The 1,118,639-nt window shown below is 44.4% G+C and overlaps 8 protein-coding genes, 4 long non-coding RNA genes and 1 pseudogene across 15 annotated transcripts; 6 read left to right on the forward strand and 7 right to left on the reverse strand.

Moving 5' to 3' along the window:
• Positions 1-66,852: 66,852 nt before the first annotated feature.
• Positions 66,853-173,824, forward strand: LOC143804465 (DNA-directed RNA polymerase I subunit RPA2-like). The gene is given in 16 exon segments (XM_077282581.1): positions 66,853-66,986; positions 70,362-70,523; positions 75,788-75,899; positions 118,256-118,392; positions 119,032-119,255; positions 125,573-125,744; positions 142,933-143,104; positions 143,216-143,476; positions 156,436-156,456; positions 165,012-165,145; positions 167,682-167,821; positions 168,006-168,051; positions 169,004-169,160; positions 169,245-169,441; positions 171,438-171,691; positions 172,585-173,824. Coding segments are annotated over 15 exon segments (3,039 nt in total). The 5' UTR covers positions 66,853-66,986; positions 70,362-70,394; the 3' UTR covers positions 173,468-173,824.
• Positions 173,825-315,460: 141,636 nt separating this feature from the next.
• Positions 315,461-328,065, forward strand: LOC143809109 (uncharacterized). 2 transcript variants are annotated; one of them, XM_077292268.1, is made up of 5 exons: positions 315,480-315,542; positions 317,336-317,494; positions 320,866-321,027; positions 326,277-326,388; positions 327,349-328,065. In XM_077292268.1, the coding sequence occupies exons 3-5, from the start codon at positions 320,899-320,901 to the stop codon at positions 327,471-327,473; spliced, it is 366 nt and encodes a 121-aa protein (XP_077148383.1). In that variant the 5' UTR covers positions 315,480-315,542; positions 317,336-317,494; positions 320,866-320,898; the 3' UTR covers positions 327,474-328,065. The 2 variants fall into 2 exon arrangements, with proteins under 2 accessions (XP_077148384.1, XP_077148383.1); XM_077292269.1 differs by lacking the exon at positions 317,336-317,494 and having other exon boundaries at positions 315,461-315,542.
• Positions 328,066-348,335: 20,270 nt separating this feature from the next.
• Positions 348,336-871,746, reverse strand: LOC143804462 (uncharacterized). Its single transcript, XM_077282577.1, has 2 exons — positions 869,648-871,746; positions 348,336-348,854 (listed from the first exon to the last, which is right to left on the reverse strand). The coding sequence occupies exon 1, from the start codon at positions 871,605-871,607 to the stop codon at positions 869,931-869,933; it is 1,677 nt and encodes a 558-aa protein (XP_077138692.1). The 5' UTR covers positions 871,608-871,746; the 3' UTR covers positions 348,336-348,854; positions 869,648-869,930.
• Positions 366,111-375,912, forward strand: LOC143804463 (dynein axonemal assembly factor 10-like). Of its 2 annotated transcripts, none has more exons than XM_077282578.1 (4): positions 366,111-366,143; positions 374,226-374,360; positions 375,183-375,280; positions 375,644-375,912. In XM_077282578.1, the coding sequence occupies exons 1-4, from the start codon at positions 366,126-366,128 to the stop codon at positions 375,849-375,851; spliced, it is 459 nt and encodes a 152-aa protein (XP_077138693.1). In that variant the 5' UTR covers positions 366,111-366,125; the 3' UTR covers positions 375,852-375,912. The 2 variants fall into 2 exon arrangements, with proteins under 2 accessions (XP_077138693.1, XP_077138695.1); XM_077282580.1 differs by lacking the exon at positions 366,111-366,143 and adding an exon at positions 373,300-374,136.
• On the reverse strand, positions 378,507-412,937 carry LOC143804460 (uncharacterized). The gene is made up of 6 exons (XM_077282576.1): positions 412,799-412,937; positions 392,648-393,032; positions 389,409-389,549; positions 387,437-387,570; positions 381,769-381,991; positions 378,507-379,145 (listed from the first exon to the last, which is right to left on the reverse strand). Exons 4-6 carry the CDS (start codon positions 387,452-387,454, stop codon positions 379,006-379,008), a joined length of 381 nt encoding a protein of 126 aa, XP_077138691.1. The 5' UTR covers positions 387,455-387,570; positions 389,409-389,549; positions 392,648-393,032; positions 412,799-412,937; the 3' UTR covers positions 378,507-379,005.
• LOC143809110 (uncharacterized) lies at positions 439,465-449,201 on the forward strand. The gene is made up of 4 exons (XR_013222073.1): positions 439,465-439,846; positions 443,101-443,241; positions 445,066-445,199; positions 448,983-449,201. It is a non-coding gene; the product is annotated as an uncharacterized LOC143809110 (long non-coding RNA).
• On the reverse strand, positions 472,482-553,306 carry LOC143804459 (dynein axonemal assembly factor 10-like; annotated as a pseudogene). The gene is made up of 9 exons (XR_013221026.1): positions 553,231-553,306; positions 549,422-549,807; positions 480,853-480,953; positions 478,093-478,227; positions 477,735-477,837; positions 477,417-477,532; positions 476,238-476,372; positions 475,316-475,413; positions 472,482-474,952 (listed from the first exon to the last, which is right to left on the reverse strand). The product of XR_013221026.1 is annotated as a dynein axonemal assembly factor 10-like (transcript).
• On the reverse strand, positions 738,239-811,052 carry LOC143809111 (uncharacterized). The gene is made up of 5 exons (XR_013222074.1): positions 810,742-811,052; positions 785,786-785,992; positions 772,298-772,349; positions 770,829-771,037; positions 738,239-738,838 (listed from the first exon to the last, which is right to left on the reverse strand). It is a non-coding gene; the product is annotated as an uncharacterized LOC143809111 (long non-coding RNA).
• LOC143804461 (uncharacterized) lies at positions 811,688-814,064 on the reverse strand. The gene is made up of 2 exons (XR_013221028.1): positions 813,935-814,064; positions 811,688-812,957 (listed from the first exon to the last, which is right to left on the reverse strand). It is a non-coding gene; the product is annotated as an uncharacterized LOC143804461 (long non-coding RNA).
• Positions 871,747-966,761: 95,015 nt separating the features above from the next.
• On the reverse strand, positions 966,762-974,625 carry LOC143809112 (uncharacterized). Its single transcript, XR_013222075.1, has 3 exons — positions 974,592-974,625; positions 968,281-969,776; positions 966,762-966,864 (listed from the first exon to the last, which is right to left on the reverse strand). It is a non-coding gene; the product is annotated as an uncharacterized LOC143809112 (long non-coding RNA).
• Positions 974,626-979,335: 4,710 nt separating this feature from the next.
• Positions 979,336-1,007,213, forward strand: LOC143809114 (uncharacterized). Its single transcript, XM_077292270.1, has 4 exons — positions 979,336-979,475; positions 989,141-989,275; positions 999,323-999,457; positions 1,007,156-1,007,213. Exons 1-4 carry the CDS (start codon positions 979,427-979,429, stop codon positions 1,007,203-1,007,205), a joined length of 369 nt encoding a protein of 122 aa, XP_077148385.1. The 5' UTR covers positions 979,336-979,426; the 3' UTR covers positions 1,007,206-1,007,213.
• Positions 1,007,214-1,031,542: 24,329 nt separating this feature from the next.
• Positions 1,031,543-1,112,854, forward strand: LOC143808914 (interferon-induced, double-stranded RNA-activated protein kinase-like). Its single transcript, XM_077292093.1, has 8 exons — positions 1,031,543-1,031,565; positions 1,032,001-1,032,123; positions 1,062,004-1,062,117; positions 1,091,119-1,091,293; positions 1,092,560-1,092,703; positions 1,095,753-1,095,848; positions 1,097,806-1,097,868; positions 1,107,825-1,112,854. The coding sequence occupies exons 1-8, from the start codon at positions 1,031,543-1,031,545 to the stop codon at positions 1,107,933-1,107,935; spliced, it is 849 nt and encodes a 282-aa protein (XP_077148208.1). The 3' UTR covers positions 1,107,936-1,112,854.
• LOC143804466 (acrosin-like) lies at positions 1,038,656-1,058,332 on the reverse strand. Its single transcript, XM_077282582.1, has 5 exons — positions 1,058,186-1,058,332; positions 1,056,851-1,057,049; positions 1,052,702-1,052,967; positions 1,049,980-1,050,125; positions 1,038,656-1,039,044 (listed from the first exon to the last, which is right to left on the reverse strand). Exons 1-5 carry the CDS (start codon positions 1,058,265-1,058,267, stop codon positions 1,038,697-1,038,699), a joined length of 1,041 nt encoding a protein of 346 aa, XP_077138697.1. The 5' UTR covers positions 1,058,268-1,058,332; the 3' UTR covers positions 1,038,656-1,038,696.
• Positions 1,112,855-1,118,639: the final 5,785 nt, after the last annotated feature.

The raw sequence follows: 1,118,639 nt of genomic DNA on the forward strand, positions 1-1,118,639 counted from the left end.
ACCAGCTCATAGGGCAGTGGTAACTGGGCTGACCATATATCTAATCCTAGCACCACAACTAAACAGTAGCCGGGGAACGTGCCTACGTTGGTTCTAGACGTCTCGCGCCAGCCGGAGAACTAACTAACCCTAGAAGGGAAAAGAAAGACCTTTCTTGCCTCCAGAGAAAAGACCCCAAAAGTTGGATACAAGCCCCCAACAAATAATAACAGTGAGGTAAGAGGAAAAGACAAACATAAGAATGAGCTAGGTATTTAGCAAAGAGAGGCCCACTAGCTAATAGCAGAATATAGTAAGATGACTTATATGGTCAGCAAAAACCCTATTAAAATATCCACGCTGGATATTCAAGAACCCCCGAACCGTCTAACGGCCGGGGGGAGAACACCAGCACCCCTAGAGCTTCCAGCAAGGTCAGAAATCACATTTAGTACAAGCTGGACAAAAATAGAAGCAAAGCAAATAACCAAAATAACCAAGATGCAAGACTTAGCTTAATTTTGCAAAATCCAGGACCAGCGGACAGGAGCAAACAGAAGGCTCTGATTACAACGATGCCAGGCACAGGACTAAGGATCCAGGAAGTTAATATAGCGACACCCCTGGACTAACGGCCCAGGTGAATGCCAAGCAGAAAAAAGACAATCCCAGAGTCATATCACTACTGACCACAAGAGGGAGCCAAAAAGTCTAATTCACAACACACAACAGCATGTGAAATTGGTTGTCAAACAGTGTTGCTTCCTAAGTGGATAGTTTTGTTGAGGGAGGATCTAAAGTGATCCTTCACGGTTAACTCAGTGATTTCCAAATTAATCTACAGGGCATTGCCGTCAACTGAAAATGACCAGACGGAGACATATGTCTCTGTATGGGGGATCGAGCAGATCTCTGGCCCCCGTTTTATTGTGTATCGGTTTTCATAGTCATAGAAATTATACTTCAACCAATCAGCATAAGAACACGCTCACAGTTCTTAACCTATAAGAATGCAGGAAAAACCTAACCAATGAGTATACAGAAAACCGGAAACTACATATAGGGTCATATCTTCTTGGCATAGAAAAACACATATTAACAGGTGCCTCAGTCTTGTATAGCAATACACCCCCGAATCTATTATCTGGCTCGAGTCAGAAGACTCAAGGTCTTTATACCAATTATGAACCATAGCCTAGTTGAATAACAAGCTTGTGAACAACAAGATAAAGTTACTTCATGGCAGCTGTAACCTTTTACCTAATTAAATAACAGAATTTATCTTTAAGCAACAAGAAAATGGAGTCAAAGCACAAAATGGAGAATCTTTCTTAATTTGTCCCTTCACATTCCCCCCTAGATAAATTTTGTTAATTAATGTCCAGCATCAGAGGTACTATACCAAGCTATAAGCTCGAGGGGTACTGGTCTTCACATGACTGGTGCCATGTTACCAGCCATGGCTGTTGCGGCGTACCCGTCCCCCCTGTATACTAGAATTTACGAATAACAATTATTAATAACAGTGGTGGGGATCTTTTGAAGATAGCCATGCGTTTGGCTTCAACATCTTCCTCAGACAACTTTGTGAAATCAGTGTAGAGAAGAGCAGGGGTGGCAATGCTTTTGGTATCATCATTAGCTGTCTTAGTGCAGAATTTCCTAATACATACAGAAATACACCAAAGAACAAGTTTTAGTATTACATACATGACAAGGATAAAGGCAGCGATGTGTAACAAACTTTGAAAGATTTCAGCTATCCAGCCCCCAGGTCCCTCAAACCAATTGGCTGGATTAAAAAAAAAAAGAAGAAGGTGTCTGCCCACCAACTGTCCTTGTTACGGTCATTGTCTTTATCATATTAAAGGGAACCTGTCACCACGTTTTTGGAAGATGGGATAAAAATAGCGTTAAATAGGGGCAGAGGTGGGCGTTACATTAGTGTGTTTGTTATGCGTTTATTACCCACCTAAGTTGCCGAAATACCTTTGCAAAGTCTCCGTTTTCGCCTGTCAATTAGGCTGGTCTGGTCAAAAGGGCGTGTTGTCTTCCCCCAGATTTTGCGTAGTTTTCCGTTGGTGGCATAGTGGTGTGCGCATGCCCAAGGTCCCGAATCCTCTGCCAGGGGATTTAAAAGAGCGCGCTGTTCGTTATTTCATTGGTGATCGGTGGGCGCGGCCATCTTCCTTTGGCCGCGCGTGCGCAGAAGCGGCGCTCTGCTGGCCGCGGCGCTCTGCTGGCCGCGGCTTCAGGAAAATGGCCGCCGCGATATCCATCTGCGCACGCGCGGCATCCCGCGGCCATTTTCCTGAAGCCGCGGCCAGCAGAGCGCCGCTTCTGCGCACGCGCGGCCAAAGAAAGATGGCCGCGCCCACCGATCACCAATGAAATAACGAACAGCGTGCTCTTTTAAATCCCCTGGCAGAGGATTCGGGACCTTGGGCATGCGCACACCACTACGCCACCAACGGAAAACTACGCAAAATCTGGGGGAAGACAACATGCCCTTTTGACCAGACCAGCCTGATTGACAGGCGAAAACGGAGACTTTGCAAAGGTATTTCGGCAACTTAGGTGGGTAATAAACGCATAACAAACACACTAATGTAACGCCCACCTCTGCCCCTATTTAACGCTATTTTTATCCCATCTTCCAAAAACGTGGTGACAGGTTCCCTTTAATCTCTTGAGTCTTTGAATATCCTCTAAACTTTAACTTCATAGTGCTATTGGGATCTATATAATGACAGCATGCGGGTCCAATAACCTGACACATACCACCCTGTGCTGCTGTTAAGTAATCCAGTACTACAGTATGTTGATTAGTGACTATGATAAGTTGGTTTTGGACAGCAACAGTAGTATTAGGTATATCCAATATATCCCAAATTTGATCATCTAGAAAGTCTGTGGCCCTAAGCAATTTATCTCACATTTGTGTAATCATAGGGTAAATGAAAATAGAACTGACAATTTTATTGGCTATACCCATCTGTACTACTAATCTTTCATGATATTGTACAAACTTATTATTCAAGGATATTGGGGAATTTAGGCTGTCCCATGCGGTTACCAATGTTATATGGAAATACAAAAAACCAAAACATTATGTCCCCTTATTTGCTACTAGTCTGTTTGACCAGCTTGCAGTGCGATACGTGGATCCACATCGGCCTTCCTTCCAGCTTTACTGACGTAATGAGGAGGACTTGGTAGGGACCGTCATACAAGGGTTCTAGTCCGTGTTTTCTGACATGGCTTTTCACGGCCGCAAAATCACCAGACTTTAAATTGTGACAAGTGTCGGTTTCTGCTGAATCTGGAAAGAAAGAAAAAAACTAAAACATGGGTGTTAGTTTTTACTAAGCTGAATAACATATTGAACAGCACGGTCAGTTTCTTCTGACAACTACTGAGACTGGAAATTTGCAACTGGGGGCCTAGCACCAAACAATATCTCATATGGGGACAGGCCATATTTTGCCTTAGGGGTAGTGCAAATGTGGTACAGTACAATGGGTAGGAGCTCTGGCCATGGAGCCGTAGTCTCCTGCATCATTTTGGTCAATTGTCCCTTCAGTGTGCTGTTCAGCCTCTCAACTTTCCCACTGGATTGTGGATAGTATGGAGGGCTACAGTGGATCCAAGCATTATCAGAACCTCCTGATACACATGAGAAAAAAAGGCTGGGCCTTGGTCACTTTTGACAACTTCTGGAACGCTATATCTGCATATAACTTCTATCACCAGTTTCTTTGCTGTGGTCTTTGCAGTCATGTTGGTAATGGTTTTTTTTTTTTTTTTCTCCTTTTGTCCTCGTCGGGGTGTGGGTGCAGACTCACTCTCCATTTTGAAAGCATTGAGTGAACTTCTGCTAGCAAGATGTTTGTGTCTGAGCTCGTTCGATTTCGCTTGATGCGGTTGCGACTTCGGCAGAGAAAGCGTAGTTCGCAGAGGAGCTATTGGATCCACGAAGTGAATTTCTTGCGGAATACATATGGTGCCTTTCACACCCTGTATGTTCAGCTTCGGGATCATCCCTCCAAATTCCAACGCTATCTACGGATGTCCATTGAGACCTTTGATGTTCTGCTCTCACATGTGAAAGATGAGATACATCATCATCGCAGCACTTTCCGTGAAAGCATCTGTGTGGAGGAACGTTTAGTAGTGACTGTGAGGTAATTATACATTTTTTTATAATTCTATTGACAAACACTTGATGTAGGTATCATGGGGCATAATGTTCATTTAGCAATTGTATATTCTATTGTATGTAGCCTTTCAGTTGTCCTTTAAAATCCTAAACTATTTTTTTGTATTTTTTTTCTTTTTGAATGCCGACAGATATCTGGCTACTGGAGAATCTTTTGCGTCACTGCATTATCAATTTAGACTTGGGAAATCAACAATTTGCCAACTGGTTCGGGAAACTTGTGATGCCATTTGGAACAACTTGCAACCACTTGTGCTACCAAAACCGACATCAGAAATGTGGCTAGCGATTTCCCAACAGTTCGAGGATGTGGCTAATTTCCCCAATTGTATTGGTGCCGTGGACGGCAAGCACATTCGGATTCAGAAACCAGCGCATAGTGGATCCCTCTACTATAACTATAAGAAATACTTTTCGATTATATTGATGGCTATTGCGGATGCAAGATACCGTTTTGTAGCTGTGGATATTGGTGCGTATGGCCGGACTAACGATTCCAGAGTCTTCAGAGACTCCAACATGGGGAGATGTTTGTACAGCAACAATTTCCACATACCCTCATCACGACCTCTGCCGGGGACCGAAGACCCAAGTTTGCCCTTGGGGATGAGGCGTTCCAACTTGGACAAAATCTCCTCAAGCCGTACTCAAGCCGTAGTCTGAACTCCACCAGGCGCATTTTTAATTATCGCTTGAGCCGGGCAAGACGTTATGTGGAGTGTGCCTTTGGGATTTTGACATTAAAATGGCGAATTTTACTAACTTGCATGCAACTGCAACCAGAAAATGTGGACCGTGTTGTGAAGGCATGCATCTGTCTGCATAATTTTGTTGCCAGACATGAACCCCAGGTGGTTGACCCCGATGAATGTGAGTCGAACCTCATTAGCATTGAATCTACTGTTGTTCGGTCTACAGCTCAAATAATGAGGATTCGTGATCAATTTGCACAGTACTTCACACATGAAGGCCATGTTCCATGGCAAGACACACACGTGTGAAAATTATTTAAAGTCTGAAGTTGTGTCCTGATGTTTTGCTGAAATGTGTGGGTTTTTTTGTTTTGTTTTATTTCCCACAACCTTATGTCTTTTAAAAAGTTGCATTCATGTTATTATGTTGTGCTAAAAGTTAAAGTCATACAAGAATCTTAAATTTTTAACAGTTTACTAAAGTTTCGGAATTTGTATGAAAAACTGTTGCTAGACATGTTTAACATATGATATCCCATAGGGATGTAAAAAAACACACACGACATTGGGTGCAAAAAAAAAATTAACCAACAAAACGTGAAATGCAGTAATTGCACATGGCTGGGGACAGTGAGCAGTACTATAGACTCTGGTATTGCGCGGGCGTATTGTCTGCCCAACTGTATGATGGACTGCTACTTTATCTCTGATGTTCCATGTTCGTTTCACCCCGGCCTCTATATTGAGGGTTGTAGGCCGGCATGTCTATGCTTCTTGTTCTCGATGGAGCGGGTTCCTGGGGGCTCACAAATTCCTCAAGAAGGTCATTCAGTCTTTGCCCAAACAAAAGGTTTCTGTGTGCCGGGATATTTTGTGCTACAGGCACATAGGACAAAAAAAGTAGCTTCCACTCATTTGCAGAATATACAGACTCGCGGGATTGCAAGTCGGTAATTTCCCACCTCAGGTCTTTGAGTTCACTACGACACATGTCCTCAACCCGTTGTAGTCCATCGACAATAATGGCATCAGCTTCATCTTTTTGTGATGCTCGCTTGCGTCCACGCTGTGATTGCAACCGGGCACTCACACCAGAAGCAACAGTGCTTCTCTCCACAGATCGTGGCTCGCTGATGCCAGACACATCTTCAGCGCCCGTCTGCTGGCTTGGTTGCAGTGGCGATGGCGCCAGTTCCTCTGCCTGTCTAGGCGCGGTGGTACTGCATATCGTGCTGTAACCCCAAACAAAAAAATAAATTATTTTTCTTTAAACAATTTTGTCTCGAACACAGACCTATTTGTTCTTACGAGCGCTGAGACACTGTTTTTTGCAGAAAGAGCAATTGCTCGTAATGCACATACGGGGTCACCCGTTTGGCACCTGATCCGCTCGCTGCATTTTGACTGTTCCGGTAGTCACGGACAAAGCGATCCCTTATCGATTTCCAACGGGTATGGACCACATCGGCTTCAAATAAAAAAAAATAAAATAAAAAAAAGATCTATAAATAGTAGATAGATACTTCTTATATTGATAGTTAAAAATTGTGTATAGTTATTAGTTAAGATAGTTGATATATAGATAGTAGATAGAAAGATCGTTGATATATAGATAGTAGATAGAAAGATAGTTGATATATAGATAGTAGATAGATAGTTGATAGATAGTAGTTATTAGATAGATGATAGAGAAATAGTTTAAGAAATAGTGTATCGATAGTTGAGAGTTGAGAGATAGATAGTAGACAATTTAACATCAACAATATTTACCAATTTTTTTCTTTGAGGTTGACGACTTCTCCATGTATCGGGGATCGAAGTGACAGATAATTTTATCCCACAACTTGCGGTTCTTCACGATGTCATGGTGGGAGCTGTCGCTTTGGTCCCATATTGAGGGGTTGGATTCCACAAGGTTGATCAGTGTCTCGTTGTGAATGGTCAACAGCTCTTCGTCAACCACAATCCTTTTTTTTGGGCTCGCTGACTTGGACTATGTAAACACAAAACGTAATGTTGAAAGGTTCAATTTCACTTTATTGGTAGACTGATTGATAGATAGATAGATAGATAGATAGATAGATAGATAGATAGATAGACACATAGAAAGATAGATACATAGATAGATACATAGATAGATAGATACATAGATAGATACATAGATAGATAGATACATAGATAAATAGATACATAGATAGATACATAGATAGAGCAAAAGATAGAGAGAGCGAGATAGATAGTGGATAGATAGTTTATAGATATAGTAGATAGAAAGTGAACAGATACATTGTATATAAATATTGGATAGAAAATTTCTAGTTTTATATTTACCACTGGCAGTTGTGGCGACGACAGATGGCGAGGAACCTTCTTTCTCTTGTGTCCTCCGTGTGCCACAACCTATTGTGTATGTAAATGGAAAAAAAAAAATTCATTTCTTGGATCAATAAATTTATGCCTGCAAAACTAAAAATATCTGCCATGTACCTTTGTGGGTTTTGCCTGTTTTTTTGGGGGGGGCCTAGCAGCCTCAGGCTCCAAAGACTCCTATTTGCAATAAAAACATGATTGTACACGTGCTTAGCTCAATACACTGGAGTTTCACAACTTTTTGTGGTTTTTTAAAGTGCAAGCCTACCGATTGAGAAGAAAAAACCGCAGACACGCTGCTGCTGCTTCCCTCACTATCCGACATCTGCAACAAAGCAAGACATTTTTAGTGCACACACATCCGATGGACAATACAGACTCCCATGATGTATACAGATATATATATATATATATATATATACGAATGTACTTACATTTCTTGTGATCTCTTGCAAGACACTTTCTCTCTCACGTGCAGCAGGCCTCAGGAAAAATGTGTGCTAGGGACATTAATGGCCGAAATCATGTTTCCTGTCACATGACCACATGGACCACCCTCAAACGCTATTAAAACGTATAGTTCTATTTGGAAATGTTTCACGATTTGCGTCTGGCTGCGTTTGCTATAGCCTTCAATGGCAGAATTAATGCTTCCGTTAGTATTGCGTTAGCTTGGCCGGACCCGGAAACGCTGCAAGCCGCGTTCCAAGGTCCGTCAGAAAAAAACGTTATGTGACAAACGCATGCCAATTTTGGCATGCGTCACGATTAGGGTTGAGCGATACCGTCCGATACTTGAAAGTATCGGTATCGGAAAGTATCGGCCGATACCGGCAAAGTATCGGATCTAATCCGATACCGATACCCGATACCAATACAAGTGAATGGGACACAAGTATCGGACGGTAAATCAGCCCTTTCTGTCCTTCTATATGGGGTTCTGGAGGGGGGGGAGAGTGTGGGCGGTGCGTGGGCGGAGACTGCGTGTCTCTGTGCGGGCGGGGTCTGTGCGGGCCTGCCAGGGATCTCATTCTATGCGGCCGGCGCTGTATGCCCAGGCTTGATGCAGCGTGCCGGGGCTTGATGCGGCGTGGGAGGGCTCTGCGGCGTGCTGGGGGGGTCTATGCGGCGTGAGGGGGTCTAAGCGGCGTGCTGGGGGGTCTATGCGGCGTGAGGGGCTCTCTGCGGCGTTCTGGGGCGTCTATGCGGCGTGCTGGGGATCTATGCGGCATGAGGGGCTCTCTGCGGCGTTCTGGGGCGTCTATGCGGCGTGCTGGGGGGTCTATGCGGCGTGCTGGGGGGGTCTATGCGGCGTGCTGGGGGGTCTATGCGGCGTGCGGGGGTCTCAGCGGCGTGCGGGGGTCTCTGCGGCGTGCTGGGGGGTCTCTGCGGCGTGGGGGGGGTCTCTGCGGCATGGGGGGGGTCTCTGCGGCGTGCGGGGGTCTCAGTGTGGGCATCGTCCGATGGGACTACAAGTGTGCCTGCTACACTGACAGTGATTGACACATTAGCCAATGATGGGACAGTAGTAGTCCCATCATCCGGCTAATGTGTTGAATGAAAAAAAAAAAAAATACTCCATACATACAACCAATATACTCCCTGTCCGCAGAAATCCACGAGTGTCCCACGACGATCTCCCGTGGAGAGCAGCAGCATCAGATAATGCGACCGCTCTCTAGGGGCTCAGAAACACAATGACGGGAGGAAGGTATCCTTCCGCCACTGTATTCCTCCGCCGCTGTAAAAAAAAAAGTCCCTAGTCTCACTTTATGGCATTGCTGTATGAGACATTTTCCCATGCAGCAATTATATAAAGTGACACTTTGAACTCAGGTAACCTCAGTGATGCACTGCAGGAGCCATTGTCTCCTGTCAGTGTGTCACTGAGGGTCCTATAGAGCAGTGACGTCACCCGATGTCACTGTTCTATAGGGGAGATCGTCGTGGGACACTCGTTATTAATTGGACTACGGCGGACAGGTAGTATGCGGTTTATTATTTTACGTTTTTTGCAGGCGCTGAAGTATGGTAAGTATGGTGAAATGAAGAATATTAAAATACTTTTTCCTAATGTGTGCATGTTTTATTAACCCTTTTCTTACTATTGGATTAATAATGGAGAGGCGTCTTATTGACGCCTCTCCATTATTAACCCGGCTTAATGTCACCTTACGATAGCAAGGTGACATTAACCCCTTATTACCCCATATCCCACCGCTACACGGGAGTGGGAAGAGAGGGGCTAAGTGCCGGAATTGGCGCATCTTACGGATGCGCTATTTCCGGGGCGGCTGCGGACTGGTATTTGTAGCTGGGGAGGGGCCAATATCCATGGCCCCTCTCTAGGCTATGAATATCAGCCCGCAGCTGTCTGCGTAGCCTTTCTGGCTATAAAATATAGGGGGGCCCCACGTCATTTTTTTGGGGGGTCCCCCTATTTTAATAGCCAGTAAAGGCTACGCAGACAGCTGCGAGCTGATATTCATAGCAGGCTACAAATATTGGCCACCGGCCGTCGGCTTTCCCCCTCTGGCGCAGAAAATTGCGTGGGAGCCCACGCCGTTTTTTTCCATTTTTTTTTTTTTTAAATTCAACGCTCATAAAGGCCTCTTTCACCCTTGCGTCAGTACGGGTCCGTCGCTATGCGTCGAGCCAACGTACCGACGCACGTTGTGAAATTTGTACACGACGTGGGCAGCGGATGCAGTTTTTCAACACATCCACTGCCCATTCTGAAGTGCGGGGAGGAGGGGGCAGAGTTTCTGCTGCGCATGCGCAGTAGAAAATGGCAGACGCGACGGACAAAAAAACGTTCACTTGAACGTTTTTTCGTGTCGACGGTCCGCCAAAACTCGACGGATCCGTTGCAGAACGGGCGCGACGTGTGGCCATTCGTCGCGATCCGTCGCTAATACAAGTCTATGGGGAAAAAAAATGCATCCTGCGAGCACATTTGCAGGATCCGTTTTTTTCCGCCAGATCCGGAAACCGGTGCGGTTTTTGATGTAGTTTTTGGTTCAGTTTTTGATGCAGTTTTTGGTGCTTTTTTTGATGCAGGTTTTTGGTGCGGTTTTTGATGCTGTTTTTGATGCAGGTTTTTGGTGCGGTTTTTCATGCAGTTTAGTTTTGATGCAGGTTTTGATGAGGTTTTTGGAAAATAAATAAACGGAAAATGTGCATGATTTGAATGGAAACATGCATGAAAAATAACGGACAAAAAACGTTCCTATGAGTTTTCCGTCCGGCGGAAAGTTTTTTTTTTACGAATCCTGCAAAAAACGGATGAAATGTGTGGCCATCAGGCGCAATCCGGCGCTATTACAACTCTATGAGAAAAAATGGATCTGGCGGAAAAAAATGGATCCGGCAGGAAAAAACGGATCCGGCGGAAAAAAAACAGATCTGGTGGAAAAAAACGGATCCGGTGGAAAAAAACAGATCTGGCGGAAAAAAACGGATCCAATGTAAAAAACCGGATCTGGTGGAAAAAAACGGATCCGGTGGAAAAAAACATCTGGCGGAAAAAAACGGATCCGACTGAAAAAACGGATCTGGCGGAAAAAAACGGATCCTGCAAATGTGCTCGCAGGATGCGTTTTTTTCCCCATAGACTTGTATTAGCGACGGATCGCGACGAATGGCCACACGTCGCGTCCGTTCTGCAACGGATCTGTCGAGTTTTGGCGGACCGTCGGCACGAAAAAACGTTCAAGTGAACTTTTTTTGTCCGTCGCGTCTGCCATTTTCTACCGCGCATGCGCAGCAGAAACTCTGCCCCCTCCTCCCCGCACTTCAGAATGGGCAGTGGATGCGTTGAAAAACTGCATCCGCTGCCCACGTCGTGTACAAATTTCGCAACATGCGTCGTTACGTCGGCTCGACGCATAGCGACGGACCCGTACTGACGCAAGGGTGAAAGAGGCCTTTATGAGCGTTGAATTTAAAAAAAAAAAAAATGGAAAAAAACGGCGTGGGCTCCCGCGCAATTTTCTGCGCCAGAGGGGGAAAGCCGACGGCCGGGGGCCAATATTTGTAGCCTGCTATGAATATCAGCTCGCAGCTGTCTGCGTAGCCTTTACTGGCTATTAAAATAGGGGGACCCCCCCAAAAAATGACGTGGGGTCCCCCTATATTTTATAGCCAGAAAGGCTACGCAGACAGCTGCGGGCTGATATTCATAGCCTAGAGAGGGGCCATGGATATTGGCCCCTCCCCAGCTACAAATACCAGTCCGCAGCCGCCCCGGAAATGGCGCATCCGTAAGATGCGCCAATTCCGGCACTTAGCCCCTCTCTTCCCACTCCCGTGTAGCGGTGGGATATGGGGTAATAAGGGGTTAATGTCACCTTGCTATCGTAAGGTGACATTAAGCCGGGTTAATAATGGAGAGGCGTCAATAAGACGCCTCTCCATTATTAATCCAATAGTAAGAAAAGGGTTAATAAAACACGCACACATTAGGAAAAAGTATTTTAATATTCTTCATTTCACCATACTTACCATACTTCAGCGCCTGCAAAAAACGTAAAATAATAAACCGCATACTACCTGTCCGCCGTAGTCCAATTAATAACGAGTGTCCCACGACGATCTCCCCTATAGAACAGTGACATCGGGTGACGTCACTGCTCTATAGGACCCTCAGTGACACACTGACAGGAGACAATGGCTCCTGCAGTGCATCACTGAGGTTACCTGAGTTCAAAGTGTCACTTTATATAATTGCTGCATGGGAAAATGTCTCATACAGCAATGCCATAAAGTGAGACTAGGGACTTTTTTTTTTACAGTGGCGGAGGAATACAGTGGCGGAAGGATACCTTCCTCCCGTCATTGTGTTTCTGAGCCCCTAGAGAGCGGTCGCATTATTTGATGATGCTGCTCTCCACGGGAGATCGTCGTGGGACACTCGTGGATTTCTGCGGACAGGGAGTATATTGGTTGTTTGTTTTTTTCACATTTTTTTATAGATGACACTGGCTTCGGGGATCAAAATGACAAGTAATGGTGAGTATGTAATCTATGTTTAATGTAATGTATGTCATGTATGAATGTACTGTATGTCTATATGTATGTATGTATGTAGAATGTATGTATGGAGTATTTATTTTTTTTTCATTCAACACATTAGCCGGATGATGGGACTACTACTGTCCCATCATTGGCTAATGTGTCAATCACTGTCAGTGTAGCAGGCACACTTGTAGTCCCATCGGACGATGCCCGCACTGAGACCCCCGCACGCCGCAGAGACCCCCCCCCATGCCGCAGAGACCCCCCCCCACGCCGCTGAGACCCCCCCCATGCCGCAGAGACCCCCCCACGCCGCAGAGACCCCCCAGCACGCCGCAGAGACCCCCCAGCACGCCGCAGAGACCCCCGCACGCCGCTGAGACCCCCGCACGCCGCATAGACCCCCCAGCATGCCGCATAGATCCCCAGCACGCCGCATAGACCCCCCAGCATGCCGCAGAGCCCTCCCACGCCGCATCAAGCACCGGCATGCCGCATCAAGCCTGGGCATACAGCGCCGGCCGCATAGAATGAGATCCCTGGCAGGCCCGCACAGACCCCGCCCGCACAGAGACACGCAGTCTCCGCCCACGCACCGCCCACTTTACATTATAGTGATTTTAGCACTGTGGGGACTTCCGATTCCGATTTCCGATATCGCAGAAATATCGGATCTCGGTATCGGAATTCCGATACCGCAAGTATCGGCCGATACCCGATACTTGCGGTATCGGAATGCTCAACACTAGTCACGATGCGTCAGACAATGCAAGTCTATGGGCGCGTTAGTATGTGCGTTATAGTGCGTTTTCAGTACTTAAAAACGTGTCCGTTAGGTGGACTCACCTAGCGCAATGTGAACCTAGCCTTAGCAAGATAATTTGGGGGTACACGTTGAAGTTGACCGGGATTGCAGGTCTAACAGATATTACATGCACGTTTGAGTGCTGTCAGGACTGTAGAAATAACCGGAGCCCAGTAGAATTTTTGTACCAGGGCAAGGGCCTGTTTTTTCCTCGATATGTGGGCCCATGTGCCCACGTGGCAATATCAGGGTACATCCGCTTAGGGAGACACACAAGTTGGTCCTTTTTCCAGAGACCATGTTCATACGTGCTCCATCAGCCTTCCACTGTTTCACTTCTTCCTTTTGGGGACATTCTCTGCATCGTCATTAAGCGGTCTCGCGGGGTCCGACAGAAGACCTCAGTCTCTCGTCGATCATCAAGTTCCTGTAGAGTCAGTGTTTCTTGTAACTGTTTATGCTGAGAGCGTGTGGTCACCATAGTTGGTATGGTCAGTTCAATGGGTAGGAGAGCAGCAGCTTTTGCTTGCATATCCACAAAGGCGTTGCCAACAGTCTGTGGACTGTTCCTAGAACCGTGCGCCTTAGCTTTGATAATGTCCACCTGGGTAGGTAATTTAATTGAGTCCATGAGGGTTTTAACAGCTTCAGCATTCTTCACTGGAGTCCCGGCGGTAGTAATAAACCCTCGATTGGCCCATAGGGCTCCGAAATCATAAGCAATACCAAATGCATACTGTGAGTCCGTGTATATATTAGCCTACCTGTCTTTGGCCAGAACACATGCAGTAGACAGAGCCTGAAGTTCTACTTCTTGTTTTGACAGGGAGGGAGGGAGTGCAGCTCTGTGCACTACGGTGTCTTCTGTAGTAACAGCGTATCCGGTGTGGAATCTGCCAAAATCATCAGCATATCTTGAACCGTCTTTCAGGGCATTGTAGAGAGGTTGCATTATGCAGGATATGTCCGGTATCCACTGACGACAATAAGTACATAGTCCAAGAAAACACTGGAGTTCAGTCTCATCTTTTGGGAAAGGAAGGGAGCTGACGGCTATTTTTCTTTCTTTTGTGACGTGTCTGACACCCTGAAGGAGACAGTGACCCAAAAATATCACTTGACCAAGGCAGAACTGAAGTTTCGAGACCAAAACCCGACAGTTCAGATCTGCCAGATACTTGAGGAGGCTAACAGTGGCAGCAATGGCTTCCTGCTCTGTTCGTACACACAACAAAAGATCAGCCCCATACTGAAACAGCGTAACATAGGGGTGATTTAACTGCCTGGGTAAAAGACACTCACCCATATTTTTTGCAAACTGACTTTTTTTTGGGCCCCCTGTGGCATAATTGTCCACGTCAATTGCCATCCCTGATAAATGAATGCAAACAGAACTGGCAATCTGGGTGTAATGGAATGCTGAAGAAGGCATTGGCAAGGTCGATTACTGTGAACCAAACAGCATCCTGAGGTATCTGGGACAAAAGAGTATATGGATTAGGCACCTCCGGAGTTTCCAGAACAGTAACTGCATTAACTGCCCGTAGATCTTGTACCAGCCAGTACACAGGGGGTTGGCCGGGTGGGGTCTTCTTCTTAACTGGAAACAAGGGCGTGTTACATGGGGAAACACAGGGTACCAGGGCACCATTATCGAGTAACATTTGTATTTGTCCCTTGAGGCCCCACTCCTGATCATGTTTCAAAGGGTATTGATGGACTTTGGGAAAAGGGGCACCATGTTTGAAAAACACTTTTACTGGTTCTACAGGCATTATTGGGGGTGGATCTGGGCCTATTAGGGCCATCATAACCGTAGGAAGGGCATGTAGGATACAGATCTCATTGTGTTCATCTGCATAGGGGTTATATAACGTAAGTACCATCTGACCATCATCTTGGAATTGTATTCTGGAGCGGACCTGTGGTAATAAATCTGCCCCCAGTAAATTTACTGGACATGTGGGAGAGATTACGAACTGAGCCATGACTTCAGGGAAAGGTCCCACAGGGATGGGTTTTGTGAGAGTATATTTATTGGGTCTGCCATCTACTCCAATTAAAACAAGCTCTTGGTCTGAGAATTGACATGGCGGGGCTGGGGAGTGAGATTCCCAGACATAGCGTTAAAAAGGATATTGGATTTGTGCAAGGTGGGGAGGGCAGGAGCTGAAGTCTATTATGTGGGCCAATGATAAGGAACCAGCTGTGTCCTTGTAGCTGGGGGGGGGCCCTAAGATTGGAGCAGGAATCACTGCGGCCACTGATTTAACCTTTAATTTCCCTGCTGATGCAGAGCGGGGTAAGTTCTTAAAACCTTTTTTACTACTTTTAATGCATCATCTTGAGTGGAAGTCTCGATATCAGGTCTAACTGACATTATTACCTCTTTCAATTCAGATTTAAGGCCGGACATTAAAGCTGCCACAAAAATGTGTGAATGGGCTTTATTTAACAATGAGAATCCCAGATCTTTAAATACTACCATAAGACGCCCATAGAACTTCTCGGCAGTCCAGAATATATTGGTGCCTTGGGGTTAAGGGGCATAGGGCTTACAGTCGGGAGTAGAGGCTTAATTTCCTGGGGAGGGACCATATTATCTAGCAGGGAGACCCCCTGTCCCAAATTTTTGATTGTTTGCTTTCCCGACACATTATTCTCAGTCACTTTCTCAGTTCCTTCTTGCACCACAAAACATCCATTTTTTGTCATAGTAATAGACAACTTTCCTTTTTCAACATAATTCACTTCCTCTGTTGATCCTCAATTTGCTATATATCAACCACTCAACTTGAAGCAGGTGAATTTTTTACCAATTTTTCAGTTACACTGATAATCAAACAATCTCTTACAAGTTTCCTTCTAAAACAAGGCACTATATTTCACTTTCAAATTCCAACTTACAATATTTATTTCTACTTCAATACAATATTGTACTATTGTTTAAACACAAATCTCCCAGCGTGACAGAAAATATAGAGAAACTTAGAACGCAGCTACGTGCCCCCTCCACACCAGAGACACAGCACAGATAAGAAAATCACAGCATTCCTCAACACAAAAGAAAGCAATAATGCAGCTGTTTGACTCCCCCCTCCCATCGGGTATTTTAGAAAGGTTTCACACAGAAACAGAATACAGCAGTTCTCAGACTTAATTAATTTCTACAAAACCTTCATCACACAATTCACATGCCAGAACACCTTAGAAAAAAAACAATGATTGAGAATATTTTTCCCATCTTTGGGCTAACAATATCAGATTCATAACACAAATTCAAAGTCTTCTTTTACTTCCATGGAAATTGATTCTCCTTTAGAGCTAAATATCCTTACTTTAGTCGTGCATAGTACTAGAGCGGCCGTATAGTCTATTCCACTGGGTCTACCTGTCCCCCTCTGGGACAACCCAAAAACGCGGTACACAGTGAAAGGAGGAGGGCGTCTCAGACTTTCCCTCCGGACACCTCTGGATATATTTATATCAATATATACCTGAGTTACGTATCGTACCCAATCTTCGATCACCTCACCGCGCCTGATTCTAACAGTGATCAGGAATTCAGGATATTTTGACTATAAAGAGAATTACATCACTGGTCAATCCGGGGTGTCCGTCCCTTATGAGGTACGGTTCGAGCACTGGGCTCCCAATGGAACTACACCTCTATATGATTCCACCCAAGAATCACCCCGCCATCGGAAACAAACCTCAGATCCTCTTTGCAGCAACAAACACTGGAAAACCACACAAAACGGTCAGTCTGGACAGTATAACTGCCAACTTACTGTGGTGGTGTGGGGGATGATCAGTACCAATTTTCCAGTGCCTGTGTCCGGTCCGAGGGTCCTTTGTCTTGTTGTCCTCTGGGGGGCAGAAGCATTCCTGTTTGGGGCCCCACGTTTTCGGGCGCCAACTGTTGAGGGAGGATCTAAAGTGATCCTTCATGGTTAACTCAGTGATCTCCAAATTAATCTACAGGGCGTTGCCGGCAACTGAAAATGACATATGTCTCTGTATGGGGGATCGAGCAGATCTCTGGCCCCCGTTTTATTGTGTATCGGTTTTCATAGTCATAGAAATTATACTTCAACCAATCAGTATAAGAACACGCTCACAGTTCTTAACCTATAAGAATGCAGGAAAAACCTAACCCATGAGTATACAGAAAAACCGGAAACTACATATATGGTCATATCTTCTTGGCATAGAAAAACACATATTAACAGGAGCCTCAGTCTTGTATAGCAATACACCCCCGAATCTATTATCTGGCTCGAGTCAGAAGACTCAAGGTCTTTATACCAATTATGAACCATAGCCTAGTTGAATAACAAGCTTGTGAACAACAAGATAAAGTTACTTCATGGCAGCTGTAACCTTTTACCTAATTAAATAACAGAATTTATCTTTAAGCAACAAGAAAATGGAGTCAAAGCACAAAATGGAGAATCTTTCTTAATTTGTCCCTTCACAGTTTGATTTCACAGAAATTTGATTTACTTGGAGTTATATTCTGTTGTTTAAGTGTTCCCTTTATTTTTTTGGAGCAGGGTGTATATGTATATATATATATATATATATATATATATATATATATATATATGTACAGGGTGGGCCATTTATAGGGATACACCTAAATAAAATGGGATTGTGGCACATCAGTGTAAGGGAGGGGGAAAAATTTTCAAGATGGGTGGAGACCATGGCGGCCATTTTGAAGTCGTCCATTTTGGATCCAACTTTATTTTTTTCAATGGGAAGAGGGTCATGTGACACATCAAACTTATTGAGAATTTCTCAAGAAAAACAATGGTGTGTTTGGTTTTAACGTAACTTTTTTCTTTCATGGGTTATTTACAAGTTTATAACCACTTATAAAATGTGTTCAAAGTGCTGCCCATTGTCTTGGATCGTCAATACAACCCTCTTCTCCCACTCTTGACACACTGACAGCAACACCGCAGAAGAAATGCCAGCACAGGCTTCCAGTATCCGTTGTTTCAGATGCTGCACATCTCGTATCTTCACAACATAGGCAATTGCCTTCAGATGACCCCAAAGATAAAAATCTAAGGGGGTCAGATCAGGAGACCTTGGTGGCCATTCAACTGGCCCACGACGAACAATCCACTAATGTGCCACAAACAGGAAGTTGATATCACCAACTATTGCCATTTTATTTAGGTGTATCCATATATATATATATATATATATATATATATATATATATATATATATATATATATACACACACAGTTAGGTCCAGAAATATTTGGACAGAGACAACATTTTTCTCATTTTGGTTATAGACATTACCACAATTTAATTTTAAACAAAACAATTCAGATGCAGTTGAAGTTCAGACTTTCAGCTTTCATTTGAGGGTATCCATATTAAAATTGGATGAAGAGTTTAGGAGTTTCAGCTCCTTAACCTGTGCCACCCTGTTTTTTCAAGGGACCAAAAGTAATTGGACAATTGACTCCAAGGCTATTTCATGGACAGGTGTGGGCAATCCCTTCATTATGTCATTCTCAACTAAGCAGATAAAAGGCCTGGAGTTGATTTGAGGTGTGGTGCTTGCATTTGGAAGGTTTTCCTATGAAGGAAACATGCGGTCAAAAGTGCTCTCCATGAAGGTGAAACAAGCCATTCTTAAGCTGTGAAAACAGAGAAAAAACCCATCCGAGAAATTGCTACAATATTCGGAGTGGCAAAATGTACAGTTTGGTACATCCTGAGAAGGAAAGAAAGCACTGGTGAACTCATGAATGCCAAAAGACCTGGGCGCCCACGGAAGACAACAGTGGTGGGTGATCGCAGAATAACCTCCATGGTGAAGAGAAACCCCTTCACAACAGCCAACCAAGTGAAGAACACTCTCCAGGAGGTAGGCGCATCAATATCCAAATCTACTATAAAGAGAAGATAGCATGAAAGTAAATACAGAGGGTTCACTGCACGGTGCAAGCCACTAATAAGTGTCAAGAATAAAAAGGCTAGACTGGACTTGGCTAAAAAACATCTAAAAAAGCCAGCACAGTTCAGGAAGAACATTCTTTGGACAGATGAAACCAAGATCAACCTCTACCAGAATGATGGAAAGAGAAAAGTATGGCGAAGGCTTGGTACAGCTCATGATCCAAAGCATACCACATCATCTGTAAAACACGGTGGAGGCAGTGTGATGGCTTGGCCATGCATGGCTGCCAGTGGCACTGGGTGACTAGTGTTTATTGATGATGTGACACAGGACAGAAGCAGCCAAATGAATTCTGAGGTATTCAGAGCCATACTGTGTGCTCAGATCCAGCCAAATGCAGCAAAACTGATTGGTCGTCGTTTCATACTACAGATGGACAATGACCAAAACATGAAGCCAAAGCAACCCAGGAGTCTATTAAAGCAAAGAAGTGGAATATTCTTGAATGGCCAAGTCAGTCACCTGATCTCAACCCAATTGAGCATGCATTTCACTTGTTAAAGACTAAACTTCAGACAGAAAGGCCCACAAACAAACAGCAACTGAAAACCACCGCAGTGAAGGCCTGGCAGAGCATCAAAAAGGAGGAAACACAGCGTCTGGTGATGTCCATGAGTTCAAGACTTCAGGCAGTCATTGCCAACAAAGGGTTTTCAACCAAGTACTAGAAATGAACATTTTATTTAAAATTATTGAATCTGTCCAATTACTTTTGGTCCCTTGAAAAAACAGGGTGGCACAGGTTAAGGAGCTGAAACTCCTAAACCCTTCATCCAATTTTAATGTGGATACCCTCAAATGAAAGCTGAAAGTCTGAACTTCAACTGCATCTGAATTGTTTTGTTTAAAATTAAATTGTGGTAATGTCTATAACCAAAATGAGAACAATGTTGTCTCTGTCCAAATATTTCTGGACCTAACTGTATATATATATAAACACATACACACAAGTTCAAATCACCCCCCTTTTGCCCCATTAAAAATAAAACAATTTAAAAAAACATGTTTGGTATTGCCACGTTCAGAATCGGCCAATCAATATAAAAAAAGAATTAAACCAATCGCTAAAAGGTGTAATGAGAAAAAAATCAAAACATCAGAATTACGTTTTTGTGGTCGCTGCCACATTGCATTGCATTGGTAGAAGTAGGCGTCATGTTCATTTTAGTTTAAACACGCCTAACAGGATTAACAGTAATTTTCAAAATAAAAAAAAATTGCCCTTTTGTATTTCAAATATGAAATTTAATTCCAATTTGATTAGTGTTTATAATTATTTTTCAGCATACAGCTCCGGCAAAAGAGAGAGGACATTTAGGCAAGATATGATCCCAAACACAGAGCCAAGGAAACTCAGTTGGTTTCAGAGAATAAAATAAAATGGCACGGCCAATCACCTGACCTGAATCCAATAGAAAATTTATGGATGGGACCTTCAGTATTTGAAGAGTGTTTACGTGGAAGAATGGGCCAAAATCACATCTGAGCAATGCATGCGACTAGTTACTCCATATAGGAGGAATCTTGAAGCTGTCATCACCAACAAAGGATTTTGTACAAAGTATTAATTGACTTTCAGTAAGCATGTTCAATACCTTTTCCGAGTGTAATTTCTCATTATTACACAATTTATAGACATCTATGGTTTGATTTCTTTGCCTGTGTGGATTGGATGGGTTGTTACTGACATGTAGTGAGAATTTCATATCAATAGCACCTTTAGAAATATATTTACTTAGAAAATTGGTGATGTGTTCAATTTATTTCACCTGCTGTATATAGCCAACAGAACAAAAACCTCATGAGTTATTTCATAACATATTTCTCTGATACCATAAAAAATGCTTTTACTCAGTATTCAGTATAGCTTTTGTGAATTCAGCTTTCTGGCTCCCTCCGGTGGTCGTAGATGGTAATGCAGTGGTTCCTGGTTTGCAGTCCTGGTCAGGTGAATCTACTGATTGCAGTCCTGACTGGACTATTTAGGTTTGCAGGACCCATCAGTTCATGCCAGTTGTCAATTGTTTTTGGAGGTTTTGTCCATGCCTGGTTCCTTCTGTCTTACTGCCAAATCTGCAAGATAAGTGTTTGGTTTCTTTTCTGCACACTTGCTGTGCTTAAAGATTTTGTACTATTCAATGTGTTTTTGTCCAGCTTTGATTGTATCAGTGTTTTCACAGTCTTGTTGGATTCTCAGGAGTTGCAGATGTACATTCCATGACTATTAGTTAGTTTGTGGAACCATTTTGTATTTTCTGCTGTGGGTATTTTTGAAGTATTTTAGTACTGACCGCTTAGTATTCTGTTCCATCTTTCCCTGTCTAGTTAGAGTGGCCTCATTTGCTGAAATATAATCTCTCTCCTATTCACAGTCAATATTTGTTGGGGGCTGCCTATCCTTTGGGGGTCTGCTCTGAGGCAAGTTAGCTTTCCCATTTCCATCTATAGGGGTATGTAGTTCTCCGGCTGTGTCGAGGTGTCTAGGTTTGTTAGGTACACTCCACGGCTACTTCTAGTTGCGATGTTAAGTTCAGGATTTGCGGTCAGTACAGATTCCACTTCTCCTGAGAAAGTTCCATGCCGCTCCTAGGTCACCGGATCATAACAGTACAACTGGCCAATAATGAGTTAATTGCATCTCAGAAGAAGGGAGGAAAAGTGTTGTCTTTTTTTTTCTGTAGTCTGTTTTGCCTGTTCCTCCCTCTTTTCCCCTGGGTGACTGCGGAGTTTTGCATTAGCATGGATGTTAATGAATTGGCTTCTCGTGTAGACCAGCTTGCTGCTAGGGTGCAGGGGATTTCTGATTATATTGTTCAGACTCCTGTTTTGGAGCCGAAGATTCCTACTCCGGATTTGTTTTTTGGTGACAGGTCTAAATTTTTGAGTTTTAAAAACAACTGTAAACTGTTTTTTGCTTTGAGACCTCGATCCTCTGGTGATTCCATTCAGCAGGTTAAAATCGTTATTTCTCTGCTGCACGGTGATCCACAGGATTGGGCATTTTCCCTGGAATCTGGGACTCCTGCTTTGCTTGATATCAATTCCTTTTTTCATGCTTTAGGATTTTTGTATGATGAACCTAATTCTGTGGATCAAGCGGAGAAGACCTTGTTGGGCCTGTCTCAGGGTCAAGAGGCAGCAGAATTGTATTGCCAGAAATTTAGAAAATGGTCTGTCTTGACTAAATGGAATGATTATGCTTTGGCGACAATTTTCAGAAAGGGTCTTTCTGAATCCGTTAAAGATGTTATGGTGGGGTTTCCCACGCCTGTCGATCTGAGCGATTCTATGTCTCTGGCTATTCATATTGATCGGCGCTTGCGGGAGCGCAGAGCTGTGCGCGCTGTGGCGTGGTCCTCTGAGCAGAGTCCTGAGCCAATGCAATGTGATAGGATTTTGTCTAGAACAGAACGACAGGGATTCAGACGTCAGAATAGGTTGTGTTATTATTGCGGCGATGCTTCTCATGTTATTTCAGTCTGCCCTAAGCGGACAAAGAGGATCGCTAGTTCATTTACCATCAGTACTGTACAACCTAAATTTCTATTATCTGTGTCCTTGATCTGTTCATTATCGTCATTTTCTGTCATGGCATTTGTGGATTCAGGAGCCGCTTTGAATGTAATGGACTTTGAGTTTGCCAGGCGTTGTGGTCTTCCCTTGCAGCCTTTGCAGAACCTTATTCCTTTAAGGGGCATTGATGCTACACCTTTGGCTAAAAATAAGCCCCAGTTTTGGACACAGGTGACCATGCGTATGGCACCTGCTCATCAGGAAGATTGTCGATTTCTGGTGTTGCATAATTTACATGATGCTATCGTACTGGGTTTTCCGTGGTTGCAGGTACACAATCCTGTGTTGGATTGGAAGTCTATGTCTGTGACTAGTTGGGGTTGTCAGGGGGTTCATAACGATGTTCCTTTAAGGTCCATCTCTTCTTCGTCCTCTTCCGAAATTCCAGAATTTTTGTCTGATTTTCAGGATGTATTTGATGAGCCCAAGTCCAGTCCTCTTCCACCACATAGGGACTGTGATTGTGCTATTGATTTGATTCCAGGCGGTAAATTTCCTAAGGGCCGACTCTTCAACCTGTCTGTGCCTGAACATGCCGCTATGCGGAGTTATGTTAAGGAGTCTTTGGAGAAAGGGCATATTCGGCCGTCTTCTTCGCCGATGGTAGCGGGATTTTTTTTGTTGCTAAGAAGGATGGCTCCTTGAGACCCTGTATTGATTATCACCTCTTGAATAAGATCACGGTCAAGTTTCAATACCCTTTACCCTTGCTTTCCGATTTGTTTGCTAGGATTAAGGGGGCTAATTGGTTTACAAAGATTGACCTTCGGGGGGGCGTATAATCCTATTCGAATTAAGCAGGGTGATGAATGGAAAACTGCGTTCAATACGCCCGAAGGCCATTTTGAATACCTTGTGATGCCGTTCGGGCTCTCGAATGCTCCATCTGTTTTTCAATCTTTCATGCATGATATCTTCCGGAATTATATTGATAAATTCTTGATTGTATATCTGGACGATATTTTGATTTTTTCTGATGATTGGGAGTCTCATGTGCAGCAGGTCAGGTTGGTGTTTCAGATCCTGCGTGACAATGCTTTGTTTGTGAAGGGGTCTAAATGTCTCTTTGGGGTGCAGAAGGTTTCTTTTTTGGGTTTTATTTTTTCTCCTTCATCTATTGAGATGGATCCAGTTAAGGTTCAGGCCATTCATGACTGGATTCAACCTACGTCCGTAAAGAGCCTTCAGAAATTTTTGGGTTTTGCAAATTTTTATCGCCGTTTCATTGCTAACTTTTCCAGCGTGGTTAAACCCTTGACCGATTTGACGAAGAAAGGCGCTGATGTGGCGAATTGGTCCTCTGCGGCAGTGTCTGCCTTTCAAGAGCTTAAGCATCGATTTACTTCTGCTCCTGTGTTGCGTCAACCAGATGTTTCTCTTCCGTTTCAGGTTGAGGTTGACGCTTCTGAGATTGGCGCAGGGGCCGTTTTGTCTCAGAGGGATCCTAATGGTTCCTTGATGAAACCTTGTGCCTTCTTTTCTCGTAAATTTTCGCCTGCTGAACGCAATTATGATGTCCGCAATCGTGAGTTGTTGGCTATGAAGTGGGCGTTTGAGGAGTGGTGACATTGGCTTGAGGGAGCTAAGCACCGATTTGTGGTTCTGACTGATCATAAGAATCTGATTTACCTCGAGTCTGCCAAGCGGCTGAATCCTAGACAGGCTCGATGGTCTTTGTTTTTTTCCTGTTTTGATTTTGTGGTCTCGTATCTTCCGGGTTCTAAGAATGTTAAGGCTGATGCCCTTTCTAGGAGTTTTTTGCCTGATTCTCCTGAGGTCCTGGAACCAGTCGGCATTCTGAAAGAGGGGGCTGTTCTTTCTGCCATTTCCCCTGATTTGCGACGGGTTCTTCAGGAATTTCAGGCTGACAGACCTGACCGCTGTCCAGCGGGGAAATTGTTTGTTCCTGACAGATGGACTAGTAGAGTGATTTCTGAGGTTCATTGTTCTGTGTTGGCCGGGCATCCTGGTATTTTTGGTACCAGAGACTTGGTCGGTAGGTCCTTTTGGTGGCCTTCTTTGTCGTGGGATGTGCGTTCTTTTGTGCAGTCCTGTGGGACTTGTGCTCGGGACAAGCCTTGTTGTTCCCGTGCTAGTGGGTTGCTTTTGCCTTTGCCGGTCCCTGAGAGGCCTTGGACGCATATTTCTATGGATTTTATTTCTGATCTTCCCGTTTCCCAGAAGATGTCTGTTATCTGGGTTGTTTGTGACCGGTTCTCTAAGATGGTTCATTTGGTGCCTTTGCCTAAATTGCCTTCCTCCTCGGATTTGGTTCCGTTGTTTTTTTCAGCATGTGGTTCGTTTGCATGGTATTCCGGAGAATATTGTGTCTGACAGAGGTTCCCAGTTTGTTTCTAGGTTTTGGCGGGCCTTTTGTGCTAGGCTGGGCATTGATTTATCTTTTTCCTCTGCATTTCATCCTCAGACAAATGGCCAGACCGAGCGAACTAATCAGACCTTGGAGACTTATTTGAGATGCTTTGTGTCTGCTGATCAGGATGATTGGGTGGCCTTTTTGCCATTGGCCGAGTTTGCCCTTAATAATCGGGCTAGTTCGGCTACTTTGGTTTCGCCTTTCATTTGTAATTTTGGTTTTCATCCTCGTTTTTCTTCTGGGCAGGCTGAGCCGTCTGACTGTCCTGGTGTGGATTCTGTGGTTGACAGGTTGCAGCAGATTTGGACTCATGTGGTAGACAATTTGGTGTTGTCCCAGGAGAGGGCTCAGCGTTTTGCTAACCGTCGTTGGGGTGTTGGTTCCCGGCTTCGGGTTGGGGATCTGGTCTGGTTGTCTTCCAGTCATGTTCCTATGAAGGTTTCTTCTCCTAAGTTTAAACCTCGGTTTATTGGTCCTTATAGGATTTCTGAGATTATTAATCCTGTGTCTTTTCGTTTGGCGCTTCCTGCCTCTTTTTCTATCCATAATGTCTTCCATAGATCTTTATTGCAGAAATATGTGGTACCTGTTGTTCCCTCTGTTGATCCTCCGGCCCCTGTGTTGGTTGATGGGGAGTTGGAGTATGTGGTTGAGAAGATTTTGGATTCTCGTTTTTCAAGGCGGAAGCTTCAGTATCTTGTCAAATGGAAGGGTTATGGCCAGGAGGATAATTCTTGGGTTTTTGCCTCCGATGTCCATGCTGCTGATTTGGTTCATGCTTTTCATCTGGCTCGTCCTGATCGGCCTGGGGGCTCTGGTGAGGGTTCGGTGACCCCTCCTCAAGGGGGGGGGGGGGTACTGTTGTGAATTCTGCTTTCTGGCTCCCTCCGGTGGTCGTAGATGGTAATGCAGTGGTTCCTGGTTTGCAGTCCTGGTCAGGTGAATCTACTGATTGCAGTCCTGACTGGACTATTTAGGTTTGCAGGACCCATCAGTTCATGCCAGTTGTCAATTGTTTATGGAGGTTTTGTCCATGCCTGGTTCCTTCTGTCTTACTGCCAAATCTGCAAGATAAGTGTTTGGTTTCTTTTCTGCACACTTGCTGTGCTTAAGGATTTTGTACTATTCAATGTGTTTTTGTCCAGCTTTGATTGTATCAGTGTTTTCACAGTCTTGTTGGATTCTCAGGAGTTGCAGATGTACATTCCATGACTATTAGTTAGTTTGTGGAACCATTTTGTATTTTCTGCTGTGGGTATTTTTGAAGTATTTTAATACTGACCGCTTAGTATTCTGTTCTGTCTTTCCCTGTCTAGTTAGAGTGGCCTCATTTGCTGAAATCTATTTTCTGCCTGTGTGTGTCTTTCTCTCTCCTATTCACAGTCAATATTTGTGGGGGGCTGCCTATCCTTTGGGGGTCTGCTCTGAGGCAAGTTAGTTTTCCCATTTCCATCTATAGGGGTATGTAGTTCTCTGGCTGTGTCGAGGTGTCTAGGTTTGTTAGGTACACTCCACGGCTACTTCTAGTTGCGGTGTTAAGTTCAGGGATTGCGGTCAGTACAGATTCCACTTCTCCTGAGAAAGTTCCATGCCGCTCCTAGGTCACCGGATCATAACATATAGCATGCATTCCACGATGCTGATAAAATTACATGCATGTGTTTGCTGTTTATATGTATTCCTATACTGGTGCATCTCACAAAATTAGAATATCATCACAAAGTAAATTTATTTCAGTTCTTCAATACAAACAGTGAATTTCATAGATTATATAGAGTCATTACAAACAGAGTGATCGATTTCAAGTGTTTATTTCTGTTAATGTTGATGATTATGGTGTACAGCCAATGAAAACCCAAAAGTAATTATCTCAATAAATTAGAATACTTTATACCAGCAGATTGAATAACGATTTTAAAATCCAAAATGTTGGCCTACTGAAATGTATGTTCAGTAAATGCACTCAGTACTTGGTCAGGGCTACTATTGCATCAATTACTGCATCAATGCGGAGTGGCATGGAGGTGATCAGTCTGTGGCACTGCTGAGGTGTTATGGAAGCCCAGGTTGCTTTGATAGTAGGATTCAGCTCATCTGCATTGTTGGGTCTGGCGTCTCATCATCTTCTTGACAATACCTCATAGATTTTCGTTGGGGCTATGGTCATATGAGTTTGCTGGGCAATCTAGCACAATGATACTGTTGTTTGTAAACCAGGTATTGGTAATTTTGGCAGTGTGGACAGGTGTCAAGTCCTGCTGGAGAATGAAATTTCCATCTCCAAAAAGCTTGTCAGCAGAGGGAAGCATGAAGTGGTCTAAAATTTCCTGGTAGATGGCTGCACTGACTTTGGTCTTGATAAAACACAGTGGACCTACACCAGCAGATGACATGGCTCCCGAATCCGTCACTAATTGTGGATACTTCACAATAGACCTTGGAAATCAAGGTCCCAGAGTCTGGAGGAAGAGTGGAGAGACAAACAATCCAATCTGCTTGCGGTCTAGTATGAAGTTTCCACAATCAGTGATGGTTTGGGGAGCCATGTCATCTGCTGGTGTAGGTCCACTGTGTTTTATCAAGACCAAAGTCAGCGCAGACGTCTACCAGGAAATTTTTAGAGCACTTCATGCTTTTTGGAGATGGAAATGTAACCCCTTTCCGACATTGGGCGCAATAGTACGCCGATGTTGAACTCCCTCCCTTTGATGCGGGCTCCAGTGCTGAGCCCACATCTTTCCCAGGACATGTCAGCTGTTTTGAACAGCTGAAATGTACCCGCAATAGCCACAGGTGGAATTGAGATCTACCCGCCGCTATTAACTAGTTAAATGCCGCTGTCAATCTCTGACAGCGACATTTAACAAGAGCTTCAGGCAATTGCGGTGGAAACCCGCCCACGTGATCGCGGGTCACCGGTGTGTTGGCATGACAACCTGAGTTCTCCTTGAGACCTCTATGGTTGTCAGTGCCAGATCACCCAGTGGTCGGTGTTCATAGCAAGTGAGTAATTCTGCTATATAGTTCGCATCTCGGCTTCAGGAAAATGGCTGCCGTGATCCCCATCTGCGCACGCGCGGCATCCCGCGGCCATTTTCCTGAAGCCCCGGGCAGCAGACCGCTACATCTGCGCACGCGCGGCCTCAGAAAGATGGCCGCCCCCACCGATAACCAGGGGAATAGCGCAGGACGCGCTTTTTTTCTTCACCTGCGCTGTGGATTCGGCAGTTGGGCATGCGCAAACCACTACGCCACCAGCAGAAAAATAAGCAAGATCTGTGGGAAGAAACAGCGATGTCACCACGCCCATCCGACCTGACCAGCCTGATTGACAGGCGGAAACGGCGACTTTGGCAAAGTATTTCGGCAGCATAGGTGGGGAATCAGGGTACACAAAATACACTATTGTAACGCACAGCTCAGGCCCTATTTAACGGTATTTTTATCTCATACTCAAAAAACGGGGTTACAGGTTCCCTTTAACTGTCACGTCTCTGCTTCACAGCTTCCTAACAAGCCAACATCATTAGGACTTCTCAGCCTTGCCACTCTAATTCCAGAAGAAAATAATAAGAATTTACATCTCATTGGTTGTTAGCAGAGGCGTATCTAGGGGGGAAGGAGTCGGGGCAGGTGCGGGCGAAGCCAGTAGGTGGCACAGTCGAGCCACCTAATGCGGTGGTCTGAAATGTCTGCATTTTGCTGCCCCATGGACTGGGAGTCAGCAGTTCTGAGTCGGCTGTCAAACTGACAGCCGACTCACAGTACGTGCAGCACTCCGGCTCCCAGTGATCAATTGTACTTGGCTCTGTCAGACTAGAATACAATTGAAGCTCTGACCGCTGGGTCAGTGCGACGTCAGCAGCATGATCAGGTCATGTGATTACACCGGCAATGCAGGGGTGCACATTGGTGGTGAGTGCTCCAGAGGAGATTAAGACACCGAAGATTAAATGTAACGGCAGGAAAGGGGAAATATAGTGTTGGGTATTTACTGTGTGTGGGGGAGATTTTTTCTGGGTATGGTGGTATTTACTGTGTATGGAAGTTGTGACAGGGTCACTGGCACTGTATGCAAGGGGAGATGTGTCACAAAAATTGCTTTCCTCTGTGATCTGAACCCCATACATTTCTCTCCAGCTATGTGCTGAAGGGGTTAACCAGCCACTATCTGGGTTTAAGGTGAGTAGGTGAGAGATGGGCGGGACAGACGCCTACTCACCATAGCTCCATCTCAAGGGAGTGGCTGGGGAGTTAAATGTGCAGCCACTGTTTGTTTTCTCTGTGTTGTGTTTGGAGAGGAGAGTCTCCAGACGTAGCTCCAGGAGGAACTGAAGACATATGGTGGTCTGAGCAGGTGAACCCCTCAGATATAAGGACTTTGTGTTTTATCTTATGTTTTGCCCCTTAGGAAGGGGCAGGAGCAGACAAAATGGGGAGCAGCCACAATTTCAAGACACAATATGAGGAGCAAGGGGGAGAGGGGGCATGTATGAGGAAACAGTATAGGGGCGAAGGAAAAATCTATGCAGCACAGTATGGGGAGCAACGCTCATGGGATGGGTGCGGACACAGTATGGGGAGTCGGGGATTGCATGAGGAGGCAGAGTGAGAGGGTAAATGTGTTAGGAGACTATTGAGGGGAATAGTGTGAGGAAACAGTATGGGGGGACAAAAGTGTGAGTGGGCATAGAATAAAGACTTAGTAGTGTGTGTGAAGGGGTAGCATGTGGGAACAGTGCATGGTCACAGCCAGGAAGAGATAGTAAGGGGGAGGAGGGAGTGTGTCCCGCCAGCGGCAGAAGGCCTCAGACAGGTCATTCATGCCCGAGTTTATTCACTTGAGCTCGGTCTTCTAGAATGGCTTGAAGGCGCTGGGAGACAGACTGGAAAGTGGTCTGACCCATATTAACACACTTTTCCAGGATGTCAACCAACGCCTTAACCGTCTGGAAGCCGACCTCCAGAGAACAGCACACCATTTTTTTAAAAAATAAGATAGAGCAGGGCATGTCGGAACACCTTACGCCTGAACTCCAGCTCAATGTGATGCAATGATGCTTACATTCAGGCCATGCAACAGACTCGGTACTTCCAGCAGCCACAGGTGGTATTTCCACCTGTGCCACAAATTACACACTTAATACAGAGTTCTGCTGCATACCACTGTACGGCCATCACCATGCCCAGTCCTGCCGCACACCACTACAGCGCCACCACCATGCCGGGTATTGCTGAAAGCCACTCCACCACCATGCCGAGTCCTGCTTCTGCACGGCTATCCACCTATACCAGCACTAGGCCACCTCCCGATCTTGCACGGCTGTCCACCACCACTAGGCCACCTCCAAATCCTGCACGGTTGTCCACCGCCACCACCACTAGGCCGCCTCCAGATCCTGAATGGCAGTCCACTGCCACCACCAGGCCGGGTCCACATTCTGAACGACCTGCTGACCCCACCACTCCCACCCTCCCAAAAAAAAATTCCTAAATAAATTAAAAAATATATATTGTTCCCATAAATACATTCCTCTATCTACATAAAAAAGACAATACAAGTACACATATTTAGTATCGCCGCGTCCGTAACGACCCGACCTATAAATCTGTCCCACTAGTTAACCCCTTCAGTGAACACCGTAAAAAAAATAACGAGGCAAAAAACAACGCTTTATTATCATACCGCCGAACAAAAAGTGGAGTAGCACGCAATCAAAAAGACAGATATCATTAACCATGGTACCGCTGAAAACGTCATCTTGTCCCACAAAAAACGAGCCGCCTAACAGCGTCATCAGTGAAAAAATAAAAAAGTTATAGTCCTCAGAATAAAGCGATGCAAAAACAATTCTTTTTTCTATAAAATAGTTTTTATCGTATGAAAGCGCCAAAACATAAAACAAATCTAAATGAGGTATCGCTGTAATCGTACTGACCCGAAGAATAAAACTGCTTTATCCATTTTACCAAACGCGGAACGGTATAAATGCCCCCCCAAAAGAAATTCATGAATAGCTGGTTTTTGGTCATACTGCCTCATAAAAATCGGAATAAAAAGCGATCAAAAAAGTCACGTGATCAAAAATGTTACCAATAAAAACGTTAACTCGTCCCGCAGAAAACAAGACCTCACATGACTCTGTGGACCAAAATATGGAAAAATTATAGCTCTCAAAAGGTGGTAACGCAAAAAATATATTTTGCAATAAAAAGCGTCTTTTAGTTTGTGACAGCTGCCAATCATAAAAGTCGGCTAAAAGACCCGCTATAAAAGTAAATCAAACCCCCCTTCATCACCCCCTTAGTTAGGGAAAAATAAAATAATTAAAAAAATTTATTTATTTCCATTTTCCTATTTGGGTTAGGGCTAGGGTTAGGGTTGGGGCTAGGGTTAGGGCTAGGGTTGGGGTTAGGGCTAGGGTTAGGGTTGGGGCTAGGGTAGGGTTGGGGCTAGGGTTTGGATTACATTTACATTTGGGATTAGGGTTAGGGTTGTGTTGGAGTTAGGGGTGTGGTTAGGGTTGAGGTTAGGGGTGTGGTTGGGATCAGGGGTGTGTTTGGGTTAGGGTTTCAGTTAGAAGTGAGGGTTTTCACTGTTTTGGCACATCAGAGCTTTCCAAACGCGACATGGCGTGCAATCTCAATTCCAGCCAATTATGCGTTGAAAAAGTAAAACAGTGCTCCTTCCCTTCTGAGCTCTCCCGTGCGCCCAAACAGGGGTTTACCCCAACATATTGGGTATCAGCGTACTCAGGACAAATTGGACAACAACTTTTGGTGACCAATTTCTCTTGTTACCCTTGGGAAAATACTAAACTGGGTGTTAAAGATAATTTTTGTGGAAAAAAATGATTTTTTATTTTCACAGCTCTGCGTTATTAACTGTAGTGAAACACTTGGGGGTTCAAAGTTCTCACAACACATCTAGATAAGTTCCTTGGGAGGTCTAGTTTCCAATATGGGGTCACTTGTGGGGGGTTTCTACTGTTTAGGTACATCAGGGGCTCTGCAAATGCAACGTGACGCCTGCAGACCAATCCATCTAAGTCTGCATTCCAAATGGCGCTCCTTCCCTTCCGAGCTCTGCCATGCACCCAAACGGTGGTTACCCCCACATATGGGGTATCAGTGTACTCTGGACAAATTGCACAACAACTTTTGAGGTCTAATTTCTCCTGTTACCCTGGGGAAAATACAAAACTGGGGGCAAAAAAATTATTTTGGTGGAAAAATAAAGCAATTTTTATTTTCACGGCTCTGCGTTATAAACTGTAGTGAAAAACACTTGGGGGTTCAAAGCTCTTACAACACATCTAGATAAGATCCTTAGGTGGTCTACTTTCCAAAATGGTGTCACTTCTGTGGAGTTTCAATGTTTAGGCACATCAGAGGCTCCCCAACACAAGATGGCGTCCCATCTCAATTCCAGCCAATTTTGCATTGAAAAGTCAAACGGCACTCCTTCCCTTTCGAGCTCTGCCATGCACCCAAACAGTGGTTTACCCCCCCCATATGGGATATCAGTATACTCAGGACAAATTGCACAACAACGTTTGGGGTACTGTTGTGAATTCTGCTTTTGGGCTCCCTCTGGTGGTTGTAGGTGGTAATGCAGTTGTCCCTGGGTTGCAGTCCTGGTCAGGTGTATCTGCTGATTGCAGTTCTGACTGGGGTATTTAGGCGTGCAGGATTCATTAGTCCTTGCCAGTTGTCCATGGTTCTTGGAGGTGTTGGTCCTTGTTTTGGTTCCTTCTGCCTTGCTTCCAAATCAGCAAAGATAAGTGTCTGGTTTTGTTTTTGTGGTACACATGCTGTGTGGTTAATAATTCAGTGCTATTCATTGTTTTTTTTCCAGCTTAGATTGTGTCAGTATTTTCTCAGTCTTGTTGGATTCTCAGGAGTTGCAGATATACATTCCATGTCTTTAGTTAGATTGTGGAACTTTTTGTATTATCTGCTGTGGATATTTTTGGAAGGGTTTTAATACTGACCGCTTAGTATTCTGCCCTATCTTTCCCTATTTATCTAGAGTGGCCTCTTTTGCTGAATTCTGTTTTCTGTCTGCGTATGTCTTTCCTCTCCAACTCACAGTCAATATTCGTGGGGAGCTGCCTATCCTTTGGGGTTCTGCTCTGAGGCAAGGTAGTATTCCTATTTCTATCTATAGGGGTATTTAGTCCTCCGGCTGTGTCGAGGTGTCTAGGGTTTGTTAGGCACACCCCACGGCTACTTCTAGTTGCGGTGTTAGTTCAGGGTTTGCGGTCAGTACAGTTTCCACCTACTCCAGAGAAAGCTTCATGTGGCTCCAAAGTCACCGGATCATAACAGGGTACAATTTCTTCTGGTACCCTTGGGAAAATAAAAAATTGGGAGCAAAACGTTCATTTTTGTGAAAAAATATTATTTTTTATTTTTACGGCTCTACATTATAAACTTCTGTGAAGCAAATGTCGGGTCAAAGTGCTCACCACACATCTAGATAAGTTCCTTAGGGGGTCTACTTTCCAAAATGGTGTCACTTTTGGGGGGTTTCAATGTTTAGGCACATCAGGGGCTCCTCAACGCAACATGGCGTCCCATCTCAATTCCAGCCAATTTTGCATTGAAAAGTCAAACGGCGCTCCTTCCCTTCCGAGCTCTGCATTGCACCCAAACAGTGGTTTACTCCCACATATGGGGTATCAGCGTATTCAGGACAAATTGCACAACAACGTTTGGGCTAAAATTTCTTCTGGTAACCTTGGGAAATTAAAAAATTAGGGGTGAACAGTTCATTTTTGTGAAAAAATATTTTTTATTTTTACGGCTCTACATTATACCATGATACCACTTTTGTGCAGATACGTTCTTTTGATCGCCACTTTTGATTTTTTTTTCTCGCTACACCGTTTAGCGATCAGGTTATTCTTTTTTCTTATTAATAGAACGGGCGATTCTGAACGCGGCGATACAAAAACTGTATGTGTAGGTTTGATTTTTTTTATTGTTATATTTTGATTGGGGAGAAAGGTGGGTGATTTGAACTGTTATATTTTTTTATTTTTTTAATATTTTTAGCAAATTTTTTTAAAATTTTGGCATGCTTCAATAGCGTCCATGGGAGGCTAGAAGCATGCACTACTTGATCGCCTCTGCTACATAGAGGTTATGCACAGATCACCTCAATTCAGCAGAATTACAGGCCTGCTATGAGCGCCGACCACAGGGTAGCGCTCATAGCAGTCTGCCATCAACAACCATAGAGGTCTCAAGGAGACCTCTGGTTGTGATGGCAATGCACCAATGATGTGACGTGGTGTCATGATTCTCAATGGCGAGAGAACATAGCCCACTGTCATGATTCTCAATGGCGAGAGAACATAGCCCAGCATATATGAGAACTAGCTCTTGGAAGATGGAAACTATACTGACCATGAACTAAACCTGCCGCACAACTAGAAGTGGCCGGGTAGCATGCCTACGTTTTTTTATCCCTAGATGCCCAGCGCCAACCGGAGAACTACCTAATCCTAGCAGAGGAAAAGACAGTCCTGGCTCACCTCTAGAGAGATTTTCCCAAAAGGCAGACAGAGGCCCCCACATATATTGGCGGTGATTTTAGATGAAATGACAAACGTAGTATGAAAATAGGTTTAGCAAAATCGAGGTCCGCTTACTAGATAGTAGGAAGACAGAAAGGGCACTTTCATGGTCAGCAGAAAACCCTATCAAAACACCATCCAGAAATTACTTTAAGACTCTAGCATTAACTCATAACACCAGAGTGGCAATTTCTGCTCCCAAGAGCTTTCCAGACACAGTAACGAAACAGCAGCTGTGAACAGGAACAAAATGCAAAAACACACAAGGACAAAAGTCCAACTTAGCTGGGAGTTGTCTAGTAGCAGGAACATGCACAGAAAGGCTTCTGATTACATTGTTGACCGGCATGAAACTGACAGAGGAGCAAGGTTATATAGCGACTCCCACATCCTGATAGGAGCAGGTGAACAGAGAGGATGATGCACACAAGTTCAATTCCACAAGTGGCCACCGGGGGAGCCCAGAATCCAATTTCACAACAGTACCCCCCCCTCAAGGAGGGGGCACCGAACCCTCACCAGAACCACCAGGGCGATCAGGATGAGCCCTATGAAAGGCACGGACAAGATCGGAGGCATGAACATCAGAGGCAGTGACCCAAGAATTATCCTCCTGACCGTATCCCTTCCATTTGACCAGATACTGGAGTTTCCGTCTGGAAACACGAGAGTCTAAGATCTTTTCCACAACGTACTCCAACTCACCCTCAACCAACACCGGAGCAGGAGGCTCAACGGAAGGCACAGCCGGTACCTCATACCTGCGCAACAATGACCGATGAAAAACATTATGAATCGAAAAGGATGCAGGGAGGTCCAAACGGAAGGACACAGGGTTAAGAATCTCCAATATCTTGTACGGGCCGATGAACCGAGGCTTAAACTTAGGAGAAGAAACCCTCATAGGGACAAAACGAGAAGACAACCACACCAAGTCCCCAACACAAAGCCGAGGACCAACACGACGACGGCGGTTGGCAAAAAGCTGAGTCTTCTCCTGGGACAACTTCAAATTGTCCACCACCTGCCCCCAAATCCGATGCAACCTCTCCACCACAGCATCCACTCCAGGACAATCCGAAGATTCCACTTGACCGGAGGAAAATCGAGGATGAAACCCCGAATTACAGAAAAACGGGGACACCAAGGTGGCAGAGCTGGCCCGATTATTGAGGGCGAACTCCGCCAAAGGAAAAAAAGCAACCCAATCATCCTGATCCGCAGACACAAAACACCTCAAATATGTCTCCAAGGTCTGATTAGTCCGCTCGGTCTGGCCATTAGTCTGAGGATGGAAAGCAGACGAAAAAGACAAATCTATGCCCATCCTAGCACAGAATGCCCGCCAAAATCTAGACACGAATTGGGTCCCTCTGTCAGAAACGATATTCTCCGGAATACCATGCAAACGAACAACATTTTGAAAAAACAGAGGAACCAACTCGGAAGAAGAAGGCAACTTAGGCAAGGGAACCAGATGGACCATCTTAGAGAAACGGTCACACACCACCCAGATGACAGACATCTTCTGAGAAACAGGCAGATCCGAAATAAAATCCATCGAGATGTGCGTCCAAGGCCTCTTCGGGATAGGCAAGGGTAACAACAATCCACTAGCCCGAGAACAACAAGGCTTGGCCCGAGCACAAACGTCACAAGACTGCACAAAGCCTCGCACATCTCGTGACAGGGAAGGCCACCAGAAGGACCTTGCCACCAAATCCCTGGTACCAAAGATTCCAGGATGACCTGCCAACGCAGAAGAATGAACCTCAGAGATGACTCTACTGGTCCAATCATCAGGAACAAACAGTCTACCAGGTGGGCAACGATCAGGTCTATCCGCCTGAAACTCCTGCAAGGCCCGCCGCAGGTCTGGAGAAACGGCAGACAATATCACTCCATCTTTAAGGATACCTGTGGGCTCAGAATTACCAGGGGAGTCAGGCTCAAAACTCCTAGAAAGGGCATCCGCCTTAACATTCTTAGAACCCGGTAGGTAAGACACCACAAAATTAAACCGAGAGAAAAACAACGACCAGCGCGCCTGTCTAGGATTCAGGCGCCTGGCAGACTCAAGGTAAATTAAATTTTTGTGGTCAGTCAATACCACCACCTGATGTCTGGCCCCCTCAAGCCAGTGACGCCACTCCTCAAAAGCCCACTTCATGGCCAAAAGCTCCCGATTGCCAATATCATAATTCCGCTCGGCGGGCGAAAATTTACGGGAAAAAAAAGCACAAGGTCTCATCACGGAGCAGTCGGAACTTCTCTGCGACAACACCGCCCCAGCTCCGATTTCAGAAGCGTCGACCTCAACCTGAAAAGGAAGAGCAACATCAGGCTGACGCAACACTGGGGCGGAAGAAAAGCGGCGCTTGAGCTCCCGAAAGGCCTCCACAGCATCAGGGGACCAATCAGCAACATCAGCACCCTTCTTAGTCAAATCAGTCAATGGTTTTACAACATCAGAAAAACCAGCAATAAATCGACGATAAAAGTTAGCAAAGCCCAAAAATTTCTGAAGACTCTTAAGAGAAGAGGGTTGCGTCCAATCACCAATAGCCTGAACCTTGACAGGATCCATCTCGATGGAAGAGGGGGAAAAAATGTATCCCAAGAAGGAAATCTTTTGAACCCCAAAAACACACTTAGAACCCTTCACACACAAGGAATTAGACCGCAAAACCTGAAAAACCCTCCTGACCTGCTGGACATGAGAGTCCCAGTCATCCGAAAAAATCAGAATATCATCCAGATACACAATCATAAATTTATCCAAATAATCGCGGAAAATGTCATGCATAAAGGACTGGAAGACTGAAGGGGCATTTGAAAGACCAAAAGGCATCACCAAATACTCAAAATGGCCCTCGGGCGTATTAAATGCGGTTTTCCACTCATCCCCCTGCTTGATTCGCACCAAATTATACGCCCCACGGAGATCAATCTTAGAGAACCACTTGGCCCCCTTTATACGAGCAAACAAATCAGTAAGCAGTGGTAACGGATATTGATATTTAACCGTGATTTTATTCAAAAGTCGATAATCAATACACGGCCTCAAAGAGCCGTCCTTCTTAGACACAAAGAAAAAACCGGCTCCTAAGGGAGATGACGAAGGACGAATATGTCCCTTTTCCAAGGACTCCTTTATATATTCTCGCATAGCAGCGTGTTCAGGCACAGACAGATTAAATAAACGACCCTTAGGGTATTTACTACCCGGGATCAAGTCTAAGGCACAATCGCACTCCCGGTGCGGAGGTAGTGAACCAACCTTGGGTTCTTCAAAAACGTCACGAAAGTCAGACAAGAATTCAGGAATCTCAGAGGGAATAGATGATGAAATGGAAACCAAAGGTACGTCCCCATGAGTTCCTTTACATCCCCAGCTTAACACAGACATAGCTCTCCAGTCGAGGACTGGGTTATGAGATTGCAGCCATGGCAATCCCAGCACCAAAACATCATGTAGATTATACAGCACCAGAAAGCGAATAACCTCCTGGTGATCCGGATTAACACGCATAGTCACTTGTGTCCAGTATTGTGGTTTATTACTAGCCAATGGGGTGGAGTCAATCCCTTTCAGAGGTATCGGAGCCTCCAATGGCTCCAAATCATACCCACAGCGTTTGGCAAAGGACCAATCCATAAGACTCAAAGCAGCGCCAGAGTCGACATAGGCGTCCGCGGTAATAGATGACAAAGAACAAATCAGGGTCACAGATAGAATAAACTTAGACTGTAAAGTGCTAATTGAAACAGACTTGTCAGGCTTCTTAGTACGCTTAAAGCATGCTGATATAACATGAGTTGAATCACCACAATAGAAGCACAACCCATTTTTTCGTCTAAAATTCTGCCGCTCGCTTCTGGACAGAATTCTATCACATTGCATATTTTCTGGCGTTTTCTCAGTAGACACCGCCAAATGGTGCACAGGTTTGTGCTCCCGCAGACGCCTATCGATCTGAATAGCCATCGTCATAGACTCATTCAGACTCGCAGGCACAGGGAACCCCACCATAACATCCTTAATGGCATCAGAGAGACCTTCTCTGAAAATCGCCGCCAGGGCGCACTCATTCCACTGAGTAAGCACAGACCATTTGCGGAATTTTTGGCAGTATATTTCAGCTTCATCTTGCCCCTGAGACAAGGACATCAAGGCCTTTTCCGCCTGAAGCTCTAAATGAGGTTCCTCATAAAGCAACCCCAAGGCCAGAAAAAACGCATCCACATTGAGCAACGCAGGATCCCCTGGTGCCAATGCAAAAGCCCAGTCTTGAGGGTCGCCCCGGAGCAAGGAAATTACAATCCTGACCTGCTGTGCAGGGTCTCCGGCAGAGCGAGACTTCAGGGACAAAAACAATTTGCAATTATTTTTAAAATTTTGAAATTGAGATCTATTCCCCGAGAAGAATTCAGGCAAAGGAATTCTAGGCTCAGACATAGGTGCATGAACAACAAAATCTTGCAAATTTTGTACCTTTGTGGCGAGATTATTCAAACCTGTAGCTACACTCTGAAGATCCATTTGAAACAGGTGAACACAGAGCCATTCAAGGATTAGAAGGAGAGAAAGAGAGGAAGGCTGCAGTATAGGCAGACTAGCAAGTGATTCAATTAAGAGCACACTCAGAACTAGAGGAAAAAAAAAAAAAAAAAATTGTAGCAGACTTCTTTTTTCTCTCCTTTCTCAGCCAGTAATTTAACCCTTTTTTGGTCCGGTCAAACTGTCATGATTCTCAATGGCGAGAGAACATAGCCCACTGTCATGATTCTCAATGGCGAGAGAACATAGCCCAGCATATATGAGAACTAGCTCTTGGAAGATGGAAACTATACTGACCATGAACTAAACCTGCCGCACAACTAGAAGTGGCCGGGTAGCATGCCTACGTTTTTTTATCCCTAGATGCCCAGCGCCAGCCGGAGAACTACCTAATCCTAGCAGAGGAAAAGACAGTCCTGGCTCACCTCTAGAGAGATTTTCCCAAAAGGCAGACAGAGGCCCCCACATATATTGGCGGTGATTTTAGATGAAATGACAAACGTAGTATGAAAATAGGTTTAGCAAAATCGAGGTCCGCTTACTAGATAGTAGGAAGACAGAAAGGGCACTTTCATGGTCAGCAGAAAACCCTATCAAAACACCATCCAGAAATTACTTTAAGACTCTAGCATTAACTCATAACACCAGAGTGGCAATTTCTGCTCCCAAGAGCTTTCCAGACACAGTAACGAAACAGCAGCTGTGAACAGGAACAAAATGCAAAAACACACAAGGACAAAAGTCCAACTTAGCTGGGAGTTGTCTAGTAGCAGGAACATGCACAGAAAGGCTTCTGATTACATTGTTGACCGGCATGAAACTGACAGAGGAGCAAGGTTATATAGCGACTCCCACATCCTGATAGGAGCAGGTGAACAGAGAGGATGATGCACACAAGTTCAATTCCACAAGTGGCCACCGGGGGAGCCCAGAATCCAATTTCACAACGACGTGGTCAGCGGTGTGCGTACTTCTGACCGCGCGGCCGGCAGTGCTTGTTAAATGCCGCTGTCAGAGTTTGACAGCGGCATTTAACTAGTTAGTGGGCGCGGGTGGACAGCGATTCCGTTCGCGCCTATTGCGTGCATATATCAGCTGTTGAAAACAGCTGACATGTCGCGGCTTTGAGGTGGGCTCACCGCCAGAGCCCACCTCAAAGCTGGGGATGCTGCCAGCTGACGTACTATTCCTTCGGCTGGCAGAAAGGAGTTAATTTGCATTTAATTTCATGAATTAGGTATTTGATACAATAGAAAAACAGAACTTAATATTTGGTACAGAAACTCTTGTTTGCAATTACAGAGGTCAGATGTTTCCTGTAGTTCTTGACCAAGTTTGCACACACTGCAGCAGGGATTTTGGCCCTCTCCTCCATAAAGATTTCCAAAATCTCGTGATACATGACTTCATCCTCCTTTCTATAAGGTGCAGTCATCCTGTCCCCTTTGCAGAAAAGCACCCCCAAAGTATGATCTTTACTCACCATGCTTCACGGTTGGGACGGGGTTCTTAGGGTTGTAATCCTTCTTCCTCCAAATATGGCAAGTGGACTTGATACCAAACAGTTCTATTTTGGTCTCATCTGACCACATGACCTTCTCTCATTCCTCCTCTGGATCATCAGATGGTTACTGGCGACCTTCAAATGGGTCTGGACATGTGCTAGCGTGAGCAAGGGGACCTTGCGTGCCCTGCAGAATTTGAATCCATGATGGTGTAGTGTGTTACTAATGGTAATGTTTGAGACTGTGGTCCCAGCTCTCTTTAGGTCATTGATCAGGTCCTTCCTTGTAGTTCTGGGCTGATTCCTGACCTTTCTCAGAATCATCCTTACCCTCCGAGACAAGATCTTGCATGGAGCCCTAGGCCAAGGAAGATTGATAATCATCTTGTGTTTCTTCCATTTTCTAATAATTGTGCCAACAGTTGCCTTCTCACCAAGCTGCTTGCTTATTGTCATGTAGCCCTTCCCATGTTCTGAGGCTACTTTCACACTTCCGTCTTTTTTTCTCTGTCGCAATCCGTCTTTATGAGCAAAAAAACGGATCCTGCAAATGTGCTTGCAGGATGCATTTTCTTCCCATAGACTTGTATTAGCAATGGATCCATCGTGTTTTGGCGGACACGATGCACGAAAAAAGTTCAAAGTAACTTTTTTTGTGCGACGTGTCCGCCATTTCCGACCGCACATGCGCGGCCGGAACTCCGCCCCCTCCTCCCCGCTCATCACAATGGGCAGCGGATGCATTGTAAAACTGCATCCGCTGCCCACGTTGTGCTAAATTTAGCACAATATCCGTCGGTACGTCAGGCCGACGGTTTGCGACGGCCCCGTACCGGCGGAAGTGTGAAAGTAGCCTACGTCTACACATTTTTCCCTGGTGTCATTAGACTGCTCTTTGGTTTTGGCCATGGTGGCAAGGTTGGAATGCTAATTGGTAGGTGACCAAACACTTATTTCATGCAATAAAATGCTAATTAATTATTTAAAAACCATACAATGTGATTTCCTGGTTTTTGTTAGATTCTGTTTCTCAAGGTTGAAGTGAGCCTACAATAAAAATTACAGATCTCTCCGTTCTTTGTACTTGGGAAAATTAGCAAAATCTGCAGTATATCAAATCCTTATGGTATTTTCCCGACTGTGTTCCCCATCCCGGTATGCATGTTCCCCATTCCGGTATATGTTGCTTATCCTGGGCCCCATTCTGATAAACATACAGTATATACACTGCTCAAAAAAATAAAGGGAATACTTAAACAGAATATAACTCCATGTAAACCAAACTTCTGGGAAATCAAACTGTCCACTTAGGAAACAATACTGTTTGACAATCAATTTCACATTCCGTTGTGCAACTGGAATAGACAACAGATGGAATTTGTTGGCAATTATCAAGACACCCTCAATAAAGGAGTGGTTCTGCAGGTGGGGACCACAGACCACATCTCAGTACCAATGCTTTCTGGCTGATGTTTTGATCACTTTTGAATATTGATTATGCTTTCACACTCGTGATAGCATGAGACATACTCTACAACCGACACAAGTAGTTCAGGTAGTGCAGCTCATCCAGGATGGCACATGAGTGCGAGCTGTGGCAAGAAGGTTTGCTGTGTCTGTCAGTGTAGTGTCCAGAGGCTGGAGGCGCTACCAGGAGACAGGCCAGTACACCAAGAGATGTGGTGGGGGCCAAAGGAGGGCAACAACTTGCCGGAGCAGGACCATTACCTCAGCCTTTGTGCAAGGAGGAACAGGAGGAGCATTGCCAGAACCGTGTAAAATGACCTCCAACAGGCCACAAATGTGCAAGTGTCTGCACAAACGATTAGAGCCGACTCCATGAGGATGGTCTGAGTGCCTGACGTCCACAGATAGGGGATGTGCTCACAGCCCAACACCATGCAGGATGCTTGTCATTTGCCACAGAACACCATGATTGGCAAATTCGCCACTAGTGCCCTGTACTCTTCACAGATGAAAGCAGGTTCACACTAAGCACATGTGACAGATGTGACAGAATCTGGAGATGCCATGGAGAGCGATCTGCTGCCTGCAACATCCTTCAGCATGACCAGGTTGGCAGTGGGTCAGTAATGGTGTGTAGGTGCATTTATTTGGACGGCCGCACAGCCCTCCATGTGCTCACCAGAGGTAGCCTGACTGCCATTCGGTACTGAGATGAGATCCTCAGACCCCTTGTGAGACCATATGCTGTTGCGGTTGGCCCTGGGTTGCTCCTAATGCAGGACAATGCCAGACCTCAAGTGGCTGGAGTGTGTCAGCAATTCCTGCAAGATGAAGGCATTGAAGCTATGGACTGATGTGCCCGTTCCCCAGACCTGAATCCGATTGAACACATCTGGGACATCATGTCTCGCACCATCCACCAACATAACGTTGCACCACAGACTATCCAGGAGTTGGCGGATGCTTTAATCCAGGTCTGGGAGGAGATCCCTCAGGTGACCATCCACCGCCACCTCAGGAGCATGCCAAGGCATTGTAGGGAGGTCATACAGGCACATGGAGGCAACACACACACAACTGAACATAATTTCCTTGTCTTGAGGCATTTCCACTGAAGTTGGATCAGCCTGTAATTTGATTTTCCACTTTGATTTTGAGTATCATTCCAACTCCAGACCTCCATTGGATATTCATTTTGATTTACATTGATAATTTTTTATGTTTTATCGTTCTCAACACATTCTACTATGTAATGAATAACGATTTGCGACTGAAATATTTCATGCAGTGATATCTAGGATGTGGTATTTTAGTGTTCCCTTTATTTTTATTTTCTCACAATGGAGTCAAAGTGAATTTGTAAAATAAATTAATTTATTTGGTATTATGCCCGATGTAGAGGATGGGTGGGTTATTTGTCTGCAAATGCTGAACTGAACAGGTGCATCATCAGTCATGATTCAAGTGTGTCCAAATGATCCAGGTAATGATGACGTCCCGTGTATGGGTATGAACAGTTTATTCATGCCTGTTGTTCTGAGCGGTTGGCAAGGAGTAGGGGACTTCAGTAGATTCTTTAAATAGCCGGGTTCTAAATTGTTCATGGCTTTAAATGTCATACAATAATCAGAAATAAAATGTTTACACTGGTCACTAAATTGTATACTAGATTCATGTTTTCTTTCCTGTGCAGATGACTTTTCAACAGGTTCATTATGATCACAGACAGGATTATAAATTATAGATAAAGCTCTATGTACATTAGATAACACAGGATCTATTATTCTCAATAGATGACATCACTGCCCTTCTCTCGCTGCCTTCATGATGTCCTGTGTCCATATCGGAGCAGATCATGCTTTGGATGTTTCTGTAATCTGATCATTGTGACTTAAATCTATGTGGCTGCTGGATAGATCTACTATTAAACCGTGTGAAGGATGAACGTTTTATATATACAATATACAGTACAGACCAAAAGTTTGGACACATCTCATTTAAAGAGTTTTCTGTATTTTCATGACTATGAAAACTGTACATTCACACTGAAGGCATCAAAACTATGAAATAACACATGTGGAATTATATACTTAACAAAAAAGTGTGAAACAACTGAAATTATGTCTTATATTCTAGGTTCTTCAAAGTAGCCATCTTTTGCTTTAACCCCTTAGTGACAGAGCCAATTTGGTACTTAATGACCGATCCAATTTTTACAATTCTGACCAGTGTCAATTTAAGAGGTTATAACTCTGGAACGCTTTATCAGATCCTGCTGATTCTGAGATTGTTTTTTCATGACATAATGTACTTCAAGTTAGTGGTAACATTTCTTCGATATTACTTGCGATTATTTATGAAAAAAATGGAAATATGGCGAAAATTTTTAAAATTTTGAAATTTTCAAACTTTGTATTTTTATGCCCTTAAATCAGAGAGAGATGGCACAAAAAATAGTTAATAAATAACATTTCCCACATGTCTACTTTACATTAGCACAATTTTGGAAACAATTTTTTTTTTTGTTAGGGAGTTATAAGGGTTAAAAGTTGACCAGCAATTTCTCATTTGTACAGCACCATGTTTTTTTTAGGGACCACATCACCTTTGAAGTCATTTTGAGGGGTCTATATGATAGAAAATAACCAAGTGTGACACCATTCTAAAAACTGCACCCCTCAAGGTGCTCAAAACCACATTCAAGAAGTTTATTAACCCTTTACGTACTTCACAGGAACTGAAACAATATGGAAGAAAAAAATGAACATTTAACTTTGTTTTGCAAACATTTTACTTCAGAACCATTTTTTTTAATTTTCACAAGTGTAAAAACAGAAATTTAACCACAAATTTTGTTGTGCAATTTTTCCTGAGTACGACGATACCCCATATGTGGAGGTAAACCACTGTTTGGGCGCACCGCAGAGCTTGGAAGTGAAGGAGCACCGTTTGACTGTTTCAATGCAGAATTGGCTGGAATTGAGATCGGACGCCATGTCGCGTTTGGAGAGCCCCTAATGTGCCTAAACAGTGGAAACCCCCCACAAGTGACACCATTTTGGAAACTAGACCCCCCAAGGAACTTATCTAGATGTGTGGTGAGCACTTTGAACCCCCAAGTGCTTCACAGAAGTTTATAACGTAGAGCCGTGAAAATAAAAAATCGCATTTGTTTTCACAAAAATGATTTTTTCGCCCACAAATTCTTATTTTCACAAAGGTAACAGGAGAAATTAGATCACAAAAGTTGTTGTGCAATTTCTCCTGAGTACGTCAATACCCCATATGTGGGGGTAAACCACTGTTTGGGCGCACCGCAGAGCTTGGAAGTGAAGGAGCACCGTTTGACTTTTTCAATGCAGAATTGGCTGGAATTGTGATCGGATGCCATGTCGCGTTTGGAGAGTCCCTGATGTGCCTAAACAGTGGAAACCCCCCACAAGTGATACCATTTTGGAAACTAGACCCCTTAAGGAACTTATCTAGATATGCGGTGAGCACTTTGAACCCCCAAGTGCTTCACAGAAGTTTATAACGTAAAGCCGTGAAAATAAAAAATCGCATTTTTTCTACAAAAATGATCTTTTTGCCCCCAAATTTTTATTTTCACAAGGGTAACAGGAGAAATTAGACCACAAAAGTTGTTGTGCAATTTCTCCTGAGTACGTCAATACCCCATATGTGGGGGTAAACCACTGTTTGGGCGCACTGCAGAGCTTGGAAGAGAAGGAGTGTCGTTTTACTTTTTCAATGTAGAATTGGCTGGAATTGAGATCGGACACTATGTCACGTTTGGAGAGCCGCTGATGTGCCTAAACAGTGGAGACCCCCCACAAATTACACCATTTTGGAAACTAGACCCCTTACGGAACTTATTTAGAGGTGTGGTGAGCACTTTAAACCCCCAGGTGCTTCACAGAAGTTTATAACGTAGAGCCGTGAAAATAAAAAAATCGCATTTTTTCTACAAAAATGATTTTTTGCCTCCAAATTTTTATTTTACCAAGGGTAACAGGAGAAAATGGACCCCAGAAGTTGTTGTACAATTTGTCTTGAGTACGCCGACACCCCATATGTGGGGGTAAACCACTGTTTGGGTGCATGGCTGAGCTCGGAAGCAAAGGAGCGCCATTTGACTTTTCAATGCAAAATTGACTGGAATTGAGATCGGACGCCATGTCGCGTTTGGAGAGCCCCTGATGTGCCTAAACAGTAGAAACCCCCCAAAAGTGACCCCATTTTGGAAACTAGACCCCCCATGGAACTTATCTAGATGTGTAGTGAGAACTTTGAATGCCCAAGTGCATCACAGAAGTTTATAATGCAGAGTCGTGAAAATAAAAAATATATTTTTTTTAACAATAAAGATTTTTTAGCCCCCAAGTTTTTATTTTCTCAAGGATAACAAGAGAAATTGGACCCCAAACGTTTTTGTCCAATTTGTCCTGAGTATGCTGGTACCTCATATGTGGGGGTAAACCACTGCTTGGGCGCACGGCAGAGCTTGGAAGGGAAGGAGCGCCATTTTGGAATGCAGACTTTGATAGAATTGTCTGCGGGCGTTATGTTGCGTTTGCAGACCCCTAATGTACCTAAACAGTAGAAACTCCCAACAAGTGACCCCATTTTGGAAAATAGACCCCCCAAGGAACTTATCTAGATATGTGGTGAGAACTTTGAATGCCCAAGTGCTTCACAGAAGTTTATAATGCATAGTAGTGAAAATAAAAAATATTTTTTTTTCCCACAAAAAATATTTTTTTAGCCCCCAAAGTTTTATTTTCACAAGGGTAACAGGAGAAATTGGACCCCAAAAGTTGTTGTCCAATTTGTCCTGAGTATGCTGGTACACAATATGTGGGGGTAAACCACTGTTTGGGCGCACGGCAGAGCTCAGAAGGGAGGGAGCACCATTTGACTTTTTTAGCGCAAAATTGGCTGTCGTGTTTGGAGACCCCCCTGATGTACCTAAACAGTGGAAACCCCCAAATTATAACTCCAACCCTAACTCCAACACACCCCTAACCCTAATCTTAACCCGATCCATAATCCTAATCACAACCCTAACGATAATCACAACGTTGTAAGCGCCGCACAACGGGTACAGCGGATGCTGTTTTTTCAACGCATCTGCTGCCCCATTGTGAGGTGCGGGGAGGCGGGGGCGGAGTTCCGGCCGCGCATGCGCGGTCGGAAATGGCGGACACGTCGCACAAAAAAGTTACATGTAGCTTTTTTTGTGCCGACGGTCAGCCAAAGCACGACGCATCCGTCGCACGACGGATGCGACATGTGGCAATCCGTCGCAATGCGTCGCTAATGCAAGTCAATGGAGAAAAAATGCATCCCGCAAGCACTTTTGCAGGATGCGTTTTTTCTCCGACGCATTGCGACGGAAGCCAAAAAACGCTAGTGTGAAAGTAGCCTAACCCTAACCCTAGCCCTAACCCTAAATTTAGCCCCAACCGTAACCCTAGCCCTAACCCTAACTCTAGCCCTAACCCTAACCCTAACTCTAACCCTAGCCCTAACTCTAACCCTAACCCTAACTCTAACCCTAACCCTAGCCCTAACCCTAGCCCTAACCCTAACCCTAACTCTAACCCTAACCCTAACCCTAACTCTAACCCTAACCCTAGCCCTAACCCTAACTCTAACCCTAACTCTAACTCTAACCCTAACCCTAACTCTAACCCTAACCCTAACTCTAACCCTAACCCTAACTCTAACCCTAACTCTAACCCTAACCCTAACCCTAATTTTAGCCCCAACTCGTCTCTCCTGCCGGCCGGCAGATGGCAGCAGATGGCGGGCGCACTGCGCATGCGCCCGCCATTAGGAAAAAGCCGGCCGGCAGGAGAAGACAGAAGAGGATCCAGGGACACCGGGTGAGTATGTTAGGGTCCCCGAATCCCCCTATTTCTCTGTCCTCTGATGTGTGATCACATCAGAGGACAGAGAATTACAGATCGCTTTTTTTTTTTTTTGCGGTCGCCGGTAAACTGTTAATTACCGGCGATCGCAAAACAGGGGTCGGTGCAAACCGACCCCGATCATGTTCTTTGGGGTCTCGGCTACCCCCGGCAGCCGAGACCCCAAAGATCTTCCGGGTGCCGGGCGGCGGGCGTACTGCGCGTGCGCCCGCCATTTTTTCCCGGAAAAAAGATGGCGGCGCCCATGGGGAGCCACGAGGAGCACCGAGGGAGATAGGTGAGTATTGGGGGGCTACCGGAGGCCATCGGGGACCCTATTTCTCTGTCCTCCGATGTGCGATCACATCGGAGGACAGAGAAATTAAACGGCACATCGCGTTTTTTTTTTGTTGTTGCGACCGCCGGTAAACGGTTAATTACCGGCGATCGCAACTCGGGGGTCGGTAAAAAACCCCCGAATCATGTTCTCTGGGGTCTCGGCTACCCTCGGCAACCGAGACCCCAGAGAAAATCCGACTCTGGGGGGCGCTATTCACTTTTTCCACAGCGCCGTTAATTAACGGCGCTGTGGTTTAAGTACCCTTAGCGGCCGCCGTTAAAAGGCGTATCGGCGGTCGTTAAGGGGTTAATGACTGCTTTGCACAATCTTGGCATTCTCTTGCTCAGCTTCAAGAGGTAGTCCCCGGGAACTCGAGCGCGGGAAAATATTCTGAAATGCTCCCAAGCTCGAGTTCATAAGAGTTCATCCAGCAGAGGGCGCAGCACCACGACTCGAGGTAACTACAGTACATTCCCCTGCATTCCATTCATTCATCAAATTTTACAGTCAGGAGCACAGCTGCATTAGCAGAGCTCCTGGGTGTAAAATTATTTAACCCCTTCACATGGATTTACAGCGTGGGACAAGACTGAACAATGGAAGGTATGGAATATTGTTGTTTGTTTATTTTAACTTTATTTCAGGTGACAAGGGTCTTCAGGTGGATTAAGAGTATAATAAAATATTAGAACACCATGTGTCTTTATTTCATTAAAATACTTTTTAATAATGTGTGTGTTTTATTAACCATTTCGTACTATTAGATTAATAATGGATAGGTGTCATAATTGACGCCTCTCCATTATGAACCTGGCTTAATGTCACCTTACAATAGCAAGGTGACATTAACCCTTCATTACCCCATATCCTACCACTACAGGGGAGTGGGAAGAGAGAGGCTAAGTGCCAGAATAGGCTCTTCTTCCAGATGTGCCTTTTCTGGGGTGGCTGGGGGCATATGTTTTTAGCCAGGGAGGTCCAATAACCATGGTCCCTCTCTAGGCTATTAATAGCTGCCCTCAGTCACTGGCTTTCCCACTCTGGCGGAGAAAATTGCGCGGGAGCCCATGCCAATTTTTTCCGGGATTTAACCCTTTAATTTAATAGCTAGAGACCCCAAATTTTAAAGAGAGACACTTCTTACATTAGTAAAGAAAAATATGTAATAAAAGAAGGGATATGAGATAGTTTACTGTATGTAAACCATGTCTCATATCCTGTCGGGTTTGTGAAGGAGATAGCAAAAGCCGGCAATTGAATTACCGGCTTTTCTGCTATCTAGCGCTGAATTAAATATAAATATATATATATATATATATATATATATATATATATATATATATATATATATATATATATGTGTGTGTGTCTCACTGACATATATATATATATATATATATATACCTATTCTAAGTGTACACATTTATTCTACCTATTCTATTCTATTCTGTCAGTGTGATTCTACAGCAGATAGGAGCTGGGCCATAGAGAATCATTGGGCCGTGTGCAATGCGTATTTTCTGGACGTATTTTCTGCGCTCATACGTCCGTAAAACTCGCTAGTGTGACGCCGGCCTTACAATTTATTTCTCTTTCCTCTGATATGAGCTAGCATACCAGAGGAAAAGGAAATGGCTTCATCCCCCCCCCCCCCCCCCGAGTCTCCCTGCTCTGTTCCCCGGCCCTCCGCGTCATCTTCCTGGAAGAAAATGGCAGGCGCATGCGCAGTGCGGCCACCGAGATCTGTTGGACGGTACCCGGCAACAGTAGGAAATTTTTCATATTGGTTCATTTTGATCACTGTGATAGACCCTATCACAGTGATCAAAATAAAAATAAAAAAAATATAGTGTTAGGGTTTGCGGAACGCACCGAATATATTTATTGATGTGATTGGTGCGTTTGCAACCCGGGATCCACCGTGAAGGAAATATCCTGCCGCTAAGTGAATGGCGGCACAATATGGCGGTATTAACCAGCTCTGTTAGCTTCACAGAGCGGCTGAGAAAGCAAAGCTCTGTGCCCTGTTAACTGTCACAGAGACAAAAGGCTAACTACCCAGAAGAGAGCAGTCAGTGGTCATGCATGCACACAACACTCCTCACCGAAGGTGCCAGCATTCTAGGGGCTTATTTCAGCCGGGTCCCTGAACACATTCACGCATATGACCACAGTGGCGCAAAGCATGTAACTTTAGAAGATACTAGCGCATGGCCATGTCTGTAGTACATGCCTGCACAAGGCAATCTTGCCTTGCGCAGGCGTGTACTATGGAGGACAGAGAATGAACTTCAATTCAATATTGCAGCCAGCATGCAGCCAGCGGGTAAGGAAAGGGAGAATCAAACACCCGAAAACCCCGCCCTTATGGCTGAAGATTGTTCCCTCCAAATTCAGGTGACAGTGTCCCTTTAAATAGCTGCAGCACGTACAGGACCTTCCAAAAGAGGACCAATGGGAGACTGCTACAGAGCCTGCGTACCTACAGGACCTTCCTAGAAAGACCAATAGATTTGGCTGCAGTACCTGAACATGTGACCCTTGATCTCCACTGAGAGCTCTTACCCTGGGCATGCTCAGTGTGTGCAAAGCAGGACTTAGTCCCAGAAAAGCCTGTTCGCCGTAGATCAGTGCAGGGTACAATAGCAGAGCCTGGAGAGGCAGCAAAAACCCTTTGCACTGAACCAGACTCAGTGAGACGCTGGGACCGACATCTCCGCTGAGCAGGCTCCACTGCGGCCGATGGAGAATGGGAGACCGCAGCAGACACGGATCGAGATTCCCCCTGTGCAGCAGAGGAAACTCGACTCCTAACACATAGTAAATCAAACCCCCCTTTGTCACCCATTAGTTACATCAAAATGATAAAATATATATATATATTTTTTTTCCATTCTTTGCAGTTAGGGTTGGGGTTAGGGCTGTGGTTAGGGTTGGGGTTAGAGTTGTGTTAGGGTTGCTTTGGGGTTGTGTTAGGGTTGGGGTTAGGGTTAGAGTGAGAATTGGTTTTATTTCAAAATGGAAAAGAAATGTGATGACAATATGACAGCTAGTGTTGAGTGCAAGTGCTCGTTGCTCAAGTTTGCATCAGGTGCTCTGGTATGCACCGAGTATCTCAGATACCCCGCATGTTTTTTTAGGGATGTCTAACAGCCAAGAAACAGGCGAGGAAGAGATTCGAGCATGTCACTCGAGCACCCACGATATTTGGTGAATACCCAAGCACCTGATACAAACTGGAGTAGCGAGCATTTGTGCTCAACACTAATAATGACATATTCAATATTACAGGCTAATGTTATCAAATTCTGTGTCATACCTCTGGGTACAACATGCTCACTACACCCCTGGATAAAATACTTGAGGGGTGTGATTTCCAAAATGGGGTCACTTGTGGGGTGTTTCCTCTATTTAGACACATCGGGGGCTCTCAAAAATGCAACACTGTGCACGCCATCGATTCCAGACAATTTTGCATTCAAAACATCATACGGTGCTCCTTCCCTTCCGAGCTCTGCTGTGCACCCAAATAGTACAGGGTCGGCCATTTATATGAATACACCTAAATAAAATGGGAATGGTTGGTGATATCAACTTCCTGTTTGTGGCTTTTTATATAAAAAGCATGGAACAGGCTGCACACTAGATATCATGATTAAGGGTGCTGTGCCACCTGAAACGCGTAGATAGTGTTTTTATTATATTGTGCTTATGTTTTATCCTCTGCTTCTGATAGGAAGTGAATAAAGTACCCAGTTTTTACTTTTTCACCGTCTCGTTGAGCTGGAATTCTTTCTTCAGCAGATTTCAATGCAAGACACCCTACGAGACCACCCATCTCCCATGCTACAGTTAGCAAACTGCTTGCCAAATTTTGTGAAACAGGTTCAGTGTTGGATTTGACAAAATGTGGACGCAAGAAAACTGTCACTAATCATCAGTGTCTGTCCTAGCATCATTCAGCAAGAGCCCACAGGGTAGCACGCGCTGCATATCATTGGAGAGTGGCATCATTCGAACATCCCTTCTGTGGATATTAGCTACTCACAAATGTCACCCTTACAAAATCCAGCTGCTGCAACATCTCAACGAGGATGACCCAGATCGGCACGCTGAATTTGCAGAATGGGCAAAACAAAAATTGGAACAGGACCCTCAGTTTACACAGAACATTATATTCAGTGATGAGGCAATCTTTTTTGTGAATGGTGAAGTTAACAAACAAAACCATCGCTATTGGTCTGACACTATCCCACAGTGCATATATGTTTCCAATAATGTTGTAACACAAATTATACTACAGAGTCTGCCTATGGGGGTGCTGCCTTATAGTACAGGGTCTGCCTATGGGGTGCTGTCTTATAGTGCAAGGTTTGCCTATGGGGGTGCTGCCTTGTGCTATAGAGTCTGTCTATGGGGGTGCATTATACAATATAGAGTAGGCCTATGGGAAGTGCATTATACTATATTAAGGACTATCTGGTGCATTATACTAAATGGAGGCGATCTAGGGGGCCATCATACAGTGTGGAGATTACAGTGAGGGACCATCATACAGTGTGGGGATTACAGTGAAGGGGCCATAACACAGTGTGGAGATTACAGTGAGGAGGCCATCATACAGTGTTGGAACCATCAAACAGTTTGGGGGATACTAAGGGATCAGTATACTATGTGGGTGGTACTATACAGTGAGTGGGCCTTATACTGTGTACTGTCTCCTCCATAAATCTCTGAACTAATCTCCCAATATCTTCCCTCACGTAATCTTCGGTCCTCCCAAGACCTCCTTTTCTCCTCCACACTTATTCGCTCCTCATCCAGTCGCCTCCAAGACTTCTCCCGAATGTCCCCCATCCTCTGGAATTCTCTGCAACAACACGTCCGACTATCAACCACATTCGGATCCTTCAGACGGAACTTGAAAACTCACCTCTTCAGGAAAGCATACAGCCTGCACTGACCCCGCTGCCTCCTCATCACTACCGAAGCTACCGCCTCACCAACACCGGAGCTCGTGCAACCCTCAACATTACTGTCTCCTTCCCCATAATCCTGTAGAATGTAAGCCCACAAGGGCAGGGTCCTCACCCTTCTGTATCAGTCTGTCATTGTTAGTTTGTTTACTGTAAATGATATCTGTAATTTGTATGTAACCTATTCTCATGTACAGCACCATGGAATCAATGGTGCTATATAAATAATAATAATAATAATAATAATAATAATAAATAATACTGTGTATAAGAGAGCTGTACAGGGGGGAGACTGGGGACATTATTAAATGTAAAGTGGGCACTTATGGTTATAGGGGAACTTGGGTTACTGTGACTATGAAAGGGGCACAGGGCATTATTACTTTCTAGGGGGCAAAATAAGGGCTAGACAATCCCCTTTAATAGTTTTGCACACAGTGTACCAATACTACCACATACAAGAAACAAATAAAAAAAATATTAATGTCCCTTTATGTGCCCCTAATATATTAATCATTTCCTCCTATGTGACCCATATACAGTAATATTGTCCCCTTCTCTGGCCCCCATATAGTAATAATGTCCCCCTTTGCTGCCCCCTTACAATAATATTGGCCCCCATACAGTCATAATATGCTCTAACACGGCTTGGTCCTTATACACTAATATTATATGAATCATATATAGATTGATGGAGCTGCTCCATGTTTAGTGGTTGCAGTTGTCTGACCCATTGTGACATCACTCGTGTTCCGCTCCTTGTGATGTCACATTGAGATCTCCATTGTGACATCACGGAATTTGTGGTTATAAGGCAGCGACGCTGCAGGAAGAGGCTTTGTCTGAAGAAGCTCACTGTGTATTACACATTAAGCGATATTTCTTCAGGCTAAAATGCTCTTTCGATTTCTTTTAATCGTGAGTGTGCTATTAGCACGTATGGAAGACGTGTCTGCCAACATCCGCCGCCGTGATCCCTGGCCAAAGCATATGGCGCCTGACAACATCCACCGCCAAGATTCCTGGCCAACGTATTCCGGCTTTATTTGTAAGTACTTTTCCAAATATTCACATATTATGGGGTAAACACCATTAGGCTGGGTGAAGGCTTATTTTTTGTGCCCTGAGTTCACATTTTTACTGATACCATTTTGGGGTCCAGTCAATGTTTTGATCGCCTTTTATTGCAATGTTGCAGCTGCCAAAACATTTTATTCTGGCGATTTCGATTTTTAATCATTTCCTCCTATGTGACCCATATACAGTAATTTTGTCCCCTTATCTGGCCCCCATATAGTAATAATGTCCCCTATGCTGCCCCCATGCATTAATATTGGCCCCTATATGGCACTCATCTGGTAAACCTGTCCCCCATGTGTTCATCATGAGTTAATATCGCCACCCTATGTGGCCCAGTAATAGTAATGTCTCCCTGTGCCCCAACACATGAATAATGTCTCTCTATGCGGCCCCCATACATTCATAATACCCTGTAACGCGGCTTGGTCCTTATACATTAATATTATATTAATCATATATAGATTGATGGAGCTGCTCCATGTTTAGTGGTTGCAGTTATCTGACCCATTGTGACATCACTCGTGTTCCGCTCCTCGTGTTCCGCACATCATAATGTCACATTGAGATCTCCATTGACAAATGCAGCGATAACAAAAGTGTATTTAGAATTATTTTTTAAAGTGTTTAATTTTTAATGAACTTTTTCATTTTTTACTGTATTTTTACTGTACTTAATAGTCCTCTTTAGGGACATGAAGCTGTGATTGGTTGATTGTGCTATACATAACAGTGGATAAACACTGCTATGTATAGCTAAAGCCACGTTCTCTTATGAACGCCAGCTACAGGCTGACTTTCACAAGAGGATCCGCACAACAAGCATGGCATCTTCAGCAGACCCTCGGCTGTCATGGCAACCCATCGTCACCCCCCAACATGTCACGGGTACGCCGATCAGCTTCTGATATAACCCCCCCACGGCACGTTTTAAATGCAAATGTCAGAGATTCATAGCGGCATTAAACAGGTTAACACCCATCGGTGGAGCTCTACTCCACCCGCAACTGTTAAAATCACATGAATCAGCCATTAACTTCCAAGAGACATGCAGGCTTGACATGAGAACGGCATTATACACAAGGACACGACCTTTGACATACATGTACGTCAAAGGTCATGAAGGATCTAATGCTAAATACATGACCAGGACTGATACAAGTGTTTAGTCAAATAATATATAGATAAGACATAGAGGTGTAATACTGCGGGCTGGATACAATAACTTCTACATGTAACAGAAGGGAGGTATAGGAAATACCGTATATACTCAAGTATAAGCCGACCCGAGTATAAGCCGAGACCCCTAATTTTGCCACAAAAAACTGAGAAAACTTAATAACTTGAGTATAAGCTTAGGGTGGAAAATGCAGCAGCTACCGGTAAATGTCAAAAATAAAAATAGGTGCCAATAAAAGTAAAATTAATTGAGACATCAGTAGGTTAAGTGTTTTTGAATATCCATATTGGATCAGGAGCCCCATATAATGCTCCATACAGTTTATGATGGCCCCATAAGATGCTCCATATTAAAATATGCCCCATATAATGCTGCACAAATGCTGATTATGGCCCCATAAGATGCTCCATACAGACATTTGCCCCATATAATGCTGCACAAATGCTGATTATGGCCCCATAAGATGCTCCATACAGACATTTGCCCCATATAATGCTGCACAAATGCTGATTATGGCCCCATAAGATGCTCCATACAGACATTTGCCCCATATAATGATGCACAAATGCTGATTATGGCCCCATAAGATGCTCCATACAGACATTTGCCCCATATAATGCTGCACAAATGCTGATTATGGCCCCCATAAGATGCTCCATACAGACATTTGCCCCATATAATGCTGCACAAATGCTGATTATGGCCCCATAAGATGCTCCATACAGACATTTGCCCCATATAATGCTGCACAAATGCTGATTATGGCCCCATAAGATGCTCCATACAGACATTTGCCCCATATAATGCTGTACAAATGCTGATTATGGCCCCATAAGATGCTCCATACAGACATTTGCCCCATATAATGCTGCACAAATGCTGATTATGGCCCCATAAGATGCTCCATACAGACATTTGCCCCATATAATGCTGCACAAATGCTGATTATGGCCCCATAAGATGTTCCATAGAGATATTTGCCCCATATAATGCTGCACAAATGCTGATTATGGCCCCATAAGATGCTCCATAGAGACATTTGCCCCATATAATGATGCACAAATGCTGATTATCGCCCCATAAGATGCTCCATACAGACATTTGCCCCATATAATGCTGCACAAATGCTGATTATGGCCCCATAAGATGCTCCATACAGACATTTGCCCCATATAATGCTGCACAAATGCTGATTATGGCCCCATAAGATGCTCCATACAGACATTTGCCCCATATAATGCTGCACAAATGCTGATTATGGCCCCATAAGATGCTCCATACAGACATTTGCCCCATATAATGCTGTACAAATGCTGATTATGGCCCCATAAGATGCTCCATAGAGACATTTGCCCCATATAATGCTGTACAAATGCTGATTATGGCCCCATAAGATGCTCCATACAGACATTTGCCCCATATAATGCTGTACAAATGCTGATTATGGCCCCATAAGATGCTCCATACAGACATTTGCCCCATATAATGATGCACAAATGCTGATTATGGCCCCATAAGATGCTCCATACAGACATTTGCCCCATATAATGCTGCACAAATGCTGATTATCGCCCCATAAGATGCTCCATAGAGACATTTGCCCCATATAATGCTGTACAAATGCTGATTATCGCCCCATAAGATGCTCCATAGAGACATTTGCCCCATATAATGCTGTACAAATGCTGATTATCGCCCCATAAGATGCTCCATAGAGATATTTGCCCCATATAATGCTGCACAAATGCTGATTATGGCCCCATAAGATGCTCCATAGAGACATTTGCCCCATATAATGCTGCACAAATGCTGATTATGGCCCCATAAGATGCTCCATAGAGACATTTGCCCCATATAATGCTGCACAAATGCTGATTATGGCCCCATAAGATGCTCCATACAGACATTTGCCCCATATAATGCTGCACAAATGCTGATTATGGCCCCATAAGATGCTCCATAGAGACATTTGCCCCATATAATGCTGCACAAATGCTGATTATGGCCCCATAAGATGCTCCATACAGACATTTGCCCCATATAATGCTGCACAAATGCTGATTATGGCCCCATAAGATGCTCCATACAGACATTTGCCCCATATAATGCTGCACAAATGCTGATTATGGCCCCATAAGATGTTCCATAGAGATATTTGCCCCATATAATGCTGCACAAATGCTGATTATGGCCCCATAAGATGCTCCATACAGACATTTGCCCCATATAATGCTGCACAAATGCTGATTATGGCCCCATAAGATGCTCCATACAGACATTTGCCCCATATAATGCTGCACAAATGCTGATTATGGCCCCATAAGATGCTCCATACAGACATTTGCCCCATATAATGCTGCACAAATGCTGATTATGGCCCCATAAGATGCTCCATAGAGACATTTGCCCCATATAATGATGCACAAATGCTGATTATCGCCCCATAAGATGCTCCATACAGACATTTGCCCCATATAATGCTGCACAAATGCTGATTATGGCCCCATAAGATGCTCCATACAGACATTTGCCCCATATAATGCTGCACAAATGCTGATTATGGCCCCATAAGATGCTCCATACAGACATTTGCCCCATATAATGCTGCACAAATGCTGATTATGGCCCCATAAGATGCTCCATACAGACATTTGCCCCATATAATGCTGTACAAATGCTGATTATGGCCCCATAAGATGCTCCATAGAGACATTTGCCCCATATAATGCTGTACAAATGCTGATTATGGCCCCATAAGATGCTCCATACAGACATTTGCCCCATATAATGCTGTACAAATGCTGATTATGGCCCCATAAGATGCTCCATACAGACATTTGCCCCATATAATGATGCACAAATGCTGATTATGGCCCCATAAGATGCTCCATACAGACATTTGCCCCATATAATGCTGCACAAATGCTGATTATGGCCCCATAAGATGCTCCATACAGACATTTGCCCATATAATGCTGCACAAATGCTGATTATGGCCCCATAAGATGCTCCATACAGACATTTGCCCCATATAATGCTGCACAAATGCTGATTATGGCCCCATAAGATGCTCCATACAGACATTTGCCCCATATAATGCTGCACAAATGCTGATTATCGCCCCATAAGATGCTCCATAGAGACATTTGCCCCATATAATGCTGTACAAATGCTGATTATCGCCCCATAAGATGCTCCATAGAGACATTTGCCCCATATAATGCTGTACAAATGCTGATTATCGCCCCATAAGATGCTCCATAGAGATATTTGCCCCATATAATGCTGCACAAATGCTGATTATGGCCCCATAAGATGCTCCATAGAGACATTTGCCCCATATAATGCTGCACAAATGCTGATTATGGCCCCATAAGATGCTCCATACAGACATTTGCCCCATATAATGCTGCACAAATGCTGATTATGGCCCCATAAGATGCTCCATAGAGACATTTGCCCCATATAATGCTGCACAAATGCTGATTATGGCCCCATAAGATGCTCCATACAGACATTTGCCCCATATAATGCTGCACAAATGCTGATTATGGCCCCATAAGATGCTCCATAGAGACATTTGCCCCATATAATGCTGCACAAATGCTGATTATGGCCCCATAAGATGCTCCATACAGACATTTGCCCCATATAATGCTGCACAAATGCTGATTATGGCCCCATAAGATGCTCCATAGAGACATTTGCCCCATATAATGCTGCACAAATGCTGATTATGGCCCCATAAGATGCTCCATACAGACATTTGCCCCATATAATGCTGCACAAATGCTGATTATGGCCCCATAAGATGCTCCATAGAGACATTTGCCCCATATAATGCTGCACAAATGCTGATTATGGCCCCATAAGATGCTCCATACAGACATTTGCCCCATATAATGCTGCACAAATGCTGATTATGGCCCCATAAGATGTTCCATAGAGATATTTGCCCCATATAATGCTGCACAAATGCTGATTATGGCCCCATAAGATGCTCCATACAGACATTTGCCCCATATAATGCTGCACAAATGCTGATTATGGCCCCATAAGATGCTCCATAGAGACATTTGCCCCATATAATGCTGCACAAATGCTGATTATGGCCCCATAAGATGCTCCATACAGACATTTGCCCCATATAATGCTGCACAAATGCTGATTATGGCCCCATAAGATGCTCCATAGAGACATTTGCCCCATATAATGCTGTACAAATGCTGATTATGGCCCCCATAAGATGCTCCATACAGACATTTGCCCCATATAATGCTGCACAAATGCTGATTATGGCCCCATAAGATGCTCCATACAGACATTTGCCCCATATAATGCTGCACAAATGCTGATTATGGCCCCATAAGATGCTCCATACAGACATTTGCCCCATATAATGCTGCACAAATGCTGATTATGGCCCCATAAGATGTTCCATAGAGATATTTGCCCCATATAATGCTGCACAAATGCTGATTATGGCCCCATAAGATGCTCCATACAGACATTTGCCCCATATAATGCTGCACAAATGCTGATTATGGCCCCATAAGATGCTCCATACAGACATTTGCCCCATATAATGCTGCACAAATGCTGATTATGGCCCCATAAGATGCTCCATACAGACATTTGCCCCATATAATGCTGCACAAATGCTGATTATGGCCCCATAAGATGCTCCATACAGACATTTGCCCCATATAATGCTGCACAAATGCTGATTATGGCCCCATAAGATGCTCCACACAGACATTTGCCCCATATAATGCTGCACAAATGCTGATTATCGCCCCATAAGATGCTCCATAGAGATATTTGCCCCATATAATGCTGCACAAATGCTGATTATCGCCCCATAAGATGCTCCATAGAGATATTTGCCTCATATGCTGTGCTGGGATAAAAAAGAAATTAATACCATAATCCGAAACAAGGGGTTTAGTGTAGGCAGAACACAAACACTTCGGTTATAGATGCTGAATTTAATTTACCTATTGAGGTATGAAGTGACACATTAGTAAGTAACGATAAAAGGATCTTTATTGAACAATTAGTTTAAAATAACGATATTAAAAAGACAGGGTGATGTAAACAATTGAACCTCCAAAAAGATAAAAACAGGTGGTGACCAGCGATTTCCCAGTAGTGATATATTTCACATATTAAATGTACATATACGTATTACTATGCTATAAATAAATAATTAATACCCCCATAGAACAGAGAAGGTTGTCTATGTGGATGGACGTGGAACACGTCTCCTTATAGATACCGCATACCAAACTAATGTCTAATTATAGGGTATAGCACAGAGATAGATAATTGATAATGATAATTAATAAATGTGAAAATTAAACGGTACCCTAATTACAAAAAATTAAAAGATGGCTCTGGCTGTGGTGCTAATGATTTTTTTTGGAAATAATATAGAAGTGAAAAGTGAGGTATTACTAGCTAATAATTACTGCTGTGCATGAGAACACAGCAGCAATAAACTGGGAGGAAAATTGGCCACTAGATGGCAATGTAAGACATGGGAGAGGAAAATAACAATTTCCTTAGAAAGGCAGCCAACGGAAAAGAAAATGGGGAAGAGGATTAGAAGAAGAAAAAGAAAGTCACATACTCACCTCTCGTCGCTCAGGCCCCTGGCACTTGCTATATTCACCTGTCCGCGTTCCACCGTCGACGCCGCCGTGTCTTCCGCATCCTCAGCACTGACTGTTCAGGCAGAGGGCGGCACGCACACTAATCGCGTCATCGTGCCCTCTGACCTGAGCGTCACTGCAGAGGACGCAGAAGACGGAGCGGCGCCGATGGTGGAACGTGGGACAGGTGAATATCGCACACTGCGTTATACTCACCTGCTCCTGGCGCGGTCCCTGGTTCCCCGGCGTCGGCAGCTTCTTCCTGTAGTGAGCGGTCACATGGTACCGCTCATTACAGTAATGAATATGCGGCTCCACCCCTATGGGAGTGGAGTCGGGTCCATATTAATTACTGTAATGAGCGGTACCATTAATTTGAAGTAAACCCGATGTTCTGTAGCCAATGTGCCTTCCTAATAAATGCTGCAATTAGACTCCACTCCTGCATCAATCCCTCTTCTCCAGTAATCTAGAGCAGATATCTAGTAATATTATCTATTTATGGAAAAGCCTCCAGATGTCTTTTAACCTTTTTTTCCTCTAGACACACAGGCCTTTTTTTTATATGTTTACATGCCTGGATATAGAAAGATAGATCCGGGGCGTAACGATCGAGGTCACAGTGAGTGCGACCAGGCCTGGGTAGGTGGGCCCTGCAGACATACATTGAGCTGAAATTCACTGCGGCACAAATATTCACCGAGTGGCGCATGCTAGCAATGTCATGCGCTTCCCGTCACTGGCGCGCTAAAGTCAGCTGCCGACTTCTGCTCCGGCTATGGGAGAAGATGTCACAAGTAGTGGGAGTGGGGGAAGTTGAATAGAATCATTTAATTTTTTTACTTTTGCTGTAAAACAGGGACATTATTACTGTAAAAATATACCGAGATGGGGGGTATATATAACTGGAAGGAGCCAAGAATGGGGGGCATTATACCAGGAAAGGATCCAGGATGGAGGACATTATACCAGGAGGAGGCAAAGGAATGAGGACTTTATACTGGGAAAGGGAGACATTATACCGAGGAAATTATACTGGGAAAGGGAGACATTATACCAGGATGTAGGACATTATACCTAGAAGGGGCCAAGGATAAAGACTTTATATCAAGATGGTGGATATTATTACTGAATGAGGTCCAGGATGGGGAACATTATTACAGGAAGGGGCCAGGATGGGTGATATTATTATATGAAGGGCCAGAATTGGGGACTTTATTACAGGATGGGGACATTGTACACGAGGGGGCAAACACGTATGTCTTCACAGGATCTGGATTGCTACAAGAGACCATACATCTGACAAATATGCAGGTGGGGACCCAGGTCAAAATTTTTCACCGTGACTCATCGGCCTCTACCTAAGCAACTGGATAGATCTCTATATTGTCCATTATATCTATTGTATATTAATATGGCATCATCCCTGAGACAATCTTGCAAACTAAGGCTTCTTTCACACTAGCGTCAGGCTCGGCCCGTCGCAGTACGTCGGGCCGAGGTTCCCGACGCTAGCGTTGTCTCCGCTGCACAACGGGGGCAGCGGATGCATTTTTCCAGCGCATCCGCTACCCCATTGTGAGCTGCGGGGATGTGCGGAGAGGTGGGGGCGGAAAAAGCGGTCCGTCGTCTGCAAAAAACGTTACATGCAACGTTTTTTGCGGCCGACGGTCCGCCACAACACGGCGCAACTATCGCGCGACGGTTGCGACGTGTGGCAATCCGTCGCAATGCGTCGCGTAATGTTAGTCAATGCAAAAAAAATGCATCCTGCAAGCACTTTTGCAGGATGCGTTTTTTCTGCAAAACGACGCATTGCGACGGATTGCAGTTAACGCTATTGTGAAAGTAGCCTTAAGCCCCATTTTTTAATCGTCTTGCCGGGTCCTACAGTCCAATAGAAAATTGAATAGAGTCACAGATTTCTCTGCTGCAGATTGAGCAGAGCTCAGGTTTTGAGCTGTGTATAACCCCGCCACAGCTTTGTGTTTACATTGTATATTGACAGAAAGCGGCTAATCAGTGCTGGAGGTCTGGCTGGACTAGGAGGCGCAAGACCAGTTGTCCTGTAGTGATAATCAATTGCTGGTAAAACAGTTATTCAATTGAAACAGTCCAGTAATTGACACATTGGTATAATAAAGGTCTACGCTTCTACATTATGGCTGTCTCAGATAACATGGCAAAAGCCTGGTGACAGATTCCCTTTGATAATAATGGCATAGTGTATTACAGACAAGTTATTGAATATATATAATATACATATTCTTTCTTCTTTTTCAGTGGATGGTATTGTTCCTCTAAACATCTCTTGGAATGAATTCATAATTTATGTAATGGTACTTTGCATCACCATATACCTCTTTGGAATATTCATTGGTGTCATCTGTGAAATCATATGGAGGTGAGTATTGTAAAGGATGATTTATATTGTACATGGGAGTCTGTAAAAAATGACATCTTTATTACCGATGAGAGGCTCTGACAACATTCTGCCAAATCATGCAGGTTTTATTTAGAGATTCGATTCACAGCAAAATTATTCTTCACAAATTGATTGTTCCTTATTATGCTCTGGGGTCTCCCCAGTCCCAGATCATAATAAATGGAGGAAAAAAGAAAATAAAGTTCATGCATCACCAAGCCCCTCTCCGGAAGCCCCACTGCTCTCTGCCCGCAGCTCGCGCACAGTGTGGGCTCTTAGTTGGGGCTTACATGAGCAAAGACCTTCCAGGGCCCACTTGTAGCCAAAGTTCCAATCCAAAGGGAACACTTGGCCAGAGGCGCGGTACAATGATAGTGTGGAAAACTGGCCATCGAGAATAAAGCAGCAGAAGTCGGTCAGAGAGGAGAGCTAAACTTTTTGCCAGCGCTCTACTGTTCCGCAAGCTGGAGGCTGCAGCTAGCTTCCACTTTGTCTTATTTGCATGGAGTGAACTACAAACAATCTCCAAAATTCTGAGTTTTGTAAATATGAGCAAAATTAAATTCCACTCAAATAAATCCACTCATGGCTAATCTTCATATTACCTTACAATCCAGTACGATCCACACATATTGAACTTTCATGTACATGAAAAATGGTTGATAAATACCAAAATGTTACTTATTGCCAATGTTTCTACAGAATGTAAGAGACAAATGAATGAAGAAACATAAGAGTCTATATTTCATTCTGCAGAATACAGATATGTTACTCTGTAATTCACAATATACCTTATATTTTACTGTTTTAAAGACATCTGACACAGGATGAATCCGGGAGAGATGATGGATCTGATGAAGACTACTACAGAGTGACTACTGCTAATCCTCCTGGTAAGTACAGCCTAACCAATCTGACACTAAAGCAGTTCTCCAGGATAAGAAAAACAGGGCTGCCATAAAAAGAACAAAAAAACCCCCCTATGCTTTCAAACTCTTCAGCTTGTTCCTGGTATTGCAGCTCTGTACATTCCCGTCACTGGAGCGGAGCTACAATACCGGGCACAACCTGTACACAGGGGTGGTCTTATTTTTCAAACAAACCAATTACATTTTTCTAACCCTGGACAAGACTATAAAATCTATATGCCAATAGTTAGTTTTGCTTTTTTATAACTTGGTAACAGCTTTATGACGTCGATGACTTACTCTGGGGACATTTGATACTTAATAGAAGAACATCTTTTTCGAAATGGTCTCTTAACCCTTTCGTGCCAGAGCCTTTTTCGCCTTCATAACCAGGCCAATTTTTTTCATTCTGACCAGTGTCACTTTATGTGATAATAATTATTGAAAGTTTCAACGGATCCCACCGATTCTGAGACAGTTTTTTCAATACATACTGTACTCCATTACAGTGGTAAAATTTGTTCAGTTTAAATTGCGTTTATGTCTGAAAATATCGGAAAATTTAGCAATTTTTAATTTTTTAAATTTTAAGTCCTTAAATCAGAGTGTTGTCACACAAAATAGTTAATAAATAACATTTCCCACATGTCTAGCTATCATCAGCACAATTTTTGAAACATAATTTTTTTCTTTAGGAAGTTAAAGGGGTTAAAAGTTGATCAGCAATAGCATATTTCTCATTTTTCCAATTAACCTTGCAAAAACAATTTTGTTAGGGACCACTTCACATTTGAAGTTACTTTGAGGAGCATTTAATACAGAAAATACCCAAAAGTGACATGATTCTAAAAACTGCACCCCTCAAAGTGCTCAAAACCAAAGTTTTTGGTATTCCAAAGTCTGACTGCTCTAACTGTAAAGAACCCTTTCCTAATTAGCTGCAGTTATGGTCTTTATTCCATCGGTAATGAGTGCCCCCTAGTCCTAAGTATGGTCCTTGCAAGGAATTAGTCATGTGCTAAACCTTTGTATTGACCACACATATATTTATATATATTAATGACATCACATGTAAGAAGCCCAACTTTTCCACCTCCTATATGAGGCCTTCCATCCCATGTAATAATCTAATTTCCCACTTTTGAACTGACTCTAATTTCTGAATATCTCTTTTAAATGTGCAGCCTTAGGCTACTTTCACACTAGCGTTAACTGCAATACGTCGCAAATGCGTCGTTTTTGCGAAACGCCGCATCCAGCAAAAGTTTTTGCTGGATACGTTGTTTCGTCATAGAGTAACATTAGCGACGCATTTGCGACGCATTTGCGACGCATTTCCAAACGGTGAATGCGTTTGGCGGCGTTTGGGCGTATGGTAGCGGTCCGTCGGGAGAAAAAAACGTTACATGTAACGTTTTTTGCTCCCGACGGTCCGCTTTTTCCGACCGCGCATGCGCAGTCGGAACTCCGCCCCCACCTCCCCGCACTTCCCCGCACATCACAATGGGGCAGCGGATGCGTGGGAAATATGCATCCGCTGCCCCCGTTGTGCGGCGGAGACCACACTAGCGTCGGGAACGTCGGCCCGACGCGCAGCGACGGGTTGTTCCCGACGCTAGTGTGAAAGTAGCCTAAAAGTGGATCCCATATTCTAGATGTGGCCAGTGTCATAGAGGGAAAAGAAGTACACCCCCAGTGAAAACTCTCTGGCAATTCCCACTCTGATTTCACAAAAGTTACCTTAGTAACAACAAGTATTTTGATTACTAATATCTACTTAACTGAGGCAAATTTTTAAAAAAGTTTTATTCCACTTTACTGCCCATATTACATCATGTGTCCAGTTCAACAAGAAACATTTATGATGAACAGTCTCCTTTACAGAGAACCTGTCATCAAGAAAATACAGTTTAAAATGCAGGTTCCATATTAGAGAGCTGAGGAAGCGGAGTACATTGAGATATAGTTTTGTGAGGAAAGATTCAGTAAAACCCATTTTTTAATCCCTTCACGACATTGAGGTTTTCCCTTTTTGCGTTTCTGTTTTTTCTCCCCTTCTGAAAATATATTAGAAACGCAATGAAAAGAAAAACAACCTTGTAAAAATCGTCTCTTAAAGGATCTTGTCGGTAAAAGATCCGTAGACGTAGAGGTAATAATCTATGGGAAACATAGAGAAGTGTTTATTATCAAAATACTGATTTCTGTGGTTTCTGTTACAGGAAAACATGAGAATAAGCTAAATATTGGAAATGATGAATCTCCTCGAAGCTTGGCTGAAAAAAGTGACAATTTCAAAAACATCAAACTCTCTCCCATTCGGGTTGGTGATGTAATCATCAAATTCAAGTCACATCAGAACGCAATCGTCAACTCTGACAGTAAGTACTCAGCACTTTTATGACAAATTTAATGGGAAAACGCCTTTATAAAAAAAAGTCTCTTAAAGGAAAATGTCAGTGAATAAACCCTAGACATAGAGGTAACTCTACTGGTTTGGTCCATCTTTTTAATACATCACTGTACCAGTTAGAGGTTATAACATTTATATGGATGGCTACGTTCACATTTGCGTTGTGCGCCGCAGCGTCGGCGCCGCAACGCACAACGCAAACAAAAACGCAGTTGCGTTTTGAACAAAAAACGCAGCGTTTTGCGCCGCATGCGCCCCCCCAAAGTCTAGACAATGTTTTGCATTTTTTATTGGAAAACGCATGCGTCGTACAACGCACCACGACGCAAGTACTTGCGTCGTCTGCGTTGTCAATACAAATCAATGGGAAAAAAGGCGCATCGACGACGCAAAAGCGACGCAAACACGACGCATGCGTTTTTTAAAAAGTCTGCGCTGCCAAAAAAATGCAACATGTTGCGTTTGCCGCGCCCTGACAGGTGCACCCTAACGCCGCATGCGGCGTACAACGCACCAAAACGCATGACAACGCATGTACATGCGGAGCCATGCGGCCCCAATGTTAAAGATAGGGCCGCACGACGCATGCGTTTTGTTGCGGCGACGACGCTGCGGCGCACAACGCAAATGTGAACGTAGCCTATGATGTTTATTTTATATATTTATCTCACTTACAGTGGGGAATATAAGTATTTGATGCAATGCCAATTTTGCAAGTTTTCCCAACTACAAAGAATGGAGAGGTATGTAATTATTACCATAGGTACACTTCACCTGTGAGACACAGAATCTTACAATGTGATTTTCTGGATTTAGTTTATGATTTTTATATAATTGATTTGCATTTTATTGCATGAAATAAGTATTTGATCACCTACCAACCAGCAAGAATTCTGGCTCTCGGAGAACTGTTAGTTTTTCTTTAAGAATTTCTCCTACTCTACACTCATTACCTGTATTATTTGCACCTGTTTGAACTTGTTATCTGTATAAAAGACACCTGTCCACACACTCAATCAATCACACTCCAACCTCTCCACCATTGCCGAAACTTGGCAGATCTGGAGAAGATCTGTATGGAGGAGTGGGCCAACATCCTTGCTGCAGTGTGTGCAAACTCGGGAAAGAACTACTACATGTGACCTCTGTAATTGTAAATAAAGGTTTCTGTAGCAAATATTAAGTTCTGTTCTTCTATTGTAACAAATACTTATTTCATACAATAAAATGCTAATTAATTATGCAAAAATCATACAATGTGATTTTCTGGATTTTTTTAAGATTCTCTCTCTCACAGTTGAAGTTTACTTACAATACAAATTACAGAACTCTCCATTCTTTGCGGGTGGGTAAACTTGCAGAATTGGCAGTGTGTCAAATACTTATTTTCCCCACTGTATGTAGCGCCATTATTTCCACAACGTTTTACTTACATTGTTATTACTGTCCCCATTGGGGCTTACAATCAAAATTCCCCCTCAGTATGTCTTTGGAGTGTGGGAGGAACCCGGAGGAAACCCACACAAACTCCTTGCAAATGTTGTCCTTAGTGAGATTTTAACCTAATTTCAATATTCTACATTACGGGAAAGCATGAGGGCAAAACAAATATTGTGACTGATGTCGCTCCTCACGGACCCATGGCGGAAAAGAGAGAAATCCTCAAAAACACCATGATCCCTATGCTTGATGCCAATGATGAAGTAATGAACATGGGCCCAGATGAGGACGCGGTCACCGCCCCTGACAGTAAACTAATTTTGCTTTGACCCTGATAGAAAAGATTGCTGACATCACCCACCCTAAACCCCAAAACAGATGCTATTCTAACTTTCTTTGGTTGCATAAAATAAACATTTGGTTTTTATAGCAATATGTTATTGATTTGCAGTTTAAAGAGGACTTTTCACTAAAGTTTTCTGGTTGAACTGGTCACATGATGTAATAGTGAGTGCAGAGTGAAATAAAATGATTTTGTTATTTTTGCATTAGACATTAGTGTGATGACTGATGCATCTCTGGACAGACAGTTTGGGGAAGAGGCAGGACAGCAGAGATGTTGACTGTGCTATCAAAGAAGGATAATTGCTGATAGAAGGGTTTGTAATGTGACACAGATAAACTCAGTTGTGCTGCCTCTGCCTCCACACTGACTCATGCAGGAGGATAGATCAGGAGATTAGGGCTGTATCCTCACATCTCACACATTGAGAAACCTGCTCTAAGCTATAGTGGGGCTGTGTTCTTTTTCTGATGTGTTGCTTGTTGCTTATGCTTTTTTTCATAGGTTGAAAAGGGCTTAGGTCCATCAAGTTCAACCTTTCTCCACCAATTGTGTATTTTGTCACTAAATTAACTATAACCCACAATGTTATGTGTATTGAGGAAATCATCCAGCTCTTTTTTAAAAGTGGTTATAGTGTCTGCCATTACTACCTCTTGTGGTCGGCATTCCAAAATCTGACTGCTCTAACTGTAAAGAACACTTTCCTAATTAGCTGCAATTATTATTTTTCTTACATCGGTAATGAGTGCCCCCTAGTCCTAAGTATGGTCCTTGCAAAGAATAAGTCATGTGCTAAACCTTTGTATTGACCACACACATATATTATATATGTTAATGAGATCTCATGTAAGAAGCCCAACTTTTCCACCTCTCATCATATGAGAGGCCTTCCATCCCATGTAATAATCTAATTTCCCACTTTTGAACTAATTCTAATTTCTGAATATCCTCTTTTAAATGTGCAGCCGTAAAGTGGATCCCATATTCTAGATGTGGCCAGTGTCATAGAGGGAAAAGAAGTACACCCCCAGTGAAAACTCTCTGGCAATTCCCACTCTGATTTCACAAAAGTTACCTTAGTAACAACAAGTATTTTGATTACTAATATCTACTTAACTGAGGCAAATTTTAAAAAAAGTTTTATTCCACTTTACTGCCCATATTACATCATGTGTCCAGTTCAGCAAGAAACATTTATGATGAACAGTCTCCTTTACAGAGAACCTGTCATCAAGAAAATACAGTTTAAAATGCAGGTTCCATATTAGAGAGCTGAGGAAGCGGAGTACATTGAGATATAGTTTTGTGAGGAAAGATTCAGTAAAACCCATTTTTTAATCCCTTCACGTCATTGAGGTTTTCCCTTTTTGCGTTTCTGTTTTTTCTCCCCTTCTGAAAACATATTAGAAACGCAATGAAAAGAAAAACAACCTTGTAAAAATCGTCTCTTAAAGAATCTTGTCGGTAAAAGATCCGTAGACGTAGAGGTAATAATCTATGGGAAACATAGAGAAGTGTTTATTATCAAAATACTGATTTCTGTGGTTTCTGTTACAGGAAAACATGAGAATAAGCTAAATATTGGAAAGCATGAAGCTCCTCGCGGACGCTGGGCTGAAAAAAGGGACGAGCTCAAAAACATCAGAAACCCTCCCGGTCGGGTTAGTGACCTGGTCGCCAAATTCAACTCATATCAGAACGCGAGCGTCAACTCTGACAGTAAGTACTCAGGACTTTTATGACAAATTTAATGGGAAAACGCCTTTATAAAAAAAGTCTCTTAAAGGAAAATGTCAGTGAATAAACCCTAGACACAGAGGTAACTCTACTGGTTTGGTCCATCTTTTTAATACATCACTGTACCAGTTAGAGGTTATAACATTTATATGATGTTTATTTTATATATTTATCTCACTTACAGTGGGGAATATAAGTATTTGATGCAATACCAATTTTGCAAGTCTTCCCAACTACATCGAATGGAGAGGTCTGTAATTATTACCATAGGTACATTTCAACTGCTGTGAGAGACAGAATCTTACAATGTGATTTTCTAGATTTAGTTTATGATTTTTACATCATTGATTTGCATTTTATTGTATGAAATAAGTATTTGATCACCTACCAACCAGCAAGAATTCTGGCTCTCGGAGAACTGTTAGTTTTTCTTTAAGAATTTCTCCTACTCTACACTCATTACCTGTATTATTTGCACCTGTTTGAACTTGTTATCTGTATAAAAGACACTTGTCCACACACTCAATCAATCACACTCCAACCTCTCCACCATTGCCGAAACTTGGCAGATCTGAAGAAGATCTGTATGGAGGAGTGGGCCAACATCCCTGCTGCAGTGTGTGCAAACTCGGGAAAGAACTACTACATGTGACCTCTGTAATTGCAAATAAAGGTTTCTGTAGCAAATATTAAGTTATGTTCTTCTATTGTAACAAATACTTATTTCATACAATAAAATGCTAATTAATTATGCAAAAATCATACAATGTGATTTTCTGGATTTTTTTAAGATTCTCTCTCTCAGGCCGGCCTCACACTCGGCGTAAGACAATACGGTCCGTTTTTTACGTCCGTACTACGGCCGTAATACGGAGAAATGTTCCCAAAATAGTGATCCGTAGTCAGGGTGTGTCAGCGTATTTTGCGCATGGCATCCTCCGTATGTAATCCGTATGGCATCCGTACTGCGAGATTTTCGCGCAGGCTTGCAAAACCGACATCTAATGGATTTATGTGCTCAAATGTTAGGGAAAACATATATACAGTATATATATATATATATATATGTCATTGAGACACATATATATATATTCTGTATTTAGATTTCATTCAGCGCGATAGCTGTGAAAAGCCGGTAATTCAATTGCCGGCTTTTCATTTCTCCTGCACAAACCCGACAGGATATGAGACATGGTTTACATACAGTAAACCATCTCATATCCCCTTTTCTTTTGCATATTCCACACTACTAATGTTAGTAGTGTGTATGTGCAAAATTTCAGCGCTGTAGCTGCTAAAATAAAGGGTTAAATGGCGGAAAAAATTGGCGTGGGCTCCCGCGCAATTTTCTCCGCCAGAGCGGTAAAGCCAGTGACTGAGGGCAGATATTAATAGCCAGGAGAGGGTCCATGGTTATTGGCCCCCCCGTGGCTAAAAACATCTGCCCCCAGCCACCCCAGAAAAGGCACATCTGGAAGATGCGCCTATTCTGGCACTTGGCCACTCTCTTCCCACTCCCTGTAGAGGTGGGATATGGGGTAATGAAGGGTTAATGCCACCTTGCTATTGTAAGGTGACATTAAGCCAGATTAATAATGGAGAGGCGTCAATTATGACACCTATCCATTATTAATCCAATTGTAGGAAAGGGTTAAAAAACACACACACACATGATTTAAAAGTATTTTAATGAAATAAACACAGCGGTTGTTGTAATAATTTATTGTTCTCTCAATCCATCAGGAACACCCTCGCTTGGAAAAATAATAAACGCACAAGATACATACCCTCTGATGTCAGATCACGTCCCACGATGTAATCCATCTGAAGGGGTTAACTAATATTACAGGCAGGAGCCCTGCTAATGCCGCGGTGTGCTCCTGCTTGTAATTCCCCGGCGAATGAATGAAATGTAGGTCATTGACCTACATTTCCTTCAGTCGCGGTGATGCGCCCCCTGGTGGATGTCCTCATATGACCTGGAGCGTGGGAAAAAGTTCCCAGGCTGCAGTTCATGAGAACATCCACCAGAGGGCGCCTCACCGCGACTCAATGTAAGTATAGATCACTGCTTTCCTTTCAGCACCCGGGGGATTACAGACACGAGCGAGTGGTTTATCGCAGCTCGTGCCTGTAATATTAGTTAACCCCTTCAGATGGATTACATCGTGGGACGTGATCTGACATCAGAGGGTATGTATCTTGTGCGTTTATTATTTTTCCAAGCGAGGGTGTTCCTGATGGATTGAGAGAGCAATAAATTATTACAACAACCGCTGTGTTTATTTCATTAAACTACTTTTAAATCGTGTGTGTGTGTTTTTTAACCCTTTCCTACAATTGGATTAATAATGGATAGGTGTCATAATTGACGCCTCTCCATTATTAATCTGGCTTAATGTCACCTTACAATAGCAAGGTGGCATTAACCCTTCATTACCCCATATCCCACCGCTACAGGGAGTGGGAAGAGAGTGGCCAAGTGCCAGAATAGGCGCATCTTCCAGATGTGCCTTTTCTGGGGTGGCTGGGGGCAGATGTTTTTAGCCACGGGGGGGGCCAATAACCATGGACCCTCTCCTGGCTATTAATATCTGCCCTCAGTCACTGGCTTTACCATTCTGGCAGAGAAAATTGCGCGGGAGCCCACGCCAATTTTTTCCGCCATTTAACCCTTTATTTTAGCAGCTACAGCGGCCAAATTTTGCACATACACACTACTAACATTAGTAGTGTGGAATATGCAAAAAAAAAGGGATATGAGATGGTTTACTGTATGTAAACCATGTCTCATATCCTGTCGGGTTTGTGCAGGAGAAATGAAAAGCCGGCAATTGAATTACCGACTTTTCACTAACACCGCTGCGTATTTCTCGCAAGTCACACTGCTGGTCAGTGTGGAATCCGTATTTTTCTCGCCCCCATAGACTTTCATTGGTGATTTTTTTGCGCAATACGGTGACAAACGCAGCATGCTGCGATTTTGTACGGCCGTAGAAAGCCGTATAATACTGAACCGTAATATACGGCTAATAGGAGCAGCCCCATTGAGAATAATTGTACCGTTTATTTTGCGAGTTTTACGGACGTAGTTTATGCGCTCATACGTCCGTAAAACTCGCTAGTGTGAGGCCGGCCTCACAGTTGAAGTTTACTTACATTAAAAATTACAGAACTCTCCATTCTTTGTAGGTGGGTAAACTTGCAGAATTGGCAGTGTGTCAAATACTTATTTTCCCCACTGTATGTCGCGCCATTATTTCCACAACGTTTTACTTACATTGTTATCACTGTCCCCATTGGGGCTTACAATCAAAATCCCCCCCTCAGTATGTCTTTGGAGTGTGGGAGGAACCCGGAGGAAACCCACACAAACTCCTTGCAAATGTTGTCCTTAGTGAGATTTTAACCTAATTTCAATATTCTACATTACGGGAAAGCATGAGGGCAAAACAAATATTGTGACTGATGTCGCTCCTCACGGACCCATGGCGGAAAAGAGAGAAATCCTCAAAAACACCATGATCATACAGGTCCTGTGTGACCATGCACCCTCGCACGTACCCACAGCCTATGAAGTGACGTCCTTAATCCATGTAATGGCGAAATAAAGGACTTTTATTGTAACACGATTTGGTGAGTGCCACATCTTCCTCTGTCTCTGGTGTACGCATTTTTCAAAGACTATATATATGATGTCGAGCACCACAAGAAGCGTGTTGAACACCACCTGCTGAGTAACAATCGGACTAGTTTTGGTCGCTTGATCTATACCGTTGTATCTGGTGCCGTTCTTCTTGCTTTTTTCATTTTTGAATTGTTTTTTTTTTTTTTTTACCATGCTCACTAAATGCTAAAACTGACCTGCCATTATGATTCTCCAGCTGAGTTCTCTTACACCAAATATGTCTAGGTTCTTTTTATTTACGGTAAGTGGTGAGCAATAAATCGAAAGTTTGTAAAAAAAAACAAAAAAAAAAACAATGGCACCATTTTCCTACACACATAATGTCTCCAATTTTTAGGATCTTGGGCCGGGTGAGGGCTTATTTTTTGCACATCGAGCTGACATTTTATTGATGCCATATTGGTGCAGACATGATCTTTTGATTGCCTGTTATTGCAATGTTGCGGAGACCAAAGAAACTTAATTCTGAAATTTTGATTTTTTTTTTTTTTTCTCATTACATTAGTTACTGATCAGATTAATTATTTTTATATTTTGATAGCTCGGACATTTCTGAATGCTTTGATACCAAATATGTGTCTATTCAATTTTTTTTGTTTTATCACTTTATTTTGAATGGGGTAAAAGCGAGTGATTTGAATTTTTATTTTTTTAATTCTCTTCATGTTTTTAAAAACATTTGTTTCCACTTTTTACTTGTTTCAATACTCTATTTAGGAGACTTGAAGCTGCAATCATCTGTTCGCTTCAGCCCTGCTGCCTGTAGCAGAAATGATCATTTACTATGAGCGCTGGGCTTAGGGCGGCGCTCATAGCAGATCAGCAATGACAACCACAGGGGTCTCTTGCAGACCCCGGGTTGTCATGCTATCCCATTGGCACCTCGTATTTATGTGACGGGCATGACGATGGGTGAGATTAGTGACGCGCTTCTGCCGTGAACATGATAAATGCAGCCGTTTTGTAAATTGACAGCAGCATTTAACAGGTTAACAGCTATGGGTGGATCATGATTACACTCACGGCTGTTAGGGGCACATGACAGTGTGATCAGATCAGCTCTCATGTGCCTAAAAACATGAAGGTTCATAATAGTAGCCTGCATGTAATGCAGAGCACAAACTATGACGTATATATATATGTCATAGGTCATGTAGGAGTTAATCATTTAAACTTCTGCTCTTTCTGGGATTTGTGGTCCAGTGGGCAGTCCTATCCGTGGTTGACAGCTACCTCTGTATACATACATGGACAAAGAAATGTGTCAGTTAGTGATAGTACCGCCAATTGGTCCGAAAATCCAAGAAAAAGCAAAGGAACCAATGATTAAAACACAGGTAACACTGAATGTTTTCTCACACAACTACATTATATATGAATCTACTCATCCCCCAGATCTATTATATGATGTCTGCAGATAGAACTGTGTTTTCATGGTGACAGTTTCCCCTTAAGTCATTTCCTAGTATGCTTGGGGTCTCCAATCCCAGGATGGCTGTAGAGTAGAATCAATGTTCTTTTCATGATCAACTAGTCTCACTAACAGTGTATTTTACAGGACATCAAGAGGACAAAAAACATGTTCCACCTCCTCTGCTTATTTTTCTTAAAGCATCTGAACGTCCTACTGGCTTCTCGGAAGATGAAGCCCGTCCCAGCCAAAACCGACAGTAAGTTCTTAAGACTTAAATATATGTTTAATGATATACAGTATGTTATGTTCTAGCATTAACAAGCAGTGGGATAACTAGTTAGAAATTGATCACTCCAGACCTTAATGTTGATAGCGATATTTTTAATTGTGCAAGCTAAAGCTTCAGACTGGGAGCCAAAACCGGTCTTTGTATGGAGTCTAGCTGGTACCGGCAACATATTATTACTATTATTTATTCATATAGCACCATTGATTCCATGGTGATGTACATGAGAAGGGGTTAAACACAAATTACAGCTATCACTTACAGTAAGCAAAGTAACAGAGACAGAGTGATACAGAGGGGAGTTTCCATACTGGTTCTGTTAATGTTTCTAAAATCCATTTCCTTTCAATAAGAGACTAATCGATAATCTAGTAGTCAATCTGTCAGAGGATGGCCTGTAAGGCTAGGATCAGTTTATTGCCTGTAAAGACTGTAATATAATGTAAGAAGCCTCTTCAGAGAGGCAGAGGACATGAACAGTAGTGCCATCTATTCCAAGTAGCAATCTTAAAAGTCACTATCGACTTTTTAAAAAACCTTGCCACATAACTTAGGAAAAGAAGCCAAAGCAGAAATTCCCATTGCAGATATGTGTTTCGGGGTGTTTGCTTCTCATCAGTGTAAAGCAGGAGATCTGATTTTCCTGCGTGAGAGACGTCTGACATGGGGCTTAAGGGTTTAGGTTTCTTCGTGTAGACAATTCTTCCCTGGGAATTTGAGAGAGTTCACATCCTCTTCCTCTCTGAAGAGGCCATTTACTTATTCAGATTCCCTGGGAAGCATTGCATTTCCTTTAAGTCTCCACAAGCAATATAATCTGGAAATAATGAATGACATATATACTTTTCCAGCTGTCTTGCTCATTAAAATCTGTCTCCATATCCATATAGTCATCTTTACTGTTTTGCTAATGTTGTGACATTTATTTTGCAGGTGAGGCAGGGCGGGGTCTCGCTGTGAACCCACAAAGAACATGGGATCCAGCTGGAGACGACTTTACATCAGCACCGGATATGACATTACTGGACATTCAACAGCTAGACGCACTCACTGAATAAGTGAGTTTCCTACTGCAGAACGAGGCAGATTCCAGACTTGGTCTCTGTTCTCCACCCCTGGATGTACCATTACTGGACATTCAGCAGCAAGCAGCTAGATGCACTCACTGAATAAGTGAGTTTCCTACTGCAGAACGAGGCAGATTCCAGACTTGGTCTCTGTCCTCCACCCCTGGATGTACCATTACTGGACATTCAGCAGCAAGCAGCTAGATGCACTCACTGAATAAGTGAGTTTCCTACTGCAGAACGAGGCAGATTCCGGGCTCGGTCTCTGTCCTCCACCCCTGGATGTACCATTACTGGACATTCAGCAGCAAGCAGCTAGATGCACTCACTGAATAAGTGAGTTTCCTACTGCAGAACGAGGCAGATTCCGGGCTCGGTCTCTGTCCTCCACCCCTGGATGTACCATTACTGGACATTCAGCAGCAAGCAGCTAGATGCACTCACTGAATAAGTGAGTTTCCTACTGCAGAACGAGGCAGATTCCAGACTTGGTCTCTGTCCTCCACCCCTGGATGTAACATTACTGGACATTCAGCAGCAAGCAGCTAGATGCACTCACTGAATAAGTGAGTTTCCTACTGCAGAACGAGGCAGATTACGGGCTTGGTCTCTGTTTTCCACCACTGGATATGACATTACTGGATATTCAGCAGCTAGATGCACTTACTGAATAAGTGAGTTTCCTACTGCAGAACAAGGCAGATTACAGTCTCGGTCTCTGTTCTCCACCACTGGATATGACATTACTGGACATTCAGCAGCTAGATGCACTTACTGAATAAGTGAGTTTCCTACTGCAGAACGAGGCAGATTCCGGGCTCGGTCTCTGTTCTCCACCACTGGACATTACTGGACATATGGGCAGCACGGTGGCGCAGTGGTTAGCACAGCAGCCTTGCAGCGCTGGAGTCCTGGGTTCAAGCCCCACCAAGGACAACATCTGCAAAGAGTTTGTATGTTCTCTCCGTGTTTGCGTGGGTTTCCTCCGGGTTCTCCGGTTTCCTCCCACATTCCAAAGACATACTGATAGGGAATTTAGATTGTGAGCGCTATATAAAAATAAAGATTATTATCATCAGGGCCACATTTTAAATGTTTATTGCCTTGGCTTCTATGAGAACTTTTACATTAACATCTAGAATAAAGTTACTAAAGAAGTTAGTGAATAATATGTAGCAGTGTATCTGAGCCTCTATGGATCTTTATAACACAGATTATACATTGCATTGTGAGGAAGGATTATTTCGTATAGTCATTGAACACCTGGCTGCTTATAAGCATATTTCCTTACAAAGATGTAAATTGGGGTACATTTGTGTTGTTGTAAAAAATGAAGATGATTAAAGAAGATTTAAAAGTGACACAAAATGTGGAACTGGTTGTATATCAGTCTAGGTGGCATTATATACTTCAGTGTTGCTAGAACATAAATTGCACAGTATTCAAAGAGTAACTTGTCATTTTAATTTTAAGTTTGTTAATCAAGAATACTAATGAAAATGCAATATATATTATCAGAGAATTGTGCTTCTTCCTCTGGACTGACCTTTCAATCTCAATTCAATCAAAATTCTATCAAATCTGTATTCAGTTGTAAAGGGGTGGCAAATGGAAGATGCATTCAGTCAACATTGCACAGCACCTGCAAGTAAATGCCACCATCTGCTGGCTGCACTGTATAGGCAGGAACTGAAGGACGGAGAGTGTGTTCCCTAGATGAAATAATTTGAGGGGGACACCGGGTCAAGTGACATCTGTGACACAGTTGCTAAATATAAAAGGCCAGGACCGTGAAGCACAAGTCAGGGCAAAAGGACGGGCTCGTGGAAGATATTGTGCTCATTGTACCTTAGAGCGGTCTGATCCTGGGGACGTCTCGACTATGTAGTTCAAGCACCAAAGACTGTCTTTTTAGGTAAAGCATTGAAGACCGACTTCGCAGATCAAGCCATAAAAGTCAGATGTTGATCGGCGGCCAGAGAAAAACACCTGTCATTCCTAAAAGAAGACCCTGAGTGAACTGAGATGTTACTTCCAGTTTAGACATATGGTACATATTGTGAGCAGGGGGTTATAACTCTGGAACGCTTCAACGGGTCCTGATGATTCTGACATTGTTTTCTTGTGACATATTGTACGTCATAATAGTGGTAACATTTATTTGATATTACCTGCGTTTATTTGTGAACAAACGGAAATGTGGCGAACATTTTGAAAATTTTGCAATTTTCCAACTTTGAATTTTTATGTCCTTAAATCACAGAGATATGTCACACAAAATACTTAATAAGTAACATTTCCCACATGTCTACTTTACATCAGCACAATTTTGGAACCAACATTTTTTTTGTTTGTTAGGGAGTTATAAGGGTTAAAAGGTGACCAGCAATTTCTCATTTTTACAACACCATTTTTTTAGGGACCAAGTCACATTTGAAGTCACTTTGAGGGGTCTTTATCATAGAAAATACCCAAGTGTGACACCATTCTAAAAACTGCACATCTCAAGCTACTCAAAACCACATTCAAGAAGTTTTTTAACCCTTCAAGTGTTTCACAGGAATTTTTGGAATGTTTAAAAAAAAAATGAACATTTAACTTTTTTTCACAAAAAACTTACTTCAGCTCCAATTTGTTTTATTTTACCAAGGGTAACAGGAGAAATTGGACCCCAACAGTTGTTGTGCAATTTGTCCTGAATACGCTGATACCCTATATGTGGGGGTAAACCAAACCACAATTTGGGCGAATGGCAGAGCTCGGAAGGGAAGGAGCACCATTTGACTTTTCAATGCAAAATTGACTGGAATTGAGATGGGATGCAATGTCGCGTTTTGAGAGCCCCTGATGTGCCTAAACATTGAAACCCCCCACAAGTGACACCATTTTGGAAAGTAGACCTCCTAAGGAACTTATCTAGATGTGTGGTGAGCACTTTGACCCACCAAGTGCTTCACAGTTTATAATGTAGAACCGTAAAAATAAAAAATCACATTTTTTCACAAAAATCCTTTTGCCCCCAATTTTTTTTTTCCCAAGGGTAACAAAAGAAACAGGACCCTAAAAGTTGTTGTGCAATTTGTCCTGAGTACGCTGATACCCCATATGTGGGAGTAAACTTATCTAGATGTGTTGTGAAAACTTTGAACCTCCAAGTGTTTCACTACAGTTTATAACCCAGAGCCATGAAAATAAAAATTCTTTTTTTTTTCCACAAAAAATATTTTTTAGCCCCCAGTTTTGTATTTTCCTAAGGGTAACAGGAGAAACTGGACCCCAAAAGTTGTTGTCCAATTTGTCCTGAGTACGCTGATACCCCAATGTGGGGGAAACCACCATTTGGGCGCATGGCAGAGCTCGGAAGGGAAGGCGCGCAGTTTGGAATGCAGACTTAGATGGATTGGTCTGCAGGCATCACATTGTATTTTCAGAGCCCCTGATGTACCTAAACAGTAGAAACCCCCCACAAGTGACCCCATATTGGAAACTAGACCCCCCGAGGAACTTTATCTAGATGTGTTGTGAGAACTTTGCACCCCCAAGTGTTTCACTAGAGTTTATAATGCAGAGCCGTGAAAATAAAAATTATTTTTTTTTTCCACAAAAATTATTTTTTAGCCCCCAGTTTTGTATTTTCCCAAGGGTAACAGGAGAAATTGGACCCCAAAAGTTGTCCAATTTGTCCTGAGTACGCTGATACCCCATATGTTGGGGTAAACCCCTGTTTGGGCGCACGGGTGAGATCGGAAAGGAAGGAGCACGGTTTTACTTTTTCAATGCAGAATTGGCTGGAATTGAGATTGGACACCATTGGAGAGCCCCTGATGTGCCTAAACAGTGGAAACCCCCAATTCTAACAAACCCTATCCCAAACACACCCCTAACCCTAATCCCAACCATAACCCTAACCACACCCCTAACCCTAATCCCAACCCTAATACCAACCGTAAATGTAATCCAAACACTAACTTTAGCCCCAACCCTGACTTAAGCCCCAACCCTAACTTTAGCCCCAACCCTAACTCGAACCCGAACCCTAATTTTAGCCCCAACCCTAATCCTAACCCCAACCCTATCTTTAACCACAACCCTAACCCTAACTTTAGCCCCAACCCTAACTTTAGCTCCAACCCTAATCCTAATCGTAAAATGGAAATAAATACATTTTTTTAAAATTTATTATTTTTCCCTAACTAAGGCGGTGATGAAGGGGGGTTTGATTTACTTTTATAGCGGGGTTTTTAGCGGATTTTTATGATTGGCAGCCGTCACACACTAAAAGACGCTTTTTATTGCAAAAAATAGTTTTTGCGTTCTCCACATTTTGAGAACTATAATTTCCATATTTTGGTCCACAGAGTCATTTGAGGTCTTGTTTTTTTGTGGGACGAATTGGCGCTTTTATTGGTAACATTTTCGGGCACGTGACATTTTTTGATCGCTTTTTTTTCCGATTTTTGTGAGGTAGAATGAACAAAAACCAGCTATTCATGAATTTCTATTGGGGAGGCATTTATACCGTTCCACGTTTGGTAAAATTAATAAAGCAGTTTTATTCTTCGGGTTGGTACGATTACAGCGATACTTCATTTATATTATTTTTTATGTTTTGGCGCTTTTATATGATAAAAACTATTTTATATAAAAAATAATTATTTTTGCATCGCTTTATTCTGAGGACTATAACTTTTTTATTTTTTTCGTTGATGATGCTGTGTGGTGGCTCGTTTTTTGTGGGACAAGATGACGTTTTCAGCGGTACCATGGTTATTTATATCTGTCTTTTTGGTCGCGTGTTATTCCACTTTTAGTTTGGCGGTATGATAATAAAGCGTCGTTTTTTTTTTTTATTGGTGTTCACTGAAGCGGTTAACTACTGGGACAGTTTTATAGGTCAGGTCGTTACGGACGCGGCGATACTAAATATGTGTACTTTCTTTTTTTTAATTTAGATAAATAAATGTATTTATCGGAACAATATATATATTTTTTTTTCGTTATTTAGGGATTTTTTTTTTTACACATGTAAATATATATATTATTATACTTTTTTACATTGCCCCAGGGGGGGCATTATGCTATAGTGTCAGATTGCAGATCTGACACTTTGCAGTGCACTGTGTCAGATCAGCGATCACACAGGCACTGCAGGAGGCTTGCAGGCGCCTGCTCTGAGCAGGCACTTGCAAGCCACCTCCCTGCAGGACCCGGAAGGCCCCAAGTAACCATTTTGGATCCGGGCCTGCAGGGAGGAGGTAGGAGACCCTCGGAGCAACACGATCACATTGCGTTGCTCCGAGGGTCTCAGGGAAGCACGCAGGGAGCCCCCTCCCTGTGCGCTGCTTCCCTGTGCCGCCGGAACGCTGCGATCATCTTTGCTCGCAGTGTGCTGGGGGTTAATGTGCCAAGAGAGGTCCGTGACCGCTCCTGGAACATAGTGCCGGATGTCAGCTGAGATAGTCAGCTGACACCCGGCCCTGATTGGTTGCGCTCCCCGCATGAGGGCGGTTGATCAGTGATGACGTACTATCCCATCGGTGGTCATACGGGCCCATACCACCTCGACGGAATAGTACGTCATATGTCAGAAAGGGGTTAATCACTGGTGTTTGTGCAGTGTGGCGGTCATTGTTGCTGTGCTGTTGTGCTTGTGGGGTGTTGTGCCCTGAAGTCATGGGGACTCAGCCTCGCAGCATGGGTGCTGTCAGGCACCAGGTCGCCCACCATGGTGATATATCGTCGCTGCGATGATGGTTTGAACACCATGCTGCACTTTTTAGTTTAGGGACCCACTGAGAGGTTCACTGTGACATGGTAGTGGGCTTCATAAAGTCTGATCAGAATGTTAAACTAAGAACCTCATGTTCAGTTTTGTAAATCTATGCCTAGCGAAATTAAATCAATGTATGATTTTTGGATGTGTGGTCTATGTCTTTTTTTTCTACAGTTTTGGCACTCACATATTTAGGACTTGCGACCTAGTAGGAAATATCGGTGAACCCTATCCGTTAGGGCCAGTGTAACATTCAAAGGTGCTTAAAGAGAATACAATGGTGACAGGGCTAGTATTGAGAGTGACACACGTTAACCTCTTCATGACATACTGCAGGAGCCTGCCATGTACAGTGGGTACAGAAAGTATTCAGACCCTTTTCAATTTTTCACTCTTTCTTTCATTGCAGCCATTTGGTAAATTCAAAAAGTTATTTTTTTTTCTCATTAATGTACACTCTGCACGCCATCTTAATGGAAAAAAACAGAAATGTAGAAATTTTTGCAAATTTATTAAAAAAGAAAAACCGAAGTATCACATGGTCATAAGTGTTCAGACCTTTTGCTCAGACACTCATATTTAACCCCTTCATGACCTTGGGATTTTTCGTTTTTCCGTTTTCGTTTTTCGCTCCCCTCCTTCACAGAGCCATAACTTTTTTATTTTTCCGTCAATTTGGCCATGTGAGGGCTTATTTTTTGCGGGACGAGTTGTACTTTTGAACGACATCATTGGTTTTACCATGTCGTGTACTAGAAAACGGGAAAAAAATTCCAAGTGCAGTGAAATTGAAAAAAAAGTGCAATCCCACACTTGTTTTTTGCTTGCCTATTTTGCTAGGTTCACTAAATGCTGAATCTGACCTGCCATTATGATTCTCCAGGTCAGTACGAGTTCACAGACACCTCACATGTCTAGGTTATGTTTTACCTAAGTGGTGAAAAAAAATTCCAAACTTTGCAAAAAAAAAAAAAAAATTGCGCCATTTTCCGATACTCGTAGCGTCTCCATTTTTCGTGATCTGGGGTCAGGTGAGGGCTTATTTTTTGCGTGCCGAGCTGGCGTTTTTAATTATAGCATTTTGGTGCAGATACGTTCTTTTGATCGCCCGTTATTGCATTTTAATGCAATGTCGCGGCGACCAAAAAAACGTATTTCTGGCGTTTCGATTTTTTTTCTCATTACGCCATTTAGAGATCAGGTTAATGTTTTTTTTTATTGATAGATCGGGCGATTCTGAACGCGGCGATACCAAATATGTGTAGGTTTGATTTTTTTTTTATTGATTTATTTTGATTGGGGCGAAAGGGGGGTGATTTAAACTTTTATGTTTTTTTTATTTTTTTCACATTTTTAAAAACTTTTTTTTTTCACTTTTGCCATGCTTCTATAGCCTCCATGGGAGGCTAGAAGCAGGCATAGCCCGATCGGCTCTGCTACATAACAGCGATCATCAGATCGCTGTTATGTAGGAGAATTGCAGGTGTGCTGTGAGCGCCGACCACAGGGTGGCGCTCACAGCCACCAGCGATCAGTAACCATAGAGGTCTCAAGGACCTCTATGGTTACCATTCAGAAGCATCGCCGACCCCCGATCATGTGACGGGGGTCGGCGATGACGTCATATCCGGCCGCCCGGCCGGATGCGGTAGTTAAATGCCGCTGTCTGCGTTTGACAGCGGCATTTAACTAGTTAATAGGTGCGGGCAGATCGCGATTCTGCCTGCGCCTATTGCGGGCACATGTCAGCTGTTCATAACAGCTGACATGTCCCGGCTTTGATGCGGGCTCACCGCGGAGCCCTGCATCAATGCAGGGGAGCTGACCTCGGACGGTATAGTACGTCCGAGGTCAGTAAGGGGTTAAAGAAGTTGTCCACTACTATAACCTTTTTTTTTTTCATAAATCTTGCTATTATGTGCCACTGAAAACATCTACTGTGTTTATTTTAGCAATATTACCTTTTATCATGCTGTAGCAGCACATCTTTAGTGCTGGATTCAGCTCTCATGGGGTTAATCGACAACTTCCTTTCTCCTGAGTTATTGTGCTCTAATACTACAAGTTCCATGATGCATTGCACTGCCTGTAACTGCACCTGGCACACCCACTCCAAAACACACCCCAACCCCTCCCTCCTCTCCCCCCTCTATCCACAAAAAGATTTGTGATGTCATTTCTGTCCAACCTCCTCTTTTACATTTGTCCAACCCACACTCCATTACACACAGATAGAGGGATAGATACAGGGCCGAACTGGGACTTAAAATTCAGCCCTGGCATTTTGAAGTCACACAGGCCCACTTGTCACTTGGTGACTGTATAATATCTTTGTACACTTGTAGGCTACAGGAAGTGAGGGGAGTGTAACACGACTATATAACATATAATTACAGCTGTATCCAGCATTACAGCTCAGTCCCCATAGAATGTAATACAGCCCAGCCCCATAGAATGTAATACAGCACAGCCCCATAGAATGTAATACAGCACAGCCCCCATGGAATGTAATACAGCACAGCCCCATAGAATGTAATACAGCACAGCCCCATAGAATGTAATACAGCACAGCCCCCATAGAATGTAATGCAGCCCAGCCCCATAGAATCATGTAACGGCCCTGGATAGATAGATAGATAGATAGATAGATAGATAGATAGATAGATAGATAGATAGATAGATAGATAGACAGATACAGATATATCTATGTCTATTTCCATAGATATGTCCATATCCATGTTTCTAAACCCCTTCACCCCTGGAGCTTTTTTGTTTTCGTTTATCGCTCCCCTTCTTTCCAGAGCCATAATTTTTCCATCTATATGGCCATGTGAGGGCTTATCTTTTGCGGGACAAGTTCTACTTTTGAACGACATCATTGGTTTTACCATGTCGTGTAACAGAAAATGTGAAAAAAATTCAAAGTGCAATGAAATGGCAAAAAAAGTGCAATCCCACACTTGTTTTTTTGCTTGGCTTTTTTGCTAGGTTCCCTAAATGCTAAGGCTGTGTGCACACGTTGCGGATTTGACTGCAGATCCGCAGGGTTTTTTGCCGCACTGAATTGCATCAAATCCGCAGTGTAGTGCATAACCAATGTAAGTCTATGGGAGCTGCAGACTTGTTGTGCACATGCTGCGGAAAAAGCCGCACCAAAACGCAGCTTTTTTTTCTCGCAGCATGTCACTTCTTTTGTGCGGAACTGCAGCGTTTCTGCACCTTTAGACTTTCATTGAGTTGGGCACATCCGCAGCAAAACCGGAGATGTAAAAAAGATCTGCAGTTTTGCTGCGGATGTGGGTCCGAGAAACGCTGCAGCTCGGGAGGATGGAAGTGTGTGGGCGGTGACGGTGTGCGTTTAGTTGTGGGCGGGCGGGGTCTGCGGGCTGTTCGGATGTGTGTGGCACTGTGCGGGACTGTTCAGGTGCGTGCGGGGTCTGTGGGCTGTTCGGATGTGTGCGGGGCTGTGCAGCTCATTCGGATGTAATCCGGACAGTGGACACACACCCTACGCTATCCATACATCTATCATTAGATATATCTATCCAGACACATCTACAGATAGATATATGAATAGATACAGTTAGGTCCATATATATTTGGGCAGAGACAACATTTTTCAAATTTTGGTTATAGGCATTACCACAATGAATTTTAAACAAAACAATTCAGATGCAGTTGAAGTTCAGACTTTCACCTTTCATTTGAGGGTATCCACATTAAAATTGGATGAAGGGTTTAGGAGTTTCAGCTCCTTAACATGTGCCACCCTGTTTTTAAAGGGACCAAAAGTAATTGGACAATTGACTCCAAGGCTATTTCATGGACAGGTGTGGGCAATCCCTTCGTTATGACATTCTCCATTAAGCAGATAAAAGGCCTGGAGTTGATTTGAGGTGTGGTGCTTGCATTTGGAAGGTATTGCTGTGAAGTAAACATGCGGTCAGAGGAGCTCTCCATGCAGGTGAAACAAGCCATCTTTAAGCTGCGAAAACAGAAAAAAACCATCCGAGAAATTGCTACAATATTAGGAGTGGCAAAATCTACAGTTTGGAACATCCTGAGAAAGAAAGAAATCACTGGTGAACTCATCAATGCAAAAAGACCTGGGCGTCCACGGAAGACAAGAGTGGTGGATGATCGCAGAATAATCTCCATGGTGAAGAGAAACCCCTTCACAACAGCCAACCAAGTGAACAACACTCTCCAGGAGGTAGGCGTATCAATATCCAAATCTACCATAAAGAGAAGACTGCATGAAAGTAAATACAGAGGGTTCACTGCACGGTGCAAGCCACTCATAAGCATCAAGAAGAAAAAGGCTAAACTGGACTTTGCTAAAAAACATCTAAAAAAGCCAGCACAGTTCTGGAAGAACATTCTTTGGACAGATGAAACAAAGATCAACCTCTACCAGAATGATGGAAAGAGAAAAGTATGGCGAAGGCGTGGTACAGCTCATGATCCAAACCATACCACAACATCTGTAAAACACGGCGGAGGCAGTGTGATGGCTTGGGCATGCATGGCTGCCAGTGGCACTGGGTCACTAGTGTTTATTGATGATGTGACACAGGAATGAATTCTGAGGTCTTCAGAGCCGCCATACTGTGTGCTCAGATCCAGCCAAATGCAGCCAAACTGATTGGTCGTCGTTTCATACTACAGATGGACAATGACCCAAAACATAAAGCCAAAGCAACCCAGGAGTTTATTAAAGCAAAGAAGTGGAATATTCTTGAATGGCCAAGTCAGTCACCCGATCTCAACCCAATTGAGCAGCATTTCACTTGTTAAAGACTAAACTTCAGACAGAAAGGCCCACAAACAAACAGCAACTGAAAACTACCACAGTGAAGGCCTGGCAGAGCATCAAAAAGGAGGAAACACAGCATCTGGTGATGTCCATGGGTTCAAGACTTCAGGCAGTCATTGCCAACAAAGGGTTTTCAACCAAGTACTAGAAATGAGCATTTTATTTAAAATTATTTAATCTGTCCAATTACTTTTGGTCCCTTTAAAAACAGGGTGGCACATGTTAAGGAGCTGAAACTCCTAAACCCTTCATCCAATTTTAATGTGGATACCCTCAAATGAAAGCTGAAAGTCTGAACTTCAACTGCATCTGAATTGTTTTGTCTAAAATTCATTGTGGTAAAATCTATAATCAAAATTAGAAAAATGTTATCTCTGTCCAAATATATATGGACCTAACTGTAGATGTATGCATCTATAGATCTATCTATATGTAGATCTGTCTATCCATTTAATCTATCATCTATCTGTCTATCTGTGTGTTTAATGGAGTGTGGGTTGGACAAATGTAAAAGAGGAGGTTGGACAATAATGACATCACAAATCTTTTTTTTTGTTCAATAATAAATCTTTATTTACCTTTCAAAAACACACCAAAATGCCTAAAAACCGCGTAAAAACCGCAACAAAAGCGAATTTAAAAATGCATCAAAACCGTGCAAAAAACTGCATAAAAACGCATCAAAACTGAAAAAAACGCATCAAAACCGCACCAAAACCACACCAAGAACTGCATCAAAACCGCACCAAAAACTGCATCAAAACCACACCAAAACTGCAAACTGCACCAAAACTGCACCAGGTTTTGATGCAGTTTTTGGTGCAGTTTTGATGCAGTTTTTGGTGCAGTTTTGATGCGTTTTTTGGTGCGGTTTATGCGCGGTTTTAATGCCGTTTTTGGAAATAAGTAAATAAACGGAAAATGTGCATGATTTGAATGGAAACATGCATGAAAAAACAGATTCCAAGGCCGGATTCATCATTTCACAGCTCAGTTTCATACGATTTTTTGCCGGATCCGTCGCTGTGCGTTTTTTCGCCGGACAGAAAAAACATTCCTCTGTATGTGTTTTCTATCCGGCGGAAACAGCTTTTTTGACGGATCCGGCAAAAAACGGATGAAACGTGTGGCCATCAGGCGCAATCCGGCGCTAATACAACTCTATGAGAAAAAAACGGATCCGGCGGAAAAAAATGGAGCCATTTTTTTCAAAACTCGCTGGATTGTGCCTCATGGCAAAAACCTGATATGTGAAAGCAGCCAAATATATGGATAGATACATCTGTTTCTATAGATATATCTATCTATAAATATATCTATGGATAGATATATCCATAGATATATAATAGAAAGGCCGATGTTTCTAAGGCCTCTTTCACACTAGCGTTGTGCACTGCACGTCGCAATGCGTCGTTGTGGAGAAAAACGCATCCTGCAAAGTTGTCTGCAGGGTGCGTTTTTTCTCCATAGACTTTTATTAGCGACGCAGCGCGACGGACCCTTACCGATGCTAGTGTGAAAGCAGCCTAAGGCTACTTTCACAGTTGCGTTTTTAGCAATCCGTCTTTTTGGGAAAAAAACGGATCCTGCAAATGTGCTCAAAGGATGCGTTTTTTACCCATAGACTTGTATTAGTGAGGGATCGCGACGGATGGCCACACGTCGCGTCCGCCGTGCAACCGATGCGTCGTATTTTGGCAGACCATTGGCACATCCCTCGCGTCTGCCATTTTCTACCGCGCATGCGTGGCTAAAACTCCGCCCCCTCCTCCCCGGACTTCAGAATGGGCAGCGGATGCCTTGAAAAACTGCTTCCACTGCCCACGACGTGCACAAATTTCACAACCTGCGTCAGTACGTAGGCCCGACGCATAGCGATGGACCCGTACCGACGCAAGTGTGAAACAGGCCTTAATGAGCGTTTAATTTAATAAAAAAACTGAAAAAAACGGCGTGGGCTCCTGCGCAATTTTCTGCGCCAGAGGGGGAAAGCCGACAGCCGGGGGCCAATATTTGTAGCCTGCTATGAATATCAGCCCGCAGCTGTCTGCGTAGCCTTTATTAGCTATTAAAATAGGGGGACCCCCCAAAAAAATGACGTGGGGTCCCCCTATATTTTATAGCCAGAAAGGCTATGCAGACAGCTGCAGGCTGATATTCATAGCCTAGAGAGGGGCCATGGATATTGGGCCCCCCCGGCTACAAATACCAGTCCGCAGCCCCCCAGAAATGGCGCATCTGTAGGATGCGCCAATTCCGGCACTTAGCCCCTCTCTTCCTACTCCCGTGTAGCGGTGGGATATGGGGTAATAAGGGGTTAATGTCACCTTGCTATTGTAAGGTGACATTAAGCCGGGTTAATAACGTAGAGGCGTCAATAAGACGCCTATTCGTTATTAATCCAATACTAATAAAGGGTTAATAAAACACGCACACATTAGTAAAAAGTATTTTAATATTTTTCATTTAACCATACTTACCATACCTCAGCGCCTGCAAAAAACGTTAAATAATAAAACGTATACTACCTGTCCGCCGTAGTCCAATTAATAACGAGTGTCCCACGACGATCTCCCCTATAGAACAGTGACATCGGGAGATGTCACTGCTCTATAGGACCTTCAGTGACACACTGACAGGAGACAATGGCTCCTGCAGTGCATCACTGAGGTTACCTGAGTTCAAAGTCTTACTTTATGGCAATTGCTGCATGGGAAAATGTCTCATACAGCAATGCCATAAAGTGAGACTAGGGACTATTTTCTCACAGGGGCGTAGGAATACATTGTGGGGAATACATTGTGCAAGGATACCTTCCTCCCCTCATTGTGTTCCTGGAGCCCCTGGAGAGTGGTTGCATCAGCTGATGCTCCTGGTCTCCACTGGAGATCGTCGTGGGACACTCGTTTTAACTGGATTTCTGCGGATCAGGGAGTATATTGTTTGTTTATTATTTTAATATTTTTTACAGATGACACTGGCTTCGGGGATCAAAGTGACAAGTGATGGTAAGTATGTACTCTATGTTACATGTACTGTATGTACAGTATGTTGTATGTATGTACTGTATGCGGCATGTCGCATGATGTCACATGGCGCATGTCGTCGCATGCTGCATGTCGTCGCATGGCGCATGTTGTCGCATGCTGCATGTCGTCGCATGCTGCATGTCGTCGCATGCTGCATGTCGTCGCATGCTGCATGTCGTCGCATGGCGCATGCTGCATGTCATCGCATGGCGCATGTTGTCGCATGTCGTCGCATGGCGCATGTCGTCGCATGGCGCATATCGTCGCTTGGCGCATGTCATCGCATGCTGCATGTCATCGCATGGCGCATGCTGCATGTCATCGCATGGCGCATGTTGTCGCATGTCGTCGCATGGCGCATATCGTCGCTTGGCGCATGTTGTCGCATGCTGCATGTCGTCGCATGGCGCATGTTGTCGCATGGTGCATGTCGTTGCATGGCGCATGTTCTGTATGTGTGTATGTACTGTATATGTGTGTTTTGTTTTTTTTACATTCAACACATTAACCGGATGATGGGAGTACTACTGTCCCATCATTGGCTAATGTGTCACTCACTGTTAGTATAGCAGGCAGAGCCCGATGGGACTTGTAGTCCCATCGGACAATGCCTGCACACAGAGAGAGAGACACACACACACACCCCAAAGACCCCCCCCCCCAGCAGACCCAGCACATACCGGCGCCGGACCCCACATACCAGCGCCAGCACACAGAGCCCCCGCACCGGCGCCGGCACGCACATGCCGGCGCCGGTACACAGAGCCCCCGCACCGGCACGCACATATCGGCGCCGGCACACAAAGCCCCCGCACCGGCACGCACATACCGGCGCCGGCACACAGAGCCCCCGCACCGGCACGCACATACCGGCGCCGGCACACAGAGCTCCCGCGCCGGCACGCACATACCGGCGCCGGTACACAGAGCCCCCGCACCGGCGCTGGCACGCACATACCGGCGCCGGTACACAGAGCCCCCGCACCGGCGCCAGCACGCACATACCGACGCCGGCACACAGAGCCCCCGCACTGGCGCGCAAACATCGCGCCGGGACAATCATCCCTGCCTAGCCCTGCCTGCCCCCAGCACAGGCCTGCAGCCCCCCAGCCCCGCCCACAGCCCAGTCACTCTTGATGAGTGACTGCTCTGACTGTGCGGCTGGGACACGCCTGCTGCTGACGTCACGTCAATTTCCAGAGTCTGGAAATTGACGTGACGTCGGCGGAAATGAGCGGCGGCTGAAGCCTGGGGGTCACGTGACCCGGACTCAGCCACCAGCATAGCGCTGCTCACAGGCGAAAACGGATAAGGAAGGTATTTACACAATTCATCAGGGGCCCCGGGGGGATACATAGGGGGGATAATTGAAAGTAGTGGACAACCCCTTTAAGTCAGATGCTGTCCATTTCCTTGTGATCCTTGAGATGATTCTACTCCTTCATTGGAGAAGAGCTGTGTTTAAATAAACTGATACGACTCAATTTGTGAGACCAAATGAGAATCATGAGGTCAAAGGAACTGGCCAAGGAGCTCAGAGATAGAATTGTGGCAAGTCACAGATCTGACCAAGGTTACAAAAGAATTTCTGCAGTACTCAAAGCTCCTAAGAGCACAGTGGCCTCCATAATCCTTAAATGGAAAAATCCTTAAATAAAAGAAGTTTGGGACCACCAGAAGTCTTCCTAGACCTGGCCGTCCAGCCAAACTGAGCAATCATGGGAGAAGAGCCTTGGTGAGAGAGGTAAAGAAGAACTAAAAGATCACTGTGGTTGTGCTCCAGAGATGCAGTAGGGAGATGGGAGAAAGTTCCACAAAGTCAACTATCACTGCAGCCCTCCACCAGTTGGGCCTTTATTGCAGAGTGACCCAACGGAAGCCTCTCCTCAGTGCAAACATTTGAAAGCCTGCATAGAGTTTGCTAAAACGCACATGAAGGACTCCCAGACTATGAGAAATAAGATTCTCTGGTGCAAGATGGTACACCACAACATTATGGGTGTCAGGTCTGAGCATTCCTACATGAACAGTTTCCTGGAAAGTGGATTGGTCGTCCGGGGCCAGTTGAATGGCCACAAAGGTCTCCCGATCTGACCCCCTTAGACTTTTATCTTTGGGGTCATCTGAAGGCAATTGTCTATGCTGTGAAAATACGAGATGTGCAGCATCTGAAACAATCGATACTGGAAGCCTGTGCTAGCATTTCTTCTGCAGTGTTGCTATCAGTGGTGTGTCAAGAGTGGAAGAAGAGGGTTGCATTGACAATCCAACACAATGGCCAGCACTTTGAACACATTTTATAAGTGGTCATAAACTTGTAAATAACTCATGAAAGAATTAAGTTACGTTAAAACCAAGCATACACTGTTATGATTTTCCCAATGGCAGGGAAATCAAAAATAACAAACGGACTAGCTCTCGGGTGATGGAAACTAAAGTGACCGTGACCTGAACCTGACACAACACTGGAAGTAGCCGGGGAGTGTTTCCTACGATGCCCTAGACACCACGCGCCAGCCGGAGATCTAACTACCCCTATCAGAGGAATATACAGGCCTGCCTTACCTCCAGAGATGAACCCCAAAAAGAGATAGCAGGCCCCCACAAATATTGACGGTGAGTCAAGAGGAAAAGACATACGTAGGATGAACAGCAGATTTAGCACAGTGAGGTCCGCTTACTAGATAGCAGAAGTACAGGAAAGAGTTACTTCACGGTCAACTTCAAAACACTACTCAAAAACACCATCCTGAAATTACTTTAAAACTCCAGTGACAACTCATGCCACTGGAGTGGCAATTTCAGTCCACGAGAGCTTCCAGCTGCAGAGAGTCACATTGCAGATAGCTGGACAAAAAATAACATTAACTAGGAACAAAATTCAACTTAGCTGAACTGGAACTTGAGGCAGGAGAATGCAACAGAATGCTACTGATACATTGTTGGCCGGCATCGGACCAGCAGCCAAGCAGCCTTAAATAGGAAACTCCCCTAATGGGTGTCAACAGGTGATCAAGGATAGAAGAAGGCAAATAAGTGGCAATACCATAAAACACCACCGGGGGAGCCCACAAACAGAATTCACAACAGTACCCTCCCCTTAAGGAGGGGGCACCGAACCCTCACCAGAACCACCAGGGCGATCTGGATGAGCACTATGGAATGCACGAACCAAATCAGGAGCATGAACATCAGATGCTGTCACCCAAGAATTATCCTCCTGACCATAGCCTTTCCACTTAACCAGATACTGAAGTTTCCGTCTGGAAACACGGGAGTCCAAGATCTTTTCTACCACATACTCCAACTCACCCTCAACCAGCACAGGAGCAGGAGGATCAGCAGACGGAACAACCGGCACCTCATACCTCCGCAATAATGACCGATGAAAAACATTATGAATAGTAAAAGATGCTGGGAGGTCCAAACGAAAGGACACAGGATTGAGAACCTCCAGAATCCTATAAGGGCCGATAAACTGAGGCTTAAACTTAGGAGACGAGACCTTCATAGGAACAAATCGAGAAGACAACCAAACCAGGTCCCCAACACAAAGACGAGGACCGACACGCCGATGACGATTAGTGAACTGTTGAGTCTTCTCCTGGGACAACTTCAGATTGTCCACAACCTGTCCCCAAATCTGATGCATTCTATCAACCACAGCATCTACTCCAGGACAATCCGAAGATTCCAATTGACCGGACGAAAAGCGAGGGTGAAACCCTGAATTACAAAAAAATGGAGAAACCAAAGTGGCAGAACTAGCCCGATTGTTAAGGGCAAACTCTGCCAATGGCAAAAAATCAAGCCAATCGTCCTGATCAGCGGACACAAAACACCTCAAGTAAGTCTCCAAGGTCTGATTAGTACGCTCAGTCTGGCCATTAGTCTGAGGATGGAATGCAGACGAAAACGACAAGTCGATGCCCATCCTGGCACAGAACGCCCGCCAAAATCTAGACACAAACTGAGTACCCCTGTCAGAAACTATATTCTCAGGAATACCATGCAAACGCACAACATTCTGAAAAAATAGAGGGACCAGCTCAGAGGAGGAGGGCAATTTGGGCAAAGGTACCAAGTGAACCATCTTGGAAAAACGGTCACACACCACCCAGATGACGGACATCCTACGAGAAACAGGAAGGTCAGAAATAAAGTCCATAGAGATGTGCGTCCAAGGCCTCTTAGGAATAGGCAAGGGCAACAACAACCCGCTGGCCCGGGAACAGCAGGGCTTAGCCCGAGCACAAACATCACAAGACTGCACAAAAATACGTACATCTCGAGACAAGGAAGGCCACCAGAAAGACCTAGACACCAGATCCCTGGTGCCAAAAATTCCAGGATGACCTGCCAACGCGGAAGAGTGAACCTCCGAAATAACTCTACTGGTCCAGTCATCAGGGACAAACAGTCTACCAGGCGGACAGCGATCAGGCCTATCCACCTGAAACTCCTGCAAAGAGCGCCGCAGGTCTGGGGAGACAGCTGACAATATCACCCCATCCTTCAGGATGCCAGTAGGTTCGGAATCACCAGGCGAGTCAGGCTCAAAACTCCTAGAGAGGGCATCCGCCCTCACATTCTTAGACCCAGGCAGATATGAGACCACAAAGTTAAATCGAGAGAAAAACAACGACCAGCGCGCCTGTCTAGGATTCAGACGCCTGGCTGACTCAAGATAAATTAGATTTTTGTGGTCAGTCAAGACCACCACCTGGTGTCTAGCACCCTCAAGCCAATGACGCCACTCCTCAAATGCCCACTTCATGGCCAAGAGCTCCCGATTTCCAACATCATAATTTCGCTCAGCGGGCGAAAACTTTCGAGAGAAAAACGCACATGGTCTCATCACTGAGCAGTCAGGACCTTTCTGCGACAAAACTGCACCTGCTCCGATCTCGGAAGCATCTACTTCAACCTGGAACGGGAGCGAAACATCAGGCTGGCGCAACACAGGAGCAGAAGAAAAGCGGCGCTTAAGCTCCCGAAAGGCCTCCACAGCCGCAGAGGACCAATTAGCAACATCAGCACCCTTCTTGGTCAAATCAGTCAAAGGTTTAGCAATGGCAGAAAAACCCGCTATGAATCGGCGATAGAAATTAGCAAATCCCAAGAATTTCTGAAGACTCTTTAGAGAAGTAGGTTGTATCCAATCACAAATAGCCTGAACCTTAACAGGGTCCATCTCCATAGATGAAGGGGAAAAAATATATCCCAGAAAGGAAATTCTCTGAACCCCAAAAATACACTTTGAGCCCTTCACAAATAGAGAATTAGCTCGTAAAACCTGAAAAACTCTCCTGACCTGTTGAACATGAGATTCCCAGTCCTCCGAAAAAATCAAAATATCATCCAAATACACAATCATAAATTTATCCAGATATTCACGGAAAATATCGTGCATAAAGGACTGAAAAACGGAAGGGGCATTCGCGAGACCGAAAGGCATTACCAAATACTCAAAATGGCCTTCAGGCGTATTAAATGCGGTCTTCCACTCATCCCCCTGCTTAATCCGCACCAAATTATACGCACCACGTAGATCGATCTTAGTGAACCACTTAGCCCCCTTTATGCGAGCAAAAAGATCAGTCAGTAAAGGTAACGGGTACTGGTATTTAACAGTAATCTTATTCAGAAGTCGATAGTCGATACAAGGTCTCAATGAACCATCCTTTTTACCCACAAAGAAAAACCCTGCCCCCAATGGAGACAAAGAGGGGCGAATATGACCCTTTTCTAAAGATTCTCTGATATATTCCCGCATAGCAGTATGTTCAGGTACAGACAAATTAAACAAGCGACCCTTAGGAAATTTACTACCGGGAATCAACTCAATAGCGCAGTCACACTCTCTGTGAGGGGGGAGAGAATCAGTTTTAGGCTCCTGAAAGACATCATAAAAATCTGACAGAAATGCTGGGATCTCAGAGGGAGTAGATGAAGAAATGGGAACCAAAGGTGCATCCCCATGAATCCCCCGACATCCCCAACTCAGCACAGACATTGATCTCCAGTCCAAGACTGGATTATGAATTTGTAACCATGGTAATCCAAGTACTAATACGTCATGTAGATTATATAACACAAGGAAACGAATAATCTCCTGATGGTCTGGGGAAAGATGCATAGTCACTTGTGTCCAATATTGTGGTTTATTGCTAGCCAAAGGTGTAGAATCAATACCCTTTAAGGGAATAGAAACCTCCAGAGGCTCTAAATCAAACCCACAACGCTTGGCAAAGGACCAATCCATGAGACTCAGAGCGGCGCCAGAATCCACATAAGCATCCACAGTAACAGATGATAAAGTACAAATCAATGTCACGGACAAAAGAAATTTAGACTGCAAGGTACCCATAGAAAAAGATTTATCAACCTTTTTATCAACCTTCTTTATGCGTTTAGAGCATGCTGATATAACATGAGCTGGATCTCCACAATAGAAGCACAACCCATTTTTGCGCCTGTAATTCTGTCGTTCGCCTCTAGACAATACACTATCGCATTGCATATGCTCTGGTGCCTTTTCAGAGGTCACCGCCAAATGATGCACAGGTTTTTGCTCAGAAGATACCGCCATATGGTGCACAGGTTTTTGCTCAGAAGATACCGCCATATGGTGCACAGGTTTTTGCTCAAAAGATACCGCCATATGGTGCACAGATTTTTGCTCAGAAGATACCGCCATATGGTGCACAGATTTGCGCTCCCGTAAACGCCGATCAATCTGGATAGCCAATTTCATGGCATCATTCAGACCTGTAGGCACAGGGAACCCCACCATGACATCCTTCACGGCATCAGAGAGACCTTCTCTGAAATTAGCTGCTAGAGCGCACTCATTCCATTTAGTAAGTACCGACCATTTACGAAATTTCTGGCAGTATATCTCAGCTTCATCTTGCCCTTGGGAAAGAGCTATCAAGGCTTTCTCAGCCAAAATCTCTAAATTAGGCTCTTCATAAAGCAACCCCAAAGCCAGAAAAAACGCATCTACATTTAATAACGCAGGATCCCCTGGCGACAATGCAAATGCCCAACTTTGTGGGTCACCCCGCAATAGAGAAATAACAATTTTAACCTGTTGCGCAGGATCACCAGCAGAGTGAGATTTCAGAGACAAAAACAATTTACAATTCTTTCTGAAATTCAAAAAACGGGATCTGTCTCCGGTAAAAAATTCAGGCATAGGGATCTTAGGTTCAGACATTGGAGCACGTATAACAAAATCTTGTAAGTTCTGGACCTTTGTAGCCAGGTTATTCAGACCTGCAACCAAACTCTGTGGATCCATGATTCAAACAGGTGTAACCAAAGCCATTCAAAGATTAAGAGGAGAGGAAAAAAAAAAAGGCTGAAGACTGCAGTTTAAGCAAGGAGTACAAATAAGCACTAAGGTGCACTTTCCAAACACAGAAGGAAAAAAAAAAAACCTTTTCATATCCTTTCCTGCTTTAGTGCATAGTTTTAACACACGGGCCGGCCAAACTGTTATGATTTTCCCAATGGCAGGCAAATCAAAAATAACAAACGGACTAGCTCTCGGGTGATGGAAACTAAAGTGACCGTGACCTGAACCTGACACAACACTGGAAGTAGCCGGGGAGTGTTTCCTACGATGCCCTAGACACCACGCGCCAGCCGGAGATCTAACTACCCCTATCAGAGGAATATACAGGCCTGCCTTACCTCCAGAGATGAACCCCAAAAAGAGATAGCAGGCCCCCACAAATATTGACGGTGAGTCAAGAGGAAAAGACATACGTAGGATGAACAGCAGATTTAGCACAGTGAGGTCCGCTTACTAGATAGCAGAAGTACAGGAAAGAGTTACTTCACGGTCAACTTCAAAACACTACTCAAAAACACCATCCTGAAATTACTTTAAAACTCCAGTGACAACTCATGCCACTGGAGTGGCAATTTCAGTCCACGAGAGCTTCCAGCTGCAGAGAGTCACATTGCAGATAGCTGGACAAAAAATAACATTAACTAGGAACAAAATTCAACTTAGCTGAACTGGAACTTGAGGCAGGAGAATGCAACAGAATGCTACTGATACATTGTTGGCCGGCATCGGACCAGCAGCCAAGCAGCCTTAAATAGGAAACTCCCCTAATGGGTGTCAACAGGTGATCAAGGATAGAAGAAGGCAAATAAGTGGCAATACCATAAAACACCACCGGGGGAGCCCACAAACAGAATTCACAACAATACACATTGTTTTTCTTGTGAAATTCTCAACAAGTTTGATGTGTCACATGATCCTCTTCCCATTGGAAAAAATAAAGTTGGATTCAAAATGGCTGACTTCAAAATGGTCGGCATGGTCACCACCCATCTTGAAAAATTTTTCCCCTCTCATATACTAATGTGCCACAAACAGGACGTTGATATCACCAACCATTCCCATTTTATTTAGGTGTATACATATAAATGGCCCAACCTGCATATATATATATATATAATATATATATATATATATATATATATATATATATATATATATATATATATATATATATATATATATATATACAGTGGGGCAAAAAAGTATTTAGTCATTCAGCAATAGTGCAAGTTCCACCACTTAAAAAGATGAGAGGCGTCTGTAATTTACATCATAGGTAGACCTCAACTATGGGAGACAAACTGAGAAAAAAAAATCCAGAAAATCACGTTGTCTGTTTTTTTAACATTTTATTTGCATATTATGGTGGAAAATAAGTATTTGGTCAGAAACAAAATTTCATCTCAATACTTTGTAATATATCCTTTGTTGGCAATGACAGAGGTCAAACGTTTTCTGTAAGTCTTCACAAGGTTGCCACACACTGTTGTTGGTATGTTGGCCCATTCCTCCATGCAGATCTCCTCTAGAGCAGTGATGTTTTTGGCTTTTCGCTTGGCAACACGGACTTTCAACTCCCTCCAAAGGTTTTCTATAGGGTTGAGATCTGGAGACTGGCTAGGCCACTCCAGGACCTTGAAATGCTTCTTACGAAGCCACTCCTTCGTTGCCCTGGCGGTGTGCTTTGGATCACTGTCATGTTGAAAGACCCAGCCACGTTTCATCTTCAATGCCCTTGCTGATGGAAGGAGGTTTGCACTCAAAATCTCACGATACATGGCCCCATTCATTCTTTCATGTACCCGGATCAGTCGTCCTGGCCCCTTTGCAGAGAAACAGCCCCAAAGCGTGATGTTTCCACCACCATGCTTTACAGTAGGTATGGTGTTTGATGGATGCAACTCAGTATTCTTTTTCCTCCAAACACGACAAGTTGTGTTTCTACCAAACAGTTCCAGTTTGGTTTCATCAGACCATAAGACATTCTCCCAAAACTCCTCTGGATCATCCAAATGCTCTCTAGCAAACTTCAGACGGGCCCGGACATGTACTGGCTTAAACAGTGGGACACGTCTGGCACTGCAGGATCTGAGTCCATGGTGGCGTAGTGTGTTACTTATGGTAGGCCTTGTTACATTGGTCCCAGCTCTCTGCAGTTCATTCACTAGGTCCCCCCGCGTGGTTCTGGGATTTTTGCTCACCGTTCTTGTGATCATTCTGACCCCACGGGGTGGGATTTTGCGTGGAGCCCCAGATCGAGGGAGATTATCATTGGTTTTGTATGTCTTCCATTTTCTAATTATTGCTCCCACTGTTGATTTCTTCACTCCAAGCTGGTTGGCTATTGCAGATTCAGTCTTCCCAGCCTGGTGCAGGGCTACAATTTTGTTTCTGGTGTCCTTTGACAGCTCTTTGGTCTTCACCATAGTGGAGTTTGGAGTCAGACTGTTTGAGGGTGTGCACAGGTGTCTTTTTATACTGATAACAAGTTTAAACAGGTGCCAATACTACAGGTAATGAGTGGAGGAAAGAGGAGACTCTTAAAGAAGAAGTTACAGGTCTGTGAGAGACAGAAATCTTGATTGTTTGTTTCTGACCAAATACTTATTTTCCACCAGGGCCGCCATCAGGGCATGACAGCCATGACTGGCGTATGGGGCCCAGTGAGCAGAGGGGGCCCGCATCGGGCCCCGTCTAATCTGATCACCGGGCCCCCCTGCAGGCGCTGCGGCACACTATTGACGTGCGGGCCCGTGCCTGCACGTCAATAGTTAACAGCCGCCGCCAGCCAGTCGGAGGCTGGCAGCTGACTTCAGCGGCCGCAGTGCGCAGTCGCACTTCGCCGGCGTCTGACGTCATTGTCAGCCACCGGCGAGTGCGACGCGTCTTCACCTACGTGGAGGAAGTGAGGTTCCCCGCCGCAGGAGCGCACGGCCAGGTAAGAACTCGTTTTTTTTTGTTTTTTTTTTAGAGCGGCGATCCCAGGGGGTGGGGCCTGGGGCAGAACGCTGGACATGCTGGGGCCCGGGGCAGAACGCTTGACCCGCTGGGGCAGAAAGCTGAACACAGGGGCATTATGCTGGACACGGGCAGTATGCTGGACACAGGGGCAGAGATGCTGGACACAGGGGGCAGAGATGCTGGACACAGGGGGCAGAGATGCTGGACACGGGGGCAGAGATGCTGGACACGGGGCAGAGATGCTGGACACGGGGGCAGAGATGCTGGACACGGAGGCAGAGATGCTGGACAAGGGGTATGATGAAAGACATGGGGGCAGGATTGGAGACAGATCGTGCAGGAATCGGATCATGGGGCAGGATGGATATGATGGAGACAAATGGATCAGGATGGGGAGATCATATGGTGCAGAAAGGATACTCATGAGGGCAGGATGGGAGAACATATGGCTGATGCCTGGAACGAGACACACGGGGGCCAGGATGGGGAATATTATTACCATAGGGACTAATTTAGGGATATTATTACTGCAGTAATGTGTTTATTATATTTTTTGAGTATACTGTTTTAAATGAGGGGGCGGTCCTGTTACTGTGTAGAGTGACACTATGTCGCCTCTTTTTCTTCATGCGGTGTAATGTAGAAGTTGGGAAAAATTAAGTAATGTGTTCTACAAGCGGAGCTCGAGATAACTCTGTTATTTCCTGCAGAGACGAGTCCTGGCTGGAAGACATGATGGCGGTCTGTGCTGGATGAAAGATGAAGGACTTCACCTAGAGATGTCACTGGTAAGTCAGTGTTACCTATACACTGACACTATACACTGTATACTATATACAGAGCTCCTGTGTATAATTTCACTAGTGATCACTGTATTATCTGTACACAGACACTGCATACTAAGTACAGATCTCCTGTGTATAATGGCACTTATGGTGATAGTATAGTATGGTGCTTTTTTTTATTACTGATCAGAATTGTAGTATTCAGTCACTATGTGGTGGTAATATGTGGTCTGGACATGGTGTTGCGGTATTTGTCCCTTGTATGTGATATTATTCGATCACTGTGGCGGTAATATGTAATCTGGTCATGGTGTAGCGGTATTTGTTCTTTGTATGTGATATTATTAGTCATTTTAAAAATTGAAAAATAAATAAAAATATACCTAAATTGTTTTGCATATTTTAACAAATATTTAGTAGGTTACAGCAGAGTAGTGCCCGGCCAAAAGTGTCTACCGTGTTATGGTGGCGGCTTACAAAATCTTTTGGCCAAAACAAAAGCTGCCGGCTATATGTGTGATCTGGTGATGGGAACTGTTAGGGTACATGTCCACGTTAAGTAAACGCTGCATGTTTGACACTGCGTGGGGCCACAGCGTCAAACACGCAGCGTCCAGATGTTCCAGCATAGTGAAGGGGATTTTATGAAATCCCGTCTCCACTATGCGTGGTAACACGCATCGGCGGCCCTGCGGCACGTCTTTTAAGATCGCAGCATGTCCGTATTCCTTGCGGCAGCTGCGCCGCCGCAAGCTATAACACAGGGCCCTATGTGTGGGGTGCGATGATCCCGGATGTGTGCAATGAACACATCCGGCATCATCGCGTCACAGTAGGGGGCGGGGCTTAGCGCCGAGCGGGTTTGCCACTCCGACGATACCGCCAGCCATCCTGAAGGTGGACACGTACCCTCAATGTGTGATTGGTGAGAAGTGGAGTTTTTCCAAGAGAGAGCGGTGGGACTGTGGACAGTTCGAGGGGTGGAGCGTGGAGGCGGGGCTGGGGTGGAGCCTGGGCGGAGTCTCAAGGGGGCCCCGAAAATTTTTGCCAGTATGGGGCCCCGAAATTTCTAGTGGCAGCCCTGTTTTCCACCATAATATGCAAATAAAATGTTAAAAAAACAGACAATGTGATTTTCTGGATTTTTTTTTCTCAGTTTGTCTCCCATAGTTGAGGTCTACCTATGATGTAAATTACAGACGCCTCTCATCTTTTTAACCCCTTCATGACCCAGCCTATTTTGGCCTTAATGACCTTGCCATTTTTTGCAATTCTGACCAGTGTCCCTTTATGAGGTAATAACTCAGGAACACTTCAACGGATCCTAGCGATTCTGAGATTGTTTTTTCGTGACATATTGGGCTTCATGTTAGTGGTAAATTTAGGTCAATAATTTCTGAGTTTATTTGTGAAAAAAATGGAAATTTGGCAAAAATTTTGAAAATTTCGCAATTTTCACATTTTGAATTTTTACTCTGTTAAACCAGAGAGTTATGTGACACAAAATAGTTAATAAATAACATTTCCCACATGTCTACTTTACATCAGCACAATTTTGGAAACAATTTTTTTTTTTGCTAGGAAGTTATAAGGGTTAAAATTTGACCAGTGATTTCTCATTTTTACAACAAAATTTACAAAACCATTTTTTTTAGGGACCACCTCACATTTGAAGTCAGTTTGAGGGTTCTATATGGCTGAAAATACCCAAAAGTGACACTATTCTAAAAACTGCACCCCTCAAGGTGCTCAAAACCACATTCAAGAAGTTTATTAACCCTTCAGGTGTTTCACAGCAGCAGAAGCAACATGGAAGTAAAAAATGAACATTTAACTTTTTAGTCACAAAAATGATCTTTTAGCGAAATTTTTTTTATTTTCCCAAGGGTAAAAGGAGAAACTGGACGACGAACGTTGTTGTCCAATTTGTCTTGAGTACGCTGATACCTCATATGTGGGGGTAAATCACTGTTTGGGCGCACGGCAGGGCTCGGAAGGGAAGGAGCGCCATTTGACTTTTTCAATGAAAAATTGGCTCCAATCTTTAGCGGACACCATGTCGCGTTTGGAGAGCCCCCGTGTGGCTAAACATTGGAGCTCCCCCACACCCCACAAGTGACCCCATTTTGGAAACTAGACCCCCCAAGGAACTTATCTAGAAGCATAGTGAGCACTTTAAACCCTCAGGTGCTTCACAAATTGATCCGTAAAAATGAAAAAGTACTTTTTTTCACACAAAATTTCTTTTAGCCTCAATTTTTTCATTTTCACATGGGCAACAGGATAAAATGGATCCTAAAATTTGTTGGGCAATTTCTCCTGAGTACGCCGATACCTCATATGTGGGGGTAAACCACTGTTTGGGTGCACGGCAAGGCTCGGAAGGGGAGGCGTGCCATTTGACTTTTTGAATGGAAAATTAGCTCCAATCGTTAGCGGACACCATGTCGCGTTTGGAGAGCCCCTGTGTGCCTAAACATTGGAGCTCCCCTACAAGTGACCCCATTTTGGAAACTAGACCCCCCAAGGAACTTATCTATATGCATAGTGAGCACTTATAACCCCCAGGTGCTTCACAGAAGTTTATAACGCAGAGCCGTGAAAATAAAAAATAATTTTTCTTTCCTCAAAAATGATTTTTAGCCCAGAATTTTTTATTTTCCCAAGGGTAATAGGAGAAATTGGACCCCAAATGTTGTTGTCCAGTTTGTCCTGAGTACGATGATACCCCATATGTGGGGGTAAACCACTGTTTGGGTGCACGGCAGGGCTCGGAAGGGAAGGCACGCCATTTGGCTTTTTGAATGGAAAATTAGCTCCAATCATTAGCGGACACCATGTCGCGTTTGGAGAGCCCCTGTGTGCCTAAACATTGGAGCTCCCGCACAAGTGACCCCATTTTGGAAAATAGACCTCCCAAGGAACTAATCTAGATGTGTGGTGAGCACTTTGAACCCCCAAGTGCTTCACAGAAGTTTATAACGCAGAGCCATGAAAATAAAAAATAATTTTTCTTTTCTCAAAAATGATTTTTTAGCCCACAATTTTTTATTTTCCCAAGGGTAACAGGAGAAATTGGACCCCAAAAGTTGTCCAGTTTCTCCTGAGTACGCTGATACCCCATATGTGGGGGTAAACCACTGTTTTGGCACACGTCGGGGTTCGGAAGGGAAGTAGTGACGTTTTGAAATGCAGACTTTGATGGAATGCTCTGCGGGCATCAGGTTGCGTTTGCAGAGCCCCTGATGTGCCTAAACAGTAGGAACACCCCACAAGTGACCCCATTTTGGAAACTAGACCCCCGAAGGAACTTATCTAGATGTGTGGTGAGCACTTTCAACCCCCAAGTGCTTCACAGAAGTTTATAACGCAGAGCCGTGAAAATAAAAAATAATTGTTCTTTCCTCAAAAATTATGTTTTAGCAAGTAATTTTTTATTTTTGCAAGGGTAACAGGAGAAATTAGACCCCAACAGTTGTTGCCCAGTTTGTCCTGAGTACGCTGGTACCCCAAATGTGGGGGTAAACCACTGTTTGGGCGCACGTCGGGGCTTGGAAGGGAGGGAGCACCATTTGACTTTTTGAACTCAAGATTGGCTGGAATCAATGGTGGCGCCATGTTGCGTTTGGAGACCCCTGATGTGCCTAAACAGTGGAAACCCCTCAATTCTAACTTCAACACTAACCCCAACACACCCCTAATCCTAATCCCAACTGTAGCCATAACCCTAATCACAACCCTAACCCCAACACACCCCTAACCACAACCCTAACCCCAACACACCCGTAACCCTAATTCCAAATCTAATCCTAACTCTAATCCCAACCCTAACCCTAATCCCAACCCTAACCACAACTGTAACCCCAACACACCCCTAACCCTATCCGTAACCCTAACCACAAGCCTAATCTTAACCCTATTTCCAACCCTAGCCCTAATTTCAACCCTAACTCTAATTCCAACCCTAACCCTGAGGCTATGTGCCCATGTTGCGGATTCGTGTGAGATTTTTCCGCACGATTTTTGAAAAATCTGCAGGTAAAAGGCACTGCATTTTACCTGCGGATTTACAGCAGATTTCCAGTGTTTTTTTGTGCGGATTTCACCTGCGGATTCCTATTGAGGAACAGGTGTAAAATGCTGCGGAATCGCACAAAGAATTGACATGCTGCGGAAAATACAACGCAGCGTTTCTGCACGGAATTTTCTGCACCATGTGCACAGCGGATTTGGTTTTCCATAGGTGTACATGGTACTGTAAACCTGATGGAAAACTGCTAGGAATTCGCAGTGGCCAATCCGCTGCCAATCCGCTGCGGATCCACGGACAATCCGCTGCGGATCCGCGGCTAATCCGCTGCGGATCCGCAGCCAAATCCGCACTGTGTGCACATGCCATAACCCTAACCCTACCCCTAACCCTAACCCTACCCCTAGTTCTAACCCTAGTTCTAACCTTAACCCTAGTGGAAAGAAAAAAAAATATTTTCTTTATTTTATTATTGTCCCTACCTATGGGGGTGATAAAGGGGGGGCTTATTTATTATTTTTTTTATTTTGATCGCTGTGATAGAACCTACCACAGCGATCAAAATGTACTTGTAACGAATCTGCCGGCCGGCAGATTCGGTGGGCGCACTGAGCATGCGCCCGCCATTTTGGAAGATGGCGGCGCCCATGGAGAGGACGGACCGACACCGGGAGCCTCGGTAAGTAGAAGGTGGGGAGATCGGAGCACGGGGGGTGGCATAGGAGCAGGGGGGAGCGGACAGGAGGACGGGGGAGCGGAGCACAAGACAGAGGGGAGCGGACCACAGATCGGTGGCTTGGGGGGGCGATCGGTGGGGTGTCACATAAGTGTTTCCAGCCATGGCCGATGATATTGCAGCATCGGCCATGGCTGGATTGTAATATTTCACCAGTTTTTTAAGTGAAATATTACAAATCGCTCTGATTGGCTGTTTCACTTTCAACTGCCAATCAGAGCGATCGTAGCCACGGGGGGGTGAAGCCACCCCCCCTGGGCTGAAGTACCACTCCCCCTGTCCCTGCAGATCGGTTGAAATTGGAGTTAACCCTTTCACCCGATCTGCAGGGACGTGATCATTCCATGACGCCACATAGGCGTCATGGGTCGGATTGGCACCGACTTTCATGACGCCTACATGGCGTCAAAGGTCGGGAAGGGGTTAAGTGGTGGAACTTGCACTATTGCTGAATGACTAAATACTTTTTTGCCCCACTGTATATATATATATAATCATTATAATTTGTTATAACTAACCACAGTTAGTTACTATTTTAGGTTAATTAGGATTACCATAATTATTAATATTTGCCAAATATCAAAATAATGAGAGAGAGAATGTTTTAGGGCATTTTTATTACTATATATTTGTGTATAAGCTGAGTTTTTCAGCACATTTTTTTGTGCTGAAATTGCCCCCCTCGGCTTATACACAAGTCATTGTCCCAGTTTACGGCGGGGGAGGGGGAGCGGGTCCCAGGAGGCAGGAGCCGGCAGCTGTGGCTAAAACCTGTGCCCACTCCTAAAGATAAATGAATCTTCACTGCACTGGCAATGAATATAAATTTATCTTATAGCACAGGCACAGTTACATCCGCAGCCGCCGGATCCAGTATAAAAGAAAAAAAAACATCCTACTTACCTTCCCTGCGCACCCTCGCAGCATCTCATTATGGTGCCAGCAAGTCCTGCGGCTGGGCGATCATGTGTTCCCACTCATTAAGGTAATGAATATTCACCTCTATCCCATATAACAAGCAGAAGAGACTTTTTTGGTCTGAAGAACACAAGGAATGGACATTAGACCAGTGGAAATCTGTGCTTTGGTTTGATGAGTCCAAATTTGAGATTTTTGGTTCCAACGACCGTGTCTTTGTGCGACACAGAAAAGGTGAACGGATGGACTCTACATGCCTGGTTCCCATCGTGAAGCATAGAGGACGAGGTTTGATGGTGTGGGGGTGCTTTCCTGGTGACACTGTTGGGGATTTATTCAAAATTGAAGGCATATTGAACCAGCATGGCTACCACAGCATCTTGCATTGGCATGCTATTCCATCCGGTTTGGGTTTAGTTGGACCATCATTTATTTTTCAACAGGACCATGACCCCAAACACACCTCCAGGCTGTGTAAGGGCTAAGACAAAGAAGGAGAGTGATGGGGTGCTACGCCAAATTACCTGGCCTCCACAGTCACCAGACCTGGACCCAATCGAGATGGTTTGGGGTGAGCTAGACTGCAGAGTGAAGGCAAAAGGGCCAACAAGTGCTAAGCATCTCTGGGAACTTCTTCAAGATTGTTGGAAGACCATTACCGGTGACTACCTCTTGAAGCTCATCAAGAGAATGCCAAGAGTGTGCAAAGCAGTCGTCAGAGAAAAAGGTGGCTACATTGAAGAACCTAGAATATAAGACATAATTTCAGTTGTTTCACACTTTTTTGTTAAGTATATAATTCCACATGTGTTAATTCATAGTTTTGATGCCTTCAGTGTGAATGTACAATTTTCATAGTCAAGTAATAAAGGCAGCACACTGCAGCGCTAAAACATGCAAACATGAAACATGAAAACTGAACTGCAATACTGCACTAGAAATATGAAAAATGAGAGCGTTTAGCGCATAAAAATGGCCAGTTTTATGTGTACCTGATAGCCCCTTTACGGCATCTCTCGTATATCAGGTCCTACGCTTGCCTACCTCGCTGAGAATTAACGTCTCCATGTGAATGGGTACCTGTGAAAACCTCTTCCTAGACTCACATTCTCTCTCTCTGTGGAGGGGTACCGGACCTGCTGCGATTAAAACACCTGGGCTAGGAGGCGGAGTGCTCAGTCAGAAGGCTAAATAATATATTTGAAAAAACTGACCGTCACATCCATACATAGACTAAGTGTGAACAGGTGCTGAACCTAGAGTAACCAACTCATATATATAGTCAAGTAATAAAGGCAGCACACTGCAGCGCTAAAACATGCAAACATGAAACATGAAAACTGAACTGCAATACTGCACTAGAAATATGAAAAATGAGAGCGTTTAGCGCATAAAAATGGCCAATTTTATGTATACCTGATAGCCCCTTTACGGCATCTCTCGTATATCAGGTCCTACGCTTGCCTACCTCGCTGAGAATCCAGTACCCCTCCACAGAGAGAGAGAATGAGTCTAAGAAGAGGTTTTCACAGGTACCCATTCACATGGAGACGTTTATTCTCAGCGAGGTAGGCAAGCGTAGGACCTGATATACGAGAGATGCCGTAAAGGGGCTATCAGGTACACATAAAATTGGCCATTTTTATGCGCTAAACGCTCTCATTTTTCATATTTCTAGTGCAGTATTGCAGTTCAGTTTTCATGTTTCATGTTTGCATGTTTTAGCGCTGCAGTGTGCTGCCTTTATTACTTGACTATATATATGAGTTGGTTACTCTAGGTTCAGCGCCTGTTCACACTTAGTCTATGTATGGATGTGACGGTCAGCTTTTTCAAATGTACAATTTTCATAGTCATAAAAATACAGAACAATCTTTGAACGAGAATGTGTGTCCAAACTTTTGGTATGTACTATATATATATATATATATATATATATATATATATATATATATATATATATATATATATATATATATATATATATATATATATATATATATATATATATATATATATATATATATATACACATATTAGATTGTGGCCCGATTCTAATGCATCGGGTATTCTAGAATATGCATGTCCCCGTAGTATATGGACAATGATGATTCCAGAATTCGCGGCAGACTGTGCCCGTCGCTGATTGGTTGGGGCAACCTTTATGACATCATCGTCGCCATGGCAACCATTATGACATCTACGTCGATACTGTGCCCGTCGCTGATTGGTCGAGGCGAATTCGTGGCAGACTGTGCCCGTCGCTGATTGGTCGAGGCAACCTTTATGACATCATCGTCGCCATGCTGTGCCCGACGCTGATTTGTCGAGGCCTCGCGGCTTCGACCAATCAGAGATGCGGGATTTCCAGGACAGACAGACAGACAGAAAAACCCTTAGACAATTATACTGTATATATATATATACAGTATATATATATATATATATATATATATATATATATACACTAGATGGTGGCCCGATTCTAATGCATCAGGTATTCTAGAATATGTATGTCCACGTGGTATACAGCACAGCCCACGTAGTATATTGCCCAGTCACGTAGTATATTGCCCAGCGATGTAGTATATTGCCCAGTCACGTAGTATATTGCCCAGTCACGTAGTATATTGCCCAGCCACGTAGTATATTGCCCAGCCACGTAGTATATTGCCCAGCCACGTAGTATATTGCCCAGCCACGTAGTATGTTGCTCAGCGACGTACTATATTGCTGAGTGATGTAGTATATTACCCAGCCACATAGTATATTGCCCAGTGATGTAGTATATTGCCCAGTGACGTGGTATATTGCCCAGCGACGTAGTATATAACCCATCCATGTAGTAGATTGCCCAGCCACTTAAGTGACAGGTTAAAAAATAAAAAATAAACATACTCACCTTCCGATCCGAAGTCCCCTTGTAGTGCGAACATACTCACCATAGTTCTGTCACCTGTGTGCGGTACAGGCTGCAGCTTCCGGTCCATGGGTGTGCTGTCGTCGCGGTCACATGACCGTGACGTCATGGTAGGTCCTGTTCGCGCAGGCGCACAGGGCCTGTGATGACGTCGCAGTCACATGACCGTGACGTCATGGCAGGTCCTTGTGCCATACGATAATTGGTACCGGAACCTACCACTTGCACAGAGTGATTACCGGAGGGTGGCGAGGAGCGGGAAAGGCAGCGGAAGGTGAGTATATAATGATTTTTTTTTTTTTTTTAACATTAGATCTTTTTACTATTGACGCTGCGTAGGCAGCTTCAATAGTAAAAATTTGGTCACACAGGGTTAATAGCAGCGGTAACGGAGTGCGTTACCCGCGGCATAACGCGGTCCGTTACCGCTGCCATTAACCCTGTGTGAGCGCCGACTGGACTGGAGGGATATATGCGGGCGCCGGGCAGTGAGTGCTGGGAGTAAGGAGCGGCCATTTTTTTCCGGACTGTGCGCGTCGCTGATTGGTCGCGGCAGCCATGACAGGCAGCTGACGAGACCAATCAGCGAACGAATAACGGTGACAGAAAGAGGGAAGTACCCTTAGACAATTATATAGTAGATGTATACTGCTCAAAAAAATTAAAGGGAACACTTAAACAGAATGTAACTCCAACTAAATCAAACTTCTGTGAAGTCAAACTGTCCACTTAGGAAGCAACACTGTTTGACAATCAATTTCACATGCTGGTGTGCAAATGGAATAGACAACAGATGGAAATTATTGGCTGTTAAGACACCCTCAATAAAGGAGTGGTTCTGCAGGTGGGGATCACAGAACACATCTCAGTACCAATGCTTTCTGGCTGATGTTTTGATCACTTTTGAATGTTGGTTGTGCTATCACACTCGTGGTAGCATGAGACTGACTCTACAACCCACACAAGTTGCTCAGGCAGTGCAGCTCATCCAGGATGGCACATGAATGCGAGCTGTGGCAAGAGGGTTTGCTGTGTCAGTCAGCGTAGTGTCTAGAGGCGCTACCAGGAGACAGGCCAGTACACCAGGAGACGTGGAAGGGGCAGTAGGAGGGCAACAACCCAGCAGCAGGACCGCTACCTCAGCCTTTGTGCAAGGAGGAACAGGAGGAGCACAGCCAGAGCCCTGCAAAATGACCTCCAGCAGACCACAAATGTGCATGTGTCTGCACAAATGGTTACAAACCGACTCTATGACAATGGTCTGTGTGCCCGACGTCCACAGATGGGGGTTGTGCTCACAGCCCAACACCGTGCAGGACGCTTGACATTTGCCACAGAACACCAAGATTGGAAAATTCGCCACTGGCGCCCTGTGCTCTTCACAGATGAAAGCAGGTTCACACTGAGCACATGTGACAGACGTGACAGAGTCTGGAGACGCTGTTGAGAGCGATGTGCTGCCTGCAACATAATAAGAATAATCTTTATTTTTATATAGCGCTAACATATTCCGCAGCGCTTTACAGTTTGCACACATTAACATCTCTGCTCCCGTTGGGGCTCACAATCTAAATTCCCTATCAGTATGTCTTTGGAATGTGGGAGGAATCCGGAGAACCCAGAGGAATCCCACACAAACACGGGGAGAACATACAAACTCCTTGCAGATGTTGTCCCAGGTGGGATTAGAACCCAGGACTCCAGCGCTGCAAGGCTGCAGTGCTATCCACTGAGCCACCGTGCTGCAACATCCTTCAGCATGTTCGGTTTGGCAGTGGGTCATTAATGGTGTGGGGTGGCATTTGTTTGGAGGGCCGCACAGCCCTACATGTTCTCCCCAGAGGTAGCCTGACTGCTATTAGGTAACGAGATGAGATCCTCAGACCCCTTGTGAGACCATATACTGTTGCAGATGGCCCTGTGATCCTCCTAATGCAGGACAATGCCAGACCTCATGTGGCTGGAAAGTGTCAGCAGTTCCTGCAAGATGAAGGCATTGAAGGTATGGACTGGCCTGCCCGTTCCCCAGACCTGAATCAGATTGAACACATCTGGGACATCATGTCTCGCACCATCCACCAACGTCACGTTGCACCCCAGACTGTCCAGGAGTTGGCTGATGCTTTAGTCCACGTCTGGGAGGAGATACCTCAGGGGACTATCCGCCGCCTCATCAGGAGAATGTCTAGGTGTTGAAGGGAGGTCATACAGGCACGTGGAGACCACACACACTACTGAGCATCATTTCCTTGTCTTGAGGCATTTCCACTGCAGTTGGATAAGTCTTTAACTTCATTTGCCACTTTGATTTTGAGCATCATTCCAACTCTAGACCTCCGTGGGATATTAGTTGTGATTTACGTTGATCATTTTTAGATTGTATTGTTCTCAACACATTCCACTATGTAATGAATAAAGATTTACAACTTGGATATTTAATGCATTGATATCTAGGATGTGGGATTTTAGTGTTCCCTTTAGTTTTTTGAGCTGTGTATATGAATAGTCACACACTGACATCCCACACCCCACTGTGGCTTATAGGCAGACTGTCAGCCAGTGCTGAGGAGAATATGTGTAATAAATACATATATATGAGATACACAGCTGTGTTTGCAGACTATATAGAGAGCACACACACATTATATATATATTAGTCACACACTGACATCCCAGACCCCACTGTGGCTTATAGGCAGACTGTCAGCCAGTGCTGAGGAGAATATGTGTAATAAATACATATATATGAGATACACAGCTGTGTGTGCAGACTATATAGAGAGCACACACACATTATATATATATATTAGTCACACACTGACATCCCAGACCCCACTGTGGCTTATAGGCAGACTGTCAGTCAGTGCTGAGGAGAATATGTGTAATAAATACATATATATGAGATACACAGCTGTGTGTGCAGACTATATAGAGAGCACACACACATCTATATATATATTAGTCACACACTGACATCCCAGACCCCACTGTGGCTTATAGGCAGACTGTCAGTCAGTGCTGCCCAGCACAGCGCCAACACCACAGCCAGCAATGCCGCCCACCCTGCACGTCCTGTGCGCGGCCTCCCGGAGCCCGCCATCATCATGTACACAGAGGCAGTAAGCGACCAGGAAGTGAGCGCCGCCAGTGGTGACTCCTGCTGCTGGCACTGGGCGGGCGCTGCCGGGCAGAACAGACGGCGCTATGGGCGACAACTATGGCGTGCAGACACCTCCTCGTGATGGGTAGTCCGGCTCTTTTTTTAAATAGAAATACGTTTTACACAGTCATCATTCCAGGTCTTTGCCTGTAAAGTGAGATCCTCATTATACACCTGTATAAGTATCTATTGAAGCAGTAAAGACTGTTTTTAGCATTGCGGTTTCCTCAGATTGTTAGCTCTTGTGAACAGGGCCCTGCTACTCGGCTGTAGTCTTAGGGTATTACTTTCTAATATGTGGCGTTTTTGGTACATTGCTGTAGTCATTCCCTCTTGGATAAGATTTATCTGCATCCGTATTTTTTCTGCAAATGGATGCAAACGCATGGAACTGCATCCTGATCAGGATTTGGTTGGAAATGTGAAATTCTGACTTCTGGGGCAGAGGGGAGAGAGGAGAGAAGAAAGGAGTGGGGAGAGACGGGTGAAAGTGAAAGGAAAAAATGGGGCTCCGAGCATGTGCAGTACGAAGTCCCCATGCAGATTGGACGCAGGCAGCCTGATTCGGGGGTTTCTACATTGACAATCGTATGTCTTTTGGATGCGCTGCTACATACCAGGATGTCTGCAGATTTTTTTTAACACCCAAAATTCGCAACAAGCTGTGTTTTGGGAGCACATGAAAAATCCTGATGCAAACGCAGGTCCAGGCATCCCCATGTTAAGTATAGGGATGCAATCTGGATCGAGATGCATCAGGATTGCTACACATCACAATGCACCGTACCAAAGCGCTAGTGTGAAAGCAGCCCCACCCGTGCAGGCCCTAACCAGGTGCCCCATGTTATATACATGCTCCCAATACATTTTATTAGCACACTATAACATAGGGCACAAGCCCTTCTAGTGAGGCCGCTCACTGTATGACGGCACAGCATGCAGAGTCTACATTATGTCTGCATCCTGCTCCCATACAGTTTCATCACTTTCCCATACAGCACATCGCTTGCTTCTGAGCATGCTCAGTCCCACATAATGGATCCCTGCACATGGAAGCACACAGATCCGTGTTGTCCAGGATCCGTGCTCCATGGTAATTCCAGACATGTAGCTACGGGTCCATGTGCATCCATTTTCACACGCATTCTATATGATTGGAGCTGTACTAGATCTCGCAACAGGTTTTGCCTAAAATCACTTGATATTACCCTATCCTCAGCAGCAGCAACAACTGATGCCGTCCATCCTCCTCCCTGTAGTGCTCCTGTCTTGAATCCTCCTCAGTCCTGACTAATACTATGATACCAAACAACATAGCTCCCAACTGTCCCTCATTCTGCAGGACTGTTCCAGTTTTGAGCCTTTGCCATGCCAAGCACTCCCGCACGGGACGCTCTGCTTCCCGCAGACAGCAGGAGAAGCAGCCGACACGCCCCCTTGTGTTAAGCCATGTCCCTTACCCTTCAGTATGCGATGTATCAGCCGGTCATCCCTGCACCCGCAGAGCCTTACACCACATATTGGCTGCCTGCTCTTTACGCACAGGACCTGTGATGAGGTCACATGAGGGGAGGAGTCAGGGGTCACATGATCGGGACCTTCATGGATTGCAGGACTCGGCTGTGCTGGTTGCCAACTTGCCACATGGTGCTGCTGGATGAGGTAAGTAAGCTGCCTTGTGTGGGGTCAGGAGGTGTACAGTGTGGATGTAGCAGAGCCATGTCTGTGTATGAGGTGAATGGAGCGGAGCCGTGTGTGTCTGAGGTATATGGAGTGGAGCTAAATATGTACGAGGTGTACGGAGCGGAGCCGTGTGTGTACGAGGTGTATGGAGCGGAGCTGAATGTGTACGAGGTGTACGGAGCGGAGCCGTGTGTACGAGGTGTATGGAGCGGAGCCGTGTGTACGAGGTGTATGGAGCGGAGCCGTGTGTGTATGAGGTGTATGGAGCGAAGCTGAATGTGTACGAGGTGTATGGAGCGGAGCCGTGTGTGTGCGAGGTGTATGGAGCGGAGCTGAATGTGTACGAGGTGTACGGAGCGGAGCCGTGTGTACGAGGTGTATGGAGCGGAGCCGTGTGTGTATGAGGTGTATGAAGCGAAGCTGAATGTGTACGAGGTGTATGGAGCGGAGCTGAATGTCTACGAGGTGTACAGAGCGGAGCCGTGTGTGTATGAGGTGTATGGAGCGGAGCCGTGTGTGTATGAGGTGTATGGAGCGGAGCTAAATGTGTGCGAGGTGTATGGAGCGGAGCTGAATGTGTATGAGGTGTATAGAGCGGAGCCATGTGTGTATAAGGTGTATGGAATGCAGCCATGTGTGTATGAGGTGTATGGAGCGGAGCCGTGTGTGTATGAAGCGTATAGAGCGGAGCTAAATGTGTACAAGGTTATGGAGTGGAGCTGAATGTGCACGAGGTGTACGGAGCGGAGCCGTGTGTGTATGAGGTGTATGGAGCGGAGCCGTGTGTACGCAGCGGAGCCGTGTGTGCAAAGTGTACGGAGCGCAGCCGCATGTGTAGAAGTAGCTATGTCTGGCCATTATATGGTACAAAGTATCATGTGCGGCCAATATACATTATGGATCATCTTGTGCCGTCATTATACAGTATGGAGCATCATTGGCAGCCAATATACAGTATGGAGCATCATGTGCGGTCATTATACAGTATGGAGCATCATGTGGGGCTATTATACAGTATGGAGCATCATGTGCGGTCATTATACAGTATGGAGCATCATGTGCGGCCATTATACAGTATGGAGCATCATGTGCAGTCATTATACAGTATGGAGCATCATGTGTGGTCATTATACAGTATGGAGCATCATGTGAGGCCATTATACAGTATGGAGCATCTTGTGGGGCCATTATACAGTATGGAGCATCATGTGGGGCCATTATACAGTGTGGAGCATCATGTGTGGTCATTATACAGTGTGGAGCATCATGTGTGGTCATTATACAGTGTGGAGCATCATGTGGGGCCATTATACAGTATGGAGCATCATGTGGGGCCATTATACAGTATGGAGCATCATGTGTGGTCATTATACAGTATGGAGCATCATGTGGGGCCATTATACAGTATGGAGCATCATGTGCCGTCATTATACAGTATGGAACATCATGTGCTGTCATTATACAGTATGGAGCATCATGTGCTGTCATTATACAGTATGGAGCATCATGTGTGGCCATTATACAGTATGGAGCATCATGTGCGGTCATTATACAGTGTGGAGCATCATGTGGGACCATTATACAGTATGGATCATCATGTGGGGCCAAAACAGAATTCATCATCTTTCCCCATCTCACACAACCCCCCCCCTCGCTGCCTTGGGATAATCCTTGACACTGATCTCTCCTTCAAACCACATATCCAAGCCCTTTCCGCTTCCTGTCGCCTTCAACTCAAAAATATTTTACAGATCCGTACATTCTTCAACCAAGAATCTGCAAAAACCCTCCTTGACTACTGCAACCTCCTGCTCTGTAGCCTCCCCTCGAACACTCTCGCACCCCTCCAATCTATTCTAAACTCTGCTGCCCGACTAATCCACCTGTCCCCCCGCTATTCCCCGGCCTTTCCCCTCTGTCAATCCCTGCACTGGATCCCCATTACCCAGAGACTCCAGTACAAAAGCCTAACCATGACATACAAAGCCATCCACAACCTGTCTCCTCCATACATCTGTGACCTCGTCTCCCGGTACTTACCTGCACGCATCCTCCGATCCTCACAAGATCTCCTTCTCTTATCTCCTCTTCTTAAAAGTAGTATATAAAAAAAAGTGTAAAAAAATGGCCCCGAAAATGCAAAAAATAAAAAAGTGAATTTGTTATATCCGCTTCTGTAGAAGTTTGATCTATCAAAATATAATGTAATTTTAACCCATAGAGCAAATAAAAAAAAAAAAGCGAAAGAAACGTATGTATCCCAAAATGGGACCAATAAAAACTACAGAAAACAAGTCATCACGCAGCTCAGTTGACCAAAAAATGAAAGTTATAGGTCTAAGGAAATGGCTACACAAACAAATAGGCTTTTATGCTTAATTTAAAAAAATGTATATATATTTTACTGTTTAAAAAAAAAAAAAAAAAAAGACTCTTGGTGTTTTGCCATAATCGTGCTCACCTGCAGGATCGCGGCACATTTACCACCATAGAAATGAAACCCAAATTACAACGGTGGAATTCACTGCACCTGGAAATGTCATCCGGCTTGTCAGTGCAGTAAAGTGATTGATGTTATTCAAGTCCATGACTCGTCCCACAAATAACAAGCCCTCATATGGCTATGTTGACACAATTAAAAATAGTTATAGCTCTTGAAAGAGGGGAGTGACGAAAGCACCAAAATGAAAACCTGGCTCCTACGGGAAGGGCAGTAAAATTAAATAGACCATCAGAAACCTTCACGGATGATGGATTCTGTAGGGAACAGCGTTTGAGTCTGGTTTCATACATCCGACATTCAGTGCTTGGACTGCTACGTCTGTACCAGTTGCTGGTTTCCTGACCCAAACTCACCATCTTCATGGGCACATATGATGCATCCATGTTTGAATGCTCCTGTGCCAGTCCAGAAATGGTGGTCCCAGCGTGTATTGTGAATGTCAGATATATAAAACCGGCCGCACAGTCATGTAGTAGATGCAATTTGGCTTTAGCCGATGGTAGTATTTGTGATACCATAATTCGTACGCCCAATGAAAAATGATTTAACCCATTCATTGCGATATATCGCTTGTTTTTCCAGGTCTCACGATCCGTTGTGTCCGAGATGAGCACACCGCTGCAAACATGAATCTGCATTACCTGGAGAATGGCTCTGTAATGGTTAATTTCATCTATAACAAGGAGCTCTTCTTCCTCCCCATAGGCTTTGCACTGAAGGTCAGTGTAGATCGTAAGTGACGTCATGAATTCATGTTCATACACATTGCCAACACTAGCCCACAGAAGTCTTCTCGGAAACATAGTGATCAGAAAGATTTTGGCCCGTTCTGTATTTTGTGGTTCCCCTACTCTTGTTTCTTATCAGCAGGGTCAGCCATAGTATTGGTGTTTGAGCAGAGTGCCTTCATCCAGCCTATAGAAGGCGCTACCTACTATATTGTTTATGGACTGCTGAAGAGCAGAAAATGCTATGCTTTTCTTTCTCCGCCAGTCCCACAGACAATGAATGGTGCAGCAGTGCGCATGTTCAACTACCGCTGCATGCAAATATTTTATCACCGGACCTGTGGAAAGTGGTGATTGTGTGACCACCCCTTGGTCTGGGCTCCCTCACTGACCATCTAATCTAGTCCTGTTTCCAAAGTAGTTTCCACATCCGAAAAAAGAGTGGGTATGTAGCCATCTCTGTGCCTCCCACAAATATGAGAATGGGTTCCCTGTTCATATAGTAAGAGCACATAAAGTGTATTGCTGCCTGTGATGACAATATGGCCCTTGGACCTCAAAAGACCAAATTTGTATTATTTCTTAGCTATTTTGTGTCTCCGTCTGATCTGGTGTCTTTCACTCTTGCAGGCATTAGTTGGTTTTTCCGACTATCAGATTTTCACAGAGCTGATCAAGGGAAAAGAGGGCAATTCCTTCTTTAGAGACTGCGTCACACAGATGCTGCGATTGGTGATGGAAGACGGGTGTCACACCCAAGAACAAGTCCTCAAATATCTGGGAGACCGTTTTCGAGTCAAGTTTTTCATGCCAGAGTGGTATACTAATGAACAGGTGGCAGAGTTTCTTCTGGAGTAAGATGCCATGCTTTTTTATAGGGTTAGGAATGTGTAGAGTAGTTTCTATAATTGCTATAAAAGCAGCATTATTTAGCCCCCAATACAAGCACTTGTGCCATTATTCCTGTCCTGTTCAGTAACAGCCTTAGGCTGGAAAGATCATTCTACGTTCACATGTTGCAACTTTCAAGGTTTTTGCACCGAAAAATCAGCAAAACCTGATAGCTGCATTTTCTCAGTCGCCCATGACAGCACTACCAGAGAGATAGAGTCCGCCCTTCAGGGACAGGAAACCCTACAGGATAAAAGGGCGGTACCTCTCTCCTGCCTCAGTTTTGTTTCCTGTCCTTGACAGGCGAACCCTCAGGATCGGTACCTGTGATCCGGAGCCGACCAGTGGGGGTATGACGGCGGGGAGGCCCCTGTCACCGCTGACTCGGTGTCCGACGCCGCCGCTTCTGGGTCCGATGGGGCTACAGAACGGGCGGAGGGAAGCGCCGCTGCCTCCCCAGATTGGGGTAGGGGCTTAGGGACCCGGCGTGCTTCTGCAGAGAGGCCTGGTCCGGAGCGGCGGCCTGGTGTGTGAGAGCACCAAGATGGCCGCTGCACCGGATATAGATGCATCTACTTCCGGGTCCCGGAGAGCGCGCATGTGCACTGGGGACCAGCGCTTCCCTGCAACGCAGCCTGGAGGAGGGGTGACCGGCGCGCCTTTTAAAAACACAGCTGTGAGAACACTTGTCGCTGCATACAGTCCCATTATGGCGGACAGCGATGAGCAGCTCCAGTTGGCACAACCCTTACAGCCACCGGTGCAGCAACAACAGCGTCACCACCAGCGCAAGGCGGGCGGAAGGTCCTCTGCAGGCACCCGGAGTTCCCGTTCCAGGAGCCATTCTACGCCGCAGAGTAAAACCAATGTGTCCAGCCAGCCGACACCTTCTACTTCGGGTCTCATTCAAGATCCCGTGCCTCCTCCAGAACTGGTACTTGTAGCTGCGCAAGATGGGTGAGTGATCTTCGTGAAAGTTCACTAAATAATTAGGGTCCCCCTTTTCCGTTTGTTTTTTAGGCAAGAAAAAAAAAACGGAAAAAACCAAACATAGAGACTGCCCCTTATGTGGAGAACCCCTAGCACAAAGCTGGGATAAAAAACTATGCAGTTCCTGTATAGGTCAAGTCCTCTGTGAAGAAACCCCCAGTTTTGCCTCTGAATTACGCTCGGTAATTAGATCAGAGGTAGAAACAGCGTTTAAATCCCTTAAAGGGGAAGGGGTTAAGGAGAGATCACCTGTCCCACTGTCTCACTCTGATCCTTCTAGTTCTGATGAGGATGTGTCAGACAAGAAAGGTTCCTCCTCCTCCTCAGACACTGAGAGTGGAGGCCGCCACTGCTTTCCCTTAGATGAAATTGATGCCCTGGTAAAGACTGTAAGATCTACAATGGGGGTTATAGACCCACGTCCTGACAAAACGGTACAGGACATTATGTTTGGTGGCCTGGGCCAGAAAAAACGCAGAGTTTTTCCACTTAATGAAAACGTGCAAGCCCTGATTAAAAAGGAGTGGGAGAAGCCAGAAAGGAAAAATTCATCTGTACCCTCCCTTAAAAGGAAATATCCTTTTTCGGAAGATGATTCTATAGCATGGGATAAAGCCCCTAAACTAGACGTGGCAGTCGCTAAGGCGTCAAAGAAATTTGCGCTGCCCTTTGAGGACATGGGTACGCTAAAAGACCCCCTTGATAAAAGAGCCGACACCTTCCTGAAAGGGGCCTGGGAGTCAGCAGGAGGATGTTTAAGACCCGCCATAGCGGCCGCATGTACTTCCAGATCTCTGATGATTTGGTTAGACAATCTGGAGAAACAGTTAAGGGATGGAGTATCCCGGCAAAAAATAATTGAATCAATTCCCATGATTAGAGGGGCGGCAGCCTTCTTGGCTGACTCTTCGGCGGATTCCATTAAGCTGACTTCAAAATCGGCAGCCCTGTCCAATGCGGCGCGTAGAACGCTGTGGCTGAAAAATTGGCCAGGCGATCTACAGACAAAACAAAAACTTTGCTCAATCCCATGTGAGGGAAAATTTCTGTTTGGCGAAACTCTAGATGACATTTTACAAAAAGCTGGGGATAAGAAGAAGGGATTCCCTAACTTGGCCGCACCATATCTCAGACGGCCCTTTCGGAGCAGAAAATTTTTCCGCAGGCGCCCCCCTAGAGAACAGAACAGGTGGGAGGAGGGGAGAAATAGAGACAGAGGCTTCCTCTTTGGCAACTCCCCCAGAAATAAAAAAAACCCTAAATGACACCTCCCCCAGGGTGGGAGGGAGACTGTCTCAATACCTTCCGGCCTGGGAAAAAATCTCCTCCAGTTCCTGGATTCTAAATCTAATAAAAATGGGGCTTCAATTAAACTTTACCACCCTTCCTCCCCAACACTATGTGGTCACTCCATTGAAACCTTCAGGGCGGCAACAACAGGCCTTGGAACTAGAGATCTCAAAACTCATATCCAAAGACGTGATCCGAGAAGTTCCGTTACCGGAAAGAGGGAAAGGATTTTTTTCCCCATTGTTCCTGATTCCAAAGCCGGACGGTTCGTTCCGCACAATAATAAATCTCCGGAAATTGAACAGCTATGTAAAGAATCAAACATTCAAAATGGAATCGATAAGATCCACAATAAAAAACCTGTTTCCAAATTGTTTCATGGTAGTGTTGGATCTCAGCGATGCGTACTATCACGTCCCCATCCACAAAAACTCACAGAAATTCCTCAGACTAGCAGTAGTCATGGAGGGAGTAGTGAGAGAATATCAGTACAAGGCCCTCCCGTTTGGCATTTCAGTAGCACCCCGTGTTTTTACCAAGGTGGTAGCAGAAATTATGGCCCACATAAGGGAGGAGGATGTTATTATAATACCATACCTAGACGACTTCCTGATTATCAGCGATACAGCCCAACATTGTCGCCAACAGTGCAGCTGAGTGATAAAAACTCTAACGGAGTTAGGTTGGCTCCTAAATCTCCAGAAATCAAAACTAGAACCGACCATGGTACAAGAGTTTCTGGGCCTAACTCTGGACTCGGTTTTACAGGAATGTTGCCTTCCAAACCCAAAGATACAAAAAATACTAAGCATTGTGTCCGCAGCTCGCTCAAATCCTCATATGACTTTAAGGGGAGCGATGTCACTGCTGGGGTCCCTTTCGGCCTGTCTCCCGGCAGTACAGTGGGCTCAGATCCACACAAGAGACCTCCAGTGGGATGTCCTAAAAAATCAGCTTACACTGAAGGGATGCCTGGAAGGTCGCATGACTCTAAGTTCAGACACTATTCGTTCCCTAGACTGGTGGCTAGATTCCAACAACCTATCAAAGGGAGTCCCGTGGGTGATAGATACACATCGAATAGTTACCACGGACGCCAGTCCCACAGGGTGGGGAGCTCACCTGGGAAACAGTGTTACTCAGGGGGTCTGGACAGATCGAGAATACCAGGTATCCTCAAACCAAAAAGAACTTTGCGCAGTAAGCCACGCTCTGTCAGTTTTTCTTCCCAAACTACGGGGACAGCATGTCCGGGTTTTCTCGGACAATCAAGTAGTAGTGGCCTACCTGAACCACCAGGGGAGAAACAGATCACGAGCCCTGATGGATACTACTTCCCAAATCTTCACCTTAGCCGAACATCACTTCCTATCCCTCTCGGCATTACACATAAGAGGCGTAGTGAACAAAAAGGCAGACTTCCTAAGCCGTACCCAGTTGAAACAGGGGGAATGGGCTCTGAACCAAAGGGTCTTCGATCAGATCACAAAAATCTGGGGGATACCAGCAATAGACCTTTTCGCCAGTCTAGAGAACAGGAAAGTAAAACAGTTTTGTTCTCTAGACCACAGAGGGAACGCCCGAGCTCTGGATGCATTCTCGATTCCCTGGACTCACGATCTGACATATGCCTTTCCCCCTTATATACTGATACCGGCAGTCCTACGGAAGATAAGACAGGACAGGGCGAGAATCATTCTAATAGCCCCATTCTGGCCCAAAAGAGCCTGGTTTTCTTGGCTGAGAATCCTATCGGTCACAGATCCCTGGATCCTCCCGGATCTTCCAGACCTCTTATCACAGGGGCCGGTGTTCCACCCTCAGTCGGCAAATCTACACTTGACAGCGTGGAACTTGAGAGGTCACTGCTAAGGGCAAAGGGCTTCTCAGATAAGGTAGTGTCCACACTATTAAAAAGTAGGAAGACAATAACAACTAGAATCTATGGTAAAACTTGGAAAAAGTTTTTGTCCACCTCAGGTGTAACACTACAAGATGGGGTTCCAATAAATAAAATATTAGAGTTCCTACAGAAAGGCTTGGATATGGGCCTCTCGGTAAGCACCCTAAAGGTGCAAGTAGCGGCCTTAGGGGCGTTATACAATCATAGTGTTGCCACTAATCCATGGGTAGCAAGGTTTATTAAAGCCGCGGCACGTTCTAGGCCAATATAAATCAGAAGCCCTCCATCTTGGGACTTAAACTTAGTTCTTTCGGCTATGACAGAACCCCCATTCGAACCCATAGATTCGATACCACTTAAAGTCTTATCCCTTAAAATGGCCCTTCTTACAGCCCTAACATCTGCCCGTAGGATTAGTGACCTTCAGGCTCTATCTGCAAACCCTCCCTTCACACAAATAATGGATGATAGGGTAGTATTGAGGACAGATCCTGCTTATCTACCCAAAATGGCTTCCAATTTCCATAGATCCCAGGAAATAATCCTTCCGTCCTTCTGTCCAAACCCAAAAAATCAAAAAGAGGAAAAATTCCACACCTTAGATGTGAGAAGGTGTCTAATACACTACCTAGAGTCCTCCCGTCAGTGTAGGAAGGAAGGCTGTCTTTTTATCTGTTTTCAGGGGCCTAGGAAAGGACTCAAAGCCTCCAAAAGTACTATAGCTCGTTGGGTCACTGATGCGATAGCCTTGGCATACGCGTCCACGGGAAACGCAGTTCCTGAAGGACTCAAGGCACACTCTACAAGGGCTATGGCGACCTCCTGGGCCGAAAGGTCGGAGGTACCAATAGATAAAATCTGTAAAGCGGCCACCTGGTCAACACCTTCAACCTTCTTTAGGCACTATCGCTTAGACTTAGCCTCTTCGTCGGACTTAACCTTCGGAAGAAGGGTCTTACAGGCTGTGGTCCCGCCCTAAAGCAATAATCTCTGCAATTCTCTCTGGTAGTGCTGTCATGGGCGACTGAGAAAGTCGTAGTTACTCACCGATAACGGTGTTTCTCAGAGCCCATGACAGCACCTGCTTATTCCCCCCCTTATCACGTGTGCGGTGAGCACTTTATTATACGAAGTGTGTGTTTGATTTAGACACGGTGTAATCTTCATAAGGTTTTTTGCTAAAAATATGTGTATTTCTTGTTGTCACTAACCTGGAGGACCTCTGATGCTCTGTAAACTAAACTGAGGCAGGAGAGAGGTACCGCCCTTTTATCCTGTAGGGTTTCCTGTCCCTGAAGGGCGGACTCCATCTCTCTGGTAGTGCTGTCATGGGCTCTGAGAAACACCGTTATCGGTGAGTAACTACGACTTTTGCTGCGTTTTTGCGGTTACCGATTACTTTCAATGGGTGAAAAAACGGTAAAAGAAGTGACATGCTGCAGTTTTCCACATCAGTCAGGATAATAAAACCAATGTGAGGGATTTCTGAAATCTCATAGACTTTGCTGGTGATGTAAAAACACAGCTTAAAATTTGCATTAAAAAACCATAGCCTTAGTGGTTTGTATGGTAGAAGTATATATTCGGTTAGTCTTTCTAGTTTGGAATTATTCAGTATAAAGTGATGACATCTCTCTAGAATATGCTGTCACTTTACCTGCCAGTAGGGGTCTGACCTAAGGCACCACCACTAGCCCATGTAGTGGTGGAAACACAGGACCTGGATTCAGTTGCTTTCTCTGGGTCCAACCTTGGGGGCTTCCTCCAAACTTGACAGTTTTTACCCATCCACTGGTTTGGTTAAACAAGAATACCCCTTTAAGCCTGGAATCATACATAGCTGTCAGAAGTGGATGCGGTTTATGTGTGAAGTATAAAGGAAAGACTTATTCTTCTCCTGCCCACTGGATTCACATCCAACTTTGACTTGAAAAACTGCATCAAAACTTTCCTGTGTGATTCCAGTCTTACACCTACTGGGAGAGAGAAACCCAGCAACGGCCGACATCCATCGACATGTTGTGTTGAGCCTTTAGTAACTTTTGTACAGAATCCACCATTGTTCCCTGTAATTACCACCGTTTTGTCTATTCACAGACAGTGCATTTGCATACATCTTAAAACCAACGTTGAGAAATTCTACATGCTTTGCCACATGACCAGGAAACTTTTTACTTTTGCAAAAGACAAGTGCATGGAGGACAGTACGGACAGTTTAATGAGTCAGGAGGTCCTAACTCCAGGACAGCTGTTCCTCATGTTTTTAAAGGTACGTAGATCAAATATCATTATCAATCCGTAAAGAAATAACACAAAGGTTCTGGTCCCTTCATCCACTGTGTGCTAATTATAAAACTGTGGTCTATATGAACAAAGGGGTCTGTAAACACCATCCAGGAAGGAACTCAGGTGTCAATTAAGAAACACTCCCAATCTTTTTGCCTACAAACTTTGGAAATGTGTGTACTGTAGTGCTGGGCATTCTTCTGCAGCGGCCCAGAGTCCTGGTCGTTGCAGTACTGTGGCTCCGCCACTATGGGGAGCTGTGGTGCGTCCGATGGCACTGAAGGAGCTCATCTGATCAGGTATCACAGACACCAATAGATTTCACAGCTGGGCCTCCGGGGGGAGCAAAGGGTGCTATTCATTAGGCCACTCCCCACCATAGTGGGTAAACTGGGGGTCAGGCAGGAAGTTAGTCAGAAGCTGACTGGGTCAGAACCAGGCAACACCTTGTGGCAGAGGGTGTTGTAGGGGAAGAGACAGTAGGGTCTCTGTCAGGGGTGGGATCCTGACAGAGGCTTGGCAACAAGAAAGAAAGCAACGGGACCGTGCCTGCACTGAGAAGCGGCGGTGCCCTAAGGAAGGACGAGAAGAGAGATATATTGTGCTGAGTGAGAAACGAGATCGAAGCAATAGGAGAATACCAGTAGGGGTGATGCTGTGAGAAAGGGGCAACATCCTACTGAGGCGCACAACCGGTGGCCGGAACGCCGAGGGAGTATTTCAATAGACAGCTTCAAGCAATACTCTAAACAGCGGCAGGACAGTCAGTCTCAGGCGGGCTGTCTCACCTAAATCACCTATGCAGTCTTGGGAGGCAATTGCGGGAGAGGGGCGTCTCTAGGGTCCCGGAAGAACTCCAGGCCTACCTGACAAACGGGTGCCGTTCTAACTGTAACATCAGGAAGGGACGGATGATTAGCAGAACATCATCTAATCGAGTTGTGAGGGAACTTAAGAAACAGACACAACAGTTGTGGGGTACTTTCCGTAAGCACAGCAGGGAAGGACTACAACACATAGCGCTAAGAAGGAAGGCACTGATTTCCACTTGTGAAGGGAGCTCTGGAAGTGCCATTGGACCGGCCGGACTTGCGTAGCCTGGTGAACCGTATTCTGGACTGAGAACTCAGAGATCTCCAGTAAAGAGGTAAAGAGACTGCAACCTGGTGTCTTCGTTATTTACCGCGACCTGCACCCCACAACTGCACTGCTACACCACCACTTATTGCACCGGACGTCCCCCACTGACGGACAGGGCCACGGACTGGGTCTAGCCACCGTGATAACCGCAGGACTGAGACCCAGAGGCCCGGCTCCGGGTACCACTCGGCCCTGCGGCGGTGTGGGGGCGCTCCAAATTTGGCGTCACGAACAGGATCTACTTAAGCCTGAAGAATCAGGTCATGTGTGCCTTGGAACTGTGATTTATTGTGCTTGGACTGTACTTTATTGAGAGACTGTGTATTGCTATTGACCAAGAGAAGTTCCCGCCAAAAGCCGCCGCCATTGCTACACCAGAGAAGAAGGAGGGCGTGCTATGGGAGGAGACTTCCAGAGTGGCGCGAGAAATGGCTACCGCCCCCTGCGCTTCTGGCTGCAATGTGATGACCTGCCCCAAAGCAGAGGACAACCCCCTGATCTGCAACGGCGGGAAGCAGGAGACGGAGAAGCCAGGCCCTGGAGAAATGGCGGAGTCCGATGTATGCATTGCCACCGATCAGCAGATCATGATGAAGAACAGCGAGTACCGGAACGAGGAAGGAGTAATCCCGGCTTGCCCTCGTTCACCGGAGGTGACCCGTGCTCCCTGCAGCCGGAGGATCCGAAGCCCCTGGAACAGATAGCGGAGCTGAGTCCACCAACCCCGACCTCGGAGCCAGCGGAGGAGGAACCACAGCGAGCGGAGCCGCGTACGGGGACCGTATTGGAGGAGCCGCAGTTCGAGCAGCAGCCGACTCCAGCGTCCTTGTTAGCGGACCGGATCGACACCGGTGGAACCACATCAGACGCAGGTACGGCAGACACCCCTGCCTCCACGCTCGATCCCGCTCCCGCGACCGATCCTCCCCGCAGCAGTAATTCTTCGTTCACCATCGAGCGGGTGGTCTTCGGCCCCAGTGTGATCGGGAAGTTGTTGCCGCCACTACCAACCAGGTGGGGGGAGCCCATAGAGATGGACCCGGGTGGAGTGATGTTCCGGTGGGACACCCCCTGGGTTGAGCAGGATGGGGTTCCGGTGGATGGCCTCACCATCGCGATACTTACCTGGGACCAGTATAATCAATGCGTGCTCCAGCACTGGAAACAGCGAAATGAAGTTGAACAACGGGAGACACAACGCAAGAAGTCAGTGCAAGGCAGGGAAGACGTGGTAAAGCGAGGAAGGGTGTCGGCCTTCCACCCGAGGAAAGGATGGGGCTCTATACAGGAACCAGGCCTATCGACTGACGTCTTCGTTGCTAGTTATGACGTGGAAACTCCCTGCTGTGATCGGGATGGCGAACCATTGCGAGAAGGGGATCAGGTGACGTACACCCGTCACTGGAATGCACAAGGATGGCGTGCCCGGAATGTTCAGCGATATGAGCCTGAGGGAGTGTCACCTGTGGCCCCAACCATGGTTGATCCAGGTTTGCCAGACCTCGTTACTGTCTCTACTGTACGCTTTGTAGCAGCTCCCGAACTTGCCAACAGAGTCAGTCTTCAAATTCAGACAACAGGCGACCTGGTGGTCCCTGCGGGGCCTGCCGCTGGTATCCGTGCTACCGTAGCCGGGGGTCAGGGGCCAAGACCACCTGAATAAGGATAAACCTCGGAAAAATGAAAATGTAAATAGTTAACTGTCTGTTTCTTGTCATGCTGCTTTAAACCCATCCAGGGTTAATTCTTATGGATCCCTTTGTTGACCCGGGATCCCTATTGTTTGTTTTTGCTTTTTCTACCTTTTCACTTCTCTAAAGTTTTGCACACGTTTTCAGAACTGCAGTAATCATGGACCATGCATGATACAAACTTTGTCTTGTATATAGTTTACACCTTCTTAAGGGTGTTTCCTACTGGTTTTACTTAAAGACTCTTTGCGAAGATACCGTACCGGAGCTTTTGCTGAGTATGGACTGGTAGTCTGAGAAGACGAACTACCTCAGAAAGATGTGATCTCCTCTTAAAGGGGATGCCGAAAGTGTACTGATGAGCGATACTGTTTTAGAATAGTAATGCGATGGCAATGCCCAAAGTAAAAATGATAATGCTACATGTAAAAGTTATGTGTGTTGAAATGGTTAACTGTAAAAAGAAATGTTAATAATGTTCCTTAGAAGAAAGTGTGAGAGCTAGAAGAAAGATGCAGTGGGCCCGTAGGGGTAGACAGAGTGTCCTGCATAGTTGAAAGTAAGAAAGTAGTAATGAAGGTTGATGATATAAGGAAATAGTTAATAATGTTTATAAGAAACTGGGGATAGAAGGTAAACCCAGAGTCCTCCATAGGAAGTTAAGAAGAGTTAATAATGTGTTACCGAGGACAGAGAGTGAACCCGTAGGGGTTAGGTGGTAGGTCCTCTTAAGAGTCATATGTAGATGGCTCAGTGCTTCCAAAATCGAAAGTAATGTTATGTTCTATACCATGTATAGCAGTAGAAAAGGCAGTAGGTCCTGGCTGAACGGGACGGTCCTGTAATAGAAAGGAGAGGCAGTAGGTCTGGTGCCGATAGGACAGGCGGTCCTGCAGACTAGAGAAGGAGAATGTAAAAGTTAAAAGTTACCTTATAATGTGATTATAGGAAGGTCTTTAGTGGATAAAGAGTGTATGTCCTTAAAGGCAATGTTAAATTATTGTTCAACAATTTTGCACTAAGTAGAATACCCGGTTGGGTAACAGGAGTTATTTATAGCCTGTAATTTATAATGTTAATTATGTTTGTAACGTTCAAGTGTCCTCACCTCCCATAAAGGGAAGCCTGTTCAAGTATGCTTATGTTATTGCACTCAACAAAAATTGTATGTCTTTTTGCTCAACTTGTATTGTTGTTTTTCTTCCCAGTTCCGGAGTACTGTGTTTAACCAGGGGGGAGTGCAGCGGCCCAGAGTCCTGGTCGTTGCAGTACTGTGGCTCCGCCACTATGGGGAGCTGTGGTGCGTCCGATGGCACTGAAGGAGCTCATCTGATCAGGTATCACAGACACCAATAGATTTCACAGCTGGGCCTCCGGGGGGAGCAAAGGGTGCTATTCATTAGGCCACTCCCCACCATAGTGGGTAAACTGGGGGTCAGGCAGGAAGTTAGTCAGAAGCTGACTGGGTCGAAACCAGGCAACACCTTGTGGCAGAGGGTGTTGTAGGGGAAGAGACAGTAGGGTCTCTGTCAGGGGTGGGATCCTGACAGAGGCTTGGCAACAAGAAAGAAAGCAACGGGACCGTGCCTGCACTGAGAAGCGGCGGTGCCCTAAGGAAGGACGAGAAGAGAGATATATTGTGCTGAGTGAGAAACGAGATCGAAGCAATAGGAGAATACCAGTAGGGGTGATGCTGTGAGAAAGGGGCAACATCCTACTGAGGCGCACAACCGGTGGCCGGAACGCCGAGGGAGTATTTCAATAGACAGCTTCAAGCAATACTCTAAACAGCGGCAGGACAGTCAGTCTCAGGCGGGCTGTCTCACCTAAATCACCTATGCAGTCTTGGGAGGCAATTGCGGGAGAGGGGCGTCTCTAGGGTCCCGGAAGAACTCCAGGCCTACCCGACAAACGGGTGCCGTTCTAACTGTAACATCAGGAAGGGACGGATGATTAGCAGAACATCATCTAATCGAGTTGTGAGGGAACTTAAGAAACAGACACAACAGTTGTGGGGTACTTTCCGTAAGCACAGCAGGGAAGGACTACAACACATAGCGCTAAGAAGGAAGGCACTGATTTCCACTTGTGAAGGGAGCTCTGGAAGTGCCATTGGACCGGCCGGACTTGCGTAGCCTGGTGAACCGTATTCTGGACTGAGGACTCAGAGATCTCCAGTAAAGAGGTAAAGAGACTGCAACCTGGTGTCTTCGTTATTTACCGCGACCTGCACCCCACAACTGCACTGCTACACCACCACTTATTGCACCGGACGTCCCCCACTGACGGACAGGGCCACGGACTGGGTCTAGCCACCGTGATAACCCCAGGACTGAGACCCAGAGGCCCGGCTCCGGGTACCCCTCGGCCCTGCGGCGGTGTGGGGGCGCTCCACTTCCACTGCGCCATATTTTCAGAGCAATCATTCTGGATATACACTGCTCAAAAAAATAAAGGGAACACTAAAATCCCACATCCTAGAGATCACTGAATGAAATATTCTACTTGTAAATCTTTATTCATTACATAGTGGAATGTGTTGAGAACAATAAAACCTAAAAATGATCAACGTAAATCACAACTAATATCCCACGGAGGTCTGGAGTTGGAATGATGCTCAAAATCAAAGTGGAAAATGAAGCTACAGGCTGATCCAACTTCAGTGGAAACGCCTCAAGACAAGAAAATGATGCTCAGTAGTGTGTGTGGCCTCCACGTGCCTGTATGACCTCCCTTCAACGCCTGGGCATGCTCCTGATGAGGAACGGATGGTCTCCTGAGGGTTCCCCTCCCAGACCTGGACTAAAGCATCCGCCAACTCCTGGATAGTCTATGGTGCAACGTGACGTTGGTGGATGGTGCGAGACATGATGTCCCAGATGTGTTTAATCGGATTCAGGTCTGGGAATGGGCGGGCCAATCCATAGCTTCAATGCCTTCATCTTGCAGGAACTGCTGACACATTCCAGCCACATGAGGTATGGCATTGTCCTGCATTAGGAGGAACCCAGGGCCAACCGCACCAGCATATGGTCTCAAAAGGGGTCTGAGGATTTCATCTTGGTACCTAATGGCAGTCAGGCTACCTCTGGCGAGCACATGGAGGGCTTGTTCCAAAGAAATGCCACCCCACACCATTACTGACCCACTTCCAAACTGGTCATGCTGAAGGATGTTGTAGGCAGCAGATCGCTCCCCACGGCGTCTCCAGACTCTGTCATGTCTGTCACATGTGCTCAGTGCGAACCTGCTTTCATCTGTGAAGAGCGCAGGGCGCCAGTGGCAAATTTGCCAATCCTGGTGTTCTGTGGCAAATGCCAAGCGTCCTGCATGTGAGCACAACCCCCATCTGTGGACGTCGGGCACTCAGACCATCCTCATGGAGTCAGTTTCTAACGGTTTGTGCAGACACATGCACATTTGTGGCCTGCTGGAGGCCATTTTGCAGGGCTCTGGCAGTGCTCCTCCTGTTCCTCCTTGCACAAAGGCTGAGGTAGTGGTCCTGCTGCTGGGTTGTTGCCCTCCTACAGCCCTCTCCACATCTCCTGGTGTACTGGCCTGTCTCCTGGTAGCGCCTCCAGCCTCTGGACACTACGCTGGCAGACACAGCAAACCTTGCCACAGCTCGCATTGATGTGCCATTCTGGATGAGCTGCACTACCTGAGCCACTTGTGTGGGTTGTAGAGTCTGTCTCGTGCTACCACGAGTGTGAAAGCACAACCAACATTCAAAAGTGACCAAAACATCAGCCAGAAAGCATTGGTACTGAGATGTGGTCTGTGGTCCCCACCTGCAGAACCACTGCTTTATTGTGTGTGTCTTGATAACTGCCAATAATTTCCATCTGTTGTCAATTTCATTTGCACAACAGCATGTGAAATTGATTGTCAAACAGTGTTGCTTCCTAGGTGGACAGTTTGATTTCACAGAAGTGTTTGATTTACTTGGAGTTATATTCTGTTGTTTAAGTGTTCCCTTTATTTTTTTGAGCAGTGTATATTTGTTCAGTTTCCCCGCACACTATTCTCTAAGTTCTGCTCTTTTTTTCCATGAGTTATCTTTAACAATTTTTATGTCGCTTATTAGTACCCCTCGCGAAGGCCTTTCTAGCGTCTCAACCTACACCAATAGGAACTGAGCCTAAATTTTGTGCAGAACAATTGCAACAGATTCCCCTTAACACTATCACAGTTAATAATTCAGAGACAGAATGGGTTAAATGGGTTAAGTTTCCAGCCTAAAGTGTATCTAGTCCTCATTGGTTTCACTTGTACCCAAAACAAAAGGGGAGAGGGATCCGATAAAGATCTGAGGGCGTAGTCCATATTCATTAAGAACGGAGCAATAGTGGAATTACAAAGAATCAAATCTATCTGTGACATTGGATGATATTTGAGGTGGCGCAGGAGAAAGCGCTTGAGTCATGACTAGTGATGAGCGAGTGTACTCGTTGCTCGGGTTTTCCCCTAGCACGCTGGGGTGACCTCCGAGTATTTGTAACTGCTCGGAGATTTAGTTTTCATTGACGCAGCTGAATGATTTCCAGCTACTAGCCAGGCTGAGTACATGTGGGGGTTGCCTGTTTGCTAGGGAATCCCCACATGTAATCAAGCAGGCTAGTAGCTGTAAATCATTCAGCTGCCGTGATGAAAACTAAATCTTCGAGCAGTCATAAATACTCGGATGTCACCCCAGCGTGCTAGGGGAAAACCCGAGCAACGACTACGCTCGCTCATCACTAGTCAGGAGCTCTTTTCCTCCAGATATCTATTCAGCCCAGCTCATTGATAAGGATTGAGAAAAGGAAATATGTCAAGAATTGGAAAAAGCTAAGATGGAACTAGTATCACGAGTAACAGACAGCCAAAATAAAAACTTTTCCAATAAATTGGAAAGGAAACTGACTCTATTACAGATAGAAATTAAACAGCAAAAGAAAGAAAAATTCCTGAGAGACAAAGCCGACTATGACATGGGAATGGTGTTTAAGTGGAACAAAAATAAAAGGCAATCCACATTTTATAATAGAAACCGCAGCCAAAAAGGTAATAAAATCAATAAGAAAAAGAAATCAGATGGTTGGATTACCGACTCCGAATCAAGCGCTGCAGAAGATTCAGGTGAAGCCAATACTACTATTCCACCAGAAACCAATTTATCATCCCCTTTAGAAGAAAGGTCAGATGAGGGAGAAGAAGACGCAGTTGCCAAAAGAAAACGCAAGCAAGTCTCTTGGAGGAAATAAACACAGAGACAGAAAGAATACAAGATGAATTACGAATATTGAATTTATCAAAAAGAACTTTAAATGCTGACCATATCTCATTACTGTCCAAAGGATTAAATTATTGCCTTCCAGAAACATTTGATTTAACCAACTTTAAAGTAGATTTATTTAAAAGCGTGAGAAAACTCCATCTTCATAAACATTTTCAAAAGGATAAAAAGCAAGATTTAAATACTCATGGCTCCCAAATGATATCTAGTACCTTATCTCAAGGAGAAAATTACATAGGCACTCTGGGTTTCATGTTATATCCTGCTGAAATAGACTCAGAAGCAGCCCTATTACTAAGCTTAAATGATTCTGTTATACCACAACATACAGATGTTTCATATACATCTGCACAAACACCCTTTATGGGTGGAATCAAATCTCGCTTTATGCCCCCTGTCTCCCCTGGCAACGCCATCGATCTCTTCCAAGACCTGGTAATAAAGGATATAGAAGCAATTATTTACCAAACTCCGAAAAAGAATCTTAATAATAGAGAATTGTCAGCTTTGAAAGAATTGCAAAGTTGGGACGATGTCGTTGTCAGGAGAGCAGATAAAGGAGGCAACATTGTTGTATTGGATAAGGAATACTATATAAAAGAAGCTTTAATGCAATTGAATGATCAATCCAGTTACTGTGCGCTCTCCAGTAACCCTACTCAAAAGTATCTTACTAAACTAAGATCGTTACTAAGAAAATATGTGGAAAAGGGAGTGCTTCCTAAAAAACGCGCAGAGAGTTTACTACCTGAATATCCACGATTTCCCTATTGGTATAGCATACCTAAAATCCACAAAGATATAAAAGAACCACCAGGGCGTGCTATAATCTCAGGGATAAATTCAGTTACTGAAGCATTATCTCAATATATCGACTGGCTATTAAAACCATTGTTACCAAGTATTCCTTCATATATTAAGGATTCAGGGGATTTGGTATTAGCTCTAAAAGAAATAGATTGGCAACCCACCTTTGCATTAACATCTATCGATGTAGTCAATTTGTATACTCGTATTCCAAAAGAAAAAGGTATACAGGCAATCCAGAGTATTCTACAAAAAAGAGGTGTAGATCCTGAAATAATTTCTTTTATCTCAGAAAGCCTTGAGTTTATATTGTCCAATAATTCATTCAAATTTATGAATAAATGGTACACACAATTAATTGGGACAGCCATGGGTACGCCCACTTCTTGTACTTATGCAAATCTGTTTTTAGCGGTGTTCGAAGACACATATGTTAATAATATCAATAATCCCTTCCTGAAGCACATTCGTTTCTATACTAGATTCGTGGACGATATCATGATATGGGATGGGGATGAAACAGAATTTAATCAGTTTGTGAAATATTTGAACACCTCCAACAATGATAATATGGAGTTTACTTCTTGTTTTGGGCATAATGATCTTGAATATTTAGATGTAAAAATAGAGGTACCGTATTTTTTGGCATATAAGACGCACTTTTTCCCCCCCAAAAAAGGGGGGAAAATGGGGGGTGCGTCTTATATGCGCAATGCAGGCTTACCGTGGACCGTGGCGGCAGAGGTGCGGCGGCAGAGGTGCGGTGGCAGAGGTGCGGCGGCAGAGGTGTGGCGGTGGAGATGAGGAGGCGCAGTGAGCGGGGTCCCTTTCCCCGGTGAGTTGATGCTGCAGCCCCGGTAATGCACAGAGCCGGGTGAATCCTGTTGTTATCGGTGCGCGCGGCCATCTTCCTGAGGCCGCGCGTTCGCAGATGGAGCTCTAGTGCCCGGGGCTTTAGGAAAATGGCCGCGAGATGCCGCGCGTGCGCAGATGGGGATCGCGGCAGCCATTTTCCTGAAGCCCCGGGCACTAGAGCTCCATCTGCGAACGCGCGGCCTCAGGAAGATGGCCGCGCCCACCGATATCAACAGGATTCACCCGGCTCTGTGCATTACCGGGGCTGCAGCATCAACTCACCGGGGAAAGGGACCCCGCTCACTGCGCCTCCTCATCTCCACCGCCACGGTCCACGGTAAGCATTACCGGCTGCTGCATCACCTCACCGGGACTTTGGACTCTGTATCCTGTATCCTTTTGCTTCCCAGGATGGGTGCAGCAAGGTTCAGGAAGGATCTCGTGGGCACATGGACTGGAGATGATGGAGGTAGTGGTGTACATTGTGAAGCGAGTATTCCACAGGCGCTCATATGTCTGAGTCCTTGCCGCTTCCCGGCGCTCAGACATCTGAGCTCCTGTGGAATACTCGCTTCACAATGTACACCACTACCTCCATCATCTCCAGTCCATGTGCCCACGAGATCCTTCCATCACCTCACCGGGGAAAGGGACCCCTCTCACGCCATACCTCTCACTGTGCTTCCTCATCCCAGCACCTCTGTCGGTAACCACTGCTGCCACCCTCCCATGGACACCAGGCCGTGGCGTCGCCCACCTAAGCAGGAAGGGACCCTGCTCAGGTGCACGCCGTACCGCATCACCCCACCTCTGCCGCCACCATGCCTCCTGTGACCCTGCTCTGCCACCACCAGCCCTCAGGTAAGATACTGTAAATTCGGACAATAAGACGGACCCCCATCTTATAAAAAATCTTTTTTTCTGCAATTTTCACCCCAAATTTGGGGTGCGTCTTATGGTCCGGTGCGTCTTATATGCCGCGAAATACGGTAAATGAAGGTGATATTCTGACAAAAGTATTTAGAAAAAGAACTGCAACAAACAATATACTGCATTTTGAAAGTGCACATCCGTCTCATACAAAAAACGGACTGCCATATAGTCAGATGGTGAGATTACGAAAAATTAATAATAGTAATAAAATATTTAACGAACAAATCAGTGAGCTAAAAGTTCGATTTATGAAAAGGAGTTATCCTCCACAAATATTAAGAGAAGCCGAAAATCGCATAGAAAAATCCACACAACATGATTTTTTGAAAAGAAAAAGAATTAACGAATTTGATTCAGAAAAAACTAAAAGATTTTCTTTTTGCTTTAAGCATAGTAATTTATTGTTCAAAATATTTTTATTCAGTAAGAAAGAGAAATATACAACATTATATGGTAACCATTGAAAACAATGTCAACGTTCTACACCCCTCTCCCCATCGGTAATTCCATTACCTCTGTGGTGATACCACAGCAGTATAAACATCAGTTTGTAAACAGTTTGAGAGGGTTAAAGCAGGTCACCCCTATATAAACGAACAAACACAAATAACAAAATACCTTAGGAGAAAAGAGAAATAGAAAAAAAGATAGGAAGAAGAAAAAGAGAACGGATATCGGTGCATGTATAACGCCAGAACTCCACCAACTCACTACTCAGTAAATCCCCATTATGAGGGGCGAGGCAGTACACCCTGTGTCACCCATGTCTGAAAATGTTGTGCTTCTTTAAATTGTATCCATGGGTACCACTTCGCATGCCAATTGACACCCAACCTGTCATCAAAGGCCCTCATCTCCTCCATCCTGCACAGCATATCCAATGCCTCCACCCAATCTATCCTCCTCGGCGCTACGGGTGATCTCCACAATCTGGGTATGATTTGGCGCATTGCATTCATGAAGTACGGCAACATACTCTTCTTGTTTTTGGACACAGAGCCCGGGAAAATTGACAATAAAGCTATCTCCGGCGTTGCCTCTACTTGTTTGTTTGTAATATGATTATATAAGGCAAATATGTCTTTCCAGAGGGATCTGACACCACTGCACCTCCACCATATATGTAACATGGATCCCACCGCCCCATTACACCTCCAACAGGTGTCCGATATTGTTGGGTCAATTTTATGTAACCTAACAGGTGTTCTATACCACTGTTATAATTTTATAATTCAGCTCCTGGATTCTACAAGACACCGACAGCCGATGCACGCACATGAAGGCCCTCACCCACAACTCGGGCCCAATCTCCTTGTGTAATTCTCTTTGCCATTGTACTGTACATCTGAGAGGTCCGTCTCCCCCCCCCCCCCCCCCCGGACACTATCAAACCGTATATCAAGGAAATAGAATGTGCTGGGCCCTGAGACATAAGACACAGCTGCTCAAAAGGAGTGGACATGTGATACGAGCCCTCCAACCCCAGAGAGCCAATATAACTCCGGAGTTGCAGATACTGCAGCCAATGCCCCGGCATTTGCCTCCCTTCACCCAATATCTCTCTCAATGATAAAATATCTGTCTGGCTGGTCACGTCTCTAATACGAGGAATAGCCCCCCGAGCACCAGAGAAAACTATGGATGTTGAATGTTGTAATTCAGGGGAGAGTCCAGGGTTACCAACCAAGGGGGTTAGTGGTCCAGGAATAGTCGCTAGGTGGAAACGCTTTGCAAAACGCCTCCATGATCTCACATAGTGTATAGTGTCGGAGATATATCCAATTTCCCTAGGTCGATAGAGTATGGTAGCCAAAAGGCTCCCAAACACATGCCAGGGGATGATTCATATTCAATGTCCACCCAGAGTTTGGTTGTCCTATTATGGAATATATCCAGGAGACAGTTTCCAATAGTCGCCGCATGGTATGCTCGCAGGTCAGGCAGGCCCGCACCCCCGTCCTCCCTACGTCGAACTAACTGGGTATGGCTAATACGAGAGCGCCCCCTATGCCATACAAATTTTCTCATTATTTTATGTAAACCCCAAAAAAAGGACCCCTCCACATCCCACGGTATAGTCTGAAAAATATATAATATTTTAGGTAAGATGTCCATCTTAAGGGCATTAATTCTCCCAAACCATGACAGTGGCAAACGATACCAGGACTTCGTCTCTTTCTCTATCAAACCCCGGAGTGGAAGGAAATTAAGATCGAATAATTTCTGGGGGTCAGCTGGGATATGGACACCCAGGTATTTAATGGAATGTTTATTCCAGCGAAAAGGGAAACTGGTCCTAAGTTGCTCCACCTCACTATCCTGGATATTTATGTTGAGTAGTTCTGTTTTCTGTAAGTTAACCTTGAAGTTACTCAGCCTCCCAAATATTTCAAACTCCTCCAAAACAGACGGTAAGCTGACCCTAGGTGAGGTCACATACAGTAAAAGGTCATCTGCAAATAGAGCCAGCTTATGGTCCGTATGACCCACCTGAATCCCCTTAATCGACTGATTGTGTCTGAGAGCATTAGCCAACGTCTCCATTACCAGGATGTATAGGTATGGGGAAAGTGGACACCCCTGTCTTGTCCCGTTTTTAATTGAGAACGGTGTCGACAACTGACCATTTATTCGCACTCTAGCTGATGGATCATGGTAAAGAGCCATAATCCAATTCCTCATCCTCTGTCGTATACCTATTGCCTCTAGTGTAGCCTCTAAAAATCCCCAGTGAACTCGATCGAAAGCCTTCTCGGCATCGACTGATAACAGACATAAAGGGATCTCTCTGGCTCTGGCCTTTGAAATCAAGGATATTGTCTTAATAGTATTATCCCTGGCTTCCCTGCCGGGGACAAAACCCACCTGCTCTCTATGTATCAAATGTGGGATAAATGGGTTAAATCTAAGTGCTATCATTTTAGAGTATAGTTTAACGTCCACGTTTAAGCATAGTAATTTAGATAAAATCATCCATGCTTCTATTCGAAAAAATTGGCATGTCTTACAGAATGATAAAGATTTATCATCAATTTATAAAAATGCTCCAACATTTGCATATAAACGTACCCATAATTTATCGGATTTATTAGTGCATAATAGAATATCTGAACCAAGAAATAACTGGCTCACTGGTAATTCACCAACTGGTAATCATAAATGCGGAAACTGTAGGTTTTGCCATCTCCATATAACAAAGAACCCTTTGCAAATAGGCTCTATTACCCATACCGTAAAAGACTTTGTCTCCTGTAAGAGTAAATTTGTAGTCTATGCCCTATTCTGCCCCTGCCGATATTTTTATATCGGAAAAACAATAAGACCGTTGATCAAGAGATTCGGAGAGCATTATAATTCAATATTAACGGGCAATGGCTGCCTAAGATTAATCCACCATATGAGAGAAAAACATGATGCTAATCCAGAACTGCTTAGTTTTGCTGGAATAGAAATTGTGACATATTCCTCACAGGGAGGTGATCAAAAGAGATTTCTATTACAAAGAGAAGCCAAATGGATTCTAAATACAAATGCTCAGGGACCAATAGGTCTTAATGACAAACTTGAGATGTCCGTATTTTTGTAAGATCGTCTATGAAGGCATAATTCTGATGTTTTTGGTTTCATTGTTAAATAATACTATTGAATGATATTTATGAATATTTAAAAAGAAGATAATATCGTATATTGTAGATTGTTCCTATTTAGATTGCAAATCTGTATGTAGATTATTTTATTTATTATTTGTCTGTCATAGTCACGAATGTAATCACATTGTTTGAAATGCACGCCAGAGATCCTTGAAAAGGAAATGACGTGTTGTAATCTAATCTCTGGACCCGTTGAAGCACATTTGTGTGCGAAACGGCTGTTGTCCGTACTCCAATACCGCACCCTCCTGTTTACCTGTATATCTGATGTCCTGAAGGATGTACTCCAGATATTTTCTCCAATAAAGTTCACGAACATCACTGTTATCTTGGGGTGAGTGCCGCATATTTTTTCTTCTTTTTTGTTGATCTTGGTATATCTCATCCAAGACCTGTGAGCTAATGAACGGTTTCCCTGGCCATATTCATTTCCTGCAACCCCATAATTGCAGGATTAACCTTCCCGAGATGTTCCAAAATCGCTTGCCTTTTGGAACCATTTTTTAAGCCTTCGATATTCCATGACAAGATTTTTACTGTTCAACCCATTTTCTCAAGTTAAAAATAATTGTCAGGATTCTAGACAATAGAGCAAATAGCAGATTCAATTCCTTTATAATAAACCAAAAACCAATACGTGTGTAAAAACTAATACATGTGTACATAAGAGAACTGCTCCCTCATTCCCCACCTGCAATAAAACCCTTTCCCTCCCCAAACTGATGTAAACCGGCCATCTGTTATACTCTTACTGCGAGGAAGTGCACGTTTCCCAAGTACCGGTGTTTCCGGGACCCGGTTCACACTACTGCAAAGAAAAATACTAAATCTGCACAAAAATCAACTCATGTCTAATTTCTAAACTGCAGAGAAAGCCTGAGCAACATCTCACATTCATTCATTTTACCCAGAGATAAAGCGCTTTTAGCTACTACTTCAAAAGACCTTTCCAAAATGTTGACTCTTCTGGCTCTCCTGTCCTGTTGGATCTGCAGCTCATGTGTGTCCGGTAGTGATGATCGAATGTGCTTGGATAAGGTGTTATCCATGCTCGGGTGCTATCAGAATGTGTTCGGCATGCTTGAATATTATGTTTGGGTCCCCGCAGCTGCATGTCTCCTGGCTTTTTGACAGCTGCAACACATGGAAGGAGAGGCTAACAAACAGGCAATCCCTGCAGATGTTGCAGCTACCGAACAGCGGCGAGACCTGCAGCCTCAGGGACTCGAACATATTTTTCGAGCATGCTCGGATGATGCCTTATTCGAGCACGTTCACTCATCACTAGTGTCCAGCCATCTTAGAGCATCTTTGAGAGTCTAAAAAAAGGTAGTAGGGTACCCAGGGGAATCACTCTCGATTTGGCAGGATAACTCAAGACATTCTGTAGGCTCAACGCTATTTCTTTGTTTAATGTCTGAAACATGGACCTTTTGCACTGGACATTCATTGAGAATTCCGGAAAGAATGAAATCTTCTGCCAGCCAAGCCTAAAGTCCTTATTTTTCCACACTTTCTTTAATACTATGTCTTGATCCTTGTAGGTGGAGGATTTTATTCAGTTTAGGCCGGGTAGGCCTGCCCACTGCCCAGGTCTTATGAGGACTGTATGGGCCCTCTTCACTGCAAACAGGGAGTGATGGTCTTTTTACCCAAAAGTGTAAAGGAGACATTTTTGAAAGAATTGTCAGGATCTCTCCCTTCCAACTTTTCCGATACCCACATTACCCTTATATTATTACTAACGATAAACACAAGGGGACTGTGAAACTTGTGGACGCAGGGACATGCGAACATGTCACTCTAGCACCCGCAATACTTGGTGCGTCCCCACTCTCAGGCCATCTCCCATCGATGGCGAGTCCAATTAGTGCAGATTCTCTTAACTATTATTAATTGTAATACTAGGAGCTTTGCTCTGGTGCGACTGCTCTGCTCAAAAGCATAACCATGCCCCATACTGTAGTGTTACGATACTCACCGTTCTCCATCTTCCTCAGTTTCCAGTGCTACTCCTCTTCTGGGTCACGTGACTGCTATTCCGACTTGCCGGCTCACGTTGGGGTCCATGTGTGAGCCGGAAGTGGTCTTAACCATGTAAGTCCATAGAGCACAGAACATGGCTCCTTATACTTACACAGTAAAGAGACTTCTGGCTCACACAGACCCCAGATGTAAACCGGCAAGTCGAATAGCCGTCACGTGACCCAGAACAGGAGCGGAGCTGTGCTGAAAACCGCGGAAGATGGCAATTCTGTCACTACACTAATATTTACACAGGCTTACACAATAAGGAAAAGCTTCTATAAGCTGAGCTCCTGCGGTGATGGCGCTGAGCGCAGCTCCTGTGTCCGCACAATCACCTGGACATGCCAGTGTGTCCATTTGTGGAAACTGCTTTGAATATTGCAATGTCGGAGAGGGGATGACTACACCCTTGTCTTTCGTATCCTTATATACAGAGAATCTGTGATTATAAGCCCTTCTCCTTACCCACTACAATGTGTGGCTAAATGAAGACACTGATCCAACAATGTCATTTTTATCTCCCTTCAGTAAGTCTGCCATCGGTCCGTGTTGGCATTTTAATGCATCTCTCCGGACTCAGAAACCCAGTACACAAACGCTTAACCTTTACTACGGAGCGACCGGAGATACTTACATCTCTGCGATCTGTGGCTCCTCTGCCTTACACACATAGCCGGTCATGGTGACGGATTCCCTTTAAAAACTTTCCTTTTTCTAGAAAACCAAACACAATTGGAAGATCCCAATCCTCTGCAAGTGAAACTTAATATTTTGCTTTTTGTATTAAAGGAAAAGATGGAGGGCTGGCTGCTGGGAGCCAAACTGAACTTGGAGAAGAGAGGACAGAAGAGTAACTTCGTCATGAATACAGAAAACCTGATGAAAATATTCAGTTCCATCACCGATCTCACAAGATCGTGTGAATATCTGCTGGCGACTGGAAATGTGCGCAGCAAAAGTGGCAAGTACATGGCGGGGTCATCGGGGAATTATTTAACGCGGCTGTCTGTCAACTTTTTTTTAAGTTGTAGAGTGCAAGTTTTATTGGTATTTTTTTTTCTCCTGTTTTTAGGTTTTGGTATGCTTCAAACTAGTGGGCTGACAGTAGTGGCCGACAAGCTGAATTTCGTCCGTTACCTTTCTCACTTTCGCTGTGTACACAGAGGGGCTTCCTTTGCCAAGATGAGGACTACAAGTGTCCGCCGTCTTCTGCCAGAGTCGTGGGGTTTTCTGTGCCCGGTGCACACTCCAGACGGAGAACCCTGTGGTCTTATGAATCATATGACTGTGGTGTGTGAGATCGTGACCCAGACCTAACACTTCTCATCTGATGGTCCTACTCTGCACGCTAGGTACTGTGCATGCGTCTGATCCATGTACCAATATAGTCAGAATAAGTGTACATTACCCTCAGGATCATCTTTGATAACTAATTTAATCCTTCCTGACTTGATGTACATGCACGTTACACGCCAGGTGCAAGTAATGAACGTGCTCTGGAGCGGAGCTCACTCCATACCTGGTAGATGTCAATTCCTTGTTATCCACCCAGCATTTACGTGTAACCGTGCCGATCCAAGGTAGAATTCAGAGGTATTGCATGTTCAGGTCTCATAGTAGCACTAATAACATTTTTAAAAAAGTCAAAGGATTTTCTTAAGGTACAAAATGATTTTTTTTTTTACCATAAACCTATAATATGGCCGCCATGTCCATAGCTATAAAATTATCCTTTTTATCCTATATCGTAAGTACTGCAGAAAAAAATTCCAGAATTTCTTTGCGGTTTTTATTTTTAATTTTTGTTCCCTCCACACACACCCCTCCCCCATGTCCAAATAAAAGATTTCAAGGCGATCAAAAAGTCGCATCTGTTCCGAAATAGCAGAAATGTAACAGTTCGCATCTCGGCTTCAGGAAAATGGCCGCCGCGATCTCCATCTGCACACGCGCGGCCACCGATATCCAGGGGAATAGCACAGATCGCGCTCTTTTCCGGCTGTTGCGCATGCGCAAAACACTACGCCAACGCCGGGAAGATAAGCAAGGTGGGGTAGAAACAGCCATTTCACCATGCCCTTTTGACCAGACCAGCGTGATTGACAGGCGAAAACGGCGACTATTGTAAGGTATTTCGTCAGCATAGGTGGGGAATCAGGGGACAAAAAATACAGTATTGTAAAGCACGGCTCAGGCCCTATTTAACGGTATTTTTATCTCATTCTGAAAAAAACAGGGTGACAGGTTCCCTTTAAAACAAGCACTTACACAGCTCTGCAGACACACCAATACAATTATCGTGCCAAATATTGCGGCACAAAAATAAATTCTGTTTTAACTTCTATTTATTGTGAAAAAGTAGTAAAACATAAACTATATAAATTTTGATATTGCCATAAAACTATTCTAGCTCCATCATCTCATAACTTTATATTGTTATTCCTACACAAAATAGTGGATCTTACCGTTCCCCTTGTCATAGAGACGTTTATTCAAAACAGACATGTCAGAAGATCAGACAGATTCTCTCCAAAATTTTGCTCATAACTTTCAAGTCTTTTTTTTTTTCTAATGGGAAAACAATTGTATGTATATACCGTATATACTCGAGTATAAGCCGACCCGAGTATAAGCCGACCCCCCTAAGTTTGCCACAAAAAACTGGGAAAACGTATTGACTCGAGTATAAGCCTAGGGTGGAAAATGCAGCAGCTACCGGTGAATTTCAAAAATAAAAATAGATGCTCCATACCGTTCATTATGGCCCCATAGCTGTGCCATATAGTGCTCTGCACCGTTCATTATTGCCCCATAGCTGTACCATAGAAAGCTGTGCACCGTTCAGTATTGCCCCATAGCTGTGCCATATAGTGCTCTGCACCATTCATAATTGCCCCATAGCTGTGCCATATAGTGCTCTGCACCATTATTGCCCCATAGCTATGCCATATAGTGCTCTACACCATTATTGCCCCATAGCTGTGCCATATAGTGCTCTGCACCATTATTGCCCCATAGCTGTGCCATATAGTGCTCTGCACCGTTCATAATTGCCCCATAGCTGTGCCATATAGTGCTCTGCACCATTATTGTCCCATAGCTGTGCCATATAGTGCTCTGCACCATTATTGCCCCATAGCTGTGCCATATAGTGCTCTGCACCGTTCATAATTGCCCCATAGCTGTGCCATATAGTGCTCTGCACCGTTCATTATTGCCCCATAGCTGTGCCATATAGTGCTCTGCACCGTTCATTATTGCCCCATAGCTGTGCCATATAGTGCTCTGCACCGTTCATAATTGCCCCATAGCTGTGCCATATAGTGCTCTGCACCATTATTGTCCCATAGCTGTGCCATATAGTGCTCTGCACCGTTCATAATTGCCCCATAGCTGTGCCATATAGTGCTCTGCACCGTTCATTATTGCCCCATAGCTGTGCCATATAGTGCTCTGCACCGTTAATTATTGTCCCATAGCTGTGTCATATAGTGCTCTGCACCGTTCATTATTGCCCCATAGCTGTGCCATATAGTGCTCTGCACCGTTCATTATTGCCCCATAGCTGTGCAATATAGTGCTCTGCACCGTTCATAATTGCCCCATAGCTGTGCCATATAGTGCTCTGCACCGTTCATTATTGCCCCATAGCTGTGCCATATAGTGCTCGGCACCATTCATTATTGCCCCATAGCTGTGCCATATAGTGCTCTGCACCGTTCATAATTGCCCCATAGCTGTGCCATATAGTGCTCTGCACCATTCAGTATTGCCCCATAGCTGTGCCATATAGTGCTCTGCACCGTTCAGTATTGCCCCATAGCTGTGCCATATAGTGCTCTGCACCGTTTATTATTGCCCCATAGCTGTGCCATATAGTGCTCTGCACCGTTCCTTATTGCCCCATAGCTGTGCCATATAGTGCTCTGCACCGTTCCTTATTGCCCCATAGCTGTGCCATATAGTGCTCTGCACCGTTCATAATTGCCCCATAGCTGTGCCATATAGTGCTCTGCACCGTTCATTATTGCCCCATAGCTGTGCCATATAGTGCTCTGCACCGTTCATTATTGCCCCATAGCTGTGCCATATAGTGCTCTGCACCGTTCATAATTGCCCCATAGCTGTGCCATATAGTGCTCTGCACCGTTCATAATTGCCCCATAGCTGTGCCATATAGTGCTCTGCACCGTTCATTATTGCCCCATAGCTGTGCCATATAGTGCTCTGCACCGTTCATTATTGCCCCATAGCTGTGCCATATAGTGCTCTGCACCGTTCATAATTGCCCCATAGCTGTGCCATATAGTGCTCTGCACCGTTCATTATTGCCCCATAGCTGTGCCATATAGTGCTCTGCACCATTCATAATTGCCCCATAGCTGTGCCATATAGTGCTCTGCACCATTATTGCCCCATAGCTATGCCATATAGTGCTCTACACCATTATTGCCCCATAGCTGTGCCATATAGTGCTCTGCACCGTTCATAATTGCCCCATAGCTGTGCCATATAGTGCTCTGCACCATTATTGTCCCATAGCTGTGCCATATAGTGCTCTGCACCATTATTGCCCCATAGCTGTGCCATATAGTGCTCTGCACCGTCCATTATTGCCCCATAGCTGTGCTGCTGCTGCAATAAAAATAATAAAACACATACTCACCTCTCTTGCTTGCAGCTCCTCAGCGTCCCGTCCCGGCGTCTCTCTGCACTGACTGATCAGGCAGAGGGTGGCGCGCACACTATATGCGTCATCGCGCCCTCTGACCTGCACAGTCAGTGCAGAGAGATGCCGGGAAGATGGCGCGGCGCCCGGCGTGTGGAACGAGGACAGGTGAATATGTAATACTTACCTGCTCCCGGCGTCCCACTCCTTCCCCCCAGACAGCTGGTCTTCGGTGCCGCAGCCTCTTCCTCTGTCAGCGGTCACCGGCACCGCTGATTAGAGAAATGAATTATGCGGCTCCGCCCCTATGGGAGGTGGAGCAGCCTATTCATTTCTCTGATGAGCGGTCCCACGTGACCGCTGAACAGGGGAAGAGCTGCGGCACCCGGAGACCGTGGGACGGGCAGGGGGAGCGCCAGGAGCCCCGGAAGCAAGTAAGTATGCCTCAGCGCCCTCTCCCCCTCACCCGCCGACCGTGACTCGAGTATAAGCCGAGAGGGGCACTTTCAGCCCAAAAATTTGGGCTGAAAATCTCGGCTTATACTCGAGTATATACGGTAAATAATGTGTGTATGTGTATATGCAGCGCCCCAGAGTCCTGGTCGTTGCAGTACTGTGGCTCCACCACTAAGGGGAGCTATGGTACGTCTGATGGCACTGAAGGAGTTCATCTGATCAGGTATCACAGACACCAATACATTTCACCGCCGGGCCTCCAGGGGGAGCTAAGGGTTCTATTTACTAGGCCACTCTCCACACACTGGTAAAACTGGGGGTCAGGCAGGAAGTTAGACAGAAAGCTGACTGGGTTGGAACCAGGCAATACCTTGTGGCAGAGAGTGTTGCGGGAGAAGATTCGGTAGGGTCCCTGTCAGGGGTGGGATACTGACAGGGGCTTGGCAACTTGAGCGAACGTAACGGGACCGTGCCTGCTCAGCATAGCGGCGGTGCCCAAGGAGGGATTGGAAGCGAGATAGATTGTGCTGAGTGAGAAACGAGATCAAAGCAAGAAGGAGAATACCAGTAGGGGTCGTGCTGTAAGACCGAGGCAACATCCTACTGAGGCGCAAACAACCGGTGGCCGGAACGCCGAAGGAAGTATTTCTACATACAGCTTCAGGCAATACTTCGAACCTACGGCAGGACAGTCAGTCTCAGGCGGGCTGTCTCACCTAAATCACCTATGCAGTCTTGGGGGGCAACTTGTGGAGAGGGGCGACTCTAGGGTCCCGGAAGAGCTCCGAGCCTACCCGTCAAACGGGTGCCGTCCTAACCGTAACATCAGGGAGGGACGGAAGATTAGCAGAACATCATCTAATTGTGTTGTGAGGGAACTTAAGAAACAGACACAACAGTTGTGGGGACTTTCCGTAAGCACAGCAGGAAAGGACCGCAACACATAGCGCTAGAAGGAAGGCACAGATTTCCACCTGTTAAGAGAACTCTGGAGGTGCCATTGGACCGGCCGGACTTGCGCAGCCTGATTATCCGGATTCCGGACTGAGGACCCAGAGATCTTCAGTAAAGAGGTAAAGAGACTGCAACCTGGTGTCCTCGTTATTTACTGCACCGCACCACTACAGCCTCACCACTACCATCATCCATCATATCTATCACTGTACGCCCCTCAGCAGGGTCACGGACCGGGCCTAGCCACCGTGACAACCCCAGAGCAGAGACTCAGAGGCCTGGTGCCGGGTACCCCTCGGCCCTGTGGCAGTGGGGGCGCTACAACTTGGCGTCACGAACAGGATCTACTTAAGCCTGACGAATCAGGTCATGTGTGCCTTGGGACTGTGATTTATCGTGCTTGGACTGTACTTTATTGCCAGAACTGTGTATTGCCATTCACCGCCAAAAGTTCCCGCCAAAAGCCGCCGCCATTGCAGCGCCACAGGGAGCGCAGAGGGGGAAGAAGGGCGTGCCATGGGAGGAGACTACCAGAGCGGCGCCAGAAGTGGCGACCGTCCCCTCCGACTCCTGCTGCGAGAGGACGATCTACCCAGGAACCGAGGAGAACCGCCCCCTGATTTGCAACGGCGGGAAGCGGGTGACGGAGAAGCTCGGCCCTGGAGAAATGGCGGAGTCCGGTGCATGCATTGCCACCGACTATCAGACAATGATGATGAACAACAAGTGCCGGAACGAGGAAGGAGCAACCCCGGCTTGCCCTCATCCACCAGAGGCGGACCCACGTCCACCGCAGCGGAAGGACCCGAAGCCCTTGGAACCGGCAGCGGAGCTGAGCCTACCCATCCCGACCTCGGAGCCAGCGGAGGAGGAACCATGGAGGGCGGAGCCGCATCCGGAGACCGCATTGGAGGAGCCGCGGTCCGAGCTGCGGCCGACTCCAGCGTCCTCGTCAGTGGACCGGATCGACATCGGTGGAATCACATCAGGCGCAGGTACGGAAGACGCCCCTGCTCCCCCGCTCGATCCCGCTCCCGCGACCGACCCTCACCCCAGTAGGAGTCAGCTCCTCTCGGCGGAACTAGTGGTGTTACCCCCCAACGCCATGGGGAAGCTGGTACCGCCGCTGCCGACTATGATGGGAGAACCCATAGACGTGGGCCCCGACGGGGTGATTCTCCAGTGGGATACCCTCCAGATTGGGCCGGATGGAACTCGGGAGGAAGGGTTCACCCTTGCTGTGCTTACCTGGGAACAATACAAACAATGCTTGATTCTACATTGGAAAAGACAAAAAGAGGCGGAACTGACTGGCCCGCCGAGAGTACAACCACTTACGTGCGGTCAGGAGGACGTGGTAAAGCGGGGAACTGTGTTGGCCTTCCACCCGAAGAGGGGATGGGGTTCCATACAGGAGCCGGGGCTACCCACTGACGTCTTCGTTACCAGTTGCAACGTGAAAACTCCCTGCTGCCGCCGAGATGGTGACCCATTGCAAAAGGGGGATCAGGTGACCTACACCCGTCATCGGAATGCATACTGATGGTACGCCTGGAATGTTCGCCGCTGTGAACTTGGGAAAGTGGCATCTGCTGCTTCAACCATAATGGAGCCGGGTGTGGCAGATCTTACCAACATTGCCACCGTACGTCTTATTGCAGCAACTGAGCTGGCAGCTAGAATCCGCCTTCAGGTTCAGGCATCAGGTGGTCTGACTGCACCGGGAAGATCCACCAGTGACACTGGCGCGACATCAGCCATGGATCAAGGATTGAAGCCTGCACAGTCGGAAGGTGTCCACTTTCGGCTGATGTCTTGCAACCTACTATAAGCATAAACCTCGATACCATGAGTATGTAAATAGTTAACTGTTCGTTCCTGATTTGCTGCTGAACCCGTTTAGGGTTAACTCTTAAAGGGATCCCTTTGTTGACCCAGGTTCCCTATTGTTTTGTTTACTTTGTTTCAAGTTTTGCAAAAGTTTCCAGAACTGCCGCAATCATGAACAGTGCATGATACAAACTCTTTGTAAATAGTTTGCACCTTCTTAAAGGTGCTCCCTACTGGTTTTACTTAAAGAGAGACTCTTTGCCAAGATACCGCACCGGAGCCTTTGCTAAGTACGGACTGGTAGCCTGAGAAGATATGCTACCTCATAAAGACTTGGTCCCCTCTTAAAGGGGATGTCCACGTATTACGCTGATGAACCGTGTTGCTTTAAGACTGATAGATAACAGTAATGTCTTGATGAAAGAAAGAGATGATAATGTTTACATGTAAAAGTTATATGTATCGAACTAGTTGATTGTGAAGAAATGCTGATAATGTTCTCTGGTAGAAAGTGAAAGCTAGAAGAAAGATGCAGTAGACCCGTAGGGGTAGACATAGTGTCCTGCATAATTGCTAGTAAGAAAGTAATGATGGAAGTTAATGCTTTAAGAAAATGTTTGATAACGTTGATAGAAAATGGGGATAGAAGGTGAACCCTGAGTCCTCCTAGGAGCCATATGGAGATGGCTCAGTGTTCCTAAACTGAAAGTATGTTATGTTCTATACCGTGTATAGTAGTTGAAAAGGCAGAAGGCTGGCTCGGGCTGAAAGGAGCGGTCCTGTATAGAAAGGAGAGGCATTAGGTCTGGCGCCGTTAGGACAGGCGGTCCTGCAGATTTAAAGAAGGAGAATGTAGCACAGTTTCTTAAGCCTTATAATGTGTATAAGAAGGTCTTTAGTGGATTTAGAGTGTGCATCCTTAAAGGCAATGTTAAATTATTGTTCAAGAATTTGTACTAACTAGAATACCCGGTTGGGTAAGAAAAGTTATTTATAGCCTGTTGCTGTGATATTTAACCATGTTTTGTAACGTTCAAGTGTCCTCACCTCCCATAAAGGGAAGCTCTGTTCAAGTATACTTATTGTTATTGCACTCAACAAATTGTATGTCTTTTTGCTAACTTGTATTGTTGTTTTCTTCCCAGTCCCGGAGTACTGGATTTAACCGGGGGGGAGTGCAGCACCCCAGAGTCCTGGTCGTTGCAGTACTGTGGCTCCGCCACTAAGGGGAGCTATGGTACGTCTGATGGCACTGAAGGAGTTCATCTGATCAGGTATCTGTTGTGAACTATACTTCTTGGCTCCCTCTTGTGGTCTCTAGTGGTATGGCACTGGGATTGTCTTTCCCCAGCTTTATACCCACCTGGTTCGTTAGGCCAGGGGTGTTGCTATTTAAACTTCCTGGATTCTTAGTCTGGTGCCTGGCATCATTGTAATCAGTTCATTTCTGTTTGCTCCTGTCTGCTGGTCCTGGTTCTTTGTTAGATAAGCTAAGTCCTGCTTCCTTATTTTTTGTTTATCTGCATTGTTCTTATTTTTGTCCAGCTTGTACAAAATGTGATTCCTGATATTGCTGGAAGCTCTAGGGGGCTGATATTCTCCCCCCACACCGTTAGTCGGTTTGGGGGTTCTTGAATATTCAGCATGGATATTTTGATAGGGTTTTTTGCTGACCGTATAAGTCATCTTCCTATATTCTGCTATTAGTCAGTGGGCCTCTCTTTGCTGAAACCTAGTTCATTCTTGCGTTTGTCTTTTCTTCTTACCTCACCGTTATTATTTGTTGGGGGCTTGTATTTAACTTTGGGGTCTTTTCTCTGGAGGCAAGAAAGGTCTTATTTTCCCTTATAGGGTTAGTTAGTTCTCCGGCTGGCACGAGACGTCTAGAATCAACGTAGGTACGTTCCCCGGCTGCTGCTAGTTGAGTGCTAGGATCAGGTATACGGTCAGCCTAGTTACCACTTCCCTATGAGCTGGTTTTTTGTGTTTGCAGACTTCGCTGAAACCTCTGAGACCCTCTGCCATTGGGGTCATAACAGTATGCCAGGCCAAGTGAATAGTTAATGCATTGCAGAAGTGGGATTAAAAGAAAAGAAGTTCTGAGTTTTTTTTTTTTTTTTCCTCCCCTTTTTCTCTGAGTGGCTTCAGGCTTTGCTGCAGACATGAATGTCCAGACTCTGATTACTAGTGTGGATCAGCTTGCTGCACGGGTGCAGGGCATTCAGGATTTTGTTACTAGTAGTCCTATGTCAGAACCTAAGATTCCTATTCCTGAGCTGTTCTCTGGAGATTGATTTAAATTTGGGAATTTTAGGAATAATTGTAAATTGTTCCTATCTTTGAGACCTCGTTCGTCTGGAGACTCAGCTCAGCAAGTTAAAATTGTTATCTCCTTCTTGCGTGGCGACCCTCAGGATTGGGCTTTCTCGTTGGCACCAGGAGATCCGGCATTGGCAAATGTTGATGCGTTTTTTCTGGCGCTCGGATTGCTTTATGAGGAGCCCAATCTTGAAATTCAGGCAGAAAAAGCTTTGCTGGCTATCTCTCAGGGCCAGGATGAAGCTGAAGTGTATTGCCAAAAATTTCGGAAATGGTCCGTGCTTACTCAATGGAATGAGTGTGCTCTGGCCGCAAATTTCAGAAATGGCCTTTCTGAAGCCATTAAGAATGTGATGGTGGGTTTCTCCATTCCTACAAGTCTGAATGATTCTATGGCGCTTGCCATTCAGATTGACCGGCGTTTGCGGGAGCGCAAATCCGCTGGTCCTCTGGCGGTGTTGTCTGAACGGACACCTGTCTCAATGCAATGTGATAGAATCCTGACTAGAACCGAACGGCAAAATCATAGACGTCAGAATGGGTTGTGTTTTTATTGTGGTGATTCTACACATGTTATATCAGCATGCTCTAAACGCCTAACAAAGGTTGTTAGTCCTGTCGCCATTGGTAATTTGCAACCTAAATTTATTTTGTCTGTGACTTTAATTTGCTCATTGTCTTCATACCCTGTTATGGCGTTTGTGGATTCAGGTGCTGCCCTGAGTCTTATGGACTTGTCGTTTGCCAGGCGCTGTGGTTTTGTTCTGGAGCCTTTAGAAAATCCTATCCCTCTTAGAGGAATTGATGCTACGCCATTGGCGGAAAATAAACCGCAGTTTTGGACACAGGTGACCATGTGCACGACTCCTGAACATCGGGAGGTGATTCGTTTTCTTGTTCTGCATAAATTGCATGATTTGGTCGTTTTAGGTCTGCCATGGTTACAGACCCATAATCCAGTTTTGGATTGGAGGGCTATGTCTGTGTCAAGTTGGGGCTGTCAGGGAATTCATTGCGATTCCCCGCCAGTGTCTATTGCTTCCTCTACTCCTTCAGAAGTTCCTGAGTATTTGTTTGACTATCAGGATGTATTCAGTGAGTCCAGGTCCAGTGTTCTTCCTCCTCATAGGGACTGTGACTGCGCTATAGATTTGATTCCGGGTAGTAAATTTCCTAAGGGAAGATTATTTAATCTGTCTGTACCTGAGCATGCCGCAATGCGTTCTTATATCAAGGAGTCTTTGGAGAAGGGGCATATTCGTCCATCCTCTTCCCCTCTTGGTGCGGGATTCTTTTTTGTGGCCAAGAAGGACGGATCTTTGAGACCTTGTATAGACTATCGGCTTCTGAATAAAATCACTGTTAAATTTCAGTATCCTTTGCCTCTATTGTCGGATTTGTTTGCCTGGATTAAGAGTCTTCAGAAGTTCTTGGGTTTTGCTAATTTCTACCGTCGTTTTATCGCTAACTTCTCTAGCGTTGTTAAACCTTTGACGGATATGACCAAGAAAGGTTCTGATGTTGATAATTGGGCTCCTGCAGCCGTGGAGGCCTTCCAGGAGCTGAAGCGCCGGTTTACTTCGGCGCCTGTTTTGTGTCAGCCTGATGTCTCACTTCCCTTTCAGGTTGAAGTGGATGCTTCTGAGATCGGTGCAGGGGCTGTTTTGTCGCAGAGAGGCTCTGGTTGCTCTGTAATGAGACCATGTGCTTTTTTTTCTAGGAAGTTTTCGCCTGCTGAGCGGAACTATGATGTTGGGAATCGGGAGTTGTTGGCCATGAAGTGGGCATTTGAGGAGTGGCGTCATTGGCTCGAGGGTGCTAAGCATCGTGTGGTGGTCTTGACTGATCACAAAAATCTGATGTATCTCGAGTCTGCTAAGCGCCTGAATCCTAGACAGGCCCGTTGGTCATTGTTTTTCTCCCGTTTTGACTTTGTGGTCTCGTACCTGCCTGGTTCAAAGAATGTGAAGGCTGATGCTCTTTCTAGGAGCTTTGTGCCTGACTCTCCTGGAGTCTCAGAGCCAGCTGGCATTCTTAAAGAGGGTGTAATCTTGTCAGCCATTTCTCCTGATTTGCGACGTGTGTTGCAGAGATTTCAGGCTGGTAGACCTGACTCTTGTCCACCTGACAGACTGTTTGTTCCTGATAAATGGACCAGCAGAGTTATTTCCGAGGTTCATTCCTCGGTGTTGGCAGGGCATCCGGGGATTTTTGGCACCAGAGATTTGGTAGCTAGGTCCTTTTGGTGGCCTTCCTTGTCACGGGATGTGCGGTCATTTGTGCAGTCCTGTGGGACTTGTGCTCGGGCTAAGCCTTGTTGTTCTCGTGCCAGCGGGTTGCTTTTGCCCTTGCCTGTCCCGAAGAGGCCTTGGACACACATTTCCATGGATTTCATTTCAGATCTTCCGGTGTCTCAAGGAATGTCTGTCATCTGGGCAGGGCCGTTTCTTCAACAGGGCGGGCAGGGCGGCCACACGGGGCGCCGTGGGGCCGGGGGGCGCAGGAGAGGCCTCGGGCCCCGGTGGTCCCCTGCCCGCTGCTGCTGCTGTTTAAGGGCTGTCAGGGGCGCGGATGCCGCGCTCAGTGCTGAGCGCGGGCGCGCCCTGCCCGAACTCAGCTGCAAATCTGACAGCTGAGCGGTCAGATCATCGCCTCGCGTCGCCGCGCCCCCCCCCCCGCACCGCACCGCACATAATGGTTGCGGCCACCTCGGCGCCGCCACTCACCCATACCTCCCAACCGTCCCGATTTCAGCGGGACAGTCCCGCTTTGGCACCGGGGTCCCGCTGTCCCGCTTCGGGCATTTAAAATCCCGAATTTGCGGCCGCCGGTGAAGCCCCGCCCACTTCCGGGACGTAGAGAGAGCCTGTTTTTTTTTTTTTTTATATAAAAGCTGCCTCCTGACCGCCCGCGCAACACCCCCCCCCCCTCCCGCCCCCTGTGCGGCGCTGCCACGCTGAAGGAGAGAGCCTGCAGCAATCAAGAAGAAAGGTCAGCGATTCACTACCTCTGGCTGTGTGTGCACGGAGCTCCGGCTTCTGCTCTTAGCTGCTATCCCGGCAGAGAAGGAGAGACGGGGGAGGTGCCGGGATAGTGCAGAGCTGTGAGCAGGAGACTGAAGACTTCAGCAGAGAGCTGCACATGGACATCAGCCGCCCCTGCATCACAGAGGAGATTGTGTGTGTGTGATGTGTGTGATGGCTGCGTGTGTGTGTGTGTGATGGCTGGGTGTGTGTGTGTGATGGCTGTGTGTGTGTGATGGCTGCGTGTGTGTGTGTGTGATGGCTGCGTGTGTGTGATGGCTGCGTGTGTGTGTGTGATGGCTGTGTGTGTGTGATGGCTGCGTGTGTGTGTGTGTGATGGCTGCGTGTGTGTGTGTGTGATGGCTGCGTGTGTGTGTGTGATGGCTGCGTGTGTGTGTGATGGCTGCGTGTGTGTGTGTGATGGCTGCGTGTGTGTGTGTGATGGCTGCGTGTGTGTGTGATGGCTGCATGTGTGATGGCTGCGCGTGTGTGTGTGTGTGTGATGGCTGCGTGTGTGTGTGTGATGGCTGTGTGTGTGATGGCTGCGTGTGTGTGTGATGGCTGCGTGTGTGTGTGTGATGGCTGCGTGTGTGTGATGGCTGCGTGTGTGTGATGGCTGCGTGTGTGTGATGGCTGCGTGTGTGTGATGGCTGCGTGTGTGTGTGATGGCTGTGTGTGTGTGATGGCTGCGTGTGTGTGATGGCTGTGTGTGTGTGATGGCTGTGTGTGTGTGATGGCTGTGTGTGTGTGATGGCTGTGTGTGTGTGATGGCTGTGTGTGTGTGATGGCTGCGTGTGTGTGATGGCTGCGTGTGTGTGTGATGGCTGCGTGTGTGTGTGTGTGTGATGGCTGCGTGTGTGATGTCTGCGTGTGTGTGTGATGGCTGCATGTGTGTGTGATGGCTGCGTGTGTGTGTGTGTGTGATGGCTGCGTGTGTGTGTGTGATGGCTGCGTGTGTGTGTGTGTGATGGCTGCGTGTGTGTGTGTGTGATGGCTGCGTGTGTGTGTGATGGCTGCGTGTGTGATGCATTTGTGTCAAAGCTGCATGTGTTTGTGAGCTGCGTGCGTGTGAGCTGCGTGCCTGTGTGTGAGCTGCGTGCCTGTATGTCATTATACAGTATGGAGCATCATGTGTGGTCATTATACAATATGGAGCATCATGTGCGGTCATTATACAGTATGGAGCATCATGTGCGGTCATTATACAGTATGGAGCATTATGTGTGGCCATTATACAGTATGGAGCATCATGTGCGGTCATTATACAGTATGGAGCATCATGTGCGGTCATTATACAATATGGAGCATCATGTGCGGTCATTGTACAGTATGGAGCATCATGTGCGGTCATTATACAGTATGGAGCATCATGTGCGGTCATTATACAGTATGGAGCATCATGTGTGGCCATTATACAGTATGGAGCATCATGTGCGGCCATTATACAGTATGGAGCATCATGTGTGGCCATTATACAGTATGGAGCATCATGTGCGGCCATTATACAGTATGGAGCATCATGTGCGGTCATTATACAGTCTGGAGCATCATGTGCGGTCATTATACAGTCTGGAGCATCATGTGCGGTCATTATACAGTCTGGAGCATCATGTGCGGTCATTATACAGTATGGAGCATCATTTGCGGTCATACAGTATGGAGCATCATGTGCGGTCATTATACAGTATGGAGCATCATGTGCGGTCATTATACAGTATGGAGCATCATGTGGGGTCATTATACAGTATGGAGCATCATGTGCGGTCATTATACAGTCTGGAGCATCATGTGCGGTCATTATACAGTATGGAGCATCATTTGCGGTCATACAGTATGGAGCATCATGTGTGTTCATTATACAGTATGGAGCATCATGTGCGGCCATTATACAGTATGGAGCATCATGTGGGGTCATTATACAGTATGGAGCATCATGTGCGGTCATTATACAGTATGGAGCATCATGTGCGGTCATACAGTATGGAGCATCATGTGTGTTCATTATACAGTATGGAGCATCATGTGTGGCCATTATACAGTATGGAGCGTCATGTGTGTTCATTATACAGTATGGAGCATCATGTGTGGCCATTATACAGTATGGGGCACTGTGTGGCCATATTTTTTTGTTTATAATTATTGTATATGAAACAGTGTGATCGGCAGTGCTAAATGGGTGTGGTTGGGATGTGGATATGGGTGTGACTAATTATGAATGGGTGTGGTCAGAGGCGTGGCCTAAAATTTGCCGCGGCGCGCAAAGCGCGCCGCAAACTTTGTCCCTCTTTCCCATCTTCAAAAGTTGGGAGGTATGACTCACCTCCGCTCCGCGCTGGATGAACAGCGAGAATGAACAGCCAGGATGAGGCAGCTTGGCCACTCCCACACTGATAGCAGGGGCGCCGCGCTCTCGGCTGAGCACGGGCGCTCCCTGAGACAGTGATCAAAGAGCTAAGCACACACACTATCACTGTCAGACTAGGCTGCCTGGCTGTTGCCAATTTCAATGCTGGACAGGACAGGCTGCAGTCTAGTCTGACAGTGGTAGCAGTATAGCAAAAATGCCCACCCCCTGCCTATGGATTAGTCCTTCCCTTCCCAGCAGCCCCATTTAGCAGTCTGAGCGCGCTCAGACTCAGAGGGCAGAGGGCACTGACACACTGAACAGGTGAGGGGGTCTGAGGGATGGGATGGGTTGGGCTAGCCTTTTTTTTTGGATGGGGACCCCCACACCTGCCCCCCCCCCAACCACCCTTGGGGCATGCTGATTTGGCATGCCCCACAGCATGAAACCCGGGAGGGGGCCCAGCTGACTTACCTCATCTTTGGCAGTCTGGTGGCATCCTCACCCAGGCGAGAAGTGTTGGAAAGAGTTATGGCAGTAACTGTATACCTGGCAACCAATAATTTAGCTTTTCGAGGATCGTCAAATACATTGTTTACACCAAATAATGGACATTTCCTTGGGCTTATAGAGCTTCTTGGAAAATTTGAACCAGTAATGAGAGATCATTTAAAACGAATTACTTCCCAGGAAATCCATACACATTACTGTGGAAATTTAATTCAAAATGAAATTATCTGCTTGATGGCCTCTCAGGTGAAGAAATGTATTCTAGAAAAAGCCAAAAGATCTAAGTATTTTTCAATAATGTTGGACTGCACACAAGATGCAGGTCACACTGAACAGTTGTCATACACCTTAAGATTTGTTGATATAGATGATGATCACGTAGCAATAAAGGAACATTTTATTGGCTATCGTCCTGCTACTGATACATCTGGGGAAAGTCTCGCCAATCTCCTTTTAGAAGAGATTAGTAAATGTGACCTGGAATTAGAAAATGAACTGGCAGAAAAGCTGAATTATTCGGAAGCTATTAATGCTTTTGCAGCGGCTAAATCTAGAAGAGTCAGTTTCTCATAAATCTGCAACCTACAATTTTTAGGATCTGTTTCCAAAATAATTAATAGATATTATTTACCTACAACTTTGTTCTCACCGTTAATAATTAGCATACTTGTCCCTTTTCCCCAAGTTCTATATAAGTTAAAGGCAAATTATAATTTATTAAAAAAAGGGAAGATACAAGCCTGCTCTCTATTTATTACTCAAGCCCACAAAAATAATGTTTATTATTTTCGGTGCCGGGGGGGGGGGGGGGGGGGGAGAAATTTCCTACTCTCGCCCTGTGTCATTTTTGGGCTAGAAACTGCCCTGCATCTGGGTGGTGTGTGATCGTTTTTCCAAGATGGTCCATTTGGTACCCTTGCCTAAGTTGCCTTCCTCTTCCGATCTGGTTCCTTTGTTCTTTCAGAATGTGGTTCGTTTGCACGGCATTCCTGAGAATATCGTGTCTGACAGAGGATCCCAGTTTGTGTCCAGGTTCTGGCGATCCTTTTGTGCTAAGATGGGCATTGATTTGTCGTTTTCGTCTGCCTTTCATCCTCAGACTAATGGCCAAACGGAGCGAACTAATCAGACACTGGAGGCTTATTTGAGATGTTTTGTTTCTGCGGATCAGGATGATTGGGTGACCTTCTTGCCATTGGCTGAGTTTGCCCTTAATAATCGGGCTAGTTCCGCTACTTTGGTTTCGCCATTTTTCTGCAACTCTGGTTTTCATCCTCGTTTTTCCTCGGGACATGTTGAGCCTTCTGACTGTCCTGGGGTGGATTCTGTGGTGGATAGGTTGCAGCGGATTTGGAATCATGTGGTGGACAACTTAAAGTTGTCACAGGAGAAGGCTCAGCGTTTTGCCAACCGCCGCCGCGGTGTGGGTCCCCGACTTCGTGTTGGGGATTTGGTATGGCTGTCTTCTCGGTTTGTTCCTATGAAGGTCTCCTCTCCTAAATTCAAGCCTCGCTTCATCGGTCCTTATAAGATTTTGGAAATCCTTAATCCAGTGTCCTTTCGTTTGGATCTTCCGGTGTCGTTTGCCATTCACAACGTGTTCCATAGGTCTTTGTTGCGGCGGTACGTTGTGCCTGTGGTTCCTTCTGTTGAGCCTCCTGCTCCTGTGTTGGTTGAGGGCGAGTTGGAGTACGTGGTGGAGAAGATCTTGGATTCTCGTCTCTGTAGACGGAGGCTTCAGTATCTGGTCAAATGGAAGGGCTATGGTCAGGAGGATAATTCCTGGGTGGTCGCCTCTGATGTTCATGCGGCCGATTTGGTTCGTGCCTTTCACGTTGCTCATCCTGATCGCCCTGGTGGTCTTGGTGAGGGTTCGGTGACCCCTCCTTAAAGGGGGGGGGTACTGTTGTGAACTATACTTCTTGGCTCCCTCTTGTGGTCTCTAGTGGTATGGCACTGGGATTGTCTTTCCCCAGCTTTATACCCACCTGGTTCGTTAGGCCAGGGGTGTTGCTATTTAAACTTCCTGGATTCTTAGTCTGGTGCCTGGCATCGTTGTAATCAGTTCATTTCTGTTTGCTCCTGTCTGCTGGTCCTGGTTCTTTGCAAGATAAGCTAAGTCCTGCTTCCTTATTTTTTGTTTATCTGCATTGTTCTTATTTTTGTCCAGCTTGTACAAAATGTGATTCCTGATATTGCTGGAAGCTCTAGGGGGCTGATATTCTCCCCCCACACCGTTAGTCGGTTTGGGGGTTCTTGAATATTCAGCGTGGATATTTTGATAGGGTTTTTTGCTGACCGTATAAGTCATCTTCCTATATTCTGCTATTAGTCAGTGGGCCTCTCTTTGCTGAAACCTAGTTCATTCTTGCGTTTGTCTTTTCTTCTTACCTCACCGTTATTATTTGTTGGGGGCTTGTATTTAACTTTGGGGTCTTTTCTCTGGAGGCAAGAAAGGTCTTATTTTCCCTTATAGGGTTAGTTAGTTCTCCGGCTGGCGCGAGACGTCTAGAATCAACGTAGGTACGTTCCCCGGCTGCTGCTAGTTGTGTGCTAGGATCAGGTCAGCCTAGTTACCACTTCCTTATGAGCTGGTTTTTTGTGTTTGCAGACTTCGCTGAAACCTCTGAGACCCTCTTCCATTGGGGTCATAACAGGTATCACAGACACCAATACATTTCACCGCCGGGCCTCCAGGGGGAGCTAAGGGTTCTATTTACTAGGCCACTCTCCACACACTGGTAAAACTGGGGGTCAGGCAGGAAGTTAGACAGAAAGCTGACTGGGTTGGAACCTGGCAACACCTTGTGGCAGAGGGTGTTGCAGGAGAAGATTCGGTAGGGTCCCTGTCAGGGGTGGGATCCTGACAGGGGCTTGGCAACTTGAGTGAACGTAACAGGACCGTGCCTGCTCAGCATAGCGGCGGTGCCCAAGGAGGGATTGGAAGCGAGATAGATTGTGCTGAGTGAGAAACGAGATCAAAGCAAGAAGGAGAATACCAGTAGGGGTCGTGCTGTAAGACCGAGGCAACATCCTACTGAGGCGCAAACAACCGGTGGCCGGAACGCCGAAGGAAGTATTTCTACATACAGCTTCAGGCAATACTTCGAACCTACGGCAGGACAGTCAGTCTCAGGCGGGCTGTCTCACCTAAATCACCTATGCAGTCTTGGGGGGCAACTTGTGGAGAGGGGCGACTCTAGGGTCCCGGAAGAGCTCCGAGCCTACCCGTCAAACGTGTGCCGTCCTAACCGTAACATCAGGCAGGGACGGAAGATTAGCAGAACATCATCTAATCGTGTTGTGCGGGAACTTAAGAAACAGACACAACAGTTGTGGGGACTTTCCGTAAGCACAGCAGGGAAGGACCGCAACACATAGCGCTAGAAGGAAGGCACAGATTTCCACCTGTTAAGAGAACTCTGGAGGTGCCATTGGACCGGCCGGACTTGCGCAGCCTGATTATCCGGATTCCGGACTGAGGACCCAGAGATCTTCAGTAAAGAGGTAAAGAGACTGCAACCTGGTGTCCTCGTTATTTACTGCACCGCACCACTACAGCCTCACCACTACCATCATCCATCATATCTATCACTGTACGCCCCTCAGCAGGGTCACGGACCGGGCCTAGCCACCGTGACATCCCCAGAGCAGAGACTCAGAGGCCCGGTGCCGGGTACCCCTCGGCCCTGTGGCAGTGGGGGCGCTACATATATATACAGCTTTAGCAAAAATTAAGAGACCACTGCAAAATGTTCAGTTTGTCTGATTTTTCTCTTTATAGGTATATTTTTGAGTAAAATGTAAATTGTCATTTTATTCTATAAACTACTGACAAAAGAGGTCTCCGAAGTTCCAAGCTCTAAATTTTGTATTTATTTTCTGAAAACGAGAAATGGTCAAAATAACAAAAAAAAAGACCTCAAATAATGCATTGAAAACAAGTTCATAATCATATAGGAACAACAATACTAATGTTATAACTCAGGAAGAGTTCAGAAATCAATATTTTGTGGACTAACCATGATTTTTGTTCACACATTTCATGCGTCTTGGCATGCTTTCCACCAGTCTTTCACACTGCTTTTGGGTGACCTTATGCCACTCCTGGTACCAAAATGTAAGAAGTTCTTCTTTGTTTGATGGCTTGTGACTATCCATCATCCTCTTGATTACATTCCATAGGTTTTCAATGGGGTTCAGGTCTGGAGATTGGATTGGCCATGACAGGGATTTGATGTGGTGGTCCTTCATCCACACCTTGATTGACCTAGCTGTGTGGCATGGCGCATTGCCCTGCCGGAAAAAACAGTCCTCAGAGTTGGGGAACATTGCCTGAGCAGAAGGAATCAACTGTTTTTCCAATTCCATCTTTGCTGAAGCTTCCCCAGATCATCACCGATCCTCCACCAAATTTCACAGTGGGTGCAAGACATTGTGGCTTGTACGCCTCTCCAGGTCTCCGTCTAACCATTAGACAACCAGGTGTTGGGCAAAGCTGAAAATTATACTCATCAGAGAGGATTACCTTACTCCAGTCCTCTATGGTCCACTCCTTATGGTCTTTGACAAACTTCAGTGTGGCTCTCCTTTGCTTCTCATTGCTGAAAGGCTTTTTTCTAGCTTTTCATGACTTGAGTCCTGCCTCTAGATACCTGTTATGAACTGTTCTTGCCGTGCACTTCACCCCAGCTGCCATATGCCATTCCTTTTGTAGGTCACTTGATGTCATCCTGCGGTTGATGAGTGACATTCGAATAAGATGATTGTCATCCCGGTTAGTGTAGAGTTGTTTTCACCCTCTGCCAGTCTTTAGCTTTGTTGTCCCCAATGTCTGCTGCTTGACCTTGTTGTAATGGACTGCCATGTTAGAAATTTTAACAATGGAGGCAACATGACTCTCACTGTGTCCCTCTGCTAGTAAAGCCAGAATTGAGCCCTTCTTTTCCTCACTCAAGACTTTTCTTTTCAACTCCGTTGGCATGGTTTAAAGTTCTTTTTCATTCCTGTTAGTTTTGGGATATTACTAGCACTTGTTTTGCTATCCAACTTGTCCTATTAAAAGAGGATTGTGAGCACCGCAGCAGTGTTTTTTATACTTTCCTTTGTTTAATAAGGTTTGGTTCAGGTGATCACCTAATCAGAAGCACGTTAAGGGTATGTGCACACGTTGCGGATTTGCTGCGGATCCGCAGCGTTTTTTGAGGTGCAGAAACGCTGCAGATCCGCAATTGATTTACAGTACAATGTAAATCAATGAGAAAAAAAAAATGCTGTGCACACTTTGCGGAAAATCCGCTGCGGAAACGCTGCGGTGTAAAAGAAGTAGCATGTCACTTCTCTTTTGTGAATCTGTAGCGTTTTTGTACCCACTCCATTATAGAAAGCAGCAGGGGTAAAAACCGCAGCAAATCCGCAAGAAAACCGCAGCAAAAACGCACAAAAAAGGCTGCGGAACCGCACAAAAAACCGCAGGTGCGTTTCCTGCCAGGAGAGACAGAATCCGCACCAGAAATTCCTAAGCCTAATCCGCAACATGTGCACATAGCCTAAGTAGAATGAGGTGTACTCTGGTTGGAATTCAACTGACACTGGAATGGAATGGCTGTCAGACATGTAGAGAAGCTGATTTTTATAAAACTGTGCAGTGGTCTCTTAATTTTTGCCAGAGCGGTTTATATATTTATTATAATCACACATCAACAAGACCTCGATCATATATATCATAGCCAATAAAAGGGGATATAGAAAATGCCAAAAGCACAACACTTTTTAGAAAGGCTAAAATAACAATTTTCATCATAATTAATATAAAAACACAAGTTGTATTGTATTTGACGAAAAATATAGGGGGGGGGGGAAAGTACAGGAAAAAAGGGGTGGGTATGACTGGGAATAAGAAGCGTTTAAGGCACAGGAGGAGTACACAGTATAATCATTTATATAAAATACAAATGGTAGTATGTGAATATCATAAAATTAATAGGTGTCAATAAAAGTTAGTAAACCATTATGATATAATATAACTGCTCAAGCTATGGAGGAGACCTGTGGACCATAAGTAGTAAAATTATAAAGTGAAAAATATCTAAATGTAGATGATGCACAGCCCATGATTGGACCAGAGCAGATATATAGGAAAGCAAATAACATGCGTAAACATATAATAGAGACCACCATGTAATTCTCATAATATTTACCAATAGAGCCAAGGATCCACCACACCCGATACGCGTATCGCTATGGAAAGCTTCGTCTAGGGGTCAAAGCAACCTGGGCTTCCATAACACCTCAGCAGCGCCACAGGCTGATCGCCTCCATGCTGTGCCGCATTGATGCAGTAATTGATGCAAAAGGAGCCCCGACCAAGTACTGAGTGCATTTACTGAACATACATTTCAGTAGGCCAACATTTCGGATTTTGAAATCATTTTTCAAACTGGTGTCCTAAAGTATTCTAATTTACTGAGATAGTGACTTTTGGGTTTTCATTGGCTGTAAGCCATAATCATCAACATTAACAGAAATAAACACTTGAAATAGATCACTATCTATCTATCTATCTATCTATCTATCTATCTATCTATCTATCTATCTATCTATCTATCTATCTATCTATATCTCAGCCAGTACAATACAAATCCAAAAGAGGTAAAGTATGTGTTGAGCAGAATGGGTTTGCAGATGGTTGGGCAGTGGTGCGCTCAATAATGGCTTAGATGTTTGGATGGAATCTTCTAAACATTCATGGTTTTTCTTCCAGCAATCACTCCGGTTGATGGGATTCCTGGAAAACCTTTTCCAGATTGTTACCCGGTCATGTTGGATGGAGCAATGGTGGGCTGGGTGGAGAAAGATTTGGCTCCAAATGTTGTCCATACACTTCGAAATTTTAAGGTAATACTTCTTGTGGGGAATATCTGACGTCTGAGACAGTGACTGCAGGGTGTAATCCTCCTCACTCTCTAGTGTTACTCGCCCTCATTTTCCTGCTGTCTGCTTTGATACCCTTTAAGATCACGTTGAACAAAAGCTATTTTTCCTTAGGGTCACCAGCTCAAGTGTCCATTTTTTGCTCCTATTTTATTCCTGCTGCTTTCCAGAGTAGTCAGTTTTGAGATGTACAGTTCATTATTAACAATTCTGCTTTACTTGCCCTCCCAAGGTCGTCCTCTTTGTCTTCCGCTGCCCAGGTCTCTGGTGTTTTCATGCCGATGTAGCTGCAGTCAATCACTACAGATGTCAAAGCTGCTGAGAGGTCTTGAGCTCCGTGTTTGGGATTTGGACGTCACTGCCACAACCAGAGACCAGAGCAGCAGCGAAGACACATCGCAAGACCCCAGGATAGGAAGAAACACACATTTTATTTTGTTGGAATTTTTTTTTGTTTGTTGAAAAACCAAACTTTGCAAAAAGGGAAAATATTTCTGAAAGGGGACAACCTTTAATCAGAAAAAAACTTCCCATGAAAGAGGTTTTCTAACATTCTTAATATTCAAGGGGAGTTTGCAGCAAAAAAAGGCCAGTGATTGGCTGAGAGGTCACATAATGGATTGGATGTCATTCTTTTCAGCAGCACTAGGGGGCACCAGAGTGGGAGCTGTTGTGCGGATGTTGACTTTTTTAATTTTTGGAACATTTCCTACTCTTTACCAATGTCTGAAGTATCCAATGAAACAGTGAATCTGTGAATGCTGAGCTCTTTATTACCCCACCCACACCACTAATTGGCAGCTTTCTGTCTATGCACAGTGAACACAAAGCTGCCAATCAGTGGTGTGGACGGGATTAGACTGCGCTCGGCATTCAGAATTGCTAGATCTGCAGCAGGGAAAACTGGATTTATCAAAACTACATCAAGCAGCCCAGTCAGTGACACATTGCAAGTATCTGGTCTATCCTTACATCACGCTGCTCTCAGATTACACTGTGAAAACCTGCTGACAGATTCCCTTCAATGAAACAATTTTTCTTTTTGGGCTGTTTTTTGTTTAGTTTTTTTCCTTCTAAGAATACATAACTTAAAAAAAAAAAAACAACTTTTCATCAACGTAATCCTATAGGACTTCTCTTTTTGTGGGATAAGTTGCAGGTTTGAATGATCACATTCACTTTACCATGTGATGTAAAGGGGAGAAAATATCCAGTTGTAAAATGTGGAGGAAAAGCGCAATTCTACAATTATTTTTTCTCGTTTTTACAGTATTCATTGTGGTATCAAATACCTCATAACCTGGTTCTTCCAGGTCCTTTATTTTATTATTTTAGTAAGTTAAAAATATGAACTTTTCCTTATTGTTTACACTTTATTATGAGTTCAATTATTCTATATATTGAGAGATTGGACTTTTGCGGAGGCAACAATAGCATAAGCTTCTTTTCCCTTTTAGTTTATCTGCATTTTGGACTTGTCACAAGGGTGCCCCAGCACGCTCATGCCACTCACAGATTAACAGCGGCAATTAAGCGGTTAAACGGGAGCAATTAGAATTGGCTCCAACTGCTGCCATTAAAGGCAGGTTCTGGCTGTGTAACGCTGCCAGCATCGGCCGTGTAAGACCGGACTCCTCACCCAAACCCCTTAAATCATGTGGTTCGCTACTCACAATCCCTTCTCAATTACTATATTGCACCTTGCTAAAATAAAAGCAGCCTGTTCTCCCCTCTGGTGCTGGCACCGGTCCAGCAATGTCAGTGCTGGATCTCCCATGACATGGTTTTGTCACGTGACCCCTGCAGCCAATCGGCGGCCGCTGATGGTCCTCTTCACTGTTGCATCCTTTGGACGTAACTGACATCCAGATGAAGTCACCGCTGCTGCTGCTCTCTCGCCCCCTCCGGATGTCAGTTACAGCCAAAGGATGTGACAGTGAAGAGGGAAGAGGTCCATCAGCAGCTCCTGATTGTCGGTGCCGGGTCTCCCTGCAGCCATTGCTGGATCGGTGCTGACACAGAGGAGAGAACAGGCTGTCTTTATTAGAACATGGGGAAATATAGTAATTGAGAAGCCATTGTCTGAGTAGCAGGCACCTCCTTTAAGTTATTGAGCAGTAAAGGGTTAAACAAGTATGTCTGCCATTGAGAGAGGGTTTGCTGACCTCCCAGGATGGATGCAATCAGTACGTGACACAAGTTGCTTGAGACAAGCTCTCTCGGTGGTCTGAGGACTACAAATTATCTCTACTAAACCGTGTATAGAGTTGAGCGACTGTTCGGCTTCGGTCACCAAATCCGAATTTGCCATATTGGTGCCCTACTTGTGCTGAATGCATGTTTGATGATCGGTTCCGAACATATTCGGTAATTACTACTCCCATTGACTCTAATGACGTTCGACGAATATTGCAAAAACAATATTTGCTGCCGATCGTATTCGGACCCAAATCCAGACAAATTCGCTCCACTCTGTATATGACCTATTCCTATTTCACAGGTAACACAGGAGAAGAAGATCCCACCCTGGACTGAGGTGGTGCTCATAACCATGACTGGAAAAGCGAGTCTTTACCCTGGGCTGTATGTTTTCACCACCCCCTGCAGGATGGTCCGTCCTGTAAGTCCGGAGACACACTGGTGCGAGATACGGCCGAGTCTCGCTGGTTAAAAGCAAGTTGTGGCACCGGCATTCCGGAGCGGAGCGTGCAGCTCCATGTATTGCTATGCAGCTGCACGCTCCGCTCCGGAGTACAGGTGCCACAGCTTGCTTTTAACCAGCGAGACTCGGCCGTATCTCGCACCAGTGTGTCTCCGGCCTTAGGAATTTGGCGGTAGGGAAAGAAGAGCTGATCGGCACATTGGAGCAGGTGCGGTATTACACATTGTGATCGAGGGACCATGGAGGCGAGACCAGGGTGGGGTGGTCGTCATGAAATCAGCGTGCAAAATAATGTTTCACAAAAAAATAGCGCTAGCGTAATCTGCCAGTAAAGTTTACACTAGGGGGTGTGCATGGGAGAAACTAACTAAATCAGTTACCTAAATTAATTATTTTCTACCCTGGACTGTAAATCTACCAATGTGGCATCTGCAGGCTGTTCAAGGCCTGCTGGGAGGTGTAGTCCCACAGCAGGCAGCGGGCCAGCACTTGCTGACCTCTGCTGTAGGGTAGATGAGGTTCTCTCCCGCGGAGGAGGAGGAGGAGAGTCTTTAGAGCACTGGGACTATGGAACTTTCTGCCAGTTGAAGCTGATGGTGACTTCACAACTACCAACTGTAACATTTGGGGTCATAAATTCATTTTTTATTCCTCTAAGATGACAGGTCTTTATTTTTTTTGCAGTTCTTTGGATCAGCAGTGCAGAATTTCCGCTGATCCGGATGGACTTACCTCATTCTTACTGTTCCTATGTGCGCACAGCTCACAGTACAGTAGTGAAAGCCCCTTGTTCCCAGTCAGCCTGGTTAGAACAGGATTTCTTCATCTCCGATTAAATGAGATTAAACGGAGCCGATTCCTTGTTATCAACCCATTGTTGGCAGAGTGTGCAGCATTTATGTTTTTTGTAGGGGAGCACATCTGTAATGGGGATCCTGCCTGCGTTTGGTCTGTGTACAGCATTTGGGGTTAGACTAGAGCATCTAGGAGCGGTGATAAGGAAGGGGGGGTATTAATTACATAGAAGTTGGCTATCTGTGTGAGGTTTCTACTTTGTGATACTTCATATAAAAATCAACTTTTTTCCATGAAGTAACTGTTTTTCATTAATCTTCAAGCCCACGGATGTATCTAGATTCCCATCTGTGCCCCTCTTCCAGGTTTTCTTGAACGTGGCGATATATGAGGGTGAAATTGTGCCCGGAGTGACCACCCATCAGGAGCTCTTTCCTCACAGCTTGATGAGTGTTGTGGCCAACTTCATCCCCTTCTCCGACCACAACCAGAGCCCCAGGAACATGTACCAGTGTCAGATGGGTAGGTACACACACGATATTCCCCCCGTGTGCACACGGGACCCCTATGGCACTGTTCAGATATCTGTCCTGTTCTGATTTCCAGGTAAACAGACGATGGTGTTCCCTCTTCTAACCTATCAGGATCGCTCTGATAACAAACTGTATCGCCTGCAGACCCCCCAGAGTCCTCTGGTGCGTCCCACCATGTATGATTATTTTGACATGGATAACTATCCAATCGGAACAAACACCATTGTAGCGGTGATTTCGTACACGGGATATGATATGGAGGATGCGATGGTAAGTTCTCTCTAGGCGCTGTTCACACTTGTGAATGGGGTAAGTGCAGAGGATGGTCAGATCCTTTATATGAAATGTTCAAAAGAACCCCATTAATTATGGGTATAAAATATAATCTATCTACATAGCGTTGGATAGATATAATCTGACAGACACAAAAAGAGGACTTGAAAATCCTCCAAAAAATTGAAAAAAAAAATCAGAGAAAAAAAGCAGAGATGATTACCTGCTGAAGCCTCCAAACAAATGCACCAGCAGAGCGCATCGGACCCGATAAATGATGGCAACAACACAGGTGCAAAAAATACCGATGAAACAACCACCTTCAATCCAGTGTTGGCTGTTTGGCATTAGTGCACAAAAAAGATAAGTGATGATAGTCTGTATGTGGATCTTTTACTCAATGTTTAGCATTAGGACTGGCAAAATGTAGGGACCCTTGACGTGGGTTGCCAGCTTACGTATTGAGGCCCCAATATAAACTAATACCTTACATACATTGATATGTGTTTTTTTTGCACTTTATCTTGCAGGGCGCAGTCCGACCAAGATGGCTCTGTAAACTGTAGGCCTCTAGTCACACAGCATGCAGTTTGCAGCACTGGGCAGCCCGCCTGTATGTGCGCTAGTAATAGGCTGTAGACCAGATGCTTTGCATTGCCTGTGTGAACAATGCCACATACAGACTATTATTGCTTATCTTTTTGTGCACTAATGCCAAGCAGCCAACACTGGATTGAAAGTGGTTGTTTCATCGTTATTTTTTGCACCTGTGTTGTTGCCATCATTAATTGGGTCCGATGCACCCTGATAGTGCATTTCTTTGGAGGCTTCAGCAGGTAATCATCTCTGCTTTTTTCTCTGTGATTTTTTTTTTCAATAGATATAATCTGCTTGTAGTGTTAATAGATTTGGATGAAGCTTCTTTTTATTACTTCTCTGTTCATATGTTTGTGCATTTATTGCACCCTATACTTGAACCCCTTTTCCTAATATTAAGGCAAATTTTAAACAGCAGCATGATGTAAGGACATAGACCCTGATTCCAGCGATGTATCAATTAGTTCAGGGGTGGAAATTTTATTTTCCTAAAGAGCCAGATGAAATATTATGACTGTTATGGAGGGCCGAACCTATACGCTGTACTTAATTCAACTCATTTGTTATTATTTTAGATGTATTTTTACCTCTTAATATTGAGCAGAATTTAGTCTGTTGATAGGCTGATACTGTTGATACATGTTACAATAGGGCTCATTATAAACTATATTCTTATCAGTAGCAGCTAATCAGAACCGTACGATTTACTGCACACAGTGTGATGTCCCCCCACAAAGCCCCTCATACAGCCTTCCAGTGACTGAATGGTGGGAGAGGGAGCTGACTGCTTTCTGTTTTATTCATCAGTATCTGCTTCCCAAGGATGAAGATACTGGTGAAGTTGTGGCAGGGGGCAGATGTTTTGTGTGGGATGCCACTGGTTTTCGGTCTTGGGCTGTCTCTCTCCACTGGCCGCATAGGAACAGCCAAAGGGCCGCATGTGTCCCGCAGGCCATACTTTGCCCAATTACTTCGGCAATGGGTGTAGCAGTGATGATGTTCACAGTTTTCCCACCTCAGCAACTGAGCCCTGCGTAATCTGCAGCCGTGTATGACCCCATCCGCACCACCTCTTTCTGTGTACATTGTATAGTGACAGAGCTGCTCATTAGTGCAGTGGTTGGACTAGGATGCATGTGCCAAGTAGTCCTGTAATGATCTCCTGCTGATAAAACACTGATTGTATTGAAACAACAAATCGCAGCCCAGTAAGTGACACATCACTGTAATCAGGGTCTCAGCCCCTGCATCATACTGCTATTGGATTACATAACAAAAAAAGCTTCCCTTTCAAGTCAAAACACCACCCTTGATGCAATACTATATGGCAACCACTAAATAGCTACTTTGTGATGGATAGCTCCTGATCGGCCATCTACGGTACTTGTGTTTGCAGATTTTGAACAAATCGTCTTGGGAGAGAGGATTCGCTCATGGGAGCGTTTACAAAACCGATGTCATCGACCTGGCTAAAAAAATAAAAGATCACGAAGACAATTTTGTGTTTGGAATCAAACCAGACGATGAACGGATAAAGGGGAAACTAGATGACGATGGCCTGCCCCCGGTAGGCGCTGTCCTGCGTCTTGGAGACCCGTACTATGGTTATCTGAACCAAAACACTGGAGAGAACTTTGTGGTGTTTTACAAGTGAGTCGTACAAGCTTTACATCACACGGACACGTTTCTTGGCCTCGGCTATCTTCACACAGGGAGTTTTTGCTGTGTTTTTTTACGTAGCTTCTTTGGTGTGTAAAATACATGGCCTTTTACAGAATCAGCGTAATCAATAAGTTTCTGAAATCTTGTGCACACAATGCTGGATTTGTCTCTTGTGCATGCTGATAAAGTTTAGTGTTGGGGGGGAAAAAAGTCCTGTTCCATAGAATCAGGTTTTCGCCCCAAAAACGCAACAAGACCTGATACCTGTGTATTTGGTGCATTTTTTCACCACCCATTCAAGTCAATGGGTGAAAAACGCTAAAAGAAGTGACATGCTCTATGTCCAAAAAATCATGCAAAGCACAAAATCATGATGACGAAAACCCAATGTGTGTGCATGAGATTTCTGAAATCTCATAGGCTTTGCCGGTACTGTAAAACACAGCAGAAAATTAGCATAAAAAACGCCCAGTGTGAACTTGGCCTTGCTGTGTGTTTGCGGAGACGCAGAATGTCAGTCATCCTTTTTGCAGTGAATTTGTTGCTTATTTGAATGGGTGAAAAAAGTCGCAAAAAAAGCACACAAAAAATGCACTTCAGGTATGAAAAATCTGCTGCAATACTGATCTATTGGCAGGAAAATGGCAGCATTTTTTACATGTTTTTTAAAGGTGCTTCTGATTCGTTTTTCCCCACTCTTTAGTTTGGGTGAAATCTGCAGCAAAAACGCTGAAAGAATTGACATACTGCAGATATAAATCTACAAGTCACGAATACGCAGCGTGTGCATGAGACTTCAGGATTCTCATCCACTTTGCTGGGAATAGGAAATCCTCCTGTGTTCAGGGATTTTTCTTCACTCTCATGTCTTGTCTTCTCAGGAGTAAGGAGGACTGTATTGTTGACAACATTAAGGCCTGCAGCAATGACCTGGGTATTGGAAAGTTCCAATCCGTGTGCATCACTATGAGGATCCCGCGTAACCCCACCATAGGTGATAAATTTGCTAGCCGACATGGCCAGAAAGGCATCCTCAGCAGACTGTGGCCGGCAGAGGATATGCCATTCACAGAAAGCGGGATGGTTCCGGACATTTTATTTAACCCCCACGGATTTCCTTCCAGAATGACGATTGGGATGTTGATTGAGAGCATGGCCGGTAAATCGGCCGCACTCCACGGATTGTGCCACGATGCCACTCCTTTCACATTCTCCGAGGAGAACTCTGCTCTGGAATATTTTGGTGAAATGTTGAAGGCTGCTGGCTATAACTACTATGGCACAGAGAAATTGTGCAGCGGCATTAGTGGGCTTGAGCTTGAGGCGGACATTTTTATCGGTGTGGTCTACTACCAGCGTCTTCGTCACATGGTTTCTGACAAGTTCCAAGTTAGGACAACCGGCTCTCGTGACAAAGTGACCAACCAGCCTGTGGGCAGCAGAAACGTACAAGGAGGAATTCGTTTTGGAGAGATGGAGCGTGATGCCCTGCTGGCACATGGAACCTCCTTCCTTCTTCATGACAGGCTTTTTAACTGTTCCGATAGATCGGAGGCCCATGTGTGTGTGACCTGCGGCAGCCTCCTGTCGCCTATCCTGGAGAAGCCTCCTCCATCTTGGTCCTCAATGCGAAACCGGAAACACTATTGCTTGGTCTGTGACCGGACAGATACAATTGATGTCATTTCTGTGCCATATGTATTTCGGTACTTTGTGGCGGAATTGGCAGCAATGAACATCAATGTTAAACTGTCCGTGCGCTAAGGAGCAGATGGAAGGATGGTTTCTGCACGTGCCTTATACCATTGCTGGTACCTGTGCTCCTCCTGGGCAGGAGAAGCCTGTGAATAACTTTTACATGGAAACATTCACCATTCACTATTGTGAAGGCATCGCCATTCTCCTATCCAGCCAGATATGCCTGGTATTGGAAAGCTCAAAGATTATCTGATTGTCAGAAAGTGATTGAATAATCTGACACCACCAGTCATGAGTAGAACCGAAGTATGGAAGATGATATATCTGCAGATTGTATGTACCAGTGGTTTAGCGCCGACGTGCTTTCTATAGTGTGAGCATTTCTGTAAGTGACACCAGTGTCTGGATAAACATTAATTTTTATTTTCTTGTATCTTGGCTTCTTTCTCAGTATTTTTATTTGTTCTTTTTTTATTTATTTTTTTAAATGCGTGATCCACCTTTTAGTAAAACTTGTAATATGCCATACATAATTGTGTTCAGGGTCGGACTAGACTGGCGAGGTATCGGGGGAAATCCTTGGTGGGCCATTGCAGTGGACCAGAGAGATGTCTGTGGGAAGAAGAAAAAAAAAAGTGCGTTTTTTTTTTTTTTAGGGGCACAGGCCTTTTAAATGTGCAGGCAGAGTATGTGCAGGGGCACACGCATGCGGCATTCATTACCTGAACCACCAAGGTGCGCGTCCCGTTGAACACAGACGAGCGTGCGACTGATGTCACCGGCGCACACACATCTATAGGTCAGTGGCAATTTTAATGTGAGCGCCCCAAATCTGTAAAGGAGGATGGTGCCTGGAGCGCAGGCAGATAAGAGGAATCTTTTTTTAATTTTTTTTCCTTCTGTGCATGCGGCCATTACAAGGGACCAGGATAAATATATGGGGGAAGGGGCAAAATGGATATATGGCGGGGAGGGCAGGATGGATATGAGGGGGACCAGGAGCCATATCTGTGTATGTCACTGGTGATCATTGTATTACTTGTACACTGACCCTATATACAGAGCTCTTGTGTATAATATCACTGGTGGTAATAACCATGTTGTTGGTATTGTGGTTTGTATTCATGATTAGTATTGTAGCATTCAGTCACTATGTGGTGGTAATTTGTGGTCTGGTCATAGTGTGGCAGAATTTGTCCCCTGTATGTGGTATTATTTGGTTCCCTATTTGGTGGAATACGTAGTTTAAGTTATGGTGTGGCGGTATTTTTCCTATGTGGTATTACTTGGTTGCTATATGCTGGTAATATTTGGTATTATTCGGTCACTATGTGGTCTGGTCATGTTGTGGTATTTCTTCCCTGTATGTGGTATTATTGGTCTTGGTATAGTGGATTGTGTGGTCTGTGGTGGACATTTGTTCACTCTGATATTATTTAGGAGAAGATTCTTTATTTCCATTAGAGATTAAATACTTAGTACACAGCGGCAGAGATGCACTTACAGGGGTTCTCCTGTGAAAAAAAATAATCACCTCTCCACAAGATAAGTGATGACACATTGATTAGTGTGAGTCTGACTGCTTGGACCTAATCGGCAGAATGTGGAACTTTTATCCCCATTAGACTAGAGTGGTACGTCCGAGTTGACCACTTATCCATTCATTCACTCTATGGCTGCGAGCGCTGCACTTGTCTTTTCTGGAAGCCCCAAAGAGAATGAATGGAGCTTCATTCAGACATCTCACCCGCCGCTGCAGTTTAAATGGGGATTTGTGTCCTATCTAATATATAATTGCCAATCGGCTCTGTCACAGCTTCCGGCGATTGTGTCGCTATCCCACAATCCACCGCGGCTGGAAGTGACAAAAACGGCACCACTATTACGTCAGGATATTCTCCCGGCTGCTCGCATCAGAAAACCGCCGACCGCCATATTGGAACACCCAAGTTATGGGTATTCCAATATGGCGGCCAAGATTCATATCCCCCGCCAAGCCGCACGCCATCGCTCATTGGCTGAGCGTCCCTGGATTCAAAGCCCCCACCGGCTGAGCCAATGAGTGGTGCTGCGCGGGATTTGAATCCCTTGCCAAAGCCATGCGGTCAGTGGCGGCTCAGCCAATGAGCGGCGCAGGATTCAAATACCGTGCCGGCTGAGCCAATGAACTTTGCCGCACAGGATTTGAATCCCCGCCAAGGCCAGATTTGAATACCGCTAGCAGCTGATGTGATTGGCAGCTTTGTCTGGGGATTTGAATTCAAATCCCCCCGCCAAGGCCACCGCTCATTGGCTAAACGGCTTGGTATTCAAATCCCCCACCCCACTGGCTGAGCCATTGAGCGTTGTCGCGCGCGATTTGAATCCCCCGCCAAGCCGCGCGGCACCGCTCATTGGCTGAGCGCCCCTGGCCTCAGCTAATGAGCGGTGCGGGATTCAAATCCCCCACCAAACCCGTGCGACACCGCTCATTCAAATCCCACACCCCGCCGGCTGAGCCAATGAGCGGTGCAGCGCGGGATATGAATCCCCCTCCAAAGCCGCGCGGCACCGCTGCGCGGGATTTTGGTCACCAGCCTCTGCAGGGGATTCATCAGCTGCTAGCGGTATTGGTGCCAGATTTGAATACCGCTAGCAGCTGATGTGATTGGTCGCCTGCCGGGTTGCTGTTCTATCAGCTGTTAGCGGTATTGCCGATCTCCCAGCGGTGTCTGCGCGGGAGATTTAAACATGGCTGTGTTTAAAATCTCCTGCGGCCACACAGTCGGGAGATGTTCATTTCACCACACGCCCTTTGCAATAGCATCGGGCCTATTTCTAGTCAGAGATAAAACTCACTCTTTCAATTGGTGCAGTTTCTAATGGTCGGACCAAAGCGATCACCTATCCTGTAGAGCCCATGGATCGGTGATAACTTGTTATAACCAAAGAACCCCTTTATGCAAACTACCGTAATTGCTTATCCCAGTTTTTGTGGCGCACAGTAAATGTTCAGGAGCAGCTCCACTATATCGGGGATAATGACTAACAGATGTGCTTATAGCTGAAGGGTGGGCCCCTAGAGTCCATTCCCTCTGTGGTCCCCAGACACCCCAGCCTGACCCTGATTGTGTTTTATGCTATAAAACTGTAAATTCCCCATCACAAGCACTTCTAGCCACACTGCTACCTGTGTAAAAACTTGGACGCATTGCACTCAGGCCATAAAAATGATGATGGGGTCACGTGATTTACTCTATATGATGACTATTTCCCGACTGTGCCCGCACTCCGACCACTTCTCCACCTGTTCTAGGCATCAAAGTCTCCTATACCTGCAGAGAGTCAGGGGATTGACATGGAAAAGCCTCCACCATTTCATTTCTATGGATGCAGAGTGCTCCTCGTCCAATTTTTACCTGAGCATTGTAGAATGGCTTATTAAGGATCGGGGGGACGCGCTGATGTTCTGTAGTTTTTATAGCTTAACACAATTACAGTCAATCCCTTAAAACTGCATACTGGTGTTACCGGATATTAATGCATTGTGGGATCTCAGGTGACGTTCCTATACTGTTAGATCACCTGCCTGGAAGCAATAACCTATTATGCAGAATGTTGGGAAATCGGGGCTTTTGCGTGTTTAGTTTCTAAAACTGGATTTCTTCTACATTCCTGCTCATTTACAGACTGTGTAATGCAAAGCAACCACCATTGCTTCTACATCAGAGCTGAAGGACAAATATGTACAATCCTTCCAAAACCTGTTTCCCAAACATTCACCTCTTGTGTATCATCACCTACCTTGGCATGTTGTTATGCTATATCCCAAATGCCTTCTGAACTCTAAATGAATCAGGAGCTTCTGTATCCTGTACTCCCCCTCATTAAGACTGACGAGAACATCGCTGGACCTGATGAATCGGCGCCTAAGTATATGTGCACATTACATCTTTTTCAAGGGTGGATTCCTCCTGGAAAAGCGCTATGTATGTGTGCTACCTTTTATTCTCTAAGCGTTTAAGGTTTTGAAAGCTGTGAAGCGTCTAAAACAAGTTACCCGTCCATTCTTCAGGCAGCTTCTGCTTGGAAATTGTCACTATTTTATATTTCACATTTAAGTAAAAAGTTGCTGGCGGCAAAGTCTACAAAATGCCAAAAGAGATGCTTCGGGAGAAAAAACCTGCCAGCATATTTCTGAGGCGTCTTCTGCTTCAAAACAAAGTGGATACATCAGTGTCTACAAGACGTTGTATGCACCTATACCCTACTGTACATGGTGCTTTATCCCATGAAACAGATGTCATTTATTTTTCTAAACACCAAAAGTTTACATACAGAAAATTTCAGCAAGACCTAGACCAAAAACAAATGAAGTGGTGTCAATTTTATGAACGGCCACATTCAGTTCACACGGACTAGGCAAATATATACTCTACATAGACCTAGTGGCGTTGTCTAATTTGGTGAATCCATTTTCAGTTGACTTGGAGGGGCTTTCGGAGTTGCGGAGGGTGTTCCTGTATTCAGGAGTGTGACCACAAAGAATTTTTCTCTAAGGATCTTGCACATCCGTGTAAGAAATACGGAACATAGAATTGTGACTTATTGTGTTTGACATCCATCATTGGCTATTGTGAATAGACACTGGTTATTAATTTTATTCAATCATGGTGCACGTCTTTATTCCTACATCATTTATATAAAGTTTTCAAAATTTAATTATCAAAGTGGGATTACGTAAATTAAGGAAATGAGAATTTCCAAGATACTTGCGTGAAGTCTTGTGCATGGAGCTTTTATAGTAGCCCACAGAGGCTGTACATATTCTTTGTGCTGCCATATCATTGTCATTTTCTGGGTATACATCATTTTTTTCTCTTCTAAAAGTGATTCTTGTGGTGTCAAATATCTCCATACATATGCCATTATAAGAGCAGATGTTTGTAGGCGACATGTTAGCTATCCCTGTTGGTGAGCCCAATGTTTAGGCAGGCCCTGATTTACCATTTGTGTGTGTGTGTGTGTGGAGGGGGTTGTTTTTTTTTTTTATGTATATATTTTTCTATTTCTACCTTGGGGTGTTTGACGGTTCAACGCCAAATTCTTCAAAATGGAATGCGTGGTTCATTGTTTTACAGAAAATCAAAAATGCTCTTAATTTTTGCCTTTTTAGTTTTTTGCGGGACTTTTTAGCTCAAAATGTTTATGCAAAACTTTCCAGGCATACATAACGTCAACCAGTGGAAGACTGAAGTAAATTTGCACAAAAAATTTTGCAGCTTTTTATAAAGTCACAATTGATGAATCAGCCGCTAATGCCGCCCGCAATTATGTAAATAACAAACAGGTGAACACTAGTGATGAGCGAGTATACTCGTTGCTCGGGTGGTCTCCGAGTATTTTTTTAGTGCTCGGAGATTTAGTTTTTGTTGACACAGCTGTATGATTTACGGCTGCTAGCCAGCCTGAGTACATGTGGGGGTTGCCTGGTTGCTAGGGAATCCCCACATGTAATCAAGCTGGCTAGTAGCCGCAAATCATGCAGCTGCGGGCAAGGAAAACTAAATCTCCGAGCAGTCACAAATACTCGCTCATCACTAGTGAACACGTATAAAGTAGACTTTAAAAAAGGTGCAAATTAAAAGAATTAAGCACAAATAAAAAAACACTCAAGACAAAAAAGATGAAAATGCAATCCCGAATCTTCACCGAGCACGTACTTAACTTACGTACTTGTTTCTATGAATGACTACTGATAAAATGGTGAAAAAGCTTTTAATCACAAAATTTCCACTACATCTAAACCTTCTATATATGACCAAATCTTTGGTCTCAGACTGGTACATTGAAAAATATTTAGTTCCTCCTTTCTGATGGGATCCACTTTAGTTTTTGACAAGAATGGCACGGGTCATAAAACAAATTGAATAGTGAAGCCATGAAATTGAAGCCCAAGTCCACACCGTTCTAATAAATGGCTTATAAAGAAATGCCCGTATTATAGCACAAGTCACAGAATGTAAACTTGAATAGTGCAGAGGTTTTTGTGAGGATGCCATTCTGTAATCTGGTCAATGATCGGAATCTCCTGAAGATGGTCGCCATGTTCCTGGCAGGTTCTGAAGCAGCAGATGCCAGGCATTCATTAGTAAATATAGAATTTGTTGAGAATGGCTATGTATGTGAAGCTGCATGGCTTGCAGTATTGAGGATGAGCACGTTGCTAGCATGGAACATTCCTGACAGGACTCCGCTTAGAAGCGATTAAGTATTTCTATTCCAAGGGCAAGCCTCAGTGTGCCAAGGAGCATCCGACACGGAATAATAGATGGCCAAGAAACCTCCAACATGATGGTGGCCTTTTTATTAATATTTATATAAAAGGGAGTTGAATTAATGGATACTGATTTATTTATTTATTTTTTTTTTTTTTGCTGTCTCCTATTCAGACAGGTGAATTTATTGGCCAGTGAACAATTATCGCTAAAAACTTGCAGTAAGGGTATGTGCACACTAAGTTTTTAATGAGTCTTTTGGATCTGTCCTCTCTGAGAAGATGCCACAATAAATAGTTGAAATACGACCCCAATTTCCATTTTGCAACGACTTTCTGGTCATGTGTTCAGTCTTGTGATTGTTTCTTCTGCTTCAGGTTTTGAAAAACACCTAGTGGGAAAAAGTGTGCATCACTTCTTTGAAACATTTGATGGCAAACCCTTCAATCTAGGCACTTTTCTGTCGGAAGTCTGCAAAAATACATTTCAAGACATAAAAAAAAACTTCTCAAATTTCCCCAAAATAGAGCATTTTGTGAAGCAATTTCCAATAAAAAAAAAAAAATTTTCCCCTATGACAGCACCATGGAGAGGATTTGCCCTCAAAATTAGGAAACCTACAGCTTTAAAAGGCAGAGCCTCTCTATATGTTTCAGTGGTTTTCTGTCCTTGAGGGAGACCTACATTTTCCCGGCTTTGCCAGAGAGAAGTCTTACCTGGGGTTGGCTGCTTCCAGCATCAACGAGCCCGTGTCTGGCAGAAGGAACCTGTGACACCGGACTGCAGAAGGATTCGGGAGCTCGACCGGATTTGGCACAGTAGCTCCACAAAGTGGTGGCAGACGTAACTTCCAGCAAAGGAAGCATGGTCGGGCATGGCACAGTTTTGGAGGGGGAAGTATGGCCTGGCATGGGCCGGTGCTCCCTGAAGGTCATTATCAATTACCTAAACAGGAAATGCAGAGATCAATGCTGGGTGTCTCTGGCTTCATTTTCTGGGAGGGGTTGAGCCAGCACAAACATGAGCTCCTCCTGAGTCAGTATAAAAACAATTCCTCACATCAGGATCATTCTAGCCAGAGGAACATTCCAGGATGTATGATAGTAACCAGCCTGGAGAGCCTACTGAGGACATAGCACTCCCAGGTTTGGTAGTTTCCTGCTTCAGGTTGGGTGAGCCCAGAAAACCCTGGTATGTCAAACATAATACCTGTAGTTACTTAAATGTATTATAGGACAGACCTAGGAAAGCACAAGTCATAAAGTATGAAGAACGTGTAAACTATTGTCTGGATACAAAAAAAGTTGCCAGTCATGTAATGAGAAAACCCTAGCTGAAGAAGCTCCTTGATGGATAGAATGAGGTCCATAATCAAGACTGACTTTTTTAAAAATAATTTAAAGGGGTTCTGAAGCTAAGAAGGCCCCAGCAACTCATCAGAAAGAAAAAAAGACGTCACACTAAACTCTGGCTCAGAAGATGAGGTAGAAGAATGTGAACTATGAGGGTTCTGTTACAATGAGTTTTCCTCATTCTCCTCTGATGATGATTGCGGCCGTTAGCCATGCTTTCCACCGAAGACACAGATAAGCTGGTGAAGGCAGTCAGGGCATCTTTGAGAATAGAACATGTGAAAGAACCAAAGTCTATGCAGGGCGTAATGTTTTGTGGATTAGAAGTTCAGAAGCCCAAATGCTTCCCCGACCACAAAACATAAACTCTCATGAGAAAAGAGTGGAAAAAGACATTAAAAAATTGTTTATCCCACTGGACCTTAAAAGGAAATATCCTTTTGATGCAGAAGTGTTTGGACAATGTAGAAAAATAGACGCTGCAGTTTCTAAAGTGTACCACAACACTTGTAGGACAGGAAAGAAAAAAGCTTGAGAATAGGGGGCTGCAGCCTTCAAGCCCAGTGGCCACATGCACAGCAAGGTCTTGTAGAATGTGGTTCAACCAATTTGACTCAGATTAGGAACATGTGTCCAAGAGATGAACTACTAGAAGGCTTTCAACTATTCTGAAGGCAGTAGATTTCTTGGCAGATGTATCTGGTCATGTGGTCAGACTCGCTGCACAACCATGCTCTGAATAGAGGGAAGAATTTTTCAGAGGATGGTTTTGGGGGTTTTTTCGTCAGGGTTTCTCAAAAGATCCAGGAGGCAATGACTCCAGGATCCAAGTAAGTGGAAGACCCAAAAGCATTTCTTCCTGCCTGGGAAAAGATATCTTCGAGTCACAGTATCTTAGACACCATAAGCGAAGATCGAATGAGAAATCATCCTATAAAAAAGGGAGTGTTAATACAGAGGAAGGGAATTTGAAAACCCTCTTTTCCTAGAGAGAAAACGGGATCAATCTTTCAGGACAATTCCAGTAAAGAGCAAAAGAATAACAATGTTTTGAAATCTTGACTTTCAGGCTCCATATCTCATTATCCATTACTGTTTGGCGAATACCATCATTTTATAGACAATCATCTTGGGTATTTCGTACATAAATTTGACTTGTAACTATTTAGAATATGATTAGTTATGCAGATTCTTGTCATGTCACTGCATTGTTACTGTATAAATCTGAAAAGTATAAATCAATCTTTAAAAACAAAACATTTCAAAATGGAGCCGATAGGGTCGGTGGTAAAACTTCTTTTTCTGTTGCTATGGCTATTCTGGACCTCCAGGGTGCGTATTGCCATGTGCCAATATTCCAAAGCCACAAAAAATGAGTGGCAGTAAATGTTTCATCCAGGCCCTCCCCTTCTGCCTCTCAATGGCCCCAAGGGTATTCACAAAAGTGATGGCAGAAATGTTAGCTCACATCAGGGAAAAAGGCATCCTGCTCATCCCATATCTGGATGATTTTTTAATTGTAGCAAAAACATTACAGAAGGGCAGTAGACCAAGTAAAATAGGTTCTAGATTCCTTAAGATGGCTGATAAATTAAAAAAAAAAAAGTTAAAAGCAACGCCAGAACAAGAGCAAACATTCCTTTGGATATTGTTAGACTCCAAGACAAAAATCCTTTCTCCCGGGAAGGAAAATAAGGAAAGTACTCAGATCTGTATCCAAAATAATTAGCAGCCCAGTGATCTCCCTGAGGAAGGCCATGTTAATACGAGGAACGTTAACTTAGGCACGAATTTACTTCCAGAATCTTCAGTGGGTTAATCCTGGAAGAGATGGAAAAAATCAAGGGAAACCTGGACAGAAAAATTACTATTTCAAAAAGCGCTTTGTAATCTAAAGTGGTGGCTCTCCAGGGAAAACTTCTCCCAGGGGGTCTGATTGGAAATCCTGAACCCCCACCATTTTCACCACAGATGCAAGCTCTTTTGGTTGGGGGCTCACACTCAATGCAGAATTCTCCAAGGTCGATGGCCTTCAGATATAGAGACATCATCAAATATGACAGAGCTAACAGCCATTAGGATAGTTCTGTTAGAAGTTCTGCCCAGGATAAGGGGTCACCACATGTAAAAATACTGTCAGACAACAGAATGGCAGCAGCATATGTGAACAGACAAGGCAAGGGAGATAATGGCGTTAGTCAAAGGAAATCTCCAGTCCCCATCATCAACTTGCTTGAAAGCCGGTGCTTGTGCACCATGTTCGGGTCCCCACTCCACGTTTCACAGCTACTAAGGGGGGGAGGAGGCTATTTTTTCCTCTTTTTAATTTTTCCTTAAATACAAGGCATTATACACGAAAGATTGTTTCCTAACATTTTTTCCCTATAAATCCATTTTATCTTTGGTTTTGTACGTTTTATTGTCAGTCCGTAAAAGTGGCGCAATACTCTTACAGCTTTGTTCCCAGCAGCAACCTGGGAGTTAGAGATGCGTCCAGGCGTCTTCCCCATGCTGTTCCCATTCCATTTGAGTGCTGTTTCCATCATTTTAGTGATGTTCCTGCCTCCCCAGCCCTCCGGTTAGGGTCTACCGGAAAAATTCTCCAGTTTCTCATTGACTTCCATTATACTCTGTACTTGAGTTGAGCACCTGAGCGTCCGAAATGCTAGATTAGAGTACCGAGCACTCGAGCATTTTAGTATTTGATCATCACTAGTAATAAGAAAAAACACTGAAGTTTGAGTTAAGCATTTTTTTCTCATGTATTTTTTCAGTGCGCTGAACCCATTTTTTATTTTTTTTTAATCCATTTCTGAGATTTTAGAATCTTTGCTCCTTCTGTTTTTCACTTGTAAAAGCAAACAAAAAGATCTTTGCTTCTCCCACTTATTAAACATAATGATATCCATGTTCTGTCTGCCTTTTTTTTTCCCCTTCTCTTTCCATAGGGCAATTGATGAGCTTGATCCACATCACAGATCAAAACAGGACATGTCTCAATTTTGAGGGGGGTTTGTGGACAATCAATCTGCAAGAAAAAAGGACACTTGAAAAGGAACATTCATTGTAATGCATTCATGATCAACCCGCAAAAATAATGGATGTTTAAAACCGGCCTAAAGGTAGCTTCACACTAAGCGACGCTGCAGCGATACAGACAACGATGCCGATCGCTGCAGCGTCGCTGTTTGGACGCTGGAGAGCTGTCACACAGACCGCTCCCAGCGACCAACGATGCCGAGGTCCCCGGGTAACCAGGGTAAATATCGGGTTGTTAAGCGCAGGGCCGCGCTTAGTAACCCGATGTTTACCCTGGTTACCAGTGTAAAATGTAAAAATCAAACAGTACATACTCACCTTCGCGTCCCCCGGCGTCCGCTTCCTGCACTGACTGTGAGTGCCGGCCCTAACTGACGTCACCGCTGTGCTGTGCTTTCACTTTACGGCCGGCGCTCAGTCAGTGCAGGAAGCGGACGTCGGGGGACGTGAATGTGAGTATGTACTGTTTGTTATTTTTACATTTTACACTGGTAACCAGGGTAAACATCGGGTTACTAAGCACGGCCCTGCGCTTAGTAACCTGATATTTACCCTGGTTACCAGTGTAAAACATCGCTGGTATTGTTGCTTTTGCTGTCAAACACGACGATACACGGCGATCTGACGACCAAATAAAGTTCTGAACTTTAACCAACGACCAGCGATATCACAGCAGGATCCTGATCGCTGCTGCCTGTCACACACAACGATATCGCTAGCCAGGACGCTGCAACATCACGGATCGCTAGCGATATCGTTTCGTGTGAAGGTACCTTAAATGGGCGATTTGCCTTTGACAGTACTATGCAGCAACTCCTCTTATTTCAGAACATCTTCATCCTTATGGCATCAATGTCCTTCAGAGGTTTCATAATAATCTTTATCTTGACAAAAATAGATTCTGGATTTATTCCAAGTCGTCTATTAACACGGCTATTTCTGTACAGTTCCGAAAAGCTGATTTACATCTGACTAATAATTTTGTAAAGGGCAGAACCGTACTGATAAAGAACACAAGCGCTGGATGTGTTCCCAACCTCCCGCAACAATCAAGTCTTCCTGTCTGTGAGCCTAGTATTTATATAAGCTGGTTACAGTGAAGATAAGATTGTACAGAATTGTTAGGATTAATGTTACCGTAAAATAAGCATTGCTTTATGCTTGCTGTGAAAGTCATGATGATCTATAGGGTAAGGGCTATCCACGTATGCGATGCAGCAAAGTAGATCTCAGTTTTTATCCCTGTGAAGGCCGACTCAGTATATGTGATGTAGCTATACATTCAGCTTTATTTCAACACCGGAATGCGCATTCTGTGTCCAGCACGGAGTGTGAAGGGGGCTGGCTAGATAAAATGAATTTCTCCATCTCCTCCATTGCCGGGGTCAGCGTATATCGCACATCCCTCGGATGATATCTGAGTGATGTGCGTTCTCAGTCGCACCCATAGACTTATTTGGGTGCGAGTGAGCCAAGACTCTGTCACCGACACTGGGCCATCGCAGCATCCTGCAATTTCACTCACGCAATGAAAACAGCCAAGAAAAAATACGGTGACGTGAGCTTCCCCATAGATGAATACTGGTCTGAGTGCTATGCGATTTTTTTTTTTTTTTTTTTTTTTTTTTTTTTTATCGCATAGCACTTGTCCGTATTCTACGGTAGTGTGACTCCGGCCTAAGTGTTATTATTGTACCGGGGTGCAAACATAGGGATTCTTAATGGATTGCCTGAGAAGTGAACAAGCCCTTTACAATGAGTTTTACAAGCAGTTTAACAATTTATAATGTTGATAATAAAACGCTTTAAGATCAGGTGTGGGAGAGAAATGTTGCCGTGTTGATGCAAATCTAGTGAGCCTCCGTATCATTTACATTGTAGATGCTGCTCGGTTGCTTTTATCCTGTTATTTCCCTGCTGCTATCTTATCCCCTGATATTAGCCCTGCATTAGCTGTCCTAGCTGATGCAGCCTCTCATCTGTGTTAGCTTAGTGCAGTATTTCCATTACACACCAATTGTGATAGTTTGTAGTCTACACTACGTACACCTGCCAAATCCTCCAGAATAAGCTTGGCCCTCAGAGCTAAACCTTAAATATAATACATGTTATATAACCACCTGACCTGCAATAAACCTACCCAGAATATTACACTGGTCTACAAAAAAAAATAAAATTTCTGGCATGGACTTTAAGAACAGTTTTAGACTAATTTGAGGGTGCTGAATTCAAATCTGATCTTATAATTTCTCTGTCACATCACATTTTTGCGCTATAGGTATATAGCCCATTTTCATGAATTCCATGATAAATATAAGTAGTTAATGAAAAGTGCCAGTTTATACGGTTCACTAAGGTAAATTTAGTTTTCATTTAGTCTCCCAATAAATGTGAGAATATCTTTGTTTTCTTTGAACATGTATAATTCCCATTTGTTATGATAACATCCTTGTTTTCTGTGCTACTGGGACAGTAGAGCTAGAGCAGAGCTTTGGGTGAAAACTGAATGGCCTCAGCGACCGAGTTTGGCATCTGGCAATAAGAATGTCATCCATGATCCTCTAGTGGATAGGAAGGACATTGTCTTTCCTCCCTTACACATAAAACTTGGATTGATGAAGCAGTTCGTCAAAGCGCTCAATCACAGTGGAGAATGCTTTAACTACATATGTTCAACTTTTCCTGGTCTTAGTGAAGAGAAGAAAAAGGCTGGAATATTTGATGGACCTCAAATAAGAACACTTATGAGAGACCCAAATTTTATCACATCAATGAATGAGATAGAAGAAAGAGCTTGGAATGCATTTTGTAATGTGGTGCAGAATTTTCTAGGGAATAAGAAAGCCGACAACTATGAAGTGATTGTGGAAGAGCTACTAATGAGTCTGCGAAATCTTGGATGTAGAATGAGTATCAAGATTCACTATTTACACAGCCATTTGGACTTTTTTCCAGAGAACCTTTGGGATGTGAGCGAGGAACAAGGGGAGCGTTTTCATCAGGACATTAAAACAATGGAAGGACGGTATCAAGGCCGGTGGGACTCACATATGATGGCTGACTATTGCTGGAGCTTGATGAGAGACAACCCAGAAGCTGTACATCACAGATCAGCCAAGAAAAGAAAGTTCAAATAACTGCCATTTGTCATTCATCTGTGTGCCATATATATGTGTGTTTATATTTTGTAGTTTAATTCTGTAAGTATATTTGATTTGCTGTACATAGACTTTGTAATCTGTTATTCCTTGATTAAAAATATACAATGTAGTATCGAAAATCATGTGTTTTAATCATAAAACATTAGATAGGAGTAATTTTCATCAAAAATGAAAATCTCGAAATCCCGATGTGATAGCCAAAAACGGAGTTCATATTCGTAATCAGCAGCCAAAATTGACTTAAAATATGTTTTAAAACCTTTTGCCAGAAAAATTGCGTTGACCAGTGTTATCTATATTCATACGTTTGGCTAATTTACACCCAGTGTGTCTTACCTTTGCAGATTATTTGCACCTTAGTTTTAAACCTCATTCAGACCTCCCTTTTTTTTGTTTACTTCTTTATTGCACATGTGAAAAACCTGACTGTCTTTATAAGTGTTTTTGGATCAGATTTTTATCAGTGATTCAGTTTTTATCATCAGCATTTCATAATTTTTTTCTTTTATAAAGAAAAAAAAACTGATGGCGTTTTCTCCGGTTTCTCCCATAAGAAAAGTCAGTTCCCTGAAAATTGCCCACAAGTAAAGTTGATAATAATGTTATATCGGTACAGCCGGGGTCACCCTGTACACAGACTCCTGAGTGATATAACATATTACGGGGGGTGATAACTGTTGCTATTTTGTCAATGTGGGGAATATTCCTGTGGGGAATTTTCTTGTGGGCATTCATGGCTGTGGGCTTTTTTTCTTTTGGGCATTTTTCTGGTCACCAAAAAAGTCAGTAAAAAATGGACAGCACATGGATGGTATCAGTTTTTGTCTCAGTTTTTGAAGGACCCATAGACTTGAATAGGCGATTTTGATTTGTATTAAAAAAACTGGACATGCCTTATATTACGTTCCCACAATGAGTTTTTTACACTACATATTTTTGCTGCACAAAAACAGTGTCTTACAGTTCCAGCAAAGTGGATTGGATTTATAGAAATCTCATGACTTCTTTGTTTTCTTTTATTAACCCTACGTATAAATGCAACAGCGGAGGCACCAGGCAGAAACAACAATTTTACTTTTTGGATTAACAATATGAAACAGATACTGAAAATGACAAAATCACAAATGGACAATATTTACAGAGTATTTGACAAGCATTTATATGGATTAGTATGCAAAAAGAAACTGAACTCAATTCCGAGTCTACAGTTCAAGCTATTTCTATTAGGGGGTGGGGTGGGCAAGCCCAGTATTTGGCAGGAACAGTCTATAGAAGTTTCTGTGGCTGCTCCGTCTCACTAGCTGCACATTTTTCTTAGAAAGTCTGTCAATGCTCTCTGAGTCCCTCTAGAGTCAGCCAGACCCCATCTGGTCCACAGCCCTCCCCCTGCCCACGTCCGGTAACGTAAGTCCGCGCTGGAAGTGATGACCCATCTCGCCCTTCTCCTTTGATCACTGGCCCAGGCTGGAGTCTCTGACCAGGTATTCCCAGGACCTCTTTGCTTTTGACCGCCGACGAGCGTCTCCTATGTCTGTATAGGGCAGGTCCTCAACTGTTGACCAACGTTAGCTAGGTTGGTGCTTGACCGTCGACAAGTGCAATCTGGACCTAAACCGGCGTAGCTCTGGTCTTCAATGCATGACGATCGTCATCTAGGTCCAGGCCTGGCAGGTACCCGTGGTTGCGGCCTACTATCTCGGCTGCTGAAGCTGCAGCAAGAGCATCTGTCACCTCACTTGGCACAAAATCTCCTCCTGTTTTTTTGCTCTGTCCCTTGAGCTGGGGCACTGCTTAATTCTGTTCCCTCTGCATCCCTTCTTGAGAATAGTTCCGCAGGGTTTTGTTCAAAGCTAGGGGCCATACGACTTCGACACTTTACTGTTTCGTTGTCCTACACATAAACCGACCTGCGGTGCGTTTTTTAAATCCGCAACAAGTTCCTCTTGCAGGTATGCTGAGATTTATGTGCTGCTTTACCCCATGGAAAAACCATTTTTTTACCCCATCTTCAGGTAAAAATGCATATGCATTTTTAGAGCATTTCAGCTGCGGAAAAGTACTAAAAACACTTGTCATCTGCACATGACTGTACCAATAAAGTTTTTTCAACGCCAAATCCCAAGAAGTATAAAAAATTAAGTACTGTATATACTCAAGTATAAGTCGACCAGAGTAAGTCGAGGCAACTAATTTTGCCACAAAAAACTGGGTATGCGTTGTCCCCTCATCCCTATCCTGGTATGCATGGTTCCCTATTCTTGTATACATGGCTCCTTATCCCATATACTTTCATGCATGGTTCCTATAAAAAAACAAAAAAAACAAACACATCCTACTTACTTGCCTGCGCGCCCTTGCTGCATCTCGTTGCAGCGCCAGCAGCTCTTCCTGCCAAGTGATCACGTGGCCCCACTCATTAAGGTAATGAATATCCACTCCACGCCTATGGGACTGGAGAGGCGTGAATATTCATTACCTTAATGAGCAGGGCCACGAGATTACTCTGCCGGAAGAGCTGCTGGTGCCGGAACAAACGAGATGCAGCGAAGGCGAGCAGGGAAGGTAACTGGGATGTGGCCTGGAAGCCGGAAACTGCATTTCTCTTTAGCAGCGGGCACAGTTACAGCCGTAGGCGCTGGCTACTGCCTCTGTGACCCGCTGCTCCCCATTCCCCACCGTCTTTCTGGGACAATGGCTCGTGTATAAGCCAAGGGGGCGTTTTCAGCACAAATGTGCTGAAAAACTTGGCTTCTACACGGGTATATACGGTAGCTTACCAACGACATAACAAAAAAATGACAAAAACTGCAGCGTCAAAAAAGCATGTTTAAAAAAAACGTAAACGCAATGAAAAGAAAAATGAAAGGAACCTAAAGTTAGCCGATGGGTGAAGAAAATTTTCAAAACAAAAAGCTCACTAAATACTCACCATGGTAACATGGCCTTATTGTATATGTGCATATCGAGTATTTGCAGCAGATTCCTATACACCAAAAAGCAGAGTGTTGGCAAAATAAATACTGCATAAAGTACATGGGTTTTTGCTTATGTATTTTTCTAGTCATTTGAAAGGTGGGGGAATGCTGCAAAAAATTTTAGGCTATGTTCCCATTATCAGGAAGTAGCAGCACTTTAAATGCAGCGTATTTTCACTGTGTTCTAATCACACAGGTAAATCTGCATGTGTTCACTGAAGATTGCGGATTTACTGCATCCAATACATTCTATTGTGGAAATTTCTGTTGCGTAGACTAGCGTGTCTGCAGCAGAAATTAACATGCATAAACAGTCTAAACCCCTCTGTTCTTCTCCCGTGTACAACAGGTAACTGTAGATACTTAGGCTGGGTGACCAGATAGTAGAGAGTTCATGTCCCTTGTGAGTGGAGCTACCGGCCCCATGTACAGTAGCAACAGGCTACTCGACACTGGAAACATTTGAATCCCTGGTTTACACGGAGTCCTATTTAGTCCGGCTAAGGCTTCTTTTACACTAGCGTTGTACTCGGCCCGTCGCAAAGCGTCGGGCCGACGTACCGACGCTAGCGTTGTTTGCGCCGCACAACGGGTGCAGCGGATGCTGTTTTTCCACGCATCCGCTGCCCCATTGTGAGGTGAGGGGAGTTCCGGCCGCGCATGCGCGGTCGGAAATGGCGGTCCGTCGGCCGCAAAAAAGTTACATGTAACTTTTTTTGCAGCCGACGGTCTGCCACAACACGGCGCAACCATCGCACGACTGTTGCGACGTGCGGCAAAGCGTCGCAATGCGACGCTAATGCTAATCAATGGTGAAAAAACGCCAAGCACTTTTGCAGGATGCGTTTTTGCAACCAAACGACGCATAGCGAAGTGCAGTGCACGACGCTAGTGTGAAAGTAGCCTAAGGCTGCTTTCAAACATCAGTTTTTTGCCGTCAGTCACAATCCATCGAATTTTGAAAAAATGGCTCCATCGCAGATTGTGAAAAACTAATGCGACGGATCCGTTTTTTCACTGGATCTGACTAGCTGATCCAGCTATTTGGATCCTAAAAAAGTCGGAGCATTCTCAGTTAAAAAAAACGGAATCCTTAATTTGCAAACGATGGACGGCGATGGACACAAAAACGTTACTATGTCCGTTTTCTCCAGCTGCCAGATAAACAATTTTGGATGGATCCGGCAAAAAATGGATGAAACGTGAGGCAATCCATCACTAATACAAGTCTATGAGAAAAAAAAACGCATCTGGCGGCATCATTCGCCAGATCCGTTTTTTTCAAAATTCGACAGATTGTGACTGATGGCAAAAAAACTGATATGTGAAAGGGGCCTAACCCAGTCCTTAGCAAATGACTCACGGAACCCAGGCCAATTTGGAAGGAGAGAAAAAAACGTGAGAAAACCTAGAAATATCCACTCACTTTGTCTTCTTTTTCCAGGCTCCCCAGGTATTAGGATATGGAGGTCGATCCCACCTCCACGGTTGGTGCTGATGACGTGGTCTTCCCTGGTCGTTTTCGAGCAAACCTGTCCCTGAAACAGACGTGCGGAAGCATTGCCTGTCAGGCATATGTTGGTACCTGTAGCAGCCACTTGGGGAGCTCAGGCGCCAAGGCATTCTTTTTCTTCTGCCTGAACCATAACAAAGCGCATCCCAGCCACAAATATTGTACCATGAAATATACACCAGTTCCACAACACAACCGACCTCTGAGAAACCAAAAACATAAAAGTAAATGTACAAAAAACATAAATATTGTAGCTAAAAAAAACTAAATCAGCTCTTGGAAAAAAATCCAGCATTTTCTCTTTTCTGTGCCTTGGGTAGTTCCGGTCCTTTGAACATGAGCTCTGATGGTTGGTGTTGGTGCTAATGAGGATGGAATTTTTCAAAGTCTGCTTCCTCCCACATTGTTACTTTCTCGCTGGAGGCAGACTCTGTGACCCCCCTATGGCATACCAACCCTTCCTGCACCAGACTTTGCAGAAGTGCACATTTTCTTAAATCTACAAACTGTGGAGACGGTAGAGCAACGTTTTTTTGCTTTGCCATTTCCCGCTTCACATATACAATGGGGGAAATAAGTATTTAATCCTTTGCTGATTTTGTAAGTTTTGCGCACTGACAGACCTGAACAGTCTATAATTTTAAGGGTAGGATAATTTTAACATTGAGAGTTAGAATATCAAAAATAAAATACAGAAAATCACATTGTATAAATTATATACATTTATTAGCATTTTGCATTGAGAAATAAGTATTTGATCCCTCTGGCAAACAAGACTTAATACTTGGTGGCAAAACCCTTGTTGGCAAGCACAGCAGTCAGAAGTTTTTTGTAATTGATGATGAGATTGGCGCACATGTCAGGAGGAATTTTGGTCCACTCCTCTTTGTAGATCATCTCTAAATCATTAAGATTTTGAGGCTGTCACTTGGCAACTCGGAGATTCAACTCCCTCCATAAGTTTAATATGGAATTAAGGGCTGAAGACTGGGTAGGCTGTTGTGAATTTGGATTCTGGGCTCCCCCGGTGGCCGCTTGTGGAATTGGACTTGTCATCCTCTTTCCTGTTTCACCTGGTTCCATCAGTAGTGGGTGTCGCTATTTAAGCTCATTTCTCTGGTGGTTTCTTGCCGGTCAACAATGTTATCTGATGCCTCTCAGTGCTTGTTCCTGCTTCTAGACTACTACTAGATAAGTTGGACTTTTGTCCTTGTTTTGTTTTGCCTATTTGTTCCAGTTCACAGCTGAAGTTTTGTTACTGTGTCTGGAAAGCTCTCGTTGATCAGGGATTGCTACTCTGGCGTTATGAGTTAATGCCAGAGTTTAAGGTAATCTCTGGATGGTGTTTTGTTAGTGTTTTTCTGCTGACCATGAAAGTATACTATCTGTCTTCTGCTATCTAGTAAGCGGACCTCAAATTTGCTAAGACTATTTTCCTGCTGCGTTTGTTGTTTCATCTGAACTCACCGTCATTATATGTGGGGGGCTACTGTCTTCTTTGGAAATATTTCTCTAGAGGTGAGCCAGGTCTTATATTTCCCTCTGCTAGCTATTTAGGTCTTAGGCCAGAGCTGGGCATCTAGCGATAAATAGGAAATGCTACCTGGCTATTTCTAGTTGCGCGGCAGGCTTAGTTCATGGTCAGTATAGTTCCATCTTCCGAGAGCTTGTCCCTCTATAGGCTTGCTATGATCTCTGCCTGCAGAGATCATGACAGTTTGACCGGCCAATAAAGTGTTAAAGACCCAGGTTTAGAAAGGAGAGTTATAAGAAGTCTGCTGGAATTTTTTTTTTTTTTTTTCCTCCAGTCTGCCTTGCTGCAGTCTTTTTTCTCTCTCTCCTCCTAATCTCTGTATGCTCTGTGTGCACCTGACAATAATGGATCTCCAGAGTGTAACTGCGGGTTTGAATAATCTCATCACGAAAGTACAAAATTTACAAGATTTTGTGGTACATGCTCCGGTATCTGAGCCGAGAATTCCTTTGCTGGAGTTCTTCACAGGGAATAGAGCTAGCTTCCAGAATTTCCGAAATAATTGTAAGCTTTATTTGTCCCTGAAGTCTCGTTCAGCTGGAGACCCTGCTCAGCAGGTTAGGATTGTGATTTCCTTGCTCAGGGGAGACCCTCAAGATTGGGCCTTCTCATTGCCAGCAGGGGATCCTGCGTTACGCGATGTGGATGCGTTTTTTCTGGCCTTGGGCTTGCTTTATGAGGAACCTCATTTGGAACTTCAGGCAGAAAAAACTTTGATGGCACTATCTCAGGGGCAAGACGAAGCTGAAGTTTTCTGCCAAAAATTCCGTAAATGGTCTGTGCTTACTCAGTGGAATGAGTGCGCCTTGGCGGCAACTTTCAGAGAAGGTCTCTCTGATGCCATTAAGGATGTTATGGTGGGGTTCCCTTTGCCTGCAGGTCTGAATGAGTCCATGACAATGGCTATTCAGATTGATAGGCGTCTGCGGGAGCGCAAACCGGTGCACCATCTGGCGGTGTCTATGGAAAAGACGCCAGAAAGTATGCAGTGTGATAGAATTCTGTCCAGGAGCGAGCGACAGAATTTTAGACGGAAGAATGGATTGTGTTTCTATTGTGGGGATTCTACTCATGTTATATCGGCATGCTCTAGGCGTACAAAGAAGCTTGATAAGTCTGTTTCCATTGGCACCATTCAGTCTAAGTTTATTTTGTCTGTAACCCTGATTTGCTCTTTGTCATCCATTGCCACGGACGCCTATGTTGACTCTGGCGCCGCTCTGAGTCTTATGGATTGGTCCTTTGCCAATCGTTGTGGTTTTGATTTAGAGCCTTTGGAGACTCTTATTCCTCTGAAGGGGATTGACTCCACCCCATTGGCTAATAATAAACCACAATACTGGACACAAGTAACCATGCGTATCAATCCGGATCACCAGGAGATTATTCGTTTCCTGGTGCTGTATAATTTACATGACGATTTGGTACTGGGATTGCCATGGTTGCAGTCTCACAACCCAGTCTTGGACTGGAGAGCAATGTCTGTGTTGAGCTGGGGATGTAAGGGTATTCATGGGGACGTACCTTTGGTTTCTATTTCGTCGTCCATTCCCTCTGAAGTCCCTGAGTTCCTCTCTGATTATCAAGACGTCTTTGACGAACCCAAGCTTGGGTCGTTACCTCCGCACCGTGAGTGCGATTGTGCCATAGATTTGATACCGGGTTGTAAATATCCAAAGGGTCGTTTGTTTAATTTGTCTGTGCCGGAACATGCTGCTATGCGGGAATATATAAAGGAGTCTTTGGAAAAGGGACATATTCGTCCATCTTCTTCTCCCTTGGGAGCTGGGTTTTTCTTTGTCTCAAAAAAAAGACGGCTCTTTGAGACCATGTATTGATTATCGGCTTCTGAATAAGATCACTGTTAAGTATCAATACCCATTGCCATTGCTTACTGATTTGTTTGCTCGTATAGAGGGTGCTAAGTGGTTCTCTAAAATTGATCTTCGTGGGGCGTATAATTTGGTGCGGATCAGGCAGGGGGATGAGTGGAAGACCGCATTTAATACGCCCGAGGGCCACTTTGAGTATTTGGTCATGCCTTTTGGTCTTTCTAATGCCCCTTCAGTTTTCCAGTCTTTTATGCATGATATTTTCCGCGATTTTCTGGATAAATTTATGATAATATATCTGGATGATATTCTGATTTTTTCTGATGACTGGGACTCTCATGTCCAGCAGGTCAGGAGAGTTTTTCAGGTTCTGCGGTCTAATTCTTTATGTGTGAAGGGGTCTAAGTGCGTTTTTGGGGTCCAGAAAATTTCCTTTTTGGGGTATATTTTTTCTCCCTCTTCCATTGAGATGGATCCCGTCAAGGTGCAAGCTATTTGTGACTGGACTCAGCCCTCCTCTCTTAAGGGTCTTCAGAGATTTTTGGGCTTTGCCAACTTTTACCGCCGATTTATTGCTGGTTTTTCGGATGTCGTTAAACCACTGACTGATTTGACCAGACAAGGCGCTGATGTTGCTAATTGGTCCCCTCATGCTGTAGAGGCCTTTCAGGAGCTTAAGCGCCGTTTTGCCTCTGCCCCTGTGTTGCGTCAGCCTGATGTGAATCTGCCTTTTCAGGTTGAGGTTGACGCTTCGGAGATCGGAGCTGGGGCAGTGTTGTCGCAGAAAGGTTCCGACTGCTCCGTCATTAGGCCTTGTGCCTTCTTTTCTCGCAAATTTTCGCCCGCAGAGCGGAATTATGATGTTGGGAATCGGGAGCTTTTGGCCATGAAGTGGGCGTTTGAGGAGTGGCGCCATTGGCTCGAGGGGGCTAGGCATCAGGTGGTGGTATTGACTGACCACAAAAATTTGATTTATCTTGAGACTGCCAGACGCCTGAATCCTAGACAGGCGCGCTGGTCTTTATTTTTTTCTCGCTTTAATTTTGTGGTGTCATACCTACCGGGTTCTAAGAATGTTAAGGCAGATGCCCTTTCTAGGAGTTTTGACCCGGACTCTCCTGGTAATTCTGAACCCACAGGTATCCTTAGGGAGGGAGTAATTTTGTCGGCCGTTTCTCCTGATCTGCGGCGGTCCTTGCAAGAGTTTCAGGCGGATAGACCGGATCGTTGTCCGCCTGATAGACTGTTTGTTCCGGATGATTGGACCAGCAGAGTCATCTCTGAGGTACATTCTTCTGCATTGGCAGGTCATCCCGGAATTTTTGGTACCAGGGATTTGGTGGCAAGATCCTTCTGGTGGCCTTCCCTGTCACGAGATGTGCGAGTCTTTGTGCAGTCATGTGACGTTTGTGCTCGGGCCAAGTCTTGTAGTTCTCGGGCTAGCGGACTGCTGTTGCCCTTGCCTATTCCTAAGAGGCCTTGGACACACATCTCGATGGATTTTATTTCAGATCTGCCTGTTTCCCAGAAGATGTCTGTCATCTGGGTGGTCTGTGACCGTTTCTCTAAAATGGTCCATTTGGTTCCTCTGCCCAAGTTGCCTTCTTCTTCTGAGTTGGTTCCTCTGTTTTTTCAGAATGTTGTCCGATTGCACGGTATTCCTGAGAATATTGTTTCTGACAGAGGTACCCAATTTGTGTCTAGATTTTGGCGGGCATTCTGTGCTAGGATGGGCATAGATTTGTCTTTTTCATCTGCTTTTCACCCTCAGACTAATGGCCAGACCGAGCGGACTAATCAGACCCTTGAGACATATCTGAGGTGTTTTGTCTCTGCTGACCAGGATGATTGGGTTGCTTTTTTGCCATTGGCAGAGTTCGCCCTCAATAATCGGGCCAGTTCTTCCACCTTGGTGTCCCCGTTTTTCTGTAATTCGGGGTTTCACCCTCGATTTTCCTCCGGTCAGGTGGAATCCTCGGATTGTCCTGGAGTGGATGCGGTGGTGGAGAGATTACATCACATCTGGGGGCAGGTTATGGACAATTTGAAGTTGTCCCAGGAGAAGACTCAGCGTTTTGCCAACCGTCATCGTCGTGTTGGTTCTCGGCTTTGTGTTGGAGATTTAGTGTGGTTGTCTTCTCGTTTTGTCCCTATGAGGGTCTCTTCTCCTAAGTTTAAACCTCGGTTCATCGGCCCTTATAGAATATTGGAGATTCTTAATCCTGTTTCTTTCCGTTTGGACCTCCCTGCGTCCTTTTCCATTCATAACGTTTTTCATCGGTCGTTATTGCGCAGGTATGAGGTACCTGTTGTACCTTCAGTTGAGCCTCCTGCTCCGGTGTTGGTTGAGGGTGAGTTGGAGTACGTTGTGGAGAAAATTTTGGACTCTCGTGTTTCCAGACGGAAACTCCAGTATCTGGTTAACTGGAAGGGTTACGGCCAGGAGGATAATTCTTGGGTCAATGCATCTGATGTTCATGCTTCTGATCTTGTTCGTGCCTTCCATAGGGCTCATCCTGGTCGCCCTGGTGGATCTGGTGAGGGTTCGGTGCCCCCTCCTTGAGGGGGGGGTACTGTTGTGAATTTGGATTCTGGGCTCCCCCGGTGGCCGCTTGTGGAATTGGACTTGTCATCCTCTTTCCTGTTTCACCTGGTTCCATCAGTAGTGGGTGTCGCTATTTAAGCTCATTTCTCTGGTGGTTTCTTGCCGGTCAACAATGTTATCTGATGCCTCTCAGTGCTTGTTCCTGCTTCTAGACTACTACTAGATAAGTTGGACTTTTGTCCTTGTTTTGTTTTGCCTATTTGTTCCAGTTCACAGCTGAAGTTTTGTTACTGTGTCTGGAAAGCTCTCGTTGATCAGGGATTGCTACTCTGGCGTTATGAGTTAATGCCAGAGTTTAAGGTAATCTCTGGATGGTGTTTTGTTAGTGTTTTTCTGCTGACCATGAAAGTATACTATCTGTCTTCTGCTATCTAGTAAGCGGACCTCAAATTTGCTAAGACTATTTTCCTGCTGCGTTTGTTGTTTCATCTGAACTCACCGTCATTATATGTGGGGGGCTACTGTCTTCTTTGGAAATATTTCTCTAGAGGTGAGCCAGGTCTTATATTTCCCTCTGCTAGCTATTTAGGTCTTAGGCCAGAGCTGGGCATCTAGCGATAAATAGGAAATGCTACCTGGCTATTTCTAGTTGCGCGGCAGGCTTAGTTCATGGTCAGTATAGTTCCATCTTCCGAGAGCTTGTCCCTCTATAGGCTTGCTATGATCTCTGCCTGCAGAGATCATGACAGTAGGCCACTCCATGACCTTAATGTGCTTCTTTTTGAGCCACACCTTTGTTGTCTTGGCTGTATGTTTTGGATAATTGTCTTGCTGTAAGACTCAGCGACGATCCATTTCTAATGTCCTGGCGGAGGGAAGGAGTTTATCATTCAGGATTTTATGGTACATGGCTCCATTCTCCCATTGATGCGGTGAATTAGTCTTGTGCCCTTAGCAGAGAAACACCCCGAAAACATAATGTTTCCTCCTCCATGCTTGGCAGTGGGGACGGTGTTTTTTGGGTCATAGGCAGCATTTCTCGTCCTCCAAACACGGCAAGTTGAGTTAATGCCAAAGAGCTCATTTTTGGTCTCATCTGACCACAGCACTTTCTCCCAATCACTCACAGAATCATCCAGGTGTTCATTGGCAAACTTCAGATGGGCCTGCATATGTGCCTTCTTGAGCAGGGGGACCTTGCGAGCACTGCAGGATTTTAAACCTTTACGGCTTAATGTGTTACCAATGATTTTCTTGGTGAATGTGGTTCCAGATGCCTTGAGATCATTAACAAGTTCCCCCCATGTAGTTTTAGGCTGATCTCTCACCTTCCTCATTATCAAGGACACCCCATGAGGTGAGATTTTGCATGGTGCCCCAGATCGATGTCGATTGACAGTCATTTTGTATTTCTTCCATTTTCTTACTATTGCACCAACAGTTGTCTCCTTGTCACCCAGTGCCTTACATATGGTTTTGTAGCCCATTCCAGCTTTGTGCAGGTCTTGTCCCTGACATCCTTATAAAGCTCTTTGGTCTTGCCCATGTTGTTGAGGTTAGAGTCTGACTGACTGATTAATTGAATCTGTGGAGTCTTTTATAATGGTGACTATGTAAGTCTTTAATGCAGGTAACTAGTTGAATAGGAGCGTCTGATCAAGTGATCCTGAAATTCAATACTACAAGGTATTGAGGCAGGGTACCAAAATTATACTTGTCTTTGTCAGAGCTCCGGGAATGGGAAGTGACAACTACGATTAGCACATGACCTTCCTATCTTGGAGCAGTTATCACCTTTTGACAGCCCTGGATCCACATTTATTATAGGCAGATGATGTGACAGATTGTCCCGTTTCATTATAGTACAGCACATCCACAAATAAGAAACAAGGACAAGTAGAAGCTCTTGGTCAGGGAACACAGCCATGATCAAGGTCGATAAATAGAACAATCTTGACACTATATATAAATATTACACATTACGCTTTATAATTAGGTGCTTAGTACAGGAAGAATGCTATCTAAATGGAATGGCAGAAACAAGCTCTGGACGACTTCAGGAAGTCCAGGTCCATATTAATTAACTAATTTGCACCTTCAATTTGTATTTCTCATTAATTTATGAATAATGATTATCAGTTTTATACATTGAAAGGGTTTTAGGTTATTCTAGCCTAAGGGTAGGTTCACACATCTCATAATTGGTGCATGTTTTAGTCTACACTGAAATCTACATAGTTTTTGCACCAAAAATCTGTGCACATTTCCATACTTAAAATGCATTTTTGTTTTTTTGTTTTTTTTTACATAAATGCACTTAAAAAAACCACAAACACACACAACAAAACAATGCAAGGTCAATGCTTTAACCTGTGGATTTAGATATCTCTATTAATGAATTAAATCTGCACCGAAAAGGAGCATTTCTGCAACAGAAATTGACAAGGTGGTAAACTTAAAAAAACGCAGCAAAATAAAATTTACGTGTGGCTCCCACACAAAAAAAAAACACGTGGATGAAATTTAAGGTAAAACCTAACCACTTGTAATATAGTAAAATTCTGCAGATTTTATGTGTGTAAAATCTGTGCTTAAAGGGACACTGTCACCTGAATTTGGAGGGAACAATCTTTAGACTTAGGGGCGGGGTTTTCGGGTGTTTGATGCACCCTTTCCTTTCCCGCCGGCTGCATGCTGGCTGCAATATTGGATTGAAGTTCATTCTCTGTCCTCCGTAGTACATGCCTGCACAAGGCAATCTTGCCTTGTTCAGGCAATCTTGCCTTGTTCAGGCATGTACTACGGAGGACAGAGAATGAACTTCAATCCAATACTGCAGCCAGCATGCAGCCGGCGAGTAAGGAAAGGGTGAATCAAACACCCGAAAACCCCACCCCTAGGTCTAAAGATTGTTCCCTCCAAATTCAGGTGACAGTGTCCCTTTAAATAAGCCCGCTCCATTTTTTTTTAATTTATTTTTTTTAAAATTAAACATATTGCGTTTAAGGCCAGCGTCAATACCCAGCACTGCTGCTGGCACTCGGGACCGGAGCGTTCAGCTGCATAGAAATATATGCAGCCACACGCTCCGCTTCCGAGTGCCGGTGGCAGTGCCGGGTATTGAAGCAAGAGACTTGTGTGAGTTTCTCACGAGTGTGACCCCGGCCTAACACAGATTTCGTGTGTGTGTCTTTATTTAAGGCCGAGATCACACATGCGACAAACTCGGATGAGTCTCGCATCTTAATACCAGACACTGTCGCCAGCACTCGGGAGTGGAGCGTGCAGCTGCATTGAAATACACCCGAGTGCCGGGTATTAAGATGCAAGACTCTTCCGAGTTTCTCGCTTGTGTGATCCATCTATTGTATCTATCTATCGTATCTATCAATCATCTGTTTATCTACTATCTATCGTATCTATTATCTATCTATCAATATATCTATCTATCGACATATCTATATAGAGATATATTTATAGATAAATAGATACCATAGATAAATACGATAGATAGATCCATAGATAGATATGTGTCGTATCTATCTATGGTATCCATCTAACGTATCTATCTATCTGTGTGTGTATATTCTTCAATGGAGTATGTAAATGAAGAGGCTGGACAAGAAATGACATCACAACTTTTTTTTTTTTTTTGTATATATTTATTGAGCTTACAAAAACACACACAAATCCACATGAAAAAACGCCTCAAAAAAACGCATGAAAAACGCAGGTGACCTGACAGTGACCTCAGGTGCAGATTTGGTGCAGATTTTACCTGCGCCAAATCCTGATGCAATCCTGAACGTGGACACATACCTTAAAGGGTTATTCAGCTTGAAAGTATTTTTGAATAATGACAGTTGTGGTAGTTCAACTCACCTGGCGGTATACGGAGGTAGAAAATAGGAACACTGTCTCTTTAATCCTGGGTTGGTTTATTATTATGCAGCATAAACCAACAAGAGGGGAAAATAAACTCAGCCTTTCCGGCTAAAACAGGAAAACAACAAATAAAAACAAAAACGCTGCAACACGGTACATACTTGCGGGTGGCACCCAGCTCTGGAACAACACAGGTTCAGTCTTTCCTCTACAAGACACAGAACTACTGGAGGATACTCTCTCCAGTCTTGCTGAAACAAGACTGCCTGTAGAGCTCAGTTATTTAATCCCCAAACCATGTGACTTTTTCCATCATGTGACTGACCACATGATCATGACATCACACAGGTCCTGGCAGCTCTGCAGGTGGAGATAAAATGGACCTCCTCCCTCTGACTCTATGAAGGTCCACATGAAACCAGCACATTATGCAACTTTAACTTAACCCTCACAACACATAGGAAAAAACTCTGGTTTCATGTCACTGACGCCATTAAGCGCAGTGACACATATCTCCCCTCTATTACAATTACCCGTAACTTTGTCACATATCACCCCCCTGCCCAAAGCTGGGGGTTTTGGCACCTTCAATCATCACTAAGCAGGGGGGTCTGGACAGTGTGCCTGCGCTCTGGAGCCATTGTACACCACTGTAGGAGGCAGGGGTTCACAGGCTAGTTGTGGAGGCTAACGCTGTACGTATCTGTGCACATGGGCATATGCGTGGAGACAGATATTTAATTTTGCAATGTTTGCAGTTTAATGATGAAGCCACTTTTACCAAGGAGACGATCTACACAATATTTAATATTTATAAAAAAAAAAGATTAAAAACAATTTACTATTTTTTCTATTTGCAATACCCAAGTGGTGCCACTATAACTGTAGTGGTTTTGTGGCTAGTGGTTTGTAATATTGCAGTCGATTTTGGTTATTTAAATATATTTTTATTACATAGTTTTCCTGATTCCACTAAACAGGCGATTCCACTATAGCTGGTTTGGTTTTGCAGCTAGTGGTTTTTGATATTTGTGGCCTGGTCAATAGAAAGGTTGTCTGTCTTCAACCGGTCCATAGTTTTGTTAAGCTGAATTCTTTGTTATTTGCTACCGGCACCACTGTAGCTAGGCTCGGTCTGCGGCTACCGGATTGTGGTGGTTTCAGACAACTTAGTTATCAAGATTCTGGCTACATATTATCGAAAAGGGTTAAGAATATTTTCCAGTGTAGACGATACAGAAACATGTTTTGATAAGTATTTTATCTCGTAGCCTTCGGCCGTTACACGTCTTAAGGTGTCAAAGGTAAGTTGGGATCCCTATACCCAGATCATCCCTTTACAATCACCCCACTGCTTTGGCAGTCTAGAGTTGTATAAGTACTGACTCAATACTTTACTGACTGCCAGGGCGAGACCAGCATTATATTATTTCATTATTTATGTCGCTTAGATTAAACTTTAGCAATAATCAGGACTGGGGCTGTTGTATGTTTTGTTGCTGTTAATCGAGTACTAAAGATAATATAATTTAAGATTGGTTAATTTGGTGGGGGATTGGGCCATTTAAGGTGTCAAATGGCCTCTCCTGTGGTGGTTGGGAAGTCAGTAGGAAGTGTGCAGCAAGTTATGGTGGACTCATTTTAATTTAATAGAAGCTGTTACACAATGGTGGCGAATAAGCTGAGCTTTGGTGCCCGCCTGAAGGATGGTATAATGGTAACATCATCCAGGGGTGGCTTAGCTGCTAAGCACAAGAATTAAGATCTTTGGTAGGGTCATTGGAGCCCTTTAAGAGGCCTGGCTTTGCTACTGTGGCAAGTCAGAGCGTGACGCCCCTGGATTGCTGCCTGCCGATTGCTGTGTGGCAGGCAGTTCGGGGATCTCACGGTATTCGTAAATCTCAGAATATACTTGCCTAGCATTTCATCTGACTCTTAATATACACATGTGATCTTTAATAAAAGCTGTGGGAATTTAGGAACCAAAATAAAGTGTTGTGTATTTTATTGGGCTATGTAAGTTTGGGTTATGTGCTAATCAGTGAGGGTCCATCCCATATACAGAAGTCATGACATACTGGGAGGTGTAGGTTCATGCAATACAGAAGTATATGGGGCTTACCTGACATTGTAATTGATCTCTGTACTAAGCTTGGTGCTGTATTCATGTATTGACAGTGGCTCTAAATCTCCTACACATGGAACATTACATAAATAGTCAGATGACCTACAATTTGGCTATGTTAAAACTGAAAAATCTAAAAAAAAATGTAAATGTAAGGAGGAAGACCGGGCTGTGGTTACCTGTACCGAGCCGGGTCCGGAACTGTTGAGGCTGCCTCCCTTGTTGCCTGGGAGAAAGAAAGAGGAGCCTGATCAACCTCATGACCCGGGTAAGAGGGTCAAGAAAAAAGCCAAAGCCGGCTGTTTGGCGCAAACTAGTAGCTGGGTGTCAGGACTCTGAACATTTTGATTACCTTTTGTGCATTACTGCCCTTTTCCAAGATGGCGTCTTTGGTCTCATGTGCACTGTGTCTTCCTGCTACATAACTCCACCCCAGCCTTTAGACTGTGCTAGAGTATTCTGCCTTGCATCCAGCTCTACCCTGGTGACTCCCTGGCTTTGCACCTGCTCTTGTGAACCTGTGTGGAGATCCTGCTATTCAGCTCTGAGTTTCTGCTGCATACATCGGTTTCCAGTAATCCTCCATCTGGCTGCTTGTGTTTGTTTCCATCTGCATTTGCTGGACTTGTAAGCTGTTGCTGCTCTGCTTAAACCTGAGACTTTTACCCAGGCCTCCCTGGTTGTGTTAAGATATTATTTGTACTGCCTTATAAGCATATCTATCTGTGTTTGGACTACCAAGGACTTATTCGTGTCAAGTATCCTCAAGAATAATTGTGCTTCATAGACTTTCTGGGTGATTGCACTTTCCTCTGAAGTTTCCTATAGACTGTTAAGCTGCGTTTTATTTACACCAAGTGTTGTGGACTTGAGTTTCTCTCTACACCTGTTTGAATCACCGTGTGATAATATAGACTTTACCACTTATAAAACTGTGTCCTGTAGTTGTCTTGTTCCATGCAAAGAGTCTCCTGAGTTATCCCCTATAATTATTACAGGATACTCTAGCCCCAAAAGAGGAGACTGCTGGAAACAATGACTGCAAAAAGCAGACTAGAGCAGGTGTTTTCCATAATTAGATCACTGCAGAAAGATGTGGAAGGTCTGCAAAAGAAGTTTGGAAGCTTTGAACACAATCAACAAGTGTTTGGACAACCTTTGCAGGACTTAAGCACCCGCATGGCAGCCCAGGAAAACAAACTTGCTGGCATAGAGTTCCAGTATGGACGGGCTTTTCAGGACATAAGCACGCAAATGGCTGCACAAGCGATTTTTCCATCTGGGCAACCGCCACCAGCTAGCCCACCTAAGTTGCCCCCATTCAGATTTAATGGTGATCGCGACAAATTTTGTGGCTTTGTGAATCAATGTATGCTATATTTTTATGTGCATGCTGACCGGTTTCCTAATAATAGATCCAAAGTATTGTGTGTAATAATGCTGCTGACCGCACGAGCGCTCACCTGGGCGAATCCGATGATTGAGTCTTGTGACCCGCGGTTAAATGATTTGGACAATTTTTTGGCCACTATGGCATTAATGTTTGATGACCCTAATCACCGTGCAACCGCTGAATCCGCTTTATTGTCTTTACGCCAGGCTAAACGTTCTGTTATTGAGTATGCTACTGAATTCAGGAGATTAGCGGTAGATACTAATTGGGACAGTTATGCACAATTACCTATTTTTAAAAGGGGTCTGTCTAGCATTGTAAAGGATGAATTAGCTCGCTCTGAATCACCACAAGAGCTAGAAACATATATACAGCATTGTGTGCGCATTGACATTCGCCTTACTGAGCGTAGGCAGGAGAAGTTTGCTGCATATAACCGTATTTCTAACTTTTCCCTTCCTTCCAAAGAGCCTGCGGGTAAAACATCTCGAGAGGTAGAGGAGGTGCCCATGCAAATTGATTCTGTTCAGAGACGCGAGAGTAATGAGTGACGGGAGCATCGCCTTCGAGAAAGTCTTATGTTTCTACTGTGGCCAGTCTGACCACTTTCTAATCAACTGTCCCAAGTGTCTCAAGCGGCCTAACAAGGTGCTAGCAGCAGTAGGGGAGTATGACAACTATGATGATGAATCTGACATCTCTGAATGTAGCCTGCCTTTAAACGCTGTATTCCATTCACTTTCTATGACTTCACCAGCCAAGGAGCTAAATGAAAAGAACTCTCACTGTTCTCTCCCAATTAAGATCCTGTGTACAGGACAATGGATTTCCAGTGCAGCTATGATTGACTCTGGTGCAGGTGGCAATTTTATGGATATCGCATTTGCCAATGAAGATGGTATTGAAATTCAGCAAAGAGCCTCTCCAATTACCATGGAAACAGTGGATGGGTCACCTTTAATATCCGGGCCTGTGGATCAGGAGACCGCACCCCTTGAGATTTTGTTGGAGCCTAATCATCAAGAGCAACTCTCTTTCTTGTTAATTTCTTCTCATTTTCCTGTGAATTTAGGCATCCCTTGGCTGCGTTCTCATAATCCAACTATCAACTGGGAGACCAAGGAGATTATCTTTCCAACAGGGAGCAACTCAGCAATAACTGAAGCTGTCCCCGAGTCCACAGCTATGGAACCACCAGTACAGGTATTTACTTTACCTTCAGCATATAAAGAGTTCTTTGACATCTGTGACAAGAAGAATTCAGATCAGCTTCCTCCACACAGGCATTATGACTGTCCCATTGAGTTGCTTCCTGGGGCAGCTATTCCTTTTTGGTAACGTATATCCTTTGGCGGCACCTGAGCTTCAAGCCTTAAAGGAGTATATTGATGAAAATCTGGCCAAAGGCTTCATACGTCCTTCTTCCTCACCAGCAGGGGCACCTATATTTTTTGTAAAGAAGAAGGATGGGTCCCTGAGACCCTATGTGGACTATCAAGAGTTTAATAAGGTAACCGTACGGAATCGTTACCTTTTGCCTCTGATTCCCGAATTACTGGAAAGAGTCCGCCATGCTAAGGTGTTCTCTAAACTAGATCTTCATGGGGCTTATAATTTGGTGCGTATTCGTCCAGGGGATGACTGGAAGACAGCATTCCGATGCCGGTATGGACACTTTGAATATCTCGTGATGCCCTTCAGGCTTTGTAATGCCCCTGCAACGTTTCAACACCTTGCTAATGACATTTTCAGAGATCTGTTGTACCAGTTTGTGGTGATCTATTTGGATGATATTCTAATCTTTTCTGACTCTCTACAGGAACATGAAGAACATGTCAAAGCTGTTTTAAGACGTCTGAAAGAGAACCATCTGTATATCAAGTCGGAGAAATGCGAGTTCCATCGTTCTGAGATACAGTTCTTAGGTTATATCATCTCTCCCCAGGGGCTGAACATGAATCTGGTAAGATTTAGGCTATCCTTGACTGGCCGGTACCCAAGAAGGTTAAGGAGGTGCAACGTTTTATTGGTTTTGCAAATTTCTACAGACGTTTTATTCTAAATTTTTCTGATATTATCCGTCCCATTACTTCCTTGACAAAGAAGGAAAAGCCCTTTAAGTGGTCATCACAGGCTCAAGAAGCTTTTGATCGGCTTAAGATCTGTTTCACCTCAGCACTGCTGTTGATACACCCAGATCCAACACTTTCTTTCATTGTGGAGGTGGACGCTTCTGATAATGCTTTGGGGGCTATTCTCTCCCAAAGAACTGGAGAGAAGGGTCTGCTACATCCTTGTGCTTTCTTTTCTCATAGACTAACCTCAGCAGAGAAGAATTAAGATGTGGGAGACAAGGAATTGCTGGCTATTATTGCAGCTTTCAAGGAATGGAGGCATCATCTGCAAGGAGTTGCACAACAGATCGTAGTGCTTACTGACCATCGCAATTTAGAGTTCCTCAGATCCGCTAGATGTCTTTCTCCTCGTCAGGCTCGTTGGAATTTATTTTTAAATCAATTTAATTTTGTTATCTCATACCGTCCAGGTTCTCATAATGGGAAGGCTGATGCTTTATCCCGAATCCATGCTGCGGATTCCGTACCTGGAGCCCCGTCCAAGACCATTCTATCTGATGCCAATTTCATCGGAGTTATCCATGATCAGGACTTGTGGAAGAAGTGCAGGGAGGCTTATGACGGTGATGTATTTCTGGCCAACCCACCTGTTGATATTAATCTTGTCTTTAAGGGTGGCATGTGGTTCAGAGATTGACGTATCTACGTCCCTGAGGCCGTCCGTCTGCAGATCCTCAAGTTGGTACTTGACTCCAAGTTGGCTGGTCACAGGGGGTGTTGTGAAATTGGATTTTGGGCTCCCCCGGTGGCCACTGGTGGAATTGAACTTGTGTGCATCATCCCCTCTGTTCACCTGTTCCCATCAGGATGTGGGAGTCGCTATTTAACCTTGCTCCTCTGTCATTTCCATGCCGGTCAACATTGTAATCAGAAGCCTTTCTGTGCATGTTCCTGCTTCTAGACAACTCCCAGCTAAGTCGGACTTTTGTCCTTGTTTGTTTTTGCATTTTGTTCCAGTTCACAGCTGCAGTTTCGTTTCTGTGTCTGGAAAGCTCTTGTGATCTGAAATTGCCACTCTGATGTTATGAGTTAATACTAGAGTCTTAAAGTAATTTCAGGATGGTGTTTTGATAGGGTTTTCAGCTGACCATGAAAGTGCCCTTTCTGTCTTCCTGCTATCTAGTAAGCGGACCTCGATTTTGCTAAACCTGTTTTCATACTACGTTTGTCATTTTCATCTAAAATCACCGCCAATATATGTGGGGGCCTCTGTCTGCCTTTCGGGGAAATTTCTCTAGAGGTGAGCCAGGACTGTATTTTCCTCTGCCAGGATTAGTTAGTCCTCCGGCTGGCGCTGAGCGTCTAGGGATAAAACGTAGGCACGCTACCCGGCTACTGTTAGTTGTGCGGCAGGTTTAGTTCATGGTCAGTTTAGTTTCCATCCTTCCAAGAGCTTGTTCTTATGTATGCTGGGCTATGTTCTCTTGCCATTGAGAACCATAACAGTTTGACCGGCCCACAAAGGGTTAAATTAATTGGCAGAGAAAGGAGAGAAAAAAGAAGTCTGCTGAAATTTTTTTTTTTTTTTTTTTTTTCTCTTCAGTTCTGAGTGTGCTTTCAATTGAATCACTTGCAGTCTGCCTATATTGCAGCCTTCCTCTCTCTCTCTCCTTCTAATCCTGGAATGGCTCTGTGTTCACCTGTTTAAAATGGATATTCAGAGTTTAGCTGCAGGTTTGAATAATCTCACCACGAAAGTTCAAAATTTACAAGATTTTGTTGTTCATGTTCCTATATCTGAACCTAGAATTCCTTTGCCTGAATTTTTCTCGGGGAATAGATCTTGCTTTCAAAATTTCAAAAATAATTGCAAGTTGTTTTTGTCCCTGAAATCTCGCTCTGCTGGAGATCCTGCACAGCAGGTCAGGATTGTGATTTCCTTGCTCCGGGGCGACCCTCAAGATTGGGCTTTTGCATTGGCTCCAGGGGATCCTGCGTTGCTCAATGTGGATGCGTTTTTTCTGGCCTTGGGGTTGCTTTATGAGGAACCTCATTTAGAGCTTCAGGCGGAAAAAGCCTTGATGTCCCTATCTCAGGGGCAAGATGAAGTTGAAATATACTGCCAAAAATTCCGTAAATGGTCTGTGCTTACTCAGTGGAATGAGTGCGCCCTGGCGGCGAATTTCAGAGAGGGTCTCTCTGATGCCATTAAGGACGTTATGGTGGGGTTCCCTGTGCCTGCGGGTCTGAATGAGTCCATGACAATGGCTATTCAGATCGATAGACGTCTGCGGGAGCGCAAACCTGTGCACCATTTGGCGGTGTCTACTGAGAAGACGCCAGAGAATATGCAATGTGATAGAATTCTGTCCAGAAGCGAACGGCAGAATTTTAGACGAAAAAATGGGTTGTGCTTTTATTGTGGTGATTCAACTCATGTTATATCAGCATGCTCTAAGCGTACTAAGAAGCTTGATAAGTCCGTTTCAATTGGCACTTTTCAGTCTAAGTTTATTCTATCTGTGACCCTGATTTGTTCTTTATCATCTATTACCGCGGACGCCTATGTCGACTCTGGCGCCGCTTTGAGTCTTATGGATTGGTCCTTTGCCAAACGCTGTGGGTATGATTTAGAGCCTCTTGAAACTCCTATACCTCTGAAGGGGATTGACTCCACCCCATTGGCTAGTAATAAACCACAATACTGGACACAAGTAACTATGCGAATTAATCCGGATCATCAGGAGATTATTCGCTTTCTTGTGCTGTATAATCTACATGATGTGTTGGTGCTTGGATTGCCATGGCTGCAATCTCATAACCCAGTCCTCGACTGGAAAGCTATGTCTGTGTTAAGCTGGGGATGTAAGGGGATGCATGGGGACGTACCTTTGGTTTCCATTTCATCATCTATTCCCTCTGAGATTCCTGAATTCTTGTCTGACTATCGTGACGTTTTTGAAGAACCTAAGCTTGGTTCATTACCTCCGCACCGGGAGTGCGATTGTGCCATAGATTTGATTCCGGGTAGTAAATACCCTAAGGGTCGTTTATTTAATCTGTCTGTGCCTGAACATGCTGCTATGCGAGAATATATAAAGGAGTCCTTGGAAAAGGGACATATTCGTCCTTCGTCATCTCCCTTAGGAGCCGGTTTTTTCTTTGTGTCTAAGAAAGATGGCTCTTTGAGGCCGTGTATTGATTATCGGCTTTTGAATAAAATCACGGTTAAATATCAATATCCGTTGCCACTGCTGACTGATTTGTTTGCTCGCATAAAGGGGGCCAAGTGGTTCTCTAAGATAGATCTCCGTGGGGCGTATAATTTGGTGCGAATTAAGCAGGGGGATGAGTGGAAAACCGCATTTAATACGCCCGAGGGCCACTTTGAGTATTTGGTGATGCCTTTTGGCCTTTCAAATGCCCCTTCAGTCTTTCAGTCCTTTATGCATGACATTTTCCGTGATTATTTGGATAAATTTATGATTGTGTATCTGGATGATATTCTGATTTTTTCGGATGACTGGGACTCTCATGTCCAGCAGGTCAGGAGGGTTTTTCAGGTTTTGCGGTCTAATTCCTTGTGTGTGAAGGGTTCTAAGTGCGTTTTTGGGGTGCAAAAGATTTCCTTCTTGGGATACATTTTTTCCCCCTCTTCCATCGAGATGGATCCTGTCAAGGTTCAGGCTATTTGTGATTGGACGCAACCCTCTTCTCTTAAGAGTCTTCAGAAATTTTTGGGCTTTGCTAACTTTTATCGTCGATTTATTGCTGGTTTTTCTGATGTTGTTAAACCATTGACTGATTTGACTAAGAAGGGTGCTGATGTTGCTGATTGGTCCCCTGCTGCTGTGGAGGCCTTTCGGGAGCTTAAGCGCCGCTTTTCTTCCGCCCCTGTGTTGCGTCAGCCTGATGTTGCTCTTCCTTTTCAGGTTGAGGTCGACGCTTCTGAAATCGGAGCTGGGGCGGTTTTGTCGCAGAGAAGTTCCGACTGCTCCGTGATGAAGCCTTGTGCTTTTTTTTCTCGTAAATTTTCGCCCGCCGAGCGGAATTATGATATTGGGAATCGGGAGCTTTTGGCCATGAAGTGGGCTTTTGAGGAGTGGCGTCATTGGCTTGAGGGGGCTAGACATCAGGTGGTGGTATTGACCGACCACAAAAATTTAATTTATCTGGAGTCCGCCAGACGCCTGAATCCTAGACAGGCGCGCTGGTCGTTGTTTTTCTCTCGGTTTAATTTTGTGGTGTCATACCTACCGGGTTCTAAGAATGTTAAGGCGGATGCCCTTTCTAGGAGTTTTGAGCCTGACTCCCCTGGTAATTCTGAACCTACAGGTATCCTTAAGGATGGAGTGATATTGTCTGCCGTTTCTCCAGACCTGCGGCGGGCCTTGCAGGAGTTTCAGGCGGATAGACCTGATCGTTGCCCACCTGGTAGACTGTTTGTTCCTGATGATTGGACCAGTAAAGTCATTTCTGAGGTTCATTCTTCTGCGTTGGCAGGTCATCCTGGAATCTTTGGTACCAGGGATTTGGTGGCAAGGTCCTTCTGGTGGCCTTCCCTGTCACGAGATGTACGAGGCTTTGTGCAGTCTTGTGACGTTTGTGCTCGGGCCAAGCCTTGTTGTTCTCGGGCTAGTGGATTGTTGTTGCCCTTGCCTATCCCGAAGAGGCCTTGGACGCACATCTCGATGGATTTTATTTCGGATCTTCCTGTTTCTCAGAAGATGTCTGTCATCTGGGTGGTGTGTGACCGTTTCTCTAAGATGGTCCATTTGGTTCCCCTGCCTAAGTTGCCTTCTTCTTCCGAGTTGGTTCCTCTGTTTTTTCAAAATGTGGTTCGTTTGCATGGTATTCCGGAGAATATCGTTTCTGACAGAGGAACCCAATTCGTGTCTAGATTTTGGCGGGCATTCTGTGCTAGGATGGGCATAGATTTGTCTTTCTCGTCTGCTTTCCATCCTCAGACTAATGGCCAGACCGAGCGGACGAATCAGACCTTGGAGACATATTTGAGGTGTTTTGTGTCTGCAGATCAGGATGATTGGGTTGCTTTTTTGCCTTTAGCGGAGTTTGCCCTCAATAATCGGGCCAGCTCTGCCACCTTGGTGTCTCCTTTTTTCTGTAATTCAGGGTTTCATCCTCGATTTTCCTCCGGTCAGGTGGAATCTTCGGATTGTCCTGGAGTGGATGCTGTGGTGGAGAGGTTGCATCAGATTTGGGGGCAGGTAGTGGACAATTTGAAGTTGTCCCAGGAGAAGGCTCAGCTTTTTGCCAACCGCCGGCGTCGGGTTGGTCCTCGGCTTTGTGTCGGGGACTTGGTGTGGTTGTCTTCTCGTTTTGTCCCGATGAGGGTTTCTTCTCCTAAGTTTAAGCCTCGGTTCATCGGCCCGTACAAGATATTGGAGATTCTTAACCCTGTGTCCTTCCGTTTGGACCTCCCTGCATCTTTTTCTATTCATAATGTTTTTCATCGGTCATTATTGCGCAGGTATGAGGTACCGGTTGTGCCTTCCGTTGAGCCTCCTGCTCCGGTGTTGGTTGAGGGCGAGTTGGAGTACGTTGTGGAAAAAATCTTGGACTCCCGTGTTTCCAGACGGAAACTCCAGTATCTGGTCAAATGGAAGGGATACGGTCAGGAGGATAATTCTTGGGTGACTGCCTCTGATGTTCATGCCTCCGATCTGGTCCGTGCCTTTCATAGGGCTCATCCTGATCGCCCTGGTGGTTCTGGTGAGGGTTCGGTGCCCCCTCCTTGAGGGGGGGAGACTGTTGTGAAATTGGATTTTGGGCTCCCCCGGTGGCCACTGGTGGAATTGAACTTGTGTGCATCATCCCCTCTGTTCACCTGTTCCCATCAGGATGTGGGAGTCGCTATTTAACCTTGCTCCTCTGTCATTTCCATGCCGGTCAACATTGTAATCAGAAGCCTTTCTGTGCATGTTCCTGCTTCTAGACAACTCCCAGCTAAGTCGGACTTTTGTCCTTGTTTGTTTTTGCATTTTGTTCCAGTTCACAGCTGCAGTTTCGTTTCTGTGTCTGGAAAGCTCTTGTGATCTGAAATTGCCACTCTGATGTTATGAGTTAATACTAGAGTCTTAAAGTAATTTCAGGATGGTGTTTTGATAGGGTTTTCAGCTGACCATGAAAGTGCCCTTTCTGTCTTCCTGCTATCTAGTAAGCGGACCTCGATTTTGCTAAACCTGTTTTCATACTACGTTTGTCATTTTCATCTAAAATCACCGCCAATATATGTGGGGGCCTCTGTCTGCCTTTCGGGGAAATTTCTCTAGAGGTGAGCCAGGACTGTATTTTCCTCTGCCAGGATTAGTTAGTCCTCCGGCTGGCGCTGAGCGTCTAGGGATAAAATGTAGGCACGCTACCCGGCTACTGTTAGTTGTGCGGCAGGTTTAGTTCATGGTCAGTTTAGTTTCCATCCTTCCAAGAGCTTGTTCTTATGTATGCTGGGCTATGTTCTCTTGCCATTGAGAACCATAACACAGAGCACTGTATGGCACAGCTATGGGGCAATAATGGTGCAGAGCACTATATGGCACAGCTATGGGGCAATGGTGCAGAGCACTATATGGCACAGCTATGGGGCAATGGTGCAGAGCACTATATGGCACAGCTATGGGGCAATGGTGCAGAGCACTGTATGGCACAGCTATGGGGCAATAATGGTGCAGAGCACTATATGGCACAGCTATGGGGCAATGGTGCAGAGCACTATATGGCACAGCTATGGGGCAATGGTGCAGAGCACTATATGGCACAGCTATGGGGCAATGGTGCAGAGCACTATATGGCACAGCTATGGGGCAATGGTGCAGAGCACTATATGGCACAGCTATGGGGCAATAATGGACGGTGCAGAGCACTATATGGCACAGCTATGGGGCAATAATGGTGCAGAGCACTGTATGCCACAGCTATGGGGCAATAATGGACGGTGCAGAGCACTATATGGCACAGCTATGGGGCAATAATGGTGCAGAGCACTATATGGCACAGCTATGGGGCAATAATGGACGGTGCGGAGCACTATATGGCACAGCTATGGGGCAATAATGGTGCAGAGCACTGTATGGCACAGCTATGGGGCAATGGTGCAGAGCACTATATGGCACAGCTATGGGGCAATGGTGCAGAGCACTATATGGCACAGCTATGGGGCAATAATGGACGGTGCAGAGCACTATATGGCACAGCTATGGGGCAATAATGGTGCAGAGCACTGTATGCCACAGCTATGGGGCAATAATGGACGGTGCAGAGCACTATATGGCACAGCTATGGGGCAATAATGGTGCAGAGCACTATATGGCACAGCTATGGGGCAATAATGGACGGTGCGGAGCACTATATGGCACAGCTATGGGGCAATAATGGTGCAGAGCACTGTATGGCACAGCTATGGGGCAATAATGGTGCAGAGCACTATATGGCACAGCTATGGGGCCATAATGAACAGTATGGAGCATCTATTTTTATTTTTGAAATTCACCGGTAGCTGCTGCATTTTCCACCCTAGGCTTATACTCGAGTCAATAAGTTTTCCCAGTTTTTTTGTGGCAAAATTAGGGGGGTCGGCTTATACTCGGGTCGGCTTATACTCGAGTATATACGGTAGTAATATAGAGGCACTTTTCTTATATTATACATGTGTGCACTTTTTTTGCACACCTTTTAACCACATTCATTTACACAAATTCATACAAGCAAAGCATAGTATTATCTATGCACCTTACATGCACGGTCACTTTAAATTTACACACGCGGACATATAAACCTGTTGCGCTCTGCCTTCTTCCTGGCAGCGGTCCCGGGTAGCGTGATGTGGGCGTGGCGCTGGTCCGCTCACGTGACCGGGATCTGTTAGCTAGGACTGAGGCTTGAAGCGCAGCAGGGGGATTAGTCGGCGGTTCACGCTTGCGCACTTTATTCTTTCACTTACTCACACCACATGACCTAATGGGATCACTATTTAAACCGGATAGAGAACCTTATTAAACCACGCCCCCTGAGGAAGCGGCAATACTTCACTGCGAAACGTGCGTTGGGGTACATGATCCAGGACCCTGGCAGGACCTTACCACACACATGGGTAATTCACCTATTTGACTTCTTATCACATTTATGTATCCATGGTGAGATGTGGTGATCTTCACCATTTGATTACTGGTAGTATACTTTTTCAGACTTAATTTAATCGCCACTCACCTATGATAACCAGGTTCATGTGTGGTTAGCACTTGGCTTGATATTTACGATCATTACAATGTATATTATAGTCATTTTTGTCCTGTCATAATCACCTGGACGTCTGGGTGTATTTATGGATGCAGTTACTAAATGCTCTTTTAATTGATTTTTATCACTATTTATCTTACTTATGTAATGGATTCATCTAATAAACTTAATTTTTTGTGAATTTTCTGGCTAGTTTTGGCTCTTGGTTCTCCTATGTTGCTATTTAATTTATGAGTCGCCATATATATTTGTACTACATTGCAAACTGACGATTTTTTCTGTTTTTATTAAGTATTTTGTGTGACATATCACTGTGATTTAATTGCATAAAAATTCAAAGTTGGAAAATTGCGAAATTTTCAAAATTTTCACCAAATTTCCATTTTTTTCACAAATAAACGCAGGTAATATCAAATAAATTTTACCACTATCATGAAGTACAGTATGTCTCGAGAAAACAGTGTCAGAATCACCAGGATCCGTTGAAGCATTCCAGAGTTACAACCTCATAAAGGGACAGTGGTCAGAATTGTAAAAATTGGCCTGGTCATTAACGTGCAAACCACCCTTGGGGGTAAAGGGGTTAATGAGCGGTGATTACTCAGCACAGGAAGAACTGCAGGCGCCGGTACGAACGAGATGCTGTGAGGGCACGCTAGAGGGTGAGTATGATGTCTTCTGGAAGCCGGCGGCTGCAGCTGTCACTGTGCGCTATAAGAGAAATGAATATTCATTTCTCTTTAGCAGTTGCACAGTTACAGCCACAGCCGCCGGCTTTTGCCGATGCTCCGCCGCTCCCCCGCCGGCTCCCTGAACAATGACTCGTGTATAAGCCGAGGTTGGCGTTTTCAGCACAAACAAAATGTGCTGAAAAACTTGGCTTATACACGAGTATATACAGTAGATAGAATAAAAGCCAGCAATTCAGCAGCCGCTTAGTGTAAAATCACAGCAGGAGCCAACAGGATAGAATAGATGGCTTACATACAGTAAATACACATAGAATAGGTAGATATATAGATATCAGTGACATATACAATGATATTAATGATATTATTAAATTATATTATGTAATATAATTCATTTAATATAATTTATAATTTAATAGCCTAGGAAGGGGCCATGGATACTGCCCCCCAGGCTAAAAACATGAGCTCTCAGATGCCACAGAAAAGGCACATCTCTAAGATGTGCCAATTCTGGCACTTAGCCTCACTTTTCCCACTTGCCTTTTAGCGGTGGAAAGTAGGGTGATAGTTGGGGGGTTGATGTAACCTTTGTATTGTCAGGTGACATCAAGCCCTGAGGTCTGTAATGGAAAGGCGTCAATAAGACACAGACACCAAGAATAAAGTCCTTTAATTGAAAGAATGACACAGACTCCTTTAATAAATATTAATTAAACCATACTTACAACCTCACCCTTGTCATCTGCAAAAGAGTTAAAAATAAAAAACAACAATATTCCTCACCATTCCACAGAGATGCTGCTAATCCATTTGACTCACGACGGGTCTAGCTCTGCTACATCTAAATGTCAGACTGCATGATTGCATGATGCGACGTTGAGACACAGGGACTGTGGGTACTCCCAGCCGCCAGTGATCTTTCAGACCAGACAGCACAAACACCAAGAAGGAGAGTGTGTGGTGTGCAAATTTATATAATGTCTTCAATGAAAAAGGCGCTGGCAATCGCGGTATGCGAACGCACTTAATCCGGCGCTGTTAGGCTACGTTCACATTTGCGTCGGGCGCTGCAGCGGCGACGCATGTGTCATGCGCCCCTAAATTTAACATGGGGGCGCATGGACATGTGTTGTATTGTGTTTTGTGACGCTTGCGTTTTTTTGGGCGCACGCGTCAGGGCGCACAGGACACAACAAGTTGCATTTTTTTTGCATTGAAAAAAAGAACGCAAGCGTCACAAAACGCAGCGTTGTGCATGCGTTGTGTTTGCGTTGTTCGTGCGTTGTGCGTTGCGTCGCCGACGCAGCACCGAACAACGCAAATGTGAACGTAGCCTTATTTGGAAGTAATGTACTACAAAATTAAAGGAAACCTGTCACCAGAAATAGCACTGTAAACCTGTAGATATGCGATTAATCTGCAGGTTACTAGTGTTATTATGCTGCCCGGCGCCTGTACTGAATGCAGCAGGACTCAATGTAGAGCCAGTGTCAATCAGGGCCGGGGTTGCGGTTACAGCGGCCGCTCTGTATACTCAGAGCAATGACTGAAGCTGAGTCACCTCCGCCACCATGACTGAATCAGAGTGCTGGCGGGGAGAATAAAGTTAATTTTCTCCCCGCTACATTCTGGAGCCAGGCAGCATAATGTCACTATTAACCTGCACAATAACCCCTTATCTGCAGGTTAACAGCGCTATTACTGGTGACAGTTTCCCATTAATTTTGTAGTACAATACTTCAATAAAATGGTGCTGAAAATTGCAATATGCGCACGCGCCGACTCCGGCGCCATTTTACTGAAGTAGTGTACTACAACGTTAACATAGCAGTGCGCACGTGCCGGCCATAGGAATAATGGCGTTGGGTGGCGTGTGCGCACTATGTTGACCATGTAGTACATTTAGATAATGGGACTGTCTCTTACCGTATCTGTTGTTCTCCATCCATGAGGTTCCACAGGCCTCTACGGGGTTCTCGCCCTGCAAACTTTTGTATGTCCGACAGCTGAGAGGTCTCCTGGATATAGCCAAGGAATCCTGGGAAGCCAAAGTCACACCCCACAGAAGCGTCATTGAGCATGTGACACTGATGCAGCAGAGAATTGCGACGGTGATGCCCATCGTAAATGGATATTTCCTCCAGTCACAAGAAACTCAGGCCAGGGCCTACAACCGATCAGCCAAAGTAAGGCAGTTCAATCCGGGAGACCGAGTTCCTGTGCTATTTTTTGGCCAAATGGCAAGGGTGGTCTGAGGTGGTGGAGAAGCTTGGTGAGGTAAACCATAAGATTCATCAACCAGGAAGACGGAAACCATATCAGATCTATCATGTCAACCTCATCAAGCCATGGCAAGACAGAGCCAGCTGAAACTCCGTGCTTGCTGGGTAAGTCAGAATGCGAGGTTGGCGGTGTCGCCATAGCAGAGACGCTGTCGAAGGCCCAGAAACAGCAGTGTTGGGAGTTGCTCCAGAGGAAAAGGGACCTCTTCTCAGAATTACTGGGGTGCAAAAGGGTCGTAGAACACGAACATGTGCGTGTAAACGTGAAACCTTATCAGTAGGGTTGAGCGAAACGGGTCGATCATTTTCAAAAGTCGCCGACTTTTGGCTAAGTCGGCGTCTCATGAAACCCGATCCGACCCCTGTGCTTGTCGGCCATGCGGTACGCGACTTTCGCGCCAAAGTCGCGTTTCAATGACGCGAAAAGCGCCATTTCTCAGCCAATGAAGGTGAACGCAGAGTGTGGGCAGCGTGATGACATAGGTCCTGGTCCCCACCATCTTAGAGAAGGGCATTGCAGTGATTGGCTTGCTGTCTGCGGCGTCACAGGGGCTATAAAGGGGCGTTCCCGCCGACCGCCATCTTACTGCTGCTGATCTGAGCTTAGGGAGAGGTTGCTGCCGCTTCGTCAGAAGCAGGGAGAGCGTTAGGCAGGGTCCACTAACCACCAAACCGCTTGTGCTGTAGCGATTTCCACTGTCCAACACCACCTTCGGTGTGCAGGGACAGTGGAAGCTCCTTTTTTTTTTTTTTCCCTCAGCGCTGTAGCTCATTGGGCTGCCCTAGAAGGCTCCGTGATAGCTGTATTGCTGTGTGTACGCCACTGTGGAAACCAACTGCTTTTTTCAAAGCACATATCCTCTTGTTCCTTTCTGCACAGCTATCTTTTTTGTTTGTCCACACTTTTTATTTAATTTGTGCATCAGTCCACTCCTATTGCTGCCTGCCATACCTGGCTTAGATTACTGCAGGGAGATAGTAATTGTAGGACAGTCCCTGTTTTTTTTTTTTTTTTTTTTGTGGGAGATTAAGATTGGCATTTCTGCTACAGTGCCATCCCTGTGTGTGCCATCTCTCACTGAGTGGGCCATAGAAAGCCTATTTATTTTTTCCGTGATTTGTGTTCTAAATTCTACCTCAACACAAAAACACTACATCAATCAGTGGTAGAAAAATATTGGCCTCAGTCAGGGCTTGTGTGCCACTGCTGTGTGTGCTATCTCTTATTCAGTGGGCTATAGAAAGCCTATTTATTTATTTATTTTTTTTCTTATTATTTGGTTTCTAAAGTCTCCCTGAAAAAAAAATAAATAAATAAAAAAACAGTGGGAGAGTAATATTGCCCTTTCAGCTTGTGTGCCAGTCTTGACTCCTGGGTGTGCCACCTCTCTCTCTAATTGTGGGCCATAGAAAGCCTTTTTTTTTTTTTTTTTTAAATATTATTGGGTTTCTAAAGTCTCCCTTAAAAAACAAAAAATACATAAAAAAACAGTGGGAGAGTAATATTGCCCTTTCAGCTTGTGTGCCAGTCTTGACTTCTGGGTGTGCCACCTCTCTCTCTCATTCAGTGGGCCATAGAAAGGCTATTTATTTATTTATTTTTTTTAAATATTATTTGGTTTCTAAAGTCTCCCTTAAAAAACAAAAAATACATAAAAAAACAGTGGGAGAGTAATATTGCCCTTTCAGCTTGTGTGCCAGTCTTGACTCCTGGGTGTGCCACCTCTCTCCCTCTCATTCAGTGGGCCATAGAAAGCCTATTTATTTTTTTTTTTTAAATATTATTGGGTTTCTAAAGTCTCCCTTAAAAAACAAAAAATACATAAAAAAACAGTGGGAGAGTAATATTGCCCTTTCAGCTTGTGTGCCAGTCTTGACTCCTGGGTGTGCCACCTCTCTCTCTCATTCAGTGGGCCATAGAAAGGCTATTTATTTTTTTGGTTTTTTTAATATTATTTGGTTTCTAAAGTCTCCCTTAAAAAACAAAAAATACATAAAAAAACAGTGGGAGAGTAATATTGCCCTTTCAGCTTGTGTGCCAGTCTTGACTCCTGGGTGTGCCACCTCTCTCTCTCATTCAGTGGGCCATAGAAAGGCTATTTATTTTTTTGGTTTTTTTAATATTATTTGGTTTCTAAAGTCTCCCTGAAAAAAAATAAATAAATAGAAAAACAGTGGGAGAGTAATATTGCCCTTTCAGCTTGTGTGCCAGTCTTGACTCCTGGGTGTGCCACCTCTCTCTCTAATTGTGGGCCATAGAAAGCCTTTTTTTTTTTTTTTTTTTTAAATATTATTGGGTTTCTAAAGTCTCCCTTAAAAAACAAAAAATACATAAAAAAACAGTGGGAGAGTAATATTGCCCTTTCAGCTTGTGTGCCAGTCTTGACTCCTGGGTGTGCCACCTCTCTCCCTCTCATTCAGTGGGCCATAGAAAGCCTATTTATTTATTTTTTTTAAATATTATTGGGTTTCTAAAGTCTCCCTTAAAAAACAAAAAATACATAAAAAAACAGTGGGAGAGTAATATTGCCCTTTCAGCTTGTGTGCCAGTCTTGACTCCTGGGTGTGCCACCTCTCTCTCATTCAGTGGGCCATAGAAAGCATTTTTTTTTTTTCCTTGATTTGTGTTCTAAAATCTACCTCAACACAAAAACACTACATCAATCAGTGGGAGAAAAATATTGGCCTCAGTCAGGGCTTGTGTGCCACTGCTGTGTGTGCTATCTCTCATTCAGTGGGCTATAGAAAGCCTATTTATTTATTTATTTTTTTTCTTATTATTTGGTTTCTAAAGTCTCCCTGAAAAAAAAAAATACATAAAAAATCAGTGGGAGAGTAATATTGCCCTTTCAGCTTGTGTGCCAGTCTTGACTCCTGGGTGTGCCACCTCTCTCCCTCTCATTCAGTGGGCCATAGAAAGCCTATTTATTTTTTTTTTTAAATATTATTGGGTTTCTAAAGTCTCCCTTAAAAAACAAAAAATACATAAAAAAACAGTGGGAGAGTAATATTGCCCTTTCAGCTTGTGTGCCAGTCTTGACTCCTGGGTGTGCCACCTCTCTCCCTCTCATTCAGTGGGCCATAGAAAGCCTATTTATTTTTATTTTTAAATATTATTGGGTTTCTAAAGTCTCCCTTAAAAAACAAAAAATACATAAAAAAACAGTGGGAGAGTAATATTGCCCTTTCAGCTTGTGTGCCAGTCTTGACTCCTGGGTGTGCCACCTCTCTCTCTAATTGTGGGCCATAGAAAGCCTTTTTTTTTTTTTTTTTTTTTTTTAAATATTATTGGGTTTCTAAAGTCTCCCTTAAAAAACAAAAAATACATAAAAAAACAGTGGGAGAGTAATATTGCCCTTTCAGCTTGTGTGCCAGTCTTGACTCCTGGGTGTGCCACCTCTCTCCCTCTCATTCAGTGGGCCATAGAAAGCCTATTTATTTTTTTTTTTAAATATTATTGGGTTTCTAAAGTCTCCCTTAAAAAACAAAAAATACATAAAAAAACAGTGGGAGAGTAATATTGCCCTTTCAGCTTGTGTGCCAGTCTTGACTCCTGGGTGTGCCACCTCTCTCCCTCTCATTCAGTGGGCCATAGAAAGCCTATTTATTTTATTTTTTTAATATTATTTGGTTTCTAAAGTCTCCCTGAAAAAAAAAATAAAAATAAAAAAACAGTGGGAGAGTAATATTGCCCTTTCAGCTTGTGTGCCAGTCTTGACTCCTGGGTGTGCCACCTCTCTCTCATTCAGTGGGCCATAGAAAGGCTATTTATTTTTTTGTTTTTTTTAATATTATTTGGTTTCTAAAGTCTCCCTGAAAAAAAAAAACATAAAAAAACAGTGGGAGAGTAATATTGCCCTTTCAGCTTGTGTGCCAGTCTTGACTCCTGGGTGTGCCACCTCTCTCCCTCTCATTCAGTGGGCCACAGAAAGCCTATTTATTTTTTTTTTTAAATATTATTGGGTTTCTAAAGTCTCCCTTAAAAAACAAAAAATACATAAAAAAACAGTGGGAGAGTAATATTGCCCTTTCAGCTTGTGTGCCAGTCTTGACTCCTGGGTGTGCCACCTCTCTCTCTCATTCAGTGGGCCATAGAAAGGCTATTTATTTTTTTGGTTTTTTTAATATTATTTGGTTTCTAAAGTCTCCCTGAAAAAAAAAAAAAACATAAAAAAACAGTGGGAGAGTAATATTGCCCTTTCAGCTTGTGTGCCAGTCTTGACTCCTGGGTGTGCCACCTCTCTCTCATTCAGTGGGCCATAGAAAGGCTATTTATTTTTTTGTTTTTTTTAATATTATTTGGTTTCTAAAGTCTCCCTGAGAAAAAAATAAAAATAAATTAGGTGGGAGATTAATATTGACATTAGTGCTTGAGTGACAGTCCTGCGTGTGTGTCATCTCTGTGATTTTGTGCCACAGAAAACAGAGTGTGTAACATTGTGCCTGATTTTCCTTGTGGTCTCACCAACCTGTTAAGGGATATTGAAATCATACTGAAGTTATAGCTCACCGTGTAAGTTGTTTGACAGCAACAAATAAAGTTACTTTGGTTAAGATTTTAAAACAATGAGGAAGTCTGGTGCAAGAGGTCGTCGTGGGCGTTCATTGTCAGCTGGTAATGATGGTAGTGGTAGTGGAGCATCAGGTGGTCGTGGGGATAAAAATATTCCACCTAAGTCTGGAGCTGTGGAGCCAGTTTCGTCGTCAGGCTACACAAGGCCTCGAACGCTCTCTTTTCTGGGAGTAGGAAAACCGCTTTTAAAGGCGGAGCAGCAACAGCAAGTTTTGGCTTACATTGCAGACTCAGCCTCTAGCTCTTTTGCCTCCTCTTCAGAAACTGGTAAATGTAAAAGCAGCGCGTCGCTTGTGGATGTTCACGGTCAGGGACAAGTCGCTTCCTTGTCCTCCTCAGCAAAAACTACAACAAGAGAGAAGGATGCAGCAGGCGACACAACGGGTCACTCCATGGAGCTCTTTACACATACCGTCCCTGGCTTAGAAAGTGAAACATTTAACAGGCCATGCCCATTACAAGTAGATTCTGACATGGAGTGCACTGATGCACAGCCACAGCCAGAGTACTATGCTGCTCCTTTGACTCAGACCACCACATTGCCCTCTCAGGGTACAGATCCACAATCAGACCCTGATGAGACTATGTTGCCCCGCCACGAACGCTATACCACCGACCGACACAGTGACACAGACGAAGTTGCACACGAGCTCGAAGAGGAGGTAATAGATGACCCAGTTATTGACCCCGATTGGCAGCCATTGGGGGAACAGGGTGCAGGCGGCAGTAGTTCAGAAGCGGAGGTGGAGGAGGGGCCGCAGCAGGCATCAACATCGCAACAGGTTCCATCTGCCGGGCCCGTATCTGGCCCAAAACGCGTGTCAAAGCCAAAACCTGTTGGAGCACAGCGTTGCCATCCGGTTAAAGCTCAGTCTGCAATCCCTGAAAAGGGATCCGAGTCTAGGAAGAGTGCAGTCTGGCATTTTTTTAAACAACATCCAACTGATCAGCGCAAAGTCATCTGTCAAAAATGTTCAACTAGCTTAAGCAGAGGTCAGAATCTGAAAAGTCTAAATACTAGTTGCATGCATAGACACTTAACCACCATGCATTTTCAAGCCTGGACTAACTACCAAACGTCCCTTAAGGTTGTAGCACCCTCGGCCAATGAAGCTAGTCAGCAACGCAACATCCCTTCCGTCACTGTAAGGCCACCATTTTCCGCACCACCGGCAGGATCTGTGCAGGTTTCTTTGCCAGCCAAAAGCAGTCAGGGTCAGGGAATCACCAGTTTTGTAGGAGGAAATATTGCATCTAGGGCACCGGCGGAAACAATACCGTCTCCAACCGTCTCTCAGTCTGCCATGTACACCGGCACACCCGAAAGTTCCACGATCTCCAGCTCTCCAGTCCAGCTCACCCTACATGAGACTCTGGTTAGAAAAAGGAAGTACTTATCCTCGCATCCGCGTACACAGGGTTTTAACGCCCACATAGCTAGACTAATCTCGTTAGAGATGATGCCCTACCGGTTAGTTGAAAGCGAAGCTTTCAAAGCCCTGATGGAGTACGCTGAACCACGATACGAGCTACCCAGTCGACACTTTTTTTCCAGAAAAGCCATCCCAGCCCTGCACCAGCATGTTAAACAGCGCATCGTCCATGCACTCAGGCAATCTGTGAGTACAAAGGTGCACCTGACTACAGATGCATGGACCAGTAGGCATGGCCAGGGACGTTATGTGTCCATCACGGCACACTGGGTGAATGTGGTGGATGCAGGGTCCACAGGCGACATCAATTTAGGGACAGTTGTGCCTAGCCCACGGTCTAGGAAACAGTTGGCTGTAGGCGTTCGCACCCCCTCCTCCTCCTCCTCCTCGTCCTCCTGCAGAAGCTACAGCTCTTCCACAGAACGCAGTCTGCCAACCACTCCATCGGCAGATGACACTGTTGCACACCAGTTGTCCCATTATGGGCCAGCTACTGCCAAGCGTCAGCAGGCTGTATTGGCTATGAAGTGTTTGGGCGACAACAGACACACCGCGGAAGTTCTGTCCGAGTTCTTGCAACAAGAAACGCAGTCGTGGCTGGGCACAGTAGATCTTGAGGCAGGCAAGGTAGTGAGTGATAACGGAAGGAATTTCATGGCTGCCATCTCCCTTTCCCAACTGAAACACATTCCTTGCCTGGCTCACACCTTAAACCTGGTGGTGCAGTGCTTATTGAAAACTTATCCTGGGTTCTCCGACCTGCTCCTCAAAGTGCGTGCACTTTGCTCACATATCCGACGTTCGCCTGTACACGCCAGCCGTATGCAGACCTATCAGCGGTCTTTGAACCTTCCCCAGCATCGCCTAATCATAGACGTTGCAACAAGGTGGAACTCAACACTGCACATGCTTCAGAGACTGTGCGAACAGAGGCGTGCTGTTATTTATTTGTGGGAGGATACACGGGCAGGCAGTAGGATGGCAGACATGGAGTTGTCAGGTGTGCAGTGGTCTAAGATACAAGACATGTGTCAAGTCCTTCAGTGTTTTGAGGAATGCACATGGCTGGTTAGTGCAGACAACGCCGTAATAAGCATGAGCATCCCCCTAATGCGTCTGCTGATGCAAAGTTTGACGCACATAAAGGAGCAGGCGTCTGCACCAGAGGAAGAGGAAAGTGTCATGATCTCCATGGCCAGAGAACTAGCATAAGCCTCAATAGGAACAAGCTCTTGGAAGATGTAACTGTACTGACCATGAACTAAACCTACCGCATCATCTAGAAGTAGCCAGGTAGCATGTCCTACTTTTTATCCCTATATGCCCAGCGCCGGCCGGAGAACTAAATAATGCTAGCAGAGGGAAATATAAGACCTGACTCACCTCTAGAGAAATGCCCAAAAAGGAGACAGAAGCCCCCCACATATATTGGCGGTGATATGAGATGAAACAACAAACGCAGCAGGAAAATAGTTTTAGCAAATTTGAGGTCCGCTTTCTAGATAGCAGAAGACAGAAAGCATACTTTCATGGTCAGTAGAAAACCCTAACAAAACACATCCAGAAATTACTTTAGGACTCTGGCATTAACTCATAATACCAGAGTGGCAATTCCTGATCAACAAGAGCTTTCCAGACACAGTAACGAAACTGCAGCTGTGAACTGGAACCAAAATACAAAAACAAAACATGGACGAATGTCCAACTTATCTAGTAGATGTCTGGAAGCAGGAACAAGCACAGAGAGGCTTCTGATAACATTGTTGACCGGCAAGCATCTAACAGAGAAGCCAGGTTATATAGCGACACCCAGATCTAATCAGAACAGGTGAACAGGGAAGATGATGTCACAAGTTCAATTCCACCAGTAGCCACCGGGGGAGCCCAGAATCCAAATTCACAACAGTACCCCCCCCTCAAGGAGGGGGCACCGAACCCTCACCAGAACCACCAGGGCGATCAGGATGGGCCCTATGAAAGGCACGAACCAGATCAGAGGCATGAACATCAGATGCAGTGACCCAAGAATTATCCTCCTGGCCGTATCCCTTCCACTTGACCAGATACTGGAGTCTCCGTCTGGAAACACGGGAGTCTAGGATTTTTTCCACAACGTACTCCAACTCACCCTCAACCAACACCGGAGCAGGAGGCTCAACGGAAGGCACAACCGGTGCCTCATACCTGCGCAATAACGACCGATGAAAAACGTTATGAATAGAAAAGGATGCAGGGAGGTCCAAACGGAAGGAAACAGGGTTAAGAATCTCCAATATTTTATACGGACCGATGAACCGAGGCTTAAACTTAGGAGATGAGACCCTCATAGGGACAAAACGAGAAGACAACCACACCAAATCTCCAACACAAAGCCGAGGACCAACACGACGGTGACGGTTGGCAAAAAGCTGAGTCTTCTCCTGGGACAACTTTAAATTGTCCATCACCTGCCCCCAGATATGATGCAATCTCTCCACCACCGCATCCACTCCAGGACAATCCGAGGATTCCATCTGACCGGAGGAAAATCGAGGGTGGAACCCCGAATTACAGAAAAACGGGGACACCAAAGTGGCAGAGCTGGCCCGATTATTGAGGGCGAACTCCGCCAATGGCAAAAAAGCAACCCAATCATCCTGGTCAGCAGACACAAAACACCTCAGATATGTCTCCAGGGTCTGATTAGTCCGCTCGGTCTGGCCATTAGTCTGAGGGTGAAAAGCAGACGAAAAAGACAAATCTATGCCCATCCTAGCACAGAATGCCCGCCAAAATCTAGACACAAATTGGGTTCCTCTGTCAGAAACGATATTCTCAGGAATACCATGCAAACGAACAACATTTTGAAAAAACAGGGGTACCAACTCGGAAGAAGAAGGCAATTTGGGCAGGGGAACCAAATGGACCATCTTAGAAAAACGGTCACACACCACCCAGATGACAGACATCTTCTGAGAAACAGGCAGATCCGAAATAAAATCCATCGAGATGTGTGTCCAAGGCCTCTTAGGAATAGGCAAGGGCAACAATAATCCACTAGCCCGAGAACAACAAGGCTTGGCCCGAGCACAAACGTCACAAGACTGCACAAAGCCTCGCACATCTCGTGACAGGGAAGGCCACCAGAAGGATCTTGCCACCAAATCCCTGTTACCAAAAATTCCAGGATGACCTGCCAATGCAGAAGAATGTACCTCAGAGATGACTCTACTGGTCCAATCATCAGGAACAAACAACCTATCAGGCGGACAACGATCCGGTCTATCCGCCTGAAACTCCTGCAAGGCCCGCCGCAGGTCTGGAAAAACGGCTGACAAGATAACTCCCTCCTTAAGAATACCTGTGGGGTCAGAGTTGCCGGGTGAATCAGGCTCAAAACTCCTAGAAAGGGCATCCGCCTTAACATTCTTAGAACCCGGCAGGTACGATACCACAAAATTAAACCGAGAGAAAAATAATGACCAGCGCGCCTGTCTAGGATTCAGGCGCCTGGCGGTCTCAAGATAGATCAAATTTTTGTGGTCAGTCAATACCACCACCTGATGTCTGGCCCCCTCGAGCCAATGGCGCCACTCCTCAAACGCCCACTTCATGGCCAAAAGCTCCCGATTCCCAACATCATAATTCCGCTCAGCGGGCGAAAATTTACGGGAAAAGAAGGCACAAGGCCTCATCACGGCGCAGTCAGAACTTTTCTGCGACAACACTGCCCCAGCCCCGATCTCAGAAGCGTCGACCTCAACCTGAAAAGGAAGAGTCACATCAGGCTGACGCAACACAGGGGCAGAAGAAAAACGGCGCTTAAGCTCCTGAAAGGCCTCCACAGCATCAGGGGACCAATTAGCAACATCAGCACCCTGTCTAGTCAAATCGGTCAATGGCTTAACGACATCCGAAAAACCAGAAATAAATCGACGATAAAAGTTGGCAAAGCCCAAAAATTTCTGAAGACTTTTAAGAGAAGAGGGCTGCGTCCAATCACAAATAGCTTGAACCTTGACAGGATCCATCTCAATGGAAGAGGGAGAAAAAATATATCCCAAAAAGGAAATTCTCTGAACCCCAAAAACGCACTTAGAACCCTTGACACACAGAGAATTAGACCGCAAAACCTGAAAAACCCTCTTAACTTGCCGGACATGAGAGTCCCAGTCATCCGAAAAAATCAGAATATCATCCAGATACACTATCATAAATTTATCCAAAAAATCGCGGAAAATATCATGCATAAAGGACTGGAAGACTGAAGGGGCATTAGAAAGACCAAAAGGCATCACCAAATACTCAAAGTGGCCCTCGGGCGTATTAAATGCGGTTTTCCACTCATCCCCCTGCCTGATCCGCACCAAATTATACGCCCCACGGAGATCAATCTTAGAGAACCACTTGGCCCCCTTTATGCGAGCAAACAAATCAGTCAGCAACGGCAATGGGTATTGATATTTAACCGTGATTTTATTCAAAAGCCGATAATCAATACATGGTCTCAAAGAGCCGTCTTTTTTTGACACAAAGAAAAAACCGGCTCCTAAGGGAGATGACGATGGACGAATATGTCCCTTTTCCAAGGACTCCTTTATATATTCTCGCATAGCAGTATGTTCAGGCACAGACAGATTAAATAAACGACCCTTTGGGTATTTACTACCCGGAATTAAATCTATAGCACAATCGCACTCCCGGTGCGGAGGTAATGAACCCAGCTTGGGTTCTTCAAAGACGTCACGATAATCAGACAGGAACTCAGGGATTTCAGAGGGAATAGATGATGAAATGGACACCAAAGGTACGTCCCCATGAGTCCCCTTACATCCCCAGCTCAACACAGACATAGCTCTCCAGTCAAGGACTGGGTTGTGAGACTGCAGCCATGGCAATCCCAGCACCAAATCATCATGTAGATTATACAGCACCAGAAAACGAATAGTCTCCTGGTGATCCGGATTAATACACATAGTCACTTGTGTCCAGTATTGTGGTTTATTATTAGCCAATGGGGTGGAGTCAATCCCCTTCAGAGGAATAAGAGTCTCCAAAGGCTCTAAATCATACCCACAACGATTGGCAAAGGACCAATCCATAAGACTCAACGCGGCGCCAGAGTCGATATAGGCGTCCGTAGTAATAGATGACAAAGAGCAAATCAGGGTCACAGACAAAATAAATTTAGACTGTAAAGTGCCAATGGGAACGGATTTATCAAGCTTTTTAGTACGCTTAGAGCATGCTGATATAACATGAGTAGAATCCCCACAATAGAAGCACAACCCATTTTTCCGTCTAAAATTCTGCCGCTCGCTTCTGGACAGAATTCTATCACACTGCATGTTTTCTGGCGTCTTCTCAGTGGACACCGCCAGATGGTGCACTGGTTTGCGCTCCCGCAGACGCCTATCGATCTGAATGGCCATTGTCATGGACTCATTCAGACTTGCAGGCACAGGGAACCCCACCATAACATCCTTAATGGCATCAGAAAGACCCTCTCTGAAAGTAGCCGCCAAGGCGCACTCATTCCACTGAGTAAGCACAGACCATTTACGGAATCTTTGGCAGTAAATTTCAGCTTCATCTTGCCCCTGCGATAGGGACATCAAAGTTTTTTCTGCCTGAAGTTCCAAATGAGGTTCCTCATAAAGCAAGCCCAAGGCCAGAAAAAACGCATCCACATTGCGCAACGCAGGATCCCCTGGTGCCAATGCAAAAGCCCAATCTTGAGGGTCGCCGCGGAGCAAGGAAATCACAATCCCAACCTGCTGTGCAGGGTCTCCAGCAGAACGAGATTTCAGGGACCAAAATAACTTACAATTATTTCTAAAATTCTGAAAGCTAGATCTATTCCCTGAGAAGAATTCCGGCAAAGGAATTCTCGGCTCTGATACCGGAGCATGAACAACAAAATCTTGCAAACTTTGTACTTTCGTGGCGAGATTATTCAAACCTGCAGTTACACTCTGTAGATCCATTATAGACAGGTGAACATAGAGCCATTCAAAGATTAGAAGGAGAGAGAAAAAAAAAAAGAAAGACTGCAGCATAGACAGACTGGCAAGTGATCCAATTAAGAGCACACTCACAACTAGAGAAAAAAAAAAAAAAAAAAAAATTCTCAGCAGACTTCTTATTTCTCTCCTTTCTCAGCCAAGGATTTTAACCCTTTAGTGGGCCGGTCAAACTGTCATGATCTCCATGGCCAGAGAACTAGCATAAGCCTCAATAGGAACAAGCTCTTGGAAGATGTAACTGTACTGACCATGAACTAAACCTACCGCATCATCTAGAAGTAGCCAGGTAGCATGTCCTACTTTTTATCCCTATATGCCCAGCGCCGGCCGGAGAACTAAATAATGCTAGCAGAGGGAAATATAAGACCTGACTCACCTCTAGAGAAATGCCCAAAAAGGAGACAGAAGCCCCCCACATATATTGGCGGTGATATGAGATGAAACAACAAACGCAGCAGGAAAATAGTTTTAGCAAATTTGAGGTCCGCTTTCTAGATAGCAGAAGACAGAAAGCATACTTTCATGGTCAGTAGAAAACCCTAACAAAACACATCCAGAAATTACTTTAGGACTCTGGCATTAACTCATAATACCAGAGTGGCAATTCCTGATCAACAAGAGCTTTCCAGACACAGTAACGAAACTGCAGCTGTGAACTGGAACCAAAATACAAAAACAAAACATGGACGAATGTCCAACTTATCTAGTAGATGTCTGGGAGCAGGAACAAGCACAGAGAGGCTTCTGATAACATTGTTGACCGGCAAGCATCTAACAGAGAAGCCAGGTTATATAGCGACACCCAGATCTAATCAGAACAGGTGAACAGGGAAGATGATGTCACAAGTTCAATTCCACCAGTAGCCACCGGGGGAGCCCAGAATCCAAATTCACAACAGGAAAGCCTTGATGACAGTCAGCCATTGTCTGGTCAGGGCAGTGTACAGGACGAGGTAGCGGGCGAAGTGGAGGCGGAGGACGAGGAGGATGATGGGGATGAGTATATTTTTAATGCGGAACCTTTCCCGGGGGCACAGGAAATTGGTTGCGTGTCACGGCCGGGTTCTGGTTTTTTGAGGGACACAAGTGACGTAGATTTGCCTGCAACTGCCCCTCAACCAATCACAACCGGAGATTTGACAACTGGAACTTTGGCCCACATGGCGGATTATGCCTTACGTATACTAAAAAGGGACACACGCATTACGAAAATGATGAACGATGACGATTACTGGTTGGCCTGCCTCCTTGATCCACGCTATAAAGGCAAATTGCAAAATATTATGCCACATGAGAACTTGGAACTAATATTAGCAACCAAACAATCAACTCTTGTTGACCGTTTGCTTCAGGCATTCCCAGCACACAGCGCATGTGATCGTTCTCACACGAGCTCCAGGGGGCAGCAGACTAGGAGTGTTAGGGGTGCACACATCAGAAGTGGCGTTGGACAGAGGGGTTTTCTGACCAGGTTGTGGAGTGATTTTGCTATGACCGCAGACAGGACAGGTACTGCTGCATCAATTGAAAGTGACAGGAGACAACATTTGTCCAGTATGGTTACTAACTATTTTTCATCCCTTATCGATGTTCTCCCTCAACCGTCATTCCCATTTGATTACTGGGCCTCCAAATTAGACACCTGGCCAGAATTGGCAGAATATGCATTGCAGGAGCTTGCTTGCCCGGCAGCAAGTGTCCTATCAGAAAGAGTATTCAGTGCTGCAGGTTCAATATTAACCGAAAAAAGGACTCGTCTGGCTACCCAAAATGTTGACGATCTAACATTCATTAAAATGAACCACAACTGGATTTCGAAATCTTTTGCCCCACCTTGCCCGGCCGACACCTAGCTTTCCTATGAAAAGCTCTTGCCTGTGAATTACTTTTCTAATGTCTAATTTGCTGCAGCTGATTGTACAGCATACGACATGTTTACACCTCCCTAAATGGCCAAACTCCCCACACGGGGCCGTGGTATCGCGACTTGGCGCAAGCACCCGTGAGACTGCTGTTTGTCTGAAGAGGTGGGTGTGCTCGCTTTTGGTTGACGGCATTGCTACTGGGTCCCTCATAGTACAATGTAGTGTCTCTGGCGGTGGTGGTGCGCACCCAACGTCAGACACACCGTTGTAACATGAGGGGCCCTGGGGCGGTCCCGCCGGCCTCAAGAGAGTTCCCCCCTACCCCAGCTCAAAATGTGCTCTACCACGTGCAAAATTATGTCGCACAGCTCCACCAATCTTTAGTCTATTCGCTGACATCATTCAATGTCTGGCACTGACAATACAAATTTGTAGACATCTATGATGCAACTTAAAGTAGTCTGTGTCTGTGTCCTATATTGGCACCATTAAATAGTTACTGCCAAATTACTATGTCAGAAACTCAGTAGATGAGCCCACCCCTGTACCTAAGTATGCCACCTTTTTTTTTGTTTTGGTTGTTTTGCGAGACATTAACATCTATTTATATTTTGGGAGTACTGGGACAGACACTCCTTGCACTACTCCTCCACTCACCACCAAGCTGCCTGTGTATCCATGTAACCGCTGTAAAGCTGCCATGAGCCTATTGTTTGTTATTTTAGGCCTTTGATAGCCTGTCTGCGGTCCCTACTTTAAATACTCCTCCACTCACCACCAAGCTGACTGTGTATCCATGTAACCGCTATAAAACTGCCATGAGCCTATTGTTTGTTATTTTAGGCCTTTGATAGCCTGTCTGCGGTCCCTACTTTAAATACTCCTCCACTCACCACCAAGCTGCCTGTGTATCCATGTAACCGCTGTAAAACTGCCATGAGCCTATTGTTTGTTATTTTAGGCCTTTGATAGCCTGTCTGCGGTCCCTACTTTAAATACTCCTCCACTCACCACCAAGCTGCCTGCCCGTGTATCCATGTAACCGCTGTAAAACTGCCATGAGCCTATTGTTTGTTATTTTAGGCCTTTGATAGCCTGTCTGCGGTCCCTACTTTAAATACTCCTCCACTCACCACCAAGCTGCCTGCCCGTGTATCCATGTAACCGCTGTAAAACTGCCATGAGCCTATTGTTTGTTATTTTAGGCCTTTGATAGCCTGTCTGCGGTCCCTACTTTAAATACTCCTCCACTCACCACCAAGCTGCCTGTGTATCCATGTAACCGCTGTAAAACTGCCATGAGCCTATTGTTTGTTATTTTAGGCCTTTGATAGCCTGTCTGCGGTCCCTACTTTAAATACTCCTCCACTCACCACCAAGCTGCCTGCCCGTGTATCCATGTAACCGCTGTAAAACTGACATGAGCCTATTGTTTGTTATTTTAGGCCTTCGAAGCCTGTCTGCGGTCCCTCCTTCCACTAGGCCTCCACTGACCAGACCACTGCTGCCCGTGTACCCCTGGAACCAATTTTAAAGTGCCTACAGCCAGCCCATTTTATTGTGTTAGGCCTTCGAAGCCTGTCTGCGGTCCCTCCTTCCACTAGGCCTCCACTGACCAGACCACTGCTGCCCGTGTACCCCTGGAACCAATTTTAAAGTGCCTACAGCCAGCCCATTTTATTGTGTTAGGCCTTCGAAGCCTGTCTGCGGTCCCTCCTTCCACTAGGCCTCCACTGACCAGACCACTGCTGCCCGTGTACCCCTGGAACCAATTTTAAAGTGCCTACAGCCAGCCCATTTTATTGTGTTAGGCCTTCGAAGCCTGTCTGCGGTCCCTCCTTCCACTAGGCCTCCACTGACCAGACCACTGCTGCCCGTGTACCCCTGGAACCAATTTTAAAGTGCCTACAGCCAGCCCATTTTATTGTGTTAGGCCTTCGAAGCCTGTCTGCGGTCCCTCCTTCCACTAGGCCTCCACTGACCAGACCACTGCTGCCCGTGTACCCCTGGAACCAATTTTAAAGTGCCTACAGCCAGCCCATTTTATTGTGTTAGGCCTTCGAAGCCTGTCTGCGGTCCCTCCTTCCACTAGGCCTCCACTGACCAGACCACTGCTGCCCGTGTACCCCTGGAACCAATTTTAAAGTGCCTACAGCCAGCCCATTTTATTGTGTTAGGCCTTCGAAGCCTGTCTGCGGTCCCTCCTTCCACTAGGCCTCCACTGACCAGACCACTGCTGCCCGTGTACCCCTGGAACCAATTTTAAAGTGCCTACAGCCAGCCCATTTTATTGTGTTAGGCCTTCGAAGCCTGTCTGCGGTCCCTCCTTCCAATAGGCCTACACTGACAAAGGTACACCTGACAACAGACACATGGACCTGTAGGCATGGCCACGGAAGATTACGTGTCCTTTGTGGCTCAATGGGTTAATGTATTGGATGCATGGTCCACACAGGGGACAGCCTGCTAAGTCTGTCTGCAGTCCCTAATTCAAGTTGTCCTCAACTGAATAAAGCTGAGCTTCTACCTTCCGGCTCTGATTAACTGCTGTTTTTAAACACATTGGTGGTTCCGGCCTACTAACGGTGTCTGCCCCTGCCTGGTGTTGCCCTCAACTTAATAAAGCTGAGCTTCAACCTTCTGGCTCTCATTAAGTGTTTTTTAAAAAACAAAATGGTGGTTAGGGCCTACTAACGGCTTCTGCCCCTCCCTGGTGTTGCCCTCAACTGAATAAAGCTGAGCTTCAACCTTCTGGCTCTCATTAAGTGTTTTTTAAAAAACAAAATGGTGGTTAGGGCCTACTAACGGCTTCTGCCCCTCCCTGGTGTTGCCCTCAACTGAATAAAGCTGAGCTTCTACCTTCCGGCTCTCATTAAGTGTTTTTTAAAAAACAAAATGGTGGTTAGGGCCTACTAACGGCTTCTGCCCCTCCCTGGTGTTGCCCTCAACTGAATAAAGCTGAGCTTCTACCTTCCGGCTCTCATTAAGTGTTTTTTAAAAAACAAAATGGTGGTTAGGGCCTACTAACGGCTTCTGCCCCTCCCTGGTGTTGCCCTCAACTGAATAAAGCTGAGCTTCTACCTTCCGGCTCTGATTAACTGCTGTTTTTAAACACATTGGTGGTTCCGGCCTACTAACGGTGTCTGCCCCTCCCTGGTGTTGCCCTCAACTGAATAAAGCTGAGCTTCTACCTTCCGGCTCTGATTAACTGCTGTTTTTAAACACATTGGTGGTTCCGGCCTACTAACGGTGTCTGCCCCTGCCTGGTGTTGCCCTCAACTGAATAAAGCTGAGCTTCAACCTTCTGGCTCTCATTAAGTGTTTTTTAAAAAACAAAATGGTGGTTAGGGCCTACTAACGGCTTCTGCCCCTCCCTGGTGTTGCCCTCAACTGAATAAAGCTGAGCTTCTACCTTCCGGCTCTCATTAAGTGTTTTTTAAAAAACAAAATGGTGGTTAGGGCCTACTAACGGCTTCTGCCCCTCCCTGGTGTTGCCCTCAACTGAATAAAGCTGAGCTTCTACCTTCCGGCTCTCATTAAGTGTTTTTTAAAAAACAAAATGGTGGTTAGGGCCTACTAACGGCTTCTGCCCCTCCCTGGTGTTGCCCTCAACTGAATAAAGCTGAGCTTCTACCTTCCGGCTCTCATTAAGTGTTTTTTAAAAAACAAAATGGTGGTTAGGGCCTACTAACGGCTTCTGCCCCTCCCTGGTGTTGCCCTCAACTGAATAAAGCTGAGCTTCTACCTTCCGGCTCTGATTAACTGCTGTTTTTAAACACATTGGTGGTTCCGGCCTACTAACGGTGTCTGCCCCTCCCTGGTGTTGCCCTCAACTGAATAAAGCTGAGCTTCTACCTTCCGGCTCTGATTAACTGCTGTTTTTAAACACATTGGTGGTTCCGGCCTACTAACGGTGTCTGCCCCTGCCTGGTGTTGCCCTCAACTGAATAAAGCTGAGCTTCAACCTTCTGGCTCTCATTAAGTGTTTTTTAAAAAACAAAATGGTGGTTAGGGCCTACTAACGGCTTCTGCCCCTCCCTGGTGTTGCCCTCAACTGAATAAAGCTGAGCTTCTACCTTCCGGCTCTCATTAAGTGTTTTTTAAAAAACAAAATGGTGGTTAGGGCCTACTAACGGCTTCTTCCCCTCCCTGGTGTTGCCCTCAACTGAATAAAGCTGAGCTTCTACCTTCTGGCTCTGATTAACTGCTGTTTTTAAACACATTGGTGGTTCCGGCCTACTAACGGTGTCTGCCCCTCCCTGGTGTTGCCCTCAACTGAATAAAGCTGAGCTTCTACCTTCCGGCTCTGATTAACTGCTGTTTTTAAACACATTGGTGGTTCCGGCCTACTAACGGTGTCTGCCCCTGCCTGGTGTTGCCCTCAACTGAATAAAGCTGAGCTTCAACCTTCTGGCTCTCATTAAGTGTTTTTTAAAAAACAAAATGGTGGTTAGGGCCTACTAACGGCTTCTGCCCCTCCCTGGTGTTGCCCTCAACTGAATAAAGCTGAGCTTCTACCTTCCGGCTCTCATTAAGTGTTTTTTAAAAAACAAAATGGTGGTTAGGGCCTACTAACGGCTTCTGCCCCTCCCTGGTGTTGCCCTCAACTGAATAAAGCTGAGCTTCTACCTTCCGGCTCTCATTAAGTGTTTTTTAAAAAACAAAATGGTGGTTAGGGCCTACTAACGGCTTCTGCCCCTCCCTGGTGTTGCCCTCAACTGAATAAAGCTGAGCTTCTACCTTCCGGCTCTGATTAACTGCTGTTTTTAAACACATTGGTGGTTCCGGCCTACTAACGGTGTCTGCCCCTCCCTGGTGTTGCCCTCAACTGAATAAAGCTGAGCTTCTACCTTCCGGCTCTGATTAACTGCTGTTTTTAAACACATTGGTGGTTCCGGCCTACTAACGGTGTCTGCCCCTGCCTGGTGTTGCCCTCAACTGAATAAAGCTGAGCTTCAACCTTCTGGCTCTCATTAAGTGTTTTTTAAAAAACAAAATGGTGGTTAGGGCCTACTAACGGCTTCTGCCCCTCCCTGGTGTTGCCCTCAACTGAATAAAGCTGAGCTTCTACCTTCCGGCTCTCATTAAGTGTTTTTTAAAAAACAAAATGGTGGTTAGGGCCTACTAACGGCTTCTGCCCCTCCCTGGTGTTGCCCTCAACTGAATAAAGCTGAGCTTCAACCTTTTGGCTCTCATTAAGTGTTTTTTAAAATACAAAATGGTGGTTAGGGCCTACTAACGGCTTCTGCCCCTCCCTGGTGTTGCCCTCAACTGAATAAAGCTGAGCTTCTACCTTCCGGCTCTCATTAAGTGTTTTTTAAAAAACAAAATGGTGGTTAGGGCCTACTAACGGCTTCTGCCCCTCCCTGGTGTTGCCCTCAACTGAATAAAGCTGAGCTTCAACCTTCTGGCTCTCATTAAGTGTTTTTTAAAAAACAAAATGGTGGTTAGGGCCTACTAACGGCTTCTGCCCCTCCCTGGTGTTGCCCTCAACTGAATAAAGCTGAGCTTCTACCTTCCGGCTCTCATTAAGTGTTTTTTAAAAAACAAAATGGTGGTTAGGGCCTACTAACGGCTTCTGCCCCTCCCTGGTGTTGCCCTCAACTGAATAAAGCTGAGCTTCTACCTTCCGGCTCTGATTAACTGCTGTTTTTAAACACATTGGTGGTTCCGGCCTACTAACGGTGTCTGCCCCTGCCTGGTGTTGCCCTCAACTGAATAAAGCTGAGCTTCAACCTTCTGGCTCTTATTAAGTGTTTTTTAAAAAACAAAATGGTGGTTAGGGCCTACTAACGGCTTCTGCCCCTCCCTGGTGTTGCCCTCAACTGAATAAAGCTGAGCTTCTACCTTCCGGCTCTGATTAACTGCTGTTTTTAAACACATTGGTGGTTCCGGCCTACTAACGGTGTCTGCCCCTCCCTGGTGTTGCCCTCAACTGAATAAAGCTGAGCTTCTACCTTCCGGCTCTGATTAACTGCTGTTTTTAAACACATTGGTGGTTCCGGCCTACTAACGGTGTCTGCCCCTGCCTGGTGTTGCCCTCAACTGAATAAAGCTGAGCTTCAACCTTCTGGCTCTCATTAAGTGTTTTTTAAAAAACAAAATGGTGGTTAGGGCCTACTAACGGCTTCTGCCCCTCCCTGGTGTTGCCCTCAACTGAATAAAGCTGAGCTTCAACCTTCTGGCTCTCATTAAGTGTTTTTTAAAAAACAAAATGGTGGTTAGGGCCTACTAACGGCTTCTGCCCCTCCCTGGTGTTGCCCTCAACTGAATAAAGCTGAGCTTCTACCTTCCGGCTCTCATTAAGTGTTTTTTAAAAAACAAAATGGTGGTTAGGGCCTACTAACGGCTTCTGCCCCTCCCTGGTGTTGCCCTCAACTGAATAAAGCTGAGCTTCTACCTTCCGGCTCTGATTAACTGCTGTTTTTAAACACATTGGTGGTTCCGGCCTACTAACGGTGTCTGCCCCTCCCTGGTGTTGCCCTCAACTGAATAAAGCTGAGCTTCTACCTTCCGGCTCTGATTAACTGCTGTTTTTAAACACATTGGTGGTTCCGGCCTACTAACGGTGTCTGCCCCTCCCTGGTGTTGCCCTCAACTGAATAAAGCTGAGCTTCAACCTTCTGGCTCTCATTAAGTGTTTTTTAAAAAACAAAATGGTGGTTAGGGCCTACTAACGGCTTCTGCCCCTCCCTGGTGTTGCCCTCAACTGAATAAAGCTGAGCTTCTACCTTCCGGCTCTCATTAAGTGTTTTTTAAAAAACAAAATGGTGGTTAGGGCCTACTAACGGCTTCTGCCCCTCCCTGGTGTTGCCCTCAACTGAATAAAGCTGAGCTTCTACCTTCCGGCTCTCATTAAGTGTTTTTTAAAAAACAAAATGGTGGTTAGGGCCTACTAACGGCTTCTGCCCCTCCCTGGTGTTGCCCTCAACTGAATAAAGCTGAGCTTCTACCTTCCGGCTCTGATTAACTGCTGTTTTTAAACACATTGGTGGTTCCGGCCTACTAACGGTGTCTGCCCCTCCCTGGTGTTGCCCTCAACTGAATAAAGCTGAGCTTCTACCTTCCGGCTCTGATTAACTGCTGTTTTTAAACACATTGGTGGTTCCGGCCTACTAACGGTGTCTGCCCCTGCCTGGTGTTGCCCTCAACTGAATAAAGCTGAGCTTCAACCTTCTGGCTCTCATTAAGTGTTTTTTAAAAAACAAAATGGTGGTTAGGGCCTACTAACGGCTTCTGCCCCTCCCTGGTGTTGCCCTCAACTGAATAAAGCTGAGCTTCTACCTTCCGGCTCTCATTAAGTGTTTTTTAAAAAACAAAATGGTGGTTAGGGCCTACTAACGGCTTCTGCCCCTCCCTGGTGTTGCCCTCAACTGAATAAAGCTGAGCTTCTACCTTCTGGCTCTGATTAACTGCTGTTTTTAAACACATTGGTGGTTCCGGCCTACTAACGGTGTCTGCCCCTCCCTGGTGTTGCCCTCAACTGAATAAAGCTGAGCTTCTACCTTCCGGCTCTGATTAACTGCTGTTTTTAAACACATTGGTGGTTCCGGCCTACTAACGGTGTCTGCCCCTGCCTGGTGTTGCCCTCAACTGAATAAAGCTGAGCTTCAACCTTCTGGCTCTCATTAAGTGTTTTTTAAAAAACAAAATGGTGGTTAGGGCCTACTAACGGCTTCTGCCCCTCCCTGGTGTTGCCCTCAACTGAATAAAGCTGAGCTTCTACCTTCCGGCTCTCATTAAGTGTTTTTTAAAAAACAAAATGGTGGTTAGGGCCTACTAACGGCTTCTGCCCCTCCCTGGTGTTGCCCTCAACTGAATAAAGCTGAGCTTCTACCTTCCGGCTCTCATTAAGTGTTTTTTAAAAAACAAAATGGTGGTTAGGGCCTACTAACGGCTTCTGCCCCTCCCTGGTGTTGCCCTCAACTGAATAAAGCTGAGCTTCTACCTTCCGGCTCTGATTAACTGCTGTTTTTAAACACATTGGTGGTTCCGGCCTACTAACGGTGTCTGCCCCTCCCTGGTGTTGCCCTCAACTGAATAAAGCTGAGCTTCTACCTTCCGGCTCTGATTAACTGCTGTTTTTAAACACATTGGTGGTTCCGGCCTACTAACGGTGTCTGCCCCTGCCTGGTGTTGCCCTCAACTGAATAAAGCTGAGCTTCAACCTTCTGGCTCTCATTAAGTGTTTTTTAAAAAACAAAATGGTGGTTAGGGCCTACTAACGGCTTCTGCCCCTCCCTGGTGTTGCCCTCAACTGAATAAAGCTGAGCTTCTACCTTCCGGCTCTCATTAAGTGTTTTTTAAAAAACAAAATGGTGGTTAGGGCCTACTAACGGCTTCTGCCCCTCCCTGGTGTTGCCCTCAACTGAATAAAGCTGAGCTTCAACCTTCTGGCTCTCATTAAGTGTTTTTTAAAAAACAAAATGGTGGTTAGGGCCTACTAACGGCTTCTGCCCCTCCCTGGTGTTGCCCTCAACTGAATAAAGCTGAGCTTCTACCTTCCGGCTCTCATTAAGTGTTTTTTAAAAAACAAAATGGTGGTTAGGGCCTACTAACGGCTTCTGCCCCTCCCTGGTGTTGCCCTCAACTGAATAAAGCTGAGCTTCAACCTTCTGGCTCTCATTAAGTGTTTTTTAAAAAACAAAATGGTGGTTAGGGCCTACTAACGGCTTCTGCCCCTCCCTGGTGTTGCCCTCAACTGAATAAAGCTGAGCTTCTACCTTCCGGCTCTGATTAACTGCTGTTTTTAAACACATTGGTGGTTCCGGCCTACTAACGGTGTCTGCCCCTGCCTGGTGTTGCCCTCAACTGAATAAAGCTGAGCTTCAACCTTCTGGCTCTCATTAAGTGTTTTTTAAAAAACAAAATGGTGGTTAGGGCCTACTAACGGCTTCTGCCCCTCCCTGGTGTTGCCCTCAACTGAATAAAGCTGAGCTTCTACCTTCCGGCTCTGATTAACTGCTGTTTTTAAACACATTGGTGGTTCCGGCCTACTAACGGTGTCTGCCCCTCCCTGGTGTTGCCCTCAACTGAATAAAGCTGAGCTTCTACCTTCCGGCTCTGATTAACTGCTGTTTTTAAACACATTGGTGGTTCCGGCCTACTAACGGTGTCTGCCCCTGCCTGGTGTTGCCCTCAACTGAATAAAGCTGAGCTTCAACCTTCTGGCTCTCATTAAGTGTTTTTTAAAAAACAAAATGGTGGTTAGGGCCTACTAACGGCTTCTGCCCCTCCCTGGTGTTGCCCTCAACTGAATAAAGCTGAGCTTCTACCTTCCGGCTCTGATTAACTGCTGTTTTTAAACACATTGGTGGTTCCGGCCTACTAACGGTGTCTGCCCCTCCCTGGTGTTGCCCTCAACTGAATAAAGCTGAGCTTCTACCTTCCGGCTCTGATTAACTGCTGTTTTTAAACACATTGGTGGTTCCGGCCTACTAACGGTGTCTGCCCCTGCCTGGTGTTGCCCTCAACTGAATAAAGCTGAGCTTCAACCTTCTGGCTCTCATTAAGTGTTTTTTAAAAAACAAAATGGTGGTTAGGGCCTACTAACGGCTTCTGCCCCTCCCTGGTGTTGCCCTCAACTGAATAAAGCTGAGCTTCAACCTTCTGGCTCTCATTAAGTGTTTTTTAAAAAACAAAATGGTGGTTAGGGCCTACTAACGGCTTCTGCCCCTCCCTGGTGTTGCCCTCAACTGAATAAAGCTGAGCTTCTACCTTCCGGCTCTGATTAACTGCTGTTTTTAAACACATTGGTGGTTCCGGCCTACTAACGGTGTCTGCCCCTCCCTGGTGTTGCCCTCAACTGAATAAAGCTGAGCTTCTACCTTCTGGCTCTCATTAAGTGTTTTTTAAAAAACAAAATGGTGGTTAGGGCCTACTAACGGCTTCTGCCCCTCCCTGGTGTTGCCCTCAACTGAATAAAGCTGAGCTTCTACCTTCCGGCTCTCATTAAGTGTTTTTTAAAAAACAAAATGGTGGTTAGGGCCTACTAACGGCTTCTGCCCCTCCCTGGTGTTGCCCTCAACTGAATAAAGCTGAGCTTCTACCTTCCGGCTCTGATTAACTGCTGTTTTTAAACACATTGGTGGTTCCGGCCTACTAACGGTGTCTGCCCCTCCCTGGTGTTGCCCTCAACTGAATAAAGCTGAGCTTCAACCTTCTGGCTCTCATTAAGTGTTTTTTAAAAAACAAAATGGTGGTTAGGGCCTACTAACGGCTTCTGCCCCTCCCTGGTGTTGCCCTCAACTGAATAAAGCTGAGCTTCTACCTTCCGGCTCTCATTAAGTGTTTTTTAAAAAACAAAATGGTGGTTAGGGCCTACTAACGGCTTCTGCCCCTCCCTGGTGTTGCCCTCAACTGAATAAAGCTGAGCTTCTACCTTCCGGCTCTCATTAAGTGTTTTTTAAAAAACAAAATGGTGGTTAGGGCCTACTAACGGCTTCTGCCCCTCCCTGGTGTTGCCCTCAACTGAATAAAGCTGAGCTTCTACCTTCCGGCTCTGATTAACTGCTGTTTTTAAACACATTGGTGGTTCCGGCCTACTAACGGTGTCTGCCCCTCCCTGGTGTTGCCCTCAACTGAATAAAGCTGAGCTTCTACCTTCCGGCTCTGATTAACTGCTGTTTTTAAACACATTGGTGGTTCCGGCCTACTAACGGTGTCTGCCCCTGCCTGGTGTTGCCCTCAACTGAATAAAGCTGAGCTTCAACCTTCTGGCTCTCATTAAGTGTTTTTTAAAAAACAAAATGGTGGTTAGGGCCTACTAACGGCTTCTGCCCCTCCCTGGTGTTGCCCTCAACTGAATAAAGCTGAGCTTCTACCTTCCGGCTCTCATTAAGTGTTTTTTAAAAAACAAAATGGTGTTTAGGGCCTACTAACGGCTTCTGCCCCTCCCTGGTGTTGCCCTCAACTGAATAAAGCTGAGCTTCTACCTTCTGGCTCTGATTAACTGCTGTTTTTAAACACATTGGTGGTTCCGGCCTACTAACGGTGTCTGCCCCTCCCTGGTGTTGCCCTCAACTGAATAAAGCTGAGCTTCTACCTTCCGGCTCTGATTAACTGCTGTTTTTAAACACATTGGTGGTTCCGGCCTACTAACGGTGTCTGCCCCTGCCTGGTGTTGCCCTCAACTGAATAAAGCTGAGCTTCAACCTTCTGGCTCTCATTAAGTGTTTTTTAAAAAACAAAATGGTGGTTAGGGCCTACTAACGGCTTCTGCCCCTCCCTGGTGTTGCCCTCAACTGAATAAAGCTGAGCTTCTACCTTCCGGCTCTCATTAAGTGTTTTTTAAAAAACAAAATGGTGGTTAGGGCCTACTAACGGCTTCTGCCCCTCCCTGGTGTTGCCCTCAACTGAATAAAGCTGAGCTTCTACCTTCCGGCTCTCATTAAGTGTTTTTTAAAAAACAAAATGGTGGTTAGGGCCTACTAACGGCTTCTGCCCCTCCCTGGTGTTGCCCTCAACTGAATAAAGCTGAGCTTCTACCTTCCGGCTCTGATTAACTGCTGTTTTTAAACACATTGGTGGTTCCGGCCTACTAACGGTGTCTGCCCCTCCCTGGTGTTGCCCTCAACTGAATAAAGCTGAGCTTCTACCTTCCGGCTCTGATTAACTGCTGTTTTTAAACACATTGGTGGTTCCGGCCTACTAACGGTGTCTGCCCCTGCCTGGTGTTGCCCTCAACTGAATAAAGCTGAGCTTCAACCTTCTGGCTCTCATTAAGTGTTTTTTAAAAAACAAAATGGTGGTTAGGGCCTACTAACGGCTTCTGCCCCTCCCTGGTGTTGCCCTCAACTGAATAAAGCTGAGCTTCTACCTTCCGGCTCTCATTAAGTGTTTTTTAAAAAACAAAATGGTGGTTAGGGCCTACTAACGGCTTCTGCCCCTCCCTGGTGTTGCCCTCAACTGAATAAAGCTGAGCTTCAACCTTCTGGCTCTCATTAAGTGTTTTTTAAAAAACAAAATGGTGGTTAGGGCCTACTAACGGCTTCTGCCCCTCCCTGGTGTTGCCCTCAACTGAATAAAGCTGAGCTTCTACCTTCCGGCTCTCATTAAGTGTTTTTTAAAAAACAAAATGGTGGTTAGGGCCTACTAACGGCTTCTGCCCCTCCCTGGTGTTGCCCTCAACTGAATAAAGCTGAGCTTCAACCTTCTGGCTCTCATTAAGTGTTTTTTAAAAAACAAAATGGTGGTTAGGGCCTACTAACGGCTTCTGCCCCTCCCTGGTGTTGCCCTCAACTGAATAAAGCTGAGCTTCTACCTTCCGGCTCTGATTAACTGCTGTTTTTAAACACATTGGTGGTTCCGGCCTACTAACGGTGTCTGCCCCTGCCTGGTGTTGCCCTCAACTGAATAAAGCTGAGCTTCAACCTTCTGGCTCTCATTAAGTGTTTTTTAAAAAACAAAATGGTGGTTAGGGCCTACTAACGGCTTCTGCCCCTCCCTGGTGTTGCCCTCAACTGAATAAAGCTGAGCTTCTACCTTCCGGCTCTGATTAACTGCTGTTTTTAAACACATTGGTGGTTCCGGCCTACTAACGGTGTCTGCCCCTCCCTGGTGTTGCCCTCAACTGAATAAAGCTGAGCTTCTACCTTCCGGCTCTGATTAACTGCTGTTTTTAAACACATTGGTGGTTCCGGCCTACTAACGGTGTCTGCCCCTGCCTGGTGTTGCCCTCAACTGAATAAAGCTGAGCTTCAACCTTCTGGCTCTCATTAAGTGTTTTTTAAAAAACAAAATGGTGGTTAGGGCCTACTAACGGCTTCTGCCCCTCCCTGGTGTTGCCCTCAACTGAATAAAGCTGAGCTTCAACCTTCTGGCTCTCATTAAGTGTTTTTTAAAAAACAAAATGGTGGTTAGGGCCTACTAACGGCTTCTGCCCCTCCCTGGTGTTGCCCTCAACTGAATAAAGCTGAGCTTCTACCTTCCGGCTCTCATTAAGTGTTTTTTAAAAAACAAAATGGTGGTTAGGGCCTACTAACGGCTTCTGCCCCTCCCTGGTGTTGCCCTCAACTGAATAAAGCTGAGCTTCTACCTTCCGGCTCTGATTAACTGCTGTTTTTAAACACATTGGTGGTTCCGGCCTACTAACGGTGTCTGCCCCTGCCTGGTGTTGCCCTCAACTGAATAAAGCTGAGCTTCAACCTTCTGGCTCTCATTAAGTGTTTTTTAAAAAACAAAATGGTGGTTAGGGCCTACTAACGGCTTCTGCCCCTCCCTGGTGTTGCCCTCAACTGAATAAAGCTGAGCTTCTACCTTCCGGCTCTCATTAAGTGTTTTTTAAAAAACAAAATGGTGGTTAGGGCCTACTAACGGCTTCTGCCCCTCCCTGGTGTTGCCCTCAACTGAATAAAGCTGAGCTTCTACCTTCCGGCTCTGATTAACTGCTGTTTTTAAACACATTGGTGGTTCCGGCCTACTAACGGTGTCTGCCCCTCCCTGGTGTTGCCCTCAACTGAATAAAGCTGAGCTTCTACCTTCCGGCTCTGATTAACTGCTGTTTTTAAACACATTGGTGGTTCCGGCCTACTAACGGTGTCTGCCCCTGCCTGGTGTTGCCCTCAACTGAATAAAGCTGAGCTTCAACCTTCTGGCTCTCATTAAGTGTTTTTTTAAAAACAAAATGGTGGTTAGGGCCTACTAACGGCTTCTGCCCCTCCCTGGTGTTGCCCTCAACTGAATAAAGCTGAGCTTCAACCTTCTGGCTCTCATTAAGTGTTTTTTAAAAAACAAAATGGTGGTTAGGGCCTACTAACGGCTTCTGCCCCTCCCTGGTGTTGCCCTCAACTGAATAAAGCTGAGCTTCAACCTTCTGGCTCTCATTAAGTGTTTTTTAAAAAACAAAATGGTGGTTAGGGCGTACTAACGGCTTCTGCCCCTCCCTGGTGTTGCCCTCAACTGAATAAAGCTGAGCTTCAACCTTCTGGCTCTCATTAAGTGTTTTTTAAAAAACAAAATGGTGGTTAGGGCCTACTAACGGCTTCTGCCCCTCCCTGGTGTTGCCCTCAACTGAATAAAGCTGAGCTTCAACCTTCTGGCTCTCATTAAGTGTTTTTTAAAAAACAAAATGGTGGTTTGGGCCTACTAACGGCTTCTGCCCCTCCCTGGTGTTGCCCTCAACTGAATAAAGCTGAGCTTCTACCTTCCGGCTCTGATTAACTGCTGTTTTTAAACACATTGGTGGTTCCGGCCTACTAACGGTGTCTGCCCCTCCCTGGTGTTGCCCTCAACTGAATAAAGCTGAGCTTCTACCTTCCGGCTCTGATTAACTGCTGTTTTTAAACACATTGGTGGTTCCGGCCTACTAACGGTGTCTGCCGCTGCCTGGTGTTGCCCTCAACTGAATAAAGCTGAGCTTCAACCTTCTGGCTCTCATTAAGTGTTTTTTAAAAAACAAAATGGTGGTTAGGGCCTACTAACGGCTTCTGCCCCTCCCTGGTGTTGCCCTCAACTGAATAAAGCTGAGCTTCTACCTTCCGGCTCTGATTAACTGCTGTTTTTAAACACATTGGTGGTTCCGGCCTACTAACGGTGTCTGCCCCTCCCTGGTGTTGCCCTCAACTGAATAAAGCTGAGCTTCTACCTTCCGGCTCTGATTAACTGCTGTTTTTAAACACATTGGTGGTTCCGGCCTACTAACGGTGTCTGCCCCTGCCTGGTGTTGCCCTCAACTGAATAAAGCTGAGCTTCAACCTTCTGGCTCTCATTAAGTGTTTTTTAAAAAACAAAATGGTGGTTAGGGCCTACTAACGGCTTCTGCCCCTCCCTGGTGTTGCCCTCAACTGAATAAAGCTGAGCTTCTACCTTCCGGCTCTCATTAAGTGTTTTTTAAAAAACAAAATGGTGGTTAGGGCCTACTAACGGCTTCTGCCCCTCCCTGGTGTTGCCCTCAACTGAATAAAGCTGAGCTTCTACCTTCCGGCTCTGATTAACTGCTGTTTTTAAACACATTGGTGGTTCCGGCCTACTAACGGTGTCTGCCCCTGCCTGGTGTTGCCCTCAACTGAATAAAGCTGAGCTTCAACCTTCTGGCTCTCATTAAGTGTTTTTTAAAAAACAAAATGGTGGTTAGGGCCTACTAACGGCTTCTGCCCCTCCCTGGTGTTGTCCTCAACTGAACAAAGCTAAGCTTCCACATTCTGGCTTTCGGCCTATACTATCAGATATTAAACTGCATTTGGCCTACTAGTGTGGTTAGGCCCTTGAAACAGTGTCTGCTGCTCTTGGGTTTGCTACTCCACTGAACAAAGCAATGCCGCCTGTTTAGTCCTGTTACCAATTTTGATCTGCATTTAGCCTACTTTATTCTTTGGCCCTATATCTGTTTCCTCATCATCCTGCCCATTGCCCAGCCACTGCTAGATGAGTCTGCTGGTACATTGACCTAGACCACTACATTCCCCTTGTACTCTACACAGCCAGAATCTGACCCTGCTGAAAGTAAGGTTCCCCTTCCCGCATATTATACCACCTTACACAGGGACAAAGAGGAAGGTGCAGATGAAAGTGCAGGTTCCTTCATCAGGTGGGGGGGCATACTCGTTGGCGACGTCACTGGCACAGGGCCACTCAGAGTACGCAAAAGTGTCGCTGCTGGTGGGAGGCGCCCCCGCCATGCAAACACACCGCCGTACTTTGAGGGGCCCTGTGCCAGTGCCAATGCGAACGAGTGGGCCCCCCCTGCTTGCTCAGGATCACAGCACTTGCAACGTTGAAATACTTACCTCTCCCTGCTCCACCGCCATGACGTAGTCCATGTTTCCTGGGCCCACTAAAACCTTGAACCAGCCCTACCCCCACAACTTTTGCCAAATGACCCCCAATTTCCAGTGCCCAACTATTGTTATAAAGTTAATTAAGATTGACAAGCTTCAGAAAACAAGAATGGATGTTTTTGGCAGTAAAATGTGCACTGTAGGTGTTTTCCTGGCCTCCACTCACTGCCGGCTATGCTTCCCCATTGACTTGCATTGGGTTTCGTGTTTCGGTCGATCCCCGACTTTTAGCGATAATCGGCCGACTTCACTCGACTTGACTCTGGACTAAATCGGGTTTCACAAAACCAGACTCGATCTTAAAAAAATGAAAGTCGCTCAACCCTACTTATCAGATACTGGAGGCCTGTCAAGAAGTGATCTCCAAGGAGGTGGAGAGTATGTTAAAACTCGGGGTCATTGAGGAGTCTAAGAGCGGTTGGTCGAGTCCAATTGTCCTGGCTCCAAAGCCCGATGGTGAATGGAGGTTCTGCAACAACTATCGAAAGTTGAACGAGGTCTCCAAGTTCGATGCATATCCCATGCCACACGTCATTGAGTTAACCACCTTGGATTTGACGAAGGGTTATTGGTAGATCCCCATAGCACAGGAAGCCAAGGAGAAGACTGCTTTTCTACGCCAGATGGATGCTTATAGTATGTCCGGATGCCTTTTGGACTGCAGGGGGCCCTGGCGACCTTCCAGAGAGCTATGGGTAGAATCCTTGCACCCCATAAGCAATACGCCACTGCATACCTCACCGATATTGTTATCTTTAGCCCAGAAGTGTGCCTTGGGGAAAGAAGAAGCCAAGTACCTGGGAAATGTAGTTGGTACAGGCAAGATAAAACCTCAAATCTGTAAAGTGGAGGAAATCCAGACATGGCCGAGGCAACTGTCAAAAAAAGCAAGTTAGAGCCTTCCTGTTTATACTGCAAATGTGAGAGTAATTATTCAGTCATAGAGAAGGAGTGCTTGGCCATAAAGTGAGCGGTGGACACATTACGGTACTATCTGGTAGGACGTAAGTTTAGATTGGTATCCGACCATGCCCTGTTGTGAACTCTGTTAGTAGGCTCCCTCTTGTGGTCACAACTGGTATTGTATGAGTGTTGTCTTTGGGCTCCCTCTGGTGGTTTGTTTATCTTCCTGCCTGTTTGTGGCAGGATCAGCTGTCTCGTTATCCACCAGGGAGGTTTTCTATTTAGCTCAGCTGCTACTTCATTTGTTGCCGGCTGTCAATGTGTTCAGACCTATTCTGATTTCATCTGACTACGTTTGGTCTCAGTCTTTCCAAGACAAGCTAAGTTTGCTTTTCAGTTTTTTGCTCATCAGTTTTCAATATGTGTTCTGTGTATGATGAGTTTAATCCAGCTTGCTAACATGTGATTTTCTGCTTGCTGGTAGCTCTGGGGTTCAGACTTGCTCCCCTCACACCGTTAGTTGGTGTGAGGGCTCGCGTATTTTCTGAGTGGATTTTTAGAGGGTTTTTCACTGACCGCATAGACCCCTTTCTATTTTCTGCTATCTAGTATTAGCGGGCCTCCTTTGCTGAATCTGATTCATCTCTGTGTTTGTACTTTCCCCTTAACTCACCGTTATTATCTGTGGGGGGCTTTTCTATATCTTTGGGATCATTTCTCTGAGGCAAGAGAGGTCTTGCTTTCTCTTTAGGAGTAGTCAGTTTCTCAGGCCGTGAAGAGACGTCTAGGATTTTAGGCACGTTCCACGGCTACCTATAGTTGTGCGTAGTTAGGATCAGGTATGCGGTCAGTCCAGTTACCACCTTCCCAGAGCTGGTCTATGGTTTAGTATTTAGCTGGTCAGATTTTGGATCCTCTGCCACTGGGATCATAACAATGCCCTACTCAGAAGGATGAGGGAAACAAAGGGCAAAAATGCTAGGGTCATCCGCTGGTTCTTAGCCCTACAAGATTTCAGCTTCCATGTAGAGCATAGAGAAGTGAAGCTACATGGTAATGCTCTCTTGAGAATGTCTTGTCTGGTAGTAGAAAGTGCCAAGCCCCAAGGCTTTAGACAAAGGGAGAGGTATGTAGTGTGGCTAATGGTTGTGTAGTCAATGGGATATATGTGTTGCAGAGATGGTTTGTCTCTGTGATGTAACCCAGAGTACTTTCTCCAGTGCATGTAAGCACTAAGAGGTTCGTTTGTTGCACCTGGGACTGGGTTACAGGTAGCTGTGAGATAGGCGGGTCTAGCTACCCACATAACTAACCTCTGGGTGTGGTTAACAGCCTACAGAATGGAGGCTGTTTGGCATATGGACTGTGACTGGAGGTGTGGAGGCCTCCAGTGTGTGTTTGCTAAGACACTGACCTGAGCAGGCAGGGACCAGCAGTGCTATATGGGCTGTTTGTTTACACTTTGTGCTGGAGATTGCTATCTTTTGTTTGCTTAAACTTAAGAAGGTTTATGAAGCTAATAAACCTGACTGGACAATTTTATGAAAACCACAATTCAGTGAGTAAAACCTTACATCATTTTTACCAACAGTATGCCATGAGTTCTTTTCAAGAGTGGATAAATAAAGTACAAAGATTCTGCTATCCTTTGCAATGTTAAATACGTGTGGGGCACGGACTGTACATTGATGCCAGCACTTTTCATCCGTGATACAGAAAAAAACCAGGTGTGAATAGGCTATAGATAACAATGGTCAGGTGTTATATCCATGAAAAAAAACGGATGCCATACAGTTGTGTGAATGAGGCCCAAATACCATCAAGAATTTACCATTGGTAAAGCAATTGATTTTCATATTAGGATTGGTGCTCCCCTGCTTCTACCCTCTAAAACCAGAGTACAATTTAGTCCTGAATTTGTGGGAACGTTCTGTACTCATCTGGTATCACACTGTTCACAGTAAACTGGAAACGAAGGCTGAACACTCAGCAATTTCCTCATACAATTTCTTCGTACATTAAAACTATTGTGCACAGATTTGGTCTTATTAGGAAAGAAATCTGTTTGCCGCAAGGCAAGGGGGATAAGCCAGACATTCCATGGCATTCTGAGGATTATTAGTAGTCCGATTAGAACCTGGGCATATAAAACTACTTCTTTCTCAGACTGTGGTTGAATAATGAACAGCTGTAACGTCTCCAAGTGTTGCAGCTATTTTCAGCTAGTAGCTTACGAAATGTGCACTTGGAGGATTATGTGTTACCACACCTTTTATCTCCATGAGATAGACAGTGCCGTGGTGTGATGTCAAAGGAGCCATGTATTACCGTAGTATTTCCTACAGGAGTAATAAGAATTTATACTCTGCTGAACTACAAACTCGTATCAGAACTAGCCAATTTGGTGTAAGGTCACATTAGTACAGTGCCTTCCGCCTCAATTGGGAGAAACTACCTACGGACTAAAATGGGAAAGATGTAGTAAAAAAAAAATCAACTTTCCATGCTATTATTTAGACATACAGAAAAATATAGTTTACCACACTTTCTTGACCCAGCCCACAAAAAAAAATGCAGAAAACTTGTACTTTTTTTTTCTTGATTGCTGATGTTTTCAGCGGTAGGGGAAAAAGATTTGCTCCTGCAGAGCTCCCCACAGAACTGAAACTGAAATCCGAGGCTTGAGTTTGCCTAAGGCCCCTTCAAATGACTGTGTTTCTGTTATGTGTGGCATCCGGTTTTTTCACAGATGCAGCACTTACCCATTATAATCTATGGTGCTGCATAAATCAGTGTGTTTGCACATACCGTGTGTGTCCATGCAAACCACATGGAAACATGTGCCATTTTTAGGAGCAGCACGGATGACGAGGGCCAATACAAGTCTATGGGTCCGCGTAAACCACGTACAGCGCACAGATGGTATCATCTGCACATCCATGTGCTGTACGTGTTTAACATTGCAAAGCATAAGAGAAGCTTTGTTACTGATATTTCTTAAGCCATACTGTGACGGTCATACAGGGGGAGGGGTGTGTTGACTTCACTCACCTCTGGGGAGGGGAGAGAATGACCCAGCAGGGATCGGCTCTCTGACACCACCACTTACCTCAGGTCAGTCATGGAACTGCACCGAGGGCAAATAGTTGCCGGAGAGGCTTCCCTTATAGGTACGAGTTATTGAGGAGCTCCCAGTGAGGGGGAATATATATCATCAGTCCAGGTTGGAGATGTATATGTAAACCTCCCGGCCATCACTGTCAGAGTTCCACATTAACACAGTATGGTATGCTGCCACCAGTTCCTCATTACATATAAGTCCCATCCAACAACAGGCTTATATCTGGTCAGAAACCAAACTGTTATGACCTGGTGATTAAGGCGCAACACTAAATTGACCTGATGGTTAAGAGTAACACTGAAATGACCTGATAGTTTAGGAGCAATACTGAAATGACCTGATAGTTAAGGAGTGACACTGAAATGACCTGATGGTTAAACCAAAAATGGACAAGCTCTGAGAAGGTGGTAACTTTACTGACCGCAATCCCTGATCCTAACACCAAACACTAGAAATAGCCGTGGAACGCTCCTAACTCTGCCTAGGCATCTTGTCACAGCCTAAGAACTAACTACCCCTATCAGAGGAAAAGGAAAGCTATCTTGCCTCAGAGAAATTCCCACAAAGGAAAGATAGCTCCCACATATATTGACTGTTAGTGGAGAGGAAGAGACATACAATAGGAATGAAGCAGAGTTTAGCAAAGGAGGTCAGTACTATCTAGATAGACAGAGATAGAAAAGTATACTGTGCGGCCAGTACAAAACCCTAGAAATCCACACAGAGTTTTACAAAAATGATCTCCACACCGACTCACGGTGTGGAGGGGCAAACCTGCATCTCAGAGCTACCAGCTAGTCTAAAATATCATGATGACAAGCTGGACAAAAATACATAACATGAGTGGAAAAATAAAGTCCAAGGAAATGGACAAAAACTAGCAACAACTTATCTTTTGCTGAACAGGACAGGCCATGAGAAATATCCAAGAGCAAACTGAATCCACCCTTGTAACATTGACAGCTGGCATCCACTAACGCCCAGAGCCAGATTAAATAGAGCCAACAGGGGCAATCAGTGAAAGCAGCTGCAATCCGCAGTTCCACTAGCAACCACCAGAGGGAGTCCAAGGGCAGAACTCACAGAAGTGCTATTCACAACACCAACCCCGGGTAGCGTATAATAACCAAAAAAAGCGTGCGGACACGGGGATTCGTGAATCGAGATAAAAGAGCAGCCTAAGATTAATTTTGTATTTAATTGCCGAAAGGCGCACTACAGGTATAGATACAGGTACATATATATGCAAGAACAAAATACAAGAATTCAGTTAGGAGTGTAGTACAAGCGTAGGATACAGATAGATTACAATTACTGTGTTATGGGAAAATCAAAAAACAAATTTTTCCCTGAAAAATGTTGTTTTAGCCCCAAATATTTCATTTTCACAAGAATAACAGGAGAAAATGAACCATACATTTTGTTGTGCAATTTCTCCTCAGTTCACCTATACCATTTATGTGGTGGAAAACTACTGTTTCGTTGCACGGAAGCACCGCTTGCATCGATATGGTTGTGTTTAATTAGATATTTACTTGCTTTGTTTTATTAGTGATCTGCTTGCTCGTCAGTTTATCCATGGGAATCAATATTTCCATTCAGTGACAGCAAGCAGAGGAGGGCATGAAGGCTGGATCTTATGTATACCAACGGCCAGAAAGAAGATTGCCAAAGGTAAATGTAAAGCAATCATTCTATTAAAGGGAATCTGTCACCCCATTTTTGGCCTATAAATTGCGGCCACCGCCATCAGGGGCTTATCTACAGCAAGCCATCATCACAGGGATCTCACATGCAGTTCCAGGTGATGGATTTATGGAATATGCTTCATTCTTTAAGCTAAAGGCAAATGTTTAACGGGAGGGAGGAAAAGATGCCACATTTTTAGTCATGCAGTTGTTGGAGTGACTTCGAAGGGAGAGGATCCCCATTTTTGGCCTATAAATTGCGGCCACCTCCATCAGGGGCTTATCTACAGCAAGCCATCATCACAGGGGTCTCACATGCAGTTCCAGGTGATGGATTTATGGAATATGCTTCATTCTTTAAGCTAAAGGCAAATGTTTAACGGGAGGGAGGAAAAGATGCCACATTTTTAGTCATGCATTTGTTGGAGTGACTTCGAAACGAGAGGATCCCGGCTGAGGTGGATGGATGGCCTGTGGAGTTTTGGAGATCGGTTTGTGGCTGGGCTGGATCTCCCTTCTACGATTGATGGATTTGTCATCTGAATTTCACAAACTTTTGTAATGATTCTTGGTCCTGGATACATGGACGTCGGTTCTGTTTTTTGTCATCTGGAGGAGCCTGGATTGTGACTACAGACCATACTGGTGGGAGACACAAAATCTGTGGCCCAACCACAAGGGAGACAGTGAGTATCGCCTGATACGGGGGCAGAGGAACTATCGGCCCCGGAGAGAGAATATTGTGGACTGAGGACATTGTATTTTGGCCATCTACCTGAATTTGTTGTAAAACCATGGATGTATGGAAAAAAAAATACTTGCACTGTTAACCTGCCTAGGTGATTATTACAACCCACAACTTTAGATCTTCACAGGAGGCCTTGAGAATGCGTGTATGCATACAAAATGGCATTGAACAACTGCATTTTCATCTGCACGGCTTAGCAGTTTCGTGCTTCAATAAAAGGTTAGCACTTTAGTTGGGATTGAGTGCCACTATTTTTCTTACCTGGATTACGCACCATACGTGTGCAGATATACCAATGTGAACAAAGGCAAACACAAAAAGGAGAGGGCCCTGTACACTCTTAGGCCGGCGTCACACTAGCGAGTTTTACGGACGTATGAGAGGTGCAGAAAATACGGATTGCATACGGTACAATGATTCTCTATGGTCCAGCTCCTATCTGGGCCATAGAGAATCATTGTACTGTAACCTGGGAAAAGTTCCCATGCTCGAGTTCATATGAGGACATCCAGCAGAGGGCGCATCACCGCGACTCAAGGTAACTACAGGACATTCCCCTGCACTCCATTCATTCCCCGTATTTTTACAGCCACAAGCACAGCTGCTTTAGCAGAGCTCCTGGGTGTAAAATGATTTAACCCCTTCAGATGGATTTACATCGTGGGACGTGCCAGAATGACGGAAGGTATGGGATATTGTTGATTTTTTTATTTTTCCTTTTTTACAGAACGAGGGTCTTCAGGTGGATTAAGAGTATAATAAAATATTAAAACACCCTGTGTCTTTATTTCATTAAAGTACTTTCTAATAATGTGTGTGTGTTTTATTAACCATTTCGTACTATTGGATTAATAATGGATAGGTGTCATAATTGACGCCTCTCCATTATTAATCTGGCTTAATGTCACCTTACAATAGCAAGGTGACATTAACCCTTCATTACCCCATATCCCACAGCTACACAGGAGTGGGAAGAGAGTGGCCAAGTGCCAGAATAGGCGCATCTTCCAAATGTGCCTTTTCTGGGGTGGCTGGGGGCAGATGTTTTTAGCCAGGGGAAGCCAATAACCATGGACCCTCTCTAGGCTATTAATATCTGCCCTCAGTCACTGGCTTTACCACTCTGGAGGAGAAAATTGCGCGGGAGCCCACGCCAATTTTTTCCACGATTTAACCCTTTAATTTAATAGCTAGAGCGCCCAAATTTTGCACATAAACACTACTAACATTAGTAGTGTGTAATATGCCAAAAAAAGGGATATGAGATGGTTTACTGTATGTAAACCATGTTTCATATCATGTCGGGTTTGGGAAGAAGATAGCAAAAGCCGGCAATTGAATTACTGGCTTTTATGCTATCTAGCGCTGAATTAAATATAAATACAGTATATATATATATATATATATATATATATATATATATATGTGTGTCTCAATGACATATATATATATATAGAGAGAGATACTGTATATATGTTTTAACGAACATTTGAGCCCAAAAATCCATTAGATGATGATTTTGCAAGCCTGTGAGAAAATATCGCAGTACGGATGCCATACGGATTACATACGGAGGATGACATGCGCAAAATACGCTGCCACACCCTGCCTACGGATGACATACGGATCACTATTTTGGGAACATGTCTGCGTATTATGGCCGTAAAAAACGGACCGTATTTTCATACGCTGAGTGTGACGCCGGCCTAATTGTGAGCTATGAAATTTATTAGCTCATGACCTTAAGTGCAATATAATTAATAATAGGAAACCGCTTTCAAGAGATAGTGAGCCCACTAACATATTGGAGTCCTGGGCAAGTTGCACCATTGGTATGTCTGCTCCTGAATGTGAGCCTAGCCATAGAGATATAGAGAAATGACTGTGTAAATTTATTACTTATTATTAATGGCTTTTGCTATAAAAAAAAGAAAAAGGATCATTATCCGCTTTAGTTTCAGAGTTCTGTCAAATCGTTTGTGCAGACACATGCACATTTGTGGCCTGCGGGAGGTCATTTTGCAGGGCTCTGGCAGTGCTCCTCCTGTTCCTCCTTGCACAAAGGCTGAGGTAGCGGTCCTGCTGCTGGGTTGTTGCCATCCTACGGCCCCTCCACGTCTCCTGGTGTACTGGCCTGTCTCCTGGTAGCACCTCTAGCCTCTGGACACTATGCTGACAGACACAGCTCTCATTGATGTGCCATCCTTGATGAGCTCCACTACATGAGCCACTTGTGTGGGTTGTAGAGTCCGTCTCATGCTACCACGAGTGCCAACATTCAAAAGTGACCACAATATCATCCAGAAAGCATTGGTACTGAGATGTGGTCTGTGGTCCTCACTTGCAGAACCACTCCTTTATTGAGTGTGTCTTGATAATTGCCAATAATTTCCATCTGTTGTCTATTCCATTTGCACAACTGTTATGACCCCAATGGCAGAGGGTCTCAGAATTAAATACCAAGTCTGCAAACATTAAAAACCAGCTCATAGGGCAGTGGTAACTGGGCTGACCATATATCTAATCCTAGCACCACAACTAAACAGTAGCCGGGGAACGTGCCTACGTTGGTTCTAGACGTCTCGCACCAACCGGAGAACTAACTAACCCTAGAAGGGAAAAGAAAGACCTTTTTTGCCTCCAGAGAAAAGACCCCAAAAGTTGGATACAAGCCCCCAACAAATAATAACGGTGAGGTAAGAGGAAAAGACAAACATAAGAATGAGCTAGGTATTTAGCAAAGAGAGGCCCACTAGCTAATAGCAGAATATAGTAAGATGACTTATATGGTCAGCAAAAACCCTATTAAAATATCCACGCTGGATATTCAAGAACCCCCGAACCGTCTAACGGCCGGGGGGAGAACACCAGCACCCCTAGAGCTTCCAGCAAGGTCAGAAATCACATTTAGTACAAGCTGGACAAAAATAGAAGCAAAGCAAATAACCAAAATAACCAAGATGCAAGACTTAGCTTAATTTTGCAAAATCCAGGACCAGCGGACAGGAGCAAACAGAAGGCTCTGATTACAACGATGCCAGGCACAGGACTAAGGATCCAGGAAGTTAATATAGCGACACCCCTGGACTAACGGCCCAGGTGAATGCCAAGCAGAAAAAAGACAATCCCAGAGTCATATCACTAGTGACCACAAGAGGGAGCCAAAAAGTCTAATTCACAACAGTACCCCCCCCTTAAGGAGGGGTCACCGAACCCTCACCAAGACCACCAGGGCGATCAGGATGAGCAGCGTGAAAGGCACGAACTAAATCGGCCGCATGCACATCAGAGGCAACCACCCAGGAATTATCCTCCTGACCATAGCCCTTCCACTTGACCAGATACTGAAGCCTCCGCCTGGAGAGACGAGAATCCAAGATCTTCTCCACCACGTACTCCAACTCGCCCTCAACCAACACCGGAGCAGGAGGCTCAACAGAAGGAACCACAGGTACAACGTACCGCCGCAACAAAGACCTATGGAACACGTTGTGAATGGCAAATGACACCGGAAGATCCAAGCAAAAGGACACCGGATTAAGGATTTCCAATATCTTGTAAGGACCGATGAAGCGAGGCTTAAATTTAGGAGAGGAGACCTTCATAGGAACAAATCGAGAAGACAGCCATACCAAATCCCCAACACGAAGTCGGGGACCCACACCGCGGCGGCGGTTGGCAAAACGCTGAGCCTTCTCCTGTGACAACTTTAAGTTGTCCACCACATGATTCCAGATCCGCTACAACCTATCCACCACAGAATCTACCCCAGGGCAGTCAGAAGGCTCCACATGTCCCGAGGAAAAACGAGGATGGAAGCCAGAGTTGCAGAAAAATGGCGAAACCAATGTAGCGGAACTAGCCCGATTATTAAGGGCAAATTCAGCCAACAGCAAGAAGGTCACCCAATCATCCTGATCCGCAGAAACAAAACACCTCAAATAAGCCTCCAGAGTCTGATTAGTTCGCTCCGTTTGTCCATTAGTCTGAGGATGAAAGGCAGACGAAAACGACAAATCAATGCCCATCCTAGCACAAAAGGATCGCCAGAACCTGGAAACAAACTGGGATCCTCTGTCAGACACAATATTCTCAGGAATGCCGTGTAAACGAACCACATTCTGAAAGAACACAGGAACCAGATCGTAAGAGGAAGGCAGCTTAGGCAAAGGTACCAAATGGACCATCTTAGAAAAGCGATCACATACCACCCAGATGACAGACATGCCCTGAGACACCGGGAGATCCGAAATGAAATCCATGGAAATGTGTGTCCAAGGCCTCTTCGGGACAGGCAAGGGCAAGAGCAACCCGCTGGCACGAGAACAGCAAGGCTTAGCTCGAGCACAAGTCCCACAGGACTGCACAAACGACCGCACATCCCGTGACAAGGAAGGCCACCAAAAGGACCTAGCCACCAGATCTCTGGTGCCAAAAATTCCCGGATGCCCTGCCAACACCGAGGAATGAACCTCGGAAATGACTCTGCTAGTCCACTTATCAGGAACAAACAGTCTGTCAGGTGGACAAGAGTCAGGTCTACCAGCCTGAAATCTCTGCAACACACGTCGCAAATCCGGAGAAATGGCTGACAAGATAACTCCTTCTTTAAGAATCCCAACTGGCTCTGCGACTCCCGGAGAGTCAGGCACAAAGCTCCTTGAAAGAGCATCAGCCTTCACATTCTTTGAACCTGGTAAATAAGAGACCACAAAGTCAAAACGGGAGAAAAACAATGACCAGCGGGCCTGTCTAGGATTCAGGCGTTTAGCAGACTCGAGATACATCAAATTTTTGTGATCAGTCAAGACCACCACACGATGCTTAGCACCCTCGAGCCAATGACGCCACTCCTCAAATGCCCACTTCATGGCCAACAACTCCCGATTGCCAACATCATAATTCCGCTCAGCAGGCGCAAACTTCCTAGAGAAAAAGGCACAAGGTCTCATAGCAGAGCAACCAGGGCCTCTCTGCGACAAAACGGCCCCTGCCCCAATCTCAGAAGCATCCACTTCAACCTGAAAGGGAAGTGAGACATCAGGCTGGCACAAAACTGGCGCCGAAGTAAACCGGCGCTTCAACTCCTGGAAAGCCTCCACGGCTGCAGGAGCCCAGTTAGCAACATCAGAACCTTTCTTAGTCATATCCGTCAAAGGTTTAACAATGCTAGAAAAATTAGCAATAAAACGACGGTAGAAGTTAGCAAAACCCAAGAACTTCTGAAGACTCTTAACTGACGTGGGCTGAGTCCAATCATGAATAGCTCGGACCTTGACTGGGTCCATCTCCACCGCAGAAGGGGAAAAAATAAACCCCAAAAAGGGAACCTTCTGTACTCCAAAGAGACACTTGGAGCCCTTAACAAACAAAGCATTCTCACGCAAAACCTGAAACACCATCCTGACCTGCTCCACATGCGAGTCCCAGTCATCAGAAAAAAACAGAATATCGTCCAGATAAACGATCATAAATTTATCCAGATACTTCCGGAAAATATCATGCATAAAGGACTGAAACACTGAAGGAGCATTAGAGAGCCCAAAAGGCATTACCAAGTACTCAAAATGACCTTCGGGCGTATTAAACGTAGTTTTCCGTTGGTGGCGTAGTGGTGTGCGCATGCCCAAGGTCCCGAATCCTCTGCCAGGGGATTTAAAAGAGCGCGCTGTTCGTTATTTCATTGGTGATCGCTGGCCGCGGCTTCAGGAAAATGGCCGCCGCGATATCCATCTGCGCACGCGTGGCATCCCGCGGCCATTTTCCTGAAGCCGCGGCCAGCAGAGCGCCGCTTCTGCGCACGCGCGGCCAAAGAAAGATGGCCGCGCCCACCGATCACCAATGAAATAACGAACAGCGCGCTCTTTTAAATCCCCTGGCAGAGGATTCGGGACCTTGGGCATGCGCACACCACTACGCCACCAACGGAAAACTACGCAAAATCTGGGGGAAGACAACACGCCCTTTTGACCAGACCAGCCTGATTGACAGGCGAAAACGGAGACTTTGCAAAGGTATTTCGGCAACTTAGGTGGGTAATAAACGCATAACAAACACACTAATGTAACGCCCACCTCTGCCCCTATTTAACGCTATTTTTATCCCATCTTCCAAAAACGTGGTGACAGGTTCCCTTTAATCTCTTGAGTCTTTGAATATCCTCTAACTTTAACTTCATAGTGCTATTGGGATCTATATAATGACAGCATGCGGGTCCAATAACCTGACACATACCACCCTGTGCTGCTGTTAAGTAATGCAGTACTACAGTATGTTGATTAGTGACTATGATAAGTTGGTTTTGGACAGCAACAGTAGTATTAGGTATATCCAATATATCCCAAATTTGATCATCTAGAAAGTCTGTGGCCCTAAGCAATTTATCTCACATTTGTGTAATCATAGGGTAAATGAAAATAGAACTGACAATTTTATTGGCTATACCCATCTGTACTACTAATCTTTCATGATATTGTACAAACTTATTATTCAAGGATATTGGGGAATTTAGGCTGTCCCATGCGGTTACCAATTTTATATGGAAATACAAAAAAACAAAACATTATGTCCCCTTATTTGCTACTAGTCTGTTTGACCAGCTTGCAGTGCGATACGTGGATCCACATCGGCCTTCCTTCCAGCTTTACTGACGTAATGAGGAGGACTTGGTAGGGACCGTCATACAAGGGTTCTAGTCCGTGTTTTCTGACATGGCTTTTCACGGCCACAAAATCACCAGACTTTAAATTGTGACAAGTGTCGGTTTCTGCTGAATCTGGAAAGAAAGAAAAAAACTAAAACATGGGTGTTAGTTTTTACTAAGCTGAATAACATATTGAACAGCACGGTCAGTTTCTTCTGACAACTACTGAGACTGGAAATTTGCAACTGGGGGCCTAGCACCAAACAATATCTCATATGGGGACAGGCCATATTTTGCCTTAGGGGTAGTGCAAATGTGGTACAGTACAATGGGTAGGAGCTCTGGCCATGGAGCCGTAGTCTCCTGCATCATTTTGGTCAATTGTCCCTTCAGTGTGCTGTTCAGCCTCTCAACTTTCCCACTGGATTGTGGATAGTATGGAGGGCTACAGTGGATCCAAGCATTATCAGAACCTCCTGATACACATGAGAAAAAAAGGCTGGGCCTTGGTCACTTTTGACAACTTCTGGAACGCTATATCTGCATATAACTTCTATCACCAGTTTCTTTGCTGTGGTCTTTGCAGTCATGTTGGTAACGTTTTTTTTTTTTTTTTTCTCCTTTTGTCCTCGTCGGGGTGTGGGTGCAGACTCACTCTCCATTTTGAAAGCATTGAGTGAACTTCTGCTAGCAAGATGTTTGTGTCTGAGCTCGTTCGATTTCGCTTGATGCGGTTGCGACTTCGGCAGAGAAAGCGTAGTTCGCAGAGGAGCTATTGGATCCACGAAGTGAATTTCTTGCGGAATACATATGGTGCCTTTCACACCCTGTATGTTCAGCTTCGGGATCATCCCTCCAAATTCCAACGCTATCTACGGATGTCCATTGAGACCTTTGATGTTCTGCTCTCACATGTGAAAGATGAGATACATCATCATCGCAGCACTTTCCGTGAAAGCATCTGTGTGGAGGAACGTTTAGTAGTGACTGTGAGGTAATTATACATTTTTTTATAATTCTATTGACAAACACTTGATGTAGGTATCATGGGGCATAATGTTCATTTAGCAATTGTATATTCTATTGTATGTAGCCTTTCAGTTGTCCTTTAAAATCCTAAACTATTTTTTTGTATTTTTTTTCTTTTTGAATGCCGACAGATATCTGGCTACCGGAGAATCTTTTGCGTCACTGCATTATCAATTTAGACTTGGGAAATCAACAATTTGCCAACTGGTTCGGGAAACTTGTGATGCCATTTGGAACAACTTGCAACCACTTGTGCTACCAAAACCGACATCAGAAATGTGGCTAGCGATTTCCCAACAGTTCGAGGATGTGGCTAATTTCCCCAATTGTATTGGTGCCGTGGACGGCAAGCACATTCGGATTCAGAAACCAGCGCATAGTGGATCCCTCTACTATAACTATAGGAAATACTTTTCGATTATATTGATGGCTATTGCGGATGCAAGATACCGTTTTGTAGCTGTGGATATTGGTGCGTATGGCCGGACTAACGATTCCAGAGTCTTCAGAGACTCCAACATGGGGAGATGTTTGTACAGCAACAATTTCCACATACCCTCATCACGACCTCTGCCGGGGACCGAAGACCCAAGTTTGCCCTTGGGGATGAGGCGTTCCAACTTGGACAAAATCTCCTCAAGCCGTACTCAAGCCGTAGTCTGAACTCCACCAGGCGCATTTTTAATTATCGCTTGAGCCGGGCAAGACGTTATGTGGAGTGTGCCTTTGGGATTTTGACATTAAAATGGCGAATTTTACTAACTTGCATGCAACTGCAACCAGAAAATGTGGACCGTGTTGTGAAGGCATGCATCTGTCTGCATAATTTTGTTGCCAGACATGAACCCCAGGTGGTTGACCCCGATGAATGTGAGTCGAACCTCATTAGCATTGAATCTACTGTTGTTCGGTCTACAGCTCAAATAATGAGGATTCGTGATCAATTTGCACAGTACTTCACACATGAAGGCCATGTTCCATGGCAAGACACACACGTGTGAAAATTATTTAAAGTCTGAAGTTGTGTCCTGATGTTTTGCTGAAATGTGTGGGTTTTTTTGTTTTGTTTTATTTCCCACAACCTTATGTCTTTTAAAAAGTTGCATTCATGTTATTATGTTGTGCTAAAAGTTAAAGTCATACAAGAATCTTAAATTTTTAACAGTTTACTAAAGTTTCGGAATTTGTATGAAAAACTGTTGCTAGACATGTTTAACATATGATATCCCATAGGGATGTAAAAAAACACACACGACATTGGGTGCAAAAAAAAAATTAACCAACAAAACGTGAAATGCAGTAATTGCACATGGCTGGGGACAGTGAGCAGTACTATAGACTCTGGTATTGCGCGGGCGTATTGTCTGCCCAACTGTATGATGGACTGCTACTTTGTCTCTGATGTTCCATGTTCGTTTCACCCCGGCCTCTATATTGAGGGTTGTAGGCCGGCATGTCTATGCTTCTTGTTCTCGATGGAGCGGGTTCCTGGGGGCTCACAAATTCCTCAAGAAGGTCATTCAGTCTTTGCCCAAACAAAAGGTTTCTGTGTGCCGGGATATTTTGTGCTACAGGCACATAGGACAAAAAAAGTAGCTTCCACTCATTTGCAGAATATACAGACTCGCGGGATTGCAAGTCGGTAATTTCCCACCTCAGGTCTTTGAGTTCACTGCGACACATGTCCTCAACCCGTTGTAGTCCATCGACAATAATGGCATCAGCTTCATCTTTTTGTGATGCTCGCTTGCGTCCACGCTGTGATTGCAACCGGGCACTCACACCAGAAGCAACAGTGCTTCTCTCCACAGATCGTGGCTCGCTGATGCCAGACACATCTTCAGCGCCCGTCTGCTGGCTTGGTTGCAGTGGCGATGGCGCCAGTTCCTCTGCCTGTCTAGGCGCGGTGGTACTGCATATCGTGCTGTAACCCCAAACAAAAAAATAAATTATTTTTCTTTAAACAATTTTGTCTCGAACACAGACCTATTTGTTCTTACGAGCGCTGAGACACTGTTTTTTGCAGAAAGAGCAATTGCTCGTAATGCACATACGGGGTCACCCGTTTGGCACCTGATCCGCTCGCTGCATTTTGACTGTTCCGGTAGTCACGGACAAAGCGATCCCTTATCGATTTCCAAGGGGTATGGACCACATCGGCTTCAAATAAAAAAAAATAAAATAAAAAAAAGATCTATAAATAGTAGATAGATACTTCTTATATTGATAGTTAAAAATTGTGTATAGTTATTAGTTAAGATAGTTGATATATAGATAGTAGATAGAAAGATCGTTGATATATAGATAGTAGATAGAAAGATAGTTGATATATAGATAGTAGATAGATAGTTGATAGATAGTAGTTATTAGATAGATGATAGAGAAATAGTTTAAGAAATAGTGTATCGATAGTTGAGAGTTGAGAGATAGATAGTAGACAATTTAACATCAACAATATTTACCAATTTTTTTCTTTGAGGTTGACGACTTCTCCATGTATCGGGGATCGAAGTGACAGATAATTTTATCCCACAACTTGCGGTTCTTCACGATGTCATGGTGGGAGCTGTCGCTTTGGTCCCATATTGAGGGGTTGGATTCCACAAGGTTGATCAGTGTCTCGTTGTGAATGGTCAACAGCTCTTCGTCAACCACAATCCTTTTTTTTGGGCTCGCTGACTTGGACTATGTAAACACAAAACGTAATGTTGAAAGGTTCAATTTCACTTTATTGGTAGACTGATTGATAGATAGATAGATAGATAGATAGATAGATAGATAGACACATAGAAAGATAGATACATAGATAGATACATAGATAGATAGATACATAGATAGATACATAGATAGATAGATACATAGATAAATAGATACATAGATAGATACATAGATAGAGCGAAAGATAGAGAGAGCGAGATAGATAGTGGATAGATAGTTTATAGATATAGTAGATAGAAAGTGAACAGATACATTGTATATAAATATTGGATAGAAAATTTCTAGTTTTATATTTACCACTGGCAGTTGTGGCGACGACAGATGGCGAGGAACCTTCTTTCTCTTGTGTCCTCCGTGTGCCACAACCTATTGTGTATGTAAATGGAAAAAAAAAATTACATTTCTTGGATCAATAAATTTATGCCTGCAAAACTAAAAATATCTGCCATGTACCTTTGTGGGTTTTGCCTGTTTTTTTGGGGGGGACCTAGCAGCCTCAGGCTCCAAAGACTCCTATTTGCAATAAAAACATGATTGTACACGTGCTTAGCTCAATACACTGGAGTTTCACAACTTTTTGTGGTTTTTTAAAGTGCAAGCCTACCGATTGAGAAGAAAAAACCGCAGACACGCTGCTGCTGCTTCCCTCACTATCCGACATCTGCAACAAAGCAAGACATTTTTAGTGCACACACATCCGATGGACAATACAGACTCCCATGATGTATACAGATATATATATATATATATACGAATGTACTTACATTTCTTGTGATCTCTTGCAAGACACTTTCTCTCTCACGTGCAGCAGGCCTCAGGAAAAATGTGTGCTAGGGACATTAATGGCCGAAATCATGTTTCCTGTCACATGACCACATGGACCACCCTCAAACGCTATTAAAACGTATAGTTCTATTTGGAAATGTTTCACGATTTGCGTCTGGCTGCGTTTGCTATAGCCTTCAATGGCAGAATTAATGCTTCCGTTAGTATTGCGTTAGCTTGGCCGGACCCGGAAACGCTGCAAGCCGCGTTCCAAGGTCCGTCAGAAAAAAACGTTATGTGACAAACGCATGCCAATTTTGGCATGCGTCACGATTAGGGTTGAGCGATACCGTCCGATACTTGAAAGTATCGGTATCGGAAAGTATCGGCCGATACCGGCAAAGTATCGGATCTAATCCGATACCGATACCCGATACCAATACAAGTGAATGGGACACAAGTATCGGACGGTAAATCAGCCCTTTCTGTCCTTCTATATGGGGTTCTGGAGGGGGGGGAGAGTGTGGGCGGTGCGTGGGCGGAGACTGCGTGTCTCTGTGCGGGCGGGGTCTGTGCGGGCCTGCCAGGGATCTCATTCTATGCGGCCGGCGCTGTATGCCCAGGCTTGATGCGGCGTGCCGGGGCTTGATGCGGCGTGGGAGGGCTCTGCGGCATGCTGGGGGGGTCTATGCGGCGTGAGGGGGTCTAAGCGGCGTGCTGGGGGGTCTATGCGGCGTGAGGGGCTCTCTGCGGCGTTCTGGGGCGTCTATGCGGCGTGCTGGGGATCTATGCGGCGTGAGGGGCTCTCTGCGGCGTTCTGGGGCGTCTATGCGGCGTGCTGGGGGGTCTATGCGGCGTGCTGGGGGGGTCTATGCGGCGTGCTGGGGGGTCTATGCGGCGTGCGGGGGTCTCAGCGGCGTGCGGGGGTCTCTGCGGCGTGCTGGGGGGTCTCTGCGGCGTGGGGGGGGGGTCTCTGCGGCGTGGGGGGGGTCTCTGCGGCGTGCGGGGGTCTCAGTGCGGGCATCGTCCGATGGGACTACAAGTCCCATCGGGCTATGCCTGCTACACTGACAGTGATTGACACATTAGCCAATGATGGGACAGTAGTAGTCCCATCATCCGGCTAATGTGTTGAATGAAAAAAAAAAAAAATACTCCATACATACATTCTACATACATACATACATATAGACATACAGTACATTCATACATGACATACATTACATTAAACATAGATTACATACTCACCATTACTTGTCATTTTGATCCCCGAAGCCAGTGTCATCTATAAAAAATGTGAAAAAAACAAACAACCAATATACTCCCTGTCCGCAGAAATCCACGAGTGTCCCACGACGATCTCCCGTGGAGAGCAGCAGCATCAGATAATGCGACCGCTCTCTAGGGGCTCAGAAACACAATGACGGGAGGAAGGTATCCTTCCGCCACTGTATTCCTCCGCCGCTGTAAAAAAAAAAGTCCCTAGTCTCACTTTATGGCATTGCTGTATGAGACATTTTCCCATGCAGCAATTATATAAAGTGACACTTTGAACTCAGGTAACCTCAGTGATGCACTGCAGGAGCCATTGTCTCCTGTCAGTGTGTCACTGAGGGTCCTATAGAGCAGTGACGTCACCCGATGTCACTGTTCTATAGGGGAGATCGTCGTGGGACACTCGTTATTAATTGGACTACGGCGGACAGGTAGTATGCGGTTTATTATTTTACGTTTTTTGCAGGCGCTGAAGTATGGTAAGTATGGTGAAATGAAGAATATTAAAATACTTTTTCCTAATGTGTGCATGTTTTATTAACCCTTTTCTTACTATTGGATTAATAATGGAGAGGCGTCTTATTGACGCCTCTCCATTATTAACCCGGCTTAATGTCACCTTATGATAGCAAGGTGACATTAACCCCTTATTACCCCATATCCCACCGCTACACGGGAGTGGGAAGAGAGGGGCTAAGTGCCGGAATTGGCGCATCTTACGGATGCGCCATTTCCGGGGCGGCTGCGGACTGGTATTTGTAGCTGGGGAGGGGCCAATATCCATGGCCCCTCTCTAGGCTATGAATATCAGCCCGCAGCTGTCTGCGTAGCCTTTCTGGCTATAAAATATAGGGGGACCCCACGTCATTTTTTTGGGGGGGTCCCCCTATTTTAATAGCCAGTAAAGGCTACGCAGACAGCTGCGAGCTGATATTCATAGCAGGCTACAAATATTGGCCCCCGGCCGTCGGCTTTCCCCCTCTGGCGCAGAAAATTGCGCGGGAGCCCACGCCGAACGGACGTGACGTGTGGCCATTCGTCGCGATCCGTCGCTAATACAAGTCTATGGGGAAAAAAAATGCATCCTGCGAGCACATTTGCAGGATCCGTTTTTTTCCGCCAGATCCGGAAACCGGTGCGGTTTTTGATGTAGTTTTTGGTTCAGTTTTTGATGCAGTTTTTGGTGCTTTTTTTGATGCAGGTTTTTGGTGCAGTTTTTGATGCAGTTTTGATGCAGTTTTTGGTGCTTTTTGCTGCAGGTTTTTGGTGCGGTTTTTGGTGCAGTTTTTGATGCGGTTTTTGATGCAGTTTTTGGTGCTTTTTTGCTGCATGTTTTTGGTGCGGTTTTTGATGTAGTTTTTGGTTCAGTTTTTGATGCAGTTTTTGGTGCTTTTTTTGCTGCAGGTTTTTAGTGCGGTTTTTGATGCTGTTTTTGATGCAGGTTTTTGGTGCGGTTTTTCATGCAGTTTAGTTTTGATGCAGGTTTTGATGAGGTTTTTGGAAAATAAATAAACGGAAAATGTGCATGATTTGAATGGAAACATGCATGAAAAATAACGGACAAAAAACGTTCCTATGAGTTTTCCGTCCGGCGGAAAGTTTTTTTTTACGAATCCTGCAAAAAACGGATGAAATGTGTGGCCATCAGGCGCAATCCGGCGCTATTACAACTCTATGAGAAAAAATGGATCTGGCGGAAAAAAATGGATCCGGCAGGAAAAAACGGATCCGGCGGAAAAAAAACGGATCTGGTGGAAAAAAACGGATCCGGTGGAAAAAAACAGATCTGGCGGAAAAAAACGGATCCAATGTAAAAAACCGGATCTGGTGGAAAAAACCGGATCCGGTGGAAAAAAACATCTGGCGGAAAAAAACGGATCCGACTAAAAAAACTGATCTGGCGGAAAAAAACGGATCCTGCAAATGTGCTCGCAGGATGCGTTTTTTTCCCCATAGACTTGTATTAGCGACGGATCGCGACGAATGGCCACACGTCGCGTCCGTTCTGCAACGGATCTGTCGAGTTTTGGCGGACCGTCGGCACGAAAAAACGTTCAAGTGAACGTTTTTTTGTCCGTCGCGTCTGCCATTTTCTACCGCGCATGCGCAGCAGAAACTCTGCCCCCTCCTCCCCGCACTTCAGAATGGGCAGTGGATGCGTTGAAAAACTGCATCCGCTGCCCACGTCGTGTACAAATTTCACAACGTGCGTCGTTACGTCGGCTCGACGCATAGCGACGGACCCGTACTGACGCAAGGGTGAAAGAGGCCTTTATGAGCGTTGAATTTAAAAAAAAAAAAAATGGAAAAAAACGGCGTGGGCTCCCGCGCAATTTTCTGCGCCAGAGGGGGAAAGCCGACGGCCGGGGGCCAATATTTGTAGCCTGCTATGAATATCAGCTCGCAGCTGTCTGCGTAGCCTTTACTGGCTATTAAAATAGGGGGACCCCCAAAAAAAATGACGTGGGGTCCCCCTATATTTTATAGCCAGAAAGGCTACGCAGACAGCTGCGGGCTGATATTCATAGCCTAGAGAGGGGCCATGGATATTGGCCCCTCCCCAGCTACAAATACCAGTCCGCAGCCGCCCCGGAAATGGCGCATCCGTAAGATGCGCCAATTCCGGCACTTAGCCCCTCTCTTCCCACTCCCGTGTAGCGGTGGGATATGGGGTAATAAGGGGTTAATGTCACCTTGCTATCGTAAGGTGACATTAAGCCGGGTTAATAATGGAGAGGCGTCAATAAGACGCCTCTCCATTATTAATCCAATAGTAAGAAAAGGGTTAATAAAACATGCACACATTAGGAAAAAGTATTTTAATATTCTTCATTTCACCATACTTACCATACTTCAGCGCCTGCAAAAAACGTAAAATAATAAACCGCATACTACCTGTCCGCCGTAGTCCAATTAATAACGAGTGTCCCACGACGATCTCCCCTATAGAACAGTGACATCGGGTGACGTCACTGCTCTATAGGACCCTCAGTGACACACTGACAGGAGACAATGGCTCCTGCAGTGCATCACTGAGGTTACCTGAGTTCAAAGTGTCACTTTATATAATTGCTGCATGGGAAAATGTCTCATACAGCAATGCCATAAAGTGAGACTAGGGACTTTTTTTTTACAGCGGCGGAGGAATACAGTGGCGGAAGGATACCTTCCTCCCGTCATTGTGTTTCTGAGCCCCTAGAGAGCGGTCGCATTATTTGATGCTGCTGCTCTCCACGGGAGATCGTCGTGGGACACTCGTGGATTTCTGCGGACAGGGAGTATATTGGTTGTTTGTTTTTTTCACATTTTTTTATAGATGACACTGGCTTCGGGGATCAAAATGACAAGTAATGGTGAGTGTTGTGAATTTGGATTCTGGGCTCCCCCGGTGGCCGCTTGTGGAATTGGACTTGTCATCCTCTTTCCTGTTTCACCTGGTTCCATCAGTAGTGGGTGTCGCTATTTAAGCTCATTTCTCTGGTGGTTTCTTGCCGGTCAACAATGTTATCTGATGCCTCTCAGTGCTTGTTCCTGCTTCTGACAACTACTAGATAAGTTGGACTTTTGTCCATGTTTCGTTTTGCCTATTTGTTCCAGTTCACAGCTGAAGTTTTGTTACTGTGTCTGGAAAGCTCTCGTTGATCAGGGATTGCTACTCTGGCGTTATGAGTTAATGCCAGAGTTTAAGGTAATCTCTGGATGGTGTTTTGTTAGTGTTTTTCTGCTGACCATGAAAGTATACTATCTGTCTTCTGCTATCTAGTAAGCGGACCTCAAATTTGCTAAGACTATTTTCCTGCTGCGTTTGTTGTTTCATCTGAACTCACCGTCATTATATGTGGGGGGCTATTGTCTTCTTTGGAATATTTCTCTAGAGGTGAGCCAGGTCTTATATTTCCCTCTGCTAGCTATTTAGGTCTTAGGCCAGAGCTGGGCATCTAGCAATAAATAGGAAATGCTACCTGGCTATTTCTAGTTGCGCGGCAGGCTTAGTTCATGGTCAGTATAGTTCCATCTTCCGAGAGCTTGTCCCTCTATAGGCTTGCTATGATCTCTGCCTGCAGAGATCATGACAGTTTGACCGGCCAATAAAGTGTTAAAGACCCAGGTTGAGAAAGGAGAGTTATAAGAAGTCTGCTGGAATTTTTTTTTTTTTTTTTTCCTCCAGTTTGCCTTGCTGCAGTTTTTTTTTCTCTCTCTCCTCCTAATCTCTGTATGGCTCTGTGTGCACCTGACAATAATGGATCTTCAGAGTGTAACTGCGGGTTTGAATAATCTCATCACGAAAGTACAAAATTTACAAGATTTTGTGGTACATGCTCCAGTATCTGAGCCGAGAATTCCTTTGCCGGAGTTCTTCACAGGGAATAGAGCTAGCTTCCAGAATTTCCGAAATAATTGTAAGCTTTATTTGTCCCTGAAGTCTCGTTCAGCTGGAGACCCTGCTCAGCAGGTTAGGATTGTGATTTCCTTGCTCAGGGGTGACCCTCAAGATTGGGCCTTCTCATTGCCAGCAGGGGATCCTGCGTTGCGCGATGTGGATGCGTTTTTTCTGGCCTTGGGCTTGCTTTATGAGGAACCTCATTTGGAACTTCAGGCAGAAAAAACTTTGATGGCACTATCTCAGGGGCAAGACGAAGCTGAGGTTTACTGCCAAAAATTCCGTAAATGGTCTGTGCTTACTCAGTGGAATGAGTGCGCCTTGGCGGCAACTTTCAGAGAAGGTCTCTCTGATGCCGTTAAGGATGTTATGGTGGGGTTCCCTGTGCCTGCAGGTCTGAATGAGTCCATGACAATGGCTATTCAGATTGATAGGCGTCTGCGGGAGCGCAAACCTGTGCACCATCTGGCGGTGTCTATGGAAAAGACGCCAGAAAGTATGCAGTGTGATAGAATTCTGTCCAGGAGCGAGCGACAGAATTTTAGACGGAAGAATGGATTGTGCTTCTATTGTGGGGATTCTACTCATGTTATATCAGCATGCTCTAGGCGTACAAAGAAGCTTGATAAGTCTGTTTCCATTGGCACCATTCAGTCTAAGTTTATTTTGTCTGTAACCCTGATTTGCTCTTTGTCATCCATTGCTACGGACGCCTATGTTGACTCTGGCGCCGCTCTGAGTCTTATGGATTGGTCCTTTGCCAATCGTTGTGGTTTTGATTTAGAGCCTTTGGAGACTCTTATTCCTCTGAAGGGGATTGACTCCACCCCATTGGCTAATAATAAACCACAATACTGGACACAAGTAACCATGCGTATCAATCCGGATCACCAGGAGATTATTCGTTTCCTGGTGCTGTATAATTTACATGACGATTTGGTACTGGGATTGCCATGGTTGCAGTCTCACAATCCAGTCTTGGACTGGAGAGCAATGTCTGTGTTGAGCTGGGGATGTAAGGGTATTCATGGGGACTTACCTTTGGTTTCTATTTCGTCGTCCATTCCCTCTGAAGTCCCTGAGTTCCTCTCTGATTATCAAGACGTCTTTGACGAACCCAAGCTTGGGTCGTTACCTCCGCACCGTGAGTGCGATTGTGCCATAGATTTGATACCGGGTTGCAAATATCCAAAGGGTCGTTTGTTTAATCTGTCTGTGCCGGAACATGCTGCTATGCGGGAATATATAAAGGAGTCTTTGGAAAAGGGACATATTCGTCCATCTTCTTCTCCCTTGGGAGCTGGGTTTTTCTTTGTCTCAAAAAAGGACGGCTCTTTGAGACCATGTATTGATTATCGGCTTCTGAATAAGATCACTGTTAAGTACCAATACCCATTGCCATTGCTTACTGATTTGTTTGCTCGTATAGAGGGTGCTAAGTGGTTCTCTAAAATTGATCTTCGTGGGGCGTATAATTTGGTGCGGATCAGGCAGGGGGATGAGTGGAAGACCGCATTTAATACGCCCGAGGGCCACTTTGAGTATTTGGTCATGCCTTTTGGTCTTTCTAATGCCCCTTCAGTTTTCCAGTCTTTTATGCATGATATTTTCCGCGATTTTCTGGATAAGTTTATGATAATATATCTGGATGATATTCTGATTTTTTCTGATGACTGGGACTCTCATGTCCAGCAGGTCAGGAGAGTTTTTCAGGTTCTGCGGTCTAATTCTTTATGTGTGAAGGGGTCTAAGTGCGTTTTTGGGGTCCAGAAAATTTCCTTTTTGGGGTATATTTTTTTCTCCCTCTTCCATTGAGATGGATCCCGTCAAGGTGCAAGCTATTTGTGACTGGACTCAGCCCTCCTCTCTTAAGGGTCTTCAGAGATTTTTGGGCTTTGCCAACTTTTACCGCCGATTTATTGCTGGTTTTTCGGATGTCGTTAAACCACTGACTGATTTGACCAGACATGGTGCTGATGTTGCTAATTGGTCCCCTCATGCTGTAGAGGCCTTTCAGGAGCTTAAGCACCGTTTTGCCTCTGCCCCTGTGTTACGTCAGCCTGATGTGAATCTGCCTTTTCAGGTTGAGGTTGACGCTTCGGAGATCGGAGCTGGGGCAGTGTTGTCGCAGAAAGGTTCCGACTGCTCCGTCATTAGGCCTTGTGCCTTCTTTTCTCGCAAATTTTCGCCCGCAGAGCGGAATTATGATGTTGGGAATAGGGAGCTTTTGGCCATGAAGTGGGCGTTTGAGGAGTGGCGCCATTGGCTAGAGGGGGCTAAGCATCAGGTGGTGGTATTGACTGACCACAAAAATTTGATTTATCTTGAGACTGCCAGGCGCCTGAATCCTAGACAGGCGCGCTGGTCTTTATTTTTTTCTCGCTTTAATTTTGTGGTGTCATACCTACCGGGTTCTAAGAATGTTAAGGCAGATGCCCTTTCTAGGAGTTTTGACCCGGACTCTCCTGGTAATGCTGAACCCACAGGTATCCTTAGGGAGGGAGTAATTTTGTCGGCCGTTTCTCCTGATCTGCGGCGGTCCTTGCAGGAGTTTCAGGCGGATAGACCGGATCGTTGTCCGCCTGATAGACTGTTTGTTCCGGATGATTGGACCAGTAGAGTCATCTCTGAGGTACATTCTTCTGCATTGGCAGGTCATCCCGGAATTTTTGGTACCAGGGATTTGGTGGCAAGATCCTTCTGGTGGCCTTCCCTGTCACGAGATGTGCGAGTCTTTGTGCAGTCATGTGACATTTGTGCTCGGGCCAAGTCTTGTAGTTCTCGGGCTAGCGGACTGCTGTTGCCCTTGCCTATTCCTAAGAGGCCTTGGACACACATCTCGATGGATTTTATTTCAGATCTGCCTGTTTCCCAGAAGATGTCTGTCATCTGGGTGGTCTGTGACCGTTTCTCTAAGATGGTCCATTTGGTTCCTCTGCCCAAGTTGCCTTCTTCTTCTGAGTTGGTTCCTCTGTTTTTTCAGAATGTTGTCCGATTGCACGGTATTCCTGAGAATATTGTTTCTGACAGAGGTACCCAATTTGTGTCTAGATTTTGGCGGGCATTCTGTGCTAGGATGGGCATAGATTTGTCTTTTTCATCTGCTTTTCACCCTCAGACTAATGGCCAGACCGAGCGGACTAATCAGACCCTGGAGACATATCTGAGGTGTTTTGTCTCTGCTGATCAGGATGATTGGGTTGCTTTTTTGCCATTGGCAGAGTTCGCCCTCAATAATCGGGCCAGCTCTTCCACCTTGGTGTCCCCGTTTTTCTGTAATTCGGGGTTTCACCCTCGATTTTCCTCCGGTCAGGTGGAATCCTCGGATTGTCCTGGAGTGGATGCGGTGGTGGAGAGATTGCATCACATCTGGGGGCAGGTTATGGACAATTTGAAGTTGTCCCAGGAGAAGACTCAGCGTTTTGCCAACCGTCATCGTCGTGTTGGTTCTCGGCTTTGTGTTGGAGATTTGGTGTGGTTGTCTTCTCGTTTTGTCCCTATGAGGGTCTCTTCTCCTAAGTTTAAACCTCGGTTCATCGGCCCTTATAGAATATTGGAGATTCTTAATCCTGTTTCTTTCCGTTTGGACCTCCCTGCGTCCTTTTCCATTCATAACGTTTTTCATCGGTCGTTATTGCGCAGGTATGAGGTACCTGTTGTACCTTCAGTTGAGCCTCCTGCTCCGGTGTTGGTTGAGGGTGAGTTGGAGTACGTTGTGGAGAAAATTTTGGACTCTCGTGTTTCCAGACGGAGACTCCAGTATCTGGTCAACTGGAAGGGTTACGGCCAGGAGGATAATTCTTGGGTCAATGCATCTGATGTTCATGCTTCTGATCTTGTTCGTGCCTTCCATAGGGCTCATCCTGGTCGCCCTGGTGGATCTGGTGAGGGTTCGGTGCCCCCTCCTTGAGGGGGGGGTACTGTTGTGAATTTGGATTCTGGGCTCCCCCGGTGGCCGCTTGTGGAATTGGACTTGTCATCCTCTTTCCTGTTTCACCTGGTTCCATCAGTAGTGGGTGTCGCTATTTAAGCTCATTTCTCTGGTGGTTTCTTGCCGGTCAACAATGTTATCTGATGCCTCTCAGTGCTTGTTCCTGCTTCTGACAACTACTAGATAAGTTGGACTTTTGTCCATGTTTCGTTTTGCCTATTTGTTCCAGTTCACAGCTGAAGTTTTGTTACTGTGTCTGGAAAGCTCTCGTTGATCAGGGATTGCTACTCTGGCGTTATGAGTTAATGCCAGAGTTTAAGGTAATCTCTGGATGGTGTTTTGTTAGTGTTTTTCTGCTGACCATGAAAGTATACTATCTGTCTTCTGCTATCTAGTAAGCGGACCTCAAATTTGCTAAGACTATTTTCCTGCTGCGTTTGTTGTTTCATCTGAACTCACCGTCATTATATGTGGGGGGCTATTGTCTTCTTTGGAATATTTCTCTAGAGGTGAGCCAGGTCTTATATTTCCCTCTGCTAGCTATTTAGGTCTTAGGCCAGAGCTGGGCATCTAGCAATAAATAGGAAATGCTACCTGGCTATTTCTAGTTGCGCGGCAGGCTTAGTTCATGGTCAGTATAGTTCCATCTTCCGAGAGCTTGTCCCTCTATAGGCTTGCTATGATCTCTGCCTGCAGAGATCATGACAGGTGAGTATGTAATCTATGTTTAATGTAATGTATGTCATGTATGAATGTACTGTATGTCTATATGTATGTATGTATGTAGAATGTATGTATGGAGTATTTTTTTTTTTTTCATTCAACACATTAGCCGGATGATGGGACTACTACTGTCCCATCATTGGCTAATGTGTCAATCACTGTCAGTGTAGCAGGCACACTTGTAGTCCCATCGGACGATGCCCGCACTGAGACCCCCGCACGCCGCAGAGACCCCCCCCCACGCCGCAGAGACCCCCCCACGCCGCTGAGACCCCCCCATGCCGCAGAGACCCCCCCCACGCCGCAGAGACCCCCCAGCACGCCGCAGAGACCCCCCAGCACGCCGCAGAGACCCCCGCACGCCGCTGAGACCCCCGCACGCCGCATAGACCCCCCAGCATGCCGCATAGATCCCCAGCACGCCGCATAGACCCCCCAGCATGCCGCAGAGCCCTCCCACGCCGCATCAAGCACCGGCATGCCGCATCAAGCCTGGGCATACAGCGCCGGCCGCATAGAATGAGATCCCTGGCAGGCCCGCACAGACCCCGCCCGCACAGAGACACGCAGTCTCCGCCCACGCACCGCCCACTTTACATTATAGTGATTTTAGCACTGTGGGGACTTCCGATTCCGATTTCCGATATCGCAGAAATATCGGATCTCGGTATCGGAATTCCGATACCGCAAGTATCGGCCGATACCCGATACTTGCGGTATCGGAATGCTCAACACTAGTCACGATGCGTCAGACAATGCAAGTCTATGGGCGCGTTAGTATGTGCGTTATAGTGCGTTTTCAGTACTTAAAAACGTGTCCGTTAGGTGGACTCACCTAGCGCAATGTGAACCTAGCCTTAGCAAGATAATTTGGGGGTACACGTTGAAGTTGACCGGGATTGCAGGTCTAACAGATATTACATGCACGTTTGAGTGCTGTCAGGACTGTAGAAATAACCGGAGCCCAGTAGAATTTTTGTACCAGGGCAAGGGCCTGTTTTTTCCTCGATATGTGGGCCCATGTGCCCACGTGGCAATATCAGGGTACATCCGCTTAGGGAGACACACAAGTTGGTCCTTTTTCCAGAGACCATGTTCATACGTGCTCCATCAGCCTTCCACTGTTTCACTTCTTCCTTTTGGGGACATTCTCTGCATCGTCATTAAGCGGTCTCTCGGGGTCCGACAGAAGACCTCAGTCTCTCGTCGATCATCAAGTTCCTGTAGAGTCAGTGTTTCTTGTAACTGTTTATGCTGAGAGCGTGTGGTCACCATAGTTGGTATGGTCAGTTCAATGGGTAGGAGAGCAGCAGCTTTTGCTTGCATATCCACAAAGGCGTTGCCAACAGTCTGTGGACTGTTCCTAGAACCGTGCGCCTTAGCTTTGATAATGTCCACCTGGGTAGGTAATTTAATTGAGTCCATGAGGGTTTTAACAGCTTCAGCATTCTTCACTGGAGTCCCGGCGGTAGTAATAAACCCTCGATTGGCCCATAGGGCTCCGAAATCATAAGCAATACCAAATGCATACTGTGAGTCCGTGTATATATTAGCCTACCTGTCTCTGGCCAGAACACATGCAGTAGACAGAGCCTGAAGTTCTACTTCTTGTTTTGACAGGGAGGGAGGGAGTGCAGCTCTGTGCACTACGGTGTCTTCTGTAGTAACAGCGTATCCGGTGTGGAATCTGCCAAAATCATCAGCATATCTTGAACCGTCTTTCAGGGCATTGTAGAGAGGTTGCATTATGCAGGATATGTCCGGTATCCACTGACGACAATAAGTACATAGTCCAAGAAAACGCTGGAGTTCAGTCTCATCTTTTGGGAAAGGAAGGGAGCTGACGGCTATTTTTCTTTCTTTTGTGACGTGTCTGACACCCTGAAGGAGACAGTGACCCAAAAATATCACTTGACCAAGGCAGAACTGAAGTTTCGAGACCAAAACCCGACAGTTCAGATCTGCCAGATACTTGAGGAGGCCAACAGTGGCAGCAATGGCTTCCTGCTCTGTTCGTACACACAACAAAAGATCAGCCCCATACTGAAACAGCGTAACATAGGGGTGATTTAACTGCCTGGGTAAAAGACACTCACCCATATTTTTTGCAAACTGACTTTTTTTTGGGCCCCCTGTGGCATAATTGTCCACGTCAATTGCCATCCCTGATAAATGAATGCAAACAGAACTGGCAATCTGGGTGTAATGGAATGCTGAAGAAGGCATTGGCAAGGTCGATTACTGTGAACCAAACAGCATCCTGAGGTATCTGGGACAAAAGAGTATATGGATTAGGCACCTCCGGAGTTTCCAGAACAGTAACTGCATTAACTGCCCGTAGATCTTGTACCAGCCAGTACACAGGGGGTTGGCCGGGTGGGGTCTTCTTCTTAACTGGAAACAAGGGCGTGTTACATGGGGAAACACAGGGTACCAGGGCACCATTATCGAGTAACATTTGTATTTGTCCCTTGAGGCCCCACTCCTGATCATGTTTCAAAGGGTATTGATGGACTTTGGGAAAAGGGGCACCAGGTTTGAAAAACACTTTTACTGGTTCTACAGGCATTATTGGGGGTGGATCTGGGCCTATTAGGGCCATCATAACCGTAGGAAGGGCATGTAGGATACAGATCTCATTGTGTTCATCTGCATAGGGGTTATATAACGTAAGTACCATCTGACCATCATCTTGGAATTGTATTCTGGAGCGGACCTGTGGTAATAAATCTGCCCCCAGTAAATTTACTGGACATGTGGGAGAGATTACGAACTGAGCCATGACTTCAGGGAAAGGTCCCACAGGGATGGGTTTTGTGAGAGTATATTTATTGGGTCTGCCATCTACTCCAATTAAAACAAGCTCTTGGTCTGAGAATTGACATGGCGGGGCTGGGGAGTGAGATTCCCAGACATAGCGTTAAAAAGGATATTGGATTTGTGCAAGGTGGGGAGGGCAGGAGCTGAAGTCTATTATGTGGGCCAATGATAAGGAACCAGCTGTGTCCTTGTAGCTGGGGGGGGGGCCCTAAGATTGGAGCAGGAATCACTGCGGCCACTGATTTAACCTTTAATTTCCCTGCTGATGCAGAGCGGGGTAAGTTCTTAAAACCTTTTTTACTACTTTTAATGCATCATCTTGAGTGGAAGTCTCGATATCAGGTCTAACTGACATTATTACCTCTTTCAATTCAGATTTAAGGCCGGACATTAAAGCTGCCACAAAAATGTGTGAATGGGCTTTATTTAACAATGAGAATCCCAGATCTTTAAATACTACCATAAGACGCCCATAGAACTTCTCGGCAGTCCAGAATATATTGGTGCCTTGGGGTTAAGGGGCATAGGGCTTACAGTCGGGAGTAGAGGCTTAATTTCCTGGGGAGGGACCATATTATCTAGCAGGGAGACCCCCTGTCCCAAATTTTTGATTGTTTGCTTTCCCGACACATTATTCTCAGTCACTTTCTCAGTTACTTCTTGCACCACAAAACATCCATTTTTTGTCATAGTAATAGACAACTTTCCTTTTTCAACATAATTCACTTCCTCTGTTGATCCTCAATTTGCTATATATCAACCACTCAACTTGAAGCAGGTGAATTTTTTACCAATTTTTCAGTTACACTGATCAAACAATCTCTTACAAGTTTCCTTCTAAAACAAGGCACTATATTTCACTTTCAAATTCCAACTTACAATATTTATTTCTACTTCAATACAATATTGTACTATTGTTTAAACACAAATCTCCCAGCGTGACAGAAAATATAGAGAAACTTAGAACGCAGCTACGTGCCCCCTCCACACCAGAGACACAGCACAGATAAGAAAATCACAGCATTCCTCAACACAAAAGAAAGCAATAATGCAGCTGTTTGACTCCCCCCTCCCATCGGGTATTTTAGAAAGGTTTCACACAGAAACAGAATACAGCAGTTCTCAGACTTAATTAATTTCTACAAAACCTTCATCACACAATTCACATGCCAGAACACCTTAGAAAAAAAACAATGATTGAGAATATTTTTCCCATCTTTGGGCTAACAATATCAGATTCATAACACAAATTCAAAGTCTTCTTTTACTTCCATGGAAATTGATTCTCCTTTAGAGCTAAATATCCTTACTTTAGTCGTGCATAGTACTAGAGCGGCCGTATAGTCTATTCCACTGGGTCTACCTGTCCTCCTCTGGGACAACCCAAAAACGCGGTACACAGTGAAAGGAGGAGGGCGTCTCAGACTTTCCCTCCTGACACCTCTGGATATATTTATATCAATATATACCTGAGTTACGTATCGTACCCAATCTTCGATCACCTCACCGCGCCTGATTCTAACAGTGATCAGGAATTCAGGATATTTTGACTATAAAGAGAATTACATCACTGGTCAATCCGGGGTGTCCGTCCCTTATGAGGTACGGTTCGAGCACTGGGCTCCCAATGGAACTACACCTCTATATGATTCCACCCAAGAATCACCCCGCCATCGGAAACAAACCTCAGATCCTCTTTGCAGCAACAAACACTGGAAAACCACACCAAACGGTCAGTCTGGACAGTATAACTGCCAACTTACCGTGGTGGTGTGGGGGATGATCAGTACCAATTTTCCAGTGCCTGTGTCCGGTCCGAGGGTCCTTTGTCTTGTTGTCCTCTGGGGGGCAGAAGCATTCCTGTTTGGGGCCCCACGTTTTCGGGCGCCAACTGTTGAGGGAGGATCTAAAGTGATCCTTCATGGTTAACTCAGTGATCTCCAAATGAATCTACAGGGCGTTGCCGGCAACTGAAAATGACATATGTCTCTGTATGGGGGATCGAGCAGATCTCTGGCCCCCGTTTTATTGTGTATCGGTTTTCATAGTCATAGAAATTATACTTCAACCAATCAGTATAAGAACACGCTCACAGTTCTTAACCTATAAGAATGCAGGAAAAACCTAACCCATGAGTATACAGAAAAACCGGAAACTACATATATGGTCATATCTTCTTGGCATAGAAAAACACATATTAACAGGAGCCTCAGTCTTGTATAGCAATACACCCCCGAATCTATTATCTGGCTCGAGTCAGAAGACTCAAGGTCTTTATACCAATTATGAACCATAGCCTAGTTGAATAACAAGCTTGTGAACAACAAGATAAAGTTACTTCATGGCAGCTGTAACCTTTTACCTAATTAAATAACAGAATTTATCTTTAAGCAACAAGAAAATGGAGTCAAAGCACAAAATGGAGAATCTTTCTTAATTTGTCCCTTCACAGTTTGATTTCACAGAAATTTGATTTACTTGGAGTTATATTCTGTTGTTTAAGTGTTCCCTTTATTTTTTTGGAGCAGGGTGTATATGTATATATATATATATATATATATATATATATATATATATATATATATATATATATATATGTACAGGGTGGGCCATTTATAGGGATACACCTAAATAAAATGGGATTGTAGCACATCAGTGTGAGGGGGAAAAATTTTCAAGATGGGTGGAGACCATGGCGGCCATTTTGAAGTCGTCCATTTTGGATCCAACTTTATTTTTTTCAATGGGAAGAGGGTCATGTGACACATCAAACTTATTGAGAATTTCTCAAGAAAAACAATGGTGTGTTTGGTTTTAACGTAACTTTTTTCTTTCATGGGTTATTTACAAGTTTATAACCACTTATAAAATGTGTTCAAAGTGCTGCCCATTGTCTTGGATTGTCAATACAACCCTCTTCTCCCACTCTTGACACACTGACAGCAACACCGCAGAAGAAATGCCAGCACAGGCTTCCAGTATCCGTTGTTTCAGATGCTGCACATCTCGTATCTTCACAACATAGGCAATTGCCTTCAGATGACCCCAAAGATAAAAATCTAAGGGGGTCAGATCAGGAGACCTTGGTGGCCATTCAACTGGCCCACGACGAACAATCCACTAATGTGCCACAAACAGGAAGTTGATATCACCAACTATTGCCATTTTATTTAGGTGTATCCATATAAATATATATATATATATATATATATATATATATATATATATATATATATATATATATATATACATACACAGTTAGGTCCAGAAATATTTGGACAGAGACAACATTTTTCTCATTTTGGTTATAGACATTACCACAATTTAATTTTAAACAAAACAATTCAGATGCAGTTGAAGTTCAGACTTTCAGCTTTCATTTGAGGGTATCCATATTAAAATTGGATGAAGAGTTTAGGAGTTTCAGCTCCTTAACCTGTGCCACCCTGTTTTTTCAAGGGACCAAAAGTAATTGGACAATTGACTCCAAGGCTATTTCATGGACAGGTGTGGGCAATCCCTTCATTATGTCATTCTCAACTAAGCAGATAAAAGGCCTGGAGTTGATTTGAGGTGTGGTGCTTGCATTTGGAAGGTTTTCCTATGAAGTAAACATGCGGTCAAAAGTGCTCTCCATGAAGGTGAAACAAGCCATTCTTAAGCTGTGAAAACAGAGAAAAAACCCATCCGAGAAATTGCTACAATATTCGGAGTGGCAAAATGTACAGTTTGGTACATCCTGAGAAGGAAAGAAAGCACTGGTGAACTCATGAATGCCAAAAGACCTGGGCGCCCACGGAAGACAACAGTGGTGGGTGATCGCAGAATAACCTCCATGGTGAAGAGAAACCCCTTCACAACAGCCAACCAAGTGAAGAACACTCTCCAGGAGGTAGGCGCATCAATATCCAAATCTACTATAAAGAGAAGACGGCATGAAAGTAAATACAGAGGGTTCACTGCACGGTGCAAGCCACTCATAAGTGTCAAGAATAAAAAGGCTAGACTGGACTTGGCTAAAAAACATCTAAAAAAGCCAGCACAGTTCAGGAAGAACATTCTTTGGACAGATGAAACCAAGATCAACCTCTACCAGAATGATGGAAAGAGAAAAGTATGGCGAAGGCTTGGTACAGCTCATGATCCAAAGCATACCACATCATCTGTAAAACCCGGCGGAGGCAGTGTGATGGCTTGGCCATGCATGGCTGCCAGTGGCACTGGGTGACTAGTGTTTATTGATGATGTGACACAGGACAGAAGCAGCCAAATGAATTCTGAGGTATTCAGAGCCATACTGTGTGCTCAGATCCAGCCAAATGCAGCAAAACTGATTGGTCGTCGTTTCATACTACAGATGGACAATGACCAAAACATGAAGCCAAAGCAACCCAGGAGTCTATTAAAGCAAAGAAGTGGAATATTCTTGAATGGCCAAGTCAGTCACCTGATCTCAACCCAATTGAGCATGCATTTCACTTGTTAAAGACTAAACTTCAGACAGAAAGGCCCACAAACAAACAGCAACTGAAAACCACCGCAGTGAAGGCCTGGCAGAGCATCAAAAAGGAGGAAACACAGCGTCTGGTGATGTCCATGAGTTCAAGACTTCAGGCAGTCATTGCCAACAAAGGGTTTTCAACCAAGTACTAGAAATGAACATTTTATTTAAAATTATTGAATCTGTCCAATTACTTTTGGTCCCTTGAAAAAACAGGGTGGCACAGGTTAAGGAGCTGAAACTCCTAAACCCTTCATCCAATTTTAATGTGGATACCCTCAAATGAAAGCTGAAAGTCTGAACTTCAACTGCATCTGAATTGTTTTGTTTAAAATTAAATTGTGGTAATGTCTATAACCAAAATGAGAAAAATGTTGTCTCTGTCCAAATATTTCTGGACCTAACTGTATATATATATATAAACACATACACACAAGTTCAAATCACCCCCCTTTTGCCCCATTAAAAATAAAACAATTTAAAAAAACATGTTTGGTATTGCCACGTTCAGAATCGGCCAATCAATATAAAAAAAGAATTAAACCAATCGCTAAAAGGTGTAATGAGAAAAAAATCAAAACATCAGAATTACGTTTTTGTGGTCGCTGCCACATTGCATTGCATTGGTAGAAGTAGGCGTCATGTTCATTTTAGTTTAAACACGCCTAACAGGATTAACAGTAATTTTCAAAATAAAAAAAAATTGCCCTTTTGTATTTCAAATATGAAATTTAATTCCAATTTGATTAGTGTTTATAATTATTTTTCAGCATACAGCTCCGGCAAAAGAGAGAGGACATTTAGGCAAGATATGATCCCAAACACAGAGCCAAGGAAACTCAGTTGGTTTCAGAGAATAAAATAAAATGGCACGGCCAATCACCTGACCTGAATCCAATAGAAAATTTATGGATGGGACCTTCAGTATTTGAAGAGTGTTTACGTGGAAGAATGGGCCAAAATCACATCTGAGCAATGCATGCGACTAGTTACTCCATATAGGAGGAATCTTGAAGCTGTCATCACCAACAAAGGATTTTGTACAAAGTATTAATTGACTTTCAGTAAGCATGTTCAATACCTTTTCCGAGTGTAATTTCTCATTATTACACAATTTATAGACATCTATGGTTTGATTTCTTTGCCTGTGTGGATTGGATGGGTTGTTACTGACATGTAGTGAGAATTTCATATCAATAGCACCTTTAGAAATATATTTACTTAGAAAATTGGTGATGTGTTCAATTTATTTCACCTGCTGTATATAGCCAACAGAACAAAAACCTCATGAGTTATTTCATAACATATTTCTCTGATACCATAAAAAATGCTTTTACTCAGTATTCAGTATAGCTTTTGTGAATTCAGCTTTCTGGCTCCCTCCGGTGGTCGTAGATGGTAATGCAGTGGTTCCTGGTTTGCAGTCCTGGTCAGGTGAATCTACTGATTGCAGTCCTGACTGGACTATTTAGGTTTGCAGGACCCATCAGTTCATGCCAGTTGTCAATTGTTTTTGGAGGTTTTGTCCATGCCTGGTTCCTTCTGTCTTACTGCCAAATCTGCAAGATAAGTGTTTGGTTTCTTTTCTGCACACTTGCTGTGCTTAAGGATTTTGTACTATTCAATGTGTTTTTGTCCAGCTTTGATTGTATCAGTGTTTTCACAGTCTTGTTGGATTCTCAGGAGTTGCAGATGTACATTCCATGACTATTAGTTAGTTTGTGGAACCATTTTGAATTTTCTGCTGTGGGTATTTTTGAAGTATTTTAATACTGACCGCTTAGTATTCTGTTCTGTCTTTCCCTGTCTAGTTAGAGTGGCCTCATTTGCTGAAATCTATTTTCTGCCTGTGTGTGTCTTTCTCTCTCCTATTCACAGTCAATATTTGTGGGGGGCTGCCTATCCTTTGGGGGTCTGCTCTGAGGCAAGTTAGTTTTCCCATTTCCATCTATAGGGGTATGTAGTTCTCTGGCTGTGTCGAGGTGTCTAGGTTTGTTAGGTACACTCCACGGCTACTTCTAGTTGCGGTGTTAAGTTCAGGGATTGCGGTCAGTACAGATTCCACTTCTCCTGAGAAAGTTCCATGCCGCTCCTAGGTCACCGGATCATAACATATAGCATGCATTCCACGATGCTGATAAAATTACATGCATGTGTTTGCTGTTTATATGTATTCCTATACTGGTGCATCTCACAAAATTAGAATATCATCACAAAGTAAATTTATTTCAGTTCTTCAATACAAACAGTGAATTTCATAGATTATATAGAGTCATTACAAACAGAGTGATCGATTTCAAGTGTTTATTTCTGTTAATGTTGATGATTATGGTGTACAGCCAATGAAAACCCAAAAGTAATTATCTCAATAAATTAGAATACTTTATAACACCAGATTGAATAACGATTTTAAAATCCAAAATGTTGGCCTACTGAAATGTATGTTCAGTAAATGCACTCAGTACTTGGTCAGGGCTACTATTGCATCAATTACTGCATCAATGCGGAGTGGCATGGAGGTGATCAGTCTGTGGCACTGCTGAGGTGTTATGGAAGCCCAGGTTGCTTTGATAGTAGGATTCAGCTCATCTGCATTGTTGGGTCTGGCGTCTCATCATCTTCTTGACAATACCTCATAGATTTTTGTTGGGGCTATGGTCATATGAGTTTGCTGGGCAATCTAGCACAATGATACTGTTGTTTGTAAACCAGGTATTGGTAATTTTGGCAGTGTGGACAGGTGTCAAGTCCTGCTGGAGAATGAAATTTCCATCTCCAAAAAGCTTGTCAGCAGAGGGAAGCATGAAGTGGTCTAAAATTTCCCGGTAGACGGCTGCACTGACTTTGGTCTTGATAAAACACAGTGGACCTACACCAGCAGATGACATGGCTCCCGAATCCGTCACTAATTGTGGATACTTCACAATAGACCTTGGAAATCAAGGTCCCAGAGTCTGGAGGAAGAGTGGAGAGACAAACAATCCAATCTGCTTGCGGTCTAGTATGAAGTTTCCACAATCAGTGATGGTTTGGGGAGCCATGTCATCTGCTGGTGTAGGTCCACTGTGTTTTATCAAGACCAAAGTCAGCGCAGACGTCTACCAGGAAATTTTTAGAGCACTTCATGCTTTTTGGAGATGGAAATGTAACCCCTTTCCGACATTGGGCGCAATAGTACGCCGATGTTGAACTCCCTCCCTTTGATGCGGGCTCCAGTGCTGAGCCCACATCTTTCCCAGGACATGTCAGCTGTTTTGAACAGCTGAAATGTACCCGCAATAGCCACAGGTGGAATTGAGATCTACCCGCCGCTATTAACCAGTTAAATGCCGCTGTCAATCTCTGACAGCGACATTTAACAAGAGCTTCAGGCAATTGCGGTGGAAACCCGCCCACGTGATCGCGGGTCACCGGTGTGTTGGCATGACAACCTGAGTTCTCCTTGAGACCTCTATGGTTGTCAGTGCCAGATCACCCAGTGGTCGGTGTTCATAGCAAGTGAGTAATTCTGCTATATAGTTCGCATCTCGGCTTCAGGAAAATGGCTGCCGTGATCCCCATCTGCGCACGCGCAGCATCCCGCGGCCATTTTCCTGAAGCCCCGGGCAGCAGACCGCTACATCTGCGCACGCGCGGCCTCAGAAAGATGGCCGCCCCCACCGATAACCAGGGGAATAGCGCAGGACGCGCTTTTTTTCTTCACCTGCGCTGTGGATTCGGCAGTTGGGCATGCGCAAACCACTACACCACCAGCAGAAAAATAAGCAAGATCTGTGGGAAGAAACAGCGATGTCACCACGCCCATCCGACCTGACCAGCCTGATTGACAGGCGGAAACGGCGACTTTGGCAAAGTATTTCGGCAGCATAGGTGGGGAATCAGGGTACACAAAATACACTATTGTAACGCACAGCTCAGGCCCTATTTAACGGTATTTTTATCTCATACTCAAAAAACGGGGTTACAGGTTCCCTTTAACTGTCACGTCTCTGCTTCACAGCTTCCTAACAAGCCAACATCATTAGGACTTCTCAGCCTTGCCACTCTAATTCCAGAAGAAAATAATAAGAATTTACATCTCATTGGTTGTTAGCAGAGGCGTATCTAGGGGGGAAGGAGTCGGGGCAGGTGCGGGCGAAGCCAGTAGGTGGCACAGTCGAGCCACCTAATGCGGTGGTCTGAAATGTCTGCATTTTGCTGCCCCATGGACTGGGAGTCAGCAGTTCTGAGTCGGCTGTCAAACTGACAGCCGACTCACAGTACGTGCAGCACTCCGGCTCCCAGTGATCAATTGTACTTGGCTCTGTCAGACTAGAATACAATTGAAGCTCTGACCGCTGGGTCAGTGCGACGTCAGCAGCATGATCAGGTCATGTGATTACACCGGCAATGCAGGGGTGCACATTGGTGGTGAGTGCTCCAGAGGAGATTAAGACACCGAAGATTAAATGTAACGGCAGGAAAGGGGAAATATAGTGTTGGGTATTTACTGTGTGTGGGGGAGATTTTTTCTGGGTATGGTGGTATTTACTGTGTATGGAAGTTGTGACAGGGTCACTGGCACTGTATGCAAGGGGAGATGTGTCACAAAAATTGCTTTCCTCTGTGATCTGAACCCCATACATTTCTCTCCAGCTATGTGCTGAAGGGGTTAACCAGCCACTATCTGGGTTTAAGGTGAGTAGGTGAGAGATGGGCGGGACAGACGCCTACTCACCATAGCTCCATCTCAAGGGAGTGGCTGGGGAGTTAAATGTGCAGCCACTGTTTGTTTTCTCTGTGTTGTGTTTGGAGAGGAGAGTCTCCAGACGTAGCTCCAGGAGGAACTGAAGACATATGGTGGTCTGAGCAGGTGAACCCCTCAGATATAAGGACTTTGTGTTTTATCTTATGTTTTGCCCCTTAGGAAGGGGCAGGAGCAGACAAAATGGGGAGCAGCCACAATTTCAAGACACAATATGAGGAGCAAGGGGGAGAGGGGGCATGTATGAGGAAACAGTATAGGGGCGAAGGAAAAATCTATGCAGCACAGTATGGGGAGCAACGCTCATGGGATGGGTGCGGACACAGTATGGGGAGTCGGGGATTGCATGAGGAGGCAGAGTGAGAGGGTAAATGTGTTAGGAGACTATTGAGGGGAATAGTGTGAGGAAACAGTATGGGGGGACAAAAGTGTGAGTGGGCATAGAATAAAGACTTAGTAGTGTGTGTGAAGGGGTAGCATGTGGGAACAGTGCATGGTCACAGCCAGGAAGAGATAGTAAGGGGGAGGAGGGAGTGTGTCCCGCCAGCGGCAGAAGGCCTCAGACAGGTCATTCATGCCCGAGTTTATTCACTTGAGCTCGGTCTTCTAGAATGGCTTGAAGGCGCTGGGAGACAGACTGGAAAGTGGTCTGACCCATATTAACACACTTTTCCAGGATGTCAACCAACGCCTTAACCGTCTGGAAGCCGACCTCCAGAGAACAGCACACCATTTTTTAAAAAAATAAGATAGAGCAGGGCATGTCGGAACACCTTACGCCTGAACTCCAGCTCAATGTGATGCAATGATGCTTACATTCAGGCCATGCAACAGACTCGGTACTTCCAGCAGCCACAGGTGGTATTTCCACCTGTGCCACAAATTACACACTTAATACAGAGTTCTGCTGCATACCACTGTACGGCCATCACCATGCCCAGTCCTGCCGCACACCACTACAGCGCCACCACCATGCCGGGTATTGCTGAAAGCCACTCCACCACCATGCCGAGTCCTGCTTCTGCACGGCTATCCACCTATACCAGCACTAGGCCACCTCCCGATCTTGCACGGCTGTCCACCACCACTAGGCCACCTCCAAATCCTGCACGGTTGTCCACCGCCACCACCACTAGGCCGCCTCCAGATCCTGAATGGCAGTCCACTGCCACCACCAGGCCGGGTCCACATTCTGAACGACCTGCTGACCCCACCACTCCCACCCTCCCAAAAAAAAATTCCTAAATAAATTAAAAAATATATATTGTTCCCATAAATACATTCCTCTATCTACATAAAAAAGACAATACAAGTACACATATTTAGTATCGCCGCGTCCGTAACGACCCGACCTATAAATCTGTCCCACTAGTTAACCCCTTCAGTGAACACCGTAAAAAAAATAACGAGGCAAAAAACAACGCTTTCTTATCATACCGCCGAACAAAAAGTGGAGTAGCACGCAATCAAAAAGACAGATATCATTAACCATGGTACCGCTGAAAACCTTAACCTTGTCCCACAAAAAACGAGCCGCCTAACAGCGTCATCAGTGAAAAAATAAAAAAGTTATAGTCCTCAGAATAAAGCGATGCAAAAACAATTCTTTTTTCTATAAAATAGTTTTTATCGTATGAAAGCGCCAAAACATAAAACAAATCTAAATGAGGTATCGCTGTAATCGTACTGACCCGAAGAATAAAACTGCTTTATCCATTTTACCAAACGCGGAACGGTATAAATGCCCCCCCAAAAGAAATTCATGAATAGCTGGTTTTTGGTCATACTGCCTCATAAAAATCGGAATAAAAAGCGATCAAAAAAGTCACGTGATCAAAAATGTTACCAATAAAAACGTTAACTCGTCCCGCAGAAAACAAGACCTCACATGACTCTGTGGACCAAAATATGGAAAAATTATAGCTCTCAAAAGGTGGTAACGCAAAAAATATATTTTGCAATAAAAAGCGTCTTTTCGTTTGTGACAGCTGCCAATCATAAAAGTCGGCTAAAAGACCCGCTATAAAAGTAAATCAAACCCCCCTTCATCACCCCCTTAGTTAGGGAAAAATAAAATAATTAAAAAAATGTATTTATTTCCATTTTCCTATTTGGGTTAGGGCTAGGGTTAGGGTTGGGGCTAGGGTTAGGGCTAGGGTTGGGGTTAGGGCTAGGGTTAGGGTTGGGGCTAGGGTAGGGTTGGGGCTAGGGTTTGGATTACATTTACGTTTGGGATTAGGGTTAGGGTTGTGTTGGAGTTAGGGGTGTGGTTAGGGTTGAGGTTAGGGGTGTGGTTGGGATCAGGGGTGTGTTTGGGTTAGGGTTTCAGTTAGAAGTGAGGGTTTTCACTGTTTTGGCACATCAGAGCTTTCCAAACGCGACATGGCGTGCAATCTCAATTCCAGCCAATTATGCGTTGAAAAAGTAAAACAGTGCTCCTTCCCTTCTGAGCTCTCCCGTGCGCCCAAACAGGGGTTTACCCCAACATATTGGGTATCAGCGTACTCAGGACAAATTGGACAACAACTTTTGGTGACCAATTTCTCTTGTTACCCTTGGGAAAATACTAAACTGGGTGTTAAAGATAATTTTTGTGGAAAAAAATGATTTTTTATTTTCACAGCTCTGCGTTATTAACTGTAGTGAAACACTTGGGGGTTCAAAGTTCTCACAACACATCTAGATAAGTTCCTTGGGAGGTCTAGTTTCCAATATGGGGTCACTTGTGGGGGGTTTCTACTGTTTAGGTACATCAGGGGCTCTGCAAATGCAACGTGACGCCTGCAGACCAATCCATCTAAGTCTGCATTCCAAATGGCGCTCCTTCCCTTCCGAGCTCTGCCATGCACCCAAACGGTGGTTACCCCCACATATGGGGTGTCAGTGTACTCTGGACAAATTGCACAACAACTTTTGAGGTCTAATTTCTCCTGTTACCCTGGGGAAAATACAAAACTGGGGGCAAAAAAATTATTTTGGTGGAAAAATAAAGCAATTTTTATTTTCACGGCTCTGCGTTATAAACTGTAGTGAAAAACACTTGGGGGTTCAAAGCTCTTACAACACATCTAGATAAGATCCTTAGGTGGTCTACTTTCCAAAATGGTGTCACTTCTGTGGAGTTTCAATGTTTAGGCACATCAGAGGCTCCCCAACACAAGATGGCGTCCCATCTCAATTCCAGCCAATTTTGCATTGAAAAGTCAAACGGCACTCCTTCCCTTTCGAGCTCAGCCATGCACCCAAACAGTGGTTTACCCCCCCCATATGGGATATCAGTATACTCAGGACAAATTGCACAACAACGTTTGGGGTACTGTTGTGAATTCTGCTTTTGGGCTCCCTCTGGTGGTTGTAGGTGGTAATGCAGTTGTCCCTGGGTTGCAGTCCTGGTCAGGTGTATCTGCTGATTGCAGTTCTGACTGGGGTATTTAGGCGTGCAGGATTCATTAGTCCTTGCCAGTTGTCCATGGTTCTTGGAGGTGTTGGTCCTTGTTTTGGTTCCTTCTGCCTTGCTTCCAAATCAGCAAAGATAAGTGTCTGGTTTTGTTTTTGTGGTACACATGCTGTGTGGTTAATAATTCAGTGCTATTCATTGTTTTTTTTCCAGCTTAGATTGTGTCAGTATTTTCTCAGTCTTGTTGGATTCTCAGGAGTTGCAGATATACATTCCATGTCTTTAGTTAGATTGTGGAACTTTTTGTATTATCTGCTGTGGATATTTTTGGAAGGGTTTTAATACTGACCGCTTAGTATTCTGCCCTATCTTTCCCTATTTATCTAGAGTGGCCTCTTTTGCTGAATTCTGTTTTCTGTCTGCGTATGTCTTTCCTCTCCAACTCACAGTCAATATTCGTGGGGAGCTGCCTATCCTTTGGGGTTCTGCTCTGAGGCAAGGTAGTATTCCTATTTCTATCTATAGGGGTATTTAGTCCTCCGGCTGTGTCGAGGTGTCTAGGGTTTGTTAGGCACACCCCACGGCTACTTCTAGTTGCGGTGTTAGTTCAGGGTTTGCGGTCAGTACAGTTTCCACCTACTCCAGAGAAAGCTTCATGTGGCTCCAAAGTCACCGCATCATAACAGGGTACAATTTCTTCTGGTACCCTTGGGAAAATAAAAAATTGGGAGCAAAACGTTCATTTTTGTGAAAAAATATTATTTTTTATTTTTACGGCTCTACATTATAAACTTCTGTGAAGCAAATGTCGGGTCAAAGTGCTCACCACACATCTAGATAAGTTCCTTAGGGGGTCTACTTTCCAAAATGGTGTCACTTTTGGGGGGTTTCAATGTTTAGGCACATCAGGGGCTCCTCAACGCAACATGGCGTCCCATCTCAATTCCAGCCAATTTTGCATTGAAAAGTCAAACGGCGCTCCTTCCCTTCCGAGCTCTGCATTGCACCCAAACAGTGGTTTAATCCCACATATGGGGTATCAGCGTATTCAGGACAAATTGCACAACAACGTTTGGGCTAAAATTTCTTCTGGTAACCTTGGGAAATTAAAAAATTAGGGGTGAACAGTTCATTTTTGTGAAAAAATATTTTTTATTTTTACGGCTCTACATTATACCATGATACCACTTTTGTGCAGATACGTTCTTTTGATCGCCACTTTTGATTTTTTTTTCTCGCTACACCGTTTAGCGATCAGGTTATTCTTTTTTCTTATTAATAGAACGGGCGATTCTGAACGCGGCGATACAAAAACTGTATGTGTAGGTTTGATTTTTTTTTATTGTTATATTTTGATTGGGGAGAAAGGTGGGTGATTTGAACTGTTATATTTTTTTATTTTTTTAATATTTTTAGCAAATTTTTTTAAAATTTTGGCATGCTTCAATAGCCTCCATGGGAGGCTAGAAGCATGCACTACTTGATCGCCTCTGCTACATAGAGGTTATGCACAGATCACCTCAATTCAGCAGAATTACAGGCCTGCTATGAGCGCCGACCACAGGGTAGCGCTCATAGCAGTCTGCCATCAACAACCATAGAGGTCTCAAGGAGACCTCTGGTTGTGATGGCAATGCACCAATGATGTGACGTGGTCAGCGGTGCGCGTACTTCTGACCGCGCGGCCTGCAGTGCTTGTTAAATGCCGCTGTCAGAGTTTGACAGCGGCATTTAACTAGTTAGTGGGCGCGGGTGGACAGCGATTCCGTTCGCGCCTATTGCGTGCATATATCAGCTGTTGAAAACAGCTGACATGTCGCGGCTTTGAGGTGGGCTCACCGCCAGAGCCCACCTCAAAGCGGGGGATGCTGCCAGCTGACGTACTATTCCTTCGGCTGGCAGAAAGGAGTTAATTTGCATTTAATTTCATGAATTAGGTATTTGATACAATAGAAAAACAGAACTTAATATTTGGTACAGAAACTCTTGTTTGCAATTACAGAGGTCAGATGTTTCCTGTAGTTCTTGACCAAGTTTGCACACACTGCAGCAGGGATTTTGGCCCTCTCCTCCATAAAGATTTCCAAAATCTCGTGATACATGACTTCATCCTCCTTTCTATAAGGTGCAGTCATCCTGTCCCCTTTGCAGAAAAGCACCCCCAAAGTATGATCTTTACTCACCATGCTTCACGGTTGGGACGGGGTTCTTAGGGTTGTACTCATCCTTAGTGTTGAGCGATACCGTCCGATACTTGAAAGTATCGGTATCGGAAAGTATCGGCCGATACCGGCAAAGTATCGGATCCAATCCGATACCGATACCCGATACCAATACAAGTCAATGGGACTCATGTATCGGACGGTATCCCTGATGGTTCCCAGGGTCTGAAGGAGAGGAAACTCTCCTTCAGGCCCTGGGAACCATATAAATGTGTAAAAGAAAGAATTAAAATAAAAAATATCGCTATACTCACCTGTCCGACGCAGCCGGGACTTCAGCGAGGGAACCGGCAGCGTTGTTTGTTTAAAATTCGCGCTTTTACTTGGTTACGTGAATTCCCGGCTTGTGATTGGTCAGGGCGGCCATGTTGCCGGGACGCGGACCAATCACAGCAAGCCGTGACGAAATTACGTCACGGCTTACTGTGATTGGTCCGCGTCCCGGCAACATGGCGCCGTGACCAATCATAAGCCGGGACGTCACTGGAGGCTGGACACGCGCGCTTTTTAAAAAGTGCGCAAGTCCAGCCTCCCGTGACGTCACGGCTTGTGATTGGTTAATGGCGTCCATGTTGCCGGGACGCGGACCAATCACAGCAAGCCGTGACGTAATTTCGTCACGGCTTACTGTGATTGGTCCGCGTCTCGGCAACATGGCGCCGTGACCAATCATAAGCCGGGACGTCACTGGAGGCTGGACACGCGCGCTTTTTAAAAAGTGCGCAAGTCCAGCCTCCCGTGACGTCACGGCTTGTGATTGGTTAATGGCGGCCATGTTGCCGGGACGCGGACCAATCACAGTAAGCCGTGACGTAATTTCGTCACGGCTTGCTGTGATTGGTCCGCGTCCCGGCAACATGGCCGCCCTGACCAATCACAAGCCGGGAATTCACGTAACCAAGTAAAAGCGCGAATTTTAAACAAACAACGCTGCCGGTTCCTTCGCTGAAGTCCCGGCTGCGTCGGACAGGTGAGTATAGCGATATTTTTTATTTTAATTCTTTCTTTTACACATTTTTACATTAATGTTGTTTCGATACCGATACCCGATATCACAAAAATATCGGATCTCGGTATCGGAAATTCCGATACAGCAAGTATCGGCCGATACCCGATACTTGCAGCATCGGAATGCTCAACACTACTCATCCTTCTTCCTCCAAATATGGCAAGTGGACTTGATACCAAACAGTTCTATTTTGGTCTCATCTGACCACATGACCTTCTCTCATTCCTCCTCTGGATCATCAGATGGTTACTGGCGACCTTCAAATGGGTCTGGACATGTGCTAGCGTGAGCAAGGGGACCTTGCGTGCCCTGCAGAATTTGAATCCATGATGGTGTAGTGTGTTACTAATGGTAATGTTTGAGACTGTGGTCCCAGCTCTCTTTAGGTCATTGATCAGGTCCTTCCTTGTAGTTCTGGGCTGATTCCTGACCTTTCTCAGAATCATCCTTACCCTCCGAGACAAGATCTTGCATGGAGCCCTAGGCCAAGGAAGATTGATAATCATCTTGTGTTTCTTCCATTTTCTAATAATTGTGCCAACAGTTGCCTTCTCACCAAGCTGCTTGCTTATTGTCATGTAGCCCTTCCCATGTTCTGAGGCTACTTTCACACTTCCGTCTTTTTTTCTCTGTCGCAATCCGTCTTTATGGGCAAAAAAACGGATCCTGCAAATGTGCTTGCAGGATGCATTTTCTTCCCATAGACTTGTATTAGCAATGGATCCATCGTGTTTTGGCGGACGCGATGCACGAAAAAAGTTCAATGTAACTTTTTTTGTGCGACGTGTCCGCCATTTCCGACCGCACATGCGCGGCCGGAACTCCGCCCCCTCCTCCCCGCTCATCACAATGGGCAGCGGATGCATTGTAAAACTGCATCCGCTGCCCACGTTGTGCTAAATTTAGCACAATATCCGTCGGTACGTCAGGCCGACGGTTTGCGACGGCCCCGTACCGGCGGAAGTGTGAAAGTAGCCTACGTCTACACATTTTTCCCTGGTGTCATTAGACTGCTCTTTGGTTTGGGCCATGGTGGCAAGGTTGGAATGCTAATTGGTAGGTGACCAAACACTTATTTCATGCAATAAAATGCTAATTAATTATTTAAAAACCATACAATGTGATTTCCTGGTTTTTGTTAGATTCTGTTTCTCAAGGTTGAAGTGAGCCTACAATAAAAATTACAGATCTCTCCGTTCTTTGTACTTGGGAAAATTAGCAAAATCTGCAGTATATCAAATCCTTATGGTATTTTCCCGACTGTGTTCCCCATCCCGGTATGCATGTTCCCCATTCCGGTATATGTTGCTTATCCTGGGCCCCATTCTGATAAACATACAGTATATACACTGCTCAAAAAAATAAAGGGAATACTTAAACAGAATATAACTCCATGTAAACCAAACTTCTGGGAAATCAAACTGTCCACTTAGGAAACAATACTGTTTGACAATCAATTTCACATTCCGTTGTGCAACTGGAATAGACAACAGATGGAATTTGTTGGCAATTATCAAGACACCCTCAATAAAGGAGTGGTTCTGCAGGTGGGGACCACAGACCACATCTCAGTACCAATGCTTTCTGGCTGATGTTTTGATCACTTTTGAATATTGATTATGCTTTCACACTCGTGATAGCATGAGACATACTCTACAACCGACACAAGTAGTTCAGGTAGTGCAGCTCATCCAGGATGGCACATGAGTGCGAGCTGTGGCAAGAAGGTTTGCTGTGTCTGTCAGTGTAGTGTCCAGAGGCTGGAGGCGCTACCAGGAGACAGGCCAGTACACCAAGAGATGTGGTGGGGGCCATAGGAGGGCAACAACTTGCCGGAGCAGGACCATTACCTCAGCCTTTGTGCAAGGAGGAACAGGAGGAGCATTGCCAGAACCGTGTAAAATGACCTCCAACAGGCCACAAATGTGCAAGTGTCTGCACAAACGATTAGAGCCGACTCCATGAGGATGGTCTGAGTGCCTGACGTCCACAGATAGGGGTTGTGCTCACAGCCCAACACCATGCAGGATGCTTGTCATTTGCCACAGAACACCATGATTGGCAAATTCGCCACTAGTGCCCTGTACTCTTCACAGATGAAAGCAGGTTCACACTAAGCACATGTGACAGATGTGACAGAATCTGGAGACGCCATGGAGAGCGATCTGCTGCCTGCAACATCCTTCAGCATGACCAGGTTGGCAGTGGGTCAGTAATGGTGTGTAGGTGCATTTATTTGGACGGCCGCACAGCCCTCCATGTGCTCACCAGAGGTAGCCTGACTGCCATTCGGTACCGAGATGAGATCCTCAGACCCCTTGTGAGACCATATGCTGTTGCGGTTGGCCCTGGGTTGCTCCTAATGCAGGACAATGCCAGACCTCAAGTGGCTGGAGTGTGTCAGCAATTCCTGCAAGATGAAGGCATTGAAGCTATGGACTGATGTGCCCGTTCCCCAGACCTGAATCCGATTGAACACATCTGGGACATCATGTCTCGCACCATCCACCAACGTAATGTTGCACCACAGACTATCCAGGAGTTGGCGGATGCTTTAATCCAGGTCTGGGAGGAGATCCCTCAGGAGACCATCCACCGCCACCTCATCAGGAGCATGCCCAGGCATTGTAGGGAGGTCATACAGGCACATGGAGGCAACACACACACAACTGAACATAATTTCCTTGTCTTGAGGCATTTCCACTGAAGTTGGATCAGCCTGTAATTTGATTTTCCACTTTGATTTTGAGTATCATTCCAACTCCAGACCTCCATTGGATATTCATTTTGATTTACATTGATAATTTTTTATGTTTTATCGTTCTCAACACATTCTACTATGTAATGAATAACGATTTGCGACTGAAATATTTCATGCAGTGATATCTAGGATGTGGTATTTTAGTGTTCCCTTTATTTTTATTTTCTCACAATGGAGTCAAAGTGAATTTGTAAAATAAATTAATTTATTTGGTATTATGCCCGATGTAGAGGATGGGTGGGTTATTTGTCTGCAAATGCTGAACTGAACAGGTGCATCATCAGTCATGATTCAAGTGTGTCCAAGGATGAGCTTTCTCCAAATGATCCAGGTAATGATGACGTCCCGTGTATGGGTATGAACAGTTTATTCATGCCTGTTGTTCTGAGCGGTTGGCAAGGAGTAGGGGACTTCAGTAGATTCTTTAAATAGCCGGGTTCTAAATTGTTCATGGCTTTAAATGTCATACAATAATCAGAAATAAAATGTTTACACTGGTCACTAAATTGTATACTAGATTCATGTTTTCTTTCCTGTGCAGATGACTTTTCAACAGGTTCATTATGATCACAGACAGGATTATAAATTATAGATAAAGCTCTATGTACATTAGATAACACAGGATCTATTATTCTCAATAGATGACATCACTGCCCTTCTCTCGCTGCCTTCATGATGTCCTGTGTCCATATCGGAGCAGATCATGCTTTGGATGTTTCTGTAATCTGATCATTGTGACTTAAATCTATGTGGCTGCTGGATAGATCTACTATTAAACCGTGTGAAGGATGAACGTTTTATATATACAATATACAGTACAGACCAAAAGTTTGGACACATCTCATTTAAAGAGTTTTCTGTATTTTCATGACTATGAAAACTGTACATTCACACTGAAGGCATCAAAACTATGAAATAACACATGTGGAATTATATACTTAACAAAAAAGTGTGAAACAACTGAAATTATGTCTTATATTCTAGGTTCTTCAAAGTAGCCATCTTTTGCTTTAACCCCTTAGTGACAGAGCCAATTTGGTACTTAATGACCGATCCAATTTTTACAATTCTGACCAGTGTCAATTTAAGAGGTTATAACTCTGGAACGCTTTATCAGATCCTGCTGATTCTGAGATTGTTTTTTCATGACATAATGTACTTCAAGTTAGTGGTAACATTTCTTCGATATTACTTGCGATTATTTATGAAAAAAATGGAAATATGGCGAAAATTTTTAAAATTTTGAAATTTTCAAACTTTGTATTTTTATGCCCTTAAATCAGAGAGAGATGGCACAAAAAATAGTTAATAAATAACATTTCCCACATGTCTACTTTACATTAGCACAATTTTGGAAACAATTTTTTTTTTGTTAGGGAGTTATAAGGGTTAAAAGTTGACCAGCAATTTCTCATTTGTACAGCACCATGTTTTTTTTAGGGACCACATCACCTTTGAAGTCATTTTGAGGGGTCTATATGATAGAAAATAACCAAGTGTGACACCATTCTAAAAACTGCACCCCTCAAGGTGCTCAAAACCACATTCAAGAAGTTTATTAACCCTTTACGTACTTCACAGGAACTGAAACAATATGGAAGAAAAAAATGAACATTTAACTTTGTTTTGCAAACATTTTACTTCAGAACCATTTTTTTTAATTTTCACAAGTGTAAAAACAGAAATTTAACCACAAATTTTGTTGTGCAATTTTTCCTGAGTACGACGATACCCCATATGTGGAGGTAAACCACTGTTTGGGCGCACCGCAGAGCTTGGAAGTGAAGGAGCACCGTTTGACTGTTTCAATGCAGAATTGGCTGGAATTGAGATCGGACGCCATGTCGCGTTTGGAGAGCCCCTAATGTGCCTAAACAGTGGAAACCCCCCACAAGTGACACCATTTTGGAAACTAGACCCCCCAAGGAACTTATCTAGATGTGTGGTGAGCACTTTGAACCCCCAAGTGCTTCACAGAAGTTTATAACGTAGAGCCGTGAAAATAAAAAATCGCATTTGTTTTCACAAAAATGATTTTTTCGCCCACAAATTCTTATTTTCACAAAGGTAACAGGAGAAATTAGACCACAAAAGTTGTTGTGCAATTTCTCCTGAGTACGTCAATACCCCATATGTGGGGGTAAACCACTGTTTGGGCGCACCGCAGAGCTTGGAAGTGAAGGAGCACCGTTTGACTTTTTCAATGCAGAATTGGCTGGAATTGTGATCGGATGCCATGTCGCGTTTGGAGAGTCCCTGATGTGCCTAAACAGTGGAAACCCCCCACAAGTGATACCATTTTGGAAACTAGACCCCTTAAGGAACTTATCTAGATATGCGGTGAGCACTTTGAACCCCCAAGTGCTTCACAGAAGTTTATAACGTAAAGCCGTGAAAATAAAAAATCGCATTTTTTCTACAAAAATGATCTTTTTGCCCCCAAATTTTTATTTTCACAAGGGTAACAGGAGAAATTAGACCACAAAAGTTGTTGTGCAATTTCTCCTGAGTACGTCAATACCCCATATGTGGGGGTAAACCACTGTTTGGGCGCACTGCAGAGCTTGGAAGAGAAGGAGTGTCGTTTTACTTTTTCAATGTAGAATTGGCTGGAATTGAGATCGGACGCTATGTCACGTTTGGAGAGCCGCTGATGTGCCTAAACAGTGGAGACCCCCCACAAATTACACCATTTTGGAAACTAGACCCCTTAAGGAACTTATTTAGATGTGTGGTGAGCACTTTAAACCCCCAGGTGCTTCACAGAAGTTTATAACGTAGAGCCGTGAAAATAAAAAAATCGCATTTTTTCTACAAAAATGATTTTTTGCCTCCAAATTTTTATTTTACCAAGGGTAACAGGAGAAAATGGACCCCAGAAGTTGTTGTACAATTTGTCTTGAGTACGCCGACACCCCATATGTGGGGGTAAACCACTGTTTGGGTGCATGGCTGAGCTCGGAAGCAAAGGAGCGCCATTTGACTTTTCAATGCAAAATTGACTGGAATTGAGATCGGACGCCATGTCGCGTTTGGAGAGCCCCTGATGTGCCTAAACAGTAGAAACCCCCCAAAAGTGACCCCATTTTGGAAACTAGACCCCCCATGGAACTTATCTAGATGTGTAGTGAGAACTTTGAATGCCCAAGTGCATCACAGAAGTTTATAATGCAGAGTCGTGAAAATAAAAAATATATATTTTTTAACAATAAAGATTTTTTAGCCCCCAAGTTTTTATTTTCTCAAGGATAACAAGAGAAATTGGACCCCAAAAGTTTTTGTCCAATTTGTCCTGAGTATGCTGGTACCTCATATGTGGGGGTAAACCACTGCTTGGGCGCACGGCAGAGCTTGGAAGGGAAGGAGCGCCATTTTGGAATGCAGACTTTGATAGAATTGTCTGCGGGCGTTATGTTGCGTTTGCAGACCCCTAATGTACCTAAACAGTAGAAACTCCCAACAAGTGACCCCATTTTGGAAAATAGACCCCCCAAGGAACTTATCTAGATATGTGGTGAGAACTTTGAATGCCCAAGTGCTTCACAGAAGTTTATAATGCATAGTAGTGAAAATAAAAAATATTTTTTTTTCCCACAAAAAAGATTTTTTTAGCCCCCAAATTTTTATTTTCACAAGGGTAACAGGAGAAATTGGACCCCAAAAGTTGTTGTCCAATTTGTCCTGAGTATGCTGGTACACAATATGTGGGGGTAAACCACTGTTTGGGCGCACGGCAGAGCTCAGAAGGGAGGGAGCACCATTTGACTTTTTTAGCGCAAAATTGGCTGTCGTGTTTGGAGACCCCCTGATGTACCTAAACAGTGGAAACCCCCAAATTATAACTCCAACCCTAACTCCAACACACCCCTAACCCTAATCTTAACCCGATCCATAATCCTAATCACAACCCTAACGATAATCACAACGTTGTAAGCGCCGCACAACGGGTACAGCGGATGCTGTTTTTTCAACGCATCTGCTGCCCCATTGTGAGGTGCGGGGAGGCGGGGGCGGAGTTCCGGCCGCGCATGCGCGGTCGGAAATGGCGGACACGTCGCACAAAAAAGTTACATGTAGCTTTTTTTGTGCCGACGGTCAGCCACAGCACGACGCATCCGTCGCACGACGGATGCGACATGTGGCAATCCGTCGCAATGCGTCGCTAATGCAAGTCAATGGAGAAAAAATGCATCCCGCAAGCACTTTTGCAGGATGCGTTTTTTCTCCGACGCATTGCGACGGAAGCCAAAAAACGCTAGTGTGAAAGTAGCCTAACCCTAACCCTAGCCCTAACCCTAAATTTAGCCCCAACCCTAACCCTAGCCCTAACCCTAACTCTAGCCCTAACCCTAACCCTAGCCCTAACTCTAACCCTAACCCTAACTCTAACCCTAACCCTAGCCCTAACCCTAGCCCTAACCCTAACTCTAACCCTAACCCTAACCCTAACTCTAACCCTAACCCTAGCCCTAACCCTAACTCTAACCCTAACCCTAACTCTAACCCTAACCCTAACTCTAACCCTAACCCTAGCCCTAACCCTAGCCCTAACCCTAACCCTAACCCTAACCCTAACCCTAACTCTAACCCTAACCCTAACTCTAACCCTAACCCTAACTCTAACCCTAACCCTAACCCTAACCCTAACCCTAATTTTAGCCCCAACTCGTCTCTCCTGCCGGCCGGCAGATGGCAGCAGATGGCGGGCGCACTGCGCATGCGCCCGCCATTAGGAAAAAGCCGGCCGGCAGGAGAAGACAGAAGAGGATCCAGGGACACCGGGTGAGTATGTTAGGGTCCCCGAATCCCCCTATTTCTCTGTCCTCTGATGTGTGATCACATCAGAGGACAGAGAATTACAGATCGCTTTTTTTTTTTTTTGCGGTCGCCGGTAAACTGTTAATTACCGGCGATCGCAAAACAGGGGTCGGTGCAAACCGACCCCGATCATGTTCTTTGGGGTCTCGGCTACCCCCGGCAGCCGAGACCCCAAAGATCTTCCGGGTGCTGGGCGGCGGGCGTACTGCGCGTGCGCCCGCCATTTTTTCCCGGAAAAAAGATGGCGGCGCCCATGGGGAGCCACGAGGAGCACCGAGGGAGATAGGTGAGTATTGGGGGGCTACCGGAGGCCATCGGGGACCCTATTTCTCTGTCCTCCGATGTGCGATCACATCGGAGGACAGAGAAATTAAACGGCACATCGCGTTTTTTTTTTGTTGTTGCGACCGCCGGTAAACGGTTAATTACCGGCGATCGCAACTCGGGGGTCGGTAAAAACCCCCCGAATCATGTTCTCTGGGGTCTCGGCTACCCTCGGCAACCGAGACCCCAGAGAAAATCCGACTCTGGGGGGCGCTATTCACTTTTTCCACAGCGCCGTTAATTAACGGCGCTGTGGTTTAAGTACCCTTAGCGGCCGCCGTTAAAAGGCGTATCGGCGGTCGTTAAGGGGTTAATGACTGCTTTGCACAATCTTGGCATTCTCTTGCTCAGCTTCAAGAGGTAGTCCCCGGGAACTCGAGCGCGGGAAAATATTCTGAAATGCTCCCAAGCTCGAGTTCATAAGAGTTCATCCAGCAGAGGGCGCAGCACCACGACTCGAGGTAACTACAGTACATTCCCCTGCATTCCATTCATTCATCAAATTTTACAGTCAGGAGCACAGCTGCATTAGCAGAGCTCCTGGGTGTAAAATTATTTAACCCCTTCACATGGATTTACAGCGTGGGACAAGACTGAACAATGGAAGGTATGGAATATTGTTGTTTGTTTATTTTAACTTTATTTCAGGTGACAAGGGTCTTCAGGTGGATTAAGAGTATAATAAAATATTAGAACACCATGTGTCTTTATTTCATTAAAATACTTTTTAATAATGTGTGTGTTTTATTAACCATTTCGTACTATTAGATTAATAATGGATAGGTGTCATAATTGACGCCTCTCCATTATGAACCTGGCTTAATGTCACCTTACAATAGCAAGGTGACATTAACCCTTCATTACCCCATATCCTACCACTACAGGGGAGTGGGAAGAGAGAGGCTAAGTGCCAGAATAGGCTCTTCTTCCAGATGTGCCTTTTCTGGGGTGGCTGGGGGCATATGTTTTTAGCCAGGGAGGTCCAATAACCATGGTCCCTCTCTAGGCTATTAATAGCTGCCCTCAGTCACTGGCTTTCCCACTCTGGCGGAGAAAATTGCGCGGGAGCCCATGCCAATTTTTTCCGGGATTTAACCCTTTAATTTAATAGCTAGAGACCCCAAATTTTAAAGAGAGACACTTCTTACATTAGTAAAGAAAAATATGTAATAAAAGAAGGGATATGAGATAGTTTACTGTATGTAAACCATGTCTCATATCCTGTCGGGTTTGTGAAGGAGATAGCAAAAGCCGGCAATTGAATTACCGGCTTTTCTGCTATCTAGCGCTGAATTAAATATAAATATATATATATATATATATATATATATATATATATATATATATATATATATGTGTGTGTGTGTCTCACTGATATATATATATATATATATATATATATATATATATATATATATATATATATATACCTATTCTAAGTGTACACATTTATTCTACCTATTCTATTCTATTCTGTCAGTGTGATTCTACAGCAGATAGGAGCTGGGCCATAGAGAATCATTGGGCCGTGTGCAATGCGTATTTTCTGGACGTATTTTCTGCGCTCATACGTCCGTAAAACTCGCTAGTGTGACGCCGGCCTTACAATTTATTTCTCTTTCCTCTGATATGAGCTAGCATACCAGAGGAAAAGGAAATGGCTTCATCCCCCCCCCCCCCCCGAGTCTCCCTGCTCTGTTCCCCAGCCCTCCGCGTCATCTTCCTGGAAGAAAATGGCAGGCGCATGCGCAGTGCGGCCACCGAGATCTGTTGGACGGTACCCGGCAACAGTAGGAAATTTTTCATATTGGTTCATTTTGATCACTGTGATAGACCCTATCACAGTGATCAAAATAAAAATAAAAAATATATAGTGTTAGGGTTTGCGGAACGCACCGAATATATTTATTGATGTGATTGGTGCGTTCGCAACCCGGGATCCACCGTGAAGGAAATATCCTGCCGCTAAGTGAATGGCGGCACAATATGGCGGTATTAACCAGCTCTGTTAGCTTCACAGAGCGGCTGAGAAAGCAAAGCTCTGTGCCCTGTTAACTCTCACAGAGACAAAAGGCTAACTACCCAGAAGAGAGCAGTCAGTGGTCATGCATGCACACAACACTCCTCACCGGAGGTGCCAGCATTCTAGGGGCTTATTTCAGCCGGGTCCCTGAACACATTCACGCATATGACCACAGTGGCGCAAAGCATGTAACTTTAGAAGATACTAGCGCATGGCCATGTCTGTAGTACATGCCTGCACAAGGCAATCTTGCCTTGCGCAGGCGTGTACTATGGAGGACAGAGAATGAACTTCAATCCAATATTGCAGCCAGCATGCAGCCAGCGGGTAAGGAAAGGGAGCATCAAACACCCGAAAACCCCGCCCCTATGGCTGAAGATTGTTCCCTCCAAATTCAGGTGACAGTGTCCCTTTAAATAGCTGCAGCACGTACAGGACCTTCCAAAAGAGGACCAATGGGAGACTGCTACAGAGCCTGCGTACCTACAGGACCTTCCTAGAAAGACCAATAGATTTGGCTGCAGTACCTGAACATGTGACCCTTGATCTCCACTGAGAGCTCTTACCCTGGGCATGCTCAGTGTGTGCAAAGCAGGACTTAGTCCCAGAAAAGCCTGTTCGCCGTAGATCAGTGCAGGGTAAAATAGCAGAGCCTGGAGAGGCAGCAAAAACCCTTTGCACTGAACCAGACTCAGTGAGACGCTGGGACCGACATCTCCGCTGAGCAGGCTCCACTGCGGCCGATGGAGAATGGGAGACCGCAGCAGACACGGATCGAGATTCCCCCTGTGCAGCAGAGGAAACTCGACTCCTAACACATAGTAAATCAAACCCCCCTTTGTCACCCATTAGTTACATCAAAATGATAAAATATATATATATATTTTTTTTCCATTCTTTGCAGTTAGGGTTGGGGTTAGGGTTGTGGTTAGGGTTGGGGTTAGAGTTGTGTTAGGGTTGCTTTGGGGTTGTGTTAGGGTTGGGGTTAGGGTTAGAGTGAGAATTGGTTTTATTTCAAAATGGAAAAGAAATGTGATGACAATATGACAGCTAGTGTTGAGTGCAAGTGCTCGTTGCTCAAGTTTGCATCAGGTGCTCTGGTATGCACCGAGTATCTCAGATACCCCGCATGTTTTTTTAGGGATGTCTAACAGCCAAGAAACAGGCGAGGAAGAGATTCGAGCATGTCACTCGAGCACCCACGATATTTGGTGAATACCCAAGCACCTGATACAAACTGGAGTAGCGAGCACTTGTGCTCAACACTAATAATGACATATTCAATATTACAGGCTAATGTTATCAAATTCTGTGTCATACCTCTGGGTACAACATGCTCACTACACCCCTGGATAAAATACTTGAGGGGTGTGATTTCCAAAATGGGGTCACTTGTGGGGTGTTTCCTCTATTTAGACACATCGGGGGCTCTCAAAAATGCAACACTGTGCACGCCATCGATTCCAGACAATTTTGCATTCAAAACATCATACGGTGCTCCTTCCCTTCCGAGCTCTGCTGTGCACCCAAATAGTACAGGGTCGGCCATTTATATGAATACACCTAAATAAAATGGGAATGGTTGGTGATATCAACTTCCTGTTTGTGGCTTTTTATATAAAAAGCATGGAACAGGCTGCACACTAGATATCATGATTAAGGGTGCTGTGCCACCTGAAACGCGTAGATAGTGTTTTTATTATATTGTGCTTATGTTTTATCCTCTGCTTCTGATAGGAAGTGAATAAAGTACCCAGTTTTTACTTTTTCACCGTCTCGTTGAGCTGGAATTCTTTCTTCAGCAGATTTCAATGCAAGACACCCTACGAGACCACCCATCTCCCATGCTACAGTTAGCAAACTGCTTGCCAAATTTTGTGAAACAGGTTCAGTGTTGGATTTGACAAAATGTGGACGCAAGAAAACTGTCACTAATCATCAGTGTCTGTCCTAGCATCATTCAGCAAGAGCCCACAGGGTAGCACGCGCTGCATATCATTGGAGAGTGGCATCATTCGAACATCCCTTCTGTGGATATTAGCTACTCACAAATGTCACCCTTACAAAATCCAGCTGCTGCAACATCTCAACGAGGATGACCCAGATCGGCACGCTGAATTTGCAGAATGGGCAAAACAAAAATTGGAACAGGACCCTCAGTTTACACAGAACATTATATTCAGTGATGAGGCAATCTTTTTTGTGAATGGTGAAGTTAACAAACAAAACCATCGCTATTGGTCTGACACTATCCCACAGTGCATATATGTTTCCAATAATGTTGTAACACAAATTATACTACAGAGTCTGCCTATGGGGGTGCTGCCTTATAGTACAGGGTCTGCCTATGGGGTGCTGTCTTATAGTGCAAGGTTTGCCTATGGGGGTGCTGCCTTGTGCTATAGAGTCTGTCTATGGGGGTGCATTATACAATATAGAGTAGGCCTATGGGAAGTGCATTATACTATATTAAGGACTATCTGGTGCATTATACTAAATGGAGGCGATCTAGGGGGCCATCATACAGTGTGGAGATTACAGTGAGGGACCATCATACAGTGTGGGGATTACAGTGAAGGGGCCATAACACAGTGTGGAGATTACAGTGAGGAGGCCATCATACAGTGTTGGAACCATCAAACAGTTTGGGGGATACTAAGGGATCAGTATACTATGTGGGTGGTACTATACAGTGAGTGGGCCTTATACTGTGTACTGTCTCCTCCATAAATCTCTGAACTAATCTCCCAATATCTTCCCTCACGTAATCTTCGGTCCTCCCAAGACCTCCTTTTCTCCTCCACACTTATTCGCTCCTCATCCAGTCGCCTCCAAGACTTCTCCCGAATGTCCCCCATCCTCTGGAATTCTCTGCAACAACACGTCCGACTATCAACCACATTCGGATCCTTCAGACGGAACTTGAAAACTCACCTCTTCAGGAAAGCATACAGCCTGCACTGACCCCGCTGCCTCCTCATCACTACCGAAGCTACCGCCTCACCAACACCGGAGCTCGTGCAACCCTCAACATTACTGTCTCCTTCCCCATAATCCTGTAGAATGTAAGCCCACAAGGGCAGGGTCCTCACCCCTCTGTATCAGTCTGTCATTGTTAGTTTGTTTACTGTAAATATCTGTAACTTGTATGTAACCCCTTCTCATGTACAGCACCATGGAATCAATGGTGCTATATAAATAATAATAATAATAATAATAATAATAATAATAAATAATACTGTGTATAAGAGAGCTGTACAGGGGGGAGACTGGGGACATTATTAAATGTAAAGTGGGCACTTATGGTTATAGGGGAACTTGGGTTACTGTGACTATGAAAGGGGCACAGGGCATTATTACTTTCTAGGGGGCAAAATAAGGGCTAGACAACCCCTTTAATAGTTTTGCACACAGTGTACCAATACTACCACATACAAGAAACAAATAAAAAAAATATTAATGTCCCTTTATGTGCCCCTAATATATTAATCATTTCCTCCTATGTGACCCATATACAGTAATATTGTCCCCTTCTCTGGCCCCCATATAGTAATAATGTCCCCCTTTGCTGCCCCCTTACAATAATATTGGCCCCCATACATTCATAATATGCTCTAACACGGCTTGGTCCTTATACACTAATATTATATGAATCATATATAGATTGATGGAGCTGCTCCATGTTTAGTGGTTGCAGTTATCTGACCCATTGTGACATCACTCGTGTTCCGCTCCTTGTGATGTCACATTGAGATCTCCATTGTGACATCACGGAATGTGTGGTTATAAGGCAGCGACGCTGCAGGAAGAGGCTTTGTCTGAAGAAGCTCACTGTGGATTACACATTAAGCGATATTTCTTCAGGCTAAAATGCTCTTTCGATTTCTTTTAATCGTGAGTGTGCTATTAGCACGTATGGAAGACGTGTCTGCCAACATCCGCCGCCGTGATCCCTGGCCAAAGCATATGGCGCCTGACAACATCCACCGCCAAGATTCCTGGCCAACGTATCCCCGCTTTTTTTGTAAGTACTTTTCCAAATATTCACATATTATGGGGTAAACACCATTAGGCTGGGTGAAGGCTTATTTTTTGTGCCCTGAGTTCACATTTTTACTGATACCATTTTGGGGTCCAGTCAATGTTTTGATCGCCTTTTATTGCAATGTTGCAGCTGCCAAAACATTTTATTCTGGCGATTTCGATTTTTAATCATTTCCTCCTATGTGACCCATATACAGTAATTTTGTCCCCTTATCTGGCCCCCATATAGTAATAATGTCCCCTATGCTGCCCCCATGCATTAATATTGGCCCCTATATGGCACTCATCTGGTAAACCTGTCCCCCATGTGTTCATCATGAGTTAATATCGCCACCCTATGTGGCCCAGTAATAGTAATGTCTCCCTGTGCCCCAACACATGAATAATGTCTCTCTATGCGGCCCCCATACATTCATAATACCCTGTAACGCGGCTTGGTTCTTATACATTAATATTATATTAATCATATATAGATTGATGAAGCTGCTCCATGTTTAGTGGTTGCAGTTATCTGACCCATTGTGACATCACTCGTGTTCCGCTCCTCATGTTCCGCACATCATAATGTCACATTGAGATCTCCATTGACAAATGCAGCGATAACAAAAGTGTATTTAGAATTATTTTTTAAAGTGTTTAATTTTTAATGAACTTTTTCATTTTTTACTGTATTTTTACTGTACTTAATAGTCCTCTTTAGGGACTTGAAGCTGTGATTGGTTGATTGTGCTATACATAACAGTGGATAAACACCGCTATGTATAGCGAAAGCCACGTTCTCCTATGAACGCCAGCTACAGGCTGACTTTCACAAGAGGATCCGCACAACAAGCATAGCATCTTCAGCAGACCCTCGGCTGTCATGGCAACCCATCGTCACCCCCCAACATGTCACGGGTACGCCGATCAGCTTCTGATATGACCCCCCCGCGGCACGTGTTAAATGCAAATGTCAGAGATTCATAGTGGCATTAAACAGGTTAACACCCAACGGTGGAGCTCTACTCCACCCGCAACTGTTAAAATCACATGAATCAGCCATTAACTTCCAAGAGACATGCAGGCTTGACATGAGAACGGCATTATACACAAGGACACGACCTTTGACGTACATGTACGTCAAAGGTCATGAAGGATCTAATGCTAAATACATGACCAGGACTGATACAAGTGTTTAGTCAAATAATATATAGATAAGACATAGAAGTGTAATACTGCAGGCTGGATACAATAACTTCTACATGTAACAGAAGGGAGGTATAGGAAATACCGTATATACTCAAGTATAAGCCGACCCGAGTATAAGCCGAGACCCCTAATTTTGCCACAAAAAACTGAGAAAACTTAATAACTTGAGTATAAGCTTAGGGTGGAAAATGCAGCAGCTACCGGTAAATGTCAAAAATAAAAATAGGTGCCAATAAAAGTAAAATTAATTGAGACATCAGTAGGTTAAGTGTTTTTGAATATCCATATTGGATCAGGAGCCCCATATAATGCTCCATACAGTTTATGATGGCCCCATAAGATGCTCCATATTAAAATATGCCCCATATAATGCTGCACAAATGCTGATTATGGCCCCATAAGATGCTCCATACAGACATTTGCCCATATAATGCTGCACAAATGCTGATTATGGCCCCATAAGATGCTCCATACAGACATTTGCCCCATATAATGCTGCACAAATGCTGATTATGGCCCCATAAGATGCTCCATACAGACATTTGCCCCGTGTAATGCTGTCCAAATGCTGATTATGACCCCATAAGATGCTCCATACAGACATTTGCCCCATATAATGCTGCACAAATGCTGATTATGGCCCCATAAGATGCTCCATACAGACATTTGCCCCATATAATGCTGCACAAATGCTGATTATGGCCCCATAAGATGCTCCATACAGACATTTGCCCCATATAATGCTGCACAAGTGCTGATTATCGCCCCATAAGATGCTCCATACAGACATTTGCCCCATATAATGCTGCACAAATGCTGATTATGGCCCCATAAGATGCTCCATACAGACATTTGCCCCATATAATGCTGCACAAATGCTGATTATGGCCCCATAAGATGCTCCATACAGACATTTGCCCCATATAATGCTGCACAAATGCTGATTATGGCCCCATAAGATGCTCCATACAGACATTTGCCCCATATAATGCTGCACAAATGCTGATTATGGCCCCATAAGATGCTCCATACAGACATTTGCCCCATATAATGCTGCACAAATGCTGATTATGGCCCCCATAAGATGCTCCATACAGACATTTGCCCCATATAATGCTGCACAAATGCTGATTATGGCCCCATAAGATGCTCCATACAGACATTTGCCCCATATAATGCTGCACAAATGCTGATTATCGCCCCATAAGATGCTCCATACAGACATTTGTCCCATATAATGCTGCACAAATGCTGATTATGGCCCCATAAGATGCTCCATACAGACATTTGCCCCATATAATGCTGTACAAATGCTGATTATGGCCCCATAAGATGCTCCATACAGACATTTGCCCCATATAATGCTGCACAAATGCTGATTATCGCCCCATAAGATGCTCCATACAGACATTTGTCCCATATAATGCTGCACAAATGCTGATTATGGCCCCATAAGATGCTCCATACAGACATTTGCCCCATATAATGCTGTACAAATGCTGATTATGGCCCCATAAGATGCTCCATACAGACATTTGCCCCATATAATGCTGCACAAATGCTGATTATCGCCCCATAAGATGCTCCATACAGACATTTGTCCCATATAATGCTGCACAAATGCTGATTATGGCCCCATAAGATGCTCCATACAGACATTTGTCCCATATAATGCTGCACAAATGCTGATTATCGCCCCATAAGATGCTCCATAGAGATATTTGCCTCATATGCTGTGCTGGGATAAAAAAGAAATTAATACCATAATCCGAAACAAGGGGTTTAGTGTAGGCAGAACACAAACACTTCGGTTATAGATGCTGAATTTAATTTACCTATTGAGGTATGAAGTGACACATTAGTAAGTAACGATAAAAGGATCTTTATTGAACAATTAGTTTAAAATAACGATATTAAAAAGACAGGGTGATGTAAACAATTGAACCTCCAAAAAGATAAAAACAGGTGGTGACCAGCGATTTCCCAGTAGTGATATATTTCACATATTAAATGTACATATGCGTATTACTATGCTATAAATAAATAATTAATACCCCCATAGAACAGAGAAGGTTGTCTATGTGGATGGACGTGGAACACGTCTCTTTATAGATACCGCATACCAAACTAATGTCTAATTATAGGGTATAGCACAGAGATAGATAATTGATAATGATAATTAATAAATGTGAAAATTAAACGGTACCCTAATTACAAAAAATTAAAAGATGGCTCTGGCTGTGGTGCTAATGATTTTTTTTGGAAATAATATAGAAGTGAAAAGTGAGGTATTACTACCTAATAATTACTGCTGTGCATGAGAACACAGCAGCAATAAACTGGGAGGAAAATTGGCCACTAGATGGCAATGTAAGACATGGGAGAGGAAAATAACAATTTCCTTAGAAAGGCAGCCAACGGAAAAGAAAAGAAAATGGGGAAGAGGATTAGAAGAAGAAAAAGAAAGTCACATACTCACCTCTCGTCGCTCAGGCCCCTGGCACTTGCTATATTCACCTGTCCGCGTTCCACCGTCGACGCCGCCGTGTCTTCCGCATCCTCAGCACTGACTGTTCAGGCAGAGGGCGGCACGCACACTAATCGCGTCATCGTGCCCTCTGACCTGAGCGTCACTGCAGAGGATGCAGAAGACGGAGCGGCGCCGACGGTGGAACGTGGGACAGGTGAATATCGCACACTGCGTTATACTCACCTGCTCCTGGCGCGGTCCCTGGTTCCCCGGCGTCGGCAGCTTCTTCCTGTAGTGAGCGGTCACATGGTACCGCTCATTACAGTAATGAATATGCGGCTCCACCCCTATGGGAGTGGAGTCGGGTCCATATTAATTACTGTAATGAGCGGTACCATTAATTTGAAGTAAACCCGATGTTCTGTAGCCAATGTGCCTTCCTAATAAATGCTGCAATTAGACTCCACTCCTGGATCAATCCCTCTTCTCCAGTAATCTAGAGCAGATATCTAGTAATATTATCTATTTATGGAAAAGCCTCCAGATGTCTTTTTTTCCTCTAGACACACAGGCCTTTTTTGATATGTTTACATGCCTGGATATAGAAAGATAGATCCGGGGCCTAACGATCGAGGTCACAGTGAGTGCGACCAGGCCTGGGTAGGTGGGCCCTGCAGACATACATTGAGCTGAAATTCACTGCGGCACAAATATTCACCGAGTGGCGCATGCTAGCAATGTCATGCGCTTCCCGTCACTGGCGCGCTAAAGTCAGCTGCCGACTTCTGCTCCGGCTATGGAAGAAGATGTCACAAGTAGTGGGAGTGGGGGAAGTTGAATAGAATCATTTAATTTTTTTACTTTTGCTGTAAAACAGGGACATTATTACTGTAAAAATATACCGAGATGGGGGGTATATATAACTGGAAGGAGCCAAGAATGGGGGGCATTATACCAGGAAAGGGTCCAGGATGGAGGACATTATACCAGGAGGAGGCAAAGGAATGAGGACTTTATACTGGGAAAGGGAGACATTATACCGAGGAAATTATACTGGGAAAGGGAGACATTATACCAGGATGTAGGACATTATACCTAGAAGGGGCCAAGGATAAAGACTTTATATCAAGATGGTGGATATTATTACTGAATGAGGTCCAGGATGGGGAACATTATTACAGGAAGGGGCCAGGATGGGTGATATTATTATATGAAGGGCCAGAATTGGGGACTTTATTACAGGATGGGGACATTGTACACGAGGGGGCAAACACGTATGTCTTCACAGGATCTGGATTGCTACAAGAGACCATACATCTGACAAATATGCAGGTGGGACCCAGGTCAAAATTTTCACCGTGACTCATCGGTCTCTACCTAAGCAACTGGATAGATCTCTATATTGTCCATTATATCTATTGTATATTAATATGGCATCATCCCTGAGACAATCTTGCAAACTAAGGCTTCTTTCACACTAGCGTCAGGCTCGGCCCGTCGCAGTACGTCGGGCTGAGGTTCCCGACGCTAGCGTTGTCTCCGCTGCACAACGGGGGCAGCGGATGCATTTTTCCAGCGCATCCGCTACCCCACTGTGAGCTGCGGGGATGTGCGGAGAGGTGGGGGCGGAAAAAGCGGTCCGTCGTCTGCAAAAAACGTTACATGCAACGTTTTTTGCGGCCGACGGTCCGCCACAACACGGCGCAACCATCGCGCGACGGTTGCGACGTGTGGCAATCCGTCGCAATGCGTCGCGTAATGTTAGTCAATGCAAAAAAATGCATCCTGCAAGCACTTTTGCAGGATGAGTTTTTTCTGCAAAACGACGCATTGCGACGGATTGCAGTTAACGCTATTGTGAAAGTAGCCTTAAGCCCCATTTTTTAATCGTCTTGCCGGGTCCTACAGTCCAATAGAAAATTGAATAGAGTCACAGATTTCTCTTCTGCAGATTGAGCAGGGCTCAGGTTTTGAGCTGTGTATAACCCCGCCACAGCTTTGTGTTTACATTGTATATTGACAGAAAGCGGCTAATCAGTGCTGGAGGTCTGGCTGGACTAGGAGGCGCAAGACCAGTTGTCCTGTAGTGATAATCAATTGCTGGTAAAACAGTTATTCAATTGAAACAGTCCAGTAATTGACACATCGGTATAATAAAGGTCTATGCTTCTACATTATGGCTGGCTCAGATAACATGGCAAAAGCCTGGTGACAGATTCCCTTTGATAATAATGGCATAGTGTATTACAGACAAGTTATTGAATATATATAATATACATATTCTTTCTTCTTTTTCAGTGGATGGTATTGTTCCTCTAAACATCTCTTGGAATACATTCATAATTTATGTAATGGTACTTTCCATCACCATGTTCCTCCTTGGAATATTCATTGGTGTCATCTGTGAAATCATATGGAGGTGAGTATTGTAAAGGATGATTTATATTGTACATGGGAGTCTGTAAAAAATGACATCTTTATTACAGATGAGAGGCTCTGACAACATTCTGCCAAATCATGCAGGTTTTATTTAGAGATTCGATTCACAGCAAAATTATTCTTCACAAATTGATTGTTCCTTATTATGCTCTGGGGTCTCCCCAGTCCCAGATCATAATAAATGGAGGAAAAAAGAAAATAAAGTTCATGCATCACCAAGCCCCTCTCCGGAAGCCCCACTGCTCTCTGCCCGCAGCTCCAGCACAGTGTTGGCTCTTGGTTGGGGCTTACATGAGCAAAGACCTTCCAGGGCCCACTTGTAGCCAAAGTTCCAATCCAAAGGGAACACTTGGCCAGAGGCGCGGTACAATGATAGTGTGGAAAACTGGCCATCGAGAATAAAGCAGCAGAAGTCGGTCAGAGAGGAGAGCTAAACTTTTTGCCAGCGCTCTACTGTTCCGCAAGCTGGAGGCTGCAGCTAGCTTCCACTTTGTCTTATTTGCGTGGAGTGAATTACAAACAATCTCCAAAATTCTGAGTTTTGTAAATATGAGCAAAATTAAATTCCACTCAAATAAATCCACTCATGGCTAATCTTCATATTACCTTACAATCCAGTACGATCCACACATATTGAACTTTCATGTACATGAAAAATGGTTGATAAATACCAAAATGTTACTTATTGCCAATGTTTCTACAGAATGTAAGAGACAAATGAATTAAGAAACATAAGAGTCTATATTTCATTCTGCAGAATACAGATATGTTACTCTGTAATTCACAATATACCTTATATTTTACTGTTTTAAAGACATCTGACAAGGGATGAATCCGGGAGAGATGATGGATCTGATGAAGACTACTACAGAGTGACTACTGATAAACCTCCTGGTAAGTACAGCCTAACCAATCTGACACTAAAGCAGTTCTCCAGGATAAGAAAAACAGGGCTGCCATAAAAAGAACAAAAAAACCCCTGTGCTTTCAAACTCTTCAGCTTGTTCCTGGTATTGCAGCTCTGTACATTCCCGTCACTGGAGCGGAGCTACAATACCAGGCACAACCTGTACACAGGGGTGGTCTTATTTTTCAAACAAACCAATTAAATTTTTCTAACCCTGGACAAGACTATAAAATCTATATGCCAATAGTTATTGTTTTGCTTTTTTATAACTTGGTAACAGCTTTATGACGTCGATGACTTACTCTGGGGACATTTGATACTTAATAGAAGAACATCTTTTTCGAAATGGTCTCTTAACCCTTTCGTGCCAGAGCCTTTTTCGCCTTCATAACCAGGCCATTTTTTTTCATTCTGACCAGTGTCACTTTATGTGGTAATAATTATTGAAAGTTTCAACGGATCCCACCGATTTTGAGACAGTTTTTTCAATACATACTGTACTCCATTACAGTGGTAAAATTTGTTCAGTTTAAATTGCGTTTATGTCTGAAAATATCGGAAAATTTAGCAATTTTTAATTTTTTAAATTTTAAGTCCTTAAATCAGAGTGTTGTCACACAAAATAGTTAATAAATAACATTTCCCACATGTCTAGCTATCATCAGCACAATTTTTGAAACATAATTTTTTTCTTTAGGAAGTTAAAGGGGTTAAAAGTTGATCAGCAATAGCATATTTCTCATTTTTCCAATTAACCTTGCAAAAACAATTTTGTTAGGGACCACTTCACATTTGAAGTTACTTTGAGGAGCATTTAATACAGAAAATACCCAAAAGTGACATGATTCTAAAAACTGCACCCCTCAAAGTGCTCAAAACCAAAGTTTTTGGTATTCCAAAGTCTGACTGCTCTAACTGTAAAGAACCCTTTCCTAATTAGCTGCAGTTATGGTCTTTATTCCATTGGTAATGAGTGCCCCCTAGTCCTAAGTATGGTCCTTGCAAGGAATTAGTCATGTGCTAAACCTTTGTGTTGACCACACATATATTTATATATATTAATGACATCACATGGAAGAAGCCCAACTTTTCCACCTCCTATATGAGGCCTTCCATCCCATGTAATAATCTAATTTCCCACTTTTGAACTGACTCTCATTTCTGAATATCCTCTTTTAAATGTGCAGCCTTAAAGTGGATCCCATATTCTAGATGTGGCCAGTGTCATAGAGGGAAAAGAAGTACACCCCCAGGGAAAACTCTCTGGCAATTCCCACTCTGATTTCACAAAAGTTACCTTAGTAACGACAAGTATTTTGATTACTAATATCTACTTAACTGAGGCAAATTTTTAAAAAAGTTTTATTCCACTTTACTGCCCATATTACATCATGTGTCCAGTTCAACAAGAAACGTTTATGATGAACAGTCTCCTTTACAGAGAACCTGTCATCAAGAAAATACAGTTTAAAATGCAGGTTCCATATTAGAGAGCTGAGGAAGCGGAGTACATTGAGATATAGTTTTGTGAGGAAAGATTCAGTAAAACCCATTTTTTAATCCCTTCACGACATTGAGGTTTTCCCTTTTTGCGTTTCTGTTTTTTTCTCCCCTTCTGAAAATATATTAGAAACGCAATGAAAAGAAAAACAACCTTGTAAAAATCGTCTCTTAAAGAATCTTGTCGGTAAAAGATCTGTAGACGTAGAGGTAATAATCTATGGGAAGCATAGAGAAGTGTTTATTATCAAAATACTGATTTCTGTGGTTTCTGTTACAGGAAAACATGAGAGTAAGCTAAATATTGGAAAGCATGAAGCTCCTCGAAGCTTGGCTGAAAAAAGGGACAATTTCAAAAACATCAAACTCTCTCCCATTCGGGTTGGTGATGTAATCATCAAATTCAAGTCACATCAGAACGCAATCGTCAACTCTGACAGTAAGTACTCAGGACTTTTATGACAAATTTAATGGGAAAACACCTTTATAAAAAAAAGTCTCTTAAAGGAAAATGTCAGTGAATAAACCCTAGACATAGAGGTAACTCTAGTGGTTTGGTCCATCTTTTTAATACATCACTGTACCAGTTAGAGGTTATAACATTTATATGGATGGCTACGTTCACATTTGCGTTGTGCGCCGCAGCGTCAGCGCCGCAACGCACAACGCAAACAAAAACGCAGTTGCGTTTTGAACAAAAAACGCAGCGTTTTGCGCCGCATGCGCCCCCCCAAAGTCTAGACAATGTTTTGCATTTTTTATTGGAAAACGCATGCGTCGTACAACGCACCACGACGCAAGTACTTGCGTCGTCTGCGTTGTCAATACAAATCAATGGGAAAAAAGGCGCATCGATGACGCAAAAGCGACGCAAACACGACGCATGCGTTTTTTAAAAAGTCTGCGCTGCCAAAAAAATGCAACATGTTGCGTTTGCCGCGCCCTGACAGGTGCACCCTAACGCCGCATGCGGCGTACAACGCACCAAAACGCATGACAACGCATGTACATGCGGAGCCATGCGGCTCCAATGTTAAAGATAGGGCCGCACGACGCATGCGTTTTGTTGCGGCGACGACGCTGCGGCGCACAACGCAAATGTGAACGTAGCCTATGATGTTTATTTTATATATTTATCTCACTTACAGTGGGGAATATAAGTATTTGATGCAATGCCAATTTTGCAAGTTTTTCCAACTACAAAGAATGGAGAGGTATGTAATTATTACCATAGGTACACTTCACCTGTGAGACACAGAATCTTACAATGTGATTTTCTGGATTTAGTTTATGATTTTTATATAATTGATTTGCATTTTATTGCATGAAATAAGTATTTGATCACCTACCAACCAGCAAGAATTCTGGCTCTCGGAGAACTGTTAGTTTTTCTTTAAGAATTTCTCCTACTCTACACTCATTACCTGTATTACTTGCACCTGTTTGAACTTGTTATCTGTATAAAAGACACCTGTGCACACACTCAATCAATCACACTCCAACCTCTCCACCATTGCCGAAACTTGGCAGATCTGGAGAAGATCAGTATGGAGGAGTGGGCCAACATCCCTGCTGCAGTGTGTGCAAACTCGGGAAAGAACTACTACATATGACCTCTGTAATTGCAAATAAAGGTTTCTGTAGCAAATATTAAGTTCTGTTCTTCTATTGTAACAAATACTTATTTCATACAATAAAATGCTAATTAATTATGCAAAAATCATACAATGTGATTTTCTGGATTTTTTTAAGATTCTCTCTCACAGTTGAAGTTTACTTACAATACAAATTACAGAACTCTCCATTCTTTGCGGGTGGGTAAACTTGCAGAATTGGCAGTGTGTCAAATACTTATTTTCCCCACTGTATGTAGCGCCATTATTTCCACAACGTTTTACTTACATTGTTATTACTGTCCCCATTGGGGCTTACAATCAAAATTCCCCCTCAGTATGTCTTTGGAGTGTGGGAGGAACCCGGAGGAAACCCACACAAACTCCTTGCAAATGTTGTCCTTAGTGAGATTTTAACCTAATTTCAATATTCTACATTACGGGAAAGCATGAGGGCAAAACAAATATTGTGACTGATGTCGCTCCTCACGGACCCATGGCGGAAAAGAGAGAAATCCTCAAAAACACCATGATCCCTATGCTTGATGCCAATGATGAAGTAATGAACATGGGCCCAGATGAGGACGCGGTCACCGCCCCTGACAGTAAACTAATTTTGCCTTGACCCTGATAGAAAAGATTGCTGACATCACCCACCCTAAACCCCAAAACAGATGCTATTCTAACTTTCTTTGGTTGCATAAAATAAACATTTGGTTTTTATAGCAATATGTTATTGATTTGCAGTTTAAAGAGGACTTTTCACTAAAGTTTTCTGGTTGAACTGGTCACATGATGTAATAGTGAGTGCAGAGTGAAATAAAATGATTTTGTTATTTTTGCATTAAACATTAGTGTGATGACTGATGCATCTCTGGACAGACAGTGTGGGGGAGAGGCAGGACAGCAGAGATGGTGACTGTGCTATCAAAGAAGGATAATTGCTGATAGAAGGGTTTGTAATGTGACACAGATAAACTCAGTTGTGCTGCCTCTGCCTCCACACTGACTCATGCAGGAGGATAGATCAGGAGATTATGGCTGTATCCTCACGTCTCACACATTGAGAAACCTGCTCTAAGCTATAGTGGGGCTGTGTTCTTTTTCTGATGTGTTGCTTGTTGCTTATGCTTTTTTTCATAGGTTGAAAAGGGCTTAGGTCCATCAAGTTCAACCTTTCTCCACCAATTGTGCATTTTGTCACTAAATTAACTATAACCCACAATGTTATGTGTATTGAGGAAATCATCCAGATCTTTTTTAAAAGTGGTTATAGTGTCTGCCATTACTACCTCTTGTGGTCGGCATTCCAAAATCTGACTGCTCTAACTGTAAAGAACACTTTCCTAATTAGCTGCAATTATTATTTTTCTTACATCGGTAATGAGTGCCCCCTAGTCCTAAGTATGGTCCTTGCAAAGAATAAGTCATGTGCTAAACCTTTGTATTGACCACACACATATATTATATATGTTAATGAGATCTCATGTAAGAAGCCCAACTTTTCCACCTCTCATCATATGAGAGGCCTTCCATCCCATGTAATAATCTAATTTCCCACTTTTGAACTAATTCTAATTTCTGAATATCCTCTTTTAAATGTGCAACCGTAAAGTGGATCCCATATTCTAGATGTGGCCAGTGTCATAGAGGGAAAAGAAGTGCACCCCCAGTGAAAACTCTCTGGCAATTCCCACTCTGATTTCACAAGTTACCTTAGTAACAACAAGTATTTTGATTACTAATATCTACTTAACTGAGGCAAATTTTAAAAAAAGTTTTATTCCACTTCACTGCCCATATTACATCATGTGTCCAGTTCAACAAGAAACATTTATGATGAACAGTCTTCTTTACAGAGAACCTGTCATCAAGAAAATACAGTTTAAAATGCAGGTTCCATATTAGAGAGCTGAGGAAGCGGAGTACATTGAGATATAGTTTTGTGAGGAAAGATTCAGTAAAACCCATTTTTTAATCCCTTCACGACATTGAGGTTTTCCCTTTTTGCGTTTCTGTTTTTTCTCCCCTTCTGAAAACATATTAGAAACGCAATGAAAAGAAAAACAACCTTGTAAAAATCGTCTCTTAAAGAATCTTGTCGGTAAAAGATCCGTAGACGTAGAGGTAATAATCTATGGGAAACATAGAGAAGTGTTTATTGTCAAAATACTGATTTCTGTGGTTTCTGTTACAGGAAAACATGAGAATAAGCTAAATATTGGAAAGCATGAAGCTCCTCGCGGACGCTGGGCTGAAAAAAGAGACGAGCTCAAAAACATCAGAAACCCTCCCGGTCGGGTTAGTGATCTGGTCGCCAAATTCCAGTCATATCAGAACGCGAGCGTCAACTCTGACAGTAAGTACTCAGGACTTTTATGACAAATTTAATGGGAAAACGCCTTTATAAAAAAAGTCTCTTAAAGGAAAATGTCAGTGAATAAACCCTAGACATAGAGGTAACTCTAATGGTTTGGTCCATCTTTTTTATACATCACTGTACCAATTAGAGGTTATAACATTTATATGATGTTTATTTTATATATTTATCTCACTTACAGTGGGGAATATAAGTATTTGATGCAATGCCAATTTTGCAAGTCTTCCCAACTACATCGAATGGAGAGGTCTGTAATTATTACCATAGGTACATTTCAACTGCTGTGAGAGACAGAATCTTACAATGTGATTTTCTAGATTTAGTTTATGATTTTTACATCATTGATTTGCATTTTATTGTATGAAATAAGTATTTGATCACCTACCAACCAGCAAGAATTCTGGCTCTCGGAGAACTGTTAGTTTTTCTTTAAGAATTTCTCCTACTCTACACTCATTACCTGTATTATTTGCACCTGTTTGAACTTGTTATCTGTATAAAAGACACTTGTCCACACACTCAATCAATCACACTCCAACCTCTCCACCATTGCCGAAACTTGGCAGATCTGAAGAAGATCTGTATGGAGGAGTGGGCCAACATCCCTGCTGCAGTGTGTGCAAACTTGGGAAAGAACTACTACATGTGACCTCTGTAATTGTAAATAAAGGTTTCTGTAGCAAATATTAAGTTCTGTTCTTCTATTGTAACAAATACTTATTTCATACAATAAAATGCTAATTAATTATGCAAAAATCATACAATGTGATTTTCTGGATTTTTTTAAGATTCTCTCTCTCAGGCCGGCCTCACACTCGGCGTAAGACAATACGGTCCGTTTTTTACGTCCGTACTACGGCCGTAATACGGAGAAATGTTCCCAAAATAGTGATCCGTAGTCAGGGTGTGTCAGCGTATTTTGCGCATGGCATCCTCCGTATGTAATCCGTATGGCATCCGTACTGCGAGATTTTCGCGCAGGCTTGCAAAACCGACATCTAATGGATTTATGTGCTCAAATGTTAGGGAAAACATATATACAGTATATATATATATAGGTCATTGAGACACATATATATATATTCTGTATTTAGATTTCATTCAGCGCGATAGCTGTGAAAAGCCGGTAATTCAATTGCCGGCTTTTCATTTCTCCTGCACAAACCCGACAGGATATGACACATGGTTTACATACAGTAAACCATCTCATATCCCCTTTTCTTTTGCATATTCCACACTACTAATGTTAGTAGTGTGTATGTGCAAAATTTCAGCGCTGTAGCTGCTAAAATAAAGGGTTAAATGGCGGAAAAAATTGGCGTGGGCTCCCGCGCAATTTTCTCCGCCAGAGCGGTAAAGCCAGTGACTGAGGGCAGATATTAATAGCCAGGAGAGGGTCCATGGTTATTGGCCCCCCCGTGGCTAAAAACATCTGCCCCCAGCCACCCCAGAAAAGGCACATCTGGAAGATGCGCCTATTCTGGCACTTGGCCACTCTCTTCCCACTCCCTGTAGCGGTGGGATATGGGGTAATGAAGGGTTAATGCCACCTTGCTATTGTAAGGTGACATTAAGCCAGATTAATCATGGAGAGGCGTCAATTATGACACCTATCCATTATTAATCCAATTGTAGGAAAGGGTTAAAAAACACACACACACGATTCAAAAGTATTTTAATGAAATAAACACAGCGGTTGTTGTAATAATTTATTGTTCTCTCAATCCATCAGGAACACCCTCGCTTGGAAAAATAATAAACGCACAAGATACATACCCTCTGATGTCAGATCACGTCCCACGATGTAATCCATCTGAAGGGGTTAACTAATATTACAGGCAGGAGCCCTGCTAATGCCGCGGTGTGCTCCTGCTTGTAATTCCCCGGCGAATGAATGAAATGTAGGTCATTGACCTACATTTCCTTCAGTCGCGGTGATGCGCCCCCTGGTGGATGTCCTCATATGACCTGGAGCGTGGGAAAAAGTTCCCAGGCTGCAGTTCATGAGAACATCCACCAGAGGGCGCCTCACCGCGACTCAATGTAAGTATAGATCACTGCTTTCCTTTCAGCACCCGGGGGATTACAGACACGAGCGAGTGGTTTATCGCAGCTCGTGCCTGTAATATTAGTTAACCCCTTCAGATGGATTACATCGTGGGACGTGATCTGACATCAGAGGGTATGTATCTTGTGCGTTTATTATTTTTCCAAGCGAGGGTGTTCCTGATGGATTGAGAGAACAATAAATTATTACAACAACCGCTGTGTTTATTTCATTAAACTACTTTTAAATCGTGTGTGTGTGTTTTTTAACCCTTTCCTACAATTGGATTAATAATGGATAGGTGTCATAATTGACGCCTCTCCATGATTAATCTGGCTTAATGTCACCTTACAATAGCAAGGTGGCATTAACCCTTCATTACCCCATATCCCACCGCTACAGGGAGTGGGAAGAGAGTGGCCAAGTGCCAGAATAGGCGCATCTTCCAGATGTGCCTTTTCTGGGGTGGCTGGGGGCAGATGTTTTTAGCCACGGGGGGGCCAATAACCATGGACCCTCTCCTGGCTATTAATATCTGCCCTCAGTCACTGGCTTTACCATTCTGGCGGAGAAAATTGCGCGGGAGCCCACGCCAATTTTTTCCGCCATTTAACCCTTTATTTTAGCAGCTACAGCGCTGAAATTTTGCACATACACACTACTAACATTAGTAGTGTGGAATATGCAAAAAAAAGGGATATGAGATGGTTTACTGTATGTAAACCATGTCTCATATCCTGTCGGGTTTGTGCAGGAGAAATGAAAAGCCGGCAATTGAATTACCGACTTTTCACTAACACCGCTGCGTATTTCTCGCAAGTCACACTGCTGGTCAGTGTGGAATCCGTATTTTTCTCGCCCCCATAGACTTTCATTGGTGATTTTTTTGCGCAATACGGTGACAAACGCAGCATGCTGCGATTTTGTACGGCCGTAGAAAGCCGTATAACACTGAACCGTAATATACGGCTAATAGGAGCAGCCCCATTGAGAATAATTGTACCGTTTATTTTGCGAGTTTTACGGACGTAGTTTATGCGCTCATACGTCCGTAAAACTCGCTAGTGTGAGGCCGGCCTCACAGTTGAAGTTTACTTACATTAAAAATTACAGAACTCTCCATTCTTTGTAGGTGGGTAAACTTGCAGAATTGGCAGTGTGTCAAATACTTATTTTCCCCACTGTATGTATCGCCATTATTTCCACAACGTTTTACTTACATTGTTATCACTGTCCCCATTGGGGCTTACAATCAAAATCCCCCCCTCAGTATGTCTTTGGAGTGTGGGAGGAACCCGGAGGAAACCCACACAAACTCCTTGCAAATGTTGTCCTTAGTGAGATTTTAACCTAATTTCAATATTCTACATTACGGGAAAGCATGAGGGCAAAACAAATATTGTGACTGATGTCGCTCCTCACGGACCCATGGCGGAAAAGAGAGAAATCCTCAAAAACACCATGATCATACAGGTCCTGTGTGACCATGCACCCTCGCACGTACCCACAGCCTATGAAGTGACGTCCTTAATCCATGTAATGGCGAAATAAAGGACTTTTATTGTAACACGATTTGGTGAGTGCCGCATCTTCCTCTGTCTCTGGTGTACGCATTTTTCAAAGACTATATATATGATGTCGAGCACCACAAGAAGCGTGTTGAACACCACCTGCTGAGTAACAATCGGACTAGTTTTGGTCGCTTGATCTATACCGTTGTATCTGGTGCCGTTCTTCTTGCTTTTTTCATTTTTGAATTGTTTTTTTTTTTTTTTTTACCATGCTCACTAAATGCTAAAACTGACCTGCCATTATGATTCTCCAGCTGAGTTCTCTTACACCAAATATGTCTAGGTTCTTTTTATTTACGGTAAGTGGTGAGCAATAAATCGAAAGTTTGTAAAAAAAACAAAAAAAAAACAATGGCACCATTTTCCTAGACACATAATGTCTCCAATTTTTAGGATCTTGGGCTGGGTGAGGGCTTATTTTTTGCACATCGAGCTGACATTTTATTGATGCCATATTGGTGCAGACATGATCTTTTGATTGCCTGTTATTGCAATGTTGCGGAGACCAAAGAAACTTAATTCTGAAATTTTGATTTTTTTTTTTTTTCTCATTACACCAGTTACTGATCAGATTAATTATTTTTATATTTTGATAGCTCGGACATTTCTGAATGCTTTGATACCAAATATGTGTCTATTTAATTTTTTTTGTTTTATCACTTTATTTTGAATGGGGTAAAAGCGAGTGATTTGAATTTTTATTTTTTTAATTCTCTTCATGTTTTTAAAAACATTTGTTTCCACTTTTTACTTGTTTCAATACTCTATTTAGGAGACTTGAAGCTGCAATCATCTGTTCGCTTCAGCCCTGCTGCCTGTAGCAGAAATGATCATTTACTATGAGCGCTGGGCTTAGGGTGGCGCTCATAGCAGATCAGCAATGACAACCACAGGGGTCTCTTGCAGACCCCGGGTTGTCATGCTATCCCATTGGCACCTCGTATTTATGTGACGGGCACGACGATGGGTGAGATTAGTGACGCGCTTCTGCCGTGACCATGATAAATGCAGCCGTTTTGTAGATTGACAGAAGCATTTAACAGGTTAACAGCTATGGGTGGATCATGATTACACTCACGGCTGTTAGGGGCACATGACAGCTGATCAGATCAGCTCTCATGTGCCTAAAAACATGAAGGTTCATAATAGTAGCCTGCATGTAATGCAGAGCACAAACTATGACGTATATATATGTCATAGGTCATGTAGGAGTTAATCATTTAAACTTCTGCTCTTTCTGGGATTTGTGGTCCAGTGGGCAGTCCTATCCGTGGTTGACAGCTACCTCTGTATACATACATGGACAAAGAAATGTGTCAGTTAGTGATAGTACCGCCAATTGGTCCGAAAATCCAAGAAAAAGCAAAGGAAACAATGATTAAAACACAGGTAACACTGAATGTTTTCTCACACAACTACATTATATATGAATCTACTCATCCCCCAGATCTATTATATGATGTCTGCAGATAGAACTGTGTTTTCATGGTGACAGTTTCCCCTTAAGTCATTTCCTAGTATGCTGGGGGTCTCCAATCCCAGGATGGCTGTAGAGTAGAATCAATGTTCTTTTCATGATCAACTAGTCTCACTAACAGTGTATTTTACAGGACATCAAGAGGACAAAAAACATGTTCCACCTCCTCTGCTTATTTTTCGTAAAGCATCTGAACGTCCTACTGGCTTCTCGGAAGATGAAGCCCGTCCCAGCCAAAACCGACAGTAAGTTCTTAAGACTTAAATATATGTTTAATGATATACAGTATGTTATGTTCTAGCATTAACAAGCAGTGGGATAACTAATTAGAAATTGATCACTCCAGACCTTAATGTTGATAGCGATATTTTTAATTGTGCAAGCTAAAGCTTCAGACTGGGAGCCAAAACCGGTCTTTGTATGGAGTCTAGCTGGTACCAGCAACATATTATTATTATTTATTCATATAGCACCATTGATTCCATGGTGATGTACATGAGAAGGGGTTATACCCAAATTACAGCTATCACTTACAGTAAGCAAACTAACAGTGACAGAGTGATACAGAGGGGAGTTTCCATACTGGTTCTGTTAATGTTTCTAAAATCTATTTCCTTTCAATAAGAGACTAATCGATAATCTAGTAGTCAATCTGTCAGAGGATGGCCTGTAAGGCTAGGATCAGTTCATTGCCTGTAAAGACTGTAATATAATGTAAGAAGCCTCTTCAGAGAGGCAGAGGACATGAACAGTAGTGCCATCTATTCCAAGTAGCAATCTTAAAAGTCACTATCGACTTTTTAAAAAACCTTGCCACATAACTTAGGAAAAGAAGCCAAAGCAGAAATTCCCATTGCAGATATGTGTTTCGGGGTGTTTACTTCTCATCAGTGTAAAGCAGGAGATCTGATTTTCCTGCGTGAGAGACGTCTGACATGGGGTTTAAGGGTTTAGGTTTCTTCGTGTAGACAATTCTTCCCTGGGAATTTGAGAGAGTTCACATCCTCTTCCTCTCTGAAGAGGCCATTTACTTATTCAGATTCCCTGGGAAGCATTGCATTTCCTTTAAGTCTCCACAAGCAATATAATCTGGAAGTAATCAATGACATATATACTTTTCCAGCTGTCTTGCTCATTAAAATCTGTCTCCATATCCATATAGTCATCTTTACTGTTTTGCTAATGTTGTGACATTTATTTTGCAGGTGAGGCAGGGCGGGGTCTCGCTGTGAACCCACAAAGAACATGGGATCCAGCTGGAGACGACTTTACATCAGCACCGGATATGACATTACTGGACATTCAACAGCTAGACGCACTCACTGAATAAGTGAGTTTCCAACTGCAGAACGAGGCAGATTCCGGGCTCGGTCTCTGTCCTCCACCCCTGGATGTACCATTACTGGACATTCAGCAGCAAGCAGCTAGATACACTCACTGAATAAGTGAGTTTCCTACTGCAGAACGAGGCAGATTCCGGGCTCGGTCTCTGTTCTCCACCACTGGATGTACCATTACTGGACATTCAGCAGCAAGCAGCTAGATGCACTCACTGAATAAGTGAGTTTCCTACTGCAGAACGAGGCAGATTCCGGGCTCGGTCTCTGTCCTCCACCACTGGATGTACCATTACTGGACATTCAGCAGCAAGCAGCTAGATACACTCACTGAATAAGTGAGTTTCCTACTGCAGAACGAGGCAGATTCCGGGCTCGGTCTCTGTTCTCCACCACTGGATGTACCATTACTGGACATTCAGCAGCAAGCAGCTAGATGCACTCACTGAATAAGTGAGTTTCCTACTGCAGAACGAGGCAGATTCCGGGCTCGGTCTCTGTCCTCCACCCCTGGATGTACCATTACTGGACATTCAGCAGCAAGCAGCTAGATACACTCACTGAATAAGTGAGTTTCCTACTGCAGAACGAGGCAGATTCCGGGCTCGGTCTCTGTCCTCCACCCCTGGATGTACCATTACTGGACATTCAGCAGCAAGCAGCTAGATGCACTCACTGAATAAGTGAGTTTCCTACTGCAGAACGAGGCAGATTCCGGGCTCGGTCTCTGTCCTCCACCCCTGGATGTACCATTACTGGACATTCAGCAGCAAGCAGCTAGATACACTCACTGAATAAGTGAGTTTCCTACTGCAGAACGAGGCAGATTCCGGGCTCGGTCTCTGTCCTCCACCCCTGGATGTACCATTACTGGACATTCAGCAGCAAGCAGCTAGATACACTCACTGAATAAGTGAGTTTCCTACTGCAGAACGAGGCAGATTCCGGGCTCGGTCTCTGTTCTCCACCACTGGATGTACCATTACTGGACATTCAGCAGCAAGCAGCTAGATGCACTCACTGAATAAGTGAGTTTCCTACTGCAGAACGAGGCAGATTCCGGGCTCGGTCTCTGTCCTCCACCCCTGGATGTACCATTACTGGACATTCAGCAGCAAGCAGCTAGATACACTCACTGAATAAGTGAGTTTCCTACTGCAGAACGAGGCAGATTCCGGGCTCGGTCTCTGTCCTCCACCCCTGGATGTACCATTACTGGACATTCAGCAGCAAGCAGCTAGATGCACTCACTGAATAAGTGAGTTTCCTACTGCAGAACGAGGCAGATTCCGGGCTCGGTCTCTGTCCTCCACCCCTGGATGTACCATTACTGGACATTCAGCAGCAAGCAGCTAGATACACTCACTGAATAAGTGAGTTTCCTACTGCAGAACGAGGCAGATTCCGGGCTCGGTCTCTGTCCTCCACCCCTGGATGTACCATTACTGGACATTCAGCAGCAAGCAGCTAGATGCACTCACTGAATAAGTGAGTTTCCTACTGCAGAACGAGGCAGATTCCGGGCTCGGTCTCTGTCCTCCACCCCTGGATGTACCATTACTGGACATTCAGCAGCAAGCAGCTAGATGCACTCACTGAATAAGTGAGTTTCCTACTGCAGAACGAGGCAGATTCCGGGCTCGGTCTCTGTTCTCCACCACTGGACATTACTGGACATATGGGCAGCACGGTGGCGCAGTGGTTAGCACAGCAGCCTTGCAGCTCTGGAGTCCTGGGTTCAAACCCCACCAAGGACAACATCTGCAAAGAGTTTGTATGTTCTCTCCGTGTTTGCGTGGGTTTCCTCCGGGTTCTCCGGTTTCCTCCCACATTCCAAAGACATACTGATAGGGAATTTAGATTGTGAGCGCTATATAAAAATAAAGATTATTATCATCAGGGCCACATTTTAAATGTTTATTGCCTTGGCTACTATGAGAACTTTTACATTAACATCTAGAATAAAGTTACTAAAGAAGTTAGTGAATAATATGTAGCAGTGTATCTGAGCCCCTATGGATCTTTATAACACAGATTATACATTGCATTGTGAGGAAGGATTATTTCGTATAGTCATTGAACACCTGGCTGCTTATAAGCATATTTCCTTACAAAGATGTAAATTGGGGTATATTTGTGTTGTTGTAAAAAATGAAGATGATTAAAGAAGATTTAAAAGTGACACACAAAATGTGGAACTGGTTGTATATCAGTCTAGGTGGCATTATATACTTCAGTGTTGCTAGAACATAAATTGCACAGTATTCAAAGAGTAACTTGTCATTTTAATTTTAAGTTTGTTAATCAAGAATACTAATGAAAATGCAATATATATTATCAGAGAATTGTGCTTCTTCCTCTGGACTGACCTTTCAATCTCAATTCAATCAAAATTCTATCAAATCTGTATTCAGTTGTAAAGGGGTGGCAAATGGAAGATGCATTCAGTCAACATTGCACAGCACCTGCAAGTAAATGCCACCATCTGCTGGCTGCACTGGATAGGCAGGAACTGAAGGACGGAGAGTGTGTTCCCTAGATGAAATAATTTGAGGGGGACACCGGGTCAAGTGACATCTGTGACACAGTTGCTAAATATAAAAGGCCAGGACCGTGAAGCACAAGTCAGGGCAAAAGGACGGGCTCGTGGAAGATATTGTGCTCATTGTACCTTAGAGCGGTCTGATCCTGGGGACGTCTCGACTATGTAGTTCAAGCACCAAAGACTGTCTTTTTAGGTAAAGCATTGAAGACCGACTTCGCAGATCAAGCCATAAAAGTCAGATGTTGATCGGCGGCCAGAGAAAAACACCTGTCATTCCTAAAAGAAGACCCTGAGTGAACTGAGATGTTACTTCCAGTTTAGACATATGGTACAGGTTGTGAGCAGGGGGTCATAACTCTGGAACGCTTCAACGGGTCCTGATGATTCTGACACTGTTTTCTTGTGACATATTGTACGTCATAATAGTGGTAACATTTATTTGATATTACCTGCGTTTATTTGTGAACAAACGGAAATGTGGCGAACATTTTGAAAATTTTGCAATTTTCCAACTTTGAATTTTTATGTCCTTAAATCACAGAGATATGTCACACAAAATACTTAATAAGTAACATTTCCCACATGTCTACTTTACATCAGCACAATTTTGGAACCAACATTTTTTTTGTTTGTTAGGGAGTTATAAGGGTTAAAAGGTGACCAGCAATTTCTCATTTTTACAACACCATTTTTTTAGGGACCAAGTCACATTTGAAGTCACTTTGAGGGGTCTTTATCATAGAAAATACCCAAGTGTGACACCATTCTAAAAACTGCACATCTCAAGCTACTCAAAACCACATTCAAGAAGTTTTTTAACCCTTCAAGTGTTTCACAGGAATTTTTGGAATGTTTAAAAAAAAAAATGAACATTTAACTTTTTTTCACAAAAAACTTACTTCAGCTCCAATTTGTTTTATTTTACCAAGGGTAACAGGAGAAATTGGACCCCAACAGTTGTTGTGCAATTTGTCCTGAATACGCTGATACCCTATATGTGGGGGTAAACCAAACCACAGTTTGGGCGAATGGCAGAGCTCGGAAGGGAAGGAGCACCATTTGACTTTTCAATGCAAAATTGACTGGAATTGAGATGGGATGCAATGTCGCGTTTTGAGAGCCCCTGATGTGCCTAAACATTGAAACCCCCCACAAGTGACACCATTTTGGAAAGTAGACCTCCTAAGGAACATATCTAGATGTGTGGTGAGCACTTTGACCCACCAAGTGCTTCACAGTTTATAATGTAGAACCGTAAAAATAAAAAATCACATTTTTTCACAAAAATCCTTTTGCCCCCAATTTTTTTTTTCCCAAGGGTAACAAAAGAAACAGGACCCTAAAAGTTGTTGTGCAATTTGTCCTGAGTACGCTGATACCCCATATGTGGGAGTAAACTTATCTAGATGTGTTGTGAAAACTTTGAACCTCCAAGTGTTTCACTACAGTTTATAACCCAGAGCCATGAAAATAAAAATTCTTTTTTTTTTCCACAAAAAATATTTTTTAGCCCACAGTTTTGTATTTTCCTAAGGGTAACAGGAGAAACTGGACCCCAAAAGTTGTTGTCCAATTTGTCCTGAGTACGCTGATACCCCAATGTGGGGGAAACCACCATTTGGGCGCATGGCAGAGCTCGGAAGGGAAGGCGCGCAGTTTGGAATGCAGACTTAGATGGATTGGTCTGCAGGCATCACATTGTATTTTCAGAGCCCCTGATGTACCTAAACAGTAGAAACCCCCCACAAGTGACCCCATATTGGAAACTAGACCCCCCGAGGAACTTTATCTAGATGTGTTGTGAGAACTTTGCACCCCCAAGTGTTTCACTAGAGTTTATAATGCAGAGCCGTGAAAATAAAAATTATTTTTTTTTTCCACAAAAATTATTTTTTAGCCCCCAGTTTTGTATTTTCCCAAGGGTAACAGGAGAAATTGGACCCCAAAAGTTGTCCAATTTGTCCTGAGTACGCTGATACCCCATATGTTGGGGTAAACCCCTGTTTGGGCGCACGGGTGAGATCGGAAAGGAAGGAGCACGGTTTTACTTTTTCAATGCAGAATTGGCTGGAATTGAGATCGGACACCATTGGAGAGCCCCTGATGTGCCTAAACAGTGGAAACCCCCAATTCTAACAAACCCTATCCCAAACACACCCCTAACCCTAATCCCAACCATAACCCTAACCACACCCCTAACCCTAATCCCAACCCTAATACCAACCGTAAATGTAATCCAAACACTGACTTTAGCCCCAACCCTGACTTAAGCCCCAACCCTAACCCTAACTTTAGCCCCAACCCTAACTCGAACCCTAACCCTAATTTTAGCCCCAACCCTAATCCTAACCCCAACCCTATCTTTAACCACAACCCTAACCCTAACTTTAGCCCCAACCCTAACTTTAGCTCCAACCCTAATCCTAATCGTAAAATGGAAATAAATACATTTTTTTAAAATTTATTATTTTTCCCTAACTAAGGCGGTGATGAAGGGGGGTTTGATTTACTTTTATAGCGGGGTTTTTAGCGGATTTTTATGATTGGCAGCCGTCACACACTAAAAGACGCTTTTTATTGCAAAAAATAGTTTTTGCGTTCTCCACATTTTGAGAACTATAATTTTTCCATATTTTGGTCCACAGAGTCATTTGAGGTCTTGTTTTTTTGTGGGACGAATTGGCGCTTTTATTGGTAACATTTTCGGGCACGTGACATTTTTTGATCGCTTTTTTTTCCGATTTTTGTGAGGTAGAATGAACAAAAACGAGCTATTCATGAATTTCTTTTGGGGAGGCATTTATACCGTTCCACGTTTGGTAAAATTAATAAAGCAGTTTTATTCTTCGGGTCGGTACGATTACAGCGATACTTCATTTATATTATTTTTTATGTTTTGGCGCTTTTATATGATAAAAACTATTTTATATAAAAAATAATTATTTTTGCATCGCTTTATTCTGAGGACTATAACTTTTTTATTTTTTTCGTTGATGATGCTGTGTGGTGGCTCGTTTTTTGTGGGACAAGATGACGTTTTCAGCGGTACCATGGTTATTTATATCTGTCTTTTTGGTCGCGTGTTATTCCACTTTTAGTTTGGCGGTATGATAATAAAGCGTCGGTTTTTTTTTTATCGGTGTTCACTGAAGCGGTTAACTACTGGGACAGTTTTATAGGTCAGGTCGTTACGGACGCGGCGATACTAAATATGTGTACTTTCTTTTTTTTAATTTAGATAAATAAATGTATTTATCGGAACAATATATATATATTTTTTTCGTTATTTAGGGATTTTTTTTTTTACACATGTAAATATATATATTATTATACTTTTTTACATTGCCCCAGGGGGGGCATTATGCTATAGTGTCAGATTGCAGATCTGACACTTTGCAGTGCACTGTGTCAGATCAGCGATCACACAGGCACTGCAGGAGGCTTGCAGGCGCCTGCTCTGAGCAGGCGCTTGCAAGCCACCTCCCTGCAGGACCCGGAAGGCCCCAAGTAACCATTTTGGATCCGGGCCTGCAGGGAGGAGGTAGGAGACCCTCGGAGCAACACGATCACATTGCGTTGCTCCGAGGGTCTCAGGGAAGCACGCAGGGAGCCCCCTCCCTGTGCGCTGCTTCCCTGTGCCGCCGGAACGCTGCGATCATCTTTGCTCGCAGTGTGCTGGGGGTTAATGTGCCAAGAGAGGTCCGTGACCGCTCCTGGAACATAGTGCCGGATGTCAGCTGAGATAGTCAGCTGACACCCGGCCCTGATTGGTTGCGCTCCCCGCGTGAGGGCGGCTGATCAGTGATGACGTACTATCCCATCGGTGGTCATACGGGCCCATACCACCTCGACGGAATAGTACGTCATATGTCAGAAAGGGGTTAATCACTGGTGTTTGTGCAGTGTGGCGGTCATTGTTGCTGTGCTGTTGTGCTTGTGGGGTGTTGTGCCCTGAAGTCATGGGGACTCAGCCTCGCAGCATGGGTGCTGTCAGGCACCAGGTCGCCCACCATGGTGATATATCGTCGCTGCGATGATGGTTTGAACACCATGCAGCACTTTTTAGTTTAGGGACCCACTGAGAGGTTCACTGTGACATGGTAGTGGGCTTCATAAAGTCTGATCAGAATGTTAAACTAAGAACCTCATGTTCAGTTTTGTAAATCTATGCCTAGCGAAATTAAATCAATGTATGATTTTTGGATGTGTGGTCTATGTCTTTTTTTTCTACAGTTTTGGCACTCACATATTTAGGACTTGCGACCTAGTAGGAAATATCGGTGAACCCTATCCGTTAGGGCCAGTGTAACATTCAAAGGTGCTTAAAGAGAATACAATGGTGACAGGGCTAGTATTGAGAGTGACACACGTTAACCTCTTCATGACATACTGCAGGAGCCTGCCATGTACAGTGGGTACAGAAAGTATTCAGACCCTTTTCAATTTTTCACTCTTTCTTTCATTGCAGCCATTTGGTAAATTCAAAAAGTTATTTTTTTTTCTCATTAATGTACACTCTGCACGCCATCTTAATGGAAAAAAACAGAAATGTAGAAATTTTTGCAAATTTATTAAAAAAGAAAAACCGAAGTATCACATGGTCATAAGTGTTCAGACCTTTTGCTCAGACACTCATATTTAACCCCTTCATGACCTTGGGATTTTTCGTTTTTCCGTTTTCGTTTTTCGCTCCCCTCCTTCACAGAGCCATAACTTTTTTATTTTTCCGTCAATTTGGCCATGTGAGGGCTCATTTTTTGCGGGACGAGTTGTACTTTTGAACGACATCATTGGTTTTACCATGTCGTGTACTAGAAAACGGGAAAAAAATTCCAAGTGCAGTGAAATTGAAAAAAAAGTGCAATCCCACACTTGTTTTTTGCTTGCCTATTTTGCTAGGTTCACTAAATGCTGAATCTGACCTGCCATTATGATTCTCCAGGTCAGTACGAGTTCATAGACACCTCACATGTCTAGGTTATGTTTTACCTAAGTGGTGAAAAAAAATTCCAAACTTTGCAAAAAAAAAAAAAATAAATTGCGCCATTTTCCGATACTCGTAGCGTCTCCATTTTTCGTGATCTGGGGTCAGGTGAGGGCTTATTTTTTGCGTGCCGAGCTGGCGTTTTTAATTATAGCATTTTGGTGCAGATACGTTCTTTTGATCGCCCGTTATTGCATTTTAATGCAATGTCGCGGCGACCAAAAAAACGTATTTCTGGCGTTTCGATTTTTTTCTCATTACGCCATTTAGCGATCAGGTTAATGTTTTTTTTTTTATTGATAGATCGGGCGATTCTGAACGCGGCGATACCAAATATGTGTAGGTTTGATTTTTTTTTATTGATTTATTTTGATTGGGGCGAAAGGGGGGTGATTTAAACTTTTATGTTTTTTTTATTTTTTTCACATTTTTAAAAACTTTTTTTTTTCACTTTTGCCATGCTTCTATAGCCTCCATGGGAGGCTAGAAGCAGGCACAGCCCGATCGGCTCTGCTACATAACAGCGATCATCAGATCGCTGTTATGTAGGAGAATTGCAGGTGTGCTGTGAGCGCCGACCACAGGGTGGCGCTCACAGCCACCGGCGATCAGTAACCATAGAGGTCTCAAGGACCTCTATGGTTACAATGGAGGAGCATCGCCGACCCCCGATCATGTGACAGGGGTCGGCGATGCGCTCATATCCGGCCGCACGGCCGGATGCGGTAGTTAAATGCCGCTGTCTGCGTTTGACAGCGGCATTTAACTAGTTAATAGGTGCGGGCAGATCGCGATTCTGCCCACGCCTATTGCGGGCACATGTCAGCTGTTCATAACAGCTGACATGTCCCGGCTTTGATGCGGGCTCACCGCGGAGCCCTGCATCAAAGCAGGGGAGCTGACCTCGGACGGTATAGTACGTCCGAGGTCAGTAAGGGGTTAAAGAAGTTGTCCACTACTATAACCTTTTTTTTTTCATAAATCTTGCTATTATGTGCCACTGAAAACATCTACTGTGTTTATTTTAGCAATATTACCTTTTATCATGCTGTAGCAGCACATCTTTAGTGCTGGATTCAGCTCTCATGGGGTTAATCGACAACTTCCTTTCTCCTGAGTTATTGTGCTCTAATACTACAAGTTCCATGATGCATTGCACTGCCTGTAACTGCACCTGGCACACCCACTCCAAAACACACCCCAACCCCTCCCTCCTCTCCCCCCTCTATCCACAAAAAGATTTGTGATGTCATTTCTGTCCAACCTCCTCTTTTACATTTGTCCAACCCACACTCCATTTCACACAGAGAGAGGGATAGATACAGGGCCGAACTGGGACTTAAAATTCAGCCCTGGCATTTTGAAGTCACACAGGCCCACTTGTCACTTGGTGACTGTATAATATCTTTGTACACTTGTAGGCTACAGGAAGTGAAGGGAGTGTAACACGACTATATAACATATAATTACAGCTGTATCCAGCATTACAGCTCAGTCCCCATAGAATGTAATACAGCACAGCCCCCATAGAATGTAATGCAGCCAGTCCCCATAGAATGTAATGCAGCCAGTCCCCATAGAATGTAATACAGCACTGCCCCATAGAATGTAATGCAGCCAGCCCCCATAGAATGTAATGCAGCACAGCCCCCATAGAATGTAATGCAGCCAGTCCCCATAGAATGTAATGCAGCACAGCCCCCATAGACTGTAATACAGCACAGCCCCCATAGACTGTAATACAGCACAGCCCCCATAGACTATTATACAGCACAGCCCCATAGAATGTAATACAGCACAGCCCCCATAGAATGTAATGCAGCCAGTCCCCATAGAATGTAATGCAGCCAGTCCCCATAGAATGTAATGCAGCACAGCCCCATAGACTATAATACAGCACAGCCCCCATAGAATGTAATGCAGCACAGCCCCATAGAATGTAATGCAGCACAGCCCCATATAATGTAATGCAGCACAGCCCCATAGAATGTAATACAGCACAGCCCAATAGAATGTAATGCAGCACTGCCCCATAGAATGTAATGCAGCCAGCCCCCATAGAATGTAATACAGCACAGCCCCCATAGAATGTAATGCAGCACAGCCCCCATAGAATGTAATACAGCACAGCCCCCATAGAATGTAATACAGCTCAGTCCCCATAGAATGTAATACAGCCAGCCCCCATAGAACATAATGCAGCCAGTCCCCATAGAATGTAATACAGCACAGCCCCATAGAATGTAATACAGCACAGCCCCATAGAATGTAATACAGCACAGCCCCCATAGAATGTAATACAGCACAGCCCCATAGAATGTAATGCAACACAGCCCCCATAGAATGTAATACAACACAGTCCCCATAGAATGTAATACAGCACAGCCCCCATAGAATGTAATGCAGCACTGCCCCATAGAATGTAATACAGCACAGCCCCGTAGAATGTAATACAGCACAGCCCCATAGAATGTAATGCAGCACAGCCCCATAGAATGTAATGCAGCACAGCCCCATAGAATGTAATGCAGCACAGCCCCATAGAATGTAATACAGCACAGCCCCATAGAATGTAATACAGCACAGCCCCATAGAATGTAATGCAACACAGCCCCCATGGAATGTAATACAACACAGTACCCATAGAATGTAATACATCACAGCCCCATAGAATGTAATGCAGCACTGCCCCATAGAATGTAATACAGCACAGCCCCATAGAATGTAATACAGCACAGCCCCATAGAATGTAATACAGCACAGCCCCCATAAAATGTAATACAGCACAGCCCCATAGAATGTAATACAGCACAGCCCCATAGAATGTAATGCAGCACAGCCCCCATAGAATGTAATGCAGCCTGCCCCCATAGAATGTAATGCAGCACAGCCCCCATAGAATGTAATACAGCACAGCCCCATAGAATGTAATGCAGCACAGCCCCCATAGAATGTAATGCAGCCAGCCCCCATAGAATGTAATGCAGCACTGCCCCATAGAATGTAATACAGCACAGCCCCATAGAATGTAATACAGCACAGCCCCATAGAATGTAATACAGCACAGCCACATAGAATGTAATGCAGCACAGCCCCCATAGAATGTAATGCAGCCAGCCCCCATAGAATGTAATGCAGCACAGCCCCATAGAATGTAATGCAGCATAGCCCCCATGGAATGTAATACAGCACAGCCCCATAGAATGTAATACAGCACAGCCCCATAGAATGTAATACAGCACAGCCCCCATGGAATGTAATACAGCACAGCCCCATAGAATGTAATACAGCACAGCCCCATAGAATGTAATACAGCACAGCCCCCATAGAATGTAATACAGCACAGCCCCATAGAATGTAATGCAGCCCAGCCCCATAGAATCATGTAACGGCCCTGGATAGATAGATAGATAGATAGATAGATAGATAGATAGATAGATAGATAGATAGATAGATAGATAGATAGATAGATAGATACAGATATATCTATGTCTATTTCCATAGATATGTCCATATCCATGTTTCTAAACCCCTTCACCCCTGGAGCTTTTTTGTTTTCGTTTATCGCTCCCCTTCTTTCCAGAGCCATAATTTTTCCATCTATATGGCCATGTGAGGGCTTATCTTTTGCGGGACAAGTTCTACTTTTGAACGACATCATTGGTTTTACCATGTCGTGTAACAGAAAATGTGAAAAAAATTCAAAGTGCAATGAAATGGCAAAAAAAGTGCAATCCCACACTTGTTTTTTTGCTTGGCTTTTTTGCTAGGTTCCCTAAATGCTAAGGCTGTGTGCACATGTTGCGGATTTGACTGCAGATCCGCAGGGTTTTTTGCCGCACTGAATTGCATCAAATCCGCAGTGTAGTGCATAACCAATGTAAGTCTATGGGAGCTGCAGACTTGTTGTGCACATGCTGCGGAAAAAGCCGCACCAAAACGCAGCTTTTTTTTCTCGCAGCATGTCACTTCTTTTGTGCGGAACTGCAGCGTTTCTGCACCTTTAGACTTTCATTGAGTTGGGCACATCCGCAGCAAAACCGCAGATGTAAAAAAGATCTGCAGTTTTGCTGCGGATGTGGGTCCGAGAAACGCTGCAGCTCGGGAGGATGGAAGTGTGTGGGCGGTGACGGTGTGCGTTTAGTTGTGGGCGGGCGGGGTCTGCGGGCTGTTCGGATGTGTGTGGCACTGTGCGGGACTGTTCAGGTGCGTGCGGGGTCTGTGGGATGTTCGGATGTGTGCGGGGCTGTGCAGCTCATTCGGACAGTGGACACACACCCTACGCTATCCATACATCTATCATTAGATATATCTATCCAGACACATCTACAGATAGATATATGAATAGATACAGTAGATGTATGCATCTATAGATCTATCTATATGTAGATCTGTCTATCCATTTAATCTATCATCTATCTGTCTATCTGTGTGTTTAATGGAGTGTGGGTTGGACAAATGTAAAAGAGGAGGTTGGACAATAATGACATCACAAATCTTTTTTTTTGTTCAATAATAAATCTTTATTTACCTTTCAAAAACACACCAAAATGCCTAAAAACTGTGCAAAAACCGCAACAAAAGCGAATTAAAAAATGCATCAAAACCGTGCAAAAAACTGCATAAAAACGCATCAAAACGCATCAAAACTGAAAAAAACGCATCAAAACCGCACCAAAACCACACCAAGAACTGCATCAAAACCGCACCAAAAACTGCATCAAAACCACACCAAAACTGCAAACTGCACCAAAACTGCACCAGGTTTTGATGCAGTTTTTGGTGCAGTTTTGATGCAGTTTTTGGTGCAGTTTTGATGCTTTTTTTGGTGCGGTTTATGCGCGGTTTTAATGCCGTTTTTGGAAATAAGTAAATAAACGGAAAATGTGCATGATTTGAATGGAAACATGCATGAAAAAACAGATTCCAAGGCCGGATTCATCATTTCACAGCTCAGTTTCATACGATTTTTTGCCGGATCCGTCGCTGTGCGTTTTTTCGCCGGACAGAAAAAACATTCCTCTGTATGTGTTTTCTATCCGGCGGAAACAGCTTTTTTGACGGATCCGGCAAAAAACGGATGAAACGTGTGGCCATCAGGCGCAATCCGGCGCTAATACAACTCTATGAGAAAAAAACGGATCCGGCGGAAAAAAATGGAGCCATTTTTTTCAAAACTCGCTGGATTGTGCCTCATGGCAAAAACCTGATATGTGAAAGCAGCCAAATATATGGATAGATACATCTGTTTCTATAGATATATCTATCTATAAATATATCTATGGATAGATATATCCATAGATATATAATAGAAAGGCCGATGTTTCTAAGGCCTCTTTCACACTAGCGTTGTGCACTGCACGTCGCAATGCGTCGTTGTGGAGAAAAACGTCCTGCAAAGTTGTCTGCAGGGTGCGTTTTTTCTCCATAGACTTTTATTAGCGACGCAGCGCGACGGACCCTTACCGATGCTAGTGTGAAAGCAGCCTAAGGCTACTTTCACAGTTGCGTTTTTAGCAATCCGTCTTTTTGGGAAAAAAACGGATCCTGCAAATGTGCTCAAAGGATGCGTTTTTTACCCATAGACTTGTATTAGTGAGGGATCGCGACGGATGGCCACACGTCGCGTCCGTCGTGCAACCGATGCGTCGTATTTTGGCAGACCATTGGCACATCCCTCGCGTCTGCCATTTTCTACCGCGCATGCGTGGCTAAAACTCCGCCCCCTCCTCCCCGGACTTCAGAATGGGCAGCGGATGCCTTGAAAAACTGCTTCCGCTGCCCACGACGTGCACAAATTTCACAACCTGCGTCAGTACGTAGGCCCGACGCATAGCGATGGACCCGTACCGACGCAAGTGTGAAACAGGCCTTAATGAGCGTTTAATTTAATAAAAAAACTGAAAAAAACGGCGTGGGCTCCTGCGCAATTTTCTGCGCCAGAGGGGGAAAGCCGACAGCCGGGGGCCAATATTTGTAGCCTGCTATGAATATCAGCCCGCAGCTGTCTGCGTAGCCTTTACTAGCTATTAAAATAGGGGGACCCCCCCCAAAAAAATGACGTGGGGTCCCCCTATATTTTATAGCCAGAAAGGCTATGCAGACAGCTGCAGGCTGATATTCATAGCCTAGAGAGGGGCCATGGATATTGGGCCCAAATTGGGCCCCCCCGGCTACAAATACCAGTCCGCAGCCCCCCAGAAATGGCGCATCTGTAGGATGCGCCAATTCCGGCACTTAGCCCCTCTCTTCCTACTCCCGTGTAGCGGTGGGATATGGGGTAATAAGGGGTTAATGTCACCTTGCTATTGTAAGGTGACATTAAGCCGGGTTAATAACGGAGAGGCGTCAATAAGACGCCTATTCGTTATTAATCCAATACTAATAAAGGGTTAATAAAACACGCACACATTAGTAAAAAGTATTTTAATATTTTTCATTTAACCATACTTACCATACCTCAGCGCCTGCAAAAAACGTTAAATAATAAAACGTATACTACCTGTCCGCCGTAGTCCAATTAATAACGAGTGTCCCACGACGATCTCCCCTATAGAACAGTGACATCGGGAGATGTCACTGCTCTATAGGACCTTCAGTGACACACTGACAGGAGACAATGGCTCCTGCAGTGCATCACTGAGGTTACCTGAGTTCAAAGTCTTACTTTATGGCAATTGCTGCATGGGAAAATGTCTCATACAGCAATGCCATAAAGTGAGACTAGGGACTATTTTCTCACAGGGGCGTAGGAATACATTGTGGGGAATACATTGTGCAAGGATACCTTCCTCCCCTCATTGTGTTCCTGGAGCCCCTGGAGAGTGGTTGCATCAGCTAATGCTCCTGGTCTCCACTGGAGATCGTCGTGGGACACTCGTTTTAACTGGATTTCTGCGGATCAGGGAGTATATTGTTTGTTTATTATTTTAATATTTTTTACAGATGACACTGGCTTCGGGGATCAAAGTGACAAGTGATGGTAAGTATGTACTCTATGTTACATGTACTGTATGTACAGTATGTTGTATGTATGTACTGTATGTATGTACTGTATGCGGCATGTCGCATGATGTCACATGGCGCATGTCGTCGCATGCTGCATGTCGTCGCATGGCGCATGTTGTCGCATGCTGCATGTCGTCGCATGCTGCATGTTGTCGCATGCTGCATGTCGTCGCATGCTGCATGTCGTCGCATGGCGCATGCTGCATGTCATCGCATGGCGCATGTTGTCGCATGTCGTCGCATGGCGCATGTCGTCGCATGGCGCATATCGTCGCTTGGTGCATGTCGTCGCATGGTGCATGTCGTCGCATGGCGCATGTTCTGTATGTGTGTATGTACTGTATATGTGTGTTGTTTTTTTTTTACATTCAACACATTAACCAGATGATGGGAGTACTACTGTCCCATCATTGGCTAATGTGTCACTCACTGTTAGTGTAGCAGGCAGAGCCCGATGGGACTTGTAGTCCCATCGGACAATGCCTGCACACAGAGAGAGAGACACACACACACACCCCAAAGACCCCCCCCCAGCAGACCCAGCACATACCGGCGCCGGACCCCACATACCAGCGCCAGCACACAGAGCCCCCGCACCGGCGCCGGCACGCACATACCGGCGCCGGTACACAGAGCCCCCGCACCGGCATGCACATATCGGCGCCGGCTAACAGAGCCCCCGCGCCGGCACGCACATACCGGCGCCGGCACACAGAGCCCCCACACCGGCACGCACATACCGGCACCGGTACACAGAGCCCCCGCACCGGCGCTGGCACGCACATACCGGCGCCGGTACACAGAGCCCCCGCACCGGCGCCGGCACGCACATACCGACGCCGGCACACAGAGCCCCCGCACTGGCGCGCAAACATCGCGCCGGGACAATCATCCCTGCCTAGCCCTGCCTGCCCCCAGCACAGGCCTGCAGCCCCCCAGCCCCGCCCACAGCCCAGTCACTCTTGATGAGTGACTGCTCTGACTGTGCGGCTGAGACACGCCTGCTGCTGACGTCACGTCAATTTCCAGAGTCTGGAAATTGACGTGACAACGGCGGAAATGAGCGGCGGCTGAAGCCTGGGGGTCACGTGACCCGGACTCAGCCACCAGCATAGCGCCGCTCACAGGCGAAAACGGATAAGGAAGGTATTTACACAATTCATCAGGGGCCCCGGGGGGATACATAGGGGGGATAATTGAAAGTAGTGGACAACCCCTTTAAGTCAGATGCTGTCCATTTCCTTGTGATCCTTGAGATGATTCTACTCCTTCATTGGAGAAGAGCTGTGTTTAAATAAACTGATACGACTCAATTTGTGAGACCAAATGAGAATCATGAGGTCAAAGGAACTGGCCAAGGAGCTCAGAGATAGAATTGTGGCAAGTCACAGATCTGACCAAGGTTACAAAAGAATTTCTGCAGTACTCAAAGCTCCTAAGAGCACAGTGGCCTCCATAATCCTTAAATGGAAAAATCCTTAAATAAAAGAAGTTTGGGACCACCAGAAGTCTTCCTAGACCTGGCCGTCCAGCCAAACTGAGCAATCGTGGGAGAAGAGCCTTGGTGAGAGAGGTAAAGAAGAACTAAAAGATCACTGTGGTTGTGCTCCAGAGATGCAGTAGGGAGATGGGAGAAAGTTCCACAAAGTCAACTATCACTGCAGCCCTCCACCAGTTGGGCCTTTATTGCAGAGTGACCCAACGGAAGCCTCTCCTCAGTGCAAAACATTTGAAAGCCTGCATAGAGTTTGCTAAAACGCACATGAAGGACTCCCAGACTATGAGAAATAAGATTCTCTGGTGCAAGATGGTACACCACAACATTATGGGTGTCAGGTCTGAGCATTCCTACATGAACAGTTTCCTGGAAAGTGGATTGGTCGTCCTGGGCCAGTTGAATGGCCACAAAGGTCTCCCGATCTGACCCCCTTAGACTTTTATCTTTGGGGTCATCTGAAGGCAATTGTCTATGCTGTGAAAATACGAGATGTGCAGCATCTGAAACAATCGATACTGGAAGCCTGTGCTAGCATTTCTTCTGCAGTGTTGCTATCAGTGGTGTGTCAAGAGTGGAAGAAGAGGGTTGCATTGACAATCCAACACAATGGCCAGCACTTTGAACACATTTTATAAGTGGTCATAAACTTGTAAATAACTCATGAAAGAATTAAGTTACGTTAAAACCAAGCATACACATTGTTTTTCTTGTGAAATTCTCAACAAGTTTGATGTGTCACATGATCCTCTTCCCATTGGAAAAAATAAAGTTGGATTCAAAATGGCTGACTTCAAAATGGTCGGCATGGTCACCACCCATCTTGAAAAAATTTTCCCCTCTCATATACTAATGTGCCACAAACAGGACGTTGATATCACCAACCATTCCCATTTTATTTAGGTGTATACATATAAATGGCCCAACCTGCATATATATATATATATACAGTGGGGCAAAAAAGTATTTAGTCATTCAGCAATAGTGCAAGTTCCACCACTTAAAAAGATGAGAGGCGTCTGTAATTTACATCATAGGTAGACCTCAACTATGGGAGACAAACTGAGAAAAAAAAATCCAGAAAATCACGTTGTCTGTTTTTTTAACATTTTATTTGCATATTATGGTGGAAAATAAGTATTTGGTCAGAAACAAAATTTCATCTCAATACTTTGTAATATATCCTTTGTTGGCAATGACAGAGGTCAAACGTTTTCTGTAAGTCTTCACAAGGTTGCCACACACTGTTGTTGGTATGTTGGCCCATTCCTCCATGCAGATCTCCTCTAGAGCAGTGATGTTTTTGGCTTTTCGCTTGGCAACACGGACTTTCAACTCCCTCCAAAGGTTTTCTATAGGGTTGAGATCTGGAGACTGGCTAGGCCACTCCAGGACCTTGAAATGCTTCTTACGAAGCCACTCCTTCGTTGCCCTGGCGGTGTGCTTTGGATCACTGTCATGTTGAAAGACCCAGCCACGTTTCATCTTCAATGCCCTTGCTGATGGAAGGAGGTTTGCACTCAAAATCTCACGATACATGGCCCCATTCATTCTTTCATGTACCCGGATCAGTCGTCCTGGCCCCTTTGCAGAGAAACAGCCCAAAAGCATGATGTTTCCACCACCATGCTTTACAGTAGGTATGGTGTTTGATGGATGCAACTCAGTATTCTTTTTCCTCCAAACACGACAAGTTGTGTTTCTACCAAACAGTTCCAGTTTGGTTTCATCAGACCATAAGACATTCTCCCAAAACTCCTCTGGATCATCCAAATGCTCTCTAGCAAACTTCAGACGGGCCCGGACATGTACTGGCTTAAGCAGTGGGACACGTCTGGCACTGCAGGATCTGAGTCCATGGTGGCGTAGTGTGTTACTTATGGTAGGCCTTGTTACATTGGTCCCAGCTCTCTGCAGTTCATTCACTAGGTCCCCCCGCGTGGTTCTGGGATTTTTGCTCACCGTTCTTGTGATCATTCTGACCCCACGGGGTGGGATTTTGCGTGGAGCCCCAGATCGAGGGAGATTATCATTGGTCTTGTATGTCTTCCATTTTCTAATTATTGCTCCCACTGTTGATTTCTTCACTCCAAGCTGGTTGGCTATTGCAGATTCAGTCTTCCCAGCCTGGTGCAGGGCTACAATTTTGTTTCTCGTGTCCTTTGACAGCTCTTTGGTCTTCACCATAGTGGAGTTTGGAGTCAGACTGTTTGAGGGTGTGCACAGGTGTCTTTTTATACTGATAACAAGTTTAAACAGGTGCCAATACTACAGGTAATGAGTGGAGGAAAGAGGAGACTCTTAAAGAAGAAGTTACAGGTCTGTGAGAGACAGAAATCTTGATTGTTTGTTTCTGACCAAATACTTATTTTCCACCAGGGCCGCCATCAGGGCATGACAGCCATGACTGGCGTATGGGGCCCGGTGAGCAGAGGGGGCCCGCATCGGGCCCCGTCTAATCTGATCACCGGGCCCCCCTGCAGGCGCTGCGGCACACTATTGACGTGCGGGCCCGTGCCTGCACGTCAATAGTTAACAGCCGCCGCCAGCCAGTCGGAGGCTGGCAGCTGACTTCAGCGGCCGCAGTGCGCAGTCGCACTTCGCCGGCGTCTGACGTCATTGTCAGCCACCGGCGAGTGCGACGCGTCTTCACCTACGTGGAGGAAGTGAGGTTCCCCGCCGCAGGAGCGTACGGCCAGGTAAGAACTCGTTTTTTTTTTGTTTTTTTTTAGAGCGGCGATCCCAGGGGGTGGGGCCTGGGGCAGAACGCTGGACATGCTGGGGCCCGGGGCAGAACACTTGACCCGCTAGGGCAGAAAGCTGAACACAGGGGCATTATGCTGGACACGGGCAGTATGCTGGACACAGGGGCAGAGATGCTGGACACAGGGGGCAGAGATGCTGGACACAGGGGGCAGAGATGCTGGACACGGGGGCAGAGATGCTGGACACGGGGGCAGAGATGCTGGACATGGAGGCAGAGATGCTGGACAAGGGGTATGATGAAAGACATGGGGGCAGGATTGGAGACAGATCGTGCAGGAATCGGATCATGGGGCAGGATGGATATGATGGAGACAAATGGATCAGGATGGGGAGATCATATGGTGCAGAAAGGATACTCATGAGGGCAGGATGGGAGAACATATGGCTGACGCCTGGAACGAGACACACGGGGGCCAGGATGGGGAATATTATTACCATAGGGACTAATTTAGGGATATTATTACTGCAGTAATGTGTTTATTATATTTTTTGAGTATACTGTTTTAAATGAGGGGGCGGTCCTGTTACTGTGTAGAGTGACACTATGTCGCCTCTTTTTCTTCATGCGGTGTAATGTAGAAGTTGGGAAAAATTAAGTAATGTGTTCTACAAGCGGAGCTCGAGATAACTCTGTTATTTCCTGCAGAGACGAGTCCTGGCTGGAAGACATGATGGCGGTCTGTGCTGGATGAAAGATGAAGGACTTCACCTAGAGATGTCACTGATAAGTCAGTGTTACCTATACACTGACACTATACACTGTATACTATATACAGAGCTCCTGTGTATAATTTCACTAGTGATCACTGTATTATCTGTACACAGACACTGCATACTAAGTACAGATCTCCTGTGTATAATGGCACTTATGGTGATAGTATAGTATGGTGCTTTTTTTTATTACTGATCAGAATTGTAGTATTCAGTCACTATGTGGTGGTAATATGTGGTCTGGACATGGTGTTGCGGTATTTGTCCCTTGTATGTGATATTATTCGATCACTGTGGCGGTAATATGTCATCTGGTCATGGTGTAGCGGTATTTGTTCTTTGTATGTGATATTATTGGTCATTTTAAAAATTGAAAAATAAATAAAAATATACCTAAATTGTTTTGCATATTTTAACAAATATTTAGTAGGTTACAGCAGAGTAGTGCCCGGCCAAAAGTGTCTACCGTGTTATGGTGGCGGCTTACAAAATCTTTTGGCCAAAACAAAAGCTGCCGGCTATATGTGTGATCTGGTGATGGGAATTGTTAGGGTACATGTCCACGTTAAGTAAACGCTGCATGTTTGACACTGCGTGGGGCCACAGCGTCAAACACGCAGCGTCCAGATGTTCCAGCATAGTGAAGGGGATTTTATGAAATCCCGTCTCCACTATGCGTGGTAACACGCATCGGCGGCCCTGCGGCACGTCTTTTAAGATCGCAGCATGTCCGTATTCCTTGCGGCAGCTGCGCCGCCGCAAGCTATAACACAGGGCCCTATGTGTGGGGTGCGATGATCCCGGATATGTGCAATGAACACATCCGGCATCATCGCGTCACAGTAGGGGGCGGGGCTTAGCGCCGAGCGGGTTTGCCGCTCCGACGATACCGCCAGCCATCCTGAAGGTGGACACGTACCCTCAATGTGTGATTGGTGAGAAGTGGAGTTTTTCCAAGAGAGAGCGGTGGGACTGTGGACAGTTCGAGGGGTGGAGCGTGGAGGCGGGGCTGGGGTGGAGCCTGGGTGGAGTCTCAAGGGGGCCCCGAAAATTTTGCCAGTATGGGGCCCCGAAATTTCTAGTGGCAGCCCTGTTTTCCACCATAATATGCAAATAAAATGTTAAAAAAACAGACAATGTGATTTTCTGGATTTTTTTTTCTCAGTTTGTCTCCCATAGTTGAGGTCTACCTATGATGTAAATTACAGACGCCTCTCATCTTTTTAATCCCTTCATGACCCAGCCTATTTTGGCCTTAATGACCTTGCCATTTTTTGCAATTCTGACCAGTGTCCCTTTATGAGGTAATAACTCAGGAACACTTCAACGGATCCTAGCGATTCTGAGATTGTTTTTTCGTGACATATTGGGCTTCATGTTAGTGGTAAATTTAGGTCAATCATTTCTGAGTTTATTTGTGAAAAAAAATGGAAATTTGGCAAAAATTTAGAAAATTTCGCAATTTTCACATTTTGAATTTTTATTCTGTTAAACCAGAGAGTTATGTGACACAAAATAGTTAATAAATAACATTTCCCACATGTCTACTTTACATCAGCACAATTTTGGAAACAATTTTTTTTTTTGCTAGGAAGTTATAAGGGTTAAAATTTGACCAGTGATTTCTCATTTTTACAACAAAATTTACAAAACCATTTTTTTTAGGGACCACCTCACATTTGAAGTCAGTTTGAGGGTTCTATATGGCTGAAAATACCCAAAAGTGACACTATTCTAAAAACTGCACCCCTCAAGGTGCTCAAAACCACATTCAAGAAGTTTATTAACCCTTCAGGTGTTTCACAGCAGCAGAAGCAACATGGAAGTAAAAAATGAACATTTAACTTTTTAGTCACAAAAATGATCTTTTAGCGAAATTTTTTTTATTTTCCCAAGGGTAAAAGGAGAAACTGGACGACGAACGTTGTTGTCCAATTTGTCTTGAGTACGCTGATACCTCATATGTGGGGGTAAATCACTGTTTGGGCGCACGGCAGGGCTCGGAAGGGAAGGAGCGCCATTTGACTTTTTCAATGAAAAATTGGCTCCAATCTTTAGCGGACACCATGTCGCGTTTGGAGAGCCCCCGTGTGGCTAAACATTGGAGCTCCCCCACACCCCACAAGTGACCCCATTTTGGAAACTAGACCCCCCAAGGAACTTATCTAGAAGCATAGTGAGCACTTTAAACCCTCCGCTGCTTCACAAATTGATCCGTAAAAATGAAAAAGTACTTTTTTTCACACAAAATTTCTTTTAGCCTCAATTTTTTCATTTTCACATGGGCAACAGGATAAAATGGATCCTAAAATTTGTTGGGCAATTTCTCCTGAGTACGCCGATACCTCATATGTGGGGGTCAACCACTGTTTGGGTGCACGGCAAGGCTCGGAAGGGGAGGCGTGCCATTTGACTTTTTGAATGGAAAATTAGCTCCAATCGTTAGCGGACACCATGTCGCGTTTGGAGAGCCCCTGTGTGCCTAAACATTGGAGCTCCCCTACAAGTGACCCCATTTTGGAAACTAGACCCCCCAAGGAACTTATCTAGATGCATAGTGAGCACTTATAACCCCCAGGTGCTTCACAGAAGTTTATAACGCAGAGCCGTGAAAATAAAAAATAATTTTTCTTTCCTCAAAAATGATTTTTAGCCCAGAATTTTTTATTTTCCCAAGGGTAATAGGAGAAATTGGACCCCAAATGTTGTTGTCCAGTTTGTCCTGAGTACGATGATACCCCATATGTGGGGGTAAACCACTGTTTGGGTGCACGGCAGGGCTCGGAAGGGAAGGCACGCCATTTGGCTTTTTGAATGGAAAATTAGCTCCAATCATTAGCGGACACCATGTCGCGTTTGGAGAGCCCCTGTGTGCCTAAACATTGGAGCTCCCGCACAAGTGACCCCATTTTGGAAAATAGACCTCCCAAGGAACTAATCTAGATGTGTGGTGAGCACTTTGAACCCCCAAGTGCTTCACAGAAGTTTATAATGCAGAGCCATGAAAATAAAAAATAATTTTTCTTTTCTCAAAAATGATTTTTTAGCCCACAATTTTTTATTTTCCCAAGGGTAACAGGAGAAATTGGACCCCAAAAGTTGTTGTCCAGTTTCTCCTGAGTACGCTGATACCCCATATGTGGGGGTAAACCACTGTTTTGGCACACGTCGGGGTTCGGAAGGGAAGTAGTGACGTTTTGAAATGCAGACTTTGATGGAATGCTCTGCAGGCGTCAGGTTGCGTTTGCAGAGCCCCTGATGTGCCTAAACAGTAGGAACACCCCACAAGTGACCCCATTTTGGAAACTAGACCCCCGAAGGAACTTATCTAGATGTGTGGTGAGCACTTTCAACCCCCAAGTGCTTCACAGAAGTTTATAACGCAGAGCCGTGAAAATAAAAAATAATTGTTCTTTCCTCAAAAATTATGTTTTATGTTATGACCCCAATGGCGAGGGTCTCAGAGATATCAGCAAGTCTGCGAAGTGCAAAAATCCAGCTCATAGGGCAGTGGTAACTGGGTTGACCATATATCTACTCCTAACGCCAACACTAGAAGTAGCCGGGGAACATGCCTACGTTGGTCGCTAGATGTCACGCGCCAGCCGGAGAGCTAACTACCCCTAGAAGAGGAAAACAAAGACCTCTCTTGCCTCCAGAGGAAAGACCCCAAAAGTCGGATAGAAGCCCCCCACAAATAATAACGGTGAGGTAAGAGGAAATGACAAACACAGAGATGAACTAGGTTTAGCAAAGAGAGGCCCGCTACTAATAGCAGAATGTAGTAAGATAACTTATATGGTCAACAAAAACCCTATCAAAAATCCACACTGGAGATTCAAGAACCCCCGAACCGTCTAACGGCCCGGGGGGAGAACACCAGCCACCCTAGAGCTTCCAGCAAGGTCAGGATACAGATTATATACAAGCTGGACAAAAATGCAAACAAAAACAAATAGCAAAAAGCAAGAAAGCTGACTTAGCAGGAACCAGGATCAGAAGACAAGAGCACTACAGATTAGCTCTGATATCAACGTTGCCTGGCATTGAACTGAAGGTCCAGAGAGCTTATATAGCCAAACCCCTGACCTAACGACCCAGGTGAGCATACAAGGGATGAATGACATACCCAGAGTCAAATCACTAGTAGCCACTAGAGGGAGCCAAAAGGTAAATTCACAACAGTACCCCCCCCTTAGTGAGGGGTCACCGAACCCTCACCAAGACCACCAGGGCGATCAGGATGAGTGGCGTGAAAGGCACGAACTAAATCAGCCGCATGCATATCAGAGGTGACCACCCAGGAATTATCCTCCTGACCATAGCCCTTCCACTTGACCAAGTACTGAAGCCTCCGCCTGGAGAGACGAGAATCTAAGATCTTCTCCACCACGTACTCCAACTCGCCCTCAACCAACACCGGAGCAGGAGGCTCAGCAGAAGGAACCACAGGCACAACGTACCGCCGCAACAAGGACCTATGAAATACGTTGTGAATGGCAAACAACACAGGAAGATCCAGGCGAAAGGATACAGGATTAATGATTTCCAATATCTTGTAAGGACCAATGAAGCGAGGCTTAAATTTGGGAGAGGAGACCTTCATAGGAACAAATCGAGAAGACAGCCATACCAAATCCCCAACGCGAAGTCGGGGACCCACACCGCGGCGGCGGTTGGCAAAACGCTGAGCCTTCTCCTGTGACAACTTCAAGTTGTCCACCACATGATTCCAGATCCGCTGCAACCTATCCACCACAGAATCCACCCCAGGACAGTCAGAAGGCTCCACATGCCCCGAGGAAAAGCGAGGATGGAAACCAGAGTTGCAGAAAAATGGCGAAACCAAGGTGGCAGAACTAGCCCGATTATTAAGGGCAAATTCAGCCAACGGCAAGAAGGTCACCCAATCATCCTGATCAGAAGAGACAAAACACCTCAAATACGCCTCCAGAGTCTGATTAGTTCGTTCCGTCTGTCCGTTAGTCTGTGGATGAAAAGCGGACGAAAACGACAAATCAATGCCCATCCTACCACAAAAGGATCGCCAGAACCTGGAAACAAACTGGGATCCTCTGTCCGACACAATATTTTCAGGAATGCCGTGCAAACGAACCACGTTCTGGAAGAACACAGGAACCAGATCAGAAGAGGAAGGCAGCTTAGGCAAAGGAACCAGATGGACCATCTTGGAGAAACGATCACATATCACCCAGATGACAGACATGCCCTGAGACACCGGAAGATCCGAAATGAAATCCATAGAGATGTGTGTCCAAGGTCTCTTCGGGACAGGCAAGGGCAAGGGCAAGAGCAACCCGCTGGCACGAGAACAGCAAGGCTTAGCTCGAGCACAAGTACCACAGGACTGCACAAATGACCGCACATCCCTTGACAAGGAAGGCCACCAAAAGGACCTGGCCACCAGATCCCTGGTGCCAAAAATTCCCGGGTGCCCTGCCAACACCGAGGAATGAACCTCGGAAATGACTCTGCTGGTCCATTTAGCAGGCACAAACAATCTGTCAGGTGGACAAGAGTCAGGCCTACCAGCCTGAAATCTCTGCAACACACGTCGCAGATCTGGAGAAATAGCTGACAAGATAACTCCTTCCTTAAGAATACCCACAGGTTCAGCGACTCCAGGAGCATCAGGCACAAAGCTCCTAGACAGAGCATCTGCCTTCACATTCTTAGACCCTGGTAAATACGAGACCACAAAGTCAAAACGGGAGAAAAACAATGACCAGCGGGCCTGTCTAGGATTCAGGCGTTTAGCAGACTCGAGGTACATCAGATTTTTGTGATCAGTCAAGACCACCACACGATGCTTAGCACCCTCGAGCCAATGACGCCACTCCTCAAATGCCCACTTCATGGCCAGCAACTCCCGATTGCCCACATCATAATTTCGCTCTGCCGGCGAAAACTTCCTAGAGAAAAAGGCACAAGGTCTCATAGTAGAGCAACCAGGGCCTCTCTGCGACAAAACGGCCCCTGCCCCAATCTCCTAAGCATCCACCTCAACTTGAAAGGGAAGTGAGATGTCAGGCTGGCACAAAACAGGCGCCGAAGTAAACCGGCGTTTCAACTCCTGGAAAGCCTCCACGGCAGCAGGAGCCCAGTTAGCCACATCAGAGCCTTTCTTGGTCATATCCGTCAACGGTTTAACAACGCTAGAAAAATTAGCGATAAAACGACGGTAGAAGTTAGCAAAACCCAAGAACTTCTGAAGACTCTTAACTGACGAGGGTTGAGTCCAATCATGAATAGCTCGGACCTTGACTGGGTCCATCTCCACAGCAGAAGGGGAAAAAATGAACCCTAAAAAGGGAACCTTCTGTACACCAAAGAGACACTTTGAGCCTTTAACAAACAAAGAATTTTCACGCAAAATCTTGAAAACCATTCTGACCTGCTCCACATGCGAGTCCCAATCATCAGAAAAAACCAGAATATCATCCAGATAAACGATCAAAAATTTATCCAGATACTTCCGGAAAATGTCATGCATAAAGGACTGAAAAACTGAAGGTGCATTAGAGAGCCCAAATGGCATCACCAAGTACTCAAAATGACCTTCGGGCGTATTGAATGCGGTTTTCCATTCATCTCCTTGCTTAATGCGCACAAGGTTGTACGCACCACGAAGGTCTATCTTGGTGAACCACTTGGCACCTTTAATCCGGGCAAACAAGTCTGACAACAGCGGCAAAGGATACTGAAATTTGACAGTGATCTTATTTAAAAGCCGATAGTCAATACAAGGCCTCAAAGATCCGTCCTTTTTGGCCACAAAAAAGAATCCCGCACCAAGAGGGGAAGAAGAAGGACGGATATGCCCCTTCTCCAGAGACTCCTTGATATATGAACGCATTGCGGTATGTTCAGGTACCGACAGATTAAACAGTCTTCCCTTAGGAAACTTACTGCCTGGAATCAAATCTATTGCACAGTCACATTCCCGATGGGGAGGCAATGCACTTGACCTAGACTCGCTGAAGACATCCTGATAATCAGACAAATACGCCGGAACTTCCGAAGGCGTAGAAGTAGCAATAGACACGGGCAGGGAATCACCATGAATTCCATGACAGCCCCAACTTGACACTGACATAGCCTTCCAGTCCAAGACTGGATTATGGGTCTGTAACCATGGCAAACCCAAAACAACCAAATCATGCATCTTATGCAGAACAAGAAAACGTATAACCTCCCGATGTTCAGGAGTCATGCACATGGTAACCTGTGTCCAAAACTGCGGTTTATTTTCTGCCAATGGTGTAGCATCAATACCCCTAAGAGGGATAGGATTTTCTAATGGCTCAAGAACAAAACCGCAGCGCTTGGCAAATGACAGATCCATAAGACTCAGGGCAGCACCTGAATCTACAAACGCCATGACAGGATACGATGACAGTGAGCAAATCAAAGTTACAGATAGAATAAACTTAGGTTGCAAATTACCAATGGCGACAGGACTAACAACCTTAGTAAGACGCTTAGAGCATGCTGAGATAACATGTGTAGAATCACCACAGTAGTAACACAAGCCATTCTGGCGTCTATGAATTTTCCGCTCATTTCTAGTCAGGATTCTATCACATTGCATTAAATCAGGTGCCTGTTCAGATAACACCATGAGGGAATTTGCGGTTTTGCGCTCCCGCAACCGCCAGTCAATTTGAATTGCCAGGGCCATGGAATCATTCAGACCTGTGGGAATGGGAAAACCCACCATCACATTCTTAATGGCTTCAGAAAGGCCATTTCTAAAATTTGCAGCCAATGCACATTCGTTCCACTGGGTCAGCACGGACCATTTCCGAAATTTTTGGCAATACACTTCAGCCTCGTCCTGACCCTGAGACATAGCCAGCAAGGCTTTTTCTGCCTGAATGTCAAGATTGGGTTCCTCATAAAGCAAACCGAGCGCCAGAAAAAACGCATCAATATCAGCCAATGCCGGATCTCCTGGCGCTAGCGAGAAAGCCCAATCCTGAGGGTCGCCCCGTAAAAAAGAAATAACAATTTTCACTTGCTGAGCGGAGTCTCCAGAGGAACAGGGTCTCAGGGACAAAAACAATTTACAATTATTCCTGAAATTTCTAAACTTAAATCGATCTCCGGAAAACAGTTCAGGAATCGGTATCTTAGGTTCTGACATAGGATTTCTGGTAACATAATCTTGTATGCCCTGCACACGAGCAGCAAGCTGGTCCACACTTGTAATCAAGGTCTGGACATTCATGTCTGCAGCAATCACAAGCCACTCAGAGGTTAAGGGGAAAAGAAAAAAAAATGAGAGAGAGAAAAAAAAACAACAAAAAACTCAGAACTTTCTTTCTTATAATCCCGCTTCTGCAATGCATTTAACATTTAATACTGGCCTGGCAAACTGTTATGACCCCAATGGCGAGGGTCTCAGAGATATCAGCAAGTCTGCGAAGTACAAAAATCCAGCTCATAGGGCAGTGGTAACTGGGTTGACCATATATCTACTCCTAACGCCAACACTAGAAGTAGCCGGGGAACATGCCTACGTTGGTCGCTAGATGTCACGCGCCAGCCGGAGAGCTAACTACCCCTAGAAGAGGAAAACAAAGACCTCTCTTGCCTCCAGAGGAAAGACCCCAAAAGTCGGATAGAAGCCCCCCACAAATAATAACGGTGAGGTAAGAGGAAATGACAAACACAGAGATGAACTAGGTTTAGCAAAGAGAGGCCCGCTACTAATAGCAGAATGTAGTAAGATAACTTATATGGTCAACAAAAACCCTATCAAAAATCCACACTGGAGATTCAAGAACCCCCGAACCGTCTAACGGCCCGGGGGGAGAACACCAGCCACCCTAGAGCTTCCAGCAAGGTCAGGATACAGATTATATACAAGCTGGACAAAAATGCAAACAAAAACAAATAGCAAAAAGCAAGAAAGCTGACTTAGCTTAATCACGCAGGAACCAGGATCAGAAGACAAGAGCACTACAGATTAGCTCTGATATCAACGTTGCCTGGCATTGAACTGAAGGTCCAGAGAGCTTATATAGCCAAACCCCTGACCTAACGACCCAGGTGAGCATACAAGGGATGAATGACATACCCAGAGTCAAATCACTAGTAGCCACTAGAGGGAGCCAAAAGGTAAATTCACAACAGTTTTAGCAAGTAATTTTTTATTTTTGCAAGGGTAACAGGAGAAATTAGACCCCAACAGTTGTTGCCCAGTTTGTCCTGAGTACGCTGGTACCCCAAATGTGGGGGTAAACCACTGTTTGGGCGCACGTCGGGGCTTGGAAGGGAGGGAGCACCATTTGACTTTTTGAACTCAAGATTGGCTGGAATCAATGGTGGCGCCATGTTGCGTTTGGAGACCCCTGATGTGCCTAAACAGTGGAAACCCCTCAATTCTAACTTCAACACTAACCCCAACACACCCCTAATCCTAATCCCAACTGTAGCCATAACCCTAATCACAACCCTAACCCAAACACACCCCTAACCACAACCCTAACCCCAACACACCCGTGACCCTAATTCCAAATCTAATCCTAACCCTAATCCCAACCCTAACCCTAATCCCAACCCTAACCACAACTGTAACCCCAACACACCCCTAACCCTATCCGTAACCCTAACCACAAGCCTAATCTTAACCCTATTTCCAACCCTAGCCCTAATTCCAACCCTAACTCTAATTCCAACCCTAACCCTGAGGCTATGTGCCCATGTTGCGGATTCGTGTGAGATTTTTCCGCACGATTTTTGAAAAATCTGCAGGTAAAAGGCACTGCATTTTACCTGCGGATTTACAGCAGATTTCCAGTGTTTTTTTGTGCGGATTTCACCTGCGGATTCCTATTGAGGAACAGGTGTAAAATGCTGCGGAATCGCACAAAGAATTGACATGCTGCGGAAAATACAACGCAGCGTTTCTGCACGGAATTTTCTGCACCATGGGCACAGCGGATTTGGTTTTCCATAGGTGTACATGGTACTGTAAACCTGATGGAAAACTGCTACGAATTCGCAGTGGCCAATCCGCTGCGGATCCGCTGCCAATCCGCTGCGGATCCACGGACAATCCGCTGCGGATCCGCGGCTAATCCGCTGCGGATCCACAGCCAAATCCGCACTGTGTGCACATGCCATAACCCTAACCCTACCCCTAACCCTAACCCTACCCCTAACCCTAATTCTAACCCTAGTTCTAACCCTAACCCTAGTGGAAAGAAAAAAAAATATTTTCTTTATTTTATTATTGTCCCTACCTATGGGGGTGATAAAGGGGGGGCTTATTTATTATTTTTTTTATTTTGATCGCTGTGATAGAACCTAGCACAGCGATCAAAATGTACTTGTAACGAATCTGCCGGCCGGCAGATTCGGTGGGCGCACTGAGCATGCGCCCGCCATTTTGGAAGATGGCGGCGCCCATGGAGAGGACGGACCGACACCGGGAGCCTCGGTAAGTAGAAGGTGGGGAGATCGGGGCACGGGGGTGGGGTCGGAGCACGGGGGGTGGCATAGGAGCAGGGGGGAGCGGACAGGAGGACGGGGGAGCGGAGCACAAGACGGAGGGGAGCGGACCACAGATCGGTGGCTTGGGGGGGCGATCGGTGGGGTGGGGGGTCACATAAGTGTTTCCAGCCATGGCCGATGATATTGCAGCATCGGCCATGGCTGGATTGTAATATTTCACCAGTTTTTTAAGTGAAATATTACAAATCGCTCTGATTGGCTGTTTCACTTTCAACTGCCAATCAGAGCGATCGTAGCCACGGGGGGGTGAAGCCACCCCCCTGGGCTGAAGTACCACTCCCCCTGTCCCTGCAGATCGGTTGAAATTGGAGTTAACCCTTTCACCCGATCTGCAGGGACGTGATCATTCCATGACGCCACATAGGCGTCATGGGTCGGATTGGCACCGACTTTCATGACGCCTACATGGCGTCAAAGGTCGGGAAGGGGTTAAGTGGTGGAACTTGCACTATTGCTGAATGACTAAATACTTTTTTGCCCCACTGTATATATATATAATCATTATAATTTGTTATAACTAACCACAGTTAGTTACTATTTTAGGTTAATTAGGATTACCATAATTATTAATATTTGCCAAATATCAAAATAATGAGAGAGAGAATGTTTTAGGGCATTTTTATTACTATATATTTGTGTATAAGCTGAGTTTTTCAGCACATTTTTTTGTGCTGAAATTGCCCCCCTCGGCTTATACACAAGTCATTGTCCCAGTTTACGGCGGGGGAGGGGGAGCGGGTCCCAGGAGGCAGGAGCCGGCAGCTGTGGCTAAAACCTGTGCCCACTCCTAAAGATAAATGAATCTTCACTGCACTGGCAATGAATATAAATTTATCTTATAGCACAGGCACAGTTACATCCGCAGCCGCCGGATCCAGTATAAAAGAAAAAAAAACATCCTACTTACCTTCCCTGCGCGCCCTCGCAGCATCTCATTATGGTGCCAGCAAGTCCTGCGGCTGGGCGATCATGTGTTCCCACTCATTAAGGTAATGAATATTCACCTCTATCCCATATAACAAGCAGAAGAGACTTTTTTGGTCTGAAGAACACAAGGAATGGACATTAGACCAGTGGAAATCTGTGCTTTGGTTTGATGAGTCCAAATTTGAGATTTTTGGTTCCAACGACCATGTCTTTGTGCGACACAGAAAAGGTGAACGGATGGACTCTACATGCCTGGTTCCCATCGTGAAGCATAGAGGACGAGGTTTGATGGTGTGGGGGTGCTTTCCTGGTGACACTGTTGGGGATTTATTCAAAATTGAAGGCATATTGAACCAGCATGGCTACCACAGCATCTTGCATTGGCATGCTATTCCATCCGGTTTGGGTTTAGTTGGACCATCATTTATTTTTCAACAGGACCATGACCCCAAACACACCTCCAGGCTGTGTAAGGGCTAAGACAAAGAAGGAGAGTGATGGGGTGCTACGCCAAATTACCTGGCCTCCACAGTCACCAGACCTGGACCCAATCGAGATGGTTTGGGGTGAGCTAGACTGCAGAGTGAAGGCAAAAGGGCCAACAAGTGCTAAGCATCTCTGGGAACTTCTTCAAGATTGTTGGAAGACCATTACCGGTGACTACCTCTTGAAGCTCATCAAGAGAATGCCAAGAGTGTGCAAAGCAGTCGTCAGAGAAAAAGGTGGCTACATTGTAGAACCTAGAATATAAGACATAATTTCAGTTGTTTCACACTTTTTTGTTAAGTATATAATTCCACATGTGTTAATTCATAGTTTTGATGCCTTCAGTGTGAATGTACAATTTTCATAGTCAAGTAATAAAGGCAGCACACTGCAGCGCTAAAACATGCAAACATGAAACATGAAAACTGAACTGCAATACTGCACTAGAAATATGAAAAATGAGAGTGTTTAGCGCATAAAAATGGCCAATTTTATGTGTACCTGATAGCCCCTTTACGGCATCTCTCGTATATCAGGTCCTACGCTTGCCTACCTCGCTGAGAATAAACGTCTCCATGTGAATAGGTACCTGTGAAAACCTCTTCCTAGACTCACATTCTCTCTCTCTGTGGAGGGGTACCGGACCTGCTGCGATTAAAACACCTGGGCTAGGAGGAGGAGTGCTCAGTCAGAAGGCTAAATAATATATTTGAAAAAACTGACCGTCACATCCATACATAGACTAAGTGTGAACAGGTGCTGAACCTAGAGTAACCAACTCATATATATAGTCAAGTAATAAAGGCAGCACACTGCAGCGCTAAAACATGCAAACATGAAACATGAAAACTGAACTGCAATACTGCACTAGAAATATGAAAAATGAGAGCATTTAGCGCATAAAAATGGCCAATTTTATGTATACCTGATAGCCCCTTTACGGCATCTCTCGTATATCAGGTCCTACGCTTGCCTACCTCGCTGAGAATCCAGTACCCCTCCACAGAGAGAGAGAATGAGTCTAAGAAGAGGTTTTCACAGGTACCCATTCACATGGAGACGTTTATTCTCAGCGAGGTAGGCAAGCGTAGGACCTGATATACGAGAGATGCTGTAAAGGGGCTATCAGGTACACATAAAATTGGCCATTTTTATGCGCTAAACGCTCTCATTTTTCATATTTCTAGTGCAGTATTGCAGTTCAGTTTTCATGTTTCATGTTTGCATGTTTTAGCGCTGCAGTGTGCTGCCTTTATTACTTGACTATATATATGAGTTGGTTACTCTAGGTTCAGCACCTGTTCACACTTAGTCTATGTATGGATGTGACGGTCAGCTTTTTCAAATGTACAATTTTCATAGTCATAAAAATACAGAAAAATCTTTGAACGAGAATGTGTGTCCAAACTTTTGGTATGTACTATATATATATATATATATATATATATATATATATATATATATATATATATATATATATATATATATATATATATATATATATTAGATTGTGGCCCGATTCTAATGCATCGGGTATTCTAGAATATGCATGTCCCCGTAGTATATGGACAATGATGATTCCAGAATTCGCGGCAGACTGTGCCCGTCGCTGATTGGTTGAGGCAACCTTTATGACATCATCGTCGCCATGGCAACCATTATGACATCTACGTCGATACTGTGCCCGTCGCTGATTGGTCGAGGCGAATTCGTGGCAGACTGTGCCCGTCGCTGATTGGTCGAGGCAACCTTTATGACATCATCGTCGCCATGCTGTGCCCGACGCTGATTTGTCGAGGCCTCGCGGCTTCGACCAATCAGAGATGCGGGATTTCCAGGACAGACAGACAGACAGAAAAACCCTTAGACAATTATATATATATATAGATATATATATATACAGTATATATATATATATATATATATATATATATATATATATACACTAGATGGTGGCCCGATTCTAATGCATCAGGTATTCTAGAATATGTATGTCCACGTGGTATACAGCACAGCCCACGTAGTATATTGCCCAGCGATGTAGTATATTGCCCAGTCACGTAGTATATTGCCCAGTCACGTAGTATATTGCCCAGCCACGTAGTATATTGCCCAGCCACGTAGTATATTGCCCAGCCACGTAGTATATTGCCCAGCCACGTAGTATGTTGCTCAGCGACGTACTATATTGCTGAGTGATGTAGTATATTGCCCAGCCACATATTATATTGCCCAGTGATGTAGTATATTGCCCAGTGACGTGGTATATTGCCCAGCGACGTAGTATATAACCCATCCATGTAGTAGATTGCCCAGCTACTTAAGTGACAGGTTAAAAAATAAAAAATAAACATACTCACCTTCCGATCCGAAGTCCCCTTGTAGTGCGAACATACTCACCATAGTTCTGTCACCTGTGTGCGGTACAGGCTGCAGCTTCCGGTCCATGGGTGTGCTGTCGTCGCGGTCACATGACCGTGACGTCATGGCAGGTCCTGTTCGCGCAGGCGCACAGGGCCTGTGATGACGTCGCAGTCACATGACCGTGACGTCATGGCAGGTCCTTGTGCCATACGATAATTGGTACCGGAACCTACCACTTGCACAGAGTGATTACCGGAGGGTGGCGAGGAGCGGGAAAGGCAGCGGAAGGTGAGTATATAATGATTTTTTTTTTTTTTTAACATTAGATCTTTTTACTATTGACGCTGCGTAGGCAGCTTCAATAGTAAAAATTTGGTCACACAGGGTTAATAGCAGCGGTAACGGAGTGCGTTACCCGCGGCATAACGCGGTCCGTTACCGCTGCCATTAACCCTGTGTGAGCGCCGACTGGACTGGAGGGATATATGCGGGCGCCGGGCAGTGAGTGCTGGGAGTAAGGAGCGGCCATTTTTTTCTGGACTGTGCGCGTCGCTGATTGGTCGCGGCAGCCATGACAGGCAGCTGCCGAGACCAATCAGCGAACGAATAACGGTGACAGAAAGAGGGAAGTACCCTTAGACAATTATATAGTAGATGTATACTGCTCAAAAAAATTAAAGGGAACACTTAAACAGAATGTAACTCCAACTAAATCAAACTTCTGTGAAGTCAAACTGTCCACTTAGGAAGCAACACTGTTTGACAATCAATTTCACATGCTGTTGTGCAAATGGAATAGACAACAGATGGAAATTATTGGCTGTTAAGACACCCTCAATAAAGGAGTGGTTCTGCAGGTGGGGATCACAGAACACATCTCAGTACCAATGCTTTCTGGCTGATGTTTTGATCACTTTTGAATGTTGGTTGTGCTATCACACTCGTGGTAGCATGAGACTGACTCTACAACCCACACAAGTTGCTCAGGCAGTGCAGCTCATCCAGGATGGCACATGAATGCGAGCTGTGGCAAGAGGGTTTGCTGTGTCAGTCAGCGTAGTGTCTAGAGGCGCTACCAGGAGACAGGCCAGTACACCAGGAGACGTGGAAGGGGCAGTAGGAGGGCAACAACCCAGCAGCAGGACCGCTACCTCAGCCTTTGTGCAAGGAGGAACAGGAGGAGCACAGCCAGAGCCCTGCAAAATGACCTCCAGCAGACCACAAATGTGCATGTGTCTGCACAAATGGTTACAAACCGACTCTATGACAATGGTCTGTGTGCCCGACGTCCACAGATGGGGGTTGTGCTCACAGCCCAACACCGTGCAGGACGCTTGACATTTGCCACAGAACACCAAGATTGGAAAATTCGCCACTGGCGCCCTGTGCTCTTCACAGATGAAAGCAGGTTCACACTGAGCACATGTGACAGACGTGACAGAGTCTGGAGACGCTGTTGAGAGCGATGTGCTGCCTGCAACATAATAAGAATAATCTTTATTTTTATATAGCGCTAACATATTCCGCAGCGCTTTACAGTTTGCACACATTAACATCTCTGCTCCCGTTGGGGCTCACAATCTAAATTCCCTATCAGTATGTCTTTGGAATGTGGGAGGAATCCGGAGAACCCAGAGGAATCCCACACAAACACGGGGAGAACATACAAACTCCTTGCAGATGTTGTCCCAGGTGGGATTAGAACCCAGGACTCCAGCGCTGCAAGGCTGCAGTGCTATCCACTGAGCCACCGTGCTGCAACATCCTTCAGCATGTTCGGTTTGGCAGTGGGTCATTAATGGTGTGGGGTGGCATTTGTTTGGAGGGCCGCACAGCCCTACATGTTCTCCCCAGAGGTAGCCTGACTGCTATTAGGTAACGAGATGAGATCCTCAGACCCCTTGTGAGACCATATGCTGTTGCAGATGGCCCTGTGATCCTCCTAATGCAGGACAATGCCAGACCTCATGTGGCTGGAAAATGTCAGCAGTTCCTGCAAGATGAAGGCATTGAAGGTATGGACTGGCCTGCCCGTTCCCCAGACCTGAATCAGATTGAACACATCTGGGACATCATGTCTCGCACCATCCACCAACGTCACGTTGCACCCCAGACTGTCCAGGAGTTGGCTGATGCTTTAGTCCACGTCTGGGAGGAGATACCTCAGGGGACTATCCGCCGCCTCATCAGGAGAATGTCTAGGTGTTGAAGGGAGGTCATACAGGCACGTGGAGACCACACACACTACTGAGCATCATTTCCTTGTCTTGAGGCATTTCCACTGCAGTTGGATAAGTCTTTAACTTCATTTGCCACTTTGATTTTGAGCATCATTTGAACTCTAGACCTCCGTGGGATATTAGTTGTGATTTACGTTGATCATTTTTAGATTGTATTGTTCTCAACACATTCCACTATGTAATGAATAAAGATTTACAACTTGGATATTTAATGCATTGATATCTAGGATGTGGGATTTTAGTGTTCCCTTTAGTTTTTTGAGCTGTGTATATGAATAGTCACACACTGACATCCCACACCCCACTGTGGCTTATAGGCAGACTGTCAGCCAGTGCTGAGGAGAATATGTGTAATAAATACATATATATGAGATACACAGCTGTGTGTGCAGACTATATAGAGAGCACACACACATTATATATATATTAGTCACACACTGACATCCCACACCCCACTGTGGCTTATAGGCAGACTGTCAGCCAGTGCTGAGGAGAATATGTGTAATAAATACATATATATGAGATACACAGCTGTGTTTGCAGACTATATAGAGAGCACACACACATTATATATATATATTAGTCACACACTGACATCCCAGACCCCACTGTGGCTTATAGGCAGACTGTCAGCCAGTGCTGAGGAGAATATGTGTAATAAATACATATATATGAGATACACAGCTGTGTGTGCAGACTATATAGAGAGCACACACACATCTATATATATATTAGTCACACACTGACATCCCAGACCCCACTGTGGCTTATAGGCAGACTGTCAGTCAGTGCTGCCCAGCACAGCGCCAACACCACAGCCAGCAATGCCGCCCACCCTGCACGTCCTGTGCGCGGCCTCCCGGAGCCCGCCATCATCATGTACACAGAGGCAGTAAGCGACCAGGAAGTGAGCGCCGCCAGTGGTGACTCCTCCTGCTGCTGGCACTGGGCGGGCGCTGCCGGGCAGAACAGACGGCGCTATGGGCGACAACTATGGCGTGCAGACACCTCCTCGTGATGGGTAGTCCGGCTCTTTTTTTAAATAGAAATACGTTTTACACAGTCATCATTCCAGGTCTTTGCCTGTAAAGTGAGATCCTCATTATACACCTGTATAAGTATCTATTGAAGCAGTAAAGACTGTTTTTAGCATTGCGGTTTCCTCAGATTGTTAGCTCTTGTGAACAGGGCCCTGCTACTCGGCTGTAGTCTTAGGGTATTACTTTCTAATATGTGGCGTTTTTGGTACATTGCTGTAGTCATTCCCTCTTGGATAAGATTTATCTGCATCCGTATTTTTTCTGCAAATGGATGCAAACGCATGGAACTGCATCCTGATCAGGATTTGGTTGGAAATGTGAAATTCTGACTTCTGGGGCAGAGGGGAGAGAGGAGAGAAGAAAGGAGTGGGGAGAGACGGGTGAAAGTGAAAGGAAAAAATGGGGCTCCGAGCATGTGCAGTACGAAGTCCCCATGCAGATTGGACGCAGGCAGCCTGATTCGGGGGTTTCTACATTGACAATCGTATGTCTTTTGGATGCGCTGCTACATACCAGGATGTCTGCAGATTTTTTTTAACACCCAAAATTCGCAACAAGCTGTGTTTTGGGAGCACATGAAAAATCCTGATGCAAAAGCAGGTCCAGGCATCCCCATGTTAAGTATAGGGATGCAATCTGGATCGAGATGCATCAGGATTGCTACACATCACAATGCACCGTACCAAAGCGCTAGTGTGAAAGCAGCCCCACCCATGCAGCCCCTAACCAGGTGCCCCATGTTATATACATGCTCCCAATACATTTTATTAGCACACTATAACATAGGGCACAAGCCCTTCTAGTGAGGCCGCTCACTGTATGACGGCACAGCATGCAGAGTCTACATTATGTCTGCATCCTGCTCCCATACAGTTTCATCACTTTCCCATACAGCACATCACTTGCTTCTGAGCATGCTCAGTCCCACATAATGGATCCCTGCACATGGAAGCACACAGATCCGTGTTGTCCAGGATCCGTGCTCCATGGTAATTCCAGACATGTAGCTACGGGTCCGTGTGCATCCATTTTCACACGCATTCTATATGATTGGAGCTGTACTAGATCTCGCAACAGGTTTTGCCTAAAATCACTTGATATTACCCTATCCTCAGCAGCAGCAACTGATGCCGTCCATCCTCCTCCCTGTAGTGCTCCTGTCTTGAATCCTCCTCAGTCCTGACTAATACTATGATACCAAACAACATAGCTCCCAACTGTCCCTCATTCTGCAGGACTGTCCCAGTTTTGAGCCTTTGCCATGCCAAGCACTCCCGCATGGGACGCTCTGCTTCCCGCAGACAGCAGGAGAAGCAGCCGACACGCCCCCTTGTGTTAAGCCATGTCCCTTACCCTTCAGTATGCGATGTATCAGCCGGTCATCCCTGCACCCGCAGAGCCTTACACCACATATTGGCTGCCTGCTCTTTGCGCACAGGACCTGTGATGAGGTCACATGAGGGGAGGAGTCAGGGGTCACATGATCGGGACCTTCATGGATTGCAGGACTCGGCTGTGCTGGTTGCCAACTTGCCACATGGTGCTGCTGGATGAGGTAAGTAAGCTGCCTTGTGTGGGGTCAGGAGGTGTACAGTGTGGATGTAGCAGAGCCATGTCTGTGTATGAGGTGAATGGAGCGGAGCCGTGTGTGTCTGAGGTATATGGAGTGGAGCTAAATATGTACGAGGTGTACGGAGCGGAGCCGTGTGTGTACGAGGTGTATGGAGCGGAGCTGAATGTGTACGAGGTGTACGGAGCGGAGCCGTGTGTACGAGGTGTATGGAGCGGAGCCGTGTGTGTATGAGGTGTATGGAGCGAAGCTGAATGTGTACGAGGTGTATGGAGCGGAGCCGTGTGTGTGCGAGGTGTATGGAGCGGAGCTGAATGTGTACGAGGTGTACGGAGCGGAGCCGTGTGTACGAGGTGTATGGAGCGGAGCCGTGTGTGTATGAGGTGTATGAAGCGAAGCTGAATGTGTACGAGGTGTATGGAGCGGAGCTGAATGTCTACGAGGTGTACAGAGCGGAGCCGTGTGTGTATGAGGTGTATGGAGTGGAGCCGTGTGTGTATGAGGTGTATGGAGCGGAGCTAAATGTGTACGAGGTGTATGGAGCGGAGCTGAATGTGTATGAGGTGTATAGAGCGGAGCCATGTGTGTATGAGGTGTATGGAATGCAGCCATGTGTGTATGAGGTGTATGGAGTGGAGCCATGTGTGTATGAGGTGTATGGAGCGGAGCCGTGTGTGTATGAAGCGTATAGAGCGGAGCTAAATGTGTACAAGGTTATGGAGTGGAGCTGAATGTGCACGAGGTGTACGGAGCGGAGCCGTGTGTGTATGAGGTGTATGGAGCGGAGCCGTGTGTACGCAGCGGAGCCGTGTGTGCAAAGTGTACGGAGCGCAGCCGCATGTGTAGAAGTAGCTATGTCTGGCCATTATATGGTACAAAGTATCATGTGCGGCCAATATACAGTATGGATCATCTTGTGCCGTCATTATACAGTATGGAGCATCATTGGCAGCCAATATACAGTATGGAGCATCATGTGCGGTCATTATACAGTATGGAGCATCATGTGGGGCTATTATACAGTATGGAGCATCATGTGCGGTCATTATACAGTATGGAGCATCATGTGCGGCCATTATACAGTATGGAGCATCATGTGCAGTCATTATACAGTATGGAGCATCATGTGTGGTCATTATACAGTATGGAGCATCATGTGGGGCCATTATACAGTATGGAGCATCTTGTGGGGCCATTATACAGTATGGAGCATCATGTGGGGCCATTATACAGTGTGGAGCATCATGTGTGGTCATTATACAGTGTGGAGCATCATGTGTGGTCATTATACAGTATGGAGCATCATGTGCCGTCATTATACAGTATGGAACATCATGTGCTGTCATTATACAGTATGGAGCATCATGTGCTGTCATTATACAGTATGGAGCATCATGTGTGGCCATTATACAGTATGGAGCATCATGTGCGGTCATTATACAGTGTGGAGCATCATGTGGGACCATTATACAGTATGGATCATGATGTGGGGCCAAAACAGAATTCATCATCTTTCCCCATCTCACACAACCCCCCCCCTCGCTGCCTTGGGATAATCCTTGACACTGATCTCTCCTTCAAACCACATATCCAAGCCCTTTCCGCTTCCTGTCGCCTTCAACTCAAAAATATTTTACAGATCCGTACATTCTTCAACCAAGAATCTGCAAAAACCCTCCATGACTACTGCAACCTCCTGCTCTGTAGCCTCCCCTCGAACACTCTCGCACCCCTCCAATCTATTCTAAACTCTGCTGCCCGACTAATCCACCTGTCCCCCTGCTATTCCCCGGCCTTTCCCCTCTGTCAATCCCTGCACTGGATCCCCATTACCCAGAGACTCCAGTACAAAAGCCTAACCATGACATACAAAGCCATCCACAACCTGTCTCCTCCATACATCTGTGACCTCGTCTCCCGGTACTTACCTGCACGCATCCTCCGATCCTAACAAGATCTCCTTCTCTTATCTCCTCTTCTTAAAAGTAGTATATAAAAAAAAGTGTAAAAAAATGGCCCCGAAAATGCAAAAAATAAAAAAGTGAATTTGTTATATCCGCTTCTGTAGAAGTTTGATCTATCAAAATATAATGTAATTTTAACCCATAGAGCAAATAAAAAAAAAAAAGCGAAAGAAACGTATGTATCCCAAAATGGGACCAATAAAAACTACAGAAAACAAGTCATCACGCAGCTCAGTTGACCAAAAAATGAAAGTTATAGGTCTAAGGAAATGGCTACACCAGGGCCGGACTTAGCCCAAAAGGCGCCCTGTGCGACACTGCAGGACGGCGCCCCCCCCCCTCCAAACTTTGAAAGAAAACAATAACTCTTTAATATTCACAACAACACGTTTACTTAGAAAACTTGTGTTTCCCTGCAAAACACTTGAAGAAACACTAATATTGCAATAACGGGAATTATAAAGTGCTTTAAAGCGGACCAAAAGGAAAAAATGACGCTTGGTCCAAAGCCATATGGGCTGACAGCCAATCAGAGTGCAGAGCGGCGGCCTGCAAGGCCAAACACCGCCCTGCACTCTGATTGGCTGTCAGCCCAACGCTGACAGCCAATCGGAGTGCAGAGATGATGGCCAGCATGGAGAAGAGTTCCGGACGGGTGGCAGCAGGTCGGGTGCCGTGCGGACCAAGAGTCATTCTATGACTTTTGATCCACCTTAATACTAAATAAAATATCTTAAAATATCAAATATAAATAATATAATAAATATGCAACATACATGAGAAAAACTGTCATTAAATATGTGCACAATTTTCAACCTTCAAGACAAAAAAATAAAAATAAAGTGCACTATACTGTAATCCAGCAACAACAAGAACATAATAACGTGCTACATAAACTGATTTAAAAAGCAACTTTCCGTGCTTTTACTTTGGCAAACTCATCAATAGTTTCATTTAAGTCTAGAGATGCCAACACATCATTTTCAATTGACAAGACTGCAAGTGAGGATAACCTGCTCTCTGTCATAGTGGACCTTAAATATGTCTTAATGAGCTTAAGTTTTGAAAAACTGCGCTCTCCTGAGGCCACAGAAATCGGGATGGTGCACAGAATCTGAAGTGCAGTCCAGGTTTGTGGAAAGTGCTCTGTAAACTCATTTTTGGTGAGGAAACCAAGTATCTGCAGCGGAGTCTCAACATCATCAGGGAGCACATTCCGAATGTGCCAGAGTTCATCAGAAAGTTCAGCACCATTTATGTCAGACTTATTGCCATAAGTCAGAGACTTCTGCAGTTCTACACTATGTGCCAACAAGTCTTCCCGTGATTCATGGCTCTTTATATCGTACAAAAAGCCCCATTTTTTATTATGAATACTGAGTTGCTGGAAACGCTCCTCCATTGAATTTAAAGCAGTATCCACCAACACATTGAAGAACTCAACCTTAAATTTCTGCTTTGCATCCACAATTGGTTCATCCCGTCCTTCATAGCTAAAAGTGGGTTTTTTAATTCTAACACGTGAGGTACTCTTAAATATGGGGTCCACACCATTTTCCTCTGCTATATTCTTTGCTCTTTGGAAAGAGCCTTCAAAACCATTCTCCCTGAATTTCTTAAGAAAATCATGGGTTTTTTCAATCATGTCTGCTGCTGTGATGAGGTTGGCGGTCTGGTTTTGCAAAGCTTTGCTCACAATATTGATTTGAAATAATATGTCATACCACACAATTAAGGACACCATGAATTTAAAATTAAGGATATGTTGGGACAACTCTAGAGCATCATGTTTTGTTTTTGGCTCTGTACTGCTGTCTTCAGAAAGGGCAAATAATGCCTCCTGTATACCTGCTAGATTTTGGATCAGTGGTTTGAGGCAGTTTATCCGGCATTCCCATCTTGTGGTACATAGAGGTTTTACAGTAAGACCTGATACATGGTCTGTCAAAACCTTCCATCTCTTGGCTGACCCAGCAAAAATAGTATATACACGCTGAATAATTCCAAACAGGGTTATAGAATCTATGTTAGATTCTGCTGCATCTCCAACCACTAAATTGAGGCTGTGGCATCCACATGGTACAAAAAACGCCCTTGGATTTTTTTTTAGTATGTTGGCTTGAACACCATTATTTTTGCCTGCCATATTGGCACCATTGTCATAGCCCTGGCCACGACAGTCATCAATATCTAGCTCTTTGCTAATTAGGAAATTAAGAATAATATCTGATAATCCTCTACCAGTTGTGTCTGTTACAGCAACATATCCAAGAAAATGTTCCCTGATCTGGCATAACCCAAGTTTAACATCAATAAAACGGATGGTAAAAGACATCTGCTCTTGATGGGCTAGATCAGTTGTACAATCAAGAATTAAGGAATAATACTTTGCCTTTTTGCATCTTTCAAGAATTTCACTAATAACCTTTTTGGCCATCAAATTAATTATTTCATTTTGAATAGTTTTACTACAGTAGTGGTCAGATGTCTCCTTTGACTTGACTCGTCGCAGATGTTCTGCCATTACAAAGTCATAATTTCCTAATAACTGTACTATAGCAAGAAAATTTCCATTATTTGCGGTGTATAGACGATCAGAAGATCCTCGAAATGCCAAGTTCCGTTCAGCCAACAACTGAGTAATACGCATGAGTCTTTCCAGTACGTTTCTCCAGTGCTGCTGCTCTTTCTGTATTCTGCTCTGTAACTGATGGTCAATTGTTTTTTTGTTTTTCATGCGAAGCTGAACTTCTATCCACTTTGTTTCTGCTGAGTAATGGTTAATGGAAGTTTCATGGGCCTTTAACATCTGACTCATATGGCTCCAATCCTGTGATCCATCCAATGCAAGTGCCGTACGGGATCTTCTATCAAACAGTTTGCAACAAAAGCAAAATACTTTGTTCAAACTTTTGGAGTACACCAACCACTTTCTTGCTCGTTTCACGCCATTGTCCAAAATTCTAGAGTAAAAGTCCTCTGAAAAATGTCGATTCCTCTCATCTCTCTTAAATTCTATATTTTTAAGTTGCACAGGGGCCGGCCTGCTTCTACGATTAGATCAATTGATGAAGAATTTAATGTAGGCCAAAGTGCAGGATCTGAGTCAATGATTGCAGAAATTTCACTGCTTTCAGCCTCATCAATGCCCTCCACATGCTGGCATGTGTTATCCCCTTCTGATGTGAGGGCTGGTGTGGTAGACTGATCTTGTTCTACTGCAACCTCATAAACGTCTGCTATGGTAGACTCTTGGTCAACTTCGCTGATCCTAATTTTCAATGATGTTGATGGTTCCCCTGGCTCCAATGGGATTGTATCCATACCACTCCTTATTTCACATTCTTGCTGTGGAATATCTGATGTTGATTCCTCAGCAGTGCTCGGTACATTGGTGCCACCATGTTCAGAAGATTTTTCGAACAGTCTTTTTAAAGACCCTGCTTGCTTTTGATTTGCCTGTTCTGCTAAGGCCTTTCGCTTTCTGTTCTGTGCACCAGATGCTTTCTTAGGGCTCATCTTGCCTGACAAATGTTATTCTTCCCTGAAAAGGTTAGGTGTGGACCAAAAGTCTTATTAGTGCAGTCCACATGCTACTATAACCATCTATCTGCTCATTTAAACCTAAGGTGGCAGAGGTGAGCAGGTGATAAGTAACTAGAAACAAGTAAGCCACTGTACACTGCACAAAGTCTGGGAAGAGTGGGAGGGGGAGAAGGAGAAGGAGAAGGATGGATGAATACATTTAGCAGAGAGGAGCGGGAGGAAGTGAGAGTAGGGTGGCTCCTGAGCAATGCACCTAACCCCCAATTGCCCCCCCGGTTGCCATGGTTAGGTTAGGCACCATAGGGCTATTTTAGCCCCTTCTGCCCTGGACATAGTAGTATGTTACATGGTAGACCCATAGGACGCCTGAAAATCAGGCTAAACACCCTTTTGTGTTCCTAGAGCCATATGCAGTGGCGTACACACCATAGATGCGACGGATGCGGAAGCACCCAGGCCCGTGGCTTGGGGGGGCCCAGTGCCGCCCGCCCGCATCCATGGTGTGTCCTTTTTTTTTATTTTTGCCACAAGCACAGTGCCCAGCCACACAATGGGCCCCACAGCAAAAGGGTCACAGCAATGGTGCCCAGCCACAGTGTCCGGACCCAGTCACAGCGACCATGCTTGCGGATGGGCCCCTTGCTTGCGGCAACACATAATACGTTTCCAAAATAAAGCTGCACCCCAACCCCCCGCCCCCCCCACACATAATACGTTTGCAAAATAAAGCAGCACCCCAACCCCACCCCGCCCCCCCCCCCACACACACACTGCAAAAAATAAGGCTGCACCCCAACCCCACCCCCCCCACACACACACCAAAAAATAAGGCTGCACCCCAACCCCACCCCCCCCACACACGCACACTGCAAAAAATAAAGCAAGCGGCACCCCAACCCCACCCCCCCCACACACACACTGCAAAAAATAAAGCAAGCTGCACCCCAACCCCACCCCCCCACACACACTCTGCAAAAAATAAAGCAAGCTGCACCCCAACCCCACCCCACCCTCCACACACACCAAAAAATAAGGCTGCACCCCAACCCCCCCCCCCCCCACGCACACTGCAAAAAAGCAAGCTGCACCCCAACCCCCCCCCCCGGGGCGGCCGCCAGCATAGTGGAGGCCATGTGAGGTGGTTACTCACGCTTTGCTTGGCTGAGTTGGCTCCTCAGGTCCACCTCTGCTCTGCTCTTCAGTGCCGGGAAGAGAGCGGCGGGGCACGAGCGGGGACGTGTGGCGTAATGTCACACGCTGTGCAGCCGTTCTCTCCCGCCGGGGACAGCAGAAGGCGGAACTAAAGTTCCTCTGCGTGCTGTCCCTGCCCAGCGGGGAGAACGGCTTGCGCGTGTGACATTACGTCACACGCAGACAGCCGAGCGACAGGGCGGGCGCCGGGCGGGCGGCACTGGGCAGGAGCAGGCGAGCGGCAGATACAGATAGCGCAAATGGCGCGGCGGGGGGCGCCACAAGAGGTGCGGGCGCCCTCAGGCCATTAAGCGTCTACATTGTGATGTAATGTGACATTAATCTGCTGAGCTCAAATGCGCCCCTTGTATGCTAACGAGCCTTAGCGCCCTGTGCGGCCGCACAGGTCGCACAGGGCAAAGGCCGGCCCTGCCCCTATATATCGATGCTGCGGAGTGACCCCGCATGTGTCAGTTTATGCTGCAGACGTCTTTATTCTGTGCATCTTTACCACAAGGTTTTTATTATTTCCAATTATTGAACCCTTGGTGGCCAGTAGAGGTGGAGTGCGGTCTCTGAGACTTTCCTTGTGCTGCCCCTACTTTCTGGGATGCACTTCCCTGATTTTCAATTTTCTCCATTCCTCCCATGTTTTCCTCCAACCCTTCCCTTTTCTCTCGCCAGATTCCACCACTCTCCATGCTTGTGGCCGTTTCCTGCATCTTTCCTCATATACCCTTGTCTACTATAATAATAGGTATCTGGACCATTCACTACAAGCACGTTGTACCTCCAGCCTCCCCTCTATCTCCTTAGATTCTAGCCTTGTGAGCGGGGCCCTGACTCATTTGTGGGTTCCTTTGTTCTCTGGGGATGACAAGATCGGGTGTTGAAGTGTATGAAAATGGCCGTCCGAGCCAAGGTCATTGCATGTAGCTGACTTTCCTGTAGTGATTATGGGGGGCCTCTAACTATCTTGCCATGTAACATGTCCGCTTATTCCCTTTACATGGCTTGAGCTATTCCAGGTGGACAGTAATGCCGTCAGTACCCTCAGATATGCCACCATTGTTTTTTTTTTTATGAAGGTCTCTTCTATGTTCAGAAGTGCAATAGTTCTTTCCTAGGGCATCATTTTAGCTGGTGGAAGTGACCATAGCCGGCCCACCACCCTCATATCCTTCAGTGTATGTATCAGATGGCTGAAGCCACATACAGTTGTGATTTCCATGGAGCATAGCCGAGTACAGCCTCAGTCCCCGTTGGGCAGCCTCCCGGTGAGCCGCCCCATCACCTTGTGAATGTCTCCACGCTCCTGATGAGCTCCATACTTTCTTACTCTTCATCATTATTACGTTTGTTTCAGGTCTGCAGTTTAGAGTTTGACAGAACGGACATCATGATGAATAAATTGGTCGCCACATCTTTAGAAGGCAAATTTCATGTCTACGACATGAGGACCCAACATCCTACAAAAGGTTTTGCATCAGTAACCGAAAAGGTAATTCTCTATTCTACTCCTAAGTTGAGCTTTCCATTTATAGAGATTTATGCCATAAAGGTTTTAATGGCAGACGTGATCCACTGCCTGTTGAAGCTCTGTTGTGCCATTTCAGAACCAGACCACAAAGGGAAACAAAGTGGAGGGAAGACGGCCCCTTTGGGTGCCATGTGTATGCCGGTCTCCTCCATGGGGGAGGTGCATGCCAGAAGGATTCAAAGAATCTTGTTGTTGGAATGCCAACTGGGTGGGGTAACGGGCTGTTTTTCCCTGGAAATGATCCTTAATGGGGTTTTCCACTTTTATTAAAAGCAAATTCCAAATGTTGCCAGTCACTGCACTCTGACCTCTGCCCTCCCGGATTCACTATCCTTGTCTCCACATGCAGCTGACGATATCATTATATCTGCTTTATGTAAGAGAGCCAAGATATAGTAGGCAATTAGCTTGACCTACAACCTCCCCTTAATCACACTTCCTTTCCACATTTATATGTGCTGTGTACAGAATGTCTATGTTTTTTATAAGATGTGATCTCACACTGCTGAGAGCTGACAGGAAGAAACCTATCACCAGCAGAAGACTGACAATGTGACTCCACAGTATACTTTAGGCAACACTTGCAGCAGTTTTATGAGATCTATCTCTGTTACCAACCCTAAAATGGGGAAAAGAAAAATCCATTAAGTGCTCAATGCTAGTTAGAAACTGTTGGCATAGCATGCGGTTCATTTTCCCGTTGCATACTGGAATATGTTGCACTTTACACATTACAAAACTCTACAAAATGTAACTAGAAATGATGAAAACTCTTTATTTCAGGCACACAAGTCTACCATCTGGCAAGTCCGGCACCTGCCACAAAACAGAGATGTCTTTATGACGACAGGAGGAGTTGGAAGTCTTCATCTCTGGAAATAGTGAGTACCGTCTTTTATTTCTGGAGTAGAAGGCAATAAAGGGTTTTCTTGGGTCATGTAAAAAACAATCATAGTAGTAATAGAGAATATAAAAAAGGCACCAAAAGGAGTAAACAAAATATTGCAAATTCATATGTAATAACCACCATGATGATTATCAGACATCACACTTCGCTGTCATCACTAAGTACATTTAAGGCCTTTTGATTATGGTCACTGGACCTCTGCAGCCATGTGATCATTTCTAGCCATTTACCCTCCTTTTCTGAAACCTGTAATAGTTATTCATTGACCTCAATGTACGATACGCCATTTTTTTTTTTAGTCCTTTACTGACATATGATGACTTCTTTTTCTTCATAGTGAATATCCCGCCCAGCGATCCCGGAAGGACCCTGACGGTGTGGACATTGGGGTGGCGGGAATGGTCAGCCTCCTTCAGAACGTCACTCTGTCCACGCAGCCCATCTCCAGCATCGACTGGAGCCCCGATAAGAAAGGCCTGTGTGTTTCCACATCTTTTGACCAGACTGTTCGAGTTCTGATTGTCACCAAGCTCAACAAACTTTAATTTCAAGACAATAAGAATCTTATTTTTTTTCTACACCTTTATCTGACCTTCAGGTCTGTGATTCCAAAAATATATATATTTTTAACTGTCTCTCTTCCTTGTGACATCTCACTCGGCCGCTCTTTTTATTGATTAATCAAAATGGAAAGGGGGGAAAAAGGGAAGTCGGCTCACACGTTGCATTCAGACGCTTCTTTGGAGAGGAGTCACCGCACGGAGCCGTCCTGGTCCTGAAGCCAAGCAGAGGAAGAAGTCGTCTCCAACGTTGGTCTTTTTATAAACATCCTTGAGCATAAGCTGACACATTTCGACTAAAACGTCTTATTTATGGTCTATGAATAAGACGTTTTAGTGGAAACACGTCAGTTTATGCTCAAGGTTATCGGTGATAGTCCTGCCTATCTGTTTTTATAAAAAGACTTACAATAAAGGTGACTGTTTATCCTTAATCATTCTGGAGACAAATTTTTCCTCGGCTTGGCTTCTTTTTAATGATGACCATTGTTAGCATGACACTTTTTTAAAATACTTGCGTTCTCCTCTGTCTTACGATGTTATTCTTTATTTCCTCCTGGAAATGTACAAATTGATAACCGGATGTTATTATATCCCGTGTTAGTGTCAGTAGGGCTTGTTCCTGTAAAGATTGGTCAGGAATGCTAGAAAGACCCTCCACAATTGGTATTTCATGGGGTATACAAGTATTTTCGAAGACAGACCAGTTAGTATTGCTTACTGGTTTTCTATGTAACCAGTGTTCCTTGCGGAGTAATGCAGCCGGTGTTGGGGCTTATTCACACAACCATATAGCAAAGGTATTTAGGGTCCGACAGCCATGAACTCGTAGGAATGTGTTTTGCTTTTCAAGTTAGGAGACCTGGGTGCAGCTGGGCATTGTGGCTGTAAAATACAGCCGCTGCTTGTGTGAGTAAGATCTTAAAGGAACTTTCCAAGAAGAGCGTTGTGTTACATACCCTAGAGGGTTTCCATGAGTCGGATTTGTGCAGAGTTTGATTCCTTTAAGTTATGATATTTTATCTGAACAATCTGATCTACTTGATTTCTAGTCCCCTGCCTGTTCAGAGCAGAACCGATCACAATGATGCCTACTTAGCACAAATTTTTTGCACGTCCCATTACATCTGCCACAATGGGAATACCACTTCTTACCTGGCAGAGTCCGCAGCTCTTCTGGGGCAATGTCACGTGTCACACTGCAATGATGACGTCACATGAGGCCAAATAATCAACAGAAGAGTCGAGGATGCCAGGCGGTGAGGGGCCGCTGACTGCTGCCGGGGCCAATAGAATGGGACGTCCGAATCCATTTGCTCCCTAAGATGCATTGAGAAGTGGCACCTCTACAGGAAGAGCTGGAGTGTAAGAAGCCACTCGGAAAACACATCTTCTATATATGTTTTCACTGTTTCATATTAACATTTAAATATACTTGTTTTGTAGATAAGCCTTGTAGTTACTTTTGTATGAGGAAGCATCTGATGCTGTGACATTTGCGATATAACATTGGTCCTACAGAATATATAAAACAATGAAAGCAAAGAGCTAAAATTACATATGCAATATTGGGAATTATGGCCGATTCCCAATCAGCTATTTTACTATTACCTCTGCATAATCGGAGTTGGATGGCAGCACAATGGCTACGTAGCTTTATACCACTCTGACAGTTCGGTGTATCCACTTAGGGTATCCATAGACCACTATGGACTCAAAGACTTTTTGGCAAAGAGGAGATTATCACAATGTTTGGGCTTTGCTCACGGAAATGATGAGATCTGGAGAGTATAAGCAATGTTTTTATTCATAACAATAAGTTTCGGTGCCGGACCAGCGCCTTTCTCAAGGTGAAAAAAAACCTTTTTGCCAAACTGTTATCTGGACGGTCCTCTGCTCCAGCCACGGGGCGGCAGATACGGAACAAGACTTCTATAGACGTTGTGTCCTTACACGGCCATTACAGGTGAGCGCTACCAGCAACCTCACCCCCATCCTGTTCCTTTCGGTACTGCCCTATCTGTGCACATTTGTCAGATATTATCAAAATTATAGACTGTTCATGTCTTTGTCAGTGGGCAAACTTACAAAATCAGCAAGAGATCAAATATTTCCTTCCCGGTATGTGTTCTATGTGTATATATTCTATGCTAACCTGTCACTCTGATTTTACTGTACGCTGCACATGAATTTCCCGCTTTTATTCTATCTAATATAAATAAATAAATATATATATATATATATATATATATATATATACATATTTATATGTTTTGAGGAATATTTCCTTTGAAAACGATGTGTAAATGACAGAGAATTGTTCTATGTAAAAGCCCATGTTAAAATCGCACTGCATTCGGATGTAAATCGGATGCTAGATGTGAAAAATCGGATTGTACTCGCATTACACCCGTGCGCCTCTCTGCAGGGAGACTCGGGCCGATTTTCCATACGTTTAGTGTGACTTCGGCCTTAAACAGAGTACATTCGCTCATCACTAGTCAGCGTGCTATCCAGTTAAAAATCTGATGACACACGTCCGATTTATACGCTTGTTTGCTTGAGTTCTTATTCTGATCTGCACAGATGAAAGAGGACTCCGAAAGGCTGACGTGGAGATCTGAAATAATGTAAAGACACTTTTTAAAATCAAAATAACATTCTTTTATTCAGCTATACAGATTAACCCTGTAACCATAAAACAGCAGCTGTATCAAAATAGTGCGCATACATCTGCATGCGTGCTGTATACACACAACGGTATATACAGTATATATTTTTTTAATTTATTTTTGTAGTGAGGGGCTATATCAGAGGCTATCTGCAAAGCTTTCTTTTTGCGAATTAAGATACATTACAAAAGAATGGTTATATCCATAATTTTAGTATGGATTCTTGGCATAGATCTGCAGATGCAAAGTCTGGAAATTAGTGCTGGTCTAATGTTAGCAGGTTACAGTGTTATAAAATATAAAACTAGATGATTTTCACGTCATACACAGAACAAAGAACTTTATCTGGCTTTGCGTGGAATTCACATTTTAACAGATAATGAAGTCAGATAAAGAACACCACATTTCTGTTCCCAATGATCAAAAGGAACTAAATTTTTTAAATATATATAAAAGTGTTCATTATTTCATATCCAGCATTTAAAACGAAAGAAATCTTGCAGATCCTCGTCATCCTCTAGCTTATTGTGAATGCCGGCGTACACCATCTTGAGAATGTTGGTTTTGAACTTTGCTTCTAGAATGGTTATATACTTCTCCAGAGAACCTGGAATAGGAAAAAAAAAACTAAAATGAGCAGGTACGATCTAACTATATAAAGTCCTTTTTGCACATGATTAGACCACAATTTTAATGAAATAAACATGTTAGTGATGCACATTGTATCACTACCAAGGCACTGAGGACAGTTCACATGCTAAAAAGGACATGATCCCTTTAGGTTATCTTAAAAAGATACGATTAAGGAAAAATGAACACATTGTCACTGATTTTGTAAGATGATTGGGATCCTTCACTCAGTATAATATATATATATATATATATATATATTTTTTTTTACAAATCTGAATTGTGGATAACGTTAACATGGACAAAAATATTTTTCATGTTTTGTTAGTATCAGTACACTAAGTTTCAGTCTGGAATCTTCATTCCTTCATTTATTGTCAGACCCCTGATTTGAAGTTTGCAGCCAGATCCAAGTTTCAGATTTCTTTCTTGACTGTGTCCATCCCACTAACATAAATATCAAAAGACCGACTGTCACTTCCATACAGAGATCAGGTGTGAACAGGTGCTTACTAAGACTAGCCATCTCCATATATAACCAACAAAATAAAGCTGCACTCTGTAGCGCTATAGCCTGCAAACATGAAATATCTGAAATTTGAATTGTATTACTGCACTAGAAAATATGAAAAATTGAGAATACTTAGCTCATAAATTGGCCAATTCATGTGTATCCGGCAGCTGCGATAAGGCGAGTCTCGTTGCTGGGACCTATCCTGTAGGGACTCCTCTCAAATATTTTTCATGTTTAGTTAGTAAAAGTACACTAAGTTTCAGTCTGCAATCTTCATTCCTCCAAGATTCAGATTTCTCTCTAATCATAGTGTCGATCCCACTAATATAGACTGAATGTGTGGTCTGTATATAACCAGGGTGCTGCTGAATTCAACAGCTCATATAGCAGCACTACTCCTACCCTGCACTTATTTCCTCTTCATATACTTTCCCTCTCTTTCTACAGCTTTTTTTCCTTCTCTGCCCTCCTAGAGACTCTAGATACTTTCTTCCCACTCCACATTGTGGAGATACTATAGATGTTCCACCCTCTATGTGATATACAGAAATTGGGTGCTTTTCAAAACTGATACAAATCGGTCAAACCTGATGGCAATTCTTTCTTCTACCTCCCTTCTCTTACCACTAGGCCGGCTTCCCACGTCTGAGATATACGTTCTGTGTACAGATTACATTACTCTATGTGATTGGGGGTCTCTTTATCTGAAATATCTGCTTTATAGGTATATATGGGGTAGTTGGTTGGGGCAAGGAGACCTGCCCGTCAGACTGTGTATTGCCATCTGACCACGTGCCATATATCACAGATGTATGAACCTGGCCTAAGGGCTTGTTCAGAAGAGCGTATTATGCATACATGAGGAGAACATGGATTAAAAAAAAAAGGAAGAAACATCAGAAGAAGAGAACATGGACCCATTATAACCAGTGTGCCAGTGCAAATGGACAATTTTACAAATGAACCAATGGTCTGCAGTGGGAAAAAACAATAATCGCAGATCAGCACACAATTTTCGAACGTGACTGACCCCAGTTTTAGTACGGCTATTGAACCAAGCGTAACGCTGAGAGAAGGGAGCGAGGACGATCTGGGGATCTGATGGATTTGTATCAGCTTTGAAAAGTACAGATGTAGACAAAGGACTTGTACTCACTCTACAGTATGTCATAAACAATTATTTAATGAAGACTATTTGGAAAAATGCCTAATTTTGCTTTTATGTAGCAAATGAACAATGAAAAAACTCTATTAGTGTTTATGGCTTTTATATAATAAAAAAAGAAAACGTTTAGCTTTATAATAGAGGCGTATATAAAGCATGGCCGCCATTCTCCAAGTCTTCTACCAGAGCATTCAGAAATAAATCTCTTTGATACATGGATGTTGTGTATCGCTGAATAATTAATTATCTTACCGACCTGCTATTAGCAGATGTTGGGTTTTTGGGAGTTTGGTTTCTTTGGAGACAATAGACCATTTTGGTCAAATGATAACAGCGGATTATGGAGACATCACCATAAACACCGTCTCATGGTCCATTCTTACAAATCTGATGTACCCAAAGTGCGCGCGGGCTAAGATTACAGCGGTATGTCTAAGTATAATCTTATTCTATGTCACAGGACATATTCAGGCTGCAGGATTCAGTGTATAAAACAGATCATGGCGGGCTACGATTGGAGATGCCCTCGTCCAGCGGGCGGGTCAGTCCTCCATGGCAGCAGAACCAGGGCAGTCTTCACTTCTGCGGTTGGCATCCTGGGCGCTGCCAGCGTTTACTATGAAGTGCATAGTTAAAGCACAACACAAATGCCGGAGGTGCTCATATTGCCGGGTCTATGATGCTGACCGCAGAAAAGACAACTGGCCGCCATGGAGGATCGGATTGTATCCTGAATCGGGCAGCCTGAATCTTTTTGCTGGTCTCTGCTGGGAAGGCATAATCAATGTATCTCCTACATATGGTGATCATAAAATATTGGGAGAACAAGAATCATGTTACTTCTGCTCACATTGAGTAATGGGATGGCAAATGTTCTAAACACACGCATCTTAAATCGTAGACTTTCCATCAGTCACTTACCAATTCCCAGAATTTTCCCATATAAAATCATGTTCACAGGAAGACGAGGGTCATCGTACTTCTCGCTTTTTATAAGCAAGCGGATAATTTCCCCGGGGATGAACGCATCATCGAATGATTGTTCATGGGAAGGTCTTTGAGGGTATTGGCAATAGACGTCTACTGCTCCGAGAGGGTCCGTCTTTACCAGAAGCTCGGCCAGCTCAGTGTAGGCATCGGGCACCTATAAAGAAATAATTCATATATAGACAATATTAAGAGCAAATGGTAATGATCACATGCATGAAAACCACAGCTGCAAGTCTGCATTAAATTGTGTTGTTAGTGCAGTTTTTGATACTTTTCTTTAGAAAAGAAAAGCGTATAAAAACCTAAAAGGAATTCACATGCTGCGTTTAACAGAAAAATCTAAAAAAAAGAAGAAACAAAAACAGCATCAAGGTTCAATTTGCATCAGGAAAAAAAGTAATGTGAGATTTTATAAATAATTGCATATGAAAAAAGGCAGAGAAGGCACTCACCGATCTTAAAATCCCAATTTTATTCAAACTTCATTAAAATTCCATGGCCGGGAGGGTGAGGAAAAGGAGTTGCTGTGAGCAGGAACAAACGACGGCCGTTTCGCGCTGTGCTTGAGCTTCTACGGGTCAGAAGCACAAGCACAGCGCGAAACGGCCATCGTTTGTTCCTGCTCACAGCAACTCCTTTTCCTCACCCTCCTGGCCATGGAATTTTAATTAAGTTTGAATAAAATTGGGATTTTAAGATCGGTGAGTGCCTTCTCTGCCTTTTTTCGTATGCAATTATGACTTTGTGCATTTTTTCTGAAGAACACCCGTGATCTTTGTGTGTGCTGAAGATAATTCTATTCGTTATACGGCACCTGGGTTTCAGAGTGACCACCTCAGTTTTTCCAGGCAGTGCCGTTCAGCTTTTCTCGTTTCTTTTTTGTATTTGCTTATCCAGATTTTAGAAATGCTGCGGTTTTCTATTCCGCTCCTCAAAAAACCACCACAACAACATAAAGTATGAACAAGCCCTTGGCTGAATCTTGCTACAAGTTTAGTAGGTTTTACTACAATATAGTAGAGCATTCGTATGGTCACTTGCTTTAGGATGGGAAAATGTTCACACGAGGGCCTGATGTCCATATACACGTGGTCCACACTGTGGACTTCAAGAAATTATTGGCCACAATGAAAGTAATTGCCCCATACACATTAGACTAATATCTGCTGACCCCGCCAATACCGACAGGTATGGCTGACAATCTGATGTGAATGGGGGGCCGGCTGACTGTCCCCATATAGATCTTAGGGAACAGAAGGATCTGGCCTGAGCGGTTTTCGACTGGCGATCCTTTTATTGGCTAAGGCTAGGTTCACATTGCGTTAATGTGTGCACGCTAACGGACAGCGTTGCACGGCGAAAATGTCACAGTTAACGCCGTGCAACGGGTCCCATTGACAGCAATGTGAAGTTTCCCTCTAGCGCATCGCAAGCGCGTGCCTTTTTTCGGCTCGCGCTAGCGATGTGCCGTTCTTTTGTAGCGCGCCTCGGGCGCCGCTTGCAGCGTCCGCGGCACGCCCGAGGTCCGGTCCCCGCTCTCGCAGATCGGGGATCTGCGAGAGCGGGGACGTTAACGCGACCCCTAACGCGGCCCCTAAATAAACATTGCGTTAGCGCAATCCGCTAGCGCTAAACGGATTGCCCTAATGCAATGTGAACCTAGCCTTACAGACAAGCCACCGCCAACGGACTCTCGGAGAACACAGGAAAGATCGCTCGGCCGCCATCGATCTGATGTTTATAGGGAGGGGGTTGAACGAGTTGCTCATGAAACGTATTCGGAATAAAAATTTGGCCTCATCTACTTGTCTTGGGGGCTGTAATGCAGGCGTGGACTAATATCATCTAAATTAAACATTTCCACTGTGTTCAGTCATATTTGTACAAAACTTTATCAGGGCTTGTGCATACAACGTTTAAGACGGATTCTGCCTAAAAACTTGCTCAAGAAATGTTAACAAAAATGAACTTCATGCACAGCAATGTCAAAACAGCTTGTTGTGAATATGTTTAGTTTCATTTTAGCTTCTTAGGCTACTTTCACACTAGCGTTAACTGCAAACCGTCTCAAAACGTCTTTTTTCAGAAAAAACACATCCTGCAAAAGTGTTTGCAGGATGCGTTTTTTCCCCATAGACTTGTATTGGCGACATATTGCGACGGATTGGCATACGTCGTGTACGTCGTACGACGGATGCGTCGAAATTTGGCGACACGTCGTCGGCAAAAAACGTTGCTTGTAACGTTTTTTGTCTCCGCCTAAAAAACGTGTCGCGACGCATCCTGCGGCATGCGTCGTTGGCTACAATGGAAGCTTATGAGCGACGGATGCGTCGGGACATGTCGTACGACGCAATGCAGCGCTGCAATACGTTTTTTTACACTGAGCATGCTCAGAAGCTGGATTTTGTTGCCAATTGGCCAGACACCCCCAAATCTATATAAACCTGGCCTGGGCCTTCAACCCCACATATATGGCCATGTACTTAAGTGCCACGTATATAAGTGCCACGTATATAAGTGCCACTAGTATAGGTGCCACTAGTATAGGTGCCACGTATATAGGTGCCACGTACATAGGTGCCACGTACATAAGTGCCACGTATTTCACGTAAATGCAACGATATTTCAGTGCCATGTATTTCAGTGCCACGCATTTAAGTGCCACGAATTTACGTGCCACGATATTTCAGTGCCACATATAACCACGTAGTTATAGTATTTATAGTATGTGGCACTGAAATACGTGGCACTGAAATACGTGGCACTATGACTGTCAGAAAATGTTCATTAAACGGTTAGGTGTGAGGTTAGGGGTATGGTTAGGGTTTGGATCCCTTTATCATCATCCGTAGTTCATTAATCGGATGTATCCAGAGTCGTCTCCGTTGCTGCAGAAGCATCCTCCGTTTTTCCGCTGCCGCCTCCTTCTCCCGCACTATGATATCCAGGCGATTCGTCTCAAAGATAACGTCGGTAACCAAACTAGCAATCCTCACAAGAACACCTTCCATCGCTGCCACAAAACTAAAACCCTCAAAGATGGGCTGTAAAAACAGTAACTATATAGTTTTCCATATTTTCCAGTAGCCAATCAAATTTGGGAGCCTCCCATTTTAAAAACGGATCCGTCGTAAAAACGTATGCAACGGATGGTAAAAACGGATGCAACGTATGCAACGCATCCAGTATTTCGACGGAAATGTTTAGCGGATTTGCGACGGATCCGTCGAAATGCTGGATGCGTGGCATACGTTTGTCACCGTTTTTCACTTTTTTGACGCATCCGTTTTTTCGGCAAAATACGGATTTGCGACGTAATGCAGTTAACGCTAGTGTGAAAGTAGCCTTAACTGCTTCATGTTTTTTTGAAAGCCATGAAGTGTCTAAAAAAAGCGACCAGTCCAATCTGTAGGAGGCTTCTACTTGGAAGCTGCTTACTAGATCATATATATATATATATATCTATATATATAATTGTCTAAGGGTTTTTCCGTCTGTCTGTCTGTCTGTCTGTCTTTCTGTCTGTCTGTCTGTCTGTCCTGGAAATCCCGCGTCTCTGATTGGTCGAGGCCGCCAGGCCTCGACCAATCAGAGACGGGCACAGCATGGCGACGATGATGTCATAATGGAAATCCCACGTCTCTGATTGGTCGAGGCCGCCAGGCCTCGACCAATCAGCTACGGGCACAGTATCGACGTAGATGTCATAATGGTTGCCATGGCGACGATGGTGTCATAAAGGTTGCCTCGACCAATCAGCGACGGGCACAGTCTGCCGCGAATTCTGGAATCATCATTGTCCATATACTACGGGGACATGCATATTCTAGAATACCCGATGTGTTAGAATCGGGCCACAATCTAGTATATATATATATATATATAAAACCATGGGAAATGATGAATACAAAAAACAATCAAAAAGACGTCAGAAAAAAAGGACAAAAGACGCCGGCATCCTAAAACATCTTAGGATACGTGCACACGTTGCGGAAAGTGTTGCGGATTTTTCCGGACTGACTTTAGTAAATCCGCAGGTAAACCGCACTGCGGATTTCCTGCAGAATTACCGCGGATTTACTTTTTTTTTTGGCAGATTTTGTGCGGATTCCACCTGCGGTTTTACACCTGTGGATTCCTATTATGGAGCAGGTGTAAACCGGTGCGGAATCCGCACTAAGGCTGGTTTAACATTCGCGTTTCCCTGATCTGCGGCAGGCTGCGGACTTCCTCCGTGAAGCCCTGCCCTCAGCCGCACCTCCGCCGCTAGCTCCGCCTACTTCTGCATGCGGTCCGCATGCGACCTGCGTACCTATCTTTAACATTAGGTACGCAGGTCGTGCGGCTGTATGCAGATGCTGCCGCATGCGTCGTTTTGACGTTGCGGAAAAAAAAAATGCTACAGGCTGCGTCCTACGCTGGTCGCCGCATCGTCAAAACAACGCATGCGGCAGCCTCCGCATACAGCCGCACGACCTGCGTACCTAATGTTAAAGATAGGTACGCAGGTCGCATGCGGGCCGCATGCAGAAGTAGGCGGAGCTAGCGGCGGAGGTGCGGCCGAGGGCGGGGCTTCACGGAGGAAGTTCGCAGATCAGGGAAACGCGAATGTGAAACCAGCCGAAGAATTGACATGCTGTGGAATAAACATTCCTACGTTTCCGCGTGTTTTTTTCTGCAGCATGTGCACTGTGGATTTTGTTTTCCATAGGTTTACATGGTACTGTAAACTCAGGGAAAACTGCTGCGACTCTGCAGCGGCCAATCTGCTGCGAATCCGCAGCAAAATCCATAATGTGTGCACATACCCTTATACTGGAAATACTCAGCGTGGGCGTCTAAAGACTAGAAGAACCACAACAATAATATTTTGCATTAATATTATGGCTTCCATACGGGACAAGAGTTTAGGTACCCAAGATACCATTATAAACCTCCGCAGTAAGGGTCTGATCCCATAGAATGCATACTCAGCAGATTTCCTGCCCGGCATTATGCTATGTGTACACTAAATCTTTATTACTGAGTTCCCGGAGCAGAAAGTGGCCATATGCACACGACGTCTTTTTCAAGTATTTTCCGCTGCCGAAACCCTATTGAAAAATGTTCAAGAGAATGAACATACAGCGGCATGTAAAAGTTTTTGCACCCCTCATCAAAATTACTGTTATTGTGAACAGTTAAGAGGAACTGCAGCAAAAACCATGGTAAAACCGCCGGCACAACCGCTTTAGGAAAAAGCAGACGGCTTTTAACTTAATTGGATTTGTAAGCGAATATTCCGTGTCCGCGCTGGCATCTCAAAGCACATAACCACCGAGCAGAAACTACACGTTTTGGAGGAGTTCTGAATTTTTGAGACCTTTTAGCGAGTTTCCACTCGGAGTGAACGCACCCTTACAGCAGCATCATCGTGGAGCCACCAGTAGAGGAGAAAACCCACGGCATACATTCACCAATGGCGCAGGTTTGAAACCGGCGGTAAATCAGTTTACGCTGCGGATTTCACCTTTTCCAATGCAAATTTGTGATATGTGGCTGCACTGTGCTGAAGATTCCTAAAAGGTTCCTATAAGGGCGTTTATAAGTTCTTTACCTCTGGAGCCATTTTCATGACTGCTCGATATAAATCTGCCGCCTCTGATAGAGTTTCGTTGGTACGAGAGAGAGATCGCGCTAAACCCAGGCGAGGCAGGAAGGAGCTGCTGTTAATCGCTGCGGGGCCAGAAGCTGGAAAAGAGAGCAAAGTCATCATTTATTTACAAGCGTCTACATAAATCCATCCTCCCCGCTACATCGGAGGAATATGTAATAAGGCCTGTATCCGGCCACTCAGTCTTACATATAGCATGGACTGCCTCGCCAGCGTCTCTCCTATTCTTATATTAGGGAATTGCTTTCTAAGCCGTTCTCTGACACTAATGTTCTGCAAAGCAGGAGGAGCAGTTTGGATAGCAGCAGCAGCAAGACCGCCACAGCAAACAGGAGAATATGGAGAGTAGGGGGGACTCTGGAGACCCCATCTCATTTTCATGACTGTCTGAATTCGGTGCTTGCCAGGTAACATACCTGACAACAGTCTGATATTGCTGCGGCCGTTCTTCAAATCAGGACTCATAGGGAAAGGGTTTAACAAAACCATGCCCCGAAGTGGATGTTATTAAGTGTGCTTTATGTTTGCATTGGTAGATGAAGCTTAAAAGGGCTGTCCATCCTTAGGCCACAAGTCTGCAGTCAATCTATGTGAATCCTCGCATTGCACGTGACCGCAAGTGATTTTCATATATGAAGTCACATACCCACTAGACTGTATCCGGCCTCACTCCATGCAAGTGTATTGAGCTAGGCTGGACAAGTCTAGTCGGAATGTGGCCGGAAGTATGTATATTCCATAATTATGGTCACATGATCACCCGCTCCTGGCACGAGGGAATCCTCACCGCGTGCAGTGCATTCGATATGTGGACTCACAAGTCTGCAGTCACAAAGATTGACAGCAGACTTATAGCCTTAGGCCAGACAAGCCCTTTAAAGGCAATCTGTCACCAGGTTTTTTCTACTTCATGTGATGTAGGAAGAGAGTCACTAATTCCAGTGATATATCACTTAGTTTACTGGGTGCACCAGTTGTGACACATTCAGAGTTTTTAGATGTAGCAGAGCTCGGAAAGCTTCATCCGTCCACAGCTCCACTTTCTGTGTACACTGTCTATAGACAGAGAGCTGCTTATCAGAGGAGGGGGGCGTGGTTGGGCTAGCAGGCACCCGAGACCTAGACCAGGCAGTGATAATCACCTGGTGATAACACCTTCATTGTGAGTAAATAACAGCACACAGCCTGATAAGTGATACATCCCTGAACTTAGTGTTTTAACCCCTGCTGACAGATTCCCTTTAAAGAGTACCTGTCATTTTAAATTTTACTTCATAATTCAATAATAAACTTTGTAATATATCTTTATCAGATAAATCTGCTTCTTACACCTCCTGGATTGTTCTTACCCTCTCAATTCATAGGTAAGATCTGCATTCAGTGAAGATGACGTTATTCACACTGTGGAGATAGATGATAGTTGGTGCTCATAAAGTTCTATGGGGAGAAGAGGAGGAGGATATGGAGGCGGACACAGACATTCTGCTGCAAGTTCTCCTCAAACAACAGTTACAGTCTCCATAGAATGTTCTGAGCACCAACTGTCATCTGCTATCTCAGCAATGGGAAAGTCTGTTGTCACTGAAGACAGGTTTTACCTCTGATATGACCATTTTCAGAATAAATGAAGCAGATTTCTCTGATAAGATATATTACAAAGTTTATTATTTTCATGTGTGCTATTCATTTATGGGAAAAAAAAAATGATAGTCCCAGGTTTATAGTGAAATAACAGTTCATTGTGTGCACACCTGTACTGCTCTCTAGTTAGGTATAAGGACCCTCATGGTAGGACCACTTCCAAACTTACCCGTATGACCTTTTGATTGCCGAATCATTGAAAAATCGCATTGGGGTTCTTTTATTCATGAAACTGGTCATGTGCATCTTTCAGCTCATATATATAATGACTTGCCTTCAGTGAGCACTGGCTTGTCCTCTACAGTAGCTGTGCTTTCATGCGTGTGCGCTGTCAGGTCCGCAGGTCTTACTGATCCGCTCACTGCCGGGGGTCTGGATCTGGGTACTGGGTTACTTTTAGACAATACAGCTCCAGCTAGTGGGATTGAATGTAACTGCATGAGACTCGACAAAATATCAGGAAATGACAATTGTTATAATAAATTAAAATTCACATAAAATGATTGTCCGAACCAACATCACTGACCTACAGCGGCATCTCCACATTATTACCACTATATTCAATGATATTAGACAACAGAAATAGAATGCTAGGCACATGTAGATGTAGGCATCTATATATATATAATCGTCTAGGGGTACTTCCGTCTGTTTGTCTGTCTGTCTGTCTGACCAATCAGCGACGGGCACAGTCTGGCCACGAATTCACCCCTTCCTACTCTCTGTCAGTGCCCACTCCATACTCCCCTCCAGACAGCACTCACACTGGGTTAATAGCTGCGATACACCGCATTATGCCGTGGTGTAGCGCAGTCCGTTAATGCTGCTATTAACCTTGTGTGACCAACTTTTTACTATTGATGCTGCCTATGCAGCATCAATAGTAAAAAGATCTAATGTTAAAAATAATAAACAAAATAAAAAATCATTACATACTCACCTTCCGGCACCTTTCCCGCTCCTCGCGACGCTCCGGTCCATGCATTGCGGTCTCGGGAGATGATGTCGTAGCGGTCTCGCAAGACCGCTACATCATCATTTCGCTAGACCACAATGCATTCTTGGGACCAGAGTGTTGCGAGGAGCATCAGTAAACGCTTGGGTTGGATCCGGGGGCCGCTGGAAGGTGAGTATATAACTATTTTTATCTTAATTCTTTTATTTTAACAGGGATATGGTGCTCACATTGCTAAATACTGCATGGGCTGTGTTATATACTACGTCTCTGTGCTATATACTACGTGGCTGTGGTATATATTACGTGGCTGGGCAATATACTACATCGCTGTGCTCTATACTACGTGGCCTGTGTTATATACTGCATGGGCTGTGTTATATACTATGTGGCTGTGCAAAATATACTGCATGGGCTGTGTTATATACTGCGTGGCCTGTGTTATATACTACGTAGCTGTGCAATATATTACGTGGCTGTGCAATATATTACGTGGCTGGGCAATATATTGCGTGGGCTGTGTTATATACTGCATGGGCTGTGTTATATACTACGTCTCTGTGCAATATACTACGTGGCTGTGGTATATATTATGTGGCTGGGCAATATACTACATCGCTGTGCTCTATACTACGTGACCTGTGTTACGTACTGCATGGGCTGTGTTATATACTATGTCTCTGTGCTATATACTACATGGCTGTGCTATATACTACATGGCTGTGCAATATATTACGTGGCTGTGCAATATATTACGTGGCTGGGCAATATACTATGGGGGCTGTGCTATATACTATGTGGCTGGGCAATATACTACGTGGGCTGTGCTATATACTACGTGGGCTGTGTTATATACTACATGGGCTGTGTTATATACTACGTGGGCTGTGTTATGTACTACGTGGGCTGTGTTATGTACTACGTGGGCTGTGTTATGTACTACGTGGGCTGTGTTATATACTACGTGGGCTGCGTTATAAACTACGTGGGCTATGTTATATACTATGTGGGCTGTATGCTACTTGGCTGTGCTATATTTCTCTGCTGTATCTGTGCATCATTAATCGTGTTATGTGTTAAAGAGGGGGGCCCACTGAGACTCTTTCGCCCGGGGCCCTCAAAAACCTGGAGCAGGCCCTGGCTTCACTGATTTTTCGTGGCCGGGCGTGACCAATTAGCGACAGGCGCAGTCCGGACGTGAATTGGCGTGGAATTTGAACCACGCTTCGCTAATTGGTCACGCCCAGCAGGCCGAATCCTGTGTATAAATTGCATTATTCTGAAAGCTTCATAAATAAACTATATACATATTCTAGAATACCCGATGCGTTAGAATCGGGCCACCATCTAGTTATTTTATATTCATGGAAATGGATTTATTCCTTAAAATGAACTTCCACTTAAAATGTCTAGTCTGAATAAGAGCGTGTCGTATCCCTGATCGCAGCACGGAGGAGAGATATGACCTTGTAGAAATACCTGACCACTTGTAGAAGAGGAGATCCAGCTTCATCCAATAAAATCAAAATTTTTTATGTGTTCATTAAAAAAACAAACAAAATAACTGCTATGGCATATTCAGCTGGAATGAACCAGAGGAAGGGTGGCAATAGGAGACTGAACGCATTTCGATCACAACTTGTGCTCTTAGGGCTCATACTTACTGGCGTGAAGTACGGCCGAGTTTCGCAGGTTAAAACCCGGCTCTGCCGCCGGCACTCCAGAGCGGAGCGTGCGGCCGCATAGCAATACATGAAGCTGCACGCTCCGCTCCCAAGTGCCGGCGGCAGAGCCGGGTGTTACCATGCGAGACTTGGCCGTATTTCACGCAAAAGAGTATGAGCCCTTAGACTCAGCATTTCCTGGCTGCTTCTGAGCATCACATTATTTGAAGCAATAATAGCTGATATTTCTTGTATTATATACTGTTGAACACGCAACTCTTAATATATTCCAGTCGTTATATTATATGGCACTGTGTACTTACAATTGCTCCTTTTGCCTTTCTGCCCAGCTAATTCTTCTCTTTTCCATTAGGTCTATGACCTCATGTGATTAAAAACGGACTACTTCAATACTTCTAAGCTCTATGTAGAAACAAGAGGTCAATTTTCCCTGCATCAGTCATCAGTCACTGCAAAAGTCTCTGACCTAGGGAGGAGGGAGCAGCTGGGTCAGGAGCTGAAGAGGGGGATGACTGGTGCAGGGAAAAAAAGACTTCCTGTTTCTACATTGAGCACAGAAAAGAGAAGAATGAACTGGGTAGAAAGGCAAAATGAGCAATTGTACTTACACAGCGCCATCTAATATGATGTCTGCAATATATTAAGAGGATAAAAACTTTGAAAGGAAGAGGGCTTCTTTATTCGCAATGGATTAAATTGATCTATTTTAACGTGATTATCAAAATAGAGTATATGGCAATGTACACCACTGTGTATATATGTTGGGAAATTGGTAGGGAATAATAAAAAAAATGTGTAAAACATTGCCACAGAGTACATTCACTTTCATATTATGGCTGAACGAATTTGTCAGTAGCACTAGCACACATGTACCTGGCAGCCATGGTGGACACTGGTTTTGTATTGGTTCCTGTAGGAGTTTTGCTCGGACTCACTCCAGTTGTATCGGATTTGGTGCTGGTGGATCCTGGTTTAGCCATTTTACTGTTGCTCCCTCCAGATTTGCCAAGTCTGGTGTTGCTTCCTCCAGGTGTAGCCGTTGGGTGGCTGCTCGCTCCAGATGTCGTCGTACTTCCTTTCTTCCCAGGAGGACAAGATCTGGATGAAGTGCTTCTTACTTTGGGCACCGGAGTGACTCCTTTTTTAGAAGTTTCTGTGGAAATGGTTACAGAAGCTTCTTTTCCAGAATGAGCCTGAGGCACCTGTCTCTGCCCTTGTAATTCTTGTGACGTCTTCCACTCCTGCCACCACTTCTGACCTGTAACAAAATGAAAATAAAGACATTTTACAGTATTCAAGCCATCTTTCAATGCAATTATATAATCCTGGGATTAGCAGGGGTGTAAAAGGACAAAATCAACAATCACGAGAACGGGGTTCCTATGTCCTTATTTATTTGGAAAGGGTTCGCTTTTGCCTACTACTTCTTCCCTCAGTCTATGGCACTGACAGACATACCTTCTTCAGTCCCATAGACTTTAAATGATGTCCCAGTGACCTGAATGGAAGTGCCGACACTCTACCAATGCTCCACTCACAGGGGAGACGCAGGACTACAGTTTTCGTGATCAGACATGTCTAACCTATAATTTTCAATTTTGGGAAGACCTTTGTAAGTACACCTCTAAGAGGCAACTCCATCTTGGGATCCTTTTAAGGAACATCTAAATTTGGTTCCTGTATCTTACTGTGTCATAGACACTAGATGTTACAGTGAATCACTGCACAGATATGTAGTTTCTTGAACTAGAGAGAGAGAGAGAGAGCCAGAGAGAAGTCATCAATGGAATGCAAGTCAATGGAAGTCACCACCACAGAGACCAGTTTTGCAATAGTCATTGGAAGCAAACCTGCTCCTGATAAGATATTATTCAAGAGATGTGCCTCTTCAGATGAGAAACAAAACAAAGCTCAAGGGTTTCATGTGATGAGGATTGTTCTAAATAAACACATTTTAATGTGATAATTTTATGCGGCAACATTTTAGTAAGAGCTTTGTTTATTGAACCCCCTGGTATCATCTCTATAAAAGATCTTGATGCAATGTTTGAAAGCAAGTTTCATAATCAACCATCTGCTGGAAAGACAGTAGAAAGAACCATGTTGTGACTAGTATCAGGTTTACATCACATGGGGAAATCATTCTAAAAATACAGCTAAGATTTTCCTTGACATGGTGTGTTACAGGCAGAAGCTTGGAACTCAGACTTGCTGTACAACTACTGGTGCATATTTGTGTGGAAGTGTAGGGACCGCAGGTAAAGAAGGATGCAGGGACAAATAGGAGCCAGAAAGCAAATAGCGTTTTTAACTTTCTTTTTAACTTCCAACCAAAAAGATGACAAACGTTTTCCACGCAGGGAACTTATATACAAGAACACAATCTCGCAGTAAATCCTAATTACTATATGGCCGCCCTGAACTATACCCGTAGAACGCGGCAGCGCCTCACTAGTGACTCCCTACTAAGATAAAGTCAACAACGGTCACTTATCAGTGCTGGTTCAGCGATGTAGTCCTGACGGTGAGGCTCCGACAACGCCGTAGTCCTGATGGCGGAGGAAGGAGGTGTCTTCTGGCGACGGGCCCAGGCGTAGAGTCGAGTCCAGAATGTCTTTTGCGGTGCTGCGTTCCCTCCTGCAGGCGGACGTTGATCCGAGGTAACAGTCTCCCAGTCCAGAGAAGAGTCTTTTTGAGGAGGATTAGGAGAATAATCAGTATCAGTCACAGCTGAGACGAAACCATGCGAGTTTGTAGCACTCTCTGGCAAGGTGTTCTCAGGGAGCGCGGTAATACTGTCCCTGAGCTGGTCAGCACTACCCCTCTGCCTGGGGGGTCGCTGACGACGAATGCGCCTCTTTTTGGGGGCTCTGGTAGTTGCCCGCAGTGTCTGTTGCACGTTTTCCCCCTGCTTCCAGCAAGTCTCACTGCGGCCTGCACACTCACACCCACTGCGCTGCAGTTTCCTCTCCTCAGAGATTTCCCGCGCTTCTCTGCCCCTGCTTTCGCGCGTTTTGCTCTTTATCCTCCCTTCTCCCTGCGTCACTCTCCCTCCTGTCACATGAGCCTTGCTTCCCATGCGCCCCTCAAATCCGTCCCCCGGAACCCCAACTCCCGGCAACAATGGTTCCACCCGCCTGCACAGCTCACCAGGTCCCTGTCCCCTACATTCCCCCACCCTGTATGCTCGCCAGTCCCTGGGCGAGGCCTTCGCACTGACAGGTCGCCCACCTGACGGGTTGTTCCACACTTGGGCCTGTCTAGTGTGTAAGTCAGGACTGTAGCGAGTTGGGGGTCTACCGGCAGTAGAACGTTCAGAACGTCGTGGCTCGGGTCCTTGTATAGGGGGTGTTGGGGAAATGTCGTCAGCGGAAGAGTGACTGGTCAGGGGTAATGTAGTAGTCGAGATAGGGGGAGTATTTTGACGCCGTTCTTCTTCTTCATCATCTTCTTCATCCCACCAATGGTTGTTGGGGGATTCAGTCGTAGGTGGCTCTTCCCTGATTGCGGATTCCGGGGTGTCCGAGTCAACAGAGCGACACAACCGGAGCATGTTGCGATGAAGAATGCGAGTACCTGTACTTCCGAGGGCCTCAGACTGCACTTCATATACAGGTCCATGCGGGTCTATACGGCGAAGCACCCGATAGGGTGTTTTTTCCCAACGATGGTCTAACTTGTTTTGCGGTCTTTGCTCTCGAACGAGTACTCGATCACCTGGCCGGAACTCTGGGGGTTTTGCTGTAGGGGTGCTCCGATGCTCCACTTCCCGAATTCGAGTGTGTACCAGTCGGTGTAAGGTCTGCAGCCGATGCCGATGATCACGCACCCACGAAGCCATTCCTGTTCGGGGGCCTTCTTCCTCCAAAGACAGTTCCAGATCTGTCATGCCTTTTCCTGGGCGCCCAAAGACCACTTCATACGGGGTGCGTCCTGTGACTTGATGAACTCTATTGTTGTAGACCCACACTAGGTCAGACACGTACTCCGGCCAGCGGGCCTTCTGATCTTGTTCTAGCGCACGCAGCATTTGAAGCAAAGTCCGGTTAAACCGCTCACAAGCCCCATTTCCCTGGGGATGATACGGTGTGGTGCGTGACTTATCAATGCCGTAGAGGCGATGCAGCTCTTCCATGACTTTGCCCAAGAAACAGGCGCCTTGATCCGAATGTATTCGCCTCGGACAGCCGTAAACTTGAATAAAGTTCTTACAGATAGCGCTCGCCGCCGACTCAGCTGTCTGATCACGGGTAGGGATGACTACCGCGAATTTTGAAAAATGATCTACCATAACGAGGCAGTGTTCGTAGCCTTGATGCGCTGCTCCAATGGTAATGTAGTCTATCATTAATACTTCAAAAGGGGCAGACGTCGTGATGCTCTGCACAGGTGCCCTTTCCTCCGGTGACTTGGTTAGCTCACATTGTCGACATTGTCTACAGGCAGTTTGTACTTCCGCAAGCAGCCGAGGATGATAGAACCGAGTTTGCAGCCACTTAAACGTCCTCTTCACTCCGAAGTGTGCCCCGGACTCATGAGCTTCTTTAGCAACTGCGGCCACCACAGGCCCTGGTAAGACCATCTGCCAGGTCGGCTCGGAATCTGCCTGAGCCATGGTTAAGTGGCATAAGAGCCCGTCCTGAAGAGTTAGGCGCTCCCACTGCCGCAGAAGAAGGTTCAGGTCTGACGGGAGAGTTTGTCCAGGGGTTCTCACGGGCAATAGACCATTCGTTATCCACTGTCGCAATGGAGCTAGTTCCTGGTCTTCCTGTTGTAGCCGTATCCATTCATCCCGACTCTGAACCAACAGTCCTGCAGCCGTTCCGTTCCCGGTCTGTTCCCGGCTCACAGCCGTCTGAGCAGCGCCCCCGATGGCGTAGGGGATTTCTTCTCCCTCCAGCTCCTCATCTCGGTTAGTTCTTGGGGGATTCTTCCGCAGACGAGATAATGCGTCAGCATGAACATTCTCCGCTCCTCGCTTGTAAAGGATACGGTATCTGTACTTGGCCATCCGGGCTACCCAACGCTGTTCTAGGGCACCCAATTTCGCATTTTCCAGATGTGCCAATGGGTTGTTTTCCGTGCGTATCAGCACCTCGGAACCGGCCAGGTACTCAGCGAACCGCTCCGTCATAGCCCACACCACGGCCAGCAGCTCCACCTTGAAAGAACTGTAATTGTCTGGGTTCAACTCAGAGTCATGAAGAGACCGACTCGCATAGGCGATCACTCTCTCCCGCCCATCCTGAACCTGAGACAACACAGCCCCCAATCCCTGAGAGCTGCCGTCGGTGTGTAGGATGAACGGTTGCGAAAAGTCCGCATAAGCCAACACCGGCGGCTCCATGAGAGCTGTCTTCAAGTCCCGGAACGCTGCTTCTTGTGGCTCCTGCCATTGTATCTTCTTTCCCCGTTCCTTGGGGGAGCTTCCTTTCAGCAGGACTTGTAGATTGTGAGAACGGCGAGCAAAATTCTTCACGAAGCGCCGGTAGTACCCAGCGAGGCCCAAGAACGCCCGTACATCCTTAGCGGTCTCCGGTGTGGGCCACTCCTGGATTGCAGCAATCTTCTCCTGCGATGGCCGGACTCCTTCGGCGGACACCACATGCCCCAGGTACTCGATCTGTTCCCGGAACAAGTGACACTTCTGGGGCTTCACCTTAAGCCCGTATTTCAGCAACCGGTCTAGTACCTGTTCCAGTCGGCACAGATGTTCCTCGAATGTTGGGGCGTAGATGATGATGTCATCCAGATAAATGAGAGTGGCCTCGAAGTTCAAATCCCCCAGACACCGCTCCATTAATCGTTGGAAGGTGCCTGGAGCGTTGGCCAGCCCAAACGGCATTCGATTGAACTCAAATAGTCCCATGGGAAGGATGAACGCTGTCTTAGGACGATCTGCTTCTGTCATCGGGACCTGCCAGTATCCGCTGGCTAGGTCTAAGGTGGAAAAATATTTGGCTCGACCCAGCACGGAGAGAGACTCCTCGATACGGGGAAGTGGATAAGAGTCTCGGACGGTGCATGCATTTAGCTTACGATAGTCCACACAGAACCGGAGCGTGCCGTCCTTTTTCCGCACCAGCACGATCGGGGCAGCCCACGGGCTCTGACTCTCGCGGATCACTCCCTTTTGTAGCATCTGGCCTAACAACGTCTTTACTTCCTGGTACATCTGCGGGGGAATCTGTCTGTACCGCTCCCTGATGGGCACTGTATCTCCGGTCGGAATTCCATGTTCGATGGCCGTAGTACAGCCAAAATCATCTTCATGTTGCGCAAACACTTCAGCATAGTGTCCAAGGGGCCGCTGCACTCGCGAGACTTGTGATGGATCCAGACCCGGTAATTCTGCTCGCATATGTTCCAGAATAGTTTGACCTTTTCGGAACGCTATCAGCTCAGGATCCTGTGTAGACCGGACACTGACCATCCAGGGATCAGGGGAATCCACCTTTAACTGTAAAGTATCTGGAGGAGGCATCACTTCTAACGGTCGTAACACTTTGGCCATCTCACTTCGGACCCGTAGCACGACATCGTGTTCGTCCACATTCACACATCGCACTGGTACGGCCCCATTTTTAACAGTAGCCAGAGATCGGGCCACCAGCAGTCCTGTGGGCAAAGGGGATGTAAAGGTGGGCTCAACCTGCACTTGCACTCCTTCCAGAGGGATGCGAGCTCGGATGGGCAGGGATATAACAGTCTGTCCTGGGGGAAACGTCACTTATGCTGTCGGGGAGGTGATTACTTTCCCTAGTATGTCTCCCTCCTGAAAGGTCTCTTGCACACGGACTTCCCTCACTAACTGTCTGAACACGGATCCTTGAGGTGTACTGGTCCCCCACTGATTGAGTGTCTCTTGTGTGGTCTCCCCTAACAGCAAACTGCCAAAGTCCTTCAATACATTCATCCCCAAAGTCACGATATGTTGTGGGCTGGGATCCCCCCGCGTCAACACAACCCCCCGGCGGCCCAGGTCTTTCCCACATAAAGATATTTGCATCCAGGTGACCCCTTCCACTGGGATGGGCAGCTGATTGGCGGCCTGCAACCGGATTACGGGGCCCCATTGGGGTCTGACTGACACAGGGAAGTGTTTTCTAAAATAGGCCTCGGGCATAGTCGTGACTTGAGATCTGGTGTCCACCAGACAACGTACAGCCCGCCCTTCAAACTCTGCCCAAACCAGGGGGCAGCTGGCAACCAAATTTTCGGGACTTTCACCACCCATCCGCGGGGATTCTGACTCCGAGCGTCGTCCCCTTAGCTCGGAGTCCTCTAGTTTAACGCCCGCCGTGACGAGGCCCTCCCTCTCCGGGGGCACTCCCGTGCGAAATGTCCTGCCTCCCCGCAACCATAGCAAGCACCGGGGACCAGATAATATCCTGAACGAGCGCCACGAGCTGGACTCCCAGACCCTTGTCCCCGGGGTAGCTCCCTTGGGCTTCGCGCATTTTTTTTAACTTCGGCCAGTTCGTCTCGGATTTGTTTGAGCTCCTGCCGCATCTCCTGAACCCACGACGGCTCACCCCCTCCTGGTGCAGCGGTCTGGATAACCCGAGCCTCTCCTGTCAGGACCGTCACCCCCCTCTCTTGCTCCCGGGTGCGGGCCTCATTGCCTATGTCGGAGAAAGTCAGGCGCGGGTCGACCCGCACTCGTTCACGTAGAGCCTGTTTGGTCAACTCGTCCCGCAGTCCCGTCACCAGTTGGTCGCGCAGGGTCACGTCAACATGTCCCATCCCCATACCATCTTTCCGCACGATTGCAATGTTTAGCTCTTGCAGAGCATTCATGTACTGAGTGACAGTCTCGCCCTCTTTTTGTCGCCGTCCAAACAACCGGGCCCGCAGCTCCCCCACGTCGGTGGGATCCCCGTGCGTCCCCTCTAACACATGTAACACCCCGGTAAAAGTATTCCGCTCTGTGGGGGGTCTCAACATCACTGAATCTCGGGCCTCTCCGTCTAATGCCATAATGGCTACCTCAGCTTCCAGGGCCGGGGTCATAGGATGCATTCTCAACAGCCCCCTCATCCTTTCAGTCCAGCTCCACAACAACATGTTGCTCCCATTAAACTTGGGCAAATTGTTTAACATGGCCCCCAATGAGAGAGAAGCTCTAGGCCCAGCCCCATCCTCCGTATCTTCTGGCTCCTTCTTTGGATCCTGCATCCTGCCGACTACGCCAAATGTAGGGACCGCAGGTAAAGAAGGATGCAGGGACAAATAGGAGCCAGAAAGCAAATAGCGTTTTTAACTTTCTTTTTAACTTCCAACCAAAAAGATGACAAACGTTTTCCACGCAGGGAACTTATATACAAGAACACAATCTCGCAGTAAATCCTAATTACTATATGGCCGCCCTGAACTATACCCGTAGAACGCGGCAGCGCCTCACTAGTGACTCCCTACTAAGATAAAGTCAACAACGGTCACTTATCAGTGCTGGTTCAGCGATGTAGTCCTGACGGTGAGGCTCCGACAACGCCGTAGTCCTGATGGCGGAGGAAGGAGGTGTCTTCTGGCGACGGGCCCAGGCGTAGAGTCGAGTCCAGAATGTCTTTTGCGGTGCTGCGTTCCCTCCTGCAGGCGGACGTTGATCCGAGGTAACAGTCTCCCAGTCCAGAGAAGAGTCTTTTTGAGGAGGATTAGGAGAATAATCAGTATCAGTCACAGCTGAGACGAAACCATGCGAGTTTGTAGCACTCTCTGGCAAGGTGTTCTCAGGGAGCGCGGTAATACTGTCCCTGAGCTGGTCAGCACTACCCCTCTGCCTGGGGGGTTGCTGACGACGAATGCGCCTCTTTTTGGGGGCTCTGGTAGTTGCCCGCACTGTCTGTTGCACGTTTTCCCCCTGCTTCCAGCAAGTCTCACTGCGGCCTGCACACTCACACCCACTGCGCTGCAGTTTCCTCTCCTCAGAGATTTCCCGCGCTTCTCTGCCCCTGCTTTCGCGCGTTTTGCTCTTTATCCTCCCTTCTCCCTGCGTCACTCTCCCTCCTGTCACATGAGCCTTGCTTCCCATGCGCCCCTCAAATCCGTCCCCCGGAACCCCAACTCCCGGCAACAATGGTTCCACCCGCCTGCACAGCTCACCAGGTCCCTGTCCCCTACAGAAGGGCAACTGGTAGCAGGTGTAATGCAGTGACTTTCACCGTGCGGTAGTGAGGCAGTGACTCCGGTTACTCCAACTTAAATGTCTTTATTTTGGCAACTTACAAAATATCTCAAACTTTATCCTCCGGTTCGCAGCCGGATTGTCTGGGAAAGTGTTGTGAATTCTGCTTTTGGGCTCCTTCCGGTGGTTGTAGGTGGTAATGCAGTTGTCCCTGGGTTGCAGTCCTGGTCAGGTGTATCTGCTGATTGCAGTTCTGACTGGGGTATTTAGGCGTGCAGGATTCATTAGTCCTTGCCAGTTGTCCATGGTTTTGGGAGGTGTTGGTCCTTGTTTGGTTCCTTCTGCCTTGCTGCCAATTCAGCAAAGATAAGTGTCTGGTTTTGTTTTGTGGCACACATGCTGTGTGCTTAATAATTCAGTGCTATTCATTGTTTTTTGTCCAACTTAGATTGTGTCAGTATTTTCTCAGTCTTGTTGGATTCTCAGGAGTTGTAGATATACATTCCATGTCTTTAGTCAGATTGTGGAACTTTTTGTATTATCTGCTGTGGATATTTTTGGAAGGGTTTTAATACTGACCGCTTAGTATTCTGTCCTATCTTTCCCTATTTAGCTAGAGTGGCCTCTTTTGCTGAATTCTGTTTTCTGCCTGCGTGTGTCTTTCCTCTCCTACTCACAGTCAATATTCGTGGGGGGCTGCCTATCCTTTGGGGTTCTGCTCTGAGGCAAGGTAGTATTCCTATTTCTATCTACAGAGGTATTTAGTCCTCCGGCTGTGTCGAGGTGTCTAGGGTTTGTTAGGCACACCCCACGGCTACTTCTAGTTGCGGTGCTAGTTCAGGTTTTGCGGTCAGTACAGTTTCCACCTACTCCAGAGAAAGTTTCATGCGGCTCCAAAGTCACCGGATCATAACAGTACAACTGGCCAACAATGAGTTAAATGCATCTCAGAAGAAGGGAAGAAAGGTGTTGAGTCATTTTTTTCTGCAGTTTGCTTTGCCTTTTCTTCCCTCTTTTTCTCTGGGTGGCTGAGGAGTCTTGTGTTAGCATGGATGTTCAGGAATTAGCTTCTCGTGTAGACCAGCTTGCTGCTAGGGTACAGGGAATTTCTGATTATATTGTTCAGACTCCTGTTTTAGAGCCGAAGATTCCTACTCCTGATTTGTTTTTTGGTGACAGGTCCAAATTTTTGAGTTTTAAAAACAACTGTAAACTGTTTTTTGCTTTGAGACCTCGATCCTCTGGTGATTCCATTCAGCAGGTTAAAATCATTATTTCCCTGCTGCGTGGCGATCCACAGGATTGGGCATTTTCCCTGGAATCTGGGAATCCGGCTCTGCTTAATGTAGATTCCTTTTTTCAGGCTTTAGGACTATTATATGATGAACCTAATTCTGTGGATCAAGCGGAGAAGACCTTGTTGGCCCTGTCTCAGGGTCAAGAGGCGGCAGAATTGTATTGTCAGAAATTTAGAAAATGGTCTGTGTTGACTAAATGGAATGATTATGCTTTGGTGGCAATTTTCAGAAAGGGTCTTTCTGAATCCGTTAAAGATGTTATGGTGGGGTTTCCCACGCCTGTCGGTCTGAGTGATTCTATGTCTCTGGCCATTCAGATTGATCGGCGCTTGCGGGAGCGCAGAACTGTGCGCGCTGTGGCGTTGTCCTCAGAGCAGAGTCCTGAGCCAATGCAGTGTGATAGGATTCTGTCTAAAACAGAACGACAAGGATTCAGACGTCAGAATAGGTTGTGCTATTATTGTGGCGACGCTTCTCATGTAGATTCAGTCTGCCATAAGCGGACAAAGAGGATCGCTAGTTCATTTACCATCAGTACTGTACAACCTAAATTTCTGTTATCTGTGTCCTTGATCTGTTCATAATTTACATGATGCTATCGTGCTGGGTTTTCCGTGGTTGCAGGTACATAATCCTGTGTTGGATTGGAAGTCTATGTCTGTGACTAGTTGGGGTTGTCAGGGGGTTCATAATGATGTTCCTTTAATGTCCATCTCCTTTTCTTCCTCTTCCGAAATTCCAGAGTTCTTGTCTGATTTTCAGGATGTATTCGATGAGCCCAAGTCCAGTTCTCTTCCACCGCACAGGGACTGTGATTGTGTGCGATTGATTTGATTCCAGGCTGTAAGTTTCCTAAGGGCCGACTCTTCAACCTGTCTGTGCCTGAACATACCGCTATGCGGAGTTATGTTAAGGAGTCTTTGGAGAAAGGGCATATTCGGCCATCTTCTTCACCGATGGGAGCGGGATTTTTTTTTGTTGCTAAGAAGGATGGCTCCTTGAGACCCTGTATTGATTATCGCCTCTTGAATAAGATCACGGTCAAGTTTCAATACCCTTTACCTTTGCTTTCCGATTTGTTTGCTAGGATTAAGGGGGCTAGTTGGTTTACAAAGATTGACCTTCGGGGGGCGTATAATCTTGTTCGTATCAAGCAGGGTGATGAATGGAAAACTGCGTTCAATATGCCCGAAGGCCATTTTGAATACCTTGTGATGCCGTTCGGGCTCACTAATGCTCCATCTGTTTTTCAATCTTTCATGCATGATATCTTCCGGACTTATATTGATAAATTCTTGATTGTATATCTGGACGATATTTAGATTTTTTCTGATGATTGGGAGTCTCATGTGGAACAGGTCAGGATGGTATTTCAGATCCTTCATGACAATGCTTTGTTTGTGAAGGGGTCTAAGTGTCTCTTTGGGGTGCAGAAGGTTTCTTTTTGGGGTTTTATTTTTTCTCCTTCATCTATTGAGATGGATCCGGTTAAGGTTCAGGCCATTCATGATTGGATTCAACCCACGTCCGTAAAGAGCCTTCAGAAATTTTTGGGTTTTGCAAATTTTTATCGCCGTTTCATTGCTAACTTTTCCAGCGTGGTTAAACCCTTGACCGATTTGACGAAGAAAGGCGCTGATGTGGCGAATTGGTCCTCTGCGGCTGTTTCTGCCTTTCAGGAGCTTAAACGTGGATTTACTTCTGCTCCGGTGTTGCGTCAACCGGATGTTTCTCTTCCGTTTCAGGTTGAGATTGACGCTTCTGAGATTGGGGCAGGGGCCGTTTTGTCTCAGAGGGATCCTGTTGGTTCCTTGATGAAACCGTGTGCCTTCTTTTCCCGTAAATTTTCGCCTGCTGAACGCAATTATGATGTCGGCAATCGGGAGTTGTTGGCTATGAAGTGGACGTTTGAGGAGTGGCGACATTGGCTTGAGGGAGCTAAGCACCGTATTGTGGTCTTGACCGATCATAAGAATCTGATTTACCTCGAGTCTGCCAAACGGCTGAATCCTAGACAGGCTCGATGGTCCTTGTTTTTTTCCCGTTTTGATTTTGTGGTCTTGTATCTTCCGGGTTCTAAGAATATTAAGGTTGATGCCCTTTCTAGGAGTTTTTTGCCTGATTCTCCTGAGGTCCTTGAACCGGTCGGCATTCTGAAAGAAGGGGTGGTTCTTTCTGCCATTTCCCCTGATTTACGACGGGTTCTTCAGGAATTTCAGGCTGACAGACCTGACCGCTGTCCAGTGCGGAAACTGTTTGTTCCTGACAGATGGACAAGTAGAGTGATTTCTGAGGTTCACTGTTCTGTGTTGGATGGTCATCCTGGTATTTTTGGTACCAGAGACTTGGTTGGTAGGTCCTTTTGGTGGCCTTCTTTATCACGTGATGTGCGTTCTTTTGTGCAGTCCTGTGGGACTTGTGCGCGGGCCAAGCCTTGTTGTTCCCGTGCTAGTGGGTTGCTTTTGCCATTGCCGGTCCCTGAGAGGCCCTGGACGCATATTTCTATGGATTTTATTTCTGATCTTCCGGTTTCCCAGAGGATGTCGGTTATCTGGGTTGTTTGTGACCGGTTCTCTAAGATGGTTCATTTGGTGCCTTTGCCTAAATTGCCTTCCTCTTCAGATTTGGTTTCGTTGTTTTTTCAGCATGTGGTTCGTTTGCATGGTATTCTGGAGAATATTGTGTCTGACAGAGGTTCCCAGTTTGTTTCTAGGTTTTGGCGGGCCTTTTGTGCTAGGCTGGGCATTGATTTATCTTTTTCCTCTGCATTTCATCCTCAGACAAATGGCCAAACCGAGCGAACTAATCAGACCTTGGAGACTTATTTGAGATGCTTTGTGTCTGCTGATCAGGATGATTGGGTGGCCTTTTTGCCATTGGCCGAGTTTGCCCTTAATAATCGGGCTAGTTCGGCTACTTTGGTTTCGCCTTTTTTTTGTAATTTTGGTTTTCATCCTCGTTTTTCTTCTGGGCAGGTTGAGCCTTCTGACTGTCCTGGTGTGGATTCTGTGGTTGACAGGTTGCAGCAGATTTGGACTCATGTGGTGGACAATTTGGTGTTGTCTCAGGAGGAGGCTCAACGTTTTGCTAACCATCGTCGGTGTGTTGGTTCCCGGCTTCGGGTTGGGTATCTGGTCTGGTTGTCTTCCCGTCATGTTCCTATGAAGGTTTCTTCTCCTAAGTTTAAGCCTCGGTTTATTGGTCCTTATAGGATTTCTGGGATTATTAATCCGGTGTCTTTTCGATTGGCGCTTCCGGCCTCTTTTGCTATCCATAATGGCTTCCACAGATCTTTATTGCGGAAATATGTGGTACCCGTTGTTCCCTCTGTTGATCCTCCGGCCCCTGTGTTGGTTGATGGGGAGTTGGAGTATGTGGTTGAGAAGATTTTGGATTCTCGTTTTTCAAGGCGGAGGCTTCAGTATCTTGTCAAATGGAAGGGTTATGGCCAGGAGGATAATTCTTGGGTTTTTGCCTCTGATGTCCATGCTGCTGATTTGGTTGATGCTTTTCATCTGGCTCGTCCTGATCAGCCTGGGGGCTCTGGTGAGGGTTCGGTGACCCCTCCTCAAGGGGGGGTACTGTTGTGAATTCTGCTTTTGGGCTTCCTCCGGTGGTTGTAGGTGGTAATGCAGTTGTCCCTGGGTTGCAGTCCTGGTCAGGTGTATCTGCTGATTGCAGTTCTGACTGGGGTATTTAGGCGTGCAGGATTCATTAGTCCTTGCCAGTTGTCCATGGTTTTGGGAGGTGTTGGTCCTTTTTTGGCTCCTTCTGCCTTGCTGCCAAATCAGCAAAGATATGTGTCTGGTTTTGTTTTGTGGCACACATGCTTTGTGCTTAATAATTCAGTGCTATTCATTGTTTTTTGTCCAACTTAGATTGTGTCAGTATTTTCTCAGTCTTGTTGGATTCTCAGGAGTTGCAGATATACATTCCATGTCTTTAGTTAGATTGTGGAACTTTTTGTATTATCTGCTGTGGATATTTTTGGAAGGGTTTTAATACTGACCGCTTAGTATTCTGTCCTATCTTTCCCTATTTAGCTAGAGTGGCCTCTTTTGCTGAATTCTGTTTTCTGCCTGCGTGTGTCTTTCCTCTCCTACTCACAGTCAATATTCGTGGGGGCTGCCTATCCTTTGGGGTTCTGCTCTGAGGCAAGGTAGTATTCCTATTTCTATCTATAGGGGTATTTAGTCCTCCGGCTGTGTCGAGGTGTCTAGGATTTGTTAGGCACACCACACGGCTACTTCTAGTTGCGGTGCTAGTTCAGGTTTTGCGGTCAGTACAGTTTCCACCTACTCCAGAGAAAGTTTCATGCGGCTCCAAAGTCACCGGATCATAACAGGAAAGTCTGTATCAAATCTATTGCAGTGGACGACTAAACCACCGCATTACTCGTGGGTACATCAGTGGTTTTGCCTTCTCTGGCCTGTGTTTAGTCTTAGGCTACTTTCACACTAGCGTCATACGACACACGATGAATTGCGTCGTTGCGACGTACCGACGCAAGCAGTGAAAGCCCGCACAACGGGGACAGCGGATGCTGTTTTTCAACGCATCCGCTGCCCCATTGTGATGTGCGGGGAGGCGGGGGCGGAAAAAACAGTATCGACGCACCAAAAAACGTTGCAAGCAATGTTTTTTGGTGGCGACGGACCGACGCAACACGATGCAACCTTCGCACGACGGTTGCTACGTGTGGCAATGCGTCGCACTGCGTCGCTAATGCAAGTCTATGGAGAAAAAACGCATCCTGCAAGCACTTTTGCAGGATGCGTTTTTTCTACAAAACGACGCATAGCGACGTGCAGTGCACGACGCTAGTGTGAAAGTAGCCTAACACAGACTTATCCTGCACAGAGCCTCCTGCTCTGATGCTTGCAAACCAAAAACTGACACACCCAAACCTTACCTGAACATTTAACCCCTTCACCCCGAAGCCTGTTTTCACCTAAGTGACAGGGCCAATTTTTACAATTCTGATCACTGTCACTTTATGAGGTCCTAACTCTGAAACGCTTCAACGGATCTTTGTGATTCTGACTTTGTTTTCTTGTGACATATTGTACTTCATGATAGTGGTAAAACTTATTCGATATGACTTTGCATTTATTTGTGAAAAAAAAAAAAATTTGTCGAAAATTATGAAAATTTAGCAATTTTCAAACTTTTAGTTTTTATGCCCTTAAATTAGAGAGTTATATCACATAATATAGTTAATAAACAACATTTCCCACATGTCTGCTTTATATCAGCACAATTTTGGAAACAATATTTTTTCGTTAGGGAGTTATAAGGGTTAAACGTTGACCAGCGATTTCTCATTTTTGCAACAAAATTTGCAAAACCATTTTTTTTACGGACCACCTCACACTTGAAGTGACTTTGAGGGGTCTATATGACAGAAAATTCACAAAAGTGACACCATTCTAAAAACTGCACCCCTCAAGGTACTCAAAACCACATTCAAAAAGTTTACTAACCCTGTGATTTTATGAAATATATAATGAAACTGTATGTCACGCCCCTAAAGAGATCCTGTCATTTATTCCCAAACTCCAGGCAGCACAAATCGTAACTTGGCTGCATGACAGCTGGACCGTTCCAGAGAAAATATAGTTTAAAGTTCTGTCAGTAGTCAGAGACCAAACTAGTCCGACTCTGCCCCCGGCCGGCTCTAGCCGTTCTTGCTGCAGGTGATTGACAGGTCTATCCTATGGCAAAAGACATGTCAATCACCTCAGTCATGAGCAGAAACACTAATTACCTGCAGATATAGATGGAAAATGAAGGTTCATTCTTCCTGCAGCTATTTGCCTACTGTCATGTCATCTGAGCAGGGGCCCTCCCCTCACTTTGATTGACAGCCTGCTCTCCACACACGCTGGACACAGAGCAGATGGTCATTCAAAGTCAGGGGAGTGATTACAGCCACGCTCACTGCATATCAATGTACGCCCCGATGACTGGAAGCGAGCAGCTGCAGGGAGAACAAAACCTCACTTTCTCCCTACAGCTGCTGCTCCAATAAGCCGGAAGGACAGGATTTAAAGGCTTTTAAGAATCAAATTAACCCTGTATATGCAGGTAAAGGAGAGACAGGTTCCCTTTAACTAATATTAGCAACCTCGAAGAGTTTACGGCTGGCCGTCCACTATTCTGTAAGTTCGAGGGAGGTGGATCAGCTGCAAGTGAAGTCAACGAATCCTGTCGTGATCATGTTATTTTTGTGACTAAGCCAGTAACAAAGAGACACCAACACAATTTTTTGCCCTTGTAATTGGTGTTATAAAGTACGGCAGTGCTTAACTGTACCCAGACATGTTCTGCCATTAGCCAAAGACAGCAATACGTGTATTAGTATAAAAATCAATCTTAACCCTGCATCCTGTGAACCATAAAATCTTACTTACTGTAAATGTATTGTGCTGGAAATGGCATAACATTTTTATACCAAATTCTCCATTACGCCTGCTGTGCCTCCGTGTAAAATCTGATCACCAGATGCCACCTGTGCTCTGGAGAAAGCCGTGAACCCTATGAAATGAGGCAGGAACTTGTAATCTTCAGGGAAGATTTTCCTACTTTTCACGGCTATGATTTATTCGTCTTTGTAACACAAAAAATGTTAACTAAAAAAACAGCTCCAGACTTCTGTGAACTTTATGGTACGTGGACACTTGTGCACTTAGGGTAGACTTCCTGACATATACTGTAGGCTAACTTTGCCATAGTCCCCCATTCACCAGATGGAGGCCATAAGTGGGTGCGTTCGGTCTGTGTCTGGTAGGTAGGAGTCTGCCTACCGTTTGTTTTACTATAAAGCACAGCAAACTGTGATGTCTATAAAGGGAGTCATGCAGTATACGCTTCTTTACGATGGGACCCTATGGTGGAGAGATGCCTCAGCATCAATCCTGACGGTGCCCACTGGTGGGCGAATACCTCCAGAGTGAGCACAGACGCCGTGTGATACTTGCAGGCTTCCAAGAGTTTGCAGCATACGAAGGAACCATATCAACATCATTTTCAAAAACATTAACAACATATATATTAAAGGGGTTGTTCCATCTCAGAAATTATTGCATACCGATATGATGAGACCCAAATTTATCTTATTACAGGGCCCTGGTCTCACCACATGGAGAGGTGGCTGCATATATATGGCTCATTAAATTAATTTCATGCCATTAATATACTATAAATGTCTCTAAACTTTGGTAAACTTTTAAAAATAATTTTGGGTCCTTTAATTCCTTGATCAGTGAGGTCCGGGTCCTAAGTCCCCCTCAGCAAACATTCAATAGACTATTCACAAGGGTGCAGCTCAAGAGGTAGATGTGCATGCCCCCTGTGTGAGCATGCGCACAGCGGAGTGTAGGTTCAATAGAAAGCCTATAGATTCTGCACGCCGCTCTGGCAGGAGTTTTGCGCTTTTGCCTACTGACCTGCACACTTCTGAGAAGTCTTTTCAGTGATCATATGGAGGGGGGGGGGGGGTTCTTAGGATTCGGACCCCACATGATATGCAGGGAATTTAACCCCTTCATGACCTTGGGATTTTCCGTTCTTCCGTGTTTGTTTTTCGCTCCCCTCCTTCCCAGAGCCATAACTTTTTTATTTTTCCGTCAATATGGCCATGTGAGGGCTTATTTTTTGCGAAACAAGTTGTACTTTTGAACAACATCATTGGTTTTAGCATGTACTATACTAGAAAACGGGAAAAAAATTCCGTGCGGTGAAATTGCAAAAAAAGTGCAATCCCATACTTGTTTTTTGTTTGGCTTTTTTGCTAGGTTCACTAAATGCTAAAACTAACCTGACATTTTGAATCTCCAGGTCATTACGAGTTCATAGACACCTAACATGACTAGGTTATTTTTTATCTAAGTGGTGAAAAAAAATTCCAAACTTTGCTAAAAAAAAAAATTGCGCCATTTTCTGATATCCGTAGAGTCTCCATTTTTTCACGATCTGGGGTCGGTTGAGGGCTTATTTTTTGCGTGCCGAGCTGGCGTTTTTAATTATACCATTTTGGTGCAGATTCCTTCTTTTGATCGCCCGTTATTGCATTTTAATGCAATGTCGCGGCGACCAAAAAAACGTAATTCTGGCGTTTGGATTTTTTTCCCGCTACACTGTTTAGCAATCAACTTAATGCTTTTTTTATTGATAGATCGGGCGATTCTGAATGCGGCAATACCAAATATGTGTAGGTTCGGGGTTTTTTTTATTGATTTATTTTGAATGGGGCGAAAGGGGGGTGGTTTAAACTTTTTTATATTTTTTTTTTTTTTTTTCACATTTTTGTTTACTTTTTTTTTTTTTACTTTTGCCATGCTTCAATAGCCTCCATAGGAGGCTAGAAGCTGGCACAACGCGATCGGCACTGCTACATAGCAGTGATCATCAGATCGCTGCTATGCAGCAGAAATGCAGGTTTGCTATGAGCGCCGACCACAGGGTGGCGCTCACAGCTACCGGGGATCAGTAACCATAGAGGTCTCAAGGACCTCTATGGTTACAATGCAGAGGCATCGCTGACCCCCGATCATGTGACGGGGGTCAGTGATGCGCTCATTTCCGGCCGCCCAGCCGGAAGCGCCAGTTACATGCCGCTGTCTGCGTTTGACAGCGGCATTTAAGTAGTTAATAGCGGCGGGTGAATCGCGATTTCACCCGCCGCTATTGCGGGCACATGTCAGCTGTTCAAAACAGCTGACATGTCCCGGCTTTGATGCGGGCTCACCGCTGGAGCCCTGCATCAAAGAGGGGGATCTGACCTCGGACTTACTATCTCGTCCGAGGTCAGAAAGGGGTTAAGGGCCTAAAAGAAAATATACATTTTGTGAGAAAAAGTGACCCTTTCCTGATTTCCTGTTCTTTTGCATGTTTGTCACACTTAAATGTTTCAGATCATCAAACAAATGCAAGTATTAGACAAAGATTCCACAAGTAATCACAAAATGCAGTTTTAAAAATGAAGGTCTTTTTTATTATTATGAGAAAAAGAAATCCAAACCTACAGGGCCCTGTGTGAAAACGTGATTGCCCCCTAAACCTAATAACTGGTTTGGTCACCCTTAGCAGCAACAACTTCAATTAAGCATTTGCTATAACTGGCAAGGGGTCTTTTACAAGGCTCTGGAAGAATTTTGGCCCACTCATTTTTGCAGAGTTGTTGTAATTCAGCCACACTGGAGGGCAAAACAGCCCCAGACCATCACACTACCACCACCATAATATTTTACTGTTCGCGTTTCAGAAAAGGAATATCTTACTGGGGGTGCAATCACTTTTTCACACAGGGCCCTGTCGATTTTCTTTTTCCCTTAAAGGGGTTGTCCACTACTAGGACAATCCCTTCTTAAACTAAATGTTCGGCCCTGATAAAATAAAGCAAACCTATACAATACACACTTCCTGTGCCAGCTCCGTTACAGCACTCGCGGTCCTGTGGTTGTGACATTGCCAGACACCATATCAGCGCTGGCATCACTGTCCCCGCATCCTGTCAAAATGAATATGAAGAGGAAGTCCAAGATCAGCTGCAGCCCCGACTTCCGCTTCATGTTCAGCTCATACAAAGGCAGAGACAGTGATGCCAGTGCAGATTAGGCACCAGGCATCACGTGTCATTCCACCGCATCACAGCTCAGGGACCACGAGACCTGACACTGCTGGAACGAAGCCGATACAGGAGGTGACTATAGGTTGGTTCATTTTATCAGGGCCAAACATTTAGTTTAAGAAGGGTTTTTTCTAGTAGTGGATAACCCCTTTACTAGTAAAAAAAACCTTCATTTAAAAACTGCATTTTGCCTTTACTTGTGTTATTTTTGTCTAATATGTACATTTATTTGGTGATCTGAATCATTTAAGTGTGACAAACATGAAGAAGAACAGGAAATCAGGAAGGGGGCAAACACTTTTTCACACAACTCTAAATAAAAAAAAACTAGTGTTGTGAAAGAAAAGAGACAAAACAAACAAAAACAGATTACATAATGGTAGGTTTTCTAGAAGAATTTTAAGGAAGCACCTGGCAGCCCAAGGACGGTCTGTCTGTAATACAGCACCGGAGTAACACCTACTTTTATACACTTGGCAATGATTCTTGTGGTGATGAGTTTGTACCACGAGGAATGAGAAGGAGTTGCGTTCTTCCATATTTGGCCCCATTAAAATAAAAACACCCATACTCGTCACTGGTGCCAGTACCATTCCAGCGGTGTCAGCATTCACGTTCCTGCGGCTCACAGGAGGTTGTTACGCCACATGAGCCCTGTGACCATTCAGTGCCGTCGTCACTGTCTCCGCCTTCGGATAAATCAAACGGAAGTCAGATCAGTTGCAGCCCTCAGTTCCTGTTGATGTTCAATACGACCGGAGGAGGGGACGGTGACGCCAGCGCAGATTGGGCGCAGGGCTTGTGTGACGTAACTATCTCATGTGGGCCCCAGGAACGCGAGTGCCGACACCGCTGGAGCGACACCGGAGGCGAGTATAGGTATTTTTATTTTAGCGGGGCCAAACTTGACGAATGAGAAGGGGGTTGTTCTAGTCGTGGACAACCCCTGCAAGTAATCCTCATTCACGTACCAGGACAATTTGGCACATCACACGTCCGGGACTCTGTGGCTGTGCAGGCATATCCGCAAGACCTTGTACGCTTCTGGTTTCCACTGCCGCAGGTAACGCTGCACACAGACCATGTGCTCCAGTCTCCTTCTCCATCTGCGTAATCTATGGAGAAAAGCAACAACAACATCATTTTTCAATAAAAGTCAATAAATGATATAGATAATACATATACGAATGCAATTAAACTGTGAAAGTTAAAAAGGTCATTAAAGGGATTGAACATCTCAAAGATTTAGGTTTAATTAAACGGAATCTGTCAAAAGGTTTTTGCTACTCCATCTGAGAGGAGCATAACGTAGAGACAGAGACCCCGATTCCAGCTCTGTGTAATTTATAGTGCTGTCAATTTGTTAAAATCATTGTTTTCTGTGCTGCAGATCTAAGGTTCTCTGACTGTCCGAATGCTGAGCTCTGTATAAATCCACCTCGCCCCTGATTGGCAGCTTTCTGTGTACACTGTGCATAGGTAGAAAGCTGCCAGTCAGTGGTGGGGATGGAGTTACACAGAGATCATAAATATGGAGGACTACCTGGCAGTAGGTTTACTAGTCCTCTAGTGATAATCTCCTGCTAATAAATCAGCGATTTTGTCAAATCTACAGCAAGCATCCCACATTGCTGGAATCAAGGGCTCTGTCTCTACATTATGCTGCTCTCAGATTAGGTGGGAGCAAACTGGTGACAGATTCTCTTCAAAGGGGTTGTCCACTACCAGGAAACATCACTTGCTGTAACGGTGTTGGTGCATTAGATGAGTATATGTTATTTTTATTTTACAAGGGGGACAACTGTATTTAAAATGCAGTGGTCCAGGTAGTGGACAATCCCTTTAACGCCTCTCTGTCATGGGTTTACTGCAACATAGAGAAGCTAGAAGACCGCGTTGTCTGATTTCTCCTGCACTAATTAGAAGCCCGTCACCTGCATATTAAAAGGGATTTTCCTGTGAACAAAAGTTGATTTTAACTCAACAGAAGTTCCACAGTTGTGTTTAAATATAATGTCCCTGTGCAGAGATAATCTTATATATGTGCCTCTGCTGTGTAATGGCTGTGTCTGACCGTACAGGAACATGGTCTAATCCTACCACAGCTCCTGGGCAGGGGAGGAAGCAAAAGAGTATTCAGACAGTACAGCACGGAATAGCAGCTAAATTGAAGTTTTGTTCTCCCTGCAGCTGCTCTCTTCCAGTCATCGGGGCGTACATTGATATGCAGTGAGAGTGGCTGTAATCACTCCCCTGACTTTGAATGACCATCTGCTCTGTGTCCAGCATGTGTGTGGAGAGCAGGCTGTCAATCAAAGTGAGGGGAGGGCCCCTGCTCAGATGACATGACAGTAGGCAAATAGCTGCAGGAAGAATGAACCTTCATTTTCCATCTATATCTGCAGGTAATTAGTGTTTCTGCTCATGACTGAGGTGATTGACATGTCTTTTGCCATAGGATAGACCTGTCAATCACCTGCAGCAAGAACGGCTAGAGCCGGCCGGGGGCAGAGTCGGACTAGTTTGGTCTCTGACTACTGACAGAACTTTAAACTATATTTTCTCTGGAACGGTCCAGCTGTCATGCAGCCAAGTTCCGATTTTTGCTGCCTGGAGTTTGGGAATCAATGACAGGTTCTCTTTAGGGGCGTGACATACAGTTTCATTATATATTTCATAAAATCACAGGGTTAATAAACTTTTTGAATGTGGTTTTGAGTACCTTGAGGGGTGCAGTTTTTAAAAAAAATGGTTTTGCAAATTTTGCTGCAAAAATGAGAAATCGCTGGTCAACGTTTAACCCTTATAACTCCCTAACGAAAAAAAATTGTTTCCAAAATTGTGCTGATATAAAGCAGACATGTGGGAAATGTTGTTTATTAACTATATTATGTGATATAACTCTCTAATTTAAGGGCATAAAAACTAAAAGTTTGAAAATTGCTAAATTTTCGACAAATTTTATTTTTTTTCACAAATAAATGCAAAGTCATATCGAATAAGTTTTACCACTATCATGAAGTACAATATGTCACGAGAAAACAAAGTCAGAATCACCAGGATCCGTTGAAGCGTTTCAGAGTTATGACTTCATAAAGTGACAGTGGTCAGAATTGTAAAAATTGGCCCTGTCACTTAGGTGAAAACAGGCTTCGGGGTGAAGGGGTTAAATGTTCAGGTAAGGTTTCGGTGTGTCAGTTTTTGGTTTGCAAGCATCAGAGCAGGAGGCTCTGTGCAGGATAAGTCTGTGTTAGGCTACTTTCACACTAGCGTCGTGCACTGCACGTCGCTATGCGTCGTTTTGTAGAAAAAAACGCATCCTGCAAAAGTGCTTGCAGGATGCGTTTTTTCTCCATAGACTTGCATTAGCGACGCAGTGCGACGCATTGCCACACGTAGCAACCGTCGTGCGAAGGTTGCATCGTGTTGCGTCGGTCCGTCGCCACCAAAAAACGTTGCTTGCAACGTTTTTTGGTGCGTCGATACTGTCTTTTCCGCCCCCGCCTCCCCGCACATCACAATGGGGCAGCGGATGCATTGAAAAACAGCATCCGCTGTCCCCGTTGTGCGGCGCTTTCACTGCTTGCGTCGGTACGTCGCAACGACGCAATTCGTCGTGTGTCGTATGACGCTAGTGTGAAAGTAGCCTAAGACTAAACACAGGCCAGAGAAGGCAAAACCACTGATGTACCCACGAGTAATGCGGTGGTTTAGTCGTCCACTGCAATAGATTTGATACGGACTTTCCTGTTATGATCCGGTAACTTTGGAGCCGCATGAAACTTTCTCTGGAGTAGGTGGAAACTGTACTGACCGCAAAACCTGAACTAGCACCGCAACTAGAAGTAGCCGTGTGGTGTGCCTAACAAACCCTAGACACCTCGACACAGCCGGAGGACTAAATACCCCTATAGATAGAAATAGGAATACTACCTTGCCTCAGAGCAGAACCCCAAAGGATAGGCAGCCCCCATGAATATTGACTGTGAGTAGGAGAGGAAAGACACACGCAGGCAGAAAACAGAATTCAGCAAAAGAGGCCACTCTAGCTAAATAGGGAAAGATAGGACAGAATACTAAGCGGTCAGTATTAAAACCCTTCCAAAAATATCCACAGCAGATAATACAAAAAGTTCCACAATCTAACTAAAGACATGGAATGTATATCTGCAACTCCTGAGAATCCAACAAGACTGAGAAAATACTGACACAATCTAAGTTGGACAAAAAACAATGAATAGCACTGAATTATTAAGCACACAGCATGTGTGCCACAAAACAAAACCAGACACTTATCTTTGCTGATTTGGCAGCAAGGCAGAAGGAGCCAAAAAAGGACCAACACCTCCCAAAGCCATGGACAACTGGCAAGGACTAATGAATCCGGCCCGCCTAAATACCCCAGTCAGAACTGCAATCAGCAGATACACCTGACCAGGACGGCAACCCAGGGACAACTGCATTACCACCTACAACCACCGGAGGGAGCCCAAAAGCAGAATTCACAACAGTACCCCCCCCCCCTTGAGGAGGGGTCACCGAACCCTCACCAGAGCCCCCAGGCTGATCAGGACAAGCCAGATGAAAAGCATCAACCAAATCAGCAGCATGGACATCAGAGGCAAAAACCCAAGAATTATCCTCCTGGCCATAACCCTTCCATTTGACAAGATACTGAAGCCTCCGCCTCGAAAAACGAGAATCCAAAATCTTCTCAACCACATACTCCAACTCCCCATCAACCAACACAGGGGCCGGAGGATCAACAGAGGGAACAACGGGTACCACATATTTCCGCAATAAAGATCTGTGGAAGCCATTATGGATAGCAAAAGAGGCCGGAAGCGCCAATCGAAAAGACACCGGATTAATAATCCCAGAAATCCTATAAGGACCAATAAACCGAGGCTTAAACGTAGGAGAAGAAACCTTCATAGGAACATGACGGGAAGACAACCAGACCAGATCCCCAACCCGAAGCCGGGAACCAACACACCGACGACGGTTAGCAAAACGTTGAGCCTCTGTTATGACCCCAATGGCGAGGGTCTCAGAGGAACGTGGAAGTCTGCAGAATACAAAAATCCAGCTCATAGGGCAGTGGTAACTGGGTTGACCATATATCTACTCCTAACGCCAACACTAGAAGTAGCCGGGGATCATTCCTACGTTGATTCTAGATGACACGCGCCAGCCGGAGAATCTAGCTACCCCTAGTAGAGGAAAACAAAGACCTTTCTTGCCTCCAGAGAAGGGGACCCCAAAGCTGGATAGAAGCCCCCCACAAATAATGACGGTGAGGTAAGAGGAAATAACAAACACAGAAATGAACCAGGTTTAGCACAGAGAGGCCCGCTTACTGATAGCAGAATAAAGAAAGGTAACTTATATGGTCAACAAAAACCCTATCAAAATCCACACTGGAAATTCAAGAACCCCCGAACCGTCTAACGGTCCGGGGGGAGAACACCAGCCCCCTAGAGCTTCCAGCAAAGGTCAGGATATAGATTTGGAACAAGCTGGACAAAAATACAAAACCAAAACAAATAGCAAAAAGCAAAAGGCAGACTTAGCTGATATAACTGGAACCAGGATCAGTAGACAAGAGCACAGCAGACTAGCTCTGATAACTACGTTGCCAGGCATTGAACTGAAGGTCCAGGGAGCTTATATAGCAACACCCCTAACTAACGACCCAGGTGCGGATAAAAGGAATGACAGAAAAACCAGAGTCAAAAAACTAGTAACCACTAGAGGGAGCAAAAAGCAAATTCACAACAGTACCCCCCCCTTAGTGAGGGGTCACCGAACCCTCACCACGACCACCAGGGCGATCAGGATGAGCGGCATGAAAGGCACGAACTAAATCGGCCGCATGAACATCAGAGGCGACCACCCAGGAATTATCCTCCTGACCATAGCCCTTCCACTTGACCAGGTACTGAAGCCTCCGCCTGGAGAGGCGAGAATCCAAGATCTTCTCCACCACGTACTCCAACTCGCCCTCAACCAACACCGGAGCAGGAGGCTCAGCAGAAGGAACTACAGGCACAATGTACCGCCGCAACAAGGACCTATGAAATACATTGTGAATAGCAAACGACACAGGAAGATCCAGACGAAAAGATACAGGATTAAGGATTTCCAATATCTTGTAAGGCCCAATAAAACGAGGTTTAAATTTGGGAGAGGAGACCTTCATAGGAACAAAGCGGGAAGAAAGCCATACCAAATCCCCAACGCGTAGTCGGGGACCCACACCGCGGCGGCGGTTGGCAAAGCGCTGAGCCTTCTCCTGTGACAACTTCAAGTTGTCCACCACATGATTCCAGATCTGCTGCAACCTATCCACCACAGAATCCACCCCAGGACAGTCAGAAGGCTCCACATGACCCGAAGAAAAGCGAGGATGGAAACCAGAGTTGCAGAAAAAAGGCGAAACCAAGGTGGCGGAACTAGCCCGATTATTAAGGGCAAACTCAGCCAACGGCAAGAATGTCACCCAATCGTCCTGATCAGCAGAGACAAAACACCTCAAATAAGCCTCCAAAGTCTGATTGGTTCGCTCCGTCTGTCCATTAGTCTGAGGATGGAAAGCAGACGAAAACGACAAATCAATGCCCATCCTACTACAAAAGGATCGCCAGAACCTGGAAACGAACTGGGATCCTCTGTCTGACACAATATTCTCAGGGATGCCGTGCAAACGAACCACGTTCTGGAAAAACACAGGAACCAGATCGGAAGAGGAAGGCAGCTTAGGCAAAGGAACCAAATGGACCATCTTGGAGAAGCGATCACATATCACCCAGATAACGGACATGCCCTGAGATAGCGGAAGATCAGAAATGAAATCCATGGAGATATGTGTCCAAGGTCTCTTCGGGACAGGCAAGGGCAAGAGCAAACCGCTGGCACGAGAACAGCAAGGCTTAGCTCGAGCACAAGTCCCACAGGACTGCACAAATGACCGCACATCCCTTGACAAGGAAGGCCACCAAAAGGACCTGGCCACCAGATCTCTGGTGCCAAAAATTCCCGGGTGACCTGCCAACACCGAGGAATGAACCTCGGAAATGACTCTGCTGGTCCACTTATCCGGGACAAACAGTCTGTCAGGTGGACAAGACTCAGGCCTATCAGCCTGAAATCTCTGCAACACACGTCGCAGATCCGGAGAAATAGCTGACAAGATAACTCCATCTTTAAGAATACCAACAGGATCAGCGACTCCAGGAGCATCAGGCACAAAGCTCCTAGAAAGAGCATCGGCCTTCACATTCTTTGAACCTGGTAAATACGAGACAACAAAATCAAAGCGGGAGAAAAACAATGACCAGCGGGCCTGTCTCGGATTAAGGCGTTTAGCAGACTCGAGATACATCAGATTTTTTTGATCAGTCAAGACCACCACACGATGCTTAGCACCCTCGAGCCAATGACGCCACTCCTCAAATGCCCATTTCATGGCCAACAACTCCCGATTGCCCACATCATAATTTCGCTCGGCAGGCGAAAACTTCCTAGAGAAAAAGGCACAAGGTTTCATAACAGAGCAACCAGGGCCTCTCTGCGACAAAACGGCCCCTGCCCCAATCTCCGAAGCATCCACCTCAACCTGAAAGGGAAGTGAGACGTCAGGCTGGCACAAAACAGGCGCCGAAGTAAACCGGCGTTTCAACTCCTGGAAAGCCTCCACGGCAGCAGGAGCCCAGTTAGCTACATTGGAGCCCTTCTTGGTCATATCCGTCAAAGGTTTCACAATGCTAGAAAAATTAGCGATAAAACGACGGTAGAAGTTAGCGAAGCCCAAGAACTTCTGAAGACTCTTAACTGACGAGGGCTGAGTCCAATCAAGAATAGCTCGGACCTTGACTGGGTCCATCTCCACAGCAGAAGGGGAAAAAATGAACCCCAAAAAGGGAACCTTCTGTACACCAAAGAGACACTTTGAGCTCTTGACAAACAAAGAATTTTCACGCAAAATTTTAAAGACCAACCTGACCTGCTCCACATGCGAATCCCAATCATCAGAAAAAAACAAAATATCATCCAGATAAACAATCAAAAATTTATCCAGATACTTCCGGAAAATGTCATGCATAAAGGACTGAAAAACTGAAGGCGCATTGGAGAGCCCAAAAGGCATCACCAAGTACTCAAAATGACCTTCGGGCGTATTGAATGCGGTTTTCCATTCATCACCTTGCTTAATGCGCACAAGGTTGTACGCACCACGAAGGTCTATCTTGGTGAACCACTTGGCACCCTTAATCCGGGCAAACAAGTCAGACAACAGCGGTAAAGGATACTGAAATTTGACAGTGATCTTGTTTAAAAGCCGATAATCAATACAAGGTCTCAAAGATCCGTCCTTTTTTGCCACAAAAAAGAATCCCGCACCAAGAGGGGAAGAAGACGGACGAATATGTCCTTTCTCCAGAGACTCCTTGATATATGAACGCATAGCGGTATGTTCAGGTACCGACAGATTAAACAGTCTTCCCTTAGGAAATTTACTGCCTGGGATCAAATCTATAGCACAGTCACAGTCCCTATGAGGAGGCAGTGCACTGGACTCAGACTCACTGAAGACATCCTGATAATCAGACAAATACTCCGGAACTTCCGAAGGCGTAGAAGAAGCAATAGACACAGGCAGGGAATCCCCATGAATACCACGACAGCCCCAACTTGAGACTGACATAGCTTTCCAGTCCAGGACTGGATTATGGGTCTGTAACCATGGCAGCCCTAAAACAACCAAATCATGCATTTTATGTAAAACCAGGAAACGTATCACCTCGCGGTGTTCAGGAGTCATGCACATGGTAACCTGTGTCCAATACTGCGGTTTATTTGCTGCCAATGGTGTAGCATCAATACCCCTAAGAGGTATGGGATTTTCTAATGGTTCAAGAGTAAAACCACAGCGCTTAGCAAATGAGAGATCCATGAGACTCAGGGCAGCACCTGAATCTACAAACGCCATGACAGGATAAGATGACAGTGAGCAAATCAAAGTTACAGACAGAATAAATTTAGGTTGCAAATTACCAATGGTGACAGGACTAACAACCTTAGCTATACGTTTAGAGCATGCTGAGATAACATGTGTAGAATCACCACAGTAGTAGCACAAGCCATTCCGGCGTCTATGAATTTTCCGCTCATTTCTAGTCAGGATTCTATCACATTGCATTAAATCAGGTGTCTGTTCAGACAACACCATGAGGGAATTTGCGGTTTTGCGCTCCCGCAACCGCCGGTCAATTTGAATAGCCAGTGCCATAGTATCATTCAGACCTGTGGGAATGGGAAAACCCACCATAACATTCTTAATGGCTTCAGAAAGGCCATTTCTAAAATTAGCGGCCAGTGCACACTCGTTCCAATGTGTCAGCACGGACCATTTCCGAAATTTTTGGCAATACACTTCAGCCTCGTCCTGCCCCTGAGACATAGCCAGCAAGGCCTTTTCTGCCTGAATCTCAAGATTGGGTTCCTCATAAAGTAAACCGAGCGCCAGAAAAAACGCATCAAGATCAGCCAATGCCGGATCTCCTGGCGCCAGCGAAAAAGCCCAATCCTGAGGGTCGCCCCGTAAGAACGAAATAACAATTTTTACTTGCTGAGCAGAATCTCCAGATGAACAGGGTCTCAGGGACAAAAACAATTTACAATTATTCACGAAATTCCTAAACTTAAACCTGTCTCCGGAAAACAGTTCAGGAATCGGTATTTTAGGTTCTGACCTAGGATTTCTGATAACATAGTCTTGTATGCCCTGCACACGAGTAGCCAGCTGGTCCACACTTGTAATCAAGGTCTGGACATTCATGTCTGCAGCAAGCATAGCCACTCTGAGGTAAAGGGGAAGAAGAAAAAAAAAACTCAGAATCTTCTTTCTTATAATCCCTCTTCTGCAATGCATTAAACATTTAATATAGGCCTGGCAAACTGTTATGACCCCAATGGCGAGGGTCTCAGAGGAACGTGGAAGTCTGCAGAATACAAAAATCCAGCTCATAGGGCAGTGGTAACTGGGTTGACCATATATCTACTCCTAACGCCAACACTAGAAGTAGCCGGGGATCATTCCTACGTTGATTCTAGATGACACGCGCCAGCCGGAGAATCTAGCTACCCCTAGTAGAGGAAAACAAAGACCTTTCTTGCCTCCAGAGAAGGGGACCCCAAAGCTGGATAGAAGCCCCCCACAAATAATGACGGTGAGGTAAGAGGAAATAACAAACACAGAAATGAACCAGGTTTAGCACAGAGAGGCCCGCTTACTGATAGCAGAATAAAGAAAGGTAACTTATATGGTCAACAAAAACCCTATCAAAATCCACACTGGAAATTCAAGAACCCCCGAACCGTCTAACGGTCCGGGGGGAGAACACCAGCCCCCTAGAGCTTCCAGCAAAGGTCAGGATATAGATTTGGAACAAGCTGGACAAAAATACAAAACCAAAACAAATAGCAAAAAGCAAAAGGCAGACTTAGCTGATATAACTGGAACCAGGATCAGTAGACAAGAGCACAGCAGACTAGCTCTGATAACTACGTTGCCAGGCATTGAACTGAAGGTCCAGGGAGCTTATATAGCAACACCCCTAACTAACGACCCAGGTGCGGATAAAAGGAATGACAGAAAAACCAGAGTCAAAAAACTAGTAACCACTAGAGGGAGCAAAAAGCAAATTCACAACAGCCTCCTCCTGAGACAACACCAAATTGTCCACCACATGAGTCCAAATCTGCTGCAACCTGTCAACCACAGAATCCACACCAGGACAGTCAGAAGGCTCAACCTGCCCAGAAGAAAAACGAGGATGAAAACCAAAATTACAAAAAAAAGGCGAAACCAAAGTAGCCGAACTAGCCCGATTATTAAGGGCAAACTCGGCCAATGGCAAAAAGGCCACCCAATCATCCTGATCAGCAGACACAAAGCATCTCAAATAAGTCTCCAAGGTCTGATTAGTTTGCTCGGTTTGGCCATTTGTCTGAGGATGAAATGCAGAGGAAAAAGATAAATCAATGCCCAGCCTAGCACAAAAGGCCCGCCAAAACCTAGAAACAAACTGGGAACCTCTGTCAGACACAATATTCTCCGGAATACCATGCAAACGAACCACATGCTGAAAAAACAACGAAACCAAATCTGAAGAGGAAGGCAATTTAGGCAAAGGCACCAAATGAATCATCTTAGAGAACCGGTCACAAACAACCCAGATAACCGACATCCTCTGGGAAACCGGAAGATCAGAAATAAAATCCATAGAAATATGCGTCCAGGGCCACTCAGGGACCGGCAATGGCAAAAGCAACCCACTAGCATGGGAACAACAAGGCTTGGCCCGCGCACAAGTCCCACAGGACTGCACAAAAGAACGCACATCACGTGATAAAGAAGGCCACCAAAAGGACCTACCAACCAAGTCTCTGGTACCAAAAATACCAGGATGACCAGCCAACACAGAACAGTGAACCTCAGAAATCACTCTACTTGTCCATCTGTCAGGAACAAACAGTTTCCCCGCTGGACAGCGGTCAGGTCTGTCAGCCTGAAATTCCTGAAGAACCCGTCGTAAATCAGGGGAAATGGCAGAAAGAACCACCCCTTCTTTCAGAATGCCGACCGGTTCAAGGACCTCAGGAGAATCAGGCAAAAAACTCCTAGAAAGGGCATCAGCCTTAATATTCTTAGAACCCGGAAGATACAAGACCACAAAATCAAAACGGGAAAAAAACAAGGACCATCGAGCCTGTCTAGGATTCAGCCGTTTGGCAGACTCGAGGTAAATCAGATTCTTATGATCGGTCAAGACCACAATACGGTGCTTAGCTCCCTCAAGCCAATGTCGCCACTCCTCAAACGCCCACTTCATAGCCAACAACTCCCGATTGCCGACATCATAATTGCGTTCAGCAGGCGAAAATTTACGGGAAAAGAAGGCACACGGTTTCATCAAGGAACCAACAGGATCCCTCTGAGACAAAACGGCCCCTGCCCCAATCTCAGAAGCGTCAATCTCAACCTGAAACGGAAGAGAAACATCCGGTTGACGCAACACCGGAGCAGAAGTAAATCCACGTTTAAGCTCCTGAAAGGCAGAAACAGCCACAGAGGACCAATTCGCCACATCAGCGCCTTTCTTCGTCAAATCGGTCAAGGGTTTAACCACGCTGGAAAAGTTAGCAATGAAACGGCGATAAAAATTTGCAAAACCCAAAAATTTCTGAAGGCTCTTTACAGATGTGGGTTGAATCCAATCATGAATGGCCTGAACCTTAACTGGATTCATCTCAATAGATGAAGGAGAAAAAATAAAACCCAAAAAAGAAACCTTCTGCACCCCAAAGAGACACTTAGACCCCTTCACAAACAAAGCATTGTCACGAAGGATCTGAAATACCATCCTGACCTGTTCCACATGAGACTCCCAATCATCAGAAAAAATCTAAATATCGTCCAGATATACAATCAAGAATTTATCAATATAAGTCCGGAAGATATCATGCATGAAAGATTGAAAAACAGATGGAGCATTAGTGAGCCCGAATGGCATCACAAGGTATTCAAAATGGCCTTCGGGCGTATTGAACGCAGTTTTCCATTCATCACCCTGCTTGATACGAACAAGATTATACGCCCCCCGAAGGTCAATCTTTGTAAACCAACTAGCCCCCTTAATCCTAGCAAACAAATCGGAAAGCAAAGGTAAAGGGTATTGAAACTTGACCGTGATCTTATTCAAGAGGCGATAATCAATACAGGGTCTCAAGGAGCCATCCTTCTTAGCAACAAAAAAAAATTCCGCTCCCATCGGTGAAGAAGATGGCCGAATATGCCCTTTGTTGTGAATTCGCTTTTTGCTCCCTCTAGTGGTTACTAGTTTTTTGACTCTGGTTTTTCTGTCATTCCTGTTATCCGCACCTGGGTCGTTAGTTAGGGGTGTAGCTATATAAGCTCCCTGGACCTTCAGTTCAATGCCTGGCAACGTAGTTATCAGAGCTAGTCTTCTGTGCTCTTGTCTACTGATCCTGGTTCCAGTTATATCAGCTAAGTCTGCCTTTTTGCTTTTTGCTATTTGTTTTGGTTTTGTATTTTTGTCCAGCTTGTTCCAAATCTATATCCTGATCTTTGCTGGAAGCTCTAGGGGGGCTGGTGTTCTCCCCCCGGACCGTTAGACGGTTCGGGGGTTCTTGAATTTCCAGTGTGGATTTTGATAGGGTTTTTGTTGACCATATAAGTTACCTTTCTTTATTCTGCTATCAGTAAGCGGGCCTCTCTGTGCTAAACCTGGTTCATTTCTGTGTTTGTCATTTCCTCTTACCTCACCGTTATTATTTGTGGGGGGCTTCTATCCAGCTTTGGGGTCCCCTTCTCTGGAGGCAAGAAAGGTCTTTGTTTTTCCTCTACTAGGGGTAGTTAGATTCTCCGGCTGGAGCGTGTCATCTAGAATCATCGTAGGAATGATCCCCGGCTACTTCTAGTGTTGGCGTTAGGAGTAGATATATGGTCAACCCAGTTACCACTGCCCTATGAGCTGGTTTTTTGTATTCTGCAGACTTCCACGTTCCTCTGAGACCCTCGCCATTGGGGTCATAACAGTTTGCCAGGCCAGTATTAAGTGTTTAATGCATTGCAGAAGAGGGATTATAAGAAAGAAGATTCTGAGTTTTTTTTTTTCTTCTTCCCCTTTACCTCAGAGTGGCTATGCTTGCTGCAGACATGAATGTCCAGACCTTGATTACAAGTGTGGACCAGCTGGCTACTCGTGTGCAGGGCATACAAGACTATGTTATCAGAAATCCTAGGTCAGAACCTAAAATACCGATTCCTGAACTGTTTTCCGGAGACAGGTTTAAGTTTAGGAATTTCGTGAATAATTGTAAATTGTTTTTGTCCCTGAGACCCTGTTCATCTGGAGACTCTGCTCAGCAAGTAAAAATTATTATTTCGTTCTTACGGGGCGACCCTCAGGATTGGGCTTTTTCGCTGGCGCCAGGAGATCCGGCATTGGCTGATATTGATGCGTTTTTTCTGGCGCTCGGTTTACTCTATGAGGAACCCAATCTTGAGATTCAGGCAGAAAAGGCCTTGCTGGCTATGTCTCAGGGACAGGACGAGGCTGAAGTGTATTGCCAAAAATTTCGGAAATGGTCCGTGCTGACACATTGGAACGAGTGTGCTCTGGCCGCTAATTTTAGAAATGGCCTTTCTGAAGCCATTAAGAATATTATGGTGGGTTTTCCCATTCCCACAGGTCTGAATGATACTATGGCACTGGCTATTCAAATTGACCGGCGGTTGCGGGAGCGCAAAACCGCAAATTCCCTCATGGTGTTGTCTGAACAGACACCTAATTCGGTGCAATGTGATAGAAAAACCGCAAATTCCCTCATGGTGTTGTCTGAACAGACACCTGATTTAATGCAATGTGATAGAATCCTGACTAGAAATGAGCGGAAAATTCATAGACGCCAGAATGGCTTGTGCTACTACTGTGGTGATTCTACACATGTTATCTCAGCATGCTCTAAACGTATAGCTAAGGTTGTTAGTCCTGTCACCGTTGGTAATTTGCAACCTAAATTTATTCTGTCTGTAACTTTGATTTGCTCACTGTCGTCTTATCCTGTCATGGCGTTTGTAGATTCAGGTGCTGCCCTGAGTCTTATGGATCTGTCATTTGCTAAGCGCTGTGGTTTTACTCTTGAACCATTGGAAAATCCTATTCCTCTTAGGGGTATTGATGCTACGCCATTGGCAGTATTGGACACAAGTTACCATGTGCATGACTCCTGAACACCGCGAGGTGATACGTTTCCTGGTTTTACATAAAATGCATGATTTGGTTGTTTTAGGGCTGCCATGGTTACAGACTCATAATCCAGTCCTGGACTGGAAGGCTATGTCAGTCTCAAGTTGGGGCTGTCGTGGTATTCATGGGGATTCCCTGCCTGTGTCTATTGCTTCTTCTACGCCTTCGGAAGTTCCGGAGTATTTGTCTGATTATCAGGATGTCTTCAGTGAGTCTGAGTCCAGTGCTCTGCCTCCTCATAGGGACTGTGACTGTGCTATAGATTTGATCCCTGGCAGTAAATTTCCTAAGGGAAGACTGTTTAATCTGTCGGTACCCGAACATACCGCTATGCGTTCATATATCAAGGAGTCTCTGGAGAAAGGACATATTCGTCCGTCTTCTTCCCCTCTTGGTGCGGGATTCTTTTTTGTGGCAAAAAAGGACGGATCTTTGAGGCCTTGTATTGATTATCGGCTTTTAAATAAGATCACTGTCAAATTTCAGTATCCTTTACCGCTGTTGTCTGACTTGTTTGCCCGGATTAAGGGTGCCAAGTGGTTCACCAAGATAGACCTTCGTGGTGCGTACAACCTTGTGCGCATTAAGCAAGGTGATGAATGGAAAACCGCATTCAATACGCCCGAAGGTCATTTTGAGTACTTGGTGATGCCTTTTGGGCTCTCCAATGCGCCTTCAGTTTTTCAGTCCTTTATGCATGACATCTTCCGGAAGTATCTGGATAAATTTTTGATTGTTTATCTGGATGATATTTTGGTTTTTTCTGATAATTGGGATTCACATGTGGAGCAGGTCAGGTTGGTCTTTAAAATTTTGCGTGAAAATTCTTTGTTTGTCAAGGGCTCAAAGTGTCTCTTTGGTGTACAGAGGGTTCCCTTTTTGGGGTTCATTTTTTCCCCTTCTGCTGTGGAGATGGACCCAGTCAAGGTCCGAGCTATTCTTGATTGGACTCAGCCCTCGTCAGTTAAGAGTCTTCAGAAATTCTTGGGTTTCGCTAACTTCTACCGTCGTTTTATCGCTAATTTTTCTAGCATTGTGAAACCTTTGACGGATATGACCAAGAAGGGCTCCGATGTAGCCAACTGGGCTCCTGCTGCCGTGGAGGCTTTCCAGGAGTTGAAACGCCGGTTTACTTCGGCGCCTGTTTTGTGCCAGCCCGATGTCTCACTTCCCTTTCAGGTTGAGGTGGATGCTTCGGAGATTGGAGCGGGGGCCGTTTTGTCGCAGAGAGGCCCTGGTTGCTCTGTTATGAAACCTTGTGCCTTTTTCTCTAGGAAGTTTTCGCCTGCCGAGCGAAATTATGATGTGGGCAATCGGGAGTTGTTGGCCATGAAATGGGCATTTGAGGAGTGGCGTCATTGGCTCGAGGGTGCTAAGCATCGTGTGGTGGTCTTGACTGATCACAAAAATCTGATGTATCTCGAGTCTGCTAAACGCCTTAATCCGAGACAGGCCCGCTGGTCATTGTTTTTCTCCCGCTTTGATTTTGTTGTCTCGTATTTACCAGGTTCAAAGAATGTGAAGGCCGATGCTCTTTCTAGGAGCTTTGTGCCTGATGCTCCTGAAGTCGCTGATCCTGTTGGTATTCTTAAAGATGGAGTTATCTTGTCAGCTATTTCTCCGGATCTGCGACGTGTGTTGCAGAGATTTCAGGCGGATAGGCCTGAGTCTTGTCCACCTGACAGACTGTTTGTCCCGGATAAGTGGACCAGCAGAGTCATTTCCGAGGTTCATTCCTCGGTGTTGGCAGGTCACCCGGGAATTTTTGGCACCAGAGATCTGGTGGCCAGGTCCTTTTGGTGGCCTTCTTTGTCAAGGGATGTGCGGTCATTTGTGCAGTCCTGTGGGACTTGTGCTCGAGCTAAGCCTTGCTGTTCTCGTGCCAGCGGTTTGCTCTTGCCCTTGCCTGTCCCGAAGAGACCTTGGACACATATCTCCATGGATTTCATTTCTGATCTTCCGCTATCTCAGGGCATGTCCGTTATCTGGGTGATATGTGATCGCTTCTCCAAGATGGTCCATTTGGTTCCTTTGCCTAAGCTGCCTTCCTCTTCCGATCTGGTTCCTGTGTTTTTCCAGAACGTGGTTAGTTTGCACGGCATCCCTGAGAATATTGTGTCAGACAGAGGATCCCAGTTCGTTTCCAGGTTCTGGCGATCCTTTTGTAGTAGGATGGGCATTGATTTGTCGTTTTCGTCTGCTTTCCATCCTCAGACTAATGGACAGACGGAGCGAACCAATCAGACCTTGGAGGCTTATTTGAGGTGTTTTGTCTCTGCTGATCAGGACGATTGGGTGACATTCTTGCCGTTGGCTGAGTTTGCCCTTAATAATCGGGCTAGTTCCGCCACCTTGGTTTCGCCTTTTTTCTGCAACTCTGGTTTCCATCCTCGCTTTTCTTCAGGTCATGTGGAGCCTTCTGACTGTCCTGGGGTGGATTCTGTGGTGGATAGGTTGCAGCGGATCTGGAATCATGTGGTGGACAACTTGAAGTTGTCACAGGAGAGGGCTCAGCGCTTTGCCAACCGCCGCCGCGGTGTGGGTCCCCGACTACGCGTTGGGGATTTGGTATGGCTTTCTTCCCGCTTTGTTCCTATGAAGGTCTCCTCTCCCAAATTTAAACCTCGTTTTATTGGGCCTTACAAGATATTGGAAATCCTTAATCCTGTATCTTTTCGTCTGGATCTTCCTGTGTCGTTTGCTATTCACAATGTATTTCATAGGTCCTTGTTGCGGCGGTACATTGTGCCTGTAGTTCCTTCTGCTGAGCCTCCTGCTCCTGTGTTGGTTGAGGGCGAGTTGGAGTACATGGTGGAGAAGATCTTGGATTCTCGCCTCTCCAGGCGGAGGCTTCAGTACCTGGTCAAGTGGAAGGGCTATGGTCAGGAGGATAATTCCTGGGTGGTCGCCTCTGATGTTCATGCGGCCGATTTAGTTCGTGCCTTTCATGCCGCTCATCCTGATCGCCCTGGTGGTCGTGGTGAGGGTTCGGTGACCCCTCACTAAGGGGGGGGTACTGTTGTGAATTCGCTTTTTGCTCCCTCTAGTGGTTACTAGTTTTTTGACTCTGGTTTTTCTGTCATTCCTGTTATCCGCACCTGGGTCGTTAGTTAGGGGTGTAGCTATATAAGCTCCCTGGACCTTCAGTTCAATGCCTGGCAACGTAGTTATCAGAGCTAGTCTTCTGTGCTCTTGTCTACTGATCCTGGTTCCAGTTATATCAGCTAAGTCTGCCTTTTTGCTTTTTGCTATTTGTTTTGGTTTTGTATTTTTGTCCAGCTTGTTCCAAATCTATATCCTGATCTTTGCTGGAAGCTCTAGGGGGGCTGGTGTTCTCCCCCCGGACCGTTAGACGGTTCGGGGGTTCTTGAATTTCCAGTGTGGATTTTGATAGGGTTTTTGTTGACCATATAAGTTACCTTTCTTTATTCTGCTATCAGTAAGCGGGCCTCTCTGTGCTAAACCTGGTTCATTTCTGTGTTTGTCATTTCCTCTTACCTCACCGTTATTATTTGTGGGGGGCTTCTATCCAGCTTTGGGGTCCCCTTCTCTGGAGGCAAGAAAGGTCTTTGTTTTTCCTCTACTAGGGGTAGTTAGATTCTCCGGCTGGAGCGTGTCATCTAGAATCATCGTAGGAATGATCCCCGGCTACTTCTAGTGTTGGCGTTAGGAGTAGATATATGGTCAACCCAGTTACCACTGCCCTATGAGCTGGTTTTTTGTATTCTGCAGACTTCCACGTTCCTCTGAGACCCTCGCCATTGGGGTCATAACAGCCCTTTCTCCAAAGACTCCTTAACATAACTCCGCATAGCGGTATGTTCAGGCACAGACAGGTTGAAGAGTCGGCCCTTAGGAAACTTACAGCCTGGAATCAAATCAATCGCATAATCACAGTCCCTGTGCGGTGGAAGTGAACTGGACTTGGGCTCATCGAATACATCCTGAAAATCAGACAAAAACTCTGGAATTTCGGAAGAGGAAGAAGAGGAGATGGACATTAAAGGAACATCATTATGAACCCCCTGACAACCCCAACTAGTCACAGACATAGACTTCCAATCCAACACAGGATTATGTACCTGCAACCACGGAAAACCCAGCACGATAGCATCATGTAAATTATGCAACACCAGAAATCGACAATCTTCCTGATGGGCTGGCGCCATGCGCATGGTCACCTGTGTCCAGAACTGGGGCTTATTTTTAGCTAAAGGTGTAGCATCAATGCCCCTTAAAGGAATAAGGTTCTGCAAAGGCTGCAAGGGAAAATCACAACGCCTGGCAAACTCAAAGTCCATTAAGTTCAAAGCGGCGCCTGAATCCACAAACGCCATGACAGAAAATGATGACAATGAACAGATCAAGGACACAGATAACAGAAATTTAGGTTGTACAGTACTGATGGTAAATGAACTAGCGATCCTCTTTGTCCGCTTATGGAAGACTGAAATGACATGAGAAGCGTCGCCACAATAATAACATAACCTATTCTGACGTCTGAATCCTTGTCGTTCTGTTCTAGACAGAATCCTATCACACTGCATTGGCTCAGGACTCTGCTCTGAGGACAACACCACAGCGCGCACAGTTCTACGCTCCCGCAAGCGCCGATCAATCTGAATGGCCAGAGAAATAGAATCACTCAGACCGACAGGCGTGGGAAACCCCACCATAACATCTTTAACGGATTCAGAAAGACCCTTTTTGAAAATTGCCGCCAAAGCATAATCATTCCATTTAGTCAACACAGACCATTTTCTAAATTTCTGACAATACAATTCTGCCGCCTCTTGACCCTGAGACAGGGCCAACAAGGTCTTCTCCGCTTGATCCACAGAATTAGGTTCATCATATAATAGTCCTAAAGCCTGAAAAAAGGAATCTACATTAAGCAAAGCCGGATTCCCAGATTCCAGGGAAAATGCCCAATCCTGTGGATCGCCACGCAGCAGGGAAATAATGATTTTAACCTGCTGAATGGAATCACCAGAGGATCGAGGTCTCAAAGCAAAAAACTATTTACAGTTGTTTTTAAAACTCAAAAATTTGGACCTGTCACCAAAAAACAAATCAGGAGTAGGAATCTTCGGCTCTAAAACAGGAGTCTGAACAATATAATCAGAAATTCCCTGTACCCTAGCAGCAAGCTGGTCTACACGAGAAGCTAATTCCTGAACATCCATGCTAACACAAGACTCCTCAGCCACCCAGAGAAAAAGAGGGAAGAAAAGGCAAAGCAAACTGCAGAAAAAAAATGACTCAACACCTTTCTTCCCTTCTTCTGAGATGCATTTAACTCATTGTTGGCCAGTTGTACTGTTATGATCCGGTGACTTTGGAGCCACATGAAACTTTCTCTGGAGTAGGTGGAAACTGTACTGACCGCAAAACCTGAACTAGCACCGCAACTAGAAGTAGCCGTGGGGTGTGCCTAACAAACCCTAGACACCTCGACACAGCCGGAGGACTAAATACCCCTATAGATAGTAATAGGAATACTACCTTGCCTCAGAGCAGAACCCCAAAGGATAGGCAGCCCCCCACGAATATTGACTGTGAGTAGGAGAGGAAAGACACACGCAGGCAGAAAACAGAATTCAGCAAAAGAGGCCACTCTAGCTAAATTGGGAAAGATAGGACAGAATACTAAGCGGTCAGTATTAAAACCCTTCCAAAAATATCCACAGCAGATAATACAAAAAGTTCCACAATCTAACTAAAGACATGGAATGTATATCTGCAACTCCTGAGAATCCAACAAGACTGAGAAAATACTGACACAATCTAAGTTGGACAAAAAACAATGAATAGCACTGAATTATTAAGCACACAGCATGTGTGCCACAAAACCAGACACTTATCTTTGCTGATTTGGCAGCAAGGCAGAAGGAACCAAACTAGCACCAACACCTCCCAAAACCATGGACAACTGGCAAGGACTAATGAATCCTGCACGCCTAAATACCCCAGTCAGAACTGCAATCAGCAGATACACCTGACCAGGACTGCAACCCAGGGACAACTGCATTACCACCTACAACCACCGGAGGGAGCCCAAAAGCAGAATTCACAACACTTTCCCAGACAATCCGGCTGCGAACCGGAGGATAAAGTTTGAGATATTTTGTAAGTTGCCAAAATAAAGACATTTAAGTTGGAGTAACCGGAGTCACTGCCTCACTACCGCACGGTGAAAGTTGCTGCATTACACCTGCTACCAGTTGCCCTTCCACACAAATATGCACGAGTAGTTGTACAGCAAGTCTGAGTTCTAAGCTTCTGCCTGTAACACACCATGTCAAGGAAAATCTTAGCTGTATTTTTAGAATGATTTCCCCATGTGATGTAAACCTGATACTAGTCACAACATGGTTCTTTCTACTGTCTTTCCAGCAGATGGTTGATTATGAAACTTGCTTTCAAACATTGCATCAAGATCTTTTATAGAGATGATACCGGGGGGTTCAATAAACAAAGCTCTTACTAAAATGTTGCCGCATAAAATTATCACATTAAAATGTGTTTATTTAGAACAATCCTCATCACATGAAACCCTTGAGCTTTGTTTTGTTTCTCATCTGAAGAGGCACATCTCTTGAATAATATCTTATCAGGAGCAGGTTTGCTTCCAATGACTATTGCAAAACTGGTCTCTGTGGTGGTGACTTCCATTGACTTGCATTTCACTGATGACTTCTCTCTGGCTCTCTCTCTCTCTAGTTCAAGAAACTACATATCTGTGCAGTGATTCACTGTAACATCTAGTGTCTATGACACAGTAAGATACATGGCATCACAAAACCCATTCATACAAAAAGACACCAAACAATTTTAATGTGGATAAAAAATGGCCGTGTAGTTTATTAGGGTTACATAAGTTAAATAAATACCAATAAATATACTCATCTCTTAAAACCAAAGTTCCATACTTCTCCATAAAACCAATCCACCCATACATGGGTGATTTTCCCACAATAAAACTACACGACAAATAAATACAAGCATTTAATAAAAGGGAAGGGGGGTGGGCTTCTTCTTTTCTTCTTTCTCCAACTGAATGACGAAAACCCCAAAAAACAGGGTTTATATAGACAAAAATCAGGCGCCCAAGATTCAAATAGCCAATAAAAAACGGCCAAAAAAGGGCGCCAATCAACCAGCCAAAACTGGATAAAACCAGAATCCCACATCCACAGCTGACCGGCCTGACCTTTAGATGACCTCTCATTACAGAAGCCATATAATACAAATAGGGTTTATGAGGCCATGAGACCCCCGCTGTATTTCTTTTCTGTGCTTACGCGGGGGGGCTAACATGGCATCACAAAACCCATTCATACAAAAAGACACCAAACAATTTTAATGTGGATAAAAAATGGCCGTGTAGTTTATTAGGGTTACATAAGTTAAATAAATACCAATAAATATACTCATCTCTTAAAACCAAAGTTCCATACTTCTCCATAAAACCAATCCACCCATACATGGGTGATTTTCCCACCAGGCCAGGTCTCAAAGAGACCTAGCCCCCCCACCACCACACAGCCATCTTTCAATAATCGACTGTAGGTCAAGGTTGAAAATGTCCAATCCAATACCTGATAGATGAATTAGATCTCGTCTATAAAGACCAGGTAAGAACCCTTCGAGGTCGGAATGCCTGAAAGAAAAACCTGAAACCAAAGGAAAAAATTTCTCCATCGCTTTGTTCACTCTTTTGCGTATTTTCTCCAAAAAAGAAAAACGGTTATTATGCCACAATAGTCTGGGAACGATCTCGGAAAAAACAAAAGATGAATGAGGTAAAATAGACCGAAAACCAATCATATCAGATCTCATAGTAGCTAACAAATCCATGGTCCTGATTTTTCCGAGATCATTCCCAGAAACATGAAAAATAATTAGATCGGGAGAAGGGTATTCTTCTAGCCATTTTTTAACTTGAATAACCAGGGAAAACCAACTCAGACCTCGAACAGCAAGCCACCAAACCTGAATAACTGACATATTAAAAGATAAGTTCTCTGTGTAAACTCGCTGACTAGCCCTCTTCTGGGCCCAGAAGACAAAAGAGTGTCCGACTATCCAGATAACTAACGGACCTAAAAGAAAATTGATAATTAATAATCATAAAGATCATGTCTGATATACAGTTTGAATCTTTTAGAGTTCCATCTCCCCAATTCTTTTATTCCGGCCTCAGAAAGCCCGGCCCTAGAGGCCTCAGTAGCTGCTCCTATCCTAAAAGAATGGGAAGTAATGTTCAAGTGTTTTAAATTCAAAAAAGACAAACATTTCTTCAAAATAAAATAAAATTGGAATACAGTGACCGGTGATAAATCCCTATGAATAAACAGTGGGCCTTGGTTTAAAGGTCTAGTTTGAAACCAAATAGACATCTTACTCACAGGGCAAATGGATGAATCGGAGATAGCATTAATTCTCAACTTTGAACCTCTTCCTAACTGATCTGTCTTTGATTTCCTAATAAAAAGGATTAAAAAGGCTTCATGAATTTGAATATCTGCTAACAAGAGTCCCGAAGGTTTGGATTTTTTGGCGGAGACTACTTCGCCAATCCTCAGTGCCCCAAAAAATGATAAAGAAAAAATGGCGCTAAATAAAAGCGCCTCCTCAGAATTCAAACAGACATGGAAGAGACTAGAGCATAAATCTCTGAGCAGTGATAGAGATATAGGTCTTCTAGTATCGGGCATAAAGTTAGATTTTTTAAGGCCCTTCAAAAACTGTTTCACCGGAAAAAAATTCGTTAAAGGAATGCTACCTGAAAGTTTCAGAAAAAAGGAAACTCCCGCAAGGCTTTTCGCTATCGCGGAGTACGACAGACCCCTCTGGGCCATTTCAGAAGCAAATTTGAGCGCTGCCGTAGGGTTTGAAACTAAAGGGTCAAAATAGTTTAACTCACAAAAATTACTCCAATTACGCCATGCGGCTGAGTAATCAGCCCATGATCTTTCGGACAGAGAATTTTTAATAAAATGCGGTATTAAAGGGTGATCACTTCCCAGATTGAAGGGGATAAGAGGGTTGCTTCTGAATCCGCATACGGAACCTGTAGAAAAAAATTCGACCACTGACGATTAAGCAAAGAGTCCGTTAAAGCTATAAGTTTACTCTGTCCAAGCTTAGCCTTCAACCAAATATTATTTTTAAGGCATAGAAAAACTAATTGTCTCAAAATTTTGGCTACTAGAGTGTTTTTTGAAGATAAAGTATTAATGGCAAAAACCACCGCCTGGTTGGAGGAAAGCAATAAAATCCTGGAATTCTGCATTAGAGACCCCCATGTATAAATTCCGGAAAAAATAGAAAAAATTTCTAGGATTGTAAAATTAGAAACAAACCGTTCAGACACCCAAATCTCTGGCCAACAAAAACAAGTCCAATGGGAGGCAAAAATGATGCAACCACCAAGATGCTTGTCAACAGAAAAAAGAAACGGGAAAGAGTCCACAGCTACAAACGATGACTGCCACAAGGATCGACCGTTATGCTCTGATAAAAAGGAAAGCCATATTCTGGCATCTTCCTTCAGAGCAGAACGAATCCTAATATGAGAATGGGGTGAAGACACACCCTTGGTGGCATCATATAAACTCCTACAAAACGCCCGACCAATAGGAATCACCCGAACTGCAAAATTCAACAATCCTAATAAGGATTGAATTTCTTTAAGAGTAACCTTCTCTTTTGACAAAAAATTAGTTAAAGCAGTGCAAAGTTTCAAAATTTTATCCGCCGGAAGTCGAGATTCCATTTTTTTAGAATCCAGGGTAATTCCCAAAAACTCAATGGATCGAGAAGGACCAACTGTCTTTTCGTGGGCGATAGGGATGCCGAAGTATTCACACATATGAATAAATTTAGTAAGGGCGTCCTCACAAATAGAGGAGCCAAAGGGACCAACGAATAAAAAGTCGTCCAAATAATGGAGGATACCCGCTTCTTTACAAGTCGTTTGCACGACCCAATGAAGAAAGGAGGAAAAACTCTCAAAATAAAAACAGGACAAAGAAAAACCCATGGGTAAACACTTATCATAAAAGAAACAATCATCAAAATAAAAACCTAGAGAATTAAAACCAGAGGGATGGACGGGGAGAAGCCTGAACGCTGATTTAATGTCTGATTTAGCCATTAAAGCATTGCATCCAAAATTACGGAGGATCTCCAATGCAGAATCAAATGAAGAATAAGATACTGAAATTAAAGACTTATCCACCTCGTCGTTCAAAGATGAACCCAAAGGGTAAGATAAGTGGTGGATTAGTCTAAATGAACCCTCCTCTTTTTTTGGAACTATACCCAAAGGGGATGTACGAAAATTAGAAAACGGAGGTGTGTTAAAAGGGCCTGCGACCCTGCCCAATTGAATTTCACTCAAAATTTTGTCCCTAGCTACTCCCGGGTTGGCCTTTAAAGAAGGTAAATTGGAAACAATCAGACAGCCCTCCCCTTTAAACTGAGGTACAAAAAATCCTTCAGAAAAACCAAAAAACAACAGCTTACTGGTCTCCTGATCTGGAAACCTGCTTAACCAAGGGGACATGTTTGCTAGTATCACTGGTGTCTGTGCTTTTTGTAGTGTGTTCCCTGGCAGAGGGCTGCTGAGCTGCTTGTTTCTTGAAACATTTGGCCACTGGGTGTGAGTTGCCACAGAACGAACATTCGTGGCGGAATCTGCAATTAGTATTCCATTTGCAAAAGGAATCATTGAAGGCGAAACAAACGCCACGCTTCACAGTGTTAGAGGAAGTCTGCCTAGAAGTAATGTGCCTTTGTGGAAGCATTAAATTGATCCACAAACCAATATCCTTCACTCCCCAATGGAGCTCAGGATGGACTGATAGTTTATGTCTGAAAGCCTCATCGTAACTCAGCCAGGCGAACCCGCCGAAGTTACGATAAGCTTCCAGTATAATATCTAAGTGCTGAAATAATTTACTGCAGAGATGGGGAGATTTTTCCCCCAAGACTGCAGCAAAAATGGCAAATGCTTGAACCCAATTGTTAAATGATTTAACATTTGTGCGTTTAAATTCATCAGACTCAATTTTATCATCTTTTTTATCTGCTCTGACATGCTGATCTTTTTTAGGTAATAAAGAAAAAATATCTACATACTGATTATTCCAAATGAGCTCTTTAACAGCAGAGCTCAAGTGGAATCCCAAAGGCGATAACTCGCACGTCAGAGCTTCTTTAAATGTGTTAATAGGAATAGTGTTAGCGGTTACTGCACTAGAAACCACAGCGCTAGGCAAATCTGCTAAGCGTGCAGTAGAAGGAATAATTTCTTTAAAAGTATCCGCTAACACTTTCCTTATTAAGTTAGAAAGGTGAGAATGAGGGACAGACGTAGATATATTAAAAGTCTCACCCCTCGATGGCTGGTGTCCGGTCCTGGGATCTCGGGAGCAGCTGGAGCTCAAGCCCTCCAAGTTAGGCAAGCTCACATTGGAAGCTGCTGCGACCGGTGATTCCTCTTCATCCGATTGGGACGACACCAGATCTTCTTGAATGCTGGTATGACCAGCGGCTGTTGAAGCTGTCACCGCTGCAGGAGCCGCTGGCACCGCAGCGCTTTTACGGCCGCGGTGGTGTGCGGGCTTCCCGGCCGGAACAGCTGACGAGGATGGCGCTCTATCTTCAAGCAGGTTGCGGAAGTCTCGCGCTGGGCTGCGAGACTTCCGAGGAGGGCGGCGCCGAGACTTTCCCCTCACTTCCTGTCTGGAGCGGCTAGAGGCATGCGGCGACGCTGAGGGAGAATAAGGAACCCTCTGTCTTCTGAGCCGCCCGGAAGCTGGGGATGCTGGCGATACCGAGGAAGCTTGACCCGGCGGCTGGAGAAGAGCTTGACACGGCGGCTGGAGAGGAGCTTGACCCGGCGGCTGGATGAGCGCTTGACCCGGCGGCTGGAGGGATGATTCTGCAGGAGGAGGGACGGACTCAGCTGCCGCCGACAAAGGTTCTATAGCCAGGCAGCGCTGAAGCCAGTCCACTCCACCTTCGGCTCCGGCTCTTGTCAGGATCTGCTGAAGGAGGCTTTCCATCTTCAAGGTAGTTCTTCTTCTTTTCTTCTTTCTCCAACTGAATGACGAAAACCCCCAAAAACAGGGTTTATATAGACAAAAATCAGGCACCCAAGATTCAAATAGCCAATAAAAAATGGCCAAAAAAGGGCGCCAATCAACCAGCCAAAACTGGATAAAACCAGAATCCCACATCCACAGCTGACCGGCCTGACCTTTAGATGACCTCTCATTACAGAAGCCATATAATACAAATAGGGTTTATGAGGCCATGAGACCCCCGCTGTATTTCTTTTCTGTGCTTACGCGGGGGGGCTAACAGGAACCAAATTTAGATGTTCCTTAAAAGGATCCCAAGATGGAGTTGCCTCTTAGAGGTGTACTTACAAAGGTCTTCCCAAAATTGAAAATTATAGGTTAGACATGTCTGATCACGAAAACTGTAGTCCTGCGTCTCCCCTGTGAGTGGAGCATCGGTAGAGTGTCGGCACTTCCATTCAGGTCACTGGGACATCATTTAAAGTCTATGGGACTGAAGAAGGTATGTCTGTCAGTGCCATAGACTGAGGGAAGAAGTAGTAGGCAAAAGCAAACCCTTTCCAAATAAATAAGGACATAGGAACCCCGTTCTCGTGATTGTTGATTTTGTCCTTTTACACCCCTGCTAATCCCAGGATTATATAATTGCATTGAAAGATGGCTTGAATACTGTAAAATGTCTTTATTTTCATTTTGTTACAGGTCAGAAGTGGTGGCAGGAGTGGAAGACGTCACAAGAATTACAAGGGCAGAGACAGGTGCCTCAGGCTCATTCTGGAAAAGAAGCTTCTGTAACCATTTCCACAGAAACTTCTAAAAAAGGAGTCACTCCGGTGCCCAAATTAACAAGCACTTCATCCAGATCTTGTCCTCCTGGGAAGAAAGGAAGTACGACGACATCTGGAGCGAGCAGCCACCCAACGGCTACACCTGGAGGAAGCAACACCAGACTTGGCAAATCTGGAGGGAGCAACAGTAAAATGGCTAAACCAGGATCCACCAGCACCAATTTCGATACAACTGGAGTGAGTCCGAGCAAAACTCCTACAGGAACCAATACAAAACCAGTGTCCACCATGGCTGCCAGGTACATGTGTGCTAGTGCTACTGACAAATTCGTTCAGCCATAATATGAAAGTGAATGTACTCTGTGGCAATGTTTTACACATTTTTTTTTATTATTCCCGACCAATTTCCCAACATATATACACAGTGGTGTACATTGCCATATACTCTATTTTGATAATCACGTTAAAATAGATCAATTTAATCCATTGCGAATAAAGAAGCCCTCTTCCTTTCAAAGTTTTTATCCTCTTAATATATTGCAGACATCATATTAGATGGCGCTGTGTACTTACCATTGCTCATTTTGCCTTTCTACCCAGTTCATTCTTCTCTTTTCTGTGCTCAATGTAGAAACAGGAAGTCTTTTTTTCCCTGCACCAGTCATCCCCCTCTTCAACTCCTGACCCAGCTGCTCCCTCCTCCCTAGGTCAGAGACTTTTGCAGTGACTGATGACTGATGCAGGGAAAATTGACCTCTTGTTTCTACATAGAGCTTAGAAGTATTGAAGTAGTCCGTTTTTAATCACATGAGGTCATAGACCTAATGGAAAAGAGAAGAATTAGCTGGGCAGAAAGACAAAAGGAGCAATTGTAAGTACACAGTGCCATATAATATAACGACTGGAATATATTAAGAGTTGCGTGTTCAACAGTATATAATACAAGAAATATCAGCTATTATTGCTTCAAATAATGTGATGCTCAGAAGCAGGCAGGAAATGCTGAGTCTAAGGGCTCATACTCTTTTGCGTGAAATACGGCCAAGTCTCGCATGGTAACACCCGGCTCTGCCGCCGGCACTTGGGAGCGGAGCGTGCAGCTCCATGTATTGCTATGCGGCCGCACGCTCCGCTCTGGAGTGCCGGCGGCAGAGCCGGGTTTTAACCTGCGAAACTCGGCCGTACTTCACGCCAGTGAGTATGAGCCCTAAGAGCACAAGTTGTGATCGAAACGCGTTCAGTCTCCTATTGCCACCCTTCCTCTGGTTCATTCCAGCTGAATATGCCATAGCAGTTATTTTGTTTTTTTTTAATGAACACATAAAAAATTTTGATTTTATTGGATGAAGCTGGATCTCTTCTTCTACAAGTGGTCAGGTATTTCTACAAGGTCATATCTCTCCTCCGTGCTGCGATCAGGGATACGACACGCTCTTATTCAGACTAGACATTTTAAGTGGAAGTTCATTTTAAGGAATAAATCCATTTCCATGAATATAAAATAACTAGATGGTCGCATCGGGTATTCTAGAATATGTATGTAGTTTATTTATGAAGCTTTCAGAATAATGCAATTTATACACAGGATTCGGCCTGCTGGGCGTGACCAATTAGCGAAGCGTGGTTCAAATTCCACGCCAATTCACGTCCAGACTGCGCCTGTCGCTAATTGGTCACGCCCGGCCACGAAAAATCAGTGAAGCCAGGGCCTGCTCCAGGTTTTTGAGGGCCCCGGGCGAAAGAGTCTCAGTGGGCCCCCCTCTTTAACACATAACACGATTCATGATGCACAGATACAGCAGAGAAATATAGCACAGCCAAGTAGCATACAACCCACGTAGTATATAACACAGCCCACGTAGTATATAACACAGCCCACGTAGTATATAACACAGCCCACGTAGTACATAACACAGCCCACGTAGTACATAACACAGCCCACGTAGTACATAACACAGCCCACGTAGTATATAACACAGCCCACGTAGTATATAACACAGCCCACGTAGTATATAACACAGCCCACGTAGTACATAACACAGCCCACGTAGTATATAACACAGCCCACGTAGTACATAACACAGCCCACGTAGTACATAACACAGCCCACGTAGTACATAACACAGCCCACGTAGTATATAACACAGCCCACGTAGTATATAACACAGCCCACGTAGTATATAGCACAGCCCACGTAGTATATTGCCCAGCCACATAGTATATAGCACAGCCCCCGTAGTATATTGCCCAGCCACGTAATATATTGCACAGCCACGTAATATATTGCACAGCCATGTAGTATATAGCACAGCCATGTAGTATATAGCACAGAGACGTAGTATATAACACAGCCCATGCAGTTCGTAACACAGGTCACGTAGTATAGAGCACAGCGATGTAGTATATTGCCCAGCCACATAATATATACCACAGCCACGTAGTATATAGCACAGAGACGTAGTATATAACACAGCCCACGCAGTATATAACACAGCCCATGCAGTATATAACACAGCCCACGCAATATATTGCCCAGCCACGTAATATATTGCACAGCCACGTAATATATTGCACAGCTACGTAGTATATAACACAGGCCACGCAGTATATAACACAGCCCATGCAGTATATTTTGCACAGCCACATAGTATATAACACAGCCCATGCAGTATATAACACAGGCCACGTAGTATAGAGCACAGCGATGTAGTATATTGCCCAGCCACGTAATATATACCACAGCCACGTAGTATATAGCACAGAGACGTAGTATATAACACAGCCCATGCAGTATTTAGCAATGTGAGCACCATATCCCTGTTAAAATAAAAGAATTAAGATAAAAAATAGTTATATACTCACCTTCCAGCGGCCCCCGGATCCAACCCAAGCGTTTACTGATGCTCCTCGCAACACTCTGGTCCCAAGAATGCATTCTTCAATGCGTCGCGAGGAGTGGGAAAGGTGCCGGAAGGTGAGTATGTAATGATTTTTTATTTTGTTTATTATTTTTAACATTAGATCTTTTTACTATTGATGCTGCATAGGCAGCATCAATAGTAAAAAGTTGGTCACACAAGGTTAATAGCAGCATTAACGGACTGCGTTACACCACGGCATAATGCGGTGTATCGCAGCTATTAACCCAGTGTGAGTGCTGACTGGAGGGGAGTATGGAGTGGGCACTGACAGAGAGTAGGAAGGGGTGAATTCGTGGCCGGACTGCGCCCGTCGCTGATTGGTCAGACAGACAGACAGACAGACAAACAGACGGAAGTACCCCTTAGACGATTATATATGTATACATATATATATATATATATATATATATATATATATATATAGTATATATAGATGCCTACATCTACATGTGCCTAGCATTCTATTTCTGTTGTCTAATATCATTGAATATAGTGGTAATAATGTGGAGATGCCGCTGTAGGTCAGTGATGTTGGTTCGGACAATCATTTTATGTGAATTTTAATTTGTTATAACAATTGTCATTTCCTGATATTTTGTCGAGTCTCATGCAGTTACATTCAATCCCACTAGCTGGAGCTGTATTGTCTAAAAGTAACCCAGTACCCAGATCCAGACCCCCGGCAGTGAGCGGATCAGTAAGACCTGCGGACCTGACAGCGCACACGCATGAAAGCACAGCTACTGTAGAGGACAAGCCAGTGCTCACTGAAGGCAAGTCATTATATATATGAGCTGAAAGATGCACATGACCAGTTTCATGAATAAAAGAACCCCAATGCGATTTTTCAATGATTCGGCATACGGGTAAGTTTGGAAGTGGTCCTACCATGAGGGTCCTTATACCTAACTAGAGAGCAGTACAGGTGTGCACACAATAAACTGTTATTTCACTATAAACCTGGGACTATCATGTTTTTTTTCCATAAATGAATAGCACACATGAAAATAATAATCTTTGTAATGTATCTTATCAGAGAAATCTGCTTCATTTATTCTGAAAATGGTCATATCAGAGGTAAAACCTGTCTTCAGTGACAACAGACTTTCCCATTGCTGAGATAGCAGATGACAGTTGGTGCTCAGAACATTCTATGGAGACTGTAACTGTTGTTTGAGGAGAACTTGCAGCAGAATGTCTGTGTCCGCCTCCATATCCTCCTCCTCTTCTCCCCATAGAACTTTATGAGCACCAACTATCATCTATCTCCGCAGTGTGACGTCATCTTCACTGAATGCAGATCTTACCTAAGAATTGAGAAGGTAAGAACAATCCAGGAGGTGTAAGAAGCAGATTTATCTGATAAAGATATATTACAAAGTTTATTATTGAATTATGAAGTAAAATTTAAAATGACAGGTACTCTTTAAAGGGAATCTGTCAGCAGGCGTTAAAACACTAAGTTCAGGGATGTATCACTTATCAGGCTGTGTGCTGTTATTTACTCACAATGAAGGTGTTATCACCAGGTGATTATCACTGCCTGGTCTAGGTCTCGGGTGCCTGCTAGCCCAACCACGCCCCCCTCCTCTGATAAGCAGCTCTCTGTCTATAGACAGTGTACACAGAAAGTGGAGCTGTGGACGGATGAAGCTTTCCGAGCTCTGCTACATCTAAAAACTCTGATTGTGTCACAACAACTGGTGCACCCAGTAAACTAAGTGATATATCACTGGAATTAGTGACTCTCTTCCTACATCACATGAAGTAGAAAAAACCTGGTGACAGATTGCCTTTAAAGGGGTTGTCTGGCCTAAGGCTATAAGTCTGCTGTCAATCTTTGTGACTGCAGACTTGTGAGTCCACATATCGAATGCACTGCACGCGGTGAGGATTCCCTCGTGCCAGGAGCGGGTGATCATGTGACCATAATTATGCGATATACATACTTCCGGCCACATTCCGACTAGACTTGTCCAGCCTAGCTCAATACACTTGCATGGAGTGAGGCCGGATACAGTCTAGTGGGTATGTGACTTCATATATGAAAATCACCTACTTGCGGTCACGTGCAATGCGAGGATTCACATAGACTGCAGACTTGTGGCCTAAGGATGGACAGCCCTTTTAAGCTTCATCTACCAATACAAACATAAAGCACACTTAATAACATCCACTTCGGGGCATGGTTTTGTTAAACCCTTTCCCTATGAGTCCTGATTTGAAGAACGGCCGCAACAATATCAGACTGTTGTCAGGTATGTTACCTGGCAAGCACTGAATTCAGACAGTCATGAAAATGAGATGGGGTCTCCAGAGTCCCCCCTACTCTCCATATTCTCCTGTTTGCTGTGGCGGTCTTGCTGCTGCTGCTATCCAAACTGCTCCTCCTGCTTTGCAGAACATTAGTGTCAGAGAACGGCTTAGAAAGCAATTCCCTAATATAAGAATAGGAGAGACGCTGGCGAGGCAGTCCATGCTATATGTAAGACTGAGTGGCCGGATACAGGCCTTATTACATATTCCTCCGATGTAGCGGGGAGGATGGATTTATGTAGACGCTTGTAAATAAATGATGACTTTGCTCTCTTTTCCAGCTTCTGGCCCCGCAGCGATTAACAGCAGCTCCTTCCTGCCTCGCCTGGGTTTAGCGCGATCTCTCTCTCGTACCAACGAAACTCTATCAGAGGCGGCAGATTTATATCGAGCAGTCATGAAAATGGCTCCAGAGGTAAAGAACTTATAAACGCCCTTATAGGAACCTTTTAGGAATCTTCAGCACAGTGCAGCCACATATCACAAATTTGCATTGGAAAAGGTGAAATCCGCAGCGTAAACTGATTTACCGCCGGTTTCAAACCTGCGCCATTGGTGAATGTATGCCGTGGGTTTTCTCCTCTACTGGTGGCTCCACGATGATGCTGCTGCTGTAAGGGTGCGTTCACTCCGAGTGGAAACTCGCTAAAAGGTCTCAAAAATTCAGAACTCCTCCAAAACGTGTAGTTTCTGCTCGGTGGTTATGTGCTTTGAGACGCCAGCGCGGACACGGAATATTCGCTTACAAATCCAATTAAGTTAAAAGCCGTCTGCTTTTTCCTAAAGCGGTTCTGCCGGCGGTTTTACCATGGTTTTTGCTGCAGTTCCTCTTAACTGTTCACACTAACAGTAATTTTGACGAGGGGTGCAAAAACTTTTACATGCCGCTGTATGTTCATTCTCTTGAACATTTTTCAATAGGGTTTCGGCAGCGGAAAATACTTGAAAAAGACGTCGTGTGCATATGGCCACTTTCTGCTCCGAGAACTCAGTAATAAAGATTTAGTGTACACATAGCGTAATGCCGGGCAGGAAATCTGCTGAGTATGCATTCTATGGGATCAGACCCTTACTGCGGAGGTTTATAATGGTATCTTGGGTACCTAAACTTTTTTCCCGTATGGAAGCCATAATATTAATGCAAAATATTATTGTTGTGGTTCTTCTAGTCTTTAGACGCCCACGCTGAGTATTTCCAGTATAAGGGTATGTGCACACATTATGGATTTTGCTGCGGATTCGCAGCAGATTGGCCGCTGCAGATTCGCAGCAGTTTTCCCTGAGTTTACAGTACCATGTAAACCTATGGAAAACAAAATCCACAGTGCACATGCTGCAGAAAAAAACACGCGGAAACGTAGGAATGTTTATTCCGCAGCATGTCAATTCTTCGGCTGGTTTCACATTCGCGTTTCCCTGATCTGCGAACTTCCTCCGTGAAGCCCCGCCCTCGGCCGCTAGCTCCGCCTACTTCTGCATGCGGCCCGCATGCGACCTGCGTACCTATCTTTAACATTAGGTACGCAGGTCGTGCGGCTGTATGCGGAGGCTGCCGCATGCGTTGTTTTGACGATGCGGCGACCAGCATAGGACGCAGCCTGTAGCAATTTTTTCCCGCAACGTCAAAACGACGCATGCGGCAGCATCTGCATGCGGCAGCATCTGCATACAGCCGCACGACCTGCGTACCTAATGTTAAAGATAGGTACGCAGGTCGCATGCGGGCCGCATGCAGAAGTAGGCGGAGCTAGCGGCGGAGGTGCGGCCGAGGGCGGGGCTTCACGGAGGAAGTCCGCAGCCTGCCGCAGATCAGGGAAACGCGAATGTGAAACCAGCCTTAGTGCGGATTCCGCAACGGTTTACACCTGCTCCATAATAAGAATCCACAGGTGTAAAACCGCAGGTGGAATCCGCACAAAATCTGCCAAAAAAAAAAGTAAATCCGCGGTAATTCTGCAGGAAATCCGCAGTGCGGTTTACCTGTGGATTTACTAAAGTCAGTCCGGAAAAATCCGCAACACTTTCCGCAACGTGTGCACGTATCCTAAGATGTTTTAGGATGCCGGCGTCTTTTGTCCTTTTTTTCTGACGTCTTTTTGATTGTTTTTTGTATTCATCATTTCCCGTGGTGTTATATATATATATATATATATATATATATATATATATATATATATATATATATATATATATATATATATATATATATATACATATATTTATATATGATCTAGTGAGCAGCTTCCAAGTAGAAGCCTCCTACAGATTGGACTGGTCGCTTTTTTTAGACACTTCATGGCTTTCAAAAAAACATGAAGCAGTTAAGAAGCTAAAATGAAACTAAACATATTCACAACAAGCTGTTTTGACATTGCTGTGCATGAAGTTCATTTTTGTTAACATTTCTTGAGCAAGTTTTTAGGCAGAATCCGTCTTAAACGTTGTATGCACAAGCCCTGATAAAGTTTTGTACAAATATGACTGAACACAGTGGAAATGCTTAATTTAGATGATATTAGTCCACGCCTGCATTACAGCCCCCAAGACAAGTAGATGAGGCCAAATTTTAATTCCGAATACGTTACATGAGCAACTCGTTCAACCCCCTCCCTATAAACATCAGATCAATGGCGGCTGAGCGATCTTTCCTGTGTTCTCCGAGAGTCCGTTGGCGGTGGCTTGTCTGTAAGGCTAGGTTCACATTGCGTTAGGGCAATCCGTTTAGCGCTAGCGGATTGCGCTAACGCAATGTTTATTTAGGGGCCCCGTTAACGTCCCCGCTCTCGCAGATCCCCGATCTGCGAGAGCGGGGAACGGACCTCGGGCGCGCCGCGGACGCTGCAAGCAGCGTCCGAGGCGCGCTACAAAAGAACGGCACATCGCTAGCGCGAGCCGAAAAAAGGCATGCGCTTGCGATGTGCTAGAGGGAAACTTCACATTGCTGTCAATGGGCACGCTAACGGACCCGTTGCACGGCGTTAATTGCGACATTTTGCGACATTTCGCTGTCTGTTAGCGTGCACACATTAACGCAATGTGAACCTAGCCTTAGCCAGTAAAAGGATCGCCAGTCGAAAACCGCTCAGGCCAGATCCTTCTGTTCCCTAAGATCTATATGGGGACAGTCAGCCGGCCCCCCATTCACATCAGATTGTCAGCCATACCTGTCGGTATTGGCGGGGTCAGCAGATATTAGTCTAATGTGTATGGGGCAATTACTTTCATTGTGGCCAATAATTTCTTGAAGTACACAGTGTGGACCACATGTATATGGACATCAGGCCCTCGTGTGAACATTTTCCCAGCCTAAAGCAAGTGACCATATGAATGCTCTACTATATTGTAGTAAAACCTACTAAACTTGTAGCAAGATTCAGCCAAGGGCTTGTTCATACATTATGTTGTTGTGGTGGTTTTTTGAGGAGCGGAATAGAAAACCACAGCATTTCTAAAATCTGGATAAGCAAATACAAAAAAGAAACGAGAAAAGCTGAACGGCACTGCCTGGAAAAATTGAGGTGGTCACTCTGAAACCCAGGTGCTGTATAACGAATAGAATTATCTTCAGCACACACAAAGATCACGGGTGTTCTTCAGAAAAAATGCACAAAGTCATAATTGCATACGAAAAAAGGCAGAGAAGTCACTCACCGATCTTAAAATCTAAATTTTATTCAAACTTCATTAAAATTCCATGGCCGGGAGGGTGAGGAAAAGGAGTTGCTGTGAGCCGGGTCAAACGATGGCCGTTTCACGCTGTGCTTGTGCTTCTGACCCGTAGAAGCTCAAGCACAGCGCGAAACGGCCGTCGTTTGTTCCTGCTCACAGCAACTCCTTTTCCTCACCCTCCTGGCCATGGAATTTTAATGAAGTTTGAATAAAATTGGGATTTTAAGATCGGTGAGTGCCTTCTCTGCCTTTTTTCGTATGCAATTATTTATAAAATCTCACATTACTTTTTTTCCTGATGCAAATTGAACCTTGATGCTGTTTTTGTTTCTTCTTTTTTTTACATTTTTCTGTTAAACGCAGCATGTGAATTCCTTTTAGGTTTTTATACGCTTTTCTTTTCTAAAGAAAAGTATCAAAAACTGCACTAACAACACAATTTAATGCAGACTTGCAGCTGTGGTTTTCATGCATGTGATCATTACCATTTGCTCTTAATATTGTCTATATATGAATTATTTCTTTGTAGGTGCCCGATGCCTACACTGAGCTGGCCGAGCTTCTGGTAAAGACGGACCCTCTCGGAGCAGTAGGCGTCTATTGCCAATACCCTCAAAGACCTTCCCATGAACAATCATTCGATGATGCGTTCATCCCCGGGGAAATTATCCGCTTGCTTATAAAAAGCGAGAAGTACGATGACCCTCGTCTTCCTGTGAACATGATTTTATATGGGAAAATTCTGGGAATTGGTAAGTGACTGATGGAAAGTCTACGATTTAAGATGCGTGCGTTTAGAACATTTGCCATCCCATTACTCAATGTGAGCAGAAGTAACATGATTCTTGTTCTCCCAATATTTTATGATCACCATATGTAGGAGATACATTGATTATGTCTTCCCAGCAGAGACCAGCAAAAAGATTCAGGCTGCCCGATTCAGGATACAATCCGATCCTCCATGGCGGCCAGTTGTCTTTTCTGCGGTCAGCATCATAGACCCGGCAATATGAGCACCTCCGGCATTTGTGTTGTGCTTTAACTATGCACTTCATAGTAATCGCTGGCAGCGCCCAGGATGCCAACCGCAGAAGTGAAGACTGCCCTGGTTCTGCTGCCATGGAGGACTGACCCGCCCGCTGGACGAGGGCATTCCAATCATAGCCCGCCATGATCTGTTTTATACACTGAATCCTGCAGCCTGAATATGTCCTGTGACATAAAATAAGATTATAATTAGACATACCGCTGTAATCTTAGCCCGCGCGCACTTTGGGTACATCAGATTTGTAAGAATGGACCATGAGACGGTTTTTATGGTGATGTCTCCATAATCCGCTGTTATCATTTGACCAAAATGGTCTATTGTCTCCAAAGAAACCAAACTCCCAAAAACCCAACATCTGCTAATAGCAGGTCGGTAAGATAATTAATTATTCAGCGATACACAACATGCATGTATCAAAGAGATTTATTTCTGAATGCTCTGGTAGAAGACTTGGAGAATGGCGGCCATGCTTTATATACGATAAAAGGAAAAAGAAATCCAGCTTCCAAAAATGTCAAAATTTATTGAAGATAAAATCCAAAGTCCAATGACATAGTTCACAGGAGAATGAGTAGCAGCAGGCTACGCGTTTCGAACAATGAGTTCTTTTTCAAAGCTGCTCACTATGCATCACAGTATGGTTAAATAGCAGCTGTGACAAATCACAGTGAGTAAATTTATCACCTGACACATAAGTGAATATATACAATAAAAACATCAAAAATAACAAAGACAAAGGAAAATTCACATACAAGTGCATCAAGCATTACATACAAACTAAATAATGTTGATATCTTAATAGTGGAACATAATTTCTTCGCGAGCATTCAAGCCCGCAGGATGGCAAGTGTTAAGGCAGAACATCTAGTAAGCTTCACGCGTCATTAAGCGTCTTTTGAAGTCTCCTCCTCTGGCTGACATCGCAAGCTTCTCAATGCCGACAACCCGGAAAAACGTTGTGCTCCTCTGGTGACAGGTAATAAAATGCTTAGAGGCATAGGACATGGAGCGATGACTATCAGTGGAGACAACAATGTCAGTAATGTGCTCAGAAATACGGATCTTAAGCGTACGAGTAGTACAACCTATATAACTCAGTTTACATTTTATGCATGTTATCATATATACCACATTTTTACTGCTGCAATTAATATATTGCTGAATTCTATATTCCTGTCTGTTGTCGCTATCATAAAAAGAATGTGCAGCGACAGAGTGAGCACATGTTCGGCATCTGGAGGCACCGCAGCGGTAAAAACCTGTACAATGTAACCAGGTGCGAGAGACATTGCCAGAATTGAAAAAACTGGGAGAAAGAATGTCAGATAACGTAGTGGCCTTCTTTGCAACCACTTGACACCCTGAAGACAAAATCTTAGAAAGAATTTCGTCCTCATATAAAATAGGGATGTTTTTTAAAATAAGAGATTTAATACTATTATATTGAGGACTGTATTTAATAGAGCAAAATGTCTTTTGATTTTGATTAGAATTCCTCTCCCTATTTTTTGGCGAGAGCATATCGCTCCGTTTTTTATTTTTCACTATATTTTTGGCTCTAACGAGCGACCAATTAGAGTAGCCTCTTTTTTCCAATTTTCTGCAGCACGAGTCAATTTCTTGCCTGAGAATACCAGCATCATTGCAGTTTCTAGTTATCCTGGTTAATTCACCTACTGGTATGGATTTAATAGTATGTCCAGGATGACTACTAGACGTATGCAAGATGCTGTTACCCGACAATGGTTTACAATATGTAGAAGTGGTGATGACATCACCTACAACACCACACAACGTCAGATCCAAAAAAGAAATTACATGTGAATCAGTGTTACAAGTAAAACGAAGATTAAATTCATTAGAATTAAGATAACTCAAAAATTCCGGTATGGCAGACACATCGCCACTCCAAATAAGGAGCATATCATCGATGTATCTGCCATACCAGAATATAGCCGAAAAAAACGGATTGCAGTCCGAGTATAGAAACAATTCCTCTCAACAAGACATGACCAAATTGGCCACGGATGGTGAATGTTTACCTCCCATAGAGACTCCTTTGCATTGGAGAAAAAACTGTTGATCAAAAGAAAAATAATTATGAGTCATCAGAAAATAAATAGCTTGCATAATGTAATTGCACAAATCGATAGTATAATTACTGTATTTGTGCAGATGAAATTCAAGCGCTTGAATGACAATATTCTGTGGGATACATGTATAAAGAGAGATGACATCGCAGCCTATCCAATGGAAACTGTCACTCCATACAGTATTAGAAAGTTACATAGTAACATAGTAACATAGTTAGTAAGGCCGAAAAAAGACATTTGTCCATCCAGTTCAGCCTATATTCCATCATAATAAATCCACAGATCTACGTCCTTCTACAGAACCTAATAATTGTATGATACAATATTGTTCTGCTCCAGGAAGACATCCAGGCCTCTCTTGAACCCCTCGACTGAGTTTGCCATCACCACCTCCTCAGGCAAGCAATTCCAGATTTTCACTGCCCTAACAGTAAAGAATCCTCTTCTATGTTGGTGGAAAAACCTTCTCTCCTCCAGATGCAAAGAATGCCCCCTTGTGCCCGTCACCTTCCTTGGTATAAACAGATCCTCAGCAAGATATTTGTATTGTCACCTTATATACTTATACATGGTTATTAGATCGCCCCTCAGTCGTCTTTTTTCTAGACTAAATAATCCTAATTTCGCTAATCTATCTGGGTATTGTAGTTCTCCCATCCCCTTTATTAATTTTGTTGCCCTCCTTTGTACTCTCTCTAGTTCCATTATATCCTTCCTGAGCACCGGTGCCCAAAACTGGACACAGTACTCCAGGTGCGGTCTAACTAGGGATTTGTACAGAGGCAGTATAATGCTCTCATCATGTGTATCCAGACCTCTTTTAATGCACCCCATGATCCTGTTTGCCTTGGCAGCTGCTGCCTGGCACTGGCTGCTCCAGGTAAGTTTATCATTAACTAGGATCCCCAAGTCCTTCTCCCTGTCAGATTTACCCAGTGGTTTCCCGTTCAGTGTGTAATGGTGATATTGATTCCTTCTTCCCATGTGAAGTAGGTAAACCCAGACACCTCGACTATGGACAAACCAAAGATAGTACCACACCAGGGAATAAGGTTATAAAACAACTTTTATTACATAATTATAGTGGCAACAAATATTACATAAAAAACATATATTATATAAAATATAAAATCTCTAATGTGACCGTGCGCACCACAGGACATATATATCAAATATTTTCAAGCTACACTCGGTATTTCATTATTAGGTCCCACACCTGATAAACACCATAAAACGTTGTGTATATCATGAATATATGACACACATTAACATAAAGTGCAGCGTGCTGAAGAGGATTACTATACATACATATTGCACATGTGCTTTGTATCCAAACAGTATTCATTCACTGAAAAAAGTGCCATGTGCCAATAAAATCCAAGTCTGTGCTACAAAGAAAGTGCTATGTGCAAAAATCTATAAAGCAGCCATGGGTTCTAATACACCTGAAATAAGATCAGATAACCCAGGCTGAACAAACCATCGTGCCGTGTGAAAAAATAATAAATAATGTGAACTGCAAGCTGTTGGAATTGTGCCTGCACGTTCACACACCATAAGCTTAAAAAAAAATAAAAAAATGGATCACTGTGCATGGAGGGGACCTAAGGAAATTATGTACCATAAGTACCTTGAGTAGCTGAGTCCTGTGGGGACGTACCCCAACGCGCGTTTCGGATAATTCACCTTCGTCAGGGGGTGTTAAATGATGGTACATGTGGGGTTTATAAGCTGGCGTCCACCTATCCCTGGCGCCTTCAGTGTAACCGGCGCATGCGCAGTCAGGAGGATCCGGGGACCCGCGGCCACGCCCCACGTGACCGGACGTACGGGACTGAGTACCCGACGTTGCCTAGGACACCAGGGACGCAAACAGCAGACCCCGGATCGCAGACCACGCATGCGCTCCACTCAGGAGCACAGTATAGGAGAACCGACGCCTGTGTAAATACCCTATACTGTTGGAGTGACTGTAGAAAGGGGTTATATACGTTAACCCACTATTGACCATAGAGTCTAAAAATTGCTATGAATACCACAGACTATACAAACATTAAATACAAATATGCTATTCCATGTTGGTATATGTAATAAGATAATCCCTATGGATCAAAAAAAGAGAGTTGGATGATCTTGGCACATGAATCACATGTATCAATTTCCCAAACAACCTGCGTCTCTGTTGGAAATCAAATACATTGTGGAAATGTCATAAATGATAAGCCATAATATATAATGAAGCGAAGTGATAAATAACTATACACATATGCATACGCATACATATACATACACATAAACATGTGCACACATATGTATACATCCTCACAATCATAAATGTGTGCCCATAAACGATTGGCATATCAAATCTATCTCTATGTGATGCATAAAACTATCGATATCGTATACGCACCATATAAGTGTGCACACATATGTGTACGCAAAAGCCCACACATATCCATATCCCAATTAAAAAATGACATATCACTTCTATCTCCATCCATTTGTACAATATAGGAGATGCATAACAATATCTGTATCCATATCAATATACATAATGAGGTCTTTCTCCACAGAAGACGACGTTTTCCACTTGGATCCATGTGCCTCAATGTTTCACCATACCGAACCCCAAGACACCCACAACAGTACATACATCAGGTAAGTATGAATCTAAAATACATAAGAAATAAAAGATTAAAATCCAAAATCCAATTAAAACATGTCACACTAAAACAATTAATGAATTAATTAAAAAACAGGTACTTCAAGATCAATGTCATAAGAAAGGGGCAAAACTTAGGTTTTCATTTAGGCCCATGGGCGAAACTGTATTTAAAACCCAAATCCATCTTGTTTCCTTTTTAGATAGTGGTATTGTAATTGGTCCACCACGCTCACCATTTTTGATGGTGTCAATGCCAATCACTTTAAATCCCGAGGGATCACAGTTATGATGGATTCTAAAATGTTTTGGTATTGTTTTTAATAATGAAATGTCCTCAGCTTCTTTTGCTGCCACAATACCCAGCACATGCTCACGGACACGTGTTTTAAGCTGCCTGGTGGTCATGCCCACATATATCAAGGAACATGGACATGTGGCATAGTAGATAACTGCCTTAGATGTACAAGTTAGACTATGCTTAATTTGGAATATATTTGTCCCATCTGAATTTACAAATGTCCGTTCTCTTGCTACATTTGGGCATGCCACGCACTTACCACAAGGCCTACACCCTAGAGTCTGTCTTGTATTATCCAGGAATGAAGGCACAGTCTGATCATATGGATAATGGCTCCTCACCAAACATTCTTTTAAATTCTTTGCCCTCCTATAAGTGATGGTGGGTTTCTCCCCTATATATTTGGATAAAATAGGATCCGCCTTTAAGATTCCCCATGACTTGCTCAACTGTGATCTTATCATTTCACTTTGTCCATGGAACTGTGTTATATATCTAACTACTTGGTTGGTTTTAGTTGGTTTTGTTCCATAGAGTGCCTGGTGCCGTGAAATATTTTTAGCCCGGTTGTATCCCTTCTTTACTGAACGGCGGCTGTACCCCCGTTCCAGGAATCTCTCTTTGAGTTCTGATGCTTGTTTCTCAAATTCCACATCCTCAGAGCAGATTCTCCTCAACCGCAGGAATTGACCAATCGGGATGGAATTAATCATTGCAGGAGGATGTGCGGATGTTGCATGTAAGAGTGCATTCACAGCCGTCTCCTTCCGAAACATCCTAGTCTCCAAACAGTTCTCATGATTCTTATATACACTAACATCTAAAAATTCCATCAAATTTGTATCATACTTGTAAGTCAACCTTAAGTTACGAGAGTTCTGATTCAATTCAACCATAAAGTCTTTTAGGGACTCCACTGAACCTTGCCATATAAAGAATATGTCGTCAATGAATCTTACCCACATTGGGATACGATCCATTAACGACCCGGATCCTGACATCAAGAGGTCCCTCTCCCACAGCCCCAGGAATAAATTTGCATAACTGGGCGCAAAAGCCGCGCCCATTGCAGTGCCCTGGAGCTGTAGGTACAGGGACCCCTTGAAGAGAAAGAAATTCCTTGTGAGTGAAAATTCCAGCAGCCGAGTAATGAACTGTCTCATTGGTACGGGCAACACAGATGACTCAAGGAAATATTCCACAGCTTGAACCCCATCACTGTGTCTGATATTCGTGTATAAGCTTTCAACATCACAGGATACCAATAGAGAGTCTGTACCAACATATAGGCCATCCACTTTTTTTAAAAACTCATTAGTATCTTTTATAAAAGATGGAAGCTCTTCAACCAGTGGTTTTAATTTTTCATCCACAAATTTATTTACTTTTTCTATGTAATTACCACACCCTGAGATTATAGGTCTCCCAGGTGGGTTATTACAATCTTTGTGGACCTTGGGTAGTAGGTACATAGTTGGCACAGTAGGTTCTGTTACTCTTTTTTTTATCCATAGGGATTATCTTATTACATATACCAACATGGAATAGCATATTTGTATTTAATGTTTGTATAGTCTGTGGTATTCATAGCAATTTTTAGACTCTATGGTCAATAGTGGGTTAACGTATATAACCCCTTTCTACAGTCACTCCAACAGTATAGGGTATTTACACAGGCGTCGGTTCTCCTATACTGTGCTCCTGAGTGGAGCGCATGCGTGGTCTGCGATCTGGGGTCTGCTGTTTGCGTCCCTGGTGTCCTAGGCAACGTCGGGTACTCAGTCCCGTACGTCCGGTCACGTGGGGCGTGGCCGCGGGTCCCCGGATCCTCCTGACTGCGCATGCGCCGGTTACACTGAAGGCGCCAGGGATAGGTGGACGCCAGCTTATAAACCCCACATGTACCATCATTTAACACCCCCTGACGAAGGTGAATTATCCGAAACGCGCGTTGGGGTACGTCCCCACAGGACTCAGCTACTCAAGGTACTTATGGTACATAATTTCCTTAGGTCCCCTCCATGCACAGTGATCCATTTTTTTTTTTTTTTTAAGCTTATGGTGTGTGAACGTGCAGGCACAATTCCAACAGCTTGCAGTTCACATTATTTATTATTTTTTCACACGGCACGATGGTTTGTTCAGCCTGGGTTATCTGATCTTATTTCAGGTGTATTAGAACCCATGGCTGCTTTGTAGATTTTTGCACATAGCACTTTCTTTGTAGCACAGACTTGGATTTTATTGGCACATGGCACTTTTTTCAGTGAATGAATACTGTTTGGATACAAAGCACATGTGCAATATGTATGTATAGTAATCCTCTTCAGCACGCTGCATTTTATGTTAATGTGTGTCATATATTCATGATATACACAACGTTTTATGGTGTTTATCAGGTGTGGGACCTAATAATGAAATACCGAGTGTAGCTTGAAAATATTTGATATATATGTCCTGTGGTGCGCACGGTCACATTAGAGATTTTATATTTTATATAATATATGTTTTTTATGTAATATTTGTTGCCACTATAATTATGTAATAAAAGTTGTTTTATAACCTTATTCCCTGGTGTGGTACTATCTTTGGTTTGTCCATAGTCGAGGTGTCTGGGTTTACCTACTTCACGTGGTGGTGGCAATCACCCATTTTGCACAGAATATACTAAACAGTATATGTACATGTGTGTATATATATATATATATATATATATATATATATATATATATATATATATCCCTATTTAGGACATATTAAAATTGATAGCTGGTGGTATATCTGTGTTCTAATACAACTTCTTCCCATGTGTATAACCTTACATTTATCATTGTTAAACCTCATCTGCCACCTTTCAGCCCAAGTTTCCAACTTATCCAGATCCATCTGTAGCAGAATACTATCTTCTCTTGTATTAACTGCTTTACATAGTTTTGTATCATCTGCAAATATCGATATTTTACTGTGTAAACCTTCTACCAGATCATTAATGAATATGTTGAAGAGAACAGGTCCCAATACCGACCCCTGCGGTACCCCACTGGTCACAGCGACCCAGTTAGAGACTATACCATTTATAACCACCCTCTGATTTCTATCTCTAAGCCAGTTACTAACCCATTTACACACATTTTCCCCCAGACCAAGCATTCTCATTTTGTGTACCAACCTCTTGTGCGGCACGGTATCAAACGCTTTGGAAAAATCGAGATATACCACGTCCAATGACTCACCGTGGTCCAGCCTATAGCTTACCTCTTCATAAAAACTGATTAGATTGGTTTGACAGGAGCGATTTCTCATAAACCCATGCTGATATGGAGTTGATGCAAGACATCCCTTGAATCTCTCAAAAATCCTGGAACTCTCATGACAAGAGGCTGCAACAGAGAGTCCACCCATTGACTTAAATGTTCCATAAGGGAACCCATCCCAGATATAATAGGACGCATTGGAGGAGGTGTAGTGTTATGATCCTAGTGGCAAGGATCGCAAGTCGGACTAGCCAAGTACCTGAACAGACTACAAACTCTGGGGAAGTGGTAACTGAATTGACCGCAACCTGATCCTATCCGCACACAACTAAAAGTAGCCGTGGAACGTTACCTAAAAAATTCCTAGACGTCTCGTCACGGCCGGAGAAACTGACTACTCCTAGAGGGAATGAAAGTCCTCGCTTGCCTCAGTGAAATGACCCCAAAGATATAGAATAGCCCCCCACAAATATTAACGGTGAGTTAAGGGGAAAGCACAAACGCTGAGATGAAATTAGATTTAGCAAATGAGGCCCACTAACACTAGATAGCAGAAAATAGAAAGGGAACTGTGCGGTCAATTTAAAACCCTATTCAAAAAATCCACGCAGAGATTGCTCGAGCCCCCGCACCGACTCACGATGCGGGGGAAGCAACTCTGACCCCAGAGTTAACCAGCGGCAAAATCACATATTAGCAAGCTGGACTAAACTCATAATACATGGAAATAATATTGCAGACTGATGAGCAAAAAATTATTAAACAGAACTTAGCTTCTCCTGAAGAGACAGAAACCGAAGATTATCAGGAGTAATCAGAAAGGCACTGAATATATTGACAGCCGGCAACAAGTGGAAGTGAAACAGAGCTATATAGGAACCTCCCAGTGACTAATGAGGCAGCTGATAAGCCACAGATCCGCAGGATAACAAACAAAGCCACCAGGGGGAGCCCAAAACAAAAGTCACACCATACCACCTGTGACCACAAGAGGGAGCCCGAAAACAGAGTTCACAACAGTACCCCCCCCTTGAGGAGGGGTCACCGAACCCTCATCAAAACCCCCAGGGCGATCGGGATGAGCCACATGGAAGGCACGAACCAAATCAGCCGCATGAACATCAGAGGCGACAACCCAGGAATTATCCTCCTGACCATAGCCCTTCCACTTAACCAAATATTGAAGTCTCTGTCTAGAAATACGAGAATCCAAGATCTTCTCCACCACATATTCCAATTCTCCCTCCACCAGCATCGGGGCAGGAGGCTCAACCGGAGCACCCACAGGCACCACATACCTCCGCAACAACGACCGATGGAAAACATTATGAATAGCAAACGATGCTGGGAGGTCCAAACGAAATTACACAGGGTTAAGGACTTCCAAAATCTTATAAGGACCGATAAACCGAGGCTTGAACTTAGGAGAGGAGACCTTCATAGGAACAAAACGAGAAGACAACCACACCAAGTCCCCAACGTGAAGTCGGGGACCCACACAGCGACGGCGGTTGGCAAAGCGCTGAGCCTTCTCTTGTGACAGCTTCAAATTGTCCACCACATGATTCCAAATCTGATGCAACCTATCCACCACAACATCCACTCCAGGACAGTCAGAAGGCTCCACCTGACCCGAGGAAAAACGAGGATGAAACCCCGAATTACAAAAAAAAGGAGACACCAAAGTAGCAGAACTAGCCCGATTATTAAGGGCAAACTCGGCCAATGGCAAAAAAGTCACCCAGTCGTCCTGATCAGCAGAAACAAAACATCTTAAATAGGTTTCCAAGGTCTGATTAGTTCGCTCGGTTTGGCCATTCGTCTGAGGGTGGAAAGCCGACGAAAAAGACAAATCAATGCCCATCTTAGCACAAAAGGTCCGCCAAAATCTAGACACAAACTGGGATCCTCTGTCGGAAACAATATTTTCAGGGATCCCATGCAAACGAACCACATTTTGAAAAAACAGCGGAACCAACTCGGAGGAGGAAGGCAACTTAGGCAAGGGCACCAAATGGACCATCTTAGAAAAACGATCACACACCACCCAGATAACAGACATTCTTTGAGAGACAGGGAGATCCAAAATAAAATCCATGGAAATGTGCGTCCAAGGCCTCTTCGGGACAGGCAAAGGCAACAGCAACCCACTGGCACGAGAACAGCAAGGCTTAGCCCGAGCACAAATCCCACAAGATTGCACAAAGGAATGCACATCCCGCGACAAGGAAGGCCACCAAAAGGACCTGGCCACCAAATCTCTGGTACCAAATATTCCAGGATGGCCCGCCAACACCGAGGAATGAACCTCAGAAATAACTCTGCTGGTCCATCTATCCGGGACAAACAGTCTCTCTGGTGGACAACGGTCAGGTCTATCCGCCTGAAACTCCTGCAGCACTTGTCGCAAATCTGGGGAGATGGCAGACAAAATCACCCCTTCTCTGAGAATACCAGCCGGCTCAGAATCTCCAGGAGAGTCAGGCACAAAACTCCTAGAAAGAGCATCAGCCTTCACATTCTTCGAACCAGGCAGGTACGAGACCACGAAATCAAAACGTGATCAGTTAAGACCACCACACGATGCTTAGCTCCCTCAAGCCAATGTCGCCACTCCTCAAATGCCCACTTCATAGCCAACAACTCCCGATTACCGACATCATAATTCCGCTCGGCAGGCGAAAACTTTCTTGAAAAGAAAGCACATGGCTTCATGACAGAGCCATCGGAGCTTCTCTGCGACAAAACAGCCCCCGCTCCAATCTCAGAAGCATCAACCTCGACCTGGAAGGGGAGAGAGACATCTGGCTGACATAAGACTGGAGCTGAAGAAAACCAGTGCTTCAGCTCCCGAAAGGCCTCCACGGCCGCAGGAGACCAATTAGTCACATCAGAGCCCTTCTTGGTCAAATCCGTCAAAGGTTTAACCACGCTAGAAAAATTAGCGATGAAACGACGGTAAAAATTAGCAAAACCCAAGAACTTCTGAAGACTCTTAACAGATGTAGGCTGCGTCCAGTCATGAATAGCCTGAACCTTGACTGGGTCCATCTCAATAGTAGAAGGAGAAAAAATGAAACCCAAAAAAGAAACCTTCTGGACTTCAAAAAGACATTTTGAGCCCTTCACAAATAAAGCATTGGCACGCAGGACCTGAAACACCATCCTGACCTGCCTAACATGGGACTCCCAATCATCAGAAAAAAACAGAATATCATCCAGATACACAATCATAAATTTATCCAGATATTCGCGGAAGATGTCGTGCATAAAGGACTGAAAGACAGAAGGAGCGTTAGAAAGTCCAAAAGGCATCACCAAGTACTCAAAATGGCCTTCGGGCGTATTAAATGCAGTTTTCCATTCATCACCCTGCTTAATACGCACAAGGTTATACGCACCACGAAGATCTATCTTGGTGAACCAACTAGCCCCCTTAATGCGAGCAAACAGATCAGACAACAATGGCAAAGGATACTGAAATTTGACCGTGATTTTATTTAGAAGGCGATAATCAATACAAGGTCTCAGGGAACCATCCTTCTTAGCCACAAAAAAGAACCCCGCACCAAGAGGGGAGGAGGAGGGGCGAATAAGTCCTTTCTCCAAGGACTCCTTTATATAACTCCGCATGGCAGCATGATCCGGCACTGACAAATTGAAAAGTCGTCCCTTAGGAAACTTACTACCAGGAATCAAATTTATAGCACAATCACAATCCCTATGAGGAGGTAGAGAACTGAGTTTGGGCTCATCAAATACGTCCTGGTAGTCTGACAAAAACGCAGGGACTTCAGAAGGAGTGGAAGAAGCAATTGACACCACAGGAGCGTCGCCATGAATTCCCTGACAACCCCAACTTGACACAGACATTGCTTTCCAATCCAAGACTGGATTATGAGTCTGTAACCATGGCAGGCCCAACACGACAACATCATGTAGATTATGCAATACAAGAAAGCGAATCACCTCCTGATGACCAGGAGTCATGCACATGGTCACTTGTGTCCAGTACTGTGGTTTATTCGCAGCCAATGGTGTAGCATCAATTCCCCTTAGTGAAATAGGGATTTTTAAAGGCTCCAAAACAAAACCACAGCGCCTGGCAAATGAGAAGTCCATCAGACTCAGGGCAGCACCTGAATCTACAAAAGCCATAACCGGGTAAGATGACAGAGAACAAATCAGGGTAACAGACAAAATGAACCTAGGCTGTAACGTACCGATGGTGACAGATTTATCAACCTTTTTTTTGCGCTTAGAGCATGCTGAGATAACATGAGCTGAATCACCACAGTAAAAGCACAACCCATTTTGCCGTCTATAATTTTGCCGTTCACTTCTGGTCAGAATTCTATCACATTGCATAGAGTCTGGTGTCTGTTCAGAAGACACCGCCAAATGGTGCGCAGGTTTGCGCTCCCGCAAACGCCGATCAATCTGAATGGCCAGAGTCATTGACTCATTCAGACCTGCAGGTGTAGGGAACCCCACCATGACATTCTTAATGGCCTCAGAAAGACCCTTTCTGAAATTTGCAGCCAGGGCACACTCATTCCACTGAGTAAGCACCGACCACCTCCGAAACTTCTGGCAGTACACCTCTGCATCATCTTGCCCCTGAGAGAGGGCCAACAACGCTTTTTCAGCCTGGTTCTCAAGATTAGGTTCCTCATAGAGCAATCCAAGGGCCAGAAAAAACGCATCCACACTGAGCAATGCAGGATCCCCTGGCGCCAATGCGAAGGCCCAATCTTGAGGGTCACCACGCAAGAAGGAAATAATAATTTTAACTTGCTGCACGGAATCACCAGAGGAACGAGGTTTCAAAGAAAGAAACAATTTACAATTGTTCTTAAAATTCAGGAACCTAGATCTATCTCCAGAAAACAACTCCGGAATAGGTATTCTAGGCTCTGACATAGGACTGTGAACAACAAAATCCTGAATACTTTGTACCCTTGCAGCAAGATGATCTACACTGGAGGCCAAACTCTGAATATCCATATCAGCAGCTGAGTTCAGAGCCACACCAAGATTAAGAGGAGGAGAGAAGCAAGACACACAGCAGCTAGACACACGGCAGCTGAAAAAATTAAAAAAAAATTCTCAAGGCTTCTTTTCTCCTGCTTCTGCCATGCAATTAACACTTTACGGGCCGGCTGTACTGTTTTGATCCTAGTGGCAAGGATCGCAAGTCGGACTAGCCAAGTACCTGAACAGACTACAAACTCTGGGGAAGTGGTAACTGAATTGACCGCAACCTGATCCTATCCGCACACAACTAAAAGTAGCCGTGGAACGTTACCTAAAAAATTCCTAGACGTCTCGTCACGGCCGGAGAAACTGACTACTCCTAGAGGGAATGAAAGTCCTCGCTTGCCTCAGTGAAATGACCCCAAAGATATAGAATAGCCCCCCACAAATATTAACGGTGAGTTAAGGGGAAAGCACAAACGCAGAGATGAAATTAGATTTAGCAAATGAGGCCCACTAACACTAGATAGCAGAAAATAGAAAGGGAACTGTGCGGTCAATTTAAAACCCTATTCAAAAAATCCACGCAGAGATTGCTCGAGCCCCCGCACCGACTCACGATGCGGGGGAAGCAACTCTGACCCCAGAGTTAACCAGCGGCAAAATCACATATTAGCAAGCTGGACTAAACTCATAATACACGGAAATAATATTGCAGACTGATGAGCAAAAAATGATTAAACAGAACTTAGCTTCTCCTGAAGAGACAGAAACCGAAGATTATCAGGAGTAATCAGAAAGGCACTGAATATATTGACAGCCGGCAACAAGTGGAAGTGAAACAGAGCTATATAGGAACCTCCCAGTGAATAATGAGGCAGCTGATAAGCCACAGATCCGCAGGATAACAAACAAAGCCACCAGGGGGAGCCCAAAACAAAAGTCACACCATACCACCTGTGACCACAAGAGGGAGCCCGAAAACAGAGTTCACAACAGTGTAGTGCCCTTGTGCACTTTGGGCAAGCCATACATCGTGGGTATAATAGGATGACCCACCTTCAGATATTCCACATGCGTTTTAGTAAGTATACCCAAAGCTGCACCATCATCTACTAGGCTACACAATTCATTCTTAAAAGAAAGTGTGGGATCTGAAGGCAATCTCCTATATGTCGTACTGTCACTGAGCAGACAATTAATTTGATCTTTATATGTCGATGTGTCCATCACTACTATTAAACCACCTTTGTCTGCCTTTTTTATAGTGATCTCGTTCATGTTTCTGATTTCTTGAAGAGCTTTGCGCTGCTTCAAATTAAGATTACCTTGACATGCTTTCTGCTGAACAGATATATCTAGAGATCTCAAGTCCCGTTCGATAACAGCTTGAAATCTATCCATGCAATCTACTCTCGATTGAATAGGATAGAATAATGGATTTTTGGTGTTAAATTGTTCAGCTTGATTTACATCTCTATTCATGGATACATTGAGATTATTTAGATCATTCAAATTTCTCAATAAACATTGTTCATTAAATGTGAGATCACAATATTCATTCTGAACAGTAGAAACACCCTCAGTTGCAACCGATTCCTGTCCGAAAAAATGTCTTTTAACTGTTAGGTTAGGAGAATCTATTAACATCCATTAATGTATGAAACAGGTCAAACCGCTGATCCGGTGCATATTTAAGTCCCAGAGAAAGTACTTGCAATTGTTCCACTGAAAGATTACAACTAGAAATATTTATAACGTTAGAAAAATCACCTTGAAAAGTAGATGTTATTTCCTGTTGCGGGTAGCCATTCGGAAATTTCCTGCGATGCTTGCGGCCCCCGCGCCTCTTGCGTTTTTTGAATTATGTCTTCTTGGTTTGCGATAGTAAGTATTAGTATTATCCATACTTTGATTGATATTTCCATCTACGCAAACTTCATTAGAACCATTATCCGTAGAATCCACGTCTGAAGAGCTGAAAGAAACTCGGCGCTCAGATGCATCAGAGGAGTTAGTACGTTTAGTCCTTTGTCTTTGTTATTTTTGATGTTTTTATTGTATATATTCACTTATGTGTCAGGTGATAAATTTACTCACTGTGATTTGTCACAGCTGCTATTTAACCATACTGTGATGCATAGTGAGCAGCTTTGAAAAAGAACTAATTGTTCGAAACGCGTAGCCTGCTGCTACTCATTCTCCTGTGAACCATGTCATTGGACTTTGGATTTTATCTTCAATAAATTTTGATATTTTTGGAAGCTGGATTTCTTTTTCCTTTTATCTTATCGTTCCACGTGATGACTGCACGGTATCCGGGCTTCCCCACAACAAATGCCTAATAGGTGAGCTGGTTTTTCACTATTTTTCTAGTTGTAATCTTTCAGTGGAACAATTGCAAGTACTTTCTCTGGGACTTAAATATGCACCGGATCAGCGGTTTGACCTGTTTCATACATTAATGGATGTTAATACATTCATTCGTAACCTAACAGTTAAAAGACATTTTTTCGGACAGGAATCGGTTGCAACTGAGGGTGTTTCTACTGTTCAGAATGAATATTGTGATCTCACATTTAATGAACAATGTTTATTGAGAAATTTGAATGATCTAAATAATCTCAATGTATCCATGAATAGAGATGTAAATCAAGCTGAACAATTTAACACCAAAAATCCATTATTCTATCCTATTCAATCGAGAGTAGATTGCATGGATAGATTTCAAGCTGTTATCGAACGGGACTTGAGATCTCTAGATATATCTGTTCAGCAGAAAGCATGTCAAGGTAATCTTAATTTGAAGCAGCGCAAAGCTCTTCAAGAAATCAGAAACATGAACGAGATCACTATAAAAAAGGCAGACAAAGGTGGTTTAATAGTAGTGATGGACACATCGACATATAAAGATCAAATTAATTGTCTGCTCAGTGACAGTACGACATATAAGAGATTGCCTTCAGATCCCACATTTTCTTTTAAGAATGAATTGTGTAGCCTAGTAGATGATGGTGCAGCTTTGGGTATACTTACTAAAACGCATGTGGAATATCTGAAGGTGGGTCATCCTATTATACCCACGATGTATGGCTTGCCCAAAGTGCACAAGGGCACTACACCTCCTCCAATGCGTCCTATTATATCTGGGATGGGTTCCCTTATGGAACATTTAAGTCAATGGGTGGACTCTCTGTTGCAGCCTCTTGTCATGAGAGTTCCAGGATTTTTGAGAGATTCAAGGGATGTCTTGCATCAACTTTCTAATACTGTATGGAGTGACAGTTTCCATTGGATAGGCTGCGATGTCATCTCTCTTTATACATGTATCCCACAGAATATTGTCATTCAAGCGCTTGAATTTCATCTGCACAAATACAGTAATTATACTATCGATTTGTGCAATTACATTATGCAAGCTATTTATTTTCTGATGACTCATAATTATTTTTCTTTTGATCAACAGTTTTTTCTCCAATGGAAAGGAGTCTCTATGGGAGGTAAACATTCACCATCCGTGGCCAATTTGGTCATGTCTTATTGGGAGGAATTGTTTCTATACTCGGACTGCAATCCGTTTTTTTCGGATATATTCTGGTATGGCAGATACATCGATGATATGCTCCTTATTTGGAGTGGCGATGTGTCTGCCATACCGGAATTTTTGAGTTATCTTAATTCTAATTAATTTAATCTTCGTTTTACTTGTAACACTGATTCACATGTAATTTCTTTTTTGGATCTGACGTTGCGTGGTGTTGTAGGTGATGTCATCACCACTTCTACATATTGTAAACCATTGTCGGGTAACAGCATCTTGCATGCGTCTAGTAGTCATCCTGGACATACTATTAAATCCATACCAGTAGGTGAATTAACCAGGATAACTAGAAACTGCAATGATGCTGGTATTCTCAGGCAAGAAATTGACTCGTGCTGCAGAAGATTGGAAAAAAAGAGGCTACTCTAATTGGTCGCTCGTTAGAGCTAAAAATATAGTGAAAAAGAAAAAACGGAGCGATATGCTCTCGCCAAAAAATAGGGAGAGGAATTCTAATCAAAATCAAAAGACATTTTGCTCTATTAAATACAGTCCTCAATATAATAGTATTAAATCTCTTATTTTAAAAAACATCCCTATTTTATATGAGGACGAAATTCTTTCTAAGATTTTGTCTTCAGGGTGTCAAGTGGTTGCAAAGAAGGCCACTACGTTATCTGACATTCTTTCTCCCAGTTTTTTCAATTCTGGCAATGTCTCTCGCACCTGGTTACATTGTACAGGTTTTTACCGCTGCGGTGCCTCCAGATGCCGAACATGTGCTCACTCTGTCGCTGCACATTCTTTTTATGATAGCGACAACAGACAGGAATATAGAATTCAGCAATATATTAATTGCAGCAGTAAAAATGTGGTATATATGATAACATGCATAAAATGTAAACTGAGTTATATAGGTTGTACTACTCGTACGCTTAAGATCCGTATTTCTGAGCACATTACTGACATTGTTGTCTCCACTGATAGTCATCGCTCCATGTCCTATGCCTCTAAGCATTTTATTACCTGTCACCAGAGGAGCACAACATTTTTCCGGGTTGTCGGCATTGAGAAGCTTGCGATGTCAGCCAGAGGAGGAGACTTCAAAAGACGCTTAATGACGCGTGAAGCTTACTGGATGTTCTGCCTTAACACTTGCCATCCTGCGGGCTTGAATGCTCGCGAAGAAATTATGTTCCACTATTAAGATATCAACATTATTTAGTTTGTATGTAATGCTTGATGCACTTGTATGTGAATTTTCCTTTGTCTTTGTTATTTTTGATGTTTTTATTGTATATATTCACTTATGTGTCAGGTGATAAATTTACTCACTGTGATTTGTCACAGCTGCTATTTAACCATACTGTGATGCATAGTGAGCAGCTTTGAAAAAGAACTCATTGTTCGAAACGCGTAGCCTGCTGCTACTCATTCTCCTGTGAACCATGTCATTGGACTTTGGATTTTATCTTCAATAAATTTTGATATTTTTGGAAGCTGGATTTCTTTTTCCTTTTATCTTATCGTTCCACGTGATGACTGCACGGTATCCGGGCTTCCCCACAACAAATGCCTAATAGGTGAGCTGGTTTTTCACTATTTTTCCTTGTTCATGCTTTATATACGCCTCTATTATAAAGCTAAACGTTTTCTTTTTTTATTATATAAAAGCCATAAACACTAATAGAGTTTTTTCATTGTTCATTTGCTACATAAAAGCAAAATTAGGCATTTTTCCAAATAGTCTTCATTAAATAATTGTTTATGACTGATACTGTAGAGTGAGTACAAGTCCTTTGTCTACATCTGTACTTTTCAAAGCTGATACACATCCATCAGATCCCCAGATCGTCCTCGCTCCCTTCTCTCAGCGTTATGCTTGGTTCAATAGCCGTACTAAAACTGGGGTCAGTCACGTTCGAAAATTGTGTGCTGATCTGCGATTATTGTTTTTTCCCACTGCAGACCATTGGTTCATTTTTAAAATTGTCCATTTGCACTAGCACACTGGTTATAAAGGGTCCATGTTCTCTTCTTCTGATGTTTCTTCCTTTTTTTTTTTAATCCATGTTCTCCTCATGTATGCATAATACGCTCTTCTGAACAAGCCCTTAGGCCAGGTTCATACATCTGTGATATATGGCACGTGCTCAGATGGCAATACACAGTCTGACGGGCAGGTCTCCTTGCCCCAACCAATTACCCCATATATACCTATAAAGCAGATATTTCAGATAAAGAGACCCCCAATCAGATAGAGTAATGTAATCTGTACACAGAACGTACATCTCAGACGTGGGAAGCCGGCCTAGTGGTAAGAGAAGGGAGGTAGAAGAAAGAATTGCCATCAGGTTTGACCGATTTGTATCAGTTTTGAAAAGCATCCAATTTCTGTATATCACATAGAGGGTGGAACATCTATAGTATCTCCACAATGTGGAGTGGGAAGAAAGTATCTAGAGTCTCTAGGAGGGCAGAGAAGGAAAAAAAGCTGTAGAAAGAGAGGGAAAGTACCGTATATACTCGAGTATAAGCCGACCCGAGTATAAGCCGACCCCCCTAATTTTGCCACAAAAAACTGGGAAAACTTATTGACTCAAGTATAAGCCTAGGGTGGAAAATGCAGCAGGTACCGGTGAATTTCAAAATTAAAAATAGATACTCCATACCATTCATTATGGCCCCATAGATGCTCCACATAAAGCTGTGCCACATATAATGCTCTGCACCGTTCATTATGGCCCCATAGATGCTCCACATAAAGCTGTGCCATATATACAATGCTCTGCACCATTGCCCCATAGATACTCCACATAAAGCTGTGCCATATATACAATGCTCTGCACCGTTGCCCCATAGCTGTGCCATATATATAATGCTCTGCACCGTTGCCCCATAGCTGTGCCATATAGTGCTCTGCACCGTTGCCCCATAGCTGTGCCATATATATAATGCTCTGCACCGTTGCCCCATAGCTGTGCCATATAGTGCTCTGCACCATTGCCCCATAGCTGTGCCATATAGTGCTCTGCACCGTTGCCCCATAGCTGTGCCATATATATAATGCTCTGCACCATTGCCCCATAGCTGTGCCATATAGTGCTCTGCACCGTTGCCCCATAGCTGTGCCATATAGTGCTCTGCACCGTTGCCCCATAGCTGTGCCATATAGTGCTCTGCACCGTTGCCCCATAGCTGTGCCATATAGTGCTCTGCACCGTTGCCCCATAGCTGTGCCATATAGTGCTCTGCACCGTTGCCCCATAGCTGTGCCATATAGTGCTCTGCACCGTTGCCCCATAGCTGTGCCATATAGTGCTCTGCACCGTTGCCCCATAGCTGTGCCATATAGTGCTCTGCACCGTTGCCCCATAGCTGTGCCATATAGTGCTCTGCACCGTTGCCCCATAGCTGTGCCATATAGTGCTCTGCACCGTTGCCCCATAGCTGTGCCATATAGTGCTCTGCACCGTTGCCCCATAGCTGTGCCATATAGTGCTCTGCACCGTTGCCCCATAGCTGTGCCATATAGTGCTCTGCACCGTCCATTATTGCCCCATAGCTGCTGCTGCTGCAATAAAAAAAACAAAACAAAACATACTCACCTGTCTTGCTTGCAGCTCCTCGGCGCCATCTTCCCGGCGTCTCTCTGCACTGACTGATCAGGCAGAGGGCGGCGCGCACACTATATGCATCATCGCGCCCTCTGACCTGCACAGTCAGTGAGGAGAGACGCCGGGAAGATGGCGCGACGCCCGGCGTGTAGAACGAGGACAGGTGAATATGACATACTTACCTGCTCCCGGCGTCCCGCTCCTTCCCCCGGACAGCTGGTCTTCGGTGCCGCAGCCTCTTCCTCTGTCAGCGGTCACCGGCACCGCTGATTAGAGAAATGAATTATGCGGCTCCACCCCTATGGGAGGTGGAGCCGCCTATTCATTTCTCTAATGAGCGGTCCCACGTGACCGCTGAACAGGGGAAGAGGCTGCGGCACCCGGAGACCGTGGGACGGGCAGGGGGAGCGCCAGGAACGCCGGAACTAGGTGAGTATATGACAGTCCTCACCCGCCGACCCCACCACCGATCATGACTCGAGTATAAGCCGAGAGGGGCACTTTCAGCCCAAAAATTTGGGCTGAAAATCTCGGCTTATACTCGAGTATATACGGTATATGAAGAGGAAATAAGTGCAGGGTAGGAGTAGTGCTGCTATATGCGCTGTTGAATTCAGCAGCACCCTGGTTATATACAGATCACACATTCAGTCTATATTAGTGGGATCGACACTATGATTAGAGAGAAATCTGAATCTTGGAGGAATGAAGATTGCAGACTGAAACTTAGTGTACTTTTACTAACTAAACATGAAAAATATTTGAGAGGAGTCCCTACAGGATAGGTCCCAGCAACGAGACTCGCCTTATCGCAGCTGCCGGATACACATGAATTGGCCAATTTATGAGCTAAGTATTCTCAATTTTTCATATTTTCTAGTGCAGTAATACAATTCAAATTTGAGATATTTCATGTTTGCAGGCTATAGCGCTACAGAGTGCAGCTTTATTTTGTTGGTTATATATGGAGATGGCTAGTCTTAGTAAGCACCTGTTCACACCTGATCTCTGTATGGAAGTGACAGTCGGTCTTTTGATATTTATGTTAGTGAGATGGACACAATCAAGAAAGAAATCTGAAACTTGGATCTGGCTGCAAACTTCAAATCAGGGGTCTGACAATAAATGAAGGAATGAAGATTCCAGACTGAAACTTAGTGTACTGATACTAACAAAACATGAAAAATATTTTTTTCCATGTTAACGTTATCCACAATTCAGATTTGTAAAAAAAAATAAATATATATATATATTATACTGAGTGAAGGATCCCAATCATCTTACAAAATCAGTGACAATGTGTTCATTTTTCCTTAATCGTATCTTTTTAAGATAACCTAAAGAGATCATGTCCTTTTTAGCATGTGAACTGTCCCCAGTGCCTTGGTAGTGATACAATGTGCATCACTAACATGTTTCTTTCATTAAAATTTTGGTTTAATCATGTGCAAAAAGGACTTTATATAGTTAGATCGTACCTGCTCATTTTAGTTTTTTTTTTTCCTATTTCAGGTTCTCTGGAGAAGTATATAACCATTCTAGAAGCAAAGTTCAAAACCAACATTCTCAAGATGGTGTACGCCGGCATTCACAATAAGCTAGAGGATGACGAGGATCTGCAAGATTTCTTTCGTTTTAAATGCTGGATATGAAATAATGAACACTTTTATATATATTTAAAAAATTTAGTTCCTTTTGATCATTGGGAACAGAAATGTGGTGTTCTTTATCTGACTTCATTATCTGTTAAAATGTGAATTCCACACAAAGCCAGATAAAGTTCTTTGTTCTGTGTATGACGTGAAAATCATCTTGTTGGAAATGATATTTTATAACACTGTAACCTGCTAACATTAGACCAGCACTAATTTCCAGACTTTGCATCTGCAGATCTATGCCAAGAATCCATACTAAAATTATGGATATAACCATTCTTTTGTAATGTATCTTAATTCGCAAAAAGAAAGCTTTGCAGATAGCCTCTGATATAGCCCCTCACTACAAAAATAAATTAAAAAAATATATACTGTATATACCGTTGTGTGTATACAGCACGCATGCAGATGTATGCGCACTATTTTGATACAGCTGCTGTTTTATGGTTACAGGGTTAATCTGTATAGCTGAATAAAAGAATGTTATTTTGATTTTAAAAAGTGTCTTTACATTATTTCAGATCTCCACGTCAGCCTTTCGGAGTCCTCTTTCATCTGTGCAGATCAGAATAAGAACTCAAGCAAACAAGCGTATAAATCGGACGTGTGTCATCAGATTTTTAACTGGATAGCACGCTGACTAGTGATGAGCGAATGTACTCTGTTTAAGGCCAAAGTCACACTAAACGTATGAAAAATCGGCCCGAGTCTCCCTGCAGAGAGGCGCATGGGTGTAATGCGAGTACAATCCGATTTTTCACATCTAGCATCCGATTTACATCCGAATGCAGTGCGATTTTAACATGGGCTTTTACATAGAACAATTCTCTGTCATTTACACATCGTTTTCAAAGGAAATATTCCTCAAAACATATAAATATGTATATATATATATATTTATTTATATTAGATAGAATAAAAGCGGGAAATTCATGTGCAGCGTACAGTAAAATCAGAGTGACAGGTTAGCATAGAATATATACACATAGAACACATACCGGGAAGGAAATATTTGATCTCTTGCTGATTTTGTAAGTTTGCCCACTGACAAAGACATGAACAGTCTATAATTTTGATAATATCTGACAAATGTGCACAGATAGGGCAGTACCGAAAGGAACAGGATGGGGGTGAGGGTGCTGGTAGCGCTCACCTGTAATGGCCGTGTAAGGACACAACGTCTATAGAAGTCTTGTTCCGTATCTGCCGCCCCGTGGCTGGAGGAGAGGACCGTCCAGATAACAGTTTGGCAAAGAGGTTTTTTTCACCTTGAGAAAGGCGCTGGTCCGGCACCGAAACTTATTGTTATGAATAAAAACATTGCTTATACTCTCCAGATCTCATCATTTCCGTGAGCAAAGCCCAAACATTGTGATAATCTCCTCTTTGCCAAAAAGTCTTTGAGTCCATAGTGGTCTATGGATACCCTAAGTGGATACACCGAACTGTCAGAGTGGTATAAAGCTACGTAGCCATTGTGCTGCCATCCAACTCCGATTATGCAGAGGTAATAGTAAAATAGCTGATTGGGAATCGGCCATAATTCCCAATATTGCATATGTAATTTTAGCACTTTGCTTTCATTGTTTTATATATTCTGTAGGACCAATGTTATATCGCAAATGTCACAGCATCAGATGCTTCCTCATACAAAAGTAACTACAAGGCTCATCTACAAAACAAGTATATTTAAATGTTAATATGAAACAGTGAAAACATATATAGAAGATGTGTTTTCCGAGTGGCTTCTTACACTCCAGCTCTTCCTGTAGAGGTGCCACTTCTCAATGCATCTTAGGGAGCAAATGGATTCGGACGTCCCATTCTATCGGCCCCGGCAGCAGTGAGCGGTCCCTCACCGCCTGGCATCCTCGACTCTTCTGTTGATTATTTGGCCTCATGTGACGTCATCATTGCAGTGTGACACGTGACATTGCCCCAGAAGAGCTGCGGACTCTGCCAGGTAAGAAGTGGTATTCCCATTGTGGCAGATGTAATGGGACGTGCAAAAAATTTGTGCTAAGTAGGCATCATTGTGATCGGTTCTGCTCTGAACAGGCAGGGGACTAGAAATCAAGTAGATCAGATTGTTCAGATAAAATATCATAACTTAAAGGAATCAAACTCTGCACAAATCCGACTCATGGAAACCCTCTAGGGTATGTAACACAACGCTCTTCTTGGAAAGTTCCTTTAAGATCTTACTCACACAAGCAGCGGCTGTATTTTACAGCCACAATGCCCAGCTGCACCCAGGTCTCCTAACTTGAAAAGCAAAACACATTCCTACGAGTTCATGGCTGTCGGACCCTAAATACCTTTGCTATATGGTTGTGTGAATAAGCCCCAACACCGGCTGCATTACTCCGCAAGGAACACTGGTTACATAGAAAACCAGTAAGCAATACTAACTGGTCTGTCTTCGAAAATACTTGTATACCCCATGAAATACCAATTGTGGAGGGTCTCTCTAGCATTCCTGACCAATCTTTACAGGAACAAGCCCTACTGACACTAACACGGGATATAATAACATCCGGTTATCAATTTGTACATTTCCAGGAGGAAATAAAGAATAACATCGTAAGACAGAGGAGAACGCAAGTATTTTAAAAAAGTGTCATGCTAACAATGGTCATCATTAAAAAGAAGCCAAGCCGAGGAAAAATTTGTCTCCAGAATGATTAAGGATAAACAGTCACCTTTATTGTAAGTCTTTTTATAAAAACAGATAGGCAGGACTATCACCGATAACCTTGAGCATAAACTGACGTGTTTCCACTAAAACGTCTTATTCATAGACCATAAATAAGACGTTTTAGTCGAAATGTGTCAGCTTATGCTCAAGGATGTTTATAAAAAGACTAACGTTGGAGACGACTTCTTCCTCTGCTTGGCTTCAGGACCAGGACGGCTCCGTGCGGTGACTCCTCTCCAAAGAAGCGTCTGAATGCAACGTGTGAGCCGACTTCCCTTTTTCCCCCCTTTCCATTTTGATTAATCAATAAAAAGAGCGGCCGAGTGAGATGTCACAAGGAAGAGAGAAAGTTAAAAATATATATATTTTTGGAATCACAGACATGAAGGCTTCTCTGAAGCAGATAAAGGTGTAGAAAAAAAATAAGATTCTTATTGTCTTGAAATTAAAGTTTGTTGAGCTTGGTGACAATCAGAACTCGAACAGTCTGGTCAAAAGATGTGGAAACACACAGGCCTTTCTTATCGGGGCTCCAGTCGATGCTGGAGATGGGCTGCGTGGACAGAGTGACGTTCTGAAGGAGGCTGACCATTCCCGCCACCCCCATGTCCACACCGTCAGGGTCCTTCCGGGATCGCTGGGCGGGATATTCACTATGAAGAAAAAGAAGTCATCATATGTCAGTAAAGGACTAAAAAAAAAAATGGCGTATCGTACATTGAGGTCAATGAATAACTATTACAGGTTTCAGAAAAGGAGGGTAAATGGCTAGAAATGATCACATGGCTGCAGAGGTCCAGTGACCATAATCAAAAGGCCTTAAATGTACTTAGTGATGACAGCGAAGTGTGATGTCTGATAATCATCATGGTGGTTATTACATATGAATTTGCAATATTTTGTTTACTCCTTTTGGTGCCTTTTTTATATTCTCTATTACTACTATGATTGTTTTTTACATGACCCAAGAAAACCCTTTATTGCCTTCTACTCCAGAAATAAAAGACGGTACTCACTATTTCCAGAGGTGAAGACTTCCAACTCCTCCTGTCGTCATAAAGACATCTCTGTTTTGTGGCAGGTGCCGGACTTGCCAGATGGTAGACTTGTGTGCCTGAAATAAAGAGTTTTCATCATTTCTAGTTACATTTTGTAGAGTTTTGTAATGTGTAAAGTGCAACATATTGAAGTATGCAACGGGAAAATGAACCGCATGCTATGCCAACAGTTTCTAACTAGCATTGAGCACTTAATGGATTTTTCTTTTCCCCATTTTAGGGTTGGTAACAGAGATAGATCTCATAAAACTGCTGCAAGTGTTGCCTAAAGTATACTGTGGAGTCACATTGTCAGTCTTCTGCTGGTGATAGGTTTCTTCCTGTCAGCTCTCAGCAGTGTGAGATCACATCTTATAAAAAAACACTAGACATTCTGTACACAGCACATATAAATGTGGAAAGGAAGTGTGAGTAAGGGGAGGTTGTAGGTCAAGCTAATTGCCTACTATATCTTGGCTCTCTTACATAAAGCAGATATAATGATATCGTCAGCTGCATGTGGAGACAAGGAGAGTGAATCCGGGAGGGCAGAGGTCTGAGTGCAGTGACTGGCAACATTTGGAATTTGCTTTTAATAAAAGTGGAAAACCCCATTAAGGATCATTTCCAGGGAAAAACAGCCCGTTACCCCACCCAGCTGGCATTCCAACAACAAGATTCTTTGAATCCTTCTGGCATGCACCTCCCCCATGGAGGAGACCGGCATACACATGGCACCCAAAGGGGCCGTCTTCCCCCCACTTTGTTTCCCTTTGTGGTCTGGTTCTGAAATGGCACAACAGAGCTTCAACAGGCAGTGGATCACGTCTGCCATTAAAACCTTTATGGCATAAATCTCTATAAATGGAAAGCTCAACTTAGGAGTAGAATAGAGAATTACCTTTTCGGTTACTGATGCAAAACCTTTTGTAGGATGTTGGGTCCTCATGTCGTAGACATGAAATTTGCCTTCTAAAGATGTGGCGACCAATTTATTCATCATGATGTCCTTTCTGTCAAACTCTAAACTGCAGACCTGAAACAAACGTAATAATGATGAAGAGTAAGAAAGTATGGAGCTCATCAGGAGCGTGGAGACATTCACAAGGTGATGGGGCGGCTCCCCGGGAGGCTGCCCAACGGGGACTGAGGCTGTACTCGGCTATGCTCCATGGAAATCACAACTGTATGTGGCTTCAGCCATCTGATACATACACTGAAGGATATGAGGGTGGTGGGCCGGCTATGGTCACTTCCACCAGCTAAAATGATGCCCTAGGAAAGAACTATTGCACTTCTGAACATAGAAGAGACCTTCATAAAAAAAAAAAAAACTGGTGGCATATCTGAGGGTACTGACGGCATTACTGTCCACCTGGACTAGCCCAAGCCAAGTAAAGGGAATAGGCGGACACTTTATATTGCAAGATAGTTAGAGGCCCCCCATAATCACTACAGGAAAGTCAGCTACATGCAATGACCTTGGCTCGGACGGCCATTTTCATACACTTCAACACCCGATCTTGTCATCCCCAGAGAACAAAGGAACCCACAAATGAGTCAGGGCCCCGCTCACAAGGCTAGAATCTAAGGAGTTAGAGGGGAGGCTGGAGGTACAACGTGCTTGTAGTGAATGGTCCAGATACCTATTATTATAGTAGACAAGGGTATATGAGGAAAGATGCAGGAAACGGCCACAAGCATGGAGAGTGGTGGAATCTGGCGAGAGAAAAGGGAAGGGTTGGAGGAAAACATGGGAGGAATGGAGAAAATTGAAAATCAGAGAAGTGCATCCCAGAAAGTAGGGGCAGCACAAGGAAAGTCTCAGAGACCGCACTCCACCTCTACTGGCCACCAAGGGTTCAATAATTGGAAATAATAAAAACCTTGTGGTAAAGATGCACAGAATATAGGCGCCTGCAGCATAAACTGACACATGCGGGGTCACTCCGCAGCATCGATATATAGGGGGCTACATAAGCAATTCGCATCCACCCCCAGAGTCATAAGCGGACATCAGAGGGAGCATTTTACAACCAGAAAGCAGTGAGGAGAATTATAAAAGAAGTGATCACCGTACCCCATTTCTGATATTGGTCTCCCATCTTAAGGACATGCTGCGCAGGTCAAACAGCTTAATGTCTCCGTTGTCATAGCCGGCGCACACCACGCGCTCCTCTTCATTGTAAGCGTGACCTTCAGAGAGAACACAGCGTCACATGTATGTGAGGGGCATTTCTTCACTGTCCTGTGAAGTAACCGCACTATTTCTATGCCCCGTAAATGGAGGATGAAGAGTTTACATTTCACCCTTTAAGAAGTTTCGTCTCCTTCCTTATGACACTTGCAGGTCTGATTTGCTCTGTCCTTACTGTATTACATGGACATCGGCGCCTACCAAATGCTACGGTCCACCAATCTCTTTTGGCTTCTCCTTCTACTGGTTCCATATTGGCCACCGGGGTGTCCTTCTGCCGTTGTGTCCCAGACCTTCAGAGTGCCTATCAAGAAGGCAATCACGAGCGTAAAGTGTTAAATAAATGTAATAACGTCATGTTTTCGTAAACGGAGGCTAATTAGGACTCTGCACTGTGACGTTACTCTGCTGCCCCTCCTGGAAATACAGTACATTCAATAAGAGATGGCGCCCCCTTGTGGTGACTGCCGGCAGTCAGAGTTCTCTCATTCAGTTCTATGTGGCAGCATTTCAGCCAACTAGGAATCTACAATGAAATCTTAGTTTACATTAGACTTACCATCTTGGCTTCCTGTTACAACCTCGGGGGCTCCTTCCCCAATTCCCAAGCCTCCAACTCCATCAATACAATTTATTATCTCCTTGTGCCCTTTCACTCACAGAGTAAACGGGAGTATCGGCAGCTTCCAGATTCCTACAAAACAAATCAATTTGTGGTCAGATGTGGAAATGTATTGATCATTTCAGGCACAAACAGACCCTCCATTATTATCTCAGACAACCCCTTTAATTGGTATACATCATCCCTCAAACACTTCATTGTGTCTCCTTTATGCTATTTGTCATTTCTGCCAGCAGATGGCGACGTTACACATTTATTCTACATTACAGTCAGTGCATCACATTCAGTGTTTGCTACAAAGCGTTAACCCCTTCCTGACAAAGCCCATTTTGGCCTTTATGACAAAACTTTTTTTTTTCCTCACTTTTTTTTTACTAATTGATGTGTTGGGTCCCAGGAGCCATACATTTTATTTTTTCCTTGACGTTCTCAAATGAGGGCTTTCTATTAAACACTTGGTGCGAGACCCTCAATGATCAGATATTGACGACCTATCCCAAGGGTAGGTGATAAACATCATATGCCTGGGGAACCCCTTTAGGTCACAGCCAACGACTTGGGAACCAGAAATAAGCAGTTGATGCGGATAGGAATCTCACCAAATTACTGATCATTTTGAATAAACAAGTTCAATGGAAATAATTTTATGCCCAAAAATGACCAAAGTATTCTTGGAGTGATATATCTTTTCTGGTTAGGTAATAAAGAATACTGTGGTCATTTTGGGGCATAAAAGTATTTACATTGATTTTCCTGGTAACACAGCACCACAATATAGATTTTTATTGTACATCATATCCAAAAAAGACTATTCCAAACCAGGGAAAATGAATGAATCTGCCTGCATGACTGTGACCTGCTCCATCAGTCATTATCAGCCCAGAGAACAGAGAAGCTGTTAATAATCCAACATCAATCACTGTAGCGGCAGCAGAAGTGTAACGCTGATTTACAGGGTAATTCTACTCTCAAGTAACTTTTCTGAATATGTTGTGTGGACATGAGGAAAAAAAAGACATCTAGCCATGATATCACTTGTGTCCTGTATTTTCACCATTGTTTTCTTCTGCCGACTTTTTGCAATTCACTCTGAGCTGGTGGGAAGAGATCAGCTGCCTGTGAGCTCTCCCATATTAAACTCAGCAGACAATGAGAGATCCCTGTTCTTTTCTCACTTAGCACCCAGAGAGCCAGCAGAAAGGAGGACATTATGCAGCAGTGCTGAGCGGCGTGGATGGGAACTAAACTCTTGGGTGAGATAAAAGACTTTTTAAAAAGCTCAGTACAATCTCTCCGCATCTTCCTCTGCTTGTTTTCTCTCCCTGCTCCTTACCTTCCCTCTCCATAGAGTAGAAAAAGCAGTGACACAGTGAGGCTACGAGGCAACTTGTCTGAACAAGACAGATTCAAGCTGTTTTTTTTCTTTCAGAGCGGATCACAAGTTCAGTAGGGTGGGGGAGGAGGAAAACAAGAGCCTTATAAATGGGGAAGGAAGCAGATTTCTCTGATAAGATAAAGTTTATTATATTCGCCTACTACTAAATTATACAGTTTGTTTAAGGCATAGCTCCATTTTAAAACCTCAGATAATTGTGTTGGCACAGTGTTTCACGCGTGCGCGGCACCCTGGCACAATACGTCCAAGGCACAGTGGCATTCGCGACCACGGCACAGCGGTACAATATGTCCTCGGCACAGTGGCACAACAAGACTGCAGCACAGTGGCACAGTACGACCGCGGCACAGTGGCACAATACGACCTCGGCACAGTATGACCGCGGCACAATGGCATTCGCGACCACGGCACAGTGGCACAATATGTCTTTGGCACAGTTCGACCGCAGCACAGTGGCACAATATGTCCGCGGCACAGTGGTACAATACGTCCTCGGCACAGTGGTACAATACGACCGCGGCACAGTACGACCGCAGCACAGTGGCACAATACGACCGCGGCACAGTGGCACAATACGACTGCGGCACAGTGGCACAATACGACCGCGGCACAGTGGCACAATACGACCGCGGCACAATACGACCGCGGCACAGTGGCACAATACGACCGCGGCACAGTGGCACAATACGACCGCGAGCACAGTGGCATAATACAACCGCGGCACAGTACGACCGCGGCACAGTACGACCGCGGCACAGTGGCACAATACGACCGCGGCACAGTGGCACAATACGACCGCGGCACAGTGGCATAATACGACCGCGGCACAATACGACCGCGGCACAGTGGCAAAATACGACCGCGGCACAGTGGCACAATATGACCGTGGCACAGTGGCACAATACGACCGTGGCACAATACGACCATGGCACAGTGGCACAATACGACCGTGGCACAGTGGCACAATACGACCGTGGCACAGTGGCACATATTGTAAATGAGTTTTTGAGATTGTAATCCGGAGCGCTTTCTTTTTTCTGGAAACATGGCTTCTCTTGTGCGATGGGCTGTGTCTCGTTTACAGCCACTTTACTTGAGCGGATTCTCTATAACACGAGATACATGGACAGAAGAAAAGCTATTTATGGGAAACATCACCTTTCTTCCAATCTCACACAATCGTACACCAGCAGATGTCCCTGTGTGAAGAGCACCAGTTAGTGACATCAATTTCCCATCTACTCCACTTCCCAGGACACAGAGTAAGAAAATGACATTGGATCAGATCAGTAATATCTTACCAGACATTGAGATTTCCTCCAAAGTCTCCTGTGGCCAAGTATCTCTGCTGTAGAGAACTGGCTCCAAACGTCCCACATTTCAGGGGTTTTGCCTTCTCAATCTATTCAATACATAAAGGATATAAAGAAGAAAAAAACATTAATAAACGCATCAATTAGGTACATTGTACCCGGGGGCGTCCATAGAAATCATGGGTCCCCAGAGCAAAAGACGGGATGGAAGCATTTTGAGCACATTACAGGGGTGAGGGGGTTAACTATTCTGGATGCATAGTTTGCACCTTCCCAGGTAAGAGGGTAATGTGCACAGACTGCATCCAGAATATTTAGCCCTGTATCCCAAGTAGCTGGATGGAATTTTTTTGCACAAAACAAAGGAAGGTGGCGAGATGACAGATTAGAATCAAGCCGGGCCGGCTCACCATCTCACGTCCCCACAGGCAGCGCTCCCCATTTATCACCTTGCAACTAATGGCTTCCGGGCCCTGCGTAGAATGGAGCCGGAGGAGCTCCGAGGAGGAGGTACGTGGCAGCGATGCTGACATTTAATCAAAGGCGCACATACCATGCGGTCACTGGACCATATCGGGTCCTTTCACCCATCGGGCTCCATAGCAGTCGCAAGGCCTGCCACATTGGTGGTACGCCACAGGTTGTACCCCATGAGTACAGAGAAAAAGAACCTTTAAGTAAAAAGAAATAGACAGATGCCACAGATATTGCTCTAGGCCAGGGGTGTCAAACTCAAATACAAAGAGGGTCAAAACTAAAAACTTGGACAAAGTCACAGGTCAACCTTGATATTTACATAAAAAAAAAAAGAAAGCCCACAATTGAAGAAGTTTTTCCTTATCGTAAAATATGGAAACAAACTTAAAAGGCGTCCCGCAAAGTACATTTTAATCAATAAAACAGCCTCAGGGACCGGGGGTAATTTCGATGACGTCACCGCCGGTCACTGAGCTCATTCACCAGTGGTCTTCAACCTGGAGTGGACGGTCACATTTTGGCACCATCCAGGTTGAAAACTGTTTTTTCCCCAAGTCGATTATGGCGTGGGACAGAACGACAGAGAGGTGAGGGATATTATTGGATTTTATTTTTGTTTTCTTACAGGAGACGAGGGCTTCGGTGGAATAGGCGAAGGTGAGTATAACAGTGTTTGTTATGTTTAAGCTGGGGGGGCAATATCCATGGCCCCTTACCAGCCTGAGAATACCTGCCCCCAGCTGTCTACTTTAGCAAGGCTGGTTGTCAAAAATGGGGGGGACCTCCACGGGGTTTTTTAAATTATTTATTTAAATAATTAAAAAATACGGTGTGGGGACTCCTCTGTTCTTGATAACCATCCTTGTTGAAGCTGACAGCTGAGGGTTGCAGCCCCCAGCGGTGAGTTTTACCTGCCTGGTTATCAAAAATACAGGGGAACCCACGCCGTTTTTTCTTTTTTAATTATTTATTTACAGCACGGGAGTCGGCTGACGAATACACCTATCAGCCGCTCCTGCTCTCGCTGTTATTAGCGGCAGCAGGTGTTGGATGATGGGAACTTTAGTCCCATCCGCTGACACCAGTGACCGGAGGTAAACTGTATACCTCCAATCACAGCTGAGCGCTCACGCTGTCTTTTGACAGCATGGGAACCGCAGCTCTCTGACTGGCGGGGATGATTTCACCGCCGATCAGAAGCGGTGTTTGCCACGCTGTCATGCACATGACAGCGTGACAAACTAGCCAGTGTTTGGGCAGCTGAACCCGAACAGTAACACAGACTTCCTAATGAAGTCAGTGTTTGTGTCCATGCCAGAACAGTAGGTGTAAAGCAGCCTTTACAAAGTAATTTTCCTCCTATTGAAGCCCCAAGATTGCCCTTTCGTTACCACCATAAAAGTATGAGGCCAACAAAAGTGCCCCCGAACACAGTAAGATATCCCCACAGTGAATTCCTCCACAGCACACGTAAGGTATGATGGCCCTACTTTACCCCCCTGAATTCTACTGGCAAAGTATGGTAATCCCAACACAGTATGATGCCCCAACTGTGATCCGCGTACAGCGCTTCACACAGTATAATGGGCCCCACATAGTCTTCCATTCAGAGTAATGTCTCCACATAGTCCTCCATTCAGAATAATAGCCCCACATAACCTTCCATATGGCACCGCGGGCCAAATTTAATCACTCTGCGGGCCAGATTTGGCCCACGGGCCAGAGTTTGACATGTATCCATTAAGCTCTAGATCTACCCAGAAGAATCTCTGTGAACCATAGCATCTGGACAGTATGGGTAAATGGCTTTATACAGAATCTAACAGATAAAACTCTTGGAGGAATATGGTCCAAGAAAATGTTGGGTGTTGAATTACAAATTGTAAAACTCCTAGCTTATACATTCATATTTTGGCAAATCCAGGCGATTATCTGATGCGTATGGGGGCTTCTCAGCTTTGCCCCATAGAAGTTGTCGGGATAAGGAAGAATCAGGCATGAGGAATATCAGGACTCGATCTTTTAGATTTCAGAGAAGATAGACCGCTGTCAGAGGTGTCCGGTAGTCGCCTATTCACCCCTGCCCATTACAAATGCGCACGGCTGGGCTGAGACAGCGCTCACGGCCGGCCCGAAGCAAAGCGCGCACGGCCGGCCCGAAGCAAAGCGCTCACGGCTGGGCAAAATCCAAGCATCCACATGCATGGAAAGGTCTGGAGCTTTAGAATTGTATGTTCTTCAGACCAACTTTTAATCACCTGGTTTAATTTCTTAGCACTTTTCTTTTATCTTGCCAAAAAAAACATTTCTGTGTCCAAGTGCTGAATAAAGCAGCTCCCTTGGTGTCACTCACGACAGGAGACCCCGGCACACATCAGATGCCTGTGTCATGATCTCCATGGCCAGAGAACTAGCATAAGCCTCAATAGGAACAAGCTCTTGGAAGATGTAACTGTACTGACCATGAACTAAACCTACCGCATCATCTAGAAGTAGCCAGGTAGCATGTCCTACTTTTTATCCCTATATGCCCAGCGCCGGCCGGAGAACTAAATAATGCTAGCAGAGGGAAATATAAGACCTGACTCACCTCTAGAGAAATGCCCAAAAAGGAGACAGAGGCCCCCCACATATATTGGCGGTGATATGAGATGAAACAACAAACGCAGCAGGAAAATAGTTTTAGCAAATTTGAGGTCCGCTTTCTAGATAGCAGAAGACAGAAAGCATACTTTCATGGTCAGTAGAAAACCCTAACAAAACACATCCAGAAATTACTTTAGGACTCTGGCATTAACTCATAATACCAGAGTGGCAATTCCTGATCAACAAGAGCTTTCCAGACACAGTAACGAAACTGCAGCTGTGAACTGGAACCAAAATACAAAAACAAAACATGGACGAATGTCCAACTTATCTAGTAGATGTCTGGGAGCAGGAACAAGCACAGAGAGGCTTCTGATAACATTGTTGACCGGCAAGCATCTAACAGAGAAGCCAGGTTATATAGCGACACCCAGATCTAATCAGAACAGGTGAACAGGGAAGATGATGTCACAAGTTCAATTCCACCAGTAGCCACCGGGGGAGCCCAGAATCCAAATTCACAACATGCCTGTAAGCGCAGTCTTGTGAGCTGCAGTAACAGATCGGACAGTAAAAACAGGGATTTAGGCTACTTTCACACATCAGTTTTTTGCTTTTAGGCATAATCTATTTTTGCAAAAAACGTAGCCGATACAAATTGTGAAAAACTGATGCGCCGGATCCGTTTTTTGCTGGATCCATTTTTGTTTATCGAGAGAGAGAGATCGAGAGAGATAGAGATCGAGAGAGATAGAGACCCCAGAACGGAAAATGTGCATGGTTTCAATGGGAAATGCCTGGAAAACCGGATTTGGATGCCGGATTCATCATTTCATCTCAGTTTCATCCGCTTATCGCTGGAACCGTCGCTGGGTTTTTTCGCCGGACAGTAAAAACGTTCCTATGGACCTTTTCTCCGTCCGCCGGAATAGAATTTTTTGACGGATCCCACAAAAAAACGGATGAACCATGTGGTCATCAGGCGCAATCCGGCGCTAATACAACTCTATGAGAAACAAACGGTTCAGGAGGAAAAAAAAAAAAACAGATCCGTTTTTTCAAAACTCGCCGGATTGTGCCTGATGGCAAAAACCTGATGTGTGAAAGTAGCCTTAAGTGGTACAAAACAAGATCTGGGGCACAATGTGGAGACCGTGCTTCTTAGAAGTCTGGTGAGCGCAGAAGTGTTTACACATCTAGTTATGTCCCCGTTGGCTTAGTAAAACCAAGAAAGTTTTTTGTGAACTCTCCCCAGGGAATTGTATCATCCCACAGCTCCATAGTCAACAAAATCAAAACATGTTATTATGCTCTATGGGGAGTTCATCCTGAGCCGTGATCAGCGCAATGCACAAAGGTGCAGAGGATCAGACCCTAAACAGCTCATTTTAACCATTCAGTTCACAGGCACCTTAAAGCAAAATAATAAAAATAATGCGGGATGGTATAAAATAGAAAAAAAAAAAAAAACAACAACAAAAAGTACCCACCTGTTAAATTCCGCCCACTTTAGCACCGATGCGCTGGTGGTTCCCTCTTAGTTTGGTTGTACATGACAGCTGCAGCCAATCACTTGCCTCAGTGTTCTCATAGAGACATGCAGACATTGCAGCTGAGGTCTGTGATTGGATGCTCTTACAGTAATGAAGCCATAGTCTCACTGCTCTTACAGTAAAGAAGCCATAGTCTCACTGCTCTTACAGTAAGGAAGCCATAGCCTCACTGCTCTTACAGTAAAGAAGCCATAGTCTCACTGCTCTTACAGTAAAGAAGCCATCGTCTGACTGCTCTTACAGTAAAGAAGCCATAGTCTCACTGCTCTTACAGTAAGGAAGCCATAGCCTTACTGCTCTTACAGTAAAGAAGCCAGTCTCACTGCTCTTACAGTAAAGAAGCCATAGTCTCACTGCTCTTACAGTAAAGAAGCCATCGTCTGACTGCTCTTACAGTAAAGAAGCCATAGTCTCACTGCTCTTACAGTAAAGAAGCCATAGTCTCACTGCTCTTACAGTAAAGAAGCCATAGTCTCACTGCTCTTACAGTAAGGAAGCCATAGCCTCACTGCTCTTACAGTAAAGAATCCATCGTCTCACTGCTCTTACAGTAAAGAAGCCATCGTCTCACTGTTCTTACAGTAAAGCCAGTCTCACTGCTCTTACAGTAAAGAAGCCAGTCTCACTGCTCTTACAGTAAATAATAAAGTCTCACTGCTCTTACAGTTGTCTTACCAACTCAATTTAAACCTACAGCTCGCTCACTAACATGCAAGTTAGGCACAACTGAGAACAGTTCTTGTGGTAAAACAAAGTATTTTATTCATATATAAAGCAATTTAAAGCATGAATTAAAGGATATAGGGTAAGTTCACACAAGGCGTTTTTGCTGCTTTTTTTTTTTTTTTTTGCAGCAAAACCTGATCATCTTGGCAGGAAAGAAGCTGCGTCAAAAACGCAGGTTTAGGTGCGTATTTGTTGCGTATTTGGTGCGCTTTTTTTTCTCTTTGTCTATACTAATGTCCTTGGATTTTCAGCAGCAAAAATGCAGCAAATAATGATACCTGCGTTTTTTCAACACCCATTCAAGTCAATGGGTGAAAAACGCAGCAAAAACGCTGAAAGAAGTGACATGCCCTATGTCCAAAAAATGCAGCAAAGCACAAAATACTGATCACACAAAAAACCAATGTGTGTGCATGAGATTTCTGAAATTCCCATAGGCTTGGCTGGTACTGTAAAAAGCAGCTGAAAATTAGCATAAAAAAAGCAGCAAAAACGCCTTGTGTGAACTTACCCTTAGGGCTCATTTCCACTGGCGAGGAAAACGGACGAGTGCAATCTGATAAAAAATCGGATTGCACTCGGACCAATGTTATTCAATAGGTGTCTTTTCATTTGCGTTTTTTTTCTCAGCCGAAATCGGACTGAGAAAAAAATCGCAGCATGCTGCGATTTGCTGCGAGTCTCGGACGAGACTCGCCAATGCAAGTCAATGGGTGCGAGAAAAAAAACGGACGGAATACGGACCATCCGTATTCCGTCCATTTTTTACGGATACATCACCATTCTGTGGCCTAGAACACTGTCCATGGTCCTGTAAATGACTGTAGAAAAATAGTTGCAGAGAAATAAAACGGATTGCATACGGATGTCATACGGATGTAAAACGGATGGTGCGATTAAAAATCGCATTGCACTCGCATTACACTCGCATGACAATCGCATACGCTACATCCCTTTTTTCGGTCCAGATTACGGACCGATTTGTCTCTCGCCAGTGGAAATGAGCCCTTATAGTGACTATCAGAGTCATGTCATCAACATACAACAAATTACATAGGAATGAATAAGCATCAATACATCACCGGATATTGTAGCATCACTCCTCAATCGGAGGGACCTCAATTTAGTGAGGAGGAAAATTCCGGGAAAACATCAAGACGGCCAGCACATCTGCTTCACCTCTCTGAAGAAAGTCCCAACCTCACTGAATCAGCCCCATTCTTTTATATTCTTTTCTTATCTGACTAGATCTGCTTCTGCGCAGTACATTCTCCAAAATCATTGTTATACAATTCATCACGCACTGTCATGCGCAATGAAGACTTCCAGAACCTTCTAGCGCATGATTACCTTTTAATCAGCTTATTTTGTTCTTTTCAAGGTTTTTATACTCCTGTTTTGTGAGTGATAAGAGATAGTTTCAACTAGACTATTCTCCTTCTGCAGCCATATTTTGCCCTATAATAACCTTGTACTCATACTCTAAAGCAAGAAACCATATTGATAACTATATATGTCTGGATACCTACAGTACAGACCAAAAGTTTGGACACACCTTCTCATTTAAAGATTTTTCTGTATTTTCATGACTATGAAAATTGTACAATGAGTATAAAAGGGGCGCTCACTGCTGAAGAAAAGCTGCTCTGGAGAAAAAAACGTATATATATACACTCACCGGCCACTTTATTAGGTACACCATGCTAGTAACGGGTTGGACCCCCTTTTGCCTTCAGAACTGCCTCAATTCTTCGTGGCATAGATTCAACAAGGTGCTGGAAGCATTCCTCAGAGATTTTGGTCCATATTGACATGATGGCATCACACAGTTGCCGCAGATTTGTCGGCTGCACATCCCAAAGATGCTCCATACAAGGCAGGATGGATCCATGCTTTCATGTTGTTTACGCCAAATTCTGACCCTACCATCCGAATGTCGCAGCAGAAATCGAGACTCATCAGACCAAGCAACGTTTTTCCAATCTTCTACTGTCCAATTTCGATGAGCTTGTACAAATTGTAGCCTCAGTTTCCTGTTCTTAGCTGAAAGGAGTGGTACCCGGTGTGGTCTTCTGCTGCTGTAGCCCATCTGCCTCAAAGTTCGACGCACTGTGCGTTGAGAGATGCTCTTAGGCCTACCTTGGTTGTAACGGGTGGCGATTTGAGTCACTGTTGCCTTTCTATCAGCTCGAACCAGTCTGCCCATTCTCCTCTGACCTCTGGCATCAACAAGGCATTTCCGCCCACAGAACTGCCGCTCACTGGATTTTTTTTCTTTTTCGGACCATTCTCTGTAAACCCTAGAGATTGGTTGTGCGTGAAAATCCCAGTAGATCAGCAGTTTCTGAAATACTCAGACCAGCCCTTCTGGCACCAACAACCATGCCACGTTCAAAGGCACTCAAATCACCTTTCTTCCCCATACTGATGCTCGGTTTGAACTGCAGGAGATTGTCTTGACCATGTCTACATGCCTAAATGCACTGAGTTGCCGCCATGTGATTGGCTGATTAGAAATTAAGTGTTAACAAGAAGTTGGACAGGTGTACCTAATAAAGTGGCCGGTGAGTGTATATATATATATCTCAAAAATAACTCCGGCACCCTACAAGTTCCAAATTAATAATAGAGTTTATAATGTACTTCCAAAATTCTGTATTCCATATATTTCATAATAAATTCTGCACACGGTGATCAAAACAAGGTAAATGAGTCAGGTATCAAGTCCAGTTCTATATCTGCAATGACATGAATAATTATTAAGTTCTCAATTTCCATATCAAGAATAAATACATAAAAAAGAAATACAGTTAGATAAACAAACTTTAAATCCAACCAAAATATAACATGCTTGCCTTGTTATATTTGGAACTTGTAGTGTGCCGGAGTTATTTTTGAGATATGAAAATTGTAAATTCACACTGAAGGCATCAAAACTATGAATTAACACATGTGGAATTATATACTTAACAAAAAAGTGTGAAACAACTGAATTTATGTCTTATCTTCTACGTTCTTCAAAGTAGCCACCTTTTGCTTTGATGACTGCTTTGCACACTCTTGGCATTCTCTTGATGAGCTTCAAGAGGTAGTCACCGGGAATGGTCTCCCAACAATTTTGAAGGAGTTCCCAGAGATGCTTAGCACTTGTTGGCCCTTTTGCCTTCACTCTGCGGTCCAGCTCACCCCAAACCATCTCGACTGGGTACAGGTCTGGTGACTATGGAGGCCAGGTAATCTGGCGTAGCAACCGATCACTCTACTTCTTGGTTAAATAGCCCTTACACAGCCTGGAGGTGTTTGCGGTCATTGTCCTGTTGAAAAATAAATGATGGTCCAACTAAACGCAAACCGGATGGAATAGCATGCCGCTGCAAGATGCTGTGGTAGCCATGCTGGTTCAGTATGCCTTCAATTTTGAATAAATCCCCAACAGTGTCACCAGCAAAGCACCCCCACACCATCACACCTTCTCCTCCATGCTTCACGCTGGGAACCAGGTTTGTAGAGTCCATCCGTTCACCTTTTCTGCGTTGCACAAAGACACGGTGGTTGGAACCAAAGATCTCAAATTTGGACTCATCAGACCAAAGCACAGATTTCCACTGGTCTAATGTCCATTCCTTGTGTTCTTTAGCCCAAACAAGTCTCTTCTGCTTGTTGCCTGTCCTTAGCAGTGGTTTCCTAGCAGCTATTTTACCATGAAGGCCTGCTGCACAAAGTCTCCTCTTAACAGTTGTTGTAGAGATGTGTCTGCTGCAAGAACTCTGTGGCATTGACCTGGTCTCTAATCTGAGCTGCTGTTAACCTGTGATTTCTGAGGCTGGTGACTCGGATAAACTTCAGAAGCAGAGGTGACTCTTGGTCTTCCTTTCCTGGGGCGGTCCTCATGTGAGCCAGTTTCTTTGTAGCGCTTGATGGTTTTTGCCACTGCACTTGGGGACACTTTCAAAGTTTGCCCAATGTTTTGGACTGACTGACCTTCATTTCTTAAAGTAATGATGGCCACTCATTTTTCTTTACTTAGCTGCTTTTTTCTTGCCATAATACAAATTCTAACAGTCTATTCAGTAGGACTATCAGCTGTGTATCCTCCAGACTTATGCACAACACAACTGATGGTCCCAACCCCATTTATAAGGCAAGAAATCCCACTTATTAAACCTGACAGGGCACACCTGTGAAGTGAAAACCATTCCCGGTGACTACCTCTTGAAGCTCATCAAGAGAATGTCAAGAGTGTGCAAAGCAGTCATCAAAGCAAAAGGTGGCTACTTTGAAGAACCTAGAATATAAGACATATTTTCAGTTGTTTCACATTTTTTTTGTTAAGTATATAATTCCACATGTGTTAATTCATAGTTTTGATGCCTTCAGTGTGAATGTACAATTTTCATAGTCATGAAAATACAGAAAAATCTTTAAATGAGAAGGTGTGTCCAAACTTTTGGTCTGTACTGTATCTATTACATCCATACAATCAATCCTGTCCCATTTGTATCACAACAGTAAATAATCCAGTCTCACTGCTCTTACAGTAAAGAATCAGCAATTAAACCTTCTTTCCTCTAGTGTAGAGGATGGCCCATTGTCACCTTTGCAGGCCAAGGTATAAAAAGATTATACAGATCAATGTTAATAAGATCGCCCGTAAGCCTTAGCTTTTACAAACTGAATAATCCCCAGTCTGATAACCTGTCTTATTGAAGTTTGCCCATTTCCTTAATAACCTTGGTTGCTCTTGTCTAAACTCGCTCTAGTTACTAATAATTGTAGTTATATGGCACCAACCTATTCCGCAGCTCTTTACAGTTTTGTAATTTTAATACACTGGAGCCCAAAATTGTTCCCAGTATTCTGTGTCCGCACCAGTGACTTGCATAGAGGAAAACCATATTCTCGTCATGAGCGGCGGGGCCTCTTTTATTGTATCCTATGACTCTTTTTACCTTGGCGGCAGCTGCCTGACACTGATTGCTAGAGATGAGTGAACCAATTCGCAGGACCCCGGTGGCCATTGACTTCTTCCATGATTCTTCCGTGGTTGCCGCATCTATCCATCCTCTTATGTAGCCAGCTTGCCGTAACATCATCACTGACGCGTGGTGCGCACACGATGTCGTGTCAGGATGGCGAATCAAAGAAGGAACCGAGGATGAGACGTTGGCAGGACTACCACCCGGCAGGCACGGAGTACTGAGGTCGCTGTTGGACAAGGGTCTTGAAAATGTTTTCGCTCATCTCTATAGTGGACACATCCTGTCCTGTAGATTCGTGAGACGCCACCACAATGGCTTCCAGTCGTTGGGAAGAGGATGACAAGGGTCTAGACTGAGAAATGCTGTCTTCTTCAGATTTTCCTTGATAAAATACAAGCTTGAGTACAGCGCTGTACAGGGATGTCCCCTCCAATTAATACAATGTAAGGCTGGGGGAGAAAATGGCTGCTGTTGCTTAGCAACAGAGGTAAAAAGCAGCACACGCTGGGGAAGGCATAACAGGACTGTGCCTGCTGTGTTCTCTCCTCCGCATTCCCCGTAGTGACTCAGGATCAGATCACGCCGTGTCTACAAGCATTACATACAAATGGCTGGCTGCCTCCTCTATTCTCGCAGGATGCCAGTCACTTGGATTTCTACAAGCCCCATCCATGTTCCTCCATGTGATGAGCTGCTGACAAGATGTCAGGAAAAGTCTTAGGTCGCAATTCAGACATCTATGAAACACGAGTACGGACCATGATGGCTCAGACCAAGTTTCACAGATGACTAAAATGTGGCCTTAAAGGGATAGTCCCATCTTAGTAAGTAAAGGCATATTAGTAGTCTATACCAACACCTAATAATTGATAGAACCCTTACAAAGGGGCTAGAGTCACCCCTGTGACGTGAACACTGCGCGGAGGAAAAAGCTGTGACGTGGACACTGTGCGGGGAAAAAGCCGTGACGCGGACACCGTGCGGGGAAAAAGCCATGACGCGGACACCGTGCGGGGAAAAAGCCGTGACGTGGACACCGTGCAGGGAAAAAGCCGTGACACGGACACCGTGCAGGGGAAACACCGTGACGTGGACACCGTGCGGGGGAAAAGCCGTGACGTGGACACCGTGCGGGGGAAAAGCCATGATGTGGACATCATGCGGTGGAAAAGCCGTGACGTGGACACCGTGCAGGGGAAAAGCCGTGACATTGGCACCGTGCGGGGGAAAAGCCGTGACGTGGACACCGTGCGGGGGAAAAGCTGTGACGTGGACACCGTGCGGGGGAAAAGCTGTGACGTGGACACTGTGCGGGGAAAAAGCCGTGACTCGGACACCGTGCGGGGAAAAAGCCATGATGTGGACATCATGCGGGGGAAAAGCCGTGACGTGGACACCGTGCAGGGGAAAAGCCGTGACATGGAAACCGTGCGGGGGAAAAGCCGTGACGTGGACACCGTGCGGGGGAAAAGCCGTGACGTGGACACCGTGCGGGGGAAAAGCTGTGACGTGGACACCGTGCGGGGGAAAAGCCGTGACGTGGGCATCGTGCGGGGGAAAAGCCGTGACGTGGGCATCGTGCGGGGGAAAAGCCATGACGTGGACACCGTGTGGGGGGAAAAGCCGTGATGTGGACATCGTGCGGGAACAGAACTGTGGCCCAATCCCAGGATCAAAAAGATTTCCAAAGGTTAGACCCCAGAGATCATTAAGTGATGGCATACCCTCATGATACGCCATCACTACGTAATACCTCTTTAAGCTGAACATATGCCGTGGTTTCATCTAATGTGCATGAGAGTCTCCCCAAAAGCAGACGTCGGGGAAGATGAAAATCCCTTAGACGCCACAGTCACCATTTTTGTTATGGACACAGTGATTAAATGAGAAGTTAGTTTCTTTCATTTTGTGAAGTGGCAAACCAATAGATATGAGCAAATTCATCTGCAGGGTTCTGGTAAATGGGAACCCTGCAAACCGCCTCCTGTCTGACGCCATCTCTTGAATAGCAGGCCTGGGGCAACGTCATCATTGGAGAGTATCGCATACAGTACATTGGACGAGGAGCTGAGGAAGCCAGCAGCTCGGAGAATCCCCAGCCAGCATCTAAAAAGTACTTCTATTAGGCACAATATAAAGGCAAAATATAAGAAATATATACATAACTAATATCACCGTGTCCATCAAAACCCAGTGTATAAGGTTATGTTATTTATCCTGCCTGGTGAACTTTGAGGGCAAAAAAAAGAAAAAAAACAATTACAGAATAGCTGAGGGGTTTTGCCTCACAAAAATGAAATAAAAACTTGTAAAAATGCTAAATTTTGCCAATAAATCTATAGTTCTAGTTTAAGACGGGAGTTTATAAAACCAAAACACAGAGCATAACCATTAGTGCGTGGTCCTTTCACAGTGGCACAATCTGGGCACGACATATTGAGGGCTGAAATGGCAAATCTATGGAAAATGTTCTCTCTGCAACATCAATTGTGCACAAATTTCTGAAAACGTGTGCAGCCAAAATGCTGACTATACCGTTAAGGCTTGTTCAGACAAGCATATAATCAGACTGTGGCTGTCCGTATTTATTTTACTTCAGTAGCGCCATCATATACCACATCATCGCTGTCCCCATTGGGGCTCACAATCTAGATTCCCTATCAGTATGTCTTTGGAGTGTGGGAGCTGGGAGGAAACCAGAGAACCCCGAGGAAGCCCACACAAACATGGGGAGAAGGTCGTCCTTGGTGGAATTTGTACCCAGAGCATCAGTTCTGCAAAGCATCTGTGCTGACCACCAAGAGAAAACGGGGGGGAACAACCAGCTCCCTCCATTCTGAGAAAAGTCATTTTTTGGTGCCCAGAACTCAATGACCTTGTGTCCTCGACAATAGAAGAAGAAGAACATACATGTTTCACACTTGGCGAGCATTCTTAGCTTTGGCATGCCACGAATAATAAGACTAATATTGCCTGTTGCTTTAGAAACGCATTGGTTTTCCCTTGTATAATCTTACTCAATGGTGGAATTAGATCAAATAAATGGGAGGTTTTATCCTTGAGAGAGGAACAATTTATTTTTCTCCAGTTGTTAACCACTGAGCCACTATAAAACGGATAGTATATATGGACAGCGCACTGAACAATGCAAGTCAATGTGGAAGGTCACATCAACATTTTCACATGTAGAGTCACAGTCTTTGTGTATTAAAAAAAAGTGACTTTTGGCAATTTCATGCCAGTTTTAAGCAGGGCTGTGCAAGAGTCTGAGTCAGGTAGATTGGGGAGTCGGAGGCTTGGCATACCGACGCCACAGTCTTGGTTTTAAGCAGATCCACCAAAAGGGTCAGAGCTGGGGAAGAGCCATGGTGTGGTTATACCATCTGGTAAATTCATGTAAAGTGACGTTGTTTCTTATGCCAGAAACGTTACTCCAGTCCATGACTGATGAGGCACACGGAGACCCCACCACCGAGAAGAATTGCCAAATTCATTAAGTGGCAAGCGCCTCTAGATGTTGGTGCAAATGACTCCAAAACCCCTTCATTAAAGACATTAAGACTGCTCTGTGCAGCACCAGTTTTAAAAAATTGGGCCCAATGGAAGAGCAAACAACAGATCACATACAACTTACCATCGATAATTCCAGCATTTTACACGGACCCATTACAATTATTAACATAGGAAACTGTGAGGTCACAGGCAGCCAGCATTATACAAACGCGTCTCAGAAAATTCGAATATCATCAAAAAGTTAATTTATTTCTGTTCTGTAATACAAAAAGTGAATCTCATATATTATATAGAGTCATTATAAACAGAGTGATCTATTTCAAGTGTTTATTTCTACCTATCTGGACCTGACCTCACCTCCTTACTGACCAAATTCCCACAAGGTCTGTCTGCCATTTCATCTTTCTTTTCTGCTCACTTTCTAAAACTGAACATGGACAAAACAGAATTCGTCATCTTTCCCCCATCTCACGCTACCCCTCCACCCGACCTATCCATCAATGTCAATGGCTGCTCACTTTCCCCTGTCCCGCACACTCGCTGCCTCGGGGTGATCCTTGACTCTGCCCTCTCTTTCAAGCCATATATCCAAGCCCTTGCCTCCTCCTGCCGATTCCAACTCAAAAATATTTCCCGGATCCGCGCATTCCTTGACCATGAAACCACAAAAACACTAGTGCATGCCTTTATCTCTTGTTATGATCCTAGTGGTAGAGGATCTCAGGAAATCCAGCTAAGTCTGTAAACACAAAAACCAGCTCATAGGGAGGTGGTAACTTGGCTGACCGCATACCTGATCCTAGCACAACAACTAGAAGCAGCCGGGGAACATACCTACGTTGATTCTAGACGTCTCGCGCCAGCCGGAGAACTAACTAACCCTTTCAGAGAAAATAAGACCTCACTTGCCTCAAGAGAAAAGACCCCAAAGTTATAATACAAGCCCCCAACAAATAATAACGGTGAGGTAAGAAGAAAAGACAAACGTAAGAATGAACTAGATTTAGCAAAGAGAGGCCCACTATTTAATAGCAGAAAATAGGAAGAGGACTTATGCGGTCAGCAAAAACCCTACAAAAATATCCACGCTGAATATCCAAGAACCCCCGCACCGACTAACGGTGTGGGGGGAGAATATCAGCCCCCTAGAGCTTCCAGCTAAACAGAAATCACATTTTGAGCAAGCTGGAACAAAATAAGAGCAAATGCAAATGAACAAAAATGAGAAAGCAGAACTTAGCTTATCTTGCAAAAAACAGGAGACCAGGAGTCAGGAGAACACAGACATAGACTGATTACATCGATTCCAGGCACTAGACTGAGTATCCAGGAAGTTTAAATAGGAACACCCAAGGCCAAACGAACCAGGTGAGAACCAACCTGGGGAAAGACAATCCAACTGTCATACTGCTAGTGACCACAAGAGGGAGCCAAGAAATATAATTCACAACAGTACCCCCCCTTTAAGGAGGGGTCACCGAACCCCTTACCAAGACCACCAGGGCGATCAGGATGAGCAGCGTGAAAGGCACGAACCAAATCGGCCGCATGAACATCAGAGGCGACCACCCAGGAATTATCCTCCTGACCATAGCCCTTCCATTTGACCAGATACTGAAGCCTCCGTCTAGAGAGACGAGAATCCAAGATCTTCTCCACCACGTACTCCAACTCGCCCTCAACCAACACCGGAGCAGGAGGCTCAACAGCAGGAACCATAGGCACAACGTACCGCCGTAACAAAGACCTATGGAACACATTGTGAATGGCAAACGACACCGGGAGATCCAAACGAAAAGACACCGGGTTAAGGACTTCCAAAATTTTATAAGGACTAATAAAGTGAGGCTTAAACTTAGGAGAGGAAACCTTCAGAGGCACATACCGAGAAGACAACCAAACCAAATCCCCAACACGAAGTCGGGGACCCACACCGCGGCGGCGGTTGGCAAAACGCTGAGCCTTCTCCTGTGACAACTTCAAGTTGTCCACCACATGATTCCAAATCCGCTGCAACCTATCCACCACGGAATCTACCCCAGGACAGTCAGAAGGTTCAACATGACCCGAGAAAAAACGCGGATGAAAACCAGAGTTGCAGAAAAATGGCGAAACCAGAGTAGCGGAACTAGCCCGATTATTGAGGGCAAACTCAGCCAACGGCAAGAAGGTCACCCAATCATCCTGATCCGCAGAAACAAAACATCTCAAATAAGCCTCCAGCATCTGATTAGTTCGCTCCGTTTGGCCATTAGTCTGAGGATGAAAGGCAGATGAAAATGACAAATCAATGCCCATCTTAGCACAAAAAGATCGCCAGAATCTGGACACAAACTGGGATCCTCTGTCAGACACGATATTCTCAGGAATGCCGTGCAAACGAACCACATTCTGAAAGAACAAAGGAACCAGATCGGAAGAAGAAGGCAACTTAGGCAAGGGCACCAAATGGACCATCTTGGAAAAACGATCACACACCACCCAGATGACAGACATTCCTTGAGACACCGGAAGATCTGAAATGAAATCCATGGAAATGTGCGTCCAAGGCCTCTTCGGGACGGGCAAGGGCAAAAGCAACCCGCTGGCACAAGAACAGCAAGGCTTAGCCCGAGCACAAATCCCACAGGACTGCACAAAAGAACGCACATCCCGCGACAGGGAAGGCCACCAAAAGGACCTAGCCACCAAATCTCTGGTACCAAAAATCCCAGGATGCCCTGCCAACACCGAGGAATGAACCTCGGAAATAACTCTGCTGGTCCATTTATAAGGAACAAACAGTCTATCAGGTGGGCAAGGGTCAGGTCTCCCAGCCTGAAATCTCTGCAACACACGTCGCAAATCAGGAGAAATGGCCGACAAGATTACTCCCTCTTTAAGAATACCCGCTGGCTCTGAGACTCCAGGAGAGTCAGGCACAAAACTCCTAGAAAGAGCATCAGCCTTCACATTCTTTGAACCAGGCAGGTACGAGACCACAAAGTCAAAACGGGAGAAAAACAACGACCAACGAGCCTGTCTAGGATTCAAGCGCTTAGCAGACTCGAGATACATCAGATTTTTGTGATCAGTCAAGACCACCACACGATGCTTAGCTCCCTCGAGCCAATGACGCCACTCCTCAAATGCCCACTTCATAGCCAACAACTCCCGATTACCAACATCATAGTTCCGCTCAGCAGGCGAAAACTTCCTAGAAAAAAAAGCACATGGCTTCATCACAGAGCCATCAGAGCTTCTCTGCGACAAAACCGCCCCTGCACCGATCTCAGAAGCGTCCACTTCAACCTGAAAGGGAAGTGAGACATCAGGCTGGCACAAAACAGGCACCGAAGTAAACCGGCGCTTCAGCTCCCGGAAAGCCTCCACGGCTGCAGGAGCCCAATTAGCAACATCAGAACCTTTCTTGGTCATATCTGTCAAAGGTTTAACAACGCTAGAAAAATTAGCAATAAAACGACGATAGAAATTAGCGAAACCCAAGAACTTCTGAAGACTCTTAACAGACGTGGGTTGAGTCCAATCATGAATAGCTCGGACCTTGACTGGGTCCATATCCACAGTAGAAGGGGAGAAAATAAAACCCAAAAAGGAAATCTTCTGCACTCCAAAGAGACACTTTGAGTCCTTCACAAACAAAGCATTATCACGCAAAACCTGAAACACCATCCTGACCTGCTTTACATGAGAATCCCAATCATCAGAGAAATACTCAAGCTACTTACCAGGTAGCGGTGTTTTTCAGGAGTCCATGACAGCACTAACGAGAGAGGGGATCCGCCCTTCAGGGACAGGAAACCTACAGAGATAAAAGGGTGGCACCTCTCTCCCGCATCAGTTGGATTACAGAGCATGAGAGGACCTCCATTGATTAGTAACACATAAATATCGAACACATTTCACCTTGTGACTAAATTTTTAGAAAATTAACCTACATGAGAATATACTTATCGTGGTGAAACCCATACCAGTAGAAAGGGAGGGAATATAGGAGTGCTGTCATGGACTCCTGAAAAACACCGCTACCTGGTAAGTAGCTTGAGTATTTATTCAGTCGTCATGACAGCACTAACGAGAGAATTACAGAGAAAGAGTATTAGGGCGGGACTACTGCTTCAGCACCCTCCTACCAAATGTGAGATCGCTGGAGCCACCAAGATCTAATCTATAATGATTAAAGAAAGTAGATGGAGATGACCATGTGGCCGCCTTACATATATCCTCAATCGACACCTCCGATCTCTCTGCCCAGGAAGTCGCCATGGCACGAGTGGAATGAGCTCTTACGCCTTCCGGGACTTCTAGGCCACCTGCTGAATAAGCCAAAGAAATTGCCTCCCTAATCCATCTACCTAAGGTGTTTTTGGATACTCTAAACCCTTTCCTGACTCCCTGATAGGATATAAACAAGGAATTATCTTTTTTCCAGGCATCTGTTAAAGATATATATTTAAGAAGGCATCTTTTGACATCCAATGTATGGAGTTTGAGTTCATTTTGGTTTTTAGGATTAGGACAAAAAGTGGGGAGATTTATCTCCTGAAGTCTGTGGAATTTTGACGCTACCTTCGGAAGATAGAGGGGATCAGTTCTTAATACTACCCTATCTTCTCTAATCTGCATATATGGAGTCAGTCTAGAGAGGGCCTGTAAATCACTAACTCTCCTTGCAGATGTAAGAGCAATCAAAAGAGCTGTTTTTAAGGACAGGATCTTTATAGAAGCAGATTCTAAAGGTTCAAAGGGGGGTTCCGTTAACGCTGAGAGGACCAGGTTTAAGTCCCACGGGGCTAGTCTTTTCTTAACGATGGGTCTTGATCTAGCCGCCGCTTTAATAAAACGAGCAATCCAATAATTTTTAGCTAATCCACAATTATACAATGCGCCTAAGGCTGACACCTGGACTCTAAGGGTGCTTGTAGCTAGCCCCATCTCTAGACCTCTCTGCAGGAACTCCAAGATTTTAGGAATATTAGCTTTCTGACCCATAACTGATCCTGAAACCGACATGAATTTTCTCCAGATTCTAACAAATATTTGTCGTAGAATCTTTCCTGCTTTTTAATAGAGTATTAATAAGTCCATCAGAAAATCCCTTTTTCTTTAGCAATGACCCTTCAAATCCCACGCTGTCAGATGTAAATTGGCCACCCGTGGATGGAGAATTGGACCCTGTGAGAGGAGGTCTGGGAGATCTGGGAGAATCCACGGTTGAGAAATGGACATTTTCCTCAGCCAAGGAAACCACGGCCTCCTGGGCCAGAACGGCGCTATCAGGATTACATGAGCCTTGTCCTCCCGAATCTTCCTCAGAACAATCGGGATCAAGTTCAATGGGGGAAAGGCGTAAGCTATATTGAAGTGCCATGGAATTAGGAGGGCATCCACCGCCTCCGGATTGTCTCTGGGGTTTAGGGAACAAAACCGGCGACATTTTTTGTTTTCTTTGTTGGCGAAGAGGTCTATCTGTGGGCACCCCCAACGATGGGTGATCTGATCGAAGATGACCTGATTGAGCACCCAATCTCCTTGCCCGAGCTTCCTGCAACTTAGAAAGTCGGCCACGACGTTGTGTTTCCCTTTTATATGCAGTGATGTGAGCGACTGTAGATGATTTTCGGCTATCTGTAAGATACGACCCGCCACTTCCATTAGAGATCTGGATCGGGTTCCCCCTTGGTGGTTAATGTAAGCTACAGTTACCCGATTGTCTGAGAATAGCCTGACGTGATGGCCCTGTAAGGATATAAGGAAATGGCTCAGAGCTCGCTCTACGGCTAATAACTCTTTCAGGTTAGATGACAAATTCTGTTCGGAGGGTGACCAAAACCCCTGGACCCACATATCATCCATATGTGCCCCCCATCCCTTGGGACTGGCATCTGTGGTCACTACTCGCGATATATGGTTTATCCAAGGAACCCCATTACGTAGGTTTGGAGTGTGTAACCACCAACGTAAGGACTGAATAGTGGAATTAGTCAAGGAAAAAGAACTATCCAAGTGACCCTCTAACCGACGGGTGTTGTACAAAACCTCCCACTGTAGGACTCTGGTGTGGTACTGGGCCCAAAGTACCGCCGGGATACACGACGTGAGTGAGCCTAACAGTGACATTGCTCCCCTCAATGTTACTAATGGATTATCAATCACTCTGAGAATCTGTCGTTGGATTTTTTCTATCTTAACGTCAGGTAGACGGCATTCCTGTAACCTTGAGTCCAATATGAGACTCAGGAATTCTTGAATCTCTAGAGGCTGCAACCGTGATTTTTTAAAATTAATTATCCAACCCAACCCTTGCAAGGCTGTAATTACTTTGTGTAGTTGGGACGTGCAGTGTGATTCAGAGTTTCCTATTATTAATAGGTCATCCAGATATGGAACTATGAGAATATCCTGTTCATGGAGATGTGCCATAACCTCCACCATTATCTTCGTGAACACCCGAGGGGCCACTGCAACACCAAAGGGGAGTGCTCTGTATTGGAAGTGTTTTACCGATTCCCCTAAGAGGACTGCAACTCTCAAATAACACTGGTGGTCTACGTGTATGGGGACATGATAATATGCGTCTTTTAAGATCTAAGACGACCATAAAACACCTGTCAAACAATAACTTTATTGCAGACTTGACCGACTCCATTTTAAATGATGGGATCCACAAAAACCTATTTAGGCCCTTAAGGTTTATAATTGTGCGAAAAGTATTATCTGGCTTTTTAATCAAAAAGAGGGGAGAATAGAATCCTTTACCCCTTTGTACTTCAGGAACCTCCACCAAAACACCTTTCTGTTGGGAGTTCCTGGATCTCAGTCTCTAATGCCAGCTGTTCTGCGGGAGAAGAACGCACCGGTGTTACTAGAAATCTGTCATTAGGAGTGATCTGAAAGTCAAACTTTAGTCCAACTTCAACAATGTTCAGGACCCACGGGCTATTCGAAATATTACGCCACGCCGGATAGAAGGCTAGAAGCCTACCTCCTACCCGGTCCGCCAGTCATTGTGGCTTCCTGTTGTCTCGAAAGGAATTAAACATATAGCCTCTACCTTTCTTTTTATTGGCGTCGTATCTGGGTTTTTCTCTATTTGGTCTTGTTCGGTCAAACCACCTCCTATTAGTGCCTCGTCTGTAAGTGGGTTTACCGAGGTAGGGAAAACGTTTCTTACTATCCCCCGCTTTTTCTAATAATTCGTCTAGGACCGGACCGAATAAGTGCGCTCCTTCGCACGGAATGCTGCATAATTTGGATCTGGCCTGCATGTCCCCTTGCCAACATTTCAGCCAGATTGCTCTACGGGCTGAATTAGAAAGTGCGGCCGACCTGGCTGCCAATTTGACTGAGTCCGCTGAAGCATCGGCAAGATAAGCCGCAGCCCCCTGAATCATAGAGAGGGAGGATAACATTTCATCTCTCGGGGTTTTGTTTTTCAGCTGATCTTCCAGGCTATCCAACCACACCATCATAGAGCGTGCTGTACAGGTGGCTGCGATTGATGGTCTGAGAGCCCCTGCTGAAGTTTCCCAAGTTCCCTTGAGAAACATCAGCCCTCCTGTCTAGTGGGTCCTTTAAAGTTCCCAGATCCTCAAACGGTAGAGAGGATTTCTTGGAAGCCTTAGCTACGGCTGCATCAAGTTTCAGGGCTTTATCCCACGTCGTCGATGCGGACTCTTCGAATGGATACTTCCGTTTAAAGGATGGAGGAAGAGAACCTTTCCTTTCCGGTTTTTTCCATTCTCTGGAAATTAGTGCGCTAACTTTCTCTACCACCGGGAAGCATCGGCGGGATTTACGGTCCAATCCTTTGAACATCACATCCTGCATAGATTTTTCTGGCGGTGTTTGCTCAATTCCAATTGTATTATTTACCGCCTTTACGAGGCGGTCTATCCGGTCAAATGAAAAACAAGAATGCCCGTACTCGGTGTCCGAGGAAGATACTGATGTGTGAGAAGCATCTGACTTCAGATCTCCTAAGTCACTGTCCTCACGTGAACTTGGGGATCCAGGATCTATTATTTTAGACCCTCTACTATGAGATTGGGATCTTGATGAACTTCTAATCTCTTGTCTGACAATCTGTCTTAGACTAGCAGCGAAATCTGGTGTTTCCTCCGCTATTAAACGCTGGATACACGGACCACATAGTTTTTTAACGTATTCATCTGGGAGAGGAATACCACATTCCGTACACTCCTTGTGCTTAGACTTAGAGGACCGCTTTTTTCCCTGATGTAAAGAAAGGGAAATAAGGGGAGACACAAATCACTAAGTGAACTTTCACGATGATCACTTACCCCTATAGTGTCTGAGTGGTACCGAAGATTGCGGGGGGACCCTCTCCACCGAAGCAACATCCATACGGCTTGAGGACTTTCCGGCTTTAGAAGATTGGTCAGCTCTACCTCCAGGACGACTACTGCCACTAGAACGTCGCTGGGTGTTCGCTGCATGGGGCTTCTCCAGGGGTTGACACTGTTGCTCAGAAGGCAACGGATCCTGCTCCTGAGACTCCATTGTAACAAATGGATGTGAAGCATGAGGAAGCCACCATCGAATCCTTAAGTAGCCGGCCCCCAAAAAGGTACCTCCCCCAGATGGGGGTCAGCAGGCCAATCCTGATGAACTGCCTGGTACATTATCGCATGTGGGAGGCCCTTCCCCCGCGAGGTTCACCGATACAGATATTCCCTCCGCCCCCTCAGGAAAGCGCTGCCGCATTCAGCCTTTATCTTGATAGAAAACAGCCCGGACACTGTTTTCGGTGAAAACCGGCAGGGCGCCGCCATGTTTTTTCCCCGGCGCAGCCTAATGCGCATGCGCCGAACGTCATAGTTAGTTGCAGCACCAGGCCCCGCCCCATCGCGCGCGTCACTTCCGGTGCGCCCTGCAGCTTCCGAACGCTGCACACCGCACACGTCAGAGGGGAACGCTGGTGCCACCGACAGCGCGCCGCAATCGCTCACCCGAGGGAAAGAGGACCGGCTGATAAGAGCACCGCAACGCTTGATACTGAGTGTCCCCACGCCGCACAGGGGAAGTTTTAACACTGCGCACCCCGGCTGGAGAGGACCCCTAACCCCCGCATACGGTCGGAAGGAGGGCCTCCCACATAATACTTACCCGTACCTGCGGCGATGGGACATCAAAAGAGCGCACTCCCCCTGAAGGCTGCTCCTGCTCTGCTGCTGCCTACCCCCACAGCCCTCTGTGGTGCGGCACTTCAAGCATCGCGATCAACACCGAGGAAGGGGACCTCCCGCCTCCAGGATCGGTGAGTCGGATCTGGGTCAAATCTTCAGTTCTTCACCTTCTTCCCATAAGGCATATCTGCAGGGTCCCCTGTCAGGGACAGGAAACCAACTGATGCGGGAGAGAGGTGCCGCCCTTTTATCTCTGTAGGTTTCCTGTCCCTGAAGGGCGGATCCCCTCTCTCGTTAGTGCTGTCATGACGACTGAATAAACCAGAATATCATCCAGATAAACAATCATAAATTTATCTAGATACTTCCGGAAGATGTCATGCATAAAGGACTGAAACACTAAAGGGGCATTAGAAAGCCCAAAAGGCATCACCAAGTACTCAAAATGACCTTCGGGCGTATTGAACGCAGTTTTCCATTCATCTCCCTGCTTGATGCGCACAAGGTTGTACGCACCACGAAGATCTATCTTGGTGAACCACTTGGCACCCTTAATCCGAGCAAACAAGTCTGACAATAGTGGCAAAGGATACTGAAACTTGACCGTGATTTTATTCAGAAGCCGATAGTCTATACAAGGTCTCAAAGACCCGTCTTTCTTGGCCACAAAAAAGAATCCCGCACCAAGAGGGGAAGAGGATGGACGAATATGTCCCTTCTCCAAAGATTCCTTTATATAAGAACGCATCGCGGCATGCTCAGGTACAGATAGATTAAATAATCGTCCCTTAGGAAATTTACTACCAGGAATCAGATCTATAGCGCAGTCACAGTCCCTATGAGGAGGAAGGGCACTGGACCTGGACTCACTGAATACATCCTGATAGTCCAACAAATACTCAGGGACTTCAGGAGGAGTAGAAGAAGCAATAGACACCGACGGGGAATTGCAATGAATTCCCTGACAACCCCAACTTGACACGGACATAGCCTTCCAATCCAAAACTGGATTATGGATCTGTAACCATGGCAGACCTAAAATGACCAAATCATGCATTTTATGCAGAAGAAGAAAACGAATCACCTCCCGATGTTCAGGAGACATGCACATGGTCACTTGTGTCCAATACTGCGTTTTATTCTCCGCCAATGGCGTAGCATCAATTCCTCTAAGAGGAATAGGATTTTCTAAAGGCTCCAGGACAAAACCACAGCACTTGGCAAACGACAAGTCCATAAGACTCAGGGCAGCACCTGAATCCACAAATGCCATAACAGGGTAGGAAGACAATGAGCAAATTAAAGTTACAGACAAAATAAACTTAGGCTGCAAATTACCAATGGCGACAGGACTAACAACCTTTGATAGGCGTTTAGAGCATGCTGAGATAATATGTGTAGAATCACCACAGTAAAAACACAACCCATTCTGACGTCTATGATTTTGCCGTTCGGTTCTAGTCTGAATTCTATCACATTGCATTGAGTCAGGTGTCCGTTCAGACAACACCGCCAGAGGATTAGCAGATTGGCGCTCCCGCAAACGCCGATCAATCTGGATGGCCAGAGCCATAGAATCATTCAGACTTGTAGGAATGGGAAAACCCACCATCACATTCTTAATGGCTTCAGAAAGGCCATTTCTGAAATTTGCGGCCAGAGCACACTCATTCCACTGAGTAAGCACGGACCATTTCCGAAATTTTTGGCAGTACACCTCAGCTTCATCCTGGCCCTGAGAGATAGCCAGCAATGCTTTTTCTGCCTGAATTTCAAGATTGGGCTCCTCATAAAGCAATCCGAGCGCCAGAAAAAACGCATCAATATTTGCCAATGCCGGATCTCCTGGCGCCAATGAGAAAGCCCAATCCTGAGGGTCGCCACGCAAGAAGGAGATAACAATTTTAACTTGCTGAGCTGAGTCTCCAGACGAACGAGGTCTCAAAGATAGAAACAATTTACAATTATTCCTAAAATTCCCAAATTTAAATCGATCTCCATAGAACAGCTCAGGAATAGGTATCTTAGGCTCTGACATAGGACTACTAGTAACAAAATCCTGAATGCCCTGCACTCGTGCAGCAAGCTGATCCACACTAGTAATCAGAGTCTGAACATTCATGTCTGCAGCAGAGCTTCAAGCCACACAGAGAAAAAGGGGGAAAACAAAAATAAAAAATCAGAACTTCTTTTCTTTTAATCCCGCTTCTGCAATTCACTTTGGGCCTGGAATACTGTTATGATCCTAGTGGTAGAGGATCTCAGGAAATCCAGCTAAGTCTGCAAACACAAAAACCAGCTCATAGGGAGGTGGTAACTTGGCTGACCGCATACCTGATCCTAGCACAACAACTAGAAGCAGCCGGGGAACGTACCTAAGTTGATTCTAGACGTCTCGCGCCAGCCGGAGAACTAACTAACCCTTTCAGAGAAAATAAGACCTCACTTGCCTCAAGAGAAAAGACCCCAAAGTTATAATACAAGCCCCCAACAAATAATAAAGGTGAGGTAAGAAGAAAAGACAAACGTAAGAATGAACTAGATTTAGCAAAGAGAGGCCCACTAATTAATAGCAGAAAATAGGAAGAGGACTTATGCGGTCAGCAAAAACCCTACAAAAATATCCACGCTGAATATCCAAGAACCCCCGCACCGACTAACGGTGTGGGGGGAGAATATCTGCCCCATAGAGCTTCCAGCTAAACAGAAATCACATTTGGAGCAAGCTGGAACAAAATATGAGCAAGTGCAAATGAACAAAAATAAGAAAGCAGAACTTAGCTTATCTTGCAAAAAACAGGAGACCAGGAGTCAGGAGAACACAGACATAGACTGATTACATCGATTCCAGGCACTAGACTGAGTATACAGGAAGTTTAAATAGGAACACCCAAGGCCAAACGAACCAGGTGAGAACCAACCTGGGGAAAGACAATCCAAGTGTCATACCGCTAGTGACCACAAGAGGGAGCCAAGAAATATAATTCACAACAATCTCCCGCCTCGACTACTGCAACCTCCTACTCTCTGGACTCCCCTCTAGCACTCTGGCACCACTCCAATCCATCCTAAACTCTGCTGCCCGACTAATCCACCTGTCTCCCCGTTACTCGCCAGCCTCTCCTCTCTGCCAGGCCCTTCATTGGCTTCCTATTGCCCAGAGGCTACAGTTCAAAACACTAACAATGACATACAAAGCCATTCACAAGCCATCTCCTCCATACATCTGTAACATGGTCTCCCGGTACCTACCAACACGCAACCTTTGATCGTCTCATGATCTCCTTCTCTACTCCTCTCTCATCTCTTCCTCCCACAACCGCATACAGGACTTCTCCCGTGCTTCCCCCATACTATGGAACTCTCTACCCCAACACATCAGACTCTCGCCTACCACGGAAACCTTCAAAAGGAACCTGAAGACTCACCTCTTCCGACAAGCCTACAGCCTGCAGTGATCCTCTACTGAACCGCTGCATGACCAGCTCTACCCTCTCCTAGTGTATCCTCACCCATCCCCTGCAGACTGTGAGCCCTCGCGGGCAGGGTCCTCTCTCCTCCTGTACTTGTGTGTGCCTTGTTTTACTCATATTTATAGTACTTGTCTATATTTGCCCCGTTCACATGTAAAGTGCCATGAAATAAATGGCACTATAAAAATGAATAATAATAATAATAATAATAATAATTATTATTATTATTATTATGTTGATAATTATGGCTTACAGCCAATGAAAACCCAAAAGTCATTATCTGAGTAAATTAGAATACTTTATAACACCAGCTTGAAAAATGATTTTAAAATCCGAAATGTTGGCCTGCTGAAACGTATGTTCAGTAAATGCACTCAATACTTGGTCCGGGGTCCTTTTGCATCAATTACTGCATCAATGTGGCGTGGCATGGAGGCGATCAGCCTGTGGCACTGCTGAGGTGTTATGGAAGCCCAGGTTGCTTTGATAGCAGCCTTCAGCTCATCTGCATTGTTGGGTCTGGTGTCTCATCTTCCTCTTGACAACAGATTCTCTATGAGGTTAAGGTCAGGCGAGCTTGCTGGCCAATCAGGCATAGTGATACTGTTGTTTTCCAACCAGGTATTGGTACTTTTGGCAGTGTGGACAGGTGCCAAGTCCTGCTGGAGAATGAAATATCCATCTCCAAAAAGCTTGTTGGCAGAGGGAACCATGAAGTGCTGTAATATTTCCTGGTAGACGGCTGTGCTGACTTTGGTCTTGATAAAACACAGTGGACCTACACTAGCAGCCTGAGTCAGAGCTTGGCTGCATTATTGCATTCAGGTATGTTTTGTTTTTTTTTCTCCCCCTTAAACACTGCATTTTAATTATCGTAGTTTGAAAAGCTGTCTGAGGACTATAGAAGGGGAGACCTGACCAGTCCCTATATACACACATGGGAAAGACATGTCAATCAGCTGGAATGGGCATGGGAACACCGGCCAGTGGTGGCGCTGGACTAGTAAGCTCTTTCCCTATAGTTTCCGGCCTGCTTTAGGGCTGTCCCACACGTCCAGATAATTCCGGTACCGGAATAAATCGGTACCGGAGTTATCCGTGTCCGTGTGCCTGGGAACTCACGTAGGCCATACGGGCGGCACACGTGTGCCGCCCGTATGGCGAGTGGGTACCACACGGAGCGTGTGGTACCCACGCGTGTGGTACCCTGCATCGTGCTGAAGCCGCCATTCATATGTTCCTTGCAGCAGCGTTTGCTGCAGAGAAAATATGAATAATAGTGTTTAAAATAAAGATCTATGTGTCCACCGCCCTCCCACCCCCTGTGCGCCCCCCCCCCGCTGTTCAGAAAATACTCACCCGCTCCCACGTTGGCTGTCGCTCCTTCCTGGTTTGGCCCCATCTTCTCCTGTATGCGGTCACGTGGGGCCGATCATTTACAGTCATGAATATGTGGCTCCACCTCCCATAGGGGCGGAGCCGACTATTCATGATTGTAAATGAGCGGCCCCACGTGACCGCATACAATAGGAGGCGCGGGGCAGAGAGGAAGGAGTGACAGCCAACGTGGGAGCGGGTGAGTATTTTCTGAACAGCGGGGGGGCGCACAGGGGGTGGGAGGGCGTCAGACACATAGATCTTTATTTTAAACACTATTATTCATATTTTCTCTGCAGCAAACGCTGGTGCAGGGAACATATGAATCGCGGCTTCAGCACCATGTGGGGGGGACAGCGCTTACTGTAGCGCTGTCTCCTGCATGCACACGGACCCCAGACGGAGAACGTCCGTGTGAGGTCCGTGTTTTACACGGACCCATTGACTTTAATGGGTCCGTGTAATACGTGCGCTCCCACGAACACTGACATGTCTCCGTGTTTGGCACACGGAGACACGGTCCGCAAAAAATCAATGACATCTGAACAGATGCATTGATTTTTATGGGTCTACGTGTGTCAGTGTCTCCGGTACGTGAGGAAACTGTCACCTCACGTACCGGAGCCACTGACGTGTGAAACCGGCCTTAGAGAGAGCTATACCTAGTAGCCAGGCTCTGATTTATGCAACCTGTGGTTCGGGGCTGGCTGCATGAATCTAGTAACATGTTTCCTTTAGGACAATTCTTTATTTTCCTTTTTCACTGATTTGCATTTTCTTTTTCCATGTGTCCTAAGGGTCTCTTGTGTCCATATCCTTTTCACCTGTAGGCAGCCAGACTGCATTTTGGTCTCTTAACATGCCATTGTTTCCTCCTGATGAACTTTGTAGTTGAGTTGTCCTAAGTTTTGGTTCATTGCTTTGCTGTTTCTCAAAACTGAATTAATTTTTGTGCCACCGTCAGGATGAGTAACTCGTCTTAAGGCGGCCATGTGTATCTTAGGGTAAGTTCGCACAGGGCGTTTTTGCTGCTTTTTTTTTTCTGCAGCAAAACCTGAACTTCTTGGCAGGAATGAAGCTGCGTCAAAAACACAGGTTTAGGTGTGTTTTTGGTGCTTTTTTTTTTTTTTTTTGTGTTCTTTGTCCATGCTAATGTCCTTGAATTTTCAGCAGCAAATCATGATACCTGCGTTTTTGCTGCGTTTTTTCAACACCCATTCAAGTTAATGGGTGAAAAATGCTGAAAGAAGTGACATGCTCTATGTCCAAAAACACAGCAAAGCACAAAAAACTGATCACACAAAAACCAATGTGTGTGCATGAGATTTCTGAAATCTCATAGGCTTTGCTGGTACTGTAAAAAGCAGCAGAAAATTAGCATAAAAAAAAGCAGCAAAAAAACGCCCAGTGTGAACTTACCCTTTAGCCTTGAAATGACCTCCACTAGGTCCTACAGGTTACGTGCTTGGCTGCAGGTTAGGCATATTAACTTGAAATGACCCCCAGGTCTGTGATGAATGGCACCACGCTTTACTTAGGGCTGACTTTTTTAATTTTTGCACCTGAGAAGTGTCCATATTTACTTAGAGGAAACGTTGAAATATAACGATTTCTTTATAAATAAGACCGTGATTAAGACACTCCATCACAACGCGTATGTCTGTTTGTACTGTCTAAGGCCGGTTTCACACGTCAGTGGCTCCGGTACGTGAGGTGACAGTTTCCTCACGTACCGGAGACACTGACTCACGTAGACCCATAAAAATCAATGCATCTGTTCAGATGTCATTGATTTTTTGCGGACCGTGTCTCCGTGTGCCAAACACGGAGACATGTCAGTGTTCGTGGGAGCGCACGTTTTACACGGACCCAATAGAGTCAATGGGTCCGCGTAAAACACGGACCTCACACGGACATTCTCCGTCTGGGGTCCGTGTGCGTGCAGGAGACAGCGCTACAGTAAGCGCTGTCCCCCCCACATGGTGCTGAAGCCGGTATTCATATCTTCCCTGCAGCAGCGTTTGCTGTAGAGAAAATATGAATAATAGTGTTTAAAATAAAGATTTAGGTGTCCGCCGCCCCCCCACCCCCTGTGCGCCCCCCCGCTGGTCAGAAAATACTCACCCGCTCCCACGTTGGCCGTCACTCCTTCCTCTCTGCCCCGCGCCTCCTACTGTATGCGGTCACGTGGGGCCGATCATTTACAATCATGAATAGTCGGCTCCGCCCCTATGGGAGGTGGAGCCACATATTCATGACTGTAAATGATCGGCCCCACGTGACCGCATACAGGAGAAGCCGCGGCCAGACCAGGAAGCAGCGAGGGAGCGGGTAAGTATTTTCTGACCAGCGGGGGGGCGCACAGGGGGTGGGGGGGGCGGCGGACACATGGATCTTTATTTTAAACACTATTCTTCATATTTTCTCTGCAGCAAACGGTGCTGCAGGGAAGATATGAATCGCAGCTTCAGCACCATGCAGAGTGGGTACCACACGCTCCGTGTGGTACCCACTCGCCATACGGGCGGCACACGTGTGCCGCACGTATGGCCTCCGTGAGTTCCCAGGCACACGGACACGGATAACTCCAGTACCGATTTATTCCGGTACCGGAATTATCTGGACGTGTGGGACAACCCTAAGGCTGCCGTCACACTAGCAGTATTTGGTCAGTATTTTACATCAGTATTTGTAAGCCAAAACCAGGAGTGGAACAAATAGAGGAAAAGTATAATAGAAACATATGCACCACTTCTGTATTTATCACCCACTCCTGGTTTTGACTTACAAATCCTGATGTAAAATACTGACCACATACTGATAGTGTGACCGCAGCCTAATAGTCTACTGGTTCTTAAATGGAGCTTTTTATATGGCTTAATTAAAAGCGAAATTTTAAAAATATTTACAAGTTTCCTCACTGAATTCCTCCTTCCTTTCTGATTTCTTTATAAAGTTACGTTTTATAATTTCATGTTGCAGACTTCACACATGGCTGAGCTCCCTGAAAAAATACTCCTAAAGAGAAGCGGTCTTTTTTTTTTTTTTTTTTTTTTTTGTTTCATAAATCAATAGTACATACGAAAATAAGCAGCTTTGTAAAAGTCTGCTTTTTTTTTTTTTTTTCTTCTCCTGGAATGATCTTTCCCTCTCAATTCATGAGTAAAATCTGTATTCGGTGAAGAAAAATTGTTCACGTTACTGAGAGAGGACATGGCAGTTGGAAATGAGGAGGTAGAAATGACAGACATTCTGCTGCCAGTTCCCGTGATATCACTATAGAACTTTGAGCACCAAATGTCATCTTTTGCCTCAGTAATAGGAGAATCTGTAATCTCTGAATATAGATTTTACGTGTGAATTGAGCATTTTGAGATTGAAAGGTCCGTCCAGGTCCAGAAAGAAGCAGATAGGCAGATAGGCTATAGATATATAATATATATTACAAAGTTTTATTTTCAGATCTAGTTTTGATTCCTGAAAAAAATGAATTAAAACATCTGTTACACTTTGTCATCTTATACGTCCGCTGATCAGATCTTTCCTCTTGTATGACGCCGGTGCTGTGAACTGGAATGTCTTCTCTTCATATAATCAGAATTCTCTTCTACTTTGCAGCACCACTTCATTGTGTGGTGTGTGTGTTTTTTTTTCCCCTTCCCTGGGGTGGTATCACTAATGTCTGTTCCCTGTGGTAAAATTCTTAGCAGCCGTTGTCCTCTTCCGGTGCCCCTCCTTTTCTTTTTTTTTTTAAATTGGTTTATTAACAACAAAATGAACTGTGTTACATACATATTTGTATCCAAGGTCATCAAGCATAGTATGCGGTACATATAAACTGTGCATTATTAAACATACAATAAAATGCAAATTTCGTTTACAGCCAATGCTATCTTGTGATTATTATTATATTTGTGAGAAAAATAATGAGGCAAGGTGCACCGCCACAATAAAGATGATTCTATAAATGATATCTAGTATCATATGGGGTGCAAGCGAGTGATAAAACAACTACGGTATGTAAAATGAACAAGGAAACCAGTATCACTCCAATTATGCACACCACGTAGTCATAATAAGGCATAATGTTTGGAAAAAACACAGGATTTTATTGAAACACACTAATAAAACATATTTAAAAACAGACAAAAGACCCCGTCCATGCCAGTAAATAGGTAAACAGTAAATACAATGATATGTACATACAAAATATTATACCCCTGCCTGCATATAAGGGACTACATGGAAATCATGAATGGTAATAATGGAGAAACACCAAGCTTAACCAGCACGAGGCAAATAGCCACCTGAACGGTACCCAATGCATATGTGGCTCATGGGACGCTAGTATAAATACAATATAAATTAACCCAAGAGTGAAATCCCAAGGCACAGGAGGTGGACAGAGGGCAAAAAGCCCAAAAGTCACACCACCAAAAAAACACCCAGAATATACTAGGGCAGGGGTTACCATAGAGCGAGGTGAACTACGATATGAAGTCCGTAAGGAGGCAGGCAGGCACAGGCAGGCAGGAGAGGGGCCAATGCAGCCCCACGCGTATCGCCCTTTGAAAGAGGGCTTCGTCAGGGGAAGTGCTCAACATGTGTCCCAAACCCTGTGTAAATATAGCCCAAATAATAAGCAAAGACGGCACACCTGTGACTGAATGATGACCGCGCCGGCATCGCATGCGCTAAAGCGAAGAAGGAGGACTTGGAGCCAATCAGTCCACCACACGAGCAGGGAAGTGGAGGGGAGTTGCCGCTGCTCATGTGAGTGGAGAAAACCACGCCCACACATGAGCCCAAGAAGGAAAGTATACATGCAGGCACAGAAGCTGCAGAAAGCCTGCTTCAAAGTGCTCACTCATGTAAGAACAAGGGAATCTACCCAGAAAAGCCACGCATGCTCCAATATATGACCGCAAGGAGCAGAAACATGGGCAGGGATAGCAGAAAGGGCAATCTAGAGTAAAAAAACAAAAACAAAAGCATATATAGCCGAGGGGTGATCAATCCCAAGGCAAAAAACTGTATGTATATATACATAAACAAAGAGAGGAAGTAAAAGGGCAAAATAGCCCTAAGAATGAACCTGAATACAGAGAGGCACATAGATAGCCCACAGAACCCATGCACATGTGTCAATCAACCCCCCCACGGGGGGACACTCATACAATTCTGATATGCGGCAACCATGCCTACACCCATCCACCTCAAAAGGCCCTACAATAATACACACAAACCGTATTAGCAGAACGACATTCAAACATCATAATAATGACACAGATAGAAAAGCAACATGTATGAAATTGCTATATATATAATTTTTATTAGATGGATACATATACAAAAGAGAGATGTGTGCTTGAAATATGTGAATGTTGGTTACATATATAAACTTGCAGGTGTAACCCAGGGTCGACTAAGTGTAGAGAAGATGGCAGTCCTGCCGACATAAACACATGAAGAATGGTACCCGCCTGTATGGACGAAAAGCCATCCAGGGAAGGAGAAAGAAGCTGGGCCTAAAAACGTGTCCATAGGGATAAAGGGGACGGAGATGAGCAGAGGCACTGGTCTATCCAGCCCCTAACCACCCTGGGCATCAAGGCATGAGCGTGAATCCGCCGAATGCCTGACATATAATGGGCCAACGATGAAAAAATAAAAATATATAGGAACTATTTCCCGTCCTCCTGTCCCATGAGCCAATGGTACCCATAATGCATATATAATATACAGGCCTATACAAAGAGACTAAAGGGAGACCCTTAACCCTAATAACAAACCAGTAAAAATGATTGGATCAAAAAACTTAAGACCCCCAAAAAAACCCTGAAAGAGGCAAATACCAACAATAAATATAAATATAAAGTGCAGTGCATTGGGGCCACTAGAGAAACGGACAGGTAAGATTATAAACACAACTAGGCGTAGACCATATTACAGATGAGACTCCAAAAAAGATCCCTTAAGATATGTCCAAAGACGAATGAAGTCCATCCCAATCAGAAGGAGTGTCCACAAGATCCTTAGAAGACGGGTGAAAAGTATATAGACAGAACCATCCAGAAACATCCAATCCGTAGATACGCCAGATCACAAGGGAAATAAAGACATCTCATCCCAGGAAGCCCGTAAACAAAAGCTCTTCATTGAGACCTGTTGGGACAACAGAAGAAAAATTAAAGATCCAACGGGACTCACGGCGTAGCAGGGAAGGCTTCAGCGGACCACCCCTATTGGAAATCTGGACATGTTCCAGGCCAATCACCCTGGTATTTGTTACCCGGCCCGCATGATGGGCAAGAAAATGGGCCGCCACAGGGGTGAGGACTTTACCTTTGGAAACATCATTGGATGCCAAGTTGATTGTGGAGAAGTGCTTCTGTATTCTTCGTCGCAGCTCCTGTGAGGTCTGACCTACGTATATCAGTTGGCATGGGCAAATCAGGGCGTAAACAACGCACGTGGTCTTACAATTTATAAATGACAAAAAAGTCTGTCGACTGCCGTCCCTGGGATGAACAAAAACGTCTTTTGTGGCCCCCATATACGGGCAAATACTACAGCTCCCACAGGCGAACGAACCCCGGAGTTTGATACCCCGGTTAATACTAACCGTCTGCCTCTTGTTGTGGCTCCTAGATAGCATATCCCTAAAGTTAGGAGCCCTTCTGGCTACTAAGAGAGGTTGTGCACTAACCACACCCGCCATATGAAGGTCCGTGGTAAGAACACCCCAGTGCTTACGTAGGATGACCCTAAGGTCATCCCGGTTGTTGTTGTTATAGCCTGTGATAAACCTGGGTTTGTCCTTGCGTACCTTATTAGATGCCACCAGCAGGGAGTCCTGGGTGTGGAGCCTTGCTCGTTGAAAAGCCGTGGAGATGCTTCTGTGCGGGTAGTGCCTTTCCTTGAAACGATCTGTAAGTCTTTGTGCTTCCATTCGAAAGTCCCTGTCGGACGTACAATTTCTTCTGACTCTTAGAAATTGACCAACAGGCACTCCATCCCGGGTATGCTGTGGATGAAAACTTCTGTAGTCCAGAAGACTATTCGTGGCCGTCGGTTTCCGGAATAATCTGGTTGAAACGGAACCACCCTCTTCGACCTGGATCTGTAGGTCGAGAAACGTAGCTGCAGAAGATGACATGAAATGAGTCAATAAGATGTTATGCGTGTTAACATTCAAGGATTCAATATAACTCCTGCACTCCTCCATGGTGCCGTCCCAGACGAAAAAAACGTCAATATAGCGTGACCAATGGGTAATCCTATTCTTGAAGATAGCCGATGGATAAACTACCGTGGCCTCCCACCATCCCAAAAACAGATTTGCCAGGGTCGGCGCACATCTGGCACCCATGGCAACACCTGACGTTTGCAGATAGTATGTCCTATCGAACAAGAAGTAGTTATGCCTCAAGATGAAATTAAGTAGGTCCACCACCAAGGAGTCATGCATGTGATCCGAGTTTTCCACCAAATCCAGAAAATATAAGACCGCCGTTATGCCATGCTCGTGGCTAATGTTCGAATAGAGCGACTCGACATCGCATGTGACCAAAATAGCCCCAGGTGGGAGCTTCAAAGAGCGACAGATTTGGATAAAATGTGTCGAGTCTTTCACAAAGGAAGGCAGGTTCTTAACCAGCGGTTGCAGGAAATGGTCCACATAGATGCAGGCTTTCTCACACAAACTGCCAATGCTGGCCACAATAGGCCGGCCCGGCGGCCTGTGGATGTCCTTGTGGAGCTTAGGTAACATATAAAACGTTGCCGTTATGGGGCATTCCACCCACAAAAACTGGAATTCTTGCTGATTAATGATACCAAGGTCTCTAGCCCTCTCCAAAAGGGCCCTGAGGCGGGCACCAAAGACAGCCGAGGGGTCTGATGGAAGCTTTTTATAGAACCTCTGATTATCCAGCTGTCGATGAGCCTCCTCCAAATAGAGGGCATGTGGCCAAAGGACCACATTGCCCCCTTTGTCTGCCTCCTTGATGAGGAACGAATCATTATTCCTGAGGCCAGACAGAACCCGTTTTTCTTCCCTACTTAAGTTGGAAGGGAGCAATGGACGTGAGAGCATGGACAAAATGTCTTTTTTGGTTAATTCGAAATAGACCCTGATAGATGGCACAAGAGAGAAGGGGGGTGCCACAGTTGATTTATTACGGTAGGGAAACCGGTGCCTACCTCCACTGGAATCCATAGATAGTTTGGAAAAATCAGAATCCGGCACCAGAGTGTCCCCAGGTGAGAAGATGTTAGCAGATTGGACCTGCCAAGCTGCCTCACGGGTATCCCAATCCATAATGCACAACTGCAAAAGAAAAATAGTATATAAAAAAAGACCGGAGAATACAACAATATTAAACAAGGTAGTGTCACAGAACTGCCGTGAAAATCAGAAAATAAAAATAAAAATAATAACGGAACACCTGTTCAATAGTCAATGGTGTTCCCTGGCAATGCTATCACATAGTCCAAAATAGGACACGTGCAACCAAGTGCAGAAAATCCCACCAAAAAACAGTGGGAGCAAAGAGCTCACCTCAAAAGGCCCTACAATAATACACACAAACCGTATTAGCAGAACGACATTCAAACATCATAATGACACAGATAGAAAAGCAACATGTATGGGCCTGCATGTATACTTTCTGGGTGTTTTTTTGGTGGTGTGACTTTTGGGCTTTTTGCCCTCTGTCCACCTCCTGTGCCTTGGTATTTCACTCTTGGGTTAATTTATATTGTATTTATACTAGCGTCCCATGAGCCACATATGCATTGGGTACCGTTCAGGTGGCTATTTGCCTCGTGCTGGTTAAGCTTGGTGTTTCTCCATTATTACCATTCATGATTTCCATGCAGTCCCTTATATGCAGGCAGGGGTATAATATTTTGTATGTACATATCATTGTATTTACTGTTTACCTATTTACTGGCATGGACGGGGTCTTTTGTCTGTTTTTAAATATGTTTTATTAGTGTGTTTCAATAAAATCCTGTGTTTTTTCCAAACATTATGCCTTATTATGACTACGTGGTGTGCATAATTGGAGTGATACTGGTTTCCTTGTTCATTTTACATAGTTGTTTTATCACTCGCTTGCACCCCGTATGATACTAGATATCATTTATAGAATCATCTTTATTGTGGCGGTGCACCTTGCCTCATTATTTTTCTCACAAATATAATAATAATCACAAGATAGCATTGGCTGTAAACGAAATTTGCATTTTATTGTATGTTTAATAATGCACAGTTTATATGTACCGCATACTATGCTTGATGACCTTGGATACAAATATGTATGTAACACAGTTCATTTTGTTGTTAATAAACGAATTTAAAAAAAAAAAAGAAAAGGAGGGGCACCGGAAGAGGACAACGGCTGCTAAGAATTTTACCACAGGGAACAGACATTAGTGATACCACCCCAGGGAAGGGGAAAAAAACCACACACACCACACAATGAAGTGGTGCTGCAAAGTAGAAGAGAATTCTGATTATATGAAGAGAAGACATTCCAGTTCACAGCACTGGCGTCATACAAGAGGAAATACCGGATTACTCACCGGTAATGCTCTTTTATAGAGCCCACGACAGCACCCACTGAGAGAGGGGATCCGCCCCTGGGAACAGGAAACCTACAGAGAGATAAAAGGGGCGGCCCCCCCTCGCTCCTCAGTTGTTTTACAGAGAATACGGAGGCACCGCCGCCAGGCTTATTAGTTTAACAGGTTTAGTTATATATACATATTTACAACTTCATACCATCTTACTCTATTATATACATCTCCCTACAAGACACCACGTGCAACTAAATAAGGAAAAGGGAGGGAATTCGAATGGGTGCCGTCGTGGGCTCTATAAAAGAGCATTACCGGTGAGTAATCCGGTATTTTCTATTCGCCACGACAGCACCCACTGAGAGATTTACAGAGATTATAGATTGGGTGGGTTAACTGAGCCGAGAACCGACACCCCAAAGGTTAGATCAGAAGCAGCAGATAGGTCTAGTCTATAGTGCTTATAGAAGGTATTAGGCGAAGACCAAGTTGCAGCCTTACATATAAGGTGTATTGGCACGTTCGCTCTTTCTGCCCAGGAAGTCGATAAGGCCCTAGTGGAGTGTGCTCCGATATGCAGAGGAGGATCTCTTCCCTTAGATCTGTACGCCAAGATTATAGCATCCCGGATCCAGCGCGACAGTGTGCTCTTTGTGACTCTGGATCCCTTGTTTTTCCCCTGGAAAGACACAAAGAGAGCCCTACTCTCCCTCCAGTCCCTAGTTCTTTCTATATAAGTTAGAATAGCTCTTTTAACGTCTAGGGTATGAAGCCTAGCTTCTTCTGGAGTTGAGTGGTCCTCATAAAAGGTAGGTAACAAGATCTCCTGAGATCTATGAAAACTAGTAGCTACCTTAGGGAGATAACATGGATCTGTCTTTAAAACTATCCTGTCAGAAGCCACTGATAGGAATGGAGAATCTACTGATAAGGCATGGAGATCACTCACCCTTCTGGCAGATACTAATGCCACTAGTAATATCGTCTTTAATGAGACATGCTTCAAAGAGGCTGTCTGAAGCGGCTCAAAAGGGCTTTGTGTCAACGCATCCAAGACTAACGTCAGATCCCACTGAGGAATCTGTGGTATCTTAATGGGTTTTGATCTCTCGCATGCGGAAATAAACCTAGATATCCATCTATTGCCTGCAACATCAGAATTAAACAGAGCTCCTAGAGCCGAAATTTGGACCTTTAATGTGCTAACCGAGAGTCCCAAGTCCAGACCCCTCTGTAGAAATTCTAATATTGAGAATATAGGAACCTCCGAAGAGAGTTGTGCAGTATGGAATTCAAGAAATTTCTTCCAAATCCTAACATAAATTCTGGTAGTGGAAGGCTTTCTACTCCTCATGAGGGTATTTATTAACCCCCTAGAGAACCCTCTAAGCTCTAGTAACTGCCTCTCAAATTCCAGACAGTCAAGTTCATTCCTTTTACTTGAGGATGTAGGAACGGCCCCTGAGATAGAAGGTCTTTGGTCTGAGGCAGAATCCAGGGGTCTGAAATTGACATCGCTCTGAGCCACGAAAACCATGGCCTCTTGGGCCAGAATGGGGCTATCAGTAGAACTCTTGCCCCTTCTTCCCTTATCTTTCTTATGACCACAGGCAGTAGATTCCATGGAGGGAATGCATAGGCTAGGTCGAATGCCCATGTTATATGGAGGGCATCGAATATGTCCGGATTGTCCTCTCTGCATAGAGAGGCGAACATCTTCACCTGACGGTTTGCTCGTGTGGAGAACAAGTCTATCTGGGGTACACCCCATTTGGCTGTTATTAACTTGAACACTTCCCTGTTGAGCATCCATTCCCCCTGATGCAGAGTGTGGCGGCTGAGGAAGTCTGCACGAAGGTTGTCTATGCCTCTGATATGTACTGCCGACAAGGATAGTAGGTGACCTTCGGCTAGCTCCATGATGTCTGAAGCAACTCCCATAAGATTTTCTGACCGAGTACCTCCTTGACGGTTCAGATAGGCCACTGCGGTTGTGTTGTCGGAGAAGACCCTTGTGTGAGAGCCTCTCAGCTGAGGGAGAAAGTGGAGCAGGGAATAAAATATAGCTTTCAACTCTTTTACATTAGAGGAATTCTCAAGCTCTGCATAAGACCAGAGACCCTGGGCTACCTGATCCTGAAAGTGTGCCCCCCAGCCATCAGGACTAGCATCCGTGGTAACATTAGTGGATGAAGTGATAACCCACAAAACTCCCTTAGACAGATTGCCCCAATCTAACCACCATGCAAGGGAGTGTATTACATCTGACGTTAGAACGACTGTGTCATCCAGCTCTCCTTCCTACATTGACCTACATTTCCTTCAGTCGCGGTGATGCGCCCCCTGGTGGATGTCCTCATATGACCTGGAGCGTGGGAAAAAGTTCCCAGGCTGCAGTTCATGAGAACATCCACCAGAGGGCGCCTCACCGCGACTGAAGGAAATGTAGGTCAATGACCTACATTTCATTCATTCGCCGGGGATTACAGGCACGGAGCACAGCTGCATTTAGCAGGGCTCCTGCCTGTAATATTAGTTAACCCCTTCAGATGGATTACTTCGTGGGACGAGACGGTTCACCAGAAGGTATGGATCTTGTGCGTTTATTATTTTTCCAAGCGAGGGTGTTCCTGATGGATTGAGAGAACAATAAATTATTACAACAACCGCTGTGTTTATTGCATTAAAATACTTTTAAATCATGTGTGTGTGTGTTTTTTAACCCTTTCCAACAATTGGATTAATAATGGATAGGTGTCATAATTGACGCCTCTCCATTATTAATCTGGCTTAATGTCACCTTCCAATAGCAAGGTGGCATTAACCCTTCATTACCCCATATCCCACCGCTACAGGGAGTGGGAAGAGAGTGGCCAAGTGCCAGAATAGGCGCATCTTCCAGATGTGCCTTTTCTGGGGTGGCTGGGGGCAGATGTTTGTAGCCACGGGGGGGCCAATAACCATGGACCCTCTCCTGGCTATTAATATCTGCCCTCAGTCACTGGCTTTACCATTCTGGCGGAGAAAATTGCGCGGGAGCCCACGCCAATTTTTTCCGCCATTTAACCCTTTATTTCAGCAGCTAGAGCGCTGAAATTTTGCACATACACACTACTAACATTAGTAGTGTGGAATATGCAAAAAAAAAGGGGATATGAGATGGTTTACTGTATGTAAACCATGTCTCATATCATGTCGGGTTTGTGCAGGAGAAATGAAAAGCCGGCAATTGAATTACCGACTTTTCACTAACACCGCTGCGTATTTCTCGCAAGTCACACTGCAGGTCCGTGTGGAATCCGTATTTTTCTCGCCCCCATAGACTTTCATTAGCGATTTTTTAGCGCAATACGCTGACAAACGCAGCATGCTGCGATTTTGTACGGCCGTAGAAAGCCGTATAATACTGAACCGTAATATACAGCTAATAGGAGCAGCCCCATTGAGAATAATTGTGCCGTTTATTTTGCGAGTTTTACGGACGTAATTTCTGCGCTCTTACGTCCGTAAAACTCGCTAGTGTGAGGCCGGCCTTACTCGTAGAAAGGACATTACTTCCGACAGTAATTTGGTAAAAACCCTCGGAGCCATGGATAAACCAAATGGCATAGCCCGGTATTGTAGGTGACAGACCTGCCCATCTATAACCGCTGCTACCCGGAGAAATTGTTGGTGTAACTGGTGTATGGGGAGATGGTAGTAAGCATCCTTAAGATCCAATACTACCATGTAACAATTTGGAAACAAATTTTTAATAGCTGAACGAATAGATTCCATTTTAAATGTTCTGGGTTTTATAAAGGAATTAAATTTTCTCAAATTGATTATGGTTCTGAAAGAGCCGTCGGGCTTAGTAATCAGAAACAGAGGGGAGTAGAAGCCCTTCCCTATCTGGGATGGTGGCACCTTTATTAATACGTGTTTGGATATGAGGGATTTAATTTCCGTTTCAAGGGCCTCCTGCTGAGGCCTAGATTTTAAGGATGTGAGAAGGAAGGAATCCGGGGGTGTTTGGATGAAGTCTAAAACGAGGCCTGAAGATACTAAATTGATGGCCCATGGATTGACCGTTATCTCCTTCCATTGCTCCACAAACTCTAGAAGTCTAGCTCCCACTGGCAAAACTGGGTCAACGGAATTTATCCGCTGGCTTAAAGGGACGTTTATTGAACAAATTCCCTTTTTGTTTAAATTCTTTATTATTATTCCACCGGTCTTTAAAGCCTCCCTTCTTGCCGAATGGTGGCTTCCTGAATGCCCTTCTGTAAGAAGGAATAAAGGGATTAGGGAACCCCTTCTTCCTTTCACCCGCCTTAGTGAGTATTTCATCTAATACAGTCCCGAAGAGGTACTCACCCTGACAGGGTATGGCACACAACTTGGACCTGGACTGGGCATCTCCTTTCCAGTTTTTTAGCCATAAGGCTCTACGAGCCGTATTAGTAAGACTAGCCGTTCTGGCCGCCAGACGGAGTGAGTCAATAGAGGCATCAGATATAAATGCCGCAGCCCCCTTAATCAAAGGAATAGCAGAGCGCAATTTTTCCCTGGATACCCCAGTTTTGATGTTTTGGTCCAGCTGGTCGAGCCAAACTAGCATAGACCTGCTAGTAGATGTGGCTGCAATTGCAGGTTTAAAGGCAGTTACACAGGCCTCCCATGACTTCTTAAGTATTGTGTCAGATTTCCTGTCCATAGGATCTGATAAGGAACCTGCATCTTCCACTGGTAGGGAGGAACGGCGGGAGGTGGATGCCACAGCCGCATCCACTTTAGGTACTTTGGACCAAGTGGTCAAGTCCTCATCATCAAAGGGGTACCGCCTTTTACACGAGACTGGAACAAACCCCTTTTGTCCTTTACTCCATTCCCGTTTAACCAGGTCCTTGATGGCCTGATTCACCGGAAACACATGGCCTTTCTTCTGTGAAAGACCAGCAAACATAACGTCCTGAGGTGTCTGAGGTTCTTTAGACTCTGATACCCCCATAGTACCTCTCACTGACTTAATCAGATTATTTACACTGTCTGTAGGGAAACAGACGTAATCCTCGTCATCCGAGGAGCCCGATTTCTGAGAAACGTCTGAGCTGACCTCCCCACTTTCTGCTGATGTGTCTGCTGCAGGTGAAGGCGCTTTCCTGGCTCTTTTCTCAACATTCACCGCCGGACTACCTCCCAAGGACTGAAGTTCTTCCCTAATCATGAGACGAATTTCTTTCATCCTGACCGAACTTTCCTGCTGTAAGGTGTAATCTATGCAACTCTGACACAATTTCTTAATATAGGAGTCCGGCAGGGGCTCATTACACATCGCACACTGCTTGTGCCTAGATTTCTCCGTCCGCTTACCCTATAAGATAGAAGTAGGAGAAACTACCATTAGCCCCCATAAATCCAGCTACGCATTCACCCAGGAGTAAGGTTAAATACCATCTGCCGGGTTGTACGATCAGCTTTCGGTGCAGAGCGGCCTGACTTTTTCACCGATTTCTCAGTGGAGTCACTCATCTTTGAGTGTCCACTGCCTTTCTTTTGGGCATCACCACTAGGCAGGAATGAATCCTCCAGTGGGCGCTCGATATCCTCCTGGGACGACATGTTGCGCAACCAGGAGTGTTCTGAACTGCCTTATATAGCACTGCTAGTGCCCTCCTTTTTTTTTTTTTTTTTTTCGGTACCTGATCATTAGGGGAGATTAGCGATTAGCCCTGGTGTGTGGCTCGCAGTCTCCTTCTCTAGCCGCAGATGCTTTGCGCTGATTACCGGCAACCGCAATGGCGCCTATAGTCGAGCCCAGGCTGACCTCGCGATCCCGGAAGTTCAACCAAGCACTTCCGGGACGCCGATGCTACTGCGCATGTGCCCGCGTCTCTGCTGCTGGAAGACGCCATGGTAAGTGCTGCACTTGCAGCTACCGCGATTCAATACCTCCACTCCGGAGGGACCAGGAGGGAAAAACTCCACCGGGGAGACGCCAGCACCACCGTGGCTCCACATACCCCCGGAGTACACCAATTACCTGACCCAGGTCCAGGTGCCGTTCCGCATAATCGGTAGCCTCATACAACGGTGTCCCAGCAGGGAGACTGTTGATAACTTCCAGGTATTGCAGCAGCATCAGCAGATGAGGGGTGGCCCGCAGGATCATCCCGTCTCTGTCTACCCGCTCTGGAGCCCCTGCCGCTCAGCAGAGTCGTAAAGGCGGCAGTCCAGGCGGGTTTTCCCTCTTCATAGTTACTCCATAGAGTCTTCTCTGTGGGTTCCCGTCTAGGAACAGGAAACCAACTGAGGAGCGAGGGGGGGCCGCCCCTTTTATCTCTCTGTAGGTTTCCTGTTCCCAGGGGCGGATCCCCTCTCTCAGTGGGTGCTGTCGTGGCGAATAGAAAAGATCTGATCAGCGGACGTATAAGATGACAAAGTGTAACAGATGTTTTAATTCATTTTTTTCAGGAATCAAAACTAGATCTGAAAATAAAACTTTGTAATATATATTATATATCTATAAGGCATCTGCTTCTTTCTGGACCTGGACGGACCTTTCAATCTCAAAATGCTCAATTCACAGGTAAAATCTATATTCAGAGATTACAGATTCTCCTATTACTGAGGCAAAAGATGACATTTGGTGCTCAAAGTTCTATAGTGATATCACGGGAACTGGCAGCAGAATGTCTGTCATTTCTACCTCCTCATTTCCAACTGCCATGTCCTCTCTCAGTAACGTGAACAATTTTTCTTCACCGAATACAGATTTTACTCATGAATTGAGAGGGAAAGATCATTCCAGGAGAAGAAAAAAAAAAAAAAAAAAAAAAGCAGACTTTTACAAAGCTGCTTATTTTCGTATGTACTATTGATTTATGAAACAAAAAAAAAAGACCGCTTCTCTTTAGGAGTATTTTTTCAGGGAGCTCAGCCATGTGTGAAGTCTGCAACATGAAATTATAAAACGTAACTTTATAAAGAAATCAGAAAGGAAGGAGGAATTCAGTGAGGAAACTTGTAAATATTTTTAAAACTTCGCTTTTAATTAAGCCATATAAAAAGCTCCATTTAAGAACCAGTAGACTATTAGGCTGCGGTCACACTATCAGTATGTGGTCAGTATTTTACATCAGGATTTGTAAGTCAAAACCAGGAGTGGGTGATAAATACAGAAGTGGTGCATATGTTTCTATTATACTTTTCCTCTATTTGTTCCACTCCTGGTTTTGGCTTACAAATACTGATGTAAAATACTGACCAAATACTGCTAGTGTGACGGCAGCCTTAGACAGTACAAACAGACATACGCGTTGTGATGGAGTGTCTTAATCACGGTCCTATTTATAAAGAAATCGTTATATTATTTCAACGTTTAAATCAACCAAGAGCAAGCGTATGCATAATTATTGGGATCACCACAACATAGTTTTACAATAGACCAAATCTTTATTTAGAAAACAACATAGACAAAAACATTAAAAACATCTAAAAACAAAAGGACATGAAGGGTCCATCAATATAATGAATACAATAAATACTACAAATAAGCAAGCACCCTACACAGCTTAATATATTATACCATCATTTGATATGTCAACACACCTGTTATTAACGGCATGTCACAAACCCATATACATATTCCAAGATAATTTGAGGCTAGATGCCACAGTTGGAAACTGGTACCAGATAAGAGCCGTAACACAAATAAGGGTAAGAGTCTAAGTACTCAAATTGTCACCCCACTAAGTCCACCTCAAGGGAATGATATAATGGTTCTTACCTAGCCCTAGTACGGGTAACTAGCTCAATGGTATTAGCCAGCAAACATGTCAGAACGGGATAGCTGTGTGGGTGCCCTGACCCACGCGTATAGACGCTCAAGGCGTCTTCCTCAAGGTCAATATACTGTTGTTCATGTTTGTTCTCTGGTATTTATAATAAAGAGATAAATCAAAGAAAGAGGGAGCACCTGTCAGCTGTGCAGCGGCATGTCGGCGTCAGAGATTCCACCCGGCGTCATGATTAGTGAACTGCGCAGGCGCTCAGTGAACAAGATCCGGGAGGACTGTGCGCAATCCTCCTATCAGCTGTGCCGCAGAATGGCGGCGTCAGAGATTCCACCCGGCGTCATAGTTAATGAACTGCGCAGGCGCCAGGTGAACAAAGTCCCAGAGGGCTGAGCGCCATCCTTCTGACATGCGCAGAGACCCTGAGGTCTGGATATGGTTACCATAGTAACCACCGGCACTCGGCCGGCTATACTATGGCCCCATAATGACAAATCACAAGAACTACTCGGTGTCAGTGCAGTTCCCAGGCATAAGCATATAGCGATCACCCAAATAGGGGAGAATAGAGCAAGATTCCAGGTTGTAGTGGGTCGCACTAGCGCCCACAAAGAAAACAATCTCCCACCATGCCCGGCGCCTGGCACTTTGGCAGCATGTCAATAACTAGTAGATGCGCCCATCTCAGACCCCACTAAAATTTCTCAAACTCAATAGAGGTCCCAAAGGGGACTGTTTGAGACTGTCACATCACAGGTCCTGCACTTCGGTGTAAGGGCAATTAAGCCCGTCACACATTTATATATTGTTCGTCCACCACTTATAACCAATCTGGACTATGTGCAACATCCAAGTTAAACCACTTCAAACAAATACAGACCCTGGCCAGGGTACAAACACACCACAAACACACACAATCCATACAGATATGGCTATTGCGAATAGAAAATTTAGTCAAGTTGGACTTAGAGCATGACCTACCAGGACGTGTCAGATTACGCCAAAACCCAACGCCCAAAGAGAGGTAAGTGGATGTTTATCTATATAAAGTACTTAAAAAGAACTCAGAAGGAAAGGGGCCAAGGGCCAGAAAACCGTTCAAATGATAAGAAACACTACTTAAATCTATCACTCAGATCCTGAGGTTATAGACTTTGGTTACTCCAAGGTTGATCTCTAATTTTCTGTTTCTTTTTCATTTTTCTTTTTCATTTTCTCTCCGAACGATACCAGCAGGAGTCAGAATTGAAGATCCACCATGTCTTGGTCAAACTGCCACCAACGGATGAAACCAACCTAGATCACCTAAAAGAAAAAATCAAAGGTGAAGATTACAGGTAATGGTACCCACAGCCAAAGCACCCCAATTAACCACAGCACATGGGAATTACAAGAGACCATAGATGGAAACAACTAAAGCTTTTTGTAGAACCCCGTGTACAATAGCTCCTCATTCAGACCAACCGGAGCCAAGCTCTTAAGTTCGAATATCCAACTGGATTCTTTCCTTAGTAGCTCATCCGTGAGTATCCCCCCCTAATGTTAGGGGTGACCCCCTCGAGGCCCATGACACGGAGGCTCCTGTGGCTGCCCCTATGATGTTCTAAAAAATGGGCCGCCACAGAAGTGATCTGTTTCCCTTTTTCCCTGTTACTCCTGGCCATGGTAATATTCGAGATGTGCTGTTGCACCCTCCGGCGCAACTCTTGGGTGGTCTGCCCAACATAAATTCTCTGACAGCCACAGATTAAGGCATAAACCAGATTCCTGGTACGACAATTAAAATATGACTTTGATTTGACCCGGAAGGGCAGGGATGGAATACAAGTTCCCACTTCAGCCAACATCAGGGGGCAAATCGAACAACTGCCACAGGGATAAGACCCAATGATGGTTTTACCTGTATTTAATCTAGTCGTAGGTCGCCTGAAGTGGCTCCTAGTCAGGCAGTCTTTTAGATTTTGCGCCCTCCTTGCTACCATTCTTGGCCTCTTCGGGATAATATTCCTCAGCCTCGTATCGCTGAGTAGGATACCCCAATTCGACTCCATTATGTGGTATACGTCCTTCCACTGGTTGTTAAACCTTGTAATCAGACTCAGCTGATTCCCGTTGTTTTTCTGTTGCGTCCTGAGGACCTCTTCCCTTGATCTCTGTCGGGAAAACTCGTATGCCCTTGAGACCACCCTGCGTGGATATCCCCGGTCCTGGAAACGTTTAGTAAGCAGTTTCGATTGTTCCTGAAAGCAAGTCATAGTGCTGCAATTTCTCCTAGCACGTAGAAATTGGCCCTTAGGGATACTGTTTCGTAAATGGTAAGGGTGAAAACTGGAATAGTGTAAAATGTTATTTGTAGCTGTCTTCTTATGAAAGAGGGTTGTGGTGATCCGATGGTTATCGATCATAATCCTCAGGTCTAGGAAGTCCACCGTTTTCCCAGGGTGGCTTGATGTCAACCTGATGCCACATTGGTTGGTATTCAGCTCCTTGACGAAGTCTCCCAGGGTTTCAGTTGTGCCTGTCCACAAGATCACAATGTCGTCAATAAAGCGATACCATTTCAGGACGTGTTCCCGATAGTAACTGTTCTTATACACCTGGGTCTCCTCCCACCATCCCATAAAAAGATTTGCATAAGGGGGCGCACACCTCGCCCCCATCGCTGTACCAGACACCTGTTTGTAGTGGACCCTGTCAAAGATAAAGTAGTTTTTTTCCAGAATGGTCCTGAGAAGGTCCAAAACAAACGAGTCATGGCCCCTGTTCCCCGTAGTATATTTATCCAAATAATAGCCTACAGCCATAATACCTAGGTCATGGTTGATGCTAGTGTACAGCGCCTCTACATCAAGTGTGGCCAAGATGGCGTCATCGGGTAACATCAGGGGGTCCAGCTGTTGAATAAGGAATGACGAGTCTCGTATATAGGAATCCAACTTTAACACTGCAGGCTGTAAAAAAAAGTCCAAATAAATGCACAACTTTTCAAACAACCCCCCAATTCCTGACACGATGGGTCTGCCCGGTGGCTCCGACAAGGACTTGTGCACTTTCGGTAACATATAAAAGGTCGGAACCACCGGGTGTCTCACCGTCAGGAAATCCAATTCCTTTTTGCTGATAATGCCATGGTCAAAGGCACGACTCAATAGTCTGTCCAAACTCGACTTGAAGACTGGGGTTGGATCAGAGGGTAGGGCCACATAGTGCTGTGTATTATTAAGTTGTCTCCTTGCCTCCCTGCAATACATATCTTTCGGCCACAACACTATGTTGCCCCCCTTGTCCGCCTCCTTAATCTCAAAGGCTTCATTGGATCTCAATCCCATAAGTGCCTGTTTTTCTTCCCTTGATAGATTGTTCTGGCCCAGTCTATCCAGCCTCAAATCCTGAATATCCCTACTGGCCTTCTCAAAGAAAATTTGAATGGCAGGGAACAGGGAGAAAGATGGGGTCGCCTGGGAAGGTAACCTACCATCAAATTTCCGCCTACCTTGTTGGCTCTCATTCTCCTCTAGTAGATCCGTAAGATCTCGTAATAATTGTCGGTCCACATCCGTTAGTGCATCTAAAGATCCAGGGTTCTGATAAAGCATTTTGAAGGTCAACTGTCGGCAAAACAAATACAGGTCTTTAGTAAGCTCAAACTTATCTAAAATACTCATTGGGGAAAAAGACAGCCCTCTAGAAAGCAACTCTTTTTCAATGGTGGTTAGGGTGTATGAGGATAAATTTATGATGTTCAACTCACCCACCTCACTCTCTGGGACAACAACACTCCCTACCGCCTGCGATTGTTGTATCGAGTGACCCTCTTGAAATTCAGTGACCAGTCTCTGTTCCTGCCACTCTGTTTTTTCCGGCCTACAGTGCTTCCTTCTCCCACGTCTGTGCCGCTTTCGCGTTTTTCTTTTAGGTGATCTAGGTTGGTTTCATCCGTTGGTGGCAGTTTGACCAAGACATGGTGGATCTTCAATTCTGACTCCTGCTGGTATCGTTCGGAGAGAAAATGAAAAAGAAAAATGAAAAAGAAACAGAAAATTAGAGATCAACCTTGGAGTAACCAAAGTCTATAACCTCAGGATCTGAGTGATAGATTTAAGTAGTGTTTCTTATCATTTGAACTGTTTTCTGGCCCTTGGCCCCTTTCCTTCTGAGTTCTTTTTAAGTACTTTATATAGATAAACATCCACTTACCTCTCTTTGGGCGTTGGGTTTTGGCGTAATCTGACACGTCCTGGTAGGTCATGCTCTAAGTCCAACTTGACTAAATTTTCTATTCGCAATAGCCATATCTGTATGGATTGTGTGTGTTTGTGGTGTGTTTGTACCCTGGCCAGGGTCTGTATTTGTTTGAAGTGGTTTAACTTGGATGTTGCACATAGTCCAGATTGGTTATAAGTGGTGGACGAACAATATATAAATGTGTGACGGGCTTAATTGCCCTTACACCGAAGTGCAGGACCTGTGATGTGACAGTCTCAAACAGTCCCCTTTGGGACCTCTATTGAGTTTGAGAAATTTTAGTGGGGTCTGAGATGGGCGCATCTACTAGTTATTGACATGCTGCCAAAGTGCCAGGCGCCGGGCATGGTGGGAGATTGTTTTCTTTGTGGGCGCTAGTGCGACCCACTACAACCTGGAATCTTGCTCTATTCTCCCCTATTTGGGTGATCGCTATATGCTTATGCCTGGGAACTGCACTGACACCGAGTAGTTCTTGTGATTTGTCATTATGGGGCCATAGTATAGCCGGCCGAGTGCCGGTGGTTACTATGGTAACCATATCCAGACCTCAGGGTCTCTGCGCATGTCAGAAGGATGGCGCTCAGCCCTCTGGGACTTTGTTCACCTGGCGCCTGCGCAGTTCATTAACTATGACGCCGGGTGGAATCTCTGACGCCGCCATTCTGCGGCACAGCTGATAGGAGGATTGCGCACAGTCCTCCCGGATCTTGTTCACTGAGCGCCTGCGCAGTTCACTAATCATGACGCCGGGTGGAATCTCTGACGCCGACATGCCGCTGCACAGCTGACAGGTGCTCCCTCTTTCTTTGATTTATCTCTTTATTATAAATACCAGAGAACAAACATGAACAACAGTATATTGACCTTGAGGAAGACGCCTTGAGCGTCGATACGCGTGGGTCAGGGCACCCACACAGCTATCCCGTTCTGACATGTTTGCTGGATAATACCATTGAGCTAGTTACCCGTACTAGGGCTAGGTAAGAACCATTATATCATTCCCTTGAGGTGGACTTAGTGGGGTGACAATTTGAGTACTTAGACTCTTACCCTTATTTGTGTTACGGCTCTTATCTGGTACCAGTTTCCAACTGTGGCATCTAGCCTCAAATTATCTTGGAATATGTATATGGGTTTGTGACATGCCGTTAATAACAGGTGTGTTGACATATCAAATGATGGTATAATATATTAAGCTGTGTAGGGTGCTTGCTTATTTGTAGTATTTATTGTATTCATTATATTGATGGACCCTTCATGTCCTTTTGTTTTTAGATGTTTTTAATGTTTTTGTCTATGTTGTTTTCTAAATAAAGATTTGGTCTATTGTAAAACTATGTTGTGGTGATCCCAATAATTATGCATACGCTTGCTCTTGGTTGATTTAATTGTTTATTGGTATGCATATGGTGATCCCCCTTTTTATAAGACTTGGATGGTGCCCACTCACACATAAGGAGATTATTTCAACGTTTCCTCTAAGTAAATATGGACACGTCTCAGGTGCAGAAATTAAAAAAGTCAGCCCTAAGTAAAGCGTGGTGCCATTCATCACAGACCTGGGGGTCATTTCAAGTTAATATGCCTAACCTGCAGCCAAGCACGTAACCTGTAGGACCTAGTGGAGGTCATTTCAAGGCTAAAGGGTAAGTTCACACTGGGCGTTTTTTTGCTGCTTTTTTTTATGCTAATTTTCTGCTGCTTTTTACAGTACCAGCAAAGCCTATGAGATTTCAGAAATCTCATGCACACACATTGGTTTTTGTGTGATCAGTTTTTTGTGCTTTGCTGTGTTTTTGGACATAGAGCATGTCACTTCTTTCAGCATTTTTCACCCATTAACTTGAATGGGTGTTGAAAAAATGCAGCAAAAACGCAGGTATCATGATTTGCTGCTGAAAATTCAAGGACATTAGCATGGACAAAGAACACACACAAAAAAAAAAAAAGCACCAAAAACACACCTAAACCTGTGTTTTTGACGCAGCTTCATTCCTGCCAAGAAGTTCAGGTTTTGCTGCAGAAAAAAAAAAGCAGCAAAAACGCCCTGTGCGAACTTACCCTAAGATACACATGGCCGCCTTAAGACGAGTTACTCATCCTGACGGTGGCACAAAAATTAATTCAGTTTTGAGAAACAGCAAAGCAATGAACCAAAACTTAGGACAACTCAACTACAAAGTTCATCAGGAGGAAACAATGGCATGTTAAGAGACCAAAATGCAGTCTGGCTGCCTACAGGTGAAAAGGATATGGACACAAGAGACCCTTAGTAAAGTAAGCTGCGGAGACACCATCACGTGTTTCTCAACGCAAGCAATGAATAGCCAGGCCTTTCTCCGGGAAGGAACAACCACGGGAAGGGCAGCATCCAATAAAGGAGAATATCCAATAAAGGAAGACCACCTATGCCAAGCATGGTATCCATCCACAAACAGCTGTTTCGGGGTTTTTGCCCCTCATCAGTGTGGAGTAGGAAACTGGCTATTAGGAGCAGTGCCTGGTGAAAGGATATGAAGGAACAGATGAATGACCTCGGGGAGACCAAACATCCAACACTGCGGAGACACCATCACGTGTTTCTCAACGCAGTGATCCAGAACACTGCCCCCATCCCTTATGGGAAATATGCAAACGCATGTAAAGTAAGCTGCGGAGACACCATCACGTGTTTCTCAACGCAAGCAATGAATAGCCAGGCCTTTCTCCGGGAAGGAACAACCACGGGAAGGGCAGCATCCAATAAAGGAGAATATCCAATAAAGGAAGACCACCTATGCCAAGCATGGTATCCATCCACAAACAGCTGTTTCGGGGTTTTTGCCCCTCATCAGTGTGGAGTAGGAAACTGGCTATTAGGAGCAGTGCCTGGTGAAAGGATATGAAGGAACAGATGAATGACCTCGGGGAGACCAAACATCCAACACTGCGGAGACACCATCACGTGTTTCTCAACGCAGTGATCCAGAACACTGCCCCCATCCCTTATGGGAAATATGCAAACGCATGTAAAGTAAGCTGCGGAGACACCATCACGTGTTTCTCAACGCAAGCAATGAATAGCCAGGCCTTTCTCCGGGAAGGAACAACCACGGGAAGGGCAGCATCCAATAAAGGAGAATATCCAATAAAGGAAGACCACCTATGCCAAGCATGGTATCCATCCACAAACAGCTGTTTCGGGGTTTTTGCCCCTCATCAGTGTGGAGTAGGAAACTGGCTATTAGGAGCAGTGCCTGGTGAAAGGATATGAAGGAACAGATGAATGACCTCGGGGAGACCAAACATCCAACACTGCGGAGACACCATCACGTGTTTCTCAACGCAGTGATCCAGAACACTGCCCCCATCCCTTATGGGAAATATGCAAACGCATGTAAAGTAAGCTGCGGAGACACCATCACGTGTTTCTCAACGCAAGCAATGAATAGCCAGGCCTTTCTCCGGGAAGGAACAACCACGGGAAGGGCAGCATCCAATAAAGGAGAATATCCAATAAAGGAAGACCACCTATGCCAAGCATGGTATCCATCCACAAACAGCTGTTTCGGGGTTTTTGCCCCTCATCAGTGTGGAGTAGGAAACTGGCTATTAGGAGCAGTGCCTGGTGAAAGGATATGAAGGAACAGATGAATGACCTCGGGGAGACCAAACATCCAACACTGCGGAGACACCATCACGTGTTTCTCAACGCAGTGATCCAGAACACTGCCCCCATCCCTTATGGGAAATATGCAAACGCATGTAAAGTAAGCTGCGGAGACACCATCACGTGTTTCTCAACGCAAGCAATGAATAGCCAGGCCTTTCTCCGGGAAGGAACAACCACGGGAAGGGCAGCATCCAATAAAGGAGACAATGGCATGTTAAGAGACCAAAATGCAGTCTGGCTGCCTACAGGTGAAAAGGATATGGACACAAGAGACCCTTAGGACACATGGAAAAAGAAAATGCAAATCAGTGAAAAAGGAAAATAAAGAATTGTCCTAAAGGAAACATGTTACTAGATTCATGCATCCAGCCCCAAACCACAGGTTGCATAAATCAGAGCCTGGCTACTAGGTATAGCTCTCTCTAAGGCCGGTTTCACACGTCAGTGGCTCCGGTACGTGAGGTGACAGTTTCCTCACGTACCGGAGACACTGACACACGTAGACCCATAAAAATCAATGCATCTGTTCAGATGTCATTGATTTTTTGCGGACCGTGTCTCCGTCTGCCAAACACGGAGACATGTCAGTGTTCGTGGGAGCGCACGTATTACACGGACCCATTAAAGTCAATGGGTCCGTGTAAAACACGGACCTCACACGGACGTTCTCCGTCTGGGGTCCGTGTGCATGCAGGAGACAGCGCTACAGTAAGCGCTGTCCCCCCCACATGGTGCTGAAGCCGCGATTCATATGTTCCCTGCACCAGCGTTTGCTGCAGAGAAAATATGAATAATAGTGTTTAAAATAAAGATCTATGTGTCTGACGCCCTCCCACCCCCTGTGCGCCCCCCCCGCTGTTCAGAAAATACTCACCCGCTCCCACGTTGGCCGTCACTCCTTCCTCTCTGCCCCGCGCCTCCTACTGTATGCGGTCACGTGGGGCCGCTCATTTACAATCATGAATAGTCGGCTCCGCCCCTATGGGAGGTGGAGCCACATATTCATGACTGTAAATGATCGGCCCCACGTGACCGCATACAGGAGAAGATGGGGCCAGACCAGGAAGGAGCGACAGCCAACGTGGGAGCGGGTGAGTATTTTCTGAACAGCGGGGGGGGGGCGCACAGGGGGTGGGAGGGCGGTGGACACATAGATCTTTATTTTAAACACTATTATTCATATTTTCTCTGCAGCAAACGCTGCTGCAAGGAACATATGAATCGTGGCTTCAGCACGATGCAGGGTACCACACGCGTAGGTACCACACGCTCCGTGTGGTACCCACTCGCCATACGGGCGGCACACGTGTGCCGCACGTATGGCCTACGTGAGTTCCCAGGCACACGGACACGGATAACTCCGGTACCGATTTATTCCGGTACCGATTTATTCCGGTACCGGAATTATCTGGACGTGTGGGACAGCCCTAAAGCAGGCCGGAAACTATAGGGAAAGAGCTTACTAGTCCAGCGCCACCACTGGCCGGTGTTCCCATACCAATTCCAGCTGATTGACATGTCTTTCCCATGTGTGTATATAGGGACTGGTCAGGTCTCCCCTTCTATAGTCCTCAGACAGCTTTTCAAACTACGATAATTAAAATGCAGTGTTTAAGGGGGAGAAAAAAAAACAAAACATACCTGAATGCAATAATGCAGCCAAGCTCTGACTCATGCTACCCATGGTTAGAGTAGGATGAATATAGTGCGAGGCTCCCATTATTCCACATTCAGTATTTGGTCAGTATGTTACATATACTGATGTAAGTCAAAACCTGGAATGGAGCAGTCAGGAAAAAAAAAAAAGAAAAAAAAAAAATTATATATATATATATATATATATATATATATATATTTACCGTGGGCCTAAGAACTAATAGACTGGTAGTTAGTAACTAATTGCTCAGAGCAGTGGACATCACGTCAACAAGGCAGCAGCATTTCTTCCACTCTGTTCTGTTGACGGGTCCTGACTGCCAACATCATGGTGATTGACAGCTGGCTCCCCGCTGCATAACCTGCAGGGAGCCAGCTGTGAAATCAGCATCACATCAACAGTCACGCCTCGTCAACAGAGCAGACCAGAAAAAGAGCTGTTCTGTTGACATGGAGCAGCAGAATAGCAGGCTTGAGCGGTCGTTCACCACTATAAACCGGCGCCGGATAGAACAGGCAGGTGGCTGCTAACTAGTTAGAAACTATATGCTTGTAAGCTTTTGCGCTCATAGTAAAAGAATTATTTAGTCCTGAATAATCCCTTTAAATTTGTTTCTCAAAAAAAGACTGATGGCAAAACAAACAGCTTTACAAACAAGGTCCGGCAACATGGAGTGGGTGCTGGTTCAGGTCTCAGTGGAGGGGGTCCTTGTGCAGCAACTTTTCGGGACACAGAAAAGGACATAGAACATAGCAGTCAATTTACTTAGAAATCTATTAGTTTCAACCAACTTTTTAGGTTTTATTGGAGTCTGTGTACTCTTGTAGCGCCGAGCTACTCAAGAAAAATCAATCAGATGTGTACACGCGAAGAACCCACTGAAAAAAAAAAGATAAGACTGCAGCAGTCACATGACCAATGCGACCACCAGGAGCAACAGCTTAGAGATAGCGGGAGCTGCGCCATTCCTGTCTCCAGCTATTAAGAAGGGATTGTCCAGTAGTAGACAAACCTTTAAATTAATGTCTGCCAAACTGGCTGACCATCTAAAGTCTTTGGGATTTTCCCAAGGACAGATGACAGAACAAAAAGATTGGCCATGTTAAAATTCCAGAGCCCAATCCTTCATTTCCTAAGAGTACAAAACCTCCACCAGAAGTCTGACAGCAGTCTACTCCTCTCTCCTGAGTCAGAACATGTGTATGGCTGGCTGAGCACAGCACAAATGTACACGGATAGGTGTGGAGAGCGATGTGTACGGTTCAGATGACAACCATCTGATGTTTAAGGCTTCTGTATGTTTCAGTGCAGTAATGGGACAAATTTCAGGGTCTCCCCTGGTGTACTTTCCCATCCAAGCTGCCACAAGGCACAGAGAAACACCACTGCACGCTGGATGGCAGAGCTGCCAAAGCAACAGTCAGAAATCCGGTGGGAGCATAGGTCCTGGTCTAATTAACGAGACCATGTGCAATATTCACAGGGCATCGAACATCCGGGAAGCAGTTACGTCTCCCCAAGCCTAATGTTACATCAGGCAGAGTGTAAGTATGGAACCCAGGTTACCAGTTACTTTTATCTTACTTCTCCATCTGCAGGATTACAAGAACAAGGTTTGCAATGAATGGCTGGTGCAGACCGGGACATGTATCCTGGTGCCGAGCTCCGAGGTTTTACTTCCTCTAATGTGCACAATAAACAGGTTTTATACTGAAAATCTAACCTGTCATTCTCAGAACAAAGGGACGTTGTTAGGTCACATGACTACGCAGGTGTATTACAGCGTATCCTGTATCAGTACAGGTCGAGCTAGTACTGAGATAAAAAGTAACATAATAATATTATATATATTTCAGAAATATTTGGACAGTGACACAAGTTTTAGCAGTTTACTAAAACTTATTCAAGATGCAGTTCTAGAATCAATATGCGCTTAGGCTACGTTCACATTTGCGTTGTGCGGTGCAGCGTCGGCGGTGCAACGCACAATGCAAATGTAAACGCATGCACAACGCTGCGTTTTGTGACGCATGCATCCACTTTTGCATGGTTTTTGGCGCAGAAAAAACTTCATCATGCAGCGTCCTCTGCGTCCTGACGCATGTGCCACAGTGACGCATGCGTCACAAAACGCAAGTGCAACGCATGTCCATGCGCCCCCCCATGTTAAATATAGGGGCGCATGACACATGCGTCCCCGTGGCTGTTAGGGCATGTTAGGTTAAGCTATGGGTTGAACTAGATGGACTTAAAGTCTTCCTTCAACCTAAATAACTATGTAACTATGTAATTATGTAATGTGAACGTAGCCTTAGAGTGCAGACTCTCAGCTTAAGGCCGGGGTCACACTTGTGAGTGCAATGCGAGAAACTCACACGATTCTCCCGCATCAATACCTGGTACTGCCGCCGGCACTCAGGACCGATGCGTTCAGCTGCATACAGATACTAGCAGCCGCATACTCCGGTCTCGAGTGTCGGCAGTGCCGGGTATTGATGCGAGAGACTCGTGCGAGTTTCTCGCATTGCAGTCACAAATGTGACTCCGGCTTAGGTTTGAGGGTATTCAGATCCTAATTGGAGTAAGGGTTTAGGAATTACATCTTTAAATATGTAGCTGCCTCTTTTTAAAAGGACCAAAAGTACCATATTTTGTGGATTATAAAAAGCACCCAGGCCACAGAAGGCAGTAGTGCGACAAGATCTAGTCTCCCAAGATCTCAATCTTCCCATGCACCGCCTGCGGCAGCCATTTTCCCGAAGCCCACCACAGGGAACTGAATTCAAAAGTGGACTCGCCGCAGGTAAGCTCACTTTTGGATTGTAAGAAGCACCCCTTTCTTCCTACCAAATCTGAAGTAAAAAGATGTGTGTCTTATAATCCGAAAAATACGGTAACTGGACAGTTATCTTAAAAGCTCTTTAATGGGCTATTCCTTCGTTAATCCATTATTAAGGTCTGGAGCAGATTCCAGGTATGGCATTTGCATGTGAACTCACAGAAAACAATGGAAGAGAAACAGACATCATTAAGCTGCACACATAGGCAGAGGCTTGCCAGTGACTATCAGCGGGCGAAGAGAAGTCGCCAAGGTCCCTCCTGTATGACTAGTCATCCATGTGGCACAAAGGAGAGAACCCAGTGTTTGGTGACATGCAAAACATCCAGACTTCAAGCAGCCATTGCCTGAAAAAGATTCTCTGCAAAGTACGGTATTAATTTGTCCAATTATTTTTCTTTTCCAATATTTTTATTTTCATTTTAGTAACATAAGACTCATGTTTATAGGTATTGTTTGCCATTAAGTAACATATTGCAAATAACATTCCATATTATAATGGACATTTGACATATAATCATAATCTATAAGCCCCAGAATGAGGAGGATTTGTAGTAAAAAAAGATTGAAATTCCTAAATGTTTCACAGGATATTTATGTTCAAGCCCTTGAACTAAACCTGAAAGTCTACACTTCAATTGCATCTCGGTTGTTTCATGTTACATCCAAAATAGTGGCATGGAAAGCTGAAATCACCAAGATCTGGTCACTGTACAAATATGTATGGATTTAACTGTATATCACTGAAATTAAACTACATTTTTAAATTAAATATTAAACTCTGGAACACACTATGGGGGGTAATTCATCAAGACTAGTGTTTTTTCATCATCCAGTCTTTATGAAAAATTTGCTGGAGTATGAATCTCAACATTCATTTTGAGGAACACAGCAACAGCCATGAATTTACCGCAACTTTCTGTGTCCCAGAGTCAGAAAATAAACTGCAGTCACAATTCTGTTCGAATTTATGCCACGTCCCTGCATAAATAATAGTGTATCTGTCGGGCCACCATAGACCTCACACCCTTTCCTATAAGCTGATTTTTTTCGTAATGTGTCACTTGTATTTTCTCCGTGTTGCATCCATTGTTTCTCATCAGTTTTTACAAACTAAAGCAGGTGGAGTGATGAACTTTACATTGACAAGTACGGTAATAATGAATCAGTGAAAAATGGATGGAACTCCGATGGAACACTGAAGTACAGTCTGTCCCCTCTTAGGCCGGGTTCACATTACAATTTTCATCCATTGTAAACCGGATATCACATGGACGTAAAAAAGACACAGATGGCACATGGATGAAAATCAGATGAAAGTCCAGAGACCCACATTCAGTCCAGGCATGGTGGTCCATACACAGCCTGAAATATGTCCACATGAACCAGCTGTGGAAAACAGTCTGCCTTTCTCCCATGAATAGTGCCCTCTGTCTGAATTTCACATTTCTTATGCACAATGCTCACAGAATATGAAATAGCTTGGCCATTACCAGACAGGCACATAATAGCGGCACTACGCTCAGCACCATCATAAGACTCGACAATACAACAAACAATGCAAGAGGAAAGCTGCGGCCCAAAGTGCAGATCCAGTATAAGACTACAGGGGAGAAGTGCCGCCACCATACAGGGCTAGAATACGGCACTAACAGCATTTCCATAAGTGTCAATAAGACATATGCAATGAGGAGCAATGTCACCGTCACCACAGTTGTTATTCTCCAGAAGACAAAAATATATTATACTTTTATTTATTTTTTTCCAGTGAATTGCATTACAAGAGTGAGGATTCTGTAGAAGCTGTTCAATGGTCCTGCAAGTCATAAGGATGTGATAACGGGGTTCAGAACCCCCCTATCCTTATATAAGACAGAATGCCACGAGGATTTGTGCGATACTATATATATGAAGAGGTGTTCCAATATCTGAAAAACCCTCTCCCAAGGCTGAAGTTTGATATAAAAAATATCAGGCTATCAGTGAGCTCAGCGACTTGTGCCATGTACTTGAGAAGAGCCGGTGAGCTCACCAATAGGCTGCAGCCCTGTCGACACGACATCAGCATTGAATACAATAATAGATACGAGATGCAGCAGGGAACAGTTTCTTTTAAATCAAGCTGCGCCTGGTACAGGGGCTGTCAGAAACCAAAAAAACCTTTAAAGGGTGTTTGCATATGGCATGCTTTAGACGCTGGTGCACCCACAGAGTTTTCCCAGGCTACGCCATGTCAGGAGAACGCCGGCAGTCATTTTCCTAAAGCGGCTGTGCTGGCGGTTTCGCAGCATGCTGCCATCATGTTTTAGTCTATACTATGCAGTATAGAAAGCGGGCAACTTTCCGTGCACCGCAGAGAAGGAAAAAAAAAAAAAATGATGACGACTCGGGAGGCAAAATTTGTCATGATTACTACACACTTAAGAATCATTTTATGAGCATCTGTCATAACAAAACAAAACAAAACAAAAACATAAAAGGGGTCTTCTCAAAACTGGAAGTTATCCCCCATCCATAGATCTGACTGCTGTTTACCTCAGCAATGCCAAGAGTGGGTCTAAATTGAGCCAAGATCGAACACTTCAATTTACTGTCTCTGCGATTGGTGGAGATAGCCGAGTGCTGCACTCTATCAGTGGGGGGGGGGGGGGGGGGGGGTGTCAATGCAGTCGGACCACCACCGACCCCAAATTTATGAGAAACTTAATTAATGCTGGGACAAATCTTAAATGTCTGAGGCGTCTATAAACAAACCTCCCGTATACATACAGTCATTCTGGTCCTCATCCCGCAGGGCACATTTGCTCTTGTGATTATGTCCTCGCCTGCTGACCTCCTGGCAGCTGTTGTTTTTTCGGCCACATGTCTGTGACACATTCCTGCCTGCTCCCTATCTAGGTATCTGTACCAAAGGTGGCATACTTGCCAATGAGTGCCAGTCTCTGCTAATACGCTTAGGGTATGCGCACACGTTGCAGATTTTTCCGCGCGGATTCTGAAAAATCCGCAGGTAAAACGTCCCGGATTTCACCTGCGTTTTTCCACCTGCAGATTCCAAATATGGAACAGGTGTAAAACGCTGCGGAATCCACACAAAGAATTGACATGTTGCGGAAAATAAACCGCAGAATTTTTCACAGCATATGCACTGCGGATTTGGTTTTCCATAGGTGTACATGGTACTGTACATTGCATGGAAAACTGCTGTGAATCCACAGCGTCAAATCCGCAACGGGTACACATACCCTAGCGGTATGCATTGGTATTAGCTGTAACTTATAGGGGCTGTCTCACAAAGTACATTTTAATTAAAAGATTTTAGAATAAAAATACGTTCCACAATTGGATGTGCCCCTGCTGCATACTGTGTAATGGCTGTGTCTGACCGTGCAGGAACATTGATCATACTACAGCTTCTGACCGGACGGGGAGGAGTAAAAGAGGAAACAGACAGGATAACGTGGGCTCACAGACAGGATAACGTGGGCTCACAGACAGGATAACGTGGGCTCACAGACAGGATAACGTGGGCTCACAGACAGGATAACGTGGGCTCACAGACAGGATAACGTGGGCTCACAGACAGGATAACGTGGGCTCACAGACAGGATAACGTGGGCTCACAGACAGGATAACGTGGGCTCACAGACAGGATAACGTGGGCTCACAGACAGGATAACGTGGGCTCACAGACAGGATAACGTGGGCTCACAGACAGGCCTGTGTAGTCGGAGCCCATTTTGGTGAGGTTGGAGTCATGGAAATTGAGGAGTCAGATTTGGCTTACCGACCCCACAGCCCTGCTTGCAGCTGATTCTGTGAGGTAAAACAAGTTTTTACACAAACATGCAGGGAAATGTTTTTCCTTACAGAAAGCAGCATCTGCGATCCTATACTGTCCTGTCTGTACACTTTTAAGCGGTAAGCATTAAAAAGAAAGAACAAGTGCACTGCAAGGTAAAAAGGACTTGCTGTCCAGATGTGTTTTGAATCGCTTGATGATTCCAAAGTAAAATATGTAACCTGACAATTCTTAAGGTTTTAAAGCCGCTGCAAAAACCAGCTGATAAAAAAACAAAAGAGAAAACTTCAAGAAACACACTTCTGACCTTTTTCTTAAGTCTTTTGCTTGCAAAACTCAGAGGGTACACTGGCATCTAAAAGACATTGTGTGCAGAGACCATAAATTCTAACGCATTTCATGATGCAATGACCAGACGGATCACTGGTCTATTGACCAGAACAAACAGCCTTAGAGCCACATACACTCACCGGCCACTTTATTAGGTACACCTGTCCAACTTCTTGTTAACACTTAATTTCTAATCAGCCAATCACATGGCGGCAACTCAGTGCATTTAGGCATGTAGACATGGTCAAGACAATCTCCTGCAGTTCAAACCGAGCATCAGTATGGGGAAGAAAGGTGATTTGAGTGCCTTTGAACGTGGCATGGTTGTTGGTGCCAGAAGGGCTGGTCTGAGTATTTCAGAAACTGCTGATCTACTGGGATTTTCACGCACAACCATCTCTAGGGTTTACAGAGAATGGTCCGAAAAAGAAAAAAAATTCAGTGAGCGGCAGTTCTGTGGGCGGAAATGCCTTGTTGATGCCAGAGGTCAGAGGAGAATGGGCAGACTGGTTCGAGCTGATAGAAAGGCAACAGTGACTCAAATCGCCACCCGTTACAACCAAGGTAGGCCTAAGAGCATCTCTGAACGCACAGTGCGTCGAACTTTGAGGCAGATGGGCTACAGCAGCAGAAGACCACACCGGGTACCACTCCTTTCAGCTAAGAACAGGAAACGGAGGCTACAATTTGTACAAGCTCATCGAAATTGGACAGTAGAAGATTGGAAAAACGTTGCTTGGTCTGATGAGTCTCGATTTCTGCTGCGACATTCGGATGGTAGGGTCAGAATTTCGCGTAAACAACATGAAAGCATGGATCCATCCTGCCTTGTATGAAGCATCTTTGGGATGTGCAGCCGACAAATCTGCGGCAACTGTGTGATGCCATCATGTCAATATGGACCAAAATCTCTGAGGAATGCTTCCAGCACCTTGTTGAATCTATGCCACGAAGAATTGAGGCAGTTCTGAAGGCAAAAGGGGGTCCAACCCGTTACTAGCATGGTGTACCTAATAAAGTGGCCGGTGAGTGTTGGCTGTTAGTTTTGGGTCAGGAGACCCATGGTCTGTCAAGGTATTGCGGTCTGTACATAGACTGTGAAACCTAGGCACCTGACATTAGTCTAATGGTGTAGGTCACTTTTACTGATAGAGGGGCAGGTAAAACCACATCGAAGTTGCTTCTTAAAAATAGGATTTGGTTGTGTGTTGACACAGCATTGTATCTTAATTAACCAGATGACTATTTTTAGCAAACCAAGAATAGACTTATCTGTATGCTGATTTTTTAATTTATGTGTTGGTCAAGAAAAGACTTGCTTGTGTAAGCCTGTAATAGTGACAATTCATATAACATTGTGCTCTTATCGTTGATGACTAGTGATGTTTACTGATATGCTAATTTTGCATTGTGTAGGCCAGTTTGTTGATTTCGAAAACAGAGGACAAACTATGCAAATAGATCAATCTCCATTCTTCCCCTTTATGTAAAATACTAAATGAAGGACAGTTGTTAAGTATAAAAATAGATTACATGCCTCTGTATAGGAAGAGAGAGGGAGATTCTGTTTAGACATCAAAACATCCAGGGGACCCTAAAGGACTGCTGCCAATACATCATGGCTCCATCAAGAGGGACATGGATCTATTATTCTACAGCAGAGGTCCCCAACCGCCGGTCCGCGGACCAGGACCGGGCCGTTGTGGTTTTTCAGCCGGTCCGCGGCGCCCCTGTTCAGCGGTCACGTGGGACCGCTCATTAGAGAAATGAATAGGCTGCTCCACCTCCCATAGGGGCGGAGCCGCATAATTCATTCCTCTAATGACGGTGCCGGTGACCGCTGACAGAGGAAGAGGCTGCGGCACCGAAGACCAGCTGTCCGGGGGAAGGAGCGGGACGCCGGGAGCAGGTAAGTATTACATATTCACCTCTCCTCGTTCCACACGCCGGGCGCTGTCTCCATCTTCCCGGCGTCTCTCCTCACTGACTGTGCAGGTCAGAGGGCGCGATGACGCATATAGTGTGCGCGCCGCCCTCTGCCTGATCAGTCAGTGCAGAGAGACGCCGGGAAGATGGCGCCGAGGAGCTGCAAGCAAGACAGGTGAGTATGTGTTTTATTATTTTTATTGCAGCAGCAGCAGCACAGCTATGGGGCAATAATGGACGGTGCAGAGCACTATATGGCACAGCTATGGGGCAATAATGGTGCAGAGCACTATATGGCACAGCTATGGGGCAATAATGGTGCAGAGCACTATATGGCACAGCTATGGGGCAATTATGAACGGTGCAGAGCACTATATGGCACAGCTATGGGGCAATTATGAACGGTGCAGAGCACTATATGGCACAGCTATAGGGCAATAATGGTGCAGAGCACTATATGGCACAGCTATGGGGCAATAATGGTGCAGAGCACTGTATGGCACAGCTATGGGGCAATAATGGTGCAGAGCACTATATGGCACAGCTATGGGGCAATAATGGTGCAGAGCACTATATGGCACAGCTATGGGGCAATTATGAACGGTGCAGAGCACTGTATGGCACAGCTATGGGGCAATAATAAACAGTGCAGAGCACTGTATGGCACAGCTATGGGGCAATAATAAACGGTGCAGAGCACTGTATGGCACAGCTATGGGGCAATAATGGTGCAGAGCACTATATGGCACAGCTATGGGGCAATAATGGTGCAGAGCACCAGGGAAACAAGCATGGTGCTCCCACTCATTCTGAACCTATGGTAAGTTGAATCACATTCTCATTATAAATGTCATAATTATATGATAAGTATGCACTAAGCTCCATCCCTCCATAACCCCACCCCCATATGACCAAAGCCCCGCCCCTGCCCCACCCCCACCGGGCCATGGAAAACTGGTCTTGCTTAAAGCCGGTCCCTGGTGCAAAAAAGGGTGGGGACCTCTGTTCTACAGGAAACAAGCTCGGTTGGAAGAATACATATCTGCTTTATCGACCATCACTGAACCATGGATACGTTCGGAGAAGCCAGGTTGTGACACAAACCGGCCTTGTACCTCATTGGACTGTCCTCTTCCTAAGCTTGTCGTTACAGTGTGTGTGTGTGTGTGTGTGTGTGTGTGTGTGTGTGTGTGTGTGTGTGTGTGTGTGTGTGTGTGTGTGTGTGTAAAAATACATATAGAGTGCTCTCAGTGGGAGAAACAAAATAGGAATCTTGTGGGTGCGATATATTTTAATGGCTAACAAAATATAGTGAATGATATTACAAAGCAAGCTTTCGAGACTACTTACGTCTCGTCATCAGGCTGATATAAAAAGATAAAACTTTCACACCACTTATCTAATTTTACCCAATTAAGGATTCTCTCTTTAAGCGTAGTGTTTTTTTATTTAAATGTCCATGTATCACACCATGCCTGTGCTCTTTACTGTATATAATTGGATTTCCTCAAATATCTTGTTATAATAGCCTGATGATGAGACATAAGCAGTCTCGAAAGCTTGCTTTGTAACATCATTCACTATATTATGTTAGCCATTAAAAGGTATCACACCCACAAGATTCCCATTTTGTTTCTCCCACTATATTTTTTTTCTACTGGCTAACAAGGTGTAGGTGTGTGTGTGTGTCACAGGTGGGGTACTTAACACTGGAAGATGAAGCCAGGTTGTGACCCTCCTGTCACTGGCCTTGTACCTCAAAGGACTGTCATCTTCCTACGCTTGTCTCTACCTCCTCTCTGTGTGTGCGTGCCACGGGTGGGGTAGTCGCCCTTCGGAGCTCTAAAGTAACAGCTGCCATTATCCCGGCAAGTCAGCGGAAGGTCGATTCTCTGTAATATGCACCATTTGGGATGTTTTGCTGGTACTGTTCAACTTGTTATCTGCCTGTTTTCTGGTTCAATAAAGCCTTGGCACACTGTTTTACCCTCACCATGTGTTGTCTGAGTAGTGTTAGGCCCATATTAAAAGGAGAGCAGGTGTTCGGCGGGACGATCCCTGGTTCATGTGGTTTCAGCTAGAGGACTAGGGCATCCGCTGCCCCCCTTGTCTCCACAGGTTGTTAAGTGCAATGATTGGACTGCAGTTCTTTTTTATTTTTGAATAGATGGTCCGAACAACGAAAGCAATTGTTAGGCTATGTGCACACTTTGCGGATTTTGCTGCGGATCTGCAGCGGATTTGACCGCTGCGGATCCGCAGCAGTTTCCCATGAGTTTACAGTACAATGTAAACCTATGGGAAACAAAAAACGCTGTGCACATGCTGCGGAAAAAAACGCGCGGAAACGCTGCGGATTGCATTCCGCAGCATGTCACTGCTTTTCTGCAGATTTTCTCCTGCTCCAATAGGAAACTACAGATGAAAATCCGCAGAAGAAACCGCAGTAAAAAACGCGATAAATCCGCAGTAAAAACCGCAACGGGTTTTCACTGCGGATTTTGGAATTCCGCTGCGGAAAAATCCGCAGTGGAATCCGCAAAGTGTGCACATAGCCTCACCATCCACCTCTCGTGTCTCCCTTTTTCCTATAGATTGTAAGCTTGCAAGCAGGGCCCTAATTCCTCTTGGTATATATTTTGAACTGTGATTTCTGTTATGCTGTAATGTCTATTGTCTGTACAAGTCCCCTCTATAATTTGTAAAGCTCTGCGGAATATGTCAGCGCTATATAAATAAAATTATTATTATCATCATTATTATTATTATTAACCCCTTCCCGCTGCCAATTTGGTCATGGGAGGGCTTATTTTTTGCGGGATGAGTTGTACTTTTGAACGACACCATTGGTTTTACCATGTCTTGTACTAGAAAACGGGAAAAACATTCCAAGTGCGGGTAAATTGCAAAAAAAAGTGCAATTCCACACTTGTTTTTTGATTGGCTTTTTTGCTAGCTTCACTAAATGCTAAAACTAACCTGCCGCTCTGATTCTCCAGGTCATTACGAGTTCATAGACACCTAACATGTCTAAGTTATTTTTTATCTAAGTGGTGAAAAAAATTTCAAAACTTTGCTTAAAAAAAAAAAAAAAGGCGCCATTTTCCGATACCCATAGCGTCTCCATTTTTCATGATCTGGGGTCGGGTGAGGGCTTATTTTTTGCGTGCCGAGCTAACGTTTTTAATGTTACCACGTTTGTGCAGATATGTTCGTCCGATAGCCCGTTATTGCATTTTAATGCAATGTCACGACGACCAAAAAAACTTAATTCTGGTGTTTCTAATTTTTTTCTCGCTACGCTGCTTAGCGATCAGGTTAATGCTTTTTTTTTTTTTTTATTGATAGATCGGGCGATTCTGAACGCGGAGATACCAAATAGTGTAGGTTTGATTTTTTTTTTAATTGTTTTATTTTGGATGAGGCGAAAGGGGGGTGATTTAAATTTATATTTTTTTTATATTTTTAAAAATATATTTTTTTTACTTTTGCCATGCTTCAATAGCCTCAGTGGGAGGCTAGAAGCTGGCACCACTCGATTGGCTCTGCTACATAGCAGCGATCATCAGATCGCTGCTATGTAGCTGAAATGCAGGCTTGCTATGAGCGCCGACCACAGGGTGGCGCTCACAGCAGGCCGGCATCAGTAACCATAGAGGTCTCAAGGACCTCTATGGTTACAATGGAGAAGCATCGCTGACCCCCGATCATGTGATGGGGGTCGGTGATGCGCTCATTTCCAGCCGTGCAGCCGGAAGTGCCGGTTAAATGCCGCTGTCAGCGTTTGACAGCGGCATTTAACAGGTTAATAGCGGCAGGTGAATCGCGATTTCACCCGCCGCTATTGTGCGCACATGTCAGCTGTTCAAAACAGCTGACATGTCGCGGCTTTGATGTGGGCTCACCGCCGGAGCCCACATCAAAGCAGGGGACCCGACATGCGCCGTACTAGTACAGCGCATGTCGGGAAGGGGTTAAAACACTAGTGGTCTAGTGAATGTGCTCAGATAAGGTGTTATCTGAGCATGCTCGGGAACTGAGTGTCTTTGGCGTGCTCGAAAAATATGTTTGCATCCCTGCGGCTGCATGTCTCGCTGCAGTTAACACAGCCACACCTAATAAACAGGCAATCCCTGCATGTGTTGGGGCTGTCTAACATCAGCGAGACATGCAGCCATAGAGAATCGAAGGTATTTTTCTAGCACGCCGAAGAGAGCACCTTATCCGAGCACATTCGCTCATCACTAATGACTACACAAAAGACCGAAGTTGCAAAACAACCACTTACCAAACTGAAGGGAAAATTTGCGATCAGTATGACGTAGAAGCTGCGCGTTCACACTGTGCTAAACATCAATGAAATGTGATTGAGCACCTTAGTGTCCGGTTAGTGAAATCTCAGCTCGTCTTCCAGTCTGCAAATACTTTATATCCAACTCAACCGAGGCAGCGCAGAGGAATACTGCATGGGTTAAGGTAAGGCCGCGTTCACACAGACTTTTTTTGAGGTGAGACTCCGAAGATTTTTTTTTTTTTTTTAAATGGAATCCGCCTGAGGAAACGCTTTTTTTTTTTCCCCAGCAGGTTTTTTTCGCAGCCTGTATATTGGACAGTGCCTAGTTTGGAGCAAATTCAATCAGGATGACATGCGCTTTTTTTTTTTAAACCTCTTCAGGAGGCAAAAAAACACTCAAACTACTCATATGAACAGTCAAATGGATCACTCATAGAAATGAACAGGAGGAATTTTGAGGAGGGTTTTTGAGCCGATCCGCTCCAGAAATCTGTGTGTGAACGCGGCCAAAGAAGAAATTGAAAAATGTAATATTTTGATTATAATATATAATAAACTAAGGAGCACCATACGGGAACAATGTCGTCGTCCTTGCCGGTTTCCACGCGGTTCTTACCTGCGGTTCATCGGACGCACTCGCACTGCCACCTTGACGGACGCCATGTCTCATGCCTGTGACGTGCCGGGCTCACTGATGAGCACCACAAGCCCCAGCAAAGTTCAGTTCAGGACACAGGAGCCCCCTACAAGTAGGTCAGGGTGACTGGCATGTAGCAGGGAGAGGGCACAGAGCACTTATCAGCCCCAGTAATAAGCTGGCACTGCTGGAGCCTGCTGGGCAGAGTGGGCACAGTGGTGAGTGGCCCCTGTTGCACTCTCAGCATGCTTCACTGTTGCCACATTGCTTTGTTTTCCCAGGCTATGCGCAGCTGCTGCTGCACTGAAGCCCCCACAGCCTATATTTGGGCTCCCCGGCTGTCAGACAGGGCTGACACTGACAGGCTGCACCAGAGGCGTAGCTAGGGTTTTGGTCCAGGGGGGGCGAAGCTTCTGAGTGGGCCCCTAACCAGGTAACCTTCATTACAATTCGGTGATGCGCCCTAATAGTGGAGGAGAACCTCAGCAGATGACAACGATGTTACTGAAGATAATCTCTATATAAATACCAACATGGATATTACCGCCATATGGTCAGTGGTAGATACCAGTCCTACAGAACATATAACAGATCACTGCACAGTTACAGATAATGTCTTACCGCTGACGTTCTTTCTGATAGAATTGTTGATTTTTCCCGTCTTTTCCATCTGGCCCAGACCGACATGACAACTTCTTCCAGCTACAACTCATCTGCAGAGAATACAACAAAGACACATTTCACTTCTCATATTCCAGCCCCATCACATCACCATCTATTCCCAACCTGCACAAACTCCTCATTCTGCTGATACCCCAATACAGAGCCGCTGCTACCGTATGTGTCCCTACTACTGCACCTGATATCCCGATACTGAGCCGCTGCTACCGTATGTGTCCCTACTACTGCACCTGATATCCCGATACTGAGCCGCTGCTGCCATATGTGTCCCTACTACTGCACCTGATACCCGAATACTGAGCCACTGCTGCCGTATGTGTCCCTATTACTGACCCCGATACCCCAATACTGAGCCACTGCTGCCGTATGTGTCCCTATTACTGCACCTGCTGTGTGGTTCTCTGTGCCCTCTAAATTCTAAAGCACCCCTCTATAATATAGTAATGCCAGGTGCAAGTGCCCTAGAAAACAGTGCCCACATTTTGTCCCCTAGAAAGTAATAATGCCCTCTGTGTGTGACCCTTTGATAGTCACAGTAACCTGAGTTCCCCTGTAAGAATAAATGCCCACTTTACATTTAATAAAGTCCCGAGTCTCCCCCACTGTACAGCTCCCCTATACACAGTATTATGCCCCCTCACTGTATATACTGACCCGTTAATATCCCCCAAACTGGCTCCAACACTGTATGATGGCCCCTTCGCTGTAATCTCCACACTGAATGATGGCCCTCTAGATAGCCTCCATATAGCATAATACACCAGATAGTCCTCAATAAGGTATAATACATTCCCCATAGGCCTCCATATAGTATCATGCACTCCCCATAGGCAGACTCTATAGTATAATGCCCTTCACATAGGAAGACTATATAGTATAATGCAGCTCCCATAGGCAGCCTCTATAAGGAAGGCTGTAAATGTGTCCCCAATCCCCTCCGCAAGGCATAAAAATGACCTCTCATTATACTCACCAATGGCTCTCACCAAGGCATCGCTGGTCTTGACTTAAGATCGCCATCCTCCATTACTGCTTCATCTGTATGACACATTCTACGCCATCCACACCGTGTCACCCATCGCGCTCCTGTGCAGGCGCACTTCTGTCTGCGCTGCTGAAAGCAGAGCCAAGTACTGTAGTGCGTATGTGCTGGGAAAGGCCAAAGGGCGCTGATTACCTGGAAATAAACTGGCGCATGCGCACTACAATACTGTGCTCTGACTTCAGCAGGGCAAAGAGAAGTGCGCCTGCATGGGAGTGCGATAGAGGACACTGAATGCAGGATGTAGGATGCATCTTCCACACGAAGAGGGACAGCGATCACAGGAAGAGGGTCGGCGCCGGATCAAGACTGTGACGCCCGGACTGCGCCATCCGCGATTATAATAAAAGCTCTTTTTTGTGCCTTGCATAGAGGATTGGGGACATAGAGAGCATTCTAGAACACTATGTGAGGGCGTACAGATGCTGGCCGGAGCTTATATGGTGACAGGCTCCCACATGTAAAAGCCGTCCTGCAAGATTCCAGCCGCTCGCAAACTTAAGAAAATAATCATTCTCCTTCTCATAAGCTAATCAGCAGTAAATACATTATGTGCAAGACACTTATCGATCACATGTCAGTGTTCTGTGTCTGTCCAGATTGCAGGATAAACAAGACATACAAGTTTAAAGGGAACCTGTCACCCCGTTTTTTTAAAGATGAGATAAAAATAGCGTTAAATAGGGGCAGAGCTGGGCTTTACATTAGTGTCTTTTTTGTGCCTTTATTCCCCAGCTATGCTGCCGAAATACCTTTGTAAAGTCGCCATTTTGGGCTGTCACTCACGCTGGTCTGGTCAAATGGGCGTGGTGACATCGCTGTTTCTTCCCCCAGATCTTGCTTATCTGCCCGTTGGTGGCGTAGTGGTGTGCGCATGTCCAGCTGCCGCATCCACTGCGCAGGTGAAGGAAAAGAGCGCGATCTGCGCTATTCCCCTGGTGATCGGTGGGGGCGGCCATCTTCCTGAGGCCGCACGTGCGCAGATGGAGTGCTTTGCTGCACGGGGCTTCAGGAAAATGGCCGCCGCGATCTCCATCTGCGCACGTGCGGCATCCCGCGGCCATTTTCCTGAAGCCCCGTGCAGCAAAGCACTCCATCTGCGCACGTGCGGCCTCAGGAAGATGGCCGCCCCCACCGATCACCAGGGTAACAGCGCAGATCGCGCTCTTTTCCTTCACCTGCGCAGTGGATGCGGCAGCTGGACATGCGCACACCACTACGCCATCAACGGACAGATAAGCAAGATCTGGGGGAAGAAACAGCGCTGACACCACGCCCATATGACCAGACCAGCGTGAGTGACAGCCCAAAACGGCGACTTTACAAAGGTATTTCGGCAGCATAGCTGGGGAATAAAGGCACAAAAAAGAAAATAATGTAAAGCACAGCTCTGCCCCTATTTAACGCTATTTTTATCTCATCTTTAAAAAACGGGGTGACAGGTTCCCTTTAAGAACCTTCATTGCTTTATATACTGTGCCTGCATGTATGTATTCAAGGCAACAGATCAGACATATCAAATAGCAAGTGACATGTGCCAAGATACTCATCATGCTGTGTGGAGAGTGTCCTCTGGTCCTGGGGGCTGCTCCTCAGGCTCCTCCCAGTCAGATGCTGCAGACATCATGTGCAGGCAGTGAGCTCAGGTCAGTCAGAGGCAGAGTCCCCCTGCGTCCCCGGCTGCTGCTGTTGCTGGAGCTGATCACTTCTCTGCAGCACAGGAGCTTTGAGCAGAGCGCGCTCAGCCGGGATTGGGTGAGCGGTGAGTGACCTCCCTTCCCCCTCTCCTCCACAGACTGCAGAAGAGCGATCACATGACGACTCACTCCCTGCACTCTGATTGGAGGCCTTCTCTTCTCTCTGCTGACTCCCTGTGAGTGTTTGTACCGTGCATGTTACTTTAGCTACATACACAGTACAAACGCAGGGGAAATAAAAGATAATCATTGACCGGAGGCAGGGGCCCCTAACGCCGGCCCTGACAGTAGCGTAGCTCCGGGTGGGCCCCCTCAGAGCACAGGGCCCGGGGCGACCGCCCCCTCTGCCCCCCTGGTAGCTACGCTACTGGGCTGCACGGAAAGGCACCGAGCAGAGCAGCAGCAAAGGGGCGATGGCTCCTCCCCGAATAACTCACTCTCATGACGTCACCACAGATGACTGATAAGTCACGTGATGCCGCCTGCAGTGCTTTGTGGGAAGTGTAGTTTTACTTCCATAGAAACTTTAGCACCGGACGAACCTCTGGACCACAAGGTCCAGCATTCAACGCAGGGTCATAGTGACAGGCAAAAACGGATACTAGTAGTCATGCGCTAGACAGACATGCTCGGAGGTGTGAGGCTGTGGTGGGTCACTGTCACTGGGAAAACGTATAGAGAGGAGGCAACTAGTGATGTGAGGGGCACTCGGTGTCCGCCGCCTCAGTGACCCACAGCACACGGGAACCCACAGCTCGGCGTCTCCACCGCACGGACAAATGATATATAATTAATGATACGACATTCCCGCCATTCTGTGCATGCAGAAGTCTGTGTATTACATTACAGCCCGTGGCAACCAATCACATCCCACCTCACCTCAGAGGGCTGTAAAATAACCGGGAACTTTATCGGTTGCTATGGGCAACAGCCTCTGAGCCGCTGTAAACAATGGCGCGTGTGCGACTACCTCAGGCGGCTGGGGCGTCTATCAGATCGCGCGCCCGTAGTCTGGATATACTTAGCGGTCCCAGAAGCGCCTGTTACATGTTAAAGCAGGTGCTGTAGATACGCCATGATCGGCTGGGGGCAGACAACGCCTTTAATTCGAGGGCACTGTACATAATAGAGGGGCATATGGACGGATGGGGCAGACAACCCCTTTATTTCGAGGGCACTGTACATAATAGAGGGGCATATGGACGGATGGGGCAGACAACCCCTTTAATTCGAGGGCACTGTACATAATAGAGGAGCATATGGACGGATGGGGCAGACAACCCCTTTATTTCGAGGGCACTGTACATAATAGAGGGGCATATGGACGGCTGGGGCAGACAACCCCTTTATTTCGAGGGCACTGTACATAATAGAGGGGCATATGGACGGCTGGGGCAGACAACCCCTTTAATTCGAGGGCACTGTACATAATAGAGGGGCATATGGATGGCTGGGGCAGACAACCCCTTTAATTCGAGGGCACTGTACATAATAGAGGTGCTTATGGGGTATAAAGCGAACTCGCCAAATCTCCGAGACATTCCCAAGTAATGGAGAGTTCCCAGACTCACAGAAAGTTGCCAAATACCTAGGCGCCTCAGAAAGCAGCACGGCCCCCTATCCTTATCATCGGGGGAAGACTGAGCTCCGGCATCCAGGGGCAAAATGTGGCGTGGTATTCTGAGAAGACATGCACATAAAATTCTTTTTTTTTACTGCAGCTCATAAATTACCTCTATGAATTGTAGAGGAGATATTATATTACATGGTGGCCAGAGAGGAGGCTGCTGTTACAAAGCAGCTCTCTGTTGTGGGACATGCAGCTTCAGATATGGGTTAGCCACTGATTCCACCCATGTCATCTACTGTACATTGTCGTGGAAATTCAGAGCCGACATTTCAACTAAATTTACAGAAACAAGCAATGTTTTAATCCAGAATAGGGTGTCTTTATAGAGTAAACCATAATAACTAATCATCCTAAAATGCGCCAGTATGCTAGTGCAGTTTGTGCCAAAGAAACTGCCTTTCATTTCTTGCAACATATTTAGGCTGGGTTCACATGGACATTTTTGGGGGGTGAATCTGAATCTCATTTCTATGGGAAATGGAAATTTTTTGGAGAATTTTATTTTATTTTTTCATGAAAAGGTTGTGAAGAATGGTTGAAAAAAGAAAGTGCATGTCACTTGAAGTGGATTCATATGGAATCCTTTCCAAACTTGACTCTGTCAAATCAAAGAGCTGCTAAAAAAACTCTTCAAGAAAACAAAAACTCCCTAAAAAAGTTTTACTTATTCTAAAGAAGGCAATGGTTTCAGTAGGTACAATATCATGAGCGACTCACATTGATGTACATAGATGATTGACAAGGCATGAACAAGATCCTCATAAACATGAGTGACGGTGACCGTAAAGAGTGGTTCCACTTGTAAATATTCTGCAGAATAGGAGGAATAGAATTAAGCAATAGCAAGTGATAAAAAGACGGGTATACTAATAGATCACAGACTGCACATGAGTCAACAGTGTGATGCCGCAGCAAAAAAAGGCAAACACAGTTTAGGATGTATTAAGAGAAGCATAGAGTCTAGATCACGTGAAGTAATAATTTCCCTCTACTCCTCCTTCATCAGACCTCATCTTTATTGCTGTGTCCAGTTCTGTGCACCTCATTTTAAAAAAGACATAAAAAACTGGAGCAAGTTCAGAGAAGAGCTACAGGATGTTACTAAAAGTACCGTATTTTCCGGCGTATAAGACGACTGGGCGTATAAGACGACCCCCCAACTTTACCAGTTAAAAAATAAAATCTTCTTAAAAGTCGGGGGTCTTCTTATACACCGTATGTCGTCTTATAGGGCCGGTGAATATGTGCCTTTTGGGGGGGGGGAGTGATCCTGATGACGACGAGGGGGCGTCTCACAGGAAAGTGAGTATCCCCCATTACCTTATCATAGCGCTGCAGCGTGGGGTCTCTGTGCTGGGAGCGGCGGCTGCTGTGCTGTGGTGCGGCGGCTCCTCTTCTGCAGTGTGGGGCCTCTGTGCTGTGGGGTGGCGGCAGCGGCGTATCTTTATGCAGTCGGGGCTCCTCCGGCATCTCATTAAAGCCTGGAGGCCCCGCCGGCAACTCCATCGGTACAATGCGGTGGCCTCCGGGAAAATGGCCGCTGCTCAGATTCAGATCTCGTCCCGAGATCTCGGGAGACGAGATCTGAATCTGAGCAGCGGCCATTTTCCCGGAGGCTGCTCAATGGGTGCGATGCGGTGGCCTCCGGCAAAATGGCCGCTGGGGGCTGCGCATGCTCAGATTCAGATCTCGTCCTGAAATCTCGGGACACGAGATCTGAATCTAAGCAGCGGCCATTTTCCCGGAGGCCACCGCATTACACCGATGGAGTTGCCGGCGGGGCTTCCAGGCTTTGAGATGCCGGAGGAGCCCCGACTGCATGAAGATACGCCGCCGCCACCGCCCCACAGCACCAGAGGCCCCACACTGCAGAAGAGGAACTGCCGCACCAAAGCACAGCAGCCGCCGCTCCCAGCACAGAGACCCCACGCTGCAGCGCTATGATAAGGTAATGGGGGATACTCACTTTCCTGTGAGACGCCCCCTCGTCGTCATCAGGACCACTCCCCCCCCCACCCACCATATACACCCGGCGTACAAGGCGGTTCCCGGCGTACAAGACGACCCCCGACTTTTAAGATTTTCAGGGGTTAAAAAGTCGTCTTGTACGCCGGAAAATACGGTATGTCCTACGAGGAACGGTTAAAGGTTCTGGGAATGTTTAGCTTGCAAAAAAAAAAAAAAGGCTAAGAGGAGACTTAATAGCTGCCTACAAATATCTGAAGGGATGTCATAGGGATCCTCCTTATTCTCATTTGCACTATGCAGCCATGTCTATACGAGTAGTGCTTTGCCATTTTTAGTACAAAAAATGTTATTCTCTGCAGCTGTCTCTTTGCCAGTTGTAAGCCAAAAATAATAATTTTACTGTACCGATGTGTCTATACTAGTAATGTGTCAACAAAAATCATTCTACTCTGCTGTTCTATTTTTGCCATTTTTAGTACAAAAAAGTTATTCTACTCTGCAGCTGTCTCTTTGCCATTTGTAGGCCAAACAAATAATTTTACTGTACCGCTATGTGTACACGAGTAGTGTTGCAAAGTTAATAAATCTACTGTTTCAAAAACAAGCAATAAACACCCTGGCGCTCCCAAATATATAGTAACTAAAGCAGCTGGGAGTTAGGTACGTTCTGTGTGCCAGCCTATCAGAATGCTGAAAATATGGAAATAATGTTTACACTCCTGGGCTATAGTCCCTGAGAGAAGCCCAATCCCTATATGTGAAGACTATAACATACTAGAAAAGCAATCCAACGAAACTCAGTGTAGAAGAATAGCACTGTATAAAAAATCCCTTATGTCACCGTAAGGTGATTACTGTTCATAGACACAGTCGAATAAGTCCTGGCAGGTAGAGATAGACCGAATAAGAGATTTACACCTGTGATTGCTGGTTGTATGTGATGCCTGCACAAGAGTATATATAGAATTAAGTGCTTAACCTGGGTGAATAGTACAGTTGAGTCACCTACTTAGAATTGTCGCAGCGTCTGTCCTTTCCGTGCGCACTAATGTTTAGCTGCAATAGGCAGTATGTTGCGGGAACGCCAGTTGTCAATGTTCCTGGTTGGATTCACATCTCTGCTTGGATTTCTCTGCTATTCTGACCAGATCACCAAAGATAAGTCCTGGCTTGGTTCTTTGCAGTCCATATGTTGTGGACTTAATAGTTCAGTGCATTCTATGTTTTTTCTAGTCCAGCTTGTCAGTATGAATTTATTCAGTTAAGCTGGAAGCTCTGGAGAAGCAGATTTATCCTCCACACCTTTAGTCAGGTGGTGGAGATTTTTGTAAACTCTGTGGTGGATTTTTCTAGTATTTTAATACTGACCGCACAGTATTCTGTCCTATCTATCTAGCTAGAAGTGGCCTCCTTTGCTAAATCCTGGTTTCATTCTGCGTATGTCATTTCCCTCTCCACTCACAGTCAATATTTGTGGGGGGCTGTCTATCCTTTGGGGATTTTCTCTGAGGCAAGATAGCTTTCCTGTTTCTATCTTTAGGGGTAGTTAGTCCTCCGGCTGTGATGAGGTGTCTAGGGAGTGACAGGAACATCCCACGGCTACTTCTAGTTGTTGTGTTAAGTTCAGGGTCTGCGGTCAGTACAGGTACCACCTCCTCCAGAGCACGTCCCATGTTGCTCCTAAACCACCAGTTCATAACACTTCCCCGCGGCTTACCAAGGTGCTAAGACGCTGCGCTCTCCGGGCCAGAAGTGGCAAGTCGAGCGATGAGCCTACTAAAAAAGTGACATCACGGATGCAGAGCTACGGGCTCATAGAGGGGCCAAAACCGACGTGTTTCGAAGGAGACGCAGTCCTTCATCAGGGCATGGTACCGACTGTATGAGCCTTCTATTAATAGATCTGTGTCCGTCAGTGATAAACAAATGTTGGACGGAAGCTACAATGACATGGAGAAAAACGTTGACTCACAAAGGATGAATGGCAGGGAGTCTAGATAGAGTATGTGTCATCTTTTTCCCATTTCTGGGATCAAAACATTATTTAATTCTGCCACTGCATCTGCATGATTAGTGTGTGTAAAACAAAGGTCTGTTCTGCAGCCCTCTTTTTTAAGTAATGTGTCTCAAAATTCTAGTATGGAGTCATCTCTTTCCCATTGTGGGCAAAAAAGCCTCTGTGTGTACTGTGCGAATAAACCTATGTTTCTACTTTACCAAAAAGCCTCTGGGAGTATTGTGCCAAAAAGCCTCTGTTTGTACTGTACCAAAAAGGCTCTGGGAGTACTGTGCTAAAGTGTCTCTGTGTGTACTGTGCCAAAAAGCCTCTTTCTGCGTTACCAAAAAGCCTCTGGGAGTACTGTGCCAAACAGCTTTGTACTGTAGCAAAAAACCTCTTGGGGTAGTGTGCCAAAAAGCCTCTGTATGTACTGTTCTAAAAAAAATCTCTGTGTGTACTGTGCCAAAAAGTCTTTGTTTCTACTTTACCAAAAAACCCCTGGGAATACTGTGCCAAAAAAACTCTATTTGTGCTGTACCAAAAAGCCTATGGGAATACTGTGTAAAAAAGCCGCTGTATGCTGTGCCAAAAACCCTGTTTTTACTTTACCAAAAAACCTGTGGGAGTACGGTGCAAAGAAGCTTCTGTTTGTACTGCACCAAAAAGCCTCTCGAGTAATGAGCCAAAAACCCTTTGTTTGTACTGTTCCAAAAAGCCTCTGTGAGTACTGTGTAAAAAGCCTTTGCGTGTATGTCTACTGTACTAAAAGCCTCAGTTTTTACCGTGCCAAAAGGCCTTTGTGTGTACTGTCGCCAAAAGCCTTTGTTTCTAGTTTACAAAAAAATCATCTAGGAGTACTGTGCCAAAAAAACCCTCTATTTTTACTGTACCAAAAAGCCTCTATTTTTACTGTACGAAAAGGCCTCTGGGAGTACTGTGACTGTGCTATTTACTTCTGTGGAAGGCGCTCCTATCAACATCTGCTGCCATAGTTCCAGGGCTTTGACCCCTGAAGATAAATGCATTATCAGATACTCATCCAATATGGGGTTATTATTAATTATTTCTTGGACGATTTTTCATGTGTAATTCCAGGAGTCTTCTCCCTTCATTTCATGCTCTCAAGCAAAAAACAAAATGGTAAGCTTGAGTGGGGATATCTTGTAAGCAAAAAAAGAAGTCACATGTGTCTCTGATTTTCATGTGTGACTTCATCAATACTTTTGAGGGAAATAATTATAAATTCATGGTAATTGGGGAATTTCTCCAACTTTTGTGGATTATACTATATTCCTGATCTGTTCAGTTCTAGAGTTCAGGCCCCCATACACATAAGCTTAGCAACTTTTGATTTCCCCAATAACAACAGATTTACCAACAATTCAAGTGTTGATCCTTTTGTTCTGAGCTAAATAAGCCACTGCCAGAGGAATCTACCAGCGACTTTCTTACAGAGAACACAGGTGTGATTGGCCGAGTTAGCACTCCTGTGTATGGAGGAGTCAAAAAAATCTGTCACCTGAACGGATCAGCTAAACCATGGGCTGACAGCTATGTATTGTGTATGTGTCCCGGTGCTCATAGGAATTGTCCTAGTCTGGTTAAGTAAATGAGGTGCAAAATATAATGTACAGTGCCTTGCGAAAGTATTCGGCCCCCTGGAACTTTTCAACCTTTTCCCACATGTCATGCTTCAAATATAAAGATACCAAATGTAAATTTTTGGTGAAGATTTAACAACAGCACAATTGTGAAGTTGAACGAAATTTATTGGTTATTTTAAATTTTTGTGGAAATTCAAAAACTGAAAAGTGGGGCGTGCAATATTATATACTTTAAAATGTTTAGGAATAGTTTTAAGTTGTTCCAAATTGTCCACATTTGCAGCTGCAAGAATGTCTCGTACGTGTTCTCATGCTCTGGTTTTCAATGTGCGTGTTGTAAGACCTATATAAATTAGCAAACAAAGGCACGTAGCATGGTATATAACAGTTCATGTTGTACATGTGATTGGATATGTAATCACAAATTTCTTTCCATCGGAGGATAAAAAATAATTAGTCTTTTATATGTTAAGGCAAGCGATGTACTTACCATATGGTGTGCAGCCACAATTTTTCAAATTGTTGTTTTGATATTGTAGAGAAAGTTTTTGGTTCGTTGGTAGGGGTATAATAGCTTCTGACTGAGTGATCACGTAGGTTGTTACATCTACGTGCTGCTAATGAAGGAAAATTGGGAATTGCTTAACAGTCTACCAAGAGGATTGACCAATGCTTTTTGAGAATGTTGTACATCATATGCCACTGTGAGTTATATTGTATCATTATTCCAACACTGCCGGTTTTTAAGGGTTTCCTGGTTGTGTAGACCAGTTCATGACGGTTTTGTTTGTTTGTTTCTTAGCTCTGTTATAAGCATGTTTTATAAATCTGCGATATCCACGATCATAGAATCTCTTTCATCTCCTCAGCTCGTTTCTCAAAATCAATATCTGTAAAGCAAATTCATCTAAGTCTCAAAAATTTGCTCATGTGGACCAATCTGACAACATGGGTAGGATGTAATGAGGAGGCATGGAGAACTGCATTGATGGCTGTTTCTTTACGAAATATATGTTTGCAAGAAACCAGAATGATCTCTGTTAATCAGGACATCCAAAAAATCAATTTGATTACAATGAAATTTATAAACTTGATCTTTAAATTATTTGTATTGGTGTTCTGAAAGAAGAGACGCAATTCACCAGCTGTCCCCCGCCAGATCATGAAGACATTGTCGATTTACCGGGTCCAGAGGACTTTTCATTTAAGACAAATTAAATGAAGATAATAATACCAAAGAATTTGTGTTTGCAATCATTTTCAGGAAGAAACTGAGTATTATCTGACAGAATTGCAGGGGTGTCAATACTTTTGGCCACAACTGTACATCTCACGTAGCCATTCATCAATGTTCCCGCCTTTGTCTGCTGGTTTAAAAATTACATCCTTTAGCTTTAGCTAGATATTTCAAACCCACATGTTCCAAATGGGTCATATTGTAGTTATTAATCTTAGTTGGTATTTGACCAAACTCTTTACTAAGTTGGTATTTGACCAAACGCTTTACTAACTATCTGGACGAATATATCAACATTGGAAAGGATTATTTGGCGTGCACTCAGCCTATATTAAGGCGAGGTGCTGGTGTAATGGACCTGTGGTCCTAATATAATAGAATTTCAAAATTCACCGCACTCTCTGTTGATTAGTTATGCAAGAAATTATAATAGTTTATTAGTATGAACTAGGAGCGTAACAGAATATTGCAGTATATGCGATTAACAACGTTTCGGCTCAACCAGAGCCTTTGTCACGTATGCGCTTGTTCCAGTTAGAAAATAGTGTGCAGAGAGGGGAAAGTCCCAGCGGTGAAATATAATCTCTTAGGTAATGTACTTAGCACGCTTATAGAGGCTCCCTTCAGATAGTTTGGACCTGTGGTGTCGGAATATAGAGCGGCGCTCCCGCGCTGTGCTCTGGTGCAGCGTAAGTGGGACACATAGTAAGTGGAGGAAACTTTTTCGATCTTTGATGGATGGAAGTTGGAAGCTTACCTAGTGAGGGTTTATCGTGTTCAATTGCTAATTCCTCGAGGATTTTTAAGGCTTTTTGTTCTTCTGGCATAGGGAAGTTTTCTCTCATTTCTTCATTATGGAATCATTTTTTGAAAACCAACATTCTAGCAAAAATGTGGAGGTCCTTTAGGGTTGTAAATCAATCAAAAGATATGCTTGGTGAAAACATCAAATCTTTAAATAAAAATGTTAATTCTGTTTGGGCAAAAATATGGTGAGACAAATTGGTTACCTTTGGAGTATTTCTAACATTATTTGATGGACGTTTGTTGGTTTGTGGTCCCATTTCCGTTTGTTATTCTTACCAAAGCATATCCTGACAGGGTAATATGAATGTTGACATGTATCAAAGGATTCACCAACTGAGGAAGCCGACGACACTGAAATTGATTTTTGTTTCCTTACAAATGGGGCGGATCACTTCCATCTACAGTTGTGCTCAAAAGTTTACATACCCCAGCAGAATTTTTGCTTTCTTGGCCTTTTTTTCAGAGACTATGAATGATAACACCAAAATCTTTTCTCCACTCATGTTAGTGGTTGGGTGAAGCCATTTATTGTCAAACTACTGTGTTTTCTCTTTTTAAATCATAATGACAACCCAAAACATCCAAATAACCCAGATCAAATGTTCACATACCCCATTTCTTAATACCATGTATTGCTCCCTCTGACATCAATGACAGCTTGAAGTCTTTTGTGGTAGTTGTGGATCAGGTTTTTTATTTTCTCAGATGGTAAAGCTGCTCACTCTTGGCTATAAGCCTCCAGTTACTGTATTTTTGATTGTAGAATGCCCATATCCCTCTGTTCACTGGACCCCGTACATGCAGATTCACCACTAAACAACTGGGCCACTTGAGTTTGCCAGACACTATCCCTGGCTTAAAGTCCATAATCACCAGAGATTAATACTTCTGTGAAAATACACAGCAAAAAAGTGAGAGAACAAATATAATCCCTTGATATAATTAGGAAATAGATAATGTCTTAGTAGGACATACCACAGTATTGAGATAATTATAGCATATAATAGGACATATTGAAGAAAAAAAATCAATGCAAATGTTATAGAGAAAGAACAAATAGAGAAAAGGCGCTCTGGGAATTGGTTAAAACATAATCTTTAATATTTAATTATATGAAAAATGTTAAAAATACAAAAAATTAAGTGAACCACAAAGGTGCATGGTAATGAGCCAAAATGTGAGTGGCACCACGGAATGGCAAGCAAACAGGAGTAATCAGACTCATAGGAAATTAAATGCACCAAGAATACATAAACACTTATAAATATCACATACCCAGATTCATATAAACTGCACAGTGCTAAAGTAGAACGATGGGTTGTATAAAGTGCTGAAAGAGTTAATAGGGCAAATAGTATAGATAGAGAAATGTTAAATGATTACCTGAGCCATGCGATGGTGTCACTGCCCCTATGCGCTTTTCGGCAGTGTGCCTTTATCAAGGGGAGTTGCATCATGGCAACCAGCTTATAAATCCCCATTTTCCAATTATACTGCATAGATTAGCATGTGTTAGATAAATGCGCCCAAGGCAAATATACCAATGAGTGTACAATGGATAAACTGAAATGCCAATACAGATGCATTTAACAAAATCATCCCAGCAGAAAAGGCTGTGGATTTTCACATGCCGCACTGACGAAGCCAGGGCCAGTGTCATCACCGAGGGCGGCAATGTAGGCGGGATGTCCGCTGCATCACAGATCCACGCCCATGTGGATCACTTGAGCGGAGATGGCGACGCACGAGCAGGCATCAGACACCATCGATGACGACAGGTCCGGGCTCCACTGGGCATGCACACCAGCATCAAGAGTAAACATACATTAGAGGGATCACTGTTATATAATAAGTGTGAGAGACTTCGTAAACTAAATAAAATCTTAATTGTCTGATACCTAGTTAAAGGTGACCACTGCTAATAAATGGATGTTAATGAAAGTCAGGATTGTACTCCTTGGTAGGAATGTAAATTGTCAAAGAGGTGATAATAAAGTATAGCAATAATATGTAGCTATAAAGAAACACAGAAGTGCTGTTGCATCCCCATGCTATACAAGCGATTAGCCTGCAAAAATTTATAGTCCCAATGTGGGACAAAGTAAAAAAGTAAAAAAAAATGTTAAATAAATATTTGTATGAAAAAAAAAATAAACAAAGTACATATATTTGGTATTGCCTTGTCCGGAACAACCCGACCTATAAAACTGTTCCTCTAGTTAACCTCTTTAGTGAACACCATAAAAAAAAACAAACAATGCTTTATCATCATACCTCCGAACACAAAAGTGGAGTAAAACGTGATTAATAAGACAGATATAAAGAAACATGGTGTTAGGGGTCAAGTTCCCGCCTCTGCACAGGGGGAATCTCAGGCCATCTCCACTGCGGTTTCCCATTTTTCTCCTGCCGCAGTGGAGCCTGCTCAGCAGAGATATCAGTCCCAGCATCTCTCTCAGTCTGACTCTGCACAAAGGGTTAGTGCTGCTTTTCCAGCTTCTGCTATTGAAGCCAGTGCTGGGCAGCGGCGAGCAGACGCTTTTGGGACAAAGTCCTGCTTTTCCCCTTCTGAGCATGCCTAAGGTAAGATCTCTCATTGGAGATCGAGGGTCACATGCTTAGATACTGCAGCAAAACCCATTGGTTCTCCAGGAAGGCCCTGAAGGTGCTCAGGCTCTGTGGCAACCTCTCATTGGTCTTTCTAGGAAGGTCCTGTACTTGCTGCAGCTATAAAAGGTCTGCATGGCCGCACGGCCATGTACTAGTATCAAATCTAAGTTATGTGCTTTGCGCCACTGTGGTTACGTGTATATGTGTTCAGGGACCCGGCTGAAATAAGCCCCTAGAATACCGGCTCCTCCGGTGAGGAGATTGTATGATTGCCTCTTTGATTGCGTAACCACAAACTGAACTTCTATCTGCTCGGCAGTTGCTGTATTCTCCTGTGAGTGTAACAGGACACAGTGCTTTCTTTAGGCGACTCTGTGAAGTAACAGAGTTCACTTCTACTGCCATATAGGGCCGCCATTTTTCAGCAGCAGGTTCTCTCCTGCACGGTGGTCCCCGGGCTGCGAACACACCAAATAACACCTCTCTATTTACTCGGTGCGTTCCGCCTGCCCTAATAGAATACTAGCGCCAGGGTCTGGCTAGTAAATGGCGGACGATCAGCGTTTACAGCGGTACATCCAGCAGCTGGAGGGTAGGTTGGCGGCCCTTGAGTGCACAACCTCAGCTGTGGATGTTACCGCAGTCGCTGTTCAGGCTGCAAGAGTAGCTGCAGCCAGTTTGTCCTCTGCCACCCCTGCTCCGACTTTATCCCGTCTCCCGCTTCCAGACAAGTTTGCTGGTGACAGTAAGCTATGTCGGGGATTCGTGAGTCTGTGCTCCATACATCTACAGCTCCTGGCTGCACGTTTTCCTACAGAACGGGTGAAAGTGGGATTTATTTTATCCCTTTTGTCGGGCAGGGTATCGGCGTACTTAGGAGAAATTACCCAACAAATTGTATGGTACAACTTCTCCTCTTACCCTTATGAAAATGCCAAATTTTGGGCTAAAAACATTTGTGGGGGAAAAAAGAAATTCCTGAATCACTGTTTTTTTTTTTTCATTCTTATATCGGAATAGAAAGCGATCAAAAAATATATGTCTGAAAATGGTACCAATAACTATGCCAACTCGTCTCACAACAAAACAAGACCTCACGTGGCTCTGTGGGCCAAAATATGGAAAAATAATTAAGCTCTCAACATATGGTGATGCAAAAACTACTTTTTGGAATAAAAAGCGTCATTTAGTGTGTGACAGCAGTCAAACATAAAAACCTGATATAAATCTGGTATCGCTGTAATCTCACCGACCCTAAGAATAAAGTCGCCTAATCTCTTATACTGATTAAGGAACGGCGTAAAAAAGTAAAAGAATTCTTCACCTACTGTTGATTTTTTCATTTAGCCTCCCAAAGATCGCAGTAAGGCTCGGTGCACATTTATCCTGCGCTGAGGGCTTACATTGGGGTTTCCGTGTAAATCTCTGAAATACGTGATTTAGATGGAAACTCTGGCAGAAGATTCCCTATAATGAGGCAGATGGAGGCACTGTGGACGCCATCTGACCTGAGATCCGGTGGTGTCCAATTGTTTAGGATTGCATAAACGTACTATCGGCCTCTGTTTTGTGCACTTCTGAGAAGGAGAACACCGTTGAACAGAGGTCAGACGGAGTCCAGAGTAACTCTGCTGCCTCATAGTGAATGGATCCCTCGGGGTTTCATCTGAATCACGCCACTCAGAGATTTGGATAGAAGCCCAAAGCACATGGCTTCATCACAGAGCCATCAGAGCTTCTCTGCGACAAAACAGCCCCCGCTCCAATCTCAGAAGCATCAACCTCGACCTGGAAAGGAAGGGAGACGTCTGGCTGACATAAGACCGGAGCCGAAGAAAACCGGCGCTTCAGCTCCCGAAAGGCCTCCACAGCCGCAGGATACCAATTAGTAACATCAGAACCCTTCTTGGTCAAATCCATCAGTGGCTTAACAACACCAGAAAAATTAGCGATGAAGCGACGGTAAAAATTAGCAAAACCCAAGAACTTCTGAAGACTCTTAACAGATGTAGGCTGAGTCCAGTCATGAATAGCCTGAACCTTGACTGGGTCCATCTCAATAGTAGAAGGAGAAAAAATGAAACCCAAAAAAGAAACCTTCTGGACTCCAAAAAGACATTTTGAGCCCTTCACAAATAAAGCATTGGCACGCAGGACCTGAAACACCATCCTGACCTGCTTAACATGGGACTCCCAATCATCCGAAAAAAACAGAATATCCAGATACACAATCATAAATTTATCCAGATATTCGCGGAAGATGTCGTGCATAAAGGACTGAAAGACAGAAGGAGCGTTAGAAAGTCCAAAAGGCATCACCAAGTACTCAAAATGGCCTTCGGGCGTATTAAATGCAGTTTTCCATTCATCACCCTGCTTAATACGCACAAGGTTATACGCACCACGAAGATCTATCTTGGTGAACCAACTAGACCCCCTAATGCGAGCAAACAGATCAGATAACAATGGCAAAGGATACTGAAATTTGACCGTGATTTTGTTTAGAAGGCGATAATCAATACAAGGTCTCAGGGAACAATCCTTCTTAGCCACAAAAAAGAACCCCACACCAAGAGGGGAGGAGGAGGGGCGAATAAGTCCTTTCTCCAAAGACTCCTTTATATAACTCCGCATAGCAGCATGCTCCGGCACTGACAAATTGAAAAGTCGTCCCTTAGGAAACTTACTACCAGGAATCAAATTTATAGCACAATCACAATCCCTATGAGGAGGTAGAGAACTGAGTTTGGGCTCATCAAATACATCCTGGTAATCCGACAAAAATGCAGGGACCTCAGAAGGAGTGGATGAAGCAATTGACACCAGTGGAGCGTCGCCATGAATTCCCTGACAACCCCAACTTGACACAGACATTGCTTTCCAATCCAGGACTGGATTATGAGTCTGCAACCATGGCAGGCCCAACACGACAACATCATGCAAATTATGCAATACAAGAAAGCGAATCACCTCCTGATGAACAGGAGTCATGCACATGGTCACTTGTGTCCAGTACTGAGGTTTATTCGTAGCCAATGGTGTAGCATCAATTCCCCTTAGTGGAATAGGGAATTTTAAAGGCTCCAAAACAAAACCACAGCGCCTGGCAAATGACAAATCCATCAGACTCAGGGCAGCACCTGAATCCACAAAAGCCATAACCGGGTAAGAAGACAGGGAACAAATCAGGGTAACAGACAAAATAAACTTAGGCTGTAAAGTACCGATGGTGACAGATTTATCAATCTTTTTTGTGCGCTTAGAGCATGCTGAGATAACATGAGCTGAGTCACCACAGTAAAAGCACAACCCATTTTGCCGTCTATAATTTTGCCGTTCACTTCTGGTAAGAATTCTATCACATTGCATAGACTCAAGTGTCTGTTCAGAAGACACCGCCAAATGGTGCGCAGGTTTGCGCTCCTGCAAACGCCGATCAATCTGAATGGCCAGAGTCATTGACTCATTCAGACCTGCAGGCGTAGGGAACCCCACCATGACATTCTTAATGGCTTCAGAAAGACCTTTTCTGAAATTTGCAGCCAGGGCACACTCATTCCATTGAGTAAGCACCGACCATTTCCGAAATTTCTGGCAGTACACCTCTGCATCATCTTGCCCCTGAGAGAGGGCCAACAACGCTTTTTCAGCCTGGTTCTCAAGATTAGGTTCCTCATAGAGCAGTCCAAGGGCCAGAAAAAATGCATCCACACTGAGCAATGCAGGATCCCCTGGAGCCAATGCGAAAGCCCAATCTTGAGGATCGCCACGCAAGAAAGAAATAATAATCTTAACTTGCTGAACAGAATCCCCAGAGGAACGAGGTTTCAAAGAAAGAAACAATTTGCAATTGTTCTTAAAATTCAGGAACCTAGATCTATCTCCAGAAAACAACTCCGGAATAGGTATTCTAGGCTCTGACATAGGACTGTGCACAACAAAATCCTGAATACTTTGTTCCACTTGCAGCAAGATGATCTACACTGGAGGCTAAACTCTGGATATCCATATCAGCAGCTGAACTCAGAGCCACACCAAGATTAAGAGGAGGAGAGAAGCCAGACACACAGCAGCTAGACACATGGCAGCAAAAAAAAAAAAAAAAAAAATTTCTCCAAGCTTCTTTTCTCCTGCTTCTGCCATGCAATTAACACTTTACTGGCCGGCTGTACTGTTATCCTAGTGGCAAGGATCGCAGGTCGGACTAGCAAAGTAACTGAACAGACGACTAGCTCTGGGGAAGTGGTAACTAGATTGACCGCAACCTGATCCTATCCGCAAACAACTATAGGTAGCCGTGGAACGTTACCTGAAAATCCTAGACGTCTCTTCACGGTCTGAGAAACTGACTATTCCTGGAGGGAAAGAAAGTCCTCTCTTGCCTCAGTGGAATGACCCCAAAGATATAGAATAGCCCCCCACAAATATTAACGGTGAGTTAAGGGGAAAGCACAAAACAGAGATGAAATTAGATTTAGCAAATGAGGCCCGCTAATACTAGATAGCAGAAAATAGGAAGGGAACTGTGCGGTCAATAAAAAAACCCAATTCAAAATATCCACGCAGAGATTGCTCGAGCCCCCGCACCAACTAACGGTGCGGGGGAAGCAACTCCTTACCCCAGAGCTTACCAGCAACAACAAATCACATATTAGCAAGCTGGACTAGACTCATCATACACAGAAATCATATTGCAGGCAGATGAGCAAAAAATATTCAAACAGAACTTAGCTTATCCTGAAGAGGCAGAAAACGGGATAATCGGGAGTAATCAGAATAGCACTGAATACATTGACAGCCGGCAACAAGTGGAAGTGAAGCAGAGCTAAATAGGAGCCTCCCTGGTGAATAACGAGGCAGCTGATCCAGCCAGACCCGCAGGATAATAAACCAAACCACCAGGGGGAGCCAAAAAACCAAAGTCACACAATACCATCTGTGACCACAAGAGGGAGCCTGAAAACGGAGTTCACAACAGTTAGGGTTATGGCTAGAGTTGGGATTAGGGTTAGGGGTGTGTTGGGGTTAGTGTTGGAGTTAGAATTGAGAGGTTTCCACTGTTTAGGCACATCAGGGGTCTCCAAACGCAACATGGCGCCACCATTGATTCCAGCCAATCTTGCGTTCCAAAAGTCAAATGGTGCACCCTCCCTTCCGAGCCCTAACGTGCAACCAAACAGTGGTTTACCCCCACGTACGGAGTACCAGCATACTCGGGACAAACTGGGCAACAACTATTGGGGTCCAATTTCATCTGTTACCCTTGTGAAAATAAAAAATTGCTTGCTAAAACATCATTTTTGAGGAAATAAAAATGATTTTTTATTTTCATGGCTCTGCGTTGTAAACGTCTGTGAAGCACTTGGGGGTTCAAAGTGCTCACCACATATCTAGATAAGTTCCTTTGGGGGTCTAGTTTCCAAAATAGGGTCACTTGTGGGGGGTTTCTACTGTTTAGACACATCAGGGTCTCTGAAAATGCAACGTGACGCCCGCAGACCATTCCATCAAAGTCTGCATTTCAAAACGTCACTACTTCCCTTCCGAGCCCCGGCGTGTGCCCAAATAGTGGTTTACCCCCACATATGGGATACCAGCATACTCGAGACAAACTGGGCAACAACTATAGGGGTTCAATTTCTCCTTTTAGCCTTGTGAAAATAAATAATTGCTTGCTAAAACATCATTTTTGAGGAAAGAAAAATGATTTTTTATTTTCACAGCTCTGCGTTGTAAACTTTTGTGAAGCACTTGGGGGTTCAAAGTGCTCAACACACATCTAGATAAGTTCCTTTGGGGGTCTAGTTTCCAAAATGGGGTCACTTGTGGGGGAATTTACTGTTTAGGGACATCAGGGGCTCTGCAAACGCAACGTGACGCCCGCAGAGCATTCCATCAAAGTCTGCATTTCAAAATGTCACTACTTCACTTCCGAGCCCCGGCATGTGCCCAAACAGTGGTTTACCCCCACATATGTGGTATTATCGTACTCAGGAGATACTGGACAACAACTTTTGGGGTCAAATTTCTCCTGTTACCCTTGGGAAAATAAAAAATTCTGGGCAAAAAAATTTTTTTTGAGGAAAGAAAACATATTTATTATTTTCACGGCTCTGCGTTATAAACTTCTGTGAAGCATTTGGGGATTCAAAGTGCTCACCACACATCTAGATAAGTTCCTTTGGGGGTCTAGTTTCCAAAATGGGGTTACTTGTGGTGAGTGTCTACTGTTTAGGCACATCAGGGGCTCTGAAAACGCAACGTGACGCCCGCAGAGCATTCCATCAAAGTCTTGATTTCAAAACGTCACTACTTCCATTCCGAACTTCGACGTGTGCCCAAACAGTGGTTTACCCCCACATATGGGGTATCAGCGTACTCAGGAGAAACTGTACAATAACTTTTGGGGTCAAATTTCTCGTGTTACCCTTGGGAAAATAAAAAATTCAGGGCTAAAAATCATTTTTGAGAAAAGAAAAATTATTTTTTATTTTCATGGCTCTGCGTTATAAACTTCTGTGAAGCACTTTGGGGTTCAAAGTGCTCACCACACATCTAGATTAGTTCCTTGGGAGGTCTAGTTTCCAAAAGGGGGTCATTTGTGGGGGAGCTCCAATGTTTAGGCACACAGGGGCTCTCCAAACGCGACATGGTGTCCGCTAATGATTGGAGCTAATTTTCCATTCAAAAAGCCAAATGGCGTGCCTTCCCTTCCGAACCCTGCCGTGTGCCCAAACAGTGGTTTACCCCCACATATGGGGTATCAGCGTACTCAGGAGAAACTGGACAATAACTATTGGGGTCCAATTTCCCCTGTTACCCTTGGGAAAATAAAAAAATCCGGGCTAAAAAATCATTTTTGAGGAAAGAAAAATTATTTTTTACTTTCACGGCTCTGCGTTATAAACTTCTGTGAAGCACCTGGTGGTTTAAAGTGCTCACTATGCATCTAGATAAGTTCCTTGGGGGGTCTAGTTTCCAAAATGGGGTCACTTGTGGGGGAGCTCCAGTGTTTAGGCACACAGGGGCTCTCCAAAGGCGACATGGTGTCCGCTAATGATTGGAGCTAATTTTCCATTCAAAAAGTCAAATGGCGCTCCTTCCCTTCTGAGCCTTGCCGTGCGCCCAAACAGTGGTTTACCCCCACATATGAGATATCGGCGTACTCAGGAGAAATTGGCCAACAAATTTCAGGATCCATTTTATCCTGTTGCCCGTGTGAAAATGAAAATATTGAGGCTCAAAAAAATATTTTTGTGAAAAAAAAGCACTTTTTCATTTTTATGGATCAATTTGTGAAGCACCTGGGGGTTCAAGGTGCTCACTATGCATCTAGATAAGTTCATTGGAGTGTCTAGTTTCCAAATTGGGGTCACTTGTGGGGGAGCTCCAATGTTTAGGCACACGGGGACTCTCCAAACGTGACATGCTATACGCTGAAGATTGGAGCCAAATTTTCATTCAAAAAGTCAAATGGCGCTCCTTCCCTTCCGAGCCCTGCCGTGCGCCCAACCAGTGGTTTACCCCCACATATGAGGTATCAGCGTACTCAGGACAAATTGGACAACAACGTTCATGGTCCATTTTCTCCTTTTACCCTTGGAAAAATAACAAAATTGTTGCTAAAAGATCATTTTTGTGACTAAAAAGTAAAATGTTCATATTTTCCTTCCATGTTGCTTCTGCTGCTGTGAAACACCTGAAGGGTTAACAAACTTCTTGAATGTGGTTTTAAGCACCTTGAGGGGTGTAGTTTTTAGAATGGTGTCACTTTTGGGTATTTTCAGCCATATAGACCCCTCAAACTGACTAAAAAATAAATTATATAAAACTGTATAGAAACAAGAAGCATATGATAATATGGACCCCCTATGTGTAACTTGATTTGAAATATTAATATATATAATTCTTCTTACACATTTCTATACACTGTTTTATATAATTTATTATTTACACTTATGTTATGGATTTGCTATGTATAATGATTAATGCTGAAGCTGTACACTTGCATTTATATATTATTCACTTATGGTCCAATAATTTTATTGTTGTTATACTTTTTACATTATATGTTGCACATTATTTATTCACTTTTCATTTTTTCACTTTTTTACTTTTTTTGATATATGGGTCCTTTTTTGTTTCTTTGTTATGGTGCCTCATCTTTTGGAATCCCCCCGCCTTTTAGCCATGTCAGTGGGACGCCTAGTGAATCCAAGTAATGTACGTTGTTTTATGGGAAATTGGTTCCCTTCACTAAGATGGCGACCGGGTTATGTGCTGGCTGTAGTGCGCATGCCCGCGATTCATGTATTACCGCGGCATCACACTGGCGTCTTTCAGTGAAGGATTGTGGGACAATGACGTCATCGGGGATTTCCCCACCCACGGTGCTTTACTGACGCCGGATGTGATGACTAAACGGAGTCATGAGTATCGCGCGCATGCGCCGGTTTAAAATAAATGGCGGGGGAGGATATAAAAATCGAACCTTGGGACAATTAGATCTAGCAGCCCCCCGAGGAAGCCGAGGGCGAAACGTGCGTTGGGGCGCGGGTGTGCACACGTGGACTTCAGCATGGGTAAGATGACCGGTTGGGAACATTGTTTCTATAGGATATCTGTTATGGATCCCAATGGCTAGGGGATCGCACTGGACAAGCAAAAATAACTAAAATAACGGACGAGCTCTAGGGCGATGGAACCTGGGCTGACCGCTGCCCTACTCCTGACAAACACAACTAGAAATAGCCAGGGAGCGTGCCTACGTTGATTCTAGACGCCTCGCGCCAGCCTAAGAGCTAACTAGCACTGCAGAGAAAATAAAGACCTAACTTGCCTCCAGAGAAATAACCCCCAAAGGTATAGTTGCCCCCCACATGTATTGACGGTGAAAATGAGAGGAAGGCACGCACATAGATATGAAAATAGAGTTAGCAAAACGAGGCCCGCTATAACTAGAAAGCAGAAGGATACAAAAGGGGTCTGAGCGGTCAGCAAAAAACCCTAATCAAAAACCATCCTGAGATTACAAGCACCCATGTGCCAACTCATGGCACATGGGGAGCACCTCAGCCCACTAGAGCTTCCAACTAGCATAGAGTAATATTTAGCAAGCTGGACAAAAAACAAAACAACTGAAAAGCATAACTTAGCTTATCCTGAGAGATCTGGAAGCAGGTAGTCAGAACCAAACTGAGAACATCTGAGAACATTGATAGCCGGCAAGGGAATGACAGGGAAGCCAGGTTAAATAGGAAACACCCAGCCTCTGATGGACAGGTGGAAACCAGAAACCGCAACCCACCAAAGTCACCCAGTACCAGTTGTAACCACCAGAGGGAGCCCAAAAACAGAATCCACAACAGTACCCCCCCCTTGAGGAGGGGTCACCGAACCCTCACGAGAACCCCCAGGGCGATCAGGATGAGCTCTATGGAAGGCACGGACCAAATCAGTCGCATGAACATCAGAGGCGACCACCCAGGAATTATCCTCCTGACCATAACCCTTCCACTTAACCAAATACTGGAGTTTACGTCTGGAAACACGAGAATCCAAGATCTTCTCAACAACATACTCCAATTCTCCCTCCACCAGCACCGGAGCAGGAGGCTCAACCGAAGGAACAACGGGCGCCTCATACCTCCGCAATAACGACCGATGGAACACGTTATGAATAGCAAACGATGCTGGGAGATCCAAACGAAAAGATACAGGGTTAAGAATCTCCAAGATCTTATAAGGACCGATGAACCGAGGCTTGAACTTGGGAGAAGAGACCTTCATAGGGACAAAACGAGAAGACAACCACACCAAGTCCCCAACACGAAGTCGGGGACCCACGCGGCGACGGCGATTAGCAAACTGCTGAGCCTTCTCCTGAGACAACTTCAAATTGTCCACCACCTGATTCCAAATCTGATGTAGCCTGTCCACCACCACGTCCACTCCAGGACAATCCGAAGGCTCCACCTGACCAGAGGAAAAACGAGGATGAAACCCCGAATTACAAAAGAAAGGAGAAACCAAAGTAGCAGAACTAGCCCGATTATTAAGGGCAAATTCGGCCAGTGGCAAAAAGGCAACCCAGTCATCTTGATCAGCAGAAACAAAACACCTTAAATAAGTTTCCAAGGTCTGATTAGTTCGCTCCGTCTGGCCATTCGTCTGAGGATGGAATGCAGACGAGAAAGACAAATTAATGCCCATCTTAGCACAAAACGTCCGCCAAAATCTAGACACAAACTGGGATCCCCTGTCAGAAACGATATTCTCCGGAATCCCATGCAAACGAACCACGTTCTGAAAAAATAAAGGGACCAACTCAGAGGAGGAAGGCAACTTAGGCAAGGGTACCAAATGAACCATCTTAGAAAAGCGGTCACACACATCCCAGATAACGGACATTTTCTGTGAGACAGGGAGATCTGAAATAAAATCCATGGAAATGTGCGTCCAAGGCCTCTTCGGGATAGGCAAGGATAACAACAACCCACTGGCCCGAGAACAGCAAGGCTTAGCCCGAGCACACACTTCACAAGACTGCACAAAGGTACGCACATCCCTTGACAAGGAAGGCCACCAAAAAGACCTGGCCACCAAGTCTCTAGTACCAAATATTCCCGGATGACCAGCCAACACAGAAGAATGGACCTCGGAGATGACTCTACTGGTCCAATCATCCGGAACAAACAGTCTTTCTGGTGGACAACGATCAGGTTTATCCGCCTGAAACTCCTGCAATGCACGTCGCAAGTCTGGGGAGACGGCGGACAATATTACCCCATCCCTAAGGATACCAGTAGGCCCAGAGTCTCCAGGAGAGTCAGGCACAAAACTCCTGGAAAGAGCATCTGCCTTCACATTCTTTGAACCTAGCAGGTATGAAACCACAAAATTGAAACGAGAAAAAAACAACGACCAACGAGCCTGTCTAGGATTCAGACGCCTGGCAGACTCAAGGTAAATCAGATTTTTGTGATCAGTCAAGACCACCACACGATGTCCAGCACCCTCAAGCCAATGACGCCACTCCTCAAATGCCCACTTCATGGCCAAAAGCTCCCGATTACCCACATCATAATTGCGCTCGGCGGGCGAGAATTTTCTAGAAAAGAACGCACATGGCTTCATCCCCGAGCCATCGGAACTTCTCTGTGACAAAACCGCCCCCGCTCCAATCTCGGAAGCATCAACCTCAACCTGAAAAGGAAGTGAAACATCTGGTTGACATAACACAGGAGCAGAAGAAAACCGGCGCTTAAGTTCCTGAAAGGCCTCCACAGCCGTAGGAGACCAATTAGCAACATCAGCACCCTTTTTAGTCAAATCAGTCAAAGGTTTAACAACACTGGAAAAATTAGCAATGAACCGACGATAAAAATTAGCAAAACCCAAGAACCTCTGAAGACTCTTAACAGATGTAGGTTGTGTCCAGTCACAAATCGCCTGAACCTTGACGGGATCCATCTCAATAGTAGAAGGAGAAAAAATGTACCCCAAAAAAGAAATCTTCTGGACTCCGAAGAGACATTTCGAGCCCTTCACAAACAGAGAATTGGCCCGCAGGACTTGAAACACCTTCCTGACCTGTAGAACATGAGACTCCCAGTCATCAGAAAACACCAAAATATCATCCAAATACACAATCATAAACTTATCCAGATATTCACGGAAAATATTGTGCATAAAGGACTGAAAGACTGAAGGAGCATTAGAAAGTCCAAAAGGCATTACCAAATACTCAAAATGGCCCTCAGGCGTGTTAAATGCAGTTTTCCACTCATCACCCTGCTTTATCCGCACAAGATTATACGCACCGCGAAGATCTATCTTAGTGAACCACCTAGCCCCCTTAATGCGAGCAAACAAATCAGTCAATAATGGCAATGGATACTGATATTTGACTGTAATCTTATTCAGAAGGCGATAATCTATACAAGGCCTCAGGGAACCATCTTTTTTAGCCACGAAAAAAAAACCTGCTCCCAGAGGGGACAAAGATGGACGAATATGTCCCTTTTCCAAGGACTCCTTAATATAATTCCGCATAGCAGTATGCTCTGGCACTGACAGATTAAATAAACGACCCTTAGGGAACTTACTGCCAGGAATTCATTCTATAGCACAGTCACAATCCCTATGAGGAGGGAGCGAATTGAGCTTAGGCTCCTCAAAAACATCCCGATAGACAAAAACGCAGGGACCTCAGAAGGAGTAGATGAAGCGATTGAAATCAGAGGTGCATCATCATGAACCCCCTGACATCCCCAGCTTAACACAGACATTGTTTTCCAATCCAGGACTGGATTATGAGTTTGTAACCATGGCAGACCAAGCACTAGTACATCATGTAAATTATACAGTACAAGGAAGCGAATCACCTCCTGATGAACGGGAGTCATGCGCATGGTCACTTGTGTCCAGTACTGCGGTTTATTCATAGCCAATGGTGTAGAGTCAATTCCCTTCAAAGGAATAGGAACTTCCAGAGGCTCCAGACTAAAACCGCAGCGTTTGGCAAATGACCAATCCATAAGACTCAGGGCAGCGCCCGAATCCACATAGGCATCGACGGAAATGGATGACAGTGAACAAATCAGAGTTACAGACAAAATGAACTTAGACTGCAGAGTACTAACGGCAAAAGATTTATCAACCTTTTTTGTGCGTTTAGAGCATGCTGATATAACATGAGCTGAATCACCACAATAAAAACACAATCCATTTTTCCGCCTATAATTTTGCCGTTCACTTCTGGACTGAATTCTATCACATTGCATAGTCTCAGGTGCCTGTTCAGAAGACACCGCCAACTGGTGCACAGGTTTGCGCCCCCGTAAATGCCGATCAATCTGAATGGCCATAGTCATAGACTCATTCAGACCTGTAGGCACAGGGAACCCCACCATAATATCCTTAATGGCCTCAGAAAGACCATCTCTGAAGTTTGCAGCCAGGGCGCACTCATTCCACTGAGTAAGCACCAACCATTTCCGAAATTTTTTGACAATATACTTCCGCTTCATCATGCCCCTGAGAGAGGGCCAATAAAGCCTTTTCAGCCTGAATCTCCAGGTTAGGTTCCTCATAGAGCAATCCCAGTGCCAGAAAAAACGCATCCACACTGAGCAATGCAGGATCCCCTGGTGCCAATGCAAATGCCCAATTCTGAGGGTCGCCCCGCAGGAAAGATATTACAATCTTGACCTGCTGAGCAGGGTCTCCAGAGGAGCGAGATTTCAAAGAAAGAAACAATTTGCAATTGTTCCTGAAATTCAGGAAGGTAGATCTATCTCCAGAAAAAAACTCTGGAATAGGAATTCAAGGTTCAGACATAGGAGTGTGAACAACAAAATCCTGTATATTTTGAACTTTTACAGCAAGATTATTCAGGCTGGAAGCCAAACTCTGGACATCCATGTTAAACAGCTAAGGTCAGAGCCATTCAAGGGTTAAGAGGAGGTAAGAAGCAGCTAGACAGCAATTAAGGGCTAGGCAGCAAAACTCTGAGGGGGGAAAAAAAAAAAAAAATTCCCTTCAACACTTCTTTTTCTCCTGCTTCAGCCCAAACAATTAACACTTTGTGGGCCGGCTATACTGTCATGATTCCCAATGGCAGGGAATTAAACACATAACACGGGCAAAAACAGGACGAGCTCTAGGGTGATAGGGTGATGGAACCTGAGCTGACCGCGATCCTGAACCTCAACACTCAACTAACAGTAGCCGGGGGACGTTCCTGGGGGGCCCCTAGACGTCTCGCGCCAGCCGGAGATCTAGCTTCCCCTATCAGAAGAATAACAGACCTCACTTGCCTCCAGATAAATATTCCCACAGAGATAGCAGCCTCCCACATATAATGACGGTGAAATGAGAGGAAGGCACAAACGTAGTTATGAAAACAGATTCAGCAAAATGAGGCCCGCTTAAGCTAGATAGCAGAGGATACAAAAGGTGAACTGCGCGGTCAGCTGAAAAACCCTTCAAAATACCATCCTGAAATTACTTGAACTCATGTGCCAACTCATGGTACATGAGTGGTAATTTCAGCCCACTAGAGCAACCAGCAGCAGAGAATTACATATCTGCAAGCTGGACTAAAAAACATGAAAGCAATCATGAAACAGGGAAATACAGACTTAGCTTGTCTTGAAGGCCTAGGAGCAGGTAACAGAGACACACACTGATACATTGATAGCCGGCAAGGGAATGACAGGAAAGCCAGGTTAAATAGGAAACACCCAGCCACTGATGGACAGGTGGAAACCAGAGACCGCAACCCACCAAAGTCACCCAGTACCAGTTGTAACCACCAGAGGGAGCCCAAAAACAGAATCCACAACAGAGGTATGACTCCGACCTGGAGCCTGGCGACGCCGTGACCTACACCCGGTGGAGGAGGGAAGCGGGTGGAACCGGCTGGATAGCTCGGGGCGTCCAGCGGTGCGTTGCCCTGCAGGCTGCTACCAGAACGCTGGAGGATGAGCCTTCTGCGGAGAAGATGCCGGAACCAGCCCCCGAGGAATCTCAGGAGGTCCGGGTCCACCGCGTGCCTCTGGGTCGCGCTCGCCCACAAGCAAGGAGGGCATCCCGGCGTGGGATCCTGTCGCTGCTGGAGCCAGGACCGGCCCTTGCTACCCCAAGGCGACCCGTTGGCCGGGTGAGGCCTGGAAGGAGGCAGTCCCCTGCACAAGAAGACTGAGTAAGCATAAATGCTTTATTAATGTAAATAGTTCAGTTAACTGTTCGTTTTCTGCTTTGCTGCTAAACCCGTTTAGGGTTAACTCTTAAAGGGATCCCTTTGTTGACCCGGGATCCCTATTGTTTTGTTTGCTTTTTCTAAGTTTTGCACAAGTTTCCAGAACTGCCGCAATCATGAACAGTGCATGATACAAACTCTCTGTAAATAGTTTGCACCTTCTTAATGGTGCTCCCTACTGGTTTTACTTAAAGAAGGACTCTTTGTGAAGATACCGCACCGGAGCCTTTGCTGAGTATGGACTGGTAGCTTGAGAAGATGTGCTACCTCCTAGAGACTTGGTCCCCTCTTAAAGGGGATGTTCACTTGTTGCATTTAAAGAATGGTATTGCTTTAATACTGAGAGATAGCAATAATGTCTTGACAAAAAGAAAGTGATGATGATGCTTACATGTAAAAGTTATGTGTATTTAACAAGTTAATTGTGGAAAATGTTTGATAATGTTGATAGAAAGATGAGGACAGAGAGTGAACCCGTACGGGGTTAGTTAGTGAGTCCTCTTAGGAGCCTTGAAGAAAGGGCTCATTAATCCTAAACTGAAAGTAATGTTATGTTCTATACTATGTATAGTAGCTGAAAAGACAGAAGGCTCGGGCTGAAAGGAGGGGTCCTGTAAGAAAGGAGAGGCAGTAGGTCTGGCGCCGTTAGGACAGGCGGTCCTGCAGATTTAAAGAAGGAGAATGTAAAGTTAAATTGTCTTATAATGTGATTATAAGAAGGTCTTTAGCGGATTCAGAGTGTACGTCCTTAAAGGCAATGTTAAATTATGGTTCAAGAATTTGTACTAAGTAGAATACCCGGTTGGGTAAGAAAAGTTATTTATAGCATGTTGCTATGGTATTTAACCATGTTTGTAACGTTCAAGTGTTCTTACCTCCCATAAAGGGAAGCTCTGTTCAAGTATGCTTATTGTTATTGCACTCAACAAAATTGTGTCTTTTTGCTAAACTGTATTGTTGTTCTCTTCCCAGTCCCGGAGTACTGGATTTAACCGGGGGGGGGAGTGCAGCGCCCCAGAGTCCTGGTCATTGCAGTACTGTGGCCCCGCCACTAAGGGGAGCTATGGTACGTCTGATGGCACTGAAGGAGTTCATCTGATCAGGTATCACAGACACCAATACATTTCACAGCCGGGCCACCAGGGGGAGCTAAGGGTTCTATTCACTAGGCCACTCCCCACCATAGTGGGTAAACTGGGGGTCAGGCAGGAAGTTAGACAGAAAGCTGACTGGGTTGGAACCAGGCAACACCTTGTGGCAGAGGGTGTTGCGGGAGAAGATTCGGTAGGGTCCCTGTCGGGGGTGGGATCCTGCCAGAGGCTTGGCAACTCGAGCGAACGTAACGGGACCGTGCCTGCTCAGTATAGCGGCGGTACCCAAGAAGGGACTAGAAGCGAGATAGATTGTGCTGAGTGAGAAACGAGATCAAAGCAACAAGGAGAATACCAGTAGGGGTCGTGCTGTAAGACCGAGGCAACATCCTACTGAGGCGCACAACCGGCGGCCGGAACGCCGAGGGAGTATTACAATATCTAGTTTCAAGCAATAGTCTAAACCAACGGCAGGACAGTCAGTCAAAGGCGGGCTGTCTCATCATAATCACCTATGCAGTCTTGGGGGGCAACCTGTGGAGAGGGGCGACTCAAGGGTCCCTGTTATGACCCCAATGGCGAGGGTCTCAGAGGAACGTGGAAGTCTGCAGAATACAAAAAACCAGCTCATAGGGCAGTGGTAACTGGGTTGACCATATATCTACTCCTAACGCCAACACTAGAAGTAGCCGGGGATCATTCCTACGATGATTCTAGATGACACGCTCCAGCCGGAGAATCTAACTACCCCTAGTAGAGGAAAAACAAAGACCTTTCTTGCCTCCAGAGAAGGGGACCCCAAAGCTGGATAGAAGCCCCCCACAAATAATAACGGTGAGGTAAGAGGAAAAGACAAACACAGAAATGAACCAGGTTTAGCACAGAGAGGCCCGCTTACTGATAGCAGAATAAAGAAAGGTAACTTATATGGTCAACAAAAACCCTATCAAAATCCACACTGGAAATTCAAGAACCCCCGAACCGTCTAACGGTCCGGGGGGAGAACACCAGCCCCCTAGAGCTTCAGCAAAGATCAGGATATAGATTTGGAACAAGCTGGACAAAAATACAAAACCAAAACAAATAGCAAAAAGCAAAAAGGCAGACTTAGCTGATATAACTGGAACCAGGATCAGTAGACAAGAGCACAGCAGACTAGCTCTGATAACTACGTTGCCAGGCATTGAACTGAAGGTCCAGGGAGCTTATATAGCAACACCCCTAACTAACGACCCAGGTGCGGATAAAAGGAATGACAGAAAAACCAGAGTCAAAAAACTAGTAACCACTAGAGGGAGCAAAAAGCGAATTCACAACAGTACCCCCCCCTTAGTGAGGGGTCACCGAACCCTCACCACGACCACCAGGGCGATCAGGATGAGCGGCATGAAAGGCACGAACTAAATCGGCCGCATGAACATCAGAGGCGACCACCCAGGAATTATCCTCCTGACCATAGCCCTTCCACTTGACCAGGTACTGAAGCCTCCGCCTGGAGAGGCGAGAATCCAAGATCTTCTCCACCACGTACTCCAACTCGCCCTCAACCAACACCGGAGCAGGAGGCTCAGCAGAAGGAACTACAGGCACAATGTACCGCCGCAACAAGGACCTATGAAATACATTGTGAATAGCAAACGACACAGGAAGATCCAGACGAAAAGATACAGGATTAAGGATTTCCAATATCTTGTAAGGCCCAATAAAACGAGGTTTAAATTTGGGAGAGGAGACCTTCATAGGAACAAAGCGGGAAGAAAGCCATACCAAATCCCCAACGCGTAGTCGGGGACCCACACCGCGGCGGCGGTTGGCAAAGCGCTGAGCCCTCTCCTGTGACAACTTCAAGTTGTCCACCACATGATTCCAGATCCGCTGCAACCTATCCACCACAGAATCCACCCCAGGACAGTCAGAAGGCTCCACATGACCTGAAGAAAATCGAGGATGGAAACCAGAGTTGCAGAAAAAAGGCGAAACCAAGGTGGCGGAACTAGCCCGATTATTAAGGGCAAACTCAGCCAACGGCAAGAATGTCACCCAATCGTCCTGATCAGCAGAGACAAAACACCTCAAATTTGCCTCCAAAGTCTGATTGGTTCGCTCCGTCTGTCCATTAGTCTGAGGATGGAAAGCAGACGAAAACGACAAATCAATGCCCATCCTACTACAAAAGGATCGCCAGAACCTGGAAACGAACTGGGATCCTCTGTCTGACACAATATTCTCAGGGATGCCGTGCAAACGAACCACGTTCTGGAAAAACACAGGAACCAGATCGGAAGAGGAAGGCAGCTTAGGCAAAGGAACCAAATGGACCATCTTGGAGAAGCGATCACATATCACCCAGATAACGGACATGCCCTGAGATAGCGGAAGATCAGAAATGAAATCCATGGAGATATGTGTCCAAGGTCTCTTCGGGACAGGCAAGGGCAAGAGCAAACCGCTGGCACGAGAACAGCAAGGCTTAGCTCGAGCACAAGTCCCACAGGACTGCACAAATGACCGCACATCCCTTGACAAAGAAGGCCACCAAAAGGACCTGGCCACCAGATCTCTGGTGCCAAAAATTCCCGGGTGACCTGCCAACACCGAGGAATGAACCTCGGAAATGACTCTGCTGGTCCACTTATCCGGGACAAACAGTCTGTCAGGTGGACAAGACTCAGGCCTATCCGCCTGAAATCTCTGCAACACACGTCGCAGATCCGGAGAAATAGCTGATAAGATAACTCCATCTTTAAGAATACCAACAGGATCAGCGACTTCAGGAGCATCAGGCACAAAGCTCCTAGAAAGAGCATCGGCCTTCACATTCTTTGAACCTGGTAAATACGAGACAACAAAATCAAAGCGGGAGAAAAACAATGACCAGCGGGCCTGTCTCGGATTAAGGCGTTTAGCAGACTCGAGATACATCAGATTTTTTTGATCAGTCAAGACCACCACACGATGCTTAGCACCCTCGAGCCAATGACGCCACTCCTCAAATGCCCATTTCATGGCCAACAACTCCCGATTGCCCACATCATAATTTCGCTCGGCAGGCGAAAACTTCCTAGAGAAAAAGGCACAAGGTTTCATAACAGAGCAACCAGGGCCTCTCTGCGACAAAACGGCCCCCGCTCCAATCTCTGAAGCATCCACCTCAACCTGAAAGGGAAGTGAGACATCGGGCTGGCACAAAACAGGCGCCGAAGTAAACCGGCGTTTCAACTCCTGGAAAGCCTCCACGGCAGCAGGAGCCCAGTTGGCTACATCGGAGCCCTTCTTGGTCATATCCGTCAAAGGTTTCACAATGCTAGAAAAATTAGCGATAAAACGACGGTAGAAGTTAGCGAAACCCAAGAATTTCTGAAGACTCTTAACTGACGAGGGCTGAGTCCAATCAAGAATAGCTCGGACCTTGACTGGGTCCATCTCCACAGCAGAAGGGGAAAAAATGAACCCCAAAAAGGGAACCTTCTGTACACCAAAGAGACACTTTGAGCCCTTGACAAACAAAGAATTTTCACGCAAAATTTTAAAGACCAACCTGACCTGCTCCACATGTGAATCCCAATTATCAGAAAAAACCAAAATATCATCCAGATAAACAATCAAAAATTTATCCAGATACTTCCGGAAGATGTCATGCATAAAGGACTGAAAAACTGAAGGCGCATTGGAGAGCCCAAAAGGCATCACCAAGTACTCAAAATGACCTTCGGGCGTATTGAATGCGGTTTTCCATTCATCACCTTGCTTAATGCGCACAAGGTTGTACGCACCACGAAGGTCTATCTTGGTGAACCACTTGGCACCCTTAATCCGGGCAAACAAGTCAGACAACAGCGGTAAAGGATACTGAAATTTGACAGTGATCTTATTTAAAAGCCGATAATCAATACAAGGCCTCAAAGATCCGTCCTTTTTTGCCACAAAAAAGAATCCCGCACCAAGAGGGGAAGAAGACGGACGAATATGTCCTTTCTCCAGAGACTCCTTGATATATGAACGCATAGCGGTATGTTCGGGTACCGACAGATTAAACAGTCTTCCCTTAGGAAATTTACTGCCAGGGATCAAATCTATAGCACAGTCACAGTCCCTATGAGGAGGCAGTGCACTGGACTCAGACTCACTGAAGACATCCTGATAATCAGACAAATACTCAGGAACTTCCGAAGGCGTAGAAGAAGCAATAGACACAGGCAGGGAATCCCCATGAATACCACGACAGCCCCAACTTGAGACTGACATAGCCTTCCAGTCCAGGGCTGGATTATGGGTCTGTAACCATGGCAGCCCTAAAACAACCAAATCATGCATCTTATGTAAAACCAGGAAACGTATCACCTCGCGGTGTTCAGGAGTCATGCACATGGTAACTTGTGTCCAATACTGCGGTTTATTTGCTGCCAATGGCGTAGCATCAATACCCCTAAGAGGAATAGGATTTTCCAATGGTTCAAGAGTAAAACCACAGCGCTTAGCAAATGACAGATCCATAAGACTCAGGGCAGCACCTGAATCTACAAACGCCATGACAGGATAAGACGACAGTGAGCAAATCAAAGTTACAGACAGAATAAATTTAGGTTGCAAATTACCAACGGTGACAGGACTAACAACCTTAGCTATACGTTTAGAGCATGCTGAGATAACATGTGTAGAATCACCACAGTAGTAGCACAAGCCATTCTGGCGTCTATGAATTTTCCGCTCATTTCTAGTCAGGATTCTATCACATTGCATTAAATCAGGTGTCTGTTCAGACAACACCATGAGGGAATTTGCGGTTTTTCTATCACATTGCACCGAATTAGGTGTCTGTTCAGACAACACCATGAGGGAATTTGCGGTTTTGCGCTCCCGCAACCGCCGGTCAATTTGAATAGCCAGTGCCATAGTATCATTCAGACCTGTGGGAATGGGAAAACCCACCATAACATTCTTAATGGCTTCAGAAAGGCCATTTCTAAAATTAGCGGCCAGAGCACACTCGTTCCAATGTGTCAGCACGGACCATTTCCGAAATTTTTGGCAATACACTTCAGCCTCGTCCTGTCCCTGAGACATAGCCAGCAAGGCCTTTTCTGCCTGAATCTCAAGATTGGGTTCCTCATAGAGTAAACCGAGCGCCAGAAAAAACGCATCAATATCAGCCAATGCCGGATCTCCTGGCGCCAGCGAAAAAGCCCAATCCTGAGGGTCGCCCCGTAAGAACGAAATAATAATTTTTACTTGCTGAGCAAAGTCTCCAGATGAACAGGGTCTCAGGGACAAAAACAATTTACAATTATTCACGAAATTCCTAAACTTAAACCTGTCTCCGGAAAACAGTTCAGGAATCGGTATTTTAGGTTCTGACCTAGGATTTCTGATAACATAGTCTTGTATGCCCTGCACACGAGTAGCCAGCTGATCCACACTTGTAATCAAGGTCTGGACATTCATGTCTGCAGCAAGCATAGCCACTCTGAGGTAAAGGGGAAGAAGAAAAAAAAAAAAACTCAGAATCTTCTTTCTTATAATCCCTCTTCTGCAATGCATTAAACATTTAATACCGGCCTGGCAAACTGTTATGACCCCAATGGCGAGGGTCTCAGAGGAACGTGGAAGTCTGCAGAATACAAAAAACCAGCTCATAGGGCAGTGGTAACTGGGTTGACCATATATCTACTCCTAACGCCAACACTAGAAGTAGCCGGGGATCATTCCTACGATGATTCTAGATGACACGCTCCAGCCGGAGAATCTAACTACCCCTAGTAGAGGAAAAACAAAGACCTTTCTTGCCTCCAGAGAAGGGGACCCCAAAGCTGGATAGAAGCCCCCCACAAATAATAACGGTGAGGTAAGAGGAAAAGACAAACACAGAAATGAACCAGGTTTAGCACAGAGAGGCCCGCTTACTGATAGCAGAATAAAGAAAGGTAACTTATATGGTCAACAAAAACCCTATCAAAATCCACACTGGAAATTCAAGAACCCCCGAACCGTCTAACGGTCCGGGGGGAGAACACCAGCCCCCTAGAGCTTCAGCAAAGATCAGGATATAGATTTGGAACAAGCTGGACAAAAATACAAAACCAAAACAAATAGCAAAAAGGCAGACTTAGCTGATATAACTGGAACCAGGATCAGTAGACAAGAGCACAGCAGACTAGCTCTGATAACTACGTTGCCAGGCATTGAACTGAAGGTCCAGGGAGCTTATATAGCAACACCCCTAACTAACGACCCAGGTGCGGATAAAAGGAATGACAGAAAAACCAGAGTCAATAAACTAGTAACCACTAGAGGGAGCAAAAAGCGAATTCACAACAGGTCCCGGAAGAGCTCCGAGCCTACCCGTCAAACGGGTGCCGTCCCAACCGTAACATCAGGGAGGGATGGAGGATTAGCAGAACACCATCTAATCGAGTTGTGAGGGAACTTAAGAAACGGACACAACAGTTGTGGGGACTTTCCGTAAGCACAGCAGGGAAGGACCGCAACACATAGCGCTAGAAGGAAGGCACAGATTTCCACCTGTTAAGAGAACTCTGGAGGTGCCATTGGACCGGCCGGACTTGCGCAGCCTGATTATCTGGACTCCGGACTGAGGACCCAGAGATCTTCAGTAAAGAGGTAAAGAGACTGCAACCTGGTGTCCTCGTTATTTACTGCACCGCACCACAATAGCCTCACCACCACCGTCATCCATCATATCTATCACTGTACGCCCCTCAGCAGGGTCACGGACCGGGCCTAGCCACCGTGACAACCCCAGAGCAGAGACTCAGAGGCCCGGTACCGGGTACCCCTCGGCCCTGCGGCAGTGGGGGCGCTACACAAGGCATACTCAGCCATGTGGGCCAGTGTTCCAGGTGTCAATTCACTGCTTGTGCTGGTTTGAGGAGCACTTTCTTGCAAATCAACATCACTTGTGTCCCGCAAAAACCCTGTACCTGACCTTGCAATGCAACCAGTTTCTATTGCCCCCTGAGAAGCATCCTCCTCCCATAAATATTCATCCCCATCATCCTCCTCCTCCTCTTCGTCTGCCACCTCATCCAGGAGAGTTCCCTGAGCAGACAATGGCTGACTGTCATCAAGGCTTCCCTCCTCCTCAGCTGTAGACGCCTGCTTCTTAATGTGCGTCAAACTTCGCATCAGCAGACGCATTAGTGGGATGCTCATGCTTATGATGGCGTCGTCTGCACTTACCAGCCGTGTGCATTCCTCAAAACATGGAAGGACTTGACAGAGGTCTTGTAGCTTCGACCACTGCACACCAGACAACTCCATGTCAGCCATCCAACTGCCATATGGTGTGGTATAACGTGGTACAACTGTGAAGGTGCACAAAGAAGGTTCCCAAACCAGAAGCTATATGAAGTAAACTTTGGCACTCAACTTTCAATGATATGCAAATTTTATTGGCAGCCACTTGTACAACAAACGTTTCAGTCAGTGACATTGACCTTCTTCAGTGTACTGCAGTAACATCAAAAATAAACAACAAATAATCAAAATACAACAATGTAAACTAAAAGTAAGGTAAAGACAAAAAATAAGGAGACTAATGTATAATGTGCATATACAGTGATGGATGGGAGAGGGAATGAGGGTAGCGTAAAGGGATAGGTAAGAGAGAAATAAAAAGGAGATCATACCTTAATATTTTGGGAAAAATTATTTTGTGTGTGGCTCAAGACCAGAATGAGGTCCTATGTGGATCCTAGACTAGAGTAAAAATATATAATGTTAGACCAGTCGTGGTCTGTACAGTGCTCATGTCTAAGAAAAAGATATAAGACTAACCCATAGAGGTAGTACAAGGTAGAGGGGTCAATACCGTGTTGCTCCTAGTCTCGGTTATATGAAATATCTGTAGATAGATATATATATATCTATAAAAATACATATACAGGAATACCCAAAAGGATAAATATATAGATTGTATAGTGTGGTGAGACCAATGGTATAACAGACCCTGGGGTCATGGATAGCAGCTATAATTGGAGAAGTCCTCCTCCGGGGTTATGGTGATATCTGTGAGGGAACCAATGACATGTATTTGAGGAATCAATATATGCATCAATGAAGCACATGTAGAGGTTATAGAAGAGTCTATGTACATACCATATGTGCATATAGATGGTGTACAGGATCCTAAATGGACCGAAGTAGTGGTCCCTGCCTGGGGATAGGAAAGAGACATGGATATGGAGACATGGGAAAAGTCACCTCTTCAAACAGAGTTCTAGCTCCTATGGTGGATCTTACCGGTGATGGCAGTGCTGTATGTATAGAACGCGGTGTCCCCCGCTTGTTCCAATGTGTGCTGCCATTGTTTAGAGCGCTAAGATATAGAAAGGGGGCGGGACCGCAAAGTAGCGGAGAACCGGAAGTACGTCACCGGAAGTGACGCGCCACTGATCCCGGTGATACTGTGCGTGTCAGCAGGGAAAGAAATGTAATGGAGGTGCGTTCCACCTTAGTGGGTGTGCATCTATGGTCAGGGTAAACAATGGTGAAGCATTGCACTGTGTCTGAAGGGGCAAAGAAACGGACCTATGTGTAAAATACACATGACAACGAAACAGATGACATAAGATGCCATTAATGTATAAAACGTAACACTTTATTGATTAAAACATACTAGACCATACTGCATGGAGACAATACAACAAATAACAGGGCTAAGTGGTCACAATAACATTGGCAATGGACAGGAAGAGGGAGGATCCCAAAGTGCAATCAAACAAATATATAATAATAGATATACGAATAAATATCAGGGACTAAATATCCATATCATTAATCCTATCACTGCGGGAAAAAGGGCACACGTGTACCATTTAAGAGATCGTGAGGGCTGCATCCCCCCTGACGAAGGTGTTTGTGCCGAAACGCGCGTTGGGGCGTTGGACAGGCTCGTGGAGGATCTCCTCACTGCGGTATGTAAGCCTCACTGCCATTTATTTATCGCATTATTGCCTTTGCTAGTTACATGGTTCTGTGAGTATGCGGGCGGCGGCGGCGTGACTTGTGCATGCTGAGGCGGCATTATTATGCCGGCACCCATGGTATCATTGTTGATGGTATCTATGATTCTATATATTGGTGGATATGGGGATGCAGCCCTCACGATCTCTTAAATGGTACACGTGTGCCCTTTTTCCCGCAGTGATAGGATTAATGATATGGATATTTAGTCCCTGATATTTATTCGTATATCTATTATTATATATTTGTTTGATTGCACTTTGGGATCCTCCCCCTTCCTGTCCATTGCCAATGTTATTGTGACCACTTAGCCCTGTTATTTGTTGTATTGTCTCCATGCAGTATGGTCTAGTATGTTTTAATCAATAAAGTATTACGTTTTATACATTAATGGCATCTTATGTCATCTGTTTCGTTGTCATGTGTATTTGAGTCGATGATAGGATGCGATTTAGTCCTAGGTGTGGTACGAGAAATATTCTATGACTAGCATTGTTGTACCATGTGCTTTAACACTATAATCGTATATCTATGTGTAAAATAGGAGATGAATGTGTATGAGCGGCATGAATGTATGGCCCTAAACAATAAGGGATATGTAAAGGAGGCAGAAGAGGTAAGGGGAAGGAAAAGAGAAAATTAAAAAAATAGATAAATGAATGAGGAGGCAAAAGGAAAAGGAAATAATAAGGAATAATCCTGAAGGCAATGGGACTGGGGTAGGGATCCAGAGGGAAGGAGGATCAGGATGTGAAAATTTCTGTGCCGTCATATTCAATACAGATGACTCTGTAAAATAAAGTAACATGTCAGTATCTTCATAATAATAATGAACGCATACAATATAATGAAGCAACCAGCCTGCTATCAATCAATATAGGGGAAAAAAAGGAGTTTATTATAAAAATGCAAGGAGATCATATTCCCTATTTAGACCTCTGGGTGTCATAGTCTCCAACTCGTGTATCCAAAACGCCTCCCTTTTTTTGAGGGTCTGGATGCGATTGCCCCCCCGTCTAGGTACCGGGACATGTTCTATTACCTGAAACTTAAGTTGAGGTATGGAGTGTCCCGCATCAATAAAGTGATGTGGTAGTGGGAGTAACGTGTTTTTACATCTTATGGTAGACTTATGCTTGCTGATGCGGTCCCTTATTGGTTGTGAAGTCTTGCCAATATAAAGGAGGCCGCATGGGCATTTAATGAAGTACACGACGAACGAGGTAATGGGTCAGACAACTGCAACTAATAAACATGGAGCAGCTCCATGGCCATGGCCATACAGTATGTAATTTACTTATTGTATCAAAAGATAATTTACAAAAAAAGACCAAAAAGTCCACTGGAATCACATCCAGACCAAGGACCTTCCAGGACAAATACATGTAGTCCACTCAACAGTTCCAGCACCAAAACGGCACCGAGCAAAAGATGAATCCACACACAAGGACCTCCTGGACCAACGATGAAGTCAGCAACACAGGAACATCCACAAGGTGAGTAATCTAAAGCTACCTATAGTGATAAGAATTAGAGGTTAATATCAAGTAAATACCATGGAACACATCCACTAGTCTAAACATACTAAAAATATTATTATATACAATTTAATAAATATATACATAGTATGAACTTCATTTTCTTCTTTCCTCCATGTATTATGATCTGGGACTGGGGAGACCCCAGACCATAATAGGGAACAATCAATTTGTGAAGAAATATTTTGCTGTGAATCGAATCTCTAAATAAATCCTGCATGATTTGGCAGAATTTTGTCAGAGCCTCTCATCTGTAATAAAGTCGTAATTTTTTACAGACTCCCATGTACAATATAAGTAATACTTTACAATACTCACCTACATATGATGTTACAGATGACACCAATGAATATTCCAAGGAGGTATATGGTGATGGGAAGTACAACATAAGTTATGTATTTATTCCAAGAGATGTTTGGAGGAACAATACCATCCACTGAGAAAGAAGAAAGAATATGTATATCATATATATTCAATAACTTGTCTGTAATACACTATGCCATTATTATCAAAGCAGTCCTATAAGTGAACTCAGGGCACAAAAAATAAGCCTGCACCCAGCCTAATGGGGTTTACCCCATAATATGTGAATATTTGGAAAAGTACTTACCTGCTGGGATTGTATGTTTTGGCCAGGATTCATGGCGGCCGATGTTGATAGGCGCCATATGCTTTGGCCAGGAATCACGGCGGCGCATGTTGACAGGCACGCCTTCCACAGATGCTAATAGCACACTCACGATTAAAAGAAATCGAAAGAGCATTTCAGCCTGAAGAAATATCGCTTAAAGTGTAACACACAGTGAGCTTCTTCGGACAAAGCCTCTTCCTGCAGCGTCGCTGCCTTATAACCACACATTCCGTGATGTCACAATGGAGATCTCTATGTGACATCACAAGGAGTGGAAAACGAGTGATGTCACAATGCGTCAGACAACTGCAACCACTAAACATGGAGCAGCTCTGTGGCCATGGCCATACAGTATATAATTTACTTATTGTATCAAAAGGTAATTTACAAAAAAAGGCCAAAAAGTCCACTGGAATCACATCCAGACCAAGGACCTTCCAGGACAAATACATGTAGTCCACTCAACAGTTCCAGCACCAAAACGGCACCGTGCAAAAGATGAATCCACACACAAGGACCTCCTGGACCAACGATGAAGTCAGCAACACAGGAACATCCACAAGGTAGTAATCTAAAGCTACCTATAGTGATAAGAATTAGAGGTTAATATCAAATAAATACCATGTAACACATCCACTAGTCTAAACATACTAAAAATATTATTATATACAATTTAATAAATACAGTGCCTACAAGTAGTATTCAACCCCCTGCAGATTTAGCAGGTTTACACATTTGGAATTAACTTGGCATTGTGACATTTGGACTGTAGATCAGCCTGGAAGTGTGAAATGCACTGCAGCAAAAAAGAATGTTATTTCTTTGTTTATTTTTTTTTTAAATTGTGAAAAGTCTTTTCAGAGGGTCATTTATTATTCAACCCCTCAACCCACCAGAATTCTGTTTGGTTCCCCTAAAGTATTAAGAAGTAGTTCAGGCACAAAGAACAATGAGCTTCACATGTTTGGATTAATTATCTCTTTTTACAGCCTTTTCTGACTATTTAAGACCCTCCCCAAACTTGTGAACAGCACTCAAACATGGTCAACATGGGAAAGACAAAGGAGCATTCCAAGGCCATCAGAGACAAGATCGTGGAGGGTCACAAGGCTGGCAAGGGGTACAAAACCCTTTCCAAGGAGTTGGGCCTACCTGTCTCCACTGTTGGGAGCATCATCCGGAAGTGGAAGGCTTATGGAACTACTGTTAGCCTTCCACGGCCTGGACAGCCTTTGAAAGTTTCCTCCCGTGCCGAGGCCAGGCTTGTCCAAAGAGTCAAGGCTAACCCAAGGACAACAAGGAAGGAGCTCCGGGAAGATCTCATGGCAGTGGGGACATTGGTTTCAGTCAATACCATAAGTAACGTACTCCACCGCAATGGTCTCCGTTCCAGACGAGCCCGTAAGGTACCTTTACTTTCAAAGCGTCATGTCAAGGCTCGTCTACAGTTTGCTCATGATCACTTGGAGGACTCTGAGACTGACTGGTTCAAGGTTCTCTGGTCTGATGAGACCAAGATCGAGATCTTTGGTGCCAACCACACGTGACGTTTGGAGACTGGATGGCACTGCATACGACCCCAAGAATACCATCCCTACAGTCAAGCATGGTGGTGGCAGCATCATGCTGTGGGGCTGTTTCTCAGCCAAGGGGCCTGGCCATCTGGTCCGCATCCATGGGAAAATGGATAGCACGGCCTACCTGGAGATTTTGGCCAAGAACCTCTGCTCCTCCATCAAGGATCTTAAGATGGGTCGTCATTTCATCTTCCAACAAGACAACGACCCAAAGCACACAGCCAAGAAAACCAAGGCCTGGTTCAAGAGGCAAAAAATCAAGGTGTTGCAGTGGCCTAGTCAGTCTCCTGACCTTAACCCAATTGAAAACTTGTGGAAGGAGCTCAAGATTAAAGTCCACATGAGACACCCAAAGAACCTAGATAACTTGGAGAAGATCTGCATGGAGGAGTGGGCCAAGATATCTCCAGAGACCTGTGCCTGCCTGATCAGGTCTTAGTAAAGACGATTATTAGCTGTAATTGCAAACAAAGGTTATTCCACAAAATATTAAACCTAGGGGTTGAATAATAATTGACCCACACTTTTATGTTTAAAATTTATAAAAATTTAACTGAGCAACAAAACTTTTTGGTTTGTAAGAGTTATGCATCTGTTAATAAATCCTGCTCTTGTTTGAAGTTTGAAGGCTCTAACTTATTTGCATCTTATTAAACCTGCTAAATCTGCAGGGGGTTGAATACTACTTGTAGGCACTGTATATACATAGTATGAACTTCATTTTCTTCTTTCCTCCATTTATTATGATCTGGGACTGGGGAGACCCCAGACCATAATAGGGAACAATCAATTTGTGAAGAAACATTTTGCTGTGAATCGAATCTCTAAATAAAACCTGCATGATTTGGCAGAATTTTGTCAGAGCCTCTCATCTGTAATAAAGTTGTAATTTTTTACCGACTCCCATGTACAATATAAGTAATACTTTACAATACTCACCTACATATGATGTTACAGATGACACCAATGAATATTCCAAGGAGGTATATGGTGATGGGAAGTACAACATAAGTTATGCATTTATTCCAAGGGACGTTTGGAGGAACAATACCATCCACTGAGAAAGAAGAAAGAATGTGTATTTTATATAATCAATAACTTGTCTGTAATACACTATGCCCCTATTATCAAAGCAGTCCTATAAGTGAACTCAGGGCACAAAAAATATGCCTTCACCCAGCCTAATGGGGTTTACCCCATAATATGTGAATATTTGGAAAAGTACTTACCTGCTGGGATTGTATGTTTTGGCCAGGATTCATGGCGGCCGATGTTGACAGGCGCCATATGCTTTGGCCAGGAATCATGGCGGCGGATGTTGACAGGCACGCCTTTTTTACAGATGCTAATAGCCCACTCACGATTAAAAGAAATCGAAAGAGCATTTCAGCCTGAAGAAATATCGCTTAATGTGTGATACACACTGAGCTTCTTCGGACAAAGCCTCTTCCTGCAGCGTCGCTGCCTTATAACCACACATTCCGTGATGTCACAATGGAGATCTCTATGTGACATCACAAGGAGTGGAAAACGAGTGATGTCACAATGCGTCAGACAACTGCAACCACTAAACATGGAGCAGCTCTGTGGCCATGGCCATACAGTATATAATTTACTTATTGTATCAAAAGGTAATTTACAAAAAAAGGCCAAAAAGTCCACTGGAATCACATCCAGACCAAGGACCTTCCAGGACAAATACATGTAGTCCACTCAACAGTTCCAGCACCAAAACGGCACCGTGCAAAAGATGAATCCACACACAAGGACCTCCTGGACCAACGATGAAATCAGCAACACAGGAACATCCACAAGGTAGTAATCTAAAGCTACCTATAGTGATAAGAATTAGAGGTTAATATCAAATAAATACCATGTAACACAGCCACTAGTCTAAACATACTAAAAATATTATTATATACAATTTAATAAATATATACATAGTATGAACTTCATTTTCTTCTTTCCTCCATTTATTATGATCTGGGACTGGGGAGACCCCAGACCATAATAGGGAACAATCAATTTGTGAAGAAACATTTTGCTGTGAATCGAATCTCTAAATAAAACCTGCATGATTTGGCAGAATTTTGTCAGAGCCTCTCATCTGTAATAAAGTTGTAATTTTTTACCGACTCCCATGTACAATATAAGTAATACTTTACAATACTCACCTACATATGATGTTACAGATGACACCAATGAATATTCCAAGGAGGTATATGGTGATGGGAAGTACAACATAAGTTATGCATTTATTCCAAGGGACGTTTGGAGGAACAATACCATCCACTGAGAAAGAAGAAAGAATGTGTATTTTATATAATCAATAACTTGTCTGTAATACACTATGCCCCTATTATCAAAGCAGTCCTATAAGTGAACTCAGGGCACAAAAAATATGCCTTCACCCAGCCTAATGGGGTTTACCCCATAATATGTGAATATTTGGAAAAGTACTTACCTGCTGGGATTGTATGTTTTGGCCAGGATTCATGGCGGCCGATGTTGACAGGCGCCATATGCTTTGGCCAGGAATCATGGCGGCGGATGTTGACAGGCACGCCTTTTTTACAGATGCTAATAGCCCACTCACGATTAAAAGAAATCGAAAGAGCATTTCAGCCTGAAGAAATATCGCTTAATGTGTGATACACACTGAGCTTCTTCGGACAAAGCCTCTTCCTGCAGCGTCGCTGCCTTATAACCACACATTCCGTGATGTCACAATGGAGATCTCAATGTGACATCACAAGGAGTGGAAAATGAGTGATGTCACAATGGGTCAGATAACTGCAACCACTAAACATGGAGCAGCTCCATGGCCATGGCCATACAGTATGTAATTTACTTATTGTATCAAAAGATAATTTACAAAAAAGACCAAAAAGTCCACTGGAATCACATCCAGACCAAGGACCTTCCAGGACAAATACATGTAGTCCACTCAACAGTTCCAGCACCAAAACGGCACCGAACAAAAGATGAATCCACACACAAGGACCTCCTGGACCAACGATGAAGACAGCAACACAGGAACATCCACAAGGTGAGTAATCTAAAGCTACCTATAGTGATAAGAATTAGAGGTTAATATCAAGTAAATACCATGGAACACATCCACTAGTCTAAACATACTAAAAATATTATTATATACAATTTAATAAATATATACATAGTATGAACTTCATTTTCTTCTTTCTTCCATGTATTATGATCTGGGACTGGGGAGACCCCAGACCATAATAGGGAACAATCAATTTGTGAAGAAATATTTTGCTGTGAATCGAATCTCTAAATAAAATCTGCATGATTTGGCAGAATTTTGTCAGAGCCTCTCATCTGTAATAAAGATGTAATTTTTTACAGACTCCCATGTACAATATAAGTAATACTTTACAATACTCACCTACATATGATGTTACAGATGACACCAATGAATATTCCAAGGAGGTATATGGTGATGGGAAGTACAACATAAGTTATGTATTTATTCCAAGTGATGTTTGGAGGAACAATACAATCCACTGAGAAAGAAGAAAGAATATGTATATCATATATATATATTCAATAACTTGTCTGTAATACACTATGCCATTATTATCAAAGCAGTCCTATAAGTGAACTCAGGGCACAAAAAATAAGCCTGCACCCAGCCTAATGGAGTTTACCCCATAATATGTGAATATTTGGAAAAGTACTTACCTGCTGGGATTGTATGTTTTGGCCAGGATTCATGGCGGCCGATGTTGATAGGCGCCATATGCTTTTGCTAGGAATCATTGCGGCGGATGTTGATAGGCACGCCTTCCACAGATGCTAATAGCACACTCACGATTAAAAGAAATCGAAAGAGCATTTCAGCCTGAAGAAATATCGCTTAAAGTGTGATACACAGTGAGCTTCTTCGGACAAAGCCTCTTCCTGCAGCGTCGCTGCCTTATAACCACACATTCCGTGATGTCACAATGGAGATCTCTATGTGACATCACAAGGAGCGGAACACGAGTGATGTCACAATGGGTCAGATAAATGCAACCACTAAACATGGAGCAGCTCCATGGCCATGGCCATACAGTATATAATTTACTTATTGTATCAAAAGGTAATTTACAAAAAAGGCCAAAAAGTCCACTGGAATCACATCCAGACCAAGGACCTTCCAGGACAAATACATGTAGTCCACTCAACAGTTCCAGCACCAAAACGGCACCGTGCAAAAGATCAATCCACACACAAGGACCTCCTGGACCAACGATGAAGTCAGCAACACAGGAACATCCACAAGGTGAGTAATCTAAAGCTACCTATAGTGATAAGAATTAGAGGTTAATATCAAATAAATACCATGTAACACATCCACTAGTCTAAACATACTAAAAATATTATATACAATTTAATAAATATATACATAGTATGAACTTCATTTTCTTCTTTCCTCCATGTATTATGATCTGGGACTGGGGAGACCCCAGACCATAATAGGGAACAATCAATTTGTGAAGAAACATTTTGCTGTGAATCGAATCTCTAAATAAATCCTGCATGATTTGGCAGAATTTTGTCAGAGCCTCTCATCTGTAATAAAGTTGTAATTTTTTACCGACTCCCATGTACAATATAAGTAATACTTTACAATACTCACCTACATATGATGTTACAGATGACACCAATGAATATTCCAAGGAGGTATATGGTGATGGGAAATACAACATAAGTTATGCATTTATTCCAAGGGACGTTTGGAGGAACAATACCATCCACTGAAAAAGAAGAAAGAATATGTATATTTTATATAATCAATAACTTGTCTGTAATACACTATGCCACTATTATCAAAGCAGTCCTATAAGTGAACTCAGGGCACAAAAAATAAGCCTTCACCCAGCCTAATGGGGTTTACCCCATAATATGTGAATATTTGGAAAAGTACTTACCTGCTGGGATTGTATGTTTTGGCCAGGATTCATGGCGGTGGATGTTGATAGGCGCCATATGTTTTGGCCACGATTCATGGCGGCCGATGTTGATAGGCACGCCTTCCACAGATGCTAATAGCACACTCACGATTAAAAGAAATCGAAAGAGCATTTCAGCCTGAAGAAATCTCGCTTAATGTGTGATACACACTGAGCTTCTTCGGACAAAGCCTCTTCCTGCAGCGTCGCTGCCTTATAACCACACATTCCGTGATGTCACAATGGAGATCTCTATGTGACATCACAAGGAGCGGAAAACGATGTCACAATGGGTCAGATAAATGCAACCACTAAACATAGAGCAGCTCCATGGCCATGGCCATACAGTATGTAATTTACTTATTGTTTCAAAAGGTAATTAACAAAAAAAGGCCAAAAAGTCCACTGGAATCACATCCAGACCAAGGACCTTCCAGGACAAATACATGTAGTCCACTCAATAGTTCCAGCACCAAAACGGCACCGAGCAAAAGATGAATCCACACACAAGGACCTCCTGGACCAACGATGAAGTCAGCAACACAGGAACATCCACAAGGTGAGTAATCTAAAGCTACCTATAGTGATAAGAATTAGAGGTTAATATCAAGTAAATACCATGTAACACATCCACTAGTCTAAACATGCTAAAAATATTATTACATACAATTTAATAAATGTATACATAGTATGAACTTCATTTTCTTCTTTCCTCCATGTATTATGATCTGGGACTGGGGAGACCCAAGACCATAATAGGGAACATTCAATTTGTGAAAAAATATTTTGCTGTGAATCGAGTCTCTAAATAAATCCTGCATGATTTGGCAGAATTTTGTCAGAGCCTCTCATCTGTAATAAAGTTGTAATTTTTTACAGACTCCCATGTATAATATAAGTAATACTTTACAATACTCACCTACATATGATGTTATAGATGACACCAATGAATATTCCAAGGAGGTATATGGTGATGGGAAGTACAACATAAGTTATGCATTTATTCCAAGGGACGTTTGGAGGAACAATACCATCCACTGAAAAAGAAGAAAGAATATGTATATTTTATATAATCAATAACTTGTCTGTAATACACTATGCCACTATTATCAAAGCAGTCCTATAAGTGAACTCAGGGCACAAAAAATAAGCCTTCACCCAGCCTAATGGGGTTTACCCCATAATATGTGAATATTTGGAAAAGTACTTACCTGCTGGGATTGTATGTTTTGGCCAGGATTCATGGCGGTGGATGTTGATAGGCGCCATATGTTTTGGCCAGGATTCATGGCGGCCGATGTTGATAGGCACGCCTTCCACAGATGCTAATAGCACACTCACGATTAAAAGAAATCGAAAGAGCATTTCAGCCTGAAGAAATCTCGCTTAATGTGTGATACACAGTGAGCTTCTTCGGACAAAGCCTCTTCCTGCAGCGTCGCTGCCTTATAACCACACATTCCGTGATGTCACAATGGAGATCTCAATGTGACATCACAAGGAGCGGAAAACGAGTGATGTCACAATGGGTCAGATAACTGCAACTACTAAACATGGAGCAGCTCCATGGCCATGGCCATACAGTATGTAATTTACTTATTGTTTCAAAAGGTAATTAACAAAAAAAAGTCCACTGGAATCACATCCAGACCAAGGACCTTCCAGGACAAATACATGTAGTCCACTCAACAGTTCCAGCACCAAAACGGCACCGAGCAAAAGATGAATCCACACACAAGGACCTCCTGGACCAACGATGAAGTCCGCAACACAGGAACATCCACAAGGTGAGTAATCTAAAGCTACCTATAGTGATAAGAATTAGAGGTTAATATCAAGTAAATACCATGTAACACATCCACTAGTCTAAACATACTAAAAATATTATATACAATTTAATAAATATATACATAGTATGAACTTCATTTTCTTCTTTCCTCCGTGTATTATGATCTGGGACTGGGGAGACCCCAGAGCATAATAGGGAACAATCAATTTGTGAAGAATAATTTTGCTGTGAATCGAATCTCTAAATAAATCCTGCATGATTTGGCAGAATTTTGTCAGAGCCTCTCATCTGTAATAAAGTTGTAATTTTTTACAGACTCCCATGTACAATATAAGTAATACTTTACAATACTCACCTACATATGATGTTATAGATGACACCAATGAATATTCCAAGGAGGTACATGGTGATGGGAAATACAACATAAGTTATGTATTTAATCCAAGAGATGTTTGGAGGAACAATACCATCCACTAAAAAAGAAGAAATAATATGTATGTTATATATATTCAATAACTTGTCTGTAATACACTATGCCCCTGTTATCAAAGCAGTCCTATAAGTGAACTCAGGGCACAAAAAATAAGCCTTCACCCAGCCTAATGGGGTTTACCCCATAATATGTGAATATTTGGAAAAGTACTTACCTGCTGGGATTGTATGTTTTGGCCAGGATTCATGGCGGTGGATGTTGATAGGCGCCATATGCTTTGGCCAGGAATCACGGCGGTGGATCTTGACAGGCACGCCTTCCACAGATGCTAATAGCACACTCATGATTAAAAGAAATCGAAAGAGCATTTCAGCCTGAAGAAATATCGCTTAACCCTCCGTCACATACAATATTTGGACTAACGAGTTCACATACAATGTGCCTGTCAGGCACCTGCTGGAAAAATACCTATAATATCTAATGTTTGCAATTTCAGTGCTCTAAAAGTGATCAGTGACCTTCATAGGGATGTAATAAAAGAGACTACACATAATCAGTTGCAAAAAAAACATTTACTTAACATAAAACTAATAACTATGAAATACAAACTTTTCAAAACTCCCGCCAAATAGTCCCCAGTTCGACTCTCTCAAAAAAATGTACAAAGAAAATTTTTGAACACAAACTTAATTTTAAGGTACCTTAAGTACTATTAAAAACATATTCAATCAGAAGTAGATGCTGAGGTTTCCCCAGAAAAGTCACACTTGCAGAGCAAATAGCAAGAATTACACACCATTTTTGCATGTGTCAGGCAAATTGCTTTATGACATTTGAGACATTCATAATTTGAAAGCCTTCTGGTTCCGCTTTCCGTTTGGCAGGTGGTGCATCTCCTTCTTTTGTGAGGTGGTGCAGATGGTGACTTTTCACCATCATCTTCTGGGCGGAACCTTTTGAGCTGAACTTGAAGGCGAGAGGGGATACCGATTGTTTTCACGCTTCTCCTGCGTAGCTCTCCAAGTACTAGTTCATGGGCCAATTTTTTCAGATACAATCGTCTACGGAGTGGTTCAAGCTTGTTTTCAAGATAAATCACTTGTGAATTTATACCACCCAAATTCAACATAGCAAAAAATATGACCATTGGCCAGCGTTTGATGTTTCTGCTGACGTTGAAAGTGGAGCACATCTGATCTGCTGTATCCACACCCCCTTTGGTGGCATTGTAATATGTAATTATCTCGGGGGGTTTTTCTGCCCCAGTCCCAGGATCGATGGCAGCATCATCATGAAGTGTTGATAGAAGAAGTACGATTTTTTTGGCATGTGGTACATAGGAAACTAAAGCCTTTCCATTATGGAATGCAAACATACTGCTGTACTGTTGTCTCTCTTTCACACTTACAAACTGTGGCGGCAATTCCCTTTTGTTTTTTCTTACAGTTCCCACATATGACAGCTTCTGAATTTTCAGATAATCAATCAGATCACAACTTGTAAACCAATTGTCAGCTGTAATATTGCGACCCGATCCAAATAAGGGTTCAGCCAGTCTTTTTACAATATCAATGAGTTTGTTGCTCACACAGTAAGGACCTTCTGGTTGTTTTCCTGCATAAACTTCCAGGTTGTAAGTGTAGGTCTTACTGGCATCAACAAGGGCATAAATTTTTATTCCATATTTGTTTGGCTTTGATGGAATATATTGACGAAAGGCACATCTACCACGTAAACCAGGGAGCATTTCGTCAATAGTGAGATTCTCTCCAGGGTAATAACTTTGTTTACAGTTTACAACAAATCTTTGAAATATATCACGAATTGGAGCAAGTCGGTCATGTGTTTTGCGTTCGGTTCGGGTAGTTCTGTCGTCAAACCGAAGGCAACGAATTAGAATCTTGAATCTGTTTATGGACATAACAAGGCTAAATTTTTCAACTCCATCCCCATCTTTACCCCAAAGTTCCTCCAAACTTTGTCTATTTGCCCTATAAGCTCCTGCAAGGTACAGTAATTCAAAAAAAGCACGCAGTTCTATTTCATCTGTGGGCTTGATGGTTCTGTTGCAGATGTACTTGTCCTTTATAATGTCTATATATTGGTTGGTATATGTGACAATAGAGTCCAGAATGTCATCTGTAAATATACTGTTCCAGCATTCAACTGCAGTTTTTGCATTACGTGCAGTTCCTATTACTGCAGGAAGGTGAGTAATAATGTTTAACCCCTTAAGCCCCGAGGGTGGTTTGCACGTTAATGACCAGGCCAATTTTTACAATTCTGACCACTGTCCCTTTATGAGGTTATAACTCTGGAACGCTTCAACGGATCTTGGCGATTCTGACATTGTTTTCTCGTGACATATTGTACTTCATGTTAGTGGTAAAATTTCTTCGATATAACTTGCGTTTATTTGTGAAAAAAACGAATATTTGGCGAAAATTTTGAAAATTTCGCAATTTTCCAACTTTGAATTTTTATGCCCTTAAATCACAGACATATGTCACACAAAATACTTAATAAATAACATTTCCCACATGTCTACTTTACATCAGCACAATTTTGGAACCAAAATTTTTTTTTGTGACGGAGTTATAAGGGTTAAAAGTTGACCAGCAATTTCTCATTTTTACAACACCATTTTTTTTTAGGGACCACATCTCATTTGAAGTCATTTTGACGGGTCTATATGATAGAAAATACCCAAGTGTGACACCATTCTAAAAACTGCACCCCTCAAGGTACTCAAAACCACTTTCAAGAAGTTTATTAACCCTTCAGGTGTTTCACAGGAATTTTTGGAATGTTTAAATAAAAATGAACATTTAACTTTTTTTCACACAAAATTTATTTCAGCTCCAATTTGTTTTATTTTACCAAGGGTAACAGGAGAAAATAGACCCCAAAAGTTGTTGTACAATTTGTCCTGAGTACGCTGATACCCCATATGTGGGGGTAAACCACAGTTTGGGCGCATGGCAGAGCTTGGAAGCAAAGGAGCGCCATTTGACTTTTCAATGCAAAATTGACTGGAATTGAGATGGGACGCCATGTTGCATTTGGAGAGCCCCTGATATGCCTAAACATTGAAACCCCTAACAAGTGACACCATTTTGGAAAGTAGACCCCCTAAGGAACTTATCTAGATGTGTGGTGAGCACTTTGACCCAACAAGTGCTTTACAGAAGTTTATAATGCAGAGCCGTAAAAATAAAAAATCATATTTTTTCACAAAAATGATCTTTTCACCCCCAATTTTTTATTTTCCCAAGGGTGAGAGAAGAAATTGGACCCCAAAAATTGTTGTGCAATTTGTCCTGAGTACGCTGATACCCCATATGTGGGTGTAAACCATTGTTTGGGCGCAGGGCAGAGCTCGGAAGGGAAGGAGCGCCATTTGACTTTTCAATGCAAAATTGACTGGAATTGAGATGGGACGCCATGTTGCATTTAGAGAGCCCTTGATGTGCCTAAACATTGAAACCCCTAACAAGTGACACCATTTTGGAAAGTAGACCCCCTAAGGAACTTATCTAGATGTGTGGTGAGCACTTTGACCCAACAAGTGCTTCACAGAAGTTTATAATGCAGAGCCGTAAAAATAAAAAATCATATTTTTTCACAAAAATGATCTTTTCACCCCCATTTTTTTATTTCCCCAAGGGTAAGAGAAGAAATTAGACCACAAAAGTTGTTGTGCAATTTGTCCTGAGTACGACGATACCCCATATGTGGGTGTAAACCATTGTTTGGGCGCATAGCAGAGCTCAGAAGGGAAGAAGCGCTATTTTACTTTTCAATGCAAAATTGACTGGAATTAAGATGGGATGCCATGTTGCGTTTGGAGAGCCCCTGATGTGCCTAAACATTAAACCCCCCCACAAGTGACACCATTTTGGAAAGTAGACCCCCTAAGGAACTTATCTAGATGTGTTTTGAGAGCTTTGAACCCCCAAGTGTTTCACTACAGTTTATAACGCAGAGCCGTGAAAATAATTTTTTTTTTTTTTTTCACAAAAATGAAATTTAGCCCCCAGTTTTGTATTTTCACAAGGGTATCAGGATAAATTGGACCCTAAAAGTTGTCCAATTTGTCCTGAGTACGCTGATACCCCCTATGTGGGGGGGAACCACTGTTTGGGCGCATGACAGAGCTCGGAAGGGAAGGAGCGCCATTTGGAATGCAGACTTAAATGGATTGGTCTGCAGGCGTCACGTTGCATTTGCAGAGCCCCTGATGTACCCAAACAGTACAAACCCCCCACAAGTGACCCCATATTGGAAACTAGACCCCCCAAGGAACTTATCTAGATGTGTTGTGAGAACTTTGAACCCCCAAGTGTTTCATTACAGTTTATAACGCAGAGCCGTGAAAATAAAAATTATTTTTTTTTTCACAAAAATGATTTTTTAGCCCCCAGTTTTGTATTTTCACAAGGGTATCAGGATAAATTGGACCCTAAAAGTTGTTGTCCAATTTGTCCTGAGTACGCTGATACCCCCTATGTGGGGGGGAACCACTGTTTGGGCGCATGACAGAGCTCGGAAGGGAAGGAGCGCCATTTGGAATGCAGACTTAAATGGATTGGTCTGCAGGCGTCACGTTGCATTTGCAGAGCCCCTGATGTACCCAAACAGTACAAACCCCCCACAAGTGACCCCATATTGGAAACTAGACCCCCCAAGGAACTTATCTAGATGTGTTGTGAGAACTTTGAACCCCCAAGTGTTTCATTACAGTTTATAACGCAGAGCCGTGAAAATAAAAATTATTATTTTTTTCACAAAAATGATTTTTTAGCCCCCAGTTTTGTATTTTCACAAGGGTATCAGGATAAATTGGACCCTAAAAGTTGTTGTCCAATTTGTCCTGAGTACGCTGATACCCCCTATGTGGGGGGGGAACCACTGTTTGGGCGCATGACAGAGCTCGGAAGGGAAGGAGCGCCATTTGGAATGCAGACTTAAATGGATTGGTCTGCAGGCGTCACGTTGCATTTGCAGAGCCCCTGATGTACCCAAATAGTACAAACCCCCCACAAGTGACCCCATATTGGAAACTAGACCTCCCAAGGAACTTATCTAGATGTGTTGTGAGAACTTTGAACCCCCAAGTGTTTCACTACAGTTTACAACGCAGAGCCGTGAAAATAAAACATATTTTTTTTCCCACAAAAATGATTTTTAGCCCCCCAAATTTTTATTTTCCCAAGGATAACAAGAGAACTTGGACCCCAGAAGTTGTTGTTCAATTTGTCCCTAGTACGCTGATACCCCATATGTTGGGGTAAACCCCTTTTTGGACGCACGGGAGAGCTCGGAAGGGAAGGAGCACTGTTTTACTTTTTCAACGCAGAATTGGCTGGAATTGAGATTGGACGCCATGTCGCGTTTGGAGAGCCCCTGATGTGCCTGAACAGTGGAAACTCCCCAATTCTACCTGAAACCCTACCCCTAACCGTTTACTGAACATTTTCTGACAGTCATAAGTGCCACGTATATAAGTGCCACGTATATAAGTGCCACGTATGTAAGTGCCACGTATGTAAGTGCCACGTATGTAAGTGCCACGTATATAAGTGCCACGTATATAAGTGCCACGTATATAAGTGCCACGTATATAAGTGCCACGTATATAAGTGCCACGTATATAAGTGCCACGTATATAAGTGCCACGTATATAAGTGCCACGTATATAAGTGCCACGTATATAAGTGCCACGATATTTCAGTGCCACGTATTTCAGTGCCACGTATTTCAGGCACTGAAAAATACGTGGCACGTAAATACGTGGCACTTAAATACGTGGCACTTAAATACGTGGCACTTAAATACGTGGCACTTAAATACGTGGCACTTAAATACGTGGCACTTAAATACGTGGCACTTAAATACGTGGCACTTAAATACGTGGCACTTATATACGTGGCACTTATATACGTGGCCACTGAAATATCGTGGCACTTATATACGTATATACGTATATAAACGTATATTTCAGTGCCACGTATTTCAGTGCCACGTATTTCAGGTTAGGGGTAGGGTTAGGGTTTTTTGTTTTTTTCTTGTTTTCTTGTGTTTTTCTATAAAAACGCATGCGTTTTACCGCGTTTACATGCATTTTTTTCACACATGCGGTTTTTTTAAAAAACGCATGCAGATAAAAACGCAAGTGTGAAACCAGACTAAAAGACGCTTTTTATAGCAAAAAAGTTTTTGCGTCTCCACATTTTGAGACCTATAATTTTTCCACATTTTGGTCCACAGAGTCATGTGAGGTCTTGTTTTTTGCGGGACGAGTTGACGTTTTTATTGGTAACATTTTCGGACACGTGACCATTTTTTATCACTTTTTATTCCGATTTTTGTGAGGCAGAATAACCAAAAACCAGCTATTCATGAATTTCTTTTGGGAGAGGCGTTTATACCGTTCTGCGCTTGGTAAAATTGATAAAGCAGTTTTATTCGTCGGGTCAGTACGATTACAGCGATACCTCATTTATATCATTTTTTTATGTTTTGACGCTTTTATACGATAAAAACTATTTTATAGAAAAAATAATTATTTTGGCATCGCTTTATTCTCAGGACTATAACTTTTTTATTTTTTTGCTGATGATGCTGTATGGCGGCTCGTTTTTTGCGGGACAAGATGACGTTTTCAGCGGTAACATGGTTATTTATATCCGTCTTTTTGATCGCGTGTTATTCCACTTTTTGTTCGGCGGTATGGTAATAAAGCGTTGTTTTTTGCCTCGTTTTTTTTTTTTTTTTCTTACGGTGTTTACTGAAGGGGTTAACTAGTGGGCCAGTTTTATAGGTTGGGTCGTTACGGACGCGGCGATACTAAATATGTGTACTTTTATTGTTTTTGTTTGTTTTTTTTAGATAAATGTATTTATGGGAATAATATTTTTTTTTTTTATTATTATTTATTTAGGAATTTTTTTTTTTTTTTTTTACACATGTGGAAATTTTTTTTTTTACTTTTTTACTTTGTCCCAGGGGGGGACATTACAGATCGCTGATCTCACAGTGTGCACAGCACTCTGTGAGATCTCCGATCTCACTTACAGCCGTGCAGGCTGCAGCTTTCATCTGCAGCCTGCTCCGACCCGGAAGTGCTCCCTGCAGGACCCGGATACAGCCCCTCGGCCATTTTGGATCCGGGGCCTGCAGGGAGAAGACGTTCGGTACGAGGTGAGTACATCACCTTGTACCGATCGTCTCAGGGAAGCACGCAGGGAGCCCCCTCCCTGCGCGATGCTTCCCTGTACCGCCGGTACACCGCGATCATGTTTGATCGCGGTGTGCCGGGGGTTAATGTGCCGGGGGCGGTCCGTGACCGCTCCTGGCACATAGTGCCGGATGTCAGCTGCGATATGCAGCCGACACCCGGCCGCGATCGGCCGCGCTCCCCCCGTGAGCGCGGCCGATCGCGTATGACGTACTATACCGTCACCGGGAATTAAGGCCCACCCCACCTCGACGGTATAGTACGTCATACGGGATTAAGGGGTTAAAGGTTCCCTACGTTTTTTCTGGAATGGCTTCTTGTTCCATTTAGTATTTTTATCTTTTCCAATATAATATGATCCAACTTCTTCATCCTCACCACTGTCACCATCTTGCTCTGTTTCAGAATCCAGGACACATTCTTCCACCTCATCATGAGAATCAATCTCACTTTCCTCTCCTAAATCCTCATTCAGTGTGAGGTCTCTATCATCTAACAGCATGTTTGTTACTTCCTCAACATCAAGTTGTTTGGATAAATTGTACATTTTCCTCTCCATTTCAGCAGATAATCTGAAGCAAGAGAAGGAATATGTTAGGAAACTACTGTATATGCCTGAGCAGCACACTTTCTTTTATAAAATCTCCCTTATTTCTATGAAATATCCTCACATTTTGTGCTATACATTCATAAAACAAGCTAAATAAACTATTGTGATGACTAAAAACATAAAATACCCACCTTACTGAATGTGACGTATTCACATACAATGAGCCTGAGAGATCTGTGCAGCTATATCCTCTCCCCTGAAGCTCTGAAATCCAACTGTGATATCAGGTTTCACAGACCTTCAAGAGACAGGAGACTACCTGGAGGGAGGGGCTTTCCTCACAATCTGGTGAGGAAGGAGAAATGAAAGTAAAAGAGAAGCGCCTGTCAGATCAGTTGTATGTGACGGAGGGTTAATGTGCAATACACAGTGAGCTTCTTCGGACAAAGCCTCTTCTTGCAGCGTCGCTGCCTTATAACCACACATTCCGTGATGTCACAATGGAGATCTCTATGTGACATCACAAGGAGCGGAAAACGATGTCACAATGGGTCAGATAAATGCAACCACTAAACATGGAGCAGCTCCATGGCCATGGCCATACAGTATGTAATTTACTTATTGTTTCAAAAGGTAATTAACAAAAAAGTCCACTGGAATCACATCCAGACCAAGGACTTTCCAGGACAAATACATGTAGTCCACTCAACAGTTCCAGCACCAAAACAGCACCGAGCAAAAGATGAATCCACATACAAGGACCTCCTGGACCAACGATGTAGTCAGCAACACAGGAACATTCCACAAGGTGAGTAATCTAAAGCTACCTATAGTGATAAGAATTAGAGGTTAATATCAAATAAATACCATGTAACACATCCACTAGTCTAAACATACTAAAAATATTATTATATACAATTTAATAAATATATACATAGTATGAACTTCATTTTCTTCTTTCCTCCGTGTATTATGATCTGGGACTGGGGAGACCCCAGACCATAATAGGGAACAATCAATTTGTGAAGAATAATTTTGCTGTGAATCGAATCTCTAAATAAATCCTGCATGATTTGGCAGAATTTTGTCAGAGCCTCTCATCTGTAATAAAGTTGTAATTTTTTACAGACTCCCATGTACAATATAAGTAATACTTTACAATACTCACCTACATATGATGTTATAGATGACACCAATGAATATTCCAAGGAGGTACATAGTGATGGGAAATACAACATAAGTTATGTATTTAATCCAAGAGATGTTTGGAGGAACAATACCATCCACTGAAAAAGAAGAAATAATATGTATGTTATATATATTCAATAACTTGTCTGTAATACACTATGCCCCTGTTATCAAAGCAGTCCTATAAGTGAACTCAGGGCACAAAAAATAAGCCTTCACCCAGCCTAATGGGGTTTACCCCATAATATGTGAATATTTGGAAAAGTACTTACCTGCTGGGATTGTATGTTTTGGCCAGGATTCATGGCGGTGGATGTTGATAGGCGCCATATGCTTTGGCCAGGAATCACGGCGGTGGATCTTGACAGGCTCCACAGATGCTAATAGCACACTCATGATTAAAAGAAATCGAAAGAGCATTTCAGCCTGAAGAAATATCGCTTAATGTGTAATACACAGTGAGCTTCTTCAGACAAAGCCTCTTCCTGCAGCGTCGCTGCCTTATAACCACACATTCCGTGATGTCACAATGGAGATCTCAATGTGACATCACAAGGAGCGGAAAACGAGTGATGTCACAATGGGTCAGATAACTGCAACTACTAAACATGGAGCAGCTCCATGGCCATGGCCATACAGTATGTAATTTACTTATTGTTTCAAAAGGTAATTAACAAAAAAAAGGCCAAAAAGTCCACTGGAATCACATCCAGACCAAGGACCTTCCAGGACAAATACATGTAGTCCACTCAACAGTTCCAGCACCAAAACGGCACCGAGCAAAAGATGAATCCACACACAAGGACCTCCTGGACCAACGATGAAGTCAGCAACACAGGAACATCCACAAGGTGAGTAATCTAAAGCTACCTATAGTGATAAGAATTAGAGGTTAATATCAAGTAAATACCATGTAACACATCCACTAGTCTAAACATACTAAAAATATTATTATATACAATTTAATAAATATATACATAGTATGAACTTCATTTTCTTCTTTCCTCCATGTATTATGATCTGGGACTGGGGAGACCCCAGACCATAATAGGGAACAATCAATTTGTGAAGAAATATTTTGCTGTGAATCGAATCTCTAAATAAATCCTGCATGATTTGGCAGAATTTTGTCAGAACCTCTCATCTGTAATAAAGTTGTAATTTTTTACAGACTCCCATGTATAATATAAGTAATTCTTTACAATACTCACCTACATATGATGTTATAGATGACACCAATGAATATTCCAAGGAGGTATATGGTGATGGGAAGTACAACATAAGTTATGCATTTATTCCAAGGGACGTTTGGAGGAACAATACCATCCACTGAGAAAGAAGAAAGAATGTGTATTTTATATAATCAATAACTTGTCTGTAATACACTATGCCACTATTATCAAAGCAGTCCTATAAGTGAACTCAGGGCACAAAAAATATGCCTTCACCCAGCCTAATGGGGTTTACCCCATAATATGTGAATATTTGGAAAAGTACTTACCTGCTGGGATTGTATGTTTTGGCCAGGATTCATGGCGGCCGATGTTGACAGGCGCCATATGCTTTGGCCAGGAATCATGGCGGCGGATGTTGACAGGCACGCCTTTTTTACAGATGCTAATAGCCCACTCACGATTAAAAGAAATCGAAAGAGCATTTCAGCCTGAAGAAATATCGCTTAATGTGTGATACACACTGAGCTTCTTCGGACAAAGCCTCTTCCTGCAGCGTCGCTGCCTTATAACCACACATTCCGTGATGTCACAATGGAGATCTCAATGTGACATCACAAGGAGTGGAAAATGAGTGATGTCACAATGGGTCAGATAACTGCAACCACTAAACATGGAGCAGCTCCATGGCCATGGCCATACAGTATGTAATTTACTTATTGTATCAAAAGATAATTTACAAAAAAAGACCAAAAAGTCCACTGGAATCACATCCAGACCAAGGACCTTCCAGGACAAATACATGTAGTCCACTCAACAGTTCCAGCACCAAAACGGCACCGAACAAAAGATGAATCCACACACAAGGACCTCCTGGACCAACGATGAAGACAGCAACACAGGAACATCCACAAGGTGAGTAATCTAAAGCTACCTATAGTGATAAGAATTAGAGGTTAATATCAAGTAAATACCATGTAACACATCCACTAGTCTAAACATACTAAAAATATTATTATATACAATTTAATAAATATATACATAGTATGAACTTCATTTTCTTCTTTCTTCCATGTATTATGATCTGGGACTGGGGAGACCCCAGACCATAATAGGGAACAATCAATTTGTGAAGAAATATTTTGCTGTGAATCGAATCTCTAAATAAAACCTGCATGATTTGGCAGAATTTTGTCAGAGCCTCTCATCTGTAATAAAGATGTAATTTTTTACAGACTCCCATGTACAATATAAGTAATACTTTACAATACTCACCTACATATGATGTTACAGATGACACCAATGAATATTCCAAGGAGGTATATGGTGATGGGAAGTACAACATAAGTTATGTATTTATTCCAAGTGATGTTTGGAGGAACAATACAATCCACTGAGAAAGAAGAAAGAATATGTATATCATATATATATATTCAATAACTTGTCTGTAATACACTATGCCATTATTATCAAAGCAGTCCTATAAGTGAACTCAGGGCACAAAAAATAAGCCTGCACCCAGCCTAATGGAGTTTACCCCATAATATGTGAATATTTGGAAAAGTACTTACCTGCTGGGATTGTATGTTTTGGCCAGGATTCATGGCGGCCGATGTTGATAGGCGCCATATGCTTTTGCTAGGAATCATTGCGGCGGATGTTGATAGGCACGCCTTCCACAGATGCTAATAGCACACTCACGATTAAAAGAAATCGAAAGAGCATTTCAGCCTGAAGAAATATCGCTTAAAGTGTGATACACAGTGAGCTTCTTCGGACAAAGCCTCTTCCTGCAGCGTCGCTGCCTTATAACCACACATTCCGTGATGTCACAATGGAGATCTCTATGTGACATCACAAGGAGCGGAACACGAGTGATGTCACAATGGGTCAGATAAATGCAACCACTAAACATGGAGCAGCTCCATGGCCATGGCCATACAGTATATAATTTACTTATTGTATCAAAAGGTAATTTACAAAAAAGGCCAAAAAGTCCACTGGAATCACATCCAGACCAAGGACCTTCCAGGACAAATACATGTAGTCCACTCAACAGTTCCAGCACCAAAACGGCACCGTGCAAAAGATCAATCCACACACAAGGACCTCCTGGACCAACGATGAAGTCAGCAACACAGGAACATCCACAAGGTGAGTAATCTAAAGCTACCTATAGTGATAAGAATTAGAGGTTAATATCAAATAAATACCATGTAACACATCCACTAGTCTAAACATACTAAAAATATTATATACAATTTAATAAATATATACATAGTATGAACTTCATTTTCTTCTTTCCTCCATGTATTATGATCTGGGACTGGGGAGACCCCAGACCATAATAGGGAACAATCAATTTGTGAAGAAACATTTTGCTGTGAATCGAATCTCTAAATAAATCCTGCATGATTTGGCAGAATTTTGTCAGAGCCTCTCATCTGTAATAAAGTTGTAATTTTTTACCGACTCCCATGTACAATATAAGTAATACTTTACAATACTCACCTACATATGATGTTACAGATGACACCAATGAATATTCCAAGGAGGTATATGGTGATGGGAAATACAACATAAGTTATGCATTTATTCCAAGGGACGTTTGGAGGAACAATACCATCCACTGAAAAAGAAGAAAGAATATGTATATTTTATATAATCAATAACTTGTCTGTAATACACTATGCCACTATTATCAAAGCAGTCCTATAAGTGAACTCAGGGCACAAAAAATAAGCCTTCACCCAGCCTAATGGGGTTTACCCCATAATATGTGAATATTTGGAAAAGTACTTACCTGCTGGGATTGTATGTTTTGGCCAGGATTCATGGCGGTGGATGTTGATAGGCGCCATATGTTTTGGCCACGATTCATGGCGGCCGATGTTGATAGGCACGCCTTCCACAGATGCTAATAGCACACTCACGATTAAAAGAAATCGAAAGAGCATTTCAGCCTGAAGAAATCTCGCTTAATGTGTGATACACACTGAGCTTCTTCGGACAAAGCCTCTTCCTGCAGCGTCGCTGCCTTATAACCACACATTCCGTGATGTCACAATGGAGATCTCTATGTGACATCACAAGGAGCGGAAAACGATGTCACAATGGGTCAGATAAATGCAACCACTAAACATAGAGCAGCTCCATGGCCATACAGTATGTAATTTACTTATTGTTTCAAAAGGTAATTAACAAAAAAAGGCCAAAAAGTCCACTGGAATCACATCCAGACCAAGGACCTTCCAGGACAAATACATGTAGTCCACTCAATAGTTCCAGCACCAAAACGGCACCGAGCAAAAGATGAATCCACACACAAGGACCTCCTGGACCAACGATGAAGTCAGCAACACAGGAACATCCACAAGGTGAGTAATCTAAAGCTACCTATAGTGATAAGAATTAGAGGTTAATATCAAGTAAATACCATGTAACACATCCACTAGTCTAAACATACTAAAAATATTATTATATACAATTTAATAAATGTATACATAGTATGAACTTCATTTTCTTCTTTCCTCCATGTATTATGATCTGGGACTGGGGAGACCCAAGACCATAATAGGGAACATTCAATTTGTGAAAAAATATTTTGCTGTGAATCGAGTCTCTAAATAAATCCTGCATGATTTGGCAGAATTTTGTCAGAGCCTCTCATCTGTAATAAAGTTGTAATTTTTTACAGACTCCCATGTATAATATAAGTAATACTTTACAATACTCACCTACATATGATGTTATAGATGACACCAATGAATATTCCAAGGAGGTATATGGTGATGGGAAGTACAACATAAGTTATGCATTTATTCCAAGGGACGTTTGGAGGAACAATACCATCCACTGAAAAAGAAGAAAGAATATGTATATTTTATATAATCAATAACTTGTCTGTAATACACTATGCCACTATTATCAAAGCAGTCCTATAAGTGAACTCAGGGCACAAAAAATAAGCCTTCACCCAGCCTAATGGGGTTTACCCCATAATATGTGAATATTTGGAAAAGTACTTACCTGCTGGGATTGTATGTTTTGGCCAGGATTCATGGCGGTGGATGTTGATAGGCGCCATATGTTTTGGCCAGGATTCATGGCGGCCGATGTTGATAGGCACGCCTTCCACAGATGCTAATAGCACACTCACGAATAAAAGAAATCGAAAGAGCATTTCAGCCTGAAGAAATCTCGCTTAATGTGTGATACACAGTGAGCTTCTTCGGACAAAGCCTCTTCCTGCAGCGTCGCTGCCTTATAACCACACATTCCGTGATGTCACAATGGAGATCTCAATGTGACATCACAAGGAGCGGAAAACGAGTGATGTCACAATGGGTCAGATAACTGCAACTACTAAACATGGAGCAGCTCCATGGCCATGGCCATACAGTATGTAATTTACTTATTGTTTCAAAAGGTAATTAACAAAAAAAAGTCCACTGGAATCACATCCAGACCAAGGACCTTCCAGGACAAATACATGTAGTCCACTCAACAGTTCCAGCACCAAAACGGCACCGAGCAAAAGATGAATCCACACACAAGGACCTCCTGGACCAACGATGAAGTCAGCAACACAGGAACATCCACAAGGTGAGTAATCTAAAGCTACCTATAGTGATAAGAATTAGAGGTTAATATCAAGTAAATACCATGTAACACATCCACTAGTCTAAACATACTAAAAATATTATTATATACAATTTAATAAATATATACATAGTATGAACTTCATTTTCTTCTTTCCTCCGTGTATTATGATCTGGGACTGGGGAGACCCCAGAGCATAATAGGGAACAATCAATTTGTGAAGAATAATTTTGCTGTGAATCGAATCTCTAAATAAATCCTGCATGATTTGGCAGAATTTTGTCAGAGCCTCTCATCTGTAATAAAGTTGTAATTTTTTACAGACTCCCATGTACAATATAAGTAATACTTTACAATACTCACCTACATATGATGTTATAGATGACACCAATGAATATTCCAAGGAGGTACATGGTGATGGGAAATACAACATAAGTTATGTATTTAATCCAAGAGATGTTTGGAGGAACAATACCATCCACTAAAAAAGAAGAAATAATATGTATGTTATATATATTCAATAACTTGTCTGTAATACACTATGCCCCTGTTATCAAAGCAGTCCTATAAGTGAACTCAGGGCACAAACAATAAGCCTTCACCCAGCCTAATGGGGTTTACCCCATAATATGTGAATATTTGGAAAAGTACTTACCTGCTGGGATTGTATGTTTTGGCCAGGATTCATGGCGGTGGATGTTGATAGGCGCCATATGCTTTGGCCAGGAATCACGGTGGTGGATCTTGACAGGCTCCACAGATGCTAATAGCACACTCATGATTAAAAGAAATCGAAAGAGCATTTCAGCCTGAAGAAATATCGCTTAATGTGTAATACACAGTGAGCTTCTTCAGACAAAGCCTCTTCCTGCAGCGTCGCTGCCTTATAACCACACATTCCGTGATGTCACAATGGAGATCTCAATGTGACATCACAAGGAGCGGAAAACGAGTGATGTCACAATGGGTCAGATAACTGCAACTACTAAACATGGAGCAGCTCCATGGCCATGGCCATACAGTATGTAATTTACTTATTGTTTCAAAAGGTAATTAACAAAAAAAAGGCCAAAAAGTCCACTGGAATCACATCCAGACCAAGGACCTTCCAGGACAAATACATGTAGTCCACTCAACAGTTCCAGCACCAAAACGGCACCGAGCAAAAGATGAATCCACACACAAGGACCTCCTGGACCAACGATGAAGTCAGCAACACAGGAACATCCACAAGGTGAGTAATCTAAAGCTACCTATAGTGATAAGAATTAGAGGTTAATATCAAGTAAATACCATGTAACACATCCACTAGTCTAAACATACTAAAAATATTATTATATACAATTTAATAAATATATACATAGTATGAACTTCATTTTCTTCTTTCCTCCATGTATTATGATCTGGGACTGGGGAGACCCCAGACCATAATAGGGAACAATCAATTTGTGAAGAAATATTTTGCTGTGAATCGAATCTCTAAATAAATCCTGCATGATTTGGCAGAATTTTGTCAGAACCTCTCATCTGTAATAAAGTTGTAATTTTTTACAGACTCCCATGTATAATATAAGTAATACTTTACAATACTCACCTACATATGATGTTATAGATGACACCAATGAATATTCCAAGGAGGTATATGGTGATGGGAAGTACAACATAAGTTATGTATTTAATCCAAGAGATGTTTGGAGGAACAATACCATCCACTGAAAAAGAAGAAATAATATGTATGTTATATATATTCAATAACTTGTCTGTAATACACTATGCCCCTGTTATCAAAGCAGTCCTATAAGTGAACTCAGGGCACAAAAAATAAGCCTTCACCCAGCCTAATGGGGTTTACCCCATAATATGTGAATATTTGGAAAAGTACTTACCTGCTGGGATTGTATGTTTTGGCCAGGATTCATGGCGGTGGATGTTGATAGGCGCCATATGCTTTGGCCAGGAATCACGGCGGTGGATCTTGACAGGCACGCCTTCCACAGATGCTAATAGCACACTCATGATTAAAAGAAATCGAAAGAGCATTTCAGCCTGAAGAAATCTTGCTTAATGTGTGATACACACTGAGCTTCTTCGGACAAAGCCTCTTCCTGCAGCGTCGCTGCCTTATAACCACACATTCCGTGATGTCACAATGGAGATCTCTATGTGACATCACAAGGAGCGGAAAACGATGTCACAATGGGTCAGATAAATGCAACCACTAAACATAGAGCAGCTCCATGGCCATGGCCATACAGTATGTAATTTACTTATTGTTTCAAAAGGTAATTAACAAAAAAAGGCCAAAAAGTCCACTGGAATCACATCCAGACCAAGGACCTTCCAGGACAAATACATGTAGTCCACTCAACAGTTCCAGCACCAAAACAGCACCGAGCAAAAGATGAATCCACATACAAGGACCTCCTGGACCAACGATGAAGTCAGCAACACAGGAACATCCACAAGGTGAGTAATCTAAAGCTACCTATAGTGATAAGAATTAGAGGTTAATATCACTTTTTTTGGAAGTGCATCTGAACAGCAAGGTGGATTGCTGTTGAGGGGAGATAGAGAGAAAAAAAAAATCTATAAATCTTCAGCACAGCGAGTGTGAGCGAGCTGAGTGTGACCTGAGCGTAAGTGTGAACGGCGGTAAGTGTGACTTGTGATTCAGTGACTTTGGAATCAGGGAGTTTCCAAGGGAGGAATTGCTTCTGTTTTTTTTTTTTTTTTAAATTAATACTTTGTATTTATTTTTAATTAACGTTTCTGTGTGGTGCAATCCCCATTAGGAAATGTGCTCCACAATTGTTAATGCCATCCAGTGTACATCTTGCCACATGTATGCAGTCCTTGACCAGCCGGTCGAGGGTGCATACTGCTGTGCGAGATGTGAGCACATTGTGCATTTGGAAACCCAGATACTGGATCTAAATGTGCAGCTGGCAACACTGAGATCCATAGACAATATGGAGAGGAGTCTTCTGCTCACAGAGCAGACGCTCAATGGGATAGATGAGGAGGGGGATGGTAGGATGGAGCTGCAGGACAGTGTGGCAGTTAGCTGGGTGACAGATAGAAGGCGGGGTAGAGGGAAGAGTGCCAGGGAGGCTAGTCCTGATCTGGCACACCCCAATAAGTTTGCTAAGTTGGCAGATGAGGGGGGTGCCAGTACAGGGGTAGCACTGCTGCAGCCAGGCATGTCCTCTGAAAGCCGGAGGAGTGACTGCTCCAGTAAGGAGGGAAATAGGAGGGCAGGGCAGGCCAGACAGGTGCTGGTAGTGGGGGACTCAATTATTAGGGGAACAGATAGGGCAATCTGTCACAAAGACAGGGATCGTCGGACGGTGTGCTTCCTACCTGGCGCTCGAGTCCGACACATCGCTGATCGGGTGGACAGATTACTGGGAGGGGCTGGTGAGGACCCAGCGGTCATGGTGCACATTGGCACAAATGACAAAGTTAGAGGTAGGTGGAAGGTCCTTAAAGATGATTTCAGGGAATTAGGCTGCAAGCTGAAAGCAAGGACCTCCAACGTGGTATTTTCCGAAATACTGCCTGTACCACGTGCCACGCCAGAGAGGCAACGGGAGATTAGGGAGGTTAATAAGTGGCTCAAGAATTGGTGTAGGAAGGAGGGGTTTGGGTTCCTGCAGAACTGGGCCGACTTCTCAGTTGGCTACAGGCTCTACGCTAGGGACGGGCTGCACCTCAATGGGGAAGGGGCAGCAGTGCTGGGGGAGAAAATGGTTAGAAGGTTGGAGGAGTGTTTAAACTAGGGATTGGGGGGGAGGGTATTCATTTTATAGGAGGGGAAGATAGTGCAGATAGAGACCTGGGCACAAATAAGGAAGTTGGGGGTGGCGGTGGCATGGGGGGTGGGGTTAGAACAGTTAGTAATTTAAGAAAGAATAGAGGTACAGAGAGTAACATCAAGTGCATGTATACTAATGCCAGAAGCCTCGCCAACAAAATGGATGAATTAGAACTAATGTTGTTGGAGCATAATTATGACATGGTGGGGATATCTGAGACGTGGCTGGATGAGAGCCATGACTGGGCTGTTAACTTGCAGGGCTATAGCCTGTTCAGAAATTACCGTACAGATAAGCGAGGGGGAGGGGTGTGTCTATATGTAAAATCTTCCTTAAAACCCATCCTGCGTAATAATATAGGTGAATTTAATGAAAATGTAGAGTCCCTGTGGGTGGAGATAAGGGGAGGGGGAAAAAATAATAAATTACTGATAGGGGTTTGTTATAAATCTCCAAAAATAATGGAAGCAATGGAGAATATCTCGTAAAGCAAATAGATGAAGCTGCGACTCAAGGAGAAGTCATTATTATGGGGGACTTCAACTACCCTGAAATAGATTGGGGAACAGAAACCTGCAGTTCCAGCAAAGGTAATCGGTTTTTGACAACTATGAGAGACAATTACCTTTCACAACTGGTTCAGGACCCAACAAGGAGGGGGGCACTGCTAGACCTAATATTAACCAACAGGCCAGACCGCATATCAAATATAAGGGTTGGGGGTCACTTGGGGAATAGTGATCACAAAATAATAAGTTTTCATGTAACCTTTAATAAGATGGGTAGTAGGGGGGTGACAAGGACACTAAACTTCAGGAGGGCAAATTTCCAACGGATGAGAGAGGATCTTGGTGCAATTAACTGGGACGATATCCTGAGACACAAAAATACACAAAGAAAATGGGAGACGTTTATTAGCATCCTGGATAGGACCTGTGCACATTATATACCGTATGGGAATAAACATACTAGAAATAGGAGGAAACCAATATGGCTAAATAGAGCTGTAAGGGGCGCAATAAGGGACAAAAAGAAAGCATTTAGAGAATTAAAGGAAGTAGGTAGTGAGGAGGCATTAAATAAATACAGAAAATTAAATAAATTCTGTAAAAAGCAAATCAAGGCAGCAAAGATTGAGACAGAGAGACTCATTGCCAGAGAGAGTAAAAATAATCCCAAAATATTATTTAACTATATAAATAGTAAGAAACTAAAAAATGACAGTGTTGGCCCCCTTAAAAATAATCTGGGGGAAATGGTGGATGAGGATGAGGAAAAAGCCAATATGCTAAATGACTTTTTTTCATCAGTATTTACAAAAGAAAATCCCATGGCAGCCAATATGACTAGTGATAATAATTCCCAATTTAATGTTACCTGCTTAACCCAGCAGGAAGTACAGCGGCGTCTAAAAATAACTAAAATTGACAAATCTCCGGGCCCGGATGGGATACACCCCCGAGTACTGCAGGAACTAAGTACAGTCATTGATAGACCATTATTTTTAATCTTTAAAGACTCCATAATAACAGGGTCTGTACCACAGGACTGGCGTATAGCAAATGTGGTGCCAATATTCAAAAAAGGGGCAAAAACTGAACTCGGTAATTATAGGCCAGTAAGCTTAACCTCTACTGTGGGTAAAATCCTGGAGGGCATTCTAAGGGATACTATACTGGAGTATCTGAAGAGGAATAACCTCATGACCCAGTATCAGCACGGGTTTACTAGGGACCGTTCATGTCAGACTAATTTGATCAGCTTCTATGAAGAGGTAAGTTCCGGACTGGACCAAGGGAACCCAGTGGACGTAGTGTATATGGACTTTTCCAAAGCTTTTGATACGGTGCCACACAAAAGGTTGTTACATAAAATGAGAGTAATGGGGATAGGGAAAAATATGTGTAAGTGGGTTGAGAGCTGGCTCAGGGATAGGAAACAAAGGGTGGTTTGTCATGATCTCAATGGCAAGAGAACATAGCATCAGCATATATAGGAACTAGCTCTTGGAAGATGGGAACTGAGCTGACCATGAACTAAACCTAACACACAACTAGCAGTGGCCGGGTAGCATGCCTACGTTGATTCTAGATGCCCAGCACCAGCCGGAGGACTAAATAATGCTAGCAGAGGGAAATATTAGTCCTAGCTCACCTCTAGAGAAATACCCCGAAAGGAGACAGAGGCCCCCCACATGTATTGGCGGTGAATCAAGATGAAATAACAAACGTAGTATGAAAATAGGTTTAGCAAATTTGAGGTCCACTTACTACATAGCAGAAGACAGAAAGGGCACTTTCATGGTCAGCTGAAAACCCTATCAAAACACCATCCAGAAATTACTTTAAAACTCTGGCATTAACTCATAACACCAGAGTGGCAATTCCTGTTCACAAGAGCTTTCCAGACACAGTAACGAAACTACAGCTGTGAACTGGAACAAAAATGCAAAACAAACATGGACAAGAGTCCAACTTATCTAGTAGTTGTCTAGGAGCAGGAACAAGCACAGAGAGGCTTCTGATAACATTGTTGACCGGCAAGCAACTAACAGAGCAGCAAGGTTATATAGCGACTCCCACATCTTGATGGGAACAGGTGAACAGAGAAGATGAAAACACCAGTTCAATTCCACCAGTAGCCACCGGGGGAGCCCAGAATCCAAATTCACAACAGTACCCCCCCCTCAAGGAGGGGGCACCGAACCCTCACCAGAACCACCAGGGCGATCAGGATGGGTCCTATGAAAGGCACGAACCAAATCAGAGGCATGAACATCAGATGCATTCACCCAAGAATTATCCTCCTGGCCGTATCCCTTCCACTTGACCAGATACTGGAGTCTCCGTCTGGAAACACGAGAGTCCAAGATTTTCTCCACAACGTACTCCAACTCACCCTCAACCAACACCGGAGCAGGAGGCTCAACGGAAGGCACAACCGGTACCTCATACCTGCGCAACAATGACCGATGAAAAACGCCATGAACAGAAAAGGACGCAGGGAGGTCCAAACGGAAGGAAACAGGGTTAAGAATCTCCAATATCTTATACGGGCCGATGAACCGAGGCTTAAACTTAGGAGAAGAGACCCTCATAGGGACAAAACGAGAAGACAACCACACCAAATCTCCAACACAAAGCCGAGGACCAACACGACGGTGGCGGTTGGCAAAAAGCTGAGTCTTCTCCTGGGACAACCTCAAATTGTCCACCACCTGCCCCCAGATCTGATGCAATCTCTCCACCACAGCATCCACTCCAGGACAATCCGAAGATTCCACCTGACCAGAGGAAAATCGAGGATGAAACCCCGAATTACAGAAAAACGGGGACACCAAAGTGGCAGAGCTGGCCCGATTATTGAGAGCGAACTCTGCCAATGGCAAAAAAGCAACCCAATCATCCTGGTCAGCAGACACAAAACACCTCAGATATGTCTCCAGGGTCTGATTAGTCCGCTCGGTCTGGCCATTCGTCTGAGGATGGAAAGCGGACGAAAAAGACAAATCTATGCCCATCCTAGCACAGAATGCCCGCCAAAATCTAGACACGAATTGGGTCCCTCTGTCAGAAATGATATTCTCAGGAATACCATGCAAACGAACAACATTTTGAAAAAACAGAGGAACCAACTCGGAAGAAGAAGGCAACTTGGGCAGAGGAACCAAATGGACCATTTTAGAGAAACGGTCACACACCACCCAGATGACAGACATCTTCTGAGAAACAGGCAGATCTGAAATAAAATCCATCGAGATGTGCGTCCAAGGCCTCTTAGGAATAGGCAAGGGCAACAATAATCCACTAGCCCGAGAGCAACAAGGCTTGGCCCGAGCACAAACGTCACAAGACTGCACAAAGCCTCGCACATCTCGTGACAGGGAAGGCCACCAGAAGGACCTTGCCACCAAATCCCTGGTACCAAAAATGCCAGGATGACCTGCCAACGCAGAAGAATGAACCTCAGAGATGACTCTACTGGTCCAATCATCAGGAACAAACAGTTTATCAGGTGGGCAACGATCCGGTCTATCCGCCTGAAACTCCTGCAAGGCCCGCCGCAGGTCTGGAGAAACGGCTGACAATACCACTCCATCCTTAAGGATACCTGTGGGCTCAGAGTTACCAGGCGAGTCAGGCTCAAAACTCCTAGAAAGGGCATCCGCCTTAACATTCTTAGAACCCGGTAGGTATGACACCACAAAATTAAACCGAGAGAAAAATAATGACCAGCGTGCCTGTCTAGGATTCAGGCGCCTGGCGGTCTCAAGATAAATCAAGTTTTTGTGGTCAGTCAATACCACCACCTGATGTCTGGCCCCCTCAAGCCAATGGCGCCACTCCTCAAAAGCCCACTTCATGGCCAAAAGCTCCCGATTCCCAACATCATAATTCCGCTCAGCGGGCGAAAATTTACGGGAAAAGAAGGCACAAGGCCTCATCACGGAGCAGTCAGAACTTTTCTGCGACAAAACTGCCCCAGCTCCGATCTCAGAAGCGTCGACCTCAACCTGAAAAGGTAGAGCAACATCAGGCTGACGCAACACAGGAGCAGAGGAAAAACGGCGCTTAAGCTCCCGAAAGGCCTCCACAGCGTCAGGGGACCAATCAGCAACATCAGCACCCTTCTTAGTCAAATCGGTCAATGGCTTAGCAATATCCGAAAAACCAGCAATAAATCGACGATAAAAGTTAGCAAAGCCCAAAAATTTCTGAAGACTCTTAAGGGAAGAGGGCTGCGTCCAATCACAAATAGCTTGAACCTTGACAGGATCCATTTCAATGGAAGAGGGAGAAAAAATATATCCCAAAAAGGAAATCCTCTGTACCCCAAAAACACACTTAGAACCCTTCACACACAAAGAATTAGACCGCAAAACCTGGAAAACCCTCCTGACTTGCTGGACATGAGAGTCCCAGTCATCCGAAAAAACTAGAACATCATCCAGATACACAATCACAAATTTATCCAAATAATCGCGAAAAATATCATGCATAAAGGACTGGAAAACTGACGGAGCATTAGAAAGACCAAAAGGCATCACTAAATACTCAAAGTGGCCCTCGGGCGTATTAAATGCGGTTTTCCACTCATCCCCCTGCCTGATTCGCACCAAATTATATGCCCCACGAAGGTCAATCTTAGAGAACCACTTGGCCCCCTTTATGCGAGCAAACAAATCAGTCAGCAACGGCAATGGGTATTGATATTTTACAGTGATTTTATTCAAAAGCCGATAATCGATACATGGTCTCAAAGAGCCGTCTTTTTTTGACACAAAGAAAAAACCGGCTCCTAAGGGAGATGACGATGGACGAATATGTCCCTTTTCCAAGGACTCCTTTATATATTCTCGCATAGCAGCATGTTCAGGCACAGACAGATTAAATAAACGACCCTTTGGGTATTTACTACCCGGGATTAAATCTATGGCACAATCGCACTCTCGGTGCGGAGGTAATGAACCAAGCTTGGATTCTTCAAAGACGTCACGATAGTCAGACAGGAACTCAGGAATTTCAGAGGGAATAGATGATGAAATGGAAACCACAGGTACATCCCCATGAGCCCCCTTACATCCCCAGCTCAACACAGACATAGCTTTCCAGTCGAGGACTGGGTTGTGAGATTGCAGCCAAGGCAATCCCAGCACCAAATCATCATGTAGATTATGCAGCACCAGAAAGCGAATAATCTCCTGGTGATCCGGATTAATACGCATAGTTACTTGTGTCCAGTATTGTGGTTTATTATTAGCCAATGGGGTGGAGTCAATCCCCTTCAGAGGAATAAGAGTCTCCAAAGGCTCTAAATCATACCCACAGCGTTTGGCAAAGGACCAATCCATAAGACTCAAAGCGGCGCCAGAGTCGACATAGGCGTCCGTGGTAATAGATGACAAAGAGCAAATCAGGGTCACAGATAGAATAAACTTAGACGGTAAGGTGCAAATGGAAACAGATTTATCAAGCTTTTTAGTGCGCTTAGAGCATGCTGATATAACATGAGTAGAATCACCACAATAGAAACACAACCCATTTTTCCGTCTAAAATTCTGCCGCTCGCTTCGGGACAGAATTCTATCACACTGCATACTCTCTGGCGACTTCTCAGTGGACACCGCCAGATGGTGCACTGGTTTGCGCTCCCGCAAACGCCTATCGATCTGAATAGCCATTGTCATGGACTCATTCAGACCCGCAGGCACAGGGAACCCCACCATAACATCCTTAATGGCATCAGAGAGACCCTCTCTGAAAGTCGCCGCCAGGGCGCACTCATTCCACTGAGTAAGCACAGACCATTTACGGAATCTTTGACAGTAAATTTCCGCTTCATCTTGCCCCTGAGATAGGGACACCAAAGTTTTTTCTGCCTGAAGCTCCAAATGAGGTTCGTCATAAAGCAACCCCAAGGCCAGAAAAAACGCATCCACATTGAGCAACGCAGGATCCCCTGGTGTCAATGAAAAAGCCCAGTCTTGAGGGTCGCCCCGGAGCAAGGAAATCACAATCCTGACCTGCTGTGCAGGGTCTCCGGCAGAGCGAAATTTCAGGGACAAAAATAATTTGCAATTATTTCGAAAATTCTGAAACCCAGATCTATTCCCCGAGAAAAATTCCGGCAAAGGAATTCTCGGCTCAGATATAGGTGCATGACAAACAAAGTCTTGCAAATTTTGTACCCTCGTAGCGAGATTATTCAAACCTGCAGTTACACTCTGAAGATCCATTACAACAGGTGGACACAGAGCCATTCAAAGATTAGAAGGAGAAAAAAAAAAAAAAAAAAAAAAAAGAAAATTCTCAGCAGACTTCTTATTTCTCTCCTTTCTCAGCCAAGGATTTTAACCCTTTAGTGGGCCGGTCAAACTGTCATGATCTCAATGGCAAGAGAACATAGCATCAGCATATATAGGAACTAGCTCTTGGAAGATGGGAACTGAGCTGACCATGAACTAAACCTAACACACAACTAGCAGTGGCCGGGTAGCATGCCTACGTTGATTCTAGATGCCCAGCACCAGCCGGAGGACTAAATAATGCTAGCAGAGGGAAATATTAGTCCTAGCTCACCTCTAGAGAAATACCCCGAAAGGAGACAGAGGCCCCCCACATGTATTGGCGGTGAATCAAGATGAAATAACAAACGTAGTATGAAAATAGGTTTAGCAAATTTGAGGTCCACTTACTACATAGCAGAAGACAGAAAGGGCACTTTCATGGTCAGCTGAAAACCCTATCAAAACACCATCCAGAAATTACTTTAAAACTCTGGCATTAACTCATAACACCAGAGTGGCAATTCCTGTTCACAAGAGCTTTCCAGACACAGTAACGAAACTACAGCTGTGAACTGGAACAAAAATGCAAAACAAACATGGACAAGAGTCCAACTTATCTAGTAGTTGTCTAGGAGCAGGAACAAGCACAGAGAGGCTTCTGATAACATTGTTGACCGGCAAGCAACTAACAGAGCAGCAAGGTTATATAGCGACTCCCACATCTTGATGGGAACAGGTGAACAGAGAAGATGAAAACACCAGTTCAATTCCACCAGTAGCCACCGGGGGAGCCCAGAATCCAAATTCACAACAGTGGTTATTAATGGAGCACACTCGGAGTGGGTTGCGGTTAGCAGTGGGGTACCACAGGGGTCAGTATTGGGCCCTCTTCTTTTTAACATATTTATTAATGACCTTGTAGGGGGCATTCAGAGTAGAATTTCAATATTTGCAGATGACACTAAACTCTGCAGGGTAATCAATACAGGGGAGGACAATTTTATATTACAGGATGATTTATGTAAACTAGAAGCTTGGGCTGATAAATGGCAAATGAGCTTTAATGGGGATAAATGTAAGGTCATGCACTTGGGTAGAAGTAATAAGATGTATAACTATGTGCTTAATTCTAAAACTCTGGGCAAAACCGTCAATGAAAAAGACCTGGGTATATGGGTGGATGACAAACTCATATTCAGTGGCCAGTGTCAGGCAGCTGCTACAAAGGCAAATAAAATAATGGGATGTATTAAAAGAGGCATAGATGCTCATGAGGAGAACATAATTTTACCTCTATACAAGTCACTAGTTCGACCACACTTAGAATACTGTGCACAGTTCTGGTCTCCGGTGTATAAGAAAGACATAGCTGAACTGGAGCGGGTGCAGAGAAGAGCGACCAAGGTTATTAGAGGACTGGGGGGTCTGCAATACCAAGATAGGTTATTACACTTGGGGCTATTTAGTTTGGAAAAACGAAGACTAAGGGGTGATCTTATTTTAATGTATAAATATATGAGAGGACAGTACAAAGACCTTTCTGATGATCTTTTTAATCATAGACCTGAGACAGGGACAAGGGGACATCCTCTACGTCTGGAGGAAAGAAGGTTTAAGCATAATAATAGACGCGGATTCTTTACTGTAAGAGCAGTGAGACTATGGAACTCTCTGCCGTATGATGTTGTAATGAGTGATTCATTAATTAAATTTAAGAGGGGACTGGATGCCTTTCTGGAAAAGTATAATGTTACAGGGTATATACACTAGATTCCTTGATAAGGCGTTGATCCAGGGAACTAGTCTGATTGCCGTATGTGGAGTCGGGAAGGAATTTTTTTCCCCATGGTGGAGTTACTCTTTGCCACATGGGTTTTTTTTGCCTTCCTCTGGATCAACATGTTAGGGCATGTTAGGTTAGGCTATGGGTTGAACTAGATGGACTTACAGTCTTCCTTCAACCTTAATAACTATGTAACTATGTAACTATGTAAGTAAATACCATAGAACACATCCACTAGTCTAAACATACTAAAAATATTATTATATACAATTTAATAAATATATACATAGTATGAACTTCATTTTCTTCTTTCCTCCGTGTATTATCATCTGGGACTGGGGAGACCCCAGATCATAATAGGGAACAATCAATTTGTGAAGAATAATTTTGCTGTGAATCGAATCTCTAAATAAATCCTGCATGATTTGGCAGAATTTTGTCAGAGCCTCTCATCTGTAATAAAGTTGTAATTTTTTACAGACTCCCATGTACAATATAAGTAATACTTTACAATACTCACCTACATATGATGTTATAGATGACACCAATGAATATTCCAAGGAGGTACATGGTGATGGGAAATACAACATAAGTTATGTATTTAATCCAAGAGATGTTTGGAGGAACAATACCATCCACTGAAAAAGAAGAAATAATATGTATATTATATATATTCAATAACTTGTCTGTAATACACTATGCCCCTGTTATCAAAGCAGTCCTATAAGTGAACTCAGGGCACAAAAAATAAGCCTTCACCCAGCCTAATGGGGTTTACCCCATAATATGTGAATATTTGGAAAAGTACTTACCTGCTGGGATTGTATGTTTTGGCCAGGATTCATGGCGGTGGATGTTGATAGGCGCCATATGCTTTGGCCAGGAATCACGGCGGTGGATCTTGACAGGCTCCACAGATGCTAATAGCACACTCATGACTAAAAGAAATCGAAAGAGCATTTCAGCCTGAAGAAATATCGCTTAAAGTGTGATACACAGTGAGCTTCTTCGGACAAAGCCTCTTCCTGCAGCGTCGCTGCCTTATAACCACACATTCCGTGATGTCACAATGGAGATCTCTATGTGACATCACAAGGAGCGGAACACGAGTGATGTCACAATGGGTCAGATAAATGCAACCACTAAACATGGAGCAGCTCCATGGCCATGGCCATACAGTATATAATTTACTTATTGTATCAAAAGGTAATTTACAAAAAAGGCCAAAAAGTCCACTGGAATCACATCCAGACGAAGGACATTCCAGGACAAATACATGTAGTCCACTCAACAGTTCCAGCACCAAAACGGCACCGAGCAAAAGATCAATCCACACACAAGGACCTCCTGGACCAACGATGAAGTCAGCAACACAGGAACATCCACAAGGTGAGTAATCTAAAGCTACCTATAGTGATAAGAATTAGAGGTTAATATCAAATAAATACCATGTAACACATCCACTAGTCTAAACATACTAAAAATATTATATACAATTTAATAAATATATACACAGTATGAACTTCATTTTCTTCTTTCCTCCATGTATTATGATCTGGGACTGGGGAGACCCCAGACCATAATAGGGAACAATCAATTTGTGAAGAAACATTTTGCTGTGAATCGAATCTCTAAATAAATCCTGCATGATTTGGCAGAATTTTGTCAGAGCCTCTCATCTGTAATAAAGATGTAATTTTTTTACAGACTCCCATGTACAATATAAGTAATACTTTACAATACTCACCTACATATGATGTTACAGATGACACCAATGAATATTCCAAGGAGGTACATGGTGATGGGAAGTACAACATAAGTTATGTATTTATTCCAAGGGACGTTTGGAGGAACAATACCATCCACTGAAAAAGAAGAAAGAATATGTATATTTTATATAATCAATAACTTGTCTGTAATACACTATGCCACTATTATCAAAGCAGTCCTATAAGTGAACTCAGGGCACAAAAAATAAGCCTTCACCCAGCCTAATGGGGTTTACCCCATAATATGTGAATATTTGGAAAAGTACTTACCTGCTGGGATTGTATGTTTTGGCCAGGATTCATGGCGGTGGATGTTGATAGGCGCCATATGTTTTGGCCAGGATTCATGGCGGCCGATGTTGATAGGCTCCACAGATGCTAATAGCACACTCACGATTAAAAGAAATCGAAAGAGCATTTCAGCCTGAAGAAATCTTGCTTAATGTGTGATACACAGTGAGCTTCTTCGGACAAAGCCTCTTCTTGCAGCGTCACTGCCTTATAACCACACATTCCGTGATGTCACAATGGAGATCTCTATGTGACATCACAAGGAGCGGAAAACGATGTCACAATGGGTCAGATAAATGCAACCACTAAACATAGAGCAGCTCCATGGCCATGGCCATACAGTATGTAATTTACTTATTGTTTCAAAAGGTAATTAACAAAAAAAAGGCCAAAAAGTCCACTGGAATCACATCCAGACCAAGGACCTTCCAGGACAAATACATGTAGTCCACTCAACAGTTCCAGCACCAAAACAGCACCGAGCAAAAGATGAATCCACACACAAGGACCTCTTGGACCAACGATGAAGTCAGCAACACAGGAACATCCACAAGGTGAGTAATCTAAAGCTACCTATAGTGATAAGAATTAGAGGTTAATATCAAGTAAATACCATAGAACACATCCACTAGTCTAAACATACTAAAAATATTATTATATACAATTTAATAAATATATACATAGTATGAACTTCATTTTCTTCTTTCCTCCGTGTATTATGATCTGGGACTGGGGAGACCCCAGACCATAATAGGGAACAATCAATTTGTGAAGAATAATTTTGCTGTGAATCGAATCTCTAAATAAATCCTGCATGATTTGGCAGAATTTTGTCAGAGCCTCTCATCTGTAATAAAGTTGTAATTTTTTACAGACTCCCATGTACAATATAAGTAATACTTTACAATACTCACCTACATATGATGTTACAGATGACACCAATGAATATTCCAAGGAGGTACATGGTGATGGGAAATACAACATAAGTTATGTATTTAATCCAAGAGATGTTTGGAGGAACAATACCATCCACTGAAAAAGAAGAAATAATATGTATATTATATATATTCAATAACTTGTCTGTAATACACTATGCCATTATTATCAAAGCAGTCCTATAAGTGAACTCAGGGCACAAAAAATAAGCCTTCACCCAGCCTAATGGGGTTTACCCCATAATATGTGAATATTTGGAAAAGTACTTACCTGCTGGGATTGTATGTTTTGGCCAGGATTCATGGCGGTGGATGTTGATAGGCGCCATATGCTTTGGCCAGGAATCACGGCGGTGGATCTTGACAGGCTCCACAGATGCTAATAGCACACTCATGACTAAAAGAAATCGAAAGAGCATTTCAGCCTGAAGAAATATCGCTTAATGTGTGATACACACTGAGCTTCTTCAGACAAAGCCTCTTCCTGCAGCGTCACTGCCTTATAACCACACATTCCGTGATGTCACAATGCAGATCTCTATGTGACATCACAAGGAGCGGAAAACGAGTGATGTCACAATGGGTCAGATAAATGCAACTACTAAACATGGAGCAGCTCCATGGCTATGGCCATACAGTATGTAATTTACTTATTGTTTCAAAAGGTAATTACCAAAAAAAAGGCCAAAAAGTCCACTGGAATCACATCCAGACCAAGGACCTTCCAGGACAAATACATGTAGTCCACTCAACAGTTCCAGCACCAAAACGGCACAGAGCAAAAGATGAATCCACACACAAGGACCTCCTGGACCAGCGATGAAGTCAGCAACACAGGAACATCCACAAAGTGAGTAATCTAAAGCTACCTATAGTGATAAGAATTAGAGGTTAATATCAAATAAATACCATGTAACACATCCACTAGTCTAAACATACTAAAAATATTATTATATACAATTTAATAAATATATACATAGTATGAACTTCATTTTCTTCTTTCCTCCATGTATTAAGATCTGGGACTGGGGAGACCCCAGACCATAATAGGGAACAATCAATTTGTGAAGAAATATTTTGCTGTGAATCGAATCTCTAAATAAATCCTGCATGATTTGGCAGAATTTTGTCAGAGCCTCTCATCTGTAATAAAGTTGTAATTTTTTACAGACTCCCATGTACAATATAAGTAATACTTTACAATACTCACCTACATATGATGTTACAGATGACACCAATGAATATTCCAAGGAGGTACATGGTGATGGGAAATACAACATAAATTACACAGGTCAACAAAAAAATTTTTTTTTTCTGGTGTCCAAAATATTTTAATGAATTTGGGGTATTTTTGGGGTGCTGATTCTGAATATGCTATCAGTTTTGCCAGATTGGCTCATGTTTTTTACATTTTTGGTATCTTATTTATAGCACTTGTTGGTAAATGCGACGCATCATCTCATTAATTTCTTTGGATTAGTACTTGAACTGAGCAGTTCTCAATATAGTTTTGTGTTAATTAGTGTTCTAAAAGTTTGTTCATAGCTTGATTTTTGCACTAACTTTATGTTGTTGTCTGTTTTCCAGTGAAAAGCATGAACTCATCAAGAAGAAGTTGTCTTAACGATCCAGACTCATTCTGTGACATTTGTGGTGAATACACACTGCCAAAACATAGAAGAAACATAACAGACTTCGTAAAAAAAGTGTATTTTGCCTATTTTGGGGTTATGCTTGGGGACCAAGACAAGTTTCGGGCACCACACATAGTGTGCAAAGCATGTATCGAATTATTACGAAAATGGAGCAAAGGACAAAGAAAAAGCTTCAAATTTGGTGTTCCAATGGTGTGGAGAGAGCCAAAAAATCATCATGCACATCCACTAGTCTAAACATACTAAAAATATTATTATATACAATTTAATAAATATATACATAGTATGAACTTCATTTTCTTCTTTCCTCCATTTATTATGATCTGGGACTGGGGAGACCCCAGACCATAATAGGGAACAATCAATTTGTGAAGAATAATTTTGCTGTGAATCGAATCTCTAAATAAATCCTGCATGATTTGGCAGAATTTTGTCAGAGCCTCTCATCTAATATATAAAGCTGAATGTGTGTATGTGTGTATGTCCGGGATTGGCATCTGAACCGTCGCAGCTACAGGCACAAAATTTTGCACAGTCACACGTCTGGACCCCGAGAGCGTCAAAGCTATGTTGTGAGGTGAAATTTTAACCCCGCGCTTTCCAATTCACCAAACAATTTTGCCCCTATCTACATAATGGGGAAAAAATGAAAGGAAAAGTGTTGGAGGCAAATTAACAGCTGCCAGATGTGAACAAGGGGGACTTAATGAATGAGAGCGATGGCGCCAAAGAGTATATACTGTACAGTTGCTAAGGTGGGGCCCCGACATGGGATAATCACCACACCACCACGGGGATATGAACACACACACAAAATGCGCCACACACTACCACGTGCTCGAACACATATACCACCCTCAGCGCACATTTAACCACACATACACCAACCTCGCCACATAAAAGTCGAAACACAAAAGTCGCCGCTCAAAACTCGCCACGCGCAAAACTCACCTCATGGAAAACTCGCCACACGCAAAACTTGCACACGCGGAAAAATTGCCACATGCACAAAAGTTGCAACACATGCAAAAGTTGCCTCACACAAAACTTGCACATACTCAAAAGGCACCACACATAAAACTCGCCACGCGCAAAACTCGCCATGCGCAAAACTTGCTGCACACAACTTGCTACACTAACCTGTCACATGCAACTCGACACACAAAAAGTTGCTACACGCATGTCGCCACACAAAACTTATCTCACAAAAGTCGCTACATGCATGTCGCCACACGCAACTCAACACACACAACTTGACACACGAAACTCGCCCTAAAACACACACAAGTCTGGTATTATCCTTCAAAAATAAAAATCTGATTAATAAGCAGACAAACTACAAGAGCAACAAATGTACCATATAGGAATCCGGCAGCTGTCAGTCACATGACCTGTCTATTATGTGTATGTGTGAGCTAATATATACTGCCAGGGGGGAGGGCTTCCTGTTGGGTGGGGATTTATCAGGCTGCCAATTTAGCTTACAAATACTGAGGTAAAAATACTGACCAAATAACGTGTGAACGAGGTCTAATACAGGAGGAGATGACATACAGATATATACTATATACAGGAGGAGATGACACACAGGTATATACTATATACAGGAAGAGATGACACACAGATATATACTATATACAGGAGAGATGACACACAGGTATATACTATATAGAGGAGGAGATGACATACAGGTACATACTACATACAGGAGGAGATGACATACAGGTATATACTATATACAGGAGGAGATGACACACAGGTATATACTATATACAGGAGCAGATTACCTACAGGTATATAGTATATACAGGAGGAGATGAGATACAGGTATATGCTATGTATAGGAGGAGATGACACACAGATATATACTATATATAGGTGAGATGACACACAGGTATGTACTATATACAGGAGATTACATACAGGTATATACTATATATAGGAGGAGATGACATACAGGTATATACTATATACAGGGAGATGACACAGCAGGTATATACTATATACAGGGGAGATGACATACAGGTATATACTATATACAGGAGATGACATACAGGTGTATACTATATATAAGGGAGATGACAAACATGTATATACTGAGGTGAAAATGAGAGGTGTGAGGTGAAAATGAAAAGGTGTGAGTGCAAAATGAGAGGAGTGAGGGAAAATAGTGGAGTGATCGGAAAATGACAGATGTGAGATCGAAATGACAAGTGTTAGGGGGAAATGAGAGGAGTGAGGGGGAAAATAAGAGGAGTGAGGGGGAAAATGAGAGGTGTGAGGGAGAAAATGAGAGATGTGAGGGGGAAAATGAAAGATGTGATGGGGAAAATGAGAGGTGTGATGGGAAAATAAGAGAAGTGAGGTGCTATAACTAACCACAGATATTTACTATGCCCAGGCAACGCCGGGCTCTTCAGCTAGTCTGTAATAAAGTTGTAATTTTTTACAGACTCCCATGTACAATATAAGTAATACTTTACAATACTCACCTACATATGATGTTACAGATGACACCAATGAATATTCCAAGGAGGTATATGGTGATGGGAAGTACAACATAAGTTATGTATTTATTCCAAGGGATGTTTGGAGGAATAATACCATCCACTGAAAAAGAAGAAAGAATATGTATATTTTATATATTCAATAACTTGTCTGTAATACACTATGCCCCTATTATCAAAGCAGTCCTATAAGTGAACTCAGGGCACAAAAAATAAGCCATCACCCAGCCTAATGGGGTTTACCCCATAATATGTGAATATTTGGAAAAGTACCATATATACTCGAGTATAAGCCGACCCGAGTATAAGCCGACCCCCCTAATTTTGCCACAAAAAACTGGGAAAACTTATTGACTCGAGTATAAGCCTAGGGGGGAAAATGCAGCAGCTACCGGTAAATGTCAAAAGTAATAATAGATACCAATAAAAGGAAAATTAATTGAGACATCAGTAGGTTAAGTGTCTTTGAATATCCATATTGAATCAGGAGCCCCATATAATGCTCCATACTGTTCATTATGGCCCCATAAGATGTTCCATATTAAAATATGCCCCATATAATCCTGCATAAAGGTTAATAAAGGCCCCATAAGATGCTCCATAGACACATTTGCCCAATATAATGCTGCACAAATGCTGATTATGGCCCCATAAGATGCTCTATAAAGATATTTGCCCCTTATAGTGCTGCACAAACGTTATGGCCCTATAAGATGCTCCATACAGACACTTGCCCCATATGCCGTAGTGCCCTACAAACGTTAATTATGGCCCCATACAGACACTTGCCCCATATAGTGCTGCACAAACATTATGCCCCTATATAGTGCTGCAGAAACGTTATGGCCCCATATAGTGCTGCAGAAACGTTATGGCCCCATATAGTGCTGCAGGAATGTTATGGCCCCATATAGTGCTGCAGGAACGTTATGGCCCCATATTGTGCTGCAGGAATGTTATGGCCCCATATAGTGCTGCAGGAATGTTATGGCCCCATATAGTGCTGCAGGAACGTTATGGCCCCCATATAGTGCTGCAGGAATGTTATGGCCCCATATAGTGCTGCAGGAACGTTATGGCCCCATATAGTGCTGCAGGAACGTTATGGCCCCATATAGTGCTGCAGGAACGTTATGGCCCCCATATAGTGCTGCAGGAACGTTATGGCCCCCATATAGTGCTGCAGGACCGATATGGCCCCCATATAGTGCCGCAGGAATGTTATGGCCCCATATAGTGCTGCAGGAATGTTATGGCCCCATATAGTGCTGCAGGAATGTTATGGCCCCATATAGTGCTGCAGGAACGTTATGGCCCCATATAGTGCTGCAGGAATGTTATGGCCCCATATAGTGCCGCAGGAATGTTATGGCCCCATATAGTGCCGCAGGAATGTTATGGCCCCATATAGTGCTGCAGGAATGTTATGGCCCCATATAGTGCTGCAGGAATGTTATGGCCCCATATAGTGCTGCAGGAATGTTATGGCCCCATATAGTGCTGCAGGAACGATATGGCCCCATATAGTGCTGCAGGAACGTTATGGCCCCCATATAGTGCTGCAGGAACGTTATGGCCCCCATATAGTGCTGCAGGACCGATATGGCCCCCATATAGTGCCGCAGGAATGTTATGGCCCCATATAGTGCTGCAGGAATGTTATGGCCCCATATAGTGCTGCAGGAATGTTATGGCCCCATATAGTGCTGCAGGAATGTTATGGCCCCATATAGTGCCGCAGGAATGTTATGGCCCCATATAGTGCCGCAGGAATGTTATGGCCCCATATAGTGCCGCAGGAATGTTATGGCCCCATATAGTGCTCCAGGAACGTTATGGCCCCATATAGTGCTGCAGGAATGTTATGGCCCCATATAGTGCTGCAGGAATGTTATGGCCCCCATATAGTGCCGCAGGAATGTTATGGCCCCATATAGTGCCGCAGGAACGTTATGGCCCCATATAGTGCCGCAGGAATGTTATGGCCCCATATAGTGCTGCAGGAACGTTATGGCCCCATAGATGCTCCATGCAGACACTTGCCCCATGTGCTGCGATAAAAAAAAAAAAATCACATACTCACCTCTCCGTCGCTCAGGCCCCCGCACTTTCAATAGTCACCTGCTCCTCGTTCTGGGCGCCGATCTGTCTCCAGCACTGACGTTCAGCAGAGGGCGCGCACTGACCACGTCACCGCGCCCTCTGACCTCAGCGTCACTGCTGGAGACAGATCGGCGCCCGGAATGAGGAGCAGGTGACTATCGCGCAGCGCAGCGCTCCCCTCCCCGTATACTCACCTGGTCCTGCCGCTGTGTAGATCCTGCTTCCCCGACGCCGCAGCGCTTCATCCTGTACTCAGCGGTCACATGGTCCCGCTGATTACAGTAATGAATAGGCGGCTCCACCCCTATGGGAGGTGGAGCCGAATATTCATTTACTGTAATGAGCGGGACCTTGTGACCGCTGAGTACAGGAAGAAGCTGAAGCTGCTGCTGCCGGCGCCGGGGAAGCAGGGACCGCGCCTGGACTAGGTGAGTATTTTTAGACAGCCCCCGCTCCCCCTCCCCTGCCGACCCCCGGTATGACTCGAGTATAAGCCGAGAGGGGCAATTTCAGCCCAAAAAAGTGGGCTGAAAATCTCGGCTTATACTCGAGTATATACGGTACTTACCTGCTGGGATTGTATGTTTTGGCCAGGATTCATGGCGGCCGATGTTGATAGGCGCCATATGCTTTGGCCAGGAATCACGGCGGCAGATGTTGACAGGCACGCCTTCCACAGATGCTAATAGCACACTCATGATTAAAAGAAATCGAAAGAGCATTTCAGCCTGAAGAAATATCGCTTAATGTGTGATACACACTGAGCTTCTTCGGACAAAGCCTCTTCCTGCAGCGTCGCTGCCTTATAACCACACATTCCGTGATGTCACAATGGAGATCTCTATGTGACATCACAAGGAGCGGAACACGAGTGATGTCACAATGGGTCAGATAAATGCAACTACTAAACATGGAGCAGCTCCATGGCCATACAGTATGTAATTTACTTATTGTTTCAAAAGGTAATTAAAAAAAGGCCAAAAAGTCCACTGGAATCAAATCCAGACCAAGGACCTTCCAGGACAAATACATGTAGTCCACTCAACAGTTCCAGCACCAAAACGGCACCGAGCAAAAGATGAATCCACACACAAGGACCTCCTGGATCAAAGATGAAGTCAGCAACACAGGAACATCCACAAGGTGAGTAATCTAAAGCTACCTATAGTGATAAGAATTAGAGGTTAATATCAAGTAAATACCATGAAACACATCCACTAGTCTAAACATACTAAAAATATTATTATATACAATTTAATAAATATATACATAGTATGAACTTCATTTTCTTCTTTCCTCCATGTATTATCTGGGACTGGGGAGACCCCAGACCATAATAGGGAACAATCAATTTGTGAAGAAATATTTTGCTGTGAATCGAATCTCTAAATAAAACCTGCATGATTTGGCAGAATTTTGTCAGAGCCTCTCATCTGTAATAAAGTTGTAATTTTTTACAGACTCCCATGTACAATATAAGTAATACTTTACAATACTCACCTACATATGATGTTACAGATGACACCAATGAATATTCCAAGGAGGTATATGGTGATGGGAAGTACAACATAAGTTATGTATTTATTCCAAGGGATGTTTGGAGGAACAATAGCATCCACTTAAAAAGAAGAAAGAATATGTATATTATATATATATTCAATAACTTGTCTGTAATACACTATGCCCCTATTATCAAAGCAGTCCTATAAGTGAACTCAGGGCACAAAAAATAAGCCTTCACCCAGCCTAATGGGGTTTACCTCATAATATGTGAATATTTGGAAAAGTACTTACCTGCTGGGATTGTATGTTTTGGCCAGGATTCATTGCGGCCGATGTTGATAGGCGCCATATGCTTTGGCCAGGAATCATGGCGGCGGATATTGATTGGCGCGCCTTCCACATACAGTCATGGCCAAAAGTATTGACACCCCTGCAATTCTGTCAGATAATACTTAGTTTCTTCCTGAAAATGACTGCAAGCACAAATTCTTTCGTATTATTATCTTCATTTAATTTGTCTTAAATGAAAAAACACAAAAATAATTTTTTCTAAAGCCAAATTGGATATAATTCCACACCAAACATAAAAAGGGGGTGGACAAAAGTATTGGCACTGTTCGAAAAATCATGTGATGCTTCTCTAATTTGTGTAATTAACAGCACCTGTAACTTACCTGTGGCACCTAACAGGTGTTGGCAATAACTAAATCACACTTGCAGCCAGTTGACATGGATTAAAGTTGACTCAACCTCTATCCTGTGTCCTTGTGTGTACCACATTGAGTATGGAGAAAAGAAAGAAGACCAAAGAACTGTCTGAGGACTTGAGAAACCAAATTGTGAGGAAGCATGAGCAATCTCAAGGCTACAAGTCCATCTCCAAAGACCCGAATGTTCCTGTATCTACCATGCGCAGTGTCATCAAGAAGTTTAAAGCCCATGGCACTGTGGCTAACCTCCCTAGATGTGGACGGAAAAGAAAAATTGACAAGAGATTTCAACACAAGATTGTGCGGATGTTGGATAAAGAACCTCAACTAACTTCCAAACAAGTTCAAGCTGCCCTGCAGTTCGAGGGTACAACAGTGTCAACCCGTACTATCCGTCGGCGTCTGAATGAAAAGGGACTGTATGGTAGGAGACCCAGGAAGACCCCACTTCTTACCCCGAGACATAAAAAAGCCAGGCTGGAGTTTGCCAAAACTTACCTTAAAAAGCCTGAAACGTTTTGGAAGAATGTTCTCTGGTCAGATGAGACAAAAGTAGAGCTTTTTGGGCAAAGGCATCAACATAGAGTTTACAGGAGAAAAAATAGGCATTCAAAGAAAAGAACACAGTCCCTACAGTCAAACATGGTGGAGGTTCCCTGATGTTTTGGGGTTGCTTTGCTGCCTCTGGCACTGGACTGCTTGACCGTGTGCATGGCATTATGAAGTCTGAAGACTACCAACAATTTTTGCAGCATAATGTAGGGCCTAGTGTGAGAAAGCTGGGTCTCCCTCAGAGGTCATGGGTCTTCCAGCAGGACAATGACCCAAAACACACTTCAAAAAGCACTAGAAAATGGTTTGAGAGAAAGCACTGGAGACTTCTATGGTGGCCAGCAATGAGTCCAGACCTAAATCCCATAGAACACCTGTGGAGAGATCTAAAAATGGCAGTTTGGAGAAGGCATCCTTCAAATATCAGGGACCTGGAGCAGTTTGCCAAAGAAGAATGGTCTAAAATTCCAGCAGAGCATTGTAAGAAACTCATCGATGATTACCGGAAGCGGTTGGTTGCAGTTATTTTGGCTAAAGGTTGTGCAACCAAGTATTAGGCTGAGGGTGCCAATACTTTTGTCTGGCCCATTTTTGGAGTTTTGTGTGAAATGATCAATGTTTTGCTTTTTGCTTCATTCTCTTTTGTGTTTTTTCATTTAAGACAAATTAAATGAACATAATAATACCAAAGAATTTGTGTTTGCACTCATTTTCAGGAAGAAACTGTGTATTATCTGACAGAATTGCAGAGTTGTCAATACTTTTGGCCATGACTGTATGCTAATAGCACACTCACTATTAAAAGAAATTGAAAAAGCATTTCAGCCTGAAGAAATATCGCTTAATGTGTGATACACAGTGAGCTTCTTCAGACAAAGCCTCTTCCTGCAGCGTCGCTGCCTTATAACCACACATTCCGATTCCAATTGACTGGAATTGAGATCGGACGCCATGTCGCATTTGGAGAGCCCCTGATGTGCCTAAACAGTGGAAACCCCCCAATTCTAACTGAAACCCTAACCCAAACACACCCCTAATCCCAACCATAACCCTAACCACACCCCTAATCCCAACCCTAATCCCAATCGTAAATGTAATCCAAAGCCTAACTTTAGCCCCAACCCTAACCCTAACTTTAGCCCCAACCCTGACCCTAACTTTAGCCCCAACCCTAACCCTAACTTTAGCCCCAACCCTAACCCCAACCCAAACTGTAGCCCTAACTCTAACTTTATCCCCAACCATAACCCTAACTTTAGCCCCAACCCTAACCCTAACTTTAGCCCCAACCCTAATGGGAAAATGGAAATAAATACATTTTTTAACATTTTATTATTTTTCCCTAAATAAGGGGGTGATGAAGGGGGGTTTGGTTTACTTTTATAGCAGGTTTTTTACCGGATTTTGATGATTGGCAGCTGTCACACACTAAAAGCGCTTTTTATTGCAAAAAATACTTTTTGCGTCTCCACATTTTGAGAGCTATACATTTTCCATCTGAGGTCCTGTTTTTTGCGGGATGAGTTGACGTTTTTATTGGTACCATTTTCAGGCATGTGACATTTTTTAATTGCTTTTTTTTCTGATTTTTGTGAGGTAGAATGAACAAAAAACAGCAATTCATGAATTTCTTTTGGATTGGGCGCTTATACCGTTCCACATTTGGTAAAATTGATAAAGCACTTTTATTCTTGGGGTCAGAACGATTACAGCTATACCTCATTTATATAATTTTCTTATGTTTTGGCGCTTTTATACGATAAAAACTATTTTATGTAAAAAAATATTTTTTTTTGCATCACTTTATTCTGAGGAATATCACTTTTTTTATTTTGTTGTTGATGACTTTCTATGGCAGCTCGTTTTTTGCGGGACAGGATGACGTTTTCAGCGGTACCATGGTTATTTATATCCGTCTTTTTGATCGCGTGTTATTCCACTTTTTGTTTGGAGCTATGATAATAAAGCGTCGCTTTTTGCCTCTTTTTTTACAGTGTTCACTGAAGGGGTTAACTAGTGGGACAGTTTTATAGGACGGGTCGTTACGGACGCGGCGATACTAAATATGTGTACTTTTATTGTTTTTTTTATTCAGATAAAGAAATGTATTTATTGGAACAATTTTTTTTTTCTTTATTTAGGAATTTTTTTTTTACACATGTAAATATTTTTTACTTTTTTACATTGTCCCAGGGGGGGACATCACAGTAAAGTGACAGATCACTGATCTGACACTTTGCAGTGCACTGTGTCAGATCAGCGATCTGACAGGTACTGCAGGGAGGCCTCCCGGCGACTGCTCCGAGCAGGCGCTTGAAAGCCACCTCCCTGCAGGACCCGGAAGGCCCCCCGCGGCCATTTTGGATCCGAGCCTGCAGGGAGGAGGAGGATCACATCGTGTTGCTCCGAGGGTCTCAGGGAAGCACGCAGGGACAGAAACAGAGCAAATTAAAGTGATGATTATCAAAAAAATGTCGTCCTACGTGTACACTGCATTACGTGACTTTTTGCTAGACCCGGCGTAGCACAAATGCTGCCTACAAGTAATTTATTTCTGCTTTGAGGTCAACCTGTTTTAGATTCTCCAGTCCATGTAAAGCAGAGTAATAAATGTCATCGGATGTCAGCTCCTCATCATGACGTCACCTATTAAAAGTCAATGTTCTAAAACTTCAATGCGGCAGTTTCAGCAAATGCAAACACCGCTTCATCAGCATCATGTGAATAAGGTTTCATCAAAAAGGTCATGGTTTTCTTTGTAACATGTCTCTAATTGTACTGCAGTAAGATAGTCTTGTAATAGATGGCTGAATTGGCACAAGTGCAAATCTGAAGAGCATCGCAGCACTCTATCACAATGACAATGGAGTTTCAGTCTTCGAATCTGTGCAACAAATATTTACTGACTGCATGCAGACATCTTGGAAAGGATGGCACTCTAAGCACCAGAAAAACATGGCTGGTATGGCTAAGGACTTAAGTGTTATGACAATTTTTTGGAATATTTTTTTCAGCCACTAGACAGACACACTCCTTTCGTTTTTGTCTGACGAAGGACAAAGCTACAAAACGCGCGTTGGGGTGTGCGCCACATTTGGACCAGATGGAATGAAGAATGAAGATGGAAATGTCAGAGTCTGGCTTGTTTATAGACAAGGATGACAGCTGAAAGAAAGAAGTCAAGAAATAAATAAGTGAAATTGTAAGTTCCTCTAATAAGCGCCTGCAGAGTCAATGCAACCAACCAGACCAGTTTACTGAGCATTCGAGTATAGTATATAAGTGCAATCCACTGACAAGCAAAGAAATAACAATCTTTGTCCTCCAGCAATGCCGCCTAATGGCTGCAGGGAGGTCAGCTCATGTTCACAGTCATTAGGGTGACTATCTGACACATTCTAGTTTCCCAACACTCAGAAGCCACATGTTATACGCTGCAAAGTCATCAGTCTGACAAGGTCACTATTAAGCAAAGCACACGTGGCACTTGTTATCAAAAGTCTCTAGTTACTGCTACTGTCAGGAAGCGCGGACGACGCACATGCCCAGGGAAAGCTTATACTGACAGTACGTACCCAGTGATCACAGATACCGCGCTGGTCATTCAGGAGACTTGTATTTCTCAGCTTATGGACTGAACTAATGCCACTGCTGCCGCCACAGTACAACAGGTCAAATATGAGGGTTTCCAATGCAAAGTTAGGTGCCTTCATTCAGAGGGAGCATTTTAGCCTCTACTGTATATTAAAGCCCAAAACACACTTCTTGCCACACGGCACACCGGAAAGCAGCCTTAGGCCATCTCTGATGCTTTTCATGTATTACTACAACCATTGTACCATGTTTTTGCTCCATTGACCATCCATAATATTTAGGAGGCACTTTGAGACTACATTGTTTCACAATCATTTAGTCGTTGGCCTGAAGTGGCTGGGCAGAGCTTCACCCCTACCGCACTATCTATGTCGTACTCTAAAAATACTCAAAGGTAAAGTAAATATTATTTTGTTAAAATGGCACCTGTTAAGGGGTGGGAGGGCCAGTTTTTTGTGGCAAAATTAGGGGGGTCGGCTTATACTCGAGTACAGGTCCTTCTCAAAAAATTAGCATATAGTGTTAAATTTCATTATTTACCATAATGTAATGATTACAATTAAACTTTCATATATTATAGATTCATTATCCGCCAACTGAAATTTGTCAGGTCTTTTATTGTTTTAATACTGATGATTTTGGCATACAACTCCTGATAACCCAAAAAACCTGTCTCAATAAATTAGCATATTTCACCCGTCCAATCAAATAAAAGTGTTTTTTAATAACAAACAAAAAAACAATCAAATAATAATGTTCATTTATGCACTCAATACTTGGTCGGGAATCCTTTGGCAGAAATGACTGCTTCAATGTGGCGTGGCATGGAGGCAATCAGCCTTTGACACTGCTGCGATGTTGTGGAGGCCCAGGATGCTTCAATAGCGGCCTTAAGCTCATCCAGAGTGTTGGGTCTTGCGTCTCTCAACTTTCTCTTCACAATATCCCACAGATTCTCTATGGGGTTCAGGTCAGGAGAGTTGGCAGGCCAATTGAGCACAGTAATACCATGGTCAGTAAACCATTTACCAGTGGTTTTGGCACTGTGAGCAGGTGCCAGGTCGTGCTGAAAAATGAAATCTTCATCTCCATAAAGCATTTCAGCCGATGGAAGCATGAAGTGCTCCAAAATCTCCTGATAGCTAGCTGCATTGACCCTGCCCTTGATGAAACACAGTGGACCAACACCAGCAGCTGACATGGCACCCCACACCATCACTGACTGTGGGTACTTGACACTGGACTTCAGGCATTTTGGCATTTCCTTCTCCCCAGTCTTCCTCCAGACTCTGGCACCTTGATTTCCGAATGACATGCAAAATTTGCTTTCATCAGAAAAAAGTACTTGGGACCACTTAGCAACAGTCCAGTGCTGCTTCTCTGTAGCCCAGGTCAGGCGCTTCTGCCGCTGTTTATGGTTCAAAAGTGGCTTTACCTGGGGAATGCACGGTGGCTCTGGATGTTTCCACACCAGACTCAGTCCACTGCTTCCTCAGGTTCCCCAAGGTCTGGAATCAGTCCTTCTCCACAATCTTCCTCAGGGTCCGGTCACCTCTTCTCGTTGTACAGCGTTTTCTGCCACATTGTTTCCTTCCAACAGACTTACCATTGAGGTGCCTTGATACAGCACTCTGGGAACAGCCTATTTGTTGAGAAATTTCTTTTTGGGTCTTACCCTCTTGCTTGAGGGTGTCAATGATGGCCTTCTTGACATCTGTCAGGTCGCTAGTCTTACCCATGATGGGGGTTTTGAGTAATGAACCAGGCAGGGAGTTTTTAAAAGCCTCAGGTATCTTTTGCATGTGTTTAGAGTTAATTAGTTGATTCAGAAGATTAGGGTAATAGGTCGTTTAGAGGACCTTTTCTTGATATGCTAATTTATTGAGACAGGTTTTTTGGGTTATCAGGAGTTGTATGCCAAAATCATCAGTATTAAAACAATAAAAGACCTGACAAATTTCAGTTGGTGGATAATGAATCTATAATATATGAAAGTTTAATTGTAATCATTACATTATGGTAAATAATGAAATTTAACACTATATGCTAATTTTTTGAGAAGGACCTGTATATACGGTATATACCTATACTATGTGTATACATTTATTTGATCTATTCTATTCTAACCTGTCAGTGTGATTTTACTGTACATCGCACTTAATTGCCGGCTTTTCTATAGAACACCGCTGCGTATTTCTCGCAAGTCCCACTGATGATCCGTATGTAATCCGCATTTTTCTAGCCCCCATAGACTTTCATTGGCGGATTTTTTGCGCAATACGCTGACAAGCGCAGCATACTGCGATTTTCTCAGCCCGTAAAATACAGCTGTGAAATATACGCAGATAGGAGCTGCCCCATAGGGAATCATTGGTGTGTGTGCAATGCGTTATTTTTGTGCCTCTCATACGTCCGTAAAACTCTCTAGTGTGACCCCGGACTAATTGTCTAATAACATAAAATATATTATGCATTTTTACATAGTTACATTTGATACTGTGAGCACCACAAAAGAAAAAAAATATTGTAATGGTGGAATTAGAAGTAATGTGTGAACCTAGCCCAAATTTTGAGGAGCATCAATCTCCTCATAACTATGTAAACTGTGATCACGCGCTGAATCCTAAAATCAATTTAGACCTTCGAATGAAACAAACTAGAAATGACTTTGACACTAATACCCGTCACTATGATGAGAGTAGTAGTACTAGAACCTCCTGATCATTATTTCCCTGAGCTCAGGCTTTGTGGTAATTGTCTGTTTCTGCGGTGGACAAGATTTCACATCTTCGCTGTCTCAGTCAGAACCAATAAAAGACACGGGGAAAACCTAGTGTGAAGAATATCAGCGTGCGCTCAAGAAACTGTGTGAAAAGAATTTTCAAAACATTGAGGAAAGCCGAGCGATTTTCAAGCTCTCCGGTGTCGGTATCGTTGTATAGTACAGAGGATTGCAATGTCTAGGAAGGTCACTCTCGCTCAGATAAACTACTGATTCTTCGGATACCCTGAGGACAAGAGGTTGTGATGGCAATTTTATTTATTTTTTGTTTTGTTATCTTTTTCTTGGTTTGTGACACTGAGACGACCGGGGGAAGAAAACGGCACAGCTCATACAACTAGGAAATCAATATTTCTGCCTTCAGAAATCTGGTGGCTCCTGACCGATGTGACAGCGTACACCGCCCTTCTGCTATTCTACCTGCGGACTCTCTCATGTTTTATTGTAATTTTCCGCAGATTATTTTACTTTCCTGCTCACGCTGACATACTCTGGCCTTTTCACTGCACCACAAATTGCAGCATTTCTCAACAAAGACTTTCTTTAATATTCTTTAACTTTTTTTGTTCTTTTGCAGAACTATTTCAACATGTCGCCCAGCACGGATCATGCTGATGTTCTTGGTTCACAAGGGGCAGAGAGCAGTAGAAGAGACGTGGGGAAGTGGAAAGACGAAAAGTTATCAACTGTGCGACAATGAAAAGGGGATGGACACGTGGTTGCATGCCACATTTAGACCGGATGACGATATTCTACAAGCGCCGAACGATCGTTAACGTTATATTCTATGAGCACAGAACAATCTTATTAAGGCCAGCACAGCACCTGTTTACACAGAACAACGTGGTGCCCATGATGAGCTTTTGGTGAGTTTTATGGCAGCTATGGTAGGAAGGAGTCAGAACACACAGAGCATGGCAGCTATGGTAGGAATGAGTCAGAAGACACAGAGCATGGCAGCTATGGAAGGAAGGAGTCAGAACACAGTGTATGGCTGCTATGGTAGAAAAAATTCAGGATACACAGAGTATGGTAGCCATGATAGAAAGGGGATAGAATACACAGAAAATGGCAGCTTTGGTAGAAAGGGGTCAGAAAACAAAAAGCATGGCAGCTATGGTAGAAAATAGTTGGAACACACAGAGCATGGCAACCATGGTAGAAACAAGTCAGGACACACAGAGCATGGCAGCTTGCTTCCTACCAAAACGCTGATTCTTACAGTTCCAGCAGGGTGGAACCGCTCACTGGACCAAAAATTCACAAAACAGCAGAAGTTTAAATGAGTGAAACACAGGTAAGGCCGGAGACACACTGCTGCGAGATACGGCCGAGTCTCGCTGGTTAAAAGCAAGCTGTGGCACCTGCACTCCGGAGCGGAGCGTGCAGCTGCATAGCAATACATGGAGCTGTACGCTCCGCTCCGGAGTGCAGGTGCCACAGCTTGCTTTTAACCAGCGAGACTCGGCCGTATCTCGCAGCAGTGTGTCTCCGGCCTTATACTGAGTCTTGCGTCACAAAACTATGTAGCAATCTGCTCCGCTCCCCCTGCCCTATAAGACGGTGCCTGCACATTGGAGGACATTTTTCAAGAGGTCATCCAGGGCCTGTCATGTCCACATCGGGTTGTCAGAGGTGCTGTAGACGAGGCCTCCAGTATCAGGTATCGTGCATCGCTGGCAGGTGTCATGCAACTGTCCTCTTTTTCGGAATAGAATGTGTGCACCATATCTGCAGATACCTGGCGAATGACCTAAGGCAGCCCCGTCTGTAGCCCCTGATACCGTCCGATGTGTAAGGCGCTGGACATCCTCTTTATTACTATATTCAGGTTGTCTGCATGGTTATCACCAGAAAAAAAAACAAAGATGTCACACTTGAAAACCAGGCGCTTTATTTCTGGGGGATACTCTGGAGTGGAGGGCGCTGATGTCCACTATTCCTGCTTGCTGGTCTGCGCCTATCTCCAGCCTGATGTAGACGAGGGTAGATAATCATTCTGTTTTCCCTCCGGGTCACCATGTGTTGGAGGAAAGTGATAAACAGCTCAATAATACTGGAACCACATTACGGTGTGACATGGCAAATCATGCCGTCAACCCAAAGCGTAAGAGCCGCTTTATTATAGTGTGGAGCTCCGCACTGGGGGCGCTTTACGGAACGTTCATAGATGGCGAAAATATCAATCTAAGATAAGGAAGGTATCAGTAAAGCAACTGCAGCAGACCTGGCCCGATAACGGACATGATACCGGCTGCCAGATACAGAGCTGCAATTATGCAGAGCGCGGGGGATTTCTGTCAGAATTCAGAGTGCAGTTAATTATTCATATCAGGTAATTGTTAGTTCTGGGCTTGCCAACACATTGTAAATGCTGCTTACTTGGTGAGGATTGCCAACACATTGTAAACGCTGCTTACTTGGTGAGGATCTGGGTACAGAAAACCTACAGCATAAGGCTAGGGTAACACAAGCACATATCCTCTCATCCAAGTGTGATCATAGTGTGAGAAAATGGAGGAAAAAATTTCTCCATCTTCTCTATTTTCTCACTGCGTGGAAATCGGGCTGCACTCATATGTCATCCAAGTGCAGTCCAATGTTTTCTACAACCTCATTGACATTATTAATACTATTAGTCCATCAGGGAATAGATTGCCCAAAAGAACACTCAACCAAGAATAAATCAACTATATCCGTGTAGGTGCAATTGCCCAGGATATTGAGTGATATAGGCTAAAACATAGTCATTTTTAAAAATTAATTTTTATTACAAGAAAATAATAAATAAAAACCTAATTGTTGAACAGGGCTAAAAAAACCTCCTGAGGGAGGGAAACGGATCCAGACACAGGTGGTAGATGTGTAGAAATATAAATATGTGCAAATTACTAATAGCATAAACAATAGTGTTGACCAGTAAGGCACATGAGGATACTGCTGTTATAACTAGCCACTATAATAAGACAAAAATGCAATGTGCTAATGTATGCAAAAACACTATAATATACTGGCACAAATACTATAAAAATAGCACAAATATATAATAATAACAACTAGTGCAATACAAAAGTGACAATCCTATCTAAATAGATAGCCGAACCTACAAAATAAGGGAAAACCGCTATACTCAAATGCAATGCTAAGTGTATAAATACCACCGAAGTCGGTAACATGCACTGGGCAACAGTTTCCCATAAAGGAGGTGTCCGCTAGATGGTAAAATAATAACTCTAATGGTGCCGATAATAAAAATATGCTATATATAGTAAATATTTACCACCGAGGTGTGCTGTGTCTGACGTCCTCCCTCCCGCCCGACGGGCACCGTTTCGCTGATCGCTTCTTCCGGGGGCGTGTGAATGCGATCCCTAATCGAAAATACGGCCATGTGCACGAGCCCTAATATAGTGCCAGCTGAGAAATCTCAGCTACACAATTATGAAAACCTTTGTAGGGAAATTCACCTGTGGTGTTATTTTAAAATACGCACTTTGTCAATTTTGTGTGCGGATTCAGCCTAAGGCCACATTCACACATTCAGAATTAGCTCAGTATTTTACATCAGTATTTGCCAAAATCAGGAGAGGACCAATCAGAGGAAAAGTATAATAGATACACATCACCACTACTGTATTTATCACCCACTCCTGGTTTTGGCTTACAAATACTGATACAGTTATATGAAAAAGTTTGGGCACCCCTATTAATCTTAAGCTTAATGTTTTATAAAAATTGTTTTTTTTGCAACAGCTATTTCAGTTTCATATATCTAATAACTGTTGGACACAGTAATGTTTCTGCCTTGAAATTAGGTTTATTGTACTAACAGAAAATTTGCAATCTGCATTCAAACTAAATTTGACAGGTGCATAAGTATGGGCACCTCACCAGAAAGGTGACATTAATATTTAGTAGATCCTCCTTTTGCAAAAATAACAGCCTCTAGTCGCTTCCTGTAGCTTTTAATGAGTTCCTGGATCCTGGATGAAGGTATTTTTGACCATTCCTCTTTACAAAACAATTCCAGTTCAGTTAAGTTTGATGGTCGCCAAGCATGGACAGCCCTCTTCAAATGATCCCACAGATGTTCAAAGATATTCAGGTCTGGGGACTGGGATGGCCATTCTAGAACAGTGTAATTGTTCCTCTGCATGAATGCCTGAGTAGATTTGGAGCAGTGTTTTGGATCATTGTCTTGCTGAAAGATCCATCCCCTGCATAACTTCATCTTTGTCACTGATTCATGAACATTATTGTCAAGAATCTGCTGATACTGAGAGGAATCCATGCGTCCCTCAACTTTAACAAGATTCCCGGTGTCAGCATTGGCCACACAGCCCCAAAGCATGATGGAACCTCCACCAAATTTTACTGTGGGTAGCAAGTGTTTTTCTTGGAGTGCTGTGTTTTTTGGCTGCCATGCATAACGCCTTTTTGTATGACCAAACAACTCAATCTTGGTTTCATCAGTCCACAGGACCTTCTTCCAAAAAGAAATTGGCTTCTCCAAATGTGCTTTTGCATACCTCAGCCAACTCTGTTTGTGGCGTGCTTGCAGAAACGGCTTCTTTCGCATCACTCTCCCATACTGCTTCTCCTTGTGCAAAGTGCGTTGTATAGTTGACCGATGCACAGTGACACCATCTGCAGCAAGTTGATGCTGCAGCTCTCTGGAGGTGGTCTGAGGATTTCCTTGACTGATCTCACCATTCTTCTTCTCTGCCTTTCTGATGTTTTTCTTGGCCTGCCACTTCTGGCCTTAACAAGAACTGTACCTGTGTTCTTTCATTTCCTTACTATGTTCCTCACAGTGGAAATTGACAGGTTAAATCTCTAAAACAGCGTTTTGTATCTTTCCCCTGAACCACTATGTTGAATAATCTTTGTTTTCAGATAATTTGACAGTTGTTCTGAGGAGCCCATGATGCCACTCTTCAGAGGAGATTCAAACAGGAGAACAACTTGCAAGTGGCCACTTTAAGTAGCTTTTCTCATGATTGCATACACCTGGCTATGACGTTCAAAGCTTAATGAGGTTACAAAACCAAAAAAAGTGCTTTAGTAAGTCAGTAAAAAGTAGGTAGGAGTATTTAAAACAAGAAAATGATAAGGGTGCCCATACTTATGCACCTGTCAAATTTTGTTTGAATGCAGATTGCACATTTTCTGTTAGTACAATAAACCTCATTTCAAGGCAGAAACATTACTGTGTCCAACAGTTATTAGATATATGAAACTGAAATAGCTGTTGCAAAAAAAAACAATTTTTATAAAACATTAAGCTTAAGATTAATAGGGGTGCCCAAACTTTTTCATATAACTGTATATGCTAATGTCGTAGCTATTTTCGCTCTGACCCAGAGTCAGATAGCCAGGTCACCAGTGAGGCCAAATTGTGGAATTACGCCCTTAATCAACAAGCACTTGGAGAAAAAGGGAACCGCACACATGTTGTCAGGACTCTGAACATTTTTATTACCTTTTGTGCATTACTGCCCTTTTCCAAGTTGGCGTCTTTGGTCTCATGTGCACTGTGTCTTCCTGCTATAAAACTCCACCCCAGCCTTCAGTCTGTGCTAGAGTATTCTGCCTTGCATCCAGCTCCTGACTCTGATGACTCTCTGACTATATACCTGCTCCTGTGAACCTGTGTGGTGATCCTGCTAGTCTGCTCTGAGTTCCTGCTCCATACACCAGTTTCCAAGATCTGCTTAAACCTGAGACTATTAACCAGGCCTCCCTGGTTGAGATAAGACATTGCTTGAACTGCCTTATAAGCATATCTATCTATGTTTGGACTAAAACAAGGACTTATTCGTGTCAAGTATCCTCAAGAATAATTGTGCTTCATAGATTTTCTGCGTGATTGCATTTTCCTCTGAAGTTTCCTATAGACTGCTAAGCTCCGTTTAATATTTACACCAAGTGTTGTGGACTTGAGTTTCTCTCTGCACCTGTTTGAATCACCGTGTGATAATATAGACTTTACCACTTATATATACGTTTTGTGAGCAAGTCACTTTTATCTGATATACTCAAACACAAGGCAATATTTACAACAAATGTAACAAATGTTACCATTTACAACAAATGTAACTCACGTAGCCCCCACCGTTACCCAGGGTCATACTTTATTTCCCAGGTACCCAGAACATGTTGTGGCTGACTATTGAGAACATATATGATAAGAAGTATAGTGTCCTTGAAGAATAGACTACCAGACTACTGCGACATGAGAATAAATTCTACCAATTCTAGCAAATAAAGGCAAAAGGCAATTAAAGGCAAAACATTAACCCTTCTATATCAATTTCCCCCTTTTGGAAATTGTATAACCTCTGCCACAGGGTCAGCTGATGTTCACAAAGGAACTTCTGTCTCATGGGTCTAGTACCCATAAGGGGGCTTCCTACCTGCTTCGCCCATCCACCCTCCGTGTGGACACTCACTTTCCCCGTCAGTGATACACTATGGAAGGTTCAGCCTTAGATTTTTTTTCCACACATACATTATTCAATAGCTTAGGTAATACATATATTAGCGCTTTTACGGCTACATAAAGCAATAAACAAAACAACAAACTTTGCATACAAGTCTGTACAATGCCAAAAATCCATCCTGCTCGGCCATTAAACCAATTTGCTGGATTTAAAAATGAGAATGTGTGACTCCACCGGGAGTCTCTGTTTGCACTGTGCTGCTTTAACCATTGGGCCGGAGTCACACTACAGCTCTGGCACCGGCACTCCGGAGCGGAGCGTGCAGCTCCATGTATTGTTATGCGGCCGCATGCTCCGCTCTGGAGTGCCGGTGCCAGAGCTTGGTTTTAACCTGCGAGACTCGGCCATATCTCGCTGTGTGTGATCCAGACCTTGGTCTCTAAGTTCACCTATTTTCTCTATACCGGCCCTGATCCAGAGATTGCCAGCAGGGTCAATGTAATTGCAACAGGTGGGACCAATTATTTGACACGTTCCTCCTTTTGCTGTCAGGTAATCTAGTACTATAGTATGTTGGTTAGTAACTATGATTAATTGTCTCTGTATTGCATTAGCCTGTCTTTCTATTTGGAGTGTGTCTGACTGAAAAGAGTGCATGAGGCAAGCACTCTACCCAGCTCTTTCCTGTGTCTGCCATGGCCTTTTGAATTTTCAGTTGAAGTGTCCCGTTTAGTCTTTCCACTTTCCCACTACTTTGTGGTCTACATGGTGTATGAAATGCTTGCTGCACTCCCAGGGCCTGCATGATTTCCCTCATTATTTCTCCCATGAAGTGTGTACCCCTATCGCTTTCTATGGTTTCTGGGACACCATACCTGCAGATCAGTTCTTTCATCAGTTTGTCTGCAGTCGTTTTAGCATTTGCACATTTTACCGGATAGGCCTCCGGCCAACCAGAGAAGAGGTCTACACATACTAGGACATTTTCATACACTCCTACCTTGGGTAGCTATATGTGGTCAATCTGCAGTCTCTGAAACAGGTAGAAGCCTAGGTGTTGCTTTCTTAGGGACATTTACTGTTTTACCTGGGTTGTGCTGTGACAGATGAGGCATAACTGTACAAGTTTTGCGGCTGCAGAACTGAAACCAGGAGCAATCCAGAAGGCATTTACCATGGCACACATGTGACTCTTTGAGGTGTGAGTGGGGCCATGTGTTGCTTGGTTAAAATGATAAATAAATGGATGCCCAAATAATTCTAATTCTCTCCCTAATTCAGAGAGCCATCTGCTTTATTCTGCTCGGATCGATTGTCCGTTGGGGTTTTTGGAAATGGAGAGGGTTGGTGTTCCCCGTTTGCTGCCTTTGCTTTGGTTGGCAAGATCAATATGGAGTCAAATTAAAAAAATAACAAAATTTTTTGATATAGTGGCAGAAATGCCACTGTGGAATAACAGCTATTTCCCGGGATTATTGGGCCACCCATCCACGGAATTTTGGATATCACACGGTGTTCTCTCAATAGGCAATATACATAACCAGGGTTTTTTTTACCTCCTTTGAACAATTACAAAATACTTATAACATCCCAAGATCCCAATATTTCCGCTATCTACAATTGAGATCAGCCTCTCAATCACACGTGCGAAATATGGGTACGGGTCGAGCCATTTCATCTTTACCATTGATAGGAATTCTCAATTCACAAGGTCCTCAAGGACTTATCTCCTCTTTATATACCTATTATCCATAGGAGAGGGGTCTACTATAGATTCTATTAAGAGGAGGTGGGAGAGGCTTCTTCCAGATACACTGGGGGAAGAATGGGACGACATTTTGGAATCTCCAACTAAGGTTTCCCCATCAATTAACAATAGGATGACTCAGCTATACATTATATATCAAACCTTTCTGACCCCGACTCGTCTTTTTAAAATGGGTCGTCTCCATTCGTCAGATTGTCTGAGATGTCACTTAAGTGATGCGGATTTTATTCATATGATATGGAAATGTCCCGTTATCTCTCATTATTGGAAAGAGGTGACGACATTATTGACATCCTTGTGTTGATTCCTGTCCCACTTGAGCCATTGACCTGTTTATTTGGGGTGTGGGATGCGGAGGCTTGGGATCACCACACTGGGATTTTTTTGCGAGAGACACTGTTTCTGGCGCGAAAGGTACTGGCACTGCGATGGATGGGTGGTTCTTGCCCATCTCTTAGAGCTTGGGTGGATTTAGTGAACTCAATTATCCCGTATGAGCGGACATTATATCAGAATAGAGGATGTCCAGATAAATTTGAGAAAATATGGGGTAAATGGAACTCCTCCCATCATACTCTATAATTTATAACAATTTAATATACACGAAAGAAGTAGGGTCTGTGGTTCTGGGAACATTGCTTACAGGGTGAAATTTATATGGAATTTCCTTTTGGCGGCGTTCTTTTAGTAGTTGATGTAGTTAAGGTTATACAATAGGATACTTGTATTTGACATGCACCGTTTATTACTCTTGTTGTACTCCAGATGTGATGCATTGTAACGATTCACACTGTATGTCATAATGGATAATGATAGAAACAAATGCAAATGTGTGTATTGTATGATTTACTTTGCAATTAATAAACGAATTAAAAAAAAAAAGGTCTGCAATCAGAAAAAACAAACAAAAAAGTCTTGTTTCATGTCTATATTCAACATATAGCGTACCCACCATTTTATTTTTTTTTATAACTCAATAGAACAAGCAAAAATAAGAAACTTTGTAATATATCTTATTATATTCTCAAAATATTCAATTCATGGGTAAAATCTGTCTTCAGTGACTACAGATTTTCCCAGTAACGGGATAGGAGATGACAGTTGGTGTTCAAAAAAATTCTATGGAGAACTGTAGCTGTTGTTTCATGGGAACTTGCAACAGAATGCCTGTGTTGCTTCTAGCTTCTTCCCCATCTCCATAGAGTTTTACAAGCCCCAATTGTCATCTCCTATCTCAGTAATGGGAAAGCTTATGTTCACTCAATAGTCAATACAGATTTGAAAGATTTTACTCATCGTTTGAGAGTGAAAGATCAATCCAGGAGGACAAAGACACAAATTTCTTTTGTAGCATATATTAAAATGTTTCTTATCTTCACGTGTATGGATATGGAAATCTGTATTCCAAGGAAAATGTCCATCTTCACAGGTGATTTGAACAAAAGGAAAATGTATTTAGAATAAAAGTTACAAAAAAAAAAGAAATACAGTAGATAAAGATAATATATAAAAGGTGTATACGTGACCCCTATGAATATGTGAGGGATCGCCCTTGTTGCAGAAGGGTGCAGTATTTAAATCAAAATTCTGGCTCACAGACATAAAGTTTCCACGCATACTCAGACTGAATAATTAAATAATTAAAATAAAACATTACGATTATTAGTTCTCAAGGATAAATATGACGAAGGAGGCTTCCAGGCGTCGTGTTTCTGAGAGAATATCTTATCTATAGTACAACATCTCAGAACATTCTAGCAGTATCTGCAGGCCGAGCCATGGTTTCTTTTAGCTGAAATGAAACGATGTAAAAAGTTGGTATATAGTTGACATATAGCAAGTAATGTAACATATTGGCAAAAAATTGATTATAATAAATGTATTGATTATTTTCTTTATCAGTACTATTTTTTAAAAAGTTCAAATTAAAACAATGGTTACTCTTTAAACAAATTATGTTACAAAGCGTATTAAAGCACATGGAGTTCATAGCTGGGGATCACCTGCTTGGGACTCCTTGTATGACCCAGAGTATAGCGGCTTCTCATTGTGACTAGTCCATGTATCACATGGTCTGCTATTTCTTTGAATAGGGAATTTAACGAGCGTGCAGATGGTACATCAGTAAAATTGAGCCGACTGTAGCTAGCTGTTGCCTGCTGTTATAGTCCACTGTTGTGTGCATTATGCAATGGGTATGTAGGGCCTTATGTACAGCTCTTATTATGTAGATAATGGCGATAGTTTATTTAATTTCAAGTACTGTGCCTTTAAAATTAATGAAAACTACTGCTTCTATTTGTAGTGAAAGGGCAAAAGGATCTCAGGTGAAGCACTGATGTGTGACTTGCATGGAGGCGCACAGCTCCATTGTAGGGAGGGGCTTATAATTTGTAGGGAGGGGCTTATAATTTGTAGGGAGGGGCTTAGACAATAAATTCTACTGCACTTTTGTACATGTGGGAGTCACAGTGTGCTGACAGTGGATGAGACTTTTCAAGCTAGATTTATTGTGCAATTTATAAGAAAAAAAATATCTATTTCATGGAATACACAATATTTATATGTTTTAGTCACCTTCTTCACCTTGTCTAACAAACAGCGATGTTTTCTTAATACAATGGAACATGGTATAAATTTTACACCGTGCACCAAAATTTTTGCATAAATGTCTGGCACATGTATGCTAATTAATATACTAGACAGTCTAAAGAAGCACTTGGTTTATCAAACAGCATAAAACACTTTGATAAATCTTAAAACTGTCTAAGTTTGTTCTGTCTAAGAATTAGACAGCATTGATGAATGTGTTATGTACTGTTTTAGTCTAGCTGGCAGAAAAGAGCATTTTTGGCTGTCTAAGTGAAGCCTAAGTGAAGTTGATGAGTTCTGTATTGAAACTATATAAGAACTGTCTTCACGACATTTCCAGTTACTTTAAGTCCAGATCCCACAAGAAAAACATGTCCAGAGAAGTCAGAAACCCTGCTTCCTATCTTACCAAACTGTACTACCATTAGGTAATGTACCCATCAAGCTGTATGCTGTATACTGTAACCACTCAGCTACTGTACACGGTAACCACCCAGCTGTGTGCTGTATACTGTAACCACCAAGCTGTATACTGTAACCACCCAGCTACTGTACACGGTGACCACCCAGCTGTGTGCTGTAGACTGTAACCACCAAGCTGTATGCTGTATACTGTAACCACTCAGCTACTGTACACGGTAACCACCCAGCTGTGTGCTGTATACTGTAACCACCAAGCTGTGTGCTGTATACTGTAACCACCCAGCTACTGTACACGGTGACCACCCAGCTGTGTGCTGTAGACTGTAACCACCAAGCTGTGTGCTGTATACTGTAACCACCCAGCTACTGTACACGGTAACCACCCAGCTGTGTGCTGTAGACTGTAACCACCAAGCTGTGTGCTGTATACTGTAACCACCCAGCTACTGTACACGGTAACCACCCAGCTGTGTGCTGTATACTGTAACCACCCAGCTACTGTACACAGTGACCATCCAGCTGTGTGCTGTAGACTGTAACCACCAAGCTGTATGATGTATACTGTAACCACCCAGCTACTGTACACGGTAACCACCCAGCTGTGTGCTGTAGACTGTAACCACCAAGCTGTGTGCTGTAGACTGTAACCACCCAGCTACTGTACACGGAAGGAATGGGGTGGAAGGCCCTACCCCTAAGGAATGGGTAATGGTCACCACCTGAGCTCAAACCTGACCCTACACTCCCCTAACGCCCTATGCGGGTCCTTCCCCCCGCTGCCGTCAGGATACCTCATCCCTAACTGTCACCTAACTCTGCCCTGGCTAGTGCACTGGCCGGTGATGGGCACTAGCCGTACCACTGCTGATATTACCACACAGGAGATAGTGACAAACACGAAAGGGACAAAGAAATAAGCACTTAGCTTTCTCTGCTGCAAAGCACCACACAGCAGAATAAAGGCCCCAGGAAAATGAACCCAGCAGAAGCACCACTGCAGAGAGCTCCTCACTCAGGCTTAGTCACTGAAGATTGCTCTATCACCAAAAGTTAGCTGATGCATCATGTGACCTTTTAAAGGATGGAGGGAGTGGTCACTACCTGCATTAGCTGACCCAGCAGCACTGCAGTAGCATCAGCTTGCCAGCTTGGGGGGGGGGAACTGACTATTAACACCAGATGGTCCAAAAGGAAAAAAGTTTTAAACTGAGTGGAACCAGAGCTGCACAAATCCAAAAATGGATCCTGACAGGTACTGGCTTCATTTGTAAAAGGTAAAGTCAAGGGGTACAGTATACATTCTTACATTACAACATTGATCAAAAGTAACAAAGGACAAAGTAACAAAGCTGTAAGCCAACCTGTGTCCATGTAATAGAACGTTCTTGTAATAGCAATCTGTATAATTATATCCTGCACTATTGAGCATAAATAAACACAGTTTCAATGTTTTACCTATACTTTAATTTGTTGATTATGACATACTAGCCTTGTAATAGGATAAAGAGGCACAATTGCTAATATCCGCTACATGTGCATTTACTCCATTTATCACAGATTAATTGACTAATTTGTTATGTGGTCCCAATGAGTGTTATGCATGATTGGTAAAAAGGAACACTGCAGTACTGTTCAATCCAAAATCAGGTTCTCAAAGCACGAGATGACGGTATTGAATTAAATAACATTTAGAGAAACATCACCCTCTAGTGGTAAAATTAGTATAATACAGTTATTTATCATAGTGACTAGAACAGTATACTTTAGGGTGCGGAGGGGAAATAGGATGCTGTACGTTCCTTCTAAAACATTTTACCTTTTGTAGTAATTTTTCCAGCCGATCATATAAGACAAATGTAGAAGAAGGTTATATATAATGGTGGGTCGGCAACTGCATATTTAGAACAGATACATGTGGAACATGTGGTTGGATAGCTGTTATCTGAATTTGAAGGTGTGTGGTCTCCCGAAATGGCTCATTGATAAGGACTGAGGCCATGGGCTCCAACCTCCACATGGATGGAAGTTTATACAGTATATACTGTGTATATATATATATATATATATATATATATATATATATATCTTTTTACTTTCAGATTCACATACATGTACATCATTGTGATCGCAAGGGCACAGGAGAATATCTATAAATCTACATTGACAATATCCCTTTTAATACAAAAAATCTACTGCTAATAATATCCATTAGGATACTATCTGAGGATGAAATAGATAATGTGTCATGTTTCCTCTTTCGAATGTTTTCACTTTTTTTGGCCTGATTTCCAGATGAAGTCAAGATAAATAAAAAAACAACAAAAAGACAATAAAAAGAAGTTCCTGTGGTTAGAGAATAAAGAAGAGGTTTTCATCCCGGAGGCCAGTTACACGTCCCAATGAGCACCATTCTGACGGTCCTCCCTTCTCCAAATAAAGATAATTACAAGAACAAGTATGATATCATCGTTCTATCTGTTCTCTATGCCAAGCTGTAAACACATCTGCTGGTACATACCAAGGGAACCGCTCCGAGGAAAACAAGTTTGTTTTGGAAAGTGGGTTCAACAAATGGAAAGTTTTCAGCTTTTTACATAACAATGAATTACTATTTTTATTTTAGAATTATTGTGTAATGTAATTTTATTACTAAACATTGTTTAATATCAAGCACCTAAATGCGCAGTCTTATTTTACAAACTTTTGTGAAAGGATGTGATGTGATGTGTGATTGTAAAAAATTTACTGTGTAATGTGTAGACGTCCCAAAACTTGTCGTTCTGACTCGCTGTATAACACGGCCGATTGCTATGCGATGTTTTATCAGATGTCACCTGGTCCAGTGTTATTCTATGGGGCAGCTCAGATCAGCGATTTTTTTTTCTTCTCATGCCGATTCGACATGAGAAAACAATTGCCATTGCAGAATGCTGCGAGTAACTGTAAGACTTGGTGCACACCGACCCGTACAAATCTATGGGTGCGTGTGAAACATCGGACTGCAGAAGGAGGTCATTCAAGTGCAGTGCGATTACTGAGGACAATTGCAATGGAGGTGATGGAGAAATTACTGTCTCTGTCTTTTCAGCACCGGAGATTCGGTTCACACTCAGATGAAACTCGGATCAAACTCTGACAGGAGTAAGGTGCTGCCTCTGAAGGTGTCTTCCTATTTTCCAGTGAAAAAAAAGATTAGAAATTCAGCTACGATTCCTAGACTCCCCATCATTTGTGGAGCAGGTCCTCATACACGTTAGTTGTCTTCCCAGATGAATTTGAAATTATCAGGTTCTTCTGACAATAGGTGTCACGTCTGATTACTACTACTCCTGCGCTGAAAAGAAGCACTTCTCCTTCTTTTTAAATGATGTTTATTTCTTTTGGCAGAGCAGGAGTTAATCGGCCATAACCAGCTGAGCTCGGTTAGCCACTCCCATCCCCTTTATAATCTGGGTCTGATTCAAACTCATGTCAGAGCTAGCTTTTGCTGCATGGCTTGGAGGAGAGGCATTTATATCAGAAGGCGTTTTGGAGGAGTTATTTGTGACTGTTGTGTGGTTTGTAAGTGTGATAATTCCCTTCCCTCCTCTTACTTTGATTATTCCCCCATCCTCCTCTCCCCGGTGCATTCATGACTGATAAACTTTTAACCCTTAACCCTTCTAACATCCTAATAAAAAAAATAATGTTGAAAAAATGATGCTGATGTAAAGCAAACATGTAACATGTGGTAAATGTTATTTCTTAACTATTTTGTGTGCTATAACTCTGTGGGTTAGTGGCATAAACATTAAAATTTGCAAGTTGCAAAATGTTCAAAATTTTTGCCAAAATTCCGGTATTTTCACAAATAAACAAAAAAAATGGACCTAAATTTACCATTATTTTTTTCGTGAAACATTGTACTTTATGTACAATGTTTCACGAAAAAAATAATCTCAGAATCACTGGGATTAGTTGAAGCGTTCTAGAGTTATTACCACATAGTGACACTGGTCAGAGTTGTTAAATTTAGCATGGTCAGGAAAGTGAAAACAGGAAGGGGTTAAATGTTGAAATGATCAAATTTATTCAAAATATATTTTCTCTGAGATGCAGCGGAATTTTATAGTAAGACAGGAATAATTGTAATGATGCAGCGTTTTTTCTCTCGCGCATAAAAAAAAATCGCTGCATGCTGTGAGTCGTTGCACAAATCGGATTACACTCACCCATTCAAGTGAATGGGTGCATGGAAATCATCACACTGCACTCAGATGACATCTGAGTGCAGTCTGTTTTCTGTGGACTTACGCAATGGAGAAATCTTGTTCTCCATCTTCTCCTCACAATTTGCTTATCCAAGAGAAAAGAGAATTGTATCACACAAAGCTGATACTCTAATCAGAGTTTTATCCAATTGTCATTTACATAATTGGCAAGATTCTATCACGAGTGAATCTATGATCATGTGACCCTGGTTTAAGGGTTGCCTTGCCTCATTACGACAACCACTATCTATATGATATTACAGAGCGGTTATCCCCCACACGTAAAACTCTTATAAACATAAGTGGAGTGATGAATAAATATAATTTATCATTTTCCCTGGAGATGAATTGATTGATTGATTGGCCAAGCAGGGCTTCCCCAGTAGATGATAGATGATTACTAGGCTAGGGAATTTATAAAGTCAGAAAGCTGATCCTGGTAAAAAATACAAATAAGGATGAGACCATGATCTAATAGTTCCTGCAACATCATCTATGCCTTTTTAATGCAGAAATGGGTTGTCATATTGAGTCAACTTATTTAAAGGGGACATTCTGACCCTGCTAGCTTTTACATCGGGAGGGGAGCAGGATGAGTGATGTCACATCTACAGATAGACGTGCTCATTCGAATAGCACCTCTAGGACAGTGCCTCTCTTCCCGATGTATGCATAAAGTGGCAGCTACTAGAGATGAGCGCATTGCTTCCCTCAACTCCAGTCAATGGTCCAGGTCAGTAGTCTCTGGCCATGGACAGGAACTTACCTTACGGGATTCCAGGCTGGGATTATGGTAACCTTGGCTGGCAAGATGTCCCCTATGCCCCACATGACATACAGATGACATCACGCCATGCTTGCAAATCAAATGCTGCACCTGAGAAGTCGGGAGCTCAGGAAACTAGTGCAGCTCCTGTCCGTGAGCAATGACTACAGATCTGGACCGGGGTTGTGCATCTCTAGAAGCCACATATCTCATTGTGAAAATTGGCAGGCACATACCAAGTCATACAAGTGACCAGTCGAAATAAAAAACATAGTCAATTTAATTGCTCTATTGACTAACATTAGTTCTGTACCGGGGCACAGGATTTACGCCGAAAGACTGAAAAAGGAAATTTGTCTAGCAAAAATAGTAAAAAAAATATGCACAGCCATCCTTATCTTGGCTATTTTTGATAACAGATCAAGGGACCATGTGGAAGGCAGATTCACAGCATTCATGAAAGTGAGGAAAGATACTGCCTTTTCTTCTTAAATCAGAAGCCCAGCTACAGACACAGCTAATAAATCCACAAGTGCCTGGGGCTACACTGAACATGTGCTTTGCGTTTGGAAATGAAGCCATTTCAGTGAGCGGAGAGAGGATTACATGGACATTACTGCAGTCACTATTTTAAACATTCCTAACGGTAATTCTCTATGGTGGCAGTCGCTACCGTATACTGACAGCTATTACTAATGCAGCGCCCCCACTGCCGCAGGGCCGAGGGGTACCCGGTACCGGGCCTCTGAGTCTCTGCTCTGGGGTTGTCACGGTGGCTAGACCCGGTCCGTGACCCTGCTGAGGGGCGTACAATAATAGATGTGGATAGTGGTGGTGGTGCGGTGCAGTAAATAACGAGGACACCAGGTTGCAGTCTCTTTACCTCTTTACTGAAGATCTCGGGGTCCTCAATCCGGAATACGGTTAACCAGGCTGCGCAAGTCCGGCCGGTCCAATGGCACCTCCAGAGTTCTCTTTGCAGGTGGAAATCTGTGCCTTCCTGCTAGCGCTATGTGTTGTGGTCCTTCCCTGCTGTGCTTACGGAAAGTCCCCACAACTGTTGTGTCCGTTTCTTAAGTTCCCTCACAACTCGATTAGCTCACCAGCCGATGCGGGCTCCTCCTCCGCGGCGGGTTCCTCTGGCGATGTCAGCGAGGACCCCGGCAGCAGTATCGGATCTGATGCTGGGAGACTGCGGTCCGGCGCCGCCTGGTGCGGAGCCTGGGCCTTCACATTCAGCTGAAGGAGCTGGTCGAGCAAGCTCTCCATCTCGACCTGCAGGAGTTCGGTGCTGTCCACGGAGAACGGGCTGCTGTGCTCATCCGGGTAGTTGGGGGAGACTTCCGCTTCAACCCCACTTTCGGGTTCAGAGCTGCTGGCCATGGCGTCCTCCACGTGGGTCGCTTCCTGGTCTTTTTCCCGCTCTCTCCTTCGTGGGCGGTGTCGTTTTCTCGGTCTCCGCCCTCCATTGAGGATCAGGAGGCGGATCTCCGCTGCTGACGGACACGTCCTCACAGTGCAGAAATATTTAGACTGGGCGGCCATTGTCTTTCGCGCTCTTCAGCTTGTTCACGCCCACTTCACTCCCCTCTTCTTCTCCTGCGCTCTCCTCAGCGCTGTAATGGCGGCGGATTTTGGCGGTAAATGGTGCAGCACAGTCTTTGCAATAAATCACAGTCCAAGCACAATAAATCACAGTTCCAAGCACAATAAATCACAGTTCCAAGGCACACATGACCCGATTTTTCAGGCTTAAGTAGATCCTGTTCCTGACGCCAAGTTGCAGCGCCCCCACTGCCGCAGGGCCGAGGGGTACCCGGTACCGGGCCTCTGAGTCTCTGCTCTGGGGTTGTCACGGTGGCTAGACCCGGTCCGTGACCCTGCTGAGGGGCGTACAATAATAGATGTGGATAGTGGTGGTGGTGGTGCGGTGCAGTAAATAACGAGGACACCAGGTTGCAGTCTCTTTACCTCTTTACTGAAGATCTCGGGGTCCTCAATCCGGAATACGGTTAACCAGGCTGCGCAAGTCCGGCCGGTCCAATGGCACCTCCAGAGGTCTCTTTGCAGGTGGAAATCTGTGCCTTCCTGCTAGCGCTTTGTGTTGTGGTCCTTCCCTGCTGTGCTTACGGAAAGTCCCCACAACTGTTGTGTCCGTTTCTTAAGTTCCCTCACAACTCGATTAGATGATGTTCTGCTAATCTTCCGTCCCTCCCTGATGTTGCGGTTAGGATGGCACCCGTATGACGGGTAGGCTCGGAGCTCCTCCGGGACCCTAGAGTCGCCCCTCTCCACAAGTTGCCCCCTATGTCTTCGTAGGTGATTTAGGTGAGACAGCCCGCCTATGACTGACTGTCCTGCCGTTGGTTTGAAGTATTGCCTGAAGCTGAATATAGTAATACTTCCTCGGCGTTCCGGCCGCCGGTTGTGCGCCTCAGTAGGATGTTGCCTCAGTCTCACAGCACGACTCCTACTGGTATTCTCCTTCTTGCTTTGATCTCGTTTCTCACTCAGCACAATCTATCTCGCTTCCAATCCCTCCTTGGGCACCGCCGCTATGCTGAGCAGGCACGGTCCCGTTACGTTCTCTCAAGTTGCCAGGCCTCTGTCAGGATCCCACCCCTGACAGGGACCCTACCGAATCTTCTCCCACAACACCCTCTGCCACAAGGTGTTGCCTGGTTCCAACCCAGTCAGCTTTCTGTTCTAACTTCCTGCCTGACCCCCAGTTTTACCAGTATGTGAGGAGTGGCCTAATGAATAGAACCCTTAGCTCCCCCTGGAGGCCCGGCTGTGAAATGTATTGGTGTCTGTGATACCTGGTCAGATGAACTCCTTCAGTGCCATCAGACGTATCATAGCTCCCCTTAGTGGCGGAGCCACAGTACTGCAACGACCAGGACTCTGGGGCGCTGCACTAATATCCCCATACCACCACATTTTCCAGAGTACAGCAGAAATTATATGCAAGTTCAATAATTGCTTTCATTCTGTTATTTAGGTCCACAAAAACATAATGGGGAACATTGTATAAAGACTGGTGTAATGCTAAGCTATGCAACAATCTGAAAAATGTGTCTGTTTCCTCACTGTAGCTGTAATTTCATTCTTTTTGCAACTATGGGACAAAGTCTTTTAGCTTCAAAGGCAAAACTGACTAAAAATGGCAGCCACAGTGACATCATAACAGTTTCTAACAAGAGGATTAGCATTTCCTCTATATAAGCCAACCCTCGATCCAACTGCTATGTCCAGCTATCGCCCAATATCGCTGCTCCCATTCGCTTCCAAACTCCTGGAGCAGCACGTCCACGCTGAACTTTCCTCCCACCTCTCATCTAACTTGTTGTTCGACAATCTACAGTCTGGTTTCCGCCCCCATCACTCAACTGAGACTGCCCTGATCAAAATTACTAATGACCTACTTACCGCCAAAGCTGCTGGACAATACTCTGTACTCCTCCTTCTAGACCTGTCCTCTGCTTTCGACACAGTTGACCACTGCCTCCTACTACAGATCCTCTCCTCCTTTGGCATCAAAGACCTCGCCCTATCCTGGATTGCCTCGTACCTTTCCAACTGCACATTCAGCGTCTCCCACTCCCACACTACCTCCTCATCCCACCCTCTCTCTGTTGGAGTCCCCCAAGGCTCTGTTCTAGGACCCCTACTCTTCTCAATCTATACACTTGGCTTGGGACAACTCATAAAGTCCCATGGATTCCAGTACCACCTCTATGCTGATGACACTCAGATCTACCTCTCTGGCCCAGACATCACCGCTCTGCTGTCCAGAATCCCAGAGTGCCTATCAGCCATATCCTCCTTCTTCTCCTCTCGCTTCCTCAAACTCAATGTGGACAAATCTGAACTCATCATCTTTCCTCCATCCCACAGATCTTCCTTACCTGACCTATCTATTGCAATCAATGACATAATGTTTTCCCCCATACCGGAAGTCCGCTGCCTCGGAGTAACCTTCGACTCTGCCCTGTCCTTCAAACCGCACATCCAAGCTCTTTCCACCTCCTGTCGCCTCCAGCTCAAAAATATCCATCCTTTCCTCAACCTTCAATCTACTAAAATGCTTGTGCATGCCCTCATCATCTCCCGCCTTGACTACTGCAACATCCAATCCATCCTTAACTCTGCTGCCCGACTAATCCATCTCTCTCTTCGCTACTCCTCCGCTTCCCCCCTCTGCAAATCTCTTCACTGGCTCCCATTCCCTCAGCGTATCCAGTTCAAATTACTAATACTGACCTACAAAGCCATCCATAACCTGTCTCCTCCATATATCTCTGAACTAATCTCCCGATATCTTCCCTCACGTAATCTCCGGTCCTCCCAAGACCTCCTTCTCTCCTCCACACTTATTCGCTCCTCATCCAATCGCCTCCAAGACTTCTCCCGAATATCCCCCATCCTCTGGAACTCTCTGCCCCAACACGTCCGACTATCAACCACATTCGGATCCTTCAGACGGAACCTGAAAACTCATCTCTTCAGGAAAGCCTACAGCCTGCACTGATCCCGCTGCCTCCTCATCACTACCGAAGCTACCACCTCACTAACACCGGAGCTCCTGAAACCCCCAACCTACTGTCTCCTTCCCCATAATCCTGCAGAATGTAAGCCAGCAAGGGCAGGGTCCTCGCCCCTCTGTATCAGTCTGTCATTGTTAGTTTGTTTACTGTAAGTGATATCTGTAACTTGTATGTAACCCCTTCTCATGTACAGCACCATGGGATCAATGGTGCTATATAAATAAATAATAATAATAATAATAATAATTATAATAATAATAAAAGCACTGGCGATAGAGCCTTAAAAAGGGATATACAAGATTTTTGAAAGATAGCCATAAAACAGGGGACGTATTATAATTAAAAAATAACTTATACACACCAGCGCCTTTACTTCTGTGGTCCTAACAGTCTTTTTTACTTGTCATGTTTTTTTTATTACCTTTAAGAGACCGCTATAACCAATCACTGGCTTCAGAAGTCAATACCTGAACTTTCTACCATCACCACCAAGGCCAGCGATTAGCTGCAGCTGTCATGTAAAGTTAATAGATGCCTCATTACTTTAGGGCAGCTAACAAAGGCTGACAGAGCCACTGGGGCAGCAGTGCTGGATTAATAGAGCATTCAGAACATCACTGCTATTTTCACATTCTGTATTTCAGCTGTGTTTAAAATATCTTGGACAAGCCCTTTAAGTGATGAGATCCGTTGTACCCTAATAAGAACACCAATCATATGTTTCCATATACTGTACAGGTGAAACTAGAAGTTTACATACATTATATAAAAAGACACATATGCATGTTTTTCTCAATATCTGACATGAAATCAGAATAAATCTTTCCCGGTTTAGGTCAATTAGGATTACCATAATTACCGTATTAATATTTGCCAAATGCCAGAATAATGAGAGAGATAATGTTTTAAGGCATTTTTATTACTTACTGCAAAGTCAAAAGTTTACATACATTTCATTAGTATTTGATACCATTGCCCTTAAACTGAATAACTTGGGTCAAACATTTGGGACATCCTTCCACAAGCTTCTCACAAAGGTTGGAATTTGGGCCCATTCCTCTTGACAAAACTGGTGTAACTGATCTAGGTTTGTAAGTCGTCTTGTTTGTACCTGCATTTTCAGCTTTGCCCATACATTTACAATAGGATTGACATCAGGGCCATGTGATGGCCTCTCCAAAATATTGACTTTGTTATCCTTAAGCCACTTTGTTGCCATTTTGGCTTCGGGTCATTGTCCATTTAGAAGACCCATTTCCGTACAAGCTTTAACTTCCTGGCTGATGTTTTAAGGTGTTGGTTCAGTATAGCCACATAATCTTCTTTTCTCATGATGCCATCTATTTTGTAAAGTGCACCAGTCCCTCCTGCAGCAAAACAACTTCACAACATGATGCTTCCACCCCCGTGTTTCACAGTTGGGATGGTGTTCTTAGGCTTCCCAGCTTCTCCCTTTTTCCTCCAAACGTAACGATGGTCATTATGCCCAAAAAGTTCAATTTTAGTTTCATCAGCTCAAAGGACGTCTCCAAAAATTAAGGTCTTTGTTCCTGTGTGCATTTGCAAACATTAATCTGGCTTTTTATGTTGCAAACATTAATCTGGCTTTTTATGTTTCTTTTGGAGTAATGGTTTCTTCCTGGCAGAGTGGCCTTTCAGCCCATGTTGATACAATACACGTTTCACTGTGGATATTGACACAATCTTTCCAGCTCCCTCCATCATCTTCACAAGGTCTTTTTTGTCCTTGGGTTGATATGCACATGTCAGACCAAAGCACGTTCATCTCGGGACACAGAACCCATCTCCTTCCTGAGCGGTATGATGACTGGACAATGCCATCTTGTATGTACTTGTGCATAATTGTTTGTACAGATGAACGAGATACCTTGAGGTATCTTGAAATTGTACCCAATGAGTGCATTAAAATATATTAACAGGTGTGTCTTTAATTAACTCAGATGTTGCCAAAAAATTAGAAGCTGCCAATAATTATGGTAATTCTAAATGACCTAAAGCAGGAAAGGTTTATTCTGATTTCATGTCAGATATTGAGTAAAACATGCATGTGTGTCTTTTTATTTAGTGTATGTAAACTTCTGGTTTCAATTGTAGGTGGTCACCACAATCCTATTATATGAGTGCAAGCATCAGATCCTGTCATGTCGGACGCCGTTCAGACCAGGTCGTCCGACAGACAGCGGTAATTCCGCTTTTGACCACTATTTGCTCTTTGGCGTCGGCTAGATTTTGTCTAGCTGTTCCGGGGTTAATTTACCTGATCCTCGGATTGGAAGCCGGGCCATGCCCACTGCCTTTAAATAGCTCTCCTGATCATTGGGCGTCGCCGATTATAGCTTCTGTCTTGCATTGTTATCTCGGTCTGGAGTGGAGAGCTGGTTGCTGGAGATTCGTTGCTGGTGGTATTTTCCTTTGTATTATTTACTCCTTCCTATATTTGTATTTATTTTGCCCTTCACATTTATAGTGTATTCCTGAGTGACTGCGGCGTGGTGTATATTTTCCTTTATCCTTGTCTGTACTAACTGTGGGTATTGGTGTATTACATCTTCACAGGGTGGTGGGCGGAGGTTTGCAGCCTAGGGTTTTATATAGGAGACAGGGCGAGGTTCGAGGCCTGGACATGCACACCATCAGTGTAAACTTCAGGTAGAGGGTCACTCAGGATTTCCCTAGTCTGAGGGAAATTGCAGGGGCCCGGGTTATTAGCTCTCGCTCACCTAGTCTCCCCGAGACATTATAATCGGCCTAACAAAAAAAAAACAAAAAAAGGGGTTTCTTTTTTTTTGTTGTCATGGATCCCATGACTTCCATAACCCGCCAGTTGGAGGCGCTGTCCCTACAAGTCACTAGGTTGAAGGGGGCAGTGCAGCAACAGGGACTAGCAATATCTAATGTGCAGGCTGGAGCGACAGGAAGAGTTGCTGAGCCTAAATTTCCTTTGCCTGAAAGATTTACTGGGGAACGCAATAAATTTGTTTCTTTTCGTGAAGCTTGCAAACTATATTTCCGCATGCGCCCGATCTCCTCGGGTAATGAGGCTGTTGTAAATTCCGTTCTTGAACTCCCTCCTGTGGTCATGAATGGTACTTCGGTGAGTTCTGTCCGTGGACTCCCTCTGGTGGCTGTGAGTGGAGCTGCTGGTTCTGAGATTCCTTCCCCAGCTGCCCTCGTTTAGGGCTAGGCTGGATTCTCCATTTAACTCCACTCAGATCATTACTCCATGCCAGCTGTCAATGTTCTAGTACTGGTTCAGATCTCTCCTGGATCTTTCTGAGGACCTGTCTACTCCAGCAGAAGCTAAGTTCCTGCTTGTTCATTTGTTACATATGTTTTTTCTTGCTAAGTTCTAGTCCAGCTTGCTATCATGAAACTGCCTGGCTAGCTGGAAGCTCTGGGGGTGCAGAGTGGCACCACCGCACCGTGAGTCGGTGCGGGGGTATTTTTTGCACACTCTGCGTGGTTTTTGTAGTTTTTTGTGTTGACCGCAAAGATCCCTTTTCTATCCTCAATCTGTTTAGTTAGACTGGCCTCCTTTGCTAAAACCTATTTCATCCTGTGTTTGTGATTTCCTCTTAACTCACAGTTAATACTTGTGGGGGGCTGCTTTTACCTTTGGGGAATTTCTCTGAGGCAAGTGAGGCTTTGTTTCCTTTCTTTAGGGGTAGTTAGCTCTGAGGCTGTGAAGAGGCGTCTAGGCAGAGTCAGGCACGCTCCACGGCTATTTCTAGTGTGTGTTGATAGGAGTAGGATTTGCGGTCAGCAGAGTTCCCATTTCCCCAGAGCTCGTCCCGATTCCGTGTTTAACTATCAGGTCATTCCGGGTGCACCTAACCACCAGGTCCATAACAGTACAGCTGGCCCACAAAGTGTTCATGCATCTCAATAGAGGGAAAAGAGAAGTTCTGAGACCATTTTTTTTTTCTCTGCAGTGTGTTTTGCCTTTCTTTTCCCCTTAAACTCTGGGTGGTTCAGAACTCAGGTGTGGATATGGACATTCAAGGTCTGTCCTCTAGTGTGGATCAACTCGCTGCAGGGGTACAAAACATTCAAGATTATGTAGTTCAGAATCCTATGTTGGAGCCTAGAATTCCAATTCCTGATTTGTTTTCTGGGGATAGATCTAAATTTCTGAATTTCAAAAACAATTGTAAACTGTTTCTTGCTCTGAAACCCCGCTCTTCTGGTGACCCTATTCAGCAAGTAAGAATCATTATTTCTTTGTTGCGTGGCGACCCTCAAGACTGGGCATTCGCCCTGGCGCCAGGAGATCCTGCATTGCGTAATGTAGATGCGTTTTTTCTGGCGCTGGGATTGCTTTATGATGAACCGAATTCTGTGGATCAGGCAGAGAAAATTTTGCTGGCTTTGTGTTAGGGTCAGGATGAAGCGGAGGTATATTGCCAGAAGTTCAGAAAGTGGTCTGTGCTTACTCAGTGGAATGAGTGTGCCCTGGCAGCAATTTTCAGAAAGGGTCTTTCTGAAGCCCTTAAGGATGTTATGGTGGGGTTCCCCACGCCTGCTGGTCTGAATGAATCAATGTCCTTGGCCATACAGATCGATCGGCTCTTACGTCACCATTTGGCTGTATCCTCTGAGCAGAGGCCTGAGCCTATGCAATGTGATAGGACTTTGACCAGAGCTGAACGGCAAGAACATAGACTTCAGAATGGGCTGTGTTTTTACTGTGGTGACTCCACTCATGCTATCTCTGATTGTCCTAAGCGCACTAAGCGGTTCGCTAGGTCCGTCACCATTGGTACTGTACAGCCTAAATTTCTTTTGTCCGTTACTCTGATTTGCTCTTTGTCATCCTATTCTGTTATGGCATTTGTGGATTCAGGCGCTGCCCTGAATTTGATGGACTTAGAGTTTGCCAGGCGCTGTGGTTTTTTCTTGGAGCCCTTGCAGCATCCCATTCCTTTGAGGGGAATTGATGCTACGCCTTTGGCCAAGAATAAGCCTCAGTACTGGACCCAGTTGACCATGTGCATGGCTCCTGCGCATCAGGAGGATATTCGCTTTTTGGTGTTGCATAATCTGCATGATGTGGTCGTGTTGGGTTTGCCATGGCTGCAGGTCCATAATCCAGTATTGGATTGGAAATCAATGTCGGTGTCCAGTTGGGGTTGTCAAGGGGTACATGGGGATGTTCCATTGTTGTCAATTTCTTCCTCCACTCCTTCTGAAGTCCCTGAGTTTTTGTCGGATTACCGGGATGTATTTGATGAGCCCAAGTCTAGTACCCTACCTCCTCATAGGGATTGTGATCGTGCTATTAATTTGATTCCTGGTAGCAAGTTCCATAAGGGACGACTTTTGTGCCAGAACACGCCGCTATGCGGAGTTATATAAAGGAGTCCTTGGAGAAAGGGCATATTCGCCCGTCGTCGTCACCATTGGGAGCAGGGTTCTTTTTTGTGGCCAAGAAGGATGGTTGTGTGTAAATAGCTATGGAGGATATTCATTAAATTAAAACATAACCTTTAATAAGTATGAATAAAAACTAGGGTCCTAAAAAGACATATATTGACAGTGAAACAACGTGCTCATGTGAACCAGTGCTCAAGATAAAAAATTGGAACAGTCTTACCAATTTGGACGGACAAATGGAGGAAATGTCTCAGTTCCTATAAGGTAGGTGGTTCCACTATAAACAAGTAGAAATCAGGAAAGGGTAGGGACCAATGTTTCCTGTCTTCCCTGTAACCCCTTTAAAGAGCTCCTGCCCTCACAAGGACAGGCCCCAAGTGAACCCTGCTATGGGCATCCACCAACCATGTAAACCTAATTGTCTCTCTTCTCCCTACGCGTTTCAACTCCAATGAAGGAGAATCATCAGGGGAGTCATATACAAGGAGTACCAATGGGTCCCCTTAAAAATCCAGAGATAAAGATCCATTAAAGTCCATACTGGTCCGTATATAGATCGGGTCCCGCAGTGGCTGGGAATCCCGGTAAGGTGCAGCAAAATGGTAGCTGTGTCCGCAAGTAAATCCTCAAGGTACTGACCAAAAAATCCCCCTTATATACATATTGCATTGTCAGCTGTTCACAATCCTTCTCTAATCAGAGGAGAAATGATAATACATACCAATTCCCAGCTGCGGTATTTGCCTCGCCGGCCGTAAGATAGTTCCGGCGGCTGGAATACACCTTACCGGAAGTAACGTCGCCATTTTAGAAGACGTAACTTCCGCCCACCATCTTTTTGGATTCCCCGTCCCTCACAGGGGACAGAGATGCCTTACCGGAAGTTACGACGCCATTTTACAGAACGTCACTTCCGCCCACCATCTTTTTGGATTCCCCGTCTCTCACAGGGAGGCACAGCTGCCACGAAGTTTTTCTTACAGCGAAACCACTATGCATAAGATGTGGGCGCCCTGATTTATCAGCGCCGAAAAACGGCGCACTCCCCCCACCTGCAAATTGCCTCTGCGTGTGACATATAGATATTAGTGCCGGCCACCATGTATGTGGAGTGCAGATGGCTAGTGCAGCGGCACCATCCAGAATATGCCACAGTATAAAACAGCTCCCAAAATACCCATCATCCATAGCCATGATGTTTCTACCTAGTCAATGCTCACATGTATTATAAATCATAAAAATACTGTCCATATACGAGTATCACCAATATCACACCTGGTGAAAGTCGAGGCAGAGCCAGGAGGGGGGAGAGGGAGGCGGCAAAGGGAGGGGGGGGGGGTGGTGGGTAGGGAGGGGGCATAGATATGATCAGAGGATATGCTTAATAACCTATTAGGTACCCATAATAAGAACACTCCCTACCAGATACAAAATGGATTAATTATCCCAGATGGGATCCACATTACTGTTAGTCTTGGGAGTCACAATAGGGGGAGGCAATGGCTCCATTACTATATGATGAACTTAAACTTGACTTAATTTGTTTTCTTTGGCTGTTCCCATAGCCTGGGTCCGGATACAAAGCTGAACAGATATATAGACAAGGCCACAGACGGTTATATACAGCAGTAAATGATCCCACCATTTCTATACCTACCTTGGCCATAGAAATTGGGATATGTGCTACAAAACACCCCAGCACCCTATTTGGGTAAAAGAAAAGAAGCATTGTTCTATAAAAAGCACCCGAAATTAATCTGATCGTTCAAACCCTGAGGGTAGCAGGTATCCAGCGTAAAGATCCAGCTGGCCTCTCTTTGAAGTAACAATCTATCAAGGTCGCCACCTCTAGCTGGCATGTCGATCCTGTCAATCCCCATAAATCGTATAGCTTTGAGATCTCCCCCATGCATGCTATTCACATGCTTGGCAATTGGGGTATCTCTTTTATTTCGTATGTCGCCAAGATGTTCCCCCACTCTTCTTCTTAGCTCTCTTATCGTCTTCCCTACATAGGTGATACCACATTGACAGATGGCTCTATAAATAACGCCTGTGCTTTTACAATTGATGAACTTCTTTAGTTTAAATGTCTGTTGTGTATTTTCATTAAAGAATTCTTTTCCAATACATAATGACTCACACGCTATGCACCCACCACATCTGAAGCACCCTGCTGGTCTCTGAGGGAGCCAGGTCGCCTCTTTGGGTGTACTAAAATGGCTATGTACAAGTCTGTCGCCTAGCGTTTTAGCCCTTCGGTAGGTAATGACCGGTTCCTTTCCCAAAGTGTCCCCTAGATCCTCGTCCATCTTTAAAATGCCCCAATGTTTTCGTATGATATTTTTCACCGATGCTGCACCGTTGTCATAGGTGCAGATTAGTCTCGTCACCTTAGAGGATTCAATTTCCTCCCTTCTCGGTATTAAGAGGTTTTCCCTCTCCTGTCGGGTGGCGTGTCGAAATGCTTCCCGTAAAATACGGTCCGGGTACCCCCTAGCTAAAAATCTCCGTCTTAAGTCATCTGCCATAACTAGGAAGTCTTTTTTGTTAGAGCAATTTCGCCGCAGTCTCAAATACTGGCCCTTAGGGATGCCCTTCTTAAGAGAATAGGGATGATTACTATCCCATCTAAGTAGGGAGTTAGTTGCCGTGGGTTTCCTATATATAGTACTCTCCAAACGGTCTCCATCCTCCGATTTGGAGATCAATACGTCCAGGAAGGGCAGTTGTGTCTCTTGTATGTCAAATGTGAACCTGAGGCCCACCTCATTGTTGTTTAGAGAGATTACAAACTCCTCAAACTTCTCCCTCGTCCCTCTCCATAAGACAAAAATATCATCAATATACCTGACCCACAGGTCAATGTGGGCCAGGTAATTGCTGTGTAACTCAGAGAAGGCAATACAGTCCTCCCACCAGCCCAGGAACAGGTTTGCGTAAGTGGGCGCACAGGGATTCCCCATTGCGGTGCCCCTGAGCTGGTGGAAGGTCTTGCCATCAAATGTGAAATAATTATTGGTGAGTACAAACTCAAGGAGGGTCAAGATGAACTTATTGTGGGCATTAAATTGGCACCCCCTAGTGCTCAGAAACCGACGTACCCCCTCAGTCCCGCAATTGTGCGGGATTGAGGAGTATAGAGCCTCAACATCAATGCTCGCAAGCATTGTACCAGGTTCCAGGGAGATGCCCTCCAATTTACGGAGTAGGTCCATCGTGTCCCTGACATAAGATGGGAGAGACAGCACGAAGGGTCTAAGGACATCATCCAGATAGATGCCAATGTTTTGTCCGATACTCCCTATGCCAGACACGATGGGCCTACCCTTCAGAGGGTCCAGGCCCTTGTGGACCTTGGGTAGGGCGTAAAACGTGGCCATTACAGGGTGGCGAGGCAAAAGAAAAGAGAATTCATCCCCGCTGATAAGTTTCTCGGCCTTTGCTTTTTGGAGGATTACCCCTAAGGTTTTTACACAGTCATTGGTGGGGTTCGAGGTCACTCGTGCGTACGTCATGCGATCATTCAAGAGTGACAGACACATGTTTTTATATCTGTCCACATCCATTACAACAATATTTCCTCCTTTGTCAGAAGGTTTCAGGACAGTAGATGTGTCCGTTTCTAAATTTCGAAGTGCTGTCATCTGTTCTCTCGTGAGGTTATGTCTGGACTGATTTTCAGCATGTCTTTTTATATCCGCAACACTTAAATTCAAGAACACATCTATGGCAGATAAATCTCCCCCCACTGGTGCCATTTTTTTACTCGGGTTCTTCAGTTGAGTAAAAGGACCACACCCATTAATATTTTCAGGCATAGTGTCCAGCTCTGCCAGTAGGCGTACATCTGATAGCATATCCTGCGGGATATTCAGATCACCACATATTTTTTTATCCTTCAATTTGAAGAATTTATGCCATCTAAGTTTTCTGACAAAGAGGTTAAGGTCCTTAACCATTTCAAACACCTTAAAGTCTGTACTGGGGACGAATGACAGTCCTTTTGACAGTACTGCCATTTCTGCTGTAGTCAGTCGCTTGCTAGATAAATTCAGAACCTGTAGTTCTCCTCCCTGTTGAAGGCAGTCTGACTTCGGAGTTGGTATGGCCGGTCTAAAAAACCGGTTCTTTGATTAGAAGTCTGGTACCTATTTGCTCTACGGTATCCACCCCCCCTCCCCCTATGGCGGCCTCTGGTGTAAGTCCCTCTTCCCTCAGTATCCGAAATGTCTGTTTCAGTGGAGGATAGATCAGTTTCTCTGTCCCTTTCTGTCCTCTCCACTGTTGTCTGATATACCTTTCCTTCCTTGAAGTCTTGCAGATCTCTGAGATATTGTTTATGCTTTCTCTCCTTCAGATTATATTGAAATTTTTCAATGGAGTTCTGCAGTTGACTCTCCTTTACTGTAAAATCACTCTCTGATTTAAATTTTTTTACAATATCAATTTGTTCTTTGAGTTTATTATTAAGTTTTTCAAGATTTATTTTTTCTTCACTCGCCAATATCTGCATAAATCTCAGAGAGCTGCATGTAGCTTCTTTTTCCCAGAGGCTCATGAGTTGGGGGGTCCTACACCGTATAGCTGGGAGCAGAGGGATACGTAAACCCCTTGGGACAATCCCACTTTTGATATAATTTTCTAGGCTCTGTAGTTCCCACCACGAAACTATTTGTTCCCTGTAGAGCCTAAGAAGGATGGTTCTCTGAGACCTTGTATAGATTACCGCCGTCTTAATAAAATCACGGTCAAATTTCAGTACCCTTTGCCTCTACTGTCTGATTTATTTGCTCGGATTAAGGGGGCTAGTTGGTTCACCAAGATAGACCTTCAAGGGGCGTATAATCTCGTGCGTATTAAACAGGGCGATGAATGGAAAACAGCATTTAATATGCCAGAGGGCCATTTTGAGTACCTGGTGATGCCATTCGGCCTTTCTAACGCTCCCTCTGTGTTTCAGTCCTTTATGCATGACATCTTCCGAAAGTATCTGGATAGATTCATGATCGTATATTTGGATGATATTTTGGTCTTTTCGGATGATTGGGAGTCCCATGTGAAGCAGGTCAGAATGGTGTTCCAGGTCCTTCGTGCTAATTCCTTGTTTGTGAAGGGATCTAAGTGTCTCTTTGGAGTTCAGAAGGTTTCCTTTTTGGGCTTCATTTTTTCCCCTTCTACTATCGAGATGGATCCTGTTAAAGTCCAGGCTATTTATGATTGGACTCGGCCTACATCTGTGAAGAGCCTTCAGAAATTTCTGGGCTTTGCCAATTTTTACCGTCGCTTCATCGCTAATTTTTCTAGTGTTGTTAAACCGTTGACTGATTTGACCAAGAAGGGTGCTGATGTGGTGAATTGGTCCTCTGCGGCCATTGAGGCTTTTCAGGAGTTGAAACGTCGTTTCTCTTCGGCTCCTGTGTTGTGTCAGCCAGATATTTCGCTCCCTTTTCAGGTCGAGGTTGATGCTTCTGAAATTGGAGCAGGGGCTGTTTTGTCTCAGAGAAGTTCCGATTGCTCTGTAATGAAGCCATGCACTTTCTTTTCGAGAAAGTTTTCGCCTGCTGAGCGTAATTATGATGTTGGCAATCGGGAGTTGTTGGCTATGAAGTGGGCATTCGAGGAGTGGCGACATTGGCTTGAAGGAGCCAAGCATCGTGTGGTGGTCTTGACGGATCACAAGAATCTGACTTATCTCGAGTCTGCCAAGCGGTTGAATCCTAGACAGGCTCGTTGGTCGCTGTTTTTCTCCCGTTTCAATTTTGTGGTTTCGTACCTTCCGGGTTCTAAGAATGTGAAAGCTGATGCCCTTTCAAGGAGTTTTGTGCCTGATTCTCCTGGGGTTCCTGAGCCGGCTGGTATTCTCAGAGAGGGGGTAGTTCTGTCTGCCATCTCCCCTGATTTGCGGCGGGTGCTGCAAGAGTTCCAGGCTGATAGACCTGACCATTGTCCAGCGGAGAAACTGTTTGTCCCTGATAGATGGACTAATAGAGTTATCTCTGAGGTTCATTGTTCGGTGTTGGCTGGTCATCCTGGGATTTTTGGTACCAGAGATTTGGTGGCTAGGTCCTTTTGGTGGCCTTCCTTGTCGCGGGATGTGCGTTCTTTTGTGCAGTCTTGTGGGACTTGTGCTCGGGCTAAGCCCTGCTGTTCTCGTGCCAGTGGGTTACTTTTGCCCTTGCCGGTCCCGAAAAGGCCCTGGACGCATGTTTCCATGGATTTTATTTCAGATCTTCCTGTTTCTCAAAGGATGTCAGTCATCTGGGTGGTTTGTGATCGCTTCTCTAAAATGGTCCATTTGGTACCCTTGCCTAAATTGCCTTCTTCCTCTGATTTGGTTCCATTATTTTTCCAACATGTGGTTCGTTTGCATGGCATTCCGGAGAGCATCGTGTCTGACAGAGGTTCCCAGTTTGTTTCAAGGTTTTGGCGGTCCTTTTGTGCTAAGATGGGCATTGATTTGTCTTTTTCTTCGGCTTTCCATCCTCAGACAAATGGCCAAACCGAACGAACCAATCAGACTTTGGAAACTTATCTGAGATGCTTTGTTTCTGCTGATCAGGATGATTGGGCCAGTTCGGCTACTTTGGTTTCGCCTTTTTTTTGTAATTCTGGTTTTCATCCTCGTTTTTCTTCAGGGCAGGTTGTGCCTTCGGACTGTCCTGGTGTGGATTCTGTGGTGGACAGGTTGCAACAAATTTGGACTCATGTGGTGGACAATTTGACCTTGTCCCAAGAGAAGGCTCAACGTTTCGCTAACCGCCGTCGCTGTGTTGGTCCCCGACTTCGTGTTGGGGATTTGGTTTGGTTATCATCTCGTTATGTTCCTATGAAGGTTTCTTCTCCTAAGTTTAAGCCTCGTTTCATTGGTCCTTATAAGATTTCTGAAATTCTTAATCCTGTGTCATTTCGTTTGGCCCTTCCTGCTTCTTTTGCCATCCATAATGTGTTCCATAGGTCGTTGCTGCAGAGATATGTGGCGCCTATGGTTCCCTCCGTTGATCCTCCTGCTCCGGTGTTGGTCGAGGGGGAGTTGGAGTATGTGGTGGAGAAGATTTTGGATTCTCGTATTTCGAGACAAAAACTTCAGTACTTGGTCAAATGGAAGGGCTATGGTCAGGAGGATAATTCCTGGGTTGTTGCCTCTGATGTCCATGCTGCCGATTTAGTTCGTGCCTTTCATTTGGCTCGTCCTGATCGGCCTGGGGGCTCTGGTGAGGGTTCGGTGACCCCTCCTCAAGGGGGGGGTACTGTTGTGAATTCCGTTCTCGAACTCCCTCCTGTGGTCATGAATGGTACTTCGGTGAGTTCTGTCCGTGGACTCCCTCTGGTGGCTGTGAGTGGAGCTGCTGGTTCTGAGATTCCTTCCCCAGCTGCCCTCGTTTAGGGCTAGGCTGGATTCTCTATTTAACTCCACTCAGATCGTTACTCCATGCCAGCTGTCAATGTTCTAGTACTGGTTCAGATCTCTCCTGGATCTTTCTGAGGACCTGTCTACTCCAGCAGAAGCTAAGTTCCTGCTTGTTCATTTGTTACATATGTTTTTTCTTGCCAAGTTCTAGTCCAGCTTGCTATCATGAAACTGCCTGGCTAGCTGGAAGCTCTGGGGGTGCAGAGTGGCACCACCGCACCGTGAGTCGGTGCGGGGGTATTTTTTGCACACTCTGCGTGGTTTTTGTAGTTTTTTGTGTTGACCGCAAAGATCCCTTTTCTATCCTCAATCTGTTTAGTTAGACTGGCCTCCTTTGCTAAAACCTATTTCATCCTGTGTTTGTGATTTCCTCTTAACTCACAGTCAATACTTGTGGGGGGCTGCTTTTACCTTTGGGGAATTTCTCTGAGGCAAGTGAGGCTTTGTTTCCTTTCTTTAGGGGTAGTTAGCTCTGAGGCTGTGAAGAGGCGTCTAGGCAGAGTCAGGCACGCTCCACGGCTATTTCTAGTGTGTGTTGATAGGAGTAGGATTTGCGGTCAGCAGAGTTCCCATTTCCCCAGAGCTCGTCCCGATTCTGTGTTTAACTATCAGGTCATTCCGGGTGCACCTAACCACCAGGTCCATAACAGAGGCTCAGCGTGTGGGCCTGGCGTTGTCATTGTTAAGCGGGGATCCCCAAGCATGGGCGTTTTCTTTGCCATCTGATTCTGTTGCATTTGACTCTGTGGAGAGTTTTTTTTCTTCTCTTGGGAAAATCTGCGATGAACCTGACAGAATGGCTCTAGCAGAATCTAAGATACGCACTACTCGCCAGGGGGAGCAAGTTGCAGAGGATTACTGTTCTGAATTTCGTCGCTGGGTGATCGATACACAATGGAATGATCCAGCATTGCGGAGTCAGTTTATACATGGGATTTCTGGAAGGGTTAAAAAAGCCCTTCTGATGTACGAGACTCCTACTTCTCTAGATTCTGCCATGAGTCTGTTTGCCCGCATCGATCGCCGTTTGCGTCAGGGGGAGCATGAGACACCGCCTATGGGAGAGGGTTTAGGTTCACGTGAGGTTGCTGCAGGTGAGCCCACGGAGCCTATGCAAATCGCAGGGGTGTCACATGTCAAGCATCGAGCCCCTGAGCCCAGGAAGCAGGGAGCCTGTTTTTACTGTGGTAAAACTGGTCATTTTATTAACATCTGTCCTCTGCTGTCTAATAAAAATGCAACGGCGGAAAACTTCTAAGCTCAGAGGGTGTGGAGGAGACCAATCTGAGCTTATGTATATCCTCCATGGTGGTTTCTCAATGCATGATCCCTGCTAAGGTTTTTATTGCTGGCAGTGAGCTGCCAATTACTGTTTTTGTGGATAGTGGTTCAGCCACAAATCTCATTGATGAGAAGTTTGCGCGCACAGCAGGTTTTAGGATTGAAAAACTGTCTCATCCTATCCGTGTGGTTACCATCAATGCTGCTCCTCTCTCTCAGGGGGAGATTACTGAATTTGTGGCTGAGGTGAAACTCCACATTGGAGTGCTACATTCCGAGCGGGTTACATGTAAAGTGCTCAGGAATCTTCCTGCTCAGGTGGTTTTGGGTTTTCCATGGTTGTCTATGCACAACCCGGTAATTGACTGGAAAACTCAGGACATAATTCAGTGGAGCAAGTTCTGCCAGGAGAATTGCCTGGCCACATGTGTGGCTGCGGTGACTTCAAGCGTTCCGGAGTCACTTCTGGATTTTGTGGATGTCTTCTCTGAGAAGGGTTGTTCAGAGTTGCCGCCACATCGTCCCTATGACTGTTCTATCAGGTTTAAACCAGGGGCCAAATTGCCTAAAGCAAGGATGTTTAATATCTCCGGTCCGGAGAGACAAGCGTTAAAAGATTACATTGCTGAAAGCTTGAGCAAAGGGCACATCAGGCCGTCATCCTCGCCGGTGGCAGCAGGGTTCTTCTTCGTGAAGAAGAAAGATGGCGGATTACGCCCATGTTTGGATTTCAGGGAGTTGAACCAGATTACGGTTTGCGATCCATACCCTATGCCTCTGATACCAGATTTGTTCAACCAGGTGGCAGGTGCTAAGTGGTTTACCAAGCTGGACCTCAGGGGGGCGTACAACCTCATAAGAGTCCATCAAGGTGATGAGTGGAAGACGGCTTTTAATACCCCTGAGGGTCATTTTGAAAATTTGGTGATGCCATTTGGGTTGACAAATGCACCTGCAGTGTTCCAACATTTCATCAATGATGTGTTCTCGCATATTTTGGGGAAATTCGTTATCGTGTACCTTGATGACATCCTCATATATTCTTGCGACCGTGATGCTCATTTAGATCATGTCAGGCAGGTGTTACAGCTTCTCAGAGAGAATAAGCTGTATGCTAAACTTGAGAAATGTGTATTTTCTGTTTAAGAGTTGCCTCTCTTGGGTTATATTGTGTCTGCTTCTGATTTTAAAATGGACGCCGCTAAGGTGCAAGCGGTGCTGCGTTGGGAACGTCCTGATAACCTGAAAGCACTTCAGCGGTTCCTTGGGTTTTCTAACTACTATAGGAAATTTATCAAGGATTTTTCCATCATTGCTAAACCGCTAACTGACATGACTAAAAAGGGTACCAATTTCTCCGTTTGGCCTGAGGCTGCTGTTCGTGCATTTGAATTTCTTAAGAACAGTTTTTTTTCAGGCCCCATTCTGGTGCAGCCAGACGTATCAAAACCCTTTGTTGTGGAAGTCGATGCGTCTGAGGTTGGTGTGGGGGCGGTACTATCTCAAGGCTCATCTTTGAGTGTTTTACGTCCGTGCGCCTATTTCTCCAAGAAATTGTTGTCCGCCGAACGTAACTACGGTATCGGCAACAGAAAGTTGTTGGCAATTAAGTTGGCCTTTGAGGAATGGCGACACTTCTTGGAGGGGTCGGTACATCAGGTAACTGTTATTACCGATCATAAGAATCTGCTGTATTTGGAGTCTGCCAAGCGTCTGTCCCCCAGGCAGGCTCGCTGGGCATTGTTTTTCACGCGGTTCAATTTTGTTGCCACTTACAGACCAGGGTCTAAAAACACCAAGGCGGATGCTCTGTCCAGGTGTTTTCCGGGGGGAGAACCTCGGGAGGATCCAGTAGCCATCCTCCAAAAGGGTGTTGTGGTTTCGGCTCTCACTACCGAGGTTGAGGCTGAGATTGCCGAGGCTCAGGAGGAGGTACCATCTGAGCTTCCCATCAACAAATCTTTTGTACCGCTTCATCTCCGCTTAAAGGTTTTGGCGGAGCATCATGATGCTGTCCTGGCTGGCCACCCAGGGGTTAGAGGTACCTTGGAGTTGGTGTCACGTCGGTTTTGGTGGCCCAAGATCCGACAGGATGTGGTCTCATACGTGTCAGCTTGTACCAAGTGCGCTAGGGCTAAGACGCCCCGATCCCGTCCTGTTGGCACACTACTTCCTCTTGAGGTACCTAGTAAGCCATGGAAATCTCCATGGATTTCATCACTGATTTGCCCTCCTCAGCTGTGAACACGGTTATCTTGGTGATTGTTGATCAATTTTCTAAAATGTCGCACTTTGTGTCTTTGCCTTCATTGCCTAACGCTCAGACTCTGGCTCAGGTATTTGTACAGGAGGTGGTCAGACTTCATGGGGTTCCTTCTGACATCTTATCTGATAGGGGTACTCAGTTTGTGACAAAATTTTGGAGAGCATTCTGCTCACGGCTGGGGATCAAGTTGTCTCATTCTTCGGCATTTCATCCTCAGTCAAATGGTCAGACTGAGCGTATGAACCAAAATTTGGAACAGTACCTACGCTGCTTTGTCTCTGATAACCAGGAGGAGTGGTCTACCTTTCTTCCTTTGGCTGAGTTTGCCATCAATAATCACCGCCAGGAGTCGTCTGGGGAGTCTCCGTTTTTTGTGTTTACGGGCTTCATCCTCAGTTTTGTACTTTGAGTCAGAGGGGCTCTTCCGGCGTTCCGGAGGAGGACCAGTTAGGAGCACAATTGTCATCAGTCTGGAGGAGAGTTAAACAGCGCCTGTTGAGTGTGGGTGCTAGGTACAAGTGGCTGACAGTAGGCGTGTGCCAGGTCCGGACCTGAGTGTGGATGACTGGGTGTGGTTGTCCACAAAAAACATAAAACTCAAAATACCGTCCCTGAAATTGGGTCCACGGTTTATTGGTCCATTTAGGGTCACCGCCGTCATTAACCCAGTAGTGTACGGATTGGAGCTCCCTACGGTGTATAAGATACACAACGTGTTCCACAGGTCTCTTCTAAAGAAGGTGGTGGGTTCTGTAGACGCGGCGCCTATGCCACCTCCAGTCTTGGTGGATGGTAATTTGGAGTTTGAAGTCTCCAAGGTGGTTGACTCTCGTGTAGTGCGTCGCACTTTACAGTACTTGGTACACTGGCGTGGTTATGGGCCTGAGGAGAGGTCCTGGGTACCAGCCTCGGACATTCATGCGGATCGGCTGGTCAGGTTTTTTCATCGTCGCCATCCAGACAAGCCGGGTCCTATAAGCCGTGAGGGCCCTGAGGTCCCTCGTAGAAGGCGGGGTACTGTCATGTCGGATGCCGTTCAGACCAGGCCGTCCGACAGACAGCGGTAATTCCGCTTTTGACCACTATTTGCTCTTTGGCGTCGGCTAGATTTTGTCTAGCTGTTTCGGGGTTAATTTACCTGATCCTCGGATTGGAAGCCGGGCCATGCCCACTGCCTTTAAATAGCTCTCCTGATCATTGGGCGTCGCCGATTATAGCTTCTGTTTTGCGTTGTTATCTCAGTCTGGAGTGGAGAGCTGGTTGCTGGAGATTAGTTGCTGGTGGTGTATTTTCCTTTGTCTTATTTACTCCTTCCTATATTTGTACTTATTTTGCCCTGCACATTTATAGTGTATTCCTGAGTGACTGCGGCATGGTGTATATTTTTCTTTATCCTTGTCTGTACTAACTGTGGGTATTGGTGTATTACATCTTCACAGGGTGGTGGGCGGAGGTTTGCAGCCTAGGGTTTTATATAGGAGACAGGGCGAGGTTCGAGGCCTGGACATGCACACCATCAGTGTAAACTTCAGGTAGAGGGTCACTCAGGATTTCCCTAGTCTGAGGGAAATTGCAGGGGCCCGGGTTATTAGCTCTCGCTCGCCTAGTCTTCCCGTGACAGATCCTCTATAAGTCTCCATAATGCCTCTACTGGTCTCAGTGCCCTCTCTCCCACAAGACATCTTTAGTAAGTGCCCCCTTGGGAGATCTAGCAACAGTTTCTAAGGGGGTTTAACTACAGATTCCTTATTAGTGCCAGTTACAGTTATATTATAATAGTGCTATAACTGAAATAAAGAAGAGCAAGATAAAAGGTGGCAATGATTACACAAAAACAGCAAATTAAATGTGTCATCTAGTGCTACATGCTTTAAGGTTATGTTCACCTTTCTCACAGTGCATATAAAATAAAAAATGAAGCAACTTTGGAATAGGTCTTGATTAGAAATTTCCTATTGTTTTGTCTCTACAACCTGTATGCCTTCTTCAAAGCAATAGTCCCAATTTACTAAATGGCTGATGTACATATAGATAATAAATTTACTTACTGCAATTAATTCCCCTCCCCGTGATCTCACACTAACTGCCTTCGCTGTGATGTCAGAGCTGAGTGGTGCACCACGGCACTGTTGTTTTCCCCTCCTGCTCGGGGTAGTGAGCACTGCCCCGATCAGGGATGCCAGTGGGGGCTTCCATGCACCTACTAGTCCTATGCCTGTAATTGAATTGTATTTCGGCTTATATTAGATTGATTCCTTGAGTGTTGACCCTGCTTTGCTTCTGACCTTGACTCTACTGCTTTACCTCTTGGATTCCCTTTTTGACTTGCTGCCTAGGCTGTTTGATTACTCTTTTGCCTCATGTCTCTTCCCCTCACTACGTTACTTGTCCACTATTCTGTCATTGTCTAAAATTCTTTGATTCAAAAACAGCTGCAGCAAATGACTTCTCTTTCTTCCTTCCGCTCCACTGGCAGCTACTTTGTGGAAGCAACAGGTGGCGTCTGCATAGGAGGTTAGCAGTGTTAGTGGAGTGGCTTGCACCAGTAGTAGTAGCCCAGCTGAGTTGCAAGATACACAACACTTACCCTTTTTCCAGCTAAATAACCTTCTTTGATCTAGTACTGACCATACAGAAAATAGGGCAGAGCCAAAGGATTATGATAATGGATGTGCAAATCTACATTGCCTATTAATGACAACCTAGACCATGTGTATCCTGGCCTTAGTGGTTGGTAAAGGGCACATGAAAATGTATGCCTAAGAGCTCAGATTTTTCACAGTTTACTGCTCAAGTTTATATCAGTATTTGAACCACTGTAGGACACAAGCTGCAGTGTCACGATTCCTATGCTTAGTGTGTCTTGGACATGGCGACTGATTGCTCAGTCATCCAATCTGGAGCAGGGCCATGCTGAGCTGTCGGTGTCTTGATGAACAGCTCAGCCGTCCAATCTGAGTCTGGGAGGTACTGAGCTGTTTTCAGATTTTCCCTGTCCTAGGTGATTAACCAGCTAGTTAGCTGAGCTGTCAGTCCCAGACCTCTGCCAAAAGTAGCATCTGCTGGTTTGCCTTGTATTTCTGTGCTGTTTGTTGATCTTTTGCTGCCTGACCTTGGACGTCGTTCTGACCATCAGTTTGCGTAGCCTTTTTGCTCTGATCCGCTATTATCCTGGTATTCTAACCTCGGACCATGACCTGACTTTGCCTTTGTCTTTTCCCATTAGTTTACTACGTGTTCTCTTGGTATCTGACCACGAAATGTTTGAGGACCCTACATCACGGCCAGTCTGTGAATAGTGACTAGTGTCACACACGGCGCCCAGCATACCTTGTACTGTAGAACCCACTACTCCAATACTGTCTGCATCATTCAAGTACATTTTATTCATCTCTTTCATGTTGCTATGATGGACAACAGCATCTTTTGACACTTTACATGTCACAGTGAAAGCTGTAGTTTTGCACATTGTCCTATATATTCTGTTTTGGTTACCAGTTTTCAGCATTTATCATGAAAAGTGTTTATTATCCAAGGAAATGTGGCCTCAATATGGTAGAAATTAAATAAGTCGTAACCAAAACCAGACATTGTAGATCAAACTTAAAATATGGTACTGAAAAACAACGTCGAATGGATACCCAAAAAAGATCTCGCTAGCTCGTGGTTAGAAAACAATTTGGGAGTCAGAGGTTGAAAAAACGTATTAACAGATGCAAATTATACGCCGAGACGCTGCAAATTTTTTGTCTAGATTTTCAAAGTGGAAAATGCGCAACATTAACCCCTTTATGACCTTGGGATTTTCCGTTTTTCCGTGTTCGTTTTTCGCTTCCCTCCTTCCAAGAGCCATAACTTTTTTATTTTTCTGTCAATATGGCCATGTGAGGGCTTATTTTTTGCGAAACAAGTTGTAGTTTTGAACGACATCATTGGTTTTAGCATATAGTGTACTACAAAATGTGAAAAAAATTCCAAGTGCGGTGAAATTGCAAAAAAATTGCAATCCCACACTTGCTTTTTGTTTGGCTTTTTTACTAGGTTCACTAAATGCTAAAACTGACCTACCATTATGAATCTCCAGGTCATTGCGAGTTCATTGACACCAAACATGTCTAGGTTCTCTTTTATCTAAGTGGTGAAAAAAAATTCCAAACTTTGCTAAAAAAAAAAAATATTGTGCCATTTTCCGATACCCGTAGCGTCTCCATTTTTCATGATCTGGGGTCGGTTAGGGCTTATTTTTTGCGTGCTGAGCTGGCATTTTTTATGATACCAATTCGGTGCAGATACATTCTTTTGATCGCCCGTTATTGCATTTTAATGCAATGTCGCAGCGACGTAATTCTGGCGTTTCAAATTTTTTTCTCGCTACGCCGTTTAGCAATCAGGTTTATCCTTTTTTTTATTGATAGATCGGGCGATTCTGAACGTGGCGATACCAAATATGTGTAGGTTTGATTTTTTTTTTTATTGATTTATTTTGAATGGGGCAAAAGGGTGATTTAAACTTTTATATTTTTTTTTATTTTTTTCATTTTTTTTAATTTTTTTTAAACTTTTTTTTACTTTTGCCATGCTTCAATAGCCTCCATGGGAGGCTAGAAGCTGGCACAACTTGATCGGCTCTGCTACATAGCAGTGATAATCAGATCGCGGCAATGTAGCTTAATAACAGGCTTGCTATGAGCGCCGACCACAGGGTGGCGCTCGCAGATAGCCGGGATCAGTAACCATAGAGGTCAAGGACCTCTGTGGTTACCATTCTGATGCATCGGTGACCTCCGATCATGTGACGGGGTCGGCGATGCGCTCATTTCCGGCCGGAAGCGCCAGTTAAATGCCACTGTCAGCGTTTGACAGCGGCATTTAACTAGTTAATAGCGGCGGGCAAATCACGATTCCACCCGTCGCTATTGCGGGCACATGTCAGCTGTTCAAAACAGCTGACATGTCCCGGTTTTCATGCGGGCTCACCGCCGGAGCCCTGCATTACAGCGCGGTATCTGACCTCGGACGTACTATCCCATCCGAGGTCAGAAAGAGGTTAAAGTAGCAGCAGTAGAAGCAAAGGGGATATTTGCCAAGATCTCATCCTCATAATGGTGAAAACCTCTGGGCGCAATCCTTGTGGAGATTGATCAATGGCGCAAATTTTCAATCTGTTGCAGGTCAGTTTAGATTGCAGTTTTTCTGCATATTTTCCTTAAAGGGAACCTATCATGCCAAAAAAACATATTAACCTGCAGATATGGGGATGGAAATGAACTTTTCTCCTCCTGGCAGCCTCGGGTTGCTCAGTACACAGTGAGTGAGTGCATAGAGCCTGCATTTCTCACGGCTGTTTGACACCTGCATCACATGCATGCCTATTTGTTAGACAGTCCCTGCAGATGTTGTAGCTGTCGAACAGCCAGGAGACATGCAGGAGTGGGGATTCAAACATATTTTTCGAGCACGCCGAAGTCACTCAGTGAGCACCTGAGCATGCCCGGATAACATCTTTTCTGGCAGAGCAGATACAGACGGATCACCTGCTTGCCAATAGCCATGATCCATGATTTTGCAGTAATAGAACTGCCAAACTGAATCACAAAAGGAACAGGGTTTATCAAAACCAGGACCAAATGTGGCTCACTGAGAGCAGTACTCTTCTCCTTTTTAATTTTTCATTCAAAATGTGCACAAAATATGTTGGATGCTAGTGAGCAAGTCCGCTTTTAAATTTAGGAGGAACAAGTGGATTAAAAGGTTTCTCCATGCAAATAAAAGCTTGCCTACGTGACTAGATTGTAAAAAATACACTTGTTAATAATAACCGACCAGCACCCAACTGGATCCTCTCAGAAAAGACCTAGTGCCCTGCTCAAGTCATCAGATGGCTGCAGCCAAATCCGGGCTTGCAGTGGTTCAGCAGTTGTTTGAATGGTGACTTCCCACTATGCCAGAGAAGACCAAAGAACAGCCTTGGCTGCATTAAGGTGCGTGGTGGTGCGCGAGTATTAATGAATTGCATGTATTTTACACATTCAATCCCCTGGGTAAGCTTTTATATTTCTTCACCATCCACCTTCACTGTTGACCTTGAATGTGTGACAGAACATAGTACGGTAATTGAATGTTCTGAGCGGGAAGCTAAAGAAAAGTACGGGCTCCATAACAATTCAGTTATAAAATAGCATTAGAAACTAACAAAAGTTTTCTTGTAAGTATTCCAATTAATGTTTTGCATCATTTAACAGAGCAAATTAATATTTCTTAGTAGGACAACCCCCTTTAAGTGGTTCATGAAGTCTCAGCAGTTGGACCCTGCAAACCACCAGCTGATGGGTGCATTCTAGGGACATGTCATCATTAATTAAACCATTTATGTAATCCCTTACAAGGAATTAGTCACCAATCCCTTACAAGGAATTAGTCATCAGTTTTGCTGTGAAATCTGATAGAAACATGATGTAGGGGCAGAGGCCTTGATTCCAGTGATGAGTCACTTACTGAACTGCTTGGTGTAGTTTTCTCTGTTGTAGCCCTACCAGTTCTCTGAATGCTGAGCTCTGTACAGCATACCACTGATTTGGAGCTTTCTGTGTATGCAGAAAGCTACCAATCAGTGATGGGGGTGGGGTTGGACTATCTGACAACTAGTCCTCTAGTGATAATCTCCTGCTGATAAAACACTGATTTTATTGAAACCAAGCAGACCAGTAATTGATACATTACTGGAATCAGGGTTTCTGCCCCTCAGACCAAATATCAAAAAGCTCCTGCCAGATTTCTTTCAAAGTGAACAGTAATACATTGCTTTGCTTTAATATACAATTTAGGGAACATGTATTTTATGTGATGTCGGCTCCCTATTTGGAAATGATGTAGAATCACAAAAATTACGAACAGTAAAACATTTTTTGAAACTGAAATCAGAAGAGAATGCATGAGGCCATGTGGAATTGGTGCCCGTCACATTAATTATGGCAAGCTAGCAGGCCTTAGGAGAACAGCAGCTGCGTTGGAGTCTGAGTGCCACATAATAGACAGCAATATTTGACATCGACATGTTGGTGGTCCGATGAATCTGTGCATGATCAAAGCACTTGGAAAACGTAACGTTTCTTGCAGCAGAGCCAAACTCTGTTGACTTAACATTTCATCCAGACTGCTCAGATCCCGCGGTCAGCCTAGTAATAATGTGCCGAAATTGAGTGACAAGTGTTTGGATAAAGATTGGTCTTTGCTGTTTTGTCTGCTGCTGATAACACTCCAGATTCTGCTGGTAGATTCTTCAAGGCGTAGAGGACCCTGACAAAAATCCTCCAAAATCTCCTCAAGGAAAATGTCGACGATTCCTAACAGAGAGGCAATCTGACATATCTACAAAACTAAATATGTGAACACAACTCACTATTGATTCAGTATGTGCCAGAGAAGTGATGAGGAAATCTGGTTAGCTCTCATGACTAGTGTTGAGCATTCCGATACCGCAAGTATCGGGTATCGGAATTCCGATACCGAGATCCGATACTTTTGTGGTATCGGGTATCGGTATCGAAACAACATTAATGTAAAAATGTGTAAAATAAAGAATTAAAATAAAAAAATAGGGATATACTCACCCTCTGACGCGCCCTGGACTTTACCGCCGTAACCGGGAGCCTTCTTTGCTTCAAATGCGCGCGTTTTCTTCATTCTGTGACGTCACGGCGTGTGATTGGTCGCGAGCCGCCCATGTGGCGGCGTCGCGACCAATCACAGCAAGCCGTGACGTAATTTTAGGTCCTTCAGTATTTTAAAATTACGTTCCGGCTTTGTGATTGGTCGCGACGCGATGCGACCAATCACAAGCCGTGACGTCACGGGAGGCAGGACAAGCGCGCATTTTAAAATGCGCGCGTGTCCAGCCTCCCGTGACGTCACGGCTTGTGATTGGTCGCATCGCAACGCGACCAATCACAGCAAGCCGTGACGTAATTTTAGGTCCTTCAGTATTTTAAAATTACGTTCCGGCGTTGTGATTGGTTGCGTCCCGGCCACATGGGCGGCGCAACCAATCACAAGCCGTGACGTCACGGGAGGCTGGACACGCGCGCATTTTAAAATGCGCGCGTCTCCTGCCTCCCGTGACGTCACGGCTTGTGATTGGTTGCGCCGCCCATGTGGCCGGGACGCAACCAATCACAGCAAGCCGTGGCGTAATTTAAGGTCCTTCAGGATTTTAAAATTACGTTCCGGCGTTGTGATTGGTTGCGTCCCGGCCACATGGGCGGCGCGCGACCAATCACAAGCCGGGACTTCGCGTAAGGAAGTTAAAGCGCGAATTTTAAGATAACAACGCTGCCGGTTCCCTCGGTAAGGTGCAGGCTGCGTCGGAGAGGTGAGTATAGCAATATTTTTTATTTTAATTCTTTATTTTACACATTAATATGGTTCCCAGGGCCTGAAGGAGAGTTTCCTCTCCTTCAGACCCTGGGAACCATCAGGAATACCGTCCGATACATGAGTCCCATTGACTTGTATTGGTATCGGGTATCGGTATCGGATTGGATCCGATACTTTGCCGGTATCGGCCGATACTTTCCGATACCGATACTTTCAAGTATCGGACGGTATCGCTCAACACTACTCATGACTAATGACAACGGCAGCCCATAAGCCAAAATTAGCCTCTTCCTGTGCCCCATCTGCTGATCTTGGTACAATTTAAAAAGACATTAGTAAAATCATGTCATCTATATTGTAAGTTTCCAGATTTTATGGGACGTGCTTAACCTAGTACGTATATCTTTTAAAATGCATAATCACTTTCAGCCTCTCTTAGTAGTTTTGTAACAAAATATACAAAACTTAAAAAGTGAGGCTCTGAAATCCATATCAAAACAAGCACAGGCTCTTGCCCTAAGAGGAGCCATACCTTTAGTTTAACAAGTCACTGCATATGTTAGAGAAACATTCTTTATGTTCATAGGCAAAAGAGAGTTTGGAGCACCATGGATGGGGATTTATGGTCGGGAGAACTCTTCCTCTGACAGAATGGCTAACGGTATGGCTAATCTTAAAGGGAATCTGACACTGGCTACGTGATTTGAGCCTTGTATGTTTGACTTTGAAATACTACAGCATTACTTTAACCCCTTAATCCCATATGACGTACTGTCCAGTCGAGGTGACCTGTGACGTAATTCCCAGGAACGGGATAGTACATCATAGGCGATCAGTCGCGCTCACGGTAGGAGCGCGGCCGATCGCTGCCGGGTGTCAGCTGATTATCACAGCTTGTCACGGACCGCTCCCGGCACATTAACCCACGAAGCGTTCCGGCGGCATAGGGAAGCATCACCCAGCGAGGGGGCTCCCTGTGTGCTTCCCTGAGACCCTCAGAACAACGTGATGTGATCGCGTTGTTTAGAGGGTCTCCTACGTCCTCCTCCCTGCAGGCCCCAGATCCAAAATGGCCACGGGGCTCATTCCGGGTACTGCAGGGAGGTGGCTTGCAAGCGCCTGCACAGAGAAGGCGCCGGCAAGCTTGCAGCGCTGCCTGTCAGATCAGTGATCTCAACCTATAACATGATGTCCCACACTGGGACAAAGTAAAAAAGTAAAAAAAAAATTAACATGAAAAAAAAAATAATGAAAAAAATATATTGTTGCAATAAATACATTTCTTTATCTAAATAAAAAACAAACAATAAAAGTACACATATTTAGTATCGTCAACTCGTCCCACAAAAAAACAAGACCTCACATGACTCTGTGGACCAAAATATGGAAAAATTATAGCTCTCAAAATGTGGAGACGCAAAAACTATTTTTTGCAATAAAAAGCGTCTGTTAGTGTGTGGCAGCTGCCAATAATAAAAACCCACTACAAAAATGTATTTATTTCCATTTTCCCATTAGGGTTAGGGTTGGGGCTAGGGTTAGGGTTGGGGCTAAAGTTAGGGTTAGGGTTGGGACTAAAGTTGGGGTTAGGGCTGGGGCTAATGTTAGGGTTAGGGTTGGGGCTAAAGTTAGGGTTAAAGTTAGGGTTAGAGTTGGGGCTAAAGTTAGGGTTAGGGCTACAGTTAGGGTTGGGGCTACAGTTAGGGTTGGGGCTAAAGTTAGGGTTGGGGCTAAAGTTAGGGTTAGGGTTGGGGCTAAAGTTAGGGTTGGGGCTAAAGTTAGGGTTAGGGTTTGGATTACATTTACGGTTGGGATTAGGGTTGGGATTAGGGTTAAGGGTGTGTCAGGGTTAGGGGTGTGGTTAGGGTTATGGTTGGATTAGGGTTAGGGGTGTGTTGGAGCTAGGGGTGTGGTTAGGGTTGGGATTAGGGTTAGGGGTGTGTTGGGGTTAGGGGTGTGGTTGGGATTAGGGTTAGGGGCATGTTCGAGTTAGTGGTGTGGTTAGGGTTATGGTTGGGTTGGGATTAGGGTTAGGGGTGTGTTTGGGTTAGGGTTTCAGTTAGAATTGGGGGGTTTCCACTGTTTAGCCACATCAGGGGCTCTTCAAACTTGACATGGCGTCTGAGCTCAATTCCAGCCAATTCTGCGTTGAAAAAGTAAAACAGTGCCCCTTCCCTTCCGAGTTCTCCCGTACGCCAAAACAGGGGTTTACCCCAACATATGGGGTATCAGCGTACTCAGGACAAATTGGACAACAACTTTGGGGTCCAATTTCCCTGGTTACCCTAGGGAATATAAAAATTTGGGGGGCTATAAAATATTTTTTGTGGGAAAAAAAGGAATTTTTATTTTCACGACTCTGCGTTATAAACTGTAGTGAAACACTTGGGGGTTCAAAGTTCTCACAACACATCTAGATAAGTTCCTTGGGGGGGTCTAGTTTCCATTATGGGGTCACTTGTGGGGGGTTTCGACTGTTTAGGTACATCAGGGGCTCTGAAAATGCAATGTGATGCCTGCAGACCATTCCATCTACAGTAAGTATGCATTCCAAACGGCGCTTCTTCCCTTCCGAGCTCTGCCATGCACCCAAATGGTGGTTCCCCCCACATACGGGGTATCAGCGTACTCAGGACAATTTGGACAACAACTTTTGTGGTCCAATTTCTCCTGTTACCTTTGGGAAAATACAAAACTGGGGGCTAAATAATAATTTTTGTGGAAAAAAGAAGAATTTTTATTTTCATGGTTCTGCTTTATAAACTGTAGTGAAACACGTGGGGGTTTAAAATTCTCACCAGACATCTAAATAAGATCCCTAGGGGGTCTACTTTCCAAAATGGTGCCATTTGTAGGGGGTTTCAATGTTTAGGGATATCAGGGGTTCTCCAAAAGCGACATGGTGTCCTATGTTGTGAATTCCGTTCTTGGAATCCCTCCTGTGGCTATGAATGGTACTTTGGTAATTTCTGCTCTTGGGCCCCCTCTGGTGGCTTTGAGTGGAACGGCTGTTCCCTGATGTGCTTTCTCAGCTGGAAGCACTCATTGTTTCTGCTGGTCTTCTATTTAACTGGGCCTTGCTAGTTAGTTGATGCCAGCTGTCAAGGACTGGTTCAGATCTCTCTTGGATTTCTCAGATGGCCTGTCCATTCCAGCAGAAGCTAAGTTTTTGCTCATGATTTTTGTGTCCATTTGCATGTGAGGTTATTCCTCTGTGTTTTGCTATTTTTCTTGTCCAGCTTGCCATTATGATATTTGTTTGCTAGCTGGAAGCTCTGGGGTGCAGAGTTGCCCCCCCCCCCCGCACCGTGAGTCGGTGTGGGGGTCTTTTTGCATACTCTGCGTGGATTTTTAGTTTTTGTACTGACCGCACAGTTCCCTTTGCTATTCTTTGTCTATCTAGTATAGTTGTGGCCTCCTTTGCTAAAATCTGTTTTCATTCCTACGTTTGTTACTTCCCTCTTAACTCACAGTCAATATATGTGGGGGGCTACCTTTCCTTTGGGGAATTTCTCTGAGGCAAGGTAGTTTTCTATTTTTCATCTTTAGGGGTAGTTAGCTCTTAGGCCGTGAAGAGGCGTCTAGGGAGAGTTAGGAACGCTCCACGGCTACTTCTAGTGTTGGTGTCAGGATTAGGGATTGCGGTCAGTAGAGTTACCACCTCCTCAGAGCTTGTCTCAGGTTTTGTTTTGACCACCAGGTCATCTCAGTGTGCACCTAACCACCAGGTTATCTAGTGTGCACCTAACCACCAGGTCAGTTCGCTGTGCACCTATCCACCAGGTCATTACAGTGTGCACCTAATCACCAGGTCTAATCCGTGTGGACCTTACCACCAGGTCTTAACAGTACAGCTGGCCCACAAAGTGTTAATGCATCTCAAAAGTGGAAAAAAATAAGTTCTGAGTCAATTTTTTTTTCTCTGCAGCTTGTTTTGTCTTTTTTTTCCCCTTAACCTCTGGGTGGTTCAGGATTCAGGTGCTGATATGGACGTTCAGAGTTTGTGTTCTCGTGTGGATCAACTTGCTACAAGGGTACAGAGTATCCAGGATTATGTTGTCCAAACTTCGGTATTGGAGCCTAGAATTCCTATTCCTGATTTGTTTTCTGGGGATAGATCTAAATTTTTGAACTTCAAAAATAATTGCAGATTGTTTTTTGCTCTGAAACCCCGTTCCTCTGGTGACACCATTCAGCAGGTTAAGATTATAATTTCTTTGCTGCGTGGCGACCCGCAAGACTGGGCTTTCTCTCTTGAGCCAGGAAATCCTGCATTGCTTAATGTAGATGCATTTTTTCAAGCGCTCGGCTTGCTGTATGATGAACCCAATTCTGTGGATCACGCAGAAAAGACTTTGCTGGCTTTGTGTCAGGGTCAAGAAGCAGCAGAAGTATATTGCCAGAAGTTCAGAAAGTGGTCTGTGCTTACACAATGGAATGAGTATGCCTTGGCAGCAATTTTCAGAAAGGGTCTTTCTGAAGCCCTTAACCCCTTCCTGACATCCGACGTACTATCCCGTCGAGGTGGGGTGGGCCCCCATGACCGCCGACGGGATAGTACGTCATAGCCGATCGGCCGCGCTCACGGGGGGAGCGCGGCCGATCGCGGCCGGGTGTCGGCTGCACATCGCAGCTGACATCCGGCACTATGTGCCAGGAGCGGTCACGGACCGCTCCCGGCACATTAACCCCCGGCACACCGCGATCAAACATGATCGCGATGTGCCGGCGGTGCAGGGAAGCATCGCGCAGGGAGGGGGCTCCCTGCGGGCTTCCCTGAGCCCCCCGCAGCAACGCGATGTGATCGCGTTGCTGCGAGGGTCTTACCTCCCTCCCTGCCTGCTCCAGACCCGGATCCAAGATGGCCGCGGATCCGGGTCCTGCAGGGAGGGAGGTGGCTTCACAGACGCCTGCTCAGAGCAGGCACTGTGAAGCAGCCTGCACCTCTCGCAGATCGGTGATCTGTCAGAGTGCTGTGCAAACTGACAGATCACCGATCTGTATTGTCCCCCCCTGGGGCAAAGTAAAAAAGTAAAAAAAAAAATTTCCAAATGTGTAAAAAAAAATAAAAAAAAATATTCCAAAATAATGAAAAAAAAAAAAAAATATTATTCCCATAAATACATTTCTTTATCTAAATAAAAAAAAAAAACAATAAAAGTACACATGTTTAGTATCGCCGCGTCCGTAACGACCCCACCTATAAAACTGCCCCACTAGTTAACCCCTTCAGTAAACACCGTAAGAAAAAAAAAAAAAAAACGAGGCAAAAAACAACGCTTTATTACCATACCGCCGAACAAAAAGTGGAATAACACGCGATCAAAAAGACATATATAAATAACCATGGTACCACTGAAAACGTCATCTTGTCCTGCAAAAAACAAGCCGCCACACAGCATCATCAGCAAAAAAATAAAAAAGTTATAGTCCTGAGAATAAAGCGATACCAAAATAATTATTTTTTCTATAAAATAGTTTTTATCGTATAAAAGCGCCAAAACATAAAAAAATGATATAAATGAGATATCGCTGTAATCGTACTGACCCAAAGAATAAAACTGCTTTATCAATTTTACCAAACGCGGAACGGTATAAACGCCTCCCCCAAAAGAAATTCAGGAATTGCTGGTTTTTGGTCATTCTGCCTCACAAAAATCGGAATAAAAAGCGATCAAAAACGGTCACGTGTCCGAAAATGTTACCAATAAAAACGTCAACTCATCCCGCAAAAAACAAGACCTCACATGACTCTGTGGAGCAAAATGTGGAAAAATTATAGCTCTCAAAATGTGGAGACGCAAAAACTTTTTTGCTATAAAAAGCGTCGCTGGTTTCACACTTGCGTTTTTGTCTGCAGCGTTTTTTGCACAAAAAAACGCATGCGTTTTTTCCCTATATTTAACATTGAAAACGCATGCGTTTTTTTTGTACACGTTTGGTCGCGTTTTCAAACGCATGCGGTTTTTTTCTGCATGCGTTAATTTTCAGAAATACAACCTGCAGTATTTTCTTGCGTTTTTAAGCACATGCGTTTGTTTGCGTTAAAAACGCATGCATTTTTATCGAAAAAAAAACTGAAAACACACTGAAAAGCCACCCACCACCATCATTGTGATAAAGGGATCCAAACCCTAACCCTAACTCTACCCCTAACCTCACCCCTAACCGTTTAATGAACATTTTCTGACAGCCACGTATTTCAGTGCCACGTATTTCAGTGCCACGTATTTCAGTGCCACGTACTTCAGTGCCACGTATTTCAGTGCCATGTATTTCAGTGCCATGTATTTCAGGGCAACGTATCACATATTTCAGTGCCACGTGTTTCAGTGCCACGTATTTCAGTGCCACGTATTTCAGTGCCACGTATCACGTATTTCAGTGCCACATATTTTAGTACCACGTATTTCAGTGCCACGTATTTCAGTGCCACGTATTTCAGTGCCACGTATTTCAGTGCCATGTATCACGTATTTCAGTGCCACGTGTTTCAGTGCCACGTATTTAAGTGCCACGTATCACATATTTCAGTGCCACGTATTTCAGTGCCACGTATTTCAGTGCCACGTATTTCAGTGCCACGTATTTCAGTGCCACGTATTTAAGTGCCACGTATCACATATTTCAGTGCCACGTATTTCAGTGCCACGTATTTCAGTGCCACGTATTTCAGTGCCACGTATCACGTATTTCAGTGCCACGTGTTTCAGTGCCACGTGTTTCAGTGCCACGTATTTAAGTGCCACGTATCACATATTTCAGTGCCACGTATTTAAGTGCCACGTATTTAAGTGCCACGTATTTCAGTGCCACGTATTTCAGTGCCACGTATTTCAGTGCCACGTATTTCAGTGCCACGTATTTCAGTGCCACGTATTTCGGTCACGTTTAGGGTTAGGGGTAGGGGTAGGGTTAGGGTTAGGGCTAGGGTTGGAGGTAAAGTTAGGGTTGGGGCTAAAGTTAGGGTTGGGGCTAAAGTTAAGGTTGGGGCTAAAGTTAGGGTTAGGGTTTGGATTACATTTACGTTTGGATTAGGGTTGGGATTAGAATTATGGGTGTGTCAGGGCTAGGGGTGTGGTTAGGGTTACCGTTGGGATTAGGGTTAGGGGTGTGTTTGGGTTAGGGTTTCAGGTAGAATTGGGGAGTTTCCACTGTCCAGGCACATCAGGGGCTCTCCAAGCGCGACATGGCGTCCAATCTCAATTCCAGCCAATTCTGCGTTGAAAAAGTAAAACAGTGCTCCTTCCCTTCCGAGCTCTCCCGTGCGCCCAAAAAGGGGTTTACCCCAACATATGTGTTATCAGCGTACTCGGGACAAATTGAACAACAACTTCTGGGGTCCAAGCTCTCTTGTTATCCTTAGGAAAATAAAAATTTGGGGGGCTAAAAATCATTTTTGTGGGGAAAAAAAGATGTTTTATTTTCACGGCTCTGCGTTATAAACTGTAGTGAAACACTTGGGGGTTCAAAGTTCTCACAACACATCTAGATAAGTTCCTTGGGAGGTCTAGTTTCCAATATGGGGTCACTTGTGGGGGGTTTGTACTGTTTGGGTACATCAGGGGCTCTGCAAATGCAACGTGACGCCTGCAGACCAATCCATTTAAGGCTGCATTCAAAATGGTGCTCCTTCCCTTCCGAGCTCTGTCATGCACCCAAACAGTGGTTCCCCCCCACATATGGGGTATCAGCGTACTCAGGACAAATTGGACAACAACTTTTGGGGTCCAATTTATCCTGTTACCCTTGTGAAAATACAAAACTGGGGGCTAAAAAATCATTTTTGTGAAAAAAAAAAAGAATTTTTATTTTCACGGATTTGCGCTATAAACTTTAGTGAAACACTTGGGGGTTCAAAGTTCTCAAAACACATCTAGATAAGTTCCTTGGGAGGTCTAGTTTCCAATATGGGGTCACTTGTGGGGGGTTTGTACTGTTTGGGTACATCAGGGGCTCTGCAAATGCAACGTGACGGCTGCTGACCAATCCATTTAAGTCTGCATTCCAAATGGCGCTCCTTCCCTTCCGAGCTCTGTCATGCGCCCAAACAGTGGTTCCCCCCCACATATGGGGTATCAGCGTACTCAGGACAAATTGGAAAACAAATTTTGGGGTCCAATTTATTCTGTTACCCTTGTAAAAATACAAAGCTGGGGGCTAAAAAATCATTTTTGAGAAAAAAAAAAAAAAATTATTTTCACGGCTCTGCGTTATAATCTGTAGTGAAACACTTGGGGGTTCAAAGCTCTCAAAACACATCTAGATAAGTTCCTTAGGGGGTCTACTTTCCAAAATGGTGTCACTTGTAGGGAGTTTCAATGTTTAGGCACATCAGGGGCTCTCCAAACGCAACATGGCGTCCCATCTCAATTCCAGTCAATTTTGCATTGAAAAGTCAAATGGCGCTCCTTCCCTTCCAAGCTCTGCCATGCGCCAAAACAATGGTTTACACCCACATATGGGGTATCAGCGTACTCAGGACAAATTGCACAACATTTTTTGGGGTCCAATTTCTTCTCTTACCCTTGGGAAAATAAAAAATTGGGGGCGAAAAGATCATTTGTGTGAAAAAATATGATTTTTTATTTTTACGGCTCTGCATTATAAACTTCTGTGAAGCACTTGGTGGGTCAAAGTGCTCACCACACATCTAGATAAGTTCCTTAGGGGGTCTACTTTCTAAAATGGTGTCACTTGTAGGGAGTTTCAATGTTTAGGCACATCAGGGGCTCTCCAAACGCAACATGGCGTCCCATCTCAATTCCAGTCAATTTTGCATTGAAAAGTCAAATGGCGCTCCTTCCCTTCCAAGCTCTGCCATGCGCCCAAACAATGGTTTACACCCACATATGGGGTATCAGCGTACTCAGGACAAATTGCACAACATTTTTTGCGGTCCAATTTCTTCTCTTACCCTTGGGAAAATAAAAAATTGGGGGCGAAAAGATCATTTTTGTGAAAAAATATGATTTTTTATTTTTACGGCTCTGCATTATAAACTTCTGTGAAGCACTTGGTGGGTCAAAGTGCTCACCACACATCTAGATAAGTTCCTTAGGGGGTCTACTTTCCAAAATGGTGTCACTTGTAGGGAGTTTCAATGTTTAGGCACATCAGGGGCTCTCCAAACGCAACATGGCGTCCCATCTCAATTCCAGTCAATTTTGCATTGAAAAGTCAAATGGCGCTCCTTCCCTTCCAAGCTCTGCCATGCGCCCAAACAATGGTTTACACCCACATATGGGGTATCAGCGTACTCAGGACAAATTGCACAACATTTTTTGCGGTCCAATTTCTTCTCTTACCCTTGGGAAAATAAAAAATTGGGGGCGAAAAGATCATTTTTGTGAAAAAATATGATTTTTTATTTTTACGGCTCTGCATTATAAACTTCTGTGAAGCACTTGGTGGGTCAAAGTGCTCACCACACATCTAGATAAGTTCCTTAGGGGGTCTACTTTCCAAAATGGTGTCACTTGTAGGGAGTTTCAATGTTTAGGCACATCAGGGGCTCTCCAAACGCAACATGGCGTCCCATCTCAATTCCAGTCAATTTTGCATTGAAAAGTCAAATGGCGCTCCTTCCCTTCCAAGCTCTGCCATGCGCCCAAACAATGGTTTACCCCCACATATGGGGTATCAGCGTACTCAGGACAAATTATACAACAACTTTGGGGGTCCATTTTCTCCTGTTACCCTTGGTAAAATAAAACAAATTGGAGCTGAAATAAATTTTGTGTGAAAAAAAGTTAAATGTTCATTTTTATTTAAACATTCCAAAAATTCCTGTGAAACACCTGAAGGGTTAATAAACTTCTTGAATGTGGTTTTGAGCACCTTGAGGGGTGCAGTTTTTAGAATGGTGTCACACTTGGGTATTTTCTATCATATAGACCCCTCAAAATGACTTCAAATGAGATGTGGTCCCTAAAAAAAAATGGTGTTGTAAAAATGAGAAATTGCTGGTCAACTTTTAACCCTTATAACTCCGTCACAAAAAAAAATTTTGGTTCCAAAATTGTACTGATGTAAAGTAGACATGTGGGAAATGTTACTTATTAAGTATTTTGCGTGACATATGTCTGTGATTTAAGGGCATAAAAATTCAAAGTTGGAAAATTGCAAAATTTTCATAATTTTCGCCAAATTTCCATTTTTTTCACAAATAAACGCAAGTTATATCGAATAAATTTTACCACTAACATGAAGTACAATATGTCACGAGAAAACAATGTCAGAATCGCCAAGATCCGTCAAAGCGTTCCAGAGTTATAGCCTCATAAAGGGACAGTGGTCAGAATTGTAAAAATTGGCCCGGTCATTAACGTGCAAACCACCCTTGGGGGTGAAGGGGTTAAAGATGTTATGGTGGGGTTCCCCACACCTGCTGGTTTGAATGAATCAATTTCTTTGGCCATTCAGATTGATCGGCGTCTGCGTGAGCGCAAAACTGTGCACCATATGGCGGTGTCATCTGAGCGGCGTCCTGAGCCTATGCAATGCGATAGGACTTTGACTAAATTTCAGTACCCTTTACCTTTGCTTTCTGATTTGTTTGCTCGGATTAAGGGGGCTAGTTGGTTTACCAAGATTGACCTTCGAGGGGCGTATAATCTTGTTCGCATAAAACAGGGCGATGAATGGAAAGCAGCGTTTAATACGCCCGAAGGCCATTTTGAGTATCTAGTGATGCCTTTCGGACTTTCTAATGCTCCATCTGTGTTTCAGTCTTTTATGCATGATATCTTTCGCAAGTATCTGGATAAATTCATGATTGTATATTTGGATGATATTTTGGTCTTTTCGGATGATTGGGAGTCTCATGTGAAGCAGGTCAGGATGGTGTTTCAGGTCCTTCGTGCTAATGCGCTATTTGTGAAGGGGTCTAAATGCCTCTTTGGAGATCAGAAGGTTTCTTTTTTGGGCTTCATTTTTTCTCCTTCAGCTATGGAAATGGACCCTGTTAAAGTTCAGGCTATTTATGATTGGACTCAACCTACATCTGTGAAGAGTCTTCAGAAGTTTTTGGGCTTTGCTAATTTTTATCGCCGCTTCATTGTTAATTTTTCCAGTGTGGTTAAGCCTTTGACTGATTTGACGAAGAAAGGCGCTGATGTGATGAATTGGTCCCCTGCGGCCGTTGACGCTTTCAGGAGCTTAAACATCGTTTTACTTCTGCCCCTGTGTTGCGTCAGCCAGATGTTTCTCTCCCTTTTCAGGTGGAGGTTGACGCTTCTGAGATTGGGGCAGGGGCCGTTTTGTCTCAGAGAGGTTCTGATGGTTCTTCGATGAAACCGTGTGCTTTCTTCTCCAGAAAATTTTCGCCTGCTGTGCGTAATTATGATGTCGGCAATCGGGAGTTGTTGGCTATGAAGTGGGCATTTGAGGAGTGGCGACATTCGCTTGAGGGAGCCAGGCATCGCGTGGTGGTCTTGACTGATCATAAAAATCTGATTTACCTCGAGTCTGCCAAGCGATTGAATCCTAGACAGGCTCGATGGTCTTTGTTTTTCTCCCGTTTTGATTTCGTGGTCTCATACCTCCCGGGATCTAAGAATGTGAAGGCTGATGCCCTTTCTAGGAGTTTTGTGCCTGATTCTCCGGGAATCCTGGAGCCGGCTGGTATTCTCAAGGAGGGGGTGATTCTTTCTGCCATCTCCCCTGATCTGCGGTGGGTGCTTCAGGAGTTCCAAGCTGATAAACCTGACCGCTGTCCAGTGGGCAGACTGTTCGTTCCTGATAGACGGACTAGTAAGGTAATCTCTGAGGTTCATTGTTCAGTGTTGGCTGGTCATCCTGGGATTTTTGGTACCAGAGATTTGGTTGCTAGGTCCTTTTGGTGGCCTTCCTTGTCGCGGGATGTGCGTTCTTTTGTGCAGTCCTGTGGGACATGTGCTCGGGCCAAGCCTTGCTGTTCTCGTGCCAGTGGGCTGCTTTTGCCCTTGCCAATCCCGGAGAGGCCTTGGACGCATATTTCCATGGATTTTATTTCTGATCTTCCTGTTTCTCAGAAGATGTCTGTCATCTGGGTGGTTTGTGACCGGTTTTCTAAGATGGTCCATTTGGTACCCTTGCCTAAGTTGCCTTCCTCCTCTGATTTGGTTCCATTATTTTTTCAGCATGTGGTTCGTTTACATGGCATTCCGGAGAACATTGTGTCTGACAGAGGTTCCCAGTTTGTTTCTAGGTTTTGGCGGTCCTTTTGTGCTAGAATGGGCATTGATTTGTCTTTTTCTTCAGCGTTCCATCCTCAGACAAATGGCCAAACTGAGCAAACCAATCAGACCGTAGAAACCTATTTGAGATGCTTTGTTTCTGCTGATCAGGATGATTGGGTGACCTTCTTGCCGTTGGCCGAGTTCGCCCTTAATAATCGGGCTAGTTCGGCTATGTTGGTTTCGCCTTTTTTTTTGTAACTTTGGTTTTCATCCTCGTTTTTCTTCAGGGCAGGTTGAGCCCTCTGACTGTCCTGGTGTGGATTCTGTGGTGGACAGGTTGCAACAAATTTGGACTCATGTGGTGGACAATTTAACGCTGTCTCAGGAGAGGGCTCAACGTTTTGCTAACCGCCGTCGCTGTGTTGGTCCCCGGCTTCGTGTTGGGGATTTGGTCTGGTTGTCTTCTCGTCATGTTCCTATGAAGGTTTCTTCTCCTAAGTTCAAGCCTCGTTTTATTGGTCCTTATAAGATTTCTAACATTATCAATCCTGTGTCCTTTCGTTTGACTCTTCCAGCTTCTTTCTCCATCCATAATGTGTTCCATAGATCTTTGTTGCGGAGATATGTGGAGCCCATGGTCCCCTCCGTTGATCCTCCTGCTCCGGTGTTGGTGGAGGGCGAGTTGGAGTATGTGGTGGAGAAGATTTTGGATTCTCATATTTCGAGGCTGAAGCTTCAGTACCTGGTTAAGTGGAAGGGTTATGGCCAGGAGGATAATTCTTGGGTTGTTGCCTCCGATGTCCATGCTGCCGATTTGGTTCATGCCTTTCACTTGGCTCGTCCTGATCGGCCTGGGGGCTCTGGTGAGGGTTCGGTGACCCCTCGTCAAGGGGGGGGGGTACTGTTGTGAATTCCGTTCTTGGAATCCCTCCTGTGGCTGTGAATGGTACTTTGGTGATTTCTGCTCTTGGGCCCCCTCTGGTGGTTTTGAGTGGAACGGCTGTTCCTTGATGTGCTTAGGGTTAGGGTTAGGGTTAAAGTTAGGGTTAGAGTTGGGGCTAAAGTTAGGGTTAGGGCTACAGTTAGGGTTGGGGCTACAGTTAGGGTTGGGGCTAAAGTTAGGGTTGGGGCTAAAGTTAGGGTTAGGGTTGGGGCTAAAGTTAGGGTTGGGGCTAAAGTTAGGGTTAGGGTTTGGATTACATTTACGGTTGGGATTAGGGTTGGGATTAGGGTTAAGGGTGTGTCAGGGTTAGGGGTGTGGTTAGGGTTATGGTTGGATTAGGGTTAGGGGTGTGTTGGAGTTAGGGGTGTGGTTAGGGTTGGGATTAGGGTTAGGGGTGTGTTGGGGTTAGGGGTGTGGTTGGGATTAGGGTTAGGGGCATGTTCGAGTTAGTGGTGTGGTTAGGGTTATGGTTGGGTTGGGATTAGGGTTAGGGGTGTGTTTGGGTTAGGGTTTCAGTTAGAATTGGGGGGTTTCCACTGTTTAGCCACATCAGGGGCTCTTCAAACTTGACATGGCGTCTGAGCTCAATTCCAGCCAATTCTGCGTTGAAAAAGTAAAACAGTGCCCCTTCCCTTCCGAGTTCTCCCGTACGCCAAAACAGGGGTTTACCCCAACATATGGGGTATCAGCGTACTCAGGACAAATTGGACAACAACTTTGGGGTCCAATTTCCCTGGTTACCCTAGGGAATATAAAAATTTGGGGTGCTATAAAATATTTTTTGTGGGAAAAAAAGGAATTTTTATTTTCACGACTGCGTTATAAACTGTAGTGAAACACTTGGGGGTTCAAAGTTCTCACAACACATCTAGATAAGTTCCTTGGGGGGGTCCAGTTTCCATTATGGGGTCACTTGTGGGGGGTTTCGACTGTTTAGGTACATTAGGGGCTCTGCAAATGCAATGTGATGCCTGCAGACCATTCCATCTACAGTAAGTATGCATTCCAAACGGCGCTTCTTCCCTTCCGAGCTCTGCCATGCACCCAAATGGTGGTTCCCCCCACATACGGGGTATCAGCGTACTCAGGACAATTTGGACAACAACTTTTGTGGTCCAATTTCTCCTGTTACCTTTGGGAAAATACAAAACTGGGGGCTAAATAATAATTTTTGTGGAAAAAAGAATTTTTATTTTCATGGTTCTGCTTTATAAACTGTAGTGAAACACTTGGGGGTTTAAAATTCTCACCAGACATCTAAATAAAATCCCTAGGGGGTCTACTTTCCAAAATGGTGCCATTTGTGGGGGGTTTCAATGTTTAGGGATATCAGGGGTTCTCCAAAAGCGACATGGTGTCCTATGTTGTGAATTCCGTTCTTGGAATCCCTCCTGTGGCTATAAATGGTACTTTGGTAATTTCTGCTCTTGGGCCCCCTCTGGTGGCTTTGAGTGGAACAGCTGTTGGTGTCAGGATTAGGGATTGCGGTCAGTAGAGTTACCACCTCCTCAGAGCTTGTCTCATCTAGTGTGCACCTAACCACCAGGTCAGTTCGCTGTGCGCCTATCCACCAGGTCATTACAGTGTGCACCTAATCACCAGGTCTTCTCCGTGTGGACCTTACCACCAGGTCATAACAGTCCTATCTCAATTCCAGTCAATTTTGCATTGAAAAGTCAAATGGCGCTCCTTCCCTTCGACTCTGCCATGCGCCCAAACAGTGGTTTACCCCCACATATAGGGTATCAGCATACTCAGAACAAATTGTACAACAACTTTTGGGGTCCAATTTCTTCTATTACCCTTCGTAAAATAAAACAAATTGGAGCTGAAGTAAATTTTTGTGAAAAAAAGTTTAATGTTCATTTTTTTAAACATTCCAAACCTTCCTGTGAAATACCTGAAGGGTTAATAAACTTCTTGAATGTGGTTTTGAACACCTTGAGGGGTGCAGTTTTTAGAATGGTATCACACTTGGGTATTTTCTATCATATAGACCCCTCAAAGTGACTTCAAATGTGATGTAGTCCCTAAAAAAAATGGGGTTGTAAAAATGAGAAACTGCTGGTCAACTTTTAACCCTTATAACTTCCTAACAAAAAAAAATTTGGGTTCCAAAATTGTGCTGATGTAAAGTAGACATGTCGGTAATGTTACTTATTAACTATTTTGTGTGACATATCTCTGTGATTTAAGGGCATAAAAATTCAAAGTTGGAAAATTGTGAAATTTTCAAAATTTTCGCCAAATTTCCATTTTTTTTCACAAATAAACGCAGGTAATATCAAATAAATTTTACCACTATCATGAAGAACAATATGTCACGAGAAACAATCTAAGAATTATCAGGATCCGTTTAAGCGTTCCAGAGTTGTAACCCCATAAAGGGACAGTGGTCAGAATTGTAAAAATTGGCCGGTCATTAACGTGCAAACCACCCTTGGTTGTTAAGGGGTTAAAAGCTGGCTGGGTAACAATCCATATGGGAGAGTAGGTGACAGACTGGTCCTTGGTGGGTTCTACTGCCCACTCCCATGAAGTGGAAGGTCTCTCCCTGCTTGTGTGTGTAGAGGGTGACCTGTCAGTCATTAGCAATGGGCGGGGAGAAGCAGCCGGAAATCTGCCTATCTGACTAGTCCCCTATCTGGCTTGGTCCTTGACTGCCAAAATTAAAAAAAAAAAAAAAACAAAAAAAAAAAACAGATGACTTTATTTCAAGCGGTGTTTGGAGGAGCGATATATTCTTTCTTATTTTTTAGTGGATAATAAGTATCAGATAGCCTGTCTGTAATTCATTAGGCCATTATTGTGGAAGCAGTCCTATAAAGGGAATCTCTCACCAGTAGTGTTGAGCGATACCTTCCGATATCGGAAAGTATCGGTATCGGAAAGTATCGGCCGATACCGTCAAAGTATCAGATCTAATCCGATACCGATACCCGATCCCAATGCAAGTCAATGGGACGAAAATATCGGAATTAAAATAAACCCTTTCTTAACTTGTAGGTTCATTCTACATGAAGGAAAACAACTAAGAATAATGTAGGATGTATTGGGGGACTTGGCGGAGACATTAAAGGCACAGAGGTTTAGCCCAATCTAATAGAATAGCAGGATTTTGTTTTGTTTTTTATGACGTTCGGCGTTAGAAAGATTTTGACTATGTTAATTTTTTTTTTATTTTGTCAGATATTGATGTTTCACTACTTCCATGCCCTTCACCTTCTTTTTTACTTCTCCCACACTTTCTTCTTCATTATCCTCATAATCAGCTTCTTTGACATCAACTTCTTCACCTTATTCATCTTCTTCTTCATCTTCTACCTATTATTTTTTTTGTTACATACATTGTTCATATTCTTTTTATTTAACCATTATTCTTCTTCATATTCAACTTCTTCATCATATTCTTATTTGTGACAGGCATTCCCGTAGTTGTTATCTATAAAAGTTTGAAGATTACACCTTCCGTTCTGCCTGTCACAAAACAGTTACATTTGTCCGCGTTCAGTTTGGCCTGCAGCATCAGGCTTTATCCAGGGGCACCACGAGGAGGAACGGACTCACCCCCATACACTGCTTAGTCTTCTTCTGCTTATAATTTAGATAATATCTTTTGCTCTGATATTTAGTCTTATGCTTAATGTTCTTCTGCTCTTTGTTCTGCAGCCTCTTGTTCTTCTGCTTCTCGGTCTTCCAGGTCGTCGTCGTCTCCAGGGTCGTTGTCTCCGGGGTCGTCGTCATCGGGGTGGTCTTCAGGGTCATCGTCTCCAGGGTCGTCGTCATCTCAGTGGTTGTCGTCTCTGGTGTCGTCGTCATCTTAGGGGTGGTGTTCCGGGTCGTCGTCTTTAGGGTCTTGAACTTGGAAATGTAGCAGAAGGTACAAGTAGGCTGAGAAAATGCCGAGAAACAGCTGATGGAACTGGAACTCGGATGGCTGCCCGAAGGTCCAAGAGCCAATGGAACTACCGAGGACCAGCTGACGTTACTGGAACCCGGTTACTAAGCAGGAGGTACCCGTGCTGAAAGCACTACCAAGGACCACCTGACGTTGGTGGAACTCAGATACCCAGAGGGAGGCACCTAAGCCAAAGGCTCTGCCCGGAACCAGCTGACGGTACTGGAACCAGGATGGGGAGCAGAAGGTACAAGAGCAAAAGACACTGCCGAGAACCAGCTGACGGTACTGGAACCCGGATGGGTAGCCGAAGGTCCAAGAGCCAATGGAACTACCGAGGACCAGCTGACGTTACTGGAACCCGGTTACTAAGCAGGAGGTACCCGTGCTGAAAGCACTACCAAGGACCACCTGACGTTGGTGGAACTCAGATACCCAGAGGGAGGCACCTAAGCCAAAGGCTCTGCCCGGAACCAGCTGACTGTGCTGGAACCAGGATGGGGACCTATTCAAGCTTGTCTTCCTAGAGCCCCAACTAGCGGTGTTGGAGCAAAGGGTCAGCAGGGGGAGCAGAGTGTAGGCCGAAGCCTGCACTGGCGGCAGCTTTGGGTCTGTTGTGTCTGCGTGGCTGTTGCAGGACACGTTGCCGGCTACACAGCAGGGGAACAGCTGGCGATGCTGAACCCCACTGACACATTGGCGAGGTGTTTTTCTCTGTGCAGCCAGCACTTCGGGGCACCAATTGGCGGTGTTAGAGCCCAGGATCTGCAGGGGGAGCAGAGTGTAGGCCGAAGCCTAATTGAACCAATTTTAAAGGTAACCTTTAACCCCCCTCAGGGGTTTCAAACTAGAAGAGCCACGCCTTATGCAGCAGTAGTGCTGCACAAGTCAAAGGTTGCTCTTTTAATTTTTCTCCTTGCACACGCTGAATGAAACACGTATAACATTTAGCCCTTTATACAGTCAAACTGTGTTGGAGGCGAGAGTTCCCTTCGTAATGAGACGCAGCACAGATGTCAAAAATCCCACCTTGGTGCTGGGCGCAGCCTCCTGAGAGTTGTTATTTGCTGTACAGGAGTCTGCGCTGTCGTGTTATCCCTTCGCCTTGCGCTGTTAGCGCTGCCCATCTTCTGACATCATTTAATGTCGGCCGTTGCGGTTCGCGATGACCATGAATCCCAGCCCCACAGTGTCTTTACATAGTTAAAACACTGCGGGGCTGGGATTCATGGCCTGGCGCAGTACATAGGTTCGCCTCTCGCTCTTGTCCTTACACCTGCTACAGACTGTGCGGCGTCAGCTGATCCCTTATCGCATGCCATGGCCATGAAGCCGCACAGTCTGAAGAAGGCGGAAGGAGATGAGGGACAGGCGAACATATGCACTGCTCATGCCCATCAATCACACCCTCGCAGTCAAAATAAATAAGACACCGAGGGGCGTTGTGTGGGTCAGGGCGGCCGCAGAGGCGCAGCCAGCCAAACAATGATGCCAGAAGACGGGCAGCGCTACCAAGGGGGTTGCAGCGTGTCATTACAAAGGAAAGTCACACCTCAGGGACGGTTAAATGGTCACAGAGGACACATTTTAGACGTGTTCAGTTCCACATGTGCGAGGAGAATAAGTTTCTGAGCCACCTTGCACACATGCAGCATTACTGCTGTACAAGGTGGCTGTAAAACATACAAACACCTGGGGGAGGGGGGACAGGTTCCCTTCAATTTCAGTTCTTGTGTCTGCGTGGCATTTGCAGGACACGTTGCCGGCTACACAGCAGGGGAACAGCCGGCGGTGCTGAACCCCACTGACACATTGGCTGGTGTTTTTCTCTGTGCAGCTAGCAGTACCGGGCCCCAACTGGCGGTGTTAGAGCCCAGAGTCAGCAGGAGGAGGAGAGGGAGCAGAGTGTAGGCCGAAGCCTGCACTGGCGGCAGCTTTGTGTCTGCGTGGCTGTTGCAGGACACGTTGCCGGCTACACAGCAGGGGAACAGCTGGCGGTGCTGAACCCCACTGACACATTGGCTGGTGTTTTTCTCTGTGCAGCTAGCAGTACCGGGCCCCAACTGGCGGTGTTAGAGCCCAGGCTCTGCAGGGGGAGCAGAGTGTAGGCCGAAGCCTAATTGAACCAATTTTAAAGGTAACCTTTAACCCCCCCTCAGGTGTCACAAAGTAGAAGAGCCACAGCTTATGCAGCAGTAGTGCTGCACAAGTCAAAGGTTGCTCTTTTAATTTTTCTCCTTGCACACGCTGAATGAAACACGTATAACATTTAGCCCTTTATACAGTCAAACTGTGTTGGAGGCGAGAGTTCCCTTCGTAATGAGACGCAGCACAGATGTCAAGAATCCCACCTTGGTGCTGGGCGCAGCCTCCTGAGCGTTGTTATTTGCTGTACAGGAGTCTGCGCTGTCGTTTTATCCCTTGGCCTTGCGCTGTTAGCGCTGCCCATCTTCTGGCATCATTTAATGTCGGCCGTTGCGGTTTGCGATGACCATGAATCCCAGCCCCGCAGTGTCTTGACATAGTTAAAACACTGCGGGGCTGGGATTCATGGCCTGGCGCAGTACATATGTTGGCCTCTCACACTCGGGTCCTTACACCCGCTTCAGACTGTGCGGCGTCAGCTGATCCCTTATCGCATGCCGCGGCCATGAAGCCGCACAGTCTGAGGAAGGCGGAAGGAGATGAGGGACAGGCGAACATATGCACTGCTCATGCCCATCAATCACACCCTCGCAGTCCAAATAAATAAGACACCGAGGGGCGTTGTGTCGGGCAGGGCGGCCGCAGAGGCGCAGGCAGCCAAACAATGATGCCAGAAGACGGGCAGCGCTACCAAGGGGGTTGCAGCGTGTCATTACAAAGGAAAGTCACACCTCAGGGACGGTTAAATGGTCACAGAGGACACATTTTAGACGTTGTGACAAAACACTCCGGGATCGCCTTTGCTGGGGTCAAAGGTCACGTGGTTTGTGCATTGAACTCTGAGGCGACAGCAGGTTTCCAAGTTAACTGACCTCAAGTCAGGTTTATTAAAGTGAAAGCAAATATAAAACAAAACATAAACATAAATCCTTGCCTGTCTGGCACTAACTAAACAAGCACGTTCCTAACTAACAACTGGGGGGCTTCTCCCACCCAGCTAACATTACACAGTGCATGAGCACAACTCCCACTCACGTTTGTCTTACACAGACAGGCATTCTGTGTGCCCCAGGCTGACCTCTGAAACCTCCAGCTGGTCAGCCTTTATTCTTGCACTTATTAACCCCTCGGTATCCTGATGATACTGAGCGGCCTAATTCACATAGGACAAATACCTGGGCGAGATATACCTGCCCCCGACTACCAGACCGACATGACTCTTACATATCCTCCCCCCCTGCTCAGACCACTCAGGTCGAGCAAGAATACTCTCCAAACAGTGTACTCGGGACAGGGCATCAGCGTTCCCCATCTGCACCCCGGGGCGGTGCTCCACCGTGAAAGAGTAAGCCTGCAGGGCAAGGAACCACCGGGTTACCCGACTATTACGGTCCTTGTGGAGATGCATCCACTTGAGAGGGGCATGGTCCGTGACCAGCCTAAACTTCCTACCTGCCAGGTAATATTTGAGGGAGTCGAGAGCCCATTTGATGGCTAGGCACTCTTTTTCAATCACGGCATACCTCTGCTCATGTACATTCAGTTTCCGACTGAGGTAGAGGACTGGGTGTTCGACTCCGTCCCTCACCTGGGAAAGTACAGCTCTGACACCAGTATCAGAGGCATCAGTTTGGACCACAAACTCGCTGCTGAAATCAGGAGTCACTAGTACGGGCTGAGAGCACAAAGCCCGTTTCAGACTGTGGAAGGCCTCTTCAGCCGCTGAGGACCATTTTACCATGACGGAATCCCTTCCTTTGGTAAGATCCGTCAAGGGGGTAGCCATGGCCGCAAAGTTGGGTATGAACCGGCGATAATAGCCGGCAATGCCCAGGAAAGCTTGAACTTGTTTCTTGTTCACTGGTTGCGGCCAGCCCTGAATTGCCTGTATTTTGTCGATCTGGGGTTTAACCACTCCTCTGCCAATCACGTAGCCCAAGTATCGGGCTTCTTCAAGGCCGATGTGACATTTCTTGGGATTCGCCGTTAAGCCTGCGTCTCTCAGGTCATCAATCACCGCCTGTACCTTCCGGAGGTGAGCTTCCCAGTCCACGCTGTAAATTATGATGTCGTCTAGGTAGGCAGAAGTGTACTGCCTGTGGGGCCTCAAGACTCGATCCATCAATCTCTGGAACGTTGCTGGGGCTCCGTGAAGTCCAAACAGCATGTAGATATACTGGAACAGCCCTTCCGGTGTAGCAAATGCCGTCTTCTCTCTGGCCGCCTCGGCCAGAGGGATCTGCCAGTACCCCTTTGTTAGGTCCAGGGTCGTAATGTATCGGGCTTTACCCAGCCGATCGATCAACTCATCGACCCGGGGCATAGGGTAGGCATCAAATTTAGAAACCGCATTCAGTTTCCTAAAGTCATTGCAAAATCGTATAGAGCCATCCGGCTTAGGTATCAACACAATTGGACTGGACCAGGCGCTGTGCGACTCTTCAATGACTCCTAAGTCCAACATTGCCTTCACCTCCCGGGAGACGGCTTCACGGCGTGCTTCCGGAATCCGGTATGGCTTCACATGAACTGTGACACCAGGCTCTGTGACAATCTCATGTTTCACTAGCCTAGTCTGGCCAGGTTTTTCCGAGAAAAACTGTTGGTTCTGTAACAAAAACTGCTTAACCTCAGATTTTTGTCGTTCAGAGAGAGTCTCGGCAATCTGCACCTCCGGTACGGTAGGTGAGCAAACCGGACGGGGCAGATCCGCTGTTAGAGCAGCGCGGTCTTTCCAGGGTTTTATCAGATTCACATGATAAATCTGTTCTGGTTTTCTCTTACCGGGCTGGTGCACTTTATAGTTCACTTCTCCAACTCGTTCCATGACCTCAAAGGGGCCCTGCCATTTCGCCAGAAATTTACTATCCACCGTAGGGATTAGGATCAACACCCTATCCCCGGGTGCAAACGTACGGACCTTGGCGCCTCTATCATAACTTAGCCTCTGGGCTCCCTGGGCCTGTAACATATGTTCCCTAACAACGGGCATGACAGCAGCAATACGGTCCTGCATTTGCATTACATGGTCTATCACCGTTTTAAAGGGAGTGACTTGACCTTCCCAGGTTTCTTTTGCGACGTCCAACAGTCCACGGGGACGACGGGCGTATAATAGCTCGAAAGGCGAGAACCCTGTGGAAGACTGGGGAACTTCCCTAATGGCAAACAGCAAATAGGGTAACAAGTAATCCCAGTTCTTCCCATCTTTGTCTATCGCCTTCCGGAGCATCTGTTTTAAGGTTTTATTGAACCGCTCAACCAACCCATCTGTTTGAGGGTGATAGACAGACGTACGCAAGTGGTCTATTTGTAAGAGCCTGCAGAGCTCCTTCATCACCCTTGACATAAAGGGAGTCCCCTGGTCGGTGAGTATCTGTTTTGGAATTCCCACCCGACTAAACACTTGTACCAACTCTTTGGCGATCGTTTTGGTAGCAGTGTTACGCAAAGGGATGGCTTCTGGGTAACGAGTGGCATAGTCCATGATGACGAGGATATGTTGGTGCCCACGTGCGGACCGGGGAAGGGGCCCAACCAGATCCATTCCAATTCTCTCAAAAGGGACCCCAATGATAGGGAGGGGTACCAAAGGGCTACAGAACTGAGTTTTAGGCGCAGAGACTTGGCACTCTGGACAGGACTCACAATAATTACGCACATCATTATGTATTCCGGGCCACACAAAACAATGCGATATCCTTTCTGTGGTTTTCTGTACCCCCAGATGTCCCCCCATTATATGTCCGTGGGCCAAGTCCAGTACCTTCCGCCGATAAGGTTTGGGTACCACTAACTGTTGCACAATATCTTCCCCTTTTTTCTCTACCTGGTAGAGTAAATCATTTTCAAGAACCATGTACGGGTACGCTAGCCTAGTGTCAGGTTCTACGGGTACCCCATCTATCATTTTTACATTTTTCCTAGCCTGAGTCAGGGTAGGATCTCTCATTTGCTCGCTGTGGAAGTCATCCAACTGGACTCCCAAATCGGGTAGGCAGGGTGCTGTATGGCTGTCTGCCTCCGCCTCTCGCTGAGTTTCCTCAGTTTCCCCCGCCATAACTGAGAAGGGGAACTGAAGGTTAGATTCAATAACCTCCCCAGCAACATCTTCCTGTGGGGTCCCGTCTAGGAACTCGGGACCTCCAGATGGCATGGGGGAAGGTTCACAGCTACCGTGAAGGAGCAACTGATTCTCCCATAACTGCCAGAAATGGGGAAAATCCCTACCCAGGATTATATCATGTAACAATGCGGGAACGAGTCCCACTTTGTGTTGCACAGACCCATAGGGAGTGGAAATCGGTATGACCGCTGTTAGGTACGAGCAGGTGTCACCATGCACACACGTTACAGAGAATTTGTCAGACGAACCAGACGGAAGTGCCACCAGACTAGCTTTCACCAGAGTCACCACACTTCCAGAGTCTAGTAACGCCACAACACTTTTCCCATCAACAGATAATTCACACAGGTGTTTTGCTATATCATTTTGGCCCGCATTCACATTCACTAGCCGTGTAACCAAAGACATGCGTTTCTTAGAGTCTATAACATCGCACTGCATAGGTTCAGTGGTAACAGGACAGTTCGCAGAAACATGGCCCTTCTCACGGCAACGGAAACACCTAACAGGCCCCCTACTGAGACCACCGTCCCATACTCTCGGTCTCGGGGTGCGAGCAGTCCCGGGTTCCTCCCCCACAGTTTTTTGCGATTTTCCTTCACCCGTAGTCGCTGGAACAGTCTTACCAGTTCCACGAGGAGAAGGCACAGACCGGGTGCTAGCGGTTTCGTCGGGAAGTCCTTCTGCCACGGAATAACGCTCGACCAACTCCACAAGTTGATCCGCTGTCATGGGATTTCCTTGGCTTACCCACCTTTTCAGCGCTGGAGGTAGCACTCTCAGGTACTTGTCCAGGACAACCCGCTGGATTATTTCTGGGGTTGTCAGTACCTCGGGTTGCAGCCATTTCTTTGTCAAGTAGATCAGGTCGAACATCTGAGACCGCAGCGGTTTATCAGGCTGATATGTCCACTGGTGTACCCTCTGCGCACGGACAGCCGTCGTTACACCCAGCCGGGCCAGGATCTCAACTTTCAGCTTCTCAAAGTCCTGAGCGACTTCCGGGTCCAAGTCATGGTAAGTTTTTTGGGCCTCGCCGGAGAGAAACGGAGCAATCAAATCGGCCCATCGTGCCTTCGGCCACTTCTCCCTCAACGCCGTCCGCTCAAACGTTGTCAGGTACGCCTCGACGTCATCTTCTGCAGTCAGCTTTTGCCAGTATCGACTCACATGGATCCTCCTGGACTCTGCTTCCGGGTCAACCTCAGGCATGCTCACCAAGCGTTGCGCCACCTGTTGGAGAAGCTGGCGGTCTGCAACCGTCATGTCCAATAACTCCTTCAGCTGTGCGGCCATCAAGCGATTAGCTTCATGCTGTGCGGCAGTGGCCTGCTGCTGTACGGCAGTGGACTGTACTAGGGCTTTCACCACGTCTTCCATACTGTCGCCTGTGCCACGCGATGCCCGCATTCTCCACCACAATGTGACAAAACACTCCGGGATCGCCTTTGCTGGGGTCAAAGGTCACGTGGTTTGTGCATTGAACTCTGAGGCGACAGCAGGTTTCCAAGTTAACTGACCTCAAGTCAGGTTTATTAAAGTGAAAGCAAATATAAAACAAAACATAAACATAAATCCTTGCCTGTCTGGCACTAACTAAACAAGCACGTTCCTAACTAACAACTGGGGGGCTTCTCCCACCCAGCTAACATTACACAGTGCATGAGCACAACTCCCACTCACGTTTGTCTTACACAGACAGGCATTCTGTGTGCCCCAGGCTGACCTCTGAAACCTCCAGCTGGTCAGCCTTTATTCCTGCACTTATTAACCCCTCGGTATCCTGATGATACTGAGCGGCCTAATTCACATAGGACAAATACCTGGGCGAGATATACCTGCCCCCGACTACCAGACCGACATGACTCTTACAACGTGTTCAGTTCCACATGTGCGAGGAGAATAAGTTTCTGAGCCACCTTGCACACATGCAGCATTACTGCTGTACAAGGTGGCTGTAAAACATACAAACACCTGGGGGAGGGGGGACAGGTTCCCTTCAATTTCAGTTCTTGTGTCTGCGTGGCTGTTGCAGGACACGTTGCCGGCTACACAGCAGGGGAACAGCTGGCGGTGCTGAACCCCACTGACACATTGGCTGGTGTTTTTCTCTGTGCAGCTAGCAGTACCGGGCCCCAACTGGTGGTGTTAGAGCCCAGGGTCAGCAGGAGGAGGAGAGGGAGCAGAGTGTAGGCCGAAGCCTGCACTGGCGGCAGCTTTGTGTCTGCGTGGCTGTTGCAGGACACGTTGCTGGCTACACAGCAGGGGAACAGCTGGCGGTGCTGAACCCCACTGACACATTGGCTGGTGTTTTTCTCTGTGCAGCTAGCAGTATCGGGCCCCAACTGGCGGTGTTAGAGCCCAGGCTCTGCAGGGGGAGCAGAGTGTAGGCCGAAGCCTAATTGAACCAATTTTAAAGGTAACCTTTAACCCCCCTCAGGGGTTTCAAACTAGAAGAGCCACGCCTTATGCAGCAGTAGTGCTGCACAAGTCAAAGGTTGCTCTTTTAATTTTTCTCCTTGCACACGCTGAATGAAACACGTATAACATTTAGCCCTTTATACAGTCAAACTGTGTTGGAGGCGAGAGTTCCCTTCGTAATGAGACGCAGCACAGATGTCAAGAATCCCACCTTGGTGCTGGGCGCAGCCTCCTAAGCGTTGTTATTTGCTGTACAGGAGTCTGCGCTGTCGTTTTATCCCTTGGCCTTGCGCTGTTAGCGCTGCCCATCTTCTGGCATCATTTAATGTCGGCCGTTGCGGTTTGCGATGACCATGAATCCCAGCCCCGCAGTGTCTTGACATAGTTAAAACACTGCGGGGCTGGGATTCATGGCCTGGCGCAGTACATATGTTGGCCTCTCACACTCGGGTCCTTACACCCGCTTCAGACTGTGCGGCGTCAGCTGATCCCTTATCGCATGCCGCGGCCATGAAGCCGCACAGTCTGAGGAAGGCGGAAGGAGATGAGGGACAGGCGAACATATGCACTGCTCATGCCCATCAATCACAGCCTCGCAGTCAAAATAAATAAGACACCGAGGGGCGTTGTGTCGGGCAGGGCGGCCGCAGAGGCGCAGGCAGCCAAACAATGATGCCAGAAGACGGGCAGCACTACCAAGGGGGTTGCAGCGTGTCATTACAAAGGAAAGTCACACCTCAGGGACGGTTAAATGGTCACAGAGGACACATTTTAGACGTGTTCAGTTCCACATGTGCGAGGAGAATAAGTTTCTGAGCCACCTTGCACACATGCAGCATTACTGCTGTACAAGGTGGCTGTAAAACATACAAACACCTGGGGGAGGGGGGACAGGTTCCCTTCAATTTCAGTTCTTGTGTCTGCGTGGCTGTTGCAGGACACGTTGCCGGCTACACAGCAGGGGAACAGCTGGCGGTGCTGAACCCCACTGACACATTGGCTGGTGTTTTTCTCTGTGCAGCTAGCAGTACCGGGCCCCAACTGGCGGTGTTAGAGCCCAGGCTCTGCAGGGGGAGCAGAGTGTAGGCCGAAGCCTAATTGAACCAATTTTAAAGGTAACCTTTAACCCCCCCCTCAGGTGTTACAAAGTAGAAGAGCCACAGCTTATGCAGCAGTAGTGCTGCACAAGTCAAAGGTTGCTCTTTTAATTTTTCTCCTTGCACACGCTGAATGAAACACGTATAACATTTAGCCCTTTATACAGTCAAACTGTGTTGGAGGCGAGAGTTCCCTTCGTAATGAGACGCAGCACAGATGTCAAGAATCCCACCTTGGTGCTGGGCGCAGCCTCCTGAGCGTTGTTATTTGCTGTACAGGAGTCTGCGCTGTCGTTTTATCCCTTGGCCTTGCACTGTTAGTGCAGCGCCCCAGAGTCCTGGTCGTTGCAGTACTGTGGCTCCGCCACTATGGGGAGCTATGGTGCGTCTGATGGCACTGAAGGAGTTCATCTGATCAGGTATCACAGACACCAATACATTTCACAGTCGGGCCTCCGGGGGGAGCTAAGGGTTCTATTCACTAGGCCACTCCCCACCATAGTGGGTAAACTGGGGGTCAGGCAGGAAGTTAGATCAGAAAGCTGACTGGGTTGGAACCAGGCAACACCTTGTGGCAGAGGGTGTTGTGGGGGGAAGATACAGTAGGGTCTCTGTCAGGGGTGGGATCCTGACAGAGGCTTGGCAACTTGGACGAACGTAACGGGACCGTGCCTGCTCAGGATAGCGGCGGTGCCCAAGGAAGGACCAGAAGCGAGATAGATTGTGCTGAGTGAGAAACGAGATCAAGCAATAGGAGAATACCAGTAGGGGTCGTGCTGTAAGACCGAAGCAACACCCAACTGAGGCGCACTACCGGTGGCCGGAACGCCGAGAGGGTATTTCAACATCCAGCTTCAAGCAATACTCTAAACAGCGGCAGGGCAGTCAGTCTAAGGCGGGCTGTCTAACTTAAATCACCTATGCAGTCTTGGGGGGCAACTTGTGGAGAGGGGCGACTCTAGGGTCCCGGAAGAGCTCCGAGCCTACCCGTCAAACGGGTGCCGTCCCAACCAGAACACCAGGGAGGGACGGAGGATTAGCAGAACATCATCTAATCGAGTTGTGAGGGAACTTAAGAAACAGACACAACAGTTGTGGGGACTTTCTGTAAGCACAGCAGGGAAGGACCGCAACACATAGCGCTAGAAGGAAGGCACAGATTTCCACCTGCTAAGAGAACTCTGGAAGTGCCATTGGACCGGCCGGACTTTCGCAGCCTGGTGAACCGTATTCCGGATTGAGGACCCAGAGATCTTCAGTAAAGAGGTAAAGAGACTGCAACCTGGTGTCCTCGTTATTTACTGCATCACACCACAGCCTCACCACCACCATCATTCATACCTATTTATCACCGTACGCCCCTCGGCAGGGTCACGGACCGGGCCTAGCCACCGTGACAACCCCAGAGCAGAGACTCAGAGGCCCGGTGCCAGGTACCCCTCGGCCCTGCGGCAGTGGGGGCGCTACAAAACTTGGCTTCACGAACAGGATCTACTTAAGCCTGAAGAATCGGGTCATGTGTGCCTTGGAACTGTGATTTATTGTGCTTGGACTGTGACTTATTGCAAAGACTGTGTATTGCCACTTGCCGCCAGAAGTTCGCGCCAAAACCGCCGCCATTACAGCGCTAAGGAGAGCGCAGGAGAAGAAGAGGGGCGTGGAGTGGGCGTAGGCAAGCTGGAGAGCGTGAACAACAATGGCCGCCCAGTCTAAATATTTCTGTGTCCTGAGGACGTGTCCGTCAACAGCTGAGGTCCGCCTCCTGATCCTGTTTGGAGGGTGGAGACCATGGAGACGGGGCCGCCCACGAAAGAGACCGCGGGAAGAGGACTCTGGAGAAGGAGAAAAGATGGCGACGCCGGGAACACCGCGTGGGACTGACCTGATCCAGCCTGAGGCTGCGCCACCTGACACAGCCCCAGATGCGCCAACGTTGCGGGGACTGACCCTCACGTAGCTACCGATGGGCCGACCCCCCTTGCCACCGTCTGAGGAGTGTGTAGCTGCAGCCGAGTCCCGCCAGATAGCACGCCGCTTGGAGGCCGATGCCCGCGTACTCGCTCGGCTGGGCCAGCCCACGGAGGTCCGTTTGTCTCCGGTGTCCCCTGCTCCTCCCAACCCGGCCGCGGCTGCAGGTACGCTGCGGGCGCAGGGCATGAAACTTCTGCCGGAGGCCGAACACCTACGGCGCCTGACGACAGCGTGGCGGAACTGGCCCCAGCCTGCAGCCCGGATTGACCTGACCAGCGTGGAAGAAATCCCGACGTCACACTGGGGTGTGGTGGTGTCCTTTAACCCCCGACATGGAAGCGGGGTTATACAGGAGATCGGGGAGCCGCTACAAGTCCGCGTAGACCGGGAGGAGGTAGAGCCCTGCGGAAGAAGGTTCGCTCGCGACCTGGAGCCAGGTGACGCTGTAACCTACACCAGGTGGAGGAGGGAAACAGGCGAAGCTGGCTGGATGGCGCGGGGCGTCCAGCGGTGCGTCGCGCTCCAGGCCGCCGCTGAAACATCCGAAGATGAACCTCCTGCCGAAAAGGCAATGGAACCTGTCCCTGCGGAGCAGCGGGGAACCCGGACCCACCATGTACCTTGGGGGCGTGCCGGATCATCAGTGAAAAGAGCATCGCGACGAGGGATCCTGTCATTGCTGGGACCGGAACCGCTTCCTGGATCGGCAGCACGACCCGTTGGTCTGGTGAGGCCCGGAAGGAAACCACCTTCTCTGCCGAAAAATGAGTAAGCATGAATGCCTTATGAATGTAAACAGTTACTGTTCGTTTCCTGTTTTGCTGCTAGACCCGTCCAGGGTTAACTCTTAAAGGGATCCCTTTGTTCTGTTTGTTCTTCTAAGTTTTGCACAAGTTTCCAGAACTGCCGCAATCATGAACAGTGCATGATACAAACTTTTTGTAAATAGTTTGCACCTTATTAAAGGTAAAGTAAAGAGGTAAACAGACTGCAACCTGGTGTCCTCGTTATTTACTGCATCACACCACAGCCTCACCAACACCATCATTCATACCTATTTATCACCGTACGCCCCTCGGCAGGGTCACGGACCGGGCCTAGCCACCGTGACAACCCCAGAGCAGAGACTCAGAGGCCCGGTACCGGGTACCCCTCGGCCCTGCGGCAGTGGGGGCGCTACATTAGCGCTGCCCATCTTCTGGCATCATTTAATGTCGGCCGTTGCGGTTTGCGATGACCATGAATCCCAGCTCCGCAGTGTCTTGACATAGTTAAAACACTGCGGGGCTGGGATTCATGGCCTGGCGCAGTACATATGTTGGCTTCTCACACTCGGGTCCTTACACCCGCTTCAGACTGTGCAGCGTCAGCTGATCCCTTATCGCATGCCGCGGCCATGAAGCCGCACAGTCTGAGGAAGGCGGAAGGAGATGAGGGACAGGCGAACATATGCACTGCTTATGCCCATCAATCACACCCTCGCAGTCCAAATAAGTAAGACACCGAGGGGCGTTGTGTCGGGCAGGGCGGCCGCAGAGGCGCAGGCAGCCAAACAATGATGCCAGAAGACGGGCAGCGCTACCAAGGGGGTTGCAGCGTGTCATTACAAAGGAAAGTCACACCTCAGGGACGGTTAAATGGTCACAGAGGACACATTTTAGACGTGTTCAGTTCCACATGTGCGAGGAGAATAAGTTTATGAGCCACCTTGAACACATGCAGCATTACTGCTGTACAAGGTGGCTGTAAAACATACAAACACCTGGGGGAGGGGGGACAGGTTCCCTTCAATTTCAGTTCTTGTGTCTGCGTGGCTGTTGCAGGACACGTTGCCGGCTACACAGCAGGGGAACAGCTGGCGGTGCTGAACCCCACTGACACATTGGCTGGTGTTTTTCTCTGTGCAGCTAGCAGTACCGGGCCCCAACTGGCGGTGTTAGAGCCCAGGCTCTGCAGGGGGAGCAGAGTGTAGGCCGAAGCCTAATTGAACCAATTTTAAAGGTAACCTTTAAGCCCCCCTCAGGTGTTACAAAGTAGAAGAGCCACAGCTTATGCAGCAGTAGTGCTGCACAAGTCAAAGGTTGCTCTTTTAATTTTTCTCCTTGCACACGCTGAATGAAACACGTATAACATTTAGCCCTTTATACAGTCAAACTGTGTTGGAGGCGAGAGTTCCCTTCGTAATGAGACGCAGCACAGATGTCAAGAATCCCACCTTGGTGCTGGGCGCAGCCTCCTGAGCGTTGTTATTTGCTGTACAGGAGTCTGCGCTGTCGTTTTATCCCTTGGCCTTGCGCTGTTAGCGCTGCCCATCTTCTGGCATCATTTAATGTCGGCAGTTGCGGTTTGCGATGACCATGAATCCCAGCCCCGCAGTGTCTTGACATAGTTAAAACACTGCGGGGCTGGGATTCATGGCCTGGCGCAGTACATATGTTGGCCTCTCACACTCGGGTCCTTACACCCGCTTCAGACTGTGCGGCGTCAGCTGATCCCTTATCGCATGCCGCGGCCATGAAGCCGCACAGTCTGAGGAAGGCGGAAGGAGATGAGGGACAGGCGAACATATGCACTGCTCATGCCCATCAATCACACCCTCGCAGTCCAAATAAATAAGACACCGAGGGGCGTTGTGTCGGGCAGGGCGGCCGCAGAGGCGCAGGCAGCCAAACAATGATGCCAGAAGACGGGCAGCGCTACCAAGGGGGTTGCAGCGTGTCATTACAAAGGAAAGTCACACCTCAGGGACGGTTAAATGGTCACAGAGGACACATTTTAGACGTGTTCAGTTCCACATGTGCGAGAAGAATAAGTTTATGAGCCACCTTGCACACATGCAGCATTACTGCTGTACAAGGTGGCTGTAAAACATACAAACACCTGGGGGTGGGGCGACAGGATCCCTTCAATTTCAGTACTTGTGTCTGCTTGGCTTTTGCAGGACACGATGCTGGCTACACAGCAGGGGAACAGCTGGCGGTGCTGAACCCCACTGACACATTGGCTGGTGTATTTCTCTGTGCAGCTAGCAGTACCGGGCACCAACTGGCGTTGTTAGAGCCCAGGGTCAGCAGGAGGAGCAGGGGGAGCAGAGTGTAGGCCGAAGCCTGCACTGGCTGCAGCTTTGGGTCTGTTGTGTCTGCGTGGCTGTTGCAGGACACGTTGCCGGCTACACAGCAGGGGAACAGCTGGCGGTGCTGAACCCCACTGACACATTGGCTGGTGTATTTCTCTGTGCAGCTAGCAGTATCGGGCACCAACTGGCGTTGTTAGAGCCCAGGGTCAGCAGGAGGAGCAGGGGGAGCAGAGTGTAGGCCGAAGCCTGCACTGGCGGCAGCTTTGGGTCTGTTGTGTCTGCGTGGCTGTTGCAGGACACGTTGCCGGCTACACAGCAGGGGAACAGCTGGCGGTGCTGAACCCCACTGACACATTGGCGAGGTGTTTTTCTCTGTGCAGCCAGCACTTCCGGACAGCAACTAGCGGTGTTGGAGCCCGGGCTCTGCAGGTGGAGCAGAGTGTAGGCCGCAGCCTGCACTGGAGCAAGTTGAAAGGGAACCTTTAACCCCCCCCCCCCCAGGCGTTTGTCGCTGAAAGAGCCATCTTGTACAGCACTAATGCTGGAAAAGGTAAACTGAGCTCTTTTAATTATGGTCCTTGCACATGCTGAACCTAACACTTTTGAAATGTGTCCCCTCACACGGTTAAACCGTCCGGTCGGTGGAACTTTCCTTTGTCATGTGACGCAGCACAGCCGTCATTCTTACCCCCTTGGCGCCGTGCGCCTCCTCCTCAGCGTTGTTTGAATCTGTCCCGGAGTCAGCGCTGTTATGTTATCCCTTGGCCAGGCACACTTAGCGCTGCCCGTCTTCTGACATCATTTGGTGTCAGGATGGCTGCGCCTGTGCGGCCGCGCTGGAGGGGATCCCGCCTCGCTGTGTCATCTAATGTAATCACTCTGCGGACCTGTGATCCATGGGCATGAGCAGTGCATATCCTCGCCTCTCACTCCCCTCCCTATGGCTTCTTCAGACTGTGCGGTGTCACGGCCGTGGCATGCTATTAGGGATCAGCTGACAGCGCACAGTCTGAAGAAGGAGTAGGGAAATGAGTGAGAGGCGGAGGTTAAGATATGCACTGCGCATGTCCATGGATCACAGGCCCGCAGTGGGATTAAATCAGAAGACACTACGAGGCGGGATCTCGTCCAGCGCGGCCGCACAGGCGCAGCCATCCTGACACCAAATGATGTCAGAAGACGGGCAGCGCTAAGTGTGCCTGGCCAAGGGATAACATAACAGCACAGACTCCGGGACAGATTCAAACAACGCTGAGGAGGAGGCGCACGGCGCCAAGGGGGTAAGAATGATGGCTGTGCTGCGTCACATGACAAAGGAAAGTTCCACCGACCGGACGGTTTAACCGTGTGAGGGGACACATTTCAAAAGTGTTAGGTTCAGCATGTGCAAGGAGCACCACGAAAAGAGGCCCTTTTTCCCTTTGCATCATTACTGCTGCACAAGGTGTCTCCTTCAGTAACAAACGCCTGGGGGGGGGGACAGGTTCCCTTAAATTTAACTTGTTGTGCCTGCGTGGCGGTCGCAGGACACGTTGCCGTATACACAGCAGGGGAGCAGCAGGCATTACTGAACCCCACTAACACATTGGCGAGGTGTTTGGCTCTGTGCGGACAGCACTTCTGGATGGCAACTAGCAGTGTTGGAGCCCAGGGACAGGAGGAGGAGGAGGTGGAGGAGATAGGAGGGATTGCCACACACACAGCTGGGGAACAGCTGACATTACTGAACCCCAATAACAGAGGAGGGACTGTTGGGACTGTGCGGACAGCACTTCTGGACGGCAACTAGCGGTGTTGGAGCCCAGGGACAGGAGGAGGAGGAGGTGGAGGAGATAGGAGGGATTGCCACACACACAGCTGGGGAACAGCTGACGTTACTGAACCCCAATAACAGAGGAGGGACTGTTGGGACTGTGCGGACAGCACTTCTGGACGGCAACTAGCGGTGTTGGAGCCCAGGGACAGGAGGAGGAGGAGGAGGTGGAGGAGATAGGAGGGATTGCCACACACACAGCTGGGGAACAGCTGACGTTACTGAACCCCAATAACAGAGGAGCGACAGTTGACTTTGCGTACAGCACTTCTGGACGGCAACTAGCGGTGTTGGAGCCCAGGGACAGGAGGAGGAGGAGGTGGAGGAGATAGGAGGGATTGCCACACACAGCTGGGGAACAGCTGACGTTACTGAACCCCAATAACAGAGGAGGGACTGTTGGGACTGTGCGGACAGCACTTCTGGACGGCAACTAGCGGTGTTGGAGCCCAGGGACAGGAGGAGGAGGTGGAGGAGATAGGAGGGATTGCCACACACACAGCTGGGGAACAGCTGACGTTACTGAACCCCAATAACAGAGGAGCGACTGTTGACTGTGCGTACAGCACTACCAGGCAACAACTAGCGGTGTTGGAGCCCAGGGACAGCAGGAGAAGCAGAGGAACACAATGTAGGCCGAAGCCTGATTGGAGAAAGTCGAAAGGGAACCTTTAACCCCCCCCCCCAAGGCGTTTGTAGCTGAAAGATTCAGCTTGTGCAGCACAAAAGATGCAAAAGGAAAAGGTGGCTCTTTTCATTATGCTCCTTGCAAACACAGAACTAAACACTTATAAAATGTGTCCCCTGAAACCGTGAGACCGTCCCGGAGGTCGGACTTTCGTTCGTAATATGACGCAGCACAGCCGTCATTCTTACCCCCCCGGCGCCGTGCCCCGGCTCCTCAGCGTTGTTTGATTCCGTCCCGGAGCCTGCGCTGTTATGTTATCCCTTGGCCAGGCACACTTAGCGCTGCCCATCTTCTGACATCATTTGGTGTCAGGCTGGCTGCGCCTGTGCGGCCGCGCTGGCCGAGAGCCCACCTAGCAGTGTCGTCTAATGTAATCCCACTGCGGGCCTTGGATCCGTGGCCATGCGCAGTGCATATCCTCGCCTCTCACTCCCCTCCCTACGGCTTCTTCAGACTGTGCGGCGTCACGGCCGTGGCATGCTATTAGGGATCAGCTGACGGCGCACAGTCTGAAGAAGGCGTAGGGAGATGAGTGAGAGGCGGAGGTTCAGATATGCACTGCGCATGTCCATGGATTTCAGGACCCCAGTGGGATTAAATCAGAAGACAATGCGAGGCGGGCTCTCGGCCAGCGCGGTAGCACAGGCGCAGCCAGCCTGACACCAAATGATGTCAGAAGATGGGCAGCGCTAAGTGTGCCTGGCCAAGGGATAACATAACAGCGCAGGCTCCGGGACGGAATCAAACAACGCTGAGGAGCCGGGGCACGGTGCCAAGGGGGGTAGGAATGACAGCTGTGCTGCGTCATATTACGAAGGAAAGTCCCACCACCGGGACGGTTTTACGGTGTCAGTGGACACATTTTATAAGTGTTAAGTTCTGCGTGTGCAAGGAGCTAAACAAAAATAGCTACCTTTTCATTGTGCAGCATTACTGCTCCACAAGGTGGCTCTTTCAGTAACAAACGCCTTGGGGGGGGACAGGTTCCCTTACATTTCAGTTGTTGTGTCAGCGTGGCGGTCGCAGGACACATTGCCGGCTACACAGCTGGGGATCAGCTGACGTTACTGAAACCCAATAACACTGGGTCGTATGTTTTGACTGTGCAGACGGCACTTCAGAGCCTCAACTGGTGGTGTTGGAGCCCAGGAATTTAAGTTCAGGTGGTAGAAAGATGAACACAACAGGAGACCTGGATAACGTAGACAGTCACCTAATTATTTAATCAGGAAGAGGAGTGGCAAATTCCTGCGAGATCCAGGCCTTGTTCATTTTCAGGAAAGTAAGCCAGTCAACGTTATCGGAGGATAGTCGCATGCGACGGTCAGTTAGTACACCACCTGCAGCACTAAAGACGCGTTCCGATAATACACTAGCCGCAGGGCAAGCCAGCACCTCTAATGCATACTGGCTTAGCTCTGGCCATGTATCCAGCTTTGAGACCCAAAACTTGAAAGGTGAAGAGCCGTCTGGGAGTACAGCAAGAGGGCAAGACATGTAGTCTGTCACCATCTGGCGGAACCGTTGCCTCCTGCTGACTGGAGCCGTCTGTGATGGTGTAGACTTTTGTGGCGGGCACAGAAAACTGTGCCACAGTTGGGCCATACTGGTCTTGCCTTGGGCAGAGGCACTGCTTCTGCTCCCTGTTTGTGCAGAGCCTCCACCACTGCCTGGACGCACTGAGCTGCTTTGTAATGCACTAGCAGCACTTCTCTCAGTTGGAATGGAGACGATGATGGAATTCACCAGTGTGTCTTGGTACTCCCGCATTTTTCGCTCCCGGTTCAACGGTGTGATGAGGCTTTCTACGTTGTCCCGGTAGCGAGGATCGAGGAGGGTGAACACCCAATAATCAGACATGTTGAGAATGTGGGCGATGCGACGGTCGTTTCTCAGGCACTGCAGCATGTAATCCACCATGTGCTGCAGACTGCCAACTGCCCAAGAAACGCTGTCCCCTGCTGGAGGCGTGATCTCTGCCCGCTCGTCATCACCCCACCCTCGCTGTACACACTGACTACTGGACAATTGTGTAACTCCCTCCTCTGGACGGATGTCTTCCTCCTCCATTGACTCCTCCTCATCCTCCTCACAAACTGTCCCCTGCCTACGCGTTTGTGAGGAACCACGTGGCGCTGACTGTCCAGAAGATGATGGAAATGGTGAATCCTCATCCTCCACCTCTTCCACAACATCATCCCTTAGCGCTTGCAGTGATTTTTCAAGCAGGCAGATAAGGGGGACAGTCATGCTGACTAGTGCATCATCTGCACTCGCCATCCGCGTGGAATAATCGAAGGGACGCAAAACCTGACAGAGACGTCATTCATAGTGGCCCACTCTGTGGTTGTGAAGCCTGAACGGCGCTGAGTGCGACTTCTTTGCGCCTGAAGCAGCTGGTACTCCATTACAGCTTGCTGCTGCTCACACAACCGCTCCAACATATGTAACGTGGAATTCCACCTGGTAGGTAGGTTACATATGATGCGATGTTCCGGCAGGCGGTGTCGGCGCTGCAGAGCCGCAATGCGCGCTTTTGCCGTGCTGGAACGCCGCAAGTGAGCACACTCTAGGCGGACCTTGTGCAGCAGTGCATCAAGATCCGGATAGTCCCTCAAAAAACTCTGCACGACCAAATTGAGCACATGTGCCAGACATGGGATGTGAGTGAGGTTGCCGAGGCCCAGAGCTGCCACCAGATTTCGGCCATTATCACACACTACCATGCCTGGCTGGAGATTTGCTGGCACAAACCACACATCGCTCTCCTGCTTGATGGCATTCCAGAGCTCCTGCGCTGTGTGGCTTCGATTCCCCAAAGAAATTAATTTCAAGACGGCCTGTTGACGTTTGGCCACGGCTGTGCTCATGTCGGTCGTAACAGGTAAACGTTCATCACGGGTCCATGTGGAGGTGGACTGTGACGGCTCCTGCAGCGATGATTCTGAGGAACTGGTGTAAGAGGAGGAGTCAATGCGTACAGAATGGATTCCTGCAATCCTTGGAGTGGGCAGGACACGTCCTGCGCCACTCGCACGATCTGTACCCGGCTCAACGACATTAACCCAATGGGCAGTGAGGGAAAGGTATCGCCCCTGTCCATGTTGACTGGTCCACGCATCGGTGGTGAGGTGGACCTTGCTACTGACGGCATTCAGTAGCGCGTGTTTTATGTGTCCCTCCACATGCTTGTGCAGGGCAGGGACGGCTTGCCTGCTGAAGTAAAAGCGGCTGGGCACATTGTACTGTGGGACTGCCAATGACATCAAGTCACGGAAGCTGTCAGTCTCCACCAGCCTGAATGACAGCATTTCCAGTGACAGAAGTTTGGCAATGCCTGCAGTCAGAGCCTGTGCTCGTGGGTGGTTTGACGAGAAAGGCCGCCTTTTCTCCCATGCCTGTACTACCGATGGCTGTACACTGGGCTGGAAGTGTGTGTGGATGACTGGGAAAGTGGTGCTGCGGGTGGAATTACAGCGGGTCTCTGGACAACAGGGCCAGAGGTTCTTCCACGGCGATCCTGGGAGGAAGCCAAACCAGCTGCGTGTGAGCTGGAGGAAGAGGCAACACGAGCTGAAGAGGTGGTAGCTGCCGCTGTTGGTTGGCCTAGCTCTTCAGTGTGTCTTTCTAACTCCGCCGCGTGCCTGGTGCGCACATGTTTCCACATGTTGGAGGTATTGAGGTTGCTGACATTTCGACCTCTTTTGACTTTGTGATGACACACCTTGCATTTGACATAGCAAATGTCATCTGCAACTGTGTCAAAAAAGGACCAGGCACTGCAAGTCTTGGGAGCGCCCTTTTTGGCTTTTGGAAGAGACATGCTCCTAACGGGTGCCAAAGCGGAGGCTGCAGGATCCGCAGTCTTCCCCCTCCCTCTCCCTCTTTGGGCCGTACGGGGAATCTCTTCCTCAGAGCTGCTCCCACCACCTTCCTGTCCCTCACGCCAAGATGGGTCAAGGACCTCATCATCTACACTACCCTCTGCCCCCAACTGCTCCTCCTGGGTAGTCTCAGCAGCAGAGCACGCACCAGTAAGTGGCACCTGAGTGTCATCATCAGCTGATGCGGCCTGCGATGTGGTGACCGGAGCCACTGGCCCACCCGCCTCTTCAGAGGAAGAGAGAAAAAGCTGTTGGGCATCACTGCACCCTGCCTCTTCTTCCATTTCTCCAATGCTGCTTGGCTGGCCCCCTGTTTCCAAGCCAAGAGATTCAGAGAACAGAAGTAGAGACGGCTCCTGTCCTGGGATCTCTGTCTGCCTGGGCAATTTGGCAGGTGGTGAAGAGACAGATGGCTGCTCTCCAGTGCTCTGTGTCTGAGAGGATGTGGCACTAATTGAAGTTGATGCATTAGCTGCCATCCATCCGACAACGGCTTCAATTTGTTCTTCACGCAGCAGCGGTGTACGGCGCTCTGCGACAAAGCTGCGCATGAAGGACTGTTCCCTGGTAAAAGTGGGTGCTGATGAGTCACCGGTGCCCGCAGCAGGCACAGAATCCCCACGTCCTCTCCCTGCTCCGCGCCCACGCCCACGTGCCTTACTCACTGCCTTCTTCATCTTGGTTGACTGATAAAGATAAGCAGAAAAGTACTAACGGCTTTGTGTGCTTATTCCTGAACAACTCCTAACAGGTATAAGAAACACTAATTTTCTAAAGTGTGGACTAGACTTTAATATGAGCTAATGTGGCCTACACAAATGTAAAGTGGTGTCACTGGTGTGTTTGGTGAACTTTATTATTTATTTATTTTTTGGGGGCTGAACTGACAACAGAGAGAGCTGCAGTCACACGGAGACCGTGCAGACAGCCGTAAACGGCGCTGCAAGGCCCAAAAACCCTCCTCTACGTTATCCTATGTAGTGTTTTTCCACAAGTTAGCTGGAGACAGGTGGAAAGACACTAATAGGAATTTTTTGAAAAAATGTGCAGCAGCCTGCACTACTTAAAACAAAAGGAAAATTGTTTTTACGGTATGACGCAGTGAAGAACCCTGAGCTGGAGACAACCAGGCTATGGCTGCTCACAGACTACAGGGCGAGCTGCAGTCACACGGAGACCGTGCAGACAGCCGTAAACGGCGCTGCAAGGCCCAAAAACCCTCCTCTACGTTATCCTATGTAGTGTTTTTCCACAAGTTAGCTGGAGATGGGTGGAAAGACACTAATAGGAATTTTTTGAAAAAATGTGCAGCAGCCTGCACTACTTAAAACAAAAGGAAAATTGTTTTTACGGTATGACGCAGTGAAGAACCCTGAGCTGGAGACAACCAGGCTATGGCTGCTCACAGACTACAGGGCGAGCTGCAGTCACACGGAGACCGTGCAGTCGTAAACGGCGCTGCAAGGCCCAAAAACCCTCCTCTACGTTATCCTATGTAGTGTTTTTCCACAAGTTAGCTGGAGACGGGTGGAAAGACACTAATAGGAATTTTTTGAAAAAATGAGCAGCAGACTACACTACTTGAAAAAAAAAAAAAAAGAACAGTATGAGGCAATGAACCACCCTCCCTGAACTGAATACAACCAGCTATGGATGGCCTATGGCTGCACTCAGACTAGAGAGTGGGCTGCACTCACACACACACACACACACACACACACACAGACCTTGCAGATCGCTGTGAAAACAGCGCTACAAGGCAAAAGCAAGGTGATTAGTAGGTGAACACAGCGGTTGCTAAATTAGCCTTGGAAAAGCACAAAGAAGCAAATCGCTATCTCTAAACTGGCCCTCAGTCAGCAAACAGCGTCCTGTCACTAACTGAATTCACAGCAGAGTGAGCGCAAAATGGCGCCAGCGACTTTTAAACTGCATCATGACATCATTTCAGCAGCCAATCACAGCCTTGCCAGTAGTTTCAGGCCCTCCATGCTGAACAGGATGTGCCCACACTTGGAATCATTCTCATTGGCTGATTTCGTACAAATTTGTGCAGTTTGAATCCTGGGAACTTCCGATTCCGGTATCCGATACGCGGCAAGTATCGGATCTCGGTATCGGAATTCCGATACCGCTAAGTATCGGCCGATACCCTATACTTGCGGTATCGGAATGCTCAACACTACTCACCAGGCTTTTGATATGTAATTTGAGAAAACCATAATTTAGAAGCATAGACCTTTATTATAGCAATGTATCAATTACTGGTCTGTTTCAATGCAATCACTGTTTTACCAGCAGATAGTTATCACTACGGGACCACTGGTCTTGTGCCACCTAGTCCAACCACACCTCAAGCACCGATTAGCCGCTTTATGTCAATATATAATGTACAGAGAAAGCTGTGGCTGTAGCTCTGCTCAATCTACAGCAGAAAAAACTGTGATTCTATTGTAACTGCTGCACCCAGTAAACTAAGTGGCGCTAGAATCATGGTCTCTGTCCCTACCTCATGCTGTTGTCAGATTACATAATGAAGACTTGCTGACCAAAAAAAATGAGCGAACTTGTTCGGAAAATGTTTACCAATCTTAAATTCAGCACGAGCGTAGCACATTTGGATTCGTGTTCAGTTTCCCGAGCATTTTTACTCAAAGTTAGCAAAATTCGGTCACAGTTCAGTAAATGATCGCGTTTCCCTTAATGGTTTGCTTATGACTTTGGCTAGGATGGGGTGCTGTATGATGAGCGGAGGGGACATGTTTTGATGAAGGGCGTGATGTGTATAGGTCAGAGGAGCCGCAGAATCTAATTTTTAAATTTTTTTAAACTTAACGTGTGTATATTCAAGCAGCCAGTCAGGGCACAGAAACTATCCACGATGCCATGACAAAATAACTTTTGTCATTGGCTGCCGAAATCACATGTCCCTCTCCATATAAAAAGCAGACATGTTGTTTTTCGATGCCATTTTCTCAGTGTAACAGCTCAGAAAGGCTGCTCCTGCTGCAAGTTAACTTGTCATATAATTAGATAGGATCCTTTCCTATGTGAAGTCAACCTTCCAGCATCTAACTATATTGTGAGTCCACATTTCCTACTCAAAATTGTTTGGCCTAATACGGTGTTGCAGATATGACTCAGGAGGTCCCATTTGCTAATCAAAATCGTTAGGGCTAATATTGGGGTGCAGCTAGGAGGCCCCATTTGCTAATCAAAATCGTTAGGGTTAGTAGTATTGTACAGGCCTGAGTCGACATTTCTTACTCAAATTCGTTTGGGCTAATACTGTGTTGGAGTTAGGACTCAGGAGGCCCCATTTGCTAATTAATATCGTTAGAGCTAATATTGTTGTTCAGGCACATAATCTCAGAAAATATATACTGATTGTTCATTTAGTGACAGGTGACTGACAGGTCTGGGTCTAAGGTTGTGAAACAACGCTACAGAGGTATTTTGACCTACTGGTTAACCATTTGATTTGTGATGTACTGGCATTGTTGAATTCCACTCTGCACATGTTGCAGTGACTGGCTGAAGCAATGAGCCCTGGTGTAGTATGTAATTTTGCATAGCTTGGGCCAATGCAGTACAGATGTGATGCAAATCACGCTTACCAAGTGGGCACTAGGGTGACCGGATCTTATATGGGTTTGAAAAAATGTGGGAATCTTGTCCGTCTGGACCCCACAAAACGATTCCCCTTTCCGGATATTGAGATAGCCAAAATTTGAGCTCGATCAAACGACGTTAACCCGTGCCGCTAGTCGCTCAAAGTTTGAAAAAATCTGAATTTTTGCCCAAAAAGCTGACATATGAAGCCATAACTCCAGAATGGTAAATAATAAAAACACGCTTAATATCTCAAAAGAAAGCTAATGTTGTTCTTCAAAATTTATATTTTATACATAATTGTTATTTTAAGTCAAACTGAGTTAAAACATCTTTTAGCCCCAAGAACGTGACCTGGTACCACTAGGAGCATACTTCGTATATTTTGTTATTAAGTGATACATTTTTTATTTTTTTGGTATATTTTTGAGTTTAAAGTAGAAATATAATAAAAAAACAAGTAATACTGATAAGTCTAATGACTTTTTTTATTTTAAAATATAAAAATGAGGTATTTAATACATACAAAACAGACAGAAAAGATACAGACGTAGTACCTACATGAGTTGATAATTTTACATAGTTATCTAATCTATTCTAGAGGTTTTGTTAAAGTAGTTTTTGAAACGTCAGAATATAATGCTCGGCATTTGCTTACAACTTGCAGGACATATTGCTTTTGTTCTTCATTTTTTGTCAGAAGGTCGTTAAAGTCGGTTATTAATTTAACACCACGCTCAGCCATATCATTAACTACTTTTAATGTTTTGACAATTTTCAATCCTTCTTGGAAGTCATTATTTTGAGGCCAGGTGTTTGGATTTTGTCTTAGGAAATCCGTTTTTATATTAAATCGGTCAAAGAATGTAAATGTTTCTTTGGTAAGTAAATTTAACAATCCTCCATCAACTACCTCTTTTACTTTTTCTTTCTTAACTTTTGGATTTACAACCCTAGCGTGCTCTGATGGTTCATCTGTGCTACTGAGCAATTTATTAGCCATTAACAACTTTTTATCGTCTGTAATGTTGGGATCAAAAAACGATAATCCCACCAACTCTGCATTCAAATACCACAAATGGTTCGAAAATTTGGTCAGGGCTATTTCTGCAATGTCGTTGTCACATTCTTTTATTTATAGTCTAACAGACTATGCAAAATACCTAAATCGTGCTTTGGCGCAAGATGAGCTTTTGGAGCATTGAACCAAGCTTTACAATAAATTTTAACTAGGAAAACAGAAATGGCACGCACAGAACTTTCTTCTTCTTTAGACATCTTAAATTGACGACGAAAAATGAACATTTTTAAGCAGTAAATAGCCTTTGCCATCCACCTAGCGTGATGAATGGCTCCTGGAGTTCTAAAACCCACAACATTGCCGTCTAGTGATCCAACAAATACGAGAACCAACTGCAACAGCTCCTTGTAGTCATCTCTGGGGTGGCTCTCAGTTAATTTGGTCTCGAATTCAGCAGTAACATTTGCAATTACTTCTGTAGTTAGCTGCTTTTGTATTAGCTTGTCACTGATACCTGTGTCGTATTTTCCTTTGTCTATCTTCGGCCACGCAGTGAGGAATCTTTTGAAAATGTCTGCATGAGGTCCAGTGGTTGATCCCATTTTTGTGTCGAATACGCCTCTTAACACAATTTCCAAGATATGGTGATGGCAAGCTAGGTGTAGCAATTCTCTTCCTAACATTTGCTCCAATAGGACGCATGCTCCTTTGAGTCTTCCCGTGTTCGATGCTGCAGTGTCGAAGCACATCGCCTTGACGGTGTTGGGAAGACTCCATTCCTGTAGGCATTCATATACGGCTACGGCTTGCTCCTCTCCAGAGCTGCTTGCTGTTACAGGAACTCCCAGCAGCTGTTCCTTTTCGCCATATGAAATAGCAATAGCTATTCGCTCACATTGCTCATTTTTTAAAACACCCGGTAAAAGTTTACCGTCCCAATGGACAACCACGGGCTCTTTTTCAGGAATGTTTACTTTATCTAACATGTTTTTAGTATATTGTTCTCTGAACGTTTGCCTTCTAGAATGTAATAAAGTTTTCGAGACTTTGTACTCAAGAGGGTCAAGGTTTAGTGCTTCTAGAGTAGCTATTAAAATTCTCGTGGCATTTCTGTCGGATAACTTACATCGATCTAACACAATGGATAATTTCATGTTTAAAATCTCTTTAACGCCCCTTGCAAATGAAAGTTTCATCCTCTTGCTCTCAGATGGTCCTGGATCTTCTGCAGCTTCTTCAGGGATGTTGTCCATTTCCTCCAAGCTCTCAAGTTCCTGGTAGATGTTGTCCTCTTCAGTATCTTCTTCTTCTTTTCCTTCTTCGAGCTTGTCTTCATCATCCGTCTCTAAGAAGTAACAAAAGAAAGAGAAAATAAAGACTATAAAAACTTGTCGTTTTAGCAGAATAGTAATAATAATAATAATAAATAATAATAATAATAATTTTATTTATATAGCGCCAACATATTCCGCAGCGCTTTACAACTTATAGAGGGGACTTATACAGACAACAGACATTACAGCATAACAGAAATCACAGTTCAAAACAGATACCAGGAGGAATGAGGGCCCTGCTGCTCGCAAGCTTACAATCTATGAGGAAAAGGGGAGACACAAGAGGTGGATGGTAACAATTGCTTTAGTTATTTGGACCAGCCATAGTGTAAGGCTCGGGTGTTCATGTAAAGCTGCATGAACCAGTTAACTGCCTAAGTATGTAACAGTACAGACACAGAGGCTATTAACTGCATAAAGTGTATGAGAACATGATGGAGGAACGTGATTATGTTGTTGTTTTTTATTAATAGGCCACACAGGGATAATTAGGTTAATGCGTTGAGGCGGTAGGCCAATCTGAACAAATGAGTTTTTAGTGCACGCTTAAAACTGTGGGGATTGGGGATTAATTGTATTAACCTAGGTAGTGCATTCCAAAGAATCGGCGCCGCACGTGTAAAGTCTTGGAGACGGGAGTGGGAGGTTCTGATTATTGAGGATGCTAACCTGAGGTCATTAGCAGAGCGGAGGGCACGGGTAGGTTGGTAGACTGAGACCAGAGAGGAGATGTAGGGTGGTGCTGAGCCATGGAGTGCTTTGTGGATGAGGGTAGTAGTTTTGTACTGGATTCTGGATTGGATGGGTAGCCAGTGTAATGACTGGCACAAGGTAGAGGCATCGGTGTAACGGTTGGCGAGGAATATGATCCTGGCAGCAGCATTCAGGACAGATTGGAGCGGGGAGAGTCTGGTAAAAGGTAGGCCAATTAGTAGAGAGTTACAATAGTCCAGACGAGAATGAATAAGTGAGACAGTAAGAGTTTTTGCAGAGTCGAAAGTAAGAAAAGGGCGAATTCTGGAAATGTTTTTGAGATGCAGATAAGAAGAGCGAGCCAGTGATCGGATGTGGGGGGTGAATGAAAGCTCGGAATCAAGGATGACTCCAAGGCAGCGGGCATGTTGCTTTGGAGTAATGGTGGAACCGCACACAGAGATGGCAATGTCGGGCAAAGGTAGGTTTGTAGAGGGAGAGAACACGAGGAGTTCAGTTTTTGACAGGTTCAGTTTCAGATAGAGGGAGGACATGATGTTAGAGACAGCGGTAAGACAATCACTGGTGTTTTCTAAAAAGGTCGGCGTGATAACAGGAGAAGAGGTATATAATTGGGTGTCGTCAGCATAGAGATGGTACTGGAAACCAAATCTACTGATTGTTTGTCCAATAGGGGCAGTATACAAAGAGAAGAGGAGGGGGCCTAGGACTGATCCTTGAGGAACCCCAACAGTAAGGGGAAGGTGAGAGGAGGAGGAACCAGCAAAACATACAGTGAAGGATCGGTCAGAGAGATAGGAGGAGAACCAAGAGAGAACGGTGTCCTTGAGGCCGATGGAGCGGAGCATAGTGAGGAGGAGCTGATGATCCACAGTGTCGAATGCTGCGGAGAGATCCAAGAGAATTAGCATGGAATAGTGACCATTAGATTTAGCTGTTAGTAGGTCATTAGAGACTTTAGTGAGGGCAGTTTCAGTAGAGTGTAAAGAGCGGAAACCAGATTGAAGAGGGTCGAGAAGAGAATTATCTGAGAGATAGCGGGTAAGACGGGAGTGGACCAGGCGTTCCAGGAGTTTAGAGATGAAGGGAAGATTAGAGACAGGTCTATAATTAGCGGCACAATTTTGATCGAGGGAGGGCTTTTTAAGTAGTGGATGTATGATGGCATGCTTAAATGAGGAGGGAAAAATACCGGAAGTGAGGGAAAGGTTGAATATTTTTGTTAGGTGAGAGGTGACAGCCGGGGAAAGGGACTGGAGGAGATGCGACGGAATGGGGTCGCTGGTGCAAGTGGTCGGGCGAGAAGATGCAAGGAGCCTGCTTACTTCTTCTTCTGTAACTGGTTCAAAGTCAGAGAGTGAACTAGATGCAGTGGGGGAGGGAGGACAGTGCTTGGTATGAAGAGATTGGGAAATGATTTCCTGTCGAATGTGGTCAATTTTTTCTTTGAAGTAATTGGCCAGATCGTCAGCGTGGAGATCTGTGGTTGGGGCCTGCTCTCTTGGGTTGAGTAGGGACCGGAAAGTGTCAAAGAGACGTTTAGGGTTATTGGACAGCGAGGTGATGAGGGTGTTGAAATAGGTTTGTTTGGAGAGGTGAAGGGCAGAGTTGTATGTTTTTAACATGAACTTATAATGGATGAAATGGTACTAAATTACCTACTTCTAATTATCAATAGGTATTATTTTAAGAATATAAACTCAATCATAAAGATGCCAAATGATGCTTTCATGTACAATTTTCTTTCAATTATATTGAAACTATTTACTTATTTGTTTATCTACTTTTTAGAATAATAATAATAATAAAATAAACTCACCAATATCAAAAGTTTCTTCTTGGATTTGTCGGTTCATTTTTGCAAGTTCCTTTTGCGCCTTGATTTCTTCAGCTTGACACAACTTGATGTCCACTCCAGCCATGGAACCTGGGCGGCCCTTCTGCCTCTGTTTCACGAGAAACGCCTTATCTTCTTCCGATTTCAACAGAGCCAAGGCATCTTGTTGAGCAATATCAAAGAGATCATCCAACCTTTCAACAAACTGTTTAAATTTGTTCTTGGCCGTTTCCGATGTTTTCTTCCGGTCTTTTTGAAGACTTCTCCACGCGGCGTGAACTTTTTCCAGCTTAGTAATTGCATCTTGCTCATGTTTAGTCGGGATTCGAGCTTTCCACCAAAAAATGAACACTTCTCGTATGGTCAGTTTTGCTGATTCTCTTAAAGTCAATTTCACAGTACGTAAATTATAAAATAAAGCACATAAGACTTGACGATTTGAGGGTGGTTTACAACCGGTGATCTGGTGAATGGGATAGCCCACAAGAAATAATTTATCCTTGTTCCGGCTTTGTACACCTGATGTGAATGCCATTTCAGAGTCCAATAGGTAAATAACAGTTAACTAGAAAAACGAAAAAAAATATATTAACTTAAATTTCAATAAAATATTTTCAAATATCTTTTAAAATAATACTATAATAGCTATAAAAACAATAACACACACTTGGAAAATTTTAAGCACCATGTGCTTGTTTTTATGAGGAGCGCAGTCAGATTAGATTAGATAACTATGTAAAATTATCAACTCATGTAGGTACTACGTCTATATCTTTTCTGTGTCTGTTTTGTATGTATTAAATACCTCATTTTTATATTTTAAAATAAAAAAAGTCATTAGACTTATCAGTATTACTTGTTTTTTTATTATATTTCTACTTTAAACTCAAAAATATACCAAAAAAAAAAAAATGTATCACTTAATAACAAAATATACGAAGTATGCTCCTAGTGGTACCAGGTCACGTTCTTGGGGCTAAAAGATGTTTTAACTCAGTTTGACTTAAAATAACAATTATGTATAAAATATAAATTTTGAAGAACAACATTAGCTTTCTTTTGAGATATTAAGCGTGTTTTTATTATTTACCATTCTGGAGTTATGGCTTCATATGTCAGCTTTTTGGGCAAAAATTCGGATTTTTTCAAACTTTGAGCGACGAGCGGCACGGGTTAACGTCGTTTGATCGAGCTCAAATTTTGGCTATCTCAATATCCGGAAAGGGGAATCGTTTTGTGGGGTCCAGACGGACAAAATTTCAACATCGATTTTTTGTGGTCACCCTAGTGGGCACAGATGAAGGACCTCTGCAACCTTGTGCACAGTTTCAAAATGGCTACTAAGATGGATAGCTCTGATGCCGTCATCAGCATCATTATTCTAGTCATCTACATGCTGTAGAATAGTCTGTGTAAAGAGGGGGTGGTCCCAGAGGAAGAAGTGGAAGCAGAGGAGGATGCGGGAGGGATAACAATATCTCTAAGTTCCAGACTGTGGTCGCACAAGCGGGTGCTATCGGAGACTGGATTACACCTATCGAGGGGGCTCATGGTACCAGACAAACTGTTAGTGTAGGTGCAAGAGTCAAGGAACAAATGGACGAGGAGGAAGAGGTGATGAGCACGCAGCAGTCAGGAGATGAAGAGGATAATGATCCTCTCTCTGTTGTCCGCGGTTGGCTGGAGGGGATGGAGGAAGTAAGCTTGGGTGTTATCTCTCCACTAACACACTGTGAACTTAGACCTCATGGAAGCGTCTGGCACATGAGTGCCTTCTTGCTGCACTATCTGCATCATGATGTCCGTATTGTCAGGGTTAGAAATAGTGCTGACATGTATAGTTTCCACTCTGTTAGATCCACGGTACAAGAGTAGATTTTGCCAGATGATTCACCCCCCTGAAAGACGTGCATGCTGGAATATCAAAACACGCTTATAGACGATCCTAAGAGTGGTTTTCCCCAAGACAGCACTGAGGCACACAGTGTGCATCACAGTTATAGATTTTTAACCCAGGGAATGTCAATGAGTCAAAACCAAAAAATTAACAACAGCAGTGTAAGTGCATAAGCAATTTCTGTGAGTCGTTTCACACATTGGTTAGACTAGCACATGAAGCAGCAGAAAAGAATACAAATCTGACATGTTGTGAATGACTGTAGAGGATGGTGCAGGAGTATCTCAAGCTCAATATCAATGCCATCAGGGGGAATTTGGATCCTCTGCACTTTGCTGTTCAAAAGTGGAAGAGTGTCTTGAGCTCACCTGGCACTCCTTGGAAGTTTTGCATGCTCAACAGCCAGCTTGCTCTCAGAATGTGTCCTCAGTAGGGTTGAGCGACTTTCATTTTTTTAAGATCGAGTAGGGTTTTGGGAAACCCGATTTTGTCCAGAGTCGAGTCGAGTGCAGTCGGCCGATTATCGCTAAAAGTCGGGGATCGACCGAAACACGAAACCCAATGCAAGTCAATGGGGAAGCATAGTCGGCAGTGAGTGGAGGCCAGGAAAACACCTACAGTGCCCATTTTAATGCCAAAAACATCCATTCTTGTTTCTGCTTTCAAAATATTTTATTAGATTTTCATCAATAACGGGGGAGGGGAGAGCTGGGAGGGGAAGGAGGGGAGGGGGAGGGGGGGGAGGGAAAGGTTAAAAAAGAGGGGAGAGATAAGCCCCCTAACATTAGGGGGAAAACAAATCTGTTTTCACATTTGATATGCATGGTATATAATAATGCAGGAATTATGTACATTTCTAATCAAATCAAAGTCATTTGTAAGAACAGTGATAACATTAGATGTCACAGTGTTTGACTCTTTTATGAGTCAATGAAAGTACTAGGAGCAGGAGTACTTTTTATGAGTAGCGAATGGAGCATGAACATGTCTGGTATTCAGGTGATAGGTGTAGGAAATTGCTGATCCCATCTGGACCATTTTTTTGCGAATTTTGAGCACTGATTGTTTGTAATTGCGAAGTGGAACTCGTGGGATCTATGTAGGGAAATTCTTGAAATAATGTCTTTTGTTGATGGGGTATGTTGAGTTTTCCAAAGGGAAGCAATGAAGTTCTTTACCACTAAACAAATGTGAATTACCAATAGTTTCAGATTGTGATCGAGCCGACCGAGTCCAAGAGACAACAGAGCACCCTGGGGCGTCAGATCAAAGGGCACATTGGTAAGTTTGTCGATTATCTCTTTAGAAATTTTCTTCCACATGGTGATTACCGCTGGGCAGCTCCAAAATATGTGCATTATGTCACCTCTCTGGTCACAGCCTCTCCAGCATTGAGCAGAATTTATAGAGTTCATGTGTGCCAATCTGCTGGGGGTGTAGTACCATCTTGAAACTACTTTGAAGTGAGTTTCTTGTAGAGACATTGAGAGGGTGGACTGGTAGGAAGTGGTAAAAGCTTCTTCCCATTCTTCAATACTGTATATGTTTTTTATGTCTTGTTCCCATTTAGACATCGGGGGGCTCTTGGAAAGATTAAAATCTGAGTTGAAGCTGTTATATATAAATTTGTGGCTCCAAAATATGTAGTGTCCTACGTTACTTAGAAGTTTAGTGGATGTTTCTGATAGTTTAGGTCTGTTCCCCATGAAAGAACCTATGTTTTTTTTAAGTATCAAGAACTCGAGGAAGGAGGATGAGTGAATACCATATTGGGATTTCAAAGTTTGGAAGCTTATGAATGCCTCCCCTGTGTGTATATCCCCAATTTTCTTTATTTTTGATTCTGACCATACTTTAGGGAGGGTTTGGTCGGTTATGGAATAGGCCAAGGAGATGGGGATATTTTTTAGGATAGTTGAGTGTTTTGGTCCTTTTTTTTGGTATGATAGTTTCTTCCAGGCTGTGGCTATTGCCTGGAAGAGGGAGTGCGATACTGAGTTTGGGAAGTTGCCAAATATTGTTTTGTATATGACCGATTTCGGGTGACGATTATTATTTAATGCTGTCTCTAGGTCTAGCCATACTGGTGGACTAGAGCTCTGCAGCCAATGAATACTCTGTTTTATAAGCAAGGTGTGGTAATGGGCTTTAATGTTTGGTATGTTAATCCCTCCGTTGGTTTTACTTTTGTAGAGAGTTTGGGTGGCAGTTCTAGATTTTTTTGAATTCCATATGAAGGCTTTTACTTGCGTCTGTAGGAGGGTGAGGCTGATGTCTGGAAATGGCAAGGGAACGCATCTAAGGATGTAGAGAAGTTTAGGTAGGATGAATAGTCCCATTGTCAGCACCCTTCCCCACCATGACAGTGTGTTGCATCTGTGTGTTAGGATTTCTTTATTTAGTATTTCTTTTAGTAGGTTATAGTTGGATTTTATAGTCCCCTTAATTGATTTGTTTATTATAATGCCCAGGTATGTGAGTTCTTTTTCACACCAATTCAGGGTTGTTGAGTCCTTTATAATTTGGGTTTGGTCTTTGTTTAGGCCTATTGGAAGTATATTGGACTTGGTTTCGTTTATTTTAAAGTTTGAGAATGTGGAGAATCTTTCTATAATCTGCAGCACTTCGGGAATTGAGACTTCTGGGTTAGAGAGGGATAATATGATGTCATCTGCGAAGAGTGAAATTTTGTGATGTCTAGTGGGTGTGGAGATACCTGAGATTTTGTTGTTGGATCTTATTATTTCGGCTAACGGTTCAATAGTTAAGTTAAATAGGATCGGTGAGAGAGGGCAACCTTGTCTAGTACCATTTCTGATACTAAAGGGGTCCGAAATTTGACAATTACAGTAGACGCTGGCCTTAGGATCGGAGTATAGGGCCATTATATGTGATATCAAAATTTTGTCGAAGCCGAATTTGGCTAGGCCTTCTTTCAGGAAGTCCCAGTTAACTCTGTCGAAGGCCTTTTCAGCGTCAAGCGACAGTAGTGTAATGGGAATTCCTTGTCTCCTAGCCCAGCTTGTGATGTTGATGATTCTTCTAGTTGCGTCTGCTGGTTGCCTACCTCTCACAAATCCCATCTGGTCATTTGGTATCAATCTTGGGATAACCAGACCAATTCTATCTGCAAGAATTTTAGAATAGATCTTGACATCTACATTTATTAAAGAAATGGGCCTAAAGTTCTCCATGGCCTCAGGGTCTCCTTTTGGTTTGGGAATCACCGATACAGTGGCCGCTAGCATCTCCGCAGGGAAGGAGCCGCCTCGGAAGATATAATTAAATGTGTCTGCCAGGTGTGGGGAAAGGTTATTTGAGAAAGCTTTATAGTAGGCATTTGTGAATCCATCTGGGCCTGGGGATTTGTGAAGACCAAACTTTTTGATGACAATTTCTATTTCGTCAGTGGTAATAGGGGCATTAAGGGTGGTGAGTTCTTCTGGTATTAGGGTGGGGAGGTTTATTTGTTTTAGAAATTCTTTAATTTTATCTATTTTATCTAATTTGTCCGTAGGGTCATTTATTTGGGGATTTATGTTGTATAATTTGGAGTAGAATGCTGCAAATTCATTTGCTATCTCCTTTGGGTGAGAGGTTTTGCCCATCCCATCTAGCCTATTGATTCTACTGATTCTACTGTTGATTCTATTTTTTTTTATTTTGTTAGCCATATACTTAGTGGGTTTATTATGGGATGTATAAAATTTGTAGTTTGACATTTTTACAATGTTGTCGTATGGCGAGAATAAAGTCTCTCTGAGTTCTGTTCTTAGTTTAGAGAGTTCATTTTGAGTATTTTGGGGGGGTATGGTGTTATTGATTAGATAATTCTCTAATGTCCGAATTTTATTTGAAAGGTCATGAATTTTTTTTCTGGACTCCTTTTTTTCTTTGGAAGCTATTCCCATCAGCACTCCTCTGATTACCGCCTTGTGGGCGCACCAGTTGATGCAGGGATTAGTTGACTCCGGTTTGTTTACCTCAAAGTAATTATTTATGGCGTTTAGTATTGTGGTTTTATTAGCTGGGTTGTGTAGGATCTTGGCGCTGCATTTCCATAGTCTGGCGTTCAGAAGGGGGGGGCCTATTAAGATTTTCCCGGAGACTGGGGCATGGTCTGAGATTGTCCTATCTCCAATTGAGATTTCTTTGATTTTTGTCAAGGAGTATATGTCTGTAACAATTAAATCTATTCTCGAAGCTGTTTGGTAAGTGTCCGAAAAATGTGTGAATTCTCTAGAGTTGGCGTTTAGGCATCTGAAGCAATCAAATAATTCGTTTTTGTCTAACCAGGTATTAAGATAGTCAGCGGCGGGCCTATTTTTGGAGGATGAGTCTAATTTATTATCCGGGGTGACGTTGAAGTCGCCCAGCAGAAACAAATTGCCTCTTCTGACTTCTTCGATTTTTTTCATGGTTTTGTTTAGGAAAGGGATTTGGCCTACGTTTGGAGCGTAGATGTTTGCTATTGTACACTCTTGATCGTTAATTTTACATGTAAGTATATGGAAGCGGCCTTTATTGTCTTTGAATTCCCCCAAGGCCTCAAACGGGGTTGAGCTATCAATCATTGTTAAGACTCCTGCTCTTTTCTTTGTGTTGCTTGCTTCAAATATGTGCGGAAATTTATGGTGGTTAAAATAAGGATGGTTACCTTCCAGGAATTTGGATTCCTGTAAGCAGATAATGTTGGCCTTGGACTCGGTCAGCTCCCTCCACAGTGCGTGTCTTTTTCTTGGGTTGTTGAGCCCTCTAACATTATATGAGATCAGGTTCAGCTCCATTATGTGTTTTGCTGAGTGACTAGAAGATAAAGATGTGAGGTTGTTTAGAACTTTGGGTATTAACAAATATTAGTAACAATTTCAACTTAACTTTACTAGTAAACAGTTATCAGACAATAGCGACTATTCCTGCAAGAAAGAAAAATGATTAGTCCTTTTTAACAACGTAAGATGAATGGACAGGTAGATCCAGAGGGATGCTACCACCTCTCGACGGGGAACTCCTGTGGAAAAAGAAACAGGGACAACATCCTAAAAGCAGGAAAATCTAGTCAGCAATCACCCATCAGTGGCATTAGTGTCTTTTTTTTTTTTTTTTTTTTCTTTTTTCAGTCTTTGGCTCTAGTGTAGTTGTCTTTGATAGAGTGGATGAAGTCCATTCCATCTCTAGGTGAGTAAATTGGAGTGATCCGACCTTTAAAGTTCACTAGCAGCTTCAGTGGGAAGCCCCATTTGTAGGGTATGCCCTTATCCCTGAGGAATGAGGTGACATTGTTGAATTCTTTGCGGCCTTCCAATGTCTCTTTGGATAAATCCGGAAAAACTTTCAGGTCTTTGTAAGGTTCAGGGAAGAACTTGTTCATTCTAAGATAGTTGATGATTTTTTCTTTGGTTTGGAAAAAATGGATCCTTAGAATGGTATCCCTTGGGACATCCGAAGAGATCTTAGGAGGTCGAGGGAGCCTGTGGGCTCTGTCAATTATAAGATCAGAAGGAGACAGCTCCAGAATTGCTGTCTTGAAGATATCCTGGATATGCTGTGAGAGGTCCTCTTGTTTGATTGATTCCGGGAGTCCTCTAATTTTTATGTTGTTTCGACGTCCCCTATCCTCGATGTCTGCCACTTTAACTTTTAATTTGTGGATCTCTGCTGAGAGGTACTCTAAGTCTACAGATGATTCTGCAGCTCCATTTTCAATTTTTTGGATTCTTTTCTCGTGGTTTTCTAGTTGTTTGTTGATTTTGTCACATACTTTTTCCATCTCTTCTATAAATTCTTGCTTCTGCTTTTTGAATTCTGCACCAATCATTAATCTAATTTCCTCGACCATACTTGACTGTGATTTTTGGTTTTGAGGGTTTGTTTCTGATTGGGTTCTTGGAGGGCTCTCTCTCCTGGGTCTTTGTTTGTCAGGGCTTTGGTTGGGGCTACATTCGTTGTAGGATTCATCTGAGTCGCTTAGGTCTCTTAGGTCTTCGTATTTTTCCCCTGAAGCACCTGGCATATGTCTTTTGGAAGAAACAGAAGAGTCCATTTTTTCTAGTAGGTGAGGATTTCCATCGGTTCTTGTCTGTCTTTTAACTGTTGGTTGTTGGTTTACGTCCCTCGTAGGAGATCTAGATCTGGCTCTGTGGGGACTAATGAGGTTTACTTGGTCTCTGTGTGATTTATAGCTGCTGTATGTTTTGGTCTGTTTAGTAGAGCTTTGGGATTTTGGTGATTGTTGGGTTTGTGAAGACCCTTTCGCTCTGGAGAAGCTCATGGTGGATGGAGTGGAATAACAGATTAATATCGGGGTAACCCGGTGTGGGAGTTGCCGCTCTTGTAAGTCTTGTAGCGGCAGTAATGTGGCTTGGTGTCACTTTTGTAAGTGCCTGTAGGAGAGGAAGACTTCTAGTAAAGCAATGGAAGATGTTTTATGTAGGTCACTGGAGAGTCGTAGGTTTTGATTCTGTTTTTAATCCAATCGCTGTAGCGTTGCAAATGATCTGTTGGAGCGTTGTAGATCCCTAGGACGCCAGTGTGTTGTTACACTGGAGTGACTTCTTTAAATCGCTGGAGCGTTGTAAATACGTCGCTTGGTGTGCCTTAATTGAGTCGTTGTAGCGTTGAAAATAGTCCGCTGGAGCGTCGTGAATAGGACTTTTGAGGGGTGAGGAGCGCAGGAGCGTCGTGGGTGAGCGGGAGGAGGGGCTCTTACCTCCGGTACGGAGGGCTCCGGTTGTGCCTGTACCTCCGGTCTGTGTCCTGGATGGTGCTCCCAAGCAGCGGTTGTAACCTGGTGAGTACTTAGATCTCTCCACCGCTTGTTATGCCACTCACTCCGCTGCTAGAAGCCGTGGAGGAGGGGGGAAGATGTTTCTGCAGCGGCTCTGCAGCGGCTCTGTAGCGGTTATCTTATCCTATTTCGGCGGTCCCGGTGGTAAGGGGGCCTTGTTAGGCAGTCTCTCCCAGGCCTCTTCTTAATCCAGGGAGAACCTCACTGTGTCTGTGGAGGTGTGGTAACGCTGCAGCCAGCCGGTTGTGGAAATCTAGATCCAGGCTTCAGAGTTGCGTTGTAGGCCTCAACTTCTAAAGTCCTCAGATTTGGAAAATACACGTCTGGAAAGGGGCTAGACTGTGTCCTGGACTACTCCTATACGTTTTTGGGGCTGGATGGCTAGATTATTGTCGTTTTTTAGTTGGATTGGGATGTTTTTCCCTGGAGCTCCTAAACCTACGTCCTCATGCTGCAGGCTCAGGCCACGCCCCCATTCTTGTTTCTGAAGCTTGCCAATCTTAATTAACTGTATAATAATAGTTGGGCATAGGGAATTGGGGGAAAGTTGTGGGGGGAGTAGGGCTGGCTCAAGTTTTTCGTGGGCCCAGGAAAAACGGACTACGTCACGGCGGTGTTGCAGGGAAAGGTAAGTATTTAAACGTTGCAAGTGCTGTGATCCTGAGCAAGCAGGGGGGGGCCCACTCGTTCGCATTGGCACTGGCACAGGGCCCCTCAAAGTACGGCGGTGTGTTTGCATGGCGGGGGCGCCTCCCACCAGCAGCGACACTTTTGCGTACTCTGAGGGGCCCTGTGCCAGTGACGTCGCCAACGAGTATGCCCCCCCACCTGATGAAGGAACCTGCACTTTCATCTGCACCTTCCTCTTTGTCCCTGTGTAAGGTGGTATAACATGCGGGAAGGGGAACCTTACTTTCAGCAGGGTCAGATTCTGGCTGTGTAGAGTACAAGGGGAATGTAGTGGTCTAGGTCAATGTACCAGCAGACTCATTTAGCAGTGGCTGGGCAATGGGCAGGATGAGGAGGAAACAGATATAGGGCCAAAGAATAAAGTAGGCTAAATGCAGTTCAAAATTGGTAACAGGACTAAACAGGCGGCATTGCTTTGTTCAGTGGAGTAGCAAACCCAAGAGCAGCAGACACTGTTTCAAGGGCCTAACCACACTAGTAGGCCAAATGCAGTTTAATATCTGATAGTATAGGGCGAAAGCCAGAATGTGGAAGCTCAGCTTTGTTCAGTTGAGGACAACACCAGGGAGGGGCAGACACCTTTAGTAGGCCGGAAAAGCCTATTGCATTTTTTAAAATGGTAATTTGGAGCAGAAGGTTGAAGCTCAGCTTTATTCAGTTGAGGGCAACACCAGGGAGGGGCAGAAGCCGTTAGTAGGCCCTAACCACCATTTTGTTTTTTAAAAACCACTTAATGAGAGCCGGAAGGTTGAAGCTCAGCTTTATTCAGTTGAGGGCAACACCAGGGAGGGGCAGAAGCCGTTAGTAGGCCCTAACCACCATTTTGTTTTTTAAAAACCACTTAATGAGAGCCGGAAGGTTGAAGCTCAGCTTTATTCAGTTGAGGACAACACCAGGCAGGGGCACACAGACAGACACCTTTAGTAGGCCGGAAAAGCCTATTGCATTTTTTAAAATGGTAATTTGGAGCAGAAGGTTGAAGCTCAGCTTTATTCAGTTGAGGACAACACCAGGCAGGGGCACACAGACAGACACCTTTAGTAGGCCGGAAAAGCCTATTGCATTTTTTAAAATGGTAATTTGGAGCAGAAGGTTGAAGCTCAGCTTTATTTAGTTGAGGGCAACACCAGGGAGGGGCAGAAGCCGTTAGTAGGCCCTAACCAAAGTTGAAGGCCAAATGCAGTTTAATTTCTGATACTATAGGCCGAAAGCCAGAAGGTGGAAGCTCCGATTTAGACAGTGGAGGACAATTTGAATTAGGGACTGCAGACAGACTTAGTAGGCTGTCCCCTGTGGACCATGCATCCAACACATTAACCCATTGCGCCGTAATGGACACGTAATCTTCCGTGGCCATGCTTACAGGTCCATGCGTCTGTTGTCAGGTGCACCTTTGTACTCACAGATTGCCAGAGTGCATGGACAATGCGGTCTTCTACATGCTGGTGGAGGGTTGGGATGGCTTTTCTCGCAAAAGAAGTGTCGACTGGTTAGCTTGTAGCGTGGTACAGCGTAGTCCATCATGGCCTTATTAATAGTAAATAAAATATATAACTAGGCTCTATGAACTTTTAAATAGGTTCCAGGGGTACACGGGCAGCATTGGTGTGGTCAGTGGAGGAGTATTGCAAGTAGGGGCTGCAGACAGGCTATCAAAGGCCTAAAATACCAAACAGTAGGCACTCATGGCAGTTTTACATCGGTTACATGGATACACAGGCAGGCACTCCAGGCAGCATTGTGGTCAGTGGAGGAGTATTGCAAGTAGGGGCCGCAGACAGGCTATCAAAGGCCTAAAATAACAAACAGTAGGCAGTCATGGCAGTTTTACATCGGTTACATGGATACACAGGCAGGCAGCATTGTGGTCAGTGGAGGAGTATTGCAAGTAGGGGCCGCAGACAGGCTATCAAAGGCCTAAAATAACAAACAGTAGGCAGTCATGGCAGTTTTACATCGGTTACATGGATACACAGGCAGGCACTCCAGGCAGCATTGTGGTCAGTGGAGGAGTATTGCAAGTAGGGGCCGCAGACAGGCTATCAAAGGCCTAAAATAACAAACAATAGGCTCATTGCAGTTTTACAGCGGTTACATGGATACACAGGCAGCTAGGTGGTGAGTGGAGGAGTATTTAAAGTAAGGACCGCAGACAGGCTATCAAAGGCCTAACATAACAAACAATAGGCTCATGGCAGTTTTACAGCGGTTACATGGATACACGGGCAGGCAGCTTGGTGGTGAGTGGAGGAGTATTTAAAGTAGGGACCGCAGACAGGCTTCAAAGGCCTAACATAAAAAAATGGGCTGGCTGTAGGCACTTTATAATTGGTTCCAGGGGTACACGGGCAGCAGTGGTCTGGCCAGTGGAGGACTAGTGGAAGGAGGGACCGCAGACAGGCTTCAAAGGCCTAACATAAAAAAATGGGCTGGCTGTAGGCACTTTATAATTGGTTCCAGGGGTACACGGGCAGCAGTGGTCTGGTCAGTGGAGGACTAGTGGAAGGAGGGACCGCAGACAGGCTTCGAAGGCCTAACATAAAAAAATGGGCTGGCTGTAGGCACTTTATAATTGGTTCCAGGGGTACACGGGCAGCAGTGGTCTGGTCAGTGGAGGACTAGTGGAAGGAGGGACCGCAGACAGGCTTCGAAGGCCTAAAATAACAAACAATAGGCTCATGGCAGTTTTACAGCGGTTACATGGATACACGGGCAGGCAGCTTGGTGGTCAGTGGAGGAGTATTTAAAGTAGGGACCGCAGACAGGCTATCAAAGGCCTAAAATAACAAACAATAGGCTTATGGCAGTTTTACAGCGGTTACATGGATACACGGGCAGGCAGCTTGGTGGTCAGTGGAGGAGTATTTAAAGTAGGGACCGCAGACAGGCTATCAAAGGCCTAAAATAACAAACAATAGGCTCATGGCAGTTTTACAGCGGTTACATGGATACACGGGCAGGCAGCTTGGTGGTGAGTGGAGGAGTATTTAAAGTAGGGACCGCAGACAGGCTATCAAAGGCCTAAAATAACAAACAATAGGCTCATGGCAGCTTTACAGCGGTTACATGGATACACAGGCAGCTTGGTGGTGAGTGGAGGAGTATTTAAAGTAGGGACCGCAGACAGGCTATCAAAGGCCTAAAATAACAAACAATAGGCTTATGGCAGTTTTACAGCGGTTACATGGATACACAGGCAGCTTGGTGGTGAGTGGAGGAGTATTTAAAGTAGGGACCGCAGACAGGCTATCAAAGGCCTAAAATAACAAACAATAGGCTTATGGCAGTTTTACAGCGGTTACATGGATACACGGGCAGGCAGCTGGTGATGAGTGGAGGAGTATTTAAAGTAGGGACCGCAGACAGGCTATCAAAGGCCTAAAATAACAAACAATAGGCTCATGGCAGTTTTACAGCGGTTACATGGATACACGGGCAGGCAGCTTGGTGGTGAGTGGAGGAGAATTTAAAGTAGGGACCGCAGACAGGCTATCAAAGGCCTAAAATAACAAACAATAGGTTCATGGCAGCTTTACAGCGGTTACATGGATACACAGGCAGCTTGGTGGTGAGTGGAGGAGTATTTAAAGTAGGGACCGCAGACAGGCTATCAAAGGCCTAAAATAACAAACAATAGGCTTATGGCAGTTTTACAGCGGTTACATGGATACACGGGCAGGCAGCTGGTGATGAGTGGAGGAGTATTTAAAGTAGGGACCGCAGACAGGCTATCAAAGGACTAAAATAACAAACAATAGGCTCATGGCAGCTTTACAGCGGTTACATGGATACACAGGCAGCTTGGTGGTGAGTGGAGGAGTATTTAAAGTAGGGACCGCAGACAGGCTATCAAAGGCCTAAAATAACAAACAATAGGCTTATGGCAGTTTTACAGCGGTTACATGGATACACGGGCAGGCAGCTGGTGATGAGTGGAGGAGTATTTAAAGTAGGGACCGCAGACAGGCTATCAAAGGCCTAAAATAACAAACAATAGGCTCATGGCAGTTTTACAGCGGTTACATGGATACACGGGCAGGCAGCTTGGTGGTGAGTGGAGGAGTATTTAAAGTAGGGACCGCAGACAGGCTATCAAAGGCCTAAAATAACAAACAATAGGCTCATGGCAGCTTTACAGCGGTTACATGGATACACAGGCAGCTTGGTGGTGAGTGGAGGAGTATTTAAAGTAGGGACCGCAGACAGGCTATCAAAGGCCTAAAATAACAAACAATAGGCTTATGGCAGTTTTACAGCGGTTACATGGATACACGGGCAGGCAGCTGGTGATGAGTGGAGGAGTATTTAAAGTAGGGACCGCAGACAGGCTATCAAAGGCCTAAAATAACAAACAATAGGCTCATGGCAGCTTTACAGCGGTTACATGGATACACAGGCAGCTTGGTGGTGAGTGGAGGAGTAGTGCAAGGAGTGTCTGTCCCAGTACTCCCAAAATATAAATAGATGTTAATGTCTCGCAAAACAACCAAAACAAAAAAAAAGGTGGCATACTTAGGTACAGGGGTGGGCTCATCTACTGAGTTTCTGACATAGTAATTTGGCAGTAACTATTTAATGGTGCCAATATAGGACACAGACACAGACTACTTTAAGTTGCATCATAGATGTCTACAAATTTGTATTGTCAGTGCCAGACATTGAATGATGTCAGCGAATAGACTAAAGATTGGTGGAGCTGTGCGACATAATTTTGCACGTGGTAGAGCACATTTTGAGCTGGGGTAGGGGGGAACTCTCTTGAGGCCGGCGGGACCGCCCCAGGACCCCTCATGTTACAACGGTGTGTCTGACGTTGGGTGCGCACCGCCACCGCCAGAGACACTACATTGTACTATGAGGGACCCAGTAGCAATGCCGTCAACCAAAAGCGAGCACACCCACCTCTTCAGACAAACAGCAGTCTCACGGGTGCTTGCGCCAAGTCGCGATACCACGGCCCCGTGTGGGGAGTTTTGCCATTTAGGGAGGTGTAAACATGTCGTATGCTGTACAATCAGCTGCAGCAAATTAGACATTAGAAAAGTAATTCACAGGCAAGAGCTTTTCATAGGAAAGCTAGGTGTCGGCCGGGCAAGGTGGGGCAAAAGATTTCGAAATCCAGTTGTGGTTCATTTTAATGAATGTTAGATCGTCAACATTTTGGGTAGCCAGACGAGTCCTTTTTTCGGTTAATATTGAACCTGCAGCACTGAATACTCTTTCTGATAGGACACTTGCTGCCGGGCAAGCAAGCTCCTGCAATGCATATTCTGCCAATTCTGGCCAGGTGTCTAATTTGGAGGCCCAGTAATCAAATGGGAATGACGGTTGAGGGAGAACATCGATAAGGGATGAAAAATAGTTAGTAACCATACTGGACAAATGTTGTCTCCTGTCACTTTCAATTGATGCAGCAGTACCTGTCCTGTCTGCGGTCATAGCAAAATCACTCCACAACCTGGTCAGAAAACCCCTCTGTCCAACGCCACTTCTGATGTGTGCACCCCTAACACTCCTAGTCTGCTGCCCCCTGGAGCTCGTGTGAGAACGATCACGTGCGCTGTGTGCTGGGAATGCCTGAAGCAAACGGTCAACAAGAGTTGATTGTTTGGTTGCTAATATTAGTTCCAAGTTCTCATGTGGCATAATATTTTGCAATTTGCCTTTATAGCGTGGATCAAGGAGGCAGGCCAACCAGTAATCGTCATCGTTCATCATTTTCGTAATGCGTGTGTCCCTTTTTAGGATACGTAAGGCATAATCCGCCATGTGGGCCAAAGTTCCAGTTGTCAAATCTCCGGTTGTGATTGGTTGAGGGGCAGTTGCAGGCAAATCTACGTCACTTGTGTCCCTCAAAAAACCAGAACCCGGCCGTGACACGCAACCAATTTCCTGTGCCCCCGGGAAAGGTTCGGCATTAAAAATATACTCATCCCCATCATCCTCCTCGTCCTCCACCTCCTCTTCGCCCGCTACCTCGTCCTGTACACTGCCCTGACCAGACAATGGCTGACTGTCATCAAGGCTTTCCTCTTCCTCTGGTGCAGACGCCTGCTCCTTTATGTGCGTCAAACTTTGCATCAGCAGACGCATTAGGGGGATGCTCATGCTTATTACGGCGTTGTCTGCACTAACCAGCCGTGTGCATTCCTCAAAACACTGAAGGACTTGACACATGTCTTGTATCTTAGACCACTGCACACCTGACAACTCCATGTCTGCCATCCTACTGCCTGCCCGTGTATCCTCCCACAAATAAATAACAGCACGCCTCTGTTCGCACAGTCTCTGAAGCATGTGCAGTGTTGAGTTCCACCTTGTTGCAACGTCTATGATTAGGCGATGCTGGGGAAGGTTCAAAGACCGCTGATAGGTCTGCATACGGCTGGCGTGTACAGGCGAACGTCGGATATGTGAGCAAAGTGCACGCACTTTGAGGAGCAGGTCGGAGAACCCAGGATAAGTTTTCAATAAGCACTGCACCACCAGGTTTAAGGTGTGAGCCAGGCAAGGAATGTGTTTCAGTTGGGAAAGGGAGATGGCAGCCATGAAATTCCTTCCGTTATCACTCACTACCTTGCCTGCCTCAAGATCTACTGTGCCCAGCCACGACTGCGTTTCTTGTTGCAAGAACTCGGACAGAACTTCCGCGGTGTGTCTGTTGTCGCCCAAGCACTTCATAGCCAATACAGCCTGCTGACGCTTGGCAGTAGCTGGCCCATAATGGGACAACTGGTGTGCAACAGTGTCATCTGCCGATGGAGTGGTTGGCAGACTGCGTTCTGTGGAAGAGCTGTAGCTTCTGCAGGAGGACGAGGAGGAGGAGGAGGAGGGGGTGCGAACGCCTACAGCCAACTGTTTCCTAGACCGTGGGCTAGGCACAACTGTCCCTAAATTGATGTCGCCTGTGGACCCTGCATCCACCACATTCACCCAGTGTGCCGTGATGGACACATAACGTCCCTGGCCATGCCTACTGGTCCATGCATCTGTAGTCAGGTGCACCTTTGTACTCACAGATTGCCTGAGTGCATGGACGATGCGCTGTTTAACATGCTGGTGCAGGGCTGGGATGGCTTTTCTGGAAAAAAAGTGTCGACTGGGTAGCTCGTATCGTGGTTCAGCGTACTCCATCAGGGCTTTGAAAGCTTCGCTTTCAACTAACCGGTAGGGCATCATCTCTAACGAGATTAGTCTAGCTATGTCGGCGTTAAAACACTGTGTACGCGGATGCGAGGATAAGTACTTCCTTTTTCTAACCAGAGTCTCATGTAGGGTGAGCTGGACTGGAGAGCTGGAGATCGTGGAACTTTCGGGTGTGCCGGTGTACATGGCAGACTGAGAGACGGTTGGAGACGGTATTGTTTCCGCCGGTGCCCTAGATGCAATATTTCCTCCTACAAAACTGGTGGTTCCCTGACCCTGACTGCTTTTGGCTGGCAAAGAAACCTGCACAGATACTGCCGGTGGTGCGGAAAATGGTGGCCTTACAGTGACGGAAGGGATGTTGCGTTGCTGACTAGCTTCATTGGCCGAGGGTGCTACAACCTTGAGGGACGTTTGGTAGTTAGTCCAGGCTTGAAAATGCATGGTGGTTAAGTGTCTATGCATGCAACTAGTATTTAGACTTTTCAGATTCTGACCTCTGCTTAAGCTAGTTGAACATTTTTGACAGATGACTTTGCGCTGATCAGTTGGATGTTGTTTAAAAAAATGCCAGACTGCACTCTTCCTAGACTCGGATCCCTTTTCAGGGATTGCAGACTGAGCTTTAACCGGATGGCAACGCTGTGCTCCAACAGGTTTTGGCTTTGACACGCGTTTTGGGCCAGATACGGGCCCGGCAGATGGAACCTGTTGCGATGTTGATGCCTGCTGCGGCCCCTCCTCCACCTCCGCTTCTGAACTACTGCCGCCTGCACCCTGTTCCCCCAATGGCTGCCAATCGGGGTCAATAACTGGGTCATCTATTACCTCCTCTTCGAGCTCGTGTGCAACTTCGTCTGTGTCACTGTGTCGGTCGGTGGTATAGCGTTCGTGGCGGGGCAACATAGTCTCATCAGGGTCTGATTGTGGATCTGTACCCTGAGAGGGCAATGTGGTGGTCTGAGTCAAAGGAGCAGCATAGTACTCTGGCTGTGGCTGTGCATCAGTGCACTCCATGTCAGAATCTACTTGTAATGGGCATGGCCTGTTAAATGTTTCACTTTCTAAGCCAGGGACGGTATGTGTAAAGAGCTCCATGGAGTGACCCGTTGTGTCGCCTGCTGCATCCTTCTCTCTTGTTGTAGTTTTTGCTGAGGAGGACAAGGAAGCGACTTGTCCCTGACCGTGAACATCCACAAGCGACGCGCTGCTTTTACATTTACCAGTTTCGGAAGAGGAGGCAAAAGAGCTAGAGGCTGAGTCTGCAATGTAAGCCAAAACTTGCTGTTGCTGCTCCGCCTTTAAAAGCGGTTTTCCTACTCCCAGAAAAGAGAGCGTTCGAGGCCTTGTGTAGCCTGACGACGAAACTGGCTCCACAGCTCCAGACTTAGGTGGAATATTTTTATCCCCACGACCACCTGATGCTCCACTACCACTACCATCATTACCAGCTGACAATGAACGCCCACGACGACCTCTTGCACCAGACTTCCTCATTGTTTTAAAATCTTAACCAAAGTAACTTTATTTGTTGCTGTCAAACAACTTACACGGTGAGCTATAACTTCAGTATGATTTCAATATCCCTTAACAGGTTGGTGAGACCACAAGGAAAATCAGGCACAATGTTACACACTCTGTTTTCTGTGGCACAAAATCACAGAGATGACACACACGCAGGACTGTCACTCAAGCACTAATGTCAATATTAATCTCCCACCTAATTTATTTTTTTTTTTTTCTCAGGGAGACTTTAGAAACCAAATAATATTAAAAAAAAAAAAAAAAAAAAAGGCTTTCTATGGCCCACAATTAGAGAGAGAGAGGTGGCACACCCAGGAGTCAAGACTGGCGCACAAGCTGAAAGGGCAATATTACTCTCCCACTGTTTTTTTAAGTTTTTTTTTTATTTCAGGGAGACTTTAGAAACCAAATAATATTAAAAAAACCAAAAAAAAAAATAGCCTTTCTATGGCCCACTGAATGAGAGAGAGAGGTGGCACACCCAGGAGTCAAGACTGGCACACAAGCTGAAAGGGCAATATTACTCTCCCACTGTTTTTTTATGTTTTTTTTTTTTTTTTCAGGGAGACTTTAGAAACCAAATAATATTAAAAAAACCAAAAAAAAAAATAGCCTTTCTATGGCCCACTGAATGAGAGAGAGAGGTGGCACACCCAGGAGTCAAGACTGGCACACAAGCTGAAAGGGCAATATTACTCTCCCACTGTTTTTTTATGTTTTTTTTTTTTTTCAGGGAGACTTTAGAAACCAAATAATATTAAAAAAACCAAAAAAAAAAATAGCCTTTCTATGGCCCACTGAATGAGAGAGAGAGGTGGCACACCCAGGAGTCAAGACTGGCACACAAGCTGAAAGGGCAATATTACTCTCCCACTGTTTTTTTATGTTTTTTTTTTTTTTTTCAGGGAGACTTTAGAAACCCAATAATATTTAAAAAAAAAAAAAAAAAAAAAAGGCTTTCTATGGCCCACTGAATGAGAGGGAGAGAGGTGGCACACCCAGGAGTCAAGACTGGCACACAAGCTGAAAGGGCAATATTACTCTCCCACTGTTTTTTTATTTATTTTTTTTTTTTTTCAGGGAGACTTTAGAAACCAAATAATAAGAAAAAAAATAAATAAATAGGCTTTCTATAGCCCACTGAATGAGAGATAGCACACACAGCAGTGGCACACAAGCCCTGACTGAGGCCAATATTTTTCTCCCACTGATTGATGTAGTGTTTTTGTGTTGAGGTAGATTTTAGAACACAAATCAAGGAAAAAAAAAAAAATGCTTTCTATGGCCCACTGAATGAGAGAGAGGTGGCACACCCAGGAGTCAAGACTGGCACACAAGCTGAAAGGGCAATATTACTCTCCCACTGTTTTTTTATGTATTTTTTGTTTTTTAAGGGAGACTTTAGAAACCCAATAATATTTAAAAAAAAAAAAAAAAAGGCTTTGTATGGCCCACAATTAGAGAGAGAGGTGGCACACCCAGGAGTCAAGACTGGCACACAAGCTGAAAGGGCAATATTACTCTCCCACTGTTTTTTTATGTATTTTTTGTTTTTTAAGGGACACTTTAGAAACCCAATAATATTTAAAAAAAAAAAAAAAAAGGCTTTGTATGGCCCACAATTAGAGAGAGAGGTGGCACACCCAGGAGTCAAGACTGGCACACAAGCTGAAAGGGCAATATTACTCTCCCACTGTTTTTTTAGGTACTTTTTTTTTTTTCAGGGAGACTTTAGAAACCAAATAATATTAAAAAAATAAAAAAAAATAAATAGGCTTTCTATAGCCCACTGAATGAGAGATAGCACACACAGCAGTGGCACACAAGCCCTGACTGAGGCCAATATTTTTCTCCCACTGATTGATGTAGTGTTTTTGTGTTGAGGTAGAATTTAGAACACAAATCACGGAAAAAATAAATAGGCTTTCTATGGCCCACTCAGTGAGAGATGGCACACACAGGGATGGCACTGTAGCAGAAATGCCAATCTTAATCTCCCACAAAAAAAACAAAAAAAAAACAGGGACTGTCCTACAATTACTATCTCCCTGCAGTAATCTAAGCCAGGTATGGCAGGCAGCAATAGGAGTGGACTGATGCACAAATTAAATAAAAAGTGTGGACAAACAAAAAAGATAGCTGTGCAGAAAGGAAGGAACAAGAGGATATGTGCTTTGAAAAAAGCAGTTGGTTTCCACAGTGGCGTACACACAGCAATACAGCTATCACGGAGCCTTCTAGGGCAGCCCAATGAGCTACAGCGCTGAGGGGAAAAAAAAAAAAATATAGCTTCCACAGTCCCTGCACACCGAAGGTGGTGTTGGACAGTGGAAATCGCTGCAGCACAAGCGGTTTGGTGGTTAGTGGACCCTGCCTAACGCTCTCCCTGCTTCTGATGAAGCGGCAGCAACCTGTCCCTAAGCTCAGATCAGCAGCAGTAAGATGGCGGTCGGCGGGAACGCCCCTTTATAGCCCCTGTGACGCCGCAGACAGCAAGCCAATCACTGCAATGCCCTTCTCTAAGATGGTGGGGACCAGGATCTATGTCATCACGCTGCCCACACTCTGCGTTCACCTTCATTGGCTGAGAAATGGCGCTTTTCGCGTCATTGAAACGCGACTTTGGCGCGAAAGTCGCGTACCGCATGGCCGACAAGCACAGGGGTCGGATCGGGTTTCATGAGACGCCGACTTAGCCAAAAGTCGGCGACTTTTGAAAATGATCGACCCGTTTCGCTCAACCCTAGTCCTCAGCTCTGCTGGTTGTGTCCTGATGGATAAGTGCAAGACCCCAGGTAACCGGTTGTTGCAGTGATGCTTTCGGGGAGAACGATATCATGCTTGGAGGCAATGGAGTTCTCTTTATCAGGTAAGGCACCCACATACAACACATTCCAAATCCAGGCCAGGAGGGGGAGCTCAGGACCCGGATTCAGGGGAGCTTCCCTGAAATATAGATATATGTCCTGCTCTGGAGGAGGAGTTAGGGAGTTGGTCCAGGGAGACCAAGGAGAGCAGACATCTAGGAGAGATGCAGAGCAGACAGAGAGGCCCAGCAGCCACGTGGGAGCTGCAGCCTCTGGAAGGAGAGACTATTCAAGGGGTTGAATGTGGTGGAGCTACAGAGGGAAGGAGCAGAGGAGAGACAAACAGGGCTCAGAGGGGAACTGTGACTGGGCACCCTCAGAACCAGAGCGCAGAAACCGGAGACCAGGAGCCCGAGGCTATAATGGGACTCTAGGATACTTAGCAGAACTGGAGGACTAAGAACTTTAAGTCACTAGCCCGCACCGTAGCCGGGGATGCCAGGGGAATAATAGAGTCCCTGTAAAATGGCTTAAGCTGCCCGTCATGCAGGTACCTGTTCCAGGACAGGGGAAAAGAGGACTCTGGCAGTAAGCTTCAAGCAGCAGGGACCTCATACAACAGCGCAAGTAGGAAAGGCTCACGGACCTCAACTGAGGAGCTTCTCCCATTGCCTCTGAGCTGGTCGGACCATAGGACACCTGTGCCCGTTACCCTGGACTATGGACTACTACATCTTCACTTATTCGTCTGCATTCACAACCTTGCCACACACCTTGGGAGTCCTGGGGACCCTGCTTCACCTGTGGGAAGCGTTACCATCATTGCTGCAACAACATCCCCCAGAGGACCCCTTTAAAGCAGTGTTGGTCCCCACTGACCGAACACCACAGGTGGCGTTACGACAAACGTTATACAAAAACACCTTTAAAGACCTTCCCCTATAATTGGGCGCCCAGGGCCACGGACCTGGTCAAAGCCACCGTGAAATCCTTTTTGAGAGCGACCAAACCCAGTACCGAGTGTCCCCGTTGCCCTGGTGGGCGTTCCATAAGCACATACGGCTGTCCCCTGAAAGTGTAGACAGCCTAATTTTCATTAAAAGGAGTCATGGATGTCTAATGACTTATGCTCCCAGTCACAGACTTGGCAGACTAGGCGATGGTGTCGTTTGTAGCGTCATGCATTGATCTCACGTTATTGCAGTCTGTGACATCTTTGTTGTGGCTTCTGTGCCTGCTGTTGCTACTGCTGCTAATGATACAATTTTTGTGGAAACTCCAAGTCGGTCTCCATCTGATGGATTGTTTGTAGTGGAAGGTGTGTCAGAGGTCTAATATACTGTTTTTACTCTGTGGAAATTGAAGCCACTTTAGTGGTGTGTGACAATTATTTTTTGAAATGTGGAGAATTCAAGTTGTGTGTCCTTCAAATGTGTTGCCTGTAGAAGTAGGGCTCCCAGACAGTACTCTATGAAACTGATATTTGTGCCATCTGAGTGTGGCTTTGAAAAAAAACAGAGCTGTTGCATGAGGTATTAGGGCTTCCAGCAAAGAAGGCTTAGGCTAGGTTCACATTGCGTTAACAGCAGCCCGGTCAAAACATGCGTTAACGGGCTGCTGTTAATGCAAGTGCTGACATTCCATCGCGGTAGCGCAGATAGAGCTAGCAGATGCTCTATCTCCGCTAGCAGTGACGGACCCGGAAATGCTGCAGCCCGCGTCCCAGGGTCCGTCACTCAATGACAGCACATCGCTAGGGCACGCTCATTGTGGGCATGCGCTAGCGATGCGTCCGACATAGGAATTAATGCCAGCGTTAACGGACTGCGTTACAACGCGTTATGCTGCGGTGTAACGTAGTCCGTCTAACAGACCCGTGCAAAGCAATGTGAACCCAGCCTTAGGCTATGTGCACACATTGCGGATTGGGGTGCAGAATTTTCGGCACAAAATCCGCATCTCCTGGCAGAAAACGCAGGTGCGGATTTGACGCTTTTTTATGCTGATTTTGTGCGTTTTTGTTGCTGATTTGATGCGGATTTTCTGCGTTTTTTACCCCTGTGGATTTCTATAATGGAAGGCTTCAGAAACGCTGCAGTTCCGCACAACAGAAGTGACATGCTACTTCTTTTGATCCGCAGCGTTTTTCATGCGGATTTTTCCGCACTATTAGCACAGCATTTTTTTTCTATTGATTTACATTGTACTGTAAATCACTTTGCAGAACTGCAACCTTGGAAGGTTTGCTCATCTCTAGTCTCGTTTTACAAAAAAAACTAATACCATAAAATCACATTTTATTCAGATTAATTAAAACAAGATTCCAAAAAAACTAAACACCAGACAAAAAAAGAGATATCGCTGCACCAAAAAATACACTAACGACAGGCCAGGGGGTAGGGGATCCCTATTATGTCCTATCCACCCCTATCTGATCCCTACCTGTCTGCGGAGGTTGGCACCCTCTTGCACGCAATATGGCGTTCCCGCTCCTCGACGGCTCACCCTCATATCCCTAAAAAAATCCTAGTGTATACACCAACGGGGATACCTAAATCAGAAAAACCTATCCTTGAATCACATATATACACTAAGGTACTTAACCTAAAACCGACTAAGGGGATAATGTAGACACGCCGTAACCAATGGTGCAGTAAAACAAACAATAAAGCCCCTATATGGCCATATCTTAACCCAAAAAAAGTCCCTAGGATGATCCCTGCCTACCAGCAGAGGTTGGCACCCTCTTGATCATAATATGGCGCCCCCGCTCCTCGGCGGCTCACCCTAGATGTCCCCACCAGTCTTTGTAAATAGTGAGAATATCACTCCTTCTGGTCAGGGATGTAATCCAAGACTGTACAAAAAATGATAAAAAATTGCTGACTCCAGGGGATCTTGAATCAATCAATCTAGTTGGGCACACAGTGGACATACATACTGAGAACTGCACAAACATCCAAATGATATCGCTTCAAACCCGTTAAATCCAATCCTATATTCCCTCTTCACTGAGGTTTTAATGATATATATCTCCTTTCAGTTCACTGGTTTTTTTTTTTCGTTTTTTTCAGTGTTATCTCAGCATGCTCTCAGATGCCACCTTCTAAATATTAGCGGCAAGAGGTATTTTTTGTCTAATACCCTCTTTTCAAATACAATAGAGAAGATTTATTCCCTGCAGTTTCATCTCAATGTGCTTTTAAGGTGTAATACACTCCTTTCAGATCCATAAAAAGAGGCTTTCTTATTTTGCAGTTTTATCTCAGCATTCTCTCAGATATCTCCTTTTTTTTTATATAAATATCAGCGGCAAAAGGTATTTTTTCTCTGATACCCTCTTTTCAGATACATAAGAGAGGATTCGTATCTTACGGTCCTATCTCAGCATGCTCTACAGTATAATATCCTCGTTTTAGAACCACAACAGAGGATTCCTTTTATCTCAGCTTGCCTTTCATTACCTCCCAATTAGATGTTGGCAGCAAGAGATATTTGATGTAGAGTATATTGCTATTGTGTCTCTCCACTGACATATTCAGTATTATCTCAGCATGCTCTCAAGCACCCCAAATACAAATATAGAATGAGCCACTAGTAGACCGATAACCTCAATAACCGACTGGTCAGAGACAGTGGGTATCCAACATTAAAGGCATATATTGCACTGTGCCCAAATAGAAAAAATCAAAAAAGAAAAAACAACACAGTAATGATATAAATTCCTGTTGTTGGAGAGGTAATACCTGTAGAATCCATTACAGCATGATGTGCATAAGAAAATAGAGGTGATTTCACAGACAGGAGCCTTATTGCACCTCTTAGCTGATGTTATTCTAGCAAAGCTATGGTACCTTTAATGGTATTTAAGGACATAAGGGCCACAAGGTAGTGACACCTGCAACCAGGCGCTATTTTTGATCTGATGTCGGTAGGACACTGATATTCCCACAGGCCTCCTGAGGAACTGTATCGTGGGAGGGAAACGCGTTGAGGCGATGTATATACAGATAAGTGTGAACAACAGGAATTTATATTATTACCGTGTTTTTTCTTTTTTGATTTTTTCTATTTGGGCACAGTGCAATATATGCCTTTAATGTTGGATACCCACTGTCTCTGACCAGTCTGTTATTGAGGTTATCGGTATAATAGAGATAATACTGAATATGTCAGTGGAGAGACAGAATAGCAATATACTGAGGTGTCTACATCAAATATCTCTCGCTGCCAACATCTAATTGGGAGGTAATGAAAGGCAAGCTGAGATAAAAGGAATCCTCTGTTGTGGTTCTAAAAAGAGGATATTATACTGTAGAGCATGCTGAGATAGGACCGTAAGATACGAATCCTCTCTTATGTATCTGAAATGAGGGTATCAGAGAAAAAATACCTTTTGCCGCTGATATTTATATAAAAAAAGGAGATATCTGAGAGCATGCTGAGATAAAACTGCAAAATAAGAAAGCCTCTTTTTATGGATCTGAAAGGAGTGTATTACACCTTAAAAGCACATTGAGATGAGACTGCAGGGAATAAATCTTCTCTATTGTATTTGAAAAGAGGGTATTAGACAAAAAATACCTCTTGCCGCTAATATTTAGAAGGTGGCATCTGAGAGCATGCTGAGATAACACTGCAAAAAAAAACCCCAAAAAACAAACAGTGAACTGAAAGGAGATATATATCATTAAAACCTCAGTGAAGAGGGAATATAGGATTGGATTTAACGGGTTTGAAGCGATATCATTTGGATGTTTGTGCAGTTCTCAGTATGTATGTCCACTGTGTGCCCAACTAGATTGATTGATTCAAGATCCCCTGGAGTCAGCAATTTTTTATCATTTTTTGTACAGTCTTGGATTACATTCCTGACCAGAAGGAGTGATATTCTCACTATTTACAAAGACTGGTAGGGACATCTAGGGTGAGCCGCCGAGGAGCGGGGGCGCCATATTATGATCAAGAGGGTGCCAACCTCTGCTGGTAGGCAGGGATCATCCTAGGGACTTTTTTTGGGTTAAGATATGGCCATATAGGGGCTTTATTGTTTGTTTTACTGCACCATTGGTTACGGCGTGTCTACATTATCCCCTTAGTCGGTTTTAGGTTAAGTACCTTAGTGTATATATGTGATTCAAGGATAGGTTTTTCTGATTTAGGTATCCCCGTTGGTGTATACACTAGGATTTTTTTAGGGATACGAGGGTGAGCTGTCGAGGAGCGGAGGCGCCATATTGCGTGCAAGAGGGTGCCAACCTCCGCAGACAGGTAGGGATCAGATAGGGGTGGATAGGACATAATAGGGATCCCCTACCCCCTGGCCTGTCGTTAGTGTATTTTTTGGTGCAGCGATATCTCTTTTTTTGTCTGGTGTTTAGTTTTTTTGGAATCTTGTTTTAATTAATCTGAATAAAATGTGATTTTATGGTATTAGTTTTTTTTGTAAAATGCTGTTTACACTAATCCAATTATATAGTGAAGATACTTTTTGCTCATCTCTAGTCTCCAATCACTCTATGTTACTGCACACTTCTAGATCCTCACTGCATGCACATTAGGCTACTTTCACACTAGCGTCGGCCTATACTGTGAACTAAAATCACAACGGGGGCAGCGGATGCAGTTTTTCCACGCATCCGCTGCCCCATTGTGAGTTGCGGGGAGGAGGGGGCGGAGCTTCGGCCGCGCATGCACGGTCGAAAATGGCGGACACAACGCACAAAAAAAGTTACATGGAACTTTTTTGTGCCGGCAGTCCGCCAAAACATGGCACATCCGTCTTGCGACAGATGCGACGTGTGGCAATCCGTCGCAATGCGTCGCTAATTAAAGTCTATGGAGAAAAAATGCATCCTGCAGGCAACTTTGCAGGATCTTTTTTCTGCAAAACGATGCATTGTGACGTGCGTCATACGACGCTAGTGTGAAAGTAGCCTTACATGCTGACTGGAATCTCTGGTGCTGGCAGTGAGAGCTTGACGTCACGTAACCACAATTTATGCACTTGTACTGAACGACACTGGGCAGATTTAATCAGAATGTCACTGGAAGTATGCAAATCACATATTTACAGTCACATGACGGCCCGCTCTCAGTGTACAAGCTGTGAGGATTCAGAAGTCTGCAGTCACATAGTGATTACAGACTTTTATCATAAACCTGGACAACCCCTTTAATTATAAAATGAAGCCCTGAGCCAATCCTACCAGAAAAAAAAACCTTGTGTGAACATACCCATAATGTTTATTTTATTCATAAGTCTGTTTGAAAAACGGATCCAAGTGTCTGAGCCGTTTAAACTCGGGGCACGTCCTATTCTCATCTATTTGGCGGATCAGACTCTGCTATTAACCCCTTAAGCCCCGAGGGTGGTTTGCACGTTAATGACCGGGCCAATTTTTACAATTCTGACCACTGTCCCTTTATGAGGCTATAACTCTGGAACGCTTTGACGGATCTTGGCGATTCTGACATTGTTTTCTCGTGACATATTGTACTTCATGTTAGTGGTAAAAGTTATTCTATATAACTTGCGTTTATTTGTGAAAAAAACGGAAATTTGGTGAAAATTTTGAAAATTTCGCAATTTTCCAACTTTGCATTTTTATGCCCTTAAATCACAGACATATGTCACGCAAAATACTTAATAAGTAACATTTCCCACATGTCTACTTTACATCAGCACAATTTTGGAACCAAAATTTTTTTTGTTAGGGAGTTATAAGGGTTAAAATTTGACCAGAAATTTCTCATTTTTACAACACCATTTTTTTTTAGGGACCACATCTCATTTGAAGTCATTTTGAGGGGTCTATATGATAGAAAATACCCAAGTGTGACACCATTCTAAAAACTGCACCCCTCAAGGTGCTCAAAACCACATTCAAGAAGTTTATTAACCCTTCAGGTGTTTCACAGGAATTTTTGGAATGTTTAAATAAAAATGAACATTTAACTTTTTTTCACACAAAATTTATTTCAGCTCCAATTTGTTTTATTTTACCAAGGGTAACAGGAGAAAATGGACCCCAAAAGTTGTTGTACAATTTATCCTGAGTACGCTGATCTCCCATATGTGGGTGTAAACCATTGTTTGGGCGCATGGCAGAGCTTGGAAGGGAAGGAGCGCCATTTGACTTTTCAATGCAAAATTGACTGGAATTGAGATGGGACGCCATGTTGCGTTTGGAGAGCCCCTGATGTGCCTAAACACTGAAACCCCCTACAAGTGACACCATTTTGGAAAGTAGACCCCCTAAGGAACTTATCTAGATGTGTGTTGAGCACTTTGACCCACCAAGTGCTTCACAGAAGTTTATAATGCAGAGCCGTAAAAATAAAAAATCATATTTTTTCACAAAAATGATCTTTTCGCCCCCAATTTTTTATTTTCCCAAGGGTAAGAGAACAAACTGGACCCAAAAAAATGTTGTGCAATTTGTCCTGAGTACGCTGATACTCCATATGTGGGTGTAAACCATTGTTTGGGCGCATGGCAGAGCTTGGAAGGGAAGGAGCGCCATTTGACTTTTCAATGCAAAATTGACTGGAATTGAGATGGGACGCCATGTTGCGTTTGGAGAGCCCCTGATGTGCCTAAACATTGAAACTCCCTACAAGTGACACCATTTTGGAAAGTAGACCCCCTAAGGAACTTATCTAGATGTGTGGTGAGCACTTTGACCCACCAAGTGCTTCACAGAAGTTTATATTACAGAGCCATAAAAATAAAAAATCATATTTTTTCACAAAAATGATCTTTTCGCCCCCAATTTTTTATTTTCCCAAGGGTAAGAGAAGAAATTGGACCCCCAAAAATGTTGTGCAATTTGTCCTGAGTACGCTGATACCCCATATGTGGGTGTAAACCATTGTTTGGGCGCATGGCAGAGCTTGGAAGGGAAGGAGCGCCATTTGACTTTTCAATGCAAAATTGACTGGAATTGAGATGGGACGCCATGTTGCGTTTGGAGAGCCCCTGATGTGCCTAAACATTGAAACCCCCCACAAGTGACACCATTTTGGAAAGTAGACCCCCTAAGGAACTTATCTAGATGTGTTTTGAGAGCTTTGAACCCCCAAGTGTTTCACTACAGATTATAACGCAGAGCCGTGAAAATAATTTTTTTTTTTTTTTTTCTCAAAAATGATTTTTTAGCCCCCAGCTTTGTATTTTTACAAGGGTAACAGAATAAATTGGACCCCAAAATTTGTTTTCCAATTTGTCCTGAGTTCGCTGATACCCCATATGTGGGGGGGAACCACTGTTTGGGCGTATGACAGAGCTCGGAAGGGAAGGAGCGCCATTTGGAATGCAGACTTAAATGGATTGGTCTGCAGGCGTCACATTGCATTTGCAGAGCCCCTGATGTACCCAAACAGTACAAACCCCCCACAAGTGACCCCATATTGGAAACTAGACCTCCCAAGGAACTTATCTAGATGTGTTGTGAGAACTTTGAACCCCCAAGTGTTTCACTACAGTTTATAACGCAGAGCCGTGAAAATAAAACATCTTTTTTTCCCACAAAAATGATTTTTAGCCCCCCAAATTTTTATTTTCCCAAGGATAACAAGAGAACTTGGACCCCAGAAGTTGTTGTTCAATTTGTCCCGAGTACGCTGATAACCCATATGTTGGGGTAAACCCCTTTTTGGGCGCACGGGAGAGCTCGGAAGGGAAGGAGCACTGTTTTACTTTTTCAACGCAGAATTGGCTGGAATTGAGATTGGACGCCATGTCGCGTTTGGAGAGCCCCTGATGTGCCTGGACAGTGGAAACTCCCCAATTCTACCTGAAACCCTAACACACACACCCCTAACCCTAATCCCAACGGTAACCCTAACCACACCCCTAGCCCTGACACACCCATAATTCTAATCCCAACCCTAATCCAAACCGTAAATGTAATCCAAACCCTAACCCTAACTTTAGCCCCAACCCTAACTTTAGCCCCAACCCTAACCCTAACTTTACCTCCAACCCTAGCCCTAACCCTAAACGTGACTGAAATACGTGGCACTGAAATACGTGGCACTGAAATACGTGGCACTGAAATACGTGGCACTTAAATACGTGGCACTGAAATACGTGGCACTGAAATACGTGGCACTGAACTATGTGATACGTGGCACTGAAATACATGATACGTGGCACTTAAATTCGTGGCACTGAAACACGTGGCACTGAAATACGTGATACGTGGCACTGAAATACGTGGCACTGAAATACGTGGCACTGAAATACGTGGCACTTAAATACGTGGCATTTAAATACGTGGCACTTAAATACGTTGCAAAAAAATGTTCATTAAACGGTTAGGGGTGAGGTTAGGGGTAGAGTTAGGGTTAGGGTTTGGATCCCTTTATCACCTTGATGGTGGTGGGTGGCTTTTCAGTGTGTTTTCTGTTTTTTTTCGATAAAAACGCATGCGTTTTTAACGCAAACGCATGTGCTTAAAAACGCAAGAAAATACTGCAGGTTGTATTTCTGAAAATGAACGCATGCAGAAAAAAAACGCATGCGTTTGAAAACGTGACCAAACGCGTACAAAAAATGCATGCGTTTTCAATGTTAAATATAGGGAAAAACGCATGCGTTTTTTTGTGCAAAAAACGCTGCAGACAAAAACGCAAGTGTGAAACCAGCGACGCTTTTTATAGCAAAAAAGTTTTTGCGTCTCCACATTTTGAGACCTATAATTTTTCCACATTTTGCTCCACAGAGTCATGTGAGGTCTTGTTTTTTGCGGGACGAGCTGACGTTTTTATTGGTAACATTTTCGGACACGTGATCGTTTTTGATCACTTTTTATTCCGATTTTTGTGAGGCAGAATGACCAAAAACCTGCTATTCATGAATTTCTTTTGGGAGAGGCGTTTATACCATTCCACGTTTGGTAAAATTGATAAAGCAGTTTTATTCTTCGGGTCAGTACGATTACAGTGATACCTCATTTATATCATTTTTTTATGTTTTGGCGCTTTTATACTATAAAAACTATTTTATAGAAAAAATAATTATTTTGGTATCGCTTTATTCTCAGGACTATAACTTTTTTATTTTTTTGCTGATGATGCTGTATAGCGGCTTGTTTTTTGCAGGACAAGATGACGTTTTCAGCCGTACCATGGTTATTTATATCAGTCTTTTTGATCGCGTGTTATTCCACTTTTTGTTCGGCGGTATGGTAATAAAGCGTTGTTTTCTGCCTCGTTTTTTTTTTTTTTTCTTACGGTGTTTACTGAAGGGGTTAACTAGGTGGGGCAGTTTTATAGGTTGGGTCATTACGGACGCGGCGATACTAAATATGTGTACTTTTATTGTTTGTTTTTTTTATTTAGATAAAGAAATGTATTTATGGGAATAATATATATTTTTTTTTATTATTTATTTAGGATTTTTTTTTTTTTTTTTTTTACACATGTGGAAATTTTTTTTTTTTTACTTTTTTACTTTGTCCCAGGGGGGGACATCACAGATCGATGATCTGATAGTGTGCACAGCACTCTGCCAGATCGACGATCTGCTGTGCAGGGCTGCAGGCTTACCAAGTGTCTGCTCTGAGCAGACACTCGGTAAGCCACCTCCTTCCCTGCAGGACCCGGATGCCGCGGCCATCTTGGATCCGGGACCTGCAGGGAGGAAGGAGGTAGGAGACCCTCGGAGCAACGCGATCACATCGCGTTGCTCCGGGGGTCTCAGGGAAGCCCGCAGGGAGCCCCCTCCCTGCGCGATGCTTCCCTGTACCGCCGGTACACCGCGATCATGTTTGATCGCGGTGTGCCGGGGGTTAATGTGCCGGGGGCGGTCCGTGACCGCTCCTGGCACATAGTGCTGGATGTCTGCTGCGATAGGCAGCTGACACCCGGCCGCGATCGGCCGCGCTCCCCCCGTGAGCGCGGCCGATCGCTTATGACGCACTATCCCGTCACCGGGAATTAAGTCCCAGGTCACCTTGACGGGATAGTACGTCATACGGGATTAAGGGGTTAAAATGGGATCCATTTTATGAGGACCCGATTATAACAGATCCATTATTATGAGTCTATAAAATTTCAGATGGATTTCAGTATATAAAGGAAGAAAAAACAAACAGGTGCAATATGGATAGCGCGAGATAAAAATGGTAAAGACGGCCTGTTTTACACACATAATAATAGACTTGAATGTGTGAATATACCCTTCAAATGAGTGTAACTAGTGGACAACCCCTTTAACTTGTTGACTTTACCAACATGAAAAAAAAAGTACAAAAGGAACAAATATATACACTCTATACAAAAACATGTATTTATATATATATATATATATATATATACACATATATATATATCTATATATATTAGCGCCTTTTGAACATTTATGAGGTGTTTTTATAAATAACTCGTAAGAGGGCAGCTGGAGCTTTGCATATGAGACAACTAAAAGAACCACAATAAAATGGAGAATAATATTTGACTGGAATTGTGCAAAGCATGTATAATACATATATGTATTTATTACTACTTGTAATAGAGCTGCTTGTCACATGATGCAACTACAAGGACCACAACAATAAAATGAAAGATAATGTTTAACTATAAAAGTATTAAGTGTGCACGTTGTACATTTCCAGTTATACAGTATTCTCCATTTTGTTGTTGAGGTTCTTGTTGTTGCCTGACAGGACAAGCAGCTCTCTTACAACAGAGGTCGCACCTGCTCTTGTAACTTCTTATGGGAGAGGGGAAAGTACTACGTTAGATGCTGTCCTCTAGGAAGGGCTCTGGTTTCCATTTTGTTGAAGTCCTCCAATCCAAACCGGGGGGCGTGGCTTCATTAAGGCGGGCGCAGCAGCAGGAAATGCTCTGTACCTGTAGTCATTTTCTGAGAGATGTTGTGAAGGGGGCGGACGTGGGTTTTTCTGTCTGAGAGGGAAATGTGATTAGAGAGGGGATAAATAGCTGCTAAACCAAAAAGAACAATAAGAAAAACAGTGCACAATGAGTATTATGGCAAAGGAGACAGGACAGACCATACTAGATGGGACAGGAGTTTAGAGATGTGTGATGGAGGCTACGGAGCTCATCTCTGAGGGAAAACAGTGATAAGGAGCAGAAAGAGGGAGGATTAAGTTAAGACATTATATAACTGAAAAAGCAACCATATTATTTACAAAATAATAGGAAATTGTAGATATCGCTGTAGTGGAGGATGTGCAGCACTTGTCTGAGGGAAGTGTGTGCTGAGGAGTAGAAATAGGATAACTCCAAGCCAGAATATATTACACTGCATCACAGGAGCCTGTAAAAGTAGAGCTACTAGATGAAAAGGACTAATGACTGAGGGAAAAATAAATACAGGGAGGAGCAACTGATACAACCAAGAAAAATAGAAAAGAGCAGCTAGTATACGTTATATGCAATATGAGGAGTGCATATAGCAGCAATATGTAATGGAGGATGATGGAAGTGGAAAAAGAAACAACTTTTTTCTTTATAAAAAAAAGTTCATGCGACATCAAATCTTACATGCGTATCAGAAAAACAATGCAAATAAGTCGCTTACGTGTTGCAATGTGGATTACACAAATAACTGTCATGTCATTCCTAAGGCCGGGGTCACACTACAGCGTAATACGGACGAGTGCTAAGCGATAAAAAATCACATAGCACTCGGACCAATGTTAATTTATGGGGCAGCTCCCATCATCCGTTTTTTTCTCGTCCGTATTATACTTGCGAGTGAAATCTGCGATTGTTCGTGTATCTCAGCCGAGAAACGCCAATGCAAGTCTGGGTGCGAGAACAAATCGCACAGCACATGGACCATGCGTGTGACTTGCGAGAAATTCTCAGGCATTGGGCAGGTGACAGGAAATTGGCTCAGCCATTATTTGTTCATTTTACAAGTATGAGAAAATCTCACCATACAGATGACACACGGATACTTTTTGAGAAAAAAACGCATCCTGGCATTGTACACAGATGACATACGGATCACCATGTGGAGAACATTTGTGCAATTCTCGGCAGATAAAATCGGACAGATTTTTTATACATTGTGTGTGACTCCAGCCTAAGGCAGAACTCGTCTAATCCATACCTATAAAAATAAAAAAACTGTCCCTAATCAGAAATAAATTAATTCTGATAGACGTTGGATTATCAAATATTTTGTTTACTTACTGGTTTTAGATGATTGTATAATACTAGGATTGAGAATATGGAAGAGAAAAACCTGACGTAAAAGAGTACAAAAATATGATTAGCCTCGTGAAGGTACATAATCCAGGCGGTATTACTATTATTTAAATCCCTTCGGTAATTAAATGCAGTTTTTACAACTTGACACTTTTTTTCTTCTCGAATTATGATGTTTATAAAACCTCTTACATTTTTTTTTATTATTTTGGCCTTTGGGGCAAGTTTTTCATTTTTTCCCAACAGTTTTGAGAACTAAAACTAATCACCCAATCACCCTCGCCATATACGTGCTCATCCCCCCCCCCCCAGGATGAGCTATATTTTTTTTAGTACTACTATGTTGGAATGCTTTTATTTAATGGTATTCTCACATTTAAATGTTACCAGTTATCCAAGCAATTGGATTTTCCTTGATAAATATTGGGACAACTTTAACGTATGAGAATACTCCTGTAACACCAATTTTTTTGATGCCGTTCATCACACAGAATAATTGCCATTTTAGTTTAACTCTATGGGTCATTCCGTTTAGGACGGCCGTATCTATTTACACACATATATATATTACTAAAAAAAATAAAGGGAACACTAAAATAGTACATCCTAGATATTACTGAATGAAATATTCCAGTTACAAATCTGTATTCATTACATAGTGGAAGCGCTGGGAAAAATAAAACATGAAAATGATCAATGTGAAACAAAATTAATATCCCATGGAGGTCTGGATTTGGAATGATACTCAAAATCAAAGTGGAAAATGATATTACAGGCTGATCCAACTTAAGTGAAAATTCCTCAATATAAGGAAATTATGCTCAGTAGTGTGTTTGGCCTTCGCATGCCTGTATGACTCCCCTACAATACCTGGGCATGATACTGATACAGTGGCAGATGTTTTCCTGAATGATCTCCTAGATCTGCATTAAAGCATCAGTCAAGTCCTGGATAGTCTGGTGCAACATGGCGTTGGTGGATGATGTCGCAGATATGCTCTATTGGATTCAGGTCTGGGGAACAGGCAGTCCATTCGATAGCATCAATGTCTCCATCATGCAGGAACTACTAACAATTCAACCACATAAGGCCTAGCATTGTCATGCATCAGGAGGAACCCAGGGCCCACTACACCTGCATATGGTCTCACAATGGGTCTGAGAATCTCATCCCTATGCCTTATGGCAGACAGGGTACCTCTGGCTAGCACATGGAGGGCTTTGCATCCCTCCTAAAAAAAATGCCACCTCATGCAATTACTGATTTACAGCCAAATTGGTCATGCTGTAGGATGTTGGAGGGCAGCATAACGTTCTCTGTGGCATATTATACTGTAAAGCATGCTGAGATAGGACTGTAAGATACGAATCCTCTCTTATGTATCTGAAAAGAGGGTATCAGAGAAAAAATACCTTTTGCCGCTGATATTTATATAAAAAAAGGAGATATCTGAGAGCATGCTGAAATAAAACTGCAAAATAAGAAAGCCTCTTTTTATGGATCTGAAAGGAGTGTATTACACCTTAAAAGCACATTGAGATGAGACTGCAGGGAATAAATCTTCTCTATTGTATTTGAAAAGAGGGTATTAGACAAAAAATACCTCTTGCCGCTAATATTTCGAAGGTGGCATGTGAGAGCATGCTGAGATAACACTGCAAAAAAAAACCCCAAAAAAACAAACAGTGAACTGAAAGGAGATATATATCATTAAAACCTCAGTGAAGAGGGAATATAGGATTGGATTTAACCGGTTTGAAGCGATATCATTTGGATGTTTGTGCAGTTCTCAGTATGTATGTCCACTGTGTGCCCAGCTAGATTGATTGATTCGAGATCCCCTGGAGTCAGCAATTTTTTATCATTTTTTGTACAGTCTTGGATTACATCCCTGACCAGAAGGAGTGATATTCTCACTATTTACAAAGACTGGTGGGGACATCTAGGGTGAGCCGCCGAGGAGCGGGGGTGCCATATTACGATCAAGAGGGTGCCAACCTCTGCTGGTAGGCAGGGATCATCCTAGGGACTTTTTTTGGGTTAAGATATGGCCATATAGGGGCTTTATTGTTTGTTTTACTGCACCATTGGTTATGGCGTGTCTACATTATCCCCTTAGTCGGTTTTAGGTTAAGTACCTTAGTGTATATATGTGATTCAAGGATAGGTTTTTCTGATTTAGGTATCCCCGTTGGTGTATACACTAGGATTTTTTTAGGGATACGAGGGTGAGCCGTCGAGGAGCGGAGGCGCCATACTGCGTGCAAGAGGGTGCCAACCTCCGCAGACAGGTAGGGATCAGATAGGGGTGGATAGGACATAATAGGGATCCCCTACCCCCTGGCCTGTCGTTAGTGTATTTTTTGGGCCAGCGATATCTCTTTTTTTGTCTGGTGTTTAGTTTTTTTGGAATCTTGTTTTAATTAATCTGAATAAAATGTGATTTTATGGTATTAGTTTTTTTTGTAAAACGCTGTTTACACTAATCCAATTATATAGTGAAGATACTTTTTGCTCATCTCTAGTCTCCAATCACTCTATGTTACTGCACACTTCTAGATCCTCACTGCATGCACATTAGGTTACTTTCACACTAGCGTCGGCCTATACTGTGAACTAAAATCACAACGGGGGCAGCGGATGCAGTTTTTCCACGCATCCGCTGCCCCATTGTGAGTTGTGGGGAGGAGGGGGCGGAGCTTCGGCCGCGCATGCACGGTCAAAAATGGCGGACACAACGCACAAAAAAAGTTACATGGAACTTTTTTGTGCCGGCAGTCCGCCAAAACATTACATATAAGTTATTGGGGGCACCATGGACAATTTACTACTGGGATCCAACCTTAACCAATGAATAATGGAAACAACAACACAACAGAAACAAGCATTGGTCATAAAAAATGGGGATCACCAGACAGCAGGATGGTATGCAAAAAGAATATACAATTTTATTGAGGTATAACATAGATAATGAGAACATTAAAAACAGTTAGAAAAAAGAGATTATAGCCCAAAATAAGGCACATGCCTGGAACCAATGTTATGGGAAACAATAAGAATAGTACATAAGTACATGCATATATACCTGGTCTTAAAGGGCCTATATGGACAGCATATTAATCAATCTAGAAGTATGTAAACAGAAATTAATCATCATAAGACCCTAGCAAATATAGAGAAAATATATATATATATATATGTATAAATGGGTACTTCCTGAAAAGATTGAATATAGGTCTATAATGAGGCCTTCAGGTTAACAGTCATAGATTGTATGTGCCCACAGGTAACAAACTATAATAGATGTATACTCTTAGTACAAATGAAAGGGACAAATATCAATGCCCAGCATGTGAAAATCCAACTTACAAATAATGAGAGTATAACATTCCAAGTGCGTTGGTTACCCACAAGTGAGCTAGGACCAAAACCAGCACATCCATAATCCCTCCATGAGGCAAACAGACCTAATAACCCTCAGATAATACCAGGCATGACAAGAACAACGAAAACCCGACGCGTGTCGCCACTAGAGTGGCTTCATCAGGGGTATGATTTTCGCTATCAACAACTATGTTTATATACCTTATATCATAGCGAGTAAGTACATGCAGCCGTGGGTAGTCACACGAGGTCAGGCCGACAGCGTCTGCCATGATTCATTGCGCATGCTCAGGCTTCCTGGCAGGAAGCTAAGGTTGCTAAGCAACGGTACACAAAGAGCACAGCGCGCAATGGCTCACGCATGCAGAATGGTGTCCAGGAAATATCAAATATGGAGCACACACCAAAGTCGAAGTGACCAGCGATTTGATTCATATAGATATCAGTTTCATAATACCGGTACAGGATAATTAGCTAAGCGGCATCGATCACAGGTAGGAAGTACCTACTGCGCAGGCGCCCGGCTTATTCAGAACAGAGAAGCTTGGTCTCCTGGCAACAGTGCATACACATACAGCGAGGAGGGCCCGAACATGCGCACCATATCTCGGTACGCAGTAGATGGAGTCACAGATAATAACCCGGCGCTCTCATAGTGCTGGGTAATACCCTCACACGGCCGCCAGGCCTCTTGGGGCCAGAGACACTATAACATTGTGTCCGGAGCAACTCTCTGAACTATGTGTCTCTAAGCCTGTAAATGCCAGCACAAACAGGATACCGAATGGCATTTGCGGCTAGTCAGAGGCACCCATATTACATGCATCTCATCAATTCAGAGCCAAAGGACAAGTTTCCCAGAAGCCATGCACATATATGCAAGTGCAGTTAGACCCTGCCTATATAGGTGGTCAGACGGTGACCGCAACTCTGCATGGACCCAAAAATAGTACAACACACATGTAAGCATCCTTTGAAAGGGAGCTAAAGAAGGAAGCGATTTAATCCATGTAGATGTCAATTTAATAGTACCGGCACAGGATGATCAGCTTAACGGCGCCGGTCGCAAGTAGGAAATACCTATTGCGCAGGCGCCCGGCTTATTCAAAACATAAAAAGCTTGGTCTCCTGGCAACTGTGCATATACACTCAGCAAGGCGGGCCTGAACATGCGCACCATATCTCGGTACGCAGTAGGTGAAATCACAGTTAATAGCCTAATACTCTCATAGTGCTGGGCAATATCATCACACGGCCGCCAGGTCTCTTAAGGCCAGAGACACTATGACACTGTGTCCAAAGATGCTCTCTAAACTGTGTGTCTCTAAGCCAGTAAATGCCAACACAAACAGGCTACCAAATGGCATTAGCGGCTAGTCGGAGGCACCCATGTTACAGGCATCTGAACAATTAAGTAACCCAATAGCCATGCACCCATATGCAAGTGCAGTTGGACCCTGCCTATGTAGGTGGTCACACGGTGACCGCAACTTTGCAAGGACATAAAAATGGTACAACGCACATTTAAGCATCCTTAGAGAAGGAGCCAAGGGTTCGACTTTGGTGTGTGCTCCATATTTGATATTTCCTGGACACCATTCTGCATGCGTGAGCCATTGCGCGCTGTGCTCTTTGTGTACCGTTGCTTAGCAACCTTAGCTTCCTGCCAGGAAGCCTGAGCATGCGCAATGAATCATGGCAGACGCTGTCGGCCTGACCTCGTGTGACTACCCACGGCTGCATGTACTTACTCGCTATGATATAAGGTATATAAACATAGTTGTTGATAGCGAAAATCATACCCCTGATGAAGCCACTCTAGTGGCGACACGCGTCGGGTTTTCGTTGTTCTTGTCATGCCTGGTATTATCTGAGGGTTATTAGGTCTGTTTGCCTCATGGAGGGATTATGGATGTGCTGGTTTTGGTCCTAGCTCACTTGTGGGTAACCAACGCACTTGGAATGTTATACTCTCATTATTTGTAAGTTGGATTTTCACATGCTGGGCATTGATATTTGTCCCTTTCATTTGTACTAAGAGTATACATCTATTATAGTTTGTTACCTGTGGGCACATACAATCTATGACTGTTAACCTGAAGGCCTCATTATAGACCTATATTCAATCTTTTCAGGAAGTACCCATTTATACATATATATATATATTTTCTCTATATTTGCTAGGGTCTTATGATGATTAATTTCTGTTTACATACTTCTAGATTGATTAATATGCTGTCCATATAGGCCCTTTAAGACCAGGTATATATGCATGTACTTATGTACTATTCTTATTGTTTCCCATAACATTGGTTCCAGGCATGTGCCTTATTTTGGGCTATAATCTCTTTTTTCTAACTGTTTTTAAATGTTTTTAATGTTCTCATTATCTATGTTATACCTCAATAAAATTGTATATTCTTTTTGCATACCATCCTGCTGTCTGGTGATCCCCATTTTTTATGACCAATGCTTGTTTCTGTTGTGTTGTTGTTTCCATTATTCATTGGTTAAGGTTGGATCCCAGTAGTAAATTGTCCATGGTGCCCCCAATAACTTATATGTACTGCTTGGTTTATGTGTGGTAACTCTCTTTACTACACTTTCGGGGTGTTGGCACATGGATTTATACTTTACATGTCCTTTTAAAGTATACGTTTATTGATATCGTTTTGGATTTTCGCAGCATGGATTTGGCAGCAAGGGAGGCTGCATGGAGTAGTCAGGCTAGTGGCATTTTTTCTGGTGGTTTAGAAGAGACTAGTAATACTGGCAATGAGGGTGATTTTCAACATGTGGCCAGGGAGTTGACAAATTTACATAAATCCCTCACTAAATCGTGGTGGAATGTAAAAACACTGGAAGAATATAAAAAGGCTGGGATTGTTCCAAGGGGACTTAGAGTACAAATTTTCCCAGCATGGGAGGCAGATGGGGAGTTCCAAAGAACTTGGGAAACTGGCTTATTGGCTTGTTCTAATATAATCATTGATATGCTTTTGATACATGACCGAGGGGTTTTGGATTCGTTGAAAAATAAGATTAAGAGTTGTGAAGGAAAACTGGATCAATTTGATAAAAGATCTGTGGTGGAGCCCTTTCAGGTTCAACTAAAGTCTACCATTGACATCTTTGAAAAAGATGTCATTAACAGGAAGAAGCTAAAATTTAAAAGGGACCAGCTTGACTTTAAACAGGAACGGGCATTTAAATGGGTACATAGAGGTAATAAGAGACCTATTGGCGAGAGAATACCCACTGAAGGTAACACCAATACATTGCAAGAACAACCGTCCAGTGATGATTTTTTATCCTCGGAACCGAGCGATATCGAAGGCGCAATAGGAGGGGCCGCAGGAGGAGATACGGTACGCAAAAAACAGCCCCGGAATTACAGAGCTTGGTCTCCCCGATATGGGAGAAAGACCCGATCGAACAAGAGGTATTAGCGGTGGATCTTCCAGTGGAACCGGGGGAGGAGTGTGGTAAGCTGCAAATTATAAACTTATCTGAACATACTTTGTCTGAATTGGAAACTACAGTACTGGAAAAGGGTTTATCTTTTTGTCCCACCAGTACTCTGGATAAATTTACCGTGATCAAAGATGTTTACCTTTTTTGCAGACAACTCACTTTTAAGTTGCTTTTCCATCAACCCTCGGTCCTGGATGAACACTCTGTGGCTGACAGAGCGGTCCTTAGGGATCTTCTGGACTTACTGGAGGAGGGTGATGAGAGTTGCCCTAGAAAAAGGTTCACTGGTAGGTTATTGTCACAAGCTACTCCTGCCTTCTCACTATTTCCAGTGGTTCAAAATTTCTTTAACGCCGTGGTCCTTGATATACAGCAATTGAGATTAGATCCGAATAGGGGCAGAAACATCAGCAAGGCGGAACAGGCTGCTATCACTAGATTGGGCTCCAATCGAGAATTCGTTATCCGGGAAGCAGACAAGGGGGGGAACGTGGTCATTTGGCCAATAGACCTGTATCTGAGGGAAGCTAGACGTCAACTGTTAAATCAGGAATGTTATCAGGCTCTTCCCTCTGACCCCTCAAATGTGTTTCAAGCTAAATTACTTCGCCTCTTGGAGGCTGCTTTCAGTAATGACATCATTAACAAACGAGAGAGGGACTTTATGTTTAATAATCATCCAAAAATCCCTACCTTCTACATGCTTCCGAAGGTACACAAGTCCCTGGCGGCCCCTCCCGGGCGGCCTATAATATCAGGGATAGGTGGGCTCTTGGAAAGACCATGTATTTACGTTGACTTTTTCTTGCAGCCTCTGGTTGGATCTCTCCAGTCCTATGTTAGAGACTCTACCTCTTTGATACAGCAGGTTCAGGATTTGACACTACCTATTGGAACTTGGTTAGTGACTCTAGACGTGGAGTCACTCTATACCTGCATAGGACATGATCTGGGGATACAAGCTGTCTCATATTTCTTGGACCAAAAAACATCTGGAGATAGAAGGCATGACTCTTTTCTACTGGACCTTCTCCGGTTCATTCTGGATCAAAACTACTTCACGTTTGATCGTGCATATTACAGGCAAGTGAGGGGGACGGCTATGGGTGCTCGATGTGCTCCATCTTACGCCAACCTATTTTTAGGTTGGTGGGAGGCAACCGGGGTGTACTGTCTGGAGGGATATTCCCAATACATTATCAAATGGTTACGCTATATTGATGATATTTTATTCCTCTGGACAGGCACCCTGGATCAATGCCAATCGTTCATTGACACCCTAAATGACAACCCGTGGAACATTCGCCTCACTTCACAGTGGTCTCAAACGGAGATTGAATTTCTTGATTTAAAACTTCGTGTGTTGGACTCCATGATTACCACAAGCTTATATCGAAAACCTACCGCAACGAACAACTTGTTACACTTCAACAGTTTTCATCCTCAGCATCTAAAGGAAGGCATACCGAAGGGGCAGTTTTATAGAATCAAGAGGAATTGCACTCGCCAGGATGACTTTGTAAAGCATTCTCGAGAATTGACGTCAAGATTCAAACAAAGAGGCTATCCAACAAAGGTAATTTCACGGGCATTCATGGAGGCTAGAGGTCAAGAGAGGGCCAAGTTATTGTGTCCCCAAGCAAAGGCCCCTGGTAGACCACTGGGGATAATCACTTCTTATAACAATCAGTGGCAGGATGTACGCAGTATCTTGTCCAGATATTGGGGTCTGTTATTGAGTGAGTCGAAGTTACTACCACACTTATCGCCCAAGCCCAACCTGGTAGCAAGAAGGGCTAGGAATCTGAAAGATTGCCTTAGCCATAGCCATTTCCAACGCCCCACTACAAGTACCAACAGTGGGTTTCGTCTTCGCGGTACTTTCCCATGTGGGAACTGTAACATTTGTCCTTTCACGGCTGGAGTTACTAATGTTGTGTTACCATCTTTGCCTTTCCAGATTGCCCCCAGAGCTTATTTCAACTGCAGGACTAAAAATCTGGTTTATGCCCTTGTATGCCCATGTCCCAAGGTCTATATTGGGCAGACAACTCAAGAACTAAGGAAGAGGATACAGCAACACTTCTCGAACATCACGATGGCAAAAAAAGATAGGGATAAAGGAAAGTCTATAACGTCGGTGGCTATGCACTATCTTACGGATCATAATTCTCTGTGGAAAGGAACAAGGATTTTGGGTTTGGACAAGGTCCCCATGAACATCAGAGGGGGCAATATTACGTCGGAACTTCTTAGACGGGAGTCTAGGTGGATCTTTGATCTGAACTCTGTGGCCCCTAATGGGTTGAATGAGGACCTGCTTTTTACAGGCTTCTATAAAAGTATATGAACTGCTGCCTTTGGGGGAGGAAAGTTGATGGTGTCTGTTATTTTGAAATTTGTTGTTCATTGATTTCTCTTGATGGACAATGTACAATGTCATTGAACTTTTGGTATATTTATCTTGTATATTTTTTCTGTAATTTTTTTATATTTTTTTCGTTCTATATGGACAGCATATCATCATCTTTTTTCCTCTAGGGTAGTACACCACCTTTGAAGCTCTGTGTGGCCTTTTATGTGTTCTTCTGATTGTCTGGGTAAGCACTTGTTACCATTTCTTCCCACAGCAATACTTACCTTGGAGGATATACATGGGGGGCCTCTGTTGGGTGTTCTTCTTTTGTGTCTCCATCTTTTATAGGGACTCTATACGGGTCCCAGGTGATATAATATGTTTTTTCCTCTCAGTATTTGTCCCTTGGTTTTATTTTATTATATCTACCTATCAATTGGGTGTATTCCATAAGATTTTTGATACTGTATTCCAGTGCATGAAAGTTCTAATTTTTGACCCATGATTGTTGGTGATGAGGTGTATTTGCGTCACACTGTGTATTGATTTTTTGAAGGTTGCCATCATTGATTAAAGTTTGGGACATTTCTCTTGTTGGGAAAATATATTTTCCCAGCAATCTGTATATGAAATTTTATTAAACTATTATTAAATATGTGAATCTCCCTATATTATTGGTTCTTGTTAAGGGCCTCCTTTACTGTTTTTCTTCTGGTCATTAAATTTTGGGTGGTCTGGATATAGGTGCTAGTGATAGGCAGAGGTTTCTTTTGGCATTTGTGGTTAATTCCCTGCATAGAGGGCATTTTGTATGGAATACTGGTGCTTGGGAGTGGTGTATCCACCCTTGGCTCCTTCTCTAAGGATGCTTAAATGTGCGTTGTACCATTTTTATGTCCTTGCAAAGTTGCGGTCACCGTGTGACCACCTACATAGGCAGGGTCCAACTGCACTTGCATATGGGTGCATGGCTATTGGGTTACTTAATTGTTCAGATGCCTGTAACATGGGTGCCTCCGACTAGCCGCTAATGCCATTTGGTAGCCTGTTTGTGTTGGCATTTACTGGCTTAGAGACACACAGTTTAGAGAGCATCTTTGGACACAGTGTCATAGTGTCTCTGGCCTTAAGAGACCTGGCGGCCGTGTGATGATATTGCCCAGCACTATGAGAGTATTAGGCTATTAACTGTGATTTCACCTACTGCGTACCGAGATATGGTGCGCATGTTCAGGCCCGCCTTGCTGAGTGTATATGCACAGTTGCCAGGAGACCAAGCTTTTTATGTTTTGAATAAGCCGGGCGCCTGCGCAATAGGTATTTCCTACTTGCGACCGGCGCCGTTAAGCTGATCATCCTGTGCCGGTACTATTAAATTGACATCTACATGGATTAAATCGCTTCCTTCTTTAGCTCCCTTTCAAAGGATGCTTACATGTGTGTTGTACTATTTTTGGGTCCATGCAGAGTTGCGGTCACCGTCTGACCACCTATATAGGCAGGGTCTAACTGCACTTGCATATATGTGCATGGCTTCTGGGAAACTTGTCCTTTGGCTCTGAATTGATGAGATGCATGTAATATGGGTGCCTCTGACTAGCCGCAAATGCCATTCGGTATCCTGCTTGTGCTGGCATTTACAGGCTTAGAGACACATAGTTCAGAGAGTTGCTCCGGACACAATGTTATAGTGTCTCTGGCCCCAAGAGGCCTGGCGGCCGTGTGAGGGTATTACCCAGCACTATGAGAGCGCCGGGTTATTATCTGTGACTCCATCTACTGCGTACCGAGATATGGTGCGCATGTTCGGGCCCTCCTCGCTGTATGTGTATGCACTGTTGCCAGGAGACCAAGCTTCTCTTCTGAATAAGCCGGGCGCCTGCGCAGTAGGTACTTCCTACCTGTGATCGATGCCGCTTAGCTCCTGTACCGGTATTATGAAACTGATATCTATATGAATCAAATCGCTGGTCACTTCGACTTTGGTGTGTGCTCCATATTTGATATTTCCTGGACACCATTCTGCATGCGTGAGCCATTGCGCGCTGTGCTCTTTGTGTACCGTTGCTTAGCAACCTTAGCTTCCTGCCAGGAAGCCTGAGCATGCGCAATGAATCATGACAGACGCTGTCGGCCTGACCTCGTGTGACTACCCACGGCTGCATGTACTTACTCGCTATGATATAAGGTATATAAACATAGTTGTTGATAGCGAAAATCATACCCCTGATGAAGCCACTCTAGTGGCGACACGTGTCGGGTTTTCGTTGTTCTTGTCATGCCTGGTATTATCTGAGGGTTATTAGGTCTGTTTGCCTCATGGAGGGATTATGGATGTGCTGGTTTTGGTCCTAGCTCACTTGTGGGTAACCAACGCACTTGGAATGTTATACTCTCATTATTTGTAAGTTGGATTTTCACATGCTGGGCATTGATATTTGTCCCTTTCATTTGTACTAAGAGTATACATCTATTATAGTTTGTTACCTGTGGGCACATACAATCTATGACTGTTAACCTGAAGGCCTCATTATAGACCTATATTCAATCTTTTCAGGAAGTACCCATTTATACATATATATATATATTTTCTCTATATTTGCTAGGGTCTTATGATGATTAATTTCTGTTTACATACTTCTAGATTGATTAATATGCTGTCCATATAGGCCCTTTAAGACCAGGTATATATGCATGTACTTATGTACTATTCTTATTGTTTCCCATAACATTGGTTCCAGGCATGTGCCTTATTTTGGGCTATAATCTCTTTTTTCTAACTGTTTTTAAATGTTTTTAATGTTCTCATTATCTATGTTATACCTCAATAAAATTGTATATTCTTTTTGCATACCATCCTGCTGTCTGGTGATCCCCATTTTTTATGACCAATGCTTGTTTCTGTTGTGTTGTTAGTCCGCCAAAACATGGCACATCCGTCTTGCGACAGATGCGACGTGTGGCAATCCGTCGCAATGCGTCGCTAATTAAAGTCTATGGAGAAAAAATGCATCCTGCAGGCAACTTTGCAGGATCTTTTTTCTGCAAAACGATGCATTGTGACGTGCGTCATATGACGCTAGTGTGAAAGTAGCCTTACATGCTGACTGGAATCTCTGGTGCTGGCAGTGAGAGCTTGACGTCACGTAACCACAATTTATGCACTTGTACTGAACGACACTGGGCAGATTTAATCAGAATGTCACTGGAAGTATGCAAATCACATATTTACAGTCACATGACGGCCCGCTCTCAGTGTACAAGCTGTGAGGATTCAGAAGTCTGCAGTCACATAGTGATTACAGACTTTTATCATAAACCTGGAAAACCCCTTTAATTATAAAATGAAGCCCTGAGCCAATCCTACCAGAAAAAAAAACCTTGTGTGAACATACCCATAATGTTTATTTTATTCATAAGTCTGTTTGAAAAATGGATCCAAGTGTCTGAGCCGTTTAAACTCGGGGCACGTCCTATTCTCATCTATTTGGCGGATCAGACTCTGCTATTAAAATGGGATCCATTTTATGAGGACCCGATTATAACAGATCCATTATTATGAGTCTATAAAATTTCAGATGGCTTTCAGTATATAAAGGAAGAAAAAACAAACAGGTGCAATATGGATAGCGCGAGATAAAAATGGTAAAGACGGCCTGTTTTACACACATAAAAATAGACTTGAATGTGTGAATATACCCTTCAAATGAGTGTAAGTAGTGGACAACCCCTTTAACTTGTTGACTTTACCAACATGAAAAAAGTACAAAAGGAACAAATATATACACTCTATACAAAAACATGTATTTATATATATATATATATATATATATATATATATATACACACACATATAATATATATATATATATATATATGTATATATATATATATATATATATATTAGCGCCTTTTGAACATTTATGAGGTGTTTTTATAAATAACTCGTAAGAGGGCAGCTGGAGCTTTGCATATGAGACAACTAAAAGAACCACAATAAAATGGAGAATAATATTTGACTGGAATTGTGCAAAGCATGTATAATACATATATGCATTTATTACTACTTGTAATAGAGCTGCTTGTCACATGATGCAACTACAAGGACCACAACAATAAAATGAAGGATAATGTTTAACTATAAAAGTATTAAGTGTGCACTTTGTACATTGCCAGTTATACAGTATTCTCCATTTTGTTTTTGAGGTTCTTGTTGTTGCCTGACAGGACAAGCAGCTCTCTTACAAAAGAGGTCGCACCTGCTCTTGTAACTTCTTATGGGAGAGGAGAAACTACAACGTTAGATGCTGTCCTCTAGGAAGGGCTCTGGTTTCCATTTTGTTGAAGTCCTCCAATCCAAACCGGGGGGCGTGGCTTCATTAAGGCGGGCGCAGCAGCAGGAAATGCTCTACCTGTAGTCACTTTCTGAGAGATGTTGTGAAGGGGGCGGACGTGGATTTTTCTGTCTGAGAGGGAAATGTGATTAGAGAGGGGATAAATAGCTGCAAACCAAAAAGAACAATAAGAAAAACAGTGCACAATGAGTATTATGGCAAAGGAGACAGGACAGACCATACTAGATGGGACAGGAGATTAGAGATGTGTAATGGAGGCTACGGAGCTCAGCTCTGAGGGAAAACAGTGATAAGGAGCAGAAAGAGGGAGGATTAAGTTAAGACATTATATAACTGAAAAAGCAACCACATTATTTACAAAATAATAGGACATTGTAGATATCGCTGTAGTGGAGGATGTGCAGCACTTGTCTGAGGGAAGTGTGTGCTTAGGAGTAGAAATAGGATAACTCCAAGCCAGAATATATTACACTGCATCACAGGAGCCTGTAAAAGTAGAGCTACTAGATGAAAAGGACTATGACTGAGGGAAAAATAAATACAGGGAGGAGCAACTGATACAACCAAGAAAAATAGAAAAGAGCAGCTAGTATACGTTATATGCAATATGAGGAGTGCATATAGCAGCAATATGTAATGGAGGGTGATGGAAGTGGAAAAAGAAACAACTTTTTTCTTTATAAAAAAAAGTTCATGCGACATCAAATCTTACATGCGTATCAGAAAAACAATGCAAATAAGTCGCTTACGTGTTGCAATGTGGATTACACAAATAACTGTCATGTCATTCCTAAGGCCGGGGTCACACTACAGTGTAATACGGACGAGTGCTAAGCGATAAAAAATCACATAGCACTCGGACCAATGTTAATTTATGGGGCAGCTCCCATCATCCGTTTTTTTCTCGTCCGTATTATACTTGCGAGTGAAATCTGCGATTGTTCGTGTATCTCAGCCGAGAAACGCCAATGCAAGTCTGGGTGCGAGAACAAATCGCACAGCACATGGACCATGCGTGTGACTTGCGAGAAATTCTCAGGCATTGGGCAGGTGACAGGAAATTGGCTCAGCCATTATTTGTTCATTTTGCAAGTGTGAGAAAATCTCACCATACGGATGACACACGGATACTTTTTGAGAAAAAAACGCATCCTGGCATTGTACACAGATGACATACGGATCACCATGTGGAGAACATTTGTGCGATTCTCGGCAGACAAAATCGGACAGATTTTTTATACATTGTGTGTGACTCCAGCCTAAGGCCGGTTTCACACGTCAGTGGCTCCGGTACGTGAGGTGACAGTTTCCTCACGTACCGGAGACACTGACACACGTAGACCCATAAAAATCAATGCATCTGTTCAGATGTCATTGATTTTTTGCAGACCGTGTGCGGACCGTGTCTCCGTGTGCCAAACACGGAGACATGTCAGTGTTCGTGGGAGCGCACGTTTTACACGGACCCAATAGAGTCAATGGGTCCGCGTAAAACACGGACCTCACACGGACATTCTCCGTCTGGGGTCCGTGTGGCGTGCCGGAGACAGCGCTACAGTAAGCGCTGTCCCCCCCACATGGTGCTGAAGCCGGTATTCATATCTTCCCTGTAGCAGCGTTTGCTATAGAGAAAATATGAAGAATAGTGTTAAAAATAAAGATTTAGGTGTCCGCCGCCCTCCCACCCCCTGTGCGCCCCCCCGCTGGTCAGAAAATACTTATCCGGGTCCCCCGTCGGCTGTCGCTCCTTCCTGGTCTGGCCGCGCCTCCTACTGTATGCGGTCACGTGGGGCCGATCAATTACAATCATGAATAGTCGGCTCCGCCCCTATGGGAGGTGGAGCCACATATTCATGACTGTAAATGATCGGGCCCACGTGACCGCATGCAGGAGAAGCCGCGGCAAGACCAAGAAGGAGCGACAGCCGACGGGGGACCCGGGTAAGTATTTTCTGACCAGCGGGGGGGCGCACAGGGGGTGGGGGGGCGGCGGACACCTAAATCTTTATTTTTAACACTATTCTTCATATTTTCTCTGCAGCAAACGTTACTGCAGAGAGGATATGAATCGCAGCTTCAGCACCATGCAGAGTGGGTACCACACGCTCCGTGTGGTACCCACTCGCCATACGGGCGGCACACGTGTGCCGCAGGTATGGCCTCCGTGAGTTCCCAGGCACACGGACACGGATAACTCCGGTACCGATTTATTCCGGTACCGGAATTATCTGGACGTGTGGGACAGCCCTTAGGCAGAACTCGTCTAATCCATACCTATAAAAATAAAAAAACTGTCCCTAATCAGAAATAAATTATTTCTGATAGACGTTGGATTATCAAATATTTTGGTTACTTACTGGTTTAGGATGATTGTATAATACTAGCATTGAGAATATGGAAGAGAAAAACCTGACGTAAAAGAGTACAAAAATATGATTAGCCTCGTGAAGGTACATAATCCAGGCGGTATTACTATTATTTAAATCCCTTCGGTAATTAAATGCAGTTTTTACAACTTGACACTTTTTTTCTTTTCGAATTATGATGTTTATAAAACCTCTTACATTTTTTTTTATTATTTTGGCCTTTGGGGCAAGTTTTTCATTTTTTCCCAACAGTTTTGAGAACTAAAACTAATCACCCAATCACCCTCGCCATATACGTGCTCATCCCCCCCCCCCAGGATGAGCTATATTTTTTTTAGTACTACTATGTTGGAATGCTTTTATTTAATGGTATTGTCACATTTAAATGTTACCAGTTATCCAAGCAATTGGATTTTCCTTGATAAATATTGGGACAACTTTAACGTCTGAGAATACTCCTGTAACACCAATTTTTTTGATGCCGTTCATCACACAGAATAATTGCCATTTTAGTTTAACTCTATGGGTCATTCCGTTTAGGACGGCCGTATCTATTTACACACATATATATATATATATATATATATATATATATATATATATATATATATATATATATTACTAAAAAAAATAAAGGGAACACTAAAATAGCACATCCTAGATATTACTGAATGAAATATTCCAGTTACAAATCTGTATTCATTACATAGTGGAAGCGCTGGGAAAAATAAAACATGAAAATGATCAATGTGAAACAAAATTAATATCCCATGGAGGTCTGGATTTGGAATGATACTCAAAATCAAAGTGGAAAATGATATTACAGGCTGATCCAACTTAAGTGAAAATTCCTCAATATAAGGAAATTATGCTCAGTAGTGTGTTTGGCCTTCGCATGCCTGTATGACTCCCCTACAATACCTGGGCATGATACTGATACAGTGGCAGATGTTTTCCTGAATGATCTCCTAGATCTGCATTAAAGCATCAGTCAAGTCCTGGATAGTCTGGTGCAACATGGCGTTGGTGGATGATGTCCCAGATATGCTCTATTGGATTCAGGTCTGGGGAACAGGCAGTCCATTCGATAGCATCAATGTCTCCATCATGCAGGAACTACTAACAATTCAACCACATAAGGCCTAGCATTGTCATGCATCCGGAGGAACCCAGGGCCCACTACACCTGCATATGGTCTCACAATGGGTCTGAGAATCTCATCCCTATGCCTTATGGCAGACAGGGGACCTCTGGCTAGCACATGGAGGGCTTTGCATCCCTCCTAAAAAAAAATGCCACCTCATGCAATTACTGATTTACAGCCAAATTGGTCATGCTGTAGGATGTTGGAGGCAGCATAACGTTCTCTGTGGCATCTCTAGACTCTGTCGCATTTTCTCAGCGTGAACCCGCTCTCAACCGTGAAGCGCAGAGAGCGCCAATGTTGAATCTGCCTATCTTGGTGTTCTGTGGCTAATGCCAATCGCCCTGCACGGTGTTGAGCTGTAAGCACAACACCCACTTGTGGATGTCAGGCCCTCATACCACCCTCTTGGAGTTTTGCTTCTGACAGTTTGAACAGACATTTGGATATTAGTGGCTTGCTGGAGGTCATTTTGCAGGGCTGTGGCACTGCTCTTGTTCCTCCTTCCACAAAGGAGGAGGTAGTGGTCTTGCTGCTGGGTTGTTACCCTCTTATGGCCCTCTCCACATCTCTAGGTGTAGTGACCTGTCTCCTTGTTTCTTCTCCATGCCCTGGAGACTGTGCTGAAAGACAGAGCTACCCTTCTTACCACAGCTCGCATTGATATGCCATCCTGGATGAGCAACTATCTGAGCAACAGCTGTGGGTTGTAGACACGGCCTCATGCTGCTATACAGTACCTCTAGTGGTGAGAGTAATGACAAAATACAAAAGTGACCCAAAAAAAAAAACGCGAAAAAGCATGAGAACAGAGAAATAGGCTGTGGATAACCCCTGTAAGAACCACTCCTTTATAGGGGTTTTCTTGCAAATTGCCTATCATTTCTACCTGTTGTCTGTTCCATTTGCACAACTGCAGCAGAAATTGATTCACAGTCGGTGTTGCTTGATAACTGGACAAATTGATTTCACAGAAGTGTGATTGACATAGAGTTACATTGTGTCGTTTAAGTGTTCCCTTTATTTTTTTGACCAGTGTACATATATATACTTTTTTTGTTACTATAAAACATGCAGAGACACGGGGGGTTGGCTCCCAGGTTCGCCGAAACCTTGTAGACCAGGGATCTGCCCACCAAACACCTGTTTCCTTTTAACGTGGGCATAATGCTACTCAGGACAACACAGGGTGAGGGTAAAACAGTGTGGCAATGCTTAATTGAACCACAAAACAGGCAGATAACACGTAGACCAGTCCCAGCAAAATACCCCATGATGGTGCACACACAGAGACCCAGCTGAGACATCGGCAGCCATCACTTCAGAGCTACCCCACCCACGGCATTCACACAGGAGGAAAATAGATTTGTTATTCTACAGATGCTAGCTTAGGGTTCTCGGCTGAAAGAATACAGATCTGCTGAATGGATATGTTTGGGGTAGTCGTGATTTGGGCTCACCGGTCACTTGAGCCCCATGGATACGTTAGTATAAGCCAGGAATGGGACCCATCGATCATCTGGCACCATGTAGATGTTTGAGAAGTCAGGTTGTGACCTTCTGGTCAACTGGCCTTGTACCTCAATGGACTGTCATCTTCCTATGCTTGTTGTTACCTCTCCATGATCGTGCCACAGGTGGAGTAGTCAGCCCTGGAAGATCTGAAGTAACAGATGCTCTTACCACACAGTTTTACCCTCACCTTGTGTTGTCTGAGTAGTATTATGCCCAAGGTAAAAGGAGAGCGTGAGTTCAGTGAGATGCGGTTTTGGCCTGCAAGCCAGGGCACCCGCTGACCCTCCGTGTTTCCACATGCATCATTTTGGGTATTTTTGCTGGGGCTTTTTTATGTGTTATTTGCCTGTTTTGTGGTTCAATAAAGTATTGCCACACTGTTTTACTGTCATCCTGTGTTGTCTTAGTAGTGGTAGTAGGATGTGCAGCACTTGTCTGAGGGAAATGTGTGCTTAGGAGTAGAAATAGGATAAATCCAAGCCAGAATATATTACACTCTGCATGATAGGAGCCTGTAAAAATCAGGGCTGTGGAGTCGATAAGCCAAACCTCCGACTCCTCTATTCCCATGACTCCGACTCCCTCATACATGGCTCATGTTTAAGTTTAAGTGATAAATGTACTGTAGTAAAATGGTAACATCAGGCTGTTAATCTTTATTATGATACGATAATCAAGCCATTTAGATAGAACATAGAATATATTTATTGGAATACAACTTTAGAAGTAAAACAAATTTGCATATTTACAATTTTTTTATACACTCTGCAGTAAGTAGGGAAAAAAAACATTTTTAACAAAAACGTACTGAATAGCATTTGTGCAGTCTATGAATTTGTTCTGAGAAATAGTATCGCCTCCATCCTTTATAGATTACCTCAAATCTGACCTAATTATTTTAAGGCTAGAGAATAACCTCTCTACACTAACTTGGGTTGGTGGCAATGCACTAACCACATGGCCAATATCTCTAACAATTTCAGGGTATAAAGGAATTACCTCTTGCACAGTCAGTTTTGATGAACGATTGAACTCTTCTACTTCTTTGAGAGCAAGTGAAACATTTTGCTGAAATATGGTCAATCTGTTTTCTATGGGAGTGGAATCTTTTTCCCTGCAGCAACGCTTTGCCTGCTCCATGTCGTCCAAATACTTGTCGAATTAAACTCCTCATCTGATGAGGATGAAGAAACAACAGCACTGGCAGTACCCAAGGCCTCTTTCTCTTGGCCGTCCTGTAGCCCACACATCCTAACTGCTACCTCAATCAAAGCTTTTTTTCCTTTATTAAGCAGTTGATCATCCAGCAATATATGATGGCTCGGGTCCACATAAACAGCTGCCAGAAGAATTTTATTTTCTAATAGCAGTGTCTTCTGTTTCATTGAAGCAGCATTGTCATCTACGATTAAACCTCCTCTTTGAGACAGGCAAAACAACAAGTTCCTCCACTCCTTTATAGAAATGCCAGGAATTAAATCCTCAGCTTGTAACTTTTTAGTCACTGTAAATGGGTGTTGAAGCAATTCCTTCAACTCAGCCACCTGTGTTCATTGACCTTCATGTAGTGTTACCTGAGGGTTGGCCATATCTACTAGGAAGGGTTTCAGCTCAAGCAATTGCTCAATCATTAAATTAGGTGCAGCCCCACCGAGTGGCTTGATCCACAATTGCCCCTTTTCCAGCACGTCTCTTCAAGATGGAATCAATTTTAGGGGTTCTGGCAGCAATAGCCAATTTCCTCACTTTGCTAATCAGAGTTCCAACATGTCCCTCTTGCAGACTTATCTCTTTTTGCCAGCTGCAGCGTGTGCACAACACAGCGCATGTGATAAATAGGAAAGAGGTGTGAAGCAGCTTCAACAAGATCATCTAATTGAAAAGAATCATTTTACTTTAGTGGATTGTCTAATTTGTGTAGATGACAAAATCTGCAATTTTTACACCTAAAATTACCCTTTGGTATATCCTTTGTTAGCCAATTATTTTGTGCTGGTAATAATCCATTTTTATTTATTTTGTTATAGAAAGTCTCACATTCGTTCTGTCCCATAATGCGTTTAAATTTATGGATAAGTGGTACGCATAAAAGACGGGGACCGCGATGGGCACACCGGTGGCATGTGTTTTCGCCAACCTTTTCCTTGCGGCATTTGAGGAAAAACATATTACAAATATAAATAATCCTTACTTAAAGTTTATACGCACATATCTGCGTTTCGCAGATGATGTTTTTATCATATCGGACGGAACAGAATGTGAGTTTAAAAACTTTGTTACACATTTAAACAAATAATGAAGAGGACATGTGTTTTGCTGCAAACTTTGGTAACAAATCATTGGAATTCTTAGACGTGAAGATTGATGTTCTAGATGGGAAAATTAGCACCAGTGTATTTAGAAAACCCACTGCGACAAACAATTTATTGCATTTTGAAAGCGCACACCCGGCTCATACAAAAAAAGCAATCCCGTACAGCCAAATAGTTAGATTGAGGAAAATAAATAATAACAACAAGGTGTATAAGGACTTATCAAACAAACAACTAATACCTAAAAATACTTTATTAGAAACATTAAAATAGTAATAGACAAACAAAACCCGCAAACCTACACTCAATAAAAACACACTTGGGCTTCTAGTTATCCCTATGTTACCCTATTACACCCTTCCTAGCAGCGGAGGTTGGCACCCTAGCTTGTTCGCAAATTGGCGCCCCCACTCAACGTCGGCTGGTCCTGATATACTCTATAATGCCCTACTTAATAGCAGGACAGAAAGAAAAAGGCCCGTATCAACACAACACGTGCCGCTCGGAAATGGAAAAGGGAGGTGATGACTAATAGGGATATATATAACGGCCACAGCAATATAGGGTAAGTTGGCCTGTACAACCAAAAACTAGAATAGCCCTTGTAATAACTCGTAATAGGTGACTACAGTTGAAATTTGGAAAAGGGGTATAAATATTGCTGTGGAGGGTCTAATCTAATTAACCCTCACAGGCCCTAGGGATGCTGCCCCTACCTGGCTGCGGAGGTTGGCACCCCTAAATAAACACGCCTGTGGCGCCCCCGCTCTCGTCGGCTGTTCCTCCGTATCCCTACCTATTCACCCTACCTCGTCTACCAATCGAGGAGTGGGGGAGGGGAGGGGAGGAGAGATAAAGGACAGCAGAAATGTAGCCAGTGTGGGTCAGGGGAATAATGAGCTACGTATATAGTGGGGTTTGTAATTAAAGTGCTACTTTACAGATATTGTATACTTGGAGCATAATAGGATAATATTAAGCACCTCAATTTATTAAACAAAAAATTGCATAAATGCCTCCCAGCAATCTGTTATCAGTCACTGGGATAGCAGTAAATACCGCAAGTCCAGATGGTTATCAATCTAACAAAGTGATGTTGTATATGGCGATATCGAGGATATTGCACAGATGCCCACCAGCAAGCTGATTTCAGTCACTGGAATAGTAATGTATACCACAGGTACAGCCTATCAACCTAATTTATAAATAGCAATTTATTGCACAATTTTATTGCACAAGTGCCCACAGGTACAGCCTATCAACATAATTTATAAATAGCAATTTATTGCATAATTTTATTGCACAAGTGCCCTCTGAAAGGTGCTTCCAATTTACACAGTCGTGGTGTTCTGCAAAAGACTAGTTGTTATGCATTTTATCCTTTACACCAGAATGTTATATCACACAGTGTAGGATGTTAGAGAGTCAGTAAATAAAACTGTCTCTTTTTAACTCAGGGTATATCCCCTATTGCACTTTACCCAAAACGTAGCCAAAAACCCACAATTAAACCAAATTCACTATAGCCAAAAAATCATAGATAAACCAAATTCACTTATCTAGTGTTCATATTATCCTTCTGCGCCTCAACGCGTTTCCCTGCCATGATTTCAGTTCATCAGGAGGCTAATGGAGAGACCGTTGTCCTTAGATTCACCATACGGTCATCATAGAATGCTGCTTGTAGGTGTGCAGTGCTTGTTCAGAGCGGGGATTTTTTGAAGTGACCGGAACTACCACAGGGCCCACCCCCTATGGCACAGACGTGCTGCTAGAGGGAGTATCTGATGAAAGTATACCCGGTCTGTATGTCCTGAGGTTACACCGCGCATGTCAGCGGGATCCATGCACTAGAGGTCCAGTGATCTCATCAGTCCTTAGTGCCTGATAGTTGGGCGTCACCCTCCACCACCAAGCGCCTCCCCTTCTCGGCGCTCACAGCCTATACCGCGCATGTCCGCGTTATCTAGGCACTGGAGGTATAGCGATGACGTTGACTTTTACTGCCTTATAGTTAGACGTCACCCTGCGACGCCTAACGCCGCCCTATCTCAATGCTCGGAGCAGCGTAGCCGCACTTTTGGTTAGTATCCATTGTTAGGTAAATCTAGTGATTTACTTCATAGGCCACGCCCATATATCGTACGTCACCCTGCAATGGACACTTCGGGCCAGTCACTATGCATTAAAACACGCAGATGTAGTCAAGGTAATTCATAAGGTTGTGTTCACTGTTTAGTGACTCTAACTCTACTCGACCGCGCATGCCTGCAGGGGTTATTAACTTATCCACTGCGGCGCTCGAAGCTTCACAACAGTATTCAGACCGGCAGATTGGACATACTATACAGCCTCATTTATAGATCCCTTCAGATCATCTTAATTAATAGTGATCCCACATAAAATGGGAACATTACATTATGTGCAGTATACAATATAGATATGTTACTCATATATCAGTAGATAGCATACCATGACATTCCCATGGTCTTACAAATCCCCAGCCCATAAATATACAAGTCCAATTGTCAAAAATGAAAACAAGATATTGAAAGGGGGAATAACCCAATACATTAACCCTTTCACACTTACGCACACTATCTCCTAAGTGTGCGCTAAAGGCTGGATATCTCAAAATGTGGGTAGAGTAATCAGTTAAATTAGCCTGATTCAACAACCACAGTCTCTTCAGATGAAGCAACCATATGTAAGTTGTTCATTTAACCCTTTGGGGGCTACTGATTCCATTCTGAAAATCCACTGGGATTCTCTTTGTAATAAGACCCTATCCCAGTCTCCTTGTCTGCCATTCGGCATCACAACCTCCAAAACACCAAACCTCAGTACATCTGCATTACCCTGATGACATTCCCATACATGCCTGGCTACAGGGGTATCCCTTTTGTTCCTCACGTCACCTAGGTGTTCACCTATCCGTTTCCTCAATTCTCTTTTTGTTTTCCCTATATAATTCAACGGACATGGACAAATTGCCATATAGATAACTCCCGTGCTTTTGCAATTGGCGAAATCCCTGAGGAAGTATTGTCGGCCAGTTGAAGCACTCACAAATGATTTACCTGGTGAGATGACCCTGCAGAAGGAACAACAACCGCATCTGTACATACCACAGATTTTCCTGTCTAGCCATGTACCTCCCGGTTTCTGTCTGACATAGTGGCTATGTACTAGGCGGTCCTTGAGAGACCTACCCCTACGAAATGTGATTTGTGGTCTAGGGGGAATAAAATCTTCCAAGGTGTCATCTGCCTGATAAATGATAGCGACTTAATAAAAATAACAACACTAGACCCTCAATTTGCGTATAAACGCACCAAAATCTTGGGTGATTTATTGGTGCATAATAGATTATTACCAGCACAAAATAATTGGCTAACAAAGGATATACCAAAGGGTAATTTTAGGTGTAAAAATTGCAGATTTTGTCATCTACACAAATTAGACAATCCACTAAAACAAATTAGACAATCCACTAAAACAAATTAGACAATCCACTAAAAATCTGAACTATATCCCATAGTATACGTGATTTCATTACATAGTTACATAGTTACATAGTTACATAGTTATTAAGGTTGAAGGAAGACTGTAAGTCCATCTAGTTCAACCCATAGCCTAACCTAACATGCCCTAACATGTTGATCCAGGGGAAGGCAAAAAAAACCCATGTGGCAAAGAGTAACTCCACCATGGGGAAAAAAATTCCTTCCCGACTCCACATACGGCAATCAGACTAGTTCCCTGGATCAACGCCTTATCAAGGAATCTAGTGTATATACCCTGTAACATTATACTTTTCCAGAAAGGTATCCAGTCCCCTCTTAAATTTAATTAATGAATCACTCATTACAACATCATACGGCAGAGAGTTCCATAGTCTCACTGCTCTTACAGTAAAGAATCCGCGTCTGTTATTATGCTTAAACCTTCTTTCCTCCAGACGTAGAGGATGCCCCCTTGTCCCTGTCTCAGGTCTATGATTAAAAAGATCATCAGAAAGGTCTTTGTACTGTCCCCTCATATATTTATACATTAACATAAGATCACCCCTTAGCCTTCGTTTTTCCAAACTAAATAGCCCCAAGTGTAATAACCTATCTTGGTATTGCAGACCCCCAGTCCTCTAATAACCGTGGTTGCTCTTCTCTGCACCCGCTCCAGTTCAGCTATGTCTTTCTTATACACCGGAGACCAGAACTGTGCACAGTATTCTAAGTGTGGTCGAACTAGTGACTTGTATAGAGGTAAAATTATGTTCTCCTCATGAGCATCTATGCCTCTTTTAATACATCCCATTATTTTATTTGCCTTTGTAGCAGCTGCCTGACACTGGCCACTGAATATGAGTTTGTCATCCACCCATACACCCAGGTCTTTTTCATTGACGGTTTTGCCCAGAGTTTTAGAATTAAGCACATAGTTATACATCTTATTACTTCTACCCAATTGCATGACCTTACATTTATCCCCATTAAAGCTCATTTGCCATTTATCAGCCCAAGCTTCTAGTTTACATAAATCATCCTGTAATATAAAATTGTCCTCCCCTGTATTGATTACCCTGCAGAGTTTAGTGTCATCTGCAAATATTGAAATTCTACTCTGAATGCCCCCTACAAGGTCATTAATAAATATGTTAAAAAGAAGAGGGCCCAATACTGACCCCTGTGGTACCCCACTGCTAACCGTGACCCAGTCCGAGTGTGCTCCATTAATAACCACCCTTTGTTTCCTATCCCTGAGCCAGCTCTCAACCCACTTACACATATTTTCCCCTATCCCCATTACTCTCATTTTATGTAACAACCTTTTGTGTGGCACCGTATCAAAAGCTTTGGAAAAGTCCATATACACTACGTCCACTGGGTTCCCTTGGTCCAGTCCGGAACTTACCTCTTCATAGAAGCTGATCAAATTAGTCTGACATGAACGGTCCCTAGTAAACCCGTGCTGATACTGGGTCATGAGGTTATTCCTCTTCAGATACTCCAGCATAGCATCCCTTAGAATGCCCTCCAGGATTTTACCCACAGTAGAGGTTAAACTTACTGGCCTATAATTACCGAGTTCAGTTTTTGCCCCTTTTTTGAATATTGGCACCACATTTGCTATACGCCAGTCCTGTGGTACAGACCCTGTTATTATGGAGTCTTTAAAGATTAAAAATAATGGTCTATCAATGACTGTACTTAGTTCCTGCAGTACTCGGGGGTGTATCCCATCCGGGCCCGGAGATTTGTCAATTTTAGTTATTTTTAGACGCCGCTGTACTTCCTGCTGGGTTAAGCAGGTGACATTTAATGGGGAATTTTTATCACTAGTCATTTTGTCTGCCATGGGATTTTCTTTTGTAAATACTGATGAAAAAAAGTCATTTAGCATATTGGCTTTTTCCTCATCCTCATCCACCATTTCACCCAGACTATTTTTAAGGGGGCCAACACTGTCATTTTTTAGTTTCTTACTATTTATATAGTTAAAGAATATTTTGGGATTATTTTTACTCTCTCTGGCAAAAGTAAATTTGTTGTCTATGCGATTTTCTGTCCTTGTAATTATTTTTATATTGGAAAAACAATACGTTCCCTGGCCATTAGATTTAGAGAACATTATAATTCAATAAGGTCGGGCAAGGGCTGCATGCAGCTTATAAAGCACATGCAAGAACAGCATAATAGTAATCCTGAATTATTGCAATTCGCCGGCCTTGAAATCGTTAAAGGGCCACTGTCACCCCCCTCCAGCCGTTATAAACTAAAAGAGCCACCTTGTGCAGCAGTAATGCTGCATTCTAACAAGGTGGCTCTTTTAGTTTTAGGTTCAAGTATACCCCCCAAAAAAGCGTTTTTATACTTAGCCATAATTGGTGTCTCTAGCCACGTAGGCTGGTCCTCCCTCCCCAGCTTGGCCAGATCCTCTGCCGTCACTCACATCTTCTTAGTCTTTCTGCGCCGCCCCCTCAGCGCTGTTTACGTTTTCAAACCGGCACCTGCGCTGTGTAGTACTGTTCTGCGCCGGCGCTGTGTAGTACTGTTCTGCGCCGGCGCTGTGTAGTACTGTTCTGCGCCGGCGCTGTGTAGTACTGTTCTGCGCCGGCGCTGTGTAGTACTGTTCTGCGCCGGCGCTGTGTAGTACTGTTCTGCGCCGGCGCAGTAAGCTCTGGCCGTCTGCCGTCCAAGCCAGGCTTTCACACTGCGCCTGCGTGGGCAGTGCGGCCCCCACCTTTGGAATCCCAGCCCCGCACTGTGCATAATGCATAACACAGTGTGGGGCTGGGACGGCAGACGGCCAGAGCTTACTGCGCCTGCGCAGAACAGTACTACACAGGATCTACCAGGAGTCCACCACCGAGGGCCACGTCGGTAGACCCCACCCCTCTGACCCCCCGTCTGGCCCTTCTGGTACCTCTGCCCCATCCACTTCCACCACTGAAAGCACTGGAGCAGCATCGCAGCCTTTGTAACTTGAAGCTGCTGTTCAAGACTTAGCATTCCCTTTACCACACCCCTTTGATCCTGCCACCTCTACACCACCATTAGGTTCGTGGCTGCAGCGACAGAGGGGTCAGGAAAGCAGCTATGCTCCTGAGTTCTTGCATCTCAATGCAGCCTTCGAAAGCTTTTTCAAAATTTTGGGAGAGCAAGTGACTGCTGGGTTCAACATGGTGCAATCACGCATCAGTGAAAACAGCAGTCGCTTGGATAGGCTGCATTCATATGCAAGTCAAGCTCCAAGCAACCTTTTTTTCCATTCAATGCTCAGGAGCATGGAAAAGCTTACTCTTGACCAGCAGATGCAAGTAATGCACGACCGCCATGCTGCTCTACTGCGGGTCATGTCCGAAGCCCAAACTCCTACAACTTTCCCAGTCCAGTCGCAATTCCCACCCCAGGCCCAATACCAAACAGTCCCAATTCCCACCCCAGGCCCAATACCAAACAGTCCCAATACCCAACCCAGTCCCAATTCCCATCCCGGCCCCAAATCCCTTCCCCAATGTTTTCTTCCTTGTCCACCTTTTCTTCCCCATTTAGTATTCCACCTACCCCAACACCACCACCCCTGCTCAGCCTCCTGTTCCCCCCCCTTCCACTACACCCCAACCCAGTAGGCTTTCCACACCTATCGACGTGGTCCAACCTTCCAGCCCCTCCGCTAGTATCTCCACCCCACACTTTACAGATTTGTAATTTGTTTTAAAAAAAATTGTGCTGTTTGTAAACAAACAAAATAAAGTTTAATAAAAAAAAGCTTACAAAGTTTACCCCCTCCCCCCAAAAAAAAGGGTTACAAAAGAAAAAGGTTTCCCAGCAAAAAAAAAGTTTACCCAAAAAAAAGGTTTCCCGACAAAAAATAGTTTACCCCAGAAAAGAAAGGGTTACCAAGGAAAAAGGTTTCCTAACAAAAAAAAAGTTTACCAAAAATGTTATTTATAAAAAAAGGTATGACAAAATTTTATTGTAATATGTTAAATAAAATGTGGTTTGGTTTAAAAACAAATTTTTTGTGAAGTGCCTTCATTTCAGTATGCTAACTAAATGTAAAAAAATTACACACCACACGTTAGAAGGAACATTTGCTTTATTACCCTAAATATACCAAAGTTTTGGAAACTAATTATTAAAAGTTGGTGTCAATAAAAAAACTTTGTACAGACACATAAATCACCGAGACATGAAACATGTCACACAATGTTCTCTTGCCATGGAACCCTGCCCACAGGTGACACAAAATACTCTGCAAAGTGGTTCCTCATTCTGGAAATAGAACCGGCGGAACATACAGAGCTGCTGTGGTAATCCCACAGGGTGGTTTCCAAGTCCTCATCATCCACGGAAACAGGCTCCTTAGAAAGTACATATTTATGTAGGACCACACAGGCCTTCACAACCTCGTCCTTTGTTTGTGTGTGCAGTATTATGGCGGTGAGCAGCACGTGCCACTTTGCAATGAGAATGCCAAATGCACACTCCACCACTCTTCTTGCTCTTGTTAAACGGTAATTGAAAACTCTTTTTGTTCGGGTCAAGTCTCTGAATACGGTTTTAGGAGATGTGGGGACAACTGGAAGGCCTCATCACCCACACAGACATATGGCATAGGTGGTCCAGTTGTACCCGGGAGTGCTCTTGCTGGTGGAAAGTCATACGTGTCTCCATACAAACAACGGCCCATCGGTGAATTTTTGAAGACTTGGGAGTCGTTGGACCGGCCATAGGCTCCAATGTCCACAGCCAGAAATTTAGTTGGCATCTGCAATGGCCATGAGTACGATTGAAAAGTACTTCTTGTAATTGAAGTACTCTGAGCGTGATCCTGACGGTTTTGCAATACGGATGTGTTTTCCATCTACGGCACCCAAGCAATTTGGGAAATGGCACAGTTTCTCAAACACTTCTGCACTCTGCAGCCAGATGTCCCTTGTCGGTTGTGGAATGTACTCCGTGTGCAAGTTATCCCATATAGCGCAGCAGGTCACTTTCACAATTCCGGAAATAGTTGATACTCCAAGGCGGAACTGGTAGTGTAGTGAAAAGTTAGGGATTCTCCTGTAGCCAAGAAGCTGTTAAAAACAAAAAAAATGTTAGTAAAAATTGCAAAGACCAACATAAAATTTTTAAGCAATTTACACAAATATTACATTTTTTTTTTTTTCAAGTTTCAAAAAATGGCACTGCAGAATTTTTTTGTCTGTTGTATTGCACATTAAAAACAGCATTTTTACATCTGTGCATTCCTATTATGCAGCAGGTGTTCAAAAATTTGGAATGGCCCCAAACAATAAAAAAATTAACATGCTCCAGAAAATGCAACGAAGTGTTTCAGCGCAGGATTTTGTGGAGCATGTTCACTGCTGATGTGGTTTTCCATAGGTTAAAATATGTTTACATGGCATTAAATATGAACAATGATTAAAAAAAAAAAAAACAAGCAGAAAAACAGCTTACCGCAGGGTCACTATCAGCCGCTCCGCCGGTGAAATGGAAAACCTCATGCGTGTGTCCTGCCTTTGGATGACATCCCCAACTTGTTCCAGCAACAAATCAAAAATTAGTCCGGTTTCTGCCACAACTCCATGTACAGAGTAGAATAGACGCCCCGGGTCATCCGCAGTGCGTTAATGGGATGAATCCATAGTCTGCGACGTCGAGGGTGAAGCATCCTCCGTCTTTCTGCTGCCGCCTCCTTCTCCCGAACCATTATATCCAGCCGATTGGTCTCAAAAATCACATCAGTAACTACGTTCGCAATCCTCACAAGTACTCCTTCCATCTCTCACCAGTTTGCTGATCAATGTGTTTAATTCAAAGTGCAGATTATTTCAAACACATGAGAAATAGCGAGGGTGCGGGGAGTGCAGGAGGACGACGGCCGTTTCGTGCAATCAGCACTTCTACGGGTCCATGTGAGATAAAATGTAATTTCCTTTTATAGAGGCTACATGCACATCAACAGTGAAAAAGAATACTGACATTTTGTTATAATTAATGCAAAAATTATATTCCAACAATTATACCAGTATATATTTTCATATGCTTACTGAACGCAAACGAAATTTATAGGAATACGGCCATATCTAGTTTATCATTTAGGCCTAATGGTCCCTGGGCATTTGCCTTTATAATCCATTTCCCTTCCTCCCTCAGTAGGAGCCTATTATGGTTACCTCCCTGGGGTGGGAATTTAAAGGGCCACTGTCACCCCCCTCCAGCCGTTATAAACTAAAAGAGCCACCTTGTGCAGCAGTAATGCTGCATTCTAACAAGGTGGCTCTTTTAGTTTTAGGTTCAAGTATACCCCCCAAAAAAGCGTTTTTATACTTAGCCATAATTGGTGTCTCTAGCCACGTAGGCTGGTCCTCCCTCCCCAGCTTGGCCAGATCCTCTGCCGTCACTCACATCTTCTTGGTCTTTCTGCGCCGTCCCCTCAGCGCTGTTTACGTTTTCAAACCGGCGCCTGCGCTGTGTAGTACTGTTCTGCGCCGGCGATGTGTAGTACTGTTCTGTGCCGGCGCTGTGTAGTACTGTTCTGCGCCGGCGCTGTGTAGTACTGTTCTGCGCCAGCGCAGTAAGCTCTGGCCGTCTGCCGTCCAAGCCAGGCTTTCACACTGCGCCTGCGTGGGCAGTGCGGCCCCCACCTTTGGAATCCCAGCCCCGCACTGTGCATAATGCATAACACAGTGCGGGGCTGGGACGGCAGACGGCCAGAGCTTACTGCTTCGGCGCAGAACAGTACTACACAGGATCTACCAGGAGTCCACCACCGAGGGCCACGTCGGTAGACCCCACCCCTCTGACCCCCCATCTGGCCCTTCTGGTACCTCTGCCCCATCCACTTCCACCGCCGAAAGCACTGGAGCAGCATCGCAGCCTTTGTAACTTGAAGCTGCTGTTCAAGACTTAGCATTCCCTTTACCACACCCCTTTGATCCTGCCACCTCTACACCACCATTAGGTTCGTGGCTGCAGCGACAGGGGTCAGGAAAGCAGCTATGCTCCTGAGTTCTTGCATCTCAATGCAGCCTTCGAAAGCTTTTTCAAAATTTTGGGAGAGCAAGTGACTGCTGGGTTCAACATGGTGCAATCACGCATCAGTGAAAACAGCAGTCGCTTGGATAGGCTGCATTCAGATGCAAGTAAAGCTCCAAGCAACCTTTTTTTTCCATTCAATGCTCAGGAGCATGGAAAAGCTTACTCTTGACCAGCAGATGCAGGTAATGCACGACCGCCATGCTGCTCTACTGCGGGTCATGTCCGAAGCCCAAACTCCTACAACTTTCCCAGCCCAGTCCCAATTCCCAGCCCAGTCCCAATTCCCACCCCAGGCCCAATACCAAACACAGTCTCAATTCCCACCCCAGGCCCAATACCAAACACAGTCCCAATTCCCACCCCAGGCCCAATACCAAACACAGTCCCAATACCCAACCCAGTCCCAATTCCCATCCCGGCCCCAAATCCCTTCCCCAATGTTTTCTTCCTTGTCCACCTTTTCTTCCCCATTTAGTATTCCACCTACCCCAACACCACCACCCCTGCTCAGCCTCCTGTCCCCCCCCCTTCCACTACACCCCAACCCAGTAGGCTTTCCCCACCTATCGACGTGGTCCAACCTTCCAGCCCCTCCGCTAGTATCTCCACCCCACACTTTACAGATTTGTAATTTGTTTTAAAAAAAATTGTGCTGTTTGTAAACAAACAAAATAAAGTTTAATAAAAAAAAGCTTACAAAAAATGATTTACAAAAAAAGGTTTACTAATAAAGTTTACCCCCTCCCCCCAAAAAAAAGGGTTACAAAAGAAAAAGGTTTCCCAGCAAAAAAAAAGTTTACCCAAAAAAAAAGGTTTCCCAACAAAAAAAAGTTTACCCCAGAAAAGAAAGGGTTACCAAGGAAAAAGGTTTCCTAACAAAAAAAAAGTTTACCAAAAATGTTATTTATAAAAAAAGGTATGACAAAATTTTATTGTAATATGTTAAATAAAATGTGGTTTGGTTTAAAAACTAATTTTTTGTGAAGTGCCTTCATTTCAGTATGCTAACTAAATGTAAAAAAATTACACACCACACGTTAGAAGGAACATTTGCTTTATTACCCTAAATATACCAAAGTTTTGGAAACTAATTATTAAAAGTTGGTGTCAATAAAAAAACTTTGTACAGACACATAAATCACCGAGACATGAAACATGTCACACAATGTTCTCTTGCCATGGAACCCTGCCCACAGGTGACACAAAATACTCTGCAAAGTGGTTCCTCATTCTGGAAATAGAACCGGCGGAACATACAGAGCTGCTGTGGTAATCCCACAGGGTGGTTTCCAAGTCCTCATCATCCACGGAAACAGGCTCCTTAGAAAGTACATATTTATGTAGGACCACACAGGCCTCCACAACCTCGTCCTTTGTTTGTGTGTGCAGTATTATGGCGGTGAGCAGCACGTGCCACTTTGCAATGAGAATGCCAAATGCACACTCCACCACTCTTCTTGCTCTTGTTAAACGGTAATTGAAAACTCTTTTTGTTCGGGTCAAGTCTCTGAATACGGTTTTAGGAGATGTGGGGACAACTGGAAGGCCTCATCACCCACACAGACATATGGCATAGGTGGTCCAGTTGTACCCGGGAGTGCTCTTGCTGGTGGAAAGTCATACGTGTCTCCATACAAACAACGGCCCATCGGTGAATTTTTGAAGACTTGGGAGTCGTTGGACCGGCCATAGGCTCCAATGTCCACAGCCAGAAATTTAGTTGGCATCTGCAATGGCCATGAGTACGATTGAAAAGTACTTCTTGTAATTGAAGTACTCTGAGCGTGATCCTGACGGTTTTGCAATACGGATGTGTTTTCCATCTACGGCACCCAAGCAATTTGGGAAATGGCACAGTTTCTCAAACACTTCTGCACTCTGCAGCCAGATGTCCCTTGTCGGTTGTGGAATGTACTCCGTGTGCAAGTTATCCCATATAGCGCAGCAGGTCACTTTCACAATTCCGGAAATAGTTGATACTCCAAGGCGGAACTGGTAGTGTAGTGAAAAGTTAGGGATTCTCCTGTAGCCAAGAAGCTGTTAAAAACAAAAAAAATGTTAGTAAAAATTGCAAAGACCAACATAAAATTTTTAAGCAATTTACACAAATATTACATTTTTTTTTCAAGTTTCAAAAAATGGCACTGCAGAATTTTTTTGTCTGTTGTATTGCACATTAAAAACAGCATTTTTACATCTGTGCATTCCTATTATGCAGCAGGTGTTAAAAAATTTGGAATGGCCCCAAACAATAAAAAAATTAACATGCTCCAGAAAATGCAACGCAGTGTTTCAGCGCAGGATTTTGTGGAGCATGTTCACTGCTGATGTGGTTTTCCATAGGTTAAAATATGTTTACATGGCATTAAATATGAACAATGATTAAAAAAAAAAAAACAAGCAGAAAAACAGCTTACCGCAGGGTCACTATCAGCCGCTCCGCCGGTGAAATGGAAAACCTCATGCGTGTGTCCTGCCTTTGGATGACATCCCCAACTTGTTCCAGCAACAAATCAAAAATTAGTCCGGTTTCTGCCACAACTCCATGTACAGAGTAGAATAGACGCCCCGGGTCATCCGCAGTGCGTTAATGGGATGAATCCATAGTCTGCGACGTCGAGGGTGAAGCATCCTCCGTCTTTCTGCTGCCGCCTCCTTCTCCCAAACCATTATATCCAGCCGATTGGCCTCAAAAATCACATCAGTAACTACGTTCGCAATCCTCACAAGTACTCCTTCCATCTCTCACCAGTTTGCTGATCAATGTGTTTAATTCAAAGTGCAGATTATTTCAAACACATAATGAGAAATAGCGAGGGTGCGGGGAGTGCAGGAGGACGACGGCCGTTTCGTGCAATCAGCACTTCTACGGGTCCATGTGAGATAAAATGTAATTTCCTTTTATAGAGGCTACATGCACATCAACAGTGAAAAAGAATACTGACATTTTGTTATAATTAATGCAAAAATTATATTCCAACAATTATACCAGTATATATTTTCATATGCTTACTGAACGCAAACGAAATTTATAGGAATACGGCCATATCTAGTTTATCATTCAGGCCTAATGGTCCCTGGGCATTTGCCTTTATAATCCATTTCCCTTCCTCCCTCAGTAGGAGCCTATTATGGTTACCTCCCTGGGGTGGGAATTTAAAGGGCCACTGTCACCCCCCTCCAGCCGTTATAAACTAAAAGAGCCACCTTGTGCAGCAGTAATGCTGCATTCTAACAAGGTGGCTCTTTTAGTTTTAGGTTCAAGTATACCCCCCAAAAAAGCGTTTTTATACTTAGCCATAATTGGTGTCTCTAGCCACGTAGGCTGGTCCTCTCTCCCCAGCTTGGCCAGATCCTCTGCCGTCACTCACATCTTCTTGGTCTTTCTGCGCCGTCCCCTCAGCGCTGTTTACGTTTTCAAACCGGCGCCTGCGCTGTGTAGTACTGTTCTGCGCCGGCGTTGTGTAGTACTGTTCTGCACCGGCGCTGTGTAGTGCTGTTCTGCGCCGGCGCTGTGTAGTACTGTTCTGCGCCGGCGCAGTAAGCTCTGGCCGTCTGCCGTCCAAGCCAGGCTTTCACACTGCGCCTGCGTGGGCAGTGCGGCCCCCACCTTTGGAATCCCAGCCCCGCACTGTGCATAATGCATAACACAGTGCGGGGCTGGGACGGCAGACGGCCAGAGCTTACTGCGCCGGCGCAGAACAGTGCTACACAGGATCTACCAGGAGTCCACCACCGAGGGCCACGCCGGTAGACCCCACCCCTCTGACCCCCCGTCTGGCCCTTCTGGTACCTCTGCCCCATCCACTTCCACCGCCGAAAGCACTGGAGCAGCATCGCAGCCTTTGTAACTTGAAGCTGCTGTTCAAGACTTAGCCATAATTGGTGTCTCTAGCCACGTAGGCTGGTCCTCCCTCCCCAGCTTGCCAGATCCTCTGCCGTCACTGTTGCCCTTTCAGGGATCCTGGCCTCTTCATGTATTTTCCAGTAGATAAAAGTCTCTACTACATGTGCTTCATGTATTGTAAGATTGGGTGTCAACATCCTCATCAGAGGAGTCATGGAATTAGTTATGGGCCTATTGTTTATTATCTGGAGGGCATCACTTAGATTATCCCTCCATTGCCCGAATGAAGTGTCAGATTGGTTCAACTTTTTAGGGTGACCTTTAGTAACCCATTCATTCTCTCTACTAACCCTGCTGCTTGAGGGTAATAAGGCATGTGATATACCCATTGAATGTTGTGTTCCATAGCATAGTCTTTGACTTGTTGTCCAGTAAAATGTGACCCATTATCTGTACTTGAAGTGGGACCCCATAATACTGTGTTATGATTTCTAAAGTTCTCAGTGTACTCCATTGTGTAGCTGCCTTGCATGGGAAACCTACCATCAGACCTGAGTATGTGTCTACTGCGGTACAGACATACTTACACCCTCTGCTCCCTGGTAGTGGCCCTATAAAGTCCATTTGCCAAATTTGTGCAGGTAATTGTCCCCTCCCTATGTGTCCCATTACTGTGTGTGGCACCTCTCTCCTTTGGGAATGTTGACAAACAGGACACTGCAATAATTTGTTTTATTATGTCCATGGTGAGGGGAACTCCTCTTTCCTGGGCCCACCTGTAAGTGGCTTTTTCTCCCAGGTGTCCACTTTTCTGATGTGCCCAAACGGCCGTACCGTGAAGCCATGTTTCTTTTGCTTTATCGGTTTCCGCCGTTGTTTGTCGAATGGCAGCTGCTCTATCTGCTTCAGAATTAAACAAACGTTCAAGTGAATCAGCAGGTACATGTCCATCAACATAAAAAAACAGTGGTAGGCGTGGTTTACATTATTTCTTCAATACTCTCCCACACCTCTTTCCCCCAAACTTCTTTTCCATGGATAAGCCATCCATATTTTTTTCCACTCCATCATCCATGTGGCTAGTCCATTTGCCACTGACCAAGAATCTGTATACAAGTGACATTCACGTCCTTGCTCAAAACTCAGAGCTAAGAAAATTGCATATAATTCCGCATATTGACTGCTCTTACCATGACCTTCCATTTTTATATGTTTTTCCAATTAGGAACTGGGAAATTGATTATTGTCTGTCTAGCTTTAGGCAAGAGTTTCCTATGTCCTTTGTTCCATTGAATTCCTAAAAATTTCACCACTTGGGCCGGTCCTTGGACCTTCAACAGCAGTTAGATAAGTAATGATACTTATGTGATCACTTATTCATACATGCTCATTCAGGGATTGTTTTTTCCTCTTTTTTTTTCCTTTCACTTTTCAGTTGATTTTTACAAGAAGAAAATTCCTTATCTCAATCACTCCACCTAGTTCAGCTCAAACTGAGTTGAATAATGTCTCATTGACATACATACATACATACATACAAGGCTCACACAGCCTGCCTATTTTGCACTTTGGAATTAACACATTAACTCTATATAAATAAAACTGCAGCAGTGTCCACTGACACTTTGAAAGCACTTCAAGGCCAAACAACAAAAACCACGGCCTTATACAAAATACAGCTTCATATAATGTACTGCCAATTCAAAATGACCAAAATAACAACACTGCACAGAGCCTATCCCAGCTCTGTATTACACACTTATACAAATACACAACCAATTAATATATTGACAGATATTACAGATGAGATCTTATTTCTCTATAAAACATTCAACCTGGACCTTCATAATCATGCATCCTAACTAACCATGCAATTTCTGTTTCTCCAGGTTTTTGTTTAAACTGGGTTAAGATGCTATCTACTTCATTTTGAGTATAATCCTCAGTTGAGATCCTGGTTCAAGTATGGGGAACACCTCGTTCCACCATAATGGGCTGTCCGTCATCTCCAAATTGAAGGTGACCAGCTGCATCACGGGCTTGCTCCCGGATTATTTCATTTTCCGTCCTTATTATTTTTTTTCCTTTTCGTTTACGGTATTTATTTTGAGCAACTTTGATAGCAGCTTTTTCTGCTACACCCTGATAGTGTTCCAACTCATCTTTTAGTAATTTTTTTTCCCCTGCATTCCAGCACTACCCGTCTTCCTTCAGATTCAATCAGCCTCTGTTCAGCTTTTTTTTTCCAACAACAAAGAGTTCTTCTTGTGAATTGCTCTATAGGCGGTGGCCAACACCCAATAGAGACACTGCATCACCTGCCTTGGCAGGGACACCCTCGAGTAACTTAACAACATTGAGGGGTTAACTGCATCACCCGCCTTTGCGGGGACCCCCCTGAGTACATTAACAACATCAGTGGGTTCACTACCCTTGAGCTTACTAGACCACTGTTCCGCTAGTCCAGAACTGCTCAATTCATGTGCCAATATATTATACGGTGCCTCGGTCCAACTGGGCACGTCCACAACATCCTCCTGCTTTTTCCTTTCATTTCTCAAACATTGTAACAAAAACTTGGCAAAATGCCAAATGCTAATTTTTTGCACGAAGAATTATCAATAAAAACATATCACTGATAAAAACAGAATTTCAAAATTATGTTCAGACAAAAAGTTATAAAGATTTCTAAAAATTGGCTTTGCGCCAAAAAGAAATAATCTTCCAGCAACTTAACAATTTCCTTTGTCTAGACAATCAAACTTACAAAAATCCATCTATTATCTATTACAAAATTCTTTTTAACAAAAAAAAACTTGCTTTCATAAAATCCTGCCGACTACGCCAATTTATGTCTTACCGAGTTTTCACTCCCGGAGGGGAAAACCCCTTACTTACGTAGCGCTCACTAATATACTAATTAGGCAAGAAGACTACTAGGTCTCTATTTCGGTAAAACAATTTATATTTTATTAATAATGAAATAAAGTTTAATAATCAACAATTTAAGCTATGACTTGATATATGTACTACAGGCACATGAATTATAACAGCGCTAGCCTAACATTACATGATCATAATCATCATCTATATAATAGAGAAAGTAAGCATCTATATAATTACCAAATATTGTAACATCACTTCCCTGTCGGGGGACTCGACTGATGAGAAGGAAACATTCGGTAACACATCATCACAGATGTTATGCGTCCATAAAGTCTCCTGGAATGTCCCTACCCCCACCTAGATGCCGTCCTGTTTTATACATTTAAAACTGGATTCAGTTTCGTCATGCGTACTGGCATTTTTCTCGTATAACTTATTATTTTACAGATCACGAGCTGTTATTGCACAAATTCCATGCTTATCTTGTTGTTCACCCTTGAGAATATTTTCCTCACACTACAAGAATGCCGCTGCGCATGCGTACATAGCTGTTTATTCCACATCTCCTCATACAATACAAATAGGTCACTCTGAGGCCACTTTCCCGCTTCCATTTTGTCTTGTTTTACTCAGTTAATGGCAATAGATACGTGAAATCACTATCTACACATACATTCAGACATTCTTGTCTCATTTGTATCACAGTCTATCTGCTGAATATCCAGTAATGTCATATCCAGTGGTGGAGAACAGAGACCGAGCCCGGAATCTGCCTCGTTCCGCAGTAGGAAACTCACTGGTTTTGTGAGTACATCTAGCTGCGGAATGTCCAGTAATGTCTTGTCCAGTGGTGGAGAACAGAGACCGGGCCTGGAATCTGCCTCTTTCTGCAGTAGGAAAGTCGCTTATTCAGTGAGCAGTGAGGGTTTTTTTTTTTTGTTTTTTTTTCTCTTGATAGTTTTGTGTTTCTGTGTATTTTTTTTCTTCTCAAAGTATTCACAGGCGGCTGTGGTCCCTGTTGCTTTTTTTTCCCGGGCTGGCGACTGTGGTCCCTGGTGGCTCTGGAAGTATAAAGACCCTTGTAATCTACTATACACATTGAAATGTCAGCTTCATAGAATGCAAGTCTTCACAGACTGCTACGACCCATAACCGTTTACTCCCATTAAGTGACACCAACAAATTATCAAAATTGAAGACTTTATTGGGAAATATAGGCATAAAATTTCCATCTTTTAACTTTGGGTAAATATTTGGTCGCAGCTTATAAACTCAGGCAATATCTGCCAACAAATTTGGGTGTAGGGAGATTTACTGCCTTCCGGACTCCCGGGCAGGTATCTTCACCACCAACAAAACTCCACCCTTACGCAGCTGCAACTGAAACAAAACCATAACAAAAGGGGAGGGAGGGCGGGAAACAGGTCCGGGTCCAGGGATCGGATGAGCTATCAGCACTTCCTGGTGCCAGAAGCAGAGGATAAGCCCCGCCCCCTCTGCGGGGAGTTAACCCCATATCCCATTTTGGACTCACTAAATGGGAGATCTGCTTTTAACACAGGGGGAAGGCGCAGCAGTCAGGGGACAGCGGCATAAGCCGCAGTGTCCCAAAGACTGCTACGACCCATAACCGTTTACTCCCATTAAGTGACACCAACAAATTATCTAAATTGAAGACTTTATTGGGAAATATAGGCATAAAATTTCCATCTTTTAACTTTGGGTAAATATTTGGTCGCAGCTTATAAACTCAGGCAATATCTGCCAACAAATTTGGGTGTAGGGAGATTTACTGCCTTCCGGACTCCCGGGCAGGTATCTTCACCACCAACAAAACTCCACCCTTACGCCAGGAGCGAATACAGAGAGCTGCGACCCCCCAAACGAAAGCATAGCCTGTACGACACCTTCACGAAGCCCATTGAGGAAGATATCCAAACCCGCCTCGTACGAATGAACTCCGTCTGAAATAAGAAAACCGGAATTATCTCCCTCCAGACGATGGTGCCTTACCACTACACCATTCTTAAATTTCACGAAGCTCGATATCCTCTGATTCAAAGAGCGTCTGGATCTCTCCATAGCATCCAATTCCCTGGCACCCCGCCACACCAGTTTTGGGATAACTTCGGACCAGATTAGTCGCATCAGCAGGAAAAAACTCGGGAATTCGTCCATATCAGATCTGATAAGCGTAAGCAGCTCGGCAAGTGGAAACGAAGACAGGTAATTTCCTCCGGCATGGATAACCACAATGGCGGGAGATGAAGAACCCCTTGTAATGTGAGCGACCTCCGGCAGCACTTGGGACCACGTCAGACCTCTCATACCACGCCATATCACATCGATATCAACAAAAACCAAGGATCGCCCTCCTGGGTACAATTCAGCACGACGAGCTGCCCAATAGATGTATGAGAGACCCACTATCCAGACACTGGGTCGCACTCCATCTAGGAAGTAAAGTATACAATTAGCCAACATATAATAACCAAAACACTAACGATAACTTCTCCGATTTGTATCTGGAGCTGCTTCTATATTATTGTTAGACAAAACAAAACCAAAACCAAAAATAAAATTATTTTTAATTATAACACTAAGTCAGGCTTGATATATCTGGCAAAACAGCGGGATATCCATCTGCCCAACCTTTGAATCTCTGATTCAAATAAACCCGCCCTGGAAGCTTCAGACGCTGCACCTATACGAAAAAAAAATGAGTCCCAAATTCTGCTGCAGGAATACCCAAAAAGAAGACAACGCACGTCTCAATATGGCTAAGAATTGGCCCAACACTAGAGGGAGACCACTTGCATGCATGAAAAATTGATAACCATCCTTTCTCACCTGCAAGTAGTTCTTGACTAACGTTCACGGACAAACGTCCTTATTGATGGCAAATATCGGGAACCACGTCCCCAGACCTCCTGATCAGTTTTAGATTTACATATCCTGATCATGAGATTGTAACAAATCAATACGTCATCACGCCTCAGCCCACCCGGTTTATTTAGGGCCGTGGGAAAGATCTCACTGACCCGCATGGCCCCAAAAAACGCCAGTTCGAAAGCTGCTGATGTAAGTGCAGCTTCATAGTTATAATCGCAAACTGATACCGCGGATTTAACCAAGCTAATTAGCAAATCAAAGGAGATAGGACGCCTATTGTCGCAGTACATTATCCACTCGGAGCCAACCTTTCAATAGCTGGCTGGCTAAAAAAAAGAAAAATGTTTTGTGAAATCCGACCATCCTCGCAATTTAAAATGGAAGGCTAACGCAGACACACGGTTGCGCGCTACCGCACCCGATACTCCCTTGGCATGCAATTTGGATAGAAATGCCATGGTCACCTGCATCCGAACATCATCAGAAGACCCCACCGACTTTCCGTCTGCTAAAAACCACCACTCCTCCCACGCCTTACCATAGGCTCTCCAGGTCGACGGAGCTACCGATGAGCGTATTAGCGGCATCAGGTCCCCAGGACATCCCAGATCGAATGTGGGCAATCCACCTCCTCCAAACGCTCCGGAAGAAGCAAATCCCGTAGGTCCTGTGAATAAATCGCAGTTACTAACTCTGGAACAGTCTCATTGTTATCAGGAAATGTATTAGATTTAAATCAAACATTAAACATTAAACATTTTAATACTATGGATCTGATCAGGTACAAAAACCAAAATGAAGGAAATGCTAGGTAGCTGATGGCATGCGCCCCTCCAACGGTTTCAAGGTGTAAGCGGATCCGCATGTTGACCAATAGTGGGCCCCATAGTTCCATGACAAGCGCAACGGGGAAAGGTCAATCAAGGTTGGGTCACCGTTACACTCCTTGGAATCCAGGAAGCAGGCCATTGGCCGGAGCATATTTGGCAGCCGAAACGAACACTGAAACCCGTGTGGCCTGACGCGGCAAACAACAAACCCATATCAATGGTTGAACACTCTGTCTCCTGAAAGCAAGTCCTACCATTGTAATTGCTGAGAAACATCTTCCATGTGTTTAAATCAGAAAGTAACTGAGCCGTGATCCTGAATCTGTGATGACGTTGTTTCACTCCTCTCGTGGCAAAGGTCAATCTGCGAGAAAAATATCCTGCCCGCTGGCATGAACCTGCATGCAAAATTTAGTGAGCCAAGAAGTGACTGCATTTGCGTCAATGTGACTTTGCCAACCGAAATGCACCCATTAATGAGGTCCAGCGATTTGTTGATTTTTTTATTTTTTTTTTGGAAATCTAAATTCCATGGCGACCGTGTCGATTACAAACCCAAGGAATGTGATCACTGATACTGGCCCTATCGTCTTCTCGGGGAAAAATGGGACCCCAAAGTATGTCATGGCATCTTTGAATTGTGCCAGTGCTGTGGAACAGACGTCTGAGTCGGCTGGGCCAACTATCAAAACATTATCAAGATAATGAGTAATGGCGGTTAGCCGAGTGATCTCGCGGGCAACCCATTCTAAAAAATTCGCTAATAATTCAACATAAAAAACAGGAAATTGAGCACCCATGGGAAGACATGCGTTGTAATAGTAACAATCCTCAAATTTGGCTCCCAGTAATTGGCAGCAATCCGGGTGAACCGGAAGAAGACGGAAAGCGGATTCTATGTCTGACTTGGCCATAAGGGCCCCCGAACCAGCATTTCTGACTAAATCCACCGCTTTATCGCAGGATATATAAGTAATGGCTGAGTACTCACTGAGTATGCCGTCGTTGACCGACGTCCCCTTGGGGTAGGACAGGTGGTGAATCAACCGGTACTTGCCTGATTCCTATTTGGGAACCATGCCTAGGGGTGAAACACGCAAATTAGGGAAAGGAGGTGTCTTAAAAGGCCGCGGAAGCGACCCAACCCGATTTCCGTACCCAATTTCTCCGCTAACACGTTGGGTAACTCCCTAGCTGATTGTAAATTTGGGGCTGACTGCGACTCGAGGGACCAGTTAAACGGAATGAAAAAAAACCATAGGAAAAAACCGAACCGCAGTTGCGCCGCAGCCGACTCATTGGGGTATTTGTCCAGCCACGACCCCATTCTTTCTACGCTCACTGGCGTCGGTAACCTCACCTGTAGAGGGGTTTTTTCGGGGTTAACTTTTTGGGGCTGAACACTCGTGCTTATATTTGCGGAGCCCGTGGAACTTACAGTGGGGATTATAGATGCTGACTAAGTATATAAAAAACTCAGAGCACCTCGCCGGGTGCTTCTCCGCCATAACACGTCCTAGGAGGACAGATTTGTTCCTTGATGGCGCTGTCCTAGTGAGCCCCTAACGGAGGGACACCACAAAACAGCCTATCCTTATAAACATTCGGGCGAGGAGGGAGGGGCTGCCTACACGATCCTGACAGTTGTAGTATTTTTGGGGTTAACATACATCCTATTCCCTGTGGCCGCATTGGCTACTGTGTCTGCAAAGATGGTGTTGGTTCTCTCCCCCCCCCCAAGCCCCAACAAACGATACTCACCAATTGATGCACCAACCTCCGAACGGCTTGTGTCCCGTGCCACGGGAGTCATCGAACCTTGACGCTCCATGCGATGTTTTAGACCTAGGACGAGAAGACTCCTGCCTGCGCGACCTGCTTGAAGAAATGCCTGATGACGAAGGCGAGCGCCAACGCGACGCTCTAAAATGCTTACTGCGCCGGCTGGACCTGGATCGATACGAACGCCGCTTGCTGTCAAAACGACCGCGCTTCCTATGTCTATTCCTGCGGTGCCCTCTGGGGGATGACGATGATGACGATGATGATCTGCGCGCGGAGCGGATGCCCGCACTCTGTCTGTTATCCAGAGCCAGGATGCCAGCCCCTGAATTGGGGGACGAACACCGGTTGCCATCAGCGATAGCGACGCTGGGGGGTTCTGATGCTCGGCTACCACCGCCTGAGAGGGAGCGAATTGCCCACCCGGTATTTGCGAGTACGGGGTACTAAAAATGAGCGGGTAGGATGGAAACTGTGACTCTCCCCCTATACTATACTGGGAGTATGCGCTATGCTGTCCGGGCGCTGATAATATGCGAGGTGAACCCACATTCGGCTGCACTGGGGCTGCCGTCTCCCTGCCCCTGTCAGTATTGGCCATAGCTTCCCCCATGTTCCTAGAAAGTGGTGGGATGCCCCCTGCAGAGCCTCAATCTCCCTTTCTGCAGAACCTGCATCCTGTGAGGAAACAGACGTTCCCTGGGCTCCCCCCATGCTGTTACCAAGTAAGATTGCAGTGCCAGGTAATAACGCTGGCACTTGCAGGCCTGCACCCCTTCCTACTGTAACTGGGGCAGCAGGGGCTAAACTACTGTGAGTGTCACGCAGCGCCGATCCCTGCACCTCCCCCACCTGAGTACGACGCTGCTTCCCGCCGTGCTAAAGCGCCTGGCGCCCGAGTCAGAAGAAGAGCGCGCACGCGAATTGCGCGCGCTCTTCTTTGAATGTAATGGCGGGCTCAGCCGTGCCGGAGGCCGGGTGGCTCTGCGAGAGCGCCGGCCCTCCGGCGGCACCGCCGTCGCCATGGCAGAGAAGGAGTCGCTCCCGGTCAGCAATGCTGCTAACCAAGCGCTACCTTCCCTGCTAATTCCGTCCCTCACCGCTTCTCCCAGCGGGTCCATGATGCCGGCTGCCCTCACAGGTCCGGGTCCAGGGATCGGATGAGCTATCAGCACTTCCTGGTGCCAGAAGCAGAGGATAAGCCCCGCCCCCTCTGCGGGGAGTTAACCCCATATCCCATTTTGGACTCACTAAATGGGAGATCTGCTTTTAACACAGGGGGAAGGCGCAGCAGTCAGGGGACAGCGGCATAAGCCGCAGTGTCCCAAACTCTCCGTCCTTCAGTTCCAGCCTATCCAGTGCAGCCAGCAGATGGTGGCATTTACTTGCAGCTGCTGTGCAATGTTGACTGAATGCATCTTCCATTTGCCACCCCTTTACAACTGAATACAGATTTGATAGAATTTTCATTGAATTGAGATTGAAAGGTCAGTCCAGGTGAAGAAGCACGTTTCTCTGATTATATATTGCATTTTCATTTGTATTATTGATTAACAAACTTAAAATTAAAATGACAAGTTACTCTTTGAATAATGTGCAATTTATGTTCTAGCAACACTGAAGTATATAATGCCACCTAGACTGATATACAACCAGTTCCACATTTTGTGTGCCACTTTTAAATCTTTAATCATCTTCATTTTTTAAAACAACACAAATGTACTCCAATTTACATCTTTGTAAGGAAATATGCTTATAAGCAGCCAGATGTTCAATGACTATATGAAATAATCCCTCCTCACAATGCTATGTATATTCTGCTGTGTTATAAAGATCCATAGAGGCTCAGATACACTGCTACATATTATTCACTGACTTCTTTATTAACTTTATTCAGGATGTTTAATGTAAAAGTTCTCATAGAAGCCAAGGCAATAAACGTTTAAAATATGGCCCTGATGATCATGACAAGGGGCCCTTGTTTCACGAAGAGTCAACCTTCAGCAGTCAGGAAAGGAAAACCCCCAGTGGAGGAAATCTCTCTAACAAACCATGGCTGAAGGACTGCCTTTCACTTAGGCTTTGGGTGTTCATTGATGACAACAGAGACTGAGCCCGGAATCTGCCTTATTGTGCAGTAGAAAACTCACTTATTCAGTGAGTGGGTCTATCTGCTGAATATCCAGTAATGTCATATCCAGTGGTGGAAAACAGAACGAGCCTGGAATCTGCCTCGTTCTGCAGTAGGAAACTCACTTATTCAGTAAGTGCATCTAGCTGCGGAATGTCCAGTAATGTCATATCCAGTGGTGGAGAACAGAGACCGAGCCCGGAATCTGTCTCGTTCTGCAGTAGGAAACTCACTGGTTTTGTGAGAGCATCTAGCTGCGGAATGTCCAGTAATGTCTTGTCCAGTGGTGGAGAACAGAGACCGAGCCTGGAATCTGCCTCTTTCTGCAGTAGGAAACTCACTTATTCAGTGAGCAGTGAGGGTTTTTTTTTTGTTTTTTTTTCTCTTGATAGTTTTGTGTTTCTGTGTATTTTTTTTCTTCTCAAAGTATTCACAGGCGGCTGTGGTCCCTGTTGCTTTTTTTTCCCGGGCTGGCGGCTGTGGTCCCTGTTGCTTTTTTTTCCCGGGCTGGCGGCTGTGGTCCCTGTTGAGGGGCACCCGCTGACCCTCCGTGTTTCCACATGCATCATTTTGGGTATTTTTGCTGGGGATTTTTTATGTGTTATTTGCCTGTTTTGTGGTTCAATAAAGTATTGCCACGCTGTTTTACTGTCATCCTGTGTTGTCTTAGTAGTTGTAGTAAGATGTGCAGCACTTGTCTGAGGGAAATGTGTGCTTAGGAGTAGAAATAGGATAAATCCAAGCCAGAATATATTACACTCTGCATGATAGGAGCCTGTAAAAATCAGGGCTGTGGAGTCGATAAGCCAAACCTCCAACTCCTCTATTCCCATGACTCCGACTCCCTCATACATGGCTCATGTTTAAGTTTAAGTGATAAATGTACTGTAGTAAAATGGTAACATCAGGCTTTTAATCTTTATTATGATATGATAATCAAGCCATTTAGCTAGAACATAGAATATATTTATTGGAATACAACTTTAGAAGTAAAACAAATTTGCATATTTACAATTTTTTTATACACTCTGCAGTAAGTAGGGAAAAAAACCATTTTTAACAAAAACGTACTGAATAGCATTTGTGCAGTCTATGAATTTGTTCTGAGAAATAGTATTGCCTCCATCCTTTATAGATTACCTCAAATCTGACCTAATTATTTTAAGGCTAGAGAATAACCTCTCTACACTAACTTGGGTTGGTGGCAATGCACTAACCACATGGCCAACATCTCTAACAATTTCAGGGTATAAAGGAATTACCTCTTGCACAGTCAGTTTTGATGAACGATTGAACTCTTCTACTTCTTTGAGAGCAAGTGAAACATTTTGCTGAAATATGGTCAATCTGTTTTCTATGGGAGTGGAATCTTTTTCCCTGCAGCAACGCTTTGCCTCCTCCATGTCGTCCAAATACTTGTCGAATTAAACTCCTCATCTGATGAGGATGAAGAAACAACTGCACTGGCAGTACCCAAGGCCTCTTTCTCTTGGCCGTCCTGTATCCCACGCATCCTAACTGCTACCTCAATCAAAGCTTTTTTTCCTTTATTAAAGGGAACCTGTCACCCCGTATTTTAAAGATGAGATAAAAATGGCATTAACTAGGGCCAGAGCTGAGCTTTACATTACTGTCTTCTGTGTGTTTATATTCCGCACCTATCTTGCCGAAATACCTTTTGAAAGTCGCCGTTTGGTGCTGTCACTCAGTCAAGTCTGGTCAGATGGGCGTTGATAAGTTGCGGTTCCTCCCCCACCTCTTGCGTTTCCCTGCGAATTTTATTCCCACCGTCAGCGTTGTGCTTAGCGCCTGCGCACTAACGTATCATTTGGCGCCTGCGTATTATGGTTTGCCCAACTGTGGGCATATCATAATTGACATTACTGCGCATGCGCGGGTCGGCACTTTTACCTGTGTGCCCCGGAAGTGGTCATATGCGCATACTGTATAGCTGGATGCCGGTAACAGTGTCTCAGCCCCACCTGCGATCGTAAGTTTGGTGCCAAGATCGCTTACCTACCTACCTATCTATCCGGGGCACACAGGTAAACGTGCCGACCAGCGCCTGCGCAGTGATGTAACGTATGCTATGCCCACAGTTGGGCACAGCATAATGCGCAGGCGCAAGAGGCTCATTTACTGCGCAACTGCGAAGAAAGTGCGCGATCTGTGCGATTCACAGAGCGCATTTAGGTCATACACGCCGAGGAGCAGGGGAGAGGAAACGCAACTTATCAACGCCCATCTGACCAGACTTGACTGAGTGACAGCACCAAACGGCGACTTTCAAAAGGTATTTTGGCAAGATAGGTGCGGAATATAAACACACAGAAGACAGTAATGTAAAGCTCAGCTCTGGCCCTAGTTAATGCCATTTTTATCTCATCTTTAAAATACGGGGTGACAGGTTCCCTTTAAGCAGTTGATCATCCAGCAATATATGATGGCTCGGGTCCACATAACCAGCTGCCAGAAGAATTTTATTTTCTAATAGCAGTGTCTTCTGTTTCATTGAAGCAGCATTGTCATCTACGATTAAACCTCCTCTTTGAGACAGGCAAAAAACAAGTTCCTCCACTCCTTTATAGAAATGCCAGGAGTTAAATCCTCAGCTTGTAACTTTTTAGTCACTGTAAATGGGTGTTGAAGCAATTCCTTCAACTCAGCCACATGTGTCCATTGACCTTCATGTAGTGTTACCTGAGGGTTGGCCATATCTAATAGGAAGGGTTTCAGCTCAAGCAATTGCTCAATCATTATATTAGGTGCAGCCCCACCGAGTGGCTTGATCCACAATTGCCCCTTTTCCAGCACGTCTCTTCAAGATGGAATCAATTTTAGGGGTTCTGGCAGCAATAGCCAATTTCCTCACTTTGCTAATCAGAGTTCCAACATATCCCTCTTGCAGACTTATCTCTTTTTGCCAGCTGCAGCGTGTGCACAACACAGCGCATGTGATAAATAGGAAAGAGGTGTGAAGCAGCTTCAACAAGATCATCTAATTGAAAAGAATCATTTTACTTTAGTGGATTGTCTAATTTGTGTAGATGACAAAATCTGCAATTTTTACACCTAAAATTACCCTTTGGTATATCCTTTGTTAGCCAATTATTTTGTGCTGGTAATAATCCATTTTTATTTATTTTGTTATAGAAAGTCTCACATTCGTTCTGTCCCATAATGCGTTTAAATTTATGGATAAGTGGTACGCATAAAAGACGGGGACCGCGATGGGCACACCGGTGGCATGTGTTTTCGCCAACCTTTTCCTTGCGGCATTTGAGGAAAAACATATTACAAATATAAATAATCCTTACTTAAAGTTTATACGCACATATCTGCGTTTCGCAGATGATGTTTTTATCATATCGGACGGAACAGAATGTGAGTTTAAAAACTTTGTTACACATTTAAACAAATAATGAAGAGGACATGTGTTTTGCTGCAAACTTTGGTAACAAATCATTGGAATTCTTAGACGTGAAGATTGATGTTCTAGATGGGAAAATTAGCACCAGTGTATTTAGAAAACCCACTGCGACAAACAATTTATTGCATTTTGAAAGCGCACACCCGGCTCATACAAAAAAAGCAATCCCGTACAGCCAAATAGTTAGATTGAGGAAAATAAATAATAACAACAAGGTGTATAAGGACTTATCAAACAAACAACTAATACCTAAAAATACTTTATTAGAAACATTAAAATAGTAATAGACAAACAAAACCCGCAAACCTACACTCAATAAAAACACACTTGTTCTTCTAGTTATCCCTATGTTACCCTATTACACCCTTCCTAGCAGCGGAGGTTGGCACCCTAGCTTGTTCGCAAATTGGCGCCCCCACTCAACGTCGGCTGGTCCTGATATACTCTATAATGCCCTACTTAATAGCAGGACAGAAAGAAAAAGGCCCGTATCAACACAACACGTGCCGCTCGGAAATGGAAAAGGGAGGTGATGACTAATAGGGATATATATAACGGCCACAGCAATATAGGGTAAGTTGGCCTGTACAACCAAAAACTAGAATAGCCCTTGTAATAACTCGTAATAGGTGACTACAGTTGAAATTTGGAAAAGGGGTATAAATATTGCTGTGGAGGGTCTAATCTAATTAACCCTCACAGGCCCTAGGGATGCTGCCCCTACCTGGCTGCGGAGGTTGGCACCCCTAAATAAACACGCCTGTGGCGCCCCCGCTCTCGTCGGCTGTTCCTCCGTATCCCTACCTATTCACCCTACCTCGTCTACCAATCGAGGAGTGGGGGAGGGGAGGGGAGGAGAGATAAAGGACAGCAGAAATGTAGCCAGTGTGGGTCAGGGGAATAATGAGCTACGTATATAGTGGGGTTTGTAATTAAAGTGCTACTTTACAGATATTGTATACTTGGAGCATAATAGGATAATATTAAGCACCTCAATTTATTAAACAAAAAATTGCATAAATGCCTCCCAGCAATCTGTTATCAGTCACTGGGATAGCAGTAAATACCGCAAGTCCAGATGGTTATCAATCTAACAAAGTGATGTTGTATATGGCGATATCGAGGATATTGCACAGATGCCCACCAGCAAGCTGATTTCAGTCACTGGAATAGTAATGTATACCACAGGTACAGCCTATCAACCTAATTTATAAATAGCAATTTATTGCACAATTTTATTGCACAAGTGCCCACAGGTACAGCCTATCAACATAATTTATAAATAGCAATTTATTGCATAATTTTATTGCACAAGTGCCCTCTGAAAGGTGCTTCCAATTTACACAGTCGTGGTGTTCTGCAAAAGACTAGTTGTTATGCATTTTATCCTTTACACCAGAATGTTATATCACACAGTGTAGGATGTTAGAGAGTCAGTAAATAAAACTGTCTCTTTTTAACTCAGGGTATATCCCCTATTGCACTTTACCCAAAACGTAGCCAAAAACCCACAATTAAACCAAATTCACTATAGCCAAAAAATCATAGATAAACCAAATTCACTTATCTAGTGTTCATATTATCCTTCTGCGCCTCAACGCGTTTCCCTGCCATGATTTCAGTTCATCAGGAGGCTAATGGAGAGACCGTTGTCCTTAGATTCAGCATACGGTCATCATAGAATGCTGCTTGTAGGTGTGCAGTGCTTGTTCAGAGCGGGGATTTTTTGAAGTGACCGGAACTACCACAGGGCCCACCCCCTATGGCACAGACGTGCTGCTAGAGGGAGTATCTGATGAAAGTATACCCGGTCTGTATGTCCTGAGGTTACACCGCGCATGTCAGCGGGATCCATGCACTAGAGGTCCAGTGATCTCATCAGTCCTTAGTGCCTGATAGTTGGGCGTCACCCTCCACCACCAAGCTCCTCCCCTTCTCGGCGCTCACAGCCTATACCGCGCATGTCCGCGTTATCTAGGCACTGGAGGTATAGCGATGACGTTGACTTTTACTGCCTTATAGTTAGACGTCACCCTGCGACGCCTAACGCCGCCCTATCTCAATGCTCGGAGCAGCGCAGGCGCACTTTTGGTTAGTATCCATTGTTAGGTAAATCTAGTGATTTACTTCATAGGCCACGCCCATATATCGTACGTCACCCTGCAATGGACACTTCGGGCCAGTCACTATGCATTAAAACACGCAGATGTAGTCAAGGTAATTCATAAGGTTGTGTTCACTGTTTAGTGACTCTAACTCTGCTCGACCGCGCATGCCTGCAGGGGTTATTAACTTATCCACTGCGGCGCTCGAAGCTTCACAACAGTATTCAGACCGGCAGATTGGACATACTATACAGCCTCATTTATAGATCCCTTCAGATCATCTTAATTAATAGTGATCCCACATAAAATGGGAACATTACATTATGTGCAGTATACAATATAGATATGTTACTCATATATCAGTAGATAGCATACCATGACATTCCCATGGTCTTACAAATCCCCAGCCCATAAATATACAAGTCCAATTGTCAAAAATGAAAACAAGATATTGAAAGGGGGAATAACCCAATACATTAACCCTTTCACACTTACGCACACTATCTCCTAAGTGTGCGCTAAAGGCTGGATATCTCAAAATGTGGGTAGAGTAATCAGTTAAATTAGCCTGATTCAACAACCACAGTCTCTTCAGATGAAGCAACCATATGTAAGTTGTTCATTTAACCCTTTGGGGGCTACTGATTCCATTCTGAAAATCCACTGGGATTCTCTTTGTAATAAGACCCTATCCCAGTCTCCTTGTCTGCCATTCGGCATCACAACCTCCAAAACACCAAACCTCAGTACATCTGCATTACCCTGATGACATTCCCATACATGCCTGGCTACAGGGGTATCCCTTTTGTTCCTCACGTCACCTAGGTGTTCACCTATCCGTTTCCTCAATTCTCTTTTTGTTTTCCCTATATAATTCAACGGACATGGACAAATTGCCATATAGATAACTCCCGTGCTTTTGCAATTGGCGAAATCCCTGAGGAAGTATTGTCGGCCAGTTGAAGCACTCACAAATGATTTACCTGGTGAGATGACCCTGCAGAAGGAACAACAACCGCATCTGTACATACCACAGATTTTCCTGTCTAGCCATGTACCTCCCGGTTTCTGTCTGACATAGTGGCTATGTACTAGGCTGTCCTTGAGAGACCTACCCCTACGAAATGTGATTTGTGGTCTAGGGGGAATAAAATCTTCCAAGGTGTCATCTGCCTGATAAATGATAGCGACTTAATAAAAATAACAACACTAGACCCTCAATTTGCGTATAAACGCACCAAAATCTTGGGTGATTTATTGGTGCATAATAGATTATTACCAGCACAAAATAATTGGCTAACAAAGGATATACCAAAGGGTAATTTTAGGTGTAAAAATTGCAGATTTTGTCATCTACACAAATTAGACAATCCACTAAAACAAATTAGACAATCCACTAAAACAAATTAGACAATCCACTAAAAATCTGAACTATATCCCATAGTATACGTGATTTCATTACATAGTTACATAGTTACATAGTTACATAGTTATTAAGGTTGAAGGAAGACTGTAAGTCCATCTAGTTCAACCCATAGCCTAACCTAACATGCCCTAACATGTTGATCCAGGGGAAGGCAAAAAAACCCCATGTGGCAAAGAGTAACTCCACCATGGGGAAAAAAATTCCTTCCCGACTCCACATACGGCAATCAGACTAGTTCCCTGGATCAACGCCTTATCAAGGAATCTAGTGTATATACCCTGTAACATTATACTTTTCCAGAAAGGTATCCAGTCCCCTCTTAAATTTAATTAATGAATCACTCATTACAACATCATACGGCAGAGAGTTCCATAGTCTCACTGCTCTTACAGTAAAGAATCCGCGTCTGTTATTATGCTTAAACCTTCTTTCCTCCAGACGTAGAGGATGCCCCCTTGTCCCTGTCTCAGGTCTATGATTAAAAAGATCATCAGAAAGGTCTTTGTACTGTCCCCTCATATATTTATACATTAACATAAGATCACCCCTTAGTCTTCGTTTTTCCAAACTAAATAGCCCCAAGTGTAATAACCTATCTTGGTATTGCAGACCCCCCAGTCCTCTAATAACCTTGGTCGCTCTTCTCTGCACCCGCTCCAGTTCAGCTATGTCTTTCTTATACACCGGAGACCAGAACTGTGCACAGTATTCTAAGTGTGGTCGAACTAGTGACTTGTATAGAGGTAAAATTATGTTCTCCTCATGAGCATCTATGCCTCTTTTAATACATCCCATTATTTTATTTGCCTTTGTAGCAGCTGCCTGACACTGGCCACTGAATATGAGTTTGTCATCCACCCATACACCCAGGTCTTTTTCATTGACGGTTTTGCCCAGAGTTTTAGAATTAAGCACATAGTTATACATCTTATTACTTCTACCCAATTGCATGACCTTACATTTATCCCCATTAAAGCTCATTTGCCATTTATCAGCCCAAGCTTCTAGTTTACATAAATCATCCTGTAATATAAAATTGTCCTCCCCTGTATTGATTACCCTGCAGAGTTTAGTGTCATCTGCAAATATTGAAATTCTACTCTGAATGCCCCCTACAAGGTCATTAATAAATATGTTAAAAAGAAGAGGGCCCAATACTGACCCCTGTGGTACCCCACTGCTAACCGTGACCCAGTCCGAGTGTGCTCCATTAATAACCACCCTTTGTTTCCTATCCCTGAGCCAGCTCTCAACCCACTTACACATATTTTCCCCTATCCCCATTACTCTCATTTTATGTATCAACCTTTTGTGTGGCACCGTATCAAAAGCTTTGGAAAAGTCCATATATACTACGTCCACTGGGTTCCCTTGGTCCAGTCCGGAACTTACCTCTTCATAGAAGCTGATCAAATTAGTCTGACATGAACGGTCCCTAGTAAACCCGTGCTGATACTGGGTCATGAGGTTATTCCTCTTCAGATACTCCAGCATAGCATCCCTTAGAATGCCCTCCAGGATTTTACCCACAGTAGAGGTTAAACTTACTGGCCTATAATTACCGAGTTCAGTTTTTGCCCCTTTTTTGAATATTGGCACCACATTTGCTATACGCCAGTCCTGTGGTACAGACCCTGTTATTATGGAGTCTTTAAAGATTAAAAATAATGGTCTATCAATGACTGTACTTAGTTCCTGCAGTACTCGGGGGTGTATCCCATCCGGGCCCGGAGATTTGTCAATTTTAGTTATTTTTAGACGCCGCTGTACTTCCTGCTGGGTTAAGCAGGTGACATTTAATGGGGAATTTTTATCACTAGTCATTTTGTCTGCCATGGGATTTTCTTTTGTAAATACTGATGAAAAAAAGTCATTTAGCATATTGGCTTTTTCCTCATCCTCATCCACCATTTCACCCAGACTATTTTTAAGGGGGCCAACACTGTCATTTTTTAGTTTCTTACTATTTATATAGTTAAAGAATATTTTGGGATTATTTTTACTCTCTCTGGCAAAAGTAAATTTGTTGTCTATGCGATTTTCTGTCCTTGTAATTATTTTTATATTGGAAAAACAATACGTTCCCTGGCCATTAGATTTAGAGAACATTATAATTCAATAAGGTCGGGCAAGGGCTGCATGCAGCTTATAAAGCACATGCAAGAACAGCATAATAGTAATCCTGAATTATTGCAATTCGCCGGCCTTGAAATCGTTAAAGGGCCACTGTCACCCCCCTCCAGCCGTTATAAACTAAAAGAGCCACCTTGTGCAGCAGTAATGCTGCATTCTAACAAGGTGGCTCTTTTAGTTTTAGGTTCAAGTATACCCCCCAAAAAAGCGTTTTTATACTTAGCCATAATTGGTGTCTCTAGCCACGTAGGCTGGTCCTCCCTCCCCAGCTTGGCCAGATCCTCTGCCGTCACTCACATCTTCTTAGTCTTTCTGCGCCGCCCCCTCAGCGCTGTTTACGTTTTCAAACCGGCACCTGCGCTGTGTAGTACTGTTCTGCGCCGGCGCTGTGTAGTACTGTTCTGCGCCGGCGCTGTGTAGTACTGTTCTGCGCCGGCGCTGTGTAGTACTGTTCTGCGCCGGCGCTGTGTAGTACTGTTCTGCGCCGGCGCTGTGTAGTACTGTTCTGCGCCGGCGCAGTAAGCTCTGGCCGTCTGCCGTCCAAGCCAGGCTTTCACACTGCGCCTGCGTGGGCAGTGCGGCCCCCACCTTTGGAATCCCAGCCCCGCACTGTGCATAATGCATAACACAGTGTGGGGCTGGGACGGCAGACGGCCAGAGCTTACTGCGCCTGCGCAGAACAGTACTACACAGGATCTACCAGGAGTCCACCACCGAGGGCCACGTCGGTAGACCCCACCCCTCTGACCCCCCGTCTGTAGACCCCACCCCTCTGACCCCCCGTCTGGCCCTTCTGGTACCTCTGCCCCATCCACTTCCACCGCTGAAAGCACTGGAGCAGCATCGCAGCCTTTGTAACTTGAAGCTGCTGTTCAAGACTTAGCATTCCCTTTACCACACCCCTTTGATCCTGCCACCTCTACACCACCATTAGGTTCGTGGCTGCAGCGACAGAGGGGTCAGGAAAGCAGCTATGCTCCTGAGTTCTTGCATCTCAATGCAGCCTTCGAAAGCTTTTTCAAAATTTTGGGAGAGCAAGTGACTGCTGGGTTCAACATGGTGCAATCACGCATCAGTGAAAACAGCAGTCGCTTGGATAGGCTGCATTCATATGCAAGTCAAGCTCCAAGCAACCTTTTTTTCCATTCAATGCTCAGGAGCATGGAAAAGCTTACTCTTGACCAGCAGATGCAAGTAATGCACGACCGCCATGCTGCTCTACTGCGGGTCATGTCCGAAGCCCAAACTCCTACAACTTTCCCAGTCCAGTCGCAATTCCCACCCCAGGCCCAATACCAAACAGTCCCAATACCCAACCCAGTCCCAATTCCCATCCCGGCCCCAAATCCCTTCCCCAATGTTTTCTTCCTTGTCCACCTTTTCTTCCCCATTTAGTATTCCACCTACCCCAACACCACCACCCCTGCTCAGCCTCCTGTTCCCCCCCCTTCCACTACACCCCAACCCAGTAGGCTTTCCCCACCTATCGACGTGGTCCAACCTTCCAGCCCCTCCGCTAGTATCTCCACCCCACACTTTACAGATTTGTAATTTGTTTTAAAAAAAATTGTGCTGTTTGTAAACAAACAAAATAAAGTTTAATAAAAAAAAGCTTACAAAGTTTACCCCCTCCCCCCCAAAAAAAGGGTTACAAAAGAAAAAGGTTTCCCAGCAAAAAAAAAGTTTACCCAAAAAAAAGGTTTCCCGACAAAAAATAGTTTACCCCAGAAAAGAAAGGGTTACCAAGGAAAAAGGTTTCCTAACAAAAAAAAAGTTTACCAAAAATGTTATTTATAAAAAAAGGTATGACAAAATTTTATTGTAATATGTTAAATAAAATATGGTTTGGTTTAAAAACAAATTTTTTGTGAAGTGCCTTCATTTCAGTATGCTAACTAAATGTAAAAAAAATTACACACCACACGTTAGAAGGAACATTTGCTTTATTACCCTAAATATACCAAAGTTTTGGAAACTAATTATTAAAAGTTGGTGTCAATAAAAAAACTTTGTACAGACACATAAATCACCGAGACATGAAACATGTCACACAATGTTCTCTTGCCATGGAACCCTGCCCACAAGTGACACAAAATACTCTGCAAAGTGGTTCCTCATTCTGGAAATAGAACCGGCGGAACATACAGAGCTGCTGTGGTAATCCCACAGGGTGGTTTCCAAGTCCTCATCATCCACGGAAACAGGCTCCTTAGAAAGTACATATTTATGTAGGACCACACAGGCCTTCACAACCTCGTCCTTTGTTTGTGTGTGCAGTATTATGGCGGTGAGCAGCACGTGCCACTTTGCAATGAGAATGCCAAATGCACACTCCACCACTCTTCTTGCTCTTGTTAAACGGTAATTGAAAACTCTTTTTGTTCGGGTCAAGTCTCTGAATACGGTTTTAGGAGATGTGGGGACAACTGGAAGGCCTCATCACCCACACAGACATATGGCATAGGTGGTCCAGTTGTACCCGGGAGTGCTCTTGCTGGTGGAAAGTCATACGTGTCTCCATACAAACAACGGCCCATCGGTGAATTTTTGAAGACTTGGGAGTCGTTGGACCGGCCATAGGCTCCAATGTCCACAGCCAGAAATTTAGTTGGCATCTGCAATGGCCATGAGTACGATTGAAAAGTACTTCTTGTAATTGAAGTACTCTGAGCGTGATCCTGACAGTTTTGCAATACGGATGTGTTTTCCATCTACGGCACCCAAGCAATTTGGGAAATGGCACAGTTTCTCAAACACTTCTGCACTCTGCAGCCAGATGTCCCTTGTCGGTTGTGGAATGTACTCCGTGTGCAAGTTATCCCATATAGCGCAGCAGGTCACTTTCACAATTCCGGAAATAGTTGATACTCCAAGGCGGAACTGGTAGTGTAGTGAAAAGTTAGGGATTCTCCTGTAGCCAAGAAGCTGTTAAAAACAAAAAAAATGTTAGTAAAAATTGCAAAGACCAACATAAAATTTTTAAGCAATTTACACAAATATTACATTTTTTTTTTTTTTCAAGTTTCAAAAAATGGCACTGCAGAATTTTTTTGTCTGTTGTATTGCACATTAAAAACAGCATTTTTACATCTGTGCATTCCTATTATGCAGCAGGTGTTCAAAAATTTGGAATGGCCCCAAACAATAAAAAAATTAACATGCTCCAGAAAATGCAACGCAGTGTTTCAGTGCAGGATTTTGTGGAGCATGTTCACTGCTGATGTGGTTTTCCATAGGTTAAAATATGTTTACATGGCATTAAATATGAACAATGATTAAAAAAAAAAAAAACAAGCAGAAAAACAGCTTACCGCAGGGTCACTATCAGCCGCTCCGCCGGTGAAATGGAAAACCTCATGCGTGTGTCCTGCCTTTGGATGACATCCCCAACTTGTTCCAGCAACAAATCAAAAATTAGTCCGGTTTCTGCCACAACTCCATGTACAGAGTAGAATAGACGCCCCGGGTCATCCGCAGTGCGTTAATGGGATGAATCCATAGTCTGCGACGTCGAGGGTGAAGCATCCTCCGTCTTTCTGCTGCCGCCTCCTTCTCCCGAACCATTATATCCAGCCGATTGGTCTCAAAAATCACATCAGTAACTACGTTCGCAATCCTCACAAGTACTCCTTCCATCTCTCACCAGTTTGCTGATCAATGTGTTTAATTCAAAGTGCAGATTATTTCAAACACATGAGAAATAGCGAGGGTGCGGGGAGTGCAGGAGGACGACGGCCGTTTCGTGCAATCAGCACTTCTACGGGTCCATGTGAGATAAAATGTAATTTCCTTTTATAGAGGCTACATGCACATCAACAGTGAAAAAGAATACTGACATTTTGTTATAATTAATGCAAAAATTATATTCCAACAATTATACCAGTATATATTTTCATATGCTTACTGAACGCAAACGAAATTTATAGGAATACGGCCATATCTAGTTTATCATTTAGGCCTAATGGTCCCTGGGCATTTGCCTTTATAATCCATTTCCCTTCCTCCCTCAGTAGGAGCCTATTATGGTTACCTCCCTGGGGTGGGAATTTAAAGGGCCACTGTCACCCCCCTCCAGCCGTTATAAACTAAAAGAGCCACCTTGTGCAGCAGTAATGCTGCATTCTAACAAGGTGGCTCTTTTAGTTTTAGGTTCAAGTATACCCCCCAAAAAAGCGTTTTTATACTTAGCCATAATTGGTGTCTCTAGCCACGTAGGCTGGTCCTCCCTCCCCAGCTTGGCCAGATCCTCTGCCGTCACTCACATCTTCTTGGTCTTTCTGCGCCGTCCCCTCAGCGCTGTTTACGTTTTCAAACCGGCGCCTGCGCTGTGTAGTACTGTTCTGCGCCGGCGATGTGTAGTACTGTTCTGCGCCGGCGCTGTGTAGTACTGTTCTGCGCCGGCGCAGTAAGCTCTGGCCGTCTGCCGTCCAAGCCAGGCTTTCACACTGCGCCTGCGTGGGCAGTGCGGCCCCCACCTTTGGAATCCCAGCCCCGCACTGTGCATAATGCATAACACAGTGCGGGGCTGGGACGGCAGACGGCCAGAGCTTACTGCTTCGGCGCAGAACAGTACTACACAGGATCTACCAGGAGTCCACCACCGAGGGCCACGTCGGTAGATCCCACCCCTCTGACCCCCCATCTGGCCCTTCTGGTACCTCTTCCCCATCCACTTCCACCGCCGAAAGCACTGGAGCAGCATCGCAGCCTTTGTAACTTGAAGCTGCTGTTCAAGACTTAGCATTCCCTTTACCACACCCCTTTGATCCTGCCACCTCTACACCACCATTAGGTTCGTGGCTGCAGCGACAGGGGTCAGGAAAGCAGCTATGCTCCTGAGTTCTTGCATCTCAATGCAGCCTTCGAAAGCTTTTTCAAAATTTTGGGAGAGCAAGTGACTGCTGGGTTCAACATGGTGCAATCACGCATCAGTGAAAACAGCAGTCGCTTGGATAGGCTGCATTCAGATGCAAGTAAAGCTCCAAGCAACCTTTTTTTTCCATTCAATGCTCAGGAGCATGGAAAAGCTTACTCTTGACCAGCAGATGCAGGTAATGCACGACCGCCATGCTGCTCTACTGCGGGTCATGTCCGAAGCCCAAACTCCTACAACTTTCCCAGCCCAGTCCCAATTCCCAGCCCAGTCCCAATTCCCACCCCAGGCCCAATACCAAACACAGTCTCAATTCCCACCCCAGGCCCAATACCAAACACAGTCCCAATTCCCACCCCAGGCCCAATACCAAACACAGTCCCAATACCCAACCCAGTCCCAATTCCCATCCCGGCCCCAAATCCCTTCCCCAATGTTTTCTTCCTTGTCCACCTTTTCTTCCCCATTTAGTATTCCACCTACCCCAACACCACCACCCCTGCTCAGCCTCCTGTCCCCCCCCCTTCCACTACACCCCAACCCAGTAGGCTTTCCCCACCTATCGACGTGGTCCAACCTTCCAGCCCCTCCGCTAGTATCTCCACCCCACACTTTACAGATTTGTAATTTGTTTTAAAAAAAATTGTGCTGTTTGTAAACAAACAAAATAAAGTTTAATTAAAAAAAAGCTTTCAAAAAATGATTTACAAAAAAAGGTTTACTAATAAAGTTTACCCCCTCCCCCCAAAAAAAAGGGTTACAAAAGAAAAAGGTTTCCCAGCAAAAAAAAAGTTTACCCAAAAAAAAAGGTTTCCCAACAAAAAAAAGTTTACCCCAGAAAAGAAAGGGTTACCAAGGAAAAAGGTTTCCTAACAAAAAAAAAGTTTACCAAAAATGTTATTTATAAAAAAAGGTATGACAAAATTTTATTGTAATATGTTAAATAAAATGTGGTTTGGTTTAAAAACTAATTTTTTGTGAAGTGCCTTCATTTCAGTATGCTAACTAAATGTAAAAAAATTACACACCACACGTTAGAAGGAACATTTGCTTTATTACCCTAAATATACCAAAGTTTTGGAAACTAATTATTAAAAGTTGGTGTCAATAAAAAAACTTTGTACAGACACATAAATCACCGAGACATGAAACATGTCACACAATGTTCTCTTGCCATGGAACCCTGCCCACAGGTGACACAAAATACTCTGCAAAGTGGTTCCTCATTCTGGAAATAGAACCGGCGGAACATACAGAGCTGCTGTGGTAATCCCACAGGGTGGTTTCCAAGTCCTCATCATCCACGGAAACAGGCTCCTTAGAAAGTACATATTTATGTAGGACCACACAGGCCTTCACAACCTCGTCCTTTGTTTGTGTGTGCAGTATTATGGCGGTGAGCAGCACGTGCCACTTTGCAATGAGAATGCCAAATGCACACTCCACCACTCTTCTTGCTCTTGTTAAACGGTAATTGAAAACTCTTTTTGTTCGGGTCAAGTCTCTGAATACGGTTTTAGGAGATGTGGGGACAACTGGAAGGCCTCATCACCCACACAGACATATGGCATAGGTGGTCCAGTTGTACCCGGGAGTGCTCTTGCTGGTGGAAAGTCATACGTGTCTCCATACAAACAACGGCCCATCGGTGAATTTTTGAAGACTTGGGAGTCGTTGGACCGGCCATAGGCTCCAATGTCCACAGCCAGAAATTTAGTTGGCATCTGCAATGGCCATGAGTACGATTGAAAAGTACTTCTTGTAATTGAAGTACTCTGAGCGTGATCCTGACGGTTTTGCAATACGGATGTGTTTTCCATCTACGGCACCCAAGCAATTTGGGAAATGGCACAGTTTCTCAAACACTTCTGCACTCTGCAGCCAGATGTCCCTTGTCGGTTGTGGAATGTACTCCGTGTGCAAGTTATCCCATATAGCGCAGCAGGTCACTTTCACAATTCCGGAAATAGTTGATACTCCAAGGCGGAACTGGTAGTGTAGTGAAAAGTTACGGATTCTCCTGTAGCCAAGAAGCTGTGAAAAACAAAAAAAATGTTAGTAAAAATTGCAAAGACCAACATAAAATTTTTAAGCAATTTACACAAATATTACATTTTTTTTTCAAGTTTCAAAAAATGGCACTGCAGAATTTTTTTGTCTGTTGTATTGCACATTAAAAACAGCATTTTTACATCTGTGCATTCCTATTATGCAGCAGGTGTTAAAAAATTTGGAATGGCCCCAAACAATAAAAAAATTAACATGCTCCAGAAAATGCAACGCAGTGTTTCAGCGCAGGATTTTGTGGAGCATGTTCACTGCTGATGTGGTTTTCCATAGGTTAAAATATGTTTACATGGCATTAAATATGAACAATGATTAAAAAAAAAAAAACAAGCAGAAAAACAGCTTACCGCAGGGTCACTATCAGCCGCTCCGCCGGTGAAATGGAAAACCTCATGCGTGTGTCCTGCCTTTGGATGACATCCCCAACTTGTTCCAGCAACAAATCAAAAATTAGTCCGGTTTCTGCCACAACTCCATGTACAGAGTAGAATAGACGCCCCGGGTCATCCGCAGTGCGTTAATGGGATGAATCCATAGTCTGCGACGTCGAGGGTGAAGCATCCTCCGTCTTTCTGCTGCCGCCTCCTTCTCCCGAACCATTATATCCAGCCGATTGGCCTCAAAAATCACATCAGTAACTACGTTCGCAATCCTCACAAGTACTCCTTCCATCTCTCACCAGTTTGCTGATCAATGTGTTTAATTCAAAGTGCAGATTATTTCAAACACATAATGAGAAATAGCGAGGGTGCGGGGAGTGCAGGAGGACGACGGCCGTTTCGTGCAATCAGCACTTCTACGGGTCCATGTGAGATAAAATGTAATTTCCTTTTATAGAGGCTACATGCACATCAACAGTGAAAAAGAATACTGACATTTTGTTATAATTAATGCAAAAATTATATTCCAACAATTATACCAGTATATATTTTCATATGCTTACTGAACGCAAACAAAATTTATAGGAATACGGCCATATCTAGTTTATCATTCAGGCCTAATGGTCCCTGGGCATTTGCCTTTATAATCCATTTCCCTTCCTCCCTCAGTAGGAGCCTATTATGGTTACCTCCCTGGGGTGGGAATTTAAAGGGCCACTGTCACCCCCCTCCAGCCGTTATAAACTAAAAGAGCCACCTTGTGCAGCAGTAATGCTGCATTCTAACAAGGTGGCTCTTTTAGTTTTAGGTTCAAGTATACCCCCCAAAAAAGCGTTTTTATACTTAGCCATAATTGGTGTCTCTAGCCACGTAGGCTGGTCCTCTCTCCCCAGCTTGGCCAGATCCTCTGCCGTCACTCACATCTTCTTGGTCTTTCTGCGCCGTCCCCTCAGCGCTGTTTACGTTTTCAAACCGGCGCCTGCGCTGTGTAGTACTGTTCTGCGCCGGCGTTGTGTAGTACTGTTCTGCACCGGCGCTGTGTAGTGCTGTTCTGCGCCGGCGCTGTGTAGTACTGTTCTGCGCCGGCGCTGTGTAGTACTGTTCTGCGCCGGCGCAGAACAGTACTACACAGCGCCGGCGCAGAACAGTACTACACAGCGCCGGCGCAGAACAGTACTACACAGCGCCGGCGCAGAACAGCACTACACAGCGCCGGTGCAGAACAGTACTACACAACGCCGGCGCAGAACAGTACTACACAGCGCCGGTGCAGAACAGTACTACACAGTAAGCTCTGGCCGTCTGCCGTCCAAGCCAGGCTTTCACACTGCGCCTGCGTGGGCAGTGCGGCCCCCACCTTTGGAATCCCAGCCCCGCACTGTGCATAATGCATAACACAGTGCGGGGCTGGGACGGCAGACGGCCAGAGCTTACTGCGCCGGCGCAGAACAGTGCTACACAGGATCTACCAGGAGTCCACCACCGAGGGCCACGTCGGTAGACCCCACCCCTCTGACCCCCCGTCTGGCCCTTCTGGTACCTCTGCCCCATCCACTTCCACCGCCGAAAGCACTGGAGCAGCATCGCAGCCTTTGTAACTTGAAGCTGCTGTTCAAGACTTAGCCATAATTGGTGTCTCTAGCCACGTAGGCTGGTCCTCCCTCCCCAGCTTGCCAGATCCTCTGCCGTCACTGTTGCCCTTTCAGGGATCCTGGCCTCTTCATGTATTTTCCAGTAGATAAAAGTCTCTACTACATGTGCTTCATGTATTGTAAGATTGGGTGTCAACATCCTCATCAGAGGAGTCATGGAATTAGTTATGGGCCTATTGTTTATTATCTGGAGGGCATCACTTAGATTATCCCTCCATTGCCCGAATGAAGTGTCAGATTGGTTCAACTTTTTAGGGTGACCTTTAGTAACCCATTCATTCTCTCTACTAACCCTGCTGCTTGAGGGTAATAAGGCATGTGATATACCCATTGAATGTTGTGTTCCATAGCATAGTCTTTGACTTGTTGTCCAGTAAAATGTGACCCATTATCTGTACTTGAAGTGGGACCCCATAATACTGTGTTATGATTTCTAAAGTTCTCAGTGTACTCCATTGTGTAGCTGCCTTGCATGGGAAACCTACCATCAGGCCTGAGTATGTGTCTACTGCGGTACAGACATACTTACACCTTCTGCTCCCTGGTAGTGGCCCTATAAAGTCCATTTGCCAAATTTGTGCAGGTAATTGTCCCCTCCCTATGTGTCCCATTACTGTGTGTGGCACCTCTCTCCTTTGGGAATGTTGACAAACAGGACACTGCAATAATTTGTTTTATTATGTCCATGGTGAGGGGAACTCCTCTTTCCTGGGCCCACCTGTAAGTGGCTTTTTCTCCCAGGTGTCCACTTTTCTGATGTGCCCAAACGGCCGTACCGTGAAGCCATGTTTCTTTTGCTTTATCGGTTTCCGCCGTTGTTTGTCGAATGGCAGCTGCTCTATCTGCTTCAGAATTAAACAAACGTTCAAGTGAATCAGCAGGTACATGTCCATCAACATAAAAAAACAGTGGTAGGCGTGGTTTACATTATTTCTTCAATACTCTCCCACACCTCTTTCCCCCAAACTTCTTTTCCATGGATAAGCCATCCATATTTTTTTCCACTCCATCATCCATGTGGCTAGTCCATTTGCCACTGACCAAGAATCTGTATACAAGTGACATTCACGTCCTTGCTCAAAACTCAGAGCTAAGAAAATTGCATATAATTCCGCATATTGACTGCTCTTACCATGACCTTCCATTTTTATATGTTTTTCCAATTAGGAACTGGGAAATTGATTATTGTCTGTCTAGCTTTAGGCAAGAGTTTCCTATGTCCTTTGTTCCATTGAATTCCTAAAAATTTCACCACTTGGGCCGGTCCTTGGACCTTCAACAGCAGTTAGATAAGTAATGATACTTATGTGATCACTTATTCATACATGCTCATTCAGGGATTGTTTTTTCCTCTTTTTTTTTCCTTTCACTTTTCAGTTGATTTTTACAAGAAGAAAATTCCTTATCTCAATCACTCCACCTAGTTCAGCTCAAACTGAGTTGAATAATGTCTCATTGACATACATACATACATACATACAAGGCTCACACAGCCTGCCTATTTTGCACTTTGGAATTAACACATTAACTCTATATAAATAAAACTGCAGCAGTGTCCACTGACACTTTGAAAGCACTTCAAGGCCAAACAACAAAAACCACGGCCTTATACAAAATACAGCTTCATATAATGTACTGCCAATTCAAAATGACCAAAATAACAACACTGCACAGAGCCTATCCCAGCTCTGTATTACACACTTATACAAATACACAACCAATTAATATATTGACAGATATTACAGATGAGATCTTATTTCTCTATAAAACATTCAACCTGGACCTTCATAATCATGCATCCTAACTAACCATGCAATTTCTGTTTCTCCAGGTTTTTGTTTAAACTGGGTTAAGATGCTATCTACTTCATTTTGAGTATAATCCTCAGTTGAGATCCTGGTTCAAGTATGGGGAACACCTCGTTCCACCATAATGGGCTGTCCGTCATCTCCAAATTGAAGGTGACCAGCTGCATCACGGGCTTGCTCCCGGATTATTTCATTTTCCGTCCTTATTTTTTTTTTTCCTTTTCGTTTACGGTATTTATTTTGAGCAACTTTGATAGCAGCTTTTTCTGCTATACCCTGATAGTGTTCCAACTTATCTTTTAGTAATTTTTTTTCCCCTGCATTCCAGCACTACCCGTCTTCCTTCAGATTCAATCAACCTCTGTTCAGCTTTTTTTTTCCAACAACAAAGAGTTCTTCTTGTGAATTGCTCTATAGGCGGTGGCCAACACCCAATAGAGACACTGCATCACCTGCCTTGGCAGGGACACCCTCGAGTAACTTAACAACATCGAGGGGTTAACTGCATCACCCGCCTTTGCGGGGACCCCCCTGAGTACATTAACAACATCAGTGGGTTCACTACCCTTGAGCTTACTAGACCACTGTTCCGCTAGTCCAGAACTGCTCAATTCATGTGCCAATATATTATACGGTGCCTCGGTCCAACCGGGCACGTCCACAACATCCTCCTGCTTTTTCCTTTCATTTCTCAAACATTGTAACAAAAACTTGGCAAAATGCCAAATGCTAATTTTTTGCACGAAGAATTATCAATAAAAACATATCACTTTGATAAAAACAGAATTTCAAAATTATGTTCAGACAAAAAGTTATAAAGATTTCTAAAAATTGGCTTTGCGCCAAAAAGAAATAATCTTCCAGCAACTTAACAATTTCCTTTGTCTAGACAATCAATCTTACAAAAATCCATCTATTATCTATCACAAAATTCTTTTTAACAAAAAAAAACTTGCTTTCAGAAAATCCTGCCGACTACGCCAATTTATGTCTTACCGAGTTTTCACTCCGGGAGGGGAAAACCCCTTACTTACGAAGCGCTCACTAATATACTAATTAGGCAAGAAGACTACTAGGTCTCTATTTCGGTAAAACAATTTATATTTTATTAATAATGAAATAAAGTTTAATAATCAACAATTTAAGCTATGACTTGATATATGTACTACAGGCACATGAATTATAACAGCGCTAGCCTAACATTACATGATCATAATCATCATCTATATAATAGAGAAAGTAAGCATCTATATAATTACCAAATATTGTAACATCACTTCCCTGTCGGGGGACTCGACTGATGAGAAGGAAACATTCGGTAACATATCATCACAGAAGTTATGCGTCCATAAAGTCTCCTGGAATGTCCCTACCCCCACCTAGATGCCGTCCTGTTTTATACATTTAAAACTGGATTCAGTTTCGTCATGCGTACTGGCATTTTTCTCATATAACTTATTATTTTACAGATCACGAGCTGTTATTGCACAAATTCCATGCTTATCTTGTTGTTCACCCTTGAGAATATTTTCCTCACACTACAAGAATGCCGCTGCGCATGCGTACATAGCTGTTTATGCCACATCTCCTCATACAATACAAATAGGTCACTCTGAGGCCACTTTCCCGCTTCCATTTTGTCTTGTTTTACTCAGTTAATGGCAATAGATACGTGAAATCACTATCTACACATACATTCAGACATTCTTGTCTCATTTGTATCACAGTCTATCTGCTGAATATCCAGTAATGTCATATCCAGTGGTGGAGAACAGAGACCGAGCCCGGAATCTGCCTCGTTCTGCAGTAGGAAACTCACTGGTTTTGTGAGTACATCTAGCTGCGGAATGTCCAGTAATGTCTTGTCCAGTGGTGGAGAACAGAGACCGGGCCTGGAATCTGCCTCTTTCTGCAGTAGGAAACTCACTTATTCAGTGAGCAGTGAGGGTTTTTTTTGTTTTTTTTTTCTCTTGATAGTTTTGTGTTTGTGTATTTTTTTTTCTTCTCAAAGTTTTCACAGGCGGCTGTGGTCCCTGTTGCTTTTTTTTCCCGGGCTGGCGACTGTGGTCCCTGGTGGCTCTGGAAGTATAAAGACCCTTGTAATCTACTATACACATTGAAATGTCAGCTTCATAGAATGCAAGTCTTCACACTCTCCGTCCTTCAGTTCCTGCCTATCCAGTGCAGCCAGCAGATGGTGGCATTTACTTGCAGCTGCTGTGCAATGTTGACTGAATGCATCTTCCATTTGCCACCCCTTTACAAATGAATACAGATTTGATAGAATTTTCATTGAATTGAGATTGAAAGGTCAGTCCAGGGGAAGAAGCACATTTCTCTGATTATATATTGCATTTTCATTTGTATTATTGATTAACAAACTTAAAATTAAAATGACGGTTACTCTTTGAATAATGTGCAATTTATGTTCTAGCAACATTGAAGTATATAATGCCACCTAGACTGATATACAACCAGTTCCACATTTTGTGTGCCACTTTTAAATCTTTAATCATCTTCATTTTTTAAAACAACACAAATGTACCCCAATTTACATCTTTGTAAGGAAATATGCTTATAAGCAGCCAGATGTTCAATGACTATATGAAATAATCCCTCCTCACAATGCTATGTATATTCTGCTGTGTTATAAAGATCCATAGAGGCTCAGATACACTGCTACATATTATTCACTGACTTCTTTATTAACTTTATTCAGGATGTTTAATGTAAAAGTTCTCATAGAAGCCAAGGCAATAAACGTTTAAAATGTGGCCCTGATGATGATGACAAGGTGCCCTTGACTCACGAAGAGTCAACCTTCAGCAGTCAGGAAAGGAAAACCCCCAGTGGAGGGAATCTCTCTAACAAACCATGGCTGAAGGACTGCCTTTCACTTAGGCTTTGGGTGTTCATTGATGACAACAGAGACTGAGCCCGGAATCTGCCTTATTGTGCAGTAGAAAACTCACTTATTCAGTGAGTGGGTCTTGCTGCTGAATGTCCAGTAATGTCATATCCAGTGGTGGAAAACAGAGACCGAGCCCGTAATCTGCCTCGTTCTGCAGTAGGAAACTCACTTATTCAGTAAGTGCATCTAGATGCTGAATGTCCAGTAATGTCATATCCAGTGGTGGAGAACAGAGACCGAGCCCGGAATCTGCCTCTTTCTGCAGTAGGAAACTCACTTATTCAGTGAGCAGTGAGGGGTTTTTTTTGGGTTTTTTTTTCTCTTGATTTGTGTTTGTGTATTTTTTTTTCTTCTCAAAGTATTCACAGGCGGCTGTGGTCCCTGTTGCTTTTTTTTCCCGGGCTGGCGACTGTGGTCCCTGGTGGCTCTGGAAGTATAAAGACCCTTGTAATCTACTATACACTTTGAAATGTCAGCTTCATAGAATACAAGTCTTCACACTCTCTGTCCTTCAGCTCCTGCCTATCCAGTGCAGCCAGCAGATGGTGGCATTTACTTGCAGCTGCTGTGCAATGTTGACTGAATGCATCTTCCATTTGCCACCCCTTTACAACTGAATACAGATTTGATAGAATTTTCATTGAATTGAGATTGAAAGGTCAGTCCAGGGGAAGAAGCACATTTCTCTGATTATATATTGCATTTTCATTTGTATTATTGATTAACAAACTTAAAATTAAAATGACGGTTACTCTTTGAATAATGTGCAATTTATGTTCTAGCAACATTGAAGTATATAATGCCACCTAGACTGATATACAACCAGTTCCACATTTTGTGTGCCACTTTTAAATCTTTAATCATTTTAATTTTTTGAAACAACACAAATGTACTCCAATTTACATCTTTGTAAGGAAATATGCTTATAAGCAGCCAGATGTTCAATGACTATATGAAATAATCCCTCCTCACAATGCTATGTATATTCTGCTGTGTTATAAAGATCCATAGAGGCTCAGATACACTGCTACATATTATTCACTGACTTCTTTATTAACTTTATTCAGGATGTTTAATGTAAAAGTTCTCATAGAAGCAAAGGCAATAAACGTTTAAAATGTGGCCCTGATGATGATGACAAGGTGCCCTTGACTCACGAAGAGTCAACCTTCAGCAGTCAGGAAAGGAAAACCCCCAGTGGAGGAAATCTCTCTAACAAACCATGGCTGAAGGACTGCCTTTCAATTAGTCTTTGGGTGTTCATTGATGACAATAGAGACTGAGCCCGGAATCTGCCTTATTGTGCAGTAGAAAACTCCCGTATTCAGTGAGTGGGTCTAGCTGCTGAATGTCCAGTAATGTCATATCCAGTGGTGGAAAACAAAGACCGAGCCCGGAATCTGCCTCGTTCTGCAGTAGGAAACTCACTTATTCAGTAAGTGCATCTAGCTGCTGAATGTCCAGTAATGTCATATCCAGTGGTGGAGAACAGAGACCGAGCCCGAAATCTGCCTCGTTCTGCAGTAGGAAACTCACTGGTTTTGTGAGTGCATCTAGCTGCGGAATGTCCAGCAATGTCTTGTCCAGTGGTGGACAACAGAGACCGAGCCTGGAATCTGCCTCTTTCTGCAGTAGGAAACTCACTTATTCAGTGAGCAGTGAGGGTTTTTTTTTTGTTTTTTTTTCTCTTGATAGTTTTGTGTTTGTGTATTTTTTTTCTTCTCAAAGTATTCACAGGCGGCTGTGGTCCCTGTTGCTTTTTTTTCCCGGGCTGGCGACTGTGGTCCCTGGTGGCTCTGGAAGTATAAAGACTTAGGGTTGAGCGACTTTCATTTTTTTAAGATCGAGTCGGGTTTTGTGAAACCCGACTTTGTCCAGAGTCGAGTCGAGTGCAGTCGGCCGATTATCGCTAAAAGTCGGGGATCGACCGAAACACGAAACCCAATGCAAGTCAATGGGGAAGCATAGTCGGCAGTGAGTGGAGGCCAGGAAAACACCTACAGTGCCCATTTTAATGCCAAAAACATCCATTCTTGTTTCTGAAGCTTGTCAATCTTAATTAACTTTATAATAATAGTTGTTCAATGGAACTTGGGGGTCATTTGGCAAATTTGTGGGGGGTAGGGCTGGTTCAAGGTTTTAGTGGGCCCAGGAATTGTGGACTACGTCACGGCGGTGGAGCAGGGAGAGGAAAGTATTTCAACGTTGCAAGTGCTGTGATCCTGAGCAAGCAGGGGGGCACACTTGTTCGCATTGGCACTGGCACAGGGCCCTTCAAAGTACAGCGGTGTGTTTGCACGGCGGGGGCGCCTCCCACCAGCAGCGACACTTTTGCGTACTCTGAGGGGCCCTGTGCCAGTGACGTCGCCAACGAGTATGCCCCCCCCACCTGATGAAGGAACCTGCACTTTCATCTGCACCTTCCTCTTTGTCCCTGTGTAAGGTGGTATAACATGCGGGAAGGGGAACCTTACTTTCAGCAGGGTCAGATTCTGGCTGTGTAGAGTGCAAGGGGAATGTAGTGGTCTAGGTCAATGTACCAGCAGACTCATCTAGCAGTGGCTGGGCAATGGGCAGGATGAGGAGGAAACAGATATAGGGCCAAAGAATAAAGTAGGCTAAATGCAGTTCAAAATTGGTAACAGGACAGGACTAAACAGGCGGCATTGCTTTGTTCAGTGGAGTAGCAAACCCAGGAGCAGCAGACACTGTTTTAAGGTCCCAACCACACTAGTAGGCCAAATGCAGTTTAATATCTGATACTATAGGCCGAAAGCCAGAAGGTTGAAGCTCAGCTTTATTCAGTTGAGGGCAAACACCAGGGAGGGGCAGACACCGTTAGTAGGCCGTAACCAAAGTTGAAGGCCAAATGCAGTTTCATATCTGATACTATAGGCCGAAAGCCAGAAGGTTGAAGCTCAGCTTTATTCAGTTGAGGAAAAACACCAGGGAGGGGCAGACACCGTCAGTAGGCCCTAACCACCAATTCTTAAAATAACAGCACTTAATGAGAGCCAGAAGGTTGAAGCTCAGCTTTATTCAGTTGAGGAAAAACACCAGGGAGGGGCAGACACCGTTAGTAGGCCCTAACCACCAATTTTTAAAATAACAGCACTTAATGAGAGCCAGAAGGTTGAAGCTCAGCTTTATTCAGTTGAGGGCAAACACCAGGGAGGGGCAGACACCGTTAGTAGGCCGTAACCAAAGTTGAAGGCCAAATGCAGTTTCATATCTGATACTATAGGCCGAAAGCCAGAAGGTTGAAGCTCAGCTTTATTCAGTTGAGGAAAAACACCAGGGAGGGGCAGACACCGTTAGTAGGCCCTAACCACCAATTTTTAAAATAACAGCACTTAATGAGAGCCAGAAGGTTGAAGCTCAGCTTTATTCAGTTGAGGGCAAACACCAGGCAGGGGCAGACACCGTTAGTAGGCCGTAACCAAAGTTGAAGGCCAAATGCAGTTTCATATCTGATACTATAGGCCGAAAGCCAGAAGGTGGAAGCTCCGATTTAGACAGTGGAGGACAATTTGAATTAGGGACTGCAGACAGACTTAGTAGGCTGTCCCCTGTGGACCATGCATCCAACACATTAACCCATTGCGCCGTAATGGACACGTAATCTTCCGTGGCCATGCCTACAGGTCCATGCGTCTGTTGTCAGGTGCACCTTTGTACTCACAGATTGCCAGAGTGCATGGACAATGCGGTCTTCTACATGCTGGTGGAGGGTTGGGATGGCTTTTCTCGCAAAAGAAGTGTCGACTGGTTAGCTTGTAGCGTGGTACAGCGTAGTCCATCATGGCCTTATTAATAGTAAATAAAATATATAACTAGGCTCTATGAACTTTTAAATAGGTTCCAGGGGTACACGGGCAGCATTGGTGTGGTCAGTGGAGGAGTATTTCAAGTAGGGGCCGCAGACAGGCTCACAAAGGCCTAAAATAACAAACAATAGGCTCATGGCAGTTTTATATCGGTTACATGGATACACGGGCAGGCAGCATTGTGGTCAGTGGAGAAGTATTGCAAGTAGGGGCCGCAGACAGGCTCACAAAGGCCTAAAATAACAAACAGTAGGCCGTCATGGCAGTTTTACATCGGTTACATGGATACACAGGCAGGCACTCCAGGCAGCATTGTGGTCAGTGGAGGAGTATTGCAAGTAGGGGCCGCAGACAGGCTCACAAAGGCCTAAAATAACAAACAATAGGCTCATGGCAGTTTTATATCGGTTACATGGATACACGGGCAGGCAGCATTGTGGTCAGTGGAGGAGTATTGCAAGTAGGGGCCGCAGACAGGCTCACAAAGGCCTAAAATAACAAACAATAGGCTCATGGCAGTTTTATATCGGTTACATGGATACACGGGCAGGCAGCATTGTGGTCAGTGGAGGAGTATTGCAAGTAGGGGCCGCAGACAGGCTCACAAAGGCCTAAAATAACAAACAGTAGGCAGTCATGGCAGTTTTACATCGGTTACATGGATACACAGGCAGGCACTCCAGGCAGCATTGTGGTCAGTGGAGGAGTATTGCAAGTAGGGGCCGCAGACAGGCTCACAAAGGCCTAAAATAACAAACAATAGGCTCATGGCAGTTTTATATCGGTTACATGGATACACGGGCAGGCAGCATTGTGGTCAGTGGAGGAGTATTGCAAGTAGGGGCCGCAGACAGGCTCACAAAGGCCTAAAATAACAAACAGTAGGCAGTCATGGCAGTTTTACATCGGTTACATGGATACACAGGCAGGCACTCCAGGCAGCATTGTGGTCAGTGGAGGAGTATTGCAAGTAGGGGCCGCAGACAGGCTCACAAAGGCCTAAAATAACAAACAATAGGCTCATGGCAGTTTTATATCGGTTACATGGATACACGGGCAGGCAGCATTGTGGTCAGTGGAGGAGTATTGCAAGGAGTGTCTGACACAGTTAGTACTCCAAAAAAACATAGATATTAATGTCTCGCAAAACAACTATAAGTAAAAAAAGGGTGGCATGCTTAGGTACAGGGGTGGGCTCATCTGCAGAGTTTATGACAAAGTAATTTGGCAGTAAATTAGTATTTACTGGTGTCAATATAGGACACTGACCCAGACTACTTTAACTAGCATCATAGATGCAAACAAATTGGTATTGTTTGTCAGTGCCAGGCATTGAATGATGTCAGTGCATAGACTACACATTGGTGGAGCTGTGCGAGATAATTTTGCACGTGGTACAGCACAGTTTGAGTTGGGGGGGGGGGGAACTCTCTTGTGGCCGGCTGTACCGCCCCAGGGCCCCTCATGTTACAACGGCGTGTCTGACGTTGGGTGCGCACCACCACCGCCAGAGACACTACATTGTACTATGAGGGACCCAGTGGCAATGCCGTCGACCAAAAGCGGGCACACCCGCCTCTTCAGACAATCAGCACTGTAACGGGTGCTTGCGCCAAGTGGCGAGACAACGGCCCCGTGTGGGGATTTTTCCCATTGGGGGAGGTGTAAACATGTCGTATGCTGGACAAACAGCTGCTGCAAATTAACAGATTGGAACACTCAGTAAGACCAGTCCACAAGCAAGACCTTTTTATAGGAAAGCTAGGTGTCAGCCGGGAAAGGTGGGGCAAAATAATTTGAAATCCAGGAGTGGTTTATTTTAATGAAGGTGAGATCATCCACATTTTGGGTAGCCAGACGAGTCCTTTTTTCGGTTAATATTGAACCAGCAGCACTGAATACTCTTTCTGATAGCACACTAGCTGCTGGGCAAGCAAGCTCCTGCAACGCATATTCTGCCAATTCAGGCCAGGTGTCTAATTTTGATGCCCAGTAATCAAATGGGAATGATGGTTAATACTCTTTCTGATAGCACACTAGCTGCTGGGCAAGCAAGCTCCTGCAACGAATATTCTGCCAATTCAGGCCAGGTGTCTAATTTTGATGCCCAGTAATCAAATGGGAATGATGGTTGAGGGAGAACATCGATAAGGGAAGAAAAATAGTTAGTAACCATACTGGACAAATGTTGTCTCCTGTCACTTTGAATAGATGCTGCAGTACCTGTCCTGTCTGCGGTCATTGCGAAATCACTCCACAACCTGGTCAGAAAACCCCTCTGTCCAACGCCACTTGTGATCTGTGCACCCCTGACACCTCTGCCATGTAGCCCCCTGCAGCTTGTATGAGAACCATCACCGGCGCTGTGTTCTGGGAATGCCTGAATCAAACGGTCTTCAAGAGTAGCTTGTTTGGTTGCTAAGATTTGTTCGAGGTTCTCATGTGGCATAATATTTTGCAATTTGCCTTTATAGCGAGGGTCAAGGATGCAGGCCAACCAGTAATCGTCATCGCTCATCATTTTAGTAATGCGTGGGTCCTTTTTGAGGATACGTAAGGCATAATCCGCCATGTGGGCCAAAGTTCCTGTTGGCAAATCTGCGGTTGTGCTGGTTTGAGGGGCAGTTACAGGCAAATCTACGTCACTTGTCTCCCTTAAAAAAACAGAACCCGGCCTTGAGACGCCACTAATTTCTGTTGGCCCAGGAGAAGCTTCCTCATTAAAAAAGTACTCATCCCCATCATCCTCCTCGTCCTCCTCCTCCTCTTCGCCCGCTACCGCGTCCTCTACACGGCCCTGACCAGACAATGGCTGACTGTCATCAAGGCTTTCCTCTTCCAAGGCTGCAGACGCCTGCTCCTTTATGTGCGTCAAACTTTGCATCAGCAGACGCATTAGGGGGATGCTCATGCTTATTATGGCGTTGTCTGCACTAACCAGCCGTGTGCATTCCTCAAAACACTGAAGGACTTGACACAGGTCTTGTAGCTTCGACCACTGCACACCTGACAACTCCATGTCTGCCATCCAACTGCCTGCCCGTGTATGTGTATCCTCCCACAAAAACATAACAGCACGCCTCTGTTCGCACAGTCTCTGAAGCATGTGCAGTGTGGAGTTCCACCTTGTTGAAATGTCGATGATTAGGCGATGCTGGGGAAGGTTCAAAGACCGCTGATAATTCTGCATACGGTTGGAGTGTACGGGCGAACGGCGGATATGCGAGCAAAGTCTGCGCACTTTGAGGAGCAGGTCGGGTAACCCCGGATAACTTTTCAGGAAGCACTGCACCACCAGGTTTAAGGTGTGAGCCAGGCAAGGAATGTGTTTCAGTTGGGAAAGGGCTATGGCAGCCATGAAATTCCTTCCGTTATCACTCACAACCTTGCCTGCCTCAAGATGTACAGTGCCCAGCCATGACTGAGTTTCATTCTGCAAGAACTCGGACAGAACTTCTGCGGTGTGTCTGTTGTCGCCCAAACACTTCATTGCCAATACAGCCTGCTGACGCTTGCCACTAGCTGTCCCATAATGGCACACCTGGTGTGCAACAGTGGCAGCTGCGGATGGAGTGGATGTGCGACTGGGGTGTGTGGACGAGTTCTCGCTTCTGCATGAGGAGGAGGAAGAGGAGGAGGGGGGGCGAACGCCTACAGCCAACTCTTTCCTTGCCCGTGGACTAGGCAAAACTGTCCCAATATTGCTGTCCCCTGTGGACCCTGCATCCACCACATTCACCCAGTGTGCCGTGATGGACACGTAACGTCCCTGGCCATGCCTACTGGTCCATGCATCTGTTGTCAGGTGCACCTTTGTAGTCACAGACTGCCTGAGTGCATGGACGATGCGGTCTTTAACATGCTGTTGAAGGGCTGGGATGGCTTTTCTAGAAAAGAAGTGCCGACTGGGTAGCTCGTAGCGTGGTACAGCGTAGTCCATCAGCGCTTTGAAAGCTTCGCTTTCAACTAACCGGTAGGGCATTATCTCTAATGAGATTAGTCTAGCAATGTGGGCGTTCAAACCCTGTGTACGCGGATACGAGGATGAGTACTTCCTTTTCCTAACAAGAGTCTCATGTAGGGTGAGCTGGACTGGAGAGCTGGAGATCGTGTAACTAGCGGTGGTGCCGGTGGACATGGGTGACTGAGAGAGGGTTGGAGATGGTATTCTTGCCGGTGCCCTACATGCAGTGTTTCCTACTACTAACCTGGTGATTCCCTGACTGCTTTGGCCTGGCGATGAAAGCTGCACAGATACTGCAGGTGGTGTGGGAAATGGTCGGCTTACAGGGAGGGAAGGGATGTAGCGTTGCTGAGTAGCTTCATTGGGCGAGGGTGCTGCAACCTTTAGGGACGTTTGGTAGTTAGTCCAGGCTTGCAAATGCATGGTGGATAAATGTCTATGCATGCAACTTGTATTTAGACTTTTAAGATTCTGACCTCTGCTTAAGGTTGTTGAACATTTTTGACAGATGACTTTGCGCTGATCATTTGGATGTTGTTTAAAAAAATGCCAGACTGCACTCTTTCTACTATCGGATACCTTTTCAGGCATTGCAGACTGAGCTTCTTTAACCATATGGCCACGCTGTCCTCCAACTGGTTTTGGTTTTGCCACGCGTTTTTGGCCAGATACGGGCCCGGTAGATGGAACCTGTTGTGATGTTGATGCCTGCTGCGGCTCCTCCTCCGCTTCAGAACTACTGCCGCCTGCACCCTGTTCCCCCAATGGCTGCCAATCGGGGTCCACAACTGGGTCATCTATGACCTCCTCTTCTATGTCGTGTGCGATTTCGTCTGTGTCACCGTGTAAGCCGGTGGTATAGCGTCCGTGACGGGGCACCATAGTCTCCGCTGGGTTTGATTCTGCCTCAGTTCACTGCGAGGGCAATGTTCTGGTCTGAGTCAAAGGAACAGCATAGTAATCTGGCTGTAGCTGTGCATCTGTGCACTCCATGTCCGATTCAACTTCTAATGGACATGGCCTGTTAACTGTTTCACTGTCTAACCCAGGAACGGTATGTGTAAAGAGCTCCATGGAGTAACCCGTTGTGTCTCCTGACGCATCCTTCTCTCTTGTTCTGGGTGAAGAAGACAAGGAAGCGACTTGTCCCTGACCGGGAGCATCCACTGACGATGCACTGCTCTGACATTTGGCACTTTCCGAGGAGGAGGCGAAAGAGCTAGAGGCAGAGTCAGCAATGAAAGCCAATACTTGTTCCTGCTGCTCCGGCTTCAAAAGTGGTTTTCCTACTCCCAGAAAAGAGAGCGTTCGAGGCCTTGTGTAGCCAGACAAGGAACCTGGCTCAACAACTCGAGACTTAGGTGCTGTACTGCTTTTACCACGACCACCTGATGCTCCACCACCACTACCATCATTACCAGCTGACAATGACCGCCCACGGCCACGACCTCTTCCACTAGACTTCCTCATTGCTTGCAAAACGTAACCAAAGTAACACTATTTGTTACTGTAAAACAACTTATAAGGTGAACTCAAACTTCTGTAGGATTTATATATACCTTTATAGGTGCCTGACACTCAAAGGAAAATCAGGCCCAATGTTACACACTAGGTTTTCTGTGGCCCAATAATTTGAGACAGATGGCACACACAGGCCCAGCACTCAAGCAGAAATGCCAATCTTAATCTCCCACTATTTTTTTTTTTTTTCTGGGAGAATTTTACCCCCCCCCCAAAAAAAAGGCCCAGTATTACACAGTGTTTTCGGTGCCACACAATGAGAGAGAGATGCCACACACAGCAATGGCACGGAGTCAGACTTGACAATATTTATCTCCCACTAATTTTTTTTTGGGAAAAGGGAGAATTTAGGAAAAAAAAAAAAAAAGAACAAGTATTACACAGTGTTTTCAGTGCCACACAATGAGAGAGAGATGCCACACACAGCAATGGCACGGAGTCAGACTTGACAATATTTATCTCCCACTAATTTTTTTTTGGGAAAAGGGAGAATTTAGGAAAAAAAAAAAAAAAGGACAAGTATTACACAGTGTTTTCGGTGCCACACAATGAGAGAGAGATGCCACACACAGCAATGGCACGGAGTCAGACTTGACAATATTTATCTCCCACTAATTTTTTTTTGGAAAAGGGAGAATTTAGGAAAAAAAAAAAAAAAGGACAAGTATTAGGCCGGGGTCACACTAGACCGTAATACGGACGAGTGCTATGCGATAAAAAATCGCATAGCACTCGGCCCAATGTTAATCTATGGTGCAGCTCCCATCATCCGATATTTTCTCCACCGTATTTCGGATCCGAGGGAACTCGCAGCAGGCTGTCAGCGTATCTCGGCCGAGACTCGCCAATGAAAGTCTATGGGTGCGAGAAAACATCGGATTACACACGGACCATGCGTGTGCATTGCGAGAAATACGCAGCGGTGTTCTATAGAAAAGCCGGTAATTCAATTGCCGGCTTTGCATTTCTCCTTCACAAACCCGACAGGATATGAGACATGGTTTACATACAGTAAACCATCTCATATCCCCCTTTTTTTTGCATATTCCAACATTAGTAGTGTGTATGTGCAAAATTTGGCCGCTGTAGCTGCTAAAATAAAGGGTTAAATGGCGGAAAAAATTGGCGTGGGCTCCCGCGCAATTTTCTCCGCCAGAGTGGTAAAGCCAGTGACTGAGGGCAGATATTAATAGCCAGGAGAGGGTCCATGGTTATTGGCCCCCCCGTGGCTAAAAACATCTGCCCCCAGCCACCCCAGAAAAGGCACATCTGGAAGATGCGCCTATTCTGGCACTTGGCCACTCTCTTCCCACTCCCTGTAGCGGTGGGATATGGGGTAATGAAGGGTTAATGCCACCTTGCTATTGTAAGGTGACATTAAGCCAGATTAATAATGAAGAGGCGTCAATTATGACACCTATCCATTATTAATCCAATTGTTTGAAAGGGTTAAAAAACACACACACACACATGATTAAAAAGTATTTTAATGAAATAAACACAGCGGTTGTTTTAATATTTTATTGCTCTCTCATTCCATTTTCAGACCCTCGCTTGGCAAAACAATAAACACACAAGATACATACCCTCTCTGATGAACTGTCACGTCCCACGAAGTAATCCATCTGAAGGGGTTAACTAATATTACAGGCAGAGCTGCGATAAACCACTCGCTCGTGCCTGTAATCCCCGGGTGCTGAAAGGAAAGCAGTGATCTATACTTACATTCAGTCGCGGTGATGCGCCCCCTGGTGGATGTCCTCATATGACCTGGAGCGTGGGAAAAAGTTCCCAGGCTGCAGTTCATGAGAACATCCAGCAGGGGCGCATCACCGCGACTCAATGTAAGTACAGATCCAGCTTTCCTTTCAGCACCCGGGGGATTACAGGCACGAGCGAGTGGTTTATCGCAGCTCGTGCCTGTAATATTAGTTAACCCCTCCAGATGGATTACCTCGTGGGACGTGTTAGGACATCAGTGAAGGTATGTATATTGTGTGTTTATTGTTTTGCCAAGCGAGGGTCTGAAAATGGATTGAGAGAACAATAAATTATTAAAACAACCGCTGTGTTTATTTCATTAAAATCCTTTTTAATCATGTGTGTGTGTGTTTTTTAACCTTTTCAAACAATTGGATTAATAATGGATAGGTGACATAATTGACGCCTCTCCATTATTAATCTGGCTTAATGTCACCTTCCAAAAGCAAGGTGGCATTAACCCTTCATTACCCCATATCCCACCGCTACAGGGAGTGGGAAGAGAGTGGCCAAGTGCCAGAATAGGCGCATCTTCCAGATGTGCCTTTTCTGGGGTGGCTGGGGGCAGATGTTTGTAGCCACGGGGGGGCCAATAACCATGGACCCTCTCCTGGCTATTAATATCTGCCCTCAGTCACTGGCTTTACCACTCTGGCGGAGAAAATTGCGCGGGAGCCCACGCCAATTTTTTCCGCCATTTAACCCTTTATTTTAGCAGCTACAGCGGCCAAATTTTGCACATACACACTACTAACATTAGTAGTGTGGAATATGCAAAAAAAAGGGGGATATGAGATGGTTTACTGTATGTAAACCATGTCTCATATCCTGTCGGGTTTGGGAAGGAGAAATGAAAAGCCGGCAATTGAATTACCGGCTTTTCACAGATATCGCGCTGAATGAAATATAAATACAGAATATATATATGTGTCTCAATGACATATATATATATATATATATACTGTATATATGTTTTCCCGAACATTTGAGCACATAAATCCATTAGATGTCGGTTTTGCAAGCTTGCGAGAAAATCTCGGCATACGGATGCCATACGGATGTCACACGGATCATTTGATGCGAGGAAATCGCATCCTCGCACTGCACACGGATCACTGTTTTTGAAACATTTGTGCGATTCTCGGCCGTGAAAAACGGACCGTTTTTTTATACGTTAAGTGTGTCCCCGGCCTTACACAGTGTTTTCGGTGCCACACAATGAGAGAGAGATGCCACACACAGCAATGGCACGGAGTCAGACTTGACAATATTTATCTCCCACTAATTTTTTGGGGGGAAAAGGGAGAATTTAGGAAAAAAAAAAAAAAAGGACAAGTATTACACAGTGTTTTCAGTGCCACACAATGAGAGAGAGATGCCACACACAGCAATGGCACGGAGTCAGACTTGACAATATTTATCTCCCTGCAGTTATCTCAGAAAAGTATGGCAGGCAGCTGAAAAGGACTGCTGCACACAAAAGTGTGGACAAACACACAAGATAGCTGTGCAGAAAGGAAGGAAAAACAGGATTTGTGCTTTGAAAAAAGCAGTTGGTTTACACAGCGGCGTACACACAAAGCAACGCAGCTATCAGGGAGCCTTCTAGGGCAGCCCAATGAGCTACAGCGCTGAGGAAAAAAAAATGTAGCTTCCACTGTCCTGCAAACAAAAGGTGGTATTGGACAGTGGAAATCGCTACAGCACAAGCGGTTTGCAGCTTTATGTACCCTGCCTATCACTATCCCTGCTTCCGAAGAAGCTGCAGCAACCTCTCCCTACACTCAGATCAGCAGCAGTAAGATGGCGGTCGGCGGGAATGCCCCTTTATAGCCCCTGTGACGCCGCAGAAAGCAAGCCAATCACTGCAATGCCCTTCTCTAAGATGGTGGGGACTGAGATCTATGTCATCACGCTGCCCACACTCTGCGTCCACCTTCATTGGCTGAGCAATGGCGCTTTTAGCGTCATTGAAACGCGACTTTGGCGCGAAAGTCGCGTACCGCATGGCAGACCCCACACGGGGATCGGCTCGGTTTCATGAGACGCCGACTTTGCCAAAAGTCGGCGACTTATGAAAATGAACGATCCGTTTCGCTCAACCCCAATAAAGACCCTTGTAATCTACTATACACATTGAAATGTCAGCTTCATAGAATGCAAGTCTTCACACTCTCCGTCCTTCAGTTCCAGCCTATCCAGTGCAGCCAGCAGATGGTGGCATTTACTTGCAGCTGCTGTGCAATGTTGACTGAATGCATCTTCCATTTGCCACCCCTTTACAACTGAATACAGATTTGATAGAATTTTCATTAAATTGAGATTGAAAGGTCAGTCCAGGGGAAGAAGCACATTTCTCTGATTATATATTGCATTTTCATTTGTATTATTGATTAACAAACTTAAAATTAAAATGACGGTTACTCTTTGAATAATGTGCAATTTATGTTCTAGCAACACTGAAATATATAATGCCACCTAGACTGATATACAACCAGTTCCACATTTTGTGTGCCACTTTTAAATCTTTAATCATCTTCATTTTTTAAAACAACACAAATGTACCCCAATTTACATCTTTGTAAGGAAATATGCTTATAAGCAGCCAGATGTTCAATGACTATATGAAATAATCCCTCCTCACAATGCTATGTATATTCTGCTGTGTTATAAAGATCCATAGAGGCTCAGATACACTGCTACATATTATTCACTGACTTCTTTATTAACTTTATTCAGGATGTTTAATGTAAAAGTTCTCATAGAAGCCAAGGCAATAAACGTTTAAAATGTGGCCCTGATGATGATGACAAGGTGCCCTTGACTCACGAAGAGTCAACCTTCAGCAGTCAGGAAAGGAAAACCCCCAGTGGAGGAAATCTCTCTAACAAACCATGGCTGAAGGACTGCCTTTCACTTAGGCTTTGGGTGTTCATTGATGACAACAGAGACTGAGCCCGGAATCTGCCTTATTGTGCAGTAGAAAACTCACTTATTCAGTGAGTGGGTCTAGCTGCTGAATGTCCAGTAATGTCATATCCAGTGGTGGAGAACAGAGACCGAGCCCGGAATCTGCCTCGTTCTGCAGTAGGAAACTCACTTATTCAGTAAGTGCATCTAGCTGCTGAATGTCCAGTAATGTCATATCCAGTGGTGGAAAACAGAGACCAAGCCCGTAATCTGCCTCGTTCTGCAGTAGGAAACTCACTTATTCAGTAAGTGCATCTAGGTGCTGAATGTCCAGTAAGGTCATATCTAGTGGTGGAGAACAGAGACCGAGACTGTAATCTGCCTTGTTCTGCAGTAGGAAACTCACTTATTCAGTAAGTGCATCTAGCTGCTGAATATCCAGTAATGTCATATCCAGTGGTGGAAAACAGACCAAGCCCGTAATCTGCCTCGTTCTGCAGTAGGAAACTCACTTATTCAGTAAGTGCATCTAGGTGCTGAATGTCCAGTAAGGTCATATCCAGTGGTGGAGAACAGAGACCGAGCCCGGAATCTGTCTCGTTCTGCAGTAGGAAACTCACTGGTTTTGTGAGTGCATCTAGCTGCGGAATATCCAGTAATGTCTTGTCCAGTGGTGGAGAACAGAGACCGAGCCTGGAATCTGCCTCTTTCTGCAGTAGGAAACTCACTTATTCAGTGAGCAGTGAGGGTTTTTTTTTGTTTTTTTTTCTCTTGATAGTTTTGTGTTTGTGTATTTTTTTTCTTAAAGTATTCACAGGCGGCTGTGGTCCCTGTTGCTTTTTTTTCCCGGGCTGGCGACTGTGGTCCCTGGTGGCTCTGGAAGTATAAAGACCCTTGTAATCTACTATACACATTGAAATGTCAGCTTCATAGAATGCAAGTCTTCACACTCTCCGTCCTTCAGTTCCAGCCTATCCAGTGCAGCCAGCAGATGGTGGCATTTACTTGCAGCTGCTGTGCAATGTTGACTGAATGCATCTTCCATTTGCCACCCCTTTACAACTGAATACAGATTTGATAGAATTTTCATTGAATTGAGATTGAAAGGTCAGTCCAGGGGAAGAAGCACATTTCTCTGATTATATATTGCATTTTCATTTGTATTATTGATTAACAAACTTAAAATTAAAATGACGGTTACTCTTTGAATAATGTGCAATTTATGTTCTAGCAACACTGAAATATATAATGCCACCTAGACTGATATACAACCAGTTCCACATTTTGTGTGCCACTTTTAAATCTTTAATCATCTTCATTTTTTAAAACAACACAAATGTACTCCAATTTACATCTTTGTAAGGAAATATGCTTATAAGCAGCCAGATGTTCAATGACTATATGAAATAATCCCTCCTCACAATGCTATGTATATTCTGCTGTGTTATAAAGATCCATAGAGGCTCAGATACACTGCTACATATTATTCACTGACTTCTTTATTAACTTTATTCAGGATGTTTAATGTAAAAGTTCTCATAGAAGCCAAGGCAATAAACGTTTAAAATGTGGCCCTGATGATGATGACAAGGTGCCCTTGACTCACGAAGAGTCAACCTTCAGCAGTCAGGAAAGGAAAACCCCCAGTGGAGGAAATCTCTCTAACAAACCATGGCTGAAGGACTGCCTTTCACTTAGGCTTTGGGTGTTCATTGATGACAACAGAGACTGAGCCCGGAATCTGCCTTATTGTGCAGTAGAAAACTCACTTATTCAGTGAGTGGGTCTAGCTGCTGAATGTCCAGTAATGTCATATCCAGTGGTGGAGAACAGAGACCGAGCCCGGAATCTGCCTCGTTCTGCAGTAGGAAACTCACTTATTCAGTAAGTGCATCTAGCTGCTGAATGTCCAGTAATGTCATATCCAGTGGTGGAGAACAGAGACCGAGACTGTAATCTGCCTTGTTCTGCAGTAGGAAACTCAATTGTTCAGTAAGTGCATCTAGCTGCTGAATATCCAGTAATGTCATATCCAGTGGTGGAAAACAGAGACCAAGCCCGTAATCTGCCTCGTTCTGCAGTAGGAAACTCACTTATTCAGTAAGTGCATCTAGGTGCTGAATGTCCAGTAAGGTCATATCCAGTGGTGGAGAACAGAGACCGAGCCCGGAATCTGTCTCGTTCTGCAGTAGGAAACTCACTGGTTTTGTGAGTGCATCTAGCTGCGGAATGTCCAGTAATGTCTTGTCCAGTGGTGGAGAACAGAGACCGAGCCTGGAATCTGCCTCTTTCTGCAGTAGGAAACTCACTTATTCAGTGAGCAGTGAGGGTTTTTTTTTGTTTTTTTTTTCTCTTGATAGTTTTGTGTTTGTGTATTTTTTTTCTTAAAGTATTCACAGGCGGCTGTGGTCCCTGTTGCTTTTTTTTCCCGGGCTGGCGACTGTGGTCCCTGGTGGCTCTGGAAGTATAAAGACCCTTGTAATCTACTATACACATTGAAATGTCAGCTTCATAGAATGCAAGTCTTCACACTCTCCGTCCTTCAGTTCCAGCCTATCCAGTGCAGCCAGCAGATGGTGGCATTTACTTGCAGCTGCTGTGCAATGTTGACTGAATGCATCTTCCATTTGCCACCCCTTTACAACTGAATACAGATTTGATAGAATTTTCATTGAATTGAGATTGAAAGGTCAGTCCAGGGGAAGAAGCACATTTCTCTGATTATATATTGCATTTTCATTTGTATTATTGATTAACAAACTTAAAATTAAAATGACGGTTACTCTTTGAATAATGTGCAATTTATGTTCTAGCAACACTGAAATATATAATGCCACCTAGACTGATATACAACCAGTTCCACATTTTGTGTGCCACTTTTAAATCTTTAATCATCTTCATTTTTTAAAACAACACAAATGTACTCCAATTTACATCTTTGTAAGGAAATATGCTTATAAGCAGCCAGATGTTCAATGACTATATGAAATAATCCCTCCTCACAATGCTATGTATATTCTGCTGTGTTATAAAGATCCATAGAGGCTCAGATACACTGCTACATATTATTCACTGACTTCTTTATTAACTTTATTCAGGATGTTTAATGTAAAAGTTCTCATAGAAGCCAAGGCAATAAACGTTTAAAATGTGGCCCTGATGATGATGACAAGGTGCCCTTGACTCACGAAGAGTCAACCTTCAGCAGTCAGGAAAGGAAAACCCCCAGTGGAGGAAATCTCTCTAACAAACCATGGCTGAAGGACTGCCTTTCACTTAGGCTTTGGGTGTTCATTGATGACAACAGAGACTGAGCCCGGAATCTGCCTTATTGTGCAGTAGAAAACTCACTTATTCAGTGAGTGGGTCTAGCTGCTGAATATCCAGTAATGTCATATCCAGTGGTGGAGAACAGAGACCGAGCCCGGAATCTGCCTCGTTCTGCAGTAGGAAACTCACTTATTCAGTAAGTGCATCTAGCTGCTGAATATCCAGTAATGTCATATCCAGTGGTGGAGAACAGAGACCGAGCCCGGAATCTGCCTCGTTCTGCAGTAGGAAACTCACTTATTCAGTAAGTGCATCTAGCTGCTGAATGTCCAGTAATGTCATATCCAGTGGTGGAAAACAGAGACCAAGCCCGTAATCTGCCTCGTTCTGCAGTAGGAAACTCACTTATTCAGTAAGTGCATCTAGGTGCTGAATGTCCAGTAAGGTCATATCTAGTGGTGGAGAACAGAGACCGAGACTGTAATCTGCCTTGTTCTGCAGTAGGAAACTCACTTATTCAGTAAGTGCATCTAGCTGCTGAATATCCAGTAATGTCATATCCAGTGGTGGAAAACAGACCAAGCCCGTAATCTGCCTCGTTCTGCAGTAGGAAACTCACTTATTCAGTAAGTGCATCTAGGTGCTGAATGTCCAGTAAGGTCATATCCAGTGGTGGAGAACAGAGACCGAGCCCGGAATCTGTCTCGTTCTGCAGTAGGAAACTCACTGGTTTTGTGAGTGCATCTAGCTGCGGAATATCCAGTAATGTCTTGTCCAGTGGTGGAGAACAGAGACCGAGCCTGGAATCTGCCTCTTTCTGCAGTAGGAAACTCACTTATTCAGTGAGCAGTGAGGGTTTTTTTTTGTTTTTTTTTCTCTTGATAGTTTTGTGTTTGTGTATTTTTTTTCTTAAAGTATTCACAGGCGGCTGTGGTCCCTGTTGCTTTTTTTTCCCGGGCTGGCGACTGTGGTCCCTGGTGGCTCTGGAAGTATAAAGACCCTTGTAATCTACTATACACATTGAAATGTCAGCTTCATAGAATGCAAGTCTTCACACTCTCCGTCCTTCAGTTCCAGCCTATCCAGTGCAGCCAGCAGATGGTGGCATTTACTTGCAGCTGCTGTGCAATGTTGACTGAATGCATCTTCCATTTGCCACCCCTTTACAACTGAATACAGATTTGATAGAATTTTCATTGAATTGAGATTGAAAGGTCAGTCCAGGGGAAGAAGCACATTTCTCTGATTATATATTGCATTTTCATTTGTATTATTGATTAACAAACTTAAAATTAAAATGACGGTTACTCTTTGAATAATGTGCAATTTATGTTCTAGCAACACTGAAATATATAATGCCACCTAGACTGATATACAACCAGTTCCACATTTTGTGTGCCACTTTTAAATCTTTAATCATCTTCATTTTTTAAAACAACACAAATGTACTCCAATTTACATCTTTGTAAGGAAATATGCTTATAAGCAGCCAGATGTTCAATGACTATATGAAATAATCCCTCCTCACAATGCTATGTATATTCTGCTGTGTTATAAAGATCCATAGAGGCTCAGATACACTGCTACATATTATTCACTGACTTCTTTATTAACTTTATTCAGGATGTTTAATGTAAAAGTTCTCATAGAAGCCAAGGCAATAAACGTTTAAAATATGGCCCTGATGATGATGACAAGGTGCCCTTGACTCACGAAGAGTCAACCTTCAGCAGTCAGGAAAGGAAAACCCCCAGTGGAGGAAATCTCTCTAACAAACCATGGCTGAAGGACTGCCTTTCACTTAGGCTTTGGGTGTTCATTGATGACAACAGAGACTGAGCCCGGAATCTGCCTTATTGTGCAGTAGAAAACTCACTTATTCAGTGAGTGGGTCTAGCTGCTGAATGTCCAGTAATGTCATATCCAGTGGTGGAGAACAGAGACCGAGCCCGGAATCTGCCTCGTTCTGCAGTAGGAAACTCACTTATTCAGTAAGTGCATCTAGCTGCTGAATGTCCAGTAATGTCATATCCAGTGGTGGAGAACAGAGACCGAGACTGTAATCTGCCTTGTTCTGCAGTAGGAAACTCACTTATTCAGTAAGTGCATCTAGCTGCTGAATATCCAGTAATGTCATATCCAGTGGTGGAAAACAGAGACCAAGCCCGTAATCTGCCTCGTTCTGCAGTAGGAAACTCACTTATTCAGTAAGTGCATCTAGGTGCTGAATGTCCAGTAAGGTCATATCCAGTGGTGGAGAACAGAGACCGAGCCCGGAATCTGTCTCGTTCTGCAGTAGGAAACTCACTGGTTTTGTGAGTGCATCTAGCTGCGGAATGTCCAGTAATGTCTTGTCCAGTGGTGGAGAACAGAGACCGAGCCTGGAATCTGCCTCTTTCTGCAGTAGGAAACTCACTTATTCAGTGAGCAGTGAGGGTTTTTTTTTGTTTTTTTTTCTCTTGATAGTTTTGTGTTTGTGTATTTTTTTTCTTAAAGTATTCACAGGCGGCTGTGGTCCCTGTTGCTTTTTTTTCCCGGGCTGGCGACTGTGGTCCCTGGTGGCTCTGGAAGTATAAAGACCCTTGTAATCTACTATACACATTGAAATGTCAGCTTCATAGAATGCAAGTCTTCACACTCTCCGTCCTTCAGTTCCAGCCTATCCAGTGCAGCCAGCAGATGGTGGCATTTACTTGCAGCTGCTGTGCAATGTTGACTGAATGCATCTTCCATTTGCCACCCCTTTACAACTGAATACAGATTTGATAGAATTTTCATTGAATTGAGATTGAAAGGTCAGTCCAGGGGAAGAAGCACATTTCTCTGATTATATATTGCATTTTCATTTGTATTATTGATTAACAAACTTAAAATTAAAATGACGGTTACTCTTTGAATAATGTGCAATTTATGTTCTAGCAACACTGAAATATATAATGCCACCTAGACTGATATACAACCAGTTCCACATTTTGTGTGCCACTTTTAAATCTTTAATCATCTTCATTTTTTAAAACAACACAAATGTACTCCAATTTACATCTTTGTAAGGAAATATGCTTATAAGCAGCCAGATGTTCAATGACTATATGAAATAATCCCTCCTCACAATGCTATGTATATTCTGCTGTGTTATAAAGATCCATAGAGGCTCAGATACACTGCTACATATTATTCACTGACTTCTTTATTAACTTTATTCAGGATGTTTAATGTAAAAGTTCTCATAGAAGCCAAGGCAATAAACGTTTAAAATGTGGCCCTGATGATGATGACAAGGTGCCCTTGACTCACGAAGAGTCAACCTTCAGCAGTCAGGAAAGGAAAACCCCCAGTGGAGGAAATCTCTCTAACAAACCATGGCTGAAGGACTGCCTTTCACTTAGGCTTTGGGTGTTCATTGATGACAACAGAGACTGAGCCCGGAATCTGCCTTATTGTGCAGTAGAAAACTCACTTATTCAGTGAGTGGGTCTAGCTGCTGAATATCCAGTAATGTCATATCCAGTGGTGGAGAACAGAGACCGAGCCCGGAATCTGCCTCGTTCTGCAGTAGGAAACTCACTTATTCAGTAAGTGCATCTAGCTGCTGAATATCCAGTAATGTCATATCCAGTGGTGGAGAACAGAGACCGAGCCCGGAATCTGCCTCGTTCTGCAGTAGGAAACTCACTTATTCAGTAAGTGCATCTAGCTGCTGAATGTCCAGTAATGTCATATCCAGTGGTGGAAAACAGAGACCAAGCCCGTAATCTGCCTCGTTCTGCAGTAGGAAACTCACTTATTCAGTAAGTGCATCTAGGTGCTGAATGTCCAGTAAGGTCATATCTAGTGGTGGAGAACAGAGACCGAGACTGTAATCTGCCTTGTTCTGCAGTAGGAAACTCACTTATTCAGTAAGTGCATCTAGCTGCTGAATATCCAGTAATGTCATATCCAGTGGTGGAAAACAGACCAAGCCCGTAATCTGCCTCGTTCTGCAGTAGGAAACTCACTTATTCAGTAAGTGCATCTAGGTGCTGAATGTCCAGTAAGGTCATATCCAGTGGTGGAGAACAGAGACCGAGCCCGGAATCTGTCTCGTTCTGCAGTAGGAAACTCACTGGTTTTGTGAGTGCATCTAGCTGCGGAATATCCAGTAATGTCTTGTCCAGTGGTGGAGAACAGAGACCGAGCCTGGAATCTGCCTCTTTCTGCAGTAGGAAACTCACTTATTCAGTGAGCAGTGAGGGTTTTTTTTTTTTTTTTTTTTCTCTTGATAGTTTTGTGTTTGTGTATTTTTTTTCTTAAAGTATTCACAGGCGGCTGTGGTCCCTGTTGCTTTTTTTTCCCGGGCTGGCGACTGTGGTCCCTGGTGGCTCTGGAAGTATAAAGACCCTTGTAATCTACTATACACATTGAAATGTCAGCTTCATAGAATGCAAGTCTTCACACTCTCCGTCCTTCAGTTCCAGCCTATCCAGTGCAGCCAGCAGATGGTGGCATTTACTTGCAGCTGCTGTGCAATGTTGACTGAATGCATCTTCCATTTGCCACCCCTTTACAACTGAATACAGATTTGATAGAATTTTCATTGAATTGAGATTGAAAGGTCAGTCCAGGGGAAGAAGCACATTTCTCTGATTATATATTGCATTTTCATTTGTATTATTGATTAACAAACTTAAAATTAAAATGACGGTTACTCTTTGAATAATGTGCAATTTATGTTCTAGCAACACTGAAATATATAATGCCACCTAGACTGATATACAACCAGTTCCACATTTTGTGTGCCACTTTTAAATCTTTAATCATCTTCATTTTTTAAAACAACACAAATGTACTCCAATTTACATCTTTGTAAGGAAATATGCTTATAAGCAGCCAGATGTTCAATGACTATATGAAATAATCCCTCCTCACAATGCTATGTATATTCTGCTGTGTTATAAAGATCCATAGAGGCTCAGATACACTGCTACATATTATTCACTGACTTCTTTATTAACTTTATTCAGGATGTTTAATGTAAAAGTTCTCATAGAAGCCAAGGCAATAAACGTTTAAAATGTGGCCCTGATGATGATGACAAGGTGCCCTTGACTCACGAAGAGTCAACCTTCAGCAGTCAGGAAAGGAAAACCCCCAGTGGAGGAAATCTCTCTAACAAACCATGGCTGAAGGACTGCCTTTCACTTAGGCTTTGGGTGTTCATTGATGACAACAGAGACTGAGCCCGGAATCTGCCTTATTGTGCAGTAGAAAACTCACTTATTCAGTGAGTGGGTCTAGCTGCTGAATGTCCAGTAATGTCATATCCAGTGGTGGAGAACAGAGACCGAGCCCGGAATCTGCCTCGTTCTGCAGTAGGAAACTCACTTATTCAGTAAGTGCATCTAGCTGCTGAATGTCCAGTAATGTCATATCCAGTGGTGGAGAACAGAGACCGAGACTGTAATCTGCCTTGTTCTGCAGTAGGAAACTCACTTATTCAGTAAGTGCATCTAGCTGCTGAATATCCAGTAATGTCATATCCAGTGGTGGAAAACAGAGACCAAGCCCGTAATCTGCCTCGTTCTGCAGTAGGAAACTCACTTATTCAGTAAGTGCATCTAGGTGCTGAATGTCCAGTAAGGTCATATCCAGTGGTGGAGAACAGAGACCGAGCCCGGAATCTGTCTCGTTCTGCAGTAGGAAACTCACTGGTTTTGTGAGTGCATCTAGCTGCGGAATGTCCAGTAATGTCTTGTCCAGTGGTGGAGAACAGAGACCGAGCCTGGAATCTGCCTCTTTCTGCAGTAGGAAACTCACTTATTCAGTGAGCAGTGAGGGTTTTTTTTTGTTTTTTTTTCTCTTGATAGTTTTGTGTTTGTGTATTTTTTTTCTTAAAGTATTCACAGGCGGCTGTGGTCCCTGTTGCTTTTTTTTCCCGGGCTGGCGACTGTGGTCCCTGGTGGCTCTGGAAGTATAAAGACCCTTGTAATCTACTATACACATTGAAATGTCAGCTTCATAGAATGCAAGTCTTCACACTCTCCGTCCTTCAGTTCCAGCCTATCCAGTGCAGCCAGCAGATGGTGGCATTTACTTGCAGCTGCTGTGCAATGTTGACTGAATGCATCTTCCATTTGCCACCCCTTTACAACTGAATACAGATTTGATAGAATTTTCATTGAATTGAGATTGAAAGGTCAGTCCAGGGGAAGAAGCACATTTCTCTGATTATATATTGCATTTTCATTTGTATTATTGATTAACAAACTTAAAATTAAAATGACGGTTACTCTTTGAATAATGTGCAATTTATGTTCTAGCAACACTGAAATATATAATGCCACCTAGACTGATATACAACCAGTTCCACATTTTGTGTGCCACTTTTAAATCTTTAATCATCTTCATTTTTTAAAACAACACAAATGTACTCCAATTTACATCTTTGTAAGGAAATATGCTTATAAGCAGCCAGATGTTCAATGACTATATGAAATAATCCCTCCTCACAATGCTATGTATATTCTGCTGTGTTATAAAGATCCATAGAGGCTCAGATACACTGCTACATATTATTCACTGACTTCTTTATTAACTTTATTCAGGATGTTTAATGTAAAAGTTCTCATAGAAGCCAAGGCAATAAACGTTTAAAATGTGGCCCTGATGATGATGACAAGGTGCCCTTGACTCACGAAGAGTCAACCTTCAGCAGTCAGGAAAGGAAAACCCCCAGTGGAGGAAATCTCTCTAACAAACCATGGCTGAAGGACTGCCTTTCACTTAGGCTTTGGGTGTTCATTGATGACAACAGAGACTGAGCCCGGAATCTGCCTTATTGTGCAGTAGAAAACTCACTTATTCAGTGAGTGGGTCTAGCTGCTGAATATCCAGTAATGTCATATCCAGTGGTGGAGAACAGAGACCGAGCCCGGAATCTGCCTCGTTCTGCAGTAGGAAACTCACTTATTCAGTAAGTGCATCTAGCTGCTGAATATCCAGTAATGTCATATCCAGTGGTGGAGAACAGAGACCGAGCCCGGAATCTGCCTCGTTCTGCAGTAGGAAACTCACTTATTCAGTAAGTGCATCTAGCTGCTGAATGTCCAGTAATGTCATATCCAGTGGTGGAAAACAGAGACCAAGCCCGTAATCTGCCTCGTTCTGCAGTAGGAAACTCACTTATTCAGTAAGTGCATCTAGGTGCTGAATGTCCAGTAAGGTCATATCTAGTGGTGGAGAACAGAGACCGAGACTGTAATCTGCCTTGTTCTGCAGTAGGAAACTCACTTATTCAGTAAGTGCATCTAGCTGCTGAATATCCAGTAATGTCATATCCAGTGGTGGAAAACAGACCAAGCCCGTAATCTGCCTCGTTCTGCAGTAGGAAACTCACTTATTCAGTAAGTGCATCTAGGTGCTGAATGTCCAGTAAGGTCATATCCAGTGGTGGAGAACAGAGACCGAGCCCGGAATCTGTCTCGTTCTGCAGTAGGAAACTCACTGGTTTTGTGAGTGCATCTAGCTGCGGAATGTCCAGTAATGTCTTGTCCAGTGGTGGAGAACAGAGACCGAGCCTGGAATCTGCCTCTTTCTGCAGTAGGAAACTCACTTATTCAGTGAGCAGTGAGGGTTTTTTTTTGTTTTTTTTTCTCTTGATAGTTTTGTGTTTGTGTATTTTTTTTCTTAAAGTATTCACAGGCGGCTGTGGTCCCTGTTGCTTTTTTTTCCCGGGCTGGCGACTGTGGTCCCTGGTGGCTCTGGAAGTATAAAGACCCTTGTAATCTACTATACACATTGAAATGTCAGCTTCATAGAATGCAAGTCTTCACACTCTCCGTCCTTCAGTTCCAGCCTATCCAGTGCAGCCAGCAGATGGTGGCATTTACTTGCAGCTGCTGTGCAATGTTGACTGAATGCATCTTCCATTTGCCACCCCTTTACAACTGAATACAGATTTGATAGAATTTTCATTGAATTGAGATTGAAAGGTCAGTCCAGGGGAAGAAGCACATTTCTCTGATTATATATTGCATTTTCATTTGTATTATTGATTAACAAACTTAAAATTAAAATGACGGTTACTCTTTGAATAATGTGCAATTTATGTTCTAGCAACACTGAAATATATAATGCCACCTAGACTGATATACAACCAGTTCCACATTTTGTGTGCCACTTTTAAATCTTTAATCATCTTCATTTTTTAAAACAACACAAATGTACTCCAATTTACATCTTTGTAAGGAAATATGCTTATAAGCAGCCAGATGTTCAATGACTATATGAAATAATCCCGCCTCACAATGCTATGTATATTCTGCTGTGTTATAAAGATCCATAGAGGCTCAGATACACTGCTACATATTATTCACTGACTTCTTTATTAACTTTATTCAGGATGTTTAATGTAAAAGTTCTCATAGAAGCCAAGGCAATAAACGTTTAAAATGTGGCCCTGATGATGATGACAAGGTGCCCTTGACTCACGAAGAGTCAACCTTCAGCAGTCAGGAAAGGAAAACCCCCAGTGGAGGAAATCTCTCTAACAAACCATGGCTGAAGGACTGCCTTTCACTTAGGCTTTGGGTGTTCATTGATGACAACATAGACTGAGCCCGGAATCTGCCTTATTGTGCAGTAGAAAACTCACTTATTCAGTGAGTGGGTCTAGCTGCTGAATGTCCAGTAATGTCATATCCAGTGGTGGAGAACAGAGACCGAGCCCGGAATCTGCCTCGTTCTGCAGTAGGAAACTCACTTATTCAGTAAGTGCATCTAGCTGCTGAATGTCCAGTAATGTCATATCCAGTGGTGGAGAACAGAGACCGAGACTGTAATCTGCCTTGTTCTGCAGTAGGAAACTCACTTATTCAGTAAGTGCATCTAGCTGCTGAATATCCAGTAATGTCATATCCAGTGGTGGAAAACAGAGACCAAGCCCGTAATCTGCCTCGTTCTGCAGTAGGAAACTCACTTATTCAGTAAGTGCATCTAGGTGCTGAATGTCCAGTAAGGTCATATCCAGTGGTGGAGAACAGAGACCGAGCCCGGAATCTGTCTCGTTCTGCAGTAGGAAACTCACTGGTTTTGTGAGTGCATCTAGCTGCGGAATGTCCAGTAATGTCTTGTCCAGTGGTGGAGAACAGAGACCGAGCCTGGAATCTGCCTCTTTCTGCAGTAGGAAACTCACTTATTCAGTGAGCAGTGAGGGTTTTTTTTTGTTTTTTTTTCTCTTGATAGTTTTGTGTTTGTGTATTTTTTTTCTTAAAGTATTCACAGGCGGCTGTGGTCCCTGTTGCTTTTTTTTACCGGGCTGGCGACTGTGGTCCCTGGTGGCTCTGGAAGTATAAAGACCCTTGTAATCTACTATACACATTGAAATGTCAGCTTCATAGAATGCAAGTCTTCACACTCTCCGTCCTTCAGTTCCAGCCTATCCAGTGCAGCCAGCAGATGGTGGCATTTACTTGCAGCTGCTGTGCAATGTTGACTGAATGCATCTTCCATTTGCCACCCCTTTACAACTGAATACAGATTTGATAGAATTTTCATTGAATTGAGATTGAAAGGTCAGTCCAGGGGAAGAAGCACATTTCTCTGATTATATATTGCATTTTCATTTGTATTATTGATTAACAAACTTAAAATTAAAATGACGGTTACTCTTTGAATAATGTGCAATTTATGTTCTAGCAACACTGAAATATATAATGCCACCTAGACTGATATACAACCAGTTCCACATTTTGTGTGCCACTTTTAAATCTTTAATCATCTTCATTTTTTAAAACAACACAAATGTACTCCAATTTACATCTTTGTAAGGAAATATGCTTATAAGCAGCCAGATGTTCAATGACTATATGAAATAATCCCTCCTCACAATGCTATGTATATTCTGCTGTGTTATAAAGATCCATAGAGGCTCAGATACACTGCTACATATTATTCACTGACTTCTTTATTAACTTTATTCAGGATGTTTAATGTAAAAGTTCTCATAGAAGCCAAGGCAATAAACGTTTAAAATGTGGCCCTGATGATGATGACAAGGTGCCCTTGACTCACGAAGAGTCAACCTTCAGCAGTCAGGAAAGGAAAACCCCCAGTGGAGGAAATCTCTCTAACAAACCATGGCTGAAGGACTGCCTTTCACTTAGGCTTTGGGTGTTCATTGATGACAACAGAGACTGAGCCCGGAATCTGCCTTATTGTGCAGTAGAAAACTCACTTATTCAGTGAGTGGGTCTAGCTGCTGAATGTCCAGTAATGTCATATCCAGTGGTGGAGAACAGAGACCGAGCCCGGAATCTGCCTCGTTCTGCAGTAGGAAACTCACTTATTCAGTAAGTGCATCTAGCTGCTGAATGTCCAGTAATGTCATATCCAGTGGTGGAGAACAGAGACCGAGACTGTAATCTGCCTTGTTCTGCAGTAGGAAACTCACTTATTCAGTAAGTGCATCTAGCTGCTGAATATCCAGTAATGTCATATCCAGTGGTGGAAAACAGAGACCAAGCCCGTAATCTGCCTCGTTCTGCAGTAGGAAACTCACTTATTCAGTAAGTGCATCTAGGTGCTGAATGTCCAGTAAGGTCATATCCAGTGGTGGAGAACAGAGACCGAGCCCGGAATCTGTCTCGTTCTGCAGTAGGAAACTCACTGGTTTTGTGAGTGCATCTAGCTGCGGAATGTCCAGTAATGTCTTGTCCAGTGGTGGAGAACAGAGACCGAGCCTGGAATCTGCCTCTTTCTGCAGTAGGAAACTCACTTATTCAGTGAGCAGTGAGGGTTTTTTTTTGTTTTTTTTTCTCTTGATAGTTTTGTGTTTGTGTATTTTTTTTCTTAAAGTATTCACAGGCGGCTGTGGTCCCTGTTGCTTTTTTTTCCCGGGCTGGCGACTGTGGTCCCTGGTGGCTCTGGAAGTATAAAGACCCTTGTAATCTACTATACACATTGAAATGTCAGCTTCATAGAATGCAAGTCTTCACACTCTCCGTCCTTCAGTTCCAGCCTATCCAGTGCAGCCAGCAGATGGTGGCATTTACTTGCAGCTGCTGTGCAATGTTGACTGAATGCATCTTCCATTTGCCACCCCTTTACAACTGAATACAGATTTGATAGAATTTTCATTGAATTGAGATTGAAAGGTCAGTCCAGGGGAAGAAGCACATTTCTCTGATTATATATTGCATTTTCATTTGTATTATTGATTAACAAACTTAAAATTAAAATGACGGTTACTCTTTGAATAATGTGCAATTTATGTTCTAGCAACACTGAAATATATAATGCCACCTAGACTGATATACAACCAGTTCCACATTTTGTGTGCCACTTTTAAATCTTTAATCATCTTCATTTTTTAAAACAACACAAATGTACTCCAATTTACATCTTTGTAAGGAAATATGCTTATAAGCAGCCAGATGTTCAATGACTATATGAAATAATCCCTCCTCACAATGCTATGTATATTCTGCTGTGTTACACAGGCCAACAAAAAACAACTTTTTTTATGTTTCTTTGATGAAAATAGGCAAATATTACTAATTTTGGGTCGAGAAACTCAAATATACCCACAGAATTGTTTAATTAGCTCTCGTTTTTTAGATACACGCCATGGATGTATGTGCTGTAGGTAGCGAGAAGCATTCATTACAAGAGTATAAATTGCACACAAATGTCATGTTCAAACTTGAAATATTGTTTAAAATATGATTAAAATAGCAAGAACACAATACATTAACTGAACACAACAGTTCAGACAAGACCTATTCACGAGAACGCTTTCTTTTTGCTTGTCTATTGAAGTTTTCTTCTGGTACATCTCTGATTAATGTCCAACAGTAGTCTGCAAGCATGGAAGCATTCCACTTGCCCTGATATCTTTGTTCCATATTTAAAATATCTTGGTGGAATCGCTCACCATGCTCATCGCTTACTGCACCACAATTGTCCGGGAAGAAATCCAGATGAGAGTCCAGAAAGTGTATTTTTAATGACATGTTGCAGCCTAATTTATGATACTTCGTAAGAAGGTTATTCACAATATCAACATAGTTATCAACTCGTCTGTTTCCCAAGAAGCCACGTACAACATCTCTGAAGGCTTGCCATGCCGCCTTCTCATTGCCTTGTAGGATCTCGTCAAAATTTCCATCCCTAAGTAGGTCACGAATTTGAGGACCAATGAAGACACCTTCTTTCACTTTAGCATCACTGAGTTGTGGAAACTTCCCTCTGAGGTACTTAAAAGCATTTCCTTCTTGGTTCATTCCCTTAACAAAATTTTTCATAAGACCAAGTTTAATGTGTAGCGCCGGCAGAATGATTTTACTGCGTTCAACAAGTGGACAGTGTTGAACATTCTTAATTCCAGGACACATTTTGTCCCTTGTAGGCCACACTTTTATATTGTAGTGAGAAGATCTAGCACGGCTGTCCCACTCACATAGGAAACAGCAATATTTTGTGTATCCCAACTGCATGCCTAACAATATTGCAACCACTTTCAAGTCTGCACAGATCTGCCATTGGTGGTCACTGTATTTTATTGCGTCCAGAAGCAGTTTCATATTGTTGTAGGTTTCTTTCATGCAAACAGCATGGCCTACAGGAACGGAAGGAAGAACATTTCCATTGTGCAATAGTACAGCTTTTAAACTAACCTTTGAACCGTCGATGAAAAGTCTCCAATCTAGTGGGTTGTACTGAACATTCATAGCGGACATTAAACCATCAACACTGGTGCAGAAAACGAGATTGTCTTGCTTTTTAAAATAAACATGTAAATCTCTTTGTCGATGCCTATAGGCAGTCACTTTAACATTGTACAGTAGAAAGTTCCATTGTTTTAATCTTGAAGCCAGAAGCTCTGCCTTTTCTTTCGACAGGTCCAGGTCGCGTATCAGATCATTGAGTTCACCCTGAGAAAGCAAATGTGGTTCATTTGATGCAGACTGTGAATCATATTCAAGATCTTGTGATGAACTTCCGGGCGATTCTTCCTCCTGATCTGATTCCAGTACATATTCCTTTGGAGGGCGAGGAACGGGAAGATCTTTCCCATGTGGGACTGGTCTTATAGCCGAGGGGATGTTAGGGTACTCAATAGTCCCCTTCTTTTTTCTTGACATGCCATGCTGAAGAGGAGCAACCATGCAGAAATAGCAGTCGTCTACATGATTTCTTGGCTCCCTCCAAATCATTGGCACACCAAAACGCATAGAACGTCCTTTATTCTTCAACCATGCAACCAGATTTACTGAACAACTATTGCAGCAAATGTGTGGAGCCCAGGGCTTCTCCTGATCACCAACCTTTACACCAAAGTAATGATGGTAAGCAGTCTTCACAAGTGGAGTAATTGGTCTTCTTTGGTTGGCAAATGTCACATAACCACACACGTAACAAAAATTGTTAACAATATTTGCACATTTACGAGGCATTTTCAAAGTGTAAATTCTCTCCACAAAATTACTGCAACAAGAGAAAGAGACTTCAATTAGTACAAACTATGCAGACACAATGAATAAAATGGCTGACATTGGTTCAACAGGTCTGTAATCAGGTTTACCAATACACATTTGTTGAAAATTCAAAATTTCCCTATTTTCCTGCATAATAATCTTAACCCCTTCCCGACATGTGACGGTATAGTATGTCACATGTCGGGACCCCCGCTTTGATGTGCGCTCCGGCGGTGAGCGCACATCAAAGTCGCGACATGTCAGCTGTTTTTTACAGCTGACATGTGCGCGCAATAGCGGCGGGTGAAATCGCGATCACCCGCCGCTATTAACTAGTTAAATGCCGCTGTCAAACACAGACAGCGGCATTTAACTACCGCATCCGGCCGTGCGGCCGGATATGAGCGCATCGCCGACCCCCGTCACATGATCGGGGGTCGGCGATGCATCAGGAAGGTAACCATAGAGGTCCTGGAGACCTCTATGGTTACTGATTGCCGGTGGCAGTGAGCGCCCCCCTGTGGTCGGCGCTCACAGCACACCTGCAATTCTGCTGTGTAACAGCGATCTTATGATCGCTGCTGCATAGCAGAGCCGATCGGGCTGTGCCTGCTTCTAGCCTCCCATGGAGGCTATAGAAGCATGGCAAAAGTAAAAAAAAAAAGTTTTTAAAAATGTGAAAAAAATAAAAAAAACATAAAAGTTTAAATCACCCCCCTTTCGCCCCAATCAAAATAAATAAATAAAAAAAAACCCCAACCTACACATATTTGGTATCGCCGCGTTCAGAATCGCCCGATCTAGCAATAAAAAAAAAGCATTAACCTTATCGCAAAACGGCGTAATGAGAAAAAAAATCGGAACGCCAGAATTACGTTTTTTTGGTCGCCACGACATTGCATTAAAATGCAATAACGGGCGATCAAAAGAACGTATCTGCACCAAAATGCTATCATTAAAAACGCCAGCTCGGCACGCAAAAAATAAACCCTCACCCGACCCCAGATCACGAAAAATGGAGACGCTACGGGTATCGGAAAATGGCGCAATTTTGTTTTGTTTTGTTTTTTGCAAAGTTTGGAATTTTTTTTCACCACTTAGGTGAAAAATAACCTAGTCATGTTAGGTGTCTATGAACTCGTAATGACCTGGAGAATCATAATGGCAGGTCAGTTTTAGCATTTAGTGAACCTAGCAAAATAGGCAAGCAAAAAACAAGTGTGGGATTGCACTTTTTTTGCAATTTCACTGCACTTGGAATTTTTTTCCCGTTTTCTAGTACACGACATGGTAAAACCAATGATGTCGTTCAAAAGTACAACTCGTCCCGCAAAAAATAAGCCCTCACATGGCCAAATTGACGGAAAAATAAAAAAGTTATGGCTCTGGGAAGGAGGGGAGCGAAAAACGAAAACGGAAAAACGGAAAAAGCTCCGGGGGTGAAGGGATGACATGTATCTCAGCAACAAGAGCTAATAATGATTTTTAAGTAACATATTCGTTTTTAGGATGCTAAAATTATTACAAACCAGCTATTTTCATTTCAGACACATTTTCACTGTTGGCCAGTGATTATAAAGATCCATAGAGGCTCAGATACACTGCTACATATTATTCACTGACTTCTTTATTAACTTTATTCAGGATGTTTAATGTAAAAGTTCTCATAGAAGCCAAGGCAATAAACGTTTAAAATGTGGCCCTGATGATGATGACAAGGTGCCCTTGACTCACGAAGAGTCAACCTTCAGCAGTCAGGAAAGGAAAACCCCCAGTGGAGGAAATCTCTCTAACAAACCATGGCTGAAGGACTGCCTTTCACTTAGGCTTTGGGTGTTCATTGATGACAACAGAGACTGAGCCCGGAATCTGCCTTATTGTGCAGTAGAAAACTCACTTATTCAGTGAGTGGGTCTAGCTGCTGAATATCCAGTAATGTCATATCCAGTGGTGGAGAACAGAGACCGAGCCCGGAATCTGCCTCGTTCTGCAGTAGGAAACTCACTTATTCAGTAAGTGCATCTAGCTGCTGAATATCCAGTAAGGTCATATCCAGTGGTGGAGAACAGAGACCGAGCCCGGAATCTGCCTCGTTCTGCAGTAGGAAACTCACTTATTCAGTAAGTGCATCTAGCTGCTGAATGTCCAGTAATGTCATATCCAGTGGTGGAAAACAGAGACCAAGCCCGTAATCTGCCTCGTTCTGCAGTAGGAAACTCACTTATTCAGTAAGTGCATCTAGGTGCTGAATGTCCAGTAAGGTCATATCTAGTGGTGGAGAACAGAGACCGAGACTGTAATCTGCCTTGTTCTGCAGTAGGAAACTCACTTATTCAGTAAGTGCATCTAGCTGCTGAATATCCAGTAATGTCATATCCAGTGGTGGAGAACAGAGACCGAGCCCGGAATCTGCCTCGTTCTGCAGTAGGAAACTCACTTATTCAGTAAGTGCATCTAGCTGCTGAATGTCCAGTAATGTCATATCCAGTGGTGGAGAACAGAGACCGAGACTGTAATCTGCCTTGTTCTGCAGTAGGAAACTCACTTATTCAGTAAGTGCATCTAGCTGCTGAATGTCCAGTAATGTCATATCCAGTGGTGGAAAACAGAGACCAAGCCCGTAATCTGCCTCGTTCTGCAGTAGGAAACTCACTTATTCAGTAAGTGCATCTAGGTGCTGAATGTCCAGTAAGGTCATATCCAGTGGTGGAGAACAGAGACCGAGCCCGGAATCTGTCTCGTTCTGCAGTAGGAAACTCACTGGTTTTGTGAGTGCATCTAGCTGCGGAATGTCCAGTAATGTCTTGTCCAGTGGTGGAGAACAGAGACCGAGCCTGGAATCTGCCTCTTTCTGCAGTAGGAAACTCACTTAGGCCGGTTTCACACGTCAGTGGCTCCGGTACGTGAGGTGACAGTTTCCTCCCGTACCGGAGACACTGACACACGTAGACCCATAAAAATCAATGCATCTGTTCAGATGTCATTGATTTTGTGCGGACCGTGTGCGGACCGTGTCTCCGTGTGCCAAACACGGAGACATGTCAGTGTTCGTGGGAGCGCACGTTTTACACGGACCCAATAGAGTCAATGGGTCCGCGTAAAACACGCACCTCACACGGACATTCTCCGTCTGGGGTCCGTGTGGCGTGCCGGAGACAGCGCTACAGTAAGCGCTGTCCCCCCCACATGGTGCTGAAGCCGCCATTCATATGTTCCCTGTAGCAGCGTTTGCTATAGAGAAAATATGAATGATAGTGTTTAAAATAAAGATCCATGTGTCCGCCGCCCTCCCACCCCCTGTGCGCCCCCCCCGCTGGTCAGCAAATACTCACCCGGATCCCCCGTCGGCAGTCGCTCCTTCCTGGTCTGGCCGCGGCTTCTCTACTGTATGCGGCCGATTACACTCATGAATATGTGGCTCCACCTCCAATAGGGGCGGAGCCGCCTATTCATGAGTGTAAATGAGCGGCCCCACGTGACCGCATACAGTAGGAGGCGCGGCCAGACCAGGAAGGAGCGACAGCCGACGGGGGACCCGGATAAGTATTTTCTGACCAGCGGGGGGGCGCACAGGGGGTGGGGGGGCGGCGGACACATGGATCTTTATTTTAAACACTATTCTTCATATTTTCCCTGCAGCAAACGTTGCTGCAGGGATGATATGAATCGCAGCTTCAGCACCATGCAGAGTGGGTACCACACGCTCCGTGTGGTACCCACTCGCCATACGGGCGGCACACGTGTGCCGCAGGTATGGCCTCCGTGAGTTCCCAGGCACACGGACACGGATAACTCCGGTACCGATTTATTCCGGTACCGGAATTATCTGGACGTGTGGGACAGCCCTTATTCAGTGAGCAGTGAGGGGTTTTTTTTGTTTTTTTTTCTCTTGATAGTTTTGTGTTTGTGTATTTTTTTTCTTAAAGTATTCACAGGCGGCTGTGGTCCCTGTTGCTTTTTTTTCCCAGGCTGGCGACTGTGGTCCCTGGTGGCTCTGGAAGTATAAAGACCCTTGTAATCTACTATACACATTGATATGTCAGCTTCATAGAATGCAAGTCTTCACACTCTCCGTCCTTCAGTTCCAGCCTATCCAGTGCAGCCAGCAGATGGTGGCATTTACTTGCAGCTGCTGTGCAATGTTGACTGAATGCATCTTCCATTTGCCACCCCTTTACAACTGAATACAGATTTGATAGAATTTTCATTGAATTGAGATTGAAAGGTCAGTCCAGGGGAAGAAGCACATTTCTCTGATTATATATTGCATTTTCATTTGTATTATTGATTAACAAACTTAAAATTAAAATGACGGTTACTCTTTGAATAATGTGCAATTTATGTTCTAGCAACACTGAAATATATAATGCCACCTAGACTGATATACAACCAGTTCCACATTTTGTGTGCCACTTTTAAATCTTTAATCATCTTCATTTTTTAAAACAACACAAATGTACTCCAATTTACATCTTTGTAAGGAAATATGCTTATAAGCAGCCAGATGTTCAATGACTATATGAAATAATCCCTCCTCACAATGCTATGTATATTCTGCTGTGTTATAAAGATCCATAGAGGCTCAGATACACTGCTACATATTATTCACTGACTTCTTTATTAACTTTATTCAGGATGTTTAATGTAAAAGTTCTCATAGAAGCCAAGGCAATAAACGTTTAAAATGTGGCCCTGATGATGATGACAAGGTGCCCTTGACTCACGAAGAGTCAACCTTCAGCAGTCAGGAAAGGAAAACCCCCAGTGGAGGAAATCTCTCTAATAAACCATGGCTGAAGGACTGCCTTTCACTTAGGCTTTGGGTGTTCATTGATGACAACAGAGACTGAGCCCGGAATCTGCCTTATTGTGCAGTAGAAAACTCACTTATTCAGTGAGTGGGTCTAGCTGCTGAATGTCCAGTAATGTCATATCCAGTGGTGGAGAACAGAGACCGAGCCCGGAATCTGCCTCGTTCTGCAGTAGGAAACTCACTTATTCAGTAAGTGCATCTAGCTGCTGAATGTCCAGTAATGTCATATCCAGTGGTGGAGAACAGAGACCGAGACTGTAATCTGCCTTGTTCTGCAGTAGGAAACTCACTTATTCAGTAAGTGCATCTAGGTGCTGAATGTCCAGTAAGGTCATATCCAGTGGTGGAGAACAGAGACCAAGCCCGTAATCTGCCTCGTTCTGCAGTAGGAAACTCACTTATTCAGTAAGTGCATCTAGGTGCTGAATGTCCAGTAAGGTCATATCCAGTGGTGGAGAACAGAGACCGAGCCCGGAATCTGTCTCGTTCTGCAGTAGGAAACTCACTGGTTTTGTGAGTGCATCTAGCTGCGGAATGTCCAGTAATGTCTTGTCCAGTGGTGGAGAACAGAGACCGAGCCTGGAATCTGCCTCTTTCTGCAGTAGGAAACTCACTTATTCAGTGAGCAGTGAGGGTTTTTTTTTGTTTTTTTTTCTCTTGATAGTTTTGTGTTTGTGTATTTTTTTTCTTAAAGTATTCACAGGCGGCTGTGGTCCCTGTTGCTTTTTTTTCCCGGGCTGGCGACTGTGGTCCCTGGTGGCTCTGGAAGTATAAAGACCCTTGTAATCTACTATACACATTGAAATGTCAGCTTCATAGAATGCAAGTCTTCACACTCTCCGTCCTTCAGTTCCAGCCTATCCAGTGCAGCCAGCAGATGGTGGCATTTACTTGCAGCTGCTGTGCAATGTTGACTGAATGCATCTTCCATTTGCCACCCCTTTACAACTGAATACAGATTTGATAGAATTTTCATTGAATTGAGATTGAAAGGTCAGTCCAGGGGAAGAAGCACATTTCTCTGATTATATATTGCATTTTCATTTGTATTATTGATTAACAAACTTAAAATTAAAATGACGGTTACTCTTTGAATAATGTGCAATTTATGTTCTAGCAACACTGAAATATATAATGCCACCTAGACTGATATACAACCAGTTCCACATTTTGTGTGCCACTTTTAAATCTTTAATCATCTTCATTTTTTAAAACAACACAAATGTACTCCAATTTACATCTTTGTAAGGAAATATGCTTATAAGCAGCCAGATGTTCAATGACTATATGAAATAATCCCTCCTCACAATGCTATGTATATTCTGCTGTGTTATAAAGATCCATAGAGGCTCAGATACACTGCTACATATTATTCACTGACTTCTTTATTAACTTTATTCAGGATGTTTAATGTAAAAGTTCTCATAGAAGCCAAGGCAATAAACGTTTAAAATGTGGCCCTGATGATGATGACAAGGTGCCCTTGACTCACGAAGAGTCAACCTTCAGCAGTCAGGAAAGGAAAACCCCCAGTGGAGGAAATCTCTCTAACAAACCATGGCTGAAGGGCTGCCTTTCACTTAGGCTTTGGGTGTTCATTGATGACAACAGAGACTGAGCCCGGAATCTGCCTTATTGTGCAGTAGAAAACTCACTTATTCAGTGAGTGGGTCTAGCTGCTGAATGTCCAGTAATGTCATATCCAGTGGTGGAGAACAGAGACCGAGCCCGGAATCTGCCTCGTTCTGCAGTAGGAAACTCACTTATTCAGTAAGTGCATCTAGCTGCTGAATGTCCAGTAATGTCATATCCAGTGGTGGAGAACAGAGACCGAGACTGTAATCTGCCTTGTTCTGCAGTAGGAAACTCACTTATTCAGTAAGTGCATCTAGCTGCTGAATATCCAGTAATGTCATATCCAGTGGTGGAAAACAGAGACCGAGCCCGTAATCTGCCTTGTTCTGCAGTAGGAAACTCACTTATTCAGTAAGTGCATCTAGCTGCTGAATGTCCAGTAATGTCATATCCAGTGGTGGAAAACAGAGACCAAGCCCGTAATCTGCCTCGTTCTGCAGTAGGAAACTCACTTATTCAGTAAGTGCATCTAGGTGCTGAATGTCCAGTAAGGTCATATCCAGTGGTGGAGAACAGAGACCGAGCCCGGAATCTGTCTCGTTCTGCAGTAGGAAACTCACTGGTTTTGTGAGTGCATCTAGCTGCGGAATGTCCAGTAATGTCTTGTCCAGTGGTGGAGAACAGAGACCGAGCCTGGAATCTGCCTCTTTCTGCAGTAGGAAACTCACTTATTCAGTGAGCAGTGAGGGTTTTTTTTTGTTTTTTTTTCTCTTGATAGTTTTGTGTTTGTGTATTTTTTTTTCTTAAAGTATTCACAGGCGGCTGTGGTCCCTGTTGCTTTTTTTTCCCGGGCTGGCGACTGTGGTCCCTGGTGGCTCTGGAAGTATAAAGACCCTTGTAATCTACTATACACATTGAAATGTCAGCTTCATAGAATGCAAGTCTTCACACTCTCCGTCCTTCAGTTCCAGCCTATCCAGTGCAGCCAGCAGATGGTGGCATTTACTTGCAGCTGCTGTGCAATGTTGACTGAATGCATCTTCCATTTGCCACCCCTTTACAACTGAATACAGATTTGATAGAATTTTCATTGAATTGAGATTGAAAGGTCAGTCCAGGGGAAGAAGCACATTTCTCTGATTATATATTGCATTTTCATTTGTATTATTGATTAACAAACTTAAAATTAAAATGACGGTTACTCTTTGAATAATGTGCAATTTATGTTCTAGCAACACTGAAATATATAATGCCACCTAGACTGATATACAACCAGTTCCACATTTTGTGTGCCACTTTCAAATCTTTAATCATCTTCATTTTTTAAAACAACACAAATGTACTCCAATTTACATCTTTGTAAGGAAATATGCTTATAAGCAGCCAGATGTTCAATGACTATATGAAATAATCCCTCCTCACAATGCTATGTATATTCTGCTGTGTTATAAAGATCCATAGAGGCTCAGATACACTGCTACATATTATTCACTGACTTCTTTATTAACTTTATTCAGGATGTTTAATGTAAAGGTTCTCATAGAAGCCAAGGCAATAAACGTTTAAAATGTGGCCCTGATGATGATGACAAGGTGCCCTTGACTCACGAAGAGTCAACCTTCAGCAGTCAGGAAAGGAAAACCCCAAGTGGAGGAAATCTCTCTAACAAACCATGGCTGAAGGACTGCCTTTCACTTAGGCTTTGGGTGTTCATTGATGACAACAGAGACTGAGCCCGGAATCTGCCTTATTGTGCAGTAGAAAACTCACTTATTCAGTGAGTGGGTCTAGCTGCTGAATGTCCAGTAATGTCATATCCAGTGGTGGAGAACAGAGACCGAGCCCGGAATCTGCCTCGTTCTGCAGTAGGAAACTCACTTATTCAGTAAGTGCATCTAGCTGCTGAATGTCCAGTAATGTCATATCCAGTGGTGGAGAACAGAGACCGAGACTGTAATCTGCCTTGTTCTGCAGTAGGAAACTCACTTATTCAGTAAGTGCATCTAGCTGCTGAATATCCAGTAATGTCATATCCAGTGGTGGAAAACAGAGACCGAGCCCGTAATCTGCCTTGTTCTGCAGTAGGAAACTCACTTATTCAGTAAGTGCATCTAGCTGCTGAATATCCAGTAATGTCATATCCAGTGGTGGAAAACAGAGACCAAGCCCGTAATCTGCCTCGTTCTGCAGTAGGAAACTCACTTATTCAGTAAGTGCATCTAGGTGCTGAATGTCCAGTAAGGTCATATCCAGTGGTGGAGAACAGAGACCGAGCCCGTAATCTGCCTCGTTCTGCAATAGGAAACTCACTTATTCAGTAAGTGCATCTAGGTGCTGAATGTCCAGTAAGGTCATATCCAGTGGTGGAGAACAGAGACCGAGCCCGGAATCTGTCTCGTTCTGCAGTAGGAAACTCACTGGTTTTGTGAGTGCATCTAGCTGCGGAATGTCCAGTAATGTCTTGTCCAGTGGTGGAGAACAGAGACCGAGCCTGGAATCTGCCTCTTTCTGCAGTAGGAAACTCACTTATTCAGTGAGCAGTGAGGGTTTTTTTTTGTTTTTTTTTCTCTTGATAGTTTTGTGTTTGTGTATTTTTTTTTCTTAAAGTATTCACAGGCGGCTGTGGTCCCTGTTGCTTTTTTTTCCCGGGCTGGCGACTGTGGTCCCTGGTGGCTCTGGAAGTATAAAGACCCTTGTAATCTACTATACACATTGAAATGTCAGCTTCATAGAATGCAAGTCTTCACACTCTCCGTCCTTCAGTTCCAGCCTATCCAGTGCAGCCAGCAGATGGTGGCATTTACTTGCAGCTGCTGTGCAATGTTGACTGAATGCATCTTCCATTTGCCACCCCTTTACAACTGAATACAGATTTGATAGAATTTTCATTGAATTGAGATTGAAAGGTCAGTCCAGGGGAAGAAGCACATTTCTCTGATTATATATTGCATTTTCATTTGTATTATTGATTAACAAACTTAAAATTAAAATGACGGTTACTCTTTGAATAATGTGCAATTTATGTTCTAGCAACACTGAAATATAGAATGCCACCTAGACTGATATACAACCAGTTCCACATTTTGTGTGCCACTTTTAAATCTTTAATCATCTTCATTTTTTAAAACAACACAAATGTACTCCAATTTACATCTTTGTAAGGAAATATGCTTATAAGCAGCCAGATGTTCAATGACTATATGAAATAATCCCTCCTCACAATGCTATGTATATTCTGCTGTGTTATAAAGATCCATAGAGGCTCAGATACACTGCTACATATTATTCACTGACTTCTTATTAACTTTATTCAGGATGTTTAATGTAAAAGTTCTCATAGAAGCCAAGGCAATAAACGTTTAAAATGTGGCCCTGATGATGATGACAAGGTGCCCTTGACTCACGAAGAGTCAACCTTCAGCAGTCAGGAAAGGAAAACCCCCAGTGGAGGAAATCTCTCTAACAAACCATGGCTGAAGGACTGCCTTTCACTTAGGCTTTGGGTGTTCATTGATGACAACAGAGACTGAGCCCGGAATCTGCCTTATTGTGCAGTAGAAAACTCACTTATTCAGTGAGTGGGTCTAGCTGCTGAATGTCCAGTAATGTCATATCCAGTGGTGGAGAACAGAGACCGAGCCCGGAATCTGCCTCGTTCTGCAGTAGGAAACTCACTTATTCAGTAAGTGCATCTAGCTGCTGAATGTCCAGTAATGTCATATCCAGTGGTGGAGAATAGAGACCGAGCCCGGAATCTGCCTCGTTCTGCAGTAGGAAACTCACTTATTCAGTAAGTGCATCTAGCTGCTGAATGTCCAGTAATGTCATATCCAGTGGTGGAGAACAGAGACCGAGACTGTAATCTGCCTTGTTCTGCAGTAGGAAACTCACTTATTCAGTAAGTGCATCTAGCTGCTGAATATCCAGTAATGTCATATCCAGTGGTGGAAAACAGAGACCAAGCCCGTAATCTGCCTCGTTCTGCAGTAGGAAACTCACTTATTCAGTAAGTGCATCTAGGTGCTGAATGTCCAGTAAGGTCATATCCAGTGGTGGAGAACAGAGACCGAGCCCGTAATCTGCCTCGTTCTGCAATAGGAAACTCACTTATTCAGTAAGTGCATCTAGGTGCTGAATGTCCAGTAAGGTCATATCCAGTGGTGGAGAACAGAGACCGAGCCCGGAATCTGTCTCGTTCTGCAGTAGGAAACTCACTGGTTTTGTGAGTGCATCTAGCTGCGGAATGTCCAGTAATGTCTTGTCCAGTGGTGGAGAACAGAGACCGAGCCCGGAATCTGTCTCGTTCTGCAGTAGGAAACTCACTGGTTTTGTGAGTGCATCTAGCTGCGGAATGTCCAGTAATGTCATATCCAGTGGTGGAGAATAGAGACCGAGCCCGGAATCTGCCTCGTTCTGCAGTAGGAAACTCACTTATTCAGTAAGTGCATCTAGCTGCTGAATGTCCAGTAATGTCATATCCAGTGGTGGAGAACAGAGACCGAGACTGTAATCTGCCTTGTTCTGCAGTAGGAAACTCACTTATTCAGTAAGTGCATCTAGCTGCTGAATATCCAGTAATGTCATATCCAGTGGTGGAAAACAGAGACCAAGCCCGTAATCTGCCTCGTTCTGCAGTAGGAAACTCACTTATTCAGTAAGTGCATCTAGGTGCTGAATGTCCAGTAAGGTCATATCCAGTGGTGGAGAACAGAGACCGAGCCTGGAATCTGCCTCTTTCTGCAGTAGGAAACTCACTTATTCAGTGAGCAGTGAGGGTTTTTTTTTGTTTTTTTTTCTCTTGATAGTTTTGTGTTTGTGTATTTTTTTTCTTAAAGTATTCACAGGCGGCTGTGGTCCCTGTTGCTTTTTTTTCCCGGGCTGGCGACTGTGGTCCCTGGTGGCTCTGGAAGTATAAAGACCCTTGTAATCTACTATACACATTGAAATGTCAGCTTCATAGAATGCAAGTCTTCACACTCTCCGTCCTTCAGTTCCTGCCTATCCAGTGCAGCCAGCAGATGGTGGCATTTACTTGCAGCTGCTGTGCAATGTTGACTGAATGCATCTTCCATTTGCCACCCCTTTACAACTGAATACAGATTTGATAGAATTTTCATTGAATTGAGATTGAAAGGTCAGTCCAGGGGAAGAAGCACATTTCTCTGATTATATATTGCATTTTCATTTGTATTATTGATTAACAAACTTAAAATTAAAATGACGATTACTCTTTGAATAATGTGCAATTTATGTTCTAGCAACACTGAAATATAGAATGCCACCTAGACTGATATACAACCAGTTCCACATTTTGTGTGCCACTTTTAAATCTTTAATCATCTTCATTTTTTAAAACAACACAAATGTACTCCAATTTACATCTTTGTAAGGAAATATGCTTATAAGCAGCCAGATGTTCAATGACTATATGAAATAATCCCTCCTCACAATGCTATGTATATTCTGCTGTGTTATAAAGATCCATAGAGGCTCAGATACACTGCTACATATTATTCACTGACTTCTTTATTAACTTTATTCAGGATGTTTAATGTAAAAGTTCTCATAGAAGCCAAGGCAATAAACGTTTAAAATGTGGCCCTGATGATGATGACAAGGTGCCCTTGACTCACGAAGAGTCAACCTTCAGCAGTCAGGAAAGGAAAACCCCCAGTGGAGGAAATCTCTCTAATAAACCATGGCTGAAGGACTGCCTTTCACTTAGGCTTTGGGTGTTCATTGATGACAACAGAGACTGAGCCCGGAATCTGCCTTATTGTGCAGTAGAAAACTCACTTATTCAGTGAGTGGGTCTAGCTGCTGAATGTCCAGTAATGTCATATCCAGTGGTGGAGAACAGAGACCGAGCCCGGAATCTGCCTCGTTCTGCAGTAGGAAACTCACTTATTCAGTAAGTGCATCTAGCTGCTGAATGTCCAGTAATGTCATATCCAGTGGTGGAGAACAGAGACCGAGACTGTAATCTGCCTTGTTCTGCAGTAGGAAACTCACTTATTCAGTAAGTGCATCTAGGTGCTGAATGTCCAGTAAGGTCATATCCAGTGGTGGAGAACAGAGACCAAGCCCGTAATCTGCCTCGTTCTGCAGTAGGAAACTCACTTATTCAGTAAGTGCATCTAGGTGCTGAATGTCCAGTAAGGTCATATCCAGTGGTGGAGAACAGAGACCGAGCCCGGAATCTGTCTCGTTCTGCAGTAGGAAACTCACTGGTTTTGTGAGTGCATCTAGCTGCGGAATGTCCAGTAATGTCTTGTCCAGTGGTGGAGAACAGAGACCGAGCCTGGAATCTGCCTCTTTCTGCAGTAGGAAACTCACTTATTCAGTGAGCAGTGAGGGTTTTTTTTTGTTTTTTTTTCTCTTGATAGTTTTGTGTTTGTGTATTTTTTTTCTTAAAGTATTCACAGGCGGCTGTGGTCCCTGTTGCTTTTTTTTCCCGGGCTGGCGACTGTGGTCCCTGGTGGCTCTGGAAGTATAAAGACCCTTGTAATCTACTATACACATTGAAATGTCAGCTTCATAGAATGCAAGTCTTCACACTCTCCGTCCTTCAGTTCCAGCCTATCCAGTGCAGCCAGCAGATGGTGGCATTTACTTGCAGCTGCTGTGCAATGTTGACTGAATGCATCTTCCATTTGCCACCCCTTTACAACTGAATACAGATTTGATAGAATTTTCATTGAATTGAGATTGAAAGGTCAGTCCAGGGGAAGAAGCACATTTCTCTGATTATATATTGCATTTTCATTTGTATTATTGATTAACAAACTTAAAATTAAAATGACGGTTACTCTTTGAATAATGTGCAATTTATGTTCTAGCAACACTGAAATATATAATGCCACCTAGACTGATATACAACCAGTTCCACATTTTGTGTGCCACTTTTAAATCTTTAATCATCTTCATTTTTTAAAACAACACAAATGTACTCCAATTTACATCTTTGTAAGGAAATATGCTTATAAGCAGCCAGATGTTCAATGACTATATGAAATAATCCCTCCTCACAATGCTATGTATATTCTGCTGTGTTATAAAGATCCATAGAGGCTCAGATACACTGCTACATATTATTCACTGACTTCTTTATTAACTTTATTCAGGATGTTTAATGTAAAAGTTCTCATAGAAGCCAAGGCAATAAACGTTTAAAATGTGGCCCTGATGATGATGACAAGGTGCCCTTGACTCACGAAGAGTCAACCTTCAGCAGTCAGGAAAGGAAAACCCCCAGTGGAGGAAATCTCTCTAACAAACCATGGCTGAAGGACTGCCTTTCACTTAGGCTTTGGGTGTTCATTGATGACAACAGAGACTGAGCCCGGAATCTGCCTTATTGTGCAGTAGAAAACTCACTTATTCAGTGAGTGGGTCTAGCTGCTGAATGTCCAGTAATGTCATATCCAGTGGTGGAGAACAGAGACCGAGCCCGGAATCTGCCTCGTTCTGCAGTAGGAAACTCACTTATTCAGTAAGTGCATCTAGCTGCTGAATGTCCAGTAATGTCATATCCAGTGGTGGAGAACAGAGACCGAGACTGTAATCTGCCTTGTTCTGCAGTAGGAAACTCACTTATTCAGTAAGTGCATCTAGCTGCTGAATATCCAGTAATGTCATATCCAGTGGTGGAAAACAGAGACCGAGCCCGTAATCTGCCTTGTTCTGCAGTAGGAAACTCACTTATTCAGTAAGTGCATCTAGCTGCTGAATGTCCAGTAATGTCATATCCAGTGGTGGAAAACAGAGACCAAGCCCGTAATCTGCCTCGTTCTGCAGTAGGAAACTCACTTATTCAGTAAGTGCATCTAGGTGCTGAATGTCCAGTAAGGTCATATCTAGTGGTGGAGAACAGAGACCGAGCCTGGAATCTGTCTCGTTCTGCAGTAGGAAACTCACTGGTTTTGTGAGTGCATCTAGCTGCGGAATGTCCAGTAATGTCTTGTCCAGTGGTGGAGAACAGAGACCGAGCCTGGAATCTGCCTCTTTCTGCAGTAGGAAACTCACTTATTCAGTGAGCAGTGAGGGTTTTTTTTTGTTTTTTTTTCTCTTGATAGTTTTGTGTTTGTGTATTTTTTTTTCTTAAAGTATTCACAGGCGGCTGTGGTCCCTGTTGCTTTTTTTTCCCGGGCTGGCGACTGTGGTCCCTGGTGGCTCTGGAAGTATAAAGACCCTTGTAATCTACTATACACATTGAAATGTCAGCTTCATAGAATGCAAGTCTTCACACTCTCCGTCCTTCAGTTCCAGCCTATCCAGTGCAGCCAGCAGATGGTGGCATTTACTTGCAGCTGCTGTGCAATGTTGACTGAATGCATCTTCCATTTGCCACCCCTTTACAACTGAATACAGATTTGATAGAATTTTCATTGAATTGAGATTGAAAGGTCAGTCCAGGGGAAGAAGCACATTTCTCTGATTATATATTGCATTTTCATTTGTATTATTGATTAACAAACTTAAAATTAAAATGACGGTTACTCTTTGAATAATGTGCAATTTATGTTCTAGCAACACTGAAATATAGAATGCCACCTAGACTGATATACAACCAGTTCCACATTTTGTGTGCCACTTTTAAATCTTTAATCATCTTCATTTTTTAAAACAACACAAATGTACTCCAATTTACATCTTTGTAAGGAAATATGCTTATAAGCAGCCAGATGTTCAATGACTATATGAAATAATCCCTCCTCACAATGCTATGTATATTCTGCTGTGTTATAAAGATCCATAGAGGCTCAGATACACTGCTACATATTATTCACTGACTTCTTATTAACTTTATTCAGGATGTTTAATGTAAAAGTTCTCATAGAAGCCAAGGCAATAAACGTTTAAAATGTGGCCCTGATGATGATGACAAGGTGCCCTTGACTCACGAAGAGTCAACCTTCAGCAGTCAGGAAAGGAAAACCCCCAGTGGAGGAAATCTCTCTAACAAACCATGGCTGAAGGACTGCCTTTCACTTAGGCTTTGGGTGTTCATTGATGACAACAGAGACTGAGCCCGGAATCTGCCTTATTGTGCAGTAGAAAACTCACTTATTCAGTGAGTGGGTCTAGCTGCTGAATGTCCAGTAATGTCATATCCAGTGGTGGAGAATAGAGACCGAGCCCGGAATCTGCCTCGTTCTGCAGTAGGAAACTCACTTATTCAGTAAGTGCATCTAGCTGCTGAATGTCCAGTAATGTCATATCCAGTGGTGGAGAACAGAGACCGAGACTGTAATCTGCCTTGTTCTGCAGTAGGAAACTCACTTATTCAGTAAGTGCATCTAGCTGCTGAATATCCAGTAATGTCATATCCAGTGGTGGAAAACAGAGACCAAGCCCGTAATCTGCCTCGTTCTGCAGTAGGAAACTCACTTATTCAGTAAGTGCATCTAGGTGCTGAATGTCCAGTAAGGTCATATCCAGTGGTGGAGAACAGAGACCGAGCCTGGAATCTGCCTCTTTCTGCAGTAGGAAACTCACTTATTCAGTGAGCAGTGAGGGTTTTTTTTTGTTTTTTTTTCTCTTGATAGTTTTGTGTTTGTGTATTTTTTTTCTTAAAGTATTCACAGGCGGCTGTGGTCCCTGTTGCTTTTTTTTCCCGGGCTGGCGACTGTGGTCCCTGGTGGCTCTGGAAGTATAAAGACCCTTGTAATCTACTATACACATTGAAATGTCAGCTTCATAGAATGCAAGTCTTCACACTCTCCGTCCTTCAGTTCCAGCCTATCCAGTGCAGCCAGCAGATGGTGGCATTTACTTGCAGCTGCTGTGCAATGTTGACTGAATGCATCTTCCATTTGCCACCCCTTTACAACTGAATACAGATTTGATAGAATTTTCATTGAATTGAGATTGAAAGGTCAGTCCAGGGGAAGAAGCACATTTCTCTGATTATATATTGCATTTTCATTTGTATTATTGATTAACAAACTTAAAATTAAAATGACGGTTACTCTTTGAATAATGTGCAATTTATGTTCTAGCAACACTGAAATATAGAATGCCACCTAGACTGATATACAACCAGTTCCACATTTTGTGTGCCACTTTCAAATCTTTAATCATCTTCATTTTTTAAAACAACACAAATGTACTCCAATTTACATCTTTGTAAGGAAATATGCTTATAAGCAGCCAGATGTTCAATGACTATATGAAATAATCCCTCCTCACAATGCTATGTATATTCTGCTGTGTTATAAAGATCCATAGAGGCTCAGATACACTGCTACATATTATTCACTGACTTCTTTATTAACTTTATTCAGGATGTTTAATGTAAAAGTTCTCATAGAAGCCAAGGCAATAAACGTTTAAAATGTGGCCCTGATGATGATGACAAGGTGCCCTTGACTCACGAAGAGTCAACCTTCAGCAGTCAGGAAAGGAAAACCCCCAGTGGAGGAAATCTCTCTAATAAACCATGGCTGAAGGACTGCCTTTCACTTAGGCTTTGGGTGTTCATTGATGACAACAGAGACTGAGCCCGGAATCTGCCTTATTGTGCAGTAGAAAACTCACTTATTCAGTGAGTGGGTCTAGCTGCTGAATGTCCAGTAATGTCATATCCAGTGGTGGAGAACAGAGACCGAGCCCGGAATCTGCCTCGTTCTGCAGTAGGAAACTCACTTATTCAGTAAGTGCATCTAGCTGCTGAATGTCCAGTAATGTCATATCCAGTGGTGGAGAACAGAGACCGAGACTGTAATCTGCCTTGTTCTGCAGTAGGAAACTCACTTATTCAGTAAGTGCATCTAGGTGCTGAATGTCCAGTAAGGTCATATCCAGTGGTGGAGAACAGAGACCAAGCCCGTAATCTGCCTCGTTCTGCAGTAGGAAACTCACTTATTCAGTAAGTGCATCTAGGTGCTGAATGTCCAGTAAGGTCATATCCAGTGGTGGAGAACAGAGACCGAGCCCGGAATCTGTCTCGTTCTGCAGTAGGAAACTCACTGGTTTTGTGAGTGCATCTAGCTGCGGAATGTCCAGTAATGTCTTGTCCAGTGGTGGAGAACAGAGACCGAGCCTGGAATCTGCCTCTTTCTGCAGTAGGAAACTCACTTATTCAGTGAGCAGTGAGGGTTTTTTTTTGTTTTTTTTTCTCTTGATAGTTTTGTGTTTGTGTATTTTTTTTCTTAAAGTATTCACAGGCGGCTGTGGTCCCTGTTGCTTTTTTTTCCCGGGCTGGCGACTGTGGTCCCTGGTGGCTCTGGAAGTATAAAGACCCTTGTAATCTACTATACACATTGAAATGTCAGCTTCATAGAATGCAAGTCTTCACACTCTCCGTCCTTCAGTTCCAGCCTATCCAGTGCAGCCAGCAGATGGTGGCATTTACTTGCAGCTGCTGTGCAATGTTGACTGAATGCATCTTCCATTTGCCACCCCTTTACAACTGAATACAGATTTGATAGAATTTTCATTGAATTGAGATTGAAAGGTCAGTCCAGGGGAAGAAGCACATTTCTCTGATTATATATTGCATTTTCATTTGTATTATTGATTAACAAACTTAAAATTAAAATGACGGTTACTCTTTGAATAATGTGCAATTTATGTTCTAGCAACACTGAAATATATAATGCCACCTAGACTGATATACAACCAGTTCCACATTTTGTGTGCCACTTTCAAATCTTTAATCATCTTCATTTTTTAAAACAACACAAATGTACTCCAATTTACATCTTTGTAAGGAAATATGCTTATAAGCAGCCAGATGTTCAATGACTATATGAAATAATCCCTCCTCACAATGCTATGTATATTCTGCTGTGTTATAAAGATCCATAGAGGCTCAGATACACTGCTACATATTATTCACTGACTTCTTTATTAACTTTATTCAGGATGTTTAATGTAAAAGTTCTCATAGAAGCCAAGGCAATAAACGTTTAAAATGTGGCCCTGATGATGATGACAAGGTGCCCTTGACTCACGAAGAGTCAACCTTCAGCAGTCAGGAAAGGAAAACCCCAAGTGGAGGAAATCTCTCTAACAAACCATGGCTGAAGGACTGCCTTTCACTTAGGCTTTGGGTGTTCATTGATGACAACAGAGACTGAGCCCGGAATCTGCCTTATTGTGCAGTAGAAAACTCACTTATTCAGTGAGTGGGTCTAGCTGCTGAATGTCCAGTAATGTCATATCCAGTGGTGGAGAACAGAGACCGAGCCCGGAATCTGCCTCGTTCTGCAGTAGGAAACTCACTTATTCAGTAAGTGCATCTAGCTGCTGAATGTCCAGTAATGTCATATCCAGTGGTGGAGAACAGAGACCGAGACTGTAATCTGCCTTGTTCTGCAGTAGGAAACTCACTTATTCAGTAAGTGCATCTAGCTGCTGAATATCCAGTAATGTCATATCCAGTGGTGGAAAACAGAGACCGAGCCCGTAATCTGCCTTGTTCTGCAGTAGGAAACTCACTTATTCAGTAAGTGCATCTAGCTGCTGAATATCCAGTAATGTCATATCCAGTGGTGGAAAACAGAGACCAAGCCCGTAATCTGCCTCGTTCTGCAATAGGAAACTCACTTATTCAGTAAGTGCATCTAGGTGCTGAATGTCCAGTAAGGTCATATCCAGTGGTGGAGAACAGAGACCGAGCCCGGAATCTGTCTCGTTCTGCAGTAGGAAACTCACTGGTTTTGTGAGTGCATCTAGCTGCGGAATGTCCAGTAATGTCTTGTCCAGTGGTGGAGAACAGAGACCGAGCCTGGAATCTGCCTCTTTCTGCAGTAGGAAACTCACTTATTCAGTGAGCAGTGAGGGTTTTTTTTTGTTTTTTTTTCTCTTGATAGTTTTGTGTTTGTGTATTTTTTTTTCTTAAAGTATTCACAGGCGGCTGTGGTCCCTGTTGCTTTTTTTTCCCGGGCTGGCGACTGTGGTCCCTGGTGGCTCTGGAAGTATAAAGACCCTTGTAATCTACTATACACATTGAAATGTCAGCTTCATAGAATGCAAGTCTTCACACTCTCCGTCCTTCAGTTCCAGCCTATCCAGTGCAGCCAGCAGATGGTGGCATTTACTTGCAGCTGCTGTGCAATGTTGACTGAATGCATCTTCCATTTGCCACCCCTTTACAACTGAATACAGATTTGATAGAATTTTCATTGAATTGAGATTGAAAGGTCAGTCCAGGGGAAGAAGCACATTTCTCTGATTATATATTGCATTTTCATTTGTATTATTGATTAACAAACTTAAAATTAAAATGACGGTTACTCTTTGAATAATGTGCAATTTATGTTCTAGCAACACTGAAATATAGAATGCCACCTAGACTGATATACAACCAGTTCCACATTTTGTGTGCCACTTTTAAATCTTTAATCATCTTCATTTTTTAAAACAACACAAATGTACTCCAATTTACATCTTTGTAAGGAAATATGCTTATAAGCAGCCAGATGTTCAATGACTATATGAAATAATCCCTCCTCACAATGCTATGTATATTCTGCTGTGTTATAAAGATCCATAGAGGCTCAGATACACTGCTACATATTATTCACTGACTTCTTATTAACTTTATTCAGGATGTTTAATGTAAAAGTTCTCATAGAAGCCAAGGCAATAAACGTTTAAAATGTGGCCCTGATGATGATGACAAGGTGCCCTTGACTCACGAAGAGTCAACCTTCAGCAGTCAGGAAAGGAAAACCCCCAGTGGAGGAAATCTCTCTAACAAACCATGGCTGAAGGACTGCCTTTCACTTAGGCTTTGGGTGTTCATTGATGACAACAGAGACTGAGCCCGGAATCTGCCTTATTGTGCAGTAGAAAACTCACTTATTCAGTGAGTGGGTCTAGCTGCTGAATTTCCAGTAATGTCATATCCAGTGGTGGAGAATAGAGACCGAGCCCGGAATCTGCCTCGTTCTGCAGTAGGAAACTCACTTATTCAGTAAGTGCATCTAGCTGCTGAATGTCCAGTAATGTCATATCCAGTGGTGGAGAACAGAGACCGAGACTGTAATCTGCCTTGTTCTGCAGTAGGAAACTCACTTATTCAGTAAGTGCATCTAGCTGCTGAATATCCAGTAATGTCATATCCAGTGGTGGAAAACAGAGACCAAGCCCGTAATCTGCCTCGTTCTGCAGTAGGAAACTCACTTATTCAGTAAGTGCATCTAGGTGCTGAATGTCCAGTAAGGTCATATCCAGTGGTGGAGAACAGAGACCGAGCCTGGAATCTGCCTCTTTCTGCAGTAGGAAACTCACTTATTCAGTGAGCAGTGAGGGTTTTTTTTTGTTTTTTTTTCTCTTGATAGTTTTGTGTTTGTGTATTTTTTTTCTTAAAGTATTCACAGGCGGCTGTGGTCCCTGTTGCTTTTTTTTCCCGGGCTGGCGACTGTGGTCCCTGGTGGCTCTGGAAGTATAAAGACCCTTGTAATCTACTATACACATTGAAATGTCAGCTTCATAGAATGCAAGTCTTCACACTCTCCGTCCTTCAGTTCCTGCCTATCCAGTGCAGCCAGCAGATGGTGGCATTTACTTGCAGCTGCTGTGCAATGTTGACTGAATGCATCTTCCATTTGCCACCCCTTTACAACTGAATACAGATTTGATAGAATTTTCATTGAATTGAGATTGAAAGGTCAGTCCAGGGGAAGAAGCACATTTCTCTGATTATATATTGCATTTTCATTTGTATTATTGATTAACAAACTTAAAATTAAAATGACGATTACTCTTTGAATAATGTGCAATTTATGTTCTAGCAACACTGAAATATAGAATGCCACCTAGACTGATATACAACCAGTTCCACATTTTGTGTGCCACTTTTAAATCTTTAATCATCTTCATTTTTTAAAACAACACAAATGTACTCCAATTTACATCTTTGTAAGGAAATATGCTTATAAGCAGCCAGATGTTCAATGACTATATGAAATAATCCCTCCTCACAATGCTATGTATATTCTGCTGTGTTATAAAGATCCATAGAGGCTCAGATACACTGCTACATATTATTCACTGACTTCTTTATTAACTTTATTCAGGATGTTTAATGTAAAAGTTCTCATAGAAGCCAAGGCAATAAACGTTTAAAATGTGGCCCTGATGATGATGACAAGGTGCCCTTGACTCACGAAGAGTCAACCTTCAGCAGTCAGGAAAGGAAAACCCCCAGTGGAGGAAATCTCTCTAATAAACCATGGCTGAAGGACTGCCTTTCACTTAGGCTTTGGGTGTTCATTGATGACAACAGAGACTGAGCCCGGAATCTGCCTTATTGTGCAGTAGAAAACTCACTTATTCAGTGAGTGGGTCTAGCTGCTGAATGTCCAGTAATGTCATATCCAGTGGTGGAGAACAGAGACCGAGCCCGGAATCTGCCTCGTTCTGCAGTAGGAAACTCACTTATTCAGTAAGTGCATCTAGCTGCTGAATGTCCAGTAATGTCATATCCAGTGGTGGAGAACAGAGACCGAGACTGTAATCTGCCTTGTTCTGCAGTAGGAAACTCACTTATTCAGTAAGTGCATCTAGGTGCTGAATGTCCAGTAAGGTCATATCCAGTGGTGGAGAACAGAGACCAAGCCCGTAATCTGCCTCGTTCTGCAGTAGGAAACTCACTTATTCAGTAAGTGCATCTAGGTGCTGAATGTCCAGTAAGGTCATATCCAGTGGTGGAGAACAGAGACCGAGCCCGGAATCTGTCTCGTTCTGCAGTAGGAAACTCACTGGTTTTGTGAGTGCATCTAGCTGCGGAATGTCCAGTAATGTCTTGTCCAGTGGTGGAGAACAGAGACCGAGCCTGGAATCTGCCTCTTTCTGCAGTAGGAAACTCACTTATTCAGTGAGCAGTGAGGGTTTTTTTTTGTTTTTTTTTCTCTTGATAGTTTTGTGTTTGTGTATTTTTTTTCTTAAAGTATTCACAGGCGGCTGTGGTCCCTGTTGCTTTTTTTTCCCGGGCTGGCGACTGTGGTCCCTGGTGGCTCTGGAAGTATAAAGACCCTTGTAATCTACTATACACATTGAAATGTCAGCTTCATAGAATGCAAGTCTTCACACTCTCCGTCCTTCAGTTCCAGCCTATCCAGTGCAGCCAGCAGATGGTGGCATTTACTTGCAGCTGCTGTGCAATGTTGACTGAATGCATCTTCCATTTGCCACCCCTTTACAACTGAATACAGATTTGATAGAATTTTCATTGAATTGAGATTGAAAGGTCAGTCCAGGGGAAGAAGCACATTTCTCTGATTATATATTGCATTTTCATTTGTATTATTGATTAACAAACTTAAAATTAAAATGACGGTTACTCTTTGAATAATGTGCAATTTATGTTCTAGCAACACTGAAATATATAATGCCACCTAGACTGATATACAACCAGTTCCACATTTTGTGTGCCACTTTTAAATCTTTAATCATCTTCATTTTTTAAAACAACACAAATGTACTCCAATTTACATCTTTGTAAGGAAATATGCTTATAAGCAGCCAGATGTTCAATGACTATATGAAATAATCCCTCCTCACAATGCTATGTATATTCTGCTGTGTTATAAAGATCCATAGAGGCTCAGATACACTGCTACATATTATTCACTGACTTCTTTATTAACTTTATTCAGGATGTTTAATGTAAAAGTTCTCATAGAAGCCAAGGCAATAAACGTTTAAAATGTGGCCCTGATGATGATGACAAGGTGCCCTTGACTCACGAAGAGTCAACCTTCAGCAGTCAGGAAAGGAAAACCCCCAGTGGAGGAAATCTCTCTAATAAACCATGGCTGAAGGACTGCCTTTCACTTAGGCTTTGGGTGTTCATTGATGACAACAGAGACTGAGCCCGGAATCTGCCTTATTGTGCAGTAGAAAACTCACTTATTCAGTGAGTGGGTCTAGCTGCTGAATGTCCAGTAATGTCATATCCAGTGGTGGAGAACAGAGACCGAGCCCGGAATCTGCCTCGTTCTGCAGTAGGAAACTCACTTATTCAGTAAGTGCATCTAGCTGCTGAATGTCCAGTAATGTCATATCCAGTGGTGGAGAACAGAGACCGAGACTGTAATCTGCCTTGTTCTGCAGTAGGAAACTCACTTATTCAGTAAGTGCATCTAGCTGCTGAATATCCAGTAATGTCATATCCAGTGGTGGAAAACAGAGACCGAGCCCGTAATCTGCCTTGTTCTGCAGTAGGAAACTCACTTATTCAGTAAGTGCATCTAGCTGCTGAATGTCCAGTAATGTCATATCCAGTGGTGGAAAACAGAGACCAAGCCCGTAATCTGCCTCGTTCTGCAGTAGGAAACTCACTTATTCAGTAAGTGCATCTAGGTGCTGAATGTCCAGTAAGGTCATATCCAGTGGTGGAGAACAGAGACCGAGCCCGGAATCTGTCTCGTTCTGCAGTAGGAAACTCACTGGTTTTGTGAGTGCATCTAGCTGCGGAATGTCCAGTAATGTCTTGTCCAGTGGTGGAGAACAGAGACCGAGCCTGGAATCTGCCTCTTTCTGCAGTAGGAAACTCACTTATTCAGTGAGCAGTGAGGGTTTTTTTTTGTTTTTTTTTCTCTTGATAGTTTTGTGTTTGTGTATTTTTTTTTCTTAAAGTATTCACAGGCGGCTGTGGTCCCTGTTGCTTTTTTTTCCCGGGCTGGCGACTGTGGTCCCTGGTGGCTCTGGAAGTATAAAGACCCTTGTAATCTACTATACACATTGAAATGTCAGCTTCATAGAATGCAAGTCTTCACACTCTCCGTCCTTCAGTTCCAGCCTATCCAGTGCAGCCAGCAGATGGTGGCATTTACTTGCAGCTGCTGTGCAATGTTGACTGAATGCATCTTCCATTTGCCACCCCTTTACAACTGAATACAGATTTGATAGAATTTTCATTGAATTGAGATTGAAAGGTCAGTCCAGGGGAAGAAGCACATTTCTCTGATTATATATTGCATTTTCATTTGTATTATTGATTAACAAACTTAAAATTAAAATGACGGTTACTCTTTGAATAATGTGCAATTTATGTTCTAGCAACACTGAAATATATAATGCCACCTAGACTGATATACAACCAGTTCCACATTTTGTGTGCCACTTTCAAATCTTTAATCATCTTCATTTTTTAAAACAACACAAATGTACTCCAATTTACATCTTTGTAAGGAAATATGCTTATAAGCAGCCAGATGTTCAATGACTATATGAAATAATCCCTCCTCACAATGCTATGTATATTCTGCTGTGTTATAAAGATCCATAGAGGCTCAGATACACTGCTACATATTATTCACTGACTTCTTTATTAACTTTATTCAGGATGTTTAATGTAAAAGTTCTCATAGAAGCCAAGGCAATAAACGTTTAAAATGTGGCCCTGATGATGATGACAAGGTGCCCTTGACTCACGAAGAGTCAACCTTCAGCAGTCAGGAAAGGAAAACCCCAAGTGGAGGAAATCTCTCTAACAAACCATGGCTGAAGGACTGCCTTTCACTTAGGCTTTGGGTGTTCATTGATGACAACAGAGACTGAGCCAGGAATCTGCCTTATTGTGCAGTAGAAAACTCACTTATTCAGTGAGTGGGTCTAGCTGCTGAATGTCCAGTAATGTCATATCCAGTGGTGGAGAACAGACACCGAGCCCGGAATCTGCCTCGTTCTGCAGTAGGAAACTCACTTATTCAGTAAGTGCATCTAGCTGCTGAATGTCCAGTAATGTCATATCCAGTGGTGGAGAACAGAGACCGAGACTGTAATCTGCCTTGTTCTGCAGTAGGAAACTCACTTATTCAGTAAGTGCATCTAGCTGCTGAATATCCAGTAATGTCATATCCAGTGGTGGAAAACAGAGACCAAGCCCGTAATCTGCCTCGTTCTGCAGTAGGAAACTCACTTATTCAGTAAGTGCATCTAGGTGCTGAATGTCCAGTAATGTCATATCCAGTGGTGGAAAACAGAGACCAAGCCCGTAATCTGCCTCGTTCTGCAGTAGGAAACTCACTTATTCAGTAAGTGCATCTAGGTGCTGAATGTCCAGTAAGGTCATATCCAGTGGTGGAGAACAGAGACCGAGCCCGGAATCTGTCTCGTTCTGCAGTAGGAAACTCACTGGTTTTGTGAGTGCATCTAGCTGCGGAATGTCCAGTAATGTCTTGTCCAGTGGTGGAGAACAGAGACCGAGCCTGGAATCTGCCTCTTTCTGCAGTAGGAAACTCACTTATTCAGTGAGCAGTGAGGGTTTTTTTTTGTTTTTTTTTCTCTTGATAGTTTTGTGTTTGTGTATTTTTTTTTCTTAAAGTATTCACAGGCGGCTGTGGTCCCTGTTGCTTTTTTTTCCCGGGCTGGCGACTGTGGTCCCTGGTGGCTCTGGAAGTATAAAGACCCTTGTAATCTACTATACACATTGAAATGTCAGCTTCATAGAATGCAAGTCTTCACACTCTCCGTCCTTCAGTTCCAGCCTATCCAGTGCAGCCAGCAGATGGTGGCATTTACTTGCAGCTGCTGTGCAATGTTGACTGAATGCATCTTCCATTTGCCACCCCTTTACAACTGAATACAGATTTGATAGAATTTTCATTGAATTGAGATTGAAAGGTCAGTCCAGGGGAAGAAGCACATTTCTCTGATTATATATTGCATTTTCATTTGTATTATTGATTAACAAACTTAAAATTAAAATGACGGTTACTCTTTGAATAATGTGCAATTTATGTTCTAGCAACACTGAAATATAGAATGCCACCTAGACTGATATACAACCAGTTCCACATTTTGTGTGCCACTTTTAAATCTTTAATCATCTTCATTTTTTAAAACAACACAAATGTACTCCAATTTACATCTTTGTAAGGAAATATGCTTATAAGCAGCCAGATGTTCAATGACTATATGAAATAATCCCTCCTCACAATGCTATGTATATTCTGCTGTGTTATAAAGATCCATAGAGGCTCAGATACACTGCTACATATTATTCACTGACTTCTTATTAACTTTATTCAGGATGTTTAATGTAAAAGTTCTCATAGAAGCCAAGGCAATAAACGTTTAAAATGTGGCCCTGATGATGATGACAAGGTGCCCTTGACTCACGAAGAGTCAACCTTCAGCAGTCAGGAAAGGAAAACCCCCAGTGGAGGAAATCTCTCTAACAAACCATGGCTGAAGGACTGCCTTTCACTTAGGCTTTGGGTGTTCATTGATGACAACAGAGACTGAGCCCGGAATCTGCCTTATTGTGCAGTAGAAAACTCACTTATTCAGTGAGTGGGTCTAGCTGCTGAATGTCCAGTAATGTCATATCCAGTGGTGGAGAATAGAGACCGAGCCCGGAATCTGCCTCGTTCTGCAGTAGGAAACTCACTTATTCAGTAAGTGCATCTAGCTGCTGAATGTCCAGTAATGTCATATCCAGTGGTGGAGAACAGAGACCGAGACTGTAATCTGCCTTGTTCTGCAGTAGGAAACTCACTTATTCAGTAAGTGCATCTAGCTGCTGAATATCCAGTAATGTCATATCCAGTGGTGGAAAACAGAGACCAAGCCCGTAATCTGCCTCGTTCTGCAGTAGGAAACTCACTTATTCAGTAAGTGCATCTAGGTGCTGAATGTCCAGTAAGGTCATATCCAGTGGTGGAGAACAGAGACCGAGCCTGGAATCTGCCTCTTTCTGCAGTAGGAAACTCACTTATTCAGTGAGCAGTGAGGGTTTTTTTTTGTTTTTTTTTCTCTTGATAGTTTTGTGTTTGTGTATTTTTTTTCTTAAAGTATTCACAGGCGGCTGTGGTCCCTGTTGCTTTTTTTTCCCGGGCTGGCGACTGTGGTCCCTGGTGGCTCTGGAAGTATAAAGACCCTTGTAATCTACTATACACATTGAAATGTCAGCTTCATAGAATGCAAGTCTTCACACTCTCCGTCCTTCAGTTCCAGCCTATCCAGTGCAGCCAGCAGATGGTGGCATTTACTTGCAGCTGCTGTGCAATGTTGACTGAATGCATCTTCCATTTGCCACCCCTTTACAACTGAATACAGATTTGATAGAATTTTCATTGAATTGAGATTGAAAGGTCAGTCCAGGGGAAGAAGCACATTTCTCTGATTATATATTGCATTTTCATTTGTATTATTGATTAACAAACTTAAAATTAAAATGACGGTTACTCTTTGAATAATGTGCAATTTATGTTCTAGCAACACTGAAATATAGAATGCCACCTAGACTGATATACAACCAGTTCCACATTTTGTGTGCCACTTTCAAATCTTTAATCATCTTCATTTTTTAAAACAACACAAATGTACTCCAATTTACATCTTTGTAAGGAAATATGCTTATAAGCAGCCAGATGTTCAATGACTATATGAAATAATCCCTCCTCACAATGCTATGTATATTCTGCTGTGTTATAAAGATCCATAGAGGCTCAGATACACTGCTACATATTATTCACTGACTTCTTTATTAACTTTATTCAGGATGTTTAATGTAAAAGTTCTCATAGAAGCCAAGGCAATAAACGTTTAAAATGTGGCCCTGATGATGATGACAAGGTGCCCTTGACTCACGAAGAGTCAACCTTCAGCAGTCAGGAAAGGAAAACCCCCAGTGGAGGAAATCTCTCTAATAAACCATGGCTGAAGGACTGCCTTTCACTTAGGCTTTGGGTGTTCATTGATGACAACAGAGACTGAGCCCGGAATCTGCCTTATTGTGCAGTAGAAAACTCACTTATTCAGTGAGTGGGTCTAGCTGCTGAATGTCCAGTAATGTCATATCCAGTGGTGGAGAACAGAGACCGAGCCCGGAATCTGCCTCGTTCTGCAGTAGGAAACTCACTTATTCAGTAAGTGCATCTAGCTGCTGAATGTCCAGTAATGTCATATCCAGTGGTGGAGAACAGAGACCGAGACTGTAATCTGCCTTGTTCTGCAGTAGGAAACTCACTTATTCAGTAAGTGCATCTAGGTGCTGAATGTCCAGTAAGGTCATATCCAGTGGTGGAGAACAGAGACCAAGCCCGTAATCTGCCTCGTTCTGCAGTAGGAAACTCACTTATTCAGTAAGTGCATCTAGGTGCTGAATGTCCAGTAAGGTCATATCCAGTGGTGGAGAACAGAGACCGAGCCCGGAATCTGTCTCGTTCTGCAGTAGGAAACTCACTGGTTTTGTGAGTGCATCTAGCTGCGGAATGTCCAGTAATGTCTTGTCCAGTGGTGGAGAACAGAGACCGAGCCTGGAATCTGCCTCTTTCTGCAGTAGGAAACTCACTTATTCAGTGAGCAGTGAGGGTTTTTTTTTGTTTTTTTTTCTCTTGATAGTTTTGTGTTTGTGTATTTTTTTTCTTAAAGTATTCACAGGCGGCTGTGGTCCCTGTTGCTTTTTTTTCCCGGGCTGGCGACTGTGGTCCCTGGTGGCTCTGGAAGTATAAAGACCCTTGTAATCTACTATACACATTGAAATGTCAGCTTCATAGAATGCAAGTCTTCACACTCTCCGTCCTTCAGTTCCAGCCTATCCAGTGCAGCCAGCAGATGGTGGCATTTACTTGCAGCTGCTGTGCAATGTTGACTGAATGCATCTTCCATTTGCCACCCCTTTACAACTGAATACAGATTTGATAGAATTTTCATTGAATTGAGATTGAAAGGTCAGTCCAGGGGAAGAAGCACATTTCTCTGATTATATATTGCATTTTCATTTGTATTATTGATTAACAAACTTAAAATTAAAATGACGGTTACTCTTTGAATAATGTGCAATTTATGTTCTAGCAACACTGAAATATATAATGCCACCTAGACTGATATACAACCAGTTCCACATTTTGTGTGCCACTTTTAAATCTTTAATCATCTTCATTTTTTAAAACAACACAAATGTACTCCAATTTACATCTTTGTAAGGAAATATGCTTATAAGCAGCCAGATGTTCAATGACTATATGAAATAATCCCTCCTCACAATGCTATGTATATTCTGCTGTGTTATAAAGATCCATAGAGGCTCAGATACACTGCTACATATTATTCACTGACTTCTTTATTAACTTTATTCAGGATGTTTAATGTAAAAGTTCTCATAGAAGCCAAGGCAATAAACGTTTAAAATGTGGCCCTGATGATGATGACAAGGTGCCCTTGACTCACGAAGAGTCAACCTTCAGCAGTCAGGAAAGGAAAACCCCCAGTGGAGGAAATCTCTCTAACAAACCATGGCTGAAGGACTGCCTTTCACTTAGGCTTTGGGTGTTCATTGATGACAACAGAGACTGAGCCCGGAATCTGCCTTATTGTGCAGTAGAAAACTCACTTATTCAGTGAGTGGGTCTAGCTGCTGAATGTCCAGTAATGTCATATCCAGTGGTGGAGAACAGAGACCGAGCCCGGAATCTGCCTCGTTCTGCAGTAGGAAACTCACTTATTCAGTAAGTGCATCTAGCTGCTGAATGTCCAGTAATGTCATATCCAGTGGTGGAGAACAGAGACCGAGACTGTAATCTGCCTTGTTCTGCAGTAGGAAACTCACTTATTCAGTAAGTGCATCTAGCTGCTGAATGTCCAGTAATGTCATATCCAGTGGTGGAGAACAGAGACCGAGACTGTAATCTGCCTTGTTCTGCAGTAGGAAACTCACTTATTCAGTAAGTGCATCTAGCTGCTGAATGTCCAGTAATGTCATATCCAGTGGTGGAAAACAGAGACCAAGCCCGTAATCTGCCTCGTTCTGCAGTAGGAAACTCACTTATTCAGTAAGTGCATCTAGGTGCTGAATGTCCAGTAAGGTCATATCCAGTGGTGGAGAACAGAGACCGAGCCCGGAATCTGTCTCGTTCTGCAGTAGGAAACTCACTGGTTTTGTGAGTGCATCTAGCTGCGGAATGTCCAGTAATGTCTTGTCCAGTGGTGGAGAACAGAGACCGAGCCTGGAATCTGCCTCTTTCTGCAGTAGGAAACTCACTTATTCAGTGAGCAGTGAGGGTTTTTTTTTGTTTTTTTTTCTCTTGATAGTTTTGTGTTTGTGTATTTTTTTTTCTTAAAGTATTCACAGGCGGCTGTGGTCCCTGTTGCTTTTTTTTCCCGGGCTGGCGACTGTGGTCCCTGGTGGCTCTGGAAGTATAAAGACCCTTGTAATCTACTATACACATTGAAATGTCAGCTTCATAGAATGCAAGTCTTCACACTCTCCGTCCTTCAGTTCCAGCCTATCCAGTGCAGCCAGCAGATGGTGGCATTTACTTGCAGCTGCTGTGCAATGTTGACTGAATGCATCTTCCATTTGCCACCCCTTTACAACTGAATACAGATTTGATAGAATTTTCATTGAATTGAGATTGAAAGGTCAGTCCAGGGGAAGAAGCACATTTCTCTGATTATATATTGCATTTTCATTTGTATTATTGATTAACAAACTTAAAATTAAAATGACGGTTACTCTTTGAATAATGTGCAATTTATGTTCTAGCAACACTGAAATATATAATGCCACCTAGACTGATATACAACCAGTTCCACATTTTGTGTGCCACTTTCAAATCTTTAATCATCTTCATTTTTTAAAACAACACAAATGTACTCCAATTTACATCTTTGTAAGGAAATATGCTTATAAGCAGCCAGATGTTCAATGACTATATGAAATAATCCCTCCTCACAATGCTATGTATATTCTGCTGTGTTATAAAGATCCATAGAGGCTCAGATACACTGCTACATATTATTCACTGACTTCTTTATTAACTTTATTCAGGATGTTTAATGTAAAAGTTCTCATAGAAGCCAAGGCAATAAACGTTTAAAATGTGGCCCTGATGATGATGACAAGGTGCCCTTGACTCACGAAGAGTCAACCTTCAGCAGTCAGGAAAGGAAAACCCCAAGTGGAGGAAATCTCTCTAACAAACCATGGCTGAAGGACTGCCTTTCACTTAGGCTTTGGGTGTTCATTGATGACAACAGAGACTGAGCCCGGAATCTGCCTTATTGTGCAGTAGAAAACTCACTTATTCAGTGAGTGGGTCTAGCTGCTGAATGTCCAGTAATGTCATATCCAGTGGTGGAGAACAGAGACCGAGCCCGGAATCTGCCTCGTTCTGCAGTAGGAAACTCACTTATTCAGTAAGTGCATCTAGCTGCTGAATGTCCAGTAATGTCATATCCAGTGGTGGAGAACAGAGACCGAGACTGTAATCTGCCTTGTTCTGCAGTAGGAAACTCACTTATTCAGTAAGTGCATCTAGCTGCTGAATATCCAGTAATGTCATATCCAGTGGTGGAAAACAGAGACCGAGCCCGTAATCTGCCTTGTTCTGCAGTAGGAAACTCACTTATTCAGTAAGTGCATCTAGCTGCTGAATGTCCAGTAATGTCATATCCAGTGGTGGAGAACAGAGACCGAGACTGTAATCTGCCTTGTTCTGCAGTAGGAAACTCACTTATTCAGTAAGTGCATCTAGCTGCTGAATGTCCAGTAATGTCATATCCAGTGGTGGAGAACAGAGACCGAGACTGTAATCTGCCTTGTTCTGCAGTAGGAAACTCACTTATTCAGTAAGTGCATCTAGCTGCTGAATATCCAGTAATGTCATATCCAGTGGTGGAAAACAGAGACCAAGCCCGTAATCTGCCTCGTTCTGCAGTAGGAAACTCACTTATTCAGTAAGTGCATCTAGGTGCTGAATGTCCAGTAAGGTCATATCCAGTGGTGGAGAACAGAGACCGAGCCCGGAATCTGTCTCGTTCTGCAGTAGGAAACTCACTGGTTTTGTGAGTGCATCTAGCTGCGGAATGTCCAGTAATGTCTTGTCCAGTGGTGGAGAACAGAGACCGAGCCTGGAATCTGCCTCTTTCTGCAGTAGGAAACTCACTTATTCAGTGAGCAGTGAGGGTTTTTTTTTGTTTTTTTTTCTCTTGATAGTTTTGTGTTTGTGTATTTTTTTTTCTTAAAGTATTCACAGGCGGCTGTGGTCCCTGTTGCTTTTTTTTCCCGGGCTGGCGACTGTGGTCCCTGGTGGCTCTGGAAGTATAAAGACCCTTGTAATCTACTATACACATTGAAATGTCAGCTTCATAGAATGCAAGTCTTCACACTCTCCGTCCTTCAGTTCCAGCCTATCCAGTGCAGCCAGCAGATGGTGGCATTTACTTGCAGCTGCTGTGCAATGTTGACTGAATGCATCTTCCATTTGCCACCCCTTTACAACTGAATACAGATTTGATAGAATTTTCATTGAATTGAGATTGAAAGGTCAGTCCAGGGGAAGAAGCACATTTCTCTGATTATATATTGCATTTTCATTTGTATTATTGATTAACAAACTTAAAATTAAAATGACGGTTACTCTTTGAATAATGTGCAATTTATGTTCTAGCAACACTGAAATATATAATGCCACCTAGACTGATATACAACCAGTTCCACATTTTGTGTGCCACTTTCAAATCTTTAATCATCTTCATTTTTTAAAACAACACAAATGTACTCCAATTTACATCTTTGTAAGGAAATATGCTTATAAGCAGCCAGATGTTCAATGACTATATGAAATAATCCCTCCTCACAATGCTATGTATATTCTGCTGTGTTATAAAGATCCATAGAGGCTCAGATACACTGCTACATATTATTCACTGACTTCTTTATTAACTTTATTCAGGATGTTTAATGTAAAAGTTCTCATAGAAGCCAAGGCAATAAACGTTTAAAATGTGGCCCTGATGATGATGACAAGGTGCCCTTGACTCACGAAGAGTCAACCTTCAGCAGTCAGGAAAGGAAAACCCCCAGTGGAGGAAATCTCTCTAACAAACCATGGCTGAAGGACTGCCTTTCACTTAGGCTTTGGGTGTTCATTGATGACAACAGAGACTGAGCCTGGAATCTGCCTTATTGTGCAGTAGAAAACTCACTTATTCAGTGAGTGGGTCTAGCTGCTGAATGTCCAGTAATGTCATATCCAGTGGTGGAGAACAGAGACCGAGCCCGGAATCTGCCTCGTTCTGCAGTAGGAAACTCACTTATTCAGTAAGTGCATCTAGCTGCTGAATGTCCAGTAATGTCATATCCAGTGGTGGAGAACAGAGACCGAGACTGTAATCTGCCTTGTTCTGCAGTAGGAAACTCACTTATTCAGTAAGTGCATCTAGGTGCTGAATGTCCAGTAAGGTCATATCCAGTGGTGGAGAACAGAGACCGAGCCCGGAATCTGTCTCGTTCTGCAGTAGGAAACTCACTGGTTTTGTGAGTGCATCTAGCTGCGGAATGTCCAGTAATGTCTTGTCCAGTGGTGGAGAACAGAGACCGAGCCTGGAATCTGCCTCTTTCTGCAGTAGGAAACTCACTTATTCAGTGAGCAGTGAGGGGTTTTTTTTGTTTTTTTTTCTCTTGATAGTTTTGTGTTTGTGTATTTTTTTTCTTAAAGTATTCACAGGCGGCTGTGGTCCCTGTTGCTTTTTTTTCCCGGGCTGGCGACTGTGGTCCCTGGTGGCTCTGGAAGTATAAAGACCCTTGTAATCTACTATACACATTGAAATGTCAGCTTCATAGAATGCAAGTCTTCACACTCTCCGTCCTTCAGTTCCAGCCTATCCAGTGCAGCCAGCAGATGGTGGCATTTACTTGCAGCTGCTGTGCAATGTTGACTGAATGCATCTTCCATTTGCCACCCCTTTACAACTGAATACAGATTTGATAGAATTTTCATTGAATTGAGATTGAAAGGTCAGTCCAGGGGAAGAAGCACATTTCTCTGATTATATATTGCATTTTCATTTGTATTATTGATTAACAAACTTAAAATTAAAATGACGGTTACTCTTTGAATAATGTGCAATTTATGTTCTAGCAACACTGAAATATATAATGCCACCTAGACTGATATACAACCAGTTCCACATTTTGTGTGCCACTTTCAAATCTTTAATCATCTTCATTTTTTAAAACAACACAAATGTACTCCAATTTACATCTTTGTAAGGAAATATGCTTATAAGCAGCCAGATGTTCAATGACTATATGAAATAATCCCTCCTCACAATGCTATGTATATTCTGCTGTGTTATAAAGATCCATAGAGGCTCAGATACACTGCTACATATTATTCACTGACTTCTTTATTAACTTTATTCAGGATGTTTAATGTAAAAGTTCTCATAGAAGCCAAGGCAATAAACGTTTAAAATGTGGCCCTGATGATGATGACAAGGTGCCCTTGACTCACGAAGAGTCAACCTTCAGCAGTCAGGAAAGGAAAACCCCCAGTGGAGGAAATCTCTCTAACAAACCATGGCTGAAGGACTGCCTTTCACTTAGGCTTTGGGTGTTCATTGATGACAACAGAGACTGAGCCTGGAATCTGCCTTATTGTGCAGTAGAAAACTCACTTATTCAGTGAGTGGGTCTAGCTGCTGAATGTCCAGTAATGTCATATCCAGTGGTGGAGAATAGAGACCGAGCCCGGAATCTGCCTCGTTCTGCAGTAGGAAACTCACTTATTCAGTAAGTGCATCTAGCTGCTGAATGTCCAGTAATGTCATATCCAGTGGTGGAGAACAGAGACCGAGACTGTAATCTGCCTCGTTCTGCAGTAGGAAACTCACTTATTCAGTAAGTGCATCTAGGTGCTGAATGTCCAGTAAGGTCATATCCAGTGGTGGAGAACAGAGACCGAGCCCGGAATCTGTCTCGTTCTGCAGTAGGAAACTCACTGGTTTTGTGAGTGCATCTAGCTGCGGAATGTCCAGTAATGTCATATCCAGTGGTGGAAAACAGAGACCAAGCCCGTAATCTGCCTCGTTCTGCAGTAGGAAACTCACTTATTCAGTAAGTGCATCTAGGTGCTGAATGTCCAGTAAGGTCATATCCAGTGGTGGAGAACAGAGACCGAGCCCGGAATCTGTCTCGTTCTGCAGTAGGAAACTCACTGGTTTTGTGAGTGCATCTAGCTGCGGAATGTCCAGTAATGTCTTGTCCAGTGGTGGAGAACAGAGACCGAGCCTGGAATCTGCCTCTTTCTGCAGTAGGAAACTCACTTATTCAGTGAGCAGTGAGGGTTTTTTTTTGTTTTTTTTTCTCCTGATAGTTTTGTGTTTGTGTATTTTTTTTCTTAAAGTATTCACAGGCGGCTGTGGTCCCTGTTGCTTTTTTTTCCCGGGCTGGCGACTGTGGTCCCTGGTGGCTCTGGAAGTATAAAGACCCTTGTAATCTACTATACACATTGAAATGTCAGCTTCATAGAATGCAAGTCTTCACACTCTCCGTCCTTCAGTTCCAGCCTATCCAGTGCAGCCAGCAGATGGTGGCATTTACTTGCAGCTGCTGTGCAATGTTGACTGAATGCATCTTCCATTTGCCACCCCTTTACAACTGAATACAGATTTGATAGAATTTTCATTGAATTGAGATTGAAAGGTCAGTCCAGGGGAAGAAGCACATTTCTCTGATTATATATTGCATTTTCATTTGTATTATTGATTAACAAACTTAAAATTAAAATGACGGTTACTCTTTGAATAATGTGCAATTTATGTTCTAGCAACACTGAAATATATAATGCCACCTAGACTGATATACAACCAGTTCCACATTTTGTGTGCCACTTTCAAATCTTTAATCATCTTCATTTTTTAAAACAACACAAATGTACTCCAATTTACATCTTTGTAAGGAAGTATGCTTATAAGCAGCCAGATGTTCAATGACTATATGAAATAATCCCTCCTCACAATGCTATGTATATTCTGCTGTGTTATAAAGATCCATAGAGGCTCAGATACACTGCTACATATTATTCACTGACTTCTTTATTAACTTTATTCAGGATGTTTAATGTAAAAGTTCTCATAGAAGCCAAGGCAATAAACGTTTAAAATGTGGCCCTGATGATGATGACAAGGTGCCCTTGACTCACGAAGAGTCAACCTTCAGCAGTCAGGAAAGGAAAACCCCCAGTGGAGGAAATCTCTCTAACAAACCATGGCTGAAGGACTGCCTTTCACTTAGGCTTTGGGTGTTCATTGATGACAACAGAGACTGAGCCCGGAATCTGCCTTATTGTGCAGTAGAAAACTCACTTATTCAGTGAGTGGGTCTAGCTGCTGAATGTCCAGTAATGTCATATCCAGTGGTGGAGAATAGAGACCGAGCCCGGAATCTGTCTCGTTCTGCAGTAGGAAACTCACTTATTCAGTAAGGGCATCTAGCTGCTGAATGTCCAGTAATGTCATATCCAGTGGTGGAGAACAGAGACCGAGACTGTAATCTGCCTCGTTCTGCAGTAGGAAACTCACTTATTCAGTAAGTGCATCTAGGTGCTGAATGTCCAGTAAGGTCATATCCAGTGGTGGAGAACAGAGACCGAGCCCGGAATCTGTCTCGTTCTGCAGTAGGAAACTCACTGGTTTTGTGAGTGCATCTAGCTGCGGAATGTCCAGTAATGTCTTGTCCAGTGGTGGAGAACAGAGACCGAGCCTGGAATCTGCCTCTTTCTGCAGTAGGAAACTCACTTATTCAGTGAGCAGTGAGGGTTTTTTTTTTTTTTTTTTTCTCTTGATAGTTTTGTGTTTGTGTATTTTTTTTCTTAAAGTATTCACAGGCGGCTGTGGTCCCTGTTGCTTTTTTTTCCCGGGCTGGCGACTGTGGTCCCTGGTGGCTCTGGAAGTATAAAGACCCTTGTAATCTACTATACACATTGAAATGTCAGCTTCATAGAATGCAAGTCTTCACACTCTCCGTCCTTCAGTTCCTGCCTATCCAGTGCAGCCAGCAGATGGTGGCATTTACTTGCAGCTGCTGTGCAATGTTGACTGAATGCATCTTCCATTTGCCACCCCTTTACAACTGAATACAGATTTGATAGAATTTTCATTGAATTGAGATTGAAAGGTCAGTCCAGGGGAAGAAGCACATTTCTCTGATTATATATTGCATTTTCATTTGTATTATTGATTAACAAACTTAAAATTAAAATGACGGTTACTCTTTGAATAATGTGCAATTTATGTTCTAGCAACACTGAAATATAGAATGCCACCTAGACTGATATACAACCAGTTCCACATTTTGTGTGCCACTTTTAAATCTTTAATCATCTTCATTTTTTAAAACAACACAAATGTACTCCAATTTACATCTTTGTAAGGAAATATGCTTATAAGCAGCCAGATGTTCAATGACTATATGAAATAATCCCTCCTCACAATGCTATGTATATTCTGCTGTGTTATAAAGATCCATAGAGGCTCAGATACACTGCTACATATTATTCACTGACTTCTTTATTAACTTTATTCAGGATGTTTAATGTAAAAGTTCTCATAGAAGCCAAGGCAATAAACGTTTAAAATGTGGCCCTGATGATGATGACAAGGTGCCCTTGACTCACGAAGAGTCAACCTTCAGCAGTCAGGAAAGGAAAACCCCCAGTGGAGGAAATCTCTCTAACAAACCATGGCTGAAGGACTGCCTTTCACTTAGGCTTTGGGTGTTCATTGATGACAACAGAGACTGAGCCCGGAATCTGCCTTATTGTGCAGTAGAAAACTCACTTATTCAGTGAGTGGGTCTAGCTGCTGAATGTCCAGTAATGTCATATCCAGTGGTGGAGAATAGAGACCGAGCCCGGAATCTGCCTCGTTCTGCAGTAGGAAACTCACTTATTCAGTAAGTGCATCTAGCTGCTGAATGTCCAGTAATGTCATATCCAGTGGTGGAGAACAGAGACCGAGACTGTAATCTGCCTTGTTCTGCAGTAGGAAACTCACTTATTCAGTAAGTGCATCTAGCTGCTGAATATCCAGTAATGTCATATCCAGTGGTGGAAAACAGAGACCAAGCCCGTAATCTGCCTCGTTCTGCAGTAGGAAACTCACTTATTCAGTAAGTGCATCTAGGTGCTGAATGTCCAGTAAGGTCATATCCAGTGGTGGAGAACAGAGACCGAGCCCGGAATCTGTCTCGTTCTGCAGTAGGAAACTCACTGGTTTTGTGAGTGCATCTAGCTGCGGAATGTCCAGTAATGTCTTGTCCAGTGGTGGAGAACAGAGACCGAGCCTGGAATCTGCCTCTTTCTGCAGTAGGAAACTCACTTATTCAGTGAGCAGTGAGGGTTTTTTTTTTTTTTTTTTTCTCTTGATAGTTTTGTGTTTGTGTATTTTTTTTCTTAAAGTATTCACAGGCGGCTGTGGTCCCTGTTGCTTTTTTTTCCCGGGCTGGCGACTGTGGTCCCTGGTGGCTCTGGAAGTATAAAGACCCTTGTAATCTACTATACACATTGAAATGTCAGCTTCATAGAATGCAAGTCTTCACACTCTCCGTCCTTCAGTTCCAGCCTATCCAGTGCAGCCAGCAGATGGTGGCATTTACTTGCAGCTGCTGTGCAATGTTGACTGAATGCATCTTCCATTTGCCACCCCTTTACAACTGAATACAGATTTGATAGAATTTTCATTGAATTGAGATTGAAAGGTCAGTCCAGGGGAAGAAGCACATTTCTCTGATTATATATTGCATTTTCATTTGTATTATTGATTAACAAACTTAAAATTAAAATGACGGTTACTCTTTGAATAATGTGCAATTTATGTTCTAGCAACACTGAAATATAGAATGCCACCTAGACTGATATACAACCAGTTCCACATTTTGTGTGCCACTTTTAAATCTTTAATCATCTTCATTTTTTAAAACAACACAAATGTACTCCAATTTACATCTTTGTAAGGAAATATGCTTATAAGCAGCCAGATGTTCAATGACTATATGAAATAATCCCTCCTCACAATGCTATGTATATTCTGCTGTGTTATAAAGATCCATAGAGGCTCAGATACACTGCTACATATTATTCACTGACTTCTTTATTAACTTTATTCAGGATGTTTAATGTAAAAGTTCTCATAGAAGCCAAGGCAATAAACGTTTAAAATGTGGCCCTGATGATGATGACAAGGTGCCCTTGACTCACGAAGAGTCAACCTTCAGCAGTCAGGAAAGGAAAACCCCCAGTGGAGGAAATCTCTCTAATAAACCATGGCTGAAGGACTGCCTTTCACTTAGGCTTTGGGTGTTCATTGATGACAACAGAGACTGAGCCCGGAATCTGCCTTATTGTGCAGTAGAAAACTCACTTATTCAGTGAGTGGGTCTAGCTGCTGAATGTCCAGTAATGTCATATCCAGTGGTGGAGAACAGAGACCGAGCCCGGAATCTGCCTCGTTCTGCAGTAGGAAACTCACTTATTCAGTAAGTGCATCTAGCTGCTGAATGTCCAGTAATGTCATATCCAGTGGTGGAGAACAGAGACCGAGACTGTAATCTGCCTTGTTCTGCAGTAGGAAACTCACTTATTCAGTAAGTGCATCTAGCTGCTGAATATCCAGTAATGTCATATCCAGTGGTGGAAAACAGAGACCAAGCCCGTAATCTGCCTCGTTCTGCAGTAGGAAACTCACTTATTCAGTAAGTGCATCTAGGTGCTGAATGTCCAGTAAGGTCATATCCAGTGGTGGAGAACAGAGACCGAGCCCGGAATCTGTCTCGTTCTGCAGTAGGAAACTCACTGGTTTTGTGAGTGCATCTAGCTGCGGAATGTCCAGTAATGTCTTGTCCAGTGGTGGAGAACAGAGACCGAGCCTGGAATCTGCCTCTTTCTGCAGTAGGAAACTCACTTATTCAGTGAGCAGTGAGGGTTTTTTTTTGTTTTTTTTTCTCTTGATAGTTTTGTGTTTGTGTATTTTTTTTCTTAAAGTATTCACAGGCGGCTGTGGTCCCTGTTGCTTTTTTTTCCCGGGCTGGCGACTGTGGTCCCTGGTGGCTCTGGAAGTATAAAGACCCTTGTAATCTACTATACACATTGAAATGTCAGCTTCATAGAATGCAAGTCTTCACACTCTCCGTCCTTCAGTTCCAGCCTATCCAGTGCAGCCAGCAGATGGTGGCATTTACTTGCAGCTGCTGTGCAATGTTGACTGAATGCATCTTCCATTTGCCACCCCTTTACAACTGAATACAGATTTGATAGAATTTTCATTGAATTGAGATTGAAAGGTCAGTTCAGGGGAAGAAGCACGTTTCTCTGATTATATATTGCATTTTCATTTGTATTATTGATTAACAAACTTAAAATTAAAATGACGGTTACTCTTTGAATAATGTGCAATTTATGTTCTAGCAACACTGAAATATAGAATGCCACCTAGACTGATATACAACCAGTTCCACATTTTGTGTGCCACTTTTAAATCTTTAATCATCTTCATTTTTTAAAACAACACAAATGTACTCCAATTTACATCTTTGTAAGGAAATATGCTTATAAGCAGCCAGATGTTCAATGACTATATGAAATAATCCCTCCTCACAATGCTATGTATATTCTGCTGTGTTATAAAGATCCATAGAGGCTCAGATACACTGCTACATATTATTCACTGACTTCTTTATTAACTTTATTCAGGATGTTTAATGTAAAAGTTCTCATAGAAGCCAAGGCAATAAACGTTTAAAATGTGGCCCTGATGATGATGACAAGGTGCCCTTGACTCACGAAGAGTCAACCTTCAGCAGTCAGGAAAGGAAAACCCCCAGTGGAGGAAATCTCTCTAACAAACCATGGCTGAAGGACTGCCTTTCACTTAGGCTTTGGGTGTTCATTGATGACAACAGAGACTGAGCCCGGAATCTGCCTTATTGTGCAGTAGAAAACTCACTTATTCAGTGAGTGGGTCTAGCTGCTGAATGTCCAGTAATGTCATATCCAGTGGTGGAGAACAGAGACCGAGCCCGGAATCTGCCTTGTTCTGCAGTAGGAAACTCACTTATTCAGTAAGTGCATCTAGCTGCTGAATGTCCAGTAATGTCATATCCAGTGGTGGAGAACAGAGACCGAGACTGTAATCTGCCTTGTTCTGCAGTAGGAAACTCACTTATTCAGTAAGTGCATCTAGCTGCTGAATATCCAGTAATGTCATATCCAGTGGTGGAAAACAGAGACCAAGCCCGTAATCTGCCTCGTTCTGCAGTAGGAAACTCACTTATTCAGTAAGTGCATCTAGGTGCTGAATGTCCAGTAAGGTCATATCCAGTGGTGGAGAACAGAGACCGAGCCCGGAATCTGTCTCGTTCTGCAGTAGGAAACTCACTGGTTTTGTGAGTGCATCTAGCTGCGGAATGTCCAGTAATGTCTTGTCCAGTGGTGGAGAACAGAGACCGAGCCTGGAATCTGCCTCTTTCTGCAGTAGGAAACTCACTTATTCAGTGAGCAGTGAGGGTTTTTTTTTTTTTTTTTTTCTCTTGATAGTTTTGTGTTTGTGTATTTTTTTTCTTAAAGTATTCACAGGCGGCTGTGGTCCCTGTTGCTTTTTTTTCCCGGGCTGGCGACTGTGGTCCCTGGTGGCTCTGGAAGTATAAAGACCCTTGTAATCTACTATACACATTGAAATGTCAGCTTCATAGAATGCAAGTCTTCACACTCTCCGTCCTTCAGTTCCAGCCTATCCAGTGCAGCCAGCAGATGGTGGCATTTACTTGCAGCTGCTGTGCAATGTTGACTGAATGCATCTTCCATTTGCCACCCCTTTACAACTGAATACAGATTTGATAGAATTTTCATTGAATTGAGATTGAAAGGTCAGTCCAGGGGAAGAAGCACATTTCTCTGATTATATATTGCATTTTCATTTGTATTATTGATTAACAAACTTAAAATTAAAATGACGGTTACTCTTTGAATAATGTGCAATTTATGTTCTAGCAACACTGAAATATATAATGCCACCTAGACTGATATACAACCAGTTCCACATTTTGTGTGCCACTTTCAAATCTTTAATCATCTTCATTTTTTAAAACAACACAAATGTACTCCAATTTACATCTTTGTAAGGAAATATGCTTATAAGCAGCCAGGTGTTCAATGACTATATGAAATAATCCCTCCTCACAATGCTATGTATATTCTGCTGTGTTATAAAGATCCATAGAGGCTCAGATACACTGCTACATATTATTCACTGACTTCTTTATTAACTTTATTCAGGATGTTTAATGTAAAAGTTCTCATAGAAGCCAAGGCAATAAACGTTTAAAATGTGGCCCTGATGATGATGACAAGGTGCCCTTGACTCACGAAGAGTCAACCTTCAGCAGTCAGGAAAGGAAAACCCCCAGTGGAGGAAATCTCTCTAACAAACCATGGCTGAAGGACTGCCTTTCACTTAGGCTTTGGGTGTTCATTGATGACAACAGAGACTGAGCCTGGAATCTGCCTTATTGTGCAGTAGAAAACTCACTTATTCAGTGAGTGGGTCTAGCTGCTGAATGTCCAGTAATGTCATATCCAGTGGTGGAGAATAGAGACCGAGCCCGGAATCTGCCTCGTTCTGCAGTAGGAAACTCACTTATTCAGTAAGTGCATCTAGCTGCTGAATGTCCAGTAATGTCATATCCAGTGGTGGAGAACAGAGACCGAGACTGTAATCTGCCTCGTTCTGCAGTAGGAAACTCACTTATTCAGTAAGTGCATCTAGGTGCTGAATGTCCAGTAAGGTCATATCCAGTGGTGGAGAACAGAGACCGAGCCCGGAATCTGTCTCGTTCTGCAGTAGGAAACTCACTGGTTTTGTGAGTGCATCTAGCTGCGGAATGTCCAGTAATGTCTTGTCCAGTGGTGGAGAACAGAGACCGAGCCTGGAATCTGCCTCTTTCTGCAGTAGGAAACTCACTTATTCAGTGAGCAGTGAGGGTTTTTTTTTGTTTTTTTTTCTCTTGATAGTTTTGTGTTTGTGTATTTTTTTTCTTAAAGTATTCACAGGCGGCTGTGGTCCCTGTTGCTTTTTTTTCCCGGGCTGGCGACTGTGGTCCCTGGTGGCTCTGGAAGTATAAAGACCCTTGTAATCTACTATACACATTGAAATGTCAGCTTCATAGAATGCAAGTCTTCACACTCTCCGTCCTTCAGTTCCTGCCTATCCAGTGCAGCCAGCAGATGGTGGCATTTACTTGCAGCTGCTGTGCAATGTTGACTGAATGCATCTTCCATTTGCCACCCCTTTACAACTGAATACAGATTTGATAGAATTTTCATTGAATTGAGATTGAAAGGTCAGTCCAGGGGAAGAAGCACATTTCTCTGATTATATATTGCATTTTCATTTGTATTATTGATTAACAAACTTAAAATTAAAATGACGATTACTCTTTGAATAATGTGCAATTTATGTTCTAGCAACACTGAAATATAGAATGCCACCTAGACTGATATACAACCAGTTCCACATTTTGTGTGCCACTTTTAAATCTTTAATCATCTTCATTTTTTAAAACAACACAAATGTACTCCAATTTACATCTTTGTAAGGAAATATGCTTATAAGCAGCCAGATGTTCAATGACTATATGAAATAATCCCTCCTCACAATGCTATGTATATTCTGCTGTGTTATAAAGATCCATAGAGGCTCAGATACACTGCTACATATTATTCACTGACTTCTTTATTAACTTTATTCAGGATGTTTAATGTAAAAGTTCTCATAGAAGCCAAAGCAATATACGTTTAAAATGTGGCCCTGATGATGATGACAAGGTGCCCTTGACTCACGAAGAGTCAACCTTCAGCAGTCAGGAAAGGAAAACCCCCAGTGGAGGAAATCTCTCTAATAAACCATGGCTGAAGGACTGCCTTTCACTTAGGCTTTGGGTGTTCATTGATGACAACAGAGACTGAGCCCGGAATCTGCCTTATTGTGCAGTAGAAAACTCACTTATTCAGTGAGTGGGTCTAGCTGCTGAATGTCCAGTAATGTCATATCCAGTGGTGGAGAACAGAGACCGAGCCCGGAATCTGCCTCGTTCTGCAGTAGGAAACTCACTTATTCAGTAAGTGCATCTAGCTGCTGAATGTCCAGTAAGGTCATATCCAGTGGTGGAGAACAGAGACCGAGCCCGGAATCTGTCTCGTTCTGCAGTAGGAAACTCACTGGTTTTGTGAGTGCATCTAGCTGCGGAATGTCCAGTAATGTCTTGTCCAGTGGTGGAGAACAGAGACCGAGCCTGGAATCTGCCTCTTTCTGCAGTAGGAAACTCACTTATTCAGTGAGCAGTGAGGGTTTTTTTTTGTTTTTTTTTCTCTTGATAGTTTTGTGTTTGTGTATTTTTTTTCTTAAAGTATTCACAGGCGGCTGTGGTCCCTGTTGCTTTTTTTTCCCGGGCTGGCGACTGTGGTCCCTGGTGGCTCTGGAAGTATAAAGACCCTTGTAATCTACTATACACATTGAAATGTCAGCTTCATAGAATGCAAGTCTTCACACTCTCCGTCCTTCAGTTCCAGCCTATCCAGTGCAGCCAGCAGATGGTGGCATTTACTTGCAGCTGCTGTGCAATGTTGACTGAATGCATCTTCCATTTGCCACCCCTTTACAACTGAATACAGATTTGATAGAATTTTCATTGAATTGAGATTGAAAGGTCAGTCCAGGGGAAGAAGCACATTTCTCTGATTATATATTGCATTTTCATTTGTATTATTGATTAACAAACTTAAAATTAAAATGACGGTTACTCTTTGAATAATGTGCAATTTATGTTCTAGCAACACTGAAATATATAATGCCACCTAGACTGATATACAACCAGTTCCACATTTTGTGTGCCACTTTCAAATCTTTAATCATCTTCATTTTTTAAAACAACACAAATGTACTCCAATTTACATCTTTGTAAGGAAATATGCTTATAAGCAGCCAGATGTTCAATGACTATATGAAATAATCCCTCCTCACAATGCTATGTATATTCTGCTGTGTTATAAAGATCCATAGAGGCTCAGATACACTGCTACATATTATTCACTGACTTCTTTATTAACTTTATTCAGGATGTTTAATGTAAAAGTTCTCATAGAAGCCAAGGCAATAAACGTTTAAAATGTGGCCCTGATGATGATGACAAGGTGCCCTTGACTCACGAAGAGTCAACCTTCAGCAGTCAGGAAAGGAAAACCCCCAGTGGAGGAAATCTCTCTAACAAACCATGGCTGAAGGACTGCCTTTCACTTAGGCTTTGGGTGTTCATTGATGACAACAGAGACTGAGCCCGGAATCTGCCTTATTGTGCAGTAGAAAACTCACTTATTCAGTGAGTGGGTCTAGCTGCTGAATGTCCAGTAATGTCATATCCAGTGGTGGAGAATAGAGACCGAGCCCGGAATCTGCCTCGTTCTGCAGTAGGAAACTCACTTATTCAGTAAGGGCATCTAGCTGCTGAATGTCCAGTAATGTCATATCCAGTGGTGGAGAACAGAGACCGAGACTGTAATCTGCCTCGTTCTGCAGTAGGAAACTCACTTATTCAGTAAGTGCATCTAGGTGCTGAATGTCCAGTAAGGTCATATCCAGTGGTGGAGAACAGAGACCGAGCCCGGAATCTGTCTCGTTCTGCAGTAGGAAACTCACTGGTTTTGTGAGTGCATCTAGCTGCGGAATGTCCAGTAATGTCTTGTCCAGTGGTGGAGAACAGAGACCGAGCCTGGAATCTGCCTCTTTCTGCAGTAGGAAACTCACTTATTCAGTGAGCAGTGAGGGTTTTTTTTTTTTTTTTTTTCTCTTGATAGTTTTGTGTTTGTGTATTTTTTTTCTTAAAGTATTCACAGGCGGCTGTGGTCCCTGTTGCTTTTTTTTCCCGGGCTGGCGACTGTGGTCCCTGGTGGCTCTGGAAGTATAAAGACCCTTGTAATCTACTATACACATTGAAATGTCAGCTTCATAGAATGCAAGTCTTCACACTCTCCGTCCTTCAGTTCCAGCCTATCCAGTGCAGCCAGCAGATGGTGGCATTTACTTGCAGCTTCTGTGCAATGTTGACTGAATGCATCTTCCATTTGCCACCCCTTTACAACTGAATACAGATTTGATAGAATTTTCATTGAATTGAGATTGAAAGGTCAGTCCAGGGGAAGAAGCACATTTCTCTGATTATATATTGCATTTTCATTTGTATTATTGATTAACAAACTTAAAATTAAAATGACGGTTACTCTTTGAATAATGTGCAATTTATGTTCTAGCAACACTGAAATATATAATGCCACCTAGACTGATATACAACCAGTTCCACATTTTGTGTGCCACTTTTAAATCTTTAATCATCTTCATTTTTTAAAACAACACAAATGTACTCCAATTTACATCTTTGTAAGGAAATATGCTTATAAGCAGCCAGATGTTCAATGACTATATGAAATAATCCCTCCTCACAATGCTATGTATATTCTGCTGTGTTATAAAGATCCATAGAGGCTCAGATACACTGCTACATATTATTCACTGACTTCTTTATTAACTTTATTCAGGATGTTTAATGTAAAAGTTCTCATAGAAGCCAAGGCAATAAACGTTTAAAATGTGGCCCTGATGATGATGACAAGGTGCCCTTGACTCACGAAGAGTCAACCTTCAGCAGTCAGGAAAGGAAAACCCCCAGTGGAGGAAATCTCTCTAACAAACCATGGCTGAAGGACTGCCTTTCACTTAGGCTTTGGGTGTTCATTGATGACAACAGAGACTGAGCCCGGAATCTGCCTTATTGTGCAGTAGAAAACTCACTTATTCAGTGAGTGGGTCTAGCTGCTGAATGTCCAGTAATGTCATATCCAGTGGTGGAGAACAGAGACCGAGCCCGGAATCTGCCTCGTTCTGCAGTAGGAAACTCACTTATTCAGTAAGTGCATCTAGCTGCTGAATGTCCAGTAATGTCATATCCAGTGGTGGAGAACAGAGACCGAGACTGTAATCTGCCTTGTTCTGCAGTAGGAAACTCACTTATTCAGTAAGTGCATCTAGCTGCTGAATATCCAGTAATGTCATATCCAGTGGTGGAAAACAGAGACCAAGCCCGTAATCTGCCTCGTTCTGCAGTAGGAAACTCACTTATTCAGTAAGTGCATCTAGGTGCTGAATGTCCAGTAAGGTCATATCCAGTGGTGGAGAACAGAGACCGAGCCCGGAATCTGTCTCGTTCTGCAGTAGGAAACTCACTGGTTTTGTGAGTGCATCTAGCTGCGGAATGTCCAGTAATGTCTTGTCCAGTGGTGGAGAACAGAGACCGAGCCTGGAATCTGCCTCTTTCTGCAGTAGGAAACTCACTTATTCAGTGAGCAGTGAGGGTTTTTTTTTGTTTTTTTTTCTCTTGATAGTTTTGTGTTTGTGTATTTTTTTTCTTAAAGTATTCACAGGCGGCTGTGGTCCCTGTTGCTTTTTTTTCCCGGGCTGGCGACTGTGGTCCCTGGTGGCTCTGGAAGTATAAAGACCCTTGTAATCTACTATACACATTGAAATGTCAGCTTCATAGAATGCAAGTCTTCACACTCTCCGTCCTTCAGTTCCAGCCTATCCAGTGCAGCCAGCAGATGGTGGCATTTACTTGCAGCTGCTGTGCAATGTTGACTGAATGCATCTTCCATTTGCCACCCCTTTACAACTGAATACAGATTTGATAGAATTTTCATTGAATTGAGATTGAAAGGTCAGTCCAGGGGAAGAAGCACATTTCTCTGATTATATATTGCATTTTCATTTGTATTATTGATTAACAAACTTAAAATTAAAATGACGGTTACTCTTTGAATAATGTGCAATTTATGTTCTAGCAACACTGAAATATAGAATGCCACCTAGACTGATATACAACCAGTTCCACATTTTGTGTGCCACTTTTAAATCTTTAATCATCTTCATTTTTTAAAACAATACAAATGTACTCCAATTTACATCTTTGTAAGGAAATATGCTTATAAGCAGCCAGATGTTCAATGACTATATGAAATAATCCCTCCTCACAATGCTATGTATATTCTGCTGTGTTATAAAGATCCATAGAGGCTCAGATACACTGCTACATATTATTCACTGACTTCTTTATTAACTTTATTCAGGATGTTTAATGTAAAAGTTCTCATAGAAGCCAAGGCAATAAACGTTTAAAATGTGGCCCTGATGATGATGACAAGGTGCCCTTGACTCACGAAGAGTCAACCTTCAGCAGTCAGGAAAGGAAAACCCCCAGTGGAGGAAATCTCTCTAACAAACCATGGCTGAAGGACTGCCTTTCACTTAGGCTTTGGGTGTTCATTGATGACAACAGAGACTGAGCCCGGAATCTGCCTTATTGTGCAGTAGAAAACTTACTTATTCAGTGAGTGGGTCTAGCTGCTGAATGTCCAGTAATGTCATATCCAGTGGTGGAGAACAGAGACCGAGCCCGGAATCTGCCTCGTTCTGCAGTAGGAAACTCACTTATTCAGTAAGTGCATCTAGCTGCTGAATGTCCAGTAATGTCATATCCAGTGGTGGAGAACAGAGACCGAGACTGTAATCTGCCTTGTTCTGCAGTAGGAAACTCACTTATTCAGTAAGTGCATCTAGCTGCTGAATATCCAGTAATGTCATATCCAGTGGTGGAAAACAGAGACCAAGCCCGTAATCTGCCTCGTTCTGCAGTAGGAAACTCACTTATTCAGTAAGTGCATCTAGGTGCTGAATGTCCAGTAAGGTCATATCCAGTGGTGGAGAACAGAGACCAAGCCCGTAATCTGCCTCGTTCTGCAGTAGGAAACTCACTTATTCAGTAAGTGCATCTAGGTGCTGAATGTCCAGTAAGGTCATATCCAGTGGTGGAGAACAGAGACCGAGCCCGGAATCTGTCTCGTTCTGCAGTAGGAAACTCACTGGTTTTGTGAGTGCATCTAGCTGCGGAATGTCCAGTAATGTCTTGTCCAGTGGTGGAGAATAGAGACCGAGCCCGGAATCTGCCTCGTTCTGCAGTAGGAAACTCACTTATTCAGTAAGTGCATCTAGCTGCTGAATGTCCAGTAATGTCATATCCAGTGGTGGAGAACAGAGACCGAGACTGTAATCTGCCTTGTTCTGCAGTAGGAAACTCACTTATTCAGTAAGTGCATCTAGCTGCTGAATATCCAGTAATGTCATATCCAGTGGTGGAAAACAGAGACCAAGCCCGTAATCTGCCTCGTTCTGCAGTAGGAAACTCACTTATTCAGTAAGTGCATCTAGGTGCTGAATGTCCAGTAAGGTCATATCCAGTGGTGGAGAACAGAGACCGAGCCCGGAATCTGTCTCGTTCTGCAGTAGGAAACTCACTGGTTTTGTGAGTGCATCTAGCTGCGGAATGTCCAGTAATGTCTTGTCCAGTGGTGGAGAACAGAGACCGAGCCTGGAATCTGCCTCTTTCTGCAGTAGGAAACTCACTTATTCAGTGAGCAGTGAGGGTTTTTTTTTGTTTTTTTTTCTCTTGATAGTTTTGTGTTTGTGTATTTTTTTTTCTTAAAGTATTCACAGGCGGCTGTGGTCCCTGTTGCTTTTTTTTCCCGGGCTGGCGACTGTGGTCCCTGGTGGCTCTGGAAGTATAAAGACCCTTGTAATCTACTATACACATTGAAATGTCAGCTTCATAGAATGCAAGTCTTCACACTCTCCGTCCTTCAGTTCCTGCCTATCCAGTGCAGCCAGCAGATGGTGGCATTTACTTGCAGCTGCTGTGCAATGTTGACTGAATGCATCTTCCATTTGCCACCCCTTTACAACTGAATACAGATTTGATAGAATTTTCATTGAATTGAGATTGAAAGGTCAGTCCAGGGGAAGAAGCACGTTTCTCTGATTATATATTGCATTTTCATTTGTATTATTGATTAACAAACTTAAAATTAAAATGACGGTTACTCTTTGAATAATGTGCAATTTATGTTCTAGCAACACTGAAATATAGAATGCCACCTAGACTGATATACAACCAGTTCCACATTTTGTGTGCCACTTTTAAATCTTTAATCATCTTCATTTTTTAAAACAACACAAATGTACTCCAATTTACATCTTTGTAAGGAAATATGCTTATAAGCAGCCAGATGTTCAATGACTATATGAAATAATCCCTCCTCACAATGCTATGTATATTCTGCTGTGTTATAAAGATCCATAGAAAGCTCAGATACACTGCTACATATTATTCACTGACTTCTTTATTAACTTTATTCAGGATGTTTAATGTAAAAGTTCTCATAGAAGCCAAGGCAATAAACGTTTAAAATGTGGCCCTGATGATGATGACAAGGTGCCCTTGACTCACGAAGAGTCAACCTTCAGCAGTCAGGAAAGGAAAACCCCCAGTGGAGGAAATCTCTCTAATAAACCATGGCTGAAGGACTGCCTTTCACTTAGGCTTTGGGTGTTCATTGATGACAACAGAGACTGAGCCCGGAATCTGCCTTATTGTGCAGTAGAAAACTCACTTATTCAGTGAGTGGGTCTAGCTGCTGAATGTCCAGTAATGTCATATCCAGTGGTGGAGAACAGAGACCGAGCCCGGAATCTGCCTTGTTCTGCAGTAGGAAACTCACTTATTCAGTAAGTGCATCTAGCTGCTGAATGTCCAGTAATGTCATATCCAGTGGTGGAGAACAGAGACCGAGACTGTAATCTGCCTTGTTCTGCAGTAGGAAACTCACTTATTCAGTAAGTGCATCTAGCTGCTGAATATCCAGTAATGTCATATCCAGTGGTGGAAAACAGAGACCAAGCCCGTAATCTGCCTCGTTCTGCAGTAGGAAACTCACTTATTCAGTAAGTGCATCTAGGTGCTGAATGTCCAGTAAGGTCATATCCAGTGGTGGAGAACAGAGACCGAGCCCGGAATCTGTCTCGTTCTGCAGTAGGAAACTCACTGGTTTTGTGAGTGCATCTAGCTGCGGAATGTCCAGTAATGTCTTGTCCAGTGGTGGAGAACAGAGACCGAGCCTGGAATCTGCCTCTTTCTGCAGTAGGAAACTCACTTATTCAGTGAGCAGTGAGGGTTTTTTTTTGTTTTTTTTTCTCTTGATAGTTTTGTGTTTGTGTATTTTTTTTCTTAAAGTATTCACAGGCGGCTGTGGTCCCTGTTGCTTTTTTTTCCCGGGCTGGCGACTGTGGTCCCTGGTGGCTCTGGAAGTATAAAGACCCTTGTAATCTACTATACACATTGAAATGTCAGCTTCATAGAATGCAAGTCTTCACACTCTCCGTCCTTCAGTTCCAGCCTATCCAGTGCAGCCAGCAGATGGTGGCATTTACTTGCAGCTGCTGTGCAATGTTGACTGAATGCATCTTCCATTTGCCACCCCTTTACAACTGAATACAGATTTGATAGAATTTTCATTGAATTGAGATTGAAAGGTCAGTCCAGGGGAAGAAGCACATTTCTCTGATTATATATTGCATTTTCATTTGTATTATTGATTAACAAACTTAAAATTAAAATGACGGTTACTCTTTGAATAATGTGCAATTTATGTTCTAGCAACACTGAAATATATAATGCCACCTAGACTGATATACAACCAGTTCCACATTTTGTGTGCCACTTTCAAATCTTTAATCATCTTCATTTTTTAAAACAACACAAATGTACTCCAATTTACATCTTTGTAAGGAAATATGCTTATAAGCAGCCAGATGTTCAATGACTATATGAAATAATCCCTCCTCACAATGCTATGTATATTCTGCTGTGTTATAAAGATCCATAGAGGCTCAGATACACTGCTACATATTATTCACTGACTTCTTTATTTACTTTATTCAGGATGTTTAATGTAAAAGTTCTCATAGAAGCCAAGGCAATAAACGTTTAAAATGTGGCCCTGATGATGATGACAAGGTGCCCTTGACTCACGAAGAGTCAACCTTCAGCAGTCAGGAAAGGAAAACCCCCAGTGGAGGAAATCTCTCTAATAAACCATGGCTGAAGGACTGCCTTTCACTTAGGCTTTGGGTGTTCATTGATGACAACAGAGACTGAGCCCGGAATCTGCCTTATTGTGCAGTAGAAAACTCACTTATTCAGTGAGTGGGTCTAGCTGCTGAATGTCCAGTAATGTCATATCCAGTGGTGGAGAACAGAGACCGAGCCCGGAATCTGCCTCGTTCTGCAGTAGGAAACTCACTTATTCAGTAAGTGCATCTAGCTGCTGAATGTCCAGTAATGTCATATCCAGTGGTGGAGAACAGAGACCGAGACTGTAATCTGCCTTGTTCTGCAGTAGGAAACTCACTTATTCAGTAAGTGCATCTAGCTGCTGAATATCCAGTAATGTCATATCCAGTGGTGGAAAACAGAGACCAAGCCCGTAATCTGCCTCGTTCTGCAGTAGGAAACTCACTTATTCAGTAAGTGCATCTAGGTGCTGAATGTCCAGTAAGGTCATATCCAGTGGTGGAGAACAGAGACCGAGCCCGGAATCTGTCTCGTTCTGCAGTAGGAAACTCACTGGTTTTGTGAGTGCATCTAGCTGCGGAATGTCCAGTAATGTCTTGTCCAGTGGTGGAGAACAGAGACCGAGCCTGGAATCTGCCTCTTTCTGCAGTAGGAAACTCACTTATTCAGTGAGCAGTGAGGGTTTTTTTTTGTTTTTTTTTCTCTTGATAGTTGTGTGTTTGTGTATTTTTTTTCTTAAAGTATTCACAGGCGGCTGTGGTCCCTGTTGCTTTTTTTTCCCGGGCTGGCGACTGTGGTCCCTGGTGGCTCTGGAAGTATAAAGACCCTTGTAATCTACTATACACATTGAAATGTCAGCTTCATAGAATGCAAGTCTTCACACTCTCCGTCCTTCAGTTCCAGCCTATCCAGTGCAGCCAGCAGATGGTGGCATTTACTTGCAGCTGCTGTGCAATGTTGACTGAATGCATCTTCCATTTGCCACCCCTTTACAACTGAATACAGATTTGATAGAATTTTCATTGAATTGAGATTGAAAGGTCAGTCCAGGGGAAGAAGCACATTTCTCTGATTATATATTGCATTTTCATTTGTATTATTGATTAACAAACTTAAAATTAAAATGACGGTTACTCTTTGAATAATGTGCAATTTATGTTCTAGCAACACTGAAATATATAATGCCACCTAGACTGATATACAACCAGTTCCACATTTTGTGTGCCACTTTTAAATCTTTAATCATCTTCATTTTTTAAAACAACACAAATGTACTCCAATTTACATCTTTGTAAGGAAATATGCTTATAAGCAGCCAGATGTTCAATGACTATATGAAATAATCCCTCCTCACAATGCTATGTATATTCTGCTGTGTTATAAAGATCCATAGAGGCTCAGATACACTGCTACATATTATTCACTGACTTCTTTATTAACTTTATTCAGGATGTTTAATGTAAAAGTTCTCATAGAAGCCAAGGCAATAAACGTTTAAAATGTGGCCCTGATGATGATGACAAGGTGCCCTTGACTCACGAAGAGTCAACCTTCAGCAGTCAGGAAAGGAAAACCCCCAGTGGAGGAAATCTCTCTAACAAACCATGGCTGAAGGACTGCCTTTCACTTAGGCTTTGGGTGTTCATTGATGACAACATAGACTGAGCCCGGAATCTGCCTTATTGTGCAGTAGAAAACTCACTTATTCAGTGAGTGGGTCTAGCTGCTGAATGTCCAGTAATGTCATATCCAGTGGTGGAGAACAGAGACCGAGCCCGGAATCTGCCTCGTTCTGCAGTAGGAAACTCACTTATTCAGTAAGTGCATCTAGCTGCTGAATGTCCAGTAATGTCATATCCAGTGGTGGAGAACAGAGACCGAGACTGTAATCTGCCTTGTTCTGCAGTAGGAAACTCACTTATTCAGTAAGTGCATCTAGGTGCTGAATGTCCAGTAAGGTCATATCCAGTGGTGGAGAACAGAGACCGAGCCCGGAATCTGTCTCGTTCTGCAGTAGGAAACTCACTGGTTTTGTGAGTGCATCTAGCTGCGGAATGTCCAGTAATGTCTTGTCCAGTGGTGGAGAACAGAGACCGAGCCTGGAATCTGCCTCTTTCTGCAGTAGGAAACTCACTTATTCACTGAGCAGTGAGGGGTTTTTTTTGTTTTTTTTTCTCTTGATAGTTTTGTGTTTGTGTATTTTTTTTCTTAAAGTATTCACAGGCGGCTGTGGTCCCTGTTGCTTTTTTTTCCCGGGCTGGCGACTGTGGTCCCTGGTGGCTCTGGAAGTATAAAGACCCTTGTAATCTACTATACACATTGAAATGTCAGCTTCATAGAATGCAAGTCTTCACACTCTCCGTCCTTCAGTTCCAGCCTATCCAGTGCAGCCAGCAGATGGTGGCATTTACTTGCAGCTGCTGTGCAATGTTGACTGAATGCATCTTCCATTTGCCACCCCTTTACAACTGAATACAGATTTGATAGAATTTTCATTGAATTGAGATTGAAAGGTCAGTCCAGGGGAAGAAGCACATTTCTCTGATTATACACTCACTGGCCACTTTATTAGGTACACCTGTCCAACTTCTTGTTAACACTTAATTTCTAATCAGCCAATCACATGGCGGCAACTCAGTGCATTTAGGCATGTAGACATGGTCAAGACAATCTCCTGCAGTTCAAACCGAGCATTAGTATGGGGAAGAAAGGTGATTTGAGTGCTTTTGAACGTGGCATGGTTGTTGGTGCCAGAAGGGCTGGTCTGAGTATTTCAGAAACTGCTGATCTACTGGGATTTTCACGCACAACCATCTCTAAGGTTTACAGAGAATGGTCCGAAAAAGAAAAAAAATCCAGTCAGCGGCAGTTCTGTGGGCGGAAATGCCTTGTTGATGCCAGAGGTCAGAGGAGAATGGGCAGACTGGTTCGAGCTGATAGAAAGGCAACAGTGACTCAAATCGCCACCCGTTACAACCAAGGTAGGCCTAAGAGCATCTCTGAACGCACAGTGCGTCGAACTTTGAGGCAGATGGGCTACAGCAGCAGAAGACCACACCGGGTACCACTCCTTTCAGCTAAGAACAGGAAACTGAGGCTACAATTTGTACAAGCTCATCGAAATTGGACAGTAGAAGATTGGAAAAACGTTGCTTGGTCTGATGAGTCTCGATTTCTGCTGCGACATTCGGATGGTAGGGTCAGAATTTGGCGTAAACAACATGAAAGCATGGATCCATCCTGCCTTGTATGGAGCATCTTTGGGATGTGCAACCGACAAATCTGCGGCAACTGTGTGATGCCATCATGTCAATATGGACCAAAATCTCTGAGGAATGCTTCCAGCACCTTGTTGAATCTATGCCACGAAGAATTGAGGCAGTTCTGAAGGCAAAAGGGGTCCAACCCGTTACTAGCATGGTGTACCTAATAAAGTGGCCGGTGAGTGTATATTGCATTTTCATTTGTATTATTGATTAACAAACTTAAAATTAAAATGACGGTTACTCTTTGAATAATGTGCAATTTATGTTCTAGCAACACTGAAATATATAATGCCACCTAGACTGATATACAACCAGTTCCACATTTTGTGTGCCACTTTTAAATCTTTAATCATCTTCATTTTTTAAAACAACACAAATGTACTCCAATTTACATCTTTGTAAGGAAATATGCTTATAAGCAGCCAGATGTTCAATGACTATATGAAATAATCCCTCCTCACAATGCTATGTATATTCTGCTGTGTTATAAAGATCCATAGAGGCTCAGATACACTGCTACATATTATTCACTGACTTCTTTATTAACTTTATTCAGGATGTTTAATGTAAAAGTTCTCATAGAAGCCAAGGCAATAAACGTTTAAAATGTGGCCCTGATGATGATGACAAGGTGCCCTTGACTCACGAAGAGTCAACCTTCAGCAGTCAGGAAAGGAAAACCCCCAGTGGAGGAAATCTCTCTAACAAACCATGGCTGAAGGACTGCCTTTCACTTAGGCTTTGGGTGTTCATTGATGACAACAGAGACTGAGCCCGGAATCTGCCTTATTGTGCAGTAGAAAACTCACTTATTCAGTGAGTGGGTCTAGCTGCTGAATGTCCAGTAATGTCATATCCAGTGGTGGAGAACAGAGACCGAGCCCGGAATCTGCCTCGTTCTGCAGTAGGAAACTCACTTATTCAGTAAGTGCATCTAGCTGCTGAATGTCCAGTAATGTCATATCCAGTGGTGGAGAACAGAGACCGAGACTGTAATCTGCCTTGTTCTGCAGTAGGAAACTCACTTATTCAGTAAGTGCATCTAGCTGCTGAATATCCAGTAATGTCATATCCAGTGGTGGAAAACAGAGACCAAGCCCGTAATCTGCCTCGTTCTGCAGTAGGAAACTCACTTATTCAGTAAGTGCATCTAGGTGCTGAATGTCCAGTAAGGTCATATCCAGTGGTGGAGAACAGAGACCGAGCCCGGAATCTGTCTCGTTCTGCAGTAGGAAACTCACTGGTTTTGTGAGTGCATCTAGCTGCGGAATGTCCAGTAATGTCTTGTCCAGTGGTGGAGAACAGAGACCGAGCCTGGAATCTGCCTCTTTCTGCAGTAGGAAACTCACTTATTCAGTGAGCAGTGAGGGTTTTTTTTTGTTTTTTTTTCTCTTGATAGTTGTGTGTTTGTGTATTTTTTTTCTTAAAGTATTCACAGGCGGCTGTGGTCCCTGTTGCTTTTTTTTCCCGGGCTGGCGACTGTGGTCCCTGGTGGCTCTGGAAGTATAAAGACCCTTGTAATCTACTATACACATTGAAATGTCAGCTTCATAGAATGCAAGTCTTCACACTCTCCGTCCTTCAGTTCCAGCCTATCCAGTGCAGCCAGCAGATGGTGGCATTTACTTGCAGCTGCTGTGCAATGTTGACTGAATGCATCTTCCATTTGCCACCCCTTTACAACTGAATACAGATTTGATAGAATTTTCATTGAATTGAGATTGAAAGGTCAGTCCAGGGGAAGAAGCACATTTCTCTGATTATATATTGCATTTTCATTTGTATTATTGATTAACAAACTTAAAATTAAAATGACGGTTACTCTTTGAATAATGTGCAATTTATGTTCTAGCAACACTGAAATATATAATGCCACCTAGACTGATATACAACCAGTTCCACATTTTGTGTGCCACTTTTAAATCTTTAATCATCTTCATTTTTTAAAACAACACAAATGTACTCCAATTTACATCTTTGTAAGGAAATATGCTTATAAGCAGCCAGATGTTCAATGACTATATGAAATAATCCCTCCTCACAATGCTATGTATATTCTGCTGTGTTATAAAGATCCATAGAGGCTCAGATACACTGCTACATATTATTCACTGACTTCTTTATTAACTTTATTCAGGATGTTTAATGTAAAAGTTCTCATAGAAGCCAAGGCAATAAACGTTTAAAATGTGGCCCTGATGATGATGACAAGGTGCCCTTGACTCACGAAGAGTCAACCTTCAGCAGTCAGGAAAGGAAAACCCCCAGTGGAGGAAATCTCTCTAACAAACCATGGCTGAAGGACTGCCTTTCACTTAGGCTTTGGGTGTTCATTGATGACAACATAGACTGAGCCCGGAATCTGCCTTATTGTGCAGTAGAAAACTCACTTATTCAGTGAGTGGGTCTAGCTGCTGAATGTCCAGTAATGTCATATCCAGTGGTGGAGAACAGAGACCGAGCCCGGAATCTGCCTCGTTCTGCAGTAGGAAACTCACTTATTCAGTAAGTGCATCTAGCTGCTGAATGTCCAGTAATGTCATATCCAGTGGTGGAGAACAGAGACCGAGACTGTAATCTGCCTTGTTCTGCAGTAGGAAACTCACTTATTCAGTAAGTGCATCTAGGTGCTGAATGTCCAGTAAGGTCATATCCAGTGGTGGAGAACAGAGACCGAGCCCGGAATCTGTCTCGTTCTGCAGTAGGAAACTCACTGGTTTTGTGAGTGCATCTAGCTGCGGAATGTCCAGTAATGTCTTGTCCAGTGGTGGAGAACAGAGACCGAGCCTGGAATCTGCCTCTTTCTGCAGTAGGAAACTCACTTATTCACTGAGCAGTGAGGGGTTTTTTTTGTTTTTTTTTCTCTTGATAGTTTTGTGTTTGTGTATTTTTTTTCTTAAAGTATTCACAGGCGGCTGTGGTCCCTGTTGCTTTTTTTTCCCGGGCTGGCGACTGTGGTCCCTGGTGGCTCTGGAAGTATAAAGACCCTTGTAATCTACTATACACATTGAAATGTCAGCTTCATAGAATGCAAGTCTTCACACTCTCCGTCCTTCAGTTCCAGCCTATCCAGTGCAGCCAGCAGATGGTGGCATTTACTTGCAGCTGCTGTGCAATGTTGACTGAATGCATCTTCCATTTGCCACCCCTTTACAACTGAATACAGATTTGATAGAATTTTCATTGAATTGAGATTGAAAGGTCAGTCCAGGGGAAGAAGCACATTTCTCTGATTATACACTCACTGGCCACTTTATTAGGTACACCTGTCCAACTTCTTGTTAACACTTAATTTCTAATCAGCCAATCACATGGCGGCAACTCAGTGCATTTAGGCATGTAGACATGGTCAAGACAATCTCCTGCAGTTCAAACCGAGCATTAGTATGGGGAAGAAAGGTGATTTGAGTGCTTTTGAACGTGGCATGGTTGTTGGTGCCAGAAGGGCTGGTCTGAGTATTTCAGAAACTGCTGATCTACTGGGATTTTCACGCACAACCATCTCTAAGGTTTACAGAGAATGGTCCGAAAAAGAAAAAAAATCCAGTCAGCGGCAGTTCTGTGGGCGGAAATGCCTTGTTGATGCCAGAGGTCAGAGGAGAATGGGCAGACTGGTTCGAGCTGATAGAAAGGCAACAGTGACTCAAATCGCCACCCGTTACAACCAAGGTAGGCCTAAGAGCATCTCTGAACGCACAGTGCGTCGAACTTTGAGGCAGATGGGCTACAGCAGCAGAAGACCACACCGGGTACCACTCCTTTCAGCTAAGAACAGGAAACTGAGGCTACAATTTGTACAAGCTCATCGAAATTGGACAGTAGAAGATTGGAAAAACGTTGCTTGGTCTGATGAGTCTCGATTTCTGCTGCGACATTCGGATGGTAGGGTCAGAATTTGGCGTAAACAACATGAAAGCATGGATCCATCCTGCCTTGTATGGAGCATCTTTGGGATGTGCAACCGACAAATCTGCGGCAACTGTGTGATGCCATCATGTCAATATGGACCAAAATCTCTGAGGAATGCTTCCAGCACCTTGTTGAATCTATGCCACGAAGAATTGAGGCAGTTCTGAAGGCAAAAGGGGTCCAACCCGTTACTAGCATGGTGTACCTAATAAAGTGGCCGGTGAGTGTATATTGCATTTTCATTTGTATTATTGATTAACAAACTTAAAATTAAAATGACGGTTACTCTTTGAATAATGTGCAATTTATGTTCTAGCAACACTGAAATATATAATGCCACCTAGACTGATATACAACCAGTTCCACATTTTGTGTGCCACTTTTAAATCTTTAATCATCTTCATTTTTTAAAACAACACAAATGTACTCCAATTTACATCTTTGTAAGGAAATATGCTTATAAGCAGCCAGATGTTCAATGACTATATGAAATAATCCCTCCTCACAATGCTATGTATATTCTGCTGTGTTATAAAGATCCATAGAGGCTCAGATACACTGCTACATATTATTCACTGACTTCTTTATTAACTTTATTCAGGATGTTTAATGTAAAAGTTCTCATAGAAGCCAAGGCAATAAACGTTTAAAATGTGGCCCTGATGATGATGACAAGGTGCCCTTGACTCACGAAGAGTCAACCTTCAGCAGTCAGGAAAGGAAAACCCCCAGTGGAGGAAATCTCTCTAACAAACCATGGCTGAAGGACTGCCTTTCACTTAGGCTTTGGGTGTTCATTGATGACAACAGAGACTGAGCCCGGAATCTGCCTTATTGTGCAGTAGAAAACTCACTTATTCAGTGAGTGGGTCTAGCTGCTGAATGTCCAGTAATGTCATATCCAGTGGTGGAGAACAGAGACCGAGCCCGGAATCTGCCTCGTTCTGCAGTAGGAAACTCACTTATTCAGTAAGTGCATCTAGCTGCTGAATGTCCAGTAATGTCATATCCAGTGGTGGAGAACAGAGACCGAGACTGTAATCTGCCTTGTTCTGCAGTAGGAAACTCACTTATTCAGTAAGTGCATCTAGCTGCTGAATATCCAGTAATGTCATATCCAGTGGTGGAAAACAGAGACCAAGCCCGTAATCTGCCTCGTTCTGCAGTAGGAAACTCACTTATTCAGTAAGTGCATCTAGGTGCTGAATGTCCAGTAAGGTCATATCCAGTGGTGGAGAACAGAGACCGAGCCCGGAATCTGTCTCGTTCTGCAGTAGGAAACTCACTGGTTTTGTGAGTGCATCTAGCTGCGGAATGTCCAGTAATGTCTTGTCCAGTGGTGGAGAACAGAGACCGAGCCTGGAATCTGCCTCTTTCTGCAGTAGGAAACTCACTTATTCAGTGAGCAGTGAGGGTTTTTTTTTTTTTTTTTTCTCTTGATAGTTTTGTGTTTGTGTATTTTTTTTCTTAAAGTATTCACAGGCGGCTGTGGTCCCTGTTGCTTTTTTTTCCCGGGCTGGCGACTGTGGTCCCTGGTGGCTCTGGAAGTATAAAGACCCTTGTAATCTACTATACACATTGAAATGTCAGCTTCATAGAATGCAAGTCTTCACACTCTCCGTCCTTCAGTTCCAGCCTATCCAGTGCAGCCAGCAGATGGTGGCATTTACTTGCAGGTGCTGTGCAATGTTGACTGAATGCATCTTCCATTTGCCACCCCTTTACAACTGAATACAGATTTGATAGAATTTTCATTGAATTGAGATTGAAAGGTCAGTCCAGGGGAAGAAGCACATTTCTCTGATTATATATTGCATTTTCATTTGTATTATTGATTAACAAACTTAAAATTAAAATGACGGTTACTCTTTGAATAATGTGCAATTTATGTTCTAGCAACACTGAAATATATAATGCCACCTAGACTGATATACAACCAGTTCCACATTTTGTGTGCCACTTTCAAATCTTTAATCATCTTCATTTTTTAAAACAACACAAATGTACTCCAATTTACATCTTTGTAAGGAAATATGCTTATAAACAGCCAGATGTTCAATGACTATATGAAATAATCCCTCCTCACAATGCTATGTATATTCTGCTGTGTTATAAAGATCCATAGAGGCTCAGATACACTGCTACATATTATTCACTGACTTCTTTATTAACTTTATTCAGGATGTTTAATGTAAAAGTTCTCATAGAAGCCAAGGCAATAAACGTTTAAAATGTGGCCCTGATGATGATGACAAGGTGCCCTTGACTCACGAAGAGTCAACCTTCAGCAGTCAGGAAAGGAAAACCCCCAGTGGAGGAAATCTCTCTAACAAACCATGGCTGAAGGACTGCCTTTCACTTAGGCTTTGGGTGTTCATTGATGACAACAGAGACTGAGCCCGGAATCTGCCTTATTGTGCAGTAGAAAACTCACTTATTCAGTGAGTGGGTCTAGCTGCTGAATGTCCAGTAATGTCATATCCAGTGGTGGAGAATAGAGACCGAGCCCGGAATCTGCCTCGTTCTGCAGTAGGAAACTCACTTACTCAGTAAGTGCATCTAGGTGCTGAATGTCCAGTAAGGTCATATCCAGTGGTGGAGAACAGAGACCGAGCCCGGAATCTGTCTCGTTCTGCAGTAGGAAACTCACTGGTTTTGTGAGTGCATCTAGCTGCGGAATGTCCAGTAATGTCTTGTCCAGTGGTGGAGAACAGAGACCGAGCCTGGAATCTGCCTCTTTCTGCAGTAGGAAACTCACTTATTCAGTGAGCAGTGAGGGTTTTTTTTTGTTTTTTTTTCTCTTGATAGTTTTGTGTTTGTGTATTTTTTTTCTTAAAGTATTCACAGGCGGCTGTGGTCCCTGTTGCTTTTTTTTCCCGGGCTGGCGACTGTGGTCCCTGGTGGCTCTGGAAGTATAAAGACCCTTGTAATCTACTATACACATTGAAATGTCAGCTTCATAGAATGCAAGTCTTCACACTCTCCGTCCTTCAGTTCCTGCCTATCCAGTGCAGCCAGCAGATGGTGGCATTTACTTGCAGCTGCTGTGCAATGTTGACTGAATGCATCTTCCATTTGCCACCCCTTTACAACTGAATACAGATTTGATAGAATTTTCATTGAATTGAGATTGAAAGGTCAGTCCAGGGGAAGAAGCACATTTCTCTGATTATATATTGCATTTTCATTTGTATTATTGATTAACAAACTTAAAATTAAAATGACGGTTACTCTTTGAATAATGTGCAATTTATGTTCTAGCAACACTGAAATATAGAATGCCACCTAGACTGATATACAACCAGTTCCACATTTTGTGTGCCACTTTTAAATCTTTAATCATCTTAATTTTTTAAAACAACACAAATGTACTCCAATTTACATCTTTGTAAGGAAATATGCTTATAAGCAGCCAGATGTTCAATGACTATATGAAATAATCCCTCCTCACAATGCTATGTATATTCTGCTGTGTTATAAAGATCCATAGAGGCTCAGATACACTGCTACATATTATTCACTGACTTCTTTATTAACTTTATTCAGGATGTTTAATGTAAAAGTTCTCATAGAAGCCAAGGCAATAAACGTTTAAAATGTGGCCCTGATGATGATGACAAGGTGCCCTTGACTCACGAAGAGTCAACCTTCAGCAGTCAGGAAAGGAAAACCCCCAGTGGAGGAAATCTCTCTAACAAACCATGGCTGAAGGACTGCCTTTCACTTAGGGTACCGTCACACAGTGCCATTTTCATCGCTACGACGGCACGATTCGTGACGTTGCAGCGTCGTATAAGTATCGCTCCAGCGTCGTATACTGCGGTCACACGTTGCAATACACGGCGCTGGAGCGATAATTTCATGACGTATTTGCGATGTAGAAGCCGTTGGTTACTGTGCGCACATCGTATACAACCTGTGTCACACGATGCAATCATGCCGCCACAGCGGGACACTAGACGACGAAAGAAAGTTTCAAACGATCTGCTACGACGTACGATTCTCAGCGGGGATCCGGATCGCAGTAGCGTGTCAGACACAGCGATATCGTAAATGCATCGCTGGAACGTCACGAATCGTGCCGTTGTAGCGATCAAAATTGCACTGTGTGACGGTACCCTTAGGCTTTGGGTGTTCATTGATGACAACAGAGACTGAGCCCGGAATCTGCCTTATTGTGCAGTAGAAAACTCACTTATTCAGTGAGTGGGTCTAGCTGCTGAATGTCCAGTAATGTCGAGCCCGGAATCTGCCTCGTTCTGCAGTAGGAAACTCACTTATTCAGTAAGTGCATCTAGCTGCTGAATGTCCAGTAATGTCATATCCAGTGGTGGAGAACAGAGACCGAGACTGTAATCTGCCTTGTTCTGCAGTAGGAAACTCACTTATTCAGTAAGTGCATCTAGCTGCTGAATATCCAGTAATGTCATATCCAGTGGTGGAAAACAGAGACCAAGCCCGTAATCTGCCTCGTTCTGCAGTAGGAAACTCACTTATTCAGTAAGTGCATCTAGGTGCTGAATGTCCAGTAAGGTCATATCCAGTGGTGGAGAACAGAGACCGAGCCCGGAATCTGTCTCGTTCTGCAGTAGGAAACTCACTGGTTTTGTGAGTGCATCTAGCTGCGGAATGTCCAGTAATGTCTTGTCCAGTGGTGGAGAACAGAGACCGAGCCTGGAATCTGCCTCTTTCTGCAGTAGGAAACTCTCTTATTCAGTGAGCAGTGAGGGTTTTTTTTTGTTTTTTTTTCTCTTGATAGTTTTGTGTTTGTGTATTTTTTTTCTTAAAGTATTCACAGGCGGCTGTGGTCCCTGTTGCTTTTTTTTCCCGGGCTGGCGACTGTGGTCCCTGGTGGCTCTGGAAGTATAAAGACCCTTGTAATCTACTATACACATTGAAATGTCAGCTTCATAGAATGCAAGTCTTCACACTCTCCGTCCTTCAGTTCCAGCCTATCCAGTGCAGCCAGCAGATGGTGGCATTTACTTGCAGCTGCTGTGCAATGTTGACTGAATGCATCTTCCATTTGCCACCCCTTTACAACTGAATACAGATTTGATAGAATTTTCATTGAATTGAGATTGAAAGGTCAGTCCAGGGGAAGAAGCACATTTCTCTGATTATATATTGCATTTTCATTTGTATTATTGATTAACAAACTTAAAATTAAAATGACGGTTACTCTTTGAATAATGTGCAATTTATGTTCTAGCAACACTGAAATATATAATGCCACCTAGACTGATATACAACCAGTTCCACATTTTGTGTGCCACTTTTAAATCTTTAATCATCTTCATTTTTTAAAACAACACAAATGTACTCCAATTTACATCTTTGTAAGGAAATATGCTTATAAGCAGCCAGATGTTCAATGACTATATGAAATAATCCCTCCTCCCAATGCTATGTATATTCTGCTGTGTTATAAAGATCCATAGAGGCTCAGATACACTGCTACATATTATTCACTGACTTCTTTATTAACTTTATTCAGGATGTTTAATGTAAAAGTTCTCATAGAAGCCAAGGCAATAAACGTTTAAAATGTGGCCCTGATGATGATGACAAGGTGCCCTTGACTCACGAAGAGTCAACCTTCAGCAGTCAGGAAAGGAAAACCCCCAGTGGAGGAAATCTCTCTAATAAACCATGGCTGAAGGACTGCCTTTCACTTAGGCTTTGGGTGTTCATTGATGACAACAGAGACTGAGCCCGGAATCTGCCTTATTGTGCAGTAGAAAACTCACTTATTCAGTGAGTGGGTCTAGCTGCTGAATGTCCAGTAATGTCATATCCAGTGGTGGAGAACAGAGACCGAGCCCGGAATCTGCCTCGTTCTGCAGTAGGAAACTCACTTATTCAGTAAGTGCATCTAGCTGCTGAATGTCCAGTAATGTCATATCCAGTGGTGGAGAACAGAGACCGAGACTGTAATCTGCCTTGTTCTGCAGTAGGAAACTCACTTATTCAGTAAGTGCATCTAGCTGCTGAATATCCAGTAATGTCATATCCAGTGGTGGAAAACAGAGACCAAGCCCGTAATCTGCCTCGTTCTGCAGTAGGAAACTCACTTATTCAGTAAGTGCATCTAGGTGCTGAATGTCCAGTAAGGTCATATCCAGTGGTGGAGAACAGAGACCGAGCCCGGAATCTGTCTCGTTCTGCAGTAGGAAACTCACTGGTTTTGTGAGTGCATCTAGCTGCGGAATGTCCAGTAATGTCTTGTCCAGTGGTGGAGAACAGAGACCGAGCCTGGAATCTGCCTCTTTCTGCAGTAGGAAACTCACTTATTCAGTGAGCAGTGAGGGTTTTTTTTTGTTTTTTTTTCTCTTGATAGTTGTGTGTTTGTGTATTTTTTTTCTTAAAGTATTCACAGGCGGCTGTGGTCCCTGTTGCTTTTTTTTCCCGGGCTGGCGACTGTGGTCCCTGGTGGCTCTGGAAGTATAAAGACCCTTGTAATCTACTATACACATTGAAATGTCAGCTTCATAGAATGCAAGTCTTCACACTCTCCGTCCTTCAGTTCCAGCCTATCCAGTGCAGCCAGCAGATGGTGGCATTTACTTGCAGCTGCTGTGCAATGTTGACTGAATGCATCTTCCATTTGCCACCCCTTTACAACTGAATACAGATTTGATAGAATTTTCATTGAATTGAGATTGAAAGGTCAGTCCAGGGGAAGAAGCACATTTCTCTGATTATATATTGCATTTTCATTTGTATTATTGATTAACAAACTTAAAATTAAAATGACGGTTACTCTTTGAATAATGTGCAATTTATGTTCTAGCAACACTGAAATATATAATGCCACCTAGACTGATATACAACCAGTTCCACATTTTGTGTGCCACTTTTAAATCTTTAATCATCTTCATTTTTTAAAACAACACAAATGTACTCCAATTTACATCTTTGTAAGGAAATATGCTTATAAGCAGCCAGATGTTCAATGACTATATGAAATAATCCCTCCTCACAATGCTATGTATATTCTGCTGTGTTATAAAGATCCATAGAGGCTCAGATACACTGCTACATATTATTCACTGACTTCTTTATTAACTTTATTCAGGATGTTTAATGTAAAAGTTCTCATAGAAGCCAAGGCAATAAACGTTTAAAATGTGGCCCTGATGATGATGACAAGGTGCCCTTGACTCACGAAGAGTCAACCTTCAGCAGTCAGGAAAGGAAAACCCCCAGTGGAGGAAATCTCTCTAACAAACCATGGCTGAAGGACTGCCTTTCACTTAGGCTTTGGGTGTTCATTGATGACAACATAGACTGAGCCCGGAATCTGCCTTATTGTGCAGTAGAAAACTCACTTATTCAGTGAGTGGGTCTAGCTGCTGAATGTCCAGTAATGTCATATCCAGTGGTGGAGAACAGAGACCGAGCCCGGAATCTGCCTCGTTCTGCAGTAGGAAACTCACTTATTCAGTAAGTGCATCTAGCTGCTGAATGTCCAGTAATGTCATATCCAGTGGTGGAGAACAGAGACCGAGACTGTAATCTGCCTTGTTCTGCAGTAGGAAACTCACTTATTCAGTAAGTGCATCTAGCTGCTGAATATCCAGTAATGTCATATCCAGTGGTGGAAAACAGAGACCAAGCCCGGAATCTGCCTCGTTCTGCAGTAGGAAACTCACTTATTCAGTAAGTGCATCTAGGTGCTGAATGTCCAGTAAGGTCATATCCAGTGGTGGAGAACAGAGACCGAGCCCGGAATCTGCCTCGTTCTGCAGTAGGAAACTCACTGGTTTTGTGAGTGCATCTAGCTGCGGAATGTCCAGTAATGTCTTGTCCAGTGGTGGAGAACAGAGACCGAGCCTGGAATCTGCCTCTTTCTGCAGTAGGAAACTCACTTATTCAGTGAGCAGTGAGGGTTTTTTTTTGTTTTTTTTTCTCTTGATAGTTTTGTGTTTGTGTATTTTTTTTCTTAAAGTATTCACAGGCGGCTGTGGTCCCTGTTGCTTTTTTTTCCCGGGCTGGCGACTGTGGTCCCTGGTGGCTCTGGAAGTATAAAGACCCTTGTAATCTACTATACACATTGAAATGTCAGCTTCATAGAATGCAAGTCTTCACACTCTCCGTCCTTCAGTTCCAGCCTATCCAGTGCAGCCAGCAGATGGTGGCATTTACTTGCAGCTGCTGTGCAATGTTGACTGAATGCATCTTCCATTTGCCACCCCTTTACAACTGAATACAGATTTGATAGAATTTTCATTGAATTGAGATTGAAAGGTCAGTCCAGGGGAAGAAGCACATTTCTCTGATTATATATTGCATTTTCATTTGTATTATTGATTAACAAACTTAAAATTAAAATGACGGTTACTCTTTGAATAATGTGCAATTTATGTTCTAGCAACACTGAAATATATAATGCCACCTAGACTGATATACAACCAGTTCCACATTTTGTGTGCCACTTTTAAATCTTTAATCATCTTCATTTTTTAAAACAACACAAATGTACTCCAATTTACATCTTTGTAAGGAAATATGCTTATAAGCAGCCAGATGTTCAATGACTATATGAAATAATCCCTCCTCACAATGCTATGTATATTCTGCTGTGTTATAAAGATCCATAGAGGCTCAGATACACTGCTACATATTATTCACTGACTTCTTTATTAACTTTATTCAGGATGTTTAATGTAAAAGTTCTCATAGAAGCCAAGGCAATAAACGTTTAAAATGTGGCCCTGATGATGATGACAAGGTGCCCTTGACTCACGAAGAGTCAACCTTCAGCAGTCAGGAAAGGAAAACCCCCAGTGGAGGAAATCTCTCTAACAAACCATGGCTGAAGGACTGCCTTTCACTTAGGCTTTGGGTGTTCATTGATGACAACATAGACTGAGCCCGGAATCTGCCTTATTGTGCAGTAGAAAACTCACTTATTCAGTGAGTGGGTCTAGCTGCTGAATGTCCAGTAATGTCATATCCAGTGGTGGAGAACAGAGACCGAGCCCGGAATCTGCCTCGTTCTGCAGTAGGAAACTCACTTATTCAGTAAGTGCATCTAGCTGCTGAATGTCCAGTAATGTCATATCCAGTGGTGGAGAACAGAGACCGAGACTGTAATCTGCCTTGTTCTGCAGTAGGAAACTCACTTATTCAGTAAGTGCATCTAGCTGCTGAATATCCAGTAATGTCATATCCAGTGGTGGAAAACAGAGACCAAGCCCGTAATCTGCCTCGTTCTGCAGTAGGAAACTCACTTATTCAGTAAGTGCATCTAGGTGCTGAATGTCCAGTAAGGTCATATCCAGTGGTGGAGAACAGAGACCGAGCCCGGAATCTGTCTCGTTCTGCAGTAGGAAACTCACTGGTTTTGTGAGTGCATCTAGCTGCGGAATGTCCAGTAATGTCTTGTCCAGTGGTGGAGAACAGAGACCGAGCCTGGAATCTGCCTCTTTCTGCAGTAGGAAACTCACTTATTCAGTGAGCAGTGAGGGGTTTTTTTTGTTTTTTTTTCTCTTGATAGTTTTGTGTTTGTGTATTTTTTTTCTTAAAGTATTCACAGGCGGCTGTGGTCCCTGTTGCTTTTTTTTCCCGGGCTGGCGACTGTGGTCCCTGGTGGCTCTGGAAGTATAAAGACCCTTGTAATCTACTATACACATTGAAATGTCAGCTTCATAGAATGCAAGTCTTCACACTCTCCGTCCTTCAGTTCCAGCCTATCCAGTGCAGCCAGCAGATGGTGGCATTTACTTGCAGCTGCTGTGCAATGTTGACTGAATGCATCTTCCATTTGCCACCCCTTTACAACTGAATACAGATTTGATAGAATTTTCATTGAATTGAGATTGAAAGGTCAGTCCAGGGGAAGAAGCACATTTCTCTGATTATACACTCACTGGCCACTTTATTAGGTACACCTGTCCAACTTCTTGTTAACACTTAATTTCTAATCAGCCAATCACATGGCGGCAACTCAGTGCATTTAGGCATGTAGACATGGTCAAGACAATCTCCTGCAGTTCAAACCGAGCATTAGTATGGGGAAGAAAGGTGATTTGAGTGCCTTTGAACGTGGCATGGTTGTTGGTGCCAGAAGGGCTGGTCTGAGTATTTCAGAAACTGCTGATCTACTGGGATTTTCACGCACAACCATCTCTAGGGTTTACAGAGAATGGTCCGAAAAAGAAAAAAAATCCAGTCAGCGGCAGTTCTGTGGGCGGAAATGCCTTGTTGATGCCAGAGGTCAGAGGAGAATGGGCAGACTGGTTCGAGCTGATAGAAAGGCAACAGTGACTCAAATCGCCACCCGTTACAACCAAGGTAGGCCTAAGAGCATCTCTGAACGCACAGTGCGTCGAACTTTGAGGCAGATGGGCTACAGCAGCAGAAGACCACACCGGGTACCACTCCTTTCAGCTAAGAACAGGAAACTGAGGCTACAATTTGTACAAGCTCATCGAAATTGGACAGTAGAAGATTGGAAAAACGTTGCTTGGTCTGATGAGTCTCGATTTCTGCTGCGACATTCGGATGGTAGGGTCAGAATTTGGCGTAAACAACATGAAAGCATGGATCCATCCTGCCTTGTATGGAGCATCTTTGGGATGTGCAACCGACAAATCTGCGGCAACTGTGTGATGCCATCATGTCAATATGGACCAAAATCTCTGAGGAATGCTTCCAGCACCTTGTTGAATCTATGCCACGAAGAATTGAGGCAGTTCTGAAGGCAAAAGGGGTCCAACCCGTTACTAGCATGGTGTACCTAATAAAGTGGCCGGTGAGTGTATATTGCATTTTCATTTGTATTATTGATTAACAAACTTAAAATTAAAATGACGGTTACTCTTTGAATAATGTGCAATTTATGTTCTAGCAACACTGAAATATATAATGCCACCTAGACTGATATACAACCAGTTCCACATTTTGTGTGCCACTTTTAAATCTTTAATCATCTTCATTTTTTAAAACAACACAAATGTACTCCAATTTACATCTTTGTAAGGAAATATGCTTATAAGCAGCCAGATGTTCAATGACTATATGAAATAATCCCTCCTCACAATGCTATGTATATTCTGCTGTGTTATAAAGATCCATAGAGGCTCAGATACACTGCTACATATTATTCACTGACTTCTTTATTAACTTTATTCAGGATGTTTAATGTAAAAGTTCTCATAGAAGCCAAGGCAATAAACGTTTAAAATGTGGCCCTGATGATGATGACAAGGTGCCCTTGACTCACGAAGAGTCAACCTTCAGCAGTCAGGAAAGGAAAACCCCCAGTGGAGGAAATCTCTCTAACAAACCATGGCTGAAGGACTGCCTTTCACTTAGGCTTTGGGTGTTCATTGATGACAACAGAGACTGAGCCCGGAATCTGCCTTATTGTGCAGTAGAAAACTCACTTATTCAGTGAGTGGGTCTAGCTGCTGAATGTCCAGTAATGTCATATCCAGTGGTGGAGAACAGAGACCGAGCCCGGAATCTGCCTCGTTCTGCAGTAGGAAACTCACTTATTCAGTAAGTGCATCTAGCTGCTGAATGTCCAGTAATGTCATATCCAGTGGTGGAGAACAGAGACCGAGACTGTAATCTGCCTTGTTCTGCAGTAGGAAACTCACTTATTCAGTAAGTGCATCTAGCTGCTGAATATCCAGTAATGTCATATCCAGTGGTGGAAAACAGAGACCAAGCCCGTAATCTGCCTCGTTCTGCAGTAGGAAACTCACTTATTCAGTAAGTGCATCTAGGTGCTGAATGTCCAGTAAGGTCATATCCAGTGGTGGAGAACAGAGACCGAGCCCGGAATCTGTCTCGTTCTGCAGTAGGAAACTCACTGGTTTTGTGAGTGCATCTAGCTGCGGAATGTCCAGTAATGTCTTGTCCAGTGGTGGAGAACAGAGACCGAGCCTGGAATCTGCCTCTTTCTGCAGTAGGAAACTCACTTATTCAGTGAGCAGTGAGGGGTTTTTTTTGTTTTTTTTTCTCTTGATAGTTTTGTGTTTGTGTATTTTTTTTCTTAAAGTATTCACAGGCGGCTGTGGTCCCTGTTGCTTTTTTTTCCCGGGCTGGCGACTGTGGTCCCTGGTGGCTCTGGAAGTATAAAGACCCTTGTAATCTACTATACACATTGAAATGTCAGCTTCATAGAATGCAAGTCTTCACACTCTCCGTCCTTCAGTTCCAGCCTATCCAGTGCAGCCAGCAGATGGTGGCATTTACTTGCAGCTGCTGTGCAATGTTGACTGAATGCATCTTCCATTTGCCACCCCTTTACAACTGAATACAGATTTGATAGAATTTTCATTGAATTGAGATTGAAAGGTCAGTCCAGGGGAAGAAGCACATTTCTCTGATTATATATTGCATTTTCATTTGTATTATTGATTAACAAACTTAAAATTAAAATGACGGTTACTCTTTGAATAATGTGCAATTTATGTTCTAGCAACACTGAAATATATAATGCCACCTAGACTGATATACAACCAGTTCCACATTTTGTGTGCCACTTTTAAATCTTTAATCATCTTCATTTTTTAAAACAACACAAATGTACTCCAATTTACATCTTTGTAAGGAAATATGCTTATAAGCAGCCAGATGTTCAATGACTATATGAAATAATCCCTCCTCACAATGCTATGTATATTCTGCTGTGTTATAAAGATCCATAGAGGCTCAGATACACTGCTACATATTATTCACTGACTTCTTTATTAACTTTATTCAGGATGTTTAATGTAAAAGTTCTCATAGAAGCCAAGGCAATAAACGTTTAAAATGTGGCCCTGATGATGATGACAAGGTGCCCTTGACTCACGAAGAGTCAACCTTCAGCAGTCAGGAAAGGAAAACCCCCAGTGGAGGAAATCTCTCTAACAAACCATGGCTGAAGGACTGCCTTTCACTTAGGCTTTGGGTGTTCATTGATGACAACATAGACTGAGCCCGGAATCTGCCTTATTGTGCAGTAGAAAACTCACTTATTCAGTGAGTGGGTCTAGCTGCTGAATGTCCAGTAATGTCATATCCAGTGGTGGAGAACAGAGACCGAGCCCGGAATCTGCCTCGTTCTGCAGTAGGAAACTCACTTATTCAGTAAGTGCATCTAGCTGCTGAATGTCCAGTAATGTCATATCCAGTGGTGGAGAACAGAGACCGAGCCCGGAATCTGCCTCGTTCTGCAGTAGGAAACTCACTTATTCAGTAAGTGCATCTAGCTGCTGAATGTCCAGTAATGTCATATCCAGTGGTGGAGAACAGAGACCGAGACTGTAATCTGCCTTGTTCTGCAGTAGGAAACTCACTTATTCAGTAAGTGCATCTAGCTGCTGAATATCCAGTAATGTCATATCCAGTGGTGGAAAACAGAGACCAAGCCCGTAATCTGCCTCGTTCTGCAGTAGGAAACTCACTTATTCAGTAAGTGCATCTAGGTGCTGAATGTCCAGTAAGGTCATATCCAGTGGTGGAGAACAGAGACCGAGCCCGGAATCTGTCTCGTTCTGCAGTAGGAAACTCACTGGTTTTGTGAGTGCATCTAGCTGCGGAATGTCCAGTAATGTCTTGTCCAGTGGTGGAGAACAGAGACCGAGCCTGGAATCTGCCTCTTTCTGCAGTAGGAAACTCACTTATTCAGTGAGCAGTGAGGGTTTTTTTTTGTTTTTTTTTCTCTTGATAGTTTTGTGTTTGTGTATTTTTTTTCTTAAAGTATTCACAGGCGGCTGTGGTCCCTGTTGCTTTTTTTTCCCGGGCTGGCGACTGTGGTCCCTGGTGGCTCTGGAAGTATAAAGACCCTTGTAATCTACTATACACATTGAAATGTCAGCTTCATAGAATGCAAGTCTTCACACTCTCCGTCCTTCAGTTCCAGCCTATCCAGTGCAGCCAGCAGATGGTGGCATTTACTTGCAGCTGCTGTGCAATGTTGACTGAATGCATCTTCCATTTGCCACCCCTTTACAACTGAATACAGATTTGATAGAATTTTCATTGAATTGAGATTGAAAGGTCAGTCCAGGGGAAGAAGCACATTTCTCTGATTATACACTCACTGGCCACTTTATTAGGTACACCTGTCCAACTTCTTGTTAACACTTAATTTCTAATCAGCCAATCACATGGCGGCAACTCAGTGCATTTAGGCATGTAGACATGGTCAAGACAATCTCCTGCAGTTCAAACCGAGCATTAGTATGGGGAAGAAAGGTGATTTGAGTGCCTTTGAACGTGGCATGGTTGTTGGTGCCAGAAGGGCTGGTCTGAGTATTTCAGAAACTGCTGATCTACTGGGATTTTCACGCACAACCATCTCTAGGGTTTACAGAGAATCGTCCGAAAAAGAAAAAAAATCCAGTCAGCGGCAGTTCTGTGGGCGGAAATGCCTTGTTGATGCCAGAGGTCAGAGGAGAATGGGCAGACTGGTTCGAGCTGATAGAAAGGCAACAGTGACTCAAATCGCCACCCGTTACAACCAAGGTAGGCCTAAGAGCATCTCTGAACGCACAGTGCGTCGAACTTTGAGGCAGATGGGCTACAGCAGCAGAAGACCACACCGGGTACCACTCCTTTCAGCTAAGAACAGGAAACTGAGGCTACAATTTGTACAAGCTCATCGAAATTGGACAGTAGAAGATTGGAAAAACGTTGCTTGGTCTGATGAGTCTCGATTTCTGCTGCGACATTCGGATGGTAGGGTCAGAATTTGGCGTAAACAACATGAAAGCATGGATCCATCCTGCCTTGTATGGAGCATCTTTGGGATGTGCAACCGACAAATCTGCGGCAACTGTGTGATGCCATCATGTCAATATGGACCAAAATCTCTGAGGAATGCTTCCAGCACCTTGTTGAATCTATGCCACGAAGAATTGAGGCAGTTCTGAAGGCAAAAGGGGTCCAACCCGTTACTAGCATGGTGTACCTAATAAAGTGGCCGGTGAGTGTATATTGCATTTTCATTTGTATTATTGATTAACAAACTTAAAATTAAAATGACGGTTACTCTTTGAATAATGTGCAATTTATGTTCTAGCAACACTGAAATATATAATGCCACCTAGACTGATATACAACCAGTTCCACATTTTGTGTGCCACTTTTAAATCTTTAATCATCTTCATTTTTTAAAACAACACAAATGTACTCCAATTTACATCTTTGTAAGGAAATATGCTTATAAGCAGCCAGATGTTCAATGACTATATGAAATAATCCCTCCTCACAATGCTATGTATATTCTGCTGTGTTATAAAGATCCATAGAGGCTCAGATACACTGCTACATATTATTCACTGACTTCTTTATTAACTTTATTCAGGATGTTTAATGTAAAAGTTCTCATAGAAGCCAAGGCAATAAACGTTTAAAATGTGGCCCTGATGATGATGACAAGGTGCCCTTGACTCACGAAGAGTCAACCTTCAGCAGTCAGGAAAGGAAAACCCCCAGTGGAGGAAATCTCTCTAACAAACCATGGCTGAAGGACTGCCTTTCACTTAGGCTTTGGGTGTTCATTGATGACAACAGAGACTGAGCCCGGAATCTGCCTTATTGTGCAGTAGAAAACTCACTTATTCAGTGAGTGGGTCTAGCTGCTGAATGTCCAGTAATGTCATATCCAGTGGTGGAGAACAGAGACCGAGCCCGGAATCTGCCTCGTTCTGCAGTAGGAAACTCACTTATTCAGTAAGTGCATCTAGCTGCTGAATGTCCAGTAATGTCATATCCAGTGGTGGAGAACAGAGACCGAGACTGTAATCTGCCTTGTTCTGCAGTAGGAAACTCACTTATTCAGTAAGTGCATCTAGCTGCTGAATATCCAGTAATGTCATATCCAGTGGTGGAAAACAGAGACCAAGCCCGTAATCTGCCTCGTTCTGCAGTAGGAAACTCACTTATTCAGTAAGTGCATCTAGGTGCTGAATGTCCAGTAAGGTCATATCCAGTGGTGGAGAACAGAGACCGAGCCCGGAATCTGTCTCGTTCTGCAGTAGGAAACTCACTGGTTTTGTGAGTGCATCTAGCTGCGGAATGTCCAGTAATGTCTTGTCCAGTGGTGGAGAACAGAGACCGAGCCTGGAATCTGCCTCTTTCTGCAGTAGGAAACTCACTTATTCAGTGAGCAGTGAGGGTTTTTTTTTGTTTTTTTTTCTCTTGATAGTTTTGTGTTTGTGTATTTTTTTTCTTAAAGTATTCACAGGCGGCTGTGGTCCCTGTTGCTTTTTTTTCCCGGGCTGGCGACTGTGGTCCCTGGTGGCTCTGGAAGTATAAAGACCCTTGTAATCTACTATACACATTGAAATGTCAGCTTCATAGAATGCAAGTCTTCACACTCTCCGTCCTTCAGTTCCAGCCTATCCAGTGCAGCCAGCAGATGGTGGCATTTACTTGCAGCTGCTGTGCAATGTTGACTGAATGCATCTTCCATTTGCCACCCCTTTACAACTGAATACAGATTTGATAGAATTTTCATTGAATTGAGATTGAAAGGTCAGTCCAGGGGAAGAAGCACATTTCTCTGATTATACACTCACTGGCCACTTTATTAGGTACACCTGTCCAACTTCTTGTTAACACTTAATTTCTAATCAGCCAATCACATGGCGGCAACTCAGTGCATTTAGGCATGTAGACATGGTCAAGACAATCTCCTGCAGTTCAAACCGAGCATTAGTATGGGGAAGAAAGGTGATTTGAGTGCCTTTGAACGTGGCATGGTTGTTGGTGCCAGAAGGGCTGGTCTGAGTATTTCAGAAACTGCTGATCTACTGGGATTTTCACGCACAACCATCTCTAGGGTTTACAGAGAATGGTCCGAAAAAGAAAAAAAATCCAGTCAGCGGCAGTTCTGTGGGCGGAAATGCCTTGTTGATGCCAGAGGTCAGAGGAGAATGGGCAGACTGGTTCGAGCTGATAGAAAGGCAACAGTGACTCAAATCGCCACCCGTTACAACCAAGGTAGGCCTAAGAGCATCTCTGAATGCACAGTGCGTCGAACTTTGAGGCAGATGGGCTACAGCAGCAGAAGACCACACCGGGTACCACTCCTTTCAGCTAAGAACAGGAAACTGAGGCTACAATTTGTACAAGCTCATCGAAATTGGACAGTAGAAGATTGGAAAAACGTTGCTTGGTCTGATGAGTCTCGATTTCTGCTGCGACATTCGGATGGTAGGGTCAGAATTTGGCGTAAACAACATGAAAGCATGGATCCATCCTGCCTTGTATGGAGCATCTTTGGGATGTGCAACCGACAAATCTGCGGCAACTGTGTGATGCCATCATGTCAATATGGACCAAAATCTCTGAGGAATGCTTCCAGCACCTTGTTGAATCTATGCCACGAAGAATTGAGGCAGTTCTGAAGGCAAAAGGGGTCCAACCCGTTACTAGCATGGTGTACCTAATAAAGTGGCCGGTGAGTGTATATTGCATTTTCATTTGTATTATTGATTAACAAACTTAAAATTAAAATGACGGTTACTCTTTGAATAATGTGCAATTTATGTTCTAGCAACACTGAAATATAGAATGCCACCTAGACTGATATACAACCAGTTCCACATTTTGTGTGCCACTTTTAAATCTTTAATCATCTTCATTTTTTAAAACAACACAAATGTACTCCAATTTACATCTTTGTAAGGAAATATGCTTATAAGCAGCCAGATGTTCAATGACTATATGAAATAATCCCTCCTCACAATGCTATGTATATTCTGCTGTGTTATAAAGATCCATAGAGGCTCAGATACACTGCTACATATTATTCACTGACTTCTTTATTAACTTTATTCAGGATGTTTAATGTAAAAGTTCTCATAGAAGCCAAGGCAATAAACGTTTAAAATGTGGCCCTGATGATGATGACAAGGTGCCCTTGACTCACGAAGAGTCAACCTTCAGCAGTCAGGAAAGGAAAACCCCCAGTGGAGGAAATCTCTCTAACAAACCATGGCTGAAGGACTGCCTTTCACTTAGGCTTTGGGTGTTCATTGATGACAACAGAGACTGAGCCCGGAATCTGCCTTATTGTGCAGTAGAAAACTCACTTATTCAGTGAGTGGGTCTAGCTGCTGAATGTCCAGTAATGTCATATCCAGTGGTGGAGAACAGAGACCGAGCCCGGAATCTGCCTCGTTCTGCAGTAGGAAACTCACTTATTCAGTAAGTGCATCTAGCTGCTGAATGTCCAGTAATGTCATATCCAGTGGTGGAGAACAGAGACCGAGACTGTAATCTGCCTTGTTCTGCAGTAGGAAACTCACTTATTCAGTAAGTGCATCTAGCTGCTGAATATCCAGTAATGTCATATCCAGTGGTGGAAAACAGAGACCAAGCCCGTAATCTGCCTCGTTCTGCAGTAGGAAACTCACTTATTCAGTAAGTGCATCTAGGTGCTGAATGTCCAGTAAGGTCATATCCAGTGGTGGAGAACAGAGACCGAGCCCGGAATCTGTCTCGTTCTGCAGTAGGAAACTCACTGGTTTTGTGAGTGCATCTAGCTGCGGAATGTCCAGTAATGTCTTGTCCAGTGGTGGAGAACAGAGACCGAGCCTGGAATCTGCCTCTTTCTGCAGTAGGAAACTCACTTATTCAGTGAGCAGTGAGGGTTTTTTTTTGTTTTTTTTTCTCTTGATAGTTTTGTGTTTGTGTATTTTTTTTCTTAAAGTATTCACAGGCGGCTGTGGTCCCTGTTGCTTTTTTTTCCCGGGCTGGCGACTGTGGTCCCTGGTGGCTCTGGAAGTATAAAGACCCTTGTAATCTACTATACACATTGAAATGTCAGCTTCATAGAATGCAAGTCTTCACACTCTCCGTCCTTCAGTTCCAGCCTATCCAGTGCAGCCAGCAGATGGTGGCATTTACTTGCAGCTGCTGTGCAATGTTGACTGAATGCATCTTCCATTTGCCACCCCTTTACAACTGAATACAGATTTGATAGAATTTTCATTGAATTGAGATTGAAAGGTCAGTCCAGGGGAAGAAGCACATTTCTCTGATTATACACTCACTGGCCACTTTATTAGGTACACCTGTCCAACTTCTTGTTAACACTTAATTTCTAATCAGCCAATCACATGGCGGCAACTCAGTGCATTTAGGCATGTAGACATGGTCAAGACAATCTCCTGCAGTTCAAACCGAGCATTAGTATGGGGAAGAAAGGTGATTTGAGTGCCTTTGAACGTGGCATGGTTGTTGGTGCCAGAAGGGCTGGTCTGAGTATTTCAGAAACTGCTGATCTACTGGGATTTTCACGCACAACCATCTCTAGGGTTTACAGAGAATGGTCCGAAAAAGAAAAAAAATCCAGTCAGCGGCAGTTCTGTGGGCGGAAATGCCTTGTTGATGCCAGAGGTCAGAGGAGAATGGGCAGACTGGTTCGAGCTGATAGAAAGGCAACAGTGACTCAAATCGCCACCCGTTACAACCAAGGTAGGCCTAAGAGCATCTCTGAATGCACAGTGCGTCGAACTTTGAGGCAGATGGGCTACAGCAGCAGAAGACCACACCGGGTACCACTCCTTTCAGCTAAGAACAGGAAACTGAGGCTACAATTTGTACAAGCTCATCGAAATTGGACAGTAGAAGATTGGAAAAACGTTGCTTGGTCTGATGAGTCTCGATTTCTGCTGCGACATTCGGATGGTAGGGTCAGAATTTGGCGTAAACAACATGAAAGCATGGATCCATCCTGCCTTGTATGGAGCATCTTTGGGATGTGCAACCGACAAATCTGCGGCAACTGTGTGATGCCATCATGTCAATATGGACCAAAATCTCTGAGGAATGCTTCCAGCACCTTGTTGAATCTATGCCACGAAGAATTGAGGCAGTTCTGAAGGCAAAAGGGGTCCAACCCGTTACTAGCATGGTGTACCTAATAAAGTGGCCGGTGAGTGTATATTGCATTTTCATTTGTATTATTGATTAACAAACTTAAAATTAAAATGACGGTTACTCTTTGAATAATGTGCAATTTATGTTCTAGCAACACTGAAATATAGAATGCCACCTAGACTGATATACAACCAGTTCCACATTTTGTGTGCCACTTTTAAATCTTTAATCATCTTCATTTTTTAAAACAACACAAATGTACTCCAATTTACATCTTTGTAAGGAAATATGCTTATAAGCAGCCAGATGTTCAATGACTATATGAAATAATCCCTCCTCACAATGCTATGTATATTCTGCTGTGTTATAAAGATCCATAGAGGCTCAGATACACTGCTACATATTATTCACTGACTTCTTTATTAACTTTATTCAGGATGTTTAATGTAAAAGTTCTCATAGAAGCCAAGGCAATAAACGTTTAAAATGTGGCCCTGATGATGATGACAAGGTGCCCTTGACTCACGAAGAGTCAACCTTCAGCAGTCAGGAAAGGAAAACCCCCAGTGGAGGAAATCTCTCTAACAAACCATGGCTGAAGGACTGCCTTTCACTTAGGCTTTGGGTGTTCATTGATGACAACAGAGACTGAGCCCGGAATCTGCCTTATTGTGCAGTAGAAAACTCACTTATTCAGTGAGTGGGTCTAGCTGCTGAATGTCCAGTAATGTCATATCCAGTGGTGGAGAACAGAGACCGAGCCCGGAATCTGCCTCGTTCTGCAGTAGGAAACTCACTTATTCAGTAAGTGCATCTAGCTGCTGAATGTCCAGTAATGTCATATCCAGTGGTGGAGAACAGAGACCGAGACTGTAATCTGCCTTGTTCTGCAGTAGGAAACTCACTTATTCAGTAAGTGCATCTAGCTGCTGAATATCCAGTAATGTCATATCCAGTGGTGGAAAACAGAGACCAAGCCCGTAATCTGCCTCGTTCTGCAGTAGGAAACTCACTTATTCAGTAAGTGCATTTAGGTGCTGAATGTCCAGTAAGGTCATATCCAGTGGTGGAGAACAGAGACCGAGCCCGGAATCTGTCTCGTTCTGCAGTAGGAAACTCACTGGTTTTGTGAGTGCATCTAGCTGCGGAATGTCCAGTAATGTCTTGTCCAGTGGTGGAGAACAGAGACCGAGCCTGGAATCTGCCTCTTTCTGCAGTAGGAAACTCACTTATTCAGTGAGCAGTGAGGGTTTTTTTTTGTTTTTTTTTCTCTTGATAGTTTTGTGTTTGTGTATTTTTTTTCTTAAAGTATTCACAGGCGGCTGTGGTCCCTGTTGCTTTTTTTTCCCGGGCTGGCGACTGTGGTCCCTGGTGGCTCTGGAAGTATAAAGACCCTTGTAATCTACTATACACATTGAAATGTCAGCTTCATAGAATGCAAGTCTTCACACTCTCCGTCCTTCAGTTCCAGCCTATCCAGTGCAGCCAGCAGATGGTGGCATTTACTTGCAGCTGCTGTGCAATGTTGACTGAATGCATCTTCCATTTGCCACCCCTTTACAACTGAATACAGATTTGATAGAATTTTCATTGAATTGAGATTGAAAGGTCAGTCCAGGGGAAGAAGCACATTTCTCTGATTATATATTGCATTTTCATTTGTATTATTGATTAACAAACTTAAAATTAAAATGACGGTTACTCTTTGAATAATGTGCAATTTATGTTCTAGCAACACTGAAATATATAATGCCACCTAGACTGATATACAACCAGTTCCACATTTTGTGTGCCACTTTTAAATCTTTAATCATCTTCATTTTTTAAAACAACACAAACGTACTCCAATTTACATCTTTGTAAGGAAATATGCTTATAAGCAGCCAGATGTTCAATGACTATATGAAATAATCCCTCCTCACAATGCTATGTATATTCTGCTGTGTTATAAAGATCCATAGAGGCTCAGATACACTGCTACATATTATTCACTGACTTCTTTATTAACTTTATTCAGGATGTTTAATGTAAAAGTTCTCATAGAAGCCAAGGCAATAAACGTTTAAAATGTGGCCCTGATGATGATGACAAGGTGCCCTTGACTCACGAAGAGTCAACCTTCAGCAGTCAGGAAAGGAAAACCCCCAGTGGAGGAAATCTCTCTAACAAACCATGGCTGAAGGACTGCCTTTCACTTAGGCTTTGGGTGTTCATTGATGACAACAGAGACTGAGCCCGGAATCTGCCTTATTGTGCAGTAGAAAACTCACTTATTCAGTGAGTGGGTCTAGCTGCTGAATGTCCAGTAATGTCATATCCAGTGGTGGAGAACAGAGACCGAGCCCGGAATCTGCCTCGTTCTGCAGTAGGAAACTCACTTATTCAGTAAGTGCATCTAGCTGCTGAATGTCCAGTAATGTCATATCCAGTGGTGGAGAACAGAGACCGAGACTGTAATCTGCCTTGTTCTGCAGTAGGAAACTCACTTATTCAGTAAGTGCATCTAGCTGCTGAATATCCAGTAATGTCATATCCAGTGGTGGAAAACAGAGACCAAGCCCGTAATCTGCCTCGTTCTGCAGTAGGAAACTCACTTATTCAGTAAGTGCATCTAGGTGCTGAATGTCCAGTAAGGTCATATCCAGTGGTGGAGAACAGAGACCGAGCCCGGAATCTGTCTCGTTCTGCAGTAGGAAACTCACTGGTTTTGTGAGTGCATCTAGCTGCGGAATGTCCAGTAATGTCTTGTCCAGTGGTGGAGAACAGAGACCGAGCCTGGAATCTGCCTCTTTCTGCAGTAGGAAACTCACTTATTCAGTGAGCAGTGAGGGTTTTTTTTTGTTTTTTTTTCTCTTGATAGTTTTGTGTTTGTGTATTTTTTTTCTTAAAGTATTCACAGGCGGCTGTGGTCCCTGTTGCTTTTTTTTCCCGGGCTGGCGACTGTGGTCCCTGGTGGCTCTGGAAGTATAAAGACCCTTGTAATCTACTATACACATTGAAATGTCAGCTTCATAGAATGCAAGTCTTCACACTCTCCGTCCTTCAGTTCCAGCCTATCCAGTGCAGCCAGCAGATGGTGGCATTTACTTGCAGCTGCTGTGCAATGTTGACTGAATGCATCTTCCATTTGCCACCCCTTTACAACTGAATACAGATTTGATAGAATTTTCATTGAATTGAGATTGAAAGGTCAGTCCAGGGGAAGAAGCACATTTCTCTGATTATACACTCACTGGCCACTTTATTAGGTACACCTGTCCAACTTCTTGTTAACACTTAATTTCTAATCAGCCAATCACATGGCGGCAACTCAGTGCATTTAGGCATGTAGACATGGTCAAGACAATCTCCTGCAGTTCAAACCGAGCATTAGTATGGGGAAGAAAGGTGATTTGAGTGCCTTTGAACGTGGCATGGTTGTTGGTGCCAGAAGGGCTGGTCTGAGTATTTCAGAAACTGCTGATCTACTGGGATTTTCACGCACAACCATCTCTAGGGTTTACAGAGAATCGTCCGAAAAAGAAAAAAAATCCAGTCAGCGGCAGTTCTGTGGGCGGAAATGCCTTGTTGATGCCAGAGGTCAGAGGAGAATGGGCAGACTGGTTCGAGCTGATAGAAAGGCAACAGTGACTCAAATCGCCACCCGTTACAACCAAGGTAGGCCTAAGAGCATCTCTGAACGCACAGTGCGTCGAACTTTGAGGCAGATGGGCTACAGCAGCAGAAGACCACACCGGGTACCACTCCTTTCAGCTAAGAACAGGAAACTGAGGCTACAATTTGTACAAGCTCATCGAAATTGGACAGTAGAAGATTGGAAAAACGTTGCTTGGTCTGATGAGTCTCGATTTCTGCTGCGACATTCGGATGGTAGGGTCAGAATTTGGCGTAAACAACATGAAAGCATGGATCCATCCTGCCTTGTATGGAGCATCTTTGGGATGTGCAACCGACAAATCTGCGGCAACTGTGTGATGCCATCATGTCAATATGGACCAAAATCTCTGAGGAATGCTTCCAGCACCTTGTTGAATCTATGCCACGAAGAATTGAGGCAGTTCTGAAGGCAAAAGGGGTCCAACCCGTTACTAGCATGGTGTACCTAATAAAGTGGCCGGTGAGTGTATATTGCATTTTCATTTGTATTATTGATTAACAAACTTAAAATTAAAATGACGGTTACTCTTTGAATAATGTGCAATTTATGTTCTAGCAACACTGAAATATAGAATGCCACCTAGACTGATATACAACCAGTTCCACATTTTGTGTGCCACTTTTAAATCTTTAATCATCTTCATTTTTTAAAACAACACAAATGTACTCCAATTTACATCTTTGTAAGGAAATATGCTTATAAGCAGCCAGATGTTCAATGACTATATGAAATAATCCCTCCTCACAATGCTATGTATATTCTGCTGTGTTATAAAGATCCATAGAGGCTCAGATACACTGCTACATATTATTCACTGACTTCTTTATTAACTTTATTCAGGATGTTTAATGTAAAAGTTCTCATAGAAGCCAAGGCAATAAACGTTTAAAATGTGGCCCTGATGATGATGACAAGGTGCCCTTGACTCACGAAGAGTCAACCTTCAGCAGTCAGGAAAGGAAAACCCCCAGTGGAGGAAATCTCTCTAACAAACCATGGCTGAAGGACTGCCTTTCACTTAGGCTTTGGGTGTTCATTGATGACAACAGAGACTGAGCCCGGAATCTGCCTTATTGTGCAGTAGAAAACTCACTTATTCAGTGAGTGGGTCTAGCTGCTGAATGTCCAGTAATGTCATATCCAGTGGTGGAGAACAGAGACCGAGCCCGGAATCTGCCTCGTTCTGCAGTAGGAAACTCACTTATTCAGTAAGTGCATCTAGCTGCTGAATGTCCAGTAATGTCATATCCAGTGGTGGAGAACAGAGACCGAGACTGTAATCTGCCTTGTTCTGCAGTAGGAAACTCACTTATTCAGTAAGTGCATCTAGCTGCTGAATATCCAGTAATGTCATATCCAGTGGTGGAAAACAGAGACCAAGCCCGTAATCTGCCTCGTTCTGCAGTAGGAAACTCACTTATTCAGTAAGTGCATCTAGGTGCTGAATGTCCAGTAAGGTCATATCCAGTGGTGGAGAACAGAGACCGAGCCCGGAATCTGTCTCGTTCTGCAGTAGGAAACTCACTGGTTTTGTGAGTGCATCTAGCTGCGGAATGTCCAGTAATGTCTTGTCCAGTGGTGGAGAACAGAGACCGAGCCTGGAATCTGCCTCTTTCTGCAGTAGGAAACTCACTTATTCAGTGAGCAGTGAGGGTTTTTTTTTGTTTTTTTTTCTCTTGATAGTTTTGTGTTTGTGTATTTTTTTTCTTAAAGTATTCACAGGCGGCTGTGGTCCCTGTTGCTTTTTTTTCCCGGGCTGGCGACTGTGGTCCCTGGTGGCTCTGGAAGTATAAAGACCCTTGTAATCTACTATACACATTGAAATGTCAGCTTCATAGAATGCAAGTCTTCACACTCTCCGTCCTTCAGTTCCAGCCTATCCAGTGCAGCCAGCAGATGGTGGCATTTACTTGCAGCTGCTGTGCAATGTTGACTGAATGCATCTTCCATTTGCCACCCCTTTACAACTGAATACAGATTTGATAGAATTTTCATTGAATTGAGATTGAAAGGTCAGTCCAGGGGAAGAAGCACATTTCTCTGATTATATGTTGCATTTTCATTTGTATTATTGATTAACAAACTTAAAATTAAAATGACGGTTACTCTTTGAATAATGTGTAATTTATGTTCTAGCAACACTGAAATATATAATGCCACCTAGACTGATATACAACCAGTTCCACATTTTGTGTGCCACTTTTAAATCTTTAATCATCTTCATTTTTTAAAACAACACAAATGTACTCCAATTTACATCTTTGTAAGGAAATATGCTTATAAGCAGCCAGATGTTCAATGACTATATGAAATAATCCCTCCTCACAATGCTATGTATATTCTGCTGTGTTATAAAGATCCATAGAGGCTCAGATACACTGCTACATATTATTCACTGACTTCTTTATTAACTTTATTCAGGATGTTTAATGTAAAAGTTCTCATAGAAGCCAAGGCAATAAACGTTTAAAATGTGGCCCTGATGATGATGACAAGGTGCCCTTGACTCACGAAGAGTCAACCTTCAGCAGTCAGGAAAGGAAAACCCCCAGTGGAGGAAATCTCTCTAACAAACCATGGCTGAAGGACTGCCTTTCACTTAGGCTTTGGGTGTTCATTGATGACAACATAGACTGAGCCCGGAATCTGCCTTATTGTGCAGTAGAAAACTCACTTATTCAGTGAGTGGGTCTAGCTGCTGAATGTCCAGTAATGTCATATCCAGTGGTGGAGAACAGAGACCGAGCCCGGAATCTGCCTCGTTCTGCAGTAGGAAACTCACTTATTCAGTAAGTGCATCTAGCTGCTGAATGTCCAGTAATGTCATATCCAGTGGTGGAGAACAGAGACCGAGCCCGGAATCTGCCTCGTTCTGCAGTAGGAAACTCACTTATTCAGTAAGTGCATCTAGCTGCTGAATGTCCAGTAATGTCATATCCAGTGGTGGAGAACAGAGACCGAGACTGTAATCTGCCTTGTTCTGCAGTAGGAAACTCACTTATTCAGTAAGTGCATCTAGCTGCTGAATATCCAGTAATGTCATATCCAGTGGTGGAAAACAGAGACCAAGCCCGTAATCTGCCTCGTTCTGCAGTAGGAAACTCACTTATTCAGTAAGTGCATCTAGGTGCTGAATATCCAGTAATGTCATATCCAGTGGTGGAGAACAGAGACCGAGCCCGGAATCTGTCTCGTTCTGCAGTAGGAAACTCACTGGTTTTGTGAGTGCATCTAGCTGCGGAATGTCCAGTAATGTCTTGTCCAGTGGTGGAGAACAGAGACCGAGCCTGGAATCTGCCTCTTTCTGCAGTAGGAAACTCACTTATTCAGTGAGCAGTGAGGGTTTTTTTTTGTTTTTTTTTCTCTTGATAGTTTTGTGTTTGTGTATTTTTTTTCTTAAAGTATTCACAGGCGGCTGTGGTCCCTGTTGCTTTTTTTTCCCGGGCTGGCGACTGTGGTCCCTGGTGGCTCTGGAAGTATAAAGACCCTTGTAATCTACTATACACATTGAAATGTCAGCTTCATAGAATGCAAGTCTTCACACTCTCCGTCCTTCAGTTCCAGCCTATCCAGTGCAGCCAGCAGATGGTGGCATTTACTTGCAGCTGCTGTGCAATGTTGACTGAATGCATCTTCCATTTGCCACCCCTTTACAACTGAATACAGATTTGATAGAATTTTCATTGAATTGAGATTGAAAGGTCAGTCCAGGGGAAGAAGCACATTTCTCTGATTATACACTCACTGGCCACTTTATTAGGTACACCTGTCCAACTTCTTGTTAACACTTAATTTCTAATCAGCCAATCACATGGCGGCAACTCAGTGCATTTAGGCATGTAGACATGGTCAAGACAATCTCCTGCAGTTCAAACCGAGCATTAGTATGGGGAAGAAAGGTGATTTGAGTGCCTTTGAACGTGGCATGGTTGTTGGTGCCAGAAGGGCTGGTCTGAGTATTTCAGAAACTGCTGATCTACTGGGATTTTCACGCACAACCATCTCTAGGGTTTACAGAGAATGGTCCGAAAAAGAAAAAAAATCCAGTCAGCGGCAGTTCTGTGGGCGGAAATGCCTTGTTGATGCCAGAGGTCAGAGGAGAATGGGCAGACTGGTTCGAGCTGATAGAAAGGCAACAGTGACTCAAATCGCCACCCGTTACAACCAAGGTAGGCCTAAGAGCATCTCTGAACGCACAGTGCGTCGAACTTTGAGGCAGATGGGCTACAGCAGCAGAAGACCACACCGGGTACCACTCCTTTCAGCTAAGAACAGGAAACTGAGGCTACAATTTGTACAAGCTCATCGAAATTGGACAGTAGAAGATTGGAAAAACGTTGCTTGGTCTGATGAGTCTCGATTTCTGCTGCGACATTCGGATGGTAGGGTCAGAATTTGGCGTAAACAACATGAAAGCATGGATCCATCCTGCCTTGTATGGAGCATCTTTGGGATGTGCAACCGACAAATCTGCGGCAACTGTGTGATGCCATCATGTCAATATGGACCAAAATCTCTGAGGAATGCTTCCAGCACCTTGTTGAATCTATGCCACGAAGAATTGAGGCAGTTCTGAAGGCAAAAGGGGTCCAACCCGTTACTAGCATGGTGTACCTAATAAAGTGGCCGGTGAGTGTATATTGCATTTTCATTTGTATTATTGATTAACAAACTTAAAATTAAAATGACGGTTACTCTTTGAATAATGTGCAATTTATGTTCTAGCAACACTGAAATATATAATGCCACCTAGACTGATATACAACCAGTTCCACATTTTGTGTGCCACTTTTAAATCTTTAATCATCTTCATTTTTTAAAACAACACAAATGTACTCCAATTTACATCTTTGTAAGGAAATATGCTTATAAGCAGCCAGATGTTCAATGACTATATGAAATAATCCCTCCTCACAATGCTATGTATATTCTGCTGTGTTATAAAGATCCATAGAGGCTCAGATACACTGCTACATATTATTCACTGACTTCTTTATTAACTTTATTCAGGATGTTTAATGTAAAAGTTCTCATAGAAGCCAAGGCAATAAACGTTTAAAATCTGGCCCTGATGATGATGACAAGGTGCCCTTGACTCACGAAGAGTCAACCTTCAGCAGTCAGGAAAGGAAAACCCCCAGTGGAGGAAATCTCTCTAATAAACCATGGCTGAAGGACTGCCTTTCACTTAGGCTTTGGGTGTTCATTGATGACAACAGAGACTGAGCCCGGAATCTGCCTTATTGTGCAGTAGAAAACTCACTTATTCAGTGAGTGGGTCTAGCTGCTGAATGTCCAGTAATGTCATATCCAGTGGTGGAGAACAGAGACCGAGCCCGGAATCTGCCTCGTTCTGCAGTAGGAAACTCACTTATTCAGTAAGTGCATCTAGCTGCTGAATGTCCAGTAATGTCATATCCAGTGGTGGAGAACAGAGACCGAGACTGTAATCTGCCTTGTTCTGCAGTAGGAAACTCACTTATTCAGTAAGTGCATCTAGCTGCTGAATATCCAGTAATGTCATATCCAGTGGTGGAAAACAGAGACCAAGCCCGTAATCTGCCTCGTTCTGCAGTAGGAAACTCACTTATTCAGTAAGTGCATCTAGGTGCTGAATGTCCAGTAAGGTCATATCCAGTGGTGGAGAACAGAGACCGAGCCCGGAATCTGTCTCGTTCTGCAGTAGGAAACTCACTGGTTTTGTGAGTGCATCTAGCTGCGGAATGTCCAGTAATGTCTTGTCCAGTGGTGGAGAACAGAGACCGAGCCTGGAATCTGCCTCTTTCTGCAGTAGGAAACTCACTTATTCAGTGAGCAGTGAGGGTTTTTTTTTGTTTTTTTTTCTCTTGATAGTTTTGTGTTTGTGTATTTTTTTTCTTAAAGTATTCACAGGCGGCTGTGGTCCCTGTTGCTTTTTTTTCCCGGGCTGGCGACTGTGGTCCCTGGTGGCTCTGGAAGTATAAAGACCCTTGTAATCTACTATACACATTGAAATGTCAGCTTCATAGAATGCAAGTCTTCACACTCTCCGTCCTTCAGTTCCAGCCTATCCAGTGCAGCCAGCAGATGGTGGCATTTACTTGCAGCTGCTGTGCAATGTTGACTGAATGCATCTTCCATTTGCCACCCCTTTACAACTGAATACAGATTTGATAGAATTTTCATTGAATTGAGATTGAAAGGTCAGTCCAGGGGAAGAAGCACATTTCTCTGATTATATATTGCATTTTCATTTGTATTATTGATTAACAAACTTAAAATTAAAATGACGGTTACTCTTTGAATAATGTGCAATTTATGTTCTAGCAACACTGAAATATATAATGCCACCTAGACTGATATACAACCAGTTCCACATTTTGTGTGCCACTTTTAAATCTTTAATCATCTTCATTTTTTAAAACAACACAAATGTACTCCAATTTACATCTTTGTAAGGAAATATGCTTATAAGCAGCCAGATGTTCAATGACTATATGAAATAATCCCTCCTCACAATGCTATGTATATTCTGCTGTGTTATAAAGATCCATAGAGGCTCAGATACACTGCTACATATTATTCACTGACTTCTTTATTAACTTTATTCAGGATGTTTAATGTAAAAGTTCTCATAGAAGCCAAGGCAATAAACGTTTAAAATGTGGCCCTGATGATGATGACAAGGTGCCCTTGACTCACGAAGAGTCAACCTTCAGCAGTCAGGAAAGGAAAACCCCCAGTGGAGGAAATCTCTCTAACAAACCATGGCTGAAGGACTGCCTTTCACTTAGGCTTTGGGTGTTCATTGATGACAACAGAGACTGAGCCCGGAATCTGCCTTATTGTGCAGTAGAAAACTCACTTATTCAGTGAGTGGGTCTAGCTGCTGAATGTCCAGTAATGTCATATCCAGTGGTGGAGAACAGAGACCGAGCCCGGAATCTGCCTCGTTCTGCAGTAGGAAACTCACTTATTCAGTGAGTGGGTCTAGCTGCTGAATGTCCAGTAATGTCATATCCAGTGGTGGAGAACAGAGACCGAGCCCGGAATCTGCCTTGTTCTGCAGTAGGAAACTCACTTATTCAGTAAGTGCATCTAGCTGCTGAATATCCAGTAATGTCATATCCAGTGGTGGAAAACAGAGACCGAGCCCGGAATCTGCCTCGTTCTGCAGTAGGAAACTCACTTATTCAGTAAGTGCATCTAGCTGCTGAATGTCCAGTAATGTCATATCCAGTGGTGGAGAACAGAGACCGAGACTGTAATCTGCCTTGTTCTGCAGTAGGAAACTCACTTATTCAGTAAGTGCATCTAGCTGCTGAATATCCAGTAATGTCATATCCAGTGGTGGAAAACAGAGACCAAGCCCGTAATCTGCCTCGTTCTGCAGTAGGAAACTCACTTATTCAGTAAGTGCATCTAGGTGCTGAATGTCCAGTAAGGTCATATCCAGTGGTGGAGAACAGAGACCGAGCCCGGAATCTGTCTCGTTCTGCAGTAGGAAACTCACTGGTTTTGTGAGTGCATCTAGCTGCGGAATGTCCAGTAATGTCTTGTCCAGTGGTGGAGAACAGAGACCGAGCCTGGAATCTGCCTCTTTCTGCAGTAGGAAACTCACTTATTCAGTGAGCAGTGAGGGTTTTTTTTTGTTTTTTTTTCTCTTGATAGTTTTGTGTTTGTGTATTTTTTTTCTTAAAGTATTCACAGGCGGCTGTGGTCCCTGTTGCTTTTTTTTCCCGGGCTGGCGACTGTGGTCCCTGGTGGCTCTGGAAGTATAAAGACCCTTGTAATCTACTATACACATTGAAATGTCAGCTTCATAGAATGCAAGTCTTCACACTCTCCGTCCTTCAGTTCCTGCCTATCCAGTGCAGCCAGCAGATGGTGGCATTTACTTGCAGCTGCTGTGCAATGTTGACTGAATGCATCTTCCATTTGCCACCCCTTTACAACTGAATACAGATTTGATAGAATTTTCATTGAATTGAGATTGAAAGGTCAGTCCAGGGGAAGAAGCACATTTCTCTGATTATATATTGCATTTTCATTTGTATTATTGATTAACAAACTTAAAATTAAAATGACGGTTACTCTTTGAATAATGTGCAATTTATGTTCTAGCAACACTGAAATATATAATGCCACCTAGACTGATATACAACCAGTTCCACATTTTGTGTGCCACTTTTAAATCTTTAATCATCTTCATTTTTTAAAACAACACAAATGTACTCCAATTTACATCTTTGTAAGGAAGTATGCTTATAAGCAGCCAGATGTTCAATGACTATATGAAATAATCCCTCCTCACAATGCTATGTATATTCTGCTGTGTTATAAAGATCCATAGAGGCTCAGATACACTGCTACATATTATTCACTGACTTCTTTATTAACTTTATTCAGGATGTTTAATGTAAAAGTTCTCATAGAAGCCAAGGCAAAAAACGTTTAAAATGTGGCCCTGATGATGATGACAAGGTGCCCTTGACTCACGAAGAGTCAACCTTCAGCAGTCAGGAAAGGAAAACCCCCAGTGGAGGAAATCTCTCTAACAAACCATGGCTGAAGGACTGCCTTTCACTTAGGCTTTGGGTGTTCATTGATGACAACAGAGACTGAGCCCGGAATCTGCCTTATTGTGCAGTAGAAAACTCACTTATTCAGTGAGTGGGTCTAGCTGCTGAATGTCCAGTAATGTCATATCCAGTGGTGGAGAACAGAGACCGAGCCCGGAATCTGCCTCGTTCTGCAGTAGGAAACTCACTTATTCAGTAAGTGCATCTAGCTGCTGAATGTCCAGTAATGTCATATCCAGTGGTGGAGAACAAAGACCGAGACTGTAATCTGCCTTGTTCTGCAGTAGGAAACTCACTTATTCAGTAAGTGCATCTAGCTGCTGAATATCCAGTAATGTCATATCCAGTGGTGGAAAACAGAGACCAAGCCCGTAATCTGCCTCGTTCTGCAGTAGGAAACTCACTTATTCAGTAAGTGCATCTAGGTGCTGAATGTCCAGTAAGGTCATATCCAGTGGTGGAGAACAGAGACCGAGCCCGGAATCTGTCTCGTTCTGCAGTAGGAAACTCACTGGTTTTGTGAGTGCATCTAGCTGCGGAATGTCCAGTAATGTCTTGTCCAGTGGTGGAGAACAGAGACCGAGCCTGGAATCTGCCTCTTTCTGCAGTAGGAAACTCACTTATTCAGTGAGCAGTGAGGGTTTTTTTTTGTTTTTTTTTCTCTTGATAGTTTTGTGTTTGTGTATTTTTTTTCTTAAAGTATTCACAGGCGGCTGTGGTCCCTGTTGCTTTTTTTTCCCGGGCTGGCGACTGTGGTCCCTGGTGGCTCTGGAAGTATAAAGACCCTTGTAATCTACTATACACATTGAAATGTCAGCTTCATAGAATGCAAGTCTTCACACTCTCCGTCCTTCAGTTCCAGCCTATCCAGTGCAGCCAGCAGATGGTGGCATTTACTTGCAGCTGCTGTGCAATGTTGACTGAATGCATCTTCCATTTGCCACCCCTTTACAACTGAATACAGATTTGATAGAATTTTCATTGAATTGAGATTGAAAGGTCAGTCCAGGGGAAGAAGCACATTTCTCTGATTATATATTGCATTTTCATTTGTATTATTGATTAACAAACTTAAAATTAAAATGACGGTTACTCTTTGAATAATGTGCAATTTATGTTCTAGCAACACTGAAATATATAATGCCACCTAGACTGATATACAACCAGTTCCACATTTTGTGTGCCACTTTTAAATCTTTAATCATCTTCATTTTTTAAAACAACACAAATGTACTCCAATTTACATCTTTGTAAGGAAATATGCTTATAAGCAGCCAGATGTTCAATGACTATATGAAATAATCCCTCCTCACAATGCTATGTATATTCTGCTGTGTTATAAAGATCCATAGAGGCTCAGATACACTGCTACATATTATTCACTGACTTCTTTATTAACTTTATTCAGGATGTTTAATGTAAAAGTTCTCATAGAAGCCAAGGCAATAAACGTTTAAAATGTGGCCCTGATGATGATGACAAGGTGCCCTTGACTCACGAAGAGTCAACCTTCAGCAGTCAGGAAAGGAAAACCCCCAGTGGAGGAAATCTCTCTAACAAACCATGGCTGAAGGACTGCCTTTCACTTAGGCTTTGGGTGTTCATTGATGACAACAGAGACTGAGCCCGGAATCTGCCTTATTGTGCAGTAGAAAACTCACTTATTCAGTGAGTGGGTCTAGCTGCTGAATGTCCAGTAATGTCATATCCAGTGGTGGAGAACAGAGACCGAGCCCGGAATCTGCCTCGTTCTGCAGTAGGAAACTCACTTATTCAGTAAGTGCATCTAGCTGCTGAATGTCCAGTAATGTCATATCCAGTGGTGGAGAACAAAGACCGAGACTGTAATCTGCCTTGTTCTGCAGTAGGAAACTCACTTATTCAGTAAGTGCATCTAGCTGCTGAATATCCAGTAATGTCATATCCAGTGGTGGAGAACAGAGACCGAGCCCGGAATCTGTCTCGTTCTGCAGTAGGAAACTCACTTATTCAGTAAGTGCATCTAGCTGCGGAATGTCCAGTAATGTCTTGTCCAGTGGTGGAGAACAGAGTCCGAGCCCGTAATCTGCCTCGTTCTGCAGTAGGAAACTCACTTATTCAGTAAGTGCATCTAGCTGCGGAATGTCCAGTAATGTCTTGTCCAGTGGTGGAGAACAGAGACCGAGCCTGGAATCTGCCTCTTTCTGCAGTAGGAAACTCACTTATTCAGTGAGCAGTGAGGGTTTTTTTTTGTTTTTTTTTCTCTTGATAGTTTTGTGTTTGTGTATTTTTTTTCTTAAAGTATTCACAGGCGGCTGTGGTCCCTGTTGCTTTTTTTTCCCGGGCTGGTGACTGTGGTCCCTGGTGGCTCTGGAAGTATAAAGACCCTTGTAATCTACTATAGACATTGAAATGTCAGCTTCATAGAATGCAAGTCTTCACACTCTCCGTCCTTCAGTTCCAGCCTATCCAGTGCAGCCAGCAGATGGTGGCATTTACTTGCAGCTGCTGTGCAATGTTGACTGAATGCATCTTCCATTTGCCACCCCTTTACAACTGAATACAGATTTGATAGAATTTTCATTGAATTGAGATTGAAAGGTCAGTCCAGGGGAAGAAGCACATTTCTCTGATAATATATTGCATTTTCATTTGTATTATTGATTAACAAACTTAAAATTAAAATGACGGTTACTCTTTGAATAATGTGCAATTTATGTTCTAGCAACATTGAAGTATATAATGCCACCTAGACTGATATACAACCAGTTCCACATTTTGTGTGCCACTTTTAAATCTTTAATCATCTTTATTTAAAAAAAAAAAAACAAATGTACCCCAATTTACATCTTTGTAAGGAAATATGCTTATAAGCAGCCAGATGTTCAATGACTATATGAAATAATCCCTCCTCACAATGCTATGTATATTCTGCTGTGTTATAAAGATCCATAGAGGCTCAGATACACTGCTACATATTATTCACTGACTTCTTTATTAACTTTATTCAGGATGTTTAATGTAAAAGTTCTCATAGAAGCCAAAGCAATAAACGTTTAAAATGTGGCCCTGATGATGATGACAAGGTGCCCTTGACTCACGAAGAGTCAACCTTCAGCAGTCAGGAAAGGAAAACCCCCAGTGGAGGAAATCTCTCTAACAAACCATGGCTGAAGGACTGCCTTTCACTTAGGCTTTGGGTGTTCATTGGTGACAACAGAGACCGAGCCCAGAATCTGCCTTATTGTGCAGTAGAAAACTCACTTATTCAGTGAGTGCGTCTAGCTGCTGAATGTCCAGTAATGTCATATCCAGTGGTGGAGAACAGAGACCGAGCCCGGAATCTGGCTCTTTCTGCAGTAGGAAACTCACTTATTCAGTGAGTGCATCTAGCTGCGGAATGTCCAGTAATGTCTTATCCAATGGTGGAGAACAGAGACCGAGCCTGGAATCTGCCTCGTTCTGCAGTAGGAAACTCACTTATTCAGTGAGTGCATCTAGCTGCTAAATGTCCTGTAATGTCATATCCAGTGATGGAGAACAGAGACCGAGCCCGGAATCTGCCTCGTTCTGCAGTAGGAAACTCACTTATTCAGTAAGTGCATCTAGGTGCTGAATGTCCAGTAAGGTCATATCCAGTGGTGGAGAACAGAGACCGAGCCTGGAATCTGCCTCGTTCTGCAGTAGGAAACTCACTGGTTTTGTGAGTGCATCTAGCTGCGGAATGTCCAGTAATGTCATATCCAGTGGTGTAGAATGTTCCAGTAATGTCATATCCAGTGGTGGAGAACAGAGACCGAGCCCGGAATCTGCCTCTCCTTGCTGATGTAAAGTCGTCTCTAGCTGGATCCCATGTTCTTTGTAGGTTCAGAGCGAGACCCCGCCCTGCCTCACCTGCAAAATAAGTGTCCAACATTAGCAAAACAGTAAAGATGACTATATGGATATGGAGACAGATTTTAATGAGCAAGACAGCTGGAAAAGTATATATGTCATTGATTATTTCCAGATTATATTGCTTGTGGAGAACAAGAAGTTGGCATATGGAGACTTAAAGGCCATGCAATGCTTCCCAGGGAATCTGAATAAGTAAATAGCCTCTTCAGAGAGGAAAAGAACGAGAACTCGCTCAAATTCCCAGTCAAGAATTGTCTATAAGAAGAAACCTAAACCCTTAAACTTCATGTCAGACGTCTCTCACGCAGGAAAATCAGATCTCCTGCTTTACACTGATGAGAAGCAAACATCCCGAAACACATATCTGCAATGGGAATTTCTGCTTTGGCTTCGTTTCGTAAGTTATGTGGCAAGGTTTTTAAAAAAATGATATTCAGAGATTAGAGTCAATTCAAAGGTGGGAAATTAGATTATTACATGGGATGGAAGGCCTCTCATATGATAAGAGGTGGAAAAGTTGGGTTTTTACATGAGATTTCATTAACATATATAAATGTATGTGTGGCCAATACAAAGGTTTAGCATATGACTTATTCCTTTCAAGGACCATACTTTCGACTAGGGGGCTCTCATTACCGATGGAAGAAAGACAATAACTGCAGCTAATTAGGAAAGTGTTCTTTATAGTTAGAGCAGTCAGACTTTGGAATGCCGACCACAAGAGGTAGTAATGGCAGACACTATAGCAGCTTTTAAAAATGAGGTGGATGATTTCCTCAAAAGACATAACGTGGATTATAGTTAATTTAGTGACAAAATGCACAATTGGTGGAGAAAGGTTGAACTTGATGGACCTAAGTCATTTTCAACCTATGAAAAAATGCATAAGCAACAAGCAACACATCAGAAAAAGAACACAGCCCCACTATAGCTTAGAGCAGGTTTCTCAATGTGTGAGATGTGAGGATACAGCCCTAATCTCCTGGTCTAACATTCTGCATGAGGCAGTGAGGAGGCAGAGGCAGCACAACTGAGTTTATCTGTGTCACATTACAAACCCTTCTATTGACTTTCAGACTTATTTGATAGATGGTGATAGTCACCATCTCTGCTGTCCTGCCTTTCCCCCACACTGTCCAGAGATTCATCAGTCATCACACTAATGTCTAATGCAAAATTTAAAAAAATAACAAAATCATTTTATTTCACTCTGCAGTCACTATTACATCATGTGACCAGTTGAACCAGAAAACTTTGGGGAAAAGTCCTCTTTAAACTGCAAATCAATAACATATTGCTATAAAGTGTTTCTTTTATGCAAGCAAAGAAAGTTAAAATAACAGCTGTTTTGGTTTTTTGGGGTGGGTGATGTCAGCAATCTTTTCTATCAGGGTTGAGACAAAATTAACTTACTGTCAGGAGCGGTGACCATGTCCTCATCTGGGCCCATAATGATTACTTCATCACCGGCATCAGGCATAGGGATCATGGTGTTTTTGAGGATATCTCTCTTTTCCTCATGCTTTCCTATAATGTAGAATATTGAAATTAGTATTAAAAGCTTCCCACACAAAAGCTTCCATATGTTTAATGAAAAAAAAAAAAATTAAACATTGGCTCAGTGGTTAGCACTACCGTCTTACAGCACTGAGGTCCTTGGTTAAAATTCCACTATGGACAACGTTTGCAAGGAGTTTGTGTGGGTTTCCTCTTGGTTCTTCCCACACTCTAAAAAAATACTGATGTTGAATCTTCATTGTAAGCCATAATGGGGACTGTGATAGCAATGTAAGTAAAGCATTAAAGGGAACATGTCACCCCCAAAATCGAAGGTGAGCTAAGCTCACCGGCATCAGGGGCTTATCTACAGCATTCTGGAATGCTGTAGATAAGCCCCTGATGTATCCTGAAAGATGAGAAAAAGAGGTTAGATTATACTCACCCAGGGGCGGTCCCGCTGCAGTACGGGCCGATGGGCGTCGCGGTTTAGTCCAGGGCCATAAATGCAGTTTAAATTGAGCAAATTTTACCACTGTAATGGAGAACAATATGTTATGAAAAAACTGTCTCAGAATCGGTGGGATTTGTTGAAGCGTTTAAGAGTTATTACCACATAAAGTGACACTGGTCAGAATGAAAAAAATTGGCCTTGTCATGAAGGCAAAAAAGGCTCTGGCGCGAAATGGTTAAGAGACCATTTTTTAAAAAGATGTTCTTCTATTAATTATATAACAAATGACCCCAGTGTAAGTCATCGACGTCATAAAGCGGACTGTTACCAAGTTATAAAAATGGAAAACAATAACTATTTGCATATAGATTTTATAGTCTTGTCCAGGGTTAGAAAAATATAATTGGTTTGTTTGAAAAATAAGACCACCCCTGTCTACAGGTTGTGCCTGGTATTGTAGCTCAGCTCCAGTGAAGAGAATGCTACAGAGCTGCAATACCATGAACAAGTTGAAGTTTTGAAAGCACAGTTTTTTGTTTTTTTATGGCAGCCCTGTTTTTCTTATCCTGGAGAACTGCTTTAGTGTCAGATTGGTTAGGCTGTACTTACCAAGAGGTTTAGCAGTAGTCACTCTGTCTCCATCAGTAGAACATCAAGATTCATCATTTCTAGGGTTGAGCTAAACGGATCGGACTTTTTCAAAAATCGCCGACTTTCAGCAAAGTCGGGTTTCATGAAACCCAAACCAATCCCACTGTGGGATCGGCCATGCGGTCGGCAATCTTCGCGCCAAAGTCGCGTTTCATTTGACGCTTTCCCCGCCATTTTTCAGCCAATGAAGGAGTGTGGGCAGCGTGATGACATAGGTTCCGGCTTGCTTTCTGCGGCGTCACAGGGGGTAAAACCGCCATATTACCGTTTGGGATATAGCGATTTCCACAGTCCAACACAACCTTTGCTGGGACGAGAGAGAGAGAGCTATGGATGGATCCCCGACTTTGCGCGATAATCGGACGATTTCACTTGACTCGACTTTTGACAAAGTCGGGTTTCGCGAAACCCGACTCAATCCTAAAAAAGTAAAAGTCGCTCAACCCTAATCATTTCCCTTGGATTTATCCTTTTTCATAAATATTTAAAATAGTTAAATATAAGGTATATTGTGAATTAGAAAGTAACATTTCTTTATTCTGCATAATGAAATATAGACTCATATGTTTCTTCATTCATCATTTTGTCTCTTACATTCTGTAGAAACATTGTCAATTACAATTGTCAAGTACAATTTTGGTATTTATCAACCATTTTTCATGTACATGAAAGTTCAATATGTGTGGATCGTACTGGATTGTAAGGAAATATGAAGATTAGCCATGAGTGGATTTATTTGAGTGGAATTGAATTCTGCTCATATTTACAAAACTCAGAATTTTGGAGAACCCAGATGTTTTGTAATTCACTCCACGCGAATAAAGCAAAGTAGAAGCTAGCTCCAGCCTCCAGCTTGTGGAACAGTAGAGCGCTGGCAAAAAGTTTAGCTCTCCTCTCTGACCGACTTCTGTTGCTTTATTCTCGATGGCCAGTTTTCCACACTACCATTTTACCGCGCCTCTGGCCAAGTGTTCCCTTTGGATTGGAACTTTGGCTACAAGCGGTCCCCGAAAGGTCTTTGCTCATGCAATCCCCTACCAAGAGCCAAGACTGTGCCGGAGTTGCAGCAGAGAGCAATAGGGGCTTCCGGAGAGGGGCTAGGTGATGTATGAACTATATTTTCTTCTTATATCCTCCATTTATTATGATCTGGGACCCAGAGCATGATAGGGAACAATCAATTTGTGAATAATAATTTTTTTTTTTTTTATAATCTTAATTTAGTGACATTCAGAGTCAAAAGTACAGGTAAACAATACAAGTCAGGTGAATAAATGGCTAGACCATCAACAAACTTTCCATTTTAAGACTTAGGGAAGAGAAGGAGGGATAGGGAGGCAGTAGGAGGGTATGGGGGGAGGGAAAGATTGGGAGGGGAAGAAGAATGGGAAGAAGAAGACAACAACAGCTATCTGGTTCCAGAGAGTAATAATGGAATAGTAAAACAAAGTAAAAGATACAATCCGATCAGTGTGCGGCGGAAAAAGGCGAAATCTATTCTATATCAAACGTTCCAGATGAAACACAGTAAAAGAATACAACGGCTAATAGGTCAAAGGTTTAGCAAATCTCTCCAAGGGGTCCATCTCTTAATATATAAAAATATATAAATCATGTTTGCCTGTCTCCCAGCTAGAGAGCTCCTCCAGACGAGAAATTTGGTTAACCTTGGAGGACCACTCTGTCCAAGTGGGGGGGGGACTCGTCCTTCCAATGAAGAGTAATTAGATACTTGGCAGCACAAATCATTAGAAGGAGGAGGCGGTATTTTTTGGGTCTAAAATTTTGGTTTGAGCAAGAAAGTAAAACTTTCATTGCTTGAAGGTTGGTTTTAATTATTTGTAGTTTCCGGAGAGTGTTATTTATATCCTTCCAATATTGTTTATTTTTAAGCAGTCCCAGAATATGTGCGTGTGATGTCCCAAAGAATTATGGCATCGCCAGCATAGATTGGAATCTGCGAGCCCTAAATGGTGTAGTTTAGCTGGGGTTAGATGCCACCTAGTTAATATTTTGTAAGAATTTTCCTGAAGTAGGATGCATCTGGAGAAGCCTCTTGCATGCGTCAGGATTTTAGCTCTTTGAGTTTCTGTGAGGTTAATATTAAGTTCCAATTCCTAAGAGTGAATAAAGGAGGGTTTTGATTTCTCCGATGGGGTAGTAAGTTGCCAATAAATGTGGGAGATATTCTTAATTTTTGGGTGAGGAGCTTTAGCTAAAATGTCTATCTAGGACAAGTTCGGCTTGGTTGGGAACTTTCGTCTAAATTGGTTGAGAGTTCTTTTAATATGTTGTGTCTGAAGAAAATTGTTTGGGCGGTTAAGTGAAGTTGTAGGCCAGGTTCCCCCATGAAGAATTTCGTTATTATAGTAACTATTTAAAGATTCCTTCGGCAGAGAGGACCAGAGCCCATATGGGTCTCGAAAATCGGGGTCAAGAAGGAAAGGGATGGTGCAAATGGGTGCTAGTATAGAGGGGAAGGTGTCTGCGGGAAGCTCGTTGTTCGCTAGACGTTTGGTTTGGAGAGTAGTTAAGGTCACCTCATCAAGTCTAAGGTGAGAAGGGGGTCTGGCTAGCGACCAAAGGTAGGGAATACCTTCAGAACCCAGTAATGCTAAATCAGTGCTATTTGGGTCCCCATTACCAACACTTGACACTATTTTTAGCCATCTACAAAGATGTACAGCTTTGAAATATAGGGTGAGATCTGGGGCACCCAGACCGCCTGATGAGCATGGGTGGGAGAGGAATTTATATGGCAGTCTGGCTGGTTTTTTGTTCCAGATGAATTTCAAAATTATAGATTTTAGATACCTGAAAAAGGTCTGCGGAACATTAATGGGGATCATGCAAAATGTATATAGGATTATCGGCATTATATATGCTTTAAAAATATTTATACGTCCCATCCAAGAGAGCGTAGGTAGGTTATAGGCCTTCGTCAAACTTTTTTAAGGAGTGTATTATAGTTAGCTTGAAAGAGATTATTAGGGTCTCTCGTTATCATGGTTCCCAAATATTTTATGGAGCTAGAGGCCCATGAAAGTGGGGTGAGGAGCGCAGGGCAGTTAGTTGGGAGTGAGGGAGGGAGATGTTCAAGGCTTCGGATTTTGAGGTATTGATTTTAAAATTGGATATCTGTCCGAACTGTTAAAAGATATCTAGTATGGCAGGGAACGCATGGAACGGGTTAGTAATCAAGAAGAGTAGATCATCAGCGAATGCTAACGTTTTTAATTCTAGAGGGCCTACCCTTAATCCCATTATAGAGGGTTCCTGTCTAATTCTCTGTAAGAGTGTTTCAATAACCAAGACAAACAGAGAAGGAGACAATGGGCACCCGTGTCTAGTGCCGTTATTTATATCGAAACTATTTGAAAGGGTGCCGTATATTCTCACTCTTGCCGTAGGCTGGGAGTAAAGGGAAAAAACCGCATGGACTAATTGAGGAGGATAGCCAAACTTGAGCATCACCTGTTCCATGTACCTCCAACTCACTCTGTCGAAGGCTTTTTTAGCATCCGTAGAGAGGAGGGTCAGGGGGATCCCCCTGTTCCGAGCAATTGTAATGGATTGGATAATTTTGACCGAGTTATCCTTACCCTCCCGTCCCCTCACAAACCCAACTTGGTCAGAATGGATAAGCTTGGGTAAAATGGTACTTAGTCTGTTTGCCAAAATTTTGGCCCACAGTTTTGTGTCTGCGTTAGGCAAGGATATTGGTCTGTAGCTAGCACAGGAGGTGAGGTCCTTTCCCTCCTTCGGGATAACTGATATAAAAGCCTCCAAGGATTGTTTGGGCAAGAGTTGGCCCTCCAGATACGAATTAAAGAGCAGAGTCAGGTGAGGCAATAAGCGTTTAAGAAACTTTTTATAGTAGATGATAGGAAGGCCATCTGGCCCTGGAGCTTTCCCATTAGCGATTGTTGCCAAAGTGTCTGATATTTCTTTGGGAGAGATAGGAGCTACTAACGTTAGGGAATCGTTTAAGAGAACCTTGGGAAGTTTAAGGGGTGTCAAAAATTTGTTTCTTTTACTAGAGGTCTCTGAGGGTTCTTTTATGTTTATGGGTTTGGGTAGATTGTATAGGTCTTCATAGAAGGATCTGAATACCTCAGCAATATCGGCAGTATCGTATTTAGAGGATTTATTTGCAGCTTTAATCTGGTTTACGAACCTCTTCTCATTACGTTTCCTAAGTAGGGAAGTCATGAGTTTACTGCCTCTATTACCATGGAGGTAAAACTTCTGTTTGCATCTCATGTAAATTTTAGCCGATTGTATGTTTAGGAGGTTTTTTAGGGATTGACGTAATTTTACCAGCTAGGTTTGGATATTATCGCTACGTGATTTTTTGTGTATCTTCTCAAATGTATTGATTTGGTGTAAGAGAGATAAAGTTTGCTTTGTTCAACCTTATGGGCTTCCCACACCACGGGGGGTGGAGGACCTGAGCATGTATTATCCTGGAAAAAATTCTCGAGAGTGTCTGTTAACCTAGAAACGTGCAGGCTAGAATCTAGCAGGGTCTCATTTAGGGTCCAAGATTTCGTAGTCCTAGGGAGAGACACGATGCTCATCTGTAGGAAAATAGGTGCATGGTCTGACAAAAGTATGTTGTCAATTGTTGCTGAATTTATGAGGTGGAGACAAGGCGCTTGGGTAAGGAGGTAGTCAATTCTATGATAGGTATTGTGTGGGGGCGAATAAAATGTTAATCCTTGGTGGCGGGATACAAGGTCCTCCAAGGATCTAATAAATTTAAAGATTGTAGGGAAAGTTGGAGCCGTCTCAGGGCTTGTTGAAAGATAGATGTCTTTCCAGACGAAGTGTCAAGGAACGGGTTAAGAGGAACAGATGTCTTTCCAGACGAAGTGTCAAGGAACGGGTTAAGAGGAACATTGAGATCTCCACCTACCACCACAACACCCTCTGCAAACAGTTTTAGGATATTTAAAGTTTTGCATAGCGAACCCACTTGATTTCTATTGGGGGCGTATAAGTTGCACAGCGTTATTTTGGTGTTGGCCAAAAGGCCTTTAATCATTACAAATCTCCCATCAGCATCAGTCAAAGAGTCTATTAGTTCAAAGGAAACGTTTATTTTTGTAACTATACTCACTCCTCTGGAAGCTATGGTATCCAGATGGGAATTGAGATCGGGACATGTCAGGAACCCTTCCTTTTTTGAAGTGAGTTTCCTGTAGGAAAACAATGCTAGCTTTTTTAGAGTTTAAAAATCTCAGAATTTGACCTCTTTTGTTTGGGGAACGCAGACCTTTATCATTAAATGAAGAAACCACTATAGTGGCGGATGGATTAATTGTAGTCATAACTATAACAGTGTGCAGGAAGAGACACCTGAGTCTGTGGACTGAAACAATCAAACATCTCAGTGAACCAGAAAAACAACAAAAACAATGGGAAAAAAGGTGAACACATATATACAAGTATACTACCTATCTGCCGCAGAAGCGGGGGCTGGGAGTACCTCCCACAGCAGATAGGGTGGACACACTCCGACGCGCGAGTGGCAATCTAACATTAGAAAAACTGCATCTGTTACACAAAAACTGATAAACAGTGAAGGCTATCTATGCATTAAGGAAGGCAACGGCGATAGAGATCTTTCATCGCAAGGTTCAAGGCTATCTATGCATTAAGGAAGGCAACGGCGATAGAGATCTTTCATCGCAAGGTTCCGTTTAGACCCGGGATGCTGTTCATGGAGGGCGTTTCTTCTTAACACTAGATCTTCCCTGTCTGGGCGACGCAAGACTTTTAACTGGAGTCCATTCTCCCTGATCTCCAGCAATAGCTTTCCATGGATAAGGGGCATGTGGATCCATATCCAGGGGGTGCCAAGAAGGGACTTCTAGTTCGGTCAAGTTGAAAGTATCCCAGACTTTGGAGAGATCTTCCGGGCACCTGACGACCACTTGTTTGCCCCCACCATGTATGGCTAAACCAAAAGGAAAGAGCCATTTGTAAAGAATTTTTTTTCGAGCGTAACGTATCTAGTAGTGGTTTTAGAATTCTGCATTTCATCAGGGTCGACGGTGCAAGGTCTTGGTACAGTTGAATGGGGGAGTTTTCATATGTGAGCGATTTGTTATCTCTGGAGGCCGCCAGGATGGCAGAAGTGTCCAGATAGCTCAGCAAACCACAGATAACATCTCTCGGTGGGTCAGAGGATTTTGGCTTAGGTCTGAGCGATCTGTGGACTCTTTCAATAATGATGTGGTCGCTTTTATCCCTTGGCAGGAGCAGAGCAAATATTTCTCTGGTAGCTTTTTCCAGAATCTCTTGGGAGACACTTTCAGGTAGACCTTTGATCCTGATATTCTTCCTACGGCTCCGGTTCTCCTGGTCTTCCAAAGCAAGCGCAGCATTATTTAGTTGCATTCTGTGGTAGTCCAGGTGGTCCTTCATATTGTTTGAATGGTTAATAAGCGAAGCCTCCAGAGATTCGACTCTGTTACCTATGTGTGAGAGGTCAGCCCTCATACCTGCTATTTCAGCAATTAGAGGCTTCATAGCTTGAGCCAGAGACCTTTTGAGGAAGGATCTATACATTTTTCCAGAGTCAGCTTGAGGAACGTCACTGCCTGAGGCCTCATCGCTCGAATCGGTTTAGTCAGCCATATGATCTGTTGCAATGCTTGAATGAGGGTTTTTTGGAGTGGCTCTAGCCGTTGCCTTATGTTTAAGAATTTTCTCCATTTCCCCGTGTTTGCCTTGATAAAGGGTTGATGTTAAGCTCTTGGGGCGTACCTTTCCTGTTTTCACCATTATAAATTTATGTGATGCCAAATGGAAGCTTCTTATATCGCCACTCGCGCCCAGGAATGTAGTTTATGATAGCATGTTTGTGGCGTGTGTTTCGATCCAGAATCTCCAAAAACAGACCATTATGTAAAGGTATTCCAGTAGAATATGCCAAACACACAGGGGCTATTTGTAGTATTGCCTTTAAATATCACCTTATAGGCTGTAATCAGACTGCAGTCAAAGGTGGACAGCGTCTAAGGTGGGCAGCGCCTGCCTTTTATAGTTTAAAATGCAAACCAAGGCAGCGGAGAGCAGTTCAGGAATTGGGGTGCGGTGATGCTCCTCACCATGGAACGCTCACAACGTCTCCCGCCATTTCAGGGAACCGAGCCAGAGGAGAGAGGCGAGCAGGGAGGTGGGTCCTTCCTCTACGCAGCGTCCGGGAGCTGCGAGCTGAGACTGTCGGCATGATGGCACTGTGGCCGCGTGTGGGTATCGAGGTGGGCGGGGCCTTGCCTACCGCCCGTCCACCGCTCCGCTTCTCTCAGCCCGTCGGGAAACATGGGAGCCCCCGTCAGACTCGTCCAGCACCCGCCAGGTCCTGGGCCCCCACCATCCGTGAGCCATGAGCAGGTACCTTGTGTCGCGGGTCACAGGTCCGGCGCAGCCGCTCGGCCGCCGCGCGGCTCTCCGGTCGGCTCTCCGGTCTCCCTCGCTGCTCTCTGGTCTCCCTCGCTGCTCTCTCCGGGCACCCGAAGCAACCCCAGCAGCCGACCGAGCCAAGGGGTGAGAGGTGATAGGAGCGACTCTGGCGTCTCGGGTCTAAGTTGCGGGCCCGCCAAGTCCCTGTGCGTGTCGGCGTCTCAGCGTTTCCGTCTCCCAGCCGGTATGAAGGCTGTTGGAGCTACCACAGAGGGACACTGGTACCGAGCCGGGGGTCCTAAACAATTTTCACCCGAGAATCTTTATTTTGAGGCATTAAAATGTGACTGGGATCGGGAGCTCTTGCAGAGCACGTCCGTCCTCGTTCAGTCCCAGGCCGCGCCCCCCTTGTGAAGAATAATTTTGCTGTGAATCAAATCTCTAAATAAAATCTGAATGATTTGGCAGAATTTTGTCAGAGCCTCTCATCTGTAATAAAGATGTAATTTTTTTTACAGACTCCCATGTACAATATAAATCATCCTTTACAATACTCACCTACATATGATGTTACAGATGACACCAATGAATATTCCAAGGAGGTAACTGGTGATGGGAATTACAACATAAATTATGTATTTATTCCAAGGGATGTTTGGAGGAACAATACCATCCACTGAAAAAGAAGAAAGAATATGTATATCATATATATTCAATAACTTGTCTGTAATACACAATGCCATTATTGTCAAAGCAGTCCTATAAAGGGAATCTGTCACCAGGCTTTTGCCATGTTATCTGAGACAACCATAATGTAGAAGCATAGACCTTTATTATAGCGATGTGTCAATTACTGGACTGTTTCAATAGAATCACTGTTTTACCAGCAATTGGTTATCACCACAGGACAACTGGTCTTGCTCCGCCTAGTCCAGCCAGGCCTCCAGCACTGTTTAGCCTCTTTCTGTCAATATACAATGTAAACACAAAGCTGTGGCGGGGTTATACATAGCTCAAAAACTGAGCTCTGCTCAATCTGCAGCAGAGAAATCTCTGACTGTATTATGTATTCTATTGGACTGTAGGACTTGGCAAGACGATTAAAAATATAGGACTTTTATTTTGGCAAAATTATGTAGCAGGGATGATGCCATATTAATATACAGTATAATAGATATAATGGACAATATAGAGATCTATCCAGTTGCTTAGGTAGAGGCTGATGTGTCCCGGTAAAAAATTTTGACCTGGGTCCCCACCTGCATATTTCTCAGATGTATGGTCTCTTGTAGCATTCCAGATCCTGTGAAAACATACGTCTTTGCCCCCTCATGTACAATGTCCCCATCCTGTAAGAAAGTCCCCAATTCTGGCCCTTCATATAATATCACACATCCTGGCTCCTTCCTGTAATAATGTCCCCATCCTAACCCATTCCTGTAATAATACTGCGTGCTTTGCTCAACTGAACAAAGCTGAGCTTCAATCTTCAGGCTTTTGGCCTATATCAGATATTAAACTGCATTTGGGCTACTGGTTTGGTTGGGCCTACTAACGGTGTCTGCCGCTGCTTGGTGTTCTCCATTTTACATAGCTGAGGTTCAATCTTCAGGCTTTCGGCCTATATCAGATATTACACTGCATTTGGGCTACTTGTTTGGTTGGGCCTACTAACGGTGTCTGCGGCTGCTTGCCTTTCTCAACTGAACAAAGCTGAGCTTCAATCTTCAGGCTTTTGGCCTATATCAAATATTAAACTGCATTTGTGCTACTGGTTTGGTTGGGCCTACTAACGGTGTCTGCCGCTGCTTGGTGTTCTCCACTTTACAAAGCTGAGCTTCTATCTTCAGGCTTTCGGCCTATATCAGATATTAAACTGCATTTGGCCTACTGGTTTGGTTGGGCCTACTAACGGTGTCTGCAGCTGCTTGGTATTCTCCACTTTACAAAGCTGAGCTTCTATCTTCAGGCTTTCGGCCTATATCAGATATTACACTGCATTTGGGCTACTTGTTTGGTTGGAAGTACTAACAGTGTCTGCGGCTGCTTTCTTTTCTCAACTGAACAAAGCTGAGCTTCAATCTTCAGGCTTTTGGCCTATATCAGATATTAAACTGCATTTGGGCTACTCGTTTGGTTGGGCCTACTAACGGTGTCTGCCGCTTCTTGGTGTTCTCCACTTTGTGTTCTCCACTTTACAAAGCTGAGCTTCAATCTTCAGGCTTTCGGCCTATATCAGATATTACACTGCATTTGGGCTACTTGTTTGGTTGGGCCTACTAACGGTGTCTGCGGCTGCGTGTTTTGGCGCGAAGATCGTGTACCGCATGGCCAATCCCACGCTGGGATCGGGTCGGGTTTCATGAAACCGACTTATGAAAATGACCGATCCGTTTCGCTCAACCCTATAGAGAAGTGTTTATTATCAAAATACTGATTTCTGTGGTTTCTGTTACAGGAAATCATAAAGCTCCTCACGAACCCTTGGCTGAAAAAAGGGACAAGCTCAAAAACATCAAAATCCCTCCCGGTCGGGTTAGGGATATGGTCGCCAAATTCAAGGCATATCAGAACACGATCGTCAACTCTGACAGTAAGTACTCAGGGCTTTTATGACAAATTTAATGGGAAAACGCCTTTATAAAAAAAGTCTCTTAAAGGAAATTGTCAGTGAATAAACCCTAGACATAGAGGTAACTCTTCTGTTTTGGTCCATCTTTTTTATACATCTCTGCACCAGTTAGAGGTTATAACATTTACATGATGTTTATTTTATATATTTATCTCACTTACAGTGGGGAATATAAGTATTTGATGCAATTTATTATGATCTGGGACTGGGGAGAACCCAGAGCATGATAGGGAACAATCAATTTGTGAAGAATATTTTTTTTTTTTTATATTCTTAATTTAGTTACATTCAGAGTCAAAAGTACAGGTAAACAATACAAGTCAGGTGAATAAATGGCTAGACCATCAACAAACTTTCCATTTTAAGACTTAATGTACCGTCACACTAAACGATATCGCTAGCGATCCGTGACGTTGCAGCGTCCTGGCTAGCGATATCGTTTAGTTTGACAGGCAGCAGCGATCTGGATCCTGCTGTGATCGCTGGTCGTTGAACAAAGTTCATAACTTTATTTGGTCGTCAGACCGGCGTGTATCGTCGTGTTTGACACCAAAAGCAACGATACCAGCGATGTTTTACACTGGTAACCAGGGTAAACATCGGGTTACTAAGCGCAGGGCCGCACTTAGTAACCCGATGTTTACCCTGGTTACCAGTGTAAAATGTAAAAAAAACAAACAGTACATACTCACCTTCGCATCCCCCGGCGTCCGCTTCCCACACTGACTGAGCGCCGTAAAGTGAAAGTGAAAGTACAGCACAGCGGTGACGTCACCGCTCTGCTGTTAGGGCCGGCGCTCAGTCAGTGCAGGAAGCGGACGCCGGGGGACGCGAATGTAAGTATGTACTGTTTGTTTTTTTTACATTTTACGCTGGTAACCAGGGTAAACATCGGGTTACTAAGCGCGGCCCTGCGCTTAGCAACCCGATGTTTACCCTGGTTACCCGGGGACCTCGGCATCGTTGGTCGCTGGAGAGCGGTCTGTGTGACAGCTCTCCAGCGATCAAACAGCGACGCTGCAGCGATCGGCATCGTTGTCGCTATCGCTGCAGCGTCGCTTAATGTGAAGGTACCTTTAGGGAAGAGAAGGAGAGATAGGGAGGCAGTAGGAGGGTATGGGGGGGGAGGGAAAGATTGGTAGGGGAAGAAGAATGGGAAGAAGAAGACAACAACAGCTATCTGGTTCCAGAGAGTAATAATGGAATAGTAAAACAAAGTAAAAGATACAATCCGATCAGTGTGCGGCGGAAAAAGGCAAAATCTATTCTATATCAAACGTTCCAGATGAAACACAGTAAAAGAATACAACGGCTAATAGGTCAAAGGTTTAGCAAATCTCTCCAAGGGGTCCATCTCTTAATATATAAAAATATATAAATCATGTTTGCCTGTCTCCCAGCTAGAGAGCTCCTCCAGACGAGAAATTTGGTTAACCTTGGAGGACCACTCTGTCCAAGTGGGGGGGGGGACTCGTCCTTCCAATGAAGAGTAATTAGATACTTGGCAGCACAAATCATTAGAAGGAGGAGGCGGTGTTTTTTGGGTCTAAAATTTTGGTTTGAGCAAGAAAGTAAAACTTTCATTGCTTGAAGGTTGGTTTTAATTATTTGTAGTTTCCGGAGAGTGTTATTTATATCCTTCCAATATTGTTTTAATTTTAAGCAGTCCCAGAATATGTGCGTGTGATGTCCCAAAGAATTATGGCATCGCCAGCATAGATTGGAATCTGCGAGCCCTAAATGGTGTGGTTTAGCTGGGGTTAGATGCCACCTAGTTAATATTTTGTAAGAATTTTCCTGAAGTAGGATGCATCTGGAGAAGCCTCTTGCATGCGTCAGGATTTTAGCTCTTTGAGTTTGTGAGGTTAATTTTAAGTTCCAATTCCTAAGAGTGAATAATGGAGGGTTTTGATTTCTCCGATGGGGTAGTAAGTTGCCAATAAATGTGGGAGATATTCTTAATTTTTGGGTGAGGAGCTTTAGCTAAAATGTCTATCCAGGAGAAGTTCGGCTTGGTTGGGAACTTTCGTCTAAATTGGTTGAGAGTTCTTTTAATATGTTGTGTCTGAAGAAAATTGTTTGGGCGGTTAAGTGAAGTTGTAGGCCAGGTTCCCCCATGAAGAATTTAGTTATTATAGTAACTATTTAAAGATTCCTTCGGCAGAGAGGACCAGAGCCCATATGGGTCTCAAAAATCGGGGTTAAGAAGGAAAGGGATGGTGCAAATGGGTGCTAGTATAGGGGGGAAGGTGTCTGCGGGAAGCTCGTTGTTCGCTAGACGTTTGATTCGGAGAGTAGTTAAGGTCACCTCATCAAGTCTAAGGTGAGAAGGGGGTCTGGCTAGTGACCAAAGGTAGGGAATACCTTCAGAACCCAGTAATGCTAAATCAGTGCTATTTGGGTCCCCATTACCAACACTTGACACTATTTTTAGCCATCTACAATGATGTACAGCTTTGAAATATAGGGTGAGATCTGGGGCACCCAGACCGCCTGATGAGCATGGGTGGGAGAGGAATTTATATGGCAGTCTGGCTGGTTTTTTGTTCCAGATGAATTTCGAAATTATAGATTTTAGATACCTGAAAAAGGTCTGCGGAACATTAATGGGGATCATGCAAAATGTATATAGGATTATCGGCATTATATATGCTTTAAAAATATTTATACGTCCCATCCAAGAGAGCGTAGGTAGGTTATAGGCCTTCGTCAAACTTTCAACTTTTTTAAGGAGTGTATTATAGTTAGCTTGAAAGAGATTATTAGGGTCTCTCGTTATCATGGTTCCCAAATATTTTATGGAGCTAGAGGCCCATGAAAGTGGGGTGAGGGAGCGCAGGGCAGTTAGTTGGGAGTGAGGGAGGGAGATGTTCAAGGCTTCGGATTTTGAGGTATTGATTTTAAAATTGGATATCTGTCCGAACTGTTGAAAGATATCTAGTATGGCCGGGAACGCATGGAAAGGGTTAGTAATCAAGAAGAGTAGATCATCAGCGAATGCTAACGTTTTTAATTCTAGAGGGCCTACCCTTAATCCCATTATAGAGGGTTCCTGTCTAATTCTCTGTAAGAGTGTTTCAATAACCAAGACAAACAGAGAAGGAGACAATGGGCACCCCTGTCTAGTGCCGTTATTTATGTCGAAACTATTTGAAAGGGTGCCGTTTATTCTCACTCTTGCCGTAGGCTGGGAGTAAAGGGAAAAAACCGCATGGACAAACTGAGGAGGATAGCCAAACTTGAGCATCACCTGTTCCATGTACCTCTAACTCAGCATCCGTAGAGAGCAGGGTCGGGGGATCCCCCTGTTCTGAGCAAATGTAATGGATTGGATAATATTGACCGAGTTATCCTTACCCTCCCGTCCCCTCACAAACCCAACTTGGTCAGAATGGATAAGCTTGGGTAAAATGGTACTTAGTCTGTTTGCCAAAATTTTGGCCCACAGTTTTGTGTCTGCGTTAGGCAAGGATATTGGTCTGTAGCTAGCACAGGAGGTGAGGTCCTTTCCCTCCTTCGGGATAACTGATTTAAAAGCCTCCAAGGATTGTTTGGGCAAGAGTTGGCCCTCCAGATACAAATTAAAGAGCAGAGTCAGGTGAGGCAATAAGCGTTTAAGAAACTTTTTATAGTAGATGATAGGAAGGCCATCTGGCCCTGGAGCTTTCCCATTAGCGATTGTTGCCAAAGTGTCTGATATTTCTTTGGGAGAGATAGGAGCTACTAACGTTAGGGAATCGTTTAAGAGAACCTTGGGAAGTTTAAGGGGTGTCAAAAATTTGTTTCTTTTACTAGAGGTCTCTGAGGGTTCTTTTATGTTTATGGGTTTGGGTAGATTGTATAGGTCTTCATAGAAGGATCTGAATACCTCAGCAATATCGGCAGTATCGTATTTAGAGGATTTATTTGCAGCTTTAATCTGGTTTACGAACCTCTTCTCATTACGTTTCCTAAGTAGGGAAGTCATGAGTTTACTGCCTCTATTACCATGGAGGTAAAACTTCTGTTTGCATCTCATGTAAATTTTAGCCGATTGTATGTTTAGGAGGTTTTTTAGGGATTGACGTAATTTTACCAGCTAGGTTTGGATATTATCGCTACGTGATTTTTTGTGTATCTTCTCAAATGTATTGATTTGGTGTAAGAGAGATAAAGTTTGCTTTGTTCAACCTTATGGGCTTCCCACACCACGGGGGGTGGAGGACCTGAGCATGTATTATCCTGGAAAAAATTCTCGAGAGTGTCTGTTAACCTAGAAACGTGCAGGCTAGAATCTAGCAGGGTCTCATTTAGGGTCCAAGATTTCGTAGTCCTAGGGAGAGACACGATGCTCATCTGTAGGAAAATAGGTGCATGGTCTGACAAAAGTATGTTGTCAATTGTTGCTGAATTTATGAGGTGGAGACAAGGCGCTTGGGTAAGGAGGTAGTCAATTCTATGATAGGTATTGTGTGGGGGCGAATAAAATGTTAATCCTTGGTGGCGGGATACAAGGTCCTCCAAGGATCTAATAAATTTAAAGATTGTAGGGAAAGTTGGAGCCGTCTCAGGGCTTGTTGAAAGATAGATGTCTTTCCAGACGAAGTGTCAAGGAACGGGTTAAGAGGAACAGATGTCTTTCCAGACGAAGTGTCAAGGAACGGGTTAAGAGGAACATTGAGATCTCCACCTACCACCACAACACCCTCTGCAAACAGTTTTAGGATATTTAAAGTTTTGCATAGCGAACCCACTTGATTTCTATTGGGGGCGTATAAGTTGCACAGCGTTATTTTGGTGTTGGCCAAAAGGCCTTTAATCATTACAAATCTCCCATCAGCATCAGTCAAAGAGTCTATTAGTTCAAAGGAAACGTTTATTTTTGTAACTATACTCACTCCTCTGGAAGCTATGGTATCCAGATGGGAATTGAGATCGGGACATGTCAGGAACCCTTCCTTTTTTGAAGTGAGTTTCCTGTAGGAAAACAATGCTAGCTTTTTTAGAGTTTAAAAATCTCAGAATTTGACCTCTTTTGTTTGGGGAACGCAGACCTTTATCATTAAATGAAGAAACCACTATAGTGGCGGATGGATTAATTGTAGTCATAACTATAACAGTGTGCAGGAAGAGACACCTGAGTCTGTGGACTGAAACAATCAAACATCTCAGTGAACCAGAAAAACAACAAAAACAATGGGAAAAAAGGTGAACACATATATACAAGTATACTACCTATCTGCCGCAGAAGCGGGGGCTGGGAGTACCTCCCACAGCAGATAGGGTGGACACACTCCGACGCGCGAGTGGCAATCTAACATTAGAAAAACTGCATCTGTTACACAAAAACTGATAAACAGTGAAGGCTATCTATGCATTAAGGAAGGCAACGGCGATAGAGATCTTTCATCGCAAGGTTCAAGGCTATCTATGCATTAAGGAAGGCAACGGCGATAGAGATCTTTCATCGCAAGGTTCCGTTTAGACCCGGGATGCTGTTCATGGAGGGCGTTTCTTCTTAACACTAGATCTTCCCTGTCTGGGCGACGCAAGACTTTTAACTGGAGTCCATTCTCCCTGATCTCCAGCAATAGCTTTCCATGGATAAGGGGCATGTGGATCCATATCCAGGGGGTGCCAAGAAGGGACTTCTAGTTCGGTCAAGTTGAAAGTATCCCAGACTTTGGAGAGATCTTCCGGGCACCTGACGACCACTTGTTTGCCCCCACCATGTATGGCTAAACCAAAAGGAAAGAGCCATTTGTAAAGAATTTTTTTTCGAGCGTAACGTATCTAGTAGTGGTTTTAGAATTCTGCATTTCATCAGGGTCGACGGTGCAAGGTCTTGGTACAGTTGAATGGGGGAGTTTTCATATGTGAGCGATTTGTTATCTCTGGAGGCCGCCAGGATGGCAGAAGTGTCCAGATAGCTCAGCAAACCACAGATAACATCTCTCGGTGGGTCAGAGGATTTTGGCTTAGGTCTGAGCGATCTGTGGACTCTTTCAATAATGATGTGGTCGCTTTTATCCCTTGGCAGGAGCAGAGCAAATATTTCTCTGGTAGCTTTTTCCAGAATCTCTTGGGAGACACTTTCAGGTAGACCTTTGATCCTGATATTCTTCCTACGGCTCCGGTTCTCCTGGTCTTCCAAAGCAAGCGCAGCATTATTTAGTTGCATTCTGTGGTAGTCCAGGTGGTCCTTCATATTGTTTGAATGGTTAATAAGCGAAGCCTCCAGAGATTCGACTCTGTTACCTATGTGTGAGAGGTCAGCCCTCATACCTGCTATTTCAGCAATTAGAGGCTTCATAGCTTGAGCCAGAGACCTTTTGAGGAAGGATCTATACATTTTTCCAGAGTCAGCTTGAGGAACGTCACTGCCTGAGGCCTCATCGCTCGAATCGGTTTAGTCAGCCATATGATCTGTTGCAATGCTTGAATGAGGGTTTTTTGGAGTGGCTCTAGCCGTTGCCTTATGTTTAAGAATTTTCTCCATTTCCCCGTGTTTGCCTTGATAAAGGGTTGATGTTAAGCTCTTGGGGCGTACCTTTCCTGTTTTCACCATTATAAATTTATGTGATGCCAAATGGAAGCTTCTTATATCGCCACTCGCGCCCAGGAATGTAGTTTATGATAGCATGTTTGTGGCGTGTGTTTCGATCCAGAATCTCCAAAAACAGACCATTATGTAAAGGTATTCCAGTAGAATATGCCAAACACACAGGGGCTATTTGTAGTATTGCCTTTAAATATCACCTTATAGGCTGTAATCAGACTGCAGTCAAAGGTGGACAGCGTCTAAGGTGGGCAGCGCCTGCCTTTTATAGTTTAAAATGCAAACCAAGGCAGCGGAGAGCAGTTCAGGAATTGGGGTGCGGTGATGCTCCTCACCATGGAACGCTCACAACGTCTCCCGCCATTTCAGGGAACCGAGCCAGAGGAGAGAGGCGAGCAGGGAGGTGGGTCCTTCCTCTACGCAGCGTCCGGGAGCTGCGAGCTGAGACTGTCGGCATGATGGCACTGTGGCCGCGTGTGGGTATCGAGGTGGGCGGGGCCTTGCCTACCGCCCGTCCACCGCTCCGCTTCTCTCAGCCCGTCGGGAAACATGGGAGCCCCCGTCAGACTCGTCCAGCACCCGCCAGGTCCTGGGCCCCCACCATCCGTGAGCCATGAGCAGGTACCTTGTGTCGCGGGTCACAGGTCCGGCGCAGCCGCTCGGCCGCCGCGCGGCTCTCCGGTCGGCTCTCCGGTCTCCCTCGCTGCTCTCTGGTCTCCCTCGCTGCTCTCTCCGGGCACCCGAAGCAACCCCAGCAGCCGACCGAGCCAAGGGGTGAGAGGTGATAGGAGCGACTCTGGCGTCTCGGGTCTAAGTTGCGGGCCCGCCAAGTCCCTGTGCGTGTCGGCGTCTCAGCGTTTCCGTCTCCCAGCCGGTATGAAGGCTGTTGGAGCTACCACAGAGGGACACTGGTACCGAGCCGGGGGTCCTAAACAATTTTCACCCGAGAATCTTTATTTTGAGGCATTAAAATGTGACTGGGATCGGGAGCTCTTGCAGAGCACGTCCGTCCTCGTTCAGTCCCAGGCCGCGCCCCCCTTGTGAAGAATAATTTTGCTGTGAATCAAATCTCTAAATAAAATCTGAATGATTTGGCAGAATTTTGTCAGAGCCTCTCATCTGTAATAAAGATGTAATTTTTTTTACAGACTCCCATGTACAATATAAATCATCCTTTACAATACTCACCTACATATGATGTTACAGATGACACCAATGAATATTCCAAGGAGGTAACTGGTGATGGGAATTACAACATAAATTATGTATTTATTCCAAGGGATGTTTGGAGGAACAATACCATCCACTGAAAAAGAAGAAAGAATATGTATATCATATATATTCAATAACTTGTCTGTAATACACAATGCCATTATTGTCAAAGCAGTCCTATAAAGGGAATCTGTCACCAGGCTTTTGCCATGTTATCTGAGACAACCATAATGTAGAAGCATAGACCTTTATTATAGCGATGTGTCAATTACTGGACTGTTTCAATAGAATCACTGTTTTACCAGCAATTGGTTATCACCACAGGACAACTGGTCTTGCTCCGCCTAGTCCAGCCAGGCCTCCAGCACTGTTTAGCCTCTTTCTGTCAATATACAATGTAAACACAAAGCTGTGGCGGGGTTATACATAGCTCAAAAACTGAGCTCTGCTCAATCTGCAGCAGAGAAATCTCTGACTGTATTATGTATTCTATTGGACTGTAGGACTTGGCAAGACGATTAAAAATATAGGACTTTTATTTTGGCAAAATTATGTAGCAGGGATGATGCCATATTAATATACAGTATAATAGATATAATGGACAATATAGAGATCTATCCAGTTGCTTAGGTAGAGGCTGATGTGTCCCGGTAAAAAATTTTGACCTGGGTCCCCACCTGCATATTTCTCAGATGTATGGTCTCTTGTAGCATTCCAGATCCTGTGAAAACATACGTCTTTGCCCCCTCATGTACAATGTCCCCATCCTGTAAGAAAGTCCCCAATTCTGGCCCTTCATATAATATCACACATCCTGGCTCCTTCCTGTAATAATGTCCCCATCCTAACCCATTCCTGTAATAATACTGCGTGCTTTGCTCAACTGAACAAAGCTGAGCTTCAATCTTCAGGCTTTTGGCCTATATCAGATATTAAACTGCATTTGGGCTACTGGTTTGGTTGGGCCTACTAACGGTGTCTGCCGCTGCTTGGTGTTCTCCATTTTACATAGCTGAGGTTCAATCTTCAGGCTTTCGGCCTATATCAGATATTACACTGCATTTGGGCTACTTGTTTGGTTGGGCCTACTAACGGTGTCTGCGGCTGCTTGCCTTTCTCAACTGAACAAAGCTGAGCTTCAATCTTCAGGCTTTTGGCCTATATCAAATATTAAACTGCATTTGTGCTACTGGTTTGGTTGGGCCTACTAACGGTGTCTGCCGCTGCTTGGTGTTCTCCACTTTACAAAGCTGAGCTTCTATCTTCAGGCTTTCGGCCTATATCAGATATTAAACTGCATTTGGCCTACTGGTTTGGTTGGGCCTACTAACGGTGTCTGCAGCTGCTTGGTATTCTCCACTTTACAAAGCTGAGCTTCTATCTTCAGGCTTTCGGCCTATATCAGATATTACACTGCATTTGGGCTACTTGTTTGGTTGGAAGTACTAACAGTGTCTGCGGCTGCTTTCTTTTCTCAACTGAACAAAGCTGAGCTTCAATCTTCAGGCTTTTGGCCTATATCAGATATTAAACTGCATTTGGGCTACTCGTTTGGTTGGGCCTACTAACGGTGTCTGCCGCTTCTTGGTGTTCTCCACTTTGTGTTCTCCACTTTACAAAGCTGAGCTTCAATCTTCAGGCTTTCGGCCTATATCAGATATTACACTGCATTTGGGCTACTTGTTTGGTTGGGCCTACTAACGGTGTCTGCGGCTGCGTGTTTTGGCGCGAAGATCGTGTACCGCATGGCCAATCCCACGCTGGGATCGGGTCGGGTTTCATGAAACCGACTTATGAAAATGACCGATCCGTTTCGCTCAACCCTATAGAGAAGTGTTTATTATCAAAATACTGATTTCTGTGGTTTCTGTTACAGGAAATCATAAAGCTCCTCACGAACCCTTGGCTGAAAAAAGGGACAAGCTCAAAAACATCAAAATCCCTCCCGGTCGGGTTAGGGATATGGTCGCCAAATTCAAGGCATATCAGAACACGATCGTCAACTCTGACAGTAAGTACTCAGGGCTTTTATGACAAATTTAATGGGAAAACGCCTTTATAAAAAAAGTCTCTTAAAGGAAATTGTCAGTGAATAAACCCTAGACATAGAGGTAACTCTTCTGTTTTGGTCCATCTTTTTTATACATCTCTGCACCAGTTAGAGGTTATAACATTTACATGATGTTTATTTTATATATTTATCTCACTTACAGTGGGGAATATAAGTATTTGATGCAATTTATTATGATCTGGGACTGGGGAGAACCCAGAGCATGATAGGGAACAATCAATTTGTGAAGAATATTTTTTTTTTTTTATATTCTTAATTTAGTTACATTCAGAGTCAAAAGTACAGGTAAACAATACAAGTCAGGTGAATAAATGGCTAGACCATCAACAAACTTTCCATTTTAAGACTTAATGTACCGTCACACTAAACGATATCGCTAGCGATCCGTGACGTTGCAGCGTCCTGGCTAGCGATATCGTTTAGTTTGACAGGCAGCAGCGATCTGGATCCTGCTGTGATATCGCTGGTCGTTGAACAAAGTTCATAACTTTATTTGGTCGTCAGACCGGCGTGTATCGTCGTGTTTGACACCAAAAGCAACGATACCAGCGATGTTTTACACTGGTAACCAGGGTAAACATCGGGTTACTAAGCGCAGGGCCGCACTTAGTAACCCGATGTTTACCCTGGTTACCAGTGTAAAATGTAAAAAAAACAAACAGTACATACTCACCTTCGCATCCCCCGGCGTCCGCTTCCCACACTGACTGAGCGCCGTAAAGTGAAAGTGAAAGTACAGCACAGCGGTGACGTCACCGCTCTGCTGTTAGGGCCGGCGCTCAGTCAGTGCAGGAAGCGGACGCCGGGGGACGCGAATGTAAGTATGTACTGTTTGTTTTTTTTACATTTTACGCTGGTAACCAGGGTAAACATCGGGTTACTAAGCGCGGCCCTGCGCTTAGCAACCCGATGTTTACCCTGGTTACCCGGGGACCTCGGCATCGTTGGTCGCTGGAGAGCGGTCTGTGTGACAGCTCTCCAGCGATCAAACAGCGACGCTGCAGCGATCGGCATCGTTGTCGCTATCGCTGCAGCGTCGCTTAATGTGAAGGTACCTTTAGGGAAGAGAAGGAGAGATAGGGAGGCAGTAGGAGGGTATGGGGGGGGAGGGAAAGATTGGTAGGGGAAGAAGAATGGGAAGAAGAAGACAACAACAGCTATCTGGTTCCAGAGAGTAATAATGGAATAGTAAAACAAAGTAAAAGATACAATCCGATCAGTGTGCGGCGGAAAAAGGCAAAATCTATTCTATATCAAACGTTCCAGATGAAACACAGTAAAAGAATACAACGGCTAATAGGTCAAAGGTTTAGCAAATCTCTCCAAGGGGTCCATCTCTTAATATATAAAAATATATAAATCATGTTTGCCTGTCTCCCAGCTAGAGAGCTCCTCCAGACGAGAAATTTGGTTAACCTTGGAGGACCACTCTGTCCAAGTGGGGGGGGGGACTCGTCCTTCCAATGAAGAGTAATTAGATACTTGGCAGCACAAATCATTAGAAGGAGGAGGCGGTGTTTTTTGGGTCTAAAATTTTGGTTTGAGCAAGAAAGTAAAACTTTCATTGCTTGAAGGTTGGTTTTAATTATTTGTAGTTTCCGGAGAGTGTTATTTATATCCTTCCAATATTGTTTTAATTTTAAGCAGTCCCAGAATATGTGCGTGTGATGTCCCAAAGAATTATGGCATCGCCAGCATAGATTGGAATCTGCGAGCCCTAAATGGTGTGGTTTAGCTGGGGTTAGATGCCACCTAGTTAATATTTTGTAAGAATTTTCCTGAAGTAGGATGCATCTGGAGAAGCCTCTTGCATGCGTCAGGATTTTAGCTCTTTGAGTTTGTGAGGTTAATTTTAAGTTCCAATTCCTAAGAGTGAATAATGGAGGGTTTTGATTTCTCCGATGGGGTAGTAAGTTGCCAATAAATGTGGGAGATATTCTTAATTTTTGGGTGAGGAGCTTTAGCTAAAATGTCTATCCAGGAGAAGTTCGGCTTGGTTGGGAACTTTCGTCTAAATTGGTTGAGAGTTCTTTTAATATGTTGTGTCTGAAGAAAATTGTTTGGGCGGTTAAGTGAAGTTGTAGGCCAGGTTCCCCCATGAAGAATTTAGTTATTATAGTAACTATTTAAAGATTCCTTCGGCAGAGAGGACCAGAGCCCATATGGGTCTCAAAAATCGGGGTTAAGAAGGAAAGGGATGGTGCAAATGGGTGCTAGTATAGGGGGGAAGGTGTCTGCGGGAAGCTCGTTGTTCGCTAGACGTTTGATTCGGAGAGTAGTTAAGGTCACCTCATCAAGTCTAAGGTGAGAAGGGGGTCTGGCTAGTGACCAAAGGTAGGGAATACCTTCAGAACCCAGTAATGCTAAATCAGTGCTATTTGGGTCCCCATTACCAACACTTGACACTATTTTTAGCCATCTACAATGATGTACAGCTTTGAAATATAGGGTGAGATCTGGGGCACCCAGACCGCCTGATGAGCATGGGTGGGAGAGGAATTTATATGGCAGTCTGGCTGGTTTTTTGTTCCAGATGAATTTCGAAATTATAGATTTTAGATACCTGAAAAAGGTCTGCGGAACATTAATGGGGATCATGCAAAATGTATATAGGATTATCGGCATTATATATGCTTTAAAAATATTTATACGTCCCATCCAAGAGAGCGTAGGTAGGTTATAGGCCTTCGTCAAACTTTCAACTTTTTTAAGGAGTGTATTATAGTTAGCTTGAAAGAGATTATTAGGGTCTCTCGTTATCATGGTTCCCAAATATTTTATGGAGCTAGAGGCCCATGAAAGTGGGGTGAGGGAGCGCAGGGCAGTTAGTTGGGAGTGAGGGAGGGAGATGTTCAAGGCTTCGGATTTTGAGGTATTGATTTTAAAATTGGATATCTGTCCGAACTGTTGAAAGATATCTAGTATGGCCGGGAACGCATGGAAAGGGTTAGTAATCAAGAAGAGTAGATCATCAGCGAATGCTAACGTTTTTAATTCTAGAGGGCCTACCCTTAATCCCATTATAGAGGGTTCCTGTCTAATTCTCTGTAAGAGTGTTTCAATAACCAAGACAAACAGAGAAGGAGACAATGGGCACCCCTGTCTAGTGCCGTTATTTATGTCGAAACTATTTGAAAGGGTGCCGTTTATTCTCACTCTTGCCGTAGGCTGGGAGTAAAGGGAAAAAACCGCATGGACAAATTGAGGAGGATAGCCAAACTTGAGCATCACCTGTTCCATGTACCTCTAACTCAGCATCCGTAGAGAGCAGGGTCGGGGGATCCCCCTGTTCTGAGCAAATGTAATGGATTGGATAATATTGACCGAGTTATCCTTACCCTCCCGTCCCCTCACAAACCCAACTTGGTCAGAATGGATAAGCTTGGGTAAAATGGTACTTAGTCTGTTTGCCAAAATTTTGGCCCACAGTTTTGTGTCTGCGTTAGGCAAGGATATTGGTCTGTAGCTAGCACAGGAGGTGAGGTCCTTTCCCTCCTTCGGGATAACTGATTTAAAAGCCTCCAAGGATTGTTTGGGCAAGAGTTGGCCCTCCAGATACAAATTAAAGAGCAGAGTCAGGTGAGGCAATAAGCGTTTAAGAAACTTTTATAGTAGATGATAGGAAAGGCCATCTGGCCCTGGAGCTTTCCCATTAGCGATTGTTGCCAAAGTCTCTGATATTTCTTTGGGAGAGATAGGAGCTATTAACGTTAGGGAATCGTTTAAGAGAACCTTGGGAAGTTTAAGGGGTGTCAAAAATTTGTTTATTTTACTAGAGGTCTCTGAGGGTTCTTTTATGTTTATGGGGTTGGGTAGATTGTATAGGTCTTCATAGAAGGATCTGAATACCTCAGCAATATCGGCAGTATCGTATTTAGAGGATTTATTTGCAGCTTTAATCTGGTTTACGAACCTCTTCTCATTACGTTTCCTAAGTAGGGAAGTCATGAGTTTACTGCCTCTATTACCATGGAGGTAAAACTTCTGTTTGCATCTCATGTAAATTTTAGCCGATTGTATGTTTAGGAGGTTTTTTAGGGATTGACGTAATTTTACCAGCTCGGTTTGGATATTGTCGCTACGTGATTTTTTGTGTATCTTCTCAAATGTATTGATTTGGTGTAAGAGAGATAAAGTTTGCTTTGTTCTTTCTTTTTTGACAAAAGACCCAAGGGAGATGAGCTCCCCTCTCGTAACAACCTTATGGGCTTCCCACACCATGGGGGGTGGAGGACCTGAGCATGTTTTATCCTGGAAAAAAATTCTCGAGAGTGTCTGTTAACCTAGAAATGTGCAGGCTAGAATCTAGCAGGGTCTCATTTAGGGTCCAAGATTTCGTAGTCCTAGGGAGAGACGCGATGCTCATCTCCAGGAAAATAGGTGCATGGTCTGACAAAAGTATGTTGTCAATTGTTGCTGAATTTATGAGGTGGAGACAAGGCGCTTGGGTAAGGAGGTAGTCAATTCTATGATAGGTATTGTGTGGGGGCGAATAAAATGTTAATCCTTGGTGGCGGGATACAAGGTCCTCCATGGATCTAATAAATTTAAAGATTGTAGGGAAAGTTGGAGCCATCTCAGGGCTTTTTGAGAGATAGATGTCTTTCCAGACGAAGTGTCAAGGAACAGGTTAAGAGGAACATTGAGATCTCCACCTACCACCACGACACCCTCTGCAAACAGTTTTAGGATATTTAAAGTTTTGCATAGCCAACCCACTTGATTTGTATTGGGGGCGTATAAGTTGCACAGCGTTATTTTGGTGTTGGCCAAAAGGCCTTTAATCATTACAAATCTCCCATCAGCATCAGTCAAAGAGTCTATTAGTTCAAAGGAAACATTTCTTTTTATAACTATACTCACTCCTCTGGAAGCTGAGGAACCCGTGCTATGGTATCCAGATGGGAATTGAGATCGGGACATGTCAGGAACCCTTCCTTTTTTGAAGTGAGTTTCCTGTAGGAAAACAATGCTAGCTTTTTTAGAGTTTAAAAATCTCAGAATTTGACCTCTTTTGTTTGGGGAACGCAGACCTTTATCATTAAATGAAGAAACCACTATAGTGGCGGATGGATTAATTGTAGTCATAACTATAACAGTGTGCAGGAAGAGACACCTGAGTCTGTGGACTGAAACAATCAAACATCTCAGTGAACCAGAAAAACAACAAAAACAATGGGAAAAAAGGTGAACACATATATACAAGTATACTACCTATCTGCCGCAGAAGCGGGGGCTGGGAGTACCTCCCATAGCAGATAGGGTGGACACACTCCGACGCGCGAGTGGCAATCTAACATTAGAAAAACTGCATCTGTTACACAACAACTGATAAACAGTGAAGGCTATCTATGCATTAAGGAAGGCAACGGCGATAGAGATCTTTCATCGCAAGACCCGGGATGCTGTTCATGGAAAGGGTTTCTTCTTAACACTAGATCTTCCCTGTCTGGGCGACGCAAGACTTTTAACTGGAGTCCATTCTCCCTGATCTCCAGCAATAGCTTTCCATGGATAAGGGGCATGTGGATCCATATCCAGGGGGTGCCAAGAAGGGACTTCTATTTCGGTCAAGTTGAAAGTATCCCAGACTTTGGAGAGATCTTCCGGGCACCTGACGACCACTTGTTTGCCCCCACCATGTATGGCTAAACCAAAAGGAAAGAGCCATTTGTAAAGAATTTTTTTTCGAGCGTAACGTATCTAGTAGTGGTTTTAGAATTCTGCATTTCATCAGGGTCGACGGTGCAAGGTCTTGGTACAGTTGAATGGGGGAGTTTTCATATGTGAGCGATTTGTTATCTCTGGAGGCCGCCAGGATGGCAGAAGTGTCCAGATAGCTCAGCAAACCACAGATAACATCTCTCGGTGGGTCAGAGGATTTTGGCTTAGGTCTGAGCGATCTGTGGACTCTTTCAATAATGATCTGGTCGCTTTTATCCCTTGGCAGGAGCAGAGCAAATATTTCTCTGGTAGCTTTTTCCAGAATCTCTTGGGAGACACTTTCAGGTAGACCTTTGATCCTGATATTCTTCCTACGGCTCCGGTTCTCCTGGTCTTCCAAAGCAAGCGCAGCATTATTTAGTTGCATTCTGTGGTAGTCCAGGTGGTCCTTCATATTGTTTGAATGGTTAATAAGCGAAGCCTGTGAAGCCTCCAGAGATTCGACTCTGTTACCTATGTGTGAGAGGTCAGCCCTCATACCTGCTATTTCAGCAATTAGAGGCTTCATAGCTTGAGCCAGAGACCTTTTGAGGAAGGATCTATACATTTTTCCAGAGTCAGCTTGAGGAACGTCACTGCCTGAGGCCTCATCGCTCGAATCGGTTTAGTCAGCCATATGATCTGTTGCAATGCTTGAATGAGGGTTTTTTGGAGTGGCTCTAGCCGTTGCCTTATGTTTAAGAATTTTCTCCATTTCCCCGTGTTTGCCTTGATAAAGGGTTGATGTTAAGCTCTTGGGGCGTACCTTTCCTGTTTTCACCATTATAAATTTATGTGATGCCAAATGGAAGCTTCTTATATCGCCACTCGCGCCCAGGAATGTAGTTTATGATAGCATGTTTGTGGCGTGTGTTTCGATCCAGAATCCTACCGCCCGTCCACCGCTCCGCTTCTCTCAGCCCGTCGGGAAACATGGGAGCCCCCGTCAGACTCGTCCAGCACCCGCCAGGTCCTGGGCCCCCACCATCCGTGAGCCATGAGCAGGTACCTTGTGTCGCGGGTCACAGGTCCGGCGCAGCCGCTCGGCTGCCGCGCGGCTCTCCGGTCGGCTCTCCGGTCTCCCTCGCTGCTCTCTGGTCTCCCTCGCTGCTCTCTCCGGGCACCCGAAGCAACCCCAGCAGCCGACCGAGCCAAGGGGTGAGAGGTGATAGGAGCGACTCTGGCGTCTCGGGTCTAAGTTGCGGGCCCGCCAAGTCCCTGTGCGTGTCGGCGTCTCAGCGTTTCCGTCTCCCAGCCGGTATGAAGGCTGTTGGAGCTACCACAGAGGGACACTGGTACCGAGCCGGGGGTCCTAAACAATTTTCACCCGAGAATCTTTATTTTGAGGCATTAAAATGTGACTGGGATCGGGAGCTCTTGCAGAGCACGTCCGTCCTCGTTCAGTCCCAGGCCGCGCCCCCCTTGTGAAGAATAATTTTGCTGTGAATCGAATCTCTAAATAAAATCTGAATGATTTGGCAGAATTTTGTCAGAGCCTCTCATCTGTAATAAAGATGTAATTTTTTTTACAGACTCCCATGTACAATATAAATCATCCTTTACAATACTCACCTACATATGATGTTACAGATGACACCAATGAATATTCCAAGGAGGTAACTGGTGATGGGAATTACAACATAAATTATGTATTTATTCCAAGGGATGTTTGGAGGAACAATACCATCCACTGAAAAAGAAGAAAGAATATGTATATCATATATATTCAATAACTTGTCTGTAATACACAATGCCATTATTGTCGAAGCAGTCCTATAAAGGGAATCTGTCACCAGGCTTTTGCCATGTTATCTGAGACAACCATAATGTAGAAGCATAGACCTTTATTATAGCGATGTGTCAATTACTGGACTGTTTCAATAGAATCACTGTTTTACCAGCAATTGGTTATCACCACAGGACAACTGGTCTTGCTCCGCCTAGTCCAGCCAGGCCTCCAGCACTGTTTAGCCTCTTTCTGTCAATATACAATGTAAACACAAAGCTGTGGCGGGGTTATACAAGGCTCAAAAACAGCTCTGCTCAATCTGCAGCAGAGAAATCTCTGACTGTATTATGTATTCTATTGGACTGTAGGACTTGGCAAGACGATTAAAAATATAGGACTTTTATTTTGGCAAAATTATGTAGCAGGGATGATGCCATATTAATATACATAGCCACTTATATATATATATATTTTGTAGCATACATCCATAATAATCTTTGCCGGTCCTTGTGTTGGTGCGATTGCCGTGGGGCCCGTGTGCGCCTGCGTGCCGTGGTGTAGCTGGTTGGTGCTCCGGGTCACATGGGGCCCCTGTGAACTCGGAGTCCTTCGGCTGCACTCGGTAGCGGCCGGCGCCGTGTTCTCCATGGTACCGCATCGTCACTTCCGGTCACCGGCAAAACTCATTTCCGGTGCGGGTGCTTTTTAAACTCGTTGTGCACTCCATATCTCTGCCCCCTGACGAAGGTGTTTCTGCCGAAACGCGCGTAGGGGCGGAGGCGCGGTCCCAGGTATAACTGTCCTTAGTGCGGTAAGTGACTGCCAGCCACCATATTGTGATGATGTTTGCAGGAGCGGGCATATTGTTTCATTATTGCTAATATGTACCATCTTTACTATGTGCTACTTGCAGCAGCTTCTGTACACTAGCTAAATGGCTGACTATTGATCACTATAGATTACTACGATAATATATGTTCCGCACCTTTACCATGTCTAATCCAGGTTTTTTCGTTATGTTTATTTAGTTTTTATAGTTTAGTTCGCATTTTGCTAATTTTTTATCATTATCTATCTGGTTTGGACATTATCCTGGGCACGCGCCTCCTGCTCTTTTTCCAACGTTTTTCCTGCGGTGTCATTTTCCCTCCTTACATTTTGGTCATGTTAATCACCTAATAAAGTATATTCATTTTTTGGAATATTACTTGTTGGACCGTTATTTCATCGTTTTCTTTTTAAGTGGTTCATATTAATATACAGTATAATAGATATAATGGACAATATAGAGATCTATCCAGTTGCTTAGGTAGAGGCTGATGTGTCCCGGTAAAAAATTTTGACCTGGGTCCCCACCTGCATATTTCTCAGATGTATGGTCTCTTGTAGCATTCCAGATCCTGTGAAAACATACGTCTTTGCCCCCTCATGTACAATGTCCCCATCCTGTAAGAAAGTCCCCAATTCTAGCCCTTCATATAATATCACACATCCTGGCTCCTTCCTGTAATAATGTCCCCATCCTAACCCATTCCTGTAATAATACTGCGTGCTTTGCTCAACTGAACAAAGCTGAGCTTCAATCTTCAGGCTTTTGGCCTATATCAGATATTAAACTGCATTTGGGCTACTGGTTTGGTTGGGCCTACTAACGGTGTCTGCCGCTGCTTGGTGTTCTCCATTTTACATAGCTGAGGTTCAATCTTCAGGCTTTCGGCCTATATCAGATATTACACTGCATTTGGGCTACTTGTTTGGTTGGGCCTACTAACGGTGTCTGCGGCTGCTTGCCTTTCTCAACTGAACAAAGCTGAGCTTCAATCTTCAGGCTTTTGGCCTATATCAAATATTAAACTGCATTTGTGCTACTGGTTTGGTTGGGCCTACTAACGGTGTCTGCCGCTGCTTGGTGTTCTCCACTTTACAAAGCTGAGCTTCTATCTTCAGGCTTTCGGCCTATATCAGATATTAAACTGCATTTGGCCTACTGGTTTGGTTGGGCCTACTAACGGTGTCTGCAGCTGCTTGGTATTCTCCACTTTACAAAGCTGAGCTTCTATCTTCAGGCTTTCGGCCTATATCAGATATTACACTGCATTTGGGCTACTTGTTTGGTTGGAAGTACTAACAGTGTCTGCGGCTGCTTTCTTTTCTCAACTGAACAAAGCTGAGCTTCAATCTTCAGGCTTTTGGCCTATATCAGATATTAAACTGCATTTGGGCTACTCGTTTGGTTGGGCCTACTAACGGTGTCTGCCGCTTCTTGGTGTTCTCCACTTTGTGTTCTCCACTTTACAAAGCTGAGCTTCAATCTTCAGGCTTTCGGCCTATATCAGATATTACACTGCATTTGGGCTACTTGTTTGGTTGGGCCTACTAACGGTGTCTGCGGCTGCGTGCTTTGGCGCGAAGATCGTGTACCGCATGGCCAATCCCACGCTGGGATCGGGTCGGGTTTCATGAAACCGACTTATGAAAATGACCGATCCGTTTCGCTCAACCCTATAGAGAAGTGTTTATTATCAAAATACTGATTTCTGTGGTTTCTGTTACAGGAAATCATAAAGCTCCTCACGAACCCTTGGCTGAAAAAAGGGACAAGCTCAAAAACATCAAAATCCCTCCCGGTCGGGTTAGGGATATGGTCGCCAAATTCAAGGCATATCAGAACACGATCGTCAACTCTGACAGTAAGTACTCAGGGCTTTTATGACAAATTTAATGGGAAAACGCCTTTATAAAAAAAGTCTCTTAAAGGAAATTGTCAGTGAATAAACCCTAGACATAGAGGTAACTCTTCTGTTTTGGTCCATCTTTTTTATACATCTCTGCACCAGTTAGAGGTTATAACATTTACATGATGTTTATTTTATATATTTATCTCACTTACAGTGGGGAATATAAGTATTTGATGCAATTTATTATGATCTGGGACTGGGGAGAACCCAGAGCATGATAGGGAACAATCAATTTGTGAAGAATATTTTTTTTTTTTTATATTCTTAATTTAGTTACATTCAGAGTCAAAAGTACAGGTAAACAATACAAGTCAGGTGAATAAATGGCTAGACCATCAACAAACTTTCCATTTTAAGACTTAATGTACCGTCACACTAAACGATATCGCTAGCGATCCGTGACGTTGCAGCGTCCTCGCTAGCGATATCGTTTAGTTTGACAGGCAGCAGCGATCTGGATCCTGCTGTGATATCGCTGGTCGTTGAACAAAGTTCATAACTTTATTTGGTCGTCAGACCGGCGTGTATCGTCGTGTTTGACACCAAAAGCAACGATACCAGCGATGTTTTACACTGGTAACCAGGGTAAACATCGGGTTACTAAGCGCAGGGCCGCACTTAGTAACCCGATGTTTACCCTGGTTACCAGTGTAAAATGTAAAAAAAACAAACAGTACATACTCACCTTCGCATCCCCCGGCGTCCGCTTCCCACACTGACTGAGCGCCGTAAAGTGAAAGTGAAAGTACAGCACAGCGGTGACGTCACCGCTCTGCTGTTAGGGCCGGCGCTCAGTCAGTGCAGGAAGCGGACGCCGGGGGACGCGAATGTAAGTATGTACTGTTTGGTTTTTTTACATTTTACGCTGGTAACCAGGGTAAACATCGGGTTACTAAGCGCGGCCCTGCGCTTAGCAACCCGATGTTTACCCTGGTTACCCGGGGACCTCGGCATCGTTGGTCGCTGGAGAGCGGTCTGTGTGACAGCTCTCCAGCGATCAAACAGCGACGCTGCAGCGATCGGCATCGTTGTCGCTATCGCTGCAGCGTCGCTTAATGTGAAGGTACCTTTAGGGAAGAGAAGGAGAGATAGGGAGGCAGTAGGAGGGTATGGGGGGGGAGGGAAAGATTGGTAGGGGAAGAAGAATGGGAAGAAGAAGACAACAACAGCTATCTGGTTCCAGAGAGTAATAATGGAATAGTAAAACAAAGTAAAAGATACAATCCGATCAGTGTGCGGCGGAAAAAGGCGAAATCTATTCTATATCAAACGTTCCAGATGAAACACAGTAAAAGAATACAACGGCTAATAGGTCAAAGGTTTAGCAAATCTCTCCAAGGGGTCCATCTCTTAATATATAAAAATATATAAATCATGTTTGCCTGTCTCCCAGCTAGAGAGCTCCTCCAGACGAGAAATTTGGTTAACCTTGGAGGACCACTCTGTCCAAGTGGGGGGGGGGACTCGTCCTTCCAATGAAGAGTAATTAGATACTTGGCAGCACAAATCATTAGAAGGAGGAGGCGGTGTTTTTTGGGTCTAAAATTTTGGTTTGAGCAAGAAAGTAAAACTTTCATTGCTTGAAGGTTGGTTTTAATTATTTGTAGTTTCTGGAGAGTGTTATTTATATCCTTCCAATATTGTTTTAATTTTAAGCAGTCCCAGAATATGTGCGTGTGATGTCCCAAAGAATTATGGCATCGCCAGCATAGATTGGAATCTGCGAGCCCTAAATGGTGTGGTTTAGCTGGGGTTAGATGCCACCTAGTTAATATTTTGTAAGAATTTTCCTGAAGTAGGATGCATCTGGAGAAGCCTCTTGCATGCGTCAGGATTTTAGCTCTTTGAGTTTGTGAGGTTAATATTAAGTTCCAATTCCTAAGAGTGAATAATGGAGGGTTTTGATTTCTCCGATGGGGTAGTAAGTTGCCAATAAATGTGGGAGATATTCTTAATTTTTGGGTGAGGAGCTTTAGCTAAAATGTCTATCCAGGAGAAGTTCGGCTTGGTTGGGAACTTTCGTCTAAATTGGTTGAGAGTTCTTTTAATATGTTGTGTCTGAAGAAAATTGTTTGGGCGGTTAAGTGAAGTTGTAGGCCAGGTTCCCCCATGAAGAATTTAGTTATTATAGTAACTATTTAAAGATTCCTTCGGCAGAGAGGACCAGAGCCCATATGGGTCTCAAAAATCGGGGTTAAGAAGGAAAGGGATGGTGCAAATGGGTGCTAGTATAGGGGGGAAGGTGTCTGCGGGAAGCTCGTTGTTCGCTAGACGTTTGATTCGGAGAGTAGTTAAGGTCACCTCATCAAGTCTAAGGTGAGAAGGGGGTCTGGCTAGTGACCAAAGGTAGGGAATACCTTCAGAACCCAGTAATGCTAAATCAGTGCTATTTGGGTCCCCATTACCAACACTTGACACTATTTTTAGCCATCTACAATGATGTACAGCTTTGAAATATAGGGTGAGATCTGGGGCACCCAGACCGCCTGATGAGCATGGGTGGGAGAGGAATTTATATGGCAGTCTGGCTGGTTTTTTGTTCCAGATGAATTTCGAAATTATAGATTTTAGATACCTGAAAAAGGTCTGCGGAACATTAATGGGGATCATGCAAAATGTATATAGGATTATCGGCATTATATATGCTTTAAAAATATTTATACGTCCCATCCAAGAGAGCGTAGGTAGGTTATAGGCCTTCGTCAAACTTTCAACTTTTTTAAGGAGTGTATTATAGTTAGCTTGAAAGAGATTATTAGGGTCTCTCGTTATCATGGTTCCCAAATATTTTATGGAGCTAGAGGCCCATGAAAGTGGGGTGAGGGAGCGCAGGGAGTTAGTTGGGAGTGAGGGAGGGAGATGTTCAAGGCTTCGGATTTTGAGGTATTGATTTTAAAATTGGATATCTGTCCGAACTGTTGAAAGATATCTAGTATGGCCGGGAACGCATGGAAAGGGTTAGTAATCAAGAAGAGTAGATCATCAGCGAATGCTAACGTTTTTAATTCTAGAGGGCCTACCCTTAATCCCATTATAGAGGGTTCCTGTCTAATTCTCTGTAAGAGTGTTTCAATAACCAAGACAAACAGAGAAGGAGACAATGGGCACCCCTGTCTAGTGCCGTTATTTATGTCGAAACTATTTGAAAGGGTGCCGTTTATTCTCACTCTTGCCGTAGGCTGGGAGTAAAGGGAAAAAACCGCATGGACAAATTGAGGAGGATAGCCAAACTTGAGCATCACCTGTTCCATGTACCTCTAACTCAGCATCCGTAGAGAGCAGGGTCGGGGGATCCCCCTGTTCTGAGCAAATGTAATGGATTGGATAATATTGACCGAGTTATCCTTACCCTCCCGTCCCCTCACAAACCCAACTTGGTCAGAATGGATAAGCTTGGGTAAAATGGTACTTAGTCTGTTTGCCAAAATTTTGGCCCACAGTTTTGTGTCTGCGTTAGGCAAGGATATTGGTCTGTAGCTAGCACAGGAGGTGAGGTCCTTTCCCTCCTTCGGGATAACTGATTTAAAAGCCTCCAAGGATTGTTTGGGCAAGAGTTGGCCCTCCAGATACAAATTAAAGAGCAGAGTCAGGTGAGGCAATAAGCGTTTAAGAAACTTTTATAGTAGATGATAGGAAAGGCCATCTGGCCCTGGAGCTTTCCCATTAGCGATTGTTGCCAAAGTCTCTGATATTTCTTTGGGAGAGATAGGAGCTATTAACGTTAGGGAATCGTTTAAGAGAACCTTGGGAAGTTTAAGGGGTGTCAAAAATTTGTTTATTTTACTAGAGGTCTCTGAGGGTTCTTTTATGTTTATGGGGTTGGGTAGATTGTATAGGTCTTCATAGAAGGATCTGAATACCTCAGCAATATCGGCAGTATCGTATTTAGAGGATTTATTTGCAGCTTTAATCTGGTTTACGAACCTCTTCTCATTACGTTTCCTAAGTAGGGAAGTCATGAGTTTACTGCCTCTATTACCATGGAGGTAAAACTTCTGTTTGCATCTCATGTAAATTTTAGCCGATTGTATGTTTAGGAGGTTTTTTAGGGATTGACGTAATTTTACCAGCTCGGTTTGGATATTGTCGCTACGTGATTTTTTGTGTATCTTCTCAAATGTATTGATTTGGTGTAAGAGAGATAAAGTTTGCTTTGTTCTTTCTTTTTTGACAAATGACCCAAGGGAGATGAGCTCCCCTCTCGTAACAACCTTATGGGCTTCCCACACCATGGGGGGTGGAGGACCTGAGCATGTTTTATCCTGGAAAAAAATTCTCGAGAGTGTCTGTTAACCTAGAAATGTGCAGGCTAGAATCTAGCAGGGTCTCATTTAGGGTCCAAGATTTCGTAGTCCTAGGGAGAGACGCGATGCTCATCTCCAGGAAAATAGGTGCATGGTCTGACAAAAGTATGTTGTCAATTGTTGCTGAATTTATGAGGTGGAGACAAGGCGCTTGGGTAAGGAGGTAGTCAATTCTATGATAGGTATTGTGTGGGGGCGAATAAAATGTTAATCCTTGGTGGCGGGATACAAGGTCCTCCATGGATCTAATAAATTTAAAGATTGTAGGGAAAGTTGGAGCCATCTCAGGGCTTTTTGAGAGATAGATGTCTTTCCAGACGAAGTGTCAAGGAACAGGTTAAGAGGAACATTGAGATCTCCACCTACCACCACGACACCCTCTGCAAACAGTTTTAGGATATTTAAAGTTTTGCATAGCCAACCCACTTGATTTGTATTGGGGGCGTATAAGTTGCACAGCGTTATTTTGGTGTTGGCCAAAAGGCCTTTAATCATTACAAATCTCCCATCAGCATCAGTCAAAGAGTCTATTAGTTCAAAGGAAACATTTCTTTTTATAACTATACTCACTCCTCTGGAAGCTGAGGAACCCGTGCTATGGTATCCAGATGGGAATTGAGATCGGGACATGTCAGGAACCCTTCCTTTTTTGAAGTGAGTTTCCTGTAGGAAAACAATGCTAGCTTTTTTAGAGTTTAAAAATCTCAGAATTTGACCTCTTTTGTTTGGGGAACGCAGACCTTTATCATTAAATGAAGAAACCACTATAGTGGCGGATGGATTAATTGTAGTCATAACTATAACAGTGTGCAGGAAGAGACACCTGAGTCTGTGGACTGAACCAATCAAACATCTCAGTGAACCAGAAAAACAACAAAAACAATGGGAAAAAAGGTGAACACATATATACAAGTATACTACCTATCTGCCGCAGAAGCGGGGGCTGGGAGTACCTCCCATAGCAGATAGGGTGGACACACTCCGACGCGCGAGTGGCAATCTAACATTAGAAAAACTGCATCTGTTACACAACAACTGATAAACAGTGAAGGCTATCTATGCATTAAGGAAGGCAACGGCGATAGAGATCTTTCATCGCAAGACCCGGGATGCTGTTCATGGAAAGGGTTTCTTCTTAACACTAGATCTTCCCTGTCTGGGCGACGCAAGACTTTTAACTGGAGTCCATTCTCCCTGATCTCCAGCAATAGCTTTCCATGGATAAGGGGCACGTGGATCCATATCCAGGGGGTGCCAAGAAGGGACTTCTATTTCGGTCAAGTTGAAAGTATCCCAGACTTTGGGGAGATCTTCCGGGCACCTGACGACCACTTGTTTGCCCCCACCATGTATGGCTAAACCAAAAGGAAAGAGCCATTTGTAAAGAATTTTTTTTCGAGCGTAACGTATCTAGTAGTGATTTTAGAATTCTGCATTTCATCAGGGCCGACGGTGCAAGGTCTTGGTACAGTTGAATGGGGGAGTTTTCATATGTGAGCGATTTGTTATCTCTGGAGGCCGCCAGGATGGCAGAAGTGTCCAGATTACTCAGCAAACCACAGATAACATCTCTCGGTGGGTCAGAGGATTTTGGCTTAGGTCTGAGCGATCTGTGGACTCTTTCAATAATGATCTGGTCGCTTTTATCCCTTGGCAGGAGCAGAGCAAATATTTCTCTGGTAGCTTTTTCCAGAATCTCTTGGGAGACACTTTCAGGTAGACCTTTGATCCTGATATTCTTCCTACGGCTCCGGTTCTCCTGGTCTTCCAAAGCAAGCGCAGCATTATTTAGTTGCATTCTGTGGTAGTCCAGGTGGTCCTTCATATTGTTTGAATGGTTAATAAGCGAAGCCTGTGAAGCCTCCAGAGATTCGACTCTGTTACCTATGTGTGAGAGGTCAGCCCTCATACCTGCTATTTCAGCAATTAGAGGCTTCATAGCTTGAGCCAGAGACCTTTTGAGGAAGGATCTATACATTTTTCCAGAGTCAGCTTGAGGAACGTCACTGCCTGAGGCCTCATCACTCGAATCGGTTTAGTCAGCCATATGATCTGTTGCAATGCTTGAATGAGGGTTTTTTGGAGTGGCTCTAGCCGTTGCCTTATGTTTAAGAATTTTCTCCATTTCCCCGTGTTTGCCTTGATAAAGGGTTGATGTTAAGCTCTTGGGGCGTACCTTTCCTGTTTTCACCATTATAAATTTATGTGATGCAAAATGGAAGCTTCTTATATCGCCACTCGCGCCCAGGAATGTAGTTTATGATAGCATGTTTGTGGCGTGTGTTTCAATCCAGAATCTCCAAAGACAGACCATTATGTAAAGGTATTCCAGTAGAATATGCCAAACACACAGGGGCTATTTGTAGTATTGCCTTTAAATATCACCTTATAGGCTGTAATCAGACTGCAGTCAAAGGTGGACAGCGTCTAAGGTGTGCAGCGCCTGCCTTTTATAGTTTAAAATGCAAACCAAGGCAGCGGGGAGCAGTTCAGGAATTGGGGTGCGGTGATGCTCCTCACCATGGAACGCTCACAACGTCTCCCGCCATTTCAGGGAACCGAGCCAGAGGAGAGAGGCGAGCAGGGAGGTGGGTCCTTCCTCTACGCAGCGTCCGGGAGCTGCGAGCTGAGACTGTCGGCAAGATGGCACTGGCCGCGTGTGGGTATCGAGGTGGGCGGGGCCTTGCCTACCGCCCGTCCACCGCTCTGCTTCACTCAGCCCGCCGGGAAACATGTGATCCCCCGTCAGACTCGTCCAGCACCCGCCAGGTCCCGGGCCCCCACCATCCGTGAGCCGCGAGCAGGTACCTTGTGTCGCGGGTCGCAGGTACCTTGTGTCGCGGGTCACAGGTCCGGCGCAGCCGCTCGGCCGCTGCGCGGCTCTTCGGTCGGCTCTCTGGTCGGCTCTCTGGTCTCCCTCGCTGCTCTCTCCGGGCACCCAAAGCAGCCCCAGCAGCCGACCGAGCCAAGGGGTGAGAGGTGATAGGAGCGACTCCGGCGTCTCGGGTCTAAGTTGCGGGCCCGCCAAGTCCCCATGCGTGTCGGCGTCTCAGCGTTTCCGTCTCCCAGCCGGTATGAAGGCTGTTGGAGCTGCCACAGAGGGACACTGGTACCGAGTCGGGGGTCCTAAACAATTTTCACCCGAGAATCTTTATTTTGAGGCATTAACATGTGACTGGGATCGGGAGCTCTTGCAGAGCACGTCCGTCCTCGTTCAGTCCCAGGCCGCGCCCCCCTTGTGAAGAATAATTTTGCTGTGAATCGAATCTCTAAATAAAATCTGAATGATTTGGCAGAATTTTGTCAGAGCCTCTCATCTGTAATAAAGATGTAATTTTTTTTACAGACTCCCATGTACAATATAAATCATCCTTTACAATACTCACCTACATATGATGTTACAGATGACACCAATGAATATTCCAAGGAGGTAACTGGTGATGGGAATTACAACATAAATTATGTATTTATTCCAAGGGATGTTTGGAGGAACAATACCATCCACTGAAAAAGAAGAAAGAATATGTATATCATATATATTCAATAACTTGTCTGTAATACACTATGCCATTATTATCAAAGCAGTCCTATAAAGGGAATCTGTCACCAGGCTTTTGCCATGTTATCGGAGACAACCATAATGTAGAAGCATAGACCTTTATTATAGCGATGTGTCAATTACTGGACTGTTTCAATAGAATCACTGTTTTACCAGTAATTGGTTATCACCACAGGACAACTGGTCTTGCTCCGCCTAGTCCAGCCAGGCCTCCAGCACTGTTAGCCACTTTCTGTCAATATACATTGTAAACACAAAGCTGTGGCGGGGTTATACACAGCTCAAAAACTGAGCTCTGCTCAATCTGCAGCAGAGAAATCTCTGACTGTATTATGTATTCTATTGGACTGTAGGACTTGGCAAGACGATTAAAAATATAGGACTTTTATTTTGGCAAAATTATGTAGCAGGGATGATGCCATATTAATATACAGTATAATAGATATAATGGACAATATAGAGATCTATCCAGTTGCTTAGGTAGAGGCTGATGTGTCCCGGTAAAAAATTTTGACCTGGGTCCCCACCTGCATATTTCTCAGATGTATGGTCTCTTGTAGCATTCCAGATCCTGTGAAAACATACGTCTTTGCCCCCTCATGTACAATGTCCCCATCCTGTAAGAAAGTCCCCAATTCTGGCCCTTCATATAATATCACACATCCTGGCTCCTTCCTGTAATAATGTCCCCATCCTAACCCATTCCTGTAATAATGCTGCGTGCTTTGCTCAACTGAACAAAGCTGAGCTTCAATCTTCAGGCTTTCGGCCTATATCAGATATTAAACTGCATTTGGGCTACTGGTTTGGTTGGGCCTACTGGTTTGGTTGGGCCTACTAACGGTGTCTGCCTCTGCTTGGTGTTCTCCACTTTACAAAGCTGAGCTTCAATCTTCAGGCTTTCGGCCTATATCAGATATTAAACTGCATTTGTGCTACTGGTTTGGTTGGGCCTACTAACGGTGTCTGCCGCTGCTTGGTGTTCTCCTCCACTTTACAAAGCTGAGCTTCTATCTTCAGGCTTTTGGCCTATATCAGATATTAAACTGCATTTGGCCTACTGGTTTGGTTGGGCCTACTAATGGTGTCTGCCGCTGCTTGTTGTTTGCCTTCACTGAGCAAAGACGAGCTTCAATCTTCAGGCTTTCGGCCTATATCAGATATTACACTGCATTTGGGCTACTTGTTTGGTTGGGCCTAACGGTGTCTGCCGCTGCTTGTTGTTTACCTTCACTGAGCAAAGACAAGCTTCAATCTTCAGGCTTTCGGCCTATATCAGATATTAAACTGCATTTGGGCTACTTGTTTGGTTGGGCCTACTAACGGTGTCTGCCGCTGCTTGGTGTTCTCCTCCACTTTACAAAGCTAAGCTTCAATCTTCAGGCTTTCGGCCTATATTAGATATTACACTACATTTGGGCTACTTGTTTGGTTGGGCCTACTAACGGTGTCTTCGGCTGCTTGCTTTTCTCACCTGAACAAAGCTGAGCTTCAATCTTCCGGCTTTCAGCCTATATCAGATATTAAACTGCATTTGGGCTACTGGTTTGGTTGGGCGTACTAATGGTGTCTGCCGCTGCTTGGTGTTCTCCACTGAACAAAGCAGTGCCGCCTGTTTACTCCTGTTACCAATTTTGAACTTCATTTGGCCCACTTTATTACTTTGGCCTACTAACTGTGTCTGCCACTCATTACAGTTTTCCTTCACTGAACAAAGCTATGCCGCCTGTTTAGTCCTGTTACCAATTTTGAACTGCATTTAGCCTACTTTATTCTTTGGGACTATATCTGTGTTTCCTCCTCATCCTGCCCATTGGCCAGCCACTGCTACATGAGTCTGCTGGTACATTGACCCAGACCACTACATTCCCCTTTCACTCTACACAGCCAGAATCTGACCCTGCTGAAAGTCAGGTTCCCCTTCCCGCATACTATACCGCCTAACACGGGGACAAAGAGGAATGTGCAGATGAAAATGCTGTTTCCTTCATCAGGCGAGGGGGGCATACTCGTTGGCGACGTCACTGGCACAGGGCGCCGCATAGTACGCAAAAGTGTCTCTGTCGGTGGGAGGCGCCCCCGCCGTCAAACACACCGCCGTACTTTGAGGGGCCCTGTGCCAGTGCCAATGCGAACAAGTGGGCCCCCCTGCTTGCTCGAGATCACAGCACTTGCAAAGTTTTAATACTTACCTCTCCCTGCTCCACCGTCTTGACGTAGTCCATGTTTCCTGGGCCCACGAAAAAATTTAACCAGCCCTACCCCCCCCCACAACTTTAGCCAAATGACCCCCAATTTTCAATGCCTAACTATTATTATAAGGTACATTAATATTGACAAGCTTAAGTAACAAGAATTGATTTTTTTTTTTATTCGTTTTTTAACAACAAAATAGTAGTGTTACAAACATTTTGCATCCAAGAATGTCGAACATAAAATGTAATACATATAAACTGCATATTATTAAGCTTGAAATAAAATACAGCTGTCATCTATAACCAATGTTATATTATGATTATTAAAGCTGTTGGATCAATAGTAACACATGGAGTTAAAGAATTGATGTTTTTGACATTAAAATGGGCACTGTATGTGTTTTCCTGTCCTTCATTCACTGCTGACTTTGATTCCCCATTGATTGCATTGTGTTTTGTGTTTCTGTCGATCCCCGACTTTTCGCAATAATCGGCCGGTTTCACCCGACCCGACTTTGTCGTCGGGTTTCGCGAAAACCGACTCGATCCTAAAAAAAATAAAAAAAAATTAAAAGTTGATCAACCCTACCGACCACAAGAGCTAGTAATGGTAGACACTATAACAGTTTTTTATAAAAGATCTGGATGATTTCCTCAATACACATAACATTGTGGGTTATAGTTAATAAAGTTACAAAATGAACAATTCGTGGAGAAAAGTTGAACTTGATGGACCTAAGTCGTTTTCAACCTATGAAAAAAAGCATAAGCAACAAGCAATGAATCAGAAAAAGAACACAGCCCCACTATAGCTTAGAGGTTTTTCAATGTGTGAGATGTGAGGATACAGCCCTAATCTCCTGGTCTAACCTTTGTGAGTCAGTGTGGAGGCAGAGGCAGCACAGCTGAGTTTATCTGTGTCACATTACAAACCCTTCTATCAGCTTTCATCCTTCTTTGATACCACAGTCACCATCTCTGCTGTCCTGCCTCTTCCCCACACTGTCTGTCCAGAGATGCACCAGTCATCTGTCATGTCGGACGCTGTTCAGACCAGGTCGTCCGACAGACAGAGGTAATTCCGCTTTTGACCACTATTTGCTCATTGGCGTCTGCTAGATTTTATCTAGCTGTTCCGGGGCTAATTTACCTAATCCTTGGATTGGAAGCTGGGCCATGCCCACTGCCTTTAAATAGTTCTCCTAATCTTTGGGCATCGCCGATTATAGCTTCTGTCTTGCGTTGTTATCTCGGTCTGGAGTGGAGAGCTGGTGGTTGGAGATTCGTTTATAGTGTATTTCTATACAGTTACATTTATAGTGTATTTCTGAGTGACTGCGGCGTGGTGTGTATATTTTCCTTTATCCTTGTCTGTGCTAACTGTGGGTATTGGGGAATAACATCTTCACTGGGTGGCGGGCGGAGGTTTCAGCCTAGGGCTGAGCTCAGGAGACAGGGTGATGTTCGAGGCCTGGACATGCACACCTTCAGTGTAAACTCCAGGTAGAGGGTCAGTCAGGAGTTCCCTAGTCTGAGGGAAACTGCAGGGGCCCGGGTTATTAGCTCTCGCTCACCTAGTCTCTCCCTGACATCATCACACTAATGTCTAATGCAAAAATAAAAAAATAACAAAATTCATATATTTCACTATGCAGTCACTATTACATCATGTGACCAGTTCAACCAGACAACTTTGGTGAAAAGTCCTTTTTAAACTTCAACTCAATAACATATTGTTATACAAGCAAAATGTTTATTTTATGGAAGCAAAGAAAGTTAGAATAACAACTGTTTTAGGTGGGTGTTGTCAGTAGTCTTTTCTATCAGGGTCAAGGCAAAATTAACTTACTGTCAGGGGCGGTGACCGCGTCCTCATCTGGGTCCATGTTGATTATTTCATCACCGGCATCAGGCATAGGGATCATGGTGCTTTTGAGGATTTCTCTCTTTTCCACCATGGGTCCGGGAGGAGAAACATCATTTTCAATATTTAGTGTATTCTCATGTTTTCCTGTAACCCAAACCGATCCCACTGTGGGATCGGCCATGCGGTCGGCAATCTTCGCGCCAAAGTCGCGTTTCATTTGACGCTTTCCCCGCCATTTTTCAGCCAATGAAGGAGCGTGGGCAGCATGATGACATAGGTTCCGGCTTGCTTTCTGCGGCGTCACATGGGGTAAAACCGCCATATTACCGTTTGGGATATAGCGATTTCCACAGTCCAACACAACCTTTGCTGGGACGAGAGAGAGAGAGATAGGGATGGATTCCCGACTTTGCGCGATAATCGGATGATTTCACTTGACTCGACTTTTGACAAAGTCAAATCCGACTCGATCCTAAAAAAGTAAAAGTCGCTCAACCCTAATCATTTCCCTTGGATTTATCCTTTTTCATAAATATTTAAAATAGTAAAATATAAGGTATATTGTGAATTAGAAAGTAACATTTCTTTATTCTGCAGAATGAAATATAGACTCATATGTTTCTTCATTCATCATTTTGTCTCTTACATTCTATAGAAACATTGTCAATAAGTAAAATTTTGGTATTTGTCAACCATTTTTCATGTACATGAAAGTTCAATATGTGTGGATCGTACTGGATTGTAAGGTAATATGAAGATTAGCCATGAGTGGATTTATTTGAGTGGAATTGAATTCTGCTCATATTTACAAAACTCAGAATTTTGGAGAACACAGATGTTTTGTAATTCACTCCACGCGAATAAAGCAAAGTAGAAGCTAGCTCCAGCCTCCAGCTTGTGGAACAGTAGAGCGCTGGCAAAAAGTTTAGCTCTCCTCTCTGACCGACTTCTGTTGCTTTATTCTCGATGGCCAGTTTTCCACACTACCATTTTACCGCGCCGCTGGCCAAGTGTTCCCTTTGGATTGGAACTTTTGCTACAAGTGGTCCCCGAAAGGTCTTTGCTCATGCAAGCCCCAACTAAGAGCCAAGACTGTGCCGGAGTTGCAGCAGAGAGCAATAGGGGCTTCCGGAGAGGGGCTTGGTGATGTATGAACTATATTTTCTTCTTATATCCTCCATTTATTATGATCTGGGACTGGGGAGAACCCAGAGCATGATAGGGAACAATCAATTTGTGAAGAATAATTTTTTTTTTTTATATTCCTAATTTAGTGACATTCAGAGTCAAAAGTACAGGTAAACAATACAAGTCAGGTGAATAAATGGCTAGACCATCAACAAACTTTCCATTTTAAGACTTAGGGAAGAGAAGGAGGGATAGGGAGGCAGTAGGAGGGTATGGGGGGGGGAGGGAAAGATTGGTAGGGGAAGAAGAATGGGAAGAAGAAGACAACAACAGCTATCTGGTTCCAGAGAGTAATAATGGAATAGTAAAACAAAGTAAAAGATACAATCCGATCAGTGTGCGGCGGAAAAAGGCGAAATCTATTCTATATCAAACGTTCCAGATGAAACACAGTAAAAGAATACAACGGCTAATAGGTCAAAGGTTTAGCAAATCTCTCCAAGGGGTCCATCTCTTAATATATAAAAATATATAAATCATGTTTGCCTGTCTCCCAGCTAGAGAGCTCCTCCAGACGAGAAATTTGGTTAACCTTGGAGGACCACTCTGTCCAAGTGGGGGGGGGGACTCGTCCTTCCAATGAAGAGTAATTAGATACTTGGCAGCACAAATCATTAGAAGGAGGAGGCGGTGTTTTTTGGGTCTAAAATTTTGGTTTGAGCAAGAAAGTAAAACTTTCATTGCTTGAAAGTTGGTTTTAATTATTTGTAGTTTCCGGAGAGTGTTATTTATATCCTTCCAATATTGTTTTAATTTTAAGCAGTCCCAGAATATGTGCGTGTGATGTCCCAAAGAATTATGGCATCGCCAGCATAGATTGGAATCTGCGAGCCCTAAATGGTGTGGTTTAGCTGGGGTTAGATGCCACCTAGTTAATATTTTGTAAGAATTTTCCTGAAGTAGGATGCATCTGGAGAAGCCTCTTGCATGCGTCAGGATTTTAGCTCTTTGAGTTTGTGAGGTTAATTTTAAGTTCCAATTCCTAAGAGTGAATAATGGAGGGTTTTGATTTCTCCGATGGGGTAGTAAGTTGCCAATAAATGTGGGAGATATTCTTAATTTTTGGGTGAGGAGCTTTAGCTAAAATGTCTATCCAGGAGAAGTTCGGCTTGGTTGGGAACTTTCGTCTAAATTGGTTGAGAGTTCTTTTAATATGTTGTGTCTGAAGAAAATTGTTTTGGCGGTTAAGTGAAGTTGTAGGCCAGGTTCCCCCATGAAGAATTTTGTTATTATAGTAACTATTTAAAGATTCCTTCGGCAGAGAGGACCAGAGCCCATATGGGTCTCGAAAATCGGGGTTAAGAAGGAAAGGGATGGTGCAAATGGGTGCTAGTATAGAGGGGAAGGTGTCTGTGGGAAGCTTGTTGTTCGCTAGACGTTTGATTCGGAGAGTAGTTAAGGTCACCTCATCAAGTCTAAGGTGAGAAGGGGGTCTGGCTAGTGACCAAAGGTAGGGAATACCTTCAGAACCCAGTAATGCTAAATCAGTGCTATTTGGGTCCCCATTACCAACACTTGACACTATTTTTAGCCATCTACAATGATGTACAGCTTTGAAATATAGGGTGAGATCTGGGGCACCCAGACCGCCTGATGAGCATGGGTGGGAGAGGAATTTATATGGCAGTCTGGCTGGTTTTTTGTTCCAGATGAATTTCAAAATTATAGATTTTAGATACCTGAAAAAGGTCTGCGGAACATTAATGGGGATCATGCAAAATGTATATAGGATTATCGGCATTATATATGCTTTCAAAATATTTATACGTCCCATCCAAGAGAGCGTAGGTAGGTTATAGGCCTTCGTCAAACTTTCAACTTTTTTAAGGAGTGTATTATAGTTAGCTTGAAAGAGATTATTAGGGTCTCTCGTTATCATGGTTCCCAAATATTTTATGGAGCTAGAGGCCCATGAAAGTGGGGTGAGGGAGCGCAGGGCAGTTAGTTGGGAGTGAGGGAGGGAGATGTTCAAGGCTTCGGATTTTGAGGTATTGATTTTAAAATTGGATATCTGTCTGAACTGTTGAAAGATATCTAGTATGGCCGGGAACGCATGGAAAGGGTTAGTAATCAAGAAGAGTAGATCATCAGCGAATGCTAACGTTTTTAATTCTAGAGGGCCTACCCTTAATCCCATTATAGAGGGTTCCTGTCTAATTCTCTGTAAGAGTGTTTCAATAACCAAGACAAACAGAGAAGGAGACAATGGGCACCCCTGTCTAGTGCCGTTATTTATGTCGAAACTATTTGAAAGGGTGCCGTTTATTCTCACTCTTGCCGTAGGCTGGGAGTAAAGGGAAAAAAACGCATGGACTAATTGAGGAGGATAGCCAAACTTGAGCATCACCTGTTCCATGTACCTCCAACTCACTCTGTCGAAGGCTTTTTCAGCATCCGTAGAGAGGAGGGTAAGGGGGATCCCCCTGTTCTGAGCAAATATAATGGATTGGATAATTTTGACCGAGTTATCCTTACCCTCCCGTCCCCTCACAAACCCAACTTGGTCAGAATGGATAAGCTTGGGTAAAATGGTACTTAGTCTGTTTGCCAAAATTTTGGCCCACAGTTTTGTGTCTGCGTTAGGCAAGGATATTGGTCTGTAGCTAGCACAGGAGGTGAGGTCCTTTCCCTCCTTCGGGATAACTAATATAAAAGCCTCCAAGGATTGTTTGGGCAAGAGTTGACCCTCCAGATACGAATTAAAGAGCAGAGTCAGGTGAGGCAATAAGCGTTTAAGAAACTTTTTATAGTAGATGATAGGAAGGCCATCTGGCCCTGGAGCTTTCCCATTAGTGATTGTTGCCAAAGTCTCTGATATTTCTTTGGGAGAGATAGGAGCTATTAACGTTAGGGAATCGTTTAAGAGAACCTTGGGAAGTTTAAGGGGTGTCAAAAGTTCGTTTATTTTACTAGAGGTCTCTGAGGGTTCTTTTATGTTTATGGGGTTGGGTAGATTGTATAGGTCTTCATAGAAGGATCTGAATACCTCAGCAATATCGGCAGTATCGTATTTAGAGGATTTATTTGCAGCTTTAATCTGGTTTACGAACCTCTTCTCATTACGTTTCCTAAGTAGGGAAGTCATGAGTTTACTGCCTCTATTACCATGGAGGTAAAACTTCTGTTTGCATCTCATGTAAATTTTAGCCGATTGTATGTTTAGGAGGTTTTTTAGGGATTGACGTAATTTTACCAGCTCGGTTTGGATATTATCGCTACGTGATTTTTTGTGTATCTTCTCAAATGTATTGATTTGGTGTAAGAGAGATAAAGTTTGCTTTGTTCTTTCTTTTTTGACAAAAGACCCAAGGGAGATTAGCTCCCCTCTCGTAACAACCTTATGGGCTTCCCACACCACGGGGGGTGGAGGACCTGAGCATGTATTATCCTGGAAAAAATTCTCGAGAGTGTCTGTTAACCTAGAAACGTGCAGGCTAGAATCTAGCAGGGTCTCATTTAGGGTCCAAGATTTCGTAGTCCTAGGGAGAGACACGATGCTCATCTGTAGGAAAATAGGTTCATGGTCTGACAAAAGTATGTTGTCAATTGTTGCTGAATTTATGAGGTGGAGACAAGGCGCTTGGGTAAGGAGGTAGTCAATTCTATGATAGGTATTGTGTGGGGGCGAATAAAATGTTAATCCTTGGTGGCGGGATACAAGGTCCTCCATGGATCTAATAAATTTAAAGATTGTAGGGAAAGTTGGAGCCGTCTCAGGGCTTGTTGAAAGATAGATGTCTTTCCAGACGAAGTGTCAAAGAACGGGTTAAGAGGAACAGATGTCTTTCCAGACGAAGTGTCAAGGAACGGGTTAAGAGGAACATTGAGATCTCCACCTACCACCACAACACCCTCTGCAAACAGTTTTAGGATATTTAAAGTTTTGCATAGCGAACCCACTTGATTTCTATTGGGGGCGTATAAGTTGCACAGCGTTATTTTGGTGTTGGCCAAAAGGCCTTTAATCATTACAAATCTCCCATCAGCATCAGTCAAAGAGTCTATTAGTTCAAAGGAAACATTTATTTTTGTAACTATACTCACTCCTCTGGAAGCTATGGTATCCAGATGGGAATTGAGATCGGGACATGTCAGGAACCCTTCCTTTTTTGAAGTGAGTTTCCTGTAGGAAAACAATGCTAGCTTTTTTAGAGTTTAAAAATCTCAGAATTTTTCCTCTTTTGTTTGGGGAACGCAGACCTTTATCATTAAATGAAGAAACCACTATAGTGGCGGATGGATTAATTGTAGTCATAACTATAACAGTGTGCAGGAAGAGACACCTGAGTCTGTGGACTGAAACAATCAAACATCTCAGTGAACCAGAAAAACAACAAAAACAATGGGAAAAAAGGTGAACACATATATACAAGTATACTACCTATCTGCCGCAGAAGCGGGGGCTGGGAGTACCTCCCATAGCAGATAGGGTGGACACACTCCGACGCGCGAGTGGCAATCTAACATTAGAAAAACTGCATCTGTTACACAAAAACTGATAAACAGTGAAGGCTATCTATGCATTAAGGAAGGCAACGGCGATAGAGATCTTTCATCGCAAGGTTCAAGGCTATCTATGCATTAAGGAAGGCAACGGCGATAGAGATCTTTCATCGCAAGGTTCCGTTTAGACCCGGGATGCTGTTCATGGAGGGGGTTTCTTCTTAACACTAGATCTTCCCTGTCTGGGCGACGCAAGACTTTTAACTGGAGTCCATTCTCCCTGATCTCCAGCAATAGCTTTCCATGGATAAGGGGCATGTGGATCCATATCCAGGGGGTGCCAAGAAGGGACTTCTATTTCGGTCAAGTTGAAAGTATCCCAGACTTTGGAGAGATCTTCCGGGCACCTGACGACCACTTGTTTGCCCCCACCATGTATGGCTAAACCAAAAGGAAAGAGCCATTTGTAAAGAATTTTTTTTCGAGCGTAACGTATCTAGTAGTGATTTTAGAATTCTGCATTTCATCAGGGTCGGCGGTGCAAGGTCTTGGTACAGTTGAATGGGGGAGTTTTCATATGTGAGCGATTTGTTATCTCTGGAGGCCGCCAGGATGGCAGAAGTGTCCAGATAGCTCAGCAAACCACAGATAACATCTCTCGGTGGGTCAGAGGATTTTGGCTTAGGTCTGAGCGATCTGTCGACTCTTTCAATAATGATCTGGTCGCTTTTATCCCTTGGCAGGAGCAGAGCAAGTATTTCTCTGGTAGCTTTTTCCAGAATCTCTTGAGAGACACTTTCAGGTAGACCTTTGATCCTGATATTCTTCCTACGGCTCCGGTTCTCCTGGTCTTCCAAAGCAAGCGCAGCATTATTTAGTTGCATTCTGTGGTAGTCCAGGTGGTCCTTCATATTGTTTGAATGGTTAATAAGCGAAGCCTGTGAAGCCTCCAGAGATTCGACTCTGTTACCTATGTGTGGGAGGTCAGCCCTCATACCTGCTATTTCAGCACAATTAGAGGCTTCATAGCTTGAGCCAGAGACCTTTTGAGGAAGGATCTATACATTTTTCCAGAGTCAGCTTGAGGAACGTCACTGCCTGAGGCCTCATCGCTCGAATCGGTTTAGTCAGCCATATGATCTGTTGCAATGCTTGAATGAGGGTTTTTTGGAGTGGCTCTAGCCGTTGCCTTATGTTTAAGAATTTTCTCCATTTCCCCATGTTTGCCTTGATAAAGGGTTGATGTTAAGCTCTTGGGGCGTACCTTTCCTGTTTTCACCATTATAAATTTATGTGATGCCAAATGGAAGCTTCTTATATCGCCACTCGCGCCCAGGAATGTAGTTTATGATAGCATGTTTGTGGCGTGTGTTTCGATCCAGAATCTCCAAAAACAGACCATTATGTAAAGGTATTCCAGTAGAATATGCCAAACACACAGGGGCTATTTGTAGTATTGCCTTTAAATATCACCTTATAGGATGTAATCAGACTGCAGTCAAAGGTGGACAGCGTCTAAGGTGTGCAGCGCCTGCCTTTTATAGTTTAAAATGCAAACCAAGGCAGCGGGGAGCAGTTCAGGAATTGGGGTGCGGTGATGCTCCTCACCATGGAACGCTCACAACGTCTCCCGCCATTTCAGGGAACCGAGCCAGAGGAGAGAGGCGAGCAGGGAGGTGGGTCCTTCCTCTACGCAGCGTCCGGGAGCTGCGAGCTGAGACTGTCGGCATGATGGCACTGGCCGCGTGTGGGTATCGAGGTGGGCGGGGCCTTGCCTACCGCCCGTCCACCGCTCCGCTTCTCTCAGCCCGTCGGGAAACATGGGAGCCCCCGTCAGACTCGTCCAGCACCCGCCAGGTCCCGGGCCCCCACCATCCGTGAGCCACGAGCAGGTACCTTGTGTCGCGGGTCACAGGTCCGGCGCAGCCGCTCGGCCGCCGCGCGGCTCTCCGGTTGGCTCTCCGGTCTCCCTCGCTGCTCTCTCCGGGCACCCGAAGCAACCCCAGCAGCCGACCGAGCCAAGGGGTGAGAGGTGATAGGAGCGACTCTGGCGTCTCGGGTCTAAGTTGCGGGCCCGCCAAGTCCCTGTGCGTGTCGGCGTCTCAGCGTTTCCGTCTCCCAGCCGGTATGAAGGCTGTTGGAGCTACCACAGAGGGACACTGGTACCGAGCCGGGGGTCCTAAACAATTTTCACCCGAGAATCTTTATTTTGAGGCATTAAAATGTGACTGGGATCGGGAGCTCTTGCAGAGCACGTCCGTCCTCGTTCAGTCCCAGGCCGCGCCCCCCTTGTGAAGAATAATTTTGCTGTGAATCGAATCTCTAAATAAAATCTGAATGATTTGGCAGAATTTTGTCAGAGCCTCTCATCTGTAATAAAGATGTAATTTTTTTTACAGACTCCCATGTACAGTATAAATCATCCTTTACAATACTCACCTACATATGATGTTACAGATGACACCAATGAATATTCCAAGGAGGTAACTGGTGATGGGAATTACAACATAAATTATGTATTTATTCCAAGGGATGTTTGGAGGAACAATACCATCCACTGAAAAAGAAGAAAGAATATGTATATCATATATATTCAATAACTTGTCTGTAATACACAATGCCATTATTGTCGAAGCAGTCCTATAAAGGGAATCTGTCACCAGGCTTTTGCCATGTTATCTGAGACAACCATAATGTAGAAGCATAGACCTTTATTATAGCGATGTGTCAATTACTGGACTGTTTCAATAGAATCACTGTTTTACCAGCAATTGGTTATCACCACAGGACAACTGGTCTTGCGCTTCCTAGTCCAGCCAGGCCTCCAGCACTGTTTAGCCTCTTTCTGTCAATATACAATGTAAACACAAAGCTGTGGCGGGGTTATACAAGGCTCAAAAACTGAGCTCTGCTCAATCTGCAGCAGAGAAATCTCTGACTGTATTATGTATTCTATTGGACTGTAGGACTTGGCAAGACGATTAAAAATATAGGACTTTTATTTTGGCAAAATTATGTAGCAGGGATGATGCCATATTAATATACAGTATAATAGATAAAATGGACAATATAGAGATCTATCCAGTTGCTTAGGTAGAGGCTGATGTGTCCCGGTAAAAAATTTTGACCTGGGTCCCCACCTGCATATTTCTCAGATGTATGGTCTCTTGTAGCATTCCAGATCCTGTGAAAACATACGTCTTTGCCCCCTCATGTACAATGTCCCCATCCTGTAAGAAAGTCCCCAATTCTGGCCCTTCATATAATATCACACATCCTGGCTCCTTCCTGTAATAATGTCCCCATCCTAACCCATTCCTGTAATAATACTGCGTGCTTTGCTCAACTGAACAAAGCTGAGCTTCAATCTTCAGGCTTGTGGCCTATATCAGATATTAAACTGCATTTGGGCTACTGGTTTGGTTGGGCCTACTAACGGTGTCTGCCGCTGCTTGGTGTTCTCCATTTTACATAGCTGAGGTAAAATCTTCAGGCTTTCGGCCTATATCAGATATTACACTGCATTTGGGCTACTTGTTTGGTTGGGCCTACTAACGGTGTCTGCGGCTGCTTGCCTTTCTCAACTGAACAAAGCTGAGCTTCAATCTTCAGGCTTTTGGCCTATATCAGATATTAAACTGCATTTGTGCTACTGGTTTGGTTGGGCCTACTAACGGTGTCTGCCGCTGCTTGGTGTTCTCCACTTTACAAAGCTGAGCTTCTATCTTCAGGCTTTCGGCCTATATCAGATATTAAACTGCATTTGGCCTACTGGTTTGGTTGGGCCTACTAACGGTGTCTGCCGCTGCTTGGTATTCTCCACTTTACAAAGCTGAGCTTCTATCTTCAGGCTTTCGGCCTATATCAGATATTACACTGCATTTGGGCTACTTGTTTGGTTGGAAGTACTAACAGTGTCTGCGGCTGCTTTCTTTTCTCAACTGAACAAAGCTGAGCTTCAATCTTCAGGCTTTTGGCCTATATCAGATATTAAACTGCATTTGGGCTACTGGTTTGGTTGGGCCTACTAACGGTGTCTGCCGCTTCTTGGTGTTCTCCTCCACTTTGTGTTCTCCACTTTACAAAGCTGAGCTTCAATCTTCAGGCTTTCGGCCTATATCAGATATTACACTGCATTTGGGCTACTTGTTTGGTTGGGCCTACTAACGGTGTCTGCGGCTGCGTGCTTTGGCGCGAAGATCGTGTACCGCATGGCCAATCCCACGCTGGGATCGGGTCGGGTTTCATGAAACCGACTTATGAAAATGACCGATCCGTTTCGCTCAACCCTATAGAGAAGTGTTTATTATCAAAATACTGATTTCTGTGGTTTCTGTTACAGGAAATCATAAAGCTCCTCACGAACCCTTGGCTGAAAAAAGGGACAAGCTCAAAAACATCAAAATCCCTCCCGGTCGGGTTAGGGATATGGTCGCCAAATTCAAGGCATATCAGAACACGATCGTCAACTCTGACAGTAAGTACTCAGGGGGGCTTTTATGACCAATTTAATGGGAAAACGCCTTTATAAAAAATGTCTCTTAAAGGAAATTGTCAGTGAATAAACCCTAGACATAGAGGTAACTCTTCTGTTTTGGTCCATCTTTTTTATACATCTCTGCACCAGTTAGAGGTTATAACATTTACATGATGTTTATTTTATATATTTATCTCACTTAGGCTATGTGCACACGTTCAGGAATGTGTGCAGATTTATCATGCAATTTTCCTGAAGAAAACCTGATGTTTTCTTCCGGAAATCCGCATGCGTTTTTGGTGCGTTTTTGTGCGTTTTTGGTGCGTTTTTGGTGCGTTTTTGATGCGTTTTTTTCTAGCGTTTTTTAAGCGTTTTTTAAGCGTTTTTAATAACAAATAAAGTTGGTTAAAAAAAAATAGGAAAAAAAGACACTCTCATAGGTCATTTCCTGTTCCATCCCCTCTTCTCCATTTTGCTTTTTTGCTGCTTTCAACATGCCGCATGTTCAGCCCCATTGGCGTCTTTCGCCACAACAAAACCATCTTTTGTTGCTGACGGCACTGCTTTTGCTGCACCACCATACTGAGCAGGTAATATAATGTCATTAGATGTGCACACTATGCGGACTATGCTGTGGATTTGTAGTGTTTCTGTTGCTGCGGATAGGCTACTTCCCACTTCCGTAACGCTCCCTCGCAATCTGTCGTTTTGGGATAATACGGATCCTGCATATGTGCTTGCAGGATTTTATTTTCCCATACACTTGCAATGGTTTTCGACGTTTTGCCGCACGTTGCATCCATTGTGCGATGTATGTGTCTTTTTTTGGCAGACCGTCGACACGTAAAATCCTTACCTATATGTTTTTCTTGGTGCATCGCATCCGCCATTTTTGACTGCTCATGTGCGGCAGAAAATACACCCCCTCCTCCCCAGACTGCAGAATGGGCAGCGGATGTGTAGAAAAAAATCATCTGCTGCCCACGTCATGCAGTTATTTCACAACGTCCATGGGTATGTTGGCGCCAGTGTATTGCGACGGAACAGTACTGGTGAAAGTAGCCTTAGCAGCGATTGTCTATGCGTTGTACAGTACCATATCTATATATATAATTGTCTAAGGGTTTTTCCGTCTGTCTGTCTGTCTGTCTGTCTGTCTTTCTGTCTGTCTGTCTGTCTGTCTGTCTGTCCTGGAAATCACTCCATATAAGGTATGGTCTACAAACAGGATACCTTATATGGAGTGGTCGGCGGTTTGTAGACCATACCTTATATGGAGTGGTCGGCGGTTTGTAGACCATACCTTATATGGAGTGGTCGGCGGTTTGTAGACCATACCTTATATGGAGTGGTTGGCGGTTTGTAGACCATACCTTATATGGAGTGGTCGACGGTTTGTCGGGCGGCCTCGACCAATCAGAGATGGGCACAGCATGGCGACGATGATGTCATAATGGTTGCCATGGCGACGATGATGTCATAAAGGTTGCCTCGACCAATCAGCGACGGGCACAGTCTGCCGCGAATTCTGGAATCATCATTGTCCATATACTACGGGGACATGCATATTCTAGAATACCCGATGCATTAGAATCGGGCCACAGTCTAGTATATATATATATTCGAATGCATCGGGTATTCTAGAATATGCATGTCCCCGTAGTATGTGATTCGCGGTTTGTAGACCATACCTTATATGGAGTGGTTGGCGGTTTGTAGACCATACCTTATATGGAGTGGTCGACGGTTTGTCGGGCGGCCTCGACCAATCAGAGATGGGCACAGCATGGCGACGATGATGTCATAATGGTTGCCATGGCGACGATGATGTCATAAAGGTTGCCTCGACCAATCAGCGACGGGCACAGTCTGCCGCGAATTCTGGAATCATCATTGTCCATATACTACGGGGACATGCATATTCTAGAATACCCGATGCATTAGAATCGGGCCACAGTCTAGTATATATATATATTCGAATGCATCGGGTATTCTAGAATATGCATGTCCCCGTAGTATGTGATTCGCGGCAGACTGTGCCCGTCGCTGATTGGTCGAGGCAACCTTTATGACATCATCGTCGCCATGGCAACCATTATGACATCATCGTCGCCATGCTGTGCCCATCTCTGATTGGTCGAGGCCGCCCGACAAACCGTCGGACACTCCATATAAGGTATGGTCTACAAACCGCCGACCACTCCATATAAGGTATGGTCTACAAACCGCCGACCACTCCATATAAGGTATGGTCTACAAACCGCCGACCACTCCATATAAGGTATGGTCTACAAACCGCCGACCACTCCATATAAGGTATCCTGTTTGTAGACCATACCTTATATGGAGTGATTTCCAGGACAGACAGACAGACAGACAGACAGACAGACAGAAAGACAGACAGACAGACAGACAGACAGACAGACAGACGGAAAAACCCTTAGACAATTATATATATAGATACCTGTGTGTCATCTCTGTCATGATCTCTGCAGGCAGAGATCATAGCAAGCCTATAGAGGGACAAGCTCTCGGAAGATGGAACTATACTGACCATGAACTAAGCCTGCCGCGCAACTAGAAATAGCCAGGTAGCATTTCCTATTTATCGCTAGATGCCCAGCTCTGGCCTAAGACCTAAATAGCTAGCAGAGGGAAATATAAGACCTGGCTCACCTCTAGAGAAATATTCCAAAGAAGACAGTAGCCCCCCACATATAATGACGGTGAGTTCAGATGAAACAACAAACGCAGCAGGAAAATAGTCTTAGCAAATTTGAGGTCCGCTTACTAGATAGCAGAAGACAGATAGTATACTTTCATGGTCAGCAGAAAAACACTAACAAAACACCATCCAGAGATTACCTTAAACTCTGGCATTAACTCATAACGCCAGAGTAGCAATCCCTGATCAACGAGAGCTTTCCAGACACAGTAACAAAACTTCAGCTGTGAACTGGAACAAATAGGCAAAACAAAACATGGACAAAAGTCCAACTTATCTAGTAGTTGTCTAGAAGCAGGAACAAGCACTGAGAGGCATCAGATAACATTGTTGACCGGCAAGAAACCACCAGAGAAATGAGCTTAAATAGCGACACCCACTACTGATGGAACCAGGTGAAACAGGAAAGAGGATGACAAGTCCAATTCCACAAGCGGCCACCGGGGGAGCCCAGAATCAAAATTCACAACAGTACCCCCCCCTCAAGGAGGGGGCACCGAACCCTCACCAGATCCACCAGGGCGACCAGGATGAGCCCTATGGAAGGCACGAACAAGATCAGAAGCATGAACATCAGATGCATTGACCCAAGAATTATCCTCCTGGCCGTAACCCTTCCAGTTGACCAGATACTGGAGTCTCCGTCTGGAAACACGAGAGTCCAAAATTTTCTCCACAACGTACTCCAACTCACCCTCAACCAACACCGGAGCAGGAGGCTCAACTGAAGGTACAACAGGTACCTCATACCTGCGCAATAACGACCGATGAAAAACGTTATGAATGGAAAAGGACGCAGGGAGGTCCAAACGGAAAGAAACAGGATTAAGAATCTCCAATATTCTATAAGGGCCGATGAACCGAGGTTTAAACTTAGGAGAAGAGACCCTCATAGGGACAAAACGAGAAGACAACCACACCAAATCTCCAACACAAAGCCGAGAACCAACACGACGATGACGGTTGGCAAAACGCTGAGTCTTCTCCTGGGACAACTTCAAATTGTCCATAACCTGCCCCCAGATGTGATGCAATCTCTCCACCACCGCATCCACTCCAGGACAATCCGAGGATTCCACCTGACCGGAGGAAAATCGAGGGTGAAACCCCGAATTACAGAAAAACGGGGACACCAAGGTGGAAGAGCTGGCCCGATTATTGAGGGCGAACTCTGCCAATGGCAAAAAAGCAACCCAATCATCCTGGTCAGCAGAGACAAAACACCTCAGATATGTCTCAAGGGTCTGATTAGTCCGCTCGGTCTGGCCATTAGTCTGAGGGTGAAAAGCAGATGAAAAAGACAAATCTATGCCCATCCTAGCACAGAATGCCCGCCAAAATCTAGACACAAATTGAGTACCTCTGTCAGAAACAATATTCTCAGGAATACCGTGCAATCGGACAACATTCTGAAAAAACAGAGGAACCAACTCAGAAGAAGAAGGCAACTTGGGCAGAGGAACCAAATGGACCATTTTAGAGAAACGGTCACAGACCACCCAGATGACAGACATCTTCTGGGAAACAGGCAGATCTGAAATAAAATCCATCGAGATGTGTGTCCAAGGCCTCTTAGGAATAGGCAAGGGCAACAGCAGTCCGCTAGCCCGAGAACTACAAGACTTGGCCCGAGCACAAACGTCACATGACTGCACAAAGACTCGCACATCTCGTGACAGGGAAGGCCACCAGAAGGATCTTGCCACCAAATCCCTGGTACCAAAAATTCCGGGATGACCTGCCAATGCAGAAGAATGTACCTCAGAGATGACTCTGCTGGTCCAATCATCCGGAACAAACAGTCTATCAGGCGGACAACGATCCGGTCTATCCGCCTGAAACTCTTGCAAGGACCGCCGCAGATCAGGAGAAACGGCCGACAAAATTACTCCCTCCCTAAGGATACCTGTGGGTTCAGAATTACCAGGAGAGTCCGGGTCAAAACTCCTAGAAAGGGCATCTGCCTTAACATTCTTAGAACCCGGTAGGTATGACACCACAAAATTAAAGCGAGAAAAAAATAAAGACCAGCGCGCCTGTCTAGGATTCAGGCGTCTGGCAGTCTCAAGATAAATCAAATTTTTGTGGTCAGTCAATACCACCACCTGATGCCTAGCCCCCTCGAGCCAATGGCGCCACTCCTCAAACGCCCACTTCATGGCCAAAAGCTCCCGATTCCCAACATCATAATTCCGCTCTGCGGGCGAAAATTTGCGAGAAAAGAAGGCACAAGGCCTAATGACGGAGCAGTCGGAACCTTTCTGCGACAACACTGCCCCAGCTCCGATCTCCGAAGCGTCAACCTCAACCTGAAAAGGCAGATTCACATCAGGCTGACGCAACACAGGGGCAGAGGCAAAACGGCGCTTAAGCTCCTGAAAGGCCTCTACAGCATGAGGGGACCAATTAGCAACATCAGCGCCTTGTCTGGTCAAATCAGTCAGTGGTTTAACGACATCCGAAAAACCAGCAATAAATCGGCGGTAAAAGTTGGCAAAGCCCAAAAATCTCTGAAGACCCTTAAGAGAGGAGGGCTGAGTCCAGTCACAAATAGCTTGCACCTTGACGGGATCCATCTCAATGGAAGAGGGAGAAAAAATATACCCCAAAAAGGAAATTTTCTGGACCCCAAAAACGCACTTAGACCCCTTCACACATAAAGAATTAGACCGCAGAACCTGAAAAACTCTCCTGACCTGCTGGACATGAGAGTCCCAGTCATCAGAAAAAATCAGAATATCATCCAGATATATTATCATAAATTTATCCAGAAAATCGCGGAAAATATCATGCATAAAAGACTGGAAAACTGAAGGGGCATTAGAAAGACCAAAAGGCATGACCAAATACTCAAAGTGGCCCTCGGGCGTATTAAATGCGGTCTTCCACTCATCCCCCTGCCTGATCCGCACCAAATTATACGCCCCACGAAGATCAATTTTAGAGAACCACTTAGCACCCTCTATACGAGCAAACAAATCAGTAAGCAATGGCAATGGGTATTGATACTTAACAGTGATCTTATTCAGAAGCCGATAATCAATACATGGTCTCAAAGAGCCGTCTTTTTTTGAGACAAAGAAAAACCCAGCTCCCAAGGGAGAAGAAGATGGACGAATATGTCCCTTTTCCAAAGACTCCTTTATATATTCCCGCATAGCAGCATGTTCCGGCACAGACAGATTAAACAAACGACCCTTTGGATATTTACAACCCGGTATCAAATCTATGGCACAATCGCACTCACGGTGCGGAGGTAACGACCCAAGCTTGGGTTCGTCAAAGACGTCTTGATAATCAGAGAGGAACTCAGGGACTTCAGAGGGAATGGACGACGAAATAGAAACCAAAGGTAAGTCCCCATGAATACCCTTACATCCCCAGCTCAACACAGACATTGCTCTCCAGTCCAAGACTGGGTTGTGAGACTGCAACCATGGCAATCCCAGTACCAAATCGTCATGTAAATTATACAGCACCAGGAAACGAATAATCTCCTGGTGATCCGGATTGATACGCATGGTTACTTGTGTCCAGTATTGTGGTTTATTATTAGCCAATGGGGTGGAGTCAATCCCCTTCAGAGGAATAAGAGTCTCCAAAGGCTCTAAATCAAAACCACAACGATTGGCAAAGGACCAATCCATAAGACTCAGAGCGGCGCCAGAGTCAACATAGGCGTCCGTGGCAATGGATGACAAAGAGCAAATCAGGGTTACAGACAAAATAAACTTAGACTGAATGGTGCCAATGGAAACAGACTTATCAAGCTTCTTTGTACGCCTAGAGCATGCTGATATAACATGAGTAGAATCCCCACAATAGAAACACAATCCATTCTTCCGTCTAAAATTCTGTCGCTCGCTCCTGGACAGAATTCTATCACACTGCATACTTTCTGGCGTCTTTTCCATAGACACCGCCAGATGGTGCACCGGTTTGCGCTCCCGCAGACGCCTATCAATCTGAATAGCCATTGTCATGGACTCATTCAGACCTGCAGGCACAGGGAACCCCACCATAACATCCTTAACGGCATCAGAGAGACCTTCTCTGAAAGTTGCCGCCAAGGCGCACTCATTCCACTGAGTAAGCACAGACCATTTACGGAATTTTTGGCAGAAAACTTCAGCTTCGTCTTGCTCCTGAGATAGTGCCATCAAAGTTTTTTCTGCCTGAAGTTCCAAATGAGGTTCCTCATAAAGCAAGCCCAAGGCCAGAAAAAACGCATCCACATCGCGTAACGCAGGATCCCCTGCTGGCAATGAGAAGGCCCAATCTTGAGGGTCACCCCTGAGCAAGGAAATCACAATCCTAACCTGCTGAGCAGGGTCTCCAGCTGAACGAGACTTCAGGGACAAATAAAGCTTACAATTATTTCGGAAATTCTGGAAGCTAGCTCTATTCCCTGTGAAGAACTCCGGGCAAGGAATTCTTGGCTCAGATACCGGAGCATGTACCACAAAATCTTGTAAATTTTGTACTTTCGTGATGAGATTATTCAAACCTGCAGTTACACTCTGGAGATCCATGATTGTCAGGTGCACACAGAGCCATACAGAGATTAGGAGGAGAGAGAGAAAAAAGACTGCAGCAAGGTAGACTGGAGGAAAAAAAAAAAAAAAAATTCCAGCAGACTTCTTATAACTCTCCTTTCTCAACCTGGGTCTTTAACACTTTATGGGCCGGTCAAACTGTCATGATCTCTGCAGGCAGAGATCATAGCAAGCCTATAGAGGGACAAGCTCTCGGAAGATGGAACTATACTGACCATGAACTAAGCCTGCCGCGCAACTAGAAATAGCCAGGTAGCATTTCCTATTTATCGCTAGATGCCCAGCTCTGGCCTAAGACCTAAATAGCTAGCAGAGGGAAATATAAGACCTGGCTCACCTCTAGAGAAATATTCCAAAGAAGACAGTAGCCCCCCACATATAATGACGGTGAGTTCAGATGAAACAACAAACGCAGCAGGAAAATAGTCTTAGCAAATTTGAGGTCCGCTTACTAGATAGCAGAAGACAGATAGTATACTTTCATGGTCAGCAGAAAAACACTAACAAAACACCATCCAGAGATTACCTTAAACTCTGGCATTAACTCATAACGCCAGAGTAGCAATCCCTGATCAACGAGAGCTTTCCAGACACAGTAACAAAACTTCAGCTGTGAACTGGAACAAATAGGCAAAACAAAACATGGACAAAAGTCCAACTTATCTAGTAGTTGTCTAGAAGCAGGAACAAGCACTGAGAGGCATCAGATAACATTGTTGACCGGCAAGAAACCACCAGAGAAATGAGCTTAAATAGCGACACCCACTACTGATGGAACCAGGTGAAACAGGAAAGAGGATGACAAGTCCAATTCCACAAGCGGCCACCGGGGGAGCCCAGAATCAAAATTCACAACACATCTCCTCCTGTATATAGTATATATCTGTGTGTCATCTCCTCCTGTATTAGACCTCGTTCACACGTTATTTGGTCAGTATTTTTACCTCAGTATTTGTAAGCTAAATTGGCAGCCTGATAAATCCCCAGCCAACAGTAAGCCCACCCCTTGGCAGTATATATTAGCTCACACATACACATAATAGACTGGTCATGTGACTGACAGCTGCCGGATTCCTATATGGTACATTTGTTGCTCTTGTAGTTTGTCTGCTTATTAATCAGATTTTTATTTTTGAAGGATAATACCAGACTTGTGTCTGTTTTAGGGCGAGTTTCATGTGTCAAGTTGTATGTGTTGAGTTACGTGTGGCGACATGCATGTAGCGACTTTTGTGAGATGAGTTTTGTGTGGCGACATGCGTGTAGCAACTTTTTGTGTGTCAAGTTGCATGTGACAGGTTAGTGTAGCAAGTTGTGTGCAGCAAGTTTTTCGCATGGCGAGTTTTGCGCGTGGCGAGTTTTATGTGTCGTGCGTTTTGAGTATGTGCAAGTTTTGTGTGAGGCAACTTTTGCATGTGTTGCAACTTTTGTGCATGTGGCAATTTTTCCGCGTGTGCAAGTTTTGCGTGTGGCGAGTTTTCCATGAGGTGAGTTTTGCACGTGTGGCGAGTTTTGCGTGTGGCGAGTTTTGAGCGGCGACTTTTGTGTTTCGACTTTTATGTGGCAAGGTTGGTGTATGTGTGGTGAAATGTGTGCTGAGGGTGATATGTGTTCAAGCACGTGGTAGTGTGTGGTGCATTTTGTGTGTGTGCTCATATCCCCGTGTGTGGTGAGTATCCCATGTCGGGGCCCCTCCTTAGCAACTGTACGGTATATACTCTTTGGCGCCATCGCTCTCACTCTTTAAGTCCCCCTTGTTCACATCTGGCAGCTGTCAATTTGCCTCCACCACTTTTCCCCCATTATGTAGATAGGGGCAAAATTGTTTGGTGAATTGGAACGCGCGGGGTTAAAATTTCGCCTCACAACATAGCCTATGACGCTCTCGGGGTCCAGACGTGGCTGTAGCTGCGAAGGTGCAGATGCCAATCCCGGACATACACACACACATTCAGCTTTATATATTAGATTATTACTTGTTTGTTCACTGAGAAACCTGCTCTGCGCTATGGCAGGGGTGTGTTAGTATTTTCTTTGAGTGTGTTGCTGCCTTCTTATGATTGGCCAACCTAATACGGGGGGGGGGGAAGAAGTACGGTACGCCCCCCCTAGTGAAAACTATCTGGTAAAACCCAAATTAAGAATTAACATTTTAGGCTACGTTCACATTTGCGTTGTGCGCCGCAGCGTCGGCGCCGCAACGCACAACGCAAACAAAGACGCAGCAAAACGCATGCACAACGCTGCGTTTTGCGCCGCATGCGTCCTTTTTTTCATTGATTTTGGATGCAGCAAAAATGCAACTTGCTGCGTCCTCTGCGCCCGGACGCGGGCGCCGCAGGGACGCATGCGGCGCAAAACGCAAGTGCGACGCATGTCCATGCGCCCTCATGTTAAATATAGGGGCGCATGACGCATGCGGCGCCGCTGCGGCGCCCGACGCTGCGGCGCAGACTGCAAATGTGAACGTAGCCTTAGGTGCCAAATGCTTTGATTTCTAATATCTCCACAACAGAGAGGCGAAATCAAACAGAAAACCTTTATTTCACTCTGCAGCCACTATCACATCCTGTGTCCAGCTCAACATTAAGAATTTAGCGAAAGGTGTGTTTTTTTTTTTGTTTTTTTTTAAATCTGATGTATCACAAGTCTCGCAATACAAACCACATATGTTCTTGGATCTGATATCCATTTCAGAGTGATTGTGTAATCCTGATATTAACATGAGTATTATTCTAGCCAAAGAGTGAGAACTTATGATGTTCCTTACGTCATTCACGCAGCTTTACAAACGTCATGGTGTACTGATAAGACCGGCGCATGTGCAATTCACTCTTCTGTTCAGTGCAGTGGACTCCATTCTCTCCTGTGCATACAGTGATCTGATTAATACCACTACTGCTAAATTTCCAAAGTCCCATGCATAATGTAGGGCATGTAATACACATCAATCAAAGCCAGAGGGGCGGCATTAACAGGCTCTCGTCAGACGAGGAGCTCGGGTGTCTCTGTAATTCCCAGCGCTCATTCACATACATCCAGGATACAGTTCTGTGTATAAGGTACGCCAGGATGCAATAGACAGCGTATCACTGCATAAGAAGGAGGAGGTGCAGGTCTGACCCCAGGTTCTCTTTAATACCTTGTTTTGACACCTTGCAGTAATTATTCTATTTTCCAGCTTTTTAGACCTTTTTGACAATATTACAAAGCTTGATTCTGGAGGATATGGGACAGTATACAAAGCAAGAAAAAAGCTTGATCAAAAATATTATGTCGTCAAAAAAGTAAAGAGGCGTTCAGAGTAAGTATTTTCAATAGATACACATTGTTGCTAACATAATATCACACAATACATATTTTAATTTGTCTAATTATGTATAAATATATTGCTTGCTGCATGCACCACAGTTGCAATAATAATATTTGGAAATGCCTCCAATTAGAAATGTATAGTTCTTTTGATTCGTTATGTCGCTTACCCTTGTGCAGGCATTGCAGTAGCTAAGGTATCCATGGACCACTAACAACTAACTATCACTATGAGTGGTCGTACCCATGGATACCTACGCTACTGGAATGTAAGCAATATAGTTCATCAGCAGAACTATGCTACATTTCCAATTGGAGATATTTTATAATACTCTTATTATTAAACCTACTACATATTGGGACTGAATCTTGGAGAGGGGAATACACCTTTAAGACTTCCCTTCACTGCAACTAAGAGATCATTATTTTTATTTCAATTTGGGTTCTTAATTGATTAAGCAGGGGTTTTCTAATAGTGGACAACTCCACTATTAATAATTATGAAATAACTATGAAATAATTTAAAGATCTGGTTGAGGGGTCTGAATTACTTTCGGCAGCTAGAATGTGGACTGTGACAGAGAAGAAACCACACGAAAAAGTCTTTGAGTGGGGTGATTATGTGAAGAAGTTTGTGGGAGAGTGGGGACCATAAGAGACATTATATGAGAGGAGGGGCAATGAAAAGCAGTTGATGAGCGGGAGAAGCAGTCTGTGACATCGGGGCGACCAAAGACACCAGTTTATGAGCGAAGAGGAACCCTAGGAGCAGCCTGTAAGAAGGAGGGAACGGTCTATTAACATGGGAACCGTAAAGAAAAAGTGCTGTGTGAGGGGGATATAGAGTGTGATGTGAAGAATATGGGGGTGCCCGACTGTTACTGTCAGGTGTTCTTTTAGATGGTATGTCAAACCGCAAAAATCCTCTAATTTTCCCCCTTTTTTTATTTAATTGTGGCTCATGTGGATAGAAGAAATGTGACCCCACAATGAATAGACTCCACTTAAATATTTCTTTTATGTTTCTTATGTTTGTTAATTTTCTTGCTCCCAAATATATTAGAGACATTCCCATAAGAAATGCCATGAATATTTGATAGGTGATTGTTCTGCTTGACAAGGTATTGAATGAATGTCTAGATAGCCACACAAGTGTCCTCGACATGCAGTGATTAGTAACTGCTGGTGACAGGGCCATTAGAGATATTGAGTCTATGGGGCTGCATAGCCACTGACCAGTCAGAGGGCCAAAGCTAATCCCTGTTCACTGCCAAAAGTGCCGGCGAGGAGCATCAAAGGATTAAAACTAAACCATGGAGCTCTGGAAGATGGTAGCTTGGTGTGAGGAATCTTGTGGACTGCCAGGTACATGTACGTCGCTTACCTGGGAAATACTGTAGATGGCACAAGAATGTATTATAGGAAGAAGGCAAACTAATGGGGGTAGAATTTTTCTGGGGACCTTGGGTGCTGGCAGGCACCTGAATAGTATGTTGCCACTACGTAAATATTGTTGCAGACAAGGTACAGCCCCAATAGCAAGGATATACATTTGTGCTCAAAAGTTTACATACCCCGGCAGAATTTTGGCTTTTTTGCCCTTTTTTCAGAGAATATGAATGATAACACCAAAACTTTTTCCCCACTCATGGTTAGTGGTTGGGTGAAGCCATTTATTGTCAAACTACTGTATTTTCTCTTTTTACATCATAATGACAACCCAAAATATCCAAATGACCCTGATCAAAAGTTCACATACCCTGGTGATTTTGACCGGATAACATGCACAGAAGTTGGCACAAATGGGTTTGAATGGCTACTAAAGGTAGCATCCTCACCTGTGACCTGTTTGCTTGTAATCATTGTGTGTACATAAAAGCTGAGTGAGTTTCTGGGATCCAGACAGACTCTTGCATCTTTCATCCAGCCACTGATGTTTCTGGATTGTGAGTCATGGGGAAAGCAAAAGAATTGTCAATGGATCTACAGGAAAAGGTAGTTGAACTGTATAAAACAGGAAAGGGATACAAAAAGATGTCCAAGGAATTGATAATGGCAGTCAGCAGCATTCAAACTATGATTAACAAATTGAAAATCAGGGGCTCTGTAAAAACAAAACCACGGTCAAGTAGATCAACAGAAATGTCGTCCACAACTGCCAGGAAAATTGTTCGGGATGCAAAGAAAAACCCACAAATAACATCAGCTGAAATACAGGATTCTCTGAAAACTAGTGGTATGTCTGTTTCAAGATGCACAATAGGGAGGCACTTGAAGAAAAATGGGCTTCACGGTCGAGTCGCCAGAAGAAAGCCATTACCTCACAAATGCCATGAAGTATCTTGCTTACAATATGCAAAACAGCACAGAGACGAGCCTCAAAACATCGGGAACAAGGTAATTTGGAGTAATGAGACCAAAATTTAACTTTTTGGCCACAACCATAAACGTTACATTTGGAGAGAGGTCAAAAAGGCCTATGATGAAAGGAACACCATTCCTACTGTAAAGCATGGAGGTGGATTGCTGATGTTTTGGAGATGTGTGAGCTACAAAGGCATAGGAAACTTGGTCAAAGTTGACGGAAAGATGAATGCAGCACGTTATCAGCAAATACTGGAGGCAAATTTGCAATCATCAGCCCGGAAGCTGCACAAGTTCCAACATGGCAATGATCCAAAACACAAGGCCAAGCCGACCTGTCCTTGGCTACAGCAGAACAAAATGAAGGTTCTGGAGTGGCCATCTCAGTCTCCTGACCTCAATATCATTGAGCCACTCTGGGGAGATCTCAAGCGCGCAGTTCATGCTAGACAGCCCAGGAATTTACAGGAACTAGAGGCTTTTTGCCAAGACGAATGGACAGCTTTACCATCTGAAAAAATAAAGAACCTCATTCACAACTACCACAAAAGAATTCAAGCTGTCATTGATGTTAGAGGGGGCAATACACTGTATTAAGAAATTGGGTATGTGAACTTTTGATCAGGGTCATTTGGATGTTTTGGGTTGTCCATTATGATTTTAAAAGATAAAACAGTATTTTGTCAATAAAAGGCTTCACCCAACCACTAACCATGAGTGGAGAAAAAGTTTTGGTGTTATCATTCATATTCTCTGAAAAAAGGCCAAGAAAGCCAAAATTCTGCCGGGGTATGTAAACTTTTGAGCACAACTGTACCTAATAGCTATGGTATTTGGATAATGCTCTCTGACAAACTGCAAAAAACATTTAGAAAAATGATGAAGGAAATGAAAGAGTTCAAAATCTTGAGTCGGCCTCCAAATTACACAGATCTCAATACCATCGAGTATCTATAAGATGTCTGGGAAAAATCAATGCAGGGAGGCCACTCTACAAATTACATGACCATAAAACCTGCTAATTTCTTGGTTCTAAATACCACAAGATACCTTTGCACAAGTGGATGCCTCGAAGGGTCAGAGAGGTTATGGTGGTATGTGGAGGGCCTAGAAGTTTTAATGTTATGGCTAATTGTTATATATTTCTTTATTGTTGTTAACTCTGTGGAATCTTGAAGATCTACAGATACAGTAAGAAGACACTTTGATTTTAATATCAAAGCACAACCTGTTCATGTTTATGGAATAAGTTTACTTTATACTACAGCAAAACTTCATATTATGAACTATAGCTCTAATGCAGGGGTGGTGTCACAGGTATAGCACAACAGAGAGGGTACAGAAGACCGTAGCTTCTGATTTCACGTACTCCTAAACTGGTTAGAAGCACTTCACCTTCATATTAATTAGTGCCAGTTTTTCCTTGCTAGAAGTGCAAGGGCTTGTTAATCTGTTCAGTTGAGGGCTTCTGAAGCTTCCCTGTTGTGATGATCTCAGCTGTTCAGTGTTAGCCACTGCCCTCTGCTATATATACTAGCCTCTGGCATTTAGGGACTGCCAGTGTTAATTCATACTGCCTGGTTCTAGAGTTGGAGGAGTTGGTTGTTTGAGGAGGTGTTTTAGAGTGTTGTTCAGAAAACTGTTGCTTGGGGTTTTTTCTGTGTGGTCATCCTCTCCTATTTTTCTTCTCCCTTTACTCCCTGGTGTTCCACTCTGTTGTTTTGTGAGTGATTATTTGTATGATTAGTATTTTCATTTATTCCTGTCTGTCTACCCTTGTTTGTCCGGTTGATGAATACTTATACACTACTACTCCCCCGTTCAAAGGGGTGGGGGAGGGGACAGATCAGGGCTGATATAGGAGAACAGCAAGGCACATGGCCCCGGCGTCTTCACCATCAGAAGTAATCCAGGGAGCAAGGATAGACTAGGGCGCACCCTAGCTTGAGGGATAGGGAAGGAGCCCCTAGCCCTGGGATATCCTGCTACTGACCCGTGACAATTGGGGAACCTCAGAACCACTGGCCGTTTATGGCCCTCAACAACCTTTTATCCGACTCTCGGACAGATTCCTGGGAACCGCAGCTGTATGTTGACGGTCACCCGCCCTTTAATTTCTTTTTGCTCTGTGAGCACGTTCATGCAATGTTCACTACTGAACAATGAGCCGCGTGCAGTGAAAGATTATGTCCTGACACCAGTGCCAGCGTCAAGACATACTTTGCTGGCAGAGTTAGTGCGTGATTTGTTCTTCCCCTGAAGGATGTTATAAATATCCAAATGGCCCTAGGCAGAAAAAAGGTTCCCCACCCCTACTCTACTGCATGGAAATATATACTGTACATTTTACTAAACATTACTCTTTTGACATTACTCTGGCGTAAATTAGATTTTGAACTTGCGCAGGATATACTCTGGTACGTGAAACATGGCATGTATATAGCTTAGGCTACTTTCACACTAGGGTCGGGCCCAGCCCGTCGCGGTGCGTCGGGCCGAGGTTCCCGACGCTAGCGTTGTCTCCGCCGCACAACGGGGGCAGCGGATGCATTTTTCCAGCGCATCCGCTGCCCCATTGTGAGGTGGGGGCGGAGTTCCGGCCGCGCATGCGCGGTCGGAAAAAGCGGACCGTCGGGAGCAAAAAACTTTACATGTAACGTATTTTGCTCCCGACGGTCCGCCACAGCACGGCGCAACCGTCGCACGACGGTTGCGACGTGTGTCATTGCGTCGCAAATGCGTCGCTAATGTTAGTCAGTGCAGAAAAAACGCATCCTGCAAGCACTTTTGCAGGATGCGTTTTTTCGGCAAAACGACGCATTGCGACGTAATGCAGTTAACGCCAGTGTGAAAGTAGCCTTATACATAGACTTCATATTCAACATTCATTATAGGGACTGTACAGTTTCGATGACACCTTTTCTGTTAACACATTAGCTGATCAGAATGGCTCCTTTTGCTTGGAAGCCGTGTGATCAAATATCCCAACAGGTTAAACTCACTTAGTGAACAGACTCCCTTTAAATGGAATGTGTCCCAAGGTTTTTGCCATCTCATCTGAGAACAGGAACAGAGACCTTGACTCCAGTGATGTGTCAACTACTGGACTCGTTGATGCAGTTTTGGTAAAATCACAGGTTTATCTGCTACAGATCTGCAATTTCTCTGAATTCTGAGCTCTGTATAACCTCCCCCACACCACTGATTGGCAGCTTACACCACTGATTGGCAGCTTTCTGTATACACGGTTCATAAGCAGGAAGCTGCCAATAGGTGGTGGGGCCTGGGTCAGAAAGAACTCATAAATATGGAGGACTACATGGCAGCAGGTTTACTAGTACTCTAGTGATAATCTGCTGATAAAACAGTGACATTATTAAAACTACAGCAAGGAGTCGAGTAAGTGACATATAGCTAGAATCAGGGTCTCTGTCTCTACATTACGCTGCTCTCAGATTAGGTGGCAAAAACATGGTGACAGATTCCCTTTTAAAGCATTTTTATTAAACGGGTTGTCCACTACTAGGACAACCCCTTCTTGAACTAAATGTTTGGCCCCGATTAAAATGATAAAGCCTATACTCACCTGCCATGCCAGCTCTGTAGCAGCGGTGTTGGCACTCGCTCTTTCCGGGGCTCTCCTGTGGTGTTGTGACACGTGATGCTGTCGGCCAATCAGCTCTGTCGTTACTGTCTCCGCCTTCGGACAAACTGAACATGAAGAGGAAGTTCAGGCAGCAGCTGATCTCTGGCTTCCTCTTCATATTCAGTTTGTCCGAAGGCAGAGACAGTAACGACAGAGCTGATTGGGCGACAAGGTCACGTGTCACAACACCGCCTCACAGTCCTGGGGAGAGCCAGTGCTAACACTGCGGGAATGGCGCCGGCATGGGAGGTGAGTATAGGCTTAATTATTTTATCGTGGTGAAACATTTAGTTCAAGGAGGGGTTGTCCTATTGGTGGACAACCCCTTTAAGCACGGCTTGGCTCCCTTTCATCTGTGAAAGACCACAGAATATTTTACTCTCCCTATACCTAAGCCTAGAGGCCCGGGATATACTGTAGAGCATGAGGATTCACTCTTTAGAGTAGCAAGGTAATCATGACCCATAGACATAGAATGCAAAAATTTGTATTTATTAGATAATTTGTTTTCAGAATCTATTCTCTCCTGGGATGTGATGGTGGCTGACCATAGGCTTAGGGCTTTCCTTTTACTTTACTGGATACTTCTATCCTTTGCTTATCGTGTGTGTGGCATGGAGGTGGCCCAGTGTAATTGTGTTTCAGTTCCTGAACTCGGGATTTATTGAGCAAGTTTTTTCTTTTAATAACCGCAGTAGATGTCATAGTTTCTGACTTTGGTGTAGTTATAGTTGATATGGTTCTTGACAACTTTACATGGATCCATTCTAAAAAATACTGGGTGTTTGTGTACACGCCTGGCTTCTTTGACTGGGCACAGCCACTGCCCCAACTTGTGACACCAATCACATAATATTTAGAAGTCACTTCATCCCGGCACATTAAGGGTCCTCCGCTGTCACCCTGTAAGCAGCAAAACATTATTAAAATGTTGAAACAAAATCGGAAAAACAGGTCAGCTCACCAACAAATGGAAGATCCCTGCAGAGGAAACCTTCAGTGCTATAGGAAAAAGGTAAGGAGATAAATTCCAACATACAAATCTTGCAGTGATTAAAGACAGTAGTCTGAATTGCGTTTGCTTGGTTACCGGATGTAATGGTGTCAACTTGCATGTCTTCTCAGCGCTGCTCCACTCACCGTGCAGTTTCTCCTTGCGGCAGGCCATTCCGCTAAATTTGTTTCCTCCTGCACTCCTTAGCACTGTTACACTTACATGTGGTATCCATCTAGCCTTAGGATAACATGGTCGGTCTCTGCAGGAATTTAACCCTGCCGTGTCCTGCAGAGATAAAGTGCCCCAGCCTATCCCATGCTAGCAGGGCCTTTATTAGGCAGCTCCACCTACTACTCCCCACCAGAATGTTGGTTCCTGCTCTGGCAACAAACGTGTATGCATTCATCTGTATTCCGCTTCTTGTAAACATCCCGGCCTGTTTCTCCTCCTGCCTGACCTCTCCGATCTGGACCTCGGTTATGTTTTCTGATCCTGTTCTGCCTGCCCCGACCTCGGATCACCTGACTGTGCCTCTGTCTCACCCCTCTGTACCGCATACCCATGACTCTGACTCTTCGGTCAACTGTTGCAGTCCCGGGGAATGCTCTGGAGTGGTACCTGGCACATTGGGTTCACACCCACCAGCGTTACACTGGACTTGTGAACTTTTTAACCGCTTCGTGACCGCCAATTGAAGATAAACGTCGGCGCCAGCAGGGCTTTGTGCAGCACCGACGTTTCTCTACAGTTAGTGGTCTCGCAGCGCTCAGCACCCCCAGGGTCCTGCAAGCGCTGCGATTCCTGTGTAGAGCCGTTGCTCTGACAGGTGACATCATCGGGACCTGATTAGATCAGGTCCCAATGATGTTAACCCTTTGCTATCTTCTAGGCATTTAGAAGATAGCAGAGGGAGACCCCTGCTATAATACTCACCTCTCCGACGCTCCCCGTGATGAGATCTGATCACATGACGGGGAATCCCGCGTTGTCATAGCAGCCGCAGGTCACGTTATGACCTCTGGGTCTGCAGCTGAGTCTAACAGATGATCTGCCTGTGTTAGGGTATGTTTCCACGTTCAGGAAACGCTGCGTGTTTGACGCTGCATTGAGCCGCAGCGTCAAACACGCAGCATCCAGATGTTATAGTATAGTGGAGGGGATTTCATGAAATTCCGTCTCCACTATGCATTAAAAGACGCATGCGGCAGACCCGCGGAATCGGACATGCGGCGCGTCTTTTAAGAACGTAGCATGTCCTTGCATTGCTGAAACAAGGCAAGGACAACGCAGGTGACCTCCCAGTGACCTCAGGTGCAGATTTGGTCAGGATTTTACCTGCATAAAATCCTGACCAAATCCTGAGGCAATCCTGAACGTGGAAACTGACAGGTCTCTTGCAATACAATACATGTGTATTGCATTGTAAGGGTATGTTTCCACGTTCAGGAAACGCTGCGTGTTTGACGCTGCGCAGAGCCGCAGCGTCAAACACGCAGCGTCCAGATGTTACAGCACAGTGGAGGGGATTTCATGAAATCCCGTCTCCACTATGTGGTAAAACACGGAGGCGGTAGACCGGCGTAAACGGACATGCGGCGCGTCTTTTCAGAACGCAGCATGTTTGTTTACAAAGCGGCGACGCTCCGTCGCCGCGCCGTATATTTACCATAGACTATCATTAGATGCGATTTTATCGCATCTAATGATTAGTCACATGCGTAGAAGCTGCGTACAAGCAGCTTACTACGCATGTCTGCCGGCTCACCTGTCCCGCTGCCAGAAGTCCCTTCTCCAATGCAGTTCTCGCGATAACTTATGTTATCGCGAGAACTGCCGTGCACGTGACCGGGACTTATCTCCGGTCACTAGTCTGGTTCTCGCAAACAGTTGATCAGCTGATTGTGAGAACGCTGTAGTGTAGGTGATCGCTGGAGAGTTATCTCCGGCGATCATCTACCGGCACTGCTACATCTGGATGTCAGGCATCGAGATGTAGCAGAGCCGAACTCGTCTAGACTGTGTGCACATACACCACACAACATACAACACACAACATACACCATACAACATACACTATGCAACATACAACATGCGACATACAACATACAGCATGCAACATACAAAATGCAACATACAGCATGCGACATGCAACAACATGCGACAACACGTGACATGCGACATCATGCATCAACATGCGACATGCGACAACATGTGACATGCGACAACATGTGACATGCGACTACATGAGAACATGCGACATGCGACGGCATGCAACATGCGACAACATGCGACATGCTATAACATGTGACATGCAACAGCATGCGGCAACATGCGACGACATGCGTCAACATGCGACAGCATGCAACATGCGACAACATGTGACATGCGACAGCATGCAGCATGCGGCAACATGCGACATGCAACGACATGTAACATGCAACAACATGCGACAACATGCGACAGCATGCGACATGCAACATGCCACGACATGCAACATGCGACAACATGTGACATGTGACAGCATGCAGCAAGATGCGACATGCAACATGCGATGACATGCAACATGCGTCAACATGCGACATGCGACTTGCAACAACATGCGACATGCAACAACATGTGACATGCACCATACAACATACACCATACAACACATACATACAGTACATACAACATAGATTACATACTCACCATCACTTGTCACTTTGATCCCCGAAGCCAGTGTCACCTGTAAAAAATATTAAAATAATAAACAAATAATATACTCCCTGATCCGCAGAAATCCAATTAAAACGAGTGTCCCACGACGATCTCCCGTGGAGAGCAGCAGCATCAGCTGATGCGACTGCTCTCCAGGGGCTCCAGGAATACAATGATGGAAGGTATCCTTCCACAATGTATTCCCCACAATGTATTCCTACGCCCCTGTGAGAAAATAGTCCCTAGTCTCACTTTTGGCATTGCTGTGTGAGAAATTTTCCCACGCAGCAATTGTCATAAAGTGAGACTGAGAGGTTACTATAGTTCAGTCACGCACTGCAGGAGCCATTGTCTCCTGTCAGTGTGTCACTGAAGGTCCTATAGAGCAGTGACATCACCCGATGTCACTGTTCTATAGGGGAGATCGTCGTGGGACCCTCGTTATTAATTGGACTACAGCGGACTGGTAGTATACGGTTTATTTTACGTTTTTTGCTGGCGCTGAAGTATGGTAAGTATGGTTAAATTAAGAATAAAAAAAAATACTTTTTTCTGGCTGTGACTTTATTTTGTTTTTTAACCCTTTCACTACTCTAGGATTAATAATGGATAGGCGTCTTATTGACGCCTCTCCGTTATTAAGCCGGCTTAATGTCACCTTACAATAGCAAGGTGACATTAACCCCTTATTACCCCATATCCCACCGCTATACGGGAGTGGGAAGAGAGGGGCTAAGTGCCGGAATTGGCGCATCTTACAGATGCGCCATTTCTGGGGCAGGTGGGGGCTGGTATTTGTAGCTGGGGGGGCCCAATATCCATGGCCCCTCTCTAGGCTATGAATATCAGCCCGCAGCTGTCTGCGTAGCCTTTCTGGCTATAAAATATAGGGGGACCCCACGTCTTTTTTTTGGGGGGTCCCCCTATCTTTATAGCCAGTAAAGGCTACGCAGACAGCTGTGTGCTGATATTCATAGCCTAGAGAGGGGCCATGGGTATTATCCCCTTCCCAGGCTACAAATATTGGCCCCTGGCCATCGGCTTTCCCCCTCTGGTGCAGAAAATTGCGCGGGAGCCCACGCCGTATTTTTTCCCCATTTTTTTGTTAAATTAAACATTCATTCATAAACATCGGCCTTGCTATTACATATCTACTAGATTGGTGGCCCGATTTTAACGCATCGGGTATTCTAGAATATGTATGTATGTATGCACGTCGCGCTGTGAGTGGGGGTTAAATTCCAGCCCAATATCGCTGATTGGTCGCAGCCGGCCACGTAGTATATAGCACAGCCACGTAGTATATAGCACAGCCACGTAGTATATAGCACAGCGATGTAGTATATAACACAGCCCACGTAGTATATAGCACAGCCCACGCAGTAGATAGCACAGCCACGTAGTATATAGCAGCCACGTAGTAAATAACACAGCCCACAAAAAGAATGAAAATAAAAAATAGTTATATACTCACCTTCCGTCGTCCACCAAAGCTATCCCACTCCTCGCGATGCGGCCGGCAGCTTCCGTTCCCAGAGATGCATTGTGAAATTACCCAGATGACTTAGAGGTCTTTACCAGAGACCGCTAAGTCATCTGTGTAATTTCGCAATGCATCTCTGGGAACGGAAGCTGCCGAGAGCATCAGGAGGAGCGGGAAAGCTGCGGAGGCGACGGAAGGTCAGAATAGCATGATTTTTTATTTTTTTAATTACTTTTACATTATATCTTTTTACTATTGATGCTGCATAGCCAGCACCAATAGTAAAAAAGTTGGTCCGGGATGGGGAGTAGGGAGGGGCCAATTTGCGGCCGGACTGCCGGCCGCGACCAATCAGCGACTCGGGATTTCCGTTACAGACAGAAAGACAGACAAACAGACGGAAGTACCCCTTAGATGATTATATAGATAGATGGATAATCTATCTATAGATATATTTATAGATAGATATATCTATAGATACATAGATATACTAAACATCGGGCTTGGTATTATCTATCTATCTATCGTATCTATCTATTATCTATCTATTATCTATCTATCGATATATATCTACCTATCTATAGATATATCTATCGATAGATATATTTATAGATAGATAATAGATACGATAGATAGATACAATAGATACGATAGATCTATCTATTATCTCTCTATCCATCCTATATCTATCATCTATCTATCTATCTATCTATCTATCTATCTATCTATCTATCTATCTATATCTATCATCTATATATCATCTACTATCTATCTATCGATATACACTCACTGGCCACTTTATTAGGTACACCTGTCCAACTTCTTGTTAACACTTAATTTCTAATCAGCCAATCACATGGCGGCAACTCAGTGCATTTAGGCATGTAGACATGGTCAAGACAATCTCCTGCAGTTCAAACCGAGCATCAGTATGGGGAAGAAAGGTGATTTGAGTGCCTTTGAACGTGGCATGGTTGTTGGTGCCAGAAGGGCTGGTCTGAGTATTTCAGAAACTGCTGATCTACTGGGATTTTCACGCACAACCATCTCTAGGGTTTACAGAGAATGGTCCGAAAAAGAAAAAAAATCCAGTGAGCGGCAGTTCTGTGGGCGGAAATGCCTTGTTGATGCCAGAGGTCAGAGGAGAATGGGCAGACTGGTTCGAGCTGATAGAAAGGCAACAGTGACTCAAATCGCCACCCGTTACAACCAAGGTAGGCCTAAGAGCATCTCTGAACGCACAGTGCGTCGAACTTTGAGGCAGATGGGCTACAGCAGCAGAAGACCACACCGGGTACCACTCCTTTCAGCTAAGAACAGGAAACTGAGGCTACAATTTGTACAAGCTCATCGAAATTGGACAGTAGAAGATTGGAAAAACGTTGCTTGGTCTGATGAGTCTCGATTTCTGCTGCGACATTCGGATGGTAGGGTCAGAATTTGGCGTAAACAACATGAAAGCATGGATCCATCCTGCCTTGTATGGAGCATCTTTGGGATGTGCAGCCGACAAATCTGCGGCAACTGTGTGATGCCATCATGTCAATATGGACCAAAATCTCTGAGGAATGCTTCCAGCACCTTGTTGAATCTATGCCACGAAGAATTGAGGCAGTTCTGAAGGCAAAAGGGGGTCCAACCCGTTACTAGCATGGTGTACCTAATAAAGTGGCCGGTGAGTGTATATCTAGCTATCTATAGATATATCTATCGATAGATATATTTATAGATAGATAATAGATACGATAGATACGATAGATAGATAGATACAATAGATATGATAGATCTATCTATTATCTATCTATCCATCCTATATCTATCATTTATCTATCTATCATCTATTATCTATCGATCTATCTGTTATCTATCAACTATCTGTCTGTGTGTGTAAACATTATTCTTCAATGGAGTATGTAAATGAAGAGGTTGGACAAGAAATGACATCACCCTTTTTTTTTTTGGCATATCTTTATTGAGCTTACAAAAACACACACAAAACCGTATGAAAAAAGCATCAAAAAACGCATGTAAAACGCATCAAAAAACGCATGAAAAACGCAGGTGACCTGCCAGTGACCTCAGGTGCAGATTTGGTCAGGATTTTACTTGCATAAAATCCTGACCAAATCCTGATGCAATCCTGAACGTGGACATACCCTTTGAGACCAATGATCAGTAAGAGACCAATGATCAGACAAATAAAAATTGAAGTCCCATACAGGGACTAAGTAAAAAAGTTAAAAAATGTTTTAAAACTATTAAAACAAATTCACAACATTAATAAAAAAAAAGAAAAAATATGAAACCAATAAATGCGTGTAGAAACAAAAAAAAGTATACATATTTGGAATCGCCGCTTTTTCGTCATGCCGACAAACAAAAAGTAGAATAAAACGTGATCAAAAGGTCATATCAAAATAATTATAGTACCGCTGAAAACGTCATTTAACGTCAATAAAGCAATGCAAAAAGACGCCTTTTATTGCAAAAACAAGTTTTTGCATCAACATATTTTGAGAGCTATACTTTTTTCATATTTCGGCAGACAATCATGTGACGGCTTGTTTTTTTGCGGGACAAGCTGATGTTTTTATTGGTACCATTTTCAGGCACATTACATTTTTTGATCGCTTTCTAATCTGATTTTTGGGAGACAGAATGATCAAACACCAGGAATTCAGGAATTGTTTTTTTTTTTTTGTTTTTTTTAAATGATGTCCCGTGTGTAGTAAAATTAATAAGGCAGCTTTATTCTTTGGGTCAGTACGATTACAGCGATACCACATTTATATATATTTTTTAAGTTTTGCCGCTTTTTCACAGTAAAAACTATTTTATAGAAAAAAATATTGTTTGTGTGTGACAGCAGCCAAACATAAAAACCCAACATAAATCTGGTATCGCTGTAATTGCACGGACCCGAAGAATAAAGTAGCCTAATCACTTATACCGCACGAGGAACGGCGTTAAAAATAAATAAAACCAATTCTTCACCTGCTGTTGATTTTTTTTCATTCTGTCTCCCAAAGATCGCAGTAAGGCTCGGTGCACATTTATCCCATGCAATGCGCTGAGTGCTTACACCGGGATTTCCGTTTAAATCTCTGAAATACGTGATTCAGACGGAACCCCCGACGGAAGATTCCCTATAATGAGGCAGATGGAGACACTGTGGACACCATAAGACCTGTGATTGAGCGATGTCCATCTTTGTAGTCATACATAAACACGCAGTCAGCCAGTTTTGTTCACTTCTGAAAAGAAGTACACCGCTGAACAGAGGCCAGACGGAGTCCAGAGTAACTTTGCTGCCTCATCATAGTGAATGGATCGGGGGTTTCATCTGTCATGTCACTCAGAGATTTAGATAGAAACCCCAAAGTAAGTGGTCAGCGTAGAGCACCAGATAAATGTGATCCCAAATGTTATGTAAAATGTTCCCAATAAAAGCTTCAACTCAATCCACACAAAAAGCAAGACCCCACTCAGGGCCGTCATCTGTTAGCGGAAATATAGGGGGCTTCCACGTTACTGCTAGTACAAAGGCTCTGGAAAAGCATTATGGCTACTCACCCCCCTAAGGCTATGTGCACACGTTGCGGATTAGGCTTAGGAATTTCTGGTGCGGATTCTGTCTCTCTTGGCAGAAAACGCACCTGCGGTTTTTTGTGCAGTTCCACAGCGTTTTTTTGTGCGTTTTTGCTGCGGTTTTCTTGCGGATTTGCTGCGGTTTTTACCTCTGCGGTTTTCTATAATGAAGTGGGTACAAAGACGCTGCAGATTCACAAAAAAGAATTGACATGCTATTTCTTAATAACCGCAGCGTTTCCGCAAAGTGTGCACAGCATTTTTTTTTCTCATCGATTTTACATTGTACTGTAAATCAATTGCGGATCTGCACCTCAAAAAACGCTGCGGATCTGCAGAGAATCCGTAACGTGTGCACATACCCTAAAAGAAATACTGTGCTTTCAAATTTAAATGCCCTCCTCCCTTCTGAGCCCCACAGTGTACCTAAACCACATATATCATCCACATGTTTGTGGGTGCATGTATCTAGAAGCACGGGCTGGGCATAACATACTGGTGACTGCAATGTACTGGTCACTACAGCGTTCTGGTCACTAACGGCAGTTTGCATTTTTTTCACTCAGCAACATCCACTGCTGCCTGTTTCTAGAAAACACTCATGAAGTCAAAATCATCACTACACTTGTAGATAAATTCCTAAAGGGGTATGATTTCCAAGCTGGGGTCAGTTGAGGTGAGATTCTGCTTTTCTGGCATTTAGGGGCTCTTTACATAGAATCTGGAAACTATTCTATAATAACTTGTTCTCCAAACTATTCTATAATAACTTGTTCTCCAAGAGTGAAATAGCGCTCCGTCCCTCCAGAGTCTTGCTGTGTGGCTAAGCAGTACTGTATGGCCACATATGGGCTATTGCCAAGTTCAGAAGAAATTGTGTAACATATTTTGGTACCATTTTGCCCATTTCCCCAGTGTGAAAATGTAAAATCTGGGGCTAATACAATTTTTTTTTAAGGTAAAAATTTAGTTATTTTTTCTTCACTGCTCAATGGTATCAAATTCTGTGACACACTTGTGATGTCAATATGATCACTGCACCCCTAGATGAACTGATTGAGAGGTGTAGTTTGTAAAATGGGGTCACTTACGGGGTTTCTGCTGTTCTGGCACCTCAGGGGCTCTGCCAATGTGACATGGCACCCTCAAACCAATACAGCCAAACCTGCTGTGTAATATGGCGCTCCTTCCCTTTCATGCCCTGCCGTGTTACATAGTTACATAGTTATTAAGGTTGAAGGAAGACTGTAAGTCCATCTAGTTCAACCCATAGCCTAACCTAACATGCCCTAACATGTTGATCCAGAGGAAGGCAAAAAAAAACATGTGGCAAAGAGTAACTCCACCATGGGGAAAAAAATTCCTTCCCGACTCCACATACGGCAATCAGACTAGTTCCCTGGATCAACGCCCTATCAAGGAATCTAGTGTATATACCCTGTAACATTATACTTTTCCAGAAAGGTATCCAGTCCCCTCTTAAATTTCCCAGACAGTAGTTTTCCACCACATACACACATACATACTGGGTATTGGCATACTAAGGAGAAATTGCACAACAAACTTTGGGGTCCATTTTTTCTTGCTACCCTTGTGAAAATAAAAAAGTGGGGGCTAAAATCGCATTTTTGTGGTAAAAATGTGTTTGTTTTTTTTATTTTGACGGCTCAATATTATAAAATTCTCTGAAGCCCCTGGAGGTTGAAGGTGCTCACCAGACATCTAGATAAATTACTTGAGGGGCGACATGGCAGCTGGTAATTATTCCAGCATATTTTACATTTAAAAAGTTCACAAATGGTGCTCCTTCCCTTTCAAGCCCTGCCATGTCCCCAAACAGTAGTATTCCCCCACATATGGGGTATCGGCGTGCTCAGGAGAAATTGCACAACAAACTGTATGGTGCAATTTCTCCTGTTACCTTTATAAAAATGCAAAATATGGAGCTAAAAAGATGTATTTCGGAAAAATGTGGGTTCAAGGTGCTCAATACACATCTAGATAAGTTCCCTATTGGGTCTAGTTTCCAAAATGGTGTCACTTGTGGGGGGTTTCCACTGCTTAGGCACATCAGGGGCTCTCCAAACGCGACATGGAAACCACTAATTATTTTAGCATATTTTACATTCAACAAGTCAAATGGCGCTCCTTCCCTTCTGAGCTCTGCCGTGCGCCCAAACAGTAGATGTCCCCCACATTTGGGGTATTGGCATTCTCAGGAGTAACTGCAAAACAAAATGTATGGTCCATTTTCTCTTGTTACCCTTGTGAAAGTAAAAAAAAAAATAGGTCTAAAGGAAAATTTTTGTGAAAGAAAAGTAAATATTTTTTCTTTCCACATTCCATTCATTCCTGTGAAGTACCTGAAGGGTGGTTTTGCACACCTTAAGGGCTGCAGTTTTTAAAATGGTGTCACTTTTGGGTATTTTCTTTCATACAGGCCCCTCAAAGTCACTTCAAATGTGAGGTGGTCCCTAAAAAAATGGTTTTGCAAAATTTGTTAAAAAAAATGAAAAATCACTGGTCACCTTTTAACCCTTATAACTTCCTAGCAAAAACAAATGTTGGTTCCAAAATTGTGCTGATGTAAAGTAGACATGTGGGAAATGTTACTTATTAACTACCGGTATTTTGTGCGATGTGACTCTCAGGTTTAAGGGCATAAAAATTAAAAGTTTGAAAATTGCAAAATTGTCAAGATTTTCACCAAATTTCCATTTTTTTCACAAATAAACACAAGTCATATCGAAGAAATGTTACCTCTATCATAAAGTACAATATGTCGCGACAAAACAGTCTCAGAATCACCAGGATCCGTTGAAGCTTTCCAGAGTTATGACCTCATAAAGTGGCAGTGATCAGAATTGTAAAAATTGGCTCGTTCACGAAGGCAAAACACAGGCCCGGGCACGAAAGGGTTAATATTAGTTTAATAAAGAGTGGTTTTGCGAACATGTAGATGCTGGAATTTATCTCCCTACCATTACTAAAATGTGTTAAATTGTTGTTAATACTAATAATGTGATTTAAAGCAAGAAATATTGGTACACGTTCTGATTATTTTAAGTCCTACCTGGCAACTGTCAATTCCACCTTCCTCATATCCAGCACATAGGTTGTACTTCCAAATCACACCGTTATACCAATGAGAGCTGTTGCATCTTTGTGGATTAACCTGGTTCACTTTAGCCTCCTGCAGAATATCTGCCGTTTCTGCAGCTATATAATGGTATAATAGTCTGTATCATTATTCGGCTGTATTATGGTTAACATCAGTAAATTACAGTTATATGAAAAAGTTTGGGCACCCCTATTAATCTTAAGCTTAATGTTTTATAAAAATTGTTTTTTTTGCAACAGGTATTTCAGTTTCATGTATCTAATAACTGTTGGACACAGTAATGTTTCTGCCTTGAAATGAGGTTTATTGTACTAACAGAAAATGTGCAATCTGCATTCAAACAAAATTTGACAGGTGCATAAGTATGGGCACCTCACCAGAAAAGTGACATTAATATTTAGTAGATCCTCCTTTTGCAAAAATAACAGCCTCTAGTCGCTTCCTGTAGCTTTTAATGAGTTCCTGGATCCTGGATGAAGGTATTTTTGGCCATTCCTCTTTACAAAACAATTCCAGTTCAGTTAAGTTTGATGGTCGCCGAGCATGGACAGCCCTCTTCAAATGATCCCACAGATGTTCAATGATATTCAGGTCTGGGGACTGGGATGGCCATTCCAGAACAGTGTAATTGTTCCTCTGCATTAATGCCTGAGTAGATTTGGAGCAGTGTTTTGGATCATTGTCTTGCTGAAAGATCCATCCCCTGCGTAACTTCAACTTTGTCACTGATTCATTAACATTATTGTCAAGAATCTGCTGATACTGAGAGGAATCCATGCGTCCCTCAACTTTAACAAGATTCCCGGTGCCGGCATTGGCCACACAGCCCCAAAGCATGATGGAACCTCCACCAAATTTTACTGTGGGTAGCAAGTGTTTTTCTTGGAATGCTGTGTTTTTTGGCCGCCATGCATAATGCCTTTTTGTATGACCAAACAACTCAATCTTGGTTTCATCAGTCTACAGGACCTTCTTCCAAAAAGAAATTGGCTTCTCCAAATGTGCTTTTGCATACCTCAGCCGACTCTGTTTGTGGCGTGCTTGCAGAAATGGCTTCTTTCGCATCACTCTCCCATACAGCTTCTCCTTGTGTAAAGTGCATTGTATAGTTGACCGATGCACAGTGACACCATCTGCAGCAAGTTGATGCTGCAGCTCTCTGGAGGTGGTCTGAGGATTGTTCTTGACTGATCTCACCATTCTTCTTCTCTGCCTTTCTGATGTTTTTCTTGGCCTGCCATTTCTGGCCTTAACAAGAACTGTACCTGTGTTCTTCCATTTCCTTACTATGTTCCTCACAGTGTAAATTGACAGGTTAAATCTCTGAGACAGCTTTTTGTATCCTTCCCCTGAACAACTATGTTGAATAATCTTTGTTTTCAGATCATTTGACAGTTGTTTTGAGGAGCCCATGATGCCACTCGTCAGAGGAGATTCAAACAGGAGAACAACTTGCAAGTGGCCACTTTAAGTAGCTTTTCTCATGATTGCATACACCTGGCTATGAAGTTCAAAGCTCAATGAGGTTACAAAACCAAAAAAAGTGCTTTAGTAAGTCAGTAAAAAGTAGGTAGGAGTATTTAAAACAAGAAAATGATAAGGTGCCCATACTTATGCACCTGTCAAATTTTGTTTGAATGCAGATTGCACATTTTCTGTTAGTACAATAAACCTCATTTCAAGGCAGAAACATTACTGTGTCCAACAGTTATTAGATATATGAAACTGAAATAGCTGTTGCAAAAAAACCCAACAATTTTTATAAAACATTAAGCTTAAGATTAATAGGGGTGCCCAAACTTTTTCATATAACTGTATATAAAACAGTCCACATGTTCAGCATCTCCTTCCCAATGTAGTGCATGGCCCTTTTCTTACAGGCAATATTGTTCTTCATAATAGCTCTGTTCACTTATGGCATAGTGTATCATTACCAAAATACCAACTGAAAATGCAATGGGCAGTCCCTTTCTACATCTTAGGTCTTGCTCACGTGACCTGTGAATAGACAGACTTCCATGCAAAAAAAAAAATGTTTGGTTCAGTACATCCTCCAGTCCTCTAAGAAGACTGGGAATGGATCAAGCTTCTGCTCTTTCAGAGGAAATACTGTGTGAAGCAGGGAATGCATGTGGTTAAAGGGGTGCACTTCAAAATATATTGCTCTTGGAGTGCCTATAGAATATATAAGTTATAGAGACTTGTGAAATTGTACCAAACAGACTTCTAAAGGGGTTCTCCACCGTGGAGAGCCATTATTTTTTGGAAAGGTCTATTGCTATTAGACTGATCACCAAATGTTATACTGTGATACCCAACCATCAGATGTCATCTAGGAGAAAACCAATTCTCCTGTAGTGCCACCAAAGGGAATTAAGTGTTACACAATCAACATTCAAATGAGTAGGTTGTACGTACAATGCAGGACAGGACACACCCTCCAGTGAAAGAAAAGTTCTTTACAACCACTCAAGACATAAGAATTTTGAACCGAGGACCCCCCCCCCCCCCCTATTAATTCAGAATTCCTAGCAGGGTATGTGAAAATCGGTTCTCTAAGCCAACCAGCCCCTTTAAGAAGTCTCCTGCTAAATCCTGTTAATTGTCCCATATTTGGTGAACTAGGTGCCATAGTAACTTTACAGTGGAATTATATGCGATGGTTATTACTTACAATTCTCAGCCATGACTCCCCAGCCACCTATGTAGCACGGCTGGAATGTTGTGATGTCCATGGTGGCAGTAGGTAAGCAGGCTGGCTGCACATAGTCATTATATTGCACTGTTGAATTTAGCTCTATAAGGGCAATATCTGAAGCCTCTATGCGTGGGTTGTAATCCTCATGTTCAATATATAATTTGATTGAACGTATCTGCACATCTTCAGAAGGCTCAGATAGTTGGTGACCGCCTATGACTATTTTCCATTTGGGCACAGACCTTTAAAGTTTAAAAAAGATTTCTTTAGTTACACACACACACACAGTATCTGATTTCACATACTCCTGTACTGATTAGAAGTGCTTTTACTTCATATTAAACGGTGCTGGTTTCTGTTAGCAGTGCAGGGGTTAAAATGTTCAGCTTACAGTCTGTGAATATTCCTGCTTGAATGATCTCAGCTGTTCAGTGTTGACCACTCCCCTCTCCTATATATACTAGCCTCTGGCAAACTGGATTGCCAGTATTAGTTTTATACTGCCTGGTGTGGAGTGGAGGTTAAGATTGTTGGTAAAGGCGTTTGGAGTATTGTTCTGTGACTTTTGCTTGGTGTTTCGGCAGTGTGCAAATCCTCATTCTCTCTCTATTTGGTTTTCCTCGCTGGTGTTCCTCTCTGTTGTTTTGCGTGCATATTTGGATGTTTGTTATTTTCATTTATCACTGGACATCCCCCTTGTTAGTCTGGTTTGTGTATATAAATACACTATTACTCCTCACTTCCTTGGGTGGGGGAGGGGGACAGATATAAGGCTAATTCAAGAGAACAGCTAGATATGTGGCCCTGACATCTTCACCATCAGAACTAATCCAGGGAGCAGGGATAGTTAGCGCACTCTTAGTGTTAGGGACAGGGAAGGAGCCCCTGGCCCCGGGTATACCGACAACAGTGTTGTGAGAGATACGCTCAGAACAATGTATTTTTTGTTCTTGTGAAAAACGGACAGCACACGGACCCAATGTTAGCCTGTGTGTCAGTTCACATGGACTATTTAGCACATGTCTATTTTAAAACAATTCCAGCTTGTGCTACCATGGTCCAATTTATGGACCAGACTAGTGCATGTAAATAGCAGACAAGCAGATCCTGTCAGGGATTGGAGTAGCATTTCTGGCATTGCAAAATGCCAGCATATGTAATAAATTCGATAGATGGCGCAGCCCTACCTCCGCCCGACTCCTCCCCAGTTACGCCCATTTCGGTGGAGCTAATCCAAAGTGGAACGTCAAAGATCAAAATCACACATTTATGTGTATGGGTCTGTGAAAATCTGCTGTCAGTTTTTCAGTGACTATTAGGAGAACCTTGAGAAACCTCCATGACTTATTTTCTTGTAGGCAAAGAAAAAAATATGCTAAAACTAATGGTAAAAACTACTGACCAAATACAGATTAAAGTCTATTCCCAAACATTTATGTATGAGAAAAAAATGGAAATCTGTATGTGCCTGAATGATTATGGCCTTACCCACATACATTTGTACAGGATATCAGCTAGCAAGGAAATAAATCTGAGAGATTTTGAATCTGAAAAGGAACCTGTTGGTATTTCTTACATTACGTTGCGGCACTTGTTCCCCAATAAAAATTATTTTTTTTGTATATATCTGATGTGCAAGTCATGAGAAATATAGTATAGATGCCATAGGCAAATGAGACTTATAGTGTATAGGGGTGTATCATTGCTCTCGGACTGCTTTTTCCAAGTTAATTGACACACCCACAATGCACCTTCAGCCTCACTTGCATATGCCTGTCCTAGATTTCTCATGTCTGGTATACATCCCACTCATGCCGCTGCCGTCCCCCTGTAGCAGTGACCCTGCCACCTGGGACCCCATTACACCATTGCCGCCAGCTAGGTAGGCTACAGTAAAAGTGGATTATAAGGTGCGCACCACCATTTTATTTAAAAATGTTTTTTTCCTATTTTCCACCCCAAATGGGCTGATGCAAAAGTTTGGGCACTGTGCATGTACCTAGTAGCACCCAGTTTTGAAAGTATTAGAGCTTGTAAACGATTTTTGTAGCCAGACAAGAGGCTTTCAATTTTTGTTTGAGGGATTTTCATCCATTCTTTTTTAGAAAATTCTTCCAGTTCTGTGAGATTCCTGTGTCGTCTTCCATGCGCTGCTATTTTAGGTCACATATTTTCAATCCTTTTCAGATTAGGGGACTATGAGGGCCATTGTATACCTTCAGCTTCTTTTGAGGTAGTCTATTGTGGATTTTGACTAGTGTTTAGGATCATCCTCTTTTCAACTTCAGCTATTTGACAGATGGTTTAATGTTTGCATCGAGAATTTGTTGAAATTTCATTGAATCCATTCTTCCTTCTACCTGTGAAATCTTCCATGTGCCATTGGCTGCAACACAACTCCAAAGCATGATTGATCCACCGCCATGCTTAATGGTTGTCGAGATGTTCTTTTGCTGAAATTTGGTCCTCTTTTTTCTTCACACATACCTTTGATCATTGTGGCCAAAGAGTTCTATTTTAACTACATCAGTCTACAGGACTTCTTTTCAAAATGCATCAGGTTTGTTTAGATGTTCTTTTGTATACGTCTGACGCTGAATTTTATGGTGAGGACACAGGTGAGGTTTTCTTCTGATCAACTCTTCCATAAAGGCCATATTTGTCTCTGAACAGTAGAACAATGTACCACAACTCCATAGTCTGCTAAATGTTTCTGAAGGTCTTTTGCGGGGGTTCTGGTTTGCTTCCCTAGCAATCCTACTAGCAGCTTTCACTGAAATTTTGCTTGGTCTTCCAGATCTTATCTTGACCTCCACTGTTCCTGTTAACTGCCATTTCTTAATTACATTTTAAACTTACGGCCTTCTCCTGCTTTGTTGCTCTGCTTCCACCGTTTTTATTTTCAGAGTGCTGGGCAGCTGCTTAGAAGAACCCATGGCTGCTGTTTTTTTGCACAAAGTTAGAGGAGGCTGGATTTTAATAAAGCTGGGAAATTTGCATCACCTTTCCTTTCCTAATGATGATGGTGAACAAGCCATAACGCCAACAGGCTAATTAAGGTCTGAAACCTTTGGTCAAAGTTATCTGAGCACACAAATCTCCAAGGGTGCTCAAACTTTTGCATTGGCTCATTTTGCATTTTTTAAGTTTTAAAATGAAAAAAAAAAAGACAACATTTGTTTTTGCCTACAATACAATAAAATGTGTCATCTTTAACTTTACGCCTTTTAGAGATCATTTCATCTACAACTGGCTTAACTGTTCACAATATCAGTAATTTTGACGAGGGATTTGAAAACCTTTACATGCCTCTGTATGAAAAAAAAATAGCCTGTATACACCTTTATTTTAGCACTGGGTTTCCCAAGACTCGAGTGACATTGGGTGCATGTGGCATAACAATCACCATCCACTTCACTCTCACTTCCTGAGACCCTGAAGAAGTGAGAGCTGCTGCTCTCTGAATTCCTCTAGATATCAATTACATCCAAAGGAAGCGACAGTGAAGTAACCGCTGATTGGCTGCAGGGTTCACTTGGCATAACAATGTCACATGAGTCTCGAGAGACCCAGCTCCGACATCTCGGAATGACGAAGGCATCGGAGGTGTTATTTTAAACGGGGAGATATGGAAAATGACAATGCGTTGTCCGAGTAATAGGCTACCGCTTTAAATAGCAAAAACCTGCTGACAGATTCCCTTTAAATAAGAGAAAAAGTCTTTGATCCATACACTCACAAAACACATAAGCACTTTTCTTATAAAAACAATTGGCATGCTGACTATGTTGTGAGTTAGGTTTCACCTTGCTAGGATTTTCCACGATATCTTAATTTGACATTTGAAAAACAAAAGAAGTCAATGGCTTGAAGAGTTTCTTGTGTGTACATGGTGCACTCTGTACTTAATAAATCGACGTTCCACCTTAGTGCCTTATGTACACATGACTGTGTAATGTTGGGTACGACTATTTTAAATCTGCATGTCAGAATTTAAATGAAAGGGTGGTGCATATCGCAAACTGACCTTTTCTGCCAATATATGATTATAGGATTATACTCCTCAGGTCCTAATATTGTTATTTCATCGCTATGAATGTTTAACTCCTTGAAAGTCTTCCTTACCTCTTGTTGGCTTTGAAGCAATGTGCTGCTGTTAACACCCACAAATGATTCAGTAGTGTTCCTCCACAAGAGTGTCGATGACCACTTCGACTTGGGACCTGAATGCTCACAAGCCATGGCCATGCTCCTGGTTGAGCATCCACTCCACCCACAATCCGCATGCCTCCATATGCTGCAACCAGGGGTCGTACGCCACAGTCTTGAAGAAAGAATGGCTTTCAGGTCAGAAAGGGGTGATGAATACAATTTTACCATGATTTAAACACAAATACATATTCTCAAGTATGTCAGTAAATGTCAGTTTTATCTAGGACATTCTGTTTCCATAAACCAGGGATGTCAAACTCAAATATACCGAGGGCCAAAATTAAAAATTTGGACAAAGTCACTGGCCAACCTTGATATTTATTTAAAAAATGTCTACAATTGATGAAGTTTTTTATTATCAAATATAATTATGAACTTAGGGGTTGTTCCACAAACAACATACATTTTAATGAATAGATTTTAGAATAAAATATTTGAATAATATGTTATGTAAAAAGCATATGGCCCAATGGCCTAATTTAAATATGTAATTAAAGGGATAAAAAAAACTTGAATAATACAGCTAATAAAGTATGATGCAACCAAAAGTGCCCCCAAACATGGTATGATACCCCCACAGTGAATTCCTCCTCGTGCACGGTATGATTACCCTACTGTACCCCCCTACCTCAACTACTGTGACAAATAATTGTGACCCTATCACAGTGTGATTATTCAACTGTAATACCCACAAAGCCCTCCATACAGTATAATGGCCACAAAAAGTGCTCCATACAGTATAATGGGCCTTACATAGTCCTCCATACAGTGTAACAGGGCCACACATTGCCTTTTATACAGCATAATTGCCCCACATAGTGCTCCATTCAGTAAATTGGCCACAAAAAGTGCTCCATACAGTCTGCATATCTTGGTGCGGGTGCGTTGTAATAAAATCATTGTACCCGCTGCGTTGAGACGTCACTCAGAGGGGGAATAATGGGAGAGGGAGCATCTAAGGCGCTCCTTCCACAATCATTGCTTTTGACTGTATTGGCATCTAGGATGCCGGACAGTGGACGCTCTCTGCGTTACGGGCCAAATATACTCGGGACCAGCCCGGCTTTGTGGGCCAAATACACTCATTGTCATAAACAGTTAGATAATTGCTTTCACTATTTGCTCTTAGTTTATTCAACATTCTGGCCTTGTTTAAAAGATTTCTTGTTTTGGCATATTACTTGTTACACCTGCGTGATTTCACCTTTCAATATATATTTAGCTGAATATTTGTAGAAGTGGACTTACTTTCACGATTGTAGCCATTTATAACTGTTATAAGCGCGGTGACAATACATGTGATGACTGAGGAGTAGGTATACAAAGCCATTGTTAATTCATTTCAGCAGGATCTGACAATATTACATTGCTTGGATATAACAAGTCTATCCTTCCTCTGCCAAGTTATCACTGTTAGCTCTATTTCTGTTTCAAACACCTTTGTGACATCATAGAGCAGAAAACCGTTAGGTAGGACTTCATAGGTTAGGTACGACTTCATGATCCAACTGGCAATTGCCCAGGGACTCCACCATTTAAACGGGTTGTCCCTCAAACAAAGTACATTTTGATCAATAGATGTTGGAATAATAAGTTTCAAAATGGGATGTGTTAAAAAATAATGTTCCTGTGCTGAGATATTTTTATAAATGTGCCCCTACTGTGTACTGTGTAATGGCTGTGTCCGATTATGCAGAGATGTTCCAGTTATTGTTGGCATGTAGCACAGCTTCTGGCCAGGGGGAGATGGCATAATTCAATTTTGATAAGTAAGTATACAGACAGCACAATAGGACCTTGCAGTTGCTGCTTTCTGAGGTAACACATTTCCCTCCCTGAGGTAACACAAAAGGGAGTGCTTCTGCCACGTGTCCAGCCCTCTGTGCTCATCATAAGTAAAGTCGGTGATGTAGGCACTGAGTTTGCTTGTCATCGACTTGATTTTTCATGAGCTCACAGGACTGGTGACACGGCTGAAACACTCACTCCTGTGATAAAACAAGGAAATGTATTACTCAGTCAGGGATATGTTACCTCAGAAAGCAGCAGCTATAAGCACCTGTTTCGTCTTTATACTCACTTATGATAAGTGACTTATTCTATCTCCTTAGGCCTGTGCAGGGCCGTATTTAGAGTTTCTGCTGCCCTAGGCACTTTTAGTGCTGCCTCCCCCTTTGGTGAGTATGACACTATCGGCAGTGACTTTGGCAAGAATCATTGATGTGAAAGTAGCCTTTTGCAGCAGACCCGGCAGTTTTTCTGCATGTGCCGCGTAACGGATCACTTACGGCAACACTGCGTTCGGCCTCATTCATTCCCTATGGGATTTGCGGCACTTGCCATGATCTGGCAAATGTGGCACCATACCTCCCAACTTTTGAAGAAGGGAAGGAGGTATAAAGTTTGCGGCGCGCGTAGTGCGCCGCGGCAAATTTTAGGCCACACCTCTGACCACACCCATTTCACAACTAGTCACACCCATATCCACGTCCCAACCACAGCCATTTAGCACTGCTGATCACACTGTTTTATATACAATAATTATAAACAAAAAAAAATATGGCCACACAGTGCTCCATACTGTATAATGGCCACACATGATGCTCCATACTGTATAACGGCCACCACACATGATGCTCCATACTGTATAATGGCCATTGGCCACACATGATGCTCCATACTGTATAACGGCCACACATGATGCTCCATACTGTATAATGGCCCCTTGGCCACACATGATGCTCCATACTGTATAACGGCCACATATGATGCTCCATACTGTATAATGGCCATTGGCCACACATGATGCTCCATACTGTATAATGGCCACACATGATGCTCAATACTGTATAACGGCCACACATGATGCTCAATACTGTATAATCGTCACACACAGTTCTCCATACTGTATAATGATCCCACATGATGATCAATACTGTATAATGACCCCCCCTCCTGTATGCATGGCTCATATTTCCCCCCTGTATGCATGGCTCATATTCCCCCCCCCCTGTATGCATGGCTCATATTCCCCCCTGTATGCATGGCTCATATTCCCCCATTGTATGCATGGCTCATATTACCCCCCTGTATGCATGGCTCATATTACCCCCCCCCCCCTGTATGCATGGCTTATATTCCCCCTCCTGTATGCATGGCTCATATTCCCCCCCCCCTGTATGCATGGCTCATATCCCCCCCCCCCTGTATGCATGGCTCATATTTCCCCCCTGTATGCATGGCTCATATTACCCCCCTGTATGCATGGCTCATATTACCCCCCCTGTATGCATGGCTCATATTACACACCCCCCATAATAGGAATGGCTCATATTCCCCCCGACTGTATGCATGGCTCATATTCCCCCACCCTGTATGCATGGCTCATATTATCCCCCCTGTATGCATGGCTCATATTACCCCCCTGTATGCATGGCTCATATTTCACCCCCCCTGTATGCATGGCTCATATTCCCCCTCCTGTATGCATGGCTCATATTCCTCCTCCTGTATGCATGGCTCATATTTCCCCCCCCCGTATGCATGGCTCATATTCCCCCCCCTGTAAGCATGGCTCATATTCCCTCCCCCTGTATGCATGGCTCATATTCACCCCCCTCCTGTATGCATGGCTCATATTCCTCCCCCCTGTATGCATGGCTCATATTCACCCCCCCTGTATGCATGGCTCATTCACCCCCACCGTATGCATGGCTCATATTCCCCCCCCCCCGTATGCATGGCTCATATTTCCCCCCCCCCCCCGTATGCATGGCTCATCTCTCCACCCCACCCACCCACTCCTGCTCCCATCTTGCATGGCGCGACTTACCGTCCTCCATCATCCCCCCTCCCCTGTCCCCCCCCGTCCCTCATTCTCACCTGTCCCACACCGCGCGGCCGCGCCGACATCCCTCTGGCTCTGTCCCGACTCCTGGCGCTGCACCTTCTTCCTGCGTGAGCGGTCATGTGATACCGCTCATTAAGGTCATGAATATGCACATATTCATGACCTTAATGAGCGGTACCATGTGACCACTCATTCAGGAGCGCTGCAGAAGCTGAGACCAGGCATCGCTGGAGCAGGGTGAGTATCGTCTTCAAGGAGGGTGGGGGACGGGGGGGCGGGGTGGGTCGGAAGGTGACCCAGCTTTTATTAAAAAAACAAAAACAAACCTTGCTCAGGTGCCGCCCCCTGCATTGTCCCCGCCCTAGGCACGTGCCCTCACGTGCCTAGTGGCAAATACGGCCCTGGGCCTGTGTTATGTGCCGACCATGAACTGCAGCAGCTCTACATGGTCAGACACAGCCATTACACATTACATAGCAGGGTCACATTTATAACAATATCTCAACATTGGAACATTTTTTTAACACATCCAATTCTGCAAATTATTATTATTCAAGATCTATTAATTAAAACATACTTTCTTGATGGGACAGCTCCTTTAAGTGCACAGTCTAGCACTGAATGTAAAAGTCTTCTTTATTGAAAAATTATTTAAAAACATGTCAAAAGACAGAGTACAATTGCATGGTACAGTAGCGTAAAATCCTTACAGGTTTCAAATGATCTTATTCTTAATCATAGCAAAGTACGTTGAGAAGTGGTGGATTGCAGTGGTTCTTGGATTTTCTTCAGAGGTTGGCAGTCACCTTGCACTACTGTACATGGAACATATACAGGACATGGAAGGATGAGAATACTTCTTTCTCTTTCTTCACTACTCACCATGGCCGCCATATGACACGTTTACTTTGTATTAATGCATCATAGTTACAGTTATTACTCATAAATAGATTATTTTTTTTTCATTTAATAAACAAACATCTTTCAAATGTAAATTTAGTAACAATTTCTGAATGCAATGGCCCATGGCCGATACTTGGAAAGGATTCTAATATTTGTAGTCCAGTTGAAATCTTTTTTAAACTTTTATTAAGCCAATGATGTAGAAGTCTGGTCAACTTGCCTTTACAGTAGTCTCTAAAGCCTTTCTGTTCACTGTCCTAAGTATGTATGTGTTTGTGGTTTGTGAGCTTATATTCTGTTGTGTTTTAAATAGAAGAGATGAGAATGAGATCCAAACGTTAGCCCGGTTAGAACACAAGAACATTGTCCGGTACTACCACTCCTGGGCTGGAGAAGACTTCTTTACAGATCAGAGCAGCAGCGGAAGGTAATACTATCCTTGCTCGATCTTTGGGCTTAAGGACTTGTACTTATGTTCACTTATTATATGTGGTTTTACTTCTGAAATAAAGAGTTGGTTGTGCGCTTGTTATCTTATAAAGTAGTATAATTTAGTATAGAAAATGTGTGTGGTTACATATTTCCCATGCACAATATTGAAAATACATGTTACCTCCTTCATACGTAAGTTATGAATAAAGTGCCATAAATACTATTTATTTTTGCAGCAGACTGCGGGTGTCAAATTTGTTAGGGTGTTTTCTACTCATGAGTAGTGTTGAGCGATACTTTCCGATATCGGAAAGTATCGGTATCGGAAAGTATCGGCCGATACCGTCACAGTATCGGAATCCAATCCGATACCGATACCCGATCCCAATGCAAGTCAATGGGACGAAAATATCGGAATTAAAATAAACCCTTTATACACTTGTAGGTTCATTCTACATGAAGGAAAACAACTAAGAATATTGTAGGATGTATTGGGGGACGTGGCGGAGATATTAAAGGGACAGAGGTTTAGCCCAATGTAATAGAATAGCAGGATTTTTTATTTTTTTTTATGAAGTTCGGCGTTAGAAAGAATTTGACTATGTTTTTTTTTTTTTTTTATGTCAGATATTGATGTTTCACTACTTCCACGCCCTTCACCTTCTTTTTTACTTCTCCCACGCTTTCTTCTTAATTATCCTCATCATCAGCTTCTTTGACATCAACTTCTTCACCTTATTCATCTTCTTCTTCATCTTCTACCTATTATTTTTTGGGTTACATTGTTCATATTCTTTTTATTTTACTATTATCTTCATCATATTCAACTTCTTCATCATATTCTTATTTGTGACAGGCATTCCCGTAGTTGTTATCTATAAAAGTTTGAAGATTACACCTTCCGTTCTGCCTGTCACAAAACAGTTACATTTGTCCGCGTTCAGTTTGGCCTGCAGCATCAGGCTTTATCCAGGGGCACCACGAGGAGGAACGGACTCACCCCCATACACTGCTTAGTCTTCTTCTGCTTATAATTTACATAATATTTTTTGCTCTGATATTTAGTGTTATGCTTAATGTCCTTCTGCTCTTTGTTCTGCAGCCTCTTGTTCTTCTGCTTCTCGGTCTTCCAGGTCGTCGTCGTCTCCAGGGTCGTCGTCTCCGGGGTCGTCGTCATCGGGGTGGTCTTCAGGGTCGTCGTCTCCGGGGTCGTCGTCATCGGGGTGGTCTTCGGGGTCATCGTCTCCAGGGTCGTCGTCATCACGGTGGTTGTCGTCTCTGGTGTCGTCGTCATCTTAGGGGTGGTCTTCTGGGTCATTGTGTTTAGTCTCTTGAACTTGGAAATGTAGCAGAAGGTACAAGAAGGCTGAGAAAATGCCGAGAACCAGCTGATGGAACTGGAACTCGGATGGCTACCCGAAGGTCCAAGAGCCAATGGAACTACCGAGGACCAGCTGACGTTACTGGAACCCGGTTACTAAGCAGGAGGTACCTGTGCTGAAAGCACTACCAAGGACCACCTGACGTTGGTGGAACTCGGATACCCAGAGGGAGGCACCTAAGCCAAAGGCTCTGCCCGGAACCAGCTGACGGTACTGGAACCAGGATGGGGAGCAGAAGGTACAAGAGCAAAAGACACTGCCGAGAACCAGCTGACGGTGCTGGAACCCGGATGGGTAGCCGAAGGTCCAAGAGCCAATGGAACTACCGAGGACCAGCTGACGTTACTGGAACCCGGTTACTAAGCAGGAGGTACCCGTGCCTGAAAGCACTACCAAGGACCACCTGACGTTGGTGGAACTCGGATACCAAAGGGAGGCACCTAAGCCAAAGGCTCTGCCCGGAACCAGCTGACGGTACTGGAACCAGGATGGGGAGCAGAAGGTACAAGAGCAAGTGTCTGCGTGGCTTTTGCAGGACACGATGCCGGCTGCACAGCAGGGGAACAGCTGGCGGTGCTGGACCCCACTGACACATTGGCGAGGTGTTTTTCTCTGTGCAGCTAGCACATCTGGGCCCCAACTGGCGGTTTGTTAGAGCCCAGGGTCAGCAGGAGGAGGAGCAGGAGGAGGAGGAGCAGGGGGAGGGGAGTGTAGGCCGAAGCCTGCACTGGCGGCAGCTTTGGGTCTGTTGTGTCTGCGTGGCTTTTGCAGGACACGTTGCCGGCTACACAGCAGGGGAACAGCTGGCGGTGCTGGACCCCACTGACACATTGGCGAGGTGTTTGGCTCTGTGCAGCCAGCACTTCCGGACAGCAACTAGCGTTGTTGGAGCCCGGGCTCTGCAGGTGGAGCAGAGTGTAGGCCGAAGCCTAATTGAACCGATTTCAAAAGTCACCTTTAACCCCCCCTCAGGGGTTACAAAGTAGAAGAGCCACAGCTTATGCAGCAGCAGTGCTGCGCAAGTCAAAGGTTGCTCTTGTAATTTTTCTCCTTGCACACGCTGAATGGAACACGTATAACATTCAGCCCTTTATACAGTCAAACTGTGTAATGGAGGCGAGAGTTCCCTTTGTAATGAGACGCAGCACAGGTGTCAAGAATCCCACCTTGGTGCTGGGTGCAGCCTCCCGAGCGTTGTTATTTGCTGTACAGGAGTCTGCGCTGTCGTGTTATCCCCTGGCCTAGCGCCGTTAGCGCTGCCCATCTTCTGGCATCATGTAATGTCGGCCGGTGCGGTTCGCGATGCCCATGAATCCCAGCCCCGCAGTGTCTTAACATTGTTAAAACACTGCGGGGCTGGGATTCAGGGCCTGGCGCAGCACATATGTTGGCCTCTCACACTCGGGTCCTTACACCCGCTTCAGACTGTGCGGCGTCATCTGATCCCTTATCGCATGCCACGGCCATGAAGCCGCACAGTCCGAAGAAGGCGGAAGGAGAGGAGGGACAGGCGAACTGATGCACTGATCCTGCCCATCAATCACACCCTCGCAGTCCCAATAAATAAGACACCGAGGGGCGTTGTGTGGGTCAGGGCGGCCGCAGAGGCGCAGCCAGCCAAACAATGATGCCAGAAGACGGGCAGCGCTACCAAGGGGGTTGCAGCGTGTCATTACAAAGGAAAGTCACACCACCGGGACGGTTAAATGGTCACACAGAGGACACATTTCAGACGTGTTTTCAGTTCCACATGTGCGAGGAGAATACGTTTCTGAGCCACCTTGCACACATGCAGCATTACCGCTGTACAAGGTGGCTGGATAACGTAAAAACGCCTGGGGGAGGGGGGACAGGTTCCCTTCAATTTCAGTTCTTGTGTCTGCGTGGCTTTTGCAGGACACGTTGCCGGCTGCACAGCAGGGGAACAGCTGGCGGTGCTGGACCCCACTGACACATTGGCTGGTGTTTTTCTCTGTGCAGCTAGCACATCTGGGCCCCAACTGGCGGTGTGTTAGAGCCCAGGGACAGCAGGAGGAGGAGCAGGAGGAGGAGGAGCAGGGGGAGGGGAGTGTAGGCCGAAGCCTGCACTGGCGGCAGCTTTGGGTCTGTTGTGTCTGCGTGGCTTTTGCAGGACACGTTGCCGGCTACACAGCAGGGGAACAGCTGGCGGTGCTGGACCCCACTGACACATTGGCGAGGTGTTTGGCTCTGTGCAGCCAGCACTTCCGGACAGCAACTAGCGTTGTTGGAGCCCGGGCTCTGCAGGTGGAGCAGAGTGTAGGCCGAAGCCTAATTGAACCGATTTCAAAAGTCACCTTTAACCCCCCCTCAGGGGTTACAAAGTAGAAGAGCCACAGCTTATGCAGCAGCAGTGCTGCGCAAGTCAAAGGTTGCTCTTGTAATTTTTCTCCTTGCACACGCTGAATGGAACACGTATAACATTCAGCCCTTTATACAGTCAAACTGTGTAATGGAGGCGAGAGTTCCCTTTGTAATGAGACGCAGCACAGGTGTCAAGAATCCCACCTTGGTGCTGGGTGCAGCCTCCCGAGCGTTGTTATTTGCTGTACAGGAGTCTGCGCTGTCGTGTTATCCCCTGGCCTAGCGCCGTTAGCGCTGCCCATCTTCTGGCATCATGTAATGTCGGCCGGTGCGGTTCGCGATGCCCATGAATCCCAGCCCCGCAGTGTCTTAACATTGTTAAAACACTGCGGGGCTGGGATTCAGGGCCTGGCGCAGCACATATGTTGGCCTCTCACACTCGGGTCCTTACACCCGCTTCAGACTGTGCGGCGTCATCTGATCCCTTATCGCATGCCACGGCCATGAAGCCGCACAGTCCGAAGAAGGCGGAAGGAGAGGAGGGACAGGCGAACTGATGCACTGATCCTGCCCATCAATCACACCCTCGCAGTCCCAATAAATAAGACACCGAGGGGCGTTGTGTGGGTCAGGGCGGCCGCAGAGGCGCAGCCAGCCAAACAATGATGCCAGAAGACGGGCAGCGCTACCAAGGGGGTTGCAGCGTGTCATTACAAAGGAAAGTCACACCACCGGGACGGTTAAATGGTCACACAGAGGACACATTTCAGACGTGTTTTCAGTTCCACATGTGCGAGGAGAATACGTTTCTGAGCCACCTTGCACACATGCAGCATTACCGCTGTACAAGGTGGCTGGATAACGTAAAAACGCCTGGGGGAGGGGGGACAGGTTCCCTTCAATTTCAGTTCTTGTGTCTGCGTGGCTTTTGCAGGACACGTTGCCGGCTGCACAGCAGGGGAACAGCTGGCGGTGCTGGACCCCACTGACACATTGGCTGGTGTTTTTCTCTGTGCAGCTAGCACATCTGGGCCCCAACTGGCGGTGTGTTAGAGCCCAGGGACAGCAGGAGGAGGAGCAGGAGGAGGAGGAGCAGGGGGAGGGGAGTGTAGGCCGAAGCCTGCACTGGCGGCAGCTTTGGGTCTGTTGTGTCTGCGTGGCTTTTGCAGGACACGTTGCCGGCTACACAGCAGGGGAACAGCTGGCGGTGCTGGACCCCACTGACACATTGGCGAGGTGTTTGGCTCTGTGCAGCCAGCACTTCCGGACAGCAACTAGCGTTGTTGGAGCCCGGGCTCTGCAGGTGGAGCAGAGTGTAGGCCGAAGCCTAATTGAACCGATTTCAAAAGTCACCTTTAACCCCCCCTCAGGGGTTACAAAGTAGAAGAGCCACAGCTTATGCAGCAGCAGTGCTGCGCAAGTCAAAGGTTGCTCTTGTAATTTTTCTCCTTGCACACGCTGAATGGAACACGTATAACATTCAGCCCTTTATACAGTCAAACTGTGTAATGGAGGCGAGAGTTCCCTTTGTAATGAGACGCAGCACAGGTGTCAAGAATCCCACCTTGGTGCTGGGTGCAGCCTCCCGAGCGTTGTTATTTGCTGTACAGGAGTCTGCGCTGTCGTGTTATCCCCTGGCCTAGCGCCGTTAGCGCTGCCCATCTTCTGGCATCATGTAATGTCGGCCGGTGCGGTTCGCGATGCCCATGAATCCCAGCCCCGCAGTGTCTTAACATTGTTAAAACACTGCGGGGCTGGGATTCAGGGCCTGGCGCAGCACATATGTTGGCCTCTCACACTCGGGTCCTTACACCCGCTTCAGACTGTGCGGCGTCATCTGATCCCTTATCGCATGCCACGGCCATGAAGCCGCACAGTCCGAAGAAGGCGGAAGGAGAGGAGGGACAGGCGAACTGATGCACTGATCCTGCCCATCAATCACACCCTCGCAGTCCCAATAAATAAGACACCGAGGGGCGTTGTGTGGGTCAGGGCGGCCGCAGAGGCGCAGCCAGCCAAACAATGATGCCAGAAGACGGGCAGCGCTACCAAGGGGGTTGCAGCGTGTCATTACAAAGGAAAGTCACACCACCGGGACGGTTAAATGGTCACACAGAGGACACATTTCAGACGTGTTTTCAGTTCCACATGTGCGAGGAGAATACGTTTCTGAGCCACCTTGCACACATGCAGCATTACCGCTGTACAAGGTGGCTGGATAACGTAAAAACGCCTGGGGGAGGGGGGACAGGTTCCCTTCAATTTCAGTTCTTGTGTCTGCGTGGCTTTTGCAGGACACGTTGCCGGCTGCACAGCAGGGGAACAGCTGGCGGTGCTGGACCCCACTGACACATTGGCTGGTGTTTTTCTCTGTGCAGCTAGCACATCTGGGCCCCAACTGGCGGTGTGTTAGAGCCCAGGGACAGCAGGAGGAGGAGCAGGAGGAGGAGGAGCAGGGGGAGGGGAGTGTAGGCCGAAGCCTGCACTGGCGGCAGCTTTGGGTCTGTTGTGTCTGCGTGGCTTTTGCAGGACACGTTGCCGGCTACACAGCAGGGGAACAGCTGGCGGTGCTGGACCCCACTGACACATTGGCGAGGTGTTTGGCTCTGTGCAGCCAGCACTTCCGGACAGCAACTAGCGTTGTTGGAGCCCGGGCTCTGCAGGTGGAGCAGAGTGTAGGCCGAAGCCTAATTGAACCGATTTCAAAAGTCACCTTTAACCCCCCCTCAGGGGTTACAAAGTAGAAGAGCCACAGCTTATGCAGCAGCAGTGCTGCGCAAGTCAAAGGTTGCTCTTGTAATTTTTCTCCTTGCACACGCTGAATGGAACACGTATAACATTCAGCCCTTTATACAGTCAAATTGTGTAATGGAGGCGAGAGTTCCCTTTGTAATGAGACGCAGCACAGGTGTCAAGAATCCCACCTTGGTGCTGGGTGCAGCCTCCCGAGCGTTGTTATTTGCTGTACAGGAGTCTGCGCTGTCGTGTTATCCCCTGGCCTAGCGCCGTTAGCGCTGCCCATCTTCTGGCATCATGTAATGTCGGCCGGTGCGGTTCGCGATGCCCATGAATCCCAGCCCCGCAGTGTCTTAACATTGTTAAAACACTGCGGGGCTGGGATTCAGGGCCTGGCGCAGCACATATGTTGGCCTCTCACACTCGGGTCCTTACACCCGCTTCAGACTGTGCGGCGTCATCTGATCCCTTATCGCATGCCACGGCCATGAAGCCGCACAGTCCGAAGAAGGCGGAAGGAGAGGAGGGACAGGCGAACTGATGCACTGATCCTGCCCATCAATCACACCCTCGCAGTCCCAATAAATAAGACACCGAGGGGCGTTGTGTGGGTCAGGGCGGCCGCAGAGGCGCAGCCAGCCAAACAATGATGCCAGAAGACGGGCAGCGCTACCAAGGGGGTTGCAGCGTGTCATTACAAAGGAAAGTCACACCACCGGGACGGTTAAATGGTCACACAGAGGACACATTTCAGACGTGTTTTCAGTTCCACATGTGCGAGGAGAATACGTTTCTGAGCCACCTTGCACACATGCAGCATTACCGCTGTACAAGGTGGCTGGATAACGTAAAAACGCCTGGGGGAGGGGGGACAGGTTCCCTTCAATTTCAGTTCTTGTGTCTGCGTGGCTTTTGCAGGACACGTTGCCGGCTGCACAGCAGGGGAACAGCTGGCGGTGCTGGACCCCACTGACACATTGGCTGGTGTTTTTCTCTGTGCAGCTAGCACATCTGGGCCCCAACTGGCGGTGTGTTAGAGCCCAGGGACAGCAGGAGGAGGAGCAGGAGGAGGAGGAGCAGGGGGAGGGGAGTGTAGGCCGAAGCCTGCACTGGCGGCAGCTTTGGTTCTGTTGTGTCTGCGTGGCTTTTGCAGGACACGTTGCCGGCTACACAGCAGGGGAACAGCTGGCGGTGCTGGACCCCACTGACACATTGGCGAGGTGTTTGGCTCTGTGCAGCCAGCACTTCCGGACAGCAACTAGCGTTGTTGGAGCCCGGGCTCTGCAGGTGGAGCAGAGTGTAGGCCGAAGCCTAATTGAACCGATTTCAAAAGTCACCTTTAACCCCCCCTCAGGGGTTACAAAGTAGAAGAGCCACAGCTTATGCAGCAGCAGTGCTGCGCAAGTCAAAGGTTGCTCTTGTAATTTTTCTCCTTGCACACGCTGAATGGAACACGTATAACATTCAGCCCTTTATACAGTCAAACTGTGTAATGGAGGCGAGAGTTCCCTTTGTAATGAGACGCAGCACAGGTGTCAAGAATCCCACCTTGGTGCTGGGTGCAGCCTCCCGAGCGTTGTTATTTGCTGTACAGGAGTCTGCGCTGTCGTGTTATCCCCTGGCCTAGCGCCGTTAGCGCTGCCCATCTTCTGGCATCATGTAATGTCGGCCGGTGCGGTTCGCGATGCCCATGAATCCCAGCCCCGCAGTGTCTTAACATTGTTAAAACACTGCGGGGCTGGGATTCAGGGCCTGGCGCAGCACATATGTTGGCCTCTCACACTCGGGTCCTTACACCCGCTTCAGACTGTGCGGCGTCATCTGATCCCTTATCGCATGCCACGGCCATGAAGCCGCACAGTCCGAAGAAGGCGGAAGGAGAGGAGGGACAGGCGAACTGATGCACTGATCCTGCCCATCAATCACACCCTCGCAGTCCCAATAAATAAGACACCGAGGGGCGTTGTGTGGGTCAGGGCGGCCGCAGAGGCGCAGCCAGCCAAACAATGATGCCAGAAGACGGGCAGCGCTACCAAGGGGGTTGCAGCGTGTCATTACAAAGGAAAGTCACACCACCGGGACGGTTAAATGGTCACACAGAGGACACATTTCAGACGTGTTTTCAGTTCCACATGTGCGAGGAGAATACGTTTCTGAGCCACCTTGCACACATGCAGCATTACCGCTGTACAAGGTGGCTGGATAACGTAAAAACGCCTGGGGGAGGGGGGACAGGTTCCCTTCAATTTCAGTTCTTGTGTCTGCGTGGCTTTTGCAGGACACGTTGCCGGCTGCACAGCAGGGGAACAGCTGGCGGTGCTGGACCCCACTGACACATTGGCTGGTGTTTTTCTCTGTGCAGCTAGCACATCTGGGCCCCAACTGGCGGTGTGTTAGAGCCCAGGGACAGCAGGAGGAGGAGCAGGAGGAGGAGGAGCAGGGGGAGGGGAGTGTAGGCCGAAGCCTGCACTGGCGGCAGCTTTGGGTCTGTTGTGTCTGCGTGGCTTTTGCAGGACACGTTGCCGGCTACACAGCAGGGGAACAGCTGGCGGTGCTGGACCCCACTGACACATTGGCGAGGTGTTTGGCTCTGTGCAGCCAGCACTTCCGGACAGCAACTAGCGTTGTTGGAGCCCGGGCTCTGCAGGTGGAGCAGAGTGTAGGCCGAAGCCTAATTGAACCGATTTCAAAAGTCACCTTTAACCCCCCCTCAGGGGTTACAAAGTAGAAGAGCCACAGCTTATGCAGCAGCAGTGCTGCGCAAGTCAAAGGTTGCTCTTGTAATTTTTCTCCTTGCACACGCTGAATGGAACACGTATAACATTCAGCCCTTTATACAGTCAAACTGTGTAATGGAGGCGAGAGTTCCCTTTGTAATGAGACGCAGCACAGGTGTCAAGAATCCCACCTTGGTGCTGGGTGCAGCCTCCCGAGCGTTGTTATTTGCTGTACAGGAGTCTGCGCTGTCGTGTTATCCCCTGGCCTAGCGCCGTTAGCGCTGCCCATCTTCTGGCATCATGTAATGTCGGCCGGTGCGGTTCGCGATGCCCATGAATCCCAGCCCCGCAGTGTCTTAACATTGTTAAAACACTGCGGGGCTGGGATTCAGGGCCTGGCGCAGCACATATGTTGGCCTCTCACACTCGGGTCCTTACACCCGCTTCAGACTGTGCGGCGTCATCTGATCCCTTATCGCATGCCACGGCCATGAAGCCGCACAGTCCGAAGAAGGCGGAAGGAGAGGAGGGACAGGCGAACTGATGCACTGATCCTGCCCATCAATCACACCCTCGCAGTCCCAATAAATAAGACACCGAGGGGCGTTGTGTGGGTCAGGGCGGCCGCAGAGGCGCAGCCAGCCAAACAATGATGCCAGAAGACGGGCAGCGCTACCAAGGGGGTTGCAGCGTGTCATTACAAAGGAAAGTCACACCACCGGGACGGTTAAATGGTCACACAGAGGACACATTTCAGACGTGTTTTCCGTTCCACATGTGCGAGGAGAATACGTTTATGAGCCACCTTGCACACATGCAGCATTACCGCTGTACAAGGTGGCCTTAAAAACGTACAAACGCCTGGGGGAGGGGGGACAGGTTCCCTTCAATTTCAGTTCTGGTGTCTGCGTGGCTTTTGCAGGACACGATGCCGGCTGCACAGCAGGGGAACAGCTGGCGGTGCTGAACCCCACTGACACATTGGCTGGTGTTTTTCTCTGTGCAGCTAGCAGTACCGGGCCCCAACTGGCGGTGTTGGAGCCCGGGGTCAGCAGGAGGAGGAGATGGAGCAGAGTGTAGGCCGAAGCCTGCACTGGCGGCAGCTTTGGGTCTGTTGTGCCTGCGTGGCTGTTGCAGGACACGTTGCCGGCTGCACAGCAGGGGAACAGCTGGCGGTGCTGAACCCCACTGACACATTGGCTGGTGTTTTTCTCTGTGCAGCTAGCAGTACCGGGCCCCAACTGGCGGTGTTGGAGCCCGGGCTCTGCAGGGGGAGCAGAGTGTAGGCCGAAGCCTGCACTGGAGCAAGTTGAAAGGAAACCTTTAACCCCCCCCTGTCATGATCTCTGCAGGCAGAGATCATAGCAAGCCTATAGAGGGACAAGCTCTCGGAAGATGGAACTATACTGACCATGAACTAAGCCTGCCGCGCAACTAGAAATAGCCAGGTAGCATTTCCTATTTATCGCTAGATGCCCAGCTCTGGCCTAAGACCTAAATAGCTAGCAGAGGGAAATATAAGACCTGGCTCACCTCTAGAGAAATATTCCAAAGAAGACAGTAGCCCCCCACATATAATGACGGTGAGTTCAGATGAAACAACAAACGCAGCAGGAAAATAGTCTTAGCAAATTTGAGGTCCGCTTACTAGATAGCAGAAGACAGATAGTATACTTTCATGGTCAGCAGAAAAACACTAACAAAACACCATCCAGAGATTACCTTAAACTCTGGCATTAACTCATAACGCCAGAGTAGCAATCCCTGATCAACGAGAGCTTTCCAGACACAGTAACAAAACTTCAGCTGTGAACCGGAACAAATAGGCAAAACAAAACATGGACAAAAGTCCAACTTATCTAGTAGTTGTCTAGAAGCAGGAACAAGCACTGAGAGGCATCAGATAACATTGTTGACCGGCAAGAAACCACCAGAGAAATGGGCTTAAATAGCGACACCCACTACTGATGGAACCAGGTGAAACAGGAAAGAGGATGACAAGTCCAATTCCACAAGCGGCCACCGGGGGAGCCCAGAATCCAAATTCACAACAGTACCCCCCCCTCAAGGAGGGGGCACCGAACCCTCACCAGATCCACCAGGGCGACCAGGATGAGCCCTATGGAAGGCACGAACAAGATCAGAAGCATGAACATCAGATGCATTGACCCAAGAATTATCCTCCTGGCCGTAACCCTTCCAGTTGACCAGATACTGGAGTCTCCGTCTGGAAACACGAGAGTCCAAAATTTTCTCCACAACGTACTCCAACTCACCCTCAACCAACACCGGAGCAGGAGGCTCAACTGAAGGTACAACAGGTACCTCATACCTGCGCAATAACGACCGATGAAAAACGTTATGAATGGAAAAGGACGCAGGGAGGTCCAAACGGAAAGAAACAGGATTAAGAATCTCCAATATTCTATAAGGGCCGATGAACCGAGGTTTAAACTTAGGAGAAGAGACCCTCATAGGGACAAAACGAGAAGACAACCACACCAAATCTCCAACACAAAGCCGAGAACCAACACGACGATGACGGTTGGCAAAACGCTGAGTCCTCTCCTGGGACAACTTCAAATTGTCCATAACCTGCCCCCAGATGTGATGCAATCTCTCCACCACCGCATCAACTCCAGGACAATCCGAGGATTCCACCTGACCGGAGGAAAATCGAGGGTGAAACCCCGAATTACAGAAAAACGGGGACACCAAGGTGGAAGAGCTGGCCCGATTATTGAGGGCAAACTCTGCCAATGGCAAAAAAGCAACCCAATCATCCTGGTCAGCAGAGACAAAACACCTCAGATATGTCTCAAGGGTCTGATTAGTCCGCTCGGTCTGGCCATTAGTCTGAGGGTGAAAAGCAGATGAAAAAGACAAATCTATGCCCATCCTAGCACAGAATGCCCGCCAAAATCTAGACACAAATTGGGTACCTCTGTCAGAAACAATATTCTCAGGAATACCGTGCAATCGGACAACATTCTGAAAAAACAGAGGAACCAACTCAGAAGAAGAAGGCAACTTGGGCAGAGGAACCAAATGGACCATTTTAGAGAAACGGTCACAGACCACCCAGATGACAGACATCTTCTGGGAAACAGGCAGATCTGAAATAAAATCCATCGAGATGTGTGTCCAAGGCCTCTTAGGAATAGGCAAGGGCAACAGCAGTCCGCTAGCCCGAGAACTACAAGACTTGGCCCGAGCACAAACGTCACATGACTGCACAAAGACTCGCACATCTCGTGACAGGGAAGGCCACCAGAAGGATCTTGCCACCAAATCCCTGGTACCAAAAATTCCGGGATGACCTGCCAATGCAGAAGAATGTACCTCAGAGATGACTCTGCTGGTCCAATCATCCGGAACAAACAGTCTATCAGGCGGACAACGATCCGGTCTATCCGCCTGAAACTCTTGCAAGGACCGCCGCAGATCAGGAGAAACGGCCGACAAAATTACTCCCTCCCTAAGGATACCTGTGGGTTCAGAATTACCAGGAGAGTCCGGGTCAAAACTCCTAGAAAGGGCATCTGCCTTAACATTCTTAGAACCCGGTAGGTATGACACCACAAAATTAAAGCGAGAAAAAAATAAAGACCAGCGCGCCTGTCTAGGATTCAGGCGTCTGGCAGTCTCAAGATAAATCAAATTTTTGTGGTCAGTCAATACCACCACCTGATGCCTAGCCCCCTCGAGCCAATGGCGCCACTCCTCAAACGCCCACTTCATGGCCAAAAGCTCCCGATTCCCAACATCATAATTCCGCTCTGCGGGCGAAAATTTGCGAGAAAAGAAGGCACAAGGCCTAATGACGGAGCAGTCGGAACCTTTCTGCGACAACACTGCCCCAGCTCCGATCTCCGAAGCGTCAACCTCAACCTGAAAAGGCAGATTCACATCAGGCTGACGCAACACAGGGGCAGAGGCAAAACGGCGCTTAAGCTCCTGAAAGGCCTCTACAGCATGAGGGGACCAATTAGCAACATCAGCGCCTTGTCTGGTCAAATCAGTCAGTGGTTTAACGACATCCGAAAAACCAGCAATAAATCGGCGGTAAAAGTTGGCAAAGCCCAAAAATCTCTGAAGACCCTTAAGAGAGGAGGGCTGAGTCCAGTCACAAATAGCTTGCACCTTGACGGGATCCATCTCAATGGAAGAGGGAGAAAAAATATACCCCAAAAAGGAAATTTTCTGGACCCCAAAAACGCACTTAGACCCCTTCACACATAAAGAATTAGACCGCAGAACCTGAAAAACTCTCCTGACCTGCTGGACATGAGAGTCCCAGTCATCAGAAAAAATCAGAATATCATCCAGATATATTATCATAAATTTATCCAGAAAATCGCGGAAAATATCATGCATAAAAGACTGGAAAACTGAAGGGGCATTAGAAAGACCAAAAGGCATGACCAAATACTCAAAGTGGCCCTCGGGCGTATTAAATGCGGTCTTCCACTCATCCCCCTGCCTGATCCGCACCAAATTATACGCCCCACGAAGATCAATTTTGGAGAACCACTTAGCACCCTCTATACGAGCAAACAAATCAGTAAGCAATGGCAATGGGTATTGATACTTAACAGTGATCTTATTCAGAAGCCGATAATCAATACATGGTCTCAAAGAGCCGTCTTTTTTTGAGACAAAGAAAAACCCAGCTCCCAAGGGAGAAGAAGATGGACGAATATGTCCCTTTTCCAAAGACTCCTTTATATATTCCCGCATAGCAGCATGTTCCGGCACAGACAGATTAAACAAACGACCCTTTGGATATTTACAACCCGGTATCAAATCTATGGCACAATCGCACTCACGGTGCGGAGGTAACGACCCAAGCTTGGGTTCGTCAAAGACGTCTTGATAATCAGAGAGGAACTCAGGGACTTCAGAGGGAATGGACGACGAAATAGAAACCAAAGGTAAGTCCCCATGAATACCCTTACATCCCCAGCTCAACACAGACATTGCTCTCCAGTCCAAGACTGGGTTGTGAGACTGCAACCATGGCAATCCCAGTACCAAATCGTCATGTAAATTATACAGCACCAGGAAACGAATAATCTCCTGGTGATCCGGATTGATACGCATGGTTACTTGTGTCCAGTATTGTGGTTTATTATTAGCCAATGGGGTGGAGTCAATCCCCTTCAGAGGAATAAGAGTCTCCAAAGGCTCTAAATCAAAACCACAACGATTGGCAAAGGACCAATCCATAAGACTCAGAGCGGCGCCAGAGTCAACATAGGCGTCCGTGGCAATGGATGACAAAGAGCAAATCAGGGTTACAGACAAAATAAACTTAGACTGAATGGTGCCAATGGAAACAGACTTATCAAGCTTCTTTGTACGCCTAGAGCATGCTGATATAACATGAGTAGAATCCCCACAATAGAAACACAATCCATTCTTCCGTCTAAAATTCTGTCGCTCGCTCCTGGACAGAATTCTATCACACTGCATACTTTCTGGCGTCTTTTCCATAGACACCGCCAGATGGTGCACCGGTTTGCGCTCCCGCAGACGCCTATCAATCTGAATAGCCATTGTCATGGACTCATTCAGACCTGCAGGCACAGGGAACCCCACCATAACATCCTTAACGGCATCAGAGAGACCTTCTCTGAAAGTTGCCGCCAAGGCGCACTCATTCCACTGAGTAAGCACAGACCATTTACGGAATTTTTGGCAGAAAACTTCAGCTTCGTCTTGCCCCTGAGATAGTGCCATCAAAGTTTTTTCTGCCTGAAGTTCCAAATGAGGTTCCTCATAAAGCAAGCCCAAGGCCAGAAAAAACGCATCCACATCGCGTAACGCAGGATCCCCTGCTGGCAATGAGAAGGCCCAATCTTGAGGGTCACCCCTGAGCAAGGAAATCACAATCCTAACCTGCTGAGCAGGGTCTCCAGCTGAACGAGACTTCAGGGACAAATAGAGCTTACAATTATTTCGGAAATTCTGGAAGCTAGCTCTATTCCCTGTGAAGAACTCCGGCAAAGGAATTCTCGGCTCAGATACCGGAGCATGTACCACAAAATCTTGTAAATTTTGTACTTTCATGATGAGATTATTCAAACCCGCAGTTACACTCTGGAGATCCATTATTGTCAGGTGCACACAGAGCCATACAGAGATTAGGAGGAGAGAGAGAAAAAAGACTGCAGCAAGGCAGACTGGAGGAAAAAAAAAAAAAAAAAAAAAAAAAAATTCCAGCAGACTTCTTATAACTCTCCTTTCTCAACCTGGGTCTTTAACACTTTATTGGCCGGTCAAACTGTCATGATCTCTGCAGGCAGAGATCATAGCAAGCCTATAGAGGGACAAGCTCTCGGAAGATGGAACTATACTGACCATGAACTAAGCCTGCCGCGCAACTAGAAATAGCCAGGTAGCATTTCCTATTTATCGCTAGATGCCCAGCTCTGGCCTAAGACCTAAATAGCTAGCAGAGGGAAATATAAGACCTGGCTCACCTCTAGAGAAATATTCCAAAGAAGACAGTAGCCCCCCACATATAATGACGGTGAGTTCAGATGAAACAACAAACGCAGCAGGAAAATAGTCTTAGCAAATTTGAGGTCCGCTTACTAGATAGCAGAAGACAGATAGTATACTTTCATGGTCAGCAGAAAAACACTAACAAAACACCATCCAGAGATTACCTTAAACTCTGGCATTAACTCATAACGCCAGAGTAGCAATCCCTGATCAACGAGAGCTTTCCAGACACAGTAACAAAACTTCAGCTGTGAACCGGAACAAATAGGCAAAACAAAACATGGACAAAAGTCCAACTTATCTAGTAGTTGTCTAGAAGCAGGAACAAGCACTGAGAGGCATCAGATAACATTGTTGACCGGCAAGAAACCACCAGAGAAATGGGCTTAAATAGCGACACCCACTACTGATGGAACCAGGTGAAACAGGAAAGAGGATGACAAGTCCAATTCCACAAGCGGCCACCGGGGGAGCCCAGAATCCAAATTCACAACACCCCCCCCAGGCGTTTGTAGCTGGAAGAGCCATCGTGTACAGCACTAATGCTGGAAAAGGTGAACTTAGCTCTTTCAATTATGGTCCTTGCAGATGCTGAACCTAACACTTATGAAATGTGTCCCCTCACAGCGTTCAACCGTCCGGTAGGTGGAACTTTCCTTTGTCATGTGACGCAGCACAGCCGTCATTTTTACCCCCTTGTCGCCGTGCGCCGCCTCCTCAGCGTTGTTTGAATCTGTCCCGGAGCCTGCGCTGTTAGGTTACCCCTTGGCCATGCACACATTTTGCGCTGCCCGTCTTCTGACATCATTTGCTGTCAGGCTGGCTGCGCCTGTGCGGGTGCGCTGTCCGAGATTCAGCCTCGCGGTGTCGTCTAATGTAATCCCACCGCGGGCCTGGGATCCGTGTCCATGCGCAGTGCATATCCTCGCCTCTCACACCCCTCCCAACGGCTTCTTAAGACTGTGCGGTGTCACGGCCGTGGCATGCTATTAGGGATCAGCTGACACCGAACAGTCTGAAGAAGCCGTAGGGAGGGGAGTGAGAGGCGAGGATATGCACTGCGCATGGACACGGATCCCAGGCCCGCGGTGGGATTACATTACACGACACCGCGAGGCTGAATCTCGGACAGCGCACCCGCACAGGCGCAGCCAGCCTGACAGCAAATGATGTCAGAAGACGGGCAGCGCAAAATGTGTGCATGGCCAAGGGGTAACCTAACAGCGCAGGCTCCGGGACAGATTCAAACAACGCTGAGGAGGCGGCGCACGGCGACAAGGGGGTAAAAATGACGGCTGTGCTGCGTCACATGACAAAGGAAAGTTCCACCTACCGGACGGTTGAACGCTGTGAGGGGACACATTTCATAAGTGTTAGGTTCAGCATCTGCAAGGAGCACCACGAAAAGAGGCACTTTTTCCCTTTGCATCATTACTGCTGCACAAGGTGGCTCCTTCAGTAACAAACGCCTGGGGGGGGGGGGGACAGGTTCCCTTAAATTTAACTTGTTGTGCCTGCGTGGCGGTCGCAGTACACGTTGCCGTATACACAGCAGGGGAACAGCTGGCGGTGCTGAACCCCACTAACACATTGGCGAGGTGTTTGGCTCTGTGCGTACAGCACTTCTGGGCGGCAACTGGCGGTGTTGGAGCCCAGGGACAGGTGGAGGAGGAGGAGGTTGGAGGAGGTTGGAGGAGGTAGGAGGGATTGCCACACACACAGCAGGGGAACAGCTGACGTTACTGAACCCCAATAACAGAGGAGGGACTGTTGACTGTGCGTACAGCACTTCTGGACGGCAACTGGCGGTGTTGGAGCCCAGGGACAGGTGGAGGAGGAGGAGGTTGGAGGAGGTTGGAGGAGGTAGGAGGGATTGCCACACACACAGCAGGGGAACAGCTGACGTTACTGAACCCCAATAACAGAGGAGGGACTGTTGACTGTGCGTACAGCACTTCTGGACGGCAACTGGCGGTGTTGGAGCCCAGGGACAGGTGGAGGAGGAGGAGGTTGGAGGAGGTTGGAGGAGGTAGGAGGGATTGCCACACACACAGCAGGGGAACAGCTGACGTTACTGAACCCCAATAACAGAGGAGGGACTGTTGACTGTGCGTACAGCACTTCTGGACGGCAACTGGCGGTGTTGGAGCCCAGGGACAGGTGGAGGAGGAGGAGGTTGGAGGAGGTTGGAGGAGGTAGGAGGGATTGCCACACACACAGCAGGGGAACAGCTGACGTTACTGAACCCCAATAACAGAGGAGCGACTGTTGACTGTGCGTACAGCACTTCTGGACGGCAACTGGCGGTGTTGGAGCCCAGGGACAGGTGGAGGAGGAGGAGGTTGGAGGAGGTTGGAGGAGGTAGGAGGGATTGCCACACACACAGCAGGGGAACAGCTGACGTTACTGAACCCCAATAACAGAGGAGGGACTGTTGACTGTGCGTACAGCACTTCTGGACGGCAACTGGCGGTGTTGGAGCCCAGGGGCAGGTGGAGGAGGAGGAGGTTGGAGGAGGTTGGAGGAGGTAGGAGGGATTGCCACACACACAGCAGGGGAACAGCTGACGTTACTGAACCCCAATAACAGAGGAGCGACTGTTGACTGTGCGTACAGCACTTCTGGACGGCAACTGGCGGTGTTGGAGCCCAGGGACAGGTGGAGGAGGAGGAGGTTGGAGGAGGTTGGAGGAGGTAGGAGGGATTGCCACACACACAGCAGGGGAACAGCTGACGTTACTGAACCCCAATAACAGAGGAGCGACTGTTGACTGTGCGTACAGCACTTCTGGACGGCAACTGGCGGTGTTGGAGCCCAGGGACAGGTGGAGGAGGAGGAGGTTGGAGGAGGTAGGAGGGATTGCCACACACACAGCAGGGGAACAGCTGACGTTACTGAACCCCAATAACAGAGGAGGGACTGTTGACTGTGCGTACAGCACTTCTGGACGGCAACTGGCGGTGTTGGAGCCCAGGGGCAGGTGGAGGAGGAGGAGGTTGGAGGAGGTTGGAGGAGGTAGGAGGGATTGCCACACACACAGCAGGGGAACAGCTGACGTTACTGAACCCCAATAACAGAGGAGCGACTGTTGACTGTGCGTACAGCACTTCTGGACGGCAACTGGCGGTGTTGGAGCCCAGGGACAGGTGGAGGAGGAGGAGGTTGGAGGAGGTAGGAGGGATTGCCACACACACAGCAGGGGAACAGCTGACGTTACTGAACCCCAATAACAGAGGAGCGACTGTTGACTGTGCGTACAGCACTTCTGGACGGCAACTGGCGGTGTTGGAGCCCAGGGACAGGTGGAGGAGGAGGAGGTTGGAGGAGGTTGGAGGAGGTAGGAGGGATTGCCACACACACAGCAGGGGAACAGCTGACGTTACTGAACCCCAATAACAGAGGAGGGACTGTTGACTGTGCGTACAGCACTTCTGGACGGCAACTGGCGGTGTTGGAGCCCAGGGACAGGTGGAGGAGGAGGAGGTTGGAGGAGGTTGGAGGAGGTAGGAGGGATTGCCACACACACAGCAGGGGAACAGCTGACGTTACTGAACCCCAATAACAGAGGAGCGACTGTTGACTGTGCGTACAGCACTTCTGGACGGCAACTGGCGGTGTTGGAGCCCAGGGACAGGTGGAGGAGGAGGAGGTTGGAGGAGGTTGGAGGAGGTAGGAGGGATTGCCACACACACAGCAGGGGAACAGCTGACGTTACTGAACCCCAATAACAGAGGAGGGACTGTTGACTGTGCGTACAGCACTTCTGGACGGCAACTGGCGGTGTTGGAGCCCAGGGACAGGTGGAGGAGGAGGAGGTTGGAGGAGGTTGGAGGAGGTAGGAGGGATTGCCACACACACAGCAGGGGAACAGCTGACGTTACTGAACCCCAATAACAGAGGAGCGACTGTTGACTGTGCGTACAGCACTTCTGGACGGCAACTGGCGGTGTTGGAGCCCAGGGACAGGTGGAGGAGGAGGAGGTTGGAGGAGGTTGGAGGAGGTAGGAGGGATTGCCACACACACAGCAGGGGAACAGCTGACGTTACTGAACCCCAATAACAGAGGAGGGACTGTTGACTGTGCGTACAGCACTTCTGGACGGCAACTAGCGGTGTTGGAGCCCAGGGGCAGGTGGAAAAGCAGAGGAACACAATGTAGGCCGAAGCCTGAGAAAGTCGAAAGGGAACCTTTAACCCCCCCCCCAAGGCGTTTGTAGCTGAAAGAGCCAGCTTGTGCAGCACAAAAGATGCAAAAGGAAAAGGTGGCTCTTTTCATCATGCTCCTTGCAAACACAGAACTAAACACTTATAAAATGTGTCCCCTGAAGCCGTGAAACCGTCCCGGAGGTGGGACTTACCTTCGTAATATGACGCAGCACAGCCATCATTACTACCCCCCCGCCGCCGTGCCCCGGCTCCTCAGCGTTGTTTGATTCCGTCCCGGAGCCTGCGCTGTTATGTTATCCCGTGGCCAGGCACACTTAGCGCTGCCCATCTTCTGACATCATTTGGTGTCAGGCTGGCTGCGCCTGTGCGGCCGCGCTGGCCGAGAGCCCGCCTCGCAGTGTCTTCTGATGTAATCCCACTGGGGGCCTGGGATCCATGGCCATGCGCAGTGCATATCCTCGCCTCTCACTCCCCTCCCTACGGCTTCTTTTCCAGACTGTGCGGTGTCACGGCCGTGGCATGCTATTAGGGACCAGCTGACACCGAACAGTCTGAAGAAGCCATAGGGAGATGAGTGAGAGGTGGAGGTTCAGATATGCACTGCGCATGTCCATAGATCCCAGGCCCCCAGTGGGATTAAATCAGAAGACACTGCGAGGCGGGCTCTCGGCCAGCGTGGCCGCACAGGCGCAGCCAGCCTGACACCAAATGATGCCAGAAGACGGGCAGCGCTAAGTGTGCCTGGCCACGGGATAACATAACAGCGCAGGCTCCGGGACGGAATCAAACAACGCTGAGGAGCCGGGGCGCGGCGCCGGGGGGGTAGGAATGACGGCTGTGCTGCGTCATATTACGAAGGAAAGTCCCACCTCCGGGACGGTTTTACGGTATCAGTGGACACATTTTATAAGTGTTAAGTTTTGCGTGTGCAAGGAGCAAAACCAAAATAGCTACCTTTTTCCTTGTGCAGCATTACTGCTGCACAAGGTGGCTCTTTCAGTAACAAACGCCTTGGGGGGGGGGGGACAGATTCCCTTACATTTCAGTTGTTGTGTCAGCGTGGCGGTCGCATGACACATTGCCGGCTACACAGCTGGGGATCAGCTGACGTTACTGAAACCCAATAACACTGGGTCGTATGTTTTCACTGTGCAGACGGCACGTCTGAGCCTCAACTGGCGGTGTTGGAGCCCAGGAATTTAAGTTCAGGTGGTAGAAAGATGAACACAACAGGAGACCTGGATAACGTATACAGTGACCTAATTTTTTAATCAGGAGGAGGAGTGGCAAATTCCTGCGAGATCCAGGCCTTGTTCATTTTCAGGAAAGTAAGCCGGTCAACGTTATCGGAGGATAGTCGCATGCGACGGTCAGTTAGTACACCACCTGCAGCACTAAAGACACGTTCCGATAATACACTGGCCGCAGGGCAAGACAGCACCTCCAATGCATACTGGCTTAGCTCTGGCCATGTATCCAGCTTTGAGACCCAAAACTTGAAAGGGGAAGAGCCGTCTGGGAGTACAGCAAGAGGGCAAGACATGTAGTCTGTCACCATCTGACGGAACCGTTGCCTCCTGCTGACTGGAGCCGTCTGTGATGGTGTAGACTTTTGTGGGGGGCACACAAAACTGTGCCACAGTTGGGCCATACTGGTCTTGCCTTGGGCAGAGGCACTGCTTCTGCTCCCTCTTTGTGCAGAGCCTCCACCACTGCCTGGACGCACTGAGCTGCTTTGGAATGCAGTAGCAGCACTTCTCTCAGTTGGAATGGAGAAGATGATGGAACTGACCAGTGTGTCTTGGTACTCCCGCATTTTTCGCTCCCGGTTCAACGGTGTGATGAGGCTTTCTACGTTGTCCCGGTAGCGAGGATCGAGGAGGGTGAACACCCAATAATCAGACATGTTGAGAATGTGGTCGATGCGGCGGTCGTTTCTCAGGCACTGCAGCATGTAATCCACCATGTGCTGCAGACTGCCAACTGCCCAAGAAACGCTGTCCCCAGCTGGAGGCGTGATCTCTGCCCGCTCGTCATCACCCCACCCTCGCTGTACACACTGAGTACTGGACAATTGTGTAACTCCCTCCTCTGGACGGATGTCTTCCTCCTCCATTGACTCCTCCTCATCCTCCTCACAAACTGTCCCCTGCCTACGCGTTTGTGAGGAACCACGTGGCGCTGACTGTCCAGAAGATGATGGAAGTGGTGAATCCTCATCCTCCACCTCTTCCACAACATCATCCCTTAACGCTTGCAGTGATTTTTCAAGCAGGCAGATAAGGGGGACAGTCATGCTGACTAGTGCATCATCTGCACTCGCCATCCGCGTGGAATAATCAAAGGGACGCAAAACCTGGCAGACATCCTTCATAGTGGCCCACTCTGTGGTTGTGAAGTCTGTACGGCGCTGACTGCGACTTTTTTGCGCCTGATACAGCTGGTACTCCATTACAGCTTGCTGCTGCTCACACAACCGCTCCAACATATGTAACGTGGAATTCCACCTGGTAGGTAGGTCACATATGATGCGATGTTCCGGCAGGCGGTGTCGGCGCTGCAGAGCCGCAATGCGCGCTTTTGCCGTGCTGGAACGCCGCAAGTGAGCACACTCTAGGCGGACCTTGTGCAGCAGTGCATCAAGATCCGGATAGTCCCTCAAAAAACTCTGCACGACCAAATTGAGCACATGTGCCAGACATGGGATGTGAGTGAGGTTGCCGAGGCCCAGGGCTGCCACCAGATTTCGGCCATTATCACACACTACCATGCCTGGCTGGAGATTCGCTGGCTCAAACCACACATCGCTCTCCTGCTTGATGGCATTCCAGAGCTCCTGCGCTGTGTGGCTACGATTCCCCAAAAAAATTAATTTCAACACGGCCTGTTGACGTTTGGCCACGGCTGTGCTCATGTCGGTCGTAACAGGTACACGTTCATCACGGGTCCATGTGGAGGTGGACTGTGACGGCTCCTGCAGCGATGATTCTGAGGAACTGGTGTAAGAGGAGGAGTCAATGCGTACAGAATGGATTCCTGCAATCCTTGGAGTGGGCAGGACACGTCCTGCGCCACTCGCACGGTCTGTACCCGGCTCAACTACATTAACCCAATGGGCAGTGAGGGAAAGGTATCGCCCCTGTCCATGTTGACTGGTCCACGCATCGGTGGTGAGGTGGACCTTGCTACTGACGGCGTTCAGTAGCGCGTGTTTTATGTGTCCCTCAACATGCTTGTGCAGGGCAGGGATGGCTTGCCTGCTGAAGTAAAAGCGGCTGGGCACACTGTACTGTGGGACTGCCAATGACATCAAGTCACGGAAGCTGTCAGTCTCCACCAGCCTGAATGACAGCATTTCCAGTGACAGAAGTTTGGCAATGCCTGCAGTCAGAGCCTGTGCTCGTGGGTGGTTTGACGAGAAAGGCCGCCTTTTCTCCCATGCCTGTACTACCGATGGCTGTAGACTGGGCTGGGAGTGTGTGGTTGACTGGGAAAGTGGTGCTGCGGGTGGAATGACAGCGGGTCTCTGGACAACAGGGCCAGAGGTTCTTCCACGGCGATCCTGGGAGGAAGCCGAACCAGCTGCGTGTGAGCTAGAGGAAGAGGCAACACGAGCTGAAGAGGTGGTAGCTGCCGCTGTTGGTTGGCCTAGCTCTTCAGTGTGTTTGTCTAACTCCGCCGGGTGCCTGTTGCGCACATGTTTCCACATGTTGGAGGTATTGAGGTTGGCGACTTTTTGACCTCTTTTGATTTTTTGATGACACACCTTGCATCTGACATAGCAAATGTCATCTGCAACTGTGTCAAAAAAGGACCAGGCACTGCAAGTCTTGGGAGCCCCCCTTTTGACTTTTGGAAGAGACATGCTCCTTACGGGTGCCAAAGCGGAGGCTGCAGGATCCGCAGTCTTCCCCCTCCCTCTCCCTCTTTGGGCCGTACGGGGAATCTCTTCCTCAGAGCTGCTCCCACCACCTTCCTGTCCCTGACGCCAAGATGGGTCAAGGACCTCATCATCTACACTACCCTCTGCCCCCAACTGCTCCTCCTGGGTAGTCTCAGCAGCAGAGCACGCACCAGTAAGTGGCACCTGAGTGTCATCATCAGCTGATGCGGCCTGCGAGGTGGTGACCGGAGCCACTGGCCCACCCGCCTCTTCAGAGGAAGACAGAAAAAGCGGTTGGGCATCACTGCACCCTGCCTCTTCTTCCATTTCTCCAATGCTGCTTGGCTGGCCCCCTGTTTCCAAGCCAAGAGATGATTCAGAGAACAGAAGTAGAGACTGCTCCTGTCCTGGGATCTCTGTCTGCCTGGGCAATTTTGCAGGTGGTGAAGAGACAGATGGCTGCTCTCCAGTGCTCTGTGTCTGAGAGGATGTGGCACTAATGGAAGTTGATGCATTAGCTGCCATCCATCCCACAACGGCTTCAATTTGGTCTTGACGCAGCAGCGGTGTACGGCGCTCGGCGACAAAGCTGCGCATGAACGACTGTTCCCTTGTGAAAGTGGGTGCTGATGACTCACCGGTGCCCGCAGCAGGCACAGAATCCCCACGTCCCCTCCCTGCTCCGCGCCCACGCCCACGCCCACGTGCCTTACTCACTGCCTTCTTCATCTTGGTTGACTGATAAAGATAAGCAGAAAAGTACTAACGGCTTTGTGTGCTTATTCCTGAGCAACTCCTCCTAACAGGTATAAGACACACTAATTTTCTAAAGTGTGGACTAGACTTGAATATGAGCTAATGTGGCCTACACAAATGTAAAGTGGTGTAACTGGTGTGTTTGGTGAACTTTATTATTTATTTATTTTTTTGGGGCTGAACTGACAACGGATAGAGCTGCAGTCACACGGAGACCGTGCAGACAGCCGTAAACGGCGCTGCAAGGCCCAAAAACCCTCCTCTACTTTATCCTATGTAGTGTTTTTCCACAAATTAGCTGGAGACGGGTGGAAAGACACTAATAGGATTTTTTTAAATTAATTAGCAGCAGACTACACTACTTGAAAACAAAATGAAAATTGATTTGGCGGTATGACGCAGTGAACAACCCTGAGCTGGAGACAACCAAGCTACGGCTGCTCACAGACTACAGGGCGAGCTGCAGTCACACGGAGACCGTGCAGACAGCCGTAAACGGCGCTGCAAGGCCCAAAAACCCTCCTCTACTTTATCCTATGTAGTGTTTTTCCACAAATTAGCTGGAGACGGGTGGAAAGACACTAATAGGAATTTTTGGAAAAAATGTGCAGCAGCCTGCACTACTTCAAAAAAAAAAAAAAAAAGGACAGTATGAGGCAATGAACCACCCTCCCTGAACTGAATACAACCAGCTATGGATGGCCTATGTGGCTGCACTCAGACTAGAGAGTGGGCTGCACTCACACACACACACAGAGAGACCTTGCAGATCGCTGTGAAAACAGCGCTACAAGGCAAAAGCAAGGTGAATAGTAGGTGAACACAGCGGTTGCTAAATTAGCCTTTGGAAAGCACAAAGAAGCAAATCGCTATCTCTAAACTGTCCCTCAGTCAGCAAACAGCGTCCTGTCACTAACTGAATTCACAGCAGAGTGATCGCAAAATGGCGCCAGCGACTTTTAAACTGCATCATGACATCATTTAAGCAGCCAATCACAGCCTTGCCAGTAGTTTCATGCCCTCCATGCTAAACAGGATGTGCCCACACTTGGAATCTTTCTCATTGGCTGAATTTCTGAATTTTGAATCATGGAACTTCCGATTCCGGTATCCGATACGCGCCAAGTATCGGAATCCCGGTATCGGAATTCCGATACCGCAAGTATCGGCCGATACCCGATACTTGCGGTATCGGAATGCTCAACACTACTCATGAGTCTATTTTGCCAAATTTTTTTTATTAAAACTAGATTTTTGGTGAAAGGTCATCTTTTAACAATTATTGTGGCCCATTGACTCTGCGACTAAATTGGGACAAAAGATCATACAGTGGGGAAAAAAAGTATTTAGTCAGCCACCAATTGTGCAAGTTCTCCCACTTAAAAAGATGAGAGAGGCCTGTAATTGACATCATAGGTAGACCACAACTATGAGAGTCAAAATGAGAAAACAAATCCAGAAAATCACCTTGTCTGATTGGGCAAGATTTATGGTGGAATATGGTGGAAAATAAGTATTTGGTGTTTAACAAAAGTTAATCGCAATATTTTGTTATATATAATAATAATAATAATTTTTATTTATATAGCGCCAACATATTCCGCAGCGCTTTACAACTTATAGAGGGGACTTGTACAGACAATAGACATTACAGCATAACAGAAATCACAGTTCAAAATAGATACCAGGAGGAATGAGGGCCCTGCTCGCAAGCTTACAAACTATGAGGAAAAGGGGAGACACGAGAGGTGGATGGTAACAATTGCTTTAGTTATTTGGACCAGCCATAGTGTAAGGCTCGGGTGTTCATGTAAAGCTGCATGAACCAGTTAACTGCCTAAGTATGTAGCAGTACAGACACAGAGTGCTATTAACTGCATAAAGTGTATGAGAACACGATGCGAGGAACCTGATTATGTGTTTTGTTTTTTTTTTCTATTTTTAATAGGCCAAACAGGGATAGTTAGGTTAATGCGTTATATATCCCTTGTTGGCAATGACAGTGGTCAAACGATTTCTTTAAGTCTTCACAAGGTTGGCACACACTGTTGGTGGTATGTTGGTCCATTCCTCCATGCAGATCTCCTCTAGAGAAGTGATTTTTTTGGGCCTTTCGCTAGGCAACACAAACTTTCAACTCCCTCCAAAGGTTTTCTATGGAGTTGAGATCTAGAGACTGGCTAGGCCACTCCAGGACCTTCATATGCTTTTTACGAAGCCACTCTTTCATTGCAATGGCAGTGTGCTTGGGATCATTATCAATCTGAAAGACCCATCCACGTTTCATCGTCAATGCCCTTGCTAATGGAAGGAGGTTTGCACTCAAAATCTCACAATACATGGCCCCACTCATTCTTTCATGTACACGGATCAGTCGTCCTGGTCCCTTTGCAGACAAACAGCCCCAAAGCATGATGTTGTCACCACCATGCTTCACATTAGGTGTTATGTTCTTTGGATGCAACTCGGCATTCTGTCTCCTCAAAACACGACTAGTTTTGTTTCTACCAAACAGTTCTACTTTGGTTTCATCAGACTACATGACATTCTCCCGATACTCTTCTGGATAATCCAAATGCTCTCTAACAAACTTCAGACGGGCCCGGACATATACTGGCTTAAGCAGGGGGACACATCTGGCACTGCAGGATCTGAGTCCCTAACGGCGTAGTGTGTTACTGACGGTAGCCTTTGTTACAGTGGTTTTGCTCACCATTCTTGTGATCATTTTGACCCCACAGGGTGAAATCTTGTGTGGAGCCCCAGATCGAGTGAGATTATCAGTGGTCTTGTATGGCTTCCATTTTCTTATTATTTCTCCCACAGTTAATTTCATCACACTAAGCTGCTTGCCTATTGCAGATTCATTCTTCCCAGCCTGCTGCAGGGCTACAATTTTGTTTCTGGTTGTTTCGACAGCTCTTTGGTCTTCACCATAGTGGAGTTTGGAGTGTGACTGTTTGAGGTTGTGAACAGGTGTCTTTTATACTGATAAGTTCAAACAGGTGCCATTACTACAGGTAATGAGTGGAGGACAGAGGAGCCTCTTAAAGAAGAAGTTGCAGTCTGTGAGAGCCAGAAATCTTGCATGTTTTTAGGTGACCAAATACTTATTTTCCACCATATTTTGCAAAATAAATCTTGCCAAATCAGACAAGGTGATTTTCTGGATTTGTTTTCTCATTTTGACTCTTAGTTGTGGTCTACCTATAATGTAAATTACAGGCCTCTCTCATCTTTTTAAGTGGGGCAACTTGCACAATTGGTGGCTGACGAAATACTTTATTTCCCCACTGTATATGGATTAACTTTAGTTTTTATTTCAATCATTTTTTTTAATCAAAATTCTTGCTGCAGTTACATGATCAAAGCGTGATTTATTTACGTGATTTATCATAGATGCACAATTTTGTATTAATTTTATGCGTTTGTAGGGAACCCGTCACCCCCAAAATCGAAGGTGAGCTAAGCCCACCGGCATCAGGGGCTTATCTACAGCATTCTGTAATGCTGTAGATAAGCCCCTGATGTATTCTGAAAGATGAGAAAAAGAGGTTAGATTATACTCACCTGGGCGGGCTGTCCGATCCAATGGGCGTCGCGGTCCGGTCCGGTGCCTCCCATCTTCATAGGATGATGTCCTCTTGTCTTCACGCTGCAGCTCCGGCGCAGTCGTACTTTGTCTGCCCTGTTGACGGCAGAGCAAAGTACTGCAGTGCGCAGGTGCTGTAGTTTCAATACAATCAGTGTTTTATCAGCAAGAGATTACCATTAAACGACTAGGTGTCACATGCAAGCCAGTCCAGCTAATTTGTACAACCCCACCCCCACCACCGATTGGCAGCTTGAGAGCAATTCACAGTGTAGACAGGAAACTGCCAATCAGGGATGTGGGTGGGGTTATACTGGGCTCAGCAGTCATAGCACTGCTACATCTACAGCAGAGAAAACTGATTTTATCAGAACTGCACCAAACAGTCCAGTAAGTGATATATCCGTGGAAGCAGCTTCCATGCCCAAATCATGATGCTATCAGAAAACATAGCAAAATCTGCTGACCGATTCCCATTAATAGCTAATGCAGAGACAAAAAGGGGACAGACTTGCTATTAAAATGAACAAATAGCCAGCCCCTTTCACCCACAGCATTGGGCACGTGAATGTCAACCCTTTTATATCATTTTGTTTTTAGAAAGAGGCGCATATTTTTGCACTCTGTTCACACTTACATTGGAGCCTCCATTAAAAGGCTGCGTTGCAAGTTATTTCCATTTTACCTGATAAAAAGGTGCAGCATTTTTTTTTTTTATTAAAATGACAGCCACCTGAAAGGAAACCCAACAGACCCGTTCTAGTAAATGGGGCACCATCTGGTGCAGTTTGTGTCCCACATAAAGCAAAGCTGTTTCTGTCAGGAGTTCGGCATTTCTGTTTCTATTACATAACATGAAAACGGAAACGTAATTATGTTATATTTTATAATTAGTACTTGTATTGTAATTGTTTCACATTAACCCCTATAGAGATAAAGTTGAGAGCCTGTTTATTCAGATGGAATGGTGTGCAAAGGGCACATTGGAAAGCTGGATCAAAGCGATGACCACCGTTGAAAAATTTAAAAGTCTTAATATTTTCCGGCAAATCGTCGATGGAGTGGATTATATTCACAGTAATAACCTAATCCACAGAGACTTGAAAGTAAGCGATTTACCACTTTTATTTACCCAACCTTGATAGCAACATCAGTCATGCATTCCTATCATCTGTACACCTTTTAGAGGTTTATTCCCATTTTAGGCATTAGTGGCATAGTCACACATTATGCTATAAATGTTGAGAACGGCCTTTCTGTAAGTTATAGATTGCATAGCATCGCCACTTCTTTATTCATTTCAGTAATACAAGTAACCTCTGCTTTGAGTCGGTGAACAAGAATCCTATTCTTCTGTTAGGATAGGGTCCAGGGGATGGTACCCCCACCTAGCATATATTTATTACATGCGCCATAAACGATCTAAATAGCAATACCTGTTTAGGACTAGGTAAGTTAGGGATTTTAGCACAAATGCAATGTTTGTCATTTTTGCCTATGATTCTAAATCCCACTCCTCAAGGCCCCCAAAAGATCATGTTTTCCAAATTTCTCTAAAGAAGCACTCATTTATTTTTTTTACGTAAATGTGTGTATATGTAGTGCTACTGCGGTCTTCTCCGATATCCAGCGCTGTTCTGCTCCTCTTCTCAGTGATATCTCTGCTCTGCAGACTCTCTAGGTCTCACTGTCCTCTCTGTGACCCAGAAGAGGCTTTTACAGTGTAAGTCTGTGGAGAGTCAGGACAAAGCTCTATAGACTTACATAATAAATGACATTTCCAGCTAATTCATAGAGTGTGGCATGACCTGGAGACTGTGAAGAGCGGTGACATCACTGAGAAGAGGAGCAGAACAGCGCTGGATCTTGGAGAAAGTGGGAGTAGGTGAGAATATCAACACACTCACTCTACACACCATACACAGATTTAGTTAAAAAAATATTAATAGGAGTGCATCTTTAATATTGCACAGATGATGGAATTATTATCAAGGCATCAAACATTGCCGCAGGTTTCCTCACCTGAGCAATACTAAGGAAATCCTAAAAACATGATCTCTTGGGGGCCGTGAGGACTGGAGATCTGGTATAACACTTGTAACAACACTCTCAAGTCTGTATAGCTTTATGATGTTTTTTTCTAGTAAGGATATTGTTTTTAAATTCCATTTTGCAATACATATAATGCTGCGTGCCCACGATCAGGAAGAGTAGCATTTTGGACGCAGCGTATTTTCCTCAAAAACATTTGAGCACTCTTGTGAATTGTATCATAATACCCCAAACAAAGCAACTTTTGAACTTGTTTGTTGCATTCTATAATTTTATACATTATAGATAATGAAATTATGGTTTCTTCTGGTTTCCTCCAGCCAGCAAATATATTGTTTGCGGAAGATATGACTGTAAAAATTGCGGATTTTGGTCTTGTGACACCAGTGAGTGAAAAACACAAAAATGAAACGCGTTTGCGAACAGCTGGGCAAGGAACTGAGTGTTACATGGCACCAGAACAGGTGACTTATACATGAATGGCTCCGATTATATGACCAAGTAGCAGGTTACATATTAACTTACTGATGTCAACGGTGTTTGTTTCCAAGAGAATTTCAGATCCTTTCTATTGAATGATGTATGTAAAATAGAAATCTCTTTTTACAGAGGACTGGAGTCTCAGCAAGAAGCCACAATAATTTGAAAATGTTTTGCCATCTACAAATAGTTACCACATCAAAAGTTAACCTTTATGTGAATGCCGGCTCATTAAAGTGCTTTAAATCATGTCTAGGTTATTTTGGGCTTTTAGCTCCTTAAAGGGGTTGTCCACTGCTAGGACAACCCCTTCTTAAACTAAATGTTTGGCCCGATAAAATAATAAATCCTATACTCCCCTCCCATGCCAGTGCCGTTCCAGCGGTGTTGGCACTCACGGTCCCTGGGCTGTGATGCGGTAGAATGACACGTGAAGCCCGGCGCCCAATCAGTTCTGGCATCACTGTCTCCGCCTTCGGACAACCTGAACACGAAGAGGAAGTCCGGGATGAGCTGAAGCCTGATGGTCAGTTTGTCCAAAGGCGGAGAGTATGACGCCAGAGCTGATTGGGTGCCGGGGTCACGTGTCACTACACCGCATCACAGCCCAGGGACTGCGAGTACCCACATGGCGGGAACAGCGCCGGCACAGGAGGTGAGTATAAGCTTTATTATTTCATCGTGGCCGAACATTTAGTTTAAGTAGGGGTTGTCCTAGTAGTGGACAACCCTTTTAAGTGACCAGCAGAATAAGCACAAGGGCAGCAATATAAAGGTATGAATGCATAAACGTCTTTCAGAGTAATGTAACAGACACAGTGGTCATAAATATATATGCAGACAGACAAATACATAGATTAGGTATATGGTACAAAAAAGGCTCCTACCCATAGCAATAGTGCAGATTGCAAGGTCACCACATGAAGAAAAATCCCCAACATGTGTTTTTCATCAGCCCCCGGAGGAAGCAACACACTTACTAGGCTAGTTATCAAGAATAGAGGGGTCCTCACGTTTTTTTAAAAATTATTTATTTTCCCCCCTCATTTTTGACAACCAGCCTTGCTAAAGCTCACAGCTGGGGGCTGCTATTCTCAGACTGGTAAGGGGCCATGGATATTGGCCTCCCCAGCCTAAAAGTAGCAGCCCGCAGCTTCCCAGAAAAGGCGCATCTATTAGATGCGCCAATTCTGGCGCTTTGCCGGGCTCTTCCTACTTGCCCTGTAGCAGTGGCAAGTGGGGTAATAAGGGGATAATGTCACCTTGCTATTGTAAGGTGACATTAAGCCGGCTTAGTAATGGAGAGGCGTCAATAAGACACCTATCCATTACTAATCCTATATTAATTAAAGTGTTAAATAAACACACACGGTAAGAAAAAAGTCTTTTAATGAAATAAAACACCACACAGTTTTGACCATATTTTTATTATTCTGCCATTCCAAAGCGAAGCCAACGATCTTCTGTAATAAAAATAAAATAAAAAAGCAAAAGTATACTCCCTGATCCGTCGTAGTCCAATATACCGAGTGTCCCACAACGTATCTGGGGGAGATAAAGCTTACAACCGGGAGCGATGCTAAAGTGACCGCTACCGGTTGTAAGTACTGGGGAATGAAGGAGATGGAGCAGGCGCAGGCTCAGTAACTAGCGGTGACGTCACCGAGCCTGCGCTCCCTCACTGCCTGACCTGAAGTTACCTCTGGACCGTGGGAAAATGCCGGGGAAGAGGATAGCACCGGTAATGTATCTATTTGGTTCTATCTATTCATTCTATCTATCTATCTATTCTATCTATTTATTCTATCTATCTATCTATCTATCTATCTATCTATCTATCTATCTATTCATTCTATCTATTCTATCAATCTATTCTATCTATTCTATCTATCTATCCATTCTATCTATTCTATCAATCTATTCTATCTATCTATTCTATCTATCATCTATCTATTCTATCCATTCATTCTATCTATTCTATCAATCTATTCATTCTATCTATTCTGTCTATCTATTTATTCTATCTATCTATCTATCTATTCATTCTATCTATTCTATCAATCTATTCATTCTATCTATTCTATCAATCTATCCTATCTATCTATCTATCATCTATCTATTCTATCAATCTATTCACTCTATCTATTCTATCAATCTATTCATTCTATCTATTCTGTCTATTTATTCTATCTATCTATCTATCTATTAATTCTATCTATTCTATCAATCTATTCATTCTATCTATTCTATCAATCTATCCTATCTATCTATATATCATCTATCTATCTATTCTATCAATCTATTCATTCTATCTATTCTATTAATCTATTCATTCTATCTATTATGTCTATCTATCTATCATCTATCTATCTATCTATCTATGTATTCATTCTATCTATTCTATCCTATCTATCTATCTATCTATCCTATCTATATCTATCTATTCTATCAATCTGTTTATTCTATCTATTCTATCAATCTATCTACTCTATCCATCCTATCTACAGGAAGTTGTTTTTTTTTCTCTGTGTGCACTCAACTTTATTGGCATGAACAAAGAGAAAAAAAACACATGAAAAAAAATGCACCAAAAACGCGGCAAACAACACTGCAAAAACGCACCTAAACCTGCGTTTTTAGCGCAGCTTATTTCCTGCCAAGATGATCAGGTTTTGCTGCAGAAAAAAAACGCAGCTAAAACGCCCTGTGTGAACTTACCCTTAGAGTCTTTGGATTATGTACAAGTGTTCCAGAGTTTATCAGGATGCCATAACTAGCTGCAGAGAGTGAGGGTAAAGTGCATAAAGCATACACTTGACTATGCTATTTTATTGACATGCCAAAAACCTGCATCGAAAAGTCTAGAAATTTTACCGAGAACACTGAGGTCCAAGAGGTTGTCCGGGTTCTCACAGGGCAGTTGGGTGAGGCTGCTTTTGCAGTCAGTTGCACATTAATGATTTGCATCCCTACATTATGTCTGATCGATGTGTATTCGTATTGACAACTGCAAATATATTGTTCGCTTTGCAGGAGAATAAAACTTACGAAAATGAAGTCGATATCTTCCCACTAGGACTGATATTAATTGAACTCTTCTGGAAGCTCGAGAACAAATACACGTATCACGTAAGTTCTGAATATATATAATTAGTATGCAATTTTTGTTTGGTGTCCATATTTTGTGGTCTTTTGTTTTTTTTCCCCATGTTCTGAACATGTAGGAAAATATAAGGGCTTACTTTGGATCTTCATATTACTATACTTTACATTTCTAATATGCAATTTAAGCACAGATTATGAGATTAATTGATGCACAAATTAATTGAGTGAGTAATGCTGGCCATTCATATATTACACGGATATGCCAGGTTTGTCAACAAAAGAGTCGCACTCTGTGAACTGTTATCCATTCTGACTGTCTCCTACGTAAATCTCCTTTCCTCATTTGTATCCCGCTCAGTAGGATTTCCTTTCCAAATTATAGTATTTTTTTTATTAACGAGTTGTCCATTACTGCAACATTTAAGACACGTACCAAGGATAGGTCATCATATCAGTTTGGTGGGAGAGCGACACTTGGCACTCCTGAATCAGCTATTAGTAGGTCCCGTGACCACCAGAAGTATACCGTGTACAAGGCTAGAACACCACAGCTCCGAGCTTTGTGTGGCGGCCATTGTCAGGCACTGCAGCTCTGCTGTTATTGAAGTGAATGGGAGCTGGGCTGCAATACTGGAGATCTGCCACTACACTTCCAGCTGCTGATCGGTGGGGGTGCCAGATGCTGGAGCCCCACCATCCTGATATTGATTACATACAGTATATCACAAAAGTGAGTACACCCCTCATACTTTTATAAATATTTTATTATATCTTTTCATGGGACAACACTGACACTTTGATACAATGTAAAGTAATCCTTGTACAGATTGTATAACAGTGTAAATTTGGTGTGCCCTCTAAATAACTCACCCAGCACCTAATGTCGAAACCACTGCCAAAAAAAGTGAGTACACCCGAGTGAAAATGGCTATATAATGTCAAATTAGCTATTTTCCCTCCCCATTGTCATGTGACTCGTTAGTGTTACAAGGTCACAGGTGTGAAAAGATATAATAAAATATTTACAAAAATATGAGGGGTGTACTCACTTTTGTGATATACTGTATACTAAGAATATGCCCTTTCTTTCTGTGCTAAGTTAACTAGCAGATGCGTCTCCACTGTAAGGCTATGTGCACACGATGCGGAAAATGCTGCGGATCCGCAGCTGCGGGTCCGCAGCAGTTTCCCATGAGTTTACAATTCAATGTAAACCTATGGGAAACCAAAAACGCTGTGCACATGCTGCAGAAAAAAACGCGCGGAAACGCAGCGGTTTACATTCCGCAGCATGTCACTTCTTTCTGCGGATTCCTCAGCGGTTTTACAGCTGCCCCTATGGAAAGCCGCAGTTGAAAAACCGTGGTAAATCCGCAATAAATCTGCAGCAAAAACGCAGCGTTTTTGCCCTGCAGATTTATCAAATCTGATGCGGAAAAATGCAGTGGCCAAGAATACGTGTGCACATAGCCTATGGCTGTGTGCACATGGTGCGTTTTTGCTGCATTTTTTTCAGTGCAGATTTGTCACAAAACCTGAAGGGTTTCCTGATGTCAACAGAGTGAATGAGAATCCTGAAGTCTCATGCACAGGTTGCTTATTTGTGACTTATATCTGCAGCATATCAATTCTTTCAGCATTTTTGCTGCAGATTTCACTCATACTAATGAGTGGGGAAAAATCAGAACCAAAAACGCACATAAAGAATGCAGCAAAAACACGTGTTTTTTTCCAGAGTTTTTCCTGCCAAATGATGCAGAAATTTCTGCACCAAATATTTAATGTGCGACCATACCCTGACATGTCCATATGGAGAAAGATTTTCTTCATGAGACAACTCCTTTAAATTGCTATGAAGGATTTTGCTGAGCAACTGTAGAGATCTAGAAACATCAGTTGTAATTAATTAAAGATCAGCGGTTTCCTGTGTATTGTCGGTTGTGAAGTTTATGGTGCTAATAAAAGATATGTTTTTGTTTAGGAATGGGAGAAATTGAGAAATGCTGAATTGCCCCCAAAATTTGTACAACAGTATCCCTCTGAGGTATAGTATGATGATTGCATTAGTGTCAATTTTTATCAAAATTGTGAGAAATGTCTCCTGGGAATTGTATAGGAACTGGCCTGCAGGCTAAACCGTCCTAAGCAGTCTGTATTGACATGTAGGTCCTAGAAAGCTGAACATAACAATTAGTGATGAGCGAATATACTCGTTGCTCGGGTTTTCCAGAGCACGCTCAGTGACCTCCGAGTATTTGTGACTGCTCAGAGATTTAGCTTTTGTTGACACAGCTGCATGATTTACAGCTACCAGCCAGCCTGAATACATGTGGGGGTTGCCTGGTTGCTAGGGAATCTCCACATGTAATCAAGCTGTCTAGTAGCCGCAAATCATTCAGCTGCGGCAAGGAAAACTAAATCTCCGAGCAGTCATAAATACTTGGAGGTCACCCGAGCAACGAGTATACTCGCTCATCACTAATAACGATACCTTGATATCTGTGATCCAATGTCTTATTCCATAGAATATCATGTTTTTATATCTAAATTAGCTGTTAAGATCTATGGGCCGGACACTGATCTGCATGAGAATCTGCCTCCAGAGATTATGATAAATGAAGATAGTAGTTTACAGTGTGATGCAAGTAATCACTGACACTTTGTTGTCATAATCACACAGCTCTGCAGTGAGATCAGAGCTGACAGGGTACAGCAGAGCTGACAGGGTACAGCAGAGCTGACACAGGAGAAGTGAACTTTATCTCATTAGAAACATTTGCAGCAGCATTTGTCCTCTCATAGTGCTGTCAGCTCTAATGTAGATCTGTGCCTGATTATCACTAAAACAGTACAGTAGTGTGGAACCTTGTCCCATTTCAAACACAACAAACAAATTTGCAGTTGTCTTCTCACAATGCTGTCACAATCCTATGTTGTACTGCCCTTCCTACACACTGGCTGCCTGTGAGATGGAAGCTGAATCACTGTGAGAGGTCACCTGTACATATACAGGTCCTTCTCAAAAAATTAGCATATAGTGTTAAATTTCATTATTTACCATAATGTAATGATTACAATTAAACTTTCATATACTATAGATTCATTATCCACCAACTGAAATTTGTCAGGTCTTTTATTGTTTTAATACTGATGATTTTGGCATACAACTCCTGATAACCCAAAAAACCTGTCTCAATAAATTAGCATATTTCACCCGACCAATCAAATAAAAGTGTTTTTTAATACCAAACAAAAAAACCATCAAATAATAATGTTCAGTTATGCACTCAATACTTGGTCGGGAATCCTTTGGCAGAAATGACTGCTATATGCTAATTTTTTGAGAAGGACCTGTATGTGTTCTGTTTGTAATGAGACCAAGTCCACTTCTGCTGTACTGTTTGCATTGCTGTACTGCACTAGCTCTGCTGGAGCTCTGATCTCACTGCAGAGCTGTGTGTGATTTTGAGAGCAGACTGTAGTCATTACAAGCCTCAAACTAGTAACACACCCTTTAATTTAAAATAAGCTTTGGAGGCAGATTCTCAGGGAGATCTATGTCCTGCCCATAGATCTCAATGGCTCACTTGCATATAAGAAAAAAAGTGGATTTCTCTGGAATAAGACATCGGATGGCAAATATCAAGGTATCATGTTATTCAGCTTCCTTTGACATGCATGCCCATATACATGGCTTAGGAGTGTTGATTCTACTGACAGATTCCCTTTAACCTTGGTCTTCAATTTTATAACAAACAAATTGTATTTTTTTTTCTTTTGTACTTTACATTTTTAAGTGGGTACAATTCAAAACAAAGTTCCGATAAATTAAACTGTTTATGCAAGAAAACGGTGTACAACACTTTAAATAGTCACAACATTTTTACACAACATGGAGTTATGTAAAAATGTAGGATTATTGGCTTCTTCAAGCGAGTTTCAAGCAGCTCCGCTAAAATGGGTGGAGCAGGGACATGGCTACGCCTACCTATCAAATATATAAAAAGTGTTGGCATTTCTTACACCAGAAATGTTACTCCAGGCCAAAACTGGAGTTTTAATACTATAATAAAATGTGCATAATACCACCACAAAAATTTCACCCCAACGCAGTCTGTATTAAATAATATGAGTGAAGGAAACAGGAGAGAGCAATCCCTATTATATAGTTATTGTCTTTTATTTATTTTATTTATTGAGTGTTTTTTGGCTTAAACTCTCACTGATATATTTCACGTACCATATGGTATATGAGAAGTAGGGTATCACTTTGACCTGACTACATATGGTACCTTACTGAAAACCTTTGCACCCTATTTATCTTGATAGGGGCTTTTAGGGAGAGGTAGGGATAGCCGCCGATGAGTGGCATAGCCGCCGATGAGTGGGGGTGCCAATGCGTAGGATTGAGGGTGCCAACCTCCGCTGGTAGGTAGGGAGACAATAGCTATATAATAGGGATTGCTCTCTCCTGTTTCCTTCACTCATATTATTTAATACAGACTTTGTGTTGGGGTGACATTTTTATGGTGCTATTATGCACATTTTATTAGAGTATTAAAAGTTAAGTTTTATTAAGTGGTATTTATAATTTGGTGCTATTCGGTGAATTAGTTTTTTCTTTGGTACTTAATATTTGATTACAATGATCCAATAATATCCAGGCAGTGATTGGAGTAACATTTCTGGCAAGGTGCAAGCCAATGATGAGACGTGCCAAATTAATTAACTGGAGTGTACCTCTTTTCACTGCATGCCCTTAGTTAAGACTGGTGTAAAAAAATGCCAGTCTTAATGAATCGGGGTTAAATTTCCTGGACAAGATTGGTGAAAGTTGAAAAAAAAAATAAATATAAATATATATATATATATATATATATATATATATATATATATATATATATATATATATATATATATATACATACACACACACACAGGTGTGTCTCACAAAATTATAATATCATCAAAAGTTAATTTATTTCTGTTCTTTAACACAAGAGTTGAAACTCATATATTATATAGAGTCATTACAGACAGAGTGATCTATTTCATGTGTTTCTTTCTGTTAATGATTATGGCTTACAGCCAATGAAAAGCCAAAAGTCATCTCAGTAAATTAGAATACTTTATAACACCAGCAAGAAAAATGATTTTAAAATCCGAAATGTTGGCCTACTGAAATGTATGTTCAGTAAATGCACTCAATACTTGGTCGGGGCACCTTTTGCATCAATTACTGCATCAATGCGGCGTGGCATGGAGACGATCAGCCTGTGGCACTGCTGAGGTGTTATGGAAGACCAGGTTGCTTTGATTGCAGCCTTTAGCTCGGCTGCATTGTTGGGTCTGGTGTCTCATCTTCCTCTTGAAAATACCCCATAGATTCTCTAGGCGAGTTTGCTGGCCAATCAAGCACACTGATACTGTTGTTTTTAAACCAGGTATTGGTACTTTTGGCAGTGTGGACAGGTGCCAAGTCCTGCTGGAGAATGAAATTTCCATATCCAAACAGCTTGTTGGCAGAGGGAAGCATGAAGTGCTCTAAAATTTCCTGGTAGACGACTGCGCTGATTTTGGTCTTGATAAAACACAGTGGACCTACACCAGCAGATGACATGGTTCCCCAAACCATCACTGTTTGTGGAAACTTCTCACTAGACCTCAAGCAGCTTGGATTGTGGCCTCTCCACTTCCTCCAGAATCTGGGACCTTGATTTCCAAATGAAATGCAAAATTTACTTTCATCTGAAAACAACACCTTGGACCACTGAGCAACAGTCCAGTTCTTTTTCTCCTTGGCCCAAGTAAGACGCTTCTGGCGTTGTTTAGTGGTCATGAGTGGCTTGAAACAAGGAATGCGACACTTGTAGCCCATGTCCTGGATACGTCTGTGTGTGGTGGCTCTTGAAGCAATGACTCCAGCAGCAGTCCACTCCTTGTGAATCTCCCCCAAATTTTTGAATGGCCTTTTCCTAAGGGTACTGTCTTACAGTGGCACTTTTGTCGCTACGACGGTACGATCCGTGACGTTCCAGCGATATCCATACGATATCGCTGTGTCTGACACGCAGCAGCGATCAGGGACCCTGCTGAGAATCGTACGTCGTAGCAGATCGTTTGGAACTTTATTTCGTCGCTGGATCTCCCGCTGTCATCGCTGGATCGGTGTGTGTGACACCGATCCAGCGATGCGTTCGCTTGTAACCAGGGTAAACATCGGGTTACTAAGCGCAGGGCCGCGCTTAGTAACCCGATGTTTACCCTGGTTACCATCGTAAATGTAAAAAAAAAAAAAACGTACATACTCACATTCCAGTGTCCATCAGGTCCCTAGCCGTCTGCTTCCCGCACTGACTGACTGCCGGCCGGAAAGTAAAAGCAGAGCACAGCGGTGTTATTTGTTATTTATTCTAATTTACTGAGATAATAATTTTGGGGTTTTCATTGGCTGTAAGCCAAAATGATCAACATTAACAGAAATAAACACTTGAAATAGATCACTCTGTTTGTAATGACTCTATATCAGGGGTGGGCAATCAATTTTTCCGAGTGGCCACATGAGAGACCGTAACTGTTGTGGTGGACCGAACCAATAGGTCAAAATTAATTCTGCTCAATATTAATATGGATATATTATAATTATTATATTATTGATAATTAAATTAATATTAATTGTATTACTTAATATTGAGCAGAATTAACTGTGCTCACATCCCCCTATATATCGTTTGAACCCGAATACCAGCCCCTTCTGTATATCGTATGAGCCCCCAACAGCCCCTTATATGCGGCATGAGCCCCACACAGCCTCCCCCATATGCGGCATGAGCCCCATACAGCCTTCCTATATAAGGGATGAGCCCCACACAGCCTTCCTATACACTCGGCATGAGCCCCACACAGCCTCCCCGTATACTGCATGAGCCCCACACAGCCTCCCTATATACACTGCATGAGCCCCACACAGCCTTCCGATATACACTGCATGTCGCCCCCGTAGCCTCCCCATGTGCAGCATATCACCCCCATATGCAGCACCATGTGCAGCATGTCGCTTCCATATGCAGCTCCATGTGCAGCATGTCGCCCCCATATGCAGCACCATGTCACCCACATATTCAGCACCATGTGCCGCATATCACCCCATATGAAGCGCCATGTGTAGCATGTCACCTCCATATGCAGCACCATGTGCAGCATGTCTCCCCCATATGCAGCACCCTGTGCACCATGTCACCCCCATATGCAGCACCCTGTGCACCATGTCACCGCCATGTGCAGCAGCATGTGCAGCCCCATGACATCCCTATGTGCAGCAGCATGTGCTGCACCATGTCACCTCATATGCAGCATGTCACTCCATGTGCAGCACCATGTGCAGCAGCATGTCTCCCCCATGTGCAGCACCATGTCACCTCCATGTGCAGCAGCATGTCACCATGTGCAGCAGCATGTCACCCTCATATGCAGCACGATGTCACCCCCATGTGCAGCATGTCACCCCCATAGTCTCCCCATGCCCACCCAAACATCCCATACACATGAAAAAAAAACAACCATATATTCACCTCAGTCCCATTCCCCGGCACTCTGCTTCTCTCCCTGCCTCCGGTACGCTGACTGTCCTCAGTACACAGCTGACGCGATGAAATTACGTCATTGCATCAGCTGTTTCACATGGAGTCAGTGGCGCAGCGCAAATGGAGAAAGCCAGTGGGCAGGCACCGTGCGGCCCGTGGACCTCTGGTTTTCAGCCCCACGGCTGTCTCAATCCGCGGGCCGGACTGAGACAGCCAGAGGGCCGGATGTGGTCCGTGGGCCTCGCTTTGCCTAGGTCTGCTCTATATAATATATGTTTCACTTTTTGTATTGAAGAACTGAAATAAATTAACTTTTTGATGATATTCTAATTTTGTGAGAAGTACTTGTATATACAGTGGGTATGGAAAGTATTCCGAACCGTTTAAATTTTTCACTCTTTGTGTAATTGCAGCCATTTCGTAAATTCAAAAATGTTCATTTTTGTTCTCATTAATGTACACTCTGCACATCATCTTGACTGAAAAAAACAGAATTGTAGACATATTTGCGAATTTATTAAACAAGAAAATCCAAAATATCACATGGTCATAAGTATTCAGACCCTTTGCTCAGTATTGAGTAGAAGCACCATTTTGAGCTAGTACAGCCATGAGTCGTCTTAGGAATGATGCAACAAGTTTTTCACACCTGGATTTGGGGATCCTCTGCCATTCTTCCTTGCAGATCCTCTCCAGTTTCATCAGGTTGGATGGTGAATGTTGGTGGACAGCCATTTTCAGGTCTCTCCAGAGAGGCTCAATTGGGTTTAGGTCAGGGCTCTGGCTGGGCCAGTCATGAATGGACACAGAGTTGTTTTGAAGCCACTCCTTTGTTATTTTAGCTGTGTGCTTAGGGTCCTTGTCTTGTTGGAAGGTGAACCTTTGGCCAAGTCTGAGGTCCAGAGCACTCTGGAAGAGGTTTTCATCCAGGATATCTCTGTACATGGCCGCATTCATGTTTCCTTCAATGGCAACCAGTCGTCCTGTCCCTGCAGCTGAAAGACACCCCCATAGCATGATGCTGCCTCCACCATGTATCACTGTTGGGATTGTATTGGGTAGGTGATGAGCAGTGCCTGATTTTCTCCACGCATACCGCTTAGAATTGTCACCAGAAAGGTCTATCTTCGTCTCATCAGACCAGAGAATCTTATTTCTCATAGTCTGGGAGTTCTTCATGTGTTTTTTAGCAAACTCTATCCGGGCTTTCATATGTCTTGCACTGAGGAGAGGCTTCCATCGGGCCACTCTGCCATAAAGGCCCAACTGGTGGAGGCCTGCAGTGATAGTTGACTTTGTGGAACTTTCTCCTATCTCCCTACTGCATCTCTGGAGCTCAGCCACAGTGATCTTGGGGTTCTTCTTTACCTCTCTCACCAAGGCTCTTCTCCCATGATTGCTCAGTTTGGTTGCACGGCCAGGTCTAAGAAGACTTCTGTTGGTCCCAAACATTTTCCATTTAACCCCTTCACCCCCGGAGCTTTTTTCGGTTTTGCATTTTCGTTTTTCGCTCCCCTTCTTTCCCAAGCAATAACTTTTTTATTTTTCCCTCAGTATGGCCAGGTGAGGGCTTAATTTTTGCGGGATGAGTTGTACTTTTGAACAACACCATTGGTTTTAGCATGTCATGTACATGAAAACGGGAAAAAAATTCCAAGTGCGGTGAAATTGCAAAAAAAGTGCAATCTCACACTTGTTTTTTGTTTGGCTTTTTTGCTAGGTTCACTAAATGCTAAAACTGACCAGCCATTATGATTATCCAGGTATTATGAGTTAATAGACACCAAACATGTCTAGTTTCTTTTTTATCTAAGTGGTGAAAAAAAAATCCAAAGTAGGCTAAAAAAAAAATAAAATTGCGCAGTTTTCAGAGACCCGTAGCGTCTCCTTTTTGCGGGAGCTCGGGTCGGGCGAGGGCTTATTTTTTGCGTGCTGAGCTGACGTTTTTAATGATACCACTTTTGTGCAGATACGTTCTTTTCATCGCCCGTTATTGCATTTTAATGCAATGTCGCGGCGACCAAAAAACATAATTCTGGGGTTTAGATTTTTTTTCTCGCTATGCCGTTTAGCGATCATGTAAATCCTTTTTTTTTATTGATAGATCGGGCGATTCTGAACGTGGCAATACCAAATATGTGTAGGTTTGATTTTTTTTTTTTTTATTGTTTTTATTTTGAATGGGACGAAAAGGGGGTGATTTAAATTCTTATGTTTTTTTCATATTTTTAAAAACATTTGAAGCTGCCACAACTTGATCGGCTCTGCTACATAGAGGCGATGCTCAGATCACCTCTTTGTAGCAGAATTACTGCACTTCTATGAGCGCCGACCACAAGGTGGCGCTCATAGCAATCCGGCATTAACAAACATAGAGGTCTCAAGGAGACATCTGGTTGCAATGCTGACGCACCGATGACCCCCGATCACGTGACAGTGGTCAGCGGTGCGTGTATTTCCAGCCCGATGGCTGGAAGTGCGCGTTAAATGCCGCTGTCAGAGTTTGACAGCGGCATTTAACTAGTTAATAGGCGTGGATGTAACCCGCTCCTATTGCGGGCACATGTCAGCTGCTCAAAACAGCGGACATGTTCCAGCTTTGATGCGGGCTCACCGCCGGAGCCTGCATCAAAGCTGGGGTACTGACATCGGATGAACTATTCCATCCGATGTCAGTAAGGCTAGGTTCACATTGCGTTAATGTGTGCACGCTAATGGACAGCGTTGCACGGCAAAAATGTCGCAATTAACGCCGTGCAACGGGTCCGTTAGCGCACCCATTGACAGCAATGTGAAGTTTCCCTGTAGCGCATCGCTAGCACGTGCCTTTTTCGGCTCGCGCTAGCGATGTGCCGTTCTTCTGTGGCGCGCCTCGGACGCTGCTTGCGAGGTACGTTAACGCGACCCCTAACGCGGCCCCTAAAAAAAACATTGCGTTAGCGCAATCCGCTAGCGCTAAACGGATTGCCCTAACGCAATGTGAACCTAGCCTAAGGGGTTAAGGCTTATGGAGACCTCTGTGTTCTAAGGAACCTTGAGTACTGCAGAAATTCTGTTGTAACCTTGGTCAGATCTGTGCCTTGCCACAATTCTGTCTCTGAGCTCCTTGGTCAGTTCCTTTTACCTCATGATTCTCATGTGGTCTGACATGCACTGTGAGCTGCGAGGTCTTATATAGACAGGTGTGCGCCTTTCCATATCAATTACTATCAATTTAATTAAACACAGCTGGACTCCAATAAAGGAGTAGAACCATCTCAAGGAGGATCACAAGGAAATGGACAGCATGTGACTTAAATATGAGTGTCTGAACAAAAGGTCTGAATACTTATGATCATGTGATATCTCAGTTTTTCTTTTTTAATAAATTTGCAAACATTTCTACATTTGTTTTTTTTTCAGTCAAGATGGGGTGCAGAGTGTACATTAATGTGAAAAAAAATGAACTTTTTTGAATTTACCAAATAGCTGCAATGAAACAAAGAGTGAAAAATTTGAAGGGGTCTGAATACTTTCTGTACCCACTGTATAGTTTTTGTACCCCCCCTAAAATGTATGAGAACTATTTACGGAAGATAAATTACTGAAAAATTTCAGTTTTCTGTCAGGTGCATTACTAGTAAGGAGACTTTGCAAGGCTTAAGGGCGCTAGCTACATGTACCTTTTCAGTCTTGCATACATTTTTTACGCTAGTCTGCTTTTAAGATGTCCATGATGACTTAAAGGGAAATTACCACATGATTCCTGCTGCTCGAACCACAGACAGCATGATTCAGAGACCTGCTCCATTCATTACAAACATGAATGTTTTACTCTGAAATGATGCTGTGTTTCATAGAAAAACCTAGTTGAGTGTGACTGGGGACGAGGCGACTAGTCCAAGAGGCATCTTCCCATTACCTCAGCTAGACTGACAGGTCTCCGCATGTTTGTGTATAAGGAAAGGTCTGTCAGTGTAGCTGACAGGGCATGGAGGCGTTGGTGAGGACACTCCTCTAGGATTAGTCATCTCATTCCTGGCCTTACCTTCATCAACTTTGCTTACACTGAAACACTGCAGTGTCTCAATGTATAAATTGCATGTTTGTAATGCAGGAGCCTATCCCTGGACTCATTCTCTCTGGGATTTTGGCTGCATTAATCATGTCACAGGTTCCTTTTAAATTCACATAAGGTTTCAATGAAAATTCCTCATCTAGCAGAAAAAAGAAAATCAGAATGTCTCAGGCTCTGAGCCTTTCACAATCTTATCAAGGTACAGTATATCCAAGATACAAACAAAATTCTCACTTTATTAATGTACATCCAAATTTATTAAAATTTATAACTGATCTCTTGTGTGACCATTTGTTTTAATATATTAATTTCTCATCATATTATCATGTTTTTTCCTATTTTTGTTTCTCCTATTTCAAGGAATCAATGATCAAGTTGATGTTGTCGAAGGACCCCAAGAAAAGACCAAAAGCCTCTTATCTGAAGGATTATTTTGAAGTAACGTCAAACCGCTATTCTAAAACTCGTTAATAGACCTCAATTATTGACACAACCAATTATAAGAAAGCAAAAGGTTGATCTGCACTGAGGAGCCAATATCCGAAATCTTCATGGTGCCTAATGCGCAGCATGTCCATTCTACTCCCAGCATATTCTATACTCCAAAATAAAAAAGAACATGTATAATTTTTATACACACATTAATTAATAGAAAAGCTTGACCATGAACTGCAATTACAGACAAACCAGTTCAATTGCCGCTGCTCCATTGATTCTAGAACAGTTTTTCTTTTCTTTGCCCCTCCAATTCAAAGTTAGGAAAAATTTCCCTTTAACAATGGGCATATATCATAGAAGTTCTCTCTGGGCTCGGCTGTGTTTTGATTGGCCATAGTCTGAAAAAAAGCAAATGCCTACAGAGAACTACTCTTTTATACACCCAGTTGGGTAAAGTTAAAATTTTAATCTTTATTACTAGGGTTGAGCGACTTTGACTTTTTTAGGGTCGAGTCATGTTTTGCGAAAGACTTTTTGAAAAGTCGAGTTGGGCGAAATCGGCCGATTATTGCGAAAAGTCGAGGATCGGCCGGAACACGAAACCCTATGCACGTCAATTATTCTCTCTCTCGCTCTCTCCACAGAAAATCTACTGCGCACAAGCGATAAAATAATGATAGGCGCACGCCCCTAACCCCTATGTCATCACTCTGCCCACGCTCCTTCATTGGCTGAAAAAATGGCGCTAAACGCTTCATACGAGACGCGACTTTGGCGCCAAGATCGCGTACCGCATGGCCGACCCCACACAGGGGTCGGGTTTCATCAGACGCCGACTTTGCCAAAAGTCGTCGACTTATGAAAATGACCGATCCGTTTCGCTCAACCCTATTTATTACCACAGAGTATAAGTTTGGAACGGAGGGGCACAGAAGAAAAAAAAAATGTTCCAATATCAGTGGTGCAGCAACAATTGTACGAGGGTCTCCGATAAATAAAAAAATAAAGTGGAAAGGTTCTCTTTAAAAGGGTTTTCTAGTAAGGCACATTGATGGCCTATCCTGAAGGTACGCCATTAACATGTGATTTTTGTGGGTCCGACTCCCATGATTACCATAACTTAGCAGAATAAGGAGGACAGGGTTCTTATGGGGAAACCGCAGTTCCTTCCCCTTTGTTCCAGACTATATTCACATGAATGCTGCTGTGTCTGGTACAACTGAAAAGGGGCCACGGTGCCCCCGCAAGTACCACAGCCCTTCATTCTGCTGAGCTTAAGGGTTCGCTCTCACTAGTGTATAAAATATCAGTCCCATTCTCATCCAGGAGAGTGGGTTGTTTTTTTTAACCAGCAGCTATTAATCTTTTACAGTTTCCTATGCTTTAGAATTGTAATGTATCTGTAAAAATCAGATGCCACACTGATGGTTTGTACGGCATGCATTTTTTTTTTCTCGCACTCTTCGATTTTGAAGTGGAATTGCAGCATGCCGAATACAGCTGATAAAAAATATGCAGCTCTGCACTGCCTCATTGAATAAAATTGGTCCAAGTGTAATCCAATTTTTTTTTGATCGGATTGCACTCGTCTGATTTATACACAAGTGTGAGCGAGCCCTAAAGGGAACTTGCCAGCATTTTAGAGAGGTCACCAGGAGTAGTGCTATAAAGCTTATTGTACAAAACCAAAAATGCTAACTATAACTTCCCAATCCATTGCTTCTTTGGAGAGACCTGAGACGGAGCAGCAATGGACTGAAATGTTTAAAAATAAGGATTTATCTGCACTGAATTGGGACGATATAGGTATTGTTTTAATTGTTGAACAATGACCAGTACATCACTACTTCTGTTAGCCTCTTTAAAAGTATAGGCCATTAATGTAAATCCTGGAAAATCTCGGCAGGCTTCTTTCACCCACAAACACTTTTTTTTTAAAAGTAGAGGCTGCAACTTGAGACACTGGCAGAAGTTGCTTTTCTTATTACGTTGAATAATTGTATATGCACCTAGTGTTTATGGTTATGCTTCAGGGTTTGCCAAATACCAGTCACTCATAAGGTTCCTTGTAAAAAAAACCCAATACATTTAACTTTGTTGTTTTTGTTTTTTTTAATTACTGGGTACTATTGTATAGAGTATTGTAGTCCACCATTCTGTTTCAGGCTTTTTTTTGTGGTCCTGTATTTTGACGAGACCAAGGCTAAGGCTATGTGCACACGTAGGAAAAGAGGTGCAGAATTTTCTGCACGAAATCCGCATCTCCTGGCAGAATCCGCAGCCGTGGATTTGCCGTGGTTTTTATGCGGAATTGATGCTGATTTTGTGCAGATTTTCTGCGGTTTTTGCCACTGTGGATTTCTATCATGGAGGGGTGCAGAAACGCTGCAGATCCGCACAAAGGAAGTGACATGCACTTCTTTGAAATCCGCAGCAATTCCGCACTGATTTTTCCGCACCATCTGCACAGCTATTTTTTTACCCCGTTGATTTATATTGTACTGTACATCACAGTGTGGATCTGCAGTGTTTCTGCGCGGAAAAATCCACTGGGGATCCGCAGCAAATCCGCATCGTGTGCACATAGCCTTAAAGAATACTCTTCTGTATGCCCTGTGGACACGTTTAGTGGGTATGTGAGGAGCATTCCTGCTCTACTTGCTAAACATACATCTCACACATCATGTGAACCCAGCCTTTTCTGACAAATGATGAAACTGTGCTCCACATAACTTTTCCATTCTGGAAATCGCTGATGATTGTTCTGAGTTACAAGAAATTCTATTGCCGCTATACAGCACTGCATGCCAAGGGAAGGCGAGAACTAGCACTGATGCAGGAAAGAAGCTTTAAAGGATAGTTCCTTTGTCACGGCTCTTCGATGATGCATTTTATCATCTTTGCTTTCCGCATTCTCATTTTTTTGCTCACAAATTGTACTTGAAATATCAAGCTTAATATTCTTAAGCCTGATATGTTAGCATCTAAGAAATGATTTGCCGGAATAACTGCATGCAGTGGAGACCACCATTCTTTAGATGATCTGTATTAAGCCCCACTGTGTTTAGAGACAATGAGGGTTAAGGTGTGAAGACCCAGCAAATCTTTGCTAAATATGGAGGAAATACTGCTTAAAGTGTGTGGAGTCATCACATGTCAGCAAGCTAGACAAGTAAATGTGGCCTTACGGCCTACACAGCTGTTGAGCAAACACTCTTGATCTACAGCTGTTTCTATCAACCCTCCCCATTTACATGCACTCCCAGCCAAGCATGTGTGTGTTATTAGGAAGAGGGGAATAGGCAGCTGTGTCAGACCTATTCGCAGAATAGTTAGTGACTAGTGATGAGTGAGTGTGCTCGCATAAGGCATTATCCATGCTCGAGTGCCAAGAGAGAGACTTCGGCATGCTCGAATACTATGTTCGAGTCCCCACGGCTGCATGTCTCACAGCTGTTAAGACATCCAAAACACATGCAGGGATCACCTGTTTGTTAGGTAATCCCTGCATGTGTTGCTGATGTCGAACAGCTGCGAGACATGCAAACGCGGGGACTCGAACATCTTATTCGAGCATGTTCCCTCATTACTAGTGGGGATATGACTGCTGGGAATCCAACCATTTCCACGAACATGGCTCTGAAATTCTCTGTTGGAATGGACTGATGACTGCGCATGCCCTCGATCACTTAAAGATGTTCTGTGGCACTGCCAGAAATAGCCATGTACTTTATTATCTCAGCTAACCCATAGGCAAGTGGTAGCGGGCATGAATAGCCACCGCTCCATTTTAATGGTACATTTCAGATCCTCATTCTTTAGCCTGGTGGAGTTTTAGCAGTTGGACCTCTAATGTTCAGAACATTATCATTCATTCTGGTGGATAAGTAAGAACTTGCTAAATTGGTAATAGCCCTTTAAGTGCAAAAATTGCTATATACACTCCTAAATATTAAAATTGCAACACGAAGAAGGAAAAGCCTTGAAATTATGAAAATCACGGAATTGATATGTTAATATTTAAATTATGAAAAAAGGAAATTAAATTTTGAAAACATCTTGATTTATTCACTTGAGTAGAAATCCCCACACTTCGCAACCACAGTGTGTATCAGTGAGGTTATTGATGGTTGTCACAAGACGGTTCTGCGACACTGAATGCACTTTGTCAGGAAAATCATCAAGATCCGCTGCTGGCAGCTCCCTTTGAAATTGCTGACTAATGACATATCAGATGTGCTCAGTGGGAGACAAGTTTGAAGACGCTACGGGCCGCGGTAGCACATCTAGGCCATGCAGACTGCTCACAGTAGCACAAGCAACATGTGGCCTAGCATTGTCGAGTTGAAAACCGGCAATTGGGACACTTTGGATAAATGGCCATTACCAAATCAATGTAATTCTGAGCTGTTGGCGTACCTGAAATGAAGCCGAGAGAAGTTTAGCTATCCTACATTTATGCAACCCCACACCATAATCCCAGGAATAGGACTGGTGTGGCATTCCCTCATAAAGACCCCTTCGTATCACGTGGTTTCGTCAGATTCAAAGAATGCATGTAGTGTTCCATTCTGTATGCCAATTGAAATTTGACGCTTTACACTTGATGTGATTTATAACAGTGTCTATACAAACCATTGGAAGAGATTTTCATGACACTGAACTACATACAAGCCAGACATCCAGCTACATATGTTCCATTTGCCTAATGCACTCATGGTGCAGAGCAAGATGGTAATGGAGGTCTATTCTCTTCAGCGATGAGTCCCACTTTTGTCTTGGATGCATGGATAACCAGAGATTGATTTGGAGACTGTGTGTGCAGCACTATGAAGAAGCCTTCAAGAGGGAATGTAAAAATGTGCCAGGAGTCATTTTTCAACTCCACATCATCAGGCCGCATGTTGCTGGTACTGCCACGAGCAGCCGATGTGGCTTAAAGGGAACCTGTCACCCCCAAAATCAATGGTGAGGTAAGCTCACCGTCATCAGGGGCTTATCTACAGCATTCTGTAATGCTGTAGATAAGCCCCCGATGTTACCTGAAAGAGGAGAAAGAGGTTATAATATACTCACCCAGGGGCGGTCCCGCTGCGGTCTGTGGTCAAATGGGTGTCTCAGGTCCGCTCTGGCACCTCCTATCTTCATTCCATGACATCCTCTTCTGGTCTCCGCGCCGCGGCTTTGGCGTACTTTGTCTGACCTGTTGAGGGCAGAGCAAAGTACTGCAGTGCGCAGGCGCCGGGCCTCTCTGACCTTACCGGCGCCTGCAGTACTTTGCTCTGCCCTCAACAGGGCAGACAAAGTACGCCTGCGCCGAAGCAGCGGCATGAAGACCAGAAGAGGACGTCATGGAATGAAGATGGGAGACGACCATCGGAGCTGGACCGCCGCTGGGTGAGTATAATCTATCGTCTTTTTCTCATCTTTCAGGATACATCCAGAATGCTGTAGATAAGCCCCTGATGCCGGTGGGCTTACCTCACCATCGATTTTGGGGGTGACAGGTTCGCTTTAACTCTGCTACAAGGGCCGGCAGCGTCCTAGGACTTGTCTCCCATTGAACACACCTGGGACGTCATTGGTCTGCAATTGCTGACGGAGCTGTCAGCAACAGATCTTAAAGGGAACCTGTCACCAGCTTTGTGAACCAGCAGGTAAAAATATCACCTTATTCAAAGTCTGCGCTTCATTCCCTAAATCCTTTTAGAACCCCCCGGCTCCCCTTGTATACTCCTGAAAACCTTTTTTAATTTCTCCTGTCCTGTACGGTAATCTTCTCAGTCCGGTCAAATGGGTGTGGCTTTGGGCCTCTGCATTCCTCTCCCCAGCTTCTGCTCGCCGTCCTCCTGACATGGATACCGATCCACATCGCCATGCGACATATCGCGCCTGCTCAGAAATATTGTGTTTTTCGTCTGCGCAGGATGCTTTGCCCAACTGCGGGACTGAGAAGATTACCATACAGCGCTGGAGAAATTAAAAAGGTTTTTCGGGAGTATACAAGGGGAGTCAGGGGGTTATATAAGGATTTAGGGAATGAATAGTGGACTTTGAATAAGGTGATATTTTTAGCTGCTATGTCACAAAACTGGTGACAGGTTCCCTTTAATGATTTTCCTGTCCAAGTGCATTTAGCTCGGCAGACCATTCATCAGATAACCATTAATAACCTCATTGATAGCGTACCAACGCGTGTAAGTTTCTGTGTCTGGTGATCATACTCGATACTGAACAAATTGAGATGTTTTTGAAATTTTAGTTTTCACTTTTCCATCATTTGTGTATCATTAACATGTCTATTCATGGTAGATACTATATTAGCATTTAAAAAAGAGCGAGCTGCGTTTCTCACAACAAATGGCATTGTGGCCTATAAATAATCCAGCAAAAGAAAATGTCTAACTTGTGGAGAAAGTTTGGACGTATGTCTTCTTTTCAACCTATGTAACTATATGAGCCTGTGATTTCTATAGCTTCACGACTTTTCCTTCTTGGTGTTGCAATTTCAATGTTGAGCAGTGTATGTTGAATGAACATTAACTGAACCAACCAATTTCACATTTATTTTGCTCTCATGGGAGAAAAGTTGCTGCCAGAGGTGTCTGCCGGTGGCCTATTTCCCTCTCACTCTGGAGAGCACATACAGACTGGGCTGAGCTGAGAGTGCATGTGGATTTGGTTGTTTGGAGAGGATATCTGTGGGCCAGTCACCTGCATAACCGCATTTATAGGCTTCTGGCCACCATTAGGACACATGTACCCAAGTATCTCATTGTTCAGTGTGTAAAAAGTATATACAAGCGTAAAGGATGTGACTATATCCTTTCTTGTGAAACCAGGATGCGTTTTCCAAAGAAGTTTTCAAGAAAACATTCCTAATCTCTTTGGACATGATAGCGTCCTTGGTTCTACGCACATTGCATCTACACTGAGCCGCTTGTGTATGAGCCCTACAATAAATCCTCCATGTGAAGTTTAGGCATTATTTATTGCCGTACTTTTCCTTTTCCAATGGAATGTGCAAAACACTGAACTTGTCTATACAAAAATCACTTCAAACATGTACTGTGTGTATATATATATATATTTTTTTTTTTACAATGGAACCCTATGTGCAATGTATGCCTATGTGATGGCATACGTCAGGAGCGAGAGCCTTTACTAGCTCAAAAACTGTGTTCTTGTAGCTTAAGGGTGGTTGGAATAAATTATCACTAGTGATGAGCGAGTGTACTCGTTGCTCGGGTGATCTCCGAGTATTTGTTAGTGTTCGGAGATTAAGTTTTCATCGCCTCAGCTGAATGATTTACAGCTACTAGCCAGCCTGAGTACATGTGGGGGTTGCCTGGGTGCTAGGGAATCCTCACATGTAATCAAGCTGTCTAGTAGCTGTAAATCATTCAGCTTCCGCGATGAAAACTTAATCTACAAACACTAACAAATACTCGGAGATCGTGCTTTGGAAAACCCAAGCAATGACTATACTCGCTCATCACTAATTATCACCTATCCACAAGATACCCCCTTAACCTTTGGATCCACTATTCTGACTTTAAGGACTAGAAATATTTTTCTAAAGCAGCAGAATGTCTACAGTATGTTTCACTGTGGTTTCTCATGCCAACAATATATTTTAGAATATACAATTAACATTAATAATTGATTGCAGTATTTGTATGGCAAGTGTGATATAATAAATGCCTAATCATGATGTGATTACAAATTAATTGATAATAAAAGCATTCCATATAACATGTCTGTCATTTTTGAGTATATAACAAGTAAAGCAATGCTGAAAAGAAGACCGGTCATCAAATTTTTATGTTGAAATAGACACACAATGTAAGAGTAGCAGCAGAGCTGAATAAAACTTTTTATTTTGCTTCTCCGTTGCAGAGATATTAGCAAGCCAAAGTATTTGCCACCTAACCAAATACCAGTTGGACTTAATAAAAGTGAAGAGTTTTCCAATGGAGGTAGGCACTTCTTCTCTCTGTATGATGCTGACCAATGATAAGCAGGCAGCAACACAGCAGAAAAATAACAAGCCTACACCATAGCTTAGAGCAGATTTCCCAGTCTGTGAGAAGAATGATAGGCTACGTTCACATTTGCGGTCGGGCGCCGCAGCGTCGCCGCATGCGTCATGCGCCCCTATATTTAACATGGGGGCGCATGGACATGCGTCGCACTTGCGTTTTGCGCCGCATGCGTCCCTGCGGCGCCCGCGTCCGGGCGCAGAGGACGCAGCAAGTTGCATTTTTGCTGCGTCCAAAATCAATGAAAAAAAGGACGCATGCGGCGCAAAACGCAGCGTTGTGCATGCGTTTTGCTGCGTTTTTGTTTGCGTTGTGCGTTGCGGCGCCGACGCTGCGGCGCACAATGCAAATGTGAACGTAGCCATAGACAGCCCTGATCTCCTGGTCTAACCTCTATTAAGAGTCGGTGTGGGGTAGGGGAGTTTAGCTGGGGGCCCCTAGGAGGGAGGGAAGATGGGAAAGGTAAATTAAAGGAAAAATAAAGGAGAACTCAGGTTACATTGTCATTGTAAAATGTATACACAAATCAGATAACAGATATAATCAAACAAGAAAAATAAACTAGTTCCTTATTAACAAAGTACCAGGATTAGCAAGAGAACAAGAATTCAAAGATTTTGGCGAGATCAGGGAAAAACGGAGGGCCAGCATTTCCATTTCTTTCTGTATTTCTTAAAGTTAATATTAACTATGGAATATCTCAATTCAAGTGATTTATGAAGAGCAATTTTTTCCAGAATGTCAGAAAAATTAGGGGGAAAGGGTTTTCTCAGGGCAGCTTTTAATCACTCTGCAGTGAGAGCAGAGCAGGCTCAAAGCTATGGTGCGGGGGGGGGGGGATTTTTTTTTATGAATACAGAAAAATAGACTAACAAGGGAAGACATGCAGGGATAAATGAGAATCCAAATCATACAATTATGCACTCACAAATAACACAGTGAAACACCGGGAAGTAAAGGGAGGGAAAAACCAAATAGGAGATGATGAGGGTATGTACACAGATATCATCACATCAACAGTCTCCTGAAAAACACTCCAAACTGCCTCTGCAAAGAAGCAACACTTCCATCTCTCGAACCAGGCACTAACTCTGACAGTGCCTGCTTGCCAGAGGCGAGTATGTAAACACAGCCGAGTGGGGTGACCAACACTGAACAGCTTAGATCATCAAAGCAGAAAAGCCTCCAGGAGCTCTCAGCAGAACAGATTAACCCCTGCCCTGCTAGAAGAAACTTGCACTGTTTAATTTGATGATGAGGTACTTCTAATCAGTGCAGGAGCTCAATAAATCAGACAGAGTGGTCTTCTGGCTTCTCTCTGTAGCGGTAAACCTGTGACAATATCCATGAGTATACAAAAAAAGGTTGCACTCTATCATGCTAAAGCATGCCAAAGTGAAATCTATAAAATATGAATAGCAATGCTGCTTTTGAATATTAGGAAAAAAAAAAAAAAAAGACGCTTGGCATAAAATTTGGCCAAATTATATCTGCCCATCAACCATCGTCAAGGTGGTCTCAAAGATTGATTGGTCCCTACGTGTGTCAATACCTCTCATAGGCCGGCGTCACACAAAACGTATAAAAAAAATCAGTCCGTTTTACACAGACGAGAATTGCAGAAATATTCCCTGAACAGTGATCCATATGTCATCAGTGTGCAGTGCGAGGATGCGATTTTCTTGCATTAAGCATCCGTGTGACATCCGTATGGCAAGATTCTCTCTCCTGCTTGCAAAATGGACATATAATGGATCCATGGCCTCAAATATTCGTGAAAACATTATATATTTCATACAGAGCTAGATAGCAGAATAGCCAGTAATTCAATTGTCAGCTTTGCTAAATAATTACCAAACCCGACAGGATATGAGACATGGTTTACATACAGTAAACCATTGCATATCCGTTATATTTTTATATATCCCTCACTAATAATATCAGCAGTGTGTGTGTGTGTATAAAATTTGGGAGCTGTAGGTGTTAAATTAAAGGATTAATTTACAGAAAAAACTGGCGTGGGCTCCTGCGCAATTTTCTCCGCCAGAGAAGGAAAGCCAGTGACTGAGGGCAGATATTAATAGCCTAGAGGGGGACCATGGTTATTGCCCCCCCCCCCCCGGCTAAAAACATCTGCCCTCAGCCACCCCAGAAAAGGTACGTCTGTAAGATGTGCCTATTCCGGCACTTAGCCTCTCTCTTCCCACTGACCTGTAGCATTGGCATGTGGGGTAATAAAGGGTTAATGTCACCTTGCTATTGTAAGGTGACCTTATGCGTGGTTAATAATTGGAGAGGTGTCAATAAGACACCTCTCCATTATTAATCCAATAGTCTGACTGAAAGGGTTAACAAAACACACGTTAAGAATAAAGTTTTTTTTAATGAAAAACAGACACACAGGTTTTAACATCTTTATTGTACTCTCAATCCAAGCGAAGCCCTCGTTCTCCTGTAAAAAAATCCAAAATAAAAAAGCAACAATATCCCATACCTGTCCGCTGTACAGTCAAGTCCCATGCAGTAATCCATATCTGGGGGCATTTACATTTTACAACTGGGAGCGATGCTAATGCGACTGTACCTGGCTGTAAACGACTGGGGAATGAATGAAATACAGGGAGCGGAGCTTCAGTGACTAGCGGACTAGCGGTGCCATCACCGAAGGTGCGCCCCCTTGCGGCATGAACTTAAA

This window comes from Ranitomeya variabilis, chromosome 2, assembly GCF_051348905.1.
Source record: "Ranitomeya variabilis isolate aRanVar5 chromosome 2, aRanVar5.hap1, whole genome shotgun sequence".
Lineage (NCBI taxonomy): Eukaryota > Metazoa > Chordata > Amphibia > Anura > Dendrobatidae > Ranitomeya > Ranitomeya variabilis.

Bases quoted from the DNA above. Each gene is read 5' to 3' on its own strand.
- LOC143808914 (XM_077292093.1), top strand. From the start codon at position 1,031,543: ATGAGTATTATTCTAGCCAAAGA. The intron at 1,031,566-1,032,000 runs GTGAGAACTTAT...TCTATTTTCCAG, and splicing joins AGTATTATTCTAGCCAAAGA to CTTTTTAGACCTTTTTGACA. The intron at 1,095,849-1,097,805 runs GTAAGTTCTGAA...GTTTTTGTTTAG, and splicing joins AGAACAAATACACGTATCAC to GAATGGGAGAAATTGAGAAA.
- LOC143804460 (XM_077282576.1), bottom strand. The intron at 379,146-381,768 runs GTAAGTGACTGA...TTCCTATTCCAG, and splicing joins TGGGAAAATTCTGGGAATTG to GTTCTCTGGAGAAGTATATA.
- LOC143804466 (XM_077282582.1), bottom strand. From the start codon at position 1,058,267: ATGGCTTTGTATACCTACTCCTCAGTCATCACATGTATTGTCACCGCG. The intron at 1,052,968-1,056,850 runs GTAAGGAAGACT...TAAACTTTAAAG, and splicing joins TGCTTCAAAGCCAACAAGAG to GTCTGTGCCCAAATGGAAAA. The intron at 1,039,045-1,049,979 runs GTAGGACTTAAA...TGCTGCTTACAG, and splicing joins GTGGAATTGACAGTTGCCAG to GGTGACAGCGGAGGACCCTT.
- LOC143809109 (XM_077292269.1), top strand. From the start codon at position 320,899: ATGAAGCTCCTCGCGGACGCTGGGCTGAAAAAAGAGACGAGCTCAAAA. The intron at 321,028-326,276 runs GTAAGTACTCAG...TGTATTTTACAG, and splicing joins CGCGAGCGTCAACTCTGACA to GACATCAAGAGGACAAAAAA. The intron at 326,389-327,348 runs GTAAGTTCTTAA...TTTATTTTGCAG, and splicing joins CGTCCCAGCCAAAACCGACA to GTGAGGCAGGGCGGGGTCTC.
- LOC143809114 (XM_077292270.1), top strand. From the start codon at position 979,427: ATGGTCGCCAAATTCAAGGCATATCAGAACACGATCGTCAACTCTGAC. The intron at 979,476-989,140 runs GTAAGTACTCAG...TTTCTGTTACAG, and splicing joins CACGATCGTCAACTCTGACA to GAAATCATAAAGCTCCTCAC. The intron at 989,276-999,322 runs GTAAGTACTCAG...TTTCTGTTACAG, and splicing joins CACGATCGTCAACTCTGACA to GAAATCATAAAGCTCCTCAC.
- LOC143804462 (XM_077282577.1), bottom strand. From the start codon at position 871,607: ATGCCTCGTAAATGTGCAAATATTGTTAACAATTTTTGTTACGTGTGT.
- LOC143804463 (XM_077282580.1), top strand. From the start codon at position 374,089: ATGGAGCATAGCCGAGTACAGCCTCAGTCCCCGTTGGGCAGCCTCCCG. The intron at 374,137-374,225 runs GTGAGCCGCCCC...CGTTTGTTTCAG, and splicing joins CCCCGTTGGGCAGCCTCCCG to GTCTGCAGTTTAGAGTTTGA. The intron at 375,281-375,643 runs GTGAGTACCGTC...TTTTCTTCATAG, and splicing joins AGTCTTCATCTCTGGAAATA to TGAATATCCCGCCCAGCGAT.